Source organism: Pituophis catenifer, unplaced genomic scaffold (assembly GCF_029215685.1).
Source record: "Pituophis catenifer annectens isolate HBS135680 unplaced genomic scaffold, rPitCat1.0.hap2 SCAF_3, whole genome shotgun sequence".
NCBI classification, from domain to species: Eukaryota; Metazoa; Chordata; class Lepidosauria; order Squamata; family Colubridae; genus Pituophis; species Pituophis catenifer.
The window spans coordinates 154644822-155798254 of record NW_027256883.1 but is presented as its reverse complement, the minus strand read 5'-3'; the positions used below and the strand labels follow the sequence as shown (position 1 = coordinate 155798254).

The following is a 1153433-nucleotide window of genomic DNA, read 5'->3' as shown; positions in this document are numbered from 1 at the left end:
CAGGAATTCCATCAGGTGTATCCAAAACCAGCTTGCAAATAAGTTTTTTTATTTTTCAAATTTAGAAAAGTTACAGAGAAGTAGAAATAATTGAAGGAATAAACATTTCTGAAAACATGGTAAATTTAGATCAAGTGACGTGCAATTTCTTTATTTTGTTAAGTCTTGGACAGCATATGAGCTCCTAGCAAGAATCTAATAGATGCAGGAAAATGTTTTTAGATGTAGACTGAGAGTTTTCAATTATGCTTGGCAGTTTTCTGTTTTGAAGTATTTACTAATTACTCAGATGAAAATTATTCTCCTATCAGAAGTTCAAGATCAGGTTGATGGTTTCTACCTATGTTTTCTCAACTAATGTTCTTTTTCAAACCATCTGTTTCAATAAGTGAAACAAAATATTTTGAGTGAACTTAGGGCAGGCAATACTTTTTACAGAAAATTGCTGTCAGAAGAGAACTTACAGTAGGACCCATTTTCTTCATGTGCCCCAATTTAGGTAACTACAAAGCATTACACCCCTCTGGAAAGCTTCCTTAATGTTCCATAGGTATCTATTTAAAATAAGTCTTACTGAAGAGCAGAGTTCATATGTGTAGCTTTGAATCATTAATTCTTAGTGATGGAATTGAACCTTCAGGTATCCGATTGTCTGGGTATAATGCCATAGTTCAGTTATCCAACTGGCTGCTGCCAATGCCTTAGAACCAACTGGTGGTGCATATATTGGGGAGAATGGTCTCTCTTATAGTTGTCACTGTTATCCCATTCTGAAACAGCATTCCCTTCAAAGTTAGATTTGCACCAGCAGTCCTGTGATAGTTTCAGAAAACTTTTAAGGAACTGGATTGTCCAGAGACACTCTGGGGGTTTGATGCTTCCTATAGTGAAGAAGTTGTTTTCTGATTGCTATCCTTTGGTGCAATAATCTGATAGTCTTTTTAATCTGCTCTGCATTTTACTTGTTTAATCAAATATATAGGTCACCTCAATCATAGTCCTATCCTAGATAGCCTTAATTAAGGTTAAGACAACAGGTTTGTTTGTGTATGTGTGTGTGTCGGAGGTGGTATTCAGCAGGTTCTGACCAGTTCTGAAGAACTGGTAGCAGAAATTTTGAGTAGTTCAGTATATACCACCTCTGACTGGCCCCGCCCCCATCTATTCTCTGCCTCCTGAGTCCCAGCTGATCAGGAGGAAATGGAGATTTTGCAGTAACCTTCCCCTGGAGTGGGGAGGGAATGGAGATTTTACATATCCTTCCCCTGCCATGCCCACCAAGCCACGCCCACAGAACTGGTAGTAAAAAAAATTGAATCCCACCACTGGTGTGTGTGTGTGTGAGAGAGAGAGAGAGAGAGAGAGAGAGAGAAAGAGGGGGGAGGGAGAGAGGAGAGGGAGGGAGGGAGGAGAGGGAGGGAGGGAGGAGAGGGAGGGAGGGAGGGAGAGAGAGAGAGAGAGAGAGAGAGAGAGAGAGAGAGAGAGAGAGAGAGAGAATGAGAATGATAAACTGAAGTTTTATGAACATCTACATTAGAGGACATAGCTATAAAACCATAGAAAATTAACCATAGAGATGATTCTTTCAGCATAAAAGAAACTTCAATAAATAAATAAAACTGTGTATTTTGTTTATTAGTTATTAGTCAAGCTAAGACATTGATAATGCTTAATCCAGACAAGTACCCAGAAGTTTATCACCCTGCAGGTTTTGGCTGACAGGCTTATACAACACTATGGGATCAACCAAATACTTTTTAATCAGTATAAAATGAATGCCAAAGTCTTTTCAGTTCATAACATACGGACGCAAAAACTGCTTTAGGTGTAGGAATTCTGTGGTTCCTGTGACTTTGGGGATGCTTGCATTGGCACATAATCAAACATTTAACAATCCAGCAAATTGCCAAAGGTGTTTCCAATTAAAGGATAGTTCCATTCACCTTTCTGAACAATTCCAACTGGATGCATTTATGGTTATCTTTTCATCAGATGTAAAATCTGTTTTAAATACTGAAACTTGTTTGATCATCAAATTAAAGCAAAGAACATTAGAATTACTATGGTTGGTTGCCCAGTCAACCAGATGTTTAGGTTGGATTTGGCATTTTATCTACTTACTGGGTCCTTCCCAAAAAACAGGGCTAGGCAGTTGTTGTTTGACGGCACTAAAGGCGCTGTCGCAGGATGAAAGCTGTTCCAAGTAAAGCTCCTTTATTTCAATTGACTGGTGGTGATTTTTTAAACATTGAATTTGTTCAAGCGGTGCTCCAGATGTTTTGGAATTTGCACCAAAGGTGCTTATTATTATTATTGGTACTATCTTTGCTTTCTTTGCCACAGTCATTCTACTTCTATTTATAGGTCTTTGTATATTGTGGTTTTCTCCAGTATTCTGCTGCCTCCAGGCATTGCAGTGTCCATATTTTCTTATCAAAATTGTGAAGTTGTCTGCTTGAATTCTAAAGTCCCAGAGCACTTAAGCTTCTTCATTTTCTATTACTTTGTCTATTCTGTGGTCCTATTGGTTCTTACTTGCAGTTATTCCCATACACTGTTTTTTGCTACTGTTGCTGTTTATAATCATTCTGTGTGATCTTCTTAGCAGCAACTAATTAGGTAATCTACTGGTTTTTAGAATAGAATAGAATAGAATAGAATAGAATAGAATAGAATAGAATAGAATAGAATAGAATAGAATAACAGAGTTGGAAGGGACCTTGGAGGTCTTCTAGTCCAACCCCCTGCCCAGGCAGGAAACCCTACACCACTTCAGACAAATGGTTATCCAACATCTTCTTAAACATTTCCAGTGTTGGAGCATTCACAACTTCTGCGGGCAAGTTGTTCCACTTATTAATTGTTCTAACTGTCAGGAAATTTCTCCTTAGTTCTAAGTTGCTTCTCTCCTTGATTAGTTTCCACCCATTGCTTTTTGTTCTACCGTCAGGTGCTTTGAAGAATTGACTCCCTCTTTTTTGTGGCAACCCCTGAGATATTGGAACACTGCTATCATGTCTCCCCTAGTCCTTCTCTTCATTAAACTAGACATTTTGGACAGACAACATTTGTTATACAGTTAGTCCTTAACATTCTGTTGCTTAGCAACAGAGATTTTGGTCTCAGTTGTAGTCCTAAATCAAGGACTACCTTCATGCTGCTGCCTTCTCAATTCTGGCTTTATTGTAAAAGGCAGCTTTATTTTGGACAGCTTTCAACCTGTGACAATATCTTTAATATTATTCAATTATATCATCTGCCTATCTCAGGTCCTTAGGAAGGACTTAGTAGGTGGATAAAAATGCCAATGCTAAATCCAGTCAAAACATCTGGCTGACTGTGCACTTAACCATAATAATAAAAATGTATTAAATGCATATGCCACCCAACTTCCAGTGAAGTTGGAGCCCATGTCTTATAGCTCAGGTATCCCTCCATCTTTGCTAAACCATCACATCTCCCAGAATTTGGTATGGCTTTCATTCTTTACTTCACCATGAAAATTGGTGACAATGCAGATTGATTTCAGTCTTTTCTGTTCTACTGTGAACATCTTGCATTTTAATGATAAATAAGCAAGGGAACATAGCAAGCATCAATATAATAGTATTAATTTTTCCAACCGTTTGGCTGACTGGCAAATCCACAAAGTACTTTTCTAGTGCCTGAAATTTGCAGAAATGTTACCCTTATCTTTTATTGTCTATTTGTGCTAAATTTTTATGCTGCCCATTTCCATTTTTGTGACTTTTGATATATCCAATTGAACAAATCATTACAAGTCAGCAACATAAAAACTCAGAAGAAAAACTGTTACATAAACATTAAACTGAAAATCAGGTTCAGTGTCACTTGAGCTAAAAGTAGCTATTTGATGGAATCTCAGCTGAAATTCAGTTTAAAGAATCCCCAGAAGCCTTCAGTTGTTCACATATTATTCATATTTGGACAGCTAGCTGAGCCAACATATTATGCCACTTTATAATAAAGAATAGAATGAGTAATTAAAACTTCTAACACATGTTGCATAAATTGTCATCTTAAGTTTGAAAGCTCCCAGTAAAGCACCTAAACAATTCAGCAAAATATCCCCAGATGTAGCATTTCTTAATGTAATTTTACACCATCACAATTCTACAAAATTTTATTTAACTATGATAGTTCCTATTTAAGAATAGAATAACAGAGCTGGAAGGGACCTTGGAGGTCTTCTAGTGCAACCCCCTGCTTAGGCAGGAAACCCTACATCACTTCAGATAAATGATTATCCAATATCTTCTTTAAAACTTCCAGTGTTAGAGCATTTACAACTGGAGGCAAGTTGTATTGCTGGAGGCAAGTTGTTCTATTCAAGCAAAACAACTGAGGAATTCATAATGATTTAATTCCAGCAAAAAAAAAAAATTCTTAGAGGAATTCTTTGAATGGGCAATCTTGTTTTAAAGCTCAATTAACACAAAGTTAATCATATGTATGTAAATCCCATGCATGGTTTTTAAAAACACAAACAGTTTGTAGAGTGAAATGGAGAAAAAGTTTAACTAATTAAAATTATTCCCTTATCAATTTATCTTTTAAAAATGCACGTCCTTGACATTCAGTCAATGTTTGCTTTACCCCTATATATATGGAAAGGTGATATTTATCCATGCACAGAAAACCAGATGCAAATAATTTAGATGAAGAATGAAATCACTTTTGCTTCTGAACTACAAACACAGCAGTTTAACAATATGTGATGTAGTGTGGTATTTAAAAAATACAAAAGTAATCCCAGTGACAAGGTTTACAGTTTACAATTTTGTTCTCACATCATTGGCAGGGACTGAGGTCCAGCAGTGAATTGATTTATTGGAAGTTCATCTTGCTCTTCCATTAAACTTAGTGCCATTAACTGTGAATTGAGAATAGATGCAGCCTCCCACACACACACACTGTGCATTCAGGTGCTAGTTTAAATCACTCTTGGGGAAAACAAGCTATCCATTCCAAGCAGCAAAGAAAACAAAGACTTGGATATTGGTTGAATAAAGATGCCCTTGGTGAAACAATAGGACTGCAGGCATGGAAGCTGCTATACTACAAAGGTCTATTTATGCAGGTGGGATAAACTTTTCCCATTCCCATTCCCAAGAGACTGTTCTTTGCTATCCATTCTTTCCTCCCATCAGATCCTGTTTAAATGCAGAGAGGGGAAACGGTGAGAATATTTTGTTAGTGACCTTGAATTTACCTTCAGTTATCTGAAATTTGATTGCATGGCACATGCAAAAAAATCAGGTTCTGCTTAAATGGAGTTTTCTGACATTTCATCCTTCACAAGTGAAATAATGTCGTTGTTTTTTTAAAAAAAACATATTTCTTTTCCTTTGGATTATTGAATGTGGCACTCTGATGCTGAAATATAAGATTCCAAAAATGTTGCAGGCTTGGCGAGAAGCAAAAACCACTGCAGAGAAGGTCCAAGGGCTGGGTTGAATTCTTTCAGGCGGAGATTCTGTACAGCCATTGGAATTTTATTTGGAATAAATCTAGGCAGTTTCCATTCCATAAGTGTAGAACTGCAAAGCAGGAGTCAAATATTAAGCAATGTACCCTGCTTTTGATTTCTCACCAGCAATAGGAATAGACAAGACACACAACAGAAAGAAACAAATGGATGAATAGTTCGCAATTTTTTTTTATTTTTTTTGCACACAGGGTAGTTTTAGGGATCTGTGGCATGTAGACAATTTTTGACATTCTGATCTGGGTGATTTGGTTCTTTGGATGAATTTAAGACGTTTTTCCTACTACCTGCCCATCAGCGCTGTTACTTTATCCAGAACCCAGTTCAGGAATAAGGTCTGATTGCCATATATATTTGCAGAAAGTTGAGCTACCCTCCAAGGTGCACATACACATATAAGCAATACAAGTCATGATTAAAACTAACATGATTCACTAGCAAAATGTATACTAAGGTATAAGGTCTTATGCTCTATGAAGGGTTATATTTATAATATCCTATTACAAATAGTCATAAATAAAGGGCATAAATGTGCATTAGGACCATTCATCCAAACATAGTATCCAAACCAGGAGATATCAACTTTGACTGGGTCTCCTAGTCACCAAGGACTGCTCTAAAATACCCCCACCCAACGAGGGACACCCATAAAACATGTAATGATGAAGATATATCTGAGTTGCAGCGTCTTCCTTTATATCACACATAATATATTTAAATAATAATGATTGTGTACAGCATTAAACATATCCAAGAAAAACATCATGACTCTTTCATGATGGATAGAAGCTGTTAACCAAAAACAATATTGGAAGATTCTATTTTTTAGCTAAGTAATTAACAACAATTTACAAGAGGAAACACAAAAGACAGGTATAATCTAAAAATGCGAGTTAGTAGAAAAGATTAATACAGAATGAAAAGAGATACTGAAAGTTTCTTTACCTGGGTAAAATATAACCTAATGTGCATATTGGATAAAATCCATGTATAAGTAAAAACTCAAATCTAGCAGATAATTGGAGATTGAAAGGAATGATCTGTCAAAGTTGCCCCCCAAAGCAGGGAGGCAGGTTCTGACAGGTTCTGGAGAACTGGTAGCGGAAATTTTGAGTAGTTCAGAGAACCAACAAATACCACCTCTGGCTGGCCCCAGAGTGGGGTGGCAATGGAGATTTTGCAATATCCTTCCCCCAGGAGTGGGGAGGGAATGGGGATTTTGTAGTATCCTTCCTCTGGAGTGGGGTGGGAATGGAGGTTTTGCAGTATCCTTCCCCTGCCACACCCACCAAGCCATGCCCACCAAGTCAAACCATGCCCACCAAGCCACACTTGAACCAGTAGTAAAAAAAATTGAATTACACCACTGCCCCAAAGCACAACTAGGATATACTCAAGATATGGACTCTTTTTTGTCGTCATGATATAAAAATGATGTTGAGACTCTAAAAAGAGCATAGAGAAGAGCAACAAAGATTAGAATACTGGAGGCTTAAACATACAAAGAACGGTTGCAGAAATTGCATATGTCTAGATTAATTAAAAGAAGGACTAGGGATCACATGATAGCAGTGTTCCAATATCTAAAGGCACAAAGAAGAGGGGGTCAACCTATTCTCCAAAGCATCTGAAGGTAGAACAAGAATCAATGAATGGAAACTAACAAGGATAGAAGCAATCTAGAATTAAGGAGAAATTTCCTGAGAGTGAGAATAATTAATCAATGGAATGACTTGCCTCCAGAAGTTGTTTGATTTGCCTTCCTTGGTGTTTTTTTTTAAATAAAAACTTGAAAAGCAAAATATGTAGATTTAACTATTCAATATTTGAATACTTAGCTTCTATTTCAATCATGATTTTTGATGCTGAATTAGTTCTTTATTCTTAGCAGTGGAATGGCAAGTAGCCATTAATAGGTCCTTGGCTGCTACATTGGGTGAATTTACCTTTCCTCACTTCCTTTCTGTAGAAAATCTTAGCAATTTCATCATAAAAGGAAGCAGAAATGATTTGAGATTAACAGAAAATCATATCTGGGAGAAATCAAAACTGACAGGTTCAATTTTTGTAACACAAATCCTCAGAACAAACTAGAAGGTTCAGCTAGAAACAGATGGGAGTATGGTTGTCTGTAGGAATCCACCTACTCCTTTTGTGTTTGACATCAGACACGAAATATCAGTAGTTTTGTTATCTGTGATTGGCTTTAAAATCGGTTGTGTTGGTATATTGTCACTAACAAACAAAAACAAAACCAGACATACCAACTATTCAGAGCAACTATTTCCTCTACTTTTTGCTTCTTGATTTCTCAAGCAGATTTGGTTGATCAGTTTAGGAAAATAAGATGCTAAAATTCATGGTCTTTTCCTCTGATCCAGGTGATTCTTTTATTTATGTCTACTAAACTTCTCCCATGAAGAACTTTCAGACAGTGGTGGGTGGTAGCAGCAAAATATGCTGCCAAAGAGAACAAGTAAATGGCACATTATGAACTAAACAAGAAACAACTTATTATCTTCAAACATAGGAAATCCTTCCCAACCATGTGCATAATTATCAGTTAGAAAGTACGCATGAAACATAACAATTGAGCCAACCCCAGAAGGACTTGCAGACACTGCCTAGGAACTGGGGGGGGGAGTTTTCTGGAAGAACACAACGGTAAAAATCATTTCTTTATCGTTGCCAAGAAGCCAACAAGTCAAACTTAAGTCAAACTTAACCAGAAGTCAAGGCTAACTCAAGGGAGATTTGAATTGACTTATAGTGCTTGGAATGCATCTACATTCCTTCAGTCTGAGAAAAAGACACAACTATTCCTTTTCATTTTAACACTTCCAGCAAAAGATAATCAAGCTGCTTTTTTCATGAGTGATAGTAGCATAGGAAACATAAATTCATGCCGGGATGCTGGACATGGATTCTCTGTGCAGAGCCCCTGTGGATATTTTGAAAATTTCCTCCAATACCAACAACATTTGTTCGTGCCAGAGTGTCCCTGGCCTTCACTATATCAGGTGAAATTGACTCTGCAAATGGCACTCCACCCCTTATCCCCCATGTGCTTCATCTCCTCACCACATGGTCTCCATCAGCTGCTTTCTCTTTCTTTACAACCTTCAGAATCCAAAAACCCGTCACTCTACATCTCCCGTGTTATTGACAAGTCTTTGCTAGCCAAACCTGTAATGGGTTTTTGTTAACGTAACTAAATATTTCTTCCCAAATCATTTTCAATGACCTCTGTTTATTTGAATGCTGATATTTAGAGAGAAATATAGCATGTTTCCCCAAAAATAAGACCCTGTCATATATTTTTTTGAACCCCAAAATAAGCGCTTGGCCCTATTTTCGGGGAGGTCTTATTATTTTGGGATGCGTGAAGCAAGATGGGGCTCCTCTTGCCGTCTTACCTGATTTCCAGTTCTGCATTTAAATATTTTCGGGGAGGACTTATTTTTGGGGGGAGGCTTATTTTAGCACATGTGCTCAAAAGCCTGATTGGGCTTATTATCAGGGGATGTCTTATTTTTGGGGAAATGGTAATTACTGGAAGAAGTATGGACTCGGTTGTTATCCACTAGTTAGAAATCACTGGATCTGATTACCTTGGAAAATTATAAACCTTTGTATGACTTTATGTGAATGTTAGGTGGGGAGGGGAGGATGAGCTGATTGGCAAGCCCGTGTCACTTACTTTATTACCTTCTTCACAGACTCGTTTCTCAGAATTCCAATAGTTAAAGGGAAATAGAAAGATGTGGATACTCCTTCCTATCACCATCAAGCTTTACCTGCACATTTTTTTCCATTTATATGGGCATATTTCTAAACCATCAGACTTAATTTAGCAACCATTTACATGTTTTTGCACTGGCTGCAGGTCCGTATGAAATCCATAAATAATATTGGAAATAAATATGACTATAGAGATTCCTAGAACATCAGCTTTGTATTTTCCCCCATTAGGTGAGGTAGAGCCAAGATACTTAATAAATAGCAGTGGAGTTTTCTGCAGGTATATTGATGCCTACAAGAATTGCGGGGAGGGGATTGGTGCAGGATGGTAAAACAGACTTTATTTAATTTTTCACTTTGGAGGACAAAAAAAAAATTCCCGAATAAGATTGTTTGGAAGATCAGGTGTATTTTATTTGTAGTATGAAGAAGCTGTGTAGGTCCGTCTCCCCCACTTTTTTTTTGTTCCTTTGAAATTAAAACACCTTAGAACTACAGGCAATCCTTGACTTACAACAGTTCATTTAGTGACTATTGCAGCATCCCCATGATCAGGTGATGAAAATTCGGACTCTTGGTAATTGTGATGATTGCGGTGTCCCGGGGTCATGTGATCATCTTTTACAACCTTCTGACAAGCAAAGTCAATGGGGAAGCCAGATTCACTTAACAACCGTTACTAACTTAACAAGTTCAGTGATTCACTTTACAACGCCAATGCTGGTGGCTCAGCAGACTAAAAGCATTGTGATTAACACCAGCTGTCTGCAATTACTGTAAGTTCGAATCTCACCAGGCTCAAGGTTGACTCAGCCTTCCATCCTTTCTAAGGTAGGTAAAATGAGGACCCAGTTTGTGGGGGCAATAAGCTGACTTTGTATAAATATACAAAAGTATGAAGGCTATTGCTTAACACATTGTAAGCCGCCCTGAGTCTCCGGAGAAGGGCGGCATATAAATCAAATTTTAAAAAAAAGAAAAAGAGAAAGGTCGTAACAAAGGGCAGGGCCTTTGTTAACAAATGTCTTGCTTAACAACATAAATTTTGGGCTCAGTTGTAGTCATAAGTTGAGGACTATCATAACAGGTTCAAGCGATCATTATTATAAGTACTACAAGAGAGGCAAAGGCATGCAGGTAAGACATACAGTAATTATCACCTCCTGAAAAAAAAGGGAAGATATTTGGCTCTTAAGTTTCCTCAGATCTTTTAACCAGAGGTTGGGACATGAGAAAGATGTGATCTGAAATTAGCCCATGAGTCATCATAGCTCTGTTAGTAACAATCCACTCTCCTCAGGATTCTGGGCAGAAATTTTTGGCCCCTAAGAAATTCCATTTTGAGTCTGAGGCTTGGTTTATATAGATAGAATCTCTACAAGCCACCAATCTATTCTTTAATCTAAAGTTAGTTTCTCCTTTTCAGATCTAGTTACAAGTGAATAACCCTTGTCTTTTCCAAACTAATGTTTTTGATACATCTGGAAGGTACAAGTCTGGAGAAGGCTGTAAATAAAACAACTGCTGTGTAACACATGGACATAAGAATCCATTAGCTCTGATAAAAGTAAACAACTGGGGCCAATCATCAGGAACACACCTCACAGCTGCTCAAGATAGATGCCTCAACTTCCACTCTGTGCATATATCAAATATACAGAAAAGCATTCAGGGGAGTTCCTTCAAGCATCCCTATTCTCTGCAGTTCAGCTGTTTGAAACTGGAGGGATCAGCTTTACAATTTTAATGCTCTAGAGCAGGGGTCTCCAACCTTGGTCACTTTAAGACTTGTGGACTTCAACTCCCAGAGTTGATTCTAGGAGTTGAAGTCCACAAGTCTTAAAGTGGCCAAGGTTGGAGACCCCTGCTCTAGAAAAGTACCACAATGCAAGGAAGCACTTTTCAGAACTACACTGGCCCTTTGATTGTGGATTGTGATTTCACTGAACTAGAGCTGCATAAAAATATTGGTTTACATAGGAAGAACCTGGCTAAAGATATATATATATATATATATATATATATATGTTTTTCTTTCTTTTTTGTAGGTTTTATGTAAATGTCTCTTTAGCCAGGTTCTACCTACGTAAACCAAGATGTTATGCAGCCCTAGTTCAGTGAACTCACAATTCACTAGTTTCTGAGTTTTTTTTCTTTTTCTTTTCTTCTGGCAGCCAGCAGACCCTTTGCTGCCCATTGGGAGACTAAGATAGATCTATTTCGTCTTATAAGGCCTCATTAGTTAGCCACACCCTTATATTAGTCTCCCAATGGGCAGCAAAGGATCTGCTGACTAGGGCTGCATAACATCTTGGTTTACATAGGTAGAACCTGGCTAAAGATATGTGTGTGTGTGTGTGTGTGTGTGTGTTTTCTGAGGTTTTTGTGGGTGTTTGTATGTAGGTCTTTGGTTATTCGGGTTTTCTCCTGCGTAAAATTAGAAGTGTCTTGCTCCTGGAAGCACAAAGCCGAAAACACCAGCCTGAAGATGATGAATGAGACTTCGTCGAAACGTCGCCAAGACACTTCCAATTTTACGCAGGAGAAAACCCGAATAACCAAAGAAATGTGTGTGTGTGTGTGTGTGTGTATATATATATGCAAGTCTTGGCGTATTCAGGTCTTTTCCCATGTAAGATTGAGAGTATCTTGGCGATGTTTTGACGAGGTCCCCAAACATCGCCAAGATACTCTCAATCTTATACGGGAAAAGACCCGAATACGCCAAAACTTGCATACCTGTACCCGTGAAAATCTACCAATTTAGGGTTTTTTTTCCCCTGTTATTTTGAATTATCCATCATAAAAAGTATTCTAAAAATATAAACTAAAGAACATTATACAAAATTTATATTCTTCCTGTGTCATATATTTAGATTTTGGAGAGAAACTGTTGAATATACAAGGCCAAACCAGGTCTCTGTGGTGTGATTCCAGTCAAAGTTATCCACCAATAAGCAAGACTGGACAGGGGGAAATACTTAGGAGGTATGGTTTTTATTAATAACAGAAGATGAGAATGAAAAACAATTATTCTAAATTTTATTCTTTCATTAACCCAAAGTAAAATACATAGACAAAGGATTTTTCCTTTTAAACTTTCAAGATTTTTTTTCAAATATTTTCTCACAGGGAGAGCAAATCTATAGCTTAGAAAAATAAACATGGTAGTAATTGCTTTTATTGCCCAAGAACATTAATTTTATTCATTTTCAAGCAATTAATCACTGGCAAAATTTTATGACTACTCCATTTTGTAGCCTGGCTTGTAGAGGGTGGCATCACTAAAATATGGTCTACAGAGTGATGTTACCAGGGATGTTTTCCACTCCTCTGCTGCTCTTGTATAAAGTGCCCACATGAATTATGTCAAATAAAATCCAGGATCAAAGAGGTACAGGACTGTTTAAAAGCTGCTACTTGGGAAAAAAAAAGCAATAAATAATAAGAACAACACTGGACACCCTCATTTGTATTAGCTCCTCCAGGGGAACAATAATTTTTGCTCTAAGTATAGGTTTCCTCATAAGTCTGGAATTTTCAGGAGAACTTGAGAACATTCAGCCAGATACACATTTAAGACACAAGTTCCACCCTGTGTAAAAATGCTCCTGGTTTTTGTTTTTACAAAGGATGGAGCAATCACCTTTTTCTGCTTTACATAGGTTTAGGAAGCTATGTCAGTTATATCACAGAGTAAAAGCATTGTACAGGCACTAATGGCAAAATCTGAAAGGGTGAGAGGACTATTCCTCCTTTCTCACAGCAAACTCAATCTGAAGCAACCACTGCTGCATGGATAGGTTTTCTTCCAAAGGAATTGGACATCATAAACAGAATAACTGCTGTTTCTATAAATGCCCAAGGGAACAACTCTCATTATTCCAAACAGAACATGGCATCTGGGGACTTTGCTGATTGTCAACAATGTTCATGATGACTTTTATGTATTGAATATTTACCGGTCCCAAATGACTGATTAAGGTTACAGAAAATGCCACAGCCGTATAAAAAATATGCATTTACCATTTAAACCAGGGATCTCCAACCATGGCAACTTTAAGACTTGTGGACTTCAACTGCCAAAGTTCTTTAGCCAGCTTTGCTGGCTGAGGATCTCTGGGAGTTGAAGTCCACAAGTCTTAAAGTTGCCAAGGTTGGAGACCCCTGATTTAAGCTGTCCCTGTCAAGTGGACAGGCAGTTTAAGACTAAACCAGTTTAATAAAAAAACATGTCCACTGAAAATAAGACTCCTTTTTTCCATTTGGTCAATGCTGAGTATTGGCTTTTGGTGTAGTTGATTACCATTTACAGATGGGAATAAGACAAAGTATAATTGAGAGGTAGATCTAGAAGTTCTGCATCTAAGTTCCAACATTTTTCTTAAATAAAGTTTGGAACAGTTGTATCAAAAGAAGGCAAGTCTGCTCTAAAGTTGAACTCAACTCCTGATAACTACATCCATGCATTCTTCTTGACATCGGTATGGAATTGACATGCCTTTGACTTCTTCTATGAGTTTTCTTCAACTTTCCAGTCTTGCCTGCAGCTCTAGAATTCCCAAGGGCTCCCCGTCCAGTAATCAATACTGACCTCCTACTCAGGTTGGAGATCAGCCAATTGCTGGGTGCTGCCAGGTGCTGACCCTAAAGTTATTAAAAAGACATGTGCATGCTTTCTATCCTCCAATTTTAGTTTCTAAATCCTCACATTCCTTTTAATGGCTTTCTAAAATCCCTACTCACTGGAGAGCTCTTGAACAATCAAATATTTTCTTTGAGTCCTGGACAACCAGCTGCAAGCAACTTGAAAGATGATGTGGGCCTTGCCCCTCAGTCAGATGAAAAACAGCCCTCAGGAGTTCCATATTTTTAAAAACTATTCTGTTGGTCAACTGCTTTTCTCAACAACCTGGGTATAAATCTGATGAAGTAGGAAGTTGAACCACAGGTCATGCAAATCCAATCATTTTCCTCCTTGTTTTTACTGCTGTTAAGATGCAGTATAACTTTACCTCACAGGACACTCCTTTCACTTTTTATCTGGAATGATCCCTGACAAGTGCTAAGCAGGTCACATATGGCCTCTGTCAACTACACTACAAACCTTTTGTGCCTTTTAATAAAAACAAGATGAATGTTTGCTTTGCTTTTCAAATTTGTCCAGTCCATCTCTGTGATAAGCAGTGCCACTGATGTAATAACACTTTGTCAAGTAGGTTGTTTCTTTTTTCTAGTCTGGATCTGCAGCTGGTGAAAGACGACAACACCGGCTTCCGGTTAGGGACGCACCGCTTAGTTAGCCAATCAACAGTAAGAGTTTGTTTGTAAGAGTTAATAGTTTGTAGCAACAATTACAACTTTTCACACTGAGCTTATTTAGTGTCAAAGAGAAGAAAGTGAAAAGGACTTAGCAAACTGGATATTTATTGAAACCAACTTGCCAGTTGCAATCCCTAAATTGTATTGCTATCTTTAATTCAAAGATTTAAAATATTGGTTAAAATGTCCTAAGCATTATAATTCTTTGATATAAATTTGATTACTTAACCATCTGCCTCTTCAGCTGTTTGGCTATGTGTATTTTGTGTATTTTGGCTCTAAAGTTTTAGGATTTCTAGGAAAAGTCAGTTATGGAAATCATCTAAAGTTATAAGTAAATCCAAATGGGTTTCAGAGTTCTCCTCTAGGTTAATAGTTTAACTTAGCTTTATAACAAGCTGTAGAACGGGGTATCCAACCTTGGCAACTTTGAGATCCCTGGTCTTAACACCCAGAATTCCCGATCCAGCCATGCTAGCTGGAGAATTCTGGAAGTTGAAGTCCACAAGTCTTAAAGTTGCCAAAGTTAGACAGCCCTGCTGTAGAAGCAAGGCTAAAACACCAGCTTGTTAGAAAACTTGCTACAAGTGAAAAGCTGAAATCCTCCAGCTCTCTATATTCTTGCCTCAGTTTCCGCTTTGGTATGAATACTAAGTAGCTATTACTGTCTATCATTCTTGTCTTTACCTGACTATGTCTTCTAGTCCAGCTCCTGCTCAAGCAGGAGATCCTATACCATTTCAGACAAGTGACTGTCCAGTTTCTTCTTAAAAACCTCCAGGGATGAAGCACTCACAATGTCTGAAGGCAAGCTGTTTCATTGGTTAATTGTCCTCACTGTTAGGAAGTTTCTCCTCAATTCCAGGTTGCTTCTCTCCTTGATTAGTTTCCATCCATTGTTTCTTGTCCTGCCCTCTGGTGCTTCGGAAAATAAATTGACCTCCTCTTCTTTGTGGCATTATATAAGGATATAATCTTAAAACAAATTATAAGACAGGATAGATCTGTTTCTGGTGTAAAGGAAACACTCTTTAAAGATATTCCAAATTGCAAATAAACATGCAATGTACTGAGTATGTACAAAGAATTTTTATTTTTATTAGGCATACTCCCAAGGACTTACGAAAAAAAAATACAATATTTAATTATACAGATTATAACAGCAGCAAGAATAATATATCACAAAATTGGAAAAATAATAATATACCAGCAAAAGATAATTTGATTAGAAAAGTTTTGGATTGTGCAGAAATGGACAAACTTACAAAGCAAATACAAGAAAAAGAGGAAACAGAATATTATATAGTGTGGGAGAAATGGTATGAATGGTTAGAGGAGAGGGATAAAAGGCAAGAGTAAATGAGAAAGATATAGGAGTGGAAATGCAGTAACAAACAAGAGGAAACAGAAAAAATGCAGATCGTAGGTACGAAATTATGTACACTGTTATCTATATGTATATATGTAAATAAATCAATCTTAGAATTATATGTAAAAAGGATAAATTGAAATAAGGGAGAAAAAAATGGATATGTAAGAAATGTTTATCATGCGAAATTGTTGAAAAGAAGAATATTGTAAAAGATTCTTTTTTTGTTTTCAAAAAAACCCAAAACTGTTCAATAACAATTATTTTTTTAAAAAAAGAATATGAATTATCAAAGACAATTAAATATAATACCTAACACAAATGGACAAATTAAAGGTCAAAATCAAATGCAGTGCTAGTTAAGTTTTCCCTATTCCTATGGAGAACAATTAGTGTTTAATACCTCAAAAAGAACAGCTAAACGTGAAGATTGGCAATAAAATCTGGTACTCTCTACCCCTCGTCCCCATGCTGACACATTTCCTCCTAGAATTTTGTTTTGGATGTTTTAAAGATAATACATTTCATTCTATACAGAAGAGAGGACTTTGGCTAATCTTCCTTCTTCAGGCTCCTAGTTATACATGTAATTTGGGTATGGCTTAGCCATACTTAGCTAGAGTTTGGGTCAACTCTGATAGTTGTTTGTTGAGAGTGAATAGGAGGGTGGAGCCTGCCTGCCAATTCACTACATCAGCTTTGAATCAATTTCTGCACTTCTGTACAAGTTATGCCACTGTAACCTGGAATTTCATTGCAGTGAAAGCAAATATGATTTTATTCCATATAAGCTTGCTTTGAGTCTCTTTGCCAATCCCAGATCTGATGACAATTTATTAAATGGGCCAGGCTGCTCCAGACTCATGGCTCTTTATGACTGCTCTGAAAAAAATCAAGCAAATTTAATATTAAGAAACTCAAAACAAATGTTAACCTGAAAATTAAAGCTCTTTAATGAAATAAAACATGTCTAAATATTGAAGAGACACTACTTCACAGATGTTTCAAGACTTGTAGAATCTTTTTTTTTTTTTTAAAAAAGTACAAACAGAAGATTTATTGACAAACAGATCACGGTAAGAACATTACACAATACATAACATTCAATCTAAATAAACAAATAAAAAATAAAAATCTAGCATAGTCCTCTTTTTTAAAGAAATAAAATTTATATTAAAAAAAAGACTTGTAGAAGCTGTTCTAATGCATAAATGAAACAGGAGGGTGTTAGTGTCAACCAAGATTTTAGACAATTAGGTAAATTCAGTAGGAACTGTGGATTTTTGCAAATGTATGCTAACACAATCTGTTCCATCAGTATTATTCAAATACTGGTATTTCCCTTGCAAATAACAATGCTGTTTCTGTGATGTATCAGTCCATAACTAGGCCAGTTATATAGTGGTTTTCTATTACAAATTAGGATTTGTCTCAGAATGTGTTTCCACTGAATTTTCTACCTTTATTTATTGAATTTATATACTTGGGTATATCATCTACCTGACAGGGCAGCAATTCCATCTCAATTACACTCAGGTAACATTATGCACACCTATGGGCCATACTGCATCCAGTGAGAAAGATTGATAATACGCACATATCAAAGCAATAGTGATGGCATTTAGGTTTATATATTGCCCCATAGCACTTTACAGTACTCTCTGTGTGGTTTACAATGTCGAAGAATTGTTTGCATCTTTCCCTCAACAATATGGGTCCTCACTTTAATGACTTGGGAAGGATGGAAGGCTGAGTCAATCTTGAGTCCCATCAAGATCAAATTCCAGGCTTTGGGCAGAGTTTGCTTGCAATACTACAATTTAACCACTATACCACTAGGCTCTTGTTGGAAGTTGTTCTTGCTATAGCCTTTTCTAGAACAAAATTCTGTAAACTTGGGCATTCCAGTATCTATGCTGATTATGAATGGTAGAAAGACATTTTCTTAGAGAAAATTGTCTACTGTTAGATTGTAGGCCTAAAATCTAGAAAATAATTGCTAGGGACTAGAAAAAAATTGCTGATAGGATTTTAATTCCATAAGAACTCCTGGGAAGGATATTCATCATAGCAATTAGTAGTACTGAGGAGAGCATCCTTAAACTGAAGCAAGGGATGAACAAATAAGAAATAGAACAGAACAGGGAATGGGAATGGGAATGGGAATAGGAATAGGAATAGGAATAGGAATAGGAATAGGAATAGGAATAGGAATAGGAATAGGAATAGGAATAGGAATAGGAATAGGAATAGAATAAACAGTGTTGGAAGGGACTTTGGAGGTCATCGAGTCCAACTCCCTGCTTAGGCAAGAAACCTTATACCATTTCAGACAAATGGTTGTCCAATCTCTTCTTACAAACTTCCAGTGTTGGAGCATTCACAACTTCTGGAGGCAAGTTGTTCCACTGATTAATTGTTCTAACTGTCAGGAAATTTCTTCTTAGTTCTAGGCTGCTTCTTTCCTTGATTAGTTACCATCCATTGCTTCTTATCCTGCCCTGAGGTGCTTTGGAGATACCTTGACTCCCTCTTCCTTGTGGCAACCCTTAAAATATTGGAAGACTGCTATCATGTCACCCTTAGTCCTTCTTTTCATTAAAATAGACATACCCAATTCCAGCAACCGTTCTTTATATGTTTTAGCCTCTAGTACCCTAATCATCTTTGCTGCTCTTCTCTGTACTCTTTCTATAGTCTCAACATCTTTTTTATATTGTGGTGACCAAAACTGGATGCAGTATTCCAAGCGTGGCCTTACCAAGGCATTATAGTGGCCTTACCAAGGCAGTATAGTGATATTAACACTTCATGTGATCTTCATTTTATCCTTCTGTTAATGCAGCCTAGGACTGTGTTAGCCTTTTTGGCAGCTGCAGCATATGCTGGCTCGTATTTAACCATACATAGTTCCCACAGTTGTTGGAAGTTCCTTGTGAGAGAGGGGCAGAATAACAGAATAACAGAATTGGAAGGGAACTTGGAGGTCTTCTAGTCCAATCCCCTGCTTAGGCAGGAAACCCTACACCACTTCAGGAAAATGGTTATCCAATATCTTCTTTAAAACTTCCAGTGTTGGAGCATCCACAATTTCTGGAGGCAAGTTGTTACACTGATTACTTGTTCTAACTGTCAGGAAATTTTTTCTTAGTTCTAAGTTGCTTCTCTCCTTGATTAGTTTCCACCCATTGCTTCTTGTTCTACCCTCAGGTGCTTTGGAGAATAGCTTGATTCCCTCTTCTTTGTGGCAGCCCCTGAGATATTGGAACGCTGCTATCATGTCACCCCTAGTCCTTCTTTTCATTAAACTAGACATACCCAGTTCTTGCAACAGTTCTTCATATGTTTTAGCCTCCAGTCCCCTAATCAACTTTGTTGCTCTTTTCTGCATTTTAGTGAACCAGAGTTAGTGAAGCAGGGCAAGTTATTGAAACAGAGTTCTTCTCTTCAGTGAATGTTATTCCAAGAACTTAATTAGGAAACACAACTAATAGCCTGCCATGTGATTACCTCCTAGCTCAAATGTGTATATAAATAATACACATGGGGACTAGGGAGCAAAAGGTATTTTTGAAATCAGATCTCTCTTTGGAGTGGGAAATTGAGATCTCTCTTTGGAGTGGGAAATCGAAATAATCCTAAACTCCCTGTGGTCCCCTCCTAGGAATTGGAGCTTAGTCATCTAATCACCTAATAAAAATCTTGTTATTTCATTATCTCTTGGAGAGGAAGCACATCTGTAGAGCACATGATTTATAGTCAGAACTGAGCCTTCAATTCAATCCTCTAGTATCAATAGTTAAAAGTTTTAATTAGTGAGAAATATTATTGCCTGGCTGCTACCAGTCAATGCCATTTCTCAACTAGGTGAAAAAATTATGTAAGGTGGTGGCAGACAATTTCTTGCCATTATTGATTGTCATGCAAAAAGTATTAGTGAAGCTTGGAAACAATACTAAAACCTAAGAAGATCATTTAGGGACTAAACAGTACTTCAGCTTTATAGACAGAATTGCTCTGTCTGTTAAATAGAGGGGGAAATATAAAAATCATTTTGTTTCACTTAAGGAGTCAAATAGAATTTCTGCAAGCACACAATTTTTTTTTTTATTGAAAAGTTTTACAAAGAAAAAAATCCCCCCCAATTCCCTCCCCACCACCCCCACACCCCTTCCCCCCCCTCCCCCTCCCCCCCCCTCCCCCCCAGACTTTCCAGAGCAAAATACAGGGTATTTCTGCTTAAGAAATACCCTTAAGCACACAAAATTTAATGTTCAAAAAATTAGGTTTGGCATGAGAGATCATTTCAAAATAATAACGATCAAAACAATGGGTGTAATTTATAGCTATTTATATTTTGACAGGACTGCTAATTTAGTTTATAAGGAAGCTTTTAGGTCTTTGGAAGAACACAACCAAACCCAAGCTCTTTTGGAATGTTACCATAAATACAAAAGATGTTGTGTTGCTGTGAATGTCTTTTTCTGAGGTAAAATGCAATTTGGGGTTCCATTAAAAACATCTGATAAAATATAGGAATAGACCAGAATATCACTTATTAGAGGACAAGGCCTGCACACACCAAAATGAAGCTCCGGAAGGGCAGAGGCACCCCTCCGAAGCTCCATTTTCCGGTGCAAAGTGCCAGATGAGGCCTGTGCTTGCCAAAATGGAGCTTCAGAGGGACACACTCGCTCTTCCAGAGCTCCATTTTGGGCTGCAAAGTACTGGACAAGGCCTGCACATACCAAAACGGAGCTTTGGAGGGGCGCGTCTGCCATTTCTCAGCTCTGCTTTGGGCTGCAAATTGCCAGATGAGGCCTGAGCATCAAGGGCAGGTTTCAAAACCTGTCACTACCGGTTTGCTTGTGGGCGCGTGCACACTCATGCATGCGCAGGATCCTTCTGCGCAGTCCAGGTGGGTGGGCAGAGCCTCCCATCGCTGCCGCTACTGGTTCGCCTGATCCAGGGCGAACTGGTAGCAACCCACCATTGCTGCACACGCCAAAAAGGGAGCTGCGGAGCTCCATTTTGGGCTGCAAAGGCTTTTTGAAAAGATGTCAAAAGGCTTTGCCAATGGAGGGAAAGCTTTGATGTTTCAGGCCTTCCCTCCATTTGCAAAGCCTTTTGCTGCAGATCTCATCCAGACCTGAATTTGCAGAGAACAGGGACCTGTAAGACCACGAGAGATCAATAGCATGAGATCTCGCACTACTGATCTCGTGTGATCTTCCAGTACTTTACCTCCATTTTCTGCGTACTCACTGAAGACCTGAAGTGCCAAAACAGGCCAAGAAAGTGAAGGATCTCTATATCTTCGCAAGGTGAGTACAGGATCCACAGGCCTAGTGCCTATGAAGACCCAGCATGGGGAGCAGGAGAATAGGCAGGGTGAATGTTGCAGAGCCTCTGCTGTCATTCGTAAGGACGAACAACTGCTGCAACATTAGTAGTTTCAGAACTTGTTCATAAACACTAGGGGGCGCTCATTGCGTAACTTCGAATGTTCATTAAGGGAACGCTCATAATTGGGGGATTACCTGTATTTATGAACTTAGTATTTGTAAGTATTTATAAACACATTTCCTTTTACATAAGAGGAGATACTTGAAACTCTTTAGCAAGTTATCTTGATACCCTTTAACACGGGTGAAATCTAAAATTTGTTACTACCGGTTCTGTGGGCGTGGCTTGGTGTGTGTGTGTGGGGGTAATGTGACTGGGTGGGCGTGGGCATTTTTTTTTTTTACTCTTAAAACCATTTTTTCTACAACCTCTTCGGCTAAGAGGTTGTAAAAAAAATGCTTTCAAAAGGCTCTGACAATCCCAGCTGAGTTGCCTGATCGTCAGAGGGTTTTTTAAAATCAGGCAACTCATCTTGGATCGTCAGAGGCATTTAAAAGAAAAAAAGCCTCTGATGATCGCGCAACTCAGCTAGGCATGGGGGGGCAGGGATTTTTGCTACCTGTTCTCCGAACCACCCACCTCCATCGCTACCGGATCACGCGATCCGGTCCGAACCGGGAGCATTTCACCCCTGCTTTAACAGAAATGTCTGTCCAAAATAGTGCATTTAAGATCTATACCTAATATGACATTCTTTGAAAAAATAATTTATTTTTCTCTCTACAGCATTGGTGTTGTATTTCTGTAGCAGATTAGTACAGAATGCAAAAGGAAGAGAGAAACCCTTGGAATGTGCTCTAAATTAAGAGTGAATGTGACAGAATCCAGAGCCCACTTAATAATCATGTAAATATGTTTTAAATTTTCTCCAAATGTTTTAGATTTTAGCTACATTTGGAAACAGCTCTAACTATTGGAAGAATATAGTGCTGAATTTTCAAAAATGACAATTCCAACTTACATTGCTTTAAATAAATATATACAACTCACAGAATAATACACACTGCAACAAATGCTTATCTTGGCAATGCATATAAGAAAGCTTGACCCACTATCTGCATCACACAAAGCTAAATATCTGAAGTCTTCAAAGCCCTATTTGCAACCTGAAACTTCATTTATTCAGGAGGAGTGGGCTTTATAAGCACCCATTGTAATCAAATAGTTTGCATTAACCTGAAGGAGGCTGACTGAATGCATATTAATGCAACCGAAGAAACATTGTATATTCAGTAATGGTCATTATGAGCCAACTGTTATACTTAGCTTTTTGTAACAATGTACAACATTGTATGTACAAATGCAATACTATCAAAATGACATTAAAATTTATCACAAATAATTATACAATGTACATCAACACATCTGGTGCTGATGTTTCCACTAATCATCCTTGTTGTGATATATGGATGCAGGATATGGACTTTGCATGAGAACAAGGGGACAAAGAACTTTGAACTCCAGTGGTGGAGGAAGCTGATACATTCTTGGACAGTCAAGATTCAATACTAGAGAAAATCAACCCTGAATGCTCATTGGAATCAAGGATCATGAAAAATAAACTATCATACTCAGGGTGCATTGTGTGGGATGAGGCATTTATAGAAAAGATGATAATTATGGGCAAGATTGAAAGAGAAAAAGAAGCTACTGAAAGAAGTTACACTCTTTATTTTCTACATTCTGCTTAATTGTGACTTTTTCATCTTAGTCTTCCATTAGGACTCTTACAAAGCAGTCTTCTGTTTAAGGGGCTAAAGATCTGATTCATGGCTAAAGTACCATTAGAAGCACTTTTGCTGACCTTCACAAATTAAGCAGTTTGTCTTGCTTGATACTCGGACGTGAAGCATCCTAGAAATTCCAGGGATGTAGACTGGGAAATTGAAAAACATGTCCAAGAAGAAATTGATAACAAACCATGTTCATATTGCGGCCAAGAAAAGTGCATAAATCCACAAAAGTTAGATTTGACTTGAAGAAGTCTTTATCATTAACCAGAAGCTTACTGATAGTCATCAAAATTAGCATCTAGGCATGTAGATGAGACATTTATCACAGGGTAACATTCTTCTTTCCTACAAGATACGTTACTGTATTTGTATGCCACCAAGAGCTATATTTGGTGAGATGGGTAGCTATATAAATTTGCTAAGTGAAAAAAATAAAGTAAATAAATATTTTGTATTGGGATAATTATGGTAATTCTTTTTGCAATTCGTATTGTACATGCTTATAAAATAAAATAATAAGCACATGTTATATGCTTTTGACTAATTTTTGGGCCCACTTTCAATAATATGTAGTTGATTTTTGATTTAGTTTGAATATGGCCTTCATTTCAAAGCAGTGGCATCTGGTCATGACCCATTTGCTACTACAACAAAACTATGCATGTAAGTGGACAGTGCTATGTTACCTTGACAGCATATTAAACATTGTGTGAAAGATGATTTCCTCTTTGTTGTAAAGATAATCAATCATGGAGACATCCAAAATCTAACTAATTTCAAAAGCAGCTGGCAATTACCTAGGCAGTCTGTTACTGAATCCATCCACTTTCCTCTTTGCTGATTACAAAATGCTCGTTTGGTTATATTTGCACTGAGATATGATTTATGAGGTTTAGGGCCAGATTGGAAGGAAAGGCATGTTGATTGACTGCTTCAGGTTCATAAAATCAGTTTGAAATGAGAAGACAGCTATAGAATTAATCATGTTAGACATGATTTTATACAAGGAGTAAACAAACACTTACTTAGATCTATACCTCTACAACTCATGCCCTTCAAGCCAAAGTATATGTTATGTAAAAGATTCATTACTAGATCTACTTAATGACATTCAAGGTAAATATTTCCCTTGTCTGTTAGGAATAACACTTTGCCCATAGAAACAGAAGTCCACAATTTTTGTACTAGTCTTTGCAGACAGCTAAAATTGTGAGACAATCAATAATTTATTTCTACAAGTTCAGGGCAGGATTGACTGTAGTTAAATTATTCAAACATTTTTGCTGTCCTAAGAACAGCAAAATGCATCATGGATGCATTGAATCATAAGTAAAGTTAAATGCCAGAGCTTTCCATAAATATTTAAATACAGAGGAATGCAGAGATGTAACTATTTATTTGGGGTAAAGCATACTTTAATCTCCTTGTCATCTTGTAAATATTTTCTGTATATTGTTGTAGCATTACTGGTATTTATTTTTAAGCTGCTTGTAGAGAATGACCAAAGAGAATATCCATGTTAAGGCCATTGCTTTGGCTCAGGGTATCCATAGAATGTTGTCAAAAAAGTCAAGATGGCAGCCACAATAGTGCAATTGAAGCACTGCTCATTTGTTATGTTTCTCTTTACATTAAAAAAAAAAAAGACAGAACTTCAAATAGATCCCTTTGACAATTTTTTTTACCATACTTTGCAAACACCTTTTCTTCATCTAAATTCACGGTTCAGAGATTCAAGTTAGAAAGAGTAATTAAATGTTATTTCTGCAATGTTTCTCATTATAAGTGAATTTGGATGTAGAAATGTCTTGCCTGGGGAAAAAATCTGCAGTGGGAGATTGACCTTCCTTTCTAAAGTGTTTCTGAGAACTTTTTCTACCCTTCTTAGTTTTTAAAAAGCCCAATATGATTGCAGCAGTGACCTTTTCTTTGAAGAGCAGGGATTTCATACCTGGCTTCAGCTAACCATCCCAGGAAACACAAGGAAAGAAAATACTATTTTAAAATATCTCATAACCACTATAAGGATACAAGGCTTTGAAAAGTTAAAAAAAAAAAAAGATGGAACAGGTCCCTCAGCCTTCTTGTATATTTTATGCAGGGCAATCCCCAACCATCCCATAAACCTGGTCTTATAGTTTATTAATAGATATTTCTCAGGATGCTGCTGACATCCAGTTATGATACATTGATTCTTCCATTTTATAATTTATTGAGAAGGCTTTTATGAGTGGCGCAGTGGTTAGAGTGCAGTACTGCAGGTTACTTCTGCTGACTGACTGCAATTTGGCCGTTCAGATCTCACCAGACTCAAGGTTGACTCAGCCTTCCATCCTTCCGAGGTTGGTAAAATGAGAAGACAGATTGTTGGGGGAAATATGCTGATGCTTAGAGAGAGATGTAAAAAGCACTATGAAGCGGTATATAAGTCTAAGTGCTATTGCTATTGCTTTTGCAATAGCCTAATGGGTTTTGTTTTCTGGGTTAACAGCAGAAACCGAGAGAACAAACAAAGTATGTTATGCTGTTTGGGACTATTATTATTCTGTAGAATCTTGTAGAATTAGGATACTTTTTTGCTGGAACAATTATAAGTGATACAAAAGGCTCGCAAGTTTTCTTAAGGTTCTTCTTCATGGTTGATTTAAAGTGCTTTCCACCAGCCCTTTAACAGGCAGAAAATTAAAGCAGCAAAAAAAAAAAAAATTGCTGCCCCTAATTGGCAATCCTTATTGTGCCGCAAGGCAATGATGCTAGGCAATGATCCTGTCATTATTTACAGTATACAGGGGATCTTAAAGATAGGGATTGGCAGATTTTTTAGGCTTCCACCCTCTTGCACTAGAAACTACTAGCTGGAGCTGAAATATCTACAAATCACCCTTTTTAACTTGGAATGGAGAAGGCAGTTCGGATGAGAATGCTGTGTGTTACTCAAAACTTGCTTTGATTTTATACAAGCATTTTGTTCAGGAGCTTTCAAAGACAGCTGAGCTGTCACTGGATATCAGCTGAAAGTTGGGCTTCTTCTAGAGGTGGTTTATTGATATTGTGGAAAAACTCTAAACTATGAATGGCCAACCTTTGGGCTTGCCTGGTCTACATTGAGTGTAGAGGAATTGTCTTGGGCTACCTATGAAATAACATAATATGGTTAATGTATTACAAATCACATAATAATATTGAACATTTATGATGTTCTGGGGCTGCATTACTAGTTGTCCAGGGCCATATGTGGCCCATGGGCCATGAGTTGTGCACTTCTGCTCTAAACCCATGTTCAAAAGGAGATGAACATGAGTTAAGCATGATTCCAGAAGGATATTAAGCCTGCATTCAAAAGTAGGCTGAATGGAAGTCAACAAGTATGGGGACCCTATTCTGCCTTTCCCACTTTGCTATGTGGCCTCTTGGCACTATTGCTGGTCATCTGCTATTCAGGCTGATCCAGAAATTGACATATAGATTTGTTGAGTATAGGGGAGATTCTAATTTGAAGGGGTGGGGGAGATCTGCTTGCCCTTGGTAGGAAGCATCACTTCCTGTTTCCTGACTCTTTTGTTCTTCCTCTAGTCAGCTGGGATTAAAGTACTCTAACCTTTCACTGCTCTTTTTAAAATGAAGTTTTAAAGAGGGCAATTTTGCAATCTTCCCTCAAAGCGGATATTCATGTTTTTTAAAATAAATAAATAAATAAATAAATAAATAAATAAATCACTGCAAGAAAAAGAAGCCTTGGAGTACTCATTTCTAAAGATCTACGTGTCCGAGCCCACTGTAACAACATTGCCAAAAAGGCATTAAGAGTTGTTAACCTAATCTTGTGTAGCTTCTTCTCTGGTAATGTTGTACTATTAACTAGAGCATACAAAACATTTGCTAGACTAATTCTTGAATACAGATCATCTATCTGGAACTCGCACTGCATATCGGACATAAATACAATTGAGAGAGTCCAGAGATATTTTATGAGAAGAGTCCTCCATTCCTCTAACCGCAATAATATGCCACCAAACTCCAAATTTTGGATTTAGACAATTTAGAACTATGCCGACTTCAGTCTGACCTAAGCATAGTACATAAAATTATCTGCCACAATGTCCTTCCTGTCAATGACTACTTCAGCTTCAACCACAACAATAAACGAGCAAATAATAGATACAAACTCAAACGTTCCATACTTAATTGGAGAAAATATGACTTCAGTAAAAGAGTAGTCAATGCCTGGAATGCACTACCTGACTCTGTAGTTTCTTCTCTAAACCTCCAAAACTTTAACCTTAAACTGTCTACTGTTGACCTCAACCCATTCCTAAGAGGTCTGTAAAGGGCGTGCATAAGGGCACCCGCATGCCTACCGTCCCTTTCCTAATATTTCTTTTTACTTACTCTTTTCATGTATTCAAATTATGTTTATACTTTTACCTGTTATCTTATATATGCTTGACAAATAAACTTATGATTATGATTAAGAAGAGGACACAGGGCACTGCCAATCTTGTACTGGTCAGCTCGTAAAGGTGATAGTCAGCACCTCAACAGTTCAGACTATAGAGAGAATAATAGAAGTGCCAACTGCATCTTCTTAGAGTCAAAGAAATTATAATGCTACAAATATATGCAAAAGAAGGCTAGAATTCAAAGTCCATCTACTTGATTGCATTTTGATTTTTTTAGGTTTCATGTTATCTGATCCACTGAAAATGTTAAATTGGGCAGCTAAAGAAATATCCATGACCAATTTTTCTATACAGGCACACTTAACTGAAAAAATAGAGGCAATGTATTTAAGAATTTAATTTACTTTCCAATATTAAGTCAATGAAAGTCAATTGTGTTTTTCAGTAACACATGAAAATATATTGGTGAATGTAGGTGGGAGTTGAAACATTTCCTGTGTTGAAGTGCCATACAACACAGTAAATGCAAAAGAAAGACATTCCATGACAGAACCAAGAAAGTTTGTAGAACCAGTTCTGATATAATTTGTGTTGGTGGTGACATAGAATATACAGAAAAAGCACAGTACACAAAAATTCAAATGCCCACCCTCTTTATTTTTGATCCTGTTGAACAAATCAAACAAGGATTTAAGTTGTTCACATCTAATGTTGGAATTTTTCCCCCAAAGTGAAGGGCTGCTCTGTAATATTCATCTCAGGAAATATAGTAATTGTATTTGTCAAGCCTTTTTACAGGCTGTAACATGGCATTTCATTACAGCTTTCAACTCATGAATTATCAAAATGAATAGAGCATATATCTAGAGCAAAATCAAAAGAGCATATATGTCTGACTGTGTCTGTCTATATATTTTGTATATATGATTAAGAAAGATATTTTTCTAAAAGTTGTAAGCATAATAAATCCACCTAATTTTTTTATCATGCAGAATCAGCCATGGGATAATTCCTATCTTGCATAATTTAGCAGAAGAGAGAAATTTTAGACTGTAAACATCGCTTTAAAGATAATGACATCACTGAGACGTCTGTAATTTAACATGATCTACTTTGGTTTAGTGTTGGAGTGTGTGCCAGATGCTTCACAGTAAAGCTGATTTGGAGGGAAGGCTCTAGAATTGCTCAGAAACAGCATTATGGAAACACCTTAGGTGGTATTTCAGGCATGTACCATCATCATCTTCTGCAGATCTTTTGAAAAGGTTACTTTGATTCAAACTAGCTTAATCTCATTGAAGTTGGTGATCCCAGCTTAACAATGGATATGTGGAAAGTCCCACCCATTTATGAAAAGAAAGAAGACGAAGAAAACCTGGGCTTGATTCCCATCCTTCCAGAAAACAGGTTATTGGCATAGTCAAATGCAATTGCAGCAGAATATAATTAAGCTCAATCCTCATCTTATTCCTAACCTCTTCTGAGTTTGATTCAGAAATCTTTGCATTCCTAAACTTTGTTTGTGACAGATGAGATTACAGTACCCCTGGCTCTATTGCTAGGGGCTTGCTCATGATACCATGCAAAATAATGTATCTCGTTATTATACCTTGCAATCTTGGTTGAGAGCCAGTTAAAATCTCTGTAGCCCAAAAGTATCACCAGAACTTCTGAAAGAGAGAGAAAGCAAGCACAGAGAATGTTGAAGACTTTTTTTGTTTTGTTTCATATTGTTACAAACAATATACAAACATAGTGTGGTTTAGAGGGTTCAGAACAACTAACAGGAGAGTCATGCCAAGAAACTCCACTTAGCGTGACCTTAGGGTTAGGTCTCCATGAATTTGGAGAGCAAAATGAACGTCACCAACAGATTCATAACACATTGATATGCTTAGCTTTTTGAGCTCACCCTATCTACTTTTCCTGGTAAAATACATAGGAAAATCACATCAGGGGGCAAACCCACTTAGGGTTACAGTGAAGTCTCCATTAATTTGGAGAGTAGAATGGACATTGCCAATGGATACATCGTGAATTGGTATACTTAGGAGGTTGTATATTTTTTCGGTCTGCCCTATGTTTCCTGGTAAAACTCATGGGAAAATCCCATTGGGTGGCAAACTGACTTGGTAAGGGTTAAGTCTCTATGAATTAGGAGAGCAGATTTGACTTCACCAATGGATTCGTGGTGCTTAGGAGAGTACTAACTTTTTGAACCAGCCTATCTACATTTCCTGGTAAAATATATGGGATATTAAGATTAGGGTTAGGTCTCCATGAATTTGAACAATAAAATGGACATTGGCAACCAATTCAGAGTACATTGGTCTGTGTAGGGCGGTGCTGACTTTTTGTGACTGCCTTTTCTATGTTTCCTGGTGAAGTAAATGGGAAAAATCCCTTTGGGGGGCAAATTCCCCCTATGTTTAGGTCTCCTTGAATTTGGAGAGCAAAATTGACATCTCCAACAGAGTCATGATTAAGAGCATACTGCCTTTTCTAGTACACCTTATCTACGTTTCCTGGTAAAATAGATGGAAAAATCCCATATGGGAGCAAATTCAGTCAGTGTTAGGTCTCTATGAATTTGAATGGACATTGCCAACAGATTCATAGCATGTTTTTCTGTGTAGGGTGGTGCTGACTTTTTTAGGCTACCTTTTCTATGTTTACTGATAAAATACATGGAAAAATTCCTTTGCAGGGTAAGTCCACTTAGGGGTTATGTTGGGGTTATGTCTCCTTGGAATTCAGAGAGGAAAATAGTTAGGTTAGTGTTGACTTTCTGAGCTTGCTTAGTCTTCATTTTTTAGTACAATACTTTTCAAATGACCCTTGGTACCCAAGTTTATATCTTATGTTCATTACTTTTCAACATTTTCTTAAACTATTTAGATGTATGGATAGAAGCCGAACTGATCAAATTTGCAAAAAACACCAATCTATTCATAATAGTCAATACTTTAGAAGACAGGCTGAAGTTCAAGAAAATCTTGACAGGCTTGAACACTTGTCCCTATCCATCAAAATGTGATATGCAGTGAGAAAAGTAAGGTCCTACTTATAGTTCACAAAAACCAAATGCACAGATATAGAATAGGTGGTAGCTGGTGGAACACTAGTAACTATGAGAGCAGTCTATGTGTCCTATAACAGGGGTCTCCAACCTTGGCAACTTTAAAACTTGTGGACTTCAACTCCCAGAGACCCCTGTCCTATAAGACCACCAATTAAGTATGGGCTCGCAGTGTGCTGCAGCTGCAAAAAAAAAAAAAAAAAAAAAAAAGCTAATGCATGCTAATGTATAAACTAAGGGATAAATTCAATGTCTTGTGAAATGATAGTACAACTTTATACTGCACTGGTGAAACTAATTTGGAATATTGCATTCAATCTTGGTCACCACAATAAAAAAAATGTGTTGTGGCCCTAGAAAAAGTGTGGAGAAGAACAATGATGTTCTTTGATAATCTAATGATAATCGGTTTGTAAGCTAAAACGTATGATGAACGTTTGAGGGAATTAGGTATGCCTAATAAAAGAAGAGAAGGATTAAGGGTGATATGACCGCAGTATTCCAGTACTTTATGGACTGTCATAGAGAAGAAAGGGTTGACTTATTCTTCAAAGCACCTGATAGACAGGACAAGAAGTAGTGGGTGGAAGAACATTAAAAAGAGATCCAAGGTAGAACTAAGGAGAAATTTCTTGAGAAATTTCCTAAAACTAAGTGAGAACATTTAATCAGTGGAACTGTGGATGCTCCATCAGTGTAGGTTTTCAAGAAGAGACTGCACAGCCCTTTGTCCAGAATGGTACATGGTCTAATACTTGAGCATTAGGTTGGTGTCGAGCGTCAAGAAGCACTCGACATCATGTCCATGCACCGGCAGAACATGGATACCCGGCTGGAAGGGGGGGGGTTGAGCCACATGGGTGATGGTGGTGGAATAGGTTTCCGAGTAGGCGTTTATGTGCACGGGTGCCTTATGGGGTCGCGTGGGATTAGCTTACTACTCTGAGAACACTCTAGAAAAGTGACGGCATCCCAGTACGTCCGAAGGAAATGAGGAAGTACGAGACCTTCCAGCTGAATGTAATCTGGAAGGAACTATATAAGGACTCGCTTGCAAGGGCGTGACAGCTGCGTCTTTGTTTTGCTAGCTTTGCATTCCGGTTTCTGTAAGCGCTGATTGCCACGATTAAATGAAGATACACCAGCTTGGCTTTAAGCGTGTTCTTTGAGCGTGGACACAGTCCTAGGGGAGCCGAGAGTTGGACTACAAGACCTCCAATGTCCTTTCCAATCCTATTATTCTATTTTCTAAAAATCTTGTGTTTATTTACACAGTGGCTAGTTTGTAGTATGTATTTTATTAACACATATTCCCCTTTCTGTGTAATTCTAGGGATTTTTTTTTGGGCGAACAACAGAAATTACAGATGCAGGCATCCCAGTTGGGACTGCAGCAAGGGGCAATAATTCAAAGACACTGTTCTTTTATAATATTTTTTATTTAAAGTTAAAAAAAACCAACTTTGTGCAGCTTTGTTAGTATGACGATTGAGTATTCATATTCAAGTTTTGTGCTATCTATTCCTAGATAGATAAGAACATTTAGGGAAACATCAAATCATTATAAGTTAAGAATGTATGAAGTTTTTATGACAGTCTGCTTCATTGAATTCATTACTCAAATCAAAATATTATGTACTTTTAAAGTACATATGATTTATTTTATTATTTAATGTATAGTCTACCTTTCTCTTTATTTCAACAATCAAGTTTATTTATTGGTTCGATTTATATGCCGTCCTTCTCCAGAGACTGAGGGCGGCTTACAATGCGTTAAGCAATAGCCTTCATACTTTTGTATATACCTGCTTAGTAGGGCTTTTGGGGCCGCCCTAAGCAGTGTTCTTTTTTATACAAAGTCAGCTTATTGCCCCCACAGTCTGGGTCCTCATTTTACCATTTTACCTCAAAAGGATGGAAGGCTGAGTCAACCTTGAGCCTGGTGAGATTTGAGCTTGCAGTAATTGCAGGCAGCTGGTGCTACTTAACAGCACTTTAGTCTGCTGCGCCAGCAAAGCCAAAGTTGGCTTCTGGCAATCAGAAGTAAATCAAATATATATTTATATTAAAAAGAAAAAGAAAAAAACATAAAGACAACTAACCACTCAATTATTGTGAGAATGGAAGTCAAACAGATCTTCTTAGAAAGCACATTTTATAGCCTGAGAGCAAGACCAGAGAATCTGAGTTCCTGGCAACAGAGACAGGCTTCTGCTGTTTTAAGCAACTGAGCATGTTCATGGCTGGATAAATGGTTCCATAGATATTTAGGTCTTAAGCCATTTAGAACAGGGGTGGGCTGCTGGGGGTTCGCAGAGGTTCAGGAGAACCTCTAGCTAAGATTCTGTACAGTTCAGAGAACCCCCAAATCCCACTCCTGGCTGCCTGCTCACCCTGCCCCACCCCTCCCAAGAGCCCCACGCAGCTCGTTTTGGATGCAGGTAAGTGCAGGGTGCGCATGGAGGCTTGGGGAGGGTGAAAAACAGGCCTACTGGAAGTTTGGGAAATTCCAGAGGGCTTCTGGAGCCTGGGGAGGCCATCTTCACCCTCCCGGAGGCTCAAAGAAAGCCTCCGGAATCCGGGAAAGGCAAAAACGTCTCCCCCTTGGTGCAAGAAGCCAACTAGGCCACGCCCACCATGGCCACGCCCACACAGCAACCAGGCAGAGAACCCCTTGCTAAAATTTTTGAAGCCCACCCCTGATTTAGAACTTTAAAAATCAAAGTGTGCTTGATAGGCAATTGGACATATGTAAAAATGTCAAGTAGTAAGATTTTGATAATTATTATTCACAGTTGCAACACTAGTCATGCTGGGACTGGAAATAAATAAAATTGAATTTGACACAGTCAAATTATGCAGACATATTTGTTGCCAAAGACACCACCTTACACTCCAACAGCAGTTGTGGGGAGAACTATTTTCAATTTGTAAACTGCTTAGTTTCATACTTCAGGGTTTTGGTTGGATTTTTTTTTTTTTTTTTTTTTTTTTTGGCCTTAGTAAGATCTACTTGGTTTTCAATTTGGTTTCTTTTTCCTCATTCAGCAAATTATCAAGAATAGTCAGTGTTTTTCTAACTGCTGAAAGAACACGTCACACTTCCTATTGCAAAGTATACAAAATTATCATTCCACAGGGGGAAAAACGTAATTAAATTGTGAGACTATTTTATGATGTCCACAACAACTTTGCAAAAGTAAACCCAACACAGAACTTAGCTCAACTTGAATTTTTTTTTTTTTTTTTTTTTTTTGGGAATACAACTCTATATACAGGTTTGAACCACAACATTTGGATTTCTCTTAATGCAAAATCCTTGATGGCTTAGATAAAAATAACTCTAATTCTCAATCTCATTTTATTATTTATGCTGCACTAAATATTGCTGTTGATATGCATATATTACCTGGAATTTAACAGCGATCTGCAGTTTTTAAAATGATATAACATTTATTTATTTATTTATTTATTTATTTATTTATTTATTTATTTATTTATTTATTTATTTATTTATTTATTTATTGGTTCAATTTATATGCCGCCCTTTTCCAGAGACTCAGGGCGGCTTACAATGCGTTAAGCAATAGCCTTCATACTTTTGTATATACCTGCTTAGTAGGGCTTTCCCCCCCCCAGCGGTGTTCTTTTTTATACAAAGTGAGCTTATTGCCCCCACAAACCGGGTCCTCATTTTACCTACCTCGAAAGGATGGAAGGCTGAGTCAACCTTGAGCCTGGTGAGATTTGAACTTGCAGTAATTGCAGGCAGCTGGTGTTACTTAACAGTGCTTTAGTCTGCTGCGCCACCAAGGCTCTTTAATAACATATTTAGTTATTCAAAATGAATCAATTAAACTTTAACCTAATTTAGTGATGCTTTGAAATTCCCCATTTATTCACATTGTGCTTTTTTCTTTTTTTCCTGGTGTGTCTTTCCTGCCCCCTCTCTTTCTCCTTTTCTTCTTCTTCAAAATACTTAATAAAAATACAATAAAGGGATGGGGGAGAGATTAGGCCATGGTTTGTGGTACTGGCTGCTTCCATGGAGCTAGATGTTAAGTAGTAATCAAGCTGGATGTCATCAGCATATCAGTCATGTCCCACCTCAAAGTTCCAAAGAACCTTCATCAACAGTTTTATGAACCTCGTGGAGAACATAGGAGACAAAATAAAACCTTGTAGAATAGGGGTGTCAAAGTCACAGCCTGTGGACCATATGTGTCACGTGCTGGCTCCACCCCTGCCCTGTTTAGCGAAGGGGAAAACAGTCCTGATACGTCACGTGACACCACCGTGATGACGTGAGTTTGACAACCCTGCTGTAGAACATTATTGGCCAATGACCCGTGGTGAGTTGTGTTGTGGCTCTGTTACCTGAGCCTGTGTCATCGGCACGAGAGGACTCCGAGAGTGAAGGAGAGGAGTTGGCAAGGCTTCCCTCTCCAGGACCCTCCTCTCTGGCAATGTTTATGTTTATGTTTTATTAAATTTGTATACCGCCCTACTCCCGAAGGACTCAGGGCGGTGAACAGGCACAGGATAAAATACAGAAATACAAAAGTTAGAAACAATTTAAAACCAAATTAAATAATTTAGCCCACGACAATTAAAATCCCAATAATTTAAAACAAATTAAAATTTCAGTTTAAAAAATTTAAAAGAAACGGAGAAAAATTAGGCCAGGGTGTCCCTATCTCTTGCCCTTTGGTGTCTGCTGAAGGGCAAGAGATAGGGCTGGGCCCAAGCATGTCCACGCAGCCACAGGTGGACAGTGATGAGGGTAATGAGTCTTGGCTGGATCCTCAGCAGCGTCGCAGAGATAAGCGCGAGCAACAGAAGAAAAGGCGTGCCAGAGATTAGGCTGAGTCACTGGACCACACCCCACAGGTTATAAAAGGGGGTGAGGTGGCCATTCAGACTCTGTGACGGACAAAACTAACTACTATCGAGTCACATTGCATCTTTGGAAACAACATTATTGGCCTTGGATTTATTTTATGAACTGAACAATTCTTGACTGTGGGTATTTTGTTTATTGAGTAAAGTTCTTGGCAAGCAGCTACTGGGTTGCTGCCAAGCGTCTTATCGGAAGAATTGGTTGTCTGCCAGTTTATTTAACCCCCGGCTGTCTGTTTGTGTGTGTGTGTGAGATGGGGACAGAACAGGTTGCTACCAGTTCACCTCAGATCGGGGAAACTGGTAGCAGCAGCAGCAGGAGGCTACCCCCACCAGCCCGGACGTCTCTGTGCATTCACGCACACGCCTATGAGCGAACCAGTAGCGACGGGTTTTGAAACCCACTACTACCAATGACCTACAGGAGTTGTTGGACACTAACTCCCTATCACCACATTCTAAGCAAGTCTCATCAGGAAGAACCAGAATCAATGCAGTGCCCTTAAGCTCCAGCCACACCACACAGCCCAGAAAAAATACCAGAGCCGCTGGTGTGCTACTGAGCACACCATAAGGTTGTTCTTCCCCACCTATTTTCTGAAGTAGGAGATCTACCAATGTGAACAAAGCAGTATCAGTATCATAATATTACTACATGACTGCAATCTTTATTCCAGCACTGAGAGCAAGTAATACAACTTCGGATTCCCAAGATGTATTTGCAAAATGGATGGGCAGAAAGCTGTTTTTGACAAATAAACTATCCATAGATGTTGGACTAGAGTAATGGGAGACAACAGCTCTTGAATTAAACTGCCTCTTAATCTCAGAGGGCCTCAACAAAACAGAGCCATGCCATCAAAAACTTTACACAAATTTAATGGCAAAGGCCCCAGACTCCAAAGATCTCCTGGTCCATAATTCCCCACAGAAAGTTCTCCTTTTTCATAACCAGTGTCAACACATATTTGAGTACAGAATCTTGAAAATGCACATGTATGGTTTATTTTCCTGCTGTTGATCACATTATATATTTTTCTTTCTCCTCTCGTGCATAATAGCATTTGGACCATTATAGTACTTCCATTTTATTTATAACCACACTTTTCCGTCTGAACTAAATCATTCAAATAGTCCTTCTCACTTAGTTACTATTCTTCTGACAAGGAATATGGGTTCCCTCCATACCAAATTTCAAATTCCTTTTTGATTGCCCACCGCATGTACGTTACCAGCACACTATGCACTGCCCTGGTTTCTGGTATGTTTGCTTTTTCTCCTAACATGCTTTTTCTCAATATAACCAAGTAAATTAGGAAAAAAGCAATGTCATTGCAAAAAATATAATTATCTTTAATCATGTTGCAACAGTTAGGTTATTATTAGCTTCTACTAGAATCAGCAAAGGTTTCGCCACAAGATTGCCATTGGGAGTTGCACTTTGCTTATCCATCCTTAAAACTACTCCTCGTTAATTTTGAATAGTCATTCAAATAGCCAGGTGCCATTCTCTTGGTGGGAACAAATTATAGTTTTTTGAGATTATTTGAAGAAATTGAAGAAGAAGAGAGAGAGAGAGAGATAGGTGGGGAGGGAAAGTTTAAGGCTGAAAAACTGAACACCAATTGTTACATGTATCCCAGATGTTGAAATCTCTACACTTAACATTTTCAGCAGACAAGGACCACAACAGGTGAACCTTGCCAAAAATAAGGATGGAGCTAAGACTTTCTGGTTTTTTTTCTATATTTGGGAAGACAATTGGAGCTTGCACTTATTGTTAAATTATATAAAGAGTTTGGGTGCGCTAAACTGCAGGTTTCATATTTTTCTTCTCAAAAATCAGTGGAACTATTTTTAGCAATTGTGATCTGAGGAACTTCTGTGACTTGGTAGAGAAGGGTTCTGGACACTTTCCAGGCTGACCATCACTGAATTTTGAATATGTCTTTCCGGTTTAGGTTTATTCTTGGATCAATCCTGAACTTAAAGGTGGTGTATTTGCTTAACCAAAGTAATTCACTGATAAAGCTCATTCAAGATGCCTTCAGATCAGTGATGGAATTCAATTATTTTTACTACTGGTTCTGTGGACATGGCTTGGTGGGCGTGGTGTGGCTTGGTGGGCGTGGCTTAGTGGGCATGGCAGGGGAAGGATACTGCAAAATCTCCATTCCCACCCCACTCTAGGGGAAGGATACTGCAAAATCCCCATTCCCTTCCCACTCCTGGGGGAAGGATATTGCAAAATCTTCATTCCCACCCCATTCTGGGGCCAGCCAGAGATTTGCCAGTTCTCCGAACTACTCAAAATTTCTGCTACCGGTTCTCCAGAACCTGTCAGAAACTGCTGAATAGCATCCCTGCTTCAGGTATAGCTTACTTAAAAGAGATTGATTCTGTTTTGCTCTTTTATCTTTTCTAGCACTTCCTATTCCATCTGCTTGCTTGTGGGGGAGCAACAGGTCAGGTTTCCCTTTCCCTTTCCAGTTTCCCAGCAGAGAACTGAAGGAAAGAAGAGATTTTGCTCACTCACTGTTATTTTTAAGGTTCTTCCTTAACTCTACTTCCATTATGGGGAAAAAGGCAAAATAGAACAACTTGCAAAAGCAAAGAAATCCTTCTCTGGAATCAAGTCCATTCTTCTTCTCATACTGTTCCTTGAGATTGTCATGGCATCATTAGGAATAGCATGTTCCTCAATAGGCCAGTATTTGTTTCTACGCAAAGAATATTTGTTTCTACGCAAAGAATGTTTTCTATTGAATTCATACTAGATGTCATTGGACAGTTCATAAAACTAAACAGATTTTTAAACTGTAATCAGCAATTTATATTAATTATATTAATTTATGTATTATGTAAAGATACTAATAGAATGAGAAATCACAAATAGGTTACAGACTATTCCTATTGGAAAATATTCTTAAAAATCTACTAACATTGGGAAAATATATGATCTATATATGCCATAGATTGAACTTACTACCTATTTTCTAAGAACTATACATGGCATGATCAGAAATGTTAATTTTTAGCTAAGGTGAGAAAATGTAGCCAATGTTGAACCACATCTGGATAATGCTATTAAACTGTTTAAGATGCCATTATGTGTGCTCTGAGCTTTATCTCTTTACTATAGTTATAGATTTCACTTGCTAATTTCTAGAATTGAATTTCCCATCTTATTTAGAGGCCAAATGAGATGATGCTAAGGGAAATATCTTTGAGAAGGGAAGCTCTGTATACCGATGTCATCTATTTCCTCCAAAATAATTCCAAACAGTTCCTTCAAAACTTTGAGGTTCCCAATATATTTCCATTTGCTGAGCCACTGGGGGAAAATATTTAACACAGAATGCAATAAAAAGACGGAAGTGGATTCTGTCCCCCAGGCCTTTCTACATATTAAAAAAAATCTGTGTTCATCTTCTGCTGACAAAAATCCTGTGTTGGGAAATGGATGCAAGTTATATTTCATTCTCTATGTTTAAATTTGCAGATTTTTTAAAAAAACTGTTATGTGGGAATGAGGAAACCTGTAAGGCATTGAATTTGCTAACCAATACTTTAATAGCATTGACAAAAGTTGGCTAATCCATGTTCTGCTATGTTAGTTGATAATTTTGAGGATTGAAGTCCAGAAAGTCGAATAGTAATCAGACTGGGGGATATTGGACTACAATCCTGCAATTCATGCATTGAAATCTACGGTACATGTAGCTGAAATCTGTACACCTTCCTCTTCCTATTTTTCCCACAACAACAACAACTCTGTGAGGTGGATTGGGCTGAGAGTGAGTGATTGGCCCAAAGACTCCCAGCTGACTTTCATGGCTAAGGTGCTATTTGAACACACAATCTCCCACTTTCTAGCCTGGTGCCTTAACCAGGCAGCCAAGCTGGCTCTTTTTCTTAAGCTTTAAGTTAGGGGTTTTTTTTTTTTAATTTTCTTTACCTATTGAACAGGACGCCTTAGAAAATTAACATATATCCTCTTGTGTTTCTATTTAAAAAGTAAAGTATTCACATGTCCTTGCACTTTCTATCAAAATGAAAACGTTACATATGTGGGTGTGAGATGCCAGAAGTAATTTTCAAATGCTAGCATTGAAAGAGCATTGGATGATATATCTTGGCCCGTCTCTTTGCTTTCAGTTCAGCTCACGACAATCTCCTCTTTTACACAACATAACTTAAAACAAGTCAACCTAATTTCCTCTATCATCTGAAGAAGGGAGCGGCAAATAGCTTTTACTCTAAGTGCACCTCTGTTTGCCTACTAAAATCACTTGACTCAGGGACATTCTCCAGACATAGATATCTGTGCTATGGAACGGCAGCGATGTAGGCCTAGAGGTGGAACTGCAAAGAAAGCTGTGATCAACCTGAGCAGCCTTCTACTTTGTAACATGACCCTCTGTAGAGAAAGTGGTGAATTGTCCAGGAGGAAAAGGATCGTGAATTTTAATAGATGTGTAGAAAAAGGGAATGTCAGCTTTCCACTTCCTGCATGACTGAATTTCACCTGCTAAAGTTTCCTTTTGCACATCATTGAATGGTGGTTTCCCTCTGTGAATCCATGCATTGGAGTAATAAATGCATTAGGATTGTGGAATGACCCAAGCAATAGACAAACATATCAGCTGTCAAGCAGACAACCCAGTTTTCCAGTGTTAGGTCTTAAAAGTACAAATGAAAGTATTTATTGAAAAAATCATACCTAGCAGTACACTGAAAGTTACAATGGTGGGCATATTCTGCTTTTGTCAGTTACACGACACAATGCTTAGGCCCAGTTCTTTATGAAAACCAGGCACCTGAAGGAATCTTAAAAAGATGCACAAGAGACGTAAATGGTGGTACACAGGGGAAAACTGGATTGTATCTGGCAATGATGTTTGAAAGAGTCTATGTGCCTATAAGCCTGAATCATAGCAAATAATGCTTTTGCTCTGTAAGTCAGACTTCTGATTTTGACAGACTCTTTCAGACATATTATGGAATTTAGGCCATAAATTATTCTGATAGTTCTTTCAGTCCACAGCACCAGTCTACAGGAATATTGGGAGCAGGTTCACAATAAACTGTATTTAGAGAAATTAAATGTACCTTTTTGTACAACTAAAGGTGCTCTACTGTTGAATAAAATGATCACCGTAACTGCCCCCCAAATGGATGAGAGTCAGTACCTGCTATTTATGATCCTTTTCCAATCTACTGCATTCAGATTTCCTGAACTATAACATCTACCCCGTTCTAATATCGCAAAGTATTATGTGGCAGAGAAAAGCAGGTTAGTCAATCTAACCTAGCAGAAAATCTCTCTCTAAATTCTACTCAATTAAACTCAATCTTCTACCAGTTATTTCACTACAGAATGATCAAAGATTTGATTTTTCAGTTATAATTACTTCATGATTATTTAAAATGTAACACTCCTGGGTAGAGCCCTTATGAGGTAGGCAATAAAAATAATTACTTTTTGTACTTTCACTCTACAGTTTTCTCACCTGTTTCTCACTTGTACTTTCCTCTGACTAAGTCAACTGCCAGGAGGAGGCAGCAATGAGCCACTAACAAAATGGCTATGGGTTTTTCCCTCTCCTCTTTAGGGTTGCAATGAATTGGAAAGGCTGTCTCTTCTCAGACTGATTCTTTTTGAAAACCACTCACACAGCACTAGGCCTGTGTTTATTTTTCCCTCCAATGAAGGCCACCAGATTTTAATTGTTGGATCTACTATATTAAATTGTGTTTGTGCAGCTGTCATCAGAAACGTACAGAACTCTATTTGGATATTTGCTCAAAATATTCAATGCCTCCCCCATTATTCGCACAATGAGCCTCTATATGTTAGTAGTCAGATCAATTGGCTCTATGAAATGTAATGCAGTATTTGTTCTGTAGACTATTGAAGGCTTTTCCATCTTCAAAAGGAAGATTATGCTGTACTTAGTCCTACAATTAACCTTTTATTAAGAAATTTATTAGAGTTAAATGTTTTCCCTTCCTCCCTCTCTTCCTCAATTATTCCTCTTGAAAATCAGAAAACGAGAGCATTTTCTAGAATAGGGATAGATCACAAACCTAAGTTTATCCTTCTTGTCTTCAGGGCTCTGAGTAAGGCCCTTTTCTACCAGGCACTCTTGGAGAGTGAGACTGGCAGTAACTAAATTTGACAGACGGATGGGATAGGATGGGATGGGATGGGATGGGATGGGATGGGATGGGATGAGATGGGATGGAATGGGATGGGATGGGATAGGATAGGATAGGATAGGATAGGATAGGATAGGATAGGATAGGATAGGATAATTGTGCCTCATATCCTCTTTTCCCCTTAAAAGTATCTATTAAATACCATTCCTTTCAGCAAGCTTCCAAAAAATAAAACAAAGCTGATGTCATAGTCCAATGACTCCTTTTGACATGTCCACCAGGAACCAGAAGAGACTTCTGTACATTTATTTATTTATTTATTTATTTATTAGATTTTTATACCGCCCCCTCTCCCGAAGGACTCGGGGCGGTGCACAGCCAAAGTTAAAAAACATACAATATAAACAATTAAAATACGTTTAAAACAGAATTAAATCTAAAATGGCTCCCCAATTTAAAATGCCTTACCCATACCCCTATAAAAAGACGAATTTAAAATTTAAAAATTTAAAATTTCCATATTTAAAAAGGGGGGGAGATTTAGGCCAGGCCAGCTTGATAAAATAGAAAAGTCTTAAGCGCGCGGCGGAAGGTGCGCAGATCCGGGATCCTACGTATCTCCGGGGGGAGCTCGTTCCAAATCGTAGGTGCGCCCACAGAGAAGGCTCTCCCCCTAGGGGCCGACAGCCGACATTGTTTGGCCGACGGCACCCGGAGGAGCCCCTCTCTATGGGAGCGTACTGGCCGGTGGGAGGCTATTGGTGGTAGCAGGCGGTCCCGTAAATAACCAGGTCCTAAGCCATGGAGCGCTTTAAAGGTGATAACCAGAACCTTGAAGCGCACTCGGAAGACCACCGGGAGCCAGTGCAGCTCGCGCAGGAGAGGTGTCACATGGGAACTCCATGTCGCTCCCATCACCACCCGCGCGGCCGCACTCTGCGCCAGTTGGAGCCTCTGAGTGCACCTCAAGGGGAGCCCCATGTAGAGAGCGTTGCAGTAATCCAGACGAGAAGTAACGAGGGCATGAGTGACTGTGTGTAGGGAGTCCCGATCTAGATAGGGACGCAACTGGCGGATCAGGCGAACCTGATGAAAAATCCTCCCGGACACGGCCGTCACATGCTCTTCTAACGACAGCCGTGAATCCAGGAGGACACCCAAGTTGCGAGCCCTATCCGTGGGGGCCAATGATTCGCCCCCAATAGTCAGCGATGGCATTAGCTGACTATATCGGGACGTCGGAAACCACAGCCACTCAGTCTTGGATGGGTTGAGCCTGAGCCTGTTCCTCCCCATCCAGATCCGTACGGCCTCCAGGCACTGGGACATCACTTCAAGGGCATCGTTGGGGTGATCTGGGGTGGAGATGTACAGCTGGGTGTCGTCAGCGTACTGATGGTACTCCACCCCAAAACCACGGATGATCTCGCCCAGCGGCTTTACATAAATGTTGAACAAAAGGGGCGAGAGGACCGATCCCTGCGGCACCCCACATATGAGGGGCCTCGGGGTCGACCTCTGCCCCCCTGTCAACACAGACTGCGACCGGTCGGAGAGAAAGGAGGAGAACCACCTTAGTACGGTGCCTCCCACCCCCAACTCTTCCAACCGGTGCAGCATGATACCATGGTCGATGGTATCAAAAGCCGCTGAGAGATCTAACAGGACCAGGACAGAGGAGCAGCCCCTGTCCCGAGCCCTCCAGAGATCATCAACCAACGCGACCAATGCCGTTTCCGTGCTGTAACCAGGCCTGAAACCCGACTGGAACGGATCCAGATACGACGCTTCATCCAGGTACTGGGGAAGCTGTCCCGCAACCACACTCTCAACAACCTTCGCCACAAAACGAAGGTTGGAGACTGGACGATAATTAGCCAATATTGCCGGGTCCAGGGAAGGCTTCTTGAGGAGGGGCCTCACCACCGCCTCCTTAAGGGCGGCGGGGAAGACACCCTCACCCAATGAAGCATTTATAATCCCCTGGAGCCAGCCTCGCGTCACCTCCCGGGAAGCCAGCACTAACCAGGAGGGACACGGGTCCAACAAACATGTGGTCGCGTTCAATCTACCCAGAATCCTGTCCACGTCATCTGGGGTCACAGGATCAAACTCATCCCAGATAACAGTCTCAAGACCTGCCTCCGTCACTCTCGCTGGATCTACCCAGTCAGAGTCCAGACCTTCCCGAATCTGAGTGATTTTGTCATACAGATACTGAACAAAGTCCTCGGCTCTTCCCTCCAAGGGGTCCTCCCGCGCTTCCTGGTGGAGCAGGGAGCGGGTCACCCTAAACAGGGCGGCCGGGCGATTATCTGATGACGCAATAAGAGCAGCAAAATGCGTACATTTTGCTGCTTTTATCGCCACTAGGTAAGTCCTAATATGGGATCTAACCAGTGTCCGGTCCGATTCAGAAAGACTAGCTCTCCAACTACTCTCTAGGCGTCTTTTCCGGCGCTTCATCTCCCTCAGCTCCTCGGTAAACCAAGGAGCAAGGCGAGATCCGCGCCGGGTCAGAGGCCGCAAAGGCACGACTCGATCCAGGGCCCCAGCGGCCGCCCTATCCCAGGCGGCCACTAGGTCTCCAGTCGAGGCGTGAGCCAGAACCTCAGGAATTGGCCCAAGCTCCGTCTGGAACCTATCGGGTTCCATCAGGCGCCTGGGGCGGTACCATCTTATCGGTTCCGCCTCCCTGCAGCGGGGTGCCGCGGTACGAAGGTCAAGGCGAAGGAGAGAGTGATCCGACCATGACAAGGGCTCGATGACTACATCCCCTATCTCAAGATCACTCAACCACTGTCCAGAGACAAAAAGCAAGTCCAGTGTGTTTCCCCCAGTGTGCGTAGGGCCATGAATTAGTTGGGTCAGATCCATGGCCGTCATGGAAGCCATGAACTCCCGAGCCACCTCAGACGTCTCGCCCACGGACGGCAGGTTGAAATCCCCCATGACCATAAGTCTGGGGGTATCAACCGCCACCGCAGCAATAACGTTGAGTAGCTCAGGCAGGGTTGCTGCCACGCGGCAGGGAGCCAGGTACGTGATCAGCAAGCCCATCTGAACCCCATGGCCCCACTTCACAAGGAGGGACTCACAACCAGCTGTCTGAGGTACAGTGGTCTCCCTGGGCCTAAGGCCTTCTCTAATAATAACCGCTACTCCCCCGCCCCTCCCTTGTGACCTCGGCTGATGGAATGCGCGGAAGCCTGGTGGGCACATTTCTACCAGAGGGACCCCTCCCTCCGGGCCCAACCAGGTCTCCGTAATACCCGCCAGGTCCGCTCCCCCCTCCTGAACAAGATCACAGATGAGGGGGGCTTTATTTACTACGGACCTGGCGTTGCACAACATCAGACGAAGGCCCGGGCCGTGAGGATCTGTGCAACCTGGCAAACGGGTGGAGCCTTGGGGGCCGGAGCACCCTACCGCTTGGAGACAGCGGGTGCGTGCTCCCTTAACATGATATGGCCCCCTGCTCCCGCCATATCTACCCCTCCCACTCATAGTACTGATGGTAAAAACACAGTCCGAACAAGCTCGACCCCCTCCGTTGCCCCCGGGTCCCCCACCCGCCCCGCCGCGCGTCGTGGCCGGGCCCGACCCTCCCCTTGGTGGGTTATCCCCCAAACCCACGCCCCTAATTCCAATACCACCCCCCTCCCCCCTCCCCAAACCCCTTAAAAGGTTAGACATAGACAATTTTAAAAAACCCCGCAACCCCCTCTTTGCGACATGCCACCTCTCGGGGTTCCAAAGCCCGTCATCGAGGTAGGCCCTCGATAGAGTGGAGGGCCAAGCCTGCGAGAGGGGGGAGTCTCGCAGACCAAGAAGCTCCGCTGCTGAGTACAATTTGGTCATAGTGGCTCGCCATGACCATATCCTAAGGGTCCTAAAAGGACAGGGAAGAAGGTAGGGAAATGGGGAATCTCACACATAATTCACAGGACCAAGTCCACTGTCCCCTCACAACAGAGGACACAGTCACAATCCACAACGACCACAATCCAAGGGGGAAAATCGATCCAACCACCCTCTCACGGTGATTAGGTCAGCTGGTCCGCCCCCATTTGTGGTGAAGTGGCAGCAATAGTGTCAGTATATCCAGTGTCCAGGGATCAGGTCCAAAAAAACCGCCCTCTCACGGCAGTTGGTCCGATGGTCGGGTCCCCACCGCTGGTAAAGTGCTTATGTGTGAATACATCCCGATTCAGCCCTCAGGAGGCCCCAACACCAGGCCACCCTCTCACGGTGGCCAACTGGTGTCCAGCCCTCTTAGCCGAAGGGATGCAGCTATGGACCGACCTCCAATTTTCCATAACCCTCTCCACAGTCAGGGGGTTCAGCTGGTAGTGAGAACATACATACAGAAGAGACTTCTGTACATGTACTAAGTACATGCCAAAGTGCCTTGTGTATTTCCAGTGAACTGCTGGACATGACAGATGAGTCTGCCTGAGACCAGCCTTGATGAGAAGAGCATAATTTTAAGATGGTAAATAGCATTGGCTACACAAACCTAATTGATAAGATTATAAAACTGAGCCCTATCCTTAAAAGGTGAACTGTTCAACAGCATCTGTGATTTCCTTATCAAAATTTCTTCTATTTATTCAAGCTTCAAGGAGGGCAGTTCATTTCTATGTTGTATATTTTAAAAGAGGGATATTAAATTATGTGACATAGAGAATGGGGAGATTCTTGCGCAGATCACTTCTGGTTGTAAACAGCCTTTGTCTCCTGCTTCCTTTCTCCAAGTTGCCAGACTCCATGAAATTGTAAGTGTGTCCAAAAGAGAAGTAGGGTCATAAACATTATCCAGAGAATCATACCGTCTGATAAGAAAACACAATTCTGTGCCCTGCATCGTGTGAACACACAACACAGAATATGCTGCTGAAATATTTCTCCTACTCTCCTATGAAGGAAAGTTGAAACAGCAGCACTCCTTTGACAGATATCTGCTTTATGAAACATTAGCACCATCTGCTGGCACATAAAATAGGTTGTCTTGTATAGTGACAATAAAAGGAAAAGGAATTGCTAAATAAGACTTCAATATTTGTCAGGTATGAATGGACGGACAGACAGATGAATGAATGAATGAATGAATGAATGAATGAATGAATGAATGAATGAATGAATGAAATTCTCAGTCAGCTTGCTTCAAAGGTCAACCAATCCTGAAAATTTTTGGAATTCTTGATTCTCTCCCAATTTAACCCAACACTTTGGGGGGACATTTTTACTTTACCTCATGTCTAAAACTCAGAAAAATCCCTGAATCTGAGTATTTATATAATATAGCAGTCTCTGCTATGAGCATGATAAAATGCTGCTCCTGGGTACTTTTTATGTCGATGGCTTAAAATTATGCCATACAAGTAAAAAGAAAATACAGGGAAAGGTAAGACTTGTGTTTTACATTCCTTGTTTAAACTTCTAAACCAATCAGAACGAAGATTCCTCATTGATGTTCCAGCAATGCTTCTGAACAATCTGGACAAACTGTTTTAATGGAGAAGACACATTTTTGTTACAGCCTGAATAAGCTTATCCTGAAATAGGAAGATATGAGTACAGGAGCAACACGATAAAAGAAGTGCTACATTAAAAATGCCAGTGAGAGACTGATATGTGCCTCATACACACTCAACACAATTCTCTTGTTTCCCATTCAATTTAGCTAATATAAATGCAATTATCTTTGCATTTCCATGTCAGCAAAAGTGTAGGTCTTATGTTTCTGCCTCTCATTCAGATGTTAAAAGCAGAAGATGCAGATGGAAAATTTTATGTACACTGCTCAAAAAAATAAAGGGAATACAAGCAGAAGACATCCGAGATCTGAATGAATGAAATAGCCTTATTAAATACTTTGTTCGTTACATACAGTAGTTTTGTGTTCCCTTTAGTTGTTTGAGCAGTGTATAAACTACTGTATGTAAAGAACAAAGTATTTAATAAGGCTATTTCATTCATTCAATTCAGGTCTTCTGCTTGTGTTCCCTTTATTTTTTTGAGCAGTATATTTTGCAGAAATACTGTGTATTTCTATCTGTTCCATTTATACATATTGTTTTAGCTGTTACAGGGAAAATTATAAAATACTGTGGTTTTAAAATGTATTTTCTATATATTTTAAAATCAGTTTTGCTATTGGCGCCTGTTTTTCATCAATAATACCTTTTTTCAAGCCATTTCTAAAAGATAGGGAACAAGGAATTTGGATGAAATGCAACTGCAGGACATACTTTTCTGGTACTTTGGCATATAATAAAGTGTGTGCTTAAGATCAGCAATACACACACACACACACTTACATGCTCATATTGTCAAAATAAGTACCAACCAATAGATAAATAAATATTGTCACTAGAAAAAAAGATATTATATGGGATTAAAAGGCAACATCTGGAAATATCTAAGTTTTTTAAAGAGTTTCAGCATAAAAACACATTACAAATTAAGAAGGGCAAAATTTCCTATTAGAGAGTAAAGCAACAAAAAAAATGTATTATTTTGACCACTTTTTTGGCAAATAGCTCTGTTGCACAAACTGTCCTTCACAATCAGGTACAATGCACACAAATAAAAATCCATACAAGTAGCCACCAGTTTATGTTCACAATAGGGACCAGAGCATCAGTCACTAACTGATGCCATCATTAAGTGAGTCACACCCAATTTTACTACATATGGTCATTAAGCAGATCTGGCTTCCCAATGCTTGTTGGAAGCACCCTGAGAAGTTCACAAATGATTGCAAACGTCATAAATCCATGCCAGTTGCCAAGTGCCTAAGTTTTGATCATGTGACCATGGGGACACTGCAACTGGTAAGCATGAGGATCAATTGTTAGTCAGGTTTTTCAGCACCGTTGTAAATTCAAACAGCTGTTAAATAAATGGTCATAAATCAAGGACCACCTGCACAGACAGAATTAAAATATTAGGAAAGAAACGGGGAAATCTGAAAGAAATCTCCCTCTCTGTTTCTTGCAATGGGCCCTGGTGGACATCAGTCTCAACCCTGTGCTTATTACAGTTCTGCCAGCAACATTAAACTAACAGCAACACAGAAAAATAAATAAGCACAGTGCTGCAAAATCGCTCCAAAGCAGACTTTAAAAATATTTTTAGGTCTCTTTGCAGTGCAAACAAAAGGTACCACAGGGGATGAGTATGAAATCTGATGCCTATTTGAAGCCAAGTGCTGACGCATCCATCCATCCCAAAAGTTTCCAAAGTCTGCAGTCTAATTGTCCCTTATTATGTTATAAGACCCTCTGAACCCAATGGGACATACTTTTCATGAAGAACTACATGTAGAATTCTGGTGTTAGAGAATTGGTTTCAGTTCTACTCTAGTTCTGATTGCAGTAGGTTTATTGAAGTATGAATATGAGAAAATTCTAATCTTCTCTTCACGCCAGGAACAGAAATACCATTAAGAGAATTGAGACTTCCAATCTCTGGAACTGACAAGAACAAGACACATTATAGAGCTGTCAACACCAGACTGCATCCCTTAAGGACCCCAACTGGCCTTTTCCTCAAATACATTTTTGCTGCACTTAAGGATAAACATTTCTCAAATTAATTTTGAAAAGCATGCGTTGTTTTCTGAAGCTTTCCATTTCTTTCGTCCAAAGGCATCTTGTGATATTTTGATGATAGAGGCAGAATGCCAGGTGGTGTCTCCCTTGTATATTTTCCATATACAGAAAGCAACTAGAGTGGTCTCCAGTTTCTGGCAGAAATCATCTTCCACCTCACCTGAGGGCAACCACGTCTAGGTGAGAAGACAAAGGCAGATGATATTATCCACAGTTCTGTATTCAACAGAAAAACAAGGACGAGGCTGCAGGAGAACGATGACTACTTTCCCCAAACATCTACAGAAAATGTCCCTGGAGAAGCTGCCTCACATTATCTCAGAGCAGAGCTGCCTTGTGATGCAACTTAATGTTTATTTTTCCCAATAAGTGGGGAATTGGAGAAACATATGACAAGATAAACGAATACAGTGCCTCGTACACAAGTTAGAAACAGGCAACAGGATAACGAAAAATTTGTAATGTGTTTATTCCCAGACATGTGTAAAACCTGCTATGTGGGAACAGTCCAGTTCTGGAACATCCCATTCATCCCAGGAACACAACTGATCTACGGGAAACTAGGATCCACTTTGGCATAAAAACCAATGCTTTGAAGATCAAAAGTTTAAATGAAAGGATTTCCCAATGTCTTTTTGTAGCAAAATAGACCAGTATGGATGATATTACCAAATGGAAAGGGGTAGAATCATCACTGTGTGATGTCTTTTCTTTTCCTTTACTTTCCTTTGCTATATTTATATCTCAAAGTGAGTTTGAATTTTTAAAAGATTTGATAGTTTGAAAGACTACCCGTAGACCTGAGTCCAATTCTTTAATCAAGAAAACAGGACAGTTTCCCTGTGACCTAAAACTTGGGGGGGGGGAAGTGATATCAAGTGTTTATTTTCTTAATTCAAGAACTTTAAATAATGAATCATTAAATTTGATTTCTGTATTATCTTAGGTGATACAAGCTAAAGAGACACTCTTTTCTGGATAATGAAGTCATAAAACAATGGAAACATAGGACACAGAGCTTCATTTTATGAAACTACATACCAATGTTCATACAATGTTCTTTACTTCTGATGAACTCAGGGAAAAAAAATATTCCAAGCCATTTCCAAGCCAAAGAAATAGCTGTTGGTTTATTTTCTTTGGCCCAATTATACAATAAAATCATTTCAAGGCACGAAGTATCCATATCAAGAAGAAACTGAGACTTGCTCTTTAATTTTAGCATTTTAAGCAATTTGCAATTCACAGAGAGTTCATCTGCACATCATTCCTTCAAGGTAGAATCAAAAATTGATTTAATTACCTGACTTGTAAGCACCGAGGCATCCAATCATTTCTGCTCAGCCATCCAGGGAATAAGGTAAGCATAGCACCCTACAGAAATATGCTGTGAGTGAAATAGATCTGTAATTTTATTGAAAACATTTAAAATACATTTCCCCCCCCCCCCAAACTTCCAGAGAGATATTTTGCTTAAACAGCATCATTCAGTATTGCTTTCATTAGCAGTCTGGAATTTTTTTATTTGCATACATGCCATTAAAGGTCTTAAAGTATGAATATTCATGAGAAAGGCAAATCTTATGGACTGAATCATAGTTCAAACTAAATCTGGATCTTTTTTATTTATTTATTTATTTATTTTTTATTTATTTTAAATTTTTATACTGCCCCCTCTCCCGAGGGACTCGGGGCAGTGAACAGCCAGAATTAAAAACACACAATACGAATATTAAAATACATTAAAACAAAATTAAATTATCTTAGGCTTCTCCAATTTAAAACCCCGTTACCCATAAAATTTACCCAGTTAAAAATTTTTAACCCAGCCTGGCTTGCTGAAATAAAAAAGTCTTCAGGGCCCGGCGGAAGGTCCGGAGGTCCGGGATTAGTCGTATCCCTGGGGGTAGCTCATTCCAGAGGGCGGGTGCCCCCACAGAGAAGGCTCTTCCCCGGGGGGTTGCCAGCCAACATTGCCTGACAGACGGCACCCTGAGGAGACCCTCTCTGTGGGAGCGTGTTGGCCGGTGGGAGGTTATCGGAGGCAGAAGGTGGTCTCGTAAATAGCTTTTCCCATAAATATTCTAGTCCTTTTGTTTGTTTGCATGCTTATTAAAATTTCTACATCCCTCCCATTCATTAGGCTCCAAACAGTGTATAATAATCAGAAAACGGAATTAAAACATCAAAGTATTAACCATGTGACTCAAGAAAAACAATAGCAATATTACCCATACAATCAAACCTTAGAGTTTCTCTTATGCTGTCAGATAGCCATGTTTTACAGCTCTGAGAGAACCCAGCAGGCAACTGATAATTTAGATGTTCTATAAAAGAGAGACACATATTGTAAAATATACAAAGTATGACATTGAACAATAGCTGCTGGATTCTTAGTTTTCAATAAATAAAGGAAGAGAAACATTGTCTGGAAAAGACCAATGGTGGACATTTGTTGTACTGTAGCACCTATGAGATGGAGAGGTCAAAAAAAACCAAGATAGCAAATGCAATTATGTGACTGATGCCCCACCCCTTTTACAGCAAAAACTGTTAGATTTATATGCCACTTCATAATGCTTTACAGCCTTCTCTAAGCAATTTACAGAGAAATTGCTCCCAACAATCTGGCTCTTCATTTTACTGACCTCAGAAGAATGGAAAGCTGAGTCAACCTTGTGCCACTCAGGATTGAACTCCTGGAAGTGAACAGAATCAATCTGCATCCTAACCACTGCGCCACCACGGCTCTACGTGTCATGCAGGGACAGGGCTTCCATCTTGCAGATTTAGTTGCCATCTTGGTTTTTTAACATTTTGTGCTTTTATGCTCTTTCTTTTCCTTTCTCCCCCTCTCTCTTTTTACCATTCTAGAGCCCTTATTGACCAAAAACTGAGACCTATGTTTGACACATAATCTTGTAAGAAACTGCCAAGTCAGTAATTGCCTTATTAGCCCTGATGGGTGGAAATTCCTGGGCCTGTAATTTATCATAAGGTGCTACTGCTGCTCTCCTGGCATAGCTATGACATCTGTTATAATCTTAGAAAACCCCCAATTTCAGAACTCCTGCCCCTAACCAAAGTTTGGCAAGCTTCCTGTACTCCCTAAAATGCAACCCTCTTGTGGAAAGATCCTCTAACTCTACCACGAATGGCAAAATGAGAAGTTGACACTTGACAGTTTTAAAGAATCAAAATGAAGTAAACACTATTTGGGCCCCTAGCAGGGGATAAAGCTGCAGACAAAACTTCGACATTTAGTCATCTATGATTGGCTGCTTTTAAGAAATACCATAAATAGCATATTTCGTACAATTTGGTCAAGCAGACAACCTATTACAACTATATGTTTTGTTTATTACTAGCATCCCTCTGTCTGCTATGCTCTTTCCCTGTTCCAGTTCTGCATTTATACTATTAAAAGCTCTTAGGATAATTATTGTATAATGGATATGTGTAAATGATTGCTTTATTCGTTTTACTGTTTTATTGGATTGTTCTCAGAGCACTCTCCATGAGATGTTGGCATATATATATATATAGATAGATGAGAGAGAGAGAGAGAGAGAGAGAGAGAGAGAGAGAGAGAGAGAGAGAGAGAGAGAGAGAGAGAAATGCTGATTTGGCCCAGTGAAGAAGCAGCACGCCGTCTAATGAAGATTAGCTGAACTAATCAAGGTTGACTCAGCCTTCCATCCTTTCTAAGGTAGGTAAAATGAGGACCCAGTTTGTGGGGGCAATAAACTGACTTTGTATAAATATACAAAAGTATGAAGGCTATTGCTTAACGCATTGTAAGCCGCCCTGGGTCTCCAGAGAAGGGCGGCATATAAATCAAATTAAAAAAAAAAAAAAACTACCAACATAGGCTTTGAATGGAATGTTGTGATCAGATTACATGCCAGATTCAAACTTTAAACCTGAAATGCAGAGCAGTGGAAATTTCTTTTAACTAGCTGACTTATGGCACAAACTACAAATTCATGTGATGCAAGGATGCAATCCAGAGGTAGGATTTTCTTCCCCAAAAATGCACACACAAGTGAAAATTACCATTGGACTCTAGAAACAAATTGGACTGTTTTTTTTTTCTTCAAATGTTCCTTATTTGCTGTATAAATTGACCTGAACAAGTTTATTGCCAGAAACGGCATACTAGGAAAATATGGTCTGGTACCAATACTCATTTCAAACAAGACATTTAGATTTACTGATCATTCTTGTCTACTAACAATTCAGTTGTCGAATGGGTTGCCCTAGTATTTGGCTGGCTGAGGAATTGTTGGAAAAACACCAAAGAAAACCACTCCTATTTCTGATTCTTCTGCAGTTCACCAGCAGAAAAGGGATGATAATTATATTTTCTCCATAATGTACTGTAGATGGAAAGAAATATTCCCAGTTCCAGTTCCTGATGATAGGTGCCTTGATTTCCACTGCTTTTCCACTAGATTCCTTCTTCTTACATAAGGATTTCATATGATTTAACTAGCAGATATTGTTTTGGTTCAAGCTCATACAGGTTGGGTGTTTGTTTGTTTTTTAATGGCTTTTAATTGTTTTGAAAAGATCTTAGACCTTCTCACACTAGATAAGAAGTGTCTAATCATTAAATTTAAGAGAAACTAATCTGCTGTCAGCATTACTGTACTGAACCAATGAATGGTCATACTGTTGGCTGCTGTTTAACAAAACAAAGCAAGTCTTATAGATAAAAAGAATGCTGTGGCTATTCATTCATTCATTCATTCACACTCTCTCTCCCTCCCTCTTTCTTTCCTTCCTTCCTTCCTTCCTTTGAAAAAAAGCTCAACAAGTATACATCCTGAGTAATTTTTAACTGTTTATTTATTTACATAAACTGTTTATTTAACTGTGCAATTATTTAGATAATGATTATGTAACTTGCAGATAGTTCCAGTTAAGATGCTTTCGATCATACAGCAGGTCTAGATCACTAGTTTTGGATTTCACATTTCTAATACAACAACCTCAGAAACTAATGTGGTCAACCCATGATCTTTCTGAACAACCAGTCTATCATAAAGGAGAATTTGTGTCTGTTTCAGTTCACATTCCTAAACACTAACCATCCCCAGCTAGTCATGGCTCTATTATGCCCTAGCAATTTTTATAGTAATGTCATCTTTGTGCCCATGACATTGTTGTGATATCATGGATAACAATCAAATAGTGTTACGAATCACAAATGTGAAATGGGCAGCTATATAACCTTAATACGTAAATAAATAATAAAGATATGTGCTGGTATTATATTTTCTGATTATTTGGACACTATCCAAAGGCAGCACTTTAGGCTTTTTAATCCATTACCTTGGAGAGTAATTGGTAATTACTAGGAATAGAGACAATGGATACAGTGGCATGGGCAATTATATGCATTCAATCAGGATATGCTTATACTAGTCTGTGAGCTGCCTTGGTTGCCAGTATGGTTTGGGGTCTAATTTAAGGTGCTGGTAATAACCTGTAAAGCCCCATATGGCTTGGGACCAGGCAATCTGAGATACTACCTCTTCCCAATTACAACGACATATTCCATCAGGTCCAGCAGGGGAGGTGCATTTTATGAGTCTCGTCTCCAAAGGAGTGTCATTTGGTGGGACTCAGGAAGAGAGCCTTTTCTTCTGTGGTGCCCACTCTTTGGAACATTATTCTTCCAGATCTTAGATTGGCTTGATTCTCCAGGCTTTTAAGGAAGACTTGGCTGTGCCATCATGCCTGGCAATGGTCTGCAATAGTTGGGAGCGTTTACAATGCTGTGTTGAGTTTGATGCAATAATGGATTTTGCACTGACTATGATTATTTTAATGTACTTGTTGGTGATTTGATATGTTTGTACATCAGTTTTAACAGATTGTTTTATTAGATTGTTGCTGTTAACTGTTGGAAGCCACCCAGGATTACTTAATAAGAAGGGCAGTCATACAAACCAAATCGAATAAATAAATAAAATCAGAACTACAAATGTAATGTTAATGTTGTTTTCTATGACTGAAGGAGGTGATGATAGTATTTTAACACAGTGATGGTAATATGCCTTTTATTTATTCAAGAAAAGCACTGATTTATGGAAAATGCAAGGCTGTTTTAAGGAATTAAGGGATTCAGTGCAATACCCAGCTTGAATCTTCCACATCTATAGAGAGCTCCAGATTAGCAAAGCAAATGAATTCCAGAAAAATAAGATAGTACAATTCTGTATTCAAAAAGGAATATCCACAGAACCTGAATGAAAAATTAAATGTGCATCTATAAGGAGTAGATATAAACATCTCCATGCAGTAACATTCTCTTTAGCCCAAGCTACTCAATTGGCTAACAAAAGTTGTATTAGTAAATGGGGAGACCACATTGATTAAGTCTATTTCTATACAGGTAGCCCTCGACTTATAAACAGTTCATTTAGTGACTGTTTGAAGTTACACCATCACTGAAAAAAGGGGCATGTCCGCTTGTCACACAATAAGCTCATGTGATCAAAATTCAGATGCTTGGCAACTGGTTTATATTTATGATGGTTGCAATGTACAGGGATCATGTGATCACTTTTGGTGACCTTCTTATAAATAAAATCAGTGAGGAAGCCAGATTCACTTAACAACTGTGGCAAGAAAGGTCATAAAATGGGGCAAAATTCACTTAACAACAGTCTCATTTAGCAACATAAATTTTGGGCTCAATTGTGGTCGTAAGTTGAGGACTACCTTTATTAACATGAAGGTATGTAACTCTTTGGGAGACCTGCTTACCCAGAAACCCCATCAGCTCAAGGCAAAATCATAATACCCTGCCAGAGACAGAATGATGGAGATATGCTCTTGCTTGCCCACACACCCCACTTCAATCTTTTCTTGGATGTAAAGCAGCTGCATAAACCAATCTTGGAAAATGCTATCTATAGATCTGAAATAGGGTATTAAGGCTTTTGCAAAGAATGTTGTTAGAAGGATGGTGCCTGGGTTGACACAAATATTTGTTTTCATGTGTATTAATCTGCATATAGTTAGAAATAATTAGAGATAAAGGTGTCTTTTAGCCTTGAGAGACGTGGTTGTTATCTAGCCTTCTGCTACATCCCAAGTCATGATGAGTATCTATCCTGCCCTACGTCACTTGGCAAGATAGTAATCAGTTCTTCCTGTTTTCATGCTCCTGCTAACTATATGTAGTTTTGGTGCAGAGAAGTATAGTGCCAAGAAATCCTGTAGTTGTTTATCCAGAGGTGGGATTTCTCTGTCGTCTCCTCAGTTAGAACATGTCCTCATGAAAAAAAAGAGCTGAGAAAAATTGTTTAAATTGCTCTAATTGCTTTTGTGTGAGAGTGAGTGACATGTCTTCAACCAGTTTCATCTTTCTACTGTGATAATTATGCTAGAGCCTGAAGCTAGTAATTTGCCAGATTTTCCAATTGACTCCCAGTAGTTTTATACAAGTCAAGGCGAATTCATTTGATAGCATTTATAATTTCTTAGATTTATGTCAGGCTGTTATGTTATCAATGAGTCAAAATTTTCAGCTGTTGGTGCATCAGCAAAGTAAGTTAGATTGGAGAATCTACAGTTATGTACATGCCCCCTCAAAAAGCTTATCTTCTCCATGTAGCTTAACTGACTGTTGAAAGCAGTCATCCCTTTTGTACCCAAGCAATTTCTTAAAGCATAATTAGTTTTGGAGATGGCATAGCTTATATGAAATATCTAGGCAGCCATTCCAGACTTTATAGTGTAAATATGTTCAAAAGAATTTTTCTTAGCTCCTTTCCTCAAATTTATTTTTCTGAAGAAAGAACCAATGGAAGGAAGAACCAATGGAAGGAAGAGCTGGCAATGATGTCTTCATTTTAAGCATAATTTAGGTGCTCCTAATAAAAGAACTTTGTAAACATTGGGATGCATATGGAAACCATACGTTTTAGAATTCACGTAGAAGACAGGAAAATCTCAAAGAAATAAATGTACTACTGTGATATGCAAAAACATTATTCTGCATTTTAATCCCTTCCCCATCAATTTAATAGAAACTAGATTAAGATTAAGGTAAATTTAAGGAAACCACATTCTACCTAGGAGAAATTCATAGAAAATTTCTCCTAAGTAAAATATAGCTTCCTTAAATTTACCTTAATCTTAGAGCAGAAAAAGAATGACTGTTTGATTTTTAATTGTATAGTCATTACTCAATTAATCTGCAGCCAAACTGGTTAAATTAAATCTGAAAGGAAAACAAAACATGCAAACCTCTTCTTTAAGGTTGCTTTCAAAAAGTAAGGAGACTGGAGAGTGGTAGAAAAAAGTTTAAAAAAATAAAAGAAAAAGTGTACTATATTGTGATAAAATGTAAATAGATTGCTGAAAGCAATTCCATTAAAAAAACAATTCTAAAGCATGCTGAGAATGAGGCAGCATCTTTGGCAGAAGAAGAAAATATTGGATAGTTTGTTGTTGTTTAAGGGAAAAAATTTAATAAAGGCTGTCCTATAAAGTGGCACAGAACATCCCATGAGGATTTTTTGGTCTCAGTTTGAAATTTCTGCGAATTTAAATGAATTAATTTCAACCTCACTCACACTGGTGCTCAGTGTAGTAGCTTGCTTTCAGATCTAGGCTGGGATTCTGGTTTTTAATTCCCCTGCTTCTTGCTCAATGGAGAAAGCAAGCAATAATTATGCAACTGAAATCAGGTTCCAGAGAACGAACCAAGTATGACTTAGAACATAGAAGCTTGAGATTTTAATGCAACAGAATGGCTATATCTTGGTTTTAACTGGATTTCCAGCACTATCGCTTTTTTCCCCCCATGAGGAAAATGAATCTTTTGCAGCATAATAATATTTACATGCTATTTCTTAAGGTTGTGTGATAATTTGTTGGGGTTTATCAGAAGCCTTTCACATTTCCAATCCTCACTGTTCAGCATAAACGTATACTCGCACATGCAAACATATGCACAATCCAATACAAGAGATTGCATGGATTTTATTTTTTTAAAAAAAATAATGACAGCACATTTTTATAATTTAGAATTATGAAAAGGGGATTTGGCAATAGGGGATTCTGAATCACTGATGATAGATGAATATTGCCTTCTGGTTTATACGCAGCATAACTTAAGTACCAGCTGCCTCAGAAAGGAGGCTATTATCCTCCAGTCCCACTTCTGAACATACATTCTTCATCCAGCTAAACTCTTCTTATGCCTGCCTCTTATTATGTAATGCTTACAGTGCAAATAAAACCATAAACTCAAGTATACTGTAATAGATATACCAACTGAAAAAGGCAAAAAGCACAGAATTCAGAAAAAGGCTACTGAATTGCTACAAACAAGGATATGTTAAACTTTTGAGCTTTTTGCAATTGGCAATTCTGAGTTACGGTAAGTTACAAAACTGCCTATAAATGCCTATAAATGAACCACAAGTCAAAGGACAGTGTTTTAAAGTCCATTCAAAGAAAGGTTGGAATATAAGCTTTTTTAAAAAGCTGATTTGGTAGATATTTGAGTTCTTTTTGCTTACTATCTGCACAATCAAGAGATGACTCGTTAGAAATAACCAGAATGATGACTACTATTGGACTACTTTTGTGCTGCCTGCCATACCTTAAGGTTAGGGTTAGGCTTAATGAAAACCAATGTGGTGTAGGGACTTAAGAATTGGATTTGTCTAGAGAAACAGATTTTATATCCCTGCTTACCTATAGAACTTGCCTCTGCGTATCCATGAGGGAAAAGGAGGGAGGAAAAGAGGGGAAAGAATATATGAGACATATTAAATTACTGTTCTGAGTTCCTTGAGGCTGGAAAAGCGAATGCATTAAATAATATGTGCAGAGCTGTTCTTTAACTCTTGTACTTTACCAGGAAGTGATTTTGACTGGAGCGTATTTCCTCATAAGCTATACTCAAATCCTTTCCAGGAGAAACAAGAAAAACAAGAACAGACTCTGTTGACATCCTGGCTTTATGAGTAGGCACATGAAATCAGTTGAGAATAGCTATATATTTCAATGGCTGGAACTGTGTATAAACCCTCAGACGAGTAGTACCAATTATTCATTTGAGGGAAAATATTGTACCCTGTTCCTCATCAAATAATCCCCATCACAACTTCAAGTACTACACCACTTCTCTCCCTTTGACAGTTCCATGATTTTGTAAAACTCTACTGTGGGGTAGAATTGCTGATGGCTAAAGAGATGCTTCCCCACCCAAGATACACAACTTCTCTTAACATTCCTCTCAGCGTAGATAATTTAGGGATCTGTTATTAGGCCTGGCTGTGTAGGCAAGAGGACTAAGAAAGAGGAGTTATTGGCACAGTGGGTGAATCCTGATCCTCCCATTGCCAAGAGTCTTGAAAGCCCTGAAAATCAGTGGCCAAAGACCAGAGGGGCTAATAGGAGCCAGGGAGCCCCAAAGAATACTTAGATATGTAGAGCTATAAATAGCTTGTATGACCTAGTTTGTGCCAGAAATGCTTGAAAACACCACTTTAGAACTGGAACAGAAGAAGACAAGTTCATGCTGCCTTCATGATGGATCAGGGGTGATCTGAAGATGACATCATTCATTTATGTCTTCAAATACAATTGCCAATGTGTCTCCCTAACCCAATTAATATTAGGGTAAGTGTATTGCAGTGCTTCAGTACAGCCAGGTAAGAATTCCCTGGAGTCTCAGTTGCTTATAAAAATGTTCTTTTGGCTATCTTGACTCTTGATTCAGTTTTTCCATAACACTGAGAATACCTATGAGATGTTTTGTGTGGGAATTTCCATTTTAATTTAAAAATGTACACTTTCTCTGGGGAGATATTGTAGGGCTATTGCTGAAAATAAAATGTTATTCCATGCTTTATGAAACAGGCTTTAAGTACATCTTCCTACTGTGTATTACTGCATTACTGTGTATTGCTTTAACAACATTTCTGAATACTGCAGTCAATACTGCTACAAACTACATTTTAGCATGTGTGTATTGCCTTAAATTTCAGTTTATACTCTACTAATAAAAGCTATTTGCTGGTGCTTCAGCATCATTATTGCTGTAATGCCAATTTCTGAAGTATTACACTATGATATCAAGTGTTCTTCTGGATTGAAGTACTTAAACATTGAGGCCATATTGCTCAGTTTTTAAATTAATTTAAATAATAAGCCTGTAGAATACTCATCACTGTATAATGATGGTATTGTTTTTCCTATTAAACGCAGACACAAAAAATATTGAATTCGTTGTTTTTTCCCCCAACCTTTTGTAGTTTTTCTTGTAAGCCAGGTATTTATTTTCCACACAGCATCCCATACTTAGAGATGGTCTGCTAGATTCCTGATTTTTAGTCCTTAAAATCTTACTTGTCAAATTTTTATTAAATTTTATCAGAATATAAGATACAAAAGGAAAAAAAAGTAATGGAAAACTAGGAGAAGGAAAAAGGGGAAAAGAGAAAACGTGGGGCAGGAAAGGAAAAAGAAAGGAAAAAAGCATTGACTTCCAACTCTCTTTGGCACAGTTGAAGATAATAACATTACAAGCCCAACTCTTTACTTTTATACAATAGTATATACTAGCCATTTCTATAACGACGAACCTTTCTAATCAACAAAACAAAGTCAAATTTTCATTTTTTTTTCCTATCACAAGCACAAAGTCCAGAAATTCAAACCTATAAACCTGCTCTGTATATGTGGATAATGCTAGAGTGCTGATTCTTGGTTTAACGTATTCTGTGTATTTGCAATCTAATTTTTTTAAACAAAAGTAATTTAGCTCTAATTTCTCACTGGCAATAGGGAGAGAGTCTTTGTATAGGCTAGTGCTAGGTATTCCTTGAAAGGAATACCTAGCACTAGCTTATACAAAGACTCTTTTAATTTCTCCAAAGCTCTGTATGAATGCCAGAGTCATGAGTCATGACTTCTGTGATGTAAAAATCTATCTCTTCCTCTTGGTATTGGATTAAAACCAGTATCTGTCTATAACATTTTTTTCTGAAGTCACTGAACCCTTCTGTTAGTTATTTCAGTTTATCAGAGTTCTGTGGCATTAGTGTTATATGTACTGTATGGTCTTTTTCCCACAGTAGCTAGCAAAATAGCTATACTACCACATTCTTCTCTTCTCTTTATCAGTCACAAATATAAAATCTTGCTTCCACTGCTATCTGTGTTGCAGACTGTTTATGTTGAGGTGAAAGACTAGTAATGTGGGTACTAGTCTCCCCATGTTGTTTATTATCTCCTTTAAGCATTATTCTCTCTCTCTTTCTCTCTCTCTTTCTCTCTCTCTCTCTCTCTCTCCCCCTCCCTCCCTCCCTCCTTCCCTCTCCCCCCTCCCCCCACTCTCCAAATTGCACAAATCATATGTTCTGGTTTATAATGAACAGAACAATTTAAGAATAAGTTATACTTATTTTATACTTATAAATACTTATTTTAGAGCATTAGAACAGGATTACTGTTTTATCCTTGCTCTTCAACAGACTGTATGTTTTTCTTCATTTCTTTTCCTCTCTTCTAATTCTGATCTTATTTTCTGAACTGTGTGCATTGCATATTCTAGTAAAATGGGCTATTACTCTAATAAATCCCAGATCACATGGAGAGCTGAATCTGGAAAGGACTTTGGGGAACACAATTCATAATAGAGTTGAGACAGAAATGTATTTCAGAAGTATTTGGGGTACCCACACAGGCTACCAACCCCGCCCCTTCTCTGAGGGCCATTTGTGGCCCTGGTCCCCCCACTGCCAATACATACTACAAATGACTTGAATTTGCTTTGAATTCTCAGTCAATCTCAATTATTTTGCCTGTTTATGTAGAACCACATTTACATTGAATGCCTTTTATTTTGAAATAAAATGCAACCAGACAAAGATGAAAGTCTTAGGTGGAGCACACTGGCTGAAATGATCAATGGCCAGTTTTTCTGGGTGGGTGGTTTTGACAGAAGTTGGCACCGTATGATAAATAAGCAAGGCGAAGCAAATGTCATTCAGCCAAGTATCAAGTTGTGAAACCCAACTGAGAGAAGGAGGGTGTACCAGGAAGGAGTGCACATAACCTTGAATGTAAAGGTGGATTCCCGGGCCAGCTTATTGCTTCCTTTCACTTTGACATGAACCAAAACTGAGATGATGCAAGTCAGGCATAATACTGAGAAGAAAAAAGCCAAGCAAAGGAAGGAAAAGAGTTCAAGGTATTGTGCTACTCAGGAACAGATGATCATGATGGTGGTGGTGGTGGTGAAGTAAGTGTCAGGATGAAAGTTTGGGTTCTTTAATTGCTTATTAAAAAGAGCATAGCATTCCTATGCTTCTGTTATGCTTAAGAATGATATTTATGTTTTCATCATTGTCACAAACTTGTAGGATCGGTTGCAAAAATTTGCAAGATTATATTATTCTTTACTTGATAGCATTCTTTGTAGAAAGGGTCATTTCTACATACAAAGAGGGGGAAGGTGAATAGGTGAGGTAATCTTCTATATCTCTAATGATACTTGTATTTGGAAGGGCAGAACAAGAACACCACAAAAGAAAGAGTAGTGCTTTGGACTTTTCTGTGGTTTCTGACATTTCTAGAATTAAATTAAATCCAGGAGTGTCTTCAGGATACAATTAAATAACAAACACGGAGATGGCAATTGTGACAGTGCAATCAAAGCTCCACCTGTTTTTTTATGTGTTGTTTTAATCATACTGTGGCAGCTGCCAAGTTGACTTTTTTTGACCACACTGCAGAATGTTTGTTTGTGATTCAGATACCAAGAGGGTTTTTGAAAAAAACTGTATCTTTCTCCAGAAGAGGCAAATGACAAATAGAAGAGGGAACAGAATATACTTTCGTGTCTGACTTCAGAACTTCAGATAAATTCTGCAGTAAAACATGCAGTTTTACATTTTGATGTATTTTATATAGTGAAAGTGATAACATGGCTAAAAGCGACATTAAAACATTTCATTAAAAATCTGGCAGATGATAGATAGATAGATAGATAGATAGATAGATAGATAGATAGATAGATAGATAGAAAGATAGATAGATAATAGATAGGAGAGAGAGGGAGAGAGGGGGGAGAGATGGAGGGAGTGGGAGAGAGAGAGAGAAAGATTAAACATTTGATCAATTTTCTTGTACTAAAAAAAGTGGATAGTTGAATAATGACAGGTATAAGCCAGTTTGATGCTAGGTAGGCTGTCAGGATGAGGACATTTTCAGCTTACTGACATTTATTTTTGCTCAATTTGTAGGTTGTCTCTTCCCTAACTGCCAGTTTTTTCCCACAGCTGGTAATGTGCTTCTATTATTGGGCACATTGTGGAAGATTAAATGCAAATAATCCCCAACATGTCTCCGATAGCCATCAATTCTAGACACAGGAACACAAGAGAAAAACACAAACGTTTTACTGACCAGAGCAAAGTAATTCTGGCTGTATATGAAACTTTCTTTTGTCTGCTTTATACCCACAAGATGGTGCTGTGTTAATGCATACTGCTTTCTCTTGCACCGTTGCTAAAAGGATTCTTGAAATTGTTTTATTAGGATGGGTACATTATAACTTACTCCTCTAATATTTACTCACTACAAATTAAATCTCACTGAGTACAATAAGACAATGTAACTTTGTGAGTTCAGGAAGGCTGGGACTAATGCAAAGCAAAATGACCATGCCTGAACAAATGTTTGGGATCAGCTGGGAACAGCTGCCAAAATAATTGCAGAAGTCGGGAAGGGGGGGGATGGAATTGTTTTAATGATTTGAAAAGAAATGCTTCATTTGCACCACTGTAGGAATTTGCACCTATTTGTATCCAAAGCAGTGTTTTGGGGGAGATGTTGGTTCAGCTGCTGTATGAACCCAGAAACAGCTTAAGGTAGTTCCCAAAGATGCATTGATCACCTTTCCCCTCCAAAGTCTCCTTTCCATTTTGGGTCTGACTACTTGCACATCACCGTACTACTATATGTGCCAAAACAGCTCTTTTAAAGGATCTTCACAATCCCTTTCATCGTTATCAACTTGAATGGCAGGCAAGGGATTTTTTTTCCCCAGAATTTGAGAATAATTCATTTGTCAGCATGCTATCTATCTTCCTTTCCAGTACAAACTGTGCAATTTTTCTTCGTATTTTTTTAGTGGGCTAATCTTAATCCTGTAAAAAGGAATGCCTGGAGGGAAACCCAAAATAGGAAAATCACTTTTTGGTTTAATTTCCTTGAATGCAGCAGGTTGACTTATTTGGTTATTTCAAATATTGAACCATGCTTTGAATGGGTCTACTTCCATGGTTGGGTCCCTCATTACAGAATAGAATAGAATTTTGTATTGGCCAAGTGTGATTGGATACACAAGGAATTTGTCTAGGTGCATGTGCTCTCAATGTACATAAAAGAAAGGATAGGTTATTAAACACTTCCAAATTTTAAGTTCTCCAGAGTTGCTTTAGAAACTTAAGTTGTACAACTGCTGCAACATATTAGAAATGCCAGCACATTATCACATAAGGCAAGATAGAGTTGTGGGCAATTTTCCTAGTTATTAAAACAAAGTTATGCAATTAATTCACACATTACAGAAGTACCAGAAACATAATCCAGATCTGTATCAAGGGCTCAGTAAAGCTGAAGGCTGTCAAGTGCCCAGAACTGATATATTTGGATAGATTTCCTCGTTGTTTCATTAACACTTTCGCTTTCTCAAATCTGTTAATATTTATTAAGGGAAAGTAATAAAGAAAAACGTGCCAAAGTCCAGTCTGAACTGTAGAGGCAACAGCCAACACTTTTCGACAATCATGAGCCAGACATCAGCCCCAGATGAGCCACTCGATGACAAGCCTGAAGAAAAAAGTTTTGCCTTTGGAGTTCCTGACATCGTTGTCGTTGTCATTTATTTCATCTTTGTCCTAGCTGTAGGAATATGGGTAAGTCCCCTAAATGGCCATTTTGGCAATTAGGGAACCTCTGTCTGTCTGTCTGTCTGTCTGTCTGTCTGTCTGTCTGTCTGTCTGTGTCCTTTAGGTAGACCATACAATGGCCCCAGGGGTGGTATTTATTTACTTTCCCTACCGGTTCGCAAATGTGAGCGTAGCTAGCTTTGCTCACAGGTGCCATTTCTGCGCATGCGCCTGGCCTCAAAAACTTGCCTAACTAGGATGGTATAGAGCCAGGGTGGGTGGGTGGACCCACCGGCAATTTCCGCTACCGGTTTGGATGAACCGGTCTGAACTGACTGAATACCACCTCTGAGTGGCCCTATGGAAAGACACAGGCTTCTTGTTCCTGATGGGATTTTTTTTGTTTTTGTTTTTTTGTTTTGCCTGATAGCTGCATTAAGGTTGGTGCCTTTCCCTTCCTAACACAAACCCTAGCTTGGAAATAAATCATTCTCTTTGCAAAACAGAGACTTCTTATTTATGTTATTTATCGCACAGACAACTGTTTAGTTTCGCAGGTGAATTTATGCACCTTCCTCCTGATATACCACAGATACAGAAGATAGCGGAATATTCTCCACAGCATTCTTTATTTTCACTGTTGCTCTACAACATTGCTTATAGAAGCAATCGCAGTAGTAACAATATGTTTCAGAAGAGTTGCTGACTGGTAGAAGTTGCCTTACACCAATCAGCTCATTAATTCATTTAACCTATTGCTGACAAATGACCAGCAATAGTTCCCAAAGCTTTTGGGCAGGGGTTATCAACCCTTATCTGGAAATGCTAGGCAATTGAACCTGAGGGCTTCTGCATGCAAAGGAGATATTCGATCATTGAAAGACTGTCCTCCTTGCCCTTTTCTGAATCCATCACCCCAACTTTCTGCTTTCAGAGAGTATCAGCAGCCGTGGTGGGTTCTACTTACCTTTACTACTGGTTCGCAATGGGGCTGCCAGCGCACGCTTCTGCACATGCACAGAAGTTTCCTGATGACGTCGGAGTCAGTGGGCGGAGCCTCCCGCCAGTTTTACTACCGGTTCTATAGAACCGGTCTGAACCGGGGGCAACCCACCACTGATCAGCAGCCATGTCCGTCTCTTTCATACCCAACATCTGATAAATCCAAACCTCCTCTCTGAAATATTGCATTTTATATACAAACCTCGAAGTGATCTATCACAATCCATCTACACTAATTTATAGCAGTGAATGTATTCATTCCTTACATGATGAATGTATTGTGTGCCAGTCTTGAAGACAGTATCGCTCTCAAGTTCACTGTGTTCTGGCATAAAACCTTGAATGCCAGGGTCCCCAGTAGGGAATAGGTATTGAAGCATGCCTGCTATGTGTTGCATACAGCTGAGGTGATATAAAAGACTCATAAATAAATCAATAGATCAAAGTTTAAGAAAAAAGGTGGAGCAAGTAAAACAAACATGTGATTCTGTTCCTTATATTTCTCTGCATTTCTTCCTTGTAGAAAACTTCATCAAGGGATATTTTCCTACCTTTCTTTCTCCTTATGCTGTCCTCTTTGGGAAAGGAACCTCTTTGGGAAAGGATGGGGAAGCCTCCAAGTTGCGTATGACACCATCCCGCATCCCATTTTTTTCGATCTTCAGGTCCCTTTTGTCTTTAGTACCAAAGTAAACTCAACAGGGGTTTTAAAAAGTAAAAATTCCAACTCCAAGGAGGATAAAGAGAAAATCTCAATTGTGACTCATATGGAACATCACCTTAGATCAAAAGAGCTATGCAGTTGTGGTTAGACATAAAAAAAAGCAGTTGGGGCTTTTATCCCATAATTTCATACACCATCTTGATATTTTTGATTCACCCCCATCCATTGGTGTTTGAAACCTGGCCCACTTATGTGTAAATGTAGCCCCAGTGCCAACCACATTGGTCTAGGCCCACAACTTAGACACTTTTAGAGGTCTGAAAGGAGAAGGGATGGAATAAATCTCTTATTCTGTTAAATGCTTCTTCCTTTTTTAGAAGTAATTTTATTATAAGAAGATTTTACATAGGTTTAAAAAATCCAGAAACATAAAGGAAAAGTTGGAAAAAGAAGATAAAAAGAATGCAAAAAAAGGATAAGAAAATAAAAGACAAAATAAAAATATCTAAAGAAATGAGTTCCAATCTTCTTAGCAGCAGTTATAAGCATGATTATCATATTCACCCACCCAAATTATATATTATAGTTCCCTTCTGTAATGGTATGTGGGAATACCTTGGAAAACCAGGCAAAGAGATGCTGTCTAGGGAACAATCAGATAAGAGGAAGCAGAGCCCACAGCTGCATATTGGGCAGAGCAAGAGACTCAGATGGACCCTCAGGCTGAAAAGGTGACCATGGGAAAATGGTCTTTTTAGATTTGCAAGATCCTGTTAATGTAGCTTTACAATAAAGTGAAATTAGCTTATCTGGCCATGTTTCCTGTTTGATCTACCTGGTAAGGCTGTCACCTTCTTTTCTTAATCTAACATTTTTAATAAATAAATTCTAAAATCATCAGTTCATTTTTTAATCCATTTTTAGCAAAAAGTCCACAAAGGAGTTCAAGTCCTTTATAAAAGCAATTGTAGTTCCCTCCTTTTTCGGTGAATGTTGTATCATTCCATTTTCTTAAAATCCAAGCCAGTATTTTCCTTATTTCAGCATTTCTTTTCTTTTTTCTTTTAGTCTTCTCTTCGGGCCAGTCGAGGAACAGTTGGAGGCTATTTTTTGGCTGGAAGATCCATGACATGGTGGCCTGTGAGTATAAATACTTTATTAGTTCTACATATTCTTGAAACTATCAAAACTGGGATTCTAGTTAGATGCCCACCATGTGGCAGCTGAGAGGCACAGAAAACTAATGCTATACTAACCTCATGGTCATTTGGATTTTTGCAACCTGGATTCTATTCTATTCCCTTCCATTCCCTTCCCTCCCATCCCATCCCATCCCATCCCATCCCATCCCATCCCATCCCATCCCATTCTAATTTATATGCCACCTATCTCCCCATTAAATGACTCTTTGACAGCTTTAACTCTAAGTGCAAGAGATGAGATACAATAAAAAGCCATCTTCCTACATCAATATACTTTTAGTTTTTATACATCTAAATAGTAACAAAACAGAACTAAACCAAAACAGGACAACTTTCTGCATCAAACTGAATCAGGTTCATAGGCTAGCTTATTTCAAAATTCAAATTCTGTCTTTAGAATAAACTAGGTAAACCTGTGAGGTCTTGGGTCATCCTTTGAGAGAAACGTAGTGGAATCTGATGTAACCAGAAAAAACATTAAATTTTAGGCTGATCGTATTTCCCCCCAATACTATCATCTAAGAAGAGTATATATCTTAAATAATTGTAGTAGCAAGCAAAATTTAATAAGTCAATATTTACTTATGTAAATAGGTAAACAGAATGACCCACAGGTAGGCAAAACAGCAGTGGAGCAGGAGCAACTTTTGATTTCCAGCTGACTTCTGCATTGCTTGTGGGAAGTTGGCAGAGAGCATTGGCAATCATGATCATGTGACCATGAGGTCATTGCAATACACATTGAAAGGAATGTGGTGTCTCTGGCAGCCCTGAAAATACTATGCAAACAGTCAAGTGTATTCCCCATTGTGTGCCTGCTTACTCTCTTCTTGTCCTTTCTTTTCCAATGAATGTAAATATGAATGTTACTTGCCTTCTTGCTAATTATCCCAGAGCTGGGGTAAATATTTCAAAAGAGGGGGGAGTGGAGTGGAGTAAAGCAAAGTACAGTTACAGTGATTTCCCACTTAATGACTGCTTCAAGGCCAGCAACAATACACAGAGACAACTCAAGGCTGCTGTGGTAGTGGCTGACTATCCAACCCTGGAGGGTACTATCTTGCTGCTAGCCACCTCCCCTTTAAGACTAGGGACTGGAATGGAACTCTATAGAGACCCCCGCCCAAATTAATTCACCCCATTTAATCTTACATCATTTGTCAACCACTTGATCCTCCAGACACTAATTTGACCCTCTTTTGATCCCACCAGACCTTTTTGACCCCTTGGATGATTCTATTGACCCTTGGGTCAATTGACCACTTTGGAGAATGCTTTTTTTCTTTTTTCTTTTTATGACTCTTTAATCCCTTTAATCGGGGTGGAGCCATGGCAACTGAATGGAGCTGAGTGTTTGCTGGCTGGATGTCTTGCCTGATGCCTATGCGGAGTTTGCAGCAGATGTTTTCTCTTTGCGCCCTGATAGAGAGACATTTGTCTAGGATTGAACTCTCAACCTTTTGAGTGAGAAGCAAGCATCTTCACCTGTAGGCAGTGGTGGGATTCAAATAATTTAACAACCAGTTCTCTGCCCTAATGATTTCTTCCAACAACCAGTTCAGAAAGTTAACAACCGGTTCTCCCGAAGTGGTGCGAACTGGCTGAATCACACCACTGCCTGTAGGCCATTGCACTGTTCGGTGGGGAACCCTATGTTACACTAATTCAAAAAAAGAAGTAAAAAAGAGAGTAGACTTACCGTGTTTCCCCAAAAATAAGACCCTGTCTTATATTTTTGAACCCCAAAATAAGCGCTTGGCCTCCCTAGGGAGTTCCTAGGGAGTTGGGTGGCATAGAAATGTGACTAATAAATAAATAAATTTTCAGGGAGGTCTTATTATTTTGGGGCATGTGGAGCAAGATGAGGCTCCTCTTGCCATCTTACCTGATTTCCATCTCTGCATTTAAATATTTTCAGGGAGGGCTTATTTTAGTGCATGTGCTCAAAAACCTGATTGGGCTTATTATCAGGGGATGTCTTATTTTCAGGGAAACAGGGTAGATATTAGCAGCTATAGTAAATATGCAAGTGTAAGAGACATTCAACTCTGCAAATCATAGCCTTGTTGCAGTCTGGAATGACCACTGGTGTTTATGTGGGTTGCATAAAGTGCAAGACATTTAAGTCTTCAATCACACAGTTGTTGCTACCATCTTGACCTTTTTTAACACTCTGTAGATACTTCTGGTGGCCAAATAATTAGTATGGTAAGCACTAGGGGGAGGGTTCAACTATATTGTCACTCAGGTAGCCTATTTAAAATGCAGTAAGACCAAGGAAAGCAATGAAAAACTTTATCTCAAGCAGCAATATATTGCTGGCAGCCAACTGAGGATTTAAATAGCTAAACTTCATATTTGTACACAAACGAATGTACAATGCCACTTGGGATTTATAAAATATTATTGGCTCTTAAAATATGATCACCAAGGCTTTGAAAAGAGAATGGGGGATAAGGGGAAACTTAGTATAGCCACAAGAGAATAATGGAGTATTTCAAGATTTTTTTAAAAAAATAAAAATAAAAATCCCTCAGGTTCAAAAGAGCTACTATTCTCTTAGCTGAAACGGTGGCAAAAATAGTTTTTCCCTCTCACTATCTAATAACTTCTTCATTTATTGAGCAACTTTGTAAAGATTGTAGCTTTCTGTGCTAAACCACTTGGATTTAAATCTCCAAAATGATTCACTGGAAAGGCATAAACCTTTTGAAGGACACATTTTCTTTGGAGCAAAAAGGTAATATAACAGTAATTTAAAGGCCCAGAGAAATAAGTGTCAGTGGGATGAATATCTTTTTCACCCTCCCTCAAAAATACAATGCTGTAGATCTTTTGAGAGTTTAACTGCAAGCTGAATATGACCTTGAACTTCAACTTTGGGTTATATGAACTGTAAATTCTATAGACAATGTTTTCCCCATACCTTTAATAGACACACAAATACAAACATATATAAAGGTTTGATGTGCTTTGTGCTCCAGTGATATTTAACCTATTGTTTACCTACAGTAATATTGTAGGAAATTTAAAAGGCTGACAAGAAGCCAGTTGTGCCCAACAACTTCCTTGGTAGGTTAAATTTCTTGAGAGAAAAGGCAAATTTCATGAGAATAGAGTCCCAAAAGAGATATGTTGCTTTGTTTTTAAGAAGACTCCATGTTGATTTTTGACCCACTCCCAACTAATTGAGTTCTATCCTAAAGAAGACCAAGTGTTACTTTGTGTTTTTAATTCTTAAAAAGGAAAAAAAATCCCAACTATCCATTATGAAAGATTGATGAGATGCTGTTGTGCACAAGTAGTCCCAAAAACCTCTTTTATTGCAACAGCTGTGAATTACATCCATTCACAGCTGAGTCCCAATTATTTGCAAAAAGTCCTTCAGGAGAAGTCCTTTGGGATAATCACCAACCTTTATCTCTCTTGACACTCTGCCAGAGACCTACTTGGCAAAGCCACACAGATTCCAGAATCAAACAGAGATGCCGACTGGGAACAGAATTAACAATGTTGCTTTACTGCAAAGTTCCCACGTGCCTTTGCTCATCTTTTAAGCCTTATGGGAGGGGCCAGTCATCTCCTGGCCTTACTCCCGAGTCATCCCATTTGTTTTAACTGTTTGTACCTTCTGACAGCTCTGTGCATGCACGCACCTTTCTGTTGTCCGATTCTGGAGGCTCCGGAGTCCACGCATCACTCCCAGATGGCCCTGGCCCCATCTCTGCCTCTGACACAGAGCCCTCGTCCGGGCCTTCCTCAGACTCCAGGAATGGCCCATGTTCCTCCCCAGCCTCCTCACTGTCCAACTCCACTGCCAGCTCCGCAGGCTGCTGGCGGACCACAACAGATGCTATACCTCTAAGAAGCAAATTTAGTCATCTAATCTCACAGCAATATTTCTTTTTGTTTGAACAAAGAACTGGGCAGATGACCTTTACAAGATTCATTGTAAGCATACAATCCGTTTGTCCAAAATATCTGAACTTTCATTTTTATTTTTTTATTTTTTTAAAAAATAGTCTTTATTTACATTTTCCATTAAAAAGAGAAAACAACACATCATATAAATAACACACAAAACACAAGACAATATAACACAAAAGAAAAAAAAAGAAAAAGAAAAAAAAAGAAAAAGAAAAAGAAAAAGAAAAAGAAACAGGCATACCTCTATGTCGTACCTTAATAACCTAATATTCGGTACTATGTACTATGGGAACATAGTACTGAACTTTCATTTTTAAACATTTTTAAACAACCTCAATCATACCAAGCAACTTCAAGTAGCTTTGAATGCCTATGTATGCTTGCATGCCTATGGATGGACACATACATCCCATGCATGCATGCATACATACGTATAATAAAAAATTAGCATTTAGAAAATTACATTTTCTCCTTCCAAACCTCTTATGGCCTCTCTGTGATTTCTCATCCACCCACCCCTTTTCTTTTGTGAGAGTCATATTTTTCCCTTTGCACTTTGGAGCCCTAAGCAAAGGCTAATAGAATTTGACCTGTTTCTCACCTTTGGGATAGTTAAAATATTAATACCAGATAAGACTAGAAACCTTTCCCTGAAGCTAGCACTAACAACATCCCAGCTGGGATGTAAAGAGCCTGACTGTACAATGTGCATTCGTATCTTAAGGGAATAGGGAGGCTCTCTTCCCAAAGACATAGATCCTTATTGTGGCAGGATTAAACAGGAGCTGGAAGTCATCATCTCAGAACCACTGAACCTTATATTTCAAAGATCCTGGAGCACTGGACAATTATCAAAGGATTGCAAGAGAGCTGATCTAGTTCCTCTCTTCAAAAAAGGGAGGGGAGGTAAATGGATCCAGAAAACAACAGACCAATCAGTCTGATATCAATACCTGGGAAGATCCTGGAAAAGATAATTAAGCAACAGCTCTGTGAACATCTAGAAACAAGTAAAATTATTACTAGAGGTCAAAAAAAATCATACTAGAAAAATCTTATTGCATTCTTTGACAAAGTGACTAAATTAGTGGACTAGTGAAATGCTATGAGCATGGTATACTTGGACTTCAGTAAGGTATTTGACAAAGTAGACCACAATCTACTTCTTGGTGAGATAGAAAAATGTGGGATAGACCGCACCATCAGGACATGGATTCATAACTAGCTGACCAAATATATGCAACATATAGACCTCAATGGAACTACATCTACATGGAGGGAAGTATTCAGTGGGGTCTCCCAAGGTTCTGCCTTAGGCCCAGTGGTCCTCAATATCTTCATAAACAATTTTAGATGAAGGGATAGAATTCATCAAATTTGCAGATGACATCAAGCAGAAGGGAATAGCCAACACTTTAGAAGACTTTAGGTTTGAAGGAGCTTAATAGACTTGAACACTATCCAACAAAATGCAATTCAGTGATGAGAAGAGTAAGGTTTTGCACTTAGGCAAGAAGAACCAAATGCACACGTACCGAATAGGTGATGTGTGGCTTAACATCAGTAACTGTAAAAGGGATCTATGAATCCTAGTGGAAAACTATGAGACAGCAGTGTGCTGCAGCTGCTAAAAAGTCAACGCAGTCCTAGGCAGCACCAACAGAGGGACAGTGTCAAGTTCACATGAAGTGTTAGTATCATTTTATGCTGCTTTGGTAAGACTACACTTGAAAAACTGCATCCAGTTTTGGTCACCATGTTGCAAAAAGATGTTGAGACTCTAGAAAGGGTGCAGAAAAAATGATTAGGGAGCTGGAGGCTAAAACATATGATGAATAGTTGCAGGAACTGTGTATGTCTAGTCTAACAAAGAGAACGACTTGGGGTGATGTGATAACAGTCTTCCAATACTTGAGAGACTGTCAGTGTCATAGAGAAGAAAGGATCAACCTATTCTGCAAAGCACCTGAGGGCAGGACAAGAAGTACTGGGCGGAATATCATTAAAGAGAAATTCAACCTAGAACTAAGGAGAAATTTCCTGACAAGAACAATTAATCAGAGGCTTACTTCTGGAAGTTTTGGGTGTTCCATAATTGGAGGTTTTTAAGAACAAACTGGACAGTCTGAAATGGCATAGGGTCTCCTGCTTGAGCAGGGGATTGAACTAAAAAAACCTCCAAGGTCCCTTCCAACTCTGTTATTCTGTATTCTATAAACACACACACACACAAATTTATATGTATAGTAAAAATGCAATGCCACAGTAGCCTTCAATAAAGTTTGTCATTTCTCTGGCAGCAGCTTTCCCTTGCTAATATACTAAAACACTGAAGTAATGAATGTAGGATGTGAAACAATTCATCTTCAGGAAATCTTTCCTCCAGTTGTTAAAACATCACAGGCTAGGCATGTGGTTGGTGGACTAAAATCATTAGGAAGTTCTGGTTTCAGTTCCAATGAAACACTTTTTATACTGTAAGTATTGGAAGTGGTCCTTCAGTCCTGGGATGGAAACCATCAAACAAAATGCAAGGAGAAATTATGAAATGACTGAAAGCAAATGGCCTTCCTACTAATCTACTGGTCTCTGTAGATGTTTTAGATTTCTCCTGCCATGATGCAAAAGTGCACAACTTTTAGAAGACATACTTGATCACTAGAAAATCTCTCATCCAAGTTTTAATCAGACCTTATACCAGGGGTCTGCAATCTTAAAGACTCAAAGAGTCATTTGGACCCATTTCCCACAGGGAAAAAAAAAACACTGGGAGCCACAAAACCCTTCCCATGCCTGACTATTTCTTGAGCGGCCACAAAACTAGCATATGTAGTTGAATTAAACATTCTGTTTTCTTCTGAAACTTTTCTTTTCTTGGATTTATCCATGGTTGGCCTACCGGGAGTTGAAAAGCTCAATAAATCGCGTGCCAGTGGGTGTTGCACATTGGTGGTTGTGACACATATTTTGAGTGACAGGGGGCCGCAGCAGAGGGGTGAAAGAGCCACATGCGGCTCCAGAGCCACAGGTTGCTGACCCCTGCCTTATACTGATTAATCCAGACAAGGAAGAGATCTCCCTACTAGAGTAGAGATCTCTATCTACTACTTGTAGGCTTCATAAGAAAAACATCTTGCAGGAAGGAGATAAACAGAGCAAATTAGAAACTGGATCAGACTTTTCCTTTGATATTCTTTAAAAGAACCTGACAGGGAAGTTGTAAACTTTAACATTGCAAATTATTTATAATTAGTACCCTCACTTTAAGTGACACAGTTTATCACTTCGGCACATGATTATCTCATCCTATTTCTATTTAATTAAAACTATGCTTCTATCAAAAACTAGATCTCCTATCTGCTGTATTACGCATTTATCTGTATTGATTACTGCTACTGCAACTTACAAATACCAGTTAAAGTAAATACCGAGGTGTTTCCTGGTTCTTATCACCTACAATATACATTATGTATATTTTTAACTATAGCTACTATTAAGAGACATCCTTCTGTACTGCTACTTAAACTATGCACTTGACTACTTGTCAAGGAAGCTTTGTCTTTCACAGAAGCATACACTGATGTATCAACCACCCTGATTAAATATTTGCCCAAAGATCTATTTTCATGGAACAGTTACTGTAGCACTTCAGATCCACAAATATTTTGGCTTGAGAAGTTCCTGCTTCTTATGGGACCACCCAGAAGTTTATGGAGCTAACTATCATGATAGGTCCCTTGGGACTTTGGTGAATGGGGCCAACATTATATACAGAAATGGAGGCAGGAAAGCAAAGGAACTCATCTTGCAAAAGCTGAGAGCAAGTTCCTTTCCCCCTCTGAGCAGCTCTGGCTTATAAGGTTTGGTCTGACCTGGGTTTTTTGTAATACTGAAACCCTGGGTTCATGATTTGACAAATTCTCAAATGGCTTCAGCAGGACCAATTTCTCCTGTTCGGATCTTCAGTGACTTCAAAAGTATATTCCCTGGTTTTCTTGCTAGTCATGTGGCTTGCCTGTTCACTGTTTGTAAAATGATAGATTTTCTGTTTCTGTTCCCAAATAATCACTCAGCCTGTTTGTTCTCAATATTTGTGCCATATTTGTCCCGGTCTTAGTTAATGATGCTTTATTATTTTTAAATGTTTGATGGCATCAGACTTTATACATTCTATATTTAAGAAGCCCAACCAGTTTTAAAGTACGTATAGATAGCAGGAGATCCAGAAATTCAATATGGTAGACATGACCACGTGATTGAAAGATCCATCCCTTTTAAAAGTGTGCCACAAACAAATAAAAGGGATAGGGCTTCTATTATACAGTCAAGCCTACTATATGGACATTTTTAGTCCCCATCCTCTTCTCCAAATGCCCCCCCAAAATTTATAATTGAATCATAAATCTGATGAATGGAATGCCATATTGATGGAAATCTTGAAAGTTCACCTCTGTTTGGCCAGAGGTGCTACCCAGGAAACATTTGAAAGGCTCTAATCAATTTTCAAACTCCCATGATAGCTGCTTGAACTGGCATTACAGATTTCCATTCTGATGTCAGCTGCCTAGAGTAATAGTCCCCAAAGTGGGGTGTACAATTATTTGATTGATTGATTGATTGATTGATTAAATGTATATACATAGTCCAGGAATGCAGGAAGAAAATGTTAGAATGCTATATTTCCATTTAATGTTTATACTTGAAAAGAAGGAAATTAAGCTGCATTAATAGTGAACTGAATATATAAAATATATATTAGGGGGGATATTTTAAAGCATTTATAATATAAATGCTTCATAGTACACGCGGTATACCAATATATATAGTACGTGCATATAAGATATCAAGAAATAAAAAAAACATCCATTTTGAATTCATGCTGTTTTTTCTTCTTTCTGATGGCATTGATAAATCCAGAAAGTTTGGAGACCAGTGGTTCAGACTATATATAATCTGTAGGATTATACATAAGAATTGCTTTGTAGGATCTGTTGGGAATAGATAGAATAAATCAAGCCCAACAGATCAATAGCAATACTAAATGCTATGCACAAGCCAGGTTCAGTGGGTATTTGTCTTTGCCTTTAAAATCCTTATAGGCAGCAGGCAGAGATTTCACCAGCATTTTAAAACGTAATGAAATGATGAGGTGGTTCTTGTGCTGGAACAAACCAGGAAGTGCTATGATTAAAGCAGGAATGTCATGCCACAATGTTTGGAGCATTTTAGCAATTAAAGAAAGGAACAAAGAAAATCCATCACCAAACTAGTTTCTGCATTTAAAAAAAAAATACATGATCTTTACATAAACTATAAAAATCTGACAATTTGCCTATAGATCCTATGGGGAAAAAGACAATAGACCAAAAGCATGCTTTAAAATATAATTGGAAAGGGGAGCAATAAAGCAGAATACATGTCAGCTGGACTCCCATGTTCCTATTTATTTGTTTGTTAGATGTAGGATTTCATAGTAGGATACATAGCACTCTCTCCTGTTTCCCCATCCCCTAATTATGATCTTCTGAAATATGTTGGACCAAGACCATGACTATTAGTGACCTTCCATGATTAAGGATATATTTGAACATGGGTTTTCTAGGTCCTCTTACAACAACTGTCCTCTATTGCTTCTACCTAAGTCTTCCTTGTAAAAGGAACAGTAAAAGATAATGCCTTCTTTGAATTAAACTTGGTTCATGGTAACTATCTGGACGTATCCATGAGCAACAAGGAGGGACATTTTACCACGCTTGGTGGATTTACAAAAAAGCTAAAATAATTTGGACTCAGCTATAGACACTAACTCTGAAGATTTTAAAGATTAACATACAGTACAATTGAAACCAGAGGTGTTTCTCTTGTGGATTGATTGGGGGGAAAAGTTATGGAACTTTTTATTATATATATACATGATAATTACAGAGAGATTATTATAAGCCCAAAGATGGAAAGGCTTGATATGACCCAAAGTGGGTCTGATTGATGATGTTGATGGAACTTGCTAAGATGACCAAACTTACCTCTTTAATCAGAGAAAAGACATTAATGCAGACTGAAAACTCATTATAGACTTTTTGCATCAAACAGAAAAAAAATGAATTTATGATATATAGTTTTGATGACTAGAAAAAATATAGATCATAGAAAAATGAGTCACGCTGTAACTATAGAATAAAAGGTTAATTTACCCTTATAGCTGCTATAAAAGAAAATCGGAAGTTACTTCTTAATATTTCCATTTTTCCCCCTATACTTTTGTCTTTTGTCTTTTTTTCTTTCTTTACTTCTTTCTTTTCTGTATTCTAAATATTAGTTTCTCATAGTTTTCTTATTAAAATTTTAATAAAGTTCTTTTTAAAAAGAATGAGACAAAGCTGGCTCTCATTAGTTCATTTTAACCCAGATTTAAAATGAATTACTACAGAATTATTTTTCAATAGTCCGTAGATTGGCAAGATTCTACACAAAAGAGCAAAATGATTATTTCCATTATTGCCCTAAAACTTTAGGATAAAGTTATTCAGATTTTCTTTTTTAAGACTGAGAAAGTCCACCATCAGATGAACAGTCCTGGATATTTTCCTCTATGTTTATTCACTACTGCATGCATGCTCATTTTTCCTATCTCTGAGCTAATCCCTGGATATTATATGTTTCAGATTGGTGCATCATTGATGTCAAGCAATGTGGGGAGTGGCCTATTTATTGGTCTAGCAGGCACTGGAGCTGCAGGAGGACTGGCAGTTGGGGGCTTTGAATGGAATGTGAGATGACTTTGCTTTTTTTTACTAATGGGTAGTTTTGGAGGACTCCTATGGGACTCCTGTGTAGGTTTGGTCAAATTATTGGGTTGCTAAAATGACACGGTTGAAACATGCAATGTCATGTGACCGCACCAACTTACAGTTCCAGCATTCCAAGTTGCTGTTTTAGACAACTTCTGACCAATGACAGCATACCACGGTCACATGATCACCATTTGAGACCACCCAGTATCCCCATTGGCCTGCTTGTTAGAAACCCACAGTGAAGGTGGCAAATGGCAATCACATGATTGTAAGATGTTGCAATGTCGTAATTGCAAGCCACTTGCCAAGTGCATACCTTGTGATCACTTGACTATGAAAATGTAACAATAGCTGCAACTGCAAGGACCTGTCATAAGTACCATTGTTCAATGCGATTATAACATTGAATGGTTGTTGTGTGAGTGAACATTAAACGAGGACTACATGTACTGTAGTTTCACTGTCCATTTCAGAAAATGTATGTGCTAATGTTTAGAAGCAGCACAATATAATCCGTTGTGTTATGGCACACATTATATACAAAAGGGGCAGCGCTTCCTATATGATAGCACAATTAATGTACTTGAATGGAGAAGTAATGTCATTTTTGGATTATTATTTTTAGCAGATTGATATGGCCTGATTCATTCATTGTGGCAGAGTTCCTAAATATTCTAAATAATTTTTTGCACCTAGCACATGATATTTAATTTTAATCAATTCCATGTGATTATAATTATATGATCTCTGTGGGAGCCAAGGAAAAAATTAGCCCACTGGGTTGAAAATCCAGTGTGAAAAGAATTTTCTGAGTATTCAAGAAAAAGGCAAGTTCTAAAGAAAAGGCAGCTTTCCACTGAACAGCCAGAAGTGAATTCTTCTCAAACTGGCATTTTAAAACATACTGAACATAAACTCATGACAAATTCAGGTTAAATTGTGTTGCTCCAGCACAGAAGTCCCTACAAGATTGTGACCCTTGACCCCTGCCTTTGTAGTAATCCAAGTGAATTTAAAAGCCAACTTTGTCTTAGAATTGTTTGAAGGCCAAGATTGTTCCATGCTTTGAGTAACATTGCTTGCAGTTACAATACTTCACTCATAGCACAGTCCTGAGGGATATCTGAACTTCTCAGCTGCCAAAAAAACTGGAGCTCAGCTGTCTCTAAGATGAATTATTTCTCTTGGTGCTAAAGGTCACCCAGTAATACATTTCCTCGTGCAATAAAGGGCACACTTACTAGAACAGCAAAGAAGCAAGGCTGGAGTCCAGTAACTTATATGGTAATGAATGAAAAAAGGGATCTCCAAAACCCAACAAAGTTGTGAGCTTAGCGATAAAATAGAAGACATTGTCATCTTCTGGGGTATTTTTCAACTTCCACAATCTGGCTTACTGTCCTGGGATTTTCTGAGGTTCTTCTATTTAAGAATTAACTAGGTCTGATTCTCAAAGACGAGCAAAGTTTTCTAGGCATTATTACCTGCTTGTGTGGTGTTAAAACTAATAGTATAAGCTGCCAAGTCCAACGTTAAAGCCTCATCACTTTATCTATATTTTGAAAACCTGACAGAAATGAAAGTTCAGAAGAAGTTGTACCTAAAAATCAACAGAAAAAAGGAGGAAGAGGGATTTAATGCAAGTGAAAATGTGATTTTAAAAGTGTGAGCAAGATCATTCATTTTGATCTTAGATTTCCTGAGGCCCTGTACATCCACTTAATTAAGATCTTTTGACCTACCTTCAGTGTTTTTTATGTCCTAGAAGATGTGCTATTCATTCAAGGAAGCATTTCTCTCATCTATCTACTGTCATTTATATTATTTGTTTTCACAATTTTTCTCTTGCCATTTTCTAGCAATAAATAATTATATACACTGTGTGCATATGCTGTATCTTTCTTTTTTGTTCCTGATAGGCCACCTGGGCACTGTTAGTCCTTGGTTGGATCTTTGTACCAGTTTACATCTCTTCTGGAGTCATTACCATGCCAGAATATATGAAGAAAAGATTTGGAGGCCAAAGGATTCAAATCTACTTATCTGTACTATCCCTCATTTTGTATATATTCACCAAAATATCGGTATGTATCCAAGACAAAAATCATAGTCTTGGGATATACAGTATGGTTTACTTCATATTCAAGGATGTTTGCTTGGATAAGCCATCCCACTATCCTCAATTACAATAATTGTTCTAATAGAGCATGTCCATGTTGCCACTGCTTCCAAATCCCTTAAAGGAAATTTAAAGATGATTTGCTGCCTCACATAGCTTAAAGATCTAGCCAATAAAATAAAATAAATTGGTTAAAAAAAGTAAAGTAAATAAAGTAGATTTAATGAAAAGAAGGACGGGGTGACATGAGAGCAGTGTTCCAATATCTAAGGGGCTGCCACAAGGAAGAAAAGGCCAACCTATTCTTCAAAGCATCTGAAGGCAGGACAAGAAGCAATGGATGGAAACTAATCAACCTAGAAGTAAGGAGAAATTTCCTGACAGTCAGAACAATCAGTCGGTGGAATGACTTGCTTCCGGAAGTTGTGGGTTGTCCAACACTGGAGGTTTTTAAGAAGAGCCATTTGTCAGAAATGATATATGGTTTCCTGCCTGAGCAGGGGGTTGGACTAGAAGACCTCCAAGGTCCCTTCCAACTCTGTTATTCTTTTATTTGTATCAGCGATGAATCATTTGTATCCGCGATAGATGCCATCCATATACCAGTATCAAAGGTGACACTTTTTCTAGTTTTGGCACCTGCTTTACTTGCAAGAGTCAAGCTATAATAACTGAGCACAATTAACATCTCTTTCCTCATCTCTCTCTCTTTCTTTCTCTCCCTCCCTCTCTCCCTCTCTTTTGCTCTCTCTCCCCCCATTTATTTCAGACAGATATTTTTTCTGGTGCACTTTTTATTCAAATGTCCCTTGGTTGGAATCTCTATCTCTCTACGGTGATCTTGCTAATAGTGACAGCTATCTACACCATAGCAGGTAACTATGCTGTGTGTAACAGTATAACAGTGCATGAACAACTGATCCTGGTCAGCAATAATTTATATTTATGAAATAGCCCACGTGTTACATTGGATGAGAGCACTCTGTAAAAAGAAAAGATATAAGTAGTGGTCCCAACTCATAGCTGCGTTCTGAAGTAGCCATCAAAGAACTTCAGAACAATGCACCATTTTCCTCCTTTTTTCTACCATGAAAATCACCATGAAAGACTACCATTATCCCAGAATCCAGGAGCATCCATGGGGTGGGACAGGAATCAAAAATGTCACATTTGTGTCTACGGGATCCGAAAGGAAGAGGGTTACAATTGGTAGTCATGGTTGACATCTTGACATTTTTTCACCCTCTACCATGGATGTCCTAGCCTGAATAAGAATGGGCTAATGGAACTGAATTGATATTAGCTTCCTAGCTTTCTTCATATCAAAGTAAATTAAAATGAATGCACGTAGTTGTTTACAACATACATAGCATATAGCGACTGTAAATATGCTACTTGGATCATCAATATTTAGAAGCAATTGTGGCTGAATCAGTCCCATGTTTCTCTTTTTATATTGCAGGTGGTTTGACTGCAGTTATATACACAGATGCTCTACAAACTGTAATTATGGTACTTGGTGCTTTGGTTCTTATGTTCATAAGTAAGAAGAAGGAATTGTGTTGCTTACTTTCTTATTCTCATTTCTAAAATAGTATAGATTTCTTGAGTTTTGCTTTTGAAAAGGTCATCATAGGATAGCAGTATGTGGTGCAAAAATGAGTTTATCTTATGGTTGGAATATCTATGGAGATTCTCAATCATCCAGGTCATGGTTGTCCCAAATATGTTTTTCAAAAGGCAACTAGACCTGAATACATTTTACTTCTCATCCAAGAAGCTTCTTCAGTTCTGGCTGAATAGTGGGAAATAGAAGAATTTATATTCCTTAGCAGTCATCTGGTCATTAATACACTGAAGATCGGTCTGTCGTTAACTGTCTGAGAGTCACTGAGGCCACTTGGGGGTTTATCTGTACCCTCAGTCACCTGAATCAAAGTGGTTGGAATAAAATCATTTTTTTAATATGCAGAGAGGGATCCAGACTAAAACATAGTTGTTCTTTCGGCCTGATTTACCTCATTTTTACACAATGACCTAAATGAGTATAAAATTCTGTGTTATCCAAGAACTGATCAAACAAATGTGGCACTGTAATGCTTCAAAATTTGGAACAATGTCACTATGAAATATTTATTCATCAGATCAGAAGGTCTGGTCAGGAAAGAAATTATGCTCATGGCTCAGACTGGCAGACAATCATCAGCACTGTAGTACTTACATACCCAACAATCCAGAAATTCTAATATAGTAATTTTAAGTATATTAAATATAATTTAAATAATATTAATTTAATATAATTTTCTTGATATTGTTATTAAATAATGTGTAAGCTTAAACATGTGGCTTGTTGTGTGTTACATATCATGTTGCACTATTTATAATTTGTGTTTCTGTTTTAAACTATAACCATATATTTCAACGAGCATGTGTCAGCACCCAAAATGCCTCCCATTTAGAATGGCAGATAAGATTCAAGTTAAATGGTTGAAGATTAAAGATAAATGGTTACACCCCCCTTCAATCTCCTCATGCACGTGTAGTATTTCTTAAAGAAAAACTAATCACAAAAGGCCATTCTGTGCAACAAATTTAGCTTCTATGTTGGCTCTGAGAGAGTAAATTACATGGGGAGGTAAAGCAGAAATAAATGAATGAATGAACGAATGAATGAATGAATGAATGAATATTTTTTAAAATAGGTTTTTCTTTTCTTTTCAGGTTTTGAGAAGGTTGGGTGGTATGAAGGACTGCAAGAGAAGTACAGTCAGGCAATACCTAACATCACTGTCCCAAACACAACTTGCCATCTGCCACGGCAAGACGCGTTCCATATGATGAGAGACCCCATCACTGGGGATATTCCATGGCCTGGGCTTCTATTTGGCCTCTCGGTTCTTGCTCTCTGGTGCTGGTGCACTGATCAGGTAAAATAAATCTCTTTCTCCCCTTCCCTTGAACTTTTAGATTGATGATTCACTTCCACGGAAGGATGTTAACAATGCTTCCTACTGAATAATACATATGGAAAACATTACAATGGAATCAAAAAGCCATTTAATTTCTGAGTAAAGATGCATGAGAAGGATGTGAGAGCTTTCCTTCCTTACGCTTACAGCACCCGGAATAATTTGTATCGCTCAGCTTTTAGGAAAAAAGAAAGATAAAGCCTTCTGTTGCTGGGCAGGAAGAGAGAGAAAAACAATGAAATACAAAATATAATTTCTGACCATTGGGACTATCACAGTTAAAGAATCAAACAGTATGTTTGACTGTTCATAGCCACAGTCAAACATACATTACAGTGAAACCTTGATTTAATGGACCTTAGTGCAGTGTACTTCAGGTTCAAATTTCTATTGTATTGATGTTGCCAGATACCATTTGTGTAATGATGTTATTACTTAAATGATGTAAAAGAAACAAACGATGTCAATTCCACCTTGCCTACTTCAGCTAGCAGGAAGGTCATGTATATTGGTTCGGAGTGTTAAAATTCACACTTGGAACAAATTCATTTATATTCAGTTAAATACTACATTAAAATGTGTATACAGATAGTCCTTGACTTACAACAATTCGTTTAGTGACCATTCGAAGCTACAACAACGCTGGAAGAAAGGGACTTATATTTTTTGCACTTATGACCCTTGCAGTATCCCCATGGCCACCTAATTCAAATTCAGACACACTTGGCAATTGACTCATATTTACAACATTTGCAGTGTCTCGGGGTTTGTGATCGCCTTTTGCAGCCTCTGACAAGCAAACTCAGTAGCAAAGCCAGATTCACTTAACAGCTGGGTTACTAACCTAACAACCACAGCAGTGGTGGGTTTCAAAATTTTTTACTGTGGGTGTAGCTTGGTGGGCATGGCAGGGGAAGGATACTGCAAAATCCCCGTTTCCTCCCAATCAGCTAAGACTTGGGAGGCAGAGAATAGATTGGGGCAGGTTCAGACAGAGGTGGTATTTACCGGTATTTCTCCAAACTACTCAAAATTTCCGCTACTGGTTCTCCAGAACTGGTCAGAACCTGCTGAAACCCACCTCTAAATCGCAGTGATTTACTTGACAACTGTGGCAAGAAAGGTCGTAAATCTCACTTAACCAATGTCTCACTTAGCAACAGAAATTTTGGGCTCCGTTGTGCTTGTAAGTATTTTCACTGAATTGATGATGCATTTTTAAATATTTTTATGTTCTACAAATTTATTAGACAAGATACCTTCTCTTAATGTTAGATGTTGCCTTTCACAATCACTGGGCACTCTATAAAAATTTTTAAATTTTGGCGATTGGAAGGTTTTTTCATCAGTTAAAGTAAAACAACAGCTCTGTTCATTTTGGTTGGCCAAAGAAATGCGAAAGAAACCATTACAACCAAGTTTCTTCTTGCAGGTCATTGTGCAAAGGTCTCTCTCAGCCAAGAACCTCTCTCATGCCAAAGGTGGATCAGTATTGGGTGGATATTTGAAAATCCTCCCTATGTTTTTTATTGTCATGCCAGGAATGATTAGCAGAGCTCTTTTTCCAGGTAAGCTGCTTCGAAGGGTGGGAAAGCCATGTGTGCTTTCAGACATCATTTTTCATTAACTGAGCAGCAGTCAATGATCTAGAGAATTGAATGCCCACATGGTAGAGCAAACATTACTCGGGGTTTAGTCATGGGAATATCAAATTTAGCTGAAAGCGTAAGAAAAGGCCCTCCTGGGAGCAACCAGAGATGTTTTGTTGGACGCTCACATACTTCCACATCCAGTCTCTAGAGCGCCCCCTAAAATTGCACTAGAAATATTTGGCAATAAAAGGCTATTTTCAACCGTGCATTTTTTATTTCTTCATGGAAGGTTTAATGTACCTGTTCAATATAATTTTTTTACAAAGTCTCCACAATTGACATTTTCCAAATATTTTTGTCCTGCTTTCTCCTATGCTCTCAGCCAGAGAAGGCGAAAAACTAATGAACAAATGTTTTTTCTGGTTAGAAGCCTTTCAGACCAGTGGTGAGATTCAATTTTTTTTACTACCGGTTCTGTGGGCGTGGCTTGGTGGGCATGGTGTGGCTTGGTGGCCGTGGCTTGGTGGGCATGGCAGGGGAAGGATACTGTAAAATCTCCATTTCCACCCCACTCCAGGGGAAGGATCCTGCAAAATCCCCATTTCCTCCCAATCAGCGGGAATTTAGGAGGCAGAGAATAGATGGGGGCGGGTCCAGTCAGAGGTGGTATTTACCGGTTCTTTGAACTACTCAAACTTTCATCTACCGGTTCTCCAGAACTGGTCAGAACCTGCTGAATACCACCTCTGTTTCAGACCAATATTACAAGCATGCCCCATAAGTATCTTATAAATTGCTATCTGTATTTTCCTTTAGGCCAGGGGTGGGGAACTATGGCCCTTTTATGATCGGTGGACTTCAACTCCCAGGAATCCTGGCTCAGGAATTCTGGGAATTGAAGTCCACAAATCATAAAGGGGCCATAGTTCCCCACCTCTGTTGTAGGCAGAAATAGGAAAAGCTCATAACATTTGAGCTAAGAAATATGGAGTGAATGGCCTGAACACTGAATGTATGAAAGACCTTTGTCCTTGGGGTTCTTGTTCTCCATGAACTGAATTACAATGCTTTTGTTTCCTTGCTACAGATGAAGTGGGCTGTGTAGATCCAGTAATCTGTGAAAAAGTATGTGGTGCTAAAGTGGGATGTTCCAACATTGCCTACCCTAAGCTGGTAATGGAACTCATGCCTATTGGTGAGATAAGCTTCATTTATTCTGAGAAGGAGAAGAGATTCTGAATCAGCTAGATTAGGGCTCCTTTGCAGATGGAAGCTAACTCAAAAAATTTTTTGGTTCCTTAGGACTCCGTGGTCTCATGATTGCTGTGATCATGGCTGCCTTGATGAGCTCTCTTACCTCCATTTTCAATAGCAGCAGTACTCTCTTTGCCATAGATATCTGGCAGCGTCTTCGTAAGAAAGCTACAGAGCAGGAACTTATGATTGTTGGAAGGTAATTTTTGTCTTACTAGAGTTTTGTGCACTTACCTGAACGGTTAGGGCTCTGGGAGTTGAAATACAAAAACTTTTAGAGGGTAGCATATTTGACAAGGTTAATTTGATGCGTTCAGCTCCACATTATATACGTCAACATCTGGTTCGCTGCTTCTGTGGCAGCTACATGCATTCAGGCATTCTTCACAGAGACTTCTGATAAAATCTTGTTGGAGACCAAATAATTCTACAGCGATGACAAGATTGCAACCCTTTCTCATAGAACCAAGTATAAATCCTAGTAAGAGCTTTGTGTGCAATTTTAAATAAAAGCTGAAGCAGCACAAATAGAGCCTCTGATCCCAAAGCAGATAACCATATCAACCACTGGCCTGATGACCCTCCAATCTCCATTCACAGTTCTGCATTCTGGGAAATTAGTTATCTGCTTTTAAACATTTAAGGGATAGCCCTGCAGGATTGAAAATGACATCTGTATGTAAATTTTCATAATCGCCGCAGATGCCTTATATTTATGGGGTGTGAAATAACCACTTTGGACAGTAGCTTTTTTTTTCCAAGAGGTTCAGTGAAAAAAGTTAGATTGTTCAAGTTGTGCAAAAGTAACTGTACTTTCTCTTGTTATCTCAGGGTGTTTGTTCTGATTCTCGTTGCCATTAGCATCCTTTGGATCCCCATCATCCAGACAGCCAATAGCGGTCAGCTCTTCGACTATATTCAGTCAATAACCAGTTACCTAGCGCCACCCATCACTGCTCTGTTTATCCTAGCAATCTTCTGCAGGAGAATCAATGAGCCAGTAAGTACAGAATCAATGAGAAGGTTTATATGAATAATAGTATCTTCCCAATGTCATCATTTCATAGTTTTTTTAAGGGCAGACAAGACCATTCATTACAATTATATTGACTGCTGAAAGCAACATCTTTGGAATTTAGTCCCATTAGAGCACAGTTTCACTTTAAAAAGATTCTTAAGACTTTGATTACTGGTTTAACGGAAAATAGTGACAGGTTCAGGAAGGAATGAAAAGGGGGAGGAGAAAGAAATATTATAAAGAATTGCATTCTATTATTATCCCCCAAAGTTTAGAAAGTAATTCTTATTCTGAGACAGAATTTCCCTACTTTTAATCTTCCAGCCATCAAATCTCCTTTGATTTGAGACTTTAAGAGAGCACAGCCTTATATAATTATGTGGGAGATCTATCCACAGGAATCAAGTGCTATTTCACTAGTCTTTTTTCAATAAACTTAATAAATAGCTTTTCTTCTTAGAATGTTATATCCTTATATCAGCAAGTCAGACTAAGTTCCATAATTCCCCACAAGTCAATTTCTGCTTAACTTGCTGTGAGAGTCAATAATCACAATGCAGTTATTCCATGATGCAACCCCTCCCTCACAAATAACACACCGTTTCTTTTTTAAGAGCAATAGTTGTGCACATCCAAAACCAATGGTGTGCAACAAAAGTTCAGTAAGTTGGGGGAAAAAATCATGTCAAATATTGACTACACAAAATAAAACCTGACTAATGGAGAGTCGTTGGGGAAAAAGTAAACCATTGTCTTATTTTTGGCAAAGAAGATAAATTACAAAAAGGAACAAAAACAAAAACAAAGTGAACCAGTGTTAAGTACCTTCTTTTAGCCTCCTGTTAGAAGTATAAGTTAATTTTCTGATTGTTTGACCAGGCTTCCAACCAACCTGCTGTTGTATAATTTTCAATCTTCTTTTAATTTATCATAGTCTCTCATATGGATCTGGGATGAAAAACTCCTAATACATTAGATGGCAGCAAATGGATATAGAAAACTTTAATATCTTGCTGCCATCCAGATTTTGCAACCCAGATTTGGTACGTCTCTCAATAACTTATGAGTAAAAGAAACTGCTAAATAAATGGCTTAGAAATAAAGATTTAATAGAAGCCAGTCTACATTTACGGCTATTACATCTGGGCTAAAACATTTGGATTCTTACTAGATGACAGTAAAGAGATACATTTGTAGTAGAGAATCCTGCACTCCTGATCTGGGAGCTCTATTAGATTTATATATCACCATTTGGTTTTGAGACAACACTGGCTCTCTTAAATATCTCTCTGTTACAATTTTAACATTGTAAATTTTCTTTAATTCTAAATAAAAGTACTTTAAATCAAATTTACCCCAAAATAAGTATGTAAAGAAACCCCTTTCACTGTAAACTCAGCAATGAAGTCTGTAAATTACCAAGTTACCAAGATTTATGCAGTGGTGGGATTCAAGTAATTTAACAACCGGTTCTCTGCCCTAATGATTTCTTCCAACAACCAGTTTGCCAAACTGCTCAGAAAGTTAACAACTGGTTCTCCCGAAGTGGTGCGAACTAGCTGAATCCCATCACTGGATTTATGTCAATAACATTATCTTTTTGTATTTTTTCTAGGGAGCTTTCTGGGGCTTAATGTTTGGACTAGTGGTGGGATTTATTCGGATGGTTATGGAATTTATCTACACAGCACCCTCATGTGGTGAGGAGGATCAAAGACCATCTGTATTGAAAGATGTTCATTATTTGTACTTTGCTATTATTCTGTTTGGGCTCACAGTTGCTGTTATAGTTTTTGTGAGCCTCTGCACACCACCAATTCCAGAAGAAAATGTAAGTGATACTTTAGCATGAAATCTATTGTTTCAAATCTATTTTTAGCCTCTGCTTGCTTTATTATCTTAAGAGCATTGTGTTTTGGATAGTAATATTTTGGTAAACTCTTGCTCTACAAAGTTCTTGAATATATAAATTTAAATGGAAATAGAGAACAGCCTAGTTTCCATGTTGTGAAGCAACTAATGCACAATGCACATGCTCTCAAGAAGAGAGATAGATAGTGGATAAGAAATTATATTACAACAGGCAGCTGAAGAGGAAATGTAATGGCGCTAATTGAACCCTCTTTCATATTTCAGTAGAGACAGCATCAATCTTGTGAGCTAAAAAAATTAATATTGTTGGAGCTCTGGCATTTAGAAAGAGCATTTTATCCCAAACCAATTTCAATTACATTGTACAATCAAAGTTTAGTAACAAAGAATTTTATTTCTTTTGCTACTTTAAAACAGACACAAAAAGTTTTATGCCAGCAAGTACCTAAACATTTCATTTAAATATCACTGGTTTTATAGAGTGAGTTTGTGATTCATTAGATGTTTGTCTCCAATATAGGAAACTTCCATAGCCTACTATAAGTGATTAGAAAATCTATTATGATAACTGTAGACTTAGTAGGACATTCAGATTATGCCACACTTTCTCAAACTGAGTCAGAAGACCTACCCTATTCGACTGAATTGGGACCAGTGGTTTTATAAATACATAAATACATATTTTCAGGAGGATATTTGACTGTGTTTGCAGTTTTTAACTCATAATTTGTAACTTTCACCAAGAGGACATTTTTTCTTGACTAGAAACTGGTACACTTGGGTTCTAGCCATGATTTAAGCATGATCAGTTGGGTGACTTTATGTCAGTCACTCTTTCTCAATCCTAGGAAGGAGGTAATGGCAAGCCACTTTTGAAAAATGTTACCAATGTTACTTGTCCACGGAATCAAGAGTGGTTTAAAGATTCAAGGATTCTTTAAGTGATTCAAGAGTGATTTAAAGCCACACAAAAAGGAAAACATAGCTAGCTGTGTTTCATAGAAGGACTTCCAACCTCTACAGCAGGGGTGTCAAACTTGATTTCATTGAGGACCACATCAGGGTTGTGTTTGACCTTGAAGGGCCAGGGGAGCGTGGCCAGCTCGACATCACTCGTGTTGGGGTGCCTGTGGTGGCCTGAGTGCTCTGCCAATGAAAACAGGCTCCCAAGCTCTGTTTTCAGCTGTGATGGCTACCTGCAACCGTCTGCCAGCAAAAACAGCATTTGGGGGGGCTGCCACTGTTTACAGGGCAACACCGTGGGCAAAATCTAAACAACCCATGGGCTGGATCTGGCCCCCAGGCTTTGAGTTTGACACCCCTGCTCTAGAGAAAATGAGAGGCAGAGCCATTATGAGCATTATCTTGGATAGCATCTTGCCTTGACTGGATAATAAAGTTTCAAACATTTGTTCTTGTTTGACTCCTTCTATATCAGTGGTGTCAAACTGGCGGCCCACAGGCCAGATGCATCCCATGCAGGCCACGCCCACACCAGTTCCACAAATGGGAAAAACTTCACAAAATATCATGTGACGTCAACATTGATGTGGCGAGTTTGACACCCGTGTTCTATATCCTCCGTCTTCACTTTATTCTAGTCCTATTGCTCCCCACCCAAAAAAACCTTCCTGAAAACATTCTTTCGGAAAGATGTGAATCATCAAATCAAAACAATTTTACACAATGTGACAAGAAAGATGGGTCTTGCCATCTTGCTTGAAAATAATGTAAATGTAAGGTTCTAAATTTAGGCAAGAAAAACCAAACTCACAGATATAGTATAGGTGGTACTTGGCTCCATAGTAGAAACTATTAGTGTGCTGGAGCTGGCAAAAAAGCCAACACAGTTCTAGGCTGCATTAACAGAGGGATTGAATCAAGATCATGTGTAGTGTTAATATCACTTTATAATGCCTTGATAAGATTACACTTGGAATACTGCATCCTGTTTTGGTCACCATGATGTAAAAAGGATGTTGAGACTCTAGAACAGGAGTGTCAAACTCGATTTCATTGAGGGCTGCATCAGGGTTGTGTTGGGGTGTGTGTGGCCAGGGTGGGCATGGCCAGCTCGATGTCACTCATGTCGGGGGGGTGCCTGTGGTAGCCTACCTGTGATGTCTGTGGTGGCTCTGCCAGTGAAAATGGGCTCCTGAGCTCCATTTTTGGCTGCGACGGCCTCCTGCAACCCTCTGCCAGTGAAAACGGAGCTTGGAGAGCTGCACATGGTCCTCCCGAGCTCCATTTTTGCTGGCAGAGACACCACGGGCTGCTCCTTTGCTGTTTCCAGGGCAGCCCCATGGGTCAGATCTAAGCACCCCACAGGCCAGATCCAGCCCCCGGGCCTTGAGTTTGACACTCCTGCTCTAGAAAGTGTGCAGAGAGGAACAAACATAAATGATTAGGTGACTGGAAGATACAATATATAAAGAAAGGTTGCTGGAATTGGTTATGTCTAGTTTAATGAAAAAGACTAGGGATGACATGATAGCAGTGTTCCAATATCTCAGGGGCTGCCACAAAGAAGTGGGAGTCAAGCTATTCTCCAAAGCATCTGAGAGTAGGACAAGAAGAAATGGATGGAAACTAATCAAAGACAGAAGCAATCTAGAACTAAGAAGAAATTTGATGACAGTTAGAACAATTAATCAGTGGAAGGGTTTGCCTCCAGAAGTTATAAAAGCTCCAACACTGGAAGTTTTTAAGAAGAGATTGGATAACCATTTGTCTGAAACAGGGCGGGTTTCAAAACCCATCCCTACCGATTCGCTCGTGGGCGCTTGTGCACTCGTGTGCACGTGCAACACTTTTGGACATGCGCAGAAGCATCCAGGTGAGTGGGCGGAGCCTCCCACCACCGCTACAGGTTCGCCGGATCCAGGGCGAACCGGTAGCAACCCACCACTGGTCTGAAATGGTATAGGGTTTCCTGCCTGAGCAGGGGTTTGGATTAGAAGACCTCCAAGGTCCCTTCCAACTCTGTCCTATTCTATTCTATTCTATTCTATTCTATTCTATTCTATTCTATTCTATTCTATTCTATTCTATTCTATTCTATTCTATTCTATTCTATTCTTTGCAATAAATAATAAATCTTTGGAAGATTATACAGCTTTTTGTGACAACTGGAAACCGTCTTCTACATTTTATGCCTGAAATTCGAACTATTTAAACTACTCTTCTTTTATAAGGCACCTTTCAAGAGTTACTTTTTATATAGAGGTCCCGCACTGTCCATATATTTTTATTGAAGCAGCTTTGGGAAGAAGCAAATCTGAACCAAAGAATAGGCAGAAGAAGGATGCCTGGTCATTCAATAAAATAAAAAGTCTACAGCAGTAATTTTAGAAACTGTAGAAATGCCAAGAAAGGAAAGGTAAAGAAATGGCTTAGCTTTAGAAACAGTTTCCAATGCACGTATCATGGTAGAGCTCTAAATAAATATACATTCCAAACAAATTACAAAGTTATATGGTGTTGAAAAGCTATACAGAATGGTATTAACTATTCTTTCATGTTATACTTCCCTCTTGCTTAGCATTTTTGGTTAAAATTTAAGATATCTAATTCCAGTCAGTGTGCCTGAGTTTAAACTACAGGCAGTGTTTGATTGGGGCCCATTTTTGCATAAGAAATGTGATATACATGGCTTTTTCTAAGAAACAAGTTTACATTGATTTGATATTGAGAGACAGGGACTTCAGTAGGATTTATAACTCAGTAGAATTATATAGGATTGTGCTTAAGCATCTACGCACCCAGTTGTAGTATATCCTATCCTATCCTTGCCAAATGATAGGCACATAATTAGCGTTCTTCCTTGTCAAACCATCAGATTTAAACGGTTCTCTAACTTTTATTTTCTTGTTTCTAATTTGCAATTATTCAGCTTGCCAGATTAACATGGTGGACTAGATACAGTGAAATACCTGAAAAAGACATGGAGAGTTGCACCCATCAAAATATAGAACATACTTCCCAAAAGGAGAAGGATTCAGTGATTTCGTCATTGGAGAACATAGATTTAACAGACAAAGAACCTGACGGTATGTAACATTTCCTTCCTTCCTTCCTTCCTTCCTTCCTTCCTTCCTTCCTTCCTTCCTTCTTTCCTTCTTTCCTTCTTTCCTTCCTTCCTCTCCCCACTCCAGTTTACAAAAATAAATAATAACACTAATCCTAACCACTTATCCCCTCTAATTCAAGGGACCACATTTTGAAAAATAATCAGCCTCTATAAGCTCCCTTTACAAAAAACACACACAGAGGTCTTCACAATTGTAGATCACACAAGGATTTATAGGATAGAGTTAAAAAATTTTCCAGGTCTCATAGGGCAAAGTCAAAATCCAAACCAAATTATGGCAATTTGGGTGGGTTTTATTTTATTACTTGAGCCTTGAAATGCTTCACAAGTTTGGCTACGAGAGAAATGTCATCGGCATACCATAAATTATTGATGATTCTTCCTCTAATTTTAAAACCACATTCTTCTTCTTTCAGTCCAGCTTCCTTTTTCATATATACTCAGTGTATAGACTGAATAAATAATGGGAGAGTATATAGTCTTGTTTCATTTCTTCGCCACCCTGAAGTCATTTTTAAAAAATATTATTTTTATATTACTAGACATAATTTTATTCAAATGCAGTTTTCCATTTTCTATATTGAGAATACAGTAAATGACTGATGGTATATGTATAAACACTTATTATAAAACAATAGCTTTCCTATCCCCACTCTAGTTCTTGCTGATCTAAGTTGATCAAATACAGGTAGTCCGCAATTTACGTCCACAACTTAGCCTTCAATTTATGTTGCTGAGAAATTTGTTAAATGAGTTTTGCCCCATTGTATGACTTTTCTTGCCACATTTGTTAAGTGAATCACCACAGTTGTTAAATTAGTAACACAGTTGTTAAATGAATTCGGCTTCCCCCATTGACTTTGCTTGTCAGAAAGTCACAAAAGGGATCATGTGAGTCCGGGACACTGCAACCATAAATGTGAGTCAGTTGTCAAGCATCTAATGCAAATCACATGACCATGAAGATGCTTCAATGGTCATAAGTGTGAAAAATGGTCATAAGTCACTTTTTAAAATGCCGTTGTAACTTTGAATGGTCAATAAATGAACTGATGTAAGATAAGGACTATCTGTATCTACTCTCTACTTATAACCGGTGACTTTTCATTCATGAATTGTGCACTTAGAATTCTCTGACCCATCATTTAGTGTCTGAGAACTAAAGTTAAAATTTATGGACCCTTTAAATTCCAATTGCTTGAAGTAAGTAAATTATCAGAGGTACAGTAAAGTAAAAAAGAAGTATCTTAATTACAATCTGTGGTTCTTCATTTTGGGAGCATTCAAAAGAATTAAATTTGATAGCTACTAAGAAGTGACAAGAAGGAAACCAGACTTTGTAATCTGAAGTTCCAGTGGGCACTTTAATTCACATTTGAAGAGCTGTTGAGACTAAAGTTGTTAATTATTTGTCACCTTTGTTTGCACATAATCCATCTCATCTGTCCTCACATCTGAGGATCAACAGTTATCTTGATTATTAGGTTATTAGCACCAATTGTAAAAGAAATGTAACATCTTTTCATAAAACTGTATCATTGCATTAATACAGAAAGGCTGTATGTGGATGTGTTTATTTTATTCTCATACATAGTTCTACAAGCTCTTGGAAGCGAGAACAAAGTTGCCAATTAAGAATTACAGTATAATACCTATAGAAGAGAGCCAGCTTCATGTAGTCATTAAAAGTATTGGAGTAGAAACGAGGTGAATGTGATTTCTAGTGTTATCTTAGGCACAAAGCCACTTGGGTGACCTTGGGCCAGTCACTCTCTCTCAGCCCTAGGAAGAAAGCAATGGCAAATCACTTCTGAAAATGTTGCCAAAAAACTTGCATGGACTTCTTCAGACAGTTACCAAAAGTTAAGACTGACTAGAAGGCAGGAAAAAAAATGACATATGAGGCTTTTTCATAACAAATTTTATACTTAAGAGTTTGAACCACAATACATTAGAGAGTCTCCCAAAATTGGGTACCATTGAGGGTTATATAGAGTTTTCCTTAAACAATTTTGGACAACTCATGACAAAGAAAGGTTGTGTTGTGGTCCGCCAGTGGCCTGTGCGGATCATGGCTGATCCCCACGACGAGGAGGCTGGTGTGATGTGGTGCGCTCCTGTCAGACAGCGAGGAGGCTGAAGAGGATGTGATGCCAGAGGCAGAGACTCAGCCAGGGCCTTCAGAACCTCCAGAGGCTCCTTCCAGTGGAGAGAGCGAAGTGGAGGAGCCTCTCCTCAATGCTCGGGCATGCAGGGCTGCCAAAAGGCAGGAGTGGCTACTCAGGAGGAGGAGGTCTACTTGAGAGTAGGGCTTGAGGATAATTGGCCACTCCCTTAGCCTATTTAAGTCACACGCAGCTAGTGCTTTCTTGCTAGAAACAACGTCTCATTACTACAGAGCATCTTGGAGAGCGAGCGACTTCTCATATCTGGTTTTCTGGGCTGGTTGCCAACCTTTGTCAGGCTTTGTTCTTAATAACTTTGATAAGGACCCTTTGCACGGGAAGCCTGCATTCTTGAAAGGGGTTTGTTTGGAATTTAACAGTGTTTGTGAAGCTTGGTGTGTGTCACATTCTCTGGGAATCCGAAGCTGGGACAGAACAGGTTGCCTTGTTGTTTTTCTGGGTAACACCCTCCCTCCTTTCCTTCCTTCCTTCCTTCCTTCCTTCCTTCCTTCCTTCCTTCCTTCCTTCCTTCTTTCTATCCTTCCCTCGATCCTTCCTTCCGTCCTACCTTCCGTCCTTCCTTCCAGTCTTCCTTCCTTCCTGTAGGAAATGTGTGGGATAAATAAGATCTTATTTATCCCACACATTTCTGTCTTTAGCAGCTGTGTAGAAAGGAGACCTTTGATATGCACACATAAGAAGAACTTGCTTCTTCTGAATGGTTCTGGAAAGATATTGGAGCTTCTTTGTTTCTCATCTGCCCATTCCAAGAGAAATGCAGATCTTCAGCAGATGAGGCTTTCCTTGGCAGGCAGACACTGTTAAAAGGACAGGAGTCAAGAGAGACAAAGGGTGGGAGAACACACAACAGTCCTATTCCCTGGTGATTGTGCAAAGCCAGCATGCATAGAAAATTAGAGACCCTCATAATTGTTTAACACAAAGTTAATGCTCTGTAAGCAGTTGCAGCTGAGACTAATCAGAATGTAAATAGAATTAATTTGCTGGAGAGAATTTGCTGAAAGCAGACTGAATGAACAATCCAGGATTTAGCTGCACTTCTTAACGAAGTAGTTCAGAACTAGAGTTCTCCTTATATGTACTATAGATGATAAGACTGAACTTTATGGGGGTTTTTTCTCCAAGGAAGATCAGTCAAGGCAACAAGCTCTTCAAGGTTCAATCCAATGATGAACCAGACAAAAACCAGAGGGAGCCTTTTTCTATGAGCCACATTTCTCCTCCTCCTTCTTCCTTTTGCTTTGTAGGCTGCTGGAGTAGGCACAACACTGTTCTTGAGAGGTTGGGAACTTTTGGGACTGTCCCAGGGACATATGATCAGCATTAATGGCTTTCCAGCCAACTTCTGACAAGCAAAGTTAACTTTAAGGCAGATTTGTGTAGCAACCACGTGATTCACTTAGCAATTGCACTAATATAGAATAGAATAGAATAGAATAGAATAGAATAGAATAGAATAGAATAGAATAGAATAGAATAGAATAGAATAGAATAGAATAGAATAGAATAGAATTCTTTATTGGCCAAGTGTGATTGGACACACAAAGAATTTGTCTTAGGTGTATATGCTCTCAGTCAGTGGTGGGTTCCTCCCGGTTCCGCCCTGTTGTGCCGAGCCGGTAGCGGTGACAATATGATGTCACCAAACCGGTTCTCTTTGTTCAGGAGCTGGGCCCTCCCACCCCTGCATTATTCTTACCTTTTATTTGGCCCCGCCCCCGATTTTTCGCTGCCTCCTGAGTCCCAGCTGATCGGCTGGAAGGAAAAAGCTTTTAAACTCTTGTTGCAGGCTTCAAAGGGCCACCCTACAGCTGATCAGTGTTAAAAGGCAGTGTGGTGGTAGACCGGTGCCTCCAAAAACAAATGGGTAGACCAGGACGCTCGAAAAACAAATGGGTAGACCAGGACACTCCAAGAACAAATTGGTAGGCTGGTACAGTTGTGAAAGCAATTAAAAGCCTGGTAGACCAGTACCTCTGCTAAATCCTAAGGAATTGTCACATGACCATCAAACCACGCCCACAAAATAAGCCACGCCCACAGAACCGGTAGTGAAAAAAATTTAGAACCCACCCCTGCTCTCAGTGTACATAAGGAGAATAAAATACATTCATCAAGAATGAAAAGATACAGCACTTAGTGATAGTCAAGGTTACTAATAAGCTATCAAATCATACTAGGAAACAAATAAAAACAATATAAATTGAGAGATATAAGTGACATGGTTATAGTAATAAGTGGGAAGAAATAGATACTAGTAAGGAAGAGAAGAATAATAGTAATACAGTCTTAGTAAATTATTTGACAGTGTTATGGGAATTAGTTGTTAAGCAGCGTGATTGCATTCGGTGGCAAAAAGATCGTAAATGGGCCCAACTCATTTAATAACTGCCTTGCCTAGCAACAGAAATGTTGGACTCAATTATGGTCATAAGTTGTGGACTACGTATAACTTCATTGTTCATATCCATCCTTCGCTATTTTATGCTGTTTTTCAAATATATGTTACATGTCTCTTCCAGTGTATCTATAAGCACTATAATAGGGGAAAAAACCCAACCTCCAATGCATGCTAATTTATTCTTTTCTCTCTTACAGAAGTGAAATATCCTTTCTGGAAAAAACTTTATTTCTGGTTCTGTGGAATTTCTGTCAATCCCAAATCCACTTTAACCAGAGAAGAGGAAGCAGCAGCTCAGAAGAAGCTCACCAACATCAAGGAAGAGCCAGTGTGGAAAGCTGTTTGTAATAGCAATGCCATTATTCTTTTAGCTATCAATATCTTTTTATGGGGTTACTTTGGATGAGCTGAGTAAGCTCCTAAAGAAACTCAAAAGATTAGGTTTAGTTTAAAAGAACAACACAAGCGGTAGATGATAAAAATGGACATTCCTTGAAGAAACGAGTTATAAATTGTTGTTTAGACCAGTAAATGGACCATGAGTACTGGGAATGATTTGCAATCCAAGGCCTAGCTTACTTTTATTTGGTCTTTGGCCTAATTTGAGAAGATTGAAAACAAACTATTCAGACTTGAAGAAAAAGCAATCTCTCCTTTTCATGTCAGCTTGTAGTTTTAGCTTTTAGTTTTCAAACTCCGTATTTCTGTCGGTGAAGTAAGAAGCAGACTTGACGTACCTCAAAGGATTTTTGTAAAACAAGATAAACTTCAAATAAATACCAAAGGTTTTCTTATAGAGATTTCTTGTCATTGTATAATACTTTGTTCTAAACCCTGAATAAGGCTCTCCTTTAAGAAATAAAGGGTAGTATAAAGGTAATATTTACATGAATTATCTTGGAGCCACAAAAGCTCACATGAAAAATTCTCAAAAAGAACTACAGTAATGCAGTTGAAAGACTGCGTAGTGACATAATATTTTCCAGTCTAGAATTCACTCCAGCAGATATGATGAAATTGTCCATGATAGCATTTCCTGCAATAACATTGCTGTTATTTAAACCTATTGTTCGTGCTGAAGCAGTGACTTAAATCAAAGAGGTTGCAGAACGTTAATTTCTTCTTCCCTGCATAGTTTTGGGTCCTTATTTCTGACCTGGGGGCAGTTCTTGATTTAATCTCCTGAATCGCCAAGCTAAGACCTCGACCACTCCTCTTGGGATCAGTGCACTCCCAGAATTGATGATAAAATGTTGTTTACATGGACATCTCAATGCAACAGTCTTTCTGTATCTAATCAGATATGGATTATTTTTCTGATTCAAGTTTTCACTGACATAAATTGTGTTAATCATTTTATTGACATCATTAATAAACCTAGTAAGAACTAATATAAACCAAGCTAGATGAAAAAAGAACTGCAAAAAGTGAGGGGGGGAAAGGAAGAAATAGAAAAAGAAAAAAGAAGTGGAAAAAATAATTTTTTAAAAGGGTGAAAAATTAATATAGATAGTCCTGGACTTACTAGCACAATTGAGTTCAAAATTTCAATTGCTAAGCAAAACAGTTAAGTGAATTTTGCCCCAATTTATGAACTTTCTTACCATAGTTTTGAAGTGAATCATTGCAGATGTTAAAGTTAGTTGTTAAGTCAATAGCAATAGCAATAGCAGACTTATATACTGCTTTACAGTGCTTTACAGCCCTCTCTAAGTGGTTTACAGAACCAGCATATTGCCCCCAACAATTTGGGTCTTCATTTTACGGAAGGATGGAAGGCTGAGTCAACCTTGAGCTTGGTGATATTTCAACTGCCAAATTGCAGGCAGCTGGCAGTCAGCAGAAGTAGTTTGCAGTACTGCACTGTAACCACTGCGCCACCGTGACTCAGTGGCTTCCCCACTGGCTTCGCTTGTCAGAAGGTTGCAAAAGGTGATCACATGATTCCAAGACACTGCAACTGTCATAAATATCAGCCAGTTACCAAGCATCCTAGTTTTGATCAGGTGATTATGGGGATTCTGCAAGGTTGTGAGTGTGAAGAAGGGTCATAACTCATTTTTCCAGTACTGTTGTAGCTTCAAATGGTCATTAAACAAATGGTTGTAAGTCAAGGACTACCTGTATGGGAGTATATTAGTTTGGGAGCAACTTCTTTCTTATTCTCTTTGTGGGATGGCATACATTAATGTTCCAGAAGGCAGAAGCCGCAGAAGAAAATGTTCTTCTCGTGGAATTTATAGAAGAAGCCAAGAGGTTACTTGGCCTTATAGAGAATCTCTGCACCAAAACTCTACACTGCCATAGAGCCTTTACTAGTGGGATCTGAATGTGGTGGCAAGTCTGTTGCTCTTTAATAGATTGGATTCATGCTGTTGAGCCACAATAACAGGAGCATTCTTTTAGAGCAGGAGTCCCCAATCCCTAGTCCATGGACCAGCACTGGGCTATGGCATGCCAGCAACCGAGCCACGCAAACAAGTGAAGCCCTGTCCGCGGGATGCAGGCAGCACACAAAATCACACTCTCTCTGGTCCATGGAAAAATCTTTCTCCACAGAACCGGTCCCTGGTGCCCAAAAGGTTGGGGGCCATTGTTTTAAAGAACACTCAACCCTGGCACTGCTTGTATCACCATAACAAACAATGTTTCAGTATTTATCGATTTAACCGCACAGATTACTTTCAGACTCCAGCTGCAGGCAGGCATTTGTGGATCACGACAACCTGCATATATTTTTATGTTTTTCTATACGTCTCACAAAATAAGTTATTAACTGTATAGGAGACATGTATGTCGCAAACAATTGTAGTGATTTGAGTTATAACTGAGAACCAAATCCATAGGCAGCAGACATTTTTAAGGAACTCAATCTATATTTCGTTACTAATCATTGCTGCTAGGGCTATGTCGATCAGCAAATGATTATCATTCATTTTCTTGACAAATCTATCAAGGTCATTCATTGCTGCTCCGGGAAAAAAGGTTCTTCTTTTAAACTAAGATGAATGGCTTGCTGGGTTTTTTTTGTCAGGCTGACTGAGCAAAAGGAAATGAAATTAACAACAAATGTCTTACAAATATGTCATTTCACTAATTCATTGGGAAAAATGTTTTAAAATGTTATTGTGTTATATTTCATTCAAACTAGTTGCTTGGTTAGGCAATTTTTTTAGTATACGTAAGCAAAACAAATTTGCAAAAAATTAAGGAAGACGAACAGCAAGTCTATAAATCACTTTTTGTTTTTTATTTAAATGCACAGAAAATTAACAAGATACTTGCTTACCAGTTAAGGCACTTATAACATTACAATCTATGTTGTCCAATATTCAAAACTTGCTTAATACTCATTCAAATATAAAAGACTCTGTGCTTTTAAGAGACCATTTATGTAACAGATATGCATCCCAGTTCTTTTTTAAAATACTCAGATTTATTCAGAGATTAAACTGATGATTGGTGTTGCTATATATTCATGAGTATTTGGGAATATTTTGTGACACAGTAGCCCACTAGTAAAGGCTCTATGGCAATGTAGAGTTTTGGTGCAGAGATTCTCTATAAGGCCAAGTAACCCCTTGTCTTCTTCTATAAATTCCACAAGAAGAACATTTTCTTTTTCTGTGACTTCTGCCTTCTGGAACATTATACCCCTTGAGGTCAGATCTGCACTCAGTTCTTTGGCCTTCCGAAAGGGCTGGAAAACTTGGCTCTGCCCATTGGGGGCATTTCACATTAGAGATGATTAATAGGCTGAGATAAGACTCTACCTCCACACCCTGTGTATCTTGCTCTCCTTCTCGCTGTCTTTGTTCATTTTAAGTCTATTTTAATGTTAATATTTATTACTTTAATTTTATTACATAAAATGAAAATGAACGTACTGAGAAGAGACCAGTAACCAGTTGAAGTCAGAATATGCACACGTCAGTTGCAGTCCAAGAATTTGGCAAAAGGAGAGTCCCAAGTATGTCTGCAGGTCAAGGAGAGCAACATAGTAATAAAAGTTCAAGAGATCAAAAAAAAGTGACAAAGGAGCACAGGCAGAGGTGAAATCCAGCAGGTTCTGACAGGTTCTAGAGAACCGGTAGCGGAAATTTTGAGCAGTTCAGAGAACCGGTAGTGGAAATTTTGAGTAGTTCGGAGAACCAGCTAATACCACTTCTGGCTGGCCCCAGAGTGGGGTGGGAATGGAGATTTTGCAGTATCCTTCCCCTGCCATGCCCACCAAGCCATACCACGCCCACCAAGCCACGCCCACAGAACCGGTAGTAAAAAAAATTGGATTTCACCACTGAGCACAGGTATCTGGGCTGGAAAAAACTGAACATCTACTAATTGGCAGCAAAAAGTTATAATAATTTACTTGTTATTAGATTTACATCCTGTCTTTATTTGTACATTCAAAGTGGGATGCAGAGAAACATAGAATCATAGGATTGGTCTTCTAGTCCTCCAAGGGAAGGATGATATAAAGCAAGAGATCTTATATCAATCATGCCAGACAAGTGGACGTTCAATCTTTTTTGAAAACCTCCACCAATGGAGCATCCTTAACGCTGGGAGGCAAGCTGTTCATAATGCTGAATTATCATTATTATTAATATTATATAATATATAATGTTTATTATGAAATATGTACATTATTGAATTATAATAATAATTAATATAAAATGCTCACATCTCCTATTCTGCCCACAGCAGCAACTTGTGAGATAGGTTGTGTTGAAAGAATATGACTGACCCAAAGTCAACCTGCCAACTTTTATACCTAAGAGAGGATTAGAATCATGGTGCCCCAATTTCTGCTCCAGTTCCTTAACCTCTGTACCAGACTGGCTCTCATAATGTTCAGTGTTTCTTTGCTGCCATCTAATGGCGATACAGATTTTTTGGCAGTGATATGATACACCTAGTACACCTAGTACAGGCAAGAAGGATCCAAGTCGCAGTTTTGCATGTCACAAATGTTCTTTTGAGCAACATGACTAGTTTGTAATGTGTTATTTAAGTTCAGCTAATGTTTATTAGGACTTCCAAAGTATTCCCACTATTGCTTTCAGAAAACCTATTTTTAAAGTTTGATACTGTTCATCAGCATGCAATCTCTAATTCTCATCATGGTAGCTGCAACAGTCTTAAACAGAATTAGAGGATCCAGATTTGGAAACCAGAGGCTGTTGAGGTGTAAGGGCCAAGATCATCATTTCCATGCATGGGAGAATTTAATTTACACTTTGTTAAACTGGAGTACTTTGAGAAAGCTACAAGCAAAAAGCTACGGGGAAGTCATGAAATAGAAACTCTTGTCCATGTTATTCTGTTTCATGTAACAGATGATTTAAGATTCTTACATTTCAGAAGCGTTGCAAAATCAGGCTTCTAAACATTTATCTACAGGTTTTGAAAATGTGCGCTGGTTTTAAGTAGGTTCTGCTATGGCACTGAATTTGAGAGCTGATTCCTCCAGAAATTTTTCAAGCAGAATTTCTTTTGACTCTTATAGAATTTATTCTCATCAAACCTGTGGTTAAACATAGTTTACACAGGGGACACGTGATGGAGTAATTTATTTATTTATTTATTTATTAATGGAGCTTGTATGCCGCCCTATCTCCAATGGACTCAGGGCGGCTCACAACAATTAAAACAAATTAAAACAATTGCTGTCCCTTCTGGGGAATCTAATTTAAAAAAGGAATAATATCCCACCTCTAATTTTTGAACTTTGTACAAATTTTATTATATATTTAAGAAACAGCATACAGACACATGAATAGTATAAAACACAGGTGTGACAGGAACTTTAAATAACACTAACCTATTTAATGAACAGGCTTCCAAGACATACAACACTTTTCTAAAGATCAATACAGACTTAAAGCAAACCAACTCTTCCTGCCTCCAGCCACTTTGCAGATATGCTTACGTAAATTCTCTTTGTTAATATCCTATCTAGCAGAGGTAGGTTTCAGCAGGTTCTGACCAGTTTTGGAGAACCGGTAGTGGAAACTTTGAGTAGTTCGGAGAACCGGTAGTAAAAATGCTGACTGGCCCCACCCCCATCTGCCTCCCAAGTCCCAGCTGTTCAGGAGGAAATGGGGATTTTGCAGGAACCTTCTCCTGGAGTGGGAAGGGAATGAAGATTTTACAGTATCCTTCCTCTGCCATACCCACCAAGCCACGCCCACTAAGCAATGCCACACCCACCAAGCCACACCCACAGAACAGGTAGTAAAAATTTTTGAAACCCATCGCTGCTATCTAGCTGGCTTTTTGATTTGACCTTCACAGATCAGGTCTTCACTTGTCTCCTCCCCCCCTCTCTCTGGCTGTTCAAATCTCTAATCCATTATGAGATCTCCTTGTTGGTAAACATGTCAATTGCCACAGAACTACATTGGCTGAGCTGCAAACTGATGCTCTGAAATTCTTGGCGTAAAGCTTGTGTTTCTCTTTTTTTTCTTCTTCTTCATGTGCAATCTTTTGGTCAGCAGAGAATACATGTGTTCCTGACACTGTTCATTTCAAACATCCTTTCTTCTTTCTCTTGCTCCTTCTTCTCCCTTGCAATATCCCAGTTTGGGTCGTTCATTTGTTTCTAAGCTAGCTAATCATCTCTTCCCATTCAATCGGTTTCCTTTTCCTTATTGCTATTCCCATGGTGACTATCTGACCTTAGCTGCTCAGCCTAGTTAAACTATATCTAGTTTAGTTTAGTTTATTGAATAGCCCGAAGGCCTTTTCAAACAAAACAGAAAAGAAAAAGGGAAAAAGATAAAACAATTACAAAAATAGCAATCTAAAAATATATGATAGATGACATTAAAATTTTACCATATCAAATTTCAATAGCTAAGTTGCCAAGACTAGAAGACTAGATAACCCAAATAGGATAGCTCCTCTCTAACTGAGCTCATCTTTCTTACAATCGATAAAATTTTCCTTGATATAACTGGCTCGTATTGCCGTCAACCTTTTAAGGTATCGAGTGATCGCTCTTACCAGGGGAGGAGAGTCAGCCCTCAACAGAAATGCTAATTTTTGGCTTATATTCCAGTGGGGAAATTTATTTATAATTGGGGACAGATATTGATTTCTAACTTCCTGATAGAGACTACATTCGAATATTATATGCGCCGTGTCCTCCACGACGTTTACCCCACATATGCATATTCTTTTGTCATACGGGATTTTCCGATAATGGCCGAATCTAACGTTGGTATCTAGAAGTTCGAATCTAAACTTAACAAATAACTGTCTCTCCACTGATGGCATTTCTAAATATAAATACTTTTCCAGGGTGAAAGTTGTTTTAACTGCTGTCAGCAGTTTAAGGGAATGATTAGTTGAAAGGGTTGCCATATCCATTTGCCCATGTATATCTTTAATCTGTTGTTTAACTTGGTTCAGTGTGTCACACAACGGGAACCCTACGCCATATCGGTTCAATATTTCTGACAGCCGGGTTAGCCAGGAATATCTTTGAGGATTTGAAATCTGCTGTTCCTCTAGACATATTTTAGGGAGTCTGCTGGCATCCATCTGGGTCATTTTTAGCCAGTAGGCTACTGCCCTAGTGATTGTATAGAAAAAAAAAACCTAAACTATATCCTACAGCTTAGGTATATATCTAGGGCCGTGATGGCGAACTTATGGCACGTGTGCCAGAGGTGCCACACAGAGCCCTCTCTGTGGGCACATGCGCCGTTACCAGCTGCTCTTCAGGTTTCCAGTGTGCACATAATAAAAAATGGCCTGAAAACAGCCTGAAAAACGGCTTGAAAATGGCTCAAAAAATGGCCAAAAATGGCCAAAAGACAGGCATGTGCATGCCAGCCAGGTGGTCGTCAGTTTTCCGGTGCTCTGGTGCGCATGAAAACCAGTTGGCCAGCGCACATGCGCATGCCAGCAAACATGCATGCACATGCTCACCACCAGCTGGTCTTCGGGTTTCCGGCACTCTGGCGCACACATGCACGCACATTCCGGTTTGGGCACTTGGTGCCAAAAAGATTCGCTATCACTGGTCTAGGGAGATCTGATTTATCTTTTTCCAAAATCTCTTTGTTTATTTGGCAACCATCTCGCAGCATTTTATTTCCTGCTTTCTGCAATTTATCTGCATGGCTTAACAAATGTAAGCACTTCTCATTTGTATCAACTTTACCGGGCAATAAGTATGAATTTCTGGTGGGAAACACAGGGGTGTATAAAACAGTTGCTTTTGCTTTGAAGATGATGATGCTCATAAAAGCTTTTGATTCAGACTGCGACGGTCACAGAAGAAAAAATAAAGGTTGTGCACTTTCCCCAAGACATGTGTAACCATGACAAAATTGCACAAAATGGGTGAGGTAACTACAGAGCAATGAAAGGAGTAGGGATTCTTTGACAGAAAGGCAGGACAGTGCTGCTAAAGTGAACCTCATCACCAAGGGCTGGAAGTAACTATGGAATTGTCACATTAAAATTCTGATTGTCCATTAAAGCAACCAGCCAACTCTGACATGTGTATAGATGGAAGAGTTTCCTTCAATGTTGTGGGCAATTTGTTTGAGCAATTTGATGTAACACTTATGGATGTTTTCCACGTGTTATTTTTTTTATCACAATGATCAGATAGAGTGTAAAATTAGGACAATGCATCAGATTGAATCAGGGGTGGGCTTCAAAAATTTTAGCAAGAGGTTCTCTGCCTGATTGCTGGGTGGCCATGCCCATGGTGGGCATGGCCTAGTCGGCCTCCTGCACCATGGCAGAGGAGGACGTTTTTGCCCTCCCCGGGCTCCGGAAGCTTTCTTCGAGCCTCCAGGAGGGCGAAAACAGTCTCCCCAGGCTTTGGAGGCCCTCTGGAGGCCCTCTGGAGGCCAGAAACAGGCCCATTTCCAGCCTTCCTGAACTTCTGGTAGGCCCGTTTTTTGCCCTCCCTGAGCCTCTATGCGCACCCTGCACTTACCTGCATCCAAAACAGGCCATGTGGGGACTCCTGGGAGGGGAGGGGCGGCCTGAGTGGAGCCTGCCAGGAGTGGGATTTGGGAGTTCTCTGAACTGCACAGAATCTTAACTAGAGGTTCTTCTGAACCCCTATAAACCCCCAGCAACCCACCCCTGGATTGAATCCAGAATTCTTCAACAATTTGGAAAATCTCTTCCCATATTTCCAATGCAGAGAAATGTAAACCAGTTCACTCTTTCTCCACCTCTTTCTCCATCACTTGGAAAATCCCAGTTCACAAGGTGTTCCATAGTATATGATAGAACAAGGATGTTTTGGATTCCTTGGATTTTTAATTCTAATTCTGAAGGGTTAGGAACAGAAGGCCTAGCACTATTTTTAAGAAGAGCTTGCTACAATATTTATTTTCTGTTAAGTGAAATCAAAACTGAGAAAAATAAAAAAAACCGTATTCTTTCACAAAAGACTTAATGCAAGGAAAAATATGCTTTTCTCTGCTTTTGGCCCCAGATGTGTATGTGATACACAATTACTTTAAAACGTTTGTTTTCCCTATCAATAGTTTAAAATATGAGTTGCAAGGAAAAGTTCCACAAAGCAACAAAAAAACCTTCTGTCCACTTAACATGTGGGACTTGTTATTTTCTCTGTCAGCAAAATGGTTTACATCTGATGAAAGAAGAAACATTCTGCTGGAAGCTCCGACAAGTATCGGTTTCAATTTTTTATTAACCTATAGCCACTGTCTCTGAAGACTTTCAGACAGCCATGAGTAAGATTACTGTTATAATTTCTTTGAGTCCTCAGGGCTAAAAAGTTTGGAGAACTTTAAAGGTTATTCTGGGAAAAAAGACAGTTGAAGAAGCTTTGGTTTACTTTAATCTGAAGAAAAGAGGGAGGGAGGGAAGGAGGAAAGAAGGAAGGAAGGAAGGGAGGGAGGGAGGGAGGAAGGGAGGAAGGGAGGAAGGAAGGAAGGAAGGGAGGGAGGGAGGGAGGGAGGAAGGAAGGAAGGAGGGAGGGAGGGGGTTACCCAGAAAAACAACAAGGCAACCTTTCTTTAAGTCATGAGTTGTGACTTAAAGAAGGAAGGAAGGAAGGAAGGAAGGGCCAGTCAGGTTCATACTGAAACCATACTGCCTATTTTTCTTTGATTCCTATCATTGATTTTCCATCAACCTCTTATTTACAGTATGTAACAGGCAGATTTTCCAAATATGTTTTGTGAGAATAGAATAGAATTCTTTATTGGCCAAGTGTGATTGGACACACAAGGAATTTGTCTTGGTGCATACGCTCTCAGAATACATAAAAGGAAAGATACATTCATCAAGGATCATAAGGTACAACATTTAATGATAGTCATAGGGAACAAATAAGCAATCCAATTCAGTTTATGTTCAATATGCAACATCGGTGTGCCCCAACATTTTCTCTAGAAGATCCAGAATGAATAATTCTTACACACATGTCAAAATGGGGTATTCGTGTTAGAAAGAAGGCATATTATGGAAGCAAATTCTAGAGGTCCTAAAATTTCAGATATTCACCTTATGTGCTGTATGGACTTTGTGGCATTCAACAAGAAAAGAAAATAGAGTCCTATGGAAAGATACAACTTGTTTTATCTATGGTAAACAGATTCCAAAATATTCCATCTCAGAGATGTGGACCAATGGGGACAAATGTACTAGGTGAATGAGATCTTGGAATCAAAAAAATCTGAAACATGGTACCTGGTCTTCAAAATTAGGGGGTTGTCTAGAAACCTCATTGTTTTCTCCTGCAACAATTCATACCACTTTCCTTTTGACAGCTTTGTGAAGGGAATGGCATCCCATTCCAGAAAATGGAATCTAATCAAGAACATGATAAACAATGAAGCATTCTCCAATAGTATTAATGTCCATTAGGAAATCTTCAGCTTTCACAAAGATGAAAGACTACTGTCTTTTCTCTACGTACAGGGGCATCACAATATATATTCTGTGAAATATGCCACAGTGCTACCTTGGGTGGGTTTACTTATGATCCTGATTTGAAATTCAATGATCAGTCCTTCCCCCACAGCCATTTGACTGCACTTTGGGTGCTTGGCAACCAGGATGCATTTACAACCGTTTGCAGCCTCCCCTGGTCACATGATCAGTGTTTTACAAGTTTTGCCCCAAACCAGTATTACTTAATTTTTTGGCAAAAATGGCCCATAGTGAACCATGGGTTTGCTTAATGACCAGGAAGTTTGCTTAATGACCACTGGAAAAAAGGTTGTAAAATCGACAGTCATTAGTTTGACCATGATGGGCAGGCTCTATTATGGTCGTAACTCAAAGACTATCTATACCAGAAACCTCAGCCCTGGTGTTTGATACTAATGCATTCATCCACTGCATACAATCTGCACATGGTATTATTAAGAAACTCCCATATGCCTATTAAGCCAATTATCCAATTGGTCAACTTAATGTAGATTCTTTATGACTGCAAGAACTAGACTATCTACCAGCATTTAGGAGGTTTCTTTTTATCTCTGACAAGTTTCCCAAAATAGAATAATGGGGGTATAGTGTAAGTTGAGTTGCCTTGCTGCCAAGATACTTCTTCTACAAATGTCAGGGAGAGAAGCTAATTGAACTCTGAGCATATGGAGCTTTGCTGACAGAGCTAAGAAACCAGTTCTGCATGAACAGCAAGGAACATCTTGAAGCATGCAAGACATATGTGTTTGAGATAAAAGATTGAAGTGTTTCATAATAAAAAAGGACAAAGTGAACTACAAGTGCTGTATAAAATTTTAATTAAAAAGTGGTTTCACCCTTCAACATGACTAGGCAATATGCTACACAGATGGGATTTCACATTTTAATGATTACCCATACCCATAAAAAAGATGAGACAAATAAAAACTTTAAAAAAAAAAAAAACCAGAAGCTAGAATGTATGTAAATATTAGATGATTGTGTGGAAAATGAGACAAGGAAGAAAAACCATTTTTGGCAAATGTTTACTTTTGGAGAGCCAAAAAACCCCCACATTTACACAATTCCAGCCTTTGAATCTTTCACCCTGCGTGAAATCTTCCCTAACTATCCTCTATTGAAGACCAACAGGAATAACCATTTTTAAAAGTGGGATGGATGAAGGTCAACGTGCTACTAAGTTTTAACTCTTGTGCTTACAATTGAACAACCATCTTCAGCTTCTTTCTATGATGAGCTAGGTCCCAGCTTCCATACGCGAAACCTATGGTGGAGGATACCAAGACCCATAGTTCATCAGCATCTGGAAAGCTTCTGGTTTACCATCCATGGCTACAGGAATGCTTAATGCTTCAGAGAAAGCAATCAATGAGTGATGGCTTAAGACCATGTGACCTTGTAAGTAGACATAGTTTATGAATATCTGAAGAACGGATCAAATAAAACAATTGCTTTTATTTCTATGATTATATATGGGTATATTCATGTGGCCTTGCACGCATGTACTGTATCTGAACAAGTATATAATCCATATTCAGTCCATATTAATTATTACATCTTATGATCAGTAAAATAGTTATTATTAATGGGTTGCCATCCTTTGAAAAGGCAACTTTTGAAAACTTTGGCTTCGCATATTATCGCTTATAGCCTAAAACTCTTCCTTTTTTGTCAGTTGGCAAGATCGCAGGGCATATTTCTGCTTTAGTAGACAACCTCATACTTTGTCTCCATTAAGGATTTTAATTGAAGGCCATTGTTCAAGTACATTTATTTTTGTCCAATCCATTTTAATAGTTCTCTGTAAATTTTCCTATTGGACATTATTAAATCCTTTTTGCTACTTGTAATATAAATCAACTTTAGCAAATCTTTAAAATCTAATGAATTTATAATTGCTAGAGAAGCACCATTGTATTTTAATGTAGGTCAAACAGACATTCAGAAATGCAGGAACTCTGCAAACTTAAGATTTACTTTCTCTACGGTTTGGTGCTTTCTACCATATCATCAGCAGTCAATACAGTGTTTCATGTTATATATTACTTCAGAGACAGGCAAACAAGCTATTGAACCTGGTGATCCCGAGCCCAAGAAAAATAAAATAAACATTTTAATACAAAGAATAGTACATACTGTTACTATAGCATAGAAGAATCTATGTACGGATTATAGTTTCGCCCAGACTGTTAATACCTTTACACTTAAATTCTTTTTTTTTCAAGATCAGATTTTTGAGATTATTGCATTCTAAACCTGCTACAAGAGAAGGAATTTTTCGAGGTCAAAAGGGTTATTCAGAGCTGCTTACGATAAGCAGAACTGAGCTTCCACTCAGTGACTGACTTACTTACTTACTTACTTACTTACTTACTTACTTACTTACTTACTTACTTATTTATTTATTTATTTATTTATTTATTTATTTATTTATTTATTTATTTCACAAAAAGAAAAGCTTTGGAATAATCTTCGAGAAGGATGCCTGAGATTGATGTAATTCTTGATCTGCATTCTCTCAGGAATTTACAGGCCTTGTTTTCATTCTTCATCCAAATCTCTTACTGAGGTGGCTGGAAAAAGATTTGGTATTTCGACATAGATGCTGTTAGTTCTTGACATATGTGGCTTTGAGCTCAACTGCAGCCCAGCTCACTGTGTTTAAGCGTATTTCAGTCTTTACTGCTCCCCAATTATTCCAATAACATAGAGAAACGCAACGGTACAAATAAAATTTTGATAGGCTCTGGAAACGCACTGAGGGGCTGAAGAGAACTCAGGAGTGTGATATCCTGAACATCATCAAGTCATTTTAAAAGACCTCACCTTTCAGGTGTGCAGGAAAAAGACTGCTATTTGAGCTCTAAATCAGGAAAAATTGAGAAGACCACAAACAGAAAGCTCCCAACCCATAAATATGAGCCTTGCTGGGTCTCTGCAGACTCTCTGACCGATTTAACATTCGGTTCCATCAGACGAGGAACAGCAGCTGTTTAATTTTGACAACTACATGATTAAAAACCAATAAACCAGGAAGGCCACAGTACTATTTTTTTTTTAGGTGCCAGGCCTCTTAGAAACAGTAGCTTTTTTTAATGTAGTGATAGATCACTTCTGTGACAAAAACTGTCAAAACATCACAAACAATACATTTTGTTATTGTTGTAACCCTGAACGGAGCAGAGACATTGCTCCTTGTTTTTATTTGCAAAGTCAAAGCACAAACTCAAACGTTGAACAGGTTAAAAGACCTCCTGCTGTCAAAATTACCCCTCTGATTTGGCCAAAATAGGGAGGGGAGCAGTGGTGGGTTGCCGCCGGTTTGGACCGGTTCGCAAGAACCGGTAGTAAAACCGGCAGCAGGCCCCGCCCACCACCCTGGATGTCGTCATCAGCGATCTGCACATGCGATCTCATTGTGAACCAGTAGTAAAGGTAAGTAGAACCCACCCCTGGAAGGGAGGGGCAGGGAGGGAGGGAGGGAGAACCTCAAAACAACAAAAAGAAAAAACATTAAAGAAAACTATAAAGCACACTACTTTTCCATGATGAAAATTTTCCTTGAGATTTTTGAAATGCAATTTCTATTGATAGCAACTATCAATAGAAAAAAGAGGAAGAAAGAGGTGTCAGTCATCATCATCAAAGGTCTGGGCAGAGTAAAGTGATTAGGGCTCTTCAAAATCCAATAGGGTTGTAGCTTTTTAAATTTTGGAGGAAGTGAAGTGAAGTCCCCAACCTTTCGGACCTCAGGGACCACTAAATTCATAATTTTAAATCCTGTGGCCCACTAATATAATCTGCCTAATGACTGGTTGGGTTGGCGTGGCTAGGTGATCATGTGACTGGGTGGGCGTGGCCAACTTGATGTCACTCACATGGACTGGCGCCTCACTGGCTTCTACTCACCCCTCCCCTCCCAGCCACTCCTCTCCTGCCCGCCTGGGCTCCTTAGGGCCCCAACAGGAAGCAGTTGTTGAAGCTAAACAGCCACCATGAGAAAGAGTTGGCAAAACAGCTGGCTCAGTTCAAATTGGATCTGACCAAGAAGGAGGCTCAGCAGAAGCACCTCACTGAGGACTACGAGCATAGGCTTTCCAAGCAGAGGGAAGACCTGCGGGAGTGCAAGGCCAGGTACCGGTGTCTGGAGGCTCAGTGGGCTGAGATGGTCAGCCAGTTCCAGGCCATGATGCAGTCCCACTAGAACAAGGTCCTCCAGCTCTTCGCAACCAGCAACGCTTCCCTCCAGCCTTTGCCCAAAGCCCCGCACCAGGAGACTGAAGCAGACCCCAAGTCAGAATTTCTGCCCCCCTCTGACTTGCAAAAAATGCATTGTAAGCTGCCCTGAGTCTCCGGAGAAGGGCGGCATATAAATAAATTAAAAAAAAAGACTCCAAAGGGAGAGACTCCGCAGCAACACAAATGTTCATTGCGCTTATCTGTCCCAGGGTCCGTAGTTTGAGGATCCCTGATTTAGTGCAATATAAAAAAATGCAAATAATTTTTCTGCGGACTACCAAAATTTTCTCACAGACCACCAGTGGTCCACGGACCACCAGTTGGTGACCCCTGAGTTAGATAATAGATAGATGAGAGATGAGACAGAAAGACAGACATGGATGGACATTGCTATATATCAGCTCAACTGAAATTGCATTGGTTCAGTAAAAGAAAAGATCCAATGAAACAAAACCCCAAATTCATAGGTGGAATTACAGGTGTTAAAACATCTGGCAGAATTCACTCCTGATATAGGAAACAGTTCCTGTTAGATGACGGTTAATGTACTTCTTCTATCTCTTCTCCTAGAAACACAAGATGATTCACTAGTACAATACCAAACAGCTGATTTAAATAATCTGCAAAGCAAATTTTAGTAATAGAGCCCCACAGTGGATTCATGTATGGGAAATAAACTTCATGCATAACAAATGAAAGCTAGAGAACCTTAACTACAGAACACAATGAAATTAAAATAAAAAACTACTATAATAATAAATTGCTGGAATACAAAAATAACAGAAAAATAAGCAAAAAAATTGATTCAAAATGAAACAAAAATAAGAAGATCAGTAACAGTGATGTCATTGCTTATATATTGTAACAAAATGCATTAATTTCTTTATAAGATGTATGTTACACTTATTGATTAAACAACAAAAATGAAGTTTAAATTCTAGAGAGAGGATCAGAACATTTGGAATGAATAAGGAGACAAAGCAAATAACCTGAAAGTAGAAGAAAGACATGATTGAAAAAATTAGATCTAGTTAGAAGGAGAAATTAGGAAGCCACTCTGGCCACAGATATCAGGTCTCCATGATTCTGCCAAGCCCTTCAGATTACTGATTCATTAACAAAGGGTAGAAAATAAAGTGCAACGAAAAGTTACGAGATTTGGGGGCTAGAGATCCTTAGCATGAAGTGTTCTGTGATTTATAAGGTACGTATATGAACACTCAATTCCTTTAGCTAGCACTATTTTCCATATTGGAAGAAATATGAAAAAAGTCAAATTATGGTAATACTTTGCAGACAAATTTGGCTTTTTGTAACATCCAGAAGTGGGCTTCACATAATTTTATCACCGGTTCACCACGCACCGAAAATGTGAGTGTGCGTGCCTTCTGCACATGTGCCCGGCCTTCTGCGCATGTGCGTGTGGCTTAGAAAATGTGGCTAAACAGGACGGCATAGCACCGGGTGGGCGGGTGGGCCCACCTGCAGGTCGCCACTACCAGTTCGGGCAAACCGGTAGTGACGAACCGGCTGAATACCACCCCTGGTTAACATCCCAACATTATAATCAGAGGTTTATGACAATCTATATTTGCTTCTTTAAGCTTTTTGATTGAAAGTCAGCTGCACAGCTATGTATCCCTAGTTGGAATCAATAGTTTCCTCTACTTGCTGACCAGTAAACTTCTGAAGCTTCTTCTTAGTATATAACTCAGGTTATACACAGCAAACCATTTATCAAGTGGTAATTTACCAGTTGACCTATTCACTTTCCACTGTTTTGCTCATTTGTGTTTCTGGCTGGCTGTTTCACAGGTGCTTAAAACTTTCATTTCTTGGAGAGAGAATGTAAGGTAGTCTACATAAAAAAACAATACTGGTGCATTATAATAGGGTTTTAATTGTTAAATCCTTATTCAACTTCTATTTATGACCTTATTGGGTACATCCATCTGCTCTGCTCTTCATGCAAAGAAACTAATTTACCACTCAGAGGGATGCAGATTTAGAAATATTAAAGTATTAACCTATTTGAAACCTTTGAGATTACAAATTTATGTATTTTGATTGTTAATGCAACTCATAAAAATAGCAAGAACTACAGCAGAGCATTCACATTGTGCAACAGTTTTGTTGTTGTTTTAAAGAAAGGAAATGCTCTGTAAATCCTGGCTCGTTTCATTTTTCCTTATTTCCCTGAAACAAGCAGCTCTTTTAACAATGCAAAACAAAGCGGGTGGAATTGTGCCATTCCCCCATCACTGGCAGACTGCTTTGTGGATGGGTGAAGATAAGGAACAAGGATGGGAAAGCGCTATTTAAAACCCCACTTAGGAACTTAAGACATTTACATTTGATAGAAAGGTTTTAGACTGCATCACAAGGCAAGGTGCACACAATAATCACTGTTTATTTCTACATTGATTCATTTGCCTCTAACGTCAGTTACCACACACCGCTGTCAAGGAAAAGGTAATGCCAGAGCAAGCTGTTTGCCAACTCACAGAAAATTAGTCAACAGAGAGTCAAAATGATTTGAGGCTTATCCGTGAGTGGATAGCAGGCTTTTTACCTGTTTTTCACATCTGAAATAGTCCTTAACAAGCCAAATTGACGACATTATAGTTGAAAACATTCACAGCCACTTCACTTTGCTAGGAAAATGTGAAGTGGTTGAGAATCCACACATTTACAGAGACCATTGGGACATTCATATAAGCAAGGCTGGAAACAGACATACTAGTTTTAACTATTTGTAAAGAGATGCTTCTTTCACATTCCTATGTCTGGTGAAGCACCTTTATTTTGGTGCAAATTCTTGCAAAAAATATATATATTATTTTTGGAAGAATTTACCCTGTCCTACAGGATGAAACTTTGAATGAGTTTACTCAGAGTTACTGCAACTTTTGGTTGGGCTTTTTTTTTAATACAATGAGATTCCATAATAGTAACTGGAAAACATGAATCAAAAGAGGCTGGATATTTATGAATCCTGCAACAAGAAGCAGCTTTATGCATTATGTCAATGTTTCCCGATTTCAGCAACTTTAAGATCTGTGGACTTCATTTCACCGCAATTCCCCAGCCAGCATGCTGAGATTGAGAAACACTGCATTATGCAGGAGAACATTGGGCTGTTGCGGATCTTTGTGGAGACACTTCATTTCACTGAAGGAAGAGCAAACCCTTCACTTGCTTCATTTGCCTGCACTAATACTTATGTTAGCTCGCAAAAGCTTTTAAGCATATGCCTCTTCTAGTTCTTGAAAGTGTCTCCAGGGGAGGTAATGATGAAACCTGAACTGCATCAGCTCTTCACCTCAATACCACGTAGTGCAGGGCTTGTGCACTGCAGAGGACCTCAAAGAGGTGAATTAAAGCTGCTTCAGACAGGTTTCGTCCTGTTTAATCAGACTGCATTTTCTGTCATGTAACATATCAAAACAGAGTGGGAGATTTGTTCCAGAAGGTTTAGGAGCACTTTGCTTTCCCTTTTATCTTCCCTTTATTATGCTGTGTAGAATGCAAGCCTAAAAGCAATGGTACTTTCAGAACTGGATAAACTATAGGTAGATATACACAGACTGCACTAACAGCATTCAAATCACCTTTACTCAGAATGCTATAAGATTTTAGAAAAAACGCCTATAATAATAGCCAATAACTCCTCAACTGCTCCACCATATCAGTGGAAATGGTGCTCAGGAAATCGAAACACTTTTTACCTGGGGGGTAAGTTTCTGAATATTTATTCAAATCAGGAACCAAATAGGAGAAAACCCACCATTTCCCCTCCTTTACAGAGGGATCTGTGAATATGCTGTGCCAGCAACAGCCATTAAAAAAAACCCCTCAGGATCAGTTTTTAATGTTATACTTGAGAGAAAACATTCTTCTTCAACATTTGGATGGTGAGCACACAGGAGGACTAAGATTTTGTTCCTCCACTTCTGTTTGCTCTCCTACACTGAGTTGCAATTACTCAACAAAGTTCCGAGAGAAGAGTTCCCTGGTCTACAGGGAGGGAGGAAAACATGGAGTCTTAAGGAGATAAAAAGCAACCAGATTATTTTCAAACCTTTTGACATGGGAAGGTGGAGCAACCTAACAATCTTTTCATCTCTTATTTACATGCATAAATCAGGTTTTGTTTTCTAAATGAACAACTGAAGATGCTTTTAAGGAAAAAGAAAATCCAGTTGCCTTTTGAAAAAGCATCTTTGGGACAATCATGACCTGGATGGTTGAGACTCCATAGACATTTTATTTTCTAGTCATAATAGAATTTGGCAAAAGCACAATGCAGTATTTTTTCAGAAAATAATCACTGATAATGTTTTGTATTAACTGTATCCATTTTTCCTCTAGATTCATCCAAATAGAATATTTGTTTTTCTCTCTGCTCATCTACATTTTCAATTAGTAATTAAACAGTCAATCTAAACAAGCTATAGGTTTTTAAAGGATTCTTATAGAACATAACCTGTTTGACTTATTTTATTTATTTATTTAATTGTTTGTCAACAAGTACAAGGAAACAAGTATCAGTATAGGCATAGACATGGACACATGAAAAAAATGGCACAAATAAATGGATATAAACAGGCAAAACATAGCCATAAACACATAAAATGATTATGTATAAATGGGGACAGTAGGACAGGGACGGTAGGCACGCTGGTGTGCTTATGCACGCCCCCTTAGGGACCTCTTAAGAATCGTGTAAGGTCCACATTAGATAGTTTAAGGTAAAAGGTATGGGGGTTAGAGAAACTAACAACAGGATCAGGTAGACTGTTCCAAACATTTACTACTCTATTGCTGAAGTCGTATTTTCTGCAATCAAGATTAGAGCGAATTACATTTAGTTTGTATCTATTGATAGCCCTTGTGTTATTGCGGTTGAAGTTAAAGAAGTCATTAAGTGACTTCCATGACAATGATTAAAACCTTAACCATTAAAACTTTAAAACCCACCAACTGCTCTGGAAAAGAATATATAAATTGTTAGTAGCATTTAGCCATTAAACTTACAGTTTCTAGTGACTTTTAAAGATGTAATATTACAATAAAATAATATTGTTGGGACTGCATTACTTTTCATATGCATCCTGCTAGCTGAGAACTGCCTAGTTTCTTTGTATTACAATACAATTTAAAGGAAGACAGATGCTACAGAAAATGGGGCCCTTCGGCATTTTTATGGAATGGATTGTTAAGATGTTGCCTCATGCCAACTCAGCTGACATTTCACACCAAGATATTTATTTACCCAGTTACTTTCCAGTTATTTGAATCATTCGGATGTTCTATTTTATTAAAGTTTGGGGCACCACTTATATTTTATCTTGAAACATTATGATTTTCATTACATGCAACCCTAAAAATGTTGCTAATGGGAAGACCTAAATAAATAAAATCGCTTATCTGTCCAAGTTGTATATCTTATAGAAACATCTTTTTAAAAAATGGATAAACTCATCAGCGGAAAATGGGGACAGATGGCAGTATTATATGATGTATTTGGTGCTTTTTAAGAGAGTCTGGAAAAAAATACAGCTGAAATTACCTTTGAGAGTCTATTTCTGGGTGCTTTGAGAAGAAATATTCCAAAAATACAACATTTTCTTCTTCCTGGCTTTAAATCTTGTGATGCTTGATGAAAGTGGGCAGCCTGTTCTGATTTGTTCATGTGGGATATATCCAGTGGAAGGATAGAAAGGTTTCTTCTCGAGGGAAGTTTCAAAATGACTGGTGAACATTTGGTGGCCTTTAGCAAAGAGATGCCAGCTTTGCCAATACAGATCTGCCAAGACATCCTTTAAGCTTGCAAGGACAGAATCCAATTCTGTTCAGACTAAAGCAAGGAATATGCAAAACGTTGATATTTGGGTGGATATGATACCCCAGGTTTTTTTCTTCATATATGTAAACAATGCACTGGCATATCCAGTAACATTGGGCTCTCAAGGGAAATTTGGGAACAAGTATAATAAGAAAGAGCATTTTAGAAGACCTTGGAGGTCTTCCAGTGTAATATCTTGTTAAATACAGGACCCCAAAAGCAGGATGCAGTGTATAACAATTAATGTAAATTATAGCATACAATACTATACTTTCATACAAGTATGTATGCATGAATGTGTTTGTTTGTACACACACATACAAACACAAAATTAGTCCAAATCAATGCATTATATATTGGTACATAGATGTTTCTCAATTTCCAGACTGAGGGTCTGACTGTCCCAAATCACTCAGCTTGCTTTTGAGCCTAAGGAAGGACTAGAATGTTTTTTTCCAGTCTGACACCAAACCATCCCACATTGTCTCTCACTCATAAGACCTACTTATCAGCATATGTATGTGGGAAGGAGGCAGCCTCATGGGAATGGCACAGGGCCACCTTATTACATGTTGATGAACAGATCTATGGACAACCACAATCCTTGATTTGGACACCCAATTGGCTTGAAAAGATTTGGACAACCAAAGAAACATTCAGCAGATGATGCAACTCAGTTCAAGGTGTTAACTGGAAATGACTTGCAGTGTGTTGAAGCAGTTAGAAAGTGGTTGAATAGGCCATCACCCTGCAGTGAATTGATTAGGGTTATTGATAATGATGCAGTCTTCCTTTTTTCTTCACACTTAGAATACCTGAAACATACGTTTTGATGCAGAAATGTGTGTAAATTCTTTCACCTGCACTTAGAAAAAGTTATTTAGCAAGCTTTGAAGATATCACTCTCCCGTGAGGATTTTATCTGTATTCCTATTTGTGACATAAAAAAGTCAACATCAATTTCCTAATCTAATTCCTGCCAATGAGAGGGGAGCACTGCACTTTTCTCAGACATATTCTTAGCAATGGGTCAGAATTCCCAATTTATTGACCAGACAAGTGATCAGACTATCTCTAGGTACTGGTTGCTAGAAATGTCTTATCTTTGGCAGTAGGCTAGTTATTCACATTCTCAAATTATGGGCCAGAAATGTCATTGGACTATCCCAAGATACTGTCTAGCAAGTACCCAGTTTTATTTACAAATGTCTCTGGCAGAGGATCCACTGCCTGGAATGATCATCAGGTGCCTGATGAGATGTCCTTATCCAGTCATCTCCAGATGTTTGTTTTAAACATGATAAAAGTGTTCCAAGAGCTAGAAGAATGGTGCAAAACTACTGGTTCCAGGATGCTCGCCTGGCAAACTGAACGGATCTGTTCCTCCTTTCCTTTTTATTATTTTCCTTTTTTCCTTCCTTCCCTCCTTCCTTCCTTCCCTTCCACCCTCCACCCATCCATCCCCTGTAGATCAGGGCAGATAGGTGTGACAGTCAAACATAGAAAAAGTTACTCCTTCCCCTGGTCTCTCTCCCTCTTCAATTCAGAAACGTTGCATTTTATTCTCATTCCTAAACAAAGGAAACAAAGTTCTTGTGCAAAAAGTGACCCTGCTTTGCATGTGTCTGTGTTGTAGATTCCTCCCCCTCTTTGCTTTGGCAGGCGGCTTTCTTTGTGTTGGCAACAGCATTTCCCCCCTTTTTCTTCCTTCTGTAGTTGAACACGAAAGTAAAATAAACCGCTTATCATTATCAAGTTGGAATGTTCCTGCTCAGTGCAGAATCTGACACATCATGATTCAACCTGTTCAAAGATCTCTAGTGGACAACTCAACATTTCATGTGGCAGCGTTTGATATTGGATGACAGCTCGTTTATTCACAAAGGCTGTTCTGATATCAAGCCTGAACCTCTTTCTTTTCTTGCAATGATAACTTACTGGTTCCATTCCTATATTTTAGAACTATGGGTATTATATTCATTACAGAAGACTGTGTGACTATCTTTCAGATACTTGAAAGCTGCTATCATTTCCCTTTTTTTCCTTCAAACCCAATTTATAAAAAAATCATTTAATTGTTCCTCATAGGGCTTCATTTTCAGACACCTTGCTACTTTGCTAGTCCACCAAACTCCCTCCAGTTTATCATTGTTCTTTTTGAACTGCAGAATTTCTTGAAACCTTCATTTCGCCTGCTACTCTCTGTACTCCTGCTTCAATCTTTCCCCAGTTTAACTGAACAGACTTCTCTATTTCAACTATTTTTTAAAATAAAATCTTTCTTTCCTTTCTCTCACTGAACGGAGTAATTTGCTATAAATTCTGGAGACTGCCATCTGCTTTTTGTACCACTTTGTATATACCATTAGTTTCAAATATTATATAATTGTGTTAGGTGGTTTTTAATTATAGTTCCATTTTTTTTTTTTTAATTCTGGAAAGTGTAATAACTTCCAATGTTATAGTTCTGAAAGAATTGGTGCTGTCGGACGCCCCACTTCACAATCTTCTTCTTGTCATCACTCACATACATGAAGCACAAATACAATGACATGACTTAGAGACCGAAAGAAATGATGATGACGATGACGATGTTGATGTATTTCAGCAGCAGAGTTAGAAATACAATTCCAGAAGCAACAGGGAAAGACCTCATATATTTTGCACATAGTGCAAGTGCAAAATGACTTAGATTTTCCTTAATCGAAAACTTGAGGTTTGAGAATGAGAAACTAAAACTGGCATGCCTATAAATTCATAACAAAACAATACACCGTAATAAAAATCATCCAGATTTTATTTTTGTATTGAAAATCCCAGCCTCAGAAATTTCACATACTTATGTAAAAACAGTTCCGTTAAAAAATAGAATACAGTCATTAGACTCTTCGTAATTAAAAAATACTGATCTTGTACACTGTTCATTTTCACCTAAAGCACTTATTAGGAATTTAGTTTGATTTATTCTTTGAAAGTGAGCTGGAAGCTTTTCTGTACATGTTTCGATAGATTTTTTCCAGGCTGTCTTCAAAGATGGCTCTGTGGGGCTTGTTTTTATACTCTGCAACTTGACTGGTCCAATATTCATCATTATCCAAATGAACCATGACGTTTGGCTGGCTGAATGAACTGCCAAAGCCCACAAGCACCCAGACCAAAAAAATAAATAAAAATAAAGCAAATCATTATCTTTCAAAATTCAGACAAGACTAACAGGCATTTATCATTTATTTATTATACTTTATATAATTTGCATTGTGTTAATTACTCATAAACTATGGTTAATGCTGATGACAAATATTTTCTTATATGAAATACCATTTATAAAAAGGCACATAATGAATGCTAAAATATAATGTGCTGCTTGCCAGTCTGGAAAATTCTAGACAGTGATGGTGATCTCTTTCCAGGAATATGTATGGTGTTATTACTTTCTGTCTGCATCTGGATTTTAATCTACCTGATTAGAGCTTCTGCTTATCAGTCTGCTTCTCATTTCAGTATCAGATTATGCCTGAAGATTACACATTGCACAACTTGTTTCACACTTCAAATAGCATGGGAGCCTCCTTACCTCGTGCTTATTTTTTATATAAAAAGCCCTGGCTGCTGAAATGCAGCTCCAAAAGTATCAATACTTTACACCTTTTATGCTACTAAAGGCAAATTCTCTTTTTTCTTGTTCTCCTTTGAATGACCCTAAACACATCCCTGTCAGTCTATTTTTCACAGGAGTTGTACTTTCTTCTCTCTGTGAAGGTACAAAGCTCAGAGATGCAGGTTGAAGGAATGTAGACCTGGGCCTTGGGAGTAGAGGAGGTGGGTACGTTAAAGGAAGACTTTCAGAAAAGATTAATCAGTCCTGAGAAAGAGGAAAATGTGAGAAAGAAACTCAAAACAACCTTGCTTTGCTTTGGTTTGGTATAAGGTGAGGCAGAGAGAGACTCTGACAGGCTTTCAAGATTATTATTCTATCCTACAGCAGTAAAGAGTTTTTGCTGAAATCCTTGCTATGCCTGTGTTTGACCTTGCCTACTTCATAGCACTACTATAGCACACGCACATAATAGCATGTAACTTTTTAAATAAACTTTAACTTGTTCTTAGGCATCTGTTCTTAGGAACTTTGAATAGTCTTAATTCTAGTCATACAAATACGTTCTAAACACAAATCCTCGTGAATGAACTGTATTCCAATCAAGAGTTTTGATAGTACCCCAAAGTGCTTTTTTTCAAACTACAACTGGACTTCCTTCATTTTTCTTGAAGACATTTCACTTCTCATCCTTCAGTTCTAATTAACAGGTAGGGAATAGAAAGGATTTATATTCTTTGTAGTAAGCACTCTGAGGTTAATGAAATCACTCTGAGGTTAATGAAGTCACTTGAATCAGAGTGCAAACAACTGTGGAACCTCCTTGGGACCACTGAAAGGCTGCATTGCAAACAGGAGATAAGTGTTGTCATTACACACAGACACACCCTTGAAAGAGGTATGTTCAGTTTTAACATAAACAGCCTCTTTGACTCCTTTTTTTCAAACCAGTGGTCCTTTCTGTCCAGAATGTGAACTTTACTACTCTTTTCATTCAGATGCAGAATGACTACTGAATTCTATCCCTGTTGCGTTGGTTTCTTCTATGCTGTGTTATGCATTTGCGTAGTAGTTGTTTCATTTCCCCAATATACAATTTTGCATTGCACTGCATATACAATGTTGCCCTGTTTGTGTCTGGGGTGTTTTGGTCTTCTATCTTAATATGTTCCTGATTTCCCTAATTCAGGTGACTCTGAGGACACAGGTTAACCCCCAGCTGATTTCAATAACCCTCAGAATGTTAATTGATTGATTGCAAAGAATATAAATCCCTTCCATTCCTCACTAGTTAGTTAGAACTGAAGAAGTTTATTGAATGAGAAGTGAAACATCAAGAAAAATCAAGGAAATCCAGTTGCAGTTGGAAAAAAAAAGCACTTTCTGGGACAATGATGACTGAGAACCTCCATAGACAGTGTTTTAATAGTTTTCTCCTGTGTGATTAATTTTGGGATCAGGAAGACTGCCAAGGAGACTTGCAGCTGGATGTGCATGATTAACAGAATGTAATCTTACAATTATTCATAAGTGAAACTTGTCTGTGATGGAGCCTGCTCCTGAAATGCTCTCTCTACAACAGGGGTCCCCAACTGCTGGGCCGTGGCCCACTACCGGGCCTTGAGCTCTTCGGAACTGGGCTGTGGAAGCGGCAGGTGAACATGCATGCATCCCCACTTGCAAGAGCGATGGGCAGACGTGCTCACCTCTTGTGCAAATGGAGGTGCACATGCGAGCAAAATTAGCATGTGTGTGGCTTAAAAGAAACACAAACAGCATTCTGTGCTCCTCCATTTCCTATAAAGGGTTTGATCACTCTTCACTAAGAGGAACCACGTTTTTAGAGTAGCTTTTACCAGTCAGGTATTAATCAAGAGAACAGTTGGTTGATTACACCCTAAATATATCTGTATGTGCCAAATTCTGAGTTTTTCAAACTTTCATCCTTGGCTTGCATCTGAAACAAGCAACTTCAAACTATCCATAATAATCTGGATTTGCCAACATATTACTCAGAGTCAGCTTCTAACAAATTCAAACTCCTTCACTTAAAACTAGTCATCACAACACAGCCTAAGACTTACAAAGAGCAGTAGTGATTTTTGTTGGTTTCAGATCAGCATACTGACAAGGTCAGCACTTACATTTCATGCTGGGCCATTAGCCATCCCTTCCTCACAAGGAATTCCACAATGAAATGGACAGATCTACATCCATGTTGGAAAAAAATGCTATCTTAACTGAAAACTACTCTGACAAGCTAAAGTGAAGCTATCTGGGGATTACAAGCAGAAATTGTATTAAGAGCAAGATAATGGCACTGACTCCACTTTCAGAAATACCTGTCATCTACCTGTCACATGGTTTTGTTCCATATCCTTTAAAGTTTCACAAGTTCCTTCCAAAGTCACTTTCATACTAAATATTTCAACATCACATATCTTCTGGGTAATCCCAGAGGTTTTCAATCATTTATTTTAGTGTGAACATTTGGTCAGCAAAACTATTTTCTCCTTTGAACTCTACTTTGGCATGCTATTTATGAGGACATCTTCAGACCTGAAACTGTCAGAATATCCTTGAGCCTCCTTATTTCCCAACTCGCTTGACTGGCCTAGAGGATGGGACAAACCCATCAGCATCTGATCTTACTTGAATATTAACATTTCAAAGTCAATTATTCTCAATGATGTTGTATCTCTAAGAGTTGCAAATTCTTTATTCATGTGCTGTACCTCCCACATTGACTCCATCAGAATATACATATATGGGTTACAGAAAAATTCAAAATACGTGAATGGTTGGTAATATCAAAGTATAGGTTAGGTTCTCAGTTAAAAAGATAACTTTAATATAATGGTAAGTACAAACTTTGCCTGCAAAAAAAAAAAAAAAAAAAATTCCTGGTATACAACAGTGATTGGAAAAGCTCCAGCCTAAAATTCTGAATGTCACTGTTAATCAATGTAACTGATATTAGTTTAAATGACTTAACAGTCTGAGTGAATATAGTTTGTTATGTTTCCACTGAAACAGTAAAGGGTTTATTCTTCAGTGACATCAATACACTGTAAAGAGCCCGGCATCATAGTAGTTGTGGCTTTTATTTATATGCACAAAGAAACAATACTCAAGAGTTTTAGTAATATAAGGATGACCTGCATCACAGGCACATCTGACATAATTTTGGGCATTATTAAGTTATCCCAGTTATAACACTGACATGGAAAGCTACACAGATATAATGGCTGTTATGCCATTAAAGTAATGTTATGCAGGAAGAAACAAAAGACAAGGAGAAAGGCAGAAAATTGCATCTACTAAAACCAACAGAGATTGACTTTGGGCTGTACCTTGGTTCAAACATGCTAAATATCAAGCTCAAATGACTTGCATGGAATTAGTGCAAAAGGTTATTTAAAGTTAGTCTCTAATAGCTATGGTATGGACATAATATTAATCATATGTCTAAAGTTATTTCAGGGAGAATCTGGGGTTGGACTGACAACTGGGGCGGGGGGGGGGGAAGAATGGGAAGAGGGGAACCATAATGGAAAGAGACTTTACCTGTTTTGAAAATTAGTGTTTAAAGAATCTGTATGTGAAAAATCTCTTTTTCCGAAATCAATTGTCCTAGTGGAGTCTCTTGTCTTAGCAGATTCTTCCTTTGACAAAGAAGTTTCATCCTAAGAAATAAAGATTTTAAAAACCCAATAATTTTATTTGATAGTCAAAACATATTACTTACTTTTAAAAAAGTATTTCAGCTATTTTTAAGTTTACTTCTTCCCTCAGCAATATAGGGAGAGTAACACTAACTTTTATATGATTCCTTTAAGACTAATAGAATATATGTAAACATTAAAACCTACCTCATATATTTTTAATAATTAGAAGCTATTTATTATTCTATATCAGACATCCACAAAGACAACTTTTTCCTAGATGCCAAACTAGAAGTGAAAGGCACTTGTGAATAATTCATAGGAAATGAACTATTTCTATTTAGTCCTAATCAAAAAGCTGAAAAAAATAGAACCCCTCACTGTGTGCCTCATTATCAATTTCTTGACAACCTCCCTTCCACTGATAACAAGATTCTTCCCAAGTTACTTTAACAAAGAAATATTGAGAGGATAAGGTTACATAAATCTCAGCAATGGAATTATCTTCCCCTTTCCAAATTTGAATGGTCTTCCAGTTCCTAAGGTGGATACACTCTAAGTCTCTTATTCTTGGCTTCTGTATGAATTGATGAAGAGGAGGATCTTGTAACTGACAACAGAGGAATATCCAGCTGCCTAAGAATGAGATTCACCCACCAGTTCTAAACATGCCATTATGCTGGTACCTGGACGAACCAAATTTGTAATAGATACATTTCCTTTTTCTTTAAATGCGCTTCCTTTTCTCTAAAATTTGGCACAAAGCAAGAGAGAATATGCTCCATCCCCTGAATTATTTACTCACGCCACTGAACAAATTGTATACTTACATAGTAATTTAAACTGAATTAAAAGACAGAACTGCATTCTTTATTCTCCTATAGCCCTTCTAGTCCATGTAATATTGAATGGTGCTTTGGAAAGGGGAAGGTATTTCCTGAAAAGTTGTCTCATCCCACAGGGAATGTCCTGACGACCTTTTCTTAGAAGTTATGGGTATGCTCTTAGCATCAAGAGAGAGGAAACTGTAATGTCTGAAGGAACTAGCAATCTGAATAGTGAACCTCTGTTTGCTATAGATTAAGGCTTGGCAATTGCATGAAATGGTTAATAAACCTTGTTGCTTAAAACCTGAGAAAGGAAAAGAGATGCAAATTGATTTTCAGACTTACAAATGTTAGCTTTTGCCTTGCACTGTGCGTCCTTAAAATATTTTTCACTCGTTTATGAATCTCGTCCCCATTTATTGGTGTGTTCCAACCTGTATAATACCTAAAATTCAAAAACAAAGATAACTAATTAGGACACTTTATATGAAGATTTTAAATTAGAAGCATGGATTAACATTTGGAAATGAGTACGGTACATTATTTTTGCTTTTATAGATGCATATGAAAGATAAAGATATCAATAACTATTAGTTATCATGGCCAAGTATTATTTTTAGAAAGAAAGAGGTTATGTCTCTTAGTATCAATTGGAGAGGATGACAAACAGGAGACTGCAATTGCACTTTATAAATGCACCTACTTGGCCATTGTGGGAAGAGAATGCTGGACATTCTTAATTCTGGTAATACGTAGCATATAGTCAATATTACTTTTATACCTACAAAAGCATACCACAGGTGGTTACACTCACTCCCATTTTTGCCACTGTAATATCAGAACAGTATCAGATAGCAATGAAAATAAGTTAGTTAATATACCAGAAGAGCAGAGATGAGCAATTGCCCTAATATCCAAAAAGGGAAAGCTGGAGGATCCAAGAAACTACAGACCAGTTATATGCAAGCGTTCAGAAAATACTATCATTAACAGATGCCATCTTGGGTTTGTCAATAATAAACGGTGTCAGCTGATTTTATCCTGTTTTATTAGTTATAAATTCATAGTTCAAATTTAGTTTGACTGGTTGACATTCAATGGTGACAATATAAGCACTACAGAAAGATCAAAGATGTCAATTCAGGATTGGGAAGCTTTGTTTTTTTTTAAAAAAAACAAAGACAGAACAAGGATGAGTGGATTATTTTTTTTTTAAAGGACATGCAAAATTTCCTAATGCTAAAAACTGGTTAGCAGTGAAATAAATCTCCTAAGAATAGTGTGGATCCGGATGGTTTAGAGGACTCCTGCAATAAAAGTTTAACCAAATGACTTACAATATCCCTTCCACTTTATACATACTGCAATTCTATGAAATGCACACGTCTTAATCACACTTAATTTTCTAATATATGATACAAAAATCCTTTTCTATAAAATGTTTATTTTTTCCCGAAGTGACAGAAAAATCCACTAGTGTGCGCTATAGCTTAAGAAATGTTTACTGATCACTTTGTATTAATTTTCCAAACAGAAACAAGCATTACTAGGTATTATTTAAAATAACTTTCTTTTAAATGAATATATTTACTTATAATATTAATGAAAATATGTATAACAGTGATAATGACATTTTACACAGCGCTATGCTATGCTATGCTATACTAATCTCAGTTACTTTGTAAACATATAATTTTAGAAATTAGAAAAACCAGGCAACCCTTTAAATCATTATGGTAGCGTGTATACCACGGACAAGTCACCATACAAAAAAGCTGTATGTTGTACACTCATCATCTGTTATATTCTTAAAGACTATAGGAGTCATTTTCTGAAGCTTATATTCAAACTGTATTTTTAAAATTATAAATAAAAATATTCCCATCATGCAAAGACTCTAATAACAGTTGATTATCACTGCCTAGATCTTAGAAACAGGATTATGAGATCACCATTTTCTTCCAGTGCTGCTGGAATACATTATTTTTCTGACTTTTCTTTAACAAAACAAACCAAACCTCTAGAGCTATTTTTTTCTGTCATGGTTTCAATTTTCTTTGTTACTAGCAAACATTTTATATCTGTTTAAATTGTTATTGACTCCTATACATTATATAAACATTTTGTATATGTATTCCTCATTTAGCGATTGCCACATTTAAGCAGTTATGGTAGTGATGGAAAGCTGGTGGTGGAAAGCTTAAGATAGTAAAATTGTGATCTTTTCATTTAGTGACTGCTTGATTTAACAAATTGCCACCTGGAATAAGCCAGATCAATGGAAGACTGCTCATAATTTATTTTAAAGTTGCTATATTGATAGAAATCAACATGATTGCATCTGATAACACACTGTAGCTAAAAACACTTATTCTTTTTGTAGGAAAGTTTTTTTAAAAAAAGATGCATATTTAAATTTAAATGCATATTTTGTACAACAATTGGAAAAAAATCAAGAAAACTTATGTGCCTAGACTTAACTCTTCCATATTTGTAAATAGAAAATGGGGAATTATGTAACACAGTTTTATGTCTGTTTATTCAGATGTAAATTCCACTTCACTTCAATGAATTTCATTCCCAAATCAGTACTACTATATAAATAGGCACAAAGCACGGAGAATTTCAAACAAATGCCTGCTTGCTTATTAGCACAAAAACTTAATATATTTTATATTAGCAAAATTATCACAAATATATTCTGCAAAACACTGTGGCTCTTTATTAACTCCTCTCCCCTTCCAAAAAAATCCTCACAAGTTCAACCATACATCTATGGCTTCCATTTATCAGTTTCAAATGCAGAGGATTTGTGCTGAGAAGAGAAAGAAAGTCCACATACAAGGACAAATAAGGGGGAAAAATCAATATAATACAGGAACACATGCACGTCTACAGTGCAAGCAACTATTGTGGAGTCTGGTGAAAAGAAATTACTCTATGGCTAAAAAGAAATTGTTCTATGACTGAAGAAGCTAAAATGAATTTTTGAGAACTCAACAGTGAAACAAGCTTGAATTTAACGCATTAAGGCAGCAATGCTATACACAATTGTAAGTTCCACTGAACTCAGCAGGGCTCACATTTCTGCACCCAAAAAAGTCTTAACTGTAAAGGTGCTAACAAAAAGCGGCTGGGGATTATAGGAGTTCACCCTGAGTAGTTGAACTACAGTCAGGTCCATAAATATTGGGACATCGACACAATTCTAACATCTTTGGCTCTATACACCACCACAATGGAGTTGGAATGAAACAAACACAATGTGCGTTAACTGCAGACTGTCAGCTTTAATTTGAGGGTATGTACATCCAACTCAGGTGAACGGTGTACTACTTACAGCAGTTTGCATATGTGCCTCCCACTTGTTAAGGGACCAAAAGTAATGGGACAGAATAATAATCATAAATCAAACTTTCCCTTCTTAATACTTGGTTGCAAATCCTTTGCAGTCAATCACAGCCTGAAGTCTGGAACACATAGACATCACCAGACGCTGGGTTTCATCCCTGGTGATGCTCTGCCAGGCCTCTACTGCAACTGTCTTCAGTTCCTGCTTGTTCTTGGGGCATTTTCCCTTCAGTTTTGTCTTCAGCAAGTGAAATGCATGCTCAATGGGATTCAGGTCAGGTGATTGACTTGGCCATTGCATAACATTCCACTTCTGTCCCTTCAAAAACTCTTTGGTTGCTTTTGCAGTATGCTTTGGGTCATTGTCCATCTGCACTGTGAAGCGCCATCCAATGAGTTCTGCAGCATTTGGCTGAATGTGAGCAGATAATATTGCCCGAAACACTTCAGAATTCATCCTGCTGCTTTTGTCAGCAGTCACATCATCAATAAATACAAGAGAACCAGTTCCATTGGCAGCCATACATGCCCACGCCATGACACTACCACCACCATGCTTCACTGATGAGGTGGTATGCTTAGAATCATGAGCAGTTCCTTTCCTTCTCCATACTCTTCTCTTCCCATCACTCTGGTACAAGTTGATCTTAGTCTCATCTGTCCATAGGATCTTGTTCCAGAACTGTGAAGGCTTTGTTAGATGTTGTTTGGCAAACTCTAATCTGGCCTTCCTGTTTTTGAGGCTCACCAATGGTTTACATCTTGTGGTGAACCCTCTGTATTCACTCTGGTGAAGTCTTCTCTTGACTGTTGACTTTGACACACGTACACCTACCTCCTGGAGAGTGTTCTTGATCTGGCCAACTGTTGTGAAGGGTGTTTTCTTCACCAGGGAAAGAATTCTTCGGTCATCCACCACACTTGTTTTCCATGGTCTCCCAGGTCTTTTGGTGTTGCTGAGCTCACCGGTGCATTCCTTCTTTTTGAGAATGTTTCAAACAGTTGTTTTGGCCATGCCTAATGTTCTTCCTATCTCTCTGATGGGTTTGTTTTGTTTCTTCAGCCTAATGATGGCTTGCTTCACTGATAGTGACAGCTCTTTGGATCTCATCTTGAGAGTTGACAGCAACAGATTCCAAATGCAAATAGCACACTTGAAATTAACTCTGGGCCTTTTATCTGCACATTGTAATTGGGGTAATGAGGGAAAATCACACACCTGGCCATGGAACAGCTGAGAAGCCAATTGTCCCATTACTTTTGGTCCCTTAACAAGTGGGAGGCACATATACAAACTGCTGTAAGTCCTACACCGTTCACCTGAGTTGGATGTACAAACCCTCAAATTAAAGCTGACAGTCTGCAGTTAACGCACATTGTGTTTGTTTCATTCCAACTCCATTGTGGTGGTGTATAGAGCCAAAGATGTTAGAATTGTGTTGATGTCCCAATATTTATGGACCTGACTGTATATGTTGAGAAATGATCCATGAATTAGCCTAATGCACAGCTGAAATTAATACCGTATTATGTATAAATGTATGTAACAAAAATAGATTGTTATCAAATCCTTATTTTATATATATATTTATATATCTGTCTTCTTAAGTTTTTGCGGGTGTGTATATGCAAAAATTTTAAATCTCGGGTGTTTTCCCGCATCATGTTAAATAAGTTAGTTAAAATGTTTAAAATTCTGGTTAAAATCCTAGCTTAAAATCTTCCAAAAATCCTTACAGAGCACTCTGCAAGGTCTTTTAAAACCTTAGCTAAAATCCTACCAGTACCTTAAAAGTTTTTCTTTCTAGCAACGTTTCGACAGGCTCACAACCCTGTCATCTTCAGGCTCTTGTTTAGTTTAGAAGCTGTGGGTGTGTTGCGAGGTCGGAGCTGTTGCTTTTCTATGTTTGCTGCTGCTGACGTATGCTGGTTAGCCTGTAACTCTGTGTCCTGATTGGAGGACAGCAGTTTTTCTTCCTGCTTCCTCATCCTGGCTGCTTGGCTACGTGTTACAGGCCTAGCTTTCTCAGGTTCTCTATTATTATCTGTCTGCTGTAGAGGGGAAAGGATTCTGGTAGGCATCACAGCACCCTTGATTGTTAGTTGAGATCTCAGCCTGTCTTCTGGCTTGATCCTCTCTCTCTCCTTATTGCTAGCCACCCTCTGCAGAGCGGGAAGAATTCTGGCAGGCCTTGCAACACCACTGGTTGCTTGTTGGAATCTCTGCCTCTCTTCTGATATTAACACTCGAGTTTCTCTCAGTGCAGGTCCCCAAATACTTGATAACCTAGAGGCGTCGTCTCGTCTGCTCATATTCTGCGGCCTCTTTTCAATTTTGATGGCCTCCCTGATTATTCTTTTGTTGAGATGTTCCTCTTTCGCCACTGTTCTGGTTTTATTAAAATCAATATGAGTGAGTAAGTTGGCAGGTGGAGAATAAAGGATTGTGTTTTCCTTAAAATCTTTCTTACATAATTGGTTACCTACTATGATAACAACAGTTTACACTAAAAAAATTATCAACTTATAATTATCAATTATAATTATCAACCTTATCATGACTTATACTGGAAAGTCCTAAGTATTTTGAGCAGTAAGTCTCACCATCAGCTATTTATCCAGAAAATACCAATAAACAATAAGGTGAATGGCTAACTTCAATAAACTAAATGCAAGTGCCCCAAGATACTTGAGAATAAAGAAAACGAGATTACAGTTTAATTGTTCTATGCCTTTCAACCACTTTGCAGTAGCAATCAATTGATCCACTATCTTCTAAAAGCCAGGCCATCACTTAACCCTTTGAGCTTCTTACCTTCACTAACAGGTAACAACTCATTTGACATTTTTTTAAATGATAAGCAAGTACAAATATATTTGGAAGCATGGTATTAGTCCTTGCTTCTAAGGAAATGATGTAGTTACAATTTGGAGAACTATCTCACTTATGTGAAAAAGTATGCAATATACATTTTCACAGATTATATCTTTAGCTATACCTTTAAAATTTCATCCCCTCCCCTTTTCTTCCTCTCTTTTTTAATTTCTTTGAATTGCCTTTCTCTCTCTCTCTCTCTCTCTCTGTGTGTGTGTGTGTGTGTGTGTGTGTGTGTAGAGTTGAAAATATGCTTAATGTTTTAAGGTATTATATAAATGGAGGCTACCAGATTCAACAGTGATCTCAAAATAAGATCATTATGTCTGTTCAGATACTTGGAGTTCTTTGAATATAAATTGGGTGGGAGACTCTGATCCCCATATTAAGAAATTAATTTCTCCAAAAATACTGTAAAGATCTATTGTTTTAACGCCTAATAGACAAAAATCAAGTTCTGATGAACTATAACAGATAAATAGTAAAGGTCAAGAGTAACTGTGATGAGCTGTACCTTTTTTATTCTATAGGCCAGCCCGGTAGTTTTGTCTATCAAGTAATCTTAACTAATACTGAGTAAGTTAGTCCCCCAGAAACTACTGTACTTAATAAATACATTAATAAATAGAAAAGAGTAGCATGATTTTATAATATAGCTATGTAGCTTCTTAGAATATTTGGCAACTTTCTTTTAAAAACAACTAAGGGTTTTTACAAATATATGATTACCAACTTGAACTCAGAAAGTCCACCTTACATCTATATTGGGAGATACCCCTGTAGGGAGGTGACTATATAAGATGTTGTTCTTCATTAATCTTTCTTGTAAAATTTTACACAAATGTAACTACTGGGCAAGCTTCTGATCCCTTCTATCATCAGAGTAGAAAAGTAGTTAGATGTGAGTCTTGCAGCAGGGCATTTGGAGTCAAGCCAGTTACAAACCCTCTGAAGACTCTTCTCAGTTCCATAGCATAAATAGTTGATCCACCACTCCTGCTTGTTGAGCTTCACCGGACACTAGTAATGGATTAGCATGAAGTGAAGGCTTTATTGTAAAGATGTGATTTCATCAAATGACAAGTGTTAATACCTTGCAGCTAGGGCAAGGAGGAATAAAATGATAAGCTATTTTGTAAGGCTGAACAAATTTTGCATTTAAAAAAACAACCCTTTCTCAAACCCTGAATAACAAGTTGGACATGCCTTCCAATCTGTTAGAGAAGAAATGAACACCATGTCACTGACCAGAAAACAAAAAAATTAAAATTAAACAAAAGGAACAGAACTATGAAAAAGCAACCAAGAAAAGAAGAATTGAAAAACTGAAAATCACATGACTCTTAAGGCTCTGAACCTAAGAAAACAAAGAAAAGATACTGGTAGATCACAAAGAGGTAGATCACAAAGAGTAGAAAGAAATACTGAAGAATATTGAAGAAAGCCAAATAAATTGCAGTCTCCCTTTATAGCCATGTGACAGCAATCTGTCAACACCAAGTTCCACAATGAAGAAAAATAAGAACACATAGTATATATCCAAACTCAAGGACAATTATATAGAATAAAACAAAGGAATAAGTAATATTCCTTGTAGTACAGTATTAATTTTAGTACTAATTTAGTGATCAGGGAAATGCAAAATAGAAAAAGGGTGAAGTAAGAGTCAACTTACAAATTTTCTCCCTGCTCCCATCCGTAAAGAATTACTCTAATTTTAAAATGGGCCTGCATCCATCAGCAAAGACATTTCCAATTTCTCCTAAACTGGAAATAACTCATGAACTTAATTTCATGTCAGACAGTATGTGATTTGCAGTCTTCCTTGTCTCTCAATCCATTTGGGATTAGAGGGGAAAAAATACAGATCTTATGCATTATTGCTGGAAATGCTCTATGCATTGTGTGAATGACCCAGGACATCAGAGTACCGTATTTTTCGCACTATAAGATGCACTTTCTTCCCCCCCAAAAGTGGGTGGAAATGTCTTTGCATCTTATAAAGTGAATATTGTTGGGGGGCGGAAGGGGGTTGGTGCGGCGGCAGCTATTACCGCCGCCACCGCTGCTGTTCGCAGCTGCCAATCACAGCCACCAAATGGGGGTGGCGATCGGTGGTGGCAGCAAACGGTAGTGGCAGCAAACGGTGATCGGCAGCGGCAATTGGTGGCGGCAATCCCTGCCTAGAACAGCTGATTGGTGGTATTCCGGGAGGCTGATCCAACTGCCAATCAGCTGCTCGGCAATGAAGGTTACAGCGTTTCCTGGTGGCGCCAGCACCTCAGCTCAGTTGACCAGTACTGGGTACAACAGAGCTGAGCCCTGATGAGCCACATACTGGGGCTGCGATAACGTGCTAAAGCTAACCAGGCTGTTTGCTGTTTGCAGCAAGGACGCTAGCCAGATAAATACCAGATGGATGCTGGGAGGCAGAGGCAGATTTTTTTTTTCTTGTTTTCCTCTTCTAAAACTAATGTGCGTCTTATGGTCCAGTGCGTCTTATAGTGTGAAAAATACTGTATTTAAAATGCAGTACTGTCATAATTTATTACAATACGGAAAATCTGGCACACTAAGAATGGATTGCAAAATTCATTTATGGTATTGGATCAACTTAAAATACAATGAATGCATCTTGTGTTTATAAAAAAAATAGTCTGGTACAGAGTTAAAAGGAAAATTCTATTTCTGACATTCCCTAACTGTAGACACAGGACAAATAACTAAATAGAAGTAACACAGTAACAGTAACAATAAGAGCTGTGGTGCTGTTATAGTCTGGAATGCAAGTCCCAAACCAATCTAAGGATATATTCTATATATATATTTTAATTGTTAAAGGGCACAGATTGAAATGAATCTTGAAATAACACTGAAATGAAACTTCAGCTTCTGCTATTTCAGTTTATCCCATGTGGACCAGGTTAGCTCAGTACTTCTTAAGGTGGTGGCCCTCCAACTTTGTGGTACCATGATCCCTAAAATAATACATGTATTTGTCTTATTCATTTAAATGATAAATAAAATTACTAGATTACTCTGTGTATAAGCCACCAGGTCTGTCAAGTCCAAGCTCCAAACTCTGCTTGGAAAATCTGATTGTCTATTTTATTCTCCAACTGATTGTTTTCATTTTCCTAGTAGCATGCCTTGTTCACAGTAGACTTTGGATTTCTGAAAACTTTCCAGTGTGCTGTTATCCATTTTGCTCATCACCTCCTCTGTCACCATCTTCTTTTTCCACCACCTGCCTTCTCCTTCTTTCTCCCACCAATGGAACAGCATCCAAAGGCTGTTATTTCCATCATTTAAAGGCTCTCAACTATGAATTGTCTTTGGCATCTCTGACGTTGTGAGAACTGCCATTTCAGAATAAAATCCTTAAAACCCAAATTATCTCTTAACTCTTTTCTGTCTCTGATGCTGTAATCATCAGAATTCAAGGCTTTTAGCTGCTGCTCCACTGATTGGGGGAGCAGAAAAAGCAGAAAGAAAGAAGGTGGAAATTGGTGGGACTTGTAAGTGGAATGTACAGCAGAAGAATCAAGGGATCCTGAAGCCTTAGGTTTACTCCAGATATAGGCTGTTACTGTGACAACCAAATAATCATTCAGAGAATAAAGAAAGACAGCTGGCTTGTCCACGTAAAGTGGAAGTAGTTTATCAAAGCTCTGGCTTTCCTTGAAAAGTCACCCCCCCTCCCCCCCAGTTTTATGTCCACCATCAAATTTGTTCGCAACAACGAAGCTACAACCCACAATATGAGAACTTGTATCTTAAAGGTATCAAACTGTAGGAGATTGAGGTATATATTTGAATAAAAGGCATTTGGACATAACAGTGGCTGATAGGCTATTCAACCTGTTATTATCAGGTGCTCCATAGTCTAATTGTAGGTATTACTAATAAGGAATTTATCTATTTTTTACTGATAAATTAATGCTGATTAAATACCAATGTTGATTCATGCCCTGCTGTATTGGAATAGTACTGGGTACAATTCAAACTTAACTTTTTACTGATTGCCATATCAGATTTTAAACAATGGCCAATATTCTTAAAAAGTAAGGCCCTGATTAAAGTACATACCAACTTAAACACTGAAAGTTCAGTATAAACCTGAAGACAGCTTGCTATTTTAAATTTTCCGAAAATATGTGCCATTACCTTTCTCTAAGAGATGAGCGATCTAACATAGGAGTTGAAAAGAATTTCGGCAATGATGCAGGTGCTGAATGCATTAACAGTCGATCTGAATAAACCTGCCTACTGGTCATTTTTGTGAACAAGTGTTCCTCATAGGCATCGGGAAAATAATCAAAGTATTTCTCATGATGCGATCCAATAATCTGTTTAGAAACACACACACAAAAAAACCCAAATGATCTTTGTAGAAGATACAATATATTTAATGTCTTGGTTAGATATGATAGTTTACTGTTAACCATGTAACAAACACATCTGATAATATATGATTGTGGAGGCAGAAATGAAACATAAAAAATTCAATCCTTTCCATTGCCAATGCTATTTTTTCTGTCAGGTCGTGTAATTTGACATTTCTACCACAGATTTTAAATTTCTGATATTTATGTGAGAAGTGTTAAATTTAATTGTTTTATACAAAAAAATGGATATATTTCTTTATTTTAGGCAACAAGGAAATAAGTGGGCAAAGATTAGCAAGATGAATTTCAACAAGGACAGATGCAATATCCTACATTTGAACAGAAAAAATCAAAAGCACCAAATATGGGAGAACTGTACTGGGCAGCAATATGTATATAAAAGATCTGCAACTCTGTTTCCATAATGGTCCTGCAAACTTGAGCACAGCCATAGAGTGTCAAGATCATAAAGAGCCTGAAAGAAATTCTTGAGTTATGGTTGGAAGCTCTAGGTACGTTTCTCTCCAGGTGACATTAAAGAAACATTTAATTATAATGAAGTAGGTTTAAATTGGGCATATGGAAAATATTCATAGATATGAAGCTGCTCAATAATGAATTATTTCAGAAGAGAGTAGTGGTTTCTAAATAAAGGCTTGAGTCCATCTGCTGAGAATGATACAGTAAAGGATTCCTCAACTAGATAGGGGTTTGGCTATGATTTCCAAGTTCCAAACCTTACATTCTACTTTTTTGATAGGTTTGAGTATTTCAGATGTTCAATCAAGAAATAAAAAATGTCCTTTAAATTTGTGAAATTTTTATATCTTAACTCTAACATATAAACTACTCACCGACAATCCAGTGACAATTTTGTTCAGGAATTAAAAAAGTAATAAGAGATTAAATCAATTGTAGTTAATAAAGTATTCTGTTTCTGTACTCACTTTATTTTTGGGTCTGTAACTGCCAAGAAGGCTAGGATCTTAAAAAGGAAAAAAGTTAATAAAATTAAAACATTTTAACACAAAATATTTTGAAAAATTAAAATCATTTAAACTTTTAAATAATGACTGAGAACACTAGTTACTGGAATACAGCAATGTAAATTATAAAAAAGCACTTAAACTAGTATTTAGATAGTGAGATAATTTAATTTGTGGCAAAATTATTCAAATCAATACAAAAGCCTCTGGCTCCAAGACAATAGTTCTGAAATATTTTTCTCAATAAAACCCATATTTTTCTTTTTGGACTTCTACTCTTAAAACAGGCTACCATCACAATGCATATAAGAACTCAGGAGATTTCAGAGACTTCCTCCCATCCCACTAAGTTATAATCACCTGAACATGCCTTCCCACTCCAACATCTGAGAAGAGGCTGCCCAAAATTGTGTTTTGATATGTATGGGACCCAGGTATGAGGCTGAAGAGGAACTAGGAATAGGCAAGGGGTGTACTCAGTTTCAGTAGCAGGAGAATCCAGAAAGAAGCACAATATATTTTTGCTTGCCAATTGCAATTCCTATTCCTAATTCTTCTTCAGCTCTCATACTTCCTGTGTAGATTTCTTGCATGCTGCCAGGCAGAAGATCTGATCAGGAACAATACAGTTCTGCAATTATCAGGACTCAAATAAGGCAGCATTCTTGATGTCAATAATTGTTGAATAATCACAAGTGTGGGGACACAGTGGCACAGTGGCTTAATGATACTTAATGATACAGCACTTCAGAAGCATGCAATATTGCAAGTAGATGAAAAACCTAGCTGTGTTTGTGAGTGCGGAGAGCAGAAGCCGGTGGCCTGACATGAGGCAACGCAACACAAGGTGAGGTGAAGTGAAGTGAGACCGGCAAAGGAGCTCAGAAGAGCCAGCAACCTGAGTGCCACTAGTCAGCCAGTATAAGGTAGTTCTTTTCCTGGGGTGTACTAAGGATAGGCACATAAATACTGAACAGAATGAACTGGCAATTTAGGGTGAGAGGACTGTGTTGCGTCTAGCGTTTGTAGATTTCCCTGACATCGTATGCTATACCCTTAATAAATAGTCACAAGTGTAAATTATTCTACTATTGAAAACCAGGATCTTTAGGACAGATGTTAGATACAATTTTATTCCACCTAGCATTCCATTAATGACACAGATGAAAACCACTGTTTTATTGAGATCAACAGAAGGCAATTCTACAACTAAGATCCTAGCATATATCCTGTTATAGGATGTATGAATGTGCATTCTGGTATTCAGTTTTCCCTTTCAATATTCTGCTTCTGAGTTTTGTTTCTTTAGAAGGCCATCTACAAGAATTGGATTTTTTTTTTCCTTTTTGAATAATGCTTTCCTATATAGTGGTCAGCAACTCTATTCCCCAACTAGAGGAAAGATTGATAAGTCATCTACTTTCCTTCTGTTCCAATTTTTTTTAGCTAAAGATCTTCTTCCTTGCTAACATTTTTATTATCACTTTTCTGCATGCAAGGTCTCTTGAGGCATCAAAGTCCTGCCCTTCTCTCACCTCCTGATTTCCAAAACAGTGTCTAGTTGTAGCCTATTCAGGAACTGTTATTGAATTATATCATTTCCAATCCCCAGTTCCTCAGAAGGAGGGAGCAACATAAAAAGGTCAGTCCCACAAGACATATCTATCCAGAAGCTAAAGTTCAGCATGAAAGCAATTCAGATCTAGTTCTAATAAACAGAGGTAGGTTGATTAACTTTGTATCCATCCATCCACCCACCCAACTCTTGAGCAAAATACCAGCTCCTATAGAAGTAGAATGTACCCAATAAGTGTTTTAAAATATAACCACAAAGCTTTTATTTAAATGCATTGGTTTGTGGTAATCTTTTAACATTATTGAACATGGCACAATTGGCAAAACAACTATTTCTATCTTACTTGATAAAATGAGACAATCAATTTTATACTATAACATATATGAACAAAATCAAATTATTTAAAGAAATGTAATGCTTTTTTCATATTAATATTGTATGGCTTGGCAAACACCATAGGGCTTTTTTCCCCTATTAGATATCATTGAAAATCTGTAATTTCCATTCTAGCTCTTTTTGATTATGAAAAAAGAACTGTGACATGTCCTCTTCTCTCCCATACCACTGCAACATGGAAAGAAATGCCAAACAGCTTCCACTATCTCCGAAAATAATGGGGGAGGGGGGATTCTGGATTATCTGTGCAGCTAAAATGGAAATGTCTTAGTATACATCAGAGTCTAAAACACTATACAGGATGTGGATAATGTGAAAAGGCTTGACTGTCAAACAGAACAGCTCATTTTTAGAAATTATTTTTTATCCTGAGGACTATCTATAATGAAAGCATCCTCTCTTCTCAGACTCATGAAGGTTTTACAACCAGAATCATATACTGATTGCTAAAAACTATGTATCCCAACAGCAACAGCAACAAACAAACAAACAAAAATACTTCTAGGACACATAATAGTTTAACTGCAAAGTAGGTCAGTGAAGAGGCAAATGCTATAAGAAAACTCTATGCAAAAATATAGCTTTCCCTGAACAGATAACAGGAATTACTGGAAGCAACAGAAACACATAATCCATGAGATGCGAATGGGAAACAAGAGGTAATATACTGATTGAACTTCTTAAAAGTAGTGTAAGTTTATTTTGTAAGACAACAGAGCTATGTTTTTATATCAACTGTGTGACACAAGTCACAAAATTCCCACAGTAAGAAATTGAATGTAGTGACTTTTAAAAATTTCTACTAAGAAATTGCTGCCAATTAAAGGGAATTGCGCTAGCAGTTTTATAAAGCACTTAATTTGCAGTATTCTTTAAAACATGTTATGTCAGTGAAAATGTAAGAAATCAGATACTTTGCTCCTGAACCAGAAATGTCAATGAACTAGACAAAGCAAAAACATAATTAAGGTCACTAAAATAGGTTTCAAACCTATAACTGCATGCATCTTTTATACGCTAACATAATACTTGCCATAGGCTGCTCCTTCTTTGTTATTGTTCTTAGAATGACACCAAGTATGAACATCAGGTGAGGGAGTCAACTCTTCAACCTAAAATTAAATAATTATTAAAACTATTTAATATAGGTAGTACTCTTTTAATGACCCTAATTGGAACCGGCAATTGCGCCATTAAGCAAAACTGTCACTAAGAGTCAGGAAGGGAGGGTATGTTAAGAGCCCAGTCAGTTAAAGAATTTCAATTGGTACAGATTAGGAGAAGAGCCTTCTCTGCTGTTGTCCCCACCTTGTGGAACATTTTGCCCCCAGAGGGGAGGCACTCTTCTGGCCTTCCAGAAAAGCATTGCCAACTGGCAAAGGGAACCAAGAGTGGTATGCAATCTTGGGGTAGTTGGTAACTTGAAGGAGCTCCCTCTGCCTTACTAACTTTGTTTTTAATTTTGTTTTTTAATTGTCTTTTTATATAGTTTTATGGATTTTATCTGTAAACTGCACAGAGTCACTTAGATAGTGACATAGGCAGCATATAAATTTGATAAATAAAAATCACATGACTGCAATGGTGCTTTCCAGCTGGAAAGAGATAAGGCTATAAGTTTTATATCTTTATGAAACCACACATTTGCCTATACTTTGTAATGCTCAAGAGTCTGCTTACTGTCTTGTATACGTCAAAAGCAATGCAATTATGCTGCAACCTAAGGCTGCGAGCCATGAGTGCACTATGCAAATAATTTACAGTACTCTGTAAATATGGTGGTGGGGAGTATCAAGCAAAAGAGAGACTGCCTACAGAAATTGCTTGCTTCCCCCCCTCCCCCTTGCACTCATGACTGTATCACATTGCAGCTGAACTATTGCAATTTGTTCTACATGTGACTTCTCTTGAAAGCCACTGGAAAGCTTCAAGTATTGCAAGATACAATAGTCTGAGTAGTGGGCTCATTTATTGGAACTTATATGCAATTCCAATCCAGAAAAACTCTGACTGGCAAATATTTCTTACTTTCAATAAAAACATTAAAATAAAATAGTGTGACAAAAAGTTGTCTAATGCTATCAAAGAAAATTACAAAGAAAATTATGGCTACAAAGGAAGAATAAACATTCAGGGATGACCAAAAGTGGTGTTCCTAATTCATACGAGATCCTCCCAGGCTTTCTTAAAAAGCCATGTTTTTAGTTTTCCTTAAACTCAGCAGTGGGACCAGTCTAATCTTCGGAAGTAAGATATTCTTTAGAAAAGGACTGTAACTGAGAAGGCTTGACTCTTCAAACAGTACCAAACAAAAGAACCTTGGGACTCAACTTCTACCTCCCCATTGCTACAAAAGAACCACTGCAATATAGTGCCCCACTCCCATCTACTATAACCTATGCATAAGGATACCATGGACAATGTTATTGAAAGTTGCTGAGAGATTCAATAGGATATGTACCTTCCTACTTCCAAAAAGATCACTTAACATGGTGGCTGATGCAATTTTTGTTTCATATTTAAACCAGAATCCTAATGGATAGGGATCCAAGTAATTTATATAATTCAAGATTTTCTGAAGCTATATCTTAATCATCTATTCAACAACATTCCCTAAAAAGGAAAAATTGGGAGATAGAATAGCTAGGCTGAGCAATAGATTCTTGGGGAGGGGCACCGTTCTACTTCTTTCAAGATGGGATTAAATGCCTTAATATGCTAGATGCTACAATGATCCAGCAGCCAATTCTTCAGCCTGGATTTCCAACAAAGAACTGATAGCTTCAAACTTACTATAATACATACTATAATGGCATAGGTTTGGATCTGAACTTTTACTTATGTCTTATTTGTCTTTCTTATTCCACTAGAACTCTAGGAATCTCATCCCTAATCAATTTTATTGACAACAATAAAGAAATGGCTTGCCACTGCTTTTGTTCAAGATGTTTTTCTAATATCTCACTCTAGCCTAAACCACTAGAATTTCTGATGATCTCCCACTCATGTATTAACCAGATCTGATCCTGCTTAATTTTTTGAGATCAGGTAAAGAACTTTAACGCTACTTAATCTTTCCTCTAGACCAGGAAAGAACTAGTTATCACAAAAGAGTAAAATTAATCAAAAGCTTTCCAAAATAACTGGAAGAGCAAGATTTGATCTATGCTTAAACTGTTACCATTAGAGGATACATACACGACGAATTACAAATGGAGGTCTGTCTGTTTCCTTCCTGAAATCAAAAGGCCCTAGGTCTAAGTGAGCCAGGCGTTGTCTGATTTTCAGAAGCTCACACATACGTCTTTTTGTATACGGAGAAGGAGATCGAGAAACAGATGCTATTGTGGGTTGCTCATAACTTTTTGTTGCTAAACAGGGCCTGTTTCTGTCAGGTGAAGCTGTGTTCTTCTTTGAAGATTTGATCTGTCGCATTCCTTCTGTAGATGAATGAAACAGCCCATCTAAATTATCCTGAATTAAAGGAAGAAATTATTAAGACTAAAAAGCTTCAAAGTATTTCATTTCACCATTGAACATATCATAACCAATAATTATCTTGCTTGATATCTCCATAATTAATGAATAATTCTCAGATCATATATTTTCTTTATGTTTAGACCTCAATCCTTCTCAAACTATTAAAAAAAGGGAAGGGGGAGACAAGGGGGAAAAAACCAAGAGGCAATGATTTTATTAGGATGACCTTTTTTTCCAATCAAATGGATCTAGAAGACCACAATTCTCGGTAAGGAATGATCAGAAGGTCAGGCCTCTTACCATCTTTTCCTTTCAGCTATTTTTTTTAAGGATACCTGGATTTTAATTCCATTTTTTAAAGTTCTTTGATCTACATTTTAACCAACTAGTCGACTGCACATCTATTCTACAACTCCTTGCTAGACTTTACTTTTTTCCTGTTCTTTTATTCTTTACCATTGAATTCTAAACCACTTTCATGTTCACTGTAGGGAAGTCAATGGTGTTAATACATTCTCTGGCAGCGAAAGTCATCTGATTGGACTTACATTTATACAGGATTATATTACATATTTTGTTCTTTTAAACCCTTTAAAAAAAGAGCTCCAATCTTTATTTTTTAACTTTTGATAGGAAAATTCCCTTTCTTGTAATCACTTTTTATTTTGAAAAAAAATTCATCTCGACTTTTCTATGTGGATGCTGGGTTATGATTTATCTGCTTGTCTTGTACTTGGAAGGAAAAGTGTGTTTTTTCACAATGTCGCTAAAAGGAGATAAAGCTTTCTGGGAAGCATTTGCGAAAGAATGCTCTACAACTCACAGGTTTTTTTAAAAAAATATAAATAAAAAATTTGATGGTAAACAACAGCTTTAAACCAAACCCAGGATGATATTGCCGCCAACAATCTATATATTAATAGCCTCCCACCGGCCAGTATGCTCCCACAGAGAGGGACTCCTCAGGGTGCTGTCGGTCAGACAATGTCGGCTGGCGACCCCCGGGGGAGAGCCTTCTCTGTGGCGGCATCTGCCCTCTGGAACGACCTACCCGCAGAGATACGCATGATACCAGACCTCCGGACTTTTCATCAGGCCCTGAAAACACATCTTTTTCACCTAGCCGGGCTGGCTTGATCCCATCCCTTCAATTTTAATTTGTAATTGGCTTTAACCCGGGTTGTTTTAAATGGATAGCCAAAATTATTTAATGTTTTTTAAATTGCTTTTAAATTTTATATGTTATGTTTTACCATGGCTGTTCACCGCCCTGAGTCCCGTTGGAGAAGGGTGGTATACAAATTAAATAAAATAAATAAAATAAAATAAATAAAATCTGGGCCCTCATTTTACCAACCTTGGAAGGATGGAAGGCTGAGTCAACCTTGAGCCAGTCAGGATCAAACTGCTAGCAGTCAGCAGAATGAGTCTGCAATACTGCATTCTAACCACTGTGCCATCACAGCTCTAGATGGATAGGAAACTGTTGTAGACTTTCAAGGAGTTAATTACAATAACAGACTGTTAACAGAGGGCTTTGAAGTTTACCTTTGCTGTTGATTAATCTCTTAATTATTTTTTCTTCACATATATGCATACACACACATACACACGTAAGTAAGAAATATAATACAGGTCAAATTGGATTGCAAATAGATGTAGAAATGTATAAATCTTGGACCTGTTTTGCAAGGGGAAAGCTATTATTGTTACAATATATCTGTCAGTGTTTAACTAGGGAAGATAATATATGTTTTTCTTTTTTGTCCTTTTAATTTACATATTTTTTAAAAAAATTAAATTAAAAAAGTTAAGATTAAATTAAATTAAATAATATAAATTAAAATTTTAATTTTAAGGTTTTTTCTAGTTTTATCTTTGTTAATTTTTTCCCTTTAAGTTTTGTATTTTAATTTTTTGAATAAAAGAAAAATATATTGATAAAAAAGAAAAATGAATACTAAAAAGCCAAGGTTTTTCTACCAACAGTACTTAATGATTATACTAAGAACTATAGAGTGAAAGAAATATTTATCACAGGAATAATAATATTTTGTCTTTCTAACATCAGTTACGCAGATGATTGTTGAATACTTTTAACTGTTTTAAAAAGCATATAAGATTTTACTCAGCAGTCTTTCGCTTTCAAGCAAACATTACAATTGAAGCAATCTTTTACTTAAGAATGAAATTTACATGAAGCTTCATAAGAGTTATTTCAACAAACAAATCACCTAAGAATAAATGTAAGAAAATATTATGGGAATTGTTTGTCATTAAGTTATACTAACCTGTTTCTGCTTCTGAGCTTTTGCTGAATTTAACAGACTTTCTGAAATAACACAAGTTGTGTGAAACTTCAATTTTGGTGCAATTCCCTAAGAGAGAAACAATAATTGAACAGATTAGATACATGATAACAAAGAAGTAAATGTTATATACTGTAACAAACTATTCCTAATTTGAATAATTTCCGTTAATTTTAGCCTTTAATAAAAAATAATTAGAAGAGACAGAACAGCAATAGTAAATGTCAAGAAGGTAATATTTGCATTTCTGACAATTCAATTACTAGCAATTATACTGCCTTTCTGCAACAATTAAAGTCTGATGTTTATTTCAATTTGTTGCTTTGTCAAAAGCATTTCTCAGGAATTTTTATAGCATATTATATAATATGTCAGTATATAAGAAATTATGAGCTGGGATAGCCATAACAAGAAGTCAGCCAATGGGAACCGTTTGGTGACTAAGAAACAGGATCTGTTCCTTTCAGTATTGCTTCTGTGATTTCTGGTTCTGGCTTCTGCTTCTTGTACTTGCTACCACGTTGCGTTGCAAGAGCTGCATCGGTATTGTATACATGCATCACATTTTATATTATTGTATATAAACAAGTTTCTTCTATAAATGAATCCTGCTGAATTATTTACTTGTATGCTGGTTGGATCACTGCAAACTCTAACATAATACTAATTAAAAGTAAAGCCATTCTGTTCAGCCATCAGTCACATCACTTCTAAATGTTTTGTGATATATATTAGAGAAACTGGGATATCCTTTCTGTCTAATAACTTGCCATTTCTTCCATATTTGTATTAAGCATATTAATGATGACAAAATTAATTGTTTACAACATTCTAACCTTTGTAAAACAAACAAATAACTTAAGGAAAATGGCAGCAAAGTGTGCTGCAGTTCCTTTCTTGAACATGAGCATTGTATCTTTACCCAAAGCTTATGTAAGGAAGGAAGGAAGGAAATGTTAGAATTGATAAAAAGTAGAGTCAATATAATTACAAATCATATAATTTCTGATTCACAATATCATGGAAATAAGTATATAGGAAGGAAAATCTTGTCTTCCTGATTTATACCTAACCTAATATACCTATGGCTTATTCATCAAGCCCACTACTATTTACTCTGAACAGTGTCAGATTTCTGGGATTTTAAGACAACTATTTTATCTTGTTCATGCTCCTTTGGACCGGAGATAGTAGGTTTTGAATTTGAGATTTTTCAATGCAAATCACATTTCTGATTGTAAGCTATGATACTCCACTTTGCTCTTTACAGTGTGTAATAGTAAAAACAAAGGAGAAATATAAATATAAAAGTACATCCCCAACTCACTGATTTAGCAATACATATCAAATTAATTTAATGTGAGCAAGAAGAAGGAAGTTTATTTCAAGGAGAAAAAAAGACTAGTTTTCCAACAGAGAACAGGAAAAATAAATAATATCTTGCCTACAGGGCCAGAATTGTTTGCATTTGCAATTTTCAAGATTTTTTTTCTTCCCTTATCTGCAGCTCTGAGATTCCCTAATAGTCTCCCATCCAAGCACTATCTATGAATGACCCTGATTACCTTCTGAGTCCGGATAAGTTTCATTATAAATAATAAAAAATAAAAATGGTTCTAAATTATTAATCATTAAGAAATATGTCAAATTAACCCCAAATATAGATCAACATTTGCATGATTCTTGTGTTCTTGTGATGAAGCACACTTACTGTAAAATCGTAGGCCTTTTTCATTAAAACCTCACGAACTGAATTTCGTGGTTGATGGATAAACTTAGGAGCAGGAAAAAGGAAATCCCTTGTATTTTCTTCATATCTGGCCAAAATTTCTCCCACTGAAAGTGAATTATATGTTTTAATTGAAAAACAACTACATATTCACACATAGAGAGATAAGCATTGAAGCATATAAAAAGAGACAGTGATACAACAAAGCTAAGAATGTTTAGATTCCCTTGATCCCAACAGAAGATATGAAATATGAAATCTCAACTTTGCCTGCTAATGCCACGGAGGAATATCTCATTAGATTAGAAAAGTCTATGAGAGTACTAATCCAAAATGGAATCAAAAAACTATCTTAAGAAATTTTTATGGTGATATCCAAACTCAACAATAAATATGGCTTTCTTTGGTGGAAGTAAAATATTAAACATATTATTTTGATTTTGGAATTCACAAACAATATAATCTAGAAATTAATGAAAATAAGGGTTCCTAAAAACCTTGGCTTTGTGAAATGCAATAAAGAAAACAAAATTACTGAGAGGTGCTAACATTATCAACCAAAATTTTAAAGTTCAACAATTTTGTATGTATGTTTGTGCATTGATTCAGAAAACCTACTTAAAATTATGGATTCAAATTTCTGCACCAAAAATCAAGGAAGACAGTAAAGAGGTTTTCATATTTCTATTTTTTCATTCACTTGGAAATCAAAAGTGAATAACTGCAGAACCATTTACCTTATTACTGCAAAGACAAGAACTGGTTATAACTACTGTTCTCTACACTACGTAGGCGCTACATTCAAATAAGTTGTTTCACATATACAATAAAATTTGTATACATATCTGAAAAACTGTAGTATACTGATCACAAAATAAAATCTATGTACAGAGATTATGCACTGAAGAATAAATACAAGTTTTGAGAAGCTGGGTAAATACCGTACACAGCTAGTATCTATTGCTGGGAAAAAGTTGTACCCTAAAAACATTTTCATATTGAATGGAATAAATTGTTATATACAGAAATTTACCATAGGACTGTGTTAATTTATGAAAATATTGGTACTATACCTGGAGGAACAGTTTGTATTAAGTGAACCACTGATGTATCAGCTAGAAAAAGGGGCAAAATATAATCAGAAGTCATTTTGATCACAAAGTTTTTAAAAAAAACAATTAGTTTATCTCTAACTTTGTACAATTTATTGCATTTGTTATTATGAGCATCTACTAGTTTCTCGAAAAGAGAGAGAGAGATTGAAGGAGGGAGGGAGAGGGGTAGGGAGAGAGAGAGAGAAAGAGAGAGGGAGAGAGGGAGGGCTCAAGCATTTTGGTCAGTAGGTAAATGTATACCACATTCTAAATAAAAATATAATAGCTTTTCTCATCACTACTCAGTAAGAACATGGAGCTAATTTCTCAGTTTAGCTGGTTTTAATACATAAATCTGACATATTTCAGGTGGTAGGTAAGTGTTTTTGCTTTCAATTTTTTTTCAGCTCAAATCAGGTCTAATAATTTCTTTACTTTGACTGTAGTTTTGCATACTACTGTTTGAAAACTTAGTGGAACTTACTTCTGAGGAAGTAGGATGCAGAGCTAAGTATTTAATTAATACACCTGTACCCAATATTTCAGTCATAATGATACTCAAGGCAAACTACATGGTATCTGTAGAAAGTTTTCTATCTAGACTCAGACCTATTTTCTATACCCTTTGCTGAAAAACAAACTGATGACGATCTTAACAATCAAAAATAATGAACCTGAATATGCTATAATTGTCTTAAATCCTATCATTCTCTTTTTAATCATCCTTTTGTTATTTACAAATACTGAGGAAATGGAAAGGGGCCTCTGACAAACCTCTAAAATCATGAAAGCTTCAGTTATTTAAAAGTAGATGATGTTCCTAGAAAATATACCAAATAGTTCTACTGGTATATATGATCAACTAAAAACATTAATGAGATGTTCCAATGAAATCATTTTTCTTATTTTTAATAGTTTAATTTAAATTTCCATTATTTCAGAGAAAATTTCTAGTGCATTTCATACTACACCTGAACATCTTCTGAAATTTCCAATTGATTTTTGATGTTGTATACTATAAAATAATTTGTATATGAAATAAAAAGTAATCAAAAAACAAAAATCCAAAAACCTACTTTCAAAAAGTTCAACAAGATCTCCTGGGTCAACTACATCAGTATATACCTAAAATGAAAGTTTTAGAAAATGAAATGGAACAATTCTGCTAAAACAATTCTGAGGACATTTAACAAATATGACCACTATAATAATTTAGAGTAGTAAGTTCTTTAAGAGAATAAAACAGTTAAACAACATCAACAATTTCTCACTGCAACAGAATCTTTTTTCTAAGAAGCAGCTACTTTCTCTGTTGGTGTTTGTTTTTGACTCTTAAATTAAAGTTGAGTTGTCTCTGTTTTGGTATTGTCTTTGACTCTTAAATTAAAATTTGACATAAATAATAGGTGCAAGTCTCTTACTTTCAACCTGGAAAAACATACCTGCCTTGTTAGAAAGTGAGCAATTATTTTCTTTCGTTCTAGTAAAGGATGGAACATCACTTACATTTATTCTGTCAGAGAGTTAAAATTCATTCAATATATATCTACTCAGAAGTAAGTCTGCTAAGTTTAAGAACATGTATTTCCAGGCCAGTATAACCAACTGGGAATTAGTCCCAATAAACTGAGTAGGACTTGTTCAGTGGGGACAAGTTTAAGATTCCATAATTAAGGTTTGACCTTAATTATGAACCCAGTATGAACCCAAAAAGCAAGGCTGGAAGGTCTGTTAAGATCATGATGCAGTTATGTCAAGATTTGCAATTCTGTGCTGTGCTGAAAAAGTGAAGGAATACTTTATTTACAAATGTCATAATTAGCTACCATCACAAAATGAAGCCTGCTGAATCAATTAATACCCTAACATAGGAGGGATTACACAAGTCTGGAGAAAATACAAGTTTCATAGAACAGATTTTTAAATAACTGTTACTTTAAAATGCACAATTTAAATCCAAACACAAACAATCCCATGTCAAATAGTTTCCCTATGGTTTCTGATATTGATGCTATCCATTTATATGCAATAGCCACATCTACACAGATTTACCCTGTTGGTGGAAAATTTTATTCAGACAAAAATATATATTGCAATATAAGGAACAACAAATAAATCAAGACTGCCAGAAAAATATTATTTAGTAAACATTAAGCATAATGCACAGAGTGTCTATAAAGCCATATCTGTAAAGATTAGTATATGTATCTTCACAAACATTTCCTTTTTTTAGAAGTTCTTTCCAATAGTTCACATACTATAGTTCATTCATGCCATTCAGGGACTAAACTGTTCTATTAACCAAGTGACTGTAGAAATGAATTGTTATTTCTACAAACAGAATATATGTAGTCAATAACTACATTCCTGAAGAATTCATACTTTATTTCTTTTATAAACAATACCCTCAGCTATTAAAAAAAACAAAAATACCTTTAAAATAAAAAATACAGTCAAACCTATAATATATAAATGTTAATACTTACATAAGCATTAATTCAAAAATAAAGTAAGCTGAAAATGAAATATTACAGAAATATGTATATGAATATGGCAAACAAAGTGCTTGGATATGAATTATATCTTAAACGTTAGCCATGATATTGTAAGTACCTACTTTTTCAAACATTAATTTCTCATCAAATATCAGGGGAAATATTGCACGAACACATGAAGTTTTCTTATGCTGCCCAAAAATACATGCACTGACATAGACATCTTCTCTGGATTTCAATGTAACACCTGGGCATGTTATCTGAAAGAGCAATTATTCATAATAATTATGACTAATGAACATTAACTATGTAACACTTAAACCCCATAGTCCACTTCATGAAATGCACAGTAAACTTGATGAGCGTGGTTAGAAAAACAACAGTGATGATAATGCAAATATCCCAGGTACCTATAAACTGACACTGTGATAAACCCATGTAATTACAATCCATGTTACAGAAAATATAACTGAACTTTTAAATAAATTGCAATGAAATGGTTTTAAGCAGTATATGCATCATCCTTTGAGCATTCCTTGGTCAAGAATAGCTATTTTAAAATCAAAGGCAAAAGTTGGGGGAATCTGAAATTTTCTTCCACTATTTGTAGAATACTGCTATTTCTGATGTGTTCATTTATTCCTTTTTGCTAAAAACTTTTCTGGTTTATTACTTCTTTGAAATGAATGTATATATTTTAATAGAAGGTGAGTGAATGAATAAATGTTTGCCGATATGGGTAACATTGGCAACCTGTAATAATAATTTCAAGCGTAAATGTGGGAAATCAGTATCTGGACATCTTGTACAAGCTACTAGCTGTATATAAAACCCTGAACCCACTTCCCAAAAAGCACAGTCCCGCTTCCACTCACATTGGTTAAATGACAACTTAAGTGTTACACCATGACACCAGCTCTGTGATATCAGAATGTCATTATGGTGAATCCAAGTATGCAATGAGAAAAACTTGTATCACAATGCAGAACACAGCTCTCAGCATTTTGATGAAAGTTGTGGATCTTGTGGATGACTAAATCCAGCCACATTTGGAGCCTGGTCCTTTGTACTCTATTAAATTTGGTGTGACCCTCAAGTTATGCAACATTCCTTTATTTCTTGAATAAACCAATCCACTACATCAAACCAAACAAACCATATTATGCCTTACTTACCCATTTATACTGGGATAAACCATGGGTGGTTCCCCACTTTTGCAAAATAAGTCATTGTTTTCTGTAATCACATCTATGCTTGGAATGGTTCCCACTTGAAGCTATATTAACCCTCTCCTGGTAGTCTTCCGGAAGTGCTGAAGATAGTGTATTTGGGAATTAAACAGGGATTATCAACCAAAGATTATTATTTAGGTTTACTGTTTCTTGTTCTGCTTGAAATTGAGCTATTTTAATATGTCATCTCGTGTTACCATGAATGTTCCAATTTCTGATTTACTGGAACATGTTGTGGATTTACCATTCTATGTCTTGACAGTTATGGAGATAAGCAGATGTGATAAACAAAAAACTAGAAAGATAAAGACCACAATTTGAGAACCAATTTCTCTAATATTTGTAGATATTTTATGTATCAGTTTAGCTTTGCTAAGTTGCTGGAGGGGTGGATAGTTCTCCTTTTTTATACAATATATAAAACTTACCAAAAAGAAAGTAAGTATTCCTACTTTATAAAACAAGAGAGAAACCAGGCATAGTACCAATTTCTGAACAGCAATGGTTTTAGTCACTGAAGTTAGTATGCATTAATTTTATAATTTAAATATAAACCACTAGGACAGTGATTCTCAAAGGGTGGTCTGAGGAGGTCCCTCAAGACTCTGCAGGGGTCCAGGAAATCAAAATTAGTTATCAGCATATGTTTAAAAAGAATACAATATTAAAATCCCCTCAATCAATCATGAAAAGGAGTAGTAACAGCTAATTTTAATTTTTAATACACAAAATATTGATAAATATAACCCATATAAACAAAGCTCCTTTGGGGTCCTCAGCATTTTTAAAAGGGAAAGGATCCTGAGAAGAAAAATGTTAAGAAACACTGCATTAGGAGAATAAGATTTCTAAGCCATTACTGGGCAACATAAAAGAACAACAATCAAATCAAAAATCAAAATTAAAATAAAGCAATGAATATTTTTTAAAAATTGCAGGAAAATATTTACTCCATCTGGAATGCTTTGATGAGGAAATGCTGCTTTTTCAGTGTTTTATTTTGTACATTTGAATTGCAGCAATACTTGAGATTTAATCTATAAGATACACTTGTAGAATTCAATGGCTTTGAAATTTACACTCAAATGTTCATGCTTGGTTTTTTTTTTCCTCTGCCTTCAAGGCACTGTTGACTCCTGACAATTGCCTGAATTAGTCCCTGTACTTTTCTTGCCAAGATTTCAGAAGGGCTGAGAGTGACAGGCCCAAGGCAGTACTCTGTCTCCCCAGTACTCACAGTCTCCCTAGTTTCCAGTTTGGTGCCTTAACCACACCAAATTGGCTGTCTTGGTCTTTCTATGCAGTCTTAATTGTAGATGATTTCATAAAAAATAGTTTAGGAAGAAAATTTTTCATCTTTTATATGTGTGCTGGTATCTCATCAAGTAATAGCATCTGACTATGTCTGTGCATGGAAGCTAAACAAGACAGGTTTGGTTACAATCTGAACTGAAACAGGAAATCTAAAATCTATAGGCTAGACTGAGAAATTGGGGGGGAAATTCCTAGTCAAAGAGAACAGCACTACTTCTCTATTACGCCAAGAAAACCACATGAATAGTATCCATGCAGTCAATAGAAGCTCAGCTATTCAATAGACCTTACTCTCCCTGTAGCCCCCACATATGGATACATTTAAAAAACAAATATTTCTGCTTTGGAAAGTGATACTGTAATACATTCAGCATTTACTATGAATAGAATAGACTTTTTTATTGGCCAAGTGTGATTGGACACACAAGGAATTTGTCTTGGTGCATATGCTCTCAGTGTACATAAAAGATACATGAATCTGATTTGATATAGCGAAGGCAAAGACGGTCACAGCCTACTAAACTGAATGGTGATGCATTTTATGTGATGATTGTGTGTGTGTATGTGTACCTGTATGTATACATGTATGTATGTATATACTGGAATGTATGTATATTGAAGCCCATAAAAGAGAAAAGAAATGCTGGCTTTCAAATATAGAAATGAAAATTGCTGAGCACATTGTAAGCCGCCCTGAGTCTCTGGAGAAGGGCGGCATATAAATCAAATTAAAAAAAAAATACTTGAAAAGGCACTCAATTTAACCAACTGAAATTCTACGAAAAGATGTAGAGCACACACACACAAAAAGAACAAGCTTGTACTTTAAGACTGTAACTGGCCAGAAACGAGAGAGAGAGATGCCCGGATGTAGTCTAACCGTTAGCTCACCCCTGAGGAAAGAAGAATGGGGGGAAAGAGCCAATTTTCTAAATGGACACAGAGACTAACAGAAGCGTCAGATCTTGGCGGTAAAAACCCAGATGTTCACTGAATGCTTTAATGGTGGTCCTGATTTTTTTTTTTTTTTTTTTTTTTTGCAGAGACTCTATTACGGCAACCAGGAGAATCATGAAGTTAAAAGAGCGTCGTTCGCTCTGTGGAAGAATCATCGGTTACTTAGTAAATGCCGGGGAGAGAGGGAATTAAAAAACAAGGCGGAAAGAAAGCGCTCCCAGAGGCTGCTTCCTCCACCGGCCTTTAAAAAAAAATCAAAGCGCTGCTTCTTCTCAACAAGAAAGGCAAACTTCCAGGCTTCCCCACCTACATCGCTTCGATCAGGAATCCGCCGTTAGTTTTATTAGCCGAGTTCTCTCCTTTCTCGACTCCCCCCCCTCCCGAAAGCCCCGCCCACCAGGCCCGTCGCCCGTAGAGATCAAAAGCGCCCCTGTAAAGCGGAGGGCCCTTCGAGGCGCCTTTAGGCGCTTCCGTCCAGCCACACACACACACACACACACACACACCCCTCCTTCCCCCCAGGGCTTCCTCACCGTGCGGATATGCAGCTCCAGAACGCAAACGAAACCCTTGCAGGGCGCCATAAGGCCGCCTCGTCTGTCAGCCGCCAGATGAGAAGAGCAGGCTGAAGAGGGAATGAGGGGCGGACGGGCGGGACCCTCCTATTCCGGCCCTTCATAGGACGCGTTGCTTGGCTAGGCCCGGAACGCGCCAGACAGACTCCGTTGCCATAGCGCCGGAACGCTAATGGGGGCCCCTGAGAGTGGTAGGAGCGAGAAGGCGTGGCTAACCGTATCCACGGCGGGTTTGGAGGGCCGAGAAAGCCGAAGAGGGCCAAGTGTCGTCACTTCCGGTTCCAATGGCAGGCGGTATCGCCTCCTACCTAGGGCCATTGATCGGATAAGGATGGGAGACGTTTCATGGTTTGAATGGTTTTTAATTTTGGCAGGCGAGGAAGGAAAAGAAGACTCTTCCCCATTATGATAGGCTGGTTGGAGTATTTGAAAGTATAATTCTGAAAGTGTCCAGATTTATATAAAAGAAGATAGCCAAATTACCCCCTCCTAAAATATGTAGGCTTTTTTTTTATGGTTTGGATTGTTTAGTCATCAGCCTTCTAATTGGCTAATTAATAGAGAAATCAGTGGAAAAGTTTTAAATGACAATTGATACGACGGATGCCTTTTTAAAAGAGTTAAGTGAAAGAATACTGTGGTTCATACAAAATAGAGTTAAGTGTTGTCAGAAGAGACTCATTAACACTTCCTAGCTTTATCTTTTAATTAGCAGACCATAAATGTCCTCAAAGATAAACACAGTTTGCTTTCATTAGAAAATAAACTCTGCAGAATATAGTTGAACTAAACTAAGTAATCAGAATCTTGTTTATGCCAAGGTAGCAATGCCAGTTGGAAACCTTATCTTAATTCAGGTGAAATGTACTTAACGTGCAGGGGAAATGTAATTAAACATTAAATTGAAGCCTCAATGCATACAACATTGGGATCACATAATTTCTCCCCCTCCCTCCCCCCAGAGTATTATAGTAGGCCAGGGGTACTGACCAAAAACGTTGATATCAAGAAATAGAACTAGAGCTTACAACAGTCTTAAAAAGCAGACTAGATCACTGTTTTTGGCTCAGTGACATGATTTGTTTCATTTATAGTTTTGCATGGTCATAATAGCAATTTAATCAACATTGCTTGGGTAAATTGTACATTGCCCATTGTCTCCTTCCTGCTACCACCCCTCTGCTATCCAATATGCAGTTAGAAAATTAACTTCCTCATGGAAACATCTTCCTGTGTTAAAAAGAGGGAATATTAAGGCTTTCTTTTCATTATGGTGTTCAACAAACAGTTTTTGAATTTTGTTAGCTCTTTGTTAGGTGCTTTTGGGAGAGCTAATAAGTGAAGTCAGCATGACACATAGAAAACCCTTTAAGCCTCTGGGCCTAAAAGCCCATGTGAGTTGTGGTAGAGTTGGAAGTAGGACTTAATTGGATGAGGTGCCTGATCTGGTGTATATAACCAGCACTTAGGTAGGACTTGTAGAAGGGGTCTTGAAGTTGTACCTGCTCAACTTGAAATTTGGTATCAGCTAGAGTTCAGTGGAGGGAATGATGAGAGCAATCAACCAGTGGAATAGTTTGCCTTCAGAAGTGGGGTTTCTATCACTGGAGCCTTTCAAAAAGAGACTGGACCAGTCTGAAATGATATAGGATCTCCTGCTTGAGCAAGGGTTTGATGTCCAAAGTCCTTTCCAACTCTGTTATTCTATGTTCACTTTCACAAGATTTTCACAGATCATTGAGCACTCTCAAGAGTGGATAGATATCTAGATATCTGTCATACCTAAAATATCTGTACCTAGATATTTTAACTTGCCACCACACTGTTGTATCCAGGCAGCTTGGGAGTTGGCCATGGATCTGTACAAGCTATCAAAGGCCTGATGTATATCAGTGGTCACACTTAAATCTGGTTCAAGATAACTTTGAGCTTGATCTGAACTTCTACAGACATTATGAAGAATATTCTAGCTTTTTGTTAGATAAAGTTGTTCAAATCCACTCAGAAATGTATTCTAATTGGGCTATTCCATTGGAGATACCTGGGTTAAAGTTGTGTGGGGTGACTACAGTTTGTATGTTACTCCTGATGAAGTGGACAGGGTCTTACAAACTGAGAGCTCAGCCAACTGATTATTAGATCCATATCCTTGCAGTGTTATTAAAGCAGCCCCCAAGAGGTGAAGTGTGATGAGCTCCAAGCAGAATAGTCAGCTTCCCTGAGGGAGGTGGTGATTTCTCTGGCTTTAAAAAAGGTAGTGATGGACCTCCTTGGAAGGCCATCACCAGACTCAATAATTCTGGATAAATTGGCTTCCAGATATAATTCAAGTTGCTGATTGAACCTATAAAATCTTCATGTCACAGAGCCTGGTCCTTTTTTTAGGGACTGCCTATTTTAGGGACTGTATATAAAATTACAGGTAGGCAGAGTTATCCATGCTTCATGTTCCTTCTATTAAACAATGTCATGTAGCAGAACTTGGGAACTGCCTTTTCTGTCATAGTCTCTGCCATCTGGAATGGCAAACCCTGATTTGTCATTCCAGGTGGCAAATTCTGCCAACCCTGGAATGCCATTCCTGCCAACCCTGGAATGGCAAACCCCCCCCCCCCCGATTTGTATAGCTCCCACTCTGATGGTGCCCAGAAAAACACTGCAAACCTGGTTATTCTTCCAAACCTTGGGCTAATTGGATGTTGAGCCCTTGCATGTTTTTTTGTTTGCTCTTGTCTTTTGTCCAGATGCCTATGATCTTCATTCCTTTAATCTTGTTTTTTGCTTTTAAATTTATATGCCACCTAGAGTCTGGTGCAGTCGGTGGCTTCTAAATTGTGAAATGAAATGAAATTTCATGTTTGTATCTGTATGTTGATAAGAATTCTTTCAGTCCCCAAACAGCTGTTAGAACTTTCACCACCTGCCCATACATTCCTTTGTCTGATACTGTTTGCATAAGCTTTGTCGGATATTGTTGCATAATAATTGGCTGCGGTGGCTGCTGGAACTGTTCAAATAGGATACCTCATGGGAATATGATAGTATTGTACTCATCAAATACCTGGAGATCCTGTGCAAGAAAGGTAAGACCTAGTCCTTATTTTACAGAATGTTATCATGTAATAACACATTTAAATTACATGGAGATATATTCCAATTGAATTTTAAGAAAAACTTACAAGGGAAGGATAGACTTTCCTTCCATGAACGTGTTCAAAGAGAAACTGGATCTATCTAATAAAATATCTAATATATGTTTTATAATATCTGTTTTCCCATTTTCCTTCCTGTAACTTCAATCCAATGTGCCATCTCCTGAATTCTGAAATGTAAGAAAAGAAGTATGGGCTTTACTATGACAACATTTCAGGAATGTGAATAATTCTAATGCACCCTCCCTCAAGTCTTCTCAATACTAAATCTTCATAGCATGTTTGACACATTGTGTCTTGTTCCTGGTAGTTTCTGATGTCTTTTTCTTATTCTAACTGCTCTGAATCCTTAAAATAGGTGTGTCAAGTTTCATTGAGGTCCGCATCAGGGTTGTGTTTGACCTTGGGGGGGGGCAGTTGCGGTGTGGCCAGGGTGGGCGTGGCCAGCTCGACATCACTCATGTTGGGAGCGCCTGTGGTGGCCCAAGTGCTCTGCCAGCAAAAACGGGCTCCGGAGCTCCATTTTCAGCTGCCACAGCCTCCTGCAACCCTCTGCCAGCGAAAACGGAGCTCAGGAGGGCTGCACGCGGTCCTCCTCAGCTCTTTTTTCGCTGGCAGAAGCATCACGGACCGGTCCTTCACTGTCTCCAGGGTGGCCCCGCAGGCCAGATCTAAGTACCCCGCGGGCCAGATCTGTACCCCGGGCCTTGAGTTTGACACCCCTGCCTTAAAGTATGATGTCTGGTATATTTATAGTATTCAAACAATGGTCTGAACAATGCAAATTAAAATGGACTGATTATGTCATGTGATTTGAAGGCATACTGTACTTTTGTGGATGCAGCCTGAAATCACATATGTCTTTTTACAACCACATCACACTTCAGGTAGTCCTTGATTTATGACCACAATTGAGCCCGAAATTTCTGTGGCTAAGGGAGACCATTGTTAAGTGAGTTTTGCCCTATTTTACAACATTTCTTGCCATAGTTCTTAAATGAATCACTGCAGTGGTTAAGATAGTAACACGTCGTAAAGGGAATCTGTCTTCCCCATTGACTTTACTTGTCCAAAAGTCGCAATAGGTAATCACAGAATGCTGGGACACTTCAATCATAATAAATATGAACCATTTGCAAGCTTCTAAATTTTGATCACATGACCAAACAATAACAGTTGTAACTGTGAAAAAATGGTCATAAGTCAGTTTTTTCAGTGCCATTGTAACTTCAAATGGTCACTAAAAGAAAGATTGTAAGTTGAGGACTACCTATATTGTAACGAGTCCTATATAGTCTACGATAAAGTACTATTCTCAAATCTATTTTCAAAGCACAATTATTAAGTCAGGTCTTCAGTATTAATTGTATCATATTACGTGATGCTTGTTTAAGTACTATACTGATAGCTCACTATATCCAGTGTTATGACATATTTTTAAAAATGTGAATATCCATTTTAATTAGACACCAAGAAGTAACATTATTTCAATTTGTTAAGCTGCATCTTTATTATTTGTATTTTGCTGTGCTTCTGTCTATCTCCTAATGCCTTCCAATGATAGACAATTTGTCTTATGTGGAATGGCATTTCATCTGTTTATCCCTGATTGATTGATTAATTAATTACCAGATTAATAGTACATTTCACAGTAACCAAATTACAGTTTGTAAAATGTGTTTAGTCAAGAGAAGAAGCCAAAAATTTCAAAATGTAACAATCCAAGAAACAGGCAGAATGTAATTTACAAAAAGATTATAATTGCACGTAGAAGGAGCAAAATGAATCAAATTATCAAAGTATAATGAAATGATAGATCAGATTAGAGACTACCTGTGGATTTTGGAAAGAATTACAAATATTTTTATAAAAATATTTATAAAAGTAAACATATAAAGTAAAATCTGCTCTTGCCTTAGGTAAGAAATGATCCTGAGAAATGATCTATGGTAGTCTTCATTTTAAGCAAGGCCAAGCTACCATGACTTCTGACAATACAATTGATTGACATGGTAAACTATCAGTACCATAAGCAGAACAAAGGAATGAATATATGTTGTTTAAATAATCAAATGTTCTGGAATATGTTAATGAAAAGTACTGTTTCCAAGCCATTGTTATTCATTTACATGATTGCTTTATCCGGTACATAGTAATATTGGAAAGAGGGTGAAGAAAAGAATGCATTCGGTATTTTGTTTATCCCTTATATAGAGGCTTTTAAAACTTGTTTGAAAATACATGTGGAGCAGAAAATAAAAGCTAGCAAATGATTGATTATGATATGACATTTGTAATATTAATATGGTTACTCATAAGGGAGACTTATATGTTAAAATATAGGTAGTCCTTGACTTACAACAGTTCATTTAGAGACTGTTTGAAATTACGACAACACTGAAAAAAGTGACTTATGATCATTTTTCACACATATGACCATGGCAGCATCCCTTTGGTCAGGTGATTTACATATGACAGCTGGTTCATATTTATGACGGTTGCTATGTTCCAAGGTCCCCCTTTTGCAACCTTCCAACAAACAAAAACAATGGAGAAGCCAGATTCACTTAACAACCGTGTTATTAATTTAACAACTGCAGTTACTTAACAAATGTGGCAAGAAATGTCGTAAAATGTGGCAAAACTCATTTAACAAATTTCTCACTTAACAACATAAATTTTGGGCTCAATTGTGATTGTAAGTTGAGGATTACCTATAATGACGCCTCAGAAAGCTCTGCCACTTGTAGCCCTTCTACTTTTAGAAGTTTACTAACTTTTATCACTGAGGAATGACTAATTTATTTGTCAAACTATTAAAGAAAAATAATGTCATTTTGTGATAATGCTGGTAGCTATAAAAGTTACCTATAGAAATCTATGATCAAGTGATCAATGATTGATGTCAGGAATCGTGTTCTCCAAAGACTAAATTAGAAGTGTGCAAACTGAGGATCCAAAGAAGCAAGTGATCATTCAGTCTGTCCAAATCTTTGATTTATAATATGTCATAGGAAATAAAAGAAAATAGCAATGAAATAATGAGGCCCATGTCTCATATTTGAATCTAAACACAAGGAAATCTTATATTTTTGTCTCTGTTCTGATACAAAAATTGATCCGATTTGTTTTGCTTCCTTTTCAGAGTATGTTCTCCAATATGCTTACATAAGTCTTATTCCATCCTTAACTTGAAAAAACTACACATGCCTCTTACATTAAAGGAATTTTGGTTTATCTTTTCAATATCCTCATAAAATAAATATATTACAGCTTTCTTATGAGATAAAGTTACAATATTTGGGCCTTTTTAGTCTGGAAAGGAGACAAATGAAAGGTGGCATGATTGAGGTGTACAGAATTATGCCTCATTTTGATAGACGAGGAGAAACTATTTTTCCCTTCCCAAAATACTAGGACCAGAGTATTTGACCAAGATCACCTAAGAACCAATGAAATTGAGTCTTGGAATAATCAGGATAGACAAAAGGAAGTTTTGTCTTTATGCTGCACATAATTCAGCTTTGGAATTCAGTATCACAAGATGTGGTGTTGAGTTCTAGCTCAGCTGGTTTCCAAAAAGGTTTAACAAATTCATGGAAATCATAAGGCTCAATGAGAAAGTGATTGCCTCTGAAGGGCAATCTTCTGCTGGGAGACTAGTAGTTGGTCATTGTGAGACTAGACTGCTGGACTAGATGGGCCAGAAATGTATTCCAACAGGATACTGCTTAATTTCTTAAGACTTTAGGCAGATTATTGGAGTATTTCATAATGGAAACATACAATTCTCTTCTACAAGTTTCTTGACAGAGAGGGTTTGACTGTTCCTGTCAAGGACAATGGGACGGTTTGTTTCTCAGCAAATTTATGATCCCTCAGCTACTTTGCCACAAAGCGTCTTTCTATTCTGTCATAAAATATACAGTGACTATTCAAGTAAAGGGAGTATTTAAGGAAACCTTTAAGATACAGATTAACTTTGTTCTAAATCTCTGTTAACTCCAGTCCTTTGGGTCCTTTAATAGGTACTATTATAAGAGGTCCTAACAGATAATATACATCTTTTTATACATTGTTTTATTTTGTAAGAACCCCAATTTGTAACAGAGTGGGGGAAGGAGGAAGGAAGATGCTTTATATTTAATAACTAAGAGGAAATTAGCATCCTAATGCCTAATAATTTTCACCTTATAAAAAACTATGGAAGACAACATCTATGTTAGGGATTTAAAGAGATTTCAGAGTCTGTATCTAACCAGCTGGGGGATCTTGGGCTAATTGATCTCTTTCAATTCTAGGAGTTAGGAATTAGGCAGTGGCAAACCACTACTGAAAAACCTTGCCAAGAAAACTGCAGGGGCTTTTCAGGCAGTTGCCAGAAGTCAAATACTGACTCATAGCCCCCCTCCGCCCCAAAAGATCCAGGTTAAATATTTATGATATATTTTAATCTTACCTTTACCTTGTAAGCAAGATTTCTTAAGTGTATTCCAAGATAAATGATAAGATGGTAAGGCCATCTTATACACCATCAAAAGTGAGCCTGCTTTGCGTTGAAAAAAAAGAAAGAACTTTTGTTTAAATTGTATTGTATGTTTGATTATTATTGCTATTTAATAACACAATCTGTCTATAAAATGATTTTTCTTTCCTGCAGATTTTCTGCCTAAGCAAAGTTTAGCCTCATATTATTTTTTTTTTACTCATGTTATAAACATATGGAAACAGTGGGGCTGTAATGTAGAGGCAGGCGGACTTTTTACAATAGCATCATGAAAGATGCTGTTATAATTAATGATACTTCAAGAAGATTTATAGGCCTCAGACAGAGATAAAACAGAAATATCCTTGCTTCTTTGCCTCCCATCATTTTATGCTCAATAAAATTTTATGTGAAGTAAGTCAAATGAAAAATGTAAGCTCTTAATCTTTTCCTCAATTCCCTATATTACTTGATGAACAGTTTTGTAGAATAAATTGGAGGTTTTTCATTTCTTATGTATGTGCTATTTTGTATTTGAAAGCAGAAAAAAAGAAGAAACTATCAGGCTGGCTAAGGTATACTAAGTATAATGACAGTAAAACAAATAACCTCCAGGTTTGGGGAAAAAAATCTTGTCTGTAATGATTCAACAGTCAAATAATTGTTTTATTTTCCATGTTTTGTTTTGAATCTCTGACACCACACAGGCAGCATTACCACTAACAACCACCAGGGAAAAAAGAATCAAGGAGAAAAAAAAGGAGAAAAATTAAGAAATTGAGAATGATACCTGTGAAATGGTTTTGGCACATATTTACGATGAAGCAGTATTTGATTTGCTTATTTATGAATAGTAAATATTTTGAATTTATGATGATTTCTGAAGAAGGTTATAATGTTAATGCCCAGGCCTTTGCTATACCGGCTTTTGCTATTGGCTGATTTGAATGAATATTAAAGGCTTTGGGGATCAGTTTGCACAGTAGTCCTCAAAACCTGGTTGCTTAATATATCATGCAAACACTATTGGGGCCTATTGAGTTCATGACTGTTGTTTCTATTCTGGCAATAGTTGTTATATGAAAGCCAATCTGGTGTAGAGCTTAAGGCAACAGACTAGAAACAGGAGACTAAATTCCACTCCTGCTTTAGACATAAAGCCCAGCTGGATGACTTTGACCACTCTCTCTTAGCCCTAGGAAGGAGGCAATGGCAAACCACATCTGGAAAACCTTGCCAAGAAAAGTGCAGGGACTTGTCCAGGCAATTGCTGGGGGCCAACACTAAGTTGAAGGCACACTCATATAGTTGCTATGGAAAAATGGCGGTAAATTGCCATAACAAAAAACTGTCAAGGAGAGAACCTATCTTTCTGCTTATGACTAATGGTCAGACAGGAAAATAAATTTTGGATTGGTCATGGAATCAATAAACTAGATTGGGAATCAAAATGAAAAATCTGTAGATCTCCTATAGATCATAGTACAGTAAAAGATCTGAAGTGGTCAAAAGTTCTGGCCAAGTTTTTTATATAAAGAAAAGAACAGTGATTGATAGTGAGTACTGACGATTAGCTGAAAGGAACAGAGAAGCATTTTGAGAGAAGCCTGGATATGATATGCATTAGTGTTTTTTAAACTTGGTAACTTTAAGATGTGTGGATTTCAAGTACCAGAATTTCTCAGCCAGGAATTCAGTTCTGGGTAATCGAAATTCACACATGTTTAAGTTGTCAAGTTTGAAAAACACTGATCTAGAAAAAAAGAGGTGATGGCTCAGAGAATAAGGAAGCCTAACCAAGGTTATAGCAAAGTTGCAGACAAGCAATAGAGACTAACACCTGCTCATATACTGAAAAAAGGTAGCAGAAACATTGGGAAGGACATTTGAAAGTGAATAGTTAGAAGATGGAAAGAGCAGGAAGTATTGGAGGCAAAGACTGCCATATAACATCTGCTATTGTCTATAAGGAGGAGTTTGGTATGGAATTTAAGGAATTCTAATATGAGAAGGTAAGCCAGTTCGGTGTAGTATTATTTCTGTTGCTTTCACTTTTGTTTCATGAAGAACTAACACTTGGTGCCGTCTGAGGAAAAAAAGTCAGGTGTAGAATGAATTTTGCCACAAAGCCCTGGTTTTGATTTTGTATCTCTGAAGTCTGTGGCTGACCAGTACTGTTCTGCATTGCATGATTCTCATGTAATATGAATTTGACCTCTGATGCATTTCAAACTTCTGTAATTCAACTCTTAAACAAATTAACATCAGAAAAAATGTTATTGGGACATGGCAGACTGTGTCATGCCAGGATGTCGGTGGATTTCAAGCTTTTGTGAGATGGGTGGGCATTTAAATCTGATAAATAAAAAATCATTTTCTTCAGGTTTTTTTTAAAATTTAACAATGTTGGTTGCACAAAGTCTTTGTTTTTTGTTTTTTTAAAAAAAGATTATGATGAAAACACCTAAACAACTCCTAAGTACTATCTCATAAATAGAATTCTGCTTATCTCCCACAAAAATTAATATATCTCAAACTGCTGCTTTGCAGTTTCTCACCCTCCTTTTGTTGAAACTAATGAGTCACGATTACAGTAATGCTTTTTTGTGACTTCAAAACCATTTTGCTTAATGAGGTACTAAGTCTTTGTAATTAGGCCCAGAAGGGAACTGGGACATAGCCCCTTAAGAGCAATAATTATTTAGGTTATTTATGGTAATAAAATGTAGAAAATAGGAATGCTTCCTCAGAATGTGGCTATTTATTCTTTTACATATTACATATTGCCTAACAGGCAATTACCCTATTAATGCAACGTTTGTTGCTAAAGACATTAATTGAAATGTAAATTAAATGTAAATTGGCTAATTAAATTGATATGTAATGAACTTGTCATGCAGGCCTCTGAGATCAGATACATTTGGCTAATAAACAAGTTTTACTAAAGTACAATTGAAGTACAATTGTGCCACTAGAGTTAAAATTATATAAGCTTGCCTTTACATTCACCTTTAGTATTCATTCGCTTTTTCTGAATTGATGCAGTGGTGATATTTCAAGTTTATTTTTTTGTTCGGATGACTATTTGTGGAGTTTGTTGCTCTGAGCAGCAAACTCCTGCATAATTTCAACTAAATAGTTCCTTATTCCTCTAGTTGTTGAAAAACTTATCCTTTGGCATCACAGTTTATGTTTTGGCCTACTGAGCAGGACTCCAGAAAACTCTGAGCATGAAAGACATTCTATAGCTGTTAGCAGAATAATAATAAAAAGTAGATAGCTCTTTAGTGCTTTACATTAGGCTGAATTCACATATTATATAAGTCCTAATATAATTTGCTTCTTTTTGCTGTAGTTCTGTGACCTCATGGCTAAGAGCAGGTGGTTTATCATTCTGTGCTAAGTCATAATAAATTTTGTTGGATCTCAGATAAATATCTGAACCCAACTACTGTTGTTTATAAACTTCCTTTTTGGCTTAGCCATATGTATGAACCAGACCATAATCACTTGCAGGTCAATTAATTTTTTTTTTTAAATCCTGGCTTAACATGGTGATGCACACAATTGCTCTACTCAGCGACTAAGCATTATTGTGACCAGACATCTTTCCTTTTTTAAAAAAAATTTTTTTTTTCTATGCCGCCCTTCTCCGGAGACACAAGGCGGCTTACAATGTGTTAAGCATTCCTACCCAACTACTTTCTGCACCTTCAAATTTAGGGGTAGGCCTTGTAGATATCGCTATACAACCTTACCTGAATAGCCTAGCTGTCAATAATTACCTCTGCATAGAACAAAATAGGGAAAAAAAGATTTAGTAGTAGAAGTAGGGAAGCATCATTGGAGATGTTGACATCACAGGTGGTTCTCAGCTTACAACTGTAAAAGAGCCTGCCCATTACAGTTGTCATGACAGTCATAAAGTAGGTCACCCACCTGACTGACCCAATTTTAGGACCTTTTGGGGGATGGCTGTTAAGTGAACACCACGGTAAAGGAAATCCATTGTTTGCCATGGGCCATTTTTGCCAAAAACCAGAAGTAAATGCCAGTTTTCAGCAAAAACATCACACTGCAGACAGCCGTAAATGTGGGTCAGTTGCTGAGCACCCAAAAATGCTGTTACATGATTGGGGGAGATGATGTCAGAACTTTGGAACCACCTCATAAGTAGCCCTAAGGAGGCTCATTGTAATTTTGAACTAAGCAAGTGATCATAGGTTGAGGATTATGTACACAAAGAGGAAGGTTATGTCAAATTGGTGAAAATTACTAACAAAAGGGTGCCTACCAGTGGTGGTATTCAGCCAGCTCGAACTGGTAGTGGTGACCTGTGGGTGGCCCCGGCGCTATGCCGTCCTATTTAGCCACATTTTCTAAGCCGCGTGCATGCGTGCAAAGCGCATGCACGGAAGGCCGGGCGCATGCGCGGAAGGTGTGCACACTCACATTTTCGGTGCACAGCAAACAGGTGGTAAAATTATGTGAAACCCACCTCTGGTGCTTACTTACAAAGCTACCCATCATACCTCTTCAGTATTCTGGGATCATTATTTCATTTCTTTCTGCACCCCAGAGAGAAATATTTCCAAAGCTGACAAGCCACTGCTTTAAAAACAAACTCTCAAAAAAAGCATGATTTGAAATCTGATTTGCAGCTGACTGCATCTTTGTTAATGGGCCTAAAATGTCTGCAGTCTAGTCATTTTGCTGTTTCCTATAGCATATCTTTCAACAGAGTAATTTTCTAGACAGAAATGCACAGAGGATCTTGGTTCAATAGGTTTAACTGAAGCACAACTATCTGGAAATGGCAGCATTATCTATAATAAAGTAATTCCTTCCATTTGATCTCCTATTTTAGCCTAGACTGGTGAATGCTTGGAAAATTACCTCATCATACAGCCTCATGTAGGTCATCTCCTCCAAAGTTGCCCATCATTTTTGCATTAATTTTTAAGATTACCAGAAATGTTTAACAATTTTTTCTTTCATATCCTGCATGACTGCATTTTATGTGACTCCATTTTTAAAAAATTAGGGGAACAAACACTTGTCTTTTGAAGGTTCAAATTCTTCTGAAGGCATTTAGAATGAGACTGATGTAGGGAAAAAAACATTCCAGACTTATTGGTATAGCTACTTCATGTTTGCACCTACATACCAATAAGATACTCACAATATGAAACTTTCTTCAGATTTCAGTTACTAGAGATATACACTAATAAGTGTGACCAATCACATAGGTTTTTGGAGAGGCACATGAAACAGAGATATAAAATGACAAGACATTGTGAAACACTCAGAATACTTCATATAAATTTAGGTATAAATTTTCCTTGCTTGGCCCCAAATCTCAGTATGGTCAAGATCAGGGGTGTCAAACACAAGGCCCGCGGGCCGGATTTGGCCAGCAATGTGGTCTGATCCAGCCCACAAGGCCATCCTGGAAAATGTAAGGGGCCGGCCCGCATCGCTTTGGCCCTGTCTACCCAATGCGAAGAGGAAACATCGGGCGAGTGTGGCTTCAGCCCAGTCTACCCAGTGTGAAGAGGAAACATGCCAGCAGTTTGGGGAATGGCGTCAAGCTGGCAATGCCCACCCAGTTGGCCATATCCAGTCGGTCATGCCCACCTGGCCCTCCGAGGTCAACCACAGCTCTGATGCGGCCCTCAGTGAAATTGAGTTTGACACCCCTGGTCAAGATAAACACTCAAAACAATGTGTATTTGTAACTGCCAATCTAAAAAAATAATGGGAGGAAATACTAAAATGAATGGAGAAGACAAGAGCAGACCAAGTTGAAGATAAGAGCAATGGGTTCGAACCCTCATATAAGTTGATTTTTTTTCTCCTTTAAAGGTTCTACCATCAGATCTAGCCTGCAAAAACCTAAAAGATCAACGAAAGGCAACAAAGAGATACTTAATAAAATATTTGCTACTATCTGATGATTCTCTGGATTTTTACAGCCCCAGTCTAGTAGCCCTACTTCAGAGTATCATTTAATTTGTAATCAAAATCTCTGCAACTATTCTTTCACCCTCCTCAATGTATTTTTTTTTCTCCCTTGTGTATAAAGAGGGTCTCGAAGAGAACATGAGGTACAAATCAGGAAGTGCTCTAAAAATCCAACTCGTTACTTTCTGAGTCAATAAATAGTTGATCCTATTCAATTAAGGAAGTAGCTATATTTTTTTTCCTTTGCCCCTATCATTTTAGATACTCATTCCAACCTTACATATGTTAATTTGATCAGTGTTGTTATAAATTACAGATGGAAGATGTAGTCTCTCAGCTAAGGCTAACTTACATATTTGTGACTGAGATGAGATTTAAATTGGAGACATTCTGATTGGTTTTGACAATTAATACTATAACGTCATAAGAAAAGGCAGCAGAAAAAAATATCAACGTATTCCAGAGTAAAGCTCCATAATTAGGTGTTGTAATACAAGGGCAGTGGTGAAATCCGGCTGGATCTATCCGGCTTGCGTGAACCGGTAGCGCCAGCGGCAGGAGGCTCCGCCCACCTGCCAGGACATCATTATGTCCCGTTTTTGACCCTCTGCACATGTGCAGAAGGCTCTGTGCATGTGAAGAAGAGGCGCGTGCTCACATTCCAGAACTGGTAGCGAAGGTAAGTGCATATCACTGATGTACAAGGGAAATAATCAGTCAACTGCATTTAGTCATGGGGATCAGTGGCTTGATAACAGTGTGAACAGATTGCCCAGTTAGATGGGCCAGGGATCCAATTCAACAAGGCACTGCTTTGTTTATATGTCTATTTTTGGCCAGATCCATTTGCTGCATGGAAACACAATTTCACATAATATCAACTGCATATAAAAGACTTCCATTGCTTCAATAAAGAAAATTTATGCAGGAAGAATTGAATGCAATGAATTGCTTCCTCTATTGACAAAAATGCAAAGTGTGCTAGTGAATACTCAAGTACATTTTAGAAGCAAGCATTGGCCTTTGATTTCAAGGCAAACTGATTAATTACAGCAACAATCGGTTTCTCTCCAACTGCTGGGGCAAACTGCATACTCCACCCAAAATATTTTTTCTCTACCCAAAGTATTTCTTGCAACTTATCATTCTTAGCCACAAAAGCCAGTGGTTCTTAAAAGTGCAAATATATGCATGTTTTCTTCCAGCTGCTTCATCTCTGTCTGTTAGCTATTGGGAAATGGACTACTGGTTTTCCTCATGCCATCGTTAGTGGAAATGGAGAATGTGGCTTCAACTAGCTAGAATGAGAGACTGATCAATGCCTCACTGGAAAAGTGTTCCAGCAGATAATTAGAAGAATAGTCACAGGATGGGAGTCTCTTGTCTGACAGAAATAATGGGCATTTTGCTTGAAATTTAGGGGCCTCCCTTAGAATTGTAACAGTTTAAAGTTTCTGACACCTTTATAGCGTACGGAAAACCACTACATAGAAATCACATGGAACTTTATTTTTGCCTAACTAAATTCATATGGCTTCATTCATCTCCATCACTTTAATGAAGATATCAATAGCACTAATCCAGAAAAGCAGTAGCAGCAGTATGGTCCTGATGGAATTTTGACATGCTACTATTTATGATGGTTATGGCTCATACAGCCCAGTTTTGTTTATGTTAGCTAGGTTTGTAGCTCAGTGTACCAAGTGGACCCCAGAAAATTAGATAATCCATAACATAGGATTAGAATTCAGTTACTAGGGACCTGGATTTTCGGACAATACAATAGCCGATTTTGCATATATATGGAGTTGAAGGAGCTTCAGGATGGCCATGATTTACATCAAGAATTTGGCTCTTGCTACAGTTGTGAAGTCTTATCCCATGGTCCCTTATAAAGATTTTCTCCAGTTTATAGGAAAATGTTTCAGCTCTGCTTTTCCAGAACTGGATAATTCAGTTTTCCCAGTGCTACCTTACTAAAACAAAATAACCATTTTCTTCGAACTGTATAAAGTGTAGATTACAATATTACCACAAGGGAGGCCAAATTTCCACAAAATATAGACTTTAAGGGAAAAGTTAACATTCCTTCTTAGTTACAGTGAAGTCATGGTGGCTACTTCTACTTTTGCCGTTTCAAAGTGGCCCAGAATTAATCCAAAGGGGGATTGTCCCTTTTAGAACATTGAAATTGACTTTGGAATTGATCTGAAGCTGCAACATGAATTAATATTCTGACAAGCACAGAGTGGCCACCATTTCCACCTTCATCTAGCAAAGTAGCATAAATAGTGGCTTTACTAAAAGGGATCCTGTTTTATTTTCTCATTCTCTTCCTTCAACTGTGCTATCCTTTGTTCCACTGAGATGACCAGCGCAAAGCAACAATCAAACAGAAGACAGTTTATATTAGATTAAAATGCTGATTATCTTAAACTATTTTATTTCATTTCTATTGGTGGCAGATTGACTTCCACATTGCAATATTTTTCAGATTTTTCAAAAATAAAATCAATCCTACCAGTATAAAAAATCCATCACGCTTTTGCAGTATCGTTAATTAAACCTGTATCATCATTCCCTGAGGTGCCTGGCTGACTGGGGAATTCTGGGAGTTGAAATTCACACATATTAAAGTTGCCAAGGTTGAGAAACACTGATCTAGACATTAAATAAATCATAGCAGTAACACTCAATTTTATCTGATCTCGATTTTATTCAAGCTTTTGTGTTTCCTGTAGGTGTCCCTGAATGGTTAACATTCAAAGTTTGAGACTTAAAAAGTGATGAGCGCAGCAAAAAGCTAAGAGCTTATTAAAAATCATTCTATTACTATATCATCTATAAATAAGAAATAAAGATAAAAAGTCAGGAGGAAGAGACATGTCTATGATTAATCAGGCTTTAGAATGTTTTTTCCAAGGCTCACTTCCTGTATTTCTTACCACCTACAGCTTCTAAGTATGCAAACAAGTAGCAAAGATATTGCTTTTATTAATCAGAAAGATTAAAGACAACAAATGTTAGTGTTTAATGGGATGCACATACAAACTAGCATAAATAATAATGTTAACAAACTATATTAAGCCAAGTATTAACAATATGGGTCTATATTCAGTTGGTTACAGTATTGATTGACATGTTAGTTAAATCTGAAAATTTTAAGTGATTCCTGGTGTGATTTGTGATTGACTAATCAGATTCAAAATTCCAAATCTCCGATGAGAGAGTCCCTGGAAGTTTCCATGTTCATGAAATGATTGCAATGGATCTATTATTTCTTAGCTTAGGAAATACACATTTAGGTTCTAGACCAGGGGTGTCAAACTGGCGCCCCGTGGGCCAGATGCGTCACATGGAGGCCACGTCTACCCCAGCTCCATGAATGGGAAAAAGGACATGAAATGTCATGTGATGGTAATGTGATGCGGCAAGTGTGACACCTATGTTCTAGACTATACAAGAAAAGTATCTCCATTAAGCAGGTGCCATTGTATTATCTACTGTACTTATTCCTACAATATGTGGGTAGGAGCAATCCTAAAAAATGCACAAATGAATTGAATGTGCAGTCAATTTATCTAGAAATAATTAAACTTTTAAAAAATTATAATTTATTGTATTATCACTTTCAGCCAATTGAACCAGAATGAACAAATACTATAAAGGCATTTTCTCCTTCTCTTCCATATTTTCACCATGATTAAGCAATCAAAATAAAAATATTGATTCTAGATATTGCTTATTCAGTCACCGCTGCATCATGGGAAATTGCCCCATATCATTCTGTTCCTGTTATGACATTCTTCCAGCCTAGCTTTCATGACTCTTCAACTGGCAGCAGTTTTTAATGACATTTATTTGTGGTTTGGGAGCGGCTTAGTTTGTCATGTATTTATTTTGTCTTGAAACTGCTTCTGCATACATTAATACATCAGAGTTTTTCATTCAACTGGTATGTTATCTTCTACTACAAACCATTTTCGGATGAAAATTCAGAATTATGATTTAAACATTGAAGTGTAACAATAAGAACAAACCAGTGTGAAGGAAAGAACTGCATCCACCAGAGTACAGAACAACGGAGACCAGCAGTGTCAACTCAGATGCTAAATGCTTATCTGAATAAAAAAAATGTTTTCCTATTCGGAGGAAGAGTATCAAAGATGGGATTAGTTTAGCTTCTATTTACATTTTTTTTACAACAATTCAAGAATCTCTACCATCTGTCCACAAGAAGCTATGATTGTTATGCTGGCAAAAAAGAGGCACATAACTCTTGTGTATTAGGGTTTGTCCCTAACTGATACACAATAAGATAACAGCAGTTACTAGTATACCATGGGAATGGATGCACTCATTATTCTACCTAAGCATAGTTGGACATCTGCTTCAATTAGTTTGAAACAAAACAGGTTAAAAAATCACGTGTTTTTTTAGCTGTTTTTATGGGTTATTTTCTAATTTTGTACACAGGTCAGAATCCATTAGAGCCAAGCAGCCAATACAGTTTAATAAATATATAAATGGTGGTTTGATCTCAATTTATTCTCATTAAAGATGTGCAGGTTCCTGTAGCCTTCTTCTCTTATTCATTCTTGTCTGAGGCTTAAGGGAGAACCAAGGCTTTCTAGTGTCTGGACTGATCCAGGAAAACAGTTGTAGGAGAAATAGAGATAATAGTCTTGAAGACCAGCAACAGCAATCTTTTTACTAGCTTCTGATAAGGAAAACAACTTCTTCCTCACCCTCTTCCTCTTATTCCTTTGTCCTTGAACTTTCAGGTGTGTGTGTGTGTGTGTGTGTGTGTGTGTGTGGGTGTGTATTGTTGCTTTTAAAGTATCTGTTCACTGTGGTTTCCTGCATATGAACTATTCAATTACTTCAATGCTTCTCTGTTTGCTATAGAATGAAACAGTGATAGCTGGAATAATTCACCTGTCTCCTTGAGATAGCAAGCCTGGTAATTTTAAACTCTGTTCATTTTATCATACCAGCAAATGTCATAAAATTGTTATAGAAATATTCTTTTCCCCCTTTGTAGAATCTTCACCTAGGAATTCCATATGCAATATTGGCATAACTAGATAAAACCTAAAATTGCATTGCTGTCCCTTCATAAAGGAGACAGACCTATTTTCTGTTTTTAGGTTTGTAATTTAGGAATAAAGTGGTTTTTGATGGCTTAGAAGAAAGTGAAAACCAGAGCAGCAATAATAATAATAATAATAATAATAATAATAATAATAATAATAATAATAATAATTTTGAATAATGAATAATTTCATTTTGAAGAAGATGAACTGTGAATACGAACTTGCAAAGAAAGGACTGAAAATCTCGCACTTGATGTAAATGGATGATTTGAAGTTGTTTGGTAAAACAAAAGCTGAACTAATTGAAAACACAAAAGAATTCAGCCAAGACATTGGTATGCAGTTTGGAATTGAGAAATGTGCAACAATAGCAACCAAAGCAGACAAAATCATAGAAGAGGATGGAATAGAACTAGAGAATGAAGAAATGATAAAGGCAGTAAAATCAGAAGAAGGCTACAAGTACTTGGGGATTTTAGAAGCCTCTGACTTAATGCATAATAAAGTCAAGGAATTAACTTCAGCCAAATACATTCGGCGAATTCGTAAGATATTAATGTCCAAATTGAGTGGAGGAAACATCATAAAAGCCATAAATACCTGGGCTATACCTGTGATTAGATACTCTGCAGGAATAATTGACTGGACCCAGATGGAGTTAGACAATTTGGACAGAAAAACAAGGAAGCTTATGACAATGAATCATGCCTTGCACCCTAAAAGTGATGTTGACCGATTATATTTACCAAGAGCAGAGGGTGGTCGAGGACTCCTACAAGTAAAGCAGACTGTGGAAGAAGAAAAATGCAGCTTGAATGATTACATCCAGAAAAGTGAAGAACCAATGATTAAGGAAGTAAATAAAGGAGGCCTTTTAAAGACAACTAAAACAAAAGCAGAATATAAGAAAGAAGTAATTGAGCAGCGAGCTGAAAATTGGAAACACAAAGCTCTGCATGGCCAATACTTGAAAAGTATTGAAGACAAATCTGACCAGAAACTAACTTGGAACTGGTTAAGATCAGGAGTACTGAAAAAAGAAACAGAAAGCTTTATTTTGGCAGCTCAAGAACAAGCCCTAGCCACAAACTGCATGAAGGCAAAAATTCAACATGTTACCACCAACAGCAAATGCCGCCTCTGCAATGAGAAAGAAGAGACAGTTGACCACCTGATCAGTGGGTGCAGCAAAATTTCACAAACTGACTACCTACAACGCCATGACCGTGTTGCTAAGATCATTCACTGGAAATTGTGCCAGAAGTTTGGATTTGAGTACAGCAAAACCCACTGGGAACATCAGGTTGAGAAAGTTTTAGAGAATGAGAAACTCAAGATCTTGTGGGACTTTAGGATTCAGACTGACAGGCACTTGGTCCACAACACACCTGACATAACAATAGTTGAAAAGAAAAAAGTATGGTTCATTGACATTGCAATACCTGGTGATGCACGGATTGAAGATAAGCAACAAGAAAAAATCACAAAGTACCGAGATTTGCAAATTGAAGTTGAGCGACTGTGGAAAAAGAAATCGTGTGTTGTCCCAATTGTAATTGGAGCCCTTGGAGCAATACCCAAAGGGCTACCCCGCCATTTAGAAATTCTAAATTTGCCGGACTTGAACATTTTGACTCTACAAAAAACCACCTTACTCGGAACAGCTTACATCCTCCGATGATACCTTAACAGTTCCTAGGTCCTTGGTTAGGATTCGAGCTGCTGAGCTATTAACCAGCCTCAAAGGCTGTGAATCTCACTAAATAATAATAATAATAATAATAATAATAATAATAATAATAATAATAATAATAATAATAATGTGTTGATGTTTGCAATCAAATTTTCTGATCAGGACAGAAGAATGTATGCTAAACAAATTAACTTCTTGTTTTGAAAAATGGATGAAGTCGATTGTTATTCAATTTTAGTAGTATAATTAGAATTTTAGAATAGAGGGGATCATGTATGCAGCTTGTCTATTCCTGTGCATCAAGAGAAATTTGATAAAATCTCAGTTGTGCTGAGTTTGATAAGGTTTACATATATATATATATATATATATATATATATATATATATATATATATATATATATATATATATATATATATATATATATATATATATATATCTTTGATAAGGTTTATCACCCAAATAGGACACTATCAAGGACTTGAAGTCTATTCCACAATACATTTTATTTTCAAAAAATAAATCTTTAATAATGCTGTATGTCTATAGCAAAAGTCTAACTACTCAAATTTGTTCTGAACTGGTTCATCGGCACAGTAAGGTACTCTATGTTCCAGCAGAAAACCACAAGATATAGAAAAAGGGGCATTTTTTTCCCATTTCCATTCTATTTGTGGAACTTAAGAAGTTTTCATCCACAGCTTCATCTATAAGAAACAAGTTCCCAGTCAGGGTAAATGAGAGTTGATTGCATCAATGAGTAGACTGCGAGGAGGGTGTCTCTAAGCATTTTGCGTTATGTGGTATATTTGGAATATTAAGAGCACTTTGAGGGCACTTTAATAAGTGGTAACTATGAAGGAGACTTTTGTATTCACAAAACCTATGCTGAAATATTAGTTTTCCAGAAGACACACTGGGGAAACTCTTGTTCACTATCCCATAGCTTATTTTATATCTTCTTAACAAAATACTGAAATACATAATTTTCCCCTAAGTATGTTTATAAGTTTCATCCTGGATAGAGAAGCATTCCTGGAAATAGTAAAAAATTTTAACATATATATAACTACACAATGTTATATATGTTATTTACATCAACTATGATGTAAAAAAACCCCTCTATACTGTTATTTATTTTGCAGTGGATGCAAATCAGTTTTACTGTTTTCCCCCAAATAACAGAATAATAGAATAACAAAGTAGGAAGGGACCTTGGAGGTCTTCTAGGCCAACCCCCTGTTGAAGTTAGAAACTCTACGTCATTTCACATATATGGTTGTCCAATCTCTTCTTTAAAACTTCCAATGTTGAGCATCACAACTTCTGGGCACAAGTCATTCCCAGTGGTGGGATTCAAATAATTTAACAACCAGTTCTCTGCCCTAATGACCAGCTGGATAGGCATGTGACCATGTGGGTGTGGCCAACTCAACGTCACTCACGTCGATTGGCACTTCACCTTAGCTGTTACAATGTAATAAGGGTTAACCAGAGAGGCAGTTTCTGTAAGCAGGGCAATAAAGATTAGGCTAGAAACAACACCAGAATGTTTCCTTCCTGCCTTCCTTACAGGATTAGCCCTGTAAAGTGGAAAAAACACAAAGTAAGATTTCTTCCAACAAGCAGTCCTCCAAACTGCTTAGAAAGTTAACAATTGGTTCTCCCGAATAGGTGCGAACTGGCTGAATCCCACCACTGGTCATTCCACTGATTAATTGTTCTGTTAGGAAATTTCTTCCTAGTTTTAGGTTGATTCTCTTCTTGATTTGTTTCCATCCATTGCTTCTTGTCCTGCTTTCAGGTGCTTTGGAGAATAGATTGACTCCCTCTTCTTTGTGGCAGATCCTTAGATATTGGAACATTGCTATTGTGTCACCCCTAGTCCTTCTTTTCATTAAACTAGACATATCCAATTCCTGCAACTATTCTTTGTATGTTTTAGCCTCCAGCCCTGTATTCATCTTTGTTGCTCTTCTCTGCCCCCTTTGTAGAGTCACAACATCTTTTTGAGATGGTGGCGACCAAAAATGAATGCAATACTCGAAGTATAGTCTTACCAAGCCATTATAAAGCAGTATTAGTACTTCACACGATCCTGATTCTATCTGTCTAGGACTAAGTTGGCTTTTTTGGCAGCGGCAGTGCACAGCTGGCTCACATTTAAGTGATTGTCCACTAGGACTTCAAGATCCTTCTTGCAGTATGTTTTCTAAATTACTCTGCTAATAAGGGAGAGATCATACACTCTGTTTCATGTGAGATGCTTTAGCAATATTAAAAGCTAATTCTTGTTATTAGAACTATTGAAATCTGGCTGAAATTAAATCTTACTGAAAGATTTAAATCCAATATGATTTATTTGTGTGTGGGGTGGGTGGGTGGGAATTAGTACTGCCATTCAAATATGAAACCAAATTCTTTTCAGCATTAAACAAAGTTCTAAATTCATTTATATTTATTTAATTTATTTAGAAGAGTTATATTGCCGCCTATTCACACATGGTGACTCAAGGCAGCTTACATGAATATAAAAACATCATATAAAAACAATAAAAATAATAAGAGAGAATCATATATAATAAAATAATCCCCCATCCCACCCCGGCAACAACACATCATACGAACCATTTAATGGGCTCCACCCCGCTCTGCGTTCCCAGGCCTGCTGGCAGAACCAGGTCTTCTGTGCATTCCGGAAGAGTGTTAGAGTGGAAACCATTCTAATATCTGGGGGAATGATGTTTCAGAGAGAGGGAGCCACCACGGAGAAGGCCCTTCTTCTGGTTCCCACCAGGTGTATCTCCTTAGGGGATGGGATCCACAACATTCCTTGCCTCCCCGCTCTGGTAGATTGGGTAATCAGGCAAGAGATGGTCCCTCAGATAATTTGGTCCCAAACCATGAAGGGCTTTAAAGGTGACAATCAGCACCTTGAATTGCACCCAGAAGCAAATCGGCAACCAATGCAGCTCCCTCAGGAAAGGTGATACATGTGCACACCGAGGTCTGCACAAAACCATGCGGGCTGCTGCATTTTGTACCAATTGGATCTTCCGGATGCTCTTCAAGGGCAGCCCCATGTAGAGCGTGTTGCAATAGTCAAGACAGGAAGTTACTAGGGCATGAGTGACGGTGAGTTTCTCCAAACATTTCTACCAAACATTCTGCTTCTATTAAGCAAATTATGCCTAGCATATTTTAAATATGTATCTGGATTTAGATAATATGTCATCCTCAAGGAGGGAGGTGATGGTAACCAACAGCTAGAAAAAGAGGAACTAATGTAATCTGGTTTAAGCATGCTAAACTAAAATTGCTTTAAGCAATTATATATGTATTGGGGAAAAGAGCAATGGAAGGAGATTTGTCAGCATTTCCATTAAAAAATGTAGTTGAAGACAAGGATAAGAAAATCTGAAAATGCTAGTAAATTATTGTGTCTTTTAAGAACTCTGAACCAATAAAGAAATATAGACAGTAAACAAAATTAGGAAGTAAATACAAGCAATCTTTTATTCAATTATTTATTTAATGCTCCAAAAGCAAATTCCCAGAGTTTACTCTGCTTACTTTATATAACATAACATAAATCTATTCAAATCTACAACTTTTATAAACATTCTGTTTCAATATAAAAATTGAATTGCTATTGTTCATCCTGTAAATCAATTAAAAATATGCATCTGAAGCTTTTCAGCCAACACTAGACACTAAGCTCAACTTGGAACAATTAACCAACAGGATATCTTATTTCCTCTCCATCTACCTTAAATCATTTTTATTATCAAAACATCTGTTAGTGATTCATCAGCTTATAGAACCAGAAAAATATAATGCTTACTTTATACATTTTAGGATTTATCCTTCCTTGAAATTGCATACAATTTAACTTTCAGCTTTGAAATTCTAATCGTATGAAATTTATATTGGTTTTCAACAAAGTCTTCATATTTCTTGTTTTCTTCCTTTTGTAGTCTACCACTCTTCTTACACATATGCTCATACCAACTATAGCCTGGACACTGGATTATGTACTTATTTGTAAATAGATAAGGACATACAACTGAATATTGCACATCAGTTCCCCTTGTTCTGATTGCCAGATCTGTGTGCATAATCCTAATAAAAAATGTGATCATCAGTCAAATAGCTGCTCAGATGAGAAGGAAGTGAAGGTGATAAGATTTTGACTCCCTGGCTCCTTTGCCCCATGAAATAACTAACTGATTGCTTTCTGACAATCTCAGGCACAGAGCTGAAATAAATTGAAGTTTTATTTAGTAAATAAATGTAAAGGTCAAACATACTGGACTGTATTTTTCTTTTACTTAAATGGAATGGAAAATGGAAGTAAATTTTACTTATTCTGATTATTCTTTTACAATGTTCTTATATTTTCTGCTTTAATACTACAATTTATTTATATAAGCAATAAAGGGATAGTAATTCATGGATTATTTAGTATGCTATTGCATATGTATAGCTGGTTTTACTGTGGTCAACAAATTCAGTTCCCTTTACAACAATCTTCTCCAATCTGATGCCCTTCATATGCATTTGTACTAACCTATCAGAATTTCCTAGCCAACATAACCAAATTCTTGAAGTTGCAGTCACAATATGCCTTGAAGATGGAGATAATTGTTTTAGATTAGAATGCCTTAATATAGTTACAAGTATGAATGAAGTCTTTCCATACACGTGCAATTTCAATTAAACAAAAGCTATTAAAAATAAGAGAAAACCATTTCAAGGAGTATTACAATATCTAAACATTAAATTGCACAATACTCCATCCATGTACATTACATATTTTAACCTACAATCCTTGCAAACGATACTTTGGCTTAAAAAGTAATAAATGTAGAAATCATGCAGCATCATGGAAAACTCCCTCTAGTTTCTTTGGGATTCAGTCCATTATAGGACTTCGTGCTTCAAAATATGGTAGGACAAAATTTTCTATTTGCATTTTTATGTTAAGCATTCCACATGGCTGAATAAGAATGAAACTTCTGTATTTAATAGCTTGTTTTTGAGAAATAAGATGTGTGATAAATCAGTGAATAATACATCAAGAGTAACATTTCTAAGAAAAACATTTTGCCTCCCTTTCATAAAAATAATTGGCTGGAAGGAGGATTGATCATAATCATCCATTTTAAGTGTAAAAAGTGCTGATATAACTTGTTTCTTCCATTTTTCTGAAAGAAATGGAAGAATTTCTTTTTAGTGATTTATGATGAGTGAGTGTACTTAAGTGTTGTATGGGTCCTCTTCTCTGGTTTGTTGGCAGCTTGATTGTTTCCTTGGATCCGATGGTAGGAACATCTATAGGGAATTGCTTTTTCTTTCCTACCAATAGGAAAAATACACAAGGTAGTTAAATAATCTGAATGATATCAAGGCTACATGACATTCTATATTCTATGGCCATGATGGCAAACCTATGACACGTGTGCCACAGATGGCACACGTAGCCATATCGGTGGCATGCGAGCTCAGCTATGGCGTGCATGCGTGTACTGGCTAACTGATTTTCAGGCCTTCTGGGCCCACTGGAAGTAGGGAAACAGGCTGTTTCCTGCCTCCGGAGGGCCTCGAGGGGTGGTGGGGAAGGCCCGTTTTTCTCTCTCCCCAGCCCAGGGGTGAAATCCAAAATTTTTCCTTACCAGTTCTGTGGGTGTGGCTTGGTTAGCATGGCAGGGGAAGGATATTGCAAAATCTCCATTCCCACCCCACTCTGGGGCCAGCCAGAGGTGGTATTTGCCGGTTCTCCGAACTACTCAAAATTTCGGTTTCTGGTTCTCCAGAACCTGTTAGAACCTGCTGGATTTCACCCCTGCCCCAGCATCCAGATCCTTTCTAGGAGCTGGGGAGAGTGAAAACGGCCTTCCCCACACCCCCCAGAGGCAGGAAATGACCCATTTGCCAACTTCCGGTTGGCCCAGACGGCCTGAAAATCAGTTGGCCAGCATGCGCATGTAGGAAACCGGGCTGTTTCTGGCCTCCAGAGGGCCTCTGGGGGGGGGGAGGCCATTTTTGCCCTCCCAAAGCTCCTAGAAAGACTTTGGAGGCTGGGGAAGAGCAAAATATGGGACTTCCGGTCCTACCAGAAGTTGGAAAATGGGCCGTTTCTGGCCTCCGGAGGGCCTCCAGAGGGGTGGGGAAGGCTGTTTTTGCCATCCCCAAGCTCCTAGAAAGGCTCTGGAGGCTGGGGAGAAAAAAATGGGCCTACGAGGCCCACCGTGCCATCACATGCCAGGAGTGGGGGGGAGTGGGGTGATCGCGCACACATGCACAGGGGTGGGGCATATAGAACTATGGGTGTGGGCACACGTGTGCAACCCCCCCTCCCCCCTGCTCCTGACATGCGATGGCAAAAAGGTTAGCCATCACTGTTCTATGGTAATATGTGGTAATATTAAGCTGCCAACCAAAAATGTATTTGTTTCAAAACACTCAAAATAGACTTTTAATAATCAATGAACATACGCCAAACATCTGAAAATTATGCAGGACAATGCCAATCTGCAAATGATTGGGTTTCTATTTGGACAGAAAGAATCTTATATGCTCACAGCTAGATGTAAAACTTTTACTAATACATTAAATATTCAGTATAACAGACTCCAATTAGGTGGACTTTAGAAACAATAGATTAAAAATTCTGGATATTTCCCAAAGATCCATTATATCTGAAGTAGTCCATAGATCCATGAAAATTATATACTAAACACAAATTATGTAATTTAAATAGGGATATATTGGATATAATGGGCATTTAGATGTAACACTTTTTTGTTGAACAATTTGTTAAGCCAATAGTTTACTATTGGCAGAAACAGAGAAAAGGAGCTCTTATGGACTGACTTCATAATCTGAACAGTTTACAGTCACAGTTATGCCACAGGGAAAATGGGAATAAAATTAAATATAAGAACACCAAAATAATGGTAACAGGTAGAGCAACCAGCCATAGAATTGATAATAAAGATATTGAAGTGGTAGATTATCTTCTGTTTTTTAGGATCAGCCAGTAAAGGAACAAGTGGACAAGAAATGTGTTGCAGACTAGCACTTGATGAAGCAGCCATCATATCCTTGGAAAAGATATTCTAATGCTGTGATGTGTCTTTACCTACAGAGATCAATATCATGCAAACCATGGTAGTCTCTGTGACACTCTATGGAAGCAAAAGTTGGACTTTTGGACTAAAACGGAATAAAAACAATATTGATGCCTTTGAACTCTGGTATTGGAAAAAAACTTTTGACAGTCAAGAAAATAAACTGACAAATTAGTGAACAAATCAATCCAGAGTTCTCATTTGAGGCACAAATGACCAGGCTTAAATTATCGGCGGCGCAGTGGTTAGAGGGCAGTACTGCAGGCTACTTCTGCAGCTGATCACCAGCTGCCAGAAGTTTGGTAGATCAAATCTCACCAGGCTCCAGGTTGACTCAGCCTTCCATCCTTCTGAGGTTGGTAAAATGAGGACCCAGATTGTTGGGGGCAATATGCCGACTCTGCTTAGAGAGGGCTGTAAAGCACTGTAAAGCAGTATATAAGTCTGAGTGCTATTGCTATTGGGTGTCACCCCACCCAAATCAGCACCTTATAATGCCTTTCTAAGTAATGAATACACACTGCTCAAAAAAATAAAGGGAAGACAAGCAGAAGACATCCGAGATCTGAATGAATGAAATAGCCTTATTAAATACTTTGTTCGTTACATACAGTAGTTTTGTATTCCCTTTAGTTGTTTGAGCAGTGTATAAACTACTGTATGTAAAGAACAAAGTATTTAATAAGGCTATTTCATTCATTCAGATCTCGGATGTCTTCTGCTTGTGTTCCCTTTATTTTTTTGAGCAGTATATAATAAATAAAATAACAACACGCACATAAATACATATACGCGGAGAATAGCCCCAGAAACACAACAGTTTGTACTATTGTAGTATATATATTTTTTTCTTACCAAGTTCATTCTGAGTTGGAATAAAAAAAAATAATAATACCTGGCAACTGTCTGACTATACTTAGGCATAAACACAAGATAAAGAATATTATTTATAAAGTTATGAGCAATGTGCATTTCTTTAAGTGTGACAAAATGAAAAAAAATGCAGGAAAAAATGTATAGGGCAAAATATAGGATGTTGCACAAGACATAACAACTGCTACCTTCTAATAAGTATAAACTCCTGAAGCTAAAAGCTAAGGGAATGTATAAAATAAAATTGTAAGTATGGGAATGGTTACATTAGAGAAACTCAATGCTCCATAACATGCAGAAATAATTTTAAGGGAACATTAGGCTTAAAAACATAGGACAATCAGTTTTGGCTGAAGTCTATTGACAAGAGACAACAAGTCATAAAACTTCGAGAGTATCACCATCCTGGCATGAGGTGACAGCTGTTTCCCCAGAATTATTAGAGAGGCAACAGAAATTTATAAACATCCAAATAATTTAAAAAGGGAGGAAAGTTATCACTTATGTGGCATTTAGTGATGACTGATTATGGGTAATTCTGCTCTGTTGAACACAGGCAGGATATAAAGATGTAACATCTGTTGCCAAGTTTGGTTTCAGATATGCTCTGCAGAAACTAGCAACCTGGCTTGTGAAATACCAGCACATATCTAGTGTCTCAGGTGGCATTGTTTAGAAGTCATTTCACCAATAGAATGTTTTTATGTGAAGCAGAAACCCATTCTAACTATTTAATCAGTTCCTGCTTATTCATCTACTATACTTCTAAACTGCTCAATAACTTCAAGTCTCTGGTTAGTCTGCAAATCAGTGAGAAACATACTATACAATGTAGAAATTATGGAAATATTGACTTGGAAACTAATGCAGCAGTCAAGCTCAACAACAGCAATAATAAGGCAGCATGTAAAATCACCGTACTGTAAATGCTTGAAGTAAAATGGAGATTCCAGTAGCACAATAAAGGATTTTTCAGAATGTGTGGAGAAAAAAATATCTTTACCAGCACTGAACAAAGCCTGTAATAGGGATCCACTTAGCTACTCTTGGGAATCCATTATATAAGTGGGAAGCAAGAGTAATTTATTAATTTAGCATCAGATTCACAAAAGATACAGCACTGCTTTACAATCTCATGTAGGTTCTCTCACAGACTTACTACTTTTATAGTTCTTTGTCCTTCATACTGGCAAAAATTGACTTTTCCTTTCCTTCCCTAGCTGATAAATTACAGCTGGTAAAACTAGGAAAAGAGAGAGTTCAAAAGTTGAGGGTAAAAAGTAGAGTTAGAAATCTTTGTTTCAATTTTTACATGAACATTTGTGCTCCATGAAAGGAAGGTGTAGATAGTCAATCATTTTTGCTCTTTGTCTCTGTGTGAGCGTGTGTGAAAGAGGGCAAGAGACAGATTAATTTTTTGGTGGAGGTGGAGTTTTACACTGTATTTAAAGGTGAGGGTAGGAATTCCTCCTTTAAATAAGGAAGTATTTAGGTGGCGAAGGGTTCAAGTAAGGACAGATCTGTAATCAAAGCAGCCTTTTGGTGTTGTTTTGCAGAAGAGCCCATGGAAATGAGAATTTGGGGATTCTTTCCCTCCCCTATTGATATGTTGAAAGTCTGCGTGTAAAACCTTAGCCCAGCCTGAACAAGACATATTAAGTTAGTCCCACAATTTACCATCTAGGAAACTCGAGCCAATCGTTTCTGGCCATTAACAAGCAATCAGTTTAAAACAGGATGGACAGCCAGCATCCATAATTCCTAATTATGTCAAATGCCTTTCCCTGAGAGTCCCAAAATTAATTAAGCAGAGCTCTGTAGGAGGGTTCTTGTTTCTGAGGATGTCTGGCAGTTTAAAGTATTAAACACAAGCAGGAACACAAATCAGGTAGCAAAACAGTTACTGACAAGCAGTTGACAGAATGGCAAGCCAAGCATGACCCATAGAACTGAATTTTACCTGTTCAGAAACCAGGGTAAGTAAACTGGTGAGATCAGGCAGACAGGAGAAAATCAGAATCATGATTCTTAATAATGGTTAAGATGCTCGACTAGGACTGAGGACACCCACATTCAGTTCCATCTTTAGTCATGGAAACTTTCCCTAACTTGTCCAATTGGTTTTTCTGAGAAAAAATGGGAGTTCTATGTAGGCTATCTTGAATTTCTGGAGAAAAGGCAGGATATAAATGCAAATGTAACAAGGAAATAAAATGAATGCTAACTTTTCCTGAAATTATAGGGGGATGTAGGATGCCAACACAATAAAATACTGCAATAATCAGTCCTCCATGTATTTCCCTCTATGAAAAAGAAGTTGAATTAGTTGTAATCTAGAATTACTTCTCCCTTCTTCAATGCTGCATATCTTTTACAGGGAGGGGGGACTTGAGTAGTTTTCTTGGCCAATCTTGTGGAGTTTTAGGGATTGCACAGTTGTGATGGGCAATCACATGTGGCTCTTCGCTACTAAAAATACTCTGTGAGAGTAGGCACCATTGACAATAGAGGTTCTCTGGTTAAACGCAGGAGAGGATGTATGGACAACAGAGTCCAATGGTCCTTTTGCATGATCTGAGAAACAATTGAAATGCTAAAAGAGTCCACATTTTAAATGCCCACATATTAAATTTGGTTCTAAGGTGGGAATCAAAACACTTGACTCCAAATGACAAAAGTTGTGATAAATGCATCGTCAGATTCATAACATTGAATTATATCACTATATTCTTGAGAATTTATTTATTACCAACAAGATGGAACCAAACACTAACATTTACTTAATAGAATTGGACTGAACTAAGATTTTTTTCTCTCATCCATCTCACTTGAGAACTGAATCTCTTTCCAAAAGTATTTATTAGAAACACATCTTGTTGCAAATATTTTTAAGGTAAAGCATTAAAAAAAATATTTAAAATTTACAGAATCTGAGTCAGAAATTCTGGAGATTTCATAGGGAAGCCTGGTATTATAGAACAGTAATAATATTAGCTATAAGCAAAATGTATCAATATACATATGCACAATTGCAATTTTCTTTTGATACATTTATGTATCCAATACTGCAAAAGAGTCCTATTTCCCATCAGATTATGAGGGAAATTCAGTGTCATAAAATTTCCTGCAGAAAGCAAACTTGGCCGTGGCTTCTTTTCAAATTCAGTTCCAGCATAGTTTACAAACAGTTGAAATCCAACCAAATTCTGAACTGGAATTCAACAACATCTGGAGGAACATGTATAATCCATCTTTGATTGAACTCTTCTTGGACCACCCTAACATACATTAGGGCTACTAGATCTGGGTTGCAAAAATTCAGTTGGCTATTAGATAGAAAACTAATTCTTCACTGCCATCTAGTGATTGTCAAGATTTTTGCAGTCTGGATTGGGTAGCCCTAGTTTCTATGACAGCACAACCCTGAAACGTGATCATCTGTACTTTACTTTAAACAGCATAGATAGCACTAAAAAAAATGTATCAAGTCAGGGGTGAAATCTAAAATTTGTTACTACTGGTTCTGTGGGCGTGGCTTGGTGGTGGGGTAATGTGACTGGGTGGGTATGGCCAACTTTTTTTTTTTTTACTTCTAAAAGCATTTTTTCTACAACCTTAAGAGGTTGCAGAAAAAATGCTTTTAGAAGCTTCTGACGATCAGGCAAGTCAGCTGGGATCGCCAGAGGCTTTTAAAGGCATTTTTTTTCCTATGACCTCTTCGGCTGAAGAGTATGCTTTTAAAAGTAAAATGCTTTTAAAAGTAAAAAAAAATCAGCCTCTGATGATTGCGCGGCTCAGCTGGGCATGGGGGGGGGGGTGCAGGGATTTTTGCTACTGGTTCTCCGAATCACTCGCCACCATTGGTACTGAATTGGGCAATCCGGTCCAAACCGGGAGCATTTCACCCCCGTATCAAGTACTTGAAATGCAAAGATGCATCACAAAGTCATTTCACCAATACTTAAATCTATACTAATATTTGTTTCATATGAAATAAAGGAGAGTAGGATGTTTCTAATATAGACAACTATGCATGGAAAGAAAACACTTCCTGTTGCTTCTCCTAGAAGAGAGCAGTTAACCCTCCAATTTTTCTTTCTCTCTTGGCTCTGCAAAAAGCACATTCTACATTTAAGCATTTGCCATGCAGGTCTGTACTCAAAATGTGGGGCTACGTTGTTCCAGCCAACATTTTGATTGCTAAACATTTGACAGGGTAATTATTGTAATCTGGTATTTTGGTGAGCCCTGCTGGAGGCTGTCCAAGCAATGCAAATCTTTCTGAATTCCGTAAATGGATCTTTTTCATTTAGCCCACGCAAATGTGTCACAGTTTAATGCTGAAAGGATTTTTCCCCCTATCTTCAGCAGCAGCTACAAGAACTGAGATCTGCATTTAAAATGTGCAGACACACGTAGGAGTAAAACTGGCAGATTATAATTATCAATTGACAAGGAGGAAAACAAAAATTAATTTCTGAGGCAAAACATATAATTTGCCTTTAAACTGTAATAGCTATTCCATTTCTTATGCAATTTGCTGCTGCACAAAATCAGACTTGAGTTGACTGGGATTCCAGCATCTCTCCCCTGCCTTAAACTATTCTAAAGTCTTCAGGTAAAGAAGTAAAGTGTGTTATTCTGGGATGATTCCCTCTGTTCCAATTGCTCCTCCAATTTTCATTCCTAGAATACTTGTATTTACTGCCTAAGAATAGTCTCTATACCTAATAGTGCTTTCTTTTCCTTTTACACCCCTAAATGTGTTTTTCCAGGGGATGTCACAGGAAGGTGAATGCTCATGCAGAGTATGTGGAAATGCAGAGATCACTAATGTTGTTATTGATTTTTATAGTGTTGTTCATCTCCAAAGGACCCCCTCCCCACACTTTATGCAAATAAAAGAGAATAAAACAGTTTGATATAAAACAATAAAAGAAAAAGAATTTTAAATATTCAATAATGGGGTAGAGGGAATCATTTTTGTAAAGAGGCAGCATGATTCTGGAACATTTTTACCATGCGAATCAGAGGTGGGTTTCAGCAGGTTCTGACCAGTTCTGGAGAACCGGTAGCGGAAATTTTGAGTAGTTCAGAGAACCAGCAAATACCATCTCTGGCTGGCCCCAGAGTGGGGTGGGAATGAAGATTTTGCAATATCCTTCCCCCAGGAGTGGGATGGGAATCGAGAATTGGAATATTGTTCCAAATGAACAATATCCTTTCCCTGCTATGCCCACCAAGCCACACCTACCAAGCCATGCCACGCCCACCAAGACACACCCACAGAACTGGTAGTAAAAAAATTTGAAACCCACCACTGATGCAGATGCCTATCTGAAAAAGCTTGCCCTCAATTTTTATTCAAAATATAAGAGCATGGGAGTCAGCCATACCTTTCTTGGGAGATGATTGATAGCACAGTTGACAATAGGGCAGTCCTACTTGAAAAATGATTTTAAAAAAATGCTTTGAACTTCATGTGATACACGCATAACTTTTTTCAGGCTTCTTACAAGCCCGCAACAAAGACACTACTGCTTTAATCAAATCATTAAAATATAATAACTTTAATAGTACTCCTAATACAGCTGTATCTTTTGTCAGGCTTGCATGAATATTGGAAAAATGACAGAATACTTCAATGAGTACTGTGCTTATGTGAGGGTTGAAGTACTGTTTCTGAATATGTTTTGAAGCACATACAGTCCTAACCGAGAATACAATGCCATTGAAGTCCACACAAACATTTCTTTTTCATTTCCCACCATTGCAGCCTAAGAGCACTTTTCCAATATGTACAAACAGACATCCGTATGTTCTCATTCTCATACTCAAGCATCACTCCAAGTGGCTAAAACCTGGTAAAATAAAAATAAAAATGAGCAGAACAGCTAGTGGAATCATGCTACAATAACATCACTCAAATATAGGAGTGATGACAGGGAGTTTTAGCAGTGATTTTATCTGGGGGAGAAATAATTGGAAAGGTGGATTTACTGTTCCCAATTACAGGTCAGCTATCTCCTTCCTCCACCTATCACCCAACAAGTAAAAAAAACCCTTAAGTTCAAAGAAAGCATCAAATTAATTAAAAGTCACTTTAACATATTTTTTAACATGAAATGTTTAGCAAAAATGTTGATTCTAGCAAAAAAAAAGTCAACAAGGTCAACAATATTTCTAAAATTTATTAAACCAGGGAAACATTTTGCTGTCTGAATAAGCTTTCAACCCATTTTTGGACTGACTTTTATAAAATTCATCTGAAAAACAAAAGACACACCAACATATTGTTATTCCCTCTTTCTTTGTTTAGACACAAGAAAACTAATGGAAGAAGAGATTGTAGAATCTGGAAAACTCTGTAGATCTCAGCTAACCTAGCTAGGCACACTATCGTAACTGTACTTTGTAATCAACCATTTTTAATAATAAAAATAGTTAAAAATTAAAAGCAGATAGCTTTCTCAAACTTACCATGTACTGGAAACTGGTGCTAAAGGTCTCTCTGTAATGGCATTTAGTCTGTAGTAATCCAAAAACGTTCGGGCCACATTCCGTCCTAATTTCATATCTGGCAGAGTTCAGTTAAGAATAATTCTTTAAATTATTTTCAAAATCCAAAGTAACTATTGAAATAAATCACTATGATTTGGAACATAAAGTATGTGATGTGTAGATTAGTAATGCCATACAAAGATGAAAACTTCAGGGTGGAATATATTAATTATCAGAAGCTATATAAGAACTAAGGGACGTGTGGCTCAGTGGCTAAGATGCTGAGCTTGACCATCGAAAGGTTGGCAGTTCAGCGGTTCGAATCCCTAGTGCTGCGTAACGGGGTGGCTCCCATTACTTGTCCCAGCTTCTGTCAACCTAGCAGTTCGAAAGCACGTAAAAAATGCAAGTAGAAAAATAGGGACCACCTTTGGTGGGAAGGTAACAGTGTTCCGTGCGCCTTTGGCATTTAGTCATGCCGGCCACATGACCATGGAGATGTCTTCGGACAGCGCTGGCTCTTCAGCTTTGAAATGGAGATGAGCACTGCCCCCTAGAGTTGGGAATGACTAGCACATATGTGTGAGGGGAACTTTTACCTTTATATAACAATTATGGAGTATTATTTTTATTCACAGAGATAGGTTGTTGTTAAACTGGACAGAAGATTCCCATCTAATTTGCTACTCATTCTTATGATTTGGGCACTTTCTGCTTCAGTGACCCACATGGATTTATTGGTCTTACATGATTGCTCTGTTTCTGTGTGGCAGAAAATACAGTTTTGCTACCTAACAATGAATCATTTAAAGGCACAAGCATTCAAAAGATTACCTTTTTAGGAAGCAGTTTTTCTGTGATCCCAAATCTTAATTTTGCCATAAATTCATTTTCTAATATTCTAAGACTATATCTTGTATTCTGTAATTTAGCTCACATAATTAAATAAAGGACCAAACAAATATCAGAATTGGTAGTATTTAGAAAGATGGTGAAACCATTAGCCGATGACAAGGTTTTGTTTTTTTAATGAAGCAGAATACAATATTTATTTTTCTGCAGTCTAGAAACTGTAGGAATTATTTACAATTTTGCGTACACCTCTTTCTGAATAAAAACATACTTTTATCAGTTCTTAATCTGTTTGTGAGTAATACAAAATTAATATCACTAATTATCTGACACAATTTCCATAATTGGAAAGGTAACATTTCAGTGTCCCCAGACATCATGTATAATGATACCAAGTTCTAAATAAATTTTTCATTACTATTCACTTATTACTACAGGGATAACAAAACAAATTTAAGTTGAAATGTTCACATTATGGAGCTTTTCAAAAAGACTATGCTCAGCAAAATGTCTCCCCCAAAACAGTAATAATTAATGCCCCTCCCTGCTTACTATATGCCATTTTGAAAGACCTATATTTAAAAAATATTCATCATCTATATCAGCCTTAGTTGGATAATCCAATATACTAGTTTTTTTTAAAAAAAAATCAGGTGTATCAGTTATTTTTGTTGGATTTCCAGAACTACATTATTTTCTGAAATTTGTCTCTGATGTTGGCATTCAGTTTCCACATTCGCTATTTCTGCATATTCAAGTGAAAAGCTATCTTGTGTTTCCAGAAAAGGCACCAACATTTATTTCTCATTTTAAGCCTAATTTTATTGGACATTGTCTGTCGCTTAGACCTAAATGGAATAAACAAGTCTTTTTAATAACAATATAACTGCAGCTGTTCTGGAATTTTATTTATTTATTGTAGCATTTATATCCTGTCTTTCTATGCAATTTATCCTCAAGTGAGCCTATAAGATTGTTTTCAATTTATGATAATATTGTTATTAAACTGCAATTTGGATCCAATGCAGATCATTTTCTCATGAAAACTGATCCATCCCATTTGCCTTTCTTCATATGGGAGAAAAGATATAAGTGGATAAAAAGCTGCTCTGATGAAGGATTTAGTAAGAAAAAAAAAATAACCCTACAACTAAAGAAAACAAGACCTCTTCTTTGCACAGAGGACTGCATCAAATTTCAATTCTTGTTTAGTTGTAGTATGTAAGAGCTATTTAATTTCTGTATGGCATTTGGGTTTTCCATGATTCAGTTTCAGGTTTCTTATCTGATTTTTCATCCAACTTCTCCTTATGTTCTTTTCCTGCATGCAAACAAATCATTCCATGTCTATAGATCATCTACTGGCTGAATTTTTCATCTGCACAGACTCCAATCTTTCCTAACTAAAAATAAATAGTTAGAAAAGCAATTACCACAAATTCTTCTACACCAGTGAACTTCTCAGTGTGTTTCTTCAAGATTTTCTGAAAAAATAGAGTGGGATAGAACCCAAATCCCTGTAAAAGTGTCAAATGCCCACATTTATCCATACCAAAGGCTCAAGTAAGGACACATATAATCTATATAAAAAATATTTTAAAAATGATATTTTTTTAAAAAAAATCCAAACTGTTCTAATAGTTTTAATTTCTTATGACTTGTTCTTTCTATTTCTGTAATACTCTCTAGTGTAACACTTTGGGGAATCCACATTTTATCACATAGTTGTTGCTTGAATATGATATTAATCTGTTCCTGACTATTTCTTATAACCTCAGCTTCAAGAACCACACAGACAGCCTTCTTCTGGCAGTAAAAAAAAAAAAAAAAACCAACACCCTCAATTTGGAGACCGTTGGCACAGTAAATCTTTAGTTGACACACTAAGCATTGTAGCTTTAATAGCTCACTTATCATTTAATAATGTTGCTGTGACAGAGGCCAGGGGCATTATGATCCATTGTTCCATTCATTTTGCCTATTAGAATGCTAGGCCATTCTGCTTTCAAGGCTATGGGTTGACTTTCCATCCCACTCACCTCCCATCTCTGTTTTACAAAGTAATCACAGTTATGGGAAATAATTAGGCTCTTTTCGAATCCACATTCTCATTTTCTTAAGACCCGTTGTGTCATTTCTACCTCACAGCAAGTGAGGTGTCTACAGTAATAAAGGTTTGACAAGGGCAAAGCCAGTTAGCAGCGATGTTCAATATTTTATAGGTCCTGTGGGGATTTCTATCAAATGGATTGGACCTTTATTTTTATGTCTCTTCAAAAGGACAGCACCTCCGTCATCTTGAAGTGCTATTGGCTGGAGTTCCTCCAAGTCTCTCTCCTGAGAAGATTAAGAACTATGACTAGTGGGCTGAGGTTACTATTAGACAGAGCCATGAGTTCTTTGTTTTATGCAAGCAGTTAAATTATGACAAGAGAGGAAGAACGGAGAAGAGAGCAAACACAGAGCAAGGTGTTCCGTTCAACAAACCTGCTGAAAAGTTCAGGAATTAAGGAGTTCATCAAAATAAGAATTCTTCTCCCATTTCTCCGTGTGTGTTTCTTAATATCTAGAAGGAAAGCTTTTCTCTTTCTCTCTCTGGAACTCTGGAAACGTTTCTTAAATAAACCCTGTGTTAGTTTCACTAAATGATCATATTAGATTATTTCATTCACACTACATCACATTCTTCTTTACACAATGATTTACAACTTACATCCCAAAAGCCAAACTGACAAGTTCAGGTGAACCGGTAGTTATACTGTCCTATTTAGCTGTGTTTTTTAAGCTGCGTGCAAGTGCTCGTGCGAGTAAAGCACATGAGCAGAAGGCAGCGTGCATGCCCGGAAGGTGCGCACGTGCATTTTCGTTGCTGGGGCGAACCAGTTGTTAAATTATGTGAAGCCCATCTCAGCACACACACACATACATAATATACATACACACATACAAAGAGACAGAGAGAGAGAGAGAGGAATTTCAATGAGTCACTAAGTGAAACTGTAACTATGCTTGTGATCTTACTTCAACTTTCCTTTGCTTTAAACACACTTTTCAATGGGATCCCAATAATGGAAAAGGTCTCAGAGTTGTTTCAGTTGAACCCCCTGCAGAATCAGGATCCTTCAATTTATCAAATAGATCAGAGATTGATAACCTGAGGCTCAAGGGATATACAAGGCAGCAATATAAGTCCTGTAAATAATATACAAATAAAATCGATTTGCAACTGCTCTAGTCCATTTAAACTGTTGCCCAGCTCTTGTAAAACTCTTCTGAAGCACTTTCTTCCACCAAGGTGAGATTCTATGAAATAGATTGGAAACCAATTTGCTTGTGAATAAGTAGCAGCCTCCCTAATATTATAATATTCCATTATCAGTAAAGGATGATATCTGGTATCTACCTTTAAAAATGGCTGACAGTCCCATAGTAATAGTTACACTCCAGCATGTTGCAAGTTCAGTGCAGCCATAGAGATTTAAAGTCTAAGGCTATAGTATATGACAGCAGATTCAAAGTTTTTCCTTTCCTTTCCTTTCCTTTTTCCTTTTCCTTTTCCTTTCCCTTCCTTTCCCTTTCCCTTTCCCTTTCCCTTTCCCTTTCCCTTTCCCTTGTTTCCCTGCAGAAAGCTTCCCTTCAGATTATTTACTACATTATGGGCTCTTTAAACTAGAGAGGAGTGTATATTGATTGAACATTTTCAATTAAAACAAGCACTATTTTTTTAAAAAAACATTTCAGGTTTTGTCAGAGAGCATAAAATAATTCAAGACACTGAAGCTATGGCCATTCAATTGTTGTAAATAAGGGCAAGAGGGGAGGAGGTAAATACTTTTATTTTGAAAAAAGAAATTTGGAATTAGATGTTTTAAAAAGACCCAAAATCTCCATCCTTGTCTTTTTTTGCAACATTAATGTTATCTTCTGCTTTGTTATTTCCTGAATCTACATAGAATGAGGAGCTGTTTAGTGGGATGCAAAATCTATTTTTGGCCAAAGTAGAACATATTCTTCCCAAAGAGATCTAGATGCATCACCAATAGTACAATGGAAAAATGTCCATTGCCTTTCTGTGAAGAAAGGTTTGCTTTAAGTAACTAGCAAGCATTCTGATATGGGGAGTGGCAGCAAAATAGGTGTATGTAATCTTTCTTTTAACTTTAATGCTGGTTAAACTTAAGCAGACTTAAAAATATTCCTGTACTCAGTTCCACTACTGAGTTAATTGCAGTAATTTTCTATGCTGTAGAACAGAGCTATGAAACTCCTGGCCCGTGGGCTGGATACATCACATGCTGGCCACACCCATGCCCAGTTTAGCAAAGGGGGATACATCACGTGACACCACTGTGACGACGTGACTTTGACACCCCTGCTGTAGAACAAAGGAGTCCAGCCTTGTCAACTTTAAGACTTGTTGACTTCAACCCCTAGAATTCCCCGGTTAGCATGTAGAACATGAAAATTATTTGAAAATTCCTGTCAACATCACGGTTCTAAATAAGCAGCTGAAAAAGATTGAAGAAGTAGAAAATCAATGGAATCTTTATTTTTTTTTAAAAAAAGAAAAACCCAATGAAGTTGTTTAAACTACACTGGTATATCAGATCTGGATATCTGAATTTGGAAAGAAAATAGGGGAATACCGGGGAAAAAACAATTATATTCAAAAGAGAATGTGGTATGAAAAAGCAGCAAATAGGGAAAGAAGAGAGTTACATATAGAAATGAGGGAATGAATGAAAAAATGCACAGAAACATATATTATTATAACTGTCTGTAAAGAAAGGATGCAAAATATGGCTTATGGAATTCTTAATACCTTAACATCAGTGGCCAAGGAAACGTCTGTAATTTATTTCATGAAACAAAGTAATGTGATGCAACTCTGTATTTTGGTATGAATATGTATGTTCAATGAAGGATAGGATGAGCTGCCTAGGCTCCAGTTTATGTGACAAGCAAGGAATGAGGCTTAGACTAAGATAGGAAACAACATTCTGATCTGCAACCCTACTGCCTCTTACAGGGACAGAGCATATTCTGCTAGGTTTTGCTCTGAGTTTGGCCATTTTCAAATGCAAACTTTCTTTTGCTGGATCTTTTTCCATGCCAGATCAATTTTTGGAGAGTTAGTCTTCTAGTCTAGGGTTCTCCAACCTTGGCAACTTTAAGACTTGTGGACTTCAACTCCCAGAGCAAAGCTGGCTGAGGAACTCTGGAAGTTAAAGTCCTCAAGTCTTAAAGTTGCCAAGGTTGGAGACCTCTGTTCTAGAGGACAAACAAAATCCTGAGCGTCTTTACAGAATTTATTTCCAACATTCCACTAGATTGTAAAGAATAAAAAGAACACATATTTGCCTAATATTGAGGCGCCCTGATGGCACAGTGGTTAAAGTGCAGTATTGCAGGCGAACTCTGCCCTCAGTCTAGAGTTCAATCCTGATGGGGCTCAAGGGTAACTCATCATGTTCTTCCATCCTTCTGAGGTTGGTAAAATGAGGACCCAGATTGTTGGGGGCAATATGCAAATAATGCTTACATTATAAACTGCCCAAAGCATGCTATAAAGCGCTATGGGGTGGTATGTAAACCTAAATACTATTGCTGTGTTATTAATTTATATGAAGAGTGTCAGCATTCTGATGCTGCCATAAAAAGACGAGGCTTGACTTTTCACCTACTTATTTCTCTGTAGATAATATCCCCTAGGAAATGGGATGGTGGGGGGAACATTCCTGTGGGGTGAGATCAGAAGCTGGGGAGACTGACTTGGAAGATGGCCAATGAGAAGATGAGAATTGGGGAATGGAAAGGGAAAGGTTTGGGGGTCAGAGGGTTAGTATCGGCTACGACGAAGTCAGGGTTAGATCTGTCGTACTCAATAAATGGAATATTTCAGCAAAGATTATTTGTTTGGAAGTGCAATTTAATTGAGATGACATCCAAACCTGACAAAGAGATGCAACCTTGAACTGAGATCATTTCTATACTTTTGTCATCTTTACAGTCTCACCCAGCTGATGCTAAAGTCTACCAATGTTAAAGTTATTTTAAAACAAGATAGAGAATATGTGGCTTTTCCAAATGCCCAAGTTCCATTGCCCAGCGATTCTGGAAATTTGTGTCAAAGAGCACTATGTCCATCATTAGATATGGTCGATTTATGCATCAAAATTAGTAGAGGTAATTTCAATCGGCAAAGCAAATTGTTCTACTTCAAATTGCTCATGGGATTTAATAGGAGAAAAAATAACCTCCATGTAAACTTATTTATTTATTTAGCATATGGCATATCATATATAGACTAGCAATATAAATTAACATTTCAATTAGATTAGTAGAACCCAATAAAATAAATATTAAAAAGGTTTATGTTCAAATATCAGTGTCTAGGCCATCTAACCATTGAAGCGCAGCATCGTTTACATTAAAAAAAAACCGGACCAGTATATGGTAGTCACGATGTGATGTACAGGCGTGAAACTAGTTCGCCTCCTCATAGTGCACCCTGGATAGCGCAACAGTGTGAACTAAACGAAGTAGCAACTACTATTAGCCCACTACTCTGTAGATTTTCCTGGCTTTCAACATACATGGCAATGAAAACAAATAAAAAAAACCTGGACTTTTTCAGGCCCAAATGACAAGTGAGATTAGAAATATTATTCAAATTTGCCAAATCAACGTCGAAGGGCTCAGCAGGTCTAAGAACCAATATGTTTTTGTGTAAATACAGTGGAACCTCTGGTCACGAATGCTTCTGACTACGACCAAATTGGGTTCCAACCAAAAAATTCACACACCCCCCCACGGCCTATTTTCCCTTCCATACCTTTTTTTTTTTTTTTGGTAAGCATCAAATTTCCAAAATTAGGTTCAGGTCACGACCAAATAAGTTTGCGACCAAAGTTATGGAACAAATTATGGTTGTGACCAGAGGTTCTACTGTAATATGGTATCATGGGACAGGTTCCAGGGGTCCGCTCTGTTGCCAGTTGTTCTAGAATTTTTTTCTGCAAGAAGTTTATTATATAAGATGACATTAAACTGTAGACATTCTCATCATTAGTTTGTCATAACTTCAGAGCACTGCTGTTACCTTATTCACGCCTATTTCTGCTATGTTTTTTGACTAGGTAGGGTAATGTGTGGAAAATATGTGAGCTTAAACTCTCTTTTTTTTTAACAAAAGACCATCGCCAGTATGATAACTGCCTTTTTATAATACAGACATTCTACAGTCATGCATTTTGCCATCTTATCAGTTAATATACCATATCCAAAGTTATATTGTTAAAATATTTTGCTAGCTTCTCAAGTTGGATTATCAGACTGCAGAGGAACCTAATTTAATTATCATTATAGCTGTTGATATTGATATACTCTAAATAGACTGATTTGTTCTGAATGTTGTTTTATCCTGAAGTGTATTTGTTTTTCTTTTTCAAGCAAGGATACAAAATTTAAAGGAAACTTAGGGCTGAGTTAAGGCTAGTTAATACCTTACAGAATTAATTTCTGGTAGAAAAGCTCTGTTTCTTCTTCTTAATATTTCTGGGTAAGTTAATATTTAACTATGAAAAGGGTGAACTAGAAATACAATAAACTGATTCTGAGCAGAAGCAGCAACTCTGCTAACTGCAGTCCTTATAAACCCTTTAGTTTCTAGTTTCAGCTGTTATTCAGTCCCAGGGCTTTTATCAAGACTTCTGAGGAAATGAGGACAAACAAAAACATGGAACAATCAGAACTATAATTTAAACAAAAAAAAAAAAAAGAAAGCAGGGACTGAAAGCAAATAGTACTGCAATTATCTACAGTCACATATGTCTGCAGTAGAATGATGGGCTCATCCCCACAGCCTGCTTACCAGGGTGCTATCATTTGCCGACACTATACTCTCACAGTGAAGTCTCTATCTTGAGAATGGCATTCTTCTTAGGTGGAAGAAAACAGTCCAGCTGTTCCAGTTTGAAAGCTATATTTTCACTGAGAAGGCAGAAAACCACACATCCACGTAATCCATGGCATACGAGCCAGTTTATAAAAGTTTGTATATTATATAAATGAGCAATTTATACAAATATAGATTTTATAGAATCAAGCCACCAGTCCTAGGAATTCACACTTATGTGTGATTTGCATGGTCTATAACCATGATGGTGAACCTATGGCATGTGTGCCAGAGGTGGCATGCAGAGCCCTTTCTGTGGACACGTGCTCCATCGCCACCTGGTCTTTGGGTTTTCAGCATGTGCCTGCGCGCTAGCCAGCTGGTCTTCGCACGTGCCAGAGCGCCAGAAACCTGAAGACCAGCTGGTTGGGGTGCATGCATGCGCCAGAAACCCAAAGACCAGCTCGCTGTCGCACACGTGCATTGGCCAGCTGGTCTTTGGATTTCTGGCACTCCAACGTACATGTGTGCATACGCGTGTGTGCATGTTCTGTTTTGGGCACTGAAAAGGTTAGCTGTCACTGGTCTATAAATTTGTTTAATAAATTTTTAAAAATTACATGGATTCATATATGAAGGACAATCATTAGTTAACTTGGAAGTCAAAGGCAATCATTTATGGCAATTTTCTCAGCATTTCTTGTCATGGCTTATACATGTCAAGATAGGAGTAAAAGAACAACAGCTCAATATTAATCTGAAAATATTTATTTAATAGTAAGGCTTAGTTCAGGATGGGTGCTAGAATTGATGACCTGGACTTGGAATAGTGTTTGTGTAGATATGACAGAAAGTGAACAGAAGAAAGGACTGAACAAAAACTAAAAACGATTGGACACCACTGACATTTCCCAGAATTGTTATATAATGGAGTCTGCAATGGTATTGTTATGCACATGGCTCAATGTTTGTGACCACCTTGCAGTGGGAACAGTCAAGAAATGCCACCTTTATTTGAATAAGAAAACAAAAGGCAAAGGATGTCTACAAAAACTGCAGCATCCTTTTGTCTCTGGTTTTGGGTAAAATTATAATCCCAGGAAAGGATGTTTAAACAAGATAGCATTTGAATCACTTGGACCAGAATTTAGTACAAGTCTTTAATTATAAGAGTTCTAAAAGAGTAAATGTAAGTCAAAGGCATTTCAGTGAACAGTTGAGGTTAAATTGAACAGGAGCAAAGCAAAAGATAGAAAGTAAATGGAAATTGTTCAAAGGTAATTGAATGTATGTCTGAGCATTTATGTGTGCCAGCTAGCAATAAATACTGTTTGCGGCAAAGCAATCCAATATGGGCAAATAGAGAAAGTACAGAAAGCAATCAAGGAGTAAAAAAAAGTATAAGCAAGCTAAACTAAAGTACCATTTTGGGCCAAAACAGGAGAGGAGAACAAAACCCAGAATGGAGACAGTGAGTTTGCACTGCTCTAACTAATTGAAATTATGGTCATTGCCAGCAAGACAAGTGATCCAATTTTCTATTTTATATACAGACATACCTAAACACATTTGAAACCGTGAGTGGATGGGCAGAAAGTGTGGCAAAATGAGGGCAAAGCTACCAACTTATCTAATGAGTATTCCAAGTCACTAAAATGGTTTGCAGCTAGAAAATATAAGTCTCCACTGGCCACAGGAAATGCAAAGATATTTCATGGGCTCTTGATAATAAATATTTTCTGTGGTACTGATTCTTGAACCATGGAAGGTAAGGGTTGGAAGGTCAGGGTTCTTTCTCTTACTGTTTAAAGAAGACCTCCAGTAAAGTAGAATCTATCATCTTTTAAGACAGTTTGTTCATTCTTGTTTTTTGTCCAGATTTCTGGAACAACTCTAAACAATTCTTTTGCCTTGTTTATAACAGTCCTTCAAATACCTGACGACAGCTTCTCTTCTCCACTTTAAATCTACCCAATATTTCCAACGTTCCTCATAAAATACTGCATTTTGGTTTTACTCCTCTGGAAAATACTTTGTTTTCTCAATAACTTTTCTAAAATGCAGTGCCCAGAACTGGATATAGTATTCTAAATGCAATATGACGAAGGAAGAATTATTTCTCTTAATCTTGACATTATACGTCTGCTGATGTAGCATTAGATTGTATTCTTTTTTTGCAGTGGCGTCATATTGTTGGCTGACATTGAATATTTGTCATTCATCAAGATAACAACTGTACATATTGTAATTGGAGTTCTGTGGTTTTGAAATTTGTAAGAAAGAGTAATGAAGCATACACTTTTGTAGGGAGGAAAGATTTTCCTTCCTCAGATGCTACAAAATCCTAGATCTATGATATTTCCACAGACTTACCCTTTTGTTAAATGTCTGAAGAGGTAAAATGAAAAATAATAGAGGTTGCTATTTTGTTATTGCCAGCATGGGTTGCAATTTCATCACCAGGTGATTAGCTGCCAATCACTTCGCTGGCTTGTTCGCCAACTTGGGACACTTTGATAATTTCAGCCAAGAATGAAGACCTTCTTTGTGTCCATTCTCTTGCCTCCTGGACTCTCATTTAGAAAGCACACCATGAATTTGATCTGTGAGGAAAACCCTGCTAGGACCTGCACATTGCTTATGAAGCCTAAAGATTCAGTCCTGGCAGGTATTGATATAAAATGGAGCCCCCTCATATTTCCTCTCCTTCTCCACTGTTGCTTCATCCCCAGCACAACCAGTCACCTTGGCTAGGAAACAGACTGCTTCAATCACAATCACTCTTCAATCACCGGGCTGTCTCTTTTTCAGCTCCTGTCCTTGATTTTGTGTATTTACAGCCCATTTATCAATTTTGAATGCACTTCTCAGTCAAGATAAGAATTAATCTTTCTCTCCCTTTTCTCTCACCTCCTTTGACTCACATTTGAAGTTGATTTCTCTATGAATTGCTTCCCTTTCTCTCATCAAAAATATTCCCTGACTTAGAAAGTGATTCTCATACACTATGCTCAGGTAGACGGAAAGCTGTATTATTATTTAGTTGTTCTGGTGGCTATTTTCTGTGCTTTCAAGCAAATATATCCATTTTTAAACAGAACTACAATATTAAACACCAATATTTATGTGTGCCATCTCCATTTCTGCTCTTTCAAAAATAAATCTGAATAGAAAGCAGGTAGAATCATTGTTCTAGAGCATTGGTGCATTGTTTATAAACATATTTGAGAGGTTCCCCATCCTTACTATGTTCAGCATTTTCTCCACTGGCCATGTTGCTGTGGCTCCTAAAAACTGTATTTTAACAGAAGTAAGTTGTGGAAGAAATTCCTTTTGTTTGCATTTGAATATGAACTCCCATCTCACTTCCGGTGAGATGGATGGCTACATAAATTTGATAGACAGATGATAGATGATAGATAGATAGATAGATAGATAGATAGATAGATAGATAGATAGACAGACAGACAGACAGACAGACAGGCACATTTCTCCTGAATCAATTTATGAAGTTAGATATATAATTCTTTGATAGTCATGTTTTCCTGTTTTTTAAAATACACATACAAGCTATTACTGTTATTTTTAAAATGCATATACAAAGATTAGACAAATGTGACAAATCAGTGAACATAATATCCCAAATACATGATATTGGAAGGAGATATTTTTAATATATAACCGATTGGAGAAATGTGCACAAAATTTGTGTCTTATAAAACTAAAATTTGTGTCTTACAAAACACGTAGAAACTTTTCTTTGTGTCTATAGAAGATTTTAAAAACACCATAAAGTAATATAGAAATATTCAAAATAAACATGCTGAAAAATCAGGAAAATGAATTCATGATCAAATTTGGGACAGAAATAAATTCATAGATATAGGTTTATTTTTATTGAAAATTTCAGAAAGTCACTATTTCTTATCAGTTCTGATTTTCTAATAAAAGCATACTTTCTTCATATAACTGTGACTCCCTGTTCTTTTAAAAATAATAATAATAATATTAAAGTTTAAAAATGCAAAGATAAATGAATACAAGCTAACAGAAATATTAAAAGTAAAAAAGAAAAGTGCAGAGGAAAAAAGGTACCATGAGAGAAAAAGATATAAGTAAAAAGCAATACATACTGTACATACATACATACATACAAACATACAAACATACATACATACATACATACATACATACATACATACATATCTTCCCTTTCTTCCAGTAGCTTAACACCTTCTCTAACATTTCAACCAAAGATCGACTCTCCTCCTCTTACAACAGAAAAAGTTTCTTCTTCCCATAGTTCATCTCATATTTATAAACACATCTTTAAAGCCTTATTATTTGAACTTAGTCAAGAAAAATCCATTAAGATCTAGCAGAACAGCAACATATTAAAAATCTCAATATTTAATTTGTTCAGATAGTATCCCAAAACTTAATATCTTATCACTTTTTCTTTAACTCTTTGCAGAAACTCCTTCGTAAGTTTAACATATACCAGAAATGATCCTGTCAATATTTTAACCAGACCCCCCCAAAACAAACCCCCCACTCATATTTAAACAAATAAATAAATCCTTAATACCATGTAATTCACTCCTGGTCAAGAACAAATTATTAAGAGCTTCTACCGTAGTAAGATTATATTTTAAAATAATATATTTTAAAATTTGATTTAATACACCAATTTCATGTTCCTTCTCTTTGTTTTTAAAAATCTTGATGTTTATTCCCTTCAAAAGCTGATTTCATTTTCTCTTTATGTTTTCTTAGGAACTCATTCATGAATATAACATATCTCTTTTATAAGTCCAAGATAAAATCTATTTCCTTTTTTAAAACCATTTTTATGGAAGCAGATAATTTTAATAGAAATTTCTCAGTACATTGTTGCCAAATATCCTTGAAATCTTCCAAAGTTAAAATATTTTTCTCCAATCTGTATTAGTTAGTCTCTTCTCCTTTAATTATAAACTTTAACTCTTTCTGATTGCTTCTAATGTCCAGCCTTCAATGTCTCCTATTATTATGTTTTCCTCTAATCCACAGTATTTTCTATGGGAGGATTCTTACACTTAGATTCAAAATACTTTTAATAGGATTTTAAACAATGCAGAGGAAGAAGTCTTATAATTAATTTCAAAGCTTTACTTCCAATCCCTCTGGCCCCATTTAAAACTTTCCCAAATTAACATTCTGATCACCTTTTCCTGTTTATTTGACAGTAAAACATTTTTAAAAAATTGTAACTTTATATACAACTTTATATGAAACTTATTTCACTAAAGATTGATGGAGAATCACCCAATGTGATGAAACTTGTAGTTCTGAAAGTTCTTAGTTTCCAAAAAGCAATTAACAAGTTATTTCCAGAAGTGATTAAGAAATTAAATGTGTTAACTTACTGTCTGGTTTTTTTTATTATTATTATCTTAACTATACATCAATATCAATACATGAACAGTGTGGCATCTGGGTGTCATTCATTTTGATACAAATAACAATAGTAATGTTAATAATATTTATCACATTAATCAAACTTATTTAATTTTAGTATTAATATGCATAATTGTATTAAGATATAATCCTTCATTATTTAGTTGTTTACTGTTTCAATGTGCCATTCTAATGCCAATCACAATATTATTTGAACATACATAGTAATACTCTTCCAATCTCTAATCTTCCCATCTAGTTATTACTTTTATTCTATTATATAAAAATGTGTATACTAATATTCCCTCTATCTCTTATTTCTACCTCTGTTCTAACTTTTAGGCAGGCCTCAGTCAGTCCACCATTATATTAAAAGGCCTTTCCTTTCTATCCATCATCACTTGCCTGTTTTAATGCTTCAATTCTTATTCGGTTTTTTTGGTTGCCTCCCATACTTCTCTCTTGGATTTTTGTCTCTATCGATCTCTTCTTCTTGTTATTGTTGTTGTTGTTGCTGTTAGTTGTGAAGTCATGTCCAACCAATTGCGACCCCCTTGACAACTTTCCTCCAGGCTTTCCTATCCTCTACCATTTCCTGGAGACAATTTAAGCTCACACCGACTGCTTCAGTGACTCCATCCAGCCACCTCATTCTCTGCCATCCCCTTCTTCTTTTGCCCTCAATCATTCCCAGCATTAGGCTCTTCTCCAGTGAGTCCTTCCTTCTCATTAAGTGGCCAAAGTATTTGAGTTTCATCTTCAGGATCTGGCCTTCTAAAGAGCAGTCAGGGTTATCTCCTCTAGGACTGACCAGTTTGATTGCCTTGCAGTCCAAGGGACTCACAGGAGTCTTCTCTACCACCACAGTTCAAAGGCCTCAATTCTTTGGCACTCAGCCTTTCAAACTTCACAGTCATACATTGCAACTGGGAAAACTATAGCCTTGACTATACACACTTTTGTTGGCAGGGTGATGTCTCTGCTTTTTAGAATGCTGTCTAGATTTGCCATAGCTTTCCTCCCCAGGAGCAAGCATCTTTTAATTTCTTGGCTGCAGTCCCCATTTGCAGTGATCTTGGAGCCCAGGAAAATAAAATCTGTCACTACCTCCATTTCTTCCCCATCTATTTGCCAGGAATTGAGAGGGCCATGATCTTAGTTTTCTTAATATTGAGTTTCAAGCCAACTTTTGCACTCTCCTTCTTCACCAGCATCAAGAGGCTCTTTAGTTCCTCTTCGCTTTCTGCCATTAGAGTGGTATCATCTGCATATCTGAGGTTGTTGATATTTCTCCCGGCAGTCTTAATTCCAACTTTTGATTCATCTAGCCCTGCCTTTTTCATGATGTGCTCTGCATATAAGTTAAATATAAGTTAAATATCGATCTCTACATCTTTATTATTCAGTCTATATATTTCTCCCATCTCTCTCATCTTATACTGCTAGGCCTCTAGAGTGTCTGCCCAAGCTCCTATCTCTCCTGTCTCCCTTTCAAAAGTATCATCCTGCTTATCCCAATCTATTTTTAAATTTCTTAAAATACCTTTTCATCAGTCATTTTTATCTTTACTGTCTCCTTCTTGTCTTCTTGCTTTATTTGCTGATTTGTCTTTTCTATCTTTTCTTCCATTCTTTCTGTTGTCTCCTCCCTTTCCTGGACATAGTGATCTTTATTCATTGTCCTTTGTTGAATGCTTTCTATTTTCCCATCTGTGCCATGCATTAGGTTCTTTATTTCTCTAAAGTTCTTTGGCATAATGTCCTTAATGTTTTGAAACATCAGCACCATTTCTTTCAAAAATCCACTCATTTCCCCCCCAATGGAGCATCTCATCTTGTTTTAGTAAGTCCCACTCTTGCTCAATAGTCCAAAAACCATATATTCAGGCATGACATTGCTCCTCAGAGAGTACAGTAATCATCATTCTTTATATCTCACAGTTAATCAATCAGTTCCATTTAAGTAGTCCAGAAAGGTCTCCAAGTGTCTCCTTGAATCCACTTTATAAGTTTAGTTATATGTCTTAACCTTCAAAGGTAGCTTTAATTAGATCTCTTCCTTGGTCTCGCAATTGAGCCTCTAATGGTCATAGAGTAGATAAATATAAAACAACAACTGTCACTACAGGTCTGCAGATAGATGTTGTTTATTCCATTTCCAGAAATTTTCCCAGGCTTGTATGGGTATGTTATATTTTTCATTCAATAGCAGGTGGCGTCCTCAGCTTAGCTTTCAACATTGTCTCAATTCTAATTGGTATTTAATCCAATTTTAATTTAATTTATAGAAGCAAAGTCAGTTATTTAAGCAAAAAGTTCCAGCATTTCAAAATGCCTTTCCAAAACAGCACCTACCCAGTTTAGAAGTCCAATTTTCTATATTTTTTTTTTTAATTGCTTTTCTCTGCTTAGTGCCTTTCTTTTGGGTCTGAGATTTTTCTCTGAATAATTGTTTGCCGCTTTAACAAATAGTTCTAAGAGTCTCTTTCTGGATATTTTTTCCTTTTAGGGTTAAATTTTAGGTAGCAAAAGAATCATCTCACTTGGTTCTTATCACTGTTCATTTACACTGCTCCTGCATGTTCTTTGTTGCCTCGGCTGTTCCAGCTTCATGGCAGCTATGATGGATGCCTCTTCTCCTCTTTGAGAGTAAGAGGGAAGAACCCTGGATGAAGCAGAAGAGTTGTCACACCCCTGTGACCTAAAGGGTGCCCCTCTTTCCTTCACCACCCCTACAGGGTGACTTTAGCTCCTTTTGGAACCCTCCAATGGGGAAAACTCGGTGCGGGAGTGCGGAGATCTACTCCTCATATCCAAACTTGCCGTGACGTCACCTGGAAGTTCGAACCCAGTGTCTGTTTGAAGGCTCCAAATTGCTTTGCTGTTTGGGCAAAGCTGATGTTCCTTGTTCTCTAGGACCATCAGAGACCATTGTTTTATTACCTCCTCGCATGGAGCTTCTGTAGGGAGTGTTTATGGGTGATTTCCTTTATCTGGAGAGAAATTTTGAGGTGATAATCCATTTACCAATTGCTCATTCTGCCACGGTTGGCTCCGCAAAAAACAAAGCCATCTTCATTCAGCCATTGTAGTCCAGAAGTCAATATGCTTGACTTCCTGGTTCTTTCAGCACATTTAAAGTCTTTTGTAAATGGCAATAGTGTTGTACTATATAATTTCTTATATTACAAGGAAGTTGATATTTATTATGACAGGACTTATTTTGTTGCAGTTCAACCTCAGATGTTTGGGGTGAGAGTTTTCAGAGTCTGAGGTATTGGTGTATGACATGTTAATCATTTCTTGATATATTTTTCTTGGTTTATTTTCTTGGTAGATTGGTTTATGCCAATTTTTGCCTTCCTCCCTAGTATTTTATTTTAATTTGGTTGTTGCTGGCTGGGAAACAAAACAAAACAAAACAAAACATTTATGGTAGCAAAACTAGAATCAGCACCATGGACAGGTTTGGCCAATATATTACTCTTCTCTTTCTGCTAGATTTCCTTTCAGGTCCCAGTGCATCCACTGAGTGAATTTTGGCAGTGAAAGCCAAAAGTAACATAAAGATGGAATTCCTAGGGTACCCTATTTTTGTGGGACCTTTCTAGGATTTTCTGTCACAGATGTGTAAAATAGGTAAACCTCATTACCAGCTATTTTGACACCATGGCTGTCAAGAGGGGAATTTGTTTAAATTACTAACTTTGGAAAAGCTTAGTACTAAAGCTAATCCAGTTAGGTTTAGGTGGCTGGATCTAGTTTTTCCTGTTGCATGACTCATTAACTGCAGGAATTTAACTAGTACACAGTTAAATATGTCATGAAAGCAGGGACAACATGTTCTGTATAATAACCCAATCCACTACCTATATTCATGCTTTATTAACTGTATTCAATACATCTGAATACAGAGATAATAAAGAAACAAAGAGAGTTAACGTGCATCCTAAGGCATGCTGCCATTTGCTGGTGTTTATATTAAACATTGCCTCTTTTGTCTTGTTCTTCTGCCAACATTAATGCCTAGCTAATGATGCAGATTGCAACTCCTGTGACAGAAGATAATTGCACAGGCATGGTTCCTTGAATTTGCAATATCTGCCAGTACAGTAATAATAATAAAAAAAAGAGCAGAACAAACCAGAAATAAGCTAAGCATCAAGTGAATCCTCCCAACCTCCCCCAATTCAGCTTGATGCTTATTTGTGTAAAGGACTTCTCAAGAGCTTGCCAATGGATACAAGCATATTAATTAGGTATCAACACTAATCTAAATAAGGAAAAAAATTGTTGATCATATTTAAACCTGCTGACACTGACATTATTCACAGGCTGCGTTTGCAACCATGCTAGATTAAGTTACAGTGGAGTGGAATTTTGTAATTCAGTACTCTTTATTTTTCTTTATTATTTTTTATTTTGCATGAAATAAAATTATTAACATGTTTATTTGAGCTTTGCTCATATTTAGGAATGTAATTACTACATTTTATTTATTTGTGTTTAGTGTGTTGCATGAGTACAGCTATAACCAGAACCTAAATGGACTTAGAACTACTTCAGTATAATGTTTGAAACAGTGGGTTTGATTAAGAGAGTGAAATCTATTTGATTTATGAAACTGAAAGCAGGAACTTAGAATGCGGCTATCCTAACTCAGAATTTGTTCTATACATTCATTTTTGAGAAGCAGCTGGTGGTTTTCCTGATGGTTTCATGAAAGAAGATAAACTGGGGCCCAAAGGTGTTTCTTTTTGGTAATAGCACTTATTCTGTGTAATACTGTACCTTCCTACAAGAAGTTAGATTAGCCTCTCCTTGATAATTTTCCAGATGTTGATGAAGATGGAAGTTTTGGGGATGGAATTGTCAGCCTGTATTGGGATTTTGTTATCTATGTTTATTCTTTATATTTATTGTTCATTATTCCATTTTCAATTGTGTTAAATTATTTAATTGTAACATGCTCTTATAACATAGACATTCCAATTCCAATTCCAATTTTGGGAATTACTGTACCCTCTTTTTATATGGGAGTTTTATTATTCACCTTAATGTCTTAGTAACATATATATGGTTTTGTGTAATAAGAGCGCTTTTTCCCTCTCCCTCTATATATTTAAATATATATATATATCAGGGGTGGGATCCTACTGGTTTAACAACTGGTTTGCTAAGCGCGCGCATGTGCAATTTGAAGAAAAGTCATCTTCCGCATTGCTGCCGGCAATGAAAATAGCTGAGGCATGGGAATCCACTCTGCCGCACCTATGAGCTTGGCTACGGAAATGGAAATATATGTGAGTATAATGCAGGGGCGGGTGGGTGGACCCACTTCAAAATCGGAATGAACCGGTTCACTCACAGGTGATAGTTAACAGTTCGCCCTAAATGGTTCAAACCAGTCCGAAGTGGTCGAATCCCACCACACACACACACACATATGAGAGAGAGAGAGAGGGAGGGAGGGAGGAAGAGAGAGAGAGAGAGAGAGAGAGAGATACATACACACATACATACATACATACATACCCATATGGAAGCATGAGATGGCTGAAACTAGATTTTAATTCTGCAAACTACCAGCTGCCAATATCCTACTGAAGACAATGTGTAATTAATAGAAGTTCTAATTTCTCTGCCCTGCCTTTTATGCAATTTTTCTTCCATGTCTGACATGTCATGTAACAAAATGTACAAATTAGAGGCAATAACAATATCATAGTAGGAATAAAACAGCAACTGGATGTCATTGAACATAACTGAAAATTTTGAAAGAATAGCTACACAAAACCATATATATTATACTAAGACATTAAGGTGAATTCTTCCATGTTTAGATTTAGAACTTGAATCTGTCTTGTTAAAAGCTGAACTGGAATTTTTTTCCCATGACATAGAAAGAGCCATCAATTGAACGTGTGAATTTATGCCCATAAATATGTATACAGTCTATAATACGTAGCAGATTTCTATATCAAGTGGTAAACACAGCTGTTCCCTAAGGATGCCAATGTATGTGTGAACTCACAGACATTAGGCATTAGTTGTAAGATACAAAATTGTTTTTAGTAAAGCATCATCTAATGGATAGTATATTTGGTTGTTTTCGTAGTAAATATCCCTTCTTTATGGCTTTTTTTGAAAAAAAAAATACTATCTCCCTGAGGGAATGGGAGAATGGAAGAGAAACAATTTACCTTAATGACATGGTTTGCTTAAGAATTAAGTGTTGATGAAATTTGAAAGCTAAAGCTTATTTTTTAATTCACAGACCAGCTGTAGCACAGCATGAGAAGAGAGGGGGTTAGCTGTTTCATTTGCTACAACACCTTTTTCTGGGTATAGTCATGACTATACTCTTCAGTAATTCAGTTTAATTGAAACTGCATGCTTTTTAAATTCTAAGTCTTATATTGATCAACATATGTCAACTGTGGAAAATTGCACTAAATTGTGTTATGTTTATGGGGAGCAGTCAACTGTTCACCGGTGTTTGGAGAAAGTTTCTACCTATGTAAGTTTGGAGAAGGATTATTACTGAGTCTAGAATTCGATTTTCTTATCTTTAAAAAAAATCAGAAAAGAAAAGTGAACCTGAAAGACAGCTAGATTCCAAAAGTTGTGATAATCAGTTTATTGCCAGAGCAGCACTTTTAAAAAAGCAAGCAATTTATTATGGCAACTGAATGTTTTGGTGATGACATTGGAAAATCAGGATTGGATTGCACTCAAATATGCAATAATTAGAATAATATCAACATGAAGCCAATGAGACACAGGGTCACTTCAGTTATGATTAATTTCTTTTGTGGATATGTTTTTTGTAAGAGAAACTACAGGCAACAATAGTGTATATGAAAAATATATACTGGTAGAGTACCAAGCCTAAGAACACATTAGTATAGTTAAGAAGGGAAGATTTAAAAGAAAAACAGTCTTGGACATGCAATAGACAAATATTAAAGAAAATGAAAGGTTTTGCAAAATAAAAGGCCACAAATTTTGGCAAAAGAAATGGAACATAACAATTAGGAATAATAATGATGCACTAATTCATTGAGGATAATATCAGTAAAAAATATTAAGACCAGCAGACACCCATTGTTTGAATAACATCGGCTATAGGAGCAGTTGGAAGAAAAATGAATTAAAGAAGTGCTGAGCAGAGGTGTGAGGGGGGCGTGTGAGGGGGACATTTCATTATGGAGGACATATAATGGACAGCCAGTCCTGAATTATGTAGGTTGAGGAAAACAATAGCAGCAGAAGATGAAATGCTAGGCCTTGTTGACATTAAATAATGGAAATTTTTGCAGTCTGGAATGTTATTCTTTCAAGAGTTGTTAAAGAACTATAATGTGAAATAGCTAATTTTACATCAAAATTAATTAACCAAGATTTATTTCCATACAAGAATAGAAAAGCAGAGCATGTGTGTTTTAGTACAATGGGGAGGCGATTATTAAATGTACAGAAGGACAAATATTGCTGAATATGCAAGGATATCATTTCTGAAAAGGCAAATCCTTTTTCACTTTTGAAGTTCTCTGGGAGTTATCAATGAGTAGGTAGATAGGAATGGTGTAATATAGCTTTGCATATTTGCATTTTTAAAAACTTTCAATAAGCCCAACAGGATCTTTAACTGGACAAGTCAACCAACTACTAATAAACCTTTATATTAGGTTTAGATAGATAGATTGGGTTAAGGGAACCCTTGGAGGGGCACAGGTCTATCCATAGGCTAGCATAGCTCCATGCTAGCCAACAGGTAGTTCTGATTGCCTGATTCACTTCCTAAGAATTTTTTCATTTTGAAGTGAAAAATATTTTTCACCAATATTTTTCCTAGTTATGTATCTGAACTGTAGTACACAGAACTGGAATATCCAACATTGGAGACTCGAAAGGTCCAGATGTCAAGAAATATTCAGGCTAAATGTTAATATTGAATTATATTTATAACACATGAAATTTTTCATCTCATGAAGAGCTTTGGCTCTACCGTACCTGGGATATGACGAAGAGGATAATTTTATGTAAACGAAAGAAACTTACTCTTCTGCTATTCAGGAATGAATTCAAAGTATGAGTCTGTTACTCAGTTTTGAATTCTAAAATGAGAAGGGAAAGGACATTTTTGTATCTGAAATATCAGGCACACCCTATGTTTCAGTAGCTAAAAATGGAATGACTCCAATCATTTCCAGAACATGTGACCGAAACTTGAATTTCTAATATATAAATCTGTTAGGTCTTTTTGAAAGTCCACTGTCTGCCACCCACAGCTTGACTTGCAAGAAAGAAGCTGCAACTATCTCACTTCCAAACTTCAAATGATTTACTTGTAAAGAAAAGGCTAGTGTTAATCATGCCATCAGCATACTAATATTCTTGCAGTAAAAATATACCTGAATTTACACTATTCTGACACACCATGAACAATACGTAATAATATGGTGCTTTATCAGAGCAAGTCAAGTACATGATTCACTAGCTGAAAAGAAATGCTGAAAGTACTCCCAAACACCATCATTTCTTCTCAAACAATGTTGACTGGCGACCCCCAGGGGGAAAGCCTTCTCTGTGGGGGCACCTGCCCTCTGGAATGAGCTGTCCCCGGAGATTTGTCGGATCCCCGACCTTCGCACCTTTCGCCACGCCCTCAAAACACTATTGTTTCACCAAGCAGGGCTGGCCTAAATGCTATTTTAATGGGTGGTTTCTATTTTAGCTCTTTCGGCCAAATTATTTAATATTTTTAAATTGTCTTTTAACTTTCTTATAGTTGTGGGTTTTATTTTTGGCTGTACACCGCCCTGAGTTCCTTCGGGAGAAGGATGGTATAAAAATTTTAAAAAATAAATAATAAATAAATAAATAAATAATTTCTTAAGCTAAATCTTGTCCATTAACTGCCTAGTTCAACTACAGCAACAACCCAAGTTTCATTGTCAATGTGGCTTGTTGCTAGAGCTCACTCCCTAGCTTTTTCAGCCGAGCGTTCTCACTTGCCAAATGATTACACTGCAGATTCACTTTGACTCTTTAATTGAAGTGCCTCTCATGTAACACTGAATGAGAGGTGCTTCTGTGTCCCAAAGCATTCAAAACCATCTCTGAAAACACACACGCCTGCACACTTTAGCATTGCTTAATTGATGCTATTTTCACAGATCCTTCAGGTCACCTGTAATATCAAGTAATCTAAGTGATATTTTCACGATCTATTTACTGAGCTAGCTGGCAATCAGTCCTCCCACACAATGAAAGAAAGTGTGTTTTTGAGGATGGGAAGCTATAGAAAAAGGGCAGAGAAACTATCAGTTCCCTCCAATGGCAGATAGCCTGCCAGTTTTGCTAAATTATGTTCACTGACACATAGTTTGGCAGTAATGTTTACAGGCAAAAAGCTCCAAACTCTGACAGAAAAGTATTTTTCTATAAATCAATAAAATCAAAGAGATCACAGTAAGGCAGGGAAAGAAATAGTGTAATCCTAGTTATTCAGACATAAATTTCATTAAGTTAACATATTTATTCTCGGGTCAATGTACCTTAGCCTATGTAAATTCATTTCTTTACATATCTTCCCTGTTGCTCATAACACTCATAAAAGAAAGAAAGAAAAAAGAATGACTGATTTTTATAATGAATGAATAATCCCCCCCCAACAATTATTGCACATAGGCAAACAGCTTTAATTTAGCTATATCATTTAGTATTTGTAGGCTACTTATGAAAAGGAACACACAATAAGATTCCCAAAGTATCCAGTAGAATGTGACTAAAAAGAAATGTTTTAATTGTCCACATAAGTGCAAACAGTGAAAAACCCATAAATATATGCTGGTTATGTGGGAATATTTTTTGAATCTGGAACCTTTTACAGGAAAGGTCAGTTTTTCATTCTTATTTTATCAGTATCCAATTCAGAACTTTTGCTCTGTCTGTCATATGAATGATAAAACAACTCTTTGGGTGAAAGCTATTTGTAATATACCTAAATCTAGGAACGTACAAATTCTAGAAACTCCAAAACATACTCAAACATATGTGAGACAAATTAATTGAACATTTAGTAAAAGTTTCCAGTTCATTCTCTTACCGATGATGGATGTCAAAAATTGGAGTGCATGTGTGTGTTATTTATTTATTTAGTAAATTAATATGCTGCCTGGCCCATCTCATTATCAAATGACTCTGGGAGATTTGTTAAACAAATAGCATAAAGTTCATCAACCTCTTGCTGAACATCTAGCAACATTGATAATAAATAAATGCTAATGAAAGGAAGTCAACAAAAAGACTTGTGAAGCTTAAATGAACATGGAAGCAATTGTGCAGTCATGTGCAAATAACATACCCAAGCACTCAACAAATTTCATATGATCTGGAAAACTATAGAACTTTCAGCCTCGATGGGCAGTAACCATGGTAGAATGAACTTAACTTGCATCTGACTTTGATTCTATTTTTGTTTCTCATGCTTTTTAATACACTTGCCACCATTTCCATTCAATATTCTCAGGTTTCCATAATCACTAGTAATCACTCTAGCAGAAAGCAATATCCATAACAAATCAGCCGAGAGATGCAAACTGGGAAGAAAATATCCCTTTTTTTTAAACATAAAACAAAGGTGAGACAAGAGTTTTCAATACTGTCGTGAATAGTTCGCACGTGTTCACTTTGTCCCATCCTTTGATTCAATCTCTGACTATATAAAATGAGTTCAAGAGTGTCATGGAATAATCAACAGATTAATCAGAAGCTCATCTTCAGAAATATTAGCAATATTTTCAAGGGACATTGTAGATACTTTGGACAATATGGGGGAATTTGCATGTAATGTCTTTGCATCAATTTGCATCAATTTCAGAACTATGCAAATATATAGTTTTGAGAGCTGAGTCTCTCCACCCACCTCGTTCTACAGCAATTGATTTAAAACTGTGTGTTCTGTTTACAATGCTATGGTTCCACAGAGAGTTTGGGAAGTCAGTTTCTAATAAGTGAAACTTTTACACATCCTTTTACTCATCCTGGACATAAGTCAACCTTTCTTTGTCGTTAATACTGCAATGTTTCTCAAATCAAGCAACTTTAAGATGTGTGGACTTCAACTCCCAAAATTCCCCAGCTGGTAAATTTGCAAGATTGAGAAACTCCATTACAGAAGTTCAGCTACTATTGTGCCAAGATACTATTAGGGACAGGGCTTGGTGTTTTGTAGCTCTCTTCATGTAAAAAAAATGAAGAGTTATGAGCTACAAAGCAGTTACCTATCACCATAAATATTGATAATGGGAATTACTGTACAGCATGAGATGAAAACATTGTTTTCCGTTGTGATGGAATGTGCACCTGGAGCAGGAGTGGTGTCAGGGGTGCTATTCAGCAGGTTCTGACAGGTCGTGGAGAACCAGTAGCAGAAATTTTGAGTAGTTCGGAGAACCAGCAAATACCAACTCTGGCTGGCCCCAGAATGGGGTGGGAATGGAGATTCTGCAATATCCTTCCCCCAGGAGTGGGGAGGGAATGGGGATTTTGCAGTATCAGTATCCTTCCCCTGGATTAGAGTGGGAATGGAGATTTTGCAGTATCCTTCCCCTGCCATGCCCACCAAGCCACGCCCACCAAGCCACACCATGCCCACCAAGCCACGCCCACAGAACAGATAGTAAAAAAAATTGAATTCCACCACTGAGTGGTGTGTATGTGTGTGTGTGTGGATGGGGGGTATGGGGTGGGAGGGCATCTAGGCAAGAGCACAGTTTCTTAGAAAGGAGGCAGCATATTCTAGAGCAGTGGTTCTCAACCTTCCTAATGCCGCGACCCTTTAATACAGTTCCTCATGTTGTGGTGACCCCCCCAACCATAAAATTGTTCCTAAGACCATTGAAAATATGTTTTCTGATGGTCTTAGGCGACCCCTGTGAAAGGGTCGTTCGACCCCCAAAGGGGTCCCGACCCACAGGTTGAGAACCACTGTTCTAGAGAGAAGTCCAAGACATGAGACTGCACAATCCTGAACTGGATGAGAGAGGGAAGAGAAGGTTCAGGGAAAGCCACATCCTACAATCTTGAAAGTATAGCTTTAGCTTTAGTGTGGCAATATTCTGCCTACTAGATATAAACAAATAAAGAATTGGACTTGATTGGATTTCACTGTGATGACTTTGGGCTTGGGCTTGACAGTTGTCTAATAATTGTTCACAATCACAGAGGTCTATTATTTATTTGGTAGGGTCCAACCCCTCCTATAATCAGGACATATAAAGACCTCCTCCCGCTTATACTGTATTTTGCATTTCCGCTTTCCTCAACCCCAGCCTGGACAGGCAATGGCAGAGGCTGTAAAAATTATTATGTGCAGCAACTGGAGGATATCAGATTGCTTACTCCTGTTATAAAGCCACATATTCATTGGTAAACTAAGAATTTACAATGTTCTGATGAGATGGAAACTTCATGACTTCAGAAGTATTTATCTCAGTTTTGATGGGCCTGCTGTGCAGCTATATAACAGAAACTTTCTGGTTCAGGTACGTCTTTCGTGCTCTAAGCCCAACACAAATAACGCAAATGGTATTGGCATGGCTGCCTTCTGCCTACAGCAATCTGGAGACAATTGCGTTTCTCAGATCTCTGCTGGAGAGCACACTGAAACAGGCACCATCAATTCCTATGCAGATGATTCACAGAGGTGACTTTAGAAAGAATACTGTCATCAACACACCACAGCAGTGCCCACAGACACAGAAAGAGGGAAGCCTTTGAAAATACCAAAGAAAACTAACTCCATGCTCTTGTCAAATACCTAATAATTTTGGCTTTCCAAAACACAAAGTTGGATTATTCTGCTCAAGTACCAAAACAACTAATTAACACAGCTAATTAATGTCATGAACAGCAGTCCAAAGAGTGGTATTTTAAATTCTGGATTTCAAAGCTTTGCTAATTGTGGGCCATTGCTGTTAAGCACAGGGAGGGTGAAACGGTTTGCACATTTTACAATTTTACAGTTTTATAGTGTACCATCAATTAGCAGCATCACAGGGAATGCTCTTTCGCACGATGCGTTTGTCTAATGTCTACAAAAAGGGAAGGGAAGGAGAGAGAGAGAGAGAGAAATCTCACTCCTTAATGTATGCAGTATCATTTTTGTCAAACAATTTAAAACATGATTGGAAATGATTGTGAAAAGCAAATTATCCATCTTGCAAGTGCACTGACACCCAGCGTTTATTTTCCTTCTCTGACTTATTCAAAAGACAAAGGAGGAGAACATGAAATAGGGCACAACAGTGATACAAAATTGCAGGACAAAGCTAAAATCTTTCTTGAGAGCTTAATAGCACCATTTTTATGGGAAATATCAGAAGGAACACAATTTGCTTGTTACTGACATCTTGATATGTCTTGTACATTATTCCTTTAGGGCAGATGTCCAAGAGTATCCACAGTGGATGCAAAAAAATAATAAAGATATAAACTTGGACTTTTAGAAACAGAAAACTTGTGGCAAAAAAAGGCCTAGTGATCCATCCACTCTTAAATTTTTTATGTTTTTAATTTTTGTCGGATGATAGACATGAGTTTATCCCAAGAATACTTAAATGCAGCAATTGATCATTAATCTATTATCTCCACTGGAAGTTGGTTCCAAGCTTCCATTACTCTGTGAAGTAATACTTTCTAGCGTTATTCTACCATTATTTTGAACGTCAATTTGAGGTTATGCTTCCATGTTCCTGATGTTTGCTAAATATTGAAAATACTATCTTCTACAACCTCATTCACACTCTTAATATATTTAAAAGTTTAAATTGTGAATCCCTCCCTTCCATTCTATTGTCCAGGCTGTATATATTCAGTTCCTCCAATCTCTCCTTATATTTTTTGCCTTTTTGATCTTGAACTATTTTTGTTGCCCGTCTTATCAATTTTTTTTAAAGTGAAGTCTCCAAAACTGGACTTTTTTCAATTTCAAAGAGAGTAGCAGCATTCTTAGAGATATTGCCTGCTTGACTATATGTGTGTACAATTGTTCATCGTCATCATTTTAGCCATTGTCTATCTGCTGCAGGATGAAGGCCTCTTCCACATGTTTCCAACCCATATGGTCCTGAGATTTCTTTTGTCAATTGGGCCCCCAATACTTGCTGATGTCGTGGATCCATCTTGTTTTAGGTCTCTTTTGTGGAGACTGGGATCCTTTCTATGACTGCTTTGGTCCATCTGCCATCAGTTCTTCTTGCTATGTGACCTGCCCATTTCCACTACAATTCTTTTATTCTCATGATGATATCTCATACTTTTATTTTCCTCTAACCCATGTGTAGGTCCTTCTACCTTGTATTGTAATGCCAAGCATGTATTTTTCCATGGCTCTTTGTGCCACTCATAGTTTTTGGTATACATACTATTGTTATACATATTATTACAATTGTTATACATACTAAATATATATTTAGTTGTTTCGAACAAGATTATCTTTCATTTATCTTCTGAAAAAATGTCAACCCAAAGTAAAATTCAGCAATAGTCCCATTCCTGCCAAAGAAGAACACCACCAATCTCCTAGCCTGGAGTTCAAGGTCTGTAACAAATCCTTTAGTTCAACAATGTACTCAGTCCTAATTTCAGAGAATGATTATTCCCAATTATTGATATGTGATTCCTTTATAGAATTTTATAAAGGCAATATGTTCCCAGATCCCCAAATGAGACTTTGCCCCATTTTTTTTAATTTAGTAGCATATAGTAATGGGATAACATTTTCATTGAGCTGTTCACTACATATACTTTCCTTGACAGTAGTTTTATGGAATGTATGTGAAAGGTGAGGGGAGCGTATCACAATAGGCATCCTGTTATTTTTCCATACAACTGCCTTTGCCATTTTAATGTTCTTTTTTCCAGGGTGGAGCAGATACACTTCACTCTTCCTGCTGTTCCTTTTGTCTTAAGTACTCTAAATAATTTAGTGGTTTTAACTGCTTCACTTCACAACCCTTACATCAGATTATTTGTGAATCCTTAACAATAATTGTTCCTCCTAATACAGATCACCTGGAGCCTTATAGTTTCTCTTCCCTCTGTCAATTATTCCTACCATCTGCTGTCTCTAGTTTTTAAAGTAATACTAACCCATAGAGGAATTCTCTTGTTATCCCTTGCTACATTCATTCAGGCAGGAATTTTCTGTGAGAGAAGTTTGTAAAAAGAAATTCTCAAAGACAAAGCAAATAACATTTATCAGGATGACCTACTTGCTTGTTAAAAATAAAATCTAATTTACAAAAGTCATGTTACCCATTTATCCGTAATCAGTTATTTAGTTAACTGGCCTATAATTCATCAGCTCTAGCCAAATATTACAGTTTTCTGGTACAGAAGGTGATTTTCAATATTATACATATTTTCATTAGAAGATCAGCTATTCCACATTTGGATGCTTTAAGAACTTACATATAGACAGTATTAGAATTCAGAGATTTATTTAGAGATTTATTTGTTTTCCCAATGTCAAAAATGCTACAGCTTGTCTTTTGTCATCTCTATTTTATACAGTTCATACAACAACCATTTTGAAAATATCAGTTTATTTCTGCCAAATATCTTCTAAACTGAAGATAGACCTTAAAAATTCATCTCTTTACTTCACAACCAATTGACCAACTGCTTCCTAATGAAATTCTTATTCCAATGTAAATAAGTTTTTTATTGTTAGCTTCAATTTAGTGGTAGGCTCTTCATTCCCCACTACCATCCCCACCACCAAAATATCTCCAATGGGGCATTGTCTTCATCAGAATTTTGTGAAACTCTGTGTTTCTTGAAAGCATTCACCTCTTTTCTGTTACATCATGTCTGTCCATTAGATTTTTGAGTTTATTTCAACCACACTTCTTAATTCTTTTCTCACTTACAACTCTCTTCCAGCAATATATTAATTCATTTTTTCCTTCGGTTTAGTTAGCTTTCCATTCCATATTGTAGTCTGTTTGCATTTTTGTATTGATAAACAGTCTTGAAGGCAACAAGGCAGTTTTGGATTTTATCCATTATAAATCTGTTCTTTCTTGTCTCTACAGCGATTTTTTTTTCTACTAAGCTTCCTTACTACAGTACTCTGACCCACGTCAGATTTCCAAATCTTCACCATCCATCTTCTAAATAAAATGTTCTGCCTGACTACCAGTCTCTTCAGTCTCCACTTAAGACATTGCTTCCTTTTTCAAGATCTGATTAAGTGCTGGATTTTAATCAACATTTTCTCTCTTTACTGTTCTAATTACAGTTCTGTGTTTCTGGGCAGAAACTATTTCAAGCAGGAAAAGTCTATGAAAGTTTTTGAAGCTCTACTTCAAAAGCCCAAACTTCAGTTTTCAGGCAAATCAGTTCATTAATTGTCACTAGTATACCTTAGTAAAGTCATACATTCCTTGGTGCCTTTTGTCTTCCTTCCCTAGCAAAATATGGATAATAAGTTTTTAGGTTGCATCATCATCATCATCATCATCATCATCATCATCATCATTATTATTATTATTATTATTATTATTATTAATTTCTTTTATTCATTAAACATGAAACTCAGTCAACTGAACATTTAAAAATGTGTCACAAATATGATTGACTGGTGCTAATGGTTGATACAGGTTGCTGCACAGTTTTTTGCAGTTCTGCTGGTGTTACTTCAGGAAGCTGCAATTTCTTGACATATTTTGTAAAATTCTTGGACAATTATTATTATTATTATTTAATTTATTAATTTATTTATTTATTCTTCACTTTGATTCACAGTCTGGACTGATAAAAACTTAACAGTTCAAGTCCTAACTAAGGACCTAAGAGCTATTAAGGTAACATCTGAGTATGTAGGCAGTTCCGGGTAAGATGGTTTTTTGCAAAGTCAGAATATTCAGGTCTAATACATTCAAAATTTCCATGTATTAGGTCAACCCTTTGGGTATTGCTCCAAGGGCTCCTATTACTATTGGAACAACCATTCATTTCTTCCTCCACAATCGCTCAACTTCAATTTGCAGCTCACGATATTATTTTTTCCAGCTGTTTCTCTTCAATTCATGCATCACCTGTTGTTGTTGTTGTTATCGTATGGCATTGTTACAATAACCAGGAGACCACAATGCAATTGTAGAGTAGTAGTCTGTCTTGCCAAAGTACCAGTTCTGTTATAGGACACAATTGTATGCTTCCCAAGATATGCCACTTTGGTGATACTATTTTTATTAACAACTGGTAGAGTAATTACTGTTATATCTATAACTAATCATAGTAATAATTCTAATATAAAATCTATCACCTATTATCAACGCTCACAAAACAATGGTGAAAAATTCAACACACAACACAGAGTACTTTCCTTTGAATTCTTGAAACTATTATTACTTTTAAAGCAGAAAGCTGTAATGAAGATCTATAGACTCAATCTCCTGAAGTTCCAGTTTGAATCCCTGCCTTCTTTTTATTAAACTCTGTCTGCTTTGGCCCACTCTATCATCCTTAAGACCATTAGCTTCTTTCTTCATCCTATCTAAAATGATTTTCATATCAGAGAGCAGATTTTGACAAAATGCCTAAATAATAGGCATCTATTTTCAAAGGTGTGCTTTATATGGCAGTGCTATCAGTTTTGATAGTAAAAATTGCAGATGTAAAGGTCAGATTATAATCAGAAATATGGATCAGAAGGTCTGATACTTATTCCATTTATTACGCATCTGAAAGACTTTAATTCCTGAATATGGAATTCAGCATACTGTATCTGCTTAAATCAAATGATTAGCCCAAACTGACATCAATTTATACCAGGTGTCCAGGTTATTCTTTAAATACAAAATGTTACTTTCCAAAGGTCATCACAATTATACATAGTATTTATTATAATTTATTTACTTCAGTACACTGATTTATGTTTTTACAGATTTTCCACTCAAATTATATTTTATGTAAGGGCCGAAATATTTTATTTGGCTCATAATTGTGTCTTTTTAAAAAGCTGAAAAGGAATTAGAACTTCGCTTATGAAATAGGTAAACAAAATAGCTTTTGAGCTTCTGCTTACTATTGTGGTCCCAATCTGGATTAGGGTTTTTGCACTAGCCATTTACACTAGTTAATAAATGATTCACTGAAAATAATGCAGAGCTTTTTGTCTAGAACAACTTATTAAAATTAGAATTTCTTTAAGTTTCAGATTCAAAAGAAAAGGCAATAGTCATCCACCATGCTCAACATGCTTTACAAGACAAGGGAACTTTACATAAAGTTTGGGTCAATCTCAATCATATCTTAATACTATACTATAGAGTTACGTTATGCTATCTATTACATTTACATTTACATTACAATTTAATAAACCAATTTAGAAAAAACTAACTCTATAATCCATATTATAGACACTGGCTATTATCAATCAGCATTTTAATGAAACATAATTACATCCATTTATGATTCCCAATAGGTAAAGCAATAATTAAAGATTAATTAATTAATTAATTAACCATAAGAAATAATGAGTATCTTCTCAGAGTAAAAATTAATTGTATATCACTAACTTAGTAGGCTAAAGCTTCTCATCTGTAAGGTCATGCATGCAAAACTACTCGTTAAAGATAGACAGTATGCCCCAGGAGAAATTTAACAGTGGAGAAACCAGTTTAGCTGAGATTTTTTTTTCTATAATAAAATCATCAGTATGATCCAACATGCAACACCTAGACAAAAGAAAAAACAACAAGAGGAACAAAACAATGGGAAAGCCATCTTGCCCTATATAAGAGGAACAACAGATAAAATTAGCAAAATACTGCATAGACACAACATCAAAACCATATTTTGCACAGATAGAAAGATATTGTCCATTCTGAGAAACCCTAAGGACAAAATAGAATTAGAAGATCAAGGCATATATGAAATCCCGTGTGCTTCCTGCCCATCAACATACATTGGACAGACCAACAGAAGAATGAGTGTGCGCATCGAGGAACACAAACACTCAATACAAAAGCAAGAACACACATCATCATTAGTTCAACACATAAACACAACAGGACATAATATTAATTTTAATAACACAAAAACAGTTGCAAAAATAGAACATCTCAATGGCAGAATAATCAGAGAGGCTATAGAAATAGAGAAAAGACTATATTGCATGAATAAACGGGATGACACTTCACGTCTGCCTACTATTTGGAAACCTGCTCTCATAAATAGACGAATCTTAACACCAAATATAAAACATAGATCAAGTGTTAATCAAAAGACATGTATTGCTACAAGTCCCAGCCAAATCATATCCAAACCAGCCACAAAGATGAAGCCCTGCCACCTAGTGGAGAAAAACTGACCATACACCCGAAGCCAAGCCAATAAACACAAACTGGGACTCCCAACCAATCAGAATGAAAAGGTGGAGCCATCCCAGACTACCAGCACCAGATTTGAAATAGTAACGGCAGTTACATCAAAAGACCCTTCACATAAGCCTGATGATGGCAGATGAGATTCTGTCGAAACGTCGCTTCTACCCTTTTAGGGATATGTTCACAATTACATGGGAAGAAACCCGAAATATTAAGTGTACACACACACACACACATATATATATAAATTTTTACTTAACTTACCTGCATACATTTATTTTATTTATTATTATTAGTTTAAACAAAGGTGAATTTCCAAAAAAAGATAATATCAATAAATGAACAGAGAATTACTGAAATTCTATAATTAATGCCCAATGTTACATTAATAAAAGTTAAACAATACCAATCAAATTAAACTGAATTGTTTGTATGAAATAAAATATTTATATATTATTTGTACGTATCTAAGGAGATAATAAAAATACCGCTAAACCATAGATAAGTCCAATTTCTGACTTCCCTCTTCTTTGTACACCAACTGATTTGCAGTATTTATTAGTATATACTGTACTTTAGAAATCCTACTCTAGGTATTTATATTTACAGTACCTTGGTGTTTAATTAATAATATATATGGAAGTTAGTTGTGGTTAAATTTAGATAAACCTCATTGCTGCTTATTCTCCAAGTTATAATTCTCAGTCAGATATTACCAATACTGTATCATTTTTTCAGGGTTATGCAAATTTATTGTCACAGCTGAAAGTATATATCTTAATAAGTTATGGTATGGTATATTTTAATAAAGTATGGTATCATCAGCACTGATGACATCACCTAGTTTGGTAATCAAACATCTGCAAGAAAAGAGAGCACCAAGGACTCCACTAGATTGCAAGAAGCAATACATATACAGTATTTACGCCATTCTAATGCATATTCTGTTTTGCAACATAATCACAATAAAGTAACAAAACACCTCAACAGGTATTAGTATCATACAGTATCACCTCAACAGGTATTAGTATCATATACTTCATATTTATTTCACGCATTAGGCAGCTCAATCCTCAGCTATGTAAACTCACTGAATGATTTTGAGCCAATCTCTTTAACTCAACTTATCCCACTTTGATAGAGGAGGAAGTAGGATGTGTATGACATTGAGCAGGGATGGGTTCTAAATTTTTTTACTACCGATTCTGTGGGCACGGCTTATTTTGTGGGTGTGGCTTGATGGTCATGTGACAATTATTTAGGATTTAACACAGGTACTGGTCTACCAGGCTTTTAACTGCTTGCAGAGCTGTACCGATCTACCCATTTATTTTTGCAGGCACTGATCTACTCATGTATTTTTACAGGCACTGGTCTACCCATTTATTTTTGCAGGCATCGGTCTACTCATGTATTTTTGCAGGCACTGGTTTACCCATTTATTTTTGCAGGCACCGGTCTACTCATTTGTTTTCTTTTAACACTGATCAGCTGTAGGGCGGTCTTTTGAAGCCCCGCGGCAAGAGTTTAAACAGTTTTTTTTCCTCTAGCCATCAGCTGGGACTCAGGAGGCAGCAATAGATTGGGGGTGGAGCCAAATAAAAGGTAAGAATAATGTGGGGGTGGGGTGGGGGGGCAGAACCGGTTCGGTAACATCATATCGTCACCACTACCGGCTTGGCAGAACCGGGCCGAACTGGGAGGAACCCACCACTGACATTGACTCCTGAAAGGCGCAATTTATTTTTAATAATTAATAAGCAGTCCAGGAATTAGATTACTTTTAAGCTCTATTTTTATTTGTATATTGTAAAATAGAAATGTTTATTTCCATTACATAAGAGATAGCTTCAGTTACATAAGACTGCACAAAATTATTATTATTATTATTCCCCTATCATCCATACCTCATAATCTTCTGGCAATGCACCACATCAGTATTAAGAAAAAGCCACAATGAACCATGGATATCTATTCTATATACTGTATGGTTTCCTCTCATAGACTTGCAGAGAAAAGATTCCTCATACTGTGATGAATGCACAGTAGATTTCCTTTTGCACCATTTAGAGGTTCATCAGAAGATGGCTGGCTTTCAGCCAGCTCAACCTCTTCCCCCAGGGCCTTCTGAAGCAATAACTATTAATATGTTACTCACCATTTGTCTGATGCATTTCCTTGCTCCACATCCATCTTTGGAGAGCTGACTTTCATTAACACTTCAAAAATAATTTAAGCTTTTCACTGTGAAGGTTAGAAACTTTTCACAGCTCAGAGTTAATAGCTCTGCTGTTTATATGCTATAATGGCTTGATAACCTTTTCAAACCCACAGTGGCCCACAGCTGACACCTGTTCTTGCTATTTTTGTTTCCAGAAAGTAAAAACAGAACTGCAATGACTTCTGCCTGTCCGTGGGCATTTTTCCTCTTCAGTTTTTCTTTCATTATATTTTGTGAGTGTACGTGCAGATTAGAAAGCCACACTAAGACATGAGATTTTTCATAGTATACACAGAGTATGGAAACTAGATAGCATGCATACATATAGGGGAAGTAGACAATATTCTCTCAAATACTGAACTTGTTTCCCTTCATAGTTCCCAATCATCTGTGGTCCTTCTCAAAATGTCCTCTGAATAATGCAACCAACACTGTATTCATTTTCACCTAAAGCTGTTGTGGTCTGCCAGCAGCCTGCGGAGCTGGCAGCAGAGTTGGACAGCGAGGAGGCTGAGGAACAACATGGGTCAGTCCTGGAGGCTGGTGAAGGCCCAGATGATGGCTCTGCATCGGAGGCAGAAATGGGGCCAGGACCATTGCGGACTTTGGAGCCTCCAGAGGCTGACAGTAGAGAGGCAGAGGAACAGGAGGAGCCTGTTCTTAGTGCACATATGAGAAGAGTTGCCAGAAGGTAGGAGCAGCTAAAGCAGAGAGGACGACTCAGGAATAGGGCCAAGAGATGATTGCCCCTCTCATAAGGCTTAAAAGACCAGCAACAGCTCTTGGCCTCTTTGCCGGAAAACAACCGTTGAGAGAATTGCTTCTTGTTTGGCTGTAGTTATTTCTTCTGTTCCCGAACTGTTGCCAAGAAAAGCCTTTGGCAGTTTGCCTAATTATCCCAAGGTCAGATATAAACTAAAGACTGGTGTTTTAAGGACTTTGCTTTCATTTTATTTAGAATATGCTGAGAATGAGTTAATTCTCAGCTACTTTAATAAAATCTGTTTGTTTTTTGGAACTGTTTGCATTTAATATCAACTATGTGGGCCTGGGTCACAACAAAAGGTTTTCAATTTAGCAACAAAACTATTTCCACTTGTGTTGAGCTTCCGGGGGCCACTTCAGTGGTATATAGTCTCGACCGTATCACTGAAATCAAATCAAAGGTCCCAAAGGTACTTATGAGGCTTCTCAAGGGCTCAGATAATGGTAGAGCAATCTTTCTCTAATGCTGATTAATGAGACTCCTTCTTTGATGTTCTTAGCCAGGAATACTACCAAATAAGGAGTTTAGTTTGTGCCTGTTTGTTTTAACACAGCCTCAGAGGCACCAGTGGTCAAGGCGAACAGTTTGTCAAAACTCTTGAGCTTTTAGAACAGAGTTATTACTAATGGCTGTTTCCAGCTGCTCAAATGTAACATGGCATTCTTCAGATCATAACACAACATTTGAGTTTGTTCTTCCAGTTTAGATCCAACAGGGCTACTGCAACTTGGATACAAACCTCTAGTAATTCTGTTTCTCCAATAATTATTGTACCTGTTTCTTTTTTGTAAGTACAAGTCAATCCTGTGTAGCCCATATGTTTGCTTCCAGTGGTGACAGAATCCCATGGGCTGCCTCATATTCCCCATAGATTACTAGGTCACATTTCTTGGCCTTGGTAGTGAATGCACTCTCCTTATGTGTCAGATCATCATTTCCAGATGTGCAAAGTACTGTTCTCAAATAGTGGAAAAGATGTTGTCATATAAATTTGCCATGGCAAAGCCATTCAAATCCCTCATCAGTTCATTGGGAAAGTTGTAATAACATTCTGAAGATCAAACAGGATTATGTTAGATTCAAACAATGCATGGTGCATAACAAATGCTGCTTTATTTTCATCTTGTTTTGTAAAAAGCATGGGCTAGTATGTTTTGCTCAGGTCATATATGTAAATATGCAGTGGTGGGATTCAAATTGTTTTACTACTGGTTCTGTGGGCATGGCTTGGCTGGCGTGGCTTGGTGGGTGTAGCAAGGGAAGGATACTGTAAAATCTCCATTCCCACCCCATTCCAAGGGAAGGATATTGTAAAATCTCCATTCCCTCCAGTGGGTTTCAACCAGTGTAACAACCGGTTTGTTTCGCGCACGTGCAAATTATACCACTCCTTATGTTCAGTTTGGATAATTCTCGGATTTGAATAGGAAAAGGACTAATTCTCTCAGAATATTCTGTAGTTGCTGTACAAAGTCTAAGATGTTTACTCCTGAATGGCTTTCTTCTCCTGCCTAATTAAAAAGAGCCTTGATAGTACGGTGGTTTAGTGCACCCTGTTATTAACACAGCTGCCTGCAATTTCTGCTGGTTCGAATCTCTCCAAGGCTCAAGGTTGACTCAACCTTCCATCCTTTCTAAGGTAGGTGAAATGAGGACCCAGTTTGTGGGGGCAATAAGCTGACTTTGTATAAAATATACAAAAGAATGAAGGCTATTGCTTAACGCATTGTAAGCCGCCCTGAGTCTCCGGAGAAGGGCGGCATATAAATCAAATTAAAAAAATAAATAAATAAAAAAAAAAATTATAACAAATCATTTGCCTGGTCATGGTATAGGACTGATGTGAGTTGCTCATTTATTTATTTTTTATTTATTTATTTTGTCAAGCATGTATTAGTTAACAGATATTAGTTAACATAAACATGATTATGAATACATGAAACGGATACAAATAAAAGGGAACATTAGGATAGGGACCGTAGGCACGCCCCTTAAAGACCTCTTAGGAATAGAGTGAGGTCGACAGTAGACAGTCTAAGGTTAAAGTTTTGGGGGTTTGGGGAAGAAACCAGAGTCAGGTAGTGTATTCCAGGCATTGACAACTCTGTTCCTGTTTTCTGCAATCAAGTTTGGAGCAGTTTACCATGTTTGTATCTATTGTGTATTTGTGTATTCGTGTATTCGTGAAGCTGAAGTATTCATTGACAGGTAGGACATTGTATCATGTATTTATATATATTTGTAATAACTTGGATAGTAGCTGGACATTGATAAGTGAGATGTGTTTGGTGGAGAGTGTGACTTCAATGTTTCTATAGCCATTTCTGAATTCCCATCCATTATTACAGTATAACTTTTCATGAATGGAATAGTATCCATCCTAAATTTGAATAAGTCTTTATAGGGAAGTTCCCTTGATCTGTCGCTTTTAGATTTAATATGATTTACTATAGGCTGCACTTTAAATGCACTTTAATATGGTTTACTATAGGCTGCACTTCATGAGGTAACTCTATTTCTTTTCCATGTTTGAAGTCTTTGAAGCAAAAAGTTTGTCCCTTGGTGATGTATGGATCTGCATATGATATGGTTGATGCTGAATGTTTAATAGTTCCTAAACTGGTCATGTTTCCTTCCTCCTCAATACTACCTTGAGGTGGTCCCATTGACACATTTCTTTAGCTCCCTGGTCTGGAATCTTTTACTGTAGCTTCTGAAACTTCTTTCCATTGCAGGTGTGGTATACAGTCACATTAAAAAGACTTAACTATAGATCTATAGTCCACATTACACCAATTTCTAGAGTATTTAACACGTAGGATATTTTTTGCAGATTAGAAATAATTGAGAATAGGTAACAGATCAGTTATAAAATAAGAAAAGGCAAAATAAATGCAATACTCCAGAGAGACCAGAAGATGTGATAGCTCTTTGCAAACTGTTCAAAATGACTCTTGAAAGTTATTTTGTAAGAACAGATTATAAGAAATTCTAAAGAGAAAATATATATATCTGTCTGAATACAACCTAAAATTTGAAATTGAGACTGATATTACACATAACTTCCTAACATGTGCAACCAAATAAGATAATAAAACAAAGAGGCTTTAATGTTAGACAAGAAATAAAAGTCAAACTTGGAATGCAAATTATTGCATAGATGTGTTATCTATCTGTTCAGAAATAGAATCTTCTTGATGAAAAGATTTTCCTTTACTTGGATTTCTTGAAGCTTCTTATAGTATTTCTGCTCTTTATCAGAGGCTGTTTGGCAGATGGAAGTTTATTTCCTTACCCAGCCTCTTTAAATTCACTTGTCCCAAATTCTATCCTTTATCCTAAACTATAAAACTATTTATAACTCCATCAAGATAGAAAGATACTTACACAAAACCTCTTTTCCTTTATGGGGATATGTACTGACAACCTGGCATAAGAAGCTAGCAACCAGCTATAGCCGCAATAAAATGTAAATACTTTTTGCACTGTATGAATTTAAATCTAGGAATATTCTATCCTTTAAGTCCGAATGTGAAAAAATAAAGAAAGCTTAAGTTCCTCTGTATCTTGACTTGCTTTTGATATTTGATAATGTTTCATGTCTATTTCTAATCTGCAAAAATATCCTACATCTTAATTACTGTAGAAATTGGTGTAGTGTGGGTTATGTATAAAACCCACTTCTATACTAATTAAAGAGAGTTACTCAGACATATAAATGCCCATCTGATATGCAAATAATCACTCAGCCAGGTAACCCACAAGGATATCTATACATTTTCCACTCCACAAATTTGGATTGAAAATTGGTCTTATTCTTAAATATTCCCATCTTCTAAGCAATCAACTAAGCATAATTTACCTGTGTGCTGTGGCTTGACTTCAGCACAATTAAGTCTATCAAATCCATTAAAACTTCCCTGAAATTTCTTTTCATTCAACCAGACAAAATTATTGCCTCTCTTATCTTGTCTTATCCCAAATTTAATATCACAGCTATTTTGAGTAATACAAGTGTCCTTGAATTCAGGAACCAGTAATTCTCAGTATTATTTAACCTCCCTGTTATTGCCTAAAAGTATGACTCCTCATACTTTCCTTGAATCACATTGGCAGAATCTTTATTTAAAAAAATCTCATTGCCTGGTGAGAATTTATATCTTGTGCATAAGTTGCTCATTTTCAAAACATGGACTGTGGTTGTTAAGAAAGGAATTCGATGCATTCAGGGATTTGATCCGACAGGCCTTCTTGAACTAAGGACAATCATCTAGCTCCCTTTTAAACCTATTTTTATACCAAATTGAAGTGACTCTAGAAATGGAGGTTGAGAGAGAGTGGAAGAAAGAGGAAGAAAGAAATAAAAGTATTTTTAAAGCTATAAATGTCTGCCTAAGAGATCGTGCACCCAAAATAGAAATGCTGCTTTGCCACCATTGCTTTTTTATTTGTAAAATAGTAATAGGATGATTTTCACATAAATACCTGCTAGTCTCCAGTGCTCTTTACCATCTGAAGATATTTTTTGCAGCATTTTCTCTAGAAGTTCTTACCTCATAGGGAAGTGTAAAGGTAAATCAATGGATTATTAAAAGGAAACAAAAGACACAATATGTAAGTGAAACTCAGCATCAACAAGTGTATTATAACTGGAATTCCAAGTTTGTATACCAGAAGAACTATGCATCACTCTTGTTAGATCTGTTAATAATTATAAGGGAATCAAACCCAGGTGGGCTGATACCTTGGACAAATTTGTTTTTTTCTCACTGTTATGCATGATACCACTTTAATGGTAATGGCAAAAAGCAATGAATGTGTCAATGTACATAATGAAAAGAACTGACTGGGAAATCATTCTGTTTTGTAGGCAGGATTCACACGATCAAAGTTGTAGTATCAATTCCAACTCTTAAGATTTAACAACTCTATAAAACATCCCATTTCAAAATGCTACTTTGGGTTTTATAGGGCAACTTAGTTAAATTCCCAAGGCAGCAATGAATTAGGGCAGCAAAATAAGAATAGATTTTGATTGGGCTAAGGATCAGAAAGCAAATGAAATGACCAATGTTGTTAAACCAAGACAGCAAATGTGACTTCTCTGTTGTTTTAGTTTAGGCAAATGAATTTAGGATAGAAATGTTAGGCACCCTAAATATGTTGGCTAGGCACAGAGAATGCAGCTAAAAAGCAACTATCAGTTTATAGCTATTCCAGAAATGGGTCAACATATGGCAATATGAAAATTAAAGTCAACAAATGCAAAGCAGCATTCATAGTTGTATAATTCTGGAGTCTCTGCTAGGCCTAATTTATATAAATGCCACTGAGAATCTAACTGCAAACTGGTAAGGTCTGCTGACAACATGAAGTTGGGAGTTAGAATGAATGCACCAAGGAAGGAAACAAAAATAAATGGATGGATGGATGAGAAGGAGGAGGAAGGAGGAAGGAGGAGAGGAAGAGAAAGAAGAAGAAGAAGAAGGAGAAGGAGAAGGAGAAGGAGAAGAAATTCAGCAAAGGAATGTTAGAACCTTATTTATCCTGTGATGTCTGGTTGATGATACTTAAATTGACAACTTCAAAAGCAATAGATTTTTTAAAAAGAAAAAAAACAGAAAACAGAAAACAGAATACGACTTGCCTAGGATCTCAGCAAGAATATATACATTACAACATCCAGAAGATATAATTAAATAAGCCCTGTATGATTGTAGCACAACTTGGTAAGTTATTCTCAGATTTAAAAAAATATGAATGAAAGAAAAAAAACCCAACAGAGTTTCAGAAGTACCTTTTATCAATTATCCTTTTTATGAAATAAGCATGTCTTATTCATGTAAAGACATAGAAAACACGCCTAGCCTAAAAAATTAAAATAAAACATTAAAAAATTGATTTATACTTCAGACACAATTTGTTCTGAATTCATTACTGGATTGGAAGCAAGTGGCATAGATTTAAGTCCCATTTCTGGCAATATGACAATATATTGTACTCTACCTTTGCTGACTGTTTGGCCTATGCTGAATGGTTCCCAAATACTAAAAGAGGTATGAATAGGTAAGGAATACTAAGAGAACAATATGCATAGGATAAATTGCCTGATGGATTGATGATTATGCCTCAAATCCACAACTGTTATGTATGTATTGTCATATATAATTTGACAATGCCTATGTATATGTTTCATGGTTAACATTTCTGATATCCATTTCATCATTGCAGATTAACAATACGGTCTAAGTATGACAAGGCAAAAGAATTTTTCCAAGATCTAGCCAGCAAGTTATAGCATTAACGTTGCAGTCCTTTTCTAATTGGGAAAGATGAGAAGAGGACAAAGTTCAAGGTATATCATTCAGGTAATGTTTTACTTCTGAGAAGTCTGTCATAGCTCAACTTCATTCACATATGAAGTCATTGGAGTCATGTGAAAAAGAAGTTGTATCTCTATTAACGTTACAAAAACAATAACTTTCTGCAGTCACATGTAGGACCCAAGGTTTTCTGTGATTCAGCTTTCCTAGATGTAGTAGGATAGGGTATATAATCAGAATCAGAAATTTCAAGACTGCAAAGGTTGGGGAAAGAGAGGGAGAAAAATCAACGTGTTAATTTTCTGTTTTGCTCAATTTTTCTCCTACTGCCCATATATGACAACAGGCATATTTCATATGACACATAGGGGGCCCTTAAATAAAAAGTTTCATGCCACAACACATTAAAAGAACTTTAACACAATTTAAATGTGGAGGATGTTAGCGAACTGTTAACTTTTCCTAATTTAACTGAGTAGTAAACTGTTCTAAGATCAATGCTTTGTATCACTGACCACTGGAAAGTTAGGGCTAAATTCATTCATAAGGAGGTTGGAGGCTTCTGGAGAGGAGGGCATTTGATGTTGGGACAGAAGGAAGTGGAATCTCTTTCCTTATAATGCTTGGTTTATTTAAAATTATACAAATAGAGCACAAGTAAAAACAAAATGCATATGGATTCATAACAAACAATATATGTCTGTATGATTTCATCCATTCATTATATGCCTCATAATGCTTTATTTGATCTCCAAAGCCTACTCATTCATTTCTATCCTTCTTTCAGCTGTTCACATTTCAGAAAGTCCACAGCATTCTCACCAATTAAAAATGAAAAATAGTAAAAAAAAATATCTATTTTCTAATCATTTTCTTCACTGGGAATATATCTGTTTTTAATTTTAGGGCATTGTCAAGTAATTTCCCTTGACAAAAATATAGCCATCCCACAACCACAGCAGTATTAAACAGATGAAGAGTACAGGATATAGTTATACTGAAGTACCAAATAAGCTAAAATTATAAAAATTATTTTTGCAGTTAGAATAAAGAAAATATAAAATAAAAAACTGTTCCATAGTATAGAACACAAGACTATCTTGCAAGTTCATTTTTCAATTTAGGAATATCTTCATTAAAACTTCACTAGTTCTGTAACTTCTCCAAAGGCCAGGTGCATCTATCCACACCAGTATTACTGAATTACTAAATGAAAAGTCCCATGCCATTGAAAAGATCTGCCACTGTGAAAAGAAAAGTAATAAAAAGAGCTAGAAGCAAATGTACTGTATCAGATTGAATCCCAGTGCTTGACCCTTTTAAAAACAAATCTACTGAAGCTGTCAAATTTTCTCAATGCATTAAACTAGTTGAAATACAAATACAGAACTCTCTGGAGGCCATTTTAATTTAGTGTGAAACTCTAATTTTTCCAATGATCCTATTCAAGAAACAATTAGCCACTGGCTTGCAAAACATCTTAACGTAAAGAAGAAGCAATGGAGAACAGATGGTGAAAACTTAATGAAAAATATCCGTGTAGCATAGATGGATTTCTAACTGCTGCAGGGGGGAAAGAAACTTAGCTTCACTTCTTCAGCTTTATGCAAATTATACAGTGAAATTGAAAGGTAATTAAAACTGGGGTGTGTAAAATTTTCTCATTTAGTTTGTGCATATTTTCAACATGCTGAATTATAGCATTGCACGTTTGGGACAATTATTTTCATCAGAGTAGAATTTTTCATATTGTTCTATCACATCATTGCTGCAAAAGTTATCTGTAGCTTGCTTTAAATACGCATTCAGAAAGTACAACCCTGTTGATTATACATTCTTCCTCATTCTGTACAATTGTTCAATACTTTGTGCAAGTCATCATTTTTTTCCTATATGTGAGAATCTGGAAAAAAAACTGTTTGGAAGCTTATTTTTCTATTCGGTGTACTTGTCTGCAAGCACAAAGTGAACTTTTAACCTTAGATTCCAAATAAGATGAAGTTTAGTATCCATAATTACAACAAATCTGGTGCTTAGGAAATATTTTTCATCATCCAATTATAAAGGTTCAATAGCTACTGACAGTGAACAGCATTGAAAGATAGGAAATTAATTATTTTTTCACAGAATAAAAAAATCAGACAAATGATAATGGGATTAAAAGTTAATGTATATTTTCAAAATAAGCAAAAAGGTTCATGACATGGAGCAAAATAAGACAGAATTTGATGAACAATTATGCACTGATAATGAGCATTGCTAAAATGTATAAAGTTCTTGAAATTTGAAATAGAGGAAGAACGTGTTTAAGAATATATGATAAACGTGGCTAAAGAATTTTGGTTATAATATACAAATGGACCAATGGGGAAATGTGGTTAAAAGAGGTAAAATTTACATATGATTTTAAAGAGAGTTTTTATACAATTATGTATCTAGAATATCTAGATCTAGAATATATAAGAACACTTCAAATGTATTTTAGAAACACGAAGGAAAAAGAATTGCAGGAAGCTGAGTGCGGGGAGAAGTTACCACCCTTTTCTCTGAGAGATGAATTTAAGTAGACTACCCGAAAGAAGTGACCCGACCATTGGCAGGTCCCCTCTCCCCCACTCTCTTTATAGAGGTGGAAACCAATTGAGGATGTGGGGGATGAAGATTGTTTGTTATTCAATGTTTGATGTGTTTTTTGTCCTTTTTTGTTTTTTTTTATTGTTTTTTTTCTTCTATGTTGAATGTTGTTTGGAATGTGGGAGATTGGTGTTGGGATCTGGGCACAGAAAGGAAGAGGAGGGGAAAGGATTAAAAAAGTTACAGTTTAAATGGGTTTAATAAAAATAATGACATGGAATGTGAAGGGTACAGGGAATCAGATCAAGAGAAGACGATTGGAACTTAAAATTAAAAGAGACCTACCAGATATATTATTTTTGCAAGAAACCCATCAGAAATCTGAAGACTCAAATAAAATGTATATAAAGGGTATGCAAATTTATGAAAAATCTTTTGGAACTTCAAAAGCTAGAGGAGTTGCTACATTGATATCAGATAGGGTATATTTTGAAAAAGAACAAGTAATTGTGGATGAAGAAGGAAGATATGTAATAATTGTGGGAAATATTAACGAGGAAAAAGTGACACTGGTTAATTTATATTTACCAAATGAGAAGCAAAAAGAATTTCTTGAAAAAATAACTAAAATTTTGGAAATCGAAAGTGTAGGGAAAGTAATTGTGGCTGGGGATTTTAATTTAATTAGAGATAAAATAGATAGTACTAACCCCACTCGTTGTGGAGGAGCAAATAAAATGGGGACCTTAAATAAATGGATGTTTCAAAACGGTGTGGTGGATGTCTGGAGAGAAGTGAAAGGAAGTGAAAGAGTGTACACTTTTTACTCTAAGATACATAATACATATTCAAGAATTGACTATATCTTAGTTTCTAAAGATTTGTTGAATAATGTGGATAAGATAGATGTGGGAATTTTTAAGGATTCTGATCATGCAGAAGTTACGATGGAAATAGATTTTAATTTTGAGAAAAAAGGAAATTGTTGGAGATATGATGAAAAACTGTATAAAAATGAGGAAGATAAAAAATGGATATTTAAAAAATGGGAAGAATGTTGGAGATTGAATGATAATGGAGAGGTTAAATTTGAAATTGTTTGGGATGCGATGAAAGCAGTGTTTAGAGGGGAAAGTATCAAGTTATCAAGCAGAAAATATAAAAATTATAAAAATAAAATTGAAAAAGATAAAAGCCAGATTAAGGAATTGGAAAATCAATTTTTGCTTACTAAAGAAAAAATTTTTTTGGAGGAATTAAATTTGCTAAAAAATAAATTGATAGAAGAAGATATAGAATTGGTAAAAAAGAATATGAGATATTTAAATAGGAATTTTTTTGAATTTAGCAATAAAAACTCTAAGTTATTGGCAAGGATGGCGAAAAATAAAAGAGAGAAGAGAGAAATTGGAGCCTTGATAGATGATAAGGGTATAAGACGCTATAAAAAATTAGAAAAATGTGAAGTGGTCAGGAACTTTTTTCAAAATTTATATTCGAAAAAATTAATTGATCGGGGAAAACTGAGAAGCTATTTAGAAAAACATGTTGTGAAAATTGACCAAACATATAAAGATTTAATGGAAGAAGATATAACACAAAATGAGATTAATGGAGTAATACAAAAAATAAAATTAGGGAAAGCTCCAGGTGAAGATGGATTACCTGCTGAGTTTTATAAAGAATTTAAGGAAATAATAATACCAAAATTGCAAAAACTATTTAACGGAATTTTACATGGTGGAGAAGTTCCGTTGTCATGGAACAGAACGGTGATATCTATAATCCCTAAACCAGATAAAGACTTAGAAAGGATTGAGTCCTATAGGCCCATCTCTTTGATTAATCAAGATGCAAAGATATTTACTGCCATTATAAGTAATAGATTAAGTAGATTTATAGATAGATATATAAGTTATAACCAAGTAGGTTTTGTGAAGGGTAGATACATGAGTGATATTGTCAGAAGAGTATTAAATATTATAGATGTCGCTGAATATAATGCTGATAAAATAGGTATAATATCATTAGATATTTTTAAAGCTTTTGACTCTGTACAATGGGAAACTATTAAAACAATTGTTGAGGTACTAGGTTTTGGTAATAAGTTTATACATGTTATTTCAAAACTGTATCAAAAAAGTAGTGCAAGAGTGAAGGTGAATGGAAGGCTGACAGAAGAGATAAGATTGGAAGCGGGTACAAGACAAGGATGTCCCCTGTCTCCAACATTATTTTTATTGGTTATGGAAATTTTGACTAAAATGATAGAAAAAGATGAAGAATTGGAAGGGTATAAGGGATATAAGATAAATCTGTATGCGGATGATACTTTGATTATTTTGAAAGATATAGAGAAAGATTTGAAAAAGATACATAAGCATTTGGAAGAATTTGAGGAAATGACAGGTTTGAAAATAAATTGGTCAAAATCTGAATTATTAATGAATAATAATGGTAAGGAGTGGGAGAATATGCAAGAACAACTTGGGATAAGGATTAAAAAAACATTGAAATATTTGGGCATAACACTTTCACTCAAAGTTAAAGAAATGAAAAAATTAAATTATGATGTAGTGATGAATGAAATTGAGAAAAAGATAGATAAATATAAAATGATAAAGTTGTCTTGGTTTGGTAGAATTGCTATGTGTAAGATGATGTTGTTGCCAAAGTTTAATTTTTTATTTGAGATGTTACCGTTAAACTTGACAGAGAAAGATATTGAAGGATATCAGAAGAAATTGGATAAATTTTGCAATGGTGGGAAAAGACCTAGATTAGTGAAGAAAATGTGGTATCAAAATCAAAAGGAAGGTGGATTAGGAATCCCCAAACTACTCAATTATTATTGGGCTTATGCTATTCGGACTGTGGTAAAAATATTTAAAGATGAAGATAGTCATTGGAGAGATTTAGAATTAAAGGACATCAAGAGATTTGGCTCAACATGGTTTTTAGATAAAGCAAAATCAAAATGTGTAATTAATAGCTATTGGTTAAAGGGACTGAGTAAAATTTGGAACAAATTTGTTAAAATTTTAATTCCAGATATAATTTTCTTAGGGAAGACAATTGAAAATTGGCCGATTAAAACTAATATAAGTCATGATAGGGTAATGGAAGATGAAAATATACAAACTATAATAGATTGGTTAAAAACTTCAGAAAATGAAAGGAGGAAAAAAGAAATCATTGAAAAATTGGGTTTAGGCTGGTTTGAAAAAATACAGATAGAAAAATGGACTAAGAAGGTAAGGGACAATTGTTTGATAAGTAGAAGTAAAACTGAATTTGAATATTTAGTATTCCAAATTATGAAAGATGAAATTGGGCTAAAGGGACTCGTTAGTAAGATATATAAGATTATAAATTTTGATGGAAAACCACAAAGGGTGATGAAGATGAATTGGGAAAAAGAACTTAATATTAAAATATCAGATTTAGATTGGAATGTGAATTGGAAGAGTAGAATTATGAAGATTTTATCTGTAAGGATTAAAGAGCATAATTATAAGGTTGTTTGGAAATGGTATTTGACTCCATTAAGATTGTCATTGATGGATAAAAAAATTAGTAAACAATGTTGGAGATGTGACATGGAATTAGGGACTTATGAACATATGTGGTACAAATGTGATAAAGTTAAAAAGTTTTGGCAACAATTGGAGGAAATGATATTTGAAATGATGGGGAAAGCAATAATATTGAGACCAGAAACTATATTACTGTTGATAATTAAGGAAATAGAACCAACAAAATATGAGAAAGAATTGATTAGAATTATGATTATAATGGGTAGAATTATAATAGCCAGATATTGGAAATTAGATGTGAATTTTAGAATAGAAGAATGGTATTGTGAAATGTGGAAATTAGCTTTAAACGATAAAATGACATGTGATATTAAAATTAGAAATAGTGACTATAAAGAAGATATTTTCTGGAAAATTTGGAAACCATTTGTGGACTATGCGCTGAGAAAATTGGATGCTTCAGTACCTGTACCCCGAGAACGTGGATTTTGGCGATCATGAGGATATATCCGAAGAACCAAATCTTCCTTTCTTATGTATAGCACAGGGTGAAATATTGTATATGTTGTTTGTAATGTTAGTAATTTAAAATATAAAATGAATAAAAAATTTAAAAAGAAAAAAAGAAAAAGAAACACGAAGGAACATTTTATCATGCTTGGTGGACATGTAAAAAAAATTAAAATATCTGGATTCAATTACATACTGGGATATAGACAATTTTGAAATGAATATTTGGTTAAAGCCAGAATTTTTAAGATAAATTTAATAGATTAAACAGAAAAAAAAGTCATGGAAGATTATTTCAATATATAATTATGAGACAAGAGCATTATATGAACAGAGATGGAAAGATTTGACACTATCTACTAAGGAGGAAAGGTTGGGAAAATTGACAGATCTTGTTGAGATGAATAAATTAACTTATTTGATCAGAGAAAAGACACTATGTACATTTAATGGTGACAGGAAATCTTTACATTTTGTTTAAAATTAAAAAAATAAACTTGTGATTTATGGCTTTGATGATTAGATAGGATAGATGATAAAAGAAAAGTATAATGATATATGTTTAGAGAAGAGCTTAAAATATAATTGTACATAACTGCTGTAAAGAATATCAGAAACATCTTCTTAGTATGCTTCCCCACTCTCACTGTAAAAGCCATATACAGTATAAAACAAAAGTACAGCTTCACATTGTCTCAAACACTGCAATCAAAAATAGTTGTGATATTCAAAAGAATCACTGCAATTTCTCATGGAGTTTGGGTAAACGTACAACTTTGGTTCACAACTGCATACACATATGATGGTCATAGCAAACACTCTTTTCCAACAACTCAAGAGACGACTCTACACATGGAAAGCACCAGACGGTCAATACAGAAATTAGATTGACTATGTGCTCTGCAGCCAAAGATGGAGAAGCTCTATACAGTCAGTAAAAACAAGACCAGGGCTGACTGTGGCTCAGAGCATGAGCTTCTCGTTGCAAAATTTAGGCTTAAATTGATGAAAGTAGGGAAAAGCACTAGGCCACTCAGGTATGAACTAAATCATATTCCTGATGAATGTACAGTAGAGGTGACAAATAGATTTAAGGAATTAGATCTGATAGACAGAGTGCCTGAAGAACTATGGACGGAGGTTCACAACATTGTACAAGAGGTAGCAACTAAAACCGTCCCAAAGAAAAAGAAATGCAAGAAAGCAAAATGGCTGTCTGAGGAAGCTTTACAAATAGCTGAGGAAAGAAGGGAAGCGAAAGGCAAGGGAGAAAGTGAAAGATACACCCAACTGAATGCAGAATTCCAGAGAATAGCTAGAAGAGATAAGAATACCTTCTTAAATGAACAGTGCAAAGAATTAGAAGAAAAAAATAGAATAGGGAGGACCAGAGATCTCTTCAAGAAAATTGGAGATATGAAGGCAACGTTTCATGCAAAGATGGGCATCATAAAGGATCAAAATGGCAGGGACCTAACAGAGGCAGAAGAGATTAAAAAGAGGTGACAAAATTACACAATGTTCCTGATAACCACGATAGGGTGGTCACTGACCTCGAGCCAGACATCCTGGAATGTGAAGTCGAAATGGGCCTTAAGAAGTCTGAGCAACAACAAAGCTAGTGGAAGTGACAGTATTCCAGCTGAGCTATTCAAAATCTTAAAATATGATGCAGTAAAAGTGCTACACTCAATTTGCCAGCAAATTTGGAAAACTCAACAGTGGCCACAGGATTGGAAAAGGTCATTTTATATTCCAATTCCAAAGAAGGGCAATGCCAAAGAATGTTCAAACTACCACAGCATTCCACTCATTTCACATACTAGCAAAGTTATGCTCAAAATCCTTTAAGTTAGGCTCAGCAGTATGTGGATCAAGAACTACCAGAACTACAGCAGGATTTCGAAGAGGCAGAGGAACTAGAGATCAAATTGCCAACATACGCTGGATCATGGAGAAAGCTAGGGAGTTCCAGAAAAGCATCTACTTCTGCTTTGTTGACTATGCTAAAGCCTTTGGTTGTGTGGATCACAACAAATTGTGGCAAGTTCTTAAAGAGATGGGAGTACCAGACCATCTTACTTGTCTCTTGAGAAACCTATATGCAGGTCAAGAAGCAAAAGGGAGAACTGGACACGAAACCATTGATTGGTTCAAAATTGAGAAAGGAGTTCGGCAAAGCTATATACTGTCACCCTGCCTATTTAACTTATATACAGAGCATATCATGAGAAAGGCAGGGCTAGATGAATCAAAAATTGGAATTAAGATTGGTGGGAGAAATATTAACAACCTCAGATGTGCTGATGATACCACTCTACTGGCAGAAAGTGAAGGGGAACTAAAGAGCCTCTTGATGCGGGTGAAGGAGTAGCATGCAAAATTTGGCTTGAAACTCAATATTAAGAAAACTAAGAGCATGGCATCCGGCCCTCTCAATTCCTGACAAATAGATGGGGAAGAAATGGAGGTAGTGACAGATTTTATTTTCCTGGGCTCCAAGTTCACTACACATGGGGACTACAGCCAAGAAATTAAAAGACACTTACTCCTGGGAAGTAAAGCTATGGCAAATCTAGATGGCATACTAAAAAGCAGAGACATCACCCTGCCAACAAAAGTGCGTATAGTCAAGGCTATGGTTTTCCCAGTTGCAATGTATGGCTGTGAAATTTGGACCATGAGGAAAGCTGAGCACCAAAGGATTGAGGCCTTTGAACTATGGTGCTGGAGAAGACTCCTGCAAGTTCCTTGGACTACAAGGTGATCAAACCAGTCAATTCTAGAGGAAATCAACCCTGAATGATCTTTAGAAGGCCAGATCCTGAAGATGAAACTAAAATACTTTGGCCACCTAATGAGAAGAAAGAACTCACTGGAGAGAGCCTAATGCTGGGAACGATTGAGGGCAAAAGAAGAAGGGGATGGCAGAGAATGAGGTGGCTGGATGGAGTCACTGAAGCAATCGGCGTGAGCTTAAATGGACTCTGGGGATGGTAGAGTACAGGAAGACCTGGAGGCACATTGTCCATGGGGTCATGATTGGTTGGACATGACTTCGAAACTAACAACAACAACAACACTTCATGTACATAGGACATACACATCGTCAGAAAACAGTTGTAGAGTGGGCAAGCTTTGTATTTTTCATATTTATCTAACTACCTGAAGGGTCAGTAGAGAATGTCTTTATTTCTTAAGTCTGGAGCTCCAAGAAATAACAGCATACACTAGTCACACAAAATAATTTAGCAGATAATTTTTTTTGGAAACAATAAAGGCTGGATTGCTACAGTGACTGAAGCAATGGATAGCAGGGGAAATCATAAGTCATTTGGGCTGAAATTTCTGAATAATCAGAGTCTATTGTGCAACAGACAGTCTTTCTTGCATTACCTTCCTTTCCTTTTTTTCAAGGTCTAAGAAGTTTAAGTGCATCATGTATCCTGAAAATCTGCAGGAGTGTCCATATTGACAATGAGACTTAGAAAGAAGTATGAGCTAAAATCAAATAAGAAAAGGTTCACTGATTTAAGTGAAGGTGCAACTAGCTCTGTCAGAAATGCAAAATATAATGCTGAGGCAGGCCACAAATTGACCTGGAAGATTGATTTCATGGCCTCAGAGAAAGAACGTTAACTGTTTATGGCTTGTGTCTGAAAGTGTATTTTGCTCTGAGCCTTTGCTACTCTTTAGACCCAAACCCTTTGCATTAAAGGTCATCAAGATCAGCCAGTATATGATCCATGTTAGGAAGCTGTCAGAGGGAAATTTAGAAACAAATCACTCAGCAACAGTAACATTAGTTCCAGATAGTTTAACAAGCCTTGGGTGCTTTGAAACAAGAACTGCTCTTTATGTTTCAGGGAGATATGATGAAGTGTCACCAAACATTTTCCTAGAAGATCTATGCAAAGGCTGGTAATTACCTATGTACCTAAAATAATAAAAAATAAAATAAAAATACTGCCATGAATATATACCCAATCTTCAAGGGGTAAGAAATTTCAAAAATTCTAATATTTATTGATAGTGCACTTTACTTAAGTAGTGACTAGACTTATATCATTTCTGCCAGGTTTTCATCATTAGATTTCTAGGGTATCACAATCTCTTCTATCACAGAACAAAGTCAGCTTTCTCTCCTTTTCTGATCCAGTAGCATATATATTACCTTCCTGCTATTTACATAGATCATATTGCTTTATACCCAACCCTTAATTATTAGGAAAAAGAAAAATCCATCCTTTATATTCACCATCTCAACCTCTGTAGGACAATTCATTTCCAGCTAAAACAACAGCAGAATGTTACCAATGAACAATGTGTAGATATCTTTCTCAGATTTTAAGTTGCAATATACAGACCTAACATCACAATACTCAAAAGATAGTAAAAAATAAAATAAAATAAAGAATTTAAAGATGTGATATCATATCACTTTGACTAATACCAAGACACATAAAGGTTCTAAATTGCAATAAAAAATTAAGATTAGCAGATTTTTTCACAAACCCAAATCATTTCCCATAGCCATTGAGCTCTAAATAATTATATGGCTGGAAGGAGGTAGACAGAATTCTTAGAAGCTAGGGAACTCCAAAAGAAAAAAATAGATTCAAAATGTATTATTATAATTGTGATCATTTGTAAATTGTCATATATTTGGGTATGCGTGAATTCCCTCAACTCCTCTTATGTTTCCTTATCATGGAAGCGGGTGAATATTTCTGGAAGAGATGAGAGAAGAATATTGGGATATATACTGGGATTGTATGCCAAGAGTATGTACTGTACTTCTACAGATAATCCAAGATATGAAGATCATCTCAGCTGTCCAATTAAATCAAGCAGGCATTTATATTACAAGCAACAATATAAGAAGAAGCTAGAGAAGGATGATTATTTTAGTGGCAATGGCAAAGACATGCAGAGAATCCTCAAGTTACAACGACTTATTCAGTGACTGTTCAAAATTATGGTGGCACTGAATGAGGGGGACTTGCAACTGGTCCATGGTTACAGACTTCACAACATCCTCACTGGCGTATGATCGTGATGTCAGTGTTCAGCACCCAGTGTGTGATTGTGATGTTGCTTTTGTGGTCACAATCAAAGTTAATGGTGAAGCAGGAAATTGGCAGTCACTCTTGCAGTTTTTGTAGTGCCTGCCTGCAGCAAGTTCCTGTCTGCCTGTATCTCTTACCTTCAGCCCTCACCTGTTGGCCTGGGATCTTACCTCTTTCTCCTTCATGACTCACATAGTCCTTAGAATGGCAACCAGGACTGCCAAGATTATGGTCACTTAGCTATGCAGTTAGGTGACATCATGTTTTATGACTACACTGCTTAGTAACAGAAATTCTGGTCCCAATCGCATCATAACCTGAGGACTACCTGTAATTTCATACATTAGAGGAACAGACAATTATAAACCACTCTTGTATTTTACCAAAAACGTCTTATGGATTGACAAGATAAAGTGACAGATGATGCCAGATGATAGGCTATTTGGGTTGGATGGCACTCAGCATGTTACTGATGAGGTGTTTATGATGGACTATATTAAAGCCTTCAAGACATCTTTTTGCTGATATTGTCATTATGGAAAAGCAAATCTGAAACTTCAAAGACAGAATTACAGTGAAATGTACGAAGCATCAACACGAGGAATTTCAAGACAATGAAAGATGAAATGAATCTACTCCTCACGAACATCTTAAGCATCAACAAATTGAAATGGCCTGAAATTTGACACTTTCAGTCAGAAGATCATGCTCTTTAAACATGAAAAATGAAGAAATGGGATTGCTTTCATAGTGAAGAAGAATGTAGGAAAGTTACTATTTGGGTACAATGCTGCCAATGACCAAATAAATTAGACTTCACAGATGACCCTTTAATATCCACATTTACCCTTCAACCATGGGATGGAGAGAATGAGAAAATAAGATTAATTAGTTTTATGGTCAAGCACTATCAGAAATTGACAGAACATGCAAGCAAGAAGTGCTACTTATGATTGAAGACCAAAAAGCCAGAATTAGAAATAGCAAGGAGAAAAGTGAGTTAGACTCTATAGAGTAGGAAACAGACATGAACCAGGACAAAAGCTTTTCCATTTTCAAGTTTCTTCATTGCTAACACTGGTTTCCAACATTCAAAAGAATGTACAAACAGTATACAGTATAGACAGCAGGTGGAATTCACAGATATCTAATTGATTATTATTGGTAGTAGGAGGTGAAAGAGCCTAATTATAACAGCAAAAACATAGCCAGGAGCTGACTCTGTAACAAATCAATTGAACTGCTTACTGCAAGTTTCAAGTTAAGCAAAAGAAGAACAAAACCAACCAATTTTCACAATATAATTTTGACCATATATCCACCTTTTCAAGACCACCAGGAATCACTTTGGAGTCCTAAACTCAATAATAGAGAGTCAGAAGTGCTCTGAATAAAATCAAGTAAGTTGTTAAAAAAGAATGTGAAAAAGGAGTGCCCAGGACAAAGAAACAAGAAAATTAATTCAATGCCAGGACAATTGATGGTGACCACCAAGAAAAGAAGGAATGCCAAAGCCAAGAAAGACAATTTCTCAGCGTGAAACTTAACAAAAAATTTCAGAGAGTGGTTAAAAGAGACACAAAGCAGTGTTACAAATGATATTTACTGACTAAAAATTTCCAAGCTGAAAGTTTCAACATCGAATTGGCATTCTAAAGGATGCCAATAGACAGATAATTATTAATTCAAACAAGATAAAATAGAAAAAGGATACTGAAAATCTGACTATAGATGAAGAAATAGTGGACTGAAGATCCACGAAAAGCAGAGCAAACAGCGGAGGCAAATGACTGGCTCTTCGAGCCTCTATGGACAAAGAGAGAATTAGAGATTGTCCACAAGTGCTCCAGGCAGCTTCTCCTTGAGATGAGACTGCAAGACAGCAATCTCTGATGGGTTTTGAGCAATGAGAGATGAGGACTAGCCATTTTGTTCAAGCTAGAGTTGGTACCTTTAAAAGGACACTAAGTTCGCACATTTCTTTTATAATTTGGAAATTGCTTATTAACTACAATTCAGCTATTAAAAATTTTGGATCTGGATTGACAAGTCTGAAAACACTGGGTGAGTCTGCCTTCAATTCTTAATGAAATAAAATTTTAACTACATGCTTAAGACTACATGCTTTTTTTTCATTAAAATTGAAATAAACAGCAAAAAAAAAAAAAACAATTCAAGCTTTGATTTTTGAAAGTTTATAATTGGATTAAGTGTCCAGATAAATTTGAAATGAGATTTGGGAATTAATTATGAAGAATCTTTCCTGTGGGAGAGTCGATTTGTTTTGAAAATAAAAGATAAACAATTTCAAAAATTGGACCCTACAGGGAACTAAGGATTTTAATTAAAGAAGAATATCTAAATATGTTTAACAGCTACAGAATTATGCAAAATATAACATGGGAAATACTGAAGGATTAAGGAATACTTAAGAAAGCAGGACAGAAATGGTATGCACATTTTTTAATCTTGATGTTGGAGAAGACTCTTGAGCTTACTATGGAGAGCCAAGAAAACAAGTAAACAGATGACAAAATACATCAATTAAGAGTTCTCAGTTGAGGCACAAATGAACAGAATAGGATGATAAGCAGTAAGGTAGATAGAGTCAATTACACTGGTGATTAACCACCACTGGAACATCTGAAAGACCCTGTCAGGGATAGATAATGATGGAGAATGTGGAGTCACCAAGAGTCTTGATAGTGCAATATGTGTGTAGCTCTTTATGTGGGAAATGGCTGAGAGCCCACAATGTGATTGTGAGGCACCGGAAAAACTATGGCACATATAGTTCAAGAATGTCTCCTCAGAAAATTTCAAGGCACCTGGATTGATCTCATCACAGCCACACCAGAAGCAGTTAGATGGTTAGCTTCCTTAGATATTGAACTATTGCTGATGCTTTATTTAAACTTATATTTGTATATCAGTAATTGTATGACCTCTGTAGATGCCATATGCTAAATAAAATAAATCATGTGTGTTTGTCAATGTGTGTGCATAAATCAATTTCTGATCCCACTGGAGCACTGCCAAACTACTGAATTATTTATTCCCTAAATCCATGGAATCCTTAAGAAACAAATGCTGAAGCCATGCAGCACATCTCCAGATTCCAGCAGGAGCTACCCTGTATTTGAGTCCTTTTCCCCCACTGCAATTTCTCAGTCTAGAGGAATTTGCAAATGGTATCCCACTGTTTCCTAGTTAACATAGTCCAGGCAGCCGCTATCTTTTTTCAGCTGGATAGAGAGTCAATTAATTTTACAAGAGAGCTGTTTTGGTTTCTGCAGTGCTTTCCTCTTTTGTCTAGTTCATTTCTCCTGGGATGTCTAACCTGGTTCTCTCGTTGTCAATGGGGTCAATTGGCAGACTAAGCGAGACACCAAAACTCTGACTGAGACCTTTTATTAGTGTTCGCTGCCTGTACAAAGAGATTTACCCATGAAAGATTTATATTTTCATATTGTACCGTCTACATGGCCCTTATATTACATAACAAAAGGAATTATTTCTTCATCTGTTAAAATGTAGAAGGCAGAAGGATAGCCTTGAGGAACAAGAGGAAGAGCTGCTACCAAGGCAACAATTAGATAAAGTGGGCCTGAGCCCAGACCAAGAAGGTAATGTTTTATTTATACAATTTATAAAGGTGTTTATACATTTATGCAGACTCCTATTTTGATTATTCTGGAGGGCTGGCAAAAGCTATCTCATGGAACTCATCAAAGATGTTCTTTATCTTGTCTTATTTTTAACTTAATATTGGAATCTTTGGCCTGCTTTATTAGCTAAATGGAGAACCTTTTGGGTGTAATATTGGCTGGAGTCAAACACAAAGCCTAATTATATGCCAATGATAAATTATGCGTTATTGATAATTATGCACATTCTATACTAGAAATTATTGATTTTGTAAAGCTATTTTGTAATGGATTAGGTTATTTGATTAAACTGATTATAAACCTGAATGTGTCAGTGCTAATGTATTGGCCATAGGGCATCTAAAGTAGAAAGCAGCATTTTTATCAAAACGAAAGCAAGGTCACACCATTGCAACAGAATCTGCACCTTTTTCATATGTGCATGCAATGTAAACATGGAAACAGAAGAAGTCTGCCTTGCATCAACATGATGATTCTTTTGTCTAAGGATGCTAAGTCTCAAGTATTATTTGAAGTTATTTTGTTGCTGTTTGAATTATTTTAAATAATGGGGAATAGTAGTCCAAGAAAACATTCTACATTTGTGGATGCAAATTTATTGTTAAATTCACAGTTAAAAATGGACATAAATAGCTGGTTAAAAGCCCAAATCAATGTATGAAGAAAATTAAATTCTGAAAATAAGTATTACTTCAAAATTCTTATTTACTTGAGCTCCTATTTAAAATGTAAACACAATACATGAGGTAAGTTATAAGGTAAGGTAAGCCTTCTCTGGACCCGGCAGTATTAGCCAACTACCGTCCCGTCTCCAACCTTTGCTTTGTGGCGAAGGTTGTTGAGAGTGTGGTCGCACGACAGTTTCCACAATACCTGGAGGAAACGTCTTATCTGGATCCATTCCAGTCGGGTTTCAGGCCCGGGTACAGCACAGAAACGGCATTGGTCGCATTGGTAGATGATCTCTGGAGGGCTCGGGACAGGGGTTGCTCCTCTGTTCTGGTCCTGTTAGACCTCTCAGTGGCTTTTGATACCATCAACCATGGTATCATGCTGCGCCGGTTGGAAGAGTTGGGGATGGGGAGCACCGTGTTACGGTGGTTCTCCTCCTTTCTCTCAAGACTGGTCGCAGTTTGTGTTGGCAGAGGTCGACCTCGAGACGCCTCATATGTCAGGTGCCTCAGGGGCCGGTCCTCTCGCCCCTTTTGTTCAACATCTATGTGAAGCCGCTGGGTGAGATCATCCGTGGCTTCGGGATGAAGTACCACCAGTACGCTGATGACACCCAGCTGTACATCTCCACCCTGGGCCACCCCAATGATGCCCTTGAAGTGATGTCCCAGTGCCTGGAGGCCGTGCGGATCTGGATGGGGAGGAACAGGCTCAGGCTCAACCCATCCAAGACTGAGTGGCTGTGGTTTCCGGCATCCTGATATAGTCAGTTGACACCATCACTGACTATTGGGGGCGAGTCTTTGGCCCACACAGAGAGGGCTCGTAATTTGGGCATCCTCCTGGATACGCAGCTGTCCTTGGAGGAACAACTAATGGCTGTAGCCAGGGGGATTTTTTATCAGGTTCGCCTGATCCGCCAGTTGCGGTCCTTCCTAGATCGGGATTCCTTGTGCACAGTCACTCATGCCCTCGTCACCTCTCACCTGGACTACAGCAATGCTCTCTACATGGGGCTCCCCTTGAAGAGCACCCAGAGGCTCCAACTGGTCCAGAATGCGGCCATGCGGGTAGTTACGGGAGCCGCATGGTGCTCCCACATAACACCTCTCCTGCGTGAGCTGCACTGGCTTCCAGTGGTCTTCCGGGTGCACTTCAAAGTATTGGTTATCACCTTTAAAGCGCTCCATGGCATAGGACCTGGATATCTTTGAGACCGCCTGCTGCTACCAATGGCCTCCCACCGACCTGTGCGCTCCCACAGAGAGGGCCTCCTCAGGGTGCCATCGGCCAAGCAATGTAGACTGGTGGCCCCCAGGGGGAGGGCCTTTTCTGTGGGGGCACCTGCCCTCTGGAATCAGCTGCCCCAGAGATATGAAGAATCCAAGACCTCGGTGCCTTCCACCGTGCCCTTAAGACCTTTCTTTTTCAGCAAGCCGGGCTAGCTTAACACTTTTTAAAATGTTTTTAATAGGTTTCTTATTGTTTTTTAACTATGGGACCAAACGCATATATATCTTTTGAACTGTATTTTAATGTTTGTATTTATGTTTTTACTTTGGCTGTGCACCGCCCTGAGTCCTTCGGGAGAAGGGCAGTATATAAATCTGATAATAAATAAATAAATAAATAAATCCTAGTTTTGGAATCTGACTGTTTATCACAAAGTAGAGTTGTACTGAGCATGGGGTTAGGCTAAAAGAATTATCCTGAGAAATTGGAAATGTGATATTACGTTAGATATTAAGGAATAGATTTTGAAACAGTGTGATATTTGTCTTGGAATTTTTTTTTTATTTTTTTTTACTAAGCAAATGATGAAGCTACATATGGAGCCGAGGTGGCGCAGTGGTTAGAGTGCAGTACTGCAGGCTACTTCAGCTGACTGCTAGCTGCAGTTCGCCATTCAAATCTTACCAGCTCAAGGTTGACTCAGGCTTCCATCCTTCTGAGGTGGGTAAAATGAGGACCCAGATTGTTGGGGGCAATATGCTGACTCGGTAAACCACTTAGAGAGGGCTGTAAAGGCACTATTAAGCGGTATAAAAGTCTAAGTGCTATTGCTATTGCTATATACCAATTTGGAAGGTATTTTATGTGGTTTTATAATAAAATTTTATATTATGATGTAATGTTATATTTACTAGTAAACTAATGATTATTGACAAGTTTAATACATAAGTAGGTTTTTTTCTAATGGTCTTTTTATCATTTTGTTTTGATTTCCATTATTTTTTCTTTTAAGTTTATAGATTCTTTCTTTTAAGTTTCTTTTTGTATATGTTAATGTTTTGTCTACATTTTGTATTTTGAAAATTAAAATTAATATTTAAAATATAAAATCAGTAAGAGAACACTGAATGAATATGGCCTATTAACCTGTTTTGTGTTGACGTCCATAGGTTTATTAATATACTGGTATTATAATGTTCAATATGATTTAAATATGTGAATGTACTCCAAGCATGGAACTTAGTACTATTTGAAGAATTATGAATTCATCAAGCATGGAGTGCAGCAAAAAAGATTACTGTTCAGTGTGTAAAGATAGTGTGATTCCAGATTTACAATCTACGATTAGCAATATATGTTTTCTTTGTTCTTAATAGTCTCTCTATTGATGGAATAGCAAATTTTGTTAATGCTATTCTGTGTGGTCAAATTTTAATGATGTGTTTGAACATAAGAGTGAATAGTTTCAGATAGTTTTAGCGTATTCTAATATAATATGCTTTATTGGAACCTTTTATGTTTTTGCTTACTTTGTCTTCTTTTCGTTTTCTCCTATTTTCTTCCTCTGTTTTTGTTGGTACACTAAAACATTTTTTTAAACAAAGGATATGTTTCCAGTTCATCATATTCAGTTTTAGCTGTTCTCATTTGCAGTTCTGTCTGTCTGTCCATCCTTCTATCCATGCATCCACACACCAATAATTTTTGCCATAAGGGAAGACTGGAAGTGTATTGAGGGAATGCTGCTCCAAATCCTGGACTAACCCTACCATTAAGCCATATAAATCAATTGCCTTTAGCAGCAGACACTAGGATATGGTAGCAAGATGTTGAAGGAAAAAGTTGTTTTAATACATTATGCCTTAATCTCTCTCCTCCAAGTTATCCTGCTGCTTTTCAATATCCTGGCGGATTCTTTCCTTTCAAAATAAATGAAGAAATAATCAACTACCAGTCTTGTTCAGCCTTTTCATATCAAATGGGAATGAGTTTTATTTGCCCCCCCCCTTTTCAATTTTGGCAGCTGCATTGCTCTAAATTTCAGGTTTTTTTAAAAAAAATTCTGATTAGTTTAGGCAGATTTTATTTTATTATAATTTATTATTAAAACTGTACTCTGCTTTTCTATTTACATAGATGCCCAAGGTATTTAAGGTAATTAAGCCAAGTACAGGATATAAAACATGGCAGTTAAATGGATGCTATATTGAATCAAAACCAAAGCAATGTTATTTAAATCATTGTGTTAATTTCATCACATAGGTCACTCTTTTCAAGTTATGTAAATGATTGATGATGCAGGTCTGATTTGCATAATTATACACAGAAGGGACTCTGAAGTACCTCCTTTTCTGTTATATCTGTTGCAGTGGCTATATACCCTGGAAGTCTCAACTTCTTGTCTACCTTTAGCCGTGAAAGCTCATTGGGTGACTTTGGGCCAGTCGCTTTCTCATAGCTCATAGGAGCCTGGATAGCTCAACAGACTAAAAGCCTGTTATTAACATTCAGCTGTCTGCAATTATTGCAAGTTCGAATCTCCCCAGGCTCAAGGTTGACTCAGCCTTCCATCCTTTCTAAGGTAGGTAAATTGAGGACCCAGTTTGTGGGGGCAATAAGCTGACTTTGTATAAAATATACAAAAGTATGAAGGCTATTGCTTAATGCATTGTAAGCCGCCCTGAGTCTCCGGAGAAGGGCGGCATATAAATCTAATTAAAAAAAAAAAAAAAAAAAAAGCCCAGCCAACCTCACAAACACTGGAGATTGCAGAGGGATGTCAAAACAGACAAGACTGTAAATTCTGCCTCTTCTGCCTCATTCACTTTGACACAACTGCCCCCATGAACGCCAATGAACACAGATTTAGAGGAGGGGGAATGAGTTAATGCTGAGTTGAACTCTGCATACGTGACACAATAAGAATCTAATAAAGAAATAAATATACCCGACATCCTCCTTCATTAACCATTCTGCAGATAATATATGTGATGCAGCTTGCTGAAGGCACAGCAAAGAAGCACTCAGCATATATAATGCTGTAATATTTAAAAAGAGGCTAATGTTTTTGAAAACACTGAAAGCACAATTAACGCATAACAAGTTACAATGGTTACAATGGAAGAGGATTAAATGAATCGCCCATTAACATAAAGCACAGCATAGCAACCCCACCATGATTTTGTAACTGAACTGAGTACATTTATGTAGAAATGAAAAGAAATTATTCATTGGCATAAAATCAGCTACAAAGGGCAAATGTCTATGGAGATTCTCAGTCATCCAGGCCATGGTTGCACCAAAGGTGCTTTTTCAAGAAGCAAATGGACTTTCTGGTTTTTCTTTGAAGACGTTTCACTTCTCATCCAAGAAACGTCTTCAGCTCGAGCTGAAGAAGCTTCTTGGATGAGAAGTGAAACGTCTTCAAAGAAAAACCAGAAAGTCCATTTGCTTCTTGAAAAAGCACCTTTGGGACTACAAAGGGCAACAAACCCAATCTTAAGAGAATTAGTCTGCTTAATTGTACCAAAACCCTTTGTTGACAGATCAGTGCTGTAAAGGAAACTGGGTCTCTTCTCTTTTTCCTGGCAATTTATAATCCACAGCAATCTGCATTTTCTTAATTCCATTGTTATAGCTCAAGGCCAGGGTGCAGATTATTTAAGTTTTCAATGTTCTGGGTTAGGCTAGACCAAGGGACCAAGGGTTCTTCCAAATGTTTTTCAATTGGAAATTGAAATATTTCTGATTCAAATCTGACATGGGGCATTCAGGACAGGCCATGGACACAAAAAATAGGGCACCATTCAGTAAAAAAAAAAAAAAAAAAAAGCAGGAAATTGCACAATTGATCACATTTTCAAGAAAGTGAACTGGTGCAGTGCACATCATCACCTCAAGTGGTTTGTCTTTTCCTGTGAAATCTTTATGTTTAGATTCTAAATTATCTAATAATGGTACCTTTGGTTATCTTTGAGCTTGATTGTTTGCCTGCAGACATTTCCTTGTCCAACTAGATAACATCTTCAGTAACAGACAGTATGGGGTTTAGTCCTGTTTATATACAGTGTTGGTAGGGGTATAGTTTTCTCCTAATCCCTTGATAGGGCTGCTGTTTACTGCTCGTTTGTCTAAATTGGTTATTCCTTGATTAGGGTATGGTTTATTGCTTGATTATTATCCTGGTTTTAAACCTGGTGTTAATCCCTGTTTATCTGAATCTTCTGATCTTTTTCCTTTTTAATTTTTTTATTGTCTTTTTTTTTTACTGATGTGTAAATGTTGTTCAATTCTGTGTGCTTGTTGATGGTTAATTTGTCCCTGAGCTACATATATTCTCTTCTATTGGTTATCTAACTAAAGCATATTTTGTGTTTCAATCTTTGGGGAAATGTATGGGTTATTCTTTGTAGTTTTTTGTTGCATTTCCTTCTAGCTACATGACAAACATCAGAAGTATCAGTATCTTGTGTGATCATAGAAAAACTCCCACCAACTTTCAAATATCTAAAGCAGTAAACAAAATCTTCCACCAATCCAAAAGAACAACAGCTATAGAGAAATCAGTCAATATTGTGAGGTGATTTACAACAGATTTAGTATCAAACAAATGTGGCACCTGGAAACTATCCTAAAGGGAATGCCAATATTGTTACTGAATCTGTTTCAAAACTCTACGTTGATTATTGCTTTGACAATAAATAATCCCAGAAGGGAGTAACTGAACAGATTGTCACACTGGAGAATTTTGGAAATATGAAAATAGAAAAGGTGAGGCATTTCCACAAATGAACAATAGAGCAAATGAATGGGTAAGCCAAATTATATTCCCTTTAGGATAGCAAATACCTGTATAACATGAAGATGTAAGGTTTATTGCAGAATTAAATTTCAGAGGTGGTGACCCCAAGGCACTAATCTTTCAATAAAGTTTGCTTTAGATCCGTGTTACTGAATTTCTCTGTGGAACTGGCCTCTCTGATCTATTAGCAGTCTAAGTGAATCTGTAGCCACTATCACCATGATGTTTTCAGACCTTTCTTTCACTGCCACTTTGTCATGCTTGAGAGCAGTGCCCTTTTTCTATTATCTATGATTCATTATTCAGAGATGAGTATTTTTTCCTACATACTACACTCCTCTCAAGCTGGCCCTGGTCAAAAGAGATCCAAACCAAACGTTTATTGTAACCTTGTCATGGAATACTGAACATCCTCCTCTGATTTATTTGTAAACAAATCTGATCTAATTCTAGAATAGCAATAAACAGAAATCTGCTTTCTCAATTTAAACTGCATCATACTATCCATTTATGCAAATAAGAGAAGCATTCCAACTTTATATTTATTCTCCAAAGAGGAAAATATATCGTAATAAGAACTTGGCCATTGTGTGAAACTTTTTGTTCAAGTGGTTTTAAGTACTTTTAATAGATTTTAAGTAATATCCAAAGTGGGAGGGTGAAGGAAGTCTATATTAGTCTGTATATCTTCAGTGACAAAGGAAAATGGAAAAAAAATGTTAAGCTTTTGATATGTCAGAAGGTGATTGAGATTAGGAACTGATTAAATTGTTCATATACTTCTTTCTAAATCCCCACATATAGAGATGGTTATTCTACTCTGCAGTTACAAATAAATGTTGCTATATATGTATACATACATTAAAAAAGATAAAGGAGTCCCTGCACATTTTACTACACCAGTCTTTGCCGATTATAGGAACAGTGCTCATCTCTGTGTTTCAAAGTCAGTATATTGCCCCCAATAATCTGAGTCCTCATTTTACCCGCCTTGGAAGGATGGAAGGCTGAGTCAACCTTGAACTTGGTGAGATTCGATCTGCCAAATTGCAGTCAGCCGGCAGTCAGCAGAAGTAGCTTGCAATACTGCATTCTAACCATCACGGCTCTTATTAGGTTCGAGACCTGAGTGCCACATGCAGTATATCTTGCTATATCTTGCTATTTGTCCAGCTAGACAATCAAGATAGCTAACAAGAATAGAATGAAAGGGGAATCTGAGAAGTATTGTAAATTATATTGTAAAATATTGATTGCAAACCTAGCTTTTGAAAATGCCTGGTTTCAATATGAATAAATTCAGCTGGAAACTAAGCCTTGTGTCTTATAACACACATACAACTGTTCCAAATGTTTGCTAATTTAGCAATGGAATCCCAGGACTATTCTATATAATACTTCTCAGAAGACTGTTCTGTACTTTTGATCTAAGCACTTCACTTCTAGCTATAACATGTTTATAGCTTTCAATAATATGATGAAAGGTCCATTGAATATTGAATATAAATGATTAGTGTACCCTTCTTTTATTATATATTTATTTGGAAACCTTTGTAACTCATAGCTGTTAACCTTGAAATCATATTGCCAAGCATTTTTATAATTCCGTTGGCATGTTGATCATTCTTGACATAAATATAACCAATTTCTGTTTATTTTTCATTAACTCTTCTAACCTCAACAATCATTGGTAAGCCCATTAAAAATCTGTTGTGAAAAGCTCAATGCATGTAAGGGAATTGTTCATCAAAGCACGCTGCAATAAGGACCATAGGAAAAGGGCAATTGTGCACCACTTTATCTTCTTCATTGATGTTAAAATGAGGAAGTTAGAGAGGAATAGAAGAATCCCAGTGCAAGGTTGCTGGAAGGATGGCCTTGCTTTTGCTAATGGGAAATATGTGCCTTTGCTTGCTACATTTGGTAAGAATGATTTTATTCTCATCCACATATATCTTATTATAGCAATTTTACTCATAATATGTAAGGCAATGTCAAATACTGAGCTTTCTACTCTGTACAGGGGGTTTCTCAAGAGGATTACCAAGAATAATGTTACATCATCATGACATTTCATTCTGCATTTCTAATTATGCTTATTGAGATTAGATTGATGGCTTCTTTTTTCTTTGCATCTATTATCACATCTTTATAATTGCTGCCTCGTAAATTAAAAGAATCAATCAATCAGAATAGAGCTGGAAGGGACTTGGAGGTCTTCTAGTCCAACCTCTGCTCAAGCAGGAGACCCTATACCATTTCAGACAGGTGGCTGTCCAGTCTTCTCTTAAAAATCTCCAATGGTGGAGTACCCACAACTTCTGAAGGCAAATTGTTCCACCGGTTAATTGTCCTCACTGTTAGGAAGTTTCTCCTTAATTCCAGGTTGCTTCTCTCCTTGATTAGTTTCAATCCATTGTTTCTTGTCCTGCCTTCTGGTGCTTTGGAAAATAAGTTGACCCTCTCCTCTTTGTGGCAACCCCTCAAATACTGGAATACTGCTATTATGTCATTCTTTTCTCTAGACTGGCAATACACTGCAACTGTTCTTCATATGTTTTTGTCTCCAGGTTCTTAGTCATCTTAGTTGCTCTTCTTTGCACCTTTTCCAAAGTCTCAACATCTTTTTGGTAATGTGGTAACCAAAACTGGATGCAGTATTCCAGGTGTGGTCTTACTAAGGCTTTATAAAGCGGTCTTACTAATACTTCAGGTGATTTTGATTCTATGTCTCTGTTTATACAATTAAGGATTGTGTTAGCTTTTCTGACTGCTGTTGCACACTGCTGGCTCTTGTTTAAGTGATTGTCCAATAGCTTTCTGCTGGTATACTAATTTAGTCACTTTGTCAAAGAATGAAATAAGATTGGTTTGGCATGAAATGTTTTTAACAAACACATGCTGGCTGCTAGTTATAACTTTATTTTATATAAAAAAACAGATCTGTTTTTTAAATTATTTTTTCCAGTATCTTCCTATGTATTGATGTTAAGATGATTGGTCTGTAGTTCCCCGGGTCTGTTCCCCCCACCCCCTTTTCTTTTCTTTTTTGAAGATGGGAACCATGAGCTCTTTTCCAATCCTCTGATAGTTCCTCAGTGCTCCAGGATTTTTTCAAGATATGGTACAATGGTTCTTAGATAACATCTGCCAGCTCCTTTAGAACTCTGGGATGTAATCCATCAGGTCCTAGTGATTTATATTCATCAAGATCAGAGAGGTGTTCTCGTACCATTTTCTTGCTTATTTTAGTTTTTATTTCTAGTCTGACTTCTACAGTTATGTTTTTGGTAGGTTGGGCTACAGTTTCTTTTTGCGTGAAGAGTGATGCAAAGAATGAGTTAAGCAACTCTGATTTCTCTCTACTGCCTATTACTTCCTTGCCATCTTCTTTCTTTAGTGTTTAGCATTTAGACTGTTTCCTTGACTTTTTTCTTATTTATATGTTGAAAGAAACTTTTTTATTATCTTGGACTTTTGTTGCAAGCCTTTGTTCATTCTGAGCCTTTGCTTTCCTGACTTCATCTTTTTTGTACTTATCCTTTTTGTCTTTCAGTTTATCAAACAGATCTTTGTGCATGCTAGTTTCTTCTTGGATTTCTTGTTTTTCTTTTTCAGTGGTATTGTGTTGGACTAGGCTTTTATTATAATAATTTTCAGAGTTTCCCATACTTCTTGAGTTGTTTTTCCCTTTAGGATTTCCAACCATGGAATTTTTCTTAGGCTCTTTCTGACTTTGTTAAAATTAGTTCTTTTAAAGTTTACGACACTTAGATTATATTCTATTGCTTGTGTTTGAATTATATTGAATTTCAATATAATGTGGTCACTCTTGTCCAAGGTTCCAGCAACTTCAACTCCCTCGATCACTTCTTCACTATTAGTAAGTATTAGGTCCAGTATAGCCTTTCCTCTAGTTCCCTCCTCTACCTTTTAGATGACAAAGTTGTCAGCTAGGTTGGTTAGGAATCTGTTCAATCTCCCACTTGCTGCAGAGTTTGTCTCCCAGTTGATATCAGAATAGTTAAAGTCTCCGATTACTACTGTGATATGTTCCAACATACATTTGTTAATTGATTAGCAAGAGTTCATCTATTTCTTCTGCTTGGTTGTGTGACCTATAGCATATGCCTATACCAATGCTATCCCCTCCCCCCTTTTATATCAACCCATATGAATTCTAGGAGGTTTTCATCCTTGGTTTTGTGGATTTCTGTAGAGATTAGTGATCTTTTATATGTAATGCAACTCCACCTCCTTTTTTGTTAGGTCTTTTGAATAGTTTGTATTCTTCTGTCAGTACATTCTGGTCATGAGTTTCATCCCACCAAGTTTCAGTAATGGCAAGTATATCATATCTGCCTCCGTGTACTAGTACTTCAAGTTTACCCTGTTTGTTCCCCAAATTTTGTGTATAATGTATAGGCATTGAGTCCTTTATGGATCTTGAGTATGTTTCTTATATCTTCTACTTTGTAACTGAAATTCTCATCCTGGCCATCACTCTTTACTTCATTCTGTTTTTCTTTTTTCTTTCTCTATACTCCTTACCTCCTTATGTGGTTTACTTCATTCTGTTTTTCTTTTTTCTTTCTCTGTACTCTGTACTCCTTACCTCCTTATGATGTTTGCTTGGAATTAGGTTCTAAAGGTCATGAAGATTGGCCCCGCTCACCTCTCAATTTTAGCCTAAAGCCCTTTTGACAAGATGACCCAGTCATTTTTGAATATATTCTTTCCAGTTCTTGTGAGGTGCAGTCCATCTAAAACTAAAAGTAAAAGCCTAAAATGATATGAAACATGGGAGACTCTGAGACCTGCAGCTCCTGTAAAAAGCCACTGTCCCAGGCATAAATCATCAGGAGGGGGAAGGGGAGGAGGAGAGTTTAGCTAGAGCTGGAGGAAAAATGAGGGGATGGAGAGTACAGAAAAGTGAAAAGGACGCAGTGCCTTATTCATAAAGGGTCTTAATTCTTGATGAGGAGGTAGCCCAGAGAGAGCATGGAGCAAAAGGGAATGTCTTTCATCTGTTTATAGCAGAAAGATTAATTGTTGCCTTCAGTATTGAAGAAAATAGAGGGAAGGGGGAGCAACCTCCAGCCTATTAAAGCTATAAAATGAACAAATTCCCCCACCTTCGTGGCTATTATCTGCATTTTCATGATAACCACTGACCATCATCACTACCAAACCAAAGCTGTAAAGATAAACATAAAACAGTGCCTTGACTTTTATTTCAGAATAACAAAGAAACAGAAAATTACTGCTGCTGAGAATACTTTCAGAAAAAAGGAAAACCATTTCCTTCATGCCACAGGAGGGCACTTTAACTACAGAAAAATGCTGGGTAGGCTGTTTAGGGATAACCCAGAAATGAAGATGAGGGAGGAAAACGAAAACTCTTCAGTTATCTTCAGGGTTAGGGTGATGACCATTGACTATAAGAATACCGACAGATATAGTAAACCAGTAGAAGAATTTCTACTCCTCTATTCACTATAAAAATATAATCTGCCTTTGGAGTTATAGCTACATTTATATCTAAGCTAGCAGGCTACAATCTAGCTATATGTTTAGACACACACATATAAGAGACATGGAGTTTATGTGGAGAGGCTGCACCCTCCCACAACTCACACAACCACAACCAAGTATACAAGAGTCATGTATTCAAACATGAGGAAATGTTAAGGATTTTAAGGTTAACCTACCTAATTTACATTTTGCAAATTTTGAAATGCATCTACTTGTGCTGCAGTTCTCTAATCAAAATGTGTATATAAGAATGGATATATTTGGGAAGTTTAAATTCAATGATGCTTGTAGCATACACAAGTGGATTATAATGGGAAAACTGTGCACTAAAGTATTTTTGCTATGTTTTGTAAACAAGAGAAGTGGCATACATTTTTTTGCATATTTTTGAGCACATTAACGGAAAGGGGACCCAGTGGTTTGGAAAATTGTAGAAGAGAGAGAAATGGACTGATCTGTCAGTCTCGCATATACCATGTTTCATTTCAAATGAAAATTTTGAACCATAACAATGTCATTGCCATTGGATCCAAATCCATCTTCTAGGTCATACCTATATAATTTATGATCTGCCAATGCATTAGCCTACCTGACAGTTCACCAGGGATTTGGCAGTTCATCTGGAATTGCTGAAATAGAAAGCAGAGCTTGTAAAGCAATTGGCTGATCAATATACATGGGCAGGAAGGGGAGGGGGTTGAATTAGGGTGCAAGTTTCTTGGGTCTTACTAAAAGGACTAAATTGGGTCTCACTAAACTCCCTTACAAATCTTGCATTTTACCTAGAGGGAGAAGCAATTATGATAATCCTGCAACATACTCCACAAACATTACTAGATCAAGATATTTTATGCGGGTAAAATATACTTGGATTTGTCATTTCCATTGGAATTCCTCTTCAATAAATCCCAGCCCAGGCAGGATAATTTTTTGAGGGGCTTGTTTTACAAAACTCAGTGTGAGTATTAGGATGCAATGAATGCTTGCCACCAAATCTTCATCACATGGAAATAATTCAGAAGACTTTTTAAGTTTGTCCAGCTTAAATGTTTAAAGTCAGCAGGCACATCAATAAGCCAAGCACGGACAAACTGAGGCTGAAAGTGCATTTCTCAGACAGAGCTGGCAGCTGCCTTAGCTTATTGGCAGGCCATTTATCATGTCAAGAAAAATATTGATGGTTTTCAAGATTCACAATTGCTCTGGCCCTGGGCTGAAGAAATGCTGTCTTCCAAGGAAACTTTGAAAATGGAACCAAACCATGATGTTCTGTCTCAACAGAAGGGACAAAGTGAAAAAAAGTAGGATGAATCTCAATGTAAAAGGTAGGCCAGAGAGCAAGGGCAGGCAACTATCGCAACTTTACAACCTGTGGACTTCCAGAATTCCTGATTTCCAGAATCAGGAATTCTGGAATAGCCAGCTGTTTCATAAACCTTATTTATTGATTATTTATTGATTAAACTTATAGGCCACCATCTCACTGTCAAGTGATTCAAATCTTATGAGCATTGATGCCAATCAAATTCTTGGGGAATGTTTGTTTCTCTATTATTAGCCTGTAATCTGTAAATGTGCACTCTGATTTACAATATGGAGCCTCATCTTCTGCTTTAACATCCAAAATGATGAAACAGCAGAACCCAGAACGCATACTCCAAACCCCAAACAAACAAAAAAGAATGGCATGCATCATTTCTTCATTTGTACCAGTGGTGGGTTGCTCCCGGTTCAGCCCGGTTCTTGCGAACTGGTAGTAAAAGCAGTGGGAAGCTCCGCCCACCCACCCGGACATCATCATGGATGATCTGCACATGTTCAGAAGTTTCCCCGACATCATCATGGATGATCTGCACATGTGCAGAAGTTTCCTGTTGCGAACTGGTAGTAAAGGTAAGTGGAACCCACCCCTGATTTGTACCCCACATATCAGTCAAAACATTACTTTCCTTCCTTTTTTATCTACAAGTGTTTCAATGGAATGAGCCCTTTTTCAGCCAGTTGGCAAACTAAATCTTCAATCTGACATGGTTATTCTGCTATTGTTGTTAATACAGGCCATTTCTGTAGACAGCTACTCTCTTTAAAGTCCTGCACGTAACTCATTGCCTTTTAGATGAACATTGCCCTTTCATTTACACTAAAGGGTAGAGGGTGTTACTAATAGGAATTTAACATTTACTAAAGAATTACTTTAACAGTAGATTTAACAGCGTTTATATTATTCTTTCAACACCCAAGAGTTCACCGATCAGTTCCGTCTGCTTAGTTTTCTTCTAATTTGTTCCCACGTAAAAGAATAAAAAAAGAGAGAGAAATGCATATAGAAAGAGAAAATTGTTTTTCTTGTACCAGAAAAAGAAAATCAAATACTTTATTGAGATTTCTTATATTTTTCAACTTCTTATCAAAGCAACTTTAAAATGTCAAGCAATGTCCCTTTATGCTATATATCTCTTTGCAAAGCATGGTAGGGTATCACTACCTGTAATTTCTTGTGAATGGGAAAGCAGAATTAGAGACTTTAAGGGGTCTCTTGAGTAAATTAGTAAATTTCACAAAGGAAGAGAGAGAGAGAGAGAGAGAGAGAGAGAGAGAGAGAGAGAGAGAGAGAGAGAGAGAGAGAGAGAGAGAATTAGAGAGATTTATCTATCTATTTATCATCCATATTGATTCAGTACAATACCTGAACCAGATAAAAATCCCTTTTCCATTTCATACAATATGTTCTCCTGTTTTGCTTTAAAATACGTACGAAGTTATAGTACTGTCAGCACACCTATTTACCATGGGTAAATGATAGGGTCAAGATAAGGCCAGGTTTCTTGTGAAATCCTTAATTCAAGTGACAGATGGAGAGACCTGGTGTGGTTCCAGCTATGGTTTCAGGATTGGGAACAACTGGATCCAATTCTTTGCCATGAGAAAAGATCTCTTTACAGCAAGAAATTAAACAAAGGAAAGGGTTGCAGACGTTTTCCAAAGAAAGAGATGGGGCCAATATTTTATTCAGATCAAGACTCTACGGTAGTTCTGGAGAGACTGACTGTGCTGAATATGCAGTCTCTGTGGCTGTCCATAATGATCCAGTCTGAAAGGAGGATTTTTTGGAATGAGAGAATGATTAGTGAGACTGCCCACTCGATCACAACTATAGGTAGTCCTCGACTTACAACAGTTCGTTTAGGGACCATTCAAAGTTACAATGGCCCTGAAAAAAAGTAACTTATGCCTGTTTTTCATACTTATGACTGTTGCAGTGTCCCCAAAGTCATATAACCAAATTCAAACGCTTGGCAACTGACACATATTTATGACCGTTGCAGTGTTCTGGGATCATGTGATCACCTTTTGCGATCTTCTGACAAGCAAAGGTAATGGGAAAGCCAGATTCATGTAACAATCATATTACTAACTGAATCAACTATAGTGATTCATTTAACAATTGTGGCAAGAAAGTTCATAAAATGGGGCAAAACTCACTTAATGAATATCTCACTTAACAACAAAGTTTGGGCTCAGTTGTGGTCGTAAGCCAAGGACTACCTGTAATGCATCATCAAAAATAAGGAAACAATAACAAGATGGAAGACACTGGTGTTGAAGTAGGTAAGTTTGTCCCACTCCCAACACAATAAATATGGCACCACCTGGATTTCCCCACCCCCCAATTTCGATTTAATCTGAAGGACTTTTTTTTAAAAAAAGACAGCTGTGACAGCCTCCTTGCCTTTTAATGACAGCTAGGAGGACCAAATAAATGGCCAGCCTTGTTATTTCTGCCTATATACTGCCAGTTTATCAGAGTTAACCAAAATAGTTGATTTCATGAACAGTGTTTTTCAAACATGATTATCATACTGCAGTTCAGGAAAAAATGAGAATTTTCTTCTTAGCAAGAAGAAATGGACACTAGAGACTGGTAAAATACCTTTCTCGGCATTAATATATGGATTATTAAGCTTATATTTTCCATATCCATCTGTTCAAATCAGCTTGTGATAGTTTTGGAATAGCAGATCAACTATGTCTATGGAAATTAAATTGCGGCCTCAGCCGTTCTGAACATCACTACAAAATATAATAATTCCTATCTACATTTTATTCTCTGCTCTGGCTGTCTGATAGTGATAGTGGATGAAGCAAGAGGGAAGTAGTTACATCTGTATAAGTTGAGCCTGCATGGACATAAAGAGGCCAATCTGCTCTCATCCCTCAAAGGGGGAGAAAATAACGATATATTTTTTTTCCAAGAAAGAGACAAAAAGAGAACATAACCAAAAGAAGGATAGCCTTTCTGGAATACTCATTAGCATTTTCTCCCACAGACTAAAATTGTTTCTTAGCAACTTTGGCCAAGGCTCAGAAGAGATTTAAGAGATTACAAATTTACCACTTGTCACACAATGTGGTATACATTTAGATCATTCTGCTTGTATGAAGAATGAGCAGATGGGGGATAAATTTGTTTCCACAATATATTGTCCCAAAGGATATAAGAACAGTTTATTAATCTTATATATAAGGATAACTTAAGGCAGTTCCTAATAAGAAGATTTCCTGTCCTCTTTCTCTGTCTCCCTCTCTTTAATCCACATGTAGGTCTCCTGAAAAGCTTCTCAGTAGATTTGGGAGCCACATTGCACAAAGAGCCACAAAGGGTTGAGAGGGCAGAAAGAGCCAGACATCATAAAGGTAAAATCTTCCTGGTTTAGTAGGTGAACCCTCCCAGAAGCACCTTTTAGAGATGAAGTTCCGTGTAGAAAAAATGTTTCCATGAGAAACCTCATTTATAAATTTATCCATTGAGGATCTGTATACTGCACGAGTCAAAAAGAGGGCTGTGAAAATATCTACAGACCCCTCATATCCTGGACATAAATTGTTTCAGCATCTACCCTCAAAACCATGCTATAGGGCACTGCACACCAGAACAACTAGACACAAGGACAGTTTTTTCCCGAATGCCATCACTCTGCTTAACAACTAATTCCTACAACACTGTCAAATAATTTACTAAGACTGTATTACTATTCTTCTTCTCATTCTTCCTATTACCTATCTCCCACTTATGATTATAACCATGTCATTTATATCTCTCAATTTATATTGTTTTTATTTGTTTCCTAGTGCGATTTGATAACTTATTAGTAACCTTGACTATCACTAAGTGTTGTATCTTTTTATTCTTGATGAATGTATTTTATTCTCCTTACAGTATGCACACTGAGAGCATATACACCAAAGACAAATTCCTTGTGTGTCCAATCACACTTGGCCAATAAAGATTTCTATTCTCTATTCTATTTAATAACTTTTCTAAGTCACTGTCACTCCATTAATCCGTTTCCTAAGACAGAGTCATTACAAACACTAATTATTAAGAATTTGGTTTACCTTCAATTTCCAGATCTTGTCAGAGCAAAGAGAAATTTCTTTAAAGGATACATGTTTCTTCTGAATATGGGACTGTAGAACTGGTTCCTCCAACTATGTAGCTGTAAAATGAGACTTCCAGTGTATAGCAGTAAGAAGTGTCATCCAGTAGGCCACCAAGGAAGCGACGTCCTGTTCCTGCCTTAACAGCATCTCGATTGAAGGAAGTGCTTGACTAGTAAGAAAAAGATGAGAGTGGATGAAACTGGATTTCTGCATTGGGAGGGGTTTCCCCCCCACTAGGAAGTTAGGTAAATTCTATAAGCCAAATCACATTTCTGTCAACTGTTAACTTGCTTAAGTGCCAAGAATTTCACAAATACTTCTTGTATAGTACATCTGATAGAGATTTAACATGAAATGCATTAAGTCTTCCATGTATGTAAATGTTTTTATTAGTTCTTTTGTTTTACTCTTCCCAATTTCATAAACTCCGAATAAGGCACCAATTTTGTGATGCAATTGTGAACACATCTGAGGAGCCCTGCAGTTTTTTTTTCTTAAAGTTGCATCTTAAAAACATGAACAAATAAACTGAAACCAGTTTCCTTGCAAGAATGTTGATAAAGTTGTGTGTAAACATTTTACTTAGTAAAATAAATAATAATTTGTAGGAGATATTCACTGGGAACATAGAAACCAGGAAGTTAAGCCATTTTCCTCTAGCATTGTGACCCAATGTACCATATGTACTTCTTTGAACATGCAATTACAGGTATACATCACCTCCCTTAATTAAGTTTTAAGATTGGGTTCTAAGGAGAAGAATGTTATAACTCTTACAATTGTTGACACTTTCTATATTGTTTATAGGTTTTTACGTACATATTCAAAGAATTGTCATATTTTATTTTTAATTAGGTCTGTGTATACAGAAGCAAATTGATAAGATTGGAAAGACACCAAAAATGCTATGCATTTTTATCTCAATCTTGCCATGCATTCAATAAAAGTATTAGGTGTTATTTCAAGCTGACCTTCATAAAAGGGATAAATGTTTTAGGAAACACTTTGATGTTTTGTACTCCTGCATATTTAATTGCTGCTCTATTGTTTCCAGTTCAGTAATTATGATACCTGAGTGCTCTAAGACTCCAAGAATCATGTAAATTCTTAGTATTAAAGAAATAAGGTATCTGTGCAAAGAAAGAATTCTGAAGTCGTATCACTGCTCAGAGATCTTTTATAGGGAATGAAGGCATGGTTCTTTAACATACTGATTTTTAGCTCTCAAGTGCTTCCTGTTTCCTTGCTCTGCTCGATAGTCTAGAAAAGATTTTCTTTACTAGAATTTGAGAGATGTTTTAAACAATATGCATTTTCTAAATTGCATCTAATTATTAAAAGAGGCTCCAGGGTTTCGATAAGTATGTCATGACGGTCCCATTTAATCTATTTTTTTCTCCTTCTACACTGAACCAATATAGTGTGCTCCTCCAAAGCAGAAGTGGCTTTGGATCATACTGTGAAGAAATAACAACACCGAGGCAGAGAAAACTCTTTTTCTAGAATACAGGTGAACTATTGACAATGCAATAAAAGACTTCTCTTCCTATCAAATTCCCTTGAGGCCAAATGTCTTTTCAGACAAGGCCATATGCTGCTTCATTCCATTGTCAGGAATCAGAGCCTGAGAAAACAAGAATACAGATTTTTTTTGTTTAGCACAAAACTTATCCCGTCTCTTGGAATTAGGCCTTCAAAGGAACCAATGTATATCAGTGCATGGCAGACCGTGATAAGCGGAGAGATTGTAATTCAGAAATACCTGCTTAGCTAGAAATATCTGGATTTTTAGCCTTCAATTAGTTTCATAGTTTCTTGCCTGAAAACTCATAGTATCTTACAGGTTAACTCAAAGTAGATGAAATCCTGTTTCCTTTTAGCTCTAGTAATAGTCCTTAGAACTAAGGCGTTCTAAGCACTATCATAGCTCATCCCTTGGGGCCCTGCAAGGGAATTCTGGTTTTTTATTATGAAAGGAAAGAAATCTAGTGAAACCTGAGAAGTGAAGAGCTGAAGAAATTGTAATAGAAAGCCAATAAGAAAAATAAATAGAAGAGATACATGGTAAGAAAGGCATTGTTGGTAATATTTTTCGTTTTCTCCCCTCTCCCCCTCTTTTTTTACATCCATTTATTGCATTTTTGCAGAGATTTTTTACATTATTTAATGCTTTTTATCTTGTACTACCAAATTAAAAATCAAAAGTAAAAAAATATATGCAGTAGTTGTGTTGTGATATCTTCAGGATAGAGCTTTTGGGTGATTTTTGGCCTTTGAATTAAAAGGTGAATGTCTCACTTCTACAATGACTGAGGTTTAGAGATAGATTTATTTATTTATTTATTTATTTATTTATTTATTTATTTATTTATTTATTTATTTATTTATTTATTTATTTATTTATTTATTTATTTATTTATTTATTTATTTATTTATTTATTTATTTATTTATTGGTTCGATTTATATGCCGTCCTTCTCCGGAGACTCAGGGCGGCTTACAGTGCGTTAAGCAATAGCCTTCATACTTTTGTATATACCTGCTTAGTAGGGCTTTGCCCCCCACACCAAGCGGTGTTCTTTTTTATACAAAGTCAACTTATTGCCCCCACAAACCGGGTCCTCATTTTACCTACTTCGAAAGTATGGAAGGCTGAGTCAACCTTGAGCCTGGTGAGATTTGAAATTGCAGTAATTGCCAGCAGCTGGTGTTACTTAACAGTGCTTTAGTCTGCTGCGCCACCAAGGCTCTTGGAGGTAAACTAAATGTGTGTATATATACTAAATACAGTGGGCAAAAAAGTATTTAGTCAGCCACCAATTGTGCAAGTTCTCCCACTTAAAAAGATGAGAGAGGCCTGTAAATGTCATCATAGGTAGACCTCAACTATGAGAGACAAAATGAGAAAACAAATCCAGACAATCAAATTGTCTGATTTGGAAAGAATTTATTTGCAAATTATGGTGGAAAATAAGTATTTGGTCACCTATAAACAAGCAAGATTTCTGGCTCTCACAGACCTGTAACTTCTTTAAGAGGCTCCTCTGTCCTCCACTCATTACCTGTATTAATGGCACCTGTTTGAACTTGTTATCAGTATAAAAGACACCTGTCCACAACCTCAAACAGTCACACTCCAAACTCCACTATGGTGAAGATCAAAGAGCTGTCGAAGGACACCAGAAACAAAATTGTAGACCTGCACCAGGCTGGGAAGACTGAATCTGCAATAGGCAAGCAGCTTGGTGTGAAGAAATCAACTGTGGGAGCAATAATTAGAAAATGGAAGACATACAAGACCACTGATAATCTCCCTCGATCTGGGGCTCCACGCAAGATCTCACCCCGTGGGGTCAAAATGATCACAAGAACAGTGAGCAAAACTCCCAGAACCACACTGGGGGACCTAGTGAATGACCTGCAGAGAGCTGGGACCAACGTAACAAAGGCTACCATCAGTAACACACTACGCCGCCAGGGACTCAGATCCTGCAGTGCCAGACGTGTCCCCCTGCTTAAGCCAGTACATGTCCGGGCCCGTCTGAAGTTTGCTAAAAAGCATTTGATGATCCAGAGGAGAATTGGGAGAATGTCATATGGTCAGATGAAACCAAAGTAGAACTGTTTGGTAGAAACACAACTCCTCGTGTTTGGAGGAGAGAGAATGCTGAGTTGCATCCAAAGAACAACATACCTACTGTGAAGCATGGGGGTGGCAACATCATGCTTTGGGGCTGTTTCTCTGCAAAGGGACCAGGACGACTGATCCGTGTAAAGGAAAGAATGAATGGGGCCATGTATCGTGAGATTTTGAGTGCAAACCTCCTTCCATCACCAAGGGCATTGAAGATGAAACGTGGCTGGGTCTTTCAGCATGACAATGATCCCAAACACACTGCCCGAGCAACGAAGGAGTGGCTTCATAAGAAGCATTTCAAGGTCCTGGAGTGGCCTAGCCAATCTCCAGATCTCAACCCCATAGAAAACCTTTGGAGGGAGTTGAAAGTCTGTGTTGCCCAGCGACAGCCCCAAAACATCACTGCTCTAGAGGAGATCTGCATGGAGGAATGGGCCAACATACCAGCAACAATGTGTGCCAACATTGTGAAGACTTACAGAAAACGTTTGACCTCTGTCATTGCCAACAAAGATATATAACAAAGTGTTGAGATGAACTTTTGATATTGACCAAATACTTATTTTCCACCATAATTTGCAAATAAATTCTTTCCAAATCAGACAATGTGATTGTCTGGATTTGTTTTCTCATTTTGTCTCTCATAGTTGAGGTCTACCTATGATAACAATTACAGACCTCTCTCATCTTTTTAAGTGGGAGAACTTGCACAACTGGTGGCTGACTAAATACTTGTTGAGGGAGCGTACTGCATCCCTTTTGCTTTTCAGCTCCAATCCAGGAACCCTCAAGCAGTCGCATTCATGACAAACCATTTACATAACTATTAACATAACGTTTTAAATTGGGGTATTTTAAATTTCTGGGATTTTAATTGGAGCCTAATTATTTAATGATTTTAAATTTTAAATTGTTGTTGTGTTTTTGTGTTTTAAATAGGCTGTACACCGCCCTGAGTCCTTCGGGAGAAGGGCGGTATAGAAATAAAATTATTTATTTATTTATTTATTTATTTTATATCAAATTTATATTTTGCTGATAAAGAAATAAAGGGAGGCTAGTATAGATCTATTTCAAGATATTTAGCTCTCATCAGCTAGCCATACCCTTACTTGGATTCGAACTTGGGCTGCCTGCATGTTAGGCAGTTGTATTAACCTCTGAGCCACAAGTTCTCCTCCCTTCATCAGCTTGAGCCAGGGGAGAGAGAGAACTATATATATATGGTACGGGGGTGGGTTTCACTTACCTTTGCTACCAGTTCACTTGCTCACACTTGCGCCACTTCTGCACATGCACAGAAGCTTCTGCGCATGCCTAGATCATATTTGATGACATCCAGGCAGATGGGTGGGGCCTTCCACCGCCACCGCTACTGGTATGCCTGAACCCGGGGCGAACCGATAGCAACCCACCACTGATATAGTAATTGAATTGATAGATTTAATTTAGATTTAATTATTTATAAATAATTATATAACTATTCCTTATATGGTCTGTTAATTTGTAATGCAATTTGTTACCCCTTTATACAAAAAAATCCTAGGAGGTATACTGATAGTTAATAATTTCCCTTTTTCTGTCATTACAGTTATATGTGGAGGAGTTTGGGGAGGTTGAAATATATGTTGGACTTCGTCAAAAATGTAGATAAACAAATTTTGATTGGAACCTTACGAAGAAATTGTTCTTTTGTCCTTTTCCAAAACTGACATTTATCCTATCATTTGGAAGGGGGGACTAAAGGGGCATACATAAATTATGTCACACATTCATATGTGCATGTATAGGAGCAAAATAAACACTGTGGCAACCTGAAAAAGGTAAAATATCTGCCTAGGAACAAAGATTGAGGAAGAGAATGTCACACCCCAGGGAAATCAGGAGATTCAGGCAATTCAAATGAGTATAAAGATTTATTGCAAGCTTAAGCTCTCTACAAGAATCTGAGCTACTAATGGTCAAGGGAAATGAATGGAAATTAAGAAGGCATTCAAGGTGGGCTGGACTTAGATCCAGTGGTGGGATTCAGCCAGTGCAAACCGGTTGTTAACTTTCTGAGCAGTTTGGTGAACTGGTTCTTGGAAGAAATCATAAGGGCAGAGAACCGGTTGTTAAATTAGTTGAATCCCACCACTGCTTAGATCTCCTGTGGGTGTGCAGGGACTCATGACTTATGACACGTTTGACGTCTCCCTTGGGTTCAGCCTGGTCCTACAGAGAATAAAAAAGAGGTCTTTTCAAATCTGAAATCTTCACTTTTATTACTTTTATTAATGCTATTGATAAAATGGACAAGTTTGTAATCAAGCGGCATTTTGTAAACATATTTTTTTCTCCTAATCTCCTCTTCTTTCTACTGCCTCTGCCACTATTTTATCAAATATCTTTAAATGGTCTAATGTCCCAGTTTAATGTCCCAGGAGAACCAATTCCTAAGTTGGGACATCACAACTGAAAACCTCTATTCCTCGGCTGCCACCAACTTCAACTCAGACTGAGGGGTTATCAGAGGAAGAAAAAGAAATCAATTGATGGCCACAGTCAGTGGCAGGTTGTACAGATGTTCCTGGGCCATTCTACAGGACTGTAAAAGCTGAGCACCTAGATTTTGAGATGAGCTGTGAAATGGGCAAGGAACTAATGGATGACTGATCCCACATAATATGGCATTTAACAACAGAATGTACTCATTTCAGTGTCTTGGCCATTTTCAATGGCAATTTTACTACCATATTTTTCAGAGTATAAGATGCACCGGAGTATAGAACGCACCTATCTTTTTTAGTGAGGAAAAGAAGAAAAAGAAATCTCCCTCTGCCTCTGCGTCTGAGCAATTTTGCCTCGTTGCAGCAAACAGCAAACAGCCTGCTTTACTTTCATTTTTGTTTTCAGCATAGCTTGATTAGCACAAAGGAAAAAAATCTGTTCCAGCAATTTACCTCTTTGCAGCAAGCAGCAGAGCCCTGCGCAAAACAGCTGAGAGCAAATCAGCTAAAAGTCGGGAGGATGATCTAATCAACTTGTGCTAATTAGGCTGTGCTGAAGCTGAAAGGAGCTGTTTTTTCTTGCTGTTTGCTTGCAAGGAGGTAACTGCTGCGAGGCAGAGGCCAAAGGGTGGGGGCCAGTGGATGGGCGGGGCTACATTCGGTGTGTAAGACACACCTAAATTTTCACCCCTTTTGGGGGGGGAAGGTGTGTCTTATACACCAAAAAATACGGTAATTACTAATACACATTAGTAAAAGAAGCCTCAAGTTTTAGGAGCATAAATAAGGTATAAATCAGTTTTCTGACCTGGAACCAAGTACATTTTCTGCCTTTTATTTCCTCTTTGCTTCATGCCTGCTGGATGATACAGCAAAGTGATCAGTTCATTAGAAACCTTAGAAGCTGCATTTCCTCAAGATCCCTATTCAGGGACCTCTTATTTGACAGGCTTGAATTCAGGTCTATTATCAGACACTCTGCCTGAATCTTAACTTACTACATCCCAATAATCTTCCATCTTATGCCAGAAACTGGAGCTAATGCCCAGGATATGAATTAGTCTCTTGTATGTCTTAACTATCCATTGATTCTTGTTAATAGACCAGTTATGGAAATTAAATCACATGAAACTTTAAATGACTACAGGAGAGTGTCCAGCAGATTTTTCTAATTCTAATGTTAATGGGAGGGAATTAGCCTTAAATCAATACCATACATTTCTATTTTAATCATGTAATCATGATATTCCTTCAGAAGATGAGAAAACAGAAATTTTCTGAGAAACATTTCATAATCTGATCTGACTAATTTACTAATGCCATTTGTGGAGATTTAAGTTCTAACTTGCATTATAGGATTCATTATTATTTAATACCAAACATATTTATCCTGTGAAAGCAACTTCATCTAAATAAGCATGATGCTATGCTTAGTTCAAATATCAGAGCTCTGATATTTGAGGGAAGAACATAACAATAGAACTATTTTGCACATTAGTCATTAGTCCAAATTTACAGGGAAGAAACCTGAAATGTTCATGTTGCAATATTTTCAGGATCAGACTCAATAAAGATAATAGAAGTTAGAGATTTAAATATATTTCTCTTTAATCATAATAGGCATTCTATATTCGCTGAATATTCAAAATAGAAGCAAGGAAAATGGGGAGGATGGCTCCTTATATATACAAGGGGTGGAGCCAGGAATGGGAGTGGTAAATTATGAATACATTAAAGTCCAAAGAATAAGTTAACCCCTGATGTTCCATATATACATTATTTACACATTAGAGAATAAGGCATTTACATCTGACAAATCCCCCTCTAAATGCCGGTTCGTTATACAACACCAGTTACATTCAGATTCAGGACAATATAATACATATAATTTAGAAGTTAAATATTTGTGTTGTTTAGCAGGTAAGGGTTTTGTTAATATATCAGCTAATTGTTCAGAAGTATCACAATGTATTGCTTTGATGAATCCGTCTTGAGATAGTTGTCTCACGTGCTTAAATTTTATATCAATATGCCTGGACCTTTGTCCAATTGCATCGGATCTAGATATTTCAATGGCCGCTTTATTGTCTTCATGCATAATAAATGGTAAAGTAGGTTTCTTCCAAACATCTGTGATCAAATCATTGAACCATACAAGGTTATTTGCAGCTTTAGACAAGCAAACATATTCCGCTTCTGTGGTAGAAGTGGCTACCAGTTCTTGTTTACCAGTATACCAGTAAACTGGACAATCGTTCAATAGAAAAACATAACCAGAGGTACTCTTTCTGCATGATGTATCACCAGCCCAATCTGCATCAGCATAACAAGTAATTTTTGGTTCTTTGTCATTATTTGGTTCCAATATTAAACAAAAATCTAATGTACTTTTCAGATATCTTAAAATTCTTTTGACAGCTTCCCAATGATACAAGGTTGGTTTGCTAACATATCTTGACAATAAATTGAGAGGTAATGCAATATCTGGCCTAGTCCAATTAGATATATAAAGGAGTGAACCTATAACTGATCTGTAAAATGTGTTGTCTTTAAACTCAGGGGAAGATTCATCAGTGTTTCTAAGAAAATCAGTTTGCATAGGTGTGTCACATGTTTTGGCATTATTTAAGTTACATTTGTTTAGGAGTTCAATGATTTTATCTTTCTGAGTAAGTTTGAATCCCCTTTTAGTTTTGTTAATTTGTACACCAAGGTATTTATTCACTCTACCTAGTGATTTCAATGAGAAATGTTCGTTTAACTTATTTACAAAGATTTCCCTGCTCTCTTTATGCTTTCCAATATATAAAATATCATCCACATAAATTAATACAAATTCAATATGATCATTACTCTTTTTTACAAAGAAACAGTTATCAGCAGTGGTGGCGTTGAAATCCATGGTTTTAAGTACTTTTACCAAACAATCGTACCATCTTTTGCCAGATTGCTTCAATCCGTACAGACTCTTATTTAATAACCAGATTTCGTTCTTATTAGTGTATTGACTGTGTGGTGCTCTTACATATATTTCCTTATCTAATTTTGCGTGTAAGTATGCAGTCTGTATGTCATATTGAAACACGTCCAGATTGAGTGCAGATGCTACTACAAGAGCTGTTTTGACACTCTCTGTTCTCACTGTTGGTGAATAAGTGTCAGTATAGTCTTCTGGATATTTTTGTGCATAACCTTGTGCAACTAGTCTGGCCTTGTATAAGGTATTACCTCCTTCCAAATTCTTAATTTTATAAATCCACCTGGTACCTATAATTGTTTTATCCTTAGGTGCGATCGCAGGTGTGAATACATTTAATCCTTGTAAACTTTCCATCTCTTTTTCCATAGCTAGTTCCCATTTTTCTCTTTCTTCACGGGGAAGTTTCAATACTTCCTCATATGTATTAGGTGTTATTTGTTCTCCATCCATATGCATTATGTAATCTTTGTATTTATTTGGTATTTGGTTTCTATTGTTTCTAATATTTCTTTCAGGTTTGCTATGGTTGTCATGCAAATATCTGGCTTCCTTTTTTGTTAATGTGTCTGTCTTTATTTTATGCTGACTATTTGTCCAAGTTTTGGTTTTGTTCTTACTTTTGTTAATATTTTGATTTTCTGTTGTTCCTTCCTCGCAAGATATATTATCTTTGCTTTTATTAGGAAATATTTCATTAAGGTGCAATTTAGACCAATTGGCCTGCTCATGGAACACAGCTGTTCTGGATACTATAAATTTGTTATTATTATCAATGAATCTGTACCCTTTGGTTCCAGTTTCGTATCCCATGAATCTTAATCTCCTGGATACGTTTTCTCCCTTTCTCCTCAATTGTTTAGGTATGTGTACGTCTGCAGTAACTCCAAATATGTGCATGTGTGCTAATTTGGGTTTTCTATTGTACATCACCTCATATGGTGTCTTATTCACAATACTGGACCATGTTCTATTTTGAGTGTAATTTGAATAATGTAAGGCTTCTGACCAAAATTGTTTGCCTAAACCAGCATCCTCTAATGTGCATCTAATCATGGTTTGTAGTGTGGAATTCTTTCTCTCTGCAATTCCATTTTGAAATGCAGAAAATGGATTGGACGTGAAATGTAGCATCCCTCTATCCTTTAACCATTGGGAGAATTCTTTAGACATGAATTCACATCCCCTATCTGTCATAATTTGTTTTATTCTGATATTATGCTGTGTTTCTATGCGTTTGTAGAATTCCTTAAATTTCTGAAAGGTTTCATCCTTGTGCTTTAATGTGTAAACAAAACCATAGCGACTGTAATCATCCACTATTGTTAGGAAGTAACGTTTTCTATAGGTAATTGATGGAGTTAATGGACCAACTAAGTCCATATGTACCAAATCAAAAATATTGTTAGTTGATCTGTTAGATTTTTTTGGTCTGGGACTGGTTTTTAGTTTGGTGGATTTACATACTGAGCATTCCAAATAATTTTCACAATTTTTTATTTTGACACCTTCTGCGTGTTCAGTCATTTTTTGTACTACGGGAAAGCTTGCATGTCCTAACTTCCTATGTAAGATGTGAGCACACTCATCATGAATTGGTTTACCTATTTTTGGTTTCTTCTCATTGTGTGTATTTTTGTTATCATGAGTTATTTTACTTTCATCATTGTCACTGTTACTGACATTTTCATCATCTGCTTCAATACAATCTTCCATATTTGAATCAATGTTATGTAACCATCTTTCTTTGGTTATCAGATAGGGTAGACCCCCTTTTATCATCACAGTACCTACATTTGTTTTGTTCTTTTCTATAGTTGCTTTCCCCTTTGAGAAAACTATATTGATGTCAGATTCTCTGCTTAGTTTTATAGCACTCAGTATGTTGTGAGGTATTTCTGGGATTAATAATACCCCCTCTATTTTCCCTAAACCAGGCAAGGTCACATTTCCTCTGCCTAATACTTGAACCTTTTCTTGATTAGCTACCTTTATCACAAACTTATCTTCTGTAAATGAAGATAATATACTTTTGTTGTTAGTGGTGTGATTTGTTGCACCAGAATCAATAAGCCAATTATTGTTCTCATCTTGTTGTGTTCTGGTGCTGTCTTGTTTATTTAGCCCATTTAGTGACCCAGATTTTCTCTCTTTTGAATTTTCTCTACCCCCTCTACTTTCTCTGTAATTTGGTGGACTTCTATATTTGTGTCTATCTGTGGAAGATTGTCTGTAATTGTATTTGCTCCTATATTCTGGCCTATGTCTCTCCCTTGGGACTTTGGGACAGTCTCTTCTACTGTGTTCCCTGGATCCACAATTGTGGCATCTAAAGGCCTTATTATATTTATCTTGAAAGACTACTTTCCTAAAAGATTTGTGTTCTGTTTGGTTACTGGAACGATTTTTTCTTGAATTGTCTTCTGCTATCAATTTGTTAGATAGACTTTCTATTGATAAATATCCCAAATTAATGGTATCTAAGTGTGACATAAAGCTATCCCATGATGGATCAAGTGAATTGATAATAACACTTTTCATTGTTTGATCTGAAATCACTTCCCCCCTCAATTGCAGCTCAGCTCTTATTTTGTTTAGATTTATCAAATGCTCACTTATAGAAACCCCTGGTTTCACTCTAGAAGAAAAGAAATCCTTAGACATTCTTGTGGTCGTGGCTACGCTATCGCTGTGAAATAGATTAAACATGCATTGAATTATTTCTGATACAGTTAGGTTTGGTTTGATGCTATGATACATTGCAGGAGACACGCTAGAAATTATTATGAAAAATGCTCTATGATGTAAACAATCTATTTTTAAAGTCCAAGGTCTTCTTGGAGGACTAGTTATAAAGAATAGTAAATTTTCTTTCATGAAAATAACCTGAAGCTGTTGGTACCACTCTTGTAAATTAATGCCATCAACTCTAAGTTTTGGGAAGTCACTGGGTAAGTTCCCCACATTATTTTGTCCATTACTTACAACCTGAGGCAGTCCGTGGTCTCTCAAGTGCAGGAAATTACAGAACGGCATTGGGATGCTTGTAACGAGTCTGCGCGGTTCTCTGGCCAGTTCAAGTCTTTCGGGGCCGTCTACGTAGTTTTGCACATGCGCGTTGCTCATTTCTTCTTTGGCGCCGTTGTGGAAGGTTCTCTCCATTTCAGCTCTCTCGATCCGCTCCTCTTCAGATGAGTCGGTCTCTGGCTCGGTTTTTGGGGCTTTGGTGATGGCGACGGTTCTTCTCTTTCTCTTGTGTGCGCTGGCACTCGATTCTGTCTGCGGTGTAGGACGGAATCGGCATGGCTCTCTGGGCTCGGGTGTCGTCGTTTTCGAAGTCAGGATGGGAGCGTGCAGGTCTTGAGTTGTCGGTTTGATTTCTTGCTTCTTCGTTGATGTCTTGGAAATTTTCAATCTTGGCCCAAAAGCAGCAAAAAGCGTTTTCATTGCTGACTTTACTTGAGACTTTGTTAAATCGTCTTCACTTTCTGATTTTGGTTCATCTGAAGAGTTTGAGACTTCTTTTTCACTTTCTTCGTCTGATAGCGTTTTTCGCGCCAGAAATTTTGAACTGAGCGTTTTGATTGGCTCTGCTTCACTCTCTTTTGAAGTTCGTTGAAACCAAGATGGCTGCCATTCAAAATTTCGCGCGATGTCACATCTTTTCTTTTTTACAACTATTTTCTCAGTAGTCATTTCACTCACAGTTTTTTGATCTTTGGGTTTTTCTTTAATGACGTTTTTCTCTCTCGCTGCTCCGCTGTTCCTCAGCATCTCCTGGAGGTCCGCGATGAGGCTTTCATCATTCTTTTGGCTTTTTAGTATCTTTAATATCTCTGACCTGAGTTCGTTATTTTCTATCTCAATTTCTTCCTGGTCGTTATTTTCACTCATCAGTTCTTCTTCTTCAGTGGTGTATTCTTCGGATTCTCTCGAAATCGCATTAGTGGATTCGTTGATCATCTCTTGATCAGTTTCTATTTCTTTGCTGTAGGCCCTGGTGTTGGGCCTATCTTTCTTGGACATTTTTAATTACTTATTGAGTCAATTAACCATCCTCTGCTACCAGCTTGTTGCAATATTTTCAGGATCAGACTCAATAAAGATAATAGAAGTTAGAGATTTAAATATATTTCTCTTTAATCATAATAGGCATTCTATATTCGCTGAATATTCAAAATAGAAGCAAGGAAAATGGGGAGGATGGCTCCTTATATATACAAGGGGTGGAGCCAGGAATGGGAGTGGTAAATTATGAATACATTAAAGTCCAAAGAATAAGTTAACCCCTGATGTTCCATATATACATTATTTACACATTAGAGAATAAGGCATTTACATCTGACAGTTCACAAATAGCTGTTTGATCCCACCTTAATAAATGCGGTTTCATTTTCCTCATTAGCTGCAGAAATAGATGTTATATAGTAAACTACCAGTTCTGAGTGGAATTTGTTAACTGGAGGTGCAGAAATAAAACCAGAAAGTCTGCAGTTTCTGTTCTGTAGAAGACATTCCCAGGCAAAATATTTATTTTTTAACTGCAATTTGTGTGAGTGTCATGATTGAAAAAATACTCCTGCCTTCATAAGAATCATTACAAGGCAGCAGCAAGGTATGAATTTAAGGAGCACAAGGAGAGAAGTTAGCCATCGTGTAATCATATTTTCAGAGTAACACTTCATCAGTGAGAATAAACTCCTCACACATGCATAGATTTATGCTTATTCTGAGTCCAATTAAATACTCAAACAAAATATCTCCAGGCGGGTGTTTCTTAAACAAATTAACCTAAACTTTGGTCTTTAGTTGATCTTCATGCAGGCAGGGGTGCTGCAAAAAAAACAAAAACAAAAAACAAAAAAACAAACAAACAAAAAAATCCCACCCACCCTATGCTCACTCCCAACAAGCAAAATCCAGAAAAGTGAAAATAATGCTGGTGAATCCCATTCTGCCACCAATATATCAGTAGCACAGCAGACTTAGTGCAAGCATCTTGCGTTAAAAAAATACTCATTCATTATTAATGGTATGAATATTGTACATCAAAGGGGAAACTAGTCTGCATGCTAAATGGTGTTATGAACTGAAGTGTAAAGGGGACTTCATTTCAAATTTTTCTCGCTGCTTTTTGTCCCTTAACTCAATCAGACTTAGCAGATACTTTGAGAACAATAATTTCAGAGATGCTATCAATGGGATCTTATACTTGTCTCAATGTTGCTTCTGGGTCAGTCCTGATTGCAGCTTGTTTTCTTGGAAAAAAGAAAATGCAAATATTGTTCTTATTAAATAATTGGATATATCATCCTTATTTTGACAAATGAATGAGCATATACAATAGGCAACACTATCTGAACCAGATAATATTGCAAAGAAAATGCTGGAAAGCAAGCCCAGAATTTAAGGCAAATCAAACTTTTTAAATTTAATTTAATATCTATTACAACTGTGCCTACTTTCCCCTGCATTAGGACTACAATTAGCAATCCTGGAAACAAAGTATTTAATTGATCCCTTGATCCTCTAACTTTCCTGGAAATACGTATCTAACCATGATAAAGAAACCCATGCCAATTTCCTCAAGTCTATAATGCAAAATTTGTTTGCAAATTTGTATTAAATGAACCCATGAGAGGCAAACAATTTTCTCTAGTACTCTTTGATAAGAAAGAAAAGTCCAGCTAGTATTACTGCCAGTAGACAAATGGTCTTTGCTGATTGCTTTGCTTCTAATATGCAGACTCAGCTGCTTTTTTAATTATTTCTTTCAGCGAAGCAAAAGGCCGAAAGGCCTTTTAGCTTCCTTTCTTTCTTCCTCAGGCCCTTAAATCTTTACCATAGGTGATTACAACATGGGCTGTGACTGGAATAATATATAATTAAATACGAATCACCAGTTGAAATATCAACTGGTAATGCTTGCTGGCTAGACTCCCATCATCATAAAAGTAAAGTATCAAGGGATATGAAATTCATAGTAGGGGAAGAAATTACTATTGTTTAATATAATTGGGAAGAAATGTCATACAATATAGAAAATGAAAATTGCTTGCATGAAAAGACCTATTTTTGTGCTTGTGGAAGGGCTGCCTTGTTATATCAAGCCAAAGATCCATTTAATCCATTGTGCTATTTCCAGACTTGCCATCTTATGTCTCTAGAAAGGGGCAGGGAAAGGTATTAGCATTCCCCAGTTGTTTGTCCCAGACATCTGCTATTCAAAGATAATATTTAACACCTTTGAACATGGCACTTTGTTTAGCTTAAAGCTGAACCTTCATTCCTTAGAAAAAAATTCTTTTAGAGAAAATGTCCGAGATTTTTCTTTTTTCTGACACCTTACGAAAAAGAACTGAAAATCATACAAGATTGCAGTCCAGTAAAATCAACGAATTGCCAGGTAAATGATCTGGGGAAATCTATGCATTATTTTATTTTATTATTTGAAATGTTATTTCAGGGTACAAAAGCACACAAGTAACCAATAAGAAAAAGGGCCACAGTTTTATGGAGATATAACCAACTACCTTTCTGCCAAACTGGCCCAGAAAAGTAAATCATGGGGAATAGCTTAGGGTGTATCCCAGTGGTGGGTTGCCCCCGGTTTGGACCGGTTCATAAGACCCGGGTGTAAAACCGGCGGGAGGCCCCACCCACCGCCCTGAATGTTGTCATCGGCGATCTGCGCATGCGATCCCATTGTGAATCAGTAGTAAAGTTAAGTAGAACCCACTCCTGGTGTATCCCTTTCCTATTATGTCTCCAAAGTGAGCTGCCTTATTCTACCTGCATGTAAAAGATGGATCAGAATAAAATTCAGGAGAATATACCACACTTTAAACTACAAAAAGCTATGGTTACCTAAGCTTCAGAAATTGGAAAAAGGATTTCTTTTCTCCCGTGAACTTTTTATGGGTCATTCTTCAAGTTGTAGTCCAAAGACATTTGGAACGTAATGGGGAAACCTTCCACTGAACCTTTATTAATAACTTCAGCAGCGACCTTGAAACACATTCAGTATAATCTTAAAAGTACAATAGGCATTTTCTACCATTCTCTTGAAAATCCTTTGTGAAGTCACCCTGCCTTTAAAGTAGTTGTACTGTTCAAGAATTTATGTCACAGATTATTATGATTATTATGATTATTAACAATTATATTATCGGTTATTATGTGGTAATTGTCATTGTAAATCATCATGTAAATCTTCGTCTGCTCTGGCAAAAGATCTAACTGTTAAAATATTTGGCTAATAAAAAAGGCTAAAAGCCTTTTTTAGCCTTTTAAATTGTCAAATGGGTTTTAGTTTCAATCTTTTAAATTTTGGGCCACAGTTATATAATTCCTTTAAAAATTTTTAAGTTTGTATTGGTATGTGTTTTAGTTCTGGCTGTGCACCACCCTGAGTCCACTAGGAGAAGGGCGGGATACAAATTGAATAAAAATAAATAAATAAATAAATAAATAAATAAATAAATAAATAAATAAATAAATAAATAATTAATTTCTATTTCATGTTAGATTTCTGGAGTTTTGTGACTAGATCCTATTTACTACTATTAATACACACACACACACACACACACACACACACACACACACACACACACACACACACATATATATATATATATATATATATATATATATATATATATATATATATATATATATATAAAGGCATGCAGTAAAAGAAATGTTTCTTACGAAGGAGAAGTCTTCAGCATTCTGACAGAGCAGCTTCGGGAAAATAATCTGTCTGTGAAATCTTTCTTCATCTTCAAAAACATTCCCGTACATAAAGCCATTTGTCATAGTGGAGTGAGCATGGATGTCAATATAGAATTCCAGGGTAACTTTCTGCACAGAAAATACATAAGGTAAATTGAAGATACATTTCAACAAGGAAACTAGCTATAGGAGTGGCAATGTCATTTCTGAAACTCAAAACGTGTAGCAATTCCCAGGGGTATCCACGGGTCAAAAAAAGCCAGTCACAACTGCACAATAGAAGCCATATCCCTTTTTATGTACATCACACAAGCAACGCATGTAAGAAAGGACTCTTGGAGTAGGTTTTTCTTTGAGATGTTTCCACTCTTGAATGGGATTTTGCTACCCATTTATGCTGGAAAAAAGTCATGCAGCGGCCTGACTCTCAGGGAATGGGGAGGAACTGCAGAATCAGGGTTGCTGATTATGTGGAATATAACTGTGTCCAATTGAAGGCAACTACAATAATCTTTTAAACCTTCCAGTTTCACCAGAGAAGGCTGAGACTACAGTAATGGAGGGGGCAAGATATGGCATGGACCTTCCATTTTCTCAATGATTAGACTTGAAGATGATTCAGGTTCCATCTCTCTGACAAACACAGAACAGAAAAGCTCATTGATTATCTAGTCCATCAGTGCCAAGGAACTGTAAATAATCTAACAAGTTAGTTCATGTTAATCCACGTCATCATCTTTCAGCAGTGTCACTGCAAAACAATTTACTTAATTATTTATGGTGTTTTGTTTATGCACAGCAGCTGTTTTGTTGCATCAAGAAGTCTTGCATAAATTCCTCAATTCATACTAACATTTCTTCAGAGCAAAATACTTCTGAATACTGGCACAGAGGGGGAATTTGATGGATGCATGGGGGAAAAATTTCTCAAAGTATTTTGGTGTAGTAAGCTACTCTAAAAGATTTTGAAGCCCTTAGGAATCCTTATGATTAACAGACACAGCACAAGTATGCCAATATTACTGGATACAACAGTAAAATGAAAAAGCACCTTAAAATCAATGCACACCAAATATATTTGAGTCACTTCTCAGACTAAAATTACTCTTACAATAAAAATCACAGTATTATTCCCTGATGCCTTTAAAAAAAACTCGGTATTTTCTTTTATGAACCTTAGAACATTTGATTTTAAGCAAATAATTATGCTGTATATTTCCGCTACCTTCAATTATTTATCCTGTTTATTGCCGCCTCTTTTATTTTATGATCTCTGTCTAGGGATGCCTTAATTTTTTCCCATCATACTTAATAGCAATAGCAATTAGGCTTACCATGTTTCCCCAAAAATAAGACTCTGTCTTATATGTTTTTGAACCCTGAAATAAGTGCTTGGCCTTATTGCCATGTGCTCAAAAGCCCGATTGGACTTATTATCAGGGGATGTCTTTTTTGGGGGGAAACAGGGTATATATCGCATCACAGTGCTTTACAGCCCTCTCTAAGTGGTTTACAGAGTCAGCATATTGCCCCCAACAATCTGGGTGCTCATTTTATCGACCTCGGAAGGATGGAAGGCTGAGTCAACCTTGAGGCTGGTGAGATTCAAACTGCCAAATCACACACAGCTGGCAATCAGCAGAATTAGCTGCATTCTAACCATTGTACCACCACAGAGCTGAAAATTCTAGAAACCATGTGAAATAGAAAGAGAAAATATAGCCTTTAACTGGAACTGTCCATTATATAAAAATATTATATGAAGAACATTATATGAAGAAAAATATACTAACATCCATGCTTTATTTTGTCAGTAACTGGATAAAATTCCTTTTCCTCTCAGGAAAAGAAGTTTATTTAATGCAATCCTCATAAACTACAATAAGTCAACAATTGATCACACACTTTGATCTTCCTTGTATTCCACACCAAAATGCCAAGTATATTGATGAAAATTACGTTTATTTCAGCTCAGTTGATAATATTAGATAATTTTCTATGCCATATTCGTTTTCAGTGATTAGTGTTTTTTGTTTTTGTTTTTAAACTGAGTCAAATAGATGAAACAACTGAATTTATTTACATCCTGAAACCTGGAAATATTTCCAAAATATTTTTTCCACAACTGCTATGAAAGAGTCTTAAAACTGCTAAGTCCCCTTAATTAAACATTCCTGTTAGTATACAGCATATTTTTACTTGGAAGCTTCTGAAATTGCAGAAGTCAATTAATACAGTGGAAACAGACCAACTATCAACTAATTCTTTATTCTTCTTTCATTCTTCAATAATCCAATCCCACTCAACAACACATTCAAATTTGCTTTAGTAATTACTTCTGAGTGGTATAGTTGCCAGGCAGTATTGTCTATCAGTATTAGGAAAATGGTATTTATACTTTTATGTCTGTTCTTTGTCTTTTAGATACATTTGATAATAAAAGGAAATATGTTTCCTATTCATCCAGCAATGGAGTCATCGTTAATATACCATAAATATTTGTAGCGGAAAGAGTCTCTTTGTCCAGAACTACAAAGGCATTCTACTGGCCTTCTAACAGCCAATGGCAGGTAACTTATTTTGCCATTATGTTTCAGCTTTTCATTTCAAATTGCTGGCATTCATTGTATCCCAGATATGGCTTTGGAGTCTATTTTAAAGCTTGGCAGGTTAAATTAAGGTGCATACTATATTATTCAAAATCTTTGCTTTATATTACTATCCCTTTTTAATTAGACAACTTGCAATAATGGAAATTTGTCTAAAATACAGTGAATCCATGATGCAGAAGGAAATAAAGACTATAGCAATTGTACTCAATTTAGTAGCTACAAAGTCCCATGGGGGTATCTGCCAGTTGATGAAGCTAAATGTGGATACTAATCCCTGGTTCAAATACTTTCACACTGGAGGGAAAACGAGATAAAAATAAAACTAGCAGCAACCCTGATAAATAATAACTAGATCTCACTAGTGTAATTAAGGTCCAGGTAAGCATGAACAGAACAAACTCAATGGTGATTTAACTATTTTATTTAGGTTCACCAACAACATACTAGAGGTAACTGCATATGGAAAGATAAAATAAACCTACATTGCACTATTTTCCCAGTTTGAATTTTCCTATATTTTATTCAGGCCTAATTCTTTCAGGAAAAATGGTTTCCTTCTACCTATCTACTTTATTTTACATCTTTAAGGTGAAATCAGAAACGAGAATCTATTCCCAATTCCATAAATGAGACCAGCAGGTTTGGGATAATCAAAAAACCATTTTTTCAGGGTACCCGATTAATAGAAAATTGTAAGTGAACGTGAACAAAACCCGCCTTAGCCCAAACCAAAAACTAGAAACAAGGGTGTCCTGGTCTGGCTGAGGATCACAATGGATCTATCTATGGCTGAACACTCAGAGACAGCAGAGGAATGAAAATGAAACAAAATACAGCCAAGACCATGGACAGCTCATTGAAGAATATATTGAGTCACCAAAACTTGAAATTACAGGAATACAATGGTTAACTAGTATTTTCCATCATGCCTGACATCATTTCAGAGTTCTTGCTGTCGTGCTTTCTTTTCTTTTCTTTTCTTTTTTAGAAAAGTGGGAAGCTAACAAGTAGCAAAGCAAAGCACCAGCCTCAAGCATAATTTTTACTTTTGAGAATGCCTATAGAAAGAGACCTCCAAAGGCATTCTTTAGGATAAAAAGAGTGAATAGCCATCATCCAGTGCTTTGTTGGAAGTGAATCCACTGCCTACGAGAAAAGGCAAAAGTAAGCTAGGGATGGCTGGCAGCATTCTGTAGGACTAGAAGTGGTAGCAGGAAGCAGTGGCTCCAGTTTGAGTGTATATGAGTGTTTGTGATTGGCCACGTCTTCCAAAGTGGCATGTCTCCAACATTCCAAATGTGTCCCATTCTAAAAAAAAAAAAAAGTGCAGGATCTTTATGATAGGTTAATCCTCAACCAGAGATCTTGCTCTTTTAGAAGCTGATGGCTTGTGAAAGTTTTCAAAGTCAGATGATGTCTTACTTTTTTGCCTGTTACAGTTTCTAAAAACTTTTTTTAAGTGTCAAATTTCTGGAAGGCTGGGAAACTGAAGAAGCCTGAGCTATCAGATCTAAGAGAGTGACATTCTTAAAGTGGTGTGGCTCAACAGAGATACTGAGGACTTACTATGAATTGGAGCAAATGTAGGGTTCATGTTAAGAAATGTTCAGGGCTTTACTGATCTCCTAGGATCATGACATCAGGAGCTTGTATGAATACCTATATCTTTTATTTTAGTACTCGTGAAAGCAGACTGAATGCCCAGTAAGACTTTTTCACATATAAATGAGCAATACCAAAATTTCACAACAAAGTTCTCTTGGCTTAATTCTATATCAGAATGAATATTGAAACAAACTGACAACATATGATATCACAGAAAAGACTTCTGATATTCACACATTTTCTCACACAAATTATATGTTCCCTTTTATATTTATAGCTCATAGCTCAATGCCTCTAGAAGATCATTCATTATTTATTTATTTATTTATTTTATTTATTTATTAAATTTTTATACCGCCCCCTCTCCCGAAGGACTCGGGGCGGTGAACAGCCAAAATTAAAAACACACAATACAAATATTAAAATACATTAAAACAGAATTAAATTATCTTAGGCTTCTCCAATTTAAAACCCCATTACCCATAAAATTCACCAATTAAAAAATTTTTTAACCCAGCCCGGCTTGCTGAAATAAAAACGTCTTCAGGGCCCGGCGGAAGGTCCGGAGATCCGGGATTAGTCGTATCCCTGGGGGCAGCTCATTCCAGAGGGCGGGTGCCCCCACAGAGAAGGCTCTTCCCCGGGGGGTCGCCAGCCGACATTGCCTGACAGACGGCACCCTGAGGAGACCCTCTCTGTGGGAGCGTGTTGGCCGGTGGGAGGTTATCGGAGGCAGAAGGTGGTCTCGTAAATAACTGGGTCCTAAGCCATGGAGCGCTTTGAAGATGAGAACCAACACCTTGAAGCGCACTCGGAAGACCACCGGAAGCCAATGCAGCTCGCGCAGGAGAGGTGTCACGTGGGAGCGCCATGCCGCCCCCATAAGTACCCGCGCGGCCGCATTCTGCACCAGTTGGAGCCTCCGAGTGCTCCTCAAGGGGAGCCCCATGTAGAGAGCATTACAGTAGTCAAGGCGGGAAGTAACAAGGGCATGAGTGACCGTGCATAGGGAGTCCCGATCCAGAAAGGGGCGCAACTGGCGTATCAGGCGAACCTGATAGAAAGCCCCCCTGGCCACGGCCGTCAAATGCTCTTCTAAGGACAGCCGTGCGTCCAGGAGGACACCCAAGTTACGCACCCTCTCCGTGGGGGCCAATGTCTCGCCCCCAATAGTCAGCGATGGCACCAGCTGACTATATCGGGACGCCGGCAGCCACAGCCACTCAGTCTTGGAGGGATTGAGTCGGAGCCTGTTCCGCCCCATCCAGACCCGCACCGCCTCCAGGCACCGGGACATCACTTCAAGGGCATCGTTGGGGTGGTCTGGGGTGGAGATGTACAGCTGGGTGTCATCAGCGTACAGATGGCACTGCACCCCAAAACCACGGATGATCTCGCCCAGCGGCTTCACATAAATGTTGAACAGGAGAGGCGAGAGGACCGACCCTTGTGGCACCCCACAAACCAAGTGCCTTGAGGTCGACCTCTGCCCTCCAGCCAACACAGACTGCGACCTGTCGGAGAGATAGGAGGAGAACCACCGTAAAACAGTGCCTCCCACTCCCAACCCCTCCAACCGGCGCAGCATGATACCATGGTCGATGGTATCAAAAGCCGCTGAGAGATCTAATAGGACCAGAACAGAGGAGCAACCTCTGTCCCGAGCCCTCCAGAGATCATCAACCAACGCGACCAATGCCGTTTCCGTGCTGTACCCGGGCCTGAAGCCGGACTGGAACGGATCTAGATAGACGGTTTCCTCCAGGTACTGGGGGAGCTGTCGCGCAACCACACTCTCAACAACCTTCGCCAGAAAGCGAAGGTTGGAAACTGGACGATAGTTTGCTAAAACAGCTGGGTCCAGAGAGGGCTTCTTGAGGAGGGGCCTCACCACCGCCTCTTTCAAGGCGGGAGGCAAGAACCCCTCACTCAAGGAAGCGTTTATAATCCTCTGGAGCCAGCCTCGTGTAACCTCCCGGGTAGCCAGCACCAACCAGGAGGGACACGGGTCCAATAAACATGTGGTTGCGTTCAACCTCCCCAGCATCCTGTCCACGTCCTCGGGAGTCACAGGGTCAAACTCATCCCAGATAACCGTCTCAAGACAGACCTCGGACAACCCGCCCGTACCTACCCAGTCGGAGTCCAAGCCTTCCCGAATCTGAGCGACTTTATCGTGCAGATAATGCGCAAAATCCTCAGCACGACCTTGCAAGGGGTCTTCCCGCGCTCCCAGATGGAGAAGGGAGCGAGTCACCCTAAACAAGGCAGCTGGGCGATTTTCTGCCGACGCGATAAGAGCGGAAAAGTAATTACACTTCGCCGCCTTTATCGCCACTAAGTAGGTCTTGATATAAGACCTCACTAGTGTACGGTCAGATTCGGAGCGACTGGCCCTCCAACTACTCTCTAGGCATCTTTTCCGGCGTTTCATCCCCCTCAGCTCCTCGGAGAACCAAGGAGCTGGGCAGATTCGGCGCCGGGTCAGAGGCCGCAAAGGCACGACCCGATCTAAAGCACCAGCGGCCGCCCTATCCCAGGCGGTCACCAGGTCCTCAGTTGAGTCGCGTGCCAGAGTCTCAGGAAATGGCCCAAGCTCCATTCGGAACCTATCAGGATCCATCAGGCGCCTGGGGCGGAACCACCTAATTGGTTCCGCCTCCCTGCGGTGGGGCATAGCGGTCAGGAAGTCAAGTCTAAGGAGATAATGGTCTGACCATGACAAGGGTCAAAGAAAAGTAATATTATTGGTTTGTGTTGTTACAGATGCTGTTGATATCCCAGCTTAATTATAATTTTTAGGCATAGAGATTTCTTTAAGAAATCAGTAAAGTTTTGGAACCAAAGTGGATAAATTTGTATTTAGCACCAAACATAAGCTATGGACAGAAAAGCATTGTAAGAAAAAAACAACAACAGAATTCTGCCAATCAGATTTCATTTCAGTATGGATTTCATTAATTCTCTACTATAATAGTAATTTAGCAAAGAACTGAAGATCTTTTGCTGAAAAATTCCACAACAAAAGGAAGACATTATTAGTCCCACTTCATATTTTAGATTATTTCATTCACGGGGTTAGCTCCATAGTTCATTTGACTTTATTTTCTCAATTTACAGACTTTCAGTGCTAAACATGATTTACACTGTACATTTCTTTTTAAAGTGTATTTTTCTATGTGCTATTATAGGCTGCAGTGCTCAATCTTCGTGGTCCTTGAAGCCCTATCAGAGAACATGATTCTTGAATGCTGACTATAAAAATGTAATCCATTGCCTACCACTTATACTAAGCAACTTTCATCTACATGCAAATAAGAATCACAGACAAGGAATATTGTTGCCCTCTTCAGGCTGACATAAGGCTGCATATCACAGTCAGCAAGTCTGACATGTTAAATGGAAAACATACAGTGATAGGAAATTGTCATATAAATGCCATATGCCAAGTTGCTTTGTTGGCTAGAGATTAGAAGCAAAATAAATCTACACCGTGATTCTGGGTTATAGTGATAAGGGCAAACTAATTTCTTGGTAGAAACTAGAAATTACATCCAAGTACATGTAATGTATCTTTGGCCTGTCTTCTTATTTTAAATAAACAATAAAACCTCAGGTTGAATGGAGAAGAAACATGGGGTGGATGCTTCAGCCAGCCTTTCTCAGCCAGGGATTGTCCAAATATTTTGGGATTCCTGCCCCTGCATTTCAAGAGATGTAATGAGGAATGCTGGTTTAAGGCACTTTAAGTAGGGCAAATTACCCGGTAAATATTTTTTTTTTATCTTTGAAGATAATCTTTTTTCTTCCAACAGAGAATTATGTTATAATTATGTTATCCTTTTAGGAAATCTTATTATACCATTAAAAATGTAAGGAACCGAACTCCTATTTCAAGACTGTCCAATATGCACTAAATGGCTTTCTTTCCCTTAAAAACCTTTTGCATACTGCGTGCCTTTCTAACCAAAACACCTTCTGAAGAATTAGTACCTAAGAAGATATTTTGGTATGATTAGTTTAATTCCTCACAGTTTAGTCTTTGAAACTGTGAAGGCCAAATTCCCTTTGCCTTTCTATTTCCTGTGATCTGTGGTTTGAAACATTCATCAGGAACACTTCAAGGTACATTTTGAAATACAGCATATTGGATTATTCTTTTATCACTTACGAGGCATGAAAGCTATGATGCGAGAGGAAAGGTCCTTCACATCTTTTTTTAAAAGGCTGACCTTCTGCAAATACTATGAGTCCTCAGCAGGGATGGCCCTTCCACACAGCAGGATGAAGTGACCTGACTTAGGCAGAAACAGAGCTTAAAACAGGAACTGGTACAAGGCTTCATTCTTGTGAGGAACAGCTACTGTGGGGCTTCTCATTCCCAATAGAAAATCTCTATAATAAACCCAATATCTGATTGTGTTTATAATCCTACAGAACAGATGGTTGAAGAATGTATAATAACAGTCTCCAAATATCTGAAGGGTTGTCACATAGAAGAGGGAGTGGAATATCTCATCTAGGGCCGTGATGGTGAACCTATGGCACGCATGCCAGAGGTGGCACGGAGCACCCTCTGAGATGACACATGAGTCCTCGCCCCAGTTCAGCCCTGCTGCGCATATGTGCATGCTTCCCGCCAGCCAGCTAGTCTTCGGGTCTCTGTCGCACATGCCATATCATTACTCCTATTGCAGAAACAGGTTTGGATAGTTGTTTTACAGTGTCTTGCTCTCCAGAAATTTCAGTGCTTCATCCAATTAAAATCTGATTTCTGTCTGTGTGTCTGAATACTATTGCCAAAGCTCACCATTAGTTGTTCTTCATTATCAACATAAACATCTTTGGGCATATTCTGTGGATGTATCTTGATATTGAGCAATAATAATAATGAGGCTCAAGGTCTAATTCTGGCTGCTTAAGATCAAGCCTTAAGAACAAATGCATGCAAAACTAGAATTGAAAAGGGATCAAACAGGAAATGCTGCCTCTGCAAAAAAAAAAAAAAAATCCATGAAGAAATAGTGGATCACCTAGTTAGCTGCTGCAAGGAGATCACACAGATTGACTGCAAACAACAGCATAAGAAAATAGCAACAATGGTGCATTGGAAGATCTGCAAAAAATTCCATTTGCTTACAAGGAAGAACAAATGGGGACCACAAAGCAGAAGAACTAATAGAAAACAAATGCTGTGGGATTTAAAAGTTCAAACAGTCAAACATCTGCCACTTAATACCCGAGACTTAACAATTGGCGGAAAGAAAGGAAGGAAGGAAGGAAGGAAGGAAGGAAGGAAGGAAGGAAGGAAGAAAGAAAGAAAGAAAGAAAGAAAGAAAGAAAGAAAGAAAGAAAGAAAGAAAGAAAGAAAGAAAGAAAGTTAGTTTAGATAATGGATTTGCAATACCTGGAGAGAGTTGAATAAAAAGGAAAGAACTGGAGTAAATCATAAAATACTGCCAATAGGTATGGAATGACTGTGATTGAAAAAAACACCCCAAAGATATGGTAGTACTAATAGTAAAGATGTCTTGGATGCAATTCCAAAACATCTGAAGCACCACTTGAACACCATCTGCATTGACAAAATCACCATCAGGCAATTGCAAAAGGCAGTTACTTGGAGCAGCTCACATCCTGCAATGATAGTTTCAATATTATTAAACAACATCTGCCAATCCCAGGTCCTTGGGAAGGACTTGTTAGGTAGAGGAAAATGCTGAAGCCAGTCAAAACATCTGGCTGATTACGCGACCAACATAAATTTACTTTTTCACCTTTTCTGCAAGGATTATTTTCTTGAATTAAAAAAGGTACTTATTACAAGCAATAAGAAAACATTTGTTTGTTTTGTATGCATAAGAAAACAGCTTTTTATATATCTTATATTTGAGAAGATTGTTGTCAAACTGTAAAATTCAATTGTATTTCAAAAACTGTTACTGAAGAACGTATGGATACTATATGGATGGATGGACACTATATGTATATTATAACTATACACATTGTATACGGTATATACATATAACAGGGACTTGCTGAATTGACACTTTCTTGAAACATCCAGTATATCACAATGGTTTGGTCATAGTGTAATTTGGTTTTGACACTGTGTGGATCAGCCTGGGCACCCTAGTTTGTAAATTGTGAGTTTTGTTTGTTGTGCAAATTCAACCAATTGTAGTTTATTCAAACCATAGATCAATGTGACATATGAACCTGCTAAATCTTTGATGAAATTTTTCATTCTGACTTCATAGAATTAATCAGCATAGAAAGAGATACAAAGTCTCATAATATAATAAAATGGCATTATAAGTAAGAAAACAAAGTAGAACAAATCTTGTTTTGTAGCTCTTATGCATTTTTTCATAATGCAGGCCCAATTTTACCAACAAACAAAGAGATGCTTAGGCATCTCTATCTTTAGACTGGGATGCCATGAAAAATAAACAAATTGTTATACATTTAATATATTACCATAATTTGATTAACAAGGGTTGGGGTTTCATATCCTAACTGCCAAAATAACTTAACATGGACCAACATGTTTATTTATCCCAGAAAGAAAAAATATATTTTGCTGATTTTGAAGAAGTTCTACAGTAGTGCTGTTGATTTAATTTTATTGTGTAATCAAGATCGTTTTTAAAGTAGAATTTAAATCAGCTAATGCTAAGAAGTTCCTTTAAGATATTCCTTATGTGTTTTTCTGATGATATAAATTTTCAGGACAGCAAATTGTCAGCTGAGCCAAAATGAAATAGTATATGAAGTAGATAACATGTTCTCACTGTTAGTTTAGCATGGGAAGGGATGATTTTTTCCCAATAGGCTCCTCTTTTCTTAGCAAAAATGCTTTTCAAGTGAAAAAATAACACAAGGCAAGAACAATTACAATATAGAAAACATATCAACATCAGCAAAAATATATATTTGAATCTTTCATTGTTTTAGCTTTGAGTCTCTTCCCTCTATGTTTTAGTAAACAAATGTGAAAAATCAAAATTTACATTTAAATTGAGGTAATTTAGACTACCTACCAATTTCACTTCAGAATGTTAGCTTTTCAATTCAAGTGGAAGAATCACAGAAATTTTCTGTGCTAAAATCTTAAAGAACATAAGGTTCAAACTAGTAAGTATACAAAAAAACTTGAAGATTCAACTTGAGTATCCCAGACCCTAATTTGTTTCATTAGCCAGAAGGAATAGGTGGAAATAGGGTCAATCTGTTTCCATCCATGTCATTTCTACATGTGTTGGCTGATGATTTTTTAGATTTTTCCTCATTAATCTGATATTGGTCTACATTTTTAGCAGGTCAGAATGCATAGTTTTCTTTCACATGTATTAATATGTATATCCATCCCTACAATATATGATTAAATGATGCATTGAAACTATGGAGAATCATGTTATGATATTCAGAGGAATGGAAAATATGATGTTGACCAGTGGTGGGTTCCTCCCGGTTCGGTCCAGTTCGGCCGAGCCGGTAGTGGTGACTCTGACCAGCTAGCCACGCCCACCTAGTCACATGACCTCCAAGCCACACCCACAAAATAAGCCACGCCCACAGAACCGGTAGTAAAAAAAATTAGAACCCACCCTTGATGTGGACTAACATTTCAATCTTGCTCTCTTTCTGGGGGTATGGGGAAGATAATTCCATATGGTAGTTTGCCAAAATTGAATTCCTAGAGCAGTGATGGCTAACCTTTTCCAAACCAAGGGCCCAGAGTGTGTGTGTGCATGAATGCGTGTGCGTGTGCCCAAACCCCAAAATGCAATGCACACATGGCCCCATGCATGTGTCATGGCCCCTGCGCATGCGTGTGCCCCCCACGCCCCCCACCCCCATGCATGGCAGCAGAGACCCGATGACCAGCTGGCCGGTGGGTGGCACGCGCACATGCACGGTGGAGCTGAACTAGGGCGATGGCTCGTGTGCTCACAGAGAGGATGCTGCGTGCCACCTGTGGTGCATGTGCCATAGGTTTGCCATCACGGTCCTAGAGCATCCTGACTTTCAGATATTTGATAGCCATGAAATACATACCACATGAAAACTTCCCAAACATGTCTTCATGTACATTTACTCGTGTATGGCATCCTTGAACATGAATTATAGAATACAATTAAAAGAATAAGAAAGTAAGAAGAAAGGCAAAAAAAAGGTCTGGATAATGGGCGTGCCAGTACCTAGAGACAGCAGTATAGAAGTGAAAGAACCGGAGAAGATAACAAAATACGAAGACCTGCAAATAGAAATAGAACGACTGTGGCAAAAGAAAGCAAATGAAGAACCAACAGTAATAGGTGCTTTTGGTGCAGTCCCAAGATAACTGGAGCATCACTTGATCACCACTGGCATTGACAAGTTTATCATTAGTCAATTGCAAAAGGCAGCTTTACTTGTGTTGTGGCCCGACAGCGGCCTGCGTGGATTGTGGCTGATCCTGATGAGGAGGCGGCTGGGGTGGTGTCGCGCCAGCAGCCTGTGCAGCTGGGGCTCGAGTCAGACAGCAAGGAGGCTAAAGAAGATGTGGTGCCAGAGGCAGAGATTCAGCCAGGACCTTCAGATCCTCCAGAGGCTCCTTTAAGTGAAGAGAGTGAAGTGGAGGAGCCTCTTCTCAATGCACGAGCACACAGCTGCCAAAAGGCAGGAGTAGTTACTCAGGAGGAGGTCTCCTCGAGAGTAAGGCTTGGGGATAATTGGCCACTCCCTTAGCCTATTTAAGTTTGCATACAGCTGGCAAACGTTGCAGGAAACAACGTGTGTTCATCCAGTCATTCGTTGAGCATTTGAGAGTGAATTTTCCTTGCAAACCTGGTTTCTGGGCTAATTGCCAACTCTTGTAAGCCTTTATCTAATCTTTGGAATTTCTGGCAGGCTGTTAAAGACATTTTTAGTAATAGCCTGTATTTGAAAAAGACTGTGTTTGTAGTAAACCATCCCAGTTGAGTTGCGTGATCAGCAGAGAGGTATTTTTTAAAATCCTCTCTGATGATCCCAGCTGAGTTGCCTGATTGGCAGAGAGGTATTTTTTAAAATGCCTCTCTGACAATCCCAGCTGAGTTCCTGATCGGCAGAGAGGCTTTTCAAAGCATTAGAAAAAAATGCTTTGAAAAGTTTAAAAAAAAAAAGTTGGCCATGACCACCCAGTCACATTACCCCACCCCCACCAAGCCACGCCCACAGAACCGGTAGTAACGGATTTTACATTTCACCCCTGAAAAAAAGCCTTTGCTGATCAGGCAACTCAGCTGGGATTGTCAGAGGCTTTTAAAAGCATCTTTTCTACAACCTCTGATGATCTACAACCTTTTAAGTTGCCTGATCATCGGAGGCTTTTTTTTTTTTTTACTTTTAAAAGCATTTTTTCGGCCGAAGAGGTTGTAGAAAAAATGCTTTCAAAAGCCTTTGATGATCCCAGCTGAGCCGCGTGATCAACAGAGGCTTTTTTTTAACTTTTAAAAGCATTTTTTTGGCCAAAGAGGTTGTAGAAAAAATGCTTTTAAAAGCCTTTGACAATCCCAGCTGAGCCGCGAGATCATCAGAGGCTTTTTTTCTACTTTTAAAAGCATTTTTTTCAGCCAAAGAGGTTGTAGAAAAAATGCTTTTAATTTTTTTTTAAAAAAAGCCTCTGATGATTTTCCGGGTCAGCTGGGCATGGGGGGGGGGCAGGGATTTTTGCTACCGGTTCTCCAAACCACCGGCCTCCATTGCTACTGGATCAGGTGATCCGGTCCGAACTGGGAGCATTTCACCTCTGGGCACAGATTAATGCCTTTCATGTTTAGGTGTAGTTGTGGCTTAGAATCAGGACTGACTCCTTGAGACTGTTTGGACAAGTCCTTGCATTTTTTTATTTTTTTTTTTGGCAACGTTTTCACAAATGGCTTGTCATTGCCAGCTTCCTAGAGCAGAAAGCATGACTAGCACAAGGTCACTAACTAGCTTTGTGCCTAAAATGGGATTAGAACTCACAGTCTCTCAGTTTCTAGCCTGGTACCTCAACCGCTGGCTCTCTGCATGTTATCTTTACAATAAAAGAAAAAAATGCTTGAAGGAAGAGAAAAAGAGAAGGCATCATCTTTATCCAACATACATAACCCTTCTTCCCACTCCTTTTCCAGGAAACTGCAAGAGTACGAACTACCATATTTTTCTATGTATAAGACGGTCTGCCACCTGAACCCGCGATCCCCTTCCCAATTCCAAACATGGGGTGTGTGCAGAGACAAAAAAAGTGCACCATGTTTCAGGCAGCGGATCTGGCCAGGAGGAAAGAGAAGAGTCTGCTGAGAAGGAGGATGGGGGTGCGCGGCTCTGCAATGTGCAGAAAAACACTTTTAGGCGTCAGCACTACAATCTCCTCCCCGAATCCAAAGCACTTCTCAGTTCCCCGCTGCACATTGCAGGGGAACTGGCCGCCACCTGAAGCGCGACTCTTGAGGTTTGCATTTTGCAATCCGGGCAGCGATGGCTGGAAGGAGGAACGTTTCCCTTTAGGGGCTCCCATTCAGCTTGGCTTGGCTCCTGGGTGCAGAGAGGGTTAGGCAGCGGTGGCGGCGGCTCCTCACATTGCTGGGGAGTGAAGTCAGCGCAGCCAGAGGGGTGACCAGCCGCAAATCATGGCACCCGCCTTGTTCCCCAAAGCTGCTGGGCAGATTCCCACACACACACTGTCCCGAAGAGGGAGGGTTGTTCCTCAGGCTGTGCTCTGTCCCTCCCCCCAGAGCATGCTAGGGGTCTCTTTGGGGGAAAGCGAGTAGTTCCTGCACCTCTCGCTTGCAGGAGGAAGAGGAGGGCGGCGCCACCTTAAATGCTGGTAGGCAGAGGTAAAATACTTTTTTCCTTGTTTTCCTCCCCCAAAATTAAGGTGCGTCTTATACTCCGGTGCGTCTTATACACCGAAAAATATGGTAGGTCATGACTGGTTGCAAAGTATATTTTGAAGCTGTCAGAGAAGCAGAATGAATCCAGAAGTCTGGATCCAGATTTTTAAAGCAGAAAGGAGCTTACAATTGAAATTATTTCACTCCACCACTATCATTAGCATCAGTAAGTAGCAATTCCAGAGCAAATTTGCAAATGCTGAGTAGAATTGCAGCTTTGCCACCCTTTAAACCCCAGATAAAAGTAGTCACACTAGTTCAATTATCACTCTGACAACTCCGTGTCTCCTTTGTATTCTTCGGTTTCTTTACTATGTAAAAAAAAGAAAGATTATTCTTAGCCTCAGCTGCCAAGAAAGTGAATTTGTCAGTTGGCTGCTGGTTTTATTAAACAATCTAAACCTTGCTTTTTCTTTGTGCCTTATTATCGAGACAATTCTATCAGTCCTGCCAGGTGCCTGCAACTTTCAGAAAACAAACACAACCCATAGGTAGGCAAAGAGTGGCATGTTTCCCAGAACTGCACTTTCAGCTGGAAAACAAAATAGTGTAATCATATGTTTTGATTTTTAAAAGATACAACTAATTGAAGTACCTTCTACTGACTTCCTATGATTATTATTTTTTTTTACAAAAAAAAAGGGAACTGAGTGAATGAAATCCAATGCTCTAGGAAGCTAGAGTTAAAAACAGCATGGGTTTGTTTGGAATAAACTCAATTCTTGCTTCATTTTTGTTTATATTCTGCATTCTTTCTCCAATCATTCAACTTTCAAATCACTATTATTTCACAGACAGCAAACTGGGTTTAGAAAAGTTCTTTTCTACCCTGAAGTGGGATGGAAAGCACCTAATTGAAGAATTGCACATCAGTTGGTCTGCCTTTTATTCATTTGCTCAAGCATTTCTGCTTCTACAAAACAAGAGAGACACAGACTTCAACAGTTAATTAGAACTGCAAAAAAAAAAGAAAAAAATGCTACCAGCCTGCTTTCTATTGTGAACCTGTATACTGCACGACCCAGAAAGAGGGCTGTGAAAGTATCTATGGGCTCCTCACACCCTAGACATAAACTGTTTCAACTTCTTTGGTCAAGATAACGCTATGGAGCACTGCACGCCAAAACAACTATACACAAGTTTTTCTCCCATGCCATCACTCTGCTAAACAACTAATTCCCACAACACTGTCAAACTATCTAGTAAGGCTGCATTACTATTATTCTTCTCATCTTTCCTATTACCTATCTCCTTACTTCTTATGACTATAGCTTTGTTGCTTGTATCTTATGATTTGTATTATTTATTTAGTATCCTAGTATGATTTATGTTGATTGCTTATTTAGTATCCTATGACTATCACTAAGTGTTGTATCTTATGATTTCTAATGAATGTATCCTATGATGATTATGATCATGATTTATTACTTGTTACCTGTATGTACACTGAGAGCTTATGCACTGGAAACAAATTCCTTGTGTGTCCAATCACACTTGGCCAGTAAAGAATTCTATTCTATTCTATTCTATTCTATTCTATTCTATTCTATTCTATTCTATTCTATTCCATTCCATTCCATTCCATTCCATTCCATTCCATTCCATTCCATTCCATTCCATTCCATTCCATTCCACTCCACTCCACTCTTAGTTCATAGGAAATCAGCCATTCACTCTCCAAGACTATGACACTAAGGAGCAGTCACAACCAGCATTTTTGTTGTTCCACTTTTGTTTTTAGTCCCTATTCCACAAGCACAAAAGGATTTGTTTTGGTACACAAAGTAGCTGGGGGATTGATTAATCTTCCCCAGTTGCTCACTAGTCACTATCTTCATCCCCAGATGGGACTGTTATGAATATCTTTTTTGTATCAATAAAGATAAAACGTGTTTGCTAACTACCATAAAGGTAAACAGCATACTCATCAGGAAGGGAGAGGACTGCAAACTGCACTAAAATAGACCTGCAGCATCTATGATACATGGGAAAGTCTCATAATCATCACTAAGCCAAAATGTAACTCAACGTATTGTGGGAATGTGCTGTAGGTCCGTTTTTATAAAACAGTAGAACAGAGGACAGTATTTGATGAGGGGATAAAACAGGAGAAATGAGAAAGGAAGGGGAAATCATTTATAAAAAAAGAAAGATCTAGGATATTTTAGGAGGATAGAAAATATTTGTGGTAGCAGACTGGAATGGAGGAAGGGGTTTATGGAGAAAGGTTAAAAAAGGAATTTTAAAAAGATTGATCAGATTGTTTTAAAAAAAGAAAAGAAAAATTATAAGCACATGTGAAAAGTTCATCCACAGCATACTTGGAATTTTAAAAACCCTGAAAATATATTAGAATTAATCATCTTAAGGATATATATCTCTTTTTTGCTTCATCAATAACTGCTTGAGTACTTGAGGAAACCTTTTTGCTCTTTAATTCTCCATTGGCTCCCTAACTTAGCCTCCCCACCTTCTTGCATTATTGCCACTCTGTCATAAATCCAGTTGTATACAACTCTTTTCCTTTTTTTCTAAAGAAACCACAGGAGAAATATAGAGGTTTTTCTTCCTCCGATGACAGTTCCATAAAAATGTCTCCATGATCAGAAACAGGATGAAGAAAGTGTTCTGCATTGTCAGACAATATAATGGTATGTGCGAATGACCATGGGAGAAAGGGGATAGAACTGTAACCAAGATAACAGTTGGATAAGAAGCAACTTAGCTCAGAGCAGAAATGTGGGTATGGCAATTATCTCAGAAGGGACCCTCCTTAAATTCTTAAGCTGTAATGGCAACAGGTAATCCCCATTTTGCTAAAATGCATAATTCCATAAGTGTGCCACATCTCTGAAAAGGATCATTACATTCCTATATTTAATATGAATATAGTGCATATGCAAATATGCTTTTACACAGGGTCTATCAATCAACCAGCCAATGTTTTAGGGTTGTTTGCAAGCATTCCCAATAAAAATGCAATTTGGAGAACTTTGACATACCCCAAACTCACCCTCCCCCAATCACCATCCTGACTGGAACCAGATTTTGCAAACTGCCACTCCAAGGAGAGCATTGCTTGCAGAGGTGGGTTTCAGCGGGTTCTGACCAGTTTTGGAGAACTGGTAGCAGAAATTTTGAGTAGTTCGGAGAACCAGTAGTAAAAATTCGGACTGGCCCCGCCCTCATCTATTCTCTGCCTCCCAAGTTCCAGCTGATCGGGAAGAAATGGGAATTTCCATGTCCTGGAATAGAACAATTATATCCTTAATCCCGAAACCAGGTAAAGATTTAGAAAAGATTGAATCCTATCGGCCCATTTCCTTGATTAACCAAGATGCTAAGATATTTAAGATAAGATATTAACTAAGATGCTAAGATATTAACTAAATGCTAAGATATTAACTAAGATGCTAAGACTGCAATTCTAGCAAATAGATTGAATAATTTTATAGATAAATATATAAACTATAATCAAGTAGATTTTGTTAAAGGGCGTTATATGTGTGATTTAGTTAGAAGAGTATTAAATGTTATTGATATTGCTGAGAATAACGGTGATAAGATAGGTATTCTTGCCTTGGATATTTTTAAAGCCTTTGATTCTATACAATGGGATACTATAAAAGAAATGATTTCTGCATTAGGATTTGGTAATAAATTTATTCATATTATTTCCAAATTGTACCAGAGGGGTACGGCAAGAGTGAAGGTAAATGGTATATTTACACAAGATATAAATTTGGAAGCAGGGACAAGACAGGGTTGTCCTCTGTCTCCGACCCTATTTTTATTAGCAATGGAAATTTTAACAACTTTGATTGAAGAGGATTCAGAATTAATAGGTTATAAAGGCGTCAAAGTTAATTTATATGCAGATGACACTCTTGTCATTTTAAATAATATTACAAATGATATAAAAAGAGTTCAAATACATTTGGAAGAATTTGAAGATATGACTGGTTTGAAAGTAAATTGGGCAAAATCAGAATTATTAATGGAAATTGAGAGGGAAAACAAATTAGAAAAATTACAAAATCAATTTGGAATTAGGATAAAGGATAATTTAAGATATTTAGGTATTATACTTTCACTTAAAATTAAAAATTTAAAGAAACTAAATTATGACATAGTAATAAAAGAAATTGAAGAGAATATTGGGAAATATAAAAAACTTAAGTTATCTTGGTTTGGTAGAGTAGCTTTATGTAAAATGATGTTACTTCCTAAATTTAACTTTTTATTCGAGATGCTTCCGATTTTTTTAACCGAGAAGGACATTGAAGTATATCAAAAAAAATTAGATAAATTTTGTAATGGGGATAAAAAACCAAGATTGATTAAGAAAATGTGGTATCAGAACCAAAAACAAGGTGGTTTAGGAATTCCAAAATTATTAAACTATTATAGAGCATTTAATATAAAAACAGTAGTAAAAATTTTAAAAGGAGATGTTAAACTTTGGGGTAACTTGGAAATGAAGGAAATAAAGAAGTTTGGTTATAAATGGTTTTTGGAAAATCTTAAAGGTAAGGTTAAAATTTGTAATTATTGGTTAAATAGTTTGACTAAAAATTGGGACAGAGTAGCAAAAAAATTAATACGAGACGCATTGTATTTAGGTAAACTGAAAGAGAATTGCCCAATGAAATTAAATAGTAACAGAGAGAGGATTATAATAGAAGAGAAAGTGGAAACAATTAGTGAATGGTTGAAATTTATAGAAAATGAAATGAGGAAAGAGGAAATTTATGGAAAATTAAATATTAATTGGTTTGAAAGAATTCAAATGAATAAAGGGAATAGGAAATGCAAAGAAAGGAATGATGAGAGTAGAAAGGAAACGGAATTTGAAAACTTGACATCTCGAATAATAAAAGATGAAATTGGGCCAAAGGGATTAGTTAGTAAAATTTATAAAATTATTAACTTTGATAATAATTCACAAAGGGTAATGAAAGAGAATTGGGTAAAAGAACTGGGTATTGAAATTTCTGATCAAAATTGGAATATGAACTGGGTTAGTAGAATAATGAGGACATTATCAATAAGGATTAAAGAACATAACTATAAAGTTATTTGGAAGTGGTATTTGACCCCAATAAGACTTTTTCAAATGGATAATAAAGTGGATAAAATGTGTTGGAGATGTAAAGTGGAACTCGGGACATATGCTCATATGTGGTGTAAATATAATGGGGTTGAACTTTTTTGATCTAGGATAGAAAATGAAATATTTGAAATGATTAAGAAGAGGGTCAAATTGAAATTGGAAACCATATTATTATTAATATTGAATGAAACAACATTAACAACTGGAGAAAGAGAATTGGTGAGGATTTTGGTTATAATGGGGAGAATTATAATTGCCAGATATTGGAAATTAAATGTTGACTTAAAATTAGAAGAATGGTACAATGAAATATGCAAATTTGCATTAAATGATAAATTGACTTGTGATATTAAAATTAGAAGTGGTATATATAAAGAAAATGTTTTTTGGAACACTTGGCAACCATTTGTGGACTTTGCACTTGGGAGATTGGATGAATCGGCATCAGTACCTTATCAAAGAGATTTCTGGAAGAATTGAAGACTTCAATTTCCTAAAACTTCCTTTCCGTTTGTATAGCACGTTGGGGGAAAAATTTTTTTTTCTTTTCTTACTATTGATTTTTGTATTGATTTTTTTTCCTTTTTGTTATTCTTTAACAATAAAAATATAATAAAAAAAAGAAAAAAAAAGAAATGGGAATTTTGCAGTAACCTTCCCCTGGATTGGGGACAGAATGGAGATTTTACAGTATCCTTCTCCTGGAGTGGGGTAGGAATGGAGATTTTACAGTATCCTTCCCCTGCCACACCCACCAAGCCATGCCATGCCCACCAAGCCACACCCACAGAACCGGTAGTAAAAATTTTTGAAACCCACCACGGATTGCATGCCAGGAAAATACAATCTTTCCATACATATACACATACACACACACACACACACATGTACACACATGTACACACGTACACATGTGTGTACATGTGTGTGTATATATAATGACAAATTGTGTATAATATAATGACAAACACATATCTACAAATTATCGTACTATTTCTTCTGGTGTAAGCAAATATTATGCAGAACAGAGAAAAAGAATAAGTAAGTCAAAGACATTAAAGTGCGAGAGAAGAAAATGAAACATTGCTAAAACTAATTTAATCTTCCTTATGTGATGGCCAATAAATTACTAATCTCTGCAATCCATCATGGAAAGAATACAAAGTCAGACTGAATTGCTTATGTCTATATAATCACTCTAGAATTAAAGAAGCAGATGTGTGTTTATTGGCAGCTAAAATTGTGTTGTTGCAAGAGCAGTTCAACAATGGAACCAGTTGCTTTTAAAAAATAATGAGCTCTTTATCATAGCTTAAACTGCAAAAGATGCCTTAAACCAAATTCTTGCATATCCTACTGGGAGAGTCTCTTCTATGTTTCTTGTCATCTAGGATTATGCCATTGGGAAATTTTCTTATTTTCTTCTACTCCCTCAGCTTCAATTTTGCTTGCTTTAATCTTTAAAGGCATGTAGGATGTTTCCAAACATAACTTGTATTCTTCAATTATCATATTTGATCAATAGGATTTTAAAGGGAGGGCAGTTCAAACATCATCCCATTGCATTGGTAGTTTTGGCATATTTTCTCAAAACTCCTTTTTTACAATCAGGAAAAAGGAAAGAAGACAGAATAATTGTACAATGCCTTAACTGACAATGTTGGTAGAAACCATCTGCTTGGAAGCACCCAGAGAGAACAAATGGGGCAGAATTTTAATGGGAAGCATAATAAAATAAAGCAGTTATAATTTCATTCTATAAAAATAACTCAGTTGAAATGCACACACACAAATTACATATTTAACAGCATGTGAAGAGGATATTTTCCCAAACTAGATTGATGAAAGCTTTTTTTAAAAAGTCTTTCCACTGGATTAATTTTTTTTCTTGTGCAATGGATAATCTTAAATCTTTGAATTCTGTTCAGTTTATTTTAAACAAGCTGTAAACTCAGAAGCAAGACATTAATGTGGAAAAAAGGAAAAAAAGAGAGAAGAAAATACTACCTGAAAACATAACATCTCCAAAGCACCATTCCAATCTATCAAATATGATGGACAACATTTGTCCTTGAGATTAATCTGAATAAAGTTATAACGTATTTCTTTCACAGGAAAAGCTCATATGTTTATTTCAGAATTTCAGCCTAATGATGTCAGCAATGGTATGAAAGAGATTGATCAAAATAGCAACATCTGGAATTTTAAAAAACAATTATTTTATAATGAACACCTCATTCCAGAAATCCAATTAAAAATTTGAAGTTTGTTTCTTGACGTGGCTTACCTCAAATGACTGACATTCACATGCGGAATGGGACAACTTGACACAGTCAACTTGGTGTGGCCAACTCACCGCAGGCCAACTTGCTGCGGGACAATTTAACAATTCTATTTTATTATTTAAAATAAGTAAAACATTATTTTAATTGTTGCCATTCACATTTCATTCTGTCCCCCCTTTTGCATCCTTTCTTTAATTTTTATATTCCACCATTTCTTTGATATTAGTGTAACTTTTACCCTGCAGCAAATTTGCTGTGGTGAGTTGTCCCACAACGAATTGGCTGCAGCAAATTGTCATAGACTCTTCACATGCAGGCTGTCTCACAGATGGGGGTAGGAAGTTGAAATGAGTTAAGAAGTTAGCAGATGATAGTTGGAGGGAAGAATTGAAAAGAGAGAAAAAGAAAATGATAACTAGAAAGCAAGCTTAAAAATAGATACTCTCAAGGTGTTAAAAGAGTTTCTAAGTGATTCAAGATCACTGATACAAATTGGGATCAAGCAGGCTGATGTATCATGGAACATCTACCTTGTGCTGATGTGCAGAAGGAGAAGATAAGAAGGAGAAGAAAATTTAAAGACACAAGAAAGAAGATCCAGGTTTTCCTGGTGGTGAGAGGTAGCCTGCTTATTTTTAACTAGAATTCTTGATTTCCCCTTTTCCCCCTCCCATTTTTGGGGGAAATGTAGTAGCAGTTACATTTAGGATAGGTCTGTTATATAATCCATCCTGAAGAGCTTTCAAAACTCTAAAACCAATTTCCTGCTCATTAGTCTTATGATTTTAGAATGGAAATAGTGGTACTCAGCTTCATTTTAGCAACCCTAAACACTCAAGAATGTAGCCCAAATATTCTAATAATCATATTATCAGTGCAGAGTTTCATTTTTAAGTTCAAGTATAGTTTAGTAAGCCTCCTGTAAACTTTAATCTGCCTATTTACTAAGAATAAAAGGACTCTATTTTTTTTAAAAAAAAAAAACCTATGCTGTTATTCTCTTCTTCCTAATATCATTATAGTGTTGCCGACCTTGCCTCAGAAATTAAGCAGACAATGTTACTACAGCACAATTCCCTGAAGCTACCGTAAATTCATTTAGGCTGGAAAAATCTGGACAGCCTGAAAGAGCTAGAGAAAACTCTGTCTGCATTCATCTGGTAATCAGCTAACTTTTGCTGCCCAGATTTTGCATCTTTATTTAAAGCCATTTGAGTAGCTACCTACATGTATTACTCAGGTTACCCAGTTTTTGTGTACATATAAAACAAACTCACGTGCACATTTAACAACTTCTTGCAGCTTGTTTGCTTCCCCCGTGTTATAAAATTCTTTGCCATTCTCTCAAAGCAGAACTATCCAACATTCTTCCTCTAACAATCTATAGAATAGTTTTAATGGCATAGGAAGCTTTGAGACAGCTTGCTTTTATATTGTTCTTATAAAAATCATGGGATTTTTTTCCTGTCCTGAACCTATCCCTTTGCCTATGCTCTAATAACAAATCTCGCTGGCCTTTTGTTTTGTCCCATCTTCCATCCAGTTTGCAAATTAATCAAACTTCTGGCTTTTTCCTTTACAATCATTTTAATATTTGTCAATTCTCCATCTGATCTCACCTAACTATGATCACACACTCACTGCCACAGCTTACGACAAATACCAATTTTGCCAGTCACATGGAATCAGCTGTCAGGGTAAGATAAATGTTATCTTCTATGCACATTTTAAAAAGAGCTACTGTAGCTTTCTGCTTTTATTAGTGGTTAGCTACCCAAGTCCTTGTCAGTGTTACTGATTCATTACGAAACTCTGCATTTTATTTGCCTAAAGTGTAAAAAGATTCATGTGCACCCAGAATTAAGCCTTGCTCCCATGAATACAAAACATAAACGGCGTTCAGAAAGGATCCGTTCCCTGATTGCACAACTGCTGTATTGTTTGCTAACTTTGTGAAATGTATTTTATTTTCTCTAGTTTCCTCTGCCCTTTCTCTCTCCACTCTGTATTTTGGAAAACATTTTTCTGTTTTTATCTGGATGATTAAAATGTAAGACTTCCTTGAACTTCATTGCCTTATTTCCAAGACCTGGGGTGTAGTAGAATTTTACATAATAGTTTGCTTCTTTTTACCATTATTATGGTTAATCTGATAAGGGGGGAAAGGCAAAATGCAACATTTATATATATTATCTTGTGCATTTTGATATAAATTCATAGGATCGTGTGATTAGCAAGAAGAGGCAGGAGAATGAAAGAGAAATCCAAATGCACAGATGATAATAATAATAATAAAGCCTTTCTTTGCCATTGTAAAAATGTGTATTTTTCACACAGTAGTGATAAGGAAATGTTTCCAAATAAGTTTTGTTGGTCAAGTTCTTAAAAAATAGAGAACAGTTAGAGAAAATATGCTGCAGCATTTTAGTTCACTCCAGATTTTTCTTCAATAAAAAGGCCAAGAGGAGACAAACAGTTGAAAAGTACCAATATTTCCTCTTTCGGTGGTATTCTGGATAAGATCTCCTGGATCAGGGCAGTGGAACAGATTAATTGATTTACTAATTGGGTATTTGAGACTGTTGTGTATGTTCACTTAAGCCTATTTGATTGAATGAAGATGAAAGCATGATTGGCACTTGTACAAGCTGACCATGTGAAATGTTATCTTAAAAGGTCATACAATTAATCAAGCAATACCTTTTATTGGCCCAAATAGTTCTATGAGCGTTTGGTAGAGCTACATAAATCCTGATGAGTTCTTTTTAAAAAAAAAAAGAATGGGGGAGGTATCGCTGCTGTGATATCCAAAGCAGAAGCTTAGGAAATGTAAACATTTTGTAAATATTCCATATTATTTGTTTAAAAATCAATGTTTGTACTTATAGAGTATAAGTGCAATAACAAAAACAACAATGCAACTTTTTAAATTAGAATAATCTGCATAATTCTCATCATCAAGATTTTATCCAGTACTTTAAAATGGAAAAATCTAAATTCAACAAATTTACAGAGGAATAATGTAACTAGCTATTTGACTTGACTCCCTCATTTTTCAAGCACTTTCTCAAACATTTAATTAAGACAGTTTGAAAGGACAAAATAGGAGCTTAATCTAATTGCTTGAAATGGCCAACAGCCTAATTGTAAATGGTCCATGTCCACTCTTTGCTTCTAAGGTATCCTTTATTTTACAATCTGTACTGCCAACATCAGTAGCAGATAATTAGACATTTATATTAAGAGGGAAAATTCCTCTTGGAGATATTCATGCACCATGCTCTTGAGTACTGCAATGTGTTTTTCAAATGCCATTTTTCCATACCCTATTAATTTAAGAGGCTAAACCTCAAGCAAATTATCATGAAACAAACCAATGTTCAGTTACAGCTTAAACATATAAATGAAAAAGAAAGTCCAGTAGTTTATGAAGTTACAATACTGAAAAGATTGCTAAATGAGTTTAATCAATAAAGAAACCTTTAGAGAAGGAAAAAACCCTAAAATACCAAAACTGTGGTCCATTAATCACTGCAAACTAAAAAATTAAAAGATTGGATCCAGATTTAGTTATGCCTAGAGTAGGTCTACTGAAACTAATGGGAGAAGTTAGTAACAGCTGACTTAACTGTCAGTTATTTCAAGGGGTCCACCCTAAGCAAAAATAAATCTTCAGCTAATCAAAACAATTTAAATATTTAACCAAACTAAATGGTTCATATTATTACTATTTATTTAACTTCAGGAATCTAAAAGAAAAAAATGCTAATACTATAAAATTAGAGTTTTGTTAAAAATTGTGTGATAGAAAACCTTGCCCTGGGTGATTCCTACCATACAACTACACTTTAGTCATTATATACTTAAAAGTATTACACTTGCCGGACCATATTCCAAAGAAAAATTTCTCAGCAAATTGAGGCTGAGGCAAATCAGGAATTTAAGCACAACTATTATTGCCAATTTAAGTTAGATAAACAGTTTGTCTTTCCTCTAAGAATTCAAAGGGGGTATTAATAGCACTCTTTTCTTATTTTCCTCACAACTCAGTGAAGTAGATTGAACTCGGAGATCAGGAAAAGCTTTCATACCCCTGGATTAAGGAAAGAAATAATCTTGGACTACGAGGAGATACCAAAAACTTCTTCACTGTATGCAGCCTGCAAATCAGACCAATGAGGAAAGACAATCAGTTAATACTGCCAAGAAACATTCAGAACTTTAGAAGGTTAAGACGTTGCTCCCATCCATAGCAGTAAAAATGAAATAAATTAAGCAATGAACAATTTGCTGCTTTAGTGCTTATACTGCAATCCTTAGGCCATTACATGCAGGTTGCCCCTTCATTAATGTTAAAGGCCAATTTAGGAAATAGAAATGTATGTTACCTCATAAGATGTTGGGATCATATGAATGGTGAATTTTTATCATTTTTCTTTAAGAAAGGAAAGGAAAGCAAAGCAAAGCACCATCTAGGACAGCGGTGTCAAACTCATGGCCTGTAGGCCAGATGCATCACATGCTGGCCATGCCCACCTCTGCTTTAGTGAAGGGGGGGGGGAAGTTGTGATATGTCACGTGATGACAACGTGTTGTCATTGAGTTTGACACTCCTGATCTAGGAGAATCTCCTGGCAAGGGATGAGGCAGAGATCTCTTCCTTCTTCTTTGTTCTTTTCCCATGCACTTAATTATGAATGTAATTGGTCATGATATAATGTTGGCTTGCCTTTGGGAGCTAGATCATATTCATGTTTTATCACAGCAGCAATGTATCTGTCTTAAAACAGAACCTCTTAAATGCAACTCCTTGTAAGCCTCCTGCTTGTAGGCTTTAGTTAATTTCTAGCAACACCATCTTTCTTTCCAAAGTTCTGTTGTGAAGCCATTGCTCTGCCATTAGGGTAATGTAATGAACAACATCTCAAATCACTCATTGGGTTGTAGGGTAAAGTCTTCTCTTTCTGTTGCATCCGGTAATACACAAGTTGTCAAATATGCATCATATGTGTACTAATATATCAGTTCACCCTCTAAGCCAAAGGGCCGGCTCTTCCCAGTCAAAGTCTATATTTTATTTCCTCCTTCTCCTGGTATTTCCAAATGGCTGCCAACATTAGCTGCATTGTCCACACCCCTCGTTTTTTCCCCCTGCCACAGTTCCTTTACCATCTTGCTAATTCCACGCCTGCATACACATGACACAGCAACGCATCTGTGCAGAGGACAAACAGAAGAACGGAATGACCATTCTTTTAAGGAATGAATCAATTTGCAAATTAACAAACTCCCAATATGCTGTAAACATTAAATACTCGAAACCTCTTCTGCGCCATACAAGAGTGCTTTCACCATTATCTATTTACAGCAGCTCTTCTTCTCCTGAGGCTCATAAACACAGAGAGACAGAGCCAGCTTTTTTGGGGGGGGTGGGGGGAGGGGAGCAGGGTGGAGAAAATGCTCTCGTTGAAATTCAACTCACAGCAAAAGCAATTTCCGAGTGTGCAAAGTGCTGTCAGCAAGCCTGATGTTTGTGTATGAAATATAGACAATATGACTGGCCCATCGGCAGCCACTGTCAGCCTGATGGATGGAGCTTGAAAAGAAGTAAAGCGGCTGCCATTAGGGCCCAGTCTATCAGTCTCTTGAAGGAGATTCAGGGGCTTAATAGGGGGGAAACTCTTTACTAATCGGACAAAATTTCCAGCTGTGATCACCAAGAAAATAAAAGGAATGGGGGTGGGGTGAACGACCTGAGCTGGAAACACAATACAGGAATGGAGAAAGCCAAACCCTTCCTATTCTCATCCCATCTCTCTTTCTAGTTTCCAGTTCCCTTAAGTGATTCTGTTGCATTCAAGGACATATTCCTGTACTTGACTTACCATGAGGATTCTCCCTACCAATATTTTTGTTCATTTGAGAAAAATAAAAGTGTTGTAAATCTATTGTGTAATGTGATAGAGCAACTTACTTAGCCCTGTGGCTGCTGAGCAAATGGGCCAGCACTGTTCACCAGTGCTGTATGATAATAATCATGCATTCATAACATTTTATTGTTGAACCCCTGTATTATTTGCATTTTTCTTGACCTAATCTTATGTCTGCCATCTCAGATACTACTCTAGAGATGAACAGATGAGCAGATTGGAGATTGCTGGAGACTGCATTTCTCTTTCCCTAGAAGTATACCAGGGCCAAAAGGATAAACAATTACTGACCAGAGAGCAAGAATTTGCATTTTCTTCTTCGGCATCACACAAGAATTCTGCTTCAAATGGCATCGTATTATTATGTTGAAATGCAGTTAAGAATACCAAGATCAATCAGTTAACAGCTAAAGGACTAAGAAGATCATAAGACCACTCAGTTGAGAGGAGCTTAGCTCCAAGTGGATATGCATCTTATCACTACTTATTATTTCAGTCATCATCAAGTAACTCCTCTCCTCCCCCCTCCCCTCCCCTTTCCTCTCCTTTTCTCTGCTTTTTCCTCCCCTCCTCTCCCCCTCTCCTCTTCTCTCCCCTCCTCCCCCCTTTCCTTTTCTTCCCTCTGGAGTGTGTGTGTAGAGAGAAGGTGGTCTGTTTTGTCATTCTAAGAGCAAAGTCTCATGTCTTCTTTTTATTCAGGCATGCTCCTGCAATTCCTGCCAAATATTGAATTTTATACTATTCGTTTATCTCCTGAAATGCAGTAGGCAAAAAGAAAGAGACCTCTGCAAACACATAAAAGCTTTGAAAAATCCTTCCACAAACATAAAGAACATGTCTTCTTCACCAAGCTGTTCAAAGGAGAAGAACAATAGCATAATTGTGATACGGGTATAAAATGGTCTCAACTTTGAATAATTTAAGAAATACCATCCAGGACACTAAAGTAAGAGACTGGCCATCACTGCAATACAATGATTGATTGATCACTACTTCATATTGATGTGAATATATCGAAGAGTTGAGAGTTTCCAGACAACGATCTCGTGCCATTATTTACATCTTGCAAACATCAGTTAAATGGAAAATTATTAGTTTTGTGGTATTTTTATGTTCTTATTATTCTGACATTCATAACTCTTTTGTATTTTTCCAATCTATTTATTCGTTTAAAAGATTTATATGGCTGTCCAATTTGTAGAACTGGATGGCTCACAATAAAACCCCAAAGAGCAAAAACAATGTAAACAGGAAAGCCAAGAAAACTAGGTGCCAATTGCATTGTATCTAATGCATCTATCTATACAATCCTCAGGCTCCAACCTTATACTATCCCAGAAAATGAGGGAAAAGCCACAAAAATCAAGCAATTTTTCTGACAGATGTTGAGAATATTCAAGATGTTTGCAATCTACTAAACTGAACAAGTAATAATATCTGCTAATTTACACATGGACACAGATGAGCCCTAAATATCATAAAATGCTCCTCTAGAGCAAGTGAAGATCTTGATAATGAATCATTTTATTTATTTATGTATGTATTTATGTATCTTGCTTTCTTCCCAATCACAACAATTTATTTAGCTACACAAGTCCTTGGGGAGCAGGTCAAGGAATCTAACGATCTCTAAAGGACAAGGACATGAGAGGTTGAGAGAATGAATTTTTTGGACATGTCATCACAGAGGGACAGCATCAAGGAAAGGAGAAAGATTTTGACATTTTTGAACACTTAATTTATGCCAGGAGTAGGCAACTTGTGAGGAGAATCCCAATTTTCAGAGGCAGGGCAAATTGTATGTTATAGAAAAATGATCATTCAAAAGGCCTGTGTCTCCTTTGTGGGTGATAAAGATTATTAAGCTTGATCCTTTGATATCTAGAGGTTGCTTGCTGAAATTCCCAAAATGCTGATGGATGCAAAATGTATAAAGTATAAAGTACAAAGTACAAAGTACAAAGACTTCTTGCGAAAAGTTTTTACCTTCTGTAATCCTAATCAAAATCATACATTTCTACATGGGAAATCAAATATATAAACAAGAAAATAAATAAGCATCACATACTGGGCCATACCTGAGCTGCAAAAATCTGACCGAGTTCCAAATTTTAAGCTTTTTGCTGCCATTTGGTGATAATTTGGATTTTTGCACTCCAGATATGATAGCCCTAGGCAAAATTCAATTACAAACAGTATTCTCATTTGAAGACTTCAAACTACAGAAGATGTTCCAAATGAAGACAGAAAATGAATTATTTTTAAAGGTAGCAGGGGGAGACACAGAGATAATTTAAAACAGAATATGATTTTTTGATGAGACTGCCAAAATGAAAAGCTCCTGGGGAAAAAAAAATGAAGCTTATTTGCATACAGACAGAGTTGTCAGCCAAGTGGCTGCCAGAAAGAATGCTAACAATTCATCTGGTAACAGCTCCCTTGTTAAGAAAATAACAGTATCCAGGGGCATTATTTGTTCACCACTAGAGATTCCCTGAAAAGATTTTTGATGGGAAAACACAACTTTTCCCTTCCTTTTTCAGTTGTCTCTAACAGTTATAATCCTTTCCTTTCAACCAAGAAAGATTTAAGGTTTCTTAATTCCATTTTGCAGTTTTGTTCAGGCAACTAAAGTGGGAAATCTGTGGGGAGAGAGACAGGCTCTATACAGTAGAACTTCTGGTCACGAACACTTCTGACCACAATCAAATCGGGTTCTGACCAAAAAAATTCACAATCCCCTCCCCCCCTCACGGCTGATTTCCCCTTCCATGCCATTTTTTTTTGTAAGCACCAAATTTCCAAAATTAGGTTCGGGTCACGACCAAATTGAGTTGCGACCAAAGTTATGGAATGAATTATGGCTGTGACCAGGGGTTCTACTGTATCTCTATTTCTCTATTTAATATTCTTCTATAGAAAAAATATTTATTTTGGCAAACTCCAAAGCTGCAATGGTGGCCCTCCTGCAATTGCCTTTCACTTGTTCCTAGCTGCCTATTTGAAAGTCAGATTAGAAGGTTGGTCTGGTAGTAGCAGCAAAGATATCTCGGGGCTTATCTTATAATAGGCTTATCTTATATCCTATCTGTTTTATAGATATTGTCAAGACTGACTTGAACTTTCACCTATATTCTGCTTTGCCAACAGCTTGACAAAGAATGGGGTAGTGGATTGGAATGCAGTGGTGAGGGGAAGGGCCTCCAAGAATCATTGGTTCCCATGACACATTGCTCCCCCCCCCCAAGGACATCCACAGCAGATGCTAAAGTGTGGTCAGATGGTTCCCAAAACAAAATGAATAGAAGTGATTGGTGAAGGTAATGGACTGTGGGTGGCCCATGGGGAAAGGGGAAATGAACTATGGATGTATTTGCAAGGGAAGCCCAGAACTGGTTTTATTTCTTCTGTGCCAATGTGGATTTATTCAGTAAAGTTTTTACTCTTGGTAAAATAATGTCCCAGGAGTTTCTTTTTCTGGATTCACCAGTTGGACAGCTGACAAATATAGTAGTGTCTTTGTAGGTTTATAGATGTAGTAGGCTTATCTTATATCCTATCTATTTTATTTTAGTAATTTTTTACAACATATAATGTCTCCAGTGACAGCATACAGAATTTTAAAAAAAACATTACAGAATAAAATAGCAAAAATACATAAGATGCCCCAGTACAATGCACCACATCAGATGACCATAACTACATGGAATCAAACACTATTGATTTCATTATCATGTGCATTATTAGCATACACTGAAAAATAATGCATGGAATACTTTATTTCCAAAATAAAGTACTTTTCGGAAAACAGGTGTCATAACTCAAAATCCTTCTTTCTCATGGATTTCAAAAGAACGCATAACAGAATGTTGGGAAACTGGAAGGACCTTTAAGGAGAACGACAGCAGTTAGGAGATGTGTGAGGGACTAGATTTTCTCTTGGGAATCCTAGTCTCAAATAATTTAAGACTTTAGTGATTAATATCAACACCTTAGAGCTGGTAAAATGAGAGCTAGATTGTTTTTTAAACAAAGCAGTTATGTGGCAGTGTCTGGATGAATCTCATAAAGAACACACTGTTAAGATTTTCTGCCTCAACAGCTTTTGGATCACATATAAGGACAACTCCCAGTGAGAACATTACAATAATCAGATTATGAAACTATCAGTGCATGGATGAGGGAGGCTAGGCTGTCAAGGAACGGTTGCAGTTGACACATTAACATTTTTTTATGCTGTTTAACAGTACAGATGGTTCCTACAGAGGGAATGATGCTGACCACAGTGTAGGTTAAGACAAATAATATTTTTTTGGTGTAGGAGGGATCAGAAGATACTGTTAATTTGTCTCTCTCTCTCCACAGATACACATAGATATATTTATTAACTAAAAAGGATGTGCTAAAAATGATGGTACTAGTGGAATGGGACTAAAACTTTAAAAGTACAGGTACAGGGGTGAAATCCAGCAGGTTCTGCCAGGTTCTGGAGAACAGGTAGCGGAAATTTTGAGTAGTTCAGAGAACTGGTAAATACCACCTCTGGCTGGCCCCAGAGTGGAATGGGAATGGAAATTTTGCAATATCCTTCCCCCAGGAAAGGGGATTTTGCAGTATCCTTCCCCTGGAGTGGGTTGGGAATGGAGATTTTGCAGTATCCTTCCCCTGACACACCCACCAAACCACTCTCACCAAGCCATACCATGCCCACCAAGCCACGCCCACAGAACCGGTACTAAAAAAAATTGGATTTCACCACTGTACGGATAGTTTTTGTTTAATGACTGCCTTGTTTAGCAACTATTCACAGTTGTATCAGTGATGAAAAAGTAACCTTGCAACCAGTCCTTACATGTATAACCTTCGCAGATCTGAAAAGCAAAGGAAAGTTGAAGGAAGATTATAAAATTGTCATATCTCACTTAGTGATCGCTGCATTTAACAATCACATTTGCTGATCGTTTAGCAATTGTGATTGATAATGAGGGCTAGTTTTGGAGGAAGTTGGAGGTTTTAGGATGAAAAAAAAAGATGTGCCACTGCAAATCTGCCATTTTGCTACTGAATTATGACAACATGATTTTAAGTGTTTCCAATAAAGGTCAGGAGACAGCATGTAGCCCATGGCTCTGAGTTACTCATTCTTGTTATTGATCTGTGCTACCTGTATAAGATATAAACAATGTATAAACAATGCTGCTCCTTCATGGTTTTTCACATCCTGAATAATAATGTGATCTGACTGATCATGTCCAACACCAGTCCATCTCAATTTGCTGTCTTTAAGTTGTCAATCTGTAGTCATTTCATCTTTCATTGTGTTCATGTTTATTTCACAGCGCATATTCCCACAATAATTCTGATTTGCAACTTTCTTTTCTTGTATGGGAACATCAGCAACTAGACGTCCTGAGGGCTTTAATCCAGTCATTGTCATAAACACCATTAGTATTCCAAAGACACTCAGCAATTCCTCAGTAGCATATTGAGTATCATCTCAGCATAGGGGCCCATTATCTGGTACTACGTTGCCACACATTTTATATTTTCCATCCATACAGTTTTCTTCGTAAAAATTCAGAAGTGGTTTACCAGTCAGTTTGAACTGATCTCTTTTGTCTCTAAAGTGATCATCCTACTGTATCTAAAGCATCTTCCTATTGTATTATATACTGGGTGACCCTTCTGGGAATACATAATTTTGGCATACTCTCCTCGCATTCATAATTTGATAATGTGACTGTTTAGAACAATTTTACATCAAGGATATAAGAACATTAATGTCAGGTGCAAAGTATCCAGACCATACGTTAAGTTGCAGCATAGAAATTTATTCACAAGAATATAGTCAACCAATAGTCAACACTAAATTGGCACTAGATAAGGGTCAAAAAATTCAAAGGGGCTTTGGATTTGGATCATTTGTGGCAACATAAGGACTCTAAGCTGATGACATGTTTAACTTTACCCCCTACTCTGTCTGCTCTTCTCCTACAATATATGTGTAAATGCAGTGACTTAAACAGCTATGTATGTTCATCTGAAGAGGGTTTTAGGGACTTTCTATAAATGAGGGAATAGGAAATAACAATGTGCCATTCTCTCTAAACCTGTTCCCTAGGAAAATCTGATTTGACCATTAATTTTAAAGTAAACAAGGCTGTTATGATAATAACAAAATATTGTGCTTCTTCCTATCTTTAATTAAAAAAAAAATAACAAAATTTGTTGTTTCCGAATACAAAAATAGGTAAAATAGGTAAATAGGTTGCTAGCAAAATGTATGCATTTATCAGATTTTTTTCAGCTACTAGTAAATGGAAAAGCATTAAAGATTTGCTAGTTTTCCCCTAGATAATCATAGCTATATTCAGAGTTGATAAAACTCTGTCAAAACAGTAGCCTGTGAAAGGCATATTTGTAGCTTCTGTGGCTTTAGTAATTCGTTTCACTCTATCAGTAACTTTTACAACTAAAAATATATGAACAGTATTTAATAAAAAGTTGGTGTGACAGTAGAAAATATCTTTGCAAGATGTTATGTGTCAAAAAGCAATCATGTTATATGGTGTGATTGATTAATATGAAGAAACAGCTAGAAGGCAAGGTATTCATCTTCTTTTTATGACAACACTAATACATTTGTTTCACTCTTTAAATTAATTTTCTAATAGTAAGAAAGGTCAAAAACGAACTAGCCTTTTTGTCATGTTTAATAAATTACGTAAAACAGGTCTGTCAGATCAGAAGGGATAACATTTTGAGTAATAAATGTTCATACTTATTAGCTGGTCAAAGTTAATTTTTTTCCAGGAAGTGATATATCTAGAAGGCATGTATCCAATGATTTGATTCCCCACTTTCTTCACTTATTTGCAGTTTGGCCTTTTTACAAACAGATTTCTGGGGTGTGCTTTAAGAGGTTGACATCAATTAGATGAAATGAGACCAAACGTGTCATATCGGTAATGTGGCTTTAATGGTTTGCAGATGAAAATCTAATTTGACAGAGAAAACTTTAGAAACAAAATAAGGGGGAGTTTAATGTTGCCCTTTAAAGACAATGTCCTTCTATGTTCTTCAGACGTTTAAATGAGGCTAAGAGTTTTGCTTCATCCCAATCCAGAATTTAGATAACTAGGAAAGTGATGTCTATATCCAAACTCATTTACATTCATTCCATACTTAGTATCCTTAGTTCCTAGGCATCTCAGGCTTTCAAATATAGTCTGGGTGGTTAAAAAAGTGTCCATAATCCACCCAAGTCATACAATATAGTAAATATACCGGGGTGAAAAATGTTCCTTTCTAGTTTTGGTTATTCGTGGTTGAGCAGAGAGTGGCTCTTATTGGTGTTTTTTTTTTTTTTATTCCTGGCAATTGCCTGAACTAGTCCCTGTAGTTTCCTTGGCAAGATTTCCAAAGTGATTTATCATTGCCTGTTTCCTAGAGCTTAGAGAAAATGACTGGTCTAAGTTTACCCAGTTAGCTTCATGTTTAAGGCAAGACTAGAATTCTTGGAATCCCAGTTACTACCTGGTGCCTTAACCACTACTTCAAACTAGACTAAGATATTTGCCTGTCTCCCTGACTTTCTTCCTTTTCCCTTTGGAGGAAGCTTCCAATCAAGCTTCCACATTTTGAAGAGACGTAACTTATCTTTTAGAGTTACACAGAAAAGAAGCATAACTCTATTGTCTTTCCCATTAATGCATCCCCAAACAATGTACCCTTTTCTAAGAATTTCCAAACCTAAGAAGTTCTCTTTGGAAAAAGAAGATAAGAATACTTAGCATCTCATAAGTACCTTGAGGGATAAATTAATCATGGGAACATGATGAGCTTATAGTCTATAAAAATAGAGTTACTTTGTTGACTTTTAAGGAAACTGTCCTACATAATTTTCTAATCTTGCTCTTTTACTAACCTTTTCCCTCTCTTTTTAAAAGGGGTTAAAGTAAAGAAAATAATGATGGAAAAATACAAGAAAAAAGAGGTCATCCCAACTTGGTGAAATTATTCCAAATCTATTGCTCAGTAATGAGATAACTAAAGGTCAGGCTCTGTGATGGGAATTCCTCACGACCTTTAATGCAACATCCATCATTGGCATTACACAGAATCTGCCATTTATCATACAGAACAAAGAGCAAACCCAATTCTCTCCCAAAGCTTTAGCATTAAATTCCAACTTAGGCCTTGACTCAAGTTTCTCATGGCCATTGCTGTAGTGCCTATTGTTGAACATTCTTGATGCTATTGCATAATGAAAGCATTTAGGATTAAAAGAGATAGGCAATAACATGGGGTGAGTTACCCAAGAATGTGTCAAAATCACAAATGCTTTTTTAAAAAAGTCTCCTTTGAGTTGAAGAAATCTTCTATTCATTACATGGATGTTGTTGTTGTTAGTTGCGAAGTCATGTCTGACCCATCACGACCCCATGGACAACGTCCTCTACCATCCCCCAGAGTCCATTTAAGCTCACGCCTACTGCTTCAGTGACTCCATCCAGCCACCTCATTCTCTGTTGTCCCCTTCTTCTTTTGCCCTCAATCTTTCCCAGCATTAGGTTCTTCTCCAGTGAGTCCTTCCTTATCATTGGGTGGCCAAAGTATTTGAGTTTCATGTTCAGGATCTGGCCTTCTAAAGAGCAGTCAGGGTTGATCTCCTCTAGGACTGACCAGTTTGATTGCTTTGCAGTCCAAGAGACTTGCAGGAGTCTTTTCCAGCACCATAGTTCAAAGGCCTCAACTCAGCCTTTCTTATGGTCCAACTTTCACAGCCACAGATTGCAACTGGGAAAACCATAGCCTTGACTATACGCACTTTTGTTGGCAGGGTGATGTCTCTGCTTTTTAGTATGCTGGACTAAAATTACATGGATATATCTACGCAATTTTTGCAAAAGGCTGGTCATTGCCTTCTTGCAGAATATGCTTCTGACTTCCCAGCCTAGTCTACATCTCTAGCATTTCCTTGTCACCTACCATTCAAACAATAAAGAGCTCTGATGCTTATTCACTTTTTGAGATCATCCAAGGCAACATAAATGATGTCCTCATGATGATGTGAAAAATATATATTTTTAAAAACTGCCTTTCGTCTTGAACTGAAAAAATGCAACTACTGATAGGAATTGCAGTTTCCATTGTATCATTGTAACCAATTTAGATAATGCATTTATAGCTTTCAGCACAAAGAAATTTTCTTTGTCTTTATAAAGGGATTAGGGTCAAGGGGAATAGAATGGGCACTTGTGTTTTTCCCTAGATTTGGGATATTGGATCACTTGAGGAAGGCTATCTTGCAAACCATACATATCTGGAAAATTGGTGATACCTTCTGCCATTCCCACTCTTTCTCAGGATCCTATATTTTGGTAATTTTTGTAAATTTGTAATTAGTAACAGTGACTTCTGAATGATTTGTAAAGCGCTATTCCATTTATAATTGAAATACAAGTAGATTCTTTGAATCATAGAGAGGAAATTATTTGTTGAATGACTGGGCCACCAATTAAAATTACAATTCTATATAGTATATTATTAATAAAACATATTTTGAGATCTATGGATTGATAGTGTGCATGATTAGTTACTAAATTTTCTTCTCTCAAAGTATATTTTACAGTTTGCTTTATGACGGAGTGAAAAAATCCACCAGTGTGAATTTGGGTTCATGGACAGTGGAAAAAAGAAATAAGAGGAAGGCAAGAAAATACATTTGTTAATTTTCCTTCAAAGTTACTCCTACTCATAGGAAATTTTCACTTTCCCTGAAAGGTTCATAAACTTTCTAGCACAGTCTTTTCTAATCAGATTTTGGGGCAATTTCCAGAATTATTTGCTGGGAACCAGTCCAGAGGGCCTTAGTGGCAGATGTCGTATCCTGTTTAAAGCTAAACATTCATCTAATTATTCTGGAGTAAAAAAAAACCACACACACACACATACAGATAACTTATCAAGGATTTATGTATTCAAATTCTTGGGGCACTTACTCAATCCCTGTAACTGAAAATATGAGGGAGGAATTTTCAAAACTTACTGGGATGTTCAAGCTTGAACAATATATGCCAAAATTTCTTTTAAATATGATAATGGAACCATGCTATGCAACCTGACCTTTTAAATGGAATACTGTGTGGGAGGAGATGCAATGCAGCAATAAATATAATAAAATCGAATCTGCTTATTATTGCATTAGGATGGAATAATATAGTAAGGTACAAAGTAGAGATGAAGGCAGGAATGGAAGAGTTAAAAGAAAACAATTGCAGAAGTAGGTTTATAGCAAGAGCGGTTGGGTTTAACAGTAATCCAGGCTCAGCTACAGAGAGGAAGCAGAGGAAAGCTTGTAAAGCTGTTTTTATGAGGTTCCTAGCTTAGTTACTTAAATTCAGAAAATCTAAGACAAAAATGAGAAAATGGCCCTCTACATCTAAAGAATAGCATGCACAAATGTTTCCAGAAAGAAAGCAGACTATTACCATGGTTTATTTTATTGCTGTCATAGCAGCAAAGTACTGTAGTTGGTTGGACAGTGTCAAAACTATATTTCACAACAAATAAATTCTGCATCATAGATTCATAAAGCAGAGCTTATTCCAAAGATATGATGATGTTGGAAGAGGCTCTCTTTCAAGCTTTATTCCCAAGGGAAGTAAAGGTAAGTACTAGCTCTTTAATCTGGCCTCAGAATCAAAACAGAAACCAATGAAGCATCTATAACAAAGACAAACTAGCCAATAAGAAAGCAGCTTCTGGGATTAAAGCAGCTAATATCAGGGGTGGGTTCTACTTACCTTTACTACCGGTTCGCATCGTGCCTGCATGCATGTGCGGATCACTTCTGATGTCCGGGTCAGTGGGCGGAGCCTCCTGCCAGTTTTACTACCGGTTCTTGTGAACCGGTCCGAACTGGGGGCAACCCACCACTGCTTAATATCTATTGTACCTTTTCTTTAGTTTATAATTTTTGGATATCCTTTGGATATCCTCCCAAATATTTTGCTTCACCATAAGAAAAGACTAACTAAGCTAGTACCCTTTAGATGCAAGAACCATAATCTATTTCCACTGATCATACTGACAGAGAGCAGTTGGGAGTCTAGACTCTAGGACTGCTTTCTCTATATTTGCTAGGACTGCTATCTTAATACAACTGTTTCCTTTCTTGCATTCGCTATTACTGAAAAGTCTGAGAAGTTATGTGATGTATTTTCTCACTGCATGCATCAATGTATTTTGGAAAGCACCAGCCTATAAAGGGTTGGTCCAAGTAATGTTAGATAACACTGGACACAGATGACAATCATAACAAAATAACAGAGTTGGAAGGGAACTTGGAAGTCTTCTACGGTAGTTCAATCTGCTCAGGCAGGAAACTCTATACCCATTTCAGACAAATGGCTGTCCAATCTCTTCTTAAAAACTTCCAGGGTTGGAGCATTCACAACTTCTGGAGGCAAGTCCTTCCACTGATTAATTATTCTAACTGTCAAGACATTTCTCCTTAGTTCTAGGTTGCTTCTGTCCTTGATCAGTTTCCATCCATTGCTTCTCGTCCTGCCTTCAGGTGCAGATATTGGAATACTGCTATCATGTCACCCCAAAATCTTCTTTTCATTAAAATAGACATACTCAACTCCAGCAACCGTTCTTTATATGTTTTAACCTCCAGTCCCTAATCATCTTTCCTGCTTTTCCTGTACTCTTTCTAAAGTCTCAACATCTTTTTTTTACATCGTCATGAACCAAACTGGATGCAGTATTCCAAGTGTGGTCTTATCAAGGTATTATAGAATGGTATTAACACTTCACGTGATCTTGATTCTATCCTTCTGTTAATGTAGCCTAGGATTGTGTTGGCTTTTTTGGCAGCTGCAGCACCCTGCTGGCTCATATTTAATCATATAACTTTTAATGCTACGGTTGTTGGAAGTTCCCTGCGAGGGAGGGGCAAGTTATTGAAACAGAGTTCTTCTCTTCAGTGAATGTCATTCCAAGAGCTTCATTAGGAAATACAACTGATAGCCTGCCATGTGATTACTTCCTAGCTCAAATGTGTACATAAATAAAGACACCCTCAGTGCTCTTTGTGGAATCTTAATTGGTTTTTTAAAACACAAAGTGGAGAATTACTTTTTCTTTTCTGACACACAACCAAGTTCTCAATTTAATTTTCCAAAATGTTTTTGCCACTGCTGTTGCTACTGCTGCTGCTGAATCCATTTGAATGGTAGCCAGATTTACAAGGGGGCTTTTGAGGTTGATTAAAATAACCTCAGTACTGAAAGGATTATATCTTATTATGCTTAGCATGTTGCTCCGGATTTATATATAATAAATACTATTTTATTCTCAATATCCTTATCTGTCTTTTGCACATAATTCGAAGCTTCATTTAAAAACTGAGATGCAAGAATTTTGGCAATTGTTCTGGAGACCCCAAATACTATTTGGCGCTATCTAGTCTCTGGAGGTAAGGAAGTAGTTTCTTTTAAAATGTCTAGAAAGACTTTGTCCAATCTTTCTTTTCCTACTGTTAAAAGTACTTCCATTACAGATATGAATACTCTTTAGTATATTATTAAGCTTCATATGAAAATGAAATAGAGTAACCCAAGTAGTGGGTATATATGTTTTTCCACAATCCTTTAAAGTAGCTTTTTTCTAAATATGAAAGACTGATTGTATATTAACTCAGAAAATAAGAAAAAAATCTTTTTGTGTTATCTTCATGATATCTATACAAAATGTACATAATTAATTAAGGCTTTCTCTTATATAATTAGAGCCTTGGTGGCGTAGCAGACTAAAGTGCTGTTAAGTAACACCAGCTGCCTGCAATTACTGCAAGTTCAAATCTCACCAGCTCAAGGTTGACTCAGTCTTCCATCCTTCCAAGGTAGGTAAAATGAGGACCCGGATTGTGGGAGCAATAAGCTGACTTTGTATAAAAAAGAACACCGCTTAGTGGGAGCCGAAAGCCCTACTAAGCAGGTATATACAAAAGTATGAAGGCTATTGCTTAACGCATTGTAAACCGCCCTGAGTCTCCGGAGAAGGGCGGCATATAAATCGAACCAATAAATAAATAAATAAATAATAAATTGATTTGTAAAAAAATCTTTGGTTCTTTAAAATATTCATATATTTTTTTTCCTGGCAGCACTGAAGTCAAAGTAAAAGAATAATCACATGTAAAAGAGGAAAATATGTCTTATATACATACTTTTACCATACAAAAAATATCACACAGTACAGATATGGAAGTATCAGAAAGAAATGACTATGACTCGGATTATTGTTTACTGCTTTAAAAAAAAATCTAAAATCCAAATTTCAAGATATTAACTTGGTTTTTTTTAATCATTATCTGATTTATCTTCTAGTCTGTCTGTACGGATGTTCTAAAAAATAACAAGAAGTTAGGAGTGTTGTTACGGAATATTTCCCACCTCTTTTTACTCAAATTAATGTTTTCAGAATTGATCTCAACTAAATGGCATTTCTTTTCAACCAATTTGAGAAAGAAGATATAAGTGAAAGAAAAGCTTTCTTGACTTTTCTTTTTCAGAAAAAAAAATAGTCCCCCTAATGGCGCATTTGCAGCATAGATTTATAGTTTTTCATCTGTCTTTTGCTAGAGTTATGGAATGGTCTGTTTATTTCCTAGCATTATCTTATCCATTCTGAATGTCACTTCATTCTATTCTTTGAAGTATCACTGAAAAGTTTTTTTTTCTTTTTTCCAAGTTTCAGATTAACCATGTGACTGAATTAACTGAATGGAATGGACAAATAGTAGAATGCAGTAAGGTGCAATCAATTTTCCTTATAAATGCTCTTTAGGGGTTTGAAATCTATTAATATTTAAAGTGAATATTGATTACACAAAAGAGTCCTAAGTAGTGAATGTCCACATATACAGTTTTTTCAGACTCTGGTTTTTGTGAGCACCGCAGATTTATTTGACCACACAGCAGTGATCAAATGGCTAACCAGAGACAATGTGATGCATGAATAAAACTTTAAATTACCAAAGTTAAGTTATTAAGTTAAAAGCAGCAATTCAATAAAAAAGTTAAACCCAATATAGAAACATCTAAAACATCAGGAACCACTTAAAAAACCCAAATATACATGATCTTGTGCCAAGGCTTGTGCCAAGCTCAACAAAACCAATGTAAAAGCAATCTAAGTTCCAAAGGTCAGATGCCAAGGCAGAAAAGGCTGTCTTCCTTGGTCCTGCCAGATGATACTTCTGCATGGTATACTAAACTGTAATGAAAGAAATACAGTGTCAAGATAAATCATAGTTTATCTCAACTTTGCAACCAGTTCTGAGCAGCGAGTTTTAAGAAGAATATCGAAAAACTAAAATGGCCTCATAGGACAATCACCAAAATAATGAGTTTGAAAGGAAAACAAAATTCTAAGGCATTAGGTATGTATCACTTGGAGAAAATAGACTGTAGCAGGGTAACATTTTTCAAATATCTGAAGGGTTATCATGTTTAAAATCATTTCAAAAGACAGGAGAAGGAACAATGGCTTTAAATACAGTGAAAAAAATGTTGATTGAGCATTGAGAAAAAATATCTTAGCAAGAAGAGCTGTTCAAGAATGGGTGACACTCAAGTAATAGACTCTGGAGACTCTTCAAACAGAAGCTTAGATGATGATCTGTCTGGAATGCTGCTGTAGAAGATTCCTGTGTGGGGCATGAGAGTAGATTTCAAGGTCCCTTCAAATCCTTCCTTTCCAAGATTCTGTGACTTTATAAAATATTGGACTGTAAGCCAGTGTTGCTAAGTAATATCCATTACATCAACCAGGGTGTCTGCAGGGTGTGGTTAAAAAAAGTCTATGACAATTAGGAGTATGATAATGTAATAATGTTAAATTGATTGAATGACAAACATAAAAACCAAATGGAGCTTTAATTGTATCATCACAACCATCATAGAGTGTATCATCACAATCTTGATTTTTTTTTTATTACACTCCGAGGAAATCCCTGACCTCAGTGGTGTCACCCTGTGCTTCTAGGGTAGAAAGGCTGTAATGGGGAAAAATTGGAAAATGTCTACCTCATGCAAAGAAAGAATATTCCCTTAAGCATGCATTATTTAGCTAGTAATGATCCCCCTGCTCAACTATAACCAGTTCAATCCAATAGCTCAATTAGTTATTGTATGTTTCATGCATCTGTTGACTTATCTTCCAAGATAAGGTTAAAATAACAGATACAAAATGGGATTGAAAAGTAAAAGGATTCAAAGGATTGATTACATTTTATTCTGAATTGGAGATAGCATTTAAAATGGTCATTTAAATGCAGGATATGCTAATGAATAGATATTATGGAAACTGGTGAAATCTTCATTGACATAGAAAAACAATACTAAGTACTTTCAGAACAATGCACCCTACTCCATTTTCCACTTCTCCATCTGTAAACATTAGCAGCTTGTTAGCTGAATTCATAATATTGCAATCTAATACTTGGGAGTAACCCATGCTGAATTCAGGGGGACTTCTGAGTAGACAGGAGTGCAATGCATTTGGGCCGTTGTAATCACCTGTAAACCATGTAAAATTTAAAACTGAAAGAAAAAGCTTCTTCCCTTGTCTTGGCAATTGATTTCCTTCTTGTACTGTCTGTATACATTTTTCTAGGCTCTCCCCAATCTTCTGTGTCAATGCCATCTCCCCTCTGTTGTTATTCAAGTTTCCTCTAAATAGGATGCTCCCAAGCAGTTTTGGGTCTATTTTGTTACTACAGTAGAAGAATTGAAGATCCTTTCTCCCACGCCGAGGTTACTATAAATCAGACTGAATATATATAATACATATACTGTAAATCACCGGAAAAGAAGTGGAAACAAAACAAAGATATAATTTCAAGTGATGCAGTCAGTATCCCGTGTAGTTAGATTCTGATTGATGAGGCCTCCAAGCAAGCTACCTGCTGTTTTTTGTCATAATCCAAATGGCGAATGAAGAACTTGTGGGATAAGCCAGATGACACAGTTGTCAGAACTTGCTATTCTGTGCGAAACATTAATTTTTCTACCATTTTACTTTTTTAAAAAATTTCCCCTACCCCCGTGATGGTGAACTTATGGCACGAGTGCCCAAAGTGGCACACGAAGCCATGTTGCCTGGCATGCACAGCCTTGCCTGTTTGTTTTCTGAGTTTCTGGCACGCATGCACATGCGACAATCAGCTATCCTTCACATGTGCGGCAGTGCCAAAAACCGGCCTGCACATGCACACCAGCCATCTGATCATTGGGTGCGCATGTGCACTAGAACACGGAAGTTTGGCTTTTCCAGAGCGCGGCTACAACGAGCACACGCACACGTGTGCGACGTTTCCACACGACCTTTTCGGCACTCGGTGCCAAAAAGGTTCACCATCACTGCCCTACCCTTTTGATGAAGGCTTATTGAGATATTGATTTGTAAAAGGAGAAACGTTAGGTTGATTGTTGTCTTTTCTAATTCTGTACTTCATTTATATGCTGCAATTAAAAGCTGCAAGGCAACAGTTTCTAATCTAATGTCTTCCAGATAATTCGCAACTAAAGCTAATAGAGTCCTCAGCCACTATAACCAATTTGCCCCAATCTAGGGTACTGGGATGAAAAAGACCAGTCATTAGAAACTATGCTTTTCAATCTTGCTAGATTTTTCATTTCAGATATTTATCTAGCATACCCAGCTTACTTTCATGTGAAATTTCCTACCATGCAGAAATTGTGCTTTCAGGAAAAAAAAAAGGTTCAACATATGTTTAATGTTTGGGTAATCCAGGAAAACTGACTGATTCCGTCATCAATATTCAAAATGGCTATATGTTCTTTGCGGCTGTGAAATAACCAAATATTTTGGAATGGAAAGGGAGGAGGAAGCTCTATTGGGCGGAAAACAATTGCTGTTAATCATTAAAAATGTTAGATGAAACGGTACCAGTTGTAGACTCAGAGAACAGAGAGCTCAAGTGTGCAATTTAGACCAATGTTTTCCCCCAAGTCTATTATTATATTTTATTCGTCCATTGCACAGTTTCATGTGGATGGCTATGTTAATAGCATCATTTCAAGAGTGGAAGCAGAGCCTGAAAATCAACACAATTTTCTGCCCTGACAAAAAGGAAATTTATGTTAGACCCCAGTAGGATCTCTGTAATCATGAAACCGGTGTTTTAGTTTTCCATTTGAATTGCCTCGTGGTAAACAGATATTGAGCAAAAGTGTGAGATAATTTGGGAAACATGATTATTTGACGTGGGCTAAGGTTGCAAACTTTGGGAAACTAGTCCAATGGAAGTCATTGGACTAATTTTCACATAGAATCTAATACTTTTCCTGAAACAAACACCTTAAATCATATAAATGGCAGAGCCTCTCTTCAAGTAAATACATATAAATATATAAAAATATGTGTTATGAGTATTTTCTGTGTGGTAACAACTGTGTTCAGAGTAAACTCAACGTTTTTGTGATTATAATATCTGGATTTAATTTGAAAGACTGCTCACATCTCTGCTTTCACGATTTTGTCACAAGAAAAGTGTGGCTTTATGTTTTTTCCCATGTGACACAAGAAAATTAAGTCCTAAATTTTGCAAACATTTTTCCTTTATTTAAGTTATTCTTTTTGTTCATTTTTAAAACTTATCTGGCTCATAGAAAGGGTCAGAAAGTTGAGACTACCTACGATAGCACATAGTTGATGCTATCGTCAGCCATATTTCATAAGGGCCTCGGTCCAGTTGCCACAAAAATTGTGCTTCTATCATTATGGGGGACTTCTGGAGAAGAAGTCATGAACCGAAGACACCTCTGCAGATAGTGGAGCTGATGACCACAGTAGAATAAAGAACTAGTGAGCAGACTGGCTCTATTCCTCTCCAGACAAAGAGAGGGTTTAAGATAATCCACAAGTGCTCCACAAGTGCTCCTCGTAAAGAGACCATAAGATAGTAGTCTCTAGTTGGTTTAGAGCTCTCGGAATAACCATCTTGTTCAAAACATGTTTGGTGCCTTCAAAGGGACACTAGGTTTGCAAACTCCCTTTTCTAATTACTTCAAAAAAATTGCTTGTTAACTGCTTTTCAGCTCTTAGAACCTTTGGATTTAGGAGTTTATCTCAATCCTTAGCAAAAGAACTTTTAACTAGACATTTAAGAATCAATTTGTGACTCAGTTGTGCTACACCCACACCCACACCCACACCCACACCCACACCCACACACACAGAGAGAGAGAGAGAGAGACAGACAGACAGACAGACAGACAGACAGACAGACAATCCCCCTGCAAAGCATAGGAGTAACTCCAGTACCTCTTCTAATGTTCTCAAACAAAATTACCAGATTTAATATTGAGGAAGGGAGAAATTATTGAACAAACTAGGGGGCAAGTTTAAATCACATTTACCATCTGATGTTGTAGCTTGTAGCACAGTTTCCAAGCAAATCAACATGGAATGGCAATTCAACATGTCCAAAGTTTAGTGTAATTGCATGGATTCCATTCAGGTTGTACGAAGCTGCATACCATCCATGTGCAAAAAGAACAAACATGTCCACTTAAAGGCTACAACTGTCTTCTAACGGGGAATATCTACTGTGAATTTATCTTCTTGATAGTCAGATGACTATGAATGAATCTTTTAAGCATTACCAGATACCTTATCCCATGACACAGATGATGGAAAAAGTAAGACAGTGAAAAGACATATAGGATACAAGTCCGGACGTTAGGAAATGTTGGGTGGAGTTAAAGAGCATACAAATATAATAGAAAGCATTCTACTTTGCACCTATGAAGTTTGCGAATCACCTGCAAAATATCATACCAGCACTGAAAACACTCAAACGTTGGAAGGTATGTTTCCATAGTAAACAAGGAAGATACTGGATTACTAAAATAAATGAATTATGAATTGTCCAGGTGACATACATAAGGAGGCCTACAGAACATGATGTGCTAGAAGTCTGTCTTGTCATCTTTCTCTGGCATTCTCCACTTTATAAATACTACACTTTCCCTGCTTTCTGTCTGCATTTCACTTTATGCCTCTTGTAACGCCCAGTACAAAAAAATACTGCAGAGCCATCTTGTGCAGATAGAAGTAACTAACCTGAAACAAAGAACATGAACACTTGCTCCAGACTAGAAGTTTTGCAAAGTCACAAGAATTCAAAAATAATGAAACAGAAGTTTTTTAATGGTTTGGCAAGAGTCTAGTGGATTAAAACTCTTTTCCTGATGATTTATGACGCTGAATCTTGGCATGAAAACAGGAAGACACAAGCAAAGAGTGCCAGGAAATTGGCTGTGTGTGTGTGTGTGTGTGACTGGACCTGTGGCCGAAAGCATTTCTCAGAATGAAAGGAGATGCCAGGGGAATGGAGAATGCAGAGGGAAGAACCAAATAGGATCAATTTCTCTCCCAGTGATGGCAGACCTTTTATATTAGGAAATTCCCTATGTGGGAAAACCTAGATCCAGGGTAGGCCATATATTGTTTAGTGGAAAATATGCTAAGTAGAGAAAAAGCTGCATTTCAACTACCTTAGCTAAAATAAATCTACAGTATTGGCATAATTTTGTTGAGATTTACTTGTTCCCTAGGGTTTCACCATTAATTTTATTCTGAAAATAAAAGATTACACTACATAACAGAGGCAAATCACTTACTGTTTGGAAAGTAATCCAGCAATGTTTACACAGGATGTTTATCCCACTGCCTGAACATGTATTCACGCAAGTTGTGCTAATTAGAATACATTCAATGAATTACATTTTTAATCCTTGGTATAACTAATGGGACATTGAAATAGCAATCCAGCTCCTGGCTATCTGGGAGCAAGTTCCACCAAATTCAGTGGGTTTTCTTTAGAAGACGATATATACATAAGATTGAAGTGTGAAATATTTCTTCTTAGACCTATTTTCAATAACATTGATCTCACTTAACTCTTTAACAATAGTAGTGAAATATTTTATCCTTGGTTACAATCTTGATGGGGATCTACCAAAAAACTCAGAAGAACCTGATCAGAAGAATACATAACCTGAGTTTTTATCTCTTAGAACATAGAATAATAAAATTGGAAGGGACCTCGGAGGACTTCTAGTCCAATTCCCTACTCAGGCAGGAGACCCTATATCATTTCAGACAAATGGTTGTCCAGTCTCTTTTTGAAACCCTGTGGTGATGGAGCACCCACAACTGCTCAAGGCAAGTTATTCCATTGGTTAATTGCTCTCACGGTTAGGAAATTTCTCCTTAGTTCTAGATTGCTTCTCTCCTTGGTTAGTTCCCAACCATTGTTTCTTGTCTTGCCTATTAGTGTTTTGGAAAATAGTTTGACCCCCTTGTCTTTGTAGGAGTCCCTCAAATATCGGAACACTGCTATCATGTCTCCTCCAGTCCTTCTTTTCATTAGACTAGACATACCCAATTCATGTAATTGTTCTTCATACGTTTTAGCCTCCAGCCCCCTAATCATTTCTGTTGCTCTTCTCTGCACTCTTTCCAGAGTCTCAACATTTTTTTTGTATTGTGGTGACCACAACTGGATGCAGTATTCCAAGTGTGGTCTTACTAAGGCTTCAACACGCACATGTACACCCACACCCACCCACACACACACAGAGAGAGAGAGAGAGAGAGACAGAGAGACAGAGAGACAAACAGACAGACAGACAGACAGACAGACAGACAGACAGACAGACAGACAGACAATCCCCCTGCAAAGCATAGGAGTAACTCCAGTACCTCTTCTAATGTTCTCAAACAAAATCACCAGATTTAATATTGAAGAAGGGAGAAATTATTGAACAAACCAGGGGGCAAGTTTAAATCACATTTACTATATTTAGTTTATTTAATTACAATTACATTTAAACATAAACAGCGCTCCACAATTTAGGGGAATGTGATCTTTGGAACACCATGCAATTGTGCTCCTTGAGCTGACAAAAACGATGCACTTCTGCTGTCCGTACTCTGCTTCATTTCATTTATTGTTCTCTAGTCTCTTAATCAAGAGCCTCCATGGAGAAGTTCAATAAAGTCAGGTTGGTGCTTGCAACCACAGATTGAAGTTCTGCTTCTTTTTAATATGTAGTTGCGGCTGCCACCTTGACTTTTTTTATATATATTTCCCTAGATGCCTTAGTGCTAGCCCCATATTTGCTTCAGCCACTATTCTTTAATCCCTGCTTATCTCTTTCTTCCTGTCTCTCTTATTCCCAACGAAAACAGAGCCATTTGCATGATACTTCAGTTTATTACCTGCCCAGGAATAAATACAATTCCAGCAGGTTGGGAGAAAATTGAATTGCAGTTCTGCCGGTTTAACAATAAACAGCAATCTCTATTTCTGGAACAGCCACAAAATTAACCATATGTGTTTGTTTACTTACATTGTGTGTATGTATAATCAGATGCAGTAATATCTAGCACAGACACATACACATGAAAAAATGGAATAGCAACATGTGCTTCAATATGCTATCATTCCCTGAAAGGAAAAGCTGTCACTGAGAAATGGAGTATCGAGAATTTTATTCAACAAGAGCCTTCTATAAAATCCAAATACCTTCCTTAGTAAATGCTGTTACTTATTTTATATTTTCAGATCGACTTCTTTTTGTGTTAAGAGGTTTTTCTTAGGTCATATACTCAATAAATCTTTTGGACTTTGATGCCATATATTCAATAAATGTCTGTCTTCTACTCTTCCTCTTTCCTTAATCCATCTTCCTAGATTAGCAGCAACTGCATCTAGGGGTTGTATGTGTGAATGAGTGATATCTATAGCTGTTTAAATAACATTTGCAAATGCCATTTCTCTTCAGCTTTAAATTTCATGTAGCAATGCTCCCTAAACGTATACTAAATAACATTCTTTGTTATTGTACAGTAAGTCCTCAACAGTCTAGAGAAAAGAAGGGCTAGGGTGACATAATAGCAGTATTCCAGTATTTGAGAGGCTGTCACAAAGAGGAGGGGGTCAATTTATTTTCCAAAGCACCAGAAGGCAATACAAAAAACAATAGATGGAAACAACTCAAGGAGTGAAGCAACCAGGAATTAAGGAGAAACTTCCTAACAGTGAGGACAATTAACCAGTGGAACAGCTTGCCTTTAGAAGTTGGAGGTGCTTCATCATTGGAAGTTTTTAAGAAAAGGCTGGACAGCCACATCTGAAATGGTATAGAATCTCCTGCTTGAGAAGGGGGTTGGACCAAAAGACCTCCGAAGTCTCTTCCAGCTCTATTCTGATTGATATATGACCACGACTGAGCCCAAAATTTACATTGCTAAGTGAAATATTTGTTAAGTGAGTTTCGCTCCATTTTACAATGTTTCTTTCCATTGTTGTTAAGTGAATCATTGCAATTGTTAAGTTAGTAATACGGTTGTTAAGTGAATCTGGCTTCCCATTGACTTTTGTTACTAGAAAGTTGCAAAGGTTGAGCACATGACCCCAGGACATAAATATGAACCAGTTGCCAAGCATCTGAATTCTGATCATGTGACTATGGAGATGCTGCGGCAGTCATAAGTGTGAAAAATGGTCATAAATCACCTGTATTACTAAGGCTATTTCTCTTGCAGTGATCCCATGCCCACTGTAGCTAGAATATCATTAAATCAACTAAGTTGAATTCAGGTCATGTATTAATTGCTATCCTTATATATCTATTCTCAGGCTGACCGAGTTAGTTTCCAACAGTTGCTGAAATAGGATGGAGACAGAGTTGATTCTTTGACTTGATAATTATTGAAGGTGGTGCCCTAAAAATGGTGAGGATTAGTATTAGTCATGGGGTATGATATATAATAAATATTGTTGCAGAATCTTCCATATTAGTGAATTATTGCAAAGATTTCATCTGATGTATGTGACATGAAGCTAGCCATAGTTCAGAAATTTGTCAGCTGTAGCTTTGGGATCACAGGCAGCTCTCAACAATTGAATGTACATTTTGTGTGATGAAGAGGGAAAGCCTGAAATACATGGGGAGTTATTATCTATACATTTAATTAATTTAAATAAATTAGTATGACATTCTTTTTAAAATTGTGGTTCCACTAGTTTCTTTATTTTGACATGTCTTCTTTGTGGAGTCAGTCTCAGCAAGTTTTAGTCAAGGGAAATATAGCTCTCCTCCTGAAAAGCTTGGGCATCCAAGAGGACTGTTGCTCTCTCCTGCTGCCTTGTTTTTAACATCAATAGAAGGCTAGCTTGTCCTCTTGGGTATTTGTAAGATAATAATTGTCCCAACACTAGGCTGCCTTTGGTCTGCCTTTTAACTAAGCTTGATTGTCAACTGTTGCACTCCCTAGTTTTTATATTGTTTTGGCCTGGAACAGGAACATCAGGGGTGAAATCCAGCAGGTTCTAACAGGTTCTGGAGAACCGGTAGTGGAAAGTTTGAGCAGTTCGCAGAGCTGGTAGTGGAAATTTTGAGTAGTTCAGAGAACCGGCAAATACCATCTCTGGCTGGCCCCAGAGTGGGGTGGGAATGGAGATTTTGTAATATCCTTCCTCTGGAGTGGGGTGGGAATGGAGATTTTGCAGTATCCTTTCCCTGCCCGGCCCACCAAGCCACACCACGCCCACCAAGCCACACCCACAGAACCAGTAGTAAAAAAAATTGTATTTCATAAATAATTTAAGATTAAGATATGAATTACTTATAAATTATTACTATGTAAATTATGAAGTAGATTATTGCTTAAAATACATAAATTACATAAATGGCTTGATACTATCTTAGTTCAAATTAACATTTACGTTTATTTTCCAACCACCTATACCACATTTCCCATACCGTGTAGAATTCTATTAGATACTACTTATATAAGTATATAGCATGGTTGAATGTAGCCAAACCGAAAATGTTGAATTGTACTATTATGTTATTCAATAAAAATCCCCCCCAAAAAATTGTATTTCATCTAGACTATCTTGAATAATCTTGAACTAGGTTAGTACCAAATGGGAGGCTATAAGCAAATCTCACAGAAGTAGGCTGATTTTTTAAAAAAAAATATGGAAAAGAATAATGGCAAATCACTTGCATATTATTACCAAGAAAATAAATGGATGGGTTCATGAAATCACAAAAAGGCAAGCTTGACTCAAAGGAGCCTGGGTTTCCTTGTGGGAAAAAGTGGGATGAAAATGATAATGGAAAGACTCAGGAAAGACAAAAGAGCAGCTTTTACAAAAGCAGGCTTCTGTAGAAACATGTTCAATGAAAAATCCAGAACACTTGTCACAAATTCTGAGAGCAACCTTAAATCAACATTTGTCAATTGGTGCATAAAAAGGAAGCTATTTTATATTTCCACTGTCAACTCACCGGATTGTTGTGCATCTGAATAATTAGTTGCTTTATACCATTAAGTGTAGGATGAGCCCAAGGAGAGGGATCTACCCAGTGCCGATTTAAATCATAGCCCATCAAGGAACACCTATGAAAACAAAGACCAGACAATCAGGTCCCAATATATTGTACATGATATAGTGGAAAGCTGACTGTGTCACACCCTATGCTCAGTACTCTTGGTTAATTCAGCCATAATGACTGGAATCATTAAGCTATAAATTATGGTTTACAAATTACACATTGCAAAAATCCATTAACATTGTTTGTTTAATCTTGACTTAGCATGATGTGTAGATCTCTCTGATTGTCATCCTATCCTATCCTATCCTATCCTATCCTATCCTATCCTATCCTATCCTATCCTATCCTATCCTATCCTATCCATTATATTATAAAATATAAATGAAAAAAAGTGGAATGAATCCCATAAACTGATGCAGGAATAAGAGATAATAAACCAACATATTGCCCAGCCAGAAGCAGAAAATGGTGAATACAGAGAGCAATATTAAAAGAAAAATTAAACAGTTTATAATCCACAGAACAATTAAGATAGACTTCCTGAATGGGAGATAGTTTGTAAAACAAGTTATACCTCATTAAATTGCTTAACCTTAAACTGCAGTATGAAAGCTACCTACCTGTAGCAACAGGAAGCTACAATGAAATAATATATATTTACTTTTGATTGCTGGTCTATGACCGTAATAAAGTTTGATGATGATGATAATGATGATGATTGTGAATACATGTAGAAAACTTTACTGTTTAAAGATCAGTAGCCAACCAGCGGTGAAATCCAGCTGGATCTATCCGGTTCACGCAAATCCTATCTGGCCGGATCTATCCGGCTCACACCGGTAGGGCCGGCGGTGGGAGGCTCCATCCATCCACTGGGACATCATTACATCCCGTTTTTGACCCTCTGTCCATGTGCAGAAGAGGCACACGTGCTCACATTTCTGAACTGGTAGCGAAGGTAAGTGCATTTCACCCCTGTGGCCAACCTATAACACTGGGGTAATAATCCATAATTCTGACTAGAAACTGAAAGCGAAATCCCAGCTATATCAACATGAAAGCTTTGTCCCTCCAACATTGCGCTAGTGTTTATTCCCAAGTCAGAAACATACACATAAGGCCATTCCAAAGTAAAAATAAATTAAATTCAGTTGACCATTTGATGGCAATAGGTATAGAATCTTTGTCTCTTTACTGCTATCTAATGGTCATACAAATTTTTGCAGCTCAAATACAGCATTGGGAAAGAGTATTATGGACTCTTATTAGTAAGACGGGCTTCTACTCATCTAAAACTGGTTGGTGACTAAAATTTTAGGAGGGAATCTATTAATGCTCAAGAGTAAGAGAAGATATGATCAGCCCACGTAAAACTATAGATTTGTATCCATGCAGCCCTCAAGCTTCTTAAGTCTATTTCTACCTTGCATAGGCACAAATTGATTGTACAAGTGTGACAGTATGAAAGTTATATTGCTGTTTCAGATGTAAAATTCCTTTAAGATTGTTATAAATGAACATTGAAGAAGAGTTGAACCTATCACTGCAAAAGTTACATCTGAAACGATCTTGTACAGTGACAAGGTGCATGTATACTCTGCACTTATGTATAAAATGCCCTGTAAGAAGCAATTCTTATACTCCGCTCTCTAGGTATCATTTTCTCTTGAAAGGGCCCTCAGCTGCTTGCTATTGTTGATCTAATAACATGCCTGAAGATGTGATTTATTTTTAGTTTGCTTATTTTTCTTACTATCCTGCCTTGCTTTCAAGAGTATTCAATCAACAGAAAATCACCGGAACCTCTGACTTTTCTTCTTTTGATTCCCCTGCCTTTTATTTCTTCGACCTACTATATGCCTTAGGAGTTTCTTATAGACCTATTCCCTGAAGGTGAGTGAGATGGAGAAGAATAGACTAAAGGACTTAAAGAAATCCTTTTTCACGGCCATGATTTATTACAAAAAGAACTGTACAGACTCTTCATCTGCTTTGTGAGGAAATGCCAGTTCATTGGATCAGTACTTGGTGAATGTGTAGATAATATCCCACACAATCCCCACAAGTACAAATCCACAACGGCACTAGTGTTAAGGCTTGGAATTTCAAACTAAATAAGGAGAGGGAGGAGGGAAGAGACACCCCATATTCTCTGAAGGGGACAAAACTGTATATTGCTTTGTTTCGAGGCATGAATTCTGCTGGACGGGTGATAAATGTATACCTTATAGTAGCAAAAGACATTGGATGGAATAAAATAAAATAAAAATAAAATAAAATAAAATAAAATAATACCTAAAACACTATGTACAGTATTTTCTCCATTAAAACATCAATCTATTATTTGTAATAAGCTTTTTCTGAAGCTATTGATTGCAGGGACATTGGGCACTTTAGAGCAAGGATTATTTTGACATTCACTCTCAGAAATAATATGCAATTTTGCACAATCTCTTTGAATTTCTACCAGCCATTAGTAAATGATATGTTATTCAAGGATAGGAAGGTCACAAGATGCCTGCCTGTTGGTCCTTATCAAAATAGTAATACCTTCCAGACAAGTGAACCCAGGGCTGAAATTCAGTTCCATTAATTTGTATCATATAATCATGTCCCCCAATCACTATGTCTAGAGTTTACACTTGCAAGGCCGATACATTTCTGAATAATCTATGAATAATGTTGCGTTGGCACAAAGGCCACTAGAGAAATAGAATATTTTTTAATTCACTTGTCCTATTCTTGGTTCAAAGTCCTCTGCTTTATAAGCTCTGTTCTGATGTTCAGAGCAGTTCAGAAACTTAGTTGTGTTATAGGGAAAAGAAGGCACTGCCCATCAAAAAGAGTGATTTTAAATTTGAGCCTTTTCTTTGTTTCATTGTTTTCCACTGCGTTCACTTAGAAGTCATAAGAAGTTTTGTGGAAGTCTTATCATCTGGCTGTTTTAAGAACAATGCTTGCATTTACACAAAGAATTATGTGAAGAAATTAGGAGATTTGTATAGCGAATTAAGATCCCCAGAGTCTACCCCAAGTAGTTAATTCCAATCTACTCAGAGAGACAGTAATTTTTGTCAGTTTTTTTTAAAAAATGCACTTCCCTGCAGATTTCATTCTGTTCTGTTGAAACAAAAATGTTATATAGATTTATTTTTTTTTAATGTAAAGGGACGTAGCTCAAATGTCCTGCAATGACTTTTATTCAATTTGGCACGATGTCTCCATTTAAAATGTTCTGAATTTCCTGCAGATCCTATTATACTCTGTTTTGGAAAAGTAAAAAAACCAAAACAGTCATTTTTTTCAGGCTAGATAATGAGAATTCAAGGCTCCAAACTTCCGAAATAACATGCTAGAATTCAGATGAGTTGGGATGAGTTACCAAAGTGAATTTTCAAGGTTGAGAATCTGGCCTTGGCCAACTTTACTTGACAGATGTTCATGTTGTTACTTGTTCAGGTTAAATTCACACCTAATTTCTTGTTATTGTGTGGTCTCTTTATTTACTATTTTAGCCACAGTGTGGTGGGATTTAAATTATTTGCAATGAACCTCTATGTGGAATGGATCTCAGTGCTATGGTGTGCTTTTCACAGCAGTGCTGAGATCTGTTTGTAAAGAGGCAGCCGGTAATGCTGCTACAGCTTGCCTTATGCATTTTATATAAAAACTTTAATTTCAACCAGCAGAAGTGGAACCCCATGGTAAGACATTTTAAAACCATCCAAAGTCCAAGGAGTCACCACTGTGAATATATCCTGTTACCTCTTTCCTGAACAGCCAAGAGATTTTCAGAAGCAAGTGATGAACAAGCTAGTTAGCTTTGCTCCATGTTCCAAAAATAAGATTCAGTTTCTACAGAGTAAACAATGATCTTTACCAAAGCAGTTAAGTGGCATTGCAGGAACAAGTATCTGGGTTAGATTTCTCATTGTGCCTTTTATGCAATCCAAATCCCAAAGAGCAATTTTGTCACGAGGCATGGCATCTGGTTGTTTTTTAGCCAACCATTTTTCTTATATAAAATTATATCTCTAAAAGAGCTCACAAAAGACAATTTCATAAAACAAAGGCAGAGTGGACAGAACAGCATTAGCTGCTGAAGGCCACATGGTGGAGTAGATGTTTGTAGAATGAGCTTTAAACAGTATATGATAGTTAACAAAAATTCTTCCATTTTCTCCTGTTAAATGTAAACAAAGCTGTAGCAATGTCTATCTTCCTCTCATGTACTTGCTTATTCCTTCTCTTAACTTATGGGAGAACTCATGTTTACACAAAGATGAAATTGTGTCATTTTGCAGCATGTACAACATTAGTCTGCGATTAGCAAGAAGTACCTTGATTCCATAGTTGGAACTAACAGGAAACAAAGGCATTTGTTTCTTTTTGATGCAATCAATCCTCTGGTATTAAAAAAAAAAAGAGGCATTTAGCATAATCACAGAATAAGTACTACCAGTTAAAAATACTCTATTCTTTGTATCAATATCTAACTCAGGAAAATCAATCTCAATTTTCAGCATCACTACTATGTACTATGGTAAATGTGCCAAAGAGAAAAAATAAATGGATCAATGGAAAGCTGAGTAGCACCCCAGAATGTGTCCCACATATAACTTAAAAGGATGGGGTAGAAACAGGAACCACTGAAATTCAGCATCTATACGCAGGGATCTGAGTATAAGCTTTAATGCATATACCATTGCAAGCATGTATGCAGAGATGCAATGAAACTGAAAACACTGCTCAATGAAGGTGTATCTGCAGGGAGAAGTCAAAAAGACAAAATGGCAGCTGTATTATTATTTTTATTTTATATTATTATTATTATTATTATTATTATTATTATTATTATTATTATTATTATTATTATTATTATTTATTGAATTTGTATACTGCCCTACTCCCAAAGGACTCAGGGTGGTGAACAGCCAAAAGATAAAATACATATAATACAAATGTTAAAAAACCATTAAAATACAATTAAATAAATTGGCCCAGAGAACAAAATTTAAAACACCCCACATTTACAAGACAAATTTAAAATTTAAAAAATTTAAAAAAAGTTTAAAAGAGAGGTTAGGCCAAGCTGTGAACTTGTGATCAAAGCCTCTCCCTTTTTTTATGTGCGTTGCAGATGAAAAGGGTTTGATCACATAGTTGCCACCATCATCTTGATTTTCTTGACTTCCATCTGTGGGTGCTCCTGCCTATGGTCCCAGAACCACTGGTCTCAAGACAATAACATCACATCTGAACTAAACAAGGTGGCCTACTTTATTTCCATAATGTTAGCCTATACCTAACGAGAACACCTATACTAAATTAAATGAACAAACAAACCCAGGCATTATTATGTGCAAGCTTTGAAATGTGTAAAAATCCATAAAAGACATAAAAATCCGTATGGCCATAGTATAGTTAGCAAACTTCACTAATTATCTATTCATTTCCAGACTCTTTAAAGGACTACTCTAATTTGAGATCTCTACAACATATGCGCACAATTCCCTTGAAACAGGCCAATGTAGTCCTCTAAGAACTTTTGCGTGGTCTATATCAGTGGCCCCAACCTTTTTGGCACCAGGGATTATTAGTTCCATGGAGAAAGGCTTTTCCATGGACCGAAGGGGTGTGTGGTTTTGCATGCTGCCTGCATCCTGCGGATGGGGCTTCACTTGTTTGCATGGCCTGGTTGCTGGCATGGTGCCAGTCCACGGATCAGGGGTTGAGGACCCCGATCTATGAGATCCTCTCAGCTTCTACTGCTGAATTTTGGCTGCACTCAAGACCTCAATTAATCATGCTATTATCCTGTCTCAGTTCTACTCCTATCTTTCCAACTACACAAAATACTTCTTGTTCCTTCCCATATTCTTCCTCACTGCTTCCCCATAAATTGGTGTCCCTTAAATTTCCCCCTAAATGTGTTTGTGCCCCCTTCCCCCTTTTCCTCTTCCACTTCCTGACTACTGCTTATCTTACAATGACTGCCATGTTTCCTGTTCCAGACTAATTTCTTGTTCAGGACCTCAGAATAAATATGACTTCCAGAATGTACACTGGATTCCAGAATCATTGTAGAATGAGTAGAAATTAATAACTTTCTGGGGGACGGGTGGAGATTCAAACTCTTTTCATCCCTTCCTACTTCAGCTGCCTCCATCCTTTCAATTTATTATTCCCTTTTCTTGAAGTGGGCGAAAGATTTTGTGTGCATTGGTGTGTGTTTGTAACAGTTTTCTTCTTTCCTCTTTTTGTGATCAGCTGCATCATCTTACAAGTTACTAGCCTAAGCATGGTGTTCCACAAATTGTAAGCAATTATAATGGAAGTTCATGTAATTAAGTACGATGCTATGATGACCTATCAGACTTCTGAGCCTCCTTAATACAGCAAGAGGCTTGCTGAGGATATATTACAATTTTCAGTGGATGGTTGAATTATTATCAAGGAAATGAAACTTCCTAATCTGGGCCACGTAGACTAACACATTTTGTGAAACCTTTACTGAAGGCAAAAGATGTGTGCTTAGAGCGCTAATGAAAATTTTGAATGACAGAAAATGCCTAGATCAAATTAATAGATGGATCAATTAAGCCTCTTTGTAGGGCAGAGATGCAAACACTGTTGCCACTCACAGAATCCTTGAGCATAGGCCCTAGAGACTCCTCAAAGTCACTAGTATATGTAATTTTTAATGAGACAAAGGGGAAAGGTATAAACCAGATATGAAATGTAATGTTAAATCCACCTGCCATGGTAGAGATACTCCATCTGCACCCAACCCAATTTAGGGCCAAGAATATTTTGTCAAATGTCTGCAATGTGTTCAGCAATGTAATTTGGAACCAAAATATTATCAGTACTCAGGATTAAGTGAAGAAAGCCTTCCAGCCATTCAGTTTGATTTCTTTTATTTGTTTAACTTCCCTATGAACTGTCAAGTTGATCCCAATAAGGTGCTTCGATCCACTTTAATTGGCTAGCAATGTCTGTCAGGAGGAGGGCTTTTGCTAAATGTCAAGCTTAGGGTGTCCTATAGTCTAGGCAGCATTTCTATTTTAATTTTTGTATCATTGAAGAAGCTATTCCATGCCTGATGCTGGATCGGCTGACATAGAATGATAAAGAAAATTTATCTGAGTAGCAGCAGTCCTCTAGGTGTTTATGGGTTCTGTGTAGTTATCTTAGCTTTCCTAGTTCTGCAGTCTTCTGGGCAGAGAATCCTACTATTGTTCCTAGGATCAGTTGGAGTCACTGCCCCAGTTTAGGAGTCCCACCCTGAGTGCTCTTGTCCCCACTGGAATCACTTTGGCTTTTTCTTTCCACATCTGGGGCAACTTGAGTATATATAAACAAGGAATCTCCCAGCTCAATCCAAACAGTAATTATAAAATAGACATGGACAGAGGCATCCCACCAGGGGTGGGTTCTAAAATTTTTTACTACCACTTCTGTGGGTGTGGCTTATTTTGTGGGTGTGGTTTGATGGTCATGTGACAATTCTTTAGGATTTAGCAGAGGTACTGGTCTACCAGGCTTGCAGAGCTGTACCGGTCTACCCATTTGTTCTTGGAGAATTCCGGTCTATCCATTTGTTTTTGGAGGCACTGGTCTACCCATTTGTTTTTGGAGGCACCGGTCTACCCATTTGTTTTTTGAGCGCACTGGTCTACCACCACTGCCTTTTAACACTGATCAGCTGTAGGGCGGCCCTTTGAAGCCCTGCGCCAAGGGCTTTAAACAGGTTTTTTCCTTCTAGCCAATCAGCTGGGACTCAGGACACAGCAAATAGATTAGGGGCGGGGACAAATAAAAGGTAAGAATAATGCGGGGGGGGCAGGGGAGGGGGTGGGAGGGCCCAGCTCCCGAACAAAGAGAACTGGTTTGGTGACATCATATCGTTACCGCTACCGGCTCGGCCGGACCAGGAGGAACCCACCACTGCCCCACATTTGTTAAGAATAATAAGAAGAGTGCCCTCTTTCGGAGTTTTGAGTAACTGTGGAACAACTACAACATTGACTCCCCCCTCCCACTATTTTGATAGACTTCACAAGGCAGCCATGACATGATAACAACATGTTATCTGACAGTGTATCATTGTAAAAGGACAGTGAACTCTGAGCATCACTTAATAACCAAACCTAGATTCTAATCTTCAAAAATCTCCATAACAAGAGGAAATTTAAAAATATTAAAGCGCTCCATGGCTTAGGACCTGGGTACCTACGAGACCGTCTTTTGCCACCAATAGCCTCCCACCAACCAGTTCGTTCTCACAGGGAGGGACTACTCAGGGTACCGTCAGTCAAATTATGTCAATTGGCGACTCCCAGGGGGAGGGCCTTCTCTGTGAGGGCTCCAACCCTTTGGAATGAACTGCTCCCGAAGATACAGAATATCCCTGATCTCCATGCTTTCCGCCGTGCCCTCAAACCCTGATGTTCCAACAGGCGGGGCTAAACATATGAACATGTGAATGATTTTTTAAATGTGATCTAATTCTGGGTTTTATTTAATTGACCAAACTAAGTAATAATTTTAATTAGCAATTTTATGATGTTTGTGTGTCTATATTTTTCTTGACTGTACACCGCCTTGAGTCCTACGGGAGAAAGGCGGTATAGAAATATAATAAATAAATAAATAAATAAATAAATAAATAAATAAATAAATAAATAAATAAATAAATTTCTTGCTAGCCACTCACTAACTCATCTTCTCATTTCTTAAAACTTTTCCACCAGATATTGCCCCAATACACACACTTACACACAATCACTTCTTCATATCAATCCATATTTGACAAATACAAAGATGTGATAAGCCAAGCAGGAGCTATATAGAACAGGGACTGCTCCTGTCACCTATCCACTTTCCCCTGGATTAGAAGCATTTAAAATGGATGGCTATGTTTTACTGAATTGACAGTTTGTGGACTAGAAGATTAAAGAATTTAGTCGAATAAACAACATCCCAGAAACCAATGTCCAGAGGCTCATGAAGGATTTAGTTCTACCAAATACTGCCAGAAAAGTTTGTAGGAAAAGCCAATACAAGTGTACCTCAGTACTCAACTGCTTCAAAACTAATTGAATTTGGTACTCAATGCATTTTGGTGTGAAAATGTTGTTCCTGTACTTGTTGTTTGTTTGATAGTCAATGCAGCACGATAGGAAAAGAGGGACAGCCATGGATGGATAGGGCTGGCCATGGGGAATGGATAGGAAGTTGGTCATGCCAGGAAGATTGCTGCAAAAGGAAGAGGAGGACAGCTGCAGAGGGTGGACAGGAAGTTGGCCATGATGGGAAGGGCGCTGACGTAGGAAAAGGGATAGGCAGGAAGTCCTTCCCAGCTTATACAAAGGGTCAGGTGATCAGTCATGTGGTTCATTGGCACTCATCATTTTTAGTACTCATCGTGCCTCCCAGAACCAATTAAAGATGAACACCAATGTATCACTGTACTCTATTACAAAAGGTTAGAAAATCACAACATGACTCTGTGTTGGGAATCTGACAAGGATGCCCAATCTCATCTCTTCAAATTAGTTAGTAGGAGAGAATCAAAGGGAAAAAAATTAAGCAATTAATGAATCAGCAAAGATGAATTGTAACTTCAGCCCATCAGTAGTAGCAGTTTATTCAAGGACAGATCCAGATGCTATTTTTATAGTCCGCTTCAGATGGCATCTATGTCAAAGGAGAATGAGGATTTAAATAATTCATATGGAGGCACTCCTGCAATCAAATAACTATTAATTTAATGTTACAAAGAAAACTTATCTGCATTAATAAATGCCTTTTAGTTCCATATCTGAGTATACAATGATGCCTTTTTCACCATAGAATTTGTATACGTGCATGAGGAATGTAAATGTTTTAACAAAGAATTTACAGATCGCAGCAGCAGCATTCATTTCTGGGATGTTCCCTTGTATACTTGTTTGACATTAGCATCCACAATATTTTCAGAAATCCAAATATCTTTCCTGTGAATCCAGTTCCTATTATTGTTCTTCTGAAGAAAAAAAGATAAAGGCTGAGCTAATATAAGCACAACAGAGATGTGAACCAGAAAATACCCAATTCTAATTTGCAGCTTCATCTAAAGTGTCAATTCCATTCAAATCTGAAATGTAATTTGAAGAGTTCCATCCAATTGGAAAGGGCAAGTGCACAGAAAAATCCAATTCAACAAAAGACTGTGAGCACACTTGCAAACTCCATCTATATACTACTAAAACTTGCATGTCTGTTTGTCTGCTAATAAGCTTTAATTGGGTGAAACAGTGCATCATACGGCAACAATGTTTGAACTAAGATTCCTTGATAGGCTAATTTACAAAACGAGTCCAAAATCTGCAGCTCATTATTCTTGTGGGATTGAAATTTGAAAAAGTTCAAATTTCAGTCAGCCATATTTTTACATGATTGTTTTTTCTAACACTGCCTGACACCTTCCTATAAGTTAATAGGGAAATTGGCAGGAACATGATGATCAAGTTTAGATCATCATTGCAGATGCTTCCTGCCAGCAAGTAAAGTCAATGGGGAAGCCAGCAGGAAGTTGCAAGTCCATGGCCAGGAGGCAGTTACATGGCTTCTGCCAAGTGGGGGGCAGAGTGAGTGAGAAGGATGATGAAGGTTAGGGAAGATACGAAAGGAAAGACCACAGGGTGGGGAAGGTGCAGGACAATGTTACAAGGGGAGGGTGCACAGGGATGCACGAGTGGTCATGTGGTACGACCACAGAGGAACAGGAGACACTTACTTGAGCAACCTGCAACCTTCCCTGCCAGCTTCCCCATTAACTTTCTCATTCCAAGCAGAGTCACTAGGGAAGGGAAACAGGAAGTCAGAAATTGCTCCCACTTCCACTGCTTATTTGCTCACTCAGGGTTTCCCCGGACTATGAAACGAGTGGCATATAAATGTAAACAACAACAACAAGCATACTGAAGTCAAGAAAAAGGTTAGAAGTGAATATCTCAAGAGAGTGTAAAAAATCTTAAAGTCCAACCAGACTTTAAGTCAAGCAGACCTAAAAGCCCTGGATAAGAAGACCCAAAAAATAATGACAATGAATCTTCCTCACAGTGATGTTGACAGACTCTACTTGTCAATAAAAATTGGTGGGGAAAGAATGTTGCAAGTGCATCAGATAGTTATGGAATTAAAACAGACTTTGGAAGAATATCTGATGGACACTTTAGAAGATGCACTGAAGCTAGTATACCAGGAAGGTTGACTGGATACTGAAAACTGGGCTGCCCTACAAGAAAGACCAAATGAAGACCAGAAAGGAGACATGGGAAGACCTTGGCCAGTACATTAAAAAATAAAATAGCAGACAAAGCAGATAATAACAAAACTGGCAATGTCTAAAAGCAGGAAAGTTGAAAAGAAAGGGGAGCTAATTCGGGCTGCCAAAGATGAAGCCTTAAGAACAAATGGCTTTAAAGCCAGAACTATGGAAGACAGCAACAGACAACAAGTGCTGCCTCTATAAAGAAGCTGAAGTACTGTAACAGTGAACCATCTAGTTAGCTACTGCAAAAAGATCACTACAAGGCTGACTACAAGCAATGGTATGACAAAGTAGCAACAATGGTGGATTGGAAGACTTGCAAGAAATACCATTTGCCTGCAAGCAAGAACTGATAGAACCATAAAATAGAGAAAGTAACAAAATGAAAAAACGAAAGTGCTCTAGGACTTAAGAATTCAAACAGACAGGCATCTGCCATGTAACACCCCAGTCTTAACAACTATTGATAAGAAAGACAAAAAATGTCTGGATAGTGGACCTGGCAGTACCTGAAGATAGCAGAATAGAGGAGAAAGAAATGGAGAAGATAACAAAATACAAATTTTGTAAAGAGCCTTGGTAGTACAGTGGTTTAAAGCACCCTGTTATTAACACAGCTGCCTGCAATTACTGCAGGTTCGAATCTTACCAGGCTCAAGGTTGACTCAGCCTTCCATCCTTTCTAAGGTAGGTTAAATGAGGACCCAGTTTGTGGGGGCAATAAGCTGACTTTGTATAAATATACAAAAGTATGAAGGCTATTGCTTAACGCATTGTAAGCCTCCCTGAGTCTCCGGAGAAGGGCGGCATATAAATCAAATTAAAAAAAAATACCTGCAAATATAAATAGAATAATTGTGGCAAAAGAAAACAAAGGTAGTACCAATTGTAATAGGTACCATGGGTGCAATCCCAAAACAACTGGAGCACCACTTGAACACCATAAACATTGACTAAATCACTACTAGTCAATTGCAAAAGGCAGCTTTACTTGGAACAGCTTACATCTGGCAATGCAATGGTATCTTTAACATCAACAAATATCAGCATCTGCCCATCCTAGGTCCTTGGGAAGAACTCAATAAATGGATAAAAATGCCAGATTCGGTCTGAATATCTGGATGCCTGTGCAATAAACCACAACAGCAACAATAATAATGATTCTATTGATCTGTTTACATAAGTAAACACTTCTGAAATGAGAACACAACTGAAATGATGACTCAACAGGTCATGAGATGTCTTTATGAATCTTAAAATTCACATGCTGATTCCATTAAAATTTGATTGTGTTATTTCATTACATTGCCTTTAAATCAAGTCTTCATACACTCCTACTTACCAAAACTCTGCACATAAAGCAATGTTTTGCTTTAATAAAGATCTGAGTGATACAGTCCCTTGAAAATATTTTGCAAAGCAGTGAAGCTTTCTTGTTCCTAAAACCAAACTGAAATAAACTGAACTAAAGCTTCACGTTATTATGCTCACTTGTGTACGTGATCTGCATAGGAGCTTTCAGTGTTAGCACGTACTGCTGGAGAATACCAAGAAAATTATTTTGAGCTTCCTGGCGTAATGCAAGTATATGCCTTACAGATGCTGGTTGGTTAGAATACACCAGTGGTGAGAAAGTTCTCTGCTTCCCAGATGCAGTGCTTTCTCTGCCAGCACAGAGGCTTCCACAACCAGTTACATCACAAAGTCCATGCACCTCAGCAATGTAAACAGCTAATGTTGACTGGTTCAGGCAAGCTGATACCTCATCATTGGCACCAGATGCACAAAAAGAGCTACTTCTGTATGCTCAACCAGGCATGTTAGGGCTTACTCCTTGACTGTCTGCATCAAGTACCAGGAGGTGGCCTGAACATGCAAACTCAATTCTGTCAACTGCAGGCTATCTCAAAACAGTTTGGTCCCTTTCCCCTTAAACTGAAAGTGGGCTACTATGTCAACATGGCTGCCCTATCTATGACAACAATCCTGTGGCAAACTAGCTTGGCCTGCAAAAATGCTTCCCCTGCTCACTTGGAACTTTTGTGGACACATACAATACTAAGGTGCACTGCTTTGTCATTTCCTGCCTTCTTTCTTACCAAGCCAGGCAAATCTCCCATTTCTTTTAATGTTATCAGTACTCTTGAGTGCTTGAATAATTCTCTCCCCACATTTTATAATGGATGTTCTGCACTCTCAAGGGTTCCAATTGGATTTGGGTTCCAATTTAATGCTGGGTTCTGGAAGACTCTGTTCTTCCTGGAAGTAGATCTCTACCACTCTACCTCATACAATTTGAGCCAGATGAATAGATAGCATGAATATCTGTAACTGGCCCATGAAGCAGCAGGGTCCTGCACACACAACAAGGTGTCCCATCTGAACCTAGCCTGCTAAATCACAAGTGTCAAAGTCACAGCATCACGTTGCCATCACATGATGTATCGCAACATCTTTTCCCTTCGCAGAGCTGGGGTGGGCATGGCCTGTGCGTGACACATCCGGCGAACAGGCTGCCAGTTTGATACCCCTGTGCTAAGTGCTCCAGCATTCATCTTTGCTTCTAAAGCTAGGCCATGAAAGAGGAACATGCAATATGCATCAGCAGAAGAGCATTAGGTGAAGAAAATATTTTGTTTTTTTTAAAATTTGTTGTCAAAAGTAGGAGATAAATGTGATCTTTGAGGAAATGCAAATTACTTTGTTAAGGAAAATATGTAAGAAAATTACATATTGAACTGAGCTCTTTGCCAAGGCGAATCTAAGTCACCTCCCTCAGGTCTAAGCAGCACACCCCTGAGAACCTTTTTAAGATTGCCTGGGGTGAGTGATTAATGATTTGAAAATATTCACAATTTCAACAAGTGAGATCAATACAAGTTATTACCAATTTTGTATCTCATTTGGGAGGGGGAATCCAAATATGGATAAACTTCTCATTTCTTAATTTCATAACAATTTGCAGAGCTGTATCGTAACAGGTTTCTTTTAAACTATGGGATTCCATCAACCTTTCATCATATATCTGGTGGAAAAGTGGAAACATATTTCTGGCTAATATCAATTTCAGATTTCAATTTCAGATTCCCAAAGGCTGAACGTAATTTTTTAATAAATGAAAGAGTACGGGAATAAGAAGAGAAAACTGACAAGAGTCCTTTAAAAACAAAGGAAGGAAGGAGGAAAGGGCAGAATTTTTGACGTCACAAGACTGAATCATTCATGTAAGTAACAAAAAATCCTTTTCATCTCAGAGTTTGTTTATTTAAACAAGCAAATATTAAGCCTGATGTTATGACATTAAACATAGTATTTATAATGAGTATCATGACTTTACAATATTTCTTGCTTTATTTTATTTTACAAGGAGGAATTTTTGATAGAAATGCTATCACTGTTTTTCATATTTCCAGTCAAACATAGAATGGAATCCCATAGGAGGCAGTATATGTTTTAAAATGTGGGACACATTGCAGAAAGGATCTGGCATCAAAAATATGGAGAATAATTCTAAAATGTTTTATCAAACAAATAAAATAATACTACTTCTATAGGATTCAGTATCAGTTTATAATTATTAAATCATTTAAGGATATTATATTATATCAGCATACAACATACTTTAAATCGCTGAATAGCTATTTGATATCTAAAATGCCTTTAATGGGAAAATCAATAGATCCAACCCAGCTATCATATTCTGGATAGCAGAATAATTAGTGTGAAAGTATATTCAGGTGGAACTAGGATTAGTCAATCTTAGGTTCTGTATTTGTTCTACTGTAAAAATCAGGCTAACATTAACATTGTTAGGCAAAAGGGGTAATGCTAATAATTAGAGTATAGGGTTGTAAAAACTTTGAAACTTGAAACTCACAGAAATTTCTTCATGAACTAATATGCTTCTCCATGTCTTCTAAAAGCAAAGAGAAGTGGTTTTATTGTTTCACACCATTTTTTTTTCTAAATAGTTCTCCAGTAGTTCTAATATCTTCCAATCCACTCTCCAGAAGAGACTTTTCTGGAGCTTTGAGGCTACATCAAAGAAAATCCTCTCACATCTTTGTCTCAGTGAAAAGAACTTTATCAAGTCTATGACCTGATACCCATTTCGAACAAATCCAAGCTGCCCTATCTACTTTATCAGATTATAATGAACTGAAAGACATCTGTTATTCACACTGTCACTTTTGGAGACAATACTCCAGATATCAGAAGTCACCAACTGGTGGTCCATGGGCCACCGGTGGTCCGTGAGAAAAGTTTGGTGGCTACAGGAAAATTATTTGTATTTTTTATATTGCACTAAATCAGGGTCCTCAAACTACGGGCGGGATATGTGCAATGAATGTTTGTGTTGTTGCAGAGAATCTCCCCCTTCAGGGTCTTTTTTTGTGAGGGTTGGAGGGGGGCAGAAATTCCAACTTGGGATCTGCTTCAGCCTCCTGGTGCGGGGCTTTGGGTGAAGGCTGGAGGGAAGTGCCGCTGGTGGCAAAGAGCTAGAGGGCATTGTTCCAGTGGGACTGCATCATGGCCTGGCTGACCATCTCAGCCCGCTGAGCCTCGAGGTGCCAGTACCTGGCCTTGCATTCCTGCAGGTCTTCTCTCTGCTTGGAAAGCCTATGCTCGTAGTCTTCAGTGAGGTGCTTCTGCTGAGCCTCCTTCTCAGTCAGATCTAATTTGAACTGATCCAGCTGTTTTGCCAACTCTTTCTTGTGGTGGCTGCTTAGCTCCAATAACTGCTGCCTGTTGGGGCCCTAAAAAGCCCTGGTGGCCAGGCGAGGAGTGGCTGGGAGGGGAGGGGTGAGTAGAGGCTGGCGAGGTGCCCCTCGATGTGAGTGACATTGAGTTGGTCACGCTCATTCAGTCACATGACCACCTAGCCATCCCCATCCAGCCGGTCATTAAGCAGATCATATTAGTGGTCCACGGGATTTTAAATTATGAATTTAGTGGTCCCTGAGGCCTGAAAGGTTGGAGACCCCTGCTCCAGATTACAGACAGGAAAATTCAAGTTTAATTAGAAAAAATACTCTGCTCTCTTGAGTTAAGACCCACATTTTCCAAATGATATGTAAGAGCGGCTTACAAAAATGGCTGGTAAGCAGTCATATTCCAAAAGACTGAACGGTCTAACTGAATACCAGGTGATGAAACATTATTGAACAAGAAGACAGCCTCTCGGAAAGCTGCATGTGTAATCACAGTTTGCTTAAGGGTGAACCTCATTAACAGCATCTCTGATTAGGCTGCCAGGACTCTCCCAGTAGGAGTCTTTCAAAACTACAGCTGCACGGACAGATTTTAGTCCTTCCATTTTGGAATTAGCAAATAAAAAGGAGAGATAAAATTAGAATGGAGTTTGTTTGCTTCAGAGAATAGTTAACTTGTATGATGCAGGCTAAAGCCCAAATAAACCACAAGGAATCTAAAATGCATCCAAATATGCCTCCATTTGAGAAGACAGGCTGTTCTGGTGTGACACAATCCATATCCTTTCTATGTCAACATTTTCATCTTCAGAGTAGAAGCTAATTTGGTAAATTTATAACAGAAGTTGGCCCGGTAATATGCCAGTTTATTGCATTGTTGCAAAGCTATTTCCCCAACCATCACTCCAGGCTGTTTTGCAATATGAATTTCCCACAATGATTATTATGGGGTAAGTATTTAATTAGCACTGAAACATGAGAGAAGGAAAAAGAGTGGACAGCTCACATGAAACAGAAAGGGAGGGCCAAGACAAATCATCTTCCTTGTTTTCAAATCGGTGGTCCATATGAAATAAGGGGAAAGTTTAATTCATTATACAACAGATAAAAAAGTGGAAATCCTGCCTGAAAGTCTGGTTCAAAGCACCTTGGATAAAATAGGTTATTTATCTGTATCATAGAAATGTGAAGCAAAACGAGGATATAATTAAGGGAGATGGATAACCAATTGTGTAACAGTCACCATTATTGTCATTATTCAGCAATTGATCATCACTCCTCAAAGTTATGGGTGGAACTAAATTCTGAAATATCGCTATAAAGACAGACCTTTCACAGACTCTCCATTATGGTAATTCATATGTGGTTGGGGAACTGGGACTATTCATAAATTCCCATCTAATCTGTGAGTGTCTCACACTTTTATCAAAGTCTGGCAACGTATTTGCTTTGTTGTGGTACTTTCTTTGTTGTCTGTTCAACAATAACTCAAACCATAGAGATTTTCATAGGAAATTAGATTAAAATGCTGTTTATGCAAGCAAAGCAGGGCTGTGATCCTACTGGTTTAACAACTGGTTCGCTAAGCGTGTGTGTGCGCAATTTAGACAAAACTCACCTTCCGCATTGCTGCCGGCAAGGAAAACAGCTGAGGCGCGGCAGATCAGCTGGACTTTGGAAATGGGAATATAGGTGAGTATAATGCAAGGGCAGGCGGGCCCACTTCAAAATCAGAGCAAACCGGTTCGCTCATGTCTGAATGTTGGAGCTAACAGTTCGCCTGAACCGGTCTGAACCAGTAGAATCCCACCACTGAAGCAAAGCCTTGGGTTGTGAAGGAGATTTTCTCAGTGATGCTGGTATTTATAAAATTAAAAAAACACCTTCTCAGACAGGTTACTATGAGTTCTTCCCTGTATATAGTATTATGTGACAGGTGACATGCCCATTTAATCACCAGATGTCAAGCTTGACTTGAGTGATATTAACTTTCTAACCCAACTTTCAATATCTAGTTTCCCACCTAGAGAACATGTTATTCTATACTCTTATTTTTATCTTGGGACATAATAAGTGTTTCATATTATTTTCTAAATAATTGTAAAGAGTGAAGCTGGGAAGGTAAGAACCAGTGATATGTACACCAGGCAGAAATTTTATGTAAATCTGGCTTTTAAGGACTGGAAAAGAACAGGCACAAGGTCCATTGATTCAAAAGGAGGAGAAGTGGTCTGATCGTGATATATAAGGCATGGTTGATTTATGGTTCTGCAGGAGATAGAAGTTCTGCCTTCTCTATGTGACTAGCCTAGGTGAGTGTGTGAAGCTTCTGTCATGCTTCATGGGAAATAAGAAAGTACAGGTAGTCCTCAATTTACAACAGTTCATTTAGTGAATGTTCAAAATTACAATGGCACTGAAACAAAGTGATACAGTATATGACCATTTTTCACTCTTATGATCATTGCATCATCCCCATGGTCATGTGATCAAAATTCAGATGCTTGGTAATTGACTCATATTTATGACGGCTGCTATGAACCTGGGTCATGTGAACCCCTTTTCTGACCTTCTGGCAAGCAAAGTCAATGGAAGAAGCCAGATTCGCTTAACAACTGTGTTACTAACTGCAGTGATTTCCTTAACAATTAGGACAAGAAAAGTTGTAAAATCAGGCAAAATTCACTTAACAAATGTTTCATTTACCAATAGAAATTTTGGGCTCAGTTGTGGTCGTACCTCAAGGACTACCTGTAATAGAGAACTGATAAAAGGTTTATTTGCTTTTGGCTGTAATGCTGAGCAGGTTATAAAACAAAGGTTTAGATACAGGTCTAATGTTAAAATGGGCCAAGCATAAAGAGTTTGACATAATTAATCAATCAAAGTGGCTTTCAGAATGTTTGGATCTTTTTCTTACGGTGGGGGAAAGGTTGTCTCCTTTCCTCCTTTCTTATTTACCATAGAGATGACTGTCTCTATGGTAAATGATGAATTATACATAGCATAATTCCCATTAACTTTCCAAAGAATTGCAACTGTGGCTTGTAATGCTATGAACAGATGTATTGTTTTGTTTCTATGAGGTTAAAGAAACGAGAGATGGGGGAATCTTCGGCCTCTTGGTACAGTTAAGCAAGGTACCCTCTTCACAAAAATTGAGAAATCAATCTCATTCCCCCCACCCACCCACCCAAAAAAACCTGTAGAATATTATCTTCTCTTTCAGGAAGGATGAGGAAGACACACATAAAAACACAGATGCGTATTTTGTTCCACATTTAGACTACCAATTTTACTTTGATCTTGGAAATGTTTCATCTTTTCTGAATAACTTTTCCTGAGTTTGTAGAAACAGTTACCTAATGGCAGGGAAGAACTTTGTGAAGCTGGAACCATTATTTTTGTTTATGGCAAAGAAACAGGAAGATATGCCAATATGCAGAGACCTGATTAAGCAGATTAATCTGTTTCTGGAATGTTCTTCAGAGGCAGATAGAGTTGAATGAAACTGAAAAGCATAAATTAACTGCACCTCTAGTTCCTTGTTCTAATCAATGAACCCCAAGAGCTTAAGGGCTCTTGAAACTCTCTTTTTTTCTGATGTACTTAAATGAGCCCTGTTTCCCAGTGTGACTTCTCTAATACTATCAGTGGCTTCCCAGTGATTCCAAGCAATGTCTCTATGTCCTGGCTTCACTACAAAGTCCTTCAAAAATTAATTGGATGGTATGAAAGTTTCAGAAGAAAGAATAGGGGATGGTGAAGATTTTGTTATGAAAAGACTTCTGACAAAAGACTTTAATGATATCTCTAATCCCCAAAAAATGGTAATAAAGATGTTCTGAAGCATATTTGAAAAAATTATGATCGTATTTGTTCTTCAAACCATGTCAATCCTTCTATTTATTTTGCCTCCGCTTTAAGTTAAGTCGTTTTTCACTTTCTACTTTATAAGCTATTCTAGAAATCACAAGGGAACATTTAATAGGTTTTATTTTAAAAATGATTTATAAATGGTTCTGTTATTTCATTACTTCAAGTAAGCATCTGTAAATTTTGTTTTCTTTTAAAAAGGCTTAGGCAATAAGCACAAGCAAACAGGTTTTTCAGTGTTTGGTATGCATTTAATTTGTTCTTGATTTAAGATCATTTTAGATGTGCAATACAATTGTCATGACATGGAATTCATAACCGTCAAACCGCTCTAGTCAAATCTGTTTATTTATGATTGCACTGGCCTATCTTTTTATTAAGGAGAAAAGAAAGAACTGCTAGCTCCAAGAAACTGAAATAAAACCCCTTCCAATGAAATTTTCATACCAACCATGCATCCTGAAACTATTAATGCCAGCAGGCTGGTAGACAGAAAAGTGGGTACAAAGTGGCTTAACAATAATTGAGTTCTTGGTTATAGAAACAAGATTCAGGTCAAGTCAATTTCAGTTACATCTCATCTGAGAAGACAAGTGGAAATCGATACTGGAGAAAGCTCAAGGAGACCCATTGATAAACCATATTTTTTTCCTGAATTTATTTAGTTTACATGATTTTTTTTAATAATTTGGACTTATTCAAAAATTTATGTTTTGTATAAAGTAAGTACCCAAATCTTCTTTTTATACCTTCTGCTATTATTGTATAATCTGTGCAGATTGAATTGTAGGCACTTAGGAGTAAAAGAGGAGCCTCTTATTAACAGGACAACTATCTATCTATCTGTCTGTCTGTCTGTCTGTCTATGCATACGTACGTATATACGTATGTACATACGTCTGCCCCTTTTTATGGCAAGGTTGGAGTTAACGTTTAGAAAGGACTTGGAACAATAATAAGGAAAACAATACCTGCTAAAAGTGATAATCTAACTGGAGGTTATATCTAAGGTCTAAGAAATAAGTAAAAGTCAAACTATTTTTCCTTTTTTTCAAGAATTCACCTGCATGATTAAAGAAATAGACATGAAGATCATTGACCTTCTGGCAGGGTTGCTGGCAATTTATTTTGTTTATTTATTGTGTTGATTATTTGTTTTCTGTTCACTGACCAATTACTATTAAATGGTTCCCCCCTCCCATCATATACTTCTTGCATAATTGTACTATTTGAGGGAAAAACTACTACTAAGTTTTCCCCTCAAGTAGTACTAAGTACTACTAAGGGGGAAAATAAGGAAAAAAATAGCAACAGAGAGAAAAATAAAGTAAGGATTATCTGAAATTAACTATGGATTTTCCTCTTATACATAAAATACTTATGCTTTAATCATCATATTCATGCTAACCTATATTTAGACACCATTTCAAAGAAATAATTAGGAGTGGCCTAGTGGTAAAGACGCTTGCCTCCCACACAGAAAGTTGGAAGTTCAATACCAGGTAGCAGCAGATGCTTCCTAGGGTGCAAAGAAAAATATTGGCTGTGAACTCCTGTAGGCATCAGGTATGGCATCCAGCCAGTAAATGTTCAACTCCATCCAATTGACCCAACTCTACCCCAAATAGGGACTAGAGTGTCATAAAAAGGAAGGGTTTTTTTCCCCAAAAGAAATAATTAAAAAGTTAAGAGAGAAACAAAAAGGCCCAGAACACATCCTCTCCAGTAGCCAATACCCAGATAAGCAGGGTAACACTAGACAAAAAATCAAGCAGAAAACAATACCATAGTCAAGGAACTATCAAGGAGAAATCCAAACTCCCATCAACACTTTAACTGCTGTATATAAACAAGGAGCAAACAGCATACTCACTAGCACTAATGTTATGTAGTTGGGTAAGCAAATAACTAACTGAGAGAGCACCAAGAACTCCACATTTCAGCTCTGAGCTACATATATTGTCTTCTATTTGAATTGTTATCTGTCTCTAAGGTTGGATGTTCCTCAGCTTAGGATGGTACAGACTTTCCAGATGGTGGTCTAGGTGGGAGGAAAAAAATCAATGTGCATAGAAATGAGGGCCATAATTATTCAATCTTATGAGTAGCCTCCATAACTAGTGGCCACCCTCTACCAATGCAAAACAGTATAAGGGGAACTAGGGTAGTATACTCATTCCTGCTTCTCCTGAATGCGAATGAACTATTCCTACTTCCTGTATGGCATAAAGAAGGCTTTAGTAAATTAAGTTTCTTTTTCCACTTCCAATCAGTTAGAGAGTGCTCATGATTTTATGTGTAAGTGGAGTTTCTCATCTCTATTGGAGTAAGACTACAACTGTTTTGAGGGAACTGAACAGCAGTGGAATTAAAAATGTGAAAATGCAGTCAAGCAGAAATCAAAAGCATTGAAAATTTGGATAAATGAACTCCAAAATGCAAACAAGGCTGTTTGAAATTTCAGATTTTTGTGTGATAGCTTTTAATGCTTCAAGTAAAAATATTGTTGTTATTGCATTTGGCAGCAAATCTAGCAAAATGGCAAACTCCCTATTTAAAGAGACTGCATTATGAAAAGATATTATTAAATCACACCAATACCTTAATCAGAATGCAAAAACATTCTGAAAGGCATTTCAAAAGTCGAAAGCAACTGTTGGAAAGATCAATGAAAGCCAGGAAGGGAATCTAAAAACATGTGCAGTATTCAAATAGAATAAATGTTTCATAAAAAGCAATCATTATGTTGTGGGTATGACATTTTCAGTTTTCCAACAATTTGAATACGGTGGCAATAGAAACCTGGAGTGGTGGTATGCAAACTTCTTGTTTGTAGCTCCAGAACTCACCCAGAATGGTGGTAAAAAGGACAACAATTTGATACTTTTGCATGCGGGGGAGTTTAAGGGGGTTTAAAGGGTGAAATGAATTTTTAAGCCTTGCAAGTGTTAATTTCACATTTCATGCTTTGGAAACTCCTAACCCCTGCTCCCAAAACTGGTCCTAGTCTTGCCTTTTGAAGATGTAGGCTTCAAAACTCCACCCTAAATGAAGTACAACATTCAAGTTGTCAGATTTTTTTTTTGTACCCCCTTAGAAGACTGAATGCATTTATATCTTCTTATAAATAGTAAAGATATAATTGGTGCCAGGCTTGAACTAGTGTTCAGCAACAAGAAAATGTAACTCCCTTGCCCTCCCCATGAGCTTTGAAAACGCAAAGGCTATTATTCATCAAACCATTTCTTGATTAGAATTTGACCAAAGGTCTTCCCAAGCAGTAATCGGGAACAAAACTACTTAAATAGAAAATAGGTAGATTTATCTTTTTAAGTGTACCATGTTTCATTCCTAGGGAAATAATGGCAGATATTAACCAAGAAGTATGAATTCAATTATTTCACATTATGATTCCTTTCACAGTCTGCTCTGGAGACGAATAACAGGCTACTTAGTGTTTTCAGATCAATGTTATTACATGGTGAAGGACGAAGCAAGCACATTAAAACTACCTACCACATGATTCCTACACAGCTTACCACTACCCGAAGATTGCCCAACCTTTATCACAAACTAGATTGAATTAGTTATTTTTCTATCTAAAGCAAAGCATTATTTAATACTCAAAGCATTATTTAACACTGCTAAAGAGGTTCAGATTCAGTTGACATCCCAAAACATAAGGTTTTGTGGCTACAGTGTGGACACGCACATACACATACACACCCACAGAAACACAATTGATTGGTAGAGTGCTGTGCGTAAGAGAATTTGTCACATCAATAGCAACTGAAAAATACTCAGGAGCTGTAATGTGGTTTAAATGAGCAGTTACCGCATCAATGTATTTTCTGTGTTAGGCGGCTGGAATCCTTTTGCAAGCTGTATTTGTTTTAAGAAAAAGAATGATAAATATTTTACAATGATTTTTTTTAAAGCAATGGCTTAAAATGGTTTGAAAGTATCTTAAACATAGTAAAATCCTTGGTGAAAGCAGACATAACATATAAGTAAAAATCATTCCTGTGCTCATAGATTATTTGGATTTATAATAATTTTCAACCAAATCTAGTTAACCTGGGAGTAGAGCTAAATAAAAGGCCCTGGTTAATATCCCTCAGTCTAGTCATAATTTCTGAAAAGAAAAGATGCTGATTCCACATGATGACATAGACCAAAATTGAGTAAATATGGGTGCCTTAGTCTTTCCATGTCCAAGGTGTCAGATAATTTCTTACAGTTATAAAGAAAGTACCTAAGGCTCTTGTTAAGTCTACCATCTCATGAAAAAGGCACATAGTCTGCCATAGCTTCCAAAAAGCATTGTATTGTTTTGTTAGTTTTTGTAACAGAATAATAGAGTTGGAAGGGACTTTGAAGATCTTCCAGTCCAATCCATTGCTCAAGCAGAAAACCCTATACCATTTCAGACAAATCATTGTCCAATCTCTTCTTAAAAACCTGCCGTGTTGAAGTATCTACAACTTCTGAAGGCAAGTCATTCACTGATTAATTGTTGTAATTGTCAGGAAATTTCTCCCTAGTTCTAGGTTGCTTCTCTCCTTGATTAGCTTCTTGTCCTGCTTTGGAGGTGCTTTGGAGAATAGGTTGAGCCCTTCTTCCTTGTGGCAGCCCCTTAAATATTGGAACTCTCCTATCATGCCATCTCTAGCCCTTATTTTAATTAAACTAGACATACCCAATTTCTACAACCGTTCTTCATATATTTTAGCCTCCAGTCTTCTAATCATCTTTGTTGCTCTTCTCTGTCCTCTTTCAAGAGTCTCAACATCTTTTTATATCGTGACAACCAAAACTGGATGTAGTGTAAGTGTAAATCATGTAACCATGGAGATGCAGCAATGGTCATAATTGTGAAAAATGGTCCTAAGTCATTTTTTTTCAGTGCCGTTATAACTTTGAACGGTCACTAAATGAACTTTGTAAATCAAGGATTACCTGTATTTTCAGTCCAGATTACAGGTAGTCCTTCACTTACAACCACAACTGAGACCAACATTTCTGTTGTTAAGTGAGACATTTGTTAAGTGATTTTGCCCCATTTTACGACCTTTCCTGCTACCATTGTTAAGTGAATCACTGCAATTGATAAGTTAGTAACCCAGTTGTTAAGTGAATCTGGCTTCCCCATTGAATTTGCTTGTCAGAAGGTTGCAAAAGGTGATCACATGACCTTGGGATGGAGCAATGGTCATATATATGAACCACTTGCTAAGCATCTGAATTTTGATCACACGATCGTAGGGATGCTGTAAAGCAGTGTTTCTCAACCTTGGAAGCTTGAAGATGGGTGGACTTCAACTCCCAGAATCCTCCAGCCAGCAGCGCTGGCTGGGGGATTCTGGGAGTTGAAGTCCACCCATCTTCAAGCTTCCAAGGTTGAGAAACACTACTGTAAAGGTTGTAACTGCGAAAAATAGTCTTAAGTCACATTTTTCTGTGCTGTTGTAACTTTAAACAGTCACTAAATGAACAGCTGTCAGAGACTAGAAGGGAAATTTAATGTTTAGTTTGCTTTTTTCCACATCACAAAATACTCAACAGCTGCAAAACATAAGTGGGGATGAAGTGATTCAGAACAATCCCATTGAACATCGCAGATCTTTCTATTGCCATAGAAAGGACTGGAAAGAAAAGCTTATCAATATTATGGCTGAGAGGCAGGCAGCTTAATAGGACTTCCCACAGCTCAACTGGGTGTTTATCTGATGCTTCCCAGGTCAAAATATAATGCTGTAGGGAGTCATTGTATGACTCCCTTTCCCCATGTTGCCTTTTCTTCAAATAACTGGTTTTCATTCACCTTCTGGAAAAGCAGATGGGCCCATGTGTGCCCTGGTCAATTTTGGGGGAAAAAACCTGGAGTGAAATTTCAGAGTATTAAGATACCTTTAGGATAAATGATTATTTTCTGATGACTAATAGGCAATTACTATGGTAATTTGGCAATACACGAGCAAGGTATCGGAATGAGAAATTATAGGTAGCTATTCCAGACTCATTTCTATGGTAACAAAAAGAAATGGACATTAAATAGCAGTTATACTGTGGCTGTACTTGGTAATTATAGATTTTTATGCTCAGCAAATATAAATGCATTTATTCATAGTCTTGTGATTATTTAGTTTTATACACTCTAAGGTGCTACATAAATAATAATGATAGTATATGTACTGACAGATGCCTAATAGGGGGAAAAAAGGCCCATCAAAAGCTTTGTTCTATCGCTTGGATATTCTCTTTTTCTGACTTTATATAAATGATTGCTGGTATTTGAAATGAAATGAAGGTAAAATATGGATTAAAAAGAGAAAAAGGCTTGCGACAGAGCTGAGTGTCCAATCTCAGCAACAGAGGTCTGTCCTCAGCAATGAAAGCTCATTAGATGATTTTGGCCCAGTCACTCTCTTACAGTCTAATCAAATTTGTAGGTGAATCTTGTGAGAATAAAATGAGATCCACATGTGAGCAACCCTGAGATTCTAAAAACAAGGAAGAAACTAAATTAAATACAATACAATAAAATAAAATACTAAGTCTGATATTATTTGCTATCACACACATAGCGCATACAGATGGAATCTGCATGTGTCTGTAATTGGATTATGGCTAGTCCTCACTTAACATCCATTCATTCAGTGATGGTTTAAAGTTATGATGATGAAGCCTTCAGTGATGGAGCACCCATAACTTCTGAAGGCAAGCCATTCCACTGGTTAATTGTTCTCACTGTTCTCATTGTTAGGAAATTTCTTCTTTAGTTCTAGGTTGTTGATTAGTTTCCATCCATTGATTCTTGTCTTGCCTTCTGCTGCTTTGGAAAATAGGTTGACCCCTCTTCTTTGTGGCAGGCCCTCAAATATTGGAACACTGCTATCGTATCACCCCTTGTCCTTCTCTTCACTAGACTAGACATACCGAATTCCTGCAACCATTATTCTTTTTTTTTTTTTTATAAATTTTTATTAATAATAAAAAGAAAAAACAAAACCAACATACATACATAAAATGACATACAAAACTAACAAACATCGATTCAGTCCAATGACTGACTCTTAGAAGTTACTATAACGGTGGGATATTTTCCATTTTTCTATTTGTATCAATGTCTATAATCATCTGTTTACATGGTTTTATATATATATATATAATTGATTCCTTATTTACAACTATACATTTCTATTGATTAGTCATAAGTTATCTTTGTGTTCCTATTTTTGCCTCCAGCCAGCCGTACCATCTTTGCCATACTAAATAGTAATCAGTATCATCTTTCTCTTGTATTTCTTTTGTAAGCTTATCTAATTCTGCGCATTCTGTAATTTTAGCTATTATTTTGTCTTCTGTAGGTAACTGTTCGGATTTCCAATGTTGGGCAAAGAGTATACGTGTTGCTGTGAGGATATGAATGATTAGATATTTTATTTCTTTGGTATAATTTGCTGTGATAATTCCCAATAAAAAGATTTCCGGTCTCATTTCAAGTTTTTGTTTCGTAATTTCTTCAATCATTGTTTTGATTTGTTGCCAGTATTGTTTTGCCCTTCGGCATAGCCACCAGAGATGGTAATATGTCCCTTTCTGTGATTTACATTTCCAGCACATCGGAGATGTATTTGGGAACATCTTGGCTAGATGCGCCGGTGGGAGGTGCCATCGGTAGAACATTTTATAAAGGTTTTCTTTGTAGGGTATGGACAATGTCATCTTGTAATTTATCTTCCACAAATTCTCCCACTTATCCAATTCAATAGTATATCCTATGTTTTTGGCCCATGTTATCATGCTTTCTTTGACAACCTCCTCTTCCAATTTGTATTGTAATAGGTACTTATAATGTCTGTAATTGGATTATGGCTAGTCCTCACTTAACATCCATTCATTCAGTGATGGTTTAAAGTTATGATGATGAAGCCTTCAGTGATGGAGCACCCATAACTTCTGAAGGCAAGCCATTCCACTGGTTAATTGTTCTCACTGTTCTCATTGTTAGGAAATTTCTTCTTTAGTTCTAGGTTGTTGATTAGTTTCCATCCATTGATTCTTGTCTTGCCTTCTGCTGCTTTGGAAAATAGGTTGACCCCTCTTCTTTGTGGCAGGCCCTCAAATATTGGAACACTGCTATCGTATCACCCCTTGTCCTTCTCTTCACTAGACTAGACATACCGAATTCCTGCAACCATTATTCATATGTTTAAGGCTCCAGCCCCTCTGTTGCTCTTTTCTGTACTCTGTACTCTTTCCAGAGTCTCAACATCTTTTTTATGATAAGGTGACCAAAACTATAAAGTGTTACTAAAACTTCACGTGATTTTGATTCTGTCCTCTGTTAATGCAACCTAGGATTGCATTAACAATGCTGCTGCCTTTTTTGGCTGCTGCTGCTGCACACTGCTGGCTCATATTTAAGTGACTGTCCACTAGGACTCCAAGTTCCCTCTCAGTTACTGCTATTGAACCCGTTTTCACCTAATCTGTACTTTTATCAACATTGAATTTCATTTTGTTAAATAAGGACCAGTGTTCAAGTCTGTTGAGATCCATCTGGATCTTAAGTCTATCTTCTGGAATGTTGGCTATTCCTTCCAGTCTAGTGTCGGCAAATTTGATGAGTTCACCTTCTATTCCCTCATCTACCTGCCTGACAGTCTGTTTATGAGCCACCTGGGAGTTTCAACTTCCGGTCAGCTTACTCACAGACTTTGGTTGTTGGAAGTGGGCAGGAAGTTGCAAGGAGTCCTCACTTAACAACCTTGTTTAATCACTGCAGGGATTACTGTTATTAAGAAAGGTGGTCATGTGACAGATCACATTGTGTGACAGCAGTGCTTAGCAATAGAAATGCAACTGATTTCTGAGTACATTTACACAGGATTTCACTTTCTTAAATCAATGTTCAGGATATGGTTGTGGCTTCTTTAAGGTAAGTGTCAGATGTAAATGCCTTATTCTCCAATGTGTAAATAGTATATGAACGGGGTATCAGGGGTTAATTTATTCTTCACTCCTTAATGTATTCATAATTCACCACTCCCACATCTAGCTCCTCCCATTGTATATATAAGGAGCTGTCTGCATCTTTTTCTTTGCTTCTATCTGTGAATATTCAGTGGATATAGAATGCCTGCTGTAAATAAAAGAAAATATATTCAAACCTCTAACTCTCACTAATCTTATTGAGTCTGATCCTGAAAATATTGCAACAAGCTGGTAGCAGAGGATGGTTAATTGACTCAATAAAAACTTAAAAATGTCTAAGAAAGATAGGCCCAACACCAGGGCATACAGCAAAGAAATGGAAACAGAACAAGAAATAATCAACGAATCCACAAACGCAATTTCGAGAGAATCCGAAGAATACACCACTGAAGACGAAGAAATTATAGATGAAAATGATGACCAGGAGGAAATCGAAATAGAGAATAACGAACTCAGGTCAGAAATATTAAAACTATTAAAGAGCCAGAAGAACGATGAAAGCCTCATCGCGAACCTCCAAGATATGCTGAAGAACAGCGGAGCAGCGAGAGAGAAAAACATCACTAATGAAAAGTCTAAAGACCCAAAAACAGTGAGTGATATGACTGCAGAAAAAAATATTGTGAAGAAGAAAAACGGTGATCCAGCGCGAAATTTTGAATGGCAGCCATCTTGGTTTCAACAGGCCTCCAAGATGAGCGAAGCAGAGCCAATCAAAAAGCTCAATTCAAAATTTCTGGCGCGAAAAACGTTATCAGACAACGAAAATGAAAAAGAAGATTCAAACTCCTCAGAAGAATCAGAATCAGAAAGTGAAGGTGATTCAACAAACTACCAAATAAAATCAGCAATGAAAATGCTTTTTGCTGCATTTGGGCCAAAACTAAAAATTACTAAAAAGCTAACAAAGAAGCGAGCGAGCAAGCCAATGCCTCAAGACCTGCCCGCTCCCATCCTGACTACGAGAGCGCTGACGCCCGAACCCAGAGAGCCCTGCCGATACCGCCCCACGCCACAGACCGAAGAAAGCACCAACACCCTCAGAAGAAAAGGAAGAACAACCGCCGTCGTCAGGACTCCCAAAATCGAACCAGAGACCGATTCATCTGAGGAGGAGCGGAACGAGCGAGCCGCGGTGAGGAGAACCTTTCACGACGACTCCAAGGAAGAAATGGACAACGCGCATGCGCAAGACTACGCAGACGGCCCGGGAAGACATGAACTGGCGAGGAGACCGTGCAGGCTCGTTGCGAGCATCCCCATGCCGTTTTGTAACTTTCTGCATTTACGAGACCACGGACTACCTCAGGTTGTAAGTAATGGACCTAATAATGTCGGAAATTTACCCAGTGACTTCCCAAAGCTAAGGGTAGATGGCATTAATTTGCAAGAATGGTATCAACAGCTCCAGGTTGTCTTTATGAAGGAAAACTTACTGTCTTTTATCACTAGTCCCCCAAAAAGACCTTGGACTCTAAAAATAGATTGTTTACACCATAGAGCATTTTTCTTATTAATATCTAGTGTGTCTCCTGCAATGTATCACAGCATTAAGCCAAATCTGACTGTTTCAGAAATTATTCAATGCATGTTTAATTTGTTTCACAGTGACAGTGTAGCTACCACCACAAGGATGTCTAAAGATTTCTTTTCATCTAGGATAAAACCAGGGGTTTCCATAAGTGAGCACTTAATATCTTTAAACAAAATAAGAGCTGAGCTGCATTTGAGGGGGGAGGTGATTTCAGACCAAACAATGAAAAGTGTTATTATCAACTCACTTGATCCATCATGGGACAATTATATAACACATTTAGACACAATCAATCTAGGATACTTATCCATAGAAAGTCTATCCAATAAATTAATAGCAGAAGACAATTCAAGAAGGAATCGTTCTAACAATCACATAGAACACAAACCATATAGGAAAGTAGCTTTCCAAGAAAAATATAATGAAACATTTAAATGTCATTACTGTGGATCCAGGGAACACAATAGGAGAGATTGCCCCAAGATTTCAAAAGAAAGACATAGGTCAGAATGTAGAAACAAATACAATTATAGACAGTCTTCCATAGATAGACATAGATATAGAAGCCCACCAAATTACAAAGAGAATAGAGAGGGCAGAGATAATTCAAAGGATAGAAAATCTGGTTCACTAAATGGATTAAATAAACAAGACAACACTAACATACAGCAAAATGAGAACAATAATTGGCTTATTGATTCTGGAGCAACTAATCACACCACTAATAACAAAAATATATTGTCTTCATTTATAGAAGATAAATTTGTAATAAAGGTAGCTAACCAAGAAAAGGTTCAAGTATTAGGTAGAGGGAATGTAACCCTGCCTGGTCTAGGAAAAATAGAGGGGGTATTGTTAATACCTGAAATACCTCATAACATACTAAGTGCCATAAAACTAAGTAGAGATTCTGACATTAACATTGTTTTTTCTAAAGGAAAAGCGACTTTGGAGAAGAATAAAATAAATATAGGCACTGTGATGATTAAAGGAGGCCTACCTTATCTGATAACAAAGGAAAAATGGTTGCATAACATTGATTCAAATATGGAAGATTGTATTGAAGTAGATAATGAAAATATTAGCAACAGTGACAATGATGAATGTAAAATATCTCATGATCACATAGATACACACAATGAAAAAAAACCAAAAATAGGTAAGCCAATTCATGATGAGTGTGCTCACATCTTACATAGGAAGTTAGGACATGCCAGTTTTCCTGTAGTACAAAAAATGACTGAACACGCAGAAGGTGTTAAAATAAAAAATTGTGAAAACTATTTGGAATGCTCAGTATGTAAATCTACAAAACTAAAAACTAGTCCCAGACCAAGAAAATCTACTAGATCAACCAACAAAATTTTTGATTTAGTACACATGGACTTAGTTGGTCCATTAACTCCATCAATCACTTATAGAAAACGTTACTTCTTGACAATAGTAGACGATTATAGCCGCTATGGATTTGTTTATACATTAAAACACAAAGATGAAACCTTTCAAAAATTTAAAGAATTTTACAAACGCATAGAAACACAACACAATATCAAAATAAAACAAATTATGACAGATAAGGGATGTGAATTCATGTCTAAAGAATTCTCCCAATGGTTAAAAGACAAAGGAATGTTACATTACACATCTAGCCCATTTTCTGCGTTCCAGAACGGGATTGCGGAGAGGAAGAACTCAACATTACAAACCATGATTAGATGCACATTGGAAGATGCTGGCTTAAGCAAACAATTCTGGTCAGAAGACTTACATTATTCAAATTACACACAGAATAGAACCTGGTCCAGCATTGTAAATAAGACACCATATGAAGTGATGTATAATAGGAAACCAAAATTAGCACACATGCACATATTTGGAGTCACTGCAGACGTACACATACCTAAGCAATTAAGAAGAAAGGGAGAAAACGTATCCAGAAGACTCAGATTTATGGGTTACGAGACAGGCACTAAAGGATACAGATTCATTGATAATAATAACAAATTTATAGTCTCCAGAACAGCTGTGTTCCATGAACAGGCCAACTGGTCTAAAATACATCTTAATGAAATATTTCCAAATAACAACAAAGATACAAAATCTCATGAGGAAGAGACTATAGAAAAGCAAGATATCAACAAATATAAAAACAAAACCAAAACATGGACAAATAGCCAACACAAAATAAAAACAGATACACTAACAAAAAAGGAAGCAAGATATTTGCATGATAACGATAGTAAACCTAAAAAAACTATTAGAAACACCAGAAATCAAATACCAAATAAATAAAAGGATTATATAATGCATATGGATGGTGAGCCAACAACACCTAATACATATGAGGAAGTGTTAAAACTCCCTAGTAAAGAAAAAGAAAAATGGGAATTAGCGATGAAAAAAGAGATGGAAAGTTTACAAGGACTAAATGTATTTACACCTGCAGTTGCACCTAAAGATAAAACAATTATTGGTACCAGGTGGATATATAAAATTAAGAACTTAGAGGGAGGCAATACCCTATACAAAGCTAGACTAGTTGCACAAGGTTATGCACAGAAATATCCGGAGGACTATACTGACACGTATTCCCCCACAGTAAGAACAGAGAGTGTCAAAACAGCTCTAGTGGTAGCATCAGCACTCAATCTTGATGTATTCCAATATGACATACAGACTGCGTATCTACACGCAAAACTAGATAAGGAAATATATGTAAGAGCACCTCACAGTCAATACACAAACAAAAATGAGATTTGGTTGTTAAACAAGAGTTTATACGGGTTAAAACAATCTGGTAAACAATGGTATGATTGTTTAGTAAAAGTACTTAAAACCATGGACTTCAATGCTACCACTGCTGATAACTGTTTCTTTGTCAAAAAGGGTGATGATTACATAGAATTTGTATTGATTTATGTGGATGACATTTTATACATAGGAAAACATAAAGAGAGAAGAGAAACTTTTGTAACTAAGCTAAATGAACATTTCTCGTTAAAATCTCTAGGCAAAGTAAACAAATATCTTGGTGTTCAAATTAATAAGACTAAAAGAGGATTCAAACTTACTCAGAGAGATAAGATCATAGAACTTTTAAATAAATGCAATCTAAATAATGCCAAACCTTGTGATACTCCTATGCAAACTGACTTTCTAAGAAATACTGATGAATCTTCTCCCGAATTCAAAGATAACACATTTTATAGATCAATCATAGGTTCACTTCTTTATATATCTAATTGGACAAGACCAGATATCGCTTTACCACTCAATTTATTATCCAGACATGTCAGTAAGCCAACAATGTATCACTGGGAAGCTGTTAAAAGAATTTTAAGATATCTGAAAAGTACACTAGACTTTTGTTTAATGTTAGAACCTAACGATAATAAAGAACCAAAGCTTACATGTTACGCAGATGCGGACTGGGCTGGAGACACCTCATGTAGAAAAAGCACATCTGGCTATATATTCCTCTTAAATGACTGTCCAGTTTACTGGTACACTGGTAAACAAGAACTAGTGGCCACTTCAACGACAGAAGCAGAATATGTTTGTTTATCCAAAGCTGCAAATAACCTTGTATGGTTTAATGATTTAATTTCAGATGTTTGGGAAAAGCCTGCTTTGCCTTTTGTTATGCATGAAGACAACAAAGCAGCCATTGAAATATCTAGATCTGACGCCATTGGAAAAAGGTCCAGACACATAGATATAAAATTTAAACATGTGAGACAATTATCTCAGGATGGATTTATTAAAGCAGTGCATTGTGATACTTCAGAACAATTAGCTGACATATTGACAAAGCCTTTACCTTCTAAGCAGCACAAATATTTAACTTCTAAATTGTATGTTTTGTATTGTCCTGAATCTGAATGTAATTGGTGTTGCATAACGAATCGGCATTTAGAGGGGGATTTGTCAGACGTAAATGCCTTATTCTCCAATGTGTAAATAGTATATGAACGGGGTATCAGGGGTTAATTTATTCTTCACTCCTTAATGTATTCATAATTCACCACTCCCACATCTAGCTCCTCCCATTGTATATATAAGGAGCTGTCTGCATCTTTTTCTTTGCTTCTATCTGTGAATATTCAGTGGATATAGAATGCCTGCTGTAAATAAAAGAAAATATATTCAAACCTCTAACTCTCACTAATCTTATTGAGTCTGATCCTGAAAATATTGCAACAGTAAGGAAAAAGGAAAAGACAAAGATAAAGTTTACATGCTGATGATGAATAGCTCCAGATACCATGTTTTTTTTCCCCTTCTCTCCAGCTCTTCTGATTCCATTTGAAAATTCAGTATGGACTGATTTGTTTTGATTGTTTGCAGATACTAAGATGCTGTAAGAACTGAGGTGCTTATGTTTGTAAGTCTATAGAACTCTCTGAAGATTGGCAACCTTTCAACGCATGTTGTCCCTGGCTTTTTGAACATAGACTATGATTAGAAAATTAATGATTCTTTGTTGCCCAGATAGTGAATGTCCTGCTCCTCGTGTTTTCATTTAAGATGCATCCAAGTGCCAACTAAGTATTGACTAAAAGGGAAATGATGGAGTTTTGATGTACAGAAAAAGAGAAGGAGAAAAATAGGGACTTGGTTCATAGCTATCATTGATTAGTTTTAAAGTCAATGCAGCAACTGAAATGTGAATTATAAAGTCAAGGGTCTAGTAGCAGGAAAGAGAAGATGTAATATCTATGCCTAAAATGTGCTTTCAAACTTCTAGCTACAATCTTTTTAGTTTCGCTATTGGCACCTGCCAAATTTCCTATGCAATTCCATTTGAACATAAAAATAAAACCAAATAAACTTTCAAAAATCACAACCCCTAGATTTCAGTAAAAGCAAAAATTAAAATTGGATGCAATTCCATATAACAGAGTTAAACACACAGGGGCACTTCTCTTCTACAGTATGAAGTTGAATTTATTAACATTGGTTCTCCATCATTTCTCCCCAACTAATTGGGCACATTGAGTACTTCCTAAGAATAAGTCTAGCAAATGACTGCCTGGAGCAACCTCCTAGCAGGGCATTTGCTCATCAGTATTCACTGTCTCTACCAGAATGTAAAGAAGGAGAAAGCACATTCTCCCAAGAGCATGTAAAGAACAGATAAAAGAGGAATAGTGACTCAGAAAGAAAAGAAAGGCTCACGGCTCCACAAAAGGTTTTACCTCTTGCAGATTCCTCACCTAAGGATTGTATTATTTCCACATACAAACAAGAGGATTCTGAATTATTATTTATTATTTCAGTTATCTCTGTCTAGTAGGCTTACTACCCACTAGCAAATTCACTTCTATCTAGGAAGAGATTGGGCTGTTTCTATTTTCTTCTTTTTCCTTTTTGCTGAAGGTTTCAGGTTGGACACAGAGGGCATTATTATTCTCCCTTTGTGAAGCAGCCTTTAGGGGAACAAAATCTCTGAGCAACATACCCTACTGACTTGTGCACCTAGGTTTTACATATTTATTTGTGGCTTATTTCCCAGACTAGGCTGATACTGTTTCCATGCTTACTGCCCTGGGAAAAATGGATTTTTTTTTTACCTAAGTCAGTTTATATCCCCTTACTAGAGAGATTGCAAGGGAAGACAGACGACTTTTATGTAGGCTTTCTTCTCCAGGACTCAAACCCAGCTACCACACATGCAATGGCAAAATTCTGTGTTGCTGCAATGTCCACATTGCAGCAACAGGAGCCTGGTTTAGCTCAACAGACAGAAGCACTGTAATTTAACACCAGCTGTCTGCAATTAAAGTAAGTTCGAATCTCGCCAGGCTCAAGGTTGACTCAGCCTTCCATCCTTTCTAAGGTAGGTAAAATGAGGACCCAGTTTGTGGGGGCAATAAACTGACTTTGTATAAATATACAAAAGTATGAAGGCTTAACGCACTGTAAGCCGCCCTGAGTCTCCGGAGAAGGGCGGCATATAAATCAATTTTTTTAAAAAAAAAGAAGAAAAAAATGGTTACAGAATTATAGCTGTCAACTTGTGCTAATTTTTTGGAGATATCTAAACAATTTTTGGAAAAATACATTTACTCACATACTTATTGGCTCTCCACTCACGTAAATTAGGGAGTGACCCTAACGGTTTAAGATCATGTATTTTCATAACAGGGATGTTATTATTCACTATTAATGTCAGTATTATTTTTAATATATTGTATGTCTATTGCTGGTCGATGACCGTAATAAAGTTATATTCTATTCTTACCTAGGAAAAAATAATAATAATAAAATAGACCAAGCTTAAAACAAATGTGATTTCAAATTGGATGACTGGAATGTTGTACTCAAAATTAGGAGGGATGGCTAACACTGTAAAAGACAAAGCTAAGATACAAAATGATCAGATAACTGGGTTAAATATTCTTTCTTTTCTCTTGTTTGCAACCACATCCGCACGTACAGTAGCGAATGAATGAAATTAACCAGATTAAGTTAGGAACAGAGAAGTTAAAATACGTTTTCATTTTTCTAATGGAGAGAGTTCCTAAGCAATTGTGGTTAAGTCCCCAGACTAGAAAGCAAGAAATCTTGAATTCAAGTCCTGCCTTAGCCATGAAAGCCAGCTGGTGACCTTGGGCCAGTCACTTTCTCTCTCAGCCCAACTCACCTCACAGGATTGTTGTGGGGAAATTAAGAGGAGAAAGGTGTGTTTGCTATGTTCGCCACCTTGAGTTATTTGTAGAACTAATAACGCCAAGAAATAAACAAACAAACAAATGTCCCCTTTTTATTTTAGCAAGAGAAATGAGGTATGCAAAGGAATAGACCACTTCCCCTCCCCCAGGTAGTTTGTATTCCCCCTTTCCCAGACTGGTCACTTTCCTTGAAAAGGAAGTTCCCCGTCCCCATGTACAATGAGGACATATAAACGTATGACTCCTTTATAAGTGTCTCCCCATGACATTATTTCAGCATGCAGGGAGTTCACCTCACACCAATTCCAGGACAAAAGGTTTGTCTGATAACTCCTGAGAAAAAATATCATAGCTTTCTTCAAAGCTCTAAAGATTTGCCCAAGAGAAGAAAGCTGTGATCAATGCATTACCTCTCTCTGAATGCTGGATATAGAATAACAGACTTAAATAATAGGAAAGCAAATTCTGGTTGATGTTAGAAAAATAGTTTAGAAGAGCGTTTTGACAGAGGCACACATTACCTGGAGAGATAGCAGGCTTCCCTTTTTTACCTTCAAGAGAAACCCTTGTCAGCGATGCTTTGATTTGAATTCCTGTGTCGAGCAGCTAGTGTAACTTAATTGTCTAAATGACCTCTTCCAACTCTGTGATTCCTGGGAAATCCATACAAAATCAAATGCCTTTTGCTCCATTTTCTTGCCTTCATCCTCTCTACCATTTTTCAGCATCTAATTGCCTCCCACCTCAGAGACTTCCTTCCCATTTATTCCGTTCTAATATGGTTATTGGGCAACTGCTGTCTATAATTAAGTGGATGAAAAAGACTCTTAGAAAGTTAGGCTCTTCTGTTTCGGCGGTTAGAAATCAACTTCTGAGCACTTTTTCCCCTCAGCCTCACTTAATTCTGAACGCCATGTTAAGATATTGAGATATGCAGAAACAGAACTTTCCCTACCAGCAAACACTCTTTAAGAAGTTTCGGGTTTGAGATGTGACAAGCCTATGTGCTATAATTAACATATATATTTTACTTCCCCAGTGTATCTCACTGTCACAGCAAATAAGTGAAAGCAATAATGAAAGAGTGTGGAACAGAGCAGGATCTGCTAACTGTTGATTCTGACTGTAAAAGCTTTCAGAAGGAATAGAGGCTTTTTTTTTTGGCTACTGCTTGTCACAGAATTTCAAGGGCGCTTCAGGAGAGATCTGCCACTATTAAGAAGCATATTACCTTCCATGCCATCTGGGGGTCTCTCATCTCTGCAAGGTGAAAATGACAAATTGGAACTAATCTAAGCTGAAGATGGCACCATTACAGGCATCTTGCCTGCAGGAACAGATGTCACTCTTTCAGCTACATGGTGACAAGTTTAGAGCAAGCATGGGATAAAGGAGAGTTCAACCCTGGCCTCAGGATGTGCCAGCTTTTAAATCAAGAGTATGTTGTTGTGTTTCTCTGCCTTATCTATTGTTGCTGGAGGTATCACAAAATATCCAGAAGGTATTAATGCTAAACTGCCAGGAAATATTGAAAGTCTGAAGAAAACAACTTTCTTCCTTGAAGTGTAGCAGTCATGAAGGATTAAGGAAAGATGTTATTTTGGTATTTCGTTGATAGAAGCCTCTTTTATCAGTTGGATCAGTTTAAGCCTATTTTCATAATCATATGTGGTCCATTGCAAATCAAAGATTGCAATTTCCTTTCAGGGGTTCAGGCCCGAACCAACACAGCTTCCAATGGTCTCAAATTAAATTCCTTTTTTGTCTTTTTGAGCCCTGATCACAATGCATTACAAATTACTATCATGTGTTGTAGTGTAATTGGTTGTTTCTTAAATGGTCAGCTTTCATTCTTTGGGTGTCCAACAGAGTCAGCCTTTTATCACCAATGCGGGCATGTCATTTATCATTATCCAGTTTCAGCAAATGCCACAAAAAATATCAGAACTATTCCTCAACAGTCAATTTTCCTTTTAGAAAAAAACAAAAATTATATTTCATTGCCATAAACAACCATCCTAACATTTTAATAATAACAGATTATCTTGCAAGATTTCTATCAATGAGAAATCCTTATAAAATAATATGCCTTTTGCTCCATTTCTTTGAGTATTTTGCATGAAGAAATTTTGAGTAATACTCCAAATATTCATGTTCATTATTGTTATTATGTTCAAATGCATATTGTGCATTTGCTCTGAACCAGTTTATTTTTTCTTATGTATTATAAAACTCTCCCTATGTAATACACTGACAAACAGTCAGAGAAATGGACATAGAATTGATAGAATTCTGCTTTTAAGCAAGAATTAGCACTCCCAGGAACCTCCCCAAAGTAATAATTTCATAGCACAGTGATGTCCATTAAGTGTAAGAATAGAATTCAAATTTGCAATGAATGACAAAGTAAATGATGTTCCTATAAATTCTATAACTGCTGGAAACGGTATAACTGGCTTAGTTACGATGTTGCCATGTAATTTAGTGAGGATATTTCTCACACACAAAAATGACAAATCTAGAAAAAATGGAGCTATGAATTGAAATCACGCTGAAACACCATCCTATCTAAGTTCTAAAATTCAGCTCACCAACTTTGACTTTCAAGCAGAGTAAAAGTCAAGTCTGTTTCAAGTTACACCTGATGCTTGAGATTACAGTTTCCCTAGCAAGGTGTATGGAGGTGTTTTATCATTTTCTTTTTCTGGGATATTTTCAGTTTCCCAACCTGGTCTACAGCCCTGGAATTCTCAGGTCACCTCCCATCCAGTATGAATTTGAATCAGGGTTGTGGGGCTTCTAAGCCAAGACAAAGTCAGCAGATGCTGTTACCTGCTGAAAACTGATTTTAAAATCTTCATCATCATCATCATCATCATCATCATCATCATCATCACATTCAACAATGAAACCTTGCTGTGAATTATTTAATAGCCATGGCATACTCACATTATCAAGATTGTAATATCCCTCTTGCAATAATAGGCAGTGTGTTGTATTATATTCATTTTAAGTTATTAATTACATTTTTGTACATGATAAGGTAGAAATCAAACTAATACTTTCCCATTAGCAGTCCATTTAGTTCAGAATGGCAGAACTTCCAGAATCTAATAAAAAAGCCAAAATTATGGGGTGCTATTGGTCCAATAATTAAGTAAGTGATTCTTTCTGCAATACCTAACCTCCCCAAAGTCATTGATGACATTAGGCCGGATATGTTTGATACATTTTGGGCTTCCCTAAATTTTTTGCCGTTCCCTAAAAATTAATATAATCCTGAATGAAAAGCAAGAGACAGAGAGATAGCAAGAGGTCTAAAGAAAATTGCTTCTCTACCTTTACAAATATTGATACATTATTTTTCATTATTTCTGTTCTGTTCTGTTCTGTTCAAATAATAGACCCATCTCAGAGACATTTGACTATATAAAGATCAGAAATAAGATACTGACCAATTAGCTGAAAGTCAATCTTACCTCTTCTTCAAAACCTTATATCGGCCTTATATAAACCTCATGCTATTTCAAAATGAGAGTCTGTGACTGAAACAAATAATGTTCCTTTCACATTTAACGGTAATTTGTACAGACGTTTCTAGCCTAGCTGTTAAATATGATGTATAAGTGTGATCTGGATGGCTTCAAAACAGACTTCCCAAAGTATTCTCAAACAAGCTTCCTCAGTGATGTGCCACTAAACTGGACAAAAGTATCAAAATTCAGCTTATTTATTTATTCATGGCTAGGATTAAGAAAAATGAAGGAATGCTTATCCAATTTGTAAATAACATCAAGGTAAATGGGATAGCTCATGTGCTACAATAAATGGGCTTGGTCCACATCAGAATGATGGAAAAAAATACTCATGCTTTCTGAGAGATACTATGGGGTTTTTTTCCCCCCTGAATATCTGAAGCTATTCCTTGTACTCTTAGACCATTGAATCAGGGGTGAAATGCTCCCAGTTCGGACCGGATCGCCCAATCCAGTAGTGATGGCGGCAGGTGGTTCGGAGAACCGGTAGCAAAAATCCCTGCTGCCCCCCCCCCCCACCATGCCCAGCTGAGCCACATGATCATCAGAGGCTTTTTTTTTTTACTTTTAAAAGCATTTTTTCTACAACCTCTTCCGATGAAAAAATGCTTTTAAAAGTAAAAAAAAAGCCTCTGAGGATCGTGCGACTCAGCTGGGATCGTCAGAGGTTTTTCAAAGCATTTTTTTCTGCAACCTCTTGGCCAAAGCGGTGGCAAAAAAAATGCTTTGAAAAGTCTCTGATCATCCCAGCTGAGTTGCCTGATCGTCAGAGAGGCATTTTTTAAAAAGCCTCTCTGACGATCTCAGCTGAGTTGCCTGATCGTCAGAGACTTTTCAAAGCATTAGAAAAAATGTTTTGAAAAGTTAAAAAAAAAAGTTGGCCATACCCACCCAGTCACATTACACTATCCCCACCAAGCCACGCCCACAGAACTGGTAGTAACAGATTTTACATTTCACCCCTGCATTGAATACTGGAGTAACAAACTTTATTTATGTATTTATTTATTAAGAAAACTTATATAGTCATCCAAGTCACTCATAGTGAGCCCAGATGGCTTACAAAATAAAACTCCAAATACAAAACACAATAAATCTTCATAAACACACACACACACACACACGCCCACCAATAACAATCATAAAAACCCTTTGATGTGCAGTATATCACTCCAAGGTTCTCAGGCTCTCTGGCAAAACCATATCTGCAGAGCATTTTGAAAGAATATCAAGGTAGATAAACCAGTCTTATTTTGGTTGGGTTCGTCAGCCAGAAAGTTGACACAGTGTGTCAACTGTGGCAAGAAAGTTCTGAAAATGAGGTTAAACTCACTTAACAAATGTCTCACTTAACAACAGAAATTTTGGGCTTAATTGTGGTTGTAAGTCGAGGACTAGCTGTACTGTGTAGCTGAAATTCTCTTTACTCAGCTGCTGCCTTGTTTAGATTTAACATTGTTTGGCTGAAGATGTTCTCTGCAATATCTAGACTCTCATAGCTGAAGTTGTTTAAGATCTGCAGATGATGAAGACAATGTGAAGAAATCATGACTAAGTTTTAAAGGTTTTATATTCAAAATATGCAAACATAACTTAATTGGTTAGCTTTATAGACTTGATCTGGTATTTTCTTATCTCAGTCTTTTAAAATTCTCTTTTCCTGTTTTCTGGCCCTGCAAATAATTGTTCTAGAAGTTAACTAACTCAAGTATATCACTCATCCTATACTGCATAATCATACCTGTAATTGCCAAGATAAACTCCATCTGGATTAAGCATAGGAGCGATCTTGAAGACCAAATGATCCCGTAGTACTTTGGCAATTGGATGTGGGCTCACAAGAAAATCAATGATACCTAGGGGGAAAAGTATATTATTATTTTTTTATAAACGCAAAAATAATGTATGTTTTTCAAATTATATTGAATTCCATTGTAATAGTTTACTAGATATCATAAAACCAAAAGGGCAATTTCCAATTATTTTTAATAAAGATGTGCAAATTGGGTCTAATTCAATTCAAACATCCACATGGATTCAGAAAAATCATTTGGAAAATCAGTCTCTTAATTCAGATGTCTGAATCAATTTAGGCTAAATTTCCGAATTGAACCTGATTGGATTTAGATTGATTCAGACCATTAAAACTCAGGTGCACATATACATGGTGTCTGAATCCACTTGGAAACATTCAGTTCAATGAACTAATCTGTCAAACTGATTCAGTACCACAGATAGATAAAAAGGTTATGCCTGCACAATGTTTATACCAATTAAATATAAAACATATTTTCCATACACTTTAACAGTTCATTTCTTACCACTGATGCAAAGTAAGTAGTACTTGGTGACGTTAAGTTTTTCACCACTAAAGTTCTTCTCCATGTCAAAGAGGTGACAAGATGTATTATTATGGGTGGATTTATCTATCAACCTATCAGGTTATATCATATCACAGCACCCAGCAAAGTTGCCTCGGTCTCCTTTCAACTTCAATTTGATTATTGAAACAGTGGTGCCTTCTACTAGACAGCCTCAAGATATTGATGTGGTAGCACTTAATGCTAAATAATTTTTTTTCTTATCTGCTGCTAATTTTATGATTCTTCTTGATAATTATGCAATGTCATTACCAATTTGTATTGGAGCAATACAGTTTTGCTATTATCTGGAAAAAGTCTAATGTGCTACCTTTAGATCTTCTGTATCTGTAAATTTCTGTAAGCAATTTGTACAGACTTTATAAAATATATTTTATAAAACATATTTAAGAAGTATATCATAAAACCCGAATCTAAATATACAGACCAATTTAGTAAATATAATTTCCATTAAAATTTGTGGCAAGATTAATGTTATCAAAATGCATAGTGCAAGATTAATATATATTTTAAGAGGGATTCATATATTTATTTTATTCAAATTTATAAATTAATAAGAATTATTTTTTATAGTAAAGTAAACCTCCTTAAATATTGTTGGCCTAACTGGCTACCTAATATTGAACTTTACTACATTTTCAACCATAAGATTTGGCTTTTATTTTGACATCTAGAGTATATTATTTTGGAATGAGAGCTTCTATGAATATTCTCTTCCTGGGGCCAATTTTTAGATGAAGTGTGTGTAACACCTTTGAAATCTTGGCAAGTTTTCTGCATTTCCTGTCTTGGAAGCTGCCAGGCACATTTGATTATTAATAGATAAGCAGTTATGTTTTGATGTTTTGATCCTGAATCACATGAGAAATTTATGTAATGAATTTGAAAATAGCAAGAAGGTTATTTTCCCAGAATACTTAAGCTAAGCAAGGGATCAACACTTTTAATCAGTTTTTTTAAAAAAAAACATACTTGCTTTAAAGACTTGGAGAAGTTGTATGTGATTAACCTGCATTATTCCCTTGGCAGTATATACAAATAAAACATACTAATTAAACATTACGGCTGGCAACTCTACCAGTATCCAAAGTACCTGTAATTTTAAGATCCATAAAAGGTGTGTATTCACTTGAATAGAACCCAACAATTCAAAACTATAAGATTTGTTTGTTTGTTTGTTTATCCCATTTATATGGTTATCAGTAGAGAATAAGGAAGATGATCTTGACAGACCAAAGCCAGATCTAGGATCTTCTGAAAGATCTGTTGGAAGAAATGTCCATCTGGGTTCAGTTCCAAGTGTGAAGAAAGACACTGGAAACATGGAGACTGCTTGGAAAGATGGTTTAATGGTGGACAGGATCATGTGGTTTGAGGTCCTGGGCAAAAAGAGCACATGGGTAAGAGAGGGAGAGAGATTTATACCCTCTCTTGGGCTTTGAACTTGCTTCCTGTTCCTGTGGCAAGAAATGATTGGTTGTCAGACTCCCATGCTTGGTTGAATCTTGCTGGGTGATGTAATCTTCCCAGCTGCCATGTGGTGAGATGGGTAGAGGGCTAATCCTATTATGTCCTGAGGGTGAAGGTCTTTTGTGCTGTAGATAAGCAGGCCCAGCCTTTTGTCTTGTAGGCAACCAAAGTATCTGCTGGGGGCAGGGAGCTGGGGCTGAGTTTCTGTCTTAAGATTTCTATTTCTCTTTTAGGGGAAATATTCTGCCTTTTTAATATTTCCTAGAATATTTCATTTTTCTAGGAGAGGGGTGGGTGCTAACTTCCTACAGAGCAGTAGAGTTAGAGTCATCCAAATCCTAGGAGGGAAGCTGTTCCACTAAGAGAGGACTGAGAGGACCATAACATGCACCTTCTGCCAGATCTGGAAAGATGAACTGAAATCACAGTGACAGGCTTAAATACACCAACCAGCACTTTGAATTGAACCTAGAAGTCTACAAGGAGCCAGGGCAGCTATGTAGGAACGATTAAAAAGTACCATGAAAGGTACTACCATATATATCTAAATAGCTGAATTTTGGAATGAAGAATTAGAATATCCAATTTTGGAAAATCAATGAGTCTAGTTGCTAAGAAACATAAAAACACTTATTGTAATTTAAAAATGAACATAATTCATCAAAAATAGTTTGTGCTTATTGGACCTTTTAACAAATTTTGAAAAAGGGAAAAAGGTATTCGATTTTTTTATATATATAATCCTGCCTTGAATCAAGGAGACTATCTCTTCTCTCTGCCATGTAGCTCATAAATGTGCACTGTGTCTGCAGCTTTCTTTTTCCCAAATTTATATCAGAAGTTTCATGAGTCAATACAACGATGTAATCTCATAGATGCTACCTGGACTATTTTGAAGACCAGTAGAAGGCAACATTTATGCAGAAGTTGAACTTGTCTATTAAATTTACATCCCTCAATAAACATATTGATAGATTTTGGAATTATATTGAATATAAGTTTGAATATGATTAACCTGATATACACTTCTGGAAGAAAAAATAAAGGAAGATCCATTACATTACTAATTTAAAATCAGAGTGAAAAAGATTAGGGTGCAAAAATCGGTATATCTAAATGGATTCCTTGGAAAGTCTCCCAACCTTCTTTTTTACATATATAACAGACAACAGTTGGAGCTAAATTAATCTGGATTGTATGACAGCATATTCAAAGACCCTTTGGCAGAACTGTAGCACATGGTGGTGAAAAAGATTGAAAGCCTCATTCTTGCAAAGCTGACAAATGTGGACATAATGAGCACAAAATGAGCTATTGCTGTGGCAGAAATAGACAAAACTCCATAACAACTTTTGTGGGCTTGCTGCCTCAGTCATAAACCAGGATGTGGTTTCTTTAATTTTAGCTCAGCATCATATGACATCAGGCATTATGGTTTGTAAATAATAACTTATATCATACTATGCTTATTCAACAAACCATGACTAAATTTGACCTATTACTATTACCTAAAATAAAAACCATCTTGTTGTGTCTCACATGGCTTAACACAAGCCATGTGAGACACAACAAGATGGTTTTTATTTTATTTTACTTTTTTAATTTTTTTGGACAACACACATGGAAAGAACACATCCATGAACACCAACTGGCAGTCAGAAGACATGGTGAAATTTCACAACATATAGACAGATTTAACCATAGTTTCAACTGGGAAAATGTGACAATCCTAGACCAGGCCAAGTCTAAAAATGCCAGGGAATTTCTAAACACTTTGCATTCTGAAAAATCAGCCATCAATAGCAGTGACGGGTTGCCCCCGGTTCGGACCGGTTAGCAAGAACCGGTAGTAAAACTGGTGGGAGGCTCCACCCACCGACCCGGACATCATCAGGAAGTTTCTGCACATGCGCAGAGGCACGCACTTGAGTAAAGCAAGCGTGCGCACGCGGTCCCGTTGCGAACCGGTGATAAAGGTAAGTAGAACCCACCCCTGATCAATAGACATTAACAACATCTATAGACTATGCAAAAGAGACAATCAACCAGCCCAAAAGAGAACAAAGAGCACCTCTCCATCAGCACCCAGATCAACGTAGATTAACTCCAAGGTTCACTTCAGACCAACAATCAAGTAAACAATACCCCAATCTAGAAACTGCCAGAGTCATCAGTAAACAGTCCAACCAAAGAATCTCTAAAAACCACCCTCACCCACATAGACAGGCAAGTCACCAGAATATAAACTGACAGTAAACAGCATTCCTTACGAGCACTGATGATGTTACCTAGTTAGGATAATGAAATGTCTACAAGAAAACAAGCAAGCTCAAAGAGCACCAAGGACCCCTCATTTCAACCCTGAGCTACAAATATTCTCCTTTATTAAAATTCTTACATAAATTTACTTCCAATCTGTGTTAAGAACTATAGCCACATTTTTTTCTTCTGTGTCTGATTCTCAGAGTCTGCCTGGACAAGTCCTTGCAGTTTTCTTGGCAAGGTTTTTCAGAAAAGATTTGTCATTGCCTCCTTCTAGGAGTAAGAGAAAGTAAGTGGCCCAAGATCACTGCTGATGGGTCAGCCTAGAAGGCAAAACTAGAACTCATAGTGTCCTAGTTTCTAGTCTGGTGTCTTAACCATTATGCCAAACTGGTTCATTATGAGGTACACTCTCCTAATGAGACGTAGTGGCACAGTGGTTAGAGTGCAGTACTGCAGGCTACTTCTGCTGACTGCCAGCTGCCTGCAATTTGGCAGTTCAAATCTCAGCAGGCTCAAGGTTGACTCAGCCTTCCATCCTTCCAAGGTGGGTAAAATGAGGACCCCGATTGTTGGGGGCCATATGCTGACTCTGTAACCCACTTAGAGAGGGCTGTAAAAGCACTGTGAAGTGATATATAAGTCTAAGTGGTATTGCTATATTATTTTTACTGCAGATTTTTTTCCCTAACTTTCCTCTTTTGGTAATAACAATGTTTATGACTGTTTCTCAAAACAAAAAAATAGAATTCTCAAAAAGTCTTTATTTTACAATAGCCTCATAATTAGTATAGGCAGACGTCAAACTCACCAGGTCTATTGTTTTGTTTTTCACTAGGACCCTATCATTCAAACAGAGAATAAGAAAAACCACTCCACTGAAAAAACTGATGCACCAAAATAGGCAGTAAATTGGAAATGATGGATTTTGAATGACCTGCACATGCTTAGAGTTCATATCCTATATGAACAAGAACAGTTTTTCCCTGAACGCCATCACTCTGCTAAACAAATAATTCCCTCAACACTGTCAAACTAGTTACTAAGTCTGCATTACTATTAATCTCTCATTATCACCCATCTCCTCCCACTTATGACTATAACTTTGTTGCTGGTATCCTTAAGATTTATATTGGCTGTTTCCCTATGACTATCATTAAGTGTTGTACCTTATGATTCTTGACAAATGTATCTTTTCTTTTATGTACACTGAGAGCGAATGCACCAAGACAAATTCCAAATTAGTCCAGCCTGATTTTAACCTATTTTGAAATACATTATTTTTTAAAAAAATTATAAAATATTGACCTCAATTAGAACCATCTTGATATATTAACATATCCACTGAAATCAGTAGGGTTAAATTAATACAGCATCTAACGCATACAAACTGTGCAACCAAGGGCCAAAAGCTATAGGATAAAATATTTCAAAATAAAAAGGAAATCAATTGTAAGAACTGGGAGAAATAGAAATGTTGATTATAATGACTTTTTAAAAAGAAAAAGAGGTAATGCAATAGCTTTTCCTGAAGATATCATCTTAAAATAAACATCAAGAGTCAATTATCAATTCTAAACCAAGAAAGAAGACTACCATTCAATCTATATTGTATGTGCATACTTCGCATAAAATCAGCCAATCAGTAGAATTATTTTAATGTTTTTTTGTCGAGCAAAGATACTGACCTACCAACAAGTAAGACATACAATATGGATATTTTTGCATGTGTAAAAGCTAGAGAAAGTTGTTGTTTATGTTCCTAAATCAGTGCAAACTAAAATTTACATCTTCCGCAATCAGCAAGAAGCATATCTTGAATTTCATTAGACCTAGGTTAAATATTTGGTGGAAGCCAAGTCCAATTAATATAATTTGCCTGAAGGCAGATAGTGTGATAAAACAGTTGCCTTAATTTTTTTAGTTGGTCCTTGTATTAAAATAACAGTTGCTAGTAAACAGGAAGACTAATGATGCCAGTTGATGTTATTAGTGGCTAATAATTGCTTAATTTGTCCACTAATTGACCTATGCCACTATAGGAGCATTGGACCATGTCTCTGAGTTGGAAGAAAATAAGACCAGTATAATGTTACTTCTGAGAGTGACTTCTGGAAATAGAACTACTTGTTGCAATATATTTCTCTTTCACAGATGAGCAGATTAATTGGCCTGCCAATTAGTATGCTATTAAAGAAAATAACTATGTTCCCATTATTCCTCTGCCCTGGGTTAAACTGAATGAACCAGTTGACTCAATGTGAATAATCTATTTGGGGGAAGAGAAAGAAGGAAGGAAGGAAGGAAGGAAGGAAGGAAGGAAGGAAGGAAGGAAGGAAAGAAGGAAGGAAGGAAGGAAGGAAGGAAGGAAGGAAGGAAGGAAGGAAGGACGGACATGTGCTCATGACTACATACCAGTGCCTCAGAATAGCATATAGTTCTGGATACAGACTTTCTGATACTGGGCCAACCACAGAATAAGGATTAAGACAGCTGCTTCAATCACAAATGTTAGCATCCAAATGCATGGGAGAAACCCTAACATTCTACTTGGCCAAGTAAAGATCTTTGGCCAGGGTCACACTGGCATTAAAAACTGTCTATACGCAACTGTTTCAGTGGTGAGTTGCCTCCGGTTCAGACTGGTTCGCAAGAACCAGTAGTAAAACCAGTGGGAGGCTCCACCCACTGCCCCGCATGCTGTCATAGGCGATCTAGGCATCTGCACATGCGCAGAAGCTTTGCGCGCACCCGAGCAAAGGGAGGGCACGTGCATGATCCCGTTGCAAACCGGTAGTAAAGGTAAGTAGAACCCATCCCTGAACTGTTTCCTATTCTCATCTCTGTATACAAATATATTTTTGTACATAGAAGGGTCCTCTTTTGGACTGAATTTAAAAAATGCACACATCAAAGGTGTCAGTGTAACATAAAGAATTTAAACTTTGATCAAAATTAGAATAAGGTAATGACAGTTGAGAAAAGAAAATAAGAGCTAATTTGGCCTATAATGGTTAAGGCACTGGGCTAGAAACCAAAAGACTGTAAATTCTAGTTCTGCCTTAAGCATGAAAACTGGCTGGGTAACTTTCCGGCCAATCACTCTCTCTCTCAGCCCAGCCCACCTCACAGGGTTGTTGTTATGGGGACAATAGGAGGAAGGAGTATGAGTTATCTTTGCTACTTAGAATTTTATATATATAAATAATGAACTTGGAAAAGAAGAAAAGAAAGGAGAAGAGAAGAGAAGAAAGAAAGAAAGAAAGAAAGGAAGGAAGGAAGGAAGGAAGGAAGGAAGGAAGGAAGGAAGGAAGGAAGGAAGGAAGGAAGGAAGGAAGGAAGGAAAGTTATCTCTATGTGCCTAGGTTCAGGCAGGATCTATTATAGAAAAGTATAAACTTAAATATAACTTATTATTTTGTGCCTATAAATAATTCTTTCTCTAGAGGACAGATATTGAAAATGGTTCTTATCTTTGTAGTAGAAAACAACAATATAAATGATAAAGAAGACAAATAGCTGACCATTTTAACAAGTTTATGTTTAATAAACTGTTTTGTTAGCTACCAGAGGTAATGAAGATTTTAAAACTAGTCTTATGTTTAGCCCAGAGATGGGTTTCACATAATTTTATCGCCGGTTCACCGCACACTGAAAATGTGAGCATGCACGCCTGATATGACAAAGAAGAAATGGATATTGTTAGATGACGGCAAAATGAATACTCTTCAATTATTCAGATTGAATTTGTATCACATATATTGCCATAGTTGCTATTGTTTATTCAGACAATAGTTCGGTATGAATTGTTGCTATTTTCTTTCCTTACACGCATTTCAAGTTTGTCCTTGCTGTTTATTTATACCACTAAAACAATGGAGGGGCTGGCTAAGTGGCTTTCTTCTAGTTATCCTTTGTTTGTTCTTCCTTGATCTCTGCACAAGTCTCTCTCAATCTGCTCATGTCAAACTTCTCTGATTTTTCTATTCTCTTCCCAGTGTGAATGTCTCTTTGTAATGCCTACACAGCCTCTCTTTCTAGTTTCCCTCCAAGCCTTCTGCATAACCTTCCATAAATGTTTCCCCGTTGCATTTAAACTGTGAGTTGTGTGGAATTGCTTTTGTTCTCCTATTTACGCTTTAACTATCATTTCTTTAGTCTTTTGTCTTCCTCCCATGTACATTTCCCAAAGCAGAGTCCACAAGCTTATTTCCTATAAAGCACCATAGAAACTGGCAAGCCTACTACTAATTAAATATTCAATGTGTGCAGATTTATTCCTGAGAGTTGTATGAATTTTCAGCTATGAAATGGTTTACTTTCACCTTAATTATTTGAAAAGCACACTTTTGTACTGAAGACAAATATATATGCATAATGCCAGGATTAAACACATTTCACCCAAACAATCTTTTTTTTTTCAAATGCAAATAAGCAAAGGGCTGTCCACTCAAATTACTCAATAAAGCTCTTTGCTGAAGTATTGCTGGTACTCATTCAAAACGAATGTTGATAAATGAGCCGTGTTGCCTTGTATAATGGATATTGACAAGTTCAAGCGTTAGGCTATCATGGGAATTTTCTCTTGAAAGGATGATTACCTAAAAGAATCCATAATGAACAGACAATATGGATGCTGACACTGCTTATTTCTGGGTTGGGGGGGAGGGGGGAAGCTGCCATCAACATTGTATTTGAAATTATAGTTGAAACAATAGAGGAGAATAAAAAAATTCAGGAGGAGAATTTATAAAAGCAGGTGGAACAGAAGCTGAAATTCAATGTCAGTGATTAATGTATAATTCTATAATGTCTATTCAGAAATATGTCTTACTGAGTTCACTCCAACCTTAAGTATATTATGCATGGCAATCAAATAATCTTTCAGAAAGTTTCTTTACTTATCAAAGAAAGCACTATTCTTTAACACTGCGAATGATGTATTGTATTACACTCCTTCGGCTAGCAGGTTGTAGGAACAGGTATTTACTTTTGGACTGCCATTTCCTAGAGAAGGCGCTATTGCTTCAGTCTTTTTTAATTCCCATGTATATAAGTTGAATTCTGCAAGAGTATGAATATTCATGGACTGGAATAGATCAGCCAATGGGAGACATGGTAACAAGGTCAGCCAAAGGGGCTCGTTTTGGAGACAGAAACTTAAGCTAGAAGTCTGAGTGTGGCTAAGCTCTCTGTGCTCAGATCTAAAATGAAACTAGCCTGAACTTGTCTGCTCTGCTGAAATGAAACTGTTCTCTTCTGCCTTGTGTTCTGCCTGTAACTTCTACCACGTTGGAAGAATCAACTATTGGTATTGTAAATGCTTCATCTGTTATTATGTATATAAAGAAGTTAATGAATCCAGCTGAATCAGTTATCTGTGTGTGCTTCTGGATTTGATTTTTGCAAGAAACTCTGATAAATTCCATGGGTGAAATGAATGGGGCATTCCTTAACCTTCCCCCTTCTGAATATGTTCAACCAACTTGGTGTCCTTTAGAATTCCCCACCAGCATGGGGATTGATGTGCAAGATATCCAGTCAGGGATAGATTATGCTAATTATGAAGAAAAAAGCTTTAAGCATGAATAAAAATACTTCCGGAGAAATGAAGATCTACTAGAAAAAGAGGAAAAGTGTGAATTCAAGCCCTTCAGAAACTCCAAGACACATCGAAGAGTTTCTTCACTGCGTTCTGATTTTCTGATGCCATGGAACGTGTTTGTGTGTGAAAGCAGAAAAACAAAGACCTACATAGTTTGCCTGATTGTAACACAAATGCCTTGTGCTTTAAGTGTACAAACACAGATGGATCCAAATACCTTGAAATCATAGGAAAGGCCAACAATTCATGTAATCAGTTCATAAAATAAATTGGAATCAATTAGGAATACATGCACATTCATTTTAAAAAGTTATTGTCTTTAGTACAAGTATTTCAAGTACGTAATTGAGACTCTGTTTAATAAACATTCTCCCTTCTCTATTAAGGAGGACTGAATCTCTCTTTTAACAATAGTATGTTTGTACACATATGAGAACTAATTATTTTGGTTTAATGGAAAGTTGGGATTATTTCAATTTCTTTATTTACTAAGGCTTATGTGACAATAAGTTCCCACAGGCTCTAAGCAGCTTACAAAATTCCACAACATAGGTTTAAAAATATTTTGTTATAGAAAACATTTAACCAAAGAACTATGACAGTGGTGCCTTTGAAGGTAAACAAAACTTTACTTCCCCAGATCCAGATTTTTACAGCTTTTCAGAAGCCAAACAAGGTAGTAGAGAGCCATATACATGTATAGGGTATATTTGTAAATACATGAACAGTTCCATAAAAGGAGTCCATAACTGAAAAGCTTACTCCCAGAGTTGCTGTACGTGACATCATCCCAAAGATGAGACCCTCAGCAAATCCCCTCTTTTTGATCTCACTGAACAAACTTGAATAATGAATAATTAATCAATTAAAATTCATGCCATTAACTGGCTACAATATATACACATACAAACCCATTACACACTTCCTTTCAAGTTAAGTTAAACAACATTATGCAGAGAGCAGAAAAGAAGCAAGAAAATGAAAGAAATTACAGAAATTGCATATCTGCATGAGATATGAAAGAGAAAAGGATTTTGTATTTAAAACTAGATACCTCAGTCACATTCACTATACCTGTCTATGTTTTACTGTCATTAAATACTCCCTTGATTCCACATTCCATATTTTGTTCTTTAAAGTTCTCGTTTCTTTTCTTTTTTTCAGCATATCATCAACTCTGTCCAACTACAGCTTCTTTGTTCTCCCCTCTCTTATCAATACATTCACCCTTCCCTTCAAATCTTGGTTTTTCCATCTAATCTTCATCCAGGACCACTTCGATGTAATTCTGGACATTCACTTTTGTATTTAGTCCACTTTCATTTGGTCCCTTTTGATGAATATGCCTGACTAGCAGCCACATTTATAACTTGATATTTCTTACAGCAGGTAACTTTTACATCATCAGGGGCAGGTGGAAGTCAATCTACCAGAGACCAACATAAGAGAGAAAACTTCTTTTAAGCTGACAGGTAAGAATAAGAAAAGACTTATCTTCCTACAAAAGTAAAGGAGACAGACAAGATAATTACAAATGACAGGATGGATGATAGTCAGTCAAGGGCATATCAAAAAGCAAAGACAGATCATGTGCTTCATGATCTATATTTTACTGATGACTTTTCTTGAACCTAATAAACTTTTCCCAAATATAAATACATAGTGACTAAAGACTTATTATAAAGTATGATGCAAACTAAAAGTTTCCATGAGTAAGTCAGTATTTTTATGTTATTGTTTAAAACAATGTTAAGATGCTTCCACACCCCTCCGTTATCTTCCCCAAAAATATTGCTATGTTATTTCATTAGGAACAGTAATGAATGTATCAAGTATAAAATGTCAGTTGTGAGAAGGACACATATATATAGTTGTAGGGCCTATCAGATGCTTCTTGGCAATGAGCAAGGAAGGATTAGGATTACAGTTCTGCATAAATCAATATTAAAGGGTTGGGTCACAATAGCAATTCTTACACATGCATCTAATGTCATATTCTTTAAATTATTTACTGTCCTGTGAAGCTTTCATTGAGGAAAGACAGTGGACTTTAAAATGCACAAAAATTATGACAAACAGAGGATAAAAATCACTACAGAAGTGGTCCCCAACAGGGGTGGGTTCTAAATTTTTTTACTACCGGTTCTGTGGGCGTGGCTTATTTTGTGGGTGTGGCTTGGAGGTCATGTGACTAGGTGGGCGTAGCTAGTTGGTCAGAGTCATTTCTGGAAGGTCCTCGCACTTATGACCAGTTCTCGCACTTACGACTCGACTCATTTGTTTGCTTTTAACACTGATCAGCTGTCGGACGGCCCTTTGAAGCCCTGCGGCAGGAGTTTAAACAGTTTTTTTTTCCTCTAGTCATCAGCTGGGACTCAGGAGGCAGCAATAGATTGGGGGTGGGACCAAATAAAAGGTAAGAATAACGTGGGTGGGGGGGTGGGGGGTGGAGGACGGGGGGGAAAACCGGTTTGGTGATGTCATATCATCACCGCTACTGGCTCGGCTGAACCGGATCGGGAGGAACCCACCACTGGTCCCCAACCTTTTTGGCACCAGGGATCAATTTCATGGAAGACAATTTTCCCACAGACTGGGGGGGAGGAACGCACAAGGTAGATCCTGTGCATGAGCTGTTCCTCTCACCTGCGACTCACCTCCAGCTGTGCGGCCCAGTTCCTGACAGGCCACGGACCGGTACTGGTCCATGGTCCAGGGGTTGGGGATTCCTGAATTACAATATCATAATGGATTTGTTACTTTACAATTTATAATATGTTTATAATATGTTAAAAATAATGGTATGGGTTTGCTTCCCATTTATTCCAGTATCCATGTAAGCAAATTTAAAATGCTCATTTTAAGAAAATTAGCTAGTGTAAAAGATAGTGTTATTCTAAGGGTCTTTAGAAACATGGTAATTTAAAATTTTATCCTTCATCTTGTTTCAAATAATCACATTCTAACCTCAGGTCTTATTCTGATCAATGTTTGTGAGCTTGTAGAAGGGAAGAACTCAGTAGTTATAAGAAAGTCTCCTAATTTGAGAAATAATAAGACAATTAGCAGGAAACCCAGTGATTGAGAACCTATACAAAAGGAATATGCAGGAGACAAAAGTAAAATTATTGTTCCGTTAAGCAGTTTCTGCCTCACCTCCCCAACAATTCCAGTTCTCTGTGGACTAGATGGCTCTCATTCTTTTCTTCACAGTTTGAGATTATGGATTATATAAATGGCTGTAAAGAAATACGCTGCTTGTAACTTTTAAATAAGAGGAGGTTGACTGGGTTTCTGAATAGTATGTTGAAGGATTCTCCAAAAAGGAGAGTGAGCAAACCATTGATTTCATTTGATTTATATTTATATGTTGTTTCAATTGAGTTAATTAAATAACCTATTACTCTCACCTGTGATATACTGTAAACTATAGGAGAAAGTAGGCAATCCTGTTGCTTCTAGATTTCACCAGTTCTTTTGCTTATCCTCTTAAGAAGTAATTTCGTTGTTTTGGTTGTTTTGTCTTCTTAAATTTTTCTAATGCATAGTAATATACTTAGATAATTTCCACCGTCCAAGTAAAATCTGTTGCTGCCTCTTTTTTTTTTTTTTTTTGGCAGCTACTTAATATTTTTTCATCCTGGAGCAAATAAAAAAGAAATCCTTGGAGGATGGCATGGACTATAGAATATAGGTTTTAATGAATTAGGCAGGATTTATCTGAATTACTCTAAGGATGCTGTGCACAGAATGACAAGTTTGTTCATTATTATTCAAAGTTAGTCCCTCTAGTGATTTTGTGTGCTTCAGACATCAATACATTTTTGCTGGATTATGATGCTCATTTTACCAGAATTAGCGAGTGTTAAAGACAACCAAAATATTAACTTGGTACAAATAAATAAGAATGTGGATTACAGTCTACCTTTATGTGCTATATAATAGGGAAGGGTCACAATCTTGACAAAAGTAATGGCTGCTTGATAGGAGGTAGTTCATGAATTTTGAGCAAAAGGACCAACATGACATTGACACAGCTATAGGAAGAATGTAAATATTGTTCCTATATATAAATATTACATCTCACCTCACCATGAGAATCAACAATGTTCATACAGTGCAAAGACCAATATCAGCACACAATGGTCTTTAAATGTGTTATGACTGCTTCCTATACAATACATCATGGCACACGTGGTTTTGGATACATTTTCATATTACATCTGATGCTTTATCATTAAGTTATGGGTCATTTAGAATCACTAAAGATAGGGCTACAGTATAACCTGTGGATTAGTTTGTTAAATAGATGCTGGTGTTCAGTGAAATATCTTTATTTCATTTTCTTTTATGCATTTCTTTCTCTCACATTTGTTTCTTTAATTTCTTCACAAGGAAAAATGAACTTGGCAACCGTTCTGTGTCACTTTGATTCCCTAGTTTACTTTTTTTCAATGTTCCTTGGATTACTTATTTATTTATTATTTATTTATTTATTTATTACATGTATTTATATACCGCCATTCTCCCGAAGGACTCAGGGCAGCAAACACAAGTTAAGAAACAAGTACAATAAAATCATAATTTAATCCAAATAATTAATTAGTAGTAAATAATAAAGCCCGGAATCAGTCTCAGCCTATTTGTTTGAAAAGCCAAGTCTTCAAGTCCCGACGGAAGGAGCGGAGATCAGGAGCCGTCCGGAGCTCAGTAGGTAATTCATTCCAGAGGGTGGGAGCACCCACAGAGAACGCCCTATCCCTGGGCATAGCAAGGTGAGATTGGCTCGCCGTCGGAACCCTGAGGAGAGCGGCCCTATGTGAGCGAACAGGATGGTGAGAGGCAGGCAGGAGAAGACCATGCAAATATCCCGGACCTAAGTCATGAAGGGCCTTATAGGTGAGGACTAGCACCTTGAAGCGGACCCGGAGAACCACTGATAACCAGTGCAGCTCACACAGGAGGGGTGTTATATGGGAGTAACGAGGGGCTCCCATAACAATCCGTGCAGCTGCATTCTGGATCAGCTGGAGTCACTGGGTGCATCTCAGGGGCAGGCCCATGTAGAGGGAATTGCAGTAATCCAAGCGGGAAGTAACCAGGGCATGAGTGACTGTGCGAAGGTCATCTCGGTCCAGGAAAGGGCGCAACTGGCGCACCAGGCGAACCTGTGCGAAGACCCCCTGGTCACAACCGTTAGATGGTCTTCTAGGGATAACCGAGCATCCAGGAGGACACCCAAGCTGTGAGCCCTATCAACGGGTGCAAGTTTTTCCCCATCTATCAAAAGTGATGGAGCCTCTGAAACCCGAGATGCTGGCATCCACAGTCACTCAGTCTTAGAGGGATTGAGTTTGAGTCTGTTTCTGCCCATCCAGGCTCGTACCTCCTCCAGGCAACGGGACATCACAGAAAGGGCATCTCTGGGGTGGTCTGGGGTGAAGATGTATAATTGGGTATCATCAGCATATTGATGATATTTCCATTTGGTATCCTGTTTTCTATTCACTTGAAATGCAGGCAAGTACACAAGGTACACCTAGACCAAAAAAAAAAAAAAAGCTTTGGATGGTTGAATTCCTGGAGGGTAAGAGTTTTGCTCAACCAAAAGCAGAAGAAAATTTTCCAGCCCCTTCCCCTTCCCCTTCCCCTTCCCCTTCCCCTTCCCCCTTCCTTCCTTCCTTCCTTCCTTCCTTCCTTCCTTCCTTCCTTCCTTCCTTCCTTCTTCCCTCCCTCCCTCCCTCCCTCCCTCCTTCCCTTCCCTTCCCCCTCCTCCTCCTCCTCCTCCTCCTCCTCCTCCTCCTCCTCCTCCTCCTCCTCCTCCTTCTTCTTCCTTTCTTTCCTTCTTTCCTTCTCTCCTTCTTTTAAAAAAAACCCTTGCCTTGAAACAAATGGGAGGAGATATTTTAAAAATGAGAAAGGAAGCAGGTTCCCTGGCAGGGGATGAAGAAGAGAGAACACCTGAAAGAAAGAAATGTTAAAAGTTGTACTGAGACAAGAAACGATCACACAGACTTTGTGAGCTAGTTTCCAGGAAAATGCTTGGCTGAGAGGAACTGTGGAAGGAGTGGAGATGAACTCCTCTGAGGCTAGAGGCAGGGAAAGTTTAATTTGGAACCAAGAAAATCTTCCAAAAATAGAAAGGCTAGTTTGGGCAAAGAGGAGAATTATAGGCAGAATAGGCAGTCTGTTTCCCACTGTAAACTAAGGATTACGGTCTAAAGGTTAAAAGATATGATATCATAAATCCCACGAAGTGAAGAAAAGCTAAGAGGAAATGCTGCTAAAATTTAGTTTGCAGATGTTAGCCAAGTATTGGACATTAGAAGCCAACTAGAGAAGTGAATGAGGAACTTTTATGCTAATCTTCATGGCATTTTAAATTTCAAAATTGTTTGCTAATTGTTTCAATGCCTTTGCCTCAGATTTTGATATCAGAAGTGTATTGTTTTTGTGCAAACTACATTCTGACATGTTGCACTCTAGTAACATATTTGAATTTCATAACACATTCATCTCAATTTTTGTCCAGGCTCCCCATATGGCTATATATACATCATGTGGAAGTAATCAGGAACAAGAGTTTAATTCAAAGATAAAGAGTTGAAGGAATTCAAGGTGAGCTGGACTTAGATCTCTTCTGGGAGTGGAGTGACTCCAAAGTGATTATGTGTTTGACTCTACCCTGGGGCTCAGCCTGGTCATCTCCTACAATATAAGTCAGGGCTGTCAAACTCCTGGCCCGTGGGCCAGATGCATCATGCATTGACCACACCCACATCCGGTTTAGCAAAGGAGGGAAAGGCCCAATATGTCACATGACCTGCCGTGATGACATGAATTTGACACTAGAGGTGAAATCCTACCAGTTCGCCCCGGTTTGGGCAAACTGGTAGTGATAAAAGCTACAGGTTCGACAAACTGGTAGTAAAACAAAGCTACTGGTTGGTCCGAACCAGTATTTCTGACGATCAGCTGTGCCGCACAATTTATATTCGCTAGAAAGCAAGAAATCCTACTTTCTAGCAAATCTAAATAGCGCAGCACAGCTGTTCCCCATCCCTCACTGTTCTACTTACCTTAGAAAGTGTGCTTTTTCTGCACAAAGTGCGTATTTGGCATGCACTGTGCGTGCGTACACGCACACACAGTTTGCATTTGGCTTGCACCATGCATGCACAGGCAGCAAACCAGTAGCATACCATGGAGGATTTCACCACTGTTTGACACTCCTGATATAAGTCAATATAAGTTTATGAGAGATTGAGCTTTGAAATGCTATTTGTGATTTCATCAGCATTATTTCACCCAATTCTAATTGCTTGTACTATTTCAAGCTATTTACTTTTAGTAAAACTCACTTTAAATAATAAAAATATGTTCATTTTCATCTTTCCAGAAGAAGACAAAGGTGCTCTTCTCAAAACTACAAGAGGCAGGAAACAACACTACTTGTTTTAATCTTCCTTGCTCACAATTATTATTATCACCATTACTATTCCATCATCATTACCTTCCTTATTGTCATTATCATCATCATGCCTAGTTCACAGAGGAATAACTTGGTGTGAAACAAGAGGAGCATGGTCAAGGTATCAGAAGAGGAATGGTGGCAGCAGGAAACTACAGAAATAATAATCAGAAATTATGCATGAATCTAAACAGGAAGGTATTGGGGCTCAAGGGCCATGACTAGAAGCTGGAGATCTCTCCTTCCACCATGACCCTTAACTGGCTATCCTCTACAGGTGGTTGATGAAATAAGACTAATTGGGAAATTGAGCATCTTTGACCAAACTAAATGCAAAACCAGTGGGGAATTCCTGGAATCTTGACACTCAGACAAAGCAGCCATCAACAGGTATTTGGAGATAAACAACATTTATACATCATTCAAAAGAGGCATTAAAAAAAGGAAAACAAAAATACAGAACACCTCATCAGCAGCAATCAACACCCAGATAAGAAGAATTAGCACCAAACAAACATTCAAGCAGTATACAATACTCTAATCAAGAGCTACCAACTCAGGCAAACAATCATGCAGGAAACAACACCTAATCAAGAAACTATCAAGGGAAAACGACAATACTAACACTGACAGGGCAAGGTACTATATATAAACAGAGAGCAAATCCCATTCTCCTCTAGCACTGAAGATGTTACCTAGTGTGGTAACAAAACATCTGCACAAAAGCAACCAAGCTCTGAGAGCGTCAAGGATTCCACAGTTAAACCATCTATATTCTTTTCGTTTGAAGTAAGGTTTCCTGGTTATTTAAAGTGAATGTTGGAGTGAGCATTTTCTTGCAAGAAATTTACAAAGCGCTTTTGACTTTGAAACTGAGTTCCAAACACTTCCATAATATTCAAAACAATCTATTTAACACAGAGAGCTGGATATTTCACGCTCACAAAGAGTGTTTTGAATTTGAGACTGTTGGATTTAGAAATTTTTGTAAACTATTAATATTTTGCTATATTCTCATCTTTAGGGGAAGAAGAAAAGAATGAAAGCTGAAAATTTCCCCTTATTTGCTGGAAGCGTATTACATCTCTGAAAAGAATAATTCTGACCTTTACAAATATATTTTAAAAACCACTGAGCACCTATAGTGTGCACGTGAGCATGTATACATTAGTGTGTTCTTGACAATAGCATTTTAACTGTATAGCCAGCTGCTTGACTATTTTTCTTTCTTTTAATGACCCCGTAATCCCTTGCATCGGAGTGGAGTCGGGGCAAATGGAGCTGAGTGTTTACTGGCCGGATGCCCTTCCTGTTGCCAATACAGAATTCGCAGCTGATATTTACTCATTGTGCCCAGAGAGAGAAATATCTGCTGCTGTCTAGGATCGAACTTACAGCCTCCTGATTGTGAGGCGAGAGCTCCACCTCTAGGCCACTGTACCACTCACCCAGCTGCCTGACTATAATAGTGATAAACTACTATAATTAACTAAATGCATTCTAACCAGCCATACATTGCTGAATATTGGATATGTGCATACTAAACTAGGCTTGCCTGCAAGGAATAAAAGCTTTCTAATGCTACTTTTTGTGGTCTTGGCACCTTGGCAGCAAATAAAGAAATAAATCAATACATTGCCGAAATAAGATTGTAAGATTTTTTTATGCAGGGAAATCTTGCGAGATTTTATTCTGAAAGGTTTGGTGTGGAGGGGTTGGATCAGGGGTGGGTTCTATTAATCTTTATTACCAGTTCGCAACGGGAGCGCTCACGGTTCTGTACATGTGCAGAAGCTTCTGCGCATGTGCAGATCGTACCTTATGACATCCGGCTCTGCCCACCCACTGTTTTTACTACCGGTTCTCAAGAACCGGACAGAACCAAGAGCAACCCACCACTGGGTTGGATAATCTTGGGGAGCCAGCAGGTTCCTGATACAGGTCAGGTACAGTGAACTAGATTTAATATGAGAAAGTTTTCATTTTGCTAAACCTTTAAATACATAATTTGTTACCATATTTATATTTCTTAACATTGAACTAAGTTTTATTTTATTTATAAACCACTTTGAGAACTTTAATTGAAAGGCAGAAAAATTGTAGGTTGATATTGGTGGTTAAAGAATTGGGAGAATTTCCAGGCAGGAAAGTATAACTTCTACCATTAATGCCAATTCTTAGGGTGAAATTGAACCTCTAATCTGGACTTCCAGGGTAAAATTATTGTGTTTCACTTCCACAAAGAGAAAGAATGCAAAGTGAGCAGAAAATATTCACTGAGGTCTGATATTAAACATCTGTCAACCAATCATACTGAGAAGACCTGTGGTTCTTCGAGATGAGTCAAGAAATACTCCAGACTAAGGAGTAAGAGAAGTGATTTATTTAACAAAAGGCTCAGAAGGCTTCTATGTTCACAGAACGCTGCCTGCTTTAGAGATCTCTTCACCTGAAATTCAGATGAAGGTCACACATGGAGGTTGCTCTAGCGGAGAGACTTTGCTAGTTGCCATATCAACTGGACTTCTTCATAGAAAAGATGTGCTTCTCACTGTCTAAGCTGCATATTAGAATAAAGCATAGCTGACAATCAGCTATGCCCTTATCAGCAGGATGAGGTTTGCTCTTTTATTTACATGCTACAGTTTGGAGATTAATAAAAATAAAGATTTGGTTGCTTTCCTTTCTTTCTTTCTTTCTTTCTTTCTTTCTTTCTTTCTTTCTTGGCATATTTTTATTGTTAACACAATACAAAACAATGTAAGAAAAAAGAATAAGATGCAACGAAAGAGTAACTACTAAATATACATTTCTTTAAAATGTAATAATAAAATGTTCTAGTAACACATGCTCTCTGTCCCTTTCATTTGTTTCCCCAACTGCTAACTGCAGTTTAAATATTTATGCTTTACAACTGAACATTAATTATTATTGTTGATGTCAGTTTAAGTCCTAGAAATCATATTCCAAATGTCTAAAATCATATTCCAAATGTCTAAAATTGCTGTGTAATGTGTTGAATATAAAGAAGCTTGTCTGAATTTTATTAAACTTCTGTTATAGAGATGCATTATCAACTGTACCATTACCAGATAGTCTCTAGTGATTACTTCTTAGCCTGTTATTATCAGCAATTCTACCAGATTTCTTCTTTATATGTTAGCAAATTAAGATATTTACTATGCCACTATGGTGAAAGGTGAAAGGATTTGCCGGTGACATCACTGTTGCCCGAGGAATGCCCAGTTGGGGCTCCTTTCGTGCCCCCATGAAGTTGTCCACCAAAGCAGTACCCATTTATCTACTCATGGTCGCCTGCTGTTGAACCACTCTGTCAGCAGAAGCTGGAGCGCATGATGGGAACTTACTCTACCATGTGACAGCAACCGGGTGTCAAACATGAGCCTGCTGATCATCAGCCCAGCATTCTAGCCTCATGAGCCACTATGTTCTTCAGTGTATTATACTGCAAGCAATAAAAAACACAATATATATTTGCTTAAAAAAAAATTCCATTGAAAGCCAGAGAACTCATTATGTTATATCTTGTTCGCCTTGGAGACTATAACTCTCATAATTTCCAAAGATTATGTAAACTGAAATTTTTGGAGATGGTAGTTTTACACATCTTGGTGACCACAAGTTTGGGGAATTGCCATTGTAACAAAGGATATCAAATAGTGTTTAGACCATAAAGGAAATTCCTTTACGTTCTATATACAAGAACTGATCCACTTTGGCATTCTTTTATTTATATAATGACAGGACAATGTAGAAGGTGGATGTTACAAGTGACCTAAAAATCCTTAGTTTAGCTATGATGCAATAGCCTCAAGGAGACTTGCCTGGTGCAAGGACACTTTATTTTCAATGTACAGTACTCAATGAATTAAACATTATTATATTTATTTCTGCTGCATTTACTTTTATTGCTAATTTATTGCTGCAGTATAAACAGTATAAACTGTTAACTTTCAAGGGGCCTTTAAAATATATATATATATATATATATATATATATATATATATATATATATATATATATATATATATATATATATATATGAGTATTTTATTGCTTGTTTTTTCCCATTTTACTATTTTTTTTCTTACAAGCTTGGTATTACAATTGTCAAGAAGGAAAGAAAAATACATAATACTAATACACATTTTAAAATGTCTAAGATAGTAGAGATAATAATTTTGTGGTTTTTTTAAAAAAATAAAAACACATAAGCAATAAAATAGGGAGAGATAGCTAGACAAATCTCAGATAACCAAACATTTGTTGCTAGATGGAAACACGTGCCTCCTGACTCCACAATTGAAATATATGGTACTACAACTCTCAGACCTTTCAACCAACATGTTAACATCTGCAAATTATAATTCAAGAGATTTAAAGGGTAGACAATAAGCACAGATTTCTGGAACAGCAAAGTGTAAGTATTCCTGGAAGGTTTTGGAATCATCGAACAGAAAAAAAAAATCTATCTCCAAGGCACTCTTGTTCCTATTATTGAGGTTTCTTTGCCGGTTTATAAATAGAGATGTTATACACACATGGCCTCCCAAAGAGACAACCATTTCCAGTGGTTGGGTCATAGTCACACATGAATGCCAGCTTCTCAATGCACTGAATAGAGTTCTAGGGAGAGCAGGATGCAAGTGTAAGGCAATTTAGAAAGAAAAGAATGAAGCAAAGTAAAAATCAATTCAGCCGAACTCTGCCAAGGCAGACAAGAAACAAAGGGTCAAAAGATAAACTAAGAAAAATAGTGTGATTGACACGAGCTGCAAGAAGGCTCTAGAAAACTATTGAAGGTGAATGAGAATAAAAATTGTCAGAGGAGAACAACTGTCTAAGCTACCAATATCATCAAGCCAGCTCATTCCATTTTACCATACCATATGGGGAATTATCAACTCTAGGAGTGATTATATTAATAAAGACTATTATATGACAACATTGAAAGTTATGCATCAGTTGAAATGCTTTTAAGAAGTCCTGCAGAGGGTACCAAATGAGCACCAAATTGAGCATGAAGGTTAAAATTATTTTCTTTCTTGAGATCAGAAAAGTAGCTTAGACGAGAAGAAGGCAGTTCTCCTAATCTCTCACTGAGGCCTCAGTAAAATAAATGTTACATAACTTACTATTCAGATGTTCAACATAAATAAATGTGAAGACTGGAGCATACTTCTGGGGATATAGCTGTTCCTCCCAAACGTGATTCCTATAATCATGGCAGGTGAAAGAAAAGCTGTCCTGAACATGGATTTGTTAACGGGAACTACCCATTATCACTGCAAATGTGTCTCAGTAATGCTAGTCCTTCTACAGAACAGGAGGTAGCAATCACTTTAGGAGGCAACACAGAAAGCCAGAGGAAGGAGTTAGGATGATGACTGAATAATACAACAAATATTGGCCCAAAGAATATGGAGGATTGAGTCAAGTGTTGGTCCAAGGATTATGGAGAGGTAATTAAGTCCCAATACCTGATAATGATTTTGAATATTAATATCTGTTCTCATTATATTAGACATACAAATGTATTCACAATGCCCATTTGACAGAATAAAATCACTCTGTAACTTTACAAAAAATAATGCCTTTTATGATAACCTGTTTTAGCCATTGGCATGATTGCATAAGGATTTTAAACCAAGTTGCTCTGCCTCCTAACATATTTTAAATGCTCCACCACACTCCCATACCAATAACCTTGTGATTGTGGTCCTTGATTTATCAGTGACATGAATGTGAGGAGATCCTTACTCCCTTGGCCAAAAACCACTGTGGTAAAAATAAATTAATAAAAATAAGTTTATTGAATGGCAAGGTCCAAAAGAATAAACATAAGCAAATATTCATTCCAGATTTTTCTACTCAGCAAGACAAGGTCCTAGAACTAAGATATAGGATAGATACAGTCATAGGGCGTTAGGAGGCAGGGCCTGTTTACAAGGTGAGTATGGGTATTTGGATCCCCTTGGAGCTTCAAGAAAATCTCTGAGAAACCATATATTATGAATCCCAGTATTCTACTGCTGGAAGTTTGAAAATAGAATTAAAAAGGGCTAGTTACATATCACTTTAGTACCAACTTTCTCCAAACAGTCCATTAAGACTTGAACTATCTAATCTGGCTTGCAGGAATCTAACATGTTTGCTCCCGGAGAGATTCCAGACAGTTACTTGTTATGAACAGGTAGATCTCAGACAGCTCCTTTTAAAAAATAATGCAACAATTTGAGAAAGTTATACTAAAAATCTGGCTGTCATTTGCAGAATAAATGGGCCAGTTCTGCCACCTATCTTGTGCATTTTCTTCTCTGGATTGTTGTGAAAAAAGAAAAAGAAAACCCAATGCTAAAAGCAGAAGCTTACAAATCGATTTGGTTCTGAATATCTTTAACACCGCTTTAAGCAAGATCTCGTGGTGGTGGTATCACTGGATAAAAGCAAAAACACACTTTCTGCATCTTTTGTGGGTATTTGGGGTCAAAGAGCTACACAGAGGCAACTGAGCCCAATTTACTTTCATATCCCAATCTGGAGATACTATCATTTGAAGATTACAGCAGAGCCCACGGGGAGAAGAATGATTAATTCAGTTCTTTTTCCCCACAGGGGACTTTCTAATCCTCCAGAGAAATGGAAATAGTTCTCAAAAATTAAATCTAAGTCTCTCCCGTCAAAGCCCTATCACCCTTTGCCATCTTTTGTGTGACCTATTTGCTAGGGTTTGCCTAGAGATAGGTCACTATTGGACTGTGTTAGAACTTACTATGCAATCCCAATGCTATTCCTGCTGCTGAACACAGATAAGAGGCATTTCTTAAAAGTAGCGAAGGTGGGAAATTGAATGGCAGTTCTTGATCAGACTGATCACATTGCTACAGGGTTTTGGAGGGATTTTTGTTAGGTGAAGCAAACGACAGGATAGTTTTCCTTGAATTTTTCTTTAATTGGTTATTAATTCAAAAGCTATGATGTCTTCATTTAGACTAGAGACTGTACTGCAGTCCCACCAAGACAGGGGCTTTAGGATTTGTCTACTGTCTATTATACTAGCAATACCTTAGAATGCAGAGCCACTGTGATTGGTATAGGCTGAATTGACATATTACACTATATATTGTTTGCTGACTATGATTTATGCAATGAACCAGAATTGGATGGCTACATACAACACTCAATGCTAAACTAAATAGACTTCAACATGATTTAATGCAACATGTGCATTTAGCCAGCTCTATCAAAAGAGATATTTTATTAGCTAAAATGAAGACGGAGTTTTGTTGGGAAAATCAGTGGCACATAAGTAAGCGCACAATGTTATGCCATAGCCAAACCCAATAGAAGCAATTCCCATGACGAATTTAAATGGGGAGAAGAAGAAGAAAATCAAAGTTCTGGTCCACGAAGACTTCTGCCTGAACAAGCAAGACAGGTAGAGAGCAGAATAGAGGAGAAAACAGGGGAAAGAATAGAGATGAAAGAGAGACAAATGACCTCCTGGAATTGTGATATGATTCAAGGCCATCAATCAACAGAGAAGTGTGAATTAGTCAATTGGGGGTTAAAATAAAATTGAAATGGCAAGCCACACCATGTGGTTCTTTCTCTTATGGGACTTACAATATGCAAACTATAATATATCCCATTAGATCTAGGATTTGCTTTTTCATGGGGGATGAGAAGGGAAATTGGGAATGGTGATGGTTTTATGCCAGTGTGCTCCTGAGAATGAAATTGCTCTGTGGGATTTGCAATGTAGGTTTGTCTCCTGGGATCAGTCTCTGCAGGTATCCTGGAAGACTTTGGGGTTAGAACAGAGAATGATAATAAATTCTTATTTATATTTCTGAGAATATGATTTTCTCAAAAAAAAAAGTCTAAAAAGTGATCTGGAAAACCATCTCTTTATAAGAAGCTATACTAGGAAGTAGAAATAGACACAAATTATTCCCTTGCACTTCAGCGAAAACTGTCATATGAGATAGAATCTGAAGTTACAAAATGTAAGATTCATTAAATGTCACTTCTTTAACCTGATGTTCTTCAGATAACGTGGACATCAACTCCCATATTTCTCAGGTGGTATAGAAAATGGCATGTGGAGAATATTGAGTTAAGAAGGAATGATCTGATAGAAGACACTGTCCATTCTCCAGGTGGATTCAAACTTAGTTTCACTTATTTTTCCCAACCAGATGGAATGAGGATATGTGCTAAAAATACATAAACCACACATGCTGTTTAGAATAAATTTTCATTTCACGCCACTTGATTTAACTTAATTTTGTGCAAAAAACCAGACCACCCCAACGATGCCCTTGAAGTGATGTCCCGGTGCCTGGAGGCCATGCGGATCTGGATGGGGAGGAATAGGCTCAGGCTCAACCCATCCAAGACCGAGTGGCTGTGGTTTCCAACGTCCCGATATAGTCAGTTGGTGCCATCACTGACTATTGGGGGCAAATCATTGGCCCCCACGGAGAGGGCGCGCAACTTGGGCATCCTCCTGGATTCACGGCTGTCTTTAGAAGAGCACTTGACGGCTGTGACCGGGAGAATTTTTCATCAGGTTCGCCTGATTCGCCAGTTGCATCTCTTTCTGGATCAGGACTCATTACACACGGTCACTCATGCCCTTGTCACCTCCCGCCTGGACTATTGCAACGCTCTCTACATGGGGCTCCCCTTGAGGAGCACCCGGAGGCTCCAACTGGCGCAGAGTGCGGCCGCGTGGGTGGTAATGGGAGCGACATGGCGTTCCCATATAACACCCCTCCTGCGCGAGCTGCACTGGCTCCCGGTGGTCTTCCGGGTGCGCTTCAAGGTTTTGGTTACCACCTTTAAAGCGCTCCATGGCTCAGGACCTGGGTACTTGCGGGACCGCCTACTACCACCAATAGCCTCCCACCGGCCGGTACGCTCCCATAGAGAGGGGCTCCTCCGGGTGCCGTCAGCCAAACAATGCCGACTGGCGGCCCCCAGGGGGAGAGCCTTCTCTGTGGGGGCACCTACGATCTGGAACGAGCTCCCCCCAGAGATACAGAGGGTCCCGGATCTGCACACCTTCCGCCACGCTTTAAAGACCTTATTATTTCACCAGGTGGGCCTGGCCTAATTTTCTCCCTCTTTTATAAAAGATTTTTAATTTTTAAATATCTTTTAGTATTTTATATATTCAATTTTAAAATTTGGTTTTAAATAGTTTGGGGTTTTAATTTGTCTGGGCCAAAATTATTTAATTTGATTTTAATTCTACTTTTAAATTTTGTATGTATGTGTTTTATTGTTTGGCTGTGCACCGCCCTGAGTCCTTCGGGAGTAGGGTGGTATAGAAATCAAATAAAATAAATAAATAAAAATGTAATGAAAACCCAAATGTACCCAAAAACCACTTTTGGATTTTATTTCTTTATGATATGAGAGCCCAAGGTTTCAGTTTTGCTATTCTTCTTGCTCATCTGAACTGATGCTTGCTTTAAATTAGATTATGATTAGCTGAAAGTGAGCTATAATTATCCAGCTCCACTATATTTTATTTTCTCACCACCATCAACAAATCCATCCGGATGTCAAAAAGGGTCCTAAAGTTATAAAAAGGTTAATATAATAGCCTCACAAAAATATACTATAGCAGAAAATTAAAGTGCAAAGGTGATATTTCTTTCAGAAGAAAAGAAATAGCTAAAACAATACCATTAGGAAGTTGATTCAACAGTTCAGTGAAATTCCCAAGGAAGTTGTAATTAAAAAGTTGAAATATCATGTTCATATCACTAAAATGCAAGTGCCTTGAACTGTGAGATGGGTGGCCAATAAATTTAATAATAATTTTAAAAAACAGTGTAGAATAGCCCAGCCTTGTTCTACAATCAGCTCCATAATTTACTCTTACTTGATTATTTTTTCTCCCATGTAACGCAAATAAAAAAAAAAGTCTAAGATTGAAAGGATTTAAAAGTAAGTAGACATTACTTTCCAACTTTATCACAGGTACTACTACTTTAGTTAATGTCACTGATACAGTAAGCAATAACAGCAGACTACAACTAATAGTACTTCTAACTAGATATCAACTATCAGAATACAAGTACATCTGAGCTGCTTAACAGCATTGTCATTAACTATAAATATTTTATCATTATGTAAATGATTGTAACAAACAGTCACTGTTATAGGTCAAACAGAAATGGTCCTATCAAAATAAAACAAAGCAACAGCAAAGGACTTTATTTTCTAGGCATATAACACGTTGTTTTTCTCCCCCAAAACCGGCAGTGTGAACATTTCACAAAAACCAGTCAAAGAACTGACTATTAACTATCCACTCCTGTCCATTCTTATTCAGAGATCTCAATCTGTGGTGGGTTGCTACTGGTTCTCCCCGGTTCTTGCGAAACAGTAGTGGAAATTTTGAGTAGTTCAGAGAACCGGTAAATACCACCTCTGACTGCCCCCCACCCCAATCTATTTGCTGCCTCCCAAGTCCCAGTTGATCGGCTAGAAGGAAAAAAATCAGGGCTCACTTGACAAAGAAGAGAAAAAGAAAACAAGACACCGTAGCTTTAAATTGAGAAGCCAAGAAGCCTCCCAACAGATCGGCTAGAACCGATCCGCTCCTTGTAAATTGCTCGGTGGTGGTAGATTGGCAATTGAGGCCAAGCTGCCTGAAAGCAGTTTCCAATGCTCTTGGTGGTAGCAGAGCGACAAAAAACTGTTTAAACTCTTGCCGCGGCGCTTCAAAGGGCCGCCCTACAGCTGATCAGCAGTAAAAGACAGTGTGGTGGTAGACCAGTGCACTCCAAAAACAAATGGGTAGACCAGTATGGCTCTGCAAGCAGTTAAAAGCCTGATAGACCAGTACCTCTGCTAAATCCTAAAGAATTGTTTGTCATATGACCATCAAACCACGCCCACAAAATAAGCCATGCCCACAGAACCGGTAGTAAAAAATTTTAGAACTCACCTCTGATATCAATGCATTCATAAAATATTTATCTCTCTCTCATAATAATAGAATCTGGAATCATCCAATAATGATAATCCGTTATGAATGCTTAAGAAATTAAGGGTATATTCTAAACTGTGTTTTAATTACAGATTATTAATAGATAACTAAAATAATCTGGGTTTAGTTTTACATGAATGTATAGGTAGAAAGAACATACTAAGCTAGAACCACTCAAACCTTATTATGGCTCATTATGGATATGTATATTCAACTGGAAGGGACGCGGTGGCTTAGTGTGTAAGACGCTGAGCTTGTCGATCAAAACGTCGGCAGTTCAGCGGTTCAAATCCCTAGTACAGTGTAATGGGGTGAGCTCCCATTACTTGTCCCAGCTTCTGCCGACCTAGCAGTTCGAAAGCAGGTAAAAATGCAAGTAGAAAAATAGAGACCACCTCTGGTGGGAAGGTAACAGCGTTCTGTGTGCCTTTGGTGTTTAGTCATGCCGGCCACATGACCACGGAGACGTCTTCAGACAGCACTGGCTCTTCAGCTTTGAAACAGAGATGAGCAGTGCCCACTAGAGTCGGGAATGACTAGCACATATGTGTGAGGAGAAACTTTACCTTTACCTTTTATATTCAACTGGAGTTATGGCTTCTAACACAGACACTTTTAAAAATGGTAATATTACTAGTACCTATTAATCATGGTGTTTATATATTGTCCTCAGTATGAGAAATCTCTTAATACCTCTGAGAGATGTTATTGAACTCAGTCCTATTTGGGGGCATCTCATACAGATTACATTTATCATTGTGAGAACAGAAAGCTGTTCAGTACAGTTCTTAACAGAGGTTACTACTAGACAGGAGTGTTAACACTTTTTTCATGGTGCCATATATAAAAGTCTGTGTGTTGTTCAGCTAAAATAAGTGATCTAGGCTCAGAAACAAAGTTTTAAGGACAGTGCTTCCAACAGCATTTAAATCTATGTGCTTTTCTAAGCTGTTTTCTACGAGTCAGAGTAGATTCATCAAAATACATATATTATATACCCTGAACTTACACCTTTGCTGTATTATTAAGTAGAAAATCATATGTAACTGGATTTCAATTTGGATATATGCTACCAAAATTTTATGAAAATATATCTATCCATTTTGTGCCTCTGTTAACTTTCATGAGGAAGGTGTGGATTTACTCTGATTCTTCATCAGTCTTTAGAGTACTAATGACGCACAAGAAGCAAATCCCCAAGAGACAGTAAACCCAGTGGTTTATTGTAGATGGAAAACCACCATCTTCCAGTCCTTCCATTCATAAACAAGTCAAGCATGCAATATTGTTGCTGACAAGCACGTTTCTAATATACATCTCCAGGCTCATGTTTGTGTTGTAAGAATGTAATGCTTTAGTTTTAAAAAATGCAAACAATCATAACTACTCTCAGTCATTTTCTTCCATGCTTTATTGTTTTCCTACCCGTTTAACATAATTTTGTCCTACCATTCCATAATAATTCCCAAATCAGGGTAAACATAATTATCTACATTTCCCTTCTATGATACTTAGAGAGAAACCAACTTCTAAAGTGCACAATTCACAGTCCTTGACTGGCTAGTATGAACGAAGAAGGCCATTCCCTTCCATTCTTATAATGGCTGTATAAGATTAGAGCCATTTCATATAATCTTATATAGGAATGCATTCCAGCTGTAGCACAGTCTTATCAGCTGCAGGGTTTGTTTTGTCAGCAGACTCATTACCGAAGGAGTAAAAATACTCATTCAGTAATATGTTACTAAACTTAGTTTAAATCCTATTTACTTCCACACCTAATACTAGTCTACTGTATAAGGCAGTGTTGGCGAACCTTTTTGACCCCAAGTGCCGAAAAGGGAGCACGCACGCAGGGGAGCAACAGAAACCGGAAGAGCAGCTCTCCAGCGTGCACACACAGGTGCGCCGGAAACCGGAAGAGCAATTCCCCGGCGTGCATGCACGTGCCAGGAAGCTGAGCTTCCAGTTTCTGGTGCACATGCGCACGTGAAGACCAACTGGCTGGTGCACATGTGTGGGCGGGAAACTGGAAGCTCAGGCATGCCAGGGAGCTGCTCTTCTAGTTTCCAGTGCTCCCACATGTGCAAAGACCAGTTGGCCAGCACGCAAGTGCATACCAGAACCTGGAAGGTCAACAGGTTGTGGCTGGCGTGCCGGAGAGATGGCTCTGCATGCCATTTCTGGCATGCATGCCATAGGTTCGCCATCACGGGTATAAGGTTTGTTTTATAGCAATGTTTGGACTCCCTAACTAGAAAGTTTCAACTATAGATGTCAACCATAGATTTATCTAGATTACAGTCATGCACAGTGATTAGAAGCAGAACCTCCAAAATTTCAGACTGGAATTTTTTCTAGGGCTAATCCTGATGGCCATAAAGTGGCAGAAAGATGGTGCAGTTCCAAATCATCCCCATTTAAAATTTAAACTAAAATGTTCAAGCATGCAATTTTAAGCAACGGAGGCTAACAAATGTAATGGTTAGAGACAGTTTCCACACAGAGATAAGATGATTCTGTTCCTGAATTTCATTCAAATTCATACATATGCAGCTATGAATGTACCTTGGCATACAAGAGATGACGGTGTTTCCCCTGGATGGACACGGGCCGTAATAAACACTACTTTCTGTTCTGCTCCGGGACGAAGATTCACTGTTGAAGAAAGAAAGAGAGGTTTTTTTTAAAAAAAAAAATCATGAAATTGACATTCTTTTTCCTATGTTTATCTGACCTTAAATAAAGGAACTATGGATTTTGAGAGGTAGGGCTGTTCCTGAGTGCCTTTGTTTTGTGTATTTCTTGTTGCCTTGTTTCTTGCTTTTTCCAATGAGAAAATTGAAGAATAAGCAAGATTTCAAGCAACTGCTCTTATGAGTCAAAGCCCTTCAACTAAGACAGTTTTTCTTGACTAAGATTAAGCTTTTCTTCCTAAAGAAATTCAAGGAGTTTAGAAAACTGTTGAGCCATAGAACCAAGATATAGAACTTCGGGGTGGGGGGTGGGGAATGTCTTTGGCAAGCCAGATAAGAAGCTTTATGGGACACAAATGGTCCATAACAAGACATTCCCCATTATTGGTTTAGTCCAGGGGTGTCCAACTTTAAGACTTGTGGACTTCAATTCCCAGAATTTCCCAGCCAATTAAAAGACTGCCCTTGATAATCTTTCCTATATTGGATTTACAAAAAAGGCTTGTTAAAGTTTGGAAGAATTTTGTGAGGAGAAAGAAAAAAAATCAGGTTCTATGAGCTTTTTTTTTTTAATTTTTCAAAGGAAATACATGGCTTTGGATCCGTGGAAATCAAGATTCAGTCCTCAGTTCCAACAAATTTCTTAACACTGATGAACACACAACAGGATATTTTTTGAAAAACAGTCATATGCCATGCTTGATCAGCCCACACAAGGGGTCAGCAACCTGCAGCTCTGGAGCCTCATGTGGCTCTTTCATCCCTCTGCTGCGGCTCCCTGTCGCTGGTCAGCTCCACAATTGATAGCGCTTTTGGTTAGGACAGGTAGAGGAAAAAGGATGCCGCACTAGGAGGAGACTATGGTGGGGGAACCGGACTTCCGGTCCAGAATTGAACAGGGGGCTTCCGGTTAGGACCTTTGTGGCTCTTTGAGTGTTTAAGGTTGCCAACACCTGGCCCACACTAATATAAGTACACAAACATATACCCAGCAATTACCAAGGGGTTCTTCTGCTTTAAGAAGTAATTTTGGATTTAATTAGCAGAATTAAAAGAATACTTTATTTTACCAAGTGTGGTTAGACACAAGAAGTACAAAGACACAACCAGTACAAATTCTGATCAGTTTATTGTATAATTTTTTAATCCTTTCCCCAGTTTTCAAATTTAAATATTCAAATAATTTTTAACTTTTAAAAGTTTTCATCACAATCAGTCCTTCTTGTATAAAAGAAACAAACATATTTTCACTGGCTTTTTCAATCTTGTATGCTACCTTTAAATGAAAAGAAGAGAAGGGTTGATCAAATGGAGGATGCATAATTGTAATAAAAGAATAACACATATGGCCCCAGAGGGACCTTCATTAATTGGTGGCTAGAAAACAGAAATTCCTTTGCTCTGAAGATGAGCCAGATGCAAATAGTGAAAGGCAGTAACCTTCCCTGAAGGACACAAGGAGCAAGGAGTCAGCTGTGCTAATAGATAAGAAATCCTGATGGATCATATTTCTCTAGCAACAACAGTGCCCACCTTTTGTGTTTACCTTCTGACTAGCAATGCCCACCTTTTGGGTGTGTTCTAACTGTGTTAGTCAATGAAACTATATTAATCCATGAGGTCATGATTTTTTTATTGTCCTGATTATAACCCTTTAAAACTCACGGCCTTAGAACAAATCCCTGCACCTGGTTTCAAAACTTTAATTTCAAGTATCCTTTTTTTCTGGGGCATAAAGATATTCAAGAAATTTTAATTGATTTAGTTGAATAATTAACTGGCTCACATGCCAGGTTCAAGGAATTCATAGCTTCCTGGGACAACAAGGTAAAGAACAACAAAAATATTGTTATCAAGAAATAGCATTCAGGGGAAAAATAAACAATATGATATTTTGCCTTGTGTTTACTGTTGCTGGCGCATTGGGGAAGAATTCACATCCTTTATTTACTTGAGAGTTAGATAACAAATCCTTTCTATTTTGGGACAATAGCTAGAAAGAAAGATAAGAAATGTGATAGGTAGATGCAGGACTGTACAAGATTATTTTTAAAACTTGGAAGGATTGGGGGAAGAAAGAAGGGGGAAAGGGAAAACTGCACCATCACTATTCACTTCACTAATATGAAACGTAGCACATCAATAACAAAGCTCAGGTTGTCTAGCTGTCAGAAAAAAAATTGAATTATGATCTTTCATTAAAAGTTGGAAACAGGAAGAATCATTTAACTTATTTTGGGTGGGCTAGGACATCATACAGTATGATAACTGAAAGGTAACATTGGAGAATCCAGTCATATAAACAACAATAATATCACCATATGTGTAAGTACATTATACTGATTTTGCATTCATTATATGCCACGTCATTTGCTATCTTAGAACAGGCATTCTGTGATGTCTTCTGTTTGCTGCTGAAATGATGGAAAGTTGAGCTACTTACTACCATTTCATATTAATTTGGCAGCCTGAAAATTAGAAAAGTCGTTACAATGATCTAATTTAAGCTCTTGATGTGTATGCAGCTGACCTAATAGACAATTGATTTTCTTTCCTTTTGGTTCTGCTGACCGTGGGGGAAAAATGCAAATTGGGCATTGTATTTGCATGCTAATTTTATTGCACCCTTGTGTCTTCATAAGAAGATAAAAGTTTGTGCTAATAAAAATAAAACATTTCTGGTTCTAATACAGGCAAATATTCATGCAGGCAGGTAACAAATTGGTTTGTCATTTAGTAAAACATAGAGAATGCAATAATCATCTTTAGGCAAAACAGACTGGAGCTTTTGCTTAGCTTTTAGCTTTCATTTGCAAAAATCACTTTAATGTACAGCAGAATTTTCAAAACAGGGTAATAAGAAATTAGCACAACTGTTGCCTCGTTCCTAACTACATAGAGTACATAGTTATTCAATTCTTATGGTTGGCCAGAGGAAAGGATTATAGGGAAACATAATCAATTTACAGAATTTTATAGACATCTGCAATTTATAGATTAGGGGGTATTTAGAAGTGCATTGTACTCATAGGAATTATTCTTACGTCAACATTTTGAATGCATCTCATATATCACTGTGATAATGCCAATCACAGAGCAGGCATATGATTCCTTTGTTTCACTGTGTTTCCTTCCTTTTGTGCATTTGCATTATCTAACATTTTCCAAGAGTACATAACGTGATGAACTACGATGGTGCTTTAAGTAGCCTGGGACCAACAGCCTGAGATTGCCAGTAAAAATCGGTTGACCTGTTTTTGATCCAGGAACAACAAAAGAGCACCTGTATTTCTAAGCATCACATTACTCCCAACCTCCCTCTAACATGGTCTATAACTCCTCTGCTTCTTCCCTCGGCTGAACGTCCTTGGCGCAGAGGAGGGAAACCGTGCAAACAATTTCAGCATTAATACTTGACTGCATTTTCAACTTAATAACCTGGAGAAAGGATGCTCTTGTCAAGCAAAAGGCCAACAATATCTTTTGCTTTTTGGTCTGTTTGTTTGTATGTGTGTGTGAGAGAGAGACAGAGAGAGAGAGAGAAAGGTAGGAGAGAGGGAAGGGAGGGGGAGGGAGAATTGTTATCAAATATAGAAAGTCAAAAATGGCAAAACAATTTTGAGTGAGAGGATTTTCTCCTCTTCCACTCTCGATTTGTTTGTTTTTAATCAGCATGAAGTCTTAGAAGCAAACATTTCTGCCTCTCTGCTTTTTGACACTGTCAAGCCCAATGGCCCTACAAGGAGAGAGAATTAACTAGCACAGAAAGGCCTCTATGTTTATGCCTTCCCATCACAAGCCGGCTTTTGCATTTAGATTAACCATAGGTATCTGCATTTTTTTTTTAATATGGGCACCACGAAATGGAATAGGAAACAGGAAGATGAGTGGCATGTTATTTGATTCCAAAAGGCAAGATTACAGTAATACACAATTAAATGAGCAGAAAGTGGTATTTAATGTCACCTGCATGCATTCTTACTGTAGCATGAAGTTTAGCAGACAGGTCTTTCCTTCGGCTGCTCTTTTTGCCTCCTTCCCTCCATTTCTATTTATAAGACAAGTATAGATAAAGCTCTGTGCCCCTAAGAGTGCCAATGCTAAGAATAAATGGAACATCAAATATGTCTCCTGAAAGGCATACATCATCTTGTTAAATTTGTCGGATAATCCCAGAATGCTAGAAACAATTCTCAATATCTCCAAAATGTATGTGTCCTACAAATAATATGTGGTATAAAATGAGGGAGGAAAAATGCCTCAAAAGGAGATTCAGGGTATACAATTCACTATCCCACCCCCTATAAACACACACACACACACACACAGAGAGAGAGAGAGAGAGAGAGAGAGAGAGAGAATGATACAATAGTATCATTTTTATTTCAATTACTCTTGCTGTTAAACACTTAATCACAAAGGAGATCTGGAAACATCAATATTTTAGGTGTGCCTTGATATTTATAAGTGTTTTCACTGTTTTCGGGATGTGTTTTTAGTCTTCAGTTGCTAATGTAAATTGTATGTGCATAACAGAGAGAGAATTTAATACAGGATGGCTATACATTCAAATGTGAAGCAAAGAGCCATTTGTCTCAGCAAAAAGCTGTATGCCACACAAGCAATGTATGAAGATGAGATGAAGAGCTGCCACAATTTGTGTTGATGAGACATTTCACATCTCAGCTTGCTGTGGCCAGTAAACGGCAGAGGCCCTGGGCACACAAAGAAGCCTCTTCTACCTACTGTAAGTACCAGTCAAAGCAGGAAAAGCATTTTTAAAAATGGCTGCATTGCTCTTAACAGCAAGAAGAAAATGTTGCTTTATGAAGCACACTCACAGGGATTATTCATTTGTAGAAGAGAATCCTCTGTCTCCTTATATATCTCCATTAGAGGATGCATGATTTGGAAGTTCTTTGGGCCTTCTGCAGCCCTGCACTTCTCTGCTGTTCATTAAAGTCCCCTGATTTCTTTTAGGTTAATGCAAGGGGGGGGGGAGAGTGTCAGGGCTATAAGGAATCTATTGGTTAAAACTAATATAACTCTTAAAGCAACAGCATCTTTTTTTACCCGCCTGGAAAAAAATTTAAGTCTATTTTAATGAAAGCAGCATTGCTCAAGGGAAGTCCAAAGCTGTCCATTCAGATCATTTTCAAAATGTGCACAGCTAGCTAATCTGCATAACATTCATATGCAAAGGCAGTTTATTGCTGAATGCCAATTTCTAAGCACTAATAGCAGGAGAAAGCAACTGGCATTAAGTCATTGTGTTATTATGGGAAACAAAATCTGGATCTGATGGATATTTGGTTTAATCCAGCTGAGCTTTTCTTCCCAGCATCTTATGTCCTCATAGGATGATGATGATGATGATGATGATGATGATGATGATGATGATTTAAAACTTTATTGCAACCATATGAGTTTTAGCAAAACAAAATCACACTTATCAACTCTAAAAAATATAATCAGGGGACTTGTTCCATCAACAAAACATAAACAGAAGCTCAACTATACATAAGGTACTTAAAACGTAACAATCACCAGCAGATAAAGTATAAGCTTGATGATAAAATATAAGCCAATACAATTTAGCCAGTATAATGTTGGAACAAATCATTTCCTCGCTGAAATTGCACATCACACCACTTTGTTTATTTCTATAGGTAAATTTTGCAAAGTAAAACTCTCAACTATATTGATATAATGAGGATTATCTCTGTTAATTTATGGAATATTCAGTCATGTTGGGAAATGCAGTCCAACATATCTGAAAAGGGCAAGATTGGCAAAGATTCGGTTAACTAATCAGACATTATTTTATAAAAGTTGGATTTCTTTTACTCAGAAATGTTTTTTTTTCCACTTTAGAGTTTAATAAGCTCATCAACTCTTAACACAAAATATCAAGAAGCCTTAATTAGAAACTCAATATGAAATAAAGATTCTGATGAGTCCATTATTATGCATAAACATATAAGTACAAAGTAGCAGAGAATGAAAAACATTGAATTGTACACCTTGAAACAAAAGAAAGCATATTTCTACAAAGTAAATTGTAAATTGTGTTGTGTTTTTTTTTTTAAAAAAAATGCCAGCCTGGGGAGAGCTTTTAATTAAAATCAAAGACAAGTTTAATTGTCTATGGGAAAAAATAATCTAACCCAGCAAGAACTAAATTTATAAAATAAATGCATGCTGAAGCCCTAGGGCCTTAGTCTCAACCATCATTTATTTAAGAGATGGGATATGTTGGTAGAAAAAACACTATTAATGAGAGTTTGTATACTTACCTCTGTGAATGCATAAATTAGCATGGTTATATGTTTGCCAGCTCTTGGTACATGGAATTTTTTTTCTTCTTTGGCCACAAAGAGAGATAAGAATTTTGATACCAAGCAATTGTATCCCTGCCTGCAATTGCTGCTGTCTGTACTAATTTATACTGCAAAAGCATTCTCTGTGTAGCTAGTTTGGCTGTTTATATCTGTGAACTCTGCTAAATAAAAATGGTCAGTGGTGCTGAACACTAAGGGAAAAGAATATAAATGATTCCTACAGTGACAAACTCTTGCCTTAACCTATCTCTCTGGGCTGTTGTGACAAAAAAAGGGGAGAAGAAATCATGTGTACTAACTTGAGCCTCTGAGAGAAAGTGTAGGTTCACCTTCATTTTACAAAATAATTAATCAATGGTATTTTCTTGCGGAAGCCATTCATCTTGGGACAGTTGGCTTTATGCAGTCTTCCTTGTTGTGTCCATCAGTTTTGATGAACAGGTTGAACTGATTTGATAAGTGGACTAAAATGCCACCATGCTATTTGCAAGAGACAGAAAATGTTAGTTCAATCACTTCAATACTTCCAATTTCAGCAAAGCAGACTTCCTCTTTCCTCAATACCTAACCAGTTTCTCTTTCCAGGATGTTACTATGCATGGAAACTGGCTGTGTACCGATTGGATTGAATTGAGTTACATTTTACAACAAGGTGTTTGATGAGATACGGTATATCCTTCTTGCTCTACCCTCATATGATCTCCAAATCTTTTTTTTTTCCCGAATGAGTAGGAGACTGAGCAAATTTGGGATGTTAATAGAATATCTGGGAAGGGAAGCCAGATTTATGAAAGGGATTCTGTTTTATGAATGAAAATATATTTCCCAATCATAAGGTGTAGATCAGATCAAATTTGCACAGAGGAACATCAAATCTTGTATCCAAACCTTGACATAACTTAATAGTTACAGGCACATTGATTTATTGCAGCTTTGTCTTTGATTTACATAATCTTTTTTAAAAATGTACCCTGTTTCCCCCAAAATAAGACATCCCCTGATAATAAGCCCAATCGGGCTTTTGAGCGCATGGCAATAAGGCCAAGCGCTTATTTCAGGGTTCAAAAAAAATATAAGACAGGGTTTTATTTTTGGGGAAACACAGTATTTATCCTCATTTATGAGCCTTCTCATAAAACTATAATCCTACAGCTGTGTAGAGAGAAGGGTTTCCCTTTTTCTTAATTTTGATCTCTCTTTATAAAACCGTTCTTGTAAGCTACAGAAATCTGCATGCTGAATAATACAGCAGAAGAATATTAATGATGTCCCTGCACATGAAAAGCTTTATTTTTTTCACAGACATAACAGCCTACCTCAGATTCATTGTAGCTTTTAGCATTTCTCCGGTGTAATTTTTGGTATATTTCAAGAATACATTTCTTCAGTTGATAATCACAAAGCAATTTACTAATATTGGTATTGGAGCATGCACAGATCTTTGCATAGTGGCACAAAGTAGATGTAGCAAGAACAATAAGAAAATTAACAATAGTACAATTTAGAAGGAGAAAGGCAAGGCTGTTATCCTAGCCTAGAAATCAGGGACATACAGAGGACATGCATATATCTATAGCTCCAGAAATATCCTGTCCTGCCAATATCAGTCTGAAGGTAGCATATTCTCCCTTGTTCTCTATTCCAGGAAGTGGACTCAATCCCAGTCTCTCTGGGGCAATTATCTTTGGGGTATTTTTTTTAATGTTTGGATATTTTCAATTTTCTGTTCTTTGCGGTCAGTATTCATCTGCTACATTTCCCCCCTTTTGAAGAGCAAGCTTGGTAGCACAGTGGACTAATGCACTGTTATTAACATCTGCTGCTTGCAATTACTGCAAGTCCAAATCCCACCTGGCTCAAGGCTGACTCAGCCTTCCATCCTTTCAAAGGTAGGTAAAATGAGGACCCAGATTGTAGGGGGCAATAAGCTGACTTTGTATAAATATACATAAGTATGAAGGCTATTGTTTAACGCATTGTAAGCTGCCCTGAGTCTCCGGAGAAGGGCGGCATATAAATTAAAGCAAAAAAAAAAAAAAGCTGTACTATATAAGAATTTTGTAGAGAGATTCAAAACAAAGAGTATACAAATCACCTTTACTGGTCAGCTCTTGTCCTAAGGTTTTAGAGATGGATGGAGTAGAGTGAACATTGACACAAAGAGGGAAAAGAACATTCTTTTCCCAAAGACCAAGTTCATACTGCCCTGGCCATCTCTTCTGATGAGAATGATCCCAAAAGTTCAAGAAGCCAAAGCATGAATCTCTGAACTTTGCATCTTATATTTTATTTTTATTTTTCATGCTCAGACATCTGTGTTGAAAGGAAAGGGAAGTCTAAGAAAGTAATGGGTGACTATAATTAATGTTATCCTTAAAAAGAGAGAGCTGAAATGTTTAAAAAGTTACAATCAAATGGTCATAGGAAAAGTGTAGATGATTTTTTAAAAGAGAGGTATGCAGTTGTATAATGAATAGTACTGTGTAAACTGTATTTAGTTCGATCTCCCTTTCTTTTATCTTATGACTTTTATATCCTTGGATTACTGATGCTGGAAGGGAACAGTATGATGGGGATATATGTCTCTAGGTATAACATACACTATTTGTCAGATATTGCCTGCATATGATGCACCAGAGACTAGAAGGGGTTAAGTCTTTACAGACATCACATGTGACTATATCAGCCAATGAAGTCTCTTATTGGACTCTTACCTAGAAACCACTTGGATATCTTCCCTTTTTTTTCTCTCTTTCTCTCATCTATCTCTCAGCGAGACAACACGTGAACTTCTCTCTCCTCTCAACATCTGAGTCATACAGTTAGGGTAAAAAAATGTAACAGGACACCCTGTTCATTATCGTATGCATGTATATATTTGTAAATAATAAAAACAATTTTTTGAACCTGAAGCTGTATTGACCGAATAACTTCCTCATAGAACCAAACGAGCACGACCATCATATATCTGATACTACTTTGAATGAGGAAACTACTACTTTGAATGAGGAAAAATTTATACTGACCAATCCACCTATGATTTAAAGTGTGAAAATCTGTCAGAGCATAGTCACCCATGAGATAATACAATGCCAAATACTTTCACCAAGAAAAATCTAAATATTGCTACTGTGATTAGCAGTGTCAAGAGGACATGAAGCTATCCTTCATGACTTCTACGTAGAAGAATGCTTGAACTTTTTCTTCATCCGACTAGATAGAATGAAGAAAGTAAGAATATATTAATATTCCTTGATCCTAAAGTGTATTTTTCTTACTTATATTTTTCTTTGAAAACAGCCATCAGATTTGTTCTCTGGATAGATGAAAGCACAAACATTTCTAACAGCTTTGATAAGGAGACAGGTTCTGTTGTTTTCCATTTAAACAGCCCTGGGTCATCTCTCAAGGTCATGAAGGAAAAAAATGACCTTTGATGGTTTGGTGCCAATGTGTCATAAAATGAAGCTCATAACAAGCACACAGAAAATATTCCACTTTCCTACACTTGAGTTGAAAATACAGCACTTCAGCTGAATGCAAATAGCTCGATGGCTCAGGTTTATATGAAAATGCAATCAAAAACTGAGCATCTAGACAAAACAAATAAAATATAATAATAAAATATAATTAATGAAATATTATTGAACAGAGACCTAATGTATATGAGCCTTATAGTAAATACATGCAAACAGACATTATCATAACAGGGCTGAACACTGTGTTTTTAAAGGATCTAAGTTTTAAAAATGCAATTTTTATACTGGAGCAATTTATATCTGAAGAGTGTTCTTTCCTATTGAGATCTTCATTGACTTGTATAAAACTACAGCTTTTAATCTCCAATCCCCACTGGCATTTTCATATAAGCACTGGAAATGCTATTGGGCTTTAGAGATTTAATTTAATGAAGGCAAAAAGTATTTCTATTAAAGTGTATAATTTTTTTCCAGCATAAGATCTTGAGAGGAGCCAGACAAACTGGATTATTTCAAGTTCTAGAGGAGAAAAAAAAAATCTAGCTTCCCCATGCTCCTTCAAAGCTGCAACTTCACAAAGGAAGCTTAACAGTGGTGGTGCCTGCAAGGTGCCGGATAAGGAACTCTTAAATCCAGACTAATTGCAAAGAGTGCCAGGCTTCTGAAGAAATCCAAATCCTATTCTGAAGCCTATGTTAGAACTTTGGAATACTTTGGTTCCTAGTATATGCCTGCATGTAAAAGTATGAAAAGATTAAAAATAGCTAAAATCAACTGGCAAAGCATAGTCAGATGCATATCTTCGGTGGCATAGACAACACCATCCATATCGAGTATACAGATTCAAGAAGAGAGAAGCTGTTGATCCTGTGTTATTTCTGATAATATCCAACTCAGTTGGGTTTAAGTGTAGAGGAATAAGAAGATACATCTGAAGAAAATATGTGATAGGCATTACAAGAACATCAGCTTACCCCTAAAAGGGAGAAATGTACAAGGAAGAAACTCAAGTGTGGCCTGCCTTGATTCTCTTGGGTATGAAAGAGAGAGAAAAGGAAACTGGCAAGTTTTAAAGATTCTGTTCTAACATCATGTAACAATGAAGAAAAGTTACAGTAGTTCCTGTCTGTTTCCTGACCTCACCTACCTTGAGAGGCTGACTATGGTTCAACTCACAAAGAGCTCAAAGGAGACGAAAGCAAAGTCTTGGTTTCTAACACCTCCATATAAGAAGTTACACAATTGTGCTATTGTTGTACACATAAACAGAAAGAGTTGTTTTTTTAAAAAAGCTTGCTTTTTTGAACTTTGTTTTCTTTTCTGAGCCCTCAGAAGAGCATTGTCCTTCTCTTTTTGGTGCAGTTTGGATAAGAGAAGCTGTGTAGGCATAGACACTGTTGTGGAATTATTTAGCTCTGGAAGGAGAGCAGAGCATAGGAATGATCAGCAAACTGAGCAGGTTAACTCACCTCTGTTTTCTACTGTGCTCAGGAACCTCAAGACCCAAGGACCTACCCATCTAAACTTTAAAAGTGTGAAACCCAATTAAATCACAAGAATCCAATAACACAGGATAAACAGAATCTATATGGGGAAAAAATGGTCACATAGTTGTTATATACATTTTTAGGTCAGGACTGGTACTGGATTATATTTGAAACATATCAACATCCATGTCGATGGAGATCTGAATAATCCAGATTATAGTTGTCCCAAAGATGCTTTTTCCAAAAGGCAACTGAACTTTCTTGTTTGTTTGTTTTTTTCCTTTGAAAAAAATGCCATTCCCCACCAGTTAGTTAGCACTGAAGAAGCTTCTTGGATGAGAAGTGAAACGTTTTCAAAGAGAAAGAAAAATCAAGTATCCTGTCCTGTGCACACACCCCAAGGGTTTAACTCTTTATTGGGGCCTCGTCAACTCCAAATAGTATTCCTCAGGAATACTATTACCACCCCCACACAGGAACTAGTGCAAAACCAAATGAGTCCAATTCTTCTGTCCAGAAACACAGAGCAAGTGTATAAAATCCCCTCACCAGGTTTAGAGTCCAAAGGCTAGAAAGTGGGAGACCATGACTTCAAGTCCTACCTTAGCCATGAAAACTAGCTGTGTGACTTGGGGCCAATCACTCTCCCAATCACTCACTGGAGAAGAGCCTAATACTGGGAAAGATTGAGGGCAAAAGAAGAACAGGACGACAGAGAATGAGGCAGCTGGATGGAGCCATGGAAGCAGTAGGCGTGAGCTTAAATGGACTCCAGAAGATGGTAGAGGACAGGAAGGCCTGGAGGAACTTCGTCCATGGGTCAGATACGACTTCGCAACTAACAACAACAACAACACTCTCCCTGAGTCCAACCTACCTCACAAGTATCTCACAAGTATCTTCTTAGTGTTATAGTGGGGAAAATAAAAGGAAGAAGGTGTGCTGGATATCTACATTAGGTAGGTTTACCATCTTGAATTATTTGTAAAAATAATAAAGGTGGGATATAAATAGAGAAAATGGCTAGGATGCAATTTTAGCTGGTTAGATATTAGGTAAGAGTATCCATTGTATAACATACTGTATATAGTCTGCAGTGGAAATAAATAATTGAATATCATCAACCTAAACTGACAAATGAATTGACCCAACAGTTTCATATCTAATCCAAATAATATTAGTGAGCATTCAAACTAAAGAACAACCTTATGCTAGATCTTCTCACTTTAAGAATGTGTAACTGTATCAATTTCACTCAGTTTTCTTTTTTCAATTCATTTTGGCTGCTTCAATACCTATTGGCAGATATCTGTTTCCACATGTACATATTAAAACTACACAGATTTCTATATGCAAGCTCATTTTTTTTTCTTTCTCTGATTGTAATATTTCAGTTATTTTTCTTGATTGTCATCCTCCACTTTTCAGTCTGCAAATTTATCAAACTCTGGGAATTTTTTCCCCTTTTTTGCTTGGTAGCTTGAAATAAGTTGTAATGTATTATTGTACGATCTGACCTAGATATTTGAATACACACTGTGTATCTTCTCCTTATGATTTAAGAAATCTGAAACTTTGTTTTTTGTCCTCATCTAAAACTGTGTGTCATAGTTTTTTTTTAACTTTTTACTGTACTAATTACCTCTATATTTTTGGTGGACAATCTGCTCTTGAGTTTTTACATGTCTAAGTTTGTGTTTACTGAGGGTACAGTTTCAGTATATTTCTTTTATAAATCAATTAATATGCAGTAAAATATCCCAAATGTTTGCCGTCTAACTCACTATGGCCTTTCACACAAATCAAACCTAGTAAGAAATACATCAATAAAGTAATACATCTAATGAATGCAAATTCAGCAGCTGCCCATATCTAAGATATGACAGCAAAATGTGCAACTGATATGACAGTTTAAAAAACAGAGAATAGTCTCTTCCAAGTAATGCAGGTTGAAGAATTTTTCTCTCCATGGCATTCTTGTGTAAAGTTCAAATGTCAAAGTTACCTTTTCCCCCCAAGAGACTTCAAGTAGATATTTTGGGTGAAGTAATCTCTTCTGCCTGTTTTTTTCTATTAGAGCGCATCAAATGTAGCCATAAAATGCCATCCATTTCAAGCAAATCTAATTTGCTACTCCTATAAATAATGATTATTTCATTTTCTCTCTGATAAATGTGGCATTATTAGATGATGGTTGCTGGGGAAAATGTGCTGCTACATTAGTTAAATCATAGTAAAAACAAAACAAAAATATATTGCACAATGGATAAGTGACTTGTTTTTTTAATGTTAGTAACACAAAACAGTCATGGGAAAAATCTATCTCTTTGGTCACTAAAAATTGACAACTATTTGATAGCAAGTAATCAATCAATCAACCAACACAAAGCAAACTGTCTTTTTTTTACTCTGTATGGCTCCATCACTCCTCCCTTAAACCTTCACTTCCAACTTCTGGAATGACTATTTTTCTGATTAGTTTTTATAGGAAGGGGAAAGGAGATACATCCAGTCTTTAAATTTATGATGGAAGGAGGATTGAGCTACCTGAATTTTTCAAAAAGCCTTGCTTAGAGACCAGAGCAGAGTACAGAATCCAAAATGAACCGCATAAAACTGCATAGCAAACCCTGTAATGTAATCTAGAAAAGAAATGACTCCCATAACTCAGATGACAGACCACCATTATTTTGTCATTTAACCAGAGCATTTATATTGGTTGTAATGGTTTTATACAGCAGTGTGCAGAGAATTGGAGATCCCATCTGTTTCATTTTCTCTTAAGTGGAGAAAAAGGGCAAAGCTGTCTGTCTCCAGTCAACTTAAAAGCTTCACTATCAAAAGGTGACATGTGAAAACAGGTTTACTGAAATACGTTACCACATTATTCAATGTAAACACTTCATATGGATAATAGTACAAAAATAAATTGCAGAACTGAACAAATGTTTTTGGGCTGTGTGCACATTTGGACATCTGAGGGTGTTATGAACAGCTTCTGCAATTCGTTGGATATGACTACTTGTGAAATATTTCTTTACTAGGGAAATAACTGATATATTTAGTGATACCTTCCCTAATCCAAGGCCTTTCTAGACTTTTTTCCAGGTATAATTCTCAACAATATCTCTTTGTCTATGGAGACTCTCAGTCATCCAGGTCATGGTTGTCCCAAATGTGTTTTTTCAAGAACAACGTGGTATACGCAGTACAATGCAGTGAGTCATGTGCAGATCTGTACACTGAGGAAACAAAACAATCACTTCATAAATGCATGGCACAACATAGGAGAACAGACCCATCACGACAAGACTCAGCAGTCTGTGTGCATTTAAAAGACAAAGGTCACTCTTTTGAAGACAGCAAAGTTCACATTTTGGACAGGTTTGAAAGAGGGGTCAAAGAGGTCATCTATGTCAAAATAGAACAGCCCTCTCTCAACAAAGGGGGAGGGATACGACATCATCTATAGCCAGTCTACAACACAGTCCTTTCAACAGTTCCAAGAAGGCTCTACACCACATTTGCACCAGGGGTGGGTTCTAAATTTTTTTACTACTGGTTCTGTGGGTGTGGCTTATTTTGTGGGCGTGGCTTGATGGTCATGTGACAATTATTTAGGATTTAGCAGAGGTACTGGTCTACCAGGCTTTTAACTGCTTACAGAGCTGTACCAATCTACCCATTTATTTTTTGCAGGCACTGGTTTACCCATTTATTTTTGCAGGCACTGATCTACTCATATATTTTTGCAGGCACTGATCTACTCATGTATTTTTGCAGACACTGGTCTACCCATTTATTTTTTCAGGCACTGATCTACTCATGTATTTTTGCAGGCACTGATCTACTCATTTGTTTTCTTTTAACACTGATTAGCTGTAGGGCGGCCCTTTGAAGCCCCGCAGCAAGAGTTTAAACAGTTTTTTTCCCTCTAGCCATCAGCTGGGACTCAGGAGGCAGCAATAGATTGGGGGTGGGGCCAAATAAAAGTTAAGAATAACTCAGGGGGTGGGGGAGCGTGAGGGGGCAGGGGGGCAGAACCGGTTCGGTGATGTCATATCACCGAACCGGGCCGAACCGGGAGGAACCCACCACTGATTTGCACCACTCAGGTAACCCTGATGACACAGATAAACCTCCAGGTGGCTTTAACGACTCACTAAAATAATGCAAATAACCAGCTGTCTGCAAGGAGTATAAATCCTCCCATTCCCCACCATCCAATGAGAGCTGAAGAAGCTTCTTGGATGAGAACCAAAACAGTTTCAAAGAAAAATCAGAAAGTCCAGTTGCCTCTTGAAAAAAGCATCTTTGGGAATAGCCCTTTGTATCTTTCACTTTGGGATGATAGCCTGCCTTGATTTCACAATGAAAACATGAGCTATGACCATTCACCCTGTAGACTAGAGGACATTCTTGCAAATGGAATTGTTGCAGGAGACAAGCATTTTGAAGCATGGTCCCTTCCCATGTTTTAACAATTGAAGTAAAGTAGGACATAGATTCTGGCAGAAGCCAAAAGAGGGGAACATGAAACTTGATCCTGGAACACCAATTTGTCTATTATTAATGCATTGCAAAAAAATAAAAAAATTGAAAAAATACTTTTCCCTGTTTTGTCTAAAGTGTTCAGAGTTTCTTATCTTTCTCTTGCCTCCTGCTTTCTGCAAACCTGAAATAAATGGCTGTGGGTTCCCTCACCTGCCATTTGTAACTGATATATAAGATGTAAGAATCAAATGTTCTATAAGTTATTTACCCTGTGCTTGCAAGTAATGAAGAAAAATCAAAAATTTATCAAGAGGACATTTCAGCCGTCTCCTCTCCCCTTTATAATCAAATGCAAAAATGATATTTTGAATGCACTTGCTTACTTAAGTGATAAAAGACAGGTCTTGATAGAGCCTTAGGCAAAACATCCCATTCAATATTTTCTGACTTCTTTGAACTCATAGCTCCTGCACAAAGGGCAGGTAACGTTGTGCAAGAGAACTTCTGAGCAGCTCTACCTTGTGCATCAACTATACCTGCTACAAGATTGGGAGGCCCTTCAGACAGTCACTCATGGTCTAAGTGGCTCATGAGGAAATTATTGCAATGTATTCTACATACAGCCTTGAGGGAAATGTTCATAAGTTGTTACAAAAACAAAAAGGATAGAAGAATTCCTTGAGCCTTGGCAAGGAATATAGTATTAGGAAGAGCCTCAGGCTGCCTCTTCCCTCACTGAGTTTCCACAGTTCATATGTCTCTCATCCTGGTGATGAGTTAGAGGTCTTTAAAAACATGAACTGCTTTCCCAGGCCTTCTAGTCAGGGGTGAAATCCAGCAGGTTCTGACAGGTTCTGGAGAACCGGTAGGGGAAATTTTGCGTAGTTCAGACAACTGGCAAATACCACCTCTGGCTGGCCCCAGAGTGGGTTGGGAATGAAGATTTTGCAGTATCCTTCCCCTGCCACGCCCACCAAGCCACCAAGTCACGCCCACAGAACCGGTAGTAAAAAAAAAATGGATTTCACCACTGCTTCAAGGTAGGATGGTTGTGGAGCCCCTATTATAGTTCTTTATATTGGATATTGTTGTCTGGATGCTTTTTGAATTTTTCTGTTTTGAACTGTTAGTCATCAGATTTATATTCTAAAGCAGTCACTTTCAAATCCAATCAGGCAATCAGGCAATCTCAAGATAATGAAAACTGATTATGGTTCTGAAGATATGCTACATCCAGGATAAAGATTTGTGGATCCTTTAACCTTTTCTTTCATAGTTAGGTTATTCTCAAATAAGGCCAAAACTTTAAGCTTCTATGTGCCCCCTCATGGATTTTGATGTGAGGGGCATATGTAGACATGGAAGAACGTAGGAGGTCTGTACCACATTCCTTTTTAGCCATTTGACACCTGAATTCTATAAATGTCTATTCAGAACATATTTTCACAGATTCAGAAAGCCAATGATTGAATGTGTCACTGAAAAATCTTAGCTTTCCTTTAGAGACTATCAACCAGCAAAAGAACAGTCACGTATTAATGACAGGCTTAGAGTAAACATTTGTCCTTCACTTGCTGCTAATCTTAGATGAAGCATTTTTTTCCTGCACATTTTTGTAGTCTCTTCTTAAAAATGCTAATGAAGCATGAAGAAGAGAATGTGGAGACCACTGAGCTATTGCAGCCTCATGTTACCCATATTGCTTTATGATCTGAATAGCTAAATGGCCAAGTGCTCTAATATTCAATTAATAACTTGAAGGAATTCAGGGAAAGCAAAAGTCAAGGAAGCGGGTGAGGGTAGGGAGAAGGATTGCACAAGATGTTGTTTCCATGATCTGCGTTAGCCCGGATGACTCACTCTGATGAAGGTTAATGAAGATAGTTCAAATGCTAGGATATAATTAAATAGAAATAATTAAAGTAACTGACACTGTGGTAAGCAGCAAAAATCAAAGAGGAAAGCAAGCCTGAATTTTGTTAATCGTTTCTTATTAAGACACAGAATGTAAGGATTAGAAAATCTTTCTAATTTTCAAAACTGTATGCAAAACTACCTAATTACTGTCTAAAAATAGATTTCATCCCACCTTCCTCTTTCTGGATCTGTGTACAAAAACAGTAAAAAAAAGTGTTGAAAAATTAAAGAAAAACTTCCATGATGCAATTATTTTAATATATTTTCCAGGGGCCATAAGATATTCTAGCCAGATCACAGGCACAATGTCTTTATTCTCAATGGTGTTAGCTAAAATGATACATGGTCAGCCCAGAGTAATGCAGTTGTGACTGGAATATGATTTACCAGTTTGCCTATCATGATCTCCCACTTTGAAATCATAGCTAACCTTGAAGATGGCCATCTACCCTGAGTATTCTCAGTTGGTCTACTGAAAGTCACTCCGACTATATGTTTGATGCCAGCCTCATGTAAATAAGGTGGCATGACTACATAAAAATAATGCTAATTGGTGCAATTCTTCAGAAAGTACAAGTAGTCCTCGACTTACAAGCACAATTGAGCCCAAAATTTATCTTGTTAAGTGAGAATTTGCTAAGTGAGTTTTGCCCCATTTTACGACATTTCTTGCCACAGTTATTAAGTGAATCACTGCAGTGGGTATGTTAATAACCTGGTTGTTAAGTGAATCTGGCTTCCCCATTGACTTTGCTTGTCAGAAGGCCGCAAAAAGTGATCACACGACCCTGGCACGCTGCAATGGTCATAAGTATGAACCAGTTGCCAAGCATTTGAATTTTGATCACGTGACCATGGGGATGCTTCAAATGGTTGCAACTGTGAAAAACGCTCATAAGTTACTTTTTTCAGCGCTGTTGTAACTTTGAACGGTCACTACATGAACTGTTGTAAGTCGAGGACTATCTGTATGCTTGGTCTTCCTAGAGAACAGAACCATTAGTTGTCTAAAGCAGGGTTCTCCAACCTTGGCAACTTTAAGACATGTGGATTTCAACCCTCAGAATTGAAGCTTTGCTGGCTGAGGAATTCTGGGAGTTGAAGTCCACAAGTCTTAAAGTTACCAAGGTTGGAGAACCTTGGTCTAAAGGCCAAAACATGGTTTGGATTTAACTATACAGAAACTTCAGCAGACTGTACTTAAAATAGATGCCAAGCTCAATCCTTTCAGAGGTGATTTGATTACTGCTCTGCTGCTGCCAAAAAGAGAACTGCTCAATTCAGTTATATGCTGTAAAGTGAATAAGTAACAGCTGAGCTATTTTTCAAATCTAAGAGATGATAAAAGCTGTCAAATCCAAAGTTACTTCATCCCCTTTGTTAGATTATCATTGGTCATTCTGCATCTGATTCATCCTGGGTGGCTTGTTGAATACCTATGCCTGCATGGGAGACATACTTTCATGTTCTATATGAGGATAAAGTCCCACTTTATCACTCAGCTATCTTCTAGAGATCAAACACTTTAAAAAAAGGAGTTAAAATGGGGCAAACTACCCAGCCACAATTGTGTTCTGGCAGAGCTAATGGAAGGCAAACAAATTGATGGGCTGACATCATTATTCTCTTATATAGAGAATCCAGCTGACATCTCAGCTATAGTTAACTCCAATTTTTTTCAAAAAGGTAGCCAAAACAATACTGCCAGCTACAAATCTCTACAACTATAGAATTTAATTTAAAAATGTATATCCAGATGCCTGAACAGGAAGCTCCTGTACCTAATTTGAGGGGGAAGTGGTAATTAAGAATGAATAGTCAACCCTGATTCTGCAGCATTTAGCTAAAAAATGTGCAACAAAAATTCCCTTATGTTCATTGCTTCAATGAACTTTACGGCAGGCTGGATTCAAGAGTTCTACAATCAACGAACTGCTGTTATAGAATTGCATGACAACATATGCCTTAAAAAATAATATAGTCAGCCTGGGCAAATCTCTGATCTGATTTCAATAGCCAAGGGAGTCAAGCAAAGCTGCATTTTGGTTCCTTTCTTGGTTAGTATTTATATAAATTCCCTCATAAATTGACTTCAGGGGATCTATTTACATGTCCTCAAATAAACATCTTCCTATCTGGCTTTTATGCTGTCATTTTGTCATTAAGCCAGATCAACCTCAGGAGGATTCTTTACGCCCTTGTTCAACACTGCTAAGAGGCGCAGATAATTATTAAGCACCACAAGACAAAAGTCACATTTCTTCCCCATAACACCAAGCTCTAGAGATAGCATACAGGACAATACAGGATATTGAACAAGTTAAATGCCTTAAAATTTCAGTCTTCAGAAGAAGAACAGCTTATGCTAATGACACCTCCTGGAGAAGAGTTGTGATAATAGTTGGATTCCATAGAAAACGAAAAGAAAATATTATTTGAGCTGCTATTTGAACTTTTTGCTCTGCAATCAGTCATTCAGTAATTATATGGGATGCAATTAGGACTAGTTTGCTCTAGTACAAACTCCTTGAAAACATTCCCTCAAGGTCGGTTATTTTTTTTCTGCCTTTCAGTCCCCAAGATACATTTTAACTGTGGCACTAAGGTCCCAGGTTGCCACAAAATAAAACTAAAATGCTTCTAGATATTCTGCTGATAGGTTTCTCTTGGAATTAACTGGAATGTTGTTGCTAAACCATTGAATAATTTTAAAATTACCTTATGGAAGAGCACCTCAGTTATATACCTAAAGATATAACCCAAATATCTACTATCTAGGTAAAACTATCTAAGACTAGGTAAGGCTAAAATGGTATTTGAAAAAGGTTTAATGTTTTAAAAGATTTAAAAAATATATTGACCCACACACATAAACACAAAGATTTCCAAAGTATCATTCTATAATAGGGATGTCGAGCAAGACCCTGTGGATGGATCTGGCCCATGAGGTGCTTAGATCTAGCCCGTGGGGCCACTCCGGAAACAGCAAAGAACTGGCCCACAGTGCCTCTGCCAGCAAAAATGAAGCTTGGGAGGGCTGCATGTGGCCCTGCTGAACTCCATTTTCAGTGGCAGAGGGTTGCAGGAGGCCGTCGCAGCCAAAACTGTAGCTCAGGAACCCGTTTTCTCTGGCAGAGCACTCGGGCCACCACATGCACCCCCAACACAAGTGACATCAAGCTGGCCACGTCCACCCTGGCCATGGCCACTTTGGCCCCCGAGGTCAAACACAACCCTAATGAGGCCCTCAATGAAATCGAGTTTGACACCCCTGTTCTATAAGCTTACCTGTAGTCACTTACCCATCCTAAGTATCTATGGGCATTCACTAGATCCTGATATTCTACCATCAGCTCTCTCAAAAGGCAGGTTTCATAAAATTTCAGTCCACAGTTTCTACTCGTGTAAATCAGCAGGGATCAAGTCAATTGAACACATTCGGCTATGCCATTAATTTTACTCTGATTTTCAACTTAGTTTAATTATCTATTAAAACTTTCCAGGTTATTCGGGTCACATTTTCATTAAGTTTCTTTTAACTGATTGCAACTCTAAGGGCATATTTTTCAGTGTCAGATTTTATCCTTTGACAATATGATAGTAATTCCGTAGCACAATGAAACCCTGGATGGAAACAAGAACCATTTTGATTTCTAGAAATATATTTACTGTTAGTAAGATAAAGTGTCAAAGCAATTTTCTACCTAGCATAATTAAGCTGGGGTGGCCCTGTGTTTCTTTCTGATCACCCTAGGTGGCAATCCAGACAAGAAGCACAATTAGGAGTACAACTTTTGAAATATGCTCCCTGTGAACGAACAGGTAAGCTAGGAAACGGGCACTTGACACGTCTTTAAAATAAAGTTTAAATAGTTAAAATCTGGATTTTAATTTCATGAATCATACTTGCTATGAAGGGAATAATCTCAAATCAGATAACTCCCAAGCTGTGAAAAGACTGAAAGAACGATAAAATGATAGATTTTTTTTTCTCATATCCACTCAATTCTCTTTGTAGGATCACTTTTTTTTTTCTTCATAGGAAATATTGTGCACAGTTAGAGTTAAAGAGGAGAAATAGCTCTTAAAGCCTCCATGTCAAAATCCATAACTCTCTGTTTTGTCTTGTGTACATCAAAGTGCCAGAGTATTGTACTCTACGTATTGATTACTTCAGATAAGGTATGATCCTATTTCCTCCCTGAGATTTTCCGTTCGTTGGTTTTATTTTGTTTGTAGATTATAGTTATAGTTCTACAAACTGTGTCATATACTCTATAAATCAACCTTCCCCAACCTGAACAATTAATTTCTAGAATGCTCTGAGAGTCTGACCTATAACATCTTCCTGATATAATTTCTATTGTGTACTGCCAATTATCAACATCTCCGGTTCCATGGCTTGTTCAGTTGCACATATGCAGTTACAGGAAACGGGTAATGTTCAACTGAGAAATCTGCCATTTTCTCATCCATTGAGAGTCACTGGGTGGAAGGTCACAGGGAAGTGTCCAATAGCACTGATTAGTGCCACATTTCTGGCAAAGGCTCAGAGTCCAATTTACAGAATAAGATACTGATTTACCATGGATTTTATTTGCCTTTTTCTTTATTTGCCTTTCACTAAGGAGAGGTCATTTTAGAGATCATCAAAGTTTTATTGGTTTTTTTTAGCATCTCAGTCAATCAGTCAGTCACTCTTGCATAGACAATGAAAGCAAAAGAGCAGCAAAAGAAAACTCAACATATATCACTTCTAAAGAAAAATATAATAAAGACTGCTGTGCATTAGAGTTATGCAACGTACCTAAGGAATACCAATCATGCTCCCTCATGTGATATTACAATCACAGAATATTTGAACTTCATCAAAATGACTGTAGCTCATGGTGGGCTTTTCTCCACTAGTGATTTAAAGCATTCTCCACTTGTGCTTGGATTTGCAGACAAGGATAGAAGCATGAAGATTACTGTACCCATTGCCAATCCCTATCTTACCTCTATTATCAACCATCTGACTTCCTTAACATGTTTTACATACATTGAGGCTGCCTTTGGGTGATATTGGAATCAAGATAAAATCATTACATGCTGAGGACAACTTATATCTATCTTAGTCATGGCAGAAAAATTATGTTGCCAGACATATATGCCAGAACACAATGTTGTTCCAGATCTAATCTATGGTTAGATTCAAGTGGGAAAAAACTCATAAGCACTTTTCTTTATTAGCTTGAGATTGGTTTGAAAAATCAGAAGTCTTGCAAAACAGATCCTGCCGTTAAATTGTGTATTTTCATACACAGTAGTCTTCAATTGACATCCACAATCAGGATTAGAATTTCCACTACTAAGCAATGTGAGCAAGTGAGTTGCACCCAATTTTGCCACAGTTGTTGAGCAAATCATAGTTGTTAAGTGAATCATGTGGTTATTAAGGGAATCTGGCTTCCCGCATTGACTTTGCTTGTCAAAAACTGGCACAAAAGGGAGGTCACAAATGGCAATCACGTGACCCTGGGACACTGTAGCCATCATAAATACATGCTGGTTACCAAGCACCCTAATTTTGATCACATGACTGTGGGGATGCTATGACAATCGTAAGTGTGAGAATCGGTCATAAGTCACTGTTTCAGTTCTGTTTTAACTTTGAATGGTTGCTAAACAATTGGTTGTAAGCTGAGGAATACAGTATATATGTATGTATGTATGTATATCGTTCTGACCCAGCTCCCCAAACATGACAAACCCTCTGTAATCAATCAACAATTCCTTTATTAGGAGCGCCAGCAGCCACGGCAAAAAGCCTCTCTCTCACAGCAGCCTAACAAGTCTGTCCAGCAGGGAGATGAAAGTTGTCTGCCACATCTATACATCTCCACCCCCTGCCTTTTATCCCGAGAGCTAGGGTGGGGCTTCACTAGCAGTGGTGGATCTTCCATCCCAAGGATTGGCCCACAGATTTACACTGCTCTCCTCTCCTCTGCCTTCTGCGCATCCGTACATCAGGCACTGGACCCAGCTATTCCTCCTCTTCTTCATCAGCCACCTCCAGACCTGGGGGCTGTTGATTCTCCATCTGAGGGCTGATGGATGGCGCTCCGCCTCTTTCTCTCTCTCTCACAGCTCCATTTCCTCTTTCCTCTCGGAGCTCTCAGGTTGCCTTGATGCTAATTCTGACTCCCACACCTCCTCCTCATCTGATTCGGCTGCTGAAGGGGCCCAGGGTCGACAGGCCACAACACACACACACACACACACACACACTGTGATGACCCAGGGCACGGCACAGAGATAACACAAACAGCTGGCAGTTCAAACTTCCCCTTTATTACTCCAAATCTCCCCAAATGCTCCCACATTTCTGGCAAGTCCCAGAGCAGAGTGAAAACAAACCCCCACACAAACCTCAAGCAGCCTCTGGCTGCAATTAGTCCACCCCAGCACTGTCTGCACCAAGGCTGCATGGCAATAAATTCCAAATGTATTTGGCAAAAGAAGACCCAAGCAAGGAGTTCAGGGAGTAAAAGATCCAGATAATTAGTCCAGAACACCAATAAGGAATGCAAGGATTCTTGGCAAGTTCAAACGTCGGCACACAACAGTTCAGGAACTCAGCGTTTGTTCCCAACAAATGCCCCTCCCCACGGCATCTCCTTAAATCTCATTCCGCAGGTGTGAAGCTGGGTGGGGCACTCTTCTCGCACGTGGCCTGCTCCATCTGCACTGATCACACCTTCTCTGCACCCTCCGATCCCTTGCATCAGGAGGGGGTGGTTCTTGTTCCTCATCTGAGCTCTGTCTCTCCTTCCTGCCTGCAGGCCTTACTAATTCCAAACAGCCTTTCCTGAACTGACTCTGCCCTTCCCCAGTTTCCTCCAAGGCTAATGGAGGACCCTCTCACTCGCTGTCAGTTCTTGTTCCAGCTCATCTTCCTCTGCAGATTCAGTCTCTGACAGGGGCATTATACACACACACACACACACACACACACACACACACACACACACACACATATGCATGTATGTATAGGAACATTGTTTCTACCTTATCCTTAAAATGGTTTAGGACCGAGGTACTTACGAGACTGCCTTCTGCCACCGACAGCCTCCCACCGGCCAACTCGCTCCCACAGAGAGGGGCTCCTCAGGATGCCGTCGGCCAAACAATGTCAACTGGCGACACCCAGGGGGAGAGCCTTCTCTGTGGGGGCACCAGCCCTTTGGAATGAGCTGCCCCTAGATGTACGTATGATCCCCGACCTGCGTACCTTTCGCCGCGCCCTGAAGACCCTCTTATTTCAACAAGCCGGACTGGCCTAACATGAATATGAATTTTAAATGGGTGTATGTTAGTTTTAATTTGTGCCAAATTTTTGTATATTTGATTTTAAGGGTTTTTAAATTTTGTAATTTGTCTGTGTTTTAATATGGCTGTACACCGCCCTGAGTCCTTCAGCAGAAGGGCGGTATAGAAATTTAATAAAAGTTAAAATATATATTTAATATTGTTATCCCAATAAACATATGCATATTTATTGCATGTAAAGATATATATATATCTTTACGTGGCCCACCGAGGACGCCTTAAGAGGCAGAAATAGCTATCTGAGTCTCCCAGGAAGCAACACAGAGTTGCAGTTTGTCAGCAGAAAAAGGGCCCAAGAACTTGTGAATGAGATTTCACAGAACCTAGGGCTGAAGAACAACTAAGTTTACATAGGTAAAACCTGGCTAGAGAGAATATGCACATAAAAGCCTATGAAAAAAGAAAAAAGATACATTATGCCTTTACAGGGAGGATAATTGGGAAGTGGGTGTGGCCCACCGAGGACGCCTTAAGAGGCAGAAATAGCTATCTGGGTCTCCCAGGAAGCAACACAGAGTTGCAGTTTGTCAGCAGAAAAAGGGCCCAAGAACTTGTGAGTGAGATTTCACAGAACCTAGGGCTGAAGAACAACTAAGTTTACATAGGTAAAACCTGGCTAGAGAGAATATGCACATAAAAGCCTATGAAAAAAGAAAAAAGATACATATATATATAGGAATATACATGTAAATATATATGCATACAGTATATATATAGGAATATTGTTCCTACCATATCAAGGGATATGTTAATTTCTATCTCTAATTTCTGTTAGGAAGAATCTTATTTTCCCTTGAAGCTTTCCACAAATTACTGATATCTTGTGAAGGTCCCAAACCCTTGGTTATTTTCCAAGGTATGCTTGTTATGTTGAGGGAATTTGCAGGGATTTTTCTGATAAACTTGTCTCCTGTCAAAACTACTTTTCTTAGAAAAAGTAGTTGTCAAAGACTTGCAACATTTGTTCCTATGGAATGTATAATTCCATCCTTCATCTGATGTGATTTAATTGGAAAAGAAATGCTCTGAGGAACAGGCATTGTTTTCCTTATCACTTTTAAATCCACCTGCCAAAAGATCTGCATAAATCACTAAAAATAGAAACAGATTTGACTTGTAAGCTTTTGTTTTGGCTTTTTTTTTTTTTTGTAAATGGTAGGCCCACCGTTACTTGCTTATCAGGACTAGACCGCTGCTCAGCAATCAAACACTCCAGACTGACTTAAAGGCAGGCAGTTGGACAAATATAGAAGTGTCGTGAGATTTATTATTTTTCTTTATAACAATGTGTGAGAAGGAAACATGAAAGTAAACAGATTCATCATTCAAATTGTTTTGGAAAGTTCTACATAACTTTAATGATGTTTTTTGTCTTTCGTATAGTCAAAAGAGGTTGTTTTCATGGAGGCTCAAGACATTAATGGCTTTGGGGATGAAATATCCTGTTCCAGATAAAAATTCCTGACAATACTAGTAAACTGAGAATCAGCTACATCTGAAGTTTCCGAAAGATGCCCTAATTAATTCATGAGCCATGAGCCAAACTTCAAAAGAAATACAGTCATTTATTAGGAGCACCATTTCGGCAATATTCAGATGCAGTTAGAACTAATCCCACGTAGATTTACGTTGCCCTATGACCCTGTCTCTCCCCTCCTCTCTGGCCATGTCATAAATCACATTCTCCAATTAACCACTTTGACTGGCTGTGAAATCCAACACCCTCCTTCTGATTGCGGTCAGGAAGAATGTATGGAATGCACTTCAGTTAGGGAAATCAATCAACTCTATCAGTTCTCCCTCCCTCCTGCTCATGGCAACTTGAAAGCTTTGCAAGTTGACACTACAATCTCATAGGACAAATATCAAGAGCTTGGATACGTGATTGATTTTCTGGGTTCAGAAATGGATCACACCAGAATATACAAAAAGCAATTGTCTAAAGCCAAGTGATTTTCTTCATACTGTCTCTTTCTTAAGAATAGGAAAAATATATGCAGGGCTACCTTTGCACCTGAACAAGCAATGGATGGAAACTAATCAATGAGAGAACGAACCTTGAAATAAGGAGAAATTTCCTGACATAACAATTAATCAGTGGAATGGCTTGCCTTCAGACGTTGTGAGTGCTCCATCACTGGAGCTGTTTAAGAAGAGATTGAACAGCGTTTGTCCAGAATGGTATAGGTTTTTTCTGAGTATGATATAGGTCTGAGTTGGAAAAGACCTCCAAGGTCTTTTCCAACTCAGTTATTCTGACATTTGCAAAGGGATTAACCAAGTTGACAGCAAAAATATGATCCAAAATAAGAAATTCCTAAATCAACTGTTTGATCTAATCACAAATAAAGAAGATAATTTTTTATAGGGTACTGTCAGGGAGACAATAAAGGTAGAAAGAGGATTAAAAGTGAGGCAGTTGGGTTTTCTAGACAATGTAAGAGAACCGAAAGCCATTATTTACTATTTGGGCAAAAGCCCTCTTTTCTTTAAACCATATTGCATCAGATTTGGCCAAATGAGTCATAGTGTGTTATGTCACTCAACTGATAAATGTACTTGATGAGCTTCCAATATCACAGACACATCTGGAACGGGGTGAAATCCAGCAGGTTCTGACAGGTTCTGCAGAACCAGTAGCGGAAATTTTGAGCAGTTTGGAGAACCAACAAATACCACCCCTGGCTGGTCCCAGAGTGGGATGGGAATGGAGATTTTGCAATATCCTTCCCCCAGGAGTGGGGAGGGAGTGGGGATTTTGCAGTATCCTTTCCCTGCCACACCCACTAAGCCACGCCTACAGAACCGGTAGTTAAAAAAAATGGATTTCATCACTGATCTGGAATCATTTTAAAGTTTAGTAAATATGGATTCATTCGAAAAATAACTTTGAAGAGAATTAAATTTCCTTCATTCAGTGATTCCTTCACTCAGGCACTATGGCTTCAAATCTCGCGATTAAATATACTACAAATTTAGTGACTCTGGATGCCATTATTTTCTTTTTATTCTTTCCAACCTGATGGAGTATTGGAAGGTAGAGACTCAGAACTCTGCCCATTTGTCTGCAGAAAGCAGAACTGAGCTGGATCAAATTTGGTGAAGGGAGAGAGGCCAACAAAACGAAGTCCAGATTCAAAACTAAGCTGGATCAGAACAGAGGCTGCTGAGAAACACAATCCCTAATGTGTGCCAATGGAAGAGGCAGTTGGGAATGGTTCAGTGTGTTGTCAGCAAAGTCTCCTTCCTTTTCCCTTCCAATCATACTGTTTTTCAGGAGCTGCAAGAATTCAAATTCTTTAGAACTCTAAAGAAAGCAGGTGGCAATATCAAGCCGATATTGCTAAATGCTTAGTGGCACATGCAGCTTAAAAAGTTGGACACAGATATTCTGATTATAGATATTGGCAGAGTTGTTGGAGAAGTGTAGAGTCGCTGCTGGTCTTTTTATAATAATCATACCAGGACTGAGAATTTGCTAGCATGTTAATGTTAATGGAAGATACGTTACTAATTAGCTTTGCATCAGTAAAGGCAATGGCTGATTCAAGACATTTTGCCACTTCAAGGCCATTCTTTCTGTCAAACTCATGGTATAAAATCCAGGCCAACTGAATTATTTTAACATCTGCAGAATAAAGTTGCACGCACCCTTGTCAGTGGCAGTAAAAAGATCATGGTGTAACAAACACAATGCTATATTTTACTGATACCGTATAAAAATTTGTCTACTGTAGACAAAATTTGCCTACTCTGTAGTAGTAGCTGCCTCATTCTACCTAAAGAACTAGGCCATCCTTGATGGAAGCGCCAGAGCTATAGTAGTGTTAATAGCCATTTTGCCTGCTCAGGCTTCCTAATCAGTGGTGGGTTTCAAAAATTTTTACTACCAGTTCTATGGGTGTGGCTTTGTGGGCGTGGCATGGTTTTGTGGACGTGGCTTTGTGGGCGTGGCAGGGGAAGGATACTGTAAAATCTCCATTCCCTCCGCAATTCAGGGGAAGGTTACTGCAAAATCCCAATTTCCTCCCAATCAGCTGGGACTTGGGAGGCAGAGAATAGATGGGGGCAGGGCCAGTCAGAATTTTTACTACCGGTTCTCCGAACTACTCAAAATTTCCACTACCGGTTCTCCAGAACTGGTCAGAACCTGCTGAAATCCACCTCTGTTCCTAATCTTCTGTCTCAGTTCCTCACTCCAAAGTAGACATACCACACACAAACAAATAATAGGTAAGTAATTTTATTGCAGTGAATAAAATAGCATAGGGACATACAGGAAACCTGTCCTATATACATAATACAGGATAATATATACATATGAGTTACATAAGTCAAAAGTTCAAAAGGTGAACTTCTTCCTCTTGTTTTTTCAAACCATTGGATTTCAAACTGGGCTTTTATTTTATATTCTACTTTATTATTCTATTTATTCTTTGATAAGACAATTAATTGGTCAATAAGCTAACATATATAGGATTAGTTATCTAAGTCAATGGTTCTTAAATTCTCAAACTTTTCTTCAGCACCAACCCCCTTTAAATACCTTTTGTGGCCACTGACCATGGCCACGGTCTTAAGAAGGCAGAACAATTTAATAATTATTTAGTTCATTAATGTAAACTTAATTATTTAACATTGCTTTGGTTCAAAGTTGTTTTAAAAGGATGCTTTGCTGAAGCCTTTGAGTAAGTAATCCTTTCAGAGATCTGTACAGCCTTAGTATAATAAAAGAGAACCCTTTCAAAGACAAAGGGAATCCAAGTATTAGCTTGTTTCATTTTCTAATAACTTAAAGGAACCATTTTATTCATTCTCTACAAAGGATTCTTCTGAAGATGGATTATTCTATCTACTGTGCTTATGGATAGGCTTTGTTAATGCTATCACACCTTTAGGTTATCATATTTTAGCCAAATATATGCAAAGTAGAATAAATGGAATAAAAACAAACAAAACAAACTAAAAATGTTATCATATTTAAGAACTTTTAGATACACTTCAGACAGATCTGTTCCCTTTTCACACATTTCACTTCTCCAGTTCTAACATCAATTTAACCTGCTTCCACATTAGGTTGCATGTTTTAAAGCAAGCATTCACAAGTGTATTTCTTCTACAGTAATATTTGCAAGTACTTTCCATAAGAATTCATTTTTGTAATTATTTTAATAATGATATAAGTGGTGGGTTTCAAAATTTTTTACTACCAGTTCTGTGGGTATGGCTTGGTGGGCCTGGCATGGCTTGGTAGGCGTGGCTTGGTGGGTGTGGCAGGGGAAGGATACTGTAAAATCTCCATTCTCTCTCCAATCCAGGGGACAGTTATTGCAAAATCCCCATTTCCTCCCAATCAGCTGGGACTTGGGAGGCAGAGAATAGATGGGGGCGGGGCCAGTCAGAATTTTTACTACCGGTTCTCCGAATTACTCAAAATCTCTGCTACTGGTTCTCTAGAACTGGTCAGAACCTGATGAAACTCACCTCTGAATGATATACAGGTAATCGTCGACTTATTACCACAATTGACCCCAAAATTTCTGTTGCTATGCGAGACAGTAACAGTAACAGAGTTGGACGGGACCTTGGAGGTCATCTAGTCCAACCCCCTGCTCACACAGGAGACCTGTACTAGGGATTCGAACCGCTGAACTGCTGACCTTTCTGATCAACAACCTCAGTGCCTTAGCCCCTGAACCACCTAGTCAGGCAACCTAGACAGTTGTTAAGTGAGTGTTCTCCCATTTTATGACCTTTCTTGTCACAATTGTTACATGAACCATTGCAGTTGTTAATTTAGTGCAATTGTTAAGTTGGTAACACAGTTGCTAAAAGAATCTGCCTTCCACACTGACTTTATTCTCAGAAGGTCAATCACCTGTCCCTGGGACACTGCAGCTGTCATAAATATGAGCCAGTTGCCAAACATCTGAATTTTGATCCCCTGACCATGGGGATGCTACAAGAATCGTAAATGTAAAAACAGGTCATAAGTCACTTTGTTCAGTCCCATTGTAACTTCAAACAGTCACTAAACCAAGGTTGTAAATCAAGAACTACCTGTAGTTAATCTTTTCAAGTAATTTTATGCACTGCAAAATTTGGAAAGCTAAAAAGAAATGCTAAAGGTATTTCCCGTTCATGTCTAGTTCCTGGGAATGCAAATTAAATAGATCACAGCCATTTGAACCTATAAAATAATAGAATAGAATAGAATAGAATAGAATAGAATAGAATAGAATAGAATAGAATAGAATAGAATAGAATAGAATAGAATAGAATAGAATAGAATAGAATAACAGAGTTGGAAGGGACCTTGGAGGTCTTCTAATCCAACCCCCTGCCTAGGCAGGAAACCCTACACCACTTCAGACAAATGGTTATCCAACATCTTCTTAAAAACTTCCAGTGTTGGAGCATTCACAACTTCTGCAGGCAAGTTTTCCACTGATTAATTGTTCTAACTGTCAAGAAATTTCTCCATAGTTCTAAGTTGCTTCTCTTCTTGATTAGTTTCCACCCATTGCTTCTTGTTCTACCCTCAGGTGCTTTGGAGACTAGCTTGATTCCCTCTTCTTTGTGGCAGCCCTGAGATATTGGAACACTGCTATCATGTCTCCCCTAGTCCTTCTTTTCATAAACTAGACATACCCAGTTCCTGCAACCGTTCTTCATATGTTTTAGCCTTCAGTCCCCTAATCATCTTTGTTGCTCTTCTCTGCACTCTTTCTAGAGTCTCAACATCTTTTTTACATCATGGCAACCAAAACTAGATGCAGTATTCCAAGTGTGGCCTTACCAAGGCATTATAAAGTGGTATTAACACTTCATGTGATCTTGATTCTATCTCTGTTTATGCAGCCTAGAACTGTGTTGGCTTTTTTGGCAGCTGCTGCACACTGCTGGCTCATATTTAAATGGTTGTCCACTAGGACTCCAAGATCCCTCTCACAGTTACTACTATTGAGCAAGGTACCACATAACTGTACCTGTGCATTTTGTTTTTCTCGCCTAATGTAAACCCTTACTTTTTTCACCATTGAATTTCATTTTGTTATTTGGGTCACCACCTATTACAACTTCCAATTAAGTGTAGGAATCTATCAGTAAAGCATTCCTACCGTAGTACCATCATCTAGTCTCTAGTTAAATACCTCCCGTGAATTAGAATCTACCATCTCCTAGGCAGTCTTTTCCATTATTGAACAGCTTGTACTAAGGAAATCTTACTTGAAGCCCAACTAATTTCCTTGTAATTTAAATCTGTTATTTCATGTTGTGCTTTCTGGAACAATTCTGTCTTTACTGACATTCTGATGATGTGGCTATAAGATAACATATTACACAATGAACATTTTATCTGTAACTTACTGAGGGTATATGTTTTATATTAAGGAAGCAAACTTCAATCCATGCATATTGGAATTGGGAAAGAATGTAAACAGCCACGTTGGCTGGGAACACAACCATACAAGAGAAGAAAATTAAATAGACGTTCAAAAATGATCTGTCTTCAATAGCACAGCACACTTCGAAGATGCCAATCATGGAAAAATGCATTTGGTCAGTTCATGCAATTTTAAAATAATGGCAGTGATGTAGGTATTTAAAGTGTTTTTAAACAAATACTTCCCTGTATTCCTTTGTTCTTGCATTAGTTTCTCATATCCCCTTTTTGTTTTCATCATCCTGTTGTATTTTCACAGGTGCTCAAATTGAGATTAATTTCAAGGTACCTAACTGGGCTGGTGCAAGATCAAGATGCAGCAGGCAATAAAAAAAAAATCTTCAGGGGAAAAATAAGGGACACAATTATTCCTGGTGGTGTTCCACAACAGTTTTGCTTAAACAAAAGCAGTGGTGAATTTTTAATTGGAAGAACTCCATTAATTCCTCTGGTCACTGCAATTCAGCAAAAAAAAAGCAATTTCACTTGAAACATCCCCCCAAAATTAAATCACTTTTAAAAAATCCAAGAACAGGACTGCAATAATTAAATGTGTTATTCATTGTTTACTTTATCTTCTGCCTCCGCTTAATATATATTTGGCACTGCTTACCTAATGAGAAAGAGTTCAGCTTTCTCAGCATAATTCCAGGCCCGTTTAAAAACTAGACAACTAAGTGCTTACTAAGAGACTAATACTCAACATCTCATATACAAAAAGGTGAGTGTTTGCCATAGTCAGGGAATAGGGAAATTATTCATGTTTACAACCTCTGTGTGGTTGATTTAAAAAAAAAAAAGCTGATGCAAATGGAAGGGCCTGTTTGGGACTAAAGTATTGAAGAGAAGGTTTTAACTCTCTGAGCTTTTCATGTTGAGATTTGAATCAGTTTAGTTTACTTTACTTTATTGTCATTGCAACTCAGGCAACAAAATTAAATGCCATCTTCAGTGTACATTATAACTATAAAAATAAAACACAAACACACATCCTTCACGTTCTATACAATTGAATTGAAAACCCAATATTGCATTAATATTGCACAATACAGTAGAATTCAATATAGTTACTGCCCTGGGATAGAAGCTGTTTTTCAGCCTATTTGTTCTTGTTTTTATTATCCTGTACCATCTGCCAGATGGTAATAGTTCAAAAAAAAAAAAGGTGCCCAGGATGAGATGAATCTTTAAGAATGTTTTCAACTTTCTTAAGGCAGCAGGAGCTATAAAGCTCTTCCAAAGAGGGGAGGGGGCAACCAATCTGGGCAATGACATTAACCCTCTGGAGTGCTGTCCTATCTGCCACTGTGCAATTGGCAAACCATACACAGGTGCAGTAAGTTAAAATACTCTCTATGGTGCAGTGGCAGAAGGTCACCAGCAGTTTTTCATTCAGTTGTTTTTCCTGAGAAGTCTCAGGTAGTATAATTTCTGCATGGGCCCTTTTGACCAGTGCTGCAATGTGAGTGCCCCAGGTCAGGTCCTCTTTTATGATAACACCCAGCAACTTAAAACTGACCACTTGCTCCACTCGGTCTCCATTGATAAGCAAGGGCTGGATGTCTGATCTATTTCCTCTATAGCCCACTATAAGCTCCTTGGTCTTATTGGTGTTAAAGACCAAGTTATTGTCTCCACACCACGAAAGCAACTGGTCCACCTCATCTTGATAGCAGACTCATTCCCCCCCTCCCCCCGGAGATGAGTCCCACCACTAATAATCAGGCTTATATCACAACCACTGCAATTAAACCAAGCAGCTTTCTTCCTATATGAAGCGCAGGAGAGACTATTTCTGACTGGGAACCTGAAAATGGTTTCTATACTCTCTTCTGGTCCACATTTCCAGTTCAGTTTCTTCCTTGGTGCTATTTGTGCAAAACTCAGAAATGTATTATCATCACATGCCGTGTGGGCCTCAATCTTAAATTTTAAAAAAATAACTTGCGAGCAAAGGACTGGTCTCTATATCAAGGGGGGGGGACAGTTTTGTTCTGTTTTGAATTAATTAACATTCTTCCTACACAAGCAATTCAAATTAATATGACAGTGTCTTTTTAAATAAGTACATATTTGCTAAAAGAGGCACAGTGGTTCAGTGGCTTAATGACACTGGAGAAGATCTGTACTCTGGCGGTTTGAGTCCTAGCACCATGTGATGGAGTGAGTTCCCAACATTTGTCTCAGCTTCTGCCAACTAGCAGTTCAAAAGCATGTTACATGCAAGTAGATAAAAAAGTACCCCTTTGATGGGGGAAGGGGGGGGAAATGGCACTTCAAGTGGCAGTACAAATTCGACTGGTGTCAGACTTGCCTGAAAGCAATGCCCAAATGTGAGGTGACATTGGTGGTGGAAAAAGCCCTAGATGCAGAAAGCCATCAAACCTTATGAATATGGAGCTAATTCTCACCCTGTGGTGTGCTCTGGATAGTGCATAAGTGTGAACAAAACAGTCAAACAATCATTGACAGCCAAACAACTGCTTTGTAATAGCACTGTAGTCTCTTGATTAATATAACATCGCCATATGCTAAATAAATAATAAAAGTACATGTTTGCTGGCATAACGTCCTTTCCCTCTTTTCTTTCTACTTTCTTTTTTTTTTCTACAGTGCAAAATACAGTGATGGAGTTTGGAGTGACAATTGCAGAAACAGCACTCAGCCCACTGCTACTGCCTGTTTTTTCTTCCCAGAAAACACTTAGACGTTTCTTAAGAAACATATAAAAATACATGTCAGGGACAGAGTATGCTTGAGGCCAGAGGCAAGCAACCTTTTCTGCCGTATCAACTGAAAGATCAGGAACCAAGTGAATGCATCCATTCATATGGAGAAATGTGCATTCTCACCTCTCTCCTTTCTAGAAGTTCATCTGCTGATGAAAAGCAATAACAAATCAGATATTTTAAAAACCTTCCCTGAGGGGGGGGAGGGGCAGCCTCTTTCTCAGTGATATGTAGCAAAATCATTTGTTTTTCTCTTGCTGCCATTAGCAACAAGAAACCAAAGTTCCTGAGCAAAATTTCCTAGGAGGAAATTAGAAATCATGAGGCTTTGTGTGCCAATTGATCGAGCCTGTTAACTAGGGGTGGGAGATCTATTTCTTACCAGCTGGCTGATCAGTTGCATGATGGGAAAAATGGAAAGGTGAATTGTTATTTCATGTCAAAGACTACCTATAGTTAGCAGGCCATAAATTCCCCTCCTTCCTCTGCTCCATGTCCCAGTCCCACTTACCTCAAAAATAATTCCATGGAAAGCCAGAATACCTACTTCTAAAGGTAGGGGAGATGGGGTATGTTTGTGTGTCTGCATGTATATGTGCTTCAGTGCAAGGCATAGTGTATCACTTGGAGAAAATAGCCCTTCTTATAGACTATTTTCCCTTCATTTAACCGAATAGAAAACAAAGAGAAAAAAAAGTAGAAGTGAATTTAAAAATAATTTTAAAATATCCTTATAAAGGCATGTTGGGTACATTTAAACTCAGGATTACAAAATAAGGGCAAGTCCTAGGAATAGTTTTCAGGAATAGAGTTTTTATTTCTTGAAAGTAGTTGTTTTGGCTGGGAATTCTGGAGCTGAAATCTATCACATCTAAAGAACAATAGATTGGGGAAAATTGTTCTGTCCAATTACTGTACTTTTCAGAGTATAAGACGCACTTCCCCCCACCCCAAAAGTGGGTGAAAACACCGAATGTTGCCAAAACCCCGCCCACTTGCCGGCTCCCACCCTTCAGGCATTTTCGGCATCCGCACACCACGTTTAGACCCATTCCAGGCTGCGGGGATTGCCACAGCACATCGCCGCCCATCACCGGGCCTTGCATTTTTGGCCTCCACACGCCCCATTTTTGGCCTCTGCACATTGCATTTTCAGCTGGTTCCAAGTGCCAGTGATTGGCGGTGACAGCAGCAATCTCTGCCACCTGGAACTGGCCGAAAATGCAACGTGCAGAGGCCAAAAAGTGATGCACAGAGGCCAAAAACACGACATGCAGAGGCCAAAAATGCAACACGCGGAGGTGGCAATTGGCAGCAATCGGCGGCAATCTGCTGTGGTGATCCCCGCAGCCTGGAATGGGTCTAAAATGGACCGTGCGAAAGTCAAAAACATGATGCACGGAGGCCAAAAATGCGATGCACGGAGGCGGCAATGGGCTCTGGCAATCCACCCAGCCTAGAACAGGAAGCCGATCCAGCCGACAATCAGCTGTTCATCCTAAACCAGGCTGTGATAACATGTTGAAGCTTACCATACTGTTTACTGCAAGGATGCTAGCCAGATGAATACCGATGGATGCTGGTAGGCAGAGGCACAGTTTTTGTTCTTGTTTTCCTCCCCAAAAACTTATGTGCGTCTTATACGCCAGAGCGTCCTATACTCTGAAAAATACGGTATATATTCCCAAACTTCTTAGCAAGTGCATATGAGGTGTGCTAATGAATTATTTGCTCCAGACACAAGAACGTAACAACCAAACAACTTTCATGATGATTAAAAAAAGAAAGAGGCTTTCATATCTGAATGTATGTATTAATTTTGTCAGACAAAAGGTTTTGAATTGGGGAAGCCATATAAGTAAAAAATGAATAATAAAATATACACACTGGCTCAATACATGGAAGCACCGTCTCTTCTTCAGAATATACAAGGAATATTGAATGGATTAATTGCTGCTTGTAGTGAAAGGTGGTCTTAATCATATTACAATGTTTCACAGGGCTAAGGAACATAGAAATCTACTTTATATTAAGCCAACATATTTGTTGAACTAGGTAAGTTACTATGGGATGGCTGCCCATGAACTTTGAAAGATCTCATTCTTGTCACTTCCTACAATACCTTTTGAAATGAAGAAACTCAGAATTGATCCTGTGCCTTTCTTTGTTAAAACAATGTGGGATATTTTGTGCGTCTAAAAAGAATGAATTAATCTTCAGAGTAATAATGTCACAGGAACATTAATTCTTAATTTTGTCTGCTTAGCAAGATTTAATGTTTTATTTTCAGCATGCATCCAAGTGAAAAAGTACAAACATTCGAACAACTTGAAATGGGTATTTAAATTCAAGCTGGGCTTATGTTGCACAACCAGCATCCCCCTTCCTTCCTTCCTTCCTTCCTTCCTTCCTTCCTTCCTTCCTTCCTTCCTTCCTTCCTTCCTTCCTTCCTTCCTCCCTCCCTCCCTCCCTCCCTCCCTCCCTTCCTTCTTATTTTACCATACTTATAATAGATTGCAGTGACCTTGCTATCATCCAAGGGGGTATGTTTTCACATACTGTACTTTAACTACAGTACTTTCAAACAAATTCCTCAAAGTTTGTAGTCAAGTGGATTTTTTCTCCAGCATCTTGACATGTTCCTCTCTTTCTTTCATTCCCTATATTTTATTTATCAATCAGTTATTGTAGCCAACCACTGCAAATAAAATATCATTTTCCATACTTGACTTGTTTCGTATAGATTTTAGGGTACAGATGCAAGTGCTTTACTGTGTGTGTTCAAAAAAAGAAAAGAAACAACTGGAGGAAGGGAAGGATATCTTTTTGAAATCTTCATCGAGACCACTTGTGTAGAATTGCTACTGAACCACTGAACTGGTTTCAGTGAATTTTGTTTTTGTAAATGTAATTAGTGATTAAGTAGTAATAGAATGAAAAGCTTACATGAGTCCTCATTTTAAAATATAAGGCGTTTGACTTACAATTAAATCCTACTGAGTTCATGTAGGTTTGTTCCAAAGAAGGCTTGGCTTGGTCCTTGAAGTCTGCAGTTTAATCTCTTTGAAATCCTAATGCAGTTTCACCCTATTGTATTAGAATAAATAGCTTAGTGTCTAGAATAAACTCTCTCATTTCTTTAAGTGCTGTCATGTGTGTGTCTGTATCAGCTCCTATCCACACCCACCCCTCAAGTGCAGATGGCTCAGAAAAATCTATGTGCCTTATGCTCCCCTTTAGAGGTGATTCTCACTCACTACTTTCCTATGGACATTTCTGGAAGAGGGCACAACTTTTATTTGGTATTCCTCTAATCCAGGGGTGTCAAATGTGTGGTGTCACGGCGTCGTCCCGTGTTGTATTGCAATTTTTCCCCCTTTGTTAAACCGGGCATGGGGGTGGCCAGCGCATGACGCATTTGGCCCATGGGCCATGAGTTTGACAGCTCTTCTCTAATCTGATAAGTACCCAAGAATATCCTCCAGGGTTGCCAGTCTTTTTTATCTTTTTATTTATTTATTTTTTTATTGTAAAATTTTACAATTACATTTTCACCCCATTTTCACCCCCCTAACCCACCCCAAACTCCCCAGCCCACCCTCCCTAACCCCCCCTAACCCTCCCCTCCCCCCCGGACTGCCATAGAATATACCCCCATCATTATCCCCTTTATATAAAACTTGAGCCCCCCCAACCCCCATATCATTTTTCATCTTCACATAGTTCAAATATTTCTATCTTAATATAATATAATACTATCAATGAAAAGCTATTTGATACTTCCTAGTTCAGGGGTTGCCAGTCTTGTGCCTCTATATATGCTATTTGTTTTGCTTGCAAAGAAAGATTGTGACACTGGTATTTCATGATGTTTGATTCTATTATTATTGCACTTTTATCCCTGTATTATTAGATTCTGCATTTCATTCGTATTTCTTCCTACATGTATCTTCCTACAAGTATCTATACATACTTGTCAATTGATGCATATGTAGATTTATATCGCTTACTTTTTAGGTGTTACATTGCTGTTTTCTGGCCTTTTCGATATAATAAAGCTATTTGATTGATGTGACATAATGTCATTTGAAAGATAGCATATTTACAGCCAGGTGCTTTTCTCCATAGCTGTAACCATGGTTGCATATTGCTGTGGTGGCTGGTGGAACAAGCAGGTTGGAAATTACATTCAGAACAAGAAAAATGTTAAAATTGGGGGGGGGTGGATGGGAGCGTAATAATTTACTTGAGTCCAGGAGGTGGGTGAAGCAAGAATTCCTGCTAAGAAAACCATATTTTTCCCAGAATTCTGCAAAGCTGCAGTATTGCAAAGAAAAAAACCACATCAAACTTTGCTTAAGTTTAAAACAAAATAGTTCTCAAAGCCAGCCAACGTTGGGCAAAAGTATAATTCAGAACTGATTCAAAGTGACCCAAAGCCCAAAGAAAATGCTTTGGCTTGTCTTGGGTCTTCTGCCATTTGATTTGAGGAGGTTATCAAGCAGCAAAATGTCTTGGACATTTTACAGTATGGCTGACAGCACTGGCACATTAGTTCCATTAACTTAAAAATGGTATTAAAAGAGATTTAAGCACGGCTAAATCAGCTTAAATCTAGGCACTTTAACTCTACTGGATTATATACCACTGATAGAAGCTTAATGAGATCATAAGTCAAATTCCCTCTAGACCACTACTGGTCACTTACATGAACAATCAAGATCTTTGTAAGCTCCCCATAAATGAATATCTAATTAAGTTATGTGCTTCAACAAGTATGATAACTGCTAAGAATCCATTTCCCATTTTCATGTGATTTAGTTCAAGGGCTTAATGTGTACAAAATAAGTCATGAGCTACTGCCAAAACTGGATGCTAATTGAATATACAATAAATTCAGTGATGACAATTGCTATCTAAACTGGTAAACAAGGCTGTAACAAAGTACTCCATTTTTTAAAGTACCCACATTAAAATTCCCATTACAAGAGGCCAAATGCTTGATACAAGAACAACTATTTCAGATTCTGTTTTGAATCTGGGTTTTGCATTCTGGTTATAAGTGGCTTAAATAAAATATAACAAGCTGAAACAATATATAGTAACATTAATGGTTTGCTCTATACTATGCATTATATCCACAAAAGCAATATGCAAATCTATAATAATAATAAAAATATTCCTTTTTCTAGAAGAGTGGGATAAAGTGAATACATAGATAAGAGTTGGGATCTTGTGGCATATTAGAAACAAATATTTTAGCTATTCCATTAATCAGTTGGCTTCTCTAACTAAGAGTATGAAAGTAAAATGGTAGCCCTGCAAACTCATGCTACAGTGAATTTGCTAGATTATTGAGTACTTGTAGTTTTTGTTAATTTATTCTGTGATAATTCTACATTATTTATTCCACTTTATTCAGTAACCAAACTGCAAGCAACATTAAAACACATCTGTTCCAAACTTCTCATTTGCTAAATAGAAAATGTGTTAGAAATACAGAGATATTTGCAGTATAAGGGATATGTATATCTTTTTGCAATGATCTCAATATCTCTTCTCTCTGGGTGTATAGCAGAATGTGCTTCTAATTCCTAAAAGGCAGAGTTAGGTGAACTAAAAGATTTCTTTGGTGTTAAGGAAAGAAAACAATGTGTTCCAGTGGGATTGAAAAGCGTATTCCAGCATATAGCGTGCCAAACTGTATTTTCAGCGCTGATTTACACTGCATTTATTGTTTATTCATAAACTATATTATATACTCTATTTACTCAATTGCAAGCAATTCACAATGTATTTTGAACTCATATGACAGTTCATCTACAAATGCATATTCCAACATGCTTTGGAAGTGCAATGCTATAGCCTCTGGAGGATCTTAGGATTTTTCATATTTCTTCCTCCAGTGTCATAGAAAAAGCTCTAAGTTTGATGAAAGAAATCCAGTGTTGGTAACCTTAAAATCAACATCAGAAGATGATTTAGGCGAGTGGGTGAGATACATACATGAGAGAAGGAGAAGGAGAGGGAGAGGGGGAGGGGAGGGGAGGGGGAGGGAGGGGGAGGGAGAGAGATGATTGATACTTCTTACAAGCTCTACTATGTAGCTGCATCATGGTGCAACAATGAAGTGATGAGTATAGAATGACAGCACTATATACTCTTAGCAAGGTCACCCAAGGCTCATCTGAGCTGCCCAATTAAAGTAAGCAGGCACCTGTATCAGGTAGCAGTGATAGGAAGATGATGGAGGTGGATCGCTTTCATGACAAGAGCAAGGGTATCTTTTCCTACTGTGCAAGATAAGGCAATGGTAAACCGCTTCTGTATTATTATTATTTTTTTACCTAGAAAACCACATGGATAGACAGCATAAAGAGAATGATGACATATTGCTGTATGATGGGTCTCTCAGGTCTGGAGAAGTTCACCTTATTATTGGGAATTGCTGAAGCTCTTTGGAGTACTAATGGAGTTTAAGATGTGGCTCTGTTAACCCCCTGGACAGTTGCTAAGGCCTTTCATCTAGTTGCAAATATTGCAATGTAGAAAAAGAAATGCAAAGCTGCAAAGACAGAATTACAGTGGGGAACATGAAACATAAGAATCATGAACATGAGAAAAAACAACATAGTAAAAGATGTGCGGCTTTTTTCATGATTTTTCGTGCAACTGTTGATAAAAATAGGAACGGCAACATGATCGCCAACGTCTGATGATGGATATGGCACAAGAAGAAGAAGTAAAAGTTGAAATTAATCAATTCCACACTCACATCATAGGCATCAGCAACTTGAAATGGACTGGAATTGGAGATTTCAGTTAGGAAACGTTCTGAAATTGACCTATAATATTGATTATAATATGGAGAGTCAGTGTACTTGCCTTTGATGAATATGGATTAGTACTAATTTTGATATATTTGTGTTTTTCAAATCTAGCTTCTGCTAAATTAAGAGATGGGTATGTGATTTAAGTGTGTATATTTCACTTTCTGTTACTAGTACATTTCCCCCTAAAGATTTATCCTGTTTCCACATCAATTTGCCGATCATTTTTATTAGATTTGGAAAATCACCCAACATAATTAAAAGAGAAAAGCACATGTATGACTGGATTAAATCACCCAATATATTACATAATTAAGGGAAGTATAAATAGCAAAATAGAACTTTGTTCAGGAATTGCCTTGGAAAACAATACTAAGAAATTATTGCAATATTTCTAATTGAGCTTCAGATTTATGACACAGTTTTCTGAGACTTCTGGATAATATGCCACACAAAACTTGGGCTTTATTTCTCTTTGCTCCTCTTGGTTCTGGCCATGGCCAATATGACGAATGGTTAAGGGGTCTATCTTATCAAAGAGAAGGATTAGAGAGGACATGATAGCTGTCTTCCAGTTCTTGAAGGACTGTCACAGACAAGAGAGGATTGACTTATTCTCCAAAGCACTAGAGGGCAGGTCAAAAAGCAATGAGTGGAAGTTTGTTAAAGAGACATTCAACCTAGAAATAAGAAGACATTTTTTGACAGTGAGAACAATTAATCAATGGAATAGCTTGCCTCCTAGATTTGTGGGTATTCCATCATTGGATGGTATAAAGTCTTGTGCATTGTGCAAGGGTTGGAAAAGAAGACCTCTGAGGATCCTTCCAATCCTATAATTCTGTTTTCTCATCTTTGCCATTCTTCAGTAATAACCCCAATATATGTACTTCCTGTGTTTTAATAAGCTACCAGGTCTTGAATCCAAAAATACAATCTTCTTGTATAAAATTAGCACTTTACATAAGGAATTAAGCCACTAAATACAAGCTACTTCAAGCTGAATACTTCCAGGAAAAATATTACATGGGTTGGCCAAGCTGCCTGCCTTTCCTTATGAGAACTGAACAGTCAGCAGTAATTAGATGATGCGTTTTCTGTACAGCGCAGCAGAGTCAGCAGGCTGATTTTTGCCCACCCTTGCTTGATTGGCTTGCTGTTGCCAATGAACCTCAACCAAGTACCAAATAAAGCCATATAATTAAACCATTGATTATGCCATGCAGTGAGCTTGCTTCGCTGATTGCACATTTTTGGTTTATTTGCCATGTGCTCATGTACAGATGTTAAATGTTAACTTCCTACTTGCTTCCTAATACATTACATTTGTGCAATTCAGATAAAACTCGAGATATACTTGGAAGACTCTACAAGTGGTAGACACTATCTGGTCCCCGGAATGATAGACTGATTTGACTAAAGGGACCAAGTGAATATTTTGCTATTGGAAACCCTGGAAAATATGAAACTGAAGTAATTCATTTTGCAACTTAAGAACAATTATTACAAATGTAATGACATCAAGGATTCAACATATATCAAATAGCAGCAAACACAAACTTGTTCAGGAGAAACTGTGGGTCACTTAATTCAGGGCTGTCAAACTCCCAGCCCATAAGCCGGATGCGTCATGTGCTGGCCACACCCACACCCGGTTTATGAAGGGGGAAAAAGTCCCAATACTTCATGTGACACCGCTGTGACAACATGAATCTGACACCCCTGACCTAATTAGTGGATGCAACAACTGCTCACACTGTCTATAAGCAAAATAGTATAATCACTACAATTCATTAGAATCTATATAAAAATACATCTTCCAAGTTTGCTGAATGTGACATGGTTACAAAATTGCGAAAGTTTTTGAAAATGATAATGTTAATATTTTATGGGGGTTTTTTGCACAAACCGTCTTCTGAAACAGAGCCCATCCTACATAAAAATAATTGAAAAGAAATGAGTATTTTTTGTGGAAATGCTTATACTAGCAGAAAGCAGGATCAAGGAAAAAAATTAAAAATTATGAAAGATAACATTCAAAATAGGTAGAAAATATAAAATATATAAAATATATTCCAGACTCTATAATTATTACTCCATTAGCAGAATAAAAATTTCACAGGGACCAAATATTTTGGCTATATCAACTGCACATTTGAAAAGAAACAACTACCGTTTGCTGCGCACATATTTTATGACATTACTTAGATAATTCTTTGGGTCCTAGATGGGGATCAAATTTCCAAACACCATCAAAAATGTGATCCTTTTTATTTGCTCTTTATACTGTTATTCCTTGATGAATACAAGCAAAAAATTGCCACATACTTCCAAAGTATATAATATTCCTTGCAAAAAGCCAAGACATGCGTAAGGCATGTATACACTACTTCCTGTGATAACTAGACTATGGAAGACAAAGACAGAGACCGCAAAAAAAAAAAAATCCAAGGTGTAGCTAACAATATTTAAATAGAGAATCAATAAAAAAACAATATTTTTAAAAGAAAAATATGTCATCGACTTTGCTACAAAGAGCTTCACCTTGTCAAGATTTTGGCATGTACACATTTCAGGAAACAAAGAATTCACCTGTTGCCATTCACTTTGAGAAATTTCACAACATTTCTGAAAATGTACACAGACAAAACATGTAATGTCACTACTGACCGACAGCACATAGAAAGAGAGGGCATTTTCTTTCTTTTTGTCTCTTGGATTTTTGTATATTGTCCGTAATATTTGTGATAGTTTCATTTTCTAAATCTAAATCTAAATAAGAAAAACCTCATACTTAGTTATCTCTGCCTTAGAGAAGAGCAATAAAAGGGGGAACTTTTTTTAATTTGATTACATGTGTGTTAATATACATTTTAGCCTACTTTCTGCTAAAAGTAATTATTTCTATATTCTGTAGGGGACAATACATTATGTTGTGACTCCGGCTCCTGAGCCTATCCTCATGGAGGAAGGTGACTCTGAAAGTGATGGTGAGGAACCGACAAGGCCTCCCTCTCCAGGACCCTCCTTTCTGGCAATGCCTCAGTTTCCAGCTGAAGGCCAGGAGGAAGGCATGCCGGAGCTCCCACTAATAAGGAGTGACGAAACTCAATCTTGGATTGATCCCAGGCAACGTCGGAGGGAGAGGCGTGAGCAGCAAAGGAAGAGGTGTGGAAGGGCCAGAGATTGTGAGTCACTGAGCCACGCCCCACAGGAGATAAAAGTGGGTGGGGTTGCTCTGCAGGCTCTGTGACGGACAAAAACTGCATATCGTGAGCTGCGGATGGGACATCTCTAGGACTGAAGGCTTGGACTTTGTGAATGACTTCTGACTACACTTTTGTACCTTGTGAACTCTTGGTTGCCCCAGCAACGGACTACAGATACGCTGACTCCTGTTTCTGGAAGTGATAAGAAACTTGGCAGGCATTTGGACAGCAGCTGCCAGAACGTTCCTCTGCCAAATGATTCAGGTCGGCTTGTGAAAATAAATTGTTGAGAGACGACTTTTGCTCGTGCTCGTGTGAGGTGGGGGGACAGAACACATTATGCCTCAAGGGACCAGAAAACAAGTTCAGAGTTAAAATCAAATAATAATTAGCAGATTAACCAAAGAACTCACCAAGAACGAGAAGTAGAACCCTCGTGAATATTTTCTGAGTACCAGAGTTAATTTTTTTTTCTATTTTATTGAAAATATTTTTTTTTATTTTCAGTTATGTTATTTTAGGTTTTTTTAACCTTACTGTAAAATGGGCTGTAAGTCACTTAAGAGTTCTTTGGGACTTTTAACAATATAAGCCCGATTAAATAAAACAATGACTCCTCATGTACTTCTAACATTGAAAATTATTATTCAAGTACCATTATTGGAGGGAATCAAAAAATCACACATAATAACTACCAAGTTATTTTCTAAAAAGTTACTCTCTAAGGAATAGTTTGGTAACATATCATAAAGGAACACCATGTCATTTCAGAACTATAGACATCCTAATAGCAATAGCACTTAGACTTATATAAAGCTTCAGAGTGCTTTACAGCCTTCTCTAAGTGGTTTATTGTGTCAGCATTTTGCCCCCAACAACAATCTGGGTCCTCATTTTACCGACCTCGGAAGGATGGAAAAGACAACCTGGAGCCGGTGAGACTCGAACTGTCAATCTGCTGGCAGCCCCCAGTCAGCAGAAGTAGCCTGCAGTACTGCATTCTAACCACTGCTGTTGTTCCTTTCAGAAGCAGCAGAAATCATATAGCTGCAGCCCAACCATACATACTGTGACTTGAAGAATTAAAATGATAACATACAGACCAGAATAATAAAGTTAAGTTATGTGATTTACTGTTCCAGATTCAATAGTTAGAAATATGTGGAAAAACAGGTTCAAACACAAGGAGAACACAAAATCTGAATTCTTATTTTGGAAGTTGTCTCTTCAAAAAGTCACATCAGAACACACTCTAGACGAAAATATGGAAGAAGCCACAGGCATGACAATTTAAAAACATTTGGCTTCTTTCTTGTGTCTTTTCTTGGATACCATAGTATTCAACCCAAATTTCAGAATGTTTTAAGAAGCAATCTTACAAGGCAAGCTTTCCATCTTCTGAAATATGTCAAGTATAAATTAATTTGGCCTGGCATTTCACATTATAAAGAGGGTAATACATATTCTGAGGGGTTAATAATACATTTCCTACCTAGGAAACGTACAATCATCTACAAAGTGGTGTTTGAAAGCCTCTCTTTGGGGGCTAATTAAATTGCACATTGGTGTATATATCCTGTAATTCTGAAGGGCACAACTCCCTATAGAATACAGCTAGGTAAAAGGAGGAAACATAATAATTAAGATCAAATAGCTTTCTTGTCTAATAGATGTGCATGCTATATTCGGGTTGAAATCTAATTTAACTGCTAGACAAATATTCTCTTTCATGCTCAGTTTCATGTAAACTAAGTATCAGCAAAACAAAGATTTGTCCAATCTTGTGATCCAATTCTTGTGTTAAAAAATAATGTTTTAACCTTCAAACCCCTGCACTTTTTCTTTATAGAGTAGCAACTAGATTTAAAAGAAACAAAACATATTTTGTGCATTTGTGACCTTGTTTTCTTATGCGCCAACAAAATGGTATTTTATGCATTCATTTCTAACACTAAGAAAGTCCATAAACCTCAAATTAAAAACAATAAAATGATCTGTTGGAATTATAACCAGAAAACAAACAGACACCTCTAGAGGTGTAAGGTATTTTTAAAATAGTTCTGAATCTGAATAATCACAGCCATCTATGCTGATTTTATGCTAAGCATCTTAGAGAAGGTCAGCAAATTATGATCTCAGGGTTTGAGAAGGAATCTACTCGTATTTGGCAGGAAGTAACAGACATTAGAGATTAATGCTAACTTTGATGTTGGGTTCAGAATCAATCTGGAAGGTGGTAACCATCATGCAACAGTACAATATAGCAATAGCACTTAGCCTTATATACTGCTTCAAGGTGCTTTACGGCAGGGGTCCCGAACCTTTCGGACCTCAGGGACCACTAAATTCATAATTTTAAATCCCGTGGACCACTAATATGATCTGCCTAATGACCAGCTGGGTGGGTATGGCTAGGTGGGCATGTGAACTAGGTGGGCATGGCCAACTCACATCGAGGGGGCCCTCGCCGACCTCTACTCACCCCTCCCCTCCCAGCCATTCCTCGCCTGCCCGCCCAGGTTTCTTAGGGCCCCAATAGGAAGCAGTTGTTGGAGCTAAGCAGCCACCATGAGAAAGAGTTGGCAAAACAACTGGCTCAATTCAAATTGGATCTGGCCGAGGAGGCTCAGCAGAAGCACCTCACTGAGGACTAGGAGCATAGGCTTTCCAAGCAGAGGGAAGACCTGCAGGAGTGCAAGGCCAGGTACCAACAACTGAGGCTCAGTGAGCTGAAATGGTCAGCCAGTTCCAGGCCATAAGGAAGGCCCTTGTTCTGTCCCCTCCCACGAGTGGCCTTGCAGAGGCTCAAATAGCCCGGCAGTAACAAACGCAGGCTGAAGCTGGCCCTTTAATAAATAGTTCTCTTCCAAAACGTATATCAGTCCAATAGTTACCGGGCAATGTTCCAAAAGTCTTGGCAGACGGCCAGCAGGCTAATGCAGGAATGCAGACTCTTGTCAAAAACTCCAAACTAACAGTTGTAACTCCACTGCATCCAAAACGCCAACAAATTGTTCACCACGCCTTTCCAGCCCAGTCACACCCCTTTTATACTTTGTAGGGTGTGGCCCTACGTCTCCTGACCACACCTCTTGGGACGTGGCAATAGCTGTTCTCTACGACGCTCCTACGTCTCTCTCTTGCATCCAATAGGGGCTCCCCCTTATCGTTACCAGCCTCTGTTTCCTCCTCAATTTGGCTGGGGTCCAAAGGCACATCAGCAACTGCCAGTTCTTGCTGACTCACCAGTGAAGACGGCCCTTCCGGCACATAGCTCATGACAGCTTCCTCCTCCTCCATATCATCCTCCGAATCAGCATGTGAAGATAAATCAGCTTCCGGGGCCGGGGTCACAACAGCCCTCTGGCTCTTCGCCACCAGCGGTGCTTCCCTCCAGCCTTCGCCCAAAGCCCTGCACCAGGAGGCCGAAGCAGACCCCAAGTCGGAATTTCTGCCCCCCTCCAACCCACACAAGAAGACCCCGAAGGGGAAGGCTCTCTGCAGCAACACAAACATTCATTGCATGTATCTGTCCCAGGGGCTGTAGTTTGAGGACCCCTGATTTAGTGCATTATAAAAAATGCTAATAATTTTTCTGCGGACCATCAAAATTTTCTCACGGACCACCAATGGTCCACAGACCACCAGTTGGTGACCGCTGCTTTACAGCCCTCTCTAAGTGTTTTTTTTACAGAGTCAGCATATTGCCCCAACAATCTGGGGCAATCATTTTATCGACCTCGGAAAGATGGAAGGCTATGTCAACCTTGAGCCTGGTGAGATTTGATCTGCCAAATTGCAGGCAGCCGGCAGTCAGTAGAAGTAGCCTGCAGTACATTCTAACCACTGCGTCACCATGGCTCCTTGCTATATAATATAATTCTAAAACTCAGTCCTAGTTAGTACAACAGCTGTCAAAGTTAGTATTATCTCAAGGTTATGATTTTGTCTTCAAGCGCAGCCTTAAACTACAGGTTGCTTTTAACAATTACAATACAAGTATAAGTTGCTTTTAACAATATAGACCAAAAAAATATGGAAGGAGTACACTAAAATTCTATATAGTACAGTTCTCAACTACCAAGATACCTTAGAAAACATTCCCTATTTACAGGAATAACCATATTAGAAAATGAAATTAAGGTAAATCAATATTCCGGTCATTACCAATGCTGTAGGACCTGATGGAATCTTTACCAAAATTGACAAGCAATAAAAGAAGAATCAGTAAAGGTTCTAACCAAATAATACCAGCAAATCTTTTGCTAGAGCCAACTTAGTCTACTGGTTAAAACACCAGGCTAGAAAGCAAGAGATCTTGAGTTCAAGTCCAATCTTAGCTATGAAAGCAAGTTGGGTGACCTTGAGCCAGTCATTCTCTTTCAGCACAGCTCATCTCACAGGGTTGTTCTTGTGAAAATAGGAAGAGGTACAAGTATTAGGTATATTCACCAATCTATTTATAAACAATAATAATAAAGGTGAGATATAAACAAACAATATAAATAATATAAATAAATAAATAAATCGGGAAACAACACAGCGGCCAACAGATTGGAGAAGTCAGGCTATATACCAATATCAAAGAAGGAGACTTAACAGATAGTGCGAACTATTGTACAGTGTCTTTAATATCACATGCTAGCAAAATAATGTTTAAAATTGTTTGTCAAACACAGATTAACATGGAAAGGGAGATGCCAGATGTTCAAGTGGATTCTAACCTAGTTTTTTTGACAATATAATGTTGGGAAAGGTAGGGGGAAAGTGGATAGATTCAATTACAAAGTGAAATAATCCTAGATCATCCTAAAATGGGTCTATCTATGTGGTCACTAAGAGTCAACACTAACTTAATGGCACATAACCAATCAATCAAAAGTTATGATATATGTATGAAGAGTTTGGATAACTATATTATAGAAAGATGCTTTTCAGAAGCACATTTTCCATCTATGAGTGCCTCTTATCCCTTGCTCTTTTTATGGATGATTTTATTGATCTAAAATTTTATATATATATATATCTTCATTATTATTATCACTACCTTCTACAGATTAAAATGATTATATCACTCTCATTTTAGGTTCTGTCAAGCAAGACTATTTGTCTTAGAAAGTATTCTTCTAACTTTAGAAGAAATAATGATTAATAATTGATCAAAGTCTCTCTTTCCATTGCTCATTTCAATATTTTATTGATGGTCTTAAAATTAAATACGAACCCATGATAAAATCTTTTCAGCTTTAAAATAATGCATAAAATAATGTTAACGTTCTTTGTGATATCAGGGGCAAACAATCTCCTTGGCAACATTAATCACAAACAAAAGAATGCAGTTTTCTAAGCTGCGTGTTTTACTTCTTGCTTTTATTTTAAAGCTAAAATAAATTCAAAATTCTTTATATGTAATTCTTTTACATACAACTCCCTTGGGAGTTGGGCCGCATAGAAATGCGACAAAATAAATAAATAAATATTTATTTATTTTGCATGTGAATGTATGTGTGTGTATCCATCCTAAAATAGAGGACAAATAAGTGGGGAAATGTTGTATGCACAGCGATAATTAGATGCTTCTTGTATTGAAAGGCAAGAAGGTCCCTTGGATACTTCTGTCAATCTGCATTTAGCAGACACAGCACTTACTCAGTTCAAGCCCACAAATGCTCAAATTTTGCAGTGAGTTGACCTTAGCTGTCAGCACAGTCTGTCCTCTTCGGTATCTGCAAGTTTGGCTTGGAACATACTTTGAACATGTTTGGGGAGGGAAAAATGTAAAAACCAGACAGAATGAGCAAGCAAATTCTCAGCCTCAAAAAATTAGAAGGTGTCCAGAAATTGTCAGCCTAAAAACTGAGCATCCATGTTTAATTAAAAGAGTAGGTTTAGCAGAAAATGCCGCTTTAGCAACTGTCCATATGCATGATTAATTTGCTATAAAATTATTAGGAATGTCTACCAGAAGCAGACCGCTGGGGTTCATGTACTTACAGAGAAGTTTGTTATTTGAAGCCACTGCCAATGACCCTGGACTTAGTGTCAGGTGTTATAAAAACAGAAACAAAACTTACATCTGGTCAATTTGATTTGTAAGACCGGAAGATTATCAGAATAGCACTGAATCATAGCAACACAAAGCAAAATAAAACATCACAGTGGAATGTGTTATTTTGCTACAGTGACCTGTTGCTACACATATTATCACAGCATGCAGAAATATAGTACTAGTACAAAGGATTACATACACAATACGTTCATTTATTTTATGCTACCACCACATCCCCCTTTTCAAATCAATTAAACTTTAATTCTTAAAATTCCATTGTTTACTGTAATTTCATTCAGAGGTTTTTTTTAATGCTTCTACCCCTGAAATTTGTATCAGGTTCAGAAAAAAACCCCATCTGTTACTATAATCATTAAAAACAGCATAGAGGAGTCCTCTAACTAACTCCTTTAGTTCAGTGAGATTTTTATTCATTTTCTGCTTTTCAATTATAGCAGGGGTGTCAAACTAAGGCCCGGGGGCCGGATCCAGCCCACAGGGTGCTTAGATCTGGCCCATGGGGACACCCTGGAAACAATGAAGGACCGGCCCGCGGTCTCCCTGCCAGTGAAAATGGAGCTCGGGAGGACTGCACGTGGTCCTCCCAAGCTCCATTTTTTGCTGGCAGAGGATTGTAGGAGTCTGTCACAGCAGAAAACGGAGCTTGGGAGCCCATTTTCACTGGCCGAGTGCTCAGATCACCACCAGCACCCCGACACAAGTGATGTCAAGCTGGCCATGTCTACCCCAGCCACGCCCACCCTGGCAAAGAGATCTCCCAAGAGATCTGATAGAGTTAACAACCTTGGTCTTCCTTTTTCACTGGGAAGATGATGTGACTTTAACAAGAAATATCTCACTGCGTTTTACCTGAATAAACTTTTCCCTGTGGCCCTGAAAAACTTGTTTTGTGTGCCTGTATTTCCATTGCCAATACCTAGTTTTATAATGGGACAAACAGTTCAAGCAAGTGAGAAAAATTCTTCCTTGTAGCAATCCAAATCTGTCTTTTCTTGGAGCTACTCTCTACAAATGCACCCTATGCACCAATGCAGTAGTGGGTTGCTACCGGTTCACCCCAGATCGGGCGGTGGCAGGAGGTTCTGCGCAGAAGTGTCACGGGTGAGCATGTGTGCGCCCACGAGTAAACCAGTAGTGACAGGTTTTAAAACCCACTCCTGGTTAGATGGTCTAGGATTGGTAATTGAACATAGATCTTTTAATATTTATATTTTATTGTGGTTTATTATTCTAGATGAAATGTTAATATATATTGCTGGTCCATGTATGCTAGGCTAAATAAATAAATAAAAGTATACAACTAATACTTGAAAGGTAAATGAGACATGATTACCACTTTGGTCTTGCCTGGTGGATTGTGAGTTTGAGCAAAATGAAGATCCTATACTCTTTTTTTCTCTTTTATCTCCCCCTCTTCCACAGTTCTTTTTATTTTGGGAAGATAACCAATTATTCACGTAATTTTTAGGAAATATTCATAGAGAAGAAACTAAGCAACATGCACTCTCCTTAACACATACACAACTGCAATCTCTCCGCTCTACATTTTATTAGCTTTTTTAAAACAAAAAGTATGAAGAATGATGTATTTGACTACATATGGTGTCAAGCTGTTACCTAGATTTACTCTCATTTCAAGAAATACCTTTGTCGTGGCTTTTCTACTACAATGTATCCCTGTATTTTGCATATATTCTTGCTAATGCAAAGTGAAATGATTATGAGCTAGCCACAAATATGTAGATATTCAAATAGAAGCACTTAATGAGTCCCATTAGATCTATCAGAGCATTAGCTTTTTCCATTTGTACTTCAGTGCCATTACATTAGCATAGAAAGTAATATTCATTTGTCATACCCTTGACTTTACATTAGATAGTTCCATTTCCATAAAGGTGAAAGTTTAATAGTTCCACTCCAATGTTCTTACTTTAAGAATTTGGTGCAATCAGTGTGAATCACTTCTTTAAAAATGTTATTTTCAAGATGGCCTCTGAGCCACCAATCTGCCGGGGTTTCTATTCTTGTCAACCCCATATAAGATTAATTGAGGGCAATATGAAGTGCTTCTTTGCAAACTTACCATTCTTGAATAAGCACAGAATTATCTATAGTGGCAAGATCTGTTAGCGAAAAACTTGCTTTACTTTCAAAACCATTTCAGGGTGTTAGCTCATTAGACCTCAGATGCAAAACACTTGATTTCCATCAGCCTTAAATCCAGATGACTATAAAAATATTCAGTGATGAACTTTCCACACAAATCCCAGATACAAAAGGTATCATATTTTAATACAGTCCTCAAACAGTCCTAAAAATTAGCTTATCAACAGTTTACTGATACAAGCACATACAATATTTTAACGAGATGCACAATTTGAGTTGTTTTTCCTATTGTTATTAACACCAAGATTTAAAATAAATTAGAATTTAGAATAAATAGAATAAATAGATTTACCACCTCACCTTCACTATTATCCCCATAATAATCCTACTATAAGCCCACTGCCATATTCACATGTCTGTCACCTCTTTCCTTAATTAACAGATTTAGTTTTAAGTACTTCCAGCATAGGTTGATTTGGTCAGTCATGCACTGATAATTTTCTTGTCCTCCCAGCCACCATAAAAGAGACTAAATTTTTTTTTCTTTCTTTCTTTCTTTCTTTCTTTCTTTCTTTCTTTCTTTCTTTCTTTCTTTCTTTCTTTCTCTCTCTCTCTCTCTCTCTCTCTCTCTCTCTCTCTCTCTCTCTCTATTTCTCTCTCTCTTTCTTTTTCCTTCCTTCCTTCCCTTCTTTTTGTTCCTTCCTTCCTTCTGAAAAAAATTAAAAATCATTGGGCATAAAACATTTTGTTCTTTTCTCAAATAATAACAAAATTATTTTGAATATTGTAGAAAGCAAGAATATGACTTTTGTGGAAATCCAAGATCTGTCACCAGGGAGTGTGTGTGTGTGTGTGTGTGTGTGTGTGTGTGTGTGTGTGTGTGTGTGTTGTGTATATTTGTGGGTGTGAGAGAGAAACATATTTCATGCCCAAAACAATATTCAGAAGATGTTCATACTGATGTCTCCCCAATTCACTGGAATATAAAATGGGGAAGGAGTACAGTACAATCAGAGTTGTAAGAAAGTGTTATTATAGTAGTTTTAGCCTTTCTGTACAGTTGATTTTTAGTGTGGGTGATATTAATGAGGGACAAGCATTTCTTGTAGAATAGTTTTGTTTATTCTTTCTTCAGTTCCATTTGGTTTATACGGAAGAAATGCTAAAAATAAAATGAACATTAAGCACAGATTTTCCAAAGCATTAAGATCTGCAAAACCTTGTTCAATTTTACACAGTATATAAAGCTCCTTTTATTTCTTGTTTGTTCTCTTTTTTTCATAGTTGTGCTATTAAATGTCCATTAAAATAGCAACAATAACAACAACAACAACAATCATCATCATCATCATCATCATCATCATCATCATCATCATCATCATTCCATTCCTCTCCTAAGAGAAATTAGGACAGACTTATCTATCCTTTCACATCAAGGCTTTAGTGAACTGCAGTCAGAATTGGGCTGACGTAATTATTAATCATTCCTGTTATTTCAGTAATAAATGGAACATGCTGTGAGACAAGGAAATGCTGGTGCCATTTTGCCTTTTTCTAAAATTAAACTGGCACAAATACCAAATGACCATACAGATAAACACCTAAAACACAGAGAAAATGATGGAGAGGCCTGTCTCCTGAAAATAAGCAGAAATGACAACAGCTGAGAAAAAGGGGGGGGTGAGATAAGTAGAAGCATAGCAACTCCTTAAGATAATGAGCCTTTTTGAAGTAAATTGAAGTAAAAACATTAGATATTTGGCAGAAATCAATCTTGTTGATGCTCAAAAGTGCCTGTTTAGTGGGTCAAGCATTGCAGACTAGTAGCTAAGATAATTAAAAGCCGACACACAGAGAAAGTGAAGGAGGAAGAGAGGCAGGCTTATTTGTAGGCATTTCTGTAAAGCTCCACTGTGTAATAATCACATCCCTTGCAGGCATTAATAAAATTAGTCTCATCACAGTGCTCAGAGAAAAAGTAAGGAGGATTGTCTGTGAGACCAAAAAAAATAGGCCAAAGTTGAAGAAATAAATATTTAGTTTTCTGGCTGAAGTCTGTGATATCCATTTTGGTGTAAACCAAATTCGTACTACAGGTAGTCCTCGACTTTTTTTTTTTAATTTGATTTATATGCTGCCCTTCTCCGGAGACTCAGGGTGGCTTACAATGCGTTAAGCAATAGCCTTCATACTTTTGTATATTTATACAAAGTCAGCTTATTGCCCCCACAAACTGGGTCCTCATTTCACCTACCTTAGAAAGGATGGAAGGCTGAGTCAACCTTGAGCCTGGTGAGATTCGAACTTACAGTAATTGCAGTCAGCTGGTGTTAATCACAATGCTTCTAGTCTGCTGAGCCACCAGGCCCTTAGAACAGTTAGAACTTAAAACAGTTCATTTAGTGACCATTCAAACGTTAAAATAGCAGTGAAAAAAGTGACTTATGATCATCTTTTACGTGACCGTTGAAGCATCCGCATAGTCACATGGTCAAAATTTGTGACTTGGGGTCATGTGATCACCCTTTGTGACCTTCTAACGAGCCAAGTCAATGGAGAAGCCAGATTCAATTAGCAACCATGGTACTGACTTAAGAACTGCAGTCATTCACTTAACACTTAACAACTGTGGTAACAAAGGTCATAAAATGGGGCAAACTTAACAAATGTTTCACTTAGCAACATAACATTTCTGATCAGCTTAACTAGTAAAAAAGGAACCTGTTGATTTGAGTACTCCTCTATTTTTCATAATATTAAGTAAGGAACTGTCAAAACCAACAAAATGATTCTTTTTGTTCTTTCTCATTTCATACATTTCCTTGACTAATGCAAAGCTCTTTTCTTCCCTTTTAATAATCAACTGTATCTTAATATGCCTTACCGTGAAGTCAGCTGACGGTTTGATAACTAATACCTTTGTTTTTCAGGATTCAGTAAAAACATTACACAGTTGTTGTTGTTTTAAAAAAATAATTTTGCATTAGCAGTTTTCACAATAACCATATCATATTAAAAAAAAGTTTCTGTATCCGCTAAAAGCTAATTGGATTTAGGCTTTAGTGACCATATTTGATTTCCAGAATATCTTTTTGTTAAAAAAAAAACTCTTTAAAATATCTAACTGTTATTTATTTAAATTGTGTTATAGCAAGGAATGTTCATGATTACAGCAGGAAATTTAATAAAATAATTTTATTGCCACTGCTTTGGGACAATTATGTTTTGGGTGCATTCTGATACTTCTAGTCATTCTGCTTTTCTCATAGTTTGGAAATCTTAATTTAGAGGACCTCCTAGCAGTTTTATTAAACAAACTCTTTCATTTCTTTCCCATCTTTCTGTGCAAAAAAATCATTCTTTTTGAGAACTGCATGGAATCAGATTTGCATCCATCCGTTTGGGAATTATTGGCCTCCAATAAGAAATGTAGCATCTCTTTTTTTAAAAAATGAGATGGCACATATAAAGTTGTAGTGGCTAGTATATTCTCTTTTAAAATTTATAATCATATAAAATTAGAGCTCTCTGAAACAGTTCTCTGATTTACTGTTCCATCGTTGTGAACTATTTTCTCACAATAGTTTAAAGTTTTGTGAGTTTTGGGTTTCAGTTTTGGCTACTGCATATAGCTTTCCAAGTTGATTCCAACATTTCTCTAACATTCAATTAGGTTTTTTTCCCCCCAGGTTTATCAGATCATAGGCTGTTTGGTTGTTGTTTTTAATGTTACGATTGTGCAACTAGCATTAAAGCATTTCTGATCTTTCAATTAAAAAAAAAAAGAGCTATTGAAGAGATAGACCCAGCTGCTATTTCTTGATAAGGAAGGAAAAGATTTCCAATTCAACATCAAGCTCTCTTTTTCCTTCTCTCGCACATTTTACACTTCCTAAAGTAAAGAGAAATGCAGACAGAAAGCTACCCAGCAGTTTTGCCTTTTAAAGTTCTCCTGTCTGATAACGTGTCTTTTGAAGATAGACATTTTCAACCTGTAAAATTCACCTCTGAGGGCTAATGTGACTTTACTGCTGTGCAGGGTCTTAACTGTAACGTGGTCTTATGACCTAAAAATTTCCTTTGTGACAGCATTAACTAAAACTGGTAGGCTGTGCAGAAGCTCAAATCCCTACAAGTACAACTTTCTTTTGCTTCTTAATCCCCAAAAGCTCTGCATTTAGCTATCTGACAGTTTAATCATCCGTCCTGTATAAGAATATTGGAGAAACCATGCACTTATATTAGTAGCGGTAGACTAATTTCTGCCAATTTTAACGATTTGATTCCTCAGCTCACTTGAGAGGAAGTCACTGCTATAAAGGAGGGAAAAGTCCTGTAGGAAGAAATTAAACTTCCAAATTGAACCAGTTTGGTCTAATGGGCAAGGCACCAACCTAGAAAGCGGGAGACCATGAATTCAAGTCCCGCCTTAGCCATGAAAGCCAGATTTATTTTTATCTATTTATTTATTTTGTTGAGTACATATTAGATAATATATATAAGTATAAGCATGAATTGAATACATAAAATGAATACAATTAAAGGAAACATTAGGACAGGGACGGTAGGCACGCTGGTGCTCTTATGCATGCCCCTTACAGACCTCTTAGGAATGGGGTGAGGTCAACAGTAGACAGTCTAAGGTTAAAATTTTGGGGGTTTTGGGATAAGACCACAGAGTCTGGTAGTGCATTCCAGGCATTAACAACTCTGTTACTGAAGTCATATTTTCTGCAATCGAGTTTGGAGTGGTTCACTTTAAGTTTGTAGCTGTTGTGTGCTCGTGTATTGTTGTGGTTGAAGCTGAAGTAGTAATTGACAGATAGGACATTGTAGTCCTACCTGTCAATGACTGGTATGACCAATACCAATACCAATTGGGTGACCAATCATTCTCTCTTAGCCCAACTCACTTCACAGGGTGGTTGTTGTGGGAAAAAAAGAGTAGCAATGAGTGAATGTACTTCCTTTCCTCCCTCTTTTATCTTTATGTGAAGGGGAGGGCTGTCTGAGGCATTTTTATAAACTATTTTCTTGATCAGGGCCCAAAGTACATTGGTCCCTTGGTAACAAATCTTCCCTCTATCCTTCAGGGCCATCCTTCATACTCACTACAGGTAGAGGGAAACTGCATCAAAAAGTACAGCCTATTCCCTATTTAAGGAATAAAGTTTTAAGGTTTTGATTGGTCCTCTGACTATGTCGTATATCCTTACTTTCTAGGAGAAGGCAAAATCACCCTAACCATTATATATCTGTTAATAGCATTCATTGTTTTAGTTCTGCTGCTTTAAGTGATCCATTAATAGTTTTGAGTGTCTATTAAATATCTCCATTGCAGTGGGAATCCTTTTCTGGATAAAAACAGACCAAACTAACCACCTCATCCCAAATTGAGAAGAAGGCTAATAAAATATTTATGCAATTTACCCCTTCTTATTCGGATATAACATTTCTACCGTAGCTTTCTCTTTTTTACCATTCTACTATGAATTGTAGCCTCCATGGATCTGAAGTTATCTTTGCTCTACAAAGTGCCATGTCTTCTGTTGATATTAAACAAAGAGCCCTGGTATAGATTTAGAATTATTTCAGACTTAATGTATCGACCAAAGTAGAACACAAGGCTTATTTGAAGCTAGATCAATTAAATACAGTTGATTATTAATTGTCCTCATGGGAGATAAACGTTTGACAGTGTTGCATTTTAATTAAAAGAACAGTGCCTGGGTGAATTTTGTACACACCTACACATACGAACTGTGAATTCTTTCTTCTTCCATGCTCCCGCATGTTATCCCTCTTTGCAGTTCAACTCTGACATTTATTCTATACCTCAAACAGTTAAACACTTCCTTAGCATTTAAACGTTGCACGATTCCATATATTTAAAGATAAGGAAAGAAACACAATAACATTTATCTGAGAATAGCAGAATTTTAGGAAATATAATTCATAAAGAGCATTACTGGATGTTTGTCAACAGTTTGGCTTTTTTACAGCAGTCGTATTAAAGCAGAATTTCCTTAAAGCCATTTGAAAATCTACAGCTCTTCCTTTCCTTCTCTTAGATAGAAAGCAAATTTGGAGCAAAGAAGAATGGAGGAAAGTAGCACATTTCTCTTGTTGATAACACAACCTATTTACAGTATCTTCCATCAAAAAGGGGAAGGGGACTCTTATTCTAAGTATTTGCAGCAAGAATATTTATCAGGGGGAAAAAAGTAAGATAGAAATAGAGAAAGGTACTATCAAGTTTTGAAATTTTCTAATATATACCAATATATACTTAAGGATGTTACATAAAAATGCAATTTCAGTTTAAAGTATTATACTGGTAAAGAATGAAAAGGCTTATGCTGAACTTTATCTAGAAGCCTGTTTCCACCTAATCCCAAAGAAGGGGGTTGTTCTGTTTTGGTTTTTTGTTCATCCATATATCTAAAAACACATTCCTGGCCTTTCTTCTCTGCTCAATTGATATATTCCTCACAAGCTTTTAAACCACAGCAGGATTTGATACAACATCGGTATGAAATTTGGTCCCTCACAACCAATCCTGGCCCTGCTGCCTTGAATGGGGTCAATAGTATTTCAGTACCAGTAGCGTTAATGGCTTGCAAATAAAATGAGGGCACAGAGAAAAAGGATAGCAAGTGTTGCTATGGCATGATTGGGACATGGTTGGGTGGAAACAAAGCTAAGTTTGTGTGAAATAAGCTCACATTTTATTTTGGGCTGGCTTCAGGATGTCTATACGTGCTTTACAATTTAAAAGGGTTAAATTAAGGGTTGGGTGAGAGGATAAAGAGGAAGCAGGCAATTAAAATGGATATAACGAAAGGAAACATTGTCTCCTCCAACCGATCTGCAGAAGTGGTGAAATCCAAATTTTTTTACTACTGGTTCTGTGGGCGTGGCATGGTGTGGCGTGCATGGCATGGCGTGGTTTGGTGGGCGTGGCAGGGGAAGAAGATTGCAAAATCTCCATTCCCACCCACTTCAGGGGAAGGATACTGTAAAATCCCCATTCCCTCCCCACTCCTGGGGGAAGGATATTGCAAAATCTCCATTTATTTGCCGGTTCTCCGAACTGCTCAAAATTTCCGTTACCAGTTCTCCAAAATCTGTCAGAACCGGCTGGATTTCACTCCTGATCTGCAAACAGAGAAATGGGGATGTAGAAATGGATGAAATAATGGAAGATGGGTGGAAGTGCATTGGAAGTCATCCATTCATCTCTCTGCAAGAGCTAACTTTTCTTCTTTCAGCAGTCACTGGTTGAGAAGGTAGAAAGACGGAGGCTGGCTTTTCAAATAAAGTCAGGGCAGTGATGAGTTCAGAATCCTAATAATTATTAGGACTTTTACCTTTCCACCTTTTTGAGAGAAGCATGTTCATGTGACCAAACCAGCTTTCATCAGTCATTAGTAGGTTCCCAGAAAGGTATCATATTTTAGGTTGAAGAATATGGCATTGGCTTTTGATCACAAAAATATTCTCTCTCTTCTTCAATCAATGAGGACAATACATCATGTCAGACAACAGGATGGCAACCAGAAACTAATCAGCATATTGCTACCTCAGCAGACTGTTAGTTTGATAGAGCCAGGGATGAGTTTTACTAAGGATCCCTATGGAGGACTCACAGTTTGTACATAGAACAAAAATGAAATCTTAACAAAAATAATAAAGCTTCTCTTCTACAACTAAAGTCATATTAGTTCCTGCCAGATGCTGATCCTGTGACTTTTTTTCCCCCAAGTGCTGCTACAATGCATGGAACTTATCTAATTACTAAAACAATACTTATTGGTTGCATTAATGCTTTTGCAATTTTAATAGCAAAATGAAAGCTGGAATTTATATTATTTTCTCTTTCTGATTAATTATTTACATAGAGACAAGTCTAGGTTATTAAGTATTTGTGAGCATGAAACCCCTACTATGCTGTAGACAGGGAAGATCAGAAGAAAGGCACAGTTTTTTAGGATCATCATAAGAAAACAGTGCTGTGGGCGGCAAGACACGCCAAACAAGTAGATAACCCCTTCTTTATCGAACACAGAAGAATAGATAACTTATTCTAATACAGATGTAGAGCATTTGAAAATACTTCAGATTTCCTTGAAAATCAAGAATAGACATTTCAAATTGCAAAGAACAGTTAAAATAAGTGAAGGAACCAATAAAGCCAATACTATTATTGCTATCACATATCCAACCAAACAGAAGGTGTAAATCAGCCTAGAGCAGTGATGGCTAACCTTTTCCGGATCGAGTGCCCAAAGTACGTGTGTGTGCAAATGCACATGGCCAAACCCCTAAAATGCAATGTCTATGCGGCCCCCACATATGTGCCCCATTCCCACACATGCACATGCACCCCCTGCATGTGCCCCACCCCCACACATTCACACGTGCCCCCCGCATGTGCCCCGCCCCCACACATTCACACGTGCCCCCCGCATGTGCCCCTGTGCATGCTCACATGGCCCCACACACATGCCTTGCCCCCCCTGCACACACACCACCCCCGCGCATGCGCAGCAGAGACCCAAAGACCAACTGGCCAGAGGGAGGCGTGCGTGCATGCACAGCAAAGCTGAGCTGGGGCGACGGCTCATGTGCCATCAGAGAGGGCACTGTGTGCCACCTCTGGCACGTGTGCCATAGGTTCGCCATCGCGGGCCTAGAGTCTCTACATTGTCACAAGAGGACTAAGTCCAACCCGTCTTGCATTTTGTTAACTCTAATCTAGCACCAAAACAGTGTTGTTGGTTGACTAGATTCCTGTGCATTGGCACGAGCAAAAATCAACTTAATTGGAACTTAACGTTTGGCCCTGACAAATATACCTGACAGTAACTTCTGAATCATAGTTAGTAGGAATGTATAATTTTAATATATCTTAATTTTATGAAAGCATTTGACAAACTATAGCATTCTGATTTGTGACCTAGGTAAGCCTGGTCAGGATGGCATGGAAATAAAGGGGCTACATACCTGTTTCAAAAATTAGAAGTTCATACCATAGAAGGAAGGAAAGAAAACAAAAACTTATAAAAGGTAGGAAAGATGTAAAAAGCTGTGGGGGAACAAACCTATGCACACATGGGAGCAGAGGTGATATTCAGCTGGTTCAGACTGTTTTGGGCGAACCGCTAGCAGAAATTTGGACTGGTGCACCGAACTGGCAAATACCACCTCTGGTTGGCCCCACCCCCGCCCGCCTGCCCGCTCGCTATTTGCCCTGCCTGCCCGTTCTGCAGTGTCCCTTTAAGGTACTTTAAGGATGTGAGGAGGAGGGGGGAGCATAAAGGGACAGCCCACATAAGATGCCTTTTCTTCTGGTTCTGTGGGCGTGGCTTGGTGGGGGTCATGTGACTGAGCGGACATGGCCAATTCGATGTCACTCACAGCAAGGTGCCTCCCCATCAAGCCACACCCCAGAACTCGTAGTAGAAAAATTTGAATCCCACCACTGCATGGGAGAGAAAGAAAAGGAATAGTGGAACATTAGCCTGGAAGTATGGATAGAAAAAAAGAGAAAGTTTACCTACAAAGAGGCAGTTTAAGGGATTAAAAAGAAGCGGCAACACTTTTATGTTCAGGCATAAATGTTATGAGTTACTGATGAGTAATTTATCAAGAGATAAAGAGAAAATATGAGACTTTTTTCCCTGTAGCACTTTGTCCAGCTGGGAGAGGGAAAGGGCTAAAGGCACTAGAGGGGTAGAAGGAGATCTGAGGCCAGAAGATCAGTTGGCCACTTGACCAACAGGGCTAAAGAAAGGCTGGCAATTTCATCAATGAGGGAATTGCATTGTGGATAACCTGGGGGAAATTAAGGTTTGAAGGACCAAGAGGAGGAGAAGCGGACTAGTCTCAGAAGCAACCATACAACTGAAGTTTAAGTAACTGCAAGAACAGACTAAGAAGAATTAGTTGGGTCTGAGACTTACTCATGAAGCGAAAACCTAAATAGAAAGAGCAAAGACATTAGGATGGATGCAGCGAAGTGACTGATGTCCATCCCAATGAATCCAACTCAAATTACGGATCTGTGATTCTGTTCCTAATTTCCCCCCCCACACACACACACGCACAAATAATTATTTTGAGGGAGAAAAATTGACTAGAGAGACTGCAGAAGCTTCTATAGACCATTACTCCTTTATCAGACCCACTTTCTTTTATTGCTGAATAAATACAGCAATAGAAAACTAGTAAATGTTAGGGTCCTTGGTGCTCTCTGAGCTTGCTTATTTTCTTACAAACATTTCATTACTCTGACTAGGTAACATCATCAGCGCTAGTAAATGTTAGCATGACATGAGTTGACTTTGGTACTAACAATGCTCATAAGTATTAAATCTACATCTGTTCCCACTTCACTATATGTATTGGCAAACCTTTTCTGCACCAAGTGCCAAAACAGGAGCACATGTGCGGGCGCACACGTGCATGTGTCAAAAACCAGAAGAACAGCTGCCCAGTGGTCTTCCGGTTTCCAGTGCGCACATGCGTGCCAGAAACTGGAATACCAGGTGGCTGGTGCGCATGTGCACATGAAGACCAGCTGGCAGGTGCACATGCGCGCACCGGAAACCGAAAGAGCAGCTGCCCGGTGCACCTGAGTGTGCTGGGAAGATGATCTTCCAGTTACCTGCGCATGCATGCACACCAGCCACCTGGTATTCCAGTTTCTGGCACGCATGTGCACATGAAGACCAGCTGTCAGGTGCATATGTGCGTGCCAGAAACCAGAAGATCATCTTCCCAGAACGTGCATGCACACTGGGTGACTGCTCTTCTGGTTTCCGGCGCATGCATGTGCACCGGCTACCTGGTCTTCACGGGCACATGCGTGCCAGGATCCAGAAGACCAGGTGGTTGGTGGGCATGTGAGCACCAGAAACTAGAAAATCATCTTCCTGGAGTGCGCATGCGCACTGGGCAGCTGCTCTTCCACTTTCCAGAGCTCCCGCATGCGTGAAGACCAGCTGGCCAGTGTGCCAGAACCCAGAAGAGCAACTGGCGACAGCTCACATGCCCGGAGAGATGGCTCTGCGTGCCACTTCCAGCACGTGTGCCAGAGGTTCGCCATCACGGTTCTATGTTCAATAATGTTACAATGGGCCATGCTATTTATTTGGTAAATTTGAATACATACCAATCTCACATGATTCTAATGACCCTGTCTCATCTCCTGCACTTATATGTATAGTAGGACTATAGACTGGTTTGAGACTGGTAAAGACTTACTGTATGTTCTTGTTTCACAACATTTTCCTTGCAAAATGACAGTAATAAGACCAATTTGAAATCTATAAGCAATTTTTCAATAGTTCAATTTAAACAGTTAAACAAAGTAAAATTATTAACACTTCTATCAGATATTAAGAACAACTGAAAATATAATAAGACTGCAAAGTTTTAAATGGTTGCTTCAAACTGATGAAGCTTCAAGACAAATCACCCCATCAAAGAAGATTCATGAATCGAAGCAGAGACCAACTTCAAAGCAGTGAATCAAATCAAGCGGCTTCAAAGCACTTTGTAGCCTTTTGAAGCACTTCATATATTCATAGTGGCTTTCCTACTTTATGCAGTGTTGCAACTTCACTTCCATATATGGAGAACGTGAATGGGAGGGTGGGAGAAATTGTATGGTGTGATGGGCACTTAACTTAAATAGCCCACCAATGAGTTTAATAACTCATTGAACTCTGTGCCCATCAGAACCTATTTGGGAGAGTCAAGTTGACCTGGCTTGGACTTGATGATTTCTGACTTCTCAGCTGAATTCTTTCATGTGACTAGCTGCAAGCCTTCACTTTGTTCTCTCATATGCTAAACTTTAAGCTTCTGTGCTGGTCTGCAACTGAGCTTGGAGTTCAACATCTCTCAGCATTCTGAATACAGGTGCAAAAATGGTCCACGTCAGGGGTGGGTTCTACTTACGTTTACTACTTGTTCGCAACGTGACCGTGCGCTTCTGCGCATGACGACGTCCAGGTTGGTGGGCGGAGCCTCCCACCGGTTTTACTACCAGTTCTTGTGAACCGGTCTGAACCAGGGGCAATCCACCCACTGGTCCAGGTTCAAAGATGGTCCAGAGAGCCTACGTGCTCAAATCAAAATTTACCTTTAAATTCTGCATGAGTAAACCATGATTAACTCTCTCAGCAATGAAAGATCACAGATTAGCCCATTTTCTGTTTTGAGGACAGGGAAACATAAGGTTCTGAATTGCCATTTTTCAATGCCAGCCCCTTTCTATGTGACCTGCCTATTTCTCTAGCATTGTATCTCACTGTGCCTGCATGCTTTTTTTGCTTCTGCTAAGTAATGCAGATTATTGCCAACAAGCCACAATTTTGGCATCTCAAAACCTGCCACTCCTGAGGGTCATTAATCCCATTAAGGACCAAGCTTGTCAGTTCCCTACGCCAAACTTCCTGGGCAGCAGAACATAACACCCACAAAGAACTATTGATTCTTCAGTATTGACATTCCAGAAACACAGATAGAAATGGACTTCACTTTTTAAAGAGTAAAATTAGGGGTCCTTTCCAGAAGGGATGGAATTTATAACTATCTGCACCAACTGTTGTGGCATCACAATAAACCCAATAATTAGAGGCAGCCAAACAACCCACCCAAAAGGGCAGCAGTGGTCATTCACTATGCTCATGTTAAATTTGTCACTTCAAGAAAATATTTTTGAACCTTTATAAAAAGTTGGAATAGGATGCTTTCTGCAATATGTTCAATAGAACATGGGTACTGTACTTCGCTGCTTGTTTTATTTCCTCATTTCTGCTACCTCCATCTTACAAAAACTTAAAAGGGGGAAGAAAGGATTTTTTACATAGCGATTTTATTAAAAAAGATTTAAAATGAATATAAACTAAAGAAAATGAAATGAAATGAAAAAAGTTTAGAAATAAAACGCAATACAAAAACTATAAGAATATATTTTAGTAAAGCAAAATAAAAGAAATATATAAAGAAATTACTTATCCCTTCATCATCACAAGTAAAAGTTATCACCTCCTATTAAAATACAAAAAAGATGATCTTCCCATCTCACATCAATTGTCAATAAACCAATTCTTAAAATCTCATCATTCAGTCCTGATCAACAAAAATTCATTAAGGGTTACAACATATCTATTTGAATCATAATCAAATAAACAAACTTTATATTCCTTCCTTTTACTTTCAACAGTCTTAATCTTTACTCCAAGTAATGTCCTCAAACTTGATTTCCCATCATTTTTTCTTTATCCCTTCTCAAAAATTCTTCAAAATTTTAATAAGCTTTTGTAAATTGAATATAGAAAAATTATTCAGATCTGTCTTAGATTAACTGTCATAGATTGTTATTTGAATATCTTCTATCAAGGCATGAAACTGCTTCTTTTGTATGTCCACTCTTTTTCCACAACAGTAATGTAGCCTGTCATTTTTAAATCCCCTTTCAGATTAGTCTCAATCTTGTCCAATATAACTTATTCCTCTTTCATAACATCTTTTATACATAATCTCTCTAGAGAGGCAGACATTCCTAAAACGTCTGAGTCCATTGTTCAAAAATATTAATATATTTCACTTCATTTTGTATTAGTAAGTCAGATTTAAATGTTTTTTCCTTTACTTGTAGTTGTATAACTAAAGTTGTAACTTTAGTTCTTTCTGTTTTCTACTAGTGCCAACTTTCAAAGTTTCATCCTATCATGTTTTTTTTTAATAGAATTCAAAACGAAAGGATTTTTCCAGTGGAAGGATTTTTACAATTAATTCCAAAATCTTATTTCAAACCCATCTAGACTGTTTGTCTGTTTATAACTTTCCAAAATCAAAGTTCTAATATCAATTTTTCTGTTTATTCCAAAATATTTTTATGTCTTTAAACTTGTATTCAAAAATTCATGGATACAAGTTTAAAGACTTAAAAATAATATTTTAAGGACTGAAGGAAACTCATCCAGGGATGTAAAGCTTGTTGATCTAAAAGTTCCTAATAGCTGAAAAGCAGTTAAAAAGCAGTTTCTAAAAGTGGTTAGAAAAGAAAACAAGTGAACCCAGTGTCAACCATGGCTTGAGCAAAAAGGCGAGTATTCCATTGTTTTCCAGAACTCTAAACCCACCACAGACTACTGTCTTGTACTCCACTTCTAAGAAACAATTGTATGGAGTATTTGTGGGCTACCTCAAATCCTCTCCCTGTCTGGAGAGAAATTATGAAGAGCAGATCTTCTTATTGGCTGTTCATTCTGCCACAGTTGCCAGCTCTGCTTTTAGTGGACTTGTTTTCAGTTCACCATTTCTTCCCCAGAAGGAGAGTAAACAAGGGATATTTTAAAATTTATTTCAGGGCAATTACTGAAGATTGTGAACTAAGTGAAGCCTAATACCATTTATGTTCTCCAAAGTTTCTATCATCTTTGCTATTTTCATTTAATTTTTCCAAAAAATGGAAGCAGTTACAGGTGTTTTGATTATTTCTGAGTAAAGTATAAGAATACATTTTCCCTGAAATGTATTCAAGTGAAATGTACATTATTGAATAGTAAAGTAGCTCAATTCAAATTAATTTTTTCCCATATTGCAAATGTAAACTGAATCCTAAACCATCAGTATGAATTGAATCAAAGCTGATTGCACTTGGCTAAAATATAACATTATATCACTTAATTATATTATCCATGAAGACTCCAAATTATGAACTTTAGAAGCTGTAAATATTAAAGAAGAGACTTCATGATTAAATCGATTTAATTACAGTCAATAATCAGCAATTCTTAAGATGATCTAGGGTGCACTTGAAAAGAGATGGTTGCTCTAGACTGCAAAAATGCTGCTAACAGACAGCAAATCTCTGTCCTCAACAAACACAGGCAGTCCTCATTTAATGGTGATGGAAATTCATTTATGAGGATGATGAAAAAAGTAACATAATGATCAGTCCTTACATTTCCAACCATCTCAGGTCTGTAAAGCAAAAGAAAGATGAAGTAAGAGCATAAGCATTGCTACAGTTCCACTAGTGACTGTTTCATGTAATGGCTGAGTTTCAGGTCTCAAGCATGATCACTAACAAAGGACTACTTGTATGTATGTATGTATGTATGTATGTATGTATGTATGTATGTATGTGTGTACGTATGTGTGTAAATAGATAGATAGATAGATAGATAGATAGATAGATAGATAGATAGATAGATAGATCAGTGGTGGGTTTCAAAATTTTTTACTACCCGTTCTGTGGGTGTGGCTTGGTGGACGTGGAATGGCTTGGTGGGTGTGGCTTGGGCATGGAAGGGAAAGCATACTGTAAAATCTCCATTCCCACCCCACTCCAGGGGAAGGATACTGTAAAATCTTCATTCCCTCCCCAATCCAGGGGAAGGTTACTGCAAAATCCCCATTTCCACCTGATCAGTTGGGACTTGGGAGACAGAGAATAGATGGGGGCGGGGCCACTCAGAATTTTTACTACTGGTTCTCCAAATTACTCAAAATTTCTGCTATCGGTTCTCCAGAACTGGTCAGAACTTGCTGAAACCCACCTGTTATATCTCTATCTCTATCTCTATCTCTATCTCTATCTCTATCTCTATCTCTATCTCTATCTCTATCTCTATCTCTATCTCTATCTATCTATCTATCTATCTATCTATCTATCTATCTATCTATCTATTTCAAAGGTATGGCCCTGCAGCTGCAGGCCTATGAAAATAGCAGCAAAAGGTCAGCCTTAGGGAACATGTTTCCCCATGGAAAGGTCAGCACTAGAGAATATTCTTTTCCAACTTCCAGCATGAGATTTGTGGTAGAGTAAACTAGAAACAGCACGGGAGCCCTGGTGTGTATAAAGCAACAGAAGAGAATGAATAAGAAACCCTTTCATCACCTTGTCAGAAGAATGGGCTTCCTGGGGTTTGAATAGAATCCTGAGCCTTAAACTATTTGCTCTTTAATATGCTTTTCATCTCTAAATCAGCAGGTGAATTTTGGTTTGGTTGAGAGGGAAGAGGCAGCTTCATGGCTTCTAATCTCACAGCGACAGTCTCTTATCTACCATTAGCCAGCCAATGACATCACTTAGAAAAACAGAATGCTTGTGTCCTCATTTTACATAGCACTCGTTCATGCCAATGACATTTTTTTTTCATTCTTGAGCTTCAAAATATAGTTCTACAGATTCCCATTGAGGAAAAAAAGTAGTGCAATAGCCATGTAAGTCAATATTGATCTAACCCATATCATTCAAAAAGTGCATTATATCATTTCATCCAGTGGTGGGTTCTAACCAGTGTTACCACCGGTTCTCTTCGCGCACGCGCTTTGCTCTGCGCAAGCGCATTAGGTTTCTGGCCAGCTGAGGTACGGCAATCCGCTTTGCCACACCTATCAGCTGGGCTAAAAAAAGAGGAATAAATATAAGTGTAAGTATAACACGGGGGCGGGCCCAGCTCCCAGTCAAAGAGAACTGGTTCGGTGACGTCACATCATCATCACTACCAGCTCGCCCGAACCGGCCTGAACCGGGAGCAACCCACCACTGATTTCATCCATTTTTAAAACATTTTACCATTTTTTAGAACACACGACACATCTGTACCAATTATAGAGTAGAATTTTCTTACAGCTAAGTGTATTAATGTGAGATTTGTTTAGGGAATAAAGTTTATTTTCAAGAAGCCATGTAAATTCCTTTATACAAATGAAGTTCATACTTTTTGCTACTTAACCCTATCTATTCAAGCACATGGCATTGAATTCAATTTTTATCATCTGTCAGAGAATAAGCTTAGCCTGCAAAGGTTTGGTTTGGTAGTTACAGGTAGTTCTTAAAGTCTTCCAGGCTTCTGATTAAGGTCAAAAGCATTCATGCTATCAGTGTGATTACAGGTAGTCCTCAATTTACAACTATTTTGTTTAGTGACCATTCAAAGTTACAATGGAAGTTTAAAAAAATGACTTATGACTGCTTTTTGCACTAATGACTGTTGTAGCATTCCCATTGTAATGTAATCAAAATTTGGGCATTTGGCAACTGCATGTACTTATGACAGTTGTACCGTCCTGGGGTCATGTGTTTGCCATTTGTAACCTTCCCAGCTGGCTTCCAACAAGTAAAGTCAATAGGAAAAACCAGATTTGCCATCCAGGGAACCATTCACTTAATAACTGCAGTGATTCATATGACAGCTGTGGCCAAAAAGGCTTGTTAGAATGAGAGAAGATTGACTTAAATGCTGCTTTACTCAGCAAGAGAAATCTTAATTGTAGTCATAAGTTGAAGACTGCCCTGTTTCCCTCAAAATAAGATATCCCCTGATAATAAGCCCAATCGGGCTTTTGAGCGCATGGCAATAAGGTCAAGCACTTATTTCAGGGTTCAAACAAATATAAGACAGGGTCTTATTTTTGGGGAAACATGGTACTTGGAATCAAACCATCATATATTTAAAAATACTTTCAAAATCCAAAACCCCAGTTTTCAATTTATTTATATCCCCTGATTTGTGCAAATTTGAAAAAAGATCACTTTTTAAAGAGAATAAAAACTTGCTTATTGACTTGGATATTCCTTAATCACAAGATCCAAAAAAAATATGTTGATTGACATAATGGTGTGGGGTTTTTTTTAAAGCAATTGCTCATTTTTTTAAAAAAAAAGTTGATTAAAATACCTTTAATCATTGGATAGATTTGGCCTTCAGCTCGTATACATTATCCCATTTCTTACTGCTAGAGGAAAACAGTGCAGCAAAGTCTTCAATTTCACTTTTTCCACAGCTGGCATAAATAATAACTAGATATGTGCACAAGTGTAGTCTTTTTCTAAACAAATGCCACAGTGACAAACAGGAGAGGGAGGCTGGGGAGAACTGTACAAGCTGGTGTTTTCAATTTAGAAACTATGCATTATTTACACTGCCATTATTCCACTCAATTTGAGTTCACGCTTTCATCCTAATTTCAGTATAATCAAAGTCAATGAATATTTAATCAGCACTGCTTCCAGAAATTGAGCAATTCCATTAACATAATGTTCCCAGGACTTCAGTGCTGATTTTCCTCATATCAAAGGGTCTTTTGCTTTGGTTCCCTACTCACTTTTTCTCCTTTAACCAGTTTTCATACAAAAAGATAATGGCAAGACAAAGTTGATCACAAGGGACTGGACATAAGACCAGTTCTTCACAAAGCTAATGGTGATCTAGGACCTTTGCAGGCCACACATTCTAATCAAATTCAAGGATATGTGCACAAAAATGAAAGCTTTTCTTGTTTTCAACTTTCTTGTTACCCAGGTTTATTCTTTATAAATGCAGTTTGTATACTGCTTGAACACACTAATCTGTATCCATGCTGTCTGAAGGTTGTTGCACTTTCAGACAACCATTACAAAAAAGGGCATTTCCTCCTAATAAGGACCTGCAAATTGAAGGGTTGGTTTAGCTAATAATACAAAGTTGTTGAAAATCATCCGAAGGAAGGGCAAATAGCTGCAGTCGTGGCTACTGAAAAAGAGGGGTGCCTTTGAAAATTAAAATTAAAATGGTTTTTTTTGCTTAGGAAGCCCTAATCTCTATTCAGTTTCTCTTTCTTCAAGTTGGATACTCCTGCTTAAGGAGGGAGGGGGGACAAGACAATTTGCCATATGCAAAAATCAATATTATAAATAAGGAACTCTATGTATGTACTTAATTTTACATTTTGATAGGTGTGGAGGAAATATCAAGATTGATTTCAGCTGGAATGGGCATTCTTCAGTTGATAAAAAGGAGCAGCCAGGAAATGGATATTTCAAAGGATGAGTTCTCCTTTTGGTTGTCTTAAATTCAGAGCCAACTTCTTTTCAGGTTAATGCACTATACCTCTTTTTTTTCTGCCCAAAAGACACTTGAATATTTGTTTGATATCCTAGCACAGTGATGGCAAACCTTTTTGGCACTGAGTGCCAGAAAGGGAGCGTGCGTGTGTCTGGGTCACAACCCGGAAGAGGAGCTGCCCAGGGGGCATGCGCGCCCCCAAAAATGAACTTCAGGTTTCAGCTACTGAACCTCCAGTTTCAGCCAGCTACTCTTCCAGGTTTCTGGCACGCATGCACACACAACGATCAGCTGGCTGGCGCACATGCTCACGCAGGAAAATGGAAGACCAGCTCTTCTAGTTTCTGGCACTGCTGCATGCAAAAAGGCCAGCTGATTTTCACGCATGCATGCACGCCAGAAACCCAGAAGAGGAATGGGCGAAGCTGCGCGTGCCAGGCAATATGGCTCCATGAGCCAGTTTGGGCACGTGTGCCATAGGATTGCCATCACGGTCCTAGCATATACTGGTATTTGGGAGTGCCAACTAACACCGAATACAAACTAGGAACACCTTCATATCTCTGTAGGGTTGAACATTTTTAATGATAGAAAATGGGAAAGGGATGAGTATGACATACATGATTATGTTTGGTACAAGGTAATATGAAGTCCAACAAATATTTCCAACAACTCTTATAATATGAAAGAATCCACCCAAACGTAATCCACAAAAAGTACAATGTTAATCGGATAAGGCATGCCAGTTGAACAACTCTTCATTTGATGTGCCTTTGATGCATCTCGGGACCAAAAATCTTCCCAAAGACAAAGAAGGATACAAAATCCATGTTTCCTATATACTCTATTTTTTGGAGTATAAGACGCACCTTTTTCCCCCCAAAAGAGGGTGAAAATGTTGGGGCATCTTATACACTGAATACAGCCATTTTTGGCCTCCCAAAGCCCCGACCTGCTCGTTCCATTTTTGCGAAAATAGGAGTGTTTTTTGCCCAATTTTTGCAAAAACGGGGGCATTTTTGCCCTCTCCCAGCCCCCAGGAGCACTCTGCAAGCCTCCCAAACCCTCTGCGTACCCCATTTTTTGCAGAATCAGGGCCGTTTTTCACAAAAATAGGGACAGTTTTAACCTCCCCAGCCCCCAGGAGCATTCTGCAGGCCTCCCAAACCCTCTGCATGCCTTGTTTTTCACAAAAACGAGTGAAAAAGGGCCGTTTTCACCCATTTTTGCAAAAAATGGGGCACGTAGAGGGTTTGGGAGGCCTGCAGAGTGCTCTTGAGGACCAGGGAGGACAAAAACTTTTTTTCCTTACTTTCCTCTTTGAAATCTTGGTGCGTCTTGTACACCGTTGTGTCTTATATCCAAAAAATACGGTAATATCCCACATCCTGTTGGCATTAGCATGCAATCCTACCTAAGAAAATAGATTTGACACTCATCACTGGTCACCGCTTTATTGCCACTATGTTAATTGTTTTCTTACTACTTAGGTTTCATTGTTTGCCTATTGATCGTATTTTTTCACTAATTGGATGCTGACTTAATTATTATACTAAAGGGCTTTGCAAATTGTTCATTATATTGAAGTTATCTCTGAAACAAAATTAAAGCCCAGGCCCAACTCTCAATACCTGTAATTATAATTATTTTTATACATTCAAACACGTACATGATCAAGTATACATGGATAAGGCCTCCTAAAATTCTCTGTACAGAAAGGAATGTGTACATATTGAAGAAGGAAGATGTTTTTCTCATTATAGAAACAGATAATTCTTAATTTACAGTGGCCTGTCTCAAGGCATGAAAAGCTCATTAATGCAGTTCTACAAGAGTTTTCACACTATGATTGCTGGAGGAATCCGTGCTTAGCGAATCCAATACGAACTGCATTTATACCTGACGGATTGATGTGCCAATTTGAAATGCAATTAGATTCAGTTTTCACACTTCACTGGGTTTGCAGTGTAGTTTTTGCCTCAAAAAATATATATAAAAGGGTATATAAAGATTTGTGCTTCAGAATAAAACTACTTAGAAAATGCAAATTTTGAAGAACATGCGAATTTAAATACACAATCCAATGCAGATTTTACAAGATCAATGCAGAATAAGACATAAGGACATATGAATGATTACTAGAGAATCAGATTTTGAACAGAAATATGATTTTATAAAAATGGATTCAGAAGAGGACATGGAATACAAACAGATTTTACTGGATAAAACAGAGATTCAGGCTGATTTGATGGTGTCACCTTTCCCAGGGAGACCAGGCAGGTAACATGACCAGATGAGCTAATTCTATTTGTAAAGCTTGTAAAAATTGTAGCGTATCCTGCAAATTTGAAAATACAAATCTTCTGCCATCTCCTTTACAGCCTGGAAAAAAAGAAGTTAGAGCTAGAAAGAGTCCCTTCTGCAAAAAAGTCTAGTTGCCTCTTGGAAAAAAAAGTAGCTTTGGGACATTAGGCAGCTGCAAGCTATACCCTTTCTTATCTGACTGTTCCCTAGGGACCATTTCTTCGCTCCATTTTTCAAGGTCTTTCCACATTACAGAATGTAGATCTGAAAATAGAGTTTAACATGTCAGACTACAAGAATGATATGTAAAACTATGTTATACCCAGCTAGATGTTTCATTTCACAGCAGGACATTGATGTTATGACGTTATGATGGAGATTGGTGTGCGATACAAGATCCTGGCTGCCAAAATGCTCTCCAGGAAAAAGAAGCATCTTTTGAGATAGTCCATGTGACCAGCAGTGGGTTTCAATTTTTTTTACTACCAGTTCTGTGGGTGTGGCTTGGTGGGCGTGGCATAGCTTGGTGGGCGTGGCTTGGTGGGCGTGGCAGGAGAAGGATACTATAAAATCTCCATTTCCTCCTGATCAGCTGGGACGTGGGAGGGAGAGAATAAATGGGGGCGGGGCCAGTCAGAATTTTTATTACCGTTTCTCTGAACTACTCAAAATTTCCACTACCGGTTCTCCAGAATTGGTCAGAACCTGCTGAAACCCACCTCTGCATGTGAATGTGTACAGCTGCTTGTGAATAAACCATAGGAATCATCATTTTGCAATTTACTTGTGGGTTGAGTGGCTGAAAGAAACATCTTTGCTCACAGAGGTTTACAGCCTTTTTAAAGGACATTACATTTGACTGAACCTCATTCTTAATTTCAATCACTTTGAATTTATTTATTTTTATTTATTCTGCTGTTTCAAAAAGATATGTGGCAAGAATAAATCTTTTTTTGAAATATCAGAGAAGGTGATATGTTATTTAAGCTTTTTTACTTGTCTTAATGGAAGACAAATAAGGCTTTTTTATATTTTTGTTGTTTTTTTCTTTTTTTCTCTGCATTTTTTTACTTTTTTATATTCTTGATTTTGTATTAGTATTTTATATTTGTATTTGTAAATTACCATAAAAATTGTTATAAAAATGTGAGAAAAAAATTAATCATAATTTCATTTACAACATGCTTTCATTTTCCAAGAAATATTTGTGAATAAGATAATGGAGGTTGAAAAAAAATATAACCTGCATGTTATATTTATTTTAAAATTATGTGTGCGGTGAACATGCACCACATGATCTATGCTTCATAGTTCAATTTATTCATCCTTAAGACAGTTCATCACTTATGCAGATGATGCCAAGTTGATCTTCTGGAACAGTGCTTGGGTAGAAAAATGGACTGGATGGAGAATTGGGATAATGGACTGATATTAATGCAGTTAGATCAGAGCTAACTGTTGTATTTATATTTATCCTGAAGCCAGGATTTATTTCAACTTCATTTGTTGGAACAGCAAAAAAACAAAAATCATGATATACTAATTCTAAGATTGTTTTCCCAGACAGCCAAATGCTTCACAGTTCCACCTTGCTGGGTGACTAGCAAAATTCTTTGTACTGATATAACCTAGCTTTATTTTAAAAGGTCTGAGAATAAGTTTTGCCAGGATTGAGGTGCATATGTTAGTAACAGCAAGATGCCAACATAACAACTCTTGCTAACAGAATTTACTTCCATCTTTGCAAGAAAGCCTAAAATGTAGTCATCTGTTGGGCATGTTTCAGTCTGTTTCGATTCAATTAATTGCTCAGCTGAAATGTGACCATTTTTGCCCCCTGCTGGAAACTGTTCCTTAATTACTGTGATACACAAATGTGATAGACAGATAAATAAATCAAGTAAGCTTCACCTTATTTTTTTTTTCTGGTATCTCAGCCAAAAAGTTCAGAACTGTCATGGATAATTTATAAATTATCTGCAGCACTTACATAGGTAATCTGATTACAGTATTCCTGGGATTTTATTGCACCATCAAAAGAACAAATTGTAGAGACAAAGAGAAAAACATACCAGTTTGACATCTAGAGTGACTAAAAATATTAACATATCAACAACAACTCAAGACCATGGATGCGCAGACTTGGAAGAATGATTCAAGTCTAAGTAGGAGTTTACCAGAAAAATGTTAAGGACAGTCAACCAGGTAGAGTTGCAGATTGGGTCAATGTCAAGATAAGAAAGGGAATATAATGCTCCCTTTATAGTGGGTGGGGTGGGAGGAACCAATACTTTCTTATGTTGAGATCTGCACATACACAAACATACAGAGTCGCTTCCCTGAGACATATGGGATGTGAGAAAGTCTAGTCCCGTGATGGTGAACCTATGGCACGAGTGCCAGAGGTGGCATGCAGTGCCCTCTCTGATGGCATGCGAGCCGTCGCCACAGTTCAGCTCCGCTGCGTATGTGTGCGCCTCCCGCTGGCCAGCTGGTCTTCAGTCTCTGCCACACATGCGTGGGGGAGAGGAGTGCATGTGGGGGCGTGTGCACATGTGCGGGGTGGGGCACATGCAGGCAGCTACACACGCATGTGGGGGGAGGGGGCATGCAGGCGGGCCACACTCATTGCATTTGGGAGGTTTAGGTGCACATGCGCTTTGGGCACTCGGTCTGGAAAAGGTTAGTCATCACTGGTCTAGTCTGATTGCCTCAACAATGGAGAAAAGCCATCAGCACTCTTCCCTATCCTGAAAAGCCAATTGGATAAATAATGGTTGTGAAAAGACATTGAACCAGAGTGCATTTATTTAAAACAATTACATTAAGAAATAATTTATTTTACATTCAGTGGTACAAGAGAAGAAGAAAAGTGCAGCTTTCAGTGAAGCTGAAGGTCATGGCAACAGTGGCAAGATTAACTCTGTAGTCCTAAGTATACTAACCTAGAAATAAGTTCCACTGAACTTAAGCTAACTTACTTTTCAGTAGACATAAAGAGGATGCTTACTGTATATGAGGAAATGGAACTGATGAAAAGGTAGAATTGGTAACAGAATTCAATAGGAAAAGCACAAAAGCTAATGAAAGATCACATACATAATAGTGTGCAAGAGATCAGCTTCTCTTTTGTGATATCCAAAGTGGAAACATCCAAAGTATAAAATATGGCTGATGTTCAGATTGTTGAAACAGGATCACAGGTCACTCTAAGCCACATTTAACTCTGATTTGCTGAAGATATATTTGACTGAATTTAGATAGCACATTAAGCCATAAATTGTGCTAAACCACAGTGCTTAAGATCACAGAGCATACTAAGCCACCTACAAGCAAACCACATTTGGATTAATATGATGATGATGATGATGATGATGATGATGATGATGATGATGATGATGACGACGATGATGGGGGTAACCTGGAATGTGAATAGGAGCAAACATTATTTTATCAAGGATTGAAATGAATTCCAGTTGCATGAGAATTCTTTCACAGTCTGCTTCGGATGAAGAGGCAATAACTGATGTTTTATTTGTTGAAAATGCAGAAGCCTACCACTGCAGATAAACTGGAATGTCAGCATAATTTTAAAAATAAGTATTTGTCTCTCTATTAATGTAAACTATAAAAATAGTAAGCATGCCAAAAAACAATTGCAACCGCTCTCCTATCATTTATTATGATATTTTCCATTAAAGTTTAATTCACTAATATATGCATTAAGAGAAGAAAGGACTATTTTAGGACATGTTTTAGCTTTATTTGAAAACTCGGAAAAAATATAATTGTCTAGATAATAAAGATCTATTTTGAATCAATGGCATGGTACAAAACCAATTTTTCACGCTGATGTTATAACTAATTTGTTGTTGCAATGTTGCACTTAGAATTCCTGTTAATATTCCACTAATATACACAGTAAAACAAAAGAATGGATCTCCAGAATAATTAAAATCTGTTTAATTTGCATGCACCTCAGGGCATTGTTCTGACATTAAACATCAGTGTCAACTATATATGGAATTTCAACTGACAGTGCTTCATTTGTGTGAAAATTAGCTTAAATGTATAAAGAATGAAAAAAATATGATTATTTCTCATTTTAATAAATGCAGTGCATTTAATTAATTTTGCTTTCTAAAACTATTTTGACAGTTATAAGGGAATCCTTAGCAAACTACACTTCTGTTCCTGGCTTTTTCAGAATTCTCTTGCTAAACATATTGTGGAATTTTTGTTTTAATCTTTTAAAACTATTATACAATAAAGATTATTTCAAGAATTTCATTCTGCCTGTTTGCTTGCTTTCCAAGAAATGTAAAGCTTCAAAATAAGTCTAAACCAGTGGTGGGTTTCTACCAGTTCACCCCAGTTCGTGTGAACTGGTAGCAGCGGTGGTGGGAGGCTCCGCCCACCCACCCGGACATCATCATGGACGCTCTGCGCACACGCAGAAGTGCCGCGTGCATTCCTGATTCCAAATTGGTAGCGAAGGTAAGTAGAACCCACTACTGGTCTAAACTATTAAGAGTAGCCACAGTGGCTCATATTGCTAGGACACTGAGCCTGAAGACCATTGAGAGGACAACAGTTTCCTTTATTATTCCTCACTTAGAGACAGAAATCTTGCCAAACTAAAGCAAACTATTTGCACCATTAAACATATACAAGTAGTTCTCAACGAACAACCACAATTTAGCCGAAAATTTATGTTGCTAAGGGAGATCTTTGTTAAGTGAGTTTTGTCCCATTTTACAACCTTTCTTGCCACAGTTGTTAAGGGAATCTCTGTAGTTGTTAAGTTAGTTACATGGTTGGTAAGTGAATGTGGTTTCCCCATTGACTTTGCTTGTCAGAAGGTCGCAAAAGGGATCACTTGACCCTGGGACACTTGAACCATCATAAATAGGAGTCAGTTGCCAAGTATCTGAATTGTGATCACGTGACTATGGGGATGGTACAATGGTCGTACGTCATTCAGGGGCATTGTAACTTTGAACTGTCACTACATGAACTGTTGTAAGTCAAGGACTGCCTGTATCTGAGAACTCCTAAGAATGAACTGTCTTAACTTTGGCTCCTCTGGAATGCACTCTCTTCCCTCCTGGGAATCTGGACTAAATTCCACCCTGATTTATGTGCTAAGATACAGTCAACAAACCAATAATTTCTGATGTAATTATTTATTTTAATGGCATGTTTTTATAACAAGAGGCAAAATAGCTGCATAAAGCCTCTGATGCACATAAGATACCCCAAGAGTCTGTAGAGTCATCTCAGTCACAGATAAACCTCCAAGTGCTTCAACGACCCTCTAGAAGGATGCAAATGACCAGCTGTCTGCAAGGAATATAAATCCTTCCATTCCTCCCCATCCAGTCAGAGCTGAAGAAGCTTCTTGGATGAGAAGCAAAATGTCCTCAAAAAAAAACAAGAAAGTCCAGTTGCCTCCTGAAGGGACATAAACTACCCCAGTTACATATAAATGCCAACCCAGTGCTTGGCTCCCAAATAAGCAATATAGGATGACTTGGGGTGTGTGTGTAGGATTATAATGCCAACATCATGATCCCTGAGGCATCTGGACTCTGATTTTTGTTTTTTAATATTGCTAGCAAAAATTAGCCCATCTTTCAGGACAGTTAGTTTATAAGTTGTTCCTAAAATATGATTCAGAAACTGAACAATTCAATAATTGTATGATTAAATAGAATCTATTAAATGTATCAATTAAATAGAATCTTATTCTGAACAGGAATATCCATATGCAACAATGGAAATACCAAAGGAAGCTAAATATTACATTTATTGCAAATATTACGCTCAGACAAAATTGGGACCCAGTGTTTTTTGCCCAATATATACTGCCAGTTGCTAAAATAGATCATTCATATTTAAAGCCCTGATGGAACTGCAATATTCAGTTTGGATTATTTGTTCAATACTTGGAAGCAATGTCATAAAACTCAACAAATCTGGAAGGTGATTTATCAGAAAAAGAAAACAATTCTAAACCTCAACTTTTCTTTCCTGCCAGCTACTTTTCTGTTAAACATTACTAAGCTTCATAGTTCTACAAAGTACACAGAGTTGGCCCTATATATGATAACAGCTGTTAGGATATGCATTTTATTGAAAATTGTACACAGCAATGGCAGATTAATCAATGAGAATATGCATCAATATAAAAATAGATTGTATTTAAAACATAAGTCTGATACTGTATGTAAGTTAGAAACCACAATTCTATGTATCCAAGGCCATTGACCTCAATAAAGATCCTATTCTGTTAAAACATAAGTGGCATACAACAGTTTATGCAAAGAAAGTTTTTTCCCACCCATATTCTTAATTTATCATCAAAGGTCAACAGACTACACAGATTAATCAATAACAAACTGAGGAGTTGACTCATTAAAAGAGATTGTGGTGGCAGTAGACATTAAATACCTTAATCTTCTTGGCACAATGTGAATCTCCGAATCATCCAAGTCGAAATATGATTCAAACACAGCATCTGCTCAGCAGCAGTTGCAAGTGAATAAAATTGTAGAATTTTGTTTTTGGAGATCAAATCTAGTAGTAGAAAGTGCAGCATCTCTATTTCAGGCTAATCTATGGATTTAGGAATGGATGGGGGTGTACTGAATATGGGATGTTCCTCAAAGGGTGAATATTTAACCTCACCAGTATAAATAGAGTTCTAGGCAAAATAAAAAGTGTTAGAAAAATAGGAATGATGAAAACTGTTTAAAGGCTTGCTAGTAATGATAAACAGCATAGTTTCTTCTGGTCTCAGAATTAATCAGATTGAGCTGAGAGTCTGTACTATGGTAAACAAAAGCCTATACTTTTGTCCAACAGGATATTTTCAGTTTAAATAGGTTGGAACATAAAATTTGTTTCAACCAGGATTTCCAGCAACAAATTTTCATGTAGGTCTCCTTGGAAGCATAGCCTAGTTTCAGCCAAATAGGAATTTGACATGGATTGTGGAATATGATGCATAATTCTTATACATTTGGATTGGATTGCTTCAAAGGCCATTATATCTCCATAGCCTTGAGGTTATGCATGGTACAAAAGAAAGATTAGTTATTTGCTTCTGAATAACTGCTGAAGAGACACATTTATTATCATTGCAAATAGCAAATCCAATTATCGCATCAGAGGTTTTAAATATGTACATTCATTTCTAGAATCTGTTGTTTCCAAGTGCTGGAAAACTGAAAGTGGATTTATTAATATTTGAAAACCTTAATTTGATCAGTTTGTATACCACTGGTTTTCCAATTAAGGTAACAGTCTGTTCCTCATTAAATAATACTGAATAACTTTGTTTTAGAGCAATAAATATATATAGTTTTCCATCATGCCTGAAATATACACCAAAAGCAGCTCCGAGAAAGGAAGGATTATTGGCAGCATTGATATACAAAAGGATGGAAATAGGTTTATAATCTAGTGATGACAAATGGAATGCACATTTTGGGAAAGTCTATATGTTTTGGGATTAACATAAAAGTTACATAAAAAGAAGACAGGAATGCAATACACCTTTGTTTACTCCGTTCTCTGCAGGCATGGATACACAAAACGGTCACATTTGCTCTGCATATATGTATTCTCAGGAAGTGTTATGGGCCTGTCTAATGAATAAGATTCAGAACTGGAGAGGTGGAGTTAGAAAGGTTCTGATCTTCAGTACAGAGTTTAGCACCAAGCTATAATATTTGGAAGCACAGAAGGGTTTCATTATGCAAGCTACAGTAGGCAGGGGCTTTGGTTTGCATATTTACAATCAGTCTTTTCTTACTCCTAACCAGTGATGGAATGCTACCAGTTCACACCGGTTCGGGCAAACCTGTAGTGATAAAAACTACAGGTTCTGGCAAACCAGTAGTAAAAAAAAGCTACCGGTTCCTCCGAACCAGTATTTCCGATGATCAGCTGTGCCACGCGATTTAAAATCACTAGAAAGCACTGAGGACCCAGATTGTGGGGACAAAAAACTGACTTTGTATAAATATACAAAAGTATGAAGGCTATTGCTTAACGCATTGTAAGCCGCCCTGAGTCTCCGGAGAAGGGCGGCATATAAATTAAAGCAAAAAAAAAAAAAAAAAAAAAAGCAGGAAATCCTGCTTTCTAGTTAATCTAAATCGCGTGGCACAGCTGATTCCCCCCTCCTCGTTGTTCTCTTACCTTCCCAAGCCTCCTTTTGGTGCGTACCACACATGCATGTGTGCGTAGTGCATATTTGGTGTGCACTGTGCATGCACGCACACAGTGTGCGCTTGGCGTGCAGCATGCATGCGCGGCCAGCGAGCCAGTGGCAAACCGGTTCAGATTTCACCACTGTTCCTAACCCTCCTAACCCTCATGGAGCTTGAATTTAGAAGGGGTACCTTGTGGGGGCACCTACCCTGTGGAATCAGCTGCCCCCAGAGATAAGGAGAATCCAAGACCTCGGTGCCTTCCGTCGTGCCCTTAAAACTTTCCTTTTCCAGCAAGCCGGGCTGGCTTAAAAATTTTTTAAATGTTTTTAATTGATTTGTCACTTTTTAAATTATGGGGCCAAATAGATATATATTCTTTTAATTGTTTTTAATGTTTGTATTTTATGTTTCTTATTTGTGGCTGTACACCGCCCTGAGTCCTCCGGGAGAAGGGTGGTATATAAATTTGAAATAAATAAATAAACAAACAAACAAACAAACAAACAAACAAACAAATAAATAAATAAATAAATAAATAAAAGACTTTTTTTTCTTTGCTATACAAATCCAGATGAAGGAAGCAAAAGCTAACTATTTTCTTTTTGCTGCAGGAGAAGTTAAGTGCATTTGTTAGTTCACAGTCAGTTCAGGCTTGTTTGTTTTGGTGTTCGGGCAGAACCTGCAGGTATGTGCAAAGGTCATCAATCCATTGGCTAGTTGGAGGCCGCAAGTAAATGCCAATTAGTTGACATGTTCATCAAAGGATGGGTATCAGGATAGATGTACAAAAGTGCAGGCAAGCTCAAGATATTAATGCTATGAATGTAAAAATAGAGGGACTCTAAAATATTTGGACTGCTATTGCAAAAGCCTGGAAAACAGATGGGTTGGTCATCTGGTGAGCCTTATCTTCTCATACTATCAGAATAGAAATTAATAGCTGGTGTTTATTTTGGCAAAATGTGGAGCGTTTGCTTTCTATCAGCTTTATCTCAGAATAGAAGGCAGTCCAGGAACCTTCAAAGAGTTCAATAGCTGGATTTACAAATCATGCCAAACCACTGTTTGTTAACCTTGGGTTTATTTAACTATATTTTATTAAAAAACAAAAGCAAGTGGACGAATGAAGGCCATGGGTTTAGTCACAAACAAGAAAAGGTGTGAACCCAGTAACTGAGCCCTGAGCCCGATATTCATGTAATTTTGCTTTTAGCAACCAAGAGCAATCACAGCATGTGATGAGTTTTAAGGAATGCTTGAGTATGATAGAAAGACAGCAAAGGGAAAGGGAAAGACGAAAGGGAAAGAAAGGGAAAAGGAAAGTTTTCTATCAAAAACAAAAGAAAGAAAGGTAGCAATTTCCAGTTGGTCAAGAAATGTTGAATTGAAATTCATATTATTGTTGCATAGAAGATTCTAAAAAATTCTTCTTCTACAAAACATTACTCCTTTCCTATCTCCCTGACAAAGTATTGTATACACACCCATCCTTTACACAACCTCTTCCTAATATTCTCTAGAATTCTAAATGGGGGAGTGAAGTTATACAAACCCTAGAAAGTTCCTAGTAATCGCTGGAAAGCGTATTCTTTTTAGGCATTTTCCAAATGGCTGCTTTTTGGAGGGTTGTAAGGACATGAGCAGCCAGCTGCATACCGTAATGTCACCACTGCAGGTAGATGAAATGGTGTGGGAGGGGGAGGAGGGAAAATCTGTCAAGACTATAGGTAGAAAACACAGAAGGAAAAAAAATTAATGGAAAAAGAGTTTGGGGGATAATTACAGGACAGGTATTTTTAATGGTTCTTGGCAGTTTCCCTAACTCTTGTATTTAAATGACTTTTTTAATTAAAAAACAGCAGGGTTGGAATACTAATCTTTCTTGGCAGATAGCAGATGATGTTTCTCAAGTTTTGGAAAGTCTAAATCACCCTGAAGCCCATCCTGCATCATAGCAGGCCAATTTTGTTCTTCTGCACTGCTATTCAGCCAGATCAAGCACACCTGAATGCTGTTTTTCAAAGCCACTTCAGGAAGCCACATAAGTCCTGTTCCTAAAGAATAAGGGGGAATCCGCCATGTTGTTTCCCTTTGCATGACTTGGATGGCCTCTTCTAGGAATAACTGGAGCTAGATGGTTCATATATGCTAAAAGTCTAAGTGCCTGGAGGTGGTATGGGTCTGGATGGGTAGAAACAGGTTCAGACTCAACCCCTCCAAGACCGAGTGACTGTGGATCCCGGCATCTCCTGATCTAGTCACCCCGTCACTTTTGATGGGAGGGGAGTTGCTTACTCCCTCTGAAAGGGCTCGCAATCTTGGCGTCCTCCTTGATTCACAGCTGTCCTTGGTGGATCATTTAACGGCCGTGACAAGGGGGGCTTTTGCACAGGTTCGCCTAGTGTGCCAGTTGCGGCCTTTCCTAGACAGGGATGCCCTCTGCACAGTCACTCAAGCTCTCATCATCTCTAGGTTGGATTACTGCAACGCTCTCTACATGGGGCTGCCCTTTGGGTGCACCTGGAGGCTCCAACTGGTCCAGAATGCGGCTGCGCGGGTTGTTACAGGAGCTTCTCATTACTCCCATGCAACACCTCTCCTGCGCGAGCTGCACTGGCTGCCGGTGGCCTTCCGGATCCACTTCAAGGTGCTGGTACTTACCTATAAAGCCCTTCATGGCATGGGTCCGAGGTATTTGCAGGACCACCTCCTATCGGCCTCCCACCGCCTAGTGCGTTCTCATAGAGCTGCCCTCTTCCGGGTGCCGTCGGCCAGACAATGTCAGCTGGCAACCCCCAGGATGAGGGCGTTCTCTGTGACTGCACCGGCCCTCTGGAATGGGTTACCCACCGAGCTCCGGACGGCTCCCGATCTCTGCACTTTCCACGCTGGCCTGAAGACATAGCTTTTTCAGCAAATTCCCTGACCGACTATGAGGTTTTTAATTTGGGGGATTTTAAATTTGGATTGGTTTTTAGTATTTTATTGTTGTGGTTTTTATTGTGTGATCCGCCCCGAGTCCTATGGGAGAAAGGCGGCATATAAATTTTGATAATAAATAGATAAATAAAAGTCACTTGAAATTGGTGGACCTGTCCAAAGAAGGTTATCAGAACAACGTAATAGGACCTCAGCAAGAATCCCCACTGTCCATGCACAAGTGAACAAAGTTGCCTCTGAAATGTTGCTTTCTTCTGAAATGGTATAGGATTATTTCCTGCTTGAGCAAGGGGGTAGGATTAGAAGGTCTCCAAGATCCCTTCCGACTCTGTTATTCTGCCTCAGCAATGCAACGTTGAGGAGAAATGCAATTTCTGGCCCAGGCTTGTTATTTTAATCTACAAATGCTGCTTTTCACATATTTCTGTGTGGTAGAAAATATCTAGGCACCAAGATTGTAAAATGTTTCCTATTTATTTCGTCTACATTAATATATTTATTTTCCTTCCACTTACACATTACCTGATTTTTGAGGGGAGGGGGGGCAAGGGGGGGTTGGTTGGTTTGATTTGTGGGGGTTTTGGTAATTGGTACAAAATCCTCTCATTAGAAATAGTTGCACAGCTGAAATACGCAGCAAAATAAACACAAACAGTCAGCAGGGGGGACAAAATCTACCCCATCCAACCATCTTTTTAAGCTATTTGAATTGCAGATCAGAAGGCAAGGTTGATCTGACACTGATGCCTTTTCTCTAGTTTCTTATATATTTGGAGGAAGAGAATACATATTGTTGTATGACAACCATTTCCAGGATGTCATACAAAGGGAACTGGGGTTTCTCAAATATAAAGCAATTTAGCAATTTCATGCGATTTCAAGTAACTATCTGTAGGCAAGGGAACTTTAAAATGAAAATTCAAATTGACTGTACTTTATGTCAACACCCATGTCGCTCTGAATATTTTTCCCATGACACATTTTTATGTAACGCTGAAGGAGAAACAGCAGTTTCAAGAAAGGTTTCCAAAACACCTTTCCAGCTGTAGCCAGCTACATGTTGTGTCCTTTGTTTCCATCTGAATTACAATTATTTAGCTCAAATGAGTAAGAAAAGCTGCTAAAATAAATCAACAAGGAAATCGGCAAGGAAATAAATCAACTGTGAAAAATAATTTTAGACTGTCTTTCAAACAAACTAGCCCTCAAAGGGCTTTGAAAATAAGCAGTAACGTTTTTAAGCAAGTGATTAAGAACATTATTAATAAGAAAGTATGTTTGTGACAAGAAAGAAAACATATGGCAAGATGTGCACCATTTATTAATGTAGTTGCAATGTGCAAATTCAGCAGTTCTGCTTGCTCTGTTGCTTGTTTATATTTTTCCTTCCACTTTACCCAGCAGATTCACTGCTTCCTTGTTTTTCTTCCTTTTGGCTATTTTTAGCATTCCTTCTATGAGTTATAACCATCTTGATACTTCCCGTACAACCTTTGTTTATTAATTTGTACCACTCTTCATGGTTCATGTCTCTTTCTTATAGATATTTGTCCCTGGTAGAGTTCTTCTGAAAGCCTCTTATGCAGCTATCTCCATTTCCTTAAATTCCTCTCATCTTTCTTATTTATTGGAGATATTTTCACCTGCAGCTTCAATATTTATCTTTTAAATAATAGGTAGTCATCTTGATGTTTCTTCTCTGTGAGTGTTCTGTCTATGAGACTGAACTAGAAATCCAGATGTAGACTCATTCAATTTGTTTTAGTAACTTAAATGCTTAAATGACACAGAGTCTATCACTACTAGTTCTAACATAGGCGATGATGATGTTATCCATCCAGTCATGTCCAACTTTTGGCAATTCTGTGGGCCAGGTCTGTCCATGTTTTTCAATCTTGCACTGCTTTTTGAGTTGTTCTATGCTTTGGCTGGTGTCAACTTAGAAGGTGTCCCATCACTGTGTTCTTTGCTGGCCTGGTTTTCTTTTACCGCTAACTTCCAAACATGAGTGCTTTCTCCAGTGACTTCCCCTGCATGACGTGGCCTAAGTAAGTGAAACACAGTTTTGTGATTTTGCCTTCTAGTGACATGCCTAGTGTTATGAGCTCCAATACTTGCTTGTTACTCAACTTTGTTGTCCAAGGACATAAGATAATTGAATTCTTTTATTCCAATGTGGTTTTTTTAAATTCCATTTTGGTATTAAAGATCAGCAAGGTTATAGGGTTCCCTTAAACCTTCAGCATAAACCTATAGTGACTGATAATTTATTACGTCTTGTTCTACTTCTTGAAGGATTCCAAAAATAATAAAAACCCAATCTGTTTATTTCATTTATTTATATATTGAATTTATATTGCTGCCTATTCGCACGTGGTGACTCAAGGCGGCTTACAGAATATAAAACCTCATTTAAAACAATAAAACTAATAAAAAAGAATCAAATAATACTATACTATACTATACTATACTATACTATACTATACTATACTATACTATACTATACTATACTATACTATACTATACTCACCCACCACACCCACTACCCACCCCAGCGACAGCACATCACACGAGCCATTTAATGGGCTCCAACCCGTTCCGGGTTCCCCAGGCCCACTGCAGTTTATCTAATTACTTCTACATATCTCATGCCCCTTTCCCTGTTACACAGTGCCTTGCTATCATTTAGAATACAGCTTCCTCTCCCACAGGGTTTTGTCTAACTTTTCTTTCTACCATAGCTTCTATGTCATTTCAGGTCTAATTGACATTAAACTCCTTACAGAATAAATACAACTGTGTAAATAAAGTGATACATAATCCGTAACAAGCAGTACATCTAATTCTCCTAAAAAGCTATCTTTAAAAGAATTGAAAGATGCTTGACAAGTTCCTTTTCAATCCTAAATTGGAATATCCAATTCCTTTTTTTTTTTTTTGCAGCATCAGTTGTGTGCAAAGGTTTTTTTAAAAAATAGTGAGCGTCAGTAGGGAAAAAAATAATAAGTATGATATCTTTTCTCAAAGAGCTCTCACAATAATGCTTTCACACTATAATCAAAAGAAAGTAATAATTATATAAATTAGCATGACTTAGAAAAGTTTCCATCAGAAACTAGATGTATAACAGGACAATAACATAATTCATGAATGAAGGCAAATGATGGACTCCAGACTAAACCTCTGGTCCCAGTGACTAACACAGATTGGATCCTCCAATCACATAACTCTCTTGAAACTTTCAAAATGTAACATTTCAGGTCTTTTTGTTGTACGTACTCTACTTCATTTATTCCACGTATTTTATTACAGTTTCTTCCATTCCTTTGACATTTCCTTTTCTGTCTAATACCTGAATTTAGATCTTTTTTTTATTAACCACTCATTCCTTTGACATTCCAGAGTGCTGCCATAGGCAAGACTGAGTGATGGTTTCTGTAATAGACAGTTCTTCTGCAAGTAAGTTTAAAGGTATTCTGCTTTCATATTAAATCCTCCACACATTAAGAATTAGAAAACTAAGTAAGTGCTCCAATTTAAATTGATTATCTTCAATGATGTTGTCAATCTAACTGACTTCCTTCTCAATAACCTTCTTTCCTTCAGTCCAAACATAGCTAAGAATAGATATTTTTTTATCCATTGAATTTAAGAGCAAAGCTTATGGGAAATATAAAAAAAAAAAATCTTTCAATTTTTAAATCTAGAAGAAGATAAAATAATAGGTATATAGTTTGAACCTATGCAGACTTAGGTGACTGCTAAACTATTGAAATTAAATGTTTAGTTTAAGAAATCAATAGGATTTGGAAGTTGCTGGTGACCAATACATTTGGGATGGTGCATTACCACATTTTGATCAGTCCACAAGAACATGTCAAGAAAGCGTTCAGAGGTACTTTCAACCAAGGCATTTAAAGCTAATGGTTGTTTAGAAGCATCGGCAGAGGACTCATAGGAATTGGAAGATGAAAAAGGGCAAACAACTGAAAGATATTTTCAAGATACTTCTGAACAATTAGCAAATGGACTGGAGAATCCAATAAGCATCAAGAAGCAAAAGAAAGGCAGAAGAACTATGCCTTCTTTGAGATATAAGGCTCCTTTACAAATTAGGCAAGGCTTTGGTAACAAGTGTCAAGATTGAACTGCTTTGCTTCTTTCAAACCTTAATGCTCTTCAACTTGCCAATGAACTGGAGAGAGTGAAGGGTGAAATAGAATGCTGAGAATGTGTGCATGGACTATGAGAGCCTGGGAACCATCAAGGTTACCACTGCAGGTGCTTGAAACAGAGATGGACTGTTCCCATAATAAAATGACGTCTCATAATTGGACAATGTGATCACCCAGGGGTTGGGAGAAAGGGAAGCTATTGTTTAACTAAGCAAGCATTTGCACGGGAAAACCAGAGTCAGTTTTTATTCTTCAGTACCAAAATGGTATATCCAATAAAGTTTTACTTTTGGGAATTCAAAGCTTTCCTTATTTTGGGTGCACAAGTCAGACAGTTGACAACTAGATTATAAAATGGACACTAGATGATAGAAAAAAGTAAATGCTTGCTATCAACTAGTGGACATCCAGATTTTTTACTCAAAATTGCTTCAGTGAAGACACATTAGTAAAGCTAATATAATAAAGACATGGGTTTGCAAATAGGAAACAGATCAAGGGAGACTTGGGATCCAGTATATAATGCTAAAAGAACAGAGTGTTATTTTAATTATTTGCCCTTGCCTGGTTACCAAGAATATATACTGTATATAGTTGCCATTTAAACTCTGTTCCTGAGAGATTCTGTTCCTTAGGCACTCAGGAATACTCTCTGTTCCTGAGAGACTGTTGCCCATGCATTTTAAGACACTAAGCAGAACTTTGGTTTGAGCTTGGGTTTCCAACATCATCTCAACAAGGAAGGACAAAGACAGGTAGAGTAGAGTGTGTTTAGGATTTTTGTGGATGCTAGGTTTTTTCTCAACCTGTATCATATAAAAAGCTGAGGTTCTTTCACTTACCGGGAAAAAAACCCACAGTCACTCAAAAGGGTACATCATTACATTTACAATCCTCTTCTTCTAAGGCAACATAAGATGGTGTTGATTAACGCAACCCTCCTGCCCCAATTCTAACAACTTTTCCTTGTTAATATAGCTGCTAAGCAGGCCAGCATTGCAACTATATCAGAGAATTCTAAAATTTGATTTGTCACAGCCATTGAACAGTGGCATATGGATAAAGCAATTTTGAGCAGCTTGCCATCCACCTGTTTTTCGAATACAACCAGGCAAAAGAAAACTTTTCTGACAATTTGCAAGGAAAGTACTTCCAATATAGAAAGAAATTATTGTATACAATGCAGGTTGATGCTTTTTATATTACATTTTAAAGCCATCCACTGTCATTTAGGGATTTGTGTTTGTCAGTCACCCCAATTAAAAGGACTTTATGTAAACTGTCAATACTCCCTTGATTCAATCCAAAGCAATGTCAAGGAAAATTATTTATATGCCACTTCGTCCATTATACAAAAAGCTTTATTCAGTAAAAGGAAACTTGCTAAATGTATGATATAATAAGGTACCATACTATATGTGTTCAATGCATATTCAGGCATAGAAAATTCATTTTTGTAAAATGAATTCAGCATTTGAATAGAAGAAAATGGAGAGTGGGGGATGAGGGAGAGAAGGGGGTGAGAGAGAGAGGGAGAGAGATTCTTACATATTCCAGCAGCGGCATCATTTTAGCTATTGTCTATCCACTTCAGGATGAAGGCTTCTTCCACCAGCGGTGAAATCCCACCAGTTCTATCCAGCTTGCTGAACCGGTAGTGCCGGCAGTGGGAGGCTCTGCCAACCCGCCAGGACATCATTACGTCCCATTTTTTAACCATCTGAGCATGTGCACAAGGTTCTGTGCATGTGCAGAAGAGGCACACACATAGCATGTGCACAATCCCGCATGGGAGCACACCCAAATCGGTAGCGAAGGTAAGTGGATTTCACCACTGTCTTCCACATGTTTCCCTCCTATACAATCCTGAGTTTTCTTTTGCCTATTGGGCCCACAATACTTGCCGATATTTGACTTCTTTACATTTAATTTGTGGGTCCCTGTATTGGCCATTCATTGTGTCAGAAATCAGAATAAAATAATACAGAACTTTCTAACGCAAAGCATAAGATGAATAAATCAGGCACATCATATTTGGCCTGCAAAAATCTGAATGAACATACATGAAAAGAAAAAGTTAAAATGAATCTAAAATGAAATTTAATGGTGGATCAGATTTTTTCAGGTTAGGCATGATATGCCCAAACATACTAGCAGCAATTTATAAAAGAGAAGCACCATAAAATGGAAGAAGCTAGTTGTATATAAAGAACTACTCTGCAAGACTGATATCACCACAGAATTCCTAGATTTACAAAGAAAATTAATTAATTAATTGAGCAGTGCCTGGCATTACTATAAGCATTTTTATACTTTTACAGTGATGTGAGGGGAGCAAATTGTCTTTATTACTCTCGACAGGCACAGGCACCCAGTGAGTTCACACCTGGCATAAGCCATAATTTTGTTTGTTTGACTTTGGTTTAGCATGATGACTAAAACAAACATTTGGCCGTATGAACCATAAGTTAAGTCTTAGTGTAATGTGAGAATCTAACTACTATATCTTGAACCACATGCATATAATAATGAAACGAAAACCCTGGTCCTCAGCTATATCTTATTTCGTAATCCACTGGCTTTATTTCATTAAAGTACATGTGGATATTGGAAGAAGATCTGGGGCGGAACTCTGTACATCAAATTAATTGTATATACAAGATAAAAGCATCAAAATGCACACTAGCATATAATATATTAAAATATTTATGTCTGGAATACCACCCACAGAAAGGAAATTGATTGGCAATTGCTGTCTTGGAACAAAGACACAGCAAGAGACAGCAGAAGAGAAATTATGCAAAAAGGAAGACCTTGAAAGCTGTTGCCAAAGTGTCTCAGTCTGGACACTTTTTAAAGCCAGCTTAGGTTGAAGCTGCCATGTGCACAGGACAGGAGCAGTGTAGATATGCCCTAAGAAAAGTGCTGAAAAATTAGAGTGATTACCGGAGCTTTAACCTATTTAAGAGGTCTAGACAATATAAAATGAGAATTAATGCTTAAGGAAATGATTATGCCTAACCTACTATGGAAAAAGTTAGCTACAAGCATGATTGTTAACTCACTGCCTCTTGCAGTAAACATTATCACCATAGAAAAAGAATTAAAACTACTATTTCCATCCCAAAATTATTTCATCTTTCTTCTCATGCAAAGTTTATGTATGAAAATATATGAAAAACCTCCATAGTTAATAAATCAACAGTGTTTCAAGATGCGACCTTGCTTTGTAACATTATTTACATATAATAAGGGTTGAAAATCAGTAATGATCTGGGTCATTCATTGTGCTAAACCTAAATCACGTATGGCTGGGTTTTGTATTGTACACTAAGCAAAAATTGAACAAACCTCATTATGGCATAGTCCGATAGGTGAATTAAATTAATCTTACTTTGACAGCGAATATGAAAATTAACATTTTTATCAAATGATACAATAATAAGGCTGCACATGTCAGTGAACTGAAAGAGTCAGTTCTGGAGGTCAAAAGATATTGATGACAAGGGGAAAAAATGGTTTAAACAGAAATTGCTACCTCTCCACTTCAAGATTATTTGCATTTCAATAAATAATAATTTATAAGAAATATAATTGGAAGGAACCAGTTAGACCATCAAGTTCATTTCTCTGGCTAGAAATTTGAGGTAAAGGATACACAACAGATGGCAATGCAGCCTCTGACTGGTTTAATATAATATCAGTGAACGAATAATAACTAATTCGGCCAAACTCGAGGTTTCAGCTTCTATATCCTGTAATTGAAAATGTGCCCCATATAATAAACACAATTGCTGTAGCAAATTTGAGTCTGTGTTGTGATATATTTAACTGGAGGTGCTTTTCCCAGCTTCCTTGCCAGTGAGTAATATCCTATCTGGATGCCAGTGGAAAAGATTTCATCAATAAAACAATTTATTTATTGAATTTGTGGCAACCTCTTTAAATCTGGCAGGATTGTACCCACCATTTGTACTCTCAAATCAAGTGAGCTTTTTTTCACTTCTATTCTAAATTTTCACATTTAAATGACCTCATTCTTTATCTGCAATTCCTGTCTATCATAGTCATTTAGGATAATTCTATGGACTGCAATATAATAAATTCCAAATTATTTAAATAATTTACAACTAATTGTGAGGGGGGGGATGAAGATTTTCATTTAGCTAGAAGCAGCTTAATAACAGCATTTCTTTTACTTTAGATGGGGGAAGATAGAAAGCATACATTTCCTAAAATAAATAACCTAAGTTTCAATAGGATAAAGTGACAAAATAGAACAGAGATTAGCTGGAGTGCTGTGTTTTCTAAGGAACTGTGTGTTCAGCAGTGTCTTCTGAACAGCTACATATTGCAAAGGTGGTGCCCCCAGAGTTGCCTAAAGTGGGTGAGTAACTGTTATCTTTTGAGCAAGCAGAAGTTAATTGTAGGAGGAATATAAGGCAGTCAGCTTTCTAAGCAACCAACCAAATGTTGAAAACTAACAAGGGGTCAGAAGTGGAGTTAAGAAGAAAAATACCTAACTGGGGTGGTGGAATACTTATAATATATAAAACAAAGAGAAAAGTCATGGTAATTGGTCATTTTTTTTATGAGGAAAACAGATATAAATTGAGTACATCTGTTTGCACTTCCCTTCTTATGTTCTCTCTCCCATGAATTGGGGATGTGACTTTTTCAAGTCTATTGACAGTTATTCCTCCTACTAATCAAGGTGCAATGAAATAATATCAAAGCAGAAAACTGTGTCCCTGTGAAATCTGAGCAACTAGACAAGAAGTTCAAGAATGGAATGAGGTCTCCTCAAGATTTGGATGGCTCCCACCCTGTGGTAATTTTAGAAGACTTTAGAGTCCTGACCCTTCCCTGAGGCCTTGGAGTAAGGTAGATGGAACCCCTATGTTAGATATTTTTGTTACGGCAGAAGACATATATTCTGATGTAGTTCCCCGGATTTGCCATTTCATTTATTATTGTATTTCTGTTTATATGGTTGCATTTGTATTGCTTTTGTATTCTGAACGACTCAAATTTGGCTTGGAATTGGGTGATGTTGAGGTCAAAATAAACAAATAATTAAGAGAATTTAAAATGGTAGGAATATTTTAGATGAACGACAGATTTCAGAAATGGTATTGATAAAAAACAGAAGAGACAATGGGTTTTAGAACCATTGCCTGAGTTATCTAAATAGATTGAACTTCACAAGGTCCAGTATGTGTGTATTTGACTGGAGAATCAGTTGGACTTTAAAGTGAATCTTATAGGACAGGGGTGTCAAACTCAAGGCCTTGATGGTTGCTCAAGGGGTGCTTAGATCTGGCCCACAGGACCGCTGTGGAAACAGGGAAAGACTGGCCTGTGGTGCCTTGGCCAGCAAAAATGGAGCTTGGGAGAGCTGCATGTCCCAGGCTCCATTTTCAGCCAGGACAGCATCCTGCAGACCTCTGCCAGCAAAAATGGAGCTGGGGGGGGCGCTCTGTTTTTGCTGGGAGAAATGAAAGGAGGCTGTCCTGGCTGAAAACAGGGCCTGTGAGCTCGGTTTTTGCTGGTAGAGGGACACGCCTACACCATCCCAGTCATGCCCACCCAGCCCCCCGAGGTCAAACACAACCCTAAATGAAATCAAGTTTGACACCCCTGCTATAGGGCTTCAGATAAAGATTTATGCAATATAGAAGGATGTGGACATGTTTTTGTAATGGGACTTATTAAATTATTTAATGAGGAATAAGTGTGAACATTGGCTCATCAGATTCTTAGCCTAAATTCATGTTCAAAGCAAATCAACAAGATGAACTTAAACTCCTAATAAAGGATGGCAAATATGATTTAACAGGTATAACTGAAACATGACTGGAATGTAGCCATTGAAGAGTGCAGTTTCTTCAAAAGGAACAGGAACAATGGAAAGGGAGGAGTTGCACTGTTAAGAGTATCTACACCTGTTTAGAAAGCCAAGCAAATTAGATTGGCAATAGTGTACAGAACATCTGGACTAAATTGTGTGAAGGAGTAAATGAAAGCATAAAATTAACGATATCACCTCAAACAAGGATAAGGTAATGATGCTTTCCAGAATCAAACTGCAGTTCTTTCAAGAAGACATGAAGTGGTAGTGATTGGGGACTTAAATTATCCCATCTGTTGGGAGACAATTTTTGCCAAGCATAATCCTTCCAACTGCTGACAACTTTCTGTTTTCTAGAAGATACAATAAAAGCAACTGTCCTTGGCTTGACACTAACTAAAATGGAAGACTTAGTCAATAAAGCAGAATTAGCCGGAATTCTGCAGGAAATAAATTGAAAACAATGATGAGTATGATTCCATGGCAGTAAAGACAAATGGAAAAAGAAAAATAATTCCAAAAAAAAAAAATCCATTCCTAAGAATGGAATACTAAAAATGAAGACACAAATAATTCCAATGAAGCAATACAGTGGAAGGCTTAGGAAGATTTGAAAATTAAACTCAAAGAATCTACATCTAACTGTGGGAGGATATTATATGAGTATCCCAAAGTCTGTACCAATCAACATTTTATTCATGAATTGAATAAGTAGAGAAAATACAAATGACACAAAACAGTTGGGATACTGGAAGACAAAAAATAAAAATTAAACATTCTTGATATATTCTGATAAGTTGGAGATACATGCAAGAAATAACAGAGTAAAGTCTAATACAAATTCAATTTAGGAAACAGAAATTAAATGTACAAATAGAATAGGAAGAAATTTGGTCATTATTCAGAAAAAAATCAGGGAAGTATAATCAATCAAAATGAATATGAGCCAGCATTATTACAGGATTGTTAAAACGTTTTATATTATTCTATATTGGTGAGCATTGTGTCCATTTCTGAGCATCAAACTTTTAAAAGACTCTGACAAATTGGAACAAGGTCAGAGAAATATGTAACATGATCGAAGGATTAGAAATTATATCATTAAATTAAGAGAAATTGAAAGAAATACAAGCAGGTATCTTATCACATGATCTCTCAAATGGATAAACTATTTCTTTAGATGATAAGTTCAGTCTATGAAATCTGGAAGTTAAACTAACCAGATTCGTACATGCTAAAAAAAATTCTCATGAGCAAGGAAAAGGAAGTTAAAATGGACTAAGGAGCTGGCAGCAAGAAAGTTGGGAAGACAGGGAAGTAAGTAGCTAGCAAACAGGATCCCGGCAGTTTTAAATGCTAAAGATATTCATAAATTGTGTTTGGCCTTGTATCTTCATACTTTTTTGTTGACATCTTTTTTATTTGTTTGTTAATCTTAAAACCTGTTAATGCACTAAATTCTTTTAATTTTCCTATTAATATTTTAATTTTCTCTAAAGGATCTTTCAAAATATGTACCAAATCATCTGCAAAAACTTTTAAGTCTCAAGTCTCCTTTTAAATCTTAACTCCCACAACCCCCTCATCCAGTCTTGTGTTTCTGTTCAAAATTCCAGAAACCAAAATGAACCAAAGAAGAGACAATCTGTCTTGTTCTTTTTTGTTTCTCACATGGTTTTTGTTGGACCTCCATTAACAATAATTTATGGTTTCTATGAAGTATAAATTGACTTGATTCATGTTATAAAATTTTCTTCAAAATTTCTTTCTTCCAAAGGTTTAAATAGAAAATCCCAGTTTAAATTGTCAAAAGCTTTCTCTGCATCTAAAAAAGTTAATGCATCTTATTTTTTATTATGCTGGTCCAAATATTCTAGAATGCCAACACAGTTCTGACATTGACTATTAACTGTCTTTTACGTAAAAATCCATATTGATCTTCATGAATAAATTATTGCAAGATTATTTTCAATCTATTAGCTAGGATCACCGTGAACAATTTATAATTATTATTCAGGAATTATATTGTCTATAATTTGTTTATTATTACAGTCAAATCCTGTCCCTTTCTTGGTATAAATGCTACATTAGCCTCTTTGGCATTTTTCCTCCCTATTAAATAGAATTTGTTATATTTTATAAGGGTTGTAGGAGTTCAGCCTCCAAATGATTATAATAGGAGACTGATAATCCATCCTGTCCTGGTATTTTTCATGATTTAATCTTTTTAATAGCCAGAAACACTTCCGTTATTGTTATGGGTCCATTCATAATAGTCTTTGTTTCTCTGTAATTTTTGGTTATTTTTAAATATTCAACCATTTTCTCCAAGGAAATATCATGTTCTTTTTACAAATTAGAATACTAGTGATAATTGCTATAATTGCACTCAACAATGAACTAAAGGACAATCATCAGTGAGCTGTTGGATAGCATTACTTGGTCTGTTGTGTGGATGATTGGATGGTTTAGGGGTGCGGAATTTGTGGGGGGTGGGGGGTGTTTGGGGATTGTTATGAGTGTTGGACCTGGTCATTGGGTGTTAAGTGAATTTTGTTGTATGGGTATACTGCGTATACATGTACAATGACAATAAAGTTATTGTATTGTATTGTATTGTATTGTATTGCATTGCATTGCATTGCATTATATTATATTATAAAACACTTTTTGTATAGCCACATTATCTGTTAATACTATCATGTAGTTTTGCAGGTCCAATATAATTTCCTTTTTTCTTTTTTCTTTCTTTCTTTCTTTTCTTTCTTTCTTTCTTTCTTTCTTTCTTTCTTTTTTTCTTTCTTTCTTTCCTTCTTTCTTTCTTCCATCCATCCATCCTTCATTCATTCATTCATTCATTCATTCATTCATTCATTCCATTAATTTCCCTGGTTTGTTTGAATTTTTTTTTTGCTTTGAACAGTTCATTTTTATTTCCATTTCTTTTACTGATAGTACTGATAGCGGATGCTGTAAAAATTTAATTTGGTGAGAAATACCAATCTTCTTTGGCAATTTCTTTAACTCTTCTATTTTCTTCTTTTTATCTCATGCAAAATAATGCATTTTTTTATTTTGCTTTGTCTTTTTCACTTCAGCATTATATTGTATAAAGTAGCATCTAATAAAAGCAAACATTTTTAAATCAGTGCTTTTATTTTTTTAAAAAAAATCTGCTAAAGTTTTTTTGACAATTCTTCATGATTGCTTCTTTTTGAAACAATGATTATTTTAATTCCATGTAAAAAAATGGTTTTCTTTTTATAAACCAAGCTCACAGAGAAACAAATGTTGAAAATCAGAGGTCACTTCCATACATACACTTGTCTTTTTCTTCATCTTACTTCTTTTACTTTTCTTTGTTCTTTCTTTGCACTTTTCTTCTATTTCTCCTTTTTCTGAGTGTAGTTTATATTTACTTTTACTATTGTAATTAAAACCTTTAATAAAAATTTCTGGGGGGAGAAAGAAAGTTGGCTTCAAATATTGCAGGAATTCATTTTGCTTATTGCCTCATATAAATTTTAGTAACTCACTAATCACTAATCAACATGTTCATGTGCCTAATTTCAAGACATTACAGTTGTGATGACAAACTTCTAAAAAGCTTGGGTGCAGAATATCTAAAGCCCATCTGGATTACATATGTTTCATTAGTATTCTTTTTGCAGTTTCAGTGTCCTATTTTTTGAGGGCTGATGTTTCAAGGAGTCTAGAAACAAAATAGGTTTTAGGTCTTGTAAGGGCTTTAAGGCACTTTTTTCATCTTTTTTTGGCTGGGAAAATTGTTGTTTAATTCTATGAACTGGTGTTTGGGAACCTCAGAGTTACTTTTGCCTCGACTTTTTTTTTTAAGAGGAAAACATGGGCTATTTTTCATTAGTTATTACGTATATCTCATTTACAATGCTGAGCAAAATTTACTGCTATGAGTGGAATGGCTTCTACACTTGATTTGTATTCATCGGCATACAGCACTTTCAATAAAATGATTTTCAAACAAAAGACTCAAAGGATAAAACTCCAAACTTCATAGCAGTAAAGTTTGCTACCATCTCCAGAAAATTAAAGCCTGCCTGTTTTTTTATCATTGTGTCTACATTGTTGTCAAATAGGAAAGCTATAATAGCTAGGCTGAAAACATAGCAAGCATGGGCAAGCATTAGATGGAAACAGAGAGGTAGGATTTAGTGTCTATTTTTGCTGCCAGTTAATGGTTTTCTGCAGTGGTGGGATTCAAATTTTTTTACTACCGGTTCTGTGGGCATGGCTTGGTGGGCGTGGCATGACTTGGTGGGCGTGGCTTGGTGGGCATGGCAGGGGAAGGATACTGTAAAATCTCCATTCTCTCTCCACTCCAGAGGAAGGTTACTGCAAAATCCCCATTTCCTCCCGATCAGCTGGGATTCGGGAGGCAGAGAATAGATGGGAGCGGGGCCAGTCAGAGGTCGTATTTACCGGTTCTCTGAACTACTCAAAATTTCTGCTACCGGTTCTCCAGAACTGGTCAGAATCTGCTGAAACCCACCTCTGGTTTTCTGGAATGTTTTAAATATGATAGTTCTACAATAAAACCAACGTGGTAGAAATCTGACCAGGAAAAGTGAGATGTTGTTGTCATCAAAGGTTTTTGCTCTGATACTTGCCACCTACCTAGCCCAACCAACTTGTTAAGCATCATGAAACTGAAATCAATTTAAATAAGGCTGAATACAGCAGTAGGAAATCAAATTTCCCTCTCTCTGGTTATCCTCCTTGCCTTTGTTGTAAATCAGCCTAGTGTGCTTTCCTGCAGTTCTGTCCCCAGGCAAGAGCAGCATTTGCTTTTAACCTTTGCAAATTAAAACAAGTTTGGAGTGCACTTTGATTCAAAGCTGTGGTTCCATTTATTTTTGATTTTGTTTACTCAAGCAATTCCCACTCCATCGCATCAAAGTTTGGTATTCACAGTTAAGCACTGTTAATCTGCATGATGAATATAACAAAGCTTATGAAAGAATCCCAAATGGACAAGCATGATAAGAGATGGGACAAAGCACTTGGCAAGACTCCAAGTATACAGGATATTTTTGTATCCAGATTCTTTAATTGCTTGCAGACAAAATATGACTAATAGGATGGCTTAAAAGTATTAAGACTCCCCTGGTGGGATTTTTCCTCTGTGTCATCTCCCGCTCCCTCTGCATTACAAAAAGAATATGGTAATAATGTATCCCATTAGTAAGAATTCTCTTTCCCTTGTTTTATTAAACCACATTATATTTGAAACTTATTTTGGCCAAATTGCAACTTTTTTTAGTATTAAAGTGCAGAGAAGTAGGAGCATGTCTGTACCCATAAGCCATCCAGTCTTTGAATGAATTCCCAGAAAATGCTTGCAGATCCTCAAGGACATTAAACATTACCTGTTTCTGCTCCATCATCTCCTCCTTCCCTTGGAAAAGGTAAATTGAAGGACAAGAAGAAGTGCCATGCTTCCTGAACATATTGAACATCTCTTCTTGGTATACAATGAAATGAAGCCAGGCGAAAGATTTATAGGATCTGAAGAGAAGCCAGGAGAATTGCTTGTCCCAGATTAAATCCCAGTCTTTTCCCTGAGACAGGATAAAGCTTGAGTGTTGATCCAAAGGTGCTTTTTCAAGAGGCAACTGGACACTGGACTTCCTTGTTTTTCTTTGAAGACTTTCGCTTCTCACCCAAGAAGCTTCTTCAGCTTTAACTGGATGGTGGGGAATGGAAGGATTTATATTCCTTGCACACAGCAAGACAATTCCTTCCATTCCCCACCATCCAGTCAGAGCTTAAGAAGCTTCTTGGATGAGAAGCAAAAGGTCTTCAAAGAAAAGCAAGAAAGTCCAGTTGCCTCTTGGAAAAGCACCTTTGGGACAACCATAACCTGGATGACTGAGAATTTCCCTAGATGCTTGAATGTTCAGGTGGTTTACACCAGTGGTCTCTACAACCTATTCAAAGACTGAAGGAATGCACCTTAAAGCAACTCTGTGTCAAGAATAGTTAGAAGGGGCAAGAAATCCAGGCTACCAAAGTTAAATGTAATATCACAGGGATAGAAAAAAGAAGATAGAAAAAAGAAGCGCACAGATAAAATAACTTTTGTAATTTAACTATCTTCTCCTCTTAAGAATGTTAAGTCTTTAAGGCAGTGCCTGAAGGTCTTAGCCTGGCACCCATTCATTCATTCCTGAAGTCATGCAGAACTTAATCTATATTGGTCAGCCTTGAGGCCATTTTCAGAGAACTGTGAATCAAGTTGAATTCCCACTTGGTAGGAGAGGCCTACAGTTCTAAATAATACATCGAGCAAATTTACTGCTGGCCACATAAGCAGAAAGCTGAGAAAGTGAATAAAACCCAAAGAAATGCTAGTTTGGTCACCCCAAAAGAGCTCTGGCTGACAAAGACTTTAATGAGGTAATAAATCCAGCACTTCACTTGAGGTCCACAGACTCCAACATCATGACTTTGAAATTGGGTGACAATATGGCTGATTCTCAGAGGGAGTAGTGTCTGCAGGGAAGGCAAGGAGGGTCAAGCTGATGTCAGCAGTGTTGTGGTGTGGTGGCATGAGCTCCACAACACTACATGCGTTGTGATGTTGCAGCAAACTTGGAAGGGACAGACATTATGATGTAACATAATACCAGTAGAAAGAGCAGCATGATGCTGATGAGGTCAGTCTGGTCCTCACCCCTAACTCCTTTGAGTACCAGGGTTCAGTGCTATGATTTTTAGAGAACTCCCACCCCCCCACACCCCCGGCCAAAGAAAGTGAGAGGGCACTGAATGACAAATTGAACCAGCTTCCTATCAAATGATGCCCATTGCACAGTCAAAATGTAATTTTGTCCTGAAATTGCAGGAATCTAATTTAGGGGTGGGTGGGATGGTGTTTGAAAGTTACAAGTTTTTCCCCCCAAAAGCATTCTATTCCCATTCTCATCTTTAATTCCCATCATTTTTAAAGTCTTAAAAAAACCTTTTCCCTTCCTGTGACATCACTATCGTTTCTATGTACCCATTTTACCTGGGGACAGTTCCAAAGCCTTGTATATATTTTCTGTACGAAGCAGAGGAATGGCCCAGATAGTCAAATGCACAATGCTTTACAACCTCACTCAATTCAGGTTACTGCTTTGATTGATTTTAACAGAATAACAGAGACCTTGGTGAAAGGGACCTTGGAGGTTTTCTAGTCCGAGCCCGTGCTCAGGCAGGAAACTGAGATGGCGCAGTGGTTAGGGTGCAATACTGCAGCTACTTCAGCTGACTGCTAGTTCAGCAGATCAGCGGATCAAATCTCACTGGCTCAAGGTTGACTCAGCCTTCCATCCTTCCGAGGTGGGTAAAATGAGGACCCAGATTGTTGGGGGCAATATGCTATTTAGTATACTGTCTTTGGTGTAAGCCGCCCAGAGTCCTCAGAGAGTGGGCGACATAGAAATATGACTAATAAAAATTAATTAATTAATTAATTAATTATTATTTAATTAATTAAATAAATAAATAAATAAATAAATAAAAACCCATACCATTTCAGACAAATGGATGTCCAATCTCTTCTTAATTTTTTTTCATAATAGTATATTCATTTATCTATCATAGGTAGTCCTCAACTTACAACCACAATTGAGCCCAAAATTTATGTTGCTAAGAGAGAAATTTGTTAAGTGTGTTTTGCTCCATTTTATGACTTTTCTTGCCACATTTGTTAAGTGAATCACTGCAGCTGATAAGTTAGTAACCCGGTTGTTAAGTGAATCTGGCTTTCCCATTGACTTTGGTTGTGAGAAGGTTGCAAAAGGTGATCACATGACCCTGGGACACTGCAATGGTCATAAGTATGAGTCAGTTGTCAAGCATCTGAATGTAAATCACATGATCACGGGATGCTGCAACAGTCATAAGTGTGAAAAACAGTCATAGGTCACTTTTTTTTCAGTGCTGCTGTAACTCTGAATGGTCACTAAATGAACTGTTGTAAGTTGAGGACTACCTGTACTTTATTTAAATGCCACCACAATCAATTAATCAATTTAACTCTTAGCACCATCCAAGGAACAGGAGTTAGAATTAGAGACTTAAGAATACAGCTAGGCTTTGTTGCTTGTTTCCTATTTTTCATGGAGAGTTTTGTAAAAAAAAAAAAAAAAGTTGTGTGCTTTTCCCCTCCCCAATTCCATGGGGATTCTCTGCAGCAAAAAGCACAGAAAATAAAGGCACTATACTATACAGAGAGCCTCACTGAATAAATCTCAGGTCTCTGCAAGAGTCGAGTTGAATAGAAAACACCAGCAATCCGCTCTTCCTTCAGACAACCCATAGACTGTCATTTATTTCCTCATTAAGTCTTAATTCAAGCTTTTCCATGATCTTTGGTTTTGGAAAATGTGTTCCTTAAAAAAAGTACCTTCAAATCTGCACGTGCAGCTTTACTAAGAGAAGTGGAAGAAATATCTCTAACGTAGAATGATTTGCAGGATGGAACAGAAAGGATTTTATGCTTGAAATTCAGCACGGATTACAAATTCGCACACCTTTTAACCCAATCAGATTAATAATAATCTGCATTATTACATTGATGCTAATTTTAAAATACCTTCTTAAAAGGAAAAACAGTAAACATATTCCTCAAACTGCTTCTTCAAAGGATCTTATTAAGTGAATGTCGACAACATTGTTTTCTCTGAGTCTTTCAGGTAAACAGTCTAAGGATGTGCTGTGTGTTGAAATGATGCCTAAATCCCAAGGCAGTTGGGGTAATTTAGAACAGATTGCCATATACCCAAGGTGAAACAAATGACTCTATCTCATCCTGGTATACATCAAAACCCGCTATGAAACTCTAGTGCCATCTGTTGCTTTGATGCTCTAGTCCGCTGCAAACTTTGATGGTAAAACAGCTGCACCCTCTCCTGCCCCAAATTGTCAGCCACATAAAACATCATAGACATAGAGGGTAGAAAAAGGCCTGTCTGGATATGAGGATAACCCTTACTATCTAATCACAATCTGCTGGAAAAATCACAAGGTTATAGGATCAAAAGTTTGAGAGAGAACAGAGCAGAGTTAGGTTTCAGACAGTCTGACACCCAGATGATTGACAGTTTAGGCAACTACAGGAGGACTAGCAACAGGTAACAATGTAATGCTAGAGACCAACAGCGCAATATGATTTGCCAACCTCAGTTATGCCAGATTAAAAAGTGGTGGTCTGGTTTTGCTATTACCAGTAGAGAATCAAGTTGAATCAAGTGGGGCAAATAAAGTCACATGTCATGCAAGATCAACATCCAATTGACTTTATGAATACATGCAGCTGGAATCTGTTCGGCAATCTAAGAATGAGCAAATGCTAGTTTAATGAATTATGTGAGCCCAGCCACAATATTATACATGCATACATGCATGTACGCAAACTAAGTCAGAATATTTAGACTGAGCTAAATGCAGGTTATACTGTCTTCATTAAAAGATTTGAAATTCAGCTGCTGTGTTTTAAAGAGGCTGCACTCCCACAGAGACAAAGGACACAATTAGCATTTTCTAGGTAGACAAGCCAGACAATTGTTTATGCAATAGGCAAGGGATTCATATATCATATTTTTCAGAGTATAAGATGCAGCTTTTTCTCCCCTAAAAGAGGGTGAAAATTTAGGTGCATCTTATACACCAAATGTAGACCCGCCCACCCACTGGTCTCCATCCTTTGGCCTCTGCCTCCCAGCAGTCTACCTCCTTGCAGCAAGCAGCAAAAAGAAACAGCTCGTTTCAGCTTCAGCACAGCCTAATTAGCACAAGTAGATTGGATCAGCCTCCCAACTCTCAGCTGTTTAACTCTCAGCTGTTTTTGTCTCAGCTGTTTTGGGCGGGCCTCTGCTATTTGCTGCAAGGAGGTAAATTGCTGGGAGCAGATTTTTTTTTCTTGTGCTAATCAAGCTATGCTGAAAGCGAAAATGAAAGTAAAGCAGGCTATTTGCTGTTTGCTGCAACGAGGCAAAATTGCTGGGAGGCAGAGGCAGATTTCTTTTTCTTGTTTTCCTCACCAAAAAAGGTAGGTGCATCTTATAGTCTGGAGCGTCTTATACTCCAAAAAATATGGTAGTTTATTGAAAGAAACAACATATTAAGTAATTAACCCTAGTTTAAAAAACAAATTATCTTAAGTTCATATAGTAGGTTAAGCCACAAACAAGGTAGCTATATTTAGGCTCAGTATGTTGCCTAAACTTTGTGAAAGGCAGATAATGTCTACTCAATTTTTTTCTTGGTATCAGTTAAGTAAGTCAGAACTGTCAGCAGCCCACAAAGTCTACTGGAAAATGAGTTTTATACTTCAGTTTGAGAGTATTTCAGGACCTTGGTCTCTCACTGACTATATAACTTGTTGAACTGATCTCCCATATAACCCCAGTGGGGAAGACCAAAAAAAAACAACAAAAAAAACTGGCCAATATGTTCTTAAATTAATTAAAACAATTATTCTGATGCTTTTTGATAAGGCTTGCTTTTCAATTCTTGAAAACTCTCAGAATGTTGGTCCAAGTTCAGTTGAAGACTAAGTCTGGAAAGACTCCAGTGCTAATAGAAGGAAAGAACTCCATGAATAGCATGTTCTTGTGAATTAACATTGCTGGTTTACTTGACAAAGCTAGCTAGTTCACTTGGATTGGAAGTAACCACTATAAGACTTAACACAAAACCTGGATATGCACAACACAGTAGGCTAAATTATGAGTTCACTGCTCAGTAGAGTGTGCAAACCCATCCAAGATGGTTAATCTAATATATAGTTATTAATATAACCCAGGCTGGTTGGGTGAAAATAGTGAGTAAAGTCAGTGAACTATGGGTTGGTATATTGTACACACAGAGACATGCAGCTTATAGGTGATTCTGTAATATCTAGTGCAGTGCAATTCAAAGGACTGACCAATAACAAAATGTAACATCGTAATGAAATTTTTAAGAGTCATTGACCTAGGTAGGCAGTTATAAAAATTAATTAATTAATTAGTTAAATTTACAATCAGATTAAAAGTAAAGTGTCCCTTAAATTGAATGTAACTCCTGGTGATTTCTTGGACTTGTTTGTGTAGCTTTCTTGCAAGCGATGTGAGAACTAATTTTTTACTAATTTACTTTAACTTCCCGATTGTGGTTACTTTTTGTAACTTTTTTGATGATACAAATGTTCAGCCAGGCTTTACTTAGGTTTTCAAGCTCCCAGGCTGAAGTTTGCTGGACAGTTCCATCTGCTATGCGCAGAGTCACCTTACCAGAATGTTGAAAAGAAATTGCATGTTCTTAGACAAAAAGTAATATCCGCTGTTGTCTTCAAAATGAAAATAATAATAATAAGGGGGAGATTTTTCATTTAAAAAAACAGCCTTTCTTAGCTGTCATAGACAAAGATGACATAAACGAAGCAGATAACAATCCCAAAAGTGGGAATGTATCAGCAACTCAGAACAAAAAGCATATCTAGAAGACAGCAGGATCCCACTCAACATCTTGTATCTTGAAGACCTGTTTAAAATGGCAAATGCTACAGCATTGCCCTTCTACAAACTGCTTATCAGCAAATGTATCCTGTCTGAACAAACAAGCAAGACTTCTTTCAAAGGCAAGACAGCAGAGATTATAATCACATGGCAGACAACAAATTTCCTCAGTCTTGTTTGCAATAGTGGCAAAGTTTATTAATGCAGAGAGATATCAAAGTAATATCTCCCAATATCACTTAGGAATATAATTGAAAGTAAATAAATAGACCACTGGAGCCTTAGTATCCTACCAGATCTCCACTCATTCAACAAGGTTAATATACCACAAGAATTCCACACAAATAAATGCTAATTTTTGTGCCAATAATCAATCAATCAAAATAAAGCTGGAAGGGACCTTGGAGGTCTTCTATTCCAACTCCCTGCTTAAACAGGAGACCCTATACCATTTCAGACAAGAGGCTGTCCAGTCTCTTCTTAAAAACATCCAGTGATGAAGCACCCACAACTTCTGAAGACAAGTTGTTCTGTTGGTTAATTGTTCTCACTGTTAGGAAGTTTCTCCTTAATTCCAGGTTGCTTCTCTCCTTGATTAGTTTCCATCTATTGTTTCCTGTCTTGCCTTCTGGTGTTTTGGAAAATAAGTTGACCCCATCTTCTTTGTGGCAGCTCCTCAAATACTGGCATACCTCTATTATGTCACTCCTAGTCCTTCTTTTCTCGAGACTAGCCATATCCATTTCCTGCAATGGTTCTTCATATGTTTTAGTCTTTAATCCTCTTGTTGCTCTTCTCTGTACTTTTTCCAAAGTCTCAACACAATAATGAAGAAGATAAAACAGAATAACCCATTCAACACAACTGCGGATATTTTTATTTGTCACAGTGGGCATCTCAGAAACATACATATATAAAATGCCTATCTCTTAATTTAATCCTACCCTGCAAGAATTTAGCCTAAGTGTCCTTGAGAGGTTTATTAGGAAAGCTCTTATTTCTGAGTAGCTTTGGAGCTCCCAAAGAGCCCCCTGCTTTGAATTCTTAGGTAGGAAATTATGCTAGTTGACTGCCCAAATGCATAACTTCTAAATTCTGCTGTCCATAGGTCTGAGGAGTGGCTGAGGTGCCACATACTTTTACTTTTTAAATCAAGATTACTTTTAAAAATTAAAAACCTTCCCAAGGCTAACCTAGTTAGCAACTATAGCAATGCTAACATGGGGACCTAGAATCAGGTCCATTGATAATACATGATGAAAGGCATAGAACTGGACAGCAATGGGCCTTACAGTCCTTGATTCAATACTATTGGTAGTTTTCAAAGTAAAGAAAAGTTGCACTACCCTAGCATAGTTAAATCATTTGCAGAATGTTGAAATTAGTGCCATGGTAACCTTGAAAGTTAGAGGATACTGTGACAAAGATGACCTGCACCGATTGCAGGAAAAGGATATCTACAGGAAATGAAGAGGATATGGAAGCATGATAATTGAATGTAAAAAGCCAAGGATTGAAGAAGTTTTTTTAAAAAATCAAGATAATAGCCACTACCATGCAATCAAAGCCCATCTCTCTCTCTCTCTTTTTAATGTATATCGTGTTTAACATTGCACTTATTTTTTAAATGAACTTTGATTGCATGGTGATGGATGTCATTTTTTCTTTTCTGGCCCATCTGTAAACACCTCTGCATGATGCTCTACCATTAATGTTTGTTTCCCTGCTCTAGTAATTACTCTTTTTTAAAATTTATTTATTTTTATTTATATGCCGCCCTTCTCCGGAGACTCAGGGCGGCTTACAATGCGTTAAGCAATAGCCTTCATACTTTTGTATATTTTTATACAAAGTCAGCTTATTGCCCCCACAAACCGGGTCCTCATTTTACCTACCTTAGAAAGGATGGAAGGCTGAGTCAACCTTGAGCCTGGTGAGAATTGAACTTGCAGTAATTGCAGGCAGCTGGAAGCTAAATACTACCTTTAACAGTAGTATTAGTCTGCTGCGCCACTCAGGCTCCTGGGGCTCCTGAGGCTCTACTCTTATTCACATTGCATTAAAAGAGGCAGTTAAGAAATGATCTATGTGTTGACTGCTCTTACCAAGTACACAAGAAACTGTTGTAATGTTAACTCATGTTAGCAGACATTATTCAACTATCCTCAGAAGGCTCCAGAACTTTCCCTTGAATCCAACTAGCACTATCTCACAAATCAATACCAAGCCAAATTTGTTTAAGTTGGCTTAACATAAAGGAACACTTAATATTATAAATATATATTACTTGGATACAGGAGAAATGGTCCAAGGAATTCATGGAACATCTTTGTATGCTGTTTCATTGAAGGGGTTAAACTGACAACCAGCAAAAGATGCCTTATTTTGTGTCACATTGTGATAGCGTGGAAAGTTAAGTAAGAAAATCTTTTCAAATTCCAGAACCCCTCAGTAGATGTACCCTCATTTTGATTTGCTTGAGCATCTTTCTGGGTCACTGCTTGGAAAAATTATGATCAATATTGAGTTGACATGAATGGCACAAAAATATGTAGTTAGAAAAATCCGTAAATACTAGAGCTGGGTGCACTTTGAAATTGAGGGAAGAAGTGCTTTGGATTTAGCAGGAGCATAGCAGGAGTCTCTTCTTCATTCAGGTAGTACGACTTTTTCAGAGTTTGCTCTGGCCTGAAAATAAGGTGCTGTTTTAAGGAATCGTCTCAGCAAATCTGATCCAGTTCTGAAGCCTTAGAAAAATAACATGACTTTAACAAATAACAATAGAATTAGATAAAATAGAATAGATTTTTTTTTTATTGCCAAATGTGATTGAACAAACAAGGAATTTGTCTTGGTGTATATGCTCTCACTGAACATAAAAGAAAAGATATGATCATCAAGAATTATAAGGCACAACACTTAATGATAGTCATAGGGTACAAATCAGGGGTGAAATGTAAAATTTGTTACTACCGGTTCTGTGGGCGTGGCTTGGTGGGGGGGGTAATGTGACTGGGTGGGCGGGCAAACTTTTTTTTTTTTTTTAACTTTTCAAAGTATTTTTTTCTAATGCTTTGAAAAGCCTTTCTGACGATCAGGCAACTCAGCTGGGATCATCAGAGAATTTTCAAAGCATTTTTTTTACCACCTCTTCGGCAGAAGAGGTTGTAGAAAAAAATGCTTTGAAAAGCCTCTCTGACGATCAGGCAACTCAGCTGGGATCATCAGAGGCTTTTTTAAAAAACTTTTAAAAGCATTTTTTCATCGGAAGAGGTTGTAGAAAAAATGCTTTTAAAAGTAAAAAAAAAAGGCCTCTGATGATTGTGCAGCTCAGCTGGGCATGGGGGACGGGGGCGCAGGGATTTTTACTACCGATTCTCCAAACCACCCACTGCCATCGCTACCAGATCAGGTGATCCGGGAGCATTTCACCCCTGGTACAAATAAGCAAGTAGGAAACAATATCAATATAAATCGTAAGGATACAAGCAACAAAGTTGCAGTCATACAGTCATAAGTGGAAGGAGATGGGTGATGGGAATGATGAGAAGATTAATAGTAGTGCAGACTTAGTAAATAGTTTGACGGTGTTGAGGGAATTATTTGTTTAGCAGAGTGATGGCATTCGGGAAAAAACTGTTCTTGTGTCTAGTTGTTCTGGTGTGCAGTGCTCTATAAGGGAGAGGTAGTTTATTTTCAGTTGTGTGAATCCAAAGCATTTCTTTCAAATAATATTTAAAGCATGCAGAACCTTCTAAATATCAAAATATATTCTTGCTTCATTTATAAATCATCCAGATTTTCCAATCATGATCAGAATAGTATTTATCAAAATCTAATTCTAATGATCTCCTTTAGTCACGGATCTTAATTCCAGTAGAAAATAGATAAATTAATGTCCATTTGATAGTTTGATAGATTTCTATTGCTAAAATGGACTATTATAATCCAAGTTTGACCTCCAGCATCAAAGATCCTAAATAATTACTACATGATTGTTTACTATAATAAACATTTGTCTGAACTTGAGCCTGTCTATTGAAAGACAGTCAGCCTTAATTTAAGAACTCCATCTGATTGCAAAATCTGTTGCAACCTTTAACAAATGATTATGCTGGCTAATTATTTAAACTGGAAACATTTGCAATTCAATCTGCTTTTTTTATTTTAAGCAATTAGAGTTTTCAGGTATTCTTCCCCCAGCTTCTAAGAATATTTCTAACACCGCTGATAGGTAAGAAAGCTTTTACTTGTTACGTCTACAAACAATTATTCCAGAAATCAATCAGCATGCTAACATTTTGTGGTCATCTGTTCTAAATAACTTCCAAAAGGCAAAACCGATGCAGCGATTAATCTGTTTGCAAAGTACATTTGTACAAATTTCGGTGTCATTATCCAAATTAGCTATTAAGAAAATGCATTATTTTAATACAAGGGAGGAATGCATGTGTACATCCATTTTAGCAGTAAAAAAAAGCTAACTGAACAAAATGGCTTCCCTTCAAATATAGTGCCAAAAAGATTATACTGCATATTTTTAAAAGGAGAGAACAACAGAGCACCTCAATAATACTCACTGCTATTTCCAGACATGTTATATAAATAATGTTATATAAAGTGCCATGATACTGTTTAATCAGTAGATGGCATAAGGCTCAATTATATCTTGAGTCTAGTCTAGTCTAGTCTAGTCTAGTCTAGTCTAGTCTAGTCTAGTCCAGTCCAGTCCAGTCCAGTCCAGTCCAGTCCATCCCATTCTATTCTATTCTTTGTAATAAATTTTTTTCTTAGTTGATCTACTAAAGATTAGATGATGTACAACAGGGGTGTCAAACTCAAGGCCCATGGGTCCTTAAATCCAGCCTGCAAGGCTGGCCTGGAAATATCAAAGGACCGCTCCACGGGCCAGTGGGAGCAGTGGTGGTGGGGATTCGGTATGGACGCCTCCTGCAGCACCCTGCCGGCCAAAAATGGGCCACACAGGGACCCCATATTTGGCCCGCAGAGTGCTGCAGGAGGCCATGGAGGGTGAAAACGAGGCATGGGGGAGCCACACATGGCCCCCAGCACTCCGTTTTGGCTGGTAAAGTGTTGCAGGAGGCCATTCAGGCTTAAAATGGGGCAGAGGGGGCCGCGCATGGCCTCTCGTGCCCCGTTTTGACCAGCAGGGTGCTGCAGGAGGCGTCTGTACCGTCTCCCCCCCCGCCGCCGCTGTTGCCACCGATCCCACCAGCCCATGGAGATCTACAATGCTGATCCAGTCCTCGAAGAAATCCAGTTTGACACCCCTGGTGTACAGAGTTAAGCATCATGATATCTCTGTCTTTAACAGATGCTGAAAAAATATCAAGATCGCTTAGGGACCTGCCCAAGCATATTTTAACAAGAAATTATTATAATTATCTCTGATACCTTTTGTAAATAATTTGTGGAAGGAAATATTTATTAGATTTAAAAAGAGAGAAATGAAACTTCTCCTGCTAATCTTTCTGACTGCCATTCTCACTTTCATACGTATTGATGAATTAAAATGGTATTTCCCCCTCCCTCTGGAGTTATCAGTTTTGCTACTGAAAATTGGGGGGGGGGAGTCCCCTAATCTAATGCAAAGTAAGGACAGTCCAACATTGCTAACATCATCTGCCCAGAGATGCCAGGTTAACGACCTTGAAACCTAGAAGGCATTTCTAAGCATGTTAGTAAATAAATAAATAAATAAATAAATTCAAAATCATGCTATTTTCTTGGCTTCCTCTTAAAGTACATTGCAATCAAGCATTATTTATTTGCTATTAGCCAATAAATATCTTATATTCAGAATTGAATATAAGAAGGCCGTACAAGTGCCAACTAGATTTTTTTTTAAAAAAAAATGAAACGCCATTAAGCAGTTTACAAATATTACTGCTTTAGCTTTTTAGCTGTTTGCTGACATTCTTAATTGAGAGACCTTGCCTTACTTCGCTTGCTTGACACGGTATTGTGGCTCACCAGTGGCCTATGGAGCTGGTAGCTGATTCCGACAGCGAGGAGGCTGGTGTGATGATTCGCCAGCAGCCTGTGCAGCTGGCACCGAAGTCAGACAATGAGGAGGCTGGAGAAGATTTGGTGCCAGAGGCGGGAATTCAGCCAGGGCCTTCAGAACCTCCAGAAACTCCCATAAGTGAAGAGGAAGAAGAGGAGAAGCCTCTTCTCAATGCATGGGTGTGCAGAGATGCCAAAAGGCAGGAATGGCTCCTCAGGAGGAGGTCTCCTTGAGAGTAAGGCTTGGGGCTAATTGGCCACTCCCCTAGCCTATTTAAGGAATGACGACGACTGAAGCAATTTGCAGAGAACAACTTCGTTCATATTCCTTCTCGTATTGACTCCAGAAACGTCTGATCGGCTCTTACTTCTCTCTTGTCATTTTTCCTGCAAATTGCTTCTGGGCATTCTGCCAACCACAGTAAGATTACGGTTATCTGAAAGACTGTGCCTCAGAATTGAGTTATTATTCCTTAGACTCTTGTTGGCTGTCAATGAAGTTAAATTAACAGCCCTTGTTCAGAAAAGACTGATTTAAACTGCACTTGTGTTTGAACAACTATTAAGAAAGCTCATTAGTAGTCCTTAATTAGTAAACTAAGGTTTGTATGGACTTTGTGTGTGCTGCGTTCTTTGTGGTCCGTAACTGGGGCAGAACACATGGATAGTCTGGGACTAGCAGAATATGCATGTCAAATGAAATAAACATAATACAGCAATTAAAGACTGTCACTTTTTTTAAAAAAAGGAAAAAAAAACTTAATTAGGAATCCCATTTACATAGAAAGCCAAATACCTCATCTAGCTGTAATCTAAGTAAAGGAATGAATGGCATATAATGTAGAATACACAGTGTTCTGTGGCATACAGCTGCTTTCACGTCAGCCCAACTCAAAAGGAAATATAAAAATTACAAAGTGATTTAAGTAAAAACAAATGTACGGTAGGGTTGTTGATATTTGATCTGATTTCATTTCATTTTGGTGCTCTTAGGTGTGTAGAAGAGGTAGACTGGTTGAAAAGGAGTCAATACCTGAGACCCAGGTAGGAGACCCGGAAAAAAAATATCAAGCTGCTCTGTGATGCAAAGACGATCTTTTGCGTGAGAATGCCCTTGAAGCTGCTGACCCATGTCCCAAAAGAACCAAACAGCTAAATCTAGAAGAACAAAACAGAAGGGAGAGTATTCTACAAACAAGAAAGCCAGGGGGGAAACATACATCTAGCACTCAGGGATATTTTGCTTATTCATACTAAAGAAAGTCCCTTGGAAAAATGGAGAAAACCATTTCAGTGAAACACCTTCCAATTTTCCCTCATACTATAACTGTATTTTAAAAAGTCTTAATCAGAACATACAGGCTTACAACAGTTCATTTAGTGACCATTCTGTTCTGCCCCAGCTCCGGATTCCCGAGGATATTGACACACACCAACGGTCCTTATCAAATTTATTAAGTAGCAAGAATAAACCAAAGTCCGGCAAGACTTTTCCAAAAATGCTCTGATGATAATTACAAGTTGTTTCCAGCAAGAAACTTACTAATGGCATGTGACTTAAATAGGCTAAGGGAGTGGCCAATTAGCCTCAAGCCTTACTCTCGAGGAGACCTCCTGCCTTTTGGCAGTCCTGCATGCTCGAGCATTGAGGAGAGGCTCCTCCACTTTGCTCTCTCCACTTGAAGGAGCCTCTGGAGGTTCTGTAGGCCCTGGCTGAGTCTCTGCCTCTGGCACCACATCCTCTTCAGCCCTCTCGCTGACCGACACGAGCGCTGGCTGAGCCGGCTGCTGGCGCAACACCACACCAGCCTCCTCGTCGTCGGGATCAGCCACAATCCGCGCAGGCTGCTGGTGGGCCACAACACATTCATAGTTACAAAGGCACTGGTTAAAGTAACTTATGACCGTTTTTCACACTTACGACTGTTATAGCATCCCCATGGTCATGTGATCAAAATTCAGATAATTCACAACTGAATCATATTTATGACAGTTGCAGTGTCCTAAGGTCATGTGATCACCTTTTGTGACTTTCTGACAAGCAAAGCCATTGGAGAAGCCAGACTGATTTAACAGCCGTGTTCCTAACTTAACTGCTGCAGGGATTGACTTAAAAATTGTGGCAAGAAAGGTTGTAAAAAAAATAATAATAACATCTCACTTAACAAATGCCTCACTTTGCAACATAAATTTTGGGCTCAATTGTGGTCGTAAGTCAAGGACTACCTGTATAGTATAGTATACAAATTCAATACAAACAGTAAGAGACTTGGGCCAGCAAGATGTAAAATTGCTGGTGGGAACTACAACTATTTGTTGTATAAACTAAGACTGTCTGTATAAACAGAGATTTACAAAGGAACTGTTTTTTTTTCCCTCCCAGGTTAAAGAAAATCTAGACTAGATTGAGTTTTGTTCAAGAATATTCACAAGATTTCAGTCTCAGAAAGCAAACTAGAAAAAGAGAAAGATCGCCATATCAGGTTCATATTTTTCTTTCTTTCTTTCTTTCTTTCTTTCTTTCTTTCTTTCTTTCTTTCTTTCTTTCTTTCTTTCTTTCTTTCTTTCTCTCTCCCTCCCTCCCTCCCTCTCCCTCCCTCCCCCCTCTCTTCCTTCCCCCCCTCTCTTCCTTTTCTTTCCTCTTTCTTGTAGTTGTTTCTCTTGTTGGAGCAATTTTATATCAAAACCAAATGCTCAGAGATAGAAATACGGAACTTTTAGATGAGAAGCACCTAACTACACAAAAAGGAGTCAGCGAGAGGCATACTGATTCAAAGCAAAAGAAAATCACGAGCCAGAGATTTACAAAGTATCAGCTCTGCCAATCAAGTTACCTATTGCAAGAGATATCATTTGCAGAATGAGTTCAACATTGACTCATACAGTTCTTAATCAGAAATGGGATTATTTCATCATTTTTTTAAAAAAAAAATTTTTTTACAATCTAGGTCATTCTTTTAGACACAGCCATGAGTTGTAAGGCTCTAGCCTATCTCAGCAATTGTGATTGCATTGTGACTGCATTCAGGCAGAGGGCAAAGGAACACTTTCTTTAAACTGAAAAACCTGTTGGGAAAAACAGTTGAAGTTGCATTCTACAAGTATATTATGTTCCATGCTTACAAAACAGTATTGTAAATACAAAAATAGCTGGAAAGAAAGGATGAAAGATCTGTTTTAAAAGGAATTGTCACTTTGTTTACAGAGAAAAAGAACAGATTGTGGAGGGAACTTTTAACAGGGATTAATTCTGTGACACATAATGCACAGCAAAACAAACAAATGTGGCAACTGAGTATTCTTATAAAGACTTCTGAAGCTGGTCTTGCAAATTTGGTCACATAAAAGATGAATATATTTCAAAGCTGAGGAAGGACAATTTAACAATATGGTGATTGTGATGATGATGATGATGATGATATATTTGATTTGATATATTTGAACTCTGGGCAGTTCACGATAAAAAAGAAAATAAGGTAGAAATACAATCAGGTAAATAAAAATTCAGCAATATAAGATGGAAATTACTAAGTGTCACGATCCTGAATTAAAGTGTATTTATTATATTAGAGCAATGAAAAATAGTCAAAGGAAACTCTAGAGTAACCCCTTCAGAGTACTTCAGAGTAACCCCTGCGGATATTTTTCTTTGAGGACCCCTCTTTTTCTGACATTTTACAAGCTTTTTCAAAATACGTTTTCCCATACATTTTCAAAGAGAAAGGTGAAGTATTTTGAAATCTCAAAGAGCTGTGACTAGAGCGAACAACACATTTGGAACAAAGCCTATGACAAGGAATAATGATAATGTATGTAGCATATTGTACTTAAAAGAAGGTATTAAGCATGAGAAAGCTACTCCATATGTTATAGAACCAATGTCATAGCAGAAAGGGTGGGGGAAAAACTTTTTATTGAAAAGGACACAATGCTAGACTCCCAAATACTGAAGAGAAACAATATAAGGGCAACTTGCCTGCAAAACAGGTTGTTCTCAAAATAGAAGAGAAGCAATACCATTTCTGTGGTATGTGATGATTAATGATAATGATGAAGTTATCCATTCAGTTGCATCCGACCCTTGGCAATTCTACGGGCCAGGTCTCTCCATGTCTTCCAATCTTGCACCATTTCTTTGAGTTCTTCAATGCTCTGCGCCAGGGGTCAGCAACCTGCGGCTCTGGAGCCGCATGTGGCTCTTTCACCCCTCTGCTGCTACTCCCGGTCACTCAAAATATGCGTCACAACCACCAATGTACAATACCCTCCGGCACATGATTTATTGAGCTTTTCAACCCTCGGTAGGCCAACCATGGATAAATCCAAGAAAAGAAAAGCTTCAGAAGAAAACAGAACATTTAATTCAACTATATATGCTAGTTTTGTGATCGCTTAAGAAATAGTCAGGCACAGGAAGGGTTTTGTGGCTCCCGGTGTTTTCTTTTCTGTGGGAAACTGGTCCAAATGGCTCTTTGAATGTTTAAGGTTACAGACCCCTGCTCTGGACTATTTAATGCCTATGATCTAGGCTGCAAAGGGTATAGAATCTTTGGTTCTGCCACAGAAATGAGTCAATTGCATACTTTCACATACTTTGGTGAAAAATAAAACCCAGGTGTTAATGGAATGCCTGAAATCAATTTAGATTGCCCAACAGGCGACAACAAGGACTGACTGCGACTGTACAGTTGCAATAACAAGAAGACATTGCGTTCATTGATAGAACCTGGAAAAATAGGATGTGTGTGCAAACTGCAAAAGAGCATTTATGGCCTGAAGCAAGCTGCAAGAGCCTGGAGTACAATGCTAAACCAAACTGACTTTTAAGAGAGTTGCAGAAGACTCTTTACGCACGGTCACTCATGCCCTTGTCACCTCCCGCCTGGACTATTGCAACGCTCTCTACATGGGGCTCCCCTTGAGGAGCACCCGGAGGCTCCAACTGGCGCAGAGTGCGGCCGCGCGGGTGGTAATGGGAGCGACATGGCGTTCCCATGTAACACCTCTCCTGCGCGAGCTGCACTGGCTCCCGGTGGTCTTCCGGGTGCGCTTCAAGGTTTTGGTTACCACCTTTAAAGCGCTCCATGGCTTAGGACCCGGGTACTTGCGGGACCGCCTACTACCACCAATAGCCTCCCACCGGCCGGTACGCTCCCATAGAGAGGGGCTCCTCCGGGTGCCGTCAGCCAAACAATGCCGACTGGCGGCCCCCAGGGGGAGAGCCTTCTCTGTGGGGGCACCTACTATCTGGAACGAGCTCCCCCCAGAGATACGGAGGATCCCGGATCTGCGCACCTTCCGCCGCGCCTTAAAGACCTTACTATTTCACCAGGCCGGCCTGGCCTAATTTTCCCCCTCTTTTATAAAAGATTTTTAAAATTTTAAATATCTTTTAGTATTTATATATTCAATTTTAAATTGGTTTTAAAAGTTTGGGGTTTTAAATTTGTCGGGGCCAAAATTATTTAATTTGATTTTATTCCATTTTTTAAATTTTGTATTGTATGCGTTTTTATTGTCTGGCTGTGCACCGCCCTGAGTCCTTCGGGAGTAGGGCGGTATAGAAATCTAATAAATAAATAAATAAATAAATAAAGATAATAGCAATCCTTGCTTATACTTCATATGAAAGGATGAAAGATGGGTATACATCGTAATTTATGCTGATGATTTCATTTTGTGTCATGAAGATGAAGAAGATAGTGAGGAAATTATAAATATGTAAATGAGGAAATGAGGAAATAAAGGAGAAAAGGAAAATCTGGTTGAGACTTCCTAATACCTCAGGATGCAGGCTGAAATAGAAGATGGAAACTTCTTTAACCAAAAACAGAAAATAATGACTTTGATGAAACACTTAAGGCTGAGTGAAGGTAATGAAATGGAGAAGCTTCTGGAAGCAGATTTTCTTAAAGCAATGAAGCCAAGACTCAACAATGCAGCAGTCTGGACACAACGACAACTGGGATGTTCTTGGATACCTCAGCTGGAACACAGCCAGCAACTGTAGCAGCAGTAAGAATATTGTACAGAAAAGGCACACCCAAAAAGTTGAACTGCAATCAAAAAGGATCTAAAAAGAAAAGTAGATGTGAGATTAAAGTTACCTGCAAACAGTAATTTTATACTAGTAGCTACCTGGATGAAAATTGAGCCAAAGGTTAAAAAAATGGAACATCTGCCAACGATCTATTATGGAGGAGTTGTCAGCTGGGCTATAAGAAACATCCATTTACTGCCCTCTCAGTTGAAACAGAATATGTAACTGCAGCTCAAGGAGGTCATATAAAGCATCTGTTGGATTTTGAAACCGATCGACCAAAACTCAACCGCAATGCAAGAAAATAACAAAAGCTGCATTCTGCTTTCCTAATCCCAGAGTTATGCAGGCCCAAAGCTCACTGATGTTAAATATCAGTAGCTTGTAAGCAATGTGAAACACAAAGGGCTTGTTAAGCTGAAATACTGCCTGCAGAAGAAATCACTATTCAGAGATTGGTTCCAGCATCCACACGAAGTGATATGAATCATGAGATGGTGTATAGTGTGAGGAAGTAGTGGAAAGAACCACTTTTAAGGGTTTTCCAGATATTTCCTTAGTGTACTTTCTCATCCTCTTGGTCATCAGGAGCAGTAGATGTAGCCAGTATTAGTTTAGGGATTTTCCTCTTAAACAGACATTCTCAGGGCTATCATTTCCCTTTCCTGCTTCTTGTTACTCTAATCCTCTCTCTTCCTTCTGACAATCAAATAGCTATTATGCTTGGCTGCACATGATCTAACAGAATTGGTGGCCTTTTATTCTTTAACTTAACTGGATTAAATATCTCCTATCTAAATGTAACTCCACAGTACATTCCTGAGAGTGAGTATTGTACTCTTGTTTATTCTCAGACTGGGGAGACATAAATTCACATTCATTCTTAGTTGTGGAAATTGTCTTGGCGATTTTGAGCCAGTCATTCTCAATCACCCTTCAAGATTGCTATTTTGGAGATAACTGAAATTTGGGAGGAAAATTGAAAATAATCTGATAAATAAATGCAACCAATCAACGAATCAATAGATTTCACCAGAAACCTCCTATAAATGCACTATATATTCATTTTTTTCTCCTTGCATACATATTCTGCTTCTATGAATTGCCCTTTTTTTGTCATTGCATATTCTGTTACATAACACCATTCTCACAGAAATCTTTATGTAAAACTATTATATATATATTTCTTGTTACAGAAAGCTTCCCTTCCCATCTTTTCCTTACTATAATAGTACCTTATTCTGAAATAACTTGGATCTTTCCCCCCTTGAAATTTTGTGAATTTTTCTCCCACCATTTTTTTTTCTTTATCTCTTCTAATAATTTTTCTTTCATACAAGGTAAAGGTCTTTTCCTTATACTAATCGGTATTCTGACTATATATCTTCCAGATTAAATCCTGCTGGCACATCTGTTCTCTTTAACTCAAATATTTCACAGCAATAATTCATGGTCTATTCCACAATCTGCACCTGGAAGTATTCTGGCTGGCTTTCTACAACTTCTGTTTCCTATTATATAACCAATTCTATTCTGATGCTATCCAACTGATGTTATGCAGCTGTAGAATCTGTGTTATGCTACTTGAACAGATGTACTATTGAGCTAAGAATTCTCTTACAAATCTGTATTAACACACCTTCTCTATAATGTGCTTTCCCAATGCATATTTTCCAGTAATTCCAAGTACCTCAATTTCGCCAACTTTTACATTCCAACAAAACCATGCTCTTTCTAAATGTTCTGCAAAATTTAGGCCAATTTTTCACTAAATACCAATTAGCTTTCTCACACTGAAAGAAACCAATGACTTTGTATCAGCTGTTTATTCCGATGACATAGATACCTCTTGATCCCTTAAACCATCTTTGGATAGTACTTCCTCAGTCTTTTTTTTAATCTTAATAAAGTAAACTTTTATTTTATTTTCTTGGTTTCTTTGAGCTCTCAGTTGATAACATTCCAATTAATTTTTAGTAAGTGTTTTATTATCAGTTTAGGATTAGTGAATGTGTTCGGCAAAAGTATGATCTTGATCGAAGAGGCTTTAAATCGTATGTGGGTTGGTGTCAAAAACTCTGAATTAAATATTTCAAATAATGAGTACATACTTCAGAAACATGTGAAAATTTTGCTGTAACAAGGTCTATTAAATTGTTCAGTGAACTTCAGGTTGTTTATGGCCTTCATTGTTAGTGCATTAAGATCCAGTATGTGAAATAAACAACATAAGATGAAGTCTTGGTATAAAAAGTCAAATATGTAGGTATTATAGGGACCAAATAAGATGAGACCCATGATGGAAATATACCAACAGCAATATCATTTAGACTTATGTACCACTCTTTAGTGCTTTACAGAACTCTGATGTTGCACCACATGTTAAGAGCTTTTAATAGTCTCAGAAATCTTGGTTGCACTTTAAAATATTTGTTAAAATAAAAAATTAACAGACCAAATATATAATGAAAATAATATAATGAATGAATTTAACAATAATGTGGAGAATGTCTTGATTAAAGTGAAGAACAAATGACAATAATGTTCATATCTATCTATTTATTTTTTTTTGCCCATTAGACAATAATGTGGAGGATAACTTTCAAAAGTAGTATACGAAGCTATCAGGAAGGTATAAAATAGCACTGATTACTATTACCCCATCTATTGGGAAACAAATTATGCCAAAGTTTACTTTCTTGGAAATTCCTGACTTGTGTTATCATTTACTTTTTCTTTCAGAGAGTGGAAGAAGATAACAACCTAACATGGTCAACCTTTGTTGACTTAATGCTAATAAAGAGAGAAGCTTTAAAAAGTGGAAATAGAAGAACTATTGAGGAAAGTGATATTCTCATGTTGGAATTGTCAATTTTACAGACATCTAAAACTGAATGAAGTGAAAACATATTTCAGATTTTAAAAAAGCAAATGTTAACAAACTTGAAGCAATTCTCTTACCATCATAATGTAGTCCTTAATATAGGATGATTCATATATTCAATCAGGCATGTTCTTTGTCTTTCTCCAACAGCACACAGAGAATTGCTTCTGTCATCTAAACATAGTTGGTTTGGAAATTGTACTTAAAGAATACTACTTGACAATATTTGCTCTTAATTCCTTGGGTAAAGTGGTGAGATCATTGTGGAACAATACCAAGTGAATATGAGTCACTAATGTGATGGGGCTGTAAAAAGACAAATGCTGTTTGAGGCTGGAACAATAGTATAGCTTGGAAATAACAGGAAGTAATTGTTCAACTTCATTCTCCTTTGCTCAAAGTCCATTTTGAATAGTGCATCACACTTGAAAAAGGTTTCAGAGAAAGAGGAATAATTCAAAGGAGGTCTATGAGAATGATAAACAGACTGGAAATCAATGAAAGAATTGAGAATTTTTGACTAGGATGCAATAGGGCTGTTTAGATATTTGAAAGGATGCTAGGTAGAAGGAGGTCAACTTCTGTATAATTTCAGAGTGAGGACATAGAATAATGCTTTAAAATTAAATATAAGGAAATTTCAACTGAATATTAGAAAAATCTCCCTATCAGTAAGAACAGTTGAATGTAAAACCAAGGTTGGCCTCCCTGCCCTGAATACATCCAGATAGAGGTTAAACAGCAACATTTTGGGGATGAGTTATTTTGGATTGTCATGTTGACAAAGGGTTTCTATTTAATGCCCTATAAGGTCTTTTTTAGTACAATATGCTATGACTCGGTAGATACTTTTATCTTGTGGGATAGCTAGCCCAAGAAGTTCATGCTCCCTCAATAATTCTGACTGAATCAACTGAAGTCATTCCATTTCTGATTACATAACTAGATTCCTCTGGAAGATAATCCAATGATTTACCCCCTTTCTGAGCTTTTCCTGAAGCATTTGCTACTCAGATATATAGTCAGCAAAATGGGAAGAACAAGAACCACACCATCCACACGTATGCCCTGCCAGTCATCAAATATGTTGTCGATATAGTGAGTTGGCCAAAGGAGGACTCCTCATGATATCTGGAAGCTTCCATCCCAAGTTCAACATCCTGAGACTGTACACCAGCCAAAAGAGGATGGGTAAGTAGGATGAGTGTCAAAACCACTTTCCTTAAATGCTTATATATATCTGCACAATGTATGGGTTAGATCCTCCTAAATCCAGATGAAAGCTTCCAGAGAAAGATATGGAGAATAACAAGGCTAAGATCCAGTGGGACTGACCTCCAGATCCAGATGGAGAGATAGGTGCTGGCCAATCAAACAGGCATTGTGGTAGTAAACAAAGATCAAAAGACATTGGTGGTGATAAATGTAATTGTGCTAAGATCCTGAACAGAACCATTAAATTCCCAGGCTTCTGGTAGGGCATCTGAACTGAGGAAGATGCATACCATGCATAAGGATATGAAGGGATTTTTAAAAATATTTAAAAATGGTAATAATAAAATAATAAAAAGTAAACAGCCAATGATCAAATGTAATTGATGGCAACTATGATAAACAATAAAAACAGAACTTTCCTATAGTTTTCATTTATTATGCTGATTGTAATAAATCAGCGTGTAATAAAACAAACTAAGGCCAGTGCTCTTCTAAATGCTCAGTGTATTAAAAACTCAAAAGGCATAAAAGCATATGCAATAAACTATTATTTTCTTTTCTTTTAGGCTTTTTTCCTCTTTTCCATTTTATTTTTAGTATTTAGCTATCTAAGTATATTACGTCTAACTGAATAGTCTGGAATGAAATCAGTAGTTTCGCATTCATTTGTTACTGTTTGTACAGGTAGTCCTTGACTTATTACATATGACCTGTCTCAATGCTTAGAATGTCCTGGTCCAAAGGCCTCGTGGTGAAACAAGTGAATTTGCCCCTGTGCTGATGAACAACAAAGATGATAATGCAATTTTTTTTTTTTTACATGATCATAGGAAGGAGACAAAAGCAAATAAAAACTCAAAATGATGAAATTTCCCCCAGCTTCCCAACAGTGTATTGCATTGGCGGTCAGAAAGGAACTGAGAGGACAACAGAAGCCATGTCTAGGAACATACCCAGTGCAGGGTGTGCTTCTCACTAAAACATTTCTTAGTTAAACAAAATTCTGTGGTGGCCATTTGCAGACACATCTCCATTTATATGAAGCACAAAGATCACAATGAACCCACAATATCAGCTTCAAACGAAGGCAACAAGTTACAAATGAAAGGAAAACTCATAATCAGGCATCTAGCAAAGGGACATTAATTACATTTCAAAAAGCAGCACTCATAATTAATTTTCTTGATGTCCTTACAGATAGGAACAAGCTGAGACGGTGATTTCACAATGTTTATAAATTACTACATTAATTAACAGTCAATCTTTAGAGAGGAGATGAAGGAATCTTCTTTGACATCACTCAGTACTCTCTAAGGGCCGACAGTGTAAGAAAGGATTATGAGTTTATGCTTTACACCTTGAGCTTCCCTCATCTTTCTACATAATGCATCAAATTTGCCCCTTACTATTTTAGCAAATAATTTTCTAACTGAAATTCTCCTTACTATTTTAATATTATAATTTTTTCAGAGGTAGAAACTCTATCGCATCAAAATAGGTCATAATCAGGCCAAATATCCATTGATGGAATCCAAAGATTACAACAGCAATCAAAGGGTCACAAAGATCACAAAAACTGTCAAGTCGGCATACAGAAAATACATTGAAGAAAGAGGGTTATTTTTAATTTTGTATTAAGCTTTTCTTCTAGAACTCCAGATATTACAAATTGGGTTCCCCCGATACCCCTTTCTATCCAAGTATTGTGAGAATTCAGATTTATGCAACCTCAGCAGGTTGATTGTACCTCGTGTTCTTAAACCATGCTTTATTATTTGATTCTTGCTGCAAATAGCCAACTCCCAACTAACATGAAGAAGTCTGGACTAGAATTTATTTTATTTATTTATTTTATGCAATTTATATGCCGCCCTATCTCCGAGGATTCAGGGCGGCTCACATCGGTAAAATGCATAATTCCTTATTAAAACGATATAAAATTAAAATCGAATTTAAAACAGTTTAAAATTCATTAAAAACCCCCCATCAGTCCAGGCTACGGAACAACCAGGTCTTCAACTCGCGGCGGAACGAGTGAAGGTCAGGGGCCATCCGGAGCTCCAACGGAAGTTGGTTCCAGAGGGTGGGTGCGCCCACAGAGAAAGCTCTCCCTCGGGGGTCACCAGCCGACACTGTCTGGCCGATGGCACCCTGAGGAGGCCCTGTCTGTGGGAATGCACCGGGCGATTGGAGATTGTCGCTGGCTGCAGGGGTTTCGACAGATATCCCAGGCCTAGGCCATGAAGGGCTTTATAGGTGATAACCAGCACCTTGAACCTCACCCAAAGGGCAACCGGTAACCGAATTGTAATGTACCATTACAAGGATTCTACTTCTTCCTTCATTACAGCTCCAAAATAAGCTCCACCAGAACTTCTGATTATTTTCCCCCCTCTCAAAAAAAAGTTTCAATAGATAATTAAGATTGTAAAGATTTGTCCTCAAATGTTTATTCAGTTCTAATATACAATGGTCTTTTGTTAAGGACCACTCATTCAGTGGCTGAACTTATAATGGCACTGAACAAGGGTACTTATGGCCAGTGCTCAAAGTTCTAGTTGTTGTAGCACCCATATAGTCATGTGATCATGATCTAGGCACTCGGCAACTGGCCTGGATATTTGACACTCATAGGTTCCCATGGTTAGATGACTGCAATCTGTGACTTTCCCTGCTTGCTTCTCACAAGCAAAATCAATGGGGAAGCCAGCAGGAAGTTGGAAGCCTGTCACATGAGATCCACCGTGATTTATTTAACAACAGTAACTGGGGACTACCGGAACTGCCATTGCGAAGTGGTGCAGTCATGTGACATTGCATTTTCTGGTCTCAATTACCATCATTAAGTGAGGACTATCTTTAACTTGAATAATCTGGAACTAATGAAGGACCAGACACTTCTCATCTCAAAGTCCTGGAGAAATAGAAGTTTGGCAGAATCACATGTTAATTTCACTCGATTGCTCTATCAATATTTTTTCACAAATTCTACCGTTCCTGGAAACCATCGGCATTTTTGTTGTCTACCTACCCTGCCTATCTCTGCAGCGATATCGATCGGTTTTCACACTGCTGAAATTTGATCTTCAGAAGCAACAAAATAGATGTTACGGATTTCCAGGATTTAACATTCCTATTTTGCATTTTAAGATGCCCTGCAACACCACATGAAGCAAAACACATTACTGGATACTGCCCCAGACCTCTAGAAGCCAATGTATATGTTTAAAACAAAGTGTGGCCTTCAGGTGAGACTTGCCATTCCCTGATATAAATGATGGTGCACTATGTTCCTTTGAATTTTATTACATAGCAGCTTTAGCTCCAGGTAATCCGCATACATGAAAATAGCTTCCTTTTACAAAATCTGTAAATTCATCTCAAAGATGGAAAGATATTTGTCTTGTTTTCAATTGCACAGTGACACGCTCATTGGAAGAATGTCATTGCAGCAGCCTTTCTTTATTATATACTCAGTGTAGTAGCAAGAAAAATAGATTTGATGAAGCAGAAAAGAAAACCAATTCAAGAGCAAATAAAAAAGAACCTTGCATCTATATATGAAGAGAGTGAAGTCGGTAAGAGCCATGTAATTTATTTTGAGTAATTATTCTAGTTTTAAAATCCAGGTAATTTTTCTTCCTATTAGAAAGCCTGGAGGCAAAAAGCCTTTTGAAATATTGGAGAGGGTAAAATTTAAAAATTAGCTACTGAGCATGAAGTATGCAATAATTGCTCTTCATAACATTTTTATTGCCTCTATATTCTGTGAATTATTGCTCTAAATTCCTCTGTACCATTATGATGAAAAAATGGTATCAATAAAATTGGGTTGATTTATGTTAAGATTTTATCACTTAAGCCCATGAAAATCAGAGGCATGTTAAAAGGAGCCATTTTTTCATGACATTTCTTTTTCCTTTTTTTCATTCAGCGCAGTAACAACAGTTCCACTCTTCATTTTCTGGTGCGTTGGTAAGTATTCTCACACCCACGCTAACCATTCACACAATCGTGGGCTCAGGCTTTTAGGTCAAACTGTAACTATGACACTAGGATGTCATGCACTAGTTTCAACATTTTCTGATTAAAGCACTTTAAATTGGAGAGGAGATAAATATAGCTACTTCTTAAATATATTGCCCTCTTTTCTTCCATCTATTCTTCAATGGAATTATGGGATTTTTCTTAGGGCAGAGATTACTCTGTGTAAATTAGTATTGATAAAACTAAACCAGGGACTAGTTAATTTGGTAGATACGAGAAAAGCCCAGAATATTACAATTTTATTTTACTCAGCCCATGGCTTAGTATGCTGTTTGTTTGCACCATGACATCTTTACCATATATGATGCTTATCGTTTTGTTATCTGTTTTGTTCATCTGTGTTTTATGTAAATCAGCAACATCAAAGTATGTTACCTTGGCTTCTATCACAAGGGACTAGAAGTGCTAGCATGAACTTTCCAGAACATTTTATCATATAGATCAGACCAAACAAAAAGGGAGGAAGATTTTTAAAAAGACAAAGTCAAACAGAGAATGGGCAACAGTATTAAATGAAAAAGGATTCCAACTTCTACATATTTTTCAACTCTGGTCAATGTTGCATTTGTTTATATCATATCTAGGGTTCTTGTGAGAAATAGGTTATTCAGGGGAAGGTGTCAAAAGTCAAGTTGCAACTACACAGGTGAAGCCTCCGCGCCCCCCCTTTTTTTTCCACATAACACCTAAATTCAACATAACACATAAATTCAAAGGTTTGAAACTTCAGTCATAGTTATGACTGCCATCTTGGTTTTTATATCCCCTTTGGGGATGCTGCTGGCAATACAGAAACAGGCAAGCACCTATTCCAGAAATATAAAATCCAGATATTATTCATACCACAGTATCTGAAACCTAGATTACATATTTTGTGAAATTGGTTTAGCTAAACATGAGTTTGTTGGGGGGAAAAAAAGTCCCAATTAGCTGGATTCACATAGCATGGTAAGGCAATAGGGGTAGTTACTGCAAATGGCTGCATCATCTTAATTCCCACCTCAGAGTTGAATCAGGTTGAACATTTTTTAAAAACTAAGTATGTCAGTCAGATCCAAAGTAGCATCATTTTTGCTAAATTTAATTTGGATTCATTCTAAAATTATATTCTGACATCCAGAGACTGTTCCACTTGGAGGACAATCCAAATGCTAGCTATCCAACTGCACTCTAGTATCCTACAAGTGGAATTTCCTTTATTTATTAAAAACTTAAAACAAATTTTCTATGCAAAAAAAAAAAATTAAATAAACACGACTGAGATTTTTTTTTAAAAAAATAACAAAACCTGTCCTTTTCTGCAGAGATGCTCATTCAACTGGTAATTAACGAAAACCTTTCTTGTACTGCTTATATCCCTTTCCCCCAATCTCCATAGCAATGGAGGTTAGGCAATGAATATTACAAATTACACCAAAGGTTAACTATGAAGAATTAGAATATTTCTCCAACAAAATGTCTTTTCTCCAAAGATAATAACCACCCAGAATATATCAGAAAGTCCTTTTCCTTCACATCTTAGACTAGTGCTGATATAATTTTTATCAAATCTTACCCTTCATCTGTTAATTAAAAAAAAATACAGAATATTTATTTTATTTTGATGGATGAGAAAAGGCATTTACAGGAAACTTCTTCCTTGTGACGAAAGTAAAATGGGTTACCCCAAAGATGCTTTTCCAAAAGGATACTGGACTTTCTTGATTTGGAAAAGCCCCTTCGGGACAACCATGTGGATGACTCCATAGAATCTCCAGAGACATTTAAAACGGGTTACTTTTACACCCAAGCCTAACACTTGTCTAATCATGGTTTAACAGATGACCCCTAATGGCTGTTTGAATAACACACAATTAAAATCAAGGAAACCCTTTTATACCTTAGCAGTCAGCCTTTCCATTCCTCAACTGTAGGATCATGAGATTTGTAAAGAGCAAATGTATTCAAATTTTTGGCTTGCCTGGACCACACATAAAATATATAATATAGTTAATGTAGGAGAATACATGTTAAAAGTTTACAATCTTGCAGAGCTGCAATACTAGCTGTCCAGGGCTGCATGTGGCCTGTGGCCCGTGGGATGTACATGCCTGGTTTAGGCCTTCCTCCCAATTCTGCAGGTATTTCAATTTCAAACATCCTAATGCAAGCACAACATTCTTAACTGCTACTTTGTTTCAACACATTTTCTTTAAAAAATCACCATCAGCTTCAATCTTGTTTCTTATTTTCATAAATATTAAGATAATTTAGTCACGTTAATTCAGTTACCAGTGCTTATGAACTGTTTGATTCACACAAAAACAGGTTTTTCCAATCTTTCAAATTTTTCATTTGCCAGGACTGTCTAATTGTTATTCTACAGAGAGCCAGTTTGGCTCTAGGCTAGAAAGTAGGAGACCGTGAGTTCAAGTCCTGCCTCACCCATGGAAGCCAGCTGAGTGACCTTGGGCTAATCACTCCTTCTCAGTCCAAAGCACCTCACAGGGTTGTTGTGGGAAAATAGGAGGAAGGTTTGTTAGATATGTTCGCCGGCTTGAGTTATTTGTAAAAATAAAGGTGGGATATAAATAAATATAATTGTAATTATGCCTAAGAACTGACATAAATATGCATGCTTTTAGTAACATGGGGATGAAATAATAATGTCATTTTTAAGCTTAAAATTAGTACAGTCATAGAAAACTCATAATTAAAGGGAAAAAAACAATGAAAGAACTAGCGAGTTTAATATTTAGCACCTAAAAATACCAGATTCAAATTTCTTGCTCTAAGTTCACAGGTGGTGCTACCTTCAATAATATTTACAATCATATAAGAACTGTGATTAAAAGGAACAATGCAAAAAAAAAGTTCATACATTGGGGTTTATTTTCCCCTTACTCCTGTTTTCTTTTAAAGATGAGATATAGAATTATTATGGTTTAACTTCACAGAATCATACATTCATACCAAATTCTAAAAGAAAATGGCAACAACTCTATTTCAACAGACAGAACCTTTGTATACACTTTAAAACTGCATGACTATTTCATGGGAAATTAAGTTATTCCATTTTCCTGTTATGCTACATTATGCCTTCTCCAAAGAAACAGAAGTATCAAGAGAGTATATGGTCTCCAGGGTTAACTTAACATGCATCTATGCAGAACCACAACTCACAGTATATTCTGTAACTAAAATTGTCTGTTTCTGAACTCACAATAGTGACACTGGGCATAATCTGGATCACAGGTGACCTGAACATTCACACTGATTTTAACAGAAGCTACACTAAACCAAATAAAATTTTCCCAGGAAAATGTAAGAAATACGAGGTTCTTTAAATATTAAAAGGTAAGAAGTCTCATGTTCAAAAGAATTTCCTACTCTTTTTGTTTCCTGTTTGCAAAATATGAACTTTGAGCTTTACTCTATTCTACAAAAGAACCCTCATACTTTTGTAAGAAAAGCAACAGAACTGAGACTTCATAAAATGAGCTGCTGTGGACTAGAAAATGTAATGTTAAGTTACAATTAAATGTGCATTGCAAGTTTAAGCAGATGAGTAGTTTCGTGGTATTGTTTAAAAATATTCCAGTATTTTATAATACAATTCACACTTAAAGTCAATTTCCCCCATCAGCATGAATACACAAAATCAAGACAACCACCACCAGAGTAAAACACTAACACTTTATTAAAAATTCAAAATTTATTGCAAATTATATTTTGCTTCTCTCCTTTCTTCATTTTTACATGATTTATTGATATCCATAATTTTTTCACAAATATACTTGTTGACTTTGGAGAGTCTCTGTGCAATTTCTGTTTCATCCAGAGTTTCTTGTGCTATTCTGTCATACAAACATTCTAAAAAAAAAAAGAAAAAGAAAATATGACATCTAGAATAAAACTTCAACACATTTAAAAGCAAAAACCCTTAAGCAAGGCATATGTCACGCATAGGATGAATGCAGCAACTCGCTGAAAGAATTAAAAAGTGAACAAGAACCCACATATAGCATCGGTCTGAAAACTCCTCTCCGACAGCAAATGCTTTGTAAGTTCACCTAGGACTGATAAGCTACATTCACACTAATGTATTTAAGATGTCTTTGATAGACATTTTAATCATAAGCCATTGACTCTGAAAGGGCCATGTCCCTCAGTCCAGGAAAAAAACAAGTCTGCAACTTAATTTTGAGTAAATATACTTTTGTAAGAGCATTGAAAAACCCTAAAAAGGCATTCTCTGGCTTTTTAAAAACACATCTTTATTTATGCTTATCCAGGCAGACATTTCCACTCAATCAGAGTCATGATAACATGAATAAATGAGAGAGAATTCTATGGAGTTCCTACCTCAATGTTGCCATCCATGAAACATACTGTTTGTAGGTTTCTAGTTCTCTCACCACTTTATAAAATGTACTTTTAAAATATAAATAATAATATTGTGGTAGATAAAGTGGAATTCCAGAACAAAAATAAGATCTATAGCAGTATGTTTAACAGATAACAAGTCTAAAAATTCTTTCATAATATGGAAATGCTGTGACAAAAATAATATTAGGCAATAGCATCCATGTGAAAAAGTGTGTGTTAGGAAATACAGTAGTTTGTTCCTTCTTCCAAATTAAATGGTTGTTTATTGTTGTGACTGTTATAAAGGGGAAGACTAGGTAACCTCAGAAACTAAAACAGTTTGATTAACTGACATTAAATAGTCATCAAATTGACAGTAAATAGTCTGATTTCTGAGACATGATTTACAAAACTATGTCTCATCATTGTTAAACTCCTCAGCACTCAACATACAAGCTACAGTAGTCTGCTTAAATATATACTATACTGCCTTTGTTATACTGTATAAACTATAGTGAAAAGTGCAATTACTACCAGTACTAAATGGTTTCCAAAGTGATTAAACAATTTCTGCTGTTTTTAGTATTTTTACTCAGCAACTATTTATTGCTTCATATGGTAAACGAAACAGAGAGTCACTTAATTAACGAGTTTTATGGCACTGTTAATGCACATTAAAGTTGTAACAATTAACTATTCTACATCCTTTGCATCTTCTCTCACACCTTTCAGAAGTTTTATAAAAGGCTATTTTTCAGTCACAAGATCTGCAGTGGTTGCATACCAACACTTTTTAATAACTTTCTCAGAATAAACTACACAATAGGGACTACTAAAAAAAAAGACATATTAGACCCATTAAGACCTAACACCATCTTTTTAAGATGTATTTTATGGAAGCTATTCTAGAATCAAAAGAATAAAAACTATCTCAGCTACAAATTTTATGAGCAGTTCGAAAATGTGTTAGTATTTTTTATAATGAGATTTGAAACATAACAAAAGAGATGACTAAAACAGTGATTTAAATTAAAACACGGAAAGAGGAATTTGATTAAGGCAAAGAACACCCATTCCTCTTCAGTACTGAACCAGGGAGCGACTGAAATCATTATAATTGAAATCTATACATAGTAAATTAAAGCATTTTATTTCCACTATGAAATTCCACCATATACTAACTATATTTCAATATACCGCATGTATGGGATTTTGTCCAAAGCTTTGTAAGTAAGCATTTCACATGTAATCAAAAATCAAATTGCACCAGAATTGCAACACATAAACGATGTCTATGTTGCAGCTTCAGGACTGCTTTTATTCTATTTTTAAACACAATAGAAAGATAGGGTGGCAGTTCTCCTGCTTATTCTCCACAGTAGAAGTGTACATGTTTTGCTTTTGATACAGTTTTTTTGTATCTGAAATCCCCTTCATAACAAAATATGAGACGACTGTGTGGGTTTATCCTGGAATCTTTGTACTATGTGCAATATATATTAGCTTTGTGGGTGGTGATAAAAATTCACTACTAAGGCTAGACTTCAGTATTTGCCAAAAACAGGCAACTTGGAAGGCTTTGTGATAAGGTGCTGATAAGAGTAAAACCTGACAACTACTTGTCTGTTCTATACCCAGAGGTATCTATAGATAGCAGCAGGTATCAAAAAAGGGCAAGAAGTTAGAAGAGAAGTTGCAGTGCAAACCCTGACCTTTATGTATTTAAGAAAGGGTCAAGACCTGCATCACAATGCCACTCCATAAAACTTGGCTTCTTTAAAAATCCGCTTGCTCAAAACTGCAGATACTGCTGTCTGCCCATCGTGGCAAACTTTTTTGGGGACAGTATGGTCAAACAAGAATATTATTATCCTGAGGAGAATAAGGTTAGAAAAGTTCTATGCTCTCTTGCCTACCTGTTTGCTCATTTAATAGGGCTATATGTGAAACTCTGGAGGATTCAATCAACCCTTGACTGACTCATCCTTTCAAAGCAGATATGATTCCAAGCAGGTTGTCCCAAAGGTGCTTTTTCAAGAGGCAACTGGACCTATCCAAGTCAACTCATTCAAGAAGCAAAACATCTTCAAGGAAAAGCAAGAAAGTCCAGTTGCCTCTTGAAAAAGCACCTTTGGGACTATCATGACCTGGATGACTGAGAATCTCGAAAGACAGATTCCAAGCGGTGAACTGCATGGCTCCAGTATTTCAAAGCACTTTGAAGATTCAATTACTTTTTCTGCTGCTTCTAGGATGTTTATAGACAATATACCACAACAACCCTATATTTAATAATACAGGGGCTGGGGAAAAGTGAGTGGTGATAAGCTGTATAGTTGGCCACTGAGCTTCATCACCTCAATACAGCCTGCCTATCAGACTTGTTTTGGAAAAGACATTATATTGTTATTCCATTTTGGTTCAATGTGTCTTTTCTGATAGGCTGTTTGTTTTTATTACATTTTGGGAGAAGGGATGGCACAGCCCCATTCCTGCTTTGTTTTGTATGCAATCCTATTTTCTCCAAATTGCTATATAATTAAAATATTCATTCCTGTCTCTTTTAATTTTCCCCATCCTTGTGACCCAACAACCCTCACCCACATTCCTTTGTTATCTTCCACTTCAACATGTGTGGAAATAAGAATGTGGAGTCCTTGGTGTTCTCTGAGCTTGGTTGTTTATTTATTTTATTTATTTATTAATCAAATTTCTATACCGCCCTACTCCCGAAGGACTCAGGGCGGTGAACAGCCAAGATAAAATACAGATAATACAAATATTAAAAGCCCCTTAAAATTATTAAATATTTTGGCCGAAATACAGATTAAAACACCCAATTTATAAAATCAAACAAATTAAAAATTTAAAAGAGGAGAGTTAGGCCAGGCCAGCCTGCTGAAATAAAGTTTTGAGAGCATGACGAAACGTGTGCAGGTCCGGGATCCTCCGTATCTCTGGGGGGAGCTCATTCCAGATGGTAGGTGCCCCCACAGAGAAGGCTCTCCCCCTGGGGGCCGGCAGTCGACACTGTTTGGCCAACGGCACCCTTTGCTTATAGATGTTTCGTTATCTGACTAGATAACATCAGTGCTAATGAGTATAGGGTTTGCTCCGTTTATATACAGCAGCTTACCTGCCAGTGTGTGTATGGGGAGATTATGTTTTACCATGGGTTTTCTCCATGGTAGCTGCTTGATTATGGTACTGTTTTATGCTTGATTACCTGGTATTAATTTCTGCTTATCTGGGTGTAGACTGCTGGGGAGGATGTGTTTTGGTCTTTTTGTTTCCTTCTTTGTTTTTTTAATTGTCTCTTTAATAGTGTGTAAATGTGGTTTATCTCTATTGATAATTGATGGTTGATTTATCTGAAATGCTAAGCTTCCAGGAATTTCTTAGCAATACCCTAAGGTCAAAGGTATCTAGCAGCTGAACAAAATGTCAATGGCACTAGAGGTGGAGGTCATAAGGAACACATACATGATTTTGGTGGAAGAACATTAGGATGTAGTCAACAGGCCACTGTTGGCATTTCTATAACAAATGATTGATGACTCACACACTGATGGGAGTTGAGGTATATCTTGATCACTGTGGAGGAGTGGCTTCTAGGTTTGGAACTGGGAGGGACCAAGCCAGAAATGGCTTAAATCGGGAGGTTTCTTGCCTAATGAAGGGTTGGATTTGGTTATCAAACGCAACTGGTGCCTTGGTGGCGCAGCAGACTAAAGTGCTGTTAAGTAACACCAGCTGCCTGCAATTACTGCATGTTCAAATCTTACCAGGCTCAAGGTTGACTCAGCCTTTCATCCTTTCGAGGTAGGTAAAATGAGGACCCAGATTGTGGGGGCAATAAGCTGACTTTGTATAAAAAAGAACACCACTTAGGGGGGGCCAAAAGCCCTATTAAGCAGGTATATACAAAAGTATGAAGGCTATTGCTTAACGCATTGTAAGCCGCCCTGAGTCTCCGGAGAAGGGCGGCATATAAATCGAACCAATAAACAATAATAAACAATAAACTGGGACTGCCAGGATTGCCATTGCTAAGCCCTGTGTTCACATGATGTGCTTTACTACTGCATCACTTAGCAATGGAAATTCTGGTCCCAATTGAAATCGTAACTCAAGGACTACTTGTAGCTCCCTTCCTAAGATATATACATAGGATTGTGTAAGCTGCTAGTCACTTCAGCAGCTGTATTAGAAAACAAGATTCTTTTAGTCGTTGCTTCATGTAGTTTGAAGAACACTCACATAATCAAAATAACCTACCTCTGACAATGCTTAACTTGTGAGGTGACAGAGGCGGCTTAGGAACAGCATCTTTCTTTTTCTTAGTGGCTACACCTGTAACACTTCTATTTTTAAGAACATCGGTTCCCCAAATCATAACTGCTAAATTTTTTGTATACTTCGAATCTCCTTGCGTTACTTGCAGCTGGTGCCATTTCTCCTCATCTACCCAGATGCCACTTCCAAGATGAACCTGAGTAGAAAGTGAAATAACAGATGATGGTTACCTGGAAAGTTTGTTTCATCCTTCATAAGTGGCAGGAACAATGTTTAACATAAAACACATTTATCTATAGTACCCAATCACTGGGAAAAGTATGAAATATTAAAAATAATTTGATTGTCTAAACTATGTGCAAAATCATGAAATGACATGAAAACCCATAAAGAGGGCTGGTTGTAAATGGTTTTTATCACCATAAAGGTTCTCCTGGGATGAAGATAAATGTTTCTTCCCTTTATATCCTGCTTAGAGAAGAATGTGGAAGTTTTTTCACAACCATAGCATATAATCAAAAGCATAACCTTGTGTTTTTTGGTAAACAAATGCAAAAACCTCAAGAAAAGTCCCTAAAGTATTCACTTGACATTTCTGTCATGAACTGATAAAAGTACACTGCTTTGGAGTATATATCCCTGTTATGAGATTCATTTTAATTTTCTTGATGAATATAGAAAGGCAGGCAGGCAACCAACACCAATGAAACATTCTCAGTTGAAAATTTCTGCCCTTTCCTTATCCATCACCATCAAGGCCGTTACCATCAAACGCCCAAGTGCAAAAGATTCCTGAAGACGGAGGAAAGATGACTAATCACAATAGCCTCAAACAACTGCTCAGCTGAATTTTTATTTCTGCTTAAAGGAATCTTAGAAATGCCTTTCTCTCTTTTTAAATAGTATATATTTATATATTAACATATTCATTTTGCTGGTGAGTATTTCTCACTCAGTTATTGTTAAAGGGAAAATATAAATATTTGCAATGGGTATAATATTAATACCTTTCCATTCTCTAGAATATATTTGTCCATTACAGGAATAGCAGCTGGGTAGTACGTTGACGTGTTTGCTTCCTCACTGAAAGCTGTCTGTACATCGGGCTCAGGTTCAATTGATTCAGGTGTAACCTTTTCAAGTTCTAGGGCAGGACCTATATCATTTTAAAAAGAGGAACAAATCATCGGGCTTTAATTTAAAAAAGAATGCATTATGTAATTATGTAGTCTATTTCACATGCAGAACTTCATACAGATTAATGCTAATCTAACCTAAAATCCAAAGTCATTAGGACAATAAAATATTACCCTTTTTTTCTCCAGTTTCAAAATGTTATTAATTTATCAAAATATAAAATACAGAAATACAAAGAAAAGTGAAACTAATGGTAAAATAAGGCAAGAAAGGGGGACAGAAAATATGTAGGTGGAGGGGAAAAAGAAAAAAGAGCATTGACTTCTGACTCATTTTGGTGCAGTAGAATAAGGTAATCACATAAAATTTTATTTTTTTACTTTTACATAATATATTAGCCGTTTCTATAACAACAAACCTATCTAATCAGCAAAATCAAAGTTTCATTTTTTCCACCTCAAGCACAAAGTCCAAAAGCAGTTTCCAAGTAGAAACAAAATTAATTGTGTTCTTTTCTTTAATCAAAGCAGTCAATTTTGCCATCTCTGCTAACTCCATCAACTTTTGTAGCCATTCATCCATTGTGAAAATCACAATGTCCTTCCATTTTTGTGCATAGAGTAATCTTGCTGCCGTCAACGTATCTAACATCAAAGTTTCCCAAAAAATTTCCAAGTTCTTTGTCCATTAGGTCTAAAAGAAAAGTCTTTGGTATTACCCCCCTTTTTACCCCTCAAAATATCATATTTTAATAAAATTTTCAAAAAAGGAACATAAACAAGTGGAATGTGAGATTCAAAGTAATTCAGCACTTGTTCTTAAACCCAAACTGAAATACACAATTGTAGCTGTTTTAGATGTATTTTTTCATGATCACTGAAAGAAGTGATAGGTGTATTATGACATGTTACATATTATTACACAGATGTTACATTTGTGACCAAATTTTTAGTTAAGTGTTTTAAAATGAAAAGGACAGAATCAACAGTTGGAAAGAACTGCCAACATCCAAAGACAATCTCAATTATTTTCATGTGACCAAAAAGGGTTTGGACTTGGTTAATAAGTAGAGGCATACAAATATTCAAACTGAAGATTGAACACATTGGCAACTGAATTTTCAAACTGAATCAACTTTTTGAATTGTTCACTCAGTTGTGGAGATCTTCAATTTATTTAGAAATTTTTATGGGCTTTTTTGCTTGGATTCAAATCTTTTCTCTAAACTGATGATTTGACTGGCATAGGCCAATTCAAAAGTAACTTGCTTCCTATTCACATTTGTTCACAGGGTTCACTCTGTTTTTGCTAGGTTGAGATAGTAGTCAATTTCATAAGTTGCAAAACCTTAAAAAAGATTATCCATCCTAAAGACAGATAGGATTTATTAAAGCATGAATATTTCACCTTTAACTACTTATATAAGCCAAAATGTCAAATAAAATTGATGTAAGTGGAAAATTAAAAGTTTAAACATAAATGCATCTTTAATGAAATTTTCCACTGCTTGCTGATGTTAGTTATTTATACATATGGAATTACAAATCTTTTTTAAACACCATAGTTAATAAATGCTACTACAGTAATTCAGAGAACCACAGCAAAAACATGAGGTCCTAGCAGATAGAAGCATGTGGCCAAATATCTTGTAATACATTTTATTCCAAAGCTCAAAATATTTCACATTTCAATAATCAAAGCCTTTTCTAGGCAGCTGAACTTCACAGTAATTTCAGAAACTACTAAGAGTTGCATTTACAGCACAGCATGTTCAAATTAGACATGCAATTCCTTTTACTGTCTTTTTGCTAATTAGGGTTGCTTGCCTAATTTGCCATGCATCATGCTTACTTTTTAAAAGTTTCTCACTTTGTAGTTTTTGCACTTTGATAAGCAAAACAGAAAATGTGCAGTTACGGAAGTTTTCTGAAACTCAACACAAAATGTGTTTTCTTAGCACAGCAAATGCAGATGAAGGAAAACCTTTGTTTCGGTGAAAAGTTTTATTATTTTCAGTAGTGAGGCTCCTGGCGTAGGAATTAGACAAGAAATATAAATTTTCCCTTATAGTTCAGCATCTCCAGATTTCTTTCATGTCAAAAGAAACCTGTTGATTTAGTCAGATGAAATGCCAATCTAGTCCAGCATCCTTTGCCCCATAGTAACTGATGAAATACCTATAGAAAGACCCACCGACCCACCCACACTTTTTTCCCTTTCACCTTTTCTAGTATTTGATTCTGAAGCAGACTGATTGATGTTACTTTTTCTAATTCACTGTTTCTCAACCTTGGCAACTTGAAGATGTGTTGGCTTCTCAGAATTCCCTAACCGTTATCCGTGGATTATACCCTGTACTGAGGAGATCTCCTTGTGGTAATTCACGGTAGCTGTGAACCGTGAAGAAACTTTTTTCCTTTCTTAAAGAAAAGGAAGCCACAATGGGAGGCATTTTGTCTGCCTATGATCCTAGAGCTGATAGTGCAAGTCATACTGCCTTAGTATTTTAGGTGATAGAGACCTTATCAGGAAGCAAAGATAGTAATTCTTCTTTTGCCTTCCTTAAGAAAAGCCCTTGCCATTTCAAAATGCTCAGACTGGGAATTTTAAGATATGCAGCAAGGTAACTTTTAAATGCTATATTTAAATCATAGTTGAGTAACAGTAAGCTAAAATTTAGTGAATCAAGATGGTGAATTTCAGTAGGCATTACATTCTATTGATTTCAATGTAATTTAGGGATATTTACCTTTAGGCACAATTCAGAGGAAAAGCATATGAACATACTTAGTATATACAAATTTATCCCATGCATAGTCTCCTTCAACTCTCCCTGAAAACTCAGAATATATTAGCTAATAAATTCTGTGAAGAAAATGTAGCCTACATACACTGGAATCAGCAGCTGTTAGAGAGCAAGCAACTCTCACTTTTGACTCTTTAATTGACTGGAATTTGCATCATGGCTCCAAAAATAGAACAAAAGTATTGTAATATGCACAAGAGTACCATTTCTCTTTGGTTAATCAGGTCTGAGAATTTTATTCATGGTATTTCTCAATTAAAGTTCCCTGTATTATTGTATCTATTGATTATATGATTTTGAATCCCGTGTATGATTAATCCATGTAACATTTTTAAAAGATTAAAAAAAGCAAACCAAAAGATGGAATTTTCTAATGGGCATAATTACTCCCCCCACCCCCCCAAAAAAAATAAGTAGGATACTGACTGTATGTTCAAATAACTAGAAAACTATTAAACCAGTCCTTAAAAGACAAGGACTGTAGCAAGTAAAACTGACTATTTATATTCCAAATAAATGGAAAAGGTAAGAGATAATTTAAGATATTAAATATCAGAAGAGTGAATAATAAAAATCCAAGACGTTATTTTGGAAAAATAGCGGCATGTTATGGATCTTGTTTACTAAGGAATGTCAACCAACGGGATCTAGAAAGAGAGCTGTTTCTGCTGTGGCGCTCACCCAAAGGTGCTTTTTCAAGAAGTAACTGTACTTCGTTTTTCTTTGAAGACATTTCGCTTCTCATCCAGGAAGCTTCTTTAGCTCTCTGGCACATCATTTCCCTGGAATTTAAGATTGTTACCTACTCTTCTGGCCTTTAAGAAGGGCCTTAAGACTTGCTTTGCCATCTTGTCTTGAGATTACATAGTGGTAGTGTGGATTTTGGTGCATCCATACATATAGTATACATACATGCATATGTACATATGGGAAATATCCATAATTTAAAAAGTATTATATGAAACCACAAGAGGGAGCAGTAGCAAGATGATATTCCTATTTTGCAATAGTCTCTTTCGAATTGGGACAGAACAGAAGAGACATGTTCTTGTGACAATCTACTCACTACTGTATTATATTCTTGTAATACTACCTGGCACAATGGAATTAGTTAGAGAACATTATAAGAGTATGGTGCAGTCTTTCTACCTCATTTTAATACAACTTTTGTACTTGTTGTGCTTTACGCTGCTGCAGCTAGCAACATTACACAGTTGATGGTCATAAATTTCTTAAACGAATAAATATAACAAAAAAGTATGAACACTGTCCTATTTTAGTTTTCATGCTCAGTCCAATTAACCAGAAACGTGGAAACAACTTGAAAATTCTTAACAATTCAGTATCAATTTAGTATAACTTTCTTCCTCTACCCTTGCCTTTCCAGCAATGGCACAATTATGCCATTCAGGGCTTCTCTTGAGTTTGACTATAGAAGCACTAACTCATTCTACCTACATAGGATCAAAAGGACTGACTAAAGAAGACTGCATTGCCTATGTAAACATATGTCTTAAGCTTCCTATCTCATATCCACAAGCAGTAGTAATCTGTGCATAACATATATACTTGTGTAAAAACCATCCATTGCCAACCATCAACATTTTCATGTTTTAATGTTTACAATTGGCTTATCTATGGATGGTGTATTTTTAAGGGTATTTTGATTAAAAGTTTGAGAATCTACTTATCCAGAGATGAGCTTATCCATATGTATATATGGGTATCATAATGGGGGGAATGGTAAAAACACAAATCTATTGAGTATTCAATACTACAATAAACCAGAATAAAAGCATTTAGCAACAAAACAATTTAACTATTGTTAGTTTAATCTGCTCAAAGTTCCTTTTGCTAAGAGCAACTCTTATGGTTCAGTTTGAAATTTACATTTACTGTACAACATATCTAAAATTTAGCAAGTATTTGATTTGATACCATTAAAAAAAAATCAGTGTTTGGCCAATAGTTAAAGAACCAGGCTAAAAACCAAGAGGCTGTGAGTTCTATTTCCATTTTAGGCATGAAAGGCAGCTGAGCATCTGACTCAGGCCAGGATGTCAGGCTTAGGTGACAAGTCAATCCCTGACACAACACTTGGCTGAGCCAAAAATAAAAAGTGGATCTTGCACTTGTGTGAAAAATACTAGGAAGAGTCTCATATCTAGCAGCAAAAGAAAGTTAATTATTGTGTGCTGTGTACTCCCGTCTGGTTGGATCAAGGATCCCTCCTCTTTCTTTTTTATTTCACCTCTTGCTTGTGAAAGGTTTATCATTCAGGAAGACAAATATGTCAGTAGCAAAGAGGCACAAAAAGAAAAACATTCTTTTCTTCCATTTCTACTTCCATAGCACTTTGCAGTCTAGATAAAGTAAAGAAGGAGTAAATAAAAATTTGCTTCCTCTTCCCTTTTTTCATCTCTATCTTTAAGAACTGAGTTTTTCTAAGTCAGAAAAGTAGAAAAGGGAGTAAGGTAAGGATAAGTAAAAGGAAATAGTCTTCATGAACAGTGACTACCCCCACTGTACCAAACAGCCAATTAAATTTGCCATCAGGATATTGTGATGGAACTTTGCTTTCCTATTTTCGATTTCTATTCAAAAGCACTTGTTGAGCTTAAAAGCACAAGTACAACACAGAAAACTCAAAACTGTTTCATTATTCAAATAATAATGTAAAACACTAAATCCACATTTTAAAAAAAAAATACAAATGACTTTCTTCCTTGTTAGTCATTCATATTAGTAACATATTATACTCTACCATTAATTCTAAATATATTTATTTATTTATTTATTTATTTATTTATTTATTTATTTATTTATTTATTTATTTATTTATCAAATTTATTGGCCATCTTACCACAGGGTAACTCTGGGTGGCTACATTGAAAATAAATAACTCTTCTATTGATTATGAAATATGAAGATTCATAACCGTAACTATATTGTAAAGAATGATTGAATTTGTAAAAACAATCAAACTATGCTTCTCAAAGTTAATTTCATAAAATACATTCCTTTTTACAATCCTTAGAGCAGCTTTTAAGGGCATATAATGAAAAAGGGGCGTTTTTCCAACCGCAACTCTGTAAGTAGGAACTTGCTGCAGTCATTAAAATACCTACTGGATTCAATAGCTTGATTTCTTTGTGAATATTTAAATGAACCTGAGTTAAAACAATTCTTGAACATGTCCCACATATGTAAGTACTTACCACTGCCTAATCTGAGAAGCAGGACATCCTGTAACCGTCTGTTCAAATCTCTTAGCTCCTTCATTTCTGACACTAATGTCCCATACTCCTTTAACTTTTTTGCTTGTTGAACAAGCTGCCTTCTTGTTCTCTCAAGTTCCTGTTGAATGTGCCTCATTTCTTCCTGCTGTTGCTGATAGCTTCTCAGCAACTCTTCATAAAGAACTCGAGGAACTACAGCATCGTCCATATTGTTCATTCTGTCTGAAGTCTCTATAAATGTTGCCTCAGGACTGGAATTACTACTGAGACTCATTCCATTTTGTTTTTCAAGGCGCGCAACAACTGCTTCAATGCTTTTATGCGTACCTTCATTCTGTTTCTTTCCATCTTGTCTCTGTATGTTACAACAAAACACATTATTAATATACTGTGTCATACAGCAATCTATAGGGTTCAACAGTTAATGAAATTAGGAGCACACTACAATCATCAAGGAAAGAACATTTAATGAACATTGGACCAACACAGTTTAATAACCAGAAAAGGTTACATAATAAATAAACATCTAAGTCTTTTTTAAAAAAATGTATGACACAGAGTTAAATGAATCTGAGAGGAAATCAGCAACAGTGGGAATGCACTGATACATTTACCATTCCCAAGTATTATTTTTAAAAAATTTGTATTATCCAAAGCCAACTTTTTTTTGGGGGGGGGGGAGTTTGAGAAGATAGGAACAATTCAGACATCACACTAAATTTCAAGAGAGACTTAGAAGTATTCATTACTGTAACCACAGGTTATATCTGAGAAGGCCAAAATGCTTATACAAACTATCGGTCATCGCAATAAGTGAACTACTCTCTCAGTCCCTCTAAGGAGTCGGTGCAGTTAAGGTGAATTCCCAACCCAGTCGGACATGGTGCTGAACTGACAGCAAGAAAGTCAATTAAAATTTAAGGACATACATGGCTGTGCAGCACCTAGTATGGCACACAGGCAGCTTTGAGCATTTAAAAGAAAAAAGCAGAGCCTGTTTACATGAACTCTGAGCACTCTTGACTTTTTTTTTTTAGTTTGTACCATTTGTATAGAGTGCATTCAACATTAACCTGAACATATTTTTTAATGATTAAATACTGTGTTGTACCATCCCATCATCTGGAAACTTTAGATTTAGATGACAAATAATCCCAAAATTATGTTAATAATATCCTGGAGAAGACACTGATAGAATGCATTTAAAAGCAATGTTTATAGCTTGTTAAAGATAATTTTTATACTGATTTGCCTATTTAAGCGGGCATCAAGGTTCAGAATAATTAAGAATTTCACAATACAAGGAATTAGCGGAAGAAACATGGTATCTATTACTGTGCAATAATCAGCCAAACCTCTAAAAGATATTTCCAAATCAAATTTAGCTATTCCCCTTTGCCTACCAATACTAGTAAAATACGAGGTTCCATGTAAATATAGATTGCCCCAGCTAAACACTATACAAAATTGGTAAGAAATTCAACGTGTATATACTTACAATACTTAAGTTTTAAAATAATGACTACATGCTTTATTTGAAAACAGGGTTATTTGCCTCAAGGTCATAATTATAGAGGAAACAGCATATATGAAGCTAGAATATGCAAAGAATAGCAAAGATAACTCATGTTATATCATTACACTGTTAAATTTATTTTAGTTTTAAGGAAACTGAGATGTGGATAAGTGAACAAAGCTTATCTCAATATAGTGGCATTTCATTATTCAATAATGTCTTATTGTATTGTATATCTTTATATTACACATATATCTAGAAATATCATCAGTCTGGAGAACTGAATGTATTAACCTTATCAAACTGAGTTTGTTTTAGAACAGTAGGTGGAGGGAACATCTGACATAAGGAACCCATAATGCTTAAGTTTTGCTAAGCTTTCTTTCTTTTCTTTTTTTCCTAAGAATTGCTTAGGAGAAACTTAGTAAAAAAACCACGTAATTATGAGATGCATTGGGGAATTCATGCAATACTATACTAATAAAAGCCTGAGTTCCAAGCATGTTAATATACCTGCAATATTCACGCTGAATATGTTGAAGATGGGCAAGTTGAAGGAATTTGCAATATTCAATGCAAAACTTTGTCTGGAATAGTCAGTCTAGTTTTACAGTATATTTTGTTCTAAAAAGAAAAGATATCCATGATAAAACGATGCTAAATAGTAAGTGAAAGAACTAATATATACAAAGGGAAAGAATTTGTCAACATATTCACTGTGAAATGTAAAAAACGCATGATTAACATTTTTGTCCATTCTTTCAAGCAAAACTGATTATTCCAGAAAATTTTAAAAGATTACATTCCACTGATGTCAAAGTATCTGCTCAAAAATGCAATTATTATCTGCTTTTAAAGAGTATCAAAGTAGACACTCATTCTTTGAGCAATTAAAAAGCCTAACTCTGAAAACAATCACAATCTGACTGAAATAAAAGCAGTAAATTGTTTTCCATTACGTAATGACATTCTCTGCCAACACTCTTTAACAGATCATAATGCAGACTTCCTTAAAAGCAATCCTTCTCTTTGGGAATAATTTCTTCTTGCCTTGATATAACCATTCAGTACATTGATAAATCACTAAAAGACAATTCTTCCCTTTTTCCTGTTAGTCATAAATATTGTGTTGTTGATAATTTTCCAGAAATTGGTGTAATCAGTTTTAACAGTCTAGCTTTTATCATTATTTTATTATTTATTATTTATTATTTTATTTGATTTCTATACCGCCCTACTCCCGAAGGACTCAGGGCGGTGCACAGCCAACAATAAAATACATACATACAAAATTTAAAAGTGGAATTAAAATCAAATTGAATAGTTTTGGCCCAGACAAATTAAAACCCCAATCAATTTAAAACTTATTTTAAAATTTGAATATATAAAATACTAAAAAATTATTAAAAATTAAAAATCTTTTATAAAAGAGGGAGAAAATTAGGCCAGGCCTGCCTGGTGAAATAAAAAGGTCTTTTAAGGCGCGGCGGAAGGTGCGCAGATCCGGGATCCTCCGTATCTCTGGGGGGAGCTCGTTCCAGATAGTAGGTGCCCCCACAGAGAAGGCTCTCCCCCTGGGGGCCGCCAGTCGGCATTGTTTGGCCGACGGCACCCGGAGAAGCCCCGCTCTATGGGAGCGTACCGGCCGGTGAGAGGCTATTGGTGGTAGTAGGCAGTCCTGCAAGTACCCAGGTCCTGAGCCATGGAGCGCTTTAAAAGTGGTAACCAAAACCTTGAAGCGCACCTTGAAGCGCCACCGGGAGCCAGTGCAGCTCGCGCAGGAGGGGTGTTACATGGGAACGCCATGTCGCTCCCATTACCACCCGCGCGGCCGCACTCTGCGTCAGTTGGAGCCTCCGGGTGCTCCTCAAGGGGAGCCCCATGTAGAGAGCGTTACAATAGTCCAGGCGGGAGGTGACAAGGGCATGAGTGACTGTGCGTAAGGAGTCCCGATCCAGAAAGGGACGCAACTGGCGGATGAGGCGAACCTCATGAAAAATCCTCCCAGTCACGGCCGTCAAGTGCTCTTCTAAAGACAGCCGTGAATCCAGGAGGACGCCCAAGTTGCGCGCCCTCTCCGTGGGGGCCAATGATTCGCCCCCAATAGTCAGTGATGGCACCAACTGACTATATCGGGATGTCGGAAACCACAGCCACTCGGTCTTGGATGGGTTGAGCCTGAGCCTATTCCTCCCCATCCAGGTCCGCACGGCCTCCAGGCACCGGGACATCACTTCAAGAGCATCGTTGGGGTGATCTGGGGTGGAGATGTACAGCTGGGTGTCGTCAGCGTATTGATGGTACTTCACCCCGAAACCACGGATGATCTCACCTAGCGGCTTCACATAAATGTTGAACAGGAGGGGCGAGAGGACCGACTCTTGCGGCACCCCATATATGAGGGGCCTCGGGGTCGACCTCTGCCCCCGTCAACACAGACTGCGATCGGTCAGAGAGAAAGGAGGAGAACCACTGCAACACAGTGCCTCCCACCCCTAACTCTTCCAACCGGTGCAGCATGATACCATGGTCGATGGTATCAAAAGCTGCTGAGAGCTCTAACAGGACCAGGACAGAGGAGCATTAAATTATAGGATGTTCTTTAATTTTAAAAGCATGAACATCAAGCTAAGCTTTCAGTAAAATATAATAATTTTTAGTTTAACATTATTCAACATTATGCTAAAGTGTAAATTTTGATACAGAGCAGCTGATTCTTCTCCCATATTTAAATCCTTTTGATGTTTGTGAACCTACAGAAAGTCATAAGTCACAATTTTAAAACTTAAGCTTCTTTCCAATGGTAATAACAATATTTTAACACACTTTGTAGGAGAAAAATATACTTAGCTAGCACACTACAGGTAGTCCTCAACTTACAACTATTTGTTTAGTGACCAAAGTTACAATGGCACTGAAAAAAATGACTCATGACTGTTTTTCACACTTATGGCGGTTGCAGGATCTCCATGGATACATAATCAAAATTTAGGCTCTTGGCCACTAGCTCATATTCATGACGGTTGCAGTGTCCTTTTGTGACCTTTTGACAAGCAAAATCAATTGGAAAGCCAGATTCACTTAAATCTGTTACTAATTTAACAACTGTAGTGATTTACTTAGCAACTGAGGCAAGAAGAGTCATAAAATGGGACAAAACAACTGTCTTGCTTAAAAACAGAAATTTTGGACTCAATTGTGGTTGTAAGTCAAGGACTATTTGTATAAATAATATGAATTCTGTCATGTTTATGTTGTTACATTAATGGATATTGTTCTATATGTGATATTCTGCTAAAGACTGTCAATTGAGTTTTGTTTTATTTATTTTTTTGTGTAAAATTACATTGATAGAAGATTGTATTTAAGATATTTATCTGCCATTAGATTGGGCATTATTGGAGGACCATTTTCCATCACTTCAGACTATACAAAACTGTCTTGAACAGCTAAAGGGTGCAAAACAAATCTAAGTTTTTTAGCTTCAGTGGAAATCTGCTCACTTAGAGATGGAAATAGTCTTCTCCCTTCCCTCAAAAACTGAAATGTTTGTATATAGCTTGAATCTAGACAAAGGGTTGATGGTGAAATGAAAAAAGTGCATAAAATAAGAATAGTAATGCAATAAAAAATATGAAAAAATTATTATAACTGTACAAGTGATGAATCAGTTATAAATAAGATACAACAAAGTTAATAATTTGGATATATTTTTTTGTCATAACTGAAGAAAGGATATTTGTTTTAAAAACATAGGTTATATTAACATGCACCAACTTCTTAGGCTTACCCAATGAATGAACTGCAGGATAGCTGAGGTTTCTGGTTCAGTTCTGCCTATGCTGACTTTTTACTTCAGTGCCTGATAATTTCAGCAATGAGAAATCCCTGCTCTTGACAAACCACTTAATAAAAGAGAAATTCCACTTTTTAGACAAATCCAGTAGCAAAATTTGGATTATAATTTCGTTTTTACCCCATCATATCAAAATGTAGATGAGTATTAAAAAAAAGAAAAGAAAATCTCTCTCAGGAATAAGTCCAAAAATATATTCACAAAGGTTGTTCTGATCTAGTGTTATTCTCATTAGTTTGTGTTTGAAATATCATTAAAACATGTCTATCTCCATACCATGAAAAAATGAAATGGCATGGCTGCTATTAGGTATTCTGATTAGCAAAGTGAAAATCCTTCTTTTGGATACTATTACTACCATTTAAAAGAAAATTTGAAAATGTGAAGAATCCATATTCAGCAAAAAGTTAATGAATTACCACTGAAGCTTTCACTAGAATGAACTGCAGATGCCAGTATACTATAGCTATAGAAAACATGAGCTACTACTGGTTGGCCTGGGACCCCGAGGGGAATGCTCACCACTGTGGGTGCTCCCCATGTCACAACATACAATATTGGCAGGTTCTGCACAGCAGTGCTCAAGATTCGTTAGATGATGACCAATGATACAAACTAAACAATGAATACCTTGAGTTCTCTGGAGTTTGATATAGTCTTCCACGTACTAACCTTTTATTTTTCCTTACACTTATCTAATGCTCCTACCCCTTTCTTTAGATTCTTTTAGACTCTTGTTCTTTAAACTGTTATTTTTACATCTTCCAGCTTTTTGTAATTTTTTTAGGCTCTTGATGATCTTCTACGCTTCTTAATTGACAGAACCAGACACTCAACCCCACTCCACTTAATTCTGGTCTATGACCATTTTAAAGATTTGATTTCGAAAGTGTAAAAAAAAAAAATCTAATGAAAATGCAGAATGTTTCAAAGTTGGGTTAAAACAAATCTAGTGATTGCTGAAAACAAGGTTAAAAACTTAATAAATCTACTAAATAATTTACATAAACTAACTTGTATGTATGTATGTATGTATGTATGTATGTATGTATGTACGTACGTATGTGTAATGTTTAACCAGAAATTAAAAATGACTGGATACAGTGATGGTAACCAAGTAGCTTTTTCAAGAATATTGCAGGGTTTTTTCCTCTAAAAAATAGAAACATTTAAATAATTAAATATAACCCAAATATCACCAACTAATGCTATTTTTGTATTCCTAACATTACATATGCTGTTTCTCTTTAATGTTGGCATTAAGCTATAACTCAATGAAAATACAAGCAGCCATTATTCTCCATGTAAGTACTATAGATGTGCAAGTATTTATTTCCCATCCAACCTCAATGGAATTAAGAGGGGGCATACATATTCCAGGAGCACCAAGTACTATTACTGCTTAGACAGCTAATGCTTCTTTCCTCAGAAACCCCACTTACCTCAATAGAAATATGGCTGAATATTGCACAGTGCCCAATAGCAGGCTAAACTGGGAGAGCTTTGATGTGTAATATGTAACTGATGAACCAAAACTGCTCTCCACAATTTTATCACATAAGCAAAACCTGGGGGAAAAATCATATGTTATACACATTTTATAGTGGTTGTCATACTTCTTATTTGTATGGTGCTTCATATGGGTTTCCTTGTGGTATTCATTGAGCATTCTCATCCTGACATTAGACAAAATGTGTGAATGCTATACCTATATATTTTTAAACAAGATGGGTGCAAAAAGTTATCTATTGAATAGGTTTTCTTAAACTATGGGTTGGGATTCCCTAGAGCAGTGGTTCTCAACCATCCTAATGCCGTGACCCTTTAATACAGTTCCTCATGTTGTGGTGACCCCCAACCATAAAATTATTCCTAAAACCATTGAAAATATGTGTTTTCCTATGGTCTTAGGTGACCTCTGTGAAAGGGTTGTTCGACCCCCCAAAGGGGTCGCGGCCCACAGGTTGAGAACCACTGCCCTAGAGGAATCACAAACAGCTTCGAGGAGCTCAAACAGCAACACTCTCAAACTCATTCTGGGCTTTGTCTGCACCAGGCAGCTGAAATATTGAAAAGTATGGGAACTACTATGATATACACATTAACATTTCATTATTGAAACAAAGTACATGTAAGTACATGTATTTCTTGCCCTAAACTTAATGAAATCTTTATTTTTATTCATATGGGGTCACCTGCATTTATTTATGAGTCACAGTACTGCAGTGTCTGAAAACCCTTGCTACAGACACGAAACATTAAATGTATTCTAATAAGAAAATAGGAAGATATTTTGCAGGGATGTTTTCTTCAAACTCATTTTGCTATGAAATCTACTTTAAAGAAAGTTCTTAGATGGTAGGAGTAATATCACTCTGTACAAACTACTATTTAATTTACTATGTTTTTCATACACACAAGAACATATACACACCATTTATAATGCACTTCTTTAACTGTGTAGCTTAGCTTGTTATCCCAACCAGTCATAGAGAACTTAATTTGACACTCAAATTCCATACAAACATTGTGTCCTGCAGAAGTGCCTGAATATTTGACACACTTTTTGTTCATGGAGAACTAGAGCATTCTCTGATATAACAGAGCTACTGCTTTATTCATTTTGTTACCCTTCCAAATTCAAACAAGTTCAAATAAAAATAAAGACATATGGTTCTTAAAATTGTTCCATATGAATTGTAAGTATAAAAAAATGCTGTCCTAGTTATATTTCAGCTTGTCCACTGTAAAAAATTTACTCCTGAAAATGAAATAACATCACTACAAGAAATCTTGTTGCACAAGCTACTATAAAAACTAGTAATCATTCTTCAAAAATAATCACAGCATTTTTAAAAATAATTCCAAATAACTCAATTCTGCTAACCCAATATTTGTTCGTATCAAACAAAATGAAAATAATGTCATAAGAATAAAAAGGAGAAAGGTATAGACTGAAACATTCAGGACTCTTTGTTGTACAGTATTCACAACATTCCAATTCTAACCAATATTTCAATGTATTTTTGTAAATCAAGTCCCATTGTATTTAATGGGACTTAATTTTCATTAAAGGTGCATAAAAATTGCAATCTGCATTTCTGTATGCTAAAGAACGAAAGAATCCTTGACATTCTGAAATGGATTTGCGGTAGAATAAAGCACATCCAAAATTAGAAAAAAAGAAAGAACAAACCAACAAACAGGCTTCAATACCTTACAGTGTCTAAGTTCCATATCTTCATCCCCATAATCTGTAATTTCCCCCGTTTCTTCTAGGTGATTGAGAGAGAGCTTCGGGATTTTAATTTTCTTCTGCATCACACTGTTTTCAAGGTCTGTTTTATCTTCTGCAAATTTACATAAAAATATTTTTTCACATTTTTCAAACTGATTATTCAAATACTGTATGATTGAAGCCAGACCATTTAAAAAGTTCCCATGCTTGACTATCTTCCATATGCAGTGATAATCAACTGCTCCAGAACTTTTTTTTCCAAAAATAGATGCGCTGCAGCCCTTACACAGAAATTTGAAGAATATTATAAAAATATCCAAACTTAAGCACAATGTTTTGCAGATGATATTGGACCAGTTATACATTTTCCCTCAGTGCAACCTATTTCAGATTTAAGATCCAAAAATGGAGAAGAATATTCCTCATTCTAAAAATACTATATAGATTTTGATGGCTCCCCGTTTTTCTTATTTCTTGCTCTTTCAAACAACAGTAGAGTAGGTTGCTCAAAGTCAAGATGTTTGGAGAGTCTGGGATTTTATTTTTTTCAGCAAATGTGGGGAAAACCCTAACTTTTAACCTTTATAAGCAACGAAAAGAGAAATGCCTCCATCCTTACATATTCTCTGCTGCTTAATGCAGCAGCAGTACTGTACTAGCAAGACTGCAGAAAATGTAGGGAGAAAGAATGTATAGTTTTTTCCTGCCAGAAATTATGTCACCAAGAGAAAACTAGAATCCAGCTTAGATTCAGACTATAGGTATTTTCCAGGCTTTTTAGAAGCCCAATTTAAAATTAAAGCCCTTTCATTATGTATAAATATTTCAGTGATTAGAATTTCTTCAGGGTCTTACAATACGTTGCTTTTTGTGCAATGTACCTATTTATATTTTTGTTAGTTCTGAGGATCACACTGAATTTTAACAAATTGTCCCAAGTAACCAATTAATTAAAAGGACTTTCAGAAGTCCACAAGAATTAAATAGCAATCACTGTTAACTCTGTACACAGAGCTACTAAAATTAAATACAGTTACTCTTCCTGCCAAAAAGACGAGTCAAAATTAAATCCCAATATTTAGGTTTAGGAATGCTTTTATAAAAGTAAAATTACTAAAGCCAATCACAGATGAACTGAGAGGTACAATAGGAGCAATAAGGCAGTATATTGTTCCAGGCACTAAAAGTAAATAACTTTCTGACTAAAGAAAAAATTATTGGGATGATAATATAAATATTACTTGCTTTTCTATTTCAGCACAAGTTTTTCCCCCTTCATGTAATATATTGGCTAAGGAGAAAGCCAGGGAAAATGTATCTGCTTTTTGAGACAAAATGTATCCTTTTGACTTACTTAAGTACATTTTGTTCTTTCAGTTCAAAACATCTCAATTTATCTACATTCTAGAGGGCAAGAAATTATACTCATTATGGTATCAGCTGATCTTTAGGAATTTTTTAATTGTGGCCAATTCTAAAGTATTGCTGAGTGACTGCTACTCCAAGGGTACACCCTATAAACCAAGTGCAATTTATAATGATAAATTGAGAATTAATTGCTTTAGAATACTTCAAAAAATATTAAATACCACTAGAACAAATGCATTGATACATCTAGTTCCATGAGCGCCACACCCAAATTTACCACTAATAATGCACAGAAGCCTCAAGAGAGACTATGAAATAGCCGAAATATGACTGGAAATTTTCATTCTCCAAAATAAGGAGGAATGGAGTGATTGAATTCTTGAACATTACTGTGCTATACCACAACTTCCAGTTCAATTTATATTATATCATTGCAACTGGTTTCAAAATTTGGCCCAAATTAGATACAGAAATTATCTCAGAATTGCCATTCTTTGCCACATGGAATTTTCAACGATCACAAAATAAAGGAAAATATTTAACATGGCATTTCTTCTTGTAACGAAAAATGAACTACTTCCCAAAAAGCAGTCAGAAGTTGAAAAAAAAGTTGTGCAGGAAATGTAAGGGTGCCGAATTAGATGACAAATCATGGTCATTTTCATCCTACTTTGGGAAGATGTTAAATGGAGGTGGCTCAAAGAACCTGAGGTATGAATCTGTCTTTGGACTGGTTTATTGACAATTATCAAATACATCAAATGTATTCTGATTTTCTTAAATGTATTCTGCATTAAGCAGAAACATCCACACTGTATTTATTACAATCACTTATAATAAAACTCAGTAGTGCATTTTGGATGGTTCTGGTTTATTTTTGTTCCAATGTTTTTTTACTCTGGCCTGAAAATGTAATATTACACGAGAAGTATATTTCTATCTTTGACCAAAAAGGAGGGGAAATGATTTAATTATTTCACATAGCTTTTCTAATAGAGCCTGTGATCTTCTTTAAATTGATTTACCTGTTATTTTGTACAGTTTGTATGAAATGGGGCTTATGTTCCATTAACACTAATAAAGTTGAGCATGATTGGTAAATGTTAGTACACATTCTATGTTCTATAGAATGCTCCTCTACAAAGTAGATCCATTAATATTTTTTTTTTTGAAACAGGTATTTATTTCAGAAGTGGTTTATGAAGAAATATATGTATATCACTTCAATTGGAAATGTCTCAGTTGACATTTGCTACTGATATAATGGCAATCAGATGTAATTAAAGTGACTATTCCAACTACACTTGTAAGAATATTAATTACATATCTTGTTGATTTTACTTTGACCTTGATTATTATTGAACATCCTAGCCTGAGCTGTTAGGAGTTTTATAGTAGTTCAGCAGCATCTAGAGATTCTTCTCCTTACTTTGAAAGGAAGAATTCACCCTGGAATTTTTAAAGTATATAATGTTTCTATATGTAATTATGGGGTTCTTTTCTGTGCTGTTTGTTTCTGTTCTGAGTGTCACTATTTCATTTTATTGAATGATTCAATGAATTGATTCATTGTCCATAATCAAGTAGATTAAACCAGGGTGGATTTGATTTAAATCGAGTTGATTTAAATCACAATTTAAATCATGATTTAAATCACTAGTAAAAAGGCTTGATTTAAATCAATTCGATTTAAATCATAATTTTTAAAGAGTAATTGTCATCTCTGCTACTCCTTTGACCCACCGATAGTCCCAGTGTTGCAGAATATACAGCCTCATGCTACATAACTAAACTCCATTTCATGCTGAATAAACTAAATTATTTATGTATCTTAAATAGAAAACTATCTTACGATAGATTTTTATTTCAAGTTTTTTATTAAAATAAATTTGATAAAAATTAAAAAAAAATCTGATTTAAATAAAAAAAATCTGATTTTTTAAAAAAAATCATTGATTTTTATCCACCCTGGATTAAACCCAATTTGATAAAAGGAAGCAAATTTTATACACGTTTAGATTCCTTATCAGATATACATATATGGAGGTAGCATAACAAAAAAGATGAGAGCTATGCGTATTTTTAAAATGCATTTCTGACTATCTTTTCTCCTCCCACAGCTTTGTTAATGCCTCCAAATCTACTTCAGAGGGTTTCTCAACCTATTAAAGCATATTTGCAGAACATACAAAACAGTACTGGTAGGAGGAGAAAAATTATACCAGCAACAGCTTCTGTTTCCCTGGGAAACATATTCATATGGTGGCAACCTACTTGATTCTGTGAAAACATAAAGTCAGAAAACTGGGCTTGAGAAATACAACAAAAGACTGAATACTTAATACTTTAGTAACTTAATACTTTAAATTAGAATTTCTAAAGCTATGCAAATTAGAGTTTTATTCATATATTCTGACAGCTTTACAATGATGAAAAAAATACACTTTTAAATAAAGTGTGTTTCAATTATACTTATTATTTAAACAATAAACAAATTGTACCAAAGCATATATGGGTACATGTTTTTTTTTGGGGGGGTGGATGCAGTAATGCAAAAAATTACAACCTACTGAGCTCTAAAGAATTTGAAACCCACTATTTACTTAATTGTTGAAAAAGGCTCAGTTTTTAAAGTTTCCTACTTATTTGTTAGACTTACATCTTGCCTATTTTCCAAAAGAGTTTACATAGGAACACCCTTATTTAATCCTCACAACAACAATCTCTTCAGTAGAGTGGTCTCAGAAAGATGATCTAAACCTATCAGTTTCCAAAACTGAGAGCAGACATAAAGTTAATTTCTCCAGTTTTAATCCAACACTGTAACCATTACAATAACTTTCATTCTTCAAATGAAGAATGTTAGTATTTTAACATTTTAGTAGCATAATAAGAATTATGATCTATCAATAGCAATTACAATTTTTGTGACTACTAAAGTTACTCAAATTTGTAAAAATCTGCTCATAAATATATTATATTAAATAATCACTGCAATGTGAGAGTCATTTAGAGAGAAGCTTGTCTTTCTGAGAAAAATATTTGGAACATAGCAGCAGCTGCATCTTTTAAAATTTGAAGCAGCTGCTTCAAAATCCCTTTTTAAAGTTTTAGTACAAACACAGAAAAGTGGGAAACGGCCTTGAACTAGCAATATGGGTCTTAAGAAATATGGTGTTTTGATGCTCTAAGCCAGGGATGTCAAACTTACGTCATCACAGCGGTGTCACGTGATGTATTGGGACTTTTTCCCCCCTTCACTAAACTGGGCGTAGGCGTGGCCAGCATGTAACACATCCGGCTTGAGGGCTGGGATTTGACAGCCCTGCTCTAAGCAATAGGTTTGGAGAGGTGGTTTATTAAGTTAATTTAGGATGGTTTTTACGGCCCTAATCAACACCTATATAAAGTAATATACAAATTGCTGGGTGTGTAATCGCAGTAATTATCATGGATCCCTGCATTTTAGCTCCAATGACTATGGCTAACTTTGAATTCACTTAGTATAATTTTCAAGAGTTGATACTGCATATATTCTTGATTAATATCAATCAATTCCATTAATCCAAGAACTAGAACACCTGGTTAAGTGCAAAAATATAAAATGTATTAAAAATAAGTTGAACTATTTGATTTTTATCATATTTCTAGTTATATTTTAAAGTAATGAAACTAGCATTTAGAAAGTATATTCAAAGTATTTAAGTCATACTAAAGCTTTGAACAACTCACAAGTTAGAAGGTTTTAGTACAATAAAACATATTGCACGTGTGTAGTTTATAACTGGTTGCTTGAAGCTATTTAACACATTTCTTAGCAACAAAGTTGACAGCAAGCTGACGCTAACTAATGCTACAACAAATGTAACAACATTTCACCAACTTTTCCCTGGTTCCCACATTTTTAGAAGTATGCTAAATAAAACATTAAATATCATCCTCATTTATCTATCACAGAATTAATGATCATATATATTTCCCCCAACTCATCTTCAAATAATTATTCCTTGTTATTGGTTGACTAGGTGTCCTTATAAACAAGGTCTTAGTTGCACATAATTTAAGCCTTACTGTTTTAATGGATTTCAGATTCAAGACAAACGTTTAGCTATTTGCAAAAGCAAATAAAGCAACCCCTTTTTGTCCAACATCAGAAATTTGTAAGAATTCACCTGACATAAGAGCCCTCTGGAAAGTATTACACGGAGTAATTGCCACATACATTCTCCACTCAATACCCTTCTAACTTCACGAGCAAGAGATCAAGAGTAGCACCGGCAATAAACAGTGAATGAACAGGTTTATCCTGGACAATCTCTGATATAACCTATATGTGCATAAAATGAGCCAAGTCTTGATCAAGGGTACTTGGTTTATCAAACAATTTTACCCAATTACAGGTAATCCTCGACTTGCAACCACAATTAAGCCCCAAATTTATGTTATTAAGCAAGACATTTGTTAAGTGACTTTTGCTCCATTTTACGACCTTTCTTGCCATAGTTGTTAGGCAAATCACTGCAGTTAAGTTAGTTACAGAATTAAGCGAATGTGGCTTCCCCGTTGGTTTTGTCAACAGGTCACAAAAAGTGATCACATGATTCTGGGACACTGCAACCGGGATAAATATGAACCAGTTGCCAAGCATCAAAATTTTGATCACATGATCATGGGGATGCTGCAACAGTCATATGTGTGGAAAATGGTCATAAATCACTTTTTTCAGTGCCGTTGTAACTTCAAACTGTCACTAAACAAATGATTGTAAGTCGAGGACTGCCTGTATTTCTGGGAACCATTAGGTTCAAGACAAGTTAGGATCTGGTATATCTTGACAGATCTACCCAGTTTGCAGAAATGGGGTGACATCATAATTCCACCAATAAAAGTTGTTTTGAAATATGCTTAGAGACAGAGTTTATAACTTATGGGGATGGAGTAATACATTATAATATGAACTAGGGTTTAATATAGATACAGACTCGGACGGTATATCTTATTCTAATTTCAGTGGTATATTTATTATATTTCTACCTGTCAGAACTATAAGTTTGAATTCCACATCCTCTGTAGAAGCAGGGGAACAAACATATGGATCTACTTAATTCGGTATCCTTGGAACCGACTGGAGGCATCTCTTCAAGTTTCCAAGTAGGAATTTTTCCAGTCCTAAAGTTCTTAATGATTGAATCTCAGGCATTCTACATGCAAAACATAGTCACCACTGGGCAATATATATGTAATATATGTATCTGAGAAGGAGGGGTTGTGATTATATGTATAAATGCATATTCTATTTCTGAGAAGCTTACTTTGTATATGGTGAAACTTGCCTAACAACCATGTCTATTTGTGGGGATGGACCTTCCTTATGACTGGACAAGAATAGGACTATATTATTTATAATATATTCTAGAATTTTATGAGAGGAAATATATTTTATTTCATTAAGTAAATTTTATTTTGCAATGATAGCCAATACATATATTTATTGTAACTTTGTTAAAGTTATCAAAACTGACACTGCAATAATGATATTTATTACAAAACAATGAAAAATATTTCCCACTGAATCTTACTAGCATCTTTTTCCAGTGTCTTATTAATTGTAAAGAATCCTTTTCTGCATTTAGATTTCCAGTATTTTTACAGAGTGTGCAGTATTCACATTTAAAAAATGGTTACTATGTGTTAAGTACAGAGCTCATCATAAATATTTTTAAGAAAATAGAGAAGTAATTTTACTTTTCTTTCAATAGTTAAAATTAAATCACTGCATGTAATCTAAAAGTCCATTTGGGACAAGCAAACAAATGGGAAGGGGGATTCTTTTATATTTGAATTTAGAGTTCATTTCCAAAATGAAATGAATTTAGAATTCATTTTCAAAATGATGAACGGCGATGATGAACAATAATTTAGATTATTTTCCAAAAGAACTACATTCATAGATAATATAGCATAAGGTTATGATAGCAATGTAAAACCAGAATGTTAAAATGGAGTATGTCTTTAAATAACACTTATATAAGGTCATACTGCAGAGAGTGACTTTCGTAACTTGCTTAATGGTTAAGTGGAAACATTTCCTTCCTTATAGTGGGAATAAAAGCTACATCTTTGGACTGCTCCAAGCAGGGCTTTTCTTGTGCTTAGTGTCCCTCTTTTTTGTGGCAGCCACCTCCCACCCTAACTTATTCTGCCAGAGACCACCTGACTCTTCCTATAAATGCTCAGGCACACCTCCCACCCGAGTTAAGCCAAGTTCTTCCTAGGAATTCCACAGAGTGAAATGTTCTCTATTTCTTACCCAGATAGTTCCTTTATTTAAAAAAAAAATATCTCCCACCTTTACAGTCTTTGAAGGAAGCCCACGCCAGGGTTCAACGCGCCCCCTCCCCCGGGCAACCTGGTGGTTACCTCCTACTTTTATAGCCATTTCTACTGGCACTACCCATCACCCCCCCCACCCCTTCCTACCTAGTCCAACCTTCGCAAGCGCTGAAAACGATGGAAATGCCGAATAGGATTTCTCCCTCGTGTTCTCTTACGACGGAACAAGCCTATTTATTCCTCAGGGAAAGGGATGGGGGCACCGAGAGAGCCCCGTCCTACCTTCATCTAGGCCTCTGCCACCCCAGGCCACCCCCCATCCACACCCCGCCTGCCGGTCTCTCCTGGGGATACCCGAAACCCCTCCCTCCTTGGGAGAAGCGGAGCCAACAGCAGCCACTCGCTGCAGGCCCCGCCGTGGCACATAAGGAGCCGGGCTCCAGCCGCAGGCCCCTTCCTTCCCTTCGCAGAGGGGGGAAAGTCTGTTCCCCCCACCCTACCCCGCCCCGCCCCGCCCCGCCCGGGTCCTCCAAAGAGCTGGGAGGTTTTAAGTGGTCTGGCCTCCAGATCGCCTCCCTCCCTCCCGCCACCGCCAAATCCCTCGGTGCCTCACCTGCCAGCGCCAGGATCTGGGCCTTGTGGAGCGGCGGCCGCTCTCCCCACTCGCCGGGGCTCTCGTCGCCGTCCTCGGGGTCGTGAGCCGGGCTGCGGTAGACGGTGTAAACCTTCTGGTTGTCGAAGTCGAGCCGGGATTTGGGGCTGAAGTCCTGCACGCACGACACGGGCAGCGCATAACACACGTTGTCCTCCAGGAACCGCACGAAGGCATACATCATGGAGCGGGGCCGCGACCCGGGAGGGGGCTGAGGGGCAGGCGAGCGGCGAAGGTGGGGTGGAGGGGGGAAGGAGGTGATAGAAAGGGGGGCCGCCCGTCTCTGTGCTCCCGCAACCCCGGCTCTTCTGTTATTGTTCCTGGAAGCCCTGCTCGGCGCTCGGCTGAGCTAGTCTGGGCTGCAGAGCCTTCGCTTCTTCCCAAGGCAGCCGGGATTCGGGCTTCCCGCGAGCAGTCGAGCGCCGAGCGAAGCGAGCCTCAGTCTGGCGTGCAGCTCGCAGAATTGGCCGACGCGGGCGGGAGATAGTGCTGCCACAAGCAGCGGTCGTGTCTCTCTGTCGGGCAGGAGGGGGGAGAATTTACGGCGACGGGCGACTTTTGGGAACGTAGCTTTGGAGCTCATTGTTGCCGCCGCCAGGCCCGATCTCTCAGCAAAAGAAGGGCGAGGGGAAGGCGGTTTGCAGGCCGGTGCAGCGGCTGCTCTTCCCTGCCCCGTTACTGAAGCGGACCTTTCTCCCTCTCCTCTTTTATCCACCTAGCGTGGATAAAGCTCGCCGAATCCAGTCCTCTCTGCCACCCCGTCTTGTTAAGACGGAGAGGACTGGGTGGTGACTTGGGGAAAGGCGGAAAACTTGCAGAGTTTTCACGGCCGTTTCCCAGGCGAAAGGGAGCAGGCGACCTGTTTCTGTGCAGCTGACCCATAAGGTGGCTTCCTTTGGGCAATGCACTGCCTTTAGCCCTAGCAGGTTAGATGGCAAGAGTGCAAATAACGGCTTCTTGTGAGCTCTGGGACAGACAGAAAACAAGCCGTCGGGTGGATTTGCCTCAGGAATGGGCAGTAAGGAAGCCTTGGGCCCAGCGCGAAAATCCCAAGAATGGGCTTCTCTTATCCTCTACCACAGCAGAGAACATTGAGTCCAAGAGGCCCATCTAACAATAAAAGGAAAATTGGGCTCTTGCAAAGTTTGGTTGCCTAGTGCAGGGGTCCCCAAAGTTGGCAGCTGTAAGACTTGTGGACTTCAATGCTGGCTGGAAAATTCTGGAGAGTTGAAGTCCACAAGTCTTAAAGCTGCCAAGTTTGAAGACCTCTGGCCTAGTGAAACCAAGTAGATGCTGCTTTTCGCCATCTCCTTCCACTCAGACAGTTGGGCCCAAGGAAGAGAGACAGCAGCTGTTTTGTTGTTTTTTCTGTCACCATAGCAGCCTTCTGATATCCTCCCACATTTTTTTTTTTTTTGCCTGCCAATATAGCAAAGCTTGTTGAGTTGAGAAAAATTAGACCTTGGGCTTGGTTGTTGATACCCTGGCAAAGACCCTTATCCATCTTTCTCTCTGGGTGATCCCAATCTATAGCATATACTTTATCTTCTTAGGCCCACAAATCATTTCTCAAGAGAAGTCACATTATGCTCAATCAAGAATATTGGCAGTTCATGACAATTTCACTGAAAAAAACAATAGTGCTTCATTTGCACTGCCTACTTACTCATGCTTAACTGAACCATCCTTTATTCAGTACAATTATATTGGTTCACATGACACACAAGCTGAATAATTATGCTGATTTGCTGTAGTTTATGTACCACTAGACCAAACTGCTACACTTGACAAAACAAGAAGATAACGCATCCACATCATGCCAAAAGTCTTTCTAGTCAATATTCTAGAGCCAAATTCACCACTTGGCCCAGTGTATTCTTTGAACCCATAAACTCAGTTTTCAACAGGAGAAGGTTAATACTAACCCCACCCCCATACATGTGTTACTCATTAGTCAAAGGCTCTGTAGCATGAATCCAGGAACCCCAATCCAACTGTTGGGCATATGCAGGAAGGAAATAAATAGCATTAAAGGTGTGGGACCAGATAATTGAATCCCTGCCTCTTTTTAACAATTTAACATGCTTTTTAACATGCTTTGCTTGCATCAAAAAGATGAGAGGGCTTCAATCAGCCTGGTCATAAACACTATTTTGATGCTATTGACTTACTTTATGGATGCCTCTACTAACAGGAAAAGTCATGATTAATAGCTGTTTTTGTAGGTTTTCCAGGATTTCATGCTGATCATAGATATTGAAAGGAACAATTAACCCTCATCTAAATAGTTCATATGATATGGGGAATTACCTTAATCCCAAAGAAGACTTAAATCTGGCACTAAATCTAATTTCCCACATTAAATTAACTAGACTGTTTGATTCAATTTTCTTGTTGACCTGGTGTGCTTACCATCCTACCTCCAAGATCCAGTTAAGTATTCTATGTGGGAAAAATCAGATATAATTGTGCAGTTTTGGGTATCTAGGCTCATCAGTAATCCTTACTCCTGCAATTGGGATCACATTATAGTAACGTTTGATTTTTATTTAGTATGTTATATACGTCCAGCCAATTGTAGTTTATGAAATAGAGCAGGGGTGTCAAACTCGGCCCCGTGGGCCAGATGTGTAACACTGGCCACACCCACCCCTAGTTTAGCGAAGGGGAAAAAAATTGCAATATGTTACATGGTGACGTGAGTTTGACACCCCTGAAATAGAGTAATATGAAATTAATACTCATTGCATATATATACAGCTTGGGTGGTAATTGCAAAGGTTATAAGTATAATTTTCAGCAAAAAAATCTGTTGTGACAAAAAGCAAGCTTTTTCACTCTCAGTGAAGAATAATAACACATCTCAGATATTTTTTTAGTAACATCTGTAAGAAATGTTTCATACAAAACTTGTCCCATACTATCCAATATAAATACTTTTTGTAAGTTTAAAGAAAACACATACTTTAAAAAACAGGATAAGAAAAGGAAACATCATTTGTTCAATTATGACAATAGATACCTTGCAAGATGCCTAATTATGTGTGAAAGATATGTATCAATGATTTGAACAATTTAGATAAATTAACAACAAATGGACATACAATTGTGTGAAGATTATTAGTTGACAAGCGGAAATAAAATCCTTCAATCTGTAAATTAGCTTTAATTTTCATACTTTCAATAGCATGATCATAAACTGCAAAATGTTATATTAATATATATTTAGATGAGGACCACCAATAGTTTCTTCCTTAGATATTTCACTATACATTTTTTTTTGTGCCAACCTATAACAAGTTCCTCTGTGTTCAATAGGATTGCAACTCACCAGCATGAAACCCTAATAGGATCTATTATTTTTGTATATGAGTACAGTAGAAAACAGGACTACTTACTAAGTTAAGCATCATAAATCATTTTTTATATGAAAAGCATACTATAAGAAGCTAGATATGGCAATGGAAAAAAGGAGGAAGAACTCTGATATAAAGCTAAAGCTTATTCCTGTTCTGTAAATAAAGATGACTGTAACAATGGATACAATATAGTTTATGAATAGAAAAGGAAAACATGGGATGGTAAGTGACAGGACTAGTTTTGAACACAGAAATCGGCAAGAATTTTGCTGGTGGTACAGAGCCAAAGCTGCAATGCCAAGTGTGTATAGAGCAGTGATGGCTAACTTTTTTGGCGCCGAGTGCCAAAAGCGTGCACACACACCCATAATGCAATGCATGCATGACCCCCTGCGCATCTGCGTGACCCCCATTTATGCCCTGCCCCCCATCCATGCGTGCATGACCCCCTGCGTGCCCTGACCCCCCCCGCATGTGCCCCAACCTCCACTTGTGCGCATGACCCCGTGTGTCCCCGCACGTGCATGCCTGCCTCGCACATGCGTGCATGACTCCCGTGCATATGCCCTGCCCCCATGCATGCGCATGCATCTGCATGGCCCCTGCCTCCTGCGTATGCACAGCAGAGACCTGAAAACCAGGTGGCCGGCGGGAGGCACACTCGCATGTGCAGCAGAGCTGAGCTGGGGCAACTGCTCACATGCCCACAGAGAGGGCTCTGCGTGCCACCTGTAGCACGCATGCCATAGTTCACCATCACGGGTATAGAGTGTACTGTGTTCTATATTTGTACTTATTTTATTTTTTGTAAATTATTTGTTGTTTCACAGCTTTATGGGTTTTGCTAGAAAAGAGATCCCATCTTTTGAATCAGGGACATGATAAATCACCTTACATTGAATCAAACTGTTAGTCCATCTAATTTGGTACTAAGTGTATTAACAGTGGAAACTTTGCCAGCTTCCCCTGGAAAAACAAGGTCTTAAATATAAGAGCATCTGCATGTAAAGCAAAGGCCCTCTCGCTGAGCTTTTCTTTCATCTTGGAAACACTGAGAAGCAATCTATAGGGGTACTAATGGAGCATATTAATATACTTTGCCAGAGTTTGGAGCTCATAATCAGTTTTTCTAATAAGATTGTCCATGATATATACTAGGGCATTTTTTTTAAATGAGAAGTCAGTCTGACCCAAAGACCCACGGATCTCCAGCAATGGCAGCAATACTGACTTCACTGCCCAAGGAGGACAGTGATGTAGCACTAAAGCCAGAATGGCACACTTGGCAGGGGAAATATGGCTATATGAATAATTCCATACACAAATCATTCCATATGTGAAACAGCTTGGGGTGATCCATGACCCTACAGAAGATTGTGCATTTTGTTCAGTCCAGACCTGAAACATTTAATAAATCTAAGATAATCTGTTTTCCAAGTAAGAGGTGTTTGGACACAGAGAGGAGGCTTGTGGTTTTGCCCAGACTGCTATCTTGCAAATTTCTTGGCCATAAAGTGTGTCTTCTGTATTGAAAGCACATTTTCCATTTTGTTCCGTGAATGGAGACGCTACCTCTGACTGCCTCCTGATTGGCTAAGGGAGATGAGGCTAGCTCTCTCCCCTATTGCCTTAAGCAAGCAAGTAAAGGCATTTTTATTCAAGCACTTAAAAACAGTCAGTAATTTTAACTGATGTGATGGGGCTGGTTTTTTTTATTGATGATAAATTGTAAACTCTGCAGTTTTATTTTTATTCTTGCTAACTACCTGAAAGTCTATGGCAATTCACCACAGCCAACTTGCCACAGCTACCTCACCATGGGACAACTCACTGCGGAACAAGAATTACACTAATGTAATTAGTGTTAATAATGTGATGTAGAAATGGTGGAATAAAATCATTAAAGAACGGATGCAAAAGGAGGAACAAAATGAAATGTGAATGACAGAAACTAAAATATTTTTTTATTTATTTTAAATAATTAAATTGAATTGTTAAATTGTCCTGTGGCGAGTTGTCCCATGGTAAGTTGGCCTTGGTGAGTTATCTGTGGTGAGTTGTCCCATTCCAACTATCTGATGCACCAGGTCAGAGAGAAAGCCAAAATAAATAAATAAAAGCCCACCTTCCTACATTTAATAACATATTTTAACTTTGTTTGCAGCTTAGCCTAGGTTCTATTCTCTAGGCAATAGACAAGAGTTGGATGTCACTGCAGCAAAGTTCTTTATTATTACAAGCCTTGATAACATAATGTTATTCGTCATCAATACCTGCACTACTTGGTGAAACTCACCAAGAAATTTATCAACAAAAGAAAATTTTCAGTCTTTCAAATGGATCCCTCTCAAGTGTTCACAAACTGCACTACAACTACCATCTATTTCAATTTCCCCTTAAACCTACATATGAGAGTGGAATAAACACTGTAATATTTTGCAGAACTACTGTATACTGCTCTACCCATCTCTCAAAGTGAGCTTAACAATAGCTTCTGTTATTCGGCTCATCCTAGCAAAAATAGTTTCCCAACTATTGCAACATGTCTGTAATAACAGTGACTTTACCCTGCACAAAACTATTAATGTTAGAATGATTTTTAAAATAAGAATTGAGTAAAAAGTATCATAAGCTTTTGCTTTCCTTCCCTTTTGAGTGGGTAGGGGGGAGATATGCTGCTGTAACAGAAGTCTGAATTCATTGAATTATTTTTTTATGAGCAAGGAACATTACCATCAGGGAAGTTTTTTAAAAATGACTTCCAGGGAATGTTCTGGAGTATACAGTATATGTCATACATTGTCAGTTATATTTACTGGGACTTTTCTCCACTGCAGAGCTGAAATGTTCTGGAGTTAGAAAATATTGGTATGAAATGTGCTAGCTGTAATCCTTATTATTCCTATGTTACCTGTGTTTCAATGGTGACAGAGCCTAACAAATATATAATTTGAATTCCCCTTTGACTATGTTGAAATAAGAGGGGGAAATACATTAATTGATAACTTAAGCTTGGGGCCTTTTCTCATTCTTGGATTTAAAGACCAAGCCAAACACTGCATCCTGCTGAGAAAAAGTACAAGAATATTGTCAGAACTTTTTCATGCCATGATTAAGGTACCAGTGGGAAAAGACTAGCAGGGAAAGAACTAAAAAAAAGTTTAAAAAAAAATCCAAGCCACTTTCTTACAAAACATATTTAACTTCCTATCACATAGATCTCCTTTCTAGAAGGGCTAATGAAAACTAGGAATTGGCACTGTGATTCCCCCATTCCCATCTCTGAATTTATTTCCCAAATTTACAGTACAGACTAAATGCCTAATTAGTCAGATGGGAAGTAGAGATTTTCTTAATTTGCATCTGATAACATTTGTGATTAGAAGTCCAGGTGTATCACATGGTTTTACAGGATACTTAAACGATTTCAACATCTAAAGTACCTATTTGTATCAGGGACATTTATATCCTATAGGAATCTAAAGCATTTAAATTATTTCCATTAGTCATAAGTGATGATGTGAAAGATTCAAGAGACTTTCTGCACTTCTAAGTTAAAGTTAGGGTTGGAATTTGGCTGTCATAAAGAAATTTCGGGCTGCAAATCTAAATTGACCACCTAGGCATCCAACTGTCTCAAACATTATTATTCCTACCATCTATTATTCCTACCATCTATATCTATATACCATCTATAACGAGGTCAACACTGGTTCAGTAGGCTCAGGAAGCCAGAGAACTGGTTTCTGGGACAGACCTCTGCAGTTTGGAAACAGCATTAAACCTACACTGATCATAACCCACTAAATAAGCTCAATGGTCGCTTGTGGAGCTATGTGGTAAATTAAGAAAGCTAACTATTCCCAAAACCTGAATTTTGGGGGAAATTTATTTATTTATTTATTTTTATTGCGATTTATATGCCGCCATTCTCCCAAGGGACTCAGGGCGGCTTACAAAAACAATATCCAATACAAATCACAATAAAATTAAAATCAACAACCCAATTAAAACAATTTAAAATTATAACAATGTACACCCATAACGGATCAGTTAAGTTGACAAAAGAGCCATGTCTTCAACTCACGATGGAAGGAAAGGAGGTCGGGGGCTGTCCTGAGCTCGGTGGGCAAATCATTCCAGAGGGTCGGGGCTCCCACAGAGAACGCTCTCCTCCTGGGGGCCGTCAGCCGACATTGTTTGGCTGAAGGCACCCTTAGGAGGCCCACTCTGAGATCGCACAGGACGGTGGGAGAGCAGCTGGAGATGGTTCTGCAAGTATCCCGGGCCTAAGCCATGAAGGGCTTTATAGGTAAGCACCAGCACCTTGAAACGAATCTGGAATGCCACCGGCAGCCAGTGAAGCTCGCGCAGGAGAGGTGTTACATGGGAGTATCGAGAAGCCCCCGTAATTACCCACACGGCCGCATTCTGGACTAGCTGGAGCCTCCGGATGCATCCCAAGGGTAGGCCCATGTAGAGGGTGTTACAGTAGTCCAACCTAGAGGTAACGAGGGCGTGAGTGACCATGGCAAGGGCATCCCGGTCTAGAAAAAGGCGCAACTGGCACACAAGACGCACCTGTGCAAAGGCCCCCCTGGTTACGGCCATCAGATGGTCATCCAAGGACAGCCGAGAATCCAGGAAGACGCCCAGATTGAGAATCCTATCGGAGGGAGTAAGAGTCTTCCACTTTATTGTGCAATTCCCATAGTTCTCAAACAGATTTCAGCAGCATCTAGGGAATTGATTGTTTTTAATGTTTTAATTTTTAATGTTTTTATATATGGTTTTTAAATGCATTGTAAGCCGCCTTGAGTCTTCGGAGAAAGGCGGCATACAAGTTGAACAAATAAATAAATAAATTACGTGGTACAACAGTGCCACATGCTATAGCAACTCTTTCCACCTGGAGAGGGAAAATATTTGGCAAAGGAGAGTATATAGTGGACAGGACAACATCCTGAATTTGCTAGAAACGCTGGGTGGGCACCATTCCACTGTTTGCCCCATTCATCATTGACAGAAAAGTTTTCAAAGCTGGTCTTGTAAACCTTGAAACTGCTACAGGTTGCTTCAAGAAAAAAGCACTGGAACAACTAAGGACAACCTAGACTGTCTCACTCATGGTTTGTGGATCAAATGAAGTTATCATGAGAACAAGGAAAGTTGGCAAAGCAGATTTGTATCATGGTTAAATGAAGTTAGAGAAAGGCCTTTATGCTTACAGTTCTTTAACAGTTAACAGAACAAATCTGAAGTAAAATTGGCTCATTATTTTTAGAAATCAATGGCTGCTCTGAGCTTGTTGTTACAAGCCATAATACAACAAACGTAAGAACAATATTTATTTCTCTGCTGGCAAATATATCTGTGGCTATAGATATTGTGATCTTTTAAAACTGTGGTCTTTTCAATACTGTGGAGTCTAGACAATGATGTGATCTCACTGATCTTTTCCATTCAAGAAAAGTTCAGAGGCATTAAAAGCTGATAATCCATTTCATTTCTAACACTTTATACAAGCATCTACATAGCTATATTCTAGTGTTTTCAACATGAAATAAATGTCATTATCACAGCAGGCCAAATAACACTTCAAAATAGTTTTGATTAATATGAGAATTCCAGTGGAGAGCTTGAAGGGAGGCAGTCTGGAATATGAATAGGTTACAGTAATATTGTGAAAATCTCCTTAGAATTCAGAAATAATAGCTCTTAATAAAATTAGAATGACGTATTCTCAAATACCAATATCACCATATTGCCATACCCCAAATAAGGCATTTAAAAATATCACATTTATTTATATCTGCTAAGGTGAAACTGAAGAACCCATTCAGATAGAGGAATGCTTTTAAAAAGTGTCATAAATCAATAGATTTTTCAGGATTATTTTAAAGGACTATAGGGTTTATAGGAGTATGCAGGGGCTCGGCAGTGGTGGGATTCAAATAATTTAACAACCGGTTCTCTGCCCTAATGATTTCTTCCAAAACCAGTTTGCCAAACTACTCAGAAAGTTAACAACTTTTTTGATGGGAGTATATTCTGTGGAAGTCCGGGGGGGAGGGGAGGGTTGGGGGGGTTAGGGACGGTGAGGTTGGGGAGTTTGGGGTGGGTTGGGGGGGGGAAATGGGGTGAAAATGTAATTGTAAAACTTTTGCAATAAAAAAAAAAAGAAAGTTAACAACCGGTTCTCCCGAAGTGGTGCGAACTGGCTGAATCCCACCACTGGGCTCAGGGTATCTGAGGATGGGTGGAGGTGTCAAAAAGTCAAGAAGATAGTCTCAACAATGCAAACAAAGCCTTTCCTGGTTTCTGTGTGGATTGTGGCCCAGATAAAAAAGAGGCAGGCTTTAGTATCATGACAAACCCACCACCTTTAGTCTCATGATAAACCCACCCACCAGTTTTCCATTGAGGAAGCAGAGACTGAGTGATCCATTGAATGTTATTCAAAGGACTATCAAAAGCAATCTGACTAACGAAATACAAACATATGATAATGGACTGTAAGGAGAGAAATAAAATGTTTATTTAAAGAACAGCTTTCCTCATGGAAGTAAAGCAACTGACGATTAACAGAATGAAATGCAAGGTGTGTATGAAACGCTCCATATATTTTCTAATGATACCCTCTTTTCACAATGGGAAAAGTAGAGAAGACGGAATTAAATAGAAGAGGATGGGTGTTTTGATAATGGTGTGGAACTGTTGCAAATGTAAGTAAAAATTGGGATGTCTGGTTTAAATGTTCACTACTGACTTGCATTCATTACATAATCTTTTCTCTTATTATTTTATCTTTCTGCTAATTTATTTTAGCCATCTATAGCTCTTCAATTAGAGGACCCTAGAACAATTTACCAGAGAAGAAGGGAGGGGGGAGGAGAGAAAGGAAGAAGTCTTTAAACCATCACAATAAAACTAACAAGCTTTAAAAAATGAATACAAGAACTGAAAGCAAAATATATTGTTACAGAAGAGAAAAATGCCTACGAAGCAAGTAATCTGAGCCTGACATATTAATTTACAAATACTTGGGAAAGCAGTTCTTCCGTTCTAAAATAAGACAGTGGGTGTCCATTGAAACATAGCTGAGATACTATCCCTGAGATGGATTTACTCCTGACTGTTGCATTCTTAATTGGTAGGACCATGATCAGAATTGCCCTGGATAATTTTAATGCATGAATTGAATTAAATTCAAGAAAGTAATACTTTATATCTATCTTCCAAACTATTAGTGTCAATATCTACCATTGTCCCAGAGTTTGCAAGGAACCAGTGCAGTATTTTCAAGACTCCTGTTACCTTATTTAGCTGTACCCTACATCATGCCACAGCTTCCAGATTGTCTTCAAGGGTAGCCCCACATAGAACATTTTACAATAGTTTAATTAAGATATTATTAGAACAAAGATCACTGAGATAAGATTATTTTACCCAGTCACTATTGTAGTGGGTATATCAACTAAAGCTTGGCATAGGTCCTCCTTGGTATTGAAATCAAGTGCATCTCTATCAACAGTTTAGAATCAAGAAAAATGCCAGATTATGTGCCTGTTGTCAGCGTTCCAGAAAAAAACCCCAACTTCCAAAGCTGACATCTGTCCCATTACCAAGGACTATTACCTCATTCAGTTCAAGCCACCATACCAGGCACAAGAAGAAGAAAAAGAACTGCATCTAGTAGTAGCAAGCATCTCTCATAAAACATGACTGGTTCCGCAGAAATTTATTCGGACCAAATAAAGAAATTATAGCAGTAAGTCCAAATATTCTGCATACTTAGGAATGCACTAAAAAGATGGAAAAATTAGGCATGTTCACACTAGGATATATTGCATTATTTTATTCAAAATATTTACTGTAATATGACTCACTGTAGCTGAGATTGGGAAGGTTGCTGATAAATTGTACTTGTTACCTTTTTCCAGTCAATTCCCCCCTCTCTACTTTAAAAAAACAAATAGTGAGAAAATATTTCAAAATGCAGCTAGAAGCAGAAATCGGGAAGAGTTAAACACATAGCAAAGTGTATGTGTGTGTGAGTGAAAGGGGGGGAGGGAGGGAGGGAGAGAGAGAGAGAGAGAAAGAAAGAAGAAAGAAAGAAAGAAAGAAAGAAAGAAAGAAAGAAAGAAAGAAAGAAAGAAAGAAAGAAAGAAAGAAAAAAGGCTTTTATATTTATCCCAAAATGGAGTTAGAAAATGTTGAAAATCACTTTTTCTGAAGGTATCATAAAGGAATGCATTTTTCTATTGGCCTAAGATTATATGAAAAGAAACACTTACAGTAAGTGTGTCATAGTCTGTAATATCTAATGTCTCTCATCCTCACAAAATAAACAATAGTCCATTTAACATGGCATAATTAACTTCTACCTGGTTGTATATGCAATTAGATTTCTAATGCTTAATACAATTTGAGTACAAGTTGGCAGTAATTTATGATGTGTTCAGCAGAAAATGCACAGTGGGAAATATTTCTAATCCACATGCCTTTTCCAAAATTAAATTAGAATTTCCTACATGAATGTGCTGTGTGCAACATCAGAGGTTTTGCTGGCCTCTTCCATCTGGACTGAAAACTATCTGGCAATTTTTACTTCTGAATATACAGATTGTGTGGCATATCAGTTACTTGGGAAAGCAGAACTAAAATGCTTGGGCAGGCAGAATTCAGATGAGGAAAAGAGAAAATCCTTTTAGAACCACCTCTGCATGATCTGGTTATTCTTAGATGAAATACCAAAATTAGGCTTGTAAAATTCTTAATCTTATACAGAATTCACTAAATCCACATATTACAAATAATGTCAGTTATGGAAGTCAAAATATACAAGGAGTCCTCGACTTACATCCACAATTGAGCCCAAAATTTCCATTGCTAAACAAGACAGTTTTAAGTAGTTTGGCCAACTTGACAACATTTTTTGCCATATTTGTCAAGTAAATCGCTGCACTTGTTAAGTGCGTGATGTGGTCACTAAGCGAATCTGGCTTCTCTCATTGACTTTGCTTGTCAGAAGCAGCTAGGATTGTTATAAAGGATGATCACATGACCCCCGGACAATGCAACTGTCATAAATACTTGCCAATTTCCAAGCACCCAAATTCTGATCACATGACCATGAGAGTGCTGCAACAGTCCTATGTGTGAAAACCCGTCAGAAGTCACTTTTTTTCAGTGCTGCTGTAATTTCAAATAATCACTAAACGGATGGTTGTAAATCAGGGACCTACATTCACCGCTGATACAATACAAATTTTGGAGTCACAACAACTCCTAAAATTAGGCATCTTGATAAAAGTCTATGATCTGAGTTCCAGCATAATTTTTAAAATATAAAATAATTCAACTAAAAGGCCTCCAAAGCAAGGAATGTCAAATGAATGCACCAAAAGGTACAAGAGAAATGTTGTAAACAATAAGCAGACACACTGGATATGATAAAAAACTAGGTTGATATCAAAAGAAGATTACAAAAAATAATGTGCAAATTTTCAAGAACAGTGTGCAAACTTTCAAGTTTTCAACTATACTTCATCCAGCTAGATATTTTTTAAAAAACAGACAAGAAGAGGAAGAAAGAACTATGACTAGAACTATGGGTATTGAAGCTATGTCTTCACCACTTACAATCTTAGAAATACAGGGGCAGTCTATAGATATGCTAATTGGTTCCTATTAGGCAAAAGAAAAAAAAATACTGAATCAATTCCTAAAACATGGGATGGAATCAAAAATCACACACCATAATACAGCAAGAATAAAAGCAAGTGTCATCAAGCTAGAGGATGGTACATATCACATATACGTAAGTGCTAAATACGTATCACAAAATTCACATATATGTAAATCCTAAAACCTACACAGACAACAGTACTTAATCCAACTATAGAAATGTAAGGATATTTAATAAATGGCCATATTAAAAACAAAATATAACTTGAATATTGGGAAATCGCAACAATGAGAGAAAATCTGGCATTTCATCTTCTGTTTTCTCAGCAAGTATTAACCTCCTAAATGTTTGAACTAAAGAGGACCTTTGTGCAAACTCATCAGACTATTTCCTATAAGGAGCTCTTAATAGCAATCTGCCATTTGTGGCAAGTGCCCCAAAGCTGCCAGTCACAAGTGACAGCTATACAGGCAGTGTTGTTAAAAATAAATAAATAAAGTTCTTCCAAGGTGAGCCAGGCTGCTCCGTCTGTTGCCCCCACAATTCCCTTATGATAGCCCAAGGCCTCCCTTCAGGCAAGTGCTCCCGCTATGACTCCTCTCACTAGCCCCAGCAAAACAAAATTTCCAGTCTTTCCCTTCAGCAATCAACCTAAAGACAGCTGTTCTTTCATAAGGATCCCAGATGGGGGCAATGGATCAGAGCAAGTGACTTCTTTCAGTCTATGCCAATCCATCCCAAAAACTGTCTTTTCCCTCTGGCAAAGCTTTCCAGGGAAATGGGTGCAGCTGAGCAGGAAGAAAAGCCCACAGACCCAAAGATCCTTCCATGCAATTTTTTTCAGCAGGTTTTTAAAACAAAGCAAAGCAACACAAAACAAAATGCTGTGTGCCTTTAGTGTGAGAGTCTAGAAAAATCATATAGATTTTAATAATTGGTGGTTGTTTTTTTTAAGGAACCCAATAGAATGTTGAGATTTTTTTAAAGAATTAAATCAATGTTACTAGGTTTAATTATTATTCCTATATAGAATGTCATGCAGCCTTCAGTGTGATGATGATGATGATGATGATGATGATGATGATGATGATGATGATATGCATTCAGTCATGTCCAATTCTTGGTGATTCTATGGGCCAGGTCTCTCCACATCTTTCAATTTTGCACTGCTTCTTTGAGTTATTCTATGCTCTGGCTGATATCAGCTTTGATGGTGTCCAGCCCTGTGTTCTTTGGCAGCCTGGTTTCCTTTTACTGCTCCAAACATAATTGCTTTCTCCAGTGAATTCTCCTGCATGACATGGTCAAAATAAGTGAGACACAGTTTTATGATTTTTGCTTTCCGGTGACATGTCAGGTGTTAAGCGCACCAGTACTTGCTTGTTAGTCACCTTTGCTATCCCAGGATTACGCAGAGACCTTTTCCAGCACCACAGCTCAAACAAGTCGATTTTCTTTCTGCCTTGCTTTTTTAATGTCCAGCTTTCATAACCATAAGTAGCTATGGGGAAACACAATAGAGTGAACTAACCTACATTTAGTTGCCAGGATGATATCCTTGTTTTTCCATATTCAGCTCATGTTCATAATTGCTGTGTGACCCATTGCAATCCGATGTTTTATTTCTATGCTGCATCCACCACTTTGAGCTACTTGTGGTCCTAGGAAAGTGAAATTTTCCACACTTTCCTATCTCTTCATTGTCAATTTCTATTTTGATGTTTATAGCTTGATCTTTTTGATGTTCAGAAAGAGATCAAAATTCTCACTTTCTTCTTTGATTTTCTTATTCAGATGTTCCAGGTCTTCTTTGGTTTCTGAGAGGACAGTTATATCATCAGCATATCAAACACTGTTGATGTTTCTTTCTACAATCTTTAACCCCATTTTTGATTCTTCAAGCTCTAGCTTCCTCACGATCATTTTGGCATGCAGGTTGAATAAGAAAGGGGAAAGAATGCAACTTTGTCATACTCCTTTCTCTATCTTAAATCAATTAGTGTCTCCATAAGGTGTTCGCACAATGGTTTCCTGATTTGTATACAGTGATTCCACCAACTTGACCACATGTGCTGGTACCCCCAAGTCTTGTAGGGCTTTCCATAGCTTCTCATGATAACACAATTGAAGGCACATGTAAATGATCTTTTGATATTCATGAGATTTTTCCCTGATCCAGCGCAGATTTGCAATATAGTTGTGGGTGCCATGATCCCTCCAGAAGTCAGCTTGAATATCTGTAATTCCCTTTGGATGGTTAGTGCTAATGTATAATTTTAAGCAAAATCTTGCTGATGTGAAGGATGAGAGAAATTGTATAATAATTAGAGCAATCTTTAGAGTCACCCTTTTTCGGCAATTGAATGAACACAGCGTTTCCAATTCTGTGTCCATGTGTTGGTTTCCCAAATTTTCTGGCACAGGTCTCTAATAACTGTGGGTAATTCAGGTCTCAGTAATTCTACAGGGATAGTCTCAGTACTTGGAGTCTTGTTGTTTGGCAGTTGGCTCATCACCCATATGATCTCTTTCTCAAGGATGGCCAATACTATTTCTACTTCACTTTCCTCATCATCCTGAGCCTGTGTCCCGGCGTATAGCTCTTCTATATATTCCCACCATCTGTTCTTCATTCTTGTTGGTTGGACAGTTATTTCCCTTGTTTGTTTTTAATGATGCATTTATGATCAGTAAATGATGTTTGGATCTTTTTGACTTGCATAAATGCATTCCTAGTGTGACCCTTCATGTACTCCACTTCGAACTGTTTATATCACTTGTCCTAGTAAACTTCATTGTCCTTCCTCGCTGCCCTCTGGAAAGCTGCATTCAATCTTCTTGTTTCTTCCCATTTGCCTGCTGTCTTGGTTGCTTTTCTTTGCTCGGCTATTTTGTTGGTTTCATCGGAGAACCACTTGCACTTTTTTTCTGGCTTTTTTTCTGGCTTTTTGTATGGTATGTGTTCAACTGCAATTCCAGCAATTCTCGATTGAATTCCCTGCCACAGTTCATCACGCATTTCCTCAGCATTGTTCAAACCTATTTTTCGCCTCAATTGTGTATGTAGTAGGGATTTTGGTGACATAGAACTTCTTTGGAGGCACAGCCTTTTTGATGGTGCATAGTTTGACTTTATTCTTTGGCACCAACAATTCAACTTGGACATGTCTTAACAGCAAAGACTGAACTTGTCCACTGATGACTGCACAGGACATAGCCAATCTGATTAAGGTGAAGTCCGTTCAGTAACGTCCAAGTGTATAAGCAGCACTTGTGCTGTTTGAAACAAGTATTCATGACGCTAAATTGGTTTTCTTGGCAAAATTGTACCAAACAATCACCTGCATCAGTTCTCTCATCTAGTGAAGAGTAATGCCTGTCTCTGCTTGTTTGCCAACTTTTGCACTGAAGTCACCAAGAATGTAAACTATGTCTTTTTTGAGCACTTATTTCAGTGTTTCTTAGACCATGGCATAAAAGCCCTCTATTTTAAGCTCTGTTGCAGCAGCTGTTAGGGGCATAGACTTGGATAACTGTGATATTGAGGGGCTTGGCACAAATTCTGATGGTCATAATTCAATCATTGACAGCTGACAAGCTTTCCACTGTTCTAGTAAGTTTTTTGCTTACAATAAACACTACTCCATTTGTTTTCCTGGTATCATATCCTGAGTAATAGACAGTGAAATCCTCAGACTGGAAAAAGCCATTGTCTGAGTGTAACTCACTGCCATCAAGGAGATCAATTTCTAACCTGATCACTCTCATTTCACAATATCTAATTTACTTTGACTCGCTCCTCTGACATTCCATGTGGCTATCTAATGTATCTAATGTACAATACAGCTATGGAAACTAATCATGAAAAATCTGCATTTTTTTTCTCTTTTGTAATCTAATTAATGTTAGTAAGATAAATTATCTTATTCATCACAGAAAGCACAAAGTATGCTGTCTGGTATTTAAATTCTCTATAAACATCAAAGCCATACATTTGAATAAACAATTTAATGTACAGTATATATATCCTGATTCAACGTGGTATTCTAATCCTCTTCTACTTAGAATAGCATTCAGCACGTTGATTGAAAAGGTATACACCATTCAGAGTCTCAATTGGAACATTCTTGCAACATATTCTTCAGTGAGGATAGTGCATGCAACATAATATTACTATGTCCCTATGCAGACTCTCATACACCTCTATTTCTTTCTGATGCCATATGCAAAACAACACTCTGATGTTTTGAAATATATAATCTTTGTTGCAATCGTCTTGTACACACAGATGGGAAACCAGAAATCAATAGGGAAAAGGAAATACTGTTGAATGAATTGCAGTAACATTATTAAATTCTTCTTTGCCTTCACTTCTTAAAAAACAGTAAAGAAGTTTAAGAGGGAAGAGAAACTAAATGCAATGTAAATTTATACTTTGACCCCATTTGTGTCCTAAAGTTATGAAGATTTGATTATGGGTTTCTCAAGTATGAGACAGTTTACATTGCCTGATTTCTTTCTGTATTATCTTATCTAAATATTTAGAGAAATGGGTATTTATAAAAAATGTAACATTTTGAGGTGAGGGTGGGCCTTTTAAATACAATTTGTTACCATAACTGAGTGCAGGTGATTATTGAAAGAATATGATTGTATCTCTCAAGATACAAAAATTTCTGTTAGGTGCTGACAGTTCTTAGAACTTGAGTCAGTTTTAGGAAGATTTTTTTTCAAAACGGGTTAGTTTTCTAGATCAGTAGCTATGAATGGTGCCCTACTTTTAAACTCTGCCAATACAGATGTAAGTGCACGTACCATCGCATGCCATAACTTTCAATAAACTATTATTACCAAACATGATTTCATTAAAATAAAATAACTGGAGTGGGTGGCAATCATCATCATCATTAACCACATTGGTTGTGTTTGCAGAATGTTCTAGATGTGAATATATAAGTTACAAACTACATCATACTTGGCATATCATGTCAAGAAAATTCAGAGGTACAGAGCACAATATCAAGGAGAAGGAATCATGTTTAGTGCAAAGATTGTTGGGTGCCTGCAATCAAGAAAAGAAGGGCCCCAAATTAATGGATAAACAACGATTTTTATAGAAGTTGAAGGATGCAAAGCAGGAAATCTTGGGGATCTGATTTGTTGGCAACTTTTGGGGAAGCTAGGCGGGTCCTTGTTTATGTACTTGGGGTTATTTCTACTGTTAGGCAAAGTGGCCCTTTCAGAAGGACACAGGGCTGGACAAGTCCATTGCTGAAGGAAATATAATGCTGAGCTAAGGAGGATGGAGGGTTGGATTTTGTCTGTGCCACACTTTACTTGTTAGGGCTGCTTGTGGGTTATACTGCGTGCTGGGAAGGAAAACTTCTATGCCTTCTATGTTTAAATAGAATTGCAGAGGGCTTTGTCTGGCCAAGTGAATCGATTTGGGTCTGATAGGATTAGACAAAGATCCCTCCATATATATGAAATTTGGTATTGGAAGGCATGGAGAACGTATTTAAAAAGCTGGTCTTGCCTTATGCCTATGCCTAGGTCCGTGATGGCGAACCTATGGCACGTGTGCCACAGGTGGCACGCGGAGCCATATCTGTGGGCACGTGAGCGTTGCCCTAACTTAGCTCCAGAGCACAAGAGCGCACCAGCCACCTGATTTTCGGGCTTTCCGGTCCCACTGGAAATTGGGAAACATGCCATTTCCGGCCTTCAGAGGGCCTCTGGAGGGAGGGGGAAGGCTGTTTTCATCCTCCCCAGGCTCCAAGAAAACCTGTGGAGCCTGGGGAGGGCGAAAAATGGGCCTACTGGGGCCACTGTGCCAAAAGTGGGGGGAGCGCAGGGGAGGGTCACGTGTGCATGCGTGGGGGGCATTGAATTATGGGTGTGGGCATGCATGCGCGTGACCCCCTGTGCTCTCCCTGCTTTTGGCACGTAATGGCAAAAAGGTTAGCCATCAGTGACCTAGGTCAATGACCCTTACAATAGATACCAAATAAGAAACTTTTCTAAGTTTATGTAATTATACATAACATTACAGCAAGCAGAAGAAATATGAGGCATGCAGCTGTTCTGTTTTGGAAATCGTGGCAGAGATGATGGAGAAGAGGACAAGAATTCAATTTCTCTTAGCAAATTCTATATTTATATACATAGAAATGTACATATAAGCTATCAAAAGTAGCGAGCTACAATTATCCATATGGCCTGGGGGTTGATATTGTTGCAGTTCAGCTGACCCATGTTATAGGAGAGAAAATACAGATGGGCATTAAACATCTGAAAAAGAAGAAAAGGAGTCTTACTCAAAAAGTCATAAGAAAAGAAAAACAAGGGTACAAATAAAGCAAAAGTATAAATACATCAATGAGAAGGACAAGCTAAAAATCCAGCCAAAAGGCATCAGACATGGGTATTTGCCGAGAGCGATGGCAGCACATGTGCCATGATGCAAATGTCACAATTTCCATCTTAGCATGAGGTATCCTGACATATTTTTATTTGTAGCTCTATTACTCTTTTGCCTTCTTCTTGATTGCTAGAATAATGTTATCTCTCATACCAGCAGTGGTAGTCCTTCTCACTACAACTGCACTTCCAGCAACTGCTAACATGTACATGCTAATCTCCTGCTGCATGTCACTTTCCATCCAGGTGAAGTCATTAAAGAAATGTCCTTTTTTTCAGCAGTTCCAGAAGCCACTCATGTGCATTTGGATCCAAGTGGGCCACCCTGTTAAATATAGAAATTTGTATGAGGTTTTCCTTCCCCTGCCTTCCCAACTCTGATTGAATACATTTAGATATTTCTTCTTTTACCTGACCTTTTTTCTTTCTTTTGACCATTGCATAGACTTTTAAATAGACTATTATTAAAATGAAGTGAATAGTCTATATGGTACTATAAAAAATAAAATAATTCTAGCAGAAGAAAACCAGTTGACCAGAAGCAATAATAATAAAGCTAGTGGCACCAGCTAATATAGTCAGTCATGCTATGATTTCCAAAGGGAAATATAACCCAACTTTGTTATTGTTAACTTGCGAAGCATTCCTGACCTGCATTTACAGTCAATCAATTGTCAATCAATCCATCAATATGATTTTTACATATAATAATGTTACAATAACTTGATGGAATCTCAATTTTTAAAATATTTTGATTTCTGTACATCAATCCTTCAATACCCTGAGAAGAGAAGATTTTGAAGTTTTAATTATTCCTATTTTACCTTTTGTTGTTAATTTTTTTCAGAATTGATGACAGTTAAGAGTTACATGAAACAAAAGTAGGTTAACATTAATCTTGTATTAATAAAATGAACAATATCAGTTCCTTAACAGTTTCAAAAAAGCCAGCCTCTGACAGCCTATAATGATGGTCTTTGTTTCATATTTAGGAAGCTGTTACTTAACGAGGGAATAACTTTGATTTTTGGTATCCTAGAGGAGAGGCAATCTGATACACATTCTAAGAAAGGCAGATAAAGAGCAAAAAATAGTAGAGGCAAAAAGAAAAATACAAAAAGGTAGTTTAATTTTATTAATTCTTAACTGTTAATTAATTTCCCAAATAGATTTTAATCTAATCTTCAAATATTGATTTTTTAAAAAAACAATTTCTCAATTTCTATTAATTCTAATAATTTATGTAATCTAATATATTAACTCACTTGTATTAATAAATTAGTAACTTCAATGTTACTAAACTGAAATTGTTAAGTCTGCTCATCATTCTTTCAAGTGTATTCAATATGTTGTTAATTATTACTAATACTCGGAATAATGATACATTACTTTTGCTTTCTTTACTTTCTCTCACACACCTATAAGAATTGAATAGCTCAGATAGGTAAGAACATACTTTAAAATTAGAGTAGCCCTTAGCTTGCTACGATTGTTTCATGGTGAAATTCTCTTTGTCATGAATCTCCAAATCATATATAAATTGAACAATCAACTCTGAAACTGGTAAATAAGCATTTATCAATAAAATTATAGCAGTAGTAGCAATAGTAATTTTAATGGGCTGAAAAAAGGGTTCCAGGGCTTGCTCTAAAACCAAAGGGGTGTGGGGAGGTTGATGAAGCCTGCCGACAATAAACCATTCACCTTCTAGAAAGAAACATTAAGTAGAGATAGTCCTAGATTAACAACAGTAATTGGACAGGGAACGCCATTGTTAAGCAATGCAGTGTGATATCATGTAACTATGCGCCATTCATCTTATATTCCAGTAGAGCCTATTCCTGGATCAGCTACCTACAGTCAGTCGTATCCTGGTCACTTCCAGATTGGACTGCTGCAATGCACCCTACATGGAACTGCATTGAATGCAGCTGTATTAGGCAGTGTGCTCCTAAAATAGTGCATGGTTCCTTCCCCTTTTTTTATTATAATATGTTATAATATATTATAATGTTTATAATATAAAATACAAAAATACAAAAGCAAATAATAGGAGAAATAAGAGAGGGAAAAGGGAAGAGAAAAATGTAGAGAAGAAGGGAAAAAGAAAGAAAAGGCATTGACTTCCCACTCCCTTTGGTGCTGTAGAATAAGAAGTAACACTGAACATCAACTTTTTACTTTTACATAATAGTATGAACTAGCCATTTCTATAACAACAGAGCTATCTGATCAGTAAAACCCAAAATCAAGTTTCATTTTTCCCACCTCAAGCACGAAGTCCAGAAGTGGTTTCCAAGTAGAAACCAAAGTACTTGTGTGTGTGTTTTTTCTTTTATCAAAGTAGTCAATTTAGCCACGTCTGCTAACTCCATCAGCTTTTGCAACCATTCATCCATTGTGGGGATTAAAGCGTCCTTCCATTTTTGTGCATAAAGTAATCTTGCTGCTGTCAACATATATAACATAAAAGTTCCAAATTTTTCCCCCAAGTCTTTTTCCTTTAAGCCTTTCATGGCATTGGACCAGGCTATCTGAGGGACCACCCTTAACCAGTTGTATCAGCTCACCCATTAGATCAGGCAGAATAGGCATGTTGTGGGTACCTTGGCTAGGGATCTTCATTTGGTGGGTCCCATGAAACATGATTTCTCTGATGTGGTACCCACCTTTTGATATTCCAAAGATCCATTACGACGTGGCTATGTTATCAGGCATGGGCCTCCCAAGCAACCAGAGACTTGTTCAATTGGCTCAATTTTTGAGGTGGCCATTTTTATACTCTCTTTCCTATCTGGTCTCAGTTGCTGTATTAAACCATGAAGGATAAATGTTGCATAAAGGACTACTTTATTGTCAATAGCATCAGTTCAAATTTGCTGAAATATGGAAATGTATACAACAGTATAATTTACAAAGATTTCAGTGTTGGGGCAAAGAGTGACTACACTGAGGTAAAACAGAGAAGAGCCGAATATCATTCCTGAGGTATTACAAACTTGGCTGAAGTAATACACTGCCTGAAAGGAATAACAGAATAAAAAGAAATTAATGGTAGCACTGAATTTATTCTGGAAATGTGTAACTTTCCATTCTCTGGACAGCTGTCAAGTGAGAATACTCATACTTTTCTCTTGGTGTCAACATACTCCAACCAAAAATATTCTATAGTAAATAAACTTTTCATGTGACCTTTGTGATTAGAACACATGGCTATGAAAATTATAAAGAGTCTTCATTATGAGCTAGGTTAATATTAAAGAAATTTAACAGCACCTAGAGACAGAAAAATCTGTATCTTTGGATTTTTCATTACTATTATAGATGGAAGAGTAGTAAATATGATTTAAAATTCCTAAACATGTTAATACATATTGTTGATCTTTGAGTTTCTAGAAAATCAAAATTGAGAATTATGTCTCCCAAGTGAGAACATGTGGAATAAAATAAAGATTTAAAATGAAGTAAATTATTATATAAAGTTTTAACAAAGATCACAGGAAGCATATAAAAGCAATATATGGAATGGCAAAGTCAACAAGAAAGTTGTGATGACAAGGGTGGATGAGGATATATTTGATATATATCTATAGTCTGAAATTACTTCAGTTTTATCACCATATGTGCTTGCACCATTGTGTCCTATAAATTACAGCCCATATGTTGCCTGACATTTCATATTTTAGGATTTTATGCAAAATACAGTAGATTTAGATTATATAAAATCTACATGGGCTAATTTAAATTACAGGCAATATCTGTCAACCATTTAATTGTAATTAAACAACAACTGGACTACAATATAGTACACAGCAAATATAGGATTCCCATAGCTGTGCAGACGTTGTGAATACTGATTCCCACTATCCCTACTCATGGCCCATTCTGGCTGCAAGTTTTATGTGAGTTGGAGTCCAACAGCTTTTTAAAAGACATACTGTTTTAATCTAAGCTTAGGGGAAAACTATCCATCTCTTTGCATTGGATAAAAATATCTTTAGAGAGCTCTTTTTTTTAAAAAAATGTTTAAATACATGCTAATTAGGAATGTGTCTGCTTCATGATTACAAAAAAAAACCCACACTTTTTTTGTCAGAACTAGGAGCCATTTTGTTCATTGTCCCAAATGGTGGGGTTCTATATTCCCACAAAAATTGACTGCATATTTTTGATAACATTCGAAGTTATTTTCATATTATCCTACAGTGGTATATTCACATTTGGAATGTAATTAAAACTGCCAAGTCTATTGGGTAACTTATGTTTTTCAAATATTTCCTACACATAAATGAACAAAAGGGCACCTATCATTTCTGTTGTAGAAAATTTCTAAATGTAAGTCTATTGTATTATGTTATACTGTGTGACACATGAAGCAGTGGTGGGTTGCTCCCAGTTCGCACTGGTTCCTGAGAACCGGTAGTAAAAATATCTCATCGTTCGGAGAACCGGTAGTAGTTGCTGGCTGGTCACGCCCCCGAACCGGTTCCCCGGCCACCATGTTCATCACCGCCATGTTCTTTGCACATACACATCCTATTGCCTTGCAAGTCCAATGGAATATGCATGCGCAAAGAACATGGTGACAACAGCAGATGCTTTTTGGCAGCCTGCGGAGAAAGTGGCTGGTAAAAAAGCCTTTTCGGAGGCTTTCTGGCCAGCCACTTTCCAGCAGCGGCGGCTGGCTGGGGACTGCCAAAAATCCGGGTTAGCTTGCCTTCCTGACTCTGGACCAGCCGCCGTGGAAGGTAAGCAGCCAAAAAAAGAAGCAGTGGTGGGGGAGGAAGGTAAGCAAGTGGGCCTGGCCACGGGGACCACCGAGAAGGCAGGCAAGCATGTCGGGGCTGCTCGGCTAGCTAGCTCCCTTCCCCATGGCCCTACCATGCTTGCCTGCCTTCCAGCCCGGCCAGTGGGTGGGCAGGCGGCCCTTCAGGGAGACAGAGCCACTATGCTGGAGGTGAGAGAGGCAGGAGCAGCGGTGGTGCTGGGGGAGGGTGGCTGGATGTCTCTCTCTCTCTCTCTCTCTCTCTGTCACACACACACACACACACACACACACACACACACACACACACACCCCCTTCCCTGTTGCCTCCACTGCCACTTCTTTTGCGTTGGCTTCTCACCTCTCTTAAAGTTGATCGTGAAGAGCTGGAAAATGTTTCCTTAGATCTCCCCCAAGTCATTGTGCAACGTCAGAGATCTAAGGAAACGTCTTCTAGCTCTTCACGATCAACTTTAAGAAAGGTGAGAAGCCAATGCAAAAGAAGCAGCAGTGGAGGCAACAGGGCAGGGCGTGTGTGTGTGTGTGTGTGTGTGTGTGTGTGTGTGTGTGTGTGTGTATGTTTTATCCCTTCGCAAGGACTTGGAGGCAGCCCCTCTGAAGGGAAGAGGAGGCGGCGAAGCCCTGGCTGTCCCCTGGAAGTGGACCGCAGAAGGACAGACACACACACACACACACACCCATCAGCTCCGCTGCCCCTTCTTTTGCATTGGCTTCTCGCCTCTCTTAAAGTTGATTGTGAAGAGTTGGAAGACTTTTCCTTAGATCTCTGATGCTCCAATAATGACTTGGGGGAGGAAACGGCACCTGGTTCCACTTCCGGGAGAGGCAAGGAGCATCAGCTGCTGCCATGTTGGAGGCTCTTGGAAATGTTGAGAGGGAGGGCAAGAGGGAAATGAATCTCTTCTTGGACTTGGGGGAGAAGTTTGTCAAAATTCTACCCTTTTTTTACGTGCATCCACATTAAGGGGGCTTTGTCCCTCTCTCCCCCTTTAGTCACTTCCCCACTCTTCGTCCAACCCATTACTCAGAGACCGAAGCCCTGATCGGAGGAGTTTGTGGTTTGATGAGGCGATTAAAAGAAAGGCTGTTTTTCTAGACATGAAGCATCTCCCCTCCCCATTTTCCAGTTTGGGTTGCTAGGCAGACAGGCTTTTATTTTGTCAGCCCAAGGGTCAGGGCAAGGTACATAGGAAATCACTCTGTCTCTGCAGCATCGGTCATGTGACTGAGTGGGCATGGCCAACTTGGTGTCACTCACAGCAAGGTGCCGCCCCACCTTGCTGTGAGTGACTTCGAGTTGGCCACACCCACTCAGTCACATGACCATCAAGCCATGCCCACCAAATAAGCCACACCCACAGAACCGGTAGTAAAAAAAATTGGAACCCATCCCTGACATGAAGCCACAATTATAATAGCCAAAAGAGAGAGAAGGAGAGGGAGAGGGAGAGGGAGAGGGAGAGGGAGAGGGAGAGGGAGAGGGAGAGGGAGAGGAAGGGAGGGAGGGAGGGAGGGAGGGAGAGAGAGAGGGAGAGGGAGAGGAAGGGAGGGAGGGAGGGAGGGAGGGAGGGAGAGAGAGAGAGAGAGAGGGAGAGGGAGAGGGAGAGGGAGAGAAAGGAAATATGGACAATATAACATCCAGATATTGTAATCAAGGAATCTGAAAGATCTTACAATCTAATTTTGAAACATAGAATGGGAAGGACGGTGACTTTAAATAAGAGAGACTAGAACTTCATATTTGGTCCTGCTTTGCTCCATATGCTCTTCCAAGATGAGGTCTAGTTGGGTGCTGGAAGCAGCCCTTTTTATGGGACCCTCCACTGCGAGCTGTGCTAGGCACATTATTATCTTTTCAATACTAAGCATATTTATTCTCACTAGTGGGGTATCTCTTTTGTGGCAACTATTTGAAATTCCTTCTGATATTTAGGTAGTTCCTACTAATATGTCTTTTAGAAGCCTACTAAAGATTCATTTCCTCACCCAACTTTTCCTTGTATGAACACTATCCCCACACTTTTAAATGTATGTAGAATTATAAAATGCTTTGCTGCAGTTGCACTAGTTTTTGTTTAATTACAGGTAGTTTGTCAACTTACAATCACAATTAGAACTGTATTTCTGGTTATAGTCAACTTACGGTCAAAAATTGAGGCACCCACGTAACTGGACCCAATTTTATGACAATTATATTTGCAGCAATCATTAAGCAAATCACCATGGTCATTAAATCAATCTGTGATTATTATGCTGCTGTTGTAAATGTGAACCCATTCTTCCAAATGGGTGTTGCAAATTACGGTCACATGACTGTGGGACTCTGCAACCAGTTGTAAAGATGAGCTGGTTACCAAGTGGACAAAACTCAGTCTCATGTCTGGGTGGGAGTGGGATGGAGGAGTGGCACAACATTTCACGATGGCCAGCTTTATGGATCATAAAGAACCCAGGTCCTTGTAATTTATATGGTCATTAAGTAACTGGATATAAGTTGAGGACTACCATTATACCCCTTCCTATAACATTCTTATTGTTAGAAATTGCTTCAACATGTTTCTATAAGAATCTATTATAAATTACTTGAAATGTATAAATAAGTTATAATATTTTGATTTTATGATAATTAATATTTAATTTACATAATTTACATACATTGTTTTTATTTCTTTGTTTTATTTTTATTGCAATTGTGTTTTAGCTGTTATTTTTTCATTTAACCTTAAAATGAAAATTAATTTGTACTATTTTTAAGTAGGGGAAAACTGTTTTAAAGGCCACTAATGTATTTATGAAGTACATAAATAAAATGGTCTGTTGATGCAAAGGTTTCATCAACTGTGGCAAAATTCTCAAATCCCAGCTTATTCTGTTGGATGCTAGCATATTGTTTTAGCACTTATTCAAATAAGCTGAATGTAAAAATAAATATATCACACAGATATACTTACCGAGATATACAGAGACAATCCTAAATGAGATTTAGAGATCCTGAAAATCTCTGTGAATTATTATGCATTCTCCATATTTGTAATAACTTTGTGCATATAGTAAAAATTCCTTCCAAGTATAAGACACATTTTACTATCAAGCTTAAAATTTATACAAATATGAAAAAAAAGAAAGCAACAATTATAATTGGGTTAATCCATATAAAATTCCAAACCCATATCTTTCTCGAGCTCAACCAAAATGACACAGAAAAGAAAGCATGATTTTGAATTCTTCAGAATGTTACTTTAAGCACAATGATAAAAAAAATGCAAAAAGATTAGTAAGAAAATTGCATTATATCCTGCAGATTTTAGGACAACATTCACAAACCTAATTCATAGTGGAAAGTTTGGTAGATCAGTTTAAATCTTTCATTCATGGACAAGAACAGTTCCTTCTCTGTAATGTGAAAACTCCCAAGTCTTCCATTCCATTTGCTTCCCTTTGAAAAGATCACAAAACCAAGAGAGCAATTGTCTGTTCTTTATATCCCAAGGATTTGATCTGAATCAGAAAAAGATGCATTGTGATATTTTTTTAAAATGAAATATCACTCTTAGCCAAAACTAATATCTTTTTTAAAAATAGAGGGAATAAATTGTGACAATTCCAATTAAATACTTGAATATCGGCAAAACCAGTATGGTATTATCATAACATATCTCATCTTCAACATACTCTGCTGGCAAATTTCACAACTGTATGCTCTCCCCTACCTATATTGTACATATTGTAATCAGAGACAAATCTAGCTGAAACATTTTCCCCCTTCTTTCTCTAATCTGTGTGCTGAATTTTCTCCTGCAGAGAAATCTGACTGCATTTCTCACAGGAGGAAAAATAACCTATTTTCAAGTACACATAAGGAAATGGCCTAATATAAACTCAACTGCAGGCTGCACTTTCTCAAATATTACAGAAATCCTATTACCTAGAGAAATGTGATATTACATATGGGAAACAGAATGGAACTAAATGCCAGGGGCTCTATAGCTATATATTAACAGTTGGAATCAGTATAGATATCTATGTTCCCACAAATTGTGATCAATATTAGGTAAGCTGTTTTAAAACTAAACTGTTTCAAGTTGTAAAAGTGTACCTCAAAAGGAACACTTTCATTAACTTACTGTATATGTTCCAAAAAATTAAAAATAAAAACAAGTATTTTCCTGAAGCTAAAATAATGTTGTCTACCTGTATAAAATGAAGATTTCTGTGATGAGTAATTACATTATTGCAATTATATGTAGATAAAGTTAGTGACTTTTCCTTCTATTCATTGCTTCTCATATCTCATATCATCTTTTCCTTAAGATTTCCTATCTCTTTCTTTACCATAGCTTAACTTAATAGTCCTCCTAAAACTGATGTCCTCCAAATATGATAAAGTCTCCATCCAACATGGTCTGGGACTGGATGGATTTCTGAGAGTTCGGCCTAAGGTATCTGGGATTTTTTTACACTGAAGAAGGCTGGCCTAAACTGATTTTTCTCCTTTCTTATGGATACAATGTAGCATACAATGAAATCATGAGAATAAAAATGGAACATAGAGTAAGCAGATTAAAGCCATTAAATATTTGGGTAAATAAGTATTTGTGACAGTTATAACAAACCATGTTTACTTGCACAGTGTTCATTGAGACTTACTCTCTAAGGAATCTGCCTTCCATTTCAGCTAAATTTAATAATATCCATGCCTTAAGATTCAGTAAGCAGAGCAGAGCTTAGTTCATGCTAAAACAATGCTAAGGAAGTGATTCTCACAATTCTCTCTTCACCCATTTCTGCCTCTTAGAAAATATTACAGACCTGGAGTAATATAAAAGGTAGTTGAAATAGGACAAAAAATATTTATCATGCTAGTGAAATGGAAACACCAGAAAGTTAAGATGAAAGAATTCCACAAACAAAGAAGAAACCTATAAATTGATGCAAGGAAGATTGGAGAGACATATCCGTGCTTTATTTCCTGCTTCCCTTTGGCCTCTGTGCCCAATCAGCTGGTAGCAAGGCCCAACCAACAAGAAGCCATTGGCTGCTTTGGAACAAGATTAAAATTTAAAATCGCCTAATGGCTGTGGCCAGTGATGGAAGGACGGGAGAGTAATTTGGATAGCTCCTAGTGAGGTGGGGCTGGGTAGTGGGCACCAGTGGTCAATGCATGAGCACTCTTCCTCATGGAGGAAGGGGCCCTTAAGAACATGTCAGTATAGGGGGTGGAGGTGCACTTTTCCTCACAGTCCATGTGTCCCTTTCTTCCCCCTTCCCATCAACAAAATGGCAGTTGACAGGTGAACTCTCTTCCTCTCTGGAAGGAGGGGGCTCTTGTGGAATGATGGACTGGGAAACAGTGGTACAATATTCCTTGTGATCTGTGGCTCTCTTGATTCCAGCCTCCTCTCACCAGCAAAGTGGCAGGCAGGCAGTTCCATGGATCACATGAGAAGGAGAAGTGGCTTCACTGGGCTTCCTTGATAGTCATAAAGGGAGGAGAAACAGTGCAAACGTATATTATATGGAAAGAAGAATGAGCTACTGAGTTATGAGTTGTCTGGTATACTACTAAAATTCTTGTTCCTATAACCTTTAATGGGACGAAATGGTGCATCATATAATATATCCTATGGTCAATCCTTGATGTTTGACTATGCTGTACAGTTCATGAGCTACTTTCAAGGCAGACACATCTCTAAATATGTCCATGAATTTTTAAGAACTTTTCCGAGTACATTAGAAGTTCTGCATTGTTGAAGGCACTGAAGAATCTAGTAACAAAATATCTCTGAAACAATTACCCGGGGAGAAGGTTACGGGTGGTCTAGTTTTAGTTAGTCTAAAATATGTCTCCAATTTAAATGACTTTAAAATATGATATATAGCAAAGTGAGAGCAATCTGTGTAAGCCAATTTTAAAAGTTTGGGCACTCAGTAATAATTTAGATGCTGGTTTTTAAGGAAAGCTACACATTTTATGCAAATGGCAGTTGAATGGAGAAACCATGTTAATATCCAACAAGATTTCCTATGCAATTGAAGAGATGGAGAATGCAGACATGCTGAAATCGTATATAATGGCAAGTTGATAGCTGAATATGTTTAACGGTTGCATTATTATTATTATTCTTTGTTGCTGTTGTGAAACTGTCCTGCATTCAGTTTTGATGAACTATAAAAGTAAGTTAAATGAAACTAATAAATACTGGGGTGGAATGTACAGAATATTTAGGTCCTCAACAGCTCCTAAAATTAATGCACTGTATATATCCATTTACATAAAGTGTGAGGGTCTGTGACTTCAATTCTTCATTCAACCCATAAAATAACATATCTCTACCTGCCTCTGAAGAGTCTCAATAAAGAACAAAGCTGGTCTTACAGTGTCTCCTGGTGGGCATTAGAACTGAAAACTGCCACACAGAATATATACAAGAAATAGGAGTGGAAGTCATGTAAAACCCTGTACATAGGGAATGAAAAAAGTATCTCTCTGTTCTGAGAACTTAAAAGAAGGCTGACTATATATATGCCTTTCTGAAAGCAAGTGGTTCTATTGTAGGTTTCAGCTATTAAAAAGAACTATAATGTGGTAGCTTTTAATCACTTTTGCTGCAATGATCTGTTCTATGGTTCATACATGTAGTGTCTTGAAGAGCAGCCACTTCCGCTACATCATTAATGTAATTAATACATTTCATTGTTTTTGTTCTGCCTCAGCTGCTTAAATTGAATTCAAACACAGAAGGATTTTGTTAGCTAAGTGAAGAAGAAATGTCAACCCAGATACAAAATTTCTTCATTATGATTCTTGAATTTGATTGTAGCACTGAAGCAAAATGTATTTGTCAGGATAATAGGAAAAGAAAGGCAAAGGAAGGAAAACAATGGGAGCTCTTTGTTATTTTAAATAATTGAGTTGCTATACAATATGATAGATTTCTTCTCTTGAACCTTAATGGATAGCAACATAATCAATAACTGGCTGTAATATTTTTTGTTCTGCTTCATCCACTATAATTGAAAAGTAAGTCAAGCAGAACTTTGAAACAATTTATGACGTAACTTTTTTCCCCCTTTTAGTTGTTTAAAATTATTATTAAAATGAAGATAATGTTTGTGGGGTCAAGATATTAACTGATGTTATAATAACCTTTCAACAAGATATTTTATTTATCGTGTATGACAAGTGTACAAAGACTAAAAACTGGGAGCTTCTTTTTTGGATCTGTTCAATTCAGTTCAAGTTTTGTCCAAAAGATTAACTATTAGCTCCCAGGTCGTTAATTATACTACATGCATATTCTCCTTTTTAATCAAACTCAACTTCTGGTGATTTCAAGGACATATTTTTTCAAGAACACTATGAAAATGGTTTACTGTTACTTCCAGGATGCTGCTTTAAATTCTCAGATAAACCCTATAGTTCTAGAATTTTCTGGTGATTTCCTATCCAAGTACTGCCAGATTGAACATGTACAATCTGTACATTTTATACAATCTTATACAATCTTATACAATATTGTATAATATTGTAATCTTGGTGTACAAAAAACACCAAGTACAGCCTGATTAGGTGGCTCAGTGGCTAAGACACTGAGCTTGTCAATCAAAAAGGTCGGCAGTTCAGTGGTTCGAATCCCTAGTACAGGTCTTCTGCGTGAACAGGGGGTTGGACTAGATGACCTCCTAGGTCCCTTCCAACTCTGTTACCGTTACTGAACACAACTTAGATTTTTGAGAACAACCAGGGGTGATGAAGTACAGTCACCTAGACAGAAGAAAAAGTCCTCATCCTGGAAATAGTGTCAGATCTGAAGCCTATTTTTAGGATAAGGACATTTGCATTTCTCTTTATTAATATACTTTTGGCTAAGTTTTAAAAGGGATGAGTTTGTCTCACTTCAGTCACTTCAACATCTTTTTATGACTCAGCTAAAATAGTACTTTGGAAGTAATCTAGAGCCTTGATTACTGTTCACTGAAACTACGGAAATTATGCCTATGGCTTCTGGAGAATTGTGCTGAATTTCATTAATCTGACTTTTCATTTCAACCAAATTCACTATATATTCTCATCTGTCCTTTTATAACTTCATTGACCTCAACCTAGTACCTACATCTCACTTACTTTGAATTGATCAAACTTATCTAAATATAGGTATTAGTTTATTATTTGTAAGTATGCATACTCTGATTACTCCTGTTTGGTTCATTTGTCAGGAAGACTAACTTTAGGAACCAACATTGTCTTTTGTGGCTACTTCCACACAAGCCAAGAATTACAAGCAAACATCAAACTTGGCTTCAAAATCTAACTTGTTAAGGAAAACCAAACACCATATTTGAGTTTAATCCCAACACCGAACTTTTTTATTCCTGGTAAATTCTGACAATTCAAGTGCTCTTACCATGGCTGGCTCAAGATATTTGATGTCTGAGGTGACAAAGTAACACTCTTTTTCATTCCATTTTTCTACACGATTCAGGCTGATTGGCAGTTACATTAGTATGGGGACATATCTGCTGAAAATTGGATCAGGCTAATGGGGGATGGAGTTTAAGCAAGCTATTGAACATGACACTCAATTCTCTCCCCCAACATATTGCAGGATTTTTTATCTGAAGCTCCACTCTGCTTAACAGAAGGTCTGGCTCTGTCTTCTATTGTCAACTAATGGGACATCAAGTAGCAGGCACTAGCAGCTTGTTTCTGCACACCGGCCTGAAATTATGGGTGGGTTTTTTTTTTTTTTTTTTTTTGCACAAATAGAGATTATTTAATCAGACAAATGCATCAACAGTGCTTATTATCAGAATGTTAGATTATTTATTCTGAAATTGACATAACCTATGCCCATCTGTTTGGAAAACTTTGGTAAAATCTGAAGAAGAAAATTCTTATTTCTTTTGTACTATGTAATGAAGTGTAAAATTATGACTCTATGAACATGACATTATGGATTGTGTTTTTGTTTTTGAGTAAGTATGTGAATAGCATCCATTTTGATTTATTTATTCAGAATTGGTTGACAGCTAATATCTTAAAAAGAGAAGAAAGATTAATAGGATTGTAGAACTGGAAAGAAGCATTTAGTCTGAACTCAGCCTCCTGCTTGTATAGCTTTTTCAAATGAATTAAAATGCATACATCTCACTCCCTCAAAAAAAAAAAAATCATATCATTTTATTTTATTCACCCCCAGATGAATTTATTTATTGCTTTTAATACAGGCTAAAATGTAACAAAAGAAGAGTGACACACGATCAGCAGGTAATATTAACAAGCTCTCCAGTGTTCTGAAAAACCAGATGGAAATTATTTCTGCTGTAATGGGTAACGGCAGGACTCTAAGAGGCCAAAGAACAGCCCATTTGATGAGGCTTAATGCCTTGGTATGGAGAAAGTTCACAGCTATCTTTTGGTGCTTTGCTCCAGCAGATAACACCACTTGACATCTAAAGACAGCTCCTATTTCATAGAAATAATTTCCAATTGCTCAACAATTTGTAAACAAAAAGCTCTGGAAGGCGGTGCTACTTTTAGGGAAAATGGAAGTATGATTTCACTGATAATGTTTGACTACAGGCAAATACATGTTCTGTATTTGTAAAGCTACCTAAACCTCATAGCCCAAAAATGTTGATACCTATTAGCTCTAAAATCAGACATACTATGATAATTTATTGAGATCAAGCATAAAAGCAGGAAGAAAGCAAGAAGAATGTAAGCCGTACTAAGAGAATAATATAGTTTTGTGTACTAGGAATTCTACACTATGTAGTTATCTATAATAAAAGGATCAGGTCTTAAACTAGATCTTAATTCATCATGTTGTTTCCCAAAATGGACGATGGATGTCTCTGGAATGCTCTACTTACTCATTTATTCCTACTCTTTGATTTATGTTTTTAAATAAATTTGCAGCTCAACAATCACTAAGATTGCCCAAAAGCCATTGCTGAAACAATTTGTCGATGATCTCTAGAAAATCCAAACATATAACATTGACAATCTCCATTCATATGCTTTCCGGTGCCCTTGAAAATGTCCAAAGCTTTGAGATGCAAGATTTAGTTTTCTGCCACCTCTCCTGGTTTTTTTTCCCCCCGAAGCTTGTTTCTCTATGTGCCTAGTTAATATTTTTTTGATTACTGTTTCTATCAAGTAGTCTGGAGCAGGTGTTAATCTGATCTCTAATGAGTCTTTAATTTTTCCAATCTCCATTGACTCCTTGTTTAAATATTGGTGTCATATGGGCTACTTTTCAGGCCTGTAATATTGAGTCAGAACTGAATAATAAACTACACATTTAGGCTACGAAATCAGCAATTTCACATTTAGGAACTCTCAAATAGATGCCATCAGAACCTGGTAATTTACCAAGACATAGTCTTTTAAGATGTTCTACAACAGGGCTGTCAAACTACAAACTCCCGTCCCGCAGACCGGATGTGTCACGCGCTTGGTCATGCCCACACCTGGTTTAGCAAAGGGGAAAAATGTCCCAATACGTCACATGACACCGGTGTGATGATATGAGTTTGACACCCCTGTTCTACAATATCTTCTCTTACTATTTACTCAGTTTACTTTTAGTATTCTATCTCCCCCATCATTACTATTTGTTCTCCATCCTCCATATTAAGGAGCGATGCAATGGATTAATTAAGTTTCTCTGCAATATCCATATCCTTCTTGAGATCTTTTTCACTCTTTTGTTAAATTGGCTCTTTATCATATAATGGAAATATTCAGTGGTGGGATTCAAATAATTTAACAACCGGTTCTCTGCCCTAATGATTTCTTCCAACAACCAGTTCATCAAACTGCTCAGAAAGTTAACAACCGGTTCTCCCGAAGTGGTGTGAACTGGCTGAATCCCACCACTGGAAATATTGAAAAATTATAATTCTGTATGACCTAGCTTTTATAATAGGTGTTCAGTATTTAAATATTGGGCTGAAAGATGTTCTGCTTAGGTTGTTTATCTAATATCCAGTTTTATTTTATACAACCTTTTTGTTATTTCCTCTTTTTTGGGTGGGGTTTTTGTTTTTTGTTTTTTTAAAACTCTTTGTTTATCTTTTCTTACTGTCATCCTTCTTTCAAAGCAAATCCTCCGCTCCCTTCCCCAAAAATAATTACAAATAAGCTAAAGAGACAGAAGAAAAATTAGCAGAAAATGATGTAGAGTAAGCCGCCCAGTCATTGACTTGAACAAATAAACAAATAAATCATACAAATAGTCTTTGTTTAATGACCATAATTGGGACTGGCAACTCGGTCATTAAGCAAAGCAGTTTCTAAGTGAAACTATGACTATCTTCCTTTGCTTAGGAGCAGTTGTAAAGTTATTTTTCATCACTGCTGTAACTAAGAATGGTCACTAAATGAAACAGTTGCTACACAAGGACTACCTGTATTAGTAAAGGACAATACAGTACTGAAGCATTGGATGTTTAAGACAGTGCTTGATCAAAACTCATATATATATAACTTTCAAGTAATGCTCTATTGCTTGTCCCAAAGGTGCTCTTTTCAAGAGGCAACTGGACTTTCTGGTTTTTCTTTGAAGACGTTTTGCTTCTTGAATGAGCTGACTTGGATGAGTCCAGTTGCCTCTTGAAAAAGCACCTTTGGGACAACCTGCTTAGAATCATATCTGCTTTGAAAGGATGAGTCAGTCAATGGTTGTTTGAATCCTCCAGAGTTTCACATAGCCCTACTAAATGAGCAAACAGATAGACAAGAGAGCATAGAACTTTTCTGACCTTACTCTCCTCAGGATAGTAATAGTCTTGTTTGACCATCCAGCTCTGACTGGATGGGGGTGGGGGGGAATGGAGACAAGCTCTAGTGCTTGGATTTAACAAAAACCCAGTACAAGCTAAAGAAGAAGCTTTCCCATGCCTTGTTGATTCCTTGCAACTCAAGCAGGAATTGGGATAATAGGGGTGGTGTCCTTTTTAAAAATTTTAAAAGTTGAAGAGCAACTTTCTTCATTGAAAAAAATGATGCTTTTCAATACAATGCATTTGTATTGTAGTTGGTGAAATAATTTGTTGACAGTTGTAAGATTAACATGGATATCAGAGAACAAGGAGCATTTTAGAACAGATGGCTTTATAGCTTCTTTCACGATATTAGGACCAGTGGTGGGCTGCTGCCGGTTCGGACCGGTTCGGGCAAACCGGTAGTTGCGACCTGCGGGTGGCCCACTGACCCGCGCAGGGACAATCCCGTCCTATATTGCTGTGGTTTTGACTGCACATGCATGTGTAGAAGGTGCGCACATGCGTATTGCCGTGTTTTGTGATGCTGCACGCATGCACATGCTCTCACATATTCGGTGCTGGGTGAACCAGTTGTTACAGTATGTGATGCCCACCTCTGATTAGAACTATCATATTTGGGTTGCAAAAAATCCACTGTTTTATGGCAAAGAACTTTCTGTGTTCCCTTGTTGCCTCCTAGTGGTCAACTGGATTTCTGCAGAACATATATGGTAGTCTTAATGCACATTTGACATACTGATCTGTCCTATCTTCCAGGATAGATCTCTTCTTTATGGACAGAATGGAACATTGCAGGAACTCTCCCTATCCACAGGGCACTAGTCTGGAATATTCCATAATTGTCTTTCATATTTTTAAATGTTAATCAGTTTTTATAATAAAAATCTTTGGGAAGTCTCCTTTGAATAACTACAATGTGATAATTAAACTCCAATAGCTAAATCATTGTTCAGTCAAAAGCTCTTTTCACTGTGTAATGCATTTAACTTCTTAACAGCAAGTTCCTAAATGGACAACATCCCCCAAATCAAGCTGTTGGCATTTAAAATACATTCAAATATATAAAGGACAGGCTAGTCAGTCCTTTTAAAAATACATTTAAAATAGCATTCCCTTATCACAAAATCAGCTGGCTATCTGATGCATGGGTTTGTGGTAATCAGTATACAATATAATGCAAGTTTCTTCCCCTATCTTCAGACATACAAGGCTTGATTGCAATCTGATGTGGAATGTTTTAATTATCTACAATCTATATTATTATCTACATTCTATAATGAATAAAATATATTTGTTATCCTAGTTCTTATATGCAGAGAGGTTACCAGTTTTCTTCAACCAAGTGCCTTCCACAAATTATATGTTGTTATTCCAACTTCTAATTCCCAATCAGGTAGCTAAACCACTCTACAGGAATGAATCAAGGCAGAGAACTATAGAAAAAGAAGAGCAAAAACAAAGAGAAAATCTATGGGCCTAGGGAACTGCATCATAGACAAAAGAGCACTTTGGTAAGGGCCAGTCTGGTAAGACTGCAAGTTGCTAAACTTTTTAATCAATCAAACAACCAATCAATCATCAAATCTTACAGTCTTATAGAATTACAGGATAGATAGATAGATAGATACAGATATAGATATATATTAGATAGATATATAGATATAAAAGGTATATAATAATTATAATTATGATAATAACTTGTCACTACTTAAATCTTGATCAGCAAACCTGAGTTTTGTGCTCCTTTTAGAAATGTGAGAATATGGATTCCACCATCTCATAATAACACCTGTCTTAGGATATTGTGGGAATTGATGCAAAGAGTATATAGTAAGTGAAAAGCTGTATACAAGTATATCATATTCCATGTGTTTCCATTATATTGATAGTGTAACATTGGAAATAACAGATGTTGATTTCTCTTATTTTCCTACCTACTCAGAAATGGATCTCTTTTTCTGTTGATATAATGCAGCAATAAAAACTCTTGCAAGATCCAATCTGGGTTGGTCACCAAGACCAGAGGTGATCTTTTGAACTCGTGCTGGAACCAGTGGTGAAATCAAAATTTTTTTACTACTGGTTCTGTGGGCGTGGCTTGGTGGGTGTGGTGTGGCTTGATGGGCGTGGCAGGGGAAGGATACTGCAGAATCTCCATTCTCACCCCATTCCAGGAGAAGGATACTACAAAATCCCCATTCCCTCCCCACTCCTGGGGGAAGGTTATTGCAAAATCTCTATTCTCACCCCACTCTGGGGCCAGCTGGAGGTACTATTTGCCAATTCTCTAAACTACTCAAAATTTCTGCTATCGGTTCTCCGAACTGCTCAAAATTTCCGCTACTGGTTCTCCAGAATCTGTCAGAACCTGCTGGATTTCACCCTTGGCTGGAACCAATCCTCAGGGAACTTCTCTCTATAGGGAAGAAGTTCCCTGAGAATGTGCTCCAGCACATGTCCGAAAGCTCAGAAAACTAAACCTTTGGTTCTGCTGATGGACCCAGATTGGATCCTGCAACATTATCCTGGGACATGTATATTTGCCTTCATTCATAAAAAACCTTATTTAAAATCTGATAAATTGTGTTAAAACTAAAAGTTGAATCTGGAAGTTACCTATGCTAATTTGAGACATTTCTTGAAATGATGTACCTTAATGAAAGTACCTTAATGAAAAAAATTAATATAAAAAGGTAAGCAGGAGAAGGGCAGAAAATGTGAGTCTATGACAGCAAATTTTTATGCTCAGCAGCTGCAGAATAGTATCAGCATAAAATACTTCACTGGGTAAATTTATGGTCCCACAAACGTCCCTTTCCTTTAAATCATCCTCTTTGTGACTTGATATCTGCAAATCACCTTAAAACCTTGATAAGTTGAAATGTGAAATGTCAGAATGGGCCATCTAATGTTCATTCTTCTTGATAAACATGGAGGAGGATCTATCACATTGACACATGAGCCTTTGGAGGAGCCTGAGGTCTGGCAATTATGCATATGAACTAAGTATTTAAGTCTAATAATCAGGGAAGGGTGATGGATGGGTCATACATTCTTGTAGGTCTAAAAATGTTTGCAAGAGCAGGATGGTCCCCAAGTGGTACCCACAAATTCTGGCCTTTCGCTAATGTCCACATGTTGTGTCAGTATTATCTCAAAACCTCATTAGTTAGACAGTGACCTTTGTTGCAGTGGCTATCGGGCAAAGCCCTGGAAGAGGCCAGCATTTGATTAGTACAGCAATTTGTTCATTAACTTCTGACAAGAATTTGCAAGTCTCAAAGACATTTCTTTCCTGAAAAGGTCAAGATCTAACCATGGCACAGGGCTACATTTTGCAGGAGAGGGAGAAGCACCTGTCTTGTAAATATAGCTAGAACACAAATAATTATGCTCTTAGCTTGCGTTTCAATCATAGAAATATCCAAATTTGAATATTTTTTGTCTCCAAGACAGATAAATTCTAGCAGTTCAATCATATGTGAGTGAAAGGTAAGCCTCATTGAGTTCTATAGATCTTATTCCCAGATAAGTGAATATAGAATTATCGCATTACATGATGAAAAATATACCTGACAGTGAATTCCCTAACTACTTTGCATGCTGCCCTGGGAAATATGAAGGTGCTTTTCAGTCTTAACCATACATAATAACAAACTTTTCTACTATATGAAGCTAAAGGCTTAGAACTAAAAGTTGTAGTCATATCTTATAATATTAAAAACATTGCATCAACATTTAGGTTTGCCTCAAATCTATTTCCATTTCTACTAATACAAAAATTATAGACAAACAACTTGGGCATATTCAACACAGACCATAGAACATGACTATCTTCCAACAGCTTAAAATCTATACAGTTCTATAATCTCTTTATAGTTCTAAAAAGTTGGACCAGAATGAGCCATAAGGCTGTTCATCAACTTTTCTTCTATCTGGGGACAGCCAGATGTCTCAGCAACTATTCAATAATTCTTTCTCTTGGGAACAAAAATGAAGACAAAGTGTCAATGCCAATACCAATATAGGTAGTCTTTGATTTAAAACCGTTCATTCAGTGACACTTTGAAACTGCAACAGCACTGAATAAAGACAATTTTTTTTTTTTAATTTAATTTATATGCCGCCCTTCTCCGGAGACTCAGGGCGGCTTACAGTGCGTTAAGCAATAGCCTTCATACTTTTGTATATTTATACAAAGTCAGCTTATTGCCCCCACAATCTGGGTCCTCATTTCACCTACCTTAGAAAGGATGGAAGGCTGAGTCAACCTTGAGCCTTGGAGAGATTCGAACCAGCAGTAAATTGCAGGCAGCTGTGTTAATAACAGGGTGCTTTAAACCACTGTAGTACCAAGGCATTGTAGTACCAATTGCAACCCATGCCTGAAGTTATAGCCATTACAGCACCCCCACGGCCATGTAATAAAAATTCAGATGCTTGGCCCACCCATACCATCATGGGATGCTGCAACTACCACCCATCCACCTACCTCTTCCCTCTGCACAGCGGCACTCGGGACTACAGCAGGAGAAAAATATCTGAACGTAAGCAGGAAGTTGCATATATTTGGAAAACCTGAGTGATAGGCAATTACACGATTCCCCATGGTTCATGCCAGGGGTGAAATGCTCTGAAGTCTGCTACCGGTTTGCTTTGCTACCAGTTTGCTTTGTGCGCCCATGCACGGTGTATGCCAAACATGCGCTTTGCGTGCAGGTCCACCGCAAGTGCTACCGCGCAGTGCTGAAAAAGTAGGATTAAGAAGCTTTTTCTGAGTCTGCAAAAGTAAGTAGAACAGCGGGGGGGGGGGAGAACAGCTATGCCGTGTGATTTAGATTCACTAGAAAGCAGGATTTTCTGCTGTCTAACGAATATAAATCGCACAGCACAGCTGATCGTTGGAAATACCTGTTTGCATTTTTTATTACTGGTTCGGGCGAAGCGGTCTGAACCAGTAGCATTTCACCCCTGGTTCATGTACCTTGGAGAAGAGCACCGGTGGCAGAGGTGGCACTATGACTGACATAAGGTCATGGGACAGCAAAGGATGATTACTTCAGGCTCAGGCCATGTGGTGCCATTGCCAAGAGCCACACTGCAGGGCTGGTCTGGGTTTATCCTTCTGGCATCAATATTACTGATTCTTCTAACTTGTCCACTTTTTTTTCTGTTTGTGTTTAATCAAGTATACATACATCCCCTTCTGAGACAAATTATTCAGCTATCATATTACAGTATCATGATACTATCGTGCAAACAAAGGGCTTCATAAACTTATAATACAGGATAAAATGGCAATCATTGCTAGGGCATGAGGTAAATTTAATGTACAAAGGTATATATTTTATATCTGTCACCCTGCAAATGTGTCACAACTGAAGAAAAATAATGTGCTGAGAAAACACATACTGATTATGGCAGCTTAACAAAAGACTTGAAGCCACAACTGTTTTACAGGGAAAGTTCTGGGTTCAATACAATATAGAGCAGCTGGTCTGAAACATTATTTTCTGGAGACACAGACCATTCAATTACTTCTTTATTGGAATTCAAAAGCTGTAGTTATCTCTTTGGCAGGAGCTGATAAAACCTTGCTTGCTATTACAGGCACTGGGCAAAATGTCAGAAGACCAGAGTACATGTAGAGAAAATTTGACCCAGTTTTGTAAAATCATAAGGGTCAGAGTCTTACATTAAATCTAGTGGGAAAAATCTGTACAAACTCCATTTGATGTACAATGTTTAATTCTGACTAAGTTTTACTTAGCTATTATTCATTTTCTAAGCTATCCTTGCTGATTGATACCCATCATTTGCTACATAAAAAGGAGTAACAATGGATCACAAAATAAATCTAGAAATTACTGTTGTAATATTTTCAGCTGACAGCCATGGCATTTAAAAGAAATGCAAGGATAGTGACTCAGACTATACTGTCTACATTAGGTTACTAACAGTAATAAAATAACATAGGAGCATAAAAATAAAAATTAAATACATTTAAAAATTGTGTTATTTCAGTAAAAGGAAAACATAGGACCAGGGCATATATCATTCAGATGGTACTTGCTATGGTTATTTATTTTCTCAAATGTTTATTTATAGCAGTATATATAGTATGTTTTTCATAACAGTGCCACAATGTGTTCACTGTGGTAGAAATGCTTGCTATTTCTCCATGGTTCCATCCATTATAACAATACTGGATTTCAAATCAAGTGAAGGCAGAAGGATGACCTGGAATCAATTGCTTTACAATCAGATGCAGCAACTGGAGGAAGAATATTAATATGTTTTTTTCTATCAGATCCATGTGCATAGATATAATGGTTTGGTCCAAATTCACAGATACTTAGAATGCATTAATTAATTTTATATCCCACTTTTTCTCCAGGAGCTCATTTTATCTCCACAATAGGGACTGGACCCATGAGATTTAAACTATAGCCAACCAGTTAAAATGGAACAATGTAGGATAGGTGATTCCACTAATTAGGTAGATTCACAGATGCTTGAACAATTATACCCAATGCCCTTAATGATTCTTTGTCAATGGGGGTGGGGGCAGTAGTGGGTTTCAAAACCGTCACTACTGGTTCACTCGTGGGCATGTGCATGCTTGCAACACTTCTGCACATGCGCAGAAGCGTCCGGATGGGTGGGCAGAGCCTCCCGCTGCTGCCACTACTGATTCACCCAATAGTGAACCGGTAGCAACCCACCACTGGGTGGGGGTGGGAAGGTGTATCAGATTCTGAACGGTTACTTAGATAAAATTGGGATAGCTACGTTAATCTCTGGAGAGATGCTGTTCCAAAGGAGAAACACTATGACTGAAAATTTGTGAAAGAGATCTGGCATCCTAGTAGACTATAGATTAAGCATGAATCACTGGTGTTCTACAAGTGTCAAAAGAAATATAGGTAGACTTCATTTAGCAAATAATTTGTTGAGCAACCATTCACAATTATGATGGTGGCGAAAAAGTAATTTTGTGAAGAGTCCTCGCATTTACGACTTGTGCAGGTCTGTAAAGAAAGGAAAGTAAAATCTGATTTTTCACTTAGTGACTACTTTACTTAATGACTGAGTTGCTGGTCCTAACTGTGGTTGTTAAATGAGGACTATGTGTAATACAAACTTGGGCTGCATCAAAGAAGTATAGTATAAAGATTAGAGGAAATTCTATGTTGGTCAATATCCATTATACACAAAGGAACTGGAAAAAATGCAGAAAACTGTGAAGATGATCAGGGGCTTAAAAGCTAAATTCTAGGAGGGACAGCAAAAGGAACTGGATTCTGTTTAACCTAAAGAAGAAATGCCAAAGGGAGAATTCATACATGCTTTATTTCTTTAGATAAATTTTTGAGTTGTGAATGATATCACAACTTTCAAAATTGTTTACATATGTGGAAATAATGTAAGTTTATATAAAATTGAGGTCAAGAAGCTGAAAGAAGATATGGAAATGCTTAAAATTCCTGGTGTTAATCTACTAAAAAAGAAAAGTACAGAAACTCATAGGAAACCATTTTCCATGAACCTGTATAGTCAATTTCTGTCCTTAGGGTGGTTTATTTAAATGGAAAATAGTGAAGTATTATAAGTGAGCAAATGCAACCTAAAAGCTAATAGCAGTTTGAGCAAGTATTATACGTGTTTTTCATCACAAAACAATTACTTCTAATTTTGCTATTTATTGCAGTATTTGCTTAGAATATGCTTGTAATTCCATTATCTTTAGTTTTCAATTTATTGAAGCAGATTATTCCTTAATGTAAAACAATCTCAAATATGTACAGTTGCTACTTTCCCATTCTGCTGTGCGTATCATTACAGGGACCTGTGGCAATATGAATGGAGCTTATATTCCCAAAGCAATTCATCTTGAAGTACGACTACTCTTTTTGCCTTATTCCTGGTAACAACTTTATGCCCACTTATGTTTTATGCAAATGCATTTTATTTTTGTAATGCTGATCTAATCCAATACCCCAAAAGGAAACAGAATATTGTACAATAAGTGCCAACATGGCTTCATTCCTTAAGAAACAAAGAGTGATAAGGACTCAAAGTTGTTCCAAAGATTTCTTCAAGTGAATAAAAACCGGCCACTAAGCCACATTAGTGTTTCCAGTTACATGTTCCTATGACAGTTGGAACTATCAAAAAAAAATATATGGAAAAAAGGAGAACTTTCATGAGGATACATTCAAGCTGATTACTAGCTCTTCAGAATGCCATTGTGTCTATGGCAACTCTATGCTGAGACTTTTAATCCCCTTCAGGAGAAAATTCATGGAATACCCATATAAGTATAATTGTACATTATACTTCAATGGTACAATGCTGGTTTAAGAACTGTGGTCATGCAGTGGTTAAACTGCAGTATTGCAGGCTAATTCACTGCTCGCTGCCAAGAGTTCGATTCTGATTGGCTCAAGGTTGACTCAGTCTTCCAGCTTTCCAAGCTAAAATGAGGACTCAGATTGTTGGTGCCAATATGCTGACTCTGTAAACTGCTTAGAGCAGAGGTCTTCAAACTTGGCAGCTTTAAGACTTGTGGACTTCAACTCCCAGAATTCTCCAACTCTGGGAGTTGAAGTCCACAAGTCTTAAAGCTGCCAAGTTTGGGGACCCCTTGCCAGTGATGGGTTTCAAATTTTTTTACTAGCGGTTCTGGGGGTTGTTGGGAGTGGCATGGCTTGGTGGGAGTGGCTTGGTGGGCGTGGCAAGGGAAGAATACTGTAAAATCTACATTCCCACCCTACTCCAGGCGAAGGATACTGTAAAATCACCATTCCCTCCCCAATCCAGGAGAAGGTTATTGCAAAATCCCCATTTCCTCCAGATCAATTGGGACTTGGGAGGCGGAGAATAGATGGGGGCAGGACCAGTCAGAATTTTTACTACCGGTTCTCCGAACGACTCAAAATTTCCGCTACCGGTTCTCCAGAACTGGTCAGAACCTGCTGAAACCCACCTCTGCCCCTGGCTTAGAGAGTGCTGTAAAGCACTATGAAGTGGTATATAATTATAAGTGCTATTGTTATTTAAATGGTGTGTAATCTGCCTACTCAGACTATAGTTTTGTTTATTCGGAACTTTGTCACTTTAATCAATCAAATGTAAGTTGCTTAGCAAGACCATTAACACAAAACAACATCAAATAGATAAATAGAATAAAAACATGTCAAATAATCCAAATCATAACACATACAATCAATACAGCAATACTGTTACAATTAATAATATAGGGCAATATTTCCTTCTTACTTCATTGCAATGATGTATGGCTGGCTCTACAATTCACAGTGAAATGCTGCAGCCAAAGTACTTTAATGGTCAAGTTGTCTGTGACAGCACATGCTTAACGCATTGTAAGCCGCCCTGAGTCTCCGGAGAAGGGCGGCATATAAATCAAATTAAAAAAACAAAACAAAACATGCAAACAAGGGTGTAATATAAATCCATATATTTGAAGTATACTATGACATTAATTTTCAATGTAAACTATAAACATAGTGCAGATTTTTTTAGATGATTTATATGCTTAGATGCTCCAGGATTGTGAGAGTCTTCAAAAATCAACATTTTCAACCTTACATATATATTCAGAGTTGACCTAATTGAGGAAAAGAATCCACTTAAGAACATTCGTATAAGATAGAATTTACCTTCCTAGCGATCTGTTCCATTTTCAGAGCAATAATGTTTGGAGCCAAAATTTCTTTCCACTATTTAATTAATAACATCTAAAATTAACGACCTGAAGCTAAAATCTAAGCCAAAAAAATAATCCTTTACTCTGGTAAATAATTTTCCATTAGATCCACAGGGTCATTTAAGGTAGCTTATTATTTAATCAGAGAAAAAGATGATAGAAAAGCTACTTTAGAAGTATATCCATAGCACTGGGTAAATAAAATTCGCTCAGACTGATATAGTTTAAAGTTAGTAGAATATTATGCATCCATATTTTATTAATTAAAATAAGCAGGCACAAATCTAGGATGCACCCCACAGAAACTCTCCAAATTTTACTAACTCATGTGAGTGAACATTTAAAAAAACAGAATTACTTAGGAAATAACTGCATTAATTTGTGTCTCTAAAGGCTTTGAAGATGTCATCACAGCCTTGGGTTATGGCGGATGGGGCTACCATATTGGATGAGTCTTTGTACATGTTATATATTGAGTGGTTGGATGCCATTTTGTTCATAGGTATACCACACTGTACTTTTGTTATCTTTTTTTGATATTGTGAACCACCTAGAGCAGTTTTTGACATATATAAAAACTCATATAATTAATAATTAGTACATTAATAAATAGATTATATTTAAGCAATGCGATGTAACTTATATTAAATTTAGATCAAATCAAATATTTTTGTCCAGGCTCTTTCATTGTTTCTTGGAATCTCTTCAATGTGACAATTCTAGGCCAAGAGCAGCTTGAGCTCAAAAGTAACTTATTTCCTTTGCCATAAAAATAAATGTGCATCCCTATTCTTGTTTGATTGATACGTTACATTGGTATCATTAGTCCTTTACCTTAAAAGCATCACTGTCTAACAGTCACTGAACATTAGGTAATGTCTGAAATCTATGGAAGCTCTCTGTAGACACCTCATTTAGGCTTCTCTGTTTGAAGTGCAGTTGATTTCATTAGGGTGAAATAGATTTCATTCTCTAAAAAATAATATCTTTTTTTATCAGATTCCTCAGCCTGTTCATCTTCTAAGAATCCTCTGTTTGTCTATATGCAGGTCATAATAGCTCAATAATTGCTTGGCTTCCAATTTAGACAGCAGCAGTGGTTTCTAATTATTTTCTTTGCCACCTGTTTAAATGGAAGAGAGAAGTCCAAAATGATAAGTCATGCCATGCTGTTATTAAATTTGGGCTGTCTCTGGCTCCACTGAAGATCTGATTTGCTTCCAGAACTGGCAGGAGCCGAACCCTCTCTGCATTTCTTATGTCTTCAGCCTGAATCAATGTGTCTGGCATATTAAAATGCATACACAAGCAGAGGTTTCTGGTTCACTGTTTGGCCATTCCTAAGAATCCCACCATTTTCAAGGTGCTGGTACACCACCACCTCCATGTTCTTTCTTTTGGCAGAAATTTATCTTCTGACTTTGGCATTGGTTCTCACTCTTCCTTTGTTCTGGATTTGGCAGCTGAATGGCACAGATGCAGAGCTCCCCTTTTGGTTTCCAAACAGGGGAAGGAAAAAAGTCTGATTCCAAAGATTGCAGGCAGAGCTACTGATTTTGTCTGGGTCAGCTTCAGCCTGCCAAGGTTAGCTGATTTGCCTTTTAAATACAATGTCTCTTGACCCTTACACAATTTTGAAAAAATTCAATGAAGCTAAAGGAATTTGGAAAGAGAATGAAAGACATAGCAGAGACATAAATGTTGCCATTTGACCACTGTATAAATAGCTCTTTTGATTCTTATAAATAATTTGATTTCTTCCAGGTGCACTAACTGAGCATAGCAGCAGGACTAAGAAAATAGGCAGATACCTTCTTTTGATTACGAAGTTAAAGGTAAATAAGCAAAACCATACCATGACCCTCAAGAAGCTTAAAATATGGCCATTATTACCAACAATATATACAATATTTCATTTTAATTAAAAAAAAACTAAATAAATTGTAGCTCTTAAATATCATGGGTAAGATTAAATTATCTAACTTTTCTTTTTGCTTGAATAAAAAGTTATCAGCTTCATGTGATGAACTATTCCTGGGCAATACCTACAATTGAAAATTTGAATGTGCAAAAATATTTTTTTTAAGGAAATAAGAACTCTTTACTTTTACTCTTTTTTTTGGACAAAGGTAAAGCAAACTATATAACTGAAAATTATGTGCTAAGATTATCATTTTGTATCCCCTCTCTCTCTGTTTGGAAGTAAGTGGGATTAATTATGTGTGAGTATATATAAAATTAGTTTAGGGAGCTCTAATCAACATCCTTGTCCTTTCCTACATAGAATTCTATTTACAAGTTTTTACAAATGTGTTCCTTGAGAACATATAACATTTACTCACACAGTTACTTTTTAAAAGTATTGGCACTTCTTCATTACTGTTTTAGCAATCTTTTTTTTGTTGTTGTTGTTAAACTGAAGTATATGGACAGACTTAGAAATTGTGTTGAGATAAAACAGTGATAGTTAACATAGATACTGTAAGTGTTAGTGTTAGTGTTACTACTTTTTAACAACCCTCCCTTTAAACACCTCTACAAAGGCAATAAGTTACTGCTAGCTATTTAACTGATGAGATTTTGATTTGTTGTGCAGTAAACAGAGATGTTTTGTGATCCAGCCAGTCAGAAAGGCAGATGTCTAAAACCTTTCTGGACTTCTGAGCACATCCAAATTTTTGAAAGCATGTCGTGGATATTCTCCCAATTAATTGCAATAGTAGATTTGATCCATCACAAAACACCCATTTCCAAAATACTAGGCTTCGGTTATCCAATATTTCATTTTTGTAAGAATGCTTGGGAAGAAAGTATGCTGCCAAGAAAGCAAAACATCGGCCTCAAGCATAGCTTGTATTTTCAATAGTGCTTCTAGGCACGAAATAAATTCCAGTGGCATTGCTGAAATATAGGTTATGGCTCAAGGTTATGCTTTGCTTTCCTCTGCTCTGCTCTGCTCTATGCTTGATAACATGCCTCCTTCCCAATTGTTTTAATAATAATTTTTAAAAGCTAGAAAAAGAAAGGAGAAGGAGCTCTATTGATATTTACTCATGATGTTTTTCCAGATAGAGTTACAAAACATAAGTATTTAAGTCTTTAGATGAGACAAATTTCCTATATAACCTTAAAATAACTTTCATTCTCTCAAAGGCAATATCTCTTTCCAATCTTTTAGTAAAGTGGAATTGGCTGTGAGATTATTAACTTTATGCAGCATTGGGGACAACCAGTATTACTAAAAATAAATGTGCATAGCAAATTCTGAAGAAGTACCCTCTGAAGAAGAAATAACATTTTGAGTTCCTTTCACAAGCCTGTTCTCCCAAAAGGCTAGTATCAAGCAATTCAATTTTTACCTGTCTTACTTTTTACAAAATAAAAAGGTGCTGAAAGGAAGAAACATTTTTTTGTTTGTACTGATCGCTATTTATTTTCAGCAATTCTGTCAACTAATGGAAATGATCAGTAGAAAAACTGCTTTTCCAAATTGGGGTGGGGGGGAATGAAATATTTAAATAGCAAAAGGTAGCATCTGGGAAAAAAATGGTTTTTTTTCCTAGAGTGCATTGTGGCCATCTGTGAATATTTTCAAGTTCACTTATTTTCTTCCTTTGACAGTACATGCTTTTACTTACTTTTCAATTTCAAGCAAGACACAGTACATGATGACATCAAAGAAAACAAGCAAAAAACACAATTGGTTCTTTATTTCTTCCAGCAAAACAAAAAAATAAAAAAAATAAAGGGAAAGGGAAAGGGAAAGAGAAAGGGAAAGGGAAAGGGAAAGAAAGGGGGAGGCCTGTTGTTATTACAGTCTCCCCTCCCCAAGGATGAGTACACAATATTGCTGCATTATTTGCTAAAAAAAGTGGGATAAGATGAGAAATGGAAGAAGGTTCTCTAGCAACAGAATCATATAATGGTATTGAAATCAATGGTTGCTTCAAGTAAAGAGGTAGTCCTAGACTTGTGAGTATAAAATTGAAAATGAATGTTATGTTACGCTTATTATTTTAGAAGCCCTCAAGCAGGATATACCTCAAGTAGAAGCATCATTCTTTTATTCCCCAACAACTTGATATTTTGAGGCATATTTCCTGTTGTACTGGAGTTAATATATAGCCAACATGACTGATATAAGGACCATAACTTGATTGCCATCATTCTTGCTGCTAACATATAGCATGCTTTCTTTTGAGAACAGACCTGTTCTTTCTGCTTGAAAGTTAAAATCATAGAATTGGAAGGGGCCATCAAATCTAATCCACTGTTCAGTGCAAGTGTTCAAATTAAACCAATTCATACAGATTGCTGCCTAGTCTCTGTCTGAGCACATCCAGTGAAGGAGAGTCTGCCAGCTTTCTGGGTAATTGATTCCATTCTTGAAATGTTTTTATTGTTAGCAACGTTTTTTAAATATTCATTTCTTCCTGTAACTTAAATTCATTATCTGGTGATCTGCACACTTTGGGATAAAAAACAGGTCCTGATATATCTTTTCAAATGTTGAAAGTCTACTCTAATATCACTGCTCAGCTGTCTTTTTTTTTCAAGGCTAAACATACCCAACTCTTTCCATTTTTCTTAGAGGTCTTTGTTCCTAGACCCTGGATCATCTTTATTGCCCTTCTTCAAACCTATTGCAATTTCCCTGAATTATTTTTTAAATGAAATGCCCTCAGGTGGACACTACCTAGATGTGGCTTGCATGCTACAATTGGATTTGTCATCTTTGCATCCATATCACAATGTTGATTCCTGTTCAGTTTTGCAATCAACTACAATCTTTTTTTTTTTATGTAGTATTGTCAAATCCGTTATCCCCCCAACCTATACCTATTTTTGTCTTAAATTTCAGTCTGTTACTTGACGCCCACTCCTCAAGCCTATTAAGATAGTTTTGAATGTTACCTCTGCTTTCTGAGGTATAAACTAGTCAACTCAGTTTTATATAATCTATAAAGTTGGTAAGTATAGCCAGTCAGCAACTTTCAGAGCACACCATTTGCCGTCAGCATGGAGTTGGAAGGGACCTAAGAAGTCATGAAGCCCAAGTCCTTGTTCATTGCAGCATTCACTGCATCATTAGTGAATCCACCATTAGCTCCACTTAGCAGCTATTTAGCAGATGCCTTTCTAATCTTTCACAGCTCAGCAGAGAATACCTCAGGACACCTTTTTCTCTGGTCATTCTCGTCCTCCTTCATTCTCTTTGAAGACATTGGGATCTAAGCTCTTCCTCCTTTATGCATACATCAACTTTATACATACACACACAAAAAATAGAATAGAATAGAATAGAATAGAACAGAACAGAACAGAACAGAACAGAACAGAACAGAACAGAACAGAACAGAACAGAATTCTTTATTGGCCAAGTGTGATTGGACACACAAGGAATTTGTCTTTGGTGTATATGCTCTCAGTGTACATAAGGAGAATAAAATACATTCATCAAGAATAAAAAGATACAACACTTAGTGATAGTCAAGGTTACTAATAAGCGATCAAATCGTACTAGGAAACAAATAAAAACAATATAAATTGAAAGATATAAGCAACATGGTTATAGTAATAAGTGGGAAGAGATAGATACTAGTAAGGATGAGAAGAATAGTAATACAGTCTTAGTCAATAATTTGACAGTGTTGTGGGAATTAGTTGTTAAGCAGAGTGATGGCATTTGGGAAAAAACTGTCCTTGTGTCTAGTTGTTCTGGTGTGCAGTGCCCTATAGTGTCGTTTTGAGGGTAGAAGTTGAAACAATTTATGTCCAGGATGTGGATAGTCTGTAGATATTTTCACAGCCCTCTTTTTGACTCATGCAGTATACAGATCCTCAATGGAAGGCAGGTTGGTGGCAATTGTTTTTTCTGCAGTTCTAATTATCTAATTATCTAACAGGGTTGGCTTTTGATTACAATGGCATTCCTATTATCTTGCAGATTTTGCCATTCCCCACAACAAGGGTATCCTAATTCATTTTCTATATTTGGGAAGGACAAAGCCTTTTTCTTTTATTATTTCTCTTCTGTCAAGTCTTTCCCCTTTAACAATACTTTGGCAATCTAAATCAGTTAAAATTTATTTTGCTATATCAGATTTTAACTGCTCATCTTTTGTATTTTGTTATTCATTTCCCAAAGTGCTCTCTGGGCTCAAGGTCGAAAACAAACTGAGAAGGAGAAAGAGGAAAATAGTGACAGCAGCAATAGGAAAAACATTATCATGTTATATAGTTAATTCCCTTGTTCACACAGGTTTAAGATGGTACTGTCATTTAGCTTCACTGTACAACTTCTAAGATTATAGATAACATTTTACTCTATTCATTGTGAGTATACCATGTATTGTTTTATAAAACTTTATCTTGTTATCACCTTACTTTAAGAAAAACCAGAAAGCCATTGATTGACCTTTGTTAAGTTTTCCTTGGAGAGGATTAGTGATATCTTTTCCTCAAGTTCATACTGTTACCTTGTATCTCCCTTTTGAGATTTGTGTTCCTTCTTCTAGTCATTTAGGCAGCATTTTCCATCTTCTAAATGTTCCTTTTTTCTTATATTCTTACATTTCATTATATTGTGCCATTTGCTATATTGGCAGCCTTTTGGCCTTGATGAAGCCTTTCTTGAACTGGTAACAATTCTATTTAAAATTTAACTATTCTGATTCTGTCTAACTCAAAGGAATCTTAGACAGCTTTGGCCATTTTGTCTTTCCTGATTAATTTTAGATATCCTCTTATGTACACAAACAACATGCAAATGTGAATAAGTATTTAAAGTGGACTAGGCTCTGAATTCAAGGAACTGGTCATAATTATTTCTGTTTGATTGGCCAATGACATCAATGGGACTGAATACAGTCATTGAAGGTTTATACCTCAGTCAATGTAATGATACTGAGTAGCTTAATTTAATTGTTTTGAATTTGAAACCAAATTGCTTTCACCAAGAAAAGAAACCCCCAAACATTAATTCTTAAGAAACAAGCTCTCTTTGTCAAGGTAGCTGCTTGAAGTAAATGCTGCCCTTCCAGGGCCTTTCAAATCAATTGTGCTACAAAAGTAGCTGCCAGGACTAATAACACTTTTGTCTTGAATGTGCTGTGTATTTCCTCAGGATGTCACTTTTCTCATCAAGTAAACCTACAGGCACTCAAACAGTTTATGTCTAGAACAATACAGAATTAAATAACAGTTTCTTCTCTTGTAGAGAGATAAGTGAAGTTCAGACTGTTCTGGGTTTTAAAACAGAGATCCCATAAACAAAACATTAACAATTGACTAATTTATCCATGCTTATTTATTTATATGAATAGCAAAAGCCTTTCATCCAACAAGCTTTTCTCTCTAGTATATGTTGTCCAAGAATCACTACATCTGAGGTGACAATTTTCTTCCCAGTTCACATACATATTGGAACAAGAATCTATGGAACCACTTTTAGGATTCAAGAGGGACAAGTCAACAAAGATGAATAAGAAATATCAAGCAGAAATGCAGTGGGATCATTTGATTTTAACCCAATCACGGTGGTGAGATAATTCAAGTTTATTACTGTAAATCTTTGTTTTTTATTTTCAATGATGCAACTTCATTCTTTAGTAAGTATTATGGCTAATGTTGTCAGTGACTCAGATTTCTATGAAACATAAAGAGTGAGGTGTTCTTTTCAAGAAGTAATGGTGTTCCTTTGAAAACCATCGATTTTTAAAAAAAATACAGAACATAAGGGAACCGTATGAAATGAATGCTGTTGTTTTAGGAACAGCAGAGCATTCAGAGCCATTTGATTATGTTATTAGACTCTGGAAAGATCCAGGCAAACATTGATAACAACACATTTGTTATACTATCTATTATCCAATTATCTATTGGATGAAAATATTTGGCAATCCTTGGGCTTGCCTAATTATTTGTATCCAACAGATGATGCAACAATCAACAGCTTAGAAGCAATATTTGGAGAAAATATGAATAAATTCAGTAATTTAGCTTTACGGTGATATTTGCAGCATTTTACTTCAAAAAATAAACTTCTAGCACAATTTCTTGATTTCAAGGACGTCAGTATGAAATGGCTTTCTGTTTGCTGTTATTTTTGTCTCTCCCTTGATAATTTAATTATCAAAGCTATTTTCGAAGGATCAAATAATACAGCAACGCTATCTGGACAAATAGCCTGAAGCTTTTTTCCTGCACTTCCTGAAACATTTCAGACAGAGTGCCTGGAGTCAGTCTTCTTCTCGTTTGAAAAATTAATTTAATCTTTTATGTAAAGATAATATTTTGATGCCAATAAGTTGTTTGTAAAAAAAGTGGAGGACTGGAAGGACAAAGAATATGTCTGTTATTTTATGCTGTTTTTGAATTGATATTTTGGCCACCTATTTTCACAGCAAGCTCTATTGCAATAAACTCTAGTGCAGATAAAATATCTAGGCAGTTAAAAACAGAAACACAAATAATGCTAGGGTATGAAAACATTGTTTATCTATTTGCACATCAGATTAGGATTAAGACAATACATTGGGAAGTGATAGCTCCTATCTGAGTGTTCGAGGCATTAGGTAGGATCCCCAGTGATATATGTAGTGAAAAAGAGGCCCCTGAAACCAGAAGTGTCCTGATTTTGCTCAGCATAGAGTATTCATCAATGGGCATAGGAGCATGTGATCAGCCTATTTCAAAATATCATGCAAATTTGTCATCCCTACCAGCAACCCAATCAGCTGGAAGCTAGCTAGGTGTGCAGAAATGAAGCTCTTGATACAAGGTATTCAGATCTCAGCTTTAAGTTTCTCCAAAGCTTTGTGTTATGTATAATAAAGTTGAAGGTATGAATTTACCAACATTGCTAAACTCCTGCCAGTAAATGAGGCGCCTTACCTTTCTTCTTCTTCTTCTTAAAGTTTCCTTTAAAAAATTATTTTCAACTGGAGGTGGAAATGCTTTTATAAATTCCTTAGAGGACAGTGGAGATTGATATAGCAGGAGTACCAGGACCATTCAGAATGGATGAACTCCTCCTACTCTTTCTGGACCGCAAAAGAACATTTTCAGCCTAACCTAATAAACACTCTCTAGCAATTAATCAGATCTTGACCCTACAAAGCAATATTGTGTGTTTGTGTGCAGTAAATCAAGTTATTAGTTATTATCAAGTTATAAATTAGCTTTCAACTTCAATTATAAATCATGAAATAAAGTTATCCTGCAACTCTCCCTCCCTTTCAAGCATTAGAGGCCTGACAGAAATGAATTTACTAATTCCATCAGAATTCCAACAAATAGAAGTATCCCATTTTTGTATCCTACTCTTATTTTTGTATTCCATTCCTTGTTACTAGAAATGTCTATTCATCATAGCAACTCTTTTATTCTCTTCAGTTTACACTCTTGAATACATCTTGTTCCTTTTCTCCCACAGTTCAGCAGTGTAAGGCAGTACTGTAACTGCACCAAGATAGCCCGGATTTAAATATAAAATCTCTATGACTTTACAATATAAAGGATGTATTTTGCATTATCTAACGATCTGAGAGGAGGAGACATAATGTGACATCTCAGTTGTTCCTAATATATGCAGAATTTGAACATGTCTTATATTAAACTGCATTTCTTTGTTTTAATTGTGTCCTTTTATTGTGATTCCATACATTTTTTTGCTTAGATTAGTTTGAAAGAAATTATCTCCTGCTTAATGAGTAGACCAATTACTGTTCATAGAGGATGATACTGTCTCTTTAAAGGTTATTTGAAGGTTGATTGTTATCTTATTGCTTATATCTAGCAAATCTATTCAGGCTTATGAATGAATTTGACCTTTTTATAGTTACTGGAAGAAAAAAAAATAACAGAACAAAAGTTAATTTAGGACTCTATACTACAACACTTTCCCAGAGAAATGAAAGGGCATTCAAATCGATACTTGTACAATAACACTTCTGATGAATGTTTGTACCCAATTTTCTCATTTTGTGAACCTGAGATTGGAAATTTTGAATAGTTTTCAAAGACCATATTCTTTATGTGCTGTGAAGTATGTGGTATTGTGTCCAAACAATGCAAGAGGATAATCATTATAGAAGTATCACTGGGCCTGAAAAGGTCAGTTTGTTGGAAATGTCAGCTTTCAATGCAACTATGCTGGACCTTCATAGGCAAAGATCCAATTAAAGGGACGTGCCAAGGTGCATAGAAACATAACAGTGACCCAGAATAATAATATGGTATTGCCAAAAGCTTTAAGTTGCTGTCGTTTTAAGTATCGGAGTTATCTTTCCAAATGTCCTTTCTATGAATGTTATTTATCTTGACCATAACCCACTTTCTATCAGGCACATATGCACACATGCATGTACACTTCAGATTTCCTGTATAAGGCAAATGAAAAACAAAACTCAACAGAATCAGTTATTACCTAATTACAAGTAATTTTACCATCCCCCTATCTCAATCTCCGTCTAAGATCTATAAATACCAGCCAACATACTAGAACTGGATCAAACTATAGTTCTAACTAAAATAGATTTAGAACTAAAATAGAGTAAGAAAGAAAAAAGGAAACAGAAATAAAAGAGAAAACTAAAGTGCAAAAATAAAAAAAACTAGGACAAAAATAGAAAATAGCATAAAATCAGAAAAAGTCTTCCAATCTTTCTATAGCATAATTACAATTTTAGATTTACATTTTCTCTAATTGTCAGAACTATAGATAAGTTGATTTTTTTTTCTGTTTCTGAGAAAAAGTCTATAAGGGGTTTCCAGTCAGCAATAAACGTATCCATTGTCTTTTCTCTTATTAAATGGGCAGTTTGATCCTGAGGATGCTCAAGGTTGACTCAGTCTTCCTTCCTTCCGAGGTGGGTAAAATGAGGATCCAGATTGTTGGGGGCAATATGCTGATTCTGTAAACCACTTAGAGATGGCAGTAAGGAACTATGAAGTAGTATATAAGTCTAAGTGCTATTGCTATTGCTAAAGGAATATATATCATGCCAGAGTCTACTCTACATGATACATAGCTTTTCATCCCTTTATTTAGAACACAGTGAAACCAGCGATTCTGACAATCTAGTTAAATGTACTTCACTTAAAGAACATTTCCTTCTTTGAAAAAAAGACATCCATCTCCAGAAATCCATTTGTAAATTGCCTTTATTATTTTTATTTTTCTCAGCACGCTTATCTGCTATAAACTATTCCCACAAGACCTTAATAACCACTTCAGTCGTTTAGGCCAAATGAATAACTGCCTTGGGCAGTAGGTGTAAGCAGAAAAGAAGAAAAGAGAGGGAAATCTCCCCTCCCAAAAGTATCTTGTAGATTTCAGGGAAAGCAGAATCTAAAGCTAAGGTTGAACCAAAGGGTTTTTGTAAATATTTCTGCTAAGGTTGGGATCATGATCCACCATCTGGCCTATTTTGATGATCACTTATAGACACTGATAGAAAGCATATTTTTTAGTACTCATTAAAAAATGGCAATCCCAGAATGCATTATTGTCCACATGAGAAACCTACATAGGAAACCCCCATATGGACAGTGAAACAGATTGGTTCCAGGTTGGCAACCGACTGAGACAAAGCTGTACATTCACCCTTTATTTATTTAATCTAAATGCTGAATATATATAAAGGGATGCTGGATAGAAAGGAGATGAATATGGTTTTAAAATTGGAGGAAAAAACATCAATAACCTTGGTACAGCAATCATAAAGCCCTTGGAAAATTCTTGGATATTCAGGTGCCATTATATCTCTATAATTACCTACAAAGGTCAGAATCTTGGTGGGACTGATCTGGGGGGGGGGATGAGCCTGCCTATCAAGATGAGGTGGAACGGTTGCTTTTGTGGTGTGGGACAATAACTTGGTCCTTAACACAAATAAGACCAAGGAGCTTATAGTGGACTATAGAAGGAATAGATCAGACATCCAGCCCTTGCTTATCAATGGAGACCAAGTGGAGCAAGTGGCCAGTTTTCAGTTTCTGGGTGTTATCATAAAAGGGGACCTGACCTGGGGGACTCACATTGCAGCACTGGTCAAAAGGGCCTAGCAGAGATTATACTACCTGAGACTTCTCAGGAAACAACAACTGAATGAAAAACTGCTGGTGGCTTTCTACCATTGCACCATAGAGAGAATTTTAACTTACTGCAACTGTCTATGGTTTGCCAATTGGATAGGGGCAGATAGGACAGCACTTCAGAGGACCTTCAGAGGGTCATTGCTCAGAGGATCATTGGTTGCCCTCTCCCCACTTTGGAAGAGCTTTATAGCTCCTGGTGCCTTAAGAAAGTTCAAAACATTTTTAAAGATCCATCTCATCCTGGGCACCCTTTTCTTTTTTGAACTATTACCATCTGGCAGACGGTACAGGATAATTAAAAACAAGGACAAATAGGCTGAAAAACAGCTTCTATCCCAGGGCAATAACCATATTGAATTCTATGGTATAGTGCAATATTGGATTTTCAATTTCAATTATATAGAATGTAAAGGATGTATGTTTGTATTTTTATTTTTATAGTTATAATGTACACTGAAGATGGCATTTAATTTCGTTGTACCATGTGCAATGACAATAAAGTAAACTAAAGTAAAGTAAACTAAATAGTGCAAGCGACTGTACTACCTGTGACATTCTATGAAAACAAAAGTTGGACTTAGAAAAAATATGGTAGGAAGAGTATTGATGCTTTTGAACCTTGGTGTTCAAGAAGGCCCCTCAGAATACCATGGACATACAACAAAAGAAAGAAATGAATCATCAAATAAATAAAAACCGAGTTCTCATTGAAAGCACAAATGACCAAACTCAAATTATCCTACTTTGAACACATTATGCAAATATAAAGATCCACTAGAAAAATTTCTAATGCTGGGAAAGGTGGAAGAAAAGAAAGATGATGAATGGATTGCTAAAGTGGCAATAAATGCATCACTGGAAGACCTGAAATCCTTGGTTGGGGCAGATATCATGGAGAATATCTATCTAAGAATCAAAACTGACTGGAGGGCACAAAATAAATCAATTACAGTATGTATCTTCAATCCGGACTTTCTAGCACTAATGAGAAGAATGTTACAACAGAATAAACATTTAGAATATAATTATTCACCAAATATGATGAACAGAGAATTATTTGTTAAGACACAAATAATGGACTTATCTTGTGAAACAATTACAAAAAGTAATAATAATTGACCTGAACAGATTAGTCAGGTCACAGCTATTTTTAAAAATGGCGGTGGGAGATTGGCCTTGTTATTTTTTTTTTTTTCATGAAAGCAAAATAACAGGTAATGATGATCACAAACAAGCCTTTAGTTAACTTCTCAGTGTGGAAAACTCACTGAGCATTTCTTTTAAAACTGGCACTTGCAATAGAGTTAAAAATAAAACTAAATCATGCTTATACCTGTGTGTTTAGCGATGCAGAAAGTGGGGGTGAAGCACCAAATAATGCTGTGATTTAAATGACATAAATATGATGTAAGATAGTAATCTTGGTGCAAGCCTTCACAGGGTAGCAGATAGCATTTTGTATTCCCTGAAATAATGCTATTTGACCAGGATAATGTGATTCCTAAAATCAACAGTAAGGAATTATGATGGGTTGACGGCTGACTGCATTAAGTGTATTCCATAAACCCAGCCAGTGAATATTGATTCATTAATACTAAAGCAGCAGTCCTATGGGCATTTATTTAAGAGTGAAACGTAAGTCTTCTTTTACTTGGTGGGACTTGCTTCTGAGTAAATACTCACAAAATCAATGTTAACCATCCTCTGGTTGACTAATCTCCTGACAATAGGTCGAGTAGAGAATATTATCTCCAGAAGTACTTTTTACATCTTGCAAACAGATTAACACAACACCCTACTAATTTATTTGCTGTCTTACTCAGAGCATTCTCCTCCCACCCCCCTTCATTGGAGTCAGCCTTTATTAAGAAGATATTTAGGGGTCCATTTTTAAATACAATAGCTTTCAGCAACAAACATACACAGTAATTACTCAAGATGGTATGAAAACCCATTCAGGATCCCTTGACATATATTTTGATCAGAATCAATGTAGTATTAATTAGCATGGATTATCAAGAGTTAGAGCATGAGTTTCAGTAGAGAACAACTTTCTGTCACATTTTATTACCCTGTATCGTTTTTACTAATAGGTATATTATAGCTCCATGACTTTGAGTTCACATTATTTTCATGCTTCAATTAGTAAGAAGCAGACAGAACAATCAAGACAGTAATGGAATAGCTTTTCAGAGAATTGTTAAGAATGAAACTTACTTTTTTTTTCTTCAAGCCATATTTAAAGCTGTTCTTGTTATCTAATTTTATATGGCAGTTTCCAAAGCAATGATATTATTTATTTATTTATTATTTATTAATTTTATTTCTATACCGCCCTTCTCTCGAAGGACTCAGGGCAGTGTACAGCCTGATTAAAAGCACAAAGACAGACAAAATTTAAAAATTATTAAAATTATTAAATAATTATAAAACCCCCAAATTTAAAATCCCATATTTAAAACCAATTAAAATCTTTACATTGATAGCCCGGCCTGGCGGAACAACAAGGTTTTGAGGGCACAGCAAAATATACGGAGATCGGAGATCTTACGCATTTCTGGGGGCAGTTCATTCCAAAGGGCAGAGCTCCCACAGAGAAGGCCCTTCCCCTGGGTGTCGCCAGCTGACATAATTTGGCCGATGGCACCCTGAGGAGACCCTCTCTGTGGGAGCGGACTGGCCGGTGGGAGGCTACTGGTGGCAGAAGACGGTCTCGAAGGTACCCAGGTCCAATGCCATGGACGGCTTTAAAGGTGGTAACCAACACCTTGAATCGCACCCAGAAGACCACTGGGAGCCAGTGCAGCTCGCGCAGGAGGGGTGTCACATGGGCACAACGAGTTGCACCCATAACCACCCGCGCGGCCGCATTCTGGACCAGTTGGAGCCTCCGGGTGCTTTTCAAGGGGAGCCCCATGTAGAGAGCATTACATAGTCCAGTCGGGAGGTGACAAGGGCGTGAGTGACTGCGCAAGGCGTCGCGATCCAGAAAGGGCTGAAACTGGAGAATCAGGCAAACCTGATAAAAAGCCCCCCTGGCCACGGCCATCATATGTTCTTCTAAAGACAGCCGTGTGTCCAGGAGGATGCCCAGATAGCGAGCCCTCTCTGTGGGGGATAAAGACTCACCCCCAATAGTCAGCGATGGCACCAGCTGACTATATCGCGACGCCGGGTACCACAGCCATTCAGTCTTGGAGGGGTTGAGTCTGAGCCTATTTCTCCCCATCCAGACCCGCACGGCCTCCAGGCAGCGAGACATCACATCAAGGGCATCATTGGGGTGGTCTGGGGTGGAGATGTACAGCTGAGTATCATCAGCGTACAGGTGGACTCTCACCCCAAAACCACGGATGATCTCACCCAGCGGCTTCACATAAATGTTGAACAGAAGGGGTGAGAGGATCGACCTCTGTGGCACTCCCCATGCGAGGCGTCTCGAAGTCGACCTCTGCCCCCCTGTCAACACGAACTGCAAGCGGTCGGAGAGGAAGGAGGAGAACCACCGCAAAACGGTGCCCCCTATTCCTAACTCCCTCAACCGCTGCAGCATGATACCATGGTTGATAGTATCAAAAGCCGCTGAGAGATCTAACAGGACTAGGACAGAGGAACAACCCCTGTCCCGAGCCTCCAGAGATCATCCACCAATGCGACCAATGCCGTTTCTATGCTGTACCCCTGCCTGAAGCCCAACTGGTACGGGTCCAGATAGATAGCTTCATCCAGGTGCCTGGGCAGTTGTTGTGCCACCACACTCTCAACAACCTTTGCCACAAAACAAAGATTGGAGACCGGACGGTAGTTGTCTAATTCAGCCGCGTCCAGGGAGGGGCCTCACCACCACCTCTTTCAAGGCAATGGGAAAGGCACCCTCACTCAGAGAAGCACTTATAATCCCCTGGAGCTAGCCTCGTGTAACCTCCCGGGAGGCCAGGAGGGACACGGGTCCAATAAACATGTGGCGGCACTAATCCTACCCAGAACCCTGTCCACATCCTCAGGAGCCACAGGATCAAACTCCTCCCAGATAATGTTCTCAAGACCTACCCTTGCCTCCTCCCCTGGACTCATCCAGTTGGAGTCCAAGCCTTCCCGAATCCGAGCGACTTTATCATGCAGGAATTGCACAAAATCCTCAGCTCGACCCTGCAAGAGATCTTCCTGCACTCCCCCCTGAAGAAGGGAGTGGGTCACCCTAAACAGAGCGACTGGGCGGTTTTCTGCAGATGCGATAAGAGTGGAAAAATAGTTAGATTTTGCCGCTTTTATCACCACTAGGTAGGTCTTGATATAAGACCTCACCAGTGTCCAGTCGGAATCGGATTGTCTAGTTCTCCAAATGCTCTCTAGGCGTCTTTATTATAGTGGGAAAGCAAACTTCAATCAATATCGTAGAATGGTAAAGCCCTCATACCATTTCATTTTACTCCAAGAGGGTTAGCTTATTATTCTCTAACCAGTGAAAATTAACTGAGCAATGCGGAAAAACTATTTCTGTAATTTTACACAATTTAACAAGTCAAAATCAGAACTTAAAGTCAGATGAGAGTTATGCATTTCTGAGCTATGAATTAATAAAATAGGTTGACTTACGACCACAACTGAGTCTGGAATTTTGGTTACAAGTCATTGCAATCATTAAGTGGATCATCACATGACTTGATATGATTTTACGATTGTTTTTACAACAATTGTGAAATTACCATGGTCATTAAGCAAATTGTGTGTTCATTAAGCGAATCCAATATATCCAATGAACATTTTTACAGTTTTCTGCAAATTGTAGTCATGTGACCATGGGACGCTGTAACTTCTGGTTACAGTGGTTGCCAAGATTCCCAAAATCACATGATTGTGTGTGTGTGTTTGTGAAACAAACATGACTTTGAGGACAGATCATAAGTAGCTTTTTTGAAATCCCTTGTTACTGAATAGTCATTAAGCAACTAATCATTAAGTGAGGACTTAATGAGGACTTAATCTCATAACTTCATGTTCATTTTTAAAAGAAAAGTAGATGTTCAAAATGTTACAGTTATATTATTGTAAAAGCCTATTCATGGACTCTTTCATAGACTTGAATAAGATTATCTAGAAAAATAATCATAAACTGAATAAAGATGCAACATTTCTTTTTTAAAAAAATCCAGCAATCAATCTTCAAAATTAAGTTTTTGGCAATGATCCTGTAGAAGAAGCCCCAGAAAATAAATAATTTCTGGTGCTTCTAACTAAGAACCTACATTGAATCCAATGAGATTAGGAAGCAAACAAACCATAAGAGACAAGGTTCAGCAATTGTATGCTCTGTGCAGTAACCACTGTGTTCTTTGTCCATCCTGAGAGGACTTCAATCAAAACCAATTGCTTCTGGATAAAATAGAAGTGTTTCTTTGGTGAGTCCAAAACCTGTTCCTTCTGCTGCGTTCTAAAACCATTTCAATTGTAGGTGAGAAGTGGGTGTAATTATCTCTCATGCTGAAGTTGGTATTTTCAAGACTAAAGAATTCTAGGAATCTTCCCAGAAAAGCATTAGACTTTCTTATGAGGTTGGTGACCTCAGATATGAATATAAACTGGCCTTAAGCCATGAAATATTTTCTTTTATCTCCTACAAAATTGGTGCCCTCTCATTATTTCAAAGGCCTTAGACCGTGAAGAAATATAACACTTTCATATATCACAGAACAAAATTATATATATATAGACAGAACACTACTTGAAATGACAAAAAGTCTGCTTCTCATTTCCAGACTACTAGAGAAAAGTAGTTTGGTTGCATCTTATTTATAAAAACAGATTGCCCATTATAGGTAGACAAGCAATATGATTTCAATTATGAAATGAAACTAAACCCAATGTTAAACACTTTATTGTGCTTGGATCTGAAGTAAGCTTATGTTCCAATAAATAAAGGAGCAAACTAAATTGTAGAAGTAATGAAGATATATTTATTGGTTATAAGCTGAGCTGCAAAGGATAGAGTCCTTTATCCTACCACATACTCAGCTAAGTTACATAGTACTTTGATAACCAAATAGTAATAGAATCCCAGAATCAATTGAGGTATTTCAGCAGCAGATGAAATCGTGCCAGAGCCTCAGTAAGAGTAAATGATTCTGTAGTTGTCACCAAAGAAGTCATTGTGATAGAAGCAGAGGACCTGAATGTGAAGGGGCTACCGAAATTGAGGCAGAGATAAAATGATCAAGTAGATGTACAAACTGATAGGATCCCCACAGATCCTCCCATCTCCTCTTCACAATAAAAAGGACACACCAGAGTTTCCTACAAATGGCATTGTGTTTTGGGATTGAGCAAACACATTGCCTCAATTTATAAGTGGTTTATTCATAAATAGCATCTTTCAAAAGTAAAAATGCACGCAGAGAGTGAGGACATGTGAACGCTCCAGAAAAAAAACAGAGAGCAGTCTTGCCTGAAAGCTGGTTGTAGCACAGACAGTTTAGAGTTCAATCCAGTCAAACCACAGGAGACAAAGTGAACTTAAAATACATTAAAAGACTATTGAAATAGAGTGAGGGGAGGTAGGAGAATTCCCTGAAGTAGGCAGCCAAGAGTCAACCAGCAGAGCTCCTATAGCAGTAATGCATTAGTCACAGATGGTTAGTTGGTTGCAGAGCTCTTTTGGCCTTTTTCCACCTGCACTTCAGTGTGGCCTAGACATGACCTGGCAACATCTTTTTTCTGCCATGTCTCCACAACATTCTTAATCTCATCACAGTTTTAAACCATTCTAAGATGTATCACCATTAAGGTAGTGTTACCCCACTCCCAAGAGTAGTTTCAAGGTATATGAAATTTATTGTTTTTTTATCACGCTTCACCCTGGAAGTGACTGACTTTGACCGGAAAGAAAGAATAGAGGCAGGACAGGGGTTAGCAACATCTTGCTATTGTTTTCTGCAGACTCAAGCATGAGTTGAGAGCACTATTGTATAGCTCAGTAGTGAGGAAACGAGTCTTGGCTTTCTCTTCCCAGGAGAAGTACAAAATCCAAAAGGACTGTTTGGTCCTTGAGTCATGTGTTTACTCAACTGCTACCTTTTTCTCCCTCCACTATCCCGACGGATCTCATCCAATCTAAGTTAATAGCAGGAGGGATATCCTTTGTTTGCTATACTTGCCTGGAAACAAAATCCCTGCACATATGCATACAAAGTTCAATTGCAAGCCACCAAAAATAGCCCAACGGAGCCAGGACACTTTAAATAATGCTGCTTATTATTTCTTTTTACCAGTTTTTGCTCAAAAATGGAGGGAAATGTTCTCTTTTTGAAAACAGTTTTTAGAACATTGGTGTTTTGTTATGAGATCCCAGCACAAAACAAGTTCCCAGCACACAAAATGACTGTTCTGTTGTACCTTTATACTATTTGCTCTTTCTTTGTGACCACGTATATAAAAATCATTTTAAAATAATTGAAATAAAGCCAAACTCTCCCCACTTGGTAGAGTAATGAATATCCTGACTGTTCTGTATCTTTCCTAAGAACTGGAGGCTTGCATCCTGTTCTTTCCTGTAATTCCCAGACACAGCAGAGAACAAAAACAGAACTCTTGTGTGCACAGTTGACACTCTGTCACTGAACTGTGTCTTCAACAGTGGATTTAAACAATTCATTCTTAAATCTTAAGAATGATGATTTATAATAAACCATCTTCATATTGTCCCAGATTTTGACTGTAGACTGGATATTTGCATAGAAGAGAGAAAGAAATTCCTCTTATTCTGTTTCTTTTTATGGACTACAGAATCTATTGTTTTAATTCTCATAAACATTTAAGCATTATTTTGTTCCTCTCTTTTAAAATAATAGAACTGACAATAGAATAACCTAGACAAAGGAACAAAACTTATATATTGATTAGTCTAAGAAATATGCATACCTAAATAGTTGCTACTTAATCAAACATTTTTATACTACTTCATGTAGATTTAATGGTAGAAATCTACTAAAGCTCCAAAGGTTGATGGATGACAGTTGCCAGAATCCCGATCCAGTATGACTAGTGGTTCATAATTATACCATTCACATGTGACCAGCTGTAACTTTTTTAAAAAAATATCTGCATTAGGTATTTGAAATAAGATTTAAATTCCAACATTGATACACAATGCATGCACACCTTTAAAGAACATTCTCGATCAAGAAAATTCAAGAACCCATTATCTGATCTGTCTCGAAATTGAAAAGTAATTCAGAAATAGTTGTGATCTGGCATATATGTTTGATCTCATCAGAAAGAGATCGCTGGGTCTTAGTATCCAATTGAGGGCTATCAATGTTGACTTCAGTATCAATATTTATATCCAGGTTCTTAGCTACAAAGGCAAACAACTTAAACCATTGCATTTACAGTAACTGCTTTGGTGACAAGAGATGATGTCAGGCCCAGCCCAAGAATGACATGTAACAATCCAGTCAAAATTCAGTTCTTCAATTGCCCATACCGTATAAACAGAATCTTGCCAGACTAAGCCTATACCACTGTAACCCTAACAGTTATACTGGGGAGCTCTAACAAGTGGCTGTTCTAAATCTCTTTCTTGTTCTCCATTTCAGCTCCAGGTTGTGTTATTGCTTGTCTATTCCACCTCCTTGGAATGTGCTTCTTCCAGTTCTCTATAGTCCATCATACCACCACCCCCTTTGTAGATATAATCCATCACAGTAATCCTGCCTTGACTCTACAAGAATCATACTGTTCCTTGAAGCACTTGCCAGAAAACCAAGAAATAGTTACATCTGAACAGTTAGTAGCACAATTAAATTCCACTATATTAAATAAGCAGTATGTATCAAAAGCCATATGTCACATTATAGGATTTTGGAAGCCTTTTTAAAAAGAGAGAGAGAGAGACAGACGAAGTTAAGGCATCTTCCAAATCATACTATCAATTCTCCCTTGCCACAACATGGAAAAGTAATATAGGCTCCCTCTGATTTTTAGTAAATATCTAACGCTACTGCTATAGAAAGTTAAACAGAATGTTTCTGTGATAGTTGAACATACTTTGTGAATTATAGAATATCTACCCTGCAGACATACCACTAAGATAATCCCAGGAGGTTTATAGACATATCAACACTCAAATTCACAGAGTAAAGGTCTGAAGAGGCAGCTCCGTGAAAGGATAACTGCCCGGGGCTTTACCAAACACAATATAGCTGTCAGTTGTTATTATGTTAAAGATTTTCTGGGGAACAGTGTTTTTCATTTTGCATGTCAGAGAAGGGATAAAGAGACACTTTCAGACAACCATCTCTTTAAGAAAACATAGGGGGGAAAAACTGAGCTTTGTTCCGTACTCACCAGGGTTGGTTATAGTCAAGAGGTCAAGTTGCCGCTGTTGCTGAAAAACAAATGATAAAAGGAGTTGCTGAAAGATAACTAATTTTAGCAGGTCAGCTTAGATGTACAATGCTACTGTTGTGACATTTGCAGTAGAATTAATTGCAAGTTACATGGCCCACCATTATGAACACCATGTGTGTCTAGCATTACTTTTGAATGCTCCCTAATTTGTGTTCTTAAGAGTGTTAGTAATTAAATTGATGATGAATGTACACACATACAGCTCTGCTCAGATTTTTTTTTTCTGCTTCAAACAAAGGAAGCATTTAATACATCAACCAAGGAGTAATATGATATGACTTAATGAAAGGAATTGATGCTCACGATTCTGTGTCCAAGTAATCTTAATTAACATTCTTAGTTTGAACTCTTTTTAATTATCTGTATTTTGTGTAGGTATGTCTGTGCATCAACATATCTGTAGAACGAATGAAACTGAAGCGAATTAAAAATGAAAGGAAATTTTATTGCAGTTCCTCCAAAAAGTGGTGAGGTCCATTAGAAAGAATTCCTGGCAGGTGATTATGATATGGATTACAGCCACTTTTTACCACATTTATTTATTTTATTTTATTAATTATGTCAAAGTACAAACTATACATTACTGAATTTTCTTGTATCTGTTTACTACAGCTATGTCTATTTATGATGGCAGAACTCCCATCAAAGTAAACTGATGCAAAAGATCAATTTTATACTACAAATTCAAATCAGTTAATGTAGTCTGACTTCTAAAGTATGTCATCACTAATTGTTGTGGGATTCCATTGCCACAACAATCCAATAGGTTTGCTACAGGTACTGAGTGCTAAAAAAATTGTAGTTCTCCCATACTAATAATTGTTTTAAACAAAGTAGGGTGTTTTTTTTTTTAAAAAAAAAACCTTTCATAATCCTCACAATTCTTATAGCTTTTTTATCCTTAGTTTCCAATATGCCATAGGACTACTCTCCAAGGATACCTCAACTGCATAAAGAATAAAAGTTGGATTTTGTTTGAAATTTGAGGTCTTTAGATCCAGCTCTTTGTATAGCCCACAGGCCAGAAATATATGAAAAGAAAATGTTTTTCTATTTATTCTTAGACGTCTTACAGAAATATTTGTTTCAAAATATGATATATAGACCCAGAAATAAATAAAAAATCCAAAACTTTATATACTTGTTTCACCCCTTTTCATAGTATCATATTAATGTTTATTTGCCATTTATTTTTCTCTGTTAGACCTCCTAATAGTTAGTGTTCTTTCTAAATTCTTTTGGTCCTACATTTATGTAGCACTAGCATTACAGAATACACCATCCACTTTAATTTATCTTTCCTCATCTGTTCAATAATGTCTGTGTTACTTTCATTTATTGTCAGGCCTATTGATCCTCTTCTAATCTAATTCTCATCATTATGCTGTCTCTATTCTTTTAGTGACACTTGGAAGTCCTTGAGAATGGGAAGCATGCCTTCATGACTACTAAACTAAAAAGTTCTCCTTTTGCCAAGTTCTGTTCATTGAGTCTCATCTTTGTGAACTGAAAGTTTCAGTATTTCTGTAATCAAATGTTATCTAGTGAATGAACACAGTTCCTAGAGGCTACTTGAACCTCTCTGACAAGTAGAGGACTATGCATCACTTCGGATTCAAAGGCAAAAAAGGTACTTTAGAGCACCTGCCTGCAATTCCTAAAGTTAAATGTGTCCTTTCCCAGGATCATATGGAAGTTGTGGAGGGTTGTCACACAATCCTGAGAAATGGTGCAGCTACTTTCAGCAGTTGCAGATAAGTACAAAATTTGCACTATGTGAACCAAAAAGCTTTTTTTTTTTTTTTTGCCTTTGGATCCTAAATCCTAGGACCCAGTTCCTCCTTAGAACAAAAATTTATGATTAATAGATATGTATTTTTCTGTCATGAAAACTCTGCTATTATCTTGTTCTTATAAATTTAACTTGTTGACCTATCAGCACTAGGCAAATTATAAACCAAGATTGATGATTGATTGATTCCCAACAAATTGATGTTGGGTCTTAGCAACAACACAGTTTTTCTCCACGAATAAACCGATATAACATCTAATATCTTTCATAATAAATCTGTGGTCCTTTCCCCATTGCCATTGCTTTCATTCCCTAACTTTTCAAAAACACTTTCTATATTACCACAGTCTTCTTTACTTAAGCTGACCTGAAAACCACAATGCTACTTGAGGCTATTGATTCTGTTAGAGATGTAGATCCAACAGCCACTTGAGTTTTCAGAACTTCATGACCCACTGAAAAAAAGGAAGAAGTGGGCTACAAACAGAGAATTATGGATTTACTAAGTCCTTTGCTTGTCTGTACTCTTTAGAAATGTTCCAGCTTTTTGGCTAATACATTATTAATCTGAGGTAACTTTTTTCTGCCTTTTTGCTAAAGTTAACACATAGAGTACATGCCCTTGGACTATCCTCCTGGTCGGATATGGCTTTGCCTATGTACATAATATATTTCCTGTAAATAAATCTCCTCTTCCTTATAATAATAAAACCTTCTATCTCTCTTTCTCTCCCTCTCTCTCTCCCTCTCTCTCTCCACACGCACACACACATGAAAAGACGACATAACATTTCTGACTGAATCTTGATAAAGCTAGAAATACATTTGCTCCTATGCTGAAAAGATATGGTATCTGGAACCATTGCAGTTGTCATAGGAGGTTCTCTAAGTTGCTCATAAGAATTTGTTCTTCCTAGTTATAGCTTTTTTTGCTTCCTTCTTATATTTACCCCATACATAATTTATATTCACAACAAAAGTTAAAATGAATCTTATCTTATCCTGTCTACTTCAATTATTGCAAGGGAACCACCTCTCTGTATCTTAATTCTGGAGCTATCATTACTCAGAATATTTGAATAGAATCCACATACCACAATCCATCAAGTACTGTTATTATTCCATTGTATTTCATTCTAATAACTACACTGTTGTTCTTCACTTCAAATTCAAATTTAAATATATGGATTTGTCCCTGAATATAGCTGTACTTGGCTGACCTTAAAATATTTTATTGCTGAAATTCTTTATTACATTTTTCTGACTTAAGACTTTAAACTTTGAGCATTCTTTTAACCTTTTCTCCTGATAATATATTCCCCCTTTTTCTTCCCTTTCAGCAGTTAACTTCTCTTCCTTGGTATTGATGCCCTTAGGGATTTTTGCTGACTTTTTCAATTTAATTCTAGCCATAATTAACTCAGGGTGAGTACAAAAAGTACAAAGAAAGTATTATTATCTGTAAATTAACAAATTCATTTAAGATTAGATTATCTGCAAGATGGTCCTCACTACTTTTTTGTTTTTTGTTTCATTATCTAAAACTCTAAACCCAAATGAAACACATCATAAGCAGGTCAATTCTTTTCTTATCATAAGATGTGTTCACAGAAGCTTTATTCAAAGATATTTCAATACAGTTGAATACTAACTCTTCTGAAAACTATGCAAGAGACTTCTAAACTGCAGATTTTTAGTAACACTCTCTACCTATCCAGTAAATGGATTTTTTTACTCCCTCTATAAATTCTGTCAAATATAGCTAATTCACTTCACCTGGTTTCTTTACATTTGTTCTGAAGAAGATATAGGGGTCTCACTGCTTAGTTGGCCAATCACCAGAATGGGATAGCAAATAATTTTTTCCTGAAGATATCACAGATATCACCTTTTAATGCCCTTTCCTCCCATCACAAACTTAACCTCCTTCCATTTCAGCTGGAAGAATTCTATTTAATTACAGGCTAGCTCCAGCAATTCATTGGTTGCTTTATAGAAGAAGAAATGCCCTTTCAACTGAGCCAATCTTATTAGCAGCTCTAATTCCTTTTAGATTTCCTCTATACTTTTCGCAACTACACTGTTACATTTGCTTTGTAAAAAGAAGGTTGCTGGTTTGAAACATAATAGTAGTGAACATTATTTTAATTACTATTTTCTTTCTAAAGCTCGCTTCTTTTTTTCTCTGATATTTTTTTAAAATAAGTGTTTTGATACACTATTTCACTATTTTTCCAGCCACTTGAGAGGTAACAGTATTTTGCTCCCAGAACACACAGACATAGACACATACAAAGACACACATACAAACAGATAAATGGTTTCACATATACTTACATTCAGAATTTACACACATTCGGCTTAATACTATTAAGACACATTCTACTTAATACTGTTAGTAATTGCAATTTAATAATGTGTATACAAGAGTCAATTGAATGTAGTGGTTAAGACATCAGATTAGAAGCTGGGAGAGTGAAAGCTCTAGTGCAGGGGTGTCAAACTCGCACCCGGCGGGCCAGATGCGTCACGTGCTGCCTCCACCCCCACCCGGTTTAATGAAGGGGGGGAAGTCCTGATACGTCACGTAATGCCGCCATGATGACACAACTTTGACACCACTGCTCTAGTGCAATCCGGGTGATTTTCAGCCAATCGCTCTCTCACATAAAATATCACACTCAATCACCAACTAATCTGGTCTTTCAGTTTAAAAAATACAATTCTTTATTCATATAATGCAGCATCAATTCACACTTTCCTTTATCTTTATTATTAGTTGCAGCTATTCATCATCTAAAAATAAACTAATAATGTTAACATTTACCTGAATTAAAACTTTTCACTTTCTTCATGGTTTTTTTTTAAATTTCAACCGCATAGATATACACCTTAACTATTTATTATTAGAAGGGAATCGACTTCAAGATGCACAAATAGAGACTACCCATACAGGTACATCAACTCCTGAATGTACGAACAAATATTTGCTGTTCTGCTTTGTTTGTGTAACAAACTTTTTCCACATCCAAGGATGTTCTGATAATCTCTTTGGTTATAGTCAATCATCTAATCCATTGTCTTTCCCATTTACTTCTTTCAACCTTGCAAGCATAATCATTTTTTAATTATCAGAAATCTTCCACAATTTGTTGCATTCTTTGCAAGTTTCCTGTGATTTCTCCGATTCAAAAGACTCAGAACAAATTCCTCTCATTTTACTTTTATTATATTTTTCTATTGGTTAATGTTCTTGATGGAGATATTGCTTGATGCCAGAAGTCAGTGTTCACTCATTATATATCCTGTCTGTTGTCCACATTTTCATTCCCCATTTTCTGCTACCATGAGAGCTTGCTGTGAAAATCATATACTGTAGATATTCTTCTTTGAAATTTCTGGAATAGTATATTATACAGTCATCTGAGTGATATAATATACCATTTACATGTGAGAAATCACACTCTGCCACAGAAATAATGATTCAATGATTTTAAAAAATATATACATTTAGATAGACATGGAGAAATACCATACACATAGATAACTTGTTCCTAAAAATCAGAGAAGGCTTATTCTTGCAGTTAGATTGGGCATTTCAGAGGCAGATAACTTCTAGTGATATATTGTGCTGAGAGAAATGCTTCAGTTATTTTTCTCAATAAGAGTAAATGAATATTTAATTCCTTACTTGAATGCGACTGTCCTAATGTGGAGAAACTAGATGGATAAGTTCTAACTGGTAACAATGAGACACTATTGTCAATATCTAATACCTTCACATGAACTAGGCAGGCTACTTTCAATTAGTTGGACCCATGTCTTTCTAACTTTATATTTTTCCTTTATGTTGTTTATCCAAATGAAATCATTTTTACTCAAGCAATTTCCTTGGGCTGAGTTACTGTCCTCTTTTTTTTTTCTTTAATGTTTTACTTTGTGAAGCAATTATAACTAAGGCAATTCCATTTGAAAACAGCTTTTAACCATCTGGCAGGCTTTTGCAAAATGAAGTTCTACTTCTTATAGAGTTAACTTTTAAAACATTAAGCTTTATTTTGGTGCCAGTAACATATATATTTTCCCACAGCTTGGAGTTTCATTAGATAAAATTACTAAGTCACAGTGTTATTGCTGTGTTTTTGACATCAATTACTATAATACCAATACAGATAACTCTAGTGACACAAACAGAATTAGACATGAATGTGAGGAATAAGCAGTGGGAGCTAATAAAGTGTGTGTTAAACAGCTACTTATTTCAAAGAAATAATAAACAGAATAAAAACAATAAGGGCCACATGTGGTGCTGTTAACATAAAAAGAATCTATATAAGATATAGATTACTTACTTCAGTGTGGAAGAACTGCCCCTCAGTTGTCAGCCTATGTATTATATTATGTAACGCTAAATAACAGGAAAAGTATTCTGACAGAAAATATATAGATTAGGGAAAGCAATTATTAACCATTAAGAGCCTGCCCTTTCTTGGGAAAATGGGATATGCTATTCAATGAATTTCTAATTAGAAACAAATTGCAGCTGTTCATACCAGTAATAGGATATTGACTCACCTACTGTTTGTTTATGGGTGTATCGATAATAGAAATAGGGATATTTTCAACATTTTGAAACAGATAGTTCAGATCAATTTATCTAAAACCAACAGAGGGCACTTTCTTCAAGCAAGGAGAAGCCTTTTTTTTTTCTTATCATCCATAGAAACAAATTTAAAGGTGTACTGAGTCTGTAATTGTTACTTTTAAGAGTTATGTGAACCTACATTTGTCACTCCCTACATCCAGAATGATGCCCTGGACACATCAGAACCATTATATGGGGAAGAATCCCTCTTCCTATGATGCTCAGGAAACTTTGTGATTTGTTTTGGTAAAACAAACATATTTTTCACCTATATCTCATCAAACAACTATGTTAAAGGGGTGGTAACTAATATGTGCTCAGGCCAGGGGATCGGATACCACACATATGAAAAAATATATATAGTTTTGCAGAAAAAAGGGGCCAGCCCCTTGAGGTAGGTCAGTTCAGGAAACAGATGCTGCAAAGACTACTGGGACACAATTTCACAGTGTTGATAAATTTAAGGTAAAAGCCTGAAAAGAAAAGTTTCCCCTTTTCATACTAAAGAGAAGTAAAGTGGGGTAATCTTAAATTTCTTTAACTGACTGAGCTGATTTTATTTCACTGTTTTTGCAGTCTTTCTTCAAGATTATCTCTGTACTCCTCAATGATAATTGCATAGAAAAAATACATTTATTTTATTTATTCAGTGCCTTCAAGTCAGTGCTACTTCCCAGCAACTTCCTGGATAACTCTCTGAAGTTTTCTTGGGAAATTTTCAGAGGTGATTTGTCATTGCCTCCTTCCTGGGCTGAGAAAATGACACTGGTCCATGGTCACCCAAAAGGCTTTCAGAAAAGTATGCACCCATTATGTATTTTGAAGAAAAAAGAGCATTACAAAGTCCACATGATAATATTTGTGGATGTAAAGCTGCTTAGTATGAATACATACACACACACACACACACACACACAGAGAGAGAGAGAGAGAGAGAGAGAGAGAGAGGGACAGAGACAGAGACAGAGACAGAGACACACACACAGAGAGAGAGAGTTGGGGGAGAGGGGTTCAGAAGGGAGAAAATATGAAATGAAAAAAAATGTCAAGTACATGTGGAACTAAAATAAAACAGATTTATTTCTATATTCTGCCAACATTCTCATTGCATAACATTACTGGCAAAATTATCTGGTATAACGTGATTTTCCTGGTATATTTTTAGTAGTTGTATCATCTCTGGCATTCAGCCAAATCCATATATTCTCTCAGCTGTTGCATCTTGAATACAGCATTGTTCTTATTTTATTGTTGTGGGGGGGGGAACCCACCCAGAGCAGTAAGCTTGGTTCCATCCTGTTTACCATTAGCTTTCTTTGTTCCCTACTTCTTCCATTAAGTGGAATCATTTCTGAAACAAAGGCAATCAAGACGTTTGTCCGAAGTGTCTGCCTTATGTCAATTTACAAGGAAAGGGTCTGGACATATTCTGTACTGCTACAGCTGCATCACAGATGGGTTTCTGCTGCTCTTCAATCACATTTGGCCTATCTTGATACTGCCGTTTAATTCTGTAAAATCATATGGGTATGTCAAAAAGCATATATCCAATCCATTTAAGTTATTCAGAATGGAATAAAAACAAGTAATGAGATATAAGGTGGGGCCCCAAACAGACAGCGTTTTTAAAAAGGAGGAAGCAGAAATGTGTGTCTTGACCGAAGAGTGGAGGGGGGCAAAAACTCCACTCCTCCTTTCAGTAATTTCCTGTAAAAGGCAACAAGATATCCAGTCAATCAGGATGCCTCAAAGGAACAGCTCTACACACAGCATTCCGGCTTTTTAATTTTGAGAGATTAATCTATTGAGCAATCTTGCCTTGTACCATTTTGTCATAACATTGATTCACTCGCTGGGAAGCTATAAGTTTCTATACGTAAGACATTATGATTGAAATAACTGCATAAAGAACAGAACAAACCAGAAAAAAAAAGAGTACATCTTCTTGCACAACTATACCTGAATACTTGTGGAAAGAATGAAAAGAGAGTGAACCTGCTTTTTTATTCTTTTTAACCATAATAGACTTTGGGAAGTTTGTGAGCCCAGGAAACTACAGCAGCAAAAAGATACATATAAGCCTGTTTGACAAGCAGAACATCATACAAAATGGTCTCCAAACTATGGTTCACCAACAATTGAACAGCAGCCTTCACTAAAATTAGTTTATTATTAGCATTTCTTTGCTAAAAAGGCCAAATTATAGGAGTGAAAGGAGTGAAAACTAGTTTAGTCTAGCGGCTAAGGCACCCAGGCTAGAAACCAGGAGACTCTGAGTTGTAGTCTCATGAAACTGGTTGGGTGACTTTGTACCGGTCAGTCACCCTCAGCCCAACTCACCTCATGGGGATGTTGTTGTGGGGAAAATAGGAGGAAGGAGGAGTATTAGCTATATTTGCTGCCTTCAGTTATGTTTAATAAATAATAAAAGTGGGATATGAATTAAAAAAATAAATAAAAATAAATTGGTGTCAGTTTTGGAAGCCATATTAGGCCAGAAGCTTCAATGCTGCCACCTTCTCATGTGTGGGAAAATAGGAGGGGGGGATTAAGGAGAGAGGTCGTTAGTAGACATAATAGCATTCTTCCTGTCGGTCAAGGTCAGGGCGATCCAGCATCTGGAGAAGGAGTGGTCAGGGGGCTGGGTCAAGATGGAACAGACGTTGATTGGAGCATGTGATCAACTGGGGAGAAAGGAGATGGTTTTGGGGGTTTTGACTTACTGAGGGAAAACCCGGACTTTTCAGATTCGGGTTTTCCCAGATGTGCCAGTTTGCCTATTCTAGTAAAGAGAACTTTGGAAAATGCTTGCTTCCGCATCTTTATTTGGAGTGGGGTTTTTCTGGAACGCTGACAGTTGGCTAATGGATTAAGATACGACCTTCCTTCTCATATGCATCTTGTTCTCCTCCTCTTCAGTAATTTTCAAATTTAATGTTACTATTTATCACATTGGCATTTTTACTGATTGATTGTAAGTTGCCTAGAGGCACCTTTAGCAAGATGAATGGCATATGTTTAATAAATAAATAAATATAAATAAATAAATAAATTTGCTGATTTAGGTGGGTTTTTTTGTTTCTATTTATTATTTTTAAACTCCCACATCTTCAATCTATGACCATATATTTTGACAAAAATAACTTTTCTGAAGATATTCTGGAGAATACAAAGTAAACAAACAATGATGTTAATAACCAGTAGTTTATATAACATTATACATTACATAACATTTTGTAAAGCACCTTTATCTTCATTATCACTTGCCATAAATTTCCTTTAGGTCCCCAATTGATTTATGGATTATATTAGGATGGAAAACCTTTTATTGCCTGTTGGACTCTTTTAATATTTCAATAAGAAAGAAATAGAGTTTCTAGCTAACGTAGTCAACAGTGTAGCTAACATAGTCAGTGATATAAAGTGAGAATGGCCTTGACAAACAAATAGATAAGGTAGGATGATTTTCCACTTTTCTGGAATAGGAGATATTTGGGGAACCCCTTTCTTTTTGAACTGTGCTACGTTTATTTTAAGGTTTACACTACCTTTATGTTTACGCAGTTTCTGTTTCAAAGGAGCAAAAAGCTTCAGTACAAAATTGCAGCAATTGCAGTCAAGGGGAGGCAGGAGCCAGAAGTGGCTTTAGGGCCACAAGTTGTCTTCTTCAAGACTGGCATTGTGGCAGACAGAAGTCATTGTGCTCCTATTAGCACTCTGGTCTTGCCAAGTGAATTCTTTCAGTAGCAAAGGAATTATCCAACCTTTTATAGTTTCCAAACATCACTATAACACCTCTGTCTACCCTGGGCCATTTATTAATATTTTTTTTTAAGATGCATTTTATTTAACCAGCAATAATTGGCTCTGTCTAAAACAGGATATTATGTCAGCTGTTGTAGCATAAAACTCTTGCTCCCCGGAACTGAGCTTCTCATGTATTTTATATCTATTAGATGTAAATGATTAATGCTGTGATTATAATTTCTCAAACCATTCTCCTTGCCCCCCGCCCCCCACTTTAAAACAACCCTGCCTCCTATTTGGTAATTTATTCCTGTGCCTTTGCATGTGAGGTTGCTTGAATGGCTTCTAGGTTAAAACTGCATTTATCTACATTCTGATGTAGTTGTATCAAAATAATGGGACAAAGAGGAAACACCAGCATGCAGTAGGTAGACACTGATACATATTCATTGCTGATTTTCCTATCATTTGAAGCCATTTTTCATCCTGTGTATTCAATTGAGCCATATAGAAATGCTGGCTTAAACTCAAGCTTCAGTACATTTTGGTGCAAAAACAACCCGAAATATTTTTTTTTCATTGTTCCTCTCACTGGTAGTTTGCAGGTTGCCTCTGATCCCATAGAACAGCACATGTAGTCCAAAGAATAGTTTACAAATTACTGTCTGAAAGTATACTAAATTCTAGTTTATTTACTGGTCTGTTGTATTTTTATTTTTCCAATTGCAAACATCAGGTTTACTATTTTTTTAAATTGCAATCTGTTGCCCTAAAAATAATTTTGTATGATTATATGTTAAGAATCCTAGATTCATGTATACATAAATTTCACTCAAGCAAAGAACCCAATGTGATTTTCTGCTCATGAAGTTTCAATAGAAAATAAGAGAAAAATACTGCCACAAAGGCTCCCTAGGGAAACATACAGCTATGCTTTCCTAAAAAAATACATTTTTAGATTTTATAGGACATCATGTCACTTTATATCTTTTATTATTATCTTCTAAAGGATTCTTCCAACTTCTAATCATTCCTTTATTTGACAGAACTCAATGGAAACCAAAAGGATTTATGTTTATGTTCACATTTAAAAACTTAACAGTTTATGCAGTCAAGTCACACTAGATTTCATCATGAAATTTCTGTGATTAGTACAAGAGAATGAGAAACTTCCAGAATAAAGCATATATCTTTGCTGGTGTTTTTTAAGCTCACAAGACATTGTCTCCATACATACAGGATGAATACCAACTTTAACTGAATACAAGTTGCAACAGAGTTCATCATTTTACACAGGAAGTAGCTGACTGCTCCCCTGAGAACAGCATGTTTTGTAGTTAGTAAAATAGCTCTGATGTGTAAAGAGTAACTCGTGAAGTAATATCAGTCCATCATTTCAAACCAATTTCACAGCTGCAGGAAGGGTGAAGAAAGTTTCCATACGTGAGTGAGCAAAGAAAATTTATCCTCATTCTGTTTATGAATTCCATTGTACCAGATATCTATATCTGGGATTTTATTGTGTGAAAGAGAAGCAACACATAAGAACACAGTATACAGTGTAAATGCTCCAATTTATAGAGTATAGTAAAAATAGGTGACAGATTTCTTTGTATTCATATCAAGCTTCAATTGCTGTTCTGGATACTAAAGAGAAAGATTGATTTTCTTATGAAATGGAGCTCTGGCATATTACTTTAAGCTGTAAATTCTGGGTACTGACAACATGGGTCAATGCATTCATGACATAGACTGAAGGGAACAAAAACCATCAAAATCACTAGGCTGAGTTTTAGAGATTACTTAAAAGCCTGTCCCTTTTATTGATAATGTCATAGCAATACTATAGTAACATTGCCACCAATGAAAACAATAAAGGGCTGGAAAACATTCTGAAATACGCAGAAAATTTAATATGAGCAGTATATCACAGGGGGATATTTTCAATAGATGTTTTTACACAGAATACCACTGAGTAAGTATTGGACCAAATCTGAGTTGATGTGAAGCTGCTTTAATCGTAAGCGGGAATGACCCTGGGAGACTGGGCAAGGCAACATAGCAAAGGAATGGTAAGATAAAAGGCAGCTTAGCCTGTAGCAGGAATGCAGCTGGGGCAAGAGGCTCAGTATTTATTTATTAGTCCAATTTATATGCCGCCCTTCTCCATAGACTCAGGGCGGCTTACAATGCATTATAGCAATAGCCTGCATACTTTTTTTTGTATATACCTGCTTATTAGGGCTTTTGGGGCCCCCTAAGCGGTGTTGTTCTATACAAAATTGGCTTATTGCCCCCACAATCCGGGTCCTCAATTTACCTACCTCGAAAGGATGGAAGGCTGAGTCAACCTTGAGCCTGGTGAGATTTGAACTTGCACTAATTGCAGGCAGCTGGCAGCTAAGTGCTAGCACTTAACAGCACTTTAGTCCGCTGCACCACCAAGGCTCTTGGTAGTAGACACTCTCCCTAGTTTTCTGAATTGTAAAGGGGATGGGAGGAGCGAAGTACTTTCAGACTTGCAAGATTCTGTTAATGTATCTTTACAATGAAGTAGAATGAGCTCATCTGGTCATTCCTGTCTGGTTTAGCTTGCAAGTCAGACAACTTCACAATGACTGTAATCTAGAGTACAGCATAACCAATATGAAACTTTCAGGGGGGAAAAAAGCATTACTTACTATACTGTGTGTTTTAATTAATTAAAATATATGAGTCTTTATCACTATGATTATTTGCCAAAGCTAGTTGACATGGCAGATATTTGGGCTACAACTAGAAGGTCTGTAATAGAGGAAATTGCATTTTATTCCAGTATGGACAATGTGATTGAGCATAATTGAACTGTAACTGGCAGCTGCACCATCTATGACACATTTTCAGCATGGACATAACTTTTGGCAGTGCTGTTCATAGGGAAAGCCAAAGTAGGCAGGGTGGCAAATGTAGCAACACAATCTAAACCCCTACCCTTTGTACATGTGTGTGAAATTAGCAGACCTACAAAAGGGGTGGTGATTAAACTGCAATATCACATTTGTTACTTTCTCTGTTTTGATCCCCACCTCTTCCCACAGACACAGCTGATTGTTGGGTAGTCAAATTTTCTTCCCACCAGCATGGCTGAATATCACACATTTGTAGTATTGTACTTCATGTGTCTGGTACTTGGTTGTCTAGGAAATAAACTTATGAATAGAATAAAGAGAACGTATGCCTATAGCATGAAAAGAAAGGGTCAAATTCAGATGCTTTAGAGAAGAGAATAAGGATAACCTCAGCTCAGAGGAAGTCTATTCATCCCTTAGCATTTGGGTGAAATGATCTAAAGCAATGACAGGCATAACACAGAGGTTGCTATCTCATTCCTGGCACTGAGGTTCTGCTTATTTGGGCTTGTAGAAAGAGTACATCTAGACTTAGAATTGCAATACCCTAGGTTAATCAGACTTTATAGAAAATGACACATACAGGGTCACATAAAAAGAAGGCAGCCTTTCTCTCTTAAATGTCAGAACATGTTCTATAGATATTTCTCTGATAGGGAGCATGGCCCATGATAATGGAGATTCGTCTACATTCTGGGGAAACTATAACTATAATTTGCTCTGACAAGTTAAATAAAATTTTAAAAACAGTTAAACCAAAACAAACAAGGCGCAGCCATAGCTTTGTGATAGAATACACATTTTGCATGTACTATACTTCAGCCAATTCCCGGCATAGACTCTTAACCTAGGGTAAATGCCTAGATTTGGTGGCTGAAGGCCACATTTCATATTTGGAAGGAGGTCACAACCAGCAGCAGGATGATGCAAATAGGCAGGAGGTTTTTTTGAGATGTTTTGCACATTTGTTTGTTTGTTAAGATTATTATAGGACTTACTCTATGGTTCTTCCATCAAAACTACAGAAAACCACTAATTTTTAATCAAAGGAGGCTCAGAGATTGCATGCGGAGTTTCAGATCAAAATAGAAAAAAAAACTATTGAAGAATCTGTGCCAGTCTGATTGGACAGTACAGAGTTAGGATAGCTAAGGACCAGATTTTGTAATCTGATGTATTTATATGATCTGAATAACAGAACTATAGAGGGCACATAGAGATAAACAGTATCTATATACCATTCAAAAGAGACAATCAAAAAGATAAAATGGAAGCAAGAAGACCAAAAAACCTCTTTGTCAGCAATCAAAACCCAGATAAAGGAAAGATTTGACACCAGGATTAATAGCAGGCCAACAATTAAACAGTAAACAATACCCTAATCAAGGAACTACTAGCTGAGACAAACAAGCAGTAGGCAATAGCCTGATCAAGGAACTACCAAGGGGTCTATGACAATTCGCCACAGCCAGCTCGCCATGACCAACCTGCCACAGCCAACTCACCATGGCCAACTTGCCACGGCCAACTTGCTGCAAGGCAACTCACTGTAGGACAAGAGTTACACTAATATCAAAGAAATGATGGAATAGAATCATTAAAGAAAGGACCTGGTTTGTGAGGGCACTAAGCTGACTTTGTATAAAAAAGAACACCGCTTGGGGCGGGGGGCAAAAGCCCTACGAAGCAGGTATATACAAAAGTATGAAGGCTATTGCTCAATGCATTGTAAGCCGCCCTGAGTTTCTGGAGAAGGGCGGCATATAAATCGAACCAATAAATAAATAAAGGATGCAAAAGGAGGGACAGAATGAATTGTGAATGGCAAAAATCAAAATATATTTATTTATTTTAAATAATTAAATAGAATTGTTAAATGGTCCCACAACGAGCTGTCTTTCAGCGAGTTGGCTGTGGCAAGTTCACCCGCTGCAAGTTAGCTGTGGTGAGTTGGCCATGGTGAGTTGTCCCATTCCCATACCAAGAACACACCCACCAATACTGATAGGCCAAGCCATTTTATATATAAGTGAGAGCAAATCCCGGTCCCTTCTAGCACTGATGATGTTACCAAGTTGGGAACTGAAATATCTGCAAAAAAACAATCAAGCTCAAAGAGCACCAAGGATTCCACAAGAGTTATCTAACCAGTCACAGAGATAGGAGAAGCTGATATCCAGTAGCTTGGAATAAACCAAATTGACTTTACCATTATTTTTATTCTCTGAACCTTTCTATTGCTGAGCTGTTTGAAAGAAAAATGATCAGGAAATACCAGATTTCCAAAAATGTGATAATATGAGGGTGTAAATGAAAGCATGTGGTGACAATGGATTGGAAGGGGGAAATAGGCAAAAATATATAATTATCGGAATATCTTTGCAAGTCAAATGAGGCAGATAATTCTAAACATAGGGCCAAAGCACTTTTTCTAAACAGTTTTCCAGATAGTTTTTCTTAATATAATGTGGTTTTCTGCATGTTTCCATTTATATACTTTTTTCAATTGTGCACTGTATTTTAATATTCAGAAATGTATGGCTATTTAATTGATTTGATTTGATTTAAATCCCATCTTTCTGTTTTAATGAATACTCAAGACATTCTAGTTGAGCTCTTTGGCACATTGAAATGAAAACACTTCTTTTTGTTTTATCTCACTGTAACGAATGTTAATATTATTAACCTTATTAGAAAAAAGATTATTCTAGAAGTTAGCTCAATTAAAGTACAGGATATAGTTAATCATTTCAATTAACATTTCTAAGAATTAAAACATATTTTATCTGGATGTACACCGAGATCAATTTGCTATCATGTCATACAATGATTTCTTCTTGTGCAATTTACATGTCCTCTCAGCTGAGGCACAAACTTTTTGGTTCTGAAAAAGCCATTAAAGCTCTAATGTAAATAAAGCAATGACAGCAGGTTGAGTTAAATGCTTTTGTTTGTCTTGTAAAAGAATAATTATAGGAGATGTATTGGACTTAATATGCAGATTTCTATTAGAGCTCCCTCTTTTGACAATAAAAATGGTTCACAGACTCAGCTGAAGCTAATCAGGGTGTTGTCATTTGTGGAATAAATACACCGGGTCAGCGTCAGATTTTGCTAATGGTTGTAGAAAAAGGCATCCAGTTCTCCTTGTAGCTATTCAAAAGAGAGACAGACAGAACAGCAAGTTTCTCACACTGGTTTTCTTATGTTTAGGTTTCTGAGGTTAAGGCACCTTTAACAGAAAAGAGAGAAGACACTAATAGCAGGGTTGACTGTATCATTCAGTCATATCTCCATACAGGTAGTCCTTGACTTACAACAGTTCATTTAGCAACCGTTCAAAGTTACAACGGCACTGAAAAAAAGGGACAAGACCATTTTTCACACTTAAGACTGTTGTAGCATCCCCATGGTCATGTGATTTACATTCAGATGCTTGACAATGGACTCATATTTATGACCCAAGGTCATGTGATCCCCTTTAGTGACCTTCTGACAAGCAAAGTCAATGGGGAAACCAGATTCACTTAACAACTCGGTTACTAACTTAACAGCCAGAGCAATTCACTTAACAAATGTGGCAAAAGAAGTCGTAAAATGGGGCAAAACTCACTTAACAAATTTCTCACTTAACCTCAAAAATGTGGAGCTCCATTGTGGTTATTTCTGGAAACTGCTGAAAAGTCATCCTTCTATTTCTTGCAGCTGAATTTCAGTGGAATATTTTTTGGGGGGGGCAGGGGCTCCAAAACAGTGGTGGGTTGCCGCCGGTTCGGACCGGTTCGCAAGATGCACAGAAGCAAGGCGCGCACACGAGCGAAGCAAGCATGTGCACGCGATCCCGTTGCGAACCGGTAGTAAAGGTAAGTAGAACCCACCCCTGCTCCAAAGACTACCAAAATGAGCTTAAGGTGTTATGTTCAGAAGCAGAACAAGGAATTTAAATCCCCTGCTCGTATTGCCTAGCTGAAGATTCAGCAATTTGACCTCATTTTACTGCACAACAGTAGCAACAGAAGATTCTGCTATTATGATGATAAATCTTTCTGAGATAAATGCTAGGTAGAAGAAAAAGATTACTACATGTGTAGACCCAACATTCTTGCAGAGAAGGGAGAGAGAAAGATCTATTGATCTGTAAGAATATTCTGGTTACCTGATAATTTTCAATGGTAGAAAACAAAGAAACAAACAAACCAAAGTCCCATTTTAAATACACATATTATTTGAGTATTATTTGAGTACTCATTCTTTGTCTCTCCAAGAAGAGCAAAATTAATGGAATGTTTTGAGTATCAGAGTAGCTTGTAACTAGGAAAGTGAAAAAATCTGGTACAAAAGGCTGAATAATCTGGAAATCCTCTCCAAAACATTAGATGCTACTTGATTATTTAAGGAATATATTTATATAAAAAGGAAGCCAGCCTATTATTAGAACCATAACATTAGAAAAATGTTTTTCTATTTGTACGTTTTTAGCTTTTTGATGTCCACTGTGCTTTGCGTACCTTTGTTTTACAGACAATTCCTTATATAAACTACATGCAGTAAAAGCTAAGAATACACCATATAGTCCATCTTTTATAGAAGGTAGACCATATAAATCATACAACATATGGAACCTGAGAACCAGTTTGATGTAGTGGTTAAGGCAGTGATGGTGAACTTTTTCGGCACTCGGTGCCGAAAAGGGAGTGCATGTGCACGCATGCGGCACCAAGTGCCAAAAAGGGAGCACTTCGTGTGCAAAGGCCAGCTGATTGTCACGTGTGCATGCACGCCAGAAACCTGGAAGAGGAACGGGCAACATGTGCCACTTCGGGCACACGTGTCACAGGTTAAGGGATGTGACTAGAAACCAGGAACCGTGAGTTCTAGTCCCACCATGGGCACAGCTGGGTGACCTTGGGCCAGTCACCACCTCTCAGCCCTAGGAAGGAGGCAATGGCAAACTGCTTCTGAAAAGCCTTGCCAAGAAAACTACAGAAACCTATCCAGGCAGTTTCCAAGAGTTGGACACAATCAAAAGGAAAAAAATAATAATTGAACTTATAGTCTGTTTCTGGTACTTATCTGAGCATATCTTGTAGTCATCAGGCTACACTATTATTAATAAGAAAAAATGAAATTTGTTTTCTATAGGAGTCGATATATATAGCATTCATTTCAGATATTAACATAATACCAAAAAAGTACAGTTCCCCTAGGAAAAATTACTCATATCCTTCATACTATAGTTTCAATGTGACCTTTTTTGCAACACAATTAGAATATATTATATTGCTACATTCACATGTACACTTGGAAAAAAACCCGTCAATTTATTAAGGAAAACATCAGAGAACAGAATGCAGATGCTATTAACTATAAATGTAATATGTTTGAGTTTCCAGCCTTTGTTATCTATAGAATTTTCTATTTTCTTCAGTATTCCTCCATCCAACCAAGCTAATAAGAGATTAAAAGCAGGAAAGCAAACATAAGAAAAGAATTTATATAGCATTAGATAGAGAGGGCAGCTTTGTGCCACCTTCCATTACACTGGGAAAAAAAATGACACCAATAAATCTGGTACAGAGCAAGGACAGCAAAAAGCTTGTGTTAGTATTGGTCTTGGCCTATTTATGTGCTCTGGGAAAAAGAAGAATGGTATGCGTTCCACCTGAGAATCATAAAACATATTGATAGTAGGAAATGAACTCTGGGCTTATGGGGCATCTGTGCTAGTAGAAGAGTTAGTTTGATGATCGTCAGCAAGAACGGTGCCTGGGCTTTTGTATACCTATATACATTTTATATATACATATGACATATACCATGTCATTATATGGATTTTTATTGATTTTAATTAATTAATTTTATTAATTAGGTAAAACAGCAAAAAAAAAGCAAAAACAAAGAGATGGGAAAGTAATACATGTACAGAGGACATCCAAATCAAGCCAGACCAAAGACAAAGCCTGACCACAGAAACATTTTACTACCTAGTTTACATTATATATATTTGAAATGGTTGCAATTTTCTTCGAAACACTTCCTTGCTCATTTACTGCGTGACCTTTGAATATTCCCAAGTACAGTAACATTTTCTCTGAAATTAATTAATAAAACTTATTAATTTTATTCTTAGAGACAAAGTATTGGAAATGACCTTGGAAGTTGTGCAGACCAACTGTGCAGAATCTATTAGAAGATATTAGTAGAAGATACAGTTCCTGTAATTGGAACTGGAGAACTACAGATGATGATGGCTGTTAAGCTAACATCTGTATCCGGGAGTTTATCATCTTTGGTCTTGGATGAGATTGCACCATCTCAGACAGATCCAATGTGTAACCTAGAGGTCCTCTTGGACTCATGGCTCTGGTTCAAAGAACCTAGGAAGGCTTTTGATCAACTCAACTGGATAAGGAGGCTTTCCTCTGGGTCACTTGAGTCCTGGTCATCTCCCATTTGGACTATTGTAATGTTTTCTATATGGACTATCCTTAAAAGCTTCAGCTGGTGCAGAAGGTGGCCACACAAGCTATATGGAGTGCCCAAAGAAGGACATGTGTAACATCTCTGCTCCACAAGCTGAACTGGGTGCCAATTTGCTTCTGGGTACGATTCAAGGTGTGTTTGTGACCTATAAAGCCTGGCTACTTATGGAATCATCATCATCCCATTACATCAGCCTGTACCACCCATTCAGGCAGGGAAGCCTGTACCAAGAGTCGTGATGGTGCAGTGGTTAGAATGCAGTACTGCAGGCTGACTCTGCCCACTGCCAGGAGTTCAATCCTGACTGGCTCAAAGTTGACTCAGCCTTCCATCCTTCCAAGGTCGGTAAAATGAGGTTCTAGATTGTTGGGGGAAATATGCTGATATTTGTAAACCACTCAGAAATTGCTATAAAGCCCTGTGGAGAAGTATATAAGTCTAAGTGCTATTGCAATTGCTATAGCACAAGAATTTAGTCAACTAAAGTTCAACACCAAATTGGTACCACATATGGATCAATGCAATTCAGGAGGGGTTGGACTTGGACCATTTGTGGGAACATAATGACTCTAAATGATAACATGCTTAATTCCACCCCTCACTTCTGCCTGGTTTTCTCTTACATCCTTCTCTGCCATTACCCTTGCCCAGTGGAATATTGTCCCTTTCCCAGAGGTGAGGCAGACCCCCACTCTCCTGGCTTTCTTAAAAGGAGTTAAAACATGGCTGAGTGCCCTTCCATGGGGAGTCAAAAGGAGCATAGGGCCCTCCTTTCACATTAGAAATGCAATGAATGAATGAATGAATGAATGAATGAATGAATGAATGAATGAATGAATGAATAAATAAATAAATAAATAAATAAATAAATAAATAAATAAATAAATAAATAAATATTGTCAGTTTCTGCTGCTGAAAAATCACTAGTACTATAGTGTTCCTAAGATCACGAAAAATTGACAGGCTCTTAGTTGAAGGGAAGATCACTGAGGATGGAGGAAAGCATCAATGTTTCAAAGATTAATATCCACCCAATATAGACTTCCCAAAGAAGGGGATCTGAAGGTCAATGGTGTGTTAGTCCTGAAACCCACTTAGCTGTAATCTATTAGGCAGACATTGGTACTTTAGTACTGCATAACTATTATTTTGGTGGCAAGAAATAATTTCTAAATAGCAGCATAACTGGATTCATAAAGTGTTTGAATACTTTTATTCAGTCTAATGTTTCATAACAGGAAACATTAGAATTAAAGGAAAATAAATGTTATTGGTCCTCATTTTTATTTAAGTCTATTAAATCTACAACTAACCTAATATTGTCTTCTTTGCTAGTTTTATAAACTGCTTAATCATTTTTAATCATGAAAGGTATATATTTGCTATAACCTATAACCATTGCTAGCACTGCTGTTAAGTGTTTTGTTATCAACATTAATCAATGAGATTGGATGATAATTTGTGGATATATGGAAAGGAGAAACCTTGCTGACAATATAAGAATGGGAAACTAAAATTGTAGAATATATATAGCAATGAAAAAAGGGACTGTACACAGCATGTACCAAATCTTAGGCCCCATACACAATCAGTTACTTTATCTAAATTCTGAATCCATTTAATCATATACCCTGTTTCCCCCGGTAATAAGCCCAATTGGGCTTTTGAGCACATGGCAATAAGGCCAAGCGCTTATTTCAGGGTTCAAAAAAAAATAACACAGGGTCTTATTTTCAGGGAAACACGGTAGTATAGTATAGCCTTTATTGTCATTGTACATCATATATACAACGAAATTGGTTTAGTCTCTCTGGTGCAATCCATAACAGAAAATACAAAACAACATAAACAGTATAGAGAATAATCCCTATACAAGTAATTGAGGAAAAAAGACTAGTCATATGTTTCCGTATGTGCGTGGAGTGATTGTGATTGTGTTTAGGAGTCTGACAGCCCATGGGTAGAAGCTATTTTTAAACCTGTTTGTCCGGCTGGCTATGCTTCGATGTCTTCTGCCCGATGGTAGAAGTGAAAAGAGACACTGGCCAGGGTGTGAATCATCCCTAAATATCTTCCTTACTGTGCGAAACAGCGAGACCTGATGATGTCATCTAATGGTGTTAGAGGGCAACCAATGGTTTCTTGTGCCGAATTGATCACTCTCTGTAGTGCCTTCCTGTCCACAGCTGTTAGACCAGCATACCATACTGTTATACAGTATGTGAAGACACTTTCTATTGTAGACCAATAAAAAGAAGTCATCAGCCGTTGTTCCACCTGATTTTTCTGCAGGACTCTAAGGAAACGAAGTCTCTGTTGAGCCTTACTAACCACCAGGGACATGTTGTTTTTCCAGGTGAGATCTTGACTAATGAGCACTCCCAAAAATTTAAAAGAGGAAACCCTCTCCACATGTCCCCCCCTTGATATACAGTGGGGCAGGTTCCTCTCTGTGCTTCTGGAAATCTAGCACCATCTCCTTTGTCTTGCTAATATTTACATGTAAGTTGTTTTTTGAACACCATATGGATACCTTCTGAACTTCTTCCCTGTATGCTAATTCGTCCCCTCCAGTTAAACGTCCCAACACTGCTGTGTTGTCTGAAAACTTTATTATGGTGTTAGATGGATTTGAGGATATACAGTCATATGTATACAGCGAGTACAGGAAGGGCTGAGCATGCAGCCCTGAGGGGAGCCAGTGCTGAGCTTCAGGGTGGAAGATGTCAGAGACCTAACCCTTACTGTTTGTGGAGAGTCCATCAGGAAGTCTTTGACCCAGTCACAAATGAGGGGAGGGAAATTCAGGTCAGTCAGATTTTCAATGAGAATGCCTGGTAAGATGACATAGTTCCCAGATTTCTCAAGATGTCTCAATGCAGTATGTAAAGCAGTGGTGATAGTGGCTGCTTTCAAGCAAGATGGAACTCTAGCCAATTACAGGGAGATGTTTAAAATCCTTGTCAGGACCCCTGTTAATTGGTCAGCGCAGGTTTTTACCACTTTTCCCAGCACTCAGTCTGGATCTGCAGCTTTGTTGGGATTTATGACCTTCAACACAGCTCTCACTAGATGTTCATGCAGGGTGAGTGGCTGGAGATTAGAGGCCCTTTGAGCTAGAGCCATAGAGACAGGTCTTTTAACCTCAAAGTGGCTGAAGAAGCTATTCAGCTCCTCCACCAGCAGGGCATCAGCATTAGCTGTTTTCATCATATGTCCCTTATAATTGGTTAGATGTTGCAACCCCTGCCACACCTGTCTTGGGTTCTTATCTGCCAGATAATAATAATCTGGCAATAATATTATTATAATTAATAATAATAAATTTTAATTATTAATCATACAGTTTTTAATTGGTTTAATTTCTTAACTTGTTTAGTTTCTGATATTTGACCAACAGTTTATAAATAAGACCTCGGAAATAGTACAGATTTTCTGTTGTATAGTTTTCAAATTCAATCAAGAGTCTCAAGTTTTTCTCCTCCATTTTGCAGTTCTTTTAAATATATGTTATTTCTTCAAAGAAACTAGCTGGGTAATTCTGGCCATCCAAAGAGATCATCTCAAAAGTTTTAATTTTTATTAACAGTAAAATCATACTGAGCCAAACTGCTTCTCCCTTCCTTTGCTCAAAACTTTCTTTTCTAGAACACATAGTATTAAGTATTAAACAAACACTTGCAGAATAACTACTGGCAATCATAGAGATAATTTGAAAAGACAAGACAAGACAAGAAATCAAATCTCTGGTACCTCTGGTTTCATTATTTCTGTGAAGGTTTAACTTATGTACTATGTAATAATATTGTGCTACAATTTATCTCAAAATGCCAAAGCCCTTTATCTTTCTAAAAAGCAAACATAAAAGAAACACTCTACATAAACAACTTCTCTTGCGAAGAAAGATAACATGCACAATGCTGAAAAGGAAAACCTTTTGTGATGTATTCAACATTTTCAGGCTAACCTGTCCATTATATTTCAAGAGGAAACTTGCATAGGTTTCTACTCAAGGAGAAAATATTCCCCAACTGCATTTAAAAGAATATAACCTATACTAGAACAAAATCCTGTCATTTTGGAAGTCCAAGAGCATTGTTCAATTTATTTATTAGAATAAATTCTTCCATATGTCTTCTTCATAAAGTGCTGTGGCATTCAAAGTGTCATGATGTAGGTTACATGCTACCTGACACAACATGACTTATTATTTGATAACTTTATGTTTTGAAAAGGAAGGCACCTCTCTCCTATTTATCAAGGAACTTCAAGCCCTGATAAGCATTCCATTGTGCTTTTAGTTCTATTTCACTGGGGTGTGTGTGTGTGTGTGTGTGTGTGTGTGTGTGTGTGTGTGTTTGTGTTTGTTTGTTTGTAGATGGGTGGCTTGGTGGACCTGTCTATCTACTGCTTTTTCCCTACTAAAGAGTGATAGATTAACAAACCTCACTCTTCTTCAGAAGCCTCTGAAGGCCACTAAACACAAAGCTATTTTGAAATTTTAGTTGAAATTTTATTGTGTGGTAGTGGAAAGATGTGGGGGAGGAAAAAAAAACATCTTATAATAGGTTGTTTTTACACAAAGATTCAGCAGGTAAAAGTTTTGATTGAATTTTATCTTGATTTCATTAAATATTCATAAAGGCCAATTAGAAGAGCAGCTAAGTGGGCCACAAGGCTTCTTTCCATCATTCTGTCAAAGAGAGTGTCAGGCGGCAACTATTTACACTGGAACCCAGCAGTCAATGTCTTCATTTAATCTTTATGTGCTGTCCTTCTAAATCACTACGCTCTCCCAGTGACTGGTTTTATAGCTAGACGAAGACAAGGGGAGGGACAGGAAAACATAATAATTCTGAAGGCAGGATCCTTAACTTGTATAAAACCAAATGCAAATGAGAAATAGCATCCTGAATCAAACCCTGGAATGAAAATCTTTCCTTTAATGAGAAATGACATTGGAGGAGCACTGATTACCATGAAGAAAAACTGCTTAAAATTCATAATCAATCAAGCAAGTTTATTTTAACCTTTCATGACTAAACTGCTGGGTTACCATTTTCATTTATTGATGATGCTTATCTTTTCTTCCAACCATTAATTTTAAATTAGAACTCTGAGAGAATATTCCATGTTTATTTGTAATTATGGATTTCTCTTTCTGGGCGTGTACTCACCCAGAGACATATCCACATGCACATACTGTATACTCACAACAGGCATACTGAGATTTACACTGAAAGAGAACCATGGTTGTAAAATAGTTAGCATAAAAGTGGAATTATATTCTATTGATATTGTACACATGTGGTCTATTAATATCTCCTTTTTCTACAGCACTCTTTGCTTTACAAAGTAATGCACTTTTTTCCCTTTGAAAATGACAGTGTTGAATTTAATTTGAAAATCCAATCACCCTTCTCTGATAACTCAAACAATATCATTGCGATATGGAAGGCCTGTGACTTTTTAGTAACAGACACGACTGGAAAAGATATTAGGATTCTGACTACACTGATCATACATATAATGAAGCAAAAAAGACTGAATAGAGCATCAATTAATATGCATAGCAACTTGCATATGAGGGAAACCAGAGGCTAGTATTTCAGTTTTGACCTAGCAATATATGAAGTCTGAATTTTAAAATAATCACCTTTTTTCATGTATTGCAGACAGTGTACAAGTGCAAACCAGGAGGTGAAAGACAAAACCAACACTGATATGAAAATAATGAAAACCCTTTTAGACACATTGTGAACAGCAATATTATGGCTGATGACATTAAAGGTTACAATTTCCCCTATCCCTGGTACAATAAAGTTATTAAATTACTAAAAGTAAAGCCTACATATGTATGAATGATAATGTATTATATATTTCTTTGTTAAGTTTATACCCTGCCTTTCAGGGGTGGGTTCTACTTACCTTTACTATCAGTTCGCAACGGGATCTTCTGCGCAGATCGCTGATGACAACATCCGGGGTGGTGGGCGGGGCCTCCCGCCAGTTTTACTACCAGTTCTTGTGAACCGGTCCGAACTGAGGGCAACCCACCACTGCTGCTTTTCCTCTAAGAACTCAAGGCAATACGCAGAGTATTCCCTTTTCCAATTTTTCCCTACAAAAGGTTTTGATGTAGATTGAATTGGGAAAGAGTAGCTGATCCAAAATCATCTCATGATCTTGTTGTTTTTTTTTTTATGGCTGAGGGTAGATTAGTATCTGGAATGCTCTACATCCAGTCCAATATTTTATTTATTTATTTAGAAAATTTATATAACTGCCTACTTTCTCACAGCAAGTCTGGGAGGCTTACAAACAATAAAAATACAGTATAGAAAAAAATAAACAAAAGATATTATAAATAGTCCCATTATTAATGCATAATCCTACATAATTTTCTAGGGAATTTTTTAAAAAAGTTAACATATGGAAAGGTTTCTCTGTAATAAAGCAACTTTCAGTAATTCAAATGCCTTCTTTTTTCTACTGTGCTGCTATGGATGACCAATAAACAATAAAACCCTCTAGATCAGGGCTGTCAAACTCCCAGCCCACGGGCCAGATGCATCACACACTGATCTCGCCTGCACCTGGTTTAGCAAAGAGGAAAAAGTTCCGATACATCATGTGATGCCGCTGTGACGACATGAGTTTGACACCCCTGCTCTAGATCTTCTCTCTGCCATCTAGAGGCAGCCGCAAACTGGATGAATGGGAAAAAAAGCCAGACAGTATCAATAGAAACTGACTACATGGTGGCATTTCTATGACTATTCTGAAAACAGTATGGTGTACCTATGAAGGTGCTAGATGGGCCCTGGGAAATCCAGATTCTAATCTACTGACAACCACAGAATCTCTTTGGATGACTTTGGGATAGGCATTCTCTCTCAACCCAACCTTCACCACAGAGTTGTTGTAAATAGGAGAAAAGGACAATATGTGTATCATTTTGAGCTGTGTGAAAAGCAGAATGTAAGTCAACTAACAAGTAACAATAAACCATGAATTTGTTATTGGTTCAGTTTTGTGGATTTGCTTTTAGTAATTTACAGAAAATACATACTTATCTATAGAATTTAGAATTCTTACTATAGGTAGTCCTTGACATACGACTACAATTGGGATTGAAATTTCATTCATGAGACAAGTCACTATGTGACTAGACCCGATTTTATGAACCTTTTTACAGCAGTCGTGAACCAAATTACCACAGTTATTAAGTGCATCACATGAAGTGATGTGAAGTGAACTGCATGGCCGTTCACCAACTCAGCTTCCCCTAAGAATTTTTTTTTCTGTTTTGAAACTGGCAAAAAAGGTCGCAAATCACAATCATGTGACCATAGGATGTTGCAACAGATCCTAAATTTGAGCTGGTTGCCAAACACCTGAATCGCATTCATGAGGCCATGGGGTTGGTAGGACACTTGTAAATGTGAGTACAGGTCATAAAGCACTTTTTCCAACCATCATTAAACAAAGTCATAAGGCAAGGACTATTTGTCTCAATTCATTAACTGAAGTATATACCGTGGTCTTTGATTATGATTTGTTTATGTAGTATGAAAAAGATGAATTATTATTACACTGAATCAAATGTTTTCTTAACTAGATTCTGAGTCGGGATCACAGAGAATAAGAGCTGTATTATGTGTAGCATCTGAAAAGTGTACACATTCAAAAATATAGCAGTGGACAAACATCTCCAGAATATAAAACTTCAGGAAAAGTGAGGATGCTGAAAAACTGGATGCTGAGTGGGCTGTTTTCTGTCCGAAGTTGGAAAGAATTGTGCCAACCACATTTTATTTTCTCTCTTGGCTTACAGTCAAGCAGATTAGTATTGCTAATCTTTTGTTGCTTTTCTCTCCCTCTCTTTCCTATCTCTTTTGACCCCTAGGATTTTTTTTCAAGGCTGGTTTTTTTTTTTAAACTCCTGATGCTTTTAGCCATATGCAGAAATAAATGCTGAGGGAGCCTTTTACTTAAAAGAAAGAATGACGGATTTATAAACATCTTCCTAAAAAGTAGAGATTGTTTGATATAATTCTTGCTTCCTGCAAGTTTGGGATATGAGCAGGTGATATGTTGGTGTGGTAAGGCAGGAAAAGTCTGGAAGCATTCAATCCTGAAATCTTAAACCAGCTTCCTCTAAATCAAGGCTGTCAAACTCCTGGCCAGCGGGGCAGATGTGTCACATGCTGGCCACGCCCATGTCCAGTTCCGTGAAGGGGGGGAAAGTCCCGATACGTCACGTGATGCCGCCGTGATGATATGAGTTTGACACCCCTGCTCTAAGTAAACGTTTATACTTAGTGAGGTTTCCTCACAGGAAAACAGATGTAGAGTTAGGGTTAAGACATAAATTCATGACTTTCATAGAAGCAGAAGAAACATTACATCCATTGTTATTTAAGCATATACCTTAAGGACACAGAGCACAGAGCTCTTAACAGAGCCTTGATAGTACAGGGGTTTAGTGCACCCTGTTATTAACACAGCTGCCTGCAATTTCTGCTGGTTCAAATCTCTCCAAGGCTCAAGGTTGACTCAGCCTTCCATCCTTTCTAAGGTAGGTGAAATGAGGACCCAGTTTGTGGGGGCAATAAGCTGACTTTGTATAAAATATACAAAAGAATGAAGGCTATTGCTTAATGCATTGTAAGCCGCCCTGAGTCTCCGGAGAAGGGCGGGATATAAATCAAATTAAAAAAAAAAAAAAAAAAGGACACAAATTTTTGTGTGACAGTTTTTAAAAACACAGTAGAAAATAAAGTAGCAATACAAGGGCACTGCTTTGCTGCCTTTTTATCTTCTTGTGCTTCAGTGTACTTTAGTCATCTATGAAATGTATGCCTTGATTTTTCAGCTGAAGCCTGAGGAAATTTAATCAATTAGATTCAGTGCAAGATTTCTTTCTTGTCTAATATGATGCCAACAGTGGGTTCTGCCTTCAGACCTTGGGTGTCTTTTGGAAAGTAAATATGTACGTTCAACTTTTCTCTTTGACATATTGCTAAAGAGTTTTATATTCCCTCAGTACCAACACGTTCCATAAGATATCTTGCAACTGGATACATCAAGATTTTTCCGAGCAAATTCAGGCAGAATTCCACTTCCATAGCAATTCATTCTGTTGTCCAGTTTGTAGATGTTCTTCTGGCCACTAGAGGCCACTATGACACCTGCCAAGGGTGAATGCACAGGTTCCAAGTGGCCTCCCTATTCAGCCAAAAAGGAAATAATGCTGTAATTAAGGGGAAGGGGGGAAACAGAAAAGGAAATGGCAGCTGAAGCAGTTTCATTGTGCCATTTATTATCTTCACAACAGCTGAATAACCCAGCTCAATGGAAGGTGTGTGTGTGTGTGTGTGTGTGTGTGTGTGTGTGTGTGTAAAATGAATTTTCTGTCACTTTTCCTTCGTTGAAAAAAGATGCCTCTTTCCATCCAAGGATGTAAAAGATATTCCAGACTAACATTATGATGAAGCCAGAATTATTCCTAATAGGGTTTTTTTGGACAAGGAATTAGAAAAGCAATATGAAAAATCAATATTATGTATCGTAACTGCAAATGATTATTGTATGGGGAAAAAATGGGAAAGCAATAAAATACATACAGTAGATTATAAAATTAATGAATTTGCAGAAATGGCAAAGTGGACAAGTCTGGTCAGAGCAAAAAACAACAAAGATTTTTGAAAGCCTGGGAACCTCATATGGATGTTTTATTGAAAGAAGAAAAGATTGAATTGATGATTTGGGGTTAAAAAGGAAAGAAGAGGATGGGGGAGAAACTTAAGGTGATAAGTACACTAAAGAAAGAACAGTGGAAAGCATAATTATAAGTTTTCTTTTTTTCTCATTTCCTTTTTTCTCTTTTCTTTCTTGTTTGTTTTGTATTCTTTCACTATATTGAAAAATTCTTATATCTTTTTTTTTAATCTAGCTTTGGGTTAGTTATGAGAGTTCTATCCACATCATTCCAATTAGAGCTGTCATCTTTTTCTCAGATTCAGAAAGTCTGCTGTTCTAGCTAATATTTCAGTTGATTTGGAAATTCTAAATCACCCACTGATAGTCCATGGCCTTCTTTTTCCAGATCATTTCTGGAGAAGATATGGATTAGAATGATCTCTAATATTCCCCATTCTCTCTTATTGAGCTATGAGGAGTTTATTTAACTGAGAGCACAACTGGCTTGCTAGAATCCTGAACAGGAACAATTCACATTACAGTATAGTTATTAGTTGCAAGTAGAAAATTCTGTTTGACCAGAATCTGATATATTTTGTTTGGTGGCACCACCATATAATAAAGGTTAGTAATGAAAACTCAAAGAGGCATGGTGACCCAGCTACTTAAAAATGCTGGATTTGTCGGCTGGAGAATGTCATCTCTCTGAATTCCAGCAGTTTGAGCCCTAGCACAGTGTAATGGAGTGAGCTCCCAACGCTCGTCTCAGATTGTGCCAACCTAGCAGTTTGAAAGCATGCAAATGCAAATTGATAAATAGGTACCACTGCAGTGGGACTAACGGCAGAAGCAAGAAATCAACTGGAACCTGATTGGCCCAAATGTGAAGCAAAAACCAGTGGAGAAAAGGCCCCGGGTGATGCTGGCACTCTTAGCTGTTCTGTGTGCAGAGCTAGTCCCCCCCCCCCGGATGCACCCTGGATAACACATGTGAACCAAATGAACTAGCCATCTTAGGCAGCCAAACTACTATTCTGTAATAACATTGAAGACTCCTGGCTTTCATGTACCAACACCATATGCTAAATAAATAATGATAACTCTTTGTCCTATAATACAAATTGACATCAATATTAAGACCCATTTCTCCACATTACTTTAATTCACAGGAAAGAGAGAAAATGGGTAAACATTGCTTAGAGTCAAGTAAAATCATACACCTACATATTTTATATCTCATTCCATCCCGTAGGCTTTCTTCCTAGGAATATCCTTGAGTGTTTCCCTAAAAAGAAAAGTTTGTGGCGTTGCCACATTATAGACTAGACCATGGCTGGCAAGAGGATATTGTTTCAAGTGATAAAGACAGCCTACATAAATGATGTAACAGCCTAGAATAAGATGACAGGGGGAAAAAATTGATATGATCACTGGAATACCAGAGATATTTTTTCTATATTACTGCTTTAAAAATATCAAATATTACTTTATGCTATGTAAGGATTATCCAGATTCTTGCTATCCAGGTATTGTATTCCTACTATCAAAAGGGAATTTCAGAATAATGGCCTGGAACAATATGCACATGCCACCAAATTTTCAGCATTTCTTCCTCCTCTTCATTAATTAAACTTGGTGGCATTTTTTTCCTTCATGATCATGATCAACGTTCATTTGCATTGATGATGTTACCTACAGTAGTTGGGTACAAGCAAATAACCAAACTCAAAGAACATCAAGGCATCCAAAATTCATACATCTGAGCTACATACATTCTTTTCTGTTGAAAGAAATGTTTCCCTGAACTTGTTAAAATGTTAGGATTTTCTATGCAGACAACCCAAATTACGATAAATGACAACTCAAGACCGATCACTAGATCACTACTTCTTTTCTGTAGATAATTCATAATAATCTCTTGCCAATAAAAATAAGTCATTACTGAGCAGGAGTCACCTTGTTAAATTAGGAGATTTGAACAGCACGATTTTCTAAAATGGTATCTTTAGACAGGTCCTCAAGGTAGAATCTAAAATTATCTAGCAGACCACGGGGAATGCCAATACACCATTAAAGTCTATTAAGATACCAAACTGAAAGACAAAGTATTAATGAAACATATACACTATATTTCGCTTCTCTCTCTGTCATTGATCCTAAATATATGACAGGATCTGCAAGCTGAGGCATTTGCAAATACAAGACATTTCCAAGCAAAAATGAAATTATTTATTTGTTGGTTTAAAAGCAAGGCCTAGAACATTATGAAAATATTACCAAAATTCAACTTTTTATCAAATTCTTCTTGTCTTATATTTAGTCTGGCAGTTATATTGGATGTTAAAATTACTTGACACTAAAACCAAAATTATGAGGGATGAAAGGAGAGTTTAGTAAAATAGTAGTAACACTTTACAATCTGAAGTATCCAGATTCTAAATCTGAGAGACAATCTAATAGAACTAAGGTGCTTATTCTATTAAAAATTAAACAGCTGGATAGGTTTCTAATATTATACATTTCAATTTTTATATATAAATTATATATAACTAGGAGCTATTTAAATGTCAAGAAGCAAAGACATGAAAATCATACTTACTGGCCAACATAATAGCTTTCATTATTTGTTCCAACAAAACTTCTACAAAGGGATGGAAATAGTTAATGTTTGCATCTTTTGTTTTTTTTATCTCACAATTTTTGTTGTATTAGCCTTTTATTTCTAAGGGAAGAACTGTGGACTGAACTAACTCTTTACTATTAAGTCTGTGTTTTCTTCTCCACTGTTGCACATTTCCCCCTCGTTACTTAAATAACAAACCATAGAAGCAACAGAATAGCCATCAGATCTACAAAGCTCTTTACCTTTGTCAGAATTTGCTTCTGGTCCTTATTTTGATTCAAGAATCTACTTTACTGAAATGAAGTCAAAGTTAAGCAACTCCCTGTAATGGTGCAAGTAATCAAATCCAACTGCTTTTTGGTATAAGCAAATACTTGTGTATATCCATCATGTTTCATGTTTAATTTATCTATCTGTGTCTTCCAGATATTAGTTTTCTATAAACAATCTGTCTGCACTAGAGTTGTATGGAGAAATATATTCAACGAAGCCAACGCCAGCCTGATCAATTATGTGGAAAATGTGAAGCAAGCTATAAAGGCTATGAAAATCTCTACAGAAACTACTGAGTTAATAGCCAACTTATATGAGACATGTGTGATCCATGATTAGATCTCCTAATGCTTTCTTTCATCCAAAATAGCAATGGAAACTGCTCTTAGTTCACCATGGAAACAAGCAAGATACTTGCATTGTGCCCCACTTCCCTTCCATCATCCCAGAAGAGCTAATAGTACTTTCGGAAGAAAGATTTTGATTGGGGAAACAACACAGCAAGAAATGATTAAATGCACATTTATTATTCACATTTCTGTTCTTTAAAAATCTTAAAGGCTATTTCTAGGGATGGAACCTCTTATGGGAGTGGAAAAACAGGGTGAATGCTATCACAGTGGGAGAATTAAGAAGGAAGGGAAAAAAGCTGTCCAAAATTGCAATATTCTTTAGTATAATTAGCAGTTTAATAGCAGAAGAGTTTTAAAAGAGAGTATAAAGGATTGGAAACATCCCAATGGGCTTGATTATGTATTCCATATTTGGTGATATAGAAGGAAATGAATGAAGAATCTCTAGTTCTCCTGATATTGTTGAACAACTCTCAACATGCAAGCTATGAAAACAAAATATGTAATTTGATCTTAGTTTTTAATCTTTTTAACATTCACAAATGTTGGATGTAAACTATATATAAAACAGCTTATAATATAATCATATAGAGAAGCTTCAACTATGAACATTCAAAGGGGACATGTGGTGGGTTTTCCCCTTCATAATACATTATTGTGTGTGTTTCCTAGGCAATGAAACTTTCTATCCTTCTTTCATGTCATTCTGACACTGAAAGTCTTTCAGAACAAATGAGCTTGCACTTCTCCCAAAACAGTGAGCTCAACATCTGGGAGATTGCTTGGACTTATGGTTCTTATTAAACAACAGGTGGAAAGCATGGGCAGTTTGCACAGTTTCAGATGTGTACCAGTTTACAGCCATATCTATACCTAGATACTCTGGCAATGATAGCTTAGAAATGGATCACTATTATTATTTATTTATCTTATATGATGTTACATTAGCCAGGAAACTACAATGCTAATGTAGAGTAATTATTTTACTGCCTTAAGACTGCTAACCCCTTCAGTTCATGCTCGTGCGCTATCCATGGTGAACCATAGGGGGCAAGCTAGTTTTGTACCAGGAAGAAATAAGTATGGCATCCTGCAGCGTTATCTGGGATTTTCTCCCTCCATCAAAGTCACCTCGCAAAAGGGCGCTCATCTGGGAACGTCCAGTATCAGCAGGGATCTGACTGTCCACATGAAGCACAGTCTTATCTTCCCATCAAAGTGGTACCTATTTATCTACTCACATACAACATGCTTTCAAACTGTTAGGTGGATAGAAGATGAGGCAAATAACAGGAGCTTACCCTGCCACACAGTGCTAGGACTCGAACCACTGGAGCAAAGACCATCTCCAGCATCATTAAGCCACTGAGCCACCACGCCCTCATATTGATCATCATCCAGCTAGATGACTGCAATACCTTTATGACAGACTGCCATTTGGAGACAACCCAGAAATTGCTGTTGGCACAAAACATGATGACTCCTGACAAATCAATACATCCCTTAAGAATAACTTCTCTTTTACACTTTCTGCACTGATTGTCAATATATCTTTACTTATAATTGACGTTATTTGTACACCAGGTTTTCTTTTTTTAAAAAAAAAATGTATTCCACCAAGAACCCATTTAGATTGGGGTAGGCAATAAACACTGTTTAAGTAAGTAAGTAAGTAAATAAATAAATAAATAAATAATACATCTTCTTTTCTATAATTGTTGGACTTTTGGAATAGGTTGATAGAAATAGTCAGTGCCAAATAGTGTCTCTGGGAGTTACCTTTTTTATTGTCAGCTGTGACTATGTGTTATATGTTGTATAGTATTTTAAGCTCATGATGTTTCTATGGTGTTTTGTAACTATGAGCTTCCCAGGCTCTTGTGATGGGGCACTATACAAATCTTGATAAATTAAGTGTGTGGATGTGTAATGATGAGATAAGCTAAGAAGTTTCCATAAAGGCAATTCCAAAGCCATAAACTGTACATAATATATATTTGTAGCTCAGGGTTGAAATGAGGGGGCCTATTAGGTAACATTGTCAGTGCTACCTGTACCAGGGCTACTGCTGATGTTACGTAGTTTATATAATGAAATGTCTATAAGAAAACAACCAAGCTCAGAGAATACCAAGACCTTCCCCCATATAATATATGTTTGTTGATTTAAAAGCAGAACCTAAAACTATGGTGGTAGTGCAATGGTTAGAATGCAGTATTGCAGGTTAAGTTGCCAGCAGTTCGATCCTGAGGTTGACTCAGCCTTCCAGTTTTCCGAGGTCAGTGAAATGAGGATCCAGATTGTTGGAGGCAATATACTGACACTGTAAATCGGTCAGAGAGTGCTGTAAAGCATTATGGAGCGGTATATAAGTCTAAGTGCTATTTCTATTGCTATTGCTTACTTAAATCCAATAACTTAAGTATGCAACCCTAACTATATATGTCTCTGTGTATGCAAACAGTTGTGTATTGTATATGTCTATTCAATGATATTTATGCATTGCTGGTACACTTAATGAATGAAATTTATTCCCTATAAGTGTGCTTATAGCCTGTAGTACAGTGGACTAAAGCACTGTTATTAACATCTGCTGCTTGCAATTACTGCAAGTTCAAATCTCACCAGGCTCAAGGTTGACTCAGCCTCCTATCCTTTCAAAGGTAGGTGAAATGAGGACCCAGTTTGTGGGGGCAATAAGCTGACTTTGTATAAATATACAAAAGTATGAAGGCTATTGCTTAACGCATTGTAAGCCGCCCTGAGTCTCCGGAGAAGGGCAGCATATAAATTAAAGCAAAATAAATAAATAAAATAAATAAAATATTGCTTAGGGTTGGAATCCACTTTTCTTAAATTGAACTATGAAATTATTTTCCATAAAAAAGCATTCAAATCTGCAGATGAAGATTTCCTACAATGAAATGGGCTAAATTCTGATATTCTATAACTATTCCAAAACTGATAAGATATTGGCTTATTTGGCCTATTACCTGCATCAATATCATCTCTCTCTTCTTCCTGCCATTCTTTTTCTTCTGCTTTCAATTATCTTCTGATTGGCTGCTCCCCAACTGAACGAGACAGGAGGACTTCCTGTGGCCACCAGTCTTATACCACAAACTCTCCTGTGCTACATATTGTCCTCTTTATTTATTATCCAGCATTTGCTATATAGTGCTTGAGCCTAACCATAAATTATCTATGTCCAATATTGTTTCATTTTCTTTAAAAGAAAGAATATTAAGTCACTTCCATCTATTTAATCATTCCTTTAAAAATGGAGATAGGCTGGAGATAATCTTTTCACCTGAGAAACATTTAGCAAATAATTTCTTAGCGATATAAAGATACAGTCATCAACTATGCCAATTGAGACTAAATATCCATCATTTCCAAAAAAGAAATGGAAAAAATGAAATTACCATTGTGATACAGATGCTGTTTAAGTACTGCAATGTTTTTTACATGGAGTTACCTTTGCACTTATTGTGTAAAGAACTGTTGGTACAAAATTCAGAGTCAACTTGATCTCTGTATTAGTTCAAAGAGATTACATCTGTGCGTTTCACTAGATGACAATTTTGTTTCTGGGAAAAAATAATTTTAAAATTGCTTACTATTATCTTCAAAGTCTACATAGATTGGGTCTAGAATTTCAGAATATCTCTTTTTTTGCTATGATTCCAAACTCATGTCATTGACATCTTCTGAGAAGGTTAGACTATACTTGTTGCAAACATCTCTTCTGGTGACTTAGGGTCAAACTTCATTTGTAACAGCCTTAGTAATATACAGCTTCATTTCTCCTATTTCTGAATCATTACAGTATCATCTTCCTTAAAAGACTATTCCCAAATCAATCTATTTATCTATCTGTGTACTGTATGTGTGCATTTTCCCTACAGTAGTAGAATACATTTATGTGTGTGTGTGTCTGTGGTGTGTAATGTGTATACACAAACACACATATATTATTACAATAGTATTTCAGTAATATATAATAAAGGATATGTTCATTTTGTGGACCTCCATCCATTGCTGAAGTATTATGTGGGTTCTCCTCACTTCATTTTGTTGTTTGTGTTATTTTTTAAAAAATTCATTCTGAGCATTATATATATTATATATGTAGGATAGAGGGAGAGTTTCAAACTCAAATGTATGATGTCCATGATTAAGGAAATTCATTTCCACCTGTAATGTAAGTGCAGGAGCAGAGTATGGTGTGGAGAAGAAACCTGTGAGACATAGGTTCTCATTAACATGAATGGATTGCCTCTCTGTGTGGTACAAGGCACTGTCCAAAGAAAGCTGTGTGGCTGGTTCTAGTTATCTGGGATCTCCTTTTTTCCTTTCTTGGTAGGACTCAGAAACAGTGCTTGTGGATAGTGTATGAAGAAATCTGCAAGGATTACTGAAAACCTGTACTAGTAGTGGTATTGCTGCCTGTGTTATAAGAATTCATTCAATATCGGTACTGGGTTATTGTTAAGTGTGTGGTGCTGTGATACGAAAAGACATTCTTGAGATATGTCTCCTTTGACACAAGTTCTCTTTTCAGATGTGGGCATCATTGCCAATGATTGGTGGGCACTGGTAATCGACTCATGGATCCAAGGTTGATATATTTGTGCTATTTTGCAGTTTTTACTTTTGTATAATAATAAAATAATACATTTTATTTATAGCCAGAGGCCAAAAAATTGCACATTTCTCTCACTTCTTCTAGCCCGAACATGTGTAGCAGCACTTTATCTCATCTCCATAGTAATTGGTTTAGTCTCGCTTCATTTTGGCACTCAGGAAGACATGCTGATGTCAGTGCAACTTACAAATACATAACTGTATCCTGGTTTGAAACATAAATAGAATAATGTGTTAAAGCAGGCCAATTTTCAATTGCTCACATTTCTAACATAGTTTAAACTTAAATGAAAACATTCCACTATTTTATTCTTTCTCTGTACGTGGCATTTATCCACTGTTGTAAATATTGACACCATCCTTATTCTGAGTGAAATGCTGCAATCTTTAACAATATTACATACATAGTTTGGTTGGAATCCAGTCAAACGGTTTGCTTAAAAACAAAAGAGAAATCTCATTAAACCCCAGCTTGGAAGACCTTGCCGCTGGATTTGTTTGCAGCGCTTTGCTTACGCTTTAATTCTATTGATTACACATTCCATTCCAAAGTGCCATTTGCCTGAAGGAGCAGGTGGTGTTTGCTGTTTCCATTTAACTGATATATTAGCCATGTGGTGCACTGCATCAGTGGGTAGTATTAATCAATTTATAGCAAGATGACAGAGAGAATCACTCACGCAGCAGAACTGTAAGGGGGAGAAAAAGGACAAAGGCAAGATAATGATGACCAGTAATGAAGAACTTGAGAATAGTGGGGAAACTCTGGGGATTTGAATATCAAGTTCTTTCAGATGTCCTCCTTTTCTTTTAAAAGTTGGAAAGAAGTATCTCTAATATCCAGCAAGCATCCACACCAAAGGAGTCTCGTGAAATTTGAAAAATGCTAAAAAGTGCTTAGATTTCTGACAAAAATTTAAGCAATGTTTTGGGTCCCGAGGGAGCCATACTTCTTTCATTTTAAAACTGTGTATAAGATCTTGTGTCCTTTTTAAGGTAAATTGCATTGGTCATATGGAACAAAAGGCATGGTATATCAAAATGGCTGCTTCTCCTCTGTAAACTTTACTGTTAGGCCTAGAACTTGCAATCTTGCGAGAAAAGAAAATGTGACTCATTATATGAGTTTATTATATGTCCGGCAAGATACTCTTCTTCCAGTGATGTTCACAGGCTATAGCTGTTTTACAAGATCGTAAAGTCTGATGTGGTTATACAAAACAAAACAAGCAGTTTTTTCACAGTTACACTATCATGTAAAGATACTGTAAGTTCCTATGGCAGCTAATAAAATCTGATCAGTAATGGCGCAGCATGATGTCATAATGTTTAATAAATGAACCATGATTAAATGGAATTAAATGGATATGTCTACAGCATGTATCAAAAGTGCTCTTCCAAAAGCAACTGGACTTTGTTTTTCCTTCAAGACATTTTGCTTCTCATTCAAGAAGCTTCTTCAGTTCTGACTTGAATGGTGGAGCATAGAAGGATTTATATTCCTTGCAGTCATCTGGTCATTAGCACTCTTTCTGAAAGTCATTAAGGCCACTTGGAGGTTTATCTGTGCCCTCAGAGTCACCTGAATAGTGCAAATGGATGTGGAAGCTTCTTGAAACTGCTGAAATGACTGTGCTGCAAACAGGAGAACAGTCTTTCTTTCAGCCCTCTCTTTTCTGTTGAAAGAGATCTGTTCAATCTTAATGCAGATGGCCTTTTTGACCCATCTTTCAAACAAGGGGTCCTTTCTGTCCAGAATGTGGGCTTTGCTGTCTTCAAAAGGGTAGTTTTTGTCTTTGAAATGCAGATGGACTCCTGAATGTTGTCCTAATGGGTTTGTTCTCCTATGTTGTGCCATGCATTTGTGAAGTGGTTGTTTTGCTTCTCCGATGTACAGAACTCTCCATGGCTCACTGCATTGTACTGCATATATCACATTGCTCAGTTTTTGTCTGGGTGTTTTATCCTTGGGAAGGATAAGCCTCTGCATTAGTGTATTTTTGAGTTTAAAGTGTGTCTGCATATTGTGTTAGTTGAAAACTGATTTCTCTTTTCAAATGAAAAAGACATTTTGACCTAAAGAAGACACCAGAGAGTTTTACTTTCTACCTATGTTACTACTGGTATGTTAAAAGAAAGATGAAATATGGATATACAAATAAATATGGATATTGCAGAAAAGAGATAATAAAAAGAGATATGGAAGAAAATGTAAACATTCACTGGACAAAAAGTAGACTTACAGGAGTTATGATAAAATCTACAAAAAATATCTCATAACAGCCTCAAAAGCAAAATGAAAGGCAAAATGAAAAGAATGATGTATTGCAGCTGGCTCGAAAGTATGGCCAGAACATGCTGACGTTATGATTTTTTTTCAAAAGAACATGTGGATATTTATGACAAGGTATGTGTACCTTAATTATTAAGCCTATGGACTGCCAACCTCAAGGGAAATCAAAAATCGTACAGAATTTTGAACCTAAATCAGGCTATCCCAAAAGATGAGAAAACTGGCATATACAAGTGCTGTTAGCACTAGATGAGAAGTGGGAACCAAGGCATCCAGCAAAGATCGGAGAAGGGAATCAAGCTAACCTCAGGCACCAAATACAAAGCTGAAAGCAAGGTTACAGAATGGTATAACAGAAATCTGTACCATGGTTACTGGAAACTTGAAGTCTGAGGAATCATTACAAATGAATGAAAGCAAACCAGTACTTTCACATTTGCAAGCAAATGACTCATACTGTTTAGTGCAGTACTGTAGACACAACCAGCTACTATTTCTCAGAAGATTCAAGTGATGGCTATTGGAGGAAAAAAAAAAGGAAATGAGCGGGCTGCTAGAGTGGTAAGAAACTGTACTGTGAAAGCTTTAAATACAGAGATATCTTGGCATTCAAATGCTTGTAAACTCATCAAATTTGATACTCAATGCATTTTGACATGAAAATTTTGTATTGGTATTCATCATTTGGTACTCAACGTACAAGCTAGAACTTGTCAGTGTTAGCTGCCTTGTGATTCAATACATTATTCCTTATGGGAAAAATTTGTTTAGTACTCATCATTTTTGGTAATCATCATGCCTTCCAGAACCAATTAACAACAGGTACTGAGGTACCACTATATTTGGTTCAGTGTTTCAGAATTTGGGTCATTGAAGACATACATCTAATAGACTCAAGAATCTTTTCATCAACCGTAAAATTTTACCATTCAAAAGCCAGAAAATGCATTCCTGCAACTGTGAAACTGTCTGTCTGTCTTTCTGTCTGTCTGTCTATTGTATATCATCAGCCATCTCACTGACTGTGACTCTGGGTGGCATACAACCAACAACTGCAACAATATCAGAGTTAATAAAATAGGTTTAAAATATAAATAAAAGCAAGATTGTGGGAGAACATTCATCTAAACACAATTTCTTACTAGATGTTTAGTTCAATTGCTTTGTAATATAGGTTTTTACTGCAATTACAACTACCTCCAAATACTGTACGTTGAAATACATGTAGTCCTCAACTTACAACAGTTCATTTAGTGACTGTTCAAAGTTACGACGACACTGAAAAAAGTGACTTTTCACCATTTTTCACACTTATGACTGTTGCAGCATCTTTACAGTCACCTGTTCAAAATTCGGATGTTTGGTAACTGAATCATATTTATGATGGTTGCAGTGTCCCAGGGTCATGAGATTCCCGTTTGTGACCTTCTGACAAGCAAAGTCAATGGGGAAACCAGATTCACTTAACAACCAGTTGTTAACAATTTAACAACTGCAGTGATTCACAAATGTGGCAAGAAAAGTCGTAAAATGGGTCAAAACTCACTTAATAAATTTCTCACTTAACAATATAAAATTTGGCCTCAATTGTGGCCGTAAATCTACTGTAGGGCAAGCTAAGTTCATAGCAGCAATGTTTTGACCACCACCTTGAGATAAAAGAATGATCAGTTCAAGACTGAGGTGAGAGCATGGTTGCTAATATTTAATTATCAATCTTTGTGCCATTATTTTCCAACAAGTTTCAGTTATTTAGACATCATTTTATCTTTGCTGTCTGTTTTGTTTCTGATCCTAGATCACATAAATTGAATTGATTAAATAAAAAACAGATTACATTCATTTTATGAATGTAAGGGCCTTGGTGGCGCAGCAGACTAAAGTGCTGTTAAATAGCACCAGATGCCTGCAATTACTGCAAGTTCAAATCTCACCAGGCTCAAGGTTGACCCTTCCATCCTTTCGAGGTAGGTAAAATGAGGACCCGGATTGTGGGGGCAATAAACTGACTTTGTATAAAAAAGAATACTGCTGGGGGGGGGAAGCCCTACTAAGCAGGTATATACAAAAGTATGAAGGCTATTGCTTAACGCATTGTAAGTCGCCCTGAGTCTCCGGAGAAGGGCAGCATATAAATCGAACAATAAATAAATAAATAAATAAATAAATCTGTGTAAGATACTCTACAGGGTGCACAAGTTTGCTATGTACTGTAGTAGATTATTTTTACACTGATCTATGGCCTTATCAATATTGTTGAATACCCATGCCTATCAGGTCTAGCTCACATTTTTGATGGTGATAGATGATGAAAGTTGCAGTCATACAACTAGTGTGGTAAGATCAGTAGCAAGGCAAACTTGCTCACCCTTCTCACTGAAAATATATCTCAAGGTGAAGTGAAATAGATGAGGGAGCTGTGAATATGTGTACATCTGGGTATAGGCAGGCATAATATCTATACATACCCATTTGTAATGCAGAGCGGGAACGTGGAAGACTGTTCTGTCCCAATTGCATAATTTTAATATAAAACAACCAACCTTTCACTGATTCTGAAACATTAATGTCTTTCCAACAAGCTGGTGGAACAAATAAATGCCAAAATAAATAGAAAATATGTAAATATACATTAAAGGCCAAAGAATGAAATAAAATTGCAAAGATGCAAGAGAAATAATTAATTAGATGAATACACACACACATACTTTAGTAATCTCCTTAGTCATCATCTAATCTTTGAAAATATACAAATATTTGTAAAACTGTTGGGATTTGTAAGAATAGAAAAGAATGGATTCTAATTAAGAGATTTATCAGTAGAATAGAACTTTGTCACAGGATAATGAATTCCTGCTGAGAAATAAATACAGAAGCAAAACTCATGTGGTTTATGAAAGTAAATAGTGAGGTGTTGCCAAGATGTTTATATTCCAAGTGGGAAAATATTTTCCTAATAGCAGTATTTTTATTTTAATCCTTTCAACTGTTTGGGAGTTTGTTTATATTTCTTTTACTCTGTGTGTTTCAAAAATTCTTCATGTAAATGTAGTTCTGAACAAGTTTGTTTCTTATTTAATTCAAGTACCTATTTTAGCCCACATTTTATTTTTTTATATTTAAATCTTCTAGTTTAACTTCTTAAATTTTGACAGCCCCCTATAGTACTCATCAAAATAAGTCAAACCAATCTTTTGACTTTGGGATGGAATATGGGACATACATTCTATTTGCTTCTACAGACGGGGTACAAACCAGGGGTGAAATGCTCCCGGTTCAGACCAGATTGCCCGATCCGGTAGCAATGGCGGCGGGTGGTTCGGAGAACTGGTAGCAAAAATCCCTGTGCCCCTCCCCCCCATGCCCAGCTGAGCCGCGAGATCATCAGAGGCTGTTTTTTTGTATTTTTAAAAGCATTTTTTCTACCTCTTCAGCCAAAAAAATGCTTTTAAAAATTAAAAAAAATCCTCTGATGATGGCATAGCTCAGCTGGGATCGTCAAAGACTTCTAAAAGCATTTTTTTCTGCTACCTCTTCGGCCGAAGAGGTTATAGAAAAAATGCTTTTAAAAGTTTTTTTAAAAAAAAGTTGGCCACACCAATCCAGTCACATTACCCTCCCCCACCAAGCCACGCTCACAGAACCGGTAGTAACAAATTTTAGATTTCACCCCTGGGACAAACATTTCTAATATAATATAAATTGTACATATAGTGGTGTGGTCGATGCACAAGGAGCATTGTTATTTTCTGAAAAACTCAATATGGAAAGGACTGGAGCTGGATTTTATGTTTTTGACAGTCTTTGATTTCCATTAGTGCTATCTTTTTTCAGGCATTCAGTATTTGTCAGCTGCAATTACAAATTTCTGCCAGTCCATGCTTATTATAAACAATTGAAAATGCTTTGACAGTTTACCCCTGGAGTCTGCATTATAATCCAACACTTGAACACTGCAGCAAATTCTGTATTTTCTCATAATTCCTTTCCAAATATAACTTTAAGCTTTCTTTTTTCCACTTTAAAGTCTTGATTTTTGACAGCTGTCTGGACAGGCCCTGCAGTGTTCCTGGCAACATATTCTAAAGTGTTTGCCATTGCCTTCTTTCCAGCACTAAGAGAGAGTAACCAGCCCAGTGATGGGTTTCTACCAGTTCGCTCTGGTTCGGGCAAACCGGTAGTGGCAGCGGTGGGAGGCTTCGCCCAGCCCCTGGATGTCATCATGGACGCTCTGTGCATGCACAGAAGGTTCTGCACATACGCAGAAGTGCTGCGCGCGCGCGCTCACAATTCCAAACCGGTAGTGAAGGTAAGTCGAACCCACTATTGAACTGGCCCAAAATCACTCAGTGGCTTCGTGTCTAAGGATTAGAACTCATGGTCTCACAGTTTCTAGCCTGGTGCCTTTAACCAAAATCCCAAACTGGTTCTTTTCACATTATGATCTCCATATTCCGTGAACGACTGTTAGGACAACTTCTGCTTTCCTGGCCTCTACATATTCACAAAATGTCAAAACATGGACCTGCTTACAAAGTTGTATATAAAATTAAGGAGTTTAATGTACATACGTAGATCAGACAAGAGACACTCTTGATATCTATTCATGTTTTTGGACCTATAGTACGAAAAGGTTCTGGTCACCAAGTATATAAGAAAATAGAAGTACTTGCTCTGGATCAAATCATTTCACAGTTATGTCTTGAGGGCAAGTATTGTTTCATTAATATAGTTTAAGGAGCTAATATCTACATTATTTGGCATATTTCTTGCTTAAAAATTCTTTTTTAGTAAAAACAAACAATATTGTTTGCATTTCATGTATTATTATTCCATGTTTATTATTTGCTCTCATTAAGACATTTCAGCTTGTGAGCGCCCTATGTGGCCCATAAATCTGTCATTCAGAATGCCTGTCTCTGTTCCATTGTCATTACAAGGTTATACAAAATCAGCTGCCCTGAGAAAACATGAGACTCTGACAGACTTTGCACACAGCAAGGCCTCCGTGACACCTTGGCGTCTGCCAGCTCCTTTCCTGCTTGATTAGCTCTTGGTTACCACAGTGATAATGTCTGGAGGCGCTGATTAATGTACAATAATGGTACATCTCACTGGAAAGATAAGCTTATAGAAGATCAATTAAACACTAGCAATTTCACAGACTAAAATGGGAAGGAAATGGCTTGGAGCATTTTCTTGCAGGTATTTCTTTAATCAGTTTTTCTTTCCTGTACTAGAATTTCCATGTAAAACAGCAAGAACTGTATCAGAAGGAAAGAGAAATAAAATTCCAAAGAAAGAAAAGATGATAAGATGATGGTACCTGATTAAATTACAAGGTGAAATGAAAATGAACAATGGGTAAAATTTTCTTTAAACCAGTCTTCTACATTATCACTGACTGGATGGAATTCTGGGAGTTCTTAGGGCCCTTGACTGCGAATGCTTCTTTAAGCTGGAAAAAGAGTACAAATTCTACTTTTTGATAGTAAGTGGGTTTTTTTTAGTATATGCTATAAATACGTAGCAATATGACATGTATGGTGCATTTAAAAAACAAACCACAACACTGCTCCATGAAATTGCACTGTTGCCAGGACTACAAAAAGACAAAAGTTAATACACAATTTCTAAAACTGAATAGTTCAGTTGGCCATTCAGAAGAGAAGATTGTCTGCAAGAAAACATAGTGACCTTAGTGCAGCAGATTTTTTTTGGGAACTATAATAATATAGTAATTTTAGCTGCAAGTAGGAGAAAGTTGTGCCTCTACCATTCCATTGCTGTAAGCCTCTTATAGACTGAAGAGCCAACCTTTAGATTTTCATGTGGAAAGACTGAATGAGGATGATATTGGAAAATGAAATGATTTACTATATTGTTGGCTAGAAAAAGTTTGTATACTTTGTCCATTTTGAAGATTTATCTACTGTTTCTGTATGATACTTCTAGCAAATTATGAAGGCAATAAAGATAGTGCCCAGAAGATCTTCTTTTATTATGAGACATATGGACTAGTGTTAGAATGTATAAAAGTATGGAACACAGTGTAAACAATTACAGAATTTGGTCAAAATTCATGTAACCTTTTAAATTTCTGTGGACAGTTTGCAGATAACAATCTATTATTAACTATTTGCAAACATTTATAAAAAGGATAATATTTTTGCTCCCCTCCCTCAAGATTAAGAAGTGGGATCCAACTTCTGTTTTGGCATATCAACATTAGAAATCCAGCTTTGCATCTAGGTCTTCTCTACATCAAACCTTTGTAGTCAGCACTTTTAATAGGTGTTCATAGCTAGATTTATTCATATTTCATTATTGTCTGAAGGCCAATCTTGAAATAAGAACGTGGAAAAGATTAAGCCATTCATTTTTTTCCGGTTATCTTGGAAAAGTTGTTTTTTTTTTCACCTTGGATTCCTTTTGAGATGAGATTCACTCGTCTTTTATACCAGAATATAAATACCTGATTACATTTAGAATGGTGAGTGCGAACAGTAAATAATCCCAATCCTAATTAATGCCTTAAACGATGCTTAATATAAGCTTATTGGGAAACATGAAACTAACAGAAGTTTCAAGATATTAAACCACCTGCTGGAACTCTTATGGGACAGACTATCCTAAAAATTCTTGTCCTATCTGAAGCAGCTTTTGTACATTTCTGTTGAAAGACAACACTGAACTGTGGAGCTGAATCAACATCTCATTTTAAGTTTTTCCATCAATGTTTAATTTTCTAGAAGGACAGAGTGGAAGGAAAGATACGCCACTATAGTAGAAATGTATTCTATTATTTAAAGGGTCCCACATTTCTTTTGTTTTTTCTATAACAAACGAACACAAACATAAGTACCAAAATGCTACTGTTAGAATTAGGATTATTTTCCTTTTACAGAATTTGTCAGCTAATCAGACCAGAGGGTGCTCTAGTTCTAACAAATAGATTCAATTTTCATTAGTATTTGAATCCCAGCAGATAACTCATGAAATTACAACAGGATCTAAAGCAGTTATGTGTGACAAGAATTTTCAAAACAGATTTGACACTGAATTTTTAGATAAAAGCACTGATTTATCATTAAACTATTTCAAAAAAAAAGAGAGAGGTGTAAAAACTGGATCTAGAGAACTACAATTAGATAAAATTATTACCATCCTATGAGAAATATAGCTATTTAAAGTATATCAACAGCACCTAAAGCTAATGGAAAATCGTCCTAGCTGAACAGACAATGGGCACATATTACATATTTTTATTGCAGGCGAATTGTTATAAATTAAATGCATTTGGCATCTAAATGTCATGTAGATGTTAAAAAGTAAAATATATGAAATGATTGTTTCTGTTCCTTTATTATTTGGTTCCCATTAACTAAAAAAAAAATCCAACATTGTCTGTTTGTGGTCCATAAAGATTCTCCATCTAGATACTGATAAGGTCCCATAACATTAAAAGTAATCTGTTTTAGTCACAAAATTTAGAAATAAATATAAATGTGCAGTTCTGTATTTTTATTAAAAATGTAAAAAAATATCAAGAAAAAAAAAAACAGGAAATAAGTTAGGGCCAGTGAAGAGTTTTGCAACTTCGGAAGTGCTGGAGGTTTTTATTCAGTGGAGCTTTAATTTGTTTTCACAGCAGTTTGAACAAATTGAATTTGTTAATTAAAGTGGTGAAATGAAATGCTGAACATTATTGACTAGATGCTAATTACATTAGCAGAGATATGGAGGGAGGGAGGAGCTTTTCTTTTCAATAGCCAGGACAAATCATATTAAAAGAGACAAGTGATTGGTGTGAGACCAAATTCTATGGGGAGAAAATGATTTACATATTGTGATCAAAATGTTTATCACTTGAGATTGTCATTGTACAATGCCAATGGAAACATGATTACTATAGTTTACTGCTGCACCTCTATCTGCCGTTTCGAACATTCATTGAGCAGAAATCATTACCTAATTAAATGTCATGATACATACTGTGCTAATCAACAGGGGCATTATTTTTGAACTTGCTATCAAAAAAAAACCTCACTGTAGCTTGCAGTCAAGCATTGAAAAACAGTAAGTAATATTAACAATTGGCTAAAATGGCTCACATGTTCTTTAATCTGGATTAAACTGAAAAAGCCAATACTGCTTTGCATTTGAGAGTGGTTTCTTTTTTTCCCCCCTGCATTTTTTGTAAATGATGCAACATGATAAAATGACAAAACAGTAGTGCTAAAAATTAATAGTAAGGATTACAACTGCATACAAGTATCAGATTTATAAAAGGGATTATGTCATTAAGGCGCAGAAAATTTAAATTTAAATCATTCACTGCTTTCCAAAGCTGACCAAGAGAACTCGGTATTTCAACTATATTGTATTTTTAATTATCGTAGTTAATGAAGCAACTCCATATTTTTTTTTAAATTATCTTTTTCTGATGTTTAGTTGCACTTGTTTAAACCATTTTTTTTCACAAAGCTAGTGGAATTTACTCAATTCTGTCAAGATAATTTTACACTACAAAACACATATGTATGAAATAATTCTTGAATTATTATGGTTTCACAGCAAAACAAAAAAAATTTAATGAAGAAATAATTATGCTTCTACTTACAGTCACTTTGCAGGCAACAATCTGTTGTTTTTATCTACTCAAATGAAATACACACATACAGACACACACAGTTTGATTTCTGAGAGGGAAATCTATATATATATATATATATATGTATGTATGTATGTATGTATGTATGTATGTATGTATGTATGTATTTACTTAAATTGCCTAAATCAATGAGATATTCATTGAATGATTCATTCTGACCATTCTATGAGGTTTAGTTTCGGTAGTTTCAAAGTTCTCTTATCTGAGCATTCCCAGAAAAAAGTACTGGTAGAACTTTTTTTATTCTTCTGTTCAATCACATTCAATTCTCAGAGACTGCCTGGACAAGTCGCTATACTTTTCTTGGCAAAGTTTTTCAGAAATGGTTTGTCATTGCCTCCTTTCTTCAGTTGAAAGAAAAGGATGGGCCCAAGGTCACCGGGCTGGTTTTGTACCTAAGGTGAGACTAGATTTTACAATTACCCAGTTTCTAGCCTGATGTTTTAACCACTACACCAAACTGACTCTCACTGGTAGAATACTGTTTTGCAATATAGCAATGGGGCTACAGAATTACTAAGGCTTTATTTTATCTCCTATTTTATTCCATTTAGTTATTTGCTTTCATCAGCTATATGAAGAAGCCACCCAAACATTCTAGGTTGGGACTCACTGTTATCGTGATGATATCCACTTCTTTTCTTTTTCAGTTAGTTTTAAGAGGCGATGCAAATGCTCACTCATTGGTTGGAAGCTATGAAGATGATTTAAATATAGATAAATATTAAGCAAATACTGCATTTTCTCCAAAACTGTATTTACAGCTTTGGGCACTTATGGACATTTTTTATCCCTTTGGGAAATAGTGGTTGTTATGGCTAGCACAGGTTTTTGCTCTTGCTTACGATGTCTCCCTCAAACCCAAACAATTTACACTGAATTTAAGCATTAGCAAAAATTTAATATTATGCAATCACTGCGGAAGGAAGGAAGGAAGGAAGGAAGGAAGGAAGGAAGGAAGGAAGGAAGGAAGGAAGGAAGGAAGGAAAGAAGGAAATATATATCTATCCATATCCACAAGCATCATACATAAATCAAGAATTGCAGTACACATTAATTGATTTGAAAAGACAATGTATAGCGTATTTCCCAACTCTTATGTTTAAAGGAAAGAAGAATTTTATTGCTGAATTCTAAAGGGTAGGAACACACTTTAGCAGCACACACTACTGACTTGGTTGCTGCATCCATTCAGTTTGTAAACCCAAAAATATTATATGCACAATCACAGAATTATCAATTAAAAGTTTTAAACACTCTCATATGTTATACTTGATGGTGATGATCAACAGTATAAAAAGACATATGCTTGCTTGTTACAAAAGGACCTATATATTCTCTCTTCATATTTTCTTCCCTAGCACAGAAACATTAATTTCTTTTTTTTTTTTTTTTTATGAAATGCTATATATTCAACGTTTCTGAAAAAGGCTGGTCATATTCTAAATCATAAAATGTGATATTTTGTAGTCTGCTAATAAGGTCACCAACATCACTATACACTATTCTACTTTTTTGCTTGGGAGAAAAAAAATAAACTTTTAAAAAGACTACATTAAATAACCTTTATTCCATTGAAGAAGCACATTTTGATCATACTGTATGAGTGTTTATTTAAAAAATCTTTTATGTAGTTTATAGTGTTATTATTTCTCTGATAAATATGAAGAGTCCTAGCAACTCTCTAAGGGGCTTGACTGTGGACTTTCTCATATACAGATATCATGGATTATTTATATAGCACTTCTAAGGTATGAATAAAATATAATTTTTATCTTTTCATCCACTATTTTTCAGACAAAGAACTAAATAGCTGGAAAATAGCTGCTGGCATAAAGCCCAGCAGAGTCTACCACTGATCTGCAATCAAAGTCCAGGAACTATATGTCCGCATCCAGTATTGTAGGATATATAATTCTGGCAATCAGCTATGTTTTACAGATACATCAAACACCCTAATAAAAACAAAACAAGTTAACATGCAAATGCCTTGACTGGCATTTAGATTAAAATGGATATAGTGAATCTTGTGTTTTAATCATATGACCTGATCTTCATTTGTGTACAGTAAAATAAAAGAGAACCAATCATGCTCGCGCTGCGAGATGCTCTCCTCTCGCGGCGATGGCCTTCCACTTTATCGAAGGCCTACCTTAAGGATGGGCTTTGGAGCCCCGAGAGATGGCATGTTTTAAAGCGGGGATTGAGGGTTTTTTTAATTAGGGCTTTTAATAATTTTTTAAGGGGAACTGGGAGGGTGACCAAGAGGGATGGGGGGGTAATCCACCAAGGTCGGGGCTGAGGTACCGGCATGGGGTAATGGTTTGGAGGGTGCAGGACGAGGGATTGGGGAAGGGAAGGCGGGCTATCTTAATGAGGGATGTACCATCAGCACGGTGGATGGGAGGGGCAGATATGGTGGGAGCAGGGGACCATATCATGTGTCGGGGGTGCGCACTCGCTACTTAAGAGCAATTGCGCGCCCCGGTCCCCAAGGCTCCTCTCGGATACTAGGTGGCACAGTTACTCAGGACCTGGGCCTCTGGCTGATGCTGTGCAATGCCAGGTCCATGGTAAATAAGGCCCCCCTCATTTACGATCTTATTCAAGAGGGGGGAGCGGACCTGGCGGGCATTACGGAGACCTGGTTGGGCCTGGAGGGAGGGGTCCCTCTGGTTAAGATGTGTCCACCAGGCTTCAGAGCATTCCATCAGCCGAGGGCCCAGGGGAGGGGTGGAGGGGTGGCGGTTATTATTAAAGAAGGTCTTGGTCCAAGGGAGACCACTGTGTCACAGATTGCCGGATGTGAGTCCCTCTTTATGAGATGGGGTCATGGGGTTCAGATGGGCTTGCTGCTTATGTACCTGGCTCCCTGCCGCGTGGCAACGGCCCTGCCCAAGCTACACCGTGATAGCCATGGTGGCAGTTGATACACCCAGGCTTATGGTCATGGGTGATTTCAACTTGCCGTCAGTTGGTGAAACGTTGGAGATGGCTCGGGAGTTCATGGCTTCCATGATGGCCATAGACCTGACCCAGTTAGTTCATGGCCCCACTCATAGGGGGGGACACACTCTGGACTTGATTTTTGTCTCTGGCCAGTGATTGAGTGGTCTTATTATAGGGGATATAGACATGAAACCCTTGTCATGGTCAGATCACTCACTCCTTCGTCTCGACCTTCAAATTGCTACACCATGCCACAGGGAGGTGGAGCCAATTAGGTGGGTCCGCCACAGGTGCCTGATGGATCCTGATAGGTTCCAGATGGAGCTTGGGCCATTTCCTGAAGATCTGGCACACGACTCGGCCGAGGACCTGGTAGCTGCCTGGGATCGGGCAGCTGGTGGGGCCTTGGATCGAGTCGTGCCTTTGCGGCCTCTGACCCAGTGTCGATCCCTCGCAGGTCCTTGGTTCACCGAGGAGCTGAGGGAGATGAAACGCCAGAAAAGACGCCTAGAGAGCGGTTGGAGGGCCTGTCTCGCTGAATCTGACCAAACACTGGTAAGGTCGCATATTAAGACCTACTTAGTGGCGATAAAAGTGGCAAAGTTTAATTATTTTTCCATTCTTATTGCATCATCAGAGAATCGCCCGTCCACCCTGTTCAGGGTGACCCGCTCCCTGCTCCACCCTGGAGCGCGGGAGGACCCTCTGGAAGGCAGGGCCGAGGATTTCGGGCAATATCTGTATCACAAAATTGCTCAGATCCGGGGGGACTTGGACTCTGACTGAGTAGATTCGGGCAGGGTGGCGAGGAATAATCTTGAGAACGTTATCTGGGAAGAGTTTGACTCTGTGACCCCTGATGACTTGGACAGGATTCTGGGGAGACTTAGTGCGGCCACATGTTTACTGGATCCGTGTCCCTCCTGGTTAGTACTGGCTTCCCGGGAGGTTACACGAGGCTGGCTCCAGGGAATTATTAACGCTTCGTTGAGTGAGGGTTACTTCCCCACGGCCTTGAAAGAGGCGGTGGTGAGGCCTCTCCTCAAAAAGCCTTCCCTGGACCCAGCAGTATTAGCCAACTATCGTCCTGTCTCCAACCTTCGCTTTGTGGTGAAGGTTGTCGAGAGTGTGGTCGCACGACAGTTTCCACAGTACCTGGAGGAAACATCTTATCTAGAGCCATTCCAGTCGGTTTTCAGGCTCGGGCACAGCACGGAAACGGCATTGGTCGCGTTGGTAGATGATCTCTGGAGGGCTCGGGACAGGGGTTGCTCCTCTGTTCTGGCCCTGTTAGACCTCTCAGCAGCTTTTGATACCATCGACCATGGTATCATGCTGCACCGGTTGGAAGAGTTGGGGATGGGGGGCACCGTGTTACGGTGGTTCTCCTCCTTTCTCTCAGGCCGGTCGCAGTTCGTGTTGGCAAGGGGGCAGAGGTCGACCTCGAGGCCTCTTATATGTGGAGTGCCTCAGGGGTCGGTCCTCTCGCCCCTTCTGTTCAACATTTATGTGAAGCCGCTGGGCGAGATCATCCGTGGCTTTGGGGTGAAGTACCATCAGTACGCTGATGACACCCAGCTGTACATCTCCACCCCAGGCCACCCCAATGATGCCCTTGAAGTGATGTCCCGGTGCCTGGAGGCTATGCGGATCTGGATGGGGAGACACAGGCTCAAGCTCAACCCTTTCAAGACTGAGTGGCTGTGGTTCCCGGCATCCCATTATAGTCACTTAACTCCATCACTGACTATTGGGGGCGAGTCTTTGGCCCCCTCGGAGAGGGCTCGCAATCTGGGAGTCCTCCTGGATACGCAGCTGTCCTTGGAGGAACATCTGATGGCTGTTGCCAGGGGGACTTTTGGTCAGGTTCACCTTATCCGCCAGTTGTGGCCCTTTCTTGATCGGGATTCCCTGTGCACAGTCACTCATGCCCTCATCACCTCTCGCCTGGATTACTGCAATGCTCTCTACATGGGGCTCCCCTTGAAGAGCACCCGGAGGCTCCAACTGGTCCAGAATGCAGCCGAGCGGGTAGTCACCTCTCCTGCGTGAGCTGCACTGGCTCCCAGTGGTCTTCCGGGTGCGCTTCAAGGTGTTGGTTATCACCTTTAAAGCGCTCCATGGCATAGGACCTAGTTATCTTCGAGACCGCCTGCTGCTACCGACGGCCTCCCATCGACCTGTGCGCTACCACAGAGAGTGCCTCCTCGGGGCGCCATCAGCCAAACAATGTAGGCTGGTGACCCCCAGGGGGAGGGCCTTCTCTGTGGGGGCACCTACCCTCTGGAATCAGCTGCCCCCAGAGATAAGGAGAATCCAAGACCTCGGTGCCTTCCGCCGTGCCCTTAAAACCTTCTTTTTCCAGCAAGCCAGGCTGGCCTAACACTTTTTTAAATGTTTTAATTGTTTGTTATTGTTTTTAATCATGGGGCCAACTTTATATATATCTTTTTAATTGTATTTTAATGTTTGTAGTTTATGTTTTTATTTGGCTGTTCACCGCCCTGAATCCTCAGGGAGAAGGGCGGTATACAAATTTAAAAATAAATAAATAAATAAATTTATTAATTAAATACTTTACCCTAAGCTATGATGTGCTATTGCAATAAATACGGAAGGTAGCTGGAAAAAGAGTGAAATTCCATCAGACATTATAACATTTGTATCCTACAAACAGATTATTCAAATTATTCCTTGGGTTCTGCTATGATCAAGGAGTTCACATTTGCGAGCTGGATGCCAAAATTGCAATGGATGTTCCGTACAGGTTACTGATTTGAAATTTGTTTGGTTCTTAGATAACAGAGTATGCTTTTTTTAATCCACAACTCTGAAGGCATTTTTGATTGGGAAGAGAAGATGCTGAGTCTTTGTACATTTACTTGACCCATTTAGAGGTGTCCATAGGAAGGGTGTAATAAAAAGCCAAGATGGTGAGTATGATCGTGAGACTGAAGCCCCACCCCTTTCAAAAGCAAGTTACATTGTATCATCTTGACCTATTCCTTCCTCTTTCCCCTCCCCACATGGCAGTCCCTGAGTCCATTGTAGAACAATAAAGCAAAAGAAAACCAAAATTTGCTTCAATTTTTTAAAAAGACATAAACACACATATTAAATTAAAAATAGGAAAAGGTGAAATTCTGTTGGTACATTGGTGTGGAAAAAGAAAGAAGCTGATCTGCAATAAAATCATTGGAAGTGAGAGATGGAGCTAGCTGAATTGGCAAAGAAACCTCATATCTCTATGGAGATGCTGCCTCTGCCAATTAATTCTCCCTGGACTCCCCAATTCACTGCCAGACATTTAAGAATGAGTAAAGAAGCTTTTCCAACTCTGAGTTCCTTTTTAAAAACTTTGGCTTGAGAATAGGGTTGCACCTAATATAAAAGAAAAGGGAAAAGCAGAGAATTCTGATGCTAGTTAGTTAGTTTTCTTGCTATATGTATGAGAAACAATATTATTTTTATAAGTAAATGATCAATTAGTTCTTTAGTTCCATTTTATTAATGCAGTAATCTACTCCAGTAAATGTCTAAACATGAAGATGTAAACAATTTTGTTAAATTTCGACGTGGGATTTTCTAGTCTTTCGTGGAAATTTTTTATCTTGGTTGAAGATACTGTACAAGCAAGATCATTGGATAGGTTTGAATGATCTAATTACTGATAAATAGATCTGCGGTTTGTTTGGAGGTCCCTAGGCAGTTTACCAATAGTTGAGTAAGACCTGGGCTGTACACTAAACCAGGAAGTCAAAAATAATTGTGGAAGAAGGCTTAACAAACCATTTTGGTGTTTCTGCCAAGAAAAAGCTAAGAAGTAGCAATTGCACGTAGACTTATATACCACTTCACATTGCTTTACAGCCCTCTCTAAGCAGTTTACAGAGTCAACATATTACCCCCAACAATCTGGGCCCTCATTTTACCAACCTCAGAAGGCTGAATCAACCTTGAGTTTGGTGAGATAAGGTCAACTCAAAGGAGTCTTTACATTTAAATAATGCACAGGTGTTGTTCCTTTAGTCTACTTCACTAAAAAAATAAACAATGCAATCTAAACCTGCAGTAAACTGTCAAGGTGCATAACTTGTAATTAATAGTGAAATTTTATGCATATTCTATATTTAAAGATATTCTATCTTTATTTGTACCACTCTGTCCAGTGCATTTTAGTTTGATTTTATTTATTTTTTTTATTACTCCTTTATTACTTATAAGTAGCTCAAGGCAGGGAACATACACAATGCTTTTTCCTCCTCCTCCTATTTTCCTCATAACAATCCTGTGAAGTGGGTTGAGCCGAGAGAGTGACGATCTTAAAATTACCCAGTCAGCTTCCTAATAAGTGCATTTGGATTGTAACCTAATGTTAGCCCCTCGTCTCAAAAACCAGAAATTGGGAATATGGAAAGTCAGTACATAGAATAATAACAAAATGGAAAACAGTTATCCCTGTTATATGCATGCCTCCATTTAAGATCACAATGACATATATTAATACTGTTTTTTTCTGTAAGAGGAGTAATAAACCTAATTCAGGCAAGAAAGTATTTATTTATTTATTTATTTATTTATTTATTCATTCATTCATTCATTCATTCATTCATTCATTCATTCATTCATTAAATTTTTATACCACCCTTCTCCCGAAGGACTCAGGGTGGTGTACAGCCATATTAAAACAAACATATACCCATAAAATTTAAAAACAATTTAAAATAAAAATTTGGCCCTTGTATTAAAAACTACAGACACCCAATTAAAATTCATTTTCTAAGCCAGCCCGGCCAGTTGGAACAAAAGCATCTTAAGGGCACGGCGAAAGGTACATAAATCGGGGATCATACGGATCTCCAGGGGCAGTTCATTCCAGAGGGCAGGTGCCCCCACAGAGAAGGCTCTCCCCCTGGGTGTCACCAGTCGACATTGTTTGGCCGACAGCACCCTGAGGAGTCCCTCTCTGTGAGAGCGTATTGGCCGGTGGGAGGCTATCGGTGGCAGCAGGCGATCTCGTACATACACAGGTAGAAAAGTAGAATTTTATGAGGGCTACACCTCTTCATTTCAAGTACACTAACAATTGAGAACACACTTTAGAGATGACATACACAAATGAAAAAAACCATGCAAGATCCAATTAAAGGCATGAGTTTTACAAATAAGGCATTAAGGATTTGTTACCTTCTTTTAGGAAGGTTTGATAAATCATTTAATAATAATCAAAAGTAGTCCATAATTTAAAGAGGTTATGAAATAAGCATGGGTTTTTTTGTCTGACCTGTACTGGTTGAACTCCTTATTTTCAAAAACTGTCAGGATTACAGTTATTGAAAGAAAATAATGGCATCCTCTTAGTCAAATTATTATTATTATTGTTTTTTACTAAAAACACATAGACGGATTGTTCATGCCTGGCTTTCTCATGGTTAATCTCATGGATAATTTAGCTTTGATTTACATGATTAACACAATTGTCTGATTAGTATACTGTGCCAAGTCACAAACTAACAACATAGTTGGCACAACACTTTAATTCAGAATGTGAATGGCTGGTTTGTGGAACAGTTTTATGCTAACAATCCCAGCCAAAAAAATAAACAGCAGCATTCTTAGTAGGATCCATTTGTTTACAACTCTTGTTATTGTCGATGTTAACATTTTCTTCAATATCAAATTTGTGTTTAAAATGAGAGGTAATATCAAGGCAATAACATCAAGGCAAGTGACATCTACATTTAATTAATTTGTTAGATAACTGCCTGACATCGTTCTACATTTTAGTGATTAATTTCCAAGATAAGGACATTAAAATATTTAAATACTTGGAGGAAGTTCCTAAATTAAGATATATCTGACTTTTAACACAGATCAGTGTTCTAAGATTTGCTATAATTAAGTTTATTATCTGGTTCTTATTGCTACCTCTTACATCACTTTTTTCATTATAATCTATACTGGTACTAAGAATTTATCTTGCCCTATCTGCAGTGTCACATAGTGGTCAACAGATGCTTATCAGAAGTTCAGAAAAATGGAGAGAAGGCTAGGAGACCTGTTCCAGTGCAGTTCCCCAGCAAAAGCTATTCAAAGTACGCTTCCTTTATAGAAGACAAGCAATTAGCAATAGCACCATCCGCCCCAAATCTCACCAGTCCTCTTTTTAAAACCTCCTAAATTGGTGCCAATCACAGCCACCTAATTAACAGCCATCACACCATGATAGCAGTGAATTCCATAGTTGAACTATGTGCTGTGTACAGAAGTAGTTTCTTTTATTGGTATTTAATGTCTCTGCGTTTCATTTCAACTGATGACTGCAAGATCTAACATTCTGGAAGAGTACATTAAAAAAAAAATTATGTCTCAGTTTTCCACATGTGAGATCTTATATACTTCTATCATATTTCCCTTTAGATACTTCCTTTCTAACCTAAAAACAAACAAGCTTGTATTTCCTCCCAGGGTGGATAAAAATCAATGATTTTTTAAAAAAAAAATCAAAAAAATCTGATTTTTTTTATTTAAATTGGATTTTTTTTATTTAAATTGGATTTTTTTTATTTTTATCGAATTTATTTTAATAAAAAACTTTTGGGGTAAAAATCTATCGTAATATAGTTTTCTATTTAAGATACATAAATAATTTAGTTTATTCAGCATGAAATGGAGCTTAAATATGTAGCATGAGGCTGTATATTCTGTAACACTGGGACTATCGGTGAGTCAACAGTGGGTCAAAGGAGCAGCAGAGATGACAGTTGCTCTTTAAAAATTATGATTTAAATCGAGTTGATTTAAATCAAGCCTTTTTACTAGTGATTTAAATCATGATTTAAATTGTGATTTAAATCAACTCGATTTAAATCAAATCCACCCTGATTTCCCCACAGGAGAACTAGTGTAGTTGTTGGATTGTCCTGTTTGTAACTTTTCCAGATTTACAATCTATGAAAACAGGGAGGAATGACTTCAACTGAATTATCCATCACATTCTGTAAATGTGGATAGCCAGATTTTGTTCTAAATGTGGAATACCTTTATATTGCTGGCGCACAGATCAAAGCAGTTTTAAGAAGTAGTATTAATTGGCTGTTTGCTTTGCTATTCACACATCATGAGGTTTAAGGTAACTTCAAAGCTGGTATTATGTAGCAACGTTCATAACAGATACAATGAAGTTTCTTCTTTCTCTTTCACATGTCCACAACTTATATTACAATAGTAAACCCCAATACTTGGGATTTAGTTTTTAATTATAAATACTAAAACATCCTATATACTTTTTTAAAAAAAGAACCAAATACTTTAATATGTCCTTTGTGAGTCTGATTTTCAATTGTTACATTTATCAGGAATGTGGAGAGAACTATTTTTAAAGTTTTCTGATTCCCTGAATTTAAAGACACCAATGTGTCTTTAAATTGCCACCTTTATCATAAATGTAGCTGTCAAATTTTCTTGGGGCAAAGATAATGAGATACAAGAACTTTCTTAGGGGGGAAATTAGCATCGTTAAAACCCAAAGATGAGGCTGATCTGTTTAGTTCTGAGGAAAATACTGATCCAAGGACCTATTTTCACTGAGATCCAAACATACTACATGACAAGACTAAATCTCCAGAAAATGCTCAACTATTACCTTCTCCAGAACATAAGTCTTTTCACAGCAACTTTCACTGCATCAAGGTTGTTGAAATTTGTTACTGTCTGACTTGAGACATGGATTCTTTGGAATGCCAGCCTCTGTTATAAATCAAAAACCATCATCCTAAGAACTCTTCGAAAATATTACTCTGAATCAAGTTGAACAATTCCCCAACAACTATTATATAATACTTAGGAAGGGAGAAAATTAAAGGAAGGGTCCTACAGCTCAGTGTGACCTTTATTAATCCAATGTCTTTGCAACTCAATTGCAATGAATCATATTATGCAGATTCTTCCTTGCAGTCCTTGAATTTTAAATGGACAGCTGCTAGGCTTCCAACTGGACAGCTCCTTCTAATGTGCTTGATCTGATTTGATGCTAACATATGCTTTACAGATGATGAATGTGGACAAAATAATACTCTCACAAACTTGAACACTAAAGTATATATTGAAATATGGTTTTATTATTGTGTACTGTTCTTTAAAAATGAGACCTCCTTACAGTGCTTCCATTACTAAATTTTAGGAAAGACAATGAGATCAAATCTGTCCTTATGTCAGCCTCATAAAAGAGCCCCTTTGAAGCTCAAAATTCTGGTAGAAATTGAAATATGAATTCTAGTTTCCTGATTTGTAACTTTATTAGATTACTAAGCACAGAACTCAAATGGTCTGTATCAAGATTCCTTAAAACTGAGGACATATTTCCTTAAGATTTCAATATAGAAAAATTATTAATTTTTAATAACTAATATTATTTTTTAATTTATTAAATTAAAAATTATTATTAGAAAACATGGAAAAAATAAGAGCTTTTCCCAATATAAATAGCTTAACGTCCTTGTCAATGTTAAAATAACCCAAGACAAAAAATAATTATTAACTGATATTACTTATAGCAGTGTCGAATCTTAAATGTATGTATAGTTATTTTACAATCATTTTGTATAAAAGAAAAAAATTGTTTCAGATATTATCAGGTTCATGGTAATAGACTATGCATAAATGAATCCTTTCTCTATTTTATATATTTGTTGAATTGTAGAATATAAATAACAAAGCCAATATTGTATTTTCTGTTACAAAGGGTCAACAAGTGTATATGTTTTTTTACAATGTTCTCTTTTTGGGGTTCAGTCAGAAATGTGAGGTATTATTCGGCAATTGAGATTATAATCCTATCTCCATTTACCTACCAAGAAGATACACACAGATTTGTCGTATAATCTAACCTGTGAATGCTCTTAATTCTTCCATGGGATCCCAAATCTTTCATAATGAGGACCTTTGGAACTGCAGAAAATTGGTAACTTCTCTTCACAAGGAGGTTATCATACAAGACGTTTGACAGCGCAGGGACTGGTTGTAGGTGGCACCCCCGGGCTTCACACACATACATTCTCAGCTTCGGAGAACTGCCTGGAATGGGATTCCATTCTTTTGGAAACAGCACTAACTTTTGAGGAAAGTAAATGATAATAGGGACAAAGATTATTAAGATTACTTTATAGGACCATAAAAGTTTCTACTTCAAAATAACACTTGGCACCACACTTTAATGCCAACCTCAAATATTGTATCCATAATGAAAGTCAAAAGTTAATTAAGAGCCGGTCTATAATTCCAGAACACATTTATAATCATAACGCAATGGCTCTAATCTTACATAATGACATGCAATAAAATCAACATTTTCTGCAGGGATAGTTTTGTAGGGCTGACTTTCTTAACTGTTTTTCAGCATAACTGGAAATGCACCCTTTAACAAGAAACAACTCAAGTTTCTGAGTTCTTATACTTCTTTTGGCCTGTAAGATTCCACGTTTTGGCAAAGTTAACAACAAGCTACTTTAATGCTGTTTTGAAATCTGTTTTGCAATTTCTTAAGTTTTCTTCCATTGTATAACAGTCCTCTGGGTTTTTTTTACCATATTTCTTTCAAATTTCTGTTGTTCTTATTTTTTGAACAGGAGGGTGCTGTAATTACTTCCCATTATACTATACAGCTTCCTCTCATTCTAAAGCTTCCATAACCGCACATATATCCTAATCAGAAAAAGCCTCAGGAAGTATTTGGGGAAATTTAAGTATGGGAAGCCAAAGAAGCTCTAGAGAGATGCTGGAGATATGATATCCTTGGCCTACTTCAGGAACTCTTCATTTCACTCTGGAGAATTTCATCTAACTTGTTATATTCCCTTTTGAATTGATTTCTGAAAGGTAATATTATTTCATGAGACTAAATGAGAATTGCAGAACAATCCAGAATAATTTTTCTACACAACACTAATTATTTTGTGACACTGAAAGTGGTCTTGAATGTGTTTGTTGTTTAGGCAAGAAAGCTTGCCTCATCTATCACTTCAAAAAACATTGAGTTAAGAATATCTCTAATTGCTTGCATTCTTTTGAAGTGCATATGAGGGATTTCACGAAGATCGATGGTTTGTTGAGGGCACTTCCAAGAAAAGTCAGCACGCAAGGATGCAATCAAATTAAATCTTTATTTAGAAGTAAAAGTGGAGTAAAATGAGTTCTCTGGCATGGAGGCATCCATGCCTGGATTGAGCCCATGGATCAGTCCCATAGGAAGTTAGAATAAGAGCAGGGGAGAGCAGCCCCTGTGCAGAGGTTCTTATAGAAGCCCCTGGCTCCTCCCTTACTAATGTGTGAGGGGGCCGGAGAGCCATTAACTTTCCCCAATGGGGCTGCAGGGGCCGGAGCCCCTTGACCCACCAGTGGGATCAAAGGTGCCTCTTTGCTCCCATCTGGTGGCCTTTTAAGAAACTGCCATGGCTGGCACAAAACACCTAACAGTGCAAACCTATAAACCAATGACACAATTGCTAAATGAAATTATTTACAAATCAATTTGATTTTATTTATTTTTTTGGTATTGTTTTTACCCAGTAAATCATTGGCAGAGCCACCCAGGAGAGTAGGAATGGAATGAGTTAAAATACAATACAAATAATCTCATATGAAATTACTGTTCTCTATCACACAATGATGTGATGGTAATGTGGAATAATGTGATAGTAATATGATAGCTGCATATGTTTTTGTCCCGCATTTTCCATGTGCAGCTCATCCTTGTGGAATCACATATTTCTATATATAAGCTGGAAACCTTGTTTCATCATTAAATGTTAAATGGATAAGTGCCTGCACCAACAATGACAAATTGAATTGAAAAGGTTTATTTTTTCATTATGACTACTTTTATTCACCAGAATATAGAAATTAATATAGTTAGAACTTCATAGCTGGACAATTTCACTTCACCTCACCTATCTATTGATTTATAACATTGCAAATTGTAATTAGACATATCACATTCGGTTGTAAGGGCCATTGTAGTCCCAAAATGCTTAAATTTGTCAGGAAAATTTTGAAGAATAAAAACAAAACAAACAAACAAACAAACAAAATCTGTGCTTCCTGAACAGACTGCAATTGGAACAAAATAGTTTCTGTTAGCTGTATAGTTTGTATTTTTCTATTTAACTTTGCTTTGAGTGTGTCAATTACCAATGAGTTAGTTGCAGACTTAATTATCTTCCTAATTTTCAAGAGCCCTGTTCCACCGATAAGCATCTTTGGTGTATACAGTCTGGATCAGCCATTGCTGCTCCATCAACTGATATTGAATTAAAAGGACAATAAATCCTATTTGGCAACCTGGTCTAAAATAATGGAGAGCATTTGGCAGTAAAGGCTGAACTGTAATTCAAGCTCATCTCCTCTGACAACTGGAGAGGGACACACATGGCTGCAAAGCTCATTTTGGAGTTTGAAAGCTATTAAACATCTTTTGCTGGCTTTGACACCAAGTGGTGCAATGCCAGAACTTTGGTGCCAAGGGATACCCAAAGAGAAGGCATATGGTCTGACTTCAATTCTGCTGAAGAATTCAATTGCATTTATGAAAGGGAAAAAAAATGTCTGTTTCTCTTTATTAAAATTGCCAGCTTATTTCAAAGGAAAGTTAATGATATGCAAATGTTACTTAATATATGTGGTAATAAGCTACAGTAAACCACTACAATCATTGAGATTGTATATGTATGAAGCAAAAGCAAGCTGAAACATTTTTCAACAGCTCTCCACAGTGTATTTCTGGCTCCTTGAGCTGTATCTCCTTCTTAACTCCATCATGAAATAATTTTGGTTCCCTGGATTTTTTTTTCTTTGTATAAGTGCAGGAACAGATGGTCTTAAATTGAGGACAGTGAGATAACTACTATAGCCTTACTTAGCCTTAGTTTACTATTTCCCAACTTAGCATCGTCCAGAAGTGCTGGGGTTGTAAGTATAAGGTTAAGACTATAGGTAGTCCTTGATTTACGCCTGTTCAAAATTACAATGGCATATGAAAAAGCCAACTTACAACCTGGATTTGAAGTTCTGATGGTTGGGCTCCCTTTATAGTCACATGACCAAATTTTGGGTATTTGGCAGCATTTATGGACATTTGCAATGCCCTGCAGTCAGGTGACCCATTTTACAATGGTTTTGCAGTCAGCACTTTTAAGTTTTCAGCAAAAATGTGCCCATAGCGAATCATTAATTCACTTAACAACCATCATGTTTACTTAACAACCAACACATTTGCTTAATGACTGATGCAAAAAAAGTTGTAGGTCAAGGACTATCTGTATTGGTTCAACAAAAATACAGGCAGCTCTAGACTGCAGAAAAGATACATAAGATTTTTAATTACTGATACTTAATTTCAGATTTTTTTATTCCAGGTTTGGCAACCCTAGGAAAGATCCTGGCAGATTCCAGTGTAGGTGACAGAATCAATAAGATAACATTGTAAAATATATACACACTATATATACATTGTAAATACACACACACACACGCATATAATCCCATCTACAAATAAACCGAACTCCAATTGTGGATTTATTTTGGCACTTAAAATTCTCCGCTTATCTGCATGTATATACGGTTTGTCTGTCAACTATCTTCTTAACCAGTGGTTAAGTTAAGTCACCAGGATAGAAATCAGGAGAATGTGAGTTATAGTCCCATGTTGGGTACAAAGCTAACTGGGTGATCTGGGGTCAGAAATTTTCTCTCAGCTCTAAGAAGGAGTCAGTAGCAAACCATTTCCGAAAAACCTTGCCAAGAAAATTGCAGCGACTAATCTAGGCACTTCCCAAGAGTCAAAAACTGATTCAAAGGCATTATAATCTCCACCCATCCATCCATGTATCATAGGAAATGGATCTATTTTTTGCACCAGCAAAATACTAGGTCAGGGGTGTCAAACTCACGTCATCATGGCAGCATCACATGATGTGTTGGTACTTCCCCCCCCTTCGCTAAACTGGGTGTGGGTGTGGCCAGTGTGTAACGCATCCGGTCCGCGGGCCAGGAATTTGACAGGCCTGACTAGGCTATATATCTAATCTTCTGTTGTAGTCCTGCTAAGCAAAAATGTCTACAGGGTCTGAATATAAAGCCAACAATGGTGAAAACTTATTCCAAGCACAAAGTGGGAAGAAAGAAATTCCCTACCAGTAAATCCAACAGAAACAGAAAAATTCTAGGAGCCACAGCCTTTTCACTCAATTCAAAACCAATAAGGGAAGAAGCAAACATTTTCCAAGCAGGAAAATGGGGAATCACCAGCACAGGCTGGCAAAAGTATTTTGCAATTACATATTATAGTAAGCTCTTGTAGCTGTCATTTTTAATTTCTCCAGGGAGAATTAGTATGAGCTGTTTTCTGCTTTAGACTAGGTGCTATCAACTAGGAGATGTCAGGAGCAGAGGCAGATGTTTGGAGAACAGCTTAAATTCTTTGCAGCATGTTGCCAGGTTCAATTATAGAATGCAAACTAGTAATGATGGCACTTAGTCAAGGGAACTAATACCGCTGTCTTTTAAGACACTCTTCCTTAAGGTTCCTAGAAATGCTTTCAAATGATACATTTGAAAGCCACCTGATGGGGGGAAATGTAAATGGAAACTATTTCTTTACACCACATAAATGGTGTATAGTTTCATTTAAGGCTTTCCCCAAATGCAATTTCAAAGAGAGAGCAGGAGAAAGAAATTAGCTTGTTTTGAGCAATCCATCCACCACCAATTTTTATCATCTCAGTTTAGAATCTCAAGGCTGAGATATTTATCCCATTTATACAGAGAAAACATTCTTTTGGATATATATAATTACACATGATTTTCCCATGTTCGTTAAATTTTCCAACGCAGTTGTGTCCCATAACTGTTGCATAAAATGGCTCCTTGCAAAACTGTGTTACATTCACCAGAAGGGAAAGACCCTTGTGCCTATTTCAACTGGAAAATAGCTCTATGTTTAGTAAATATTCTTAGTCATAAGCTTAAATTTAATATCATGTATATGTAAATGTTTTCTAACATCACCAGTAATGTGCATAGTAATTTCTATTTCTATGTGAATACTTTAATATTCTGAAGTACTGAAGGAAAAACAAAGGTTGAAAAATCCAGATTTTTTTTTCAGTGTCTGTATCAATAGCACAAGGTCACTCCAGTAATTTATGATTTGTTTATTCCCATCAAAAATGCTACAGATAATCCTCGGTTAACAACTACCTCATTCAGTGATCATTCTAAATTATAATGGCACTGAAAAAGTAGATTTACAACCTGCTCTTGAAGTAATGGCTGATTGTAGCATCCCTATGGGTCACATCAGTGTGATTCAGGCACTTCGCAACTGGTACATATTGATGGCAGTCACTGCATCCTGCGGTCACATGATCACCATTAATCTACCCTCAGTTCCTCATAATGACAAAGTGAAAACAGAATTTTAGAAATGTCTGTAAATATATTTTTAAAAAATGAAATATCACATTGGAATACAGTGTAGATTAATGAGAAAAAATGAATTTCAACAACTGTAGAATCAGACTGCAGCATAACAAAATTGACAAAAGTGAAGGGAGACTGAATATTTTTTGAATGCAGTTATAATATAATTTCCTTTTGTTGTGTTGTTCTTGAAAAAGCAGCCTGAGCTTCATGAAACTTATTTCTGGGGAAAAAAATCTCCTATAGTGGTATAAATTCCAACCACATCCAGAAATGTATTTGTGGTTCTTAAAAAGATTTGTCTTCTCTTCTGTCAAGTTTTGTTGATGAAAGCTATGTTGATTTTATACAGTGCCACTATAGATTTATGCAACATATAAATACGGAAAAATATTTAAAAGAGATGCCAAATTTACAACTCTTGTCAACTGGAAGTTGGAGAAAAAAGATGGATGTCAACTATGTTGAGAGTTCCCAGTCATAGCAAAGTTCTGAGAAAGTGCAATGAAGGGACAAATGTGCTACACCTCAAAGAGGCAACAGAAGTTGATATAAGAACTACCGCATTACCACCATTAAATTACATCATACTTTGCTACTGTGAAGAAAATAATTTCATTACAACTTTCATGTGAACAGTGGTACTACTGATATTAGACTCTTTGGAATAAGTGTATGCCAATCTATGGAAAATAAATTTGCATGTAGGTCTTCAACTCATAATAAATTTTATATATTTCCCCTTCTGTCAAATGTTCAGAAATATTATTGCTTTTTTTCAGACAGGATTGAAAAATGCTATATTAAATACTGCTAGTGACATCCGCAAGAGCTATCCAGCAAAATCTTGGTAATTTGAAACACTAAAATCAATATCACTTACTAGAGGGCAAACATGCATATTGTAGGTTGATATTCTTCCTGCTGAGCTTTCTAAAATCTATTTCCTTTCTTTCTCTGACCATCATCCCCATTCCCTTGCCTCTGTTCCACTGTGTTTATTCCTTTCCTAATGCAAGTACTCTTATCTTATCTGGTCTTTCCTGCAGCTGCTGAAGGAAGAAGGAAATCTGTTAATATGTGTGTTTGTGTGTATAAGAGAGGAAGAGACTCAGAGTTTGTTTGACAGAGAATGATTTTTCTGTTTATATGAAAATGGGAATCCATGAATCCTCTAAATGGGGTCCCTTACAATGCAGTTAGTTAATTTTCACCAATAGTTATTAATTCAATTAAATGAACTGACTCTTTCATCCCATTCATTTCCCGGTTTTGAAGTATAGCCTCTGGCTCTTACATACTCAACAAAAATCTTGATGTTGCAATCTGTAGTCAGGACAAAATTTCTGCCTAAATATTCCCCTAAATAGCTGACAAGTTGATTACACCCCACATAGTCCAGACAGGGCACTTGAATTCCTGTTTAATTGTGATAATTTGCATCATCTATATCAATGTATGTCATTTACATAATGATGTCATGAAGCAAATGGCAGAAATTGAGGCAAATAACATACTTCTTAATTTAACCAACATTCAGGAATAACAGGCACATACAACCTCCTCCCAAAGCCTATTTAATTGAGATTTTACTGCAAATGCTTGTATTTATATAATGTAGATCCCATGATAGTTTAATTCACTTCTAAAGTAGAGTTTTGCTTCTCAGGAAGAATCTCTCATATATGAACACGTTTAAGACCAAGTTAGATATTTTTAGGGAAGTTTTCATTTTATAGAAGAGAAGAGAAGAGAATTCTTTATTGGCCGAGTGTAATTGGAATACAAGAAATTTGTCTTTGGTGCATATGCTCTCAATGTACATAAAAGAAAACATACATTCATCAAGAATCATAAGGTACAACACTTAATGATAATCATATGATAAAAATAAGCAATCAAATCATATTAGGAAACAGTCAATATAAATCGTGAGGATATTAGCAACAAGGTTACAGTCATAAGTGGGAGGAGATGGGTGATTTTCTACAGAGGCATTTGCTTCATAACTAGTCTGTATCATCTGTCCATTTCTCTGTTTCTCCTACTTTATCTCCCATCTGCTTACACTTCTATAGATTTTTAAAAAATAACTTCAGTCTCAAATGAATATTAAGTAATAGTTTTTTAAAATTCATATTCCAAATAATTGAAACTTTCACTGACTGCCTCATGGTTTTTCCCTCACCTGGTATAATTACTTGGTTGGAACATGTTATATAAATACCTTTACATATGTGTTTTATACATGATATGCTTTATATGATTCATAGATAGACAAGAATATGTATTTACAGTTTCAGATCAAACTAAACGGTATTGAATAGCTGCTATACCATTATCTTAAGAATTGTTTGAAGAGCTTAAGGGTCATAGCTGGATCCACAGCCTTTGCTTTCCCCTTTATTATGGCTATTGTGAATGTATCAATACACAACTCCGATGGGCTATAGCAAAAGAGATCATTATAGGCACAACAATATTGAGAATTGCTGCTGTTTCATAACAGTAGAAGGATTTAGGTCCTATCTTTTAGCATAAAATACTATCACTGACCTTGCTAGTGTGTATTTTTTTTTAGCTTGCATAGCTGTGCATCAGCCTGTAGGAAAGTGAAATAAGGTTTTCAAAGTGAGTTATGCATTAAGGGCTTAATCATGAATAATGCTGAATACATCCCCTGACTTTTATGAGATGTTTCAAATTTCACAGGTTCATGCATTTATATACAGTTCACTATGATTAGTTATTAGAAAGATTTGATGAGATTGGCCTGCTAAGTCATTATGTAATAGTGATACCTAGTACCTTTAAATAGTGTGATCACCACTAAACAAATCTTCTATTCTATTCTATTCTATTCTATTCTATTCTATTCTATTCTATTCTATTCTAGTCTAGTCTAGTCTAGTCTAGTCTAGTCTAGTCTAGTCTAGTCTAGTCTATTCATATGGGCACCTCGATTTACAAAATTCATGATATACAATAACAATTCCAGGTTCCATTACAGTCATGTGTCATGAACTATTATCTCTTCCCCTTTAAAATGCATCTTATCACTCTTTTAGCAACCTGAAGTCTAAGTAATGTGCCATTTATTTAAACTCCTCATATCAGAGAATTGTAACAGACATTTTGACTTTACATTTTTACCAGCAAAGGTAAGTAATGTAAGAATATTACTGTATGCTAAAACAATTGAGTCATATGGCCTTTAAAACAATACAGCAAAAATTTGATGAGCAAAATAGGATTACATGCCCTTATATAATTCTTCAATAGTATATAGAAGCACTCATAGTTTCGCAGCTGGTCTTTAGCTTTATCTTTTATCTTCCTGTTGGCCAATTATATAAAAAATAGCATAATGGATTTTCACAAGATAAGATGTCCTTGGTTATTACAGGAGAAACATTACATTTTGATATATGATATTACATTCAAAAGACAGGGAAACTAAATAATTTCATTCTGATCAGATTAATGTTATCAACACAGCAGGAAATAACAACAATCAAGCTTTTTTTACACTTTTTCTTTTCCCCTCCCCCACCCCTTGGAAGTGATTAATTAAAAGAAAAAAAAGTTAATCAAGATAAACTTCTGCACCTGGTGAACATAGGACTGAAAGTTTATCATGTCTAAATATGTTTCTCATACATTTACTGCAAATTAGTTTTTGAAAGTGAATTTCAAGGTCTAGCGACTCCGAGGTTCACTAACTCAGTTTTCATTAAGTTTTCACAAATGATCTACTGTAGCATTATTCTTTTATAGTGCTGCAGATTTAGGACCCACTATGAAAAGCAATTATGCTGTCAGAAAAGTGTATTTTGACTTATTAAAAAATTGAAAGGTTTCAGAAAACTATTTATTTTCGTTCTCATTGGATGTGCATGTTGACAGTATAGTGAAAGAAAGCATTTTTCTGCAGCCCTTTTTTAGTGGTTGATTTGAATAATACCTCTGAGAGGAACTTAGAAAGCACCCACGGACAAATATTTGGGAAGAAAAAAGTACCACAACTGAGACAAACATAAATTGTGTTCCAAAAGTACTGTGCAACACGAAGTGTTTGCAAGTGGCCTGAACTTTCAAAAGGGAGCAACATTGCCACCAGAAATGTAAGATAACTTTTCTTCTTTGTGGAATAATTCCTGTTTTTGGAATAACTGTTTATGGAATAATTCCTGTTTTTGACATTGGCTGATAAACATTTGTCAGCAAAATATCTATATTATAGATTGTGAGCAAGACAGAAGTTTTTGTTTCAATCCATGATTGTGGTACACAATCCAGAGTTGCTTTCTGTCAGATTTAACACCAGTCCACAACTATCTAAATTTTTATACTATAGGAAATGCTTGAACCTATTCCCTATTATCTCAAAATATAATAGTATTTATCATCAACCAATAATGATTGATAACCTTGTTTCCTCAAGCAAAAATTAATAAAAGCAGGTATAAAATAAACTCCGTGACAAATCAAAAACTGCCAAAATGTTATTTCCCCCATTTTTCTTATGATATATTTATAAAGCTGGAGAAAGGCAATTCCAATAAGATCAAGCTGATGTGCAAATTGGACCTTAACTCTTCCTCTTTTAAACATAACATGAAATTTGCATTCTAAAAGAAAATGAGTGCAACTGTGGGATAATAGTGGCTCAAGTTGACCTTTTGATGAATAAATAAGGAACAGGATCAAAGAAAATTTTTAAAAATACCGAGCTTGGCATTTTGCTTATGTAACTGTAAAGATGAACATAGTTTTCTAAAAGATTAGTAAACTGTCTTTTATTTTCAAAATTATTATTTCATTATAGTTTTCTTATTAATTTTCTTTTCCAAAGTTTTCATTGTTAATAACATTATAATGAAAATTAAAGAAAAGGGCTCAATAAATTAACTTTAGCATAATTTTCATCCTGACGGAGAATTTGTCAGCATGAATAAAGAATGTGTCCTATCAAATTTTGTGATACCATTTAAATTCAGCACAAAACAAATTTGGGTTCACTTGTGTTTCAAATCTATGACAGCAGGATATGGAATAATAAACTTAAATCATCCCACTTGAACATCATAAATAGTAATAACAGTTCAACAAGGATTGCAGACAATTGCCCAAATTGCTTCTTTCAGATCCAGGATTCCAATAAAAAAATTCTTTTAACCAAAGACATTTACTAATTGTCTTTCTTTTGAATGAGTCAAAATTGTTTCAAGGTTAGTGAGAGATTCCCTGGCAAAAGATTGATGCAAAGTGAAGGCTGCTGAACACCAACAGCTGACACAGGCTTCTGCAGGTACAAAATCACAGATGGTTGTATGTCATTAGAATTACTGAATTCACAAAACTTTGCCAGGTTATGAAAAGTATTATACATGTAATATCCTAGAATAATGATAGCTCTAGACACACACACACACACCCCCGCAAAAGTAAGCATAATTTTATCTTTAGAGTGTAGGTTTAGGAGAAAAATATTCCTTCTAAATATTCCATACTGAAAGAAAACAAGATATTTAAACAACCTTCTGATTTCACAAATAATGTTAAGATCAAATGAGGTACTAATACCACTCTATAAAGCCTTAGTAAGACCACACCATACTGCATCCTGTTTTGGTCACCACACTATAAAAAAAGATGTTGAGACTCTAGAAAAAGTGCAGAGAAGAGCAACCAGGATGATTAGTGGACTGGAGACTAAAACATATGAAGAACGTTTACAGGAACTGTGCATGACTACTCTAGTGAAGAGAAGGACCGGGGAGACATGATAGCAGCATTCCAATATTTGAGGGACTGCCACAGAGAGGAAGGGGTCAAGCTATTTTCCAAGACACCCAAAGATCAGACAAGGAATAATGGATGGAAACTAATCAAGGAGATATTCAACCTAGAAATAAGGAAATTTTCTGACAGTGAGAACAATCAACCAATGGAACAGTTTACCTTTGGAAGTTGTGGCAGTTTCATCACTGGAAGCTTCAAGAAGAGATTGGACTACCATTTGTCAGAAATGGTGTAGGGTCTCCTGCTTGGGCAGGGGGTTGGACTAGATGACCTACAAGGTCCCTTCCAATTCTGTTAATCTGACCGATCTGACCAGTAAACAGATCAGTTCAAACGTTTTGTGCATATAAATACATTCAGATGTTTTCAGAAGGGCTATCTTACAGAATAAATATCAAAGTTGTAGCATTTTCTTCTAGAAAACCAGCAGCTAATGTGATGACTCAATAATTCATCATGGCTTTATTGTTATTTATTCACTTCCAGCTCTTCATTGACTTGATGAACATCATTTTGTGAAGCTTATATGTCAGTAACAGCTTCTTCTGAGTTACTGTAAGTTCATGGTTTGTGTCATCAGTATTTATTTGTTCAGCCAACTTCTAAAGCCATCTGTCTGCCAACAACTCTGGGAAGTTTATAAGGGTTAAAAGCAGATAAACCAATATTAAAAGGTGACCATACTGAGTTGGCATTATCTGTCGATATAATCTTGGGCATCTAAATACTGAGCAGTAAAGCTTTGTACACTGTTTTATTTTTATCTTCAATAAGAGGTTCCTTAAGTCTTCCTTGCTTCCAATCAGCAAAGTGGAAATCAGCATCTGAAGTTGTTGATGTTTCAGAAATGTGAATTCCAAATAATAAATGAATACATTTAAATAAATATTCCACCAGAAAAAGAGAGGAAGGGAGGAAAGGATAGAGAGAGAGAGGCAGAGATGAAATGTGAATACTGGCTTTGATCTGATCTAATAGTTAATTTAATGATTTGATATGAGTGATTCTTTGAATGATTAAAAGATGCTGAAGGCATTTAATTTTATCTCTCCTTTTCATTTAAATAATAAAAGTCTGTGAAAGTATTTGACAGTTGCCTAAATAGAGTGATTGACTGAGGGCTAACAAACTCAAGGTGAATTCAGAAAAGACAAAATGTGGATAGGACCAGAGAATGAAGAAAGTGGTCTATTTTGGAAAGAAGTTTCTACTTCTGAGAAACAGGTACATAGTTTGAGGGTGGGGTTTTATTCCAGTCTATCAATAGAAGCATAAATAATTTTAATGGTAAGAAAGGTTCCCACTGAGCTGCAACTAATGTATCAGCAATGATCCCATCTAAACTAGAATAGCCTGATTTCAATGAGCCATCTCCTAATGATCTCACAATTGGTTTATGACTAAGTATTCTATTCTTAAACATTGTTTGGAACTGCATTATACAGACTTTTAAGAAAGTCTGATGATATAACACTGCTCCTGATAGCACTCCTTGTGAAGTATTGTACTCACTTCAAATGGCTGACAGTACTCTGTAAAGGTTAGGATAGTGCATATTAACTGATTGGTATATCTTCAATAGGTTAGTAGCTTGGTTAGTACATTAACAGATTAGTACAGCTCTTAATAGCCAACACACATCAAATAGGCAAATCATAGAAGCTAGAACCACACTAATTTCAGAAAGGCATTTTTAATCACAATCTGGATCTTCCAAATGGTGAGGATAACTGCTCCGTAGATTTATGTTGAGCCAATTAAGGCAGAAAGATCTGGTCTATGCTGCATCGTCTCACACAAAGTGAACTCCAATTTTTCACCTGCTTCTCATATTCTCTCACAAATATTCCTTACCTCATATACCAATTGTGTGGGGAGAGTCTTCTCATATCTCACTTACAATGGGAAGTAACAGTAGTATAGTGTTTTTGGTGCCAGTCGCCCAAACTCTCAAGGCATGTACATCGTACAATTGGCTCCAATTCATTTTTAATAGCCATTTAAGATATACTGTACTGTATATAATCAGTTACATATACAGGTGTGTCTGTAGGAAGGGATAAAAAATCAAGATGGCATCACAACCACCTCAAAATTGTCAGTACTAGATCATTGATGCTAAATTTCCCTTAGACTTAAGTTCTTATCTTGATAGTGTACTTTATAATTTTCAATAGTTAGACCCCACCAATATGAATTTTGATTACTGATGACTGCCTGGTTTAATCCCTGCAGTTTTCTGGACAAGATTTCCGAAGTGGCTTGTCATTGCCTCCTTCCCATGATTGGTCCAAGGTCATCCAGTTGGTTTTGTGCTTAAGGCAGAACTAGAACTCATTGTCTCCCAGTTTGTAACCTGTACCTTAACCACTACACCAATCTAGCAATATTCTGGGCAATGTTTACAATCGCTATAGCCAATATGATGATACATTCTAAATTATAATCTATTAATGCTACTAAAGTGACAAATTATATACACTGCCAAAAAACACTAAAAAGTTATAACCATTTTATCTGCAAGTATTAGCAAGCACCATTTTTAAAAACAAATATTCTCACTTCTCTGGTCAAGTGATTTATTGAAATTAAAAAAGAACGTACATCAAGGACAAAAAAATATTATAAAAAATATTGTGAGCTAGTAAATGCTTTAAAGAACAGCCATTAAAAAGTTATCATGCAGGCAAACTCTTCCGATCAGAATCTTTGAAAAATGGAGAATTCGATGCACGAATGGAAATGACAATGGGATTCTCTTCAAATAGTTGCACAGAAATGATAAGAAAATGAATTGCCTATATTTATTAATAGCTCTGAAACAACCTATTAATAGGTTTAGTGGGGAACCACAACAGCTATTGTGGTTCCCCACTAAACACATAAGCACAAATTACAATCCCTGTAGGTTAATCAGATATTGTAAAGTTAACTATTAGGGTTTTTTGTTGTTGTTGGCTTGGTTTTTTTTTGTTTTTTTGTTTTTTACAGGTGATGTAAATCTCTAGGGAGCCTTGACTTCTCCAGGCTGTCTAGTCACACTGTAATGTTGATAGTATTTGGGGATTTGTATATTCAATGGAGCGGCTTTTTTGAAGGATGTATAGATTTAGATTTGCTATCTTAAGTATTATCTGTGAGCTACTTTTTCATCCTCCCTATTTAACTTCCACATAGGATCCCTATATTGCTTGCATCTAAAAAATGGTATTATTCAAATTCAAATTAAATGGATATGGATTTTATATCCTTTTACAGGATATGGATAAGATAAGATAAATTGACTGGTTGTGGACATACAAATATTGTTATTGTGGTTAGCAATTATATAAAAAAATCAAACAAAAATAATATGGCTTCAATGATAAATAAATTAATAGGTTATAAAATAAATATATTTTAAATACAATTTATTTCTAATGTTTATTTTTAATTAAATTTTAATGCTTATAATACATTTTAACTTTTGCTACCAGGAATATTATCTTTTATTCCTCAGAATAATTATTTGCTTCTTTACATTGTCAAATAATGGATTCTTCTTTGATGAAACTCTGAACTGATCAAGATCAATCTTTGGCAACGCTGTTTCAAAATTTACAGATAAGGTTGTCTGCCACTGATATGTGTGCTTTAACTGGATTGCACCAGTGTTGGCAGCCACTAGTAGGAGCTGTGGAACTCCACTTACTGTGACAGAGGATTTCCAAAAATATTTGGATTCTGCTTTACAAATTGATATGTGTAGTGGAAAAGAGGAAAACAATCTTCTCTATTCTTTTCTAATCCCGCAAAGATTTGTTGACCTAATTCAAATCATAACCTGAGAATGCTTTACTTGGATAACCAACAAATTACAGCTGATACCGTTATTCTCTTTGAATATGTTAAAGTACATAATTTCATTTTTACTGTATTTAAAATAGTCAGTGTCAACCGACCAGATAAATTATTTATGATTATTTGCTGTTCCTGAAAGAAATGTAAAAGTACCTATGTTTCTTGCTTTGACTGAAAAAAATGAAAACTATTTAATGACTTCTAATGTATACAAGCTCATAATCTTTACAAATCGTATTTCCTCTAAAAGCCAATATTCACCATGAGTCAGGGACCACCCTTATCCATATAGCAGGGCCATAAAATAATTCTGTACAAGAGTTGATTTGCACAATAATTGGGTTTATGAGAGCCCCTTGAAATATATGCACATATAATATCCCTTGTCACGCACAGCCAATGATATCTGCAGAATTAATCCTTTTTTTTTTTTTTTCTGTTCCTGCAAACTTCTGTGCTGGCATGCAGAAATCTTGCCTCTGTCAGTAGTTGAAAAAGTCCAACAATCCATGTCCAGGAACTTCAGCGGACATATCAATTGGACCTTAATTTAACAGTATCAGCATCATAAAAATTATTCACGGAGAACCGGTCCTTCAGATCGATTTATCCAACTTTAAAATAATATGGGATTTTTTAAAAAAAATTTTTTGCTTTGCACCTTTGTATTTGATAAATGTCCTAGTTTTTTCTCAAGCAGCAGTGTAGCAGTGAGGAATCATTATCCTATGATAATGAATGCTTAATATTACTGGCATATCAGTAGCATACTGGTTAATTATTATTTTTTAAAGCATTGATTGGGTATGCAATGCATATCAAAGTCCCTGAAGGAAAACATGAGGATTAAGACTGGGGAAATAACTGGATATAAACACTTAATCCTTTAATTGACATCCAGTCAAAAATTATTATTTGGAAACTTTAGATAAAAACAGACAAACATAAGAGAAGATATTATTAGGCCACTGGAGGTTTTTTATTTGAACTGAAACAACATTTTTGACAAATTGCTTTACTGAAGAGAGTGCCTTGCTTAATTTATAAACTGATTTGCTCTTTCATACCTTTTCGGCCACCCAGAAGCCAGAGAAAAACTGATTACATTTCTTTAAAAAACAATAACTTTGTGTCCAAAGCATGCCAGGAGGACTCACCCCAGACTGTTCTCCTGACAGTTATGAACCTTATAATATTATATTATTCTGAACATGCAGAGAAAAATGCCAATTAATAGCTACATCAGACCTCCATATATGGAAGATTAATATTCAGAAAGCTTTTGATGCTGGGATCCAGAGGGATCTACAGATTGTGATCATAAAAGTCAAAACAATGTCATTAAACCTTCTCCTGGTCCTGAATATGCAATGTGACCAGCATCTTGATGTTTTTGACTCCCACTCTACAAAGAATGCTTCTGGGATCTCTTATTGCTAATATATTCAATCATGTGTTTCCCATTGCTAAAGAAACAAAATATTAATGTCAGTCAATGATTAGAACTATATATCAGTCTAATAAAATAAATAAATATGACAGCAAACATCAGTGTGGCACTGGGAAAGCCATTTCTTTATAGAATTGTGAGCAGAAGATTATATAAGAAACCTGAGAACTGTAGAAAAATACAATTTTTTTGCACTAATCATTAATTATCTGTAGTAGCAAGACTTCTGATACACAACTCTGAGATGTTTTAAAGGCATCTTTTGAATGATATTGAAATGAATAGAAGGAATGTATAAACTGTGATTTTTTTGCAGACTCTGGTAATCTTGTCACAAGCTAGAATGTCCACTCATATTTTAATTTTCTTATCAATTTTATCCTATAGAAGTGAATGAAAAATATTATCAGCACCTAAATGACTCACATGGTTAATAAATGTAATTCAAAAAAACTATGCACCAATTTTGTTTTGCAAAATTTGTCCATTGTTGCAAGTGTAACTTTCCTGAAATTTTGTCTATTTCTATTAAAAAAATGAAAATTTTGTTCATTCCAATCAAATCCATTAGGCATTTTCCGATAAGAAGATAGAGTTCAGTTTTTTCTGAATCAAAAATGATCTATTCTAAATCTTGTTTCAAGTTCAGTTAGAAGGAACTGAGTGTCTCTTCAGAAACCTATTGATAAATTAGTGACATATTTTTGTAGTTTGTCAAAACTACAAAACCTTTGAACTTTTTCAGGAAATGCCTTTGAAACTCAGCAAAGCCTGCTCAATTCTATTAAAGTATTTTATAGTAATTTCATGATGTGGTTTGTTGCTCTGTAATGTTTGATTAAAAGACTGGGGTACAGAAAAACACAGAGATGAGATTGAAAAGATGAAAATCTGTGGTTTGTTAGAATATGCTACTTAAAAGTGATCGTTTCATGTTCCTTTATGGTAATATTGCCCATAGTAACCCACAAAGAACAAAATACTCAAGGCAGTTCAAAGAAAATAGCGGAGAATAGGAGTGTGATATTTATATTAATAGCATAAAAAGTAATGAATGCAAATGATCTTAGTGGTATTACCATTGAAGGGTATTCATATTTGTATGCTAATAGTATATGCACTGAGATTATCATTAAAATACAGTCAGTTAATAATACAAAATGCTTTTCATTAAAAGTTAAGAAATAAATACATGATGCTTAGCATATATTAGCAAAAACTAAAATAGTCAAGTGCTCTTTAACATACTTAGTGGTAAGCATGGTAGGAGTTTTAAGAGCTACATTTCAATTTTTCTTGGAAAGGTGTGCAATATATTTAACTCTAAAATGCATTGGACTAAAAGCTCTCCTCTTCATTCTAGCAGTCCATTCTACTCCGTTCTAAGTGTTGTTGCAAATTTGAGATTGATTTGTTAATTGAAAACTACTATGTATCTGTTCATATATCTACCAATAGAATAGTGACATATTCCTTTCAAATCGGTAGATTACTTATTTCTATCTAATACTTACTGCTACCTTTTTTCACCCAGTATTTGTACAATATCCCTTTTAAGTTTTCTAAATCAGATTACAGGTAATTTTATGCAGTGTAGAAGTAATATTTCCTTTACTGTATTGAGTCTGTCATGAATTAACTTCATTGGAAGTCTCTAAATTTCAGTATTAGATGACACTGTATTGTAAGGAGGGGGGAAATATTTTATTTATGTTTTCCATGCAATGTAAATTTTTATAAATTTCAAATATTTCACTTTATGAAAGTTATAGGGCAAAAAGATTTTGTATAAAGTAGGTTTCCGCATAGAAATTTACAAATCTGATTAATATTGCACAACATATGAATTTTTTTATTTATCTATGTAATAGGTAGCTTTGTTACAGCTAGATTTAGTCTTTCTCAAATATCGTCATCAGTCCAGCTACTTAAATCTGTAAGCATATGTGCATAAAAAGGATATTCTTTAATTGATCACTTGCTGAGTCAGGAACTGCAGGCATGCATAAGATACAGCTAGACAGACAGACAGACAGACAGACAGATAGATGTTAGATGGAAATTTGGAAATACCCAAGCATGTAGACTGTTTTTTAAAAAATATCAGGCTGTTTGTGCAGCAGCCAAAATGATAAAGGTACTCCTCTTAGACCTGTCAACAATTTATTTATTTAGTTAGTTAGTTTGTCAAATATTTTACAAGATAACAGGTATAAGTATAGACATGGACATGAACACAGGAAATGAGTACAAATAAATGGGGATAGTAGGACAGGGACAATAGGCACACTGGTGCACTTATGCACGCCCCTTACAGACCTCTTAGGAATGATGTGAGGTACACGGTAGACAGTTTAAGGTTGAAGCTGTCTACCGTGGAACTCACACCATTCCTAAGAGGACCATTGTCATTGTGACAAAATTGAATCAAGAAGGCTCTCTACTTATGAACCTATGGATTTTATGATACAGATAGTCCTCGACTTATGACCACAATTGAGCCCAAAATTTCTGTTGCTAAATGAGACAGATGTTAAGTGAGTTTTGTCCCCTTTTATGATCTTTTCTGTCATACTGAATCATTGCAGTTGTTAAATTAGTAACACGGTTATTAGGTGAATCTGGCTTTCCCATTGACTTTGCTTGTCAGAAGGTTGCAAAAGGCGATCACATGACCCTGGGACACTGCAACTATCATAAATATGAACCAGTTGCCAAGCATCCCAATTTTGATCATATGACCATGGGAATGCTGCAATGGTTATAAGTTTGCAATGGTTTATGACATACAGTGTTGTATGACATACAGTAAAAAACAGTCATAAGTCACTTTTTTCAGTTCTGTTATAATTTCGAGCAATCACTAAATGAATGGTTGTAAGTCAAGGACTACCTGTATTAGTACTATTAGGATTTTGCAAGGGTTTACGACGTACAGTGCTGATCAAGGGAAAAAAATAGATGCCATAAATGTTTAAGGATGCCTTCTGGGTTCCTTAAGAGAAACTTAAGATGACCACTATCAAACATCAGAAGAAAATTCTACGGTGCATTCAAAAGGCATTAATTTTCTACTTGTACAGTATTCTATAACTTTATCATGGAGTATTAGAATGGTTATCATCTTGCACAGTCAATACATTAAGATGGTTGCAGATATATAGGCAGTTTTTTTAAAAAATGAACTGGTTCAGTAACCATCCAAATTAAGAGAACTCCATGTGGACAGAGAAGGGAAAAGGAGAAAAAAAAACACCTTATATTCTTATGGTTTCTGATTACAGACCTGGTTCAATGATTGCAAGCTATTAGAATTGAAGATCAAAGAAACTTATTTGAGTTAGACTTGAGAATAGAAAGCTGAAAGTTAAATACGATAAAAAGACATGAAAGCCACAAAATTGTGGGTGCTCCATCAGTGGAGGTTTTTAAGAAGAGATTGGACAATCATTTGTCTGAAATGTTGCAGGGTCTCCTGCTTGAGCAGGGAGTTGGAGTAAAAAAATTTCCAAGATTCCTTCCAACTCTGTTATTCTGTTACCATAGATTCAAACCACCCAATCTACGTACTTCGTAGCAATGATCAGCCTGTAGCTATTCAAAACAACAAGTAAATTATCACACATCACTTTCTCTGATCATCTCAGAACATCTCAGAAATGGAAGCTGTTCTTATGCTGCCAGTTGGGCTCTGCCAGCGCATCAACTAATATATTGGAACTGCTACTCCACCTCCACAATTCGGGTAAAAAGCCAGATCTTGGCTTTGACAGAGAACTTTGAAGAAAATATGTTTTGGCAGGGGAAAAAAAAAAACAAATTTCCCAGAGCATTATCACTAGTCCATTGAGTTACAGGTCTAGAAAAGCTTGAAACAGCTTTTCCTCCCACTCCTCACCCCCTATGCACAAGCTTGGGCATTGGAGCACATTCTTCCCATGTATTTTAATTAGCAGCCTGCTTCCCACCAACCACCACAACATGAGCAATATATGCATGATCATCTTCTTTGTTTTTCTTGACCAGCACTCAAGATATATTCATGACAAGATACCGTCAATCCCATACCAGATGTTACACTGAATAACCATGTGGGAGCATGAATACAAGCAATGTGACTGATAACTTTCAGCATTTTGGCTTTCACAGGGAATAGAGTAAGACCCACTCCTAAGTAGTAGAGATTTTTTAAAAAATTCTACCAGTCCTAGACCATTACCTATGAGTTTGGTACAGCTGTGTAAAAGTGAATATCGGGGAAGACATTGGCACTGATGCTTGGGAATTGCAAGAGGTCAGCACTTTAAGCAAACCAATTTGATTCATATTTCTGCAAACTTAGCAATTTCAGTCGTTAGCACCATCTCTTTCTCTCCCCACTTCCAGAATCAGAATGCACAGTCTGAATGCTTAAACAGTAGTATTTTAGATTAAAATCCATACAGACATTGTTTGAATTAATCTGAAAACATGGTTTGACAGATTTATGGAGAAATATATGCAACATCTAAATGTTTTGCCATTTCCATCTCTAACAGCAGCAGCAGCTTATTTGCCATCATGTAACTGGTTTTTTTTTTTCCCCTGGCCTGTTTAATTAAAGAAAAGCTTGAAAATAGTTTTGTTACAAAAAGAACGTGTGGGGTTTTGGGGCAGAAGATATTACACATAATTGTCAGATACTTGGTTTTAAACACAAAATAATATTTTACCTGTTACAAGCATGGGGCAGTACCTCCCAACTGTGGCTGCTCTTGGAAACTAACTGATGCTGTCTTTGGATCAGGCCTGGATTGTAGACCACCTAAGAATCCCAGGACTTTGGGAAGTCCAAAGAATTCTAGGAAAAGGCAAAATCAACCCACTTTCTGCTAAGTAAACAACATGGACGCGGTTCACAGAATTGAGAGAGGGAAACTCTATTTCATTGTGTTTTGCTCTTCCATTACATGTATTACCTTGTTAAGGATTACTGCAGACAGGTTATATTTATCATCTACAAGTATGTGACTTTTGCAACTAAATATTATTGTTTAACAGTTCTAAAGCATTAGGGAAAAATTATTAGGTAAATTGAATTGAAATACTTTCCCACACTGTTCAATTCCTGTCATGGATACTAGCTGAATTCCTAACACAAACACACAAACACAGACATATTCACACACGCACTAAGAGCCCACATGATATATACAGCATGGCGCTCCCATGTGGCTCCCCTCCTGCGCGAGCTGCACTGGCTCCCTGTGGTCTTCCGGGTGCGCTTCAAGGTCTTAAGTTACCATCTTTAGAGCGCTCCATGGCTTAGGACCGGGGTACTTACGAGACCGCCTTCTGCCACCAATAGCCTCTCACCGCCCAGTATGCTCCCATAGAGAGGGGCTTCTCAGGGTGCTGTCAGCCAAACAATGTCGACTGGCGGCCCCCAGGGGGAGAGCCTTTTCTGTGAGGGCACCCACCATCTGGAACGAGCTCCCCCTAGAGATACAGAAGATTCCGGATCTGCGCACTTTCCGCCGTGCCCTCAAAACATTCCTGTTTCAGCAGGCCGGCCTGGCCTAACTTTCCCTTTATATTACTTTTTGATTTTATTTTAAACTGGGATGTCTTGAATTATCTAGGACCAGAATGTTTAGTATATTTTAATTGTTTTTTTTTTATTATTAACGTTTGTATTACATGTATTTTTATCGTTCGCTGTTCACCGCCCTGAGTCCCTTAGGAATAGGGCGGTATATAAATTTAATAAATAAATAAATATAGTGGCTAAGATGTGGGGCTTATATCAGGGAGGCCCAGGTTCTAGTCTCATTTTTGATCCCTGAGTGATTATGGGAGTTGGCACTCTCAGCACAATCTGCTTCACAGGGTTGTTGTGAGAAAAATAGAAGGAGATATTATATCTTTAGCTTCTGAAAGAAAGGCAGGATAAAATCTAACAGACAAAGCACTTAAATCTTTTTAAAAATCCTTCCAGATTTCTGATATGCATAAACAACTTGCCTTTAAAAAAAGCATCTGTATTTTCAATTCATTCAATGTTGGTTTGTATTTGTTGGGGGAGGGGGGAATGAAGCAAGCGTACTGAAAAGCAGTGAGGAGCAAGAGTTGATTTTTAAAAAAAGGAGTTATAACTTTCCATTAAGGAGTGCATACATGAAGGTCAAAACAAAGAGTATGAGAAATTAGATGAGCATCAATCCACTTTTGTTTAGGGATGTCCTTGGAGGTTTGTATATAATTTATTCTCTCAAGGGAAATTTTGCTCAGGTGCAGCAATTCTTCATTTCATTTGCTTGATGGACTAAGACATTCTCAGGTGAGGGGAAAATGTTTGAGACATAATTTACATAGTTCTGTTGCCTATGTTGATAGCAGTGCCAGATCTATGCACATCTGTATGTACAAACATACAATTTTTATCTCACTAATTACTGTAAGCAATCACAGGGTCAATAATTTTAGAAGCAGTCTTGTTAATTAAATGAGCTGAAACACAGTAAACTTTGAAATAAAAAACTCTGCAGAATCACATTCAGCATCCAGATAAAGAAAAAAAAGAATATTTCAATAAAATATAAACCAAGGATCACGCATGTTACCGATTAGAATCTTAGAGCTGCTCAATTTGCAGACCCAGATTGACTGGTGATAGCAGATATCATTATAAAGCATCAATGCTGTAGTTGTTTTCTGTTCCAATTCAAAGTGCCCTACATGGCTTCAGTCTTAGGTATCTGCAAGAATTTCTCTCTGAAAAGTCATCCCCTGTATACTGTAGGGTTGGTTTGCTGAGGATACCCACCCATTAGGAGAAAATAGGATGGGGACCAAGAATATGCTTTCTTGCTTGCGGTCCCCATACTTGGAAACACCCCTACCCCCTAAGTTACAAAATGGTCCAACTGCCTAGCCTTTAGGAAGCTACCTAAAACCGGACTCTTCTGTAGAGCATCTGATGTACAAGATGCCTAACAGAGAACTATTTGATTGCATCAATGATTGTACTACAAGTATCTTGTAGTGCTGCATTTTTGGCCATCTTAAGGCCACAGAAATAGGGAGTCTACAAATCAGTGTAATAAATAAACAAATAAAACAAAATTTGGATGATTTTTACATATTGTCACATGAACCCAGTGATTTATAACTCAGCAAGCAGTTTTTAAGTCAGGTAACTGATGTGTTTTAAGGTAAAATATTTGTTTGAAAGTTAGACGTATAAAGTCTTCTTGGACAAAATATCTGGACTGATTCCATAACATCTCTAGTACATATATGCATTTTTGCAAGTGCCTGAATGCTTTTTCTATTGCTTGAACCACACTTCAAGAAGTTGTAAGAAAGCAGGTACAAGTCAGTATTCACTGTTAAGGACGTGCATGCTCACAATGGGGTTATAGGTTGTCATTGATCTCAATGCTTCTTAACATACTGCACTTAAATGGTAGCATTTCAGAGAAACTGCAGTCAGCATAACATAAAGTAGTGTTAGTGTCTAGTGCTCTTTTGCTGAAATGCTAAGTTTCCAAAGCTTTTCCAAGCTTCAGGGACTGAGATTGAGGCTCAGCATCTGAAGATTATACTGTATGGAGTTCATGTGAATGTCTTTGTATATTGAAAGAATGGCTGAACAGATTGCGTGTTCTCACTACATAGCAGAACCCTTTATGTGCATATCCATTATGATTTTCTTCTGCCAGTCTCATTGGACTTCCCATAGCAAGGGGCCCTGTATCCCTAACAAGCTGCTGGCACAAATACTGAAGGTGGAACAAGGACTGGGAATTGACAGGAGAGAGAAGGAAATAAGAGTCTTATATTCACAAGAGAAGCACTGAGCAAAGCAACAATACCAGATGCCATCATATTTATTACCTCAGAATGTCCATTTATTATGCCCAGGAGGCATCTGGGGATAATAAATATGGCTGCAAAATAGTTTAATAGCATGACAGTTAAATGATTCTAAGGGCATCTGAAACTAACAATTTAAAAGTTCCTCAGAAATTTGGTTATCACTGAAATGCTACTGAGATTCTATATTTAATATCAATGATGGAGTAATGGAAAAACGACTCTCCCATCTGACCGAAGAATTGTGACACTGGAATTTAAATGCATAAACTACACGATGCTTAGAAGAAATCACATATAATTATACAAATCATTCAAATGTTTGGACTAAATTTGACTTTTGATGTACCACAGAATAACCTTGTGCTTTTTCAAGAAAGATAATCTTTTAAATTGAAGTCTGAAAGCTAGCATTCCTCCACATACCTATTTTGTCATTATTTCAAATACAGAACAATAACAGTACTCAAATACAGATATATATATATATATATATATATATATATATATATATATATATATATATATATGTTTTTCTTCTAGCCAGGTTTTCCCTACGTAGCCAAGGTTTTTTTGTAGCTCCAGCTCAGTATATATATATATATATGAAGAACATAAAAATGGAGTGAGGAAAGAAGAGCAAACTTCTTCTTTGGTACAACACATGAAAGCCACGGGACACAATATTGATTTTAATAAAACCAGAACAGTGGCGAAAGAGGAACATCTCAACAAAAGAATAATCAGGGAGGCCATCGAAATTGAAAAGAGGCCACAGAATATGAACAGATGAGACGATGCCTCTAGGTTATCAAGTATTTGGGGACCTGCACTGAGAGAAACTCGAGTGTTAACATCAGAAGAGAGGCAGAGATTCCAACAAGCAACCAGTGGTGTTGCAAGGCCTGCCAGAATTCTTCCCGCTCTGCAGAGGGTGGCTAGCAATAAGAAGAGAGAGAGGATCGAGCCAGAAGACAGGCTGAGATCTCAACTAACAATCAAGGGTGCTGTGATGCCTACCAGAATCCTTTTCCCTCTACAGCAGACAGATAATAATAGAGAATCTGAGAAAGCTGGGCCGGTAACACGAAGCCAAGCAGCTAGGATGAGGAAGCAGGAAGAAAAATTGCTGTCCTCCAACACAGAGTTGCAGGCTAGCCAGCATACGTCAGCAGCAGCAAATATAGATAAGCGACAGCTCCGACTACGCAACAGACAACCCATAGCTTCTAAATGAAGCAGAGCCTGAAGATGACAGGGTTGTGAGCCTGTCGAAACGTTGCTATAAGAAAAACTTTTAAAGTCACTGGTAGGATTTTAGCTGAGGTTTTAAAGGACCTTGCAGAGTGCTCTGTAAGGATTGTTAGAAGATTTTAAGCTGGGATTTTAACCAGGATTTTAAATATTTTAACCAATTTATTTACAATGATGCGGGAAAACACCCGAGATTTTAATTTTTTGCATCTGTATATATCTGTATACTTGAATACAGATACACATAGCCTGTGGTGTTATATAACCTGTCAGTGAATAAATGCATGATATAAAGGAAAGCCATGTAACCCAGTTGAAACCATTTGTATGGGTGAGTAATTTCCCTTGGGAACAGCCAATATGAAAGTATTTATCAGGCTATTTAACTTTTTCAAAGGGCAAAATAAATAAATAATGAAAATCAAATATAATAAAGGACTTTCCTTTAAAAGGATATTCATAATATTTTCCACTTAAGAAGCTGTTTAATGTTGGTACTACAAAAGGATTCTATGAAAAGAAACTTTGCTTTATATAACTAGGTTCTATCCCCAAGTCCTTTTTTATGCAAAGCACTCTTGACACAAGTTAAGCACTGATAGACGAATATTCCCTTTCAGAACTCAAAAATTCCATTTTCAAAGTAGTGCATGACAGTTTAGCCATATGTCTCTCATTAATAACAGAAACTTTTTTTAAAAGAACAGCATGAAGATTCATTTTTTATTCTACAGTGATGATTGTTGCCTTTAAAATTCCATTAGTCTAAGTGCTTATTGCGCAATCAGTTAGATGCTACCTAAATGAATGTAGCCAATGCTACTCCACTAATGTTCACCTTCAAGAGATTAATTCTATCTTTACCATGAACCACCAAATTAAATCTAGCAATATTATTCAGATAACAATTGTGTCATAGGCTCAAAGCAAAAATTAAAAGTGCACACAAAGCAGAAATGTCAAGCAGATGAACCCAGGCACTGTATAGTTCCATCAAGTCATATACATAATTCATTTATCCAGTCATTCATTTTGTATCTTACCTATCTGCCCAGAAGACACTCAAGTATTATTAAAGCATTATTATTTTGAATATATTCATACGTAATCATTTTGCACATGGGATACAGTAACACTGAAACAGTCCTGAAGGACAAATGAATATATCCATGGCATAGGATTCAAGATATTCAAGGTTATTTTTGTAAATTAAATGAGACTACAGTTGAAATTACACTTATCCATTAGGTTAAGAGAATTTAAGTGCTCCATGAAATATTTTCTTTTCTTTTCTTTCTGTCCCTTCCATGTAGGACAGATCAGGAAATACGTTCCACAAGAAATACTGGAGATTATTTTGCCGACAGTCTTCACAACTCCTCTAAAATCATCTCTGCATTATCCCTTTTTATACCTACGAGTACCTGCCACACAATTAGATGAGGAAGTATTATGTATGCTTCCTTGAGCTCCTGAAGGAAAAATAGAATATAAATCTAACAAAAAACAAAATATTTTCATTGTGCACACTGAGTAGAAATATGCAGACTTTCACAGAAGAGAATCAGTATTCTTCTCTTACACAATAGGGAGATGCTGGCACTAACCTAGTTAATGCTGTTTGAATGCATTATATAAAGCAGCAGATCATTCAAATCTGGAGGAATGCATTGTGATCTGTAACGCTTCCAGAATGCTCAAAAATCTGTCAATTGTGAAGTGGCTAAGAAGGCAACTGCTGACTATCAAAAGAGGAACCATCCAAGTTCATGTAATTTTCTTTTTCTCGATCCACTCCTGTAAACTTTCACTTACTTGGAGAAACAAAAAATGCTCCTCTACAGTTTTATTTCAAATTAACTTTCTGGGCTCCTATGCATGTAGTATAGAATTAGCAGTTGTCTGACAGTTCTAGACAAAGCATCCAAAGCAACAGTTTAGTGAGAAAAAGAAAAACTCCAATGAAGCTAGAATTTGCTCATTGTGAATGTAGTAGAAGAAGCTTTTTGATAAGTGGGAACCTCTAGAAATAAAAGCTACAAAAATGTCTATATTAATGATGGAGCAAGGAATGTAAGAATTTCAAAGCATTTAGTATCTTCATGTTCTGTAGTATGGAAACTAAAACAAATTTATGAGTTGCATCTGCATTTAGTGTGTAATTGAAAACTATAGAAATAAAAATAAGCCAATTCACCAAGATTTCCATAAAGAAAACATGCCTGATTTTAATACATATCACACCAAAATAAAAAGAAAATTAGAATCCCTCTACTAAAAAGAACACACACATTTCCTACTATAAAAGTAAGCTCCTTAAAAAAAAGGAATTAGCCCACTTTTCAGATAAAGAAATCATTTGTGTCTCTTTCTGTGTAAGTAGATATTCAATAAAAAGGAGAGTTTGTGATACCTCTTGAATTAAACTTGAATTAAACTTCTGAAATTTTCAATTGTTAACTGGAAGGAGAAAAAGGTATTGTATCACAGTAATTTAAAAACTGAATGAATTCACTCACTTGATTTATTGAAGACTTTCCCCTATAAGAGGCCTTCTGCTAACCCCATCGACCAAGGAATTTTGACTGGCAGAATGTAGGAGAAGAGGCTTTTTTGCCATGGGCCGTGCCTCTGGAACAGCTTGCCACTAGAGATGAGATCTGCCTCCACCCTTCTAGCCTTCTGGAAGGCCCTTAAAACCTGGTTCTACCAGGTGATTTGGGGCCCTGATTGGTGGTTGTTTGAGTGAGAGATAAAAGCCCAGCCTTGATGCTCTTGGTTTTCAACTTTTATTTAATTGTTGGTTTTAATGCTTTTAATATTTTTTATATTTATGCTTTTATGAGATTATAAAATGCCCAGAATCATTTTGAATAGGGAGATGGGTAGCATATTAAATAAATAATTAAACAACAACCCTGGGAGGTGAGATGCATAAAAAACATTGTAAATTTTGATATTAATGAATTTAATTATACTTTCTGGAAGAATTCATATTGGTTAATTATCTCTTAACCTTGACTTTTCTAAAAAGGGAGATACAGTAAAAAACAAAGTGATCAAAATATGTTTAAAATGCTTATTTTAAGTAGATGTATTGATAGAAAAATAATAAGATGTTTGGTTAAGCAAACATACATGTTTTTCAAAAACTTTTTTTTAAAAAAATCAGTGCAAATGCGGAGTGAATGAATTTATGAAAAAACATATACAAAAGTGACATGGGCTGAAAATCTATTTTTAAAAAGTCCTCCTGGTTTAGTAACTCAAAAGAATTTGGTCAATTAGCTTATTTCATTCACGGAATAAATCTGAAAGTTCTTTTGAACAAAACAGCAACCATTTCCTTAATGTAGTTTAGAACAGTGCAAAGTGGCCAAAATGCTGCCACATAATTTTAAAGCACAAAAGACATTCTTCAAATCTAAGATAGGATGCCAGAAGTAATGTAGTTTTCCACATGCCTTTAATATTCATCTCTTAGATAATTAATAGAAATAAATAAAATGGTTCAAACTACAAAGCACTATAATACCAGCGATAGAATACTAAAACATTTAAATACTTAAAACTAATTGATTAAATTATAAAATTACTTCATGAATAAAATACTAAACAACTAAATGTCTAAATCACAGTGAATACGTTTGCATGCATGTGTATAAAACTTTATTATGATCAGAGATTAGACAGCTGTAAAAGAAAGAATAAAAATGTAAAACAGTACAGAAAGCATATGAAAAGTATGCATATTTATAAGAGATTAATATTAGGAAAGCATTGGAGCATGATGGCACAGTGGTTAAAATGCAGTATTGCAAACTGACCCTACCCACTAACAGAAATTTTAATGGCTCAAGGTTGATTCTGCCTTCCATCCTTTTGAGGTTGGTAAAATGGGGACCCAGATTGTTGGGGGCAATATGCTGACTTCGCAAACCACCCAGACAGTGTGTAAAGCATTATGGCGTGGTATATAAGTCTAAGTGCTATTGCTATTGCTATTTTTCTGCATAAAGTCATGGCAAGGAAAGAAATCACCTAATTCTAAGAACGAGGATTTGAATTCCTAATCCTAGGAACGACTAAACCTATACCGTTATTCCTAAACCAAGTAGAAATAACTAAGGAAGCTATTAGAGGGCCAACATCCAGATAAAGTAATAGCAGTGAATGACTGCTGTCTGGCAACAGACCAACTTTAAATGAAATTACCAGATTAAAAAGGTTGCATGAAGTAAGATATAATCAATTCTACTAGACCTTTGCCCCTCCCCCAAAGGTTGCCATCTGCTACACCATTTATTATACAATTCAATTTCAGTGAATATAATAAAATACTATCTTATTTCTGAACTCCTTCTCATATGTTTTTAATAAACTTCAGGTCTAAAAATCAGTTATAAAACCAGTTATGTGTAGATATTTTATACTTATTTAGTCACATAAATAATACCGATATTGCAAAATGAAATAAGAATAACTTAAATGATCTTCCATGTGACTGTTATTTTGATTGAAAGATGTTTTCTAAATGCAATTCCTATTAATTGCTATTAATTATTTTGGACTTAATATAAGAAGAAATATAACCCAAGAAGATATAATTCTAAGTATCATTTCAAGAGAACACTAATTGACCAACAAAGTTCACTAATTACTTTGAAAAATTTATCAAACCACAATCTAGTCTACAGAGAATTGGCTCTTAAAGCATTCTGGAGAACAGTTAAAACTTTCCATATTTTCTATAATTCTGGACTACTAAGTAAGTTTCAGGAAATGCAGGAACCACCCAATTTAAAAAAAAATGGACCTGGATTAGCAATTTCTAAATTGCTCTTGTGTTACTTGGATGTTTCCTTGAGCAAATAGCAACTAAATTCATTTGAGAGCAAAGCAAATAGTTAAGAATAAGTAAGCTGTTGAATCATCCTTTCTCATCTCTTGATACTCATGCCTTCTCTGTGAATTTTGGAAATAGTAGATTTGCAATTTCTTTCATTTTCTTAAATGCACCTAGTCACAACGCAATGCTGTAATGGTGATATTGGCATCTCTTTCTTCTTTCTTCTTTTAGGAATCCTTCTTTCTTCTTTTAGGAACCCTCAATAGCAGATGTAGAAGTGGCATACCAGATCAAGAATCTTTGAGAAATGTAATTTTCTTGTGTCTATATTGATGGAAGAAAGGATATGAGTGGGAAAAGAATTTCCTAGTCATAATCGCGGAAGCTGATGAAATGACAACCTGTGATTTTCAGACTATATACAACTGTTATATAAACACTGAGCAGGTGGTTCTCAGTCTCAAGGCTAAAAACGAAACAATCAAATTGTTATTGATAGAGAAAAGAGAAATGAAAAGGCCTAGAATGTAATGTGGAACAAATACATACATAAATGCTTTATCTACTTGCGCTATATTTATGAGCTTGTATTGTAAGCAATTTCTGAATATGGGGGCAAAATGTTTGGATGACTGAGAGTTAACACTATTTCTGATGCAAAGCCTGACACTGGGGCTTGAGTTCTCTCTGACCTTCATTTGTGTAAGACCATGGAAAGCAAAAGAAGTACATCCTGAGATAACAATGGTATTGATTATTAGAAGTTGTGGATCCAGAAGTAGACAAAACAGGCTCCAAACCAAAATTTAAAGGGTTTGAGTCTAACTCATTACCAGGGTAATTTTCAAGCAGAGGTTAAGCATGGTTGTTGATTGTTAATTAATTAATCCTGATAAAACACAAATATCACTTTCCCCACTTACACAGATCCAGTCAATCTATCCATACACAAATGCAGCTGATAACCAAAGAAGATTCTCTGCAAAATTCTCCTAGTAGCCTTCAAATAAAGGACATTTGACAAGTGGAGGCTGGAATATATTTGTTAGATTTTTACAGTCAGGTCCAAAAATATTGGGACATCGACACAATTCTAACATCTTTGGCTCTATACACCACCACAATGGAGTTGGAATGAAACAAACACAATGTGCGTTAATTGCAGACTGTCAGCTTTAATTTGACGGTATGTACATCCAACTCAGGTGAACGGTGTAGGATTTACAGCAGTTTATATATGTGCCCCCCACTTGTTAAGGGACCAAAAGTAATGGGACAATTGGCTTCTCAGCTGTTCCATGACCAGGTGTGTGATATTCCCTCATTACCCCAATTACAATGTGCAGATAAAAGGCCCAGAGTTCATTTCAAGTGTGCTATTTGCATTTGGAATCTGTTGCTGTCAACTCTCAAGATGAGATCCAAAGAGCTGTCACTATCAGTGAAGCAAGCCATCATTAGGCTGAAGAAACAAAACAAACCCATCAGAGAGATAGCAAGAACATTAGGCATGGCCAAAACAACTGTTTGAAACATTCTCAAAAAGAAGGAATGCACCGGTGAGCTCAGCAACACCAAAAGACCTGGGAGACCATGGAAAACAAGTGTGGTGGATGACCAAAGAATTCTTTCCCTGGTGAAGAAAACACCCTTCACAACAGTTGGCCAGATCAAGAACACTCTCCAGGAGGTAGGTGTATGTGTGTCAAAGTCAACAATCAAGAGAAGACTTCACCAGGGTGAATACAGAGGGTTCACCACAAGATGTAAACCATTGGTGAGTTTCAAAAACAGGAAGGCCAGATTAGAGTTTGCCAAAACATCTAACAAAGCCTTCACAGTTCTGGAACAAGATCCTATGGACAGATGAGACCAAGACCAACTTGTACCAGAGTGATGGGAAGAGAAGAGTATGGAGAAGGAAAGGAATTGCTCATGATCCTAAGCATACCACCTCATCAGTGAAGCATGGTGGTGGTAGTGTCATGGCGTGGGCATGTATGGCTGCCAATGGAACTGGTTCTCTTGTATTTATTGATGATGTGACTGCTGACAAAAGCAGCAGGATGAATTCTGAAGTGTTTTGGGCAATATTATCTGCTCACATTCAGCCAAATGCTGCAGAACTCATTGGACGGCACTTCACAGTGTAGATGGACAATGACCCAAAGCATACTGCAAAAGCAACCAAAGAGTTTTTGAAGGGACAGAAGTGGAATGTTATGCAATGGCCAAGTCAATCACCTGACCTGAATCCCATTGAGCATGCATTTCACTTTCTGAAGACAAAACTGAAGGGAAAATGCCCCAAGAACAAGCAGGAACTGAAGACAGTTGCAGTAGAGACCTGGCAGAGCATCACCAGGGATGAAACCCAGCTTCTGGTGATGTCTATGCGTTCCAGACTTCAGACTGTGATTGACTGCAAAGGATTTGCAACCAAGTATTAAGAAGGGAAAGTTTGATTTATGATTATTATTCTGTCCCATTACTTTTGGTCCCTTAACAAGTGGGAGGCACATATGCAAACTGCTGTAAGTCCTACACCGTTCACCTGATGTACATACCCTCAAATTAAAGCTGACAGTCTGCAGTTAACACACATTGTGTTTGTTTCATTCCAACTCCATTGTGGTGGTGTATAGAGCCAAAGATGTTAGAATTGTGTCGATGTCCCAATATTTCTGGACCTGACTGTATATTGCTTAAAATCTACCTGTTTATAAAAGTGGCTATTAAAACTAGTGCTTCATAATTTCACTGGCTATGAACTTTTATTTAATTTAGTGGAAAAAAGGGAGCAAATTTTGATAAAATAATGTGAATCAACCCAATAATTTCTATTTCTGAAATTATGATCAGGGAACTATTTTTTCATTTAGTAGTCCAAAATTAATGTTCCACTGGGGAAAGAAGTTAATATATGTAATATAATTTCAATTCATTCTAGGAGTCTTTATTAGTTTGACTTGCTCATTCCTTCAGTTATTAATCATGTATCATTTTTTCATAAACATAGTCAAGCAAATAGTAAATGACAGAAACAACAACAATTTTACTGTGATGTTGGAAAGGCACCATAATTGTTTTAATACAACAGAAGCTTATATAAATTGACAGTAAACAACGTAACATATAGCCCAGTGCTAATTACTCTGTTCATCCAGTTTTCCTGGCATAAAACAAATCATAACAATCTGAGAGACAAATCAGGTATTTAGTTATTGCTTTTTCATTTACAAGAGTTGTCAAAGGAAGATTTCTACCTACATAAAATTTGTTTTATTTCTAAGAATAAAGCAAAGTAGAATAAATATTTTTATAAGAATAACAAATCTTGCTTATCTATTTCTACAACTTGACGTAGAACTGAGAATAGACACTTCTCTTCGGAGGAAATTTTGGGTACCTGGAGTCGGAGTCGGAAGTACAAAAAACTGAGGAGTCGGAGTCGGAGTCGGAGTCGGAGTCGGAACATTTATCTCCCGACTCCACAGCCCTGCCTGAAGGCACTACTTAGAATCTTATTATTCTATTACAAAGAAAAATACTATGAAACTACATTTATTTCTTCATACTATGCTGAGGAAATGGAAAAATCTACTTTGAAACATGCACAGTGTATTCTCAATAATTCATGCAGGGTTTTTAAAATAAACTCATTAAAATTTAGAAATACAAAGATCAAAAAAATACAAACTAAGAAAAACATACAAATTTGTAAAAAAAAAAGTGAAAAAAGGATAAAAAGAAAAGAGAAAGAAGGTATATAAAAGATGTCTCCGAGTCCCTCCAGACATGTATAAACAATTTGTCTAACTTCTTTAGTACTTTGATTTTTTTTTAAAAAAAAACTCTTCTTCCCATATTTCTCTATGTCCTTCTTGGGACACAGTCTCAATCACAGTTGATTTTGTCTCGTCTCAGAGAGAATTTCCTTGGTTCCACATATTGTTTTTGTAAATTCAAAGCAGGTTTTCCTGTTATTCTTTTGATTTATTACCTGTATGTCCCCTTTAATTATTAAAACATCATCTGGTTTCATTTGTAAATTCATTCTGACATCATTTTCCATATCACTTTTAAATCATCATTTTAAAATCCATTTTCAGATCACAACATCTTTTTCCAAATCACTTTTGTAATCCAGCATTTTTTTAACAAACTCCAAATCCACATTCAGATCAGTCTCGGTTTCTGTTTTATCCAGTAAAATCTATTGTCCTTATACTATAGTGCCACCCAATCTTGTAAGTAAATTTTGAGTAAAATTTTCCCAAGCAATTCTATAGTCAAATGATGTAGTTCCATGTATTGATGGGGCTGTTTTCCTTTAACATAATCTTTGTTCTTTCTGGTTCCCTGTGGCCAGCCTTCAAGTCCGCTCTTATCATCTGTTTATTTTCAGTCAGCAAAACTTTGCCACAGGAGAATTTCTTACCATTTAATTTCAAAAACTTCACATACTATTTTATAAATTTTTAAACATCCCACAGGAAATATTCTTTCAAATCCATCTAGCTCCTTAACTTTCCAAAATCAACATTCTAGAACCACTTTTACAGTTTTTCAAAAAGTAAAGCTTCTCTTCTGAATCCTTAAACTTAGTCAAAGCTGCTTTCGTCCAGGACAGAAGGAAAAATCTGCCAGTGAATTACGATAAGAACTTTGGGAAAGTTCCTAGCTCCTAAGAAATTAGTAATAAGCAGCTTCCTAAAGTGATTAAGAGAGGAAGAGTCTCTTTAAAAGGTGGTGAGTGTGGCTTCGACAAGATTAGACTCTCAAACCCCACTGGAGAATGTTTTTTCCCCCCAATCTCTTTGCTGGGAGCATCTGTATGGAGTCAAGCATGGGTGATCTTTACCTCCTCCTTAGTCTGGAGAAGAATTCCGACAACCGATCCCTTCATGGCTCCTATTTTAGCCACATTCATCAGCTCTACAAAAAGCAGAGCTGTGCTCAGTCTGCCATGGTAGCCCAGAAGTTGACTCATGTGGGATTCTTGATGTAAACAGGCATTATCAGAACCAGCCAGCAAAATATTTTGTCCAATCCACACAAACCAGTGACAGAGCAACATTCATGTATCTGCTTTTAAAGTTCTTTCTCTTCTTTATCTGTAGCACAATTTATCATTTATATGAATGGCAGTTTTAATAAACTGGTAAGTACAGGTAGTCCTCAACTTACAAAAGTTCATTTAGTGATCGTTCAAAGTTACCATGACACTGAAAAAAGTGACTTATGATCGTTTTTCACATTTACGACCTTTGCAGCATCCCCATGCTGCATTCATTGATTCATCTGGTTCATCTTTATGACGGTTGCAGGGTTCCGGGGTCCTGCGATCAACTTTTGTGACTTTCTGACAAGCAAAGTCAATGGGGAAGCCAGATCCACGTAACAACCATGTTGCTAACTTAACATTGTGATGATTCATTTAACAACTGGGGCAATAAAGATTGTAAAATGGGGCAAGACTCACTTGACAAATGTTTCATTTAGCAACATAAATTTTGGGCTTAATTGTTGTCATAAGCCGAGGACTACCTGTAGAATGTTTCCAGACTATTAAATAGCTTCAAAATATACATGCAGATTCACTAAATCTTACTCAGTGCATTCCTTTGTTAAACATTTCTCATGCATTTACAAATATAATAGGAGTAGTATATAGGAAATGAAAGCAAGGGTTGATAATTATGGAGAATTACAAACTGGTAGTATAAATCTGTAAGAATTGAGTCAGGAAGACTTAAGCACAGAGTAAAGGGTACAAGAACTCTGAGGAAATACATATTTCCAAAGACAGTGTGTGTCAAATTAGCATGTGAATGAAATGGATGTAGTTGTAAGAGCCAAGATTCCAAAATCAGTCTGGCAAGATTCCCACTAGGTAGACCAGACTAGGAAAGCAGCTCCTTGGGAAAGCTGAAGCTACTTCTATTAAGATTAATTACAATAGCAGAAACTTGCAAGTCTGATTGGCTGCATCTTTTTCCCCTTCTTATACTCCAGCAAATTAGGGAGCTACTTCCAAATGTAACCTCATTCTCGATTTTAAAAAGCAATGCTTTCTACATATCTCAATGCAAGTTATCTTCCTTACCATCTATATTATATTAAAGTCTTTGCATGTGTTGATTCCCAACCAAGCTCCTGAACCACTTTTGAGTCCTGAGCACCTAGATGTAGCCACAGTGAAAAATAGTTCTGAAAAATAGTAAAATATTAACTGCACTTTTTTTTTCAATTCAAAAGCAGTGCTGGAAAAGAGAGATTTCCACACTTAAATTTTCATCCTCAAGCCCAAAGCAGGAACATTTTAAGCCAAATTTGGTTCCTTTTTGTGGGAATGGAAGTAAGAGGTCTTGGGGAACAAGACCTTCTTAAGCTAATCTCCTACAGTACTTTGTAAAATCTAGGAGGATCAACTGCAATTACTGAGTTCATAAGTAGTCTTCAGCCCTGTTTTGTCTATTAGCTGTTTCCTTGTTGGCATTTAGTACATGTGTACATGTGTGTTTATTTTCTGTATTTTTCTTTAATTGTCCTGCAACAACAGAATACATTTTTCTGGGCACCTTAAAAGTACAAATAATAAATAAAAATGTAATTTAAAAAAATGATTACATTCTCTTTTTTCAACTTAACATCAAATGGAAACATGTCTCCAGAGATTTCTGCACCTCCATAGCAAATGCTGAAAATTCAAGTTTTACAATTCCACAGAATTGCTCTAGCATGACTTTGACCAAAGACAGCTTATTGGCAACTAATGCTAGTGAAAGCTCAATTTCTTTTTATTAGACTTAGAAAACCCTGACAAACTTAAGTGTTCCTCATTCATATCTGTCTTCAGAACAATCAGAGTCTTATGGATTTCAGTGGTTTTCTAAATCCAATAAATAAATAAATCCTGTATCGATGAAAGGCTCTTCATATAGGTATCTTTTACATAAAGCCATGAAAATGAATCCAATAATGAAGAAATATAGCTTTTCGAACAAAATATTGGTGAACATAAAGAAAATGAAGATACTATCAGCAAAGCTTATACCATATTTCCAAATAATAATTATGGAAACAAATCCTTACTAATCTTCTCTATATCATTTCACATAGACAGTTGCAAATTTAACATATCTATGTCATAATTGGGCTTTTATGTGAAGTTATACTCATATCTATCACAGTAGCAAATAATTGCATCCATTGTTCCATTAGCTGAGACCATTAAGCTTCATGTTTCACCATTGAGATCCAGATATTTATAAGAAAACATTATGTGTGGTAAATACTACTATTACTTACCACACTAAGTCCTAGAAGCTCTTTGCAATAATAGTCCATGTTCCTCTTCTCTAAATTATCCAGATAATGCTGAAGACGAGTATAAGTATAAGGGTAGCAATAAGCAAATTGATATATGTCATCTTCTCGGTCAAAACAAAAAGCAAATGACATAACATAATTCTTTCTGTGATCCGGACAGCGATAATAATACACATTTCGGGGTGGAAGTCTCTGCCTGAAAAATAAAATAAGACAAAGTAACTATCAGGGAGTATATATATATATATATATATATATATATATATATATATATATATATATATATATATATATATATATATATATATATACAAGATAATGATACCCAGAAATTTGATGAGCTCAAACTTTGTGTAAATCCTTATATATTTCATGTATGTTATTAAGAAGACTAATAATTAAAAAGAGACAATCAGACAAAGGCTATGCCTTTTGGAAGAACTTATTAAGTCTATTTTTAAATACTTGGTTACAGCTTTGAAAAGTTTCTTTCTATTTCCCCAGTCACAAAAAGACTTTATGACATAAAGTCATCTAATATATTCCAGTCTGGTACAAAGAGAACGTTCCCCACAGATCCATGATTTGATTTACCAGCCTTGTCTCATTGAAATTAATGTCATGTAAGAGAATGGATATGGAAAAAGCAGTTGTCATAGTGTAAAGTTGAGTACAGAACAAGACGAAATATGTCCTAAACTATATCATATAGTCATGATGAAAACTTATGGGAATATTGGAAAATTCAACTTATTTAAGGTATAATAAAAACATTCTTCCAAAATTATATTGCTTTATACCCTTGCTAAATAAGTCATTTAGATGTACTTTATTAAATAGCTATAAAAAGACAAACTTGATATTTCTTGAAACAATATGTTGAAACTGTACAGAAATCAATTATTGGATGATTTTAATAAAGTCACTGCAGGAAGATGAGCAAAGGTACATTTTTCAGAAATGAAATTTGCATGAGAGTACTTTGTACCAGAATTCAGGATAATTATATATGGCCATCTTGGGTGTATGAGTCAAAATTGATTGGAATTATAAGCTTTCAGCTTTTATCTGCCTGGACAGACTCCACAAGACTCTTGGTAATCAAATATAACAAATTCTCCAGCCCTCTGGCAAAAGAATACTATTATCCTGTAGGCACTAGCTTATTCAATTAAGCAATATAATAAACAGGTCCTCTGTAATGGTTTTATCAGGAGTTCACTACAATCAGGCAATGATGGTGAAGAAAATATAATATGATTTGCAGAACACAGCAATACTAATGTCTTTTGCAGTAATGAGTCCAAAAAAAAGGCAACTGCAGAAGATCAGTTTTGGCCTTTTATTGTTAATGTGAAATGGAAACAAGACATTTCCCATTGTAGAAAATGACATATTTTATAATTAGACACAGTTAAGAACCATCCAAAGCAAAACCAAAATCTTCCTGACAAAATACAATAAAAGAAACTGCAATGCTGCTCAATGGAGATGAAATAAAATCCATTTCCCCTTGTTATTGCTCTGGCTCAGCAATCCAAAAGGATGAGAGGGTTAATTATTTATTATATTTGGGAGTGCAGTCTATTATATACCCTCTAATTTTTTCACTATTATTTTGGATCATAGAGACAAAAGGATTATGGAAATTAATTTTCTATGAAAGTAGTAATAGCTATATGTATATGTGTCCAAGAGGAAGAGCAAGAGGAAAAAAGAGAAAAAGAGTTCTGATATTTAAGGCCTATCCTGTCTATCATTCTGTTCTCACAGTAACCACCTGAATGCTCTTGAAGAGTTCGTAAACAAAGAGCACAAGAGTTTCACTTGATACTGGAAATATATTGAGTTTTCACCATAACCATCCTCTAACAAAAAAAGGACAGGGAAAAATGATTGGAAATAACCAATCATTTGGTTATAACCAATAAAAAAAGGTCTTATCCAGATCTGCTGGTTATTGCCAATCATTTTTCCCTGTCCAGAACAAAAGCTCAATCTATTCCATCAACATTGCCTATGAAGAGTTGCCATCAACATTGTCTATGAAGAATTCTGAGTGTCACTTAGTGCAACCATGTCACCAATAAGAAAATTTTGCCGCAGAGTGGATCCAGGAAGTTGGCTCCATTTGAATGCGCCTAGCTGGCCATATTCTTCATTTGCCAGAATATGATACCTGAAAAATGCTGTACGATGCGAACTGCCAGAAGGAAAGTGAAGGTGGGGTAGATCATGCAAAACTTGGCGTCAGACATTAAAAGATGAATTACGGACAGTGGACAACAACTGGGTCGATGCCAAAGATGCCACTACAGATAAGATTCATTGGAAGAAACTTCATGTGAAAGAAACCAATGATGATGATGACGATGACTAATCAAAAACCTCTGGGGTGTCTAAAGGCAAAACATGAATGTAATTGCTGCCTGTGATACTATGTTCCAACTACTCCAACTAGCAATTAGCATTACTCATTCAGTGCTAACAGGTCTGTGAAATCTCTTTCTAACCAAATTTAAGAATACTATCAAACCGAGTGTCAAATGTGTGGGAAGCTTGTCACCATCCCAGCAGGGGGAAGCCAGTATCTGGTACAATAGAAAATATCCAGGAGGCTATCAACCAATCAGTAGAAAAAGCAGGGAATCAATTTGATCCTCCCATGGACCTGAAGCCACATCTAGTACTATCAGTGGTGGCATTCAGCCCGTTCGGTCCGGTTCAGGCAAACCGGTAGTGGTGACCTGCGGGTGGGCCCATGCTGTCCTATTTAGCCACATTTTCTAAGCTGCGTGTATGCTTGCAAACTGCATGCGGGAGCTCACATTTTTGGTGCGCAGCAAACCGGTGATAAAATTATGTGAAACCCACCTCTGAGTATTGTTCTTCCCTTAATATACTATCAAATACTTCTAAGTGGACTTCAAATCAAACAGAGTACACCTCAACAATCATTAGAAGTTTAACTGCGGCTTTGTATTACCTCGTTTCTAAAGCAATCTCTCGTCTTCCTTTCACCATCTTCCCTTTCCTTCCCTACCAACAATGCCTGTATTAAAATTAGATTGGGGTAAAAAGCGTTTTTCCATTCAGACACCAAGAGCTGAGCCCGGCTCAATGACAGTTCAATGAATTATATGTCATATGTCTGATGAGATGTACTAAAAACTACAACAGTTTATACAGTTGTACATCTATTCATTTTAAAGGTGGCACAAGGCTCTTTGTTGTTTTTTCTACTATTAGTTTTACTACCAGTGATTTCTACAAGAGAAAGACTTATTCTCCCTTAAGAGGTATAAACCTCTATTCACAGAAAAGGTTTATTTTAAAAGATCTTCAGTCTCAGTATAACTATAATGGAACTCTAGAGGGTTTAATGTATTCTTACTGTCGGTTTTAAGGACAATCTGTTTCCAAGTCAAATGTAAGAGAGAGGATACTACAATACCAACAACAAAAATCTAATCAGATTGAGACTATCTGTGAATTTTAAAAAAGGAAAGCAGATAGAAAGACAGAGAAACAAAAGAGACATGGCACAACTAGTTATGGCCAGTGAAGTTTTTGATTAAACAAAGACATTGTTCAGTTCTTGTATTAACCTCTGTGTCCTAGACATATCATTGTTTACACTTTTCCTCTTTAAGTTCTATGCCTGCTGGAAAAGGACACCCACACACTGTGGCAGCAGCTGCTTCTATTAATTTAAAGCTATTACAAAAATTAAAATTAAACCCAATTACTTTGGCTGGTTTATAGTCAGAGAATGGCTTAGTCTGATTGTTCCCTCTGGTTATGGACAAAATAATATTACTACCTATAGGCAGCTGCCAGTAGAATACTAATGCGTATTAGACCAGCAGGGACAGGTTCAGAATGCAAAACTTAATTGTGCATTTTTGAGCAGAGACTTTATATAAAACACACGCAGACACAAACACATACACACGTACACACAACCATCTTGTCACAGACTTGAGGAAATGCCCAACCTTTTTATTATAGCAGTTACACAGTCTGTGACAGCTAAGTTAGGAAATCACACTGGAGAATATTTATTATGGCAGAAAATTTCCTGGAAGCATATGGCTAGAAATACTCCAAGGTAACGGATACTGTTCTAAGATTACTTATTTAATCAGAAGAATTCCAAATTCTATTAAGCATTTGACATTTCATTGATTTCAGAGTATTGCTAGAGAGAAGGGAATTTAATATATTAGGTACCCTTGTTTTGGCTACTTGGCTTGCAAAAATGATTAGAAAGTTTGCTCTCCTTTTTCTTCCTTTTAATAAAGAACAACAAGCAAAGCAGCAGTTTTTTTTATCCAAGCAATTTATCTCCTGAATGGATTTTAATAACAAGGAATGTCACTTGGTATGTTTCCCCAAAATTTTAACATGCAACCCAGCTGGAATTAATAAAGGTACATTGATTCAATAGTTATTAATTTTGGCAATCCAATGTAGGACAAAAGATACAGATAGAGCCACCCTCCACTGCTTCCCAAGCTTTATGATCTGAGTAAAACAGAATGGGCTGAGGTACTTTCTCCTTCTCTTTTTTAATTGTACTGTTTCCAAGCTGCATAGCTGAGAAACCAATCATCAGGGTCTTTGTAAGCTATGGAGCTATAGATCTGAAATTTAGTCATTGTTCATTCTAATCCATGCTCTTGCTTAGGAATCTCCTCATCATATCTGCAGTGGAGGACTACATCCACCTAGTCCTTACCTCTACCAATGAGTTGGGTCTGAGAGCCAATAGTAGGGAACAATTTTCTAATAAGCATAAATAAGTAACTCTTCATACTCTCTAAATTTACATTTGTTTCTGAATCCCTATCCCATCTCTTATCTATAAAGAAATCCATAAAGATTTTTTTTTCCCACTCCTGGTGTCAGCAGAAAGTTCATAAAGGTTAGCTAGCAGTAACAATATATCTTGTTTTAACCTTGATCAAATAAACAACTGTATAGCCCCTTCTTTTACTTTTAGCAGTTTTCATCTTTAGTTCATTTAAATACTGTCATAGGATTTGATTTCACTTTATTTCTTCTTGGTCCCATCACACAGAATTCTTCACAACAAGTCTCTTTTGCAAATCCAATGGGGAAAAAAAATATCCAGGTCCCTCTCTTGGTTCGTTATTTCCATTTTAAACTCGGCCATCTCAGGGGCTGCCACAAAGAAGAGGGAGTCAAGCTATTCTCCAAAGCACCTGAGGGCAGGACAAGAAGTAATGGGTAGAAGGAGAGAAGCAACCTAGAACTAAGGAGAAATTTTCTGACAGTTAGAACAGTTAATCAGTGGAACAACTTGCCTCCAGAAGTTGTAAATGCTTCAATACTGGACATTTTAAAGAAGAGATTAGATAACAATTTGTCTGAAGTGGTGTAGGGTTTCCTGCCTAAGCAGGGGTTGGGCTAGAAGACCTCCAAGGTCCCTTCCAACTCTGTTATTCTGTTCTGTTCTGTTCTGTTCTATTCTAATTTGTTTTGTAAATGCAGTGTTACATCCTTTTTTAAATTATTCTCTTGGCCAGTCAAATTGTAAATCCACTTTCAATACCGTCTCTATACTGTCAGGTAAAATTTGTTTGATTGTTTTGTCTGAAATTTCTTCAACAATCTTGTGAACATAGTCTATCCGTAAAAGCAGACATAATTACAAACATTGCTGATTATATGACTACTATTTTCTTATTTATTATTCAAAAGTCTCTTTCAATATTTTTGTTGTTGGAATGTACTGCTCTACCTAAAATCTTTAGCCCCCTCTAGTATCCAGTTTTTTAAATCATTAAATTCATTATCTATGTCTTATAAAAACCAGAAGAAGACCTATTTCCCACAAGTAGCATCTTATAGTTTATCATTAATTCAAAAACCTTATTGTAAAAGTTTCAAAACTTCAATTGAATCTGGGCCCTTAGTCAATTTATATTTTTCCATAATCAAAACCTTGTTTAGCTTTTCACTGTTTATTTCAGATTCTTTAAATTTTTTTACTGTACATGTTTTGCTATTTTATTAGTTTATCAAAACATAAAATACAGAAGTACAAGAAAAGATAAAAATAATAGGAAAATAAGGGAGGGAAAGGAGAAGAGAGAAAAGTATAAGGTAAAGGGGGAAAATAAAATAAAAAGCACTGACTTCCAGCTCCTTTTGGTGCAGTAGAATAAGGTAGTAACACAAAACTTCAACTTTTTACTTTTATATAACTGTATATACAATACTAGCCATTTCTATAACAACAAATCTATCTAATCAGCAAAACCCAAAATCAAAGTTTTATTTTTTTCCACCTCAGGCACAAAATCCAAAAGTGGTTTCCAAGTAGAAACAAAATTAATTGTTTTTCTTTCTTTGATCAATTTAGCCATGTTTGGTAACTCCAACTTTTGCAGCCATTCGTCCATTGTGGGAATCAAAGTACCTTCCATTTTTGTGCATAAAGTAATCTTGCTGCCGTCAACATATATAACATCAAAGTTTCAATTTTTTTTCAAGTTCTTTATCCATTAAGCCTAAAAGAAAAGTCTCTGGTTTTATCTTGATATTCGCTTTAAGAATCTTCTGTATAAAGATGTGAATCCTACTCCAATATTTCTTTGTTTTGTCACATGTCCACCATAAATGATAAAAAGTTCCTTCTTTGTGTTTACATTTCCAGCAGTCATTTGAGAGACCTTTATACATTCTTGACAACTTATCTGGTGTTAGATACCAACCATACATCATCTTACAAAAGTTTTCTTTTAAGATAATTTAATATGAATTTTAGACCTTTCGTCCATATATTCTCCCACTATTCAAGTATTACATTATATCCAAAATGCCACTGAATCATAGTGTCTTTAAATTCTTAAGCTTATGATTAAAATTTTCTTTCATTCAGGATCAAAGGCAGATTCACTCAAGGTTTTCAAAGTTGTTATTTCTCTAGTCTCTATAGGTCAGAAGTAGTTAATGAGCAATTTCTGACAATGATTAGAAAATGAGTGCAAACTTTAAGGAATCCTTTAAAAGTCTCTGTTGTGGTTACAAGCAGGATACCTAATACTGTTGTCTCCTGACACACTAGCCCAGTGATGGCTAACCTTTTCTGGACCGAATGCCCAAAGCTCAATTCACGCAAAGCCCCCTGCATGTGTCCCCTGCATGCGCCCTGCCCCCGCACATGTGCAGCAGAGACCCGAAGACCAGCTGACTAGCGGGAGGTGTGCACGCATGCACAGCGGAGCTGAATTGGGGCGATGGGTCGTATGTCATCAGAGAGAGCCCTGCATGCCATCACGGCACTAGCCCATGAAAAACTGCTGTACTGAACTCTATTTCTAGGGAGCAAAGTATGAAGCACATGATCTCCTGTCTGTCTTATCTGGAGAGGTTCCAAGGAACCATTTTCCTCACTAGTTCCTTGGTCTTTGCCATGGTCGCTGGCTCCACTTTCGCAAAGCAATCTTCAGTTTGACATAGCTCTTCTGAAAATCCCAGTAGGGCCCACATTTCAAGAAACAGTGTAAAATAAAATACAATCGCTCATGTATGCAAACAACACACATTTCTAAAATGATGGGTGAAATCACATTGTTGCACTTAACTCCCATAGATGTCTCTATGACAGATTCCACAACTTACACTTAAGTTCCATTGACTGAGAGGAAACAAAGTACACCTCAAAATTATTTTTATTCATTTATAATTGTGCTTAAGAACTGCCTTGGGAAGTAGTACAAAAATAATGCTAAAAGGAACGCAGAATATATCTAGCCTAACAAGTCCAAATGAGAATCTGCAAACAGAATTTCTTTTATAGTTAATTCTTTCCATTGTAAAAGAATTATTTCAGAGTAATTTTAATCAGGAAAGTCATATACTTTATGACTATCATAAGCATAACTATCATCATGATCCCACATGGATGTGTTCTCTAAGGAACATCAGATACAAAATAAATAGTAAATGAATTCAAAATCATTTGCAAGAATAAGAGGAAACCATTTCATCCTTCAAGCATGTTGAGTGTTCCAGAATGTAATTTTAAATATTTATGCTACTATTCAATCATCCGGCACTCCTCAACACTGCATGTATCATCATATGTCTTTTTGTCTATGGAGATTCTTAGTCAGCCATGTCATGGTTGTCCCAACGGTGCTTTTTCCAAAAGGCAACTGGACTTTGTTTCCCCTTGAAGACGTTTTACTTCTCACCCAAGAAGCTTCTTCATTCCTTCACTTCAGAACTGAAGAAGCTTCTTGGATGAGAAGTGAAATGTCTTCAAGGGGGAAAAGAAGCCCAGTTGCCTTTTGGAAAAAACACCTTTGGGACATACATCTTTTTGTCCAGATTTTTTCCCTTTAAACCAAAAACATGTTCTGGGTCTGCATGATTTCAATTCCAGCCACTGGAAAGCATGAATGAGAGAATGCTGCTATCTTCATTATTGTTTATAAATACCCCTGGACATCTACCATGTTTCCCCAAAAATAAGACCGAGTCTTATTTTCTTTTGACCCCAGAAAAAACAGCTAGGGCTTCTTTTCGGGAGAGTCTTATTTTTTCCCCCATGTACCGGTATGAGGCGGGGGGTGTGAGCGGCCACTTGTGCCAGCTTCCCGAAGGATCGCAGCAGGCCATCCAACCATCCATGAAACAGCTGCTTCATGGGTCCGCTCAGGCCACCGTGTTCAGCAAACGTGGTAATTTCCCCCCCACCTGCAGATCATCCTTTCAAAGAGAAGTTTCACCACAATGAAGAGACAGCTGGAGGCAGAGTTTGCATTGGACTGGGCTTTCTCATGTCTGTTCTCCTTTTCTCAGTCTATGCTGCCCCATGTAGAGCTGATAAGAGAGCTGCAGCACCTGCCAGGGCCCAAAGAGTGCCGGACTCAGCATAGCTGTAATCCCAATACCCACAGCACTGAATAGCCATGCAGGCCAGCACTCAGCAGCCCAAAGTTGGCAGCGGGCGAGGCAGCACAGGCTGCACGGCTCCACCCACAATGCCAGCAGCATGAGGCCTGCTGCAGCCGAGAAGTGTCCCAGCAGCAGCAGGCAGAGTGGGTGAGAAGCTCCCCACCGGCCAGGCATTGAAGCTCTGCCGCTGCCTCCGGGGGGGGGGAGAGAGGGGGGGGAGAGAGAGAGGGAGATATCCAATCCAATCTCAGAGGGCTGGCGGTGATGTTCTCTCTCTCTCTCTCTCTCTCTCTCTCTCTCTCTCTCACACACACACACACACACACACACACAGGGGGGCCCTCGGCTGCAAGGTTGCCTGAAACCGTGGGCAGGGCTGGGGCAAGCAAGAGTGCACTGGAAACATGTCCAGGCACCCGGAGAGACAGAACTCTCGGCCTTCTCTGGATCAGCTGATCCACAGGCCACAGTTAAGGGACCCGGCAGCCATGAAGTGACTGGAGAAGGGAAGGGCTGCTGGCCACACCCACCCCTTACTAGGGTTTATTTTTTGGGGTAGGGTGTATATTAGGCCCACCCAAAAAAAATCAAGCTAAGGCTTATTTGTGGGGCAGATCATATTTTCAGGGAAACACAGTAGTAGATTACCCAAACACTGTACTAGACAAGTCTTCAGTGTGATCCAGCAAAACTCCTGTTACATTTTTGTACATTAAAGTTCCTAATTAATAATTACCTAAGATTGGTTGTTGTTTGCAAAAGTGTTTGAAATATGTTGTAACTGTACAGCACTTATCATTTGAATTGTATTCCCTCTTTTTTCCTCCTTCACTCTTTCAAGCCATTCTTCAGTATTATACATTCACACGCACATGTCCACACACACAAAGAAACAATACTCCATTATCATAGTCAAATAAAATTTCTGGAAAAAAACTGTATTTTGAGTATTTCTCATGGCACATGTGTATGGGGAGGAAACTCTAGGCTTGCTCTCCTATCACTAGGATATACTGCCAATACACAATATGGTCGGCTTTGATAGCCTCTAATATCAGTTAGGCAATTAGACTTTTTGTCTCTTTCCTCATCTCCCTTTTCCATCTGTTCATCTATTCCCATTCCTTTATTTTCTATAAAAATAACATTTAAAATCTATGTGAACTTAATTTAGGGTCCTCTCAGGTATATGTCTGACAAATGACTATCTGAGAAATCTCCTAAGATTCTAAAGAATTATGGCAATAATTTCATTATGCCTGAATTGCAGATGCTGATTTTGCACACATTTGCATCAATTTATTAGCATTGTGGGGACTTTTGTTATGTAAAAAAGTTAATATGATGATCAGAAACTAGTTAGTGCTTGCTAGTACATATTAGTACATATTAAGTACGTATAAGGAAAAAGTTGAGGCTGTTACTACCTTATTTTACTGTGCTAAAAAGTCAGAAGTCAATCCTTTTCTTTTTTCCCCTTTACCCTACCCCCTCTCTCTCTCCCTCCCTCCCTCCCTCCTTCCCTCCCCCACTCTCTCTCTCATATATATGTATATATATGCAAGTCTTGGCGTATTCAGGTCTTTTCCCGTGTAAGATTGAGAGTATCTTGGCGACATTTCGACGAGGTCCCACTCATCATCTTCAGGCTGGTGTCTTCGGCTTCGTGCTTGTGCGAGCAAAGCATGATCAGAGATGCCGTCTCTCTATAAATACTGGTGGGGAGGTGTGGAGTGCTGGCTTTGTTGTTGTAAACGGGTTGGTTGGCTGTGTTGTTACATCTTGATTAGTAGATGGAGTTGATGTTTGCAGATTAGTTGGCTGTTTCGTAACATCCTGTGTGGCCGAGGTCACATTAGCCTTTTGTGTTGTAACGACCTGGGTAATGGGTTGTGTGGTAGCATCCTGAGCTCTAGTGTTGTGACATCCTGAGTCTTGTACTGCAACATCCTGGGTAGTTGGCTGTATTGTAACATCTTGACCTTTAGTGTTGTAACATCCTGAGTTCTGTGATGTATTGTCTTGAGCAGATGGCTGTGATGCAACATCCCGGGCTTTGGTTTGGCTCCGAATCTGAGGTCTTGTCATGTGCTCATGGCGTGTGTTAGTTTGCTTTTGTGTGGGGATTGGAGGGGGGTGCAGCAGCTGGCGATGCCGCTGTGGTCCGGCCCCTGGACGGTGGTTGCATTTCATCTATGGGATGGGATTGGGTTGGAATCTGGTGAGGATGATTGGTGGTGGCGTCATGTGTTATCCTGGGTCTGGTGTCAATGTTTGTGGCTGGGGCTCGTTTGTTGACTAGAGCTAGTTTCCAGATGTCTGGTAGGCGGGAGGTATCGTCACGTTTATTCATGTTATGGGGGTGTTTCTCTATTTCGATGGCTTCCATAATTATTCTCTTGTTGAAGTGTTCAGTTTTGGAGATTAATTTGGTTTCTTCAAAATCAATTTCATATCCTGTTGTTTTAAGGTGCTGGAAAAGGGAGGAAGTTTTTTCTTCTTTTCTGACTGTGTTCTTGTGTTCTGTGATATGTGCATTTATTCTCCTATTGGTTTGTCCAATGTATGTGGCTGGGCAGATTTTGCATAGTATTTCATAGACTCTATAGACTTTATAGACTCATAGATTTCATAGACAGATTTACAGATTTGCATACCTGTACCCGTGAAAATCTATGAAAACAAACAACACACACACACACACACACACACACACACACACACACACACATGCATATTCTTTCTAGCCAGGTTTTACCTACGTAAACTAAGTTGTTCTACAGCCCTGGTTTTGTGAAATCTCATTCACAAGTTTCAGAATATATATATTCTGTTATTTTTTTGTAGGTCTACATGTGCATTATTGTTTCAGCCAGGGTTTTTCCTACGTAAATCAAGATGTTTATATAGCCATAGTTCAATGAAATCCCAATTCACCATTTTCTAGGCTTTATCAGACATCAACCTGCATTTTGCTGTCTGTTGTAAGACTTAAGGGAGACTAAAATAGATCTATTTCTGACTTATTTGTCTTCATCAGTTAGCCACACCCTCATCTTATGATAAAGCCTAGAAAATGGTGAATTGGGATTTCACTGAACTATGGCTATATAAACATCTTGATTTACATAGGAAAAACCCTGGCACATATGTGTGTGTGTGTGTGTGTGTGTGTGTGTGTGTGTGTGTCTTCTTAAGTTTTCGCAGGTGTGTGTATGTAAAAAGTTAAAATCTTTGGTGTTTTCCCGTGTCATTATAAGTTTGTTAGTTAAAATGTTTAAAATCTTGGGTAAGATCACAGCTCAGAATCTTCTAAATTCCCAAACAAAAATACATACATACATACATACATACATACATACATACATACATACATATATACACACTCTTCATATATATATTCATTGTTATTAGAACAGTATTGCATTTTGTATGGTAGAAATAGGCCAGTATGTTCAGAGGTATGCGCTGCAGAATTTTAACATTTAGAAAGCCTTTGCGATGTTTTTCCTCTATTAACAACTTCGAATTCTCATCATTTTCTTTTCAGAGATAAATGGCTTTATGACAGGATTTCCTTCCTGTCGCAAAGCCATTTATTTTCTTTCTCAGATTTTTTTTTCTCTGAAACTCCTGTTTTCTGAATTATGCATGACCTTAGAAACTCTCTGCTATCTTGTCTTTTTTGCCCTTTATTCCTGTCATTGCAATGGCTATCTTTATTTTCTCAGATTCTTATGAATATATATATATGCTGATTGAGGCATATTCCGGTGTTAGGCATATTAGCTCCATCACCCAGGTTTCTTCCTGCACGTAATTTGAAATATATGTGTCAGAGACCATGTCAGAATGGGAGCTGATGCAGATATACACAGAAAGAACATTTAAACAAATGAGGGAGTTTAACCACTTATCCTAATACAATAGTGTGAGCTAATAGATACAAGCGAAAATAAAATTAACAAAATTTAGCATATGCATAATGAGATAGAGATAGAGATAGAGATAGAGATAGAGATAGAGATAGAGATAGAGATAGAGATAGAGATAGAGAGACAGACAGACAGACAGACAGACAGACAGACAGACATAGATGATAGATGCATGGATCAACCTGTCAATTCTCTTTCCTTCATTTTCTCTTGTACTCTATTTCAGCTTCCTCTTCCCCTCCTTATCTCAGTCTGGGAGTTCTCCTGGCTGTCTTGCTGCCAAACAAAGTCTTTAATCTACCAGGTTCAACTTTCTAGTACCGTATTTGAAACTGTTTAAACAGCACAAAGTCCATATTTCTGGTGTTGTGTTCACAAGTGACTCCATGATTTTCTCCTCCGCCTCCCTCTTATCTCAGGGTCACAACCTCTGGTCTTGCAGGCTCCACTTCATTTCATGTTTCTCAGGCAAGGTCCTCTCCAGAAGCATGTTCTACAGCTTCTGCAATACAACACCCCTGCTCCTTTGTCTGCTTTTCCTGACTCTTTTTATAATCTATATTCAGAACATTTTATAATCTATATTCAGAACATATTCTATGCGGTGCTACTATACCGCATTTTTGCATTTTTGTTTATGTGTTTGTGGGTCTTCTGTTGAATCATCTGCCTTCCCTAAAGAGGGGGGGGGGGAAAGCTCCTAAGGCTTTGACAGGGACCCAGTTGTTTTCCTTTGGCCAGGCACTTCAGCCCACCACAGTATGAATGCCATATGTTCATTCTTTGCTCATTTGTTAGCCTTACTAACAAGATCTGGTCAGTTAAGCTAGGATAAACCTCTGGGTCTAACCCCAAGGTTCTCAGAAGTTAAGGAACTGGGTTATTTTTATCTTTATAAATGAAGCTTCTTTTGCATGCTCTTAAAAACAACGCTGCACTGATTGTGCCTGAAAGCTACTCCTAAATCCAGGATTCTTTGGATGGTAGAAATGTTGCATGACTTGCCTGAAGGCTATACCAGAAACTGTGGAAACCCCAAATCCTGCTGCAGGTAGGCCCAGAAATAGCTCAGCCAATTGTAGAGCAGAGTTCAAGGAAAAACAGAATTCTTTTTTCCCGTTAGCTATCAGATGAAAAGCAGGAGGGGAATGATTAAAAATGAAGAGACACAATTTGCAAGAAACATTGTAAGGGAAAGAAATTCATTAGGGTTTAGGTTATTTATATATTTTAAAACAATCTGGTTTACTGAAGTGCTCTTAATGTACTTGCTTTCAAGATAAAATTTACAGGACAGATAAAGCAGTATGAAGGGATGAAGAATGCCATATTTTACAGGAATCAGTCCACAGTTTCCAAGTGACATGGTCCACCTGTCTTATCTGATCAAACAGAATCAATTCCATCCAGGTCCTGTCTACACAAGGTTGTCATCTAAATGAGAGCTTGGAAACAGGCATTTTCCATCATCATCCCAGGGTTTCAGGAGAGCAGTGAGGACCTGATTGTTCAATCTCATACAGAAGAGTACATGTTGTGACTCAAGGTGAGAATCTGATGGTGATCAATTTTGTTTACATCTTGGGTAGGTATATTATTTTTATTTTATGCTAACTTTGATTATTGACTGTTCACAGCTTTCAGGAATGAGTGGCATACAACATATATACATAAACAATAGAATAAAATATAGTATAAAAATAAGAAAGAAGAAGGGGAGGAGAGGAAAAAGAGTTTTAAAAACTCTGAAAAAAATGAAGGATTATCAAGTGAGAATGGGAAAGAGAATGCTGAAAAATATATAACCTGTGCCAGACATCTGTCCAAGACACAAAACATCTCAGCTCTCTGCATATCCTATAGCTAGCCTAAAACAGAAACTTCAAACAGTCGGTATATATAGCTTCTTTACTGCAGAAAAAAGGCCATTATATATAGACAGAAAATCTACCTACTGCAAATCACAGGAATGAATAACTACGTCATGATTTAAATCTGTGCCTTTTTGAGGCAATTGATTTTTGGCTGTTTTTTTCCCAGACTATAAAATTGGCACATCTTTCCCATGTTTGCATAACAATTGAATCTGGGCCAAGAATAATTGTTTCCTACCTCACCAACTTCAGCCCTTTCAAGTCAGTTGCAATTTGTTCACCCGACCCTAACCCATCCATAACTCAAAACTAAAATCAACGGTAAGTAAAACATTATTTTTTAATCTCTACTTCCATTCTGTACCTCCTCACAGTCTTATCTATATCTATCTTAAAGGCTGTTAGATATTAATGTATCTAACTTCTTATTTCAGGACTATATATCATTGTTTCTCTTTGCTCCCAATTCCACCAAGCAAAAGCAACGAACGTTTGTTTAATAATCAACACAATGAAGGCCTGACCTCTGTAGCATGGTGGAGCTCCTGAAGGGCATTTTGGAACTGAATGTTTGCAGAGAATTATAAATCTGAAACAGGGCAGTTCAAGAGATGACTGTCCCATCTCAATGATTAAAAACCACTGCAAATTGCCCTATTATTTGTTTTGTACTCTAGCGAAGAAGTGGTTCAGCTGATGTGGAAAAGAATGAGAATAATATAAAGGGGGGGGGAACCAATAAAAATAAATATGATTTTAACAATGTCAAGAAAAATAAGTTGCTTTTATGAATATTTGCATCTTGCTTTACTAATTCAGCTTTTCCAGTAGCAGGTAAACAATATCTAGCTCCATCAAAGTCTCTTTGTATTCAGTATTGAATACTGAACATTGCAGAAGGATACATGGAAGCAATTACCTGCCATTCCTACACTTACTCACACTTTTTAATTTGGATGTTCCCACAGGCATTTTTGCTCAGTATTGTAGTTAATGTTTTTCTATTTTTTCCCCCACTTACAATTATGGTTACTTCTTATCCCCGTTGCAATTAACAGTTCTTTGTCACTAGCTTGCACAAAAGATGACCTTAATTATAAAGAGCATTTACATGAGAAAATGGTATTTGTTAATTTTTAAACAGTGGCCTATTTATTCAGGCCTCAAATAGCAAATGATGAAAAGTTGCCGTGTTTACTCAATACATCTGTATTTTTTCAGTGAGAATGGTTATGAATAGCAAAGTTTATTTTCCTCTCTCTCTTTTTTTTTTTAGAATTAAGTGAACAATGGATGATAAGGGAAAAGAAAAATATGATGGTGTGCAGCACTGCCTGTTTTGAGTATATAGCCTTATGAAATTATGGGTAGTTATATCATCAGGTAGGGAAGCCTGTTCTCCTATTAAAAGTTTCAGGACTGAAAAGATTCACACAGTGACTACAAAAACAACCAGATACAGCTCAACATAGGATAAGCAGGAATATATTAAAAAGGAAAGGTTGTATGAAAGCCTTACTGCAGTCCTTCTCAACCTCAGTTAAGTTTAAGAGGCATGGACTTCAACTCCCATAATTCTCCAGTCAGTTTCTGAAACTGAGAAACTTGCCTTAATAGGATTGGGCTAATTCTTATTGTTTTAAGAAGATTAAACACTAATTATTTCCCGTGGTTGGTGACAACTGACAATGTAAACAGCACAAAATATATGATTTAAGTTTTTTTTCTATGTGCCTAGCAAATGTTCCCGGATAATTTGATCAATATATGACAATTTTCAACAATATAGCAATGTTTATACCTATGTCATATCAAATTCCATTCTAAGTGTCAATAATGCTATGCCAAGCCTCAACCCAGCACTGACTTTGCCCTTCCTGCCTCTCCATTTAATTCTGTTAAGGAATGGGAAGACAAATAAAAAAGAATCAAACTTTTAAGCTTTTTTTCTTTTCTTTTTTTTATCTAGGAAAAATATGCAGTAATAAAAATTACCATGGGAGGTTTCCTCATCAAAAGTAACCAACCTCTGAAATAGGTTTGGGTCTTTTTATCTTTATTGTTTTGTAGACCACCTTGAAAAGATCAATAAGACATTTGAAATTAATGTATTCAGCGATATGCTTTCCCTGGAGTACGAGGAAGAGAGACAGTACACCCACATAATCTGGTAATGTTGCTCCTTCACCTCTACTGCCCATACAAAGTGACAGCAGTTTTAGCTGGTACAGCATCTGATTGAACTTGTCGGTATGTCCGAGCTAATCAGGATCAAGCACTGTGGATGACAAAATATCCAGGAACACCACTGCTATATGCTAGTTAAAGAAATTTTAAAAGAAACCACTTCTCTACCTAGCCAAGAAAAGTGGATGGATAAATCCCTGAGATCAAGAACCAACAAACTCAAGAAGAAAGAAACGGTACTTTTTGTCAACCCTGAAGGCTGAGGCCATCTTTGAGGCTTCATGGTTGCCACAAGGCAGGGGGGAAATTAGATAGCTTGGCGTTGCAGTCAAAATTAATAGTTTTCTTGTGGGAACCAAGGTCATTCTAGCAGGCAGCTGAGAAGAGGAGGAGTGGAGTAACCAAGCAACCTGTCAGCACCTCTATTGGACAATGTGACTGATAACCTGGGGGGAAAGGGGAACTTTCACTTTTTAATTAGGTGAAAACCACAGGAACTTTCAGAGTCAGTTTTCACTAGTTGTGAAAATATGATGTATTCAATAATTGTTCTTTGAGGAATCTATCTGTCTCGGAGTTCTGATTTCTATGGATGCATTACTTGGAACGCTGACACTTTTATTGTAAGCCTGGCTTTTCACATCCTAAAACTCAATTTGGCATTGAATATAATGAATATTATATAAAAACATAGTACCTTGATTCTAGCATTCCAAGTGAATCTGAATAGTTCTGAGCATTTAATTTTCTTTAATTTTTGAATTTTGTTAGTGGTGATGGTTTATATATATTCAATTTACAGAAGTTCATTTAGTGACTATTTTAAGTTACAATGGCACTGAAAAAAGTGACTAAAGAACATTTTTCACGCTATCATAGCGACATCCCTTTAGTCACATGATCAAAATTCAGACCTGGCAACTGTCTCATATTTAAGATGGTTACAGTGTCCTGGGGGTCATATGACCACCTTTTGCCGTCTTCTGACAAGCAAAGTCAATGGGAAAACCAGATTCACTTAACAACTGTGTTACTAACTTAATAACTGCAGTGATTCACTTAACAACTGTGGCACGAAAGGTCATAAAATGGGGAAAAACTCACTTAGCTAATATCTCACTTTGGATTTAATTGTGGTCATAATTGTACTCCCACAGAAAATTCATTCTGAACCAGAGAATGCTAGGAAAAATAAGTGACCTTGCACAAAATTGTCACTTGTTTGGATGGAGGTATTGCAATGAATTACCTATCTGTGGTATAGAATTGTTGTGTTGCTCTGATCTGGTTTTTTGAAACGTCTCTTTAATATCTCAGGAAATGTGTTCATTTCATTTATGTAGGTAAAACTATTCAAACTGTGGTTTCATTGAAATTATTTGCACTTAAGCCCCAAGAGAGTTAATGGAGCTTAAGTTTTTAACATGTCTACAGAAATATTATCAGAGTGACGGTAGTGGTAGTAGATCAGTGATGGGGTGCTACCAGTTCGCCCCGGATCAGGCGAATCAGTAGCAGTGACAGTGGGAGGCTCTGCCCACCCACCTGGATGTCTCTGCGCATGCCTAGAAGCGTTGTGTGCATGAGCGCCCACGAGCGAACCAGTAGCAACAGGATTTGAATCCCACTACTGTGGTAGATGCTTGTTTTCTTAGAATAACTATCATTCATCAAAGCTGTCTCAATGACTAGACAGACAGACAATCCAACCCAAACAAGGGAGACTTTCTTACAATTGAAAACTGAAGAATCCCACAACTACCTTTGTTAGGACAAAGAACAAAGAAGCCTTGCGCATAAGGCTACTAACACAAAGCCTGCATAATTTGTACCATTTGCCTCCTACTCTCCCAATCCTAAAGAAACAGAAAGAAATCATGTACTTAAAGACCGTTTGCATTCTTTAGGTCGATTTCCAAACTCTACTGATACAGTACTTCTTATGATTATTACAGCATTTCAGTGTTGTTCTATGGGATTTTGAGAAAAATTCATGAATGTTTTTGTTTCACTAAATAAAATGGCAGATGCGATGAAGGAAAAGTAACATATGGGATAAAAATGTAGAAGTAATATTTTAAAAACTGTTATAGTACTACTATGTATTTCATTAAGAGCAAGAGGACATTTGTCAATACGCTAACCAGAAATCTTGAAGTATAATTTATACAACGATCAAGTGAAATATAGAAACATCTAAACTGTGCGTTGAAATATTTCAGTATGTGAAAGCATCCCAAAACATACAAAATCCCATATTTGTTGCTGTTGAGAGTAACAAATGTGTATATCAAACTTTCCCTCCAGACATACAGTATATTGTGACAGAATTTTCTTGAAATATTTTCACAGTTAGCTACCAAGATGGAATTTCAGTAACAACTATTTCTTTTTATTAAACTACATTCTGGTTCCTGTCTACTGTGTTCACAAGGAGACATCTATTATTTATTATTCTGAAGGCTAACAAAAAAGCACAAACATTGCATATATGTGTGTATACACATATACCATTACTCAGATGGCATTTTTCATACAACAGAGCTACAGTTACAACCAGAAAATAACGCCGAGGGGAAAATAAAATGGATATACAGCTATCATTTCTCTACTGTTTAAAATCCTTCTCTCTTCCATTTACATATACAAGCATCTATCTATCTATCTCTTTCTAGATGTTTCAAATTATTATATATTATTACAAGGGGAATTAGGAGGATGCATTTGAATAAGTGAAGTGGTGACTTCTCTTGTATAGCTTCAAACATACTTCCTGAATTGGTGAACATAATTTGGGTTCAGATGCATATTTATCAAGGCAAATATGCACTAAAAATTCTGTGGGGGTGAAAAAAAAAACCAAAACACATGATTTGGAGTATCAAAACTCTATCAAGAAATTATGTGTGCCGTGGCAGTGGGAAGGTTAGGATCCTGCACTTTATTCTCCTTAAATCCAGTACAGGTAGTCCTTGACTTATAACCACAATTGAGTTCCCAATTTCTGGTTTTCCCATTGACTTTGCTTGTCAGAAGTTTGCAAAAGATAATTACATGACCCTGGGACACTGCAACCATCATAATAAATATGAGTCAGTTGCAAAGTGTCTGAATTTTGATCACGTGACCATGGGGATGCTGCAACAGTCGTAAGTGTGAAAAATGGTCATAAGTCATTTTTTCAGTGTCATTGTAACTTCGAATGGTCACTAAATGAACTGTTGTAAATTGAGGACTACCTGTACTGAGTTCTACCACAGGGAGCAAAACATTGGTAGCTATTCCTGGAGGCCCTGCAAATTTCACGAAGTCAGCAATTTGCCAGTGACTCAAACAGCCTCTACCTGAGTGAATCAAAAAGCAGCATTCACCTGAATCAAAACGATCAAGATGGTGGTTCCATCAATGTGTTTGAAGCCCTTCCTCTTTTTCAATCTCAACACACATATAAAAAGGGCGAGGTTTCATTTGTGCTGCTACTTTTACACACAAACATTGTACGGTTCAATACAGGCAGGCAAATATTCTGGATGTTCCCTGATCATCATAAATTGTGTTCTTTCCCTTTTGCTTACCTTCATAAGTTCTTATAAAGAAGTTCTTAAACTTCTTTAAGAACTTTACCTTCATAAAGTTCTTATAAAGTTCCATCCTTTGTTCTTATAAATATGGGTTCCCATAAAGCACACTTCATTCCCACACTGCAATTTATCAGATACCATACGGGAACATATAGATTGTGTGCCTGATTTGTTTTCTGTTAGGAAGGCTTGTGTTCCAATAAATTGTAGTCAATAAGGCTCAGTCAGTCCTAGTATAAACATGATCTGGCAATCAGCGTTATCAGAATAATGTTTCATCAATCAAAATATGTTTAGCTTGTTTTTTGTACTTTATAGATTGCTCTGAAATGTCCACTTAATAATAATAGCTTCTTCTCATAGTACTTTGTCTGCATTTTAAAGCATTTGTTTTCTATTTCTTTAAAAGATTTGACAGCCTTAGTCCAGTGGTGGGTTTCAAATTTTTTTTACTTCCGGTTCTGTGGATGTGGCTTGGTGGACATGGCATGGCTTGGTGGGCATGGCAGGGGAAGGATACTGCAAAATCTCCATTCCCTCCCCAATCCAGGGGAAGATTACTGCAAAATCCCCATTTCCTCCCTATCAGCTAGGACTTGGGAGGGAGAGAATAAATGGGGGTGGGGCCAGTCAGAATTTTTACTACTTTACTACTACTACTAAAGTTTTCGGAGAACTTTACCAGTTCTCCGAACTACTCAAAATTTCCACTACCGGTTCTCCAGAACTGGTCAGAACCTGCTGAATCACACCTCTGCCTTAGTCCCAAGGAACTCTAGATAAGTAGAGACCTCACTCTGTTAGTAATGTGTCTGTGTATGCAACTCAGTGTAAACTCCTGGTGACTGCCTGGACTAATTCCTGAAGTTTCTTTGCTAGCATTTTTGGAAATGGTTTGTCATTGCCTCCTTCCTGGGCTGAGAGAGAGTGACTGGGGCCCAAGATCTCCAAGTTGGCTTTGTGCCTAAGGGAGGACTACAGCCTCCTAGTTTTTAGCCTGATGCCTTCCAAGCTGGCTTTCCTGCTAGTAATCACTCCTTCTATGTTTTCTTGATTTTTCCTTGCCATCTAAAATATTGCTCTTTTTCCTTCTATGCCCTGAATAGAATCATATTCCCTTTCCTTGAATCATAAACTGTATGTCATTCATAAATACAGAGTAAATAACATTTAAGTTCTTAGTTCTGAGGTGATAAATAGATAATCAGTCACTTCTGAAAGAATGTGGATATTGTTTATTCAGTTTTGGCAATACGGTTCAGGATTACATTGTTTGATACCATATCTGTTCCTATGTGGTTGCTGGTTCTGATTTTCTTTTCTTGGCTACTCAATTAAATTTAAATTTGAGGTCCAGGATTATATTCTGGCAAACTATGGAAGACAACTATGGTTTAAGCAGTGGCCAGTGCAGAGAGAGGAAGAAGAGGAGGCCGTACGGATCTGGATGGGGAGAAACAGGCTCAGGCTCAACCCATCCAAGACCGAGTGGCTGTGGTTTCCGACGTCCCGATATAGTCAGCCAGCTGGTGTCATCGCTGACTATTGGGGGCGAAGCATTGGCCCCCACGGAGAGGGTTCGCAACTTGGGTGTCCTCCTGGATTCACGGCTGTCTTTACAAGAGCACTTGACGGCTGTGACCGGGAGGATTTTTCATCAGGTCCGCCTGATTCGCCAGTTGCGTCCCTTTCTGGATCGGGACTCGTTACGCATGGTCACTCATGCCCTCGTCACCTCCCGTCTGGACTATTGTAACGCTCTCTACATGGGGCTCCCCTTGAGGAGCACTCGGAGGCTCCAACTGGCGCAGAGTGCGGCCACGCGGGTGGTGATGGGAGCGACGTGGCGCTCCCATGTAACGCCTCTCCTGCGCGAGCTGCACTGGCTCCCGGTGGTCTTCCGGGTGTGTTTCAAGGTCTTGGTTATCACCTTCAGAGCGCTCCATGGCTTAGGACCTGGCTATTTACGGGACCGCCTGCTGCCACCAATAGCCTCCCACCGACCAGTACGCTCCCATAGAGAGGGGCTCCTCTGGGTGCCGTCGGCCAAACAATGTCGACTGGCGGCCCCCAGGGGGAGAGCCTTCTCTGTGGGGGCACCTACGATCTGGAACCAGCTCCCCCCAGAGATACGGAGGATTCCGGATCTGCGTACCTTCCGTCGCGTGCTTAAGACGTTTTTATTCCATCAAGCTGGCCTGACCTAAACTTTTCCTTTTTAAATGGAATTTTAAATTTGGTTTTAATTTATTGGGGTTTTAAAATGTCCCAGCCAAATTTATTTAATTAGTTTTATCTCTATTTTAAATTTTGTATCTATATGTTTTATTTTATGGCTGTTCACCGCCCTGAGTCCTTCGGGAGTAGGGCGGTATACAAATTTAATAAAATGAAAAGAGGATTCAAAGATCAACAAAGCTGAATTTTTTGCTAGCCAGGCAAGATTGCCAGCTAAGTTTATGTGAAGCCATTCATTAACTCTAAGAGGAATTTAATTAGGGCTGTACACATGACTAATACACATGACTAAATTTTAAAACAGACATATAGAATAACTTCAAAAGAAATATTACTTTGCAAGCAGGAAAAAAGTTAATTGTTAAACATCAGAATAATTACAGCCATAAAGTGATTTACTGCTTTTGCTATATTCCAAACAATTTATGGCAGTCCGTAAAAGGAGAAGGAAGGGGTAAGCTACAGATTTTTAAAAAATAAAATTGATTCATTTACATGCTGCTTATATATTCATCTAGATATAAAAGTCAAACTTTCAGAGAAGCCAAGATTTTTCTATCCTAGATTTGTTAGATTGAAGGGTGGGAAATAAATCGATTTACAAGGATGACTTTGCATGTTCATTTTGTCAGTGCATTCATGAGGAGCCACACCTATAAGCCCCCATTCCCAACTGATCTCTGCTTTAACTAATCCATTTAAAGGAACCAGGATCTCTGCCAATTATTTAGAAAATATTTAAATTATTCCATACTCCTACTCCATTACTGCTTTTACTATGGGGAAAATGACCTCATTCTGTCTATGAGTCTCAATCATTATACATTTTTTAAATTGTATGTATAATTCTTCTAAAGTTAAAACATTTCCCATCCCTTGATTTTAAGATAAAGCTTGGTTTAAAGTGTCCCAAACCAATCAATCCCTCTTACTTTCCTTTCTGCCATCTGCAGCCACATGATATAGACCTCAGAAAATTCTCCAAGGTTCTCTATAAGCAAGTCTACTCACCTGTCAGATTTTGTGGGGCACAAAATATTACTTTATCTGTCTCAACAGCAGCAGCTGAGATGAAAGATTTAAAATTCACTCTGCCCCATGTCCTCATGACATAAATAATACACTTCATTTTTTTCCCCTTTTCAATTCAGTTAGGTTGTAGGATAACTTGTGTTTCCATTCGCACCATCTAGTATGGTTGCTAAAATCAAACTTCTGATGATTAATTTTTCCCATACTAACAATAAAACAATAGGATTTAAAGCTTTAGGTGGGATTTCTATTTACTCACAGGAATCTCTAAAGCTGCTAGGTGGTTCAGATATTGAACCGCGTGTTTGCTTTTTACAAAATGTGCCAAGCTTTATTGTTGGACAAAATTAACTTACATCCAGTTACAAAATTAAATAAACTGTGTATGATCTGTAATCTGCTTACTCTAGTAAAATATTATTCACCTACTAACTCTTCCTTCTGTTTTCTTTTGGGGTTTCACTGCCTTTTAAAATACTGTTTCCTCCATCTCCTATTCATGAAGTAGGATTTAATTTCTCCCTACAGGTTTGTGCAGATTTATTTATTTGTAAAAAATATCATTAAGAATATTAAAGTAACAAGGTTAAGAAGGACAAGGGATAATACAGACCCTTGTGGAGTTAATATAGTTTTTAGAGTAGACCACAAAGCAGACCACAACCTTCTTCTTGGCAAGCTAAAAAATGTGGGATAGATAGCATCACTACCAGATGGATTTGTAACTGGCTGACAAATTGCATTCAATGTATAGTCCTCAATGGAACTAAATCTACATGTAAGGAAGGAAGCAGCAGGGTACCCTGAAGCTCTGCTTAGGCTCAATACTCTTCAATATCTTCATAAATGATTTAGATAAGGAAACAGAAGGGGAATTCATCGAATTTGTAGACAACACTAAACTGGCAGAAATAGCCAACATTACAGAAGATAGGCTCAAGATCCAAATGGATCTCGGCAGACATGAACACTGGGCCCTATATAACAAAATGAAATTCAATGTAGAGAAAAGTTTTTACACTTAGGCAAGAAAAATCAAATGTACAGGAACAGATTAAGTGAAACCTGGCTAAATAGTAGTAATTGTGAATGGAATCTTGGAGACCTAGTGGACAATTACTTAAATATTAGCCAGCAGTGTGCGGCAACAGCCAAAAAAATCCAATGCAAGGGATAGAATCAAGATCATGTGAAGTATTAGTACTACTTTATAAAGCCTTAGCAAGACCACACTTAGAATACTGCATCCAGTTTTGGTCACCATGTCATAAAAAACGTAGAGGTTCTGGAAAGAGTGCAGAAAAGGGCAACATTAGGCTAAAACATATGAAGAATAGTTGCAAGAATGTCTTTTCAATAGTCTAGTGAAAAGAAGGACTAGGGGTGACATGATAGCAGTAAGAAATCAGACTGAAGAAGATCAAGAAAATTAGATCTAAAAATCAGTAGAAATCTACTTCCTGAAGCAGCTTTCCAGTATGAAATGCTGGAAATAAGCCTGTAATTGTTTCCCATCTTTTGGATACAGCTTTGGTTTCTTCAGAAGCAATCCAATCATTTTCTCTTTTAAAGAGGCTGGTCTCCTTCCATTGCTTAATAAGCCATGAAGGGTAAAGATCAAGCAAACGAAACCATTGTTTTTATCTTCAGCCTAAGCAACTAAAACTCACCCAATAAAAATAGACCAGACCATGGTTTGGACTATTGGAAACGCTCTAAATGCAGAGACAATCTTGTCATAAATATAAATGAATTTATTTCAAAATATCTTACAAACTTGTCAAAGTGATGTTGTCAAGGTCTAACTGCCCTCTCTAGATTGAAATAGTTCCCTAATAATCTACATATTTTATTCTGGACAATATCTATTTATTAATCCACTTTATATTGCAACTGTTTACTGAAACATCTGCTTAAGATGACTAATATAGGCGTTAAAAAAGGGAAAAAACATACATTAAAATTAAAATTGGAATAAAGTGTTTAAAGGTTAACACCAACATCTCTGGCTGTGACTGGTAAATAATTGGCAACCAGCACAGAAGTTTTAGTAAAGTATCATTGTATGTTTCTATATTATACTAGTTAGCAGCCAACACATTTTGCAGCTACAACAGCTTTCCAATATTTTTCAAGAATAGTTTTTTGCAATAACACCAATATTTAGCGGAGAAAAAAAAGAAACTCAGATATGTAGGCTTGTTAATGAAATTTCATCTATGTTTATGTAAATGTGGCATTCATTTTCACTCCAAAAAATGATTTCTCTACCCTCAAAAGTTCAAGTAAATTAAATCTGTAATATATGAAAAATAAAAATGTTAAATTATTATAAGCTGGGATGTTTATGAAACTCAACCTTCACTGAATACTTTAAGCAAATAATGTAGTTTTAACAAATATATTTTATCTAATCCGAACCCATTTGTTCTAATATGTGTCATTCTTCTCAATTCTGAAGGGGCGTATTTATACAGAATACCATAAACGTTAAACTAAAAAGAAACAGTTGTCTTGTTGATAAGTAAAATTACTTCATTTATTTTGGAAATGAAATTTTACAAGGGATTTACAGAAATATAATGTTACAATTCTGTTCTTGACAGTTTTTCAAATATTATATATCAGTTAATACATTTATTGGCATCAGATTTGCTCTTTTTTCTTGCCTTATAACAAATGTTCATAAGTGATTCTATGATGGTGTTCAAACTGGATGATAGTAGTGGTAGTTCTTTCTTCTTCCACCATGTTTTCAAAAATCATAAAGGTAAAAGTAAAGGGTTCCCCTCTCCAGTCATGTACAATTCTAGATGGTAGTGCTCATCTTTGTTTCTTAGCTGAGGGAGCCAGCGTTGTCCGAAGACATTTCCGTGGACATGTGACCAGCATGACTATATGCTGAGGTGCACAGAACGCTGCTACCTTCCTCCCAAAGTAGTACCAATTTATATACTTTCATTTGCATACTTTCATACTGACAGGTGAGCAGGAGCTGGGGCCTGGATGGGAGCTCATATTTTGTGTGGCACTCAGGTCTTGAATCTGGGCTGTCAACTTCCAGCTGACAAGCTCAGCGTCTTTAACTGCTGAGTCATTGCATCCCCCACATTTGTAGCATAGAAATATATAAAAATAATCTTAGGAGAGAGCCAGAGTTGTCACAATAAATGTCAATCATAAAATTCAAATCCAAGATACTGCCCATATATCATTTTTCTTTTGAGATGCTGATCACTTAACCTAGTGCTTAAGAATATTAGCAAACTGCTTTTCCAAATGCTAGATGCAATAAGCATATTGATACATCAGTCTTGTAACAATTTTGTCAAGATAAAACATTTGATATTAGTTGCATTATAAAAGTACATAGTGTTGGGTTTTTTTTTTTTTGAATAATTCTATCTTACTGCAACTATGCAGTTCTATTTGCCCACTCTTTTGCCAATCCTGTAAAATTATGAAAATCATCATTAGCAATGTACAATGCACCTATAAACAAATTAGATCAAATCAGAGTCTGTTTTTATTGTTTTATCCTAATTTTGGTACAATGCTTACACTGACTTTAAATGAGTGTGCGCATATAAAAGCTGTCCCTGTAAAGACCAAGTTGAATTTTTTTCATTCTTTTTTTCCAAAACTGGTACCTTGTTCTTCTACATTATCCTCAGGTCTCACACAGTTATCTTGGTGTTAATTAGGAATGCTAGTGGATTTGCCATTTCCCTTATGAAATAAATATAGTTTTACATATGTAACAAAAGCAATCAAAAGTTGATTAATTTATTTTGATTTTTCAGCAATATGCTTCCCAACAGTTTATACTATGCTATATGACATTTTGCTATTGATTTTAATTATTTAGTTTAATTTACTTTACGCCAACACAAAGCTGTCTACTCTTACATGCCAAAAATGTTGCTGCAGTCTCTCCGAGGAAGATAAAATGAGATAAATATATATGTTTCATTTACCACATGTTCCTTATTATTAATAACTATTAGTACATTCACTTCCCATAAATGTCAACATTCTATAACTTAATAACCAAATATAACAAACGTGCATATAGACATTGTGTTGGCAAGGGATTTAAATACAAAATCTGATATTATGAAAGGTTATGGCATGAGACAAATTATATTTTTAGTTTTAATCTTTTCCTAATGTTTAGGAAAGATAGACCATATGTTCCCTTCTCTAAAATGCATGGATAGAAAAAGGATGTTGTATGTCTCTTACAATTCATGTTTTATTTTGTTTTTAAGGAAATTCAAACAGTTCAGGACAACAGTCCCTTTTAGAAAAGAACTATGATGCCATTCAATTCCTTGTAGGGTGGGCCAAGAAGAATTAGAAAAGCAGAAAAGGACATGGGAAAAATTTCAAGAGATATTCTATTCTATATTATCAATTGGTTTCACCCATAGATTAATTCAGCACATCTACCATCTTTTCCGGAGTATAAGACGACTGGGCGAATAAGACGACCGGGCGTATAAGACAACCCCTGACTTTTCCTGTTAAAATATAGGATTTGGGCTATACTCGCCGTATAAGACTACCCCTCTTCCAACTCACACCAAATAAAAATAAAATAAAATAAATTAAATTAAATTAATAAAAATACACACACACAACACAACACAACTGGCTCACCCACAATGTAAAAGCAGCTGTGCTAGACCCAAAATGGCCCCTGTAACAAGCAGGAACCTCACACAGCCACCAAAAGTCCCAAAAACCAACTTTCACACTTTACACACACAAAATTCCACATACAACTTTGTGAGATTTTGAGTGTTTGTGTAGTTAGAGTGAAACACTACAGAAACACACAAAATCTCAGAAAGCTGCACAAATATTATTTTATTTTATTTTATTTTTATTTTTATATAAAAGCAGCTAAATTTAAAACTTCCTAAACTTTAAATCACTAGGTCTAAAAAAAGAACTAAAAAAACCCCCCATTAACTATTTTTTTTTAAAGCTCCCAAAGGGGAAAAAATCTTACCCAATAGAACAGGGGTCTCTAACCTTGGGAACTTTAAGACTTGTAGACTTTAACTCCCAGAATTCCTCAGCCAGCTTTGCTTTGCTGGCTGAGGAATTCTGGGAGTTGAAGTCCAAACTCCCTGCCTTCTTGATTGCAGGCAGGGAGATTCAGTTGCTTGCTGACGCAAACGTTGCGACTAGCAGCTAAGGTAAGCAAGCTGGAGGGGGGGGGATTTTTGCTACCGATTAGCAGGCAGTCAGAGCCATTTAAAAGAAAAAACTTTTTTAAATGGCTCTGGCGATCCAAGCTGAGTTGCCTGATTAGCAGGCAACTCAGCTGGGATGGTCAGAGCTTGGCTCGTCAGAGCCTTTCGGGCTGGTCTGCCTGGTTACAGAAGAACGACACCCGGCGTATAAGACGACCCCCGACTTTTGAGAAGATTTTCATGTGTTAAAAAGTATACGCCGGAAAATACAGTAAGTTCTGGTGTCTGATTCCACTCTGTCAAAGTTCTGAAGTCCTTAGGTCATTTCTTTTTTAATGTTCATCCTCATCATTTTCATGCAGAATGCTACTCATTTCAGGATAGTATCTGTTTACAGCAACTACATAACGTTTTATACTCCTTCATATGCATGCCTAGAAATAGTGTAAAGGTTCATGTAACTATGTTCATTTACTTCTGCTAGGAACAAAATATCTTCAGAAGAATAGAACTATAAATTTACTTAACAACCTTTTATTCACATGGCAAATGCTTTATTTATGTTCACCATTTGCCCTTTTAAAGGTGCAATAGCTCCATTGCCAAAATAACAAAGAAGAATATCATTACTGGATGAAAGGAAACGGAAACGATACTGTGTAAATTAGAAAGGACAAATAAATAAATAAAATCCCACACACTTACTTTGCCCTCTGGTACAATATCATCCGCTTGCTAATAGCAAACTGCAATCATTTTTTAAAAAATGTTTAATTAGGGTGCTGTTTCTGCTTTATCATGGCATTACAGTGAAGTGTGCTAAGATCTCTTCCCATAGGCAGATCTGGTGGCTGTACAGCTCATCAGCTCATTTAGCCTGGGTGAGTAATGTCAGTTCAGGAAAAGAGAAAGGCTTCTGTCTTCAAACTTTCAATCTGCCTCCATTATCTGTGATCAAGGTGGAACCACAGGGGAGTGGAATTACTGGCAGGTCTAGGACAAGTGAAGAGGCAGTGAATCTATAAGACATATTAATCATCTTTCCCTTCGTTTTCTGGCGCCAGCCTGTGCCTCCGACTCCCTGGCGCCAGGCAAATGGATTTGCTGTCCCCACAGGTACAAGCAAGTGCCTTTCAGGGGCAAGTCATCAGAATAATAATTACTGACACTGCTGAGATCAACCCAAGCCAATACAGAAGGGAAAAGAAAAATATTATGAGAATAATGGATTTCCTGAGTGAGTATATATAGAAGTAGGCTTTACAAGCATTATGCTCCAATTAAGAATGCCTTTAAAATGAGATGACTCCAAGTATGCACTGTGAAGCAATGGTTACAATATGGTTTGTATGGAGGATATGAATATTTAAGTTCTTTACTTTCTTATCTTAAATAAAATGCAGTTTGTCTACCTTCTAAGGTGAGAAGGTTAAAAAAAATAATTATGCATCATTTCATATCCCTTTTCTGCTTTCACCCAGTTGATATTATAAAAACTTGGTACAGATACTGGCTTTAGAGGGTAATGCTGGATTTAGGTTATCACCTACACATACCAAGGACTAAGCTCCAGTGAATTCAATTCAGTTTACTCATCAGTAGTCTATGCAGAGGTAATTAGTGTAATGGTTAGAGTACTGGGCTAGATATTGGAAGATTGTGAGTTCTAGTCTTCCCTCGGGCCCAAAAGGATTAGCTGGGTGACCTTGGACCAATCACTCTCCTTCAATCTTAGGAAGCAAGCAATACCAATCCACTTCTGAAGTCTTACCAAGAAAACTGAGGGACTAGAATCAACAATGATTCGAAGACACCCCCCCCCCCCCAATATTACGTAGGCTGTATTGCATAATAACCTTTGTTTATGCCTCAGCGAGTTCCATTCAGACAAGCATTATCCATGTTTGCTTGAAAATTTCTCCAAAAACATATGGGATTCCATCTATGCCAGGGGTCAGCAACCTTAAACACTCAAAGAGCCACAAAGGTCCTAACCGGAAGACTCCCATTCAATTCTGGAGCCGACTAGAAGTCCTGTTTCCCCACCATAGAGACGCCTCCTAGCGCGGCGTACTTTTTCCTCTACCTTTCCTAACCAAAAGCCCTATCAAATGTGGAGCCAACCAGAAAACCCACCTCTTGCCATAGAGTCTCTTCCTGGCGTTACCATGCTTCTGCCCCCTAACCGGAAGCGCCTCTCAAAATTGTGGCACCAAGCGGCGACAGGGAGCCGCAGCAGAGGGATGAAAGAGCCACATGCGGCTCCAGGGCCACAGGTTGCTGACCCCTGATCTATGCAATAGTAACAGTAATCCTTAAAACCAGTCTTTTAAGTATTATTATTTAGATGAACTTTTTGCCATAGTAGCTTTAAAATCTGCCAGCAAGAGTCATACAAGTGTACATTATGAATTAGATAACTTTTCTATGTATTAAATTTATATCACAATTTGTTAAGGGCCATTTTTACCATGTCTGACTTCCCACTCTGATCATGAACTGGCTATGTTCCTATGAATTGTGGTCTGGGATCCTGCTGTTTGAACCAGCTCTTTATAATTGTCAGGTCTATCTATACCCTCTTCATAGAGAAGATTGAGTAAAAATATAAAATGAAGTAGTTTTTCTCATTCTTGTTTTCCTTTTGCCATTTTTTCTGACAATCTAGGACTTGGGTTGTTTTTTTTTTAATGTTTCTTTCTTTTATTCTCAGCATATCTAACAAATTCATTTCCTGGAGAAAAATCTATCCATGTACTTACCAAGAGCCAATACTTACTTGATGAGACATCATCATCAATCAATAGGAAAATTGTTGCTGTTTTCTGTCTCCTTCACTATCCTCAGCTTTAGCTTTCTTGATGGCACTTCTACATATCCAGGCTATTCATATGTACTCTTCCTTGCTGATGTCTTTTTCTACATCGAACATTTGATTTTCATAAAGATAATTCGCATGAGCACAAGTTTTATATAATATGAGATGTAGCCCAAGGTATAATGCATGGATTTGTTACAATTCAAAATACAGCTCAAAATCAATATAAACCTTATTTATTAGGTCAGTGCAAATCTGGATCTACTGTACAGCAACTCAAAGATTCAGCATAGTTGTTCCATGGTCCTTCTGTGCAAAGTGTGCAAAGCAGATGCTATTTATCTTGATGAGGCATTTTGTTCCAGAAAACAATACTATTCACCTTTCTGAAGATGCAGGCAATGCTACTTGCCTTGCCAAGACATTTTGCCTCAGCCTCAGGCCTCCTTGGCCAGTTTAATTTGGAAGAAGCCTGAGCGATGCAAAGCCAAGTAACTCAGCTTTTTCTTTCTATTGAATGAAAAAACTGCTTCGCTTCACAAAATCTCTCGGAAGGAATGCTTTACTTTGCGTTTGCTTTGCCCAAGGAAAACACTGCTTCAAAGGTTTGCCTAGATTACTATTTACCAATTAAAATGGAAAGAGTTTTGCGTAGGTTTTGTTTTCCTTTTTCTAATGGGTAGTTTCCCACAGGGAAAACAAAATCATAAATTCTCATACAAAATCTTAAACCTTAGTGTCCTGGTTGGCTAAGCTTGAAGGAGAAATGTTTGAAATTTCAATCCTCTTCCCCCAGAATGCTTCTGAGTATATACGCTCTGGCTCTGCCTTTCGGCCATGATGGAGATTCTTGGTAGCTACTACTGGCTTCATCTATCTTCCAGAAGGATCTCCTTACTCAGAGCCCTTCATCTATCTTCCAGAGGGAAGTCCTTACCTGGAACCCTCTTCCTTACTCCTAGTATTTTGTGTGTGGGTGAGAGAGAGAGAGAGGGGGGGGGGAGGAGAGGGGGGGAGAGGGAGCTCCTAAACTTATGTAGTTTATTGGCAAAAAATTAAAAATAAAAATGACATTCATTCTATATTACTACCCCCTCAGGCACATAGTGTAAAGTATGCAACTAGAGAAATCAGTCCCAGGTTCTTTTGAGAGAGAACAATTCTCACAAGTGATTCATTTTAATTATATTATTTATAAAAAGAGAATATGAATATTTTTTTATTCTTTTTATCATCACCTGTAAAAGGTAAACAGTTCTGTGGAATCACCAATGGGAAAAGTAGGAAGTTGAAACTGAATAGACTCTACACAGTATTATTTCTTTTGTAAGACATGCACTCACTGAGCTTGCACTGGGAAACTGAAGATCAGAAAGGGCAGACAAACATACAAATGAAGTATAAAACCTTAACATGAATTTCTTAATATATCTGTTGACTTATTTCTTAGAAACAGATTTCCTGAAAAAAACAGTTCTTCTTTCCTTGGTTTCCTAATTTCTTATAGTGATGCTACCTTTAAGCAGAGGAGGAATTTACCTGACTTCTTTTCCTCTTTTACTTTTTGGATTTTAAAAAGACCAAAAGAAAAGCCTTTTCTCTGCAGAGAAAAGAAAGATTATCCTTTAGATCAGGGTTTATCAAAATTGGCAAATTCAGGATGTGTGGACTTTAATTCCCAGAAATCCCAGTCTGCTGGCAGGGGAATTCTGGGATTGAAAGTCAATCAGAATAGACCTGGAAGGAACCTTGGAGGTCTTTTAGTCCAACCCACTGCTCAAGCATTTCATATCTATTCCATTTCAGATAAGTGGCTGTCTAGTTTTTTTTAAAAAAAAAACTCCAATGATGAAGTACTGTATAAGACGCACTCCCCCCCACCTGAGAGAGGGTGAAAATGTGGGTGTGTCTTATACACCGAATGTAGCCCCACCCACCCACTGTCCCCCACCCTTTGGCCTCTGCCTCCCAGCAATTTACCTTCTTGCAGCAAGCAGCAAACAGCCCGTTTCAGCTTCAGCACAGCCTGATTAGCACAAGAAAAAAAATCTGCCTCCCAGCAATTTACCTTTTTGCAGCAAGCAGCAAACAGTCCGTTTCAGCTTCAGCACAGCCTGATTGTCAGTTGGATTGGCCTCCCGACCCTCAGCTGTTTCAGACTGCAGGGATTGCCATTGCTTATTGCCATGCAGGCCTCCGCTGCTTGCTGCAAGGAGGCAAATTGCTGGGAGGCAGATTTTTTTTCTTGTACTAATCAGGCTGTGCTGAAAATGAAAATGAAACTAAAGCAGGCTGTTTGCTGTTTGCTGCAACAAGGCAAATTCCTAGGAGGCAGAGGCAGATTTTTTTTTTCTTGTTTTCCTCCCCAAAAAAGGTAGGTGGGTCTTATACTCCGAAAAATATGGTACCTACAACTTCTGAAGGCAAGCTTCTCTCCTTGATTAGTTTTATCCACTGTTTCTTTTTTTGCCTTCCAGTGCTTTGGAAATTAAGTTGACCCCCCCTTTTCTGTGGCAGCCCCTCAATACTGGAACACCACTATCATGTCACCGTAGTCCTTCTTTTCTCTAGGCTGGCCACACCCAATTCTTGCAACCGTTCTTCATACATTTTTGTCTCTTGGTCCCTAATCATCTTAATTGCTCTTCTTTGCTCTTTTTCCAGTCTCAACATTTTTTTTGTAATGTGGTGACCAAAACTGGAGTATTCCAGGTGTGGCCTTAGTAAGGCTTTTTAAAGTGGTATTAATATTTCATGTGATTTTGATTCTATGCCTCTGTTTATACAACCAAGGATTGTATTAGTTTTTTTTTTGGCTGCTGCTGCACACTTCTGGCTCATGTTGCATACATCTCCATATATCTTGAAGTTGCTGAAGCTGAGAAACATTGCTTTAGACAGAAAAATGTTGACACTATATCTGGAATGTGGCTATTAATCTTGTGAAACTGTGATGACAATCCAATGCATACTAACATTTGCATGTTAATATAAAATATAGTTTCCTTTCTTCAAGAGGGTGAGTTTTAAAATGTGAAATATTTTGTTGACACCATGAAAACTGGTTTCAGCAGAAACAATGTAGATGCATTAATTGATAAGCAGTTGATTCCATTATAAATCTTAATAATAAGATTTAACATGAAAAAGCATCTGGCACTGTCTTGAATTTGAAATACTGTATATTTGCAATTCTTGCAAGATTAGTACTGTTGAAATGTACTGGTATGTCTGTATCTCCATTCTTGTGATAAAGGGCCAAACCATAAACCAAGAATATATATTTGGGCACTTTATTCTCCGTTGAGTATGCAAATCAGTATTTTTAAACAATGCCAAAATGAAATGTTATTTTAATGGAGGGGAGAAAACTACTATTCCACTACTGAGTTTGCACCTGTATTCAGAACATGTGATATATCTAAGAACAAGGTATTTCCTAGAGTACAGATAGTCCTTGATTTACAATGGCAATGGAGGCCAAAATTTCTATTGCTAAGCAGGATAGTTGTTAAATGAATTTTTCCCCATTTTATGACCATTTTTGACACATTTGTTAAGTAAATCACTATAGTTGTTAATAATGCAGTTGTTCAGTGAATCTGGTTTCCCCATTGACTTCACTTATCAGAAGGTTGAAAAATGTGATCACATGACCCCAGGACACTCTAACCGTCATAAGCATCCAAATTTTGATCATATGACTGTGTAAATTCTGCAACAGTCATGTGAAAAATAGTCATAAGTCACTTTTTCAGTACCAGTGTAACTTCAAATGGTCAGTAAACAAATGGTTGTAAGTCAATATTACCAATATTTTAAACCTGAAAGAATAAGTATTATATTTTTGGGATTGCCAAAAATTCTGGTTCAAAAGAAATAAATATTTGCAATGTAATGAAAACATATCAAAACAAAATACTGGGAAAGAAATGGAGAACTGACAATGACCATGATGGAATGATGAGCAGCAAGTAAAGCAGATTTTTGTGACTCCTCTCTGGACAAGGAGATGACTTGAGATTGCCTACAAGTGCTCCATACTGTTGCTTCTCGTGAGGAGACTCCACCTGCAATCTCTGGCAGGTTTAGAACTCTGGAGAAGAGGGAATCAATTCCTTGCTCCAACCATGGTCAGCCCCTTTGAAAGGACACTAATTTCAATACTTCCTTTTCTAACCATTTTAGGAAATTGTTTGTTAACTGCTTTAGGAACCTTTGGACTGACAGATTTTATAGCAGTGGGTGAGTTTCCTTCAACCCTTAACAAAAGAAGTTTTAAATACACGTTGAAGAATTTAAATTAGTTTGGAATAGAAAAATGATAATTACAGATTTGATTTTGGAAAGTTACAAATAGAGGATCCAGATGGATTTGAAATAAGATTTTGGAATTAATTGTAAAGATCCTACCAGTAGTAAAATGCTTCCGTTTTTAATTTTCTTTTTAAAAAATGATAGGATGACAGTTTGAAGGCTGGACATTTAAATTTCACTTACTAATACTGAATGAAGCAAAATATTTTAATGTTAGTCATATTGAAGGATATTTTTAAACAATGGACTCAGATTCTCTGCCTCTATTGATAGACTGTGTTTAACAGATCTTAAGAAAGAGGAACAAGTTATATCTCAGAGGATTGAGACTGATTTTATAGTGGATTTAAAAACGAAAGGCTACAATAATGATATGGAAAATGATGTTACACTGGGCATATAAAAGAAGTTGCCTGATGTCTTACTAATTAAAAGGAATACACAAATAACAAATCAAGATAATTTGTCTAGATTATATTTACAAAAGAAGCTGATTAAATTTTGTGAGAAATGACAAAGAAAAAAATGAAAGTAAATCAAGTTCTAGGACATTATTTGAAGAGACTAAATATCAAGATTGTTAAAAGTAAAAAGAAGGAATATAAAGTTGGTTTATTTGATGAAGATTAAAATATATATGTTGCTATTTCTGGTAATCTTTAATTAATTTCTGCTCATTAGAGGTGAAATGACAAGGCTTTAAGGATCTGTTTATAGATAAAGAGAAAGGATATGGAAATATTATTTGCTTTATATTAAGAGAAGGTGATAAATTACAATTATGTACACTTGTTATGATGAAGGGGAAAGTCATTCTTGATATGTTTCCACAGAAAGCTATATTTTTTCTTTTCTATTTTTCTTTTATGCATTTTTTAGTTTTTCTTTTTTTTCATTTAGTTTTTATCTTTTTAATTATGATTTTAATAAAATTACTATAAAATATTATATTGCATTAGTTTTCCCAACCATCAGATGTTATTAATTAATTTTAATATTTTTAAAATAAATTCCCCAGTGTATAACGTGTCACTTCTGGAAATGAGGGAACAAGCTGCTTCTCATTATCTTTCAATTGGCCCAATCAATCCAGAAAGAAAAGCACTTCCCTATTATTTTATGCACTCTATTTGTTCCTACATCTAAAAAAAACCCAGGAAGAGATATTTTGCTTGAATGCAGAAACCGGGGGGTGGGGGTACTGTAGATGCTATGGAAATAGACATCTGGGATAACATCTACATTAATGAAATTAACTTCTGCTTATGTTGCTTGCTGTTTCCTTAAGCAAAATTTACAGTATCTTTTAAACTGCTTTCAGAATTTTATTCATTTGAATACTGGGTTGACAATTCATCTCTACATTAAAAAGCTGTATATGTAAGCAGTAAAAGAACATGGGGAGAACCAATTACAGCTCATGCATAAATAAATACAGATGGCCAGAATTATTCATTCTGTTCATAAGATTCAAGAAAGTAGCAATGGCAGCTTAAAAAGGGCAGGGCTTAGTCAATAGGGAGAACAGCAGGATTAATTAATCTTCCAGATACAATTTCCCCCTCTTCCATACACACACTCTAGGGATACTATCTGAAATCAGATTAGGAGGCTATTTCCTCATAGTAGTTTTCATTCCCAAATGTATATAAAAGTAGATGTTTCTGAAATATGCATATATTCTCCACAGAAGTGAAGCATGAAATAAAACAAGTGAGACCTGCAATTAAATTTTGCTATATGATGTGCTCCTGCTCAATATTCCAACATTATCTGTGCCATGTTCTACACCAGCGGCCCCCAACTTTGTAGGCACCAGGGACCGGTTTCATGGAGAGAGGTTTTTCCCTGGACCAGAGGGGGAGTTGTTTTGTGTGCTGCCTGCATCCCGTGGATAGGGCTTCACCTGTTTGCATGGTCCGGTTTCTGACATGCTGCAGATTGGTGCTGGTCCATTGACCAGGGGTTGGGGACCCCTGTCCTACACTACTGAGGTCTATTCTCCTTCTAACCAATATTTTTAATCTCTTTCCAACAACAGTAATTCTGCATTCTCACTCTATAGAACAGGCTAGATTCTCACTGAATTATGTTTAGGTTTCCTTACACATACACAAGTAGTGAAATCTGGCCAGATCTATCCGACTCGTGTGAACCAGTAGTGCTGGCAGCGGGAGGCTCTGCCCACCCACCAGGTCGTCATTACGTCCTGTTTTTGACTATCTGCACATATGCAGAAGAGGCACGCGCACTCCCATTCCCGAACCGGTAGCAAAGGTAAGTGGATTTCATCGCTGACATACATACACACACACACACAAACACACACACACTGCAAAAGGTTTCTTAACCAAAAATATCAGTGTCTCCAAAAGATACGATACTTTCTTGTTTATCGATGGTAGCATTTTGGAAAAATATTGAAATAGGCTCTATCCAGACCCAACTGAAGTAACTGCCTAAGAAACTTAGATTGATTCTTAGATTCTGTTGTATATGAAATTAAATATAATGCAAAAGTAGCTCATAGAGGGAAAAAACAATTTGTTTCTATTATCTAAACTTTAGTCACCTTAGTCAACTTCCATTGCATTTTTTAACTCAGATAGTATTTACCTGAATATTGGATAAGTAGAACTATATTTTTAAATGTACGACTACTTTTGCTTTATATTTAATTTCAGTAAAACATGTATAGAAATTATTTTGTATTTACCAATAAAAAAAAAACAGAATCAAAACAGAAGCATTAAATATGAAAAACTTAATGTAGGAAAATTGCATTGATTATAATTTTTCTGTACAATTAAGTTTACTATATGCATAGCATATAGTTATTGGAAATCTAACCATCAGATTGATCATCTTTCATATTTGATGACCAATCAGTATGTTAAAAGACTAAATGAGGGGAGGGGGAATGCCTTTGTATGTGTAAAAAGAAAACATTTCTCCTCTTTTGAAACTGAAGTATATACTCATTCTTTTCTGGAATAATGATCTTTGAATAGTGAATTGGTAAAACACACCATGTTTGAATTCATAAATAGAAAATGTCTTGAGTTTTTTATGAACTGCAAATGCTCTATTCCAATCTACAATCAAACCAAACAGAGACATGGTTGGAGCAAAGAAAGTGTACAGATATGTAACCTTTATTATCAGGTGAAGAAGCAAATATCTACATTTTAACTTCAAGCAATAAAACACACATATTATTGGTAGCAAGGAGTACGTTTGGCAAATAACGCAATATTTTTAAATGATTCTTGAAAGGCAAAATTAATTAGTGACTTACTTTGCCAGTACATTTCAGCCAACCATGCAAATTGAAAAAGGATGTGCAATTTTAATTAATTTCCAAAATAATTATGTACTGCCCTTCATTGTACTCAATGCAAACCAAAATAATAGCAAAACAATATTAAATAAACCGAGGAAGAAAATTTTTGGGTTTTTTTTCCAGAACCAGGACTTTTCAAGAATCTGTCATTTCTCAAAGAGGACACTCCATCACTGGTGTGTCAAAGCTAAAATAGATTTTCACTTATAGCAAATGATTCCAGAGATACATAAAAGGGACTTCATGCACAGATAATATTAATGAGAAGGTAGGTTGAGGTGGGAATACCTAAACCCTAATATAACTACAAATTCTTCTTAGCTGAGCCGAGAACGAATATAGAGAGCTGGATTAGCCTGGTCCAGAAATAATTGCAGCTGGGATATCAGCCAGAGGCGCTAAAATATATTTTGTACCATGCTGGCCCCACAGCAAGATGCTTAGCAATTATAGGGAACTACAACGAGCCATAGTCCAACCAACTGTAGCAACTCAAATAGCTATTAAACAGAAAATTATGATGACTGTTATGTGCACTGGATTAATGCACAATAATTATCCTTTGAATGGAAACTACAGTAGGCAATTGTTAGCCTGGAAGTATGAACTAAAGCTAATTGGTCTATGATTCAAGTTGAACTATGGTTAATTCTGGTAAGGGCAGATGGATGTATAATCACTGGCTGACTGTTTTTATAACTTCAGTTATGCACAGGCAAGCCTGTTTTATATAAGCTCTATCTGACAATAAAAAACAGTATTTGTTTCAGGAGTGACTTATACAATAATAGATGCATAGTGCAGATAATTATTAGAAATATTTAATGTGATAAGCCTCATATTTCTGTAAAAGTGCTACAGATTGTTTTCCAAGCTATAATATAGTTTCACTGGTATGTTTCTTCCTATATATTTATATTTTTAATCATCAAGAGTATTTTGAACTTCCTCTCACTACATAGCCATTAATATCCACATTATTTTGATTACATCTTATGTATAGGAAAGTTATACTGACAAGTTATTTGTGATTCACATAACTGGACAAGAGTGGACATGAATTATCTTATCGAGAAACAAAATAATGGCAGAGCAATAGGTATATAATGTCCAAATAATAAAAGCCACTGACATTCAGCCTTTATTTATTTATGAATAGGCAGGCCACCCCTGGGACCTGTTTAATGTTTAAGTCTCTTCTTCAGTTAGTGTCCATATGTTCTGCTTCACAAGAAACAATCTCCTATTTGCAGATATTTTCTATTTGAAAGACTGTCCAATCCAATCTACTTTAAAGATAGATATAAAGGAGGGAAAGAGACTTTGTTAACACAAAGACATCAGAATTAGCAGGTATTTAATCAATCTTGGTATATATTTTATTTATTATATTTAATTTAGGTTAATTATTTAACAGTATGACAGATCTTGTTAAGGGTTAATAAATGCAAATTTTATACAAAACTTATCTCCTCTTTTGATTATATATTCCTTCATTTTTATCCCTCTTCATTCTTTAAAAATAATTAGAATGTAGTCTGTACAATATTAAGTATTTGCCCTGTCCAGTATTAATAAATCAATTCAATTATATCATATTATGTTATGTTATAAATTATTAATATTATATTATATATTATATTTATACTACACTATAATACTAATACTACATTAGTATAGTATTAGTATTAGCATGTAGTATAGCATAGTATAGTATAGTATGTATTGTTAAGAAATCTCAAACCCTATAGAGTCAAATAATACAGCTCTATTTTATATTGAACTAACTCTAGAATAATTAAGAAAATATTTAAGAATGAGTAGTTTTCTTCCTAAATAGATCATTCAACATTTGAACAGAATTAAAATTGTCACACAAAAATACATTGGGTCGGAGTGAAATCTAAAATTTTTCCCTACCAGTTCTGTGGATGTGGCTTGGTGGGGGGGTGTCCTGTGACTTAGTGGGCATGGCCAACTCGATGTCATTCACAGCCATGCCCACTCAGTTACAAGACCCCCACCACCAAGCCTTGCCCACAGAACCCGGTAGGAAAACTTTTTTAATTTCCATTCTGCTGTCCACTTGCCATCTGCTCTTCCTTCGCTTTGGGTCGGGGGCTGGGGCCCAGGGTTGCGACATTCCCCAGGGCCCTGGAGCTGCCGCCCACTTGGACCGGGTCGGAGAATGCACCATTCCCCAACTCCAGCCTTGCCCTGGAGCTGCCACCCACTCGCCACCTGCTCGCCGCCCACTCACCACCCACCGCCCGCTCGCCGCCCACTTGCCCTTCACCTTGGGTTGGGGGCTGGGGCCCAGGGACACACCATTCCCTGAGGCCCCAGAGCCGCCGCCTGCTCGCTGCCTGCTTCAACCATGTTGGAGAATGCACCATTCCCCAACTTCGGCCTTGCCCCGGAGCGCCACTCACTCACTGCCCGCTCACCGCCCACTCACCGCCCACTTGCCCTTCGCCTTGGGTCAGGGGCCGGGGCACACCCAACCTGCCGCTGATGAATGAATGAAATAAATGGGCCTCAGGGAATGGCGCGTCCCTGGGCCCTGACCCAAGGCAAAGAACAAGCAGGCGGCGGCTCCGGGAAAAGGCCGGAGTCAGGGAATGGTGCATTCCCCGACCTGGTTGAGGCAGGCAGTGAGTAGGCGGCAGCTCTGGGGCTTCAGTGAATGGTGCATCCCTGGGCCCCGACCCACAACCCAAGGTGAAGGGCAAGTGGGCGGTGAGTGGGCAGCGGCTCCGGGGCAAGGCCAGAGTCTCTTTCTGGGCACGTCGCTTCTGCCTGTTGGGCCACTTCCTGAAGCTGGCAGCTCCGCAGCCAGCCGCTTTGTTTTTTCCCTCTTTTTCCTCATGGGAGGCTTGCGTGGTGGCACCAGCAGCAGCAGCATACTTTATTATGGTCATAGACCAAAAAACCAAAACATACACAAGCAGAAGCGCTGCAGGGAAGTGGCCCAACAAGCAGAAGCGCTTCACCCAGAAAGAGACAGGCAAGAGGGGCCAGTGGGCTGCAGAGGTGAAGGCAAGCTCTGGGTGATAGTGGCGCTCCAGGACAGAGGGCGGATGTCCCAGGGCTGCATATGCAGTGCTGCCACCACCGCCTCTCTTGGCCACAATGCATGCACAGAGGCTCAAAAAACCAGGTTACTTCCTGGTTAAAACCATGAAGTAATGACTTCTGGGTGGGTGGACGGAGCCTCCAGCTGCCATCGCTACCGGTTCCCCGAACTATCAGCCACCATCGCTACCGGATCGGCTGATCCAGTCTGAGCCGGGAGCATTTCACCCCTGCATTGGGTGTTCAGTTCTGATGTGTACATTGAATATTCTTCCAAGCAAGTTTCATTTGCATATGTATCTACCTTTGAAAAAGCCTTCTGACTGGAGTGGGAGCTCATGTCCAATCACACATGCATAGAATTACTCAATTCATGTGATCTTCCATGTGCAATTCCACCAAGAATCGCAGAATAAAATTTTTAACTTATGTTCTACATTTTTTGTCTATATTTTTTGTTGTTGATCTTTTGTTTGTCCATTGCCGTTTCAAAACTGGATAACTTGTAGTTTGAGCTGAAATAGAAATCAAATACATGCAATTTTCCCTCAAGAACCTAAAAAACAAAGTTTGATGTAAAGGTTAAGATGTTGGACTACAGGACTAGACACTGGAAGACCATATTTACTGATCCTCCTTTAGGTGCAGCTAATGGTTGTGTGACTGTCAGTCCAACCCACCTCTCAGAGTTGTTCTAGGGAAAACAGAGGAGGGACCATGATGTTCACAGTTTTGAATGGCACAAAATAGAGGCGGGATACATATCAAGTAAATAAATAAAAAAAGAAAAAGAACAAGTCACAAAGTAAAATGCCTTTCATGCCAAATTAATGCTTTGCTAAGATTATGATTTTTAAAACTTTAAATGGTTGTTATCTGATGCATTGCTTTTGCTAAATTAATGTGACACTTTTAATCTTAATAACAAGGGTAATGTTCTGTATGCTACAATACTGTGGAAAGATCTATTTGATAGCTGGTTTTCTGCATATTTTTATATGGAAATCACCCAAATCAAATTATCTCAAATAGAAAAAGAAATTTCAGCAGAATACTATTTTCAATATAAATCATTATCCCCTCTAGTCATAATATAGGTACAGCAGTGTTTCTGTATTTATATTTTTTCATTAAACATAAAATGATTAATTCCAAAAGATAATTTACTTTTCCCCATCAAAATACCAACACGGAAATTAAATATTCTAGTGCTTAGAGATATTAAAGACTCATTTACTGAGAGAAGATTATTGTTTTGTGTGCATCATATTAAGTACATGCAGCTGGTATAGTTCTGCAGTATTTTTAATAGCTTATGTATAATTGTTTGTCTTTTGCTAAGTTTAACAGAGCAAAGCTCTCTCTCTCTCTCTCCCCCACCCCACCCACTCACACATACTCACAACTATGTCAGAAATAAGTAGGACTGTATCCAAAAGGACTTGAAACAAATCAAATCATGTAAATATGATTTTAGCTTCCATATGTAGTTAAGATTAGAAGTATATGTATTTAAATAAATTTGCATTCTAAAAGTATTAATCCAAAATCAATCTTAAAGCAAACTATTATTAGAACAACTGAAGAGTTGCAAAACAATATTCCAGCCTAACAGATTTCACAAAAGTAAACTCAATTAAAAGGAAAAACCTATGGATGCTGTATACCTTTTTGGTGCCGAGTGCCCAAAGTGCGCGCAGGTGCATGAATGCATGCGCGCGTGCCTGAAACATCAAAATGCAATGCGAGTGCCCTGCGCATGCGCCCAACCCCCCACATGTGGGTGCATGTCCCCCACATTTGCCCAGTCTACCCGTGCATGCGCAGCAGAGACCCAAAGACCAGCTGGCTGGTGGGAGGCGCACATGCATACGTGGTGGAGCTGGGCTGGGGTGACAGCTGGCATGCTGGCAGAGAGGGCTCTTCCAACTGTGGCATGCGTGCCATAGGTTCGCCATCACGGCTATATACAGTACTACTAGTAGCATTTTTATTTGATATACATTTATACCTAAGTGCTATATGGAATGTGGGAATAATGGAATTATCCATGCTCACAGCAATTGCTCCAACTGAAATAGAAGTGGTGTAATGTCACATCAAGAATATTAAGCTTAGTGGAAACAAGTACACAAATAAGTGCTGGATTCCCATTCTGGAAATTAGGTTTTAGGTATAAAATTACATTTTCTCTACTTTATAAGATATATACTAATACTTGGATCAATAGAAAATAGTTTATTTTTTTGAGAATCTTGGGGACACTTTGCGATATTGCATTCAACAGTCAGTGGAAACCAAGTAAAACCAATGGTGGGAAACATATAACAGCCAGCTAAAGATAGATAAAAAATCTGTTATTTGGATTAGACTTTTTACTGCAACATAGAAATTCTGATGCACTGATCACTATTATGGAAGATAGATAAACTGTTCAGGTGTTAGGAGTAAATGGTGATCTGCTTCAAGGATATACTTCTTGTCTCGCAGAGGTGCATCCAACTGATTCAGCATGGGAAAGTGATGTGAAAAGACACATCAAGACAGGATGATTTGCTTTCACTGGCCAGTCTACTTCTCAAGTCTCAGAGAAGCACTGGGGTTGTATTGCCCACATATTAGAAAACTCACTAGACTTCACTTTATAGAGATAGCAATAGCAATAACACTTAGACTTATATACCACTTCACAGTGCTTTACAGCCCTCTCTTTTACAGTTTACAGAGTCAGCATATTGCCCCCAACAATTTGGGTCCTCATTTTACCCATCTTGGAAAGATAGAAGGCTGAGTCTACTTTGAGCCTAGTGAGATTTGAACTGCCAAATTGCAGGCAGCCGGCAGTCAGCAGAAGTAGCCTGCAGTATTGCACTCTGACCACTGCACCACCAAGATACTTTAAAAGAGCACTTTAAGCAGATACTGTATGTATCTTTTAGCCATTACTAAAACCCAAGTCCTAACGATCATGAGGGCTACTGGCAATAACAAGTATACATGAACTCTGATAAGTCTTAATTAAAATCTTTCTTTAAATGGCAATTTACATTGCAATGATTCTTTGAAGTCTGCAAGCACATTGCATCAGACATAGGACCTAGAAACCAGTGTTTCTTTCAGACAATCAATCCAAGTTGATATATACATGGGATGAAAAAACAAAAGCCACTAATTTACACAAGCTTCTGTGTTCATTCGATGGATATATGCAATTAAGTCTGACACATGGCAGACGTTAACTCCATATAAATTATAAATTAGTTTTGTTGATTTCTGTCCTACACTTTGATGATACCACATCATCAGACTGCTTCTTCTTGAGAATTGGGGTCCATTATGGAGTTGACAGGGACCATTTAAGCCAATCCTCTCATTAGTTCAAAAACTCAAATTATAAGCATCTTAAACCTGTGTAGGCTTTGCCTGACCACCCAACCAAGGAGAACCACCACTCCCTGAGAACTGATTTCATTGTCCAACTGTTTTTATTATTAGGAAGGAGTTTTTCCTCCTAATGTTCAATCAGAATAATATTAGAATTTCTTCCTATACTATTCGGGTATCAGCTATATTCATTGTCAAATACCTATTCCATTTTTTTCATAAAATTTTCAGCAATAATGTTGTATTAAATGCAGAAGTCAAGCACAAAACCAGCTAGTGTATATTACAAACAAGTCCATAAAAATGCCAAAGTAACAAGAATATAACTAACTGAAAGAGATAGAAATCATATATAATATAAAGGATGCTAGAAACAACTTACTTTTTTCTTTTTCACTGACATCTTTTTATTCAAATAATATATAACTGATTGCACAAGAGAGACTCAAATGTTATTTATTTTTCACCGTTCAAATATATATTGAAAAGCTGCCAAGTCTCAGAAGTCTTCCTTATCTGTCTTGAAGGACTAACAAGAAAGCTTGGCTATTCAAAGTATCTCCCAAAGAAGGAAGAATTTGAGCAACATAAAATTATATTAGAAATAATTAAAAATTTGAAAAAAATATTTTCCAAAATTTTCAGTTGTTTTCTCTTTATAATCGGAGGTCAACAATACAGTTTGGCCTATCCATCATTTGTCTCTTTCTGCATGGCATTGCCAGCACCAGCAGAGTCAGCTAAAGCTTAATGTAAGACCTCATTCTGCTGTCCTTGTTACAAACCACCATACATTTCATTTGTGCTTTTCAAATGAAATGCCGCTGGATGAGGTTAACATTATGAATAAAGTTAGTATAAGCCATGTGCATACACCTGCATATCCGAAATGAATTAACTTCCCTTTTTCTAGTATATACAGTTTTCAGAAATTGTTTCCAGAAAAAAACAGATGGACTTTCTCTTCTGCCTCCCATTTATCATAACACTGTAATCTAGACCTATGTTTAGCCTAGTAACACATGCTATTCATTTTGTCATCATAGGTTATAATATTGCACTTAAATACCAGTATATAATCTGCAGTTCCAATGGTGGAAAAAGAAGCTGCTTTTTAAAAAAAAAACCACTGTAGCAAATGGAAAATCTCATAATCTTTATGCTTCTTCCAATAGCACATTGTTTTGTTTCTTCTCAATTTTTTAATACCTAGCATCAATAAAAAATGTGTATGTCACTTCAAAACAAAACCACCAATAACTGAAATATATTACTGATAGTAGCTGCTTATGTATGTGGATATTATGAAGCTGACATTACAACCTAGAAGCATTTTAAAGTTTTGTTAGGGAACAATAATGAAAAATGTATAAGCAAACATTTTCAATCAGTAAACTCCATCATTGTGGACAATAGTTCCATTACTAGAAGCTTTTGCTCACACATTAAGAAAAGGTCCTCTCAATCCAGTCAATTAAATCTGGTCATTTATGAGTGTTCATACAATGGATCAAGGACAGGAAATCAAACAATAGAAGCTACTCAATGCAAGGTTTTGTCATACTAAGAGAAAGAGCTTTCTTTCGAGCCATATGTTCCTCAGGGTAAGGGAATTTGTGATGTGACCTTCTATATTATTAGACCACGTACAATACAATGGGTAAATAATGTCATTCAATTAAATTACTGATAAACACAGCAGACATCTGCTCTAGTAAAGGTTATACTCTGCTTTACATATTTACGATGTGCTGATAATTAAATCAGATACTATCATAATAAGATTATACTATGATATTGCAGTAATTCAAGTGTTTACTAATAATAGAAAATTACTTTGTCCTTATTTTGTAAGATGAAACCCTGTAAGTAAAAAAGGTAGAATACATTGAATTATATTCTAGACAGACAGAACGCATGTAATCATTTTTATCTTCTAACCATAAAAGTAACAGCAATATTGCTGTTGTTGTAAACTGTGCACACATTGATTTTTTTAAAATGAACTTTAAATTTATATTAGGTGACTATCAATAATACTGAAAAATGCATAACAAATATGTATCAATTCAAATATAAGAAAATATAATAGGGTGCTTTCACATTTTCATCAGTGTTTCATACAATTTCAAATAAATCTCATAATTTCATATATATATATATAAAGTCTTTAATAGTTGTCCATCCACTTGAATGCATGTCTAGTTTGACTGAATGAAATATACATATAAGGAATACTCAAATTTTAATCCAAATCTAGCTCTTAGATCTTTTAGGATTTTTTCTATGTATTTGGATGTCAGTTTTATGGTTATGGAGTACCCGCCTTTAGAACATCATCCTTTCAGAAGTTAGATTAGCTCTGACCTTGCTTGCTTTCCAAAAAGCTCCAAGAACTGGTATTGTCATTGTGCCTGGAGATTCAGTTATGGTTTGGAATTTGCTAGATCATTATATTAGTTGAGCCATGACTTGTACTTGCCTGCTTATTGTATTTTACATTTTAATTTGCTTTAAATTGGCTTGTTAATTGGGTTATTGTTTTGATTGATATCTCTATTGGTGGTGGTGGTGTGTGGGTGTATATGTGTGGGTGTGCATGCATGCTTGTTTTAATTATGTGAACCACCCAGAGTCACAAATGTGAAATGTCTGGCTGTACAAATGGAATGAAATGAATGAATAAAGCTATTAAAAACAAAATATATATTTCCTTATTTAAACACAACTAAAATTATCCATTAAAGTCAATGCTTTCTAGAATAGTTATTGATAATATAAATTAAAACAACAAGAATGATCTTTTTCAATGAAGAAGAAGATCATTTTAACGATTTGAAATGATTTTTCATGTTTACAACTCTAAAGAAAATAAACTGTGGCTCCCACTTTTCACGGAGTGAAATTTATAAAGAAAATAAATCAAGGTAAATGCAAATTATTATTTTTTAATCACAAAAAAGTGTCATAATGAAATGGACCAACTGAAACTGACCCTTGTTCCTTCCTTATTTTTATGGGCTTTAGAATCACTGACAAAGACAATATGCCAAGAAAAGAAAATTTCAGGAATTTATTTAGCCATTGAAAAGAAACTGAAATTATGTTAACATGATTGTGTTTTTCAATGGTTTTGCTGAAAACTGCCATTTCCTTCCAATTTTTGGCAAAAGTGGCCCATTGGTTCTCTTAACAACCGTGTCTTTTGTGAAAGCTTGCTATTTAGTCCAAGTGTTGATGTATCTGCTTCTATTTAATCAATTTCAACTAGCAGTGACTCTATAGAGGTTTGTTGTTTATTTAAGGAAAGTTAGAGAACATCCAAATCTAGATGCTTTTAGGCAGTGTATACAAGTAAACCAAGACAGAATATTTCCTCTATTTAAATAAACAATAAGTTAGTCATCACACTCATGATAACAGCAAAAAAAGGTAAAAACCAATGAAAGCAAAAATAAAAATAGATTGGTGCCGCAAATTAAGACCTAAGTCCTGCTGAAATAGAATGTTTATGAGGGCCTTCCTGAACATAAGGAAAGTAGAGCTCACTTGCTGGATTTCCCCCAAAGAATTCAGCTTGGCATTACTTTGATATAAAACTGATACAATTGATCTCATTCCATAAAATATTTTGAATGGAATGCTTGAAAATGCACAGGAACATCTGCAGATCATTTTTTTCTAAATTGTTATTGCAGCAACCACTTCTTCCAGGCTCACATTGTTGACTGCGGAAACTGCTTCAGCCAATGGAGACAGCCAGGGCCAGCTTCCAAAACAGTCAAGCAAGCTTGGAAAAAGAACTTTACTCCCCACCCCCCAAAAATATTATTATTATTATCTTTATTCATTAAATATGAAACTCAGTCAACTTAACATTCAAAAATGCATCACAAATCCCATTGACTGGTGCTAATGGTTGATACGGGTTGCTGCCAGTGTCCTAGGTATCAACCAAGTATCAACCAAGTACCTTCTTAAGATGTATGATGTTTCAAGTAGCGCAGTTTTTTGCAGTTCCACTGGTGTTATTGCAGGAAGCTGCAATTTGCTGATGTATGTTATAAAATTCTTGGACATGGTACCAAGTGCCCCGATGACAATGGGTATCACTGTTACATGTTGTTGTTGTTGTTGTTGTTGTTGTTGTTGTTGTTGTTGTTGTTATATTTTTAGTCAATGAAAGTACTGCTGACTCTGAAATAAGTGTGCATGGTCTGTAGCTTAATTTTATTAATTTTTTTGTTAACAGCATTGATATGAACAAATTAATTTTATGCAATGAAAGCTGGAAACTATGCATGCTTATTTGAGGTCATAAATCTATTTTGAGAATTAATTCTACTTCCTTATCTATGTTAATAAAACAATAGCATAGTGTTTAACAGAGTTATGTTATGTTGTTGATTTGAGTTCTGAGCTTGGTAATTTGGTTGCAAACGTTTCGTCCCCATTCGATGAGACAGCTTCAGTGCGCTTTGGATTGTGCTTGTCTGAGGGGAGCACAACTCAAAGAGTTATGTTAATCTAACAGAATAACAGAGTTGTAAGGTACCATGAAAGTCTTCTAGTCCAATCCCCTGCTCAAGCAGGAGACCTATATCATTTTAGACAAGTGGCTGTCCAGTCTTTTCTTAAAAGCTTCCAATAGGGGTCCGTGGTGGCTCATGTGGTAAGACGCTGGGCCTACGCACTGCTGAAGTCAGTGGCTTGATTCCTGTGAGCGAATAAACCGCGTAGGGACAAGAAATAAGCCTCTCCTGATTGCCAACCGGCATTTCAGGCGTCCTGTGGGTAAAGATAACACTGCCCGAAAAAATTCCTTTCACAGAGGCAGCCAACCACCTCGGTGATCCCTGGCTAACACGTGCCATACACTTAAAAAAAAAGCTTCCAAGAATTTATTTGCAAAGGTTAGATTAGATGGAGCCAATAAATGAACATTTACTTTATTTCTGCCTAAATTTACAAGATAGTAATTTAATAATTTGAGAAAACAAGAAGAAACATAATTCTCCAAATGCCTCTAAAGTATGAGATACTTCAGCTTCCCCACTGATTGTTATTTGACAAAGATAGATTTCCTTTGAAATCAGCACTGTAACCCAGTGCTTTAGAGATTCAGAACATGACTGTGCTCAATAACATTCAGAACAATTAACTAGCATTAATTATATTATGAAGCAATTATTGTTGCAGAGCTTAGGGCTTTTTAAAACATCCATTTTAAAGTTTTGTTTATAAACCAAGGAGTAGGAGGTCAAGGTAAAACAACAGTCAAATGCCTATGGGCCATAAGGACATGTTGGTGATTCTGATGCCAAATAGCTTGTTGCCCAGCAGGATCTCTAACTTAGCTCCTGGATCTAATCTTAACAGTTGAAGTTGGAGTCTCCTTGCCTTTTTGTGTTGGATTAGTTCAGTCCAGGAAAACTCAGAAATTCATAGCCTCCATGGTGACTTTGAATTTATTCCAAGTAATCTCATTCAGGACTTTTTCCTCAGAGCAGCTGCTTGATTATTTGGATGTGTAGGACATTAAACTTATCCATTTCTCAGTTACGTAAAAATGACAGGTGAAATCTTCATGGGGCAAAGGGGCCTATTAGAAAAACCCATCCTAAATGGAAATACAGGCACTTGATGAACTACTAATTCAACTGACAGCCAGTTCTGCTGATTGGCTGCAAGAGATAACCTGAATTATAAGTGTGATTATTCCTGACTGAAACTCCTTATTTGCTGATCCAAAATAGCTCTTTAGATTACCAAAAAGCTTCAGGAAATGAAGCAGTAGAAGTGATACCTAAAGCACTGGTTAAGAAAAATGAACCTGATAAAACATAACTATGATTTCAGACTTGAGACTACAAAGTAACTCAAATTCATTAAAACCTGGATTCTTCCTGGATAGATCTGAGGTGATGATTGGAGTTACATCTTGTCAGGTTATCTTTTTAGGACTCCTTTTGTCCTTAAGTTCCAATGAAGTGGGCAGGGCACTCTCAACCATAAGATTTACTATTCCTGTTTCCCGAGTAGTATTGATGGATATAATTGGGTAGCTCTAGAATGTTATCAATGCCTTGCTTTAAAAGACCTCCATCAGTGACTTTAAGGACTATGAACCATGATATTTTTCTGGACTAACTGTCGGGCTAGAGAATGGAGGAACAATTTTACAGTGTTTTCACTCATTCTTTGTGGGGAGTTTCAGCCATTGCACTCTCTGCATGAACAGGTTCAAGCAATTATTCAACATTTGCATGACTTTAGCCTCTATTATAACCGATCAAAATACATCTTTGATTTGTTCATATTTGACTATAAAAACTCATGGATAGAATCTTGAACTAGCCCAATACTGTCAGAAATATACAATATTTTATAGACAATTTCACAATTTTTAATATAAATTTTGCTGCACTAAGCATATTGCACTTGCTTCTTAAAAAAGGAAAAATGTCCAGTGACTAAAATATCTGCATTTTCCCCTTTGACATTTGTTTCAAGGGCCCAGACCCTTACCATTGTAGGAGAACTGGCTAAATAAGCAGAAAATAATTGCAGTATTGAAAGAGAGAGAGAGAAGACAGTAGAGAATAAGAAAGGAAAGAGCAAAGAAATAAATACTACATTGGATCTGATTTTCACCTTAAAGCAACTGATATCTGATTTGAAGATGGGGATCACTGTTTTACTTTTGCCATGGTTCTTTGCCATAATCAATACATAGCTCATTGTTTCCTCTGATTTCTGAAAGGATTAATCAAGGTGTTTTATAATCTGATTGGTTTTCAGTGGATAATCGGATATTTTTCTATAGGCATCTGGTAGGCCATTCTACCATTACCTGGTAGAATGATCTCTGACACACCATATATATTCTCTTCCACTCTAGCTAAAAGGGAGTTCAAGTTTGTTGGGCGTGATTCATTCTTAAACTCAGACTGGCTCTTGTTTATATATTAATTCTTTTCTAAATGCTTACAATGCTGACTGTTTAATAACAGAATAATCTGTTGTAGATTTTCACTTGGTATCCACAGCAACTTGAATAACCCATACTTACTGGGATTCTTTCCCCCCCCCTTTTTTTTTTAAGATAGGAAGACTATTTGTCCTTCTGCAGTTGTCTGACAAGATGCATATCCTTCATTATTTCTTAACGATCATAGAAAAAAGTTCCAAACTGACATTTGAAAGCCCCTTCAAAACTCTCAGATGTAATTGGCCTGCCAGTTCCAGAAGACATAAACTTGTTCATGGCAGCCAGATATTCTCTAATTATCTCTTTACTTACTTTGAGTTGCTATTTCTATATGTGTTTGATATGTTTCAATAACATTCTTCTTTTTAAAAAAAATCCTAAAAATCCCAGAAGAAAAAAAATAATATGTCCGGTTTAAACATTGACTCAATTCTGAAGAGATTTCTCTTTTCCAGTCATATATTACTACAGCTGTACATAGGAGGTAAGAGTCATGTCCCTCAAACTTTAATATAGTTTCCTTTCACACCTTCACACCAATGATTACCTTGATTACAACTTCCCCCAATCTGTTATTTGCAGGTGTTTGACCATCATGATTCCAAGGATAGACATCACCCACGCAAGTTCATCACTATGGGAGTTGTACCCCAATACACCGACATATCATCAAGTTGGACAAGGCTAGTTGGTGTCATTCCTATCACCATTCGACTAACTGCAGAAGAAATTAGAAAGAATTATAAATTCAAAAAATGAGAGAGAGAGGGAAGAGAGAGAGAGAAATCTGATACTAATATAAAGTGAAATATGGCAAAAATTATGACAGATTCCCCAAGATTGTTTATTAACAAGCAATCTCTGTGCCTCATACAGACTCACATGGACACTCCTATCCTGTCCTGTCATGTCTTCTCCTATCACTTTATGCCATTTGCTACTTTTCTCCTCTCTGACTGACACCCTACTGGCAGCCATTAACCCTCACACATGTGTTCTATTTGTTAATAGGAAGAACACTTAACTATAACATTAATAACAATAATGGATTCTGGACTCAATCCTTTCTTTCTACATTATTCCTTTGCTACTGTGGTGTTCTATAATTGGCCTCTCTGCAGGAAACCAATGATTTCTCTATAAACTCTCAGCTCTTGTTAACAGATCTTGATAAATAACTCCCAGTACTGTAGAATTCTTGGTTTCCAATCCTCTTAAAGAATTGGGAATTACACATTTGTAAGTTTGTGTGTGTGCATGAGAGGGAGGGAGGGAGGGAGGGAGGGAGGGAGGGAAGGAAGGAAGGAAGGAAGGAAGGAAGGAAGGAAGGAAGGAAGGAAGGAAGGAAGGAAGGAAGGAACATACATTTGAGAATCAGGATGAAAAACACATTGTGTCCTCTACTAACGTAGTTATGATATCCCTGAGTAATTGCAATTTATGGTAGTTGTCCACTTTGGTTGTCCAGATAAAAGCTTATTGTGGCATTATTATTTTGGAAACAATGGCACTCTGACAATTCATGGGTTTTTAAGGGAGTTTAGACTAAAAGGATAACAATATTATCAATATTATTGCATATTCAACAACTGCTGATGAGTTGACTCAAAATGTTAAACAAGAGATATTAACTGTAAGTATCATACCCTACCAATAGTGTGTATTCATAATAAAAGTTGGTGTTTATTGTACAGTATTGTACATGGCTACAAAGGTTTTAACTGTATAAAACTCAATATTAATTTTTAATACGCACATATGTATATCCAGTTTTCAGAAATACTTCTAACATTTCTGGAGGCATCGCTAAGTAAAAACAGCAAAAGCAACAAAGCTTCTTAAATTAGTTTTTAAGATACTAGAAAATACTTTTTTCTCTTTTGCAATTACTATACCAATTCCTTTATTTATTTATTTATAGTATTTATATATTGCTCTACGCACACAACTCCCACTGGTTAAAATTATCAACTTTTTGTAGAAAGGAAGGGAGCATAAACCAAAAAAATTACAATATATTGTTTTAAGAATCCTTTCTGATACAAAAGTAAAAGTCCAAGTCTTCTCTTTCTTTCTAAGGGCAAGATTGTTCTTCACTAAAGTATTGAAATAATGTTTATTTTTTTTTTAAAAAATACTTTTAGCACACATTGTTCAAATATTTCTAAAATGCCAAAGTTGCCCCAAAGGAAATAAATCATAACAGGAGGGGTGCAAATAAATACTCATTAAGACTTAGGAGTGCAGGTCCTTGTTTCAAGAGGCTCGCCTGAATCTTGTTTGTGAATATTTTAATGGAGCAGACTGTTTGAGTATCTCTATTTAAACACTCACAGTAGCCAAAATAATGTGAATGCGCAGAAAAGGATTTGACTCAAATCTAGCTCCTCATTGTTTCTGCACCCACAGTATAGATTAACATAAGTGAACAGGAGTGCAGGCATTATGTCCCTTGTTCTTAATCCACAATTTCAGATCACAGAAAAGGTTTCTAATCCTTCCAGTGTAAATGACAGAAGTGTAAACTGATGCCTAAACATACTATGAGACTCATGCTCATAGCATGAGTCTCTTATTGTTAAGAAAATGAAACTTCACAATTTAAGGTGAAAAATAATATGGTTATTTTTATCAATGAAAAAAAGGTAACTGTCTTGTAAAATTTATCTTTATCAGTTATTACACACTTTACATTTTGTTCCAAACATAACCTGATAATATTTCTAATTTATTATGCGTGTCAAATATGAAAACAATAGTTGATCATTTTTAAAAAAACTGATTAATATAAAAGCTGACCAGAAATGCAGTTTGTTTCCTCATCTGAATTCAAATTCATTTAGGACATGAATCATTTTTTAATTTACTCAGAAATATACCCCAAATTGGATAACAATTCCCATGACAAACAGTTATTCTAAATTTTTAGTATAAGGATATTAAACATATTCCTGGTAGACTATTATAATTGGTTCTCAGCATTGTTTCCCTCCAAAATAATCATGTTGGTTCAACCCAGTTCTACATTCTGTAGGATTACTGTTCTAGAACCAGAGTTTGCAAGGTGGGCTCTGTGTGCCAAAAGATACCTTGTGCTCTTTGGTGGTATTCAGAGATGGTCTCACAATTCCCACAGAGCTAGCAATTGTTACCTCCTAAATAGTAGAGGAATTTCAGTCAGCATTATATTTTGTGTTGTAGGAAGGCCAAGTTCATCTCTTTTGAAATACTAGATTTATTGGCTAAAATGATGGTCAGGCATGTTTAAACCAAGTCCATCGCAAGATTAACAAAATTATTCCCAGATTTACATGGATTTTTTCAGTTTTCAAAATTATTTTCAATTAATTCATCTTTAGGGAAAAGTTTTTTACATTTTTATCTATGTTGCTAAACTGAGCAAAAGCAATTCAGAGCATATTAAAGAGGCAGGAAAATTTATATAAATGTTAATCTTTACAGCTTATTTTTTACTACGTTATTTTATCTAAACCTCTGTTTAGATCAAGAAAAGATAAGTCTAATTGTGTACCATAAGAAAATTTCTAATTTATTGTTTAAGGTGTACTTATCTTTATAGAGGGGATAAAACATTTGTGTGGCCTGATGCAAACTTGATCAATACTGAACTACTTTAATGCTTTTTTAATATATAGAATAGACACTAGCACACAATGAAATTCTTTGTTGCCTTATCTTGTAGTTTGGTTCATAATTAGATTTGGAATAATATACCTTGTAAAGTCTGCTTTATCCTTTGCTTGATTACAGATATTTTGTTAGTCTTTGTAAGTAAAGAAAATAAAAATGGTACCAACTTTCAAATAAGTAAGATTATCTGAAATACAAACAAGAATCAATATAGTTGAGAACTCCCAATTTAAACTAGGAATATGGTCTGTACAAAGATTTCATAAAGAAAAAGAACATTTATCTATATCTCTGTATCATCTATACATAAGATGAATTAATAAGATTTATCTTTCAGCTAGTGAACTCCAGATGGCACACATGGATTTCCCCAAGCCATAAAAATGTTAGTCTGAAAAAGAGAAACTGACTAGACTAGAATCTCTCAGAGTGGGAGTGAATTGGATATCACTGAATCTCAATCAACACTGAAACTAGTGTATCATACATATAATCAGTTCAGAGAATAATACAAAATTATGTTCAAAATCTATAAACAGTAATCTCCAATCCAAAATCCAAAATAATAAGGTTCTCAAAATCTGGTAGTCACACCTTAAGTATTGAATGCTTGCTGATAAATGGTGTCTACAAACTTAATCAAAATCTATTAAGAACAAATTCAAAACAGATTATATGAAATTAATTCATTTCAAATCCCAAGAGGTGTCCATAGTACAATTATTCCTTTCTACTTCAGAGAATATATGTAATCCCATAACATTGAGCCAAAATGAATCAAAGGCTTATTTCTGTATAGGTATACTTCACATTAGCATTAGAAAATTTCTAGAGTTTGACAATTTGAATGCAAAGGTGGGGTGAGGGATTATACTATATTTCAAATTTGCTATTAATAGGTTTTGGAAAATTTTGAAGACGTCCCTTCAATAGTTTCCAATAGCAGAGAAAAGTTCCATCCACATTTTGATGATTCCTATTATACTGTGTACAGGTTCACGGGCATAACATTACATTATTAGTATTAGATGATAGAAGGCCCTAAAATGGAATTTGAGGAGTGGGATAAAATATTCAAATATTTTCTTCTATTGGAGATGTGAGGAGTTAGGAAAGGTAAATCTTGAACACATTCAGATGTGTGGATTCCTTGATGCTCTCTGAGCTAGGTTGATGATACCTAGTTTGGTAATGAAAAGTCTGTGAGAAAACAAGCAAGATCAGAGAGCAACGCCACAGTTGAACCTGAGCTACAAATATTCTCTGTTGTCAGATTTAGATATGACACTATTCAGGTATTCCAGTTTGTAACCAAGAGATGTGTAAAGCTGTTACTGCTCAGACTACTGTTTTTACTATATATCTTGTTTGAGGATAAAATAGCTCCTGCTAGCATATTTTCTATACTATGCTATGCTCATCAAAAGTGATGAGATAAAGAATATCCTACAGACAAATTCAATGGTCCAATTTCAGTTAATTAATAAAAATGAGAAATATAGAAATTACGATGATAGTAATGATTATGCAGCAATATGAAAAACTTTTCCAGAATTTGGTTGGGAATTTAGTCATTTTCTATGTTATACTCTTTTTATAATGATTTGTAATAAAGATTTCATTCTTCAATGAAAATGAAGAAGCAGATTGTAGATATTCTGATATGTTCTAGAATGAAAATAATCTCCATGGCATAGGCCACACATATTTGGAGCAAGAAATACAAATCACTTCTATGCATACCTATTTTTCCAGAAAAAGAAATGGAAGAACATCTGCCCTCTGAACTGATATCCACCCAGACATTTGTATTGTCCCTGCCCTCACTTTATTTAAGAAAGCTCATAAAATTATGGAGTCTTTCTTGCCAGGGTTTGTAACAGGCTTTGGCAATGAGACAGCACTGATCATGCTGGGCCTCCTTTGTCTCTCAGCACTCTCATCACCACTTCTGAATTGCCTTAGGTGGTTAGGAGTATGGAGCATTGTTTCTTGATCTCCTTTCTTCTGAGGCTGGTTCCAGTCAACGTTGATTGGTGGGGGAAAGTCTAGCCTTAGGCCCATTTTATGTGGGGTGCCTCAGGGCTTGTTTTGTTTCTCCAAGAAGGGACTTGAACTCATGGTCTCCCACTTTCTAGCCAGGTGCCTTAACCACTAGACCAAACTGGCTCTCTTTAAAGTCCTATATGGCACAGGCAAAGGTTACTTGTAAAGGAGCCTCTTCCGGATTGTTTCTGATTAGCCCAAGAAATAACCAAAATTGTTGGGTGGTACATTCCAGGTTCCCCCTATCCAGTAGTGCCATTTTTGGGACTAGGGATAATATGCCTTCTCCATCATAGTGCCTGCCCTACACAACAGCCTCCTTTCTGAGATTTGAAAGGCCTCAATTCTCTGGTTCTCCTGGCTCTTGTGAAGACCTGGCTCTTCCCCCAGAAAGAGACCTAGATGTTTGTTGAGCCCAATCTAGCTATCTATCCCACTAGAGGCTATATTGAGAGACGCTATAGCAAAATAATAATAATAATCTTGGTACCGTAATTGTGATTTACATCCCCTCCTTCTTATGCCTCAATGAATCAGAGAGGGGACTGCCTGAGTCTCTTCTGAATAACTTTTTGCTTCCCATGAGTTAAAGAATGATTTAGTCTTTTTTGCTTATGTAACAGTTCTTGCATATTTTTATAACTATTATACTCTTTATAATAGGTGGATTTGTATTCACAGTTTGTTAGAATGCCTCAATTGATGTATTATAGTTGAGTTTTATAGGATTATTACAGTTCCTTGCATAGTCACCAGATGTTTGGACAGGATTTGGTATTTTCATCCACCTATTGAATCCTTTTCAAGGACCTGGGATAGGCAGATGCTGTTGCTTCATGGCGTTAAATATATTGCTGCATAGCTTTTGCAAATGACTGATGGCAATTTTGTCAATGTTGATAGTGTTCAAGGGGTGCTCCAGATGTTTTGGGATTGATTCACTATTGAGTCTATCTTTGCTTTCTTTTTGCCACAATCGACTGCTATGTGCAGGTCTTTGTATTTTGCGATTTTCTTTAGTTCTTTCTCTTCTGTTCTGCAGGCTCCAGGTACTACCACAATGGGCATGTCAAATTTTTCAACTTTCAATTTGTAAAGATATTTTGGTTATTTTAATATAATTTAGATATGCTTGGTAAGTAACTGCATAAATATCATGACTTGTTTACATTTGTTTGGTACCACATCCACTATCCAGACTTTTTTTTTGTCTTTCTTATTGACAATTGTTAAATTTGGGATGTTATGTTGCAGGTGCTTGTCTCTTTGAATTCTGAAGTCCCAGAACATTTTAGCTTCTTCATTTTCACTCTGTTTATTTTGTGGTGAAGCTAGTATACCAGGAAACCTTACTGAGTACCTGAGAGACCAAACTGGCCTACAAAAAAATGAAATGAAGAGTGAAAAAGAGACATGGCAAGGCACATAATTGCTTGGCCAGTATATTTAAAATTGCAGGCAAAGTAAGTAACCACAAGATCTAGCAATAGCTAAGAGCAGTTTTAGGGAATTTTCCTAAAATTGTAGGAAAAGACAGAGGGGTTAATTCTGGTTCCATGAGTCCAATCCTTAAGAACAAATGCATACAAAGCCAGAATTTAGAAAATAGCAGCAAGCAGCAAATGCTATCTGTGTAAAGAAGCTGAAGAAACAACTGACTATCTAGTTAACTGCTGCAAGAAGATCATACAGACTGCTTACAAACAATGGCATGAGAAAGAAACAATGATGCATTTGAAGATCTGCAAGAAACATCTTTTGTCTGCAAGTAAGAACTGGTGGAACTCACAAAATACACAAAGTAATACACAAAATTTGTTATGAGCCACCCAGAGTTATATATTTAAGATGGGTGGCACATAAATTTTCTAGATACAATTACTTGAAACCATGAGAAATTTTCTATCTAGATAATTATGAGCTCCATTTCTGAAACAACGAAAGTATGCAATCCCTTTTTCACAGATTGGTATCTTATCAAAATTACTAAACCAGGTTAGACTAATATGTCCAGAGAGAAATATTTGAAAAGGCAGCCATATTGTTTTACTTATATATGAATTTAAAAAAACACATCATGATAAAAAGACATTCTAATTGTCTGCATTTTGTGGACTTTAAAAGTGTCACAGCAATTTAGTCTTTAAGGGACCACATAAAATATTTTATCACATCTTTGCCTCAATAACTTTAATACACTATGCAGCCTTCAGGGACAAAGCTCCTTATAAATTAACTGCCTTCAACTTACTGAACAAGGGTCTTTATCTCCTGTCAGCTTAATTATGTGTTTAATTTTATTTTTTAACATTTTAAAAAATGACCCACAGTAGGAAAATCCTAGATTGTTTAATTAAGCAAATGAATTTAGCTACATCTAGTGTGATGAGGCACTAATTTGTCATAGCAATGTTTTATTCAAAGCTGAAATACCAGTGTATCCTTTCCTATCTTCCAATCCAATCCATATAAATAAACTTTAAACTGGAGTGATAAATCTGGGTTTTAACTTCATTTCATGGTCTAATTATTTGTATATTTCCCTATGTATACCCACAGAAAGAAAAGGGAGGGAGCTTTAATTCATACAGCTCCTTATTCTTACCATAAATGAAACAGTTGCAGGGCCAGTCCTAGCATTAAGCAGAGTGGGGCAACTGCTTCAGGCAGCAACTGGTGGAAAATGGGATAGAGTGGTAACATGTTAGAAAAGATAATTCTGTATGTTACAAGGTCTATACTTTCTAGTTTGCTATCTTTGGCTGTCATGAAGAATATCACTCTATCTCCAGTGTTGAAATTAGTCCTCAGGCAATAAAGTATCTTGGCCAGTTCTGATAAAAAGTTTAATTTCTCATGCAGAGGTGTCCATTCGTACACCAGCACAGATTTTCAGGAATTATCTCTGATCTTTTCATCCATATGACTCCATGAAAAAGCTTACCAAAAGTTAAATTCTGATTAAATTCAGTTTACTGTAATCCACAGGTTGCTAATCAATTATACATCAATTATATATCCTATGAAGACCTGAATATTTAAGACTGCTTATCCTCTTGATAACAAGCAAAATCTAGAACTTGTACTGATGTCATTTTATGTCCTACACATAAACCCACAAGCAAACTGGGATGCAGTTAGCTTCAATTCCAATTCCAATTGTCTTCAGGTCAGATTCAATGTCCATAACTTCCTGACAGTGCAATATTTAGCCCCAAATATACCTGGGTTTGAACAGGCTCATCTTCCTTCTGATTGTGTCAGTATTGGGAAAAGAAAAGCTACCAGATAGTAACCCTTTCATGGATCACTGCCTTGTCGTGGCGAAGAGGCTTGCATAGCTCAATGAAGTGCAGGGCCACCCAAGATGGAAAGGTCATAGCAGAGAGCTCTGACAAAATGTGATCCACTGGAGAAGGAAATGGCAAACCACTCCAGTATCTTTGCCATGAAAACCCCATGGACAGTACCAAAAAGCAAAAAGATATGACACTGGAAGATGAGCCCCTCAGGTCAGAAGGTGTCCAATATGCTACTGGGGAACAGCAGAGGGCTAGTACTAGTAGCACCAGAAAGAGTGAAGCGATTGGGCCAAAGCTGAAAGGATGCTCAGCTGTGGATATATCTGGTGGTGAAAGGAAAGTCCGATACTGTAAAGATCTATACTCCATAGGAACCTGGAATGTAAGATCCATGAATCAAGGCAAGCTGGACGTGGTCAGACAAGAGATGACAAAACTGAACATCGACATCTTAGGAATCAATGAACTAAAATGGACAGGAATGGGTGAATTTAATTCAGATGAATATCAGGTATACTACTGTGGGCAAGAATCCCTCAGAAGAAATGGAGTAGACATCACAGCCAATAAAAGAATAGGAAAAGCAGTACTGGGATACAATCCCCAAAATGACAGAATGATCTCAGTTCGAATCCAAGGCAAACCATTCAACATCACAGTAGTCCAAGTCTATGTCCCAACCACTGGTGCTGAAGAGGCTGAAGTTGACCGGTTCTATGAAGATCTAGAACACCTTCTAGAATTAACACCAAAAAATGATGTCCTTATCATCATGGGGGATTGGAATGCTAAAGTAGGAAGTCAAAAGATAACCAGAATAACAGGCAAGTTTGATTTTGGAGTACAAAATGAGGCAAGGCACAGGCTGGTAGAATTTTGTCAAGAGAATATAATGGTCATAGCAAACACTCTTTTCCAACAACCCAAGAAACATCTTTACACATGGACATCACCCGACGGTCAACACAGAAATCAGATTGACTATGTGCTCTGCAGCCAAAGATGGAGAAGCTCTATACAGTCAGTAAAAATAAACCTGGAGCTGACTGTGGATCAGATTATGAGCTTCTCATTGCAAAATTTAGGCTTAAATTGAAGAAAGTAGGGAAAAGAACTAGGCCATTCAGGCATGAACTAAATCATATCCCTGATGAATATACAGTAGAAGTGACAAATAGATTTAAGGAATTAGATCTGATAGACAGAGTGCCTGAAGAACTACGGACAGAGGTTCACAACATTGTACAAGAGGTAGCAACTAAAACCATCCCAAAGAAAAAGAAATGCAAGAAAGCAAAATGACTGTCTGAGGAAGCCTTACAAATAGCTGAGAAAAGAAGGGCAAGGGAGAAAGATACACCTAATTAAATGCAGAATTCCAGAAAATAGCTAGAAGAGATAAAAAAATGCCTTCTTAAATGAACAGTGCAAAGAAATAGAAGAAAACAATAGAATAGGGAGGACCAGAGATCTCTTCAAGAAAATTGGAGATATGAAGGGAACATTTCATGCAAAGATGGGCATGATAAGGGACAGTATTCCAGCTAAGCTATTCAAAATCTTAAAAGACAATGCAGTAGAAGTGCTACACTCAATTTGCCAGCAAATTTGGAAAACTCAACAGTGGCCACAGGATTGGAAAAGGTCAGTTTACATTCCAATTCCAAAGAAGGGCAATGCCAAAGAATGCTCAAACTACCACACCATTGCGCTCATTTCACATGCTAGCAAAGTTATGCTCAAAATTCTACAAGCTAGGCTCCAGCAGTATGTGGACCAAGAACTACCAGAAGTGCAGGCAGGATTTCGAGGAGGCAGAGGAACTAGAGATCAAATTGCCAACATACGCTGGATCATGGAGAAAGCTAGGGAGTTCCAGAAAAACATCTACTTCTGCTTCATTGACTATGCTAAAGCCTTTGATTGTGTGGATCACAACAAATTATGGCAAGTTCTCAAAGTGATGGGAGTACCAGACCATCTTATTTGTCTCTTGAGAAACCTATATGCGGGTCAAGAAGCAACAGTGAAAACTGGACACGGAACCACTGATTGGTTCAAAATGGAGTAGGAGTTTGGCAAGGCTATATACTGTGGTCCTCCCTATTTAACTTATATGCAGAGTACATCATGAGAAAGACGGGGCTAGATGAATCACAAATTGGAATTAAGATTGCCGGGAGAAATATCAACAACCTCAGATATGCAGATGATAGCATTCTAATGGCAGAAAGTGAAGAGGAACTAAAGAACCTTCTGATGCGGGTGAAGAAAGAGAGTGCAAAAGTTGGCTTGAAACTCAACATTAAGAAAACTAAGATCATGGCTCCCGGCCCTCTGAATTCCTGGCAAATAGATGGGGAAGAAATGGAGGTAATGACAGATTTTATTTTCCTAGGCTCCAAGATCACTGCACATGGGGACTACAGCCAAGAAATTAAAAGATGCTTGCTCCTGGGGACGAAAACTATGACAAATCTAGATAGCATTCTAAAAAGCAGAGACATCACCCTGCCAACAAAAGTGTGTATAGTCAAGGCTATGGTTTTCCCAGTTGCAATATATGGTTGTGAAAGTTGGACCATAAGAAAGGTTGAGCGTCAAAGAATTGAGGCCTTTGAACTTTGGTGCTGGAAAAGACTCCTGCAAGTCCCTTGGACTGCAAGGCAATCAAACCGGTCAGTCCTAGAGAACATCAACCCTGACTGCTCTTTAAAAGACCAGATCCTGAAGATGAAACAAATACTTTGGCCACCTAATGAGAAGGAGGGACTCACTGGAGAAGATCCTAATGCTGGGAACGATTGAGGGCAAACGAAGAAGGGAACGGCAGAGAATGAGATGGCTGGATGGAGTCACTGAAGCAGTCGGCATGAGCTTAAATGGTCTCTGGGGGATGGTAGAGGACAGGAAGGCCTGGAAGAAAGTTGTCCATGGGATCGTGATGGGTTGGACACGACTTCGCAATTAACAACAACTGGATAGTAAAGTAAAATTGTAGATTATATATTTCAGCAATGAGTTATAAATTCTGCTTCAGATCCAGCACAAAACATCCTTGTATAGTCAAACAGTATTTTTCTTCTTCCAGTATGGCACTCTGTAATTCTCCAACGAGAGGGAAAAACGTCAGTCAGACTGGGGATACGTCCCGTCCAGCCAATGACCGAGACCTTTGAAAGCCAAGGAACCGCCCCTTTGAGGCCGCCCCAGTTCTTCGTCTCGGTCTTCGCCTGACAGGACGTGTCCTCCTCTGAAGAAATTGTTTTTTCCCTCTCTTCTTGCTAAATTCAGCGATCGGCAAGTATTTCGTGCTGCAGGCTCCGCGCCTGTCAGCTGGAGTCTCCTTCGGGCTCGTTAGTGCTGCGTTTAAAAGGCTTTGTCCAAGCAGCTAAATTCCCGCCGCCGGAGGGTTCCCCGCCGCTCCTGGGTCACGTGTAAGGCGTTTCTGCTAGCGACGAAGAAAATCCCCCTTCTTGGTATCAGTTTGGCGGCGGAGACTCGGGCGCTTAATTATCGGCTGCAGCGGAGGCTTGCCTGACGCCTCAGAAGTCGCTTTTGCCTTAGGGCTTGCGACTCTTTCAGAAGCCCTTTGAACTGTTAATCGGGGGATTCCCTTTCATTTGTGTTTTGGCGCCAATCGCTGCGGCTCTTCAGTTGTTAAAATGGCGGCCGCCATGCAAAGCACTTCACGGCATACCTCGCGCAGGCGCCATCCCAGTGATCCCCTTGAGGGACCTTCTTCTGCCTCAATGCCACCGCCGAACAAGAAGTCTCGTTCAAAAAAGAGCAATATTCAGTCTAAAGAGACCGGGGCTTCCCGTGAGGAACAGCGCAGGCACAGGGCGATTGAGAAGGCTTTTTCTAGAGCCCAGTCCCAGGCCTTGGAGTCAGAACGCCGGGCTTCTCGACCTCCGTCTGTTTCACTCTCTCCACGGTCGTTAAGGGAGTTATCCCCAGATGTTTTAGGGGATCCTCCATCGGTCTCCCCATCAGAGCCCCAAAGGCTTTTCCAGACCTTACCGGATTCCGGTCTTCCAGGAATCTTGCCTCCTGCTCCTCCTCCCCCACCACCTACTTCTTCTCTGCCACCCACTCCTATGGCGGATTCTTTGGAGGCCCTTATTTCCAGGGCTATCCGCCAAACTATTTCTGATTGCCTCAACCCAGCTCCAGCTGTCTCAGCAGTTCCTTCCCCTTCTCAACCTCTTCCTGAGGTTCGCCAGGATAGGATTCTGGATCAGCAGCGACCTGACCTACAAGTTTCCTTAGATGATTCTGTTTCCGAAGGGGAGGAATTTCAAGACCAGGCCTGGTCGGATGACGAAGGATTGGGCCCTGATCAACCAGCCTTTGTTGGACTGTTCAAGCCACAGCTATTCCGATCCCTCCTTTTTAAGGCGATTGCCATCACTCGTTTGGGATCTTCTCCTCCAGTGGTCCCTACTTCTTCTACAACTGATCCAGCGGCCGCCATGTTCGCAGAACCTACTAGTGAACCTGAGACTATTCCAGCTCCAAAGTTGTTCACCGACGTGCTCCAGCGGCAGTGGGCATTGCCAGGGGCGGGTCCTAGCCCTAATGGCTTGGATAAACGCCTCTATAATTCGGCTCCACCTCTGTCAGATATTTTACAAGCTCCCAAGGTGGATTCTCCCATTGTCGCTCTAACTGATTCATCTCATCCCACGGGGCCTCCGGAGGACTCTCTTCGACCCGAGGACAAGAGAGCTGAAAAGACACTTCTGAAAGGGCATCAATCTACGGCCTGGTCCATCCGTGCCTCCAGTTCTGCTTCATTCTTCAACAGGGCGGCCTTGTTATGGCTTAAACAATTGCAGGCCAGGCTTCCTCTGTCAGATGCGAGGTCGCACCAGGACCTAAGTAAGATCGCTGCGGCCCTCGAGTATTCTGCGGATGCCACACTAAATGCTACCCGCTTCTCGGCCAGAGCCTTAGGCTCCAACGTCACTTCTCGCCGCCTCTTGTGGCTCAGGAACTGGCAGGCCGACATGCGCAGTAAATGGCAACTCGCCTCAGCCCCATATGCTAGTGGGTCTCTTTTTGGTTCGGCCTTGGAGCCCTTGCTGGTTGAGACCAGGGATCGGCGTAAGATCCTTCCCCCGGCGACTCGGCGGTCTGATTCCCGGTTTTCAACTTCGAGATTCCAGTCCTTTCGTTCCTTCGGTTCTTCCTCCTTTCCAGCTCGGCCACAACGAGCCTTCCCTTCCAGACCTCAACCGGACTCTCAGGTTAGGCAGGGGACTAGGGCTCCCCCTCGGAGATCCTTTCGGGGAGGAAGGGGGGGTCGTTGGGCTCGCAGGGCTCGATAAACGGACCTTTCAATCTCCTATTGGAGGCCGCCTTTCCCTGTTTCGGGAGCGTTGGGCTTCCTCCATTTCTGATACATGGGTGCTTAACACCATTACCTTTGGGTTAACGTTAGAGTTTTCCTCCTCCCCTCCTTCTCGTTTTCTCCCTTGTCCAGTTTCAAGGGACCCGGTTAAGTCTCAGTTAATGTCGGAGGCGATTGACCATCTTTTCAAGATTGCCGCCATTGAAAGGGTACCTGTCTCTCAACAAGGCCATGGTTTTTATTCCCGCCTCTTTCTAGTTCAGAAGGCTTCAGGGGGGTGGCGGCCCATTTTAGATTTGAAATCCTTGAACCGGCACATTAAATATCGCCGGTTCAAGATGCAATCTCTCTCGTCTATTCTTGAATCTATCCGTCCTTCCGACTTTCTTTCTTCTATTGACCTTCAAGAAGCTTACCTGCATGTCCCCATTTTGCCCTCGCATCGTCGTTTCCTCCGTTTTGCCTTTAAAGGGTCCCACTACCAATATAGGGCCCTACCCTTCGGGCTGTCTTCGGCCCCTAGGGTATTTACTAAGATTATGGCCTCTTTGATTGGACACATTCGTTCCCATCCAGTTCGTCTTCAGTTTTATCTGGATGACATTTTGGTTATGTCCTCTTCCCTTCGAGTAGCTCATGGGGACCTATCCCGGGTCATAGCCTCTCTTCAGGACCATGGTTTTTCAGTAAATTGGTCTAAGAGCCAGTTGTCCCCTTCTACTAGGATTCTCCATTTAGGGGCATTAATTGACACTGTTTCGTCTACGGTTTGTTTATCTCCGGACCGCCAGTCCAGTTTGCGTGCCCTAGCACTTAAATGTTTGTCTGCGGGCACAGCAACAGTTTTGGTTCTTTCCCGTCTGTTGGGCATGATGGTTTCCTCTTTCGGCATCACCCCGTGGGCTCGCCTGCACAGTAGAGAGCTTCAGTGGCTCTTGTTGCCTTTCCAACGGGCTAACTTGGAGTCCTCATCCCGTCGCATTCGTCTGCCGGACCCGGTACTGCTCTCTCTGCATTGGTGGACTTCGCCTGCCTTGACCCGGGGCTCCCTCTTTCGGGAACCCTTTAGACTCCGACTTACCACTGATGCCAGTTTATCTGGATGGGGAGGCCACATTCTCCATCGTATGGCCCAAGGTCTTTGGACTCCTCAGGAGACCCAGTTCAGTATCAATTTGTTGGAGTTGAGGGCCATCCGTCTTGCTCTGTTGCAATTTCAGGATCTCGTGGAGGGCAGGCATATCTTGGTCCTCACCGATAATACGACGGCTAAGGCCCATGTTAACAAGTTGGGAGGTACTAGATCGCGACTCTTAATGGACGAAGCTCTTATTCTGGGTCTCTGGGCTGAGGAACACCTAGCTTCCATCAGAGCTGATTACATTTCGGGTTCTGACAACGTCCAAGCTGATTCACTCAGTCGGTCGCAGGTGGATCAGGGCGAGTGGTCGATCTCCCAGGAGCTCTTCCAAGACATCGTTTCAAGATTTGGTCGCCCTGTTCTAGATTTGTTCGCCTCTCGTTCGAATCATCGTCTTCCCCGTTATTTTTCCAGGTTCCTGGACCTCCAAGCGGAAGCCACGGATGCCCTGCGCAGCCCTTGGCCTCCCGGGCTGCTGTATGCCTTCCCCCCTCTTCCTGTGATCCCCAAGGTTATACGGAAGTTGCTCGAAGAACGGGCTCAGCTCCTGCTTGTGGCTCCCTTCTGGCCAATGCGCCCGTGGTTTGCGGACTTGATGGGCCTTTCCGTGGCACCTCCTTGGACAATCCCTGCCTCCAAGGTCATCTTGTCCCAGGGCTTTCTCATACATCCGGACCCGAGTTGGCTTCGCTTAACCGTTTGGCGGTTGAGCGGCTCCTCTTAACTGTGGCCAAGGTTCCTTTGGACATCATTCCCACGATCCAAGCAGCTCGACGTCCATCGACAGTACGGATCTATGAGGCCACGTGGCGGTCTTTCGCTCTTTGGTGTTCCACTATTCCTGTTTTGCCTACTTCAGCTTCTATTCTCCATGTTTTGTCCTTCCTTCAAGCGGGTTTTCACAAAGGTCTGCGACCCAACACCTTACGTCACCAAGTTGCCGCCATCGCTTCAATTTTGTCTTGCGGTTCTAAGGACTCCATCTCTCATCACCCGCTCATCACTAGTTTCCTCCGGGGAGCTTCAAATCTGAATCCCCCTACAATACATCGTTTTCCTACATGGAACCTCAATAAGGTGCTTAAGGCTCTCATGTCTCCTCCCTTCGAACCTCTCCGTTCTGTTTCTCTTCGCTTCCTGACCTTCAAGGTTGCGTTCTTAGTTGCAATCACTTCTGCCCGCCGAGTTTCCGAACTGGCAGCTCTCTCCGTGCGGTCTGACTTATGCATCTTCCATGCCAATAGAGTGATACTTCGCCTGGATCCCTCGTTTGTGCCCAAAGTGAACTCTCCATTTCACAGAGCGCAGGAGCTCATCCTTCCGGACTTCTGTCCTCACCCCTCGCATCGGCTGGAGAGGGCGTGGCACACCCTTGACGTCCGCCGTGCGTTGAAGATTTATATCGCACGGACTGCTGGTCATCGTAAGACGGAGGCCCTCTTTGTGGCCTTCCTTCCTTCCTCTCTCGGGTCTCGAGTCTCAAGTACCACGATAGGCCGCTGGATACGAGCTTCCATAGCCTTAGCCTATCAACAGTCTGGCTCTCCTCTCCCTTCTTCCATCACGGCGCACTCGACGCGGAGCGCTTCTACATCAGCAGCCTGGGCAACTCAGGCTTCCCTCGAGGAGGTTTGTCGAGCTGCCGCATGGACCACTATCAGTCCCTTCATACGGCATTACAAAGTTGATTCCTTCGCCTCGGCGGATGCTGCATTCGGACGACGGGTCCTCCAGTCTGTGCATCTCGCTTGACGGTTACCGGACCAGTATCTTCCCTCCCGGGTGACATTCAGCTTTGGTATGTCCCCAGTCTGACTGACGTTTTTCCCTCTCGTTGGAGAATGGACGTTGGTCTTACCTGATACGTCCGTTCTCGACATGGGGAAAAACGTCAGTCAGCCCCACCCTGAGTACTTTCCGGTAGGGTTGGGGGGGGTGATTTTACCTTTTTACTTTGTCTTTTCAGGAGTACACGTCATTCGAGTCCTTTGCTTCGCCTCAACGAAGAACTGGGGCGGCCTCAAAGGGGCGGTCCCTTGGCTTTCAAAGGTCTCGGTCATTGGCTGGACGGGACGTATCCCCAGTCTGACTGACGTTTTTCCCCATGTCGAGAACGGACGTATCAGGTAAGATCAACGTCCATTCTCTCAGCTTTTTCGTATTTAACATTCCTCTTATTACCACAAACATCAGCATTCAGTTGGTCTGTTCATAATCACAAGGCAGAGAAACAATATGACAATCAATATGGCACTAAACAAGTTTCTAGTTTATTCCTTACTATCGTAAAACACAAGCAGCAAAAAAAAAAACCTTTTTGTCAGACTTCTGCTTGAAGAGATTCCAGAACTGTAAAAGAGCAATCACTAAGAACATTTTTCTTACTGTAATGAAAGACAATCCTAATCATCATTAAAAAAATTATTTATTTATTTATTATTGCGATTTATATGCCGCCTTTCTCCCTGGAGACTCAAGGCGGCTTACAAAATGACAAATTTCAATACAAATCACAATGAAATAAAATTAAAATCAGCAACCCTATTAAAACAGTTTAAAATTATGACAGTGTACCCCCAATATCTTATATGGCAAGGAAGAATCAGAAAGAACAGAAGCAGAAATTGCAACTAAATTACATTTATATTATTTAAAAATCTCAGATCAGTTTATTAAGCTCACACAAGAATCTTGCTACTTCTATTTAAATTTGGCATGTTAGGTAAATGCTAAACAAATAAATTTATGATGAATTTATAATCTAAATTTTGATGGACTGGATAAAAATAATTAGTATGAGGTCTATTTAGTAGTTTAAAATCCTGTATCTAATAGTTTGTTAGCAATATGTACAGTGTAATCCTAAATTTCCAACACCAATGTTGATGATTAGATATTCCAAAAATATTCCTCTACCAAATAAATAGAATAGAATAGAATAGAATGGAATGGAATGGAATGGAATGGAATGGAATGGAATGGAATGGAATAACAGAGTTGGAAGGGACCTTGGAGGTCTTCTAGTCCAAACCCCTGCTTAGGCAGGAAACCCCACACCACTTCAGACAAATGGTTATCCAACATCTTCTTAAAGATTTCCACTGTTGTATTGGGTTTTAACAATTAAACAATTCTTATTCAACTTTTGTGCATGACTGTGACCATTTATATAACATCACACTCATGTTCTCCTATACTCTATATAATTTTACAAAATCTACTATCTGTTATTTCCCTTTTTTTCTATCTTCAATCCAATTATACCATTTCTCCCATATTACATAAAAGTCCGAATCCATCAGTCCTTTCAGTTCCAATGTCATTTTATCCATCTCGGCACAATCTAATATCTTTCTAATTATTAAAACTTCGGAGGGTATGTTTGAACTTCTCCAACATTGCGCAAATGCCAATCTTGCCGCCATTGTCATATGTAGAATAACCAGTGTTGTTTTTTCATATTACTTTTTCATTATTCCTAGAAGAAACAATTCTGGTGTATACCTACTAAAATAAACCCAATAAAACTCAAATAATTTTTTTTAAAAAAAAAATTCCAGGGTTGGAGCATTCACAACTTCTGGAGGCAAGTTGTTCCACTGATTAATTGTTCTAACTGTCAGGAAATTTCTCCTTAGTTCTAAGTTGCTTCTCTCCTTGATTAGTTTCCACCCATTGCTTGTCCTGCCCTCAGGTGCTTTGGAGAATAGTTTGACTCCCTCTTCTTTGTGGCAACCCCTGAGATATTGGAATACTGCTATCTTGTCTCCCCTAGTCCTTCTTTTCATTAAACTAGACATACCGAGTTCCTGCAACCGTTCTTCATATGTTTTAGCCTCCAGTCCCCTAATCAACTTTGTTGCTCTTTGTTGTAAGAAGAATGTAAGAAGAATTTCTTATATTACAGCAGAGGCCCCTGCTATTTGCTATGACGGGATATAGCTTCAAATTATATTTGAAAGAAACATAGTCAAAGCAGGAATCTTAAACCATCCCAGTCAAATGGTTGTCCATTTTCAAAAACTTCCAGTAACGGTGGAGCACCCACACCTCTGGAAAGCAAGTTATTCCATCAGTTAATTGTTTTCACTATCTGAAAACTTCAGCTTACTTCTACATTGGATCTCTCTTTAACAAACTTCCAGCCATTATTTCTTGTCTTGCCCTCTGGTGGTCTGAAGAATAAATTAATCCCATCTTCTCTATGACAGCCTCTCAAGTACTGAAAGAAGTTACCATGCCTCCATTGATCTTTCTCTTTGATAGCTAGCTCCCTCAACTGTTCATCATATGATTTAGCTTCCAGGCCTTTTATCATTTTTCTTGCTCTTCTCTTCCCTGTACACTTTTCTGAGTCTCAAAATCTTTTTTTGTATTGTGGCAACCAGAACTAGACACAATATTCCAAGTGTGGCCTCACTAGTGCAGTATAAAGCAGTACTGTCACTGTTGATGCAGTCTAGGACAATTCAAACAATTCAGTCTGAAAACCATTTCAAACAATTCAGAACACACGAGCACAAATGAAGCACCTGTTTGTGACTTATTAAAGCACCTGTGTCTTTTTGCAGAACAGTATAGTTGAATGGGAGCTGTGCCATCCTTTTTAAAAATTAATTTCAATGTTTTATTATTAAAATGCTTTATTCTGACTATAGGTTCAATGCTAACCATTAGTTTAAAGTATTCAACCCTTTTCTGGAATATTACAGAAAGCTACTGCAGTGCAGATCCATCTCACTTCATATGCCATGGCCCCCACTTCCAAATGTTTTACAAAGCTCAGGTAGTGGTTCCAATTTTTATTTGCATTAACGAATCAGCCCATATACCTAATGATTGAGACATGACTAAGAAATTAAAAGGATGATCCTATGAATCATATCAATCCATAAGCCTCCAGAGTTAAGGTATTTGCTATACAGGACTGACTCAAGGCAACATTTGGCCAAGCAACAAGCAAGATTTACAGCACAATATTCTTTTAATTCTGAACCACACTTTGATTCTGCAACACATAGTTAAATGATACACTGATATTTTCTATAGGTAGCTATTACTGACTTCTTACAAGGGCAGCTTAAGGTTGTTCCCTTAAGTAAATAAACTGTCTTCTTTATAGATAAACCTGTTCCTACTTATTTATAAGCCACAGGGCATGCACATCTGTTTATTGGTCTCTTTGCTTTTCAACTTTTGTAATGATAACTTCTTAAATGCTCACACAGTCAGATTTCTTACTTTCCACAGATAGCTGGAAAAAAGTTACCAATACTGTTTTACATTGATGACTGTGAGTTTTTGACAGACTCCAATCTATATTGATACTTGCTAAAAGATCTAAGATGATTGGATCATTCAGAAATACATATCATTCAGCAAGTAAAATGGTTTGAATATCTGGAGACTATATGCCATGCCTCAAGGAAAAAAAGGGGCAAAGTTAAGAATACTATGTCAATAACACAAAGAAGCTCTTCAGATGTTTTATAATATTTTTTTGCTCAAAAAAAGCCAGTTTTGTGCTCTTTGCTATTAAATTTGAGACTAGGTCATTAGCTTAACATCTATACATGGGTCAGTAAAGCCCATATCTCAATTATTCCCCTGTAGAAATAGTACCATCTAAATTTAAGTGCTTAGATTCCCAAGTATATCCCTAACAGAAGGCTGATTTCTTAAGGTCACAGTTAAAGTCTCAGTTGACTGGTGATCTTGATTCTAATTTCTGCTCAATGGATCTAGCTCTTCTAATAATTCTTGATAAACTTTGTTTAGATTGAAATAAATATCTATTGGTTAAACTGCCAATTTATTAGCTTTTCCAGAGTTTATGGCCAATGGGCCAAGATCAAGTTAGGTAGCTTCTGCAAGTCATGACATCAATTGAATTAGTATCTAACTATAGTATATTAGGTCCAGAAGCCTGAACGTGTCTGCAGACAGCTAAAATACCTTAGCCCAAATTCCTTGTCTCTCCCTCACTTTTAGACAAAAAGCCTACTACTGCATGTAATGTAGCTAAATTGTATATGGTGTTATATGAAATGCAACAAAAGAAAGGTGCCCAGAAAATTGGCAATCCAGTTGCAGTACATAACATTTTTTTTTGCCTTTGTTAATATCTATTTCTTATATCCTACATTAGTATTTGGAGTTCTTACTTTTTGTGAGGTGTGATATATTCCAAGCCAAAATAATTAGCATTCTCTATCTATGAACAGTAGTAATATATCACTGCAAGAGAAAGTAATTTCAGACTACATCCACAGAAATAATGTCCCTAAATCACAGGAAGTAGCAATTAGACTTTATTTGGTATTGGTCAGAACATATATTGAGTATTGTCTCCAGCTAACCAGATACAACACTCAAGAAGGATTAAGAGAAGCTATTATGAAGTTCCTTTCATTTTTTTACCTATAAATGCATACATCAGGATTGTTTATTTAAATATCAAACATATTTTCTATTTGCCTCTGCATCTGGAAGATTAGCTGGATGGGTCCAGATATTAGTTAATATGTCATTCCATGATAGAGTGTTCCTGTTCCCTTTAAAGAGGTTCAGGAGGCTATTTCTGAACAAGAAATGTCTTCCCTCAAACTCTGAATTGTGATAAATGACACATCTGGGGGCAATTGCTTGAAAGGTTGAAAATACATCACAACTGTACATGTTTTCAAAAAGCTCTGATTATCTGACTCTATTCCAATCTACATTGAAACTTATTTTGGATGTTATGGCATTATTTTGGCATTATGATAAGTGAAAAATACAATTATGTTTTCTTTTGATCTCTCAACAGTCTTCTCAATCAGCTCCATGAACTATAATATAAAAAAAAAACATCTTGCAGTACTTCTGCTCCAAGGATTACATTTATTGAATTATGCTAGAAGACTATGCCTTGGCTCCTTGGGAAACAAGACTTCAGTTACTTCCCAATGCTCTAACATCCGTATGAAGTAACTGTCATTAAAGAGGTTGCAATGAGATAGCTAATGGCATGCAGGTTTATTTCTCTGTGACATCTAAGATAGGAATGATTGGATGCAATGATGGATTAGATGAAGAACAGGCTGAAGCTGAACCTTGGTAAGATTCAAGTTCTATGGGTAAATAGTTCCAAGTCTAGGCTTTGAATGGTTTACCTGTTATGAACAGCATAGAGATGATTAGGGATGTGATAGTTAAAGATTACAAATGACTCTCCTTCCTCCCTCGCTTTTAACTTCAAGATGAGCTGTTTCCTAATCTTAAATTTATTATAATTATTCTTGATCGTACAGTCAGCCAGATATTTAGGCTGCGTTTGGCATTTCTGTCTACCTAAGGAGTCCTTCCTAAGGACCTGGAATAGGAAAATATTGTTGCTTAATAATATTAAAACTATATTGAATGTAATATTGCATGTATTTAATAATATTAAATATACATTAAATTAAATGTCATATTAAATCACAGGATATAAGCTGGTCTAACTAAAGCTGTCTTTTGCAATTGGCTGATAGTGCTTTTGTCAATGCTAATAGTGTTCAAGTGATGTGATTTGGAATTACACCTCAAACTACCGGTGCTACTTTTGCAATGCTTGTTCTACTTCTATTTGCAGGTCCTTGTGTTTTGTTATTTTCTCCAATTGGTTTCTATTCTGCTGTCTCCAGGTATTGCAATGTCCATTATCCAGTCTTTATTTTATCTTTCTTGTCAACAATTGTTAAGTCTAGGGTGATGTGTGGCAGATACCTGTATGTTTATTATAAATATTATGGTTGGTTGCAAGTCAGCCAGATGTTCAAACTAGATTTGGCATTTTTATCTATTGAGTCCTCCACAGATGCACTTAACTACTGTAGAAAGAAAATCTGACTGAATTTAGTAAGATTTGTTTCTGAGTAAATATACAAGGATACCTCAGCATATCATTCAGAACTTCAAAGTGAACTCTTTATATTTGGGTTCTTTATCTCCAGGCTATTGACAAAATTTCCCTAAATTCCACTCTATCTTTCAACTGTCAACTGATATAAAAATCTCAAAGTTGAAATTTTTGAAGGTAAAGACCTTAGCCTCAAGCAAGCTGACAGAAGATTAGAAGAATGATTAACAGAAAAGTAATTCAAGGTAAAGATAAAAAATTGACAGATGTTGCCGTTTTCTTGCCAGTCTAGTCACTTGCATTTGCTACTGTAAACCAAACTGAGAAAATCCATTTGAAAAAAGACTTGTAGAAGGGAAGAGTAAATCAAATTCTAAGCTTCTGGGGCTTATTGTCAAAATACTGTATAACTGTATTTCTTTCCACGCTCCCAAGAAATTGCTCATTTAAGTGATGTGGAAAATCAAATGCATAGATGTATGAATGAATTTGCTATTATATACAAAGTATTTACACAGAAAAATATGTAAAGTAGCTCATATTTTTCCCCTGGTAGAAAGTTCTTATTTTTTTACATGTTGTAACAATATTTATTGCTTCTTCTGTTAGTTGAGCAGTGATACAGATATCTATAGATCTATTTTACAGAGTTCCTAAATAAAATAGAAAGAAAGATACCTGCAGTTTAAGTTTTAAGTAGTTTGTCTGAGATGTAAAACACATACAGGAAGGACAATTTTTTTCATATTAATTTGATTCTTCTTCTTGGTCAAAATTCAGTGATATAATAACTAAGTAACTAATTAAACTGTTTAAGAAGAAAGCTTCAACATTATTTACTATTTAGATCTTCAAGTCACAGTAGGTTTTCATTTAACATAAATGTAAGACATGACCATACTTCAATTTAAATTTTATTTCCTTCTACATATATTGTGATTGTGATCGAATTATGACTTCCTATTTTCAGCCAAGCAATTACATATTCATGAAGTAGTAAATTTTCCTATACCAGGTTCTTTCATTCAGGAGTCAACAGTACAATAATTTACAAATCTCCTGAAAATTAGTTCATCTTTTTAGCTTGATTTGGCAGTTGATTTGTAGACAATTTTTGGCTAGATAAGAATCTTTACTGAAGGCTGGAATCATGCCAAACGGATCAATTAATAGTCCACTGCTAGTAAGAATATGTACATTACTTTTATACTTGTGGTACTTTGAATTGATTTCTTTCTCCCATCCTTCCTACAAACTGCTGGAATACTGGCACAGTTCCTATAAACTTGAAAGCAAGAGGTTGTTGTATGTTTATGTAAGTGCCATTTCAATTTATGTCCAATTTTTAGGATTGGAACCTAATTATCTCGGAAATACTAACATGAATAAAATGTCTGTATGCTGTTACACATTATTAGTAGGTAGCTAACTATAGCCAATTTCAAAAAGCTAAGTGGGAGTGGCCATAATTAGTATTTATATACACACACACACACCGGTATGTATGTGTATATGTATATGTATTCCCCAAATTTGTGTGTGTGTGTATACACACACATATATGCATATGTATATACTTCCTCTTTCATCTCTAGTCAACAGACATCACTGATTCTTAAGATATAACTAAATGTTTCTTCATTTGATAACTGACCCCTTTTCTATATACCCATCTTTAAATCTTCAATGGTCCTTATTAATCAACAGAAGTAACAAATATATACATCTGCATTTCCATTTAAATAGATTCTTCCAATCCTTCTCTTCAAATAATCAGTCCATTCCCAATTAAGAATTAAGCATTATTGAAAACAATCTTAGTAATCCATTATACCCAACTAGCTATTACCAAAAGTAATTATTATCCAATTTCAGTCAGAAAGAAAACCATTAGGCCTCACCAAAAATAACAAACCATTATTTTATCCATTATCAGATAAATCACTTTTGTATTTTTCCTTCTTTCTGCCAGTGATCTTTAAGTCCCACAAATAAATTTGCCATAGCCCACCCAGATTCAATCCTCATCAAGACATGGAAGCTCACTGGTGGACTCTGAGGCTATTACACTGCCTGTGCCCAACCTACCTCAACTAGTTGTAGAGAAATTATGGCAGGAAGGAGTGCCAAGTATGCTGCCTTGAATTAGTGGGAAAAGCTGGAATATACAGTACATGAGACAAATAATAAGTTAATAAGAGATTGCAAATCTGAACTACATGCCTAATTATCCTAACAAAATCTTTTCTTCAGACTATAATTTTCTAATGAAAAGGAGGCCTGATATTCCCACCTTTGCTGCAGTCTTATCTGTCATCTAATTCCTTTCACCAAGGTACTTTTTTTTTCTTTCTTGGAGGAAAAAGGAGGAGCAGGCATCAAAAAGGAATGGGATATGAGTGGAACTGTGTTTGGGAAATGTTCAAAGAAGACTGCACTTTTTGAGCTTCTTGCATCTCTGTTTGACTTAGATATGGAAGCGTTTTTGTGCTTACTGTGAATACTTGTATAGCTTCTCAATACTTTATTTTTGGTGAGCCTGTACTTAATACAGCAGCACTGTAGCTTTAAGCTTTATTTTTCGTTTCAGCATCTCCCTTAATTTGATCAACCAGTATGCACTGACAATGAAACAGATGGTGCATGTTTAAAGGAGATGGTAAAGTTTAAAACGGAGACTCTGAAAGACATCTGTTCTCTCTGTGCCAGGCTTTTCTCTCTAACAGCAAGAAGACACTGTTAATGCTTCTGCACTATGCTATCCAGATTAAAGCACTTCTAATCATTTAGATGCTTCAGAAGGTGAATCAAGGTGATATGTAAGTAGAGATAAATTAAACATATTGATATCTGTTATATTCAGAATGGTAGAGCAGAAGGCAAAAACACTGTATGTCAGTTCCAAAGTATGATATTCTGAGGAAAGTACCAGGTGACCATACAATCGTCTCAAAAAGAGGGATCAAGTTGTCCTATAAGATTTGGCAAAAAAAAAAAAAGCATTAGAGACCACGCAGACATCATGGACAAGTGAATGATTTGTTTCAGGAAAGTCTGGGTGAGTTATATTCTTTCATTTTTTTCCTAAGCCTGTGCTTTACTTCAGATCTGTAAGGCCTGAAAGCTCAATGAAACAATTTGTACCCCCCAATGCTTGGTAGTCAAATTTAATTTACCATGATTCTACACACTTTTGTGGGTCCAATTCCAAAATGCCACTTAAATGTCAAATGTCTATGGAGATTGTCAGTCATCCAGGACATGGTTGTCCCAAAGGTGCTTTTTTAAGAGGCAACCGGACTTTGTGGTTTTTCTTTGATGATGTTTAAGTTCTCGTCCATGAAGCTTCTTCAGCTCTGAAGAAGAAGCTTCTTGGATGAGAAGCGAAACATCTTCAAAGAAAAACCACAAAGTCCAGTTGCCTCTTAAAAGCCGAGTACAGAACTTATCCTATTCTCTCCATATTCACAAACTGCCACAGGGCTAAACGGGAATAACTACTCCTTTTTCTAGGGTTGTTGTCTGCACTAGTACACTAACATGAGATACACCACATTTAACTAAAAGAGAAACATAGAAGATAAAAGAAGAACCCTACTAACTTCTCTTGCATTTGAAAGTCCTGTCACTGTCTTGTCTTTATTTTTCCTTTTTTTTTTTTTGGAGAAAAAAGATGGAATGATAGATATTTTCAACAAACTAAGCCAGCTAATGCTAAAACATGAGCAGAAGTATTTCCCTCTTCTAAATCACAGAGGAATTTGAGCATCTATGTAACTATGTCCGTAAAATTTGAAGAACTTGAGTTACTTTCATTTTTTTTGTGGATTTTGTTAAGAAATGTCTTCCCATCTTGGCATTCTCCAAATTTGTTAAGACTGAAACCACGAAATCACCTAGGAATAACTACTTGATGTGGAATTCAGGAATCACAGTTCAATTTATCAAGAGTTTAGTTGCTCAAAGTTTTTTCAAGGTCCCCAAAGGCCTACAATGCCAGTACAGTAATCTTATCTCTAACTTTCCTGATTTTGGAATCAATGATAAAAGAATCTAGTTTGAATACTAGTATCATTGGATACACTAGTCATCAAGTTAAGAAACCACCAAAGCATTGTGGAGGTGAAGATTTGTTGTAGCATTACATTGTACAATATGTTTAAGAAATATTTTTTTGAACACTGTATTTCTTTACTAGGACTCGGTTGTTACGATACACCTGCTTTTAATGAAATCCCATGACTTCTTTCAAGGAAACCATCCATTTATAGAATGGAGGAAAAACCCTGAAGAGAAAGGAATTACCCTCTTTTCCACTCAGCTTTCAGCTCCATCAAAATCACTATTTGGTTTTTTTTCTCCTGCAGGGTCCCAGTTCCTTATCTTGAGGGAAAACAGATGAAGAATGAAAACATTATAATTATAGGAATTGGAAAATTCGTTTCTGCCCATGTCATTTCCAAATCTTTTCATTCTTAATTGCATGCCATCTCTTCATTAGCCCCCATATTTCTTTAAAAAACATGTAGGATAGATGCTTTAATGTATATTTAAATGCAAAATACCTCTTTTAAATATTTTGATACATTTAAATACTGAGAACTGCATTACAGTGTTTAAGTAAGACTGAAATCCAGCAGACATTTAACTTCTGAACTCAACATTAATTCAATTCGTATAGAGCGGCTAATTACATACAGAAATTTATGAAATTTGCGCAAATATCCCTAGACAGCCACAGTGCTGTTGAAGTGAAAATTTATCTTCATGAATGGTTAGGTAATATAGGCAATATATACAGCATAAAAATAACTGAAGGTAAGACTTCTAGGAAGCCAAGGATCATAGAACTATCTAACGGTACTAATTCAACTTTATTAATAGATTTATATAAGAATGTAAAGGAAATGAATCACATCCAGATACATAAAAAAATAAAATTTCAGATATCACAGGGCATTAACCAGATACAGAATTTTATATACATTTTACCACTCAGAAATACTACATGATAGGTTAATAGTAATGATTTGCAGATAGTTTCCAACAGAATACTGCCAGTCAGAATACATACACCATTACATTAGAGAGTTTGAATCAAAAATAATTGATGGAATCTGCCATATTTGATATTCTGAATCTGAATTTATCTCCTTCCTATGGAAAGTTAACTTGAATCTTTAGATAAATTATAATAGCAAAAGGGAGTGCTAAATACTCTAGGTTCCCAGCTCTGAAATGTGATAATTTCATAAATCAATGATCATAAATGATTGATTTTAAATTGGGTTTTAATTTTGGGTTTTAAAATTCGGCCAAAACTATTTAATGATTTTAATTAATTTTAACTAGATATTGTATATTTGTATATTTGTATTTTAATTCTGGCCGTACACTGCCCTGAGTCCTTTGGGAGAATGGGCGGTATATAAATAAAATAATTATTATTATTATTATTATTATTATTATTATTATTATTATTATTATTAATCCGAAAACACATTTTCAATTCTGGAAGTCATATTTAAGCTTCTCCAGGTATGTTTGAATATAAAACAATATATCTCTAATAATATGTACTGTATTTTTCCGAGCATAAGACGCACCGGAGTATAAGAGGCACCTACGTTTTTTGGTGAGGAAAAGAAGAAAAAGAAATCTCCCTCTGCCTCTGAGCAATTTTGCCTCATTGCAGCAAACAGCAAACAGCCTGCTTTAGTTTCATTTTCGTTTTCAGCATAGCTTGATTAGCACAAGGGGAAAAAAAACTGCCCCAGCAATTTACTTCTTTGCAGCAAGCAGCAGAGCCCTGCACAAAACAGATGAGAGCAAATCAGGTGAGAGTCAGGAAGCCGATCCAATCAACTTGTGCTAATTAGGCTGTGCTGAAGCTGAAAGGAGCTGTTTTTTCTTGCTGTTTGCTTGCAAGGAGGTAACTGCTGGGAGGCAGAGGCCAGAGGGTGGGGCCACTGGGTGGGTGGGGCTACATTTGGTGTATAAGACGCACCTAAATTTTCACCCCCTTTTAGGGGGAAAGAGGTGCGTCTTATACTCCCAAAAATACGGTACTTTTTCACATATCTGAGGATAACCATATTAGAAACCTTTCAGTTAGTTTGTTCCTTTCATCCATATCCGACTCCCTTTCCTGCCCTTTTTTCTTACTTTTCCCTTGGGTCCAATTTGATACTAATGTGAGCATACAGAATTATTGCTCCCCTTGCTAGATTCATTGGAGAACTACAAAAGCATTTAATATTTAGTTTCAGTGAGCAAAACCCTACGGAATAAATGTAATGGCAATCATGGGCAACTGGTAGAACTCAAAATCACATCAGAATAGTGTTATGTGTCATGACAGTATGCAAAAGACACAAACTATGTACCTATGTCATAACTCAAGTACTATATTTATGTGATGACATCATGAAGTATGTGGCATTATTTACCCCTCGTGTTCCCCTGCAGATATCTGTGATGGCAATTGTTTTATTGACAGTTGCCCCCTTCAAAGCTTACAGCTGTGCTGTAGAACTTATGGTCTGCCAAAAACAGTTTCCAAAATTCTTAGTCAACATGGTAAGATCTACAGAACTACATAACTACATATTGTCCAAGAGTAAGGACTGAATAAAAAGAAAATCAAGGGTGACATATGTTGATTATATGGAGACGTCCATGTTGTTTTCTTGAAAACCATGGGAAAATAGTTTGGAATTGCCTTATTCCTGAGTGCTTTTTCAATTTCCATCTAGCTTATAGGCTTGGAATTTGCTGATAATCTCCTGTCCCAGTGCTAACCAGGACTAGAAGCACTTCATTAATCCCATATCACTTTTAATAGCATTCCTGTCTTAGGTTCTCTTTATGTTCGCTTTTTAACTGTGCTTCCATCTTGAATATACTTGGAAAAAAGTTTGCTTAATTGTTTAAATTGTCATTTTCAGCTTCCAGTTTTTAGTGGAATCCTTTCGATCCTTTTCTAATGCAACCAACAAAACTGACAGTAGATGCGAGGACCGGGTTAAAAATAACTTAAGATGGTTGATCCTGTTTTTCTTGGCCTGTGGATAATTGTTTGGAATATAATAGGGTTCAATAGAACAAATGTTTCCTTATTATGTGATGTTATCACAAAATCAAATCTAATTACGAAAAATGCTGCCTCTCCTTAATTGGAGCCTTATACAGGGAAATCAGTTCTTATTGCAAGCAGGGTTGTAATTTTAATTGCAGTTACTGCTTAGATCACAAAAGAGAAGACACTGAAAAATCTCGTTTTAAATTTTTTTTCTGGAAATAACATTTACTTGTCCCTGAAAGAAGACGCCACCTCCATATGCTAAGAGGATATACCAATGAATAATTGTGGCAATAACAGTGTCCTATTTGCAACTCAAGTGACTCAAAGTTGCAATAGATAGTAGGGATGATGCAGTAGAAAATTCTCAAAGGTGTAATGAGGTCAAAGAAAACAAGCCCTCATCATCTGGCAGCAAATTTGGGATAGTTTTGTTAAGTGTTGCATGACTTACCCATGTGTCTGTGATTTCTGTGAATCAGGAAAGGACAGATACTATGATTCTGCTACTAATATAAATCTTAATATTATGTAGATGTGCTTTAATTAAAATATATTGTATGTGTTTCAAAGCTCTATTTCTAAAATACTTTGTTATTTAGACTACAAAAACAGAGTTATATTGACTTAATGTAGATCTAGCTGAATTTTCAAAAGGCTGTTGTAAAAAGTATTATGTGCCAATAATAAAAAAAAAATGGTGGGAACATAGAATTGCAAAAGTAACAAAAAATGAACAAGTTAAAATACTGTGGGATTTCTGAATACAAACTGATAAAGTCTTGGCCAGGAGTGAAATGTTACTGGTTCGGACCAATTCGGACGAACCAATAGTAATAAAAGTTATCAGTTCAGGAAAACCAGTAGTAAAAAAAATGCTACCGGTTCAAACGAACCAGTATTTCTGACGATCAGCTGTGCTACGTGATTTATACTCGCTAGAAAGTGGAAATCCCGCTTTCTAGCAAATCTAAATCACGCGGCATAGCTGTATCCCCCCCCTCGCTGTTCTACTTACCTTAGAAAAGGCTTCTTAAACCTCCTTTTTCAGCACTGTGCAGTAGCATCTGCACTGCACATGCGTGCGAAGTGCGCGTTTGGTGTGCACCAGTGGTGGGTTCCTCCCGGTTCGGCCCGATTCGGCCGAGCCGGTAGCGGTGACGATATGATGTCACCAAATCAGTTCTCTTTGTTCGGGAGCTGGGCCCACCCGCCTGCCCCGCGTTATTGTTACCTTTTATTTGGCCCCATCCCCAATCTATTCGCTGCTTCCTGAGTCCCAGCTGATCGGTTAGAAGGAAAAAAACTCTTGCCGCGGGGCTTCAAAGGGCCGCCCTACAGCTGATCAGTGTTAAAAGACAGTATGGTGGTAGACCAGTGCGCTCGAAAAACAAATGGGTAGACCAGTGCCTCCAAAAACAAATGGGTAGACTGGAACGCTCCAAGAATAAATGGGTAGACCGGTACAACTCTGCAAGCAGTTAAAAGCCTGGTAGACCAGTACCTCTGCTAAATCCTAAAGAATTGTCACATGACCATTAAACCATGCCCACAAAATAAGCCAAGCCCACAGAACCGGTTTTTATTCTTTATTTTAGCGTATGGCTGGTCACACACAGTATTAAAACACTTCGTTTTTACAGGTTAAAAACAATTAAAACAATAAAAAAACAGTAAGAAAACCTAAAAGGAAAAAGAAATAACATTTCAAAGTTTAATGTCGAGTTTGGAGATCCAGTCAGTAGCTGCCGTTGTTATGCAGAGGAAGTCCCTAGAATCTCCTGGATATCTTCTGTTAGGGCATTCCCTCACTATATGTTGGATAGTCTGTCGGGGGCCCCCGCAATCACATTGTGCTGAAGGTGTCTTTCCCCATTTATACAGGGAGTCAGTACACACCCCATGAGTTGTTCTAATTCTATTATATGTCACCCATATGTGTCGGGGTAGGCTAAATCCTGGAGGTATACTACTAGGACTGATATGCATCTTGGGGGGAACAGCTATTCCACGCCTCCATCCACTTTGTGTGGTGTTCTGATGATCGGCCATCAATTTACGCGCTGTCAAGATTGCAGAACCGGTAGTAAAAAATTTTAGAACCCACCCCTGGTGCGCATTGTGCGCATGCGAACCGGTAGCAGACTTTGGAGCATTTCACCAGTGGTCTTAGCTCACAACATACCAGAACAGATTTAAATGTGGTTGAAAAGAAGCAAGATTTTAGCTTTCTTCAGGTAAGCTTTATATCAGATGCCTTTGAAGTTTAAACTTATCTATTTTGATTGTTAATTTTATTTTAATTTCCATTAGACTCTTGCCTTAGAATTAACTTACATCTGGTAGAAGAAAGCTCTCAGGAGAAGTAAGCAACAGAAATGTAAAAATTGAGACTACATAGTGGATAGGATACCCTGTTCCCAGTCCATGTTCCTGTGGGAAGTATTAAGGAGATGATGATATGTTGAAGGCAAAACAGAAAAACAAAGATACAGATGGGGAGAATTTGATGACAGCCTGAAATATATTAGATCATAAAAAAAATTGATACAGTTAAAAGAACCACGTTACCACTAGAGACAGAAAAAGATTCACACAACATATATTATTGGAGCTCTTTGGGGCATTCATCTCCCTGCAGACTTTGCTGATGTACAGACACTGCCTATGCTGAATAGATATTAATTTTTCTCTTTCATTAAATTAAACTTCTACAAAGAAAAAAAGAATACTACTGAAAGTTACATAGATTAATGATATTTAATTTAAAAAAGAATGTGTATTTCAACATTTCTTTTCTTTAAAAAAGCACTTAAAAATCAAGAAAAACTGGTGCTGGACCAGTATACATCATATTAAACTTTTTAATAAAATTTGCATAAGACCGTAATTTAATATAGCAAAAATGAATCTTGGGTGCATGCATTACCACTTTCTCCTTTACTTAAACTTCAGCTTCAGTTTTTATTCCTAATGAATCTGGGTCCTTCCAAATAGAGGACTTTGAGGACAACCTATCAAAAGAAATTGTTCAGCTTTTTCATCATTTATAATATTTTTCTGCACCTTCTAAATCAGTGGGTTTTTTTAACTTGACAACTATGACAACTTTTTTTAACTTGACATCTATGCTGGCTGGGGTATTCTGGAAGTTGAAGTCCACACATCTTAAAGTTGCCAAGGATGAAAAACAGTGCTCTAAATCAAGAATCTTGTCAGCCTTTCAAAGGTAGGCTAGGTCAGGAAACAGACTTCAGGGCTTGATAGGAGCTCTACTTCATCAATATAGACTATAATACAGAATCTTGAAAGCCTGACTCTTCCCTCCCTCTTACACCCCACTAAATTAGGGTGGAGCCCATCTAAGCCTTTGTTTCATGCTTTTTCTATTCCTGTCAAAAAGATAGATTATAACCCAGGAATTCAGGTAAATAAATATGGAAGAGGATCTAAATAGTTCATCTCCAAGACATTATTGAGGAATTGGGCAGATTACACTAAGAAGAACAGCCACCTAAAATCCTTTTTATAACATAGCATAGATATTGTTACCAGAGACTTAAACGATATAGGTAGTCCTCAACTTACAACCATTTGTTTAGTTACAACAGCACTGAAAAAAGTGAATTATGACTATTTTTGACACTTACGATCGTTGCAGCCTCTTCATAGCCACATGATCAAAATTTGGACGCTTGGCAACTGGTTCTATTTGTGACGGTTGCAGCGTCCTAGGGTCATGTGACCACCTTTTGCGACCTTCTAACAAGTAAAGTCAATAGGGAAGCCAGATTTACTTAACAACCGTGTTTCTAACTTAACAACTGCAGTGATTCACTTAACAACTGTGGCAAGAAAGGTCATAAAATGGGAAAAATTCATTTAACAAATGTCTCACTTAGCAACATAAATTTTGAGCTCATTGTGGTTGTAAGTTGAGGATAACCAGTACATCAAAGTATGGACCTGTTATTTTGTAAGGTAGGTAAAAGACATGAAAGGTACACTCAAATACGTTGCAGAGAACAAAGCGGCAAATTTTCAGAATCTGGGATCTCTGGATCCAGCACAGCTACTTCTATCTTTAAAACAATGGCATGATCCTTCTCAGGAAATCATCTTTCATATATAACATTTTGGAACATACAGAAATGTATCCATGTGCTGTCAAATAGCTCACTAATGGAAATGTATGCACTCATACTACTTAAAATCTTCATAAAAGCACTGGGTGATGCTGTGGATATTAAATTTTTTAAACACAAAATGATCCCAATAGTTCTGAAAGTTAGACACTATTTTAGAAAAGGGATGAATGGACTATCTCCAATCCAATTTGAATAAATATTCGGAGAGTTAATTGATTAGTTTTGATTCAGAAAAATAAACCAAACTTGAAATTTAACATTGCTGCATCAAATTAGGTCAATCTGATTTACCAAACTGATTTGAGAAAAGTCTCTCAATCTGGCTTCCCAATTTTATTTAGAAAGTCAATTCAGTTCAGAGATTTCACTAAAGCTATTCCAAACTAAAATTCCAGATGAAAACTTTGCATAGCACTAGTACAGATACATAGTAACAGATCCCTGTTACTCATGGTGTAACTTTCACCCATAATCTTAGAGTGGTCTTAAATAGCCAGAAGACATCCAATTTAATATCCAAAATTATCAGAATCTTTATTTAAAATTCCACCGGCTGGTAGATATGCAATTGTAACTGAGCAATGATTTCTATCTAGCATGGTATTGCTTTCACTAGATTCTGCCTTAGACATGGTGAATTCAGAGTCAAAGTTTAAAATTGGATTGAAAAATCTCCAATATCCACACAACACAGCAACAATTCTGCTAGATAATAGGTTAAAAAAAAGTTTTGCGATATTATTGCAAACGGAAGTAGTTTCTGTGAAATGCCAAACCCAATTTCATGATCAAGTATCACTTGCCTCTCTCAGCCCAGGCCAATGCACATTTATTGAAGTAGAACCTTTAAGACAGATGAACACTTGTAGTATGTCAAATATATTTCTGAATTCAGAACCCCTCAGGCTAGAAACCCCCATATTTCAAATAACTCTCTCACACACAGCCATGTTCCAAGAAATTCAAAAAAGCAGCTACAGGAACAAAAATGACTCAAACTTTAGATGTCACAGAATACAATAAGATACTGACTGTGTCTTTTGCTTCCTGTGTTGGATGGTTCATTAGATTTATCACTAGGAGAGAATGTAGTGATAATGTCAGTTCTACAATTCTTTGTTTTCCCCAAAATCCACACCAGGAAATCAAACCAGAACTAATGAGCTAATTTGTCTCTTCAGTTGGAGTATTTTATTGCTTATTACAGGAAAATGAGTGCTTTAATGCAGACTTTGGATTTCAGGTATCTTTTTTTATCATTTTAAAAGAGCCTGTTCATAGCATTGCTTTATAAAATCAGATTATAAACTGTACTTTGCAGTCTACTAGAACTATGACTTGAGGTTTACATTTCATTTTCTGTTATCAAGAGAATATTGTGAGGTTCATGAATTGTTAGTCTGTACTCCCAACTGCATAGCATTTTTTACCATTAGGCTGAAAAATAATGATAATTGCTTCTGATCAATTATTTTAATTCTATCTTAAAATAATAAAATAATAGGAGAAATATATAGAGAAAATATATAAAACTGATACACACTTGAATAAGATATGTGTGAGAGAGATTGAGATTATATACAGTACCTATAATCCTAATGCATGAGTAGCTAGCTGCAATTAAATTATTTACACTGTTTTTTAAATTAAATATTCCAGAGTTTTGGGTTGACAGTTGTGACTATAGACTGCATATGATTTTTGCACTTAATCTACTGATTAATATTATGAAATCTTGAGAAGTCCAGTTTTCATTATTGCATCTATTTGTTTGAAAACACCAAGGAAACACTAACATATACTGTGTTTGCTAGAGTGCTGACTGTATTTAGAAGACATACTTCATATCTCACATTTTAAGAATTAATCATAACTGGTAGCTTTCAGGATAATATATACAGTATATTGGATTATATGTATAATACATTTCAACTTTCCAAGGTGTTGTTTCATTAAAAGAGGAAAAACCCACTTTGATATTTTTCTGAATCAATAAAGCAACATGTTAGAGGTACAATATGTAAATAACTGTAGAGTGATGCCTTATTGAATTAAGGAAACAGTAACTACTAAAAGAGTATTATTACATTTTTTTAAAATTAGAAATTCCCATTAATCTTTAATTGTACAATATAAGGAGCGAAAGGGAATGCCACTATTAAAAAAAAAACCGTATAGGATTCAAACCAGCAATGTAAACATTTGATTTTGTATTTATTTATTTAAGAAAAATATATTTTTGCTTCCCATTGTAGTCATAAAGAATGCCTTTATGTTTGATTTAAAATGAGAGCACTAAGAAAGGGCTCACATTTCTAAGTTGAAAGTTATTCTTTAAAACCTGAGAAGTCAGCAAGTGAAGGCAGCTTGTTTTGTACCATTCTCGTGTCATAATTTATCCATGTTACTATCATAATCTGAGAAACTGTTCTGGGCAGAAAAATAAGAAACATGTCCAAGTTGTATTAGCTATTAAATATTTGACAAAGACAATATTTGGCTTTGCTTGAGTTATTAACACTAATTAAAACAATTAACATTGTATTAGTCAATTCAACTCTCTGATCATGTCTGCAGATAACTGTAGGGTATTAAATCTCAGTTTGGCTATTCTTTATCTTGCAATCTACTATACTTCCATATATCCTTACTCTGAGCATCTCTTGAGTCAGGTTTTTCTGACCCAATCCTTCTGCTTATATCTATGGTACTGTAATAGACTGCATAATATTTTCAGCACATAAAACTTTTCCTTGATGAAGTGGATATATCCAAAAGAATGAACAATTTTTGGTGGCTAACAAAAGCCACAAAGCCATTCAAAAGAAAAACCAACAAATGAAAACAAAATTTAAAAAGTGAAATATATTCCAGAGGAGTTGCCTCTGGAATATATTCCACAGACTTTATGTTGAAACTATATCACATAGTTTGGATGATACTATATCTATCTTAATTCATTTATCCACACTGGTACACAACCTTTTCAAACTGTGCACTCATGACTTCTCTGTGGTCTCTGTTTTCACAAAAGGCAGACTGCATGCTCAAAGCTTTGCCACACAGAGATGTCTATGCATAAAGCATTATACATGTGCTCTAAACAACACAATTCCATTTCAGCCCTACCAAATGCTGGTTTCTAGCCTATTTGACCATCTGCAGAGTTTTGTGTTGCTGAGTCATGAGCTATGGACGATCTCGTTAAACAGGCAGTACAAGAAAAACTCCTGCACATTCATATCACTATTTTAATTTTTTTCACCCTGTACATAAGACTGCTTGAAAGTTTTGACAAGCTATATTTGTTTTATGTTAGCATTCATAAAAGGTGTGAATATGATTCTGAACTTTTCAGTACAAAGCAAATCCAAACAAAGGGAATACTCAAATTAAAGCTCTTTCTTTCTTCCAAGACACAGCAGCCTTTTCTATGCTTTATTAGAAAATTATCATGCCAGCTGTCTCTTTTCCTTGACTGTTATTCACACAATATGCCTCTCTCTTGTTTCTTTTCAGCTTTGTACATGTATAATAATGAGCTTTTCTGAAATGGAAAACCCAGTGGAATATTAACACTGCAAAGAGCAATTCTTCTACTTAATTTCACCAAAGTGCATCACCATAAAAACATTGTTCTAAAAATGAATATCTAATAGGGATTCATTCACAAAAACGTTTTAAAAAATTATTCTGAATATATGGGTCTTTCATGTGTGTACTATGGCAATAATTAAAAAGTAAAATGTTTAGGGAAATAATTTAAGATTATTTTGTGTATAGACTATACCTACCTGGGAGTAAGACCAACTGAATTAAGAAAAACTTATTTTGAAGTAGAGTAAACGATCATGCCATTGATGTATTTCATAACAGAAAGTGAATATGTTCCCTTTTCATGAATCAAAATCTAATCTTAATTAAGAAATTTAAGCAAAACTTTTTTCCATTTTTTCCACTATAACACCATTGCTGCTATGTCTTGAAATCAAGGAAATTATTACTTCAGTACTATCCTTATCACAAGTTGCCTTTATTAAAAAAAATCAAAATGAGTTCCATTGGGAGAGGGCTCCAAAGAGACACAGGGTGGATTAGCCACCTCCTCCTATCCTGCTTAAGTATAACTCCTTGAAATTTCTTTCTTTCTTTCTTTCTTTCTTTCTTTCTTTCTTTCTTTCTTTCTTTCTTTCTTTCTTTCTTTTTTTCTTTCTCTATCGCCACCTATCTCATGCTAGTGATTCACTGCAAATAACAGTTTCAGGGGTAAATATTACTTGTAACAAATTGTTTTAAGTAGGAAAATATCCCAAGGCAAAGTATTTAGTATTACCACTAATGTGATGCCAATCCCTGTCCCTGCAGTTACCTTGAGGAAAAAGCAAATAAGGAAAAAATGTACAATACAATACAAATTATTGTATTAACAATACAATAACCTGGCCCTTTCAGATACTAGAAGGCAGTGGTAGCCGATCCTACTGTTACATTTTATCTTAATGCAGGTATATTTGTACTACACAGAATTAATGAGCTCAACAGCAGTTCCAAGATTAAAAGAATCAATCAATGAAATATAATTCAGCAATATATCAATGTAACATACAGAAATTTCAATATCTATACAAAATGAACCAATGAACCATCCATGTATAGACTATGAAAATATTGTACTCTAGATATATAAGAATTCAGATGGAGATTAATATGAATTATAAACATGTCCATTCAAAATAAAAAACAAATTCCTTATCTGTAACTGTAATTCTTAAAGTGGATGTCAGCGTTCCAGAAAACCCCCGACTCCCAGTAAAGATGCGGAAGCAGGCATTTTCCAAAGTTCTCTTTACTAGAAATAGGTATACGGGCACATCTGGGAAATCCCGAATCCGAAAAGCCTTGAAAGCCATATTAGGCCGGAAGCTTCAATGCTGCCAGTGGATATATGCATTGACATAAATGGGCCTGCACCTGTACAGAACATCTTTTGGAATATTATTTAGTTGAGACCTTTGATGGGAAAATGTGTCCCAGTTGTGAATGGTTGTAAGAGTTCCTTCCATCCTCAATTCTTTGATCCACCATACAAAAGATTGAACTTAGAACCATTTTTTGTGAAATTTGAAGGGCAGACAACCCCTTACCTTGGAGACACTAAGGCTCAGAACTGGGAGGGACTAAGGCCAGAATGGCTTGGATTGTGGGTCCTCGGCTATCAATTGGTGGAATTAATTTAACAATAATGAGTAGTGCTGGGACTGCTGTTGCTAAGTGTTGTGGTTGTGTGACAATGCATTCCTTAGTGACAGAAATTTTGTTTTCAATTGTGCTCAAAAGTTGGGGATAATTGCAGACAGGTGGATAGATCTAGTGGGCTAAACTATACCTGCTTATATATCAGTTTTTTACATGCCTGTTTATAAGCATGCCGTTACCTACTATGAATAAAAGAACATAATCTTACAAAGGCATACAGATCATATAATTCCAGTAAACTACATCTAATAAAATGTTGGAAATACATACAGTATAACTGCAACGTGCAATGTCAGTATTTAGAATTAAAATACCTGATACCTTATCCTGCCTGCTATAATCCATTCCTTGCCTTTCTCACTAGGCCCATTGGAAATAAGAACTTTTCCCCAGTAAGACTTTAAAATAGACTTCTCTTATGATTAGAGAGGCATTTTTTAAAAGTAGAGATGAATTTTGATGGGGGAATAAATAGTTCTCCCTCCTTCCACTGTGAAACTAGCCTCAAAGTATCTCCCTCCAATTGAAATGAGATTTAAAATATCCTCAACTAATTTTCAAGAGAGTGAAGTGTGTGAGAGTGTGTGGGTGTGTGTGATAATTAAGGATATTTTCAAGCCTAATTCTTAAAGCAGGGATGATCAGAGAAAGGGCAAGGGGAAAATTGTTGTATATCTGATTAGCAAATATAGCATGGCCATGGGTAAGCATATCAGAGATTATATATTTAGAGGTGTGATTTTATCCACTGTTGAAATATGTTTCCTGATGCACTTTCCCAGATACAATTTTGCTGACAGATTAAAATAAAATTCTCACCTTGTTTTAGTGTAACAATTATACATAAATACACATTTATGAAAAAACATGAATGAATTTGCGTTCTTAGACAAGTCATTTTCACCATAAATTGAAAGCTAAGATGCCAGTCATTCATATTCAGCCATGCTAACAAAATTATTTTCAACAAAGGAATTAGAATATCATTTCAGACCAATCATGATAAATATAACTAAAATGTAGAATTCTTAACCATACTGTTTATCACATCCACTGGAATACACAGAGCAATGCTTATGAAAACAAACTCAACTTGCATCTGCTGGCAAAGAGACCACAAAACAGTCACTCTTCAGTTCTCAAATGCCTTCTTAACAGACCAATAATTTCTGGATGTCATGAAAGAAGCCACTAAAACTGCACAGCATATGGACAGTTTTTACAGCTAAACGAATTGGAGGGTAAAAAAACTCTGCACATAACCTCTGGAAATCATTTTACCCTTGAATGGTTTGCCATTACAGAATGATGTGGAAGTAAACATAAATATAAACCAGTTTCAGTTCATGTAGATTTTTTTCTTTGAAGCATTGACTGCTACAAAAATCTGATTGTTTTCTGAAGAAAAAAGAAAATGTTTGTGTTTAGATGACTAAGCAGTCACATATTTTTGAATTAGTTAAACATTCAGGGACATTTCAGATCAGTAATAGAAGAAGAGAAAAACAGAAGAACACTGAATAAACTATTATCACAATCTCAGCATAGAGGCTCACTTCGATGTTCATACTTAAAATGAAATCTAATTTTATAACTCTATTTCAATAGGTGTCCTTCAAGAGCTTTTGTTGAGAATTTATTATTCCCTGCTGCATTTCTGCAAAGACCAGTTAAAATTGCAATTTATTTTCTATCACATTCTTCTATTTTTCTTGTGTTCCTTCTTAGAAGACAGGCACAGGGTTGTACTCCCCAGTTTTTTTATAATTTGAGGAGGGATGCTTCTAGACTCACAACTCCCGCTAGAATATTGTCAAACTAAACTATAACTTTCTAACCAACTATCCTAAGAGAACCTCTTTTCCTCCTCCAGCTTGGGACCATTCAACCTCTTGATCTGGGTCTCCCTCTAGCAAAGTTTTGAGTTGGCAAAATCTTCCCCTTTTGCTACAAGTGCACATTCCATCATGCTAGGAGCACAAATCCATCTTCTGTGCCAATATGCACCCATTTCTGGGCCAGGAAATCCTATCCACATCTCTTGTTTATCTATTGTAATGTGCTCTATTTGTTGCTGTCCTTGAATAGCATTAGGAAAGCTACAAGTGGCTCAGAATGCAGCAGCATGGGCAATCTGGAGCACCTGAACATATGCCAATACTTCCAGAGAGCTTCCTGTCACCTTTCAAGGTGCTGGTTATCATCTAAAAGCTCATCATATATCTGATCGCTTCTGCTCACCTCACCAAAGTGAACAATTATACAAAGTTTTATAATAGCCAATACTTTAAACTGGGTCTGGAATTTTACCAAAAGCTAATGCAGCCCTCAGAAAATAGATATTATTTTCCTAAACTGGCTACTACTAAGCTGCATTCTCTGCAGCTATAACTTCCGAGTCATAGTTTCTGTGGTGGCGCAGTGGCTAGAATGCAGTATTGCAGACTAATTCAGCTCATTGCCAAGAGTTCAATCCTCACCGGCTCAAGATTGACTCAGCTTTCCATCCTTCTGAGGTCAGTAAAAATGAAGTCCCAGATTGTTGGGGACAATATGCTGACTCTGTAAACCATTTAGAGAGTGCTGTAAAGCACTATGGATTAGTATAGAAGTCTATACCAGTCCTATATGAAGCACATTATAGTATAACTGAGAGATGACAATGGTATGGGTGGGTGAGGGGGATACATTAGCAAATCCCCACCTGGTACTCAATTACACATGGAGGGCCTCACATCCCACCTGAAGAATAATGCATCCAGTGATTTCAGGTTTTTCATGGAACATTAACACTATCTCTCCTGACCTCCCCTGGAGTCAAGTTTGACAAACATAAGAAACCAGTTGGGCAAATTTCAGACAGAAGGACCCTTTCATCCTCATCTAGTCAAATCTCTATGATAAATGCTATGCCATAGAAGAACAAGATTTTTTTAAAGAGGTAGATTTGGTATTTAATAGAATCTTTCTAAATCGATGGCCTCCAATATGTATGACCTTGGCTTGTGGTTGGAGGGCTGCAAGATTTTCAGTTCTTCCTTCCCTGTAATTAACAATATCAGACTGATCTGATTATAGTTCCCAGCATCACTTTAACATTCATGATTAAGAAAGAAAAAAGGGCAATGCCTTCTGTCATAGCCCCAGCTTAAATAAAAACCTTCCCACAAAAAAAATTAACAGGCTGATGAAATTGAAATACCAAGAAACTATTTTTATACCATTCATCTCAAAACCACTTCTACTATATATATAAAACTGAAATAAAGAAATGAAACTAAATAACATGTATAAAATCTTCAGTCTTTCAAAACAGAGGCTTTTTACATATAGCTTTGTACTGTAGCTAAATTGCTTGGATACTGCCTCCTTTACAGATCCCATCAGTACATCAGAGAGGAGAGCCACAAGAGACAATCACTGTCATAAAATTTAATGGGAAGAATGTACTACATGCAAATTAAATACAAAGATGTTTTATTACATGCATAAGGCAACAAAAATGAGAGGTATGACTTCTCTTCCTAAATTATAGACATCTTGGATCTATTTGATTTAAATTCTAAAACTATCTATCAGCCAATAAATTAAATGGATTTTAATGGAACTTTTAAGTAAATATATATTGAAGTACTAATAACTATCAGGTTGACATTGCAACCAATATTGTTGTTGCTATTTCCCCGCCCCCTCCCTTTCTCTCCCTCTCTCTTAATTATCCTTATTCAGAGCAAATTTCCCAGGAAGTTTCACATCACCAAAACTGCTAGGAGAAAAATCAGCCAAGAAAACAAAAGATGCCTTATTAACTCAGTAAATAGGAAAGGAATTTAACTAATTGACAATTTAAAAATACAATTATTTTTCTCAGAAAATTAACTATTAAGACCCAAAGTTTCATGACAGGCTACATTCAAAAACAACCATAGAGTTAGGTAAATTTGATGCTGAAGGAACTATGAATCATTATTGGTAATGAAGCTGGCTTAAACTTTCATAGAATCATTGATAAATATAAGTCTCCAAAAGAATTTGCTTTATATACAGTATATCAACAATATCAACTAGCCACTTCATGCAACTGAGCTCAAATGACCTAACAAATCTTACCATGCAGGAAGTACTCTGCACTCTGAGATGACTCGGTAATCTTTATTTCACAGAAAGTATGCTGTTTTAAGAACCAGAGCAAATAAAGTTTTTCAATTATTTGTTTGTTATTCTGTACATGTGTGCATGTGCGCGCGTGTATATTGAATTTTAAAGAGGGTGTGGTTACCATTTTTTCTTTTCTAGTATATATTTCACATATTGCATGAAATGCACTTACTAGAAGAGAAAGAGGGATATGCATTTGAAGCCAAACTTAGAATAAAATGAGACACTTTATTCCAACTTGTTTGGAACATTCTGATCCCATGATTGTCCCAATGACCAACTGAAAAAGTCCTCCAGTCTATGGACACTGGATTATACTTCAGCCAATCTGCACACACTACCTCTACAGCTATAAAATAGACTTAGTTGATGGGAATAAAAAGTAAGTGCAATGAAGAGTCAGAGCTACTTTGGACATAGAATGATATTACTGTCTGATAGATAAATTTACTTATTACAGTATATTACTGTATTGAACTTCCTGTTTCCCAAATAGAAAGCCATATTGATTTATTCCGTGCTGCAGATCATTCCTGTGGGCAATTTTTCTGTAAGTTGCCTAGTTGGCTAGTAACACTTAGCATAGACTTTTGCTAAGCATAGACTTTTGCTAAGCATGGCAAATACCATATACTTTTGAGATTTCATTCTTCTTTCCAGCAAAATATTAAACCTGTTAACTTTATTCAAAATCACTCAAACCACTGAAATTGTTGTGGAAGAAGGAATTTAAGAACCATCCCTTCAAGGCAGACAGAATCAGTTTATTTATTTATTGCAATAAAGGATCAGACCTTGGTATCGCTACCATAAAGAAAGGAGGTCTGAACAATCTATGATTTTCAGCTCAAAGCATTTATACAGTTTCAAACAAAGGATTCTATGAAGTCAGCATTTTCTTATTATCATAAGACATTTGTTACACAAAATGACATACCTTAATTACTGAGTTTGTTACTATCTTTGCCAAACAGTTTTAATTCTTCTTAGAAGTTACTGAAGCATAGTTTCAAATTATCTCTTGTTGAAACAATAATATGGTCATCTCCTCTCTCTGAACTTAAAAATGTAAATCACCAGACTGTCTTTATCTGTGACAACTGAGAGGCCTTGAAGTAGAAATCCTACTTGAAAGGAATGTGTCTGTCTACGTGCTGGATACAATTGCAAGCATTTTCTCTTTTACAATATTAAGAACAAAGAGGGCCCTTCAGTGATCATCTAGTTGGACCTGCTTTTACTTTATTACTTTATTTGTTACTTTCCCACATTAGAACATTCTAATAGAACTGTTCCTACTGAAATAAGTACTTCTTTTTCTTTTGTTTCATGCATGCTGCTTAATAAGTTGCTAGTCAGATAGTATATTCACCTAATCCTTTGTAAAATATGGTGGCTAATATCACTAAGTTTATACAATAAAAACATTATACTTCATTGAACATTTTCAATAACTTCACAATTTTATTATAAGTCATCTGTAAAGGCAGTACTTTTTAGGAAAGGCCTTTAATGGTTCGAATTTTTCCCTCCACATTCCAACATGTTCCAACAGACAACATCAGCTGTCAATCTTACAACTGTATTTTCTAGTAACAGAAAATGTCACAACTTTAACCCAGGGTACGGCGAACAAAAGACAACATCCACTATCAACATATGTGTTCAAGATTCCTCATTTATAAACACAATGAAATTTGTGCAACTTTGTATGAATAAGATTAAAAAAGAATGCTACCACTTTAACAGTCGACTCCCCTCCATGAAGGCATTAAAGAGTATTTTCATTTTGCAGCATTAAAGACACCGCTTATTTTTCCTTTCCTGACCCTAGAGTAAATGCAGAGAAAACAAAAGTACTTTCAGTGTGTGATAGTCGAAACTCTAATGGAACTTATACTTCAAAGTTGCTAAGTGCTTTTGAAAATGTTTCCTTGGTAGTTTGAATTAGACACTCATTGTTCTAGTCCAAATGGGGCTGTAACAGTTATTCATTGTAACTCTCCTTCCTCTCCTTGTTTTAATAGAATTCATCCCCTTACTGGGATAAAAATAAATCTTCACAGAAAACCAATCAAATGTGACAATGCTATCTGATTTTTCATAATTACATATACATTCTGTATTTGAAGTTATAACAGTAAAGTAAGGCTTGTTCACATGTCTCCACCACATATCCATTTTAAACCTATTACAAACAGAAATGATTTTTCATGAGGGAAAGTTTAAAGATGACCAGATTTAACCATACAGTCAAACAGTTAAAAATGTAATTTCTCCTGATTATCTTAAATAAGTTGTTATAACAGTTTATACCGTCAACAAAAAAAAGTAAAAGATTTTGCGTTTATTTTGTAAGCACACAACCTAAGGGAAAAATTAAAATGAGTAAAAATTATATATAAAACATTTTCTAAAAGAAAAAATAAAAATCTAACACTAGAATTATCTTCAGTTTTATAGTTAAAAGAAGATAATGTTTTCTTTTTTCTTTTTAATGAATCAAACAACCAATGTGATACTCTGAAGAAGGTAGTTAACTAGTCCTGTCTCCAATCCCTGAGGAATCCTTGGATGTTTCAGACTGCAGTGAGATACTACTTCATCATTTTATAGCATCTCCTCTGCATACGTGCAAACTATTTTTCATGTTCTGTCTAGGTCTCCAACATCACATTAAAACAGGCCAAATGGTAGATTAGCTTTTGGTGTGCTGGGTAGGGAAGACCCAATCCTTGGTGGTCTAAGCTGGACAACCACTGACTTAATTAAGTATACTAAACCATAGTTTAAACTAGGTTTCCCCATCCCTTATCTAATGACTTATATTACAGGTAGTCCTCGACTTACAACAGCACTGTTCGAAATTACAACAGCACTGAAAAAAGTGAACTAATGACAATTTTTCACACTTACGACCTTTACAGCATCCCCAAGGTCACGTGATCAAAATTCAGACCCTTGGCAACTGACTCACATTTATGATGGTTCTAGTGTCCCATGGTCATGTGATCACCGTTTGCAACCTTCTAACAAGCAAAGTCAATGGGGAAGCCAGATATACTTAACAACCATGTTACTAACTTAACAACTGCAGGGATTCACTTAACAACTATGGCAAGAAAAGTTATAAAATGGGGCAAAATTAACTTAACAACTGTCTTGCTTAGTAACAGAAATTTTGGGGTCAATTGGGTCGTAAGTTGAGGACTACCTGTAGTATAGTACATTTGGAAGTTGGTATAATTACAACTGTGTGTCAAAGGATTTAACTAAATTGCCCTGGTTCTTTAAGCCAGTATCCCATCTACTTTTAAAGCCAGTTTCAAGTAGTTCTTCTAAATCTTTATTTATTTATTATTATTTTTTAGAAAAAAGAAGATATGTAATAAGTTGATGGTGTGGTTCCCTTCTTTCTCTTTACCTTCAATATGCTCCTTATATGCTCATGAAGAGAGAAACAGAAAGAAGAAAGACATTGTGGGCAAATTCTCTGTGCAGAAGCCAGAAAGAGGAATTAACTATTGGCAAATCCCAGCATTGGGACACCGGGAGATTATGAGTTTTAGTTCTGTTTTAGGTATGAAAGCCAGTTTGGTGACTTTGAGCCAGTTACTTTCTCTCAATCTAAATCACCACACGAAGTTGCTGTTAAGGAGAACATAGGAGGAGGAAGGAATATTAAATATGTTTGCCACCTTTATTTATAAAAATAATAAAGGTAGGATTCTCTTTTTTTAATTTATTGTCCCATGAACTATGCTAGTTTAAAGACAAAATTGGGATTCTATATAGCAAAGAGATAGACATTTATTTAGACTAACTGCCTTAGATTCTAGTACAACCAATTCCATAAATGCATAATTTGTTTACAAAGAGGACAAATATGAAACAATTTCTCCATGTTTTTCCACCCATTTATTATATCTGCTATTCATAATTAAATGTAGAAGATTCCAGGAAATTATAGTATTGAGTGTTTTTTTTTTAAAAAAAACCCTTTAACTCCATTTTCCATATGAATAAAAAGGCTATATTTCTTTGATAGTTTACCGAATGTATCTTGAGCACACCTATTCACATACAAGGAATCATAGAAGCCTTTAATTAGGAGACTTTGCTGAAATGGCAAATAAACAAAGAAGAAAAGAGTTTTCTTCTGGTTAAAGCAAATTAAGCCCTAGTGGATTCTTAAGGCCAACCTTTTTTTTCTAACTTGCCCCTCTCAGAAAAAAAAATCTTCTGGTAAAGTGAGTTTTAAACTTTACCAACTATACCTTGAAAGAAAAAAGTATTCCGTCTAGTGAAATCTAACAGCTCTGGAGATTTGGAAGTATTTATCTTTTAGAAGAGACATGAGAAACCCCCCAAAAAGGCTATTAAGTCCTCCTTTGGACCATAAGAAAGGCTGAGCGCAAAAGAATTGAGGCCTTTGAACTATGGTGCTGGAGAAGACTCCTGCGAGTCCCTTGGACTGCAAGGGGATCAAACCAATCAGTCCTAGAGGAGATCAACCCTGACTGCTCTTTAGAAGGCCATATCCTGAACATGAAACTCAAATATTTTGGCCATCTAATGAGAAAGAAGGACTCACTGGAGAAGAGCCTAGGATGCTGGGAAAGATTGAGGGCAAAAGAAGATGGAGATGACAGAGAATGAGGTGGCTGGATGGAGTCACTGAAGCAATAGGTGTGAGCTTAAATGGACTCCAGAGGATGTAGAGGACAGGAAGGCCTGGAGGAACGTTGTCCATGGGGTTGCGATGGGTTGGACATGACTTCGCAACTAACAATAACAACAAAGTCCTCTTTCTCTTCCTCATTGGGGACTTTGAAGCAAAAGTATGAAGAATTTTGCTTCACATCAACAACTTTTAAAGGGCAGAAGTTTCTGAAATTAGAGCTACAGAAAAGCAATGGAGGATCTGTTTAAAAATCTGCTACAGGGGCCAACATAAGTAATTTTCAAATATTGTTTAGAAATGAATGGAGCAATTTCAAGATAATTGGTAAAGGGCTTGAGTTATTGGGGGGTGGCAACTTGGCATGAGACAATGTAGTCCAACAATTTCTAAATAAACCACAACAAATATTTTTCCAAATATATAATAGAACTAAACCCCCATTCCCTAAATCTTGTTCCCAATATTGGTCTTATATTTTCAAAAAATAGGAAAACTAAAATATTTGACCCATAAATTATCAAATACATTTAAAATCTCCAAAATGTTTTAAGGGTCAAATGTTGAGTTTCACTTCTGGATGTTTATGTAATGATGGTTTACCATATCATACAAAAATAAGAGTTTAGTATAAGATGAATGACCTGCAATGAATTTAAAGTCATATTCTTAGTATCTTCTTTTTACCTCTTACTATCTTGGTAAAGATAGTTGTGTAAAACTTTGCCTACATTGTGTGTATTATGATATCTGCACAAAATAATTATCTTTGTTGTTAATGAAAACTTGTTTAAACAACCAAATAGTGATTGTATTGGTTCCAATTTCCAACTTTATAAATCTAAAATGTGTCTAGTTTCTATTTGTCAATCTTTTTGATTTTCTATTTGTAAAGTTTTGAATTTGTCCCCCCAAATATGGAGATAAAAATTGTTTTATCTGAGTTGATTAAGTAGTTTAATTGACAAAGCATGGCAATGTGGAACACCTTCTCCCAGCTGATATTCTGGAAGGAAAAGGAAACTGGGGAAAATAAGTAGAAGAACTGGTCTAAGGAAGACTATCCTAGCCTTGGAAAATCTCCATCTGTCAGAGTGTTAATGTTATGAAAATAGTGCCAATCATAGCATTGACAGATCTGTTGTAATATTCATTTAACCTTTTCATTTTAGGTTATTTAATAAAAGTTATTCCATTTCTTTATTTGTTTAAAAAGGGACTTTATTTTATTTGCATTCCATCTAATCACATTACCTTACTATCACAATGAAATAAAGGGGGGGGGATTCTAAACCAGGAAAGTATTTAATGCTGGAGCCAAGACAAAAATATTCTATAAATATCTCAAGCAGTTCATGGGATTTTGCTTTATTTCTGAAGAAAAACAAGAAGAAACAGGGTGAATTAGAAATTCAAGTAAATGAGGGCAGATATGATATTGTTGCCATTATGGAAACTTGGTGGGATGAAACCCACAAATGGAACATACAGCTAGAGGGATATAAATTATTTAAAAGAAATAATTTAAATAAAAGAGGAGGTGGAGTTGCACTATATATAAGAAATAACTACATCTCTACAGAAATTAAGCACAACAATGATGAAAATTATCTTGAATGCATTTGGGTCAATATTAAAGGGGGGGGGGAATGACATTGCCATAGGTCTATACTATAGGCCACCCAACCAAACAGAGGAAGTAGATGAACTTTTTGCTAGACAGCATCACCACAAGATGGATTCGTAACTGGCTGACCAACCGCACTCAACGTGTAGTCCTCAATGGAACTGCATCTACATGGAAGGAATTATGCAGTGGAGTACCCCAGGGCTCTGTTTTAGGCCCAATGCTTTTCAACATCTTCATCAATGTCTTGGATGAGGGGATAAATGGCGAACTCATCAAATTTGCAGATGACACCAAGCTGGCAGGAATAGCCAACACTCCAGAAGATAGGCTCAAGATACAGAAGGATCTTGAGAGACTTGAACATTGGGCGCTATCTAACAAAATGAAATTCAACAGGGAAGAAAGCAAGGTTCTACATTTATGGAAGAAAAACAAAATGCACACGTACAATATATGTGATACCTTGCTCAATAGTAGTAACTGTGAGAGGGATCTTGGAGTCCTAGTGGACAACCATTTAGATATGAGCCAGCAGTGTGCAGCAGCTGCCAAAAAAGTCAACACAGTTCTGGGCTGCATAAACAGAGGGATAGAATCAAGATCACGTGAAGTGTTAATACCACTTTATAATGCCTTGGTAAGGCCACACTTGGAATATTGCATTCAGTTTTTGTCACCACGATGTAAAAAAGATGTTGAGACTCTAGAAAGAGTGCAGAGAAGAGCAACAAAGATGATTGAGGGACTGGAGGCTAAAACTTATGAAGAACGGTTGCAGGAAATGGGTATGTCTAGTTTAATGAAGAGAAGGACTAGGGGAGACATGATAGCAGTGTTCCAATATCTCAGGGGTTGCCACAAAGAAGAGGGAAGTCAAACTATTCTCCAAAGCACCTGAGGGCAGGACAAGAAGCAATGGGTGGAAACTAATCAAGGAGAGAAGCAATTTAGAACTAAGGAGAAATTTCCTGACAGTTAGAACAATTAATAAGTGGAACAACTTGCCTGCAGAAGTTGTGAATGCTCCAACACTGGAAATTTTTAAGAAGATGTTGGATAACCATTTGTCTGAAGTGGTGTAGGGTTTCCTGTCTGGGCAGGGGGTTGGACTAGAAGACCTCCAATGTCCCTTCCAACTCTGTTATTCTATTCTATTCTATTCTATTCTATTCTATTCTATTCTATTCTATTCTATTCTATTCTATTCTATTCTAAACCTACTATTATAAGAAGAACAGTTCTAGTAAATGGAAAAGCATGTGTCATCCCAGTTTACCTAATAAATACATTTTTAATTTTTTTTCTTACCACCAACCTTTGATTATTTGTCATCTTCTTTTTGTTAGAGATTACAGGCAGAGCCTGTTTACACAATACAACGTGAGCACCATAATCCAATCAATTGTGGGAATTGAAAAAGATTGTTTTAGCCCCAAACAGCCTCAGAGTTGGAGCTAAACCAACTCAGTCTGTTCTGCTGTGACAATTCAGATGAATCTTTCAATAAAGTTAATAGAGATGTTCTAAAATGACCTAGAGAAATGGGGCTGCTGTAGAAACTCTTTATCTCTTTCTTAATCCTGTGCACAGTAGACAGAAGCAATATATCCACCACATTTTAATATTTTTAGCAAAAAAAAAAAAAAGTGGCAGGAAGTGATAGCCTTCCAACTCTCTTGGTTGAAGATCAAAAGCAGTCAAACATAACAGTTCCCCCATTTGACATCTTTAATTGTGTGTATTAGCAGAAGGATTAATATTTAGCCTGGTTGACTAGATCAGCTACCTAGTGTGAATATAGCCAAGCAAATCTAATGTTTCCTGAAACTTCACATCAGTTTTCTCTGGTTAAAATTTAGCATAAAATTTTAACTGGAAAAAAATTATGAGCAGATTATCCCCTGACCTTGAAATAATTTAAATCTAGATGTCTCTTATGTAAAAGCATTCTGACTCCTTTTTATTGCTATTTGAAACACTGCTTTAGATTTTGCAAGATATTATTTAAACCAAATAAGTTCAATGAAAGAAGAATTTAAAAATTTAAAAAGAAACTTCCCACTAAATACAGTTATCTATGTAATGAACATTTCCTTTTGAATTGCATTATCTAACTGCATTCTTAAAAGTTTCTTAAGAGGTTTGACACAATATGAACTACACTTATATCAAGAGTTGAAAAACTATATACTTTATATATTTATTTATATTTGAATTTATTAGTTGCCCAACTTGAATGGACACTGGGTCAAAACTAGAACATAACATAAAAACAGATAAAAACATCAAATCAGATGGACAGCACAAACTGAACTAATTTTATAAAAATCAAAAACAAACAAAACAGGGGCTCTAGACAAATAATAAAACATCAATCACAAGCCTGGGACCAAAGCCAGGTTTTCAAGCTTTCTAGAACCCTAGAAAAGTTGGTGATGTCCTTGACTCTGGTTTCTGTTCCAGAGGGTGGAGACCATAATAATAGAAATAAAATAAATAATAATAATAATAATAATAATAATAATAATAATAATAATAATAATAGAGAACACACATTTCCTTGGTCCCACAAGATGACAATGTTTAATAAAGGGAACCTGGAGTCTGCCAGAACATAGTGGTACTTCAGATATCCATATCAGATATGCCATAAAGGGCTCTATAGGTAATAACCAGCACCTTGAATTGCAGTCAGAAGTTGACTGGCAGCCAGTGCAGCTCATATAACAGTGGTGACACACAGACATACCAAAAGGCACCCACTACTGCTTGCATTTTGAATCAGCTGTAATTTCAATGTAGTCTTCAAGGGCAGCCTCCTACAGACCATATTACAATAATCTAATTATGAAGTGACAGGGACTGTCTGAATGGCCACTGGTGCACAAGATGAACATGTAAAAAGATCCACCTGGACACAGTTGCCACCTTTAAGCAGTAGCTGTGAGGCTAGAAGAACCTCCAGATTGTGCACTAGTCTTGAGTGGAGTAGTTCACTACCATCCAAGATCATTGTTGGTAACATCCCTAACTTCGGGGAGTCAAACTGCCACAACCACTCAGTCTTGTTAAAATTGAGCCAAAGTATGTTTCACCCCATCCAGATCTGAACAGCCTCCAGACATTTGGGTCAATACATAAACATCTTCACCTGTGCCAGAGTGAGATGTAGAGCTGGATATAATCAGCCTACTGATGATACCAACCCCTGAACTGTCAAACAGATGAACCAGGGGTTTCATGTAGAACAGGACAGGAAAGAGGATCAAGCCTGAAGCATCCCACACATGAAGGACCATAGATACAATCTCTCCCCCACCTGCCCCATAAAATAAATATACAGCAGAAACAAAGGCTCTATGCAGTCCTATGTTTGGGAATTAGGTAAATTATTGTCACAGACAAAGGAATGATATAAGAAACAGTGTAAATAGAAATTTGAGTTCATACTTTGTAAAATAAGTAAGAGATTAAGATCACAGGAAAAAAATGTAATATGTCATTCACACCACCTTGATACTGGCATCATGTCACTGTTTTAAATGTTAATTATGCATTGATCAAGGAAACAATTATTATTATTTATTTATTTAAAGGGTAAAGAAAATAATAATAGCTGCAAAGAATTGTCCATTGCTAACGATATTTACTTAAAAGTATTTCCTGAGACTGTGAACATATCCGTTCCTTATCTATGAATACACATGAACAGAACTGCTCTAATTCTGTTTGTTTTTTAAAAGAATGCAAAGTGATAGAATCAGTTATCTGAAATTTTTAAAACACTATCAGGTTCTTTAGAATTTAAAGAGTGAAAGAGTTAAGATACAATGGTTCTAACTCAATAATAATATACAATTTTTCTCCTTTTCTTTCTATTTCTTCCAAGTAAATATATTTATTCTATTATATTAAGCATGTTTTTTTCTTCCATTCAATCATGTCCAATTTTTGAAGACTGCCTGGACAAGTCTCTGCAGTTTTCTTGGCAAGGTTTTTCAGAAGTCATTGGCCACTGCCTACTTCTTACAGCTGGGAGAAAGTGACTACCTTAACCATTACACCAAATGGGTCTAACGCTATATTACAGAATCTTAAATTTGTTTATAAAATTAGAGTCTATGAACAAACTAGGGACAGAGATGTTGGTAGGAAAGGTTATGTAATAAAAGCACACCTAAGCATCAAACCATTCTGTCTCCCTGCCTTCTTGTTTTTTTATAGTTATCAAAAGCAAAATAATTCATTAAAAATTGTGATTTTTTTAGTCAGGAATTTCACAATGACTTTTTTTTTCTTTCTCAAAAGCAACAAGGTTAGGAATGATACTGATCTCTCCCATGGTTTCATTTTCTTGTAAACTGAATTGAATTCCAACAATGATATTGATTTAAATATTTAGGGAGAAAAATCCAGAAATGATGGGGCATTTGCAAGATTGGCTTCATTCTAGCTGCTCAGACTAACAAACATGCCAATTTTCTATATATCAAGCCTTCTGAGGACTGAGATTGAGACCTGCCTGCCCGGGCATTCGATGGCCTTTCCCACCCCCTTGAGATACACCCCATGCTCCATTTTCCAGTCTTCAGGGTCTCCACAGCCCTTTCCTCCCTGCTAGTTCTTTCCCTTTCCACCAGATCCATACAGGACTTTCCCACTCACACTGGGCCCCCACAGGCCTTTTGTTCCCTACCAGCCCTCCCCACCTTCCCCATCACCCATTGCACACATATTTTTTGAAGGTCTCTCGAATTCCAGAGCTTTCCTCAGCAGTGTGTAGACTATGTTAAGTTCCTAGAAGCAGCTTCCATTTCAGTGCAATGGCAAGGAATTGTAGGAGTGCTCAAAATGGAAGCTGTTTCTGGAAGGTAACCAAGCAGCCCAGAGACAAGTGGCCTGCCCTCCTTCCCCAACATGAGATTTGGAAACATTAAAGTGTGTGATGGGGGGGAGGGTAAGGTGTAGGCCCAATTCCTGGGGGAATCTGGCAGGGCAAAGGGGTGGGGGGAGAGAGGAAGAGAGTTGCTGCAGCATCCCTATGGTCGGCCTTAAGGACAAATTAACACAGGGCACTGCAATGGATGTAACTTCAAAACCAGGTCATAAATAACTTTTGGAGAGGGTTTGTCACATCTGCTAAGTGACAGGTCATTAAGCGAGGACTACCTTTACCTACATAGCAATTATGTTTGAACACTGGTCCTAATTTTTTATATCCATGGAATTATGCATGTTGGCATTATTCAATTCAACAAATATGCTTTTTCTCACTCATATTAGCCTAATATTTTCTCTAGTTTTCTTTCTAGATTTATATGGTTTGTTTTATTCTTTGAAGTAAGTCATTATTTCCCCATGTACTGCATTTGCTTTCAGATATGCATATAATTCTTCAGTTGATCAACAGAAACGGCATGTGTTTATATATAAAAGTTCCAATTCCTGAAACAAACTTAATTCCTTATAAATATTAAGATGACTAATATGTAGCATTTGCATAAAATAGGTCCCATGTTGCAAGATTTCAAAACCAGTCCTACTCACACATTGAATAATTATATAGATTGTGTTGTTGTTGAGAAAATGAAATTATGCAGGCATTTTCAAGAAACAATAATCTTGGGGATTGCAGGAACAATACTTCAAATTCAACTATTGCTGTAAAGTTTTAAATTCACATTTTAAAAGCTTTAATTGGAAATATTTCACAATGCTTTTGTGATTTTATTCCTCAGCAACATAGTCTGCTGAGAAAACACACTGGGTCCTCTGCTTACCACACCTGAACTTCTCTGGCCTAATGTTTTTCTCTGCAGGGGCTCTTTCTGAATATTTCCCACAGATACAATATGCAGGATTAAAAAATGATACCAAGAACAAAAATTTACATGATTTCGTTTTTCTAAATAAATCTTGCTGATAAATTTCCAAGAATTTTCAGTTCTGACATAAAGACTATTTCTAATCCATACCAGTTGTTACTGCTAATTACCAGTAATTAGATTTTATATTCCCAACATATGGTGTCCCATACAAAGTCAAGTTAGCTTTCCATATTTGGCCCCAAACTTGTTTCATTTTGAGGTGGTGGTGGTGGTGGGGGGAATCCCTTCCCTTTGTGTTTAAAATAGATAACTTTTTTTTTTCCCTTTGCTAGCAGTAAATTCCAGGAGTCTGCAATACAGCCCCCGTTACATTCCAAGATGGTGTCAATGAACATCAATTTTTTTTAAAAAAAAGTGTATAAAAACATTAATATACTATTTTTAAAAAAATGGATATTAGTGAATATTATCAAAAATATTAAGTATGCTCCCTGACCAACCATTGAATGATTATGACATCAGAAATAGGTAATGTGTCTCCCACATAACTCCTAGATCAGGGGTGTCAAACTTGCGACCTGCGGGCCAGATGCGTTATGTGCTGGCCACACCCACACCCAGTTTAGCAAAGGGGGGGGAAAGTTGTGATACGTCATGTGACAATGTGAGTTTGACATCCTTATCCTAGATTATTCTTATCAGAACCTGCAAGTTAGAAACCCTCGTTAGGTACTTATAGACAGACACAAAATCATTTCCAAATCATATCCACTAATTTAAATAAAATTTAACCCACTTCTTTACTATAGGTTAGTAATCCAGATTAACTAAAACTTACTAAAATAGAACCTAGTAGAAATAGAAAAGTAGAACATACAGAATAAATTAAGGCATGCAAGATAAAAATATACAAGTATCCTTGCGTTATTTTGCTATTAGCAATAAACAAGTTTTACAAGCTGTGAAAACAAAATTTGAAATGGCAAGCGTTATCTTGGGTCCTTATCTGCTAGTGAAAATTGAACATAAAATTTTTCAGTCTATCTTGGAAATTGAGTTAGAAGAGGCATTAATAAGCTGTCTCGATAGAAATTACTATATAACAGAACATGAGTTCATATTTCAATATTACCATCTTTAGAAGGGCAAAGCCTTTCCACGTAGGGAATTTTGTGGATTTTTTTCCCTCCAGCTCTGCTGATGGTATTATATTGAAACGTAATAATATAAATGCTTGCCAAAATTTATTATTTGTAACTTCATTCAGATACAATGCTGCTTTGAAGTGTGCATTGCTGTGGCCCAATTGTACCTAACTGACAGTTTACTATATTCATATAGTAAATAAACAAACAAACAAACAAGCAAACAAATATCATTTTAGCCATTGTCTATCCGCTGCAGGATAAAGGCCTCTTCCACATGTCTCCAACCTATGTGGTCTTGAGTTTTCTCTTGCCAATTGGACCCCCAATACTTGCTGATGTCATCAATTCATCTTGTTTTAGGTCTCTTTCGTGGATGCTTTTTATCAAGTGGGATCCATTCTATGACTGCCTTGGTCCACTTGCCATCAGTTCTTCTTGCTATGTGAACAGCTCATTTCCATTTCAATTCTTTTACTCTCTTGATGATATCGTATACTTTCGTTTGTTCTCTAATCCATGTGCAGGTCATATACTGTATGTGTATATATAAGATACAGATACACACACACACACACACACAAAATACAAACCAGCAAGTATTGCAGGCCCAATTAGCAAAGGTGTGTGTGTTTGTGTGTGAGTGTATGTGTGTGCCATACTCTGATTGCAATCCTATATTTAGGACCCTAATCCTAACCTTCTTGCCTTTAGTTCCTTACCAGAATAATTTAAATGCAGAATAGTCAGAATGTTGACAAATGTTCTATTACATCTCCTGAGCAATTTCAATTCTATATACTTCTCTCTGACCAATAATTCAACTCCTACAAATTTTTAAACCAATATCTACAATTTGGAACTCCAGAAAAATTGTGGCATTCCCTTATACGGAAGTATCCTTTTGGAGGTACCTATTAACACATAATGTTCGAATGACATCAGAGACCAGATCCAAATCTGATGTTTAGATCTATATATGCTCAATAATGCTGGATTGATGCCCTTTCCAAATATATTGGTGGTATCTGTACTCCTATCTTAAATATTTCAAAACATTTTCATATCACTACTGTTCTAAAATCAGCTGAAATACTGTGCTTTTAAGCTGGCAAAATTGCCTTCATAAAAAAAATAACAAAATAAGTTCCATAAATTTTTCCATACAATTTTTATTGGTGCCTTATATTTTTGAAAATTATTATTTTTTTCTTTAAGGCAATTTGAAGTCTTCAACAAATACTAATGCTACAAAGCATATATATAGCAATTACTCCTGAAGAAAAATAACATTTGGCTCTTTTTGAGAATTCAGTTCTCCCTTGTTTTCATGCTTCATACAGTGCCTACTCTCTTTGCTTTCTTCTTTACCATCTGCCCATTTCTCTGGGAGAAATTGCCAAAAACCTTGACTATGTCATCCATTGCCATCATGTAGAAGAGAGTGCCATCTCCACCTCCACATATCCCTGTGGTATAACTGGAAGACAGTTTGGAATAAATATATTAAAGGTTCCAAAAAGATCTTACTATCTTTTAAATAACTGTTAGAGGATGTAACTTTTGCCAACAAATATCAGAGTCATCCCAATATCTGACAAAAATACTTTTATGATTTTTCTTATTTACTAGAGAAAAATTCCCAATATTACTAAATGTTAATTATTCACATACCTAAGTTTTACAATATTAAAGACTATACTATAATTGTAATTTAATAATTCAGTTCCAGAATTTAATTTAATTTAATACCAACTACAAATGTATAAACAGCTTTTAAATCTCTCTCTAGCTGACATTATAATGTTCCCTTTTACTCATTTCCTGGCCTACCTACCTGTCCTTGATATTTTACTACTTCAGTAGGGCAAAAAGACACAATTACCAATCCTTCATTCTTTTTCCATCCTATCCAGCAGGTGAAGTACTGATACATTAATAACTATACAAATTTTTGGTATTTATTTATTTAATCACAATTTAGAAGCTGCCAAAACTCCAGATTACTCTGATGGTTTACATTTAAAATAAAAAATGAAATGGAGTTCAAATACCACTCTGTCCCAAAACCTGGAAGATGACATTCATCTTCATTTCAATGAACTCCAAATCCCATATATGTTTCAGAGTTCACTTCATGCATCTCTAGTTGGAGATGAAGCAAGGAGTCTCACTCTTCTTCATCAATAGCAATAGCACTTAAACTTATATACTGCTTTACAGTGCTTTACAGCCAGGGGTGGGTTTCACTTACCTTTGATACCGATTCACGTGCGGGCCACTTCTGCGCATGCGCAGAGCGTATATGACGACGTCCGGGCGGGTGGGCGGAGCCTCCTGCTGCCACTGCTACTGGTTCACCTGAACCGGGGCAAACCGGTAGCAACCCACCACTGTTTACAGCCCCTTCTAAGCGATTTACAGAGTCAGCATATTGCTCCCAACAATTTTAGATCCTCATTTTACCCACCTCAGAAGGTTGGAAGGCTGAGTCAACCTTGAGCCTGGTGAGATTTGAACTGCCAAATTGCAGGGAACTGGCAGTCAGCAGAAGTAGCCTGCAGTACTGCACTCTAACCACTGCGCCACCATGGCTAATTGGCTGAAGAGAGCCAGATCTTCACAGCCCTTCTAAACAACAGAAGAGTTGGCCCATTCAGATTTCAGGGAGCGCCTCAATCCAGAAGGTAGTTGCTGCTGAAGAGAAGGAGCACTTCCAAGTCCTAAGGGATGACTTTGATTAACTGAGGAAACCTGGTGCACACCAACCCTGCCAGATACTATGGGAGATAGGCAGTTCCCCAAGTAACCAGGCCTATGCCGCATGGTTAATTCATTCTTGCATTTTTCTTTTCTCATCCCCGTACTTCCATAGTGATATTGAGGGTTACAAAGCCCCAGGCATATACAGGAGATTTATTTCCCCTAACTCTGAGACAATAAGTGATTTTGTAGGGGAGAGTGTGTCATATGTGCATATTTCTGGCTTTCATATTATTTTCCATATATAATGACTGTTAATCTCTACTAATCTCAAATAATATTTTCTTCAGAGTGCAAAGGCAGAAGAGACATACATGCTAACAACTTGCAAATGTATATATAAAAAAGAAACTCTGAAACCAGCAGCTAATCAAAATTCAAATGCTACCTAAACAGCTTTGCCCTCTCTCGATCAATAAAACATGAAGAAATACCAGTCTTTATACCCATATTGCTTTTCTATAAATCTATCAAATAAAATGCAAACAATAACCCACCTGAGGTGAAGAAAAAACAAGCTTAGCAACATCTATAGAAATTAGCATCTAAGTTACTCCACAGGAAACTCTCCACCACCCAAGATATTACTGTATAGGGAAAAAAATACTACAAGAATATTGCAAGATAGGCAATAGATGTTAGAGTAGAACTTGACTAGAAAGACAAATAGTTCTTTAACAGGCATTCTGCCAAATGAAATAAAAACAAGAAGTGCTAGCAACAATTTTACCATGGCTACCTTGCTAATATAAAATAAAAATATAATTACAGATACACACACATATAAATACAGAGACACATGTACAGTATATGAGGCAGTGCAAATTTCTTATCCAGACCCTCAACTCCTAAAAGATTAAAGTCTTTAAGAATTAGACTTCGGGGCCCTGGATAAGAAATGAATAATACATCCCTCATTCCCTATACACATTAAGGGAATAATGACACTTCTACAATTTTCCTCTTTCTGGAATGGAATGGCAAAAGAGAGATTATAATAGTACTATTTTATATTGAGGTAACAATGGCTAGATTCTCTTTTGGAAAGGAGACTAGTGTAAATTTAGGAAAATAAGTAAAGCAAAATGTTCACATAATTTTACCTCTACTGGCAGCTCTGGTTAACTTTGCAGATGGTTAAGCAATGACTGGTCATAAATTTAGTAGAATTTTAATAATCTGCTTTGGGCAGCAATCTCTAGTATTCATAGAGGTCATTGGTGGCCTAACATACACCCAGCTATTACATCATTTCAGCAATGATAATAGGACAATTGACTAATACTGTATATAAACCACCAAACAATGTTTAAATGTCTATGGAGATTCTCAGTCATCCAGATCATGGTTGTCTCAACAGTGCTTTTTCAAGAGGCAACTGGATTTTCTTGTTTTTCTTTGAAGACGTTTCACTTCTCATCCAAGAACCGTCTTTAGCTCTCAAACTCTGTTTACTGAACCATAGAGCTTCTGTTACATGATTCTATTGTTTTAGTTTCTGGACCTATTTTTGATCCAAACAGAACTGCCCTGGAACAAACTAAAACTGCCCTGGATCCAAACTGGCTTGGATCTTGTGAGCTCATAATATTGCGGTCACTGATGCTTGTCAGTGAATCACATCATAATGCACAGAAAGGAATACCCATTTCTGAAGCAAGTCACTATCACAGAGAGTTATCTAAAGTTCCCGACTCCTTTTTTGTATCTCAAATTGTAAATGTCTACTACTGCTATTAAGTTGTCTATTACAATGATTATTCCATAAGGAAAAATTGCTATTCTATAGGTGCTAATTAGAATTTTCCATATGATCTTTGTTGGGATAACTTAAATGATGAGTAGCCAGTTGCTGCTTATGAAAGACAAGCACAACTTGAAGGCTAATGTCTCTATTGAGACAAGCTCTTGCTGAATATAAAGTTATAGTAATTCTATACCTAGGGATAATATTTGCTGACTTTAGAAAACACATTTCCTACTGAACAAATCATTTTTACTTCACTTTTTAAAATTTGCAAAACCTTGTAAAATCATGGTGATGGCAATGCAGATGTGCGTAAGCATATCAGTAGTCTACTGTGGTCTAATGTTTAAGGTTTCCATAATTCAGAAGTCTTGTTGCAATTGCAAATGTAGCCTCAACCTTTTCCAAAGTTCAAGATTGGCATATAATAAATTCACTACTAGAAAACTCTTCTTCCTATGATAAGCAAGCTATTTTCATCAAGAGAGAAGTGGAAATCTGGTGATGGGGAGGACTGGGTTCAATGATGAGAATACATTCTTATTGATCAGTATCAATAGTACTATGTTACACCTATTAAACCAGAAATGGATTGGTTACCAGTACATTTCCAAGTGCAATTCAAGATACTGATTGGTTAGATACCCAACAGCTTAAAGATACAGTATTTAAAAGACTGACTTTTAGATAAATGCTGCCAAAAACGCCTGCTCAAGGTTCTTACCTCTCAGGAGTTGCAGCACAAGGAGGGTCAATGGCAGACATTCTGTATAAGACTTCCCTATTGTGAAATACCTTACTCTCCAAGATTAGAATGGTCTCCAGTCTCATGGCCTTCGAGAAAGTTGTAAAGCTGTCCAGGACAGCCTTTTGAAATTAAATGTGGAGTTGCTGATATCAGACTCAATTTACTGTATTATTATATTGTGTATTTTACTGTATTTATTGGAATGCAAACTTGGCTGCATGAACATCAGCCTAGCCCTGAAAAAGAAGAGAGGGTGAGAAATAAACTCAATATTACCCTGCTTTAACACTGTGATACTCTGTGTTTGAAATCTTTCCAAAGTTAATCAATGCATGCCAACAAATGTAATTGAATTTTGAATAGAATTAATGACTGGCATGTAAAGGAACTCTTGGTACCTCTGTTATGCTCTGGTATCTTTTATGACGATAACTGATCTGAACTTAACTAAGGGGTAGAGAAGATAAAACCACCTAGAGAAGTTAAAACCATCTCTCAGACACCTAATTGGGTCCAACTAAGGGTCCAATCCCTCTATACAGAGGTGTTAGGTAAAGATATGTAAGATTAGGAAAAAGCAAAACACTCTGATCTCAATGCATTTAACTATCAATTTATAATGAATGCATATCATTACAGCTATCTTTCATTTTTAGAAAAGCAGAGTGTTTTGGCTATATTTGAAAAAATATGCAGAGTATTTTTACTTTTATAAGTACACTTTTATAAGTGTATTTAAATAATATGTAAATAATACAGACTTGTCACAAGATAAGGACCAATAATGGTTTGGAAATGTTTTCATGAGAAAGTCAATGTGTAGATACAATACTTTTAATGACAAAAACACTGTTCATCTGTAATTTTTTTCTATGCAGTAAATACAAGAAACTGCTCATTAACTATGACCGCTTGGTTTCTATTACAGAATGATTTCTTCTTCAGGGATATGTATCAAAGTCCTGAAAGAAAAATCTATTTTTGGATACAACTGCACGAGCTAAATAAATCAAATTATCTATCATATCTAAACAGGACATTGCTAGGCAGGATAAACACCTATAAGATATTCTAAGCTTTTAAGTGAAAAAGTGAAATATAGTATAGTATACAAATATAATAAAGAGTGATAAGGTTACTATGGAAAGTAGATGTTTTCTTCAAATTTAATGGAGCATAACCAAGGCTATGGTTTTCCCAGTTGCAATGTATGGTAGTGAAAGTTGGACCATAAGGAAGGTCAAAGAATTGAGGCCTTTGAATTATGGCTGGAAAAGACTCCTGCGAGTCCCTTGGACTGTAAGGCAATCAAACCAATCAGTCCTAGAGGAGATCTACCCTCACTGCTCTTTAGAAGGTCAGATCCTGAAGATGAAACTCAAATATTTTGGTCACTTAATGAAAAGGAAGGACTCACTGGAGAAGAGCCTAATGCTGGGAACGATTGAGGGCAAAAGAAGAATGAGACGGCAGAGAATGAGGTGGCAGGATGGAGTCACTGAAGCAGTCGGTGTGAGCTTAAATGGTCTCAGGGGGATGATAGAGGAGAGGAAGGCCTAGAGGAAAGTTGTCCATGGGGTCATGATGAGTCAGACACGACTTTGCAACTAACAACAACAACATTTCTGGTGCAAAGATAAAAAAATGTATGAGGTAGCAATAATATATATTCCATTCCATCAAGCACAATGGCCAAAAACTATTTCTATGTATTTAGTTTTATATTTGTATTCTATTTTCCTTATTGTTTATTTTATTTTTGTTTGCAATATTTTAAATCCTCTGTTATTTCATGTAATAATAATTAGTCTGAATAGGAGTGTGTTTCTACTGCTTTTATTTATACATACTGGATAAATATGAAGAAAATAAAATGAAAAGGGCCTATCATTGGTACAGAATTTCTGCCTCGTTGATTTATTGTTTTTGAAAATATATACTGGTATACTTATGAACAACTTGCCAATATACGTTATTGAACAAAAGATGTAAGAATGTCACTTTTAAATATACTGGAAAAGGCTGAGTTTTCATTTCCTAATTTCAGGGTCTTTTCCACACAGTTTATATAGAATTATATTTCAATATGGAACCACATAAAAAGCATAATAAGAACTATTCAGTGAATTCTAAAGTTAATATTAAGACATGCTATAGGAACAGGGAGGTCTGAAGGTGGCACACATTTACTTAACATTTTCTATACATAATTGGGCTTGAAATTGCCTCATACAAGATCTGAGTAAACAGAAGACAATAATATTTCACAAACCTGCAGCTGTAACAGCATACTGATTGATACAACAAATCACAAACATTTTCTCATAGGAGAATAAAACAAAACAAAATTGCTAACTGTATCCAAATAGCCCAGGTAATATAGCTTTTGGTTCTCAAGACAAACAAACTGCTTTAAGAATATGTTTTGATCTATTTGTCTCGCTTTGTTTTGCCATGTGTAAAAGAACTTATGTCTAACCCACAGTTCTATATATCATTTGAAGTGCCCCATATAACCTTAGTCAAAAAATGGTTAACATTAGAGTGATCCATCCTTTAGCATTCAATTGAGCTGACTATCCAGTGAAATGCTATGAAAATGTGACAGGGAGATCACTCATCCTTGCTAGAGCCAAATACTAACACTGACTCATTCGCAAGGTCAGTCCACGCTATCAGAACAAATGCTGCTTTAGAAGGAAAACAGTGAAGCATATATAAAGAGAATAAAGATAACCAGAGCTTAATGAATCCCACAAAGAAAAAAGGAATGATTCTAAAATATCATAGCTGAAGCTCGCTCCGTAAAGACAATATTCACTGAGTGTTAACTTACCATTTAGGCCGGCTTGTGGATTTTACCATTGGAGCCATTCCATCTCGATAGAGGCTCTTTGTTTTACTGAAGTTGACAATATTGAAAATTACCCTCTGAAAGACACAATATAAGAAGAGAATCTCAGCTATATTGTATATCACACACACACTCACATTGGTTTCTAAATGTTGAATCTTTATAATTGAATAGTGCATAGCTTAAAACGCAGACAATAAGGCAACCATTTACAAAACCTCTCCAGGTCTATACTTTAACTTCTCCAGCATTCTTCTTAGAGTATTTTTTGTATTGTATCTAAATTGCCTGCCCAAGAATTGAAAAATATTTTGTAGTTAAGTGAGCAATTACTTAGGGTGACAATGGTTCCATGTAGGAATCTTTCAAACTGCCTAGGATTGTTAGAAAATTCTGCTGTAGTCTGCAATTGATAGTTGCTGTTTGTATTCCAGTAGTAACCATTCCAGGGGGACACAGAAAGGATAAGAAAATGAAGGAGAAAAGGACGGTGAGCAAAACTACAAAAATAGAACATATATTACTACTAAACCTCTTGTGCAATTTTCACCAGAAAGAAGTTATATTAAAGAAAACTCATGGGAGCATGTTTTGAATGTACCACATAATGAAAACATTGGGTGGATGGGCCAAGCCTTTCCTGTCTAATAAAGCCCCACAGACTACAACAAAAACAGCATAATGTTCTGATTCAAAACATGCATAATTATGTAATTACTGAATACATGAAATAAATTAGGAACTACCAACACATTGGAGCAAGTAATCATTTGGAGAAATAGTTTATTAATAAAAAATGAGCTAATTCATATTGTCTAATAACAACTGCTAAATCAGAGATACAACCATGCACATTAAACTAATGCTAAACAAAACTTAGTAACTGGGTGAGATAATGCAGGCAGTTGAACGGAATATATAAAAATTAGCTAAGATGATACCTTGATTCATCTGTTGATTCCAGTGATTTTTCAGTGATTTCCAAACAGGACTTCCATTTATGAAATGGTTAATTGGTATTTAACCAATTATCTGGGGGCGAAAGGAATGTTATTTCTAATTATGGATTTTTTGTGTGTGAATTTTACCCTTTTTCTGAACAAACTAGATTTCAGAGTAGCAGACAGGGGTGAAATGCTCCCGGTTCGGACCGGCTCGGGCAAGTAGGTAGTGATGATGGCCGGTAGTTCGGAGAACCGGTAGCAACAGAAGCTGGAGGCTCCGCCCACCCGCCCAATTTCCCGGAGTCGGGGAATGCACCATTCCCCGACTCCTACTGCCCACCTTTCTCCTGCAGCTGGCTGTCAGGGAAGGCAAGTGCCCGAAAGGTACCGGAGTCACTCACTCTCCTTCTTGAATGAGCCGCTCTGATCCATGCACCGGCTGCGCAAGCGCAGTTTATTTAATTCAGCAGCAGGTTAGATGTGCACTTGGCCGGTGCGTGGACCAGAGCGGCTCATTCAAGAAGAAGAGTGAGCGACTCCAGTACCTTTCGGGCGCTTGCCTTCCCTGACAGCCAGCTGCAGGAGAAAGGTGGGCAGTAGGAGTCAGGGAATGGTGCATTCCCCGACTCCGGGGAATGGGGCAGGTGGGCGGATGGGCAGAGCTCCAGCTTCCATTGCTACCGGTTCTCTGAACCACCGGCCATCATCGCTACCCACTCGCCCAAGCTGGTCCAAACTGGGAGCATTTCACCCCTGCTCCTACTGCTCACCTTTCTCCTGCAGCTGGCTGTCAAGGAAGGCAAGTGCCCGAAAGGTACCGGAGTTGCTCACTCTCCTTCTTGAATGAGCCGCTCTGGTCCATGCACCGGCTGCACAAGTGCACATCCAACTTGCCGCTGAATTAAATAAACAGTGTGCATTTGTGCAGCCGGCGCGTGGACCAGAGCGGCTCATTCAAGAAGGAGAGTAAGCGACTCTGGTACTTTTCTGGTGCTTGCCTTCCCTGACAGCCAGCTACGGGAGAAAGGTGGGCAGTAGGAGTCAGGAAATGGGGCGGGTGGGCAGAGCCGCGGGAGAAAGGTAAGGATGCGCGAGCAGAATAGAAATTTAAAAAGTTTTCCTACCGGGTTCTGTGGGCATGGCTTGGTGGGAGGGGGTCTTGTGACTGAGTGGGCGTGGCTGTGAGTGACTTTGAGTTGGCCACACCCACTCAGTCACAGGATACCTCCCCACCAAGCCACGCCCACAGAACCGGTAGGGAAAAAATTTAGATTTCACCTCTGGTAGCAGAATAATATTTTTATATAATATTTTATATAATATTTTCATATTATATAATTATTATATCTTTCTAGTGTTTCACATCACCCAAAATAGCAAGATGGCAATTATGATGCTTTTAATCAATACTAAAATTGAATTGATTCCAAACTATAGAGAAGAAGAGCCCTTGGGAGGAAGACTGCTGTTTTAATTTGGCTTATATTTGTAAATGCACCTTCAGTAACAGCAAAGGGGTTAGTTAAACTTCATGTACTTTCTGAATATATTGGATAGGAGGACAGGATTTTCACATCAGTGACTTTATTCTTTGGATACAATTATGCATGTTTTAGAAACAATTATGAGAAAGTTTCTAATTCTGCTAAATGTGAAATGACTAACAAAAGACAGCTGGTAGAGACTGAAAATAGTCCCATCTCAATCAAGTGTTCCTCCTCTTCTAATAATAATTTGGGTAAATCCAATCAACTAGGTAAAGCAGAGTGTATGTATTTAAAACTGTATAATGCGACAATTTCATCACTTTCATAGTGCAGTTAGCAAAATGCTGCAGTCTCTTCGATAAGCTATGCGCCACCTGAAATTCTTTCATAAAAGTGATTAACTTTATCAAACTATGCCACAGGATTAATGGAGCATAGAAACCTGAGGCACTAAAATATTAAACTATGGAATATTCTCAGTGGAAGTTAAAATCTGCTATGTAGCCCATCCAGTGAAGTGTATAAAATTTAATAACTTCAGTACATACCCAAACCAGAAACCTAAGCAGCCTGCTCACTTCATCTCTGGAAGTGAAATAGTGCAGTACAATGTTGTGATACAGTAAGCAAACATTTGCTGAACAGGTAAAGAAGTTTGCTGGTATACAGTATATCTGTTCTGCCCCAGCTCCGGATTCCCAAGGATTGTGACATGCACCAACGGTCCTTATTAAAGTTATAACGTACCAAGAATAAACAAAGTCCAGCAAAGGTTGGCAACCAGCCCAGAAAACAAGATACAATAAGACACTCACTCTCCAAAATGCTCTGTAATAATTACACGTTGTTTCCAGCAAAAAATTACTAACTGCGTGTGACTTAAATAGGCTAAGGGAGTGGCCAATTATCCTCAAACCTTACTCTCGAGGAGACCTCCTCCTCCTTAGTAGCCACTCCTGCCTTCTGGCAGCCCTGCGTGCTCGAGCATTGAGGAGAGGCTCCTCCACTTTGCTCTCTCCACTTGAAGGAGCCTCTGGAGATTCTGAAGGCCCTGGCTGAGTCTCTGCCTCTAGCACCACATCCTCTTCAGCCTCCTTGCTGTCCAACACGAGCGCCGGCTGCGCAGGCTGCTGGCACGATCCCACACCAGCCTCCTCGTCAGGATCAGCCAGGATCCGCGCAGGCCTCTGGCGGGCCACAACAATATCTGTGTTCATATACAAATGTATGTATGTGTTAATCTTTTTTTTAAGATTGCTACTGGCTTTGTTGAAGTTTTATTCTAGGGAAGAACTTTCTGCTTGCTCCTTGGTACTTCCCAAGTGCAAGAACAGACACCTTTATTCGCCAGCCCACTGCTGATGCACCACAAGCTAGTGTTTTCCAACTTTCCTTCAAAACTGGTGTTCTCCAACCCAAGCTGTTTGAGGCTCATCAAAGTGGATAGTCTCCAGCATTTCATTGCATTCTAGTGGTAACCCAGTTCACGTTGCTTGAACTGCTTGCGCAGTTCAAGCAATCTCATTCATTACAGCAGATAGTCACAGCCTCTCTAGCCATTTTGGCCTTGGTAGCCAGGGCCACCAAGATACTATGTTCTCTGTTGGTTAGCAGTTGCTGTCTTTTTATAATCTTATGCTTCCTTGAAGGATTTCCATTAGCTCAGTAAACTATGGTCAGCCAAAAAAACTCATGCTCCCTTCAGCCCTTAAATTTTGCAGCAGGCACCATTTTAGTTTCTACCCAGATTGAGTAAAGCATGCTCCCCTTGCTTTCGCACCACTTCCTCGTAGTACTGCATGTACTACAAGTACTTCCATTCCCTTAATTTTTTTTTTTTTAAAAAATTAAGTTTCAGTGTAGGAATTCTATTTTGTTTTATGAAGCTGAACTCTGTTCTTCCTTCCTATAATTTTATATATAATATAATATATGCTATAATATAATATTGGACCTACAAAGGAATATAGGAACAAAGGAGCAACCTGTTCCCTATTCCTGTGATTATTCCATTCATGTTGTTTTAGTTTTTCAATGACTGCTGGTGTTTTTATTTTGCACTTTATTCAAACTGTAACTTTATGTGTATTGTAAAGCAGGGGTCCCCAGGTCAGGGCCCACTACCAGGCCGCAGCCTGTTCGAAACCGGGCCATTTGAGTGATGGGCAAGTGCACATGTGTGCAAAGCTCCACTTGCGCAAGCAGCAGGTCCTTGCAAAGCTCCATTTGTGTGGGAAGAGGATACTTAAGTGGAGGTCACTTGTGCTCATGTGTGAAACTCCACTCGATGGTAGAAGATCCCAAATCCTGCTCTTTCTCATAATAATTGTCTTAAATGAAGGAATTTATAAAATGCTGCTTCAAACCAGTTAAACAAACATCGTTCCTGGAAATTGCTCTTGAAATTAAGGACTTTATGGAATCCAGTTCATCAACAGTTCTTAGAATATTCGATTCAAAGGATAGATTTATTTGTGAATAATATTTTCCCTGAAAAGTTTATTTTTTTCCCCTAATGACTACTTGCTCACCTCATTAATGAATGGCACATATTTTATTGCCTTTGATCTTTAAAATTGGGCTAGGAAGAGCATGGTGAGTCCTTGCATCCTAAAAGATTACCCCAGTAATATCTCTCTTGAGGGACCAAGAACTCCATATTCAACTGCATCTCAGGAAGGTTCAGCAATTTTTATGCATAATTTGAGAATCCGGCATGAGGAAAAAAGTTATCAAGAATATATTTTTTTCTCACGTGACATAATTCAGATTTGAGTTTGAGGATGGCAGGTGAAATGGGAAACGACTGGGTATATGTGAGATTCACATATTGAAGTAGTTCTTATTTTCTCCATTAAATGTTAAGAGTGGATGAAAAAAAGATGCTATTTGTAGGTTTTTAAAAACATTATGTCTCAGGAAAGAGAGAAAGAATGGGAACGTGGTAAAGAAATGAGTGACTTCCAACCACTATTTATATGAGCACCTTTCATAATTTACCAAAACTTTCTTAACTACACGTTTGTTAAACCCAAAAATGTAAAAGTGACAAAAAATAAGGCAAATAAGTGACTCTCACCTAGAATTATATTATATTTTTATCTGAATTCAGCTTCTAAGCAAACTAGTATTTGGTATTATGCCTCCGTAAGCTGACAACAATTACCACAATCAGCAGCACTTATCAAAGATATTTTTGCAGTATCAAAACCAGTCTGGCGGTGAGCCAGGTGTGCTTGTTTCTATACATATCTGCATATTTTACACATAAACACACCTATTTAAGCTTCATTTGATGATGAAATGGAGCTGCAGGTGCATACTAAGTCTCTAATTGGTTAATGCAACATCCTACGTTTCTCCTTCAATTAATAACAGCAATACAACATCACTCCTACCTTTCTCGGAATGCAATTTTTTGTTAATGATGAGGAAAAAAACTCCAAAATGGACTAAAGTAATAATCCCCCATAATAAATCATGCAAAGGTTTAAACAAAACATAAACTGTCTGAGCTCTGCAAATTCCAAAGAAAGAAGTATTTCATATTACCAGGTATCAAATTAAAAATGCTGAAGGTGCTATGTGAATCTTTTGTATATTTTCTAGAATACATAAGATGGGATGAGGTTTTGATTACCATCTGATTGTCATATACAGGTAATCCTCCGTTTACGACCACAATTGAGCCGAACACTTATGTTGTTAAGTGAGACATTTGTTCAGTGAGTTTTGCCCCATTTTACAACCTTTCTTGCCAGAGTTGTTAAAGAATCTCTGCGTTGATAAAGTTAGTAACTCGGTTGTTAAGTGAATCTGGCTTTCCCATTGATTTTGCTTGTCAAAAGGTTGAAAAATGTGATCACATGACCTTGGGACACAGCAATGGTCATAAGTATGAACCAGTTGCCAAGCATCTGAATTTTGATCAAATGATTGTGGGGATGCTACAAATTTTTCAATGCCATTGTAACTTTGAATGGTCACTAAATGAACTGTTATAAGTTGAGGATTACTTGTACTTTCTGTGACCAAAATTTTGTATAATTTATGTTGCATAAGCATGGAGGAGAACTGTAATTCAGTTGAGAAGCACAGGCATTATATGCAGAAATTAAATAATTCAGTCTTTGGGATTTTGAGGTATAGATCTATAAAACTCCTGTCTGTAATCCTAAGAGACTATTACCACTATGTGTACCATCTGATTGAGTGCTCTCATTCACCAGAAATGCTAACTGTCACAGCTTATACTCATTTCAAATTTCTCAACAAACTTTCTAATTAAAGCTTATAAAGTCCTTATGTTGAATTTTTTAAGTTTAAAAATACTTACTATATTTAAAGTCTAAATCTTTCCCATGGAATACATTATCATTTTTGAGTTTAAATACTTTCAGCATGTAATAGTCTCCTGCCTATTTACAAATATTAATGGCTCATTTACTACTAACGAAGGAAAATATTTTATCAATTGTGGAGGGAATTGTAGGGACTCTTAGTTGATATGTTACAGGAGCACCTGTGCCTTGTTATGTACAAGTTGTTAAAGCATTGCATAGCTACAAAACGTAATTAATAAAGCAATAGAAAAGTAAAATGCACAGATTTCTCTATTACCTAAACCGGGGTCCCCAACCCCTGGCCTGTGTACCAGAACCAGGCCGTGACATGCCAGAAACCAGGCCACGTAAACAAGCAAAGCCCCATCCATGGGATGCAGGCAGCACACAAAACCAAACCCCCTCTGGTCCGCGGAAAAACTTCTCTCCCTGGAACTGGTCTCTGGTGCCCAATTGGGTGCCACTGATGTAAACTTCCTATTAAATCTGCTTTGAGAGAACAATCCTATAAATTTACTTCTAAATCAATGTGGGATTACATTATAAGAGGAAAAAAATAGTATCAAAGATGCCAAAAGAATAAGATGAAGAACAATGGCTATTTTAAACCATTAACTTTTCAATTTCTATAAATCAATTCACAAATCTATCCGATTTGCTGGAAGACATAGACAACAGTCAAATGAAAAGTAATATGTCTTTAAGCTACCTGTAGTTTAAAGACCTGTAGCTTAAAGCCCAAAAATACTTCCATTGGCATCAGTGTAAGAACCATTACATGCATGGTGAACATGTGAAAAAGCAAAAAAAGTACAAATACAACAAAATTTTAAACATGTATATCCATAGGAAACCAGGGCTTTTTGTATTAGGACTTATGGACACCCAATTAGAAAGGTCCCACAGAAGACTGGTTTCATATATAGCAGTGATGCTATAATATGTAGAAAGATGGAAAATCCCAAAAGTTGTGAACTTTGAAGATGACAGAATTTGCAGAAATAGCAAAATGTATTTGTTTGACAAAACAGTAAGTACTTATATAAAAAGCTTGGAAAACCTTTATGGACTTTTTGTTGAAAATGGTCAAAAATGAAGAGGTGATTTCTGGAGTTGGTGATTAAAAGGGTTGATTAGGGAAGAAGATAAATATGTATTATAATTCTAAAGGAGAAGAAGTGCTAAAAGCTTGTGTGTAACAGCTGTAAAGAAGATTGAAATTCATTTCCTTATATTTCTTTTCCTTTTAATTTCTTATCTATCTTGTTTTTAGCATTTTTCTTTTATTTTTTTATACTTTCCTTTTATATTTTTCCTTCTTTATTTTTGAATTATGTAAAATCTCTCATTAAAAATGTATTAATTATTAATATAAACTTTATAACACAGAATTAATAGGTCACATTATTGATGTTTTCAAATACATATGTGCAAGATGCATTTTCTACATGGTGACAGAAGAGAGGAAACCTTCAAGGGTTTAAATTTGCTAGCAACTCTCATCAGGCTATAAGGACGAAGCTAAGGAATTTCTTTACGACCAAGAAACAAAGCATCCATCCATGACATATCATCACAAAGCTTCACCTGCAGGGGGAAAAAATCAAACCCAGGATTTGACAGGAAAACTCATGGCTACAGTTTCTTCTGACATTGATGTTGTATTGATATGGATTTCCTTTATATGATACCGTTGTCAACTTAGAATGTTACACTACAACATTCAAAGCTTTCAAACAGTGATTTAGCAGAGTTCATAAGCATAAGAAGGAAATGTTGTGGCAACATTGCTAGTCTTATGACTCACAAGTCCCTCAAGAAGCAATGGCAAAGTTGGATCTCACGGCTGTGCCCCTTTGTGTATTTCTAGAGGGAAAATATTTTTTGTATATTTTGATGATAACTACACAATGCTTAGTACAAAAAGTCTTAGTGAAAAAAACCTTCCCAGAATGTATAATTCCCTAATATATATTCTAGACTGGCAACAGACATTGTGACATGTTATAAGCATACAGTAGTCATACTTTAAGTATAGCCATGCATTAAACGTCTGTTTCCACATAATTAGAAACTGTCTCTGTGTTTAGGCATCCATATTCTGTTCAATCAATATTACAGCTGCAAGTGGATAGTAACAGCTGGCTGCTTTAGAGGTTTACTTGCACAAATCTGCTGATATCTTACATCCTCAAGAGGAAGCAGCTGGGACTGATTCAAGTTTTCGTACTTAGTGATAAATACTATTATGCAGGGAGAAGCAACACTATAAACTTTAATAAAAACTGCCACTAATTCAAGTATTAAATGCATCCTTGAAAACTGGGTGCTCAATAGAATCCCATTTTTCATGTAGATATACACAAGAACTTTTATTGTGTGGAAGAGAGTTTCATTGAGATCTTTTTCTCCGTTATTATACTGCTTGGTTAGATAATGCTTGCTGTAAAGCCAAAAGTATAGCAACCTTTTAACACGTTATTTCTAAACATTTCTAACAATTCCATTTACAGTAGAAAATTATTACAGAAGAATCCAGTGTGTGTAACACACACACACACACACACACACACACACACACACAAAATCTTAGCACAGTGAATTTTCCTAGTGGGAATATTTAGAATAAAATTTAACTAAAAAAAGCTATACAAGACTTTGTATTCTTCCTATATGGTATCTTATTATTATAATTCTTAGGAGAAAGTTTTTATTTTCATTAACGCTTTACAGCAGCCTTTTTATAAAATCTCATTGATTTTTAATCAGTAAGTAGTTTCCCTTTTGATCTTCTTTTACTAAGAAATCTGACAAAAGCTGACAAAAATGTGATACATTAATCAAAGCAAGAAATAATAATTTAATATGTCTAATTGTTTCACTTTGTAACATAATAAATTCATAGTATATCATTTTCATGTCTAATGTCATGTAGAATTGTTTGATCTGCAAGTCTTGAAATTTACTCTTATTTTTAAATTCATCCCTATTCTTTGTGGTCCCAGAACAATAAGTGCCATTGGTACCTACCAGTCTTGTCTGTTACTGTCACTGACAACTCCAAGACAGCTGCAATTTGCTTGTTCAAAATGTTAAAAACATGATTGCACTGGTGGACTAACAAATACTATTGCACTTGATGACAAAGTGCTGCTTAGTTCTCTCTTCTTTATATCTCTGCCTTTTAACAACAAATTCTTTCCTCTGTTCAGTCAAGTTAAGTAGCCACAAATTTAACCTAAAATGCTCAAAAAGATATTCTACACATAGTTTTCGGCTACAAAAGCGATTTGGAATCTGCAGGAATGGGCGCAATTTCCAACTAACTATTGGTTTCCCCACTGACTTTGCTGGTGGAAATCTGGTAGGGAAGGTCTGAAAACCCAGTCACGTGATTATGGCTCATTGTGACATCATAATCACAAGATGGGCACAATCTTGTGACTTTAAGGACACTGCAGTGATCAGAAACCTGAGGATAATTATATGTTATTGGCCCTTGTTCATTGCTGTAATGACCTTGAACAGTTGCTGAAAAAGTGGTCATAACCCAAGGACTGCCTGTATTTATTTAGAAATATGGAAAGCATTCCAAAACTAAACCTTTTAAAACTTGAAACTCTGTATCCCATGCTCAAAATATATCATGGGATCATATATCCAAAAGATTTTAGCCACAGAACAAAATAGTCTGGTGTGTCATATTTGGAATCAAACACACCTATTTTGAGCAATACTATCTTGAGGCCTCTATGCATCACCTGGCTGACTGGTAAATCCTGTTACAGAAGATATATGGCTCCTATCTCTGAAGGAATACACTCAGGAGAGGACACAAGTCTTCGGTTATGGCTCTTCCTCTCTTAGCCATCAACAACAGACTTGAGTGAGAGGGTATTAACATGATAAACAATCACTCATGCCTATCCTGCCCCAGGCTAAATACAGACAACACACAAGAGAGCTGGTTGCAACAGGGAGCACACACATAAACACAAGCAGGAAAGAAGGTCCCCAAATCAAGCAAGTTTTCCTTCTCAGTTTACAAGTCCAAAGCAATAGCAATAGCACTTAGATTTATATTGCTTCACAGTGCTTTACAGCCCTCTCTAAGTGGTTTACAGAGTTGGCATATTGCCCCCAACAACAACCTGGGGCCTCATTTTACCGACTTCGGAAGGCTGAGTCAACCATGAGCCAGTGAGAATCGAACTATTGGCAGCAGTCAGTCAGAAGTAGTAGAATGCAGTACTGCGTTCTAAGTACTGCGTCACCATGGCTCAAGCAAATAAGTTGTGTGTGTGTGTGTGTGTGTGTGTGTGTGTGTGTGTGTGTGTGTGTTTTTAATGGCAACTGCTTCTGATGATTACCTATCTCAATAGCCTACAGGTACTCTGGTAGAGGTTGCTCTGCTAAGTCTGGAACAAGCTGTTCATTATAAGTCTACTCATTTGAAAATTAGCTTGCCATGACAGTGCCTGAATAAATAACTTGATAAATGAACTTTTCTCCCTTCAGATCACCTTCCCCTTGCTGTACTTCTTCACTCTGCCATTGCAGGAAGATGGAGAGCTATTATTCTTATCTCTAGAGCACGCCTGTCAAACTCCCAGCCCGTGGGCCAGATGCATCACACACTGGCTACGCCCACACCCGGTTTAGTGAAGGAGGGGAAAGCCCCAATATGTCACATGATGATGCCGTGACACCATGAGTTTGACACCCCTGCTCTAGAGCAATATTTCTCAACCTCAGTGCTGGCTGCTGGCTGGTTTGAAGCTGAGATTCATACACCTTAAAGTTTTTGAGATTGAGAAACACTGCTCTAGAGCACTGGTAGCCACCTGCCCACTATTTTATCATCTGGATATGATCAAGAGTGAGGAAGGAAGGCCCTCCCTCAGACTGCAGTCCCCAGTTTAGATAAATCAGCATGTATAGATGGAGGAAATGGTGGCAGGCAAGGAATCCAAAGCCCATTTACAATATAGAACCACTTGTCACTCATGCCATTATCTACCAGTCCAGAAAGTAAAGGACTGTTTATTAAAGATATTCTTTTTTTGGGAGCAAAGTTAGTTATATGAAAACTGAAAAGGTATGTAAAGGTGGTAAATTCAAAGCTGTACATGTGCATTGTTTTTTTTTATGCACAAATATTAATTTAAAGAATACAAATACAAGATTGACTTGGCTTAATTTGTTAAATATTCATATGTCATCTGTACATGAATTTGGGTCATGGAGAAGAAGAGGTAAGCATCAATCTACATGTCAAACTGAAGTAAGTCTTCAATTTCAAATCATATTCTTCACCCCATTCAGAAATTGTTCCTGTAAGGGACAATTAATTTGAAATGTTCTGGCCAGCTGTGCTTATGGTTTACATTTTTTCTACAGCTCTAGTTCCATCCTGACAATGATTTAAAAGATTATTTCTTATTCACTATCTGACTTGCCTTTCTAGTTGTTGACAAAAACATTAATGTTCAAATTCCTTGCTTCCTCACAATAAGCCTTAGCCAACATTTTACTAATATATTTTATGGCATAATTACAATTTCTCTATTCATTTTTGATTGAATTCTTTATATAAAAAGTACTAAAGAAAAGGCTAAAATTTGAAATGAATATTATCTACTCACAAAGGTAATCTTACATTATTAATAATTCGACCACATTCCAACTTTTCAAAAAGCAGTAAGAGGAAAAGAATAATTTTGGTGTTTACCTCTCCAAGCTAGAGGGCTTTCTAAAATTACTTCCCTGCTCTGAAATTAATTTTCATCTCACAAATCCACCTGTTTAGAGGATCAGAGAAAATGCAGCACTTACTGAGTAACAATATGCAGAGTAGCTCCAATCTCTTTTCACTGGAAAGAGAGATCTAGCTTTGCACCTGGATTACATATATCTTCATCATGCTATTCCCATTCACAATAAGCCACCAAGAGGCATTACATAGGGATGGCTGTACATCTTAGCTCTTCAGACACTTAATATCATTATTCAGAAATTGACTTCATTGGTAGAAGGTTCAAGGATACAATTCAGCAAGATTATGCTCTATTTTGGGGACAAGAATGAAATAATGTATAAACATGTTTGTCCATTGCAGTATACAGAAACGGAAGCCATTTCTGTATACCCCTGGGTTGAAATCCCAGAGTTTTTTCTACTTACCTTTCTGAGTCAATTAATGATCACTGTCCTGATGGGTTTATAATTGAAAAAATATTTTATTTAGGTTTTTTTTCTTTTAATAAAAATTAGGAATCTAGTCTCCAAGCCTCAAAAAGTAAGGAACATACTTCACAGATGTTAATTATTTGTACTTAGAGCTGCTCTGAGAATCTCTTCCCCAAGAGTGCCCCCTCTCTCCCTCTTATCTCCTTGTGGCTGTCACCAGCATGTAGTTCCTACCTTTCTTTCTCCTTGCTCCAAATCAAACAACCTCATCCCACAATATAAAATGTGAGATGCAATATGAGATGGTGGGGATGTGTTGTACAGTCACTAGGGGTCAGGTCCAGCTCACTACCTCATCCTCAATCCATTTCAATTCAATATAATTGCAAAGGTATCTTATGATACCTTGCCATATTTGGTATACAGCAGTTAGTAGAATAACTAATTGAATTATTATTTTTAAAGGTGCATTATAGTTCACAAAGTCTGAGTGCATATTTTAGGGTTTTTTTAGAAAGAAATCCAAATGAATCAATTTCAAAACTGAAGCATATCAAACACTGATACACACAAGCTCCAAAAAGAAAGAAACCCTCCCCCCACTACATTGCATAGGTATTTTTACTCTAACGAAGAACAAAACCAATTCAGTTGCCTTTGCTTTTTCACCCCTTGGGATGACCTTTCAGGATAAGAATTGTCAGTGCCTTATTTATAATGGCAGATCTCAAGTTTGATTCTGGCAGGTTTTGATCACTTTATGGCCCAAAAGCTTTCAAACACAGAAGAATCTGATGCCTACTTGGCATCCTGTTGTGTGTTTAAACCTCAAAAGCAACTTGCGGTCCCAGAAGTGAATTGCTGAAGTGGTGTAAACAAAACACAAATGTCACAAAATGATGAATATCTCATACAAAATATCTTTGTCAAAAAGATGACATCTCAGCATTCCCTGAAAGATATCTGTAAGAGATTCATGCTCTGAAAATAAAAATTTGATTTACAAAGCAGAAAACAAACAAGTAAGAAATATCAATAATTCAGATTATTTGTTCATGAAACACAGAAAGATGCACAAAAAGAATCAAATATCAATTATTTATATATACTCATTGTACTGCGACAGTGGCAGTTTAGAAGCGTTCTCCTGGGCCATATTAGCATATGCGATAGAAGAGGTCACAACAATGACAGGCTACTTTCATGAGAGTAGAATCTGTTTTTGAATTTGTGCAGGTGCTAACCTTATTCTTTTATGCCAATCACGGTGTTTACTGCCATCACTGATTATCAAGTCTGACAATTACAAAACTAGTTCCTTTTATATATTTGTCATTTTTTTCTAATCATAGTGAACTTATCATATAACACCCCTTGCATTGTTAACATAACAAAATTTCCGAGAGGAGAAAAATAGCTACCTCAGATAAGCATTGTTCTTACCCTGAATTAGGTCCATTTAGACTGACAAACCTAATTTAGGTGACCTGGGGTGTCACCTAACTAAGCCACAGCTAGTTTCAATGATCATGTGTGATGATCTAGCAGGATAATCCAATTGTAATCACGGATACTTGCAAGATATAGAAATGCACGGGAATCACTGAGCCTCTAGCTCACAGGTGTTGAAGTCGCAGCGTTACGTTGATGTCACGTGACGTTTCGTGATGTTTTTTCTTCTTCGCGGAGCTGGGCTGGGCGTGGCCTGCACATGACGCATCCAGACCGCAGGCCGCCAGTTTGACAGCCCTGCTCTAGCTGAATAAAGCAAACATTCAGATACAGGGCATCTGCCAATATGACACCTCTCAGAGAAAAGGCCAGAAAGAGCCAAAACAAAATGTTAAAGCACTTTGGATGCAGTGGACTGAATCATCTAGATAACACCCTTACTATTGTCAAAATAATGATGCTTTCATATATTGAGCTGCAGAACTTTTTCATATAATAAAAAGTATAAAAAGAATATGTTACAACAGTTGTTATACAGCACCTAGAGTCAATTTGGAATTAATGGTGCCTGAATTGAATAACTTAAAAGAAAACTTTTAAAAACCTTGAAAATCCCTAATATCCATTAAAAAAATCCTGTTTGTTAATGTAAAATCTTAAGTGTAAAATATTTTGCTCAATTTTGCTCAATTCGGGTTTCAAGAATATTGTAGAAATCATACTGTGGGGTTTTTCTTCAAATTTAAGTGCAGAATTATGCCTTGAACTAGCATTTTAACTTATTTATTTAATTATTTATTTATCCTCATATCTTAAAAATGGGAGTCAATTTTATACTGGGATATATTCTTGAACATCTGCATCGACTATCATTTCAATATCTAGCTCCCCTGGGAAGTGATTACCTTATGCTGCATTTTGCATTTTCTTTCTCCCCTTGAAAACAGATGTGGGGGCTGAGCTGTAGGGAGTTCAAATATAGCTTTGTGCATTGAATATGCGTACAGAATTTCACTCTACTATTTCAGTATTCAATGAAGATCATGTTCCAAACAAGCTGAGACACTGAATATAGATAAGTATCTTATCACCTGTCTTACAAAACATGCCTATTAAGAATACAAGATTATAGAAGGAATAAACCATCTATTAAGTCAATCAAATTACAGTACTTTCAGAAATCACACACACATAAACGTTCCATTTCTGAAAGTATTTCATGTATACCTTACTGTATTTTCTCGCAGCCTTCATTAATAAGAGCTTTTTTTTTTTTTTTTATGAAGATGAAATATTCAGGGACTACTGTTTGTAGAAATTTGTCTTCTTTACTTTTTAAATTTTAAAACATATATCCCAATTATTAATTCATTCAATAATCCATGTCATATAAAGGATCTGCAGATGCTGTACAGCATTAAAATGGCAAATACTCCTAGACTAGAAATAGTTCAGAAGCAACAAGCAAATTAGTTCTTTCCAAGGTCAAGCAGATTGTTGCCAGAGTAATGGAACAGTAGGAAGTTCATGTGAAGTTAAAATCATGTCTCCCATGTGTGTTCCAAAGACAATTCCAAAGTTACTACCTACTGATTCAGCTTCTGCTTTGCTGGTTAATATTCCCTTTTGCTAAATTATTGTCATATATAAACTCTTCAATATTCTTGAATTTATGCTTATAATCAATATTACTTTTTCAGATACTTTCATTCTATTTATATACCTTTGCATTTAGCAAATTGTGTTGAATTTGGCTTGGGAATGTTGGAAGCTGCTCTGAATGAATCATTTTGTTATACACACACACAGGGACATACACATGGACACACACGCATACTTTCTAAATTGATATTTGCTGATCATCATATCAAATTGTACAGAATAATATTGTGTCTAGATGCAACATAGAAACTATATTCATATAATTTGGGGGGAGGGGATTGGACACACTGAAACTAAATACATAGGTTGAATTTACAACAAGCTAAGCTATAATTTGGTTGACTGGTCAGAGTTTAATTGTCAGAAAGTATTTTTGTCATACTATGATCCAGAGTACACAGAAAGTATCCTGTATGTAGATGGCTTTTAACAGTTCTCTAGTTGTAGATAATAGAGGTAGTCCTCGACTTACAATAGTTCACTTAGTGACTTTTCGAAGTTACGACACTGAAAAAAGTTACTTATGACCATTTTTCACACATATGACCGTTGCACCATCCCCATGGTCACACAATTTACATTTGGATGTTTGACAACTGATTCACATTTTTGACTGTTGCAGTGTCCTGAAGTCATGTAATCCCTTTTCGCAACCATCTGACATGCAAAGTCAACGGGGAAACCAGACTCACTTAACAAATGTGGCAAGAAAAGTCATAAAATGGGGCAAGAATCTCACTTAACAACATACATTTCAGTTTTACTTGCTGTATGTGCAGCCCATTTCCATTTCAATTCTTTTACTCTCTTGATGATACTGTATACTTCCGTTTGTTCTCTAATCCATCTGCAGGTCTTTCTATCTTGTCTTGTAATGCTGAGCATGTATCTTTCCATGGCTCTTTGGGCCATATGTAGCTTTTGTATTGATTGTGAAGTTAGTGTCCATGTTTCATTGGCATATGTTAGAGCAGGTGGCACACACTGATCATAGAATGGATCCCATTGGATAAACAGTGTCCACAAAAGAGATCTAAAACAAGATGGATTGCTGACATCAGCAAGTATTGGGGGCCCAACTGGTAAAAGAAAGCTCAGGACCGTATTGGTTGGAAACATGTGGAAGAGTCTTTCATCCTGCAGGGGATAGACAATGGCTAAAATGATTATGATGATGACTTGGAATACCAATACTAAAGGAAATTATTTGATTGCCAGATTATTTTTTGACTCGTCCATTATTCAATGTATAAACCTCTCACTTCCATCAATTACTCAATCACATGGATATATTGCAACCTGTATTGATACTATGAAGACGTTTTGTGGGATATCCTCTATTCCCATGTTTGTGCAAATACCAATTATGCCAATCTGTGTGGATGGCCGCAATATTTCCGTTCATTAAAATCTGATATCAACACAGTAGGTTTATATACCATTGAGAACTGAGGTTACTAAAATAACTAGCTTAAACTTTTAATCTCACAAATCATAGGCAATAAATCTGTAGGGGTATGTGAAGGAGATAAACTCTCTCTTTTGATTTTGCTTTGTGCAGCAGAGGCACTCTGCCTTATGAAACACTGAGTTGAAACTAATGGTCTTGGCTCAAAAACATTGGTGTCTACTCATGCATTGCCTATGTGTGAAGAAATCTTTGGTTGGTTGAGGCAAAGTGGCATGGATACATTTGGAGGAGGGCATTTTGCTTCACAATTTTATCATGATTTATTTCAAGTTTTGTCACAATGCCCTTTCAACACTATGCACACAACGAATTGTACAAAGGAAATCCAATAATAGAGAGAAAAAAATTCTCTATTGTTGGATTTCCTTTGTACAATTAAGGAAGGATAATATGATTTGATTAATATTCCCATTGTATTACACAAGCAAAGCCACCTATGTTTAAAGTTTTGTTTCTTATGAAAGATCTAAGGAACCTCATAATAACTGGTTTGTCAGTGAAAAGGACAACCTGCCATCTTCTGAACATACCACTTATTAACTTCTGATACAGCCAATACTTCTCAAATAAAAGCTTTGGTAAAGTGAGCTGTCTGGCTTTTCTTACTTTCAACAGTATGTAGATCAGCTCAGTAAGAATGAGCTTCCAGAAATATTATTTTCTTCTGAATTTCTTCTTCACCACTTTGAATAAATCAATTATAGATGAAATAATTAACCTCCCTTAATCTTCCAGCTAGGATATTGTGTTCTCAGCTGCATTCACTCTGAAAGTTCCAGTATTAACCATGTCCTTTTATGAAGTTTCATTCTGAAGAGAACAGCCTTCATATTTTTCTCAGCAGTTGCCTTGAGAAGACTGTGGTGGAACTTTCTTGGATACCATCCAAGCAGATGACAAATAAGCTATCTTTCCAATAATCAAAACACTGTCATTATCTATTTCTAGCTCGGTAATGGCAATTAACATAGCAAATAAACAACCATCAGAATATAAATTGTACAGGAATGTCAGAGACTGCAAACAGCTCTCTGACTATGAAACCACCTTGCTGGAATCAAACACGCTGATAGTCTTAAAGAAGACATTGACTGCTTTGTTCACACTATGTACACTGAGTTCCTTTTTAAAAATATTTATTAATGGGTTATTGCATAGGTAATCACATTAGAACTGAAATCAGATACTGTATGCCATTGTGCATTAACAGCTAAAGTTATCCTTGCAAGAAAAAGGAAAAAAAATATACTTGTAAGTTTTGTCAATTACCTTATTGAACCAATTTGAATAAGTGGGATTGTGACTGAATAGCACACTTTTTAAAAGACTGCATCAATTAATTATTACATTAAAAAATAAAAATAAAATTAAGATTAGCTGATTATTCTAATAATCAATGGAAAATTGTGTTAATATACACATTCATATAAATTAAATTGAATGATTAATTGGTGAAAGGAACCCGATTAATCAGCTAAGCATTCTTCAAGCAGCTAGAAATAAATAATTTCTGAAATACATAGAATTATGGCATTGGCATAAAGTAACGAAGACACTGTAACAAATCCAGCAGTGGAACAGATACAGAAACAAAACATACAAGAACGTGATCAGACCTGTTAAGTAGGACCCACTTTGTCATCTGAAAGTCAGTTCACTCAGCTTTAGCAGCATTCAATTCTCAATAACATTTTGTTCTGGGTCCCTGTCAAGTTATTCTAGGCTGTGAAATTGTCAGGCATGATGGATGACTATCATCCTTCTGCTATCTTTTTGCTTGTTCCTTAGAGATTTGCAGCTGCTGTCTGCAAGATTCTTTTCTTTGTTCCTTTTTTGCACAACATGCTGAAATGAACAACAGTAATTATGAGAAAGCCTACACTACAATTATTTTAGTATATAACTTTTGATAGACATCTGTAAAAGGCAGAATATTCAAGTGTGATTAGTAATGATAGCTCTCCCTGCTTTTATACTAATGTGCACAGATATTTATTTGTATGTAATTTTCACATAAACCATTGCCTTTGATTCCTCAGTGTTTTTGTCTTTGCTATTCTATTATGTGTGCATGCCCAATTATAAACTGGGTATCTATGTTTGTATCGAAATCCCTCTATCTCTATCTTTTAGACATCTGTCTGCATTAACCTATATATAAACTGTAACACTGTAGAAATGGGGAAAAAATAATAGGCCATTCAATTGACAACAGAAAATTAAGTATATATTTTGCATGCCTAAGCAAACCATAAATACTGTCCTATTATAACTTAAAAACTACAGCTTATGGTTAGGATAATTAATTATTACTACAGCTCTATAAAGCAGTGGCTCTCAACCTTTGCTTCACCATGTACCCCCTTTAAATACCTTTTGTGGCCATGGACCATGGCCACGGACCCCCACGATTTAAATAACATTTCTCCAAGCCTTAACGGACCCTCGGTGACATCATGGTCCCCACGGGTCTGTGCACCACAGGTTGAGAACCACTCTATAACATATTATAATGCATGGTTAGGCAGCATAATGTATTCTACATATGTTGGAGTATAAAGGTCAGAGACTGTAGTACAGTGGACTAAAACACTGTTATTAACATCTGCTGCTTGCAATTACTGCAAGTTCAAATCTCACCAGGCTCAAGGTTGACTCAGCCTTCCATCCTATCAAAGGTAGGTGAAATGAGGACCCGGATTGTGGGGGCAATAAGATGACTTTGTATAAATATACAAAAGTATGAAGGCTATTGCTTAATGCATTGTAAGCTGCCCTGAGTCTCCAGAGAAGGGCGGCATATAAATTAAAGCAAAAAAAAAAAAAAAAGCAAACCCCAAATATCGACAGGGTACTAGCCTGCCTACCTTTGTCTAATGCTACCTGATTGAAAGCTAGTGAAAAATGACTGCACTTTAAGAAAAGACTTTCCAAAAATGATACTTGAGACTTTATACGAAAATAAAGTATCAATCGGTGAACAAATACTTTATGAACTGGCTTTTTCTATTTTCATACAGAGAAATAATTTCGCCTCAAACAGCAACGTTTTAACAGGACATATCCCCATATATAAAATTGTGAACAAGAATTAACTAATTACAAAGAGCCACCGATCAGAATGGACAATATTGGGCACTAGAGCTACAGGAAGACCCATTTGCATATCATTCCAAGATCAAAACGCTAAATTTAGTAGAAAACATTTCATTTTTTAAAATATATTTGTTTTTCTCCTCCAAAACAAGTGATAATGATAAGATGACGAGACCTCATGAAAAATCACTTCTGACCCTAACCGCCACCGCCGCCATTTTGCCATCAAATTTAAGTGGATAAAGTCAGGGTATTTTTTTTGGGGGGGGGAGTAATAGGGGAATTGAAGTGATTTGATTCCCAAAGGCCACTTGCAACCTCATTTACCTCTAAATCCCCCTCAAAATCCCCCTGCCGTGGCCAGGGGGGCTTTTCATCAGGTTCGCCTGATTCGCCAGTTGCGTCCCTTTCTGGATTGGGACTCCTTACGCACAGTCACTCAGGCACTCGTCATTTCCCACCTGAACTACTGCACTGCTCTCTACATGGGGCTCCCCTTGAGATGCACCTGGAGGCTCCAGCTGGTGCAGAATGCGGCTGCGCGGGGGATTATGGGAGCGAGAGGGCGCTCCCATTTGACACCTCTCCTGCGCGAGCTACATTGGCTCCCGGTGGACTTCCGGGTGCGCTTCAAGGTACTGGTTACCATCTTTAAAGCGCTCCATGGCATCAGACCTGGGTATTTGCGGGACCGCCTTCTGCCGCCAATAGCCTCCCACTGGCCAGTACGCTCCCACAGAGAGGGACTCCTCAGGGTGCCGTCAGATAGGCAATGTCGGCTGGCGACCCCCAGGGGAAGGGCCTTCTCTGTGGCAGCACCTGCCCTCTGGAATGATTTGCCCCCGGAGATACGGAGGATATCAGATCTCCGGGCTTTTCGCCATGCCCTAAAAACTTTTTTCTTCCATCAAGCAGGGCTGGCGTGAAAAACACCCCCCCCATTTTTGAGATATTAGATTTTTTAATTGTTTAATGGGTTTTAGTTGTAAGGTTCTTAATGTTTGGCCAAAGGGTATAATTCTTTTAAATTTTTAAATTTTGTATTGGATGTTTTTTACTTGGCTGTGCACCGCCCTGAGTCCACTAGGAGAAGGGCGGTATACAAATTTAAATAAAAATAAAATAAAATAAATAAAATAAAATATACCCCCCTCAAAAGGCTGAAAGGTTCTGGGCACACATCCAGATAATATCACTAGATAGCTTACTGTGGTCCACCAGAAGGTCAAAGTAGCCAAGAACAGAAGAGACAGCCAAATCAAGATAGAGGCATACAATCAATATAAATCTACCGCAACAATAATAGAGCAGGAAAAGGTCTTGGGTTAGATTATATTTTTTAGACTTTTAAATATGTTTTTGACTTTTTTATTATGTTCTTCCATATTACAAATTGATGTAAATAGAATTGGGATCTCTGCTTTCTTCCATGTAATTTACAAGTCAGTGTTTCTAACACATAAATTTTCTTTAGTTTATTATACCAACTTTTTATTTAAATACCTTCTAATAACTTCCAAAATCTAGAGATAATAGCTGTAGCAGGAGTTAATAAAAGTGCTATTAATTTTTTATGTTTTTATTTGTGTTCAAAAATAGATTCAATAAAGCCAAAGGGAGGAAAAGTTAAGGATATTCATGTATTTCTATAAATATTTCATACCAATAGTATAGAATTTGCTCTACCTCTAACATCCCCATGAAAAAAATCCCATACACCAATCTTTCATATGTGTTTTATAGTTCCTTTCCCATATCATATTAAGAAAATAAGAAATAGAAAACAGTGAAAATGTAATAACTAGGACTATGCAAATTCTTCAAAAAGATCCTTTAAAACAGGGTGTCAAATTCTATTTCATTGAGGGCCACATCAGGTTGTGTTTGACCTTGGAGGGCCGGGGAGAGCATGGCCAGGATAGGCATGGCCAGCTCAACTTCATTCGTGCATATATCACTCAGTTTCTCCCTGCACAATTTCCAGTTATAGTTATAATGCAAAACAGTAATTGAAAAATACTGTATGGAAATGAAATGAAATTTACATATTTTGGTTACAAATATCAGAACTGTTCAAGGATTCCTTTTTAGTTTACAGGAGGTTTGTAACACCACCACTCTCAATATCCAGGGAAACCTTGTGAATGTTTTCTGGTGCAAAAAAAATTTCAGCATGCTCATAGACATGGATGTCCATCCACAAGAGCTCTCTGGATCCTAACTACTGGGATTACAGTTATCCAATAGGAACTTACTTTTATTCTGGCTCATTTAAAATTCTTGGTATTTGTTAAGCTCCTAGAAGTAAAATATAACCCAAAAGAAAGGCTGACTATGACTCTCATTAGTTAGATTTATTGTCACGAAGGAAAGGAGTTAATATGCAAAATCTTGGAAAATGAATAACACAAAACTCTAACACTCACTGATTTGTGAATTCATTAGGGCAAGTTCTCAGAAACCAGTCTGAATCTCTTTTTTCCCAGAAGGACTAATCATCTATTTTCCAGGTTTGACTATAAAGATTTGTAAAGATTTTACAAAAGGAGCCCTTGAGTTTTATTACAAATTATGTATATTTCTGAACTGAAAACTACTGAATTTGTTATCATATAAAGATAAGGTTTTATGCCATAATATCTAGAGAATAATTTTTTCACTAGGAGAAAAAAAAATTAAAACAACATTTAATCAAATATCCACTTACCATTAATCATTCATAAGTTATATTATCAGTAATTCTGTTTGGGTTTGCATTTAAATACAACTGAGAACATTTCTACTTCATCTTTAATAAAGACTTGTTCTCATTCTCATGATATTATAGTATCACTATGACAACAATATGCTGTTTTAAAAATGCTTGGAAAGAGAGGATGAAAGTGATCTTACCCATTCAGGTCTGCTCGCAAAAAAATATGGTAAATCAAAGGGAAGCCAGAGAGAGAAAACAATAAACATAGAAAAGCAACATACTTGAAAATTTAAATAATGATCATAATTAAAATTAACATTTCCATTTTAATCATAGTACATTTCTAAGATTTGAAGTTTTATATCCAATAGAATGCTTAGTCAATCTATCTCTAATGAAGTATATATGACAGTGATGGCTAACCTTTTTGCTGTCGTGTGCCAAAAGCAGGGGGAGCGCGGGGGGTTTGCGCACGTGTGCCCACACCCATAATTCAATGTGCCCCACAGATGCGCACGTGACCCTCCCCCTGCGCTCTCCTTGCTTTTGGCCTGCGATGGCACTGTGGGCCCAGTAGGCCTGCCTACCCCCCCTTTCTTGGAGCCTGAGGAGGGCGAAAATGGCTTCCCCATAACCCTGAGGCCCTCCAGAGGCCAGAAATGGACCGTTTCCCGACTTCTGGTGGGCCCAGAAGGCCCGTTTTTTACCCTCCCCATGCTCCAGAGGCTTTCTAGGAGCCTGGGGAGTGTGAAAAATATCTTCCCCATCCTCCCCTCTGGAGGCCCTGCGGAGGCCGGAAACAGTCTGTTTCCTGACTTCCAATGTTCCTGGAAGGGCTGAAAATCAGGTGGCCGGCGCATGTATGCGTGCTGGAGCTGAGCTAGGGCAACGCTCATGTGCCCACAGATATGGCTCCATGTGCCACCTGTGGCATGCATGCCATAGGTTCGCCATCACGGATATATGAGGTCAGAAGTTCATAGGTACAATAAATAGCAACGTGTTTCCAATTTACTGTAATATTGTTAATTATATTTTCTAAGATACTGCATTTATGTTCACATTTTGTTTTAAACTTGAATCTGCAGCAGGAAAAGGAAGAGAGAATTGTTAAGTTAACTGAAGTTAATGTGTTTGGAAGAAAAGATATAAGAGACATCCCTTTGCGTCAGCCAGAGCCAGTTTATTGCACAATAGGTTCAGAGAGGTATGCGTACCAAAAAATCTGAACAACTTTATGATTCTGAGACCACAGTTTTATACATTTTCAAACAAAGGATTCTGTTAACTCAGCAGTTTGTTATATTTAATTGACATTTCCTAATTACTAAAGTTTTACATTATCCTTGCCAAACAATCATAATTCTTCTGTAAATTACTGGAGCATAGATTCAAAGTATCTTCTGTTGATAGATGACTTCTAGCTCATGTGGATATCCTTGACCTTACCAACCTTTAAGCTGTATGTCATTAGAATGTTCCTATCTTCTGACAACTTAGAGGCCTCCTAAAGGTATCAAAAGGATTTTGGCTGACTTTGTACTTTTTCCAACCAGATGCATTGCTTTTAGAATAGAGTGAATAGAAAGTTATCCAGTGGTCATCTATCAGATCCCGCTACATTTACATTAAATGGAGTTAATGGTAATTATAAGCATTATAAGGATAGTATTGAACTAATGGTTTACCTTTATAAATCTGCCATTTGCCCTTCCGACATAAAGTTGCTCTTTAGCAGATTTCATTTATTGTTAGCATCCAAAAAAAAATCCCCTTTGCCATAAAATGTTCTTTATCAGAAATGGCAGAAAGAGGATACTAAAATATAATGAGTTGGATTCACAGAAAAGTGAGCACAGGATTGCTCATAGTATTGCATGGGGATTTTCCAGCTATCACAGAAGTTTAGGACAGTCACAGCTTAGATCCACAGGATCAATTGGTGAGGGTCAAGCCAGAGAATGATCTGAAAATTGATCTGAACCCTGCAGCAGCCAGAGCACAGGTCAGTGGGCAGCATTTTTTATATTCCCATCTAGCAGAGGTGGGCAGCATTTTTAATATTCCCATCTGGCCTTTATAAATTCCATTTTAAAGAAGGAAAGAAGGGAGGGAGGGAGGGAGGGAGGGAGGGAGGGAGGGAGGGAGGAAGGAAGGAAGGAAGGAAGGAAGGAAGGAAGGAAGGAAGGAAGGAAGGAAGGAAGGAAGGAACTAAGTCTCAATGTTAGATCTAATTAAGCATAATTCCTCAGAAGACATTAGAGGGAAACTGCCTCTACTGAATCAATCGTATATCTAGTTCCAATAAATTTGAAGCAAACATCAATGGGGATGCCTTCAGGTGGTTGCAAATGGTGACCACAAAATGTCTTTGCTTACAACCCCTGGTGATTCATTTAACGACAGGGACCAGAAGTGCTGAAATTTCCATTGCCACGTGGTGTTCAATTGTCATGCTTTACATCTGGATCACTTAGTGAAAGAAATTCCAGTGACAACTGCCAATAATTAACTAGATTGCTTACTCAACATATTTGGGGTACTTTTATAACAACAACTGTTGTTATAGTGGGAAGATACTTCACAGAAGATTGGAAGGTAAGTACAGTGTATGATCCAATGTAAGGTACTCTATCTACAATAGACATATGCAAGAAGTTATAGAAACCACCATAACACCAGAACTACAGAGTATGAATACTCTATTTGCAATTCTGAAGGAGCTGGAGCCACAGTTACAAAGATTGCCTAATATTATTCTGACGTTCATATTGGAATCTCAGTAGCACAAAATACAACCCAATTATAACCCTTGACCTAAAATAACCCAATCTCATGACTTGCCGCACTGCATACTGGATCAAGAAGTCTTGTTCACTAGTGAATCACCAGTAAACAGCTTCAACTCAATTTCTTGGGAAGATGAAGCTAAGAGGGGAAAGAGTAGATCCAAAGGATGTCCTGGAGTTTTTGTCTCTGCAACAGTAAATGCAAGGCTTGGAAGGCAGTCCACAGTTACACGCAGGATCTAGTAGTGGTTATTTATCAGATCTCTCCACTGCTTTTCCAAAAGTCTTCATAATGGTACACAGAGATTTAAATTTTCAGACTTACACAGATAATGACTCCGTATTCACTAGAACACTAGGACTGTCCATCTGCTCTTGACATTCTTTCTTTGAGCAGACTTTCAAAGGATAAGAAATCAAATTAAGTAACTAAATTTGCTTAATCCGTGTATTTTAAATGATCCTATTGAAAATGATAATCCAGTAAAACGCACTTTCTGGGCTGGCCACAAAATGTGCTATTGGTTACATTATTGCTCTGGGTAGTTTGCCTTTTTTGTAACTAATCTGGAGGTTACTCTTTAATTTATAAATGACCCCCCCCCCCTTTAGTGCTTCTGTGTCATAAATCTTTTACTGAACAGCCACACGTGGAGGATTGGAAGATTACTAAAAGCAATAATTGCATCTCTGTTCTCTTAATTTAAGCAAAGACATTATCACAGATGCTTTATGGTGCTCAATCAGGTCCTTTTTCTGACTGCAAGCCATTATAAAGAGTTTAATCCAAGTTTCTACACTCATCCCTCTAGGTCCTATTGCATGTTACAAATGTTCCCTTGAAAGTTGGTCTGGTAAAAGTAGAGATGAGAATATGGACAAATATACTTAAAGCTATTCTGTTTTCAGCTAAAGTAGCCCCTTTTAAAAGGGATGTCTGCAGGTTACAGTCAAAAGAGAAAAGATAATGGTCACAACTGTGTAATCAAAGCTGCACCTGACATACATTAAAATGGGCAGAGCTTTGATGGCTGCCATCTTGACTTTTTTTTTAATAATGCTTTGCAAGATACCATGGTCAATAGCTTCAAATCTGTATGGAAGAGGCCACTGATAACAAAATTAATGTCCTTATGGCTCTCTGTTTCAATTTAACTTCCTTGGAATACAAAGAAGTTATATGGTGTTGGAATAATGAATACTGGATCTGTAGCACAGGCTGATTTGCATAGGATTCCAGATCTTAATTTATAAAACCTAGTAGCACTGGTGGCATACCACATGCAATTAGAACTTCCAAAATGCTATAAGGACTTCACATTAATATACTTTAATGTTTCCTTTCCTCTGCATCCTACTTTTGGTTTATTTGGGTAGCAATCAGACACTGAAATCTTGATTCTTGATTCCTGTTCTGAAACATGATTCTTATGAATACACAGCACAACTCTGAATTGAAAACTATGTTTTCCTTTCAAATGGTATTGGATAATCAATTACATATTTACTGAATCATTATTTTTTTTGCCTCTGCATGTTGTAGGGATTAGATTTGCCTTTTGTAGACTTGTTATTTAAAACCATATACTATTTTGAACATTACATTTTAGAATCATGTTGAATCCCACAGTATATTTATGTTAATGCACTTTTTTCTAGTGGTGTTCTCATTATTTCGATGCCTGGAGCCTGATTTTCCAAAATATTTTTTTATTTGATTAGATCTTATTTTTATCCTTGGTTTATGACATGCACAATAACCTCCTGTACATTAGTTTCAATCTAGGTTACTTTCAGATGAACATTTGTACTTAACTGAGTCACATTTATATGGCATATAAACATCCTTATTAGCCCACCAACCCAGCATTGCTATTCACCCACCTCTTTGCTCAGCCAAAGCCACTGAGCATTGCTCAGAACTGCTGCTGTTTCCTCTCATTCAAAGGCAAACCAGTATCCAATATCTGGAAGGGAAAAAAATCTTACGCTCACATTGAGGCTGAGTGAGAAGAGGGGGCTGGTTATGAGCCATGGTGGCACAGTGGTTAGAATGCAGGCTAATTCTACAGACTGCCAGCAATTGGTTCAAGGTTGACTCAGCCTTCCATCCTTCTGACGTTGGTAAAATGAGGACCCAGATTGTTGTGGGCAATACACTGACTTTTTAAAACCGCTTAGAGAGTGCTGTAAAGTACTATGGAGCGGTATATAAATCTATGTGCTATTGCTATTGCTAAGTGCTAACAGAGATATTGTTCTGCTTGGGCTGGAGTAAAAATTGCATTGGCAGTAGTGCAGTAGGCCAGAGTTCTGAAACTACAAAAATGGATAGCATCATGGCATAAAATTAAATACTAATGTTAGTGTAACCACTTAAGAAATTAATGCAATTAAAGAACTCATACACACAGTCTTGAACAAAAACATATGCACATAGGACTCTGCTGTTTATCAGGATGAGGCTTGGATTCCAAGGCAGAGCACAGTAATTTAGGAAAAAAATCCTGTATTTTATCTAAAGAGGGATGGATTAACGTGTTCTATATGAACAAAACATGGCTCTAATATGCCCTCTGGATCATAAGATCCAGAGATCTCATGAGGGCAAATTCATGACAGTTATGCCTAAAACATGAAAAACTTTCAGCATTTATAACATGGTGATGAATCAAAAGAAAAGGAGGAGAAATGTGTTCATTTATTAACAGGACTATCTTCAAATCAAAGTGAGCCACAATATTTTGGATGAGAAACTAGTTCATAAGAACAGAGCTTCTGAAACTGCAGTAAGACAAACTTGAATTTAAGATTTAAAATGGGAACTCCTCCAAAAGCAGAATAGATTAAAAAAGTATATACTTTTACCATTCCGTCAACATAAGACTACACATACTAGCTAAGCTTGCAAGCCACTTCCTAAGACTTCTCCACCCACTTACATGTTTAAATCTGTGCATGTGACACATCTGTATGTGTACACACCAGAAACGGTATACTAGAAAGAGATCAGACAGAATCAAGGAAGGAAGGACTATAAAATAAAAATGAGGTAGTATATTTATATACAGTAACTGATTCACTGCTTGCCTGTAGTTATGTTTTATCTTATACATATATTCTCTCCCTCCTATCAGGAACTACAAAGAAGAAAAGGACAGTGATGGAACAAGAAGAATGAGAGGGACAGTTATACTAGAAAGAAGTAAAAGAGAAAGGGAATATTAAAAGTAGATGGAGATGAGATGAGGAGATAGATAGAGGAAGGAAGGAAGGAAGGAAGGAAGGAAGGAAGGAAGGAAGGAAAGAAGGAAGGAGAGAAAGAAAGGAAGGAAGGAAGGAAGGAAGGAAGGAAGGAAGGAAGGAAGGAAAGAAAGAAAGAAAGAAAGAAAGAAAGAAAGAAAGAAAGAAGTAGGTAGGTAGGTAGGTAGGAAGGTAAGTAGTAGGTAGGTAGAGGGAAACCTTATTTAGGCATTACAAAAAGGGTTATGTTCAACAGGAAGGAAACATCTCCCAAACAATAGCTAATCTTCAAGGGAGTCTTACTCTACAGTAACAAAGTCTATTGCCCTTTGGATCTTCTATTTCTTTTGTTTTCAACAGCTTTCAACAACAAACTAGCCATTCCAATTCAACTGTGGTATCTTCCTCTTAGGTAAATACAGCCACTGACTGAACAGTGTGGAATTGGCCGGTGAAAATATCTCAAGGGCAGAATAGGGCAAGTTTCCATCAAACTTTGAACACAAATCACTATGGAGGATTTAGGAATTCTAAGGAGAGGATCTCAGTGTGCGATTGCTAGCATCTATAAAATGGAAACAAGACAGTATGATATGTCTATAATAACTCATCCTGGAATCCAGCAACATCTGCAATGTGAGGGGGACATCAAAAACAGCAAGATGGTGCATGGAATATCATGATGGGGCCCACCTCTTTTGTACATGGGTTGATATACAAATTTTGGACGTATCCCAGGGCTGAAATCCAGCAGGTTCTGGAGGACCGGTAGCGGAATTTTTGAGCAGTTCGAAGAACCGGCAGTGGAAATTTTGAATAGTTCAGAGAACCGGCAAATACCACCTCTGGCTGGCCCCCGAGTGGGGTGGGAATGGAGATTTTGCAATATCTTTCTCCCAGGAGTGGGGAGGGAATGGGAATTTTGCAGTATCCTTCCCCTGTCACGCCCACCAAGCCACGCCCACCAAGCCACACCCATGCCCACTAAGCCACGCCCACAGAACCGGTAGTAAAAAAAATTGGATTTCACCACTGGCGTATCCCCTGAAGATCCTCTGCTGAAATCATACAAAGGGTTGCACTCAGGCCTAGAAAATCTGGAATTAGTATTGTCATAAAAGACAGGCAGCAAGCAATTAAGATGAGGTGATGCAAGGGTGATGCTGAATAAACCTCCAGTCTGCCCCTTCTGAATATGCATGCAGCACTAACACGTTAGTGCTAGATGCACTCACCTTTTGCCATCTTGCTGGTTCTGATATTCAAACATGTTGACAAGCAGTAAAATAAAAGGGCAAAGCAACATGCTGGAAATCAGGAGGTGATGGTGATGAGGGGTAAGGAAAAATGACTGGCTTAGCAGGCATATATTCTGTGGCAGTGAGAGACCAAGATACTGCAAAATAAGTTGTGTGTGTTTTTTCTGAACTTGCATGAGAGAAAGATGAAGGCAAGAAATGAACATCCACCCTGAAATCTCCACTGAAATGAAAGTTTCAAATGAAATGAAAGGGGCCTGGTGGCACAGCTGGCTAATAGCCATTAACATTCAGCTGCCTGCAATTACTGCAAGTTCGAATCTCCCCAGGCTCAAGGTTGACTCAGCCTTCCATCCTTTCTAAGGTAGGTAAATTGAGGACCCAGTTGTGGGGGCAATAAGCTGACTTTGTATAAATATACAAAAGAATGAAGGCTATTGCTTAACGCATTGTAAGCCGCCCTGAGTCTCCGGAGAAGGACGGCATATAAATCAAATTTAAAAAAAAAAAGTTCTCTGAAGTGATAATCGGAAGATTTAAAGCACAACACTTAGTTGTTTCCTAAAGTTCTGCCCCACATCCCACTTATTAAATCAACCTGAGCCATCTTCTGGCAAAAATCATCATGTCCTGTCCAGGGGCCTCACACAAGTGCCTGTCAGAATTCATTCCAATGTTTTTACCAAAAGAATTGCTTTAAAAATTATTAGCAAAATTGCATGACTAACACAGTTGTTTCTCTGTTGCAAAGACAAAGAAGAGAGTTCTACAAGGACAGGGCATTTTGCAATCCAAATGAACACTTTAATGTGTCAGTGATTAATTGTCTCTTCAAGTCTCTTCCTAGAAATCTTTCTTCAGTTAATTTCTCTCATACAAAGTCACTGGAAGCTGTGCAGAGGTGCCAAAATTCCTGACCTTTCTGAATTACTCAACAATATGAAAAAGACTCTAGAGGAGGGAAAACAGAACCAGCTACATATTATCTCCACTTCAGAGATAACTAATTTCTGAATCCAAAGAATCCAAATATTATTTTAATATCACATATGCAGGAAACATAAAAAGGATGAACGAAAGTATTTTTAAAGCTGCTAACATGAAATGTGTCCCCCACTTCACGTCTGCTAATGTAGGGAGTTGGGAATTGGAGTTGGGCAGCCAATAAATTTAAATAAACAATAAAAAATGCAACAAAGCAGAATATTTACATTAAAAAGCACTTTTTCTACGAAGGTTTGAGAAATCACCAGGAATTCCATTTGTGTCTTATAGTATAAGAATAATGCCAATTTTTGGAAAAACCTGTGATATTCAATTTGAAAATGTTAAAATTGGGAATAGATGTTTGCACAAATGTAGTTTAGTTCTTGATAGCTAACTAACAAAAATCTTTTACATATAAAAATGAAAATATGTGATCAGACACACTGACAAAGCTGACTAGCCAGAGTCTAGAAAAACTCAGCGAAAATAGTGCAAGCTCAGAAGATATGGAGAGGCCTAGCTCAGCAGACTCACCAAGAGTCAAACACGACTGAATGGATAACATCATCATCACCATTAGACAATGCCAAATACTGTATGTCTACTCTTTAAAAAGTTTTGTAAGAAATTAAAGCATAAAATAAAAAAAACAAGAAAATACCAGGTTTATCATTCCTTTATTTATAATTTAAAATTTATCAATGGAAAAGTACATCAAAATGGAGTCCCCGTTTCAGGCAGCAATAAATTTATATTTTTTCCCTTTGTTAAACTGGAACCATATAGCAGATATAGATATGGAAGCAGGTGTGGGTTCTACTTACCTTTACTACTGGTTCGCAACAGAAGCGTGCGTGCTTCTGCACATGCGCAGATTGTCAATTATGACATCCGAGTGGGTGGGCGGAGCCTCCCGCAGCTTTTACTACCGGTTCTAAAGAACCGGACAGAACCGGGAGCAACCCACCATTGTATGCAAGTAAGATCTCTTAGTTAACGGCAATTTTAAAACTGAGCCTCCTGGAACAAATAAAGGTAGCCCTCACTTACCAATCATTTATTCTAAGACCATTTGAATTTTTAATAGCAATTTTATTAAGGATTATAATTCTAACAGTAAAAACAAATACAAATGGAAAAAAGATTTTAAAAAAATAAAAAAGGTGCAGAAAAGAGAGAAAAAAAGAAAAAAGAGGAAAAGTAAGAATATAGTAAAGAAACAAGTAATATATAAAGCAGCAACTTCCACTTTCAACACAAGTATAAATAATTTAGTGATTTATGACCTCCTCCTAGAATACAACAAATAATATTTTCTGTCCATATCTAATCTCTTATCAATAAACAAATACATAACTGTCCATAGTTATCAAAAATAACTATTTTAATCTTGATCAAGATTTATCTTTATGTTTCTTCTTTTTACAAGTCTTTAGTCCATTTAAATAATGTTGTAGAATTTGATTTTTTTATTAAAAAATTCTTGTTTCTTCTCATGAGATTCCTCAAAATTTTAATAAACCTCTTTTGTAAACCTAATATAATAAAATTATCCAGATCAGCCTCTTGGTTTACTGTTTGTTTATTCCTTTTAATTATTAAAACATCAGCCAGTTTATTTTGTATGTTCAGGGTAAAATATTTTCCTTTATCATTCTTGTAGCCCATCATTTATAAATGCACTTTCAGCTCAGTCTTGACCTTGTCAGGTAAAAGTTGTTCCTCTTTCATAACATCTTTTAGATTTATACAGGCAGATGTCTTCTGCGGATGTCTTCACAGAGGCAGATATCTGTTGACACTATTAATATTAATTTCTGAGTCCATCTGTCAAAATATATTTCAATATTTCAGTGCTAGAATATCTTGCTTCATTCTGTAATTGCAAGTCAAGTTTACTGACAATGTAGACTTGCAACTGGTCTCAAGTTGCAGTCATCAGAGCATCCTATAGTCACGTGATCACAATTTCGGCACTTGACAATTGGTGCACATTTACTCAGACCACTACGCCCCATGGTCACATGATCACCAATAGATCAATGAGAAAAGGCTATAAAGGAGGAATAATTTGGGAAACAGCGTTCAATAGAGAAGCCACATTTAAACAATAGTAAGGGATTCGCAGTGAACAATTCCTGGGAGCTATGAACAGAACATCATGCCCAGTGCGGTTTTTAGGGGAGACAGCAGGCCACAACATGCTCTGTATGAACTATTTTGCCAGAGAGAGCAAAGAAAGTTTTGGAGAGATTCAGGCAATCAGAAATGCCTGTGCCTTAATTTAGCTGCAGGGTCAGGAATTCTGAAAGGGAAAAACGTGAAATGAGAAGTCAGTCTACATGTAGCAATTTTAAAAAATGAGAGGGGGGGAGAAAGGGAAGGGAAAAAAGGAAAAGGAAACCTGAGAATGCAGTCTCTATAAATAAAAAATATAACAACAGAAAGAGACAATGTAGGAAGGACTTACATTCCTTTCCACTAAATGGTCCTAGTTTCTGAGGGCAGATATTCAATGGGTTTCCAGATGTTTGCAGAAACAAAGAGAGAAAGCAATGAGTTCTTATCAATAGCTACATGCCAGTTCTGTTTGGCTGGGTCTAGCACATATACTCCTTTTCCCCCCAATAATTTTATTAAGAATTATATTAAACAGGTAAGATTAACAGAGAAACCTAATACAAGAATGTATATTAAAAGAGACAAAACGTGAGAGGAGAAAGTAAAGAAATTGAGTAAAAGAAGAAACTTCCTCTTTTATCCCCAGTAAGCATTTTCAATATTAATTTATTGCTTTCTTAAATTATGAAAATCTACAGCTTCATTCCATACCTATTTTTTTAATAAACTCATCTCTAAATCTACAGGTTCCTTACTGATCAAGAAAGCTCCAGTAAAAATTAACAACAATACCTAATAAGTGTAAATCCCCCAATCCCTCTCTTTACAACTAAAAAAAATAGTAGTAGTGACAAAATTGAGTTATTAAATATTATCAAAAATAATAACCCCTTCTTTAGCTGTAAAACAATGGTAATGTATATATTGCTAACTGATCCATTACATCACTGAACATATCCAAAAGAGAAACTAGCAGCAAGTAGCTGCAAAAACAATGGTTTCCGCTGCCTGCTCACAAAAATCATCTGTCAAAAGAACATGTAGGCAATCTCTAGATCTCTCTTTTTTTTCAGAGAGCATTCCAGCAGTTTGGAATTCCCTTCCAGCTGCCTATTCAACTGAAAGGCAATCAGCATGGAGAATATGCCGCATTATCTTGTCTCATCTCACTGGAAGCCCCAATATACTCCTTAACCAGGCCCAGCAAGGAAATTTATTTAAATTTACTTCATGGATCCTTAAGACAGCATAGAATTTAAAATGGGTATACTCCACAATGATGGCACTCACTGTGAGATTGTTGAATTTTTGGAAGGAAAAGAAGGAAGGACGATTTCCAATGCTCCCTGCCAGTATCCCACAAGGAAACTCAATAAGGAAGCCAGCAGAAAGTCAGAAGTCGCTCCCATTCCCACCGTATTTTTGTTCACCTGTGGTTATTCAGTTTCTGTTTAGGGAAGAAAATGTCTCTGAAACGATGATCCAATGGGGCTCAGGTTGTCTATTAATCTATTAGCTTCAGAGTAGAAAGATACTTATATCAAACTGAAATATGTTTTTTTTTTTTATTGCAAAAGTTTTACAATTACATTTTCACCCCTTTTTTTCCCCACCCCTCCACCCCCCCAAACTTCCCAACCTCCCTAACCCTCCCTAACCCTCCCCTCCCCCCAGACTTCCCTATAATATACTCATAACTCGTAAAAAAAAAAACACAAGAAAAAAACCCTTAATATGACATTTATGTGTAAACTTGAACCCCTCCCTCCCCTGTATAATTTTTCTTTTTACCTCATTACATTAAAATATTTCTAAAACATTATTTTCAGATAAAAGCTATTTGATACTTTCTAGTTTGATATTTGTTCTGAACATATTCTATCCATCTTTTCCATTCCCATTCATAAGTCTCTTGTGAGCAATCTTTTAAGTATGCTGAAATCTTCGCCATCTCTGCAAAGCTGGCCATCTTCAAAGTCCATTCCTCAATAGTGGGCAACGCTTCATTTTTCCAATATTTACCTATCAACAATCTTGCTGCTGTTATCATATACAATATCAGTTTTGTTTCACCCGATGTAAAACCCTTAACTATACCCAATAAAAACAATTGTGGAGAGAATTGAATTTTTTTCTTCAAAACATTCTGCATGACCCACCAGATTTTTATCCAAAAAGCCTTAACTTTCCTACAGGTCCACCAAACATGATAATACGTAGCATCCAAACATTCACATCTCCAACATTTTGGCTGAACATTAGGGTACATACATGACAACTTTTTGGGATCTAAATGCCATCTATAAAACATTTTATAGAAATTTTCCCTCAGATTCTGCGACTGTGTAAATTTAACATTCTGAACCCAAATTTTTTCCCATGTTTCCAACATCACTGGTTCTTCAAAATTTTGTGCCCACTTAATCATACAATCTTTAACTAATTCGGTTTCTGAATCCCTTTCTAGCAAAACATTATAAAGCCTTTTGATATGCATTGGACCTTTCTCTTTTATATGTCTAACCAATTCTTCTTCGTGCAACATAATACCAGTTTTTTGGTCCTCTTTCCATCTCAATTGTAATTGATTATATTGTAACCATGTTAGATTAATCCCTTCGTCCAACAGTGTCTGCAATGTCTTCAGCTGCCATCTGCCCACATCTGTAAAAAGAACCTCTTTGTATAAAAACCCCCCGAGTGACATTATATTTGTATTCCACAAAGTATGACCAAGATCCAGCCATAGCGGTATTTTATAATCCCATTTGAGTCGGTGCTTCTTCCAAACTCTCATCAAAGAGTCTCTAAGTATATGACTTTTAAATACTTTATCAACTTTGTCATCATAAAATAAGTAAGCATGCCATCCAAATTCGAGATCAAAACTTTCTGCATTCAATATTCCAGTCTTTTTCCTTCCAAACCAATCACTTGTTAAAGTTAAAGCTGCTGCATCATAATATAACTGTAGGTTTGGAAGTTTAAGACCTCCTCTTTCTGGAACATCTTGCATAATTTTCAATTTCACTCTCTGCTTTATCTCGTTCCAGACAAACTTATTCACTCCAGTTTGCCAGACTTTCAATTGTTTATCACTTTTAAGCACTGGAATCATTTGAAACAAAAAAAGAAATCTTGGCAAAATGTTCATCTTAACTGCTGCTATTCTTCCAAGTAGAGACAGCTGCAGTTTTTTCCAAGTCTCCATGTCTTTCTGCACCTCTTGCCACAACACCTCATAGTTATTTTGAAACAATTTCATGTTTGATTCTGCAACCTGAACTCCTAGATATTTTACCTTAGGTACAGTCTCAAAACCTGCCCTCCTTTCTAGCTCATGTTTACGATCTTGTGTCATGTTTTTAGCTATCATTTTAGTCTTTTTTGGATTCAGTCTAAAACCTGAAACTTTACCATAGTCTTGTATAATGTCCTTCATCAAGATTATTGATTCCATTGGTTGTGATAGGGTAACAACCAGATCATCTGCAAATGCCTTTATTCTGTAATCCTCTTGCCTAATCATTATACCTTTCAAGATATTAGAGTCCCGTATTGTATTTAGCAAGACTTCTAATGTTAGAATAAATAAAAGTGGGGACAACGGACATCCCTGTCTTGTTCCTTTTTCAATTTTAAACTCTGTTGTCAAACTTCCATTAATAATGATCTGTGCCTTTTGCTCTTGGTAAATTGCTGAAATCGCCTGTATAAATTGATCCCCAAAATCCATCTTTTTTAAAGTCTTTAGTAGAAAATTCCAATCCACTCTATCAAAAGCCTTCTCTGCATCCAAAAAGACCAGCACTGCAGGAATCTGTTTATTCTTCTCAAGATATTCCAATAAATCTATTACTTGCCTCACATTATCCTTCATGTGTCTGCCCTCGATAAATCCCGCTTGATCGTCATGAATCACCTTTTGGATTACTGGCATCAACCTGTTGGCTAATACTTTCGCATAGATTTTATAATCTGTATTCAAAAGAGATATTGGTCTATAGTTCTCTGGTTTTTTAGGACCGACTTGTTCTTTTGGTATCAAAGATATATAAGCAGTTGTCCATGATGGGGGTATTTTACCCCCTTGTTGAATATTGCAAAATAAATCTCTGAGTTGTCCATTTCAGCTTGCAAAGTTTTGTAATACACTGCGGTCAAACCATCCGTGCCAGGAGCTTTGGCTGTTTTTAGCTGTTTAATTGCTACTATTATCTCCTCCTCTGTTATAGGATAATTCATTCTTTCTTTTTGTTGATCAGTAATTTTTGTAACTCTTTTATCGTTTAAATATTTTTCTATAAGTCCATTCTGCACCTCCTCTTTGGCATATAGTTTGGTATAATAGTCCACAAAAGCTTCTTTAATTAATTTTTGTTGAAAGATTTCTTTCCCTCCAATATCAATACTATCAATAGTCCGTATACTTTGTTTTTTCCTCAATGTGTAAGCCAACCATCTGCCCGGTTTATTAGCGTTACAAAATGTATTATGCTTCGCATATTGTAAGTTTGTTGCAACTTGTTCCGCCATAAGCATTTGAAATTGGTCTTTCAAAAGTTTTATAGCACTACATATTCTTTCATCTGTTGGATTTTTAATAAGTAACTGTTCTTTATTCTTTATTTCTATTTCCAGTTCAGATCTTTTCTTTTGTCGAAACAGTCTATGTTTAGAGTTCATGTAGATAAGTACCCCTCTCATATAAGCTTTACTTGCGTCCCACACAATTTCGATTGGGGTACCTTTATTCAAATTTATTTCAAAAAATTCTTTCAAATGCTTTTTAAGTTCTGTTATATTTTTTTCGTATCTAAACAAGTTCTCATTTAATCTCCAAGAACGTCTCTCAACCTTATCCATCTCAATTTCTATCCATACTGGGCTATGGTCAGTCAAAGTTCTTGGAAAAATCTTTGTTCTTTTTGTCTTGACAAGTAAGTCATCTGACAACAAAATGAAATCAATCCTAGAAAAGGATCTGTGTCTGTCAGCAAAAAAAGTGTAGTCCAATTCTTTTGGATTATGTATTCTCCAAACATCTTTTAGTTCCATATCTTCTTTCATGTCAAAAAAGGTCTGTGGTAATCTGATCCTAGACTTTGCCAAACTCTTTTTATCTAGTTTGGAATCAATTAGTCCATTCCAGTCTCCCATAATTAAAATAGATCTGTAGTCCCATTGCAGTATTTTAGTATGTAACATCTTATAGAAATGGTCCTGTTGTTGATTGGGAGCATAAATTCCAATCAGAAGAATTTGGCCATTTGCTGTAAGCAATTCAATTGCTACAAACCTACCATCTTCATCTGCTTTTATAACTTTAGCTGTTAGCTTTTTATTTACATAAATAACCACACCATTCTTTTTTTGCAAAGTTGAAGATATAAAATGTGTTCCTAGTTTGGAGTTTATCAAATATTTTTGATCTTGAGTTGTGATATGCGTTTCTTGTAAACAAATTATATCATTATTAAATTGTTTCAAATATGTAAATAATTTCTTCCTTTTCTGTGCTGAATTCAACCCATTAACATTCCAAGATAAACACTTAAACGTCATCTTCATCTTTCTGGAACAAAGAGCAGAATAATCGAAGGTCATCCGAAAGCTTCGATCTCGCTCCCCCCATGGCTCCAGTCTCTTGTGCAGTACTCTTCACTGCCTTCTTGTCTTGTCTTTCCTGTTGTTGTTGTTGCTTTTGTTTAAGTAACTTAGATTGAGCTCGAGTTATACGTTGATCCTTAACTTCAATCATCCGAACCGGGTCCAAGATTGGAGAAGATTCCAGCAGAGGCTCATCCAGAAAACCTCCTTCTGCGCCTTGCATTTCCTCTAATTCCTGCTTAGACTGTTCTTGCAGTTCTTGTTGAGGTTGCTTCTCTTCACTCTCCTTAATCTCCAAAACTGTAGATGTACGTGGAGATGGTGTTCTTTCCTTAAGAATAGTAGTATAAAAGTGCTGTGCCTTCTCCACGGTATTCAAACGATATCTTTCTCCGTTGTATCTGAAAATTATACCAACTGGGGCGTCCCACCGAAATGGTATCTGTAAATTTTGCAATTCCTTAACAAGAAAGCCAAATTCTTTTCTAGTTTTCAGCATTTTAGGAGGTAATTCTTTATAAATTCCAATTCGTGAGCCCCCCACTTGCACAGAAGTGTAAAAGGATTTTTGCAGGATGTCGTTTCTTATTTCTCTATCTGTAAAATATATGACCACATCTCTGGGCAATTGTCTTTGTCAGGCAACCCAAGAATTCACTCTGTAAATTTTGTCTATTTTGTGAAAAACCACATCAGGATTAACTTGTAAAATCTTGGCCAGGGCCTCAGAGCAAACTTGTCTCAAATCCTGTCTTTCCTCTTCTCGAATTCCTCGAAGCCGTATGGCAAACTCCATTGCCCTGAATTGTACCATGACAATCTCATTTTCAACTCTTTGCATTTTATTGTCAACATCAGCAATTTTATAATCATTGTCTTTCATCTTAACATTAACTTCTGATTTAAGTTCTTCAACTTTAAAATCAACTTTCCCAATAAATTCTGCCAGGCCAGACGCCACTTCTGATATTTTTTTGGTCACCTTGTTTTGATTCTGTTTCACCATATCTTTAACTTCATTAATTTCCTGCATAAATTCCTGATGTGATTTTTGAAGTTTATCATCTATCTCCTGTTGAGATTTTTGAAATTTATCATCCAAAGTTTTAGAAATAAATTCTTTTAAATCTCCCACATCAAAATCTTTTTTCTGAGTCTGTATCTGTTGTACTGGGGGAGGCTGTGCTTTATGTGTGGGAGATCCACCTCCTGTTGCCTTCACTTCCTGCTTCTTTGAGGCCATCCTGCCACGTAGGCTGGTTTTACTAAAAAGGGAAGTTCTTCTTCCTCTCCCACCTCCACAAAGACTTCTAAAAAAGTCCCCCAGATTTAATCAAATAAAAACCAAAGTAAAGCAAAGTCCAGTATTAGAAAAAGGAGAAATTTCTCTGTTATTCTCTTGTTACAAGCGAAGCAACTTTGTAGCAACTTAGTAACTTTGTAACAAAGCAAGATAACTTCACCAATCCACACTTGCTGGCTCGTTAACTCTAATGCTGAGCGCCATATTTTTTCAAGTCACTTTCACTCATTCGCATTTTTTCTTAAATTGAAAAGTCAACAAAGCACTAATACTTGCGATTCCAAGTTTCAGGGTTCAAGTATATATCCGCTGCTTGTTAAAGTTGGTTCCTTTCACTTTAAATGTTTACTGCAGCCGGCTTGTTCTGCAGAAGCAGAATCGTCCCACGCCGCCCGGAGTCTCAGCAGGTTGGGAGGGAGAAATATGTTTTAATGTGTTACCAATAGCTATACTAGAAGGGAAGTAAAAGACATTCCACATAAAGATTGACAGTGTCTTTGTTAAATTGTAGCCCATTTCTTTTATATTGCATTTGCTGTAAAGTCATCCTTAGTAGTTACATAACTCTATTAATATTTAATTTTTCAGGGTGCTCAGATATATCCTAATGTAAGATCAGTCACTTAATCTAATTGTTTCTAAATCTTGTTACATTCCCATAGAATTTGCACAGAGATGACTACTTAATACTAAAGCTTTATTTTATTTGGCAAAGTTGTAGTACTTTTAATTATGCTCTGTATATTTATACACATTTGATCTTTAACCATAACAAAGTACTAAACTTTAAACTAATTCAGTATGTGGACCTTGGCATAATGCTCCCTTAATCTGGACCCAGCTAATTATAAGAAGCCAACTAATTCTTCCGGGTCATTAACTTTAGCAGGGATTACTCCAAAAATTTGGGAAGACTTTTGACTAATGCTGCCAATACTGCATACTTGTTATTAAAGTTCTAATAATATTCTGAATTGAAGCCCACAGAAAATGTAAAGTAGTGATCCTCTTGGACTTAATAAAAAATAGGTAATGGAAAGGAATTAGCCATGTATTGAGAATTCCTGATTACCAACATTGGTTTCCACCAGCTTTAATAAACCCAGATGGAAATACTTCTATGGTGGTGCTCATGTTACAATGAAAAGATTCATTCAAAATAAAGCAGAAGACATTTACTAAAGTTCCTAAACTTTGGCAGGAAAAAGTATAGTAGAAACTGACAAACTCACAGATATAAAAGTGCACGCAGTATAAACAGATAATAAAATAAATCACACTTTCCATCCCAATGAAGAGCCCATACCGAATAGTCAAGTGTATTGACAATAAACAGCATATTCTCCCAAAATATTAGAAACCTGATAATCAGTATGTTCTGTGGTTTACAATCCCTGAAGTGAATGTGTAGGTCACTATTTTATAGAATAGCATAATTTTGCAGGACCTAGTCATGGATATTGAAATACAAAGAAAAAAAAGCAAAGTATGGGGTAGGAGGAAAAATTGGCATTTCAGCTATTCTTTGGAACTGAAAAATAATACTACAAAACTGCAATACATAGAATAAATGAAAATATATTTAAAACTATGAAATGGTATGCTTCATAAATAAGTGATATTTTTAAAAAGAGAAAAGCAACAAAAGAACTGAGATTGAATAGAACTTTGATTAAGATAGATGCTGGGAAAATCTGTTATTGTCTCCTATAAGTATAGATTTGATAAGAAGCCTCTCTTCAGTAGTACCTTAATAATATAAAGAGGTTGTATACAAAAGCAAGGAGAGACAAACTAAGACAGTTTACACATGCCCCATTTTCTTTACAGTTACTTATTAACAAGAAAAGATGCATTGAATTCACTGGGCTGTGAACTTTCCATCTGATCATTTACCATTTTTTAACATGGATATAATTTTGTATTTATTTATTTTGATACTTTTATAATTAGTGATGAGAAACATTTTTCCAGAACTCTCAGAAACATTTATATCTCACATAAGTGAGTGGGGTTAATAAGTGAGTTATTAACTGGAAAAGGAATGAGGAAAGCAAAAAGTGATTATTATTGCTAAAAAGCTACATAGAAAAAGAGTTTAAAATGATTCCCAGATTAATTTAATGTACATTAATGATGCATTCTATAACATCAGCAGGATGTCAAATTTTATTTCAGTAAAGTGGCTCATACTACAATGAACTTTCACGAACAAAATTGAGACAAAAAAAATTATTTGAAGAATAATAATTACCCCACTTCACTGACATAGATCCTGCTTCCCACCTAAGGATAGCTAAAACAATTTCCCAAACTGGTACAGCCATCTGGTGAAGGTTGCTTTATTCTCCCTCTGGAAATCAGCCTCAACACATACTGTACAAAGAAATAAATATACATACTTGTAATTGTGGTACTTTACACTTACTAGGAGCTCCTACAGTACGTACAAATGCAATGATAATAATTATGTTCTTTTTTGCAACATGCAAACCACATTAGGAAATAGACAAGTATATGCTTCAACAACTTTAGGAACTCCATCAATTAGTCAATAATAATGAGAAGTTGTTTACAGTAGCTGAAAAAAATATTTGAGAGGATGGAACTCAAACACATATGAAAATTCAATAAGCATTTCCTCCATTTTTCCTCCAGTTGGGCATAAAAAAGTAAAAGAGTAATAGATGAAGCATTTAAAATTGTAGCACCACAATAAACATCTGCAGTTCATTGAGGAATCATTGCTCAGCATTTTTAGTACTATTTCTAGTCATACTATCTTAGCCCACTTAATAAGCTTGCTAATTAAGTTGTCACTGTATATTTTGTCAAGTACTTTTTGAGATAAAGGTATGTTATGCCTATAGTTTTCCCTAATCCTCTAAAATTATCCTATTGAAAATTAGAATGGCAGGATTACAATTGAGACAAAATAATACTTAATATATTATATTCATATGTTATATGTATATAATATATAGAAGTTAATATGTTATATGTCATATGTGATGGGCTTTTAAAAAATATATCCCTTAAAATAACTGGTATATTTTCCAGAAAAAAAGTAAAACAAAGAAGATTTCTTGTTCTGTTTTCAAAAAGTTTCTGTCCTAAAAACCAAAAGACTGTGACAAAAATATATTAAAAATGAATGGCTATTTAGGCTATGATAATATTAAGGTTACAATTTTTTTTTTAAAAAAAATTAAAACTATTTTATTAGGCATGCCCCATTGAGGGTTTGCTGTAGGTATAAAGAGATATTGACTCCTCAAATCTCTTTATGGTTATCACCAAAGAAGCGTTACATAATCTATTGATTTATTGATTTTTTTCAAAGGAGAACCTAAATTAAAAACAAGAGAAGAATTGGAAATAGATCATAGTTGTCAATGACTTATTTATATTCAGTTGACAGAAATACTTTAATTCAAGAAGAATTTTGGTTTTATAAATGAGAAAACTGAGTTGGATTTATGTACTAATGATGAGCGTGTTATAGCTAAGATGTATAAGTTTTTACTGAATATGAATACAGAATATGAAATGAATATGTCAAAGACTGTATGAATAAATGGGCAAAAATTGGATATAATGTTTGATCGATGGGAGAATATATGGAGTAAAAGGCTGAAATTTAAATTAAATTAAATATACAGTACATAGGAAATGTAACCAATACAAGAGAACCATGTAACTCAGAGGTCTTCAAACTTGGCATAGCATAGCTATCTGGAGAATTCTGGGAGTTGAAGTCCACAAGTCCTAAAGCTGCCAAGTTTGAAGACCTCTGATGTAATCAATGCTATCTTTTACTGAAACTTAATAAAAAAAATGCATGGATTCTTCTTTCTCTTAGATATTTATAGAGATAAATATTTGACTCATGGTGGCTTGCCCTTCTTATCTCACAGCCTGGAGTCCTGTTAGATGGTTTTCTAGGACCCAAAGTTTATATATATTTATATTTATATTTATTAAATTTTTATACTGCCCCCTCTCCCGAAGGACTCAGGGCAGTGAACAGCCAAGATTAAAAAACATATAATATAAACATTAAAATACATTTAAAACAAAATTAAATCCAAAATGGCTCCCCAATTTAAAACGCCTTACCCATAACCCTATAATTAAAACAAATTTAAAATTTCCACATTAAAAGGGGGAAGATTTAGGCCAGGCCAGCTTGATGAAATAGAAAAGTCTTAAGCGGGCGGCGGAAGGTGCGCAGATCCGGGATCCTCCGTATCTCCGGGGGGAGCTCGTTCCAGATCATAGGTGCCCCCACAGAGAAGGCTCTCCCCCTAGGGGAGTTGAGCCATCACATGTTTTTTGAAACTAGATACCATAGAAATATCTATGGTACAGGTGTTATTGTTCTTAAAAAGGGGGTAAGGAAATAAATGAAAGCCATGATCATATGGCATTCCCTTTAGTTTATAAACAGTAATATATGAAATCACATATGGCAGGTACATTTTTTCCTCTATTTTGAAAGATTCTATTTTGGTTTTAACACTAGAACAATGAAATCTAATCTGCACAATCAATAAGAGAGAGAAGATTCTCTTACTGCCACTTGTTATCTTAATAATCACATTATAAAGTCAAGTGGTTACCAGAGTAGAACTCCTTTGCTAACTCTAAGGTACTTTCAATGCACTTTTCCCCCCGGAAATCTTGGTACATTAAAATGTTATATTAAGTAAATTATAAGGAACAGTGCACTTTGCAGAATTTTAAAAAAATACGACATTATTCCTTTCAGAATGTTTTTAATTTATATCTATTAATGATTTTTTCTACATAGAGAGACTATAGAGAGAAAGCATTCTTATGCATTGGCAAATTTGTTTCTATATCAATTCAGATTTTGACAGTTTTCCATTAAAGTACAAATTTCTTTGGTTGCATGGCCAGAATGTTAATCTTTTGAAAAAAGATAAAAGGAAAAAGATTGGAATCAGAGAGTACATTGTTTTACACAAATGCTTTACCAAAGTATATTCTTAAGGCAAAGCCCCTCTCTGAGGGAGACGGGCAGTTTAGAAATATGATACATAAATAAATGAAATAAAAAAATGTGTACCTGCAGGAAGAGTGGGGGAGAGTTTGGGCAACACAAAACTTTTCCAGAGGCAGTCCCAGATTAAGAGACTGTGCAATGCTAAACTGTAGGGAGGAGGAGGAGAGAGCTTTAGGATAGCCACAGCCTAGAATCTCTTAGGTTAGAAAATTATAACTTTAGTTTGGCAAGATTCTGTCCATCACACATAACAAATGCATAAAGAAATCCAGTAGGACCATAAAAGGGACAATGCCTCATCTAAGTCAAGAAAAAAAGTCAGCAAATAAATTGACCACAACTAAATATCATTTTCATTCCATATGTAAAAAAAGGAATTTGAAATTTGGGTGATAATACTCAAAATTGATTGGATCCAGAGTGAAATTTTCTTAAGAAGGATGCATACTATAGCTTCCTTCAGAGCTACAGCAAGTACCTCCTCCCACAATTAGCACCTCTCAGTCCATCACATTCCTGTTTGAACACGCAAAGGAGCCAAATGGGACATGGATCAGATCAAATAGGGCAGAGAGATACTAGAGATCTCTCTTCTTCAGTAGAAGCCATAAACCAGGAAGAATCCCTTTCTGTTTCATAAAAGCTCTTATTTTTTGCCTCTTTCTAGAGTGTTAGTAGCTTTAATTCTCTCATAGTTTCAGCTTCCAAGACCCAAAGGAAATCCAACAGTAACCATACTGTAGAAATATAGAATACGAGCCAATTCTTATTACAACAACAAGAAGGTGAATATTGGTTGAAGAACAAATGTTCACACAATCCTCCTTCCTTAGCAGCAACTCTGATTTTCTTGCCTGGGTATTTGGCTGCCACTTTAAAATTAATATGGTCTTTTATCCATGTCTGCTTTCTTGAATACTTCCTTTATCTTTTGACATTTTAACCATCCATTCTGTCACTCTAAATAACAGGGTTTGTAAATGCTGCTGTAGATGGGTGGATAGATATGGACAGATTTATTTTATAAATAAAATGTCTGCCTTGTTTTTTATCAGATGCCTTTAGAAATCTTCCCATTATTAAGCATAATACATAAAAATAATCATAAGCACAATTTTATTTTTGTACTTTTGGAAGTCATTTCCTTTAAAGAGAATATAAGTCTCTTTGAAGACAGTAAAATAATGACTGGACTGCAAACAATAATTATGCACTATATGTAAGACAATATGTCAGATTCCAAACAAAAAGAAAAAGAAAGAAACACAGCCAAACACAAACCTGGTTTGTTGCTGCCTGCTTTACTTCTTTTTTTGGCACTCACTGACAATCGCAAAAGGAACTTCTTGTCTGTAACCGCCTATGCTCCCCACCACCTTTTAAACTATAAGCACCACCCTCTCACATGACCCCGAAATAAGCAGAGGATAATACATGTGAAGCAGTGGTGAAATATAAAATTTGTTACTACTGGTTCTATGGGCATGGCTTGGGAGGGTAATGTGACTGGGTGGGTGTGGCCAACTTTTTTTTTTTTTTACTTTTAAAAGCATTAAAAGCAACCTCTTGGCTGAAGAGGTTTAGAAAAAATGCTTTTAAAAGCCTCTGACGATCCCAGCTGAGCCACGTGATCATCAGAGGCTTTTTTTTTTACTTTTAAAAGCATTTCTTCGGCCAGAGGTTATAGAAAAAATGCTTTTAAAAGTAAAAAAAGAAAGCCTCTGATGATTGCGTGGCTCAGCTGGGCATGGGGGAGGGGGCAGGGATTTTTACTACCAGTTCTCCAAACCACCTGCCGCCATCGCTACCAGATCAGGCGATCCGGTCCGAACTGGGAACATTTCACCTCTGATGTGAAGAAGCCAGCATCCGCCTTAAGTCCAGCCTTCCTTTTCCTCCTCCTCTGCTACCAATAAGTTTTTAAGGAGGACTGGTCCTCCTCTTCCTTCGCTGCCTGTCAGCCTTTACTGCCAGTCAGCCTTTACAGGAGGACCCTTCCTGGCCAGTCATCCAGGACGTTCCAGTATGACCAGGGAGAGCGGTGGTTGCCTCCCCTCCGAATGGCAGCTCCGGGCCGGCTGGCACACCGGAGCTAACAAATATTTTATTTTGATTTTATATGTTGTGTGATGACTCAGTGGTTACAAACACTGAGCTTGTCCGCTGGAAAGCTGAGAGCCAGGTTCAAGATCCAAACACCATGCAATGGGGTGAGCTCCCATTACTCACCCCAGTTCCTGCCCACCTAGCAGTTCAAGAGCACGCAAATGTAAGTAAACAAACATACCATTTCAGTGGGATGGTAACATTCCATGCACTTGATGGACAGTCATTTCATGGTATTTCACAAAATATAATATTAAAAGGTACATCAGTGATGTTTTGAGGTCCACATTATGTGTTTAACCTATATTTTAGATATTTTGTGTTGTAGTTTCTTACATTTTGTTAGGATTTGTATTATAAGGTTTTTTTCTGTTATTTTTTCTTTTATTATTTGATTTGATTAAATTTTTATTTTGTTGTTTATTGATTGTTTTTAATTTTATATTGGTTATAATTTTATTCTGGTACACTTGCTTGGTTTTTCGCTTTTTGTTTTTTTTAATTTTATACTAAAATTTAAAAAAACCTCTTTCCAAAAACTAGGGACTGACTGTGATAATTAGGGATCTTCAAATCACTAAATCTTATTTATTTAGATTAGTTATACCAATTAACCTGTGTAATTTTTAAGATGTAACTTTCTTCAGAGCAAAAATAATTAGTTAAACATGCTATATAACTATAGCAGAAAGGAGATTTTTTTTAAAAAAAAACAGGAAATTCATAATATGGATAGGCAAAGTCTAGTGCCAGCTAAGTATAACCTATTGAAACAGAATCAAAGCAGAATATACTCTACTTGTGCAGGTACTCTATACCTGGAAAGAAAGATGAAAGGAAGTGACCTTAGATAAAAAGTAGGCAGAAAACATATATTTATAAACATACATCATGCTAATCCATGAGTTTGACATGTATTTCAAGCCATGCATGGCTGGCAAACTCAGGAAACAAAAACCTTTTAGATTTCTGTATTTATTGATATCAGGGTAATGTATCTATCTTGAAAGGACATCAAAATAATCGTCCTGCTCAACTTTTACACAACATAATTAAAGCATAGCTTTTCTGTGTTCTTTCTTATGATTCTCCTAATTCACTTTTACAATGATTCTCTTTCCTTATCACAATGTGTGATCCCATTCTCTTGTGTTTTTGTAAATGACATATATAATCTAGCCGCTTGTTTTATGTAATAAACCATGATTCATCATCTGTATTTGTATGCTTGCATTTATTTAGAAGCTGCCAAACTCTCAAATGATTCTAGGCACATTTTTGCACTCTGTTGCATTACAACAGTCATGCTTCCTCCAGTAGATAAGATAGTACTGCTAAGCAATTCTTATTAAGACTATGTTCCCATTATTAATTTTTTGAATTTAACGGATTTAATTGGCAAATATTACTATAGAATGTCTTGTGTGAGTTAAATAGCCATTCTAACTGAATGGCTATTTAACTGAACAGAAATATTTCTGAAAAATATTTCAGAAAGTTGATATTATATCAGCTCTTAAGATCTTTGAAGGAAAACTTTGCTTCAGGGTAGACTCAAAGGAAGCATCCCTCAAATTTGTTTTATTAAAAAAATGCAGGCCTCTCACTTCTAAAAACAAAATAAAACAACTGTGTTGTTTCTCCTCTTCTGTTGAACTATTTTGTCATGCAAGCAAAATTGTGCTTAAGATTTTATAATGGAGAGAGAAACGCCAAATGAATAGACAGGTTTCAGAAAAGGCAAAGGGACAATGAGATCAGACAGTTAAGTCAAGATAGATAATGCAATGAGTGAGCAAATTGGAGCATATTATCTTTATTATATTGCCTACAACGTATTTTGGTTGTATAAATTATGCCCAAATATGAATATTATAATGTTAATAAATGTCCCAGAACGCTTGATTATTCTTCTGAAAAATCTTGTCACTGAAAGAACTAAATATAGAGAAACAGCATAGTTCAAAATAAGAAAGGATAAAAGGATGAATATTATCCTCATATTATTGAACAGAGTAAATACAAGAATAGCAGAATTGCAAAAGCTAACATTTGGAAACAGAATTGGAGTTATTATTAATATGTCAGAACAAATTCTAAAAGTCATGTTCTGTATACATTTGCTACTTTGGTTTATGTTATTATGATTCAAGTTTTAGTTAGTTTTGTTTCATATGGCTTTTATTTTATCACTGTTTTTTTAATTGAATTGACTAGTGGGGGGGAGAGGGAAAGAGAGGGAGGGAGAGAATGGGGGAGAATGCATATTTGTATATCACAAATTTAGAAAAACTATAGGCCTGAAAGGCATTTTTAAAACACTCTTAACAAAAATTCCTCTTTCTCTCTCTCTCCCTTTCCCACACACACACACACACAAACTTGCAAGAGACAGTGATACAAGTGATACTACCCCCCACCCCCAAAACTTCATTTACATCTACTTTAAATGTAAGGTATAAAAATATATCATTTTATCCAAGAATTTACCTTATTGAGAAAAAAATGCTATTATGTGATTTGTGCAGCATTGTTAGTTTGTGCCAAAGGGGAAACATGGCAAGATTAAACTACAGTGATACCTTAGTACTCAACTGCTTTGAAACTCATAGAATTTGATACTCAACGCATTTTGTCATGAAAATTTTGTCCCACAACTCATAGGAAAAAAATGTTTGGTATTCATCGTTTTTGGTATTCATTGCTACTCCCAAAAGCAATTAGCAATGAGTACCAAAGTACTACTATATTTATTTATTTATTTTATTTATTTATTGCGATTTATATGCCGTCTTTCTCCCTAGGGACTCAAGGCGGCTTACAAAATGACAACTTCAATACAAATCACAATACAATACAAAATTAAAATCAGTAACCCAATTAAAAACAATTTAAAATTATACCAGTGTACCCCCAAACGGATCAGTTTAATTGGCGGAAGAGCCACGTCTTCAGCTCGCAACGGAAGGAAAGAAGGTCGGGGGCTGTCCTGAGCTCAGTGGGCAATCCATTCCAGAGGGTCGGGGCTCCCACAGAGAACGCCCTCCCCCTGGGGGTCGTCAGCCGACATTGTTTGGCCGACGGCACCCTGAGGAGGCCGACTCTGTGAGAGCGAACAGGACGATGGGAGAACGGCTGGAGATGGTCCTGCAAGTACCCCGGGCCTAAGCCATGAAGAGCTTTATAGGTGAGCACCAGCACCTTGAAACGTATCCGGAGTGCCACCGGTAGCCAGTGCAGCTCATGCAGGAGAGGTGTTACATGGGAGTATCTAGACGCCCCCGTAACTACCCGCGCGGCTGCATTTTGGACTAGCTGAAGCCTCTGGACACATCCCAAGGGCAGCCCCATGTAGAGGGTGTTACAGTAGTCCAACCTAGAGGTAACAAGGGCATGAGTGACCATGGCGAGGGCATCCCGGTCTAGGAACGGGCGCAAGTGGTGCACAAGACGGACCTGTGCGAAGGCCCCCCTGGTTACAGCCATCAGATGGTCATCTAAAGACAGCCGAGAATCCAGGAGGACATTCAAGTTGCGGACCCTATCGGAGGGAGCAAGGGTTTCACCTCCGATCATTAAGGATGGAACCTCCAGATCCCGGGATGCCGGCATCCACAGCCACTCAGTCTTGGAAGGGTTGAGTCTAAGTCTGTTCCTCCCCATCCAAACCCGCACCGCTTCCAGGCAGTGGGACATCACGGAAAGGGCATCCCTAGGGTGGTCAGGGGTGGAAATGTAAAGCTGGGTATCATCAGCATTTTGATGATACCTCACCCCAAAACCACGGATGATCTCACCCAGCGGTTTCATATAGATGTTAAAGAGCAGAGGGGAGAGAACCGAGCCCTGAGGCACCCCACAAGTGAGAGGCCTCTGGGAGGATCCCTGACCCCCCACCCAAACAGACTGCAGACGGCCCGAGAGATAGGAGGAGAACCACTGTAAAACAGTGCCTCCTAACCCTATCCCCCTGAGCCGCTGCAGCGGGATACCATGGTTGATGGTATCGAATGCCGCTGAGAGGTCAAGAAGGACCAGGATGGAGGAGCAACCCCCATCTCTGGCCCGCCAGAGATCATTTACTAGGGCGACCAATGCCGTTTCCGTGCTGTGGCCACGCCTGAAACCAGATTGGCCAGGATCCAGGTAGTCAGTTTCCTCCAGGAATTGAGGGAATTGCTGTGCCACCACGGATTCAACAACCTTCGCTAAAAAGCGAAGGTTGGAGACTGGACGGTAGTTGTTAAGTACGTCAGGATCTAGGTTAGGCTTCTTAAGGAGGGGTCGAACCACCGCCTCTTTAAGCGCAGCGGGAAAGACCCCTTCCTTTAGTGAAGCGTTGACAACAGCCTGGAACCAGTCTCCAGTCACCTCCCTGGCTGCCGAAACTAGCCAGGAGGGACAAGGGTCTAGTAAACATGTGGAAGACCCCAGCCTACCCATAATCCTGTCCACGTCATCCAATGAAACAGGCTCAAACTCAACCCAGATGTCTCCACCGAGACTAGGCCCTGTCACCTCAACGGGCTCTGTCCAGTCGGAGTCCAATCCGGTCCGAATCTGAGTGATTTTATCTTGCAGAAACTCTCCAAAGTCCTCAGCACGGCCCTGTAAGGGGTCCTTCCTCGCTCCCTGATTAAGGAGGGAGCGGGTCACTCTAAACAGGGCTGCTGGGTGATTTTCTGCAGATGCAATGAGAGTGGCGAAATAGTTACGTTTCGCCACTTCCATCGCCACAAGATAAGACCTAATATGGGTTCTTAGTTGTGTTCGGTCGGACTCGGATTGGGAGGATGCTCCAGGGTGGTATTTGAGTATTGTCCTATCAAAACACTTTTCCATCCTTATTCATACATTCATCATCATATTGTATGGCTTTTCTAGTTGTGGGTCTTCTTACTGCTTTTATTATAAAGGTCAATATGATCATAAACATCTTATTCAAATTCCTTACCCAAAATAAAAGGAAAGGGTCCTCTGTAACTCTAGAAAAAAAGTTGGACATACTACTATATGTCATGCCGAAGCTGGTAAAGCAGAGGTCCCCAACCTCTAGGCCATGGCCTGTTTGGAACAGGGCCACACGATCAGCGGTTGAGCACGTGTGCGCAGCTCCCCTCATGCAAGTGGTGGGAGTTTGTGCTTGCATGCACAGTTGCTTTCATTTGAGTGGCAGACACATGCACCCGTCACACACAAATGGAGCTGTGCGCGGCACACCTGCCACTCACTATCCCCTTTCCAGGCTGCTGGGCCACCAAGCCAGAAAGTTTGGGGACTACTGTGGTAAAGGATTTTCAGGCTTAAGATGAGCTTTTAACCTGAACAAATATACAGTGTGGAACATAATGAAGAACGCTTATAAAATGTGTAGTGCTATAATTAACTCTACTTCTTTTTCTGCCATGATGACTATGCATATTAAGAATCAAGCTGTACAAAATATGGAGAAAATGCTTTCCCTGTAGATAAAATAATAGGTAAAGAAGAAAACATATTTGAGTAATTTAGTGGTAAGAAGAAGGCTCTGAAATTTTAAAGCACATTTGTCAATGCATCTGAGTTACAACATTTGATACTACAGCACACAATCTAGTTTTTTTCTGCTGGTTCTGTGTCTCATTTTATGTGAATTTATTTTATGTGAGATCTGGGGAGGAAACGTAACCTAACATATAGTAAGGGCAATGCTGTATCTTTACACCACCAGACTGTCTTGTTAAACAGACCATCCAGCTTCCCATAACTCTTCTTAGGAAGGAAGAATATGTGGTTTGATCCTCTGGACAGGATTAATGGAACACTATTTATTACAGTATGGAGACAGTGATGCTTAACACAAGGAACATATGAAGGAGATTACAGTGACAATAAATAACAGGGCCAAGGAAACATTTTTTAGGGTGATAAAGAAGCAAGTCGTTAAATGTTTTATTCAACTAGGGTTTAGAGCATTCTATAGCAAATTCTAAGCCTTGAATCAATGCAATTGTAGCAAACGTGCTATTTAAAAAGCCTTGTGAAGAAATCACAAATGTAATGAATTTGCCCTTACACGATTAGATGTTTTGCAGTCATGACTACCTTTATGATGAGTCTCTGCCAGCAATCTTATCTTCAAGTGACAAGAATACCTTCCGCTGTCCCATAGCATATGCTAAAGCCATATCATACTAATTTTTAACTACATAGTAACTGTGATGTTTAATAAATACATTAATGACATTATTAAACTGTTCATTTCTGAAGAAACACCTATTATAAAAATAAATCTATAGCATTCCGATGCTTCAACTCCTACACATCCCATTTTTAATAGTTTAATTTTCACATCATTTTGTGTTATAAAAAACAAGCCAGTGTTTCCAGCTACAGCTCTACTAAAGCAAAGGGTTTTGCTTTAGTAGAGCTGCCTGAGCAAGTCCCTCCGGCGCAGCAGGCAATGGGATGTGCAACTGACGAAGGGAGAGCGGGCAACATACAGGAGGAGGCCTTTGACAGATTAGGCCAGACCTGGGCAGAAAATAAGTAGAAAGAAAGGCTGCAATAGCTGTAAATTCAATTTTTTTTTCCTACCAGGTTCTGTGGGCGTGGCTTAGTGGGGGAGACATGAGTGACGTCAAGTTGGCCATACCCATGGTCAGTCACATGGCCTTTTCTAAGATAGGAATGTGTAAGTGTGTAAGAAAAAAAATGATGGGTTAGAATGCAATATACTGATTTTTGCCGTTCTACATAAATGCTTAGCATCTAATTCAAGATTTAATCTCCTGATTGACGCTCTTTCACAAAGGATAAACAGATTAACAGAGTTGGAAGGGACCTTATAGGTCATCTGCTCCAACCCCCCACTCAAGCAGGAGATCCTACATCATTTCTGACAAACGGCAGTCCAATTTTTTCTTGAAGGTCTCTAGAGATGAAGGTGTTCCATTGGCAGATTGTTCTCACTGTCAGAAAATTCCTCCTCATTTCTAGGTTGAATCTCTCCTTGGTCAGTTTCCATCCATTATGCCTTGTCTGGCCTTCAGGTGCTTTGGAAAACAGCTTGACCCCTCCTCTCTATGGCAGCCCAAGTATTGGAAAGCGGCTATCATGTCTCCCCTGGTCCTTCTCTTCACTAGACTAGCCATGCCCAGTTCCTGCAACCGTTATTCATATGTTTTAGCCTCCAGTCCCCTAATCATCCTGGTTGCTCTCCTCTGCACTTTTTCTAGAGTCTCAACATCTTTTTTATAGTGTGGTGACCAAAACTGGATGCAGTACTCTAGGTGTGGTCTTACTAGGGCTTTATAGAGTGGTATTAGTACCTCACTTGATCTTGATTGTATCCGTCTATTAATGCAATTTAGGATTGCATTGGCTTTTTTAGCTGCCGCTGCACACTGCTGGCTCATATTTAGCTGGTTGTCCACTAAGACTCCAAGATCCCTCTCAAAGTCACTGCTATTAAGCCTGGTTTCCTCCAGTTTATATGTATACTTTTGGTTTTTCTTACCTAAGTGTAGGACTTTACTTTTCTCTACACTGAATTTCATTTTGTTAGATAGGGCCTGGTGTTCAAGTCTGTCAAGATCCATCTGGACCTTGAGCCTATCTTCTAGGGTGTTAGCTATTCCTGCCACCTTAGTATTATCTGCAAATTTGGTGAGTTCCCCTTCTATTCCCTCATCTAAGTCATTTATGAAGATATTGAAGAGTCCTGGGCCTAAGACGGAACCTTGTGGCACCCCACTGCTTACTTCTCTCCATGTAGAATTAGACCCATTAAGGACTACTCGTTGAGTACGGTTTGTCAGCCAGTTGCTAATCCATCTTGTGGTGAAGCTATCTATCCTACTTTTTTCTACCTTACGAAGAAGTAGGTTGTGGTCTACTTTGTCGAATGTCTTGCTGAAGTCTAAGTATGTTATGTCCACAGTATTTCGCTGGTCTACTAATTTAGTCACTATGTTGGAGAACGCTGACCAACCGGAGCAAGCCCAGGAAGCCCCTCCGCCTCAGGAGTCACCAGACTGGACGGCAACCAGGCCAGACTCTTCCTGGGGAAGAGAACATTGTGGAACCCTTGTCCGCCCTCCCTTCCTCCCCCGCTTACTCTTTCCAGGCGCCCAGCAGCGAGACATCAGGCAGCCGTGCTGAGGGTAGCCCCGACAGACACAGCTCGGCCAGCCCAGCCATGGCCAACGCTCTTGCCCTGGCTGAGCTTGACTACAGGGAGCCAGCTGAGGCCTCTGCAGGTGGAGGCAGCAACAGCAGCAACACCTGCAGTGCATCAGCCATCCCTGCCGAGAGACCCGCGCCCACCTGCGGGATGCACCAGGCCTGCCATTGTAGTCCTGTGACTGCCCCACCACATAGCCATCACCCGACCCACACTGGAAGTGTGTGTGCCAACTTCCGTCCACCGTGCATGGATGCCTCTCTGTTGCTGGTAGCTGCCCTGCCAAGGAAGCCCTGGGGCGGTGATGCTGGCGCTGTGGCTGCTGTGGCAGGCACTCGGTAGTGCAGGCTAGGCAGATGCGGCACCTGGGTGCAGGGACAAGAGCAGGCAGACCGCCACCATGGTGCAGGAACAGAAACAGATGTTCGAGGTCTACGGTCAGTGCTACAGGCAGTGGAAGGGGCAGGGGCACAGGAGTTCGCAGGGTGTGGCTGCCTTGGGAGGGTTGGGGGGTTGAGGGACCTGTGTGTGTGAGAGAGAGAGGGGGGGATGGACAAAACATTGCTACCAGCCCTGGATAACTCTCGGAGGTTGGATCGGATCTCTATCTCTTTCTCTCTCTCTCTCTCTCTCTCTCACATGTTTATGTTTATGTTTATTAGATTTCTATACCGCCCTTCTCCCGGAGGACTCAGGGCGGTCTACAGCCATATTAAAACACATATAAATTTACAAAATTTAAAACAATTTAAAATCGAATATATAAAAAATTTGGCCCATAGATTAAAACAAACATACACCCATTCTAAAATTCGTATTATGCCAGGCCGGCTTGTTGAAACAAAAGGATCTTCAAGGCATGGCGAAAGGTACGCAGGTCGGGGATGAGACGAGTCTCAAGGGGTAACTCATTCCAGAGGGCTGGTGCCCCCACAGAGAAGGCTCTCACCCTGGGTGTCGCCAGTCGGCATTGTTTGGCCGATGGCATCCTGAGGAGCCCTGCTCTGTGGGAGCGTATTGGCCGGTGGGAGGCTGTTGAACGGAGAGTTACATCTGGGGATGCAAGCACTGGTGGAGTTGGTCTACAGCTGCTGTCTCATTCCCGGTTTTTCTCTGGACAATCTTGGTTGGCCAGCCTCCGTGAGAGGGGGGTTGGGCCACCTATTACCGAATCAAAACAGAGTTTTTACTCCCGCCACTGCCGTGAGAGGGCAGTGAGGTCCTGGGAGTTCCCTCTAAGTCTGGTATCCCACTCCTTTGGACTTACAACATAGAAATGGACCCCCTGGTTACTGGCCATGGGTCATTACCTACCCCTGATGTCAGATGTATTTGGTGAATGAACTTCGTGCTCTGCGAGATTCCCCCTTCTCGCAGGTTTGGCCCTCCACGTTATCGAACGCCTATCTTGATGATGGGTTTTGGAACCCGAGAGATGGCATGTGGCAAAGAGACTGAGGGGTTTTTTAAGTGGTTTTTTAATTAAAATTTTAAGGGGTTTGGGGGGACCAGGGTGGGTTTCGGGGGTAATCCACCAGGGTCAAGACCGGGCCCTGCGAGGGGCTGCGGCATTAGGGACATAGGGTCAGATGTTAGGGAGGGGGCTGGAGCTCGACCTAGGGAGGGCTGTTCTATCAGTACTGTGGGTGGGAGGGGCAGATATGGTGGAAGCAGGGGGCCACATCATGTTCATGGAGTGCGCACTCGCTAACTTCGAGTGATTGAGCACTCCAGTCCCCAATGCTTCTCTCATTCCCCAGGTTGTTCAGATCCTCAGGGCCTGAGCCTCCTGCTGATGTTGTGCAATGCCAGGTCCATGGTAAATAAAGCTCCCCTCATTTACGATCTTATTCAGGAGGGGGGAGTGGACCTGGTGGGTATTACGGAGACCTGGCTGGGTCCGGAGGGGGGGTGCCCCTTGTGGAAATGTGCCCGCCAGGTTTCCGGGCATTCCATCAGCCGAGGGCTCAGGGAAGGGGCGAGGGGGTGGCAGTTATTATTAATGAAAGTCTATGTCCGAGGGAGGCCACTGTTCCTCAGATAGCCGAATGTGAGTCCCTCCTTGTGAAGTGGGGTCAGGGGGTGCAGGTGGGCCTGCTGATTGCGTACCTGGCTCCCTGCAACGCAACAGTGGCCCTGCCCGAGCTGCCTGACGAGATAGCCGGGGTGGCGGTTGATACTCCCAGGCTTATGGTTATGGGGGATTTCAACCTGCCATTGGTCGGAGAAATGTCAATGGCGGCTCAGGAGTTCATGGCTTCCATGACGGCCTTGGACCTGACCCAGTTAGTTCATGGCCCTACTCATATGGGGGGAGACACTCTGGATCTGATTTTTGTCTCTGGTCAGTGGCAGAATGATCTAGAAATAGAGGATTTAGTCATCGAACCCTTGTCATGGTCTGATCATTCACTCCTTCAACTGGACTTTTGAACCGCTAACCCTCGCTGCAGGGAGACAGAACCGGTTAGATGGTTCCATCCCAGGCACCTGATGGACCCGGATAGGTTCCTGATGGAGCTTGGGCCATTTCCTGAGGCTCTGGCTCACGGCTCGACTGAAGAACTAGTGGTGGCCTGGGAGAGGGCGGCCGCTGGGGCTTTGGATCGCATCGTGCCTTTGCAGCCTCTGACCCGGCGCCGATCAAAATTGGCTCCTTGGTTCTCCGAGGAGCTGAGAGAGATGAAGCACTGGAAAAGATGCCTGGAGAGCGGTTGGAGGACCAGCCGTTCCGAATCTGACCGAACACTGGTGAGGTCTCATATTAAGACCTACCTAGTGGCGATTAGAGTGGCGAAGTCTAGCTACTTTTCCACTCTGATTGCATCTGCAGATTATCGCCCAGCCGCCCTGTTCAGGGTGACCCGCTCCCTCCTCCATCCGGGAGTGCGGGAAGACCCCTTGCAGGGCAGGGCTGAGGATTTTGTGCAATATCTGCATGACAAAATCGCTCAGATTCAGGAGGGTTTGGATTCCAACTGGGTAGATCCAGATGGGGTGATGGAGGTGGGTCTTGAGAATGTTAGCTGGGAGGAGTTTGACCTTGTGACTCCCGAGGACGTGGACAGGGTTCTGGGTATGTTGAACGCGGCCACATGTTTATTGGACCTCCTGGTTGGTGCTGGCTTCCCGGGAGGTTACACGAGGCTGGCTTCAGGGGATTGTCAACTCTTCTTTGAATGAGGGTTTCTTTCCCGCCACCTTGAAAGAGGCGGTGGTGAGGCCCCTCCTCAAGAAGCCTTCTCTGGACCCGGCTGTTTTATCAAACTATCGTCCAGTCTCCAACCTTCACTTTGTGGCGAAGGTTGTTGAGAGTGTGGTGGCGTGACAGCTTCCCCAGTACCTGGATGAAGCGGACTATCAGGATCTGTTCCAATCGGGCTTCAGGCCTGGGTATGGCATGGAAATGGCATTGGTCACACTGGTTGATGATCTCTGGAGGGCTCGGAACAGGGGTTGTTCCTCTGTCCTGGTCCTATTAGATCTCTCAGCGCTTTTGATACCATCAACCATGGTATCATGCTGCGCTGGTTGGAGGGGTTAGGGGTGGGGGGCACCGTGTTACGGTGGTTCTCCTCCTTCCTCTCTGACTGTACGCAGTCTGTGTTGGCAGGGGGGCAGAGGTCGACCCCGAGGCGCCTAGTTTGTGGAGTGCCGCAGGGGTCGGTCCTCTCACCCCTCCTGTTCAACATTTATGTGAATCCGCTGGGGGAGATCATCCGTGGCTTCGGGGTGGATTTCCATCAGTATGCTGATGATACTCAGCTGTACATTTCCACCCCGGGCCACCCCAATGATGCCCTTGAAGTGATGACCCGGTGCCTGGAGGCCGTACAGATCTGGATGGGAAGAAACAAGCTCAAACTCAACCCCTCCAAGACCGAGTGGCTGTGGTTTCCGGTGTCCCGTCATAGTCAGTTGGTCCCATCACTGACTATAGGGGGTGAGATCTTGGCCCCCTCAGAGAGGGTTCGCAACTTTGGGTGTCCTCCTGGACTCACAGCTGTCTTTAGAAGACCATCTGACGGCTGTGGCCAGGGGGGCTTTTTATCAGGTTCGCCTGATCCGCCAGTTGCATCCCTTAAAGCCATGGAGCGCTTTAAAGGTGGTGACCAACACCTTGAATCGCACTCGGAAGACCACTGGGAGCCAGTGCAGCTTGCGCAGGAGGGGTGTTACATGGGTGTGCCGAGTAGCCCCCATAACCACCTGCGCGGCCACATTCTGGACCAGTTGGAGCCTCTGAGCGCTCTTCAAGGGAAGCCCCATGTAGAGAGCATTACAGTAGTCCAGACGTGACGTGACGAGGGCATGAGTGACCATGCGCAGGACATACACACATACTGTTCTTTCTTTGGGATCACAGCACAGATGCCCCTCCCAGGATTGCAAGGCTGAAGGCTTCATATGGAGATGTGAAGTCTCCATATGGGGATGTGTGTCTGTGCTGCGATCCCAAGTAAAGAATAATCGGCAAGAAAAGGGGGAGGAGGCTGGCAGCTGAAGATCTGGGCTGAGTTGCACAGCCCTCACTGGCTCAGCTGATAGCAATTAAGGGGCTGAACCTCCATGAGGTGACCAGGAAAGGGAAGGGCTGCCTCCTGTGCTGGCCATGCCCACCCCTTCACTATGGCTTATTTTCAGGGGAGGGCGTATATTTAGGCCCACTCCAAAAATCAGGCTTGGCCTTATTTTCGGGTCATGTCATATTTTCGGGGAAACACAGTAGGATTTAGAAGCAAAGGAGAAAGAAGCACTATTTCCTAATTTCTCTTCCTCTATAGCACCATCTGGAATAAAGTTTACATATTTAAACCTAAAACATATTAACATTTTACAATTTTCCATACATTTATTAGAATATTGTCATAGAAAACAGATACAAAGAAAAGAAAAAGATATAACAATCTGATTTTGCAGATGTGTTATTTTCTAACAAATAAAATCTGCATTGCATTATTCAGAGGTTAAATTTTCCATAATTACAATTAGGTGCAAGAACCATAAAACTGTTATAACTATTTTCACTCTTGCTCTTTATTATTTCTGTGTCAAATGTAAACACAAAGAAGTGATGCTGGATATAGAAAATGTGAAGCCAATGTCAAAATTGATAGAAGCTGCCTTTAGTAATTCATTCCAACAGACAGGAAATAAACATGTTAGTGCTGAATCATCTAATATATACATTCCTTTTGAAAGCATTTATTATTCATTATAAAACTGAAATAGTTGAACAATGTAAAATAGTAATTTTAATGGTAAATTATTCAATGCATTTGAATAATGCTTTTTAGAAGTTTTTTTTTTAATCCCATCTTTATTATATTTAGATAATTTAAAGCAACAATACTCCTAGAATCTAATACTCCTTCCTCCTCCTATTTTCCCCATTACAACTCTGTGAAGTGGACTGAGAGAGAATGACTGACCCAAAGTCACCCAGTGGCTTTCATGCCTAAAGTGGGACTAGAAGTCACTGTCTCCTCTTTCTAGCCTGGTGCTTTAACCGTAAGACCAAACCTATCCTTGTTCAGAAGAAGCAGTTGAAGAATATAATATTTCCTCGCAGGGATTATTTGTCAACAAAACCACGGGATACATCAGAGAAAAGAGTGAAAATCAGCAGTGGCGGTAAAAAGTAAATCTCATGGTAATACACAAGGAAAGCAACAAAACTAAATTTCAAATTGTTTTTTTTTATATATATATATAATTCTGAACAGTATGTACAGCTGCACCAAATGTCCTTTTTCCAAAAGGCAACTGGACTTTCTTGGGTTTTTTTTAAACATTTATTTCACTTCTTGGATGAGAAGCAAAACATTTTCAAAGAAAAAAAAATGAAAGTCCAGTAGTCTTTTGAAAAAAAAACAACAACCCAGTTTTGGGACAATTATGACGTATGATTAAGAATATCCATAAACAATGTATATAGCTACCTCACCTTAAAAATACTGTTTAGTTAATACCAATGTTCCCTTCTTATCCTTGCCACATACACCTGTGAACATGTCCAATTGATCTCAGTATGTGACTTGCTTCTAAGTAGACAGTTATAAAATTACATCTGAAACAATGTGAAAAAAATAAACAATATAAAACTATAATCATTATTTTGTTATTTATTATTTAAAATAGATATTCTTTTCTTGCTTTTCTTAAAACAATAAATTAAAGTAATAAGTTCCTTATGCTTAATAATGCTTTGGTATATATCTTAGAAATACGTTCCAATAGCCAGTTTAAATAATTCTTATTTCTGGACTACTTTACATATCTTAAAATATTATTTAATTTTTAATACAGTCAGATAACATAGGGAACAGAAAGCAGTATCTATGCTTTTCTTTCTTTTTTTAAATTTTTTATTAAACAAAAACATAAGACAAAAAAACTTACAAACATGTATACATAAAGACAATACAAAAAAGAAAAACAAACTAACTAACAAAAAACTAACATTGTTTCAGCCTATCGGCTGACTACTAGAGAACTGTTGCATTGGTGATTATTTTCTATTTCACCTCTATTTCTCTTTTAGAGATCTATTTTATGTGCTTATTTATTTTTACTTTATCCAAGACTTAACTTTATACTCTATTTTTAAATTTTTCTCACTATATAAGTATCTATTACTTCTATACATCCTTCTAATAACCGTTCTAACTATTTATACATACAGTCATGTGGTCTACCTCCTATGTGATTGTCTGTGTTTCTTGATTATGTTTTGTATAAATATTATTTTATCAATCCTATCTTTCCCTCTAGCCAGGAATACCATCTTTGCCAGACTGCATAATAATCAGTGTCCTCTTTCTTTTGTAGTTCTTTTGTGAGTCTGTCCATTTCTGCACATTCTTCTTTGGATTCTAATGTGATGATTCATCAAGTTATAGACCAGCATAGAAATCAATCAGTTGACATACAACTCAAAGAAAAGAAACCAGAATGGAGACTTAAGCCACAAAAGCAAAACCAACAAGATCAAGTTATAGATCAGCATGAAAACCAAATAGTTAATACACAATTTATAGAAAGGAAAGCAGGATGGAGATCTAACCCACAAAAAGTCAAGAAAAGAAGAAGCAGGTCTTATAAAAACAAAATGTTTAAACTAAACAACAGCGCAATGCCAGTTATCTAAGAGATGATTGAATATATGAAAAGATAGCTGAGGCAAAGTATTGATTTATATTATCCTGAGGACAGTGACAGACCTCTGCAGTGCTGTACTTTTGGGATGTGAAAAGGGCCTTAAATTGAATGGATTGGAATTATCTAATTTGGATTCTTTGATAAAAGTATTACGTTTATGTTGAGCTACAAGGCAAGAGAGTTATGGGATTGGGGCATGCAGAAGATCTGGTTGTTACCCTATTACGGTGTTGGAATTAATAATTTAGACGAAAGACACTACTATAGACACTATATGGAATACAAATATAAAGTCACTCGGGTGGTTGTTTTTTATATATTAAGTCATCTATTGTTGATGGGGGCAGATGGTAATTGAAGATACCGAACATACTGTTGGAATTAGGATGTGATGTTACCCTAATATGGGTGATGGAGTTAACAATCCAGCTGAAAGACACTACAGAAGATATTATATGGATTACAAGTTTAAAGTCATTTGAGGATTTTATTTATATAAGGGAATACTTTTTAGTGGTGTGGGCAGAAGAATAAAGAGATTAAGAACTATTATGTATGGTAGTTTTGTAGGAATGTGGGTGGAGATAGGTTAGCTTATTGACTGTTTAGTTGAAGAAAAGGGATATTATGTTCAGATATGAATATATGTAAAAGATTTGAGTTAAGAGATATATCTATGGGGTGGAGGAAATGGGCAGACTATGAGTTGAATAAATGTTAAATTAGGATTTATTATATAGTTTTATAGTGGAAGGTTGCTTTGAAATGTTATATTAATACAAAAAAAAGATTTGACTTAAGAGATATATGTATGGGGGAGGAGTAAAAGAGTAGATCATGAGTAGAAATTGTTAAATTGGGGGATATAATAATATTACTATGCTAAATTAGGAGTTATTATATAATGTTATAGTAGAATGTTATTCCGAAATGTATAGTATAAGGGGGATATAATAATATTATTAGAAAGAAAGGGTCAGCATATGGGGAATGGAGCAAGGGGATGGTAAAGTATTATATAATCTGTTATGAATTTGGGTTGTACCCTGAAGAAGCCACAGGGGGAGGGGAGGGCGAGGGGGGGTTAGGGAGGAGGGGGGGAAAAAGGGGGAAAATTTTGTATTTGAAAAACTTTTTCAATAAAAAAAAAAAAGATGAGAATAATGAGATATTTTATCTCTTTAGTCTGTTGTGGTGTGGTCATTCCGAATAAAAAGAATTCCGGTTTCATATCAACCTTCTGCTTCGTTATTTCTTCAATCATTAACTTGATTTCTTGCCAGTAATGTTGTGCTCTTCTACAAGACCACCAGAGATGGCAGTATGACCCCTTTTACGACTTGCATTTCCGACACATTGGTGACACATTTGGAAACATTTTCGCCAGGTGTGCTGGTGGGAGGTGCCATCTGTAAAACATCTTGTAGAGGTTTTCTTTATATGGTATAAATTTCTGTCCATAACTTGTCCCCTTTTTCCAATTCTATGTTGTGGCCTATATTTTTTGCCCATATTATCATATTTTCTTTGACCGTTTCCTCCTCCAATTTATAGTTTATTAAATATCTGTAAATTTTGGTTATCATTTTCTCCTCTGTACTTTTTAATATCTTGTCTAGTTCATTTGGTTCAGTCTGAAATCCATATTGTGTCCGGTCTGCTATATATCTTGACTTAATTTGACGATATGGCCACCAATCGATAGCTATTCCCTTGTTTTCCACTTCTTGCCTCGTGTATAAGTCTCCTACGCTACTCAATAATTCTTGGTAATTCCTCATTTTTCCTATTTCTATGGTGTTTGGGTAGATTAAGGCTTCCATGGTCGACAACCAACGCAGAATCTTAGTGTAGTATCTATGCTTTTCTATTCACCTATCTGTACTCTGATGGTACCACTGAGTGATGATTTGTGGGAACCATCTGAATTTTCTTTTTTTCGAATTACATATTGAAGTGAAAGTGCAAAAATCTGCTTTACATTATTCTCCCAATCTTTTCTAGTTCTCCCAAGTTATTTGTTTTCCTACTCAATCTGAGAAATCCCAATTTAATCTTTAAAAAAATCAAAACACTTTAATTCCATGGGGAAGAATTCATGCCCTCACTTTGAATATGATCCTACAGAAAGATTTTTACCTCATTTCACTAAAGGATTACACATCTATCCTTGTTCTTTACAAAAGACCTTTAATGATGTGCTGTAGAGGTCCCTAATTAAGATTCAAAGCACAAAAGTGTGCAGGAGCTGATAACCCACAAAATTTAACAGATTTTCATTAACATTCAAATGCTTCCTCCATTTGGATCAAGATTGTAAGACTTTTCCACCTCGGTGGCAGACACTAATGATACTTGCAAATATGAGTAATGCCTTCATTGGTGAAAAATTAATGCACTACAATAATTTTTCTACCTGAGGTTAATGAACATGTCACATGCTGAAAATGAGTTGTTTGAAAGTAAATTACTATAATCTATATTTAGAAGACACTGCTTTTAAAAAGAAAGTCCATATTATATTTGATGACACTTAGTTTTATCATGAATTCTGTTATTCACATAATGAGGCTTTAAATTGTGCTAATGTCACTAAGGATACTGGAGAAAAAAATTATTTTCCTAGAATATCCAATAATTCAGGGACTGCAGACAAAGTCTATGCCCAGTTACCATAAACAATAATAAAGTAATAATTAAAGCTAATCTGCACCTTTATATTCTGAATTCTAACAGAAAAAGAGCCAAACTAAAAGCTTCAGAAAATATTTTCCATAGTTGTGACCTTTTGGCTTTTTCCACACATGTATTTCAAAACAATGGGCCTGAATGCTTCAATAACATTTCTCCTTGAATAATAGAAATAAGAGTGATAGCAGACTAACCAAACACACCAAAAGGAACAATTTGTATAATTATATTTTTGCACTGATTTTCTAGGGCAACCAATGTTGAAAGCTTAAACGGGAAACAGTTTATAAAATATTTTTACGGACTTTATATAAACAATGTTTTGACTGGATTTGCACCTCATGCTAAGCCACGGTATCATTGTTACAATTTATTAAATTAGATATGTGCAGTTCTTTCAATCCAAAATGCAAAAAGGGGATGTGAATAGCATATACAAATAGGGTTTATATAGCAGCAGCACCTCCTAAATTCAAATGCATATTTTCCTAGGACTGTGCAGCAGAGTCATTGAATTAATACCTTTTTAGGGGTGAAAGATCATTTAGGGGTGAAAGATCATTTCACCCCTAAAAAAGGTATGAATTCCATGACCCTGATGCACAATCCTAGGAAAATATGCATTTGAATTTAGGAGGTGCTGCTGCTATACAAACCCAGGAAAAGTCACTGCTTCTTTAGGGATATGCTAAAGGCAAAGGAAGCACATCCATCAAAAGCATATTTTCTGCTTTGGGACCAAAGAGACTGATATGTCACTCTCTCTTGTTTTAAGAGTATAAGAATAATTTGAGCCCCATACCTATACAGTTTGGAATATAGAAAAAAGAAAATGTAAAATGGATCACCCTTATGCAGTAAGTGCACATCCTCATATTAAACCCTGAGTGCTACACTTCATCCTCACTTTTTAGAAAATAGACTTGCAATATACTATTGCTTCTCTGCTGGCATATTAATGTAGTTTTAGTACGAGAATTCAATAGAAATCTAAAGGATGCCAACATGTAGGAATTGTGAATATATTATATATACAAACAGAATCATTACATTGAGAGTGCTACATTATTTTGATTTTACTGCCTACCATTTTATTATTTTTACAAATAACTCAAAGTAGCAAATATCCAACAATTTCTGCACTCCTATTTTCCTCACAATAACAACAATCCTGTGAGGTGGGCTGAGTTGAGAGAGAGTGACTATCCCAAGATCACCCAACAGACTTTCATGGTCTCTTGTTTCCTAGCCTAGTACCTTAACCACTAGACCAAACTGGCTCTTATTATTATAATTCAGCAGAGCATTAAATAGTTCAAGAAGGCACCTATTGTGTTATAGGACAACTGAAGTGAAGACAATCCTTTAATATTCAAAATGTTAATAACAATGGCCCAGTGAGGCACCATTTTCTAATCCTGTGAAGGAAATAATCTTTTTATTCCAATTTTCATGCAACACTTTAGAACCCAGGTGAATTCAGTAAAGATACCAAAACTTAAATTTACACCAAATGACCGACATCATTCAGAATGGAGTAGCATAATAATTTCAAAAGTGCACATTAATGTGAATATTTCAATATAATTTTAGGGGAAATATTTTAAATTATGTACCATACACCATTGAAATAACATCACTTGGATGAATTTGCTTTGGGGTAGATTTCTCTTGATAGAAGCATGGTTCTTAGTTTTCTTTCTTGGTGCTTTTTGTTTTCAATTTGATATAACAACTTTCTGGCCAATAATTAGTTTGTATTCATAATAAAGGATTATAGAGGATAATAAACATGCAGTAGAAAGTTACAGCTTTTAAACAAGCTGTCTTCACTGAGAAATGTTGTCACTCCGATTTGACAGATCAAATAATAATGTTACCTATCATGGAAAATATAACCAGTACAAGAATTATAGTAGGTACATAAGCTTTCAGCATTGAAAGTGACACTTTTTCTTCCCTTTAAAAATCTTCATAATTTATTCCATTGACTAAGAAACTGTCACTGCTTATTTTTAATAGACACAGTTTCCATCAGATGTGGAACACAGAATAAATTGATATGAAATGGAGACACTCTCAACCGAATTGTCATTATACTAAATTATTCCTTATGCTCAGGTTGCTTTCATTTAGTAAATACTTTCAGAATATCTGTGTTCTTTTTCCTGTGTTATTCACAGGAAGCAAAAGAAATTCAAAACAATATGCAATATGCATATCCTGAATTTAATATGCAAGGGAAATGCTTAATAGAATCATTTGGATGATAATTAAAGGCCTACTGATACATTTTATGAAAGTACAAAATAAAGTGCAAAATGAATAGAACCAAATGACAATATCTATAGGGTAAGTACTAAATCAAAATGGACATAATTGATATATTATTAAGCAATAAAACTATAGAATAACAGTGTTCTTTTAACATAGAAATGATCAAAGGTCTGCTATATATTAAGCATAAAATCAGACTCAAGTTGAATAAGGCTGCTTCATTGAGATTTTTATGGTTCTCCAATGTAAAATGAGATTTCCTCTTAAGTTATTACAACAAACCTGCCAAAACTTTGCCAGTAAAAAAAAAAAAAAATCAGACTTCTTCTGCCAAAATACCACAGTACCTGGGGGGGGGGGGAGGTGGGCTAACATATTTGGAAACACCAAGAGAAGATAAAAAGTATAGAGTTAGGTAACAACCTTTCAGATCAAAACTTTGGGTTACCAACTATTAGACTTTAAGAATTTCATCATGTTTTCTACAGAATTCAACTTGATTAGTATTGATGTGTTGTCCACTGAGCTAAAATGAAATTTAATTTCTCAAAAATAATTCAGTCAATCAATCAATCACAATTTGGCAATGTAAACACAAGACACAGTCTTCCTCAGTCTGGATGGAACTGCAGCAAGTAGGAAATTATCCTTATTTTAACTTTATCCTTTCTCACATAAAAACAAAAAGTATCAGGCTAGAAAACTGCTAGAAAATTTGGGCGTGCAACAAGGCAAATTTTGACAATGCACCTGTATGAAGGTTAGCACTGTATCCTCAATATTACAATGAAGTGGCCAACTATGTTGGAGAAACTGGGGGTTTATAGAGACAGGTGTTGCAAATTTTGATAATGCACCTCAGTACGAAGGTTAGCACTGTATCCTCAATATTACAATGAAGTGGCCAACTATGTTGGAGAAACTGGGGGTTTATAGAGACAGGTGTTCCCCCCAAAGGGAAAAAAGGATGTTTCTCAAAAATAGCATAGCATCAGTATCACCATCCAATGTAATTTAAATGGAAACAGGAATGTTTTTCTTTAGCTTTTATTGTGATGAATTTGTTTTAAAAAGCAGATACTACCTGGCATTTAGCAAATGTCATCATCCTTTTTGAAACAAACTTGATTCAATAACCAGGAAACCCTATATTACTTATTACCAGAATTAAGAAATCAGACTATGCTACACCACAGGAAAAAAAAATTCTTTCTTTCTTTCTGGGTTTTTGTTTATTTTGGCTTGTTTGTTTGTTGTTTGTTTGTTTTGGGATTGGCAGAATTCTATACAGCCTAATTTAAACAAATATAAATGTTAAGTGAACATTATTGGCAAGAAAATACAAAATTCAGAATCCAAAAGAAGAGTGAAAATCATGACTGCTTGTCGAGATAAATAGCATTTGACTAATAGTTGCTGTTCTTCTTTAAGGATATGCTGAAGGTAAAGGAAGCACATCCTGATTGTAATGACTGAGATAGAGATGCTGTGAATGTTGTAAAGGAGAGCATTGGTTGAAAAGTTACTTTTTTTATTACCATCATAATTGAAATAATTAATTTCAGTTCGAGGCATCTGCTAATGAAAACTACCTATATTTTTCAAGTGCTTGTGAATCAGTTCATTTATATATAATGTGTATGATCTATTTTAGAATATTCTCCTATTTGGCGCCCACGGCAATCAGGACTGGGAAGTGACACGTCTGGTATCCATTAGGACCGAGTCTACTGGAACTTTAGCACCGCCTCTTCCTGCTTCAGTCCAGCTTTCGACTCGGTCTGTTCCTGGACAGACGTGTCTGTAGTTTTCTCTCTCTCGTTCCTAGCTAATTTCTCCACTTTTCTAGTCACCGCAGATTTCACCGTTCCAGCGCGAAGGGCTTTGCCTGATTCCGCTGAAGGCCACGGAGCGGCGAGGTTTGCCGGCTGGCAAATCCTCCACCATAGCATGCACGAGCCTGTTCCGCCACGCTCTGCCCTGCCTTCCCGCCCGCTTTCATCGCGGCGGTTGAGGATTACTGCTTTGAAGGCTCCGCTCAGCAGCTGATTGGGGCGATAATTAGTCGCATTCCGCGCCTAATTATCTCACGCTCAAGCCGGACGGCTAGCGAGAGCACAGGGCAAGCCGCATTTCATCATCTCTCGGCAGCGGTTCTAATCGCAAGTACTGGGGCCCGGGCTTGGTCGGAAAGGGAGGTTTTCTTCGTTACCGGAGCTTTGCCATTTTATCGGCTGCCCATTGCTTCTCAACGCACCTAATTTGAACTCAAAATGGCCAACATTCCCGCCCAAAAATCAGGCCACTCCAAATCTAGGAGTAAACGACAGCGCAAAGACGACGCTTGGGAAGGCACCTCTTCTTCCCATAAAGGCAAGCTCAGGGCAACGTCTAAGAATGAAGACAGGTGCCATAAAACCATGGAGAAGGCATTCCAAAAGGCGCATTCCAGGGCGTTGCAGGAGCCTAGGTCCTCTTCTTCAGCTACCTCTTCAGCTCCTCCACCTCCCAGCACCGCTGCTCCCTCCGCGCAGTCTGCTCCTACGCCAGCCTTATCCCCTGACAGGTCTCTACATGGGGATGCCCCACATGCCACTGCCGTGGCTTCAGTTTTTCCTTCTGATCCTGCAGAACTGCAGGGACAGGTCCAGCGGGCCTCTTCTCCCGCTCACAGTGGCCATATGTCTTCCTCTGCTCCTCATTCCCTGGAGGTTCCACTGGGCTCCCAGCTCACTCCTGATGTGCAGCTTTCTTTGGCTGATCTAATTTCTGAGGCAATCCGTCAGGGCATTGCCAAGGGCCTCCAACACCATGCTGCTACTGCTCCTATTGATCAAAGAGCTCAATCAGCACAGCCACAGTCTCGTCCCCACCCTGAGGATTCTACGGCTGATCTTTATGGTCAGGATTCAGCCAACCAAGAATCACTCTCTGAGGAGGAGACTGCTCCTGAACAGGACCTCTCAGAGGACGAAGGGCTTGAGCCTGCTCAGCCAGCCTTTGTGGACCTCTTCAAGCCCATATGTTTCGTTCTCTCCTGTACAAGGCGCAGACTACCACCCATTTGGGGTGTGGAGCCTCTGGACCGGACTCTCTACATCCCCCTGCTGACCCCACTTCGGCTTTGTTCCAGGAGCCCACCATTCACTCAGAAGTGGTCCTGGCCCCCAAATTATTCTCTGATGTGGTGAAGCGGCAGTGGTCCTTTCCAAGCTCAGGTCCAGTCCCTAATAATCTGGACAGAAGGCTTTACAATATGGTCACAGATTTCTCCAGCCTGTTACAAGTTCCTTCCGTGGACTCTCCGGTTATTGCTCTTTCTTCTTCCTCTCCCCTCCCGGGTCCATCGGAGGAATACTTGCGACCAGAGGAAAAGAAAGCCGAGAGAACTCTTATCAAGGGTCATCAGGCCTCCGCCTGGGCAGTCCAGGCATCCTTGGCAGCATCCTTTTTCAACAGGGCCTCTATCCTATGGCTGCGCCAGCTGCAAGAGCGGATTCCTTCTTCTGACCAGCGCACTCATCAGGATATTAGCAAGATCCTACGGCTGTGGAATTCTCCGCTGATGCCACCCTTAATGCCGCTAGGTTCTCCGCCAAGGCTATTGGCACGTTGGTGATATCTCTGGCTCCGAAATTGGCAAGCAGATGCCAGGAATAAATGGCGCCTTGCCTCTTCGCCTTATTCTGGTGACAAGTTGTTCGGCTCACAGTTGGATCCCCTGCTTATTGAGACAAAAGATCACCGCAAGATCCTGCCTTCCCTCTCCCATCGGTCAGAGTATCATCCACAGGGGTCCTTTCGTTCCTCTTCCTTTCGAGGTTCCGACTCTACCTACTTCCAGCAACGCCCACAGTGTTCCTTCCAGCCCAGGGGACCTCAGCAGCACGACAGCCAGGTCAGACAGGGGCCCCGTTTTGCCACTAAATGGCCCTTTCGAGGTGGGAGGGGCCACCCCTACGGCGGTCTTGGTAATCGCCCTCCTGATTCTTTGATTGGTGGCCGCTTGTCATTTTTCGCTGATCAATGGGATTTATCTGTCTCTGACTCTTGGGTCAGGGACACTATTAGATTTGGCCTTTTGCTCAAATATCGCTCCACTCCCCCGAAGCTCTTCCTTCGTTGTCCCGTGTCCTTGGATCCCTCCAAACATGCCCGGGTTGACGAGGCCATCCAACACCTTCTGGCCATTAAAGCCATCCAACCTGTCCCTCCTTCTCAATGTGGTCACGGGTTCTAGTCCCGTTTATTCCTAATTCCAAAGTCTTCGGGGGTTGGAGGGCTATTCTCGATTTAAAATCATTAAACCGGCATATAGTCTACCGCCGGTTTAACATGCAGTCGCTTCACACCATTCTGCTCTTCATCAGACAGGGGGACCTTATGTCTTCCATCGATTTAACCGAGACCTACCTCCACATCCCCATCCTCCTCTGTTATTTCCTCTGTTATTACCATCGTACAAAGACACGGCTTTTCCATTAATTGGTCTAAGAGCCATTTATCACCGGCCACACGCCTCCAGCACCTAGGGACAGTCATTGATTCCGTAGGTCTGCAGGTTTTCCTGTCGCAGGATCGCCGATCTAGTCTCTCTGACATAGCAACCTGCTTCTGGAGGCGAGGTTCTGCCTCTCTCCTAGGGCTCTCTAGTCTGTTAGGTAAGATGGTCTCCACTTACGGCATCGTGCCGTGGTCTTGCCTCCACAGCAGGGAGTTGCAGTGGCTCTTGCTGCCATACCAACGGGCGTTGAACGGCACTTCTGCCTCCAGAATTCCTCTGCCTCCAGCTGTAGTTGACTCTCTGCATTGGTGGACATTGCAAGCGGTATCCCGGGGATCTTTGTTCGGGGACATCCACAGGATTGTCATCACAATGGACACCAGCCTATCAGGATGGGGCGCCCATCTGGAGTCTCATATGGCGCAGGGTCTTTGGTCTCAGCAAGAACAGAGCCTCAACATCAACACACTGGAACTGAGAGCCATCTATCTATCTCTGTTAAGTTTCGAGCCTCATGTCCTTGGTCGGGATGTCCTGGTCCTCATGGACAATGTCTCAGTCAAGGCTCATGTGAACAGGCAGGGGGGAACTCGCTCTCGGTCCCTCATGCAGGAATCCCTCCGATTGGGTCTGTGGGTGGAATCCCACCTGTCTTCGCTCCGGGAGGAGCATATTTCAGGGACAGTGAATGCTCGAGCAGACTCCCTCAGCTGCACCCTGATCGACCAGGCCGAGTGCAGCCTCCACCCTCTTCTCTTCAGGGAGCTCTCCACCCGTTTCGGCACCCCCTCGGTGGACCTTTTTGCCTCGGCCAGCAATCACCAGTTTCCCTGCTTCTTCTCTCGCTTCCCCACTCCAGGGGCAGAGGCGGTGGATGCTTTACGCAGCCCTTGGCCCTTGGGGCAGCTCCTTTATGCCTTCCCTCCTCTGCCACTCATCTCCAAGGTTGTGCGGAAGTTGCTTCAGAAGAGGGTGGAGGTCCTCCTTCTGTCTCCTCACTGGCCACGCTGCCCGTGGTTTGCGGACGTAGTCTCCCTCTCCGTTGCTCCTCCTTGGCGGATTCCCGGCAACCAGATCTCCTTGCTGCAGGGCCCTCTTCTCCATCCGGACCCTCAGTCTTACCAGCTGACCGCCTGGAGGTTGAGCGGGTCCTCCTAACCAGGGCTTTCATCTCTCCGGGCGCCATTGACACCATCCAAGCTGCTCGTCACCCTTCCACGCTCCGTATCTACGACTCAACTTGGAGGACCTTTTCCGGTTGGTGTCGGAGACGGGGCATTGTTCCTACGGAGGTTTCCATTGTCCAACTTTTGGATTTTCTTCAGGACGGTTTCGTATCAGGCCTAGCCCCAAACACCCTCCAACGGCAGGTGGCCACCCTCTCTTCGATCCTCGCATGTGGCTCTTCCACTTCTGTTGCCAATGATCCGCTCATTCGGTCCTTCTTGAGAGGCGCCACCAACCTTCGACCTCCTGTGGTCCACCGGTCCCCTACATGGGACCTGAATAAAGTCCTTACGGCCCTAGCGGAGCCTCCATTTGAACCGCTAAGGGAGGTCAGCCTCAAATTCTTGTCTTTCAAGGTTTCATTCCTGATTGCTATTACCTTCGCCCGCCGTATATCGGAGCTAGCCGCCCTATCTGTTCGTCCCGATCTTTGCATCTTCCACATGGACAGGGTGGTCCTTCGCCTAGATCCGGCCTTCGTCCCAAAAATTAACTGCATCTTTCACAGGGCTCAGGAGCTCACGCTCCCAAACTTTTGCCCTTCACCACAGCGTCGGCAGGAATATGTGTGGCATAAGCCGGACGTTCGCAGGGCGCTCAAGATTTATGTGGACCAAACAGTGTCTTTTCGAAGAACTGAAGCCCTCTTCCTCTTGTTCTAGCCTTCATCCATGGGCTCCCGGGTCTCTTCGGTCACTATAGGACGTTGGATCAGGGCCACCATAACCTCAGCCTACGACGCACACTCCCTGCCGGTTCCCAGCAACATCACTGCGCATTCAACTAGAAGCGCTGCCACCTCCGCTGCATGGTCCACCCAGGGTCCCTTGGAGGAAGTCTGCTGGGCCGCGACTTGGTCGTCTGTGACCCCGTTCATCTGCCATTACCGGCTTGACTCCTACGCTTCGGCAGATGCAGCCTTCGGCAGGAGAGTTCTGCAGCAGGTCCAGCCTTCTCCCTCCCTCGGAGACACCAAGCTTTGGTATGTCCCAGTCCTGACTGCCGTGGGCGCCAAATAGGAGAATGGGCATTGGTCTTACCTGATACGCCCTTTCTTGATCAGGCTCCCACGGCAGTCAGCCCCACCCATTCCGGCCGTACCTGGGTTCCGGTGGGATGGGAGGACTTTTATTTCTCTGCTTCTCTTTCTACAGACACATCTGTCTGCTGGACTCCCTCGCCTCAAAACTGGACTGAAGCAGGAAGAGGCGGCGCTAAAGTTCCAGTAGATACCAGATGTGTCACTTCCCAGTCCTGACTGCCATGGGCGCCTGATCAAGAAAGGGTGTATCAGGTAAGACCAACGCTTGTTCTCAGATATCAATGCCAAGAACATCGGGAACAGCATTGCCCTGTTCCAGTAACCTGGTACTTCACTCATGATACCACATCAGCTCTGTCAGAAAAATCCCTATTGTCCTTCCATCCTTATTCTCTACATCTTATCTCTCCATTGTTTCTCTTCCTACTACTCTATAGATGAAAGTGTTTGCACATGTGTGGGTGTGTACTTCTAGACATGTGTCCCAAAATAGCTTGGTTGACAGGTTGCAGCGAAGAAGGAAGAGCATGCTGAATGATGCTGCCAAATCCATTTGTTAGCAAGAAGGTACTTTCTTATAAGCACACTGAAACCATGCAATCTTGCTTTAATTTCCAGTTTACAGTTGAGTCATAATTTGGATATGAAATATAATTTCCTTTTAAGTTACTTTAGGAATCCACTACATAGAGCTGTCCAACATCCCTCCTACTGAATGTCCCTGTGCAGATTGTATCTGAGGAGAGGAATTCTTGGATTTCTGATCTCTCTCAATTGCTCTTTCCCTACACCAACCTCTTTTATGAACAATCCTGAGCAATCTTTCCTCCTAGGAGTATAAATAATCAATACAACTAAATCCACACAATCGGCACTTTTTTCTTTTCCAATGCTGTTCCTACTGTAGGATGTCCTGTAACTTGCACAATAGTGTAGAATTTATGAAATATTAGCTTAGTTACCATGATCAAGCCAACTGCATTCTCTCACTCCAATCCCTTCCTTCAGTCCATAGCAAGGGTGGGAAATATCTCAACTAATGACCTATGGTCATGATTAACAAAGTATTAATTTTAATTTCCTTTCTTTATCCCACACATTTGCACACAATCTTTCAGTAATGCTAGTTTTTGGCCACAAGCAATAATACATTTATGTTAAAATATGGAAGAGCTTAGGGTAAAGCTGTAAGAAGTACTCAAGAGGCACTACATATCTGTCTATCCCTAATCCCATGGATCAGATCTGTGTTCTTACAGACCTAGTAGGTATTCAGTGCCATGTGTATCAGCTACCAGGACTAGAAGGGGAAACAGTCTTTTTATCCACAGACCATTCACTTTCTCTCTACTAAGTAGCCCATAGCCTATACCCATTCTACAGATTAGCACTCAATAATTAACATGTTGACAGATGGCTAAACTGCCTATCAAAAATCACATCCTTCCCAGTCCCAGCCAATCCTTCATTAAGAACAGTGATTGATGTTGCTTTTCCTGCCAGGCAGGAAGGGAAACATATCTATGAGAATCCAACAAAGACTTTCTTTTAATTGTTCCACATTAAAACTCTTAAGCCTAGCACCACTTGGCTATCTTATTACCAAGATTAAATAAGGTTTAAGAATGAGAACAGTGCAAAGCATGCTAGCATATGTCTCTAACATCTCAAGGACAGGCAGATATCTCTTTAAAGTGGCTTTCTGAAAGAGTTCTGAGTTTGGGGGAATACATCTTCCAGTCACAAGAGAGAATATTTCTAGATATTCTACATCTAAGAGTGTGATAAATGTTGTCTAATCCAGGTCCAGGCTGCTCACAAATGATGTTCTTCAAGTAGTTATTTCACATAAAGGAAAGATATTCCAAGTCTGATATGCCTCAAGATATTCTAACTTACCCTTTTCCCTTAAGGAATGAAAGTTATAATTAGTTTTTATTCATTAAACTGTTATGGTCCATTTATTATAGTACTTTCTAACATTTCATTAAAAAGTGTCAATTGTATGCCAATCTACAGAAACAAGAAAAGTCTGTCTCTTAAATATAATATCAGAAAAGGAAATGAAACACAATTTGGGAAGGTTATATGTCAATGGCTACATGTGTGAGGTCAACACATAATGTTCCAACATTTTGGACATGGAAAACCATTAGTACTGGGGCATGGATGCAGCTTGCTTCCAGTTTAAACATGGGAGAGGGTAGTAGCAAATATGCTAGGCTACCAGAGCAAAAGCAAGCGACAGGTAAACAAAACAAATGCTATTAACCACAGACTAACATCTTCGTATTTCTTAAGCAGATGCATTACAAGGTGTCCTCAACCCACAACCACAATTGAGCCCAAAATTTATGTTGCTAAGTGAGACAGGTGTTAAGTGAGTTTTGCCCCATTTTATTACTTTTCTTGCCACAGTTGTTAAGTGAATCACTAAAGCTGTTAACTTAGTAACACAGTTGTTAAGTACACCTGACTTTGCTTGTCAGAAGATTACAAAAAGTGATTACATAACCCTGGGACACCGCAGCTGTCATAAATATGAGTCAGTTGTCAAGTGTCTGAATTTTGATCATGTGACTTGCTGTTTTTTAAAATGAAGTTGAAAATGAGGGTAGTATGGCTCATCAGAAGAGTAACTAACCATTCTTTGTCTCCCCTTTCCTGGATTCACAATCTTTCAGTTCTATCAGTTTTGGAAATATGATGAAGATCGAAGTAATTAAATTCTAAAAATCATGTATAATATAATATGCTATTATAATATAGTATAAAATCTCAATTCTAATCTGTTCTTTCTCCTAGTATGATAAATTTGGAATCTGTATGACAGTATATTTTTAAAAATTATAATTTAAAATATGTTTTCCAATAAAAATGGAATGAAAAATCATGCTTCCTTATGTTAAGACTTCTCCCACAAATGCTACAAATAAAACATCAAAAGAAAATATTTAACATCACTATTTAATATTTTGTTATTCCTTCTATACTAATTATTGATTAATGGTCTTTTGATATTTTGAACTAATGCTTCCAATGATTTGAAACAATAATACTTCATATTTTTCAGATTAAATAAAACATTTTTTTATTTTTCAGCCCTTCATTACTAATTCATAATGCAATTAGCTACTGAAGACTAATTAGAGAAATTCTTAAATGTGCTAAACATTTTTACTAGTTAGAAATATAATGGATAACAGCCTAAATGTATGCTGCTGATTAACAGATCTAAGTGCCTTCACTTAATAAATAAGACAAAATAAAATCTATTCAACATATAAATAACAATATTAGTAGCGGTTCGATATTTTGAATATCAGTTCAAAATAAATATGTCCAAACTAGAAATAATGGCTGAATGAAATTTGAAAAAGAACTTTTGTCAACTTTAGAATGTTTTAGGAGATTGAGGTCTTCAGATTTTATAAAGTGCAAAGTGTTTCTTAGATTAGGAAACTGGGTTTAATCACCTGAATGTTATGTATCACCCCATTAGCTGTTTTTATAAAGCTTTTTAATAAATTTACAAGTTTAAGAATTTATCCTGATGAAATCAATTTATAGAAACAATACAAACCAATGCAAATCTACAGAGCTGATACTGCTTTGGTATATATTATGTTACTGAACACAATATTTTAATTACTTCTTTATTTTTACAAAATCAACAGCCAAAAATATTTCCCTTACAAAAATAGCATTTGTTCCAAAACTCCACAAATGAACTGCACAATTGACTTTGGAAATGTCTTAGGTCAAGGTGCTAATGGAGCTTACAAGCTGATTTATTTTAACAAACAGTTTTTCTTTGATTTGTGCTTTTTTGTGAATACTTTGTTTTTCAATTTCTGAATCTAAGAATATTGTACGGCAGATTTGAAGAAAGAGGAGTAAAACACGAAAAGCTATTTATTTAGCCAATTCACATTTCAATGAGAGTTATCTTTATTATTACTCAAAAGTTGAAATACAAACATAATGTAGTTAATCTGCCTTGTGATATAACAGTTGATAAAACATATTCATTGTTAGGTTTGATGTTACAATTCCTGTATGAATTTGGCACCCAATTTAGGACATAATATATTTCTGACCATTCTTCATACTGATACTTCTGTTTTTATTTTTATTTTTCAGTGGAAACAAGATATGAGTTCTCTTTAAGCCACCAGAAATCTACCACTAAAACATCTAGAAGTTAAGGAGCTATTTAGCATTCAAATATCAAAAATTAGTATTCAAGGCAAACAGAAAAAATTTTGGAATTTTTTTTTTGTTGCTATTACAATAAAATGTATAACACAAAAAGTAAAAGTATTTATAGTATTGCAAGAATACTACATGCTATCCAGATATTATACAAAGGCACGTATGTCTTCACAGTATATATAAGAAAATAAATTTGAAAGCAAAAACCTGATCTACTAAAGTTTTTTTTACCACCAAACAAGATGTCGCAAAAGAATATGTAAGATTTTGAGTTCTATAGAACTTCATTTTCCAGGGACCAACAATAGCCTGAATCATGATATATTCCCAGAGGCCATTTTGTCATTAGAGACAGAAGTAATATTCCAAGGCAGTGAACTGAAAAGTCAAAATATTGGAAAAGGAGGAAAGTAGCACAGGTAATGGACTAAGACACAGGATCATGAAGAAAAGGCAGAGAAAGGGTTTAAGAAAAGAGGCTAAAAGTTTCTCTACACAGATACCTCCAAAGTATTTTAGCAGTAAGGGAAAATAAGAATATAAATATATATTCTACTTCAAATAAAAAAATATCTCATCCCAGGTGAGATATGATATAAAGAAAAAATAATATGGTAACATATAGCTTGTGAAAGTATAGCAACCGTTCAAAAATAAAGAAAGCCCCTACTATCAAGCCCTTTGGCTATCTTACAGTTGGTACTTAGGGAACAGAAACCAATTTTGTATTTATTGCACTGGTAAGATATATTGCCATGGAAAGTAAAGACATTTCAAGCCAAATCCTAGAAACTGGATCTTCTCTATCACCACCACCCACCTCACTTCACCCCACCCTTTTCTCTGTGCTACTCTTTTTCATGTATCTTCCTTTTAGTCCCAACAACTTGTTGCAAGAACTTGAAGAGGAACTTCTTCATTGCCATGCCATGTGATGTTACTTTCAATCTTGGAATAGACCAATTTTTAGTCTGACGGGCTTATTTCGAATTTTGACAATATTTCAACAGCATTGAAAAGTAGAAAATTGCTTCATTGGAAATAGGCTTTCTTTTTTCATAAAATGACTACTGTGATAGGTGTAACCAGTTGCAAAAATCCCATATCAAAAATAAAACTAAACATGATACCCATAACACATCTTTTAGTTCCCTTCGCAATTTTTTTTCAGGGCAAATGAACAAAGCATTCATTCATTTGTAGCCATTGTCTATCCACTGCAGGATGGAAACATGTCTCTTCCGCATGTTTCCAACCTATATGGTCCTGAACTTTCTTTTGCCAATTGCTGATGTCATTGATCCATCTTATTTTAGGTCTCTTTGGTGGACGCTTTTTATCAAGTGGGATCCTTTTTATGACTGCCTTGGTCCACGTGCCATCAGTTCCTCTTGCTATGTTACCGGCCCATTTCCATTGCAATTCTTTTATTCTCTCGATATCATATACTTTCATTTGTTCTCTAATCCATTAAGTCTTTCCATCTTGTTTTGCAAAAAAATTTTATTGATTGGGACTCTGGAAATGTTCCTTCTCTGTAGTAGTGCCTGCCATCTGGAATAATGTCTCTCCCCCCCGGGAGATCCAGATAACTCCCATTTTGCTGCTATGAAAGCTTAAGTGAAGGGAGAATGAGCCCCCCTCATTTCACTGTATGTGTCATCTTTAATTTTTATATTTTATATTGTATTGATCTGAGCATAATTTCTTTAATTGTTGTGAGTCACTCAGAGTCATTGCAAGTTGCATGGTATACAAATTTTTATTTTTATATTACTATTATTATTATTATTATTATTATTATTATTATTATTATTATTATTATTATGTCCTTTGATGACCCACATTTTTCTTTAAAAAAAGATGCTATATTTAGTCACAATGTGACTTCAGCTAGTCAGTCCAATTTAACTCTCAGGATTCTTGGGGGAACAAAACTGGAGGCAGTGCTCATTTTTCTCACATTTTGCTAGTGAATAAAAGATGAGATATAAATCTAGTAAATCAATAATATTTCCATAAATAATAGAGAATCTAAATGTGGAAATATTATGAACTTTCAGGGAATTCATCTGCTATGTTCTCAAAACTACAATATTGTCTATGTTATTGTATCCAATCTATAGAACCTATCAACTGTATCCACTTTCAAATCATAAGTTATGAGTGTTCTGATTTACATAAAGGATCCAGCCAAAAGAGTTTGAATGAGGACATCTGTTAAGGATTTGTTCTAGAAAAGCAATGTAATATATTTCCAAATTCACAATTCAGTTTTTAAAAAGCTAGTCAAAGTAAAGGCTAGGTTTCTGTAAGGCAGTGTCAAATTAGTAGTATTCAGTTTTCTGATTAGATAAAATGGATCAAGCAATGAGCCATTGAAGAGAGCTAGTTAAATGAAACAGAGTATAGATTCAGACCAGATAAAGTAAAATAAAATTTAAAAGATAAATAATAAAATAAAATAAAATAATAAAATAAAATAATAAAAAAATGCAGTACAATAGACAGAGATCTAGATATCTCTGAATGCAATCACGCTACTTAAAAATTCTTCAGGAACTGAGATTGAGCTTTGATTTAAACTGATGAGTGGAGCCAATTGTTTTAGAAGCAACAGTGTCTAACCAGATAGGTCTGAGTTCTACTGTGGGTCCAGATGGGAGACCTCCAAGTCTGAGAGAGGCAAACCAACTGCTTGAGGTGTTTGTATCATGAGCACCTGCCTTGCTGGAATTGCTGAGATAGCAGAATTTTTCAGGTTGTTTTTGCCATCTATATCTTAGAATTCTTCATAGAAAGGGAAATTAGATGAGTTATAATTTATCAGTTTCTCCCCCTATCTATATAATTGAAATGAAAAATTAAGTTAAGAATGGGGTATATGCTCCATGTGGGAATCAGTGGTGGGATTCTACTGGTTCGCACCGGTTCGGTAGAACTGGTTGTTAAGTAGTTAAGCAATTCGGAGAACCTGTTGTTAGAAGAAATCTCCTTTTGTTTTTTTTCCACTTTACAGAGTTAATCCTGTAAGGAATTGTTGTTTCCTAGCCTAATCTTTATTGCCCTGCTTACAGAAACTACCTCTCCATTAACCCTTATTACATTCCTGGCAGTACGCCTTGACTGGATGTTGGTCTCCCCAGCCTGACTGCCGTTTCCCTCCTATCAGGAGAATTATTGTCGCTTCCTGTTCCAGAGCTTCTTGGAGGGGTTTATTTTTTTGGGGGGGGGGCTTGACTTTCTTAAAGGGGAAGGGTTGTTTTAAGCTTTTTACACTGCTGTTGGGAGGAAATACTTCCCTGTTGGAGTTCTTCCATCCAAGGTGCAATGATCAGCACTTTGAAGAAATAATTGAATAATGAAGCAGGAGCTTTTAATGACAAGGAACCAAGATGAGTGACATTCAGCAAGGCTTATTGGCTAGCTAGAAAGATTGACATTTAAACGTGAGTTTACATACCCTTTCTGACATTTGGTCTAAAACTGGTTTATGGTGAAGTTTAATTCTGTGCTTGGTGATGTTTAATCCTGTGTTTAATGATGAGATAATTTTCCCTATTCAGCTTTGTTTGGAAGAAAAAATGTTAATCTCTTTTCCTGAAAAGAAGCAGCTCCGGAAATCTGACTTGTTCCTGTGTCTATTTGTTCTGGTAATTGGTTTAACAAGCAAAAGATACTCTGCTCCTTTGCTTCATTCTGGAGAGTTTAAATGATCTCTCTGCTAAAGAGTTTCACTTTATGAGCAAGAGTTGGCTGCTGATAGTTATCATTGCATTTTAACAATTTTAATTCCTCAAGGTTCTCTGGCACCCTCCCTGATTTGTAACTCCAGTTTGCAGGTATTTCTAATCTAATGATTGGTATTTAGGGCAGCTTTTTGCAAGCAAAGAAGCTTTTTGTATTTTTGTACAGGTAATCCTTGATTTACAACAGTTACAATGGCACTGAAAAAAGTGACTTATGACCATTTTTCACACTTAGACCATTGCAGCAAACTGTCATTAGGGCAAAGAAGCAATGCCACATGACCACCTGGCCATGCCCACCCGGTCACATGAAGCACCACAGTTGTGAAATGAGTGACACGGTTGTTAAGAATGCTGCAATGGGCATAAATGATGAGTGGTCATAAGTGCAAGGACCGGTCAAAAGTGGAAGGAGCTGTCAGAAATCACTTTTTTCAGCCCTCTGGGTAGTCCCTATGTGCATAGGGACTACTCAGAGAGCTGAAAAAGTTCTTTTTGACCAGTCCTTGCACTTTTGACCGGTCCCCAAAATTATGACCAACAATCAACAGCCAGTCTGCCTGTTGATTTAAGGTCCCGGAAATGTGTTCCGCCCTTATCGACAGTATGTATCTCTCTGCCCACGCCATCAATCTTTCTGTCTCTTCCATGAGCGATTTGGATCACGTGCCTCCCTGTCTGTTCAGATGCGCCTTCGTGGCCATATTGTCTGTTAGAACTAATACATGTTTCTGTATAACTTCCTGATGGAAATGTTTTAGCGCCAATCTGACCACTCTTAATTCTAGCCAATTTATGCTGTGCTGTTTCTCTATGGGAGACCATGTTCCTTGTGCTAGTTGAGACCCAAGGTGGGCCCCCCATCCCAGAAGACTGGCATCCGTGGTCAGCTTGATCCTTGGTGGCTCTATAAATAGCGTCCCCGCCCTCAGGGCTGGTGATATCCACCATTTCAGTGATAGTCTCACTGCCAGAGTCACCTTGATCTTGAACAGGGAGTCCGCCGTGCCCTGCTTTTGGTAGGGCAACAGAAGCCACTGCAACTGACGAGAGTGGCGTCGAGCCCAAGGCACAATGTTTATACATGAGATTAGTTTGCCCAATAGTTGAGACAACAGAATCAAAGGCACAGTTCTTAGAGACAGCACTTGAGAGATCAATTTCCGAATGCTGGATTGGCGCTCAGGAGAAAGATATACTATTCCCTGCCTGGAATCTATGACTGCCCCCAGATGTAATATTCGGGTTGCTGGCACCAGCTGACTCTTGTCCCAGTTGATAGTCAAGCCATGATTCTGCAATGTTTGAAGAACTTTCTGCCTGTCCAGGTTCGCTTGAACCACTGCCATCAACTTCGTGAAGATCCTCGGGACGGACGAGAGACCAAAGGGCATAGAGCGGTATTGAAAATGGCGATCTACATACGTGAATCTGAGAAATTGCCTGTGCGCTGGGTAGATGAGCACATGCAGATATGCCTCCTTTAGGTCGATGGATTGCATAAGATCGTTGGAGCGGACACATCCCAGAAGCGACCTGAGGGAGTGCATCTTGAAGCAGCGATACCTCACATGGAGATTTAACCGCTTCAGATTGAGGATGCCCCGCCATCCGTCCGAGCTTTTGGGCACAAGAAAAAGGATTAAATAGAATCCCGTGTGTACTTGATGTTGAGGCACCGGTTCTATTGCTTTTATCTGAAGTAAGTGTTGAATTTCCAGCTCCATGAGCTGTCTTTTGAAGGGAAGGTTTGGAAGGGGACATTGGAGGAAACACATTGGGAAGGTGATGTGAATTCCAGTTGTAGTCCGTCCTCACTGTACGAAGAATCCAGTTGTCCGTTGTTGAAAGTTCCCACTGGTTGCAAAACAACTGGATTTTCCCTCCAACAGGTACAGGGGTCAACGAGTCATTTTCCTCTGCGGAACGAGCGAGAACCCGCTCCCCTGAAAGGGCGTTTGAATCGGGTCTGGCGTCTTCCCCTGTCACGAAAGGTCGCTCTATCCGAAAAGGAAGAATACTGTTGAGCAGAAGATCTTTGAAAATAGGAACCACTGGGTCCCTGCTCCGGCAAAAAGGGCTGTCTCGGGTACGGTGAAAAACATCGATCAGGACATCTATAAGAAGATGGTAGTACTTTCTTTTTATCTCACCCTTCCACCAAAATTGACTCTAATGATGCACCGAATAGAGACTATCCATGATACGGTGCCGCCGTAAGATGCCATTTTGATTTCATATCAGCCCTCCACTGGCGCAACCAGAGGAGGCGACGAGATGTTACTGCGGAGGCCAACGCTCTGGATGCAAATTTGGCCGCGTCCAGAGAGGCATCGGCTGAGTACTCTGCCGCGGCAATCAACTTAGCCACATCATGCTGAAGTCTGGCATCCTGGATAAGCACCCTCTCTCTTAATTGCTGGAGCCAAGTCAACGAGGCTCTATTGAAAAAGGACACGGACGTTGCGCCCCTGATAGCCCACGCGGCAGCCTGATGAGTTTTTTTGAAAGTCATCTCTGCACGTTTGTCTTCCAATTTCAGGCCTTCTCCTGCATCACTAACTAACACCGATGGTGAGGTGAGGCTGGCCACTGGCTCATCACAAGGTCCCCTCTCCTTCGCGCTGTCAGAAATAACGTCCAAAGGCAGCTGGTGCCCCAGCCGGGAAACACCGAAGCCGCCCAGCGCCAAATTATCTGATCTTTTTAAAAGCGTAACCCTCCGAAGTACAAAACAGCTGAAGTCTTTACCATTTGAGGCAAAAATGACAGTTTATATATAAGCACAAAAGGCACACCAGTCTAATCACCTGTGACTGAGTGAAAAGACTGGACATGCGTAGAAGGAGTGGGCATTACCAGGCTGTAGAGGAAGTTTGAATGGCACTCAGTCAATCCAATGACGGTGGAAACCTCCCAATCGGTGGAATGTTGGAGCAGCGAGGGAGGAAAATGCACTTGGTAGGCCTAATTCATCATACCTCTTCTTCTGTATCATGCCATGTTAATTTCTTATTAGCCGTAGAACAGTAATGCTGAAATAAAAAGGGGCAAACCAAATATTTTTTTTAAAATGGCTCATCAATCTAGAGCTTAGAAAATTCAAATAATCAGGACCAGTTTCAGCAAGGCCTTTTAAAAAGTTTAATAATCATCATTTCATCACTGTATGAAATATGTAGATGGAAAAGAAAAGAATGTAATCCAGAAATAAAATGACATTCCAGTGTCCCACTAATGCAGTCCTCCAATATTTGTGAGGGATTATAAACAGAATTTCTTCACAATTATCTGCAGATTTTCATCTAATTTCAGAGGTCTTCCACTTGGTACAACTGAAATCCCAAAGTTTATCTCACTATTCTTATTAGCTTCTCAGTAAGCAGGAATTTGAGTCAGAATATTCCATATGCTAGTTAATTCAGTCATGTAATAAGTATGTTTCTGAACAATATGAAATTAGTTTAATAGGACAATGCTGTCTAACTCCTTGACTTTTAAGAGGATTTATTTTCAGATATTTGTATATAAGACTGCAGCCTAATGGGTCACATTTGTGGAAGCAAAAATAATTGAGTGCTTCTCCAGAAACCAAGTGTGGGTTATGATGGGAAAGACGCAAAGAATTACAAGCCTGAGGCAACAAGGCAGAACATCCTTGATACAACTGCAGCAGTACCTTTTGGCTAATTACTGGACAATCCCATGTCAAAAACAATTTCTTGGGATAGTTAAATTAAAAAGAGCTTCAACTTTTTGCATTCCCTAGTTGTATGCTAATAAAGCTAGTCTAAAATATAGGGTTTGTGCCATTTCCCAAGACAAAAAGAGAACAATTTGTTCCTCAAAGATTTCATATTGGCCATCAATGGAAGAAAAAATAGTAAATTTTTATTAAAAAATATATTCTAACAGCTGAATAGCAATATTTAGACTATGGTACATAGTCTAAGTTTGCTTAGAACTTTTTTTCTTAAAAATCTAGACTGACTATTTTCACAGCTTGAGAAATATATAGGCATAGATACAGAAAGCCTGAACTGTTCACTCTCAAGATACTGCTCTTATTTCAAGGAATTTATTCTAAAACAAATCTGTCTAGAATTATCTCAGAGATAAAATAAATATCTAAAATAAAGCGTAGAGCTTGGTTTGTTGTTGTTTACTGTAATTTTTTTAAAAAACATTAATGCAAAGTGGCAACATTCTGCTAAATTAATGTGTAATCATTGAAGAGATAAAGTATGTTTTAAAATGAAAGTTCAAATAATTGTATCTCTGTATTTTTACTGCACAAATTAGATAACACATTATTAACACCTAAAGTAGGGCAAGAAGCTACTTTGAGTTATACTTTAGTTCCTAATGATGTTATGAGATAACTGTGAATAAGATCTTCTGAAAATATGTCTGCTAAATGAACAAATAAATCTAAATATAGTTCTAAGACTTAAAATAAATATACTCTTGAAATCTCTAATATATTTATTAGAATGTAGGCAGGCATGAAAAAACATTTGCAGATAAAAAAGAATTCTGAATACCCAGAAATATTGTATTTCTTAGAATAGGTTTATTTTATTTAAACCATTCAAACTGTGAACTCCAGAAGACATACATAAATTATACTTCATTCTAACATAATAAACAGGATTTCACTTACTGTAAATCATGAGTGTCCAATCTTGGCAACTTTAAGACTTGTGTACTTCAATTCCCAGAGTTCCCAAGCCAGCAGAGAATTAGGAGTTGAAGTTCATAGGTTTTAAAGTTGCCAAGGTTGGATACCCTGCTGTAAATGTTACTCAGATGGTTGCCTGGGGAGTTCCAAGAATTTCATTGCACTTATGCAAATTCAGCAAATGTTCTGCCCTCCTCTAGCAGACATTATGATGTTACTCAAGCTGACATAAAATTTTTAAAACAGTCCTTATTCCTCTTATTGCAATGTAAAAAGTAAAAAAAATACTAGAATAGGCTTGAAATAATCTTAACACTGTAACAGTCAATTAGTTTGGACATAGTGATAATCAATAAAAAGGAATAGGAGAAGATATGACAGGAAAAGGAATCCCACCCCCCACCCCCGAAGATTACTGGAGAAGTATGAACCCAACCAACCTTTTTAATGTGGAAACAGCTAGATATGCTGAACTAGAGTTTCTACAAACAGGCAATAGTGACAGCAGAGAGGATGAATATGATAACACTGGTTTCTTAGATGTTCCTTCTGAACTCTCATTTGAAATATCTCTACCTTCTTAACTATGGGAATACTAACCCTGACATTGTTGAAACAAAATGATAAAATATCTGCAGATGTGAATAATACAGAGATCTGATCTCTTAGATTAACCAAGTTAAAGACATTGTTTGAAGACATGCAGCTTGCTCTTGGCTTATTTTCATCCTCTGACCTCAAAAGGTGAGTAGGACAGACAGAAGAAAAAATCTGTATGACTCTGTTCATTCACAAATACAGTAAGCGTATACCATGGTTTAAAGCCATAGCAGCTAAAACCAAACAATTCAAATTAGACTTCAACACAATGTGTTACCCAACACAATACATGAACTGCTTGTTCATATATATTCATATATATTAGCTATTTATAAATTTTGAGAGTACAGCATAAGAAACCTACAAACGAGCAGTTCCCATGCTTAATATGCCAGGTACTTCTTTGCCTAAAAGAGATCAGCAATACAGTACAAGTCCCACATTTCAGCTATCTGCCTGACTTTTTTTGAGATTCTGTTGTTCAGGAAATGTATTTCCATAATTTGTCTATTTTCTGGCAAAGCAGATTTTTCTTATATTCTAGAATTATCTGTAACAACATTCCACATATCTCCATTTTATTTTTATAAAAATTAATAGCTGGAAAGTAAGTAAATTCTGAAACATCTCCAAGTTTTTAAAAAATATCCTGAAGCTGCAAAACCTATCTATTAGCATGCTATCTCTACCAGTTATATTGAGAGGGATGAGCAAAACTAGTGGCAAACAGAATTTCAAGATTAAACCTTAATCTCTAAATTCCAAGACTTCTGCCAAAAAAAAAAGATTTGCAGTCATGCTTGAAAGTATATTTTGATGAGAAATCATCTAAAATACAATTACCACAATCTTTCAGGGCAACAGATTCAGGATTCTCCATAATTCAAAGGGCAAATTTAGAAAAGGTGGTATCTATTGCTTTCCAGCTATAATTATCTGGGCCATAACCTTCTAGTTCATACAGAGCGTAAACTCTTTTTTAAATTTTTCTAAACCTTGTAAAAAATGTATTTGGTGATAAATAAGTACAAATCCCCATATTAAACTAAACTGAAAACTGTTAAGTAATGAAGCTGTTTTTGATTAACATACATAAATATTAAATATGTGTTTACATACACATTACTGAGCAGTGTCTATATTAAGGAAGACATATTAAGATAACTCATTATCACTGCTTGATCTAGCACAGAAACTATTCTGGTACAACGGTAATTAATGTAGATAATACTACTTTAAAATATTTTGAAACAAAAAAAAATGTGGAATTTATCATTCATGCAGAAAGAATTGATGTTTTAATATAACATATAAAACTTGAAATTAGACAGTTACATAAAATTAGTTCACTGCCCTTATTAACCTCATTTTTATTTCTTCCTTTTAATGCCTACACAGAATACATAATCTTATCTTTTTAAGAAGAAAATATTTTACATTTAGATGGACTTTATCTCAGCACTGTCTATCTGGAGATATATTTAAAATTGTGCTGAAATGGGTTCCCAAAATACCTACATTTTTAAAAAATAGCCCTTTTTCTCAGAAACAATCAATAGTCTCTAACCACATTTGCGTGACAAACAAGGCATGGCTTAACATTAATCATAGTTAAGACATTCACCAAATAAATAGATTCCAGATGACCCAGTAAACTAAGGCTGCCCATGTTACTTGTTTGTTTGCAAATAACCCCCACTTTGAAAATACTCTTGAGAATTAATGGCAACTTAAACATAAGCTAACCATTAGTCAGGGTTCAGAGATATGCTAACCAGTGCCTGATGCTATTTAATCAAGAACAAAACATAGTCATAGATTATGGTTAGAGAAGATCCTGTGACCATAATGTGACCATACTACTAGATTTGGATAAAAAAAATAATATTCAAACTATATTACAACTTAATACAAAGATGGACAATCTAATGCTCCAGGAAATATGGTACACTTTTTTGTGGGTTTCCCAGTTTTAACTTATCTAATTTAGCAGCTTAAATGAGTAATAAGTATTAATATTTATCTATGTGGTCTATCACTGTAATTACTTATTTCATCATCTGTTTAGTAATTAGCATTGTTACTAATACAATATATTAGAATGTTCAGAATAACACTTTAAATTGAATTAGTAATATCTTGATAATGCAGAATAGCCCAAAAGAGAAAGATCATTAATTGACTTGTGGAGGAGTAATTTTTACGCCTTAGAAATAAATCATATATTCAGTTAGCATGATTATTAAGAGGCATGTAAATCAGTGCTCTCATACTGAAATGAAAACATATAACCAAAATTAGACAGCTGTCCTTCCTTCTTTCCAACTGGGAACAGAATAGTGTAAAAGGATGAGGGTACAATCAACAATGTTGTTAATTGTACATGTTTTATTCCATGTAGCATCAACCTTGTGAGCTGTCAAGTTTCCTCTTTCCGCTATGTATTCAAAATGGACAGTGATTAATATGTATGTATACCGGTATGTATATGTATATGTACAGTATATCACAGAAGTGAGTACACCTCCTCACATTTTGAAAATATTTAAGTATATCTTTTCATGTGACAACACTGAAGGAATGACACTTGGCTACAATGTAAAGTAGTGAGTATACAGCTTGTATAACAGTGTAAATGTGTCCCCTCAAAATAACGCAACACATAGCCATTAATGTTTAACTGATGGAAAGTTTAGTGAGTACACCCCTAAGTGATAATGTCCAAATGGGGCCCAGGTAGCCATTTTCCATCCCTGGTTTCATGTGACTCGTTAGTGGTACAAGGTCTCAGGTGTTAAGGGGGAGCAGGAGTGTTAAATTTGGTGTTATCACTCTCACTCTCTCATACTGGTCACTGGAAGTTCAACATGGCACCTCATGGCAATGAACTCTCTGAGGATCTGAAAACACGAATTGTTGCTTTACATAAAGATGGCCTAGGCTATAAGATGATGTATGTATACATTTATGTATGTATATAGAATGTGTATATCTGTGTTATGTATGCATTTGGGTAGTTAAAAGAATCACTAAATAAGGAAAACAGTGATTCAGATTAAATGGAATAAACTCACCAGTAGCCATAAATATATGGCTTAAAATATTCAGTTTTGTATAATTTCATAATCCATTATTTGAGAACAGATTGAAAACCAATAAAACTATCGAATACCAGGGCTTGCATTCAACTTTCACTGAGCATTAAAATAACTTATTTAAAAGATATGCTTGAAAGCTTATATAATTAGTTATATTTACATTGCTCGTCTTAAATTTATAATTCAGATAAAAAAGGCTAGGATAAAATTCTTGTATTTTGATTAAATCAAATGCCAGAATGAATCTAATAATCATACACTAGAAACTAGTACAGGTAGTCCTCAACTTACAACATTTCATTTAGTGACTATTCAAAGTTACAACTGCACTGAAAAAGTGACTTATGATAGTTTTTTACACTTACGACCGTTGCAGCATCCCCATGGTCACATGATCACAATTCAGATGCTTGGCAACTGGTTCATATTTATGACAGTTGCAATGTCCTATGGTCATGTGATCACCTTTTGTGACCTTCTGACAAGCAAAGTCAATGGGGAATCCAGATTCACTTAACAGCCATGTTACTAACTTAACAACTGCAGTGATTCACTTAACAACTGTGGCAAGAAAGGTAATAAAATGGGGCAAAGTCAATAAAAACAGGAATTTTGGGTTCAAATGTGGTCAGAAGTCAAGAACTACCTGTAAACTGTTTTTAAAAGTCTCATAGGAAACAATTGAATTAAAAACCACACTTTTTGTACTACAAAACTGTACTGAGTACAGCAGAAAGCAAGTCAAGGACTACTTGTACTTTTCTTGAGAAATATTTCTTTGTTGAGAGTAGGAATATGTCAAATGGAATACTACCCCATATACTATTGTGACCCTAAGGCAAAAAGCAAGGAAACAGGAACTTATTTTAATTTTCCATTGTTCTTGCAGCAGAGAACTTCACATGCTATATTTGTTCGACCAGAACCCAAAACACTCAAGGAATTCCTAATTTTGCTCTGTTGAAATACATGACTCAAATTGTTCTGTCACAAGCTCAAAACAGGATGATTTTATTGTTTCATTCATAATCTACTTTATTCTAATTTCCCTTCTGATGTTGCATTTGCAGATTTGCCAAAATGGAACCCCATTACAGCAAAAGATGTACTTTCACTAATCTATCAGCTCAAGATGGGGGAAGCACCTGGGATTGATTACATCCCGCTGAGCTTGTTTAATTAAATCAACATTGGTGGGCTCTACCATTAGTCTCTCTATTCACTAATTTATAGATCTGGTATAATTTTCTCAAATTGGAAGAGTACCACCCTAGTGCCAGTTAACAAAAAAGGTCAACTCAATTATCTACGAAAATATAGAATCATTAGTCTTCTGTCTGTTATAGGGAAATTTCATGCCAGATTCTCGAGTATTCCTTTCTCCTTTTTGTAGGCTCATTTATTGATTTCCAAGTGGCATTTAGAGGGAATCTTTCCACTTCTGATCTGTGCTTATTGCTTTGATGCTTTATTGAAAAATATACAGGAGCTATGATGGAGAAACAAAAATGAAACCCTTCCGATTTCATTCCTAGAGTTGAATTATGGCAAAACTAATCCTATGTTTATAGACAAAGTGATGTGCTCCTAATTCAAAATATTCACAAAAAGTATTATTTGGACACTGGCAGTTATGAAAAGTAATATTTTGCTTTATGCAGATCAAAAAAAGAGGTTTGATTTGATGAAAGTTTGAACAAATCTCCTAGTTGATAGAAGCAATGTGTGTCATGGCCCAAGTTCTGGATTCCGATTATAGAGCTGAAGAAGCTGTTACAGATGAGCCTGTGGAATGTCAGCCTCCGAAAGGACAAAACCAAACATAACATGAGATTGACCAATCACAGGCACCACCTGAGCAGCTGAACCTCTCAGGTGAGGAGTCTCCCAGTCTCTGCACCACAAGTAGAAAAGAGAGCAGAATAGCAAAAGTCTATTAGACTACTTGCCAAGAAAAAAAGCAAGCAGTCTGATTAATGACAGCTGGTTCCAACCTATATAAGAATCTGCCCTGCCTCTGTTATCTTTGTTGGAAACAATGTCTGACATCTGGCTTGCCTGTGACATTCATGTGTGGATTCTGCTTCTTGAGCCTCTGACAGACAACCATGATCTGGCTCTGAAACCTTGGATTGATTCTGAATGATTCTTTGGCTCCTGTTCTCAAAGCAAAGGCAAGCCTCAGCTTCATTTACATTCCTTTGTTTCACTGTAAATTCTTCAACCTGGTAGTAAACTGATAGTCACCTGAGAAATTGAAGCCTACATCAAGACAATGTGGCCTTATTGCGTCAAAAATTGGAAATTGCTTGGGGTATTTTTGCAGAGAAAAATAGAAGTGAATTCTGTAGGCAATCTTTCCTGTGTTTCACACACGCACGCACACATACTCAACCTTAGTTAGTGCAGAGACTGGAGAGGAAGGGATTATATGAGAGTAAGCAGGCATACAATGGTGAATACACCAGAGTGTGAAACATGATTGGGGATGTTAGAGCCACTGCATTTCTTTTGATATGTATTCCACACTGTGTGCCTGCTTACTCTTTTGCAATTCCTTCCTCTCCAATCTGCAAGGGAAAGGGAAGAAAAACAACAGATCAGACATAGGAATAATGCATGCTGAAGTAATGGCATTCAATTGACTGAAGGATACTGCAAAGTTAATAAATATGGTCATTAGTTGTAACTTTTTTAGCACCATGGCAACACTGAACACTGCTGAATAATTCAGTCACTAAGCAAAGACTGTACTTTAACAGACAAGTAAAACAAAGAAATAATAAACTCTTGATATCTGAAAGATAACAGAATTAAATATTCATCAAGGTTAACTGAGGGATCAATCTTGGAATGAGGAAATGAATTCCATAAACAAGACATTAAAATATCGGTTATCAAGTGGGGTAGGCGTGAGGGGGCAGGAACATGAAAGACAGAAATATTAGCTGAATACTTTTAATGATAAGGCATACAGCTGCTGTGGCCTAGAGGTAGAGCTCTTGCCTCACAATCAGGAGGTTCTGAGTTCGATCCTAGGTAGAGGCAGATCTAGAGTCTCCTGCTTGGTCAGGGGGTTGGACTAGATGACCTGCAAAGGTCCCTTCCAACTCTGTTAATCTGTTAAATACTAAATTATGGTATTTAAATGAAATACCAGAAACTAATATGTATGCTGAATATAGCAAGAAAATGGATCCATTTGCATAAATGGGAAAAAAAATGCTCAAAAGCCATAATTTAGCATGTTACACAATCCCAGAGTAAAAGATTTCAACTACTTGCTGAATCATCAAGACAGATTTACTACAGTGGGGTGACAAATGTGACTCTGGTCCCTGAAATAAGCCAAAGCTTTAATAAAGAAAATAGTGCTAGAAGAAGAAGGACTGCAAACTAAAGTTGTTACAACTGCCCAGGGATTACAAAAATTCATCAACTGTGTGAAGTCTTTTTACCTTAAATGGCTAGAGAAACAATGAAATTGTGCAAACATTTTAAAACAAAACAAAACAAAATTCATCAACCACTTAGCTGAAGGAAAGAAATCATTAATTTAAAAAGTTTCAAGGATTTCAAACCAGCAGCATCTGACACACTAGGCAAAATTCTGAGTCGTGCTCTTTTAGTAGTAATGATAAAGTGAAATTCTGTAAGTTATTAGAGTGCAAAAAAGATGCTAAGAAAGGAATTTTTATTTCAAAGGTAGTTGTGTCTGCATATATGTGCATTTTAAAGCTTTAATGTTGCATACATTAATTTTACTTGTATTGATATATACATATGTGCATGTATATATGTATATATGTTTAATTATGTTTATGTGTAAGAATACATATATGCTGTACATTCTTACGTAAGAGCTAAGTGCATCTAGAGGAATGAAAAGATTTGGCAGTTACTTTCCATGAACATAAAGATGGGAATGCACAGCAGTAATTGAATTGTCTAGGTAAGATCTTTTAGCTTACATAGTGGACCTTGCAAACTGTTGCCAAAGGTTGCCAGGTGTCCACTATTTGAGCGGACGGTCCACTTTTTTCACATTATGTTCACTATTTTTTTTCACAAAATAGTGGACATTTTTTTTTATTCAAAAGCTTTATGATGAAATGGTACGTAATCTAAAGCTGTACAGTCTAAGAGAATAAGGATAGGAGAATCGCGTTTTGTCTTTTTTTTCATAAATTAGAATAAGACAAAGATCGAATGCTCATTGCAATAATCACATTTTACACAACAGTGCAAAAAATGCATTAAAGCAGTTATCTTTTGATATCAAAAATGTAGTGCTGAAGGTTTTTGCCAAATTTTCAAATTCTGCGAAGAAATGAGAAGAGTTGAAATCATTTTTTGAGTTTTGCGAGTCAGAATTCCATGAAGTTTTGCGCCATGTTCCAACACGTTGGTTAAGTTTGTTTAAAGTGGTCGAAAGACTTCTTTTAAACTGGATACCTCTAAAATCGTATTTTATTTCTCTTGGATCTGATGAGTGCCATAAGGTTATCTGGAACCTTATTTCGGATCAGGAAAATGAACTCGCAAAGGACGATGAACCAACAATTTCAGAATTGTATTTATATTTCACACACTTCTTCATGTCAATAATGCAAGACACCCTACTGAAGCTGGAAAGCAAGAAAATTCTTACATGTGATCTTCACATTATCATGTGTAAGCTGCGTGATTCTTTGCAAAAAAAATACGATGAGCAGTTTTTTGGAATGAAAGTTTTATTTGCCTTACGTAAAAAACATTTGCCTGAGAATGCCGTGCAAAAGTTCAAGAAAGAAGCCATCAACGTGTATCAAAGAGCCACGGCGTACCTAGAAAAGTGGTATAATTTCACCGATTCAGTATATGAGACGCTAAGTTGTTTCAATCTAATTGATCACAATAATCCTCCAACTTTAGAAGAAATGACAAACATCTGGTTATTATCACCATGGCGAGAAGAACTTCCACCCAACACTCTCTTCGATCAAATTTCTGCCTTAGAAGAAGTTTATGTTCATCTGCAGGGCAATTCATCCCTTGATAAGTGGACGTACTTTTTCAAGAAAGAGCCAGCTCCGAGTTTACTGAAACTGTTCCAGTATTGTGCATCAATTCCGGTATCAAATGCAAACGTTGAACGAATTTTCAGCGTCATGGGAAATTTGTGGACTGACGAACGTAACCGACTGCTTGTATCAGTTCGAAGTGAACTTTGTATATTTTTTAATATTTCTCAACGTTGTACTGAAATTAAAGAATTATTCCTTAAACACAAAGAATTGATCAAAGCTGCACAGACAAATAAAAAATACACACAACAGCAAAGTAAAATGTAATTTAATATTTTACATATTATTATAATATATTTGATGTTTTGAATTTTAAGTAAAGTTTTGAAGTGATTATTTTAATACGTGTTAAAATCTTTGTAAGAAAATATATAATTTAATTGTAATTTTTTTTTTATTTTTTTACTACTTAACCCCCCTCCCCCCGCTTGTCCGCTATTTTTTGGAAGCAGACCTGGTAACCCTACCAAAGTGTTTTAGTCTACACATACTTTTCATAAATTAGTTTAGACTTAAGCTGTCATAAACATAGGACAGAAGCAACTTCAATTCTTTGACATTTGAAGTTTGAACAGAATAACAGTAGAGAAGATATGCTATGGGCAGGACACAGGTATAATGAGAGAGATCATGGATCTATCGTATTTCTCTTAGCTCTCCACATCTACTACCTTGCAAGTAATTTATGGCAACTAGGGACCTTTGGATAGAGAGACGGGCAGCACAGAAAATTTAATAAATAGATAAACAGGAATATCTATGGAGATTCTCAATCAACCAGATCATGGCCTTGTTTCCCAAAAGGCAAGTGGACTTTCTTGGGGGGGGGGGTTCTCTTTGAAAATGTTTCACTTCTCATCCAAAAAAAAAAAAAACATCCCCCCAAGAAAGTCCAGTTGCCTTTTGGAGGAAAAAGAACCTTTGGGACAAATAAATAGGAAGGTTTCTGAAGCAGGATGCATTGGGAATTTTTTTTTGTCCATTCTTGCCAATGCAAACAAAATGAGCAAGGAGAAACAAAATGCTGTGAAAGAATGGTAATGAAAATACATGACTGGCAAGAATGAGTGGCAAGAGAGATCTCTCAAAGGAGAAAGGCAAGAAAGAAGTCAAGCAGTGAATAAATTTATGTAGGATTGGGTAGGCTAGATGGGCAGATTATTTGAGGCCAGAGAATTCCTGTAGTCACTCATCCTTTATTGTTGGAATTAATGTTATTGTAAATTTTATCCTTCCTCCCTTTCAATAGCGGGAAATTTTGTTTGCAAACAGAGAGGAAAGAAATTTGCTTCAAATTGAAAAAATATTAAAACTCGGGCATGTCTGTCTGAACACACATGTATTTTGGGCTGTTGGTTTGAGTTCCGAGCTTAGCAGTTTGGTTGCTAATGTTTCGTCACCATTATGGTAACGAAACATTTGCAACCAAATTGCCAAGCTCGGAGCTCAAACCAACAACCTAACTATCAATCTGAGCTACTAATATTCAAACAAATTTCAAACACAAGTATTATTTTTTGTCTTGTGTCAGTATACTTCAATCATTAATTAGAAGAAAAAATAAACAGAGGGTTTCTACCATATCCCTATTTTAGAGAGGATTCTAACTGGTAGGAAGGTAAAGCCATCAGTATGGCAATTAATCTGGTAATAAGTACCCATTTCTACTATGCAATATACAGTAGGAACAAGCACCTTTTGCATTTTTTAGCTTCATTAAGATGAATCTTTTTAAAAATTAATTTATCTAATACCATCAAGGGTAGCATTTGTTTTGCAAGCCACTATATCAAAAACTGCATTCTCAAAACTAAAAAATGTGAATATTAGAATCTCTGAACAATCATTTACATATAAAAATGTAATTACTTATGACTTTATCTTTAAAATGAATCATAATAGCAGATATACAATTTTGGAAAGTAATCAGTTTTTTAATGGAAAAATGTCTTCGATGATACTGTATAATATAATTGGGGATATTAAAAAAATATATTGCAAAATATTTTATCAGGTTAGTCATTGTACTTTTGGATCAGAAGAAATGTACATTTAAAAATTTATATATAGAAATGCTTATTTTTAGGGTTGATTCCCCCCCCCCAAATCTGAAAACAGTTTATCTGTGCATTCATTTATTGGCTACACTTGTTAGTATTTTTGTAAAGCTACTGTATGTCTTTTCCTGGGTTCACGCCATAGCCATGCAGACTTAGGAAGATATAGTTTGGTGGTAAGGAGATGCTAACAAGATGTAACAAGGTTGTCATACCCTGTTACCACCTACTTAATGCCTCTTTAACACAAATGTATACATTCTTAGCACGTACCATCTTTCAAAGTAATATTTTGCATAATGATTTGATTTTCCAAAGATGCTTGTTTGTAGTTTTAAAATCACAAAGTAATGAATAATTGATTGCTGGTTTTGGATTTTCATCATCATATTCTGATTCAAGAAAGAGGCATATTGAAAAATAATGGGCAATACATGACTCTGTTGTCATAGTAATAAACTATGTTTTTCTCATTCGAAAAAACCAGGGGAAGCCTGACATATATGTTTCCTTTTAAGGCGCAGATTTGAGGGGAAATTTGACTTTAGTTTTATATGTATCAATGTTAACATGCATATATATATGCTGTTTATGGATAGTCTTTCAATAATTGTAGATAGGATTAATCACATAATTCACATATCGAAATATAATTAATCTTAAATGGAATTGGAAATTTCTCATCTCTATCTTGCAGCTCTTTCATTAAGCAAGTGATCTATTATGTGATCAACTTAATTCCTTCTCTCTGTTATTTAGAAGATTGCTATAGTTAGATTAATGATCCCAGAGATAAGCTATGTGCTTTTAGAACGAAAAGAAAATTTGAGATCTTCAAAAACCTGAAAAAGTGTTCAGTCTAAATTGAATTAGATGCAAAATAAAGGAAATAATGCTGATATTTCATATTAAGTCAGATCAGAAATCAACTCATCTCTTAGGTACATTGGTAGATGATCACAAATTCCTAGAATTTATCAGCTTCTTTTGTCTAGAATGCAAAAGACTAAAACTTTTTCTCTGCTAAAACCTTTTCTCTGCAAACAAATCAAAAGTTACAATTTCAAAAACTAACAAAGGTTGAAGTATCAATACAAGAAGTTTAACGGTTTTAAGAAGAGAAAGTCTCATGAAATGTTAAATAATTTAGTAAATTGCTTAGGCAAAGGATAATGCACATTGCACAACAGAAAGTTATATACTATTTCATTCAGAAATATAAATGCAGATACTTGTCTTTTAAGTGATTATTGGTTTTGAAAGAAAAAATCAGCAAAAAGAGTAATTTATCAAGGATGCTTTTATCACTCTATAATAAGAAAATCTATATATTCTGCTGGAAAAGTGAACAATCACTTCTCAAGAAACTGAAAGGTAATAGTATCATTGATCGGGTATAATTGTAACAATATACGAGAGAGTATTTTGATATTTGTATGTAGTAGCCTTGACTAAACCTCATTTCATGGCTGAAGAAAGAACCTAGTGTGGTTGAATGGAAGTTGCTTTGAACAATTATGTATAAAATGGACTATATAATTCAATTCATCTCATTTTGATTTTTAGTGAATTTAAATTACAGAAGCAACAAAAGTTATACATTATATTTAACACAGCCTGGTTGGTAAAAGTACTGCTACAAATAACAATGCAGTTAACAGAGGAAATCTGTAAACTAAATAAGTTTAGAAAATGGTTCAAGGCCGGATTAAGGCTTACTTGATTCCCTGAATGCTTCTCAACAGTGCCCTTCTGCAGAAGCTGACCTCTCAAATCATGAAACAGAAAGAAATGCAATATCTGACAATACCTTCAAATCAAACTTTTAAGCTTTATCCACTCATCTTTCAAAGAGAATTTTTTGTTGTTGTTGACAACATAGATGAAATGCAAGAGTGGATAAGGACAATTGTACAAAATGAGACTTGGAAAAGAATGTGTACAGTATTTCCCCCATTTTCAAAGTAAAGATTCCCATAAGAGCTACTAACAGGACCCGCTACCTGCAAAAAGGTATATTGAAATCCTCTGACTTTCTACCATATCAAAGAACATAATCTTCACATTTAACCAAGCATTAGGACCAAGAAAAAATTGTTGAGAGTCAAATTTTCCACTAAAATCTTCCTTTATGACCAGATAGACAAAAATATTATGAATCAACTAAATACGTCTTCATGGTGTTCATTTTCTCTTTGATTGGTTTCTGGGTTTAAAAAAGGAGAATATATAAATTTTTAAACAGTAAAGTTAAAATTAAAAAATTAATTAAATCAACTTTGGCAATGTGTTTTAAACAGAGCCTGGATATAAATCAATAAACAAAAATTAATTGTATCCGATAATTGTAATCAACATGAATTTAAATCAACTGGTCCAGTTTTTGGTATAACAACCAAAACGCAATTCAGAAGTATCTTTAGCTCATATTATAGTTCAATAAATAAATATCCTTGGGCAGATAGATTTGGAGTAACATTTTATTTTTGAAACAGTTAAGGTGACATTAGAATAAATGCAGATTATTCTGTCATCTAACCTAGGCCAGACATGTTTTAAATGTGAACCTTCACTATCTTTTTGAACACTTTTCCTGACAAACAATTCCAGGACACTAAAAAACTTGGCACACATTTTTAAAAACTTGCTGTTAGCCTAAGAAAGATATTGCTCTAATAAGGATAAAAATGAGTAAGTTAAACTACATTTGACTTTCACAAAGCTGTCATCTGACACCCTTTTCAAAAGATAAGGCCATGGCATTCAAGAAATAGGAAGACTATAGAGAAGTATCCTCAAAGTCTGTTGCAATTACTTACATTTCTCCAATCTCTAGTCAAGCAGTATATCATTAAACCATTGGTCTGTTGCTTATTGCAACTATAATTACAGTTCATAATTATCTGAGTCTTAAAGTAGCATTCAAAATATGATGCAATATGAGCCAGACTGAGTTGTCCATATACAATACTGTCTCTGCCCTGCCTAGCATGACCTCCTTGTAGGAATAGAACCACAGTCATCAGCTGAAGTAGACATTACATATAGCAATATATGTGGCAGACAAATATTAGTAGCAGAAATAACCCATTTCAGATTATGGTAATTTAGAATTTCATAGCTTTGTATTAAAATTCAATGCTATCTATTTATCTTTCTATTTATATCCTTATATCAACAGAAAATCTCATTAACTACCGGTATATTGGTTTCCACAGGTTTGACAAGTAATGAAAATGTTGTAAAATTGCCATAAATAAATGCTCAGCACAAGCAGCAGTTTACAAACGAGAAATAATAGGTAAACAGAAATAGCTAACCTATTGTAACACACTAGAAATTTGTTAAGGAGAATACAAAATAAAAATCAAGAGAAGCAGATGGGTATAGTTTCCAACGGTTTTTCATATTTACATTATTAGAAAGATTTAAAATACACATAAGAATATAAGAGTTAGATGATTGATTTTGACATAGAATTGTCCCCACCTGTTTCAAGGGTGTAGCTTTTATAAGCAATTCTGCTATGGTTCAGAATATATTATAATTTAAATAGAAAAAATACGTTTGTTTTTTAAAAGAAGAACTCAAAATGAAAGTGTTGAATATTTCATAAAATAAATTCTACTGCATACTCACACAAAACAGCGTTTTTCATATTGACTTCTTACAAAAACATAAACCTTTATTCATGATGTCTGCAAAATTTTATCTGCCACTAGATGGCAAATGTCTATGGAGATTCTCAATCATTCAGGTCAAGATTGCCCCAAAGGTGTTTTGGAAAAGCACCTTTTTGGGACCACTAGATGGCAGCAAGACGTTAGCATTTTTATCTCTCTTTTCTACCATCTTGTGGTCACCTGAATTTTTGCAGCCCAGCTCAGCCCAGGTATTATCAATGCTGATCTAAGCTTCTTGCAATAGACTGCATTACTGAGCTATTCTGCAGACCTATGGCAGACCGAACTATATTTGTCTACTAGTGAAGAATCTATTTAAATGAATACTTTAGGTGACAGAGATACACGTTTTGTATTTTTTCCTAACATGCCAACACCTTAAATTTTGTACCTTATTAAATGCAAGCGAAAAACTACATGCAGCTTGAATTCAATCATTAAACATTTCTAATGAATTCAATGTTTTGTATCTCTAACAAAACTTTATTTCTAAATTTCATCCCTCTGTTTCTATCCTGTGTTTCAGAACATAATGAAAGTGGCATTATAAAGGTTCTTAAATCAAAATAATATAATTCTTTCTATTCATTAATCAAGGCTTGAAACTGATATTAATCAATTCTGAATCATATTTGATTTGAAATCATAACTTTCAAAGATCAGACTACGAATCATTTTATAATTCTGCTTTACAGTTGCTTTACCTCTGAAAATAACTTATTGATTACAGATACTCACAAGGATGATAACAGTTTGTTTTTGTAAATGTTTTGTGTATTAATTTGGTTTGCATCCAACACACTCTCAGTCAATCCCTATATTCTGATCAGACTATTCAGCATTGAGCAAGCAAAAAATATAGCTGAATTTTTATCTATTTTGCAATATCAGCAAACATCAAAAATAGTTAACTGACACAAAAAAAGGGGAAAAAGGCAAGCAAAAGAAGAAAGAAAGAAGCATGAACAACAGGTAATAGATAAAAGGACTCCCAATCCAAATAGAAGGGCCATTGGTTATTCCAGCTTGAACCTTTTTACATAATGCAGTGGCATCTCGGTACTCGACTGCTTCAAAATTCATCTAATTTTGTACTCAACTTTTTCCTAGTACTCAATGCACAAGGTAAAACTTGCTGGCACTGGCTGCCTTGTAACTGGCTACTCCTTCTGGCAGAAATAAACATGGTAAATATGTGGTAAGTCACGTGGTTTGCTCAGTATTCATTGTTTTTAGTACTCAACGCACCTCCCAAAACGAATCCCAGATGAGTACCGAGATACCAATGCAGTAGCAAAATAGAGACAGGCACTGGGTAAACCTTCCTTTGGTCTGTACCATGAAAGAAGCAATTTGATGGACATGGATGATTTATTCAACTGTTTGGCCATATTATTTTGCATGGAGAAAACCACTTGGTTTGTATGCCATGAATTAGGGCTTAGTGTTTGCTTGTTCAATGAATCATGGCTTAATGTGTTGGATTCACATTCTGAGTTATTGTGATCTGAGTCTGTGGATTTGTTATTGTTGTTAGTGGAGTGATTGAAAAAAATGGCAAATGAGCAAAGAATTGGATACAGAATCCTCAGAATGATTCTCTATTTAAGCCTTAAGGCAGTCAATGATAACGTAGGAGAAGCTGATAAAGATGAAATGTCAAAGAAAGGCGGAAAGAAACCCATCTATTACCATGAATAAAGACCCTAACTGAGACTGTCTGAAAAAGATTATAAGCCATGGTGAGTGAGGACAACTGATAAAACTATAAACCGGAAATATTTACATGCAACCCCTCCAAAAATGAGGAAATGATCAAAACTACCTTCACATGGAAGAGGAAATATCACAGTCTATACTATTCATTGTAGTGACCACCTATTTTAAATTATAATAATTCAATTATAATAATTAGCTGTTTAACAAAGATCTTTTACAGTCTATTTTGAACAGTTCCAATAAACTAAATACCACTATAAATAATATTGTAGATAGGCAGGAATTATTTGCTAAAAAAATTAAAAATCTGATTTTCTTATTTTAAAACAAAAACAAAAAGAATCAGGCTCATTTTATTAATCACTATATAAAAGCTTATCACTCAGCAAATGAACACCAGAATGAAAATAATAATAGCAGCTTTCATGAATCATTTGTTAAAACATGCCAGCTTTAAAATTTTAAAATATGAGGGTATTTTTAGAGAAATCAATTTCAAAACAAAAAGACAATTCTGTAGAATATGATAAAATAGTTAGAATTTGCCCCCACCCCCACCCCAAAAAAAGTCCATGAAAATCAATACCTCTTTGGACCCAATTTTTTCTACAAACTACAGAATGTTATCCTAATATAATTGTTCGAATGATCTGACAGTATATTAATGTGACAACTTGCGAAAGCAAGAAATAATACTGTAGACAAATGTATTTGCATTTGTAGAAAGAAAACTATGGAAAATAACAAGATATATGATTCACTTGTAAGAAAAATGAGCCCTATCGTCTCAGTTCTCTATATGTCAAGATTTTAGTGTTATGATTTTTGGTTTGCTGTTATACATACTAAAAAGCATACATGCAACTATATGTTTAAATAACTTGAATTTGCTATCCCATAATTATAGATTTATTTATTTAAATAAAAATTGTACCATCTGAAATTAAACTTGAGATCATCAGTAATTGAACTGTTGAGATGGAACAGAGTACATTGAACATCTTTCTGAATCAAACCCAAGTTCCACCTGGACACGCTTCCTATTTCCAATCACGGCCATTCAGATATTTCTGAAAAGTTCAGAGTAGACTATAAAGACATAGAGTTAGATTAGGGTCCCAGCCTGTTTTTATCTAAAACTTGTTCCACTTAATGATCATTCCAATCATAATGGAAAGAGGACAAAAGATTTGTCCAAAGCCATTTTAAAGCCATATAAGCCTATGGTCAACACTACCACCTTGTGGAAATGAATTCCACAAAGTGTTTGCTATATGAATATTTATTTTGCCTAAACTGGATTTACTTTCTGATAGTTTTACTACATAATTATACATTTTAATATTAAATGAAATACAGAATGATTTACTTCTTTATCTTCAACACGAAATATATAATTTAGTAAACAAGATTGGGAAGACCTCCTCTTCCGATCTGCTCTTAGAGGAGATATTATTAAACTTCTGCTAAGGATTTTCCCTAAAAAGAGTTGCAGTAAATTGCCACAGCTCAAGTTGAACCACCTGGAACATCTAACTGTCCAGCAGGAAATTTCTAAATGCCTTCTGGAAGATTTTTCCTTCCAGTGGATTTCTAGGGAAATAATACAAGGAAAAGCAGTTTCCTGCTTGAAGACTAGAATTTAAGACTGAAGAAATGGGGGAGAACACAAACATTGCTGTCCTCTCTGAAGAGTTAGCAAAATCAGAGGACACAGCAGAATCTAATCAGTCCATAAGTAAGCTAGAGAGATCTCAGTAGCAAAGCAGAAAATTCTGAATGTGGTAATGAAGTCAAAGACACAAATAATAATAAAAGAAGTCATATTCCAGAAAATACAATAAATACAATGTAGATTTGAAATTCAACAAAATAGTCAGAGCTGAAGAATCACTGTACCACCACAGAATCTGTGTGAGATTTACAATGATGCTTGATACACATTGATTTAAACAGTGTCAATAAAAGTCATTTATAGACAATTTTTCTGACCACTTCTCACGTTTTCATTAACTTATCAACTTTTTCTCAAATCAAAGATAAGTCATCTGAAATATTTATTTGCAAGATTTTTTAAGGCAATAGAGATTAAACCACTGGTATTTTAGAAGACAGATATGTGAAAGTCAGTATCTTACAGAAATAGTGCTATTTTATCCAACGAACACTCAATTTCTGATGTTAAGCATCTCTCTAGCAAATAAAAAAAACTCAGTGGCTGAACCAATTATTTTAAACCTCAATGAGAAAAGACTTAACAGTTTGTACTGAATACATTATTGTGTGAAAAGGGCTTATGTATCAGAATTACATTTTTTTTTTAAAAAGCATTCTGGTCTTTTGGAGTTCCTAGCATTGAATCAAGTTACAGATTCTTTAGGAAGTACTGTTATATTTGGGCCTTTGGCATAATCTCACAACAAATTTAACTGGAAAAACTAAAGCAACTTTCAAATCCTGTTTTAGACTTCAGATGTTTTGAAAATCCAGAGTAACTGAATAAGTACAGAAAAGTGATTCTAGTAATATGTGGTTAAGGGTTTGAAGCCTAGCTGTGGGATTGGAGTGTCTGCAGAGATGTAGTGTTGATCCACTTTGCTGATAAAGGGTGGCAGTAGCATCAGATCACAATCTGGGAAGTACAGTAAAAGACATTCTGAGGCCACTAATGACCTAGCAACAGGGGAAGAATATGGTACTAAATTTCCAAGTCCATTTGGCTAGGCATCAAATAGCACCCCTGAGAGGAAAGCTGTGCCCCATTGTGACAAGCAAGTATCTTTCATGTTACCTCTACCCAGAGAATATTCCGGAAAGTTAACATTTGGAAAGCAACAGGCTGATAATATCCCTGGACGTGTTCTTAGGGAATGTTGGCTGGTGTTCTCACAGAAATTTTCAGACGAGTTGGCTCGTGTTCTTGCAGATATTTTCAATCTTTGAAAAAGATTGAAGCGCCTCATTTTAACTTCCAAGTTGGTGCGGGCAACAGAAATGGAGGAGAAAGGTAGAGCGTGCTGTGGGGGAAACCTGCAGAGATCGGGGCAGGCATGGGCGGCAGAAATGGAGTAGAAAGGTATGGCGCACTGGAGTGAACCTCTGAAGATTGGGGAAGGCCCTGCCCCCTGTGCATGCACGGCAGAGACCTGAAGACCAGCTGGCATGTGTGGTGGAGTTGGGCTGGGGTGACAGCTGACGTGCCCGCAGAGAGGGCTCTGCATGCCATCTGTGGAACATGTGCCATAGATTTGCCATCACAGTCCTATAGGGTCGATTTCCTGATATGGTTTACCTGGTTGGAGTAAAAGTAGGGCAGAACGGCAATTTGGATGGAGGTTAGATATATAGTGTGGTGGTTCTAGAGCAGTGGTTCTCAACCTTCCTAATGCCACGACCCTTTAATACAGTTCCTCATGTTGTGGTGACCCCCAACCAGGGGTGGGTTCTAAATATTTTTACTACCGGTTCTGTGGGTGTGGCTTATTTTGTGGGCGTGGCTTAGAGGTCATGTGACTGAGTGGGTGTGGCTAGCTGGTCATGTGACCGGGTGGCCATGGCTATGTGTATAGGGACTACTCAGAGGGCTGAAAAAAGTCATTTCTGACAGGTCCTCGCACTTTTGACTGGTCCTCACACTTATGACCATCCTCACATTTATGCCTGTGCAGCATTCTTAACAACCATGTCACTCATTTCACAACTGCTTCTCTTCAACATGGTATAAGATAGGGCAAAAAACGTAAAATGTGAGGACAGTCGTAAATTCGAGGACTGGTCAAAAGTGTGAGGACCAGTCAAAAATAACTTTTTCAGCCCTCTGAGTAGTCCCTGTGCACAAAAGGACTACCCAGAGGGCTGAAAAATGTGATTTCTGACAGGTCCTCGCACTTTTGACTGGTCTTCGCAGTTATCATCATTTATGCCCATATCATGGTCATCATTTATGCCTATTGTACCATTCTTAACAACCGTGTCACTCATTTCACAACTGCTTCTCTTCACCATGGTGACAAGATAGGGCAAAAATGTAAATTGTGAGGACAGTCGTAAGTTCGAGGACTGGTCAAAAGTGCGAGGACCAGTCAAAAATAACTTTTTCAGCCCTCTGAGTAGTCCATATGCATAAAAGGATACAGCAATAGAGAGGGATGAAGGAAGGGAAGGGAAATTAGAGTAGGAGTGAAGGTAAGAGAGGGAGGAAGAGAGGAGGAGAAGGAGAAAGAAAGAGGAAGTAGGGAGAAGAAGAAGAGGGGGGGGAGAAAGTAAGAAAGAAAGAAAAGACAAAGGTGGTAGGTTTGAGGAGAAAGATTGCTGTACAATAAAAAAGATGAAAGGGAAGAAAGCCAACCCCAAACAAATATTAAGATATTAAGATAAAGAATGAATTGTTAAACTTTAAAGAATAAAAGAGAACAAATAGGAATAAATAGCAATAATTAGAAACACACATACAAACATACAACGTATTTTCTTTGAACAGAGTATTTGGCCGCTTCACAAATTTAAACAGTTGTAGGAGGTTAGCACCCACCCCTTTCCTAGAAGAATGAAATATTTTGGGAAATATTAAAAAGGCAGAATATTATATTTCCCTGGATGAGAAATGGAGAAGCATATTTTACAGACAAAGAAGTTCCCACCTTCCTGCTCCCCACCCTTTGTTAATGGGCCAGAGGCAGAAAGTCAATCCTTTGTCAAAGGACATTTACAACACAATAGCAACAGAAACTAACACAATGGGCCCCATCAAGCCATGTGATCCTGTCCACCATTAAACCATCTTTCCAAGCAGTCTCCATGTTTCCAGTGTCTTTTTCCTCATTTGGAGCAGAACCCAGAAGGATATTTCTTCCAACACAGTATTTAGTCTTTCAATTAAATTTACAATTTCTATATTTCCTTTTTACCATATTTATTCCTCATCTATTTTTTTTAAAAAAACCAATATTACCCTTCATCCTCATCTCTAATCTTAATCAAATTCAATTTTTCCCTTCTATTCTATATTATACCCCTTCCCATTGTCATCTATTTTTATATCCATCCTCACATTGGTTAATTATGTAATACAGTTGTTTAATACAAATTCAACATTTTAATATAAATCAATTAGTTATATAACTATCTTTTTTGTATATTAATCAATATGAACATGAATATTCCAATTATTTCCATGCAATCCAATTTCTTACGAATCAATTAATTATATTTACCAATAATAATAAACCAAATAATTTCCCCCATATATTCCTCCAAACCACAACTTAACCATTTCTGCTTTCAACACAATATGCAATTAATAGTATCTCAATTATTACAATTCCCTAGTTAAATAGAGCTTTTTTTTCTTCTGTGTTTTAAAATCTTGAACCTCCTCTTGCCCTAAATTTCCCATTGTTTGCAGTTTCGCACCTACCTTTTTTGGTGAGGAAAAAGAAATCTCTCTGCCTCATTTTGTCACGTTGCACCAAAGACCCTGCTTACTTTCAATTTCGGTTTTTCAGCATAGCTAGGGGAAAAAAAATCTGCTCCAGGAATTTACCTCTTTGCAGCTATCTAGCAACAGAGCCCTCCACAAAACAGCTGAGAGTAGGGCGGCTCTTTGAAGCCCCACGGCAAGAATTTAAAGTTTTTTTTCCCTCTAGCCATCAGCTGGGACTCTGGAGGCAGCAATAGATTGGGAGTGGGCGGGGTAAGCGAACGGCGAACGGGCGATCCAGCAGAGGCAGAGGGTGAGGGTGAGTGAAGGCATGGGGGGGGCGAGAGAGGGCTTTGGCGACCCCTGTGAAGTGGCTGTTCGACCCCCAAAGGGGTCGCGACCCCCAGGTTGAGAACCGCTGTTCTAGAGTGAATTGAGATAGCTGAGGGGCTGAGTTAGCTCAAGTCACCTGGTTGATTTGGGATTTGATTGTGATTTTGTGTTAGACGATAGAGGGATTTTCAGTTGGTGTAGAAAACATGGTTGCAGAGGGGTATATTAGAATGGAATTATGATTGTGATAAGGAATTGAGGGAGTCAAACTATTCTTCAAAGCACCTGAGGGCAGGACAAGAAGCAATGGGTGGAAACTAATCAAGGAAGAAAAGCAATTTAGAACTAAGGAGAAATTTTCTGACAGTTAGAACAATTAATAAGTGGAACAACTTGCCTGCAGAAGTTGTGAATGCTTCAACACTGGAAATTTTTAAGAAGATGTTGCATAACCATTTGTCTGAAGTGGTGTAGGGTTTCCTGCCTGGGCAGGGGGTTGGACTAGAAGACCTCCAAGGTGCTTTTCAACTCTGTTATTCTATTCTATTCTATATGATAGGAGGATAAAAACAAATCAAATTTAGGGACAAAGTGCTTGATATCTTCAAGTAATGTGTCTTCCAGCTTTCCCCCATCTCCCAACAGTCAGGGTTCCAAATACTTGGAGTCCAAGAGCGTTGGTGTTATTTCTAAATGCCAGGTATGATTACAATAAAACTATCTTCATCCACAATTTAATTATGGATTAATAATTTGACTTGAACCATTGAAAGATGGTTGGAAGTAGGGAAAACCACTGGAAACATGGTTGCCTGAATTTCGGGTTTGGCATAAGTTAGGGTGAGGGGAGGGTGCTGTTATCACCTGTAAGACTCTACTGTCAGAGAGGTGAAACTCTGCATATAACTAAATGTGAAAATTTATTTGTATATCTGTAACTGAAAGGCCAATAAGGTTAATATACCAGTCCTCCTATAGCCCATAAGCATCCCTTCCAAGTTACTCACCTATTGTTGGGGTAGTGGTAGATTTCAGGAATTTCAACCTGCCTTCCCTTGCCAAGGAAACTGGAGCAGCCCAGGAGTTAATAGTCTACCCTGATAATCATGGACTTGATTCAGCTCCTGAGGGCCCATTAAATGAAAGGTCAGGCACTACACCTTAGGTTATTTTTGAATTGGAGATTATTTCAATGCCAGGATAGTTTCCAGTAACAATGCACTCTCACTTTAATGCCCTATTTTTATTTGACTTGCATAAATTCCAAAGATAAGAGTATTAAGATAGGGAGACAGACTATCACAACTATCAAATTTGATCTTTTAGTCTTGAATGGCTCAGCTTCTGGAGATTTGGAGAAAAAGCTCACTTTCTGGAAAGGAAAAACAGCCAATACACTTGATAATATCTTAATTACTAGTAACTTGATAATTTGCTGCACAAACCTTTGTTTCCTCCTTCACTGTTAATGACCATCTCCCCCTATGAGGCTTTTACCCTTATATTAAAAGCCATTTAGACTTTCACCTTGTGGAAATTACAACAACTGTAAAACATTTCCATCCCAAGTGTGTTTACACATGTCAGAACCTCTTTGAATTGAATTACAAAATTCATCCATAGCCCATTAACTAAAACACGCTATGACTGAACCTAATGCAACACAGGACATTTTTTATAATTTCCAAGACGGTATTAACTCAACGTACAAATGCATAAAGTGTACTTCTGAGTCAGTGAGAAGATCCTGTAATGGAAAGTGAGAATAACCTTCCGAGATAGGAGGAGGAGGAGTTGCAGCTCAGACTAGGGTCATTAGCCCTTAAAGGAATGGGAATGGAAAAAGCATTTCAGAAGGGACCTTCCCCAGTCCTCTGGAAAGTAGAAGCAAGAAATTCAGCAAGCTACCATTGGGAAACTTGTTAAAAGCCACTTGGCTTTTAGGGGGATGCTTTGATTGGTTTTCAACCACATAATTGGTTTTTTTTTTCCTTTTATATTTTGATGCCACCCAGAGTCGCCTTATAAGGGAGGTCGGTGGACTAAAAATTAAATGAATGAACAAAAGGTTTAGTAATCCTTTTATCTATTTTATGTTTTTTTTTATCAAAGTTTTTTTTGTTTTTATAATAGATTGTTCATCACCTGGGGTCTTCCAGGCAGTATATTAATTTAATTCACTGAACAATAACATCACTGAAACACATGACAGTTTCTTTGCACCTTCTTTCTTCTTTCCATCATGATAAACACATAGAAAACATAAGGTAACAAAAAAATTAACAAAGTTAATTACTATGCACAATTATATTTAACCTTCTGTGTCCAGCTAGTCTTGATGAAAATTGCCCTTCTTGATGGGATTAAATTTAGAATGAAGCCTTTAAATTTGTATTGCATGCAGACATGCTTGGAAATACACATACTTGCTTATATGCACACATTTTTCTAAGACTCAAAGCAGTCTGAGAAAGTTATTTTCTTAAGGCTGTATTGAAAAGGGAAAGGGTAAATCTTGTCCAAATAGGGGTATTACAATAGCTATTAATTTCTTTTAACAAAACTAATGTTTTATTATTATTATTCATTATAATATACATATTAATTCCTTCCATTACTAATGCCATTGGAGGATCAGACAATCCTTTAATACAAAAAGGTTAGCTCTGTATTCATAACAAATTTGTCAGAGCCTGGAGTAAACAAGAGTGTGCTGGCAACACATGATCATAAATCTGCCAATCAGAGAGTAAATGGCTATCATACTGGTCTATGGTAAAACTTTTTCTCTTTAAAAATAACTGAAGATGGATCTTTGATGATTCTGTCAAGGTTGAGCCACCATAGACAACATACTACTTTACCCCACCCCTTCTATTCTTCATTCACCATTACTGCCCTCACGCTGTAACTTCAGAGAAAATGAAGAAAAGTAAAAGAAAAGCAAAACAAAGGCAATCAGTAGTTCTTACAATGGTCTGTTTTCAGGTCTGCTTTAGAGTTTGGGGGTCTGTTCTTGCACCTCACTTACAATGCCAACCTTCTGTCAACCTCTCATTTCTGTCCAGATGACATGCTGACTATGGGAAGTTAGCTCAGGTTCAAATAGCACCAGGGCTGCTTAGGGCTAAAAGTAACTCTTTATCCCCAGTCCTGACAGCTTGTAGCTGGTTGGGAACCTATCTCGTGTTCCAATTAGGTGTATTCTGCAGACAGGACCAAATGCACTAAGATTTTTGCTTGGTTGTTTGCTTAGTTCTGTTTTGTTGTTACAAACAAATAGCAGATGGAGAAGAAGTGAGAATCTTGCTTTTTTAAAAACTTACTAACTGTGAAACACAACAAAGAAGCACAACTCCAGCTGTCTGATGGAAAACTCTTGAAAAATGTGCTGGATATAGTGCTTCTGTAAAAAGATCCCTCCACTCTTCTTTTGGAAGAGAAACTAAAAGCTCAGGTGTATTAAGCACAAATATGAGTGCTAGATATTACAAACCAGTTATAAGATGATATAAGAATATTTATAACGTTAGAAGTTCCTCATCTTCTCTTTTCTGGTATATGAGTTGTAAATATTGAGAATAATTAATACAATCCAAGCTTTTATTTATACAGCTATAATATGATCCTAATTTGTTTTGGCTCCATTTTGGAAAATCTGTCCTGTGAACTACAACCCCCTAACTAAAATTACTGCTTTCCATTCTGTTCCTCTATAATCTACTGTTCCAATGAAAGCAAGGAACAATTTTTAACCTTTCAATATGAGGACATAACCCAGTAATTAACTATTCTTCCTCCCGCCCATCTCTTTATAAATGCAGAAACAGTGAAGGCTTTGCCAAAGAAGCCATAATTTACGTGTTCAGGGAAAAAGAAACCAGGAAGAAAAACACTGCAAAACAGTGTAATTTTATTTAAATTAGTTCAAGACTTCAAAATGGTTGCCTTCTTTATGCAAGCAGGGATCACCATTTAATCAGCTAAAGTAGACTTGTTATAACCCAGCCCCTAAATAAGGATAATTTGCATAACACACAAATAAATTGAGCTAATTATGGTGGTTAATTTGCATAATTTCTAACAAACACTTCAGCTTTGTTCCTTCTTTAAATAAAAAGTGATGCACATGGGACAAGAAAATTTTCTAGCTTTCCATCTACGCTGATGAGGTCTAAATTGATTAACTATATAAGCAAAGAAATCTTGGGGTTATAATGCATACCTCAGTGAGTTGCATAGCAATGAAATGGCAAAATCCATTCTTAAATATATTAAGTATTATGCTGTGATTATATAAATGTATAGTGTAATTTAGTGTTAAATTTTGTAATAAAGAACAAGATAGAAGTTGATCAATCCTGTGCAATTCTTTTGAATAAATTCAACAGAGCTTCTGATTATGCATTCATAAGTTTTTGCTATTATCTATCACAGTGATGGCTAACCTTTTCCGGACTGAGTGCCCAAAGTGCGTGCCTGTGCGTGCCAATGCGCATGCATGCGCCTACACTCCCAAAATGCAATGTGCGCACCCACACACATGTTCCTCACCACCTGCACATGTGCACATGGCCCCCTGCATGTGCCCTCCCCCGGTGCATGCACGCACACACACATGCACCCCACCCCCGCGCATGTGCACACACCCCCGCACAAACCCCACCACCCTGCATGCACGGCAGAGACCCAAAGACCAATTGGCCGGCGGGAGATGTGCGCACATGTGCAGCAGAACTGAACTGGGGCAATGGCTCACGTACCATCAGAGAGGGCGCTGCGTGCTACCTCTGCCACGCTTGCCATAGGTTCGCCATCACGGATTTATCAGGATAAATATGTTTATCATGTTTTCAGAAGAACTGGCTAAAGCTATTACAGTTGGAGAGAAGCTCAATTTGAGGGCAGTTCAAGATTGTTACTCAGTTAAATCAGGGCAGACTCTTGCATCAGAACCCTGTGCAAACCTGAATTTATGCTATGCTGCAAAGCAGCAGTCAGGCAAAAGGTAAGTTAGGGTTGTGGGTGTGGGTGAGTGCACTTTTGGAAAATCCTTCGGCCATTACCTTTGTAAAATGCATTGGGAGGAAAAGAAAATATTACACTACATAATCAACAGATTTGTCCTCAGCTTAGAGTGTACATTGCAATAAGACCACTTTTGATTTCTCCCAATCACAAACATGGATGTGTAATGAGATCATGGGAATAGGCACTGACTGAAAAGTATAGAGATTATGGATGAGCAAGGTTAGGATGCATCTCATTCAAATTGCAAATACAAAGGATTATACAACGCTGAAGAATTTGTTTGAACAAATAGCTAATTTGGTTAAAAATCACATACACACACCCCAAAAAAAGATACAGTATGAAGACAGTAGTAATGTTAACACCAGAAGGGATGATCAGGAAAGGACCTAGATGGTGCTCTTGGAAAATAATATCAGTCTCTCCCTCCAAACATAATGAACCAGCTTGTTTCTGCTCCATCTAGAGACTTAAAGCAGCTATTACTGCATAGTCATATGGTGGTAAACGCATGTATATTCTCAGATTGAATCTATATCTACTGAGTTTCTCTAGGAACTTCTGGTCAAATTCTGGACAAAAAATCTAGAAGAGAGTGTTATGGTCTTGACTGGTTTTTTAGTTAAAAACAGAGGAAAAAAATGTGCCTCTCTAAAGAGGGTGGTTTTTTTTTTACACTATATAGCCGAAGGCTGAGCTCCATTTTCTTAAATCGTACTCTGGAGCCTGGAATGAGAGGAACAATGGGTCAGATATTAGAATATGCTTCTAACCTGACTTTTAAAGCGGCCATTTTCTAACATGTAATGATCCACAATAAAGCACCATTGACATATGATATATGTGATATATAATATGACATATGAACCATCAACTAGGACGGGGGAGTTCCATTTACCTTTACTACAGGTTCGCAGCGGGAGCACATGCGCGCATGCGCAGATCACCCATGATAACATCGTGGTGGGTGGGCGGAGCCTCCCACCAGTTTTACTACCAGTTCTATAGAACCGGACTGAACCGGGAGTAACCCACCACTGAACTAGGGAACTCCACCCACCAATCCAGAAACAGAGCTGAGGAGCTAAGGCAGGGAGGTTGCTATACAACAGGAAAACTGATCTAGCAGCAATAATCTCAATTGATATTTAGAGCCCAACTTAATAAACAGGATCGCACATTCAGCAACTTGTGAAGTAGCACCCCTGAAAGCCTTAAGAGATTTTCAGTTGTTTGCCAACACTGCCAACCTTACACCCGAAACCCAGCTAGGCGCATTTCCAAAAGGGAAATATTCCTTCCAGTCCTAGCCAGGTCTCAGCAATACATGCCAGGTCAGTCTTCTTATCTGTGATTAAATCACAATGAGGGAAGCTAATACAGACTGATCTCATATTTAGTAGCAGCAGTTGGAAGTCAGGGCCTCTGAAGGCCTGCTGACTGGCCATAGAGGTTGAGTTCTGAGAGCTGGAACTTGGATCCAGTAGAAGGCACAGGATCCATGGTCCCTAAGGACAGCATACTCTGAGCTCCCCAACATTTATTTATTTGAAAAATTTATTAGCTGCCCATCTTACCACATAGTAACTCTGAGTGGCTTAAAATATTAAAATATAAAACTGTATAAAATCTAAATGCAATCCTATAACATACTATGAAACATACCTTCCCATGCCCATCACCAGTGTTATGTTCCAATTCACCCCAATTCCCCCCAAACTCCAACTTCCTCTAATCTAACCTTCCCAGTTCCCAACTGTATCTACAATCACTTCCTCCCTTCACATAACAAGTCAGGCAAAACAGCACACACGCACACCCAGCCACTCTCACCAGACTGGACAGGGCTCCCTTTCAGTTAAAACCACACTAACCAATCCTTCCCCCACCAGAATCACTCAATACACAGTCAAGGGCAGGGTCACCTAGCTGGAAAAAGAGGGACTGCCTTAAGAATGGATGCAGCACCAAACTGGGAGTTCGCACCACCACAGGGATTGTTGAGGACCTTACCCACCTTTCTTATATAGCTAGCATTCCTTTCAAAGTCTGAGCTGATTATATTAAAATAAAACAAGCAGCAACTTTATAATACATGGAGAAATACATGTGCCAAATTTGAGTAAAGACAGATTAGAGCACAATTTTATTGATGATGTAGTAAAGAAAAAATTTACAATCTGGCCTAGAGAGAGATGGAGAGAGATGATATGACCACGGCATGTTTGCTATTGACTGGTACGTTTGCAATGGGTTTTATCTTCAAAGTAATATCTTGGATTTCACAATTAATACAATTTCAATAGTTGAAGCATCTAGAATACCACTTTCTTCTCTTGGTTGATACTTAGAAATTGCCAATTTTTAAGTAATTGAGGTCTGAAGATATGGACAAAGTGCATGTTCAAATCTGAGAATTACTAATCTGCCCATCAGTTCTTACCCTTCTGGGCTTCTTATATCACTACATTCGTCCACAAAAAAATAAAGAGATTTAAAGAAACCATACTATGGAAAATGTATCAGAAAGTTCAAAAACTGATGGATTTGCAACAATTATATTTTGTATTGCCTCAAACAAGAAAACATGTACATGTCTTTTTTTCCTAATAATGGAGGGAGGGAGGCTATTTAGTCTAATATTGTAACATAAATAGTATAATCTTGCTTTTAAAATGCTTTTAAGAAATGATTACCAGTATATACTAAAAAGACTGATTTTCTCCATAACATTTTTCTGCATGATGTATCCAAGTTAAAATCCTAAGCTTGATAGGACCAGAGTAGTTTTAAAGAAAAGTAAAAGCATTCAAAGTTGTTCAAATTTTAATTAAGCAAACCATTAGATCAGTTAAATATAAAAGGAAGTATAAAATATTAAGGTAAAACATGTATTAGAGTGAGATTTGCATTTTTATGAAGTATGAATCACAACGAAATGAAAATGCTTCTAAATTTCAGTTAACTCTGCTTTTTTTAAAAATCTTGTTTCCATGGCAATGCCAGCAGTAAGTTTGCATGAGATGTAAGATATGGATTTTTTTTTCCTTTTATGAAACAATTTAGCTGAGAAGTGGCAGCACCATGGTCTCTTTTCAATTTTCTAATATGCCTGAAAGGCACAAAAATAAGGCAATAGAAATCACAAAACAAAAACATACAGTTGAGTCCTTTTATTTTTTAGTTTGTGGTTATGTAAACATTCATACCTAAATGCAAACATTTTTCCAACATTCTAAATTTTCAGAGAGAGGCCTTGTCTCTTCAATATGTACTTGCTCAGTTCCATTAAAGAAGCTTTTAACAACATTAAACCTTGGTATGGAGATCATTTTTTGCAAAAAGGATGACTATAACACGAGCACTCTTTTTTATATCCAAGAAGAATCCCTCAATTCTCTAATGAGTAATCAGAGACTGAGGTTTCTAAGCTAAAAAAATCTAGTTGTAGAAAAAGAAAAGAAAAAAAGATAGAAACCTAACACCCAAATCAATACTGTATCACTGTCTCCACAGGCAAGAGATGCTGGGTCAGGAAAATCATGAAAAATTCATAACAAAGATAGTCAAGTCATCCATAAAGCAGAAAAAATAATGCTATATCTAAAGATCCCTTGAGCAATCGAAGACACTTTACAGATTTCACCATAGATAAGTGCTGGTTTGTTTCATCGATGTGACTTAATACTGTTCATATCTTATTTCTGAGAGTAAATGAGGAGGTTTTGATCCATATTTACTACCTTTCCTTTTTCCTGTATTCACTTTCCAGCTTCTATATTAGTTGCTCATGGGACAATTCCAAGCAACTGCTTTTAGCCTCCCAAAACAGGGAATAACTCATCAGTGAGGAATTAGTTCTTCTCTGTAGAATTAAGTTATTGCTATATTCCTCTGCAGTTTACAACAGTCAAGAAGCCTATTCCAGTATGGGATTTAATTTTTTACACTCACCCACCAAGCTTTTCTCCTTGATGAATTCAGTGTTATGAACCATGAAGAAAGATCATAACATAGTTCACAGAATGGTTTTAGGGTGACAGGAAATCTGCCACAGCTAATAATCTATAGAGATAATAAGGCTCAGTTTTCTATTCTTCCCTTAAACTTAGATATATGTAATAATTCCTTATAGGTAGCTCAAGGAAAAATAATTTTACTGAAAAATATAACCCACAAAAATGCACAGAAATTTTATGAATTAGCAAAATATTAATAATTACAAAGTTATTCAAAAGAATAACTGTTTTCTGCTGTAACAGTTTTAAGATACCTTATAAATTATTAAATTATAAATTAAGAAATTTATAAGGCTTTGTGATTATACCCAACTTCTTCACACTCATTGTTGAAATGAAGTGATATTTGATCCAGAAAATTAAATTGTTGAAAATATTTCCATTTTCATGAGTATAAGATGGAGGTGATAAATCATTGTTCATTATGTTCAATTCAATGAAGTACCTAAAAGAAGCATGAAGTTATGCATTACTAGGATTATTTATTACAAATACAAGAATTTTCTGAGCTTAGAACATTATTTAAAGCATTAAAATATTTAGTTTTAATAATAATTTAGGAGGAGCCTGGTGGCGCAGCAGACTAATAGCCTGTTATTAACATTCAGTTGCCTGCAATTACTGCAAGTTCAAATCTCCCCAGGCTCAAGGTTGACTCAGCCTTCCATCCTTTCTAAGGTAGGTAAATTGAGGACCCAGTTTGTGGGGGCAATAAGCTGACTTTGTATAAATATACAAAAGTATGAAGGCTATTGCTTAACGCATTGTAAGCCGCCCTAAGTCTCCGGAGAAGGGCGGCATATAAATCAAAATTAAAAAATAATAATAATAATTTACTATAAAGGCAAAAGATTTAAGTGTTTATTATAAAGAAGGTACCTGGGGAAACAACACTGTTTCTGATATTGGAATAAGGCCAATTGGTCAGCTCTAGGTTTCTACATTCCTTCATTACTGTTATCCATAGCTCTTGTTTTTTAAGGAGTCCTATTCATTCATACTGCATATTATTTGACATTCAAGGCAGTCATTACAGAGATTTTCAGAGGGATGAGAAAGTTTCCATTATAGATTTGGTAATCAATTTGTTTTAACAATAGACATAGACCCAAAATATTTTCCAATTAACTGCACTTTAAAAAGATAATTGATGTATTAGCATTATTGATGAAAGATAATGATATTGCTAAAATGTATCTAAACAAAATATTTATACAAGTTGATATTCTGGCAATTGCAGTAAAATTCAAAGAATGCTGGTAGCAGATCAGGTGGTATACAACTAGTCCTAGGTAATTACTATAGCTATGAGATTAGGCTGAGCCATTACTATGAGTAATTTAAAATAAAAAATTAAAATTACAGCATCTGAAAAGACACAAAAGTGTTTTTCACAAGGCAGCTGGACTTTCTTGAACAACTATGACCTGGATGATCTCCATAAACATCTGAAAAGACATTTAAAGAGCAACTAGAAAATCTGTCTTGAATATAATCTATAATCAACATTTCTGTAAAATTTTCTATAATTTTTCTTTCTTTTTCCATTTTGCTTTGCCCTTATCGTAGTATCATTCTCTGACTGAATATATTTTGATCAGCAACACAGATATAGTGGGTGAAAAACTAAAAATACATATTCTTCTAGCAGTCCTGGTTATTCAAAAGCAGCAAAACAAAATTCAATATAGTTGTTAGTAAGAAACTTGAGTGCCAGTCTCTGCCAAAAAAAGAACGCAGCAATAGAAGTCCATTCCACTTGCAAGTTGGCAGACAGGCAACATTAATTGGAAAGAATATATAGAGATAGAAACAGAAAAAAGAAAAATTGTAAGTGCTGTACAAAGCACAATATAGCAGTCTTTTGTATATGCCGGATATGTCCTACAAAATCTGGATTGTGGCTTATTTATAATATGTTACAAGTTGCTAAATAGAAACTAAATTAAATGCATCACATCACTCATAATTATGATGATCACAATAAAGCATTCTTTTTTTCATAAGAATTCACTTCTGACAGACACATGTCATCATATCAGAAATTAGATACACTTGAGTATTTATATTCTATTCATCAAAGATCAGACTTACAATCAGAAATACAAAATATACTTGTTATCTTTCTAACAAATTGGCAGCTGACATGTTCTTACAAATATTAATAATTAAGTATATAAATTTAACACAATGTTATCTATATCAATTCATATTAATTCTATTCTATAGACTAAAATTTGTTATGGCAGTAACAGATTAGAATATATTTATATTCTAATATATCCCTTTTTCTGCCAAAAAAAAAGCAAATAAATGTAGTGTGCTTTAAAACAGGAGAATGTAATTATTCTAAAAATAAGAAACTATATTGTGTGTGCATACATACATATACATACAATACACACAGACATCCAGACTTATGTGTGTAGTTTTGGTATGTGAAATAATATGACTAATATTATTTGATAATAATATATGATGATATAATATGAAATAAAACCATATCATAAAAATTGAGTACTTTGTTAACAGTTAGATAATACAAAGAAACCTCTATGGTTCTTATGATACAATTAATGTAAAGCATATACATATTAATGCAATGATTTGAAATATTTCTTTAATATATCTAGAGTACAATATCTATGGATTCCCAAGATACTGTTAAAGTCTCATTACATTCAGACACAAGTTGTCTTACCAGAAATTTGAAAGATGAAAAAAGATTACATGAAAATGCATTACAAAGTTCACAAATCAAACTAATGGAGAATCCATTATTATACATATATACAACCCACAAAACAAATATCCTGTGAATTCTGAATATATACTATATCTCTTCATATCTCAGTGTCAAGGAGATAAGTTCTCTTTCATTTTTCAATTGTATAGTCTGATCATTATTGACTAAGGCACCAAAAATGGAACCAATCATATACCATCAATAGTTGGAAGGATTGTTTTCTTCTAACATTGATAGGATAATCATAAAATACTGTATATTACAGTATGTAAAATGGTTTGCATGTATTGTAAGATAGAAATAGAGACTGGCATACTTGTTATAAAACAAATCACTTTAATCACTAAATATTAAATTTATTCATTTGATCCTATATTTGTTTATTTTATTGCTTTGCTCTGCACTTCTTTGGAGTGTGGTTTCTAACATAGACCATCAACATGCATACATGAATTTGTGTCACAATCATATATTTATTTATAAACTTGGGTAAAAATAGCGTTGTATAGACTTTTCTTGCATTTGTATTTCTTTTTACCCCTAACTATCCATAATATTCTGGTTGCTGAACATCAGGTACTTAAAAGCCAATAGATGGTAAGCAGAATGATTCAGCTTTTTAAATTAATTTCTTAGATGTGGCTAAAATGAAAAATAAAGAAGACCGAGCTAATAACAATAGGTAGAAAACCCACCTTAAATTGATAATGAAGATATCAAAGTGGTGGATAGTCTTTCAGGATCAACCATCAACAGCAAAGGAACAAGCACTCAGCAAATATGCCACAAACTTAGATAAATACTTAGCATCAAATAGTGTAAAAAGAGAAAGAAAACATCTGGAAATACACTGTTTAGAGTTTATAGAGTATATAGAGTTTATAGGGAGATACAGATATTCCTTGACTTACGACCACAATTGAGCCCAACATTTCTGTTGTTAAGTGAGACATTTATTGAGTTTTGCCCGAGTTTCAACCTTTCTTGCCACACTTAAGTAAATCAGTGTAGTTGTTAAGTTAGTAACATATAACTAACCCCATTGACTTTGCTTATCAGAAGGTTGCAAAAGATGATCACATGACCTGGGGACGTTGCAACCATCATAACCAGCTGCCAAGCATCCGAATTTCAATCATGTGACCATGGGGATGCTGCAATGGTCATGAGTGTAAAAAGGGGCGTTGGTCCTACCTGAGACGCACCTTCTCGTTGGGTGGAGACAGCAGCCAGGATGGGTTGTACTCGTCTGTTCAGATTGATGGATTGAGTCTGTCATAGCTGTTAAGTCCTGCCCTTTTTTTATTTCTATATTCTTTTTTTTTTTAATCTTATACATCCAACAAACATTAAATTTATAGCGGTCTACATCACAACGCGAGAAGGAAATAAACTTGTCCCATTACATATATAGGGTAACCTACAAAAGTCTATTACATATACCAATTGACATGCTTATCACATACCTCTATTTGTAGCTCGATTTGACATCCAATTATACCATTGACTCCAAGATATATAGTAATCTGTGTCCCCCCGTCCTTTCAGTATCATAGTAAGCTGATCTGATTCTGCACAATTCATTATTTTCTGAATTACTACTTGTTCGGGTGGGCTAACATCCATCTCCCAGTATTGGGCCCATGCCAGTCTTGCAGCTGTTGTTATATGTAGCAGCAGGTACCATGCCGTTCTATTAACATTTTCGGGTCTTATCCCTAATAAAAATACCTCAGGACGCAATTGTATATGCTGCCCCAACATCTCATTAAGCCACTTCAGAATATTCTTCCAAAATTTCATTGCCGCTCGGCAGGTCCACCAGTGGTGGAAATATGTGCCTTCTTTAACGCACATTTCCAACAGACTGAGGGTGTTCCAGGGAACATTTTTGTGAGTCTGGCCGGCAGTAAATGTCATTGATATGCCATTTTATATATCTTTTCTTTATATCCTATTGACCGGGTTAGTTTCATATTCTTAGTCCAGATTTCGTTCCACCTCTCAGGCTCTATTGAATAACCTAGATTCTTCTCCCAGGCATGAACTTCTTCGCGCCTTCCTCACCTCCTCCATAGCCATAAAGAATTTATAGCATCTAGATAACACCTTTTCATCCACCCCCAATAATATTCTATCTAGAATCTGCACCTCTCGGCTAATACCAAGTCTCTGTCTATCTCTCATATACTTACTGCTAATTTGCATTTACCTCCACCAGTCTAGGTTCATTCCTTGTTCCTGAAGTAACAATTTTGTTTTTAACTTCCCATTCGTATCTAATATTTCTTTGTATATCATTTTTTTCCCTGGATTATACAGACTCGGATAGATCACAGCTTCCACAGGTGAAACCCAGAGTGATACCTTATTGTAATATGTTTTCCTAATTTCCATCCAACTCTCAATCAGAACTCCTCACACGTGATGTTTCGTAAAATATGCTGGGGGTTTGCCTCTCTCCCACCATAGGTGGGCATGCCAGCCCTGTTGGAGATCATGACCTTCGATTGCTAACAGTCGTCTCCTTTGCAGTGTAATCCACTCACGGATCCAGACCAAAACCACTGAATTATAGTAATACTTTCAATTTGGGGCCCCCAATCCGCCTTGTTCTTTCGGTTTCTGCATCGTTTTCAACTTAATTCGAGGCTTCTTACCCTGCCAAATAAATCTATTTGTAGCCCTGTCCAAGTTCCTAAAAAAGGTTTTATCTAGTCTAACTGGGGCCGTTTGAAAGAGAAATACCATTCTAGGCACTATGTGGGTCTTAATTAAGGCTATCCGTCCCATTAATGACAATTGTATCTTGCCCCATTTCTCCAAATCTTTGTCTAGTTGCTCAGTTAATTTTAGATAGTTATCTATCAGACAGCCAAATCCCTAAATATTTAACTTTATGAACTACCTGGAGGCCCAAAGTGTTTTGTAATTCTAATTTTTGTATTTCCGTCATGTTTTTAACTATGATATTTGTTTTTTTCCTATTTATTTGTAATCCAGCTACTTCACCAAATTTCTGTATTATGTCAATAAATTGTCCTCCAGAGGTTAGTGGCTCTTCCAAAACAAAGACCAGGTCATCCGCAAACGCCTGGACCTTGTATTCTTGTTCTTTGATCTTCAATCCTCTTATGCTCATCTCTTGTCTTATTGACCTAAGTAAAGGTTCTAGCGTGAATATAAACAGCAATGGGGAGAGTGGGCAGCCTTGTCTCGTTCCCTTCGCTATCATCACTTCCTACGACTCTTCTCTATTGACCAAAATCTTAGCCTTCTGTTGACTATAAATTGCCTGGATTGCATTCATGAAATGATCGCCAGCCTCCATATGTTTCAATTGTGATATGAGATAATTCCAATTGACCCTATCGAAGGCTTTCTGGGCGTCCAAAAACAGGAACACCGCCTGCTTCTCAGGGTGAGCCTCATAATATTCCAGGGCATCCATTGTGATCCGTACATTATCTTTCAACTGTCTGGCCGGTAGAAAACCATTTTGATCTATATGGATGAATTCGCTAAGGTATCTCTTAAATCTAGCTGCCATTACAGTTGCAAAAATTTTATAGTCAGCGTTTAAAAGTGAGATGGGCCTATAATTATGTATCAGAGTGTGGTCCCCCCTTCTTTCGGTATTAAAGAACTATAGGCCTCTAGCCATGATTTGGGAGTCTTAGACTCCATCAATACCATATTAAAAATTTCTTTCATATATTTTATGTATAGCTCTGTAAAGGTTTTATAAAACTCTGCAGGCAAGCCATCAGTACCAGGGGTTTTACCGGCCTTCTGCCTCTTGATCACAATCTCTATCTCTCCTTCCATAATCTCCTTATTAAGTCCCGCCCTTGTTGCTGGGGGATTCCAGCTTTTGGCGAAGACGAAGAAACAGACTCGGCGTGTGGGAGACAAAGAGAAAGGTAAGTAAGAAAGGACCAGACTGGCGAAGGGAAGGTCTGGCTGCTGTCTCCACCCAATGAGAAGGTGCATCTCAGGTAGGACCAACGCCCCTTCTCCATTGTGGGTGGAGACAGCAGCCAGAATGGGACATACCCAAGTTCAGTGTCCCTAAGTACGGGGGGGACCAGGCTGGTCCGCAGAACCCTCCCCTGGATAAACCCGTTGCAGCACCCTACGTCCAAAGGCAGCATCAGCCAATGCGAACCTATCCAACTTGTAGTGCTGGATGAAGGGAGAAGGCGAAGTCCACATAGCCGCTCTACAAATTTCAAGCAAGGAGGCTTGCGTGGCCCAAGCTGCCGACGTAGCTGCACATCGGGTTGAGTGCGCAGTCAAACGGGGAGGTCGTGGCAAAGAATGCATATCGTATGCCGTGGCGATCGTCTGCCGGATCCAACGTCCAATGGTTGAGGACGACACTTTGCAACCCAAGGAAACTGGTAGAAAGGACACAAACAAAGATTCCATCCTGCGGATGCCAGCAGTTCTCTTAATATACAAACTCTGCCTTCAACGAGCAGAGCTGATGCTCCGCCCAGAGACCCAACCTCATGGCCTCCGACATTAGGGACTGGGATCTTGTGCCCCCCAGGCAATTGATGTATGCCTTCGCCATAACATTGTCCGTGAGGACGAGAACATGGGAGCCAGAGATAAGCCGGTGAAATGCCCGAAGGCCCAGGTAAACTGCTCACAACTCCAGCCAATTGATAGGCCGATAGGCCTCGCTGTCAGTCCACCTGCCTTGCACTACTTGTCCCTGACAATGAGCCCCCCAGCCATGAAGGCTGGCATTCGTCATCACCACCACTCTCTGTGGCTCAAAAAACAGGCAACCTTGGGAGATGGCCGGAGACCGCCACCATCTGAGGGACCTGAGCACCTTCCTGGGGACAGGAACCTTTATGGATGACGTGCCTCTGCCCGCCTTCTGCAACGGCAAGAGAAACCATTGTAGGTCCTAGAATGTAATTGTGCCCAGGGAACAATCGAGATGGCAGAAATCATTTTTCCCAGGAGTTGCAAAAGGACAAAGGGTGACACTGATCTATTCCCCTCCACTCTGGAAACCAGAGATCTCAAACTATCCTGACGCTCCTGTGACAGAAAAACCCTTCCAGCCACTGAATCAATTAATGCTCCCAAATGGAGCAAACAGGTGGTAGGAACAGGGTGGCTCTTCCCAATATTAATGGAGAAGCCATGGGAGGCAAGGGCCTGAAGGGTAGAGAGCACATCAGCTGATGCCTGCTGTGGGGTAGAGGACAAAATTAGGATATAGTCCAGATAACACTGGAGACGAATGAACCTAGCCCTGAGGGAGGCTGCTAAGGCTGCCAAAACCTTGATAAAGGTACGTGGAGCAGAAGAGAGGCCAAAGGGCAAAGCCCAGTACTGATAATGAGTCCCCCCATAGCAGAACCTAAGGAACCTCCTGTGGGAGGGAACGATGGGAATATGGAGATAGGCCTCAGTTAGGTCTATGGAAGAGAGGAGATCGCCCCTCCTAACACCGTCAAGAATAGAGCGTAACGACTGCATTTTGAACCTGTGGTATACCACATAACGGTTCAAATATTTAAGGTCCAGAATGGGTCTCCACCCCCCCAATGACTTTGGCACAAGAAACACACGGGAATAAAAACCCATACCCCGTTGATCAACAGGCACCTGTTGGATAGCCCTGATCGAAAGGAGATGCTGAACCGCCGAATCCGTAAGGGATCTTCTCTCAATGTCATGAGATAGTGGACAGCGTACAAAGAACATTGGGGGAAGGGAAAGGAATTCAATGGCCAACCTGATCTTAACATGGCCTGGACCCACTTGTCTGAAGTGGTTCTCTCCCAAAGGTGTGCGAAGAGGGCCAATCTGCCACCTATGAAGGATCCCAAGTGCAGCTAATGACGGCGTCGGAATGAACGACCTCCTCCGCCTCGATCCGGATGAGGACCACTGCTTTCGAATGACATCCAGAAACAGAGGAGGAGTTGGGATGGAATCCACTGGTCTAGAAGGTTCCGCGAACAAAGGATTTAGTGTTCTTTTAGATGTAAGCGGGGGAGCCAGTACAGGAGACGCTGAGCCCAGTTGAGCCGTATTGATGGCCTTGAACAACAAGGATTTAAACAAGGCCTGAGGGAACAGACCTGTAACCGCGGGCTGATCTGAGGGAAGGCCCTCATCCTCCGACAGATCCGGTTCCCGAGAGTCAAGCTCGACTGGAGAGGATGTGTGGCTTCCAGTGGAAGATATCGGAGAGGCCGGGGCCTCGATAAATAGAGAGTCCTCATGACAGGCCTCAGTATGGGAGGCAGAAACACCGGATCTCAGAAAAGCCGCTCTGCTAGGGGGCAGGAGTTGAGTGGACGACTCAACCGCCGCAGCAATAATCTGGTCCAGTGATAGAAAATTGTGCTGCTGGAGAACACCAGATCCCATTTCCGTAGGAGGAGGAGCAGCTGCCACCTCAGATGAAGCTGCCAACGGAATCGGAGCAGGGGAGGACTCTGCAGGTATTATGGAATCCGTTGCAGCGGCAGAGCCCCACAAATTGTCTGGTTGAATTACCACAGGGCAATCCTGGAGAGAAACCTGATCCGGTTGTACCGCAGAGGTTGACATAGTGGCCTCCCGTGAGAAAGAAGCACCTGCCTCCTTGGAGGTCGTAGAATGGTGCCCGCTGGCCTTGGCACATATTTTCTTGAGCACCTTATCCCTGCGAATCTCAGTGCGGGAGGGGGTAAAATGTGAGGTGGACTTTTGGTGAGGCCGAGAAGACTTGCTACTAGCAGGCCTGGTGGAATGGCCCAGATCCAGGTCCGTTCTGACTGAAGAGTCCCCTTGACAGAGACTCTCAGAAAGTCCCGCCTTCGACCATGCTTTGACTTGTATAAAGTCTTTGGCATGGTAATATATAAATGGTCAGCAGCTTATACCCACGTAGACTGACAAAGTCACCTCAGGTCAAGGAGTAGTCCCAGATGCCCGAAGCTCTTCCAGAGGTTGAGGAAGAGTATGCACAAAAAGGCACAGGCAGAAGCCTGGAAGCCCACAAAGGGGTGCAAACAGCGCTAAGGTGGAAAGGTGCGACTGGAGGCAATGGAGTGCGGTGCCAATGGGACAGAAACGGGAGCGCGAAAGCTCTGCACAATGCCCCGGCGAATCTGGTCCAAATGGTAAAGGCACTCGACTGTCGGCCAAGCAAAACCAATGCGCTGCTCCGAGAAGGAGACTTATCGCCCAATTGCTGTTAGCGCTTAGCGTGCTGTCACTGGGAGCGTGTAGCTCCACTACAGACCTTGCAGTTAGCTCAAAGGCCGTGCAGTCATAGGGAGCATGAAGCTCCACTCTGCCATCCCCCACTGGATCGGCTTTGGCGCCAAAACTCAAAGGTTGGGAGCGCGAAGCTCCGCTGGAGCTTGCTGCCGCTATTGAAGTAACGTAGTCGGCGGGAAGTCACACTGCCCAATTGGCCTGCAGCACTCGGCGCGAAAGTCGGCTGTGGTAAGTGAAAGTGCCAGCTGCAAATTTAGAAAGAGCCCCAAGTGGCGGGAAAATGCTGTCAGAACAGCAAAGCCTTTAGAGAAACAAAATGGCCACCCAGCAAGGTTTCAGGGGAGCACGAAGCTCCACACCAGCAATTATTCAGGATCACGAAGCACCAAGCAAAATTGAGGCAAAGTCCTCCGCCCTTCCCCACGGGAGCACGAAGCTCCACAACAGTCCTGACCAGCCGATCTGATAGTTGGGCTAAAGGGGAAAGTCCACAAGGCTGAGAGAAATTTCCCCAGACAACTGGCAAAGCCAGCTACTGGGGCCAAAGTCTTACTGTTTGAGGAGAATGAGAAATCGCAGTCCAAATAACAATCCAGGTCAAATTCAGGAAGACAATCAAGAATGTGAAAGGATGGGAAGGATAGCTAGAAATTTAGGCAAAAATAGCCAGAGAGACAGTCCCACACGCCTGTCCAGACTGATGGACTGAGTCAAAAGCTAGAATCCCCCAGCAACAAGGGCAGGACTTAACAGCTATGACAGACTCAGTCCATCAATCTGAACAGACGAGTACAACCCATCCTGGCTGCTGTCTCCACCCACAATGGAGAAATGGTCAAACAGTCATTAAGTGAATGGTTGTAAGTCAAGGACCACCTGTAAATGGAAGACTGTACTCCATCTGTAGCTAAATGGTTGTTTGGACGTTCCAATGAGATATGGCTACAAAATTTTTAAATCCTAAATCAATAAAGCAAGATAAGAAAGATTTCAAATTCAATACATTCCACACGCTTTGTGTAAAAAAGAATATTTGTTAATTATGGGGTACCAACATGGAAATTATATTTCAATATAAATGAACAACTAAAAGACAAAAACTAAATAAAAGCATATGCAAAATACATATACCAAATCCTTTTGAAGTGTAATAAAGAAAACATTCAACAGAAGCATTTCTTTCCTCCTAGGTAATAAATGATAAGCAAACAAAAGGATCAAGATTAGAAACTGCTTTATAACAGACTATGAACAATAAGTTAATAATAGTGATATTTTAGGCTTTCAAGTATTTTTTTAGGTTGCCAAAGTAATCCAGGCAATCATATGAAGTAAAAAACTTTTCTCAACTTAATATGTACAATCTGATTAAACAAATATACTACAACACACTTATATTAAACAACCAGCAAAGTGCTTCCCTAGTTTACAAATAATTTGTTATTTCTTCAACAATAATACATCTAAATCTTCAACATAAATGGTGCCTACCTGAGATTCTTTTACATTTTCAACTGAGAAGTTGAACCAGACTCGAAAACGTGGATTACATGTGTCTGGTCTGATGAAAAGATCATATTCAAATTCAGTAATATGGTCAACACGTCCAAGGTTCCCTAGAAACATTTGTAAAACAAATTGTGAGGTTATGGTTTCCACAAAATCCCTCAATGGCAATATCATGGTTAACTAACCAAAAGACCTAATAAAATTGTATGCTATCCCAAATATACTAGCTCGGGGGTTCCCAACACCCAGGCTGTGGCCCACTATCAGGCTGCGGTCTGTTCAAAACTGGCCACAAAAGAAATGAACAAGCGTGCATGCGTGAAGCTCCATTCACACAAATGGAGCTTCACACATGAGCGTCCTCCACTTGCATGAGGGAAGCTTTGTGCAGGAGCACGAGAACCCTCCACTCAAATGACCTCCGCTTGTGCGAGTGGAGATTCACGCACAGGCGCAAGCACTCTCCACTTGCATGAGTGAAATGGAGTTGTGTGCATGGGCAGGCGCCTGCTGCTTACATCCTCCCCCCATGCTGGGCTGCCAAACTGGAAAGGTTGGGGACCACTGTACTACCTGACCATATAAGCACATTTCATTTTCTAAAATACAATTAAAGTGATTGTCGTTTTAGGGCAGTAACTCCCTTCATCACTATAGCTGTCCAGCAGTTTTGCATTTGAAACTAAAAGGCATTTCCTGTGGTTACTTTAGCAGAAAAGTGCGAATCAGAAGTTGTTACTGGTTCATTTTTTTAACAAATGACATTCTTTCATAAGTGAGTATGTCATTGATAAAATAAAGGGCAAGACAGGACTACTCAGACCAATGTATTTCAGTATCCTTGGCTCCAGATTTAACTTTGGTTGAAAAGAAGGAAGTGTGGAAAATTGATGTGTCCATTCCAGGGCATAGTAGAGGATTGAAGATGACAACGTATCAAGATTTGAAAATCAAAATTGAAAGTTTATATTATAAACTGGTTGTGGTCCCAGTAGTTATTGGTACACTGGGTACCTGCCAGAAAATATTGGATGGCACTTAGAAAATCTGCACATTGACAAAATTTTCATCAGGCAATTGCAAAAGGCTATACTGCTTGGATCCACACATATACTATGGTGATACAGTGTGACATCCTAGGTCAGTGATGGCTAACCTTTTTGCCATCGTGTGCCAGGAGAGGGGGGGGCGGGGGAGGTTCCTACGTGCAGGTGCCCACATCCATAATTCTATGCGCCCTGCCCTGCATATGCGTGTGCAACCCCCCTCCCCCACCCCCACCCCGCTCTTGGTACGTGATGGCCTGGTAGGTCCATTTTTCTTTCTTACCTGGCTCCAGATCCTCTCTATGCATCTGGGAAGGGTGAAAAGAGCCTTTCCCACTCCCTCAGAGGCCTGAAAGGGCCCATTTCCCAACTCTCGGTGGGACAGGAAGTGATGTTTTTTGCTGTCCCCACCCTCCAGAGCCTCTCTAGGAGTCTCTGGAGGCTTGGGACAGCAAAAAACATCACTTCCTGTCCCAGCGGGAGTTGGGAAATGGGTAGTTTCAGGCCTTTGGAGGGCCTCCGAGGGAGTGGGAAAGGCTGTTTTCGCCCTCCGCAGATGCATAGAGAAGATCTGGAGCCAGGTAAAAAAGAAAAATGGGCCTTCCCCCCCCCCAGCCCCTCCGGAGGCAGGAAACAGCCTGTTTCTCTACTCCTGGTGGGCCCAGAAGACCCGAAAATCAGCTGGCTGGCATGTGCATGCATGCCAGAGCTGAGCTGAGCTGGCGTACCCACTGATATGGCTATAGGTTCGCCATCACTGTCCTAGGTCCTTGAGAAGAATTTGATGTGTATGAAGGCCAACAACAATTAAAAAACTGGCAGCTGTGAGTTCACAAAATTCTATATATAATAATAATAAAAAAAAAAAGATGCCGTATTAAGTTTTTAGAGTGCCTGGAAATAAATTAAAATGGGATATTCTTTTATAACATGCTTAAGAATTGATCCAATATTTCAATATAATGGAGATAAGGTGCAGTAAACTGACTTCAAAAGGAAAAAAAAAACAGGATGAGAAAGTAAGCAAAAAACAGCAAAGTGCCCTGTTCCATAAACCATAAGATACTTTACTTGTGGAGCTTCCCAGTGTTCAGTCAGACAAGTTCAATGATTACACAGTTCCTTTTCTCCAAAACTCCTGATTTTATTACAATTTCCTGGAACTTTAGTAATCCCCTTTTGGTTCCTTTGCTACTTCTAGATTGATCTTCTGTTAATCAGTTATCCAATCTCATATATAGAATGTTATGGATGTGAGAGAAAGTCAATTAACACTTCTCTATAAAGATAGTCCTTGACTTACTATTATTCATTTAATAGCAATAGCACTATATACCACTTTACAGTGCTGTACAGCCTTCTCTAAGCAGTTTACAGAGTCAGCATACTGCCCCCAACAATCTGGCTCCTCATTTTACTCACCTTGAAAAGATGGAAGGCTGAGTCAATCTTGAGCCTGGTGGGATTTGAACTGCCAAACTGCAAGCAGCTGGCAGTCAAAAGTAGCCTGCAGTATTGCACTCTAACCACTGCGCCACCAAGGGTCTAATGACCCATTCAAAGTTAAAACAGCACTTTAAAAAAGTGACTTATGACTGATTTTCACACTTACAACTGTTGCAGCTTCCCCATGGTCGTGTGATCAAATTGAGGCACTTAGCAACTGGCATGTATTTATGACAGTTGCACTGTTCCAAGATCATGTGATTACTATTTGTAACCTTCCCATCTGGTTAAAGCAAAGTCAATGGGGGAAGCCAGATTTACTTAACAACCACTTAATATATGCAGTGATTTGCTTAACAACTATGGGCAAAGAAAGTTGTAAAATGAGGCAATACTCACTTGACAACTGTCTTGCTTAGCAACAGAAATTTTGATTCAATTGTAGTTGTAAGTTGAGGACTACCTGTATACAATTTCCCCTGTTACCCAACCCCCAAAAATCTTCTGCTATTGGTCCTTCTGTCTTTTTTCTTTTTACTTGAAAGAAAAGTTGCACAATAACATTCATTAACACTGGTGAGTTTTTCCAATTTGGAAGCACAGTGGATTACTATACAAATACAGAAAACTAAAAACAGATTCTATACAAATGCAAAACAGTGAAATATATCCTTAGTAGTAGCAGAATATCTGAGAAATGACATATGTTCAGTATGTGTTAGATTATTTCAAGTTCTAAATTATATAATACTTTCGTAGCAATAATACAGCATTCAAATTGGGGATCTACAGAATATTTTCAATCTGAAATATTTTAAGCATTAAATGCTCTATTTTGAATTTGAAATAGGTTTTTCTGATCAATACAGAAGTCCCTTGATTTTCAAACAAGTGTTTTAAGTTCAAACAAGGTCAATTTCAAAGTTGAAATGCTTTTAAAATATTGAGTACCAGAAATGTTTTAAATTCAAATGGATTGTACAACCCTGGTCAAAATTGATAGATACCTGCATAATCACAAAGTATTACTTGAGGCACAAAGTTTTAAAATAATTTTTAAATGAACCACTCTTCAGCTTACACTGGGATTTTAAACTTTTGTCTGCATCTTATTTTCACATTTTAGTTATAATGAGACCATAATAAAGCTATTAGAATCATCCATGCAGTCTTGAGATACTGTACATGAATGTACCTAAAAAGTATTGGCTTTTTTTTTAAAAAAGTTCATCCTTCAGAGAAGTAAATAAAATGTCTTAATCTTCTAATATAATAAAATCTATTATTTTAAAGCTATTTATTTTATTTATTTATTTATGTTCATAAGGCATATTAATATTATAAAAAAGTCATAGAGGCTGACTTTTAGCATTATTCATTCATCAGTTGCTGCTCACAATCGCATTAGCTGTTTATATAAAGCTACTGTATTATTTCATGTACAATTATAAAATAACATAAAAGTGGATATCATTTAGAATTATGTATATAAAGAAAAGGAGTAAAAATACTGCTTCGGTTATCTCTCAATATATTCTCAGCCCATCATAAAATGTTAAAACAAATCAGAAAGACTATAAGTCATAAACAATGAAATCCTGTTTCAATAAAATGCTAATTGGAGTTTCTATATGTGCCAAACAATTACCATAAAAATGCAACAAAAAAAATTAGATACATTAAGCAATTTTAAAATCTTCTTAAAACACACATTGTGCTTTTCTACAGAGAATTTTAAAATGAAAAAAATAGTCCTTGAGGGTCTTAGACAAGCCTCAGGCAATATAAAAGAAAAGGTCAAATACACTGCTAAAAAGGACTGTTATCTTCAGAACAACAACTTATCAGCCAGCTTGCAGCCCTGCTTATTTACAGTTATTGGTCCCAGAGGAAGTGCACTTCAAAACAGGCCACGATTACTTTGTAATGAGATTGCCAGAAATGGTAAAGGAAACTAATTTGTAACAATGTGCTGTCCCTTATATACAAACTTTTACAGACACTTTTGTTTTTGGCCAGCAATGAATAACTAACTTTGCTCTAGCAATAAGCTGTGAAAACAAAAATGCACTTCAAAGACTAACTTGCAGTCACGAATGTGCTGAAATATCAGTAATTATCTCTCTCAGCTACCCATTACACTATTCATGACGATGATCAATTCCCCTGTGGTGGTTACACAGAATAGACATTTCAAAGGATGATTTGCACATGTAAATTAACACTATTTGGAAGAAAATAGGTTGCACCTGTCACAGATTAGTAACAAAAGGTCAGATGCCCTCTTTTCTACTTAAAACACCCAAGTATTATGTGCCTTGCTTCTAGAATATAATTTTGGGTTAACTAAATATAGAATAGCAAGCAGCACAATGAACAAAATTACTGGTATATAAAGACTTAAATCTTAACTAAAAGGTCCCAGTAATCTATTCTTCAAAATAAGTAGCAGTAACCAGAACACTGTCAAATAATTTTTCAAAAGTATTTTTGTCAATATTGTCAGTATTTTGCCAGTTTTCATTTTTTATCTAAGGAATAATAGTATCAACATAGAGGCAATAAAATTATTGATAACCATATAAAACTTTTTTAAAAATCTATGCTTTCAAAGATACTGAAAATTTATTGAACTTTCTATTACAAGAAATAATGAATACTGGATTTTTCACTGCAGGTAATATAACAGAAAGTTCTTTTAGAGATCTATAGTTCTGTTCAAAAATATCATCTTAGAGAGCCTCTCTTGAATTCCAAACAATTTTTATTTGTATTTATTTGTAATATTAAAAAAAATATAAAATGAAGAGAATCAAATACATATTTTAGACAAAAGATATGGCAAGAATGCTACTCCATATCTAATTCTCCTCCATATTGTTGTGCTGAAAAGACATGGCTATATAAGAAGGCATTTGGAGATGTGGAGATTTAATTTACTGCACAGAAACCATGTTGTCATGGTTTCTGGGGTGTCTATAAGTTGGAGGTGTTACTTTTATTTTAAAATTTGTTGTTGTTTTGTAAGCCATTTAGAATGGCTGGATATTAAAATTCAGCAAATTAGCAAATAAATAAATAAATAAATAAAATCATATATATACATTATGCAATTGCTTTGACTAACCTTGAATTTTTTGTTTTCCTCCCTAGAGGAAAGGCTAGAAAATATAATCCTCCCTAGAGGAAAGGCTAGAAAATATAAGAACTGGGTATTCCTGTTTGAACTCAGCATGTTAAAAACAAGAAAAAAGTCAAGGAAACAATTGGTCCATTGCTAGGAGAAGGTGGCAAGAAGGTGACAAGCAACAGGGAGAAAGCAGAACTACTTAACTCATTTTTTGCATCTGTCTTTACACAAAGGGAAAAAAACAGTCCAACCGATCAAAAACAGCACCACAAAAAACAAACTAGGAACACAAGTTAAAATAGGGAAGAAAATAGTACATGAACACCTGTCTACTCTAGATGAGTTCAAATCACCAGGACCAGATGGATTACACCCCAAGGTTCTGAAGGAACTGGCAGACGAGATCTCAGAACCACTGAACTGTATCTTTCAAAGATCCTGGAGCACGCACTGGAAAACTACAGACCTATCAGCCTGACCTCAATACCAGGGAAGATTCTGGAAAAAATAATCAAGCAACGAATCAGCGAACACCTAGAAGCAAACAAAGTAATAATGAAAAGCTAACATGGGTTTGTCAAAAACAGATCATGCCAGACTAATCATTTGCATTCTTTGACAAAGTGACAAAATTAGTGGACCAGAGGAATGCTGTTGATATAATTTACTTGGACTTCAGTAATGCATTTGATAGACGATAACCTACTACTAGATAAAATAGAAAAATGTGGGTTAGACAGCATCACCACCAGATGGATTCGTAACTGGCTGACCAACCGCACTCAACGTGTAGTTCTAAATGGAACTGCATCTACATGGAGGGAAGTATGCAGTGGGATATCCCAAGGCTCTGTTTTAGGCCCAGTACTCTTCAACATCTTCATCAATGATTTGGACGACAGACTAGATGAGGAATTCATCAATTTTCAGACAACACCAAGCTAGCAGGAAGAGCCCACACTCCGGAAGATAGGCTCAAGATACAGAAAGATCTTGACAGATTTGAACATTGGGTGCTATCTAACAAAATGAAATTCAGTGGTGAAAAAAGTAAGGTTCTACATTTCAGCAACAAAAACAAAATGCATAGGTACAGTATATGTGGTACCTCTTTCAATAACTGTGAGAGGGATTTTGGAGTCCTAGTGGACAACCATTTAAATATGAGCCAGCAGTGTGCTGCAGTTGCCAAAAAAGCCAACACAGTTCTAGGCTGCATAAACAGAGGGATAGAATCAAGATCACGTGAAGTGTTAATACCACTTTATAATGTCTTGGTAAGGCCACGCTTGGAATACTGCATCCAGTTTTGGTCGCCACAATGTAAAAAAGATGTGGACTCTCAGAAAGAGTGCAGAGAAGAGCAGCAAAGATTATTAGGGGACTGGAGTCTAAAACTTATGAAGAACGATTGCCGAAACTGGGTATGTCTAGTTTAATGAAAAGAAGGACTAGGGGTGACATGATAGCAGTGTTCCAATATCTTAGGGGCTGCCACAAAGAAGGGGGAGTCACGCTATTCTCCAAAGCACCTGAGGTCAGAATAAGAAGCAATGGGTGGAATCTAATCAAGGAGAGAAGCACCCTAGAACTAAGGAGAAATTTCCTGACAGTTAGAACAATTAATCAGTGGAATAACTTGCCTCCAGAAGTTGTGAATGCTCCAACACTGGAAGTTTTAAAGAAGATATTGGATAACCATTTGTCTGAAGTGGTGTAGGGTTTCCTGCCTAGGCAGGGGATTGGATTAGAAGACCTCCAAGATCCCTTCCAACTCTGTTATTCTGTATTTTGTATTATGTGTTTGTTAAATGAATCACTACAATAATTAAGCAAATCATGTGGTTATAAGTGAATCCAGCTTCCCCAGTGAACATTTTTTACCAGAAACCAGTAAAAAAGATAGCAAATCACAACCTCGTGATTGCAAGATGCTGCAACCAGTCGTAAATACAAACCAGCTGCTAAGTGCCCAAATTGTGATCATGTGACTGTGGGGAGGGTGAAACAGTTACTTATTTCTATAAATAATGAGTATGAGACAGTGATCAACTATCTGAACAGAAATACAGCTAGAAGAGCAGAGCTGACTTGGATAACTTTTTTGAGCAGGCCAATTTGGTAGAACATAGGATTACATGAGATCACCAAGAGATAACGTGCAATATTCAAAGCTTAAATTTATTCCATGTAATAAATTAACTAGAAATGTCTCTCTTGCAGCCTAATGTTCTACTTGAATACATAAAATGGAAGGTTTTCCAGTTTACCAGGTTGAAAACACATAAAATCATGCAATTTACTATATGTCCGGATAGCATTCAAAAAATTATATTAGTAATTCTTTTGATAGAAGATCAGAGTTTCCACATGTTACTTTAAATGCACCACCTTGGAAGCTCTCATTTTCTCTTTCCAACTGAAAATGCTATCTGGTTTATGTGGTATTCTTCACACCCTTCATTTTGCATAAATTCCTGGTATTTTTAAAGTGACATTTAAAAACATACTAATATATTTTGGTATTTTCTTATGATTAGACTGTTTTTGAGTGTAGCCTTTGCCTGTTATTTCACTTTACCGAATATATAAGCATTTTTTAAAATTTCAATGTATTTCAGGTTTTGTAGCAAATTAAACATTAATCTTTCTCTGCAAATGTCAAGTGATATTTAAATGTTTTTCTGGCAGATAAATGATTATTAATATTAATGCAGTGAAATTACAGTTTTGTCCTTTCTTTGATATTTATAAAAATACTAAGAATGTCAAAATAGTTCTTAAGAAAAATAAGTTATTGGTTTACTATCAAGTCCCTATTAACATGAAAGGAAAAAAGCAAGTCTTAGAAAATATATTCATTACATGGGGGTGGGGGAAGGAGTGAAATTGAATTTCCTATAATTTATGTTTATATATTGTGAGAAGGATCTTGGTATCCTAGTAGAAAATGATTTAAATATGAGCCACCAGTATGGTGCAGCTACCAAAAAAGCCAGTGGTGGGATTCAATTTTTTTAACAACAGGTTCTGTGGGCGTGGCTTAGTTGGGGGTGTGGCTTGGCAATCATGTGACTGGGTGGGTGTGGCTAGCTGGTCACGTGACTGTGTAGGCGTGGCTAGCTCGTCATGTGACCGGGTGGGCGTGGCTATGTGCATAAGGACTACTCAGAGGGCTGAAAAAAGTCATTTCTGACTGGGCCTCGCACTTTTGACCGGTCCTCACACTTATGACCATCCTCACATTTATGCCCATGCAGCTTTCTTAACAACCATGTCACTCATTTCACAACTGCTTCTCTTCACTATGGTGACAAGATAGGGCAAAAACGTAAAATGTGAGGACAGTCGTAAGTTCGAGGACTGGTCAAAAGTGCGAGGACCAGTCAAAAATAACTTTTTCAGCCCTCTGAGTAGTCCATATGCACAAAAGGACTACCCAGAGGGCTGAAAAAAGTGATTTCTGACAGGTCCTCGCACTTTTGACCGGTCTTCGCACTTATGACTGGTCATCATTTATGCCCATTGTAGCATTCTTAACAACCATGTCACTCATTTCACAACTGCTTCTCTTCACCATGGTGACAAGCTAGGGCAAAAACGTAAAATGTGAGGACAGTCGTAAGTTCGAGGACTGGTCAAAAGTGCGAGGACCAGTCAGAAATAACTTTTTCAGCCCTCTGAGTAGTCCATATGCATAAAAGGATACAGCAATAGAGAGGGATGAAGGAAGGGAAGGGAAATTAGAGTAGGAGGGAGGGTAAGAGAGGGAGGAAGAGAGGAGGAGAAGGAGAAAGGAAGAGGAAGTAGGGAGGAGAAGAAGAGGGAGAGGAAGAGAAAGTAAGAAGGAAAGAAAAGAGAGAGGTGGTAGGTTTGAGGAGAAAGATTGCTGTACAATAAAAAAGATGAAAGGGAAGAAAGCCAACCCCAAACAAATATAAAGATATTAAGATAAAGAATGAATTGTTAAACTTTAAAGAATAAAAGAGAACAAATATGAATAAATAACAATAATTAGAAACACACATACAAACATACAATGTATTTTCTTTGAACAGAGTATTTGGCCGGTTCACAAATTTAAACAGTGTTTAGTCATTTCAATTAAATTTACAATTTCTATGTTTCCTTTTTGCCATGTTTATTCCTCATCTATTTTTGTAAAAAACCAATATTACCCTTCATCCTCATCTCTAATCTTAATCAAATTCAATTTTTCCCTTCTATTCTATATTATACCCCTTCCCATTGTCATCTATTTTTATATCCATCCTCACATTGGTTAATTATGTAATATTAGTTGTTTAATATAAATTCAACATTTTAATATAAATCAATTAGTTATATAACTACCTTTTTTGTATATTAATCAATATGAACATGAATATTCTAATTATTTCCATGCAATCCAATTTCTTACAAATCAATTAATTATATTTACCAATAATAATAAACTAAATAATTTCCCCCATATATTCCTCCAAACCACAACTTAACCATTTCTGCTTTCAGAAATATACAATTAATAGTATCTCAATTATTACAATTCCCTAGTTAAATAGAGCTTTTTTTCTTTTGTGTTTTAAAATCTTGAACTCTCCTCTTTTTCCCTAAAGAGGAACTACCTCTTTAGGGAAAACTACCTTTCCACTAAAGATAGTTTGCACCTACCTTTTTTGGTGAGGAAAAAGAAAAGAAATCTGCCTGCCTAATTTTCCAACGTTCCAGCAACAGTAAAGCAGGCTTTTACTTTCTGTTTCGTTTTTCAGGATAGATAGGGGGGAAAAAAATCTGCACTCTTTGCAAGGAAGCAGCAGAGCCCTGAGCAAAACAGCTGAGACAAATCAGCTGAGAGCCGGGAGGCCGATAGAATCAAGGGGCTAATTAGCCTATGCTGAAGCTCCGTGGGCCAATAAAATTACAAAAAAACACAGAACCATTTGTTAAATTGCTGGCTCGCCCGCCCCTCGCCCACCACTATTTATTGGCAATAAATAGTGGTGCGGAGGGGCGGGGCAAGCCAGCAATTTAACAAACGGTTCGGCTGCACCACTGGCTATAGGACGGCCCTTTGAAGCCCCGCGGCAAGAATTTAAGCAGTTTTTTTTTCCTCTAGCCATCAGCTGGGACTCCGGAGGCAGCAATAGATTGGGAGTGGGCGGGGTAAGCGAATGGCCGGCGATCCAACAGAGCAGAGAGTGAGGGTGAGTGAAGGCGTGGAAGCTGCTTTCTCCATCCTGCTCTCTTGCGTCTGGAGCCGGTGGGGAACCATGTGGCAGCCCACGTGGATCCCAGACAGCGGAACTCAGGCTAGGGAAGGGGTGGGCAATTGTGGCTCTTTTACAACCTGTGGCCTTCAACTCCCAGAATTCCTGAGACAGCCAAGCTGTCTCAGGAATTCTGGAAGTTGAAGTCCACAGGTTGTAAAAGAGCCACAATTGCCTACCCCTGGCTACGGTAGGCTGGCGCCGCGCGGGTGGGAGGCGGGGCGGGGCAAGGGGCGGGCGAGCCAGCAATTTAACAAAGGGTTCGGCCGAACCCCCTAGAACCCCCAGAATCCCACCACTGAAAAAAGCTAACACAGTCATAGACTGCATCAATAGAAAGAATCAAGATCATGTGAAATGTTAATACCACTTTATAATGCCTTCTTGATAAGACCATACTTGGAATATTGCATCCAGTTGGTCGCCATGATATAAAAATGTTATAGAATATCCTGTTTGAGCAGTGGGTTGGAAGAGAAGACCTCCAAGGTACCTTCCAACTCTGTTATTCTGTTATTTATAGGATAAAATTGTAGTTTAAGTTTAGACTTATTTTGTAGTTATTAAAATGAATGATCATTGCCAATGTCAATATTAATTGCATTAAATGAAAATAAACTGATCAACAATATACAGGTAGTCCTTGACTCACAACCACAATTGAACCCAAAATTTCCATCACTAAGCAAGACAATTGTTAAGTGAATTTTGCCCCATTTTACAATCTTTCTTGCCACAGTTAAGTGAATCATTGCAGTTAAATTAGTAACATTATTAAGTGAATCTAGCTTCCCCATTGACTTTGCTTGTCAGAAAATCATAAAAGATGATCACATGATCACAGGACACTGCAACCAACATAAATACATGTCAGTTGCCAAGCACCTAAGTTTTGATCATGTGACCATGGGGATGCTACAATGGTCGCTAGTGTGAAAAATGGTCTTAAGTCATTTTTTATCAGTGCTATTGTAACTTCAAATTGTCACTAAATGAATGGTTATAAGTTGGGGACTACCTGTAGATAGGCAAAGCATAAAACTGTTTAATTTCATATAGATTTCTACAAAATACCTAGAGATACATTAAGATTAAAGTGTGATAGTCAAATCCAAATTTGAAATTTCATTTTCATTACTTTATAAAAGTAGAGATAAAATTTAATCTAGTTTTAATTAATTGCTCTGACAATGAATCACAAATAAATCCCTTAATAGTACTTATAAAAGAAAAGATATTATAATTACCTATGCAAGGCAGTTCTTGCTTATTAACAACACTAAAAAAGGAGATTTCTAACCAGTTCTCAAACATGCGGCCATTACAACATCCCCTGTGGTCACATGATAGCAATTTGAGTGCTTAGCAACAGCTGTACATTTAAACAGTCACAGTATCCCAGGGTCACATGACCACCATTTTCAATCTTCACAGCTGACTTATGACAACCGAAGTCAATGGGGAGGCTAGCAGAAAGTCACAAGAAGCAGCCATATGACATCATATTCAATGACCATGGTGATTCACTTACTGAGCACAGCTGGAACTAATCTCATCAATCATGTTTCAGTTTACAACTACATCACTTCACTTTGTGATGGAGATGCTGGTCCCAACTGCAGTCAGTGAGTGAGGACTGTCTGCATTTCCTAGATTTATTTATTGTATTTAATTAAGCTCACTCTCAATTATTATGTGCATTGGATTCAATATTGTATCTTTTTGTAAATATATGAAGTACTAGTACACGTGTCACTTAAAGATCTCAATTATTATATGTATATATAAAAAAGGCTATCCAGTAGAAACCCATTCTATTTGAGAACACAATTTATTGTAGTTTGTATATGTTCTGACCTAGGCTTCCTGAGACAGTAAAAAGCACACAATTAGTCCCAAATACCCACTTGTTATTTCAACGGCTGTGAATTATGTTCATTCACAGTCCATAATGAGTCACAAATAGTTTGTAAAGAGTCCGACAGAGCTCTGCCACAGTCCTTCGGGATAAGGCTGATAAGCACCCACCTTTATCTCGCTTGACACGCTGCCAAAGACCTAATTGGCAATTATCTTTGCAAGGCCACACGGAGCACAGTCAAAATGGAGCTTTAGAATTTAACTGACCAGAATGAACAAAGTTGCTTCCTGCAAAGGCTCACATGACTTTGCTCCTCTTTTATGTCTTATGGGAGGGGCCAATCATACCAAGCCCTACTCCCGAGTTGTCCCTTTTGTCTCAACTGTTCTTGCCTTTTGGCAGCTCTGTACATGCACACACTGGAATAGAATAATAGAGTTGGAAGGAATCTTGGAAGTCTTCAAATCCAGCCCTCTGCTTTGGCAGGAAACTCTATACCATTTCAGACAAATGTCCAATCTCTTCTTAAAAACCTCCAGTGTTGGAGCATTCACAACTTCTGGAAGTTATTCCACTGATTAATTGTTCTAAGTGTCAGGAAATTTCTTCTTAGTTCTAGGCTGCTTCTCTCCTTGATTAATTTCCATCCATTACTTCTTGTCCTGCCCTCAGGTGCTTTGGAGAATAGCTTGACACCCTCTTCTTTGTGGCAGCCCCTTAGATATTGGAACACTATTATCATGTCACCCCTAGTCCTTCTTTTCATTAAACTAGACATACCCAATTCCAGAAACCGCTCTTTATATGTTTTAACCCCCAGTCTTTGTTGCTCTTCTCTGCACTCTTTCTGAGAGTCCACATCTTTTTTACATTGTGGCGTCCAAAATCAGATGCAGTATTCCAAGTGTGGCCTTACCAAGACATTAAAAAGTGGTATTAACACTTCACGTGATCTTGATTCTATCCCTCTGTTTATGCAGCCTAGAACTATGTTGACTTTTTTTGGCAGCTGCAGCACATTGCTGCCTCGTATTTAAATGATTGTCCACTAGGACTCCAAGATCCCTCTCACAGTTACTACTATTGAACAAGGTACCGCATATACTGTACCTGTGCATTTTATTTTTCATGCCTAAATGTAGAAAAGTAAAATACTGAAAAATAAAATATGAGGACAATTGAGGATATTCCTATTACATACCATTCTCTCCTCCCCACTGTCCCTATGAACATATATCAGCCGTCCTAGGTAATCCAGGCAGGAAAAATGACTAGATGAGCTAATTCTACATTATTTTAAGGCTAAATTAACAGAACCTTGCAAGACTCAAATCTCTTGCCATCAATTTTAGCCTGACCAATTAGGATGGGTCCTTCCCAAGTTTTTTTCCATTGATCATTAAACCATGAGGAGGGGGCCTCTTCCCTCTCTTGTCTAATTGTTCCCTAGGCAGCATCTCTTTCCTTTGTCCCTCAAGGTCATTCCTACATATCATTGTATCATGTAAGGTTTTATCTGAAATCTTATAGAGGTAGGTTTCACTCAAGATGCCAAAAGAACAAACTAAGAAATCTTAAATTTGAATTATTGTGTAGCTTACTTCATAGAAAAGCAAAAATACTCAGAGTTATTATCCAAGGCATCAATCTTATTTTTAAAATCCAGAAACAATAGTTTCTAAGCCTGTACATGTATACAAAACATCTGCTAACTGAAAAGCTGATTAATTTGGAGGAAGTCCCACTATGTTGGTAAGGGGGCATATTTTTCACCTCTTTCACAGGTAAGGTGACAGCATTCCTCTAATGTGCCAGTGGGACGACACAGGTCAAAGGTATGCACAAAGCATAGATAAATGAGGGTGGAGGTGGTGGTGGGGAGCGAACAAACGCCTATATAAACTATTATAATCCTCAATCCATTGTTTATATAACTGCACCATTCCAAATCCAATAACTTCAACTTTTATACTTGTTCTTCCACACTGCCAATGAAAAACATAAAATATAGTTTTATTCAATAAACAATCACACCAACCATCAATAATCATAAACTTCAGACACTGAACTACAACATAAATTATAGGGTATATAACATTGCTTTGTATTTCTTTGCGCTGAGGAAATTTTCTTTTACAAAGGATATTTTTTTGCAAAACAATATTTAGTTTACAGATTAGTTTATACATTATCTTCCACCTTACCATTCTGTAATCACTTTGAGGTTTTAAGATATATGTGGATTTCATAAACAACGAATCAATGCAGGAAAAGGACATCCAAAATCAGAATATTTGATATTTGAATGTTGAACTTAGTAGCTCTTCTTGGAGCACAGGATGTTAAAATACAACTATTCTTTCTAATTAACAGCCTTACATTGAAAATTATTTTACATGTGTTTCATGGTATTTCAGAATTCTGTTACATCATTACTCAGAGTCAATATATATAAACCTGGATAATAAATTACTATTTACATTAAACTTAATCTTTACATGGTAAATGACTATAGAAAAGTATAAATATAAATGGCAATACTTATAGTTCATATTTATTTAATTGAGAAATGTCATTATATTTACTGAAAAGGTAAATGACAAAGGTTACATAGACCACACCAATCAAAATGAAAAATTGAAAAAAGATTGTAAAAAAGATTGTAACCACACAAAAATCCTGTACACTATCCATCTTCCATAGTTTATCAGCTAGTTACCAACTCCAATGAAATCAATCCCAGACACTTCTCCATTACAAATGTGTACTTGTGCCCTATTTGTTTCTCAATATGCCCCTAATGACTAACTAAACTTAATTGTTTATAAAATAAGGCATTTGAGTTGTAAACATACAGTATCTTCCATCTAAATATACATAAATTAATCTTCTGTTCCATATACAAAACTTTATATAGAGATTTTTTTAAAAGGTTGAAAATCTGGGCTCAGAAAGCATAAAATTGTATATACTTAATTTGTAGTAATATCCATTAATTTCAATCAGTTTGTGGTAATACCCATTAATTTCAATACCCATTAATTTCTTAGTCCTAAACAAGCATGCAGAAGTTAGTAGTCTGCTGGAAATGATTCCATTTAGCCCACTATATTCTGTATAACCTGAGGTGGAAATTGGGAAGAGATCTTTGTAATACTGGGGAATTACATTTTTCCCTTTCTATTTTGACAAGGAAACCACTTGAAAGAGGCCTGTAAGATGCTGAAGCCATTGCCACACACACACCCCAACGCCGCTGCTTGCCTTTAGGAGCTGAAGCCACTGCAACCACCCCCAATGTTACCGTCACCTTTAGGAGCCAAAGCCACGCCCCCCCAATGCCGTTGCTTGCCTTTAGGAGCCAAAGCCACACACCCCAATGCCGCCACTCGCCTTTAGGAGCCGAAGCCGAACCTCCCCCAATGCTGCTGCTTGCCTTCAGGAGCCGAAGCTGCACCCCTCCCCTGCTGCTGCTTGCCTTCAGGAGCCGTCCCAAAGTCGCTTGCTTGAAGAAGCTTCTGCCTGACAGGTTAGTCTTAAAGCAGTCAGCTTGTGGACTTTAAGTCTCAGAATTGTGGGAGTTGAAGTCCACAAGTCTTAAAGCTGTCAAGTTTGAAGACCCCTGGGTTAGGGTTAAGGTTAGCATCTGTTTATAACGGGTTAGGGTTAGCACCTGTATATAATGGATTAGGGTTAAAGTTAGGGTTAGCACTTGTTTGTATAAGATTAGGGTTAGGGAGGAAACAAATCACCAATGTCCTAAAATTCTCAGCTTGCTACTGTTACTATAGTTTAGGGCGGGGGCATAATGAGCTATCCTAGTGTGTGCGTATGAATGTACATGGTTTCAGCTACAGTGCTCTGCATTGTTATAAAGGACACAATATTGTTCATTCTTGCAGAAAAAACTTCAAAGCCAAGAAGGCAAGCATACAAAATCTCTTTCAAGCTGGAAGTCATGAAATATGCTCAGGAGCATGGAAACAGAGCAGCGGAGAAACATTTTGGGCCACCTCCAACTGAAAAAATGATAAGAGAGTGGAGGAAACAGGTGGAACAGCTGCAAAAGGTAAAGGATAAAAGCAAGCACAACTTTCGTGGGGTTTCTGCAAAGTGGCCACAGTTAGAGGAATACTTGAGAGACTGGATCACAAGTCACCGGAACAGTGGCTTCGCAGTCATCACAAAAATGGTGATGTATGAAGCCAAACGCATTGCTACACAGAAAGGCATTCAGGATTTTACTGGATCACCATCGTGATGCTTCAGATTTATGAAGTGTATGGCCCTGCTATGCGCACCAAAACTAGAATTGCGCAAAGAATGCCATAAGAGTATGAATGTAAGATTCTGTCTTTTCATACTTTTGTGATAGACTCCAGGAAGAAAAATAATTTTGAAATTGACCAGATTGGGAATATGGATGAAGTCCCACTAACCTTTGATGTGCCATCAAATAGGAGTGTTGATGTGAAAGGTCCCAAAAGCATAACCATGAAAATCTCAGAACATGACAAAACACATTACATGGTTGTGTTGTCCTGCTGTGCAGACGGCACCAAATTGCCACCAATGTTAATATTCAAAAGAAAAACCTTCCCAAAGGAAGTGATTCCAAGAGGTGTTGTTGTGCATGTCCATGAGAAAGGATGGATGGACGAACATGGCATCAAAGTATGAATTGAAAGAGTGTGGTCCAAACATCCTGGAGGGCTTCTGAAAAAAACAGCTTTATTAGTGCTCGACCAGTTTAGAGCACATATTAGTGAAACCACAAAGAAAAGATTCAAAGAAATGAAGACTCATCTAGCTGTAATTCCTGGGGGTCTTACCAGCCAGTTGCAACCTCTTGATGTTTCCATCAACAAGCCATTCAAAGTGTACATGCGAGAAGAGTGGAACAAATGGATGGCTGCTGGTAATCATGATCTGACATCCACTGGACTAATGAAGACGCCCACTATCATTCAAGTTTGTGAATGGATGAAAACATCATGGAACTCAGTGAAGGACGAAATTGTTACAAGGTCCTTCAAAAAATGAGGCATTAGCAATGCCTTAGATGGAACTGAAGATGATATCATTTATGAAGGTAACGAAGAAAGTGATTGTGAGCAACTGAGTTTCCTAAACTCTGATACCAGTGACGATGATGAGTTCTTGAGGTTTCCAGAAAATTAGAGGAGTGCTTGAATCTTAAAGTCTCTCATTTGTTAATGACAGTGATAATGGTTCTTAATACCGCTGTTGACTTTACATGGTTGTAAAAATTGTACATGGTTATAAAAAGTGTACATGGTTGTAAAAAGTTACATGGTTATAAAAAGTATACATGGTTGTAAAAATTATTCTGCTATACTGGTATTTTATTAAATAATATATTACTACACCATTTGGTTCAGAATACTTTTTTCCTTGTTTTCCTTCCCAGAAATTAAGGTGCGTCTTATACTCCGAAAAATACGGTATATTTATTACATAGTATCATTGAATTCGGTGGTTTTTACTCCTGTGTAAGTATGCTTAGGACTTCTAATGCTATTCAGTCAAGATCAGTCTTATTCTCCATTCTGCACTGGCAAGCTGAGTTTTAATTAACCTTTAAAAAGAGCAAAACATTAAGGAATTGGGATTTATACATTATTTCAAATTCTCACATTTTTCTGTCAAAAATGATAAACAACTTTAGTTTAGTTTAGTTTAGTTTATTTGATTTGTATACCGCCCTACTCCCGAAGGACTCAGGGCGGTGAACAGCCAACAATAAAATACATAGATACAAAAAATTTAAAAACCAGATAAAATCAAATTAAATCATTTTGGCCCAGACAGATTAAAACACCCCAATAATTTAAAAACAGATTAAAATTTACATATTTAAAAAAGGGAAGAGATTAGGCCAAGCCCGCCTGATGGAATAAAAAGGTCTTCACAGCGCGGCGGAAGGTGCGCAGATCCGGGATCCTCCGTATCTCCGGGGGGAGCTCATTCCAGATGGTAGGTGCCCCCACAAAGAAGGCTCTCCCCCTAGGGGCCGCCAGCCGACACTGTTTGGCTGACGGCACCCAGAGGAGTCCCTCTCTATGAGAGCGTACTGGCCGGTGGGAGGCTATTGGTGGTAGTAGGCGGTCCCGTAGATAACCAGGTCCTAAGCCATGGAGCGCTTTAAAGGTGGTAACCAAAACCTTGAAGCGCACCCAGAAGACCACCGGGAGCCAGTGCAGCTCGCGCAGGAGAGAAGTTACATGGAAGCGCCATGTCGCTCCCATTACCACCCGCGCGGCCGCAATCTGCGCCAGTTGGAGCCTCCGGGTGCTCCTCAATGTAGAGAGCATTGCAATAGTCCAGGCGGGAGGTGACGAGGGCATGAGTGACCATGCGTAACGAGTCCCGATCCAGAAAGGGACGCAACTGGTGAATCAGGCGAACCTGATGAAAAATCCTCCCGGTCACAGCCGTCAAGTGCTCTTCTAAAGACAGCCGTGAATCCAGGAGGACACCCAAGTTGCGAGCCCTCTCCGTGGGGGCCAATGATTCGCCCCCAATAGTCAGTGATGACGTCACCTGACTATATCGGGACGTCGGAAACCACAGCCACTCGGTCTTGGATGGGTTGAGCCTGAGCCTGTTCCTCCCCATCCAGATCCGTACGGCCTCCAGGCACCGGGACATCACTTCAAGGGCATCGTTGGGGTGATCCGGGGTGGAGATGTACAGCTGGGTGTCGTCAGCATACTGATGGTACTCCACCCCAAAACCACGGATGATCTCGCCCAGCGGCTTCACATAAATGTTGAACAGGAGAGGCGAGAGGACCAACCCTTGCGGCACCCCACATATGAGGGGCCTCGTCAACACAGACTGCGACCGGTCAGAGAGAAAGGAGGAGAACCACCGCAACACAGTGCCTCCCACCCCTAACTCTTCCAACCGGTGCAGCATGATACCATGGTCGACGGTATCAAAAGCCGCTGAGAGATCTAACAGGACCAGGACAGAGGAGCACCCCCTGTCCCAAGCCCTCCAGAGATCATCAACCAATGCGACCAATGCCGTTTCCGTGCTGTACCCGGGCCTGAAGCCCGACTGGAACGGATCCAGATACGTCGTTTCATCCAGGTGCTGGGGGAGCTGTTGCGCAACCACACTCTCAACAACCTTCGCCACAAAACGAAGGTTGGAGACCGGACGATAATTTACCAACATTGCCGGGTCCAGGGAAGGCTTCTTGAGGAGAGGCCTCACCACCGCCTCTTTCAAGGTGGCAGGAAAGACACCCTCACCCAACGAAGCATTTATAATCCCCTGGAACCAGCCTCGTGTCACCTCCTGAGAAGCCAGCACTAACCAGGAGGGACACGAGTCCAATAAACAAGTGGTCGCGTTCAGTCTACCCAGAATCCTGTCCACGTCCTCAGGGGTCACAGTATCAAACTCATCCCAGATAACATTCTCAAGACCTGCCCCAGTCCCTCCCCCTGAGACTACCCAGTCGGAGTCCAGATCTTCCCGAATCTGAGTGATTTTGTCATACAGATATTGAACAAAATCCTCGGCTCTACCCTCCAAGGGGTCCTCCCGCGCTTCCTGGTGGAGCAGGGAGCAGGTCACCCTAAACAGGGCGGCCGGGCGATTATCTGATGACGCAATAAGAGCAGCAAAATAGCTACATTTCGCTGCTTTTATCGCCATTAAGTAATTCCTAATATGAGATCTTACCAGTCTCCGGTCAGATTCAGAAAGACTGGCCCTCCAACTACTCTCTAGGCGTCTTTTCCAGCGCTTCAACTCCCTCAGCTCCTCAGTGAACCAAGGAGCTAAATGAGATCGGCGCCGGGTCAGAGGCCGCAAAGGCACGACCCGGTCCAGAGCTCCAGCGGCCGCCCTATCCCAGGCGGCCACTAGGTCTCCAGTCGAGGCGTGTGCCAGAGCCTCAGGGAATGGCCCAAGCTCCATCTGGAACCTGTCAGGTTCCATCAGGCGCCTGGGGCGGAACCATCTTACCGGCTCCGCCTCCCTGCGGCGGGGTGTAGCGGTTCGAAGGTCGAGACGAAGGAGAGCGTGATCAGACCATGACAAGGGCTTGGTGACTGTATCCCCTATCTCAAGATCACTCAACCACTGTCCAGAGACAAAAACCAGATCCAGCGTGTTTCCCCCCGTGTGGGTAGGGCCATGAATTAACTGGGTCAGGTCCATGGCTGTCATGGAAGCCATGAACTCCCGAGCTACCTCAGATGCCTCACCGACGGACGGCAAGTTGAAATCCCCCATGACCATAAGCCTAGGGGTCTCAACCGCCACCGCGGCGATGACGCTGAGTAGCTCGGGCGGGGCTGCTGCCACATGGCAGGGAGCCAGGTACATGATCAGCAAACCCATCTGAACCCCGTGACCCCATTTCACAAGGAGGGATTCACAGCCGTCTGAGGAACAGTGGCCTCCCTCGGTCTCAGACCTTCGTTAATGATAACCTTTATAGCAGAGGTATAGAAACAATACAACAAAGTCCAAAGAAATGGGGCTACTTGCTGCAGGTATAGAGCATCTCTCTTAACATACTTTCTGCCTTGCACTCACCGCAAACTTCCTGCACACTGTAGTTAGTCTCTAAAATAGCCTCCTGTCCCTTTCCTGCAATGGCATCTCCTTTAAAAAACATTTAAAAGGCATTGCAACCAGGCCTTCATATGGCTTATTTTAATGTTCTGCAGTGGAGAACATAATGTCAAGATAAGGGGATAACCAGGAATAAAGACTTTTCTTTTTATCATAGCAAAGAAAGGGAGTAAGAATTGGGGAAAAGATTAAGCCCATGAAGTTACTAAACTACTTAGGATGATAAAAAAACAGAAGGATTACAAAGAAGGGTGAATTTAGACTAATCCAATGGTGAATCAAATTTGGATTAATACAATTTGAAGAATACATTAGGATAAAGGCTAGATAGAAGAAATGGAAATTAAAAATAATACAGTTGGGAAATACTATAACAACCTTGGATATATTGATCAGCATCAACTGCCCAATAAGGGTCTCAAAATTGGCAAGATGACAAACAGGCAATGCTTGTTCCTTTTAAAGGTGCTTATTAAAAAATGGATGGAGCCCTTATCATAAGGCTCCATCAACCATCTTGGTAAGTTTGGCACAAACAGTTCTGTGAATATTGATGTTGACAGTACCATTTTGTTGGCTAGAAACAAGGAAGAAATCTCTTGTGGAAGGTTAAAGAAGAAAGTACTAAACCAGATCTGCTCTTTGATATTTTTAAAAATAAGACTGTGTCATGCCAACTCAATGCAAATAACATATAGCTCAATAAAGTAATATATAACGTGTCACTCTGCAACATAATAAAATAGTAACAGCCATTATTTTATTTGTTTCAAAAAAGTAAAAAGACTATAACCATGAAATAAAGAGATATCTGCTTCTTTGGAAGAAGATTGTCCCAAATCTAGGCAAAAGAAAAAAGATCAAATTCTCAACAAAGATAATAAAGTAATTGTCAAACTATGATTTTAACCTAACAGTTGTAACATATGGCTGGGAAAGCTAAGCTCATCTTTGAACTGCGTGTTAGAGAATATTGTTGAGAGAATCTTGGGCCACAAGAACAAATCATTCTATTCTAGATGAAATAAAATTGCTCACTGGGATAATGATAACATTAATAAAAGTAAAGCTTAGATATTTTAGATACATAATGTAAAGGTAGGAGTCACTGAAAAAAACTCTAATGCTTTGAAAAATTGAAGTCTATAGGGAAAAAAATCAACAGAAAATATGATAGCTAGTTACTGATTACATAAATGCAAGCTTACAAGTACTCAAAGCAGCAATCACTACAAAAATAATACAGTAACACACACTGGAGAAAAACGGGAAAACCCTAACTGTTAGGATCTTAGCTGTCTTTAAGTAACCAGGCAAAAGATTTTAAGTAAGTCAATGAAGGGTCAACTCTATGTGTCAGCCCTCCCAGGTAAACCAGAGAATCTTGCAGAACTGAAGGTACAAACTGTAGGAAACGAGCAGGCAGAGCTGGGGGTAGAGTTAAACACATCATCCCACAAATGCTCCAAGTCCAACCCCTCCTAAGTTCCATTGACCCTTATCTGGCACCTATTTAGTGTTAAACTTTAGTTGATCAGATTCTTGCATATAGGCTTAAATAAATTTTCTATGCTGCAACCTTACGAATAGTCATGATTCTTTGCTTCTGACACGAATTTCTCGCCACCACTTTTAAACATCCGATTAATTAGGCATGTGACCACAGGGATGGCGCAAAGCTCATGTGTGAAAACCTGTCATAAGCCTCTTTTTTCAGTGCCATGGTAAATTGAAATGGTCACTAAATGAATTGTTGTAAGTCGAGGACTACCTGTATAAAAATAGAAATTAATACAAAAACTTAAAAGAAAAAAGACTAGAAAGACGTAAAGATACACAAAAAAAACAAAGAAGAAAAACAAAATAATATAATAAAGAAAAAATAAATATAAAAGAAAGAATCTCCAACCTTCATCACAATAAGTATAAACACATTTAGTGACTTAACCTCCTCAAAGGCTACAAACATTTATCTCTTCATCCTCTATCTCAGCACTTATTTATAAACAAAACCATAAAAACTGTAAAAAAAAATTTTTTTTTCAGTCCTAGTTATTAATAAAAAGTCCATACAGGATTAACAGAAGAACAATGTATCTTGTTTTAACTTTGATCAAATAAACCAACTTTATATTCCATCATTTTACTTTAATAGTCTTAATGTATAGTTTGTTGAAATATTGTTATAGGATTTGGTTTCTCTTCATTTCTTTTTTACCCCTTTGCTCAGAGATTTTTTAAAGGATTTACCAAACTTCTTTTGTAAAATCTATTAGAAAATAATTATTCAGGTCATCCTACTCCAGGAGGACTGTTTTGATATTCTTACCTGGATTGCCACTATACTAAGATCTGATCAGAGAGTCAGGAATAACATTCTACTTGAAAGTGGGTATTTACTCCCTGATAGCCTAGTTTTTCCACTCAGCACTAATCAATGTCCGCTGTATCTAAATAGGGTTAAGAAACTCTATTGTAAATGCTTCTGACTGAGAATCATTAAATTTTGGAACACCTTCTGTGACAATCTAGCATTTTGCCCTGCTTGATTTTCTAAAAACACTGACCTATGCCAGGATCTGTTTCCTGCTGCTCAATCTTCTAAACTGTGATTATCAATGCTAAACGTTTTGCTACAGCTTCCCCAGATTTTGGCATACTTTTGTTTAGTAAGTTTGCTACAAATATTTTTTCCTGGATTTTTACCCTTGGACATTCGATTTTGACTCTTGCTTGAGCGATTGAAACTGTAGTCATAATAATTAATTATAGCATCTAGATTAGGAAAGTTTGGGGGTGGCAACCTAAAGTGCCTTGCAATGAGTCATAACAAGTGGTGTTGACTCCAATAACCATTTACAGGGGTAAATGGCAAAAATCCCTGAACCACACAATATAGTTCTACCAGACAGCTGTGTGGATACAATTATTATGCTAATAGAAAAGCACTATATTACTTTCAGTTTTTCACCTGCACTGAAAAAAATGAGTCTTGAAAGTGTTTAACACTGTTAGAGTATGGGCCATGTTTTTATTTTAAAATATCATACAGTGAATTGAATCCATGCCTTTGGAAGTATGGTTAGAAATTGACTGTCTCACCTTATTTCCTTTCAGCCTAGAATCTTCCAAAATATTCCCTGAACACTAGGCAACCCTGTTATGGGTGATTAACAATGGTATATAGTGCAAAAGAAAATAAATAAAATAGAGATGGGATTCATTTTGACAACTCTAGGGTCTGATAGAATCAGTTACCAAATATTTTTAATATAGATGCAAATTGCATAATCCAACAGAACTTGAGAATTCTGATAAACAGTTATATTTATTTGCATAATTCTACAACTTTGATTGAGTATTGAATTGAATTAGATCAAGAAGCTGTATACCATTTAACAGTTATTTTAAAACACTGCTCAGCTATTGCCTTCATCCCGTTTATTGGCTTCCTGGATACATCAAGATGGACCTGCAGGAAACCAAATGTTGGACTAAATAAATCTTTACTTTGCTGCAATTCAACAAAACCCCTTTATTTTTCTTGCCAAAAGTACTTCCCTAATACTGCCAAGAAAATCGGATGGACATAATCACCAAAGGTTGAGCTCCACTGAGAGTGACTTCACCTTTTATGAAATTTGAAAGCTTTAGAGAGTTTCTAAATGTCATTGTTAAAAAAAAAATCATAAAATGAGGAAAACATGTGCATGTGATTTCTTATTTTAGGAAGACTTAGGAAACGAACTTTCAATTGCCACTCAGCAAAACATTATGTTATTAGCCTCCATATTTGATGGATTCAAACTAAAAGGTAGAACATGTAGATTGGGAACTAGTGACGTGGTTCCATTGTCAATATCTATAATATCAAATCTTTTCTGCTAGTCTGTTAATAGTAACATTGATTTTTTTAATAGTAGAATACTTTATCACTGTTTGTTTTTTTATTATAGGCTGCCCAGAGCAGAATACAATAGTCATGATTTGTGAAATGGGCAACTATATAAATATGATGAAAAAAATACTATCATTTCTTTTTATTACTTTGATTCAACCAACAGAGCTTCAGAGCAGGAAATAGGGGTGCTAGACTCTTCAGATACTAAGAAAGGTGGTATAATGGTATATCCAAAAACTGAGATACGTTCACATATTGACCATCCTAACATCTTCAATGGTATGTCATTCTTCATTTATTGGTTAAGAGAACAGCCTCCTTCGGTCACTCATTTACACAGAGGTCACAAGTAATAGACAGAAAGTCTCCATCTTGGCAACCTAGTAGATAAATTGGATTTCTGCCACTTTTTATCTGTTAAAAGAAACTTTGGATGAATCTTGCTCTCTACTGAAGAGCTTCACAACATTAGGAAGACCAGAGAAGATGTGCTAGGGCCATGATGGCGAACCTATGGCATGCATGCCCAAAGTGGCACGTGGAGCCATGTCGCCTGGCACACGTGGCATTGCCCGTTCCTCTTCCGGGTTTCTGGCATGAATGCGCACACAATGATCAGCTGGCCTTCGCACGTGAAGTGCTCCCTTTTTGGCACTTGCACATGCACGCACACTCCCTTTTTGGCACTTGGTGCGAAAAAGGTTCACCATCACTGTGCTAGAGGAATACAACACATGAGGATTTCAATTGTAGTGGCTAAGAAGAGGCAAAGGAGAGAAAGAAATAATTACATTATATATGTCATTGAAAAAGCTTAATTTTCTTTGATAAGGACTTGATGTCACTGACCTGAAAGTAGAAAAAAATCTATGGGATAAATTACTTTATTAAAATCAATGGGAGCATAAAAATGTATGCAAGCTCTGGAGCCATAATATATTAGAAACCAAATATGTGTAGTTGTGTATGCTTTGAATGCTGCTATCCCAGCACTGCTAAGGATTATCTGCAGAACTGTCCTCTTTCTGTTTTCCTTCATACCACTGAAGATGTCAGAATCTTGTCTCTTTTGCAATGATTATAAGGGACATATGAATTGGGCATTCCTCCCTTAAGCTTGTCTTCTCCCTCCCTCCCTTCCTTCCTCTCCCTCCCTCTCCCTCTCTGCTCTTGGAATGAGAAACGTCTATTGAATTGCTACTGGAATATCTTGGTGACCATAGAACTATAGCCTAAATAATTAGGCTTTCTCTGTCTATGCAGCATATAGTTTGGCATGACTACATTCTAACAACCATGGTGGCACAATGGTTAGAATGCAGTATTGCAGGATGACTCTGCCCACTGTCAGGAATTCATTCCTCACCGGCTCAGGGTTGACTCAGCCTTCCATCCTTCTGAGGTCAGTAAAATGAGGACCCAGATTGTTGGGGGAAATATGCCGACTCTGTAAACTGCTTAGAGAGTGTTGAAAAGCACTATGAAGTAGTATATAAGTCTAAATGCTATTGCTGAATACTGAATTCTAGGAACAGAGAAAAAAATCTACAGTGAATTTGTCATGCGGTTAAACTTGTGATTCGTATATCCTATCTTTCTTTATCCTGGCACTTTCTTTTTCCTACTAAGTAGGCAATACAGCCTGCAGGGAAAAAAGTCATAAAATGAAAGAATACGTTTGAATGTGTGTGTGTGCGTGTAGAAGTTGCTTGATCGACAGTTGATGTTATTTACTTTACTATTCGAGACCAAATCAACAAACATTAAAACATAACAATAATTAAAATAGATATATAAAAACTACATGAAAATCAAAAGTAATCAAAACTGAGGAAAGACAATTTTTAAATGATAAAGCTACATATAGACATTTTGCCATGGGCTTTGATATATCAAAAAATTGATCACTGAAAAAGAAAGCAGTGATGTTCTTGTGGGGAAGATTCAACTTTCTGAAAATTGGAGTTCTGATCACCTTTGGGTATATAGCAGTGATGGCTAACCTTTTTGCCATCGCGTGCCAAAAGTGGGGGGAGCGCAGAGGAGTTGCATGCGCATGTGTCCACACCCATAATTCTATGCGCCCCACCCCGAGCATGTGTGCACGACACCCCCGCGCTTCCATTTTTGGCACGCGATGGCCTGGTGTGCCCGGTAGGCCCATTTTTTGCCTTCCCCAGGCTCCAGAGGCTTTCTAGGAGCCTGGGGAGGGCATAAACGGCCTTCCCCACCCCGCTCCAGAGGCCGGAAACGGCCCATTTGCTGACTTCCGGTGGGACCGAAAGGCCCAAAAATCAGTTGGCTGGCACACGCATGGGCGCCGGAGCTGAGCTCGCATGCCCACTGATATGGCTCCACGTGCCATAGGTTCGCCATCACGGGTATATAGTGTATAATTTAATAAAACCTGAGATATTTTTGAACATATAAACACAGTTTACATATGGTAGGTTAAAATGTCTTCCAGTTGTTAATTGGCAATATTTTTATTTATTTGAAAGACGTAGTCCCTACTTTAAATTTTCAAATATTGAGAAATAGATCTCAATTTATTCGACTCTGAATGCAGTGGACTAATTCTTCCTCACTATTTTATGCGTGTACACATATTGAGCAAAATACATAAAATCCAACTCCAGTATTACATGTGTATAAAATATGCTCATATAAAATCTCACTCATATTTAACAAACATCCAGCTTTGATAGACAAACTGCCCATTAATCTGTTAAACTGAAGTTTTATCATTCTAATCTAGCCTATGTATTGCAGTTGTTTCTATAGCAAAGATCAGGCTCCCAGCATGCCATATCCCATTGCTATACATGGACTAATATCCCTAGTTACAGATTAGGAACTCTATAATTCCTATCAGTCTATCTGGGTTAGAATAGAACTCATCAACTATGGCAAATATAATTATGAGGGATTATAGGGAGATATGCATGCTTCAGTCTCTCTTTATGATCTAAATAAATGGGTCAAAGTTCAGGATGTGGTGTTGATATTATTAATTTCTTTAAAATATTGTTACACTATTTTCCTATCAAAAGGCATTAAAAGCTACTGCTTCTGATAATTTTAACAAAATCTCACACAATTTCGACCCTTGTATAGGTACAGATTAATACATTTATATAAGCGTACTTTATCAGTGATTCTGCAGAAGAGAAAATCAGGAATTATTTATGCCAGAGCTGGAAGCCCTTTTCTCACAAAGCAATTTGCCAAGCCAAGTCTTTACAGAAAGGGAGAATAAAAATCTCTGCTGCCTGTATAATAAAACTTAATAAAAAGTTATTACACAAGGAAAAAACTGAAAACTCTTAACTTGGATGTTGTCTGCCACCCAAGGAAATTAACTCAGTCGAAAAAGAGATAAAGGGTTTTATCTTCATATGAAGAGCAATTCTTTAACAGCAGTGCCAAGCTTGTTGCAATAGACTTTGAGTATACTGTAGACATCTGGCCTGGCTATCTTTCTTCTGGAATTCAATAGCAACTAATTTGTTCCTTTGCAGTAATGATGCTCCTTATACTTTCTTTCAGGGTATCCTGATGCTGCTCAGTTTATTTCCTGTCCCTTGTAGACATTTAGAATTTTTTATTCTGTGGAGACTGACACATGCTTAGAGCTATTCTCCCTCCCCATCCCACTTATCTCTATTCCTGCTTTAAGCTCTGCTACATCTTTTAAGACATTGGTTTAACTCTACTACAGCTCCTGACTAGTTTGCTTATTTCAATCAGTGGGATGGCGTGAAGGCCCTATGCCGTTCCTTGCTTCACATATTCACACGTCTTACAATTTGTGTTCTATGTGTTTCATCAAATAACAGAAAAGATGACATGTGTATTTAGAATTATTTAAAATCTCTCCTTCCTTCGGAGGGCTGGGCTCCAAAAATATTTGAAATATTAATAAAACGTGATTGTACCATTAAAAGACAAGATGTTTATCCACAACACTGTTCAAACTAATCAGATGGATTACTATTTATTGTTAGTGTGCACACAACCAAACACATATTGCCTCACTGCTTATTTATATGAAAGTCCACAGAAGCCACAAACATGAATTATGCAGTTGCTTGTAAATAAACTCCATAAGGTTTTAATACTACAGCAGATGTAAGTAGCTGCAGGAGGTATGCCCACAGATATCTCCCTTGGTGCCCTCCAGACTACACTTTAATTTTGTTGCTGATTTAAATAAATACATGAAAAGCTGGCATACTGAAAATAAGCACCTCCTCGAACATTATCTGTGTTTCAAATATGCGTCTAACTTCCAAATGGGATTCAGAAACATTGTTTGATAACAATAATGGTTTGTATTTTTTTCTGAGTTCTGAATTTACACATTTAGAATGTAGACATTTTTTTGTAAATGGAATGCCTTGTATTCAAAACATTCCACATATCAATGGAATGTATGTATTTCTCTCTCTTTTAGAGAGAGAGAATTACTAATTCATATTAGTAAGGCACTATTGCCTAATAAATAAATACAGTTCATCAGAATTTATTTTTTAATATATTTTTACAATTTAGTAAAATATTTGCATCCATTTTCAGTTGCAATATTTCTAGAGAGTTCTATAAGAATGTTTTTTTTTTTTTACAATAGAGGAGCACTATGTAGCATTTTTATTAAAAGAAAGATAGATTTTATCCACCAATAAACAGTGGGACTTATTTCTTATAAGTAATATATATTTATTTATTACCTTAATAAAGAAACTATTCAGAAAATGATAAATGTTATCTAATGGGCCAAAGTCACTAAAAATATTTTAAAACTAGAAAAATTCACGTTATTATTCTAAATAATTAACATTTTCCACAAAATCAACTTCTTTAACAAATTCACACATAAAAATACTGTGAACACTTCCCTTGGCTTTTGATTTTTTTCTCTACTCTCTGATTTTTTATATATATATTTTCTGATTTATTATGTATTTTGTTTTAGATGTTGTATGCTACCCAGTATTTTACAATGAGATAAAAGAAATTATTCTTGCTTTATATATGAATATGAAATAAAATTTACATATTTTAAACCTGTAAATCCTAATATAACTGGGATCAATGCTCTCATTATGCTGCTTCATCTCTCCCATTAATTACAGTGCTTTCTAGAGTGCACACAAGAAACTCTATAGTTTAATTGGACAAATTCAATCCCTCTCTTTTAGCAAAAGATGTTCTATTTGTTTTGCATTAATAGTCCTGACCTACCTCAGCTATTCTCACACAGTTTAGACAAGAATTCTTCTGTCATGTTTTTAATATTTGGTACTATTATATTAATCAACTATTGGTGAAATTATCAAAATAAAGTCATCTCAAGATTTTTTATTGGTAGGAGACAGCAAACTTCCAAACAGTATAATTTAATGTTGTTTTCCAACAACAGCTATGCCTGAGAGATTCTGATATCAGATGAAAAAGATAAAGAATGTCTACACATAAAATTCATCCAATGGAGACAGGTACTTAGGACCTTCTGATCCTGAGAATCAGGACAGACAAAAGTTTTCACTGCAAGGACTTCCTCCTGTATTTCTGCTGCATGGAAATAAAAATATCTTATACATTTATTCATAATCAATTCCTAGTCTTGCAGTAACATTAAGAATAATTATTTGTTGGTCAAAGTCCCATACAGTCATTTATCTTTTTAAAATATAGGCTTATTCTCAATATGTATTGCTTTAAGAGATTATCGTATTTTTTGGAGTATAAGACGCACCTTTCCCCCCCTAAATGTGGGTGAAAGCACTGCAGAGTGCTTCTAGGGGCTTGGAAGGGTGAAAACATGATGCGTGAAGGGCTTCGGAGCCCAAAAATAGGCCCGTTTTTGGCAAAAATAGAGCACTGCAGAGTGCTTCTGGGGGCCTGGGAGGGCGAAAATCCGACACAAGGAGGCCGAAAACTATTTTTTTCTTGTTTTCCTCCTGTAAATTTAGGTGCGTCTTATAGTCCGAAAAATACAGTAATAAGTTCCTCTGTTAGGGACATGGGTAGTTGATAAATAAATACTGCAAATATTTTCTAGCTAAATTTAAAACCTAATAGCTATCACCAATTAATCTGATAACTAGCAATCCACTTACCACTTTCAAAGCAGGCATCAAATACAAGATGACCTTTTTTTGCCTGTCCATAGTAACCTGGTGGAAAAGCTGTATATTTGCTTAAGTTTCCTGTAATGGTTTCATCTATTTCTATGTCACTACCTGTTGGAATAACAATAAAGAAGCCAATTAGATATAATTAGAAACTCAACACAAAATAAAATGAAGTGGTTCTCTTTATTAAGGATTTGAAATGGTGGCAAAACCTAATGCTTATTTACTTACTTCAGCGGTGGACAACTATGGCCCCTTTAAGACCTGTGGATTTCAATTCCCAGAATTCCTGAGCCAACCATGCTGAAATCTTGGTCATAAAGGGGCTATACTTCCCCCGACTTACTTACTTACTTATTTGTATTTCATATTTCTAGATCGCCCATCTCCCTCAAAGAGAGATTCTGAGCAGTGGACAGCACAATATTAGGATATATAACCACAATAACCAGGCTTAGGACCTGGTTATCTACAGGACCGCATTCTGCTACCGATTGCCTCCCACCGACCAATACGCTCCCACAGAGAGGACCTCCTCAGGGTCCCGTCAGCCAAACAGTGTAGGCTGGTGACCCCCAGGGGTAGAGCATTCTCTGTGGGGCCCCCGGCCCTATGCAATGATCTGTCCCCGGACATACGAAGGATCCCCGACCTCCGTGCCTTCCGTCGCGCTCTGAAGACCCTATTATTCCAGCAAGCTGGACTGACAGGATAAAGGTTTTTTTAATTGGGTTTTGATAGGAGTTTTAAAATGACCTTAGTTGGATGTTTTAAATTTGGCCGAATGATTGAATTATTTTAATAAGCTTTTAATTTTTGTTGTACATTGTTTTTACCATGGCTGTTCACCGCCCTGAGTCCCTTGGGAGAAGGGAGGTATACAAATATAATAAACTAAACTAAACTAAACTAATATTGGCATATAGAACAATTTATAAAATTAAAATGTAAAAATTAGTTTACAGTTAAAATTTTAAAAAAAATTAAAATTCCAAACAGACAGGAAAATTTTCAAGAAGGCAATTTAACCCTATTAAAATTGATTGATGGAGGAAGAGGGATAGTTCTCGTGATACCAGCCAGCCCCCCACAACTACATTGTCCTTTGGGCCTCCCAGGCAAGGCCTTCTTTTCAAAAAAGCTTATTTGAAAATTACTGCCAATAAGATATTTTAAAGCATTAATTTTATTTATTTGTATCCTGCCTTATTATTTTTACAAATAGCTCAAGGGGGCAAATACATCCACCTTCTTCCTCCTATTTTCCATACAACAACCACCCTATGGGGTAAGTTGACTGAGAAAGAGTAACTGGCCCAACCTTATTATATATACAGTGTATTAGGCACCAACCTAGAATCCGAGAGACTTTGAGATCTAGTCCTGGCCATATATCAGTGGTGGGTTGCTACCAGTTCACCCCGATTTGGGCAAACTGGTAGCATCAGCGGCGGCGGGAGGCTCTGCCCATCCGCCCAGACGTCATCAAATAAGATCTACACATGCGCAGAAGTGGCACGCACACTAGCACGCACATGCAAGCCAGTAGCAAAGGTAAGTGAAACCCACCCCTGCCCTATATATACAGTATCTTAACATATAATACACTATATAATGAACGTATAGTGATTGCAATTACTGTTCTAGAGAATGGGCCTAAGTGTTCATGATCCATAATAAAATTCTATATAGTTATATCAGAGAATTAATATGTTATGAAACATATATAACACACCTTACTTTACAGTGCCATATACTTAAGCAAATTGTAGTTACTCATTAACATCCTAATTAAATTTAGCTTGTTTGTTTTTAATATACTGTTAATATCAATTTCAGATTCTCTAAAGATGTACATTTCATTGAAATTAATGACATCTAAACAAAGAAATGAGATATGCAATCCTATTTATTCCTATCCATTGGTAATTCTCATTGGGCATGTTTTATATTTGGAAAAAAGAGATGGTGTTTGTTAGTTGAATCATATAGTTAAAATCACAGTTGGTTTTACATGAATGTAATGGTTATTGTTTAATTATTATTGTTTAATTATATAGCACTCTTTTGTTGAGGATTCTCAGAACTATGTACAATGTACAAAATATATAAAAGAACCAGTTTGGTCTACTGGTTAAGGAACTGGGCTAGAAAGCGGGAGAATGTGAGTTCAAGTTCTGTTTTAGCCATGAAAGCCAGCTGAGTGACTTTGGGCCAGTTACTTTCTCTCAGCCCAACCCCCAGCTCACAAGGTTTTGTCATTGTTGGGAAAATAGGAGGAAGTGTGTTAGATATGCCTTGATTTATTCATAAAAATAATAAAGGCGGGATACAAATAAATAAAATTAAAAATAAATAAAAATAGTTTGATAAAAGTATATAATAGGCGGGATACTGGGTACTTACGAGATCGCCTTCTGCTACCGATAGCCTAACACCGGCCAGTACGCTCCCACAGAGAGGGACTCCTCAGGGTACCGTCAATCAAACAATGTCGACTGGCGACCCCCAGGTGGAGAGCCTTCTCTGTGGGGGCATCAACCCTCTGGAATGAATTGCCCCCAGAGATACAGATGATCCCTGACCTTCGCACCTTTCATCGTGCCCTTGAGACGTTATTGTTCCAACAAGCTGGGCTGGCCTAAACATCAATTTTAATGTGTTGTTTTGTTTTTTAATGATGACAGGGCCAAATTATTTAATATGTTTTTAAATTGCTTTTAAATTTTATATATGTGTTTGTTTTATCTTTGGCTGTACACCGCCCTGAGTCCTTCGGGAGAAGGGCGGTATAAAAATTAGATAAATAAATAAATAAAATAAATAATATAATGATAGTCAACAATTCCGTCAACAAACAGAATTAAGCTAAAAAGCCACATAAAGGCAAAATAATCCCACAATACTAACTTCCAGAAATGTACCAGATGGGTCGAAATTCACTGTTAAGTTGGATGTACTTAGAAATTGTAAATAAATTCTAAATTTATTTTAGAATTGTAAAATAAATTGTAAATAAATTCAAAATAAATAGTTGAATAAATGTTCCTTCGCTTAATACTTAAATCAAGACTGGGTTGGGAACCTATTGTATTACTCTATGAAGCAGTTCCATAATTCAGGCAGCATTTTACTCCCAGATAATGCTTCATAAGGCACATCCACCAAAGGGTCTCCAGAGCTATCTTAGCACTTGGGATGATTGTTGAAGAAAGCAATCTTCTCAATACCAATGTGGTTGAAGTAGAGGCCTAGGGGCTCCAGCAGCGTCAGCTGAACCCGTTGGCCCTGCCGTTCTCCAAATTGCATGTGCAGTTCTCACAATGCTTCAGAAGACCTCAGAAACTTTTGAAAGGCTTTCCAGCACATTGCAAGAATAGTGGAAATTATTTGGAGAATAGCGCACGCTATTTGGAGAATGGTGTGAGTGGCCTTGGGAAGAAGGTTGAGGCAACCAGCAGCTGCCTCACATAGGCCAAGGCCAGGTGTGCCCCATCAGCAGCGGAAGATGGCAAAGGTTCCCTGGTGATGGTAGGGCCAGTGAGCACAAGGCAGCAAGGCCAGCCGGGTGAACAGAGCATAGAGTGGCAAGGCCAGTAGAGCAAGCAGGGAGCACAGGGTGGGAAGACCAGCTGGCTAGCAGGATGGGCAGAGTGCAGGACGATGGCCAAAATGGCAGAGATGGAGGGGAGATAGGCAGGTGGAGGAAACTGAAAAGGAAGCCATCTTCTTACCTTATTAAGGCTTGGAGCTGGAAGCACCAAGCCGGGAATAGCTTTGATTGAAATGGGCCCTTACCAAACGACTGGTGTTATTCAAATAACAATGGAACAGGGAGTGCCAAGATTGCCATCATTAAACTGTGTCACTTGATATTGTGCTTTACAACATCGCTTAGCAATGGAAATTCTGTTCTCTATTACTATTGTAACTCAAGGACTACCTGTACAGTTCTTTCAAAAAGGATCCTTTAAAAATGTATGCTTATTAAAAGAAACAGTTGATGAATTCACGTTTAGAATTAAGTTAATAATGTTTAATGGTTTAGAAATAAATTTAGCTTTCTACAACTTCCAACATTTAATAAATATATAACAAGGATTACCATAACACTTAATGTATATTTTTATATTGAAAATGTTTCACACAAATTGTTTAAAATTAATATTGCTCATAAATGATAAAAATGTATTATTAGTTAAAACAGACTTCTCTGTAATAAAAGATTTATATATAACTTGAAGCAAATTATCTTAGTAAAAATAGTAAATTATAATAATTTACTAGTGATGCAGAGCAAATTGAGAGGAATAAAAGCAGTGCTATGTCATTGTTTCTGCTAAGAGACCAGCTGCTTTTGGCCCTTTCTCAATCTGAACTGTTTCTCCCAGCTGGTTATTATGTAAACTGTAATTTTACAGAACAGGGAACTGAGTTTTTCCCCCTCATATTACCATTCTCTTTTCCTTGTGAGATATATTTCAGAACCCAGAAACTATCACTTCACTCATTTTTAAGGTCCTTTCAGAACCATGTGTGTTAAAGATTGAGCTACATACACTGAAAACAAATGGATTAGAAATCCAGATCCTACAGAACCTAGTAAATCATTTAATTATTATCTTAACACTTGAATTGGGATCTTACAATGTGCTGTTTGTATGGATTTAAGAAAAAAAAAAAACCCAAAACCACTCCATTACGTGAATTTACAAAGTTTTTTGCAAGGGCCATATTACAGATCATTTAGTAACACTAGTCTAATTCTTAATTAGCAATGTAGAGCCAATGGGCACTTCTAGAATCTCACCTGTCTAAAGCTCATTCTCTGCCCTCCTGATTTTACTTTTTTAATTTAAAAATTATTTTGGATAATTTGCAAGCAGTAAAACTCCAAATCCAGCAACTCTCCTCTACCTCTCCCCAGTGTATCTCCAGGGCTCATGTGAATCAAGAATATACTTTAGATAGGGAAGAAGTGTAAGAGAACAGAAAGTCAAGGTTCAGTTTCCAGCCACTTACCAAAACCTCTTTAAAGAAAAAAGAAAAGTAATGGCTTGGAAATCTTAGATATGGGCATTAAGGATGTACTACACCATCATATCTGAAACTGGTGTTATTACTAGAATAGCTGTAAGACATTATCTCTTAAACCTATTTCTGCAACAGGAATATCTTAGTCAGTGGTTTTAAATTCCACCTTCTGATTTCTGTACCTCATTAGCTGGTTCCTAACAACAGACTTGTTAGGAAAGGAAGAAATGTCTTCCTTTCTCTCAACCAGAATGAAGTATTGCAAAAAAATACCTAGTTTGAAAATACATGTTTTCCTTTCACTCTCACAGTTTTGAAGAGAATGTTAAAGGCTACTTTGCAGTTAGAAACCTTCCTCATAGCAATTGCTCAGATTTTCTTTACAGAAGACCAGACAAAATATACAGAGTAGTATTTTCTTTCCCTTTTATGTGCATGGAGAGTGAGGGATTTTTAACTGTCCTGTTGGTCAACTGGAAGTGAGCACTGATTAGTTCATGATGTCCCCTGCTTCTTTTCAGTGTTTTAAGGTGAGCCAAAATGAAATTAAATACAGGTAAGCGTCATACAGCACTGCATGATGAAGAACTGGAAAGAAGAAACAATATGGTCTGTAATGACAAAAATGGAAGTGAAACAACTTATGTCAGAATAGAATGATAATTCCTGGAAGTGAAATGACAGAAGTAGTAATCAGATAATGGCCAAATGGTAAAAGGATGCTGAAATGAGGTTTAAAGCCCCTGAAACCATAATTATCTTAAGTGGCTGTTGTGTAGAAATATCAGCACCTGCCTGAAAATTACCATTTTAGACCAGGCTAGACTTTGGAAATAAAATGCTGAACCTAAAAATTCAGATATCTTATTTCTATGTTCACCGAAAACAATAAATTACATTAAAACAATAAGTCTAATATTGACATTCATAAATAGTTCTTACATCAGATTTAATTAACACAAAGTAAAAATGTACAGTATTTTTCAATGTTCACCACAATTTGTATTTAATTATAAAAACTTTTTCCTATTTTTTTTCTTTCCAGAAAGAAAAAGAATTATTGCAGGATCTTGATTAACAGTAATTAAGACCTTGTCTGAAATCATTGAGGACCTCAAAATTGTCTATCTATGATTCCAACTTCAAGGCAATCAACCTCCTTGTATTAACCCCAAATTTCTTTGGCCTTTTCCAGTCCCTCGGGGTCTGGCATGACAACTGTTATTTTTTCCCCCTTCAATACTGCTTAGGTTGTGTTTTTCATTCAGACATCTAAGCCCTTTTTATGCATATATTCAGGGGACATTTTCATTTTAAACCCCATGCCCTTTCATTCCCCTTCACTCTTCAGATACCACTCCTTGCTTTTATCTATAGTCTTTCTATGGTCCTCAAAAAGCTCCCTTGCTTCTAAAAACGACATTTCTTTTGTGGGAGGCTTTATAGTTATCAGTATACACCTGGAAGTATATACCTGGAAGTATAAGGATCTCCTCCCCCCCCCAAGCTAAAGAGGCCTATACTTCCTTCACCCTGTAAGTAGATCCCTTTCTGACCTGCATGTCCAGCAAAGGAACTGCTGTATTTATGTCCGAAAATATCAACGCTTATTTGCTTACAGCAACACTCTTTGCACAGAATATGAGGTCATTCCTTACCAAAATACTCAGAGCTGAACTGACTTTCTGTTACCTTTTCCGAAAGCTACCCATTTATGTTTATTCCCTTTCTCCGCAAAGACCCCCAGGCAATTCTCCCAAATCTCGCTCCCTCCTCCCGAGAACTACAGCAATTACTAACCCGTTTCTGCTGTCCTGCTCTCCGCCATGTTTGTTTTCATCCCTATTTTCTCCCCCCCTCCCTGCACTAGACGCTGCTGGAACGTCACCATGGCAACGTACGTCACAGCCCGGGAAGTTCCCCATTCCCTCTACTCCTGCATATGCGAATGGTTTGTACCGGGATTAAAAGTGTTAAGAATTGGGAAGGATAAAATATTGATATTAACGCATTAAACCATGCCAATCTGTAGATGGATAACTGGCACTTGAATATAAAGTGAAATCAATGAACTTCAACGAGGCTGCACCCGGAATAGGACCTCGATCAATTAAGTGATAATCATGCCTAAGTGAAAACGGGGATGGGGTGGGGTGTAGAGACATTTTTCAGTAAAAGTTAATGCTATGAGAAAGAGATACCTGGACCTAAAGAATGCAGAGGTTTATAAAATTGAAAATATATGCAGAAAGCTTATGTACTCTTAGCTATGCATTCATATACAACCAATTTCGTTGTATACACGATGTACAATGACAATAAAGGCTATACTATTTTCATGAAATAAACAGGGCTTGAGTGATAGCAAGCATCAATCTCGTCTTTTTTTATTTAGATGGCTAAACAAAGGGATGTTTCACACCTTACAAAACTGTTCCATTTTTATTTCTCTACTTTTCTTCAGAATAGCTTCCTCTTCTCTTGGGATGGGGATTAGAGGAGGAGTGGGAGATATTGGCTGCTTTTCCCAATGTGAGTGTGTCCGTGTGCACATATATGTATGTTTTCTCTCTCTATGGTTTAAGATCTATAACATGGCTAGTTTCTAGTAATTGTAATGTGGCTGGCTGGTTTCTGACTTGATTTTTGGTCCGCTTAAACATATTTGTTTAAACGGACCAAACATTCATAATCCTGAATGGCTTTTTCAAATTCACTTAATAGTTTTTGTGCTGCAGGTGGGTGGGGGGAGGGAGGAAGCATGTGGAAGAAGAATTACCAGTAAATAGGCATTTCTCAACCTCAGCAACTTTAAAATGTATGGACTTCAACTCCCAGAATTTCCTAGCCAGTGTGGGAGGAATTCTGGGACTTGAAGTCCACACATATTAAAATTGCTGAGGTTGAGAAACACTAGATGAGCCAACCTTATAAAGAAAGGCCTTTGGCCTTCAGCCCTTTCTCCACTTCTTGTGCAAATTTCTGCAGTGCTGCCATATGCTTTGGGGAAGGGAGATTGTAATTCTAGTGGTAGGATTGCATGCTTGGATTAACCAGTACATTTTTTCATTTCCTGTGGAATTTATCTTCTACTTGCAGCCATCTTCTGTTTGAGGTATTTTTCAAATGATACTGGATTGCACTTGTTACACAACAGATATACATGTAAGGAGCCAGTAAACTGTAGTTATCCATAATGCCAGAAAAGTAATTGACATCCTCTACTGTGTAGAACTGTATGCAGTGGACAATAAAAAGGCACCTTAATGTCCTGTTGCAATTATAAATATCATTGTGAATCATTCCACCATCACCACCTCTTTCAGGACAACTAGCTGCTGGGCTGGAATCAGTATGTGAAGCAGTAAATTTTCTTCTTCTAGCTCACTAGAGCACTAGAAAGAGTAAGTTCTCCAGACATCCTCAAGTGGGAATAAGAGACACCATTTTCTTTTCCATTGCCTCTCCAAATGTCATAGCTTTTAATGATGGTGACCTATGCACTCAGGTGATAGAGCACAAGGGACAAGACATGAGTACTAGCAATGATGGTAAGTGCCAATAGTAGGATTCTCATAGGTATGCATTGATTTAATAGTCTTTTAAGTAACCTTGTGGAATTGCTTTTACCCTCAGGAGAATCAGAGACAGTATATATACCAAATTCTTTCCAAGGTACATGCATGAATCTTCTAATTTCCTGGTACCAAGATTTATTATGGTGTGGCCACTATGTTGGTCCACCTGGCAAGCAGTTGATCCAACTGGGAATTCATTGTGAAATACCAGTCACAATGATTCTAGGTCTTTACCATCATCCATTACATTTCACAGCATTCTTCCTATGTGTTTATTGTTCTATTTATAAATGAGTATGGGGTAGTAACCTAAATAACTTCCTCTCCAAATATGGACATCCATTTTTGGAGGGCAAAAGGGCAGCAAGACAAGAAAGAAAGAAAGCAGACTCATCTTGATGTGAGTCCATGAAATCAGAAAACCAGTTCCTGGGGGTCCCACCTAGCAGTAACTGATCCCCATGGCAACAGTGTCACTGGACTGTGTTGCCCTTCCATCAAACATAATCATCACCAAGGATCAAAGACAGGACTTGCTGGAAGATTCCTTTTCTGTAGCTAATATGATTTGTGGCTGGATTCAACTGGCACACAGGCCTTTCACCTGTTGTCCTCAGGATAGTACATGTCATGGCTCAGTAACCACAGTGTCAGCCCTTCAAAGTAGGGCAAATCAGGAAACCAGGGCAGAATACCATGTGTCTTGTTGACAGCTATGTGCAGGTTGCTAAAAACCATGGGAAGCTGATGCCTACCTGACTAACACTGTTTAATGCAGGACTTATGACTCGATGCTCTGTGGTGGCAGTCACACCTTTCAGAATTTCAGGGGTCTCTCTGAGTTCCAAGCTGATCTACAGATAGTCCTCAACTTATAACCACAATTGAGCCCAAAATTTCTGTTGCTAAGTGAAACAATAAAGTGAATTTTGCCCCATTTTACTTTCTTGCCACACTTAAGTGAATCATTACCATTATTAAGTTAATAATACAGTTGTTGAGTGCACCTGGCTTCTCCATTGACTTTGCTTGTAAGAAAGTCGCAAAAGGTAATCACATGACCCAGGACACTGCAACCGTCATAAATATGAGACAGTTGCCAAGTATCTGAATTTCGATCACATGAACATGGGGATGCTAAAATGGCTGTAAATCAATGGTGAAATCCAATTTTTTTTACTACCGGTTCTGTGGGCGTGGCTTGGTGGGCATGGTGTGGCTTGGTGGGCGTGGCAGGGGAAGGATGCTGCAAAATCTCCATTCCCACCCCACTCCAGGGGAAGGATACTGTAAAATTCCCATTCCCTCCCCATTCATGGGGGAAGAATATTGCAAAATCACCATTCCCACCCCACTCTGGGGCCAGCCAGAGATGGCATTTGCCAGTTCTCCAAACTACTCAATTTCTCCGAACTGCTCAAAATTTCCACTACCAGTTCTCCAGAACCTGTCAGAACCTGCTGGATTTCACCCCTGCCATAAGTGTGAAAAATGGTCATAACTTTTAAATGCCATTGTAACTTCAAATGGTCAGTAAATGAACTGTTGCAGTGGTGAAATCTAAAATTTGTTACTACCAGTTCTGTGGGCGTGGCTTGGTGGTGGGGGTAATGTGACTGGGTGGGTGTGGCCAATTTTTTTTTTTTTTTACTTTTAAAACCAGTTTTTCTACCACCTCTTCGGCAAAGAGGTTGTAAAAAAATGCTTTCAAAAGGCTCTGACGATCCCAGCTGAGTTGCCTGATCGGCAGAGGCTTTTTTTAAAAGCCTCTGCCAATCAGGCAACTCAGCTGGGATCGTCAGAGGCATTTAAAAGAAAAAAAGGGTTTTTTTCTTTTAAAAGCCTTTGACGATCCCAGCCGAGCCGCACGATCATCAGAGGCTTTTTTTTTTACTTTTAAAAGCATTTTTTGGCCGAAGAGGTTGTAGAAAAAATGCTTTTAAAAGTAAAAAAAAAAAAGCCTCTGATGATTGTGTGGCTCAGCTGGGCATGGGGGGAAGGGGGCAGGGATTTTTGCTACTGGTTCTCCGAACCACCCGCCTCCATCGCTACCGGATCGGGTGATTCGGTCCGAACCAGGAGCATTTCACCCCTGAACTGTTGTAAATCGAGGAAGAGCACTTGCCTAAAACATTGGGCAATATGATACCATTGATGTGACCTGAACTAAGAAAACATCATAGATAAAAAGGGATATTCCTCCAAGAAAAGGGTAAGTAGGACTTAAATATGGGATTATCCAATTGATGACAGCACGAACAAGAACCCAGCACACTAGTAACTGGTGAGATGCATAATTTCCCTACTCTCTGCTATAATTCCTGGTGAGGCAGTTTGTCATGCACTGCTGGCAGCAGAGCACATCTGACATCAGGAGGGTCAGGAAGTAACTCATAAGTGCATTGTGTGCAAATACATTAATAATGTAACCCTTTAAGCCCTCCACATCCTGAGCTCTGCCCACCTGATTCATCATTATTGAGGACTCTGCTATCAAGTGGCACTGCAGTACTGCACAGGTGAAATGATGATCAAGGAAAGAAATTGTGACAGTCATGACAGCTTGAGTCAAATATCATTGTTTCAGTACTCCTGAACTCAGCCACCTTTGCTACAAAGGTTTGAGGTGGAGAAGGTCAATCAGTATAATGACAAGACTGCAAAGTGTGCTTTTTGTTGTGCCAAGGTTCTCTGGTGACTGTATGATTAGGACTCAGCTGATGTTGCCCCCATTCCTGGGACATGAGGACATGCTTTGCTCCTGGCCCTGGGACATGAAGGCTGGGAGCAGAGACTCTGTCCTCAGGAGGATTGTTGAAGCAGTGGTGTAGTAGGACCACGGGTTCCTTTTTTCTTTTACATGAGAATGTGACCTTGGATTCTTTGCAGTCCTGCTTTTTTGCAAGTAGTGGCTGATCACAAAAGAGAAATTGCAGTATAATAAAAGAGCAGCAGTATAATCTTGTGGCAAAGAGGTAGGCAATTGGATACAAGTAGGTGCTGCAATATAAAGATGCTAATGTTATGCTATCCAGCACCCAAACAATATAAAAGTGAGTGGAAGGATTGAAAATGGACCATACAAATGAAGGCAAATATACATGTCCCAGGAACCAGTCTGGGTCAGTCACTGGGACTGGTTTACGAGTCTGGTAAGAGAGAAGTTTCCTGAGGGTGGGCTCCAGAATGAATCCAAAAGTTTGGAAGACTAAACCTCTGGTCCCAGTGACCGACCCAGATTGGATCCTGTACATATACAGGGCATTTCTATACTGGGTAATATGATTTACTGTCACTTTGAATTTTGAAACAGGGCAGAGGATTGACACAAAGAGATTAAGTAGGCCCTTGAATAAAGAGATTAAAGTATATGTATGGTTTTAAGTGTCTGAAATCCATTAACAGTTAAATTTATCTAATGAGGCTATGAGAACTGAAAAAGAATCTAGCTTCCTTGGTTGTGAGTTTTGTGAAGATTTTGACACAACACAAAGAGAACAGCTGAGTAAGGCTAAAACATTGGCCAGTCTGCATGTACAATGACCAGAGTTCAGACTGAATTTGCAATTAGTAAGAGACAGAAGTAGCAGATGTGATTGACAATTACCAATACCTGTTCTTGTATGTCTCTGGCACTCTCTTAGGGGATGACTGCTGGCAGGGCAATCAGGTGTTATAAAATGGTACACTTGTATCTTTCACCCTATCTACCCACTTCAAACTTGATTTCCCCAGCCCTATTCAGTAATAATTGTACAGTAATTGTACAGTAATAATTGTGAGCGTTCAAAATGTTATTTCCTTAAAAATAAAAATGTCAAAACATTCCAAGGTTCCCTGGACACCTGGTTTCTGGAATTCTCCCCAGACTCTTTACTCAGTACTGGCCATAAGAAGGATCTAATATAGGGGTAGGCAACTATGACCCCTTTACAACTTGTGGACATCAACTCCCAGAATTCCTGAGCTAGCCATGTAGGGGTCATAGTTGCTCACCCATGGTCTGATATATTCTTCCGTGTAAAGAAGCAATCTGTTTCATCAGCGTTTCTGCTCTCCTGTTGTATTTTATATACTCCACTTTGGATTGTGTGGTCTGGAAGGAAAAGGCAGAAAGGTTTAGACTATAACAATCAGCAACATTTTATGCTAGGATGCATTGAGAATTTATCAACCAGTTCGCTCCCACAGAGAGGGTCTCCTCCGGGTGCCATCGGCCAAGTTATGTCAGCTGGCGACACCCAGGGGGAGGGCCTTCTCTGTGGGAGCCCCAGCCCTGTGGAACGAACTGCCCCCGGAAATACATAAGATCTCCGACCTCCGGGTGTTTCGCTGCGCACTGAAGACCCTGTTGTTCCGCCAGGCCAGACTATCAACATAATAGTTTTAAATTGGGGTATTTAAATTTTTTGGGGTTTTAAATCTGAGCCAATTTAATTATTTTAAATTTTAAATTGTTGTTTTGTCTGTGTTTTTAAATAGGCTGTACACCGCCCTGAGTCCTTCGGGAGAAGGGCGGTATAGAAATAAAATTATTATTCTTATTCTTATTCTTATTCTATTATCTGGAATGCTTTTTTACCACCAACCCTGATCACATCTGGCATCCTTGCCAGCTTCTCCCACCAACCTATCAGTTTTACAGCAGTTGGACAACAATCAAACCAACCACTTGATGAGTTCCCTATCACCCTGGGTCCCTCAGGCCTGCTGGCAAAATCATTTATTCAGGGCCTTTCAAAAGAGTGGTCAAGGTGGAAACCAATCTTATTTCCACAGGGATGGTTTTCCACAGGGAGGGAGCCATCATGAGAAGACTCTTCTTGGTCCTACCAGATGGATCTCCTTAAGAGAAGGGAACCTGTAACATACTCTGCCTTCCTGCTCTGGTGGATCAGGTAGATATAACCAGAAAATACACTTCCTCAAATAACCAGGACCCAGGTCCTGGTTTTAAAGGTGACAACCAGCACCTCGAATTGGACCGGGAGGCAAAATGAATTGGTGACAATCTATCTGTATACCTTGTAAAATTATTAAAATGACTTATGTCATTATGCAAATCCATGTGGAGCAAAGATATTCTGGAGTAAGTACATATACTACTGCAATAGTTACTTGTACTGTATGGTATTATGATGTAAGGCTAAATAAGATATTGAGAAGTCCTCCCTATTTATATACTACACTTTTAATTGTGACTTTTTAATTGATTGATTAATTGATTGTCATGTACAAGTGATAGTTTATAATTCACCTCCCTGCTTTGCATCTTTGAGTTAACAATTAGTCAATATTTGTATTTAATTTAGCAATTTGAAAGTCACCAAGTCCATTTTAGATAGAAATAAACATTTCAATGAATCATAATAGCTATGGTCATAGGTATCAGAATTTTGTTTGATGGATACAGAGTCCTTTTCATTTCTGTTTAAAATCCTCAATAACTACACATAGTAGTGCAATCCATATTGATGAAATATTCTGTTAACTTGAATATACCTATATCAATATTCATCAAAATTCTCAATATTTAAAGAAATATATAACCTATCCTTTAAGTAGAGAAGTATTGGAACTTCAATACTTCTCAGACATAAAATATGTTTGCATAAAAATATTACAAAAGTAATAGCCAACTATTATGAAAGTATTAATAGATTTTAGATCTCATTGTCTATGTATATGAGTATATCTAAACGATACAATATTTCTTACATCTGTAAGTTATCTACTGTATTTAAAAAAAACTCTGTGAAATTTTACCAAAAGATCTGAATTTATAGTTCATACTGTTAGAAAGAAATGGCAGTACATTTTCTATATTATTTTAGGATTATTACTACAAGTGGAATATTACTGTCAGTTGGAGATATATTTGATCCATTCTATTCATACCCATCTGTTTCAGAGATTGCAAGGTTGTTATTGTTGGATCACTGAAACTAGACAAAGAAACAGGGCGGTCTGTGGGAGGAGTAATACCAATTACATGTTCAGGTAGAGGCAATGCTACATAACAAAACAAATGTGCAGTTCATACATTGAAACCTCAACCTTAGCATTAATTCAAGTATTGTATAGACAACAGCTTTCTTTGAAAACAAGTAAATGTAAGTTGTTATTCTAATACTAATTTTAAGGAAGTTTCCACTTTGGTTCTATTTATATGAGAAGTGTATATAACTAAAACTGTTTAGTTTATATTAAATATTCCTTCAAAACTATTAATATGACCTATTCAGAAATAAATCATAAAAACTGTATATAATTTTAATAGTTTTATTTGAGTTTTGACGCTTGTTGTGAGACTTATTGGTTCAATTTTAATTAATCTGCAATAAATTTGTCGTAATATATTGGCACTGTTAATAAAAGCAATAATTAAGTAACACTCTTGATTGTTTCTGGAATACTTGAAATAATTTTAGATGGGTCTCGTGAAACAATAATAGCGTTTAAAAATACATTCTGGCCTTATAAACCCAAAATTACTGTAGAGTGTGATTTTCAAATCTTTCGTTTGAAATATTCCCGTTTACTTTAAAAAAATTACTCTAAGGTAAACATTTGTGAAGACAGTGATTTCAAATTTAAAATCAAAATTAAGTTACAATGGCATAACTGGATATGTATTTTAAATACGAGCACGTTTTGTTGGAAAAAAGTCCCATCAATTTCAATGTGTTTTAGCCCCAAATATTTATGCTCATTGTTGCAAATAATTATTAAGTTTTATTATAAGTAAATATTAAATCTGTATATTTTGTCAAGGAAATGTAGTGTATTACAGAATACTTCCATTAGATAAGTTTGCAGTTCCACAGAATTAGTTATTATTTTGCAATTGAGGGAAAATTTGGAGTATTTTGAGCTATCAATAGAAATTACTGAACTATAAATATATCCATTTCATGCACAAATGAGTAGATATATAGTACTTATATGTGCATTTTACACTTATTGTAAAATGCTCATATTTCGAACATAAAAGTTCTAAATTTTTAAGACCTTGTATTGTTTGTATTTATTTATATTGTTACAACTACTTGTAGCTTTTCCTCAAATGAAAACCAATCTGTTCACAATATTTGGGTAACAGGTCATTAATTAGGTGCTATTCTTTTTATTTGTTTTTTAACAAGTTTTATGTTAAAAATTATGTTATATGAAATTCCTTGTGATTCTGATTTTCTTTTGCTAGTATTTTTTTTAAAAAAAAGTTAATTTTTTTCAGGCATTAAGGAAAACTATATATCATAAAATGCAATGTTCATAATTGCTTGATATTTTTAAACAGATAAGAACATCTTTTGTTTGCATTTATTTTAGGTAACCATGACTGTATATTCAATTTATTTTTGTATTTCCAGAGTTAATAACAATGTACATAGCAATGAACTTGTATAACCTCCATCGTGTTTGCATTTTAGTACTTTTTGTATATGCTTGAAATTATTTTCATAATGTACATTTTTAAAAACTGTTAATTTTTTCAGGAAGATAAATTGTCCATACTATATGCTAATCTAAGAAACATATTGGTTTCCATTATGTATATAGGGATATAAATTTACATTAATGAGGTGAAAAATATACCTTCTTCAAAAAAGTTTAACTCCAGACTTCATAGATTCATTGTTGTAGAGTGTTTTGCTAGAATACTTTTCTTACTATTTTCTCCTGGAAATTTTTTCCATCTTCCTAGTTTAGCACGTGGTCTAGGATTTCCTCTTGGTTTCCCATCCAACTAAAAATCACAACCAAGCTCTCTCCAGTGCAGGACAAAAGGAGTACTGTATAAGTGGCACCAGAATGTATGGAAGCCAATATGCTTATATAGTGCTCCATCACTACAGGATAACACAAATAGTAATAATGTATCTGAATGATAAAAATGTAAAAGTTGTGAAAAATGGGAATATATATTAACACGTATATAGGGCTAAAGGGGAGTATAAAATTAGATTATATTCACATATTATATACACAATAATTGCAAAGTAAATTGTATTGTAATAAGTAAGTAATTGTATTGCAGTATGGTATACCTTCACAATAATCATTTACAAGATTACAAGTAAATCAGCTTATTTTTTTGTTATTAAATTTATTAGTGTTTGTTACCATCACAGAAAAGATGACTCAACTGAAATATCCAAATCTCTTTTCCAAAATTTAAAAATAAGGTTGTTTCACTTACAATACATGGACACTGATAATTCCATTTTAAAAGTTCAAATAAAATATATTTCTGGTATGAAACAATAATAGCCAATTTTTACTACTTTACATAGTTAGCAAAAATCATACCAGCATCTGATATTTGTAAATCCTAGAGTGGTTTTAAAAGAATATTAAAATGCCATTAAGTATATTTTCTTATTACATTTCATGCACATATACCAATATACCCTTTGGCATATTTCCTAGTACCGTGTTTCTCCAAAAACAAGACCCTGTCTTATATTTTTTTGAACCCTGAAATAAGCGCTTGGCCTTATTGCCATGTACTCAAAAGCCTGATTGGGCTTATTATCAGGGAATGTCTTATTTTGGGGAAAACAGGGTAGTTGTAGGAAGAGTTGTAAATTAATCTCTGATACTTCCATTTTTTAAACAATTACACTATTTAGTTCTAAGTGTTAATAAAAAAACACCAAGGTAAAAAGAAAGAGAAGAACCAAAGGGGTTTCTTTTGTTTACTAAGCCATTAAAGACAATGACTGTCTAATCATTTTTACTAACTTGCTCTTTACTGAAGTCATGTAGGGAAAAAAACCTGAAATGTGCTTGATGCTACACTTTGCCCGTACAAATTTATCTGAAAGCAAATCAACCTTTGCAAATTTATCTGAAAAGTGAGTCCATCATTGTTCAGTGGCATGTATTGCACTCAAGTATGTGAGTGTCAGGCTTTAGTGTCATGTAGTTTATTCAAGCTCCTGCTTTAAAAGCTCTCAAAATGTTTTCTTCTAAAGGCTTTTCACACTGTAGCCTTTAACTGTTTGACTGCTATAGGTAAACTAACTAGAAATGAAAATGCCTTAAGGATTTCAACTCTTGTACTGCTTGCATCCATACTGTGCTGCCCAAGCCCGACCTGTGGACTGCCCTGTCTTGGTGCTCCTCCCAACCTGTAGGGATTGCAAGCCTCTATTGCTTTTCTATATTCAGATGGTTTTTTGAGGATCTCAGTATCATAATAATTTCATGCCAGTATTATCTATTGGCCAAAGGTGATTCCTTGCTTCCAGTCAACAGAAAGCGTATATGTGAGGGTCTTTCTTATCAATTCCTTCTTGTTCTACACTTTGCAGCTTGCTTTTCTAGCCCGTTACTTAAAGCCCCCCTTTTTTCCCCTCTCAGATTCATCACACAAGTAACAAACCCCCAGAGGATGGCAGCTGTTGTTTTGCTTGCATTACATTTTTTTTTCTTCATCTAGCTCAAAAGGCTTGAATAAAACCACTACCAACAAAACCTACTGGGCTAGGCGAAGAAACCTTTTTAAGGACTTCAAGAGCTTGTATTTACGGATTGTTACATTTTGAGAACAGCTCTTCTTCACAAGCCATGACCCATTAGAATTCCCCAGAGGAAAATCCTCCAGCACTGGATTTTCTCCCCTCCCCTCTCTTAGAAAGTAAATAAGAAGAGTCTGCAATAAGGAGAAGTAAAAAAACATTACAATTGTTCACAAGGTTGTCCTACTAAAATAACTAAGCCTTGACCTGGAAAAGAAACCACCTTTGCAATCCTGTATACCTGTATTCATCAGCAAGTACAACTAATTCAAAGAGAGCTTGCTCTCAAGTAAGTCGATTCAGGATGGTCATGCCAGCCTTCTTTCCTCTGCACTTGATGCACATGGCCCTGCAGAAAGATTCCCACAACCCTCTTAGACTTGGGGGTTTTATTTTCTGTGCCTGTCTCATCCTAGGCTTTCTGCCAAATAACAGTTTTCCTGCGATGGTTGCAATTTCCTACAATTAGGAATAAGGCAAATCAATATCATCTCAGCAGGACTTCCCAGTTCCGACTACGGGGAAAATAGGCCGTTTCTCTCCCCTATAACCCTCTTCGGATGAAAAGTGCCACCTCCCAAACTCCATCTTTTAATAGTCGCGAGCGGCGGAACAATAACGCTTTCCACCTTTCGGCCTCGTGTCCCTCCTTGGACGCAAGCGAGCTTTCCCGCTTTCCCTTCGCAGACCCGACAGACGACGCGCTCCGATTGGCCGAAAGCCGCCGCGCTTGGAACGTTGCAGAACCCTTAGCTTTAAGATCCGGATCACGTGTCAAGCTCGGAAAGTTCGGTCGCCCTCGTGCGCGCGTTCTATCGCGCTCGGACATCATTACGGCGGATTGGATTCCGCTGATCCGAGCTCCTTTCACAAATCAACCTCTCTATCCGGGGCCCGGTGGAGAGAAGTGGTCGCTTGCTTTACCCTTGCCTACAATTCTCCATATATATATATATATATTGTCCGAAGCGAACATGCGCTTAAAGGGCAAAGGATCGGCCATTCCTCCGCGTCTAGCGCAGCAAGGCCGGTTCTGTCGGGACCAGAACGCAGCTAGAATCTCTGCCGCTCAGGTATTCGCGGATTACGGGACATTTTTTGTAATGCGGTTGGATTATTTCGATTTTTTTCTCTCCCCCCCCCCCCTTTGGACGCTCTACCAACAAACCTCACAAGTGGTGTATGAAATGATTTCCCTATTTGAGAACCAGTGCATCCTTCTCTTGCCGCCTTAAGCCTACTTTTTCCGCCAAGTGTTAAAAAAAAACCCTCTTATTTGACAATCATGCCCAGCATTTCGCCAGTGTTTCCCCCCCCCACTTTCCCCCCCAATCTGGTTAATTTTTCTACTTCTGAAAATCACTAAGGCAAGAGAGAAAGTAATCAGCAAAATGAAGGGGGATTAGGAAACGCGTGGGAGAACCATTCACGCGCGCGGATTTGGGAATAAAAAAGGCTGTCGCTTTTTTTTTTTTTAACCGTGGGATTATCGATGCTGTAATGCAAAGGTCTATACGAGTCGACTCGTTCCCATATATGTTGGAAGAATTTCCTTTCTGACCATCCTTTTGATAAACTTTTCGAAAGAGATGTTTTAGAAAGACCTAAGCCACTTAGCAGGTTAAGCCGTTAGGTCTCCTGTGTTTTTAAGATTTCCTTCTGTGAGAATCTAATAACATAAATAGTCGCTGGGTTCCCGGTGTTCATACCGTGTGAATGCTTAACAGTAATTGGTAGGAAACTGAGTTTGTCAATTTAACCTACGTTTAGGACTAGAGCCTGCTAAGGTATCCCTGCTCCTGGAGAAAGTGGAAGCAGCCTTTGGAACCTTTATGGGGTTTCTTCTGCACTCAAGTATAAAAACTTTTGTGAAAAGATTAAAAAAAAAAAGGTTTCATATTATCTTTGTGAAGTATTTTTTTTTCCTATTCCCAGTTCTTTTTACAATTACATTGAGAATTGCTATTTTTATCCTTGAATTTTATTTTATTTTTTAGTATCTTTTTTTGAAGTGTTAAATTAAATTTTGAAGTCTCCATCTTTCCTTTCAAACTTGGTCTTATCTTTAAAAAAAGTAGCAAACTTTCTTTTCTTTTTTAAAAATGTTTTTAACATAGGAAGGCCATGAAATAGGTGGCCTGTTTCCCTGTATTATGGGGAAGTTAACCATGGTTACACAACAAAGTTTTCTGGACTCACAAAACAGACTGCACCATAAATTTCTCAGTAGCTGCTTTGCATATTATAATGTGCTAAAATATAGGTAGCTAATTTAGTAAATCATGCAGACACAGATGTTTTCTTACTGACTGAGCTGGTTGCTATTTGTGAATCCAGCTTACTTCATAAGGCTGTGGTGAAGATAAAATGCAGGAGAAAACAACCATATATGCCATTTTGAACTCTTGGACAAAAGATTAAGCTATCATTGTAAGATATGAAAAAATCAGTTAAGTTCCCCAAAAGTTAACTCCATAATTTGTTCCTATCCACCAGTCAAATTTATGAAATGTATAAGCACAGAAGATAGTAATTTTTTAGATTTACTTCCATAGTAATGCACTTATAGAAACTATAAATTTATACTAAGATATTTTATATATATATATTTAAAATACTCATTGAAAACTGTCTTTATAGCATACCTAAAGAGAGGTACAAGCTAAGGAAATACGACCTTTTAAAAAGTTACAGATAGTCCTCAACTTACAACTATTCATTTAGTGACCATTCAGAGTTACAACAGCATTAAAGAAGTGGCTTATAACCATTTTTCATTCTTATGATCATTGCAGCATCCCCATGGTCACATGATCAAAACTTAGATGCTTGGCAACCGGCTCGTATTTATGACGGTTGCAGTATCCCTGGGTCATGTGATCACCTTTTGCAACTGTCTGATAAAGTCAAAAGGAAAACCAGATTCATTTAACGACTGGGTTACTAATTTAACTGCAGTGATTCTGCAGTAAATTATTCAGGGTCACCATGAATCGCAAGATGGCTGGGAAATATTTAATAATTATAATAATTTATGCATTTAAGTAATATGACAATAAAGTTAACAGTTTATTTTCCCCAAATTTCAGGATTCTTTGATGACAAAGCAGTTTATATGGGCAGCTTTAGTATAAAAAATTGGGATTAAGATAAATTTACCATGCAGAATTTTAAAAATCATCTTAAAAGGGGAAATAGTTATTTTTGAATGATAGCTTATCTGTTTCCCTGGCAGCATTGGCACACGATGAAGGAGAAAAGTAAGTTACATGTTTTCTCACTACCATTCTTCTATTAAAATGTTATAGTGGCACTGGATCATCTTATATAACTGGTTATGATACAAATAATTTCATTCTTGCATTTGTGCATAGTGATATATATTAAACTTGCTTTAAGCAACAGAATTATAAATTGGGTAGATTAGCATGCATAACAGTTCTTTAGCAAAATAACTGTTAGAAAACAGATGCCTAAATTGGATGTCTTCCCCAATATGGATGTGATTTTAAAAATATTGGCTGCAGTCCTTGAAACACTTGTTCTTCATTAAGTTGAAATAAATCTATCAATGTTTTAATTAATAACTATCTCAGCCTTAGTTATCAAAAGTAGTAGTTTCAATATTTCATACATATGAGGCTTAAACCATTCATGAATTTTTCTTTGAGATAAGGTTGCCTATCTTGCAGTTTTCCAAGCCTTTTTGAGCAGATTCCTCTACAACTCAGTTTTTGCTTAATAAAGTGAGTGGAGGGAAAACTGGAATAAGTTAAGATAAAAATAATTGAGTTTTAAAATCTGTATTTTATTTTGAACATTTCAACTTGTCTTCTTCCTTCAGTCCAATGCACGTGGCTCTCCAAAGGAACACACTCATGAAATCATCATTCAGAAGTCACTTCTTGAGTTCCATATTGTCATTACGTATGTAGGCATTGGTAGGAAGTGCAATTTTTAAACTGAATTGGCTTAAAATTCTACAAGCTAGGCTCCAGCAGTATGTAGATCGAGAACTACCGGAAGTACAGACAGGCATTCGAAGAGGCAGAGGAACTAGAGATCAAATTGCCAACATACACTGGATCATGGAGAAAGCTAGGGAGTTCCAGAAAAACATCTACTTCTGCTTCATTGATTATGCTAAAGCCTTTGATTGTATGGATCACAACAAAGTGTGGCAAGTTCTTAAAAAGATGGGAGTACCAGACCATCTTATTTGTCTCTTGAGAATCCTATATGCGGGCCAAAAAGCAACAGTGAGAACTGGACAAGAAACCACTGATTGGTTCAAAATTGGGAAAGGAGTCCGGCAAGGCTGTATACTTTCGCCCTGCCTATTTAACTTATATGCAGAGCACATCATGAGAAAGGCAGGGCTAGATGAATCAAAAATTAGAATTAAGATTGCCGGGAGAAATATCAACAACCTCAGATATGCAGATGATACCACTCTAATGGCAGAAAGTGAAGAGGAACTAAAGAGCCTCTTGATGTGGATGAAGAAAGAGAGTGCAAAAGTTGGCTTGAAACACAACATTAAGAAAACTAAGATCATGGCATCCAGCCCTCTCAATTCCTGGCAAATAGATGGGGAAGAAATGGAGGTAGTGACAGATTTTATTTTCCTAGGCTCCAAGATCACCGCAGATGGGGACTGCAGCCAAGAAATTAAAAGATGCTTATTCCTGGGGAGGAAACCTATGGCAAATCTAGACAGCATACTAAAACGTAGAGACATCAGCCTGCCAACAAAAGTGCGTATAGTCAAGGCTATGGTTTTCCCAGTTGCAATGTATGGCTCTGAAAGTTGGACCGTAAGAAAGGCTGAGCGCCAAAGAATTGAGGCCTTTGAACTATGGTGCTGGAGAAGACTCCTATGAGTCCCTTGGACTGCAAGGCGATCAAACCAGTCAGTCCTAGAGGAGATCAACCCTGACTGCTCTTTAGAAGGCCAGATCCTGAAGATGAAACTCAAATACTTTGGCCACCTAATGAGAAGGAAGGACTCACTGGAGAAGAGCCTAACGCTGGGAACGATTGAGGGCGAAAGAAGATGGCAGAGAATGAGATGGCTGTATGGAGTCACTGAAGCAGCAGGCGTGAGCTTAAATGGACTCCAGAGGATGGTAGAGGATAGGAAAGCCTGGAGGAACGTCCATGGGGTCGCGATGGGTCGGGCACGTCTTTGCAACTAACAACAACAACAAATAGTTCCTTTAAATTTTGTCTAACGTTTTTTGTACCCAGCCTCTGTTTTTATAAGGAATAGTTTATGACAGCGGTCCCCAAACGTTTTGGCTCCATGGACTGGCAACGGGGGAGGGGATGGCTTCATGCGTGCAACCTAATCCTGTGCATGCACAGATGAAGTTTTGCGTGCTCAGCTGTCACTTGTGTGGACTGGTACCCAACTGGCCACGGACCGGTATTGGCCTGTGACCCGAGGCTTGGAGACCCCAGTTTATGACAAATGAATCCTGCTACTTGTGATTTATTCAATGTATGATACATTGAATGTTGTCAATATTCTGCTCCAATCATGTTCTAAAAGCAGTAGCTTTCTCTTTTTGAATAGTGGGAAAGTTTAACTATAACTTGACCTTTCCCTTCTTGAGGGTACTGAAAAAACAGCTAATGTTTAAAACATAATTAAAAACAATTCAGAATATATTACAACTCAGGATACTGAATAAGGGGAGTTCATTAGAGCTAAGCCCATTTTTTCCCCTTTGTATTAGTATGGGTGGGTGGAAGAAAATAAAAAAAATAAGAGAAATGTCTGAAAATCTCCACAGAGATTTAGTTTAACGACTGGAAGTACTAATTTTTTGTGTGTGTCTATTAAGGAGTGCTATTTTCTATTCAGAGAAGTGGGCATCAGAACCTTGTGATATGTCAGAAACATGTTTGGAATTGAGAAACAATACTATTCACCAGTAAATTAGCTACTATTGTCATTTGCTAGTACAGTGATGGCTAACCTTTTCCGGACTGAGTGCCCAAAGCATGCACGTGTGTGAGCAAATGCATGTGCCTGCACCCAAACCCAAAAAATGTAATGCATGCACGGCTCCCCATGTGCATGTGCCCATGCATACGCACACACACGAATGTGCGCATGGCACCCTCTGCACGCGCCTCGCACAGGCACAGCAGAGACGACCAGCTGGCTGGTGGGAGACGTATGCGCGGCAGAGCTGAACTGGGGTGACAGCTCTGGGGTGCCCACAGAGAGGGCGCTATGTACCATCTGTGGCATGCATGCCATAGGTTCGCCATCACGGTGCTAGTATCTTCCTTTGCCTGATATTGCATTCCCAAAAATGCCAAAAAACTTCCACAACCTGCAGAAAAAATGCTTTAAAAATGCAATATTTTCAACACAGTTTGATTTAAACTTTGATTTGAGAATGCAAAACAGGTAATCCTTGACTGAAAACCCTAATTGGGACTGGAATTATAGTCATTGAGCAAACAGTCATTCATTAAGACATCTTCACAATCACTTTGCTCAACAATCACAATTCTTGCTTTCCTGGTTGTAATGAAGTGTCCAGGTGGATCATTAAGGGACAGAACAAAAGAGCTGCTTCCCAAAGGAGGGCAGGTAGTTTCTCTCCATGCACAGAAGGGGACTCATGCTGGGATGAAGAAACAAAGTTCTTTAGGATCCCATCCCACCTTTGTTTCTCCAGCCCACCATAGGAGTTCTCTTCCCCTCCGTGTGCCATAGATGCAAGCTTCATTTCTGCAGCCTGACAAACGTTACACACATAAACACCCCATCTATGAAGGGGAGGGGAAATCCATTAGCAGGTGGCGGCAACTTGCAACCTTACCTGCTGGCTTCCCCATTGACTTTCTGGGGAAGCCAACAGAGAATATTGCAAATGGCAATCTCATGATAACAGGGCACTTGTCAATCAGTAAGTGTGAACAGATTGCCAAATACCTAGTTCATGAGCACGTGACCAAGGACACCAGTGTGATATTTTACAACAGCTGGAAGTGCTTTATAGACCATAAAGCACCCATACCAAGTCATTGTGACTTTGATCATTAAATGACAGCCTGTAATTTGATGACTACTAGTAAAGTCTAAAATTGCTGTATTAACCTCAGATCTGGATGTACCAAGAAATATGCATTATTTATATGGTGGGGGAAAGTAGCTTACTATTACATTTGAATCAATCTGTTTATATATTTTTTAAAAAAGTACATACATAATTCTGATTTTTATACATTTTTTCTGAAGCAGTTTATCAGCACATTCAAACCTTCATGTATATCATTTTCAGTATTTATGTATCCTGGAGCAGTAACTTAATGAAGGTTTTAGATTAATACCTTCAATTACAGATTTTACTTTAGAAAGCTAATTGTTCATGGCTGTCAGTTTATTATGTTAAATCATAGTTTATTTGATTTTACCATTAATATGGAAAACAACCTTGGTGAAAAGGTGGTTCTTGTATGTAAATTATATAATAGCAAGTATTCCTTGTATATCAGAGAAGACCAGTATTCCAAAGAACATATATATCACAGGTTTATTAAGGAGAACGAACATCCACAATTTGTAATCTTAATGTTATGATCTCTGTGGGTGAATTACAAGGTATCTAGAAGCTGGTAGACACCTGATTGATACAGTAAGTTTAGTAGTTCCTTCAACAAAATGTTGAATGTATCATGCACAAGGAAGTACTTAGCAATCTGGCCACCACATTTACACATCTGCAGTTTTTGGATCACATAAAATGTATATAATAATGCAAAGGTGAGTTTACATGGGCAGCAATAGCTAACCTAGTCCATCCTGACCAAGAATGATTCTGATGACTGTTTCTTTAAAATTCCTGTATTTCTATAGAGGTTAAAAAATATTGGGGATGAAACAGTTGTAAGGATGCAAAGGCATAGTCACTCAGTTTTATCTTTTAACTCTGAAAGTAGAAATAATCAAGGAACTGTGTCTCTAATTTCTGTTTGCAGAGATGATTTAAGATATCCTAGTCAATAGTATTAGCAGCTGTTAAAAGAATCAGCAGTATTTTTTCCTGCAGGAGGTTAGCCTTCTGGGTAACTAAGATTGATTCAGTCCCCATACCAGGTCTGAAATGCATCAGTATAATTGGCTTCTGTAGTAGTAGAGATACTTTTTTTTAATACTGTACATTGCCTAAAAGTAAGCAGGATTGGGCAGCAGTTATCAAAAGTCTGTAGATCTAGATGTTTTCCTTGGGGATTTGTTAAAGATTATGCCATTATTTCATTATGCAAAGATTATCTCTTACCTTCTGCTATCAAATGTTGTAGATCAAAAGACTATATTATAAGCTGGACAGCTGCAAGCATCTTGCCAAACAGTGGTATACAAATTACTTATGTAAGACATTTTCTGAATTTTTTATAGTATAAAACACACTTATCCCCCTAAAAGTAGATGAAAATTTTGGTGCGTTATATACAGCGAACGTTGCGGCGGGGGGGGGAAGGAGGGGTTGTGCAGCGCCAATCAGCTGTTCTAGAATGGGCCATGGCGGCGAATGAGCCACGGTGGCGGCAAATGGGCCACAGTGGTAAATGAGTGGCGGCGAACAGGCGGTGGCGAATGAATAGCAGCAAACAGGCCAGATGAATACCGGATGGATGCTGGGAGGCAGAGGTTTTTTTTCTTGTTTTCCTCCCAAAAAAAGGTAGGTGCGTCTTATAGTCTGGAGTGTTTTGTACTCCAAAAAATACAGTACATAGCCAAGCTGTAATTTATTTGCTGAGATTTGTATAATGTTCCAACCTAGACTATTGTAAGCTTACACTACAGCTTAGAGCAAAAATGCAATAGAACTTGTTTGTATATGGTTGCCCAACTCACACTTGGCTATGTAATACTAAAAGTGTAACAATGTGTTTACTCACAGTGAGTGTTGCATCTGTTGTATTGTCACTGTCTCTTGATCTGTTTTGTTGCTATAAACCTAGAAAATCAGCATTCGGAGTATCACATTAAAAAACTCTAAAGGAGAATATTAGTAGCTCAGGGTTGAAATGAGGGGTCTTTGGTGCTCTGAGCTTGGTTGGTTTTTTGCAGACATTTCATTACCAAACTCAGTAACATCATCCAACTAGCTGACTAACTAGCACTGATGGTGTTACCTAGTTTGGGTAATAAAACTGCAAGAAAACAAGCAAGCTCACAGAGCACCAAGGATTCCTCATAACTTACTCTGTCTCATTATTTCATTGTTCAATTAAGGTCTTAATAAGATCACCAGCTCTTTTTTGAAAAAATCCTTCAGTGCTGAAAAGAATACGTTGGATTCCGTAAGCCTCAGGAAATTTCAAGGAATGTCAGAATTATTACCATAGGATCAAATCTCATCAGAGGGAGTCTGATTAAGATTCTGAGGAATCTTAATAACCAATATGCAGAACATCCCCCTGAACTGATCAAAGCAAAATCTAAAAACTTATCTTGTCCCTGATTCAAATCTTAACAGAAAAGGGATGGAAGGTAACATATCCCCCGTTCCTGAGAAAACGCCTACATTCAGGTATGAAGCCAACTAGCATGAGAAAATCTGAAACATATAGATTAATTTCCTAATACTTTGTTTTATCAATTTTGACATTTTTATTCATTAGTCTTCTGTAATGCTTTCTGTTCTAATTTAAACATAGGATAAAGAAATGTAGAATCTTGGAAGAAAAAAATAGAAATTGTACAGTTTTGGTATATTTCATATCACTTCTGCATCCTCCTTTGCTTCTAAATGGTGCTTAAGAAAAGAAACCTGTAAGGAAAGCAGTTGGATTGAATGTCAAGCCATCTATTCCTTGCTATTGTTACTTCAAAGAAAAAGAACCAAGAAACAAAACGTGGAAAATATTAGTCTCTTTTCTATACTACATCTGTAATGCAAATTGTTTATTTTTTGAGTGGAGAATTTATTAATTTATGTTCACAGTACAGGTAGTCCTTGACTTACAACAGTTCATTTAGTCTAAGCCCAAAAGATTGTTACAATGGCACTGGAAAAAGTGACTTACTATATGAATGTTTTTCACATTTATCACCGTTGCTGCATCCCCATGGTCATGTGATTAAAATTCAGATGCTTGGGGCAAAATTCACTTAACAAACATCTCATTCTGCACCATAAATTTTAGGCTCAGTTGTGGTCATAAGTCATGGACTACCTGTAATTCGTTGGTAGTATGTCATGTTGAGATTAATTCTGTGTAACAGATGTTTGCGTGTGAATTAGAAAGTAAGTTTTGTTAAATTTACAAAGTAAGTGCATTGTACCTCAATAGTTTATGGTCGTTGACTTATATCAGTTTATTTAGTGACTGTTCAAAGTTACGACAACAGTGAAAAAAGTGGCTTATGACCATTTTTCACACTTTAGGACTTTTGTAGCCACCCCATGCTCATGTGATCAAAATTCAGGTGCTTGGTAGCTGGTTCATACTTAATGTCAATTGCTATGTCCCAAGGTGATATGATCACTTTTACAACCTTTTGACAAGTAAAATCAGTGGAGAAGCCAGATAAACTTAACAACTGTGTTACTAACTTTATCAACTGCAGTGATTCATTTAACAAATGTGGCAAGAAAGGTTGTAAAATGGGGCAAACTCAATAAATTAACAATAAAAAGGGCTCAGTTGTGGTCATAAATCGAGGACTACCTATACTTGTCTAGCCAGTCTTCCCAGCAATTTCTACCCCCTTGTTTTACCTGAGCTAATGCTGACAGACCTGAATTCAAACATGGTATATGCAACCAGCCCTTTCCCCTATTCCCATTCTTTTCAATTCCTTCCTTCCCCCTACCCATCATAGTTGAGTTGAAGCACAGCACACTTGATTGGCTCACCCTGTCTTCTTCCCAGTAGTTTCGTTACCCTATTCTGCTGCAGTTGAATTTAAGCTTGACATATCTCTCTTCCTGCATTGCCCCGTCCCCAACTCTTCATTTTCTTTTCACTGTTGCACATTGCTGTTCCTGGCCTGTACCCGGTGTCTCCCATCTTGGGATATCACTGCCCCAGGATCTTTATCTGTCTGGCCAAAACCCAGATGCTTTGGTTCAGGCACAGACGGTTGGGACTGTCAGTCCCATACATGAGAATGTATAGGACTGGGACTGTCAGTCCCATACTGTGTAGAGAATGGTTTGCACATCTCTTCTAAGACATTAGCTGCAGAGCAGTGGTGGGTTTCAATTTTTTTACTACCGGTTCTGTGGGTGTGGCTTGGTGGGCGTGGCACGGGAAGGATACTGCAAAATCCCCATTTCCTCCCGCTGGGATTTAGGAGACAGAGAATAGATGGGGGCGGGGCCAGTCAGAATTTTTACTATTGGTTCTCCGAACTACTCAAAATTTCCGCTACCGGTTCTCCAGAACTGGTCAGAACCTGCTGAAATCAACCTCTGCTGCAGAGGTATTGACAGTCATACTTTGTCCTTTGGTATATCCTTGTGAAAAGTATATTTTTACAGTTTGTTACAGTCAATTGAAAGAGGCTGAATTTTATTCTAAGACTTCTTGTAACAAATCTCACTCCAGACTTTGATAACTTATGCGGACACATGCAAACCCCAGAGATTCCACAAAGACATTACTGTATTAAATATGAGATAAATTGAAATAATGCTTTATTTCAATATATATTTCTCATTTATCTAAATATAAGTTATTTGATATTTTGTGGTCTTAAAATATTTAAGAAATACTTTAAACCTGTGCACCTCAGCATTGGACTTCCTTTAATCTTTAATCTAAAAATATATGAATTAATTACAGTATATCCATCTGTACTATTTTAATATGTATCAGTTTATTTATTCTCAATTATTATTCTATAAAAGCTAGCAGTTCTTGATATACCTATAATTGTATCATCCACACACAATGAAGTATTGGGGGATTTTCAGAGATTATAGATGTATAAAATTGTTTATTAAAAAAAGACCTACAAGGATTGTATGCACTCAATGAGAATAGTGTACTGGCCTAAATGATTAGTTTAGATGGAGAGAATATGTTGGCAATAAATATGAGGAGAGTATTCTGAACAATAGCTTTCTCCGGGGGGTTTTTTGGTTGCTTTTTTAGCTGGCATTTTGCTTTGGAAATGTATTTAGGAGCTTAAAAAATTGAATTTTGCTTCAATCACAATATTAAACATTATTTAAAGTTTATTCAATTCTGTTTTAAAATATCCCTTTATTATGTAGAACTCCGACTGGCACTGTTACCAATTTGAAGACACTTCAAAAATAAAAATGGCTTTTTAACCTAGTGCAGTGGGATAATAGGTCTTCTAGTGTTACACTTTTTGAAACAATGCTAAAAATAAAGCACTTCTAGTTTATTAGATGAGTTTAAAAGTCTCTTACTGTTCAATGTCAGAGGAACAATTAAGTTTTATCAGAGTAGAACAGGATGTCTCTAGACAAAAGCAACAAAGCATGCCTTGATACTAAAGAGAGAGCTTGTTTTCAAGAAACCTTGTAAAATATGAGGAACATTGTCAGAAAAAAACATAAATCTACTTCAGCAATGTGCTTGTTCAAAGGAAGTTAGTAGCATATAATAGTGCTGAATTTTGCAGTGGTATTTTGAGTTGGTTTCTAGTTTTCTGTAGGTAAAGATGCTAATTGTCTAAAATGCTAGGGCATTCACTTTGACATGTGAATGGAATAGAAATAAGAAAGGGAGCTATAAATTTCCCCTTCTAAGGTTTCCCCTCAATTTTAAAAAGTCTTGATTGTTTTGATTTTGCAGTAATTGTTTTCTCAAATAATTCTTCTATTAAGTTTTATATATAGTGTTGATTTTGATGGATTGTTTTTAATTATTTGTGTTACTCTTTAAACATTAATTAAATCATATTTTGCTACTTTAACTATATAAAGGATCCTGAAAAATCTGTAGAGATACTCAGTCATCCAGGTCATGGTTGTCCCAAAGGTGCTTTTTCAGGAGGCAACTGGACTGTTGTTTTTCCTTTTGAAGACGTTTCGCTTTTCATCCAAGAAGCTTCTTCAGCTCTGACAGTTTAGTGGACACTATTCTTCCATTCCCCACTATCCTGTCAGAGTTGAAGAAGCTTCTTGGATGAGAAGTGAAACGTCTTCAAAAACAAGAAAGTCCAGTTGCCTCCTGAAAAATGTTTGTCAAACAAAATTATGGAATAATTTCCCATCTGATATGATAGTATTATTCCAAGAACTGTAACATTCAAACTTGGAAGGCATTTTATTAAAAAAATCATTCTAGCCTCAGTTTATATATATGAGGCCAATTTTATGAGTTTTTCAGCAGAAAGAGACAAATAGGAACCTTTCAGTATTTTGTCTCTGTCAAGTAGTGAAATTTTGCTGGTTTAAGTTCTATATAGGAAAGTTAAACTATAGTACATTGTATTTGGCAGTACTTTTCAGCTGGAGAATTACATATTCCTGATACGTAGATTAGGCTAGAGAAGTTTATGTTTGCTGTTCTTACACCATTTGTAGCCTCTGTTGTTGAATTGTATCCATCATTTTCTTTTTGTCCAGTTCACTTGCTTCATTTATTTTTTGTGGGAATTTTAAAAAGTTTACAATTTTAAAATATTATTTTTTGATAACTTCTCTGTAGTTTGGGTGATAACAGCATATCAGTTCATTGCATGGTTATTTCCACTACAATTTCTTGTGTCTTAAAACAGCAGCATATTAAGCATTCATTAGCGGTGAAATCCGACCGGATATATCTGGCTCACGTGAACTGGTAGGGCTGGTGGCGGGAGGCTCTGCCCACCCGCCAGGACGTCATTACCCCGTTTTTGACCCCCTGAGCATGCGCAGAAGAGGCTCAGCCGAGTGTAGAGAGCACGCACGCGCACTCACATCTCCAAACCAGTAGCGAAGGTAAGTGCATTTCACCGCTACATTACATGCTAAAAAACTAGAATTTAGAATTATAACAGTCATGTGAGCATATTATTTGATTTTTACCTCAAGGTAGCATTTTGGTGACTATTTTGGTACCACTTATTTGATCATTGGAACAAATAAGCTCTCCCTCGGGACAGACAGAAAACAAGTTGAATTCTCTTTAGAAGATACAGTAATAACCACATTTGAATTGCTTAAATTCATGGAGGATAAGGCTTTCTATGATTGTTAATTATGATTAACTTCAGGATCAGAGGCTGGGGAACTCAAATGAGATGCTGTTGTGGCATTTGCACTCTACTTGGGGACTATTCCTTGCCAGCTGATTAACAACTCTGGAAAAGATTATTCTTTAGCCTGACTCCAAAAGACAGCGAGAGAAAGGAAGCTCACCTTAATGGATGAAATGGGAGAGGAGTATTTGTTACTGAGGTTGTCAGAATATGGTATTACAAAATACATGTATAACCTCACATAAAAAGGGAAAGTACATTAATTTGTATAATTTGCATGATATCATCTGCAAGTGGCATGCATTAAATTGTTGTGAATGACATAAAAGAAAATTTGGTCAATTCCACATCAATTCCATCAAGGTCCAATAAAAAGAGTTTTCACTGTATGTTAAAAATGAGAGTGCTGCTCTTTTGACAGAAATCTGTTTTAGTCATGTTCTACTGTGATGCATACCATATGGTGGCACATCAGTGGGTTGTTATTGTTTGGCTATGATGTCCTTTCAGTTAGTTTTCTTAAATATGTGGTTTCAGTCTGTCTACCTCCATGTTGTGTTAGATATATTACAGCAGTTCTATTAACAAACAGGAAAATGGAATCCTTTTCCATAATTGCATTTCAGCTACAGTGTTGTTTTTAATATATACCTTCAAAGTTTATTGTTGAAGATACATACAAATTGAAGAAAACAATATACATTTATTCCTGTGAATGAAAAGGCTGATACAGGTTTATTTTAAAGGAGACTGGCCATAGTAATAAATATATAGTTTACAAAAAAATGGACAATGATTGGGATCTTACTTTTATTTCAATAAATACAGGTTGTTCACTCAAACGAATTTCTGACTCAACTAAAACTGTAAGTAGACCTGTCTTTCCATCATCAAACTATCATTCCCATTATTTGGGAATTTGGAAGTTTTTTTGCTAAAAAGATAATAATCAAATATTCCTGATTAACATTAATCAGTATACAAGTAAGGGAAGTAAGCAGTATACAGGTAAGGCAAGAGAAAACACATAGATTAAAACTAGATAAATTTCATAGCAAAAGAAACTAGTCAGCAAGAATAAATGGACAATTATAATAAGGAAAAGAAGAAATAACTGCAGTAGCCTCAAGGCCTACATTAGGATTACCGGTAATATTATTTAATTTATGTATATATTATGTACAGGTAGTCTTCAATTTACAAAGTTCATTTAGTGACTCTTCAAAGTTACAATGGCACAGAAAAAAGTGAGTTATCGTTTTTCACATGTACCCCGTTGTAGCATCCCCACGGTCATGTAATCAAAATTGCTTGGCACTTTTGCCAGCAATTTATTCATATTTATGATGGTTCATATTTATGATGGTTCATATTTATGATGGTTGCAGTGTCCTGGGGCCATGTGATCCCCTTCTGCAGCCTTCCGACAAACAAAGTCAGTGTGGAATCTAGATTCACTTAGCCATGTTACTAATTTAACAAATGCAATTATTCACTTAACAACTGTGGCAAGAAAAGTTGTAAAATGGGACAAACACTTAACAGATGTTTCTGTTAGCAACATAAATTTTGGGCTCAACTGTGGTCGTAACTCGACTACCTGTAGAACCAGTGGTAAGAAATATCATGGTCAAACTTGCATATGTCATCAAATGATTCAGAGCAATGAGGTAATGAGGACCTCCAGGTGAACCTCCCAGAGTCACTGAATAAAAGTGACTCTTTGGGCCCATTTTTGCAGCCTTCAAATCCTATTGAACCATCTGCTGCTTTTATTTTCAATTAGATTTTTTTTTGTCCTTTGCCATTCAAATAATAAGGGCTTAGGCCTTCACTAGACTTAATGGGAGAGATTGATAATCTCTCCTTTATAAATCTTATTGTCATGAAATGCTATCATAAGCGTGTGATCTTAAAGTTAAATTGGAGAAGTGGCCTATTAATATTAGCTGTGTCCATTGAATGGTAACTGCCCTTGAAATCATACCAGAAATTTTCTAAATCTAGCTACTATAGTAACTGAATACAGAATACATAAATGTTAGGTACATGTGAGAGATATTTTTGCAAATAATTATTAAAATAATAGCAATTGAAGGGCTCAGACGGTTGAGTTTGATATAGTGATTTTGAATAAAATCTTAATAAGGAACACTGTGTCAGAAGGAAAAGTATCAGAGCTAACGAAAGGTTAAAACATTGGCCCCCACGGAGAGGGCTCGCATCTTGGGTGTCCTCCTGGACTCACGGCTGTCTTTAGAAGAGCATCTGACAGCCGTGACCGGGAGGATTTTTCATCAGGTTCGCCTGATTCGCCAGTTGCGTCCCTTTCTGGATCGGTACTCCTTACGCACGGTCACTCATGCCCTCGTCACCTCCCGCCTGGATTATTGCAATGCTCTCTACATGGGGCTCCCCTTGAGGAGCACCCGGAGGCTTCAACTGGTGCAGAGTGCGGCCGCGCGGGTGGTAATGGGAGCGACATGGCGCTCCCATGTAACACCTCTCCTGCATGAGCTGCACTGGCTCACAGTGGTCTTCCGGGTGCGCTTCAAGATTTTGGTTACCACCTTTAAAGCGCTCCATGGCTTAGGACCTGGTTATCTACGGGACCGCCTACTACCACCAATAGCCTCCCACTGGCCAGTACGCTCTCATAGAGAGGGACTCCTCCGGGTGCCATCAGCCAAACAGTGTCGACTGGCCCCTAGGGGGAGAGCCTTCTCTGTGGGGGCACCTACCGTCTGGAATGAGCTCCCCCCGGAGATACGGGAGATCCCGGATCTGTGCACCTTCCACCGCGCTGTGAAGACCTTTTTATTCCACCAGGCGGGCTTGACCTAATCTTTTCCCTCTTTTAATATGTAAATTTTAATCTGTTTTTAAATTATTGGGGTGTTTTAATCTGTCTGGGCCAAAATGATTTAATTCGATTTTATTTGGTTTTTAAATTTTTTGTATCTATGTATTTTATTGTTTGGCTGTTCACCGCCCTGAGTCCTTCGGGAGTAGGGCGGTATACAAATCAACTAAACTAAACTAAACTAAACTAAACTAAACTAAACTAAACTAAACTAAACTAAACTAAACTAAACTAAACTAAACTAAACTAAACTAAACTAAACTAAACTAAACTAAACTAAACTAAACTAAACTAAACTAAACTAAAAACAGAAGAAACCAAAGAGAAATGTAGCCCAATGCATCTAAAAAGAGAAAGAGAAGCACAGCTGTAATTTAGCAGATTAATTTGAATTAATGTGTAGTTCTAAGTTGATTCAGCTTTGTGGAAGAATGTCTGCCTTTGACAGCATGAAATGTAAGAGACTTTGATACATAAACATGAAAGAGGTCTTACTGTCTTAGAATTTTTAAGACCATTGAACTGTATTCACATGTGGCATACAGTAATTGTGTGACTTGCTTTGTTTTGCTTTAACGTGTTCTGTGAACCCAATCATTGTGATTTGTAAACTATGATTTATGGCTTAGCTTGTGGTGCAAACCCAATCACTTGTAACATCAATCATGCTTAAACAACCCTTTGAACCCAGTATATGATCAGGTATTTAAGTGACATTGATTGCTTATGATTAAAAACTGAAAAACAAAAACAAACTTAAAGGGACTTAATTACTTGAACTTCTAATGTTCGTTTTGCAAGTTTGCCCTTGTTTTCAATAATCATACTTAGATGCAGGTAGTATAATTTCAAACTATTTTTAAAATCTCTGTAATTAATTTGCATTTGATTAATGTGCAGCATTTACATAATGATTTGGCATACTGTACTTCAGTGCTACATTGCAGTAGACATCTACTGAATTGGAATAAAAAGTATTACCATTGCAAAAAAGAGCTGCAGGTATATCAGTGTGTCTTATAATAACTGGGAATTGCTTAGCAGACCATATGCCTGCTCCTGATTAAAATTTGATATGTTATTTGGTTGAGTTTTTTTAATGTGGTACTAGCTGCCTACGGAAAAAACAAAGTCAACATATAAGAGTTAACTGCAAGACCTTAGAGATATTCTAGTCCAACCCTCTGCTCAAGCAGGAGACCCCATTCCAGTCTCTTCTTAAAAGCCTCCAGTGATTCAGCACCCGCAGCTTCTGAAGGCAAGCTGTTCCACTGGTTAATTGTTCTCACTGTTCGGAAATTTAGTAAATTTAATTTATTAAAATTAAAGTTAGGAAATTTAATAGTTCCAAATACATATTTCTATGCCTGTAAAGCCCAATAACAAGCTAGCATAGCTTCTATCTTTGCAGCATGAAAGCTCAACAACATATCGTAATGTACATGCATTGAACAGTTAATGCTTTTGCAGCCAAACTAAGGAAGAAGAGTAGAATAGGCTTACTGGAAGCAAAGAATGTACAGATATCAGTAAACCATCAACAGGGCTTCTCAAACTCTAAACCTGTTTAACTGGATCTTCTTCGCAACTAGCTCCACATAGCTGGGAAGGCACCTATGCCTTCAATTTCATCCATTACCGTTTCTTCAAGTCTCCATGGTTTGAAGGAATTTGAAAGAAAACAAGTTGATTGGATGCAGAAACATAAACACACACACACACACACACACACAGAGGGAGGGAGGGAGAGAGAGAGGGAAAAGAACAAACTGCCACTGTTTTGTTCTGAGTTGGAGATAAACAAAGTGTTTCCCCCTCCAAATTTAGAACACTTAAAATGGCCTTTTCAGGTATATTAAGTTTTGCACATTCCCTGCCTTGAAACCTTTCCTATTTCCTACTGAAGCTAATAAGCATACATTCTTTTACTATCACTACCCCCTTCCTTTATTGCTGCCACGCCGTCAAACATTACATATCAAGCTCCTTGAGGCAGGGACCTTATATTTTGTGAAATGCCGTACTTAATAACAATTTGACAGTGATGTAACACAGCATTTATTAGTAGTGATGCTAATACACAATTTCTCTAGTCTTTTGCATTATGTTTACACTCTCCTTGAATTAGCATACTGTAATATGGCCTTGCTGTTCCACACAGAGGTATTATTTTCTGCCAGCTGCTACAATCTGAAAAGAGTTCTTATTTGTAAGCATATAGGAAAAAATGACAACTAAATTTGTTAATATCATTTCGACTTCAGCTATCAGTTTAGTCCATGACCATAAAAGCCAAGAAAGAATTTTGAAGTAGCACTAAAAGAAGATGGGGTGCCCTGTGGAACAGGGTAACGTTATGCATGCCTACTCAGTAATAAACCTTGTAGAATTCAATAGGGTTTACTTCAAGGTAAGCATGGATATGATTGTAGTCTAAATTTTTAAATATATACTTTTTGAGGAGGGCATGATTACATTTTAACAGTATAAGAAGTAAAAGATTGCACACCACTCTTCTTCATTTCTAACAACACTTAGTCTTGTGTGTGTCTGAAGAATCTCAGCTTTACCCTATTCAACAGCAATCTCAAGATGTTCATTTTGAATCATTCCACACTGCCCACCTGGTGGTTAGAGAGTGAACTGTTACTTTAAAGAATAGTTTAAGTAACAACCATGTTTGGGGCAGCAGGCTATTCTAGCAAAGAGAGCAGTACATGTTACAGGAGGGAGTCTATTCCGTATGCTAAGAGGGAAAATGCAGCTCACTGACTTGATGTTTTAATGTGTTAACTCCTGGGAGAAAATATTGTTTTGTGCAGGAAAATTGATATCCTCTGTGCAGATAGAGGACTGGACTTGCAAAGGATTCTTTTTCTGTTCCTCTAAAACCAAAATCTGTGGCAAGATGTTTGAAATCACCAGGACGCTTAGTGCTGCTTTGTTAAATAATGAGGTAATATTTTGTCACATCTTCTGGGCAGTATTTTGTTTTTCTTTTCTTTTTCCTTCTTCTCCATTTGCTTAGAAAGGATTTCATCCTCAAACACAGATTTAAAAGAAAAGAACAAAAAAAAAAATCATCCTTCGCTTTATTTCTAAGGACAATCCCTTCAATCATTTTGGATAGCAGGATTGTCTTTTATTTGTGGTTTTAATCAGCTGCTGTTGCCTAGGACATTATACCACGTAAGGCACAGAGTAGGTAGTTATTAACGCTGAATTGGCTTCAAGTATAGTCCATCTGGGCTGTGTATGAGAAAGCTTGCTGGCGGTTCCTGATGTTAAGATACCCGCAATCTTTAGGATGTATGCATGGTGGAGAGGGACACAGTGCTATGAGATCACTTCTTTTAAGGGAAACTGTCAATAATGAGTCCAGAAACTGCTCATTTATGGTAAGAAAGAAGAGGGGGGTGAAGCAGTGCTGTTTCATTTTATTTTGAAAATGGATTAGCAGCATTTTTAGTCTAGTTTGCGGGGAGGGTGCTTGCATGAAATAATAGCTTTTCTTATTGATGCTTGAAAGATTTTAGAAAAAAATTGTATGTTTACAAATTCTGTCCTTTTGGTCATGCAGTAGACAGCCCCCCATCCTGAAAGATGAATAGACCTATTGGAAATCTGATAATAAGACTGATTCCTCCCCCAACAATAGAATAATGCCTGTGTCTTTAATGAGAGGCCTCTATAGACACTTGTACATTTCTTCTTGTTTCCTTTAGGTTTATTTTTTATCTTTCCATGTTCTTTGTCTAGTTTTGGATGATAATGTACAATATGGAATATATGGATTTTTTTTTTATATTGGCCAGATAGCTTTTTTATACTTTCTGCTATTGCTGACTTTTTCAGACAAAAAGCTGGATCTTCTTCATGTCATAAATCATTATTGAATGCCTAAAGAAGTGTGTTGATGTGTAGGAAAGGTTGGAAATTCTTAATTCCCTGTTTAATTGTTTTAACCTCAGTGAAGGTTTAATTTAAGATTAGCATTACAAATGAAACTTTCTCTGTGAACATATAGTCTTACAATTGGGATGCATCTCATTATGTCCTTGAATCTATTTTTCGTTTGTATATTTTGAATTTTCAGTTTTGAAAATGTTCAGTTAACTATCATTTATTTGAAGGAAACAATCAAAATTAAATGTGTAAGAGAAGGTAATGCAAGCTAGCAGTTATTTAAACTATTCACAAGTATTACATTAACTTCTTCATTTTTCTGGAGTGGTTACTCAATTCTTTTAAAACTCATGTCTGCATTTTTTAAATTTTTATTATTACTATTGTTTAATAATACTGGGATGTCAGTGGAATATAAACTCATAATGTAGTCCATGCTAATGTTTTGCTTTAATATATGGAAAATTTGCTTTTCACGTTAAATGCTACTTCAGGTAGTGTTTAATTTATATTTTTAATATAAGAATTTACAGAGCATACCTTTTATAAAGAATTCTTGATCCCAATTAATATGAGTGCATTCTAATTAATTACCTAGGCTTTATGATAGGACTATATAGATTGATTTGAAGAAAGCAATTTTAATATGTCAAATTTGATCATATATATATCTTGCCTTCTAGTTGTAGCTGGACTTTAAAAAGACTAAAGATTATGTGTCAGATCATTTTACTCTTAACAGAACAGTTATACGTCTCATTAAAACAACATTTTCATTTTCTATATAAGCACACCAGCTTTATGAAATACATAGCTACATTTATTATAATTGTCATTTTATAATATATAAGCTTTTATTTCTATATCGGAACATACCTTATATAGTTAATGTAAATCGTGAATTTAGTAAACTAATATGAGTAAAATAATTACAATAGACAGTAAGTTTTTTCATATTTTGAATCTGGAAATAAAATTAAATCTGCATTTGTCTGGAATTATAAGGTGGCTAAAACAGTCTGGATTTAAGAGGTATATTGAGTTTGAAAGATGATTGAAATACAACATCTACAGGTTAGTGTGTCCATACTCTAGGTGTGGCCTAAATTTCCCCTCTGTGTATGTTGCATGTGTAGGGAGGGGTGGGCAAAATCCATGCATTTGTAATGTTCTTCAACTGTCCCTTAATTACTAGACACAAGCTGCAGTTCAGAAATCTGGTCTCTGTTGTTGTAGAGGTCACCAAATCATTAACATTGTCAATCTGGCAGTAGCTAATTTCAATAGCACCTGATGTTGCAACGCCTCCTTTAGTTTCCCTAGCCAATCGCATCTCGCTTTCAGCTGACAGATGGTCCCATAAATGGATGTAAAAAGAAGAAGCTGCTAGCCAATTTCATCAAGGCTCTATTCAGTTGCTATCTACATTCTAAATTCAGGGGGCTTGAGGCACAGTGCTTGGGTTTGGGTTTTCTTCTTTTTGCTGCATCATACATCTGCCCTGTATATTTTGTGGATTTTTTTAAAAAAGATACAATAAAGCATTTAATTCCCTGAAACCATATCAGATCTTTAGAGGAATTGAAGCCTTGCAAGATCCATTATTTGCCATTAAGAATGGTTATGGTAGGTATTAGTAGTTTTTAAAATTTGTTTGTTACAGCAGTCTTTCATAATTTGTGTATAGAACATATCCCTTTCCACAAGTCTGCGTTTTTATCAGTCTGTGTTATCACATTAGTTTAGTTTGCTCCCCTTGGTTTGCTTGTTAAATGTCTTTCTCCTGTCATTTCACAGCTTTCCGTTTTTTTTCCCCTCACATATGTAATTACTTGCCTAGCTTTTAATAAAGGGTAATAACGGTGTATTTTTACCATTTAATGTTGGTTATAATTTTTGCTTTAAATATACCCAAGATTGCATTGGGCAACAGAAATGCTGAAGGAGGGGGCTGGGGTGGTAAAATTTCCCACATTCACATGCGGTTAATACATATGCAAAATGGAATCCTTCAAAAAAGAAATTATATAGAGAGGTAGTGCTTTGAAACAGATACTGTTTTGGTTTGGTGTATTGCGCAGTAGACAACGGTAATTTTTTAAAAAAGATAATGATTTATAGGAGCTTCAATAAATGCTGCATATTGTATTTCAAAGAGTTTCCTGTCATGACCTCATAAAAAGAGGAGGCGGCTTGTATGTGTAGCAGCGCCTAGTATATGCCGATGTGTTGCATCGTTGGGCAGGAGTTCTGTAAGAAGGAATGTCAGCTTTTACATAACATTCTTTTTGCTTTTGACACGGTGAGGGGCTGTAAGGGTCCATCTTTGTGATCACAGATGGAGTGGAATGGCTTGAAAATGGTAAGTGAACGCTAGGAACACGCTGCTTTGAGGCTTTGTGGGCTTGTGAATTTGCTTGCTTAGGATAGCAGATTGTGAACTATAAATAAAATTATAGGCTATTTTGGATTTTAATGAGGGCACCTGGGCATGTAATGTGTATGTACAACTATTGTATAAATACAGACGAGTGTCATGGCATAGAATGCTTCGTTTGGTAAGCAGGCATTGGGCTGATCGCTGCTGACAGCCACGGTGTCTTTGTACTATATGCTCAGCATATGATGCCCTTTAATCTTCATTTGTGCTACACAAGTGATAAGTTGAACAGGAATCTAATGATTACATGGACTGTTTCAGTAGAATCTTAAGGCTGCTGTGAAACAAGAGTGCTTTCTTTTCTGTGGAAGGAAGTTAAATCCGTTAATGTGATAGTAGTATTTCTATTTTTAGCATATTCTTTTGCTTTAAAAAAATCCAAAACTGTCTGATTTTTTCCCCCTTGCTCCCACACCCTTTCTTGCTGTTACTGCTGTTCTTATAGATTGTGCAAAATGGCTAGATCAAATGTAGACTTTTAAGTCTTGGCAGAATGAAGCAAATCATGAGGATGGAGGAAAGAGTAGAAGAAAGAAGCATTAACATTCAACTCATCCCTCCTACTTTTGTTCAAATTAAATATCTTACAGGCACCCCCTCCCTCCTCCCCGAATATTTATTATAAACTCAGAAACAAAGCTATGGTCTTTTGCCTATTCTTGTAGGATTTTCTTTGTCTAGCTGCTTGTTTTGATGGGTGTAAAACAAATAAGATTAGACTGAGCAGCCGAACTGAAAGCGATAGCTGGAGGAAAAGCCAGTGAAAGGTTGCCCGGGAAACGAGGATAGGGGAAGCTGAGTGGGGGAGCAGGTGGCAATCATGTGGGAATACTGCAAACACTGAAAAAAACAAATTCTGGGTCTACCTCAATTATCTTTGCTGTTCTTTGTGGCAGCCACAACTTTATTTTTTCTATATGAATAAACATTCAATTTCTCTCTTTTTAAATTGGTTTATACAGATATATAGATATAACCCACACAAACATATATGTCCACACAAGAACATATCGTAATGTGGTATCTGTTCTTTTTCTTCATTCTTTCTTTTTCTAAGGGTAGGGGTTGTTTAACCATTTTATTACTGATATAAATTCTATATGCACGAATATACATTGAAGGCAGGAAATAGTACATTATAAAGAGAGATGCTGAATGGAAATAGTTGATCTGAAAATTCATTCTCAAAGTATTCATTAAATGTCAGTTCAGAACAGTAGAGAAACTTACTCATAAGTATAGAAAATGTATGAAAGTATTGTAATTTATATGTGTCATGAAATGCTATGACTTTGTAATTGAATTATTGGGTAAGGGAAAATATAGTTTCTTTTATACAGTATTTATACACAGAACAGTTTATTATTAAACTGTTTCTATCCTATTTAATTTTAAAAGTATCACTAAACTATATCACACTGGTTAGGCTTGGAAAATTTCACCTTTGACTTAGTATATCCTAAACTTGCAAGATGGACTTAAGTAGAAATGCTATAAAATTTGTAAAATGCAAAATTCACATTGTTTTAAATCTGTTCTATAGAATAATACTTCCTCAGTTTTTGTCGAAGAAGAGATTGGCCTTCTGTGTAAGAAAGGCAAGTTATGAAGATTCTGTAACCTCTGATAATCTTTTTCTGTAATCTATAAATATTTTAATTTGTCTAATTTTCATACTGCATTTAAACTATCCAGTACCTCCCCTCACTACATTCATCTTTGAATAGTTGCAGCAAGCAGTTCTATTGTTTTATTATTCTCCGTATTGCTTCTTTCTTGCTCTATTTTCCCCTTTTAAATCTATTGGCAAAAGTTTGTAGCGTTTGTTTTTCTTTTACCATCCTAATCCCAAACTCTCATATATTCAGCTGTCCAGAAATTAATATAATACACATATGTTCTAGCTATGATGCAGAAATAGATTTTTCAATACATAAAAACCTATGAAGTCTCTTGATGCAAGAAAATTTCTATAAAATCAATGAATTATTTACTATTATTATAGCATTAAGACGTTTATTGAAAAACTGAAATGGGTGAAATGTAAATAGTAAGGTTTGTTGTGGATGTATAAACGGGTACATTCTTCCTACTGTTCTATACTTAACTAATGAAGTTGGCACATCTACATAGAGAGATGCTCTTATTCCTTGGCAAACAGCCTTTCTTTGGTTTATTTCTCCCCCTCCCCATGCGCCCCTCCCCCCATTTTTTGTAAGTATCTTACTATTGTTGAGCTCTGTTAAACTAAAGAAGGATAAATCTTTAGATTTGTTAAAGAACAAATAAATATTGGAAAATTATTTTTAAATATATATTTAATAAATAGCCTCAAAGGAATGGCATGGTTATATTCAGTTCCTCATATGCAATAGTTCTGAAAATCAAACTTGAACTTTGCTAGATAGTTTTACTCTTCAGGTACCTTAAATATAACTCCTGAATAATTTTCATTTCTTTTTCCATACTGAGGTCTCCCTGAATTATGCTTTTCAAACTTAGAAATACTTAGTGTGGTATCATTGTTGTAAAGAGTTGCTCTATATGTTGCTTTGTGTCTTCTTTTTGCTTGGCTTGTGGAGAGCTTATGGTTCTAGGTTATCAAGACGACTGACTCATAAAGTAACTTGATATGTAGGCACTAGTGGGTAATTCTTGCATTTCACATTATTGAACAACATAATGGATGAGCTACGCTGAATGTACTTGGAATTAATAAATATACATGTTTAGCATGGAGTCTCTCAGTTTCCTTATTGTATGGCATTTACTATGTGATTATACGCCTTTGACTTTGGGGCATCTGACAGAATACCCTCTGATACACTGGCAAATACTGCAATGCAGTATTTTTTTCAATGTCATTGGGGTTTAGGGGGAGAAAAGTGTTGCTAGAAATAATATGCTAGGCTGAATCATTGATGGGATCAATTTCTGTAAAATTGGCCGGTATGTTTTGGAAAGGAAATTATCCGTCTTCTGCTTCTGCTCCGGCTCTTCTCTCAGACATATTCGAAGACTGAGTGGGGTGTGCATACCTCTGTATGTATGTGAACATGTGCACGTTTGTGTTTCTGTGATTTAGTTAAATAAATCTCAGTACACTGGTTTGTCTTTTAAAACAAAGCTGCATAAAATATAATTCTGTAATTTAACACACACACACACACACACACACACACATATATATATGAATATATTTTACCACTTTTTAGAAGGTACCAGTCCTACATTATCATAAGAAAAAAGTTTTTTTTTAAAAAATGCATTCATTTAATGTGCACTGGTCATGCCAGCAATACTCAAATGTATTGCATGTTTATATTTTATCTTCTTTAATCTGCAAAACACTTTTGGGAGCTAAAGATTTTTATAGGTCACACTAGCTATAAAGAAATCAGGGACAATACATTTATATATTATGGCACAAATTGATTAACTTAGCTACTAGGGAAAAATAAAAGATAAAAATAAAGAACTAAAATTGATTAGTCCATAAAAAAGAGAACAATGAATTTTGACTTGGGTTAGAAATGTGTGTGAAGCTTTTGCTTTTCTTATATTAAAAGGTTATTATTTACCCCTTCCCTTTAAATAATACCCTGAGGAAATAAAAACAATGATTTGTAAAACATTTTGACAATATATAATGTAAATGCATTGGCTTTTTTATGAAAAAGAAAGGCATGTTATATATAAAAAAGATATATTTCAGATTAATTACAGTTTGAACGAATGGTTCTGCAACCTTATATTCATTAAAAGTAAGGCAGTTCATTTTATTTAATAACTAGAGTAGATTGCTTTAACTAGTGCACAGTTTGTGCCTATGGGATCCTGTAAGAAATAAAGAGGGAACTGAGGGTAATACCTGTCCATTAATTGAACTTTTTATTATAAGGTAGTAATCTCTGAGCTGGCAAATGTTGAAAAGCAAAAAGAAAGTCCAAATTAAATTGGATAAAAAGGCAGTGAGAATGTTGATGAAATAAGGTCAACTAAAGGTTATGTGTTTTTTATTTGTGTTTGTTTGTTTTAGAAACACTGTGCAAAGCTGGCTTTGCCTGTTTTTGGGATCAGGAAATAGGTATAATCCTGAAGTGCTCCTTTGTTGGTAAGGTGAATGCAATGGTTAGTCCCCTACTATGATGTACAAATGAGATGTCCATGGCCAGGCTTAAGAGGTATTTTAATTTAAAATTACCTTATCATCATATCTATGTAATTAGGAGCATTAAATTTGGTATTACAGTACTACAGTTCAGTGTTTCAGATGATATTTCAGTTTTGATAATAAAGAGGAAGTTCTTTGTACTTTGACGTTAATGCAAATAAATATGGAAATTGTGTAATCATTTGTAAGGCTTCAAGGAAAATCCATGCAAAGCCTTTTTTTTGTGCGCGCTTAAGTCTAAGTTTTAATGCAGGACTGTGATACCAGTCGAACATTTCCTGTTGCCAGAGAGCTTAAATTGCAGTGCCTTAGGTAGAATTGTTTATAATTAACATAGCATTTAGACACTCGTCTCTTTTATTACTCCTTTGTGATCAGATATTGTCCAAAATATTCCAGTATTAGGAAATTATAAAATCTTTGAATGAAATAGATACTTCATTTGTACTTTAACAATCAGAATACTTCCCTGTGCTTAGAGATTTTGACATCTGTTGGCCCTGTATATTTTTTTTCTGTAAAGTTTTAGAGCATGTTTATCTTAAGAGTTGAGTCTGAAAATTATTCATTGAAATACCTTTCATTATCAGGCTTACTAAACCCGGCTGTCACAGTCTTCTGTTCAAAGTGATAAATAGGAGATAAAATCTTTCTCACATCTTCTGTACAATGTTTTATTTTTATCTATTTTTACAGACTAACAATAAAAATTATAATTTCTCCAAATCCCATCCACCCTACCCTCAATTTATTCTAGGTCTAATTGATTATGGCTAAAACCCAAATGTATTAAATTATAGGAATGGTGAGCTTCTAAAGTGTCACTTTTCCAACAATTTCAGTTCATATACATTATAAAATAAATGGTTCTAGAAACATTTTTTTCAAAACAAACAATAGCGTTTCTAGCGTATGTGGAAAGCATGAATGTTATTTTATAAATGCTAAAGTGTCATGATAATTAAGAACAGTGTATAAACACAAACATAACAGATAATATTGTTTAGATATTGTTTAAACAAATACGTTTCAGTACTGTATTCCCCCCCCGCCCCCTCCATAGACCTGTAATATTAACTTCTAGAGTTAGAGAAAAACACTCACTGGCACCTTCAGAAATCTTTTCCAAAATCTGTTTCAATGTTCAGGTTATTTTAAAATGATCAAATACCAAATGTTGTACTAAGGTGAAATATAAAAGTAAAATGCCAAGAAAAAAGGTGAAACCATATAAAATGAAATTACTGAATTACTTTCACTAGTAATTGTGATGTGAAAGAATCAAATGCGTGTACAAAGAATTACGTGACTATCAATACTGCTTTAAATTAACTGAATCTATATATTTAAAGAAACCAGATAACTACACTTTCCATTCCCATTGTGGTATTAAAAATTGGATTTATTAATTATGGGGGGAGGGGCTTGTACAGATTGGAATATAGGCTCTACCTATAAGCATCATATAACAGCAAAGGAATTAAAAGCAATTATTAAAAATTTACTTCTAATTTATCTACAATTTTTAAGATTATTCTACTTATATGTATTATTTGTACTTGTTTCCATGGGTTGTGTGAGCAGTTGTTTTCAAAAGCTCTAAGCCTTAAAATAAGCCAACTTTAAGGTTACACATATTTTTGTGTTACAGTGGTCTCGTGTTTGGCCTATACTTGTGCATAAATGTGATCTCACAATTGTGTATCTTATGATTGATTGCACAAATATAGAAGCTTTTTACTAATACATGTCAAGGGTATATGCTAAGCAGTACATATTTAGAAAAACGATGCATATGACACTTATTATTAAATGAAAATGCCTTTTTTATTTTTCTTCCTCTCGAGCAGCTATTCTGTGTAAATTCACTATTGGACAGATCAACACCATTCATGTACTGATATACATGTACTAATTGAAACAGCTGTGACCATTGAGGAAAATAATACAGTTCTGCCTGTATTAATTTAAGATACTTTTTTAAAAAGCCAGCATATTATCTCCTTATACTGAAAAAATTAAGTATAGTTAATGATTGGTTATCCAGTTTGAACATTAAAAAAGCATGGTATAATATCAAACTGAAAATCTGAAAAATGAACATATTTTAATATCCCTTTCTTCTAATCCTAGATATGATTTGTACGTTTAATATTTCATGAACTGGAAGACAGAACTTAAGGTTTCACTATCTTTGTTCTTACTCAAATGTAGCTAGATGTGGATGGATGAATTGTGAATTAGCAGCATAATGAATATATTATTGAAAAATTATGGGCTTTTTAAACCATAGTTTTACAGTTTCAGTTTGATTTCTCACATTGCCATATGTATGCAACAAAAATCAAATGAAAGAATATGAAAGAATAGGCATTCTTTCACAGAAAAATAAAACAGAATTTCCTGAAAATACAGACAATCCTCAGTTTTATGACCACAATTGAGCCCAAAATTTCTGTTGCTAAGTGAGAAAGTTGTTAAGTTAATTTTGCCCCATTTTACGACGTGTTTAGAAACACGGTTGTTAAGTAAATCTGGATTTCCCCATTGACTTTGCTTGTCAGAAGGTCGCAAAATGGGATCCCACATGACCCTAGGATACTGCAACTGTCATAAATATGAGTCAGTTGTCAAGTATCTGGGTTTTGATCATGTGATCAAGGGGATGGTGCAATGGTTGCAAATGTGAAAAATGGTCATAAATCACTTTTTTCAGTGCCTTTATAACTTCAAACTAAACAAACTGTTGTAAGTCAATAACTACCTGTAATAGTATACAATGTATAAGGCCAGTTCTAGGCCATTCCACAGGTACATGCAGGATGCATCCACAATGGGAGGGAGATGTCCTCGTTCTAACCCATATTCTGAAATAATAAAAATGACTCTTAAGAGTGACTTCTCTTTTTTTGCATGCATAGACTAGGCTTGAGCTGATAAAAGTGGCAAATAGTGGTAATCTCCCTGCATTTTTTTTGCTACAGTCCTTATCTCTCTTACTAAAATAAAATGTGTAAACAAGAGAAATGGACAATAAATTAATGAAGTTGTTTTTGATAGTCTCTAGGAAAAATTTAGTTTTCATGTTTTCCATTTTTATCTATGGTGTACAGCATCATAACCTTTTATAACACTGACATTAATTCAGCAATTATCTAAACAGAAGTTATTCTGTATTTTATTAACTGAAATCCTGATAGGGCAGAATTTCAAATAAGGAAGAAACTATATATATAGTTATTTTTGCAATATACTCCAGTTCTATAAAATGTACATGCAATTTATCTGAAGTTAATCTTTTTAACTTATAGCTGTTCAGTTCCCGCATAATTAAGTATTTGCTTTGATTATGTGAACTTAACTTTTAATATTTCAGTATTAAAATTAGTATTGTTAGCGTTTATATGTAATTTCATGTACATACGGTATTTAGGAGCTCTTAAGAATGAAAATATGCAGTTGTCTACTAATCTTTATTTTGCAATAGTTTTCTTTCGTTGAAAAATATATTGGTAGACTTTATTTCTAATATGAATATTTGCCTCAATATCAGTAAATATTTATAATGTTTTTTATTTTTGTGTTTGTGTATGTATTGTGTTGTTACAAACACGTATTTTACATCAGTGAAATCTTTTACTTATATGCAACTATACATTCATGTAGATAACACCTGCCTATTTAGCAAAATGCAACCTATTGCATTTTGTCCCTAGAAAAGGACAAAATTAGTAGCAATTACAGAGCTTCATTGTTCCTCTAAATCCTTTCGGTTCTCTGACCTTAAATTTAGAAGTTTGCTAAACTATGTTTAAACCATACCTATTCCATATATCACTGTTGTTTTGCCTATAGCCATGATGGCGAACCTATGGCACACGTGTCCAAAGTGGCACATGAAGCCATGTTGCCCGGCACACATGGCCTTGCCTGTTTGTCTTCTGGGTTTCTGGCACACATGCGCACACGATGATCAGCTGTCCTTTGTGTGCGTGCAGTGCTGAAAACCAGTGTGCACATGCATACCGGCCAACTGATCGTCGGGCGCGCATGCGTGCCAGAACCCACATGTTCGGCTTTTTCAGAGTGCGGCCCTGATGAGCATGCATGTGCACGATGTTTCCGTGCAACCTTTTCCGCACTCAGTGCGGAAAAGGTTCGCCATTACTGGCCTATAGAATCAAGAAGGGCTCTTACGCTGATGCACTAATTTTATCTATTCCTAAAAAGTTCACATCTATTCATGCCAGAGGTGGGTTTCAGCAGGTTCTGACCAGTTCTGGAGAACTGGTAGCAGAAATTTTGAGTAGTTCGGAGAACCGATGGTAAAAATTCTGACTGGCCCCGCCCCCATCTATTCTCTGCCTCCCAAGTCCCAGCTGATTGGAAGGAAATGGGGATTTTGCAATAAACTTCCCTTGGATTGGGGAGTGAATGAAGATTTTACAGTATCCTTCCCCTGCCACGCCCACCAAGCCACACCCACAGAACCGGTAGTAAATTTTTTTGAAGCCCACCACTGATCTATGCTGATAGGACTTTTTAATTGCTAGCCTAGATAATAGCAGTGTGCCTTTATCGTGAAATAATCTACTAGATGGCAACGTCTAGTGAAATTTAGGGTTCAATTCAGTGGAGAACAAATTATAGAATGTTCTTGTTTTCTTGTGTTATGTGGGAGGTTTCAGAGGTGGAGGGTTTCAGAGAAGCAAGGATATCAAATTTTTTGACTGGGCCAAGTTGTCAGATCCAAACCAAAAGTTGTAGCAAAACTGGAACCATAGAAGAACTGGAACCATAGAAGAAAATTTAGCAGAAAAAGTATAGCGGATGCACAAGGAGTCTTTTCAGCATTGCTTTTATGGAATCTTTATATCTGCTTGCATTCATTTTATTTCTAATTGTCTTTTGGTTTGATTATTAGCTTTGCTATGCAAATTTAACTCTCATACCTATTTTCTCAAGTCCTTACTTTTTAGCCATGTATGTATGTATGTATGTACCGGTTTGCTCTAATGGTTAAGAATCCAGGCTAGTAAGCAGTAGACTGAGTTGAAGTCCTGCCAAATCCTGCTTTAGCCATGAAAGCCAAATGGGTTGACATGGGGCAGTCATTCTCTCTCAGCCCAAACCCCTCACAGGGTCGTTGTTGTGGGAAAAACAGGAGGAGGAAGGGGTGTTGGATATGTTTGCCACCTTGAGTGGGATTTAGATAGATAGACAGGCAGAATCCTTTTTAGCTTTGTAATTCCAATGTTAGGTTTGTAAAAACACTATGCACTTCAAAGCCACCTTGATATGATAAAATGGAAAAACTGAGGGGTTTAGACATAGGACACAAAAGTCTCCTGTTCTGACATGCTCAAGTTCCAAGTGAGGAAAGTATCTCTCAGTTCAAGAACTGGAGGTGACAACATAAGTACTTGACTTCTTTCATCTGCAGAAGCTCCACCCAGAACCCTGGAACTCATGTAAAGTGAATGAGAAAGTAAAGGGAGCTGACAGACGTGTATTTGAGACAGCCCAATGGCCCACTTCAGTTCACCTAGAAATGGCTTTCAGAATCTGCAGAATATGTTAGTTCCAAGCAAGAGAAATAAATTTCTAGCATTTTTCCCTGGAAGCAAATGACTTGCATTTTACAACTGAAATCCGAATGGGTTTCTGGGTTCTGTATAAATGACAAATTGCATTGATTCCTATTTAGTATTGTCCAACCATCCTTATTTTACAGAAAGTATAGGTAAGGTTAAATGTTTGGATAGGTTCCTCACTTTCACTGTCCTTTTAAAAACTCCTTCCATATACCATTTAACAGCTCCTGGTTAGTTGGTTGTTTTGCTAGCAGATTTTTCTGATGGGAGATTTCTAGGAACAATGAGCAGAAAAGTATTTCCACTGTTATAGCCTATGCACCTTTGAGTGTTTGCATATTTTTAATATATGTGGGTATAACTTGTATACTGTAAAACACAAAGGTATTTTCTTTTAATTCTTGAAATCTTTCCATCACCCACACCATCCTGCCAGAACTGCCGAAACTTCTTGTAACTCTTATTAGTAAGAGTCAGCAAATATCTGAGCAGTCACTATTTTAAATATCATTTCAAAGTCTTAAGTTTCACTGAATTTTAAATATTCTAGTGGTCACTAGTAGAGAGGTTTTTTTTACCTTTGTATTTTACTAAAATAATAAGCACCTAATTGTTTAAACAGCCAGCAATAATTTCCTGTTCTAAGTAAATTATTTTAATCTTAGGTGGACTCAAAGGTGCTTTTTTCAAGAGGCAACTGGACTTTCTGGTTTGTTTTTGAAGACGTTTCACTTCTCATCCAAGAAGCTTCTTCAGCTCTGACTGAATGGTGGGGAATGGAACCATCCAGTCAGAGCTGAAGAAACTTCTTGGATGAGAAGTGAAACGTCTTCAAAGAAAAGCCAGAAAGTCCAGTTGCCTCTTGAAAAAAGCATCTTTGGGACAACCAGGACCTGGATGACTAAGAATCTCTATAGACAATCTTAGGTGGAGTTAGGATCTTCTTAATCAACAAATGTTTATTATCGATTGTTGTATTCTTTTGCATTCTTACCTCTCCAGTTGGTTTCTCTATTATACTTTATAGATTTTCCTCTGTTTGTTCTGATATTGCAAAACTTTTATTTTGACACTTGTTAAGTGTTGTTAACTTAACTTGAGTTAACACAAGAATGGAATCACATTCCCATGTCAATGTGAGACCAGGTAGGGTTTGTTATGATATTCATTAGGTGTTGGGTGTTGTATTATGAGTGACACAATGAGCATCACTTTGCCAGGATAGTATGTCCATCATTATTTTCTTGAGTTCTTATGTACTTGTTTTTGTGTCATCAGAGATAGTGTTTGGAAATTACAACCCCTTTTTAAATTATTTTCTATTTTTCTAAGCATAGGATCCACTCCAATTGTTCTTGGTCTTTGCTATTTAATGTTCAAATTAGTAGTATTTCTAGGAGTAAGTAGGTATTACTTCATCAGATATTGAATAGTTTGTTCTTCTTGCAACCCAGTGTATTCTTAACAATTTTCTTGAGGGGCATATTTTTTTTTCCTTCTTACTTACTGATGTCCAGTATTCATACCCAGTATGTTACATTTAGAAACCATAGCTTGGACACTGTGTACCTTTATTCTCCTTATGATGTCTCTGTAGTTCAGAATTTTCTCTCTGTGCAGGATATGTCTCTTTATTTCTTGGTTACAAAAATAACCTAGTTTTTATGAAGCAATAAAATGTTATCACTTTCGTGAAATATCTGAGGGTCTGGTTGATAGGTAGGCTCTGACCTTGGGAGAAGGATTCGAATATTGAAAGACCAATGATTTATGAAGAAGAAATTGGAAGAGCCCAACCTTAGCACTGAAGAGAGTGGTATGGCTGGGCAGGATAGCCTTAGATTTCAATAATCCTATTGCACCAAATTTGTGTAACCCTTTGTTGTAATAATTGTTTCATCTTCATTTCCGTTTTTTGATATTATAGCTATATTTATTTGGGGCTTTTTGAAACACTGTGCCACACTTTGTTGTTTTTGTGTTTGGTTACTATAATATGGTTTTCATCTAGTTCATAGTATTCTAATGTCATTAATCCAAATCCAGTTATTTGTCTAGCTGTATGCCCATTGTTTTATTCAGTAAATATAGTTAGGCTATCTTTCTTCCAAAGGGAGATCATAGTTGCCAGAACAGTGCTAGAAATTGTTATTATAATACTTAAAATTATTAGTATTGCGGTTGGTCACAGTCAGTCAAATGTATAAACTGGATTTGACACTTTCATCCATCTGTTGAATCCTGGCATAGGCAGATGTTGCTTGATAGTGTTAACGATATCATCACAGAATGTAACCTCCTCCAAATAAAGCTGATTTTTGCAATTGACTGATAGTGATTTGTCAATGCCATTGGTATTCAAGTGGTGCTTCAGATGTTTTGAAACTGCACCCAAGACACCTATTACTATCTTTGATTTCTTTTGCTAAAGTCATTCTATTTGCAGGTCTTTATAGTTTGTGTTTTTCTCTTTCTCTTTTCTGCTGTCCCTAGTACTGCCGTATCCACTATCCAGATTATTATTTTTTTTTGTCTTTCTTATTGACAGTTGTTAAAGCTGGGATATTATGTGGCAGGTATTTGTCTATTTGAATTCTAAACTCCCAGAGCACTTTGGCTTTTTCATTTTCTATTACTTTTGTATATTTTGTGGTCCCACCAGTTCTTGCTTGTAGGCAAATGCTATATTATTCACCATGTATATCCTGTGATTGCTTTAGGGGTGATAATACTATTGTTATTATAAAACAACATTTGCATTATATTAATTTGACCCCATACATACACAAATTAAGTATTGCAGTATTTTGTAATGTTTTATGTTTCCCTACCGCTTAGGCATATTCTCATAAGTTTAGCCTTTAGAGAATAGCCTTTCCCTGATCTGGACCTTGTAGTTTTAAAGAACGTAAGTGGAGAAAAGGGACGAAAGAGGGTAGAGGACACAGAAGTTCAGTGTTTTTCCCTTACTTTGAGGCTTTTTCCTCCCATTTTGCTTAATTTACCATTATTTTGAAGAGTTAACAAGAATTTTTTGAGAGTTATATGAACCGTACGCCTATTTGTACTTTAAAAAATCTGTAACTATAGGAAAGTCCTATGCAGTTACAAAAAACATCACAGTAAAATTTCATATTTTGGGGGGGGGGTTTGGAGGTTGTTATAAAATGACAGATTTATATTCTTATTAACTCATCAGGCTTGAAGATCCCCAAACTGTTTTACACTATATATGAAATAAGGTTGGAAGAGAAGGGTTTGTTTTGTAAGGCTTTACCTGTTGCAAGGAAATAATTGTGTTTAGCTTCTTGTTGTCTAAAAATAGTAGCTTTTGTCTGTATTTTGTGTCGTCTCTTGAAATCTTCTCAAAAAACATACATATGTTGAAACTGAGACATGAAAAGATAAGCAGCTTTCATTTTTTAAACCTAACTAAAACATTATTTCAAAAGCATGGGGATACACAGATCTTGTTTGCTCATAGTTTGCAAAAAGATTTGATGCTAATCTTACTGTATCTTCCCAAATCAGGATTGAATGAAGAATGTTAATTTTAGAAAAGCTGCAGTCCAGTCAAGTGAACTTGATAAAACCAGATATCATAATTTAGGTCACCACTGTTTTTACGTCAAGAAACTGCATTTAAAGCGCAATGTTATTATGTCCAGCATTTACTTATTGCCAAATAATCAAAACTCTGGGAAGTTCACAAACATGGCATATTCAAACATGATTCAAAGTATTAAAGTCTCTGTGTTAAAATTAATATTAAAATTTAAACTAAAACAGTATTAAAGTGGCCACACGAGTATAAGGTATGCAGCCAAGTCTTGTAGCTTTCCTAAACGTCCTCTTTGCATTACTGCAATGCACTCTGTATCTGACTGCCTTTGAAAAAAAATTGTGCACAGTGATGTGTGTCCCTAGGATTACTGATATTATATCCCTGTTGCATGAGCTACAACAGGTCAGGTTATCTATGGGATAACTTCTCCCTAAGGACATCTGCCTGCTCTACCGGATCAGATAGCACCAGATCTAGTGGTCCTAGATCCCTCCCTTAAATGTTGCAATCTTATGGGATCTAGAATGTGTGACTTTTCCATGCCCCATAGAACCATCTTCCCTCTGAAATTTGGCAGGCCCCTACCCTTTATTTATTTGTTTATTATTTTATTGTATTTATGTACCGCCCATCTCACTAACTTCTGAAAGGCACTCAAGCCCTACTCCCCCCCCCCCCAAAAAAAACCACTGAGATAGGGTGAGGTTGATAAGATTAACTTGTGGGCTGCAAGTGAGAGTTTAGCAATACAACATTTTAAATAAAATAAATCAAGAAATTAAAAAGGTATGTGTCTGTGGGTATAGCCATGTGGATCTCGGGGAGATTATTCAAGAGGGCTGGGCCAGCCTCCAAGAAGCTCTTCTTCTGGGGTCCTACTTGTCTCAGCTCCCAAACTGAGAGCATCTACAGCTTCCATCTTAAGGAATAATATTTTCTATATTTGTATTGGAAATACACCTATTTGTGTACTTAAATCCTGAAATGTTTGAAATCTGATTTGCCTTACGCAAAATATATCTGTTGCTGTGATATATACCATATTTGCTATCACATTTGAATGCCATTTTTGCTTTTGAAAATGTTCTTTCAGATTATTTAAATGAAACATGTCTTTAATGTCCTTCATGGCATATTGCATAAGTAATTTTATAAGCATAGGCCATTGTTTCTTAGCTGTCGGTTGAACAGTTTAAAGAAAATATCTGAAATCATGAATTTAAAAGCAGTGGTATAGTTAAGGTTATTTACTTCTTAATTGAGGAAGTTGATTTTGAAGAATATTTCATGAGACAGAAGCAGTTAACAAAACATGCAAACATCAAAGTAGAATATAATGTAGTCTATAGATGTTTTAAAAACATAATTGTGTTCAGTTTAAGTACTGAAGTATTTTGTGAACCAGACATAATAACTAATAAAACAATGATATCTGTGAAAATGAACTTTATTGCTCATAGGTGTTCCTGATTATGTTCCATGTGGTTTATGACAAAGCCTAAAACTGCTAAGAAATTCAATGACGACCTCAAAATTGCCTAATACAATTGCCCTTATTTTTCTTTTAAAAATAGAAAAATTGTAACTCTTACATGCAAATACTATGGTATAAAGAGTTAATGAAGCCCAACAAAAGAATGCATGCAGGAGCATTGAGCCTACTTTAGAGTAAATTTGACATATAAAACGCTCATTAACAATTTCTTAATATTTTCCTTTTGAATGGCATCATCTTGGTGGGAAAAAAATTCCATGTGTTTTTATCTATTGAGGGTCATAGAAAAATATACAGCACATGTACAGATAATCAGAACATTTAAAATTTGTATTCCAGTTCCCACATGCTTGATGGTTCTGTCAAGTTCAAGCTTACATTTTTCAGACTTCAGTAATAGTTGCAAGGTTATCCCTTTTAAAATAGTAAACATATCATACACATGAATATTTCTGTTAAAATCTTAAGAGCAAATTTTCCAGTTTTGATTAATTCTGTGACTATTTTCTCAAGGCCCTAGGATGCCTAGGCCAAAGAAAGCATAAATATACAAAATATACCTGAAACAGGTTCAATGGAGGTAAAATTGATCTATATTGCCTTTTTCAGCTAAACTTATAATAAAAAAAAAAATGGGTCGAGAGGTGTATAACACATAAATACCTTGTTTCCCCAAAAATAAGACCCTGTCTTATATTTTTGAATCCCCCCAAAATAAGGGCTTGGCCTTATTTTTTGGGAGGGGAGTTATTGTTTTGGAGGTGCAGGAGGCGGTGAGCGTGGCCACCTCATGGCTGCTGCTGTGTTGCCCTGCTGTGGCCCCTCCCCTGGGGGGTGGAACGCAAGTGGTCTGAAGGTGCTAAGCCGCATGAATGCCTGTCCCAACCTACTTGCGCGACTCCCAGGCATCACCACATCGATGTGGGCAAAGCTGGTGAGCACCAGGTCCTTGAGGAGCTCGCAGGAAAAGGGTCGGCGAGGGACTCCAGGCGCCACACGTGCCGTTCTCAGGCCGCCTCCAGTGACCGTCACCATAGAGCGGGAAGTGCACTCCCAGAGTGGCCACTGCCCTGGCTACGCGGCTGCCCTTGCTGCGCGACTCCCCATGCGAGGCTGCAACTCCTTTCGACCTTCACCACCTCTCTGCCCTGTCTGCCCGCAAATCAGAGAAGGGCGCTCGGATGGAGGGGCCCTGCAGTGTTCTAGGCCAACTGGCCGGAATACTCAGCAGCAGGCAGCTGGGCCGACCGGCCTCTTTTCCGCTCAGCTGGGGTTTGGAAGCCACAGAGGCCCAGTTTGGGGGAGAGAAAGAAAGACTTCTGCTTCTTCTGTTGCTTTCCTTGCATGCAGCCAAAAGCAGAAGCAGCAAAAGTCTTTCTTTCCCTCCAAACTCTGCCTCTGTGGCTTCCAAACCCCGGCTGGGAGCCGCTGGAAGTGGAGAAGAGGTTGGCCGGGCCAGCCGCCTTTGCCGAGTCTTCAGTTGGCCTAGAACACCACGGGGCCCCTCCATCCGAGCGCCCTTCTCTGATTTGCGGGCAGACGGGGCAGGGAGGCGGCCAAGGTGTATGGATTTCCATGCCTTCCTTTAAGGGAGGTTGCTTTGCACCTGGGACATCGGAAGAAGCCCTGCGAGGAGACGCTGCTGCCAATGTGCAGGAAATCTCTTCCCCCCCACCTGCAGATCGTCCTTTCAAAGAGGAGTTTCACCAGGACAAAGAGGTGGCTGGAGGTAGCGTTTGCGTAGAGTTGTGCTTTCTTTGTGAGGGGAGGGGGATGATCTGGGGAGCGAGAGATTTAGGAAGCCTGGGCTGGCGTGGGGCGGTTTTTCCAGCGAAGTGTCTGATTCATCCCCAGTGGTGAGTGTCTTGTGGGCTGTCTGGAGACCGAGCATCTTCAATGAACTTGGTTCTGTTTGTCTGTGTCTCTACAGGCAGCAGTGTCTCCTCGCAGAGTTCCTTCCTCCTTCTCTCTGGTCTGATTCTCAAATATTTTCAACCAAAACACTGCCGAGAGAGGGAAGTATCTCTTCCCCCTCCCTCGCCAAACTTTGTGTGTAGGCATGACATTTCACAAAGCTCCTTAATCTGCGGCTGCTGGCTTCCTTGCTTTGTGCTTTTTATATACATATCGACATACCCACCCTGCCTGGGGATCCTTTTCCCCCTTCCAAGACTCCATTTCCAAGGAAAGAAGAGCGCTGGGGCGGCACTGGACTTACCCCCGCCCTGGCGCCTCTCAGCCTCAACTTTGCTCCTGAAAGCCTGCAGGCTACTTCTCTGCTTGAGCTCTGCCAGAGCTTGGTTCTGAGAGAGATCCTTGGAGAGCCAAAGGGGGACTGAGGGCAAGGGGCGAGGCGAAGCTGATCACTTCCCCTTTGCCTTCTCTTCCAAAAGCACTCCTCAAGCGCAGCCACTTCTGCAACAGGAGACTCGTGCCTCATGCTTGCCTTCCGAAGGGAACTGTAACAGCAGCTATCCACAATTTTTTTTACCCTTATTTCATCCCGAGCCACGTTGCCCATTGGGGTCACTGGGCCATGTGGGTCGGAACAAAATAAGGTAAAAAATTTTTGAATAGCTGCTGCTACAGTACCCTTCAGAAGGCCGGCGCGAGGCACTTAGGGCACATCACTTGGCCTCCGGCTTCTTTTGCAGCCACAATTGGCTGCAAAAGCAGCCACGCTTGCTGGAGATGGGGGCCTAAGTGGCACCCACGAATCAGCTGTTTTGTGAATGGCAGCTCAGCTGATCTGATTAAGGGGCTGAGAAGACCTGAGGTGCCCAGGGAAGGGAAGGGCTGCCTTCTGTGCTGGCCACGCCCACCCATTCACTAGGCCTTATTTTCAGGGGAGGGCGTATATTTAGGCCCACCCCAAAAATCAGGCTTGGCCTTATTTTTGGGACATGTCATATTTTTGGGAAAACACAGTATGCATGTACTAGAGCTGTGCAAATCTTTCAAAAATGTGTTTCAGAGCCTACAGGAATCACTGCAAAAAGGAGCCATTCCTTTTCCATGTTCATATATTCTTCCTGTTAGTCTAAGTATTAAGTGCTTCCACATTCATTTTGATTTGATAACGAGGCAAAGTAGACAAGTCTGGGCAAGGATATGCAGATGGAGACACCCAGTAGTAGTTTTCAAAGCAGGGATGTGAGATTTAAAAAGATGTGGTTACAAAATGAGCATTGTATTTGCTCCCATTTGTTCCAAAAGAGATGTTTCCATCTCTCAAAAAATTTGCACATTCCTGATATCTATATATCTGTGCTTGTCAGGTATACCATTTTATAAGCAATACCTGCTTAAAAATGAGACTGCTTTATATCAAATCAGACCATTAATCAGACATTCATTATCATCTGTATTGGTTATAAGCAGAGTTTCTCAATGCTGTGTAAAGATGTTTGAGATTGAATTTGGTACTATATATATGCAAAGCATCTTAACCTTTGTTCAGATGTTATCTTCTTCTGAACAGATGTTCTCATTCCCATAGTTTCTTTTGAAATGGTAAAATAGCAGTAGGGCCTATGAGTGATCTTCCTGTCAACTCTAGTTTGCATTTACAATAGGTTATGTTGCATTTTGTTACATTTTCTTTCTTTTCATTATCTCATGCCAGATGTTGAGTTTAATGCAGGTAATGGCTGTTTCTTGCTCAGTGGAAAATTTGAATTTGGATTGTATGTTGAACCTTTATTAGTTGAGGATATACTGTATTTATTCTGACAAACATAATTTGCATGTTAGTATGCTCCTGGTTCCACCATTGTCCTTGTGTATTAAAATGATTGCTATGTGTAGAAATAAAACGCCTTCCTGGAGAAAGGATTTTTTTTCCATTTTACGTGTCTTTTTCATAGCACACTAAAAATATTACAATACATTTGAATGTGGACCTTTTCTTTAAAGAAGTGTGTGAAAGCTTTAACTTGAATAAAATGTTGTCACCAGAATAATCTCTGATATTCTGTTTTAATTTTGTTGATTCATTGATTGATTTGGCTGCCTACTCACAAAATGACATTTAAGGAGTGCTTTTTAGAATTAGATGATATTATATTATTATTAATAATATATTATATTATTATTAACATTAATATAATATTGATATAAGCAGAAATAAGCATTTTCATTATTCCTACTTTATACTTTAAATATTTGGATTGACTGTTAATGGTTCACAGTAATATAAATCTGTAGTGCTAGTTTTTAAAATTCTGACATTATGTACTGAACCCTAGATTACAACTAAAACTAACATTTTGTTACTCAAAAATCAGAACATGAAAATAATTTATATTAATATTGGATTGTTTTTATCCAAAAAGTGCTTTCACATATAAAGAATTCTTGTCTTGAATTTGAGGTGGGGAATGGAAAAGGTGCACTTTTGCAAAGCAGTTTATTATATAAAATGTAATATTTGGGAGAGATTGGATTTAGCTGTGGGCAAAACTGTTCTTAAACTTCATTTCCCCTTTCATTTTGAGATCATGATTAAATAAATAATAGCAAAGGTAATTGTGCCATTTAGGTGGTGTAATAAAAACTGTAGTTGACATTGTAGTCTGACAATTCTATTCTTTAAAATGTGTGTGTTTAGATTCTTGATAGCTTCTACAAAATTTTGTGAATACTGGCCCTGTTTAGAAATAGGCTTTTAAAATGCTATTTGTTCATTTATTCTCTAACACAATATTGGTCTAGCTTTTCATAAATTACTAAAATACAGATCAATAACTAACAGCATACCAAGAAAATATTACAATTCAGTAAAAAGTAAACACTTCCTCCAGTGTTTCCAATAGCAGATATTACAGCTAGACAATTTTATATTTTTATAACTTGACTAGATCATTAATCCTTGAATTTATCTTGTAAGAGATAATTTATTCTTAATGCTAATTCGATATGAAGGTAAAGATGGAGGTAAAAAACAGCGCATATACCTTTGACCATTATTTAATCACACTTCTCTGTGTTCCACTTTGCCTTCCACTGTTCTTGTTATGAAAAATAACTTAACAAATAATGCCTTCATTCACAACCTTCACAAGTCTGTCAAACAGAGGAAAGTTGAAGTAAAATTGTAAAAATTTAGACTACTGCAACATGCTGTACAAGAGCTATATGCGTTTGAAAAGCATTTGGAAACTTCAGCTGGTGCAGAATGCAGCTGTGTGGCTGGTAAATAGTGTCAGATAATACAGCCCATGTAACACCACTATTGCGCGAGATGCATTGGTTATTGGTATATTTCCGGGTGCAATTCAAGATGCTGATTGTCATCTTTTAAACCCTATATGGCTTGGGACCAGGTTATCTGATGGACCACTTTTTTCCAAGTGTCTCTACCCAGCCAACTCAATCTAACAGATTGGGCATACTGCCTTTTATGTGTGCAGTGTCTTTATGACTGAGTTCAATCACCTGCTCATTAAACCCATGCCCCTCCTGGCTTGTTAAAAAGGCTCAGAGGGCTGTCATGTAAGTGGGTTCTAAACGTGGTTAAGTCTTATTTAAGTAAGGGGTTTGTTCATTCACCCCTTAAAGATGCTTTATTCACCCACCTCCTCAAGAAACTATTACCGGACTCCTTTTTGTCCAGTATCTCATCCCCCCCTCCACTTTATGTACAACAGCTTCAAAGAGCCTTGGATGAAGCAGATTGTCTGGATTCTTTCCCCATCAGGATTTAGATTCAGGTAGGGGACAAAAACAGCATTGGTCACATTTTGGGGTGATCTCTGGCAAAGATAGGATGGGGATTGTGCATCCATCTTTCCTCTACTGGACGTCTTTGTGATTTTTGATACCATCAGCCATGATACCTTCTGGATCAGCTCAGGATTGGGAGTAGGTAGCCTCCTTTCTCCAAGTTTGATTCCATTCAATGGTGTTCGGGGAGGAGAGATCCTATCCTTGGTCCTATTGTGTGGAGTGCTGCAAGAGTCAGTGCTTGCCCTTCTCCTATTTAACATCTACATAAGGTCACTGAGTTCATTTGTCACCATGAGAGTGAGGTGTCATCAGTTCGTTAATGAAACTCAATTATATATCTCTGACCCTGGCAAATTAAGTAGTGCTGTGAACATCTTATCCCAGTACCTGGAGGCTGTGATGATCTGCATGATACACAACAGGTTTCAGTTGAACCCTGGCAAAATTGAGTTTGGGGTCTACCAGTTCTAGAACTATACCATTTTGGTGCTGGTTGGGGTTGTGCTACCCTAGACAGACCCAGTGCTCAACCTGGGGATCCTCAAAACTCGTGACTCAAAGAGCAGTGGTAGTTGTGGCCAGAGGGCCTTTGCATCTGTTTTTGTTTGCATCAGTTGTTCCTGAATCAGGAGGGTCTATTCACACTTGTTAATTGTGCCCTAATAACATCCAGATTGGATGGTTATAATGCCCTCTACATAATGCTGCCCTTGAAGAGTATTCAGAAGTTCCCTGTGCACTGCTTGGAGAGTCCAAGCAATGTTAACTTCATCTGATTGGCCAGAGACTGAGTTGCAATTTGTTTGGCGACGCCTCTTCCGCCCAGCTGAGCTTCAGTTTTTCAATTCAGTCGGCCTAGAGAGACACGAAATCAGATTCCTCAGCGCAATTTGGTTTTAAAACAACTAAAAACGATCAGAGCAAGCTATGGAGATCCGTGTTTCAGCGCTGCATTGCAGAAGCCCCGCAGCAGAGCGGCTTGGATTCCTGTGCCGGCATCGGCCAATGATCAAAGATTCATTCCTGCAACTCAGGGAGCGGCAACAGAGCCAGTGATCAGGCTTATTTCTTCATCTACGTTGGCTAGATCGCGAAGGTCCCGCTCCCTTCAAAATTTGGGCTGAGGCAGACCGAGGCTTCGGTCTGCAGCGAATAGAGACTGCCTCCATTGCGCTTTGCAAACTGTGTTGCCGGTTTCACACTATTCAGCCAATCGCAGCATTTGTAACCGTGTTGTCAGTTTCATGCCCTTTTCTGCTGCTACTGCTGATAAAGTGTGCTTACAGGCCATGTTGTCGGTTTGGCGCCAATTTACTTGCTTGGATTTCACAGAGAGTATAGCGGATCCCTCGGTCAACCTGCCACCTATACCAAGAGTTAACTATCCAAGGGGATCCTTCCCAGGCTTGGGATCTGCCCCATATTAGATTTGGCCCAGCAGCTGCAAGATAGCAGGAGTGGCTTCACCTTCCCAAAATGGCGGACTGATCTAATTTCCAGAGCAGCAATTCAGCTGACTCTTCTCCCAGGCAGCAGAGATCAGAGGCTTCTGATCCCAAAAAAGCAAGGTCAATCTCTAAGGGGCCTTCTACCAGGGCTAAAGCCAAAGAATTGACTACCTCATCAGCCTCTGAGAAGGATGCCAAGAGAAGACAAAAAGCCTTGGAAAAGCATTTTTCAAAGGCCCAGAAACAGGCTGAAGCAGCGAGTAGGGTTGAGACTTGCATTTCCTTGGAAAAGGAATTTACCTCTCAGACCTTAGCAGGAGGAACCTAACTCCTAATGTTAACACCGGGGTACAAGGCCTTCAGGCAACTTCTTGTGAGGAGGATTTTGTTCCTCTTTCCTGCCTGACCTCAGAAGGTTTGGAGCATACCTCCATTACCAGACTTTCTGCCCCATCAGCCACCTTTCCCCTACCATAGTGGACTCCACCCGGAGGAGAATTTGGGCCCTGGTTTGTCTCAAGAGTTTCACAGCATCATTGCACAAACCATTTCACATAGATGCAGCCCTACAACAAAGGAGTTTTACGGGCCCTTTGCCATCGGGTCCTTCACATCTAGCGGCTCTGCACCCTCAAATGCAACCTGACATGGGCTATATTCAAGAACCTCATTTCCCACTACCTTCCCATCACAGCGATATTTCGTTTGTGGGTGATGATGAGATGGGTAACTGACCTATCTGAAGAAGAAGGTATCACCCCAGGCAAGCCTGTCTTCACTGGGGTCTTTCATCATAATCTGTTGAAACCTTGTTCTTTAAAGCCAAAACAACGGCCAACATGGGGGTAGCCGGTGGGCTGACAGATGCCTCCACAGACCCTCAGGATCCTAGTGCCCTACTTTTCACAGTGCAGGAAGTGATACATTCTCCTAAGCTTTTTGTCGATGTCATCCAAAGACAGTGGAATCAGCCTGGGTCCATTTCAGCCCTCAGTGGGATGGACAGGAGGATGCATACTGTAGAGCAGGATCTAGAGGAGCTACTGAAGTTACCAACTGTGGACATTCCACTGGCCAATCTGGCAACAGTGGCCATCCTTCCCTCTGACACGGCAGAGGGCTTAAAGACTGAGGACAGGAAAGCAAAGCTGTCTGCTTGTAAGATGCACCAGACAGCCGCTTGGGCGATTCGATCAGCCACGGCTGCATCCTTTTTCACTAGAACATCACTAATATGGCTGTGTCAAATAAGGATAAGGATAATTTTATTTCTATACCGCCCCTCTCCCGAGGGACTCAGGGTGGTGTACAGCCAGGTAAAACACAATACAAATATCACAATTTAAATTCAAAAATTCTTAAAAGTATTACATTTAAGGCCAAAATTAGCTTAAAAACCCAAAAAATTTAAGAACCCCGAATTTAAAACTCAATTATGAAGCTAGCCCTGCCTGTTGGAAGAGCAGGGTCTTAAGACCACAGCGGAAAACTCAGAGGCAGTTCATTCGAAAGGGCAGGGCCTCCCACAGAGAAGGCTCTCCCCCTGGGTGTCGCCAGCCAACATAATTTGGCCGACGGCACCCTGAGGAGTCCCTCTCTGTGGGAGCGAACTGGTCGGTGGGAGGCTATCGGTGGCAGAAGGCGGTCTCGTAAGTACCCAGGTCCTGAGCCATGGAGCGCTTTAAAGGTGGTAACCAACACCTTGAACCGCACCCGGAAGCCCACTGGGAGCCATTGCAGCTCGCTCAGGAGAGGTGTTACATGGGCGTAACGAGTTGCACCCATAATTACCCGCGCGGCCGCATTCTGGACCAGTTGGAGCCTCCGAGTGCTCTTCAGGGGAGCCCCATGTAGAGAGCATTACAGTAGTCCAGCCGGGAGGTAACAAGGGCGTGAGTGACTGTGTGTGACTGTGCGCAAGGCGTCCCGGTCCAGAAAGGGACGCAACTGGCGAATCAGGCGAACCTGATAGAAAGTCCCCCTGGCCACGGCTGTCATATGCTCTTCTCCAACGCGCAGCTTGGAGAATCCAAAGCTTCGGGTATTTCAATAGTTGAGTAGCCTACACTGAGTGTGTTCCTTTAAATTTTTCTCTTCAGACATGCCCACTTGCTCAGCAGAGTCCCAGTTTAGTTCACTCAGTTGAGCCTGTGACACTGACTGATATTTTCTCCAGTCATCTACTTGACTATTTTCTTTCCTGAAGCTTTGGATTCTTCTGAGTTTGTTTTTGCCTTGATATTTTCGCCTTTTTCCTCTTCATTGGATTGCCAGGGGTGAGTTTGCCTGCTGCCTCAGGCAGACCGCCCGTGGCTGTTTCCTTCGCTACGGGGAGCCTGCTAAACATCTGACTCCCCCGGCCGTTCTAATTGCCGCCGGCGTGTGGGTAGGTTCCCCGGCCAGCCGGTAACACCGCCCTCGCCCTTCTGAACTTTGCCTGGACTCTGGGCGGCTCGGGATCATTGCCCTGATCTCAGCCGCACTTTCTCCGCTTACTGGAACTGGCCATTGGTGTTTGGATCACTTCTGAGTGATCGCACGCCTGAGGAGCACAGGGATAGCCACCGCCTCTCTTTTGCCGAGCCCTCGATCGCTGGACTGCATTTTGACAGCAAAATCGCCTTTCTGCAGCGTTTGGGAGCGCCTTTGAGGCTTCAGCTGCGGATCTGTCTCATCGCCTGGTCTCCTCCCCCTCTATTGTCTCGGCGGCGGCGCTAGGAGCCTCTGGACTTTTGCGCGCCAATTTTAATCGCCTCAGCGCTGGGAGCTGGTATTTTGACAGCTTGTGCGTCGTTGCCTGCTCCCCCCCTCCCGACAAATTCTTCTTGTTTGAATTCCCGACTGCTTGCCACAATCTACAAGGGAGCCGGCGGGGAGGGGTCTCCCTGCACGCCTATATCTATTTAATTTGTCTGCAGCCCTCAACAGCCACCATTTCTTTCTCGGTGCAGGAGAAACCAACGGCTGCCATTTCTGCCTGGCAACTGCTCCGCGCGTGCGCAATTGGCTGCTGGGAGCTCAGTGCCTTTCTGCTGGCAACTTCAGGCCTCACTTACACTTGCCTCCCTGGAGCAACTGGTAAAATTCCTATATTTTTTCCTGGACTTACCTGTTTGACTTTGCCCTCGTTCTTCCATTGTTGTCTGAGCCTCTCTTCATACCTGTAAAAAAAAAAAAAAAAAAGACAACAAGTAATATTCAGTTTTTAAAAATTAATAAATAAAAAAAAAAGAAAGAAAGAAAGAACAAAAGACACTCGTTTCAGTTATCCCAAATTGTTCTTGAATATGGCTGAACGTGACCTCTCTTCCGACCTGGAAGATTTTCACAGTTCTCCTGAATGTCACCCAGAGCAGAACAGGCAGCGTAAGAAGTCTCGCAAACGTTCTTCGCATACATCGTCTTCATCTGATGTTCCAACTTCAAAGAGGTCCAAATCTTTATCCGCTGCAGCCAAGGACGCTTCCAGGAGGCAAAAGGCTCTGGAACGACAATTTGAGAAGGCACGCAAGCAGTCCAATCAGGCTTCGTCCTCAAGCTTACCAGTCCCACTATCGCCTGTGGCTGAAGCAAGCGATCTGCCCATCCATCAGGCTGATCAGCTACCACTACAGCCTTTGTATTCCTCTGAGGCAATTCTGGCCCATTGCATGGGACCGGTGGACCTCTCCTGCAACACCTCCCATACTCAAAGGGCTCAGCCGGAGGCGACATTCACTCCCACGGCTGCAGGTTTGCGTGCCACGGAGTCGGCTCCGCCGCCTTTTCCTTATGACATTCAACAGATCATATCCGAGACTGTATCTCGCACTCTGGCAGCTAACTCTCAACATCCAGTACAATATGCTGCCTGGCCTCAACCACGATATCCTCCTCCGCCGCCTCTGCCTCGGGCCTCCCAGCCGGCCTCTTACCAGTATCCCGCCATGGCACACATGGATGCTTCTCATCCAGACTACGGACACGACGGAGAGTTGTCTTTGGAGGAGGACGAGGCCGACCTATTGGAGATGGACTTATCCGACAATGCTGATATGCAATCAGAAAAGCCGGCCTTCTCTGGCCTCTTCAGGCCCTCGCTTTTTAAATCCCTTCTACACAAAGCCAAATTAACCACGAAATTGGCAGATCCGACCCCGCAGGTGGATCAACCGGGTCCCTCTCAACAACATGAGGCCCTGTTCACGGCGCCCAAGCCTGAAGCAGACTTCATTCCATGCCCGCAGCTCTTCTCCGAGGTGGTCCAACGTTCCTGGTCCTCACCCTCTTCCTTGCCTGCCCCATCGGGTCTGGACAAAAAACTATATTGTTCAGCGCCTAGTCTCCAGGAACTCCTTCAGTTGCCAACTGTAGACACACCTGTGGCCAATCTGACTGCCTCCTCGGTGATCTCCAACGACGTTGCCGACGGACTGCGCTCGGAGGATCGGAAAGCTGAGTTTACCTTTCGTCGTACGCATAACGCGGCCGCCTGGGCGGTTAGGGCTGCCACCTCGGCTTCCTTCTTCAGCCGTGCATCTCTAATCTGGCTCCGCCAACTTCAGGAGAGCCTCCCTCCTGACGATTCACGCCTCCGCCAAGATGTCAACAAACTGGTGGCTGCTACTGAATATATGGCGGACGCTTTGCTGAATGCCACAAAGTTTGCTTCGCGCGCTCTGGTGTCATCCGTTACGTCTCGCCGTTTATTGTGGCTAAAAAATTGGAGAACTGATGCAAAGTCCAGATGGCGCCTAGCCTCAACTCCGTACAAGGGTTCCCGCCTCTTTGGAGACGCATTGGATCCCATCCTTGTAGAGGACAAGGATAAGCGGAAGGTCATGTCATCCTCTTACAGAAGAGCAGAACATAAACTTTTGTCTTACTCCACCAGGCAGCCCTTTCAGACTGACGCTGGACCTTCCGGGTCCTTCTCTTCCAGGTCCTACTCGCAAGGGTTCGATCGTTCCTTTAATAGACCTTCCTTCAGGGACTGCAGACGCAAGACTCCAGCGCCCAAACGGCCCTTCCAAGGTATGGGCACCCGTGCCTTCAGAAGAGGAAAATGACTACACCCACCTTCCCATCGGCGGCCGTCTGGCTCATTTTCTCTCTCAGTGGGAGGTTTCCACGACGGATGCCTGGGTGCTCCAGACGATCCGCCTAGGTCTTACCCTGGAGTTCCGTTCCTGTCCTCCCTCTCACTTTGTCCAATGCCCTCTCTCGTCCAATTTCGCCAAGCGTCAATTAATTGAGGCAGAAATCCATCATCTGCTCCAAATCCAGGCCATAGAACCGGTCCCCCCCCAACATCGCGGGACCGGCTTCTACTCCATATTTTTCCTGGTCCCCAAAGCGTTGGGGGGTCACGGGCATATTGGACCTCAAGAGGCTGAACGAGTTTATCATCTACCATCAGTTCAAAATGGAGTCTCTCCGCTCAATTCTGGCTTCCATTCGACCATTGGACTGGATGACTTCTATCGATTTGAAAGAAGCGTACCTCCACATGCCCATATGTCGGTCCCATCGTCGTTTCCTCCGCTTTGCCTACAACAGCCGGCATTTCCAATACAGAGCAATGCCCTTCGGCCTCTCTTCCGCCCCCAGAACCTTTACGAAGCTCCTGGCAGCAGTGGCAGCCCACCTACGTCAACAGCCGGTTCGGCTCCACTACTACTTGGACGATATTCTGGTGCTCTCCCCTTCTCCGGTCCGGGCCTCTTGAGACCTAGGTATAGTGTGTCGCTGCCTTCGTCAACATGGTTTCTCCCTCAACATTCCAAAGAGCCAGTTGCAGCCCACCACGCGAATCCTTCACCTAGGGACAGTAATAGATTCAGTGAAAGGCCAGGTGTTCCTGTCAGCAGATCGGTGCTCCAGTCTCCAGTCCTTGACATCCCAGGTCCTCTCCTCCCGGAAGGTGACATTGCTGCTCCTGTCCCGTCTACTCGGCAAAATGATATCCTGCCTTTCAGTCGTCCCTTGGGCGAGGTTTCACTCCCGCCAGCTGCAATGGTTCCTCCTACCCTTTCAGAGGGCCAGACGGAGCAACTCTTCCACACGAGTATCCCTCCCGCCGGAGGTCTCAAGGTCCCTCCTCTGGTAGTCTTCCCCGAGCCTGCAGCAGGGCTGCTACTTTTAGAATCTGCAGCGCCTGGTAGTGACAACGGATGCCAGCCTGTCGGGATGGGGAGGTCATCTCTCTCACGTTGCCCAGGGTACGTGGTCACCAGAGGATCGCTGCCAAGGGATCAACTGGCTGGAGCTCCGCGCGATCCGCCTCTCTCTTCAACGGTTCCAGCAGATCGTGTCGGGGCATCATGTCCTGGTTACGCACGGACAATGTAACAGCAAAGGCACATGTAAACTGCGAAGCGGGGACCTGCTCGGGGCCGCTTATGGAGGAAACGACTCTTGCTTCTGACCTGGGTGGAGGTGCATGTCCTGTCCCTTGCAGCAGAGCACATTGCCGGGACCACGAACATCAGAGCGGACTGGCTCAGCAGGCAGCATCTGGACCACGCCGAGTGGCGATTTCACCCAGATCTGTTCGCCGAAATCATTCACAGATTCGGCATGCCTCTCGTCGACCTATTCACCAGCCGCGACAACACACATCTTCCCAGGTTCTTCACTCGCCACCCGTGTCCTCAGGCGGAAGGAGTCGACGCACTCGCCTCTCCCTGGCCCAAAGGTCTCCTCTATGCCTTTCCCCTTCTGCCACTCCTTCCTCGTCTGATTCGCAGGATAATAGCAGACAAGGCCGAAGTCATTCTTGTCGCACCCCACTGACCTCGGAGGTCCTGGTTTGCGGATTTGATGGACCTGTCGGTGGCAAGACCGTGGCGGATACCAGGGGACAGGATCGTTCTCAGCCAGGGGGCCATGCTGCACCCAGAACCCCAATGGTTGCAGTTGACCGCCTGGCGCTTGAGAGGATCTTGCTAAGGAGAGTCAACGTGCCCAGCAGTGCGATCCCCACTATTCAGGCATCCAGGCGGCCGTCTATGTGCCGTATTTACAATGCAACTTGCACTTCCTTTTGCTCCTGGTGTGCCAAGTCTCACCTGAACCCGACGTCCGCCTCCATTCCTGAAGCTCTGGGATTCCTCCAGGAGGGCCTCGATAAGCACCTCGCTCCTAACACTCTTCGTCGCCAGGTTGCCGCACTAAGTACTGTTCTCTCTTCTTCCGCAAATCTTCCTCTCTCGCAGGACCCTACGATTCACGCCTTTCTACAAGGGGCAGCCAATCTGCATCCACCAGTTATCCATCGCTACCCGTCCTGGGACCTGACCTTGGTCCTACAGGCCCTCATGCATCCTCCATTTGAGCCTCTCGCTTCCATCAGCCTCCGGTTTCTGACACTCAAGGTGGCGTTCCTGGTCGCAGTTACTTCGGCTCGCCGAATATCTGAACTTGCGGCCTTGTCGGTGAGAAGCAACCTCTGCGTTTTTCACACCAATCGTGTCGTACTGAGACTAGACCCATCATTTCTACCTAAAGTAAATTCCTCCTTCCATCGAGCCCAGGAATTGATTCTCCCGGACTTCTGCCCGGAACCTTGACATCCTCGGGAAGCAAACTGGCACCTCTTAGATGTCCGCCTGACCCTGCGCAGATACATTAAACGAACGGAGCATTTCCGAAAATCTGAATTGCTCTTCATTTCCTTTCTGCCCGCCTCCATGGGCCAGAAGGTTTCTTCTACGACAATTGGGAGATGGATCAAATCTTGCATCTCCAGGGCTTATTCAGCTCGGAACAGACCAGTTCCGCAGAGAATCCTCCCTCACTCCACCAGGAGCACCGCCACCACGGCCGCCTGGGCTACCAATGCGTCTGTCTCCGACATCTGCAGGGTGGCTACCTGGTCATCCTTGAATCCCTTCATCCGGCACTACAAGGTAGACTCCTTTGCCTCGGCGGAGGCGTCCTTTGGTCGCCGGGTGCTTCAAGCTGTATGCAACTCTTCAGACGATGTGCAGCAGCCTGTCTCCCCCCCTGTCTGAAATTGCTTGGGTACATCCCGAAGCTTTGGATTCTCCAAGCTGCGCGTTGGAGAACGGACGTTGCTTACCTGAACGTCCCTTCTCCACACGCAGCTGGAGAATCCAACCCTCCCAACTTGGCTGCTGATGATTTTTCCTTACGCTCTACTGCTCCTTACTTCGTGAACAAAACTGGGACTCTGCTGAGCAAGTGGGCGTGTCTGAAGAGAAAAATTTAAAGGAACACACTCAGTGTAGGCTACTCAACTATTGAACTACCCGAAGCTTTGGATTCTCCAGCTGCGTGTTGAGAAGGGACGTTCAGGTAAGCAACATCCGTTCTAAAGACAGCCGTGCATCCAGGAGGACGCCCAGATTGCGAGCCCTCTTTGTGGGGGGTAGAGATTCACCCCCTATAGACAGCGATGGCATCAGCTGACTATACTGGGATGCCGGTAGCCACAGCCACTCGGTCTTGGTAGGGTTGAGTCTGAGCCTATTTCTCCCCATCCAGACCCATACGGCCTCCAGGCAGCGGGACATCACGTCAAGGGCATCATTGGGGTGGTCTGGGGTGGAGATGTACAGCTGAGTGTCATCGGCGTACTGATGTACCCTCACCCCAAAACCACGGATGATCTCACCCATCGGCTTCACATAAATGTTGAACAGAAGGGGCGAGAGGACCGACAAATACAGGACCGAGCGTCCCCCAAGGACACCAGGCTGCATCAGGATATTAGTAAATTGATGGCAGCAGCCGAGTATTCAGCAGATGCGACCCTTAATGCAGCCAAGTTTGCCTTGAGGGCATTGGCCTCTAATGTCACCTCCAGGAGCCTTTTATGGCTTCACCATTGGCAAGCCAACATGAAATCTAAATGGGCGCTGGTGTCTGCTCCCTTCAAGGGAGGCAATCTCTTTGGAGAGGTGCTAGACCCTATCTTAGTGGAAAGTAAAGATAAGAGGAAAGCTCTTCCTCACATTTACAGGAGAGCGGAAAGGACCACCCCTTTCTATCACAGGCAATCCTTTCGGGCCCCTGAGGCTGGGTTTAACGCCCCGGCCTATCAGAGAACATACCCCCAGAATATGGATCGCTTACAGGACAGATCATCCTTTCGAGATAGGACCAGACAACCACAGACCAGGTGACCCTTTCAGGGAGTCAGCAACTGACCCTACCATCGGACTAAGTGACTTCAATCGAAGATCCCCATTGGCAGCCGTCTAATGACGTTCGCCAGCCAATGGCAAGAGCCTCCTACCAACGCTTGGGCATTACAAACAGTGAGGCTCGGGCTCACTCTAGAGTTCTGCTCCATTCCCCCAAGAAGGTTCATCTGATGCTCAGTCCCCAGGGAGGCCACCAAGAGGTCTCTGATAGAGGCAAAGTTCCAGAACCTGCTAACCATACAGGCCATCGAACCAGTGCCAGTGGGGCAGCAGGGTCTCAGCTTTTATTCACCCTCCAGGATCACGGGTTTTCTGTGAATCTGGAGAAGAGTCAAATGATACCCTCTACCAGTCTGAACCATTTAGGAGCAATGATCAATCCCAAGAGCATCAATCCAGCATTAGAGTCATAGTGGAGCAGGTCAAATCTCTACAATTAGTATCATTGGCCCTTCTTTCCAGTTATTAGGAAAAATGATCTCCTGTCTGGGATCGTTCCTTGGGCGCGGTTGCATGCTTGGGCCCTACAATGGCTCCTGCTGCCAAGTCAAAGATCAGGGCTCAGCAATTCCAACACACAGATCAGGTTCCCCAAGATGCTCAGATCCCTAGAATGGTGGACGTCAGCAGCCATGGAGAAGGGCTGTCTATTCAAAGAGCCCAACTGTCTGGTCATGACCTCGGACACCAGCCTATTCAGCTGGGGCGCTCACCTGCAATCCCAAGTGACCCTGTGTCGGTAGTCCCCGGAAAAGCTTCAAAATGACATCAATTGGTTGGAACTGAGAGTGGCGCATCTGGCCCTACGCCATTTTCAAAAGTCATTGTCAGGTCACCACTTGTTATTGCTGACGGACAATGTAACCACCAAAGTGCATGTGAACCGACGGAGGCACACGATCCAGGGTTTTGATGTACGAAGCGGCAGATTTAGGCCTTTGGGTGAAGAGACACTTGTTTCCCTATGAGCAGAGCACATCTCTGACGTCTCCAATACACAGGTGGACTGGTTGAGCAGGACAACCATTGACCAGTCCAAATGGCGCCTGCACCCAGATCTGTTTCACCAACTTTCAGAGAAATTTGGCCATCCACGTGTAGACTTATTTGCCAGCCCAATGAACTCACAACTACCAAAGGTCTTTTCCAGGTTCTGGACACGGGCCGAGGGGACCAACACTCTTCGCTGCCCATGGCCTCAGGGATTGCTATATGCCTTCCTTCCAACCCCTCTCATCCCGAGGGGCATAAGAAAGATCTTGGAGGAGGCGGCGGAGGTACTCCTCGTGGCACCCCACTGGCCCATGCATCTGTTGTTCGTGGACCAGGTGAACCTATCCATCCCTGGAGGATACCCCCAAACAGGATCTCCCTCAGCCAGGGGGCCGTGCACCACCTGGAGCCCCAGTGGCTCCATTTGGCTGTCTAGCACTTGAAAGAGAGATCCTAAAGAGGGACCATTTCTCTGGAAAAGTAATTTCAACCATTCAGGCTTCTTGACGTCTGTCAACAAACAGGATAAACGAAGCCACATGGACATCTTTTTGTAGCTGGTGTGTCAAGGAGAGGTTAGTTCCCACATTAGTATCAGTCCCAAATGTCTTCCTTCAGGGGGGACTCAATAAGGGATTGTCTACTAAAACCCTCCGCAGACAGGTGGCCACCTTAGCAACAATCCTGAACTGTGATGGAACAAACCCTCTCTCCCAACGTCCAAGGGTACCTAGTTTTCTGAACGGGGTGTCCAACCTACAACCCCTAACTGTCCACAGATACCTTACTTGGGACCTGTCACTAGTTTTGCAGGTATTCACATCTCCTCCGTTCGAGCCATTAGAGTCTGCCAGTCTCAGACTACTGACCTTTAAGCTTGCCTTTCTTATAGCAATCACATCTGCTAGGCAAATCTCTGAACTGGCGGCCCTTTCCATGCGAAAAGATTTGTGCATCTTTCACCCAAACAGAGTCATTCTACGATTGGATCCAACATTCATTCCTAAAATTAATACCTGGTTTCACAGGCCCAGGAGGTCATATTACCGGATTTTTGCCCAAATCCCAGCCATCCTCGGGAACGGCGATGGCATACCTTGGATGTACACAGAGCCCTTCGTAAGTACATCAGCAGAACTCCCTCCTTCTGGAGGACAGAATCCTTATTCGTCTCATTTCAATCCAGATCCATGGGCAAGAAGGTAACTCCACCCACCATTGGATGGTGGCTAAAAGCATGCATCGCGTTGGCCTATGATCATCAGGCCAGGCCTGCACCTGGCCGCATCACAGTCCATTCGACCAGAAGCACAGACACCAGTGGTGCTTGGTCTACGCAAGCTTTGATTCAGGAGATTTGCAGAGCGGCAACTTGGGCCTCCCCTTCACCATTTATCAGGAATTACAAATTTGACATGTTTGCCTCAGCTGAGGTGGTGTTTGGGAGATGAGTTCTACAGAGGGTTCTTCCAGTCAAGGGGACCTTGGACCAGTCTGTTTCCTGCCCTATGGATATTTAGCTTGGGTATATCCCATTGCTTGGACTCTCCAAGCAGCACACAGGAGAAAGAACATTGGACATACCTGAACATTCATTCTGTGTGCGCTGCAGGAGAGTCCAATCCCACCCTGGTTCCTTCTGGGTCCAGTGTTCAGGAGTGGTTGATTTCATCGTACAGGCTACGTCCTCTCCAGATCCAAGTCTTCGTTGAAAAACTGGAGCTCAGCTGGGCGGAAGAGGCGTGGCCAAACAAATTGCAACTCCGCCTCTGGCCAATTAGACAAAGTTAACCCATTGCTTGGACTCTCTCACAGTGCACATAGAACGAATGTTCAGGTAAGTCCAACGTTCTTTTTAGTTGGTACAAAATGCAGCAGTATAGTCAGTATGTGCTTCTAGAATAACACATGTTACACCCCTGCTCTGCAAGCTTGCATTGGTTGCATGTTTGCTTCTGGGTCCAATTCAAGGTGCTGTTTTTGAACTTTAAAGACATTCATGGCATATGGCCATATTACTTGATGAACAAGCTCTCTCCAATTACATCACCTCATACCATTAGATCTGGCAGAGAAGGCATCTTGCAGGTAGCATCTGCTACTGACTTATATTTGGTGAGACCCTGCAAGTGAGCCTTCTTATGACATCTTATGGAACATCCTCTTCCCTGCCCCCCCCCCACCCACCCAAAGTCAGGTTAACAGAATAATTAACAGAATTATGTTCTGTTAATGTTCCACAAGTCCCTCAAGACCTGGTTATGTTGCCAGGAGGTTTCAGGAAATTGAGATATTTGTAGATGGCTCTACTGCAATTATAATTTCACTTTGTTCACACCTTGTGGTTTGTATATTCAATTTTTAATGTTTTAGATTAAAATAATTATTTTTATATTTTTGTAATTATTGCTTTTATATATATTTTGATTGTTGTGTGTTTCCCAGAGTCACTTTTTGTGAGATGAGCAATCATAAATTTGACAGATAAATAAATAGCATACTGCGATTAATATTAGAATCCTCCTTCTTTTGTTGCATGTCTGCTGTGGGACAATCACAGCTTACAACTTGCTACCTTAGCAGTTTTATTTTTTGTAAGCTAATGTCTCTGTACTTCCTGAAATTTCTCAAGATCACACAGATACACACTTCTTATCTAGGTGAAAATGGACCAATTAGCTTTCTGAAGTTTGTTACTTAACCACAACAGCATTAACAACATGTACCTTTAAATATGTATATGTTGAGTGGTATTGAGAATCTAGAAATGTATAGATCTTTCACTGATTTCAACCTACAAGGATAATCTTTTCAACTCAAATAAGAAACAGTATTAATTTCTGTTTCTCTTTGTATAACAAATACTAACCTTTTTTTAAAAAAAAAATTAAAATATAGATATTTGGTGATGCTTTCCATTTAGTTAGATGAAAAACAAAGGCTTTGCTTGGCAAATCATGTTGAGATTGCTTCTACCTCTTATTCTGTCATTGACTACTGTATATCAAATGCAGAATTCATCAACAATATTATTGATAGTTAAACTTTTGCCTTCAACATCAAAGTTCAAAAGTATCGATATTCTTTCTGTCCTGCTTCTTTAAAGTCCCCACTTCCTTAGAGTGTCACAAGAAAAATAATTGCCTATATGATTCTGATCTTTGTAGGTAACTACAAATCACACCATATCTTTTCCAAGGACTTCAAGGCTACATTACTGACTGCTAATTTACAGTACATTTCAATAGAACAGAATATATGTAATTCAAGATCGAACTATGGAGTTCCTTGGTGCTCTCTGAGCTTGGTTGATTGCTTGCAAACATTTCATTAACCAAGTAGGTAACATCATCACTGCAAATGAGTATGGGGTTTGCTCCCTACTTATAATATAGTAGCTTGCCTTGCCAGTTTTGTGGTCAGTTAACAATGCGCTTTGAGCTCCAAATAATAATATGTTCCATAAGTTTTATCCACCTGGTCCAGATTGCCTATGGCTTGGACAAAATATGAAGTGCTTTGCTTAGTCTGGGTGTGACTGAAATAAAATCCAAAACAGTGTCAGATATTTCGGGAAAAGAAACAGTGGGATTCAGAATAATCCTCTGCTACAAAGATCTAGATGGACTTTAACCCTTAAACTGACCATGCTCTTGGAGATTGAGATGGTATAAGTTTGTGTTTAAAGGGAAAGTGAAGAGACAAGCTATAATTTTTTTCTCTCACACAAAACATTTTTGGTCAGTTACCTCTTCCAAGTCAGAAGGACCTGATGCTAAATAATTCATATTTAATTAATTCCAAACGTGCACTTTCAAAATGTTTTTAATAAACCTCGTCTAGATCTCATGACTATATCTAACCCTAAACTTGTCTCCATTTACCCTAATAATTTAGAAGTGAACTTGCAAATTTACCCTCTTTCCTTCACTGGCCACCGAAATCAAACAAGAGGGAAAAGCAATTATTTTATAGTGTAGCATAAATAATAATAATAAAAAAAAATTGAGTCAAGTGCATATCTTGCTCAGCAAAACAATCCTTTTTCTAACACTGAAGAAAAATTGCAACAAATAAGCCAAACCAAAAGTTTAAGCATGCCTTTGTAAGAAAAATGGGTTGATGCATTAATAGTTCACTAAAGAATGAACAGGCACATCACATCATTAGATGAGCAGATCAAGCAGAATACTCTTGCATTTTCAAATGTAAAACATTCCACCTGCTTTTTAAAAAAGTTTTCAAAAAGTCCAGCTTCTTCACAAGATATTTACAACAACAAAAAAGAAAGAAAAGTACAGCAGTATATTTGAGCAATAGATGCTGGCATGATAAGTAGATAAAAATAACCCTCTTTTCTGTCTAGGCCATATGATCAGCTGGCTAAAACATAACCTACATGTTGCCCCTATGATTGGTTTGGTCTCAGAGCCAGTGTATCAGAGCAAATGTTTGTAGTGGTGGAGCTAAGGGAGAGAGGAAAACATGAGAAGACGTTGAATGAATTCCACTACAACTCCAAGAGTGCAAAGTCTAAGTTAATTCACATCAGTGGTGGGATCCTACCGGTTTAACAACTGCTTCACTGCGTGTGCAGTTTGCAGAAAATTGAACTTGCTGAGAGCAAGGAAAACAGCTGAGGAGTGGCAATCCACTCTGCTGCCCCAACCAGTTGGGCTTCGGAAGCAGAAATATAGGTGAATATAACGCAGGAGCGGGCGGGCCCACTTCAAAGAAAGAGAGAACTGGTTCGCTCACGGCTGAAAGTTGGAGCTAACGGTTCGTCCGAACCAGTCCGAACTGGTAGAATCCCACTACTGATGCACATGGACTCTCCTGCTATTACTTTGAAATAGAGTCATATGTAGTTTGGGGGATGTCAGTAGTAACTTTGAAGTATTGTTAAGTGGCCTGTGATTTCTTGAGGACTACCTGTATTTACCCCATGTAGGGTCCAGATGTCCTCCATGGTGTAGTTGCGGTTATACTTTTCCAGTCATTATGGTAATTCAGATGAGATTCATGTAATCCACTTTTTCAAGTTAGTCTTTTGAAAAATGTGAGGTTCTTCAAAGAATTAGTGTAGAAATGCTTTTAGGATTGTGTGTATGCATAAATCTAAAGTTTTAAATTTGAAATGCATGACAAGCTTCTGACAAATGCATGCCAATGGTTCTGGCTATTACTTTGCCATTCTGGATTTTTTCCCACTCTGGGTTTTAGCTTAGGTACAGAACAAAACCACTATTGGTAATTGTGCAGCTTCATTTGGATAACTAGTGTGCCCACTCCCACTGTTCTGCTATATATCTTCCTCTAGAACAATATACCTGAGGTTTCTTCACTGATGTCATTCACAAAAACAGTGATGACTGTTTTTCTACAGAGCATTTGAAGAGTAAAGTGTCACATAAGGCTGACAGTACCTCCTAAGGATTGCATGGATTAGCCATCATAGTAGTTTAATTAATCATCACCATATCTTGTCACATTTATAGGTGTAAGCCTCCTAGAACCTATGAAGTAGGTAGCACACAAATATAATATTTGGCTATACAAATGTTTTAAATAAATAAATAAATAATAACAATAGCATATTTTGTTATGTACCTACTGCTATAAGAATTTTTTCCCACAGCAGGTGAGGAAGAAATAGGCAATAAAAGTGTTGGTTGTCTTTGAATAAAGGCAGCTGTAGAAATCTATAACGGTCCTAAGCCATCTTTAACTTTACATGCTGTGTTGTATGTCATAGGTATAAATTACAATGTTTAAGAAACTTTACCCTTTTGAGTTGCATAACAGAACACTGTGTTTTAAAAGATATATAGTCTTAAAAGAACAATGGTTTATTAAGTCTTGTTTTTATTGTTTCTGAATCTTGTAAAAATCACTTTTATTCAACAGGTGAAGTTTAATTGTATTAATTTAAGTTTACTTGTGTAATATTGGTTTATTTATAAATGCTAGTTTACAACAAGTCTTGCCATATTAATTTTATGACTTTTTTTTAATTTGATAATTTCTCTGATAAATTGTGGGAGTACTGTAAGAGGCACTGTGTCTTGACTTCAGCAAAATATTTAATAGTCCCATGACTTTTTCATTAGCAAATTAGTTACGTTTGGACTACAGAGGATGACATTTAAATGGATATATAGTTGAACTGAGAATCTTACATGAAAAGGGATCAACGGTTTTCTCATTAGGCTGGAGGAGATACTTAGTAGATTGTCATAAGGTTTAGCTACAGTCTTCAACATTTTTATAAATGACTTAAATAAGAGGTGGAAGGAATGCTTATATTTGTTGGTGACACAAAGGTGGGATAACTAACATACTAGGAAGATAAATAAAATTTGATAATTACAGAAATGAACAAAGATGATCAGGGAACTACAGTAGAAACAAAGATCTTGAAGAGAGATTGAAGGATATGGAAACCTTTAGTTTTGAGAAGACTGAGTGGAGAGATGACAACATTCTTCAAATTCTGAAAAGCTGTTGAATAGAAAATATGTATCAGTTCAGAGTGTAAAACACAAAATGATAGATCTAAATTATAGGATGTCAGTTTACCATTGAAAGTTGGAAAGAAAATGCTTCCAACAGTAACAGCAATTCAGATGTGGAATCAATTACCCAAAGAGATGCTAAGTCATCCCTCACTAGTGGTGTTTAAACAGAGCAAAACAGCTATTTTTGGGATACTTTGATTTGGTTTTCTGCACCAAATGGGGGGTGGATTTGATGAGTGAAATGTTGCCTTCCGTTCTAAAACTTTGATTCTATAATTTGCAGTTTTGGTTCTATTTAATAAAGAATCAAAAGAAATCTTTGGTGGCCAAGAATATAGATGCTTTGTTGATGTAAATAAGTGTCCTTGATAAGGCTAAAAGGCTGTTGCTTCAAGCTCATAATATCACAGTAATAGCTTTCTTAGTTTGAATGGGCCAAATAAATCTGTCACAATACTAGGTGTCGCAATAATTAAAAAGGTAATATATGTTTGCTTTTTCAGCTTTTATCTCTTCATGGGACTCTTCCTCTTAAATAGATTCGTAATTTCAATCACAGTTATACCTCGGATCATAGTTAAATTTGTACATTCAGATGCATCATGAAAAGAAAATTTAGCTTTGAATTAACAAAAGTAATAGGGGAAAAGAAAAGGAGGTTGTATTTGTCTCTGCATCTTACTATATGCTTTCTGCCAAAGACTAGCATGACCTACTTTATAACAATAGCAGAAGGACCAAACTGATTTTTTTTTTTAAAAGAAAACTCTCTTAAATTGGCTATGAATGCTACCTACTTGTTCACTTGTAAGTATGTTTTTAAAATAGCAACTGTATCTCTAAGGATTGAAGGGATATTTTCCACCTTTTCTTTCTGCATAGATAATTAGCACCATGGAGCCTCAGGTGTCAAATGGCCCTACATCCAATACAACCAATGGTCCTGCCAGCAACAGCCGAAATTGCCCTTCCCCTATGCAGACAGGGGCAGCTACAGATGACAGCAAAACCAACCTCATAGTCAACTACTTACCCCAGAACATGACCCAAGAAGAGTTCAGGAGCCTTTTTGGGAGCATTGGTGAAATAGAATCCTGCAAGCTTGTAAGAGATAAAATTACAGGTACATGTATTTATTTATTTGCTTGCTTATGTTATTATATAGTAAGATGGTTAAACGTACATGAAAATGTTGCCAAATAATATTCTACAATATAGAGATTTTGTGCCTAGCATTCACGATTACCTTCTCATTTATACAAACTTCAAGTGATGTGCTGAATATCATGTAGAATAAATATGAAAAAGTGAAAGTGTGCTCTGAAGGAACTTTTTGCTTTATGTGAAACTCTAGAATTGAATGAAACTATATTAGCCAGGTAAGCAGACAGGTTGTACAATAATAGATATAGAATGGAAAAGTTTCTACTTTTAGTAGATGCTAACTGCAAGCACAATATTGTGTAGACTAGGTGGAGAATTTGCACCTCACAAAACCAAAATCATATGGCTTTGATTTGAAGAAACAACTATACAGTTGCAAACGGCAACTGGCTTATTCAATGTTCCCCAGTGAAGTCATGATTTCATCTCATTTTTTAAACATTTGTACCATTTTAATTTTTTTTCTTTTAATAGAATAGAATTTGCATTCCATTTTTGACTTCATTCTATTCATAATCTTTTTACTTTAGATATTTGTATAACAGGAAATATGGAACCTTTATGGATTGTCATAATTATGGATTATTGTCATTTTGCTTTTCTTAGGCTTCACAATATCAAAGGTTATTCTGTTTTAATATGTTTATGTTTTTATATGTTTACGGTGCCAAATTACTTACAGGAGGAATCCCAAAATTCTCCAGAATTCATAAAATTGTTAGCAAACCTTTTTGATTACTGTTATTTAATTCTAAGTACTCATAATTGACAATAGTAACATGTGTAATGAACATGTCACATGAACTGTGACATTTTTATATCTAGAAAGTATAAGAGCTCTCTTAGATGAGCAATTATAAATTAATTATTTGGTGGGAGAGTGAGGAGAATGTCAGGTCTCATTTAAAATGTAATGGTAAACTTGGATAGTTCAGAAAATGGTTTTGTGAAAAGAAGGCATTGTAGAGAAAATGTGCTTAGATCTGGCTTGCTGCAAAGACACTTGGAGTTAGAAATAATATTTGAAGGCACTATGTTGGAATTAAAATTGAACAAAGGTTATTTGTCAAGCACAGGAAATCAGGAGTCGAGGCAGTTCAGATGAATATAGGCTTATTGTATGCTAATGCTCTCTACAAAATCCGAACTATTAGCGGTCAAAGCAAATAGGTGGCGGATCATAGTCAACAGAATTCAAGATGGGTTGGACTTCGATCTCTTATTGGTGCAAAGGGACTCATACTTGATGACTAATGAAAAAATATTAATACTAACAGTGGTCACTGAGGTGAATCTGACAAAACATCAGTATTTTTATAAATCAGTTCAAAGTTGGTAGAAAAAAACAATGGTAAAGAAAGTTAACACAAATTATAAGGGACAGTTGAAGAGAAAGGAGACTGAACCAAATAAAATGGAGGATGATTTGATGATGGATAAAATCATACTAAATTGCCTTTATAACGTATTATTTATTACTTGACTTACACCTATAATGACTATATACTTCTTATTATAAAGGACAATTATTTATTTCAGAAAGCTGATTTTTACATTTATTTTTAGTTTGTTCATTTTGCTCTTGAAGTTTGTTTTGTAAAACAGAGTTATAAACACAAATTTTTATCCATATGAATCTTTTTCAGATTTGCCCTTTTTTTAGGTCACCCTTTATTTTTTCCAAGAAATTATGGTCACTTTCAGACATGTGAAATTCTGTCAGTATAACTTTACAATAAAGTACAATTGGTAAAGTACACATCTGGTTGTGATTTCTATCTGGTTTACCCTGCAAGGCTGACATCAATCTTGCAAGTGTGAAAGTACAATTCTCCAGTGTAGTGACTGGAGAATCCAAGGATGGGTTGACACTTTCCTTTCTGCCCAGAGACTGAGTTGACAAAGTTTAGCCATGCCTCCTCTGCTTGTCTGAGCCCAGTTTTCAACTCAGTCTTGCCCTAGAGAGACATGAAAAACTTTGCTCTTTTCCCAGTTGGACAGAAAGCTTATTCATCTTGGACTCTCCCACCACCTGGAGTCTAGAAGACGTTTTCAAAAGGAGAAATCACTTAGCCTAGTGTGGTAGCATAGCCACCACGCTAAGCCCGTCTTTCAGTGCTTCGCAGACATCACGCCTCAGGACATTTTGCCACGGGTGAGTACGCTGGTCCCCCTGGTCCGCCCAGCACAACTGCCACCGCCCTGAACTGATCCGGGTCTCAGCTTGGAGGCAATACCTGATTATTTGGGGTATACTCTGCGGAGCGTGCTTCGGTACAAGAAGCATTTAGCCGCTGGTGAGTGCACTGGTCTTCCCAATCTGTCTGGCATGACCGCCACCACCCTGGACTCCCCTTTGGTTAGAGGGCAGCTTTGGAGTCAATCCCCGATCATTCGGGGCATACTCCAGGGTTGTGGCTTCTTTCAACACCCAAGGCACCGGCATTGCTATTTTCACGCCTTTCAGGCTGCTCAACCTCAGTGAGTGTGCTGGCCTTTCCTGGTCCGTCCTGCGAGGCCGCCACCACCATTTAGCTCCCTATGACTGCAGAAGGCTGCAATTGGAGTTACTACCCGGCTGAGACCGGGGCATACTCCACTAATATGTCCAGGGAAGCGTGACAGCGCTTCTGACAGGAACAAGCCTAGCTGTCAACAAAATGGTGGATCTCACTCTGAAGGAGATACCGTGCCCGCTGAACATTTGCCATCGCGACGATTGCCAGCGGAGAAAAGCTCCTCATCTGCCAAAAGGCAGTCGGCCAGCAGGGGAGCAGCTGATAAAATGAGGGCAGAAGCCTTCTGCTCCAAAAAGCTGCTTAGAGCTGAGGACAAGGACGCTAAAAGGTGACAAAGAGCACTGGAGAAACATTTTTCCGAAGTCCAAAGACAGGCAGGTAGTGGGAGACAGGCAGCCAATCTCCTCTCTAGAGCCACCTGTCATTTTGCAATCTCTGCCGCCTGAACTGTTGCTTTGGGCTGAGGATACAAGACAGCAAGCCTGGTCACCAGATGGCGCCAGAGAGCTGCAGACCTTCAATCCAGACAACTATGAAAGAGAGCTTGATCCTTTTTCCTGCCTAGCAACAGCAGCATTGGAGTCCATTGCAGCTTAGAGGGGCTCTACTCCTGAAGCCACGTTCACTCCCACAGTGGCAGGACTGCACCCCAGGGAGGATCAGGTGCCTGAACTGTCCCAGAAAATAAGAAGACTTATTTCAGAGGACATATCGCAGGGCATAGTAGCAGGGCTACAACAGAGAAGCCAACCTTATTCATTGGCACCTGATTTCCCTCTGCAGCTGCCCCCACATTCTCAGCTGCCCACAACATATGGCATCTGGCCAGGGGTCTCCTTCCCCACATCCCTCCATGAGCAATGAGGACTCACTCATGGGAAATGAAGATCAGTAGGAGCTGGCACTATCTGAGGACAAGGGCCTGAGGCCAGATCCTCCTGCCTTCACAGGTCTTTTTCATACTGCATTATTTAAGTCCCTCCTTTACAAGGCCAAAAAACGGCCCGTATGGCAGGGGAGACAACTTCTGTTCTCAGAACCTACTGCAGAACAAAAGGTGATCCCATCTCCCAAGCTCTTTTTGGATGTAGTTCAGAGACAATGGGATCACCCTGGGTCTCTTCCCACTCCCAGTGGGACTGACAAGAGACTGTATCCTAACATGGGTCATGACCTCATGGAGCTGCTCCAATTGCCATCAGTGGATGCTCAGAAGCAACCCTGGCTTCTCCTGCCATTTTATCCACTGACATAGTGAAGGGCTTGAAGGCGGAAGATAGGAAGGCGGAGATGTCTTTCCGCAAGACGCACCAGGTGGCGGCCTGGGTGATCAGAGCTGCAATAGCAGCCTCATTCTTCAATCGGACCTCCCTGATATGGCTGTGCCAGATGCAGGAGAGGGTCCCACCTGACGGAGTACGACTTCACCAGGACATAAACAAACTGGTGGCGGCCACTGAGTTTTCAGCCAATGCAACTCTTAACGCGGCTAAGTTTGCCTCCAGGGCTATGGCCTCCATCACATCGCGCCTCCTGCTGTGGCTTTGCCACTGGCAGGCCGACATGCGCTCCAAATGGAGGCTAGCCTCTACTCACTTTAGGGGTAGAAACCTTTTTAGAGATGCGCTGGACCCTATCCTTGTACAAAACAAGGATAGGTGGAAGGTTCTCCCTTCCATTCACAGGCGAGTTGACTGCCAGCCCTCGCCTTATTTCCGCAGACCATCCTTTCGTTTTGCAGACACTGGACTTGATGCTCCTCAATATCAGCGGCCCTATTTCCAGAGAACCAACCGTGAGGACCAACCTGGATTCCGTGACAGAGGCCGACAGCCATTTCAGGCCAAGCAACCATTTCAGGGGTCAAAAAATTGGTCCTTTCGCTGATCTAAGTGACTGTCACCCCAGATTCCCCATCGGCGGTCACCTAAGCCTATTCATGACCCAATGGGAGGAAACAACATCAGATACCTAGGTGCTACAGACTGAGGCTAGGCCTCGCTCTTGAATTCCTATCCACACCCCCGAGGCACTTTATTCATTGCCCTGTCTCCCAGAACATCATAAAGAAAGGCCTCATGGAAGTGGCTATCCAACATTGGTTGGATATCCTTGCGATCAAGCTGGTTCCAGAGGGCCAACAGGGACTAGGGTTTTATTCAATCCTGTTTCTAGTTCCAAAGAGCTTGGAGGGGTGGAGAACAATTTTAGATCTCAAAAAAAATTGAACTGTCACCTAGTATACAAACGATTCAAGATGCACTCCCTACATTCCATCCTGGGAGGCATCCGAGAAGGCGATTTATTGACATCACTGGATCTGAAGGAGGCTTATCTGCACATGCCTATCCATCCCTTCTACGAAAGGTTCCTGAGTTTTCATTATGCGAAGCGCATGACCAAAGAGGGGATCGCACACGAAGCACGTGCACAAAGAGAACCAGTAGTAAAGCCAGTTAGAACCCACCACTGGGCTGGATCCCTCCTTTCTTCCCAAGGTGATGCCATCAACCGTAGGTCGTTGGATAAGGCGTGTATCGCCAAGTCCTATGAGACTCGGGCCATTCCATTGCCCGGGCGAATAACCGCTCATTCAACCACGAGTGCAGCTACGACGGCCGCATGGGCTACGCACAGGGCTGGGTTCTAAATTTTTTTTACTACCAGTTCTGTGGGTGTGGCTTATTTTGTGGGGGTAGTGTGGGGGTAGTGACTGGGTGGGCACGGCCAACTTTTTTTTTTTTTAACTTTTAAAAGCATTTTTTCTACAAAATTAAGAGGTTACAGAAAAAAATGCTTTGAAAAGCCTTTCTGACGATCAGGCAACTCAGCTAGGATGGTCAGAGGCTTTTCAAAGCATTTTTTTTTACCACCTCTTTAGATGAAGAGGTTGTAGAAAAAATGCTTTGAAAAGCCTCTGACTGAGGTGCCTGATCGTCAGAAAGGCTTTTCAAAGCATTTTTTTCTGTAACCTCTTAATTTTGTAGAAAAAATGCTTTTAAAAGTAAAAAAAAAACCTGATGAGGTGGGCGGGGTAAGCGAGCGGCGACTGGGCCGGGGACCGGTTCAGGGGGCGTGGCCAGCCAATGTTATTACCGGTTCTCAGAACTAGTACAAATTTTTACTATCAGTTTTTGCGAACTGGTGTGAACTGGGAGCAACCCACCACTGGTTACGCAGGCCTCAATTGAGGACATCTTAGGGTAGCGACATGGTCCTCCCTATCGCCATTTATCAAACACTACAAACTGGATACCTTCATGTCAGCAGAAGTGGCTTTCAGGAGGAGGGTTCTCCAAAAGGTTCATGCAGCCTAGGGGACCCTGAACCAGACTGCTACCCACCCCATTTGGACTGCCAGCTTCTGTTTGTCCCTTCCTTGGATTCTCCCGTCACCACACTGGAGAAGGGGCATGGGTCTTACCTGACACGCTCCTTCTCTGTGGGTGACTGGAGAATCCAAACCACCCTGGCGACCGTCCGGTCCAGAGTCCAGGCATGGCCATTATCGCAACCGGAACTGTGTCTAATATAGGACTACGCCTTCGACGAAAACTGGGCTCAGACAAACAGAGGAGGTGTGGCTAAACTTTGTCAACTCAGTCTCTGGCAGAAAGGCAAGGGTCAACCCATCCTTGGATTCTCCCATCACCCACAGAGAAGGAGCATGTCAGGTAAGACCAATGGCCCTTATCCCCCATCCCACCCCAAGAGTCTCTTACAGCTCAAAAAACTAGGGAAGTTCTTTTCTGACACTCTTGCCCTGCTGCAGGGTATACTGTCTGTTACCCAACTGTTCCCTTGTCTCCCAAGGTCTTTCCCACAAACCATTACAATGCCATATATTGAGATCAGAATGCCTCTTGCATTCTAGAAAGATATCCCCCTGAGATCTATTTAACTTCCATCTGACTGTATTCCAAAAACCTTTACCAGGCCTTGGGATAGGGTATTATGGAACTCTACATTGCATAATTTGTCTGGACTCTTAGATTCTTTTTTATTAGTTTTCTATTTTAAGTGTAATCCACCTAAAGTTATTCTGGAGTAAGGCAGATTCATAGACAGACAGACAGACACTAGTCAAAATGTGATTAACAATTTCTGGAAACTGCATTTTCTCCTACTATCCCTTATTACCTTTTTCTTAACTTTTCAGCTCTCTAATAATCTTGTCATTTTCTTTCTGGGTGTGTGTTATATTTTCTGCTTAATTTTTTTTGTATATCTCCTGCCTATTTTGTCTCTCCTTCAGTGCCCTTTCTTCCTCTCTCTGACTTCCTCATTCATTAACCCAACATCCCTCCAACATTTCTACCTATGCAGAGCCTGTTTTTCTCACTATGGTGTTTCTCTGCCTCTCTTCATCAGTCCTGCCCTCCTTTTTTCATCCTCACAAAATCTCCAGGGACATTTTGTCTGCCTGCAAAGTGGAGCAGCCTGCAGAAAGCATCTGCCTTCCCACACAACTTCTTTCTAGAGCATCTCCTTAGAGGTGTTTGTTGTTGCTGGTTTTTCTTTTCCACATCTCATAGTTTGGAGTTTGGGTTTTTCTTCAGAGAGAGAGAAAACAAGGATTGTGGACTGTAGATTTGCTGCTACTGAGTTCCTTACTTGCATAATCAGAAGAAGGAATAAATCCCAGAATTTTACATAGAGAATAAAAATACAGGAGGTTCCTGAATTATTTCATTGTTATGTTTTTAAAGTTTTTTGTTCTACCTTCATGAAATGGGAAAAAAAACATTGTTTTTCCAAGTGTGCTAGGTATAGGGAAAATAAGATGCTTTTATTGTAGGTGGAAGAAGAGAGGGCATTTCCTTGATTAGCCATTTTTTGTCTCACTTTTATATGTCTATTCTCATTCCCACACTTGATTTCAGTACCCCTTTTCCCATTTTTGAGAAACTGAGGATACAAACAGTATTCATGTATGTGTGAGAGAGAGCATGCATGTTCTGTATCTGAAAGGAGCATTTTGTGTAAAAAGAAAAGGGAGGAAAGGACAAGTAACAAACTTTTGGTATCTTTTATTTGGGAGGAGAATGGAAATTATATTTTAAAGATTAATTTTATATAATACATTACATGAGTTGATCCTACTCATTGTTTGTATTGCTGGCAGTTTATATACTTAAATGTTTATATTTTCCAGTTTGGTATAATGTTTGAAATAAGTTGCTTGTGGCCATGTCTACCTTTGTGGCCAAGAACTGTCTACTCTTGAGACCCAATTTATCTACTTTTGGAGTGGCTTTTAGTGTAATGAAACTTGTGGACCCTACTGTGCGTAGTTCTATGGCTCAATTTGTTCCTATGCTTTAAAAGGATACCTGAAATGTCAAGATTGTAATTGGTACTTTGCAGGAAGAAACTGGCTTTTATTATCAGACTACAGGTCCATCAAATTCATTGCTGCTTACATTGGGTAACAGCACTTTTTATGGCATCATGTATTATACCTTTTTTAAGCTACATATAGAGATGTCAGTGGTTCTACATCAGACCTTTCCCATGCAGTATTTGTATGAACCACAATAAATATAAAACATGCCAAGTTGAAGCTGTTTATGTAATTTAAATATATATCTGGTGGCGCAGCAGACTAAAGCACTGTTATTAACATCAGCTGCCTGCAATTACTGCAAGTTCAAATCTCAGCAGGCTCAAGGTTGACTCAGCCTTCCATCCTTTCTAAGGTAGGTAAAATGAGGACCCAGATTGTGGGGGCAATAAGCTGACTTTGTATAAATATACAAAAGTATGAAGGCTATTGCTTAACGCATTGTAAGCCGCCCTGAGTCTCCGGAGAAGGGCGGCATATAAATCAAATAAAAAAAAATCTATTCAATAAACTTAGATAGCAGCTTATCTACCAGAAGGAATTCTGAAAAGAAAACAGAATAACAATATAATGGAGTAAAAACAATTGCTTTTCTCGAGCTGCCCGAAGTTATTGGAACTCATTGGGCCAATACATCTAGGTAACCCAAGAGCTTCTGAAAAACCAATATAAGGTTGCAATTGATATATAGGATAAATCAGAATGTAGTTGATTACCTATTCTATTAAATTTGAAAAAGTCAGGTTCTGGGAAATTTTGCAACAATTTCAGTGGCAGAGATTTGAGCTCGTTGTGAACCTTTGATTCAGCCAAATATTAGATATTTCTGGGTAGGAAGAAAGACAGAAGTTCTTCCAGTAGTCATGTATGTTAACATGTTAACCATATAATCGATATAACAAGACTTGATGTAATATACAGTATATGTTCTATTTTATAGATGCTGAACAAGTCAATTTTCTTGGAAACATTCCATTGGTTTTTTTGGTTTGGTTTTTTTTTTTTTTTCTTCTTGCATCAAAATAGAAAATTTGGAATGACTTTATTTTGGCAGAACGGCCATGTATATTCACCATGAGAATATATACCGTGTTTCCCCGAAAATAAGACTCTGTTTTATATTTTTTTGAACCCCAAAATAAGTGCTTGGCCTTATTTTCATGGAGGTCTTATTATTTTGGGGCGCGTGGAGCAAGATGGGGCTCCTCTTGCCATCTTACCTGATTTCCAGGTCTGTGTTTAAATATTTTTGGGGAGGACTTATTTTCAGTGGGAGGCTTATTTTAGCGCATGTGCTCAAAAGCCCGATTGGGCTTATTATCAGGGGATGTCTTGTTTTAGGAGAAACGGGGTATATGAAACTTTTATTGATAAAATTGTTTGTATTTGTTGCTCAAGTCAAGCACTAACATAATACCAGTATTGCTAGTCTACAAATAAAGTGTTTTAGTTTTAATAATTCCTAATTTCCAAATTAATTCGATGAGAAATTCAGAGATAATGTTTGATTTATAAAATCTATTTGAATAGTCTGTAATGTATTCAGAATGGTACTATATTTCAAATATTTACAGAGCTAAATAAATAATAATACAGTTGAAATATCGAAACTGGAATGTTGTTAATAAGCAGTCTTTTAAGAAGTTGACTCCTAATTGTGTTTTTGCTTTAAAATAATATAAATTTAACAAAATACAGTTATATTATTTCATGTAAAAGTGAAAATTTGATAATATCAAGCCACTTTGCCTGGAAATGGTAGCTTATGAGATACTTTTAACTTAGATTTCAGAATTGAACTTGTAAATTTCAATTTTCCAAATTATAAATTTCTATTTTAAACTTTGAAAAGTAAGTAGAAAATGTTGATGCTTTACATCAGATAAATTGTAGTTATGGTAGAGGACTAGTAATATTAAAATGTCTTAATTCCAGAATATAGGATAAAGAATAAAGTTAAGAAAGTAGAAAGATATTTTGCAGAGATGTTTAATAAAACTAGCAGTTCTAGTTGTAAATGTTTTTATTAAATTCTTCATTTACTCTTCTTAATTAATACTCACATTCTAAATTAACAGTGAAACTGCTCCCAGCTGCATCATTCCATAGCTACAGTGTATTTTGTCCAATTATATAGTTGTGGATTAAATTTGCTTTCCTTCAAATAACAACAAAAAAATAAAATTGTAACTAAGGAATTAAATGGAATAGAAAAGCGGCAATGTCTGAAAAAGGCATCATAATTCTAAACTAGAGTCTGGAAGAAATGACTTTAAAAGCACATTATTGTAAAAGTTATTTTTCCCATTCCAATTCTAATCTTTTATCTCAGCTGCCCATAGGAATTTTAAGGATTGCAAAGTTATCTAGAGAACATCAAGCAATGAAAGACTGTTCTGGGCAAGCAAGGGAAATTTTTGAGGTTGATCTATTTAAGATATTAATAAATGATTATTTAGATAACCTAGTTTGTAATGACAATACATTATTCAGGAAAATTTTAAAAATACACTAAAAAGAATGCTAAAGAAATGCTTTCAAACTGGATGAATCTGCCAAAAAATACATTGAAAAAGTTAATTCCAATACCAAAAAGTAGAGCTCAAGACAGCTTTGACTGTTAAGTAAAGATCATAGTGGTTAGATCAATGAAATATTTATTCATACATGCTACGCTAGGTGTAAAAGAAAAAATTCCATGTTTAATGTTACTAGGATATTGAAAATAATATGACCTCACAAGACGGGTACAACTACTGAGTTCCCAAACAGAAAACGTGCTTTGTAGAGCTTATGGAGAGACTTTCTGCTCTTGGTGTCACTGTCCAAAAATAGCCATGCATTTTCCTGGGCTCATACATACTTGAATTAATAGAGCAAGAACAAGATATAACTCAAACACTTGTTTCCTGAGACCGCACAGCTGCCAAACAAGTTCAGAATAAAATACAGCTTTCTAAAAAAAAAAAGTGCTGACACATGCATCAAACATGTCTTTCAGAAGCACCTTTTCTGCTTTGGATCTCAGTATGTGCATATCATTAGTCCTTGCACTAATAAAACTTACATTCATTATTGGAATCGTATGTACAGCTCTGATTGCTTTATATTTGATCATAAAGATTTATCTCCCATATTTTGGATATCCATTAAAATTGCCCTACATAAAGTAAAAACATGATAAATGGATATTTACAGTTTTCCACTTAGTTTTAGCGTTACCACTACCTTTGTTTTCAATCCCCTAAATTTATATTTCTTCTTGCCTTACATAGCCTGTAATTTGCAGTTGGGCCTTTGCTATATTACTGATTATAATAATTTGGGCGAGCTTCTTCAGTGGCAATGTTTGACAGAATAGCTGATTAAAAGTGTAAATAAAAATAGAAATAACTTAATATTAACAGTGCATAAAGAAAAAAAGAAAAATAATAATAGTTGAATTGGAATAGTGCCAGTTTTTTCATTAAAATATTCAACTTCTTAGCTTTATACCTGATTTCTGCAGCTTGGAAAATAGATAATCTTATTCCAATATTTTAAAAGTGGTCGAGATGCTAGAATGAGCTTTGCTAAAAAGAAAAAAAAGTTATTGCTGCAAAATTTAATCTTCTCCCATTGACAAGGAAGGTTAACAGATACTGTATATTTGGATTCCAAAAAAGCCTGTGACAAAGACTGTTATCAAAGGCTCCTAAACAAACTCACCTGCACTGGATAATAGAACAGATCTTTTCATGGAAATTACAGCTGTAACAGGAGCAATAAACAATCAGTTCTCACACTGGGGAGAAGTGCGTATTGGGTTACTCCAGGGAGTAGTGTTGGGACTGGTGCTTTTAAAATTGAATATAATTTGTAGTTAGGACTGAGCAGTGCAGTACAATATACAGTTTGCCAATGATACCAAAGTATTCAGGTTTGTGAAATTCTCCAAAAGGCTAATGCTAAATTAGCTGAATGGGTTTCACAACACGAAATGCAAAATCTCATAAAATGCTGCATGCTGGTACAAAAAAAATCCAAATTTTAATTGGATGGGATCTGAACTGACAGTGATGTTTGGAAATGGGATCTTGGCATTATAGACATAATTTGATTGAAATGTTGAGCCTATAAAAAGGATCATTTTGTTGGAATTGTTGTGGGGGTAGTGCAATATAATACAAGTCTCTTAAAACAAATCTGTGAGGAAGCCATACTTACAGTTTCATCATAGATTGGTTGAGGCAGTGACGGCGAACCTATGACACGTGTAAAAAGTGACATATCATGACATTTGGGTGAGCCACCAAGAATGGATGTGCTCTCACACAATCTCTGCAGCAATTTAAAATTGTGCAGGAACAGGATGTGCTTTGGCACCATTTTAAGAGGCTGCAGAGCTGCAGAAGAGCATTCTTTAAAAGTGCTTTAATAAATTAAAGCCTCATACAACCCAGGTAAGCCGTAGGGCAGGGCAACTGTGGCCCTTTTACAACCTGTGGACTTCAACTCCCAGAATTCCTGAGCCAGCCAAGCTGCCTCAGGAATTCTGGGACTTGAAGTCCACAAGTCATCAAGGGGCCATATTTGCTCACCCCTGCCGTAGAGGCCTCTCTCACGTAGGCTGCAGATGCTCACACCATAGAATATGTAGCAGATCCTGGGGAGCTCTTGGAAATGGCACCAAGCAGCCTTTTTCAATGGCAGCAGTGGCACTAGGGCTTAAGTCAAGGCCTAGGCCTCTCTTTCAGGCCCAGCTTCGGTGGTGCTGCCAAATGCTGCAGTTCAGGGTGTTCTAGATGGGAGGGGAGACAGAGAATTGTTTCTCTTTTGTTCAGAAGAGAGAAACCAGAAAAATCAACTTAGATATTTTCCAAATTTTTGACACACCAAACCCAAAGGATTCGCCATCACTGCTTTAAGGGCATTATATTATATTGCACCAGTCTCCCTAGCAATTCCAATAATTTAGCCTTGCATTATTATATACAGTTCTGATCACTGACCTTCGGGATATTGAAACTAAGTTTGCTACAGTAAAGGCAATGAAAATGCTTGAGCAGTGCCTCTGTAAAGAAAGACAAAGCTCTTTAGCTTGGAAGAATAATAGAATACAGGAAACATGAATATCAACTCCTTATCTCATGATGTTAGAATTTTAGATTACTATTTTTTTACATGAGGCTGGACAGGAGCATAGAAACTCTGTGGCTGCTAATGCTGCTTATGCCTCCTGAATCATAAAGCAAGCATGCCTTATTGTTTCTGGGAAGTAACATTAGAAAAGGACTATCGTTATCTAGACTGGGTTTGAGCTTCCCAATGAATCGTCATTTGGTGAAACACCAATGGGACGCTGATGGTTTTATGGTTCTTTTATACTTTATTGTCCTCTTGTGAGCTCCTCAGGGTTATTATTATATATAAGAAGGATGGCTATATAAGCTTTTTAAAATAAATAATTAAACAAAAGCTTGGATTAGATATGCCTATGGTTTTATTTGGCGTTTAACGATCCAGGTGAGGCACTAGGAAAACATGAATTCTAGTTTTATTTTAGGCATGAAGCCAGTGAGGCCAGTTGCATTCTCTTATCCCTAGGAAGAAGGCAATGTCAAATCTAAAATTGCTGTCAGGAAAATTGCCTAGACTCATTAATGTAGTCACCAGGTGTCAACGGGGGGGGGGGGGGAGTGCTATTTAAGTATTTAATATTTTTAAGCCATCTCTGACAGCTAGCATTACTGATCTAGTAGTTTTAAAGATATGGTTCATATAATGCTATTATAAAATATAATCCACATCAAACTCGCTTCCATTTCTGAGAAATCAGTACTTTTTCCCCCAAGCACAATTGCCACTTAATGGCTAAACATTTACAAATGCAGCATTTAGCCTCTAATATTGTTTACAGTATTATTTAGTGCCTCTCATAATGCATTGTGTTCCAGTTAAGGGAAGAGTAGACGCAGTTAGAAATATTTTATTGGTTTTTTTCCCATTGATATTGCAGTATGACCATGTCCCACCATAACACTGCAATTGCAGTAGAGCCAAAAAGTTGCCTTTTTTCAGATAGAAAAGTTGCCTTTTCAGATAGATATTGCAGGTAGATATTTTCAAGGTCCTGGGACCAAGGGTTTGTTTTTCCAAGCTTTTGGACTTGTGCTGGAGCCCATCTTCAGGGAGCTTCTCAATCTCCAGGATATGTGCACTGGATCCTGCAACATTATCCTGGGACACGTATATTTGCCTTCATTCACAAAATATTTTTCAAAGATAATTATTCAAGAATCAGTTTCATTTAATAATTAAACTGGGCTAGAAACCAGGAAACTGAGTTGTAGTTCATGAAAACCAGCTGGATAATTTTTGGACAGTCATCCTCTCAGCTCAACCCACAACATTGGACTGTTCTTGTGAGGTAAATATGAGAAGGAAACAGTACAACAGCACCATGAATTGTACCTAAAAAGTCTGATTAATACTCTGGTTTCTCTTCAGATTGATGAATCTAATGAGTTAAATAAATGCACAATTTTTCAGTAAGCAGAAATGCATGTTGCTTTATGCAGGCAGTAAACCTGTAGGTTTAATAATGTTACTGTTTCAGTAACTTTACTTTTCAAATTATCATAGCTGTGCCTGCTTTTAGAGTTCCAGCACATACATATAAAATGCTATTGGAATGAAAATTTGTAATCTTTTGTTTAGGAACAGGATAAAATATAACCTTACAAGGAAAAGCAACTATGGATTTCTTTCTTGTAGAATCCCCTCACCCCTGTTAAAGAAAATTATGCAAAACAGGATTTAGCTGTAAATCCAATCCACCATTGGATGTTAGTTACAGTATTCAGTGTTGCTATCCTAATTTGAAAGTGCAAGGAAATTTCTGTCACTGAAAAGCTACCACAAAACTAGGTTGGGAAAAACAATTTAAAGTGTGAAATGGTGCAGGTGAACACTTTGGGAGAATGCATTATATACCGTACCACTGAACCAATTATCCCAATGCAGGAATAAAACACTAGTGTACCTTCCTCTGGAAAAAATAGGGAAGAGGGAATATATGCGGAATTTGAATTCTTATTATTTCAAATATAGCTCATTTGGAATTTTGTCTTAAGTGTTCTTTTAATATTACTCCTAGTTTAGCTTTACATTTATCCTGAGTTTTGAGTAAATAGGACCATATTTGTTATGTATCACTAGTGAAATGGGCAGCTATTTGGATTTGATAAATGTATCTCACTTTCACGCAAAAAGAATCATTGCAATGCTAATTGATTTCATCAAAAATTCTCATTAAGTTTATACAATATTTCTGATAGTGCTTCAGAGATTATTCTGTATCTTTATGCTGAAAGAAACACAATTTTGTCTTAACAGTCTTTGTTAACCTGTTCCTTTTCAAGCTCCTTCAGTTTTAGGGGTTAATTTTTGGTCCTCTGCCACAAAGAGATAGATAAATCAAAGTATTAATAAGCAGATAAGATTTCCTTTGATTTCATGTAGCAGCAATGTGAGGGAAGCAGCAGTATTTATTTTTGTGCGTGTTCTTCTTAATGCTTAATGCTTTTTGAACTGTCATCATATAATACTAGGCTAGTGACATATTGGATAGATTTGGAGCAAGTATTATTAATCAGAACTCTTCGTCCAACAAATATTTGTTCTCCAGCAGAAGGTAGATCTGTTATACATCTTTTTCCTTTCAAACTAATTGCAAGTTGCAATAATCACTTCTTCATCATTTTTAATGTATATTTTTTCTCCTGTATTTTTTTAGTCAGCTTGGACTATTATTTTCATTTGCTTACACTTCCATTTTTTGGCTTATTTCCTTTTGGTATTTTCTTTACTTAAACTGAAGTATCCATACCACTCAAAATATTGCTGATAGTTTGTCTTTTTGAGAGACTGATACTGTTTTTCTCTGCAGTATAACAATATACTTTATGGAGAATTTTAAGGAGTAAGTGGAAAAAGTGATCCCTAAATTATCACTATGACCTTGCTTCCCTGGCAGCTCCCATATAGTCACTGAAGTCACTGAATTCATTCTTTTTCTTTTTAGAAAGTATTGTGATTTGATGTGAATGAGGAAGATTAAAAGCTGCTTTTTGTTAACATATGGTTATTCTTAACACTGTCTTCTCAAGGATAGGTAGAACATGGAAATTTATATTCCGTACAGATCAATCAGACATCATCTGTCTGCTGTCCTGCCCAATAAACTTGTAAATAAAACTTGTACAATAAATATATTCCAAAATTACAAGCGTTCACTTTTCTCTTGGAAGTAATTTAATACAGACCTCATTGCATACCTGATGGGTATTTTTAAAAATAGTAGGAGGTGTTACAGACACATTTATGCTTTTTTGGGAGGAAATGTTTGTAAATGTTCAGTGAAGTAATATTGAATTAGCTAAGTCTTGACTATGGAGAATTGTGAACTGTGAAACCTGTTCACAAATATTCTGGCAAGCTTAAGTATTTACAGAGTTCTTCTCTGTTAGCGTAAATCTGGATATTAAACTAAATGTATTTTAAGATTTTAATGTAAAGATAGTTTTTAAACAGAATTTACTGTTGGAGTGTGTGGATGTGGATCTGGACTGCAACGCATAGGGGTTTAACCCTTCCTCCTTCTGCCCCCACAGCTCCAATTTACGTTGGGAAGGAAGTTCCCATTGGTGCCATGGAACCTTCCCATCTGAGTCAAATTGCAACCACAAGGTAGGGGGATTTTTATAAAAGCCATAGCAGTGGGGAGGAAAGATCCCTGCACATGCTACTTTATTGATCTTCATCCCCTATGGCTGGTGGCAATTGCTGTTTAGAAATGCACTTACACTAAGACATGTGCAATGTAAAACTAATCAAAGATGTCATTGACTGTCAGAAGAGAGGCCAGTAATATGGCACTAGTTGAGTATGTATATCATACAAGTTATCTAAAACGGCCCTTACGTCTTGCAGGGTTGAGTGTTTTTGTTACCAGAAGTCATCATTATAAAATAAGAAAGAAGGGAGCATTCATGACTAATACTGAAGATCTGACAGTTGAAAACCTATCTGGTACTCCATCCCTATATTTTTTAAAAAAACGTTTTGAGCAAGCGTTCCAATTAGAAAATGTCTTTATGTTTTATATGTATGAACCCCAATCATTCCATCTGTTGCCATGTATCTTGCAGATGAGTAGCAGAATCTCCTATATGTATTTGCATACAATAATGTCTAACTAGAATAAATAAATATTTATTTTCAGTTTAGGTTCCAGTAATTTTCTTCCTCTCATTTCTCCTAAGAATGTTTAGGGAATATAGCTATAATTGAAACATACATATGCATGTAACAAAATACAATTGCTGCAAAAAAAAAGTACAAGGGAAAAATACTGTATAATATGCATATAAAGAAAGGGATATTTGTAAAGAATAAAGAGAAAAAGGAGCCATTAAGATTAGAAGAAACAAAGAAAAGATAAAGCATTTGGGTGAAAATAAAACATTATTTTGGAAGTAAAAGAAAAGGTATAAACAAATTCTCTAAGCAAAGTAAATGAATTGAAATAAAAGTGACATTATTTGGAAGAAAATGAAGTGAGAAAATGCTATAAGATATATTTTAAAGATTTGTATGGAATTATCATGGTATATTAGTAAACAAAGAAAAAACAATGGAAAGGAAGTGACAAATATGAACATGTTGAAATGGTAACGCTTCAGGTATAGATGGTGTCTCACAAGAATTTTTAAATATGTCTGTTTATGGAGTGGCTGCCTGACTTGGATCTGTACATGTGCCTCACAATTGGAAGAATATTGTTTATTCCCTGATTCAAAGAGAATAATAACAAATATAAATACCAAAATTACATTGGGATTAGGCTATTATGTATGCCTGGAAAGTGTTTCGGTAGAATTCAGACTGAAGGGAGGTAACAGTGATTAAAATCTAAATTGAAAATTTATGCTGGATTGTCAGTCAGATTTTTGTTCTTTAAAATATCACTAAAAACGTATGGATGTGAGAAAGAAAGTTCGTTGTACATTTGTAGATTTAGAGAAAACATTGTCAAATGACATGGCTTGAATTATGAAAGGGATCTGTATCAGTGTGATGTTTAGGAGCTGATTGCTGAATTGGTAATTGTGATATATAATAAAGCTTATATGAAAATAAATGGTTTGCTTTGCATGATGAATGTTTGATGTATATACAGGAAAATACATCAGGAATTCTGCTGGAAAGGGAGGTTTGTTAACGTGAATAATGAATGTGTATGTAGTGCTATATATAGTACAGTCAATGCTGGTATTGTGAGATGAGAATCCAAATTATTTTCAGCAAATTTTAGACTATATAATACCATGAGAGATATGCATCTGAAAGTTAATATATCAAAACCATGACTGTTTTGTTTTCCAAGAAAAAAGATGAATAATTGCAAGTTGTACATAAACAGTAGGTAGATAAATGTTTTACCTTGGTAGAACATTTACTAAAGTTGTGGAAATAAGATGTGCAAATAATTGTAAAAAGTAGTGAGTTGTATGTGATTAGAGTTCAAAAGACTACTTCAAATGCAATTGCAATTCTAAACAGCTTGTAAAGTAATAATTAGGATTAAAATAGCATTCAGAAAAGAAAATAAAAAAACAAATGACAGTGGAATTACATGCGCCAGTTAAACCCAGTGGTTTTGTACAGTTGATTTTTTTTTTTTTTTTTGCAGGAAGTGTGAACGTCTCCCTACCTTGTTATATGAAAATAGCAGTTGAGTACACTTTTGGTTATTCAAAAAGAAATAGCATGATAAGGATATGTGTGCTGAAAATGCTGAAATTAGTTGGTGAATAATTTCTCCATTGCATTTAGCTATTAGGAAAAGATTTGTAATGACTTTTAGTCAATTGTGTGAATTGACTGTTGAAGGATTTTTAGTTTGTCTTTATTCAGTATAATTTCTAAATATATAACTTATTGGATATAAGGAGTAAAGCCAGCAGGAATTTGTTTCTGAAATGAATCTGTAAAGTTGAAATTGCAAAATCTATTTCCATTTTAATTATAACTAGATGACCCATAACCTGTTGGATCATTGTTTCAGAGTTATTGCCTTATCTAAACAGAGGTAAGAGAAACAAAAAAGCAGAGTGTGCAAGAACAAAGGCAAAAAAGCAGGGAGCAGGAACAACTTGCAACTTCCTGGGGACTTGAATAAAGGAAGGACCATTCTACTGTGTTGTGGGTCCAGTAGTCAGGAATGGAGTCTACCCAGCTTCTGGAGGGCTAGGGTGGGACCACTCTGCTGAACCTCTGGCCAGTGATTCAGCAGCACTGAAGCAACCATACCTTTGCCAAATTTCAATCCCATGAGAGAGTAATATGTTCCAGATTCTGGACACATTCTTAAATTAGCCCATTTCAGGTTTTTTTATTCAAAAATTGTTGCCTTATGAAGCATCATTTCACCCAATTTAAGTTTACAGATATTAGTATTTATAGATATAATTTCCTGCTGTACATTTTTGTATGTTTTTAATTTAAAAATCTAGAACATTTTCAAGCACTGCATGTAATACAAAAGATATCCTGAAATACCTTAAAGTTTTTGCAGATACCAACTTGATTGGAATTGAAGAAAAGGAAAAGAGAGGAACATTTCACAAAAAAGAAAAAAATTCCCACAAGACTTTTTTAAAAAGAGGATCATTACATATTTCTTGTTGTCTTTATTTTAAAATTGCTTGTAAAACAGTTAATTGGCTCACAATTGGAAATTCACCAGATCAAGAAATATCACAACATATAGAAAAGATAAAGAACTTTTTCACCAAAAGACAAATCTTCCGTTTTCTGTCCATAAAAAAGAAATGTAGGATTAAAAAGACACTTAAATTGCTGAGTTATAATACTTCAGATAATGACACTAATGAGCTGTGGACTTTTTCCTTTCCCTTATTAACACAATAGTTTTGTTTTTAAATGTAAAATTAGTATTTTCTGAAAATATTTGCTATAGTAGATGTCCACAATACATAACTACATTGCTAAAATTGAAATTGTATATTAAACTAGCAAAACATAAGAATGCAACCCTATCTGTTAAGCAAATTGTAGCATTTATAGCAAAAATTGAAATATGTTAAAAGTAAACTTGGTATATTATAAATATGACATTCTATGAAAAATTATCCTTTTTATTCATTTTTTTCTCCTATATTTTTCTTTGTATGAAATCTGTTTATGTTTCAGTAGATGTATATAAATAACATTTCAAAATAATACTAAGGGTACAGTTATATCTGGGATCTGTCTTTTTTTAATAGGAGACTGGATTCACTAAGGCATGGATATTGATTTATTATGAGAATGGAATGGACAGTAATTCTGTGAGATTTTTGAGTATCAAAATGTGTCACCCCTTAATTTTCCATTAACAGAAGTTGATCCTTTAGAGCCATGATGGCAAACCTATGGCATGTGTGGGGGCATTGAATTATGGGTGTGGGCATGCGTGGGACACCTCCCACCGCTTTTGGCAAAAAGGTTAGCCATCACTGCTTTAGAGGTTTAGAAATGTTAATAGGTAAAGAGAATCCCCTCACTCCCACCCCCCAACACAGAGATTTAAATCACTCCTGAAGTGCATAGAGATTATGAATGACTATCAGGAACCTATGAAGTCTGCAACCTAAATGTTCTCAATATTCTCCAACGCGCAGCTTGGAGAGTCCAAAGCTTCGGGTAATTCAGTAGTTGAGTAGCCTACACTGAGTGTGTTCCTTTAAATATATTCTCTTCAGACACGCCCACTTGCTCAACAGAGACCCAGTTTAGTTCACTCAGTTGAGCCTGTGACACTGTCTGAATTTTTCTCTGCTTCTCTACTAAATTATTCCTGAAGCTTTGGATTCTTCTAAGTGTGTTTTTCTGCATTTTTGGTGAATTTTCCCTCTTCGTTTGGTTGGCCAGGGGTGAGTTTTCCTGCTGCCTCAGGCAACCCTCAGGCAGGCTGTCTGGGTCAGTTTACTTTCTACGGGGTGCCTGGCCAATCATCTGAATCCCCGCTCCACTTAATAGCCGCTGGCGTGTGGGTAGGTTTCCCGGCCTGCCGGTAACACCGCCCCCGCCCCTTTGGACTTTGTTTTCGATCCTAAGCGGCTTGAGATTGTGGCCCTGCTCTCAGCGGCTCTCTCTCATTAAATTTAAACTGTCTATTGGCGCTTGGATCACTTCTGAGTGATCGCGCGCCTGAGGAGCACAGGGACAGCACCGCAACCTCCTCTTGCCGATCCTCGATAGTTAGCCGCAATTTGACACCGCAAGCGGTTCTTCCCTGCTCCGATCGTTCCACACAGCGTTGGAAGTTCTTCTGAGGCTCCTGCTGTTTTTCTCCGTGTCGTTGCCTCCTCTCATCGATCTCTCGCTTCGGGGCGGCGGCACTAGGAGGCTTGGACATTTTCGCGCCATTTTCACCCGCCTCGGCGCTCAGAGCTGCCGTTTGTGACAGCTCGCGCCAAATTGCCTGTCCCTCCGGCGAGTCTTATTAAATCCTCTTCCCAGCCTGACAGTTCACCTCCACCTGCAGGGGAGACGATAAGGAAGGGAATAACTGGCACGCAAATCACCTATTCCTCTGCGGCCCTCTCATAGCGCCATTCCCTCCACCCTCAGTGCAAGGAAGTCAACGGCTGCCATTTTCTGCCCAGCAACTGCCTTAGCGCGTGCGCAGTTGGCTGCTGGGAGCCGAGAGCTTTCTGCTAGCAATATCTGGAGTCAGTGACATTACCTCTGTGGTGAAACTGTCATAGTTCCAACTTTTCCCATTTATTCTCTTTGGACTTACCTGCTGTGCTTACCTTAGTTCTTCTGCTGTTGTTTGAGCCTCTGTTCATACTTTAGAAAAAATTAATATATTCATATTCAGTTATAAAAACTAAATAAATAAATAAATAAATAAATAAATAAATAATAAAAAAAGTAAAGAAAATAAAAAACAAATAAATAATAAGAGAAACCAACCTTGGCCAGTTATCCCAAATTGTTCTCAACATGGCAGAATGTGAACTCTCTTCTGAACTGGAAGATTTTCAGAGTTCCCCAGAGCAGAGCAGGCAGCGTAAGAAGTCTCGCAAACGTTCTTCGCATCCATCATCTGATGCCCCATCTTCTAAGAAGTCCAAATCTACATCCGCTGCAGTTAAGGACGCTTCCAGGAGGCACAAGGCCCTGGAACGAAAATTTGAGAAGGCACGCAAACAGTCCAATCAGGCTTCGTCCTCTCGTTTACCAGTTTCACTATCACCTGTGGCGGAAGTAAGCGATCAGCCCTTCCATCAGGATGATCCACTACCACTACAGCCTTTGTATCAGCAACCTGACATGGACAGTTCTTCTGGAGCAATTCCGGCCCATTGCACGGGACCGGTGGACCTCTCGTGCAACACCTCCCATATTCAAAGGGCTCAGCCGGAAGCGACATTTACTCCCACGGCTGCAGGTTTGCGTGCCACAGGGCCGGTCCCATCACCTTGTCCTTATGACATTCAACAGATCTTCTCCGAGACTGTATCCCGCACTCTGGCAGCAAACTCTCAACATCCAGCGCAATATGCTGTCTGGCCTCATTCGCAATATCCTCTTCCGCCGCCTGTGCCTCGGGCCTCCCAGCCGGCCCCTTACCAGTATCCCCCCATGACACATGTGGATGCTTCCTATCCAGACTGTGGACACGGTGGGGAGTCGTCTTCGGAGGAAGACGGGACCGACCTATTAGATATGGATTTATCCGACGATGCTGATATGCCACCGGAAAAGCCGGCCTTCTCGGGACTCTTCAGGCCCTCGCTATTTAAATCCCTTCTACACAAAGCCAAATTGACCACGAAAATGGCAGATCCAACCCCGCAGGTTGATCAACCGGGCCCTTCTCAACAACATGAGGCCCTGTTCACGGCGCCCAAGCCTGAAGCAGACTTCATTCCGTGCCCGCAACTCTTCCGAGGTAGTCCAACGTTCCTGGTCCACACCCTCCTCCTTACCTGCTCCATCGGGTCTGGAAAAAAAACTTTACTGTTCAGCACCTAGTCTCCAGGATCTTCTTCAGTTGCCAACAGTAGACGCCCCCGTGGCCAATCTGACTGCTTCCTCGGTAATCTCCAACGACATCGCCGACGGGCTGCACTCGGAAGATCGGAAAACTGAGTTTACTTTTCGTCGTACACACAATGCAGCCGCCTGGGCAGTGAGGGCCGCCACCTCGGTTTCCTTCTTCAGCTGCGCATCACTGATCTGGCTCCGCCAACTTCAGGAGCGCCTCCATCCTGACGATTCACGCCTCCGCCAAGATGTCAACAAACTGGTGGCGGCGACCGAATATACGGTGGACGCTTCGCTGAATGCCGCGAAGTTTACTTCGCGCGCTCTGGTATCATCCGTTACATCTTGCCGTTTATTGTGGCTTAAAAATTGGGGGGCTGATGCAAAGTCCAGATGGCGCCTAGCCTCAACTCCGTACAAGGGTTCCCGCCTCTTTGGAGACGCATTGGACCCCATCCTTGTAGAGGACAAGGATAAACGAAAGGTCATGCCATCCTCTTATAGAAGAGCTGAACGTAAACCTTCGTCTTATTCCACCAGACAGCCTTTTCACAACGACGCTGGACCCTCCGGGTCCTTCTCTTCCAGGTCCTACTCTCAGGGGTTCGATCGATCTTTCGATAGGCCTTCCTTCAGAGACCGAGGACGCAAGGCTCCAGGGCCCAAACGGCCCTTCCGAGGTACGGGCACCCGTGCTTTCAGAAGAGGAAAATGACTACACCCACCTTCCCATCGGCGGCCGTTTGACTCATTTTCTCTCTCAGTGGGAGGTTTCGACAACGGACGCCTGGGTGCTCCAAACGATCCGGCTAGGTCTTACTCTGGAGTTCCGTTCACGTCCTCCCTCTCGCTTCGTCCAATGTCCTCTCTCGTCCAATTTCGCCAAGCGTCAATTGATGGAGGCAGAAATCCATCACCTGCTCCGAATCCAGGCCATAGAACCGGTTCCCCCCTAACATCGCGGGACCGGCTTCTACTCCATATTTTTCCGGTCCCCAAAGCGTCTGAGGGTTACAGGGGCATATTGGACCTCAAGAGGCTGAACGAGTTTATCATCTACCATCAGTTCAAAATGGAGTCTCTCCGCTCAATTCTGGCTTCCATTCGACCATTGGATTGGATGACCTCTATCGATCTGAAAGAAGTGTACCTCCACGTGCCCATACGACTGTCCCATCGTCGTTTCCTACGCTTTGCCTATAACGGCCGGCATTTCCAATACAGGGCAATGCCCTTCGGCCTTTCTTCTGCCCCCAGAACCTTTACGAAGCTCCTGGCAGCCGTGGCAGCCCATCTACGTCAACAGCCGGTTCGGCTCCACTACTACTTGGACGATATCCTGGTGCTCTCCAACACTCCAGCCCGGGCCACTCGGGATCTCGGAATAGTATACCGCTGCCTTCATCAGCATGGCTTCTCCCTCAACCGCTTTTGGCAAAAAGGTTAGCCATCACTGCTTTAGAGGTTTAGAAATGTTAATAGGTAAAGAGAATCCCCTCACTCCCACCCCCCAACACAGAGATTTAAATCACTCCTGAAGCGCATAGAGATTATGAATGACTATCAGGAACCTATGAAGTCTGCAACCTAAATGTTCTCAATATTCTTTCCATTTTTTTCTTAATAGTAAATAGGGTATGATCATGGGAAAACACAACTCACTGTCTTGAAATTGCCTGTATTTGTAACAGTTTTAATTTTGTTGGTTCATCTATGGATAAACAAAGGTGACTGAGACGAATTGAGAGAATTTAGAATGTTAGCAAAAACAAAGCTCACGGGAAAAAGGCTCCAGCTCAGAATCTAAACAGCTATTTGATTTTCTAATTCAGTGGTATGTAATTCCCTCATTCTTTAGCAGAGAATAATTCTTGCTCCTTTTTGAATTACTAGTTGACACATATCCAATGTAGAGGATTTTTTTTTTAATTTCCATTTTATTACATATTTCATGAACTTGTTTACACTTTAATGCTTCTTAATTCTGTAAGGAGACAAAGAAGATCTTATTTGCTGCATCTATGCCAGTGATGGCTAACCTTTTTGCCATCGCGTGCCAGGAGAGGGGGGGAGGGTCGCGTGCGCACGTGCCTACGCGCATGTGTGCGCAACCCCCTCCCCCCCCCGCTCCTGGCACATGGTGGCCTTGTAGGCCCATTTTTCTTTCTTACCTGATTCTAGATCCTCTCTGTGTATCTGGGAATGGTGAAAACAGCCTTTCCCACTCCCTTGGAGGCCCTACGGAGGCTGAAAAGGCCCATTTCCCAACTCCCGGTGGGACAGGAAGTGACATTTTTTGCTGTCCCCAGCCTCCAGAACCTCTCTAGGAGTCTGTAGGAGCCTCTCTAGGAGTCTCTGGAGGCTGGGGACAGGAAAAAAGTTGCGGGGGTTAGAGGATGTAACAAGAAAGGCAGGTGGAGCATTCCAGGCATTGACAACTCTGTTGCTGAAGTCGTATTTTCTGCAGCGAGTTTGGAGCGGCTTTAAGTTTGTTTATCTGGTTCTGGAAATCCCACAGAAGTGTAGCCCTCCTATTCTCCACAACCTTCTGTGGAATCTCCCACCTGGACTTGGGATACTTGAGGCCATACATTGTACAGATACTACAGTACACCTGGTTTCCCTGAAATCAATCCGAGCTGTGCTCAGATTGTTCTTTCTAAATCTTGAGTCTTGGACCATCTATCTTTCTATGAGCAACTGGTGTTTTGAGCCTGTGATGTTGTTTTCAATGCCCTTCTGACCTGTGCTTATATATTGACCCATGTGGTCCTATAGCTTGGCAGCTATGATGTAGTTTGACAGTGCTGTTCCCTTGTGTGGGTCTCTGATGGTTAGCACTGTCCTTTCCTGTGTTAGCCACTTGGGTGAGAGTCTGCTATTAGTAGCTGGTTCATCTGTGATAGTAGGCATTCATGTAGTTCATTAGTTTATTTACTCCCTCCACCTTCCCCAACCCATATGGCATCTCTCGCTCACCCTGTGTTCTCTCCCCACACAGCACCTCTCATGCACCTCCACACACTCTTCCTAACCCACCCCTATATACCCGCTCACTCTGTTTGCCACCTGTCAGCAGCTCCTTACTTGCCTGCCACTTGCAGCCTTTTTGTCAGTTTGTTTCTTGACCTTGGTTGTGATAAGACAGTAGGAAGTTGCCTTGCCTAACAAGTGTGGGGTTTGATTAACAATGGCAACTGGGACTGCAAGCGATTGCCTCACAGTTTATCACTGCATTGCTTAGCAATGGAACGTTTGGTCCCATTTGTGGTAATACGTCAAGGACCACCTGTAAATAGTTTTATCACATGTTGCAAGGGTTGGAGTAGATTATCCTTGTGGTCCTTTTGTCAACTCTACAATTGTACAATTCTATAATTCATTCCTAATATAGTGACATGTTTGAATGCTTGTTCATTATAATTATCATATCAATTCTTCTTAGGTCTGTTCCATTTTTATCTTTTTCTCTTCGGCATTGCTGTTTCATAATTACCCTGTGAAAAATATTAAACTGTGTTTTTTAAAAAGATAATTAATGAGCGTAAATTAATTTTCATTGCATCTTACTCAATAATAATATTCCCTCATTTCACTGGAAACTACTCCCAAATCACAGTGCCTTGGATTGCAGTTATAGTTATTTATTCCCAAGTAGAACAGTCCTAAAATAGCTTACCTTTGGAAAGAACAGCTCTTACAACTTTGCTGTAGTTATATAAGTAAAATGAAATATGTATGTAATATGTGCAAAGAATAGTGAATGGTACTGAGTTTGCACCCTGCAATATTGGATTCAGCATTTTTATTCACCTACTAGCTGATAACATGACGTTGCCTGGATATTTATTTATCGCTGATCTCCCCTCTTTCTGTGTGCCTCTCCCCCCGTCGCTCCCCATGTCTCTGTGTGTGTCTCTCTTTCCCCTCTCTCTGTGTCTCTTTCTCTATATCTCTCCCTCCCCTCTGATCCTGATTTGAGGCGCCGGGCAGGCCAAGAGGCACTCTCACAGCACTTTGTGCAGCAGAGTGAACTTTAGCGTGTTTCACAATGGGGGAGATGGGGTCCCTTCCTCCTCCTGGAGCTCATTACGACACAGAGCAACAATGCGATCCTGCCCCACTCGCCCCTCGCAACAAGATGTGGCTTACAGCTCTGAGACTGAAGCAGGGGGGGGGGCTGCCTTGAGTGCAAATATGGCGTGAAGGCAAGTACAGGGTCACTTCGCTCTGGCACAAAGGCTTTGGCCATCGAGGGGTATTAGGGGTGTCTTATCACCACAGTATTTGTTTCCAAAGAGTAAGTCATCTGTGTACCAAGTTTGGTTGAAATTGCTCGAGGCATTCCAGAGTTATGCTGGAACATACATATATACATACAACCTGTTTTATATATATATAGATAGATTGAGTACTTCTCCTGCAGGACCCAGGAGTGGCCAAGAATGGGTTGAATCCAGTGGTGAAATGTAAAATTTGTTACTACCAGTTCTATGGACATGGCTTGGGGGGCGGGGGGGCAATATGACTGAGTGGGCGTGGCCAACTTTTTTTTTTTTTTTTACTTTTAAAACCATTTTTTCTACAACCTCTTCGGCTGAACAGGTTGTTAAAAAAATGCTTTTAAAAGCCTCTGATGATCCCAGCTGAGCCGAGCGATCATCAGAAGTTTTTTAAAAAAACTTTTAAAAGCATTTTTTCGGCCGAAGAGGATGTAGAAAAAATGCTTTTAAAAATTAAAAAAAAGCCTCTGATGATTGCGCGGCTCAGTGGGGCAATGGGGGGATTTTTGCTACCGTTCTCCGAACCACCCACCTCCATCACTACCGTATCGGGAAATCCGGTCCAAACCGGGAGCATTTCACCCCTGGTTGAATCGTCTGTTTCCTGTTGAGCGCGAGCTGTCTATTTCTTTTAGCCATGCCTCCTGCCTCCACCTTCCTGCCCCAGTTTCAGCTCGGTCTTAACCTGAACGATTGTTTTCATTTCCATCCATTGTTTCTTGTCTCACCTTCTGGTGCTTTGTAAAATAGGTTGACCCCCTCTTCTTTGTGGCAGCCCCTCAAATACTGATTGATATTGATATTTTTTCCTTAAAGCGTTGTGATTTTGGAACCAAATTCAGAGCCATATGTGTACTTAGTGGTTTTGTTTCTTAAGAAAGGTTAATTGTTCCTTTTCCTCACCTTCACTATATTCAATGCCAATGTGGAGAATCCCCCAAAGCTTATTTAAAAGATATATTTTAAAAATGTATGTCAGACCTGGAAGCCATACCTTTGTGCCTTCAGACTTCAGGCCTGCCACAAGTCCTATTGTGGGAAGTTGGGAGGGGGGATAGTATAAAGTGAAGAAGACATGTAGTCAAAACAAAATTCTTTATAGAAAGTCAAGGCCAAGGTGCGTTGCAGCTGTGCTGAGAAGAATGGGAAGATATCTTCTTTTCCGGACTGTATATGATTGGATGTGTGGTGGACTTGTGGGTGAGGGGCAAGGTCTTGAACTTGATTTTGGGTGTGGAAAACCCGGAAGCTCTCAGATTCGGGTTTTCCCAGATGTGCCAAAATGACATCTCTAATAAAAGTTAGCTTTGAGGAATTTCAAGCCTCGGAGTTTGATTTCTTTGGGGGTGTTACTTGGAACCCTGACAATGTATCAACCATTATATTGTATGTGGCCTACAGTGTCTGGGATCTTTTCAACCTTACATTACCATTGTTTGTTGCCCAAGAGTATATCATTTTATACTGGACATTTTTTTTCCAAAAGTTTTGCTTCCTGAAAAACTTTCAGTGATTATGATAGACCCCTTTAAACTGAACACAAATATAATTTCAAAATGACTGCATCATGTAGGAATCTTGAGACATCTGAAATTAAGTTTTAATAACTATAATATATTTAATATCATAATGTTTCTGATATATTGCAACATGGTTGCAATGAGTTCAACATAGCCAAAAGTGTTTTCATGCTGGTGAAACCTTTCACCGTGTTCGTCACTTGTTGCACCTAGATTTTTGGGAAAGAAATCCAAGTGTGAATGCAAAAAATGAATCTTCAGTGACATGTTGTACTTTATGGTCTTGTATATGCTGTAAGAACTTTGCCAACCAACTGAATGCAGTTTGGTGTTCTGTAGTTGCCAAGAAAATGTTCGATGATATCCTTGAATGCTTTCCAGGCAATTTTCTCTGGCTGCAGATTTTTGAACTGCTTGTCATTGATGACATATCTGATCTGTGGACCAATAAAATGCCTTCCTTAATCTTGGCATCAGTTATTCCTGGAAACACCTGTCTCAACAAAAACCTTCACCTTCCTTGTTCAACACTTTCATGAAATTTTTCATCAGTCTGAGCTTTATGTGAAGTGGAAGCAAAAATATTTTTGTCAGATCAACAAGTAGTTCATGTGCCATGTTTTTTTTGTTTTGTTGTTGTTGTTGTTGTTGTTGTTGTTGTTGTTGTTCTGGAATCACACTTTTGGGGAGTAGCCATTTCTTTTTATGTAACGTAATGCAACACAACTCTTTTGCATGGCTATCCCATCCACATCAGTACTTGGTATATCCAAGCTGCATTCCAAGCAATAGGGCCATTGCTCTTAATTTCCACAAATATTCTAGTTGTACTTTGGTAATGGTTTCATGTTTTTGTATGTTTCTTTCATGTGTGCAGCATACTCAATATGTACTAAGGCTGTACATTGCTATTGTGTAAAAACAAAGATTCTATAAAACAATATGTAATAGGTAAAATTACAGGTTATTTTTGTGATCAGCACCCAAAAATCTATAAGAAACCCCCAAAAGTGTTTTGGAAGCAAAATCTTAGTTGTTCAGTGTTATCTGTATATCCCCTTTAAATATGTACAGAAAAGGAACTCCATAAATCCTCTGTCCTGTAATTTATGAAATAGCTTGTAAAATCTCAGAATCATAATTCTGTACCTATATAGCCATGCACTTGCTTAATAATCCTAGATTTTTAGAAGAGGAAATGGGTTTGATTTTTATTAGTGAAAATAAAAATGAAATTTTATCTAAGCAACATTTTTATTGTAATGTTTGTTAACATTTTAAGTATCTCCTGTGACTTAGAAATTTCAGGCCCTAAATTTATCTCCCATATAATCCTGAATTCAACCTAGATATCATTCAAACTGTTAACTTCAAATAACTTCTTGAGACTCAACTTGGCTCTTCATTCTGCTGCTTGCCTCCTACATTTTTACACTTAGTAGGGAGCTTCCAAAATGAAGCAAACAATTTAATTTCTATTCAGGAGAAAATTTCACATTTCCTTTCTTAGGAAGGAAACTGCGGGCTGCTGGAAGTGAAGAGCACTCAATCCTCTGAAATATTTCTTACTCACTTGGAGCCGAAAATTTATGATAATTAGACAAGAGGTTAAAAATATGGATTTTGCACTCTTGAGACTTATTTTTTCTCCAACAAAATCTGTTTGACTAGGGTGCCAGATAGGTACCATACAAGCCTTCATAATCATGTTGCCCAAACTATATTTTCAGATATCTGAGTGAGTCTGAGAAAAAAAGAGAACGAGCAAAAGAGTTAGAGTCTAGGAGACATTGCCAAGTAAAATAAGGTGGAAAGTTTCTGAACTACAAATTAACCAAAAAGGATAGAAGTAAATACACCTCTTTCTTCTTCATTCTTGTAACTTTCATATAGTTTTATTATCTCTTAATCCAATAGTTGGTTTCAAATCCCATTGGTATTGGTTCGCATGCGCATGACGCTTCTGCGCATGCACAGAAGCGTCCAGGCAGGTGGGCGAAGCCTCCCACCGCTGCCGCTACCGGTTCGCCTGATACGGGGCAAACTGGTAGCAACCCACCACTATCTTAATCTGCTAACTGCAGAGTAAAGCTGTAATTTAGACATTTTTGTTTTCTAGTTCAAAGGGATAAGAGAGAAACAGGTTTATGTGAAGCATGAGATTACTGATATATCACTACGTTGGAATATGATATATACCACAATGTTCACGTTGCTCTCACAGCTATAGAAACACAGAAATATTAATATATATGAGTATGTGAAGAAGCTCTCTGGGAACAGTTCGACTTGACAAATGATCAAGAATTAAGCCGATCTCAGCCTGGTCCTTTTCTTTCAATTTTAGATGGGGAATAAAACAAGTTAATAAGCATTGATATGATTATCATCAATTATCAAAACATTTAGGCAAATGTACTAATAATTTCAATAAACATAACTGAAATATTCAGTTCCAAATTAGACTGTTCCAAATATTCTGTTCCAAAATAGACTGTAGCCACAAACACTTTCAGAAATAACATTAAAATTTCTGAAGCTTTTTTCGGACAGAATGGCAAGTGTCATACCCAAGGGAGATTACATCTGGTTTCTGGAGATTTTTTAAAATGAAATTTTTAAAAAAAGTTTAAAGGCCCATTTTAAAATTTAAATAACACGTCTCATTACTTTCAGTTAGATCATTATTATTTTTCTGGTTTGGGGCCAGTTTATTCTCTCAATACAGGTAATCTATGACTAATAATTGAGTCCAGAGTTTTTTGCGATAGTGAGTCAAATCATCACATAATCGGACTTTGATTTTTTTTATGACAGTTGTTTAGGGAGTTATTGCAGTTGTTAAACAGTTCACATGGTTGTAAATCCAAATCCAGCTTATTCAATAGTCACAAAATATGATGGCATGACCACAGAATATTGCAACTGGTTATAAATACAAACAAGTTGCCAAGTGCTAAAAATATGATCACATGAGCATGGGGATGGTATGGCAGTCATAACTTTGAGGACAGGACATAAGTAACTTTTTTCAATTCTGTTGTAACTTTGAATGGTAAACCTGTATTTCTAATACAGTGTATCTGTCAAAACTTCTGTCTTGTTAATTTAGAAATTAGAAATTTAATTTAGAAATTGTGTAGTTCCATCTATCTTGTCATTGTGACCTATAGAAGGGTCAGAGGCGTTAGGAGCATAATTTATGCCATGTATTCTTCATAAGGTAATCATAATTTTCAATGTATAATTGATATTATTTCGTATGGTTATTGAGTTACTATTATTCCTATGATTAAGGAAGAGGTTGAGACAAGGCGTTAGTTTCTTAACATTTAATGTCTTACTACATATACACAAGAGGTCTACAGACATTGGCCAAAATTGCATGTTAATTGACCCCAACTGTCACACACTACAATAACTTGTAATTGTAATAGTGTTTATTAGTACACATAAGCACAAGCAATCAAAGCATTCAGTGTATTTGTGTGTGTGTGTTCCTGTGTGTGTAAGTTTGTATGTGTATGTTATTATACAATAAATTCTAATTATTTTCACTGGGGGAAAATCAATAAACCGATTTAAAATACAAGCTAAAGAGTAAAATGTGAAGTCAAATGTCAAAAAAGTCAGGCACAGATCCAGAGAGATTGTAGTGGAGGTATAGAAATATACCATCTTGGAGATAGAAAGTCACTGTGAAGCCAGATCTGCTAGTTCAAAAGATCTGGCCATGAAATGAAGGGGTCAGAATGGATCACCAGAACACTTAAAACACTGGAGTCCTTTCTTATTTCAGCCCTCACTGTTGTAACAGGCTTTCACAGTGTTACTCCTGAGAAATTCCATGGCCTTTTTGTGCGTTCCACATGAGCTGATACGGTATGTACCACGTGTCCATGGTATGCTGAAGCCACTCATAAAACAAGTCCAAATAGCAATAGCATTTAGACTTATATACTGCTTCACAGTGCTTCACAGCTCTCTCTAAGTGGTTTGCAGAGTCAGCACATTGATCCCAACAATCTGGGTCCTCATTTTACTGACCTAGAAGGATGGAAGGCTGAGCCAACATTGAGCCACTCAGAATCGAACCCCTGAAGTGAGCAGTTAGTTAGCCTTCAGTACTGCATTCTAACCACTGTGCCACTGCAGATCTATGATTTACCCAAATGTTTACCATATTTTTTGGAGTATGAGACACTCCGGAGTATAAGACATACATTAGTTCTGGGGGAGGAAAATAAGAAAAAAAAATCTGCCTGTGCCTACCAGCATCCATCAGTATTCACCTGGCTAGCATCCTTAGCAAACAGTCTGGTCAGCTTCAGCACATTAGCCTGATTCAGCACAAGCAGCTGATTGGCTGGTGGATCAGCCTCCCGGAATACCCCCAATCAGCTGTTCCCAGAGGTGAACTTTAGCAACAGGTTCGCTGGTTGTGAGCGAGCGAGCACTCAATGGGCAGATGTACCTCGTTGGGGCAGATACGCAGCTTCAAAAATGGAGCTAATCATCGCAGGGTGCTCCAGTGAGTACAGCAGGGGAAGCGTGTAACTAGTCTGACAAGGCAGCAGCTGTTCCAGATTGCTATTTTGGCCTCTGTGTTTTGCTTTTTCACCCTCCAAAAGCTCCGTTTGACAGGCTGCCTTCACAAAGAGAAACTCCTTTGCAAATGGAGCTTTTGAAGGCTGTTTGAGAAGCTCTTCATTTGAGAGGCTGTGTTTGCAGCCTCCAAAAGCTCCATTTGAGAGGACCCGCGGAGGCCAAAGGGTGGGGGCTGGCGGGTGGGCAGGGCTACATTTGGTATATAAGATGCACCTAAATTTTCATCCTCTTTTGGGGGTGGGGTAAGTACATCTTATACTCTGAAAGATACAGTATGTTTATACCAGCAGCCGAGTATCATGTGCTCCTGGTCTTTCTGACAGTTTTGGTGTCACACACAAGATTGGTGTGCACAAGGTTTGCCATTGCTGTTTATTGTTCTCATGGACACATCACACAAGACTTGCATCACAGTTCCCCCTGGGTTTTGCTTTATGCCAATAAGATCCTTTTCTCAGCTACCATTTGGAAAGTACTTGATATTGAGGCACAGTTCAATTTGAGCTTCAATATCAAGAAGACTGAGTATCTAGACTAGCCCAAGCACTTTCACCATTCAGGCAGTAGATGTGAGGGTGAATGCAATCTGGCTGTGCGGGAAGGAGATAACTCGAGTGTGCTCTATGATAGGCCTATGCAATTCACCTAAAATCAAAATTTTACAAAATGATTTGCCCAGTAGCACTATATGCCACTGAATGGCCAACCACTAAAAGTCTATATATGTCATTAGATATGTATGTTGTGTTTCCCTTGTTGACCACATGTTGTGTGTCTGGCAGCAGATGGGTGTTGTATTATTTTCAAAGCAGGAAATATGCTTACGGTGGTATGGTTGTTCGCTATTATCAGCATCCTACACAGTTCACATCAATGGCAAATGCCCATGAGGAAAAGCAAAAGTGGCTGTGCACAATTAATACAGGCACGAAAATCATCCAATTGGGCCCATTTGCTGAATTTGATTGTGTGAAATAGCATCTGTTGACCGGAAAAGCAGACCCTGCACTGTGAGAAAATACTAGGATAGTAGTCCTCAGAGGTGGTATTCAGCAGGTTTCGGACCAGTTCGGGCTAATGGGTAGCGGAAATTTTGAGTACTTTGGAGAACCGGCAAATACCACCTCTGGCTGACCTCTACCTTACCCGTTCGCGGGGTCACCCCACCCTGCCCTATATATCTTGCCTTCGCCACAGAGCCCAGCTAATCGACGCGCCTCATCCACTCTGCTCACCAAAGGTAAACATGCCACCCGCTTGCCCTTGGCCTTGGATTGGGACGCAGGGACGTGCCATTCCCTGGCTCCCACCTTGCCCCGGGCCCCCACCCACATGCTGCCACCCCCCCTCTGGCCTCAAAACTAAGGCCCCCCGGCCCGAAGCAATTTATTCTGTCATGCTAGGCCAAAGGGCTGCAGGGGGGTGGGCAGCATGGGTGCAGGAGGGTCAAAGTGGTTTGGGAATGGACCGGACGGTTCTTCATACCTGTAAGAAGTCCCGTCTGGAAAGCACTGCAGCGGAGATCTTGCAGCCGCTTCTTCCATCCCTTGCCAAGCCAAGCATTGCTCACAGAGATGCTCCATGTGCTCTCCGGGTTGGCAGCTGCTTCTCTCCGCTGCTGCTCTTGCTGGGAGAGCGTCTTCTGCAATTTAGCAGCTGTGAGCCGCCACTTTCCTCCAAGTCCCATGATAGCAGCAGCTCACAGCTGCTAAATTGCAGAAGACGCTCTCCCAGCAGTGCGGAGAGAAGCAGCTGCTGCCCCAGAGAGCAGAGTTGGAGGGGAGGAGGCCCTGAAAGGCTGCACGGTTGAGCCTTGCCGCATGGCAGAAGCTGCATTTGTGCGGAAGCCATGCGCATGTGTAGAAGCTGTGCGCACTCATGCAGAAGCTATGTGCATGCATGTGCAGAAGCTGCACATGCATGTGCGCGCACGCTCACATTTTCAGGGAACCGGTGGTAGAATTATTTGAATTAAAAACTGCTGAACAAAACCAAATTGTAATATATAAATATAAGATTATTGGGTTTCTCTCAGGAAGGATGGAATACATGTGGATATAGAGCTATTGTCACTTTTCAAAACTGAGCATATTGAGATAACAGAAGGAAAAATTAATGTGTAATTATGCATGTGCTGATATACACTCTAAAACAAATACGTTTGTAAGCACATGTGAGAGAACAAGCAAAGGGGAAATTATGGTGAGATCAGTTTTTCTTAGTTAATTTTTTTCAATATACTACAGGACCAAGGTGAACCCATATTTGTGTGAATCTCATAATTAGATCATGTTACCAAACTATGTTGTTGGTTCTGGATAAAAATGACCAGTACAATCTAAACACAGACTACCAATAAAGCAAAAGCTGTTGAAATCGTCTTGACTGCTCAAAACAGCTTCTATCATCTAAATACAAAAATAATTTTATTGTTTCATTTTTTTTTTTGCTATTTCACATCCTGAACACAGTGCAGAGTACAAGATAATAAGCTATGTTGGCACATAATATTCTGATGTTTCTGATCTAAATATTTGTGTTGTCGTTGTCAAAGCAGCAGTTAATTTGTTGGCTTTTAAATTTTAGTTTTTCATCTACCGATTTTTGAAAATTATGTTCTGCTTTGTTTATGTAAATTTCTTTCTTGTTGAGGGACAGTATATGAATGTTCTAAATTTTAAAAAGCTAGTGAAGGTTAAGAAAACGCAGATCTCTTACATGTTTTCATTGGTAAGATTTTGGTTTTTAAAGATTGCTTGGTATAAGCATAACATTTTTTTCATTTTCAGTTGAACTTGCATTGTTGTACCACCATTTCTTTAATTCTGTCTGCTAATTAAAATATGACACACCTAATGAATTTATGCACATAATCCTGCTGCTACCTGTTTCTTGTCATCTGTTCTTTTAATGTGATTCACATGCAGAAAAAGCTTTAGTAAGAGTGATCACTTAAGTATTTTTTTAATTCATGCAGTTTTCAATTTTAACTCCCCTGTGGAATGTAGAAGAATCAGCATTACCATACACAAAAGGTCCCATGCTATTTTTTTTAAAAAATGTTAATTTTTAGGAGTTCAGATTGTACAGGTATGCTTTCTGGATTGGGATGAATTTTTTAGGTTAAGAATGGTACCAGAAAAAAGAACTTTAATCCCCCATTTGGAAATCGTACATGTGTGCTACAAAGAATACTGAGTCCTTTTTTTTTTTGTTTCTTATGTTTCAACAGGGCAGAGTTTAGGGTATGGATTTGTTAACTATATTGATCCAAAGGATGCAGAGAAAGCCATTAACACTTTAAATGGACTCAGACTCCAGACCAAAACCATAAAGGTAAGAGAATACAAAGAGTGTCTTGCTAAATTATGGAAGAGTGTAGTTAAGACAGCTCCTGGCTATCTCATCAAAGTTGCATTCTCCATCATTCAAAGGATGCAAACATCTCTTACTTTGAAACAAGGGAAAAGTGTACAGCAGATTTTTTATTATTATTCTTTTCAAAACTCAGCTGTTTTCTCCTTTAAAAAAAGAAAGGAAAAGCAAAATCTTTTAAAATGACTATCAAAGAATTCAGGGCAGGTTGTCAAAGCATTAAAGAATAATCTATAAATTAACCTCAGGAGATAAAACATAAGAAGGATATTGATAAGATGGCCATCATACGGAGTTTTGTTGCTTGTGCCAATTAGTCCTGATTAATAATAGCATCCTGTTGTCTCTCTGTCTGTCTGTCTATCTATTTATCTATCTCTACCTGAGAATAATTGGCAATCAACTACTAATTTTAATTGATTAATTTCATATAGTACACTGATCGTGCTCAAATACTCTTTAGAATGGGATTTCTTTTCCAGAAAGAAAGAAAAAAATCTTAGCATTATCTCATGCCATTAGCTTCTCTGTACTGTGGATCTATATGGGAAAAGCAGTAGTTCCTTACTATAATGTCCTTCTGGTTTAAGAGATATATCCATGATGCAAGTTGATTCATTAGAAACTTGTATATCTGTGCTGTGCAGTAAAATGTAATCAGTTTTATATGTGCAGACATATAGTACAGTAGTATAATAGTGTGCCAAAATCAGTGTGTTTCACTATTAACACTGAGCTGGAATCTTCCTAGTCTGCTTCCAAATAAAAGGTAGAAATTGCAGAATTCACCTAGCTTGAAAGCTTACCAGCAAAATATAACCCACCAAAATAAAGATGTGCATCTTAATGTGTAATTTGAAGATTAAAGTAATGGTTTTAGAGCTGCATTCATTTTGTATGGTTGTTTTTCTTTAATGCTTGGTTATTATTTCCCTGAATTTAGAATACGTTCTGTTTTTATTTTCAGAAAGTTGATATTGACAGAATTCAAGAATTTTAGAATATATTGACAAAGAAATGGAGTGTATACTAATACACATGTTGAAATTCATAGATTCTGGTAGAATAAATTTTAGGCCTGTTAATGATCACTGAGATCAAAATTATATACTTCTGACATGGTCTGCTTTGGGTATGGATTGGTTAACTAAATTGATCTTTGAAATGCAATACAAAAACAGAAGCAACTCTTTCTAAAGTCTAAAGTTGTATTTAGGTCAAGTATTTGTATAGTTAAGTTTTGTGGCTATAAGTATTTTAAATGAATTATAAACGAGAAACTTTGGTCTAGTGGTACCAGGCTAAAAACCAGAGAGACTGAGAGTTCTAATTCTGCATTAGGATGAAAGTCAGCTGAATGACCTTGGACCAGTCACTCTCTCTAAGCCCACACAGCGGGTGACAAGTCAGTTGATCAATTCTTGTCATAACCAATGGATCAAAACTCTGTTGATCTGGAAAAAAAGCAGACCCTGCCTTTGCAGGAAAAAGCTAGGAATGAAAAACTATATACGTAGATTCAGAAAAATTAATAGTACTTTTTAAGTCTCAGTTCTAAAATGCATTTGAAAGTAGCATTGACAGATAGATATATTAGGCTAGTCTAATATACTTTGATGAGTAGTATATTAAAGATTCAGTATTTTAACATTTCATCCAGTTTGGTCATATGTGTCAGCGCTAGGCTTTTATATATTTCTGTTAAACCAGATATGTGTAAATCTATTAGGTTTATGTTCTTGCTTGCTAGTCTTCTCTTTTCTTAAATTTATAAGATTTTTTTAAAAAACTTGTTTTTAACCAGAAACAAAGATAAATCCTGATTATTTGTTTGTGGTCAGGTTTAAAATTAAATTGCAATGAAATATTCTGAATTTATATTCTGATTTCCAGTCTTAAATTAATCTGCAGTTTTCACATTAACTTAGGTATCTTAATATCCATTGGTGAAATAACAGGCCGTCTGCCTTAATATTCAGTCTTAAGTGGGCTACCATCACCTTGAAATATAACCATTTAAAAATAATTCCATGTGTGACTTAAACTTGCTAATTTGGTATTATACTTGTTATTACTGATACTTTGCTTTACACTTATTAATGCCTTAAAATACTCCTCTAACAATGCATCAAATATACAATCTTTGGTTCTTTAAAAGAACAGGATCTCTTCACAAAAATATTATTAGATAGAAAGCTAAGCTTTAACTTCTTAAAACACTAGTTATTCGTCCAACAATAGATTGCTGTGGATTTGATTATTTTATAAATAAACTATGCACTCAGTAGTTATCCTTCATGATTTTATATATTGATAAAAGTTAATAGTGTTTTATTTTTATGAGTGAAACATTCTTTAACTGCTAAAGTTCTATGTAGATTAACAATTTAAAAACTGCGACGAATAGGACTTAATGCCTGCTTATTTACAGTCTTTTCCAATAATGGTGGATTTAAATTAAATATGTGTTTTAAAAGGATACTGACTAATCTGTTCATAACAGTTTCATTTAAATTTATGGTTAGATGAGTAAAGCTTAACTGTGGAGAGTTCATGGTTAATGCTCAATATAACTATAAATCTTAGGTGATTTATAGTTATATATTCAGTTCTTCTTCAATAATTAATCATTTTGGCTAAGATCCAAATCACTATTTTGGTAAGCAGAAGAAATTACTCCATTCTTTGAAGGGACTGTAATCGATTTGTGATTTTTTTTTCCTCCAGTCTTTTGCATCATGTTGCTTCAGAGAGTCCCAAAGACTTCCACAGTAGCTTTTCAGAAAACTGCAAAAAGAAAAGGCAATAGTCAGGATATAAGTTCTTTTCATTTGAATTATCATCCTTAGTCCTATCACATTGTCACACAAAAGCAAGTACATATAAAAAGTGCTTGAGTTGCTCTTTATTTTTTCAATATTTAGAAATTAATGATAATTAAGAAGCTGATGTTCAAGAAATAAAATTGGGAAAACTAATAAGTGTGTTTTTAGCCATTTAAAATGTGGGCATTTTAATTCTAGCATGTTGCATAAGCTAAGGACGTAATACAGGTAGTCCTCAATTTATGACACAATTGAGCCCAAAATTTTTGTTGTTAAGTGAGACATTATTTAAGTGAGTTTTGCCCCATGTTACGAACTTTCTTGTTGCACTTGTTAAGCGAATCACTACAGTTGATAAGTTAGTAACCTGGTTGTTGAGTGAAACTGGCTGCCTCACTGACTTTGCTTGTCGGAAGGATGCAAAGGTGATCACATGACTCTGGGACACTGCAACAGTCATAAGTATGAACCAGTTGCCAAGCATATGAATTTTGATCACATGATCATGGGGATGCTACAAAGGTTGAATTTGTGAAAAACGGTCATAAGTCATATTTTTCAGTGCCGTTGTAACCTTGAACGGTCTCTAAAGTAACTGTTGTAAGTTGAGGACTACCTGTAGTGTTTTCTCTAGCAAATTCTTTCGGGAATTGCCTCATACTTCACTTATTGAGTTGCATAATCATTTTTTTGCTTTCATTTTTTGTTGCTCCTTCATCATATCTCCTTTCACTTGCATCTTACTGAACTACTTAACATTCAAATTATTTGAAAAATGATTATATGACATCTGCATAAAAATACCTCTGAAACACGCTACATTATTATCATTTTTAATGTTATGTTTTCTTCGCCTTTTTGTTCCTTAAAAATATCTATTCAAAGGTATAATTTAGCAATGGACCCTATTCTGTATATTAGATAAGGAAAACAGAATTAGGATTAGGTCTTAAAGTTGTGCCTAAAATATCACACTCTATTTCTCCTTGTCAGATCTGGTGCTAAGAAAATCCTGAATTCTTCTCTGGAGATAAGTAATGGACTATATGCAGGTTAACAAGTTCCTGGAAAAATGTGATATACTTTGATGAGTAGATAAAATAATCTGAGATTGGATACAGTCTATTCTAGATGGGTTTATGCTCTTTCTGTATATCAGATTCATCGATCAGAACAGGAGTGAGAATGCAGAATCCAACATCCTCTTGGAGTGTCAAGGGTTGCTGTTGCTAGGAGCATCTTTGCTCAGCTTCAACTGATGAATAGTTTGCACTCTTTCCTGGAGAAAAAAACTCTAGTCAGTATTTCTTTTCTTAATAATCTTTCTCCCATTTAAATTTCTGTAATGCACTATATAGACTCTTTTCAAGGAATCATTATAATATAGCAATGAAGGTGTTGAGCTGGGACTGGGGGGAAATGTGCAAGTCAGTATAGAGTTCACCTATATGGTTTGGATCACTTACTATTTCTGAGTGGGCTTTATGCAGAGCACAACAATGAACGCCAACTTTCAGACTTTCTCCAACTAATCTGGACAAGAAATAATAAATTCAAAGCACTTTCAGAGCTCTGACTCGTAACATTTATTAGAAAAAAGATAAAAGTCACAGTGTAAGAATTTAAGTAAATACAAATAATATTCACCATCACTCATTCAGCGACTGTTCAAAGTTAACAACAGCAGTGAACAAGGAAACTTGAGGAATCCTGAGTATGAAGTGTTTCTTAAAAAGGGAAACAGACACTTTGGTTTTCAACAGGCTGTTAAACCTTGCCTTTAAAAGATTGTAAATGTATTTGCCAAGCTTTTATTATTCCAAGTTTCAAAATTATTTTAGCCTTAATTTGTATGAGGGGGGAGCCACACTTGACCAAAATGCTATTCAGTAATATTTACATGAATAAAAAAATGTATGAATGGAAGAAGTGATAATAAAGTTATTTGTTTTCCTTTATAGTCTACTATTCTTGATGCTTCCATTTATCTAAATTGAATAATTTCTTTTTAAATTTTTTAAAAGAATTCTGCTATTTGTCTTATATAACTTTATTATAAAAGGTAATATCAAACAAGGATGGTGGCCACAAAACTGAATTAAATTTTCTGAAGAGGCAAACATTGAGCTGTGCAGGAGTAAAAAGTTCCCTTTTGCATCATCAAACACATTTCGTGATTTGCCCCACCACGGACAACAATTGCACAGAATATAAATAAATCATTTATTTAGTATTCAGAACAATTTTCCTCACAAATCTAATTGTCCAGAATTTTATACTAGCCTTTTCCAACCCAGAAGTCATGCAGAAATTCTCCAGGCAACATGATAATGCAGAAAATTCTGGGGAAATCCAAAATATTAAGAATTCATTTTGTATTTATGATAAATTAAAAATAATATGCCCTTACCAATCCTCTCCATTATACATATGACACAACAGCTTTCATATTTGAAGCTTCAAGATTAGGGAATCTTATTTTCCTCATTTTCAAAAGTCTGTCCCTTCCACAGAGCTAGGCCATTGGGAATGCAACAAGAAGAAAGAATTATTAAGTTTACCATGTACCTCAATATCTAACCAATTGTTTAAAGATTATCTACGTATTGTTTCTAACTGATATTAAAGATTTACAAGTATAAATCAGAACATAATCATTAACAAAATGCCAACATTTCAATAAACATCTGAAATGTTGGTGTCTTTTGGAAAGTCTATTCAAAATGTAACATTTGTTGTGAATGGCATTTTAAATATAAGTATGAAAACCGTAATACAGAAACCATCCACAATTGTTCAATTTAAATTCCTGTAAAATACAATGTAAAGAAATGAATAATAAAAAATGTGATGTTCCTTGATATCGTCATTCATATAGTATAATCTTATATTTCATGTTACTGATATTCAGTTTGATATGCCATTTTTTTAATTTCTCCGATTATATCTTTCAGTTATTATTCCAGGACTCTCCAAACTGTAAACAATTGACTTTGTTAATTATGCTTTAAAATTACAGACATATTAAATTGGAATTACAATTGCTTCTGTTTCTAGTACTTTTTTCATGATCTATTAAAATTGTTAATAAACGAGAGGGGTCCAAATTGAAATTTCAGTCATTTGGTACAGAAAGTTGATGTACCTTAAAACATCATTATAAATAGATCATATACCATATTTTTCGGACTATAAGACGCACCAGAGTATAAGACTCACCAAGATTTTGAAGAGGTAAACAAGAAAAAGAAAGTTTTTGCCCTCCCCAGCCCCCAGGAGCACTCTGCAGGCCTCCCAAACCCTCTGCGCATCCTGTTTTTGTGAAAAACGGACCTGTTTTTCATGAAAATGGGGTGTGCAGAGGTTTTGGGAGGCCTGCAGAGTGTTCCTGGGGGCTGGGGAAGGCAAAAAAAAACCCTTTTGTGAAAAACGAGCCTGTTTTTGGCCTTCCAAACCCCCAATGCATTATGTTTTTGCCCTCCCCAGCCCCCAGGAGCACTCTGCAGGTCTCCCAAACCTTCTGCGCATCCCATTTTTGCAGAAAACAGGATGCGCAGGGCGGAATTTCGGGAGGCCAAAAATGGCTGTATTTGGTATATAAGACGCACCAACATTTCCACCCTCTTTTGGAGGGGAGTACATCTTATACTCCGAAAAGTATGGTAAATTAAAATGGAGCTCTAGCTTAGTTAATTATAATGTGGATAGAGACACTTTCATAGAATAAAAGATCTTGAAAAATGCCTGTGTAGCAGAAGTTAGGCAACTCAATGTGTCTCTTCAGATATAAGTTTTCTATAACAGAAATTTAGGTTATAGTCCTATCTTTGAATAATGATACACAATCAATATGTTACAGTATGAATCCATGATCTTGTGAGAGTCTCTCCTAAAAAAATAGTCTCAATTATTGATGTAATTTCAGTAATTTCTATGTAAAACTTCCATTCTGCTCTATAATACCATGCTTTTGGCTCAGCCAAGACTATCTCATTGTTTGATGAAAACATTTTAAGTTATTTTGCTATTAAACCTTCACTGTGGTTTTGCTGTATTTAAAAGATGTGTACATTGTTTTTCCCCTCTAATCATGTTCTGTGTTAGGGTTCATATGATTAAATATTATAAAAATAATAAAATTTCATTTTGCTTTTGAAATAGTACATTTGCAAAATATTTTCTTAAATTAATTATAAATATATTCTCATTTAAGAATAGTTAACGTTTAATCTTGAACTTCAGTTATAAAATCAGAACAGAAGTCTACTTGCAAGATTGTTAATGATTTAAAACATGACCATTTGATAAGGTAGAAGTTATGGGTTTCTGTATATTTTCCTCTTGTAAAAACAGATGAGAAAGCCTTCCTTGTCATTTTCTACCAAATCCTTTTATAGTGGATACATGTCAATCCTAGTTACTAAGAAATTCATGCTCTGCACTAGCTAATTAGAAGTGAAAACAAATTATATAATAGGCAGAGAGATTTACTTTTTCAGGAGTCCTAGCCCTAAGAATCACTAATAACTATGAGTACTTTATTAAATATTAACATTTTTTTTTAGAAAAAAAGATAGTCCTTAGCTTTGCATACTTGTTCACAATATCTTAGTCACCACCCATCTGGATTGTGTATGTTCTCCATGTTCTCCCTTCCAGATCTAGCCAGGTCCCTTCCACTAAATATTGTTGGAGCCTCTTTATGAGTTGGGATTGCTGGTTGTGGCCTAATGGTTTGTCTGTTAAATTCTTAGGTTTTTTTTTTCTTAACTCAATGTCATTTTGATGTGAAAGTGTGGACATATAATTAAGTCCAATCACCACTACTCTAATCCCATCAGGGAACATCTTTTTAAAACAACTAAATAAAACCAGAAAAGACATGCACACTAAATTAAATCTAGATAGGTAAACATGGAGTCTCATATATACCCATGTAAAAAAAAATCATAAAGGTTCTCCCCAGTTTATTAATGAATTCTGTTCCCAGTCTGTTCTTAAGACAAATTTGTATGTAAACTGGATTAGTATTATTAAGTAATACTGTATAAATAGTATTTTATAATAAACTTGAACCATTTTGTATTTAACTTAAATTTTGCTCAGTTCATAACCATGGGTCATCCATAAACTGCATGTTCTTAACCTAGCGCAATGATGGCTAACCTTTTTGCCATCGCATGCCAGGAGAGGGGGGACAGGGGAGGGTTGCGCGCGCACATGCCCACGCGCATGCGTGCGCAATCCCCTCGCCCTCCCCCCCAGCTCCTGGCACATGATGGCCTGGTAGGCCCGTTTTTCTTTCTTACCTGGTTCCAGATCCTCTCTGTGTATCTGGGAAGGGCGAAAACAGCCTTTCCCACTCCCTTGGAGGCCCTACGGAGGCTGAAAGGGCCCATTTCCCAACTCTCAGTGGGACAGGAAGTGACGTTTTTTGCTGTCCCCAGCCTCCAGAACCTCTCTAGGAGTCTCTAGGAGCCTCTCTAGGAGTCTCTGGAGGCTGGGGACAGGAAAAACGTCACTTCCTGTCCCACCGGGAGCCGGGAAATGGGCTCTTTCAGCCTCCGTAGGGCCTCCAAGGGAGTGGAAAAGGCTGTTTTCGCCCTTCCCAGATACACAGAGAGGATCTGGAGCCAGGTAAGAAAGAAAAACGGCCCTTCCCCACCCTGCCCCCAGGCCCTCCAGAGGCAGGAAACAGCCTGTTTCCCTACTTCTGGTGGGCCCAGAAGGCCCGAAAATCAGCTGGCCAGCGCGCGCATGCGCCCCAGAGCTAAGCTGGCGTGCCCACTAATATGGCTCCGCGTGCCACCTGTGGCACGCGTGCCATAGGTTCGCCATCACGGACCTAGGGCCTACCGATACTTTGCCTGGTTCTCTTTCTCCTAAAAATAGTTTTAAAAATAAACTTTACAGATTATTTTTATAATTAAATTATAATCATTATAATAAAGATTAAATAATAAATATAGATTATTATATCAGCTGATCTTTACACTTTTTAAAGCTTCTAAGCCTTGGAACAGACTACACTCCCTGGACATGGGTGGGATGCTAGCCTTTTATTCTTAAAGGTCTCTTCATTTGCTGTGATAAAGCTCAAAAGTCTGTCAGTTTCTTCATAGCAGAGGTCTAAATAGATTGATACTACGTTACACTAATACCTAACTAATTGTGCTACCAATTAATTCAGAGGACATTGGAGGTCATTCTAGAAGGTACAGCACTTAAATGTGTTTCCTTTTGACCCCATAGATTAATTAGAATGCAAATTGGTTGCTTATTTTTGTCTAAAAGTATCAAGTCCTGCGCAACCTAAGGAAACAAAAAACTTCAGATTTCTGGAACAACCTTTATTGCTGGTAGACCTTGAAAACCTACCGTACCAAAATTATTTTCCTGCATAACTTATATTTAGCGTAATTAATGTAGACTTATTCCTCCACACCCTTCCCCCCCACCTCAAGCATCATTTAATTGCCTTGCTGCTCCCTATATTCCCAAGGTCTGTTAAGCATTTTATCACATAAAGTCATTTGCAGAGAAATATAGAAACAGGTCTGTCTGAAATCCTTTCTTTTCAAATCATGTTGGGATGAGTAAATTGTAAATGTATGGTAATCCGCATTAATAAGGTTTGGATCAATGTGGATCAACATGGATCAACAAGTAAGAATTTTCTGTCTACCAGGGTCAGAGTTGAAATAATGTTATCATGAGCTTTACTGGTCTATACCTCTGAATAGTTTCTATCTTTACTCCATGTGCTTCAGGGTGACTTGAGTGTGAACAACTTCGAAAGTGAAAATCACTTGTCATAGACTTTAATAAACGCTTGTTATTGTAACATGTTCTCCTTATTCATAATGCAGACTGGAATTTTATTTTTTTTTAAAACATTACTTGTTTCAAAGATATGAAAACATGGCATCAAATTACTTGCAGTGTAAATCTAAAAATTGCTTATCTTTTTAATAAAGTGTGGAGGTAAATGAGTCATTTTCTATCATTTTCTGGGTTGACTCAGTATCTATTTTTAGAAGTGAAGAAAATATATCAATTTAACAATTCTGTTTTGGAGAGAAGGGTGTTGCTTGTTATATTTGTGATTAAAAACTCTCCTCCCATATTGCTATATAAGTGTAATACAATAAGGTACCTCAATAGGAAAACACTTTATTATATATAAAATATTGTATTAAGATGCTTATTATTAGATGAACAGAAAGCTATTTGGGTTGTATATCTCAAAAGTATAGTATGCCTAATGATTGCTAGAAGTAGAGGGTATAGTGTTTTAGAATAAAGCTTTTTTAAATTGGTTAAAATTAAATACAAATATATTCAGAAATTGCATCCTAGGCCTTTTCCATTATACAAAATCATATATTTTAACATTTTCAATTATGAAAATAAATTTTATTTCCCTTTCTGTATATCAATAAAAATACATGGACGAATGCATACATAAGCGTAGATACATTAGGCTTGTACAGGCTATTCAGAGGTACAGGAACTTACCTTCAGTTGCAGTTCCAGTTTAAAGTGCCTTACATGTACAGGTTAGGGTTAATAGCAATTTGGACTGGAATTGCCATCTCTAAGCAGTGAGATAAAACATGAAATTACATGACCATGTCACTTAGCAACAGCAATTCTGGCATTCCCAGTTCCTGTCATTAAGCAAGAATGTCTCGTGGTCACCATTTGCATTCTCCTGACAGCTTCTTCATTGAGTTTGCTTTTCAGAAACCAGCAAAGAAGTTGTAGATGGTGACCTTGAGACACTACGATGCCATAATCACAAAGTGGGTGCTGAGTTCCTAGATTGCAATTATATGAGTACAGGGAACACTGTGAACTCCAAAGACCTGTCATTAGTATCACTTGTTCAACACCATCACAAGTTTGAATGGGCGCTGAATGAGTGGTCGTTAAGCAGAGACCACCTGTATGCTCAGAACATCAAAAAAGAGCCTTAACACCTCAGTGTCCTGAGTAATAGGTTCCGAATGATACTTCACTCTTTGAACAACCCATTTGAATGATTTGCCCAGTCCATATGCAGGCATGTCCACTTACACTTACATAAGGATGGATTTTAAACCTTTCTGTTTTGTGTAAGACTGATTAAACGTAATTATAAATGGTGCAGTAGAATGATATAGTTTCTTTTGTGTATTGTTTTATGGGTTTTTTTTCCCCATAAGGAAACAACAGCCAATCACCAGCCATCAGCACCCCAATCAGCCAATAAGAAGGCACCACATAAACATGATTCACAGAACAGCCCAAATCACATATTCCAGTAGAGAAATTTCTTGAAGATGGGCTCTAGCATGAGTTCAAAAGTTTGGAAGAGTAAATCTCTGGTCCCAGAGACTAAATTCAATTTTGCAGTTATTGCTGTATATAAAGTTGCCAGATAGAGCATGCCATTTCAATACAAATATATATGGGAAAACATTTATCTGCAAAAAAATCAACTCTAAAAAGCACTAATTCTGAATTAGGTATATACCTGTACTATACAGATTATGCTGTATATGGTAAATCTTTTAAGTATCCCAAGTACACAGAAGTAGATTACAAAGTTATACATTTCCATCGATATAGAAAAGTAAATCTACTCAGCTTCAGTTACTTTATTTTGGCCATTAGAGGTCTTTGTGTTGGCATCTAAATTATTTCCATTTTTTTTGTCCTTAGAAAGTTTTGCTTCTCAACTTATTGTAGAAGAGCCTATAGAACAATGTAAAGTTAATTTAAAGAAATTGTGAAAATACAGTTTGAAAATAGACTTTAACTATTGTCATTTAAAGCTTTTCTCCAAAAATATAATATTTCATTTAACTGAATATTGTTTAACTCCTAGGTTTCCTATGCCCGTCCAAGTTCAGCATCAATCAGAGATGCAAATTTGTATGTCAGCGGCCTTCCAAAAACGATGACCCAGAAAGAGCTAGAGCAGCTTTTCTCGCAATATGGGCGCATCATCACCTCACGAATTCTGGTTGATCAAGTAACAGGTTGAAAAAGATTTTTGTTTAAAAATGTCTAAATTTCAATTTGTTCCTTTCACATTTTTATTTAACTTCTGGAAGAGATTATTTATACTGAAGTTAATAATCAAGTGTATAATTTAATTTTGTTCTATGTTCTATTTCTCAAACTATATAAAAGTTGCATATATTTCAATTTTATTGATAAAAGGAGACCACATGTCCACGTTAGTCCCAGTATACCATTTGGAATTTAGTCTGTGATCTGAACGCTATTACAAATGTATCATCAAATTTTGGACACCCACTGAAATGAAGTTTGCCCTCCAGGGAAAGGCAGGAATGAATAAAGAATTAAACTTTAAAAAGATATGGCAATGTCTGGTATTCTGTCCTTATATAGTGAAAGCAGACACCTCTGTTTTTAAACTTTGCATATATTACAGTATGCATAAACATTATACTATCTATCTTTCAAAATCAACTTACCTAGTCAATCGTATTATTTCTAGTAGGTGAGCACTTGGAACTTTTAACAGAATAACAGAGTTAGAAAGAACCTTAGAGGTTTTCTAGTTTTCTTTTCCTTCACTTATTTAAATCTTCCTTTCTTATTCCAGGTGTTTCTCGTGGTGTGGGATTTATCCGTTTTGATAAGAGAATAGAGGCAGAAGAAGCCATAAAGGGACTTAATGGCCAAAAGCCAAGTGGTGCTACAGAACCGATTACTGTGAAGTTTGCTAATAACCCCAGTCAAAAAACAAGCCAAGCCCTCCTTTCCCAGCTGTACCAGTCCCCCAACAGACGCTACCCTGGACCTCTCCACCATCAGGCTCAGAGATTCAGGTAATTTTCTCTTTGCATTGCTCTCCTGTTTGATTTATTATTGTTAAAGCTGAACAATTTATTTCGTAAAAAAAAGACTCCTATGGAAATTGATGGTTTTTCAACTGTAGCCAGAATGTAACATTCAGCCAAATGTTGCAAAGCAATTATAAGATCCTTTACAGAAAATTTAAAGAAAAAAATCCCTTTCCACAAGAATGTGATTATCAGAGACTCAGAAGCAAGCACTAAATTTTTCCCCTTAAAAAGAAAATGTTAATATAAATACATATACTTTCCTAATTAATAGTTTAGTCTTAAAAAGAAACGGGAAAATCTTTATTAGTGTTATTAAAGTTGGATAGAAACAGTCCGTTCCTATATATTATTTATTCCTTAGCAGCCTTTTCAACAATAGAACTTGCTTTTTCAGATAACTGTAACAATAGCATCAGTATAGACTCCACTGGTACCAAGACCAGTTGAATACAGTTTAAGTGAGCTAGAATTGACTATGATACTTGTATCTTAATTATACTGCTAATCTGAGGACAGATCCTGGGATTAAGGGTTCCACATATGTTGGTTGCCAGTTTGCTTCCAGGTTCAAAGTTCAGTTTTAACTTTAAAGTCTTTCATAGCATGGGACCAATTTATCTGGAGGCCTGCCTCTCCCCAATTACAATTGCTTGTCCAATCATATCTGGCAAAAGAAGCATGTTGCAGGTCCCACCTTTTAGGGAATGTCACTTGATTGGCCTGAAGAAGCATTACTTCTCTGCCAGGATGTGTGACTCTCCTCCAAACTGATGTGAGCTCCATCCCTGCTTATTTCCGGAAGTCTCTCAAGATCTAGCTTTGTCACCAGTGAACTGGTGAGATTTCAGATGGCTCCTTCTTGCTTTTATTAATGTTTTAGTAAACAATATGGGTGGTTTTTTTGACATGTTTTATTGTTGTACACCACCCAGAGTTGTTTCTTGTGAAATAGTGACTATACAAATTTGGTGTATAAATAAATAAATGTGACCTAATTAATATGTAAATAGGGAAAATCTTCATTAGTATTATTTATTGATCACGATAAACATTTTCATTTTCCTTTAACATTGAACTAGTATGCTCTGTCAGATCTGTCAATCTGCTCTGACAGATATTTAAAAGAAGCTTGTCCCCAACCAACCCCAACCCCAAACACACACACACCCGGCAGTCTTCCATTTACAATCACAATTGGAACCAGAATTTTGTTTGTTAAGCTATGCAGTCATTAAACAAGTATTCACGTGACCAAACCCAATTTTACAACCACTTTACCTCGATTATCAGAAACCAGCTGAGAAGATTGCAGATTGGAATCACGTGACCACAAGATATGATGCAACAGTAGTAACTTTGAAGACAGGTCATAAGTCACTTTTTCCAAGGCCATTGTAATTTTGAACCATCAATAAACAAATAGTTTTAACTGTAATATATACATATATTACAGGTCTGCCTGTAATATATACATAGTGTGCAGGTATAACCTGGAATCTTAAAAGAGATAAAGGCAGCATGTTTCCTTATTCTTCTGGCATAATCGTATTCAGCTGTTGAATAGCAATAACAAAAATAGCTGAACAAATGATAGTTGTTAAATTTCATATTAATAGTGTATGAAAACAAAACCACAACAAAACTCTTCTGTACAAAATCTAATGTTGAGATTGTGGAATGCTACTTTTCTTCATTACTAGCACATCTAAAAATGGCATTAACTGATTGTAGTTTATAGCTGCTGATTGATTAGACCCACTGGATAATGTTGAAATTCCTTCTTTGAAAATGGAGCATTATTAATAAAAGTTCCATTGAGCAATCTTGCCATCTGTGAGACATTAACCCAGGGACCCTCCTTCTCTTTTCAGGCTGGACAATTTGCTTAATATGGCCTATGGCGTAAAGAGGTAATTAGAATTCCAGATTGCCAGATGTCCATGTTGGCACAGATTGGTGCTATAATTTTTTTTAATCACTAACTTTATTTTGTTTTTAATTCCTTCTTTTTTTCCACCAGCATGCCAAACGTTTTCTGTCTTTTCATTTGGACTTCAGTTCATTTTCTTTAACAATGTGCACAAGCACATACAAAAGTTATGTGCAAATCTTTTATTTCATGTTTTCTGTTGTTACAGGTTTTTTGAGATGGTTTAGGTGCAACAGATACAAGTATTCTGATTCCAAAACTATTCTGCTTAATATTTGGGGGTAGGTGGGTTCATGTTTCATTGAATCCAAGTTTATTAATATATATTTAGTATAAATTTATAATTGCAAATATGGTTAAAATTAATATTGGCTAAGTATTTCAGGGAGTATTCTTATTTTTCTTAAACTGTAACTGTATGCACCTTAATCAGATCCAGGTTTTCTTTGTTACAGGTTTAACAGTGTTTCCAGTAATTTGGACCTTGTGATTTTCCTACTTTTAGTTAATGGTTTGCTTGTTCTGATTTTGATTTTATTTTAATTCAATTTTTAAAGGTCATATTATTATGGTTCTTTGTTAGTAATAATATAGATATATCAATACAGAATTTAAAGGAACACAAATCACAGAAGGATTACTTCACATACTTACAGCTCAGAAATGCTACATATCTAGGACAAAAGGCCTTATATCCTTACTGTAGCACGATAGTGTATGTACAAAAGTTATGAGCAAAGATGCCAATTCATTTGCTCTTGTCTCTCTTGAAAAAGAGTAAGTATTCCAGAAATACGTAATATTGCAGACAAACAATATGTATGATGTCTCCTTGCATGTTTACATTGTATGTACATCCTCACACATAGATTATTCCAAGTTTGGGAAACAGCAAAAACACTGGTAAGTATAAGTTTTAGCTCAATAGGCATGCCCCCAGATGAATACAGTTCAATCTGTATGGTTCAGAAAATTAGCAATAACTTTCTCATTGGTGATTGTACAAGATTTCATAGTTCAAATTGTATAATATATAACCTGTCTGGTTTGAATTGAGTTCTGTACCTTGTACAATGTTGCTTATCCCAAAAGGAAATAGTGTGTGTGTGTTTTTGCTGGATTGATAAGAACAGTTGTTTCTTAAGTGCCAAAAAATGAATGACGTGTCTTTATAAATAGCATTTGACAGAAATAGCAGTGGCTAAAGAATAGGGCTGTATTAACCTTCAGAGAGGTGATTTGATTCAAAATAGTTTTGATGTGTTGTCTTCAGTGACTTTGAAATGATTTGGAGGACTTCAGATTCAATAGTCTTTCTCACATCTCCAAATATTGCTGGAACTTTTCTTCTGTATAGGGATAAAGCTGAAGGAGCAGCCAGGGAATATAATCATCCTTCCGAATCTTGTGTGTTTCATTTGTGTTTCATTTTAGAACTATAATTAGATTATACAGGTTATGTGGAGGATAAGTGATCCATAAAAAATAAAAAGTTATTCTTTTTTTTTTAAAAAAAAAATAAGGATAGTTTTAAGATTTCCTGAACCTAGCTCATCTCTTTTTTTCTTTGGCAATAGGATGACAGTTGTTTGTCATTGCTCCTTCTGACTGTTTTGTTTTGTCTCCTCCGTTAAATCTATATCTTTGGTATTTCCTGATGGTCTCCTAACCATGTACTAATCAGTTCCTACCCTGCTTTTTGGGATGGATGACATAGTGCTGCCATCTACAGCTCCTTTCCTTAAATCCATACCATTTTTTTCTTTTCCCTTTATCACATTTCTATAGTATATTTCCTTTCAGTCTGTGCCCTAGCCATCTGCGGGTTTTTAGCTATTTTAACCTACCTTTGTTTCTGTTTATTACCCAGTTTTGCATTAAAATAGTAAACTAAAGGAAAACTATTTTGGATAAATAATCTCAGTTCTGTGTCACAATGCTTATGTATATCAAAAGAAATCCTCTGGGGGCCAGATTGATGGAATTATTTTTCTACTTAAATGTTATTCATGCCATTACTGAAGTGCTTCTTTTTTAAAAATTGCAATGGGATTTCTAGTTCTTTATATTTAGCATTACAGCAACTGTTCTCATCAATTTGAAATGAAAAGAAGGTTATACAGCACAATTTATACTTAATTTGAATTATGAATTATTGTTGTTCAGTCATAAATAAGGAAGTTATTTTTTTTTTTTTTTTAATTTGATTTATATGCCGCCCTTCTCCAGAGACTCAGGGCGGCTTACAATTCGTTAAGCAATAGCCTTCATTCTTTTGTATATTTTTATACAAAGTCAGCTTATTGCCCCCACAAACTGGGTCCTCATTTCACCTACCTTAGAAAGGATGGAAGGCTGAGTCAACCTTGAGCCTTGGAGAGATTCGAACCAGCAGAAATTGCAGGCAGCTGTGTTAATAACAGGGTGCATTAAACCACTCTACTATCAAGGCTCTTGTACTATCAAGTTATTGCCAGTTTATTGTGTAATACAGTAGTTACTATTAATGACTTTTCCTCTTATGTAGTCTATACTACATAAGATCAAATGAGGTACGGATCAAGTACTGTTCTAGTCCTCAGGAAATCTACATCTAAATTCCATCTAGCTTTGAAGGTAGTGTCTTCAGACTAATTGCTGTCTTTTAGCCTACCAGAGTTCTGGGCTTAAATTGGGAAATTTAAACTCCTGGAGGAAAGATATAAATACACAAAATAAACATTGATTCTGAATACAGTGGGAATATTTTGAAGAAAAATTACATCATTGTTATTCAGCAAATTTCCCATAGATAATTCTGTAAACTTCAGAATTGTCAGCGTATGTTTACAGCTACATTCAGATTATTTAAAGCTACATTCAGATTATTAAACTAGGTGATGACCAATTCAAAACATGGTACTTGAATTTTTGTTGCAACAATGGTTTTTAAACATCCGGAACACACTGTCAAGCTTTACAATTACCACTTTTCGCTCCCTTGATTTCTGGGTAGCTGTGAATATACTTTATTGCACTATTAGGTAGTATAGGCTTATTCTTATGTGATGTTTTGAAGTAGACAACAGAACTCCTGAACAGGAAAAAAAAGGCTAAAGATTATATATGATACAGATAAACATGAAATAGGGATGTGGTGGCTCAGTGGCTAAAATGCTGAGCTTGTCGATTGAAAGATAGGCAGTTCAGCAGTTCGAATTCCTAGTGCCGTGTAACAGGTTGAGCTCCCGTTACTTGTCCCAGCTTCTGCCAACCTAGCAGTTCGAAAGCATGTAAAAAAAAAATACAAGTAGAAAAATAGGGACCACCTTTGGTGGGAAGGTAGTGTTCCGTGTGCCTTTGGCCTTTAGTCATGCCGGCCACATGACCACAGTGACGTCTTCGGACAGCGCTGGCTCTTCGGCTTTGAAATGGAGATGAACACTACCCCCTAGAGTCAGGGACAACTAGCACATATGTGTGAGGGGAACCTTTACCTTTTTTACCTTTAAACATGAAAGTCTCTTCATCATTTCAATCTAAGAACTGTTCTAGGTACTTGAAGTGCTAGCTTTTATTATATTGATTATATGGTAAATCCATGTAGTCCTTGACTTATGACTACAATTCAGCCAAAATTTCTGTTGCTAATGAAACAGTTAAGTGAGTTTTACCCCATTGTACAACCTTTCTTGCCACAGTTATTAAGTGAATCACTGCAGTTTTTAAGTGAATCTGGCTTCCCCTTTGACTTTGCTTGTCAGAAGGTCGCAACCGTCATAAATATGAGTCAGTTGTCAAGTGTCTAAATTTTCATCACATGACCATGGGGATGCTACAACAGTCATGTGAAAAACGGTCATAAGTCAATTTTTTCAGTGCCATTGTAATATTGGTTACTAAATGAACTGTTGTAAGTCAAGGACTACCAGTAATAAACCTGATAGAAAACAAGCAAGTTATCAGTTTTAGCGTATGAGTGCACACATACACACATACATTATTCTAGCTGAGAGAATTTCTCTGTTATGTACCATAAATATGTGGCAGATTTGGTGGGAAACCAACTGAAAAATGCCATAGTTTTTCTAGGATCTTCATTGTTTCCAGTACATTTATTGGGTAAATTTATGTGCACCCCCATATGCATATACACTTTCATTGTGCCATTTTCACAAATAGAAAAATGTTGTAAATTGGGGGGGGGGGGTTAATTGCTAACTAACTGCATTCTTTTCAGTAGATATTGTTAGTTTCCCCATTTTCTCCATGGGGTGTATTTATATGATATCGGTATGTATTCACAGGTTTTGGGGAAAGTTCTGGAATTGACTTTTATCAAAAATGTCATGTTTGAAAATTGATCTTTAGGTTGGTTTTCCTTTCTGTCTTTTTTTTCTTTCTTTTCTTCAACGCTAATCTGGTAGGTTTTCTCCAATCACAATTGATGGGATGACAAGCCTTGTGGGAATGAATATTCCTGGCCATACTGGGACTGGATGGTGTATTTTTGTCTACAATTTATCACCCGACTCAGATGAAAGTGTGCTGTGGCAGCTGTTTGGCCCCTTTGGAGCAGTCAATAACGTCAAAGTGATCCGCGACTTCAATACCAACAAATGCAAAGGGTTTGGTTTTGTCACCATGACCAACTACGATGAAGCTGCTATGGCCATTGCCAGCCTTAATGGATACCGCTTAGGAGACCGAGTATTGCAAGTTTCCTTTAAAACCAACAAAACCCATAAATCCTGAATTTCATATTCTTAATAATTATTATTATAAATATATATAAATATATAAATATATATACAAACAAACAAAAAAACTCTTCAAGGCTTATACTCAACCATGGACTTTTATAAGCCAGTGTTGCCTAAGTATTAAACATTGGATATCTTGTGAACAGGAAAAGGATTTTATAATGCTTAGAAAAAAAAAAACAAAAATCTTTGATGCATTGAATGTTCTTTCATAGCTGTTGTTGTTGAATATAATATACATAAATAACAAAAGTGCAGGGATTTTTACCCGGCCAGCTAGTTTTACTACCTTCCTTGAAGGTGGATCTTTTTAAGATGACCATTCACT

General features: G+C 37.5%; 4 protein-coding genes across 11 annotated transcripts; 2 read left to right on the top strand and 2 right to left on the bottom strand.

Annotated features, from left to right (window-relative positions):
• Positions 1 to 62458: 62458 nt before the first annotated feature.
• On the top strand, positions 62459 to 98664 carry SLC5A9 (solute carrier family 5 member 9). Its single transcript, XM_070939563.1, has 15 exons — positions 62459 to 62467; positions 64996 to 65198; positions 67906 to 67977; positions 78629 to 78733; positions 80677 to 80841; positions 81646 to 81751; positions 82339 to 82419; positions 83598 to 83803; positions 85278 to 85413; positions 86525 to 86632; positions 86740 to 86890; positions 87523 to 87691; positions 89325 to 89540; positions 93474 to 93630; positions 98456 to 98664. The coding sequence occupies exons 2-15, from the start codon at positions 65070 to 65072 to the stop codon at positions 98662 to 98664; spliced, it is 2010 nt and encodes a 669-aa protein (XP_070795664.1). The 5' UTR covers positions 62459 to 62467; positions 64996 to 65069.
• Positions 98665 to 122062: 23398 nt separating this feature from the next.
• SPATA6 (spermatogenesis associated 6) lies at positions 122063 to 156342 on the bottom strand. Of its 2 annotated transcripts, XM_070939562.1 has the most exons (14): positions 156086 to 156342; positions 153225 to 153361; positions 152172 to 152309; positions 150631 to 150679; positions 149534 to 149575; positions 148443 to 148567; positions 146714 to 146800; positions 144141 to 144416; positions 141976 to 142054; positions 138932 to 138969; positions 137764 to 137945; positions 127716 to 127815; positions 126446 to 126564; positions 122063 to 122412 (listed from the first exon to the last, which is right to left on the bottom strand). In XM_070939562.1, the coding sequence occupies exons 3-14, from the start codon at positions 152181 to 152183 to the stop codon at positions 122235 to 122237; spliced, it is 1287 nt and encodes a 428-aa protein (XP_070795663.1). In that variant the 5' UTR covers positions 152184 to 152309; positions 153225 to 153361; positions 156086 to 156342; the 3' UTR covers positions 122063 to 122234. The 2 variants fall into 2 exon arrangements, with proteins under 2 accessions (XP_070795663.1, XP_070795662.1); XM_070939561.1 differs by lacking the exon at positions 153225 to 153361.
• A 25417-nt stretch (positions 156343 to 181759) lies between these two features.
• BEND5 (BEN domain containing 5) lies at positions 181760 to 1022496 on the bottom strand. 5 transcript variants are annotated; one of them, XM_070939557.1, is made up of 13 exons: positions 1022457 to 1022484; positions 1015608 to 1015730; positions 984198 to 984322; positions 854179 to 854273; positions 735846 to 736062; positions 637867 to 637906; positions 410161 to 410250; positions 379113 to 379227; positions 336672 to 336783; positions 283789 to 283941; positions 266980 to 267142; positions 191006 to 191102; positions 181760 to 181877 (listed from the first exon to the last, which is right to left on the bottom strand). In XM_070939557.1, the coding sequence occupies exons 1-13, from the start codon at positions 1022482 to 1022484 to the stop codon at positions 181760 to 181762; spliced, it is 1476 nt and encodes a 491-aa protein (XP_070795658.1). The 5 variants fall into 5 exon arrangements, with proteins under 5 accessions (XP_070795658.1, XP_070795656.1, XP_070795657.1 ...); XM_070939555.1 differs by lacking the exons at positions 181760 to 181877; positions 191006 to 191102; positions 266980 to 267142; ... (2 more) ...; positions 379113 to 379227; positions 410161 to 410250 and adding exons at positions 541512 to 541707; positions 546481 to 546694; positions 547506 to 547654; positions 553660 to 554035; positions 562269 to 562402 and having other exon boundaries at positions 1022457 to 1022496; XM_070939556.1 differs by lacking the exons at positions 181760 to 181877; positions 191006 to 191102; positions 266980 to 267142; ... (8 more) ...; positions 1015608 to 1015730; positions 1022457 to 1022484 and adding exons at positions 541512 to 541707; positions 546481 to 546694; positions 547506 to 547654; ... (1 more) ...; positions 562269 to 562402; positions 570605 to 570886.
• A 31603-nt stretch (positions 1022497 to 1054099) lies between these two features.
• Positions 1054100 to 1153097, top strand: ELAVL4 (ELAV like RNA binding protein 4). Of its 3 annotated transcripts, none has more exons than XM_070939552.1 (7): positions 1054100 to 1054216; positions 1096710 to 1096950; positions 1133603 to 1133706; positions 1145443 to 1145596; positions 1146190 to 1146415; positions 1148305 to 1148343; positions 1152770 to 1153097. In XM_070939552.1, exons 1-7 carry the CDS (start codon positions 1054100 to 1054102, stop codon positions 1153095 to 1153097), a joined length of 1209 nt encoding a protein of 402 aa, XP_070795653.1. The 3 variants fall into 3 exon arrangements, with proteins under 3 accessions (XP_070795653.1, XP_070795654.1, XP_070795655.1); XM_070939553.1 differs by lacking the exon at positions 1054100 to 1054216 and adding an exon at positions 1152298 to 1152321 and having other exon boundaries at positions 1096704 to 1096950; XM_070939554.1 differs by lacking the exons at positions 1054100 to 1054216; positions 1148305 to 1148343 and having other exon boundaries at positions 1096716 to 1096950.
• The last annotated feature ends 336 nt before the right edge of the window (positions 1153098 to 1153433 follow it).

Bases quoted from the DNA above. Each gene is read 5' to 3' on its own strand.
- BEND5 (XM_070939555.1), bottom strand. From the start codon at position 1,022,496: ATGAAAACAAACATGGCGGAGAGCAGGACAGCAGAAACGG. The intron at 637,907-735,845 runs GTAAGTAATAGT...TTTGTTTTTCAG, and splicing joins AGCTTCTAGGACTTAGTGTG to CAACAGCGGCAACTTGACCT. The intron at 546,695-547,505 runs GTATTAATATTA...CTTTCTACTCAG, and splicing joins ATATTCTAGAGAATGGAAAG to GTTCATCTTGGAAGTGGCAT.
- ELAVL4 (XM_070939552.1), top strand. From the start codon at position 1,054,100: ATGTTAAGATACCCGCAATCTTTAGGATGTATGCATGGTGGAGAGGGA. The intron at 1,054,217-1,096,709 runs GTAAGAAAGAAG...CTTTCTGCATAG, and splicing joins CCAGAAACTGCTCATTTATG to ATAATTAGCACCATGGAGCC. The intron at 1,145,597-1,146,189 runs GTTGAAAAAGAT...TTCTTATTCCAG, and splicing joins TCTGGTTGATCAAGTAACAG to GTGTTTCTCGTGGTGTGGGA.
- SLC5A9 (XM_070939563.1), top strand. From the start codon at position 65,070: ATGAGCCAGACATCAGCCCCAGATGAGCCACTCGATGACAAGCCTGAA. The intron at 65,199-67,905 runs GTAAGTCCCCTA...TTTTTCTTTTAG, and splicing joins TCCTAGCTGTAGGAATATGG to TCTTCTCTTCGGGCCAGTCG. The intron at 83,804-85,277 runs GTAAAATAAATC...TTCTTCTTGCAG, and splicing joins GGTGCTGGTGCACTGATCAG to GTCATTGTGCAAAGGTCTCT.
- SPATA6 (XM_070939561.1), bottom strand. From the start codon at position 156,136: ATGGCGCCCTGCAAGGGTTTCGTTTGCGTTCTGGAGCTGCATATCCGC. The intron at 146,801-148,442 runs GTAAGTGTGCTT...TTTCTCTCTTAG, and splicing joins AAAAGGCCTACGATTTTACA to GGAATTGCACCAAAATTGAA. The intron at 137,946-138,931 runs GTGAGTACAGAA...GTTTCTAAACAG, and splicing joins GTTACAGACCCAAAAATAAA to ATTATTGGATCGCATCATGA.